The 1,153,433-nt window shown below is 44.5% G+C and overlaps 1 protein-coding gene across 5 annotated transcripts; it reads left to right on the top strand.

Annotated features, from left to right (window-relative positions):
* The first annotated feature begins 344,582 nt into the window (after window positions 1-344,582).
* Window positions 344,583-1,111,411, top strand: PLEKHA2 (pleckstrin homology domain containing A2). 5 transcript variants are annotated; one of them, XM_069213875.1, is made up of 15 exons: window positions 344,583-345,069; window positions 472,669-472,891; window positions 489,729-489,902; window positions 637,986-638,150; window positions 650,587-650,750; window positions 791,143-791,199; window positions 856,611-856,659; window positions 860,726-860,823; window positions 894,950-895,075; window positions 914,644-914,790; window positions 945,906-945,974; window positions 991,903-991,973; window positions 1,042,327-1,042,390; window positions 1,081,624-1,081,701; window positions 1,110,649-1,111,411. In XM_069213875.1, the coding sequence occupies exons 5-15, from the start codon at window positions 650,610-650,612 to the stop codon at window positions 1,111,009-1,111,011; spliced, it is 1,263 nt and encodes a 420-aa protein (XP_069069976.1). In that variant the 5' UTR covers window positions 344,583-345,069; window positions 472,669-472,891; window positions 489,729-489,902; window positions 637,986-638,150; window positions 650,587-650,609; the 3' UTR covers window positions 1,111,012-1,111,411. The 5 variants fall into 5 exon arrangements, with proteins under 5 accessions (XP_069069976.1, XP_069069975.1, XP_069069974.1 ...); XM_069213874.1 differs by lacking the exon at window positions 637,986-638,150 and adding an exon at window positions 490,280-490,361; XM_069213873.1 differs by lacking the exon at window positions 637,986-638,150.
* Window positions 1,111,412-1,153,433: the final 42,022 nt, after the last annotated feature.

Below are 1,153,433 nucleotides of genomic sequence, written 5' to 3'. Positions count from 1 at the left end.
AGTGTTCCTAAAGCATTAAGCTGCTGCATCAGATTGGTAGTAACACATTGACTCAGCACTGCTCATATGATGGCTAAAGCTACATATCCAACAAAGTTCTGTATTCGCCTGTATCTCACACAACTAGGCCTTGGAATGGTCAAATACATGTCTCCTCTCCACAGTGTTGGTTTAATTGCTACTAAAATGTCGTGTTCATTCCCTCATCCAAATGGCAACTGATCACCACATCTAATGTGCTGTTTGAGTCCAAAAGTTACTGCAAGCTTCATACATGTCATGTCAACAACTTCAATACCATGGTATCATAGCACAGTCAGCAAGCCTACCACTTAACAATATCCACGGTCTCTACATACAGTCATGCAAAACCTTTGGATGTAGATTCACCCTTCAAACAATAACAATGTACTCTATTTCTCAACAGGTCAAGCTAGCACAGCACATGGCCAGACATCGTCCACTGTCCAAACCCCCAATCCAACTCTGGATGAAGCCCTCAGTTATGAAAACACTCCTGGACATGTGGACGTGGATGACGGTCCCAGCCCATCTAGGCAGCCTGGTCAGATGGCAAGTTAGTCTCACTGTGCCCACAACACCTCCCACCCCAGTTGCTTCAACATCACAGAAAGCAACATGCCCCCCAACCTGTGTACCTAGCACAGAAGCTACAATCTTGTGCCACCAACCTGGATCCCGAGGTGCTAACCAACAATCTTGACACTGAGGGTCTAGGACCCAGATGAAGTGAGCACCCGGTGCCAAGGGTACAGGCTTGTGGGGGTACGGTGCGTAGGAGGTATGCTGTTGGCTGGCAAAGTGAGGTCACTGGGCCACTCATGACCAGGATACCATAAGTCAAGTACTGGGGGTCTATCATGAGTCCCAAGGCGTGATAGGCCAGGTGCTAACCAAACTCCAGGAAATCAAGCAGCTTCAGAGGGACATGAATCAACAAATGGAGGCCCATAACACCACCATGAGGGAAATTCATACTACCCTGAGCAGGGCTTTTCCCTCAACATCTACAACTTCCTGTGGGCCAACTACATCAAGTGCAAGCACATCTGTGACAGACGCAGGAAAGAAGGCCCTGCCAGAGGACCAACCACCCCCAGGCATCCCTGCCTCTGCAGCAACTGAACCCACCCCCCTCGCAAGTGGGGAAATCCATTTAGGAATCCAGTGGGTACGAATGGCAAGACACCCACCATCAAAAAACCTCATCCTTAATGTTCTCCTTTGTGTGTCACACATACAGTCTTTGGACTGATCCTGAAGCACATTCCATTTCTGATGGGAGAAGTACTCTGGATTTTGGACTTCCAATGGTGTGGCATCTACTCCTATGAGTTCATTCACCATGACTGACCCCTTCACTTTTCAGTTATGTTACTTTTTTTGCCACAAGTTTGTTTTCACTCCTAGCACTGTAATAAATTCACCAGTCACAAACTCATTGTCTGCTATCTTAAATTTCACATTATGTAAAAACATGTGAACCGTACAATGAAAAAAGCCTACTTTTGGAAGCAGGGATATGTTGCATGTACACTGTCCAGCTCAGGATTACAACCATTTCACACATACATACAAGTGTCATATCAAAGAAGTGATTTTATTACATTGTTTAGCTCATAGACTGTCAATATGTCAGAAACATAGAAAATCATACATAATGAAATCACACTGGCTAACTCATCAAATTTACAGGTACGGACCTCCGTACCATGGAAGGAAGGGATATATCACACATTGTCCTGTAGAATGTGCAGACATTAAATTGGTTGATGTCATCAACTGGAGCCATATAGCCTATCTCACAAAAGGAATCCAACATCATATAATGCAAGACTCAGACGGGATGACAGTACAACAGTTTCTGATCCCAGGGTCATTACAATCCAGTGCTTCTGCATCTGCTGGTATGATACAAACAAATGTCAGTGATGTGCCACGGGCACTTTGGCCTATAATGGTGAAACACATAAACAGCTACCTGTAGTTCATAAAAAAAGAGTGCTTAGCCAATGTGAAAGGAAACTAACATGAATTTGGCCTAGGACCACATCTTTTCTGACCACATGATGACACAAATGATGCATCAGGACCACCACACAACAAGGAACAAGTCCAATGGAGTCTTCTAAACTTCCATACTATCACTGTGCAAGCTGTCTTGGCACAGGTTGTGAACACCCATTTCTGTGAACAATTCATGTCCAATTCATATGTCCGAACAGCACCATATACCTGCCAATGTCACAACTCAGAAATGTTCCAAAGAAGATGTCATGGTTAAGATACCTGAACAAACTCAAAAGCAAGGAATAGAGTTATGAAACCATATATATGAGGCAATTCATACAGCAAACGTCTGGAAAGCACAATCCATGTCCTATATCTCAGACAACCAAAGCAACATCTCCAAAATGTGATTGTGTCAAAAGTGTCCTCATCAGACACACTTTGACAGTATTTGCTAGATCTACAGCTCCCAAAGTTTTCCAGCAAATAAACTCATCACCTCATCACAACAAGAGATTAATGTACAGTCAGTCATGACATCTCATGATATTCTTACACTCATGAGAAGAAGCTGTTGATGAGAATGTGTTGCAAGTCAGCTTCTTCCTCCTCACCACTATCATCCCACTGTCATCTTCATTTGGCCTTTCCAGATTCACACAGAGTGGCACCGCAGGCTCCCCCTCATCTGGGATGTAAGGTATGTTCCTTTGCAGCACGATGTTATGCAGCATGCAGCATGCAGCACGCCACGGTGATCTGACACTCCTTCTCGGGTAAGTAGAAAAGGGCTCCCCCAGTCTTGTCCAGACAGTGAAATCTGGCCTTCAGGAGACCAAAACGCTGCTTAACTGACTGCCATATTCTTCCATGGGCCTCATTGAAGCGGACTTCCCCTGGTGCAGTTGGATTCCTCAGCAGTGTTAACAACCAAGGACGGTTGGGATATGCTGAGTCTCCTGTTTTGCAATTAGACATAAGTGCCACAATGAGTCACAAACTTCCTGATTGTAGCACCTCGCATTGTACACACAAGATCATGACAGATGTAATTTGCCAGCAAGCCAGACCCTCTCCAGTTGCAGTTTTGACATCAGGTAGTATATGATGCTGTCCCGCATAACAAAGGCATTATGGGCTGAACCTGGGAACTGGGCATAGACATTTTAAATGCACAGATCTGACAATGAGACAACTTGCATGTTGATCGATTGGAAGTGCTTCCTGTTGTGATAGACTTGTTCACTGGCATGCGGTGGCACCAATGCAATATGGGTGCCATCAGTGGCCCCCACCACATTTGGGAGGCAACCAAATCCATAGAAGTCAACCTTCACATTGGTTAATTCCTCACATCTGGGTAACCTGATATAGCTGTCAATGTGTTTCATCATTGCTAATAGCACGTCTTTTAAAACACCACTTAACATAGGCTGTGACTTGCCACAGGATATAGCCACTGTATGTTGAAATGACCCCATGGCCAGGAAGTGTAATGCTGCCATGAATCTCACAATAGGTGGTATACATGTTGGATTAGTGTTTTGAGCCATACAATCTTGCTGCAACTGATGACATAGATGCTATATTGTTTGCCTATTCAAACAGAACTGCTTTATTATGTCACGTACTTTCATGGTCTGGAGGTCTGGGAATGGAAGGTAGACTGGAGGTTGTTGCATCCTCCTTCTCCCAGGGTACCTATCAGTGGAATTAAATGAGTTGGAGCATTATTTACTGTGTCCAGACGAACATATCTAATGACTAAGACCAAAATCATGTGACACAACATTACTGAAATACATTACACCTATTACACATCAAAACTGCCTACTAATCAAGGTCCAACTATGATCCCTATGGTTGTCTAGACATGTCTACAAAATATATGTGCATATAACACACCTATCTGTTCCTCTTGTGCCCTTTGATTTTGTAAAGTATGTTCTGACCACCAAACAGACCATCACCAGCGGAGAACAGTGCACTGTGGTCCTATAGCATCTATGACCAGCAATACACTGCACTGCTGAATGTGTAGGAGATTCGACATATCAAGGGAGCTTTACTTCTGTTGAGATGTTTCTACACATTACTATGTTGTGATGCATTATAACTGTCTCAAAAACTGTTGTAATAACTACCAAAATGGCAGATGCCTGACCTTGTTCATTGAACATTAGGAACCTCCCACCACTGGCGGAAGTCGACCATGCAGTGGAGAGTCCCAACAGTAGCGAACACAGCCATAGACTAACGTTGTTGACTGTGACGGTCACAATCCAATGGCTGTGGCCATTGACAGTACATGTGCGCTGCAGTTTGAAAATTAAATTCACTTGCCCCCTGACATTTTGCCTTCAATATCTCCACCACTTTAGCTGCTGTGTGCTGCCTCTGGGAGTAATCTTGCCAGTCCATGCAGGTGAAAGGGCCCCTACCTCCTGTCCAGAGGAGCTGGAGAAACTTGTTGAAGAGGTCCTTCCTCTGTATGGTCAGCTCTGTGTTTCACCAGAGGAACAGGCAACTATCTCACATACATATTTGAATATGTTCAAAACCATCCTTTCCTTCCTCACAGGCTAAAATGTGCCCTGGAGTCCCAGTGAGTTATTTGGGTGCCTGTTGTCAGAATCTGTTATCCATATACAGGATGTAGAGGTTGTGGACTGCGGAGCCCTGTAGTCTCAGAATTTTATTGTGTTGTGTGATGTCTGATAAGCCCTGAATCCTCCTTGTTACATACATATATCCATGCAAGTAAACTTCACAGGCAAGCAATGATTTTGGTGATGATCTGATAATGTTAGAAAAAATCTCATGTATTTGCATTACAGCATGAGCTGTGTATGTTTACTGCTTGAGTCAGTTGAGGATGTTGTTAGCAATCTGTATAGTCCCACAAATAACTCAGCCCAGATCAGGCCTTGGCAAACTGTGGTATGACTGCAATGTAAAAGTCACTGAGCCCTTCAAACTGCCACACAACCCAGATGTCACATATAGGGTGGCCACAGCATGTACTGTCATACATGGAAGTGATGGAAATGTGCTGTTCAAGTAGATTTTGTATGCTCATCCTGCAGAGAGAAAGGCTGGTCAAAGCCTTTGCACAGTAGGGGTCATAGCCCAGGCTGGTGCACAGTAACTGTGGCTATTCATCTAAGGCACTGGGCCAACTCTGTGTAACCCTTCTGATCCTTGGATGTGCCCAAATAGAGCCTTCAGAGGCAAGATTTGGCCTAAATGTTTTCACATTTACTACAGTTATGACTGGAGACTGAGGGAACACCCTGGCCTGTTATTCATTTCCACTGACCATCATTGTCAATGTGTGTCATTGCCTAATGACAAGCCCCTTACTCCCACCTGTCTGTTGTCATCTTTCAACAAGTAATATTTGTACAGTACAGGTCTATTACACAATTGACAAACCCAACGTGCAGATAGTTAGTTAATGCAGGGGAGAGCATGACATGCAAATCACTTGCTTTGTTGCAGGCAATCAATCAGACCAAACACACCTTGGTACGTTGAATGTCATCTCAGTGGGAGTACCACATATGGTAAGAGGTGTTTCCTGTGATACCACTCCACACCACACAAACCCACTCAGAAGTGGTATGAGATTCCATTATGTTGACCACATTTCCACACATCCACAGAGAAGAAGCTTTCAGTAACATCCATGCCAGTCCTTACATTGTCACCTACGTCTTAGGGTATAGTCTGTAGCATGGTAGTTGCCTGTATGGACCCTATGCAGCGAGTCAATGTACCTGTATGTAAAGATTTCTGTATAGTCATGCACAAATAGTTTACCCAGCAGAAGGGCAGAATGGTGTATTATATTTCCTAGTGGCTCACATTACAGTACATGTTGTTTGGCCCTGGGCTATTTGATGTCCATGGGCTTGTTTAGTCAGTATAGGACATGACCAGGGTTGTGATTAGTCAGCAGATGACTACAAAAGTGTGCATTTAAGCCCCTGTACTTATCACCATTTGTGTTTTACACATTTGTGTGTTTACAAATTATAAATGCTTGTGCTAGGTGTATCCTAAATGTGTGTTAAACAACTGGTTACCCTAAAAAAGAACAATTATGACATCTTCATTTGTCTGTTGCATCCATGCAGGTCAACGTCCATCAGAAGCAAGGGACTTGGAAAGCCATCGCTCTGAAAGTGAGTACCCTGGGGGTCTATTGCCAGTGGAGAGTCCACTTTAGAAAAAGGTGGAAGGACCTGAGATTTTTGGCCCTGAGAATCGCAAAGTTCCAGCTGAGGCTGTCCTCTCCCAATGTGAGCATGGTACATGCCAGTCCTTGACCCCCTTGGTGGCCTGCATACTAGCAGTGGCCTACCCCAAGCTTGATGGGCATTTGGGGGTAGCACAGAAGTTACAAAGGGGTGAGTCCTGGGAGGATTCATTCCTGTAACGTTGCTAGGTTGATGTGTTAGAGGCAGAGATCTCCCCATGAATATTGCAGAAGGTAAATGTGCAATACACAAGATGAGTCATTGTTTGTGTAGTTATGGTAGTTGGTGCATGGTGATGTGCCTTGCCTCTTGTCCTAGTAACCAGGGATGCAACACAGTACAGTCCACTGACAATATACTCTCTTGTGCAGACACATGGCTGAGTGCAGTGATCAATCATCTCATGTTGTTTGATGTTATGGGTGGCATTAGTACCCAAAGGTCCACTTGACTTCTGTTTGTCAGCCCAACCTCAAACGATAGGAGGTAATATATCACTTTACTCAGCTAGGTGTCTGCTCAAGAGAGTATATTGGCATCTGTCCCCAACAGGCCACTTGTTTTTAGTGTGTCAAGTGTGCTTGTGCCTGACTACTGTCTCTCATGTGGTGGTGACCATCATACATGTGACATAGCATACATTGCCTTTTCTGTACAGTCACTGAGCAATACTTTCCCCTGGTAAGTAGGGAATGTACATTTAAATGATTTGGGTTTCATCACTGTTGGCATTAGTATTTGTGCCTACATGTTACTATGTGTACCTTGCAATTTTTTAGTATTGTTTCCACTACTGTTTCATACATGATCTACCTGTCTTAATGGGATAATGTCTGATTCCATCACATGTGTGTGCATGCCAAAATCTCTTGGCAAATAGTTTATATGATGGATATATAGTTCATGAGGTACCACAGACAGGAGTGATTCAACATCGTTTGTTGGCTCACACATTCCTCATATCTGTTACTCCATGTCATTTATTATGAACAATTGCAGAAGCAATGAAGCATGTGGCTGGAAGACCTACAGCAATTACTCACAATGTGCATTCCCATGTCATTGATGTTGAATCGTTTGGCTAAGTGCTTTGCACATGTCAATTTTTGAAGGTTCATTTACCTGACTGTTGACAACCATTAGGGAGTGACATGCTGCTAAGTTGGAATCATATGTGAGTGTGTACACTCAGTAATTCAATGGAATCTGTGTTTGCATGACAGCATGGTACAGAGATGTGCATTCCTTTTGAGAAATAACGTTAAAGGCCCTCTTCATATATTGAAGATGCCCTGAGCCACAACAACATTCAATGGACTATTGCCTTTTAGGTATGCAACGTTAGAAGGGTGTTCTCAGCAGTACCAACCTAAACAGGTGATTTCCCTAGACCTAGCTGGCTCATTGTGCTGTGGATATTTGTAGACAAATCTCCCAGACATTTTGACCGGGTTGTTTCAAGTGCATATTTCTGTGCAAGATGTGTCATCTAGCAAAGCGTACAACTTCTATTACACTATAAAGACAATGTACATATTGTGAAATTACCATTTGTGAGTTTTTATAGTGTAACATGGGTGTTTCCATGTCACCTTCTTCGACATACTGTACTTTTTACTGCAATATGGCGTGATTATTTGCACATCATTTCATAATGATGTGGTATTGTGTATATTAACTTTTTCTGATTGCAGGACCTTGTGTGTAATCGGTGAGAATGTCATTAGCTTTGCCATTATAACTGATGGCAACAGTTTAGTGAGGGGTGCTACAAGAGCCAAAGCATTCACGGTGACAATGTATCCTACTTTATCCATGGGTATTGTGATTGGACAACTTCACTCATGCAGTTGAAGTTGTCTGTGATTCTGATTTTCCTTTGTACAAATGTTTACAGTTCATGTAGCATGCACGCATGTGGTGTTTCAAATGTTCGAGGCACTTTGGAGGACCTTGTGGCTGGGGGCTACTGTACATTATGGTGATGTTTTGTAATCAAAGCTGTTGTTCAAGTGTGTTCAGACACATGGACTGACCCTATTTGTATTTGTCATTTCAGCATCAACACAGGCATTCAGAGGAGACACAGCCAACATCAGCGGGGAAGCAGCTGCCCATGGTACCTCCGATCACAAGACATCAGACACAGAGAGACCCAGTGGCCCAGAGGGTGAGAGGAGTATGAGGGGGAAGACTTGCTCCACATTATCTTCTGAGCCGCCCTCCAGTGGACACTCCCTATTAGTAGCAGAAGACTCAGGAACTACACCTGCTCCATTGTTGCCCGCTACCCCTAGTTCCATCTCTACCCTTTCTGTTGCTCCTCACTCAGTTGGCCAGGCCTGTTCCCCCAAAAGTGTAGGTGTCTCCTTTGCACCAGGCACCTCACTCCCTGCCCCGGTTAGCCCTGCTGCCCTGAGTGAGGAGGCTATTACCTCCTGAGGAGCATTTCTGTGGGTCAGACTGCTAATTTGAATGCCATCTAGGTGCAGGGGCCCCAGCTCAGACTTGCATACCTGGAAGGCATTGACAGCGCTATTTATGGCCTATAGAGGCAGCCTTCCAACCCCACAATCCTCCCCCACCACCTTCCTCTTCCACATCCAATTTCCTAATTCTCATACCTGTCCCAAGCACACTCCCACATAGGCATGCACACACCTCAACAGTCATAAGCGGGCACAAATAAACACAGACACCACAAGACACACAAGAAAGCAAGCATTCACTGTCACTCACCCCACTCACAACCACATCCACTATACCCCCAGACACATCTACCATACCAACAGATACAACCCCACCACCCACAGACACAACCACCCCATCTACCATATCCCTAGACACCACCCCAATACCCACAGACACAGCTACAACATCTGCCATGCCCACAGATGCCTCCCCAGCACCCACCAACACAGCCATCACAGCCACACCTCACACAAGCACTTCTTCAACCTCCCAACCCGTTATCCCTCCAAAAGACCCATCCCATTTTCCCAAAGAAAGTTTGATGTTTGGCCTTAACCCTGTGAACACCACCCTCTCCCAAAGCAAAAATGAAATCCGCCCACACCCCAACCCATCTCTTCCATGTCCAGGTCCTCACCTGTGACACCTGCCCCCCCTGGACCCAGCCATAGCCCTCCCACACCCAGAAAGACACCTATCCCTCACAAGGTGAAGGCTACCCCTCCCAAGCCCCAACACACCTATTCAAAATCAGACCCCACCCCATCCAAAAGGGATCATTGAGGTGTCTGGAATGCCCCCTAAATTCCCCTTTCTGTGGAAGTTCATGTGGCAGTGATCTGGGAGGCAAGTTGTGGGATACAGCAGTGTGCTCAGCACACATTTTCAAAAGGGCAGGCCATTGCCATTTCTGTTGTTTACTTTGCTACACATTGGTCCTGCCATTACCTTTCCACTTTTTTAATGTTCTTAAATAATTTGCGAGGTATGACTTCAGTTGTGTCTATTTTACCCTAATTGATGATCCATTTGGTGTGGTTGGTAGGGTCTGCCTTTGTTACCAGTGCTGGAGTCACCCAGGACAAGGGGAAAGGTTCTATGGATGGATGTGTGACATGGAATCCAGTTTGGTTGGCACTGCATTGGATGTTGTTTCATATGGTGAGTATTTTTTATAGGCTTGGCCACTGTCAACATCTATTGGGTTACGTATCTCCCCCAGTGTAGATTGGACATTTGTTTAACGTGTGCAAGCTTGAGGTTTGTTTGCCCACACACGGAGGGTGTTCAATTGTCCTACCTTCCTACACATTTGGATGGGCATGTGTCTGTTTTGATATGTGTACCTTACACCTACTTTATCTAAATGGCTGACCCATGCTATTATTGGTGTATTTGCTTTCTAGACATGCACTTACACATTTGCTACATGCGCAGTACACTTGGTTATACTATTGGTTGTCCTTGATTTTCATCAGGCCACAGTTCCTCTGAAAATTGTGTTTTTGAGGCATGTGCAAAGTGAAATGTGTCCCAGGGCAGCAGCCTTCCTGGGGGCCCGTTGATGCCAACATACCTATTCTGCAAGGATTGTTTACATTGTGTGCTTTGGATGTTTGCCACACAAATTATTCTGCATCCCCTTTAATGTACATTCTCTTGCAATGTGGGTGATGTGTGTGTCCAGGACAAGTATTTTGCAGGGGAGGTGTGCTTAGGGTCAATTACACATCCATACAGATGTATGTGTTCTGTAAAAACAGGTCTGTGAACAATGTGAGGGTGTCAATTCAATTTGTAGGTGTGATATTGATGGGGATTTGCTGTTGTGTGACACAATATTGCAAACACATCACTATCCCTATAACTGGATTGTGCATACATATAAAGGCTAGTTGCCAAAAGGGGCCCCATGGGGCTGTGATTGGGACATATGTTGTGTACCACTCTGAACCGGGGCACATTACATATATTTTGACCACAGAGCACAGCCCGTATACCAGGTCAATGGCAGCCCACTGAGTTGCTTTGGAGTGTGATGGAATTGGTAGGTGTTTGGCATACCATCGATTGCGTCCACGACACCATCAATTTCTTGCCCCATCAGGCTGCACAAGTAGCGGCAGGACATGTAGAATTGGATCCATGGCAGCACTAAGGGCCAGATGTATCAAGCAGTTTTGCCCATTCTGTGTCTATGGGAAAATGTGTTCGTACATATGGCCCTAAATGTCTGAGGCTGCCCACAGGTGAGTTTCGGCCTTATATCCCCCTATTTCCACCAGATCAAATCTGGTGGGTGGCCATCCACAGTCACGTCAGTGGTAAGCAACATCGTGATTGGGACGGCAGTTGCACTGGTGGTCCATTATCTGATAGCTGCATTGGCTTATCTTTCCAACATGGAGGTCGGGATTTGCTGGTGTTGTGGGTGGGACCACGACGGTCTTTTGTCTATGTAACCACCTGTATTGTAATGCAGTGGTCGGGCCACCAAGACTGCAGTGATCAGAACACCACCACTGCCATGGCAGTCTTTGGACTGCCAAACTCATAAACAGGCCTAAGAGTTTTACAATAAAAACCTTTCAACCCTACTCCACTTCAATTTCAACAACCTGTAGAAACATGTAAAATGATATTTAAAAAATAAATTAATTATAACAAAAAATATAAATTACCAAATCTTGAAAAACAAAAACAAGGCATATTAAGCACACAAAAAATTAATCAATTGAATATTTTACATAATTAACATATTTATCCAATTAAAATAAAATAACAATTTAAAACGGCATTACTTAATGTATGAATTAAAAAATGTCTTAAACAACATTATTAACAATTGAGAGCAATTAAATAGTTTGTAATATTCTTAATTAATGTAACAATATACTAATGTACACATTATACATCTAATTAACTAATTAAATTTACCAAATAGGAAAACTTGTAATATTCCTTAAAAATATTCACACCCTACTAGGGTACACACTCAACAACCCACCAATAATTAAAAAAATAAAATAAAAAATCTTGTAAATATTACCAACATCATAAAAACACTAAATAATTACACTAACAACTTAAAACACACACAATTATAAAATATTGCAAAATAACACAAAATCAATATTATATACAACTATACTTAAATGATTGGCATTAAACACAAAATCACAATATTCCTACCTGCAATGTTCTGTATTATGATATTCTTGACACCACAATATTTGTTTATAACATTTGTGTCAGACGATATTTTTGACACAATATTAACACTGTGGACCAAAATCACATATTGGACACCTTATAAAAGGCTATTCTCAACACCCTGCCACGATCAAAAGATCTCTCTATATTTGAACTTTAACAACCATTCCCATTTATTTACAAATAAGAAACACATTAAACTTTTCTTTACAACGAGTTTACTGCAATAGTCAAGCAATACTTAACAAAAGTATTTATTTTCATAGTGGATAAGCTTACAGTAAGACAGTATGATTCTATTTCTGAACTGTATATATTTATTACACGTTATATTGTGTACCTGGACTAAGTGGTGTAAGAGTATTTTACATGAAACAAAAAACAAATGAATACATAAGGACAAGGCGAGTAGTTCAGATGTCCAGTGCAAGAACAAGAACAAGAGTCTAAAAACAGGGAAACAAAAGTACAGTGGAAGCAAGAAACAAATCACAATGTATATTTAGACTTTTAACCATCCCGCCTGCAGGCATCATCTTACAGACTTTGGCTCATACTTATACTTTTTGATGCAAATCAGCACTTGGGCAGATTTGCATCAAAAAGTTTACAGCCGGCTAACGCCATTCCAACGCACCAGCCGGGCGCCTTATTTATGGAATGACGTTAGCTGGCGCTGCGGCCTGGTTAGCGTCAAAATAAATGATGGTAACCGGGCAGCAGAGTCAAAGGGAAGACTGAGGGTTGTGCGCCAAAGAATGATGCAAGTCAGGGAAGAGTCAAAAATATTGGCTCTAACCTGACTAGCGCCATTTTTGCACACAACCCCCATTGAAATGACTCCTTTCTTAGCAAAGACAGGAGTCATGCCCCCCCTGCCCAATGGCTATGCCCAGGGGACCTCTGTCCCCTGGGCATAGCCATTGGGCACAGTGGCATGTAAGGGGGCCCAAGTCAGGCCCCCCTATGCCAATTAAAAAAATATATATATTCTTACCTGCACTCACCATAGATGGGGCACCCCCATCTTTGGGTGTCCTCCAGGGGTGGGCGAGGGAGGCAGGAGGTGTCCCTGGGTGCAGGGAAGGGCACCTGTGGACTGCTTCCATGGTCTCCCACCATGGAAATGAGCCCACAGGTTCCCGAACGCCTGCCCTGACCCAGGCGTTAAAAAACAGCCAAATCCGGGTGGGCGCCATGTTTTAAGGCCCGCCTCCTCCTGTGCGTCATTTTGACGCTGGAGGATAAATAAGACGCACGTGCTTTAGAGTCATTTTTTGCACGGGAACGCCTACCTTGCATGTCATTAGCACAAGGTAGGTTTTCGGGTACAAAAAATGACTCAAATTCCATAACTTTGGAGCTAGACCCATCTAGCACCAAAGTATAAATATGGAGTTAAGTTTGCGCTGAATTTGCGTAAAAAAAAATGACGCAAATCCGGCGCAAACAGAGTATAAATATGGGCCTTTGTCGGCAGGGATTGGTCTGCCATGGTTAGACTCTCAAATGCCTCCATCAGATGAAATTTGCAAATCATTCCCCACAAACAGATGTTACAAGATTAGGTTAAATACACCCTCTATCATAATCTATACATTAAACTAAACCAGCTCTGAAGTTATGGCAATTACGAAGCTTAGAATGTGCTGCGCGTTCTGTAGTACATATAAAATAATTGAAAAATGTCTCTCAAAGGAAAAAAAACATAATTTATAATTAATGTTCCCCATCTTCCTCAAATTTGGAAGGTTGTTAAACACTCACCCGACCAGAAGACCTCTCCAGACCAAATTTGTACAGGAACAGATTAGAAAAGCCCTTAAATATTGTGACTCACTTATTCAATAGAACAATTGTAATTTTATAGAGCTACCAAGTTTACATACATTTTTAACAAAAATGCAATTTTCAATATAGACTGAATAGCGCTGTGAGACTATCTCCCTGAATGCGCCTTTCACTTTTTCATCTATTTTGTGGGGACTTTTTCCAGACTATCTACAACTTTGGATGTTGTATCTCTCGGTGAATAGAAACCAGGTCAGAAAATGAAGCACAGTGCTCCAATGCCCCTTGCTTTAGCTTGTGTCAAACAAATATTGCAACTTTAACGGTTTTCCAGCTATTCCACATACAATAAACCTTCTGCTGAGAGGCACATCCCTTCGATCAGTTGCATTTTCTTGATTAAAAAAACTCAGAGCTGCACCAGCCTCAAAACTGAATTATATTAACTTAAACATGCATTTTTGAATTACTTGTTCTATTTCAACTTTGTAAAACACACATAAAAGTGCTGATTAGGAAGAACCATTTGAGTGCTTGCATAGGTACTACCTGTAGCTATATTCGTTTCCTTAAAAAATGCAATTATGATCCCGTTAATTACATTTCATTTAGGAGAAAAAAACAAAAAGTTAAATTCATTCGTGGACTGAGCAGGACCCAGTCCAGAACGTCGTTCTTTTATCAAAACTCCGAGAAGAGAAAAATAATAACTTCGCGCGTTAGGTAATTTGTGGTCTATTTTAGATCAAATATTCTTTGTTAGAAATATGACTTTCATCAAAATAAAATATTTTTGACCAACAATACTTTTCCCAACCTGCAAACGTCTTTTATTGGGAGCAAAATATTTCGATCACTTTTTTTGAAAAGCAATGCTTACATTACCTACGCTCAATCACAGTGCTATGTCCCATAACCCGTAGCAATGATTTTGCTGTTAAATGTGTAGCCTCTGTCTTTCCATACAAGTAATTTAATTGTGTATACATATTTCTGCAGGTTTTATGATGTAACCACCTGGGGTGGGGGTGGCATGCAGCAACCACGCATAGCTGAACAACGTGGTTAATTCAATGTAAAGTCATGCCTAGTAAAGGCTTGTGTGGAAACGGCATGCGTGGTTGTCGCATGCCACCCCCACCCTAAAAACAGAAGTACCCCGACCCCCCACCCTTAAAAAGTACCCCGACACCCCCTACCCACCCTGAGCCCTATAACTGACCCCCCACCCCCAAAAATAAAACAACCCAACCCCTAAAAACAAAATTACCCTGACCCCCCCACCTCTGCCCCTAAAAACAGAAGTACCCCGACCCCCACCTTTAAAAAACTACCTCAATACCACTCCACCCATTCTGAGCCCTAAAACCGACCCCACCCCCAAAAATAAAACTACCCAATCCCTAAAAACAAAATTAGCCCAAGCCCCCCACCCGTCCCTAAAAACCCACCAGGCCTGCCCTGAATACAAAATTACCCCAACCCCCCCTAAAAACCTGAACCCCATCCGCCCTAAATACAAATTTACCCCACCCCTAAAAACACTTGCTTGCTGAGAGTGCTGTCATAACTTTTAATAATCTTCAGTAGTATGTATATTTGCTGCAGACTCCATCTCACCCACCACTGAGTTCTCCTGATCTTTATGGTAAACACATCGGGCCAGAATTGTGGAGCCCTTGCGCAGTTCCAATGCTACATTAGCATAATTTATTTCACACTAATGTGGCGTTGGAAGGGGAAAAACCATGCGCCATATTTACGAAGTGGCATAATGCATGCATTGCTCTACTTTGTAAACCCTTGCGCCACATTATGCCTGCTGCAGGCATAATGTATGCAAGGGTGGTGTTCTGGCACTAGGGTGGCCAAATAAATGGCGCAAAAGAATCTATGAGATTGCCGGTGACAATGTTGCAGCAGCATCTGTCGCGCTTTTCAATGCCCATAATTCGGGCAGTGAAAAGTGCAAGGAGGCTGCCCCTGCAAAGGCTGGTGAAACACGGGTCGTAATCCAGAGGTGCATGCCTGCCCTGGTGGATTGAGACCACTGGCACAGCCAGGCCATCGGCTGGAGGCAACCTGGCGGTGCTGGCAGTCGGACTGTGGCAGCTCTGCCACAGTCATAATAAGGCGGTCGGACCACCCCTTTCGGCAGCAGTCCGAGCACCACTGCAAGTCTGGTGCTCCATGGTAAGGAGGCCCACAGTGTGATAATTTGCTGGTTAAACAATGTAAAAATGTTCATAGATTTGAAGATCTGCAGAATGTCACTACATCCATTGATGGTGCAGTTCAGTAACTGGGTGAGAATTAAGCCATTAAGGGTCTGCCACATATGGCATTTTTAAAATATATGTAACTAGTTTAAACTGTGATTCCAGACCTATGTATGAGCATTATCGTCAACAGTAAGCATGGGTAAGACTGGATCTAAGCACATGAACTGCCTATTGGCAAGCCATGCACTAAGCTGATTTAGCACTAATTTACTGCACCTTTTCCACAAGGTAGTCTGATCTATACTAACTTTATTACACCATTGTTTGACTTCTGTGGCATAATATCAACCATACGATTATCAAGCATACAGCAAGCTCTCCTATTCAGTGACCCAGGAGGCTTACTGAAACAATTTCTTACATTTCCCAGGGTGGCAGGCTGTTGAGCTCACTGCAGACTCCACAGCAATTTAAAAATAATGTTTTGTGGTGGTCCTACCCATTGTATGGGCACCGCAAGGATTAATAAATAAAGGTAAATAGCTCTAACAGGGCCTTATCAGGTGCTACCAGGCAGGAGCAGTGAATATAAAATGAATGGCTTCTCTTCTCATTTTATAGTTGTGCCCCAGAGTTATTTTCATATTTTTTATTTTTTTGGTGTGTCCCAGTCCCACTCCGGGTGACCCAGCCCTGTATCAAACCCCTCGTTGACAAACAATTCCACGCCACATATGGCTGCACTCAGGCAGACTTACTGACTTTGTCAAGGAGTCACAAAATCAAAATATAAAAAGTGAGCCAGTTGGCGTTATCAAGGGGTAAGCATATTGACATATATATAAAGCAGATCTATCATCTTTCTCCAAAAATCACCAGTAATTTTAATCAATGTATATTTCAGTAATTCACATAATGCAATGTTTAATAATAGTGATTATCGTATACATGTTTATAAAGTTTTAATTAGCAAAAACAACATGCCTCTCAGCCTTTCTTGTAACATAGTTTTTATTATTGCATTTTGTGGGCTCAAAATGTTAAAAGAAAGACTTAGATACATATTTTTTAAAATAAAACCAACATCTCTCTGAGTCTTTTTCTAAAGATTTTTTAAGCCCACAAAATGCAATCATAACCACATGAGGGCATTGCACTCCAGCTGAAGAGCACATAGATCCAGCTAGGAGTGCTTTAAAATATGGTAAGCTGTCCTCAGGTCATGGTTTTAATGACCCAGACAACTAATTGTTTTTTCTTTAATGTTGCTGGAGGGCTGTTGCACTCCCTGCATCCTGCCACAACATTAAAAAAGGTTTAGTGGTGGTCCTCTTTATGATCCTGGGTGCTGCGGGAACTGGCATTGCTCCAACCCTGTGGAACCAGGTATTTTTACATTGCTCAGACCAAGTGGGAGAAATCTGAGTTTCCCTGCCCACAAGAGGAGCATGAGCAGGCAAACATATGTCTGCTCCCACCCGGTGGGAGCATTTTTAAAGCTCCCATCGGTTGGAAGCAGAAAAGTTTCTCATGTCATGCTCATGCATGTAGGGAAACAGTGTCCAAGGGTGGGCTCCCCGAGAAAACCACAGTAAAGCTGGCCCCGGGGGATTGGGTCCACAGTGTCTTGTGACGCTCAAGACGGGAGCCCACATTCTCCATACCCACTACTATTGATGCCAGGCCCAGGGGGGTGATGGCCCTGAGCTGTGATCAGCAGAGGTTAGGGGTGCTCCATGCATAACACCCTCCCCAAATAATGTATTATATTGACTGCCGGACTGTGGCGCACTCCAGAGGTCATTTTAATTTTAAAAGAAAATGATGCCTGCTATTTTGTTTTTTTCTTACCCGCTTTCCCATGGTGGTACCATGGGATCATGAAAAAAAAAACAATGTTCTTTTTCATTTTGGTCCAAAAGGGTTCTCCCTCGGATCACGCCACAAGGGTGAGGCCAGAGCATACCTTCCCTGGTCTCTGCAACCTTTTTGTTCATCTTGCAGCCAGAAAATCATAATGCTTGTTTCAATGGGAGCCTCATTGGCATGGGACTGAAATAGCACAAGGGAAAAAGCCTACATTGCCAATCAGAATGTTCTAACTTATAACCTTCTGCTTGCAAAAATCTCACAAGAATCCCTTGAACTCAACCATCCAGACATTGAAATGTTTTAATACCTTAATTTCTTAAAAACGACTTAAAGAATGTAACCCATATCACAAAAAGCATGATTTCTGGAATCAGATCCAGCTTCCTGACAAATCTGGTGCAATTCCATTCAGCTGTTATTGTGGTAGAGCTGTTCAAAAGCGTCTATGGAAAATGCATGGGGGCTTTTGTGTGGGACATCACTTTTTCAGGAAAATTTTGTGAAGGTTTGTCAAAAGGCGCCAAGGTTATAAGCAAACCAAAAAAGGCATTTCTTTGGAAACACAAATCTAAATATAACTATCCGATGGGTATTGTATGTCTGTTTTTCTATGTGTGTGTGTGTGTATATATATACGTGTATATATACACACACACACTCATACATATATATGACTATATACACATATGTATATGTATGTATATATAAATATATATATCAAAAACGAAGTTGTCCTCATGTGAAAGCGCACTCCGAACAGGTTATATAAACTGGAAGAAAAAGCAAAGCCAGAAACTCACAGTGAATTCTTTAAGCAGTTTCATTATTCCAGGCCTTAAGTTATAAAATCATCTCTGGACACGTGTTTCTAGGTCAATCCTTTCTTCAGCAGAGAAAAATATAAAAGTGTTTCACCCTCATAGGTGCAGCCAGTGCTGGAAGTGTTCCAGGCATTTCTTTCTTATTGAAAAGACCTGCATGGCTTCAGCTTGTCTAATTACAGGCACCTGATTAGTCTCTTTAAATACCAGTCCACCCCAGTGGGCCTCTCAAGTGAGCAGTGCATGCTGGTTGTGGTGGTCCTGCGATTTATTCATTTTGCCCCAAGTGGGTTGCTGGAGCCAAACGAAATAATGAACCAAAGTGCAAAACCTTTGTAGGCGAATCCAAAGTAAAATTGTCAGATTTGCTGTGAATATCCCAACCTGACTGCTCTTATGTGACAATCAATTTTTAGTCACACAGACCTGCTACGATGTGCAGTGGTGCTGCTTTCCCGACTGGACAGGCCGGTTAAATATCAAAAACGAAGTTGTCCTCATGTGAAAGCGCATTCCCAACAGGTTATATAAACGGGAAGAAAAAGCAAAGCCAGCAACTCACAGTGAATTCTTTAAGCATTTTAATTATTCCAGGCCTTAAGTTATAAAATCATCTCTGGACACGTGTTTCTAGGTCAATCCTTTCTTCAGCAGAGAAAAATATAAAAGTGTTTCACCCTCATAGGTGCAGCCAGTGCTGGAAGTGTTCCAGGCATTTCTTTCTTATTGAAAAGACCGGCATGGCTTCAGCTTGTCTAATTACAGGCACCTGATTAGTCTCTTTAAATACTAGTCCGCCCCAGTGGGCCTCTCAAGTGAGCAGTGCATGCTGGTTGTGGTGGTCCTGCAATTTTTTCATTTTGCCCCAAGTGGGTTGCTGGAGCCAAACGAAATAATGAACCAAAGGGCAAAACCTTTGTAGGCGAATCCAAAGTAAAATTGTCAGATTTGCTGTGAATATCCCAACCTGACTGCTCTTATGTGACAATCCATTTTTAGTCACACAGACCTGCTACGATGTGCAGTGGTGCTGCTTTCCCGACTGGACAGGCCGGTTAAATATCAAAAACGAAGTTGTCCTCATGTGAAAGCGCACTCCCAACAGGTTATATAAACGGGAAGAAAAAGCAAAGCCAGCAACTCACAGTGACAAGCTGAAGCCATGCCGGTCTTTTCAGTAAGAAAGAGATGCCTGGTACACCTCCAGCACTGGCTGCACCTACGAGGGTGAAACACTTTTATATTTTTCTCTGCTGAAGAAAGCATTGACCTTGAAACAAGTGTCCAGAGATGATTTTATAACTTAAGGCCTGGAATAATGAAACTGCTTAAAGAATTCACTGTGAGTTGCTGGCTTTGCTTTTTCTTCCCGTTTATATAACCTGTTGGGAGTGCGCTTTCACATGAGGACAACTTCGTTTTTTATATATATATATATATATATATATATGAAACATGATGGTAACTTAGCAACTTTGAAAAAATTACATTTGTTTTATAAAAAATGCAATACATTTATGAAAATATATGATATAAAAAGTAACAATATTTAATAACTTTCAAAGAAGTGAAATACATACATGTACATACCAATATTTGTAACTATAAAATAAACTGAAAAAATATATAAGTGACATAAATACACTTTAAATTTAAATTATACTTTCAGTTTTTAAATAGAATGTTTTATATCATTAATTAATGTTACATATTAAAACATAAAAATATAAAAGTATAATCAATTCTATTAAAAGCAACTATAAAATTATTAAACAATGGAAAATATATTTCCAGAAATAACTTACTAAAAATATTACATATAAAAACAAACATTCCACAAAAGTAAAATATAACTTTAAAAATATTTTTTTCTTTAATATACTAAATGATATTGTGGTGGGGATCGGCGGTACAGAGGACTCTGGGCCGTATGTAGAGAGGAAAGATTTATTTCTTTATGAAGTTGAAACAATAGGTAATGGCAGTTAATGTGGTAACAAAAATCTGATAGCAACAATTCCAGTTGGCTTCTTCTTTTCCTAATGTCTCTGTTCTTTTCTTCTCCTTTTAGGTCTCTTTTGTGGTGCCGAGTCGTGTAACTTCCCAGTTGGAACCGAAAACAAAACACAGGAGCAAAAACAAAAGGTAAGTGGTTTGTGGGGTTCTGGCGTTGTTTTAGTGTGAAAACATGCAGGAGGGAGGGAAGCTAGTGAGATAGAGGAGGAGAGGTATAGAGGTATGCCCAGTAGTGAGGGGTAGAGGGTTCGATGCACTTGTGACAAGTCTCTTTTCCGTGGTCTGCCCAAGTTGTCACCCGTTTAGTTACGTTCTCAGTGACCCCCCCATTTTTCCCCCCAGCCCTAGTCTCTTTGCCTCCTCCCCCCTTGTTCCCAATAGTACAAATGAGTTGCCGCCGTCCTTGTAACAAGGACCGTACCTTGTTAAGCCACGACCCTCCAGGGTCGTGACAGAAAATGCTCTTGTCCGAGTCTCGGCTCCTCTCTAGGCGGTCTCCGTGGTATGCTGGAATCTCCTCCGGTCCGGTCTCTGCCTTCTCTGCTCGCGGTGTATTTTCTTCCTCCGTCGTCGGTCTCGTCCTCCGTGAGAACTCCTCCCTCTCTCTCCTGGAGTCCGTCATTCCTTTTGAAGGTGGAACCCGGAAATGCGGGTTCGAAGTGTCCGAAGGCGTTCTCATGTCTCCATGGGAACGCGCGAGTGCTCCGAGTGAGGCGCGCGAAAAGCGCCACTCCGAGGAGCTGCAAGACGCAGTCGAGGAGACCCGTCTACACTCCCCATCCCACGATCGGGACTGGTAGAGGACCGAAGAGTCGGGACACCGGGACAGAAAATCGTCAGGGCCCTGCTGAGAACCCGGAACGTTGCGGACCTGAAAAGTAAAAGGCTGGAGCTCTAGAAACCAGCGTAAGACCCTAGAATTAGTGTCCTTATGGGAGGCCAACCACATTAACGAGGCATGGTCAGTGTAGAGGATGAAAGGCCTGCCCAATAGATAATATTGTAAATTCTCTACGGCCCACTTAATAGGTAGACACTCCTTCTCAATAGTGGGGTAGTGGCACTCCCTGGGAAGCAGTTTTCTGCTAATGAATACAATAGGATGTTCGTGCCCCTTACTGTCGGGTTGCGTGAGAAAAACAGCACCTAGACCGACGTTGGAAGCGTTGGTATACAAGTGGAAGGACATGGAAAAATCTGGACATTTCAATACAGGCTCGGTCGTAAGGGACCGTTTGAGCTGGTCAAAGCTGTGGAGTTGTGAGTCGGTGAAGGAGGGTAATTTGGCGGGGTAGTGCTTTTTTAGGAGATCAGTGAGGGGGGTGGCAATCGTGGAGTATTGGGGAATGAACCTGCGATAGTACCCCACCAAACCTAAAAAGGATCGAAGTTCTTTCTTGGTTTTGGGCACAGGCACTTGTAATATGGCCTCAATCTTATCTTTTTGCGGCCGTAGGATTCCGTTACCTATAAGTTAACTAAGATAGGCGATTTGCGTATTTCCTAGAACGCATTTTTTTGGGTTGGCCGTAAGGCCGGCCTCAGTTAAGGTGCGGAACACCTCCTCGAGATGTTGCAGGTGTTCACTCCAAGAGTTGCTGAAAATTACAATGTCGTCTAAGTAAGCCGCTGTAAACGCTTGGAACGGTTTTAAGAGCCGGTCCATTAAGCGTTAAAATGTAGCAGGAGCCCCGTGAAGGCCAAAGGGAAGGACAGTAAAATGATAAAGGCCTGACTGGGTTGCAAAAGCTGTCTTCTCTTTGTCGGAAGAGGCGAGTGGAATTTGCCAGTACCCTTTCGTTAGGTCCAGGGTGGACATATAGCGGGCACTTCCTAATTTCTTCAGCACCTCATCCACTTGTGGAATGGGATATGTGTCAAAAAGAGATATGTCATTTAGCTTCCGGAAGTCGATGCAAAACCGGACAGACCCATCAGGTTTCGGAACGAGAACTACTGGGGAGCACCAGGGGCTGGTGGATGGTTTGATAACCTTTAGGGCTAACATTTTCTTTATTTCTTCTTCAATTAGATGCTTCCGTGCTTTGGGAATCCGGTAGGGCTGTAGGCGAATGGTTTGGCCCTCTGGTGTTCTAATACTGTGTTGAATTAACGGAGTTCTACCTGGTGTCTCAGAAAAAAAATTCAAATACTTTTGTAACAGCGTGGAGAGTTGGACTTTTTCGGCTTTGGTAAGGGAGCTGTTTATACAAGGACTTTCCCACTGTTCTACGCTAGTGGTGGGATAGAGGTCCATACCTAATGCAGTGGTTGGGGTTATTAAGAACCCGGTAGCAGAGGGGCTAGGAGTGTCTTCTGGTGTTTCCCATTTTTTTTGTAGATTGACATGGTATATTTGGGTCCTCTTTGGGTGTGGATTTAGTTTGATAAGGTAGGTGACGGGGGAAACCGCTTCTATCACTCTGTAGGGCCCTTGCCACCTAGCCAATAGTTTACGTTCGGAGGTTGGTCGCATTATCAGGACTTGGTCGTTAGGGTGAAAAGACCGTAGTTTGGTCCCCTGATCATAATAAGCTTTTTGGTTTGCCTGTGCCTTCTCTAAATGTTTTCGTACATCTTCCCAGACGGTCTGTAAGTGTGATTTCAGCTTATGGACATACTCTAGCAAGGGTTTTTCTTCATCTCCTTCTTCTTCCCACATTTCGGCGGCCATATCAAGTAAATTACGGAGTTGCCTCCCAAACACCAGTTCGAAAGGACTATGCCCGGTGGAGGATTGTTCATGAGTCCGGATGGCATAGAGGACCAGAGACAGTTTCTGGTCCCAGTCCTTTCCGGAGTCATCCACTGTTTTTCTCAGAAGAGTTTTGATGGTGCGGTTATAGCATTCTACTAAACCGTGAGTTTGGGGGTGGTATACTGAGGTTTTTATCTGAGTGATCCCTAGTGTTTTACAGATCTGTTTCATAAGGGCTGAGACAAAGGGTGTGCCCTGGTCGGTTAGGATCTCTTGGGGAAATCCTACTCTGGAGAAGAAGGTTATCATGGCTTGGGCTACTGATTTCGTGGTCATACTAGTAAGAGGGATTGCCTCGGGATATCTGGTAGCATAGTCTACCAAGACAAGTATATAGGTGTGACCTTTGGATGATGGCAAGAGAGGTCCGACTAGATCCATACCCACACGGCTGAATGGAATCTCGATAATGGGTAGGGGTTGTAAAGGGGCTTTCCTCAACGCTCCTGGTTCTATTAACTGACACCTAGGACACTGTGTGCAGTATTTTCTGATGTGGGCATAAACCCCTGGCCAATAGAATCGTCTTAATAAATATTCCTCAGTCTTTTCTCGACCGTAATGTCCACCCCCTGGCTGGTTATGGGCTAAGAATAGGACCTGATTCCTGTAGGGCTCAGGTACCACCAGTTGCTTCTTTTCTCCGTTTGTGGTCGTAGTGACTCTATACAGAAGGTTTTTATGAATTAAAAAATAGGGACCCACCTCCTATGTGGATTCCGTTTTGGCATTTTTTCATGCGTGACATAGAGTGGGGTCCTCCCGCTGGCTAACTCTAAAAGAGATGGTGACGTTGTCAGTACTGGCTACAAGCTTCTCTGGGGAATTTTCGGATCGTGCCATTTGATAGTTTTGTTTCTGTTATCTTTTCTCTTTTCTGGTCAGTTTTATACAAACTGGAGACCTCTCAATATGACTGTTAGCGAACGGTGCTTCCGACCACCAATCAGGAGATTGCACGGGTGCTCTTGTTTTATCCAAGAGATCAGTGAACCGAATATAATCCGTACCGATGACGCAGTCTTCTATCAATTTGTCCATAATCCCTACTGGAAGAAAATCGTGATACTCTCCCCACTCTACTCTGACCACCACTAGAGGATAGTTCTCTTTATCTCCATGAATGCGAAAGATAGTAACCCACTGGCTCGGGGTCTGGTTCATTTGGCTTAACAAGTCTCTGCGGATTACTGACTGGCTACAGCCCGAGTCGATCAGGGCTTCTATTCGGGTTCCGTTTACTTTTATGATCTGTTTGAACGTACGGTTCCCTCTACCAATACACAACACTCTACCCCGGGTGACCCCAATTTCCATAGGTTCTACGCCCTCGCCTTTCCTTGGGCACCCTCTTGCAATGTGTCCCCACTCCCCACAACTAAAACATTGGGGTTGTTGCATGGGGTTAGTCTCTCCGGCTCTATGGGATCCTGGTTCCTCTGGTGGTCGCCGGGGAGGATATTTGAGTGGTCCCACAGGAGGTTTGATTGTGTTCCTGGGGCCTAAAGTCTTAACATCAACAGACCAGTGATAGGCGCAGGCTAGATCCACAGCCAGTTCCGTATCTATCTTGGGATGCTGTCTTATCCAGTTCCTGGTACTGCCTGGGAGGGAGTCTAGGTATTGTTCTAGGATAACTGCTTTAATGATATCTTCTCGGTCTGTTCCTAACGGCCCCAGCCATTTCAACCCCAAATCCTTAACCCTGAAATAGAAAGTACGAGGATCCTCACTCTGTCCCCATTTCACCTTTCTAAACTTCATCCTATAGTACTCTGTGTCATGACCCACCCTTTCTAGGATACTACTCTTAATATCCTTGTAAGGAGTAGTACCGCCAGGATTAGCGGCCTGGTAGGCTGTTTGAAGGATGCCCGTTAGGAGTGGCGTGATATACTGGCCCCATCGTTCTTCCGGCCATTGAGCCGAGGATGCCACACGTTCAAAATTTGTGAAGAAGGAGTCAGGGTCCTCTCCTTCTTGGAACTTTTGCAGTACCGACGCCGGAACGTTAGGGTGTACTTTTCTGGCTGCGATGGTATCGGTTAATTTCTGGAGCGCAGTCTCGTGCACCAGCTGGTTATTAGCCATGATGGTGGCTTGGCTTTTTAATGCCGTTTGAAGGGCCTCTCGGTCTTCTTTGGCCTCCCTTTGATGAGGCTCCCACACCAGTTGGAGGTGTCGCTGACCCTCCGCCAACTGCTTGATCATATCCTCTAGCGTAGGTTTCTCCCCCATTCTGTCCGTCTCTTTGTACCACCTAGGGACTCCGATCCCACTTCTGACACCACTGTGGTGGGGATCGGCGGTACAGAGGACTCTGGGCCGTATGTAGAGAGGAAAGATTTATTTCTTTATGAAGTTGAAACAATAGGTAATGGCAGTTAATGTGGTAACAAAAATCTGATAGCAACAATTCCAGTTGGCTTTTTCTTTTCCTAATGTCTCTGTTCTTTTCTTCTCCTTTTAGGTCTCTTGGGTGGTGCCGGGTCGCGTAACTTCCCAGTTGGAACCGAAAACAAAACACAGGAGCAAAAACAAAAGGTAAGTGGTTTGTGGGGTTCTGGCGTTGTTTTAGTGTGAAAACATGCAGGAGGGAGGGAAGCTAGTGAGATAGAGGAGGAGAGGTATAGAGGTATGCCCGGTAGTGAGGGGTGGAGGGTTCGATGAACTTGTGACAAGTCTCTTTTCCGTGCTCTGCCCAAGTTGAAACCCGTTTAGTTTTGTTCTCCGTGACCCCTCCCTTTCTCCCCCAGCCCTCATCTCTTTGCCTCCTCCCCCCTTGTTCCCAATAGTACAAATGAGTTGCCACCGTCCTTGTAACAAGGACCGTACCTTGTTAAGCCACGACCCTCCAGGGTCGTGGCGGAAAATGCCCTTGTCCGAGTCTCGGCTCCTCTCTAGGCGGTCTCCGCGGTATGCTGGAATCTCCTCCGGTCCGGTCTCTGCCTCCTCTACTCGCGGCGCCTTTTCTTCCTCTGTCGTCGGTCTTGTCCTCCGTGAGAACTCCTCCCTCTCTCTCCTGGAGTCCGTCATTCCTTTTGAGGGTGGAACCCGGAAATCCGGGTTCGAAGTGTCCGAAGGCATTCTCATGTCTCCATGGGAACGCGCGAGTGCTCCGAGTGAGGAGCGCGAAAAGCGCCAGTCCGAGGAGCTGCAAGACGCGGTCGAGGAGACCCATCTACAGATATATACAAATATTTAAGTAATAACCACAATCCAATCTAAAAACATTAAAAAATATTTCCACTACATTACTGTAAGTACAATTCTACAAATATTGGGAAAAATACTAACATTGGGAGGAGAAGAAAACAAATTCCGCTCACTAGCCTTAATCCCATCTAAATAAACCAGAACACAAGTCTAACAACATTTGGACAAAGTGCATACATAGGCAGTCAGATTTACTATTCGCACTCAATCTAACAAACACTGGAAAAAGTGCAAACATTTGAGGGGTCCAGATTTACTATTCTAACTTCAGTCTAGCAAGTATTGGGAAAGTGCAAACATCAAGGGGGGGGGGGAGATTTACTTATCTAGCTCCAGTGTAACAATCACTAATGGAAAATGCATAGATTGGAGAGGTCAGATTTACTATTCTTACTCTAGTATAATAAACAAGGTGGAAAAATATACATTAGGGCAGTCAGATGTATATTATAACCTCAGTCTAACAAACATTAGGGGAAGTCTATATATTGGGGGTGGTCTTATTTAATATTCTAACTTCAGTCTAACAAACATTGGGAAAATACATGCATTTGGACAGACCAAATTATTATTTCAAGCCCAGTCACCTCCATGTCCTAAAAGATTCTAATTACCTGCAGAGCCCCCAGGGCTACATATTGTCTCCTGTCATCTTCTACATTTACATGGTGCTGCTTGGAGCTCTTGTCAAAGACAACAGACTCAAGATTCACCAGTGGGCTGTTGATACACAAGTCTACCTGAAAGTCTCCTCTGCTTCCAACCCCTCAAACACTACCTGAATGTCATCCGGACCTTGACGTTGAGAGCTTGATTGAAGCTCAGCCCATCCAAGATAGAATTCCTGTTATTTGTCAAGTATAGTGCACAAGAACTGAATTTCAAGTCACTTAGAATCACCCAGGGCACAAACCCCTCAATCGAGGATTAGGTTGTCAAAACAAAAACAAAGATGGCTTCGTACCAGCTCTCTCTTCTAAAGAATGTGAAATAGTTTCCTCCAGAAGGCAGCTTCAGAACCATTGTTCAAACCCTCCTACTCTTGCACCTGGGTGGTGGCAATACTCTACTCCACAGCCTCCAAGGCGCCACAGTGGCACCTCCTAAGGGCACATTCTATTGCAGTGCCTGAATTTATGCAATATTCACTTTTTCTTCATAAAATTCCCTGTTGCATTTATATATTTGTTTTATTTGATTGCATATTTTACAATTATAATCATGTTGCATTTAACTTCATTTGGTTTGTAGAAATTTACAATTATAAACATGTTGCATTTAACTTCATTTGGTTTGGAGAAATATTTATTTTTCTGTTATCTTCCATCTGATTACATGACTCAGCAATTACTGACTATGCACAGCTAAAATGTTCATTTGTTTTGAGTTGATTCATGCCACTATACATGTCTAAATTTCAGCAGTCTCCAAGTGTGACAGAGCCAGTAAGTATGTGAAAAATAATGCTGATTGTGGTTGTCTGTAACATTCAATAAAAAGTAACTTGATTGTTATCCTTAATAATGTTCAATAGACGAGCCCCGAAAGGTATATACACCAAATGCAAATGAAAGGAAGACAGAGAGGAACTTCCAGGGGCTGAGAGATTTGTGCAGGAGCTGCAAACCTCTTCCTCGAAGACAAGGACACTGTCTGTCACATTGAGAAAGCAAGACCGCCTTATTAGCTTTTACTGGAACGCCATAACTGCTCAGAGCACGGGGAGGGTTAGTGGCTCTCTTTGTGTGGAACAGCATTTTTGTTGTTCCGCTAAGATATGAGTTGCTAGACAAGGACATCTAACAATTTCTACGGGCTCCTTTTTGTGCTAAAGCACTTTAGCTAGAGACAGGAAGGGAGTGGATGTATATAAATAGATTGTCAGGCTGAATTACCGTTATGATGTTGCAAGTTTTACTTTTTACTTAGTCTGATAGCCACTGTTATTGTCACTATTTTGTTTGTTCTTATGCATTCTACAATTCATGTTTTATACACTAGGATAGAACTCTGATTCATTTAGTGTGCAGACGATTTGTGTGCTTTCTGTCTCAGGATTGATACATTGACTATGTCCTTGCTACAAATGGTCTAGGGGGCACCCCGCTCAGAATGTATCATGCATGTAACCAGAAAACAATTCAAAGAAATACGGTCACTTCAGCCCCAACTTCATGGAACTCAATTGGCTCTCCTTCCTTGCTCCCACAACCTTCAAAACTAGCTCCATCATTTAAAAATCCATCACGAAAGCAACCTCACTTATCTTGCAGACAAGCTCACTATCTCTGGTGGTTCTCTGCACCATCAGCTGGGACATCATTAGACCGCTGAGTAAGAACTGTAACAAGCAAAACACAGGCACCATATATACATACAAGATCCAGAACAACATCCCCTTTTCAATCAGGACCACCCCAAAGTTGCTGCAGTTTAGGAATGAGTTCAAAATGAGCCTCTTTGAAAGTATTAGACCTTAATGCAGTAACAGTCCACAAACCATGCATTTCTTACTTCAAATATTATACATCATAAAGTGTAAATGTGGACAGTCACTAAGATTAGGTAGCACTCATAATGCAGCACAGCGCAAGATACGGCAAACAGGTGGTTGAATTTTCACACAGTGGTCTAGGATGCCTGTTATGTGCCTGATCCCAAAGAGCATTGGTCTGGACTGGATCCAATATAAAGGAGACAGCTGATACATGTCGAGGTAAATTGACAGCCAGCCAGTAAATTATTTGAAATTTCTATTTTACTTAGAGCCCTGGAATACAGTGTGTATTCATTTAATACTTCAATTCCATTTGAAATTTCATATGATTTTTAACTGAATAATTTATATTTTGATTATACCCATATTTGCTGGCATTAAATGTGTGTTAAAATAATTATTTCTCATGATTTAAGCCCATTCCCACAATACATGTTTTCTATACCCTGGGGCATATTTACAAGAAAGTGGCACATCAGCTATGATGCACCACTTTTCTTGCGCCCCCCTCCCTAACATCACTATGGTAGTGCCGTATTTATTATACGGTTCACCATGATACACGTTAGCACAATAACGTCAAACATTTTTACGCTAATGTGGTGCAATCATCGACTGTCACCAGAAATGATGGCTCTAGTCCAGCAATGCATGGAGAGGCCCATTGGAAACAATGTGAGCATAATTTAATGCCTGCCTTGGGAAAGTGTTGAAAATGACTCGAAAAATGGTGCTGTGAAATCTTGTAAATTTTACTGTGCCATTTTTCTGGGCCTCCTAACAGAGGAACACCCCCCTTTCATAAATTATGCTTGGTGCAGGCATAATGTGGTGCAAAGGGTTACAAAGTGTACAAGCATTGTGCCACTTCATAAATCTGGTGTGGAAAAAAGGCATCCTTGGTGCCGCCTTAGTATTAAAAAAATAAAACGATGCTAGGGCAGCGCAAGGAGGCACTAGGGGCTTGTAAATATGCCCCAAAGTGTTTTTGCACTTTCACTCATTGTTTGCCTGCCTGTGCTTTTTGTTTCAGTCCATATGCCCAAGTCTCAGTCTGTAACTTTTCTGCTACTTTGTGTACTCCCCCATACTTGCCTTTGGTTGTGCAGTGCGAGGATGGGCTGAAGAGCCAGGATTTCAGCCAGGCCCTGTACCCCCCAGCCTAGCTGATGAAGGGTGATACCCTGAAACCCGTCCTAGGATGCTTGTTTCTGGTCCACGGGCGACCTGGCTTGGCAGTTCGGGCTGGAATGTTCCCATGGGGAATAGGGTCAAGATTGATTTGCATATGGTCCAAACTGGGGTGGCGTGGTGAGCAAAAAACCTAGTTGATGAAGAGTGAAAACTTGAAACTGGTCCTATGATGCTTGTTTCTGGTCCAGGGAGGACCTGGCTTGGCAGTTTGCTGTGGACTGTTACCATAGGGTACAGGGTCAAGACTGATTTGCATATGGCTGGGTCAAAACTGGGGGGCTGTGGTGAGCAAAAAAACTGATGGATTAAACCCAGATCTTTGTGACTGGGGGTGAATGTCTGCATTGTTCCGTCCATCATCTGTTCTTTTTACTTTTAGAAAGTGAGCATTTCTCTTCACTTAAAATCCATCTGTGCCTTACAGCCTGTCTCTAATTAACATCTGGGCAGGGCTGGTTGACAGCTTCCTTGTGAATTTCACCCAGACAACCACAAACACAGGATACTCAGTTACACCTCCACTCGTCTGTATACTGAATAGGTCATCTTGGACTGGGAGGGTGGAGGGCCTGATACTTACATTTCAAAGGTTAGTGGCCTGCCCTCACACAATGGACTGCCAAACCCCCTACTGGGACCCTGGCAGATAGACCTGTACTGAAAGGGGACTTTGTGCACTTCAAAACCACTCTTTGAAGTTCCCCCACTTCAAAGGCATTTTTGGGGTATATAAACTGGGTCTCTGACCCCATCAAAGCAGACACTTCTGGACCTGAATCTGTAACCTGTCATGAGGAACTGCCTGGCTGCCCAAAGGACTCTTGCTGAGAAGGACTGCTGCCCTGAGGTTGCCCTGCTGCCTTGCTGCCATCTGACTTTGCTGAAAACTGCTCTCCAAGGGCTTGGATTGAGCTTTCCTCCTGTTTCCTGAAGTCTCAGGGCCAAAAAGACGTAGGTGGTCATTACAACCCTGGAGGACGGTGTTAAAGCGGCGGTAAGACTGCCAACAGGCTGGCGGTAAAAAATTTGCAATTACGACCATGCCGGAAAACGCCAACAAAGACAGCCACTTTAACACTCCGACCGCCACAGCGGTACAAACAAACAGCGCAGCGGTCACCGCCAACAGACAGGCGGAGGACAATGTACCGCCCACACTATTATGACAGGCCAATCCGCCACCTTTTCCGGGGCGGATTCACTGGCGGAAACAGGAATTCCGAAGGGAAAACGCTCACCTCTACACACCCCACGAGGAACGAGGACACCATGGACCCGGAACTCCAAATTCTACCTGCGATAGTCTTCCTGCTCCTCTACCAGGAGCACGAACGCCGGCGACGATGACCACGGTGAGTACTGCACCTACGACACAGGGGAGGGGGGAGGGAAAAAACAGGGACATACACACGCAACACCCCCACCCCCACCCACTACAACACACACACTAATGCATATTAATACATCACAGTTACTCCCCCAACCCCCCTGGAAGAATGCAAAGACAATAGAAAATGAGTGTAACCATTGTAATATATTAAAATCAAGCAGGCAAAAATATATATATACACCATTTACAAAATATATACCAAGCATAGTAGTCCAGGTAGTGCTCCAATTAAGTCTGTGGAACACTGGGCCCACACGGAATGGGTGAGGCCCACACAAGATCCCCAACCATGACGGAGAGAACACAGCAGGGGCATCAGACAGCAACTAAACAGGCACCTCAGGGGGAGGGGAAGGGGGGGCACCTCAGCCGGTTGAGTGCACGACGCCGAATCCACGAAGGGGCCACATGCCCACTGTTACATCCTAGGGAGTGCAAAGCCACAGTCTCTCAAGTCTCTACAGTGGGTGGCTTGCCCACTGTTCCATCTTGGGGAGGGCAAAGCCACAGTCTCTTAAGTCTCTTCAGTGGGTGGGTTGCCCACTGTTCCATCCTGGGGAGTGCAAAGCCACAGTCTCTCAAGTCTATACAGTGGGTGGGTTGCCCACTGTTCCATCCTGGGGACTGCAAAGCCACAGTCTCTCAAGTCTCTACAGTGGGTGGGTTGCCCACTGTTCCATCCTGGGGAGTGCAAAGACACAGTCTCTCAAGTGGATAACAGTCTCCACTGGTTCTGGAGGGGGCCTTGTGCCCAGAGTGCTTCATCCTGCTAAGGGCAGAGGTAGTGGATGGATCTCTCCACTGGTTCTGGAGGGGGCCTTGTGCCCAGAGTGCTTCATTCTGCCTGCGACGGACTCAGTCGCGTCAGTGACCTTGGTGCTCATGGGCCAGCGGTGCTTGAGGCGGCGGTGCCCTGTTCAGCGGTGCTTGAGATGGCGGTGCCCTGCTCAGCAGTGCCTGAGGTGGCGGTGCCCTGTTCAGCGGTGCTTGAGACGGCGGTGCCCTGGTCAGCGGTGCTTGAGGCGGCGGTGCCCTGTTCAGCAGTGCTTGAGACGGCGGTGCCCTGGTCAGCGGTGCTTGAGACGGCAGTCTCCATTGCAGGGACTCATCTGCTGGCGGTCCTTCATGGCCCAGCGGGGCTTGTGCTGGCGGCCCTTCATGGCCCAGCGGGGCTTTTGCTGGCGGTCCTTCATGGCCCAGCAGGGCTTTTTCTGGCGGTCCTTCATGGCCCAGCGGGGCTTGTGCTGGCGGGCCTTCATGGCCTAGCAGGGCTTGTGCTGTTGGTGGCCTCCTGGGCAGCTGGGCTTGTGCTGGTGGTGGTCTCCTGGGCAGCTGGGCTGGTGCTGGCGGTGGCATCCTGGGCAGCTGGGCTTGTGCTGGCGGTGGCCTCCTGGGCAGCCGGGCTGGTGCTGGCGGTGGCCTCCTGGGCAGCTGGGCTTGTGGTGGCGGTGGCCTCCTGGGCAGCTGGGCTGGTGCTGGCGGTGGCCTCCCAGGCAGCGGGGATGATGGCGGTCTTCTCCGCCGTGCTGCTCTTCCTAGACTTGCCGGGTTTCTTTTGGCCCTTTCCCACCTTGGAATGTGTCACAGCTGACTCCACATTCCCACCGGGACCCCTGGGAGCGGCTTTGGTGGCTGGAGTGTTCCCCCTCTCCACCGGGCACTGGCCAACTTCTGATGCTTGACAGGTGGGGGACTGTCTGTCCTGTGGCTCCGTGCCACACTGTCTGCCCTGGTGGCCGGTGCACTCCAGATTCCAGTGACTACAGGCACCACTTGTCTCGGAGATGTTGTGGCTGAGGTGCTAGTTCGGGACCTATGAGACGGACGGGGTGGGGGAGGTGTGGGAAAGAGGTCAAGGTTGGACAGGAAAGGTTTTTTTGACACACTGGGATGGGTAGCTGAAGGGGGTTTGAGAGTGGTGGAAGAGGTTGTGGTTGTAGGAGGTGTTCGTTTGCTGACTTTGGGTGAAGGTGCATGCGCTGGAGGCTGTCGTGAGGTGGATGGCTGTTGGGTGGGTGTGTGCCTGTGTTTGTGTATCTTCGGAGGGGGCGTCACAGACACACTGGGAGAGGACACAGGGGACTAGTGAATGGTAGTGGGGGTGGTGACTGCAGGTGAGCGGGGTGTGGTGGTGGGTGTGCTGGAGAGGGACGTAGTGGCTGTAGATGTAGTGCATGCAGGTGTGAGTGTAGACAAGACAGGGAGGGAGGAGGGAGACGAGGAGGAGGGGGACACAGTGGAGGCAGTGGATGTTGCTATGTCTGCATGTGTGTGATGCTTGCGTGAGTGCCTGTGGGATGTGTGGTGCTTATGTTTGCCTGAGCTTCCCTTGCGTGTTGAGGTGTGTGCATGCTGGTCTGTAGGTGTGCTTGGGATAGGCTGAGGTACAGGGGATTGGGTCAGGGTGGAGGAAGTTGGAAGGGGGAGGCTAGACACAGGGACAATGGCTGCCATCAGTGCTGAGGCCAGAGTCTGAAAAGCTCGCTGAAGGGCCGCCTGACCAGAATGAATGCCTTCCAGGAATGCATTTGTTTGCTGCAACTGCCATTCTACACCCTGGATGGCATTCAAAATGGTAGGCTGCCCAACAGTGAGAGACCTGAGGAGGTCAATGGCCTCCTCACTGAGGGCAGCAGGGGTGACTGGGGCAGGGCCTGAGGTGCCTGGGGCAAAGGTGATGCCCCCCCTCCCAGGTGAGCGGGTACGGGGCAAAGGCTGAGGAGCTGCTGGGAGGGCGGTGCTGGAAGGGGGGGTGGCGGCTCTACCTGTAGATGGGGAGGCACAGAAGTTGCCACCACCACAAGGGAGCTCCAATCAAAGGACGAGTCTGTGTCACTGGTCTCAGCTCCTGTCCCTGCCGTGGAGCTCCCCTCGCCCTTCGTCCCACTGGTGAACTCTGAGTCCGTAGTGTGGCCCTCCATGGCCATGTGGGATGCAGCTCCCTCCTGCTCCAGTGCCACTGCTCCTCCACCTGGTGATACTAATGCACACGAGAACAGGGAGACCACAAAAAGGGGGGGACGACAGAAGAAAGACATGTTGAGTGCATGCATTACCACTACCGTAGGCGGACACGACAGACACAGAAGCACCCTGCACTACGCCGTGCTCTTGGGCTCCACTGTTCAATTCCTGGGAAATGGCCTACAAGGCTATGGATGGCATCTGCACACATAGATGACACAGGGGCATGACTAGGTGTAGTTGTCACTCTACAGAGGTGGGGTGCCACATGGCCTGCCTTACGGAGGGACCTTGCCTACGGAACTCGCCCTGGCCTAGGGAAACCCACAGCCCACCTCCCCCACCCAGACCCCTCCACTGCGCGCAAAGTCAGCAGAATGCGAGTGTATTCACCCCCTTGTGGCTGCTGTGATGCCCTCAAGCGCCCATCCAACTCCGGGGACGCCACCGCCTGGATCCTGAACATCAGGGGGGTCATGGTGCGACAGGCTCCCCTTCCACGTTGGGAGACCATCCCCAGCTGAGCCTCCGCCGTCTTCTTACTCCAGCGGCGAATGTCCTCCCATCTTTTCCGGCAGTGGGTGCTCCGTCTGTGGTAGACCACCAGGGTCCGTAGGTCCTTGGCGATGGCACGCCAAATATGTTTTTTCTGGTGGGCGCTGACCTACATGATTTGTACAGGGGAAAGAGAAAGTTATTACCAACTGCACCGTCAAAGTGATTGGCCCCCATCCCTACCCTTGGCATGTGGCACATGCACTCACCGTCGTTTCATGCACGCCGCACTCTCCCCCCTTCCTTCTTACATCCACCCCTCTCCACACAGGCATAGCCCATACATCATGCACCCAGTGTACTTACCTGTTTGTCTGGAGGACCGTAGAATAGCATGTACTTGGGGAGGACCCCATCCACAAGTTTTTCCAACTCCTCAATGTGAAGGCAGGGGCCCTTTCCCCAGACACTCGAGCCATTGTCTCTTCCAGACCGAGGTCACAGCAGCACTTGCAGTGTAGGTCTTCCCCTTTCGAAGATCAGGTATCGAGTGATTGAACAGATAGAAAATGGCGGTCACGTCCACGGCGGTGCGTACTGTCACCGCCGGCGTACATCGTCATTGGCTCCTGGGACCCATAAGGTCCAATGTTAACCAATGCAGCATTGCGCTGCGGTCTTCGACCACCTACCGCGACGGTGTACAGCGCAGTTACCTTATATCCCATTGTCCCACTTTAGAGGTCAGGCAACCGCCATTTCAGGGGCACACATGGCTTCATTTTCAACTTCGTCACACATACCGAGGCCTAGACTCAACACACATACAGGCCACTTTTTGAGTATGAATGGTGTTCTGTGTAAGCTGTGGGTACGTACCTCTGAGTTGTTTGACTCTGTGCTCGCTGTTGTTCTTCATAGGCACTGTCCACTGGGACACATGAGGAGATGGCGGCATCCTCCAGTGTACAAACTGTTGGTGGACCTGTCGACAATGGAGGAAAGACATGTGATAATCACATACAGGCTTGACCGTGCAACAATCCAGGAACTGTGTACCCAGCTGGAGCCAGACCTGATGCCAGCTACCCGCCATCCCACAGGAATCCCCCCTCAAGCGCAGGTGCTGTCAGTGCTCCATTTCCTTGCAAGTGGGTCATTTCAAACAACAGTGGCCGTAGCATCAGGGATGTCCCAGCCTATGTTTTCCAACGTGTTGTCCAGAGTGTTGTCTGCCCTGCTGAAACACATGCAGAGCTACATCGTTTTCCCTAAGGTGGAGGATTTGCCAAAGGTGATTTCTATGCCCTGGGACATATCCCCAACATCATAGGTGCCATTGATGGGACACATGTGGCTTTGGTCCCCCCCCCAGGAGTGAACAGGTGTACAGAAACCGGAAGAGTTATCATTCAATGAATGTACAGATGGTATGTTTGGCAGACTAGTACATCTCCCATGTGAATGCCATGTTCCCTGGCTCAGTGCATGACGCTTACATCCTGCGGAATAGCAGCATCCCTTATGTGATGGGTCAACTCCAGAGGCACTGTGTGTGGCTATTAGGTGAACACCTGGAAGCTAGTCAGTGGGAATGGTTGTCTGGGTCTGGGGATATCCCTCCAGGTTAGTGTGTGTCTAACAGTTGTCCTTCGCCATTTGCAGGTGACTCTGGTTACCCCAACCTGTCATGGCTACTGACCCCAATGAGGGATCCAAGGACAAGGGCAGAGGAACGCTACAATGAGGCACATGGGTGAACTAGGAGGGTGATCGAACGCACCTTCGGCCTCCTGAAGGCCAGGTTCAGGTGCCTCCATATGACAGGTGGATCCCAATTCTACTCACCAAAGAACGTGTGGCGGATCATCGTGGGCTGCTCTATGCATCACAACTTGGCTTTGCGACGACAGGTGCCCTTTCTGCAGGAGGCTGGTCCAGATGGCGGTGTTGTTGCAGCTGTGGAGCCTGTGGGCAGTGAAGACGAGGAAGCAGAGGAAGAAGACATGGACAACAGGGACTCAGTGATCCAGCAATATTTCCAGTGAAACACAGGTAAGAATACAAACCTGCCTACTACATGCACCTATACACTACTACCTCTCTACTGTCTGTCTTTTTCACCCAGTGTATGGTCACTGAGTTGTCACTTTCCCTTACGATTTCACAGATCTGGGTCCCACAGTGTGACATCTGCTTTGATTCCTCATGGACTAGAGCTGTGTGACATAGGTATGTTGACATTACAAATGAAAGAGCTTTTTGCCACAGTTATTGCTAATACAGTATTCCGACAGACTCCAGATTGTTTTGTGCTTTAAGGGTGTTTATTTTAGTGCTCAAAATTGGATGGGGTAGCAAAATGGTGAGGGGTGATGGAGGAGGAATGTCCATGGCAGAGTCCAGTCTATTAGTCTCACAGGTTCATTGGCCAAATGGGCATAGATAGTGGAGCTGAGGCAGTTTAAGGATGGACAGGGTGACAAAGTGGGACAGTAGGATGACAATCAGGGTGGTCTCATTTCTTGGAGGGGGTCTTGGCATCGTTCTCAGTCTTGTCCCTGGATCTCAGGGACCTTTTGCGAGGTGGTTCTCCCTCTGCAGGGAGTGCTGGTGTGGTGGTCCTGTGGCGGTGCCTCCTATCCGCTAGCGCCAGCGGAGGTGGTGGGCAGTTCATCGTCCAGGCTAGTGTCAGGGGCCCCTTGTAGTGCCACAGTGTCCCTCCTGGTGTCGAGTACTTCCTTCAGCACCCCTACGATGATGGTCAGGGTGGAATTGATGGTTCTGAGTTCCTCCCTGAAGCCCATATACTGTTCCTCCTGCAGGTGCTGGGTCTCCTGAAACTTGGCCAGTACTGTTGCCATCGTCTCCTGGGAGTGGTGGTAGGCTCCCATGATGGAGGAGAGGGCCTTGTGGAGAGTGGGTTCCCTGGGCCTGTCTGCCCCCTGTCGCACAGCAACCCTCCCAGTTCCCCTGTGTTCCTGGGCCTCAGTCCCCTGGACCGTGTGCCCACTACCACATCCCCCAGGTCCCTGTTGTTGTTTGGGTGGTGGGTTAGCTTGGGTTCCCTGTAGTGGTGGACACACTGCTGATTGACGTGTCCTGGGGACGGAGGTATGGGCCCGCTGGGTGGGTGCTGTGCTGCTGTTTCCAGAGGGGGAAGCTCTGTAGTAGCCTGTGACTGGTTGTGGGGAACCGACTATACCGAGGTCCCCGATGGGCCGGGCTGGTCATCTAGATCCAGTTGGACAGAGGTGCTGTCATCACTGTGGGCCTCTTCTGTTGGTGGTGTGGACATGTGTGGACCCTCCTGTCCAGTGACGTTGGGTAGAGGCCCTGCAGGGTTATAAAGGCATGATTATTGCATCAGTGTGTGTCAAGGTGTGCAATGGGTGGGTGACTGTGTACCCCAGTGCTAGCATTCCTGTGTGGGACCTTGTGTGATGATGATTTAGGGGGGTGTATGGGTATGTGCTGTGGGCATGCTTTAGTGATGGGTGTCCATGCTTTTGTGTTGCATGCAGGGCTTGGTGTTGGGATGTGTGGTTTGTGATAGTGGGACATTTGTGAGGAGTAGGAGTAATGTGGTGAGTGTGAGGGTGGGTGTTTGTGCTGGCATGCAGGTAGGGTGGGGGATGTAATAGTAAAGCTTTGACTTACCAGAGTCCATTCCTCCACCTACTCCAGCGAGGCCCTCAGGATGCAGAATCGCCAAGACCTGCTCCTCCCATGTTGTTAGTTGTGGGGGAGGAGGTGGGGATCCGCCGCCAGTCCGCTGAACCGCCAGGTGGTGTCTGGAGACCACGGAACGCACCTTCCCCTGTAGGTCGTTCCACCTCTTCCTGATGTCCTCCAGATTTCTTGGGTGTTGTCCCTCTGCGTTGACCCTGTCCACTATTCTTCACCATAGCGCCATCTTCCTTGCAATGGAGGTGTGCTGCACCTATGATCCGAATAGCTGTGGTTCTACCCTGATGATTTCCTCCACCATGACCCTGAGCTCCTCCTCCGAGAACCTGGAGTGTCTTTGCCTTGCCATGGGGTGGTATAGGTGATGTGTGGGGTGGTGTGTGGGGTGATAAGTGTGCTGATATGTAGTGGGGTGTTGTGTGAGGTGCATGGAAGTTATGTGGGTGATGGTGTTGTGTGCCTGTGGATGCTAGTGTTGTTGATGGTGGTGTCTCTCTCTGGCTTTCATTCGTGATTTGTGCTCGTAAGGGTTTGTGGGTGATGTGGGTGTGTGTTTTATAGGTTATTGGGTCTGTGGAAGTGGTGTGTGTATGTGTATCAGGTGTGTGTATTTGGAATTGTCCAATGTGGCTGTGTTTTGTAAGAGTGTGTGTATTTTGAGCGTGGCGGTGTGCACCGCCAATGGAATACCGCGGTTGAAAGACCGCTGCGTGGATTCGTGTGTTGTGATAGTGTGGGTGTATTTCTGTTGGCATGACGTTGGAGGTTTTGTTTTCGCCACTGACCTTTGGTGCGGCGGACTTGTGTGGGTGTCTGAATTTTGGCGGATTCCGAACTGTGGGTCATAATAGCTGTGGCGGAATTCCTCAGCTGCGGAGGTGTGGTGGCAGTCTTCTGCACGGCAGTAAGCAGCTTTTACCGCCAATGTCATAATGAGGGCCTTAATCTCTTCAGGAAATCCATGTGTGCCTAAAATTGACGCACAGCCTGCCGGAAATGATGCACAGCCTGCTTTGCGACAAGAAAATCGCAGCGTAGCTGAACCTGAATGACGCAGCCTGACTTCCTGAGTGAAGATTTGACCCAGCGCCTGCCTTGTGACCAGAAATTTGACATCCAGCCCTACCGGATCAACGCACAGCTGACCTGGAAAGACGCAGCCCAACTTCCCAAGTAAAGAATCAATGCAGCGTCTGCCGTGCGACAGAAAATTTGACGCATCGCCATACTAGATCGACGCAACGCCTGTGACTTTGTCCCACATGCCCAGGATTTCCCTGCATCGTCTCTGGGCATCAAAAAGATCCCCGCATTTCAGTGAGGAACCAAGATTACGTGCCGGAAATCGATGCAAAGCCCTTTGCAGCGTGGAAAGAAACAACACACCGTCTGTGCCGCGCCAGTAAATCAGACGCACACCCTATTTTTCCATTCATCTCCTCCCCTGCGGTCTCCATGCATGTTATTTTTGTTGCAAACCAGGTATTTTGTCCAAAAAATAGACAACTGTTGATTTCAAAGATTTAAGACTCTTTTTAATCTTGCAAAAGTGATATCTCAATTTGGGCTTATTGAATCATTATTGTTTTACCTTAATTTAACCAGATAAATATCCTATATTTTTCTAAACCTGTGTGGTGTATTTTTGTGATGTTTTTCACTGTGTTACTGTATGATTTATTGCACAAATACTTTACACATTGCCTTCTAAGTTAAGCCTCACTGCTCAGTACCAAGCTACCAGATAGTGGGCACAGGATAATTTGGATTGTGTGTGACATACCCTGACTAGGATTGTAGTCCCTATTTGGACAAGGGTGTATACCTATGCCAACTAGATTCCCCATTTCTAACAGTCTCCAGCCTGGTACTGCAAACATCCTACTTTGGGCAGCCAACTCTTTTTTTGTTTTTATATTTTTTTGTTCATATGGCTCTTATTTGCAGGACCTTTTTAGAGGTTTTATGTTCAACTTTATTATAAATCTGTTTAAACATTTTTTTAGTTGAATTTGTAAAACATTTTTCCTAAACATGTTTTCTGGGGCTCTTTTTTATTTTTTTAGACTTTGTTAGAAGTCATTGTGGTACTTTTTAAAATTGTACTTCACTGCTGGTGATACTACATTGATGTGTTTTTTCCACCAAACAAATGTAGGCGAGTTTTTAGGAATAAAGAAGTGACACAAATCTGGTAGTAATGTAGTATATGTTTATCAAAAAGTAATACGTCCGGGAGCACAGCTCACTTCTGTAACTGAAACCACACTCAGCTCAGCTTTTACAAACAGCGTCTTTTATAGGCTTCATTCGTATATGCTTTCTTACCATGTTTCCATTTAACACAGTAGCTCAATTTAATGTTATCTACCTTCATTCTTGGCACAAGCAATAATTCTCAAAAAATGCATCTGACTACTTGTCACTAAAAATGCAGCTGTTGCGTATATAATATACGTATGCATCCTCTAACGAGCGCAGTTTCTTTTGATCTTTCCCTTGGAATTCTATCTGTGTTTCCTCCCTACATTGCTCTCATGCTCTGAAGTTTTACAGCCTGTCCTCCTCCCTCTACCAACCTTGATGCTCACAAGAATCCTATGTCTTCCTTTCAAGTCTGCCATGATGTACCCCTCCTCCTAACCCTCATATTGGGAAGTGGCTCAGGCTCTCATGTGTGCAGCCTTCTAAATTATCTGTGGTATGCAAGGACCAGCTGCAAATGCTTTGCCCTGCATCTGGCCTGTTCCTTCGTTTTCCTTTCTGCCCCTATACTCCATTTTAACATGGTACCCTGGTTTAGGCCTGTATTTGTCTCGCACTGTGCATGCTCCCGTACATTTCCCTCTTAAGACATGTGTTGACTAGAGTGGTCCTTCTTTCTTTCTCTTGAGGCCTATTACACAAATTAACTTCTTGCACTGATTCCAATATTTTGTGAGAACATATGTAATTAGCAATATTCTTCCTCTTCTACTGCTTGGAAGGCTTCTAGCAGCAAGGCTTTTCTCCTCTAGTTTCTAGTAGCTGCCTTTGTATCTCTGCTCTGGAGCACTCATTCGGGTACATGACTCTGAGGTGTTTCATCATGCTTTTTTGGGGGAATCAAAACATTTTTCTCCATTGCAATGGTTTCTGGACAGGAGCAGGAGAGAGATTATCCAAAGGAACATTAGTTGGAGATAACAGAAGAACTTGGAGTTGTCCATATTGAGGAATCACGGTCAGCACCAGAACCTATGGCATGAACATTTTCCACAAAACAACCTGGGTATTGTGACCCTCCAAGTAGGTAACAAGCATATTGTTTGATACAAAACTGATCGGGGTAGCAGAAGCATTCATAGCTTTGGTACATCATCAAAGCACAGGTATCTCACTGCTTGGCACTAAAAAGAGAAAGAGGGTTGCTGAAGGAGCAACATTTCTTGCACTATTGCAACAACCCATCCCGCTTGGTGAACGGTTTTCATAAAATATTCTGCAGCACAAACATGATAAAATTGGTCCCTGCTTTGCTACAGTGGGTGTCTACTGGTCTTTCTGCACCACCACAGAATCTTGAGGGCAGCAAGTGCAAGAGCACAGAAATATGAAGTGCTTCTACACCAGAAGAGTTGCAAGAACTATTTTTTTTCATTTTTACCCTAGTTTTTCTTCCCAACGTTGATTTCTAGTCTTATATTGTTTCCCCCAAAAGTAAAACACAAAAATAAAACATCTTTACAAATGTAATGGTTTAGAGAAAGCTAAAAACACGTTTGTTTGTGTGAGTTGCGAGTAATGGAAAATAGGAATAATGGGTGAGTGAAACAATGAGTACTTGAAAGAAAGCATAAAAGAAAGGAAATTAGTGAGATTGTACATGGGAATTGACTGCAGGCCCTGCATTTCACACTCTTTGAGTGGTTAGCCCCACAGCACACCGCCTATACCTGTTTACAGTGGGAGTTGGCAGCAGGACCTCGGACGTGGGCAACCTGTTGCTGTGTGCAGTGAGGTCGGCACTAGGCCAGTGCTGCACTTTCAGTGGGCGGCCAATCTCTGCTTCACACAGATTTTGGTCATGTGGATGTAGGCCACTGGCCAGGCCTCGGATGAGGCCCTGCTCCTCACCTGTTGCAGTCTGGGTGTGCCCCCCACCCTCATGTTGTTCTGTATCTAGGAGAAAAGAAGTTAAAAAAAATTAAATTGGGAAATGTCACTTTTGAACGTCCACTTTTCTTCGCCCCAATTACCAAATCCCCAGGAAACTTGGCCTACAGAAACCAATTTTGTTGAAAGTTTCATGCAGATTCGTTGAGGCGACAAAGCTATTAAGCAATCAAAAACTTCTTGGGAAATGCTGACTTAACCATAACAACACTGGCTACATAGCCACCAGTGTAATATATGTACTCTAAAATACATGTGCTGTTAAAACCGTATATTGCAACACATTTTAATGCCATTGCAGTGAAAAGAGACATACATTCAATACGGGAAGTAAAGAATTATGCCTTGGATCTCACTTCTACAGCTTCACTGATTCCATACAAGTGCATTCACATGCCCTCCCATCACAATTTATTGCTTCCTTTTTTCTTGCACGTGAGCCCTCCTGAGACTGCAAGGTAATGAATTCGCCCATTGTACCAAAGCACTAGCAAACATAGAGTGTGCACTCATACAGCGACGACCCATTTTCAGCTGTCCTTTGCATGCTGCAATCCTTACATCTGGAATTTTAAAAGACTGTAATTACTGTATAAAGCTTTGACTTCCTTCAGGTCGGGGGCCTCTTGAGACCAAATCTGAAGAAATGAATGATTTGTACCCTTTATTACCAGCGTCGTCGTTTTGTATGCTGCTTCTTCAAATCTGCATGGAATTGCCATTTTTTAGCTAATGTGCTGTTTAAAAGAAAAAGAAAACACACGAATCATTGTGGACTAGGACGAGCTCTTGTGTTTCTGATGAAAATGCAAAGGAGGTGGATTATCCAGCAGGCAGTTGTAAATGTCAACGTCGCCTTGGTCTCAGGGCACAGTTTAGCCTCCAGATGTCATGAGGCCTAGACAGAGATAGCAGCGATTACATTTGGCATGTATTAAAGATGGCTCCCGCTTTCAAGTCTCGGTAAACGTGCTCCAAGGCAGCAGCTAATCATGAAGAGTGGTCGACCTTCACATACGGCAGAGGGCCCGAAATAAACACAGGTGCAGCAGGTGGTAGTCAACGTTACAGCAGCATTTCGGATCTGCGATGATATCCTAAATTCATATGGATATGTTCTACTGCAGTATTTACCAATACTTGTTCTTTGGAGTCTATGATGTCGCTTTCCCCAATGGGAGTCTTAATTTGATTAAAGGCACGTAGCCGGATCCTGATGTTATTTTGGGAAGTGATACCGCATCCAATAAATACCAATAACTCCAGCCCTCCAGCTTGGTAACTCTTGTAGGCCAAAGTGACCGTGAGGAGAAATGGGCCGCTCGTAATAAGGATCTAAGGCCCATATTTATACTTTTTGCCGCAAACCAGCGCCGGCGCTGGTTTGCGTCAAAATTTTTACCGCCGGCTAAGGCCATTCCTACACGCCATGCAGGCACCTTATTTAAGGAATGACGCTAGCCGGCCGTGCGGACTGGTCAGAGTAAAAAAAAAATACTCATACCAGACAGCGCCGGCGTAGGGGAAAATGGGGGTTGTGCGTTAAAAAATGGTGCAAGTCAGGTTTGAGGCAAAAATCATGGTTCAATCCGGACTTGCGCCATTTTTTGACGCACAGCCCCCATTGAAATGACTCCTGTCTTAGCAAAGACAGGAGTCATGCCCCCTTGCCAATGGCCATGCCCAGGGGGCTTCTGTCCCCTGGGCATGGTCATTGGGCACAGTGGCATGTAGGGGGGCCCAAATTAGGCCCCCCTATGCCACTTAAAAAAATAATAAAAAGTACTTACCTCAACTTACCTGTACTTACCTCGGATGGGTCCCCACATCCATGGGTGTCCTCCAGGGGTGGCCGATGGTGGCAGGGGCTGTCCCTGGGGGCAGGGAAGTGCACCTCTGGACTCCTTCCATGGTCAGAGACCATGGAAGTGAGCCCACGGTCCCTTAACACCTGCCCTGACCCAGGCATTAAAAAACAGTGCACATCTGTTTTAGGCTGGCCAAACTGATATGTGCACTTAGGGTTCTCCAACCGGGCTGTGTTGCACAGCCGCATTAGAGAAACTACACAGACCCCAGTGCACTGTCTGAGTGGCAGATCAAGCCGCTCAGACCAATCCTGCATCTGCTCTCACGCTACGCATGGGGAGCCTGTGCTGGTGACCCAGGGACTGCTGGGACACAAGGAGAGCAGAGGAGCAAAGGGCTGGGCAGCGACAACGACGGCGTTAGAAGAGTATTTTTTTTAATTATTATTATTTTATTTCCCCCTTCCTGCCACCACCCGCCCACGCCTCCCCTTGAGATTTGCAGCAGCTACCACTGCGCATTCCCCATTCTTTAGCAGACTATCAGGGTCTCATTTATAATACCACTATAATTCGAGCTCTCCAGTGTTACTGCTTCCTCTGCTGGAAGTGACTCCTGGAGGCGAACGTTACTAGGAGGATTAACGGGCCACTCATAATGAGGGACTAAATCCTTTCCTGCTTTAATAGAAGGCAGCAAAGTATGAAGTTTCCTGAATCACTCTGAACCAACGGGAAGACCATCTCAGGCACCAATGACCAGTAAACAGAAGGCATAAAAAAACCGCATCTAAGGTCAGTAGTTCCTCATCTTCCTGATGCAGACAAATCTCAAACAAGTCTTGGAAGAACCAAGAACAGACAGCTCAAAAACAAGAACAACACAGCCAGTAGGACGTAAACGAAGTCCCTGCAATGAATGAAACACCATGCAATAATTACAAGGTATATGGGGCCAGATGTAGGAAATTCCTGCATTGCGACTCGCAAATTGCGTGTCTGAGCGACTCGCAATTTGCAAGTCGCAATGCAGGATGCAGGATGGTGTCCCTGACACCATCTGCGAGTCGCAAGGGGGTCGCAAAGGCCCACCTCATTAATATTAATGAGGTGGGTCGCAATTTGCAACCCCCTTGCGAGTCGCAGCACTCACGGGGATGGTGGCCTGCTGGAGACAGCAGACCACCATGTCTGTAACTGCTTTTAAATAAAGCAGTTTTTTTTTTGTTGTAATGCAGCCCGTTTTCCTTAAAGGAGAACAAGATGCATTACAAAATGAAAAAATGAAACGTGTCAGTTTCATTTTGTTTTCAAGGCCATTCACAAAGGGGAAGGGGTCCTATGGGGACCCCTTCCCTTTTGCGAATGGGTTACCACCCGTGTGACACGGGTGGTAACTGCGATTGCTTTGCGACTGCGTTCGCTGTCACAAAGCAATCCTACATCGCGCTGCGACTCGCAAATAGGAAGGGGAACACCCCTTCCTATTTGCTACTCGCAGTCCCATTTTGCGAGTCGGTAACTAGGTTACCGACTCACAAAATGGGAATGGGAATGGGCATCGCGATGTGGGTTTTGCACCTCGCAAACAGCAATTTTCGCTGTTTGTGACGCGTAAAAGCCTTGCTACATCTGACCCTTAATGCTAAAGATACAATGGAAGGACAACATTCGCTGCAGTGCACTTAATAAAATGAAGATTTTCTTTCGATTTAGAAAAATCTGCATTTCATTGCAGGAACCTAGGCTCAGATTGTGTCTCTTCAAAGCTTATGCTTTACAGTATATTAAACCGCTGGTATGCAAAACGATTAATTTAATAGAGAACATCTGACAAAATGGCTGCTCAAAAAAACTGAACATGCTAAAAAAACTGAACAATGAATGCAATTTGACAAATTCCCTGGGAAAAACGCTCCGAGGAATGAAGTGCTAGCACCTCCTGCCACGAATTCTAGCGGGAGAAAATATTTAAAAAAAAATACTGAAACAAGGGAAAACAGAAGTGTAAGACTGAAACCTCGCATTGACTTTAAAGCATGTTATAGTCATAGAACCAGTATATCACTAAACTAGTAGGAAAAGTATAAGGGTGAAATATAAACAGGATGACAACCAGCAATACAACAACATTGCCTGTAAAATACTTTAACAACAGACATAGGACAAAAAGCAGGCAAACCTCATAGTCGGATACACGGGAGTTCAAAAGCCAGCAAAGAGATCATCCAGGACCATCTAAAATAGAAAACTGAGTAATCAGCCACTAAACTGGAGAAGTCATATTCAACGAGACTTTATGTTGTCCTGTATCAGACGGCGCTCTTGTGAAGGGGCGTTGGAAATACCAAATACTGTGCTTCTGCAATGACCCAAAAACAAATCCTAAAGGCTTTGATGCAGCTACAACCCTAAAGGAACCAGAACACGTGGTCGGAGAAGGAAACCTTGCAATTAGTCTAAAAACCCCTAATGCAGAGGTGTATCAAAGACAACTGAAGGTGAGATCTTACAAAAATAACTATAGACCAAGCCATCATCTTACTTAGCAGTACTGCTGGGACACCAGCCTATTCTGCATACTGGCCAAAGGAAAAAAAGTACAACGTACCTACATGAGATACAACTGTGCAATACAAATGCTGAGAGGGATACAGACGGTGGAAAAAGATAATAGTCAATAACTAAATTGCAGGCAGGCAGCCAGGCACAGACACGCTTACATCCTATATGGGACTGGAGCCATCAATGAAGAATTGTACTCACCATCCTGTCCAGAAAACTGTAAATAGTCTACTACTAGAAAGAAATTCAGTAATCCAAGTGTCCAAACTTGCTAGTACTGCATGTGGGGAACACAGCCACTAAACATACCAGAAAAAAGCTTAATCTGTTGAATAGTGCCATGTCAAGTAGTTTATTATGGCAGAACGCCTGTGGTGATCTCCACAGGACAGCAGCTGGTTACCACTGCAAGCCTGGAATCACAACACTAAGGTAAACAAGGAACACATATTGCATGAACCTCCTGCAGATAAATAAAGTTACACCACGTCTCATTTCATCTACAGTTAAACAATGTTACAGAGTAATTAATACAAACGTGAAACAATACATTATCCTTCACAGCAAATCTAAATTTGGGAGAGTAGAAGTGATATAAACACATTGAATAGAATTAACAGGAGTTTGGCATCTCAGACTTTCAGCACTAAATATAATATCTCAACCAGCTGGGAGGACGCCTCACCCTCTGATTAGCACACACCCTCTGTCAATCACTCAAACAAGGATTGTCTTCCATTCCCTGCAGAACTGTGACTGTTCCATGCCCTATCAAATTATGAACCCTAGCATAGCCTTCACTGCTCCACCCTTTCCCTGTATTACTGGTACTTTCTTTCTCGTGAAATAACCGTCCAAGCATCTCACCATCAAACATGAGCGTCTAACCACTGTAACTCTCAAGCCCTTCCTCACCTTCTAATCATCTTCTCCACACTATTCCATTTCTGTCCACTCTCCAACTCCTTCCAGGCTCTAGATACTTTCCTCAACTTAAATGGATCTATGACTTTTGAAAAAACACCCATCCTCCTTGGGAAATCCATTCCTGTTCATCCTTTCAAATAATAAATTAGATGGAGCATTATACAAAGCTGTCTTGGGAGCAGATCTCTCCAAGAAAAAACACACTTCACTGAAAGTCAACTGAGTATCATTGTCTATGACAAGAAAGCAAGGAATACCTTCACTTCTAAATATACCTTTCAGTCATTTAATAGTGGATTGGGTAGTTATGAACCATATAAATCTAACCTCTAACCACTTCCAATGCACAACCACTTTTATAACTGCACCAAAGATGTTCAGACAAAAACCAATATGGACCAACAAAGTTGAGTTTGTTTTTCCCAAGTTCCACCCGGGTCATCAATGTGCATGGGAACACTGCAACTACTTCCTACCTTCAACCTTTTTTCACCTTCCTTACATACTCAAAACTGTGGCCCAAATTTATAGGAATTTGGCGGAGAGCAGAGCTGCAAGTCACCTTGGTGAGCTGCCCTGCATCAAAGTGAAAGGGCAGGAATGTGCCCTATCTATGGTATACCAAGTATTCCAGTCCTTTGCCCATGCGCTGGTGCCTTATCAGCAGCCTGGTGCCAAGGCGGGCACCCTTGCACCATGATGTAAGGGTGTCTGTGTTGTTGGCAGGATTGTTTTTGTGGAGGAAGGGGTACCTTCTGGGCGAAAACAATCCTGGGAGGCTTTTTGATATTTCTATGTGTGCTGTAGAATGCACCACACATAGAAAGAGTGAAAGAACAAGGAGTAATAAATATATTTCGCCTTATTTTGCCTCCCCTGGGGAGGCATAAGGTTTTGGCGCATCCCCAGGTTTACAGGTTCTTGTAAATGTGGGGGGGGGGTCAAAAACCATAGGTGTTGCATGGGAAAACAGCAAAACCTATGGAACACTCCCCTGGCACAGAGTAAGGCAACACAGAGATTTGTCTGCCTTGCCTTGCTCCATATCCTTGAGGCCATTCAAAGCCACATAAAGTGGTTTTGTGTGGCTTCATAGATATGGTTGAGAGGTTTGTGGTACCGCTGAATCACTAAAAGTGAGCCTCTTATATATATGGGTCTCAACCATCCATTTCTTGGTATGCACGTCCTGGCTGGCGCACCAAATATCTTTCCTCCGAATCTTTGTTAAAGTCTGCCTCAGGTAACCCTCAAGGTCAAGCTGGTCAATTTATCCCCAAAATCCTTGGGAAAATACATTTGCCCCTCCTCAAAATCACAAACTCTCCACACACCATCAGTTCATCCACCATGTTGACATAAGGTTTGGCACATAGTACACATCTCATCCTCCTGTTCCCAGTAATTTCCTCATGACCCTTAACTCTTTGTCCACTAACATCGTTTCTTTCCACTCTATCTTTGGTATGACACCATTTAAACTCTCCACTACATCACTGACACACTCAGGGGGTCATTCCGACCCTGGCGGTCCATGACCGCCAGGGCCGGGGACCACGGAAGCACCGCCAACAGGCTGGCGGTGCTTCCAGGGCCATTCTGACCGCGGCGGTAAAGCCGCGGTCAGAAAATGGGAACCGGCGGTTTCCCGACGGTTTTCCCCTGGCCCAGGGAATCCTGCATGGCGGCGCTGCTTGCAGCGCCACCATGGGGATTCCGACCCCCTTCCCGCCAGCCTGTTTCTGGCGGTTTACACCGCCAGAACCAGGATGGCGGAAACGGGTATCGTGGGGCCCCTGGGGGCCAGGGGCCCCCTAACAGGGCCCCATGAAGATTTTCACTGTCTGCTTTGCAGACAGTGAAAATCGCGACGGGTGCTACTGCACCCGTCGCACCCCTGCAACACCGCCGGCTCCATTCGGAGCCGGCTTCTATGTTGCAGGGGCTTTCCCGCTGGGCCGGCGGGCGGCCTTTTGGCGGTCGCCCGCCGGCCCAGCGGGAAAGCCAGAATGGCATGGAGCGGCCATTTGGCGGTGACCGCATGGCGGGGGGCGACCGCCGCCCGCCGCGGTCAGAATGACCGCCTCAGTCTTTAGATTCTATACCTTTCTCACGATGATCCGGCAATGAGGATAAACATTCAATCCCCATGTATATGTATGCCAATATTCAGTTTCCCAGGCAGCAGCCAACACTTCCCTTTCAAATACAGAGTATCTTCTCTCTAAATTAGACAAATAGCAAGAGACAAGTGCCACTATCTTATTCTCACTCCTGTGCATCTGTGAAAGCACATCAACCACAACATCAGTGGCACCAACTGTAAAAAAAAAATTCTCTTGACATGAAAAGGAGACAAACTGCCAGCACTGACAGTCACTTTTTGACACGTTTAAAAGCTTTTGGTTGAGCATATTCCCTCATAAACAGCTCACCCTTCCTGAACAGCACCTTTAAATTTTCTTTTCTGTTGGACAGCATAGTTCCTTATTTGACTTTTATCATCTGTGATTGCTCACAAGATATTCCTTTGGTTTGATCCTAGCAGCAGAGATGGTGTTGTCTGAATGTTCCCATTTCCTGCTGCAACAACATGCCTTTGTGCTTGTGGAATGTGAGACCAGCATCTGTTAATTTGTCAAGAACTTTGGAGGCGGACCCAAGGTTCTTGCAATTTTTGTGTGTAATTTAAATCTAGTTGACTTGTGGGGGTGCACCACCCTGGTGAATGGGGTTATACCTTATATTCCGGTTCACCTTGGTCCCTCTCCCGGCTGGATTATTTTTTCATGCACAGCCAGTAGTGTCATAGAGTGTTGAATGTCAGGAATCTCACAAGGGGCTTGTCTTACCATTCCTCTGTGGATATGGTTTAGCCAGGGGTACGAGGGGCATGGGGTGGGTTGGAGATTCGCTAGATGGTACCTTTACCTGGATGACATTTGGGACATGTGTCAGCATCAAAGCCAGCAGTTTCTTGCTGATAATAGGGGCTCTGTGTCCTCTCCGGGAGTACTATGGGAGGCCCAGAAAGCCACACTAAGAGGACATATTTTCAGCTATCCCAAAGGCCACAGGGATAAAAGCATTCAGAAAGTCAAGGACTTGGAAAAGCAAATTTAGGATCTGGAGTGTTGTTTCGTAAGCTTCCGCCAGGAGGCAATATTAAGGGACTCGTTGCATACACAGATTGTGCTTCGGCAGGAACTCATGTAAGAGGCATGGGAGGCTTGGACGGCCACTCGCAGTAGAATCTACCAGTGGGGAGACAAGACCCTCCAAACCTGCACTGGCTTTGCACTCCCAGATTGGCGGCAGCCACTGTGACATACCTGCAGTCTTACGACAGGTCACGAGTGATGGGGAGTGAGCCAATAGCCTGGGCCTTCGCGACCTTTTACCTGGACTTGTATCAGGTGGACCGGCTGAGCCCCGAGCAGATCTGCATCAATTTGTGCATGACCTGCTGATGCCTGTCTGTCTCCGGATGATCAAGATTCCTTGGAGGCCGAGGTCACTGGTGATGAGCTGAGGGTGGCCCTCTAACAACTACTGTTGGGCAAGGCGCCCATGCCTAATGGGTTACCACCTGAATACTGGTGCTTGGTGTGGGTCAGCTATTGCTGAAAATGTTTCAGTAGGCACTCAAGAGGGGTGATCTACCACCCGATCTCAGGACCACAGACATTGTAGTGCTCCCATAGCTGGGTGCTAAAAACATGCCTTGTGAAGACTTTCAACCCTGAATACAGAAGTGAAAATATTGGCCAAACGGCTGGGGAAGGTCATTGAACACCTGGTCCATCACGATTAGTCCTGGTTTATGCCGCAGCAGGCCACATGCCACACCTGACGCAGGCGCACTAAGTGATTCAGTGGGGAAATGTAGAGTATTAATGTCTGTTGATTTTCAGAAGGCCTTCGACTCCTTCGATTGGGCCTAAATGTTTGCTCTACTTGCCCGAGTTGGATGCGGCCCCAAGTTCATCAGCTATGTCCATCTCTTGTACACAAATCTTCGAGCCAGAGCGTGTATGGGGGGGTGGCCTTGGAGTAGTTCCCAGTGATGAGAGGCCCCCATCAGGGTTGCCCTTTGTCCCCCATGATGTTCATGGCACTGACATTGGCAGTTTAGGTGAGGGTTGATGCATTGTTCAGGGGCTTCCAGTGAGATGACTCAGTGAGCGATAGGATGTCCTTTTGTATTTGGGCGACCTGGATTCATCAGGGCCTAGGGAGCTGCAGATGCTGGATACCTACTTTGGCCTTCAGCTCAGTTCCTTGAAATCTATGGTTTACCCCATAGCCCCTTGCCCAGTCGATATGCCATGGGCATCGGGAATACCTGGTTCAGCCTTCATGGTTTCGTACTGGGGAATATTTGTCACAGGGAATGCACATATGATAGAAACTTGGTGTCACAGATGGAGGGGAGTGGTGCACAACATTAAGTTCTGGACCACTCTTTCATTGTCTTTGACGGGTCGCTCTGCCATTTTTAAGATGGTCGCACTATTGAGGCTCCTATACCAATTACAAAATCACCCCTTCCTGATTGCCAGAACCTTCTTTCTGAAGGTAAATGCACCTCTATGGACACTTCCCTTGGGGGAGGACTGCTGGGTATTTTCTTAGAGAAGTGCTATAGACCGTTGTTTTGAGAGGCACAGCCACACCAGACGTTTGCTTGTACTACTGTACAGCCCATCTTCTTAAATTTAACGATTGGTAGTTTGGAGGGTTTTGGGACTCGGTTTATGTCTTTAAATGGAGGACAATGGGTCGTTAGGGCCTTCTGCATTTGCTATATGAGGGCATTGCACCCGTGTCTCTCTCCCCAGCGTAGTCTTGGAGGCTTGGGTGGTAGCTAAGAAGGCCACCAGATGGACAGACAGGCTAACGCTGGAGACTCTGTTATGGCACTGTGCATATCTCCCGCAGGTCATGGCTCTTCAGGCCTTAATGGCATGGGACACTATCAGCATCTTGACTTTGGGAGATGTTCTTCATAATGTGCTGTTGAAATTCCGCCAAGAGCTATAGGTGGAGTATGCTTTGCATCAAACACAGTTTTTTCCAGTACTTGCAACTCTGTCTCGCTCAACAAAGGGACTCCAGATAACTGAGGAGTTAATGGAGTTCTCATCATTAGAAGGTAAGGTTCTCCTTATGAACATCAAGTAGTACGAGTTGTCACAGACATATAAGATGTTGCTAAGGAATGTACCAGATTCCATTGTGGTGGTATTGAAGGCCGGGGGGAGAGAGAGCTGGGAGCACTATACAAAAATGATTGGAGGGAGGCACAGGGAGCTTCTAGGGAGGCGGTATTAGCTTCACAGTTTCAGCACAAACAGTTAAAGGTGCTTCACCATGTCTTTTACACCAGGGCCCAACTTCACTGCATGGGATTGAAACCTGATGGGGGGGTGGGTCCTTGCGATGCGGGAGCTCTCCCAGTAGCTTGTCCCACAAGTTCAGGCACTGTTCTGTTCTCTCTCATTTTTGGTAGGGGGTTCTGGGGAGATTGGAGAGGGTGCTGGGCTAGGGGATTCTGAGGCATCCTAGACTGGTGCTGCTTTATGTAACAAATGAGTTGGGTGGTACACATTATCAGAGGGGACTTCTATGGTTGGGACTAATAGTTGCCAATAGAGACATTGCAAAGGCTTGGAAGGACGTGGTTGCTCCAACGGCTGAGATTTGGGCAAAAGGCTTGGATTTTTGCATGGGCATAAGCATGGGCATGGAACGCCCCATTTAAAAGGCAAGAGGTTGCCCTAAGAAACACTAAACAATATGGAATTGATGGGTGGAAGTTAGCCCAGATACGCTGTGGACTTACAGCGGCATAAGGGGTCGTCATAGGAGGTAGGCGCTTGATGTAGGAACGAGGGAGGGAAATGCTGACATAGATTCGATATTTGCACTAGTTCCGCCCAGTTTAGGAATATTACAGACATACTGATGTGCTGTGTTGTTTTGCTTAATGTTGTATGCTTTACTTGTGATGTGAGATAACAATAAAAACGTTTTTCAAATATAAAAAAAAATTGTTGCAAACTTGTTTCAAACCTAAGTTATGTTTCTCAATTGATCTTCCTTACACTAATACATCATCTTGAAATAGGTAAAACATTTTTGCTTGCCAAAAATATCAGACGTCTTTGAAACACACTGGAGGCTGAGGTCAAACCAAACGCCAATTCTGTAAATAAGACCATTGTCTCAGTGGTAGTAAATGTTTTCAATGATTTTGATTTAGCATGCAAATGCATTTGATGATAAGTACTTCTCAGCTGCAATTTAGAGAACTTCTTTCTACAATCTTTCAACATCACTGTTAAACACGTGCGGCTCCTCTGCAATGGCTTAGGAGCATCAGCCCACAGGCTAAGAGCAAGCAGCATAAAAATAAAACAATACTTGAATATCATTAAATTTTTCTGCTGCTGGCTCAGCCAGCATGTGAAGGGAGGGGTGGGTCTGAGCCACAGGAGGTAGGAGGGGGATGAGGAATTGTGTGCACTAAGGTCCATATTTATACTTTATTAGCGCCGCATTTGCGTAATGTTTTGACGCAAAAGTGGCGCAAACTCACAAAATATAATTTTATTTTGTTAGTTTTTGCTGCTTTCGCGTCAAAATATGACGCAAATGCAGTGCTAAAATAGTATAAATATGTGCCTAAGTGCGTATTTGTGACTTTGGACAGCCTAGGGGCCAGATTTATGGTGGCCTAGCGCCATTCAAACACCACATTAGCGTCATTCTTTTTACACTAATGTGGTGTTGGAAGGGCAAAAATGCTGCACCATATTTACATATTTACTTTGTAACCCTTTGCTCCACATTATGCCTGCGCCAGGCATAATGTATGCAAGGGGTAAGTTCTGGCACTGGGTGGGGGGCATAAAAATGGCCAAAGAAATCTATGACATTCCTTTGCACCATTTTTATGAGCAATGTTTTAACACCTGCTAAGTGCAGGCATTACAAAGAGGCTCCCATTGTGTTCAGTGGGCATCTGGATGCTTTGTAGGATTAGCGTCAACATTTTTGATGTTAGTCCTGCAAAGCGCCGGACTACCGTCAATAATTATGAGCTAGTCCCCTTGGCTACAGCCATGGTGCACTGTATTTTAAATACAGCGCACACATGATGGTGTTAGAGGAAAGCTAAGCGGTGCAAGAAAAGTGGCGCTGCATTCAGAGCAGCACCACTTTTCATAAATCTGGCCCAAAGACGGCCGTCCAAACACACATCCTGGGACACCAGAACAGGCAAGAAGATGAGCAAGGCGTCAGGAAAGGACAGCAACAAACTGTAAGTCTTTTTTTATTTTATTTATTACCCCATCCCCATCGTCCCCCCCGCCCCTCGCCTTGATATTTGCGGCAGCCGCAGCAGCTATATCGTTGATATATGGTAGTGGAAGTCAGTTTGTTAAAATGTACTGAACAGTGCTAGTCCACCCAAAACCTAATATTGCCATCAGCCTTCTTACTAATGATTACTGGACGTAGCCACTCTGTAGCTTCCATCAACTCAATAACTCCTTGTTCAACCATTTGTTTTAATACCTTTCTTACTTCTTCCCCAACCAGAGCCAATATCCTTCTAAGTTTGTGCTTAACTTGTATAGTACCCTTCTTTAAAACAATTTTGTGCACATAGCCCAACACCAAACCCATTTTTCCTATGCATTCCCCCTATATTTCTCCCAATGTTTGGTATCTCTACTCACTATGACCTGATCTAGTGCTCTCCAATTCAATATATGTAAATCATATTGGTGTAACAAGCCCACATTTCCTTGTCTACTTCTCACCATGTGCCCCTTTCAATCTATTTTCATTAATCTCTCTGTAATGGAGCCTAATATTCACTTACCTGTACCTATAACATCAATGTCACTGTTGCATAGTCTGTGGCTCGTGCAGCCTGCTCTCTTAGATATTAGGTTAAGGAGCAGCACATGTGGCACAGAGTCCATAGTTGTGCTTACATTGGCTCTGGGGTCGGGGTTCCTCAAGGACAAATAGGTCTAGGCTGGAGAATGTAGTGTAGAGTTTCACATGCACACGTAGTAAAGGAAAGTGCTTCTAGCATCTGGAGGCTCTGTGGGCACCATCCTGGATTTTTGATATTTTATCACATTCCAAGATGATGCCTCAGAGAGGAGTTGTTCAATGTTCTCAAGGCAATATGGTATCAAGTTACTTACTGGGGCTGTGCCTCCTCTTCTAGGTCACATTTAGGTATTTAGAAGGAGCTGGTGCACAATAAGTTGGGTTGCAGTGGTTCTTTTGCTATTGTAGACACGCCTATGATTACATTAGCTGTTTTCTCCTGTAGCGGCTCTTGCTGCCTCCTCAGTTTTCCTTACTATTTTGGTTTTCCTTCCCAGGGTGAAGATTCTTGGCTAAGTCTCTTGGTCCTTCTCTCTAATCCATTTCCTAATGGATTCCTGGAAGTGTATTGTGCCACTGGCTTTTTTCTCTGCTGAAAATGATTTTCTTCTGCGTTCACTTACCAACTGCAGAATCTATTGCCTTCATTCAGTACAATGGCTCTGGAAACTAGTCATCCCTTCTTCGAGGTCAATGTTTCCCAGATATAGGTACGCCTGTCACAGTTGGCTATGAACAGTCACACCCATAATACACCTTTGAATTAATATTTTGATTGTTCATGTCAACAGCAGACAAATTTGCCTTAAATATGTAACATGGGATGATAGTAAACAGTGGTCCACCATCAAGGCTACATCATGTCTTCTCATATTAAAAGTGGCCTTAGAACAATTATTCAGTACTCAAAACTCTTGGTGTAAAGTCCTCATCATTCTCTTGTACAACTGCACCTGTTGCCATCGCTGCACATTCAGACAAAATGTCCTTTTTCTCTGCACTTTCCCCATTCTTTACAGATGGTGTAACAATTTTTTGAGTCCTGTCCATGATACAAGCTTCCAATCCTGTACATATTTTTGTAGGTGTTCTCACTATTGAGCTGTTATTTGCCATTCCTCCTCTGTTTTCAATGATACCACTTTTGTGGTACCTTGCCATTTTTTAATCGATCATATTGATTTCACTTATTGGCTCCTTGGTGACTGTCACAGCAGTTGCTTTCTTCAGAACTTTTTCTGCATTTCCCTCATGCAGAGTCCAGACTCCTCAAAAACCTTCACTATGCTAATAGCTTCCTTCAATGTAGTTACTGGCATCCCATAGTCACACTTGCACTTGTTTGCTACAACATTGTACAATCAATTGGTCCTTGATTAGTTCATCAGTCAGTTAACCATACTGGCACTTCATAGACGATTCCCTGAGTCTTGCTACCAAGTCATCAACAGGTTCATCAGGGAGCTGTGGTTGCATGTAAAATTTGTGCTTAATCATGGCCTCATTAACACACTTAGCAAATGTTCCCTCCAGTGACATTTTGACATCTTGTTAAACATCAACTACAACCGCTCATTGACGATACTTCGCATGTGATAAATGCTTAAAAACATTCTGACCTTCCCTTCCTAATGCACTTACCATAGTGCTTTTTAATGTTGGAGGAGAAATTTGACACGTCGAAGGCTTCTAAGTAGTTTTCAAAAAATTCTATCCACTCTTCTCATTCTATGGGAAGTGGACCAGATTGAGGAAAGATCCAGGGTGGTATTATTATTGTATGTGCATAGTCCATGGTGTGTTTTTAATAATGTTCCTAAAATAATATTGTAAGGAACACTGCAAACTTGTTTGCATGAAGGTCTTGCCTGTAATTGAAAGTCCTTGCAAAAATCTACTGTGTTGCTTCTAGAAGAAAATAAGACTCTGTGCCTGAAACAGAGAAGATGTGTATTGGTTTGTACTCTTTAAAGGCAAATTAATACAAGCTGTGCTCCTCCCAGTCCTTGAGAATAAGACTGTGGGTGTATTTCAACCAGGAGGCAGGTCATACACAATCATACGTCAGCTTTTTAATTCCCTATTGAATCAGGTAAGCTGAAGTTCAGTGGAAATCCACTAATATTTAAATAGGTTTCACATGTAAAACTGAGTGTCGCTGTGGTTGAATTAGTATTTCAGGGAGACTCCATCTTATGTGAAGAGACACTTGTGGCACAGGCAGCTTGTATGAGGCAGATCAGGTGATTCAATCAAACCAGTCAATTCTGCATGCAGGTTCTTTCACCATTGGAGTTGTCCCACAATAATTTTCAGGTAAAATGTCACCCACAAATGTCAACAAGTTGACTTCACTGAAATTAACACATTGTTTATTATGGCAGAAACCCAGTGGTCATCTCATCAACATCTTTCCCAGTCAATATATCTTCCCAAATGACCTCAAGACTGGACAAATCCTCTGTGAGCTGAAACAAACTACTTGGCACCCAGACTACCTTGCCAACTACTGACCCACAGCCACCTACTTTTCATTCGAAAATCATCAAGAACTCGTTTGCCATCTAACTACATAATCAGATCAAGAACAACCTCCTGTGTGACTACCAATCAGTTTTAGTCCATGCTACAGTACAGAGATAGCTACTGTCGAGACAGGCCACTTACCTGAAAAGCAGGATGTCTGCAGGGGCGATGGTATGCCCCCAACCGCCTGGAACACATCTTGGCACTTCCTGGTGAATGCAGAAACCCCGGCAGGTGTCCCAAAAGGAAAGGGGGAGTGGAAGAGAAAGAGACAAAACACTGCCACGTCTTGCCGGTCCAGCCACGCACATCGTATCTTCAGGGGCAGTTTGTTGATGATAGAGTTAGTGCACTCAACTTCCTTGAAACTGAATCTCTCTTTCTGATATGGGCACAGGAGCGCTAGAAGAACACCGGGATGCTCCAGCACTCTTCTTGGTAATAATAGCTATTAGCACAATTACTAACACTGCATTACCGAAAACCCAAACTGAGTACCATCATAATAAGTACTGCGACACTAGGGCTGGCTTCACAGAGATTCACTGTTGCACACTACAATTAGAACTGTGATTGCACTTATCATGCACAAGAAGGACAAACAAGGGCATTAATTATATCACGTATAACTTTCCTGCATGCATGGGGTTAAACTGAAAGGAACAAAAACAACCCAAGAAATACAAATGTCCACTCTGGGTTTAAACAGTTAGGGTGGCACAGTTTGATTTGGTTTCACTGTATGTGAGAAAAACCCTTCAAAAGCAAATTCCTCAAACCTGAAAAACAGGCATGAATGACACAATTTAAATCCAAGAGATATGCTATTAGAGAAAGAAAAGTCACGTAAATGTTCTTTTAAAATTGCACTGTCACTTTTTGTAGTACTTGAGCTCAAGCAGATTTCCTGAAGCACATTTAGGAAAGAATCTACAATAATAATGTAGAATGTTCAGAAGTGCATTTGTCTCTTCAAGATAAGCACTCTGTCAAAATACAAGGTCTGAAATACACCAGCTGTTCTAGGAAAGCGCGGCACTCAAAGACCAAACTCCCTGGAGAATACTTGTCACTTAGCTGCAGTCTTTTCCGGAGTGCTGGACGAATGCCTTGTGTCAGCTCGTACAGGAACAAAAAAAATAATTGCCTTAAATGTCCTGAATATGAGGATGACAGCAGGGGCTGGACTGCCAAATCTGATGCTGAGATCAGGAAGCAAAACAAAGCCAAGCAGGGAGGCATGCTTCACTTTGCTATTTATAGCCAATGAGGAAAGCAGTTGAGTTTCCACATGTGGATGAGTCACCACACCCAATTAGAAGCACATGTCTACACCACACCCAATTAGGAGCACATGTCTACACCTGCTCACATTAGCAAACAAGCATTGGTAAAACAAACATTGATAAAACCAATTGTGTAACACAGCACATTATGTTTACTTAGAAACATGAAGGTTTAACCAAGAACAGAGATATGATTTAACTCTAATCCCAGTGGATGCTGACAGACAATGCAGGAGGCACCTTGGGGATTCCTGACAGCTGCCTTGTTAATAAACAGCATATTCCTTTTCAGCAACAAACATTACCCCCACTTTCTGACCCTGTTCGACCTCTGAGCTGCTTTCAACAAAGTCCACCATCAAACATTGATATGAGTCCTGGAAACAAACACATGTTTTACTGACATCCTCCTGCCATGGTTCATTTCTTACTTGAGCAGCCACCACCATCTAGTCCAGATGAGGAACCAAAAATCCTATAAACAATCCCATCTCTGGTAAAGTCTGCCTTGGGTCCATTGTCTCCCCATCCCTTTCTGCCTCTCCTGTGTACTTTGTGTCATAACTCTATCAGGATCTGCCAATATGCCAATAAAACACAACTGTATCTTGACATCTCCTCATTGGACAACATGCAACACTCAGCATGAATTAGGATAACCCAAAACTGTATGTCAAGCAGAGGCCTAAAACTCAACTCTACAAAATCTGTGTTCACCAATAGTGCAACGCAACCTGTTTAAGCCTTGCTTGATGACTTGTAGCATGGTGACTTCACCCCTCAGCTGACAGCAAATATAAAATCACTTGCATTCCTCCTTGAACCAGACCTGTCAACATAAACACATAGATAGGCAAATTAAGATGGCATGGTGTTGTAATTTGTATTGACTTTCATATGACCAAGTGCCCGAGTGTTCCAAATGTTAGCATTCCACGGATGGCAGGTTAGCGTGGGATTCAACTTCTTGACAGTTGCAGAGGGACTGGCAAGAAAGGAAGTCTTGCTTGGCCTGTGCTACAATAAATACTTAAGGCACAGCTATCGTCGCAACGCTTTCATTACAGCATATTTTTGATGACGAGCTGTCAGCCGCTCCTGTTTGACGGTAGGGTCAGAGCGTGACTGCCTATATAAAAGGATCCCAGATGTCACTATTTTGAGGAAATTGCTGGTAACGACGTGAGCGCTCTATGAACTATTTCATGATTTACTAGGACATTGAAGGTGAGCGTGACCATCCTAGAGCGTAGCAGTTAATTAACAGCCTTACAGTAACTGTGAAAGCACTGGTTACAGTAGACTAAATTGAACTCTGCTGCACGCGCTACGCTGCTTTTCAGTTAATTGGGACCATCGAAAAGCACAGAAGTGTTTACGCATGAACAGACTTCATTGCATGCTACTTTCAAAAGAATAAATTGTACTCTGCAGCAGGCCGATACAGAGCGCTTTACAATTTTTGTTTCTACTGTGGCCAGACTGTTCTTACTGGCTGTCTCAATTCCTGAGTGGGTTCCTCGCCAAAGAGCTTCTGGGACAACAGAAGTTTACACCCATTGGCTAGTTGGTAAAGTTGAAGAAGGGCTATAAAGAAGCAAAGGGGTTAGAGGAAAAGGCCTTAAGCAGTGTGCTATAGGCAATGTTTTGTTAATAAAGTTGAAGAAGGACTAAAAAAAAACAAAGGGGTTTAGGGGAAAGGCCCTTAAACAATCTACTATAGGCAATGCTTTGAGAATATACTAGGCAATATTTATTTGCAAATATATCCTATGTATGTATTGTAAAATGTATCAAACCATTTTTATCTCAGTAAGGAAATCCACCTATAAAATGGGAGGAGTGGTTGGACATTTTTTACAATTAGCTTGAAGCGTTGGATGGCCAGAGATTTTGTCCTAGTAGAAAGAAGGCTATTTCATTAAATGCTTTAGGGAAATAGGGTCAGCACATTTTTAAGTTCCTACCAGATCTACAAATTCAAGGAGATGAAGTAGACCTAGATGTGAGGCACGGAAACAATTGGAATTGAGGTTCACCAAAATTCAAAACGTTGTCATGAGGCGACATACATTTTAGACTCAGCCGCAAAGAGAAGGTGAATCAATTGACAACTTTGTTTCAAGTCTGAGAGAGTTATCTGTAAAGTGTCAGTTTGGTCAAATGGAGGATGAGAGGATACGAGATCAATTAATGGTTCAATGTAGAAGTAAAGCTTTGCAAGAGAGGTTATGGGCTACAAAGAATCCTACATTGAAAGATGCCATGGAGATAGCAAAAGTGGTGGAGCAATTGGAATATTGTATGAAGGTGATGGATAAAAACATTACAAAAGAAGAATTGGCAGCTGTAGGAAAAAAACATGAGCAGTCTAGCAGGTCAAAGACAAAGAATTTAAAAACAAATCAGGACGAGAAGCAACAATCAAGCCTGCTAATAAAAAATGTGTGAGGTGTGGTAGTTAAAAGCATTCCACTGAGGAAAAATACTGTTTTGCAATTGGGACAGAGAGTAGAAAATGCAGCTTGAAGGTGCACTTTGCCAGGATGTGCCATAGTCCTATGAGAGGGGAGTTATCTGCATTGTCAGAAGACCAATGGGGATGATAACGTGCAAGAAGGAGTAGACAGAATTCTCTATGTTGACGATGAGGAGATGAATAAAATGAGAAAACAAAGGCCAAGAGATGAATTTGTAGTTTGTTGAAAACCTGTAGAATTGATAGTAGATTCAGGATCATGATATACAATCATTCCAAGGGTCTCAACAAATTTCAACCATATCACAACTAACATGGAAGTAACTGGTAGCCACTTCAGGCTGGCACTATTTTCATTGTGAGTTCTGTTTATCAACAAGGCCTCCAGAAAGAAAACTCAAGCATCCCTGCCTTTGAAACTACTGTATCTGCTTTGAGCCCATAAGAGACAAGACATAACTAGACTGGAAAAGCTGAATGAAAAACTATATGGCAAGTCTTATCGGTATATTTACCCAAGATCTGGAAAACAAAATCCTCACTGACATCCAAACTACTCCCCTCCCTTCAATTCACAAAAAATCTAAAGTCCCTCAACTTTCAAGATGAAACCCATCTCGCTCTTGTGGTACTGACTTTTTCTCTGCCTCCCTGTTAAACTTCTTATAAAGGTAAATTGACTCTCATGCATCTGTCCTGCAGTCTGCTGTCATGTTAACATTGCACAGGTACTCATACATGCACATATATGAGGGTAGTCAAGGATGGATTCACCCTATTCGTACAATAGCAAAGGAAGAAGACAAAAAGGGTGTTTCTAGACAACTGAGCAGAATAACCACCTGTACCAGAAGAACCTGACTTATAAAACTGATCGTTATTAACAAAAAAACCTGCAAGGGGGAAACAAATATTCTGTACTTGATCCAAAGTCTGCACAGAAAAAGCTACAGACAAATCCATGTTATTGCACATACAACTCAACAGCTGGGAGCCAAATCCAAAAAACAATGAGACACACACAAATCAAGACATGTTCGAAGTGCACCAATGGGCTAGCAAGTTTACAGTCAATGAAACTCCTACCTTAAAAGCACAAGAAATAAATGCTAGCTGAAATGGTTAGGACAACATATATACAAAATACACATTCACTAGCCAGCATCCAGGCCCTGCCCCCTTACATGCTCAACAACATATCCCATATTCTCGTCCCTTTTTTCTTAATTTTAACATGTCATACGTGATGTAATATGTAATGTCATAAGCAGTGCATGATTGTGGGAAGTCATCATTTTTTGCCTATGATGTCACTTTAACCTTAGGTTTCTTTAGAGAATTTCTGTTATGTAAAGTAAATTATTGTCTTAGAACCTAACCTAAATATAACTTCACTTTAATATTTGTTTTGTTCATAGAATTTTGGTTTTTTAAAATCATATAATTTGAAGCCAATTCTTTGCATTTGATTATTCCCTACACCCAAGGAGCCCCATCTGGTACACCATTACCATTATGTGGTGTGTATTGTGGGAGTACTGGGGCAACACAAATATTTGTTTAAAAAGGAGAAGACAACACTACGTTGGTGCCTGTGAGTGGTTGGCTGCCAGTGGTAGGGCTGCCAATGAGGTGGTGAGACTGGCTTATGGGAGGGTGGACACCAGCGAGGGAGTTGTCCGCAGGGCTTAGCCTGATGCCAAAATCAGTTAATTAATAGGACCAGCAACCTATTCAAGTCTGGCTTGCACCATGATGGCTTCACCCTTCAGCTGATAGCAAACGTAAAACAACATTCCCGTCAACCCCGAGCTGTGCATCATCTTTGACAATACATAGCAGTGTTGGCTACATCCAAAAGGGTTGGGTGTCGGGCCTGGCCAGGCTATACATATCAAGGAGTTTGCCACAGGCTGAAAGTCTTGTGCCGTAGGTGGTGCCTGTGGGGGAGTAAGATGTGGCCAACCCCGTCAAAGGTTTTACTGCAAATATTACATTGACATTATCAGTGATGTTATCAAAAATGTCATGAGTGCTGTAATTTGTGGGGTAATTAGAAATGCATGGCAAGGGCGCAAGTTATAGTTACCTTAGGGCATGAGTTATAGTTACTTGAGACAACTCCAACTATAAAAGGTCAATTTCTATAGTTTTGTACATTTAAAATGAGTCTCACTATAACGGCCCTGTAACCTTTGTTTGTTTCAGTAAATGTCTATGTTTATTTTATTCTATTTCCTAACATGAACGTCCATGTAAGTAGAACCCTCAACTGTCAGTGTGAAGGTTTAATCATTAGGCCTTAGGTGACTCCGTAATGTGCTTTGTCCAGACATAACTATGATATTCAGCCCACACAGTACAAGAGGAAAGAGACATGGGTGTTCTATTTCTAGGAAGGTGTAACAGTCTAAACACTAGTAAATAAACAGACCCAATGCCCTGGGATTCTAGGCTTTGAACCATCAACCTACTGAGTGACAGTCCAAGAGGTTTACCAGTAGGTCAGAAGAGACTCTGTTTTATTTTGCACCAAAATATGACTATAACATTTGAGCCACACATCTTGCTAGTCTAACTCTTTGAAGTTATTGCATGGAGAGACCATGCAAAGACAATCTCTCTCTTTTTCTCTCTCTCATCCTATTATGGGATGGCAGAGAGATAGAGAGCAACAGGACTGTGAAGGGGAGCCTCAAGGCCCCGCGGTCCTAGCCCGGCTCCTTACATCCTATAGGAGGCAGCATTGCTCCCAGAAGTCGGCAGCTGCTTTTAGTAGCAGCTCCCTGCTTGTGGGAGCAATTTTCATCTGTTTTCCCTGCATGTATATTTGCATGCAGGGAAGAAAGATGAAAACTCCACTTTCTGACAGCAGGTGCTGTTTGACAGCTCCCACTGCCAGAAAGTGGACTTTGCTTGCTTTTGCTTGGTGGGGGCTGTCAGCTCCCACTAATCAAAAGCAAACAGCTATGTCCCGGGGGTGGGCACCCCAGGACAGAGCAAGAGCCGGCCCTGAAGGGTTGTGGTCCCCAGGGCCATCATTGGCTCCTCGAGGGGGGGTGGTCCCCAGGGCTGTGGGGTTCCGAAATAGACCCCCTTCATTCTTTTTTTTATAGCCTCGGGGAGCTGGTGGTCCCTGGGGCAGCAAGGGGACATGTGGCCCCCACATAATATTTTTCTAAAGCCCTGGGGACGTAGGGATCCCCGGGACGGCAGGGGGGCACACAGCCCCTGCATAATATGTGGGTAAAGCCCTGGGAAGGTGGTGGTCTCTGATTGACAGATCACCCCGAAACTTTCAGTACACAACAAGAATCACAGCACACTTTTTTTTGGGAAAATTTCGTGAGGATTCATCAAACTGTGCCAAAGATGTAGGCAAGTCAAAAAAGGCTTCCTCTATGGAAACATGGCTTTAACTATATCTACCTAGTGCCGACCACCCCTAAGTAATGTAAATAGCGTCATGCTGGGAGATGAAATTAATGTGGCTGTGAATCCTGAGAATGCTCCTGGAGGCTCAGAAGTGGAGCCTGTTTGCTGTTTATATTTTACGTGCTTGCTGCTCGCACAAAGGAGGCACCTATCTGAAAGTGTTCAGTAACATTAGCAGCAATTGTGAAATAATATATATATATATTTTTATACATTTATAACCTAGAAGCAGTCGCCACTGGGTAGTTATAATTAGGATCATGTTTCAGTAGGGAATGCATTTTTTGAGTTGCTAATAACTTTGGCCCCATTTGACGAATCTCCATGAAACTTTCCAAAAATGTGCTACATTTTGACTACTTTGTGCATGCTTTCCCCATTCATTTTTACATTGGAACTTTAGACACCACTAAAACCCACACCAATGACAAAAAACTAGCTCTTGGACCAGAAAAATTACTTTTTGTGTGTTGATGTAAATCCATTCAGTAGTTTTGAAGAATTTAAGGTTCAAAAATTGTATATTTCTCATCACAGAAGATCTTCAGAGCCACCACCTCAACCAGGAAGTGGTGGCAGAACTCGTCCTGAGTCATAAAGGAAACAGAAAAAAAGATACACTGACCCCCTAAGCCTGGTGGTGGTGTCCCAGATTGGACACCCTGTTAGAAATTGGGCTTCTGGTTGGCAAAGGTATGTACACAGTCCCAGCAGGAACCACAATCCTAGTCAGGGTAAGTCAGATACAAACCATAAATTAACCTGTGCACACCCTCCGATAGTTTGGCACAGAACAGGTAGGCTTAACTTAAGAGGCTATGAATAAAGTGTTTGTGCAAAAAGAACAAGTTATGGATGGAATGCTGAGCAATGTTAACATTCACCACCAGTACAGATATCTGGATCTAAATCCATCGTTTTTTTGCTACCCATCCCCTTCCAATTTGGACCCAACCATATGCAAATCAGTTTTGACCCTGCTCTCCATGGGAACAGTCCAATTCCAAATTGCTAGGCCAGTTCTTCCTGGAAAGGAAACAAGCATTCTGGTATCAACCCTCATTAGCCAGGCTAGGATGCTCCAGTGGCATGGGGAGCACAGGACCCACATTTGGGAAATTAACTCCAGTGGTGTGTGGAGCATGAAACCCACATCTGGGCATACCAGTCCCACTTAGGGTGACAATTACAAAAAGAACAAGTGCTGGGAGGAATGCTGAACAATGTCAAACATTCACCCCAGTACAGGGATGGGCCTAAATCTTTTTTTTTTTTTACCTTACAGTTTGGACCCAGCCATATGCAAATCAGTCCTGACACCTGCTTCCCAGGGGAACAGTCCTGCCCAAACTGCCAGGCCAGGTCTTCTCTGGACGGGAAACAAGCAACCTGGGACTGGTTTCAGGGTATTCAAAAGAGGACTCCAGACCTGGTTATTCGAATGAGCCCCAGCAGCAGCAGCTATCAGCACCTGGACACCCTCGCGGTTGAATAGCCGCACTACACAGATCCATCTCAACTGGAAATTCATCTGGTGCACATTTGTTAGGTTTCCCTAGCTGCTCATTGATCTAGTGCCCAAATTCCACAGCTACCTACTTTGCAATAAAGAGGGCAGTTTTGAGTTGGAAAATGTGATGTATCCATGTAGCGTTTTGGGCCATTTCATGTCGCAGGCACTAAGCCTAACAACAAAACTAAGGTGTCATTTTTATTGGGAGACTTGGAGGAATGAGGGTGGATGAAAGTTTGTGGCTCCCTGCAGATTCCAGAATTTTCCATCACACAGATGTGAGGAAAAGGTGTTTTTTAGTGAAAGTTTGAGGTTTGCAATGGATTCTGGGTAAAAAAATCTGGTGAGAGCCACACAAGTTTCCCCACCCTGGATCACCTCAGGTGCTAGGGTTTAAAAATGTGCAAGTTTGCTAGGTTTCTCTAGGTCCTGTTGAGCTAGGGCCCAAAATCCACAGCTAACTGCTTTACAAAAAAGGGTCAGTTTTGAGTGGGTAAATGTGATGTATTCATGTTGCATTTTGTGCTATAATGTGTCATGAGCACTAGGCCTACCCACACAGGTGAGATGCCGTTTTTATCAGGAGTCTTAAGGAAATGCTGGGTTGTAGGCAGTTTGTGGCTCCCAGCAGACTCCAGAACTTTCCATCACAGGAACATGAGAAAAATGTATTTTTTTAGTCAAAGTGTGAGGTTTGCAAGGGATTCTGTGTACAAAACCTGGTTACAGCTATGCAAGTCATCTTACCCTGGATTCTCCCAGATGTCTTGTTTTCAAAAATGTGCAAGTTTTCTGGGTTTCTGAAGCTATCCACATAGCAAAAAAACATTCAGTTTTAAGTGGGAAAATGTGATATATCCGTTGCGTTTTGGCCGTTTCCTGTCACGAACACTAGGGCCACCCACACAAGTGAGGTTGCACTTTTAACAAGAGACTTAGAGCAATGCTGAGTGGAAGGAAGTATGTGGCTCCCTGCATATTCCAGAACTTTCCATCAGAGAAATATGAGGAAAATGTGTTTTTTAGTCAATGTTTGAGGTTTGGAAGCGATTCTGGTAAAAAAAAAACATGGTGACAGCCATGCAAGTCACTCCACCATGAATTTCCCTGGGTGTCTAGTTTTAAAAAATCTGAAAATTTGCCAGGTTTCACAAGATGCCAACTGAGCTACGGCCCAAATGCGACTGCTACCTACTTTGCATGAAAGGGTCAGTTTTCAATGGAAAAATGTACTGTATCAATGTTGCATTGGGCCGTTTCATTTTCCGAGCACTAGGCCTAACCACACAAGTGAGGTACCATTTTTATCAGGAGACTCAGGGAATGCTAGGTGGAAGGAAGTGAATGGCTCTCTGCAGATTCAAGAGCTTTGCTTCACAGAAATGTGAGGAAAAGTGAAAGTTTGGGATTTGCAATGGATTCTGGGTTAAACGCCCTGGTGAGAGCCATGCAAGCACCCCACCCTAGATTCCCCCAGCTGTCTAGCTTCTAAAAATGTGCATGTTTGGTTGGTTTCCCTAGGTATTGACTGAACTAAGGCCCAAATCCACGGCTACCCACTTTGCAAAACAATGTTCAATTTTCAGTGGGAAAATGTGATGGATTCATGTTGCTTTTTTGGCTGTTTCCTGTCACATGCACTAGGCCCACCCACAGATTTGAGGTGCATTTTTATCAGGAAACTCAAAGGAATGCTAGATGGTAGGATGTTTGTGGCTCCCTGCAGATTCGAGAACTTTCCTTCACAGAGTGAGGAAAAAGTATTTTTTAGTCAAAAACCCGGTGAGAGCCACACAAGTCATCCCAACATCCATTCCCTGAGGTACCTAAGGGCAGATCTATGAAACGTTGAGCTGTACCTAGTGCAGCACTACTTTTCTTGCGGCCCTTAGCAGCACCCTAATGCCACCATGCGTGCACCATATTTAACATACGACACACCATGGCAGTCGATAGGGAACTAGTGTCAAAATATTTGACAGTAGTTCTGTGCTTTGCAGCAATAGCGTGAAAAATGTTGACGCTAATCCTGGAAAGCGCCCAGAGGCCCATTGAGAGGCAATGCGAGCCTCCTTTTAATGCCTGCTCTGAGCAGGTTTTAAAAATGAAGATAAAAATGACGCAAAGGAATTTCTGTTTTCTTTGCGACATTTTCTCAGCCCCCCTCATGGAGAGAACACCTCCCTTGCATACATTATGCCTGGGGTGGGCATAATGTGGCGCAATGGTTTACAAAGTGGTGCAATGCATGCATTGCAACACTTTGTAAATATGGCACAGCGATTTTGGCATCGTTGGGCCACACTTGCGTAAAAAAAAATTACGCAAGTGTGGCGCAAAGAGGCACTCGGGACTCTTAAATATGCCCCCTAGTTTTAAAAAAATTGCAAGTTTGCTAGGTTTCCCTAGGTGCTAGCTGATCCAGGGTCCAAAATCCACAGGGTGTCTAGTTTTCAGAACTGTCTGGGATGGTTTTCTAGGTTGCAACCCACTCAAGCACAAAATGTGAAGCCATTCACCACTGTAAGTGGGATGATATTGGGAGTTATCTAAACTGTCCTGGCCCATATATAAAAACAACACCCAAAATAATCAAATGTCCTTTTGATTAGCATTGGGTTGGGATTCTTTAGTCCGCAGAGGAGTAGAAAGATTATTCTTTAGGAGTAATGGGGCCTGTTGGTGTAACGGGCCAGACCACCCAATATTTTATTTTAAAAAGTATTCCTGCCATACAATGGGGTTTTTGCTCCCTCAGGGGCAAGTTGAGAGCACATTTTCGGTCTACCACTGGGGGTGGGGGGCAAAAAGACTGTTTTGTCCTTTTTAGGGTGGGGATGTGGCTAATGCCATAATGCTATATCTGCACCACTTTCTTTTGCCCCAAAGGCAAAAGGCCTGGTTTCAGGTGGACTTTCTAACCCTTGGGGGCAGATTTAGGGCAACCTGCCCACCCGATCAGGACAAACCCCAAGAGGGGCAGAAAGAGACTATTTCCCCTTCTAGAGTGGAACTATGGCTCGATGCCAGAGCAGGTTGCCGTCTCATTTTGTTTGTTCTCATGCTGTTTTGAAATTCCAAATGTTCAGTGGCTTTCTTTCGCCCCTTGTGGGGGCAGATTGGGGATGAATATCCATATCTACCCCCAGGGAGACAAAAATTCTAAAGGGGGAAGCAGGGTGGGGGAGAGCATGTGCCAATGCCCTGTGGGTCATCCCCAACCCAAACAAATATTGCGTAAATACAGTCCCAAGTGTCTTGTGGGCTTTCTGCCACCATGTTGGGGCAGATTGATGCCAATCATCCGCACCCGCCCCTGGGGGCACATGTTTTTTCTGGTGGGGACATTCCCATGCCACCCCATAGTATTTTATTTTTAATCAAACCCTGGTGTCTGGTGGGACTCTGCCCTTGGGGGGCAGACTGGCATAATCACCCCATCTGCCCTCTGGGGCAGAAATACTGACAGCATAGTTTTGGGGGTCAGGGAATGGACAGAACAATGATGGGCAGGCCCACACCTATATATTTTTGTATTTATTCCCTGGTGTCTTGTGGGCTTTCTGCAGACCTCCCCCCACCCCCACAAGCAGCAGATTTGGGATAATCACCCCAATCTGCTCCTCAGGGGACAGAATGACTGCCAGCATACTTTTGGTGAGGTAAGGGCACTGTCATGCCCATGATGGGCAGCCCTCACCCCATTATTATTTTATGTTTCGGGTGTCTAGTGGGCTTTCTTCCCCTCCTCGGCCCAGGTGGGTCAGAAATACTGGCACTATATTTTGTTGGGGATGGAGGTATGGCCATGCCCATAATGGGCAGGCTCCACCCATATACGTCTTTATTAGTTAAGCTCTGGTGTCTAGTAGGCTGTATGCCCTTCCGGGGGATCGGTGTGGGTTAATCACCAACATCTAGACTGCCAGTATATTTTCTTGGGGTTTGGGGTATGGTCATAATGGACAGCTTTAACCCTATTTCTTTTTAGTCATGGAGTCCAGGGTGGGGCACAGAGACGTCCATTATATTTTTTTGAAGGGTGGGGCCATGGCCATGGCCATAATTTGCAGTGCATAAACTAATAGAGGTTTCATAATGTACAATTGTGCACTTGCCACTGATTAACTTAACTAATTAAAAATAATCTTTCATTTAAGCTGTGAGTTATTTTATATGTAACTACCTGGAGGTGAAATAACAAAAGAACCCTTACAGAATATTTGGATTTTTTAACCACACCTTTGGCCTCGCCCCCACACTCAGTGACCCCACCCCTCATTACATGTAACATCACAGTTCACATACTTTTTTTAATACACTTCGACCCCTGCTCCAAACTTTTGGGCCAAATTTGAGAAAAGTGGTGCAACATTACATGTGGCGCCACTTTTCTTGCAGCCCCTTGCACCCCTCCCACTGCCATCATGTGTGCACCATATGTAAAATACAGCACACCATGGTGCAAGGTAGGGGGGCAATAGCATCAGAATTTCTGATGGTATTGATGTACTGTTCAGGGTTATCACCAAAATTTTGACGTTAACCCTAACAGTACATAGGGACCTATTGAAAACAATGGCATACCCCCTTTTAACACCTGCTCTGAGCAAATGCCCTTTGAAATATTTTTGCCCTTTGAGATATGTTTTCACCCCCCTTCCATACATTATGCCTGGTGCAGGCATAATGTGGCGCAAGGGGTTACAGCGCTGCAATTTTGGCCTCGTACGACCAGAGTAGAGTAAAAAAAATTGCACTAATGTGGCACAAGGAGGAGCTAGAGGCTCTTAAATATGCCCCTTTTATAACAAGGTCTATCCATCAATTTAAAGTGAAGGCGTGCACCGAAAATCCGGTTTGATGGTATAATTTGAGATGTAATGTAAACAGATGTCTTTAAACGGTTCTATGAACTTCCCGCTAAGGTCATTCTGCTATAATCAACAGATGTGGGCCAGTGTGGTGACGGCTCCTTGTAGTCGTCATGCGTCTTGATGTAAGGTTTAACGCGGTTACAACAACCACTACGAAATGATTATCCGGCTGAGGTGTAGACGTGTGAAAAACATAAAAACAGACGTGTATTACAAACACTGGGGCAGATTTATACTTTTTGCCGCAAACCTGCATGAGCGCAGGTTTGCGGCAAAAAGTATAGCATATTTATGGAATGGCGCTAGCCGGCGGTAATGCACTGTTAGCGTCCTTGTAAAGGACGCAAACAGGGCTGGGGAGGCGTAGAGGGAACCGGGGCCTGTGAGCCAAATTATGGTACTACACAGTTTAGAGGCAAAAGAATTGCCTCTAGGCAGTGTAGCGCTATTTTCTGGCATGCAAGCCCCATGGACATGGCTCCTGTCTCAGTAAAGACAGGAGCTGTGCCCACCACCCTAATGCCCGCGCAGGTGGTCCCAAGTCAGGGCCCCCGAGCAGCATTGATCAAAAAAATAAATACTCACCTGGACTTACCTTCGGATGGGTCCCCCATCTGTAGGTGACCTCCTGGTGTGGTAGGGGTGGGTGGGGGTGTCCCTGGGGTCAGGGTAGGGCACCTGTGGGCAATTTCCATAGTCTACGACCATGGAAATCTGCCTCCAGGTCCCCTTACGCCTGCCCATACCCAGGCGTTAAATAATGGCGCTAAGCAGGCTCAGCACCATTATTTAAGGCCCTCCTCTTCCCCTGTGTGATTTTTGCACAGGAGGATAAATTAGGCGCTAGGGCCTTTGAGGCATTTTTTGCCCGGGAACGCCTACCTTCCATCTCATTGATGCAAGGTTGATTTCCGCAGGCAAAAAGTGTCATTAACTACAATATTTTGGCGCTAGACATGTGTAGCGCCAAAATATAAATATGGAGTTAAGTTTGCACCGGATTTGCGTTAAAAAAAATAAAATGACACAAATCTGGTGTAAACAGAGTATAAATATGGGCCATGATCTAGTATCTAGTAGATATTCGTGTCACATTCTTGTGGGTAATATAAGTCATTGAAAAGAGAAAAACGAACAGCTCTATTTTTAACTAAAAACTTGTGTAACACGACAGGATGCATTTTGAAAAAATATAAAATACTTTACGTGCCCTCCTCTATCAATATGACTGCGTATAGTCTGTTCGGAAGTTCAAATAAATTACCTGATCCCCGTCGCCAGATCTTCTACAGTTTTGCAGTAAGGTTTACCAAATGTATCTATATGATTTATAGGCATTGTTTTATTACCTGCATTACATTCACATTGACCGAAAACAACATTTTTGACGAGATATCATGGTGCAATGACATTCTTGCATAACAATTTTAAGCAGAGTTTTTTAACGGACTTTCATGAGCATATTGTCAATTGTAGTCTTACATTGCCACCTGCTGGCCAGTTTGCGGTCTCCACTTGTTTTTTTGCTCTTTACAAAATGACATAAAAAGGAAATGGCTTTTAGAAGGTGTCTGGATAGGAAAATAAAGAATGAATGAATCTTTGCAACCTTACAAAGTGACACAAAATCATGCAAAGCAACATTTGGTAATTATTTTCCAGCGCAAAAGGTATGTTGTGTTGGAAAAGTTTCCTTTTTTAGTGCAGATGCTGATTTGCTCTACTTTGTGTAGGTGTTGGCTCAGGTTTAAGAGGGCCTAGCGCCTCCTTGCGCCACACTATCGTTATTATTTTGACGCTAATGTGGCCCAACCTGCCCAAAATCGCCGCACCATGGCCCATATTTATACTTTTTTAGCGCTGCATTTGCGTCATTTATTGATGCAAAAGTGGCACAAACTTACAAAATACAATTATATTTTGTAAGTTTGCGCCGTTTATGATCACAAAATTATGCAAATGCGGCAATAAAAAAGTATAAATATGGGCCCATATTTACAAAGTGCTGCAGTGCATGCATTGTGCTACTTTGTAACCCCTTGCTCCAGATTATGCCTACACCAGGCATAATGTCTGCAAGGGGGCATTCCCCATGGCGCAAAGATATGTAAAAGATTTCTTTGTGACATTTTTTGCTGCATTTCTAATGCCTGCTCAGAGCAGGTGTTAAAAGGGGACAAAGCATTATTTATAATGGGTCCCTATGTATTGTTCAGGGTTAGCACCAAAATATTGGTGCTAACCCTGAACAGTGAGGAGCATATTTATACTCTGTTTACACCGAATTAGCAACATTTTTTTTTTTACTCCAATTCAGTGCAAAACAAACTCCATATTTAGACTTTGGCGCTAGACCTGTCTAGCGCCAAATTTATGGAGCTAAAGTCATTTTTGGGAAGTGGAAACCTACCTTGCCTTAATAAGATGCAAGGTAGGCTTTCCTGTGCAAAAAATGAGTCTATGGCCTTAATGCCATATTTACACCCCTGTTAAAAAATGGTGCACAGGAGGGAGGAGGGGTAAAAAAAATGGTGCAAAGCTTGATTTGCCCCATTTTTTAACACCTGGGTCAGGGCAGGATTTAGGGGACCTGTGGGCCTATTTTCATGGTGGAACACCATGGAATAAGCACAGGTGCCCTCCCCAGGCCCCAGGGAAAAGCCCCACCAACACCAGAGGGACAGTGGAGGATGGGGGACATGTAAATACAGGTAAGTATTTTATTTTATTTTTTAAAAGTGCCATAGGGGGGCCTGAAATGGGCCCCCTGGACATGACACAGTGTGCAATGGCCATGTCCAGGGGAGCCTGGTCGCCTGTGCTGGCTATTGGGGAGGTGGGCATGACTCCTGTCTTTCTAAGACAGGAGTCATGTGATATAGATGGTTTTGCATCAGAAAATGACTCTCGGCAGGTTAGAGTCTTTTTTTTTTACTCTAACCTGCCTAACGTCATTGTTTGGTGCAAAACTCCCTTCTTCCATACCATCAGCCCCACCCGACTAACGTAATTTTTTTTTTACAATAGCCTACTCTTTGCACCAGCTTGCACCATTCCATAAATATGGTGCTCAGCTGGTGCACAGAAATGGTGCAAGCTGGTGCTAAACTTTTTGGTGCCAAACTGCGTTAGTGCAGTTTTGCACCAAAACGTATAAATCAGAGCCTAAGTACATCAATCATGTAAAAAATGTTGCCACTATTGCAAAATCTGACCCTTTGTGGAAAGGGAGCATTCCTTGAGGGTCGGGCGGAGATTTAGATAGATTAGCACAAACACCCATAGGTTTTGATACACAGCCCAATCTACTAAGTTAGCCAGACAATGGACCTCATTTACAAAGTTTTGGGGCAGGGCAGCGTCACAAGCCTATTTGCTGTGCTGCCCTGCGCCAAAATAAATGGGTAGGAATGCACCATCCTTGTCCCCTGCGCTGGCCAAAACATGTCTGCCATGGGTCAGCGCAGGCACCCTTGCACCATTATGCAAAGATGCCTGCTTTGCAGGAATGATTGTTTTTGTGCAAGAAGGGATGCCTTTCTGCACAAAGACAATCACAAGAGGCATTTTCCTCCTTCTATGTGTGCTGCAGAATGCAACACACATAGAAAGAGGAACAAATGGGGAGAAATAATGTTATTTCACCCCGTTGCGCCACCCTGATGCCACCCTGGGGGTGGCGTAGGAAACTGACGCATTCCCAAGTTTATGAAACCTTGTAAATCGGGGAATGCATCAGATTCCATGGGTGTTGCTTGGAAACACCCAGAGCAACACCATGGAATGCCCCTTTCATGCAGAGCAGTGGGTGAAATGGGGCTATATCTACAAGGCCATGTAAAGCATGTAAGGTTGCTTTGCAGGGCCTTGTAGGTACGCCCCTGCAGCCTGCACTGCCGGTGCATCAAATAAAGTGATGCACCAGTGGTGTAGGCTGCTTGTAAATGAGGCCTTACGTTTTGTGTCATTTCTAAAGAAACAAGCATTGCAGTGCAAAGGGTCTTGCATTTGCTTGAGTTAGAGCTGTTGGCTTTGTAAATCCCTAACTGGACTTTTCTTGCCACATAAATTGAAAATGAAAAGTAAAACAGTTGATAAAAGCGACCCAATTCAAAGCGCCACAGCTGCCATGAGCATGAGCACGAGAGTTAATCACTCCCTGCATGAATGTCTGGAAAGGATCATGGCTGGGATAGAAGGCCACCAGGAGGAGGGGCCATCACATGCTGTAACATTAAGAACCGTGACGAAGTATGATGGCCAACAAAAATGTTCACTTAGTGAAATCGACTGGGATGGTACTCAGCTCACAAAGGAGGGACATTTCACAAAATGCACCGAATAAAAACAAAGCATTTAAGACAAGCACAACAAAGAATAAATAGCAAGAGTGAGCGTGGTTGAAAGCCCACAGAGAGATTACAACAGGCCAGAGCACTTGTACGCTCAACCCTGAAAAAAAGCATTGTATGTGTGCTGAAGTGCACACATTGTGCTTGAGATTATTCTATGTGGATCTAGATACAGGATATTTTACTGGTGAAGTGTATTTCCAGTGCAAATCCTAAACAAGCCAGGCACACTGACCTCTGTAAGGCTGCCCGACCCCAGTGCAGGAGATGACAAAATCTGCAGGCCAATCTTAATAGATATGGCTCTGCGTTGTGATTTCCCCCTTATGCAACACTGTTAGGAAATTTGGTTACTGCACTGCAACATGAAAAATTAATAAATGTGCAGGGGGCAGAAATAGGAACTGTCCTCCTTTTATCATTAGGGGCATATCAAAAGGAAGAAAGTATCAATATTGCAGTTAGTTGGAACCCAACATCGATTAAATATCTAGATATTCACTTCAAAAGGCAGCTCCATTAAACCCGAGAATATATTTTCAAATTAAGACACAAGAACACAGTTGCTGCATGTAGGAAAATGGGATACTGGCTGAGAGGGGTGATACCCTGCTGAAGCAGCATTCACAAAATATGGCAGAGTGAAACATAAGCAAACCCCAAACTAACCTGTGCTTAGCTGTCTGGTATCTTGGCACAAAATCAGACAGACTTAATTTAGAGGCAATATGTAAAGTATTTATGCAGCATAAAGTAATAAAAAACACAACACATGAAAATTCCCACACCAATTTAGAAAAATAGAGTAAAATTTAATAAACTATTTGAGACCAAAACAACGAAAATGAAATCAGTAGAACTGGAGATATGCAATTTTAATAAATTTTAAAGATGTAAATGAAAATAATGCCTAGAAGCACAAAATACTAACTATGGAAAGTCACAAGTTCTGGCTGACCGTAATGGAATGTGGGCCAGATCCACAGACCCAGTTAGGCCCTCTGAACAAAGGGGCAAATCTAAAAGAAAGTGGTGCATCAGCATTGATGTTTCACTTATCTTGCACCCTCATGACGGCACCATGGGTGTGCAGTATTTACAATACAGTGCACATGGCGCACAATACCGCAATAGTGACAAAATGTTTGGTGCTATTGTCGCACTTTGCTGCACTAGCACCAAAAATATTGACAATAGTCCAGCAAAGCACAGGGAGGCCCATAGGAAATTATGGGTGCATCATTTTAACACCAGCCCTGAGCATTCATTAAAAATGACACCAAAAATGGCACAGTGAAATATTGCAAAGTTCAGCACTCCGTCCATCATCCTTTTTTGTTGCTAAAGTTGCCCAAAGTGGCCTGGGTATGCCCAGACATGGGTCCCTTGCTCAATGTGCCACTGGATTCAAGCTAGCCTGGGTGATGTGGGGTGGTACCCCAAACTCGTCCCAGGATGCCTGTTTCCAGTCAAGGATGGACCTGGCCTGACGTTCAGGCTGGACTGTTCCCATGGGGAGCAGGGTCAGGACTGATTTGCATATGGCTGGCTTCAAACTGGAGTGGCATGGTGAGCAAAAGAACAATTGGCTAAACACAGACCTGAGACTGGGGCGAGTGTTTGAAAACTTTCAGCATCCTTTTGTGTTGCTAAAGTAGCCCTAAGAAGCCAGGGTATGCGCAGACGTAGGGCCCTTGCTCACTGTGTCACTGGATTCAATATAGCCGGGCTGATGAGTGATGATACCCTGAAACTGGTCTCAGGGTGCTTATTTCCAGTCCAAGAAGGACCTGGCCTCACCTGTTTAGGCTGGTCTGTTCCTATAGGGAGCAGGGTCAATATGGATTTGTATATGGCTGGCTCCAAACTGGGGTGGCATGGTGAGCAAAATAATCATAGATTAAACCAAGGTCTGTGATTGGAGGCGAGTGTTTGAAAGGCTTCATCACTCCGTCCATCATCCTTTTGTGTTGGTAAGTTTCACTACACCATTTTTTGTGCCTCCCTGCTTGGAAACGCCCCCTTGCATACATTATGCTTGGCACAGGCATAATGTGGTGCAAGGGTCTTCCAAGTGCCACAATGCATGCATTGCAGCACTTTGTAAATATGGTGCAGGGAAATTGCTTCCTTAACGCCATATTAGCGTAAAAAAAAAAACACTAGTGTGGTGCATGGCAGTGCAAGGGGCTTGTAAATATAAACCAAAGTATCCTAAATCCTGGTTGAAGAGCGTTGCGAGATCCTTCTTCAAATATACATCATGCACTCGTGGTTCTGAGGAAGCTGCTGGCATGATGCGAAGTCCTGCGTTTTCATCAAGGCTTCCGTCAATGAGGGGTGCGCGATGCAAAGGCTTGTGTCAAGGATGTATGCTGCAGCAGCCATTCTGAAGATATTGCAGGCTGTGATCTGAGGTTCTGAGTGGGGATGCGTCGCATGGCAGCAGGTCCGATGCAGCTGTGAGGAGAGGAATCCCACAGCATCTGTTCTGCTCACAAGACCACAGCAGGTCTGGCAGAGCACCTTTCACCACTTCCAAGGGTCCAGGACTGTGGTGGCACCAACTAGGGTTAGGGTGCACAGCAGACAGAACCCAGGCCCTGGGCTTGAGGTTGTTGGAGTCTTTTCTGGCCCTAAGGCTGTGACCTGGAGGCCAGCCAACCAACCCTTGTAGTCACTCTGGTGGTCCTGGGTTCAAGATGTAGACCCAGTACTTTTCACTCAGGCAGCAGGACAACAGAGTAGCAGTCCTTCTTGCAGAGCAGCATAGCAGTCCTGAGTTTTCCATAGGTCCAGAGGTGTCCTGAAGAGTTGGGTCTGATGGTCCACTATTTAGCCTTGGTGCCAACTTTGGAGTAGGAGACGTTTCTATAGGTTTCCACCCCCAGAGGTTCTTGGAATTTTCTTGCCTCTCTGCCCTGGCCCCAGCCTGTCTCTGGACACAAAAGACTTACGTCAAACCCTTTGTGAGTGTGCTCAGGCAGAGCCTTGTGATGTGTAATTGTGGTAGGTAACAACTCCTCCTGTTATCAAGTCAGAGATGGCCCAACCTGACGAAACCTAATCCCCCTTCGTCTCACTTGCCGGGAGCAATAGACAAAGGCCAACTGCCAGCGACACCTAATCATGTGACCAAGGATGCAGGATGCAGGCACCAAATTATTGGGACAAGAAAATGCCAACTTTAAAAAAGTGCCAGTATCTGGATTGTGATTTATAATCCAGCTTTACCATTAAAGAAGGCTCGATACTTACATTTACAATTCTTTAGACATCAAATTCGATATTCCTACTTGATACCAATTGATAATTATCACTTGTTAAACGTGATAAGGTAACCCAATGTTATCCTATTAAAGAGGTAGGTCTTGAAGTAGTGAAAAATGAATTCAAGAGTTTTTCACAACTAGGACATGCAAAGTTAAAACTACATGCCTAACTTTTAAATAAACTGCATCCTGGCCAATGGGCTGTTTAGGATCTACCACCCTAGGGATTACTTATGTGTATTAAAAAGGAAGGTTTCAGCCTGGCAATTTAAAACTGTTCAAACAGGCTGTAGTAGTGGGCCTGAGACATGTGTAAAAGGGCTACTTAAGTGGGTTGGTCAATCAGTGCTGCAGGCCCATTAGTAGCATCTAATTTACAGGTTCTGGGTACAAGTTGCACTACTTTACTAAGGACTTACAAGTAAATAAAATATACCAAGTCAGTGTAAGGTAATTTCACCATGTTTAAGGTAGAGGGCACATTAAATTTAGCCCTGGTTAGCAGTGCAATGGCAAAGTGTGCAGAGTCCCAAAAGCCAACAATAATGGGTTCTGAAAACAGGGGGTGGAAGGGGCCAAATGTTTGGGGATGACTCTGCAGAAAGGACCAAGTTTAACACTGCACTAGATAAACTGAACTCTTTAAAACTATCTTGAGGCATCATAGACAACATTAAGATTTCTGTAACTTCCACAATGGAATTACAATTCTTTGTGCTCCTACTGCCACCACCAAAGTTGTTTTATAATAATATTAACACAACCGTACAGAGATTTCTATGGCCAGGAAAGCAATCAAGTTAAAAAAAAAAAAAAAACATGCATACCATCACAGCAGTGGACAATAAATGAATCACAAGCTTCAAAACACCTGGAAACATTTTTGAACAACTCACCCAATCTCCATGCTGAGACAGATCATTTATAATGTAGAGAACCTGTTGATTTTCTAAATCAGCCTCTCTGACCCAGATCCCTTTCTTCATAGCACACTGTGGCTTCTGATAGTATTTCAAAAGCTATATAATGTTGACCTCTCAACTAGAGCCATAATTAGGAGGTGTGATAATGGTGTTGCCTCACTCAAACACAAGCTTAACCCAACTTTATCCTTTGCTTTTTTTAAAGCGAATCCACACTGTGATCCACAAAACCTTATTGACTAAAATATTTTGTTTCACCAAAGGAAATGTACAGTTTTCTCTTCCACCAGTCAAAATACAATTCTCCAGCCAAACAAAACTCTTGGACAATATGTTGTCCATTGCCATTCAAACAGTACCAACCATGTAGAAGGAAACCACAGCACTATCATGTGAACACTGATGAAATTTCCATGTCCTACCCATTTGTTCAAAATGATAGCAGTCAATGAGCTGCCAAATTGCTCTGTTTGCCATCACACGTGGCCACACCTTCAAATAATTCTTGGCAGACAATCTCCATGAATAATAGACCATGGCGAATTCCAGCAAAAGTACCTTAGCGTCACCATTATTGACTCATCCATGTGTTGCTCCTTTGGACATTCATTCCATAAACAAGCCCTCTCTGTCTAGAATCTCTGTGTGATGTTCCTGCACAGTTACAGACTGATACTCACAAGTCTATGAATGGCCACTTTAGAGAACACTTACACTTTTCCTCTTGAAGCGGATTACATATAAAACTACATATATTTCTAAAAGCTGTAAAATTGAGAGAGTTACTGTTTCCCCTCTTCATTGTCTCTCTTCCCTTACCTCGCCCTCCTTGAAATAAAATGATGTTCTTCCCTGCATAACACTGCATAGGGGCCTTTTGTTCATTGAGATTTTATCCTGCATCACTTTAATGCACCTATGTTAGCCACTTTTTGAAAATAACAAAAGTAAACTCTAAAAAGAATAGATTATACAAGTTGTGCCATGTTTTAGTTGTGACAGCAATGCTCGAAGGTTATTGCTCAACAAGTGTGCTATATCATGTTATGTCATGCTGATTTATATAACATACTAGTCACTTGAGAGGGTATCCAGGTGCTTTAGCAGGTGTGTAGGTGTGTGGTCCCAAAGGTGTTTATATGAAGAGCCATATCTTCAGCTTCTTGTAGAACTCAAGAAATGAGGAGACTGATGAATTAAGGGAGGTAGTTGCATGTCTTGGGTGTGATGTCAGAGAATGAGCATCCTCCAGTTTTGCTTTTGTGGACGCAGGTAAAGTGTACAAATGAGAGTCAGGTAGGACATAGGTGTCTGGTGGGTTGGTAAAAGCGTATGTGGCTGTTCAGGAATTCTGGTACTGTATTGTTTAGGGCTTTGTATGTATGTATGAGAACTTTGAATTGGCTGTGTCTGTGAATGGGGAGCCAGTGAAGTTTTCTGAGGTTTGGTGTGATGTAGATGTGGTGGGGAGCTGAGAATGAGTCATGCGGCGGTGTTCTGGATGGTCTGGAGTCTACGTAGATGTTGTTTGGAGATTCCAGCTATGGATCTTTGTGCAAAGTGTCTGCACATTGTGTCAGACTAAACGTTAAAGAAATAAAGAGTATATGACATTCTTGTCTAGTAACTGGTGCATGAACTACATAGTTTTGGCTTAGGAATTGTATTCATACCATTAATGGTTACGTGTTAGAACTACCGACAATCTGTAAATCTCATTTACATCATCGGAATTCAAAGAACTGGACAAAAGAGAGACCAGCAAAGGTTTTTCCCTTACTGTGTGACATCAAGCAAAGATGAAATTCTCTGCCTCAGGAACAGCCTTCAAAATTTCCTAACTTTTCTTGACTTCACCAGGCAAACTTCCACTCACCCAGCGTTGCACCTGAAGCTAATTTCTACTAAATTAGATTTTTTATTTTCTAAACCTTACAAGCATCTAAAAGTGAAAATCCTGTAAATATGTAAAGAAAAATGGAAAGTTGTGAGTTAGCAGATTCCACAACTTTGCCCACTCCTAGAAAGAACATAGAAAACTAATCAAATATACTGGTGAAAAAACAGGTTTTAAGATTCATAACAGAAAAAATGATGAATGAGTTGAAACTGATTTAAAGGATATTCCAATGTGTGGGAACAGTAGCAGAGAAAATGCAGTCTCCCTTCAGTATTTTCTGAAACCTGGGAATCAAACGAGCTAGAATAAGAATGCAAGAACTGTTAATTAACACAGGTATTGACTTCTTTAGGACACCCTGGACCAGAGGTTCAACTGTGTGGTCAGGATCTGCCCCTCCGCGATGGCGGAGGAGCGTTGGTCCACTGCTGAAAGCAGAAAAATAAAGTGATACAAAAAAGTATTTTATTATGACTTTATTTTTCCGTGTAGTGAGGGCGGGGCCAGTCACCCCCACGTCACCAGGGAGGAAGAGTGGTATGTGCACTTCTAAGTGCGCATGTCAGTTTGGCCTGCCTTCTGAGGCCGGTCGAATTGACATGCAGACTTAGAGCTCTCCACTCGGATATGCTACACCGAGCTCAGGCGTTCACTCTCTCCCTGAGCAGCATTTCTGCCCACTCTGGCCAATCCTGGTAACAGCATGAGATAGGCATCAGGATTGGGTGGGGAGGGGAGGAAGAAGACAAGAGGAATCGAGGCGGTTGGAGTAGCGGAACACCAGGGTGGCAGGTACGTTTTTGTTATTATTGGTTCCCCCACCCCCACCCCCTGCTCCGCTTACTCTCTCCTCCCTCCCATTCCTGGCAGCAGCGGCTACTGTGTGTGGTGTGGGACCTTAAGTAGTCTGCAGAACCTATCCACTGGGTTCACAGACTCTTAGAGCATTTTAAACTAAATTACTGCATGAAAAGGGTTCCTCAAACGAGTGTAATAGTTTCATAAAGAAAAAATAATACTTCAAGTCTCTTGTATTTCTTGCCCAGTGAATATGATACACATAAAAATACATTCAATAAAGATATGTTTACAAAAAGATTTATGAGAATTTTAAGAACATTTTGAGTTACTGTCCAATTTCAAAAACTCTCTGACCCAACAATCAATCAGCAGCTAACTAAAAGCATCTTTGATTTGCTTATGATTTCCAAGAACGTCATAGCATCTGCAAACTTAAACAGCCAGTTTTCTAAACATTCAGCTTTGTATGTGTGTATGCACAGGTAGACTACCCTTTCCGGCTGTAGGTTCTCCCATTGAATGCTTCACATCGTCAAACACTAAAAGGCTGTAAGCACTTGCACTAATCGTATTGGAAAGGGGGCGTGCCTACCCTATGTTAGGAGAGCTGGAATTCGTCCCCAGGCAGAGTACTACTTCCCACAATGCAACATATAGGTGCATATTTACGTGCCCCCAGTGCCACCAGAGTGTCACTTTTTAGGCCCTTCCGTTGCAGTTTTCTGCAGCAGAGGGGCATGCAATGGGTGGTGCTGTGGGCGTTTCACCGTAACATCCATTACTTTTGATGCTGCCCCAGATTTCCAAGAATTTGTAAATCTGTGGCAGCGCCAAAAACTAACACCACCCCAGGGCTGGCATTAGCAAGGCGCTGCAAGGAGAAATACTTTTATTTCTCTTCCTTTTTGCTTGTTCTGTAGCACACATAGAAAGAGCAAAACGCCATGAATGATTGCTATATTTAGATGGTGCTACATTTAGATCCAACGCCAGCACTGGCATCCTTGCACCACAGTGTAAGTGTGTCTGTGTTGAAGGGAATTATTGTTTACATGCAGGAAGGTGTTCCCTCCTGCACATAAACAATCATTCAATAATGACAATTTGCTACCTCTATGTGTGCTGCATGCTGCAGCACACATAGAAGTAACAAATCACCATTGTAGATTGTTTATGTTCAGGAAGGAACACTTTCCTGCACATAAACAATCATTCTCTTCAACACAGACACACTTGCACTGTGGTGCAAGGATGCCTGCGCTGGCGTTGGATCTAAATATAGCACCGGTGCTAGGGGAAACACAGGGGTGCACCGTATTTGTTTAACTATGGCGCATCTCTGCATTTCAGAAGTGACGCAGTGCAACACTGGCAATTTTGGCACAGCGCCATGCTGCACCACATCTGTGTGAATATGCCCCATACTCTGGTGTAATGATCACTGGTCCTAACTCCTTAACTGCCAGGCCTTTTTCCCCAGTGCTGAGTCTTGGTGTTGCTGTGGGCATTCCACTGCAACAGCCACTGCTTTTGATGCTGCCACAGATTTACAAGAATTCATAAATCTGTGGCAACATCAAAACTAACACCATTCCAGGGGGGATACTAGCATTGCACAGCAAGGAGAAATAGTTTTATTTCGCCTCATTTTTGCTTGTTCTATGTGTGCGCATTCTGCAGCACACATAGAAAGAGCAAAACGCCATGAATGATTTTTTATGTGCAGGAAGGTGTTCCCTCCTGCACATAAACAATCTTTCAATAATGACAATTTGCTACTTCTATGTGTGCTGCATTTTGCAGCACACATAGAAGTAACAAATCACCATGATAGATTGTTTATGTGCAGGAAGGAACACTTTCCTGCACATAAACAGTCATTCCCTTCAACACAGACACCCTTGCATTATGGTGCAAGGGAGCCTGAGTTGACGCTAGATCTAAATAAAGCACCAGTGCTAGGGGAAACACAGGGGTGCGCCGTATTTTTGTAACTATGGCGCATCCCTGCATTTCAGAAGTGACGCAGTGCAACGCTGCCAATTTTGGCACAGCACCACGCTGCATAACTTCTGTGTAAATATGTCCCATACTCTGGTGTAGTAATCTCTGGTCCTAACGCCTTAACTGCTGGGCCTTTTTCCCCAGTCCTGAGTCTTTTTTTGCCTAGTGTGGATAGTTTGTGCTTAGGGCTCTATAACTTTTTTCCACATAAGGTATCCACACAAAATTTGCATCCTTTTTATCCAACATCCTGGGGGTTCTATAGGTACTCAGGGTTTGTGAATTGTTCTGGAGGGGATCAAGGAAATAGGCAAAATATAGCCAACGTTTGTGTTTTTTGAGAAAAATAGGATATAAATGTCTATGTTTTTTTCTCCTAAAAATGGCATCAACAAATGGTTCACTGTGATAAAGTCATCAGTTTCAGGAACATGCAGAACTGAATAAAAAGTCTCATTTTGTACCACAGTTTTGGCAATTTTTCAAAGAGGTAACCCATTTTTCTTATATTTTGTGCTCTCAACCTGCTTTCAGTTTGTGGTAGAAACCAAAGTTGAACCTATGGATGATCCAGGAAAGCTATTGATTTATTGAAAGTAAACACAATTTCAAATTCAGTAAGGGGTCATATGTGTGTATCCCTCAAGGCATCCGCAAGGAAAATAACTGTTAAAATAAAGAAGTACTGAAAATGAGTAGGGAAAAAATTGTCATTTGTGACAACATTTTCATCTGTAACTTTTTGTCAACATGGCTGATTTACAAAAGCAATATACCATTACATCATCTAAACCCTTCTGGATGGGGGGATATGTAGGGTTTGTAGGTTTTCCGAGAATCAAAGGTACACAGAGTCAATAACTGAGCTGCTCTTAACAATGATTTTTCATTGTGTGCCAAGAATAGATCAATCCACATGGTGAAATATGTAGAGTGAAAAATGGATATCAACGAAATCTTTGTATTTCTGAAATGGGCACAAAATCTGGAGTTTGGAGCAGTGCTTATTTGTACATCTCTGAATTTGTGGGTACTTATACTAGCGTATGATTCAGAGGGAATTTTGCAATATGTCTCTTTTCTTGTACACTGACTTACATTTGAGAGGCACAAACGCAGCAAAATCTAATTGGTAATAACAAATGCTCTACTATTCTATGCTCCTGTAAGTCTTCTGATCAAAATGCCACCTTATGGGTGGGAGTGACTTGCATGGCTCTCACCAGGTTTCTTTTAACCAACAAGAATCCCTTACAAACCTCAAACTTTGACTAAAGAAAGCCTTTCTGTGATGGAAAGTTCTGGAATCTGGAGGGAGCCACCAACTTCCATTCACCAGCATTCCCCTGAGTATTCTGATAAAAATTGTACCTCACTTGTGTGGGTAGTCCTAGTGGCCGCAGCACGAAACTGGCCAAAACACAACATGGATGCAGAACATTTTTCCATTGCAAACTGACCCTTTTTTTTTAGTGTGGGTAGCTGCAGATTTTCATCCCCAGCTCAGCCAGCACCTGGGAAACCTACCAAACCAGTACATTTTTTAAAACTAGATACTTAGGGGAATCCAGTGTGGGATGACTTGTGTGCCTCTTACAAGGTTGTTCTACCCAGAATCCCTTACAAACCTCACACTTTGACTAATAACACATACTTTCCTCACATTTCTGTGATGGATAGTTCTGGAATCTTCAGGGATCAACAAACTTGCTTCCACCCAGCATTCCCCCAAGTCTCCTGATAATATTACCTCACGTGTGTGGGTAGGTCTAGGGCCAGTGAAAGGAAATGGGCCAAAACGCAACATGGATACATCAAATTTTTCCACTCAAAACTGACCCTTTTTTGCAACACTGATATCTGTGGACTATGGGTCCTAGCTCAGCTGGCACCCAGGGAAACCTAGTGAACTTCCACAGTTTTGAAAACTAGACACCTGGGAGACTCCAGGGTGAGTTCACTTGCATGACTTTCACCCATTTTTCTTTTACCCAGAATCCCTTGCAAACCTCAAACTTTGACTAAAAAACACTTTTTCCTCACTTTTCTGTAAAGGAAAGTTCTAGAATCTGTGGGGAGCCACAAAAGACACATCACGTTTCTCTATTCCAAATCTGGCCCTTTTTTGAAAAAGTGGTTCGCTGTGAATTTTGGGCCCTAGCTCAGCTGGCACCTGGAGAAACCCAGCAAACTTGCACATTATTAAAAACTAGACACCATAGGAAATCAGGACGGAGGGGTAACTTACATGGCTCTCACCAGGTTTTTTTAATCCAAAATCTCTTGCAAACCTCACACTTTAACAAAAAAAAAAAATGTTTTCTCACATTTCTGTGATGGACTGTTCTGGAATCTGTGAAAAGCCACAAACTTCTTTACACCCAGCATTCCCCCAAGTCTTCCAATAAAAATGGTACCTCACTTGTGTGGGTAGGCACACCCACATTAGAAGCCACACAGAACTGATGCAGTGAAATTTACAACTTTTCACTGCGTCACTCTGCGACTTGACTGATTCAAAATTCTTACGCCTGCTCAGACCAGGTGTTTGGATTGACACAGGGCTTTTATCACAGGACACTCCTCTGTGTTTTGAAGCATTCCTGAAGTTGCATAAGCTTTACAATGCAACTCCGGCAATGCATCAATTTAGCACCAACAGATCCTTCTGAACTTCTGATTCATCAGTGAAAACTTGCACCATGGAGCTCTTTATTGTAAATACAGTTGATCCATGGGGTCAGTAAGGCGTTTGCAGCAGACGCAAGAATTCTGCTGGTGCGTCGATGCTGATGCATCAGTTCTTGTAAATGTTGCTCCTCGAGTTCTGCAGCATGACTCGAATCCACATCTGTGGCAGAGTGACAGCTACATTCTCTGCATACTTTCCAGACAGCCACAACACAAGAGGGGCTGGGTGTCACAGAAGAGGCATCTGCATACTGATAGTCGTCATGGGCTGAGAAGAGGGAAGGCCGTTCGCACCTAACATGTCAATAGGCTGTGTCCTGCCCTCACACATTGAGCTGAATTACCCCCTACTGATGTCAGGAGCCAGAACTGGGTTGTGAGGAGTTGTGTTACACTTGAAAGGGTTCCTTTGAAGTAACCCCTTTCTTCAGAGACATTTTTGAGTTTATGTGCAGGGGCTGTGACCCCATGATTTTCAGAGCACTTTTGGAACTGGGACTGAACCTCTGTCAGAAGGACTGCTGGGCTGCACCAAGGACTCATCTGGACTGCTCTTCTGCTATTGCCCTTCTGCCTGCTGCTGGTTGGGTGTCATAAATGACTCATTGGACTGCTTTTCTGCTTGTTGCCCTGCTACTAGCTGCTCCCTGACCTTGGAGGACTCAGGCACTTCAAGGACTATCAGGAGGAACTGCCACCTACCTAGCTATGCTGGCGTGCCTGCCCCCATTGTGCCCCATTGATTATGATACAAGCTACTAATTGAGTTTGCATGCTTTCTAGGCAAGTGGAAGTGTTAGTGAATGAGTTCTATGGAACATCTGACATTAAATTAAATGGAATGAAACACGATTTATAGAGCACACAGCTACACATAAAAGAGTGTCCTGGTGCCGCTCACAGTTAGAGGGGGAGGCATAGTGCTGGATGACTACTAAGCGAAAAACCAGGTCTAAGTTTCTTTCTGAATAGCTCCTCGCCTTCGGTTTGACGCAGGCCTAATGAAAGTTTGTTCCAGGTCTGTGGGCCCAAAAAGGCAAAAGGTTAGTCTCCAGCTTTAGAGAGACGGACCCTCAGGACTGTGGCTAGATGACCACTAGAGGAACGCTGATTTCTTTTGGGGCTGTCGTGGGTACTTCTGGTGGACACATAGCTAGGATGAGTAGTATTGAAAACTCTGTGCTTTTAGAGGAGAATTTTGAACAGGATACACTTATTCACATGGAGCCATTGCAGGTCCTACAAATGCAGAGTGACGTGACCCCGTCTTGGGAGATTAAGCACTAGATGAGCAGCCACTTTTTGTACTATTTGTAATTTCCTCAGTAAGTACTGAAGTGAGACCTGCGTACAAAGTATTGGCATAATCCATCCTGGACATGACCAAGGCCAGAACTACAGGTTACCTTGCAGGTGACAGAGAGGAAATGCTGAATTTTTTTAGCAGTGCACAAAAGGCTGAAACACATGTCCACTACCGTATTTTTTTGATTATGAAAGGTCGTTTAATTGTTAACCTTAACTCCAAACATTTTCACAACTTCGACTTACAGGTTGGGAAGAGAAGCCCCTTTTGGCCAGTGAATTTGCAAGTTTGGATTGAAGTTGTGTCCAAAGATACGAGCCTTTGTCTTTTCTGCATTGCACCTGAGTTGTTTGGTGCGCATCCCAAGAACTATTGCAGAAAGACAGGGTTTAATGCCATCGGGGTCTATTACTTCGCTTTGCTTAAAAGAAAAGAAAAGCTGCATGTCATTGGTGTGGGAGATTATCTTGGCCCCAAATGACTTCACCAATGCTGCTAGTGGGGTCATATAGATGTTGAAAATAGTTGGGCTAAGGGCCAACCTTGGGGCACTCCTACGGAGATTTTCCTAGAAACCCAGGTATATGGGGCAACCAGACTTCCTGTCCCCTGTCTTCCAGAAAGTATTTCATCCACTTACATGCAGTACCTCTCATGCCTATATTATGTAAGCAAGAGAGCAGCCTGGAGTGGGGGACCATGTCAAAAGCTGCTGACAGGTTTAATAATACCAAGACAGCCTTTCCTCCTGCATTCACAGTGTTTAAAATCAGTTCTGAGGCTTCCAGGAGAGCGGTCTCTGTGGTGAATTTTGGACTGAAACCAGACTGGCTGGGGTGTAATAGCTAATGCCATTCAATTCAATGTAATCAGGCAGCTGTCTGTTAACAAACTTTTCTAATAGTTTGGATGGTGTTGGCAGAAGGAAAATAGGCATGTAGCAGCCTAGAATATTAGGATCCGTGTTCGTTTTTTTTAAGGAGTTAGATGTTGGCCTGCTTCCAACAGGAAGGCACAATGGTGGTTGCGAGAAACTTAGTAAGCAGTGAATTCTTCACTGGATTGATGAGGTCCATTCCCACAGCTAAAAGAAAGGGGTGGGAGGCAGGGGTCTGAGGGGAGTCTGACTTTAGACACTAAATTGACAACCCTAGTGTCCTACAAAAAGATTAAATTGAAGGACGATAGAGAGCAAGACACATAATTTAGGCTCATGACTGAAATATAAGAGCCTACTCCCCAAATTCCCTATCATAATTAAGCTGGATTGGATATCCTGGATTTTAGTATAAAAGGAGGTAGCGAGTTGTTCTGAAGATAATGAGGTGAAATCTTTGCACCGGCACTATTATCATATTTTCAAATCATAAAATAATGATTTAATACTATCAAAAATTGAACCTCATAGAGCAATATAAATAGCCTTTTCTTGCCGCATACTTTAGTCAACCCTGACCTATAAGTGGGTGCTGTCCAGCCGCATGATTCCAGCAGCCATGGTGATTGCACTGTGTGCTTTCACAAGGAGCACTCCTGCGCACAGGCGAAGCAACCTTACTTCTGTGGCAGGAAATCGGATCTGAGAAGTTTTTTATGATTTTAACATTTCTTTTGATTTATACTCTGTCCGCTCAGTCCTGTCATTGTAGAATTCCCTTTTAGTGGGGGTGATCAGGGCCTGATACTTTTTAAGCGCCTGTTTGTACTTTGCTCTGTCCTTGATGTAGTAGTTTTTGCTCCAGGCTCTTTCTGCCTTTGTCAATATTTTTTTCTCTTGTTTCAGATTATCACTGAAAAAGGGACCCAAAATCTTATTGTTTCCTGACATGCGCCCTGAGAGGACCACCATCTTTTCTACAGAGGTGCAAATCCAATTATCGACCTCTTGGGCGTCTGACTCAATTGAACCCAGAAGATTTGAAGCAGACTTTTCTAAGGTGCTCAACGAGCTGTTCTGGAAAATCTTGGAATAGGGTCTAATTTGGCCAGGAGATGGGAGGCATCAGGACTTTTAAATGCAGAAATGGGCCTACTAAATTAAATAATGTGGTGAACTGTCCATGGTAATGGAAGAGAGTCTGGCAAGCACAGTCTTGTGTTGGAGAATACTAGGTCTAACATACGTCCTCCTTTATGAGTGGGTGTGGAGACAAATTGGGAAAGGTGCAATGGAGACATAATGTAACTTATAGCAATAATTTCTTTATCAGAAGGACAGTCCCAATAAATATTGAGACAGCCTCTAATGATGCAATGAAAAAAGCACAATAATACATCAGAGGTGATTGCACCAGGATCCACAACTTTCAAGCTCACTAGGCTACCAGGGACTAGTGTTTGGGTGGTGAGCCCTTGTGGTGACAGGGCTGATCTCCCAAAGCGGGCAATATTTTTAATGTGACTTTTCAACTGGGGATCCAATTGTGCCCTCAGGGGACGTCATTTTTTTTATAGAATGAGGTGGTTGGCCCACCTGACATATGGGCCAACCCCCTGTTGTCCCTCATTTTTTGGGGATGCGTGTTTACCCTTGGTGGATCACAAGCACACCCCCCACAGGTAAAACACACAGTACCCCAGAAAAATGTAAAAAGAAATGTAGGTAGGGTCAGCCCTGGAGAGATAGGTTGACCCCCTTTGAGGGCTCTTTTTTTAACAAATGTCTGTTTCCCCGGTGGTGAGGCGACTGCAGCTCCCCCACCCAACACCCTGGGGAAAATACATATATATAAAAAAAATAGCCAGGCCATACGTGGGTAATATTTTTGAACAGGAAGGTAGGAGATTTTGGTAGAAAAATATACACCAAACGCTACTAAAAATGTGCCAATGTGTTTGGATACAGTGGAAGGCCCTGCACAAAGGTTGACTGGTCATCTTTCAGGTGCTTATTTCTGTATGTGGTTGCTACACTGATGATAATAAGGTTAAATCTTTGCCCAGGCACTATTGTCATGTTTCCTCCATCTCAGCAGATGACTCTGCTACCATATGATTATCTACTGATTTGTGAACACAAACTGGGTCATATACTGGTATGTAATTGCTCTCGTATTTAAACTTGCAGCTGTAGGGGGAAGTAGACATGCTCAGCTCTTATAGTCTGTATGTTTGTGTATTACTGTTGTGGTACAACTTGTAGAAACTGGTTTGGAGTCCCTGGATACCAGTTGTGAATCAATGGGGTCCATAGAAGTCAAAAGGTTAAGAACCACTGCACTGGAGGACTATGCCATAGTATTCATGTTCATGGCACAGTAATTTTGCCCACTGTGCCAAAGATAGGTTGTGCAGATTGGCAAGAGAGATGTTTGCTCCTACCCACTAACAAGAAGGCCCTTGTGTTCTGGATGATTTGAAAGATATGAAGAAGATCAATGGCAGATTTATCAACAGTTTTCTTAGTCGCAAAGTTATGCAAAGGCGTGCAAAGTCTTTAAAGGGTATTTTATTTCCAACTAAAAACATTTTTAATGCTTTGGAGAAGTGTCCTTTTTACTGCAAATAGAGCTTTGCACTACTTTGCCCCACTTTGCTTCAAGGAGGCGTTACATCGGTGGTTCTTGGGCATTCTAGTGCAAGCACCAATATTTTTGATGTAATGCCTATGTGTTAATGTTGTCAAACCGGGCTTTGCATCAAAATATAATGACTCATTGAGACAGGCGCTTAGGTGGGGAACTATATTTATCTCTTGACACAATTCACACATTGCATATGTGCTGCACTATACAGGGCAAATCCAATATGTGATATGGTTTACAAATTGTCTATGCATAGAATTTTGTGATGGAAGCGTATACTTCAAGTACAAAACCTATGCTAGACTTCACACTCACATCTTTGAACCATGGTGCAAAGTTGCGCACCTGGAGCTAGGCAGCTTGTCTGTGAACTAGCATAATACAAGAAAACAGCAACAACCTATATTTAGTAAATACGGCCATAACTAATCTTTCACCCCCCCCCCCCCTACAACGCAGCACTGCAACTTTGGTCGCTGAGCTGCATCGTTCTAGAATTTAGTAAATCTGCCTTCTTGTGTTACCCAAAAATAAAGGCTGTTGGCATTGTTGAGAGGTGAACCAGCACTAGCTGTAAACTGTTCTCTTGGAGACAACTTCAAAAGGTTTTTTAGACCTTTATTCTGAAACCACAGGAAGAGTTTTTACAGTCAGTTTGAAAACATGACCCAGAAATAATAAGAGATAAGTCACAAAAAGTGTTTACAAATTGATCACTTTCTATTTGCAACCTGTCTTAGAATTTCCAGTGCAACGTATTAGTGCATGTGTCTAGTTATAGGGATTCACAGAGCAAACTGTCTAAAGAATATTAATTAGGCAGGTCACTATTTCAACACCCTGTGAAGTCTTCAAACACAAGGATGGTGACCTGCAAGGAACAGCAGACTCCATCCTTGTGTTTTCTTTCCCAATGTCCAAAGGTCTTTTTTTAAAAGTAAACTGTGGAGCATATTTTCAAGCCCCTAGACCCACTGGAGCATCACTTTTTTGGATGTTCTGGTGGTGCAGTGTGCCAGTCCACATTTACAAGGCCAAACAAAGCCACCATGTGTGGCTTTTCATGGCTTTGTAAATATGGCCCCTTTCACGCATTACTCTGTATGAAACGGGCATTTCATGTGTGTTGCTGTCTGTGTTCCCATGCAGCACCCATGGAATCTGACTGATAGACTTGGCATCCTTGGCACGGTCTCCCCTAACGTTTTGCCTCTGTTTCCCAGGTTGTTGATATCTGCTGGACTCTGTTTTTGCTGTTTTTGTTACTCTGGGCACTTTACCACTGCTATCCAGTGCTAAAGTGCAAGTGCTCCTATGTAAAATATATGTGGAATTGACTTTCCATGACTGGCATATTTGATTTACTAATAAGGCCCTAGTACAGTGCACTAGAGGTGCCCAGGGCCTGTATATCAAATGCTACTAGTGGGCCTGCAGCACTGGTAGTGCCACCCACATAAGTAGCCCTGAAACATGGCTTAGACCTGCCACTGCAGTGTCTGTGTGCGCAGTTTTGAACTGCCTATTCGACTTGGCAAATGTACCCACTTGCCAGGCCTAAACCTCCCCTTTATATACATGTAAGGCACCTCTAAGGTAGGCCCATGGGCAGGGTGCAGTGTATGTTAAAGGTGGGACATGTACTTATGTGTTCTACATGTCCTAACAGTGAAATACTGTCAAATTCGGTTTTCACTGTTGCAAGGACTATCTTTCTCATAGGTCAGCATGGGGGTTGCCTTTAAATATTATTAAAGGGCAGATTCCCTTAGGGAGCAGATAGAAATATGGAGTTTAGGGTCTCTGAGCTCACAATGTAAATATACATCTTTTAGGGAACTTGGGGGCATATTTATACTCTGTTTGCACTGAATTAGTGTCATTTTTTTTTAACTCTAATTCAGTGCAAAACTAACTCCATATTTATACTTTGGTGCTAGACCCTCCTAGCACCAAATTTATGGAGTTAAAGTCATTTTTTGAAAGTGGAGACCTACCTTGCCTTAATGAGATGCAAGGTAGGCATTCCCGTGCAAAAAATGACTCTATGACCTTAACGCCATATTAAGGGGCATATTTATACTCTGCGGCATATTTATACTCTGTTTGCACCGAATTAGCGTCATTTTTTTTACTCTAATTCAGTGCAAATCTAACTCCATATTTATACTTTGGTGCTAGACCCATCTAGCACCAAGGCCCTGATTTATACTTTTTTTGCACCACATTAACGTAATTTTTTGATGCAAAAGTGGTGCAAACTTACAAAATATTGGCCCTTATTTATACTTTTTGCTGCAAAACTGCACTAACTCAGTTTTGCACCAAAAAGTTTAGCACCGGCTTGCACCATTTCTGTGCACCATCTGGGCACCATATTTATGGAATGGTGCAAGCCGGTGCAAAGGGTGGGCTAGAGTTTAAAAAAATGACTTTAGTCGGGTGGGGCTGGCAGTATAGAAGAAGAGGGTTTAGCACCAAAAAATGGCTTTAGGCAGGTTAGCGTAAAAAAAATGACTCTAACCAGATTAGCGTCATTTTATGGTGCTAAACTTACCATGCCACATGACTCCTGCCTTAGAAAAGGCAGGAGTCATGCCCACCACCCCAAAGGCCAGCACAGAGGACAGGACCCCGTGGGCATGACCATTGCACCCTGTGCCATGTATGGGGGTCCATTTCAGGGCCCCCTATGGCACTTTCAAAAATAAAATGCACTTACCTGTACTTACCTGGGATAGGGTCCCCCATCCTCACAGTCCCTCTAGTGTGGGTGGGGGTGCCCCTGGGGCCTAGGGAGGGCACCTCTGGGCTTATTCCATGGTGTTCCACCATGGAAATAGGCCCACAGGTCCCCTAATGCCTGCCCTGACCCAGGTCTTAAAAAATGGGGCAAAGCAAGCTTTGCCCCATTTTTTGACCCCTCCTCCCTCCCTTGCACCATTTTTGCATGGGAGTATAAATATGGTGTTAAGGCCATAGTGTCATTTTTTGCACGGGAACACCTACCTTGCATCTCATTAAGGCAAGGTAGGTTTCCACTTCCAAAAAATGACTTTAACTCCATAGATTTGGCGCTAGACAGGTCGAGCACCAAAGTATAAATATGGAGTTAGTTTTGCATTGAATTAGAGTAAAACAAAATGGCGCTAATTCAGTGCAAACAGAGTATAAATATCCCCCTTAGCGTCAAAAAATGATGCTAATCTGGTCAGAATCATTTATTTTCACTCAAAACTGCCTAACGTCATTTTTTTATAAGCTAGCCTACCCTTTGCACCGGCTTGCACCATTCCATAAATATGGTGCCCAGCTGGTGCTAAAAAATGGTGCAAGCCGGTGCAAAACCTTTTGGTGCAAAACTGCGTTAGTGCAGTTTTGCACCAAAAAGTATAAATATGGCCCTTGGTTTTTGGATTGTGTGTTTGAAAATGCCACTTTTAGAAAGTAGACATTTTCTTGCTTAAACCATTCTGTGACTCTGCCTGTTTGTGGATTCCCTGTCTGGGTCAGTTTGAAAGTTGGGCTGTTTGCATGTCTCTCTAGACAAGTGACACAAAGGGAGCTGGGGTGTAGCCTGCATATCCTGATGAGCCATATATGCTGGGAGGGAGGGGAGGAGTGGCAACCCACATCTGAAAGGGATGTGCCTGTCCCTACACAATTCAGTCTCCATCCACCTGGTGTGTGTCTGGGGCTTGGCCTGGCAAGACAGGATTTCACAAACAAGAGAGACTTCCCTTTGAAGTAGGCCTACTTCAAAGTCAGAAAGGGGTATGAGAAGAGCACCCAAAACACCTGAAAATGAGATCACTTCTGGAATCAATAGAAGCCTCTGCCAAGGAGAAGAGCTGAGGAGAAGTGCTGCCCTGCCTGTGACTGTGCTTTGTGGAGCTATCATGCAGTTGCTGCTTCTGCCTGGGAAAGGGGACAAAGACTGGACTCTGTGGTATATTCCTGTTTGAGAAGAATCTCAAAGGGCTTGGACTGAGTTTGCCCCCTGTTCTGAAGTCTCAGGGCCATCAAAGACTTCCCCTACCAGCACCTGGACTCTCTGCTGAGACTCCTGCCCTGACAAGTGGTGCCCCATCCAGTACCTGTGCCCTTGAAAGGAGAAGCTGGTCAAAATCCAAGAAAACCGATTACGGACGACTCTAGACCGCCCCCGCTGCCGAATCCCGTGATGCCACCTACAACCGACTACGTGGTCCTTGCTGGAGTGCGACGACCCTCGCAGTCCCGACACCACTGCACCCCCACCAAAGTCTGCAACTCATTGGAAGTCACTGCACCATGTTGTGACTGATGCCGCCCAAAGTGCGCGGATTCAACGCTTCGCACCAACGCCACCTCCCCTCCACCTCCTTTACCCTGACTAGAGTGAGGATCCTTGCTTGGACAGGGGGTAACCTGACTGCCAACCAAAGACCCCATTTCTAACACTGACACAGTCCCAGATTTACAAGGCTGAGAATGAGTCCTTTTCCCTCGCTGCCCCAGGCTCTTTCTGCATTCTGCAGCACACATAAAAGGAGGAAAACGGCATTAATGATTGTTTATTTGCAGGAAGGTGTCCCTTTCTGCACATAAACAACTATTCCTGCACTGCACTCATCCTTGCACAAATGGGAGAAAAGTACAAGGATGCATTGTATTGCTGTAAATACCATGCAACCCTGCACTGTCCTAATGACATTGCATGCTGCAGCAAGGTCACTTGCAGCGCCATACTGCATAATGTTTTTGTAAATATGGGCCTACATTCCTTGAACAAAGTAGCGCTGGTTTATTAAAAAAAAGGTTTCCCTTTCAGAAAACTTCAGAAGGGGAGCTGGAAGTGGTCCCCTGGATCACCACCTACTGCCCTTGGTCACCCGACACCATTCACAAAGGGAAAAATGTCACAAAGAAACACCTTCCCCTTTGCAAATCAGTTGCTACGTCTTTGAGATGCCAGAACCTGATTGATAACTTGAGAATGCTGCTACAATCACAATCCATCGCTAAATGCCATACCGAATTGCAATTAGGAGGTGTCACCCCTTTAACGTCCCTTCCTAATTGCGATTCTGTACGGGTCGCTAAGCTCATTTTGAGAGTTTGAAAGATGTATCTAACCCACAAATCGGTTTTAAAACATACTTAAAAGTCATTCTGAGATCACAAGGCCTGGGTTTTTGCAAATCACAGGGATTGTGATCACAAAATAGGATTGTACAGTCCCAGAGTCTTTACTATCTGCAGGGGGCTAAGGGAGAGGCCCACCTCGGAATGCAAATGGTAGTATTTATTAACTGATTAATATAATACATCACATCAATAGAAAAGACAGTCATGATACTAAAGTAAGACAGGAAAAATTGTGCAAAATGGGCATTCCATCCAATTCTAAAAACTCTATTAATGACAATATGCACAATAGTAAAAAATCAAGCTGATAAAATTATAAAATGTATTTGATATTGATTCTTCGATGCACACACTTAAAATCTTGACTATTATGTAACATGTTTAGAGGATCTAGCAGAAGAGTACATAGGGCCTCATTTGTAAAGCCCTAGCGCCACCGGAGTGTCACTTTTTCTGCCATTTTCCACATTTACAAGGCTGCGCTAAGCCACTTTGCGTAGCTTAACACCGCCTTGTAAATATGGGCCCGCCAAAGGAGTTTTCTGCGGCAGAGGGGCGTGCAATGGGTGTTGCTGTGGGCGTTACAATGCAACACCCATTGCAATTTGACACTTTGTAAACCTGAGGCAGCGCCAAAAAATGACACCACCCTAGGGGTGGGGTTAACATAGTACTACAAGGAGAAATACTTTTATTTCTCCTCATGTTTGCGTTTTCTATGTGTACTGCATTTTTCAGCACACATAGGAAGACTAAAACGCCATTAATGATAGTTTATGTGCAGGAAGATGTTCTTTCCTGCACATAAACAACCCTGCCTGTAACGCAGGCACCGTTGCTCCAATGCACAAGGGTGTCTGCATTGGTGCTAGGCTGCTAATTGTTCACCAGTGCAGGCAGAGTGCAGGAACACACCCTATCTTGCTAGATAGAGTGCATTCCTGCCCTCTCCTTACTTCGCAGTGCAGCTGAGTAAGGTGATTTGCTGCATTGCGTTGCATGTAAGTTTGATAAATCTGGCCCTCAAACTTTATCCGTTGGCAGTTTAAAAAATAGCAGGAACAAGATGTATTTAATAATAAGAACATGAAAATGCATATGAGACCACTCACTCTTCTTAAAAAATGTTTTTCCCCTTTCACAAAGGGGAAGGGTCCCTTGAGGAAACCCTGTAGTTTGCAAATAGGTTACCACCTTCTTTGAGTTGGTGGTAAACTTTTAATGTTTTCCAACTGGATTTTAGAAACCATTAATACATGCCCTATGGAATCTGTACACCCTTAACATGCCTTAACACCCACTTCCAAATAGCGATTCCTTAATTTTCCCCAAATTCTTTTAACAATTTGAAAAACCTTTTCTGAGTCGTTAATGGGCTTTGTACATAAACAAATGTGTTACTGGCCGCAAACTCTAATATTTACTGAATCTGAGGGTTTGCAACTGTTTGTACACGAGGACCCAAGTACCCTATTATAACACTTGATTTTCACAGGGCAGAGAAGCAGAGCGACCCAAAGCCTACTTTGGGGAGATGGTGTGGGCTAGTAACCTCAGCTTGCAGGTAGGCAACCACAACATTCAATATATGTAGTCTGTCTCTTTTCTTTTAAAAAGGAAACATGGTTTTATTACATAAACTGCTAACCACTGCATTAAGTCCAATATTTATACTTTTTTAGCGCCGCATTTGCGTAATTTTTTGACGCAAAAGCGGTGCTAACTTGCAAAATACAATTGTATTTTGTAGGTTTGTGCCGTTTTTGTGTCAAAAAGCAGCGCAAACGCGGCGCTAAAAAAGTATAAATATGGGCCTAAATTACAAATATATACAATTACGTAGTTGGAAATTCTTTTGATGTCACCCTCATATCACATTACATCCCTACTGGGTCCTGAATCCTGTAACCGCAATACTCCCCACCTATACAATATGCAACATCACAATATAAGGTGGTGTCATTATCAATGACTGGCTTTCACAGTGTGTCACCAAATTAGTAAAAGCAGCAACAAATTATACTTGATTAAAATTAACACCACTGATATTAATAGGGAAAGTACCAATATGCAACACATTTTATAACTCACACTTGAAGTCAATGGGTATCATAATAATAGTAACCACTATAGTATAAACCTTGCATTGTCAACCATTATCAGTGTAAATAAAGCACTGCATTCAATTCATGTGCTTTAGAGATTTGCTTTTACTTTTATTAGACTGCCATGGCAGTCATACAGCCAACCACAAGGAATCCCTGGACTCCAGAAGGCAAAGACAAAAGGACCCAGAACCAAAAATGTTCTTGAATAAAAGCAAACCTCTCTTGGGTTCATGGATTCAATACCCAATGAGAGGTAGAGTGAGTTTAAATTAGCAACGTCTGGGAAACGGCTGCACTCTCTGCGGCCCCCACAACACAGTTGAAACACATTGGTAGTGCTCTGCCCTTCCTGGGACACAAAAAACAAAATATTCAAATGTTAGCCCCATTGTGGAGAATTATAGGGTGCTAAAATACACTGGAGCTAAAATACAGAATGAGGGGCCTCTCCGCTCTTCTGAAATGCCTTTGATTTGTTGCAGCCTCACATCACTGGTCTTTTTAACTGGCGAGTCCACTCCCATGCGGGCACCTGGCCTTGACATTTGTTGGGGGCTGCAGAGGGAGCCCCAAGGCCTTGAATCTCCAGACAGCTGTCTGCATGCAAACACACAGCACTATTCAATGGCACTATGCAGAAGCTGATGTACTCTGTGCTCCTTCCCGCACTGCCTACATGTGACAGTAGAAGGGTCCAGTGTCCCTCCCACCTGTACTGGCAGTGGTGAGAGACTTACTGCAAAGTGCACCTGCCCCCTCCCCCCCCACCCAGGTATGGGTATGGGAGAGAATGAAGCATCCCTCTGGCGCTCCAACATTTGTTCTCTTCTGTCTTATGGAGATGTGGTCCCTTGAGACTTGATTATATTAGGCCCCAAAGGGAAAGTCCCTTGGGCCAAAAAATGGTTTGGAGAGGGCCCCAACACTTGCCTCCTCCCCATCAAAAAATGAATTATTGTTGTGCCTGCTCCCAGGGGCTTGGACCTCCCTGGGAGAATATCTCCTTTAAAAGGACAGTGCTATGTGCTTTGTTCTCAATCCATCCCCGCTGCCCCAGGGAAACAACATGTATATCGGACCCCACAGGGCCAATTTGCTCATTCCTGGGTTCATTGTGCTTATGGTAGATAACCATTGCCACATGGATGATTTTCGTCAGGCTCCTGACCTCTAAAAGGGTGATTTTTGCAGGGGGCTACGGTTTCTCCCTCTGCCAGATCTGTCCTCTTCATGGATCTTCTCCTGCTTGTGGGGGTTTCTTGAGAAGCCAACATGTAGCACATCCTCCCTGCTGCTCTCTCCGGGTCCCTCACCCTCCGAGCTACTTGTAGAGCACCTGAGTGTCAGCAGAGTCAAGGGCCAGGCCACAGAAGCTCAAGGAGAACCATCCCAGGTCCCTTAGTAGTTTCATTCCCTCCACTACTCCACAGAGCAGATGAGGGGGCCAGTGCCACTCGGCCCTGGAGAGACCGATCATGGTTCTGGTGGTCAATTGGGTTCACAGTCCCTAAGTCCATCCTTGCAAGGGCATCAGCTATCCTTTCCTTCGAGCTACACAATCTATAGCCTTCATCATTCGCAGGACCTTTGTCTTCTTATCTGCCTCTCCCTTTTTTCAAGTACAGATAAAGTTGATTTAGACCGTAGCCCATTGAACATATGATACTAAGATAAAATATCTGCAATTAAAAAGAATAAAACGAGGAAAAGCGTTTACATTCCATCCATTAAAAATGTCCTAACTAAAATTCCTTTTTTGTCTAACGTAACACCCAACTAATTTAACCTTTAGCATTCCCTTCATTAACACTTAAATTAGATTTTGTGCTTAGTTGGCAATAAAAACGTCCAACTGAAAACACCACACCAAGGACATGCATGTGAAGTAGGAATGTCAAGGCCTTGCTACCACTGCACACCCCATATTTAATTAAAATTGGCTTTAAAAATGCTCTGTCTTTCTATCAAAAAAAAAAACAATCCAATAAAAATGGAGAGTTACTATATTTCCTCTCCAACCCACAACTACAAACCCGACTGTTCGCTTTTAAGAGCTTAGCCATTTCTGTACAAGAATAAAAAGGGTTAAGACCAATTCTAAACCTAAAAAAAAGTCCTGTCTCTTTTCATAGTTAGCCAAAGAACATCAAAATATCGAAATGGCCGGTAATTACACCAAGTGTCCCACAAGTAGGTAGTGGACTTCTTGTTTAGCATGTAGTGTTTTTATCCTCTATTAAGCGTAGTTCATATTTCAGGAGATTTACTGGTGCTAAAATAACGGGAAAATCACAAAAAAGAAGTTCGTCAGTGTTTAGGACATCTCATCTTAGACTCGCAGCCCATTTTTAATTCACTTTTCACAATCTCATCTCATGCAACCTTGTCTTCACCTGAACGTTGAAGTCTATTCCAAAACTTCAGAATAGCTCTTTCAGAAAGGCTAAACCAAGATATTTATTAGGTTTCCAACCTTATCACTTGGACCATAGCTGATTTAGGTAAATTCAGTATCAGTTTCAGACACAGCCCTTCAATATTTTACCAGTTCATCATACCACTCAAAAATAGAATTCTGGGCTGATATAGATTCTCAGCCTGAACCCAAAACTTAAATGACGTTAGCACCATTCTAAAATCTGACCATCACATACTCATTCCTAAATTAGCCCCTTTATTGTCAGGGGGGAATTTCCTTTAACATTTCACAGTGGGTTTTCCAACTGAAGATAGAGAAAAAGAACATACCAAGGTAGCAATATGTTTTCCAATCCTATCCAATAATCTTTATTCGATCATAAAAAATATCATAAAAGCACAAAATAAACAATACACTAATGCATCTTAACAGTTACAGTTCATTAATATATATTAAACCTTTAAATTAAATGAAAATAAAATTAATCTCATAAAAACTACATTAAAAGGATATAAATCTGAACACCCGAAAATCATTAAAACATACTAAGTGCCAAACACTCCCTGACCTAAAGAGAAGCGACCTCTCCCAACACGTTAATTCTAGGGTAAGATACAAAGGCATCACACCGATTGCCAAAGTGGAATAAAAATGGCAAACAGTCGGTTTACGAATGTTGTCCTGAACCCTCTGCAAAGAGGCATGTTCACCAAACCTCAGCCTCACCGCCCTTTTATAAGTTTTACAGACCGAACCAGGATTGATGGCCAATTCAGGAAGACCCATATTGGCCAAAGATTCACCAACATAATTCAGCAAGGGGGTAGAAGGCCTATTATCTAAGTTCACACAATCCGTTATTGTTTCCCTGTTGACTTGCCTCTTTATTGCACCACACGTTCACCCAGAGCTAGAGTGGCGCCAATCTCATATTTTCTGAATATACTCAAAATGCAATTCGGAGTGCAGGATGAAGTTTGCACTCGAGGGTGGGAGATTCAATACCCTTCTACAGACTCTGTTTTCTTCTAGCTGGATATCTGTAATATTTTGATACCCCCACACTCCAGCTCCATTTACAGCTGTAGGAATGCATTGCATTTTATATATTTTAATAAAAGGGGACATTTTAGACCTGCCATTTTTTTAAACTAAATTTATGAAGAACCCCCTGACCTTCCAAGTTTCAGCAGGGCTTTATTTACTTGTGTCACCTAGGTATTACTTGAGGAAAAATCCAGTGCCAGAAAACAAAAATTCCCGACAGCACTAAGAGAATGTGCACCCATTTTCAGGAATTACACTGTTTTCCTACGAGGGCAACAAGCCATGATGTGTTTCCAGAATTTGTTCTCATATCTAAGTTGAGCATAAATAACACAAAAGCGTCAACCAGGCTACGTAATGCACAAGGGGTTCTAGCCAACAGAACGGCATTGTTGACCTACAGTAAGGCCGGAACAGCGGAGTTGGCAATTTTCAGCACGTCCAGAGTTGAATTTGATAAACAGGAACTTAAATCATTAATATATAAGACAAATAGAAGCTAATACGCATCCTTGTAGCACCCCGCTTGCTAAAGGGAAAATATCAGAGAGTTCGCCCGACTGGCAATATTGCACACTGGTGGCGAGATTTTTATGAAGACGATGCATAAAGTTAACTATGGCAACATCTACCTCCAATTTGATTAGGATCAGCCACAGCTCACTCCTATTCACGAAATCAAAAGTGGCTGACAGGTCCATGAAAGCCATGTACAGGGGGCAGCACTTGACAAGTGTATATTTAGTTATTATCAGATGTAAATTCAAGCACTGCTCCACTGTACCAAGCCTTGGACGAAAGCCATACTGACAAGGGCGATAGTATTTTATTCTCTGTAGCCCATAGTTGCAAGCGGTTAAAAATAATCCTCCCCAATATCTTAACAGAGCTGTCAACCAAGGATATGGGCCTGTAGCATTTGGGTGACCCCCTAATTCCTTTTTTGAAAATTGGTACAATTATAGAAAGTGACCAAAACTCAGGGATTCTATTACACAAAGAGTTATTTAATACAGTTGTAAGTAATGATCCCCGTAGATCAGAGTTACATCTAAATAAATCCATGGGGATCCTGCCTAGGCCCGGAGCTTTGCCGCCAGCACTAACATGAATAGCAGCCTCAAACTCTTACACAGTAACTTGTAATGAATTTGAGTGGACAAGGGACTGTTGCAATGCATTCTCTTTTTGATGTGCATCAGTAAAATGTGTTACCCATTCCTGAGATATTACTGCTCAAAAAGTTATTTGGAGGGCCGTCTCTCTAATAGAGCCTATATATTGTCCCCCAAAATACCTTGCTGCTATTATGTGTAGCGGCCATTTCGAGCATTTCCCAATCTTTTGTAAACAGGGAGCACTTCTTTTCTTTGATGGACATTTGATATATCTTTCTAGACTCCTGAACTGCTTTTTCATCCCTGGGGGTCCCAGCTAACACCTTCCTCAGGCAACGATTAGCGGCTGAGCATTTCGCATCAAACCAGCAAGGGCATTTTGACATGGGTTTAAGATATTTCAATAAAAAAAGTTCTTGACAATGGCACATTATTGCTAATAACTAGAAAATAGCTTTTCCTTGGACGCTTCCTCTAGACAGCCCAGGAAAAGGCTTTCTTTAAGAAGGCCATTTAAAGTCGCTGCAGGATCTTTAAGGTGGCACTCTACCCTTAGACCATTATTGGTGGGTTTATAATACCATCACACACTGTTGGTCTGTTATCCTTGTCAAATGAAAAAAACACCTTCAACGAAAAGAGCATTATGATCACTCCATTGGGCTTCACTCACTGTGCTGGTTACACACCGCTGCAAGCAGGAGGCGAATAAATAGTCAATGATCCATCTTTGTCCCTCTTCTCTATACTTTGGCTTGTCTAAACAAAAGCCCTAAAAATAGTTAGCTACGTCTACCAGTTCCAACCACGCCACTGAATCCCTTAGGTTCAAACCCCTTGAATTCCATGGGGCAAAGTCCAAAACCATGCTCTTAGAACAAGGCTCTATTTTTTCGTACCCTTTTTTGCGCTCAAATCCCTACAGATTAAAGTTTGCGGTTGAGAGATAATATTCTTGCCTTGTGACTTTGAATGTGCACTAAACAAAATAACTCCTCAAATAAATCACTATAGGAGTTTGAAAAATTATTGTTAGAAAAATTAACTATATATAAACTAAAAGAACGCTTACAATCCTGGACGAGCAAGCGGAACTACCTGTGCTCATGACTAAAACTTTAATTCGAAGATTAAGCTTAACCCAGATGGCAACGCCTCCACTGGTTCTCCCATGCGGAGAGGCAACAGCTAGGCAAGATCAACAGGAGAAGCCATTACAGACAATTGATGAAACATCCCAGGTATGCTTAAGAACAACAGAATCAACATTATTAACAACAGAAAGCCACTCTAGGTCGAAGATGTCGAAGATCTTACATTTAAGGCCAGCCCCATTCCAACTAATCAGTGCAAAATGCTTATCATCACTTGGGCCTACTACAGACTCTCAACTTCTCTACCAAATGGGATATTGCATTGCGAGGGTAGGTGGGGTATTAGCTGTATCCATTTCCGTAATGGTAGCACAGGGGATTGTATCAATGATAGAATGTAAAACAACCCTGCTAAAATGACTGATTTATTTCCCTGTCTTTAATAGATAGAGTTAATTTGTAAGAGCCAATATACTGGCAAGCCAGACCGTTGATGTCCATAAACGGTTCAAAAAGGTTGCTATACACAACATTAATATCATCATGAGTCCTTGATGCTGAGAGGGCCAAAGGTAAAAACTGTATGCTGTAGACTATCGAAAGGCCTATAGAAAAAGCCAAGAGGCAGGGGTTTAACATGACTTGTCCTGTCACAGGCCTAAAAGGTCTGGGACAATTTTTTTCTCCGCAATTAGAGGCTACCTAAAATTAACAATAATACAGTCTCCTCAGATGGACTTGATAGAAGGTCCAACCCAGGCGACTCGGCTTGCCAATAAAATATTTCCATAGTCTTGCACATCAAAATTGGAATGGTTAACTAACTACTGACACACCTTATTACGAAGCTGAGAGGTTGACTACTGATGGAAAGTGGGAACTGGGGGAACACCAGCAAGGACAACAATGTATTGGCAACAAGCAGGTAGCTTGGGGACCTGTACAGCAGACTGAAGCTCTTGCGAGACATTATTAGATGTTGCTGGGGTCACAGTAGAAACACGTGCACTGGGTGCAGAAACTGGGGCTATCATGCACAGACAAGGCTGCAGGCTCACACCGAGCCTCTGATGGCCATTAGCCTTTGATACTTCCTGAGTAGTAATTATAGAAGGAAAAGCCTCCTGAGAGAGAGGACGGCTCAGTGAAGCCACATCAAGGCTCCTTGCCTCATTCACCGTCTCCTTTTGAAACATCTTCTGCTGTTCTTGGTGCAGTCAACATTTTCCTAACTTCTGTCTCTAGATTGTCAAGTCTCTCTCTCTCAGAGACTTCAAACACTCTTTCAAGAAAGCTAAAAATCTTTGAAAGGCTATATCCAGTCTGTTCTGTGTGATATTCATGTCATTCAGTTCCTCAAAGCCTCACACTAAAGGAGGAGATGATGGGACATCAGTATGCCTAGCCTTTCTCTTGCGATTAGGAGCTGGTGAAGATACTGGTAATGCACAAGCTTGCTATTCCTCACTGGACTTAGGTGCAACAGTGCCAGCAAAAGGCTCTCCCTGGTTGGGGTCAAAAACAAGGTGGGTCATGTCAAAAAAATCAAGCCCTCCCTCCATAGCTTCTGTATTAGTAGTGCCAGTAGTAATAATGGGTGCTGGACCAATGCAACATAAAGACAAGCTCCTCTCCACTAGGTCAATCTGTTTAGCGACAACACTTACAGTTATAGCCAGAAATGAATCTATTGTTGTAGAATTACCCCCTGATGATGCCTTATTACAAATTGCCTTCTTTTTGCCCATGGCTCTGCTATCAGATACAACAAGGGGCTAGTGGAGTGTGGGCCATAATTATCCCTCATGACAGGTCTCGAATAGCGCACCACTTACTGTTTGCTAATGAGTCACTTCAGAACAGTTACATGAAGCAGGAGGGGGCTCTGAGCCATGAAACGGGGCCTAGCCTCTTCCGGTCACTGACAGGTGCTCACGGGCCCGCCCTTGGCCTAGGCTTTGCCCAGGTATGTCCTACTCTCTGTGATGGCAGGAGTGCTTTTAAGCTTGTTCTCGGCAGGAGGACCCGCCCCCAAAGGAGACCAGCTCTGCAACTACTCCTCCAGGTGTGCTGCACAAAAAAACAATAGGTCTGCAGTTGTCCCTGTGGCCAATAGAGGTCATGCTGCCCAGCACTTAATGTTCAAAACGTCCCACACTGCGCGATGACAGGATCGCTTTTAAGAGCATCGGTGGCAGGAGGCTCCGCCCCCCAAAAGAGACCAGCTCTGCAACTACTGCTCTAGGTCAGGCCCCCCAGCACTTAATGTTCAAAACATCTATACATTTTTCATTCTGACAATCTTTGTCTTACCTGGGGAGAGGGCTAACGCAGGTCGCGGCGGACTCCCTGTACCGGCATAGGTTTTTTTTTGGAACGCGGAGCGCTGCGCGCTTTCCGTTCTGGAGCTCCTTGCCAGTAAATTAGGCTAGATTTATACTGAATCTTACCTGCTTGTTGTGGCGATGTTGAAATGCTGCCCTGCTGTGTTGATGCGGGCCACTTCAGAGCTGCAACACAACCAGCGTGTGGCAGCTAGGATTTCCCTCCGGGGCGTGGAGGAAAGAGCCAGCACCAGTCCGGTGCTTACTTAAAGGACACTGAAGCTACAGAGAGGTAGGGGGTTGCAGGGGAACTGTGGCCCTTATCTAACTACTGCCTTTTATAAAGGGAACCTGATTTTTAATAAGAAAGTGCCAAATATCTCTGTTTCCCCACTCACGGATGGAATTAAAAATAATAATTTTACCATGCAAAATAAGCGTGGGCTAAACCAAACCAAGAGGAGAGGAGGAGGAGGGGGAATGAGGGGGACGTGATTTATTCCCTAAGGAGTGGAAAAAGGAGTCTCAGTCTAAAGAGGAATTTGGCTTCGCAGTTAGGGCCCCCTCCTCAGGAAAATTGGAAATCTTCTAAAACTTCGACAGAAGCGCTGGTGTCTAGAGATAACATTGACAGCAGCCTTCTAGGGGAAGATTTGTTGGACGTAAGATCTGTCAAGGCTGCTTTGAAGACATCTAGGATTACTCCGCTCCTCCAGACCTACTTTAAAGTCCTTCCTGCTGTTCAGGGTATGGAGAGAGAAATGGAGGAAGATGAACACAATAACTTTCCCCTAGTCTCAGATAGGACGTCAGACGATATTCAAGTACTCCTGAATGACTTCATCCCTGATAGATTTCAGTTGCAAACGGAGGAGAACTTGGCTCAGAATAATTATGGTGGGGTTCCTAGCCAAGGACTGGAGGTGAACTCTTCTAAATGTGCCACCATTAGTCAGGAGCAAGATCTAGGGGAATGTGAGAGGCTGGATAGAGATGGTGATTTGCAGCAGAAGGAGGTTGCTACTCCCACAGTACAGACTCCGTTAGAAGGGTCTCTTTCACAGTCCATAGCAGGAATTATACAGGACCTAGCAATTGATGTCCGGAGTAGCTTTGAAACCTCAAACTCGAACCAGAAAAAGATAAGAGAACTCTGTGAAGCTCTCGGGCAGAAATTTGATGACCTTGCAATATGCACAGCAGCTTTGGAAACAGAAGTCAGTGTGTTGAAGGAAGCTACGGCGAATAACGCTGAGGCGATTCAACAAATGAAAACAGGGGAGGAGAAGGTTTTACTAAAGCTTGAACTAATGGAGAACAATATGTGGAGGAATAATCTGAGGCTTTTGAAAGTTCCTGAAGGACTGGAAGGCGGAGATTTAAAGAGTTTGGTGGTTCGTTTAATCAAGCAAGGAGTACAGATTGAGGATGAAAAAGAAGACTTGGCAAGAGACATTCAAAGAGTGCAGAGAAACCTGTTCAGAAAACCCCCCAATAGAGTTAAACCCAGAAAGATTTTGGTTAACTTTCATACTTATGCCATTAAGGAGCGTATTCTAGCGGCAGCATTAAATAAAAAGTCTTTGACAGTAGAAGGGGTTAACTTTGAGATCAGATCAGATCTATCCAGCGTAACGTTAAATGAACATTGGGAGCTAGGAAAAAGAATTGATATTTTGAAGAGGTTAGGGGCCACGACCCAATTGAAATTTCCTGCCTCCTTGAGGGTGATGGCAAGTAACAAAATGCATACGTTCAGTGATGTTAGAGATGTAGATGATCTGATTAAGTCAATGGATAAGGATTATCAAAATGGTAGCTAAGGAGCAAGGAATTTTTGGGATTTCATGGTCCAGGACGGGGAGGGCTTCCAAAGGCGGCTTCGCCTAAAGAAAAGACAGGGTGGGTTCTCTCAGGGTCATGGTGGGAGAGGTGGGGGATTGCAGGGGGGTTTGGGGGGTTGGAAGGAGGGAAGGGGGCACAGGGTTGGGAGCATGGGGGAAAATATTAATAAAAAATGTTGTCCTCAGTTATAGGTATTTGATATTATGGAGGATTTCTGCTAACCTCGATGGTTGGTCGACAATCGGGAAGTGTGTCAAAAAGGAAAATCAAGGGTGACGTATTAAGGCTCCTATCTTGGAATGTTAACGGTTTAAGGGTAAGAGGTAGACGGAAGAGGTTAATACAGTATTTTAAAGATACTCAAGCTATGATGATTATCTTGCAAGAGATACATTTATCTAGGGAGGAGTGCACAGAGTTGTTTAAACCATATCTGTGGATTCAATATATGTTAAGCTCGACTCAGGCCGGTGGTAGCAAAGGTGTGTCTATATTAGTTAAAAACCATCCAGAAATTTCCTTCCAGGCAGGTCCAGTGGATAAAGCAGGCAGATGGGTGATAGGGAAACTGAGAGCTTCTAACCAAATGTTCACATTAGTTGGCTATTTTGGCTCAAATAGGGATGATGTCGAGCCATTGCAAGATTTGTTTCAACATTTATTACAATTCACAGACCCGATAATTTGGGCAGGGGACTTTATCATAGTACTAAACTATGACTTAGATAGGTCAGGAGGCAATAGGTCAAAGTTGAATGAGAAGATGCGATCTCAGATGATTAACTTGATGTCCCATTTTGGGTTATATATTTGGAGAGTGTCTATGGGTTTAAGGCGAGGATACACATATAATTGTGAAGTACAAACATCAATCTAGGGTTGAATATGTGCTGGTGGATGGGAGGCTGAGAGAGAGGGTTGAAAAAATTGTGAGTGTGGGTTTTGTGTTTAGAGGGGACGAGGTGCAGAGTAGGTGGACCTTAGATAGAATTTTCCTTTTAGATAAAACTATTGTAGCAAGTTTGAAAAAGGATACAGGAGAATTTTTCAGGCTAAATGCTGGTTCTTCTCCTCCTGAGATAGTTTGGGATGCCTTTAAAGCTTTTTTGACAGGACGGCTGATTAGAGCATCTTCTTTCAAGAGGAGAAACTATATGAGCAAGATTATTTCCCTAGAAGAGCGTATTCAAGTAATTGAAAGGTATATGATTAGCAAAGAGGTACAGAAGGAAGAGGCCGAAAAACTTGCTAAAGTTCTCAAGAACTCTGAAATAAACTTATAATTGAATTAGATAACAGAGTTAAAGAGAGATGGGATGCTAATAGGACAATATTTTTTGAATACAGAGAAAATTGTGGGAAAGTTTTAGTCTGGCAAACAAAATCAAACCAGACTAGGAATAAGGTGGGGGGAATTCAGCAGAACAATGCAGGGGAGATTTGTTTGGGGAAATAAGGATATAGGAGAGGCGTTTTAAAACTGTTTTCTGAATCTTTACTCAGAGAGGGCAGATATAACTCCAGGGCTGGTTCAGAATTGGTTAGAAGGTGTAGATCTCATGGCCCTGGGGATGAAGATAGGAAAAATCTGAATGAAGGAATTAGTCGGATAGAAGTGGAAGAAGCGATTAGTTCTGGCAAATCGGGAAAGGTGCCGGGCCGGATGGTTTACCGCTGGAAGTTTATAAGATTCTTGGCGATAGTATAGGTAAGGATTTTGTAAGGTTATGTGATAGTATTTGTATGGAAGGGGCATTGCTGCCTCCCTCATGGAGAGAGGCAACGATTACCTTACTACCAAAACCAGGGAAAGATCCTACTAGGTGTGACTCATATAGGCCTATTTCACTATTGAATAGTGATTACAAAATCTTTGCAAAAATGTTTGCAAAGAGACTAGGTAGGGTCTTAGAGAAACGTATCCATGAAGATCAAAAGGGGTTCATAAAGGGTAGACATCTTAATGAGTTAACTAAAAATTTGATAGGGGCTATAGATCTAGCAAGTTCAAGTAAAGCCCCTTTAGTGGTGGTGATGATTGATGCTGCAAAGGCATTTGACACTGTAAATTGGACCTATCTGATCACTCTTTGTGAGTTTCTCAACTTTTGGAGTAGGCTTATAAGGATCTTAAGTCTGACATACTGGAATCCGGTGGCAAAAATGTTGGTTAATGGCACCTTAACCCGCTCTTTTACGATCGAGAGAGTTAGTAGACAGGGATGCCCATTATCCCCCCTTTTGTTTGACTTTTATATAGAACCATCGGCCTGTAAGATTAGGAGTGAGTCAATGATTCCCCGTTTCAATGTGGGAATTGGGTTAGGAAAGTAGCGCTATATGCAGACGATTTGATGGTTTATACAAGTAATCTAAAGCAATTCTTGCCGGTTTTGGACGATTTAATTACGAGATTTGGGAGGATAGCAGGATACATGGTAAATAAGGAGAAAACGGAAGTTATGTCGTGGAATATGGTTTACCAAGTGCCCGAGGGGAATGCTAAGGAGAGTAGTGAGTTGAAATACTTGGGTATCATGATAACACATGAGGTGGGAAGATTGCAGGAAGAAATCTCGAGAGGATTACGACGGAGACATGTAAAGAAATGAAGAGTTGGGTCAGTCTACTGCTTATTATCTTACGAAGGGTTAATTTGGTTAAAATGATGATCTTACCAAAATTGCTATTCATTTTCAATGCACTCCCCTTGAGATTTGATAAAGAGATGTTGCATAAGTTTCAAAGCAAAATCAACAGTTTTATATGGGGCAGTAGGGGAATACGTATAGCATGGAAGAAGCTTAGGCGGAGGAGAGAGAAGGGAGGACTTGGTCTTCCGGATTTACAACTCTACGCATGGGTAACCTTTTTCAAAAATATGAAGAGTGGTTTTGGTGGGTCCATGACTTCGGGATTAGGGCAGATTTTGGAAGCAATGATGAAAGCCGAGAGGGTGGAGAAGGGGACCTTCCTGTACAAATTTGGAGATCCAAAATGTTTTAAGAAAGTAAGGCTCAGAGTATTGGTAGATGCGTCAAAAGTGTGGTACGCGATAAGGAAGGCCAAAAATCTACCTTACTACAGCAAACATGCCCCTATATGGAACTCTCCGGGTTTGCCAGAATGGTCTAAAGATGTTTTGGATGTTCCTTTGAGAGAGGCGGGGTTTTTGCAGTGGGGCCAACTATGCACGGAGGAGGGTTTGGCTCCTTATGAAGATCTTGTAAGAGGCACAGGAGGAAGGTTCTCCAAATTCAAGTATTTGCAAATAAAGGTTTGGGTCAAAGAATGTCGGGGAGGAGTGGGTAGCTCAAATGCGGTTGAAAGTCTACTCCAGGAAGGTGTAATGAATAGTAAAGATCTAGCAAAATGGTATTGGACACTTTTGGATACGATAGATGGAGAAGTTTTTATGCCGGAGCTTTTTTGGAAAAATCACCTTCCAGGAATTCAGATATTAGAACTATGGCAAGTATCCATTGCAATGTTGTATTCCATAGTTAAACCAGCAGGTCTATGGAGGAATCACTTTTTTATGATTTATAGGGTACACTGGACTCCCGGAAAGCTAACTAGAGTGAAGTCCGGAAGTACATTTAGTAGTGGTGAATGTGCTTTAAATCCTGCAGACGATTTGCATATGTTTGTGGAATGTCCCCTTCTAAATCGGTTTTGGAGAGAGATTGGTGATTTTATAAACACAATATTATCTTCGAATTATAAAATAATCCCTTCTCTGATTTTCTTTTGGTGTATACAAGGTGAAAGGATTAAAAATGATAACGCTAAGTTGGTGTTCTATATGATACTGCTGTCCAGAAGAGAGATATGTAGGAAGTGGACTAGCCAATCACCCCCAATGTTTATAGCGTGGAAAGATTCTTTATTCTATAATTTAATGTGTGATACTGGGGGGAAGGGCTGCACTGGGAAGAGTTTGGAATTTTGGGGTCTATTAATAGATTGGTTTGTACATAATACTTTTTTGTCCAATGATTATTCACGGTTAAGTCTGAAGGAGCTTGATTCGGAGTATCACAAAGGTAAATCAGCTCACGGATGCGGACTGCCCCTGATTTGATTTGATTGATCTGATAGTACCGAATGGGTAATGAAGTGGAAGGAGTTAATTCCTGGAGGTTCATTTGTCGGATATTCAGATAATTCAAATCTTTGGCTTACCTTTGCATTGTTTTTGTGTTTTGTCCATATTTACTATTAACTTCTTTTCAGAACAGTAGCATGTGCATGCATTCAATTTCCTTAGGACATCTATCAGAGTGCTGTGCATGATTATTAGGTCATCCGCATAAAGTAAACAGGTTACATGTTGGCCTCTCAACTTTGGTGAAGAAGACCTAGTCCCTGATAAGACCATAGGTAAATCTCTTAGATAAAGTGCAAATAGTATCAGGTCAGCACACAACCTGCTCACAATCCATCATTATTTCAGTCTTCTCTGAAAGGCTACAGTCGTTTTTTCAGAGTCACTCTTGCCCAATTCCCTGAATGTAGTTCCTTCAAAATTCGTAGTAACCCACTTGTGATCCCGAGATTTTCATAGATTCTCTCACTTTATTAGGACAAATGCTGCCCTAAAATCCACAAAGCAGTAATACTAGTTCCACCTTGCAAATAGATATCTTTCTGGCAATTGACCATAGACTGAAACAATGATCCATTGTGGAATGCTCTTCCTTGAACCCTCCCTGTTCAATAGGGAATAGGGCATTCTCATCAGCATATTCCTTCAAATCTCTCAGAACAAATTTTCATAGACTTTCGCCCCCACATTCATCAAGCTAATCAATCTATGATTCTTTGGGCCATATTTATACTTTTTGACGCAAAACTGCGCTAACGCAGTTTTGCGCCAAAAAAATTAGCGCCGGCTAACGCCATTCTGAAGCGCCATGCGGGCGCCGTATTTATTGAATGGCGTTAGCCGACCGGCGCTGCCTGGTGTGCGTGAAAAAAAAACACGTACACCAGGCAGCGCCGGCGTAGGGAAAAATGGCGTTTGGGCGTCCAAAAATGGGGCAAGTCAGGCTGAGGCAAAAAAATCGTCTTAACCCGATTTGCGCCATTTTCTTTTGGCGCCCAGACGCCATTAACATGACTCCTGTCTTAGCAAAGACAGGAGTCATGCTCCCTTGCCCAATGGCCATGCCCAGGGGACTTCTGTCCCCTGGGCATGGTCATTGGGCATAGTGGCATGTAGGGGGGCACAAATCAGACCCCCTATGCCACAAAAAAAAATATAAAAAAATACTTACCACAACTTACCTTTTCTTCCCTGGGATGGGTCCCTCCAGCCTTGGGTGTCCTCCTGGGGTGGGCAAGGGCGGCAGGGGGTGTCCCTGGGGGCTTGGGAGGGCACCTCTGGGCTCATTCTGAGCCCACAGGTCCCTTAACGCCTGTCCTGACCCAGGCGCTAAAATCCGGCGCAAATGCGGGTTTTTTAGTCCCGCCCACTCCCGGGCGTCATTTTTGCCCGGGAGTATAAATACGACGCATATGCATCGCAGTCATTTTTTAAGACGGGAACGCCTACCTTGCATATCATTAACGCAAGGAAGGTGTTCACGCAAAAAAATGACGCTAACTCCATGAACTTTGGCGCTAGACGCGTCTAACGCCAAAGTATAAATATGGAGTTAGTTTTGCGTCGAATTTGCGTCGAAAAAAACGACGCAAATTCGGAGCAAACGGAGTATAAATATGCCCCTTAGGATCTGAGGATGACCCTTTTTCACGAATGTGTTTGATGATCGCACCCTTGCCGCTTTCGCCCATCACTCCAGTAAAGGTTATCATTTTGAATAGCTTATAAATAAACCCTACTACACCAGCTAAAGTTTACCTTGATTGTTATTGCTGGGAGATTGTCTAGCCCTGTTGCTGTCATCAGAGAAAGTCCTTTTATAACATGCTTAATGGAATTCATCGTAACTCTTGTCAAAAGCGCCTTGTCTATTGCATAGGTATCTGGTGGAGACCCTGTATTCCCAGCTGCATAAGTGTCTTTTAGATGCTTTATCCATGCTGATTCTGATACTAAATACTTAACCACTCATTCTTATGCATACTATCCCCCGTTCCAAACTGTACCAGTTTCCAAAATATTCTTATGTCTTTGCAAGATATAGCTTGTTGCCTTTCCTCCCAAGTTATAGTATTAATGCCTTTTCTCCTTCATTGTCTTTGACACACCAGTCTCAGACTACATATTTCCCTCTCCACCTGTCCTACATGCTGTCTCTCTGGCAGCCTCTCGAGGGTCCTTAATCTACTCTTTTGTTTTTGGCATTCCACATCATACCGCCTTTTTTAACAAGATGCCCTTTCAGTTACTTTACTGGTGCCTTATTGATTTCACTCTGCTCCGTTTTTATACAATCAATAACTTTTATTTTTATATTATTTGATCAATGCACTACTTCAGAATTGTTTAATTTGGTCTTCAACTTCTCACTGTACCTGAAAACGTGCAAGCAGTTCCAGCTCTCTCTCCTCTATTCTTGTAGTTATCCTTCCTGGGCAACTTATTTGTGTTATAACTAACATAACCCTCTTGCTCACGACTTTCAGCTGTAGATAAGCTGGCAAAGGCCAGGGATCACTTCCATCTAACGTGAGTACTCGAAATGTTAAAACTAAGCAGGAGTATCAAATAAGCACAAAAATGTAATCAGTTGGACATTTTTGTATCCTCTCTGAAAGGTTTGGCTAGCTGGTGTATCCGCTGAGAAAAGCCCATTCAAACAAATAATCTCTAATTTTTTCATCACCTCTAGCCATTTCAAATCCGTTTTAGAGCAACTGGTGACTGGAAAGATCTCTTTTGTGATATTGTATATATCCTGTAATTCATCACACAATGTATTATTTGGACAGATTTTTGCACTACAAAAACATGATTGATCGATTGCAGTTATCATGCAAACAGTTATTTCATGTCTTCCAACAAATATTCCAATTCTTGTTCCTAGTCTCCCCCTCCTTGCATGTACACATTCACCACAATGAGATATTTCATCCAAGACGAGTTCTGATAAAGATCTTTTTTGCATATGTGTACCCAATGTGGGTATTTTACTCCTGTGCTATTCTTGTTGACACTAAGATCAACAGTCCTCGAGACAGCCACCCCAATGTGTTTCTCGGCCCTTCGAATCTATGTGTAGGAAACTCGCAAACTTTATTTATTCACTGAACGGCCCTGATTCCTTTATGCATATACCTTAATTTGCCTTTAACCCCACATCTGAATTTCCTGTATTTTTTAGTCTTTTCAAACCATGGGCGTTCCAGCTCATAATCCTGAGGCAGACTCCCTTTTCTATATCACTTGGGCTTAGCCTCCCCTGTTCTTCTTGATAATGCAAATCTTTTTTTGATCTTTTTTGATCTTTTCAACCCAATTGTTACTGTATATTCGTACCCTCAATCTCTCCTTATTCTCTTCTCCGTGTAAGCCTCCTTCATAATTCCACATGTTCCTAATTTGTTTGTGCCTTAGGGCAGCATACTGGTGCAAGAAGGATGAGGGTGGCTGTAAGGTGGGGTCTTTCCATCTCAGTGTTGGGAATTATTCTAATGTCTTTCTCTTTCAAAACCACTTCCCCTTTCAATATCAGGTATTTTACTGAACGAGAGCAGAGCTCCAGCTTTGTCATTTCCAGCCCTACTTCAGATGTTGCGAAACCAACCAAACTGTTGCCAGCAGATAAAATATAAACCAATCCTTTACAATTCCTTAATATTCCTAGAAGGCATTCTCTATTCAATAGTTTCAGGTTGGAGCTTCTTTTTCCCTTTCTTAGGATGTCCACATTTAACAACAGATTCCCTTCCTCCACTACTTACCCAGTGACCCCTTCCCTTATTCTTTGGAGGAATGAACAGTTCCCTTCCATGGGGGTTGGATCATTTATCCTTTCTACACCGCTAACTTGCTGCCATTTCTCTGTCTTGGCTGAGATCCTATTTTTATCCCCTAGCTTCTGTTTCATTAGTATTTTTCTTTGTTTACCCCCGTCATGCTTGACCTGACTTATTCCTGCCTTTGTGTAGCTTGTCTTTGTCATATCCCTTTTTTGGGGTGTATTCCATATTTATTATTTTCTACAACAGTTTGCAACTTACACCTCTACTTCCTACCCTGTATTTTAATGTATATGTGAACAAACTTTCGAATAATACATGTGGCCTCCCCTCTTTTGATCAACATGGGCTTCTGGGAATCAAAGGCTGTGTTTTCTTCCTGCGCATAAGGTATAACACCCTTTGTGTGCTCTGCTACCGGGCTCACAAGAGCTGGCATGCAAGAAATAATACTTTTCAACTTTGCTGATAATGATTTTAACAAAGTTGCTTGACTTTTCATTTTTTCATTGTTCAGTAATAATGACTGTAGTGATCCTGTATAAATTTCTGTGCATCAACAAGAGCACATCCAACATCGATGAAGAGGGGCAGGCTGAAGAATAAAGGAGTTCTTAAAGAGAGTCACAGTTTCTATCATGTGAACAATCGAGGGCGCAACCCCCCACCCTCACACCCCTCCCCCGGGCCTGAACCTACTAGTCCAGCTATCAATCTACTTATACAGAGGTCATCACCAAAGGTATTAGCTCTGAGTTCACTCATTCTGTCCATATGACCCTGCATTGCAAACACTAGATTGAGAGAGCAAGAAAGACTTGGGAATGGCAACTCTGGCAGATCAAGTTCAGAATGGATAGATCCATTGGTCTGAGTTATTGTCTGATGTAGCAATCCTTCTTTTTGGGGGAATGGATTAGTTTCTATATGCTCCTTTGACTTCAACTGCGTATCTTTCTGACTTACTCTAAAATGCTTCCCTACAAACTTGTTTATAGATATTGTCAGGACTGATACTGGGGACAATTGAGTAGGACCAGCAGGAGCATCTCAGGCAAATATTTAACCCTCTTCTCGGTTGTTTACAAAACCGTTGGTCAAATGGAGGTGTAGGAGGTTAGTTACTTTTAACAGTACCTAAATCTTAAATACCCAGATCCTCCTCTTTTCGTGGAGTTTAACTCTCCTCTTGTTTTGTTTACACATCTAGCTAGCCTTTTCCTAGTTACTGACATTGTCAAAGAAAAAAACTGTTGGTTTACTGTTATACTCCTTGTGCTGCTGTTACCATGCAGCAGAACTACATCCACTGCCTTTCAAACAAAATACCTGGGCCTCACAAGTGAGCCTTTCAATTTAATTCTTCCAACAGTTCGACTGTCATACTCGTTTAAAACATCAATATCACCTTATAAGGTCCTCCTGCTCACTCCACAAATGCTTATTACTTAAAGGTTTATAAAAGTGTTGCCATCTTACTGCCCCCCTCCTTTGATGCATGCACTCGGGCTGTGCATCCACCACCGCCTCCACCCACAGGGACAGCTTATGTCCAGGATTAAGTCAGGTACCTCGTTTGGTGCCTTCTCTTTTCCTTCTATCTGCAAAGCAAGCTCTCTGGTTCAAGTCACCACTGCCTGCTGCCTACTCCCACCCTGCTACATGCACACCTCCCCTTTTTCCAGCGGGGTGTGGGACGAAAACAGTGAAACGATCAGCTCGCAGTTCACAGTTCATGGCATGGAGACTGAGATGGTGTGACTCATTCATAGTAAATGTCCACAACCAGATAGGCAAATGTGAAAAATATGGGGGGGCGTGGGTAAATAGGTGGAACGCATTTGCTAAAGTACACTTTTGCAGAAAGGACTTTATAAAAAAAACATGCAGGTTAAATCCACTGATATGCAGCAAATCTGGAACCTCTTTCTGAGATCCCTTCTGCACTTGGGCCAAAGGGCACTGCAAGTCTCCCTAAGGGTTGGCCTAAACGTGAGTTGTATTGCCAACATAACTGCTCTATAATGAATCTTGCTGTGGATTAGGCTCAATATTTAAACATGTTTATATTATTAATTTGTTGTTAAGCAAATCTTTAGGCTGCAATTGTACTTGAATGGAAAATCACATACTAAACTGCTAAGAATTTTTCACACCAAACCAACAGGAAACCCTCCCCACTACCACTGTAACCAGTTTCCTAGGCAATTAAGTAAGACCAGGGCATTAGCTTGGCTCTAGATAAAAAGTTCAGGAAGCATAATTTACTCCACAGAAGAACCAAAATATTACAACTGGCAGCCTCTCATTCTTCTTTTGAGTTTAAACCAGTTGCAGTTAACACCATAGCTGGGACTCCTTCTTTTGCAACCTGAATTCACAACACTAAGGGCAGTCAAATGCTATCTAACCTACTGTGTTACCTCACTAACAGAAGCCAACCACGGACCTAGAACCCTAAGGACCTCTTCTTTCCTCTTCAAACTGCATACTCTCTCTCCAGAACACTTCTCTTTCAGCTGCAGACTTCCCTGTGCTGCACTAGCATACCAGCATCATGGTATGTGTCTGCATTGTGGGTCACTTGTTTGTCTTTTGGTGTCATGAGTATTCTAGTAACTGCAGCATTGACAATGATTTAGGATTTTCCATATTAATCATTACTTGGATTGGCGCCTCATGGATGAAATGGAGCCAAATCACTATGGTTTGAATTGCGAACACCCTGATCTGATGGTTGTCCAAAATTATCTGGGCACAATCACAAGGGTAGCACTGTCAAATCAAATAAAAGAAACCTTTGGAAAGTGGATGAATCTCTTCCTCTGCACTGCCTTTGTCTTTTCCAGCATATGGCAAAGGTAGCAGTGGTTCAACCAATTTTGTGACCTAAGGTAACTATAACTTGTGCCACCAGCACACACAATTACCTCATCAATAATTTTACTGCAAATGTTACAATAACATTATCAATTGTGTACTAAAAGATGTCAAGAGTGCTGTAATATCTGCGGTAAATAGCAGTGCATGGCAAGGGCATGATTTATAGCTACCTTAGGACACAAGTTATAGTTACTTGAAATAACCCTAACTGTAATAGCTGAATTTCTATGGTTTTGTATGTTTAAAATGTGAGCCTAACTATAACATCCCTGTAACCTTTGTGTTTTGAAGTGAATTTCTATGATTTTTAAAATTCAATTGCCTAACTATAACGTCCCGTAACCTTTGTTTTTTTAGTGAATTTCTATTTTTTTAAAGTAAAGTCATTTTAAATACTATACGTTAATCCAATTACCTTGCATACCCACCCTAAACCCTAAAAACACTTTACCACCCAAAAACCCATAGCCACCTTAAAACCTAAAAACACCTCAAAACCCATACTATCCTAAAAATTCCCTTGCCACCAAAAAAAAACATACCCACCCTAAACCCTAAAAATACAATTTCCACACAAAAACTAATACCCACCCTTAACCCTAAAAATTCCCATACCACCCTAATATACATACCAACCCTAAACCCTAATATTGCCCTTGCTTCCCAAAATCTCATACCCACCGCAAACCCTACAAATTCCCTTGCAACCCAAAAACCAATACCCACCCTAAAACCTAAATTTCTCTGTCCACCCAAAAACTCATGTCCACCCTAAACCCTAAAAAAACCTTGAAACCCATACCCACCTCAAACATTTCCTTGCCACCAAAAAACCCATACAGACGGTACAAATACCCTTGCCGCCCGAAAAATACATCCCCACCCTAAACCCTAGTACTGGCTTGCTTCACAAAAACCCATACCCACCCTAAACCCTAAAAATACCCTTGCCACCCAAAAAACAATACCCACGCTAAAACCTAAATTTCACCTTACCACCCAAAAACCCATACCCACCCTGAAACCTAAAATACCCCTTGCCACCCAAAAATCCATACCCGCCCTAAACCCTTGTATTACACTTGCCACTCAAAAACCCATACCCACCCGAAACCCTACAATTACCCTTGCCACTCAAACACCCACACCCACCCTAAACTCTAAACTTACATTTGCCATTCAAAAACCCATACCCACTCAAAACCCTAAAATTACCACTGTCTCCCAAAAACCCATACCGACCCTAAACCATAAAATTATGCATGCCACCCAAAAAAAATACCCACCCTAAACCCTAACAGAACTCTTGTCACCCAGAAAACATACCCACCACAAACCCCAAAAATCCCCTTCCATACCCACCCTAAAAGTATACTTGCACCCAAAAACCGATACCCAAGCTAACCCCTAGAAAACCCCTTGCCATCCAAAAACACATATCCACCCTAAACCAAAAAATGACCGTTCCCACTCAAAAACCCATACGTACCCTAAACCCTAAAATGACCCTTGTCACTCAAAAATCTGCATCGACCCTAAGCCCTAAAATTAAGGGGCATATTTATACTCCGTTTGCGCCGAATTTGCGTCGTTTTTTTCGACGCAAATTCAACGCAAAACTAACTCCATATTTATACTTTGGCGTTAGACGCGTCTAGCGCCAAAGTTCATGGAGTTAGCGTCATTTTTTTGCGTGAACACTTTCCTTGCGTTAATGATATGCAAGGTAGGCGTTCCCGTCTTAAAAAATGACTCCGATGCTATTGCGTCGGATTTATACTCTCGGGCAAAAATGACGCCGGGGAGTGGGCGGGACTAAAAAACCTGCATTTGCGCCGGATTTTAGCGCCTGGGTCAGGGCAGGCGTTAAGGGACCTGTGGGCTCAGAATGAGCCCGGAGGTGCCCTCCCAAGCCCCCAGGGACACCCCTGCCACCCTTGCCCACCCCAGGAGGACACCCAAGGCTGGAGGGACCCATCCCAGGGAAGAAAAGGTAAGTTGTGGTAAGTTTTAAAAAAAAAAAAAAATTGTGGCATAGGGGGGCCTGATTTGTGCCCCCCTACATACCACTATGCCCAATGACCATGCCCAGGGGACAGAAGTCCCCTGGGCATGGCCATTGGGCAAGGGGGCATGACTCCTGTCTTTGCTAAGACAGGAGTCATGTTAATGGCGTCTGGGCGCCAAAAATAAATGGCGCAAATCGGGTTAAGACGATTTTTTTGCCTCAGCCTGACTTGCCCCATTTTTGGACGCCCAAACGCCATTTTTCCCTACGCCGGCGCTGCCTGGTGTACGTGGTTTTTTTTCACGCACACCAGGCAGCGCCGGTCGACTAACGCTGGCTAACGCCATTCAATAAATACGGCGCCCGCATGGTGCTTCAGAATGGTGTTAGCCGGCGCTAATTTTTTTGGCGCAAAACTGCGTTAGCGCAGTTTTGCGTCAAAGAGTATAAATATGGCCCTAAATATGCCACCTAAAAACACATACCCTCCTTAAACTCAAAAAATTCCCTTACCACCCAAAAACCCATGCCCACCCCAACCCTAAAAATTCCCTTGCTACTCAAAAATCCATGCCTGTCCTAAACCCTAAAATCACCCTTGTCACACAAAAACCCATACCCACGTTACACCCTAAAAATCCAGCTTACCATGCAAAAACCCATACCCACCCTACACCCTAAGAAACCCACTTACCACACAAAAACCTATACCCACCCTAAACCATAAAAATACATTTTCCCATATAGTTAGGAACTAGTTTCTATAGGAAAATTGTTTTTTCACTTGTCAATATCTTTGATGCCGGTTGATGAATCTTCACCAAATTTTCCCCCAAAATTTGCCAGCCACATAAGCTGCTGTCTGGAAGGTTTCGGGGTTATCTGTCAAGAGGGGGCAGAGAAAAAAGGGGGTCCCAAAATGCTTTTTCTCCATTCCTTTTTCAATAGGGATTTTGAACAGCTGTAGCACCAAAACTATTGGACGGAATTACACCAAATTTGGCAGAAAGGTAGGTCCTATTACAGCCAATCGACCTTTGTGTGATTTAGTGTGAATCCGTTCAGTGGTTTTCTTGTAATTAACTTGGAAACAAATTTGTATATATAGGGACGCAGATCTTCCTGGGATCCTCCATGGATCCTCCACAGATTTGGAGGAAAGCAAGGCCCTGATTGGCTGACCGCAACCTGACAGAAAAGTTGAGGTTGCCATTTTGTTTTTCCGCATTGCCAGGTGAGGTTGAAAAAACTGTTTAAAAACATATAAGGGGTCAGGATACAGGTATCCTGACTCTATACGACACATGAAGGGGTACCCTAGGGACCCCTCACGGGCAAAGAGTTGCTTTTCTTTTTTGGGCAGATCCGTGGATTTGCAGATCTTTCTCAGGTCCTTGGGAAAAGCAAGGCCCTGATTGGTTTGCTACCACCTGACACAAATATTAGTTTTAAATACAAGTTTTAAAGAACCATAGAAACTCGCTGAAAAAACAAAGGTTACAGGGACGTTATAGTTAGGTTCTGAATGTACTCGTACAAAAGCACATAGATTCAGCAGTTATAGTTATTTCAAGCAACTATAACTTGCACCCTAATGTAACCATAATTTGGAACCTCACCATGCACTGCTAATTACCCCAAATCACTCCAAATTATTAAAGAAAAAGTTGTGTATGGCGGGGCGCAAGTTATAGTGACCTTAGGGCGCAAGGTTTTTTGCATTTTATTTCCTAATCATCACCACTAACCTTTGACATGACAAAGAGTGTCTGAGTGGGTCTGTGAGCGGGTGCGTGAATGTCTAAATTAGTCTGTGAGTGGGTGCATAAGTGTCTGGGTGAGTATCTGAGCGCGACTGTGAGTGGGTGTATAATTGTCTGTGTGGGTGTGTTAGTAGCTGTGTGATTCGGCCACAAAGAAACCTCACCTGCCCTTTCAGCCAACAAGAGCCCACAGTTTTGCACAACATATCTAACCAGAGGAGTTCTTTCTGCCTCCTTAGGAAAATGTCCAGTACATATTCTACACTACAGCTGCATAATGGAGCACAAGGAAGTGTCACCAGTGACCTTGTGTGCGTTTTGGCAATATGATTGTTCCTGGTGTGTCTTTATTCAGAAATATATGATAACATGAATTCTCCTATAGAGAGGCCAGCAAGACTACAAAGACGTAAATCTGCACCAAACCAGAGTCCTTCCTGATATATATATATGACAAAAATGCTTCTTTGTTATGTGGAGATGTCCTCATATTTCTCGAATTTAAGAACATGCCACCAAAATCGACAGGAAACGCACTGGGGGGTCCTTTGGTAAGCTGTCCATCATCCTGGAAAAAGGTGGGAAGACCTTTGTATTCTACTAAGGAGGTGGTGCGGAGCCAAGGACTGTGCTCTCACCAGGAGAAGACAAGAAAGAACCCACTTGTCACAGTCACACACAGATTAGATCAGCAATGCATTAACCTCCATGAAGGATTGCATATCATTTTTCAAAATGGAATCACCGAGAAAACACACCTAATGGGGGCAGGGAAAGAGATGAAACCACTGCTTCCAGTGAGCAGGAGCACTTTGACAGCTCCCACCCATTTGAACCGGAGTGTTTGCATTTGCTTTTTGGGAGTTTGGTGCGAGCTGTGAAATATCCAGCCAAGCAAAAGCAAACAGCTATGACCTCTGGGTCGGCACCCCGGGACATAGCAGGAATGGGCCTGTGGGGTTGGGGCTCCCAGAGCCCGGCATTATTTTAACATTTTGCCCCAGGGAGGTGGCGGTCCCCAGGGCTACAATAAGCCTGAGGCAGGGGGCCCTGTGCAACCCCTTCTTTTTTTTAGCCCCCATTACCTCCAGGACCTGACCCACTCAGGGGCAAATGAAAGAAAGAGCATGGGAGATTGCACTTTCATTTAAAAAAAATCTTGGAACAATCCACTGAATCCAGTTGAAGAGTTTACAAGATGTTAAAAAATGCTTTTATTCTCTGGCAGGGTTCCTTGGAGCCCCTGCACCAAGGCTAGGTGTTTAGGGTGTCCCTACCCTGGCCCCTTTTCTTTTTCTTTATTTTTTTCGGGGGACTCAGTTGAACCTGGGTCCCAAAATGGCTGCCAATACTTCCTTGTGTTAGCAGCCAATCAGATATCAGCCCGGGGACAGTTGGGGACACATTCCTGCACATAAACAATCATTCCCTTCAACACAGGCACCCTTGCACTTTAGTGCAAGGATGCCCTAGTTGGCACTAGCAGCTAAACTTAGTTTGAGCACTAGGGGAAACACAGAAGTGCAATGTATTTTTGTAAATACAGCACATCCCGGCGTTTCAGAACTGACGCAGCATGGCACTGTCAATTTGGCACAGCTCCGCGCAGCACCAGTTCCTTGTAAGTCTTACCCTAAAATTTTGCGAAACAGCACAGCACAGCATGCATAACTACATACTCTGTTAGTTGTGCCAAAAGGCTGACTCATCAGTTCCCATACTTATTGTGCCTGATTCATTCTTCTGTGTGCAGGGATACAATGTTGACTTACGGCACTGGCGTTTGAATGGCTTCTAGGATTTAAAGGGAAAACCTAAAAAAAACAGCTTTCTGGAGTAGTAGCTGTCTTAAAAGAAATGCTTTCAGTGGGCATCTGAAACACACTTTGGACCATCAGCATGTTCCTAAAAGAAATTCTGTTGCTGAACTAGCCACAAAGGCTGCAATTCAGACTGTTAAAGTAGCAAGCCTAATTAGATCGACACAGATATTTTAACAGCCATATCTACAACGAAACAAGATGGGAAGTCTCCTGCAGGCTTTCCTTCTAAATACTTGAGGGAGCAGGGTTGTCTATACCTCAATCTTCGGCTGTCATCATTAAACAACCCTGCCACTGGTCCTGTGACCTTTGTCGGTTGACAAGGAGAAGTATGAGTAATCATCTACATAGCAATAAATCAATAAAGACTTTTAGCTCAGTCAATAAATGGAATTAGTGTGAGTTAAAGGATTTTATTTTCAATTCTTTTAGTCTTTAATCCTATTTTAGTCATTAGGTCTTTAGAAATCTTTAGATTTCAGCATCACAAATTAATATAATCCTGCAATCTATATTTGATTATAAGAAAGAACAAAATGTTCATTAGAATCACAGTTAATATAGTAATAATACATAAATTAAGTTGGAATGATGAGAGAAAAAGTGTCAGTTCAGAAATCCAAAGAAGAGCTCTGATGAGAGAATCAATGCAAAAGCATGAAGCCTTTGCATCTCAGACTGGAAAATATTCAATCATCAGACAAAATAGTCAGAGGCTGAATAATCTCACATGTAGAGAAGTTAAAGAAGTTCAGAAATGAGACTCCAGCCGGAGTGTTGGGACAGGCATCCTATTCTACTCTACAAACACTCAACTTCTATGTTGTAGCTCAATTTTCTTTCATTTTCTTCATCCTCCAAAAGAATTTAAGTAAACTCCTGGAAATAAGCAAACAATTAAAACTACCTACCACAATTTTTGCATTTAGCATATTTTATCAAATTTAAGCTTTGCACGTTATTAATAAAAGCATTTTGTTGGCGAATGAAATCTGTATTAACCCCTTCGCTGCCAGGCCTTTTCCCCCTCCTGTGCCGGGCCTTTTTTTGCCTATTTGGGGCAGTTCGTGCTTAGGCCCTCATAACTTTTTGTCCACATAAGCTAACCAAACCAAATTTGCGTCCTTTTTTTCCAACATCCTAGGGATTCTAAAGGTACACAGACTTTGTGGGTTCCCCTGAAGGAGGCCAAGAAATTGGCCAAAATACAGTGAAAATTTTGTTTTTTTCAAAAAAATTGGAAAAAGTGGCTGCAGAAGAAGGCTTGTGGTTTTTCCCCTGAAAATGGCATCAACAAAGGGTTTGCAGTGCTAAACTCAGCAGCTTCCCAGCTTTCAGGAACAGGCAGACTTGAATCAGAAAACCCAATTTTTCAACACAATTTTGGCATTTTACTGGGGCATACCCCATTTGTGCAATTTTTTGTGCTTTCAGCCTCCTTCCAGTCAGTGACAGGAATGGTCATGAAACCAATGCTGGATCCCAGAAACCTAAACATTTCTGAAAAGTAGACAAAATTCTGAATTCAGCAAGGGGTCATTTGTGTAGATCCTACAAGGGTTTCCTACAGAAAATAACAGCTGAAAAAGAAAAATATTGAAATTGAGGGGAAAAAACCATCAATTTTTCTCTACGTTTTACTCTGTAACTTTTCCCTGCAATGTCAGATTATCGAAAGCAATATACCGTTACGTCTGCTGGACTCCTCTGGTTGCGGGGATATATAGGGTTTGTAGGTTCATCAAGAACCCGAGGAACCCAGAGCCAATAAATGAGCTGCACCCTGCAGTGCGTTTTCATTCTATACCGGGTATACAGCAATTCATTTGCTGAAATATAAGGAGTAAAAAATTGCTATCAAGAAAACCTTTGCATTTCCAAAAAGGGCACAAGATAAGGTGTTGAGGAGCAGTGGTTATTTGCACATCTCTGAATTCCGGGGTGACCATAGTAGCACGTGAATTACAGGGAATTTCTCAAATAGATGTCTTTTTTACACACACTCCTATATTTGGAAGGAAAAAATGTAGAGAAAGACAAGGGGCAATAGTACTTGTTTTGCTAATCTATGTTCCCCCACGTCTCCTGATAAAAATGATACCTCACTTGTGTGGGTAGGCCTAGCACCCGCGACAGGATATGCCCCAAAACACAATGTGGACACATCACAGAAAACAGAGCTGTTTTTAGCAAAGTGACTACCTGTAGATTTTGGCCTCTAGCTCAGCCGCCACCTAGGGAAACCTACCAAACCTGTGCATTTCTGAAAACTAGAGACCTAGGGGAATCCAAGGAGGGGTGACTTGTGTGGCTCGGACCAGGTTCTGTTACCCAGAATCCTTTGCAAACCTCAACATTTGGCTAAAAAAACACATGTTCCTCACATTTCTGTGGCAGAAAGTTCTGGAATCTGAGAGGAGCCACAAATTTCCTTCCATCCAGCGTTCCCCCACGTCTCCCGATAAAAATGATACCTCACTTGTGTGGGTAGGCCTAGCACCCGCGACAGGATATGCCCCAAAACACAACGTGGACATATCACAGAAAACAGAGCTGTTTTTAGCAAAGTGACTACCTGTGGATTTTGGCCTCTAGCTCAGCCGCCACCTAGGGAAACCTACCAAACCTGTGCATTTCTGAAAACTAGAGACCTAGGGGAATCCAAGGAGGGGTGACTTGTGTGGCTCGGACCAGGTTCTGTTACCCAGAATCCTTTGCAAACCTCAAAATTTGGCTAAAAAAACACATGTTCCTCACATTTCTGTGGCAGAAAGTTCTGGAATCTGAGAGGAGCCACAAATTTCCTTCCACCCAGCGTTCCCCCACGTCTCCCGATAAAAATGATACCTCACTTGTGTGGGTAGGCCTAGCGCCCGCGACAGGATATGCCCCAAAACACAACGTGGACATATCACAGAAAACAGAGCTGTTTTTAGCAAAGTGACTACTTGTAGATTTTGGCCTCTAGCTCAGCCGCCACCTAGGGAAACCTACCAAACCTGTGCATTTCTGAAAACTAGAGACCTAGGGGAATCCAAGGAGGGGTGACTTGCGGGGCTCGGACCAGGTTCTGTTACCCAGAATCCTTTGCAAACCTCAAAATTTGGCTAAAAAAACACATGTTCCTCACATTTCTGTGGCAGAAAGTTCTGGAATCTGAGAGGAGCCACAAATTTCCTTCCACCCAGCGTTCCCCCACGTCTCCCGATAAAAATGATACCTCACTTGTGTGGGTAGGCCTAGCGCCCGCGACAGGATATGCCCCAAAACACAACGTGGACATATCACAGAAAACAGAGCTGTTTTTAGCAAAGTGACTACCTGTAGATTTTGGCCTCTAGCTCAGCCGCCACCTAGGGAAACCTACCAAACCTGTGCATTTCTGAAAACTAGAGACCTAGGGGAATCAAAGGAGGGGTGACTTGCGGGGCTCGGACCAGGTTCTGTTACCCAGAATCCTTTGCAAATCTCAAAATTTGGCTAAAAAAACACATGTTCCTCACATTTCTGTGGCAGAAAGTTCTGGAATCTGAGAGGAGCCACAAATTTCCTTCCACCCAGCGTTCCCCCACGTCTCCCGATAAAAATGATACCTCACTTGTGTGGGTAGGCCTAGCGCCCGCGACAGGATATGCCCCAAAACACAACGTGGACATATCACAGAAAACAGAGCTGTTTTTAGCAAAGTGACTACCTGTAGATTTTGGCCTCTATCTCAGCCGCCACCTAGGGAAACCTACCAAACCTGTGCATTTCTGAAAACTAGAGACCTAGGGGAATCCAAGGAGGGGTGACTTGCGGGGCTCGGACCAGGTTCTGTTACCCAGAATCCTTTGCAAACCTCAAAATTTGGCTAAAAAAACACATGTTCCTCACATTTCTGTGGCAGAAAGTTCTGGAATCTGAGAGGAGCCACAAATTTCCTTCCACCCAGCGTTCCCCCACGTCTCCCGATAAAAATGATACCTCACTTGTGTGGGTAGGCCTAGCGCCCGCGACAGGATATGCCCCAAAACACAACGTGGACCTATCACAGAAAACAGAGCTGTTTTTAGCAAAGTGACTACCTGTAGATTTTGGCCTCTAGCTCAGCCGCCACCTAGGGAAACCTACCAAACCTGTGCATTTCTGAAAACTAGAGACCTAGGGGAATCCAAGGAGGGGTGACTTGCGGGGCTCGGACCAGGTTCTGTTACCCAGAATCCTTTGCAAATCTCAAAATTTGGCTAAAAAAACACATGTTCCTCACATTTCTGTGGCAGAAAGTTCTGGAATCTGAGAGGAGCCACAAATTTCCTTCCACCCAGCGTTCCCCCACGTCTCCCGATAAAAATGATACCTCACTTGTGTGGGTAGGCCTAGCGCCCGCGACAGGATATGCCCCAAAACACAACGTGGACATATCACAGAAAACAGAGCTGTTTTTAGCAAAGTGACTACCTGTAGATTTTGGCCTCTAGCTCAGCCGGCACCTAGGGAAACCTACCAAACCTGTGCATTTCTGAAAACTAGAGACCTAGGGGAATCCAAGGAGGGGTGACTTGTGTGGCTCGGACCAGGTTCTGTTACCCAGAATCCTTTGCAAACCTCAAAATTTGGCTAAAAAAACACATGTTCCTCACATTTCTGTGGCAGAAAGTTCTGGAATCTGAGAGGAGCCACAAATTTCCTTCCACCCAGCGTTCCCCCACGTCTCCCGATAAAAATGATACCTCACTTGTGTGGGTAGGCCTAGCGCCCGCGACAGGATATGCCCCAAAACACAACGTGGACACATCACAGAAAACAGAGCTGTTTTTAGCAAAGTGACTACCTGGAGATTTTGGCCTCTAGCTCAGCCGCCACCTAGGGAAACCTACCAAACCTGTACATTTCTGAAAACTAGAGACCTAGGGTAATCCAAGGAGGGGTGATTTGTGTGGCTCGGACCAGGTTCTGTTACCCAGAATCCTTTGCAAACCTCAAAATTTGGCTAAAAAAACACATGTCCCTCACATTTCTGTGGCAGAAAGTTCTGGAATCTGAGAGGAGCTACAAATTTCCTTCCACCCAGCGTTCCCCCAAGTCTCCCGATAAAAATGATACCTCACTTGCGTGGGTAGGCCTAGCGCCGGCGACAGGAAACACCCCAAAGCGCAACGTGGACACATCCTAAATTTTGGAAAAAAACAGAGGTGTTTTTTGCGAAGTGCCTACCTGTAGATTTTGGCCTCTAGCTCAGCCGGCACCTAGGGAAACCTACCAAACCTGTGCATTTCTGAAAACTAGAGACCTAGGGGAATCCAAGGAGGGGTGACTTGCGGGGCTCGGACCAGGTTCTGTTACCCAGAATCCTTTGCAAACCTCAAAATTTGGCTAAAAATACACATGTTACTCACATTTCTGTGGCAGAAAGTTCTGGAATCTGAGAGGAGCCACAAATTTCCTTCTACCCAGCGTTCCCCCAAGTCTCCCGATAAAAATGATACCTCACTTGCGTGGGTAGGACTAGCGCCCACGAAAGGAAAGGGCCCAAAACACAACGTGGACCCATCAATTTTTTTTATAAAAAGCAGTGCCTACCTGTGGATTTTGGCCTGTAGCTCAGCCGACACCTGAGGAAACCTAGCAAACCAGTGCATTTTTGAAAACTAGAAACCCAGGGGAATCCAAGATGGGGTGACTTGCGGGGCTCTGACCAGGTTATGTTACCCAGAATCCTTTGCAAACATCAAAATTTGGCCCAAAAAACACTTTTTCCTCTCATTTCGGTGACAGAAAGTTCTGGAATCTGAGAGGAGCCACAAATTTCCTTCCACCCAGCGTTCCCCTAAGTCTCTCGATAAAAATGGTACATCACTTCTGTGGGTAGGCCTAGCGCCCACAAAAAGAAATGGCCCAAAACACAACGTGGACACAACATATTTTTTCACAGAAAACAGAGGTGTTTTTTGCAAGGTGCCTACCTGTGGTGTTTGGCCTGTAGCTCAGCCGGCCCCAGGGGGGGGGGGGCAGAAATGCCCTAAAATAAATTTGCCCCCCCAACCCCCACCCTCCCCCGCCGGGAGCGACCCTTGCCTACGGGGTCGCTCCCCCTGCGTGACATTTGCACCAAAAAACAAATCCCCAGTGCCTAGTGGTTTCTGCCCCCTTCGGGGCAGGTTGACCTAAACTCAGCCAATCTGCCCCCAAGGGGGGCAGAAATGGCCTAAATACAATTTGTCCCCCAGGGGAGCGACTTTTGCCTGATGGGTCGCTCCCCATCTCTAAAAAAAAAAAAAAAAAAAAAAAAAAAGAAAAATTCCCCTGACGCCTAGAGGTTTCTGCCCCCCCCCCCCCAGGGGGCAGATCGGCCTAATAATAGGCCGATCTGCCCCCCGGGGGGGCAGAAATGGCCTAAAATAAATTTGCCCCCCAACCCCCATCCCCCCCCCGGGAGCGACCCTTGCCTACGGGGTCGCTCCCCCTGCGTGACATTGGCGCCAAAAAACAAATCCCCGGTGCCTAGTGGTTTCTGCCCCCTTGGGGGCAGATTGACCTAAAATTGGCCAATCTGCCCCCAGGGGGGCAGAAATGGTCTAAATACAATTTGCCCCCCCAGGGGAGCGACCCTTGCCTGATGGGTCGCTCCCCATCTCTAAAAAAAGAAACAACAAAAAAAACATTGCCCTGGCGCCTAGAGTGTTCTGCCCCCCCCCCCCCCGGGGGGCAGTTCGGCCTAATAATAGGCCGATCAGTCCCCCGGGGGGGCAGAAATGGCCTAAAATAAATTTGCCCCCCCACCCCCCCCCCGGGAGCGATCCTTGCCTACGGGGTCGCTCCCCCTGCGTGACATTGCCGCCAAAAAACAAATCCCCGGTGCCTAGTGGTTTCTGCCCCCTTGGGGGCAGATTGACCTAAAATTGGCCAATCTGCCCCCAGGGGGGCAGAAATGGTCTAAATACAATTTGCCCCCCCAGGGGAGCGACCCTTGCCTGATGGGTCGCTCCCCATCTCTAAAAAAAGAAACAACAAAAAAAAAACACACAAAAAAAAAATTGCCCTGGCGCCTAGAGTGTTCTGCCCCCCCCCGGGGGGCAGTTCGGCCTAATAATAGGCCGATCTGTCCCCCGGGGGGGCAGAAATGGCCTAAAATAAATTTTCCCCCCCAACCCCCACCCCCCCCCCGGGAGCGACCCTTGCCTACGGGGTCGCTCCCCCTGCGTGACATTGGTGCCAAAAAACAAATCCCCGGTGCCTAGTGGTTTCTGCCCCCTTGGGGGCAGATTGACCTAAAATTGGCCAATCTACCCCCAGGGGGGCAGAAATGGTCTAAATACAATTTGCCCCCCCAGGGGAGCGACCCTTGCCTGATGGGTCGCTCCCCATCTCTAAAAAAAGAAACAACAAAAAAAAAAAACACAAAAAAAAAATTGCCCTGGCGCCTAGAGTGTTCTGCCCCCGCCCGGGGGCAGTTCGGCCTAATAATAGGCCGATCTGTCCCCCGGGGGGGCAGAAATGGCCTAAAATAAATTTGCCCCCCCAACATTCACCCCCCCCCCCCGGGATCGACCCTTGCCTACGGGGTCGCTCCCCCTGCGTGACATTGGTGCCAAAAAACAAATCCCCGGTGCCTAGTGGTTTCTGCCCCCTTGGGGGCAGATTGACCTAAAATTGGCCAATCTGCCCCCAGGGGGGCAGAAATGGTCTAAATACAATTTGCCCCCCCAGGGGAGCGACCCTTGCCTGATGGGTCGCTCCCCATCTCTAAAAAAAGAAACAACAACAAAAAAAAAACACACAAAAAAAATTGCCCTGGCGCCTAGAGTGTTCTGCCCCCCCCCCGGGGGCAGTTCGGCCTAATAATAGGCCGATCTGTCCCCCGGGGGGGCAGAAATGGCCTAAAATAAATTTGCCCCCCCAACCCCCACCCCCCCCCGGGAGCGACCCTTGCCTACGGGGTCGCTCCCCCTGCGTGACATTGGCGCCAAAAAACAAATCCCCGGTGCCTAGTGGTTTCTGCCCCCTTGGGGGCAGATTGACCTGAAATTGGCCAATCTGCCCCCAGGGGGGCAGAAATGGTCTAAATACAATTTGCCCCCCCAGGGGAGCGACCCTTGCCTGATGGGTCGCTCCCCATCTCTAAAAAAAGAAACAACAAAAAAAAAAACACAAAAAAAAAATTGCCCTGGCGCCTAGAGTGTTCTGCCCCCCCCCCCGGGGGCAGTTCGGCCTAATAATAGGCCGATCTGTCCCCCGGGGGGGCAGAAATGGACTAAAATAAATTTGCCCCCCCAACCCCCACCCCCCCCCCGGGAGCGACCCTTGCCTACGGGGTCGCTCCCCCTGCGTGACATTGGTGCCAAAAAACAAATCCCCGGTGCCTAGTGGTTTCTGCCCCCTTGGGGGCAGATTGACCTAAAATTGGCCAATCTGCCCCCAGGGGGGCAGAAATGGTCTAAATACAATTTGCCCCCCCAGGGGAGCGACCCTTGCCTGATGGGTCGCTCCCCATCTCTAAAAAAAGAAACAACAAAAAAAAAACACACAAAAAAAAAATTGCCCTGGCACCTAGAGTGTTCTGCCCCCCCCCGGGGGGCAGTTCGGCCTAATAATAGGCCGATCTGTCCCCCGGGGGGGCAGAAATGGCCTAAAATAAATTTGCCCCCCCAACATTCACCCCCCCCCCCCCGGGAGCGACCCTTGCCTACGGGGTCGCTCCCACTGCGTGACATTGGCGCCAAAAAACAAATCCCCGGTGCCTAGTGGTTTCTGCCCCCTTGGGGGCAGATTGACCTAAAATTGGCCAATCTGCCCCCAGGGGGGCAGAAATGGTCTAAATACAATTTGCCCCCCCAGGGGAGCGACCCTTGCCTGATGGGTCGCTCCCCATCTCTAAAAAAAGAAACAACAAAAAAAAAAAACACAAAAAAAAAATTGCCCGGGCGCCTACAGTGTTCTGCCCCCCCCCCCCGGGGGCAGTTCGGCCTAATAATAGGCCGATCTGTCCCCCGGGGGGGCAGAAATGGCCTAAAATAAATTTGCCCCCCCAACCCCCACCCCCGCCCGGGAGCGACCCTTGCCTACGGGGTCGCTCCCCCTGCGTGACATTGGCGCCAAAAAACAAATCCCCGGTGCCTAGTGGTTTCTGCCCCCTTTCGGGCAGATTGACCTAAAATTGGCCAATCTGCCCCCAGGGGGGCAGAAATGGTCTAAATACAATTTGCCCCCCCAGGGGAGCGACCCTTGCCTGATGGGTCGCTCCCCATCTCTAAAAAAAGAAACAACAAAAAAAAAAACAAAAAAAAAAATTGCCCTGGCGCCTAGAGTGTTCTGCCCCCCCCCCCGGGGGCAGTTCGGCCTAATAATAGGCCGATCTGTCCCCCGGGGGGGCAGAAATGGCCTAAAATAAATTTGCCCCCCCAACCCCCACCCCCCCCCCCGGGAGCGACCCTTGCCTACGGGGTCGCTCCCCCTGCGTGACATTGGTGCCAAAAAACAAATCCCCGGTGCCTAGTGGTTTCTGCCCCCTTGGGGGCAGATTGACCTAAAATTGGCCAATCTGCCCCCAGGGGGGCAGAAATGGTCTAAATACAATTTGCCCCCCCAGGGGAGCGACCCTTGCCTGATGGGTCGCTCCCCATCTCTAAAAAAAGAAACAACAAAAAAAAAACACACAAAAAAAAAATTGCCCTGGCGCCTAGAGTGTTCTGCCCCCCCCCCCCGGGGGGCAGTTCGGCCTAATAATAGGCCGATCTGTCCCCCGGGGGGGCAGAAATGGCCTAAAATAAATTTGCCCCCCCAACCCCCACCCCCCCCCCCGGGAGCGACCCTTGCCTACGGGGTCGCTCCCCCTGCGTGACATTGGTGCCAAAAAACAAATCCCCGGTGCCTAGTGGTTTCTGCCCCCTTGGGGGCAGATTGACCTAAAATTGGCCAATCTACCCCCAGGGGGGCAGAAATGGTCTAAATACAATTTGCCCCCCCAGGGGAGCGACCCTTGCCTGATGGGTCGCTCCCCATCTCTAAAAAAAGAAACAACAAAAAAAAAAAACACAAAAAAAAAATTGCCCTGGCGCCTAGAGTGTTCTGCCCCCGCCCGGGGGCAGTTCGGCCTAATAATAGGCCGATCTGTCCCCCGGGGGGGCAGAAATGGCCTAAAATAAATTTGCCCCCCCAACCCCCACCCCCGCCCGGGAGCGACCCTTGCCTACGGGGTCGCTCCCCCTGCGTGACATTGGCGCCAAAAAACAAATCCCCGGTGCCTAGTGGTTTCTGCCCCCTTGGGGGCAGATTGACCTAAAATTGGCCAATCTGCCCCCAGGGGGGCAGAAATGGTCTAAATACAATTTGCCCCCCCCAGGGGAGCGACCCTTGCCTGATGGGTCGCTCCCCATCTCTAAAAAAAGAAACAACAAAAAAAAAAAACACAAAAAAAAAATTGCCCTGGCGCCTAGAGTGTTCTGCCCCCCCCCCGGGGGCAGTTCGGCCTAATAATAGGCCGATCTGTCCCCCGGGGGGGCAGAAATGGCCTAAAATAAATTTGCCCCCCCCAACCCCCCCCCCCCCCCCCCCGGGAGCGACCCTTGCCTCCGGGGTCGCTCCCCCTGCGTTACATTGGCGCCAAAAAACAAATCCCCGGTGCCTAGTGGTTTCTGCCCCCTTGGGGGCAGATTGACCTAAAATCGGCCAATCTGCCCCCAGGGGGGCAGAAATGGTCTAAATACAATTTGCCCCCCAGGGGAGCGACCCTTGCCTGATGGGTCGCTCCCCATCTCTAAAAAAAAAAAAAGAACAAAAAAAAAAAACACAAAAACAAAATTTGCCCTGGCGCCTAGAGGTTTCTTCCCCCCCTGGGGGCAGATCGGCCTAATAATAGGCCGATCTGCCCCCAGGGGGGGCAGAAAAGGCCTTCCCAAAAAATTGCCCCCCCTGGGAGTGACCCTTGACAAAGGGGTCGCTTTGTTGCGTGACATTCGCGCTCAAAAACAAACTCCCTGGTGTCTAATGGTTTCTGCCCCCCTTGGGGGCAGATTGGCCTTATCAAAATAGGCCAATCTGCCCCCAAGGGGGGCAGAAATGGCCTAAATATATATTGCCCCGTAGGGGAGCGACCCTTGCTTAAGGGATCGCTCCCCACCTAAAAAAAAAGAATTCATCACAAAAAAAAAAAAAAAAAAAAAAAGGTCCCTGGTGCCTAGAGGTTTCTGCCCCCCCTGGGGGCAGATCGGCCTAATAATAGGCCAATCTGCCCCCAGGGGGGGCAGAAAAGGCCTTCCTAAAAAAATGCCCCCCTGGGAGCGACCCTTGCCCAAGGGGTCGCTCCCTTTTGCCAATTTCAAGAAAAGAAAAAAAAATCCCTGGTGTCTAGTGGGGTTTCAAAAGCCGGATTGCAAGCAATCCGACTTTTGAAACCTGTGAGAGACTTCAAAGGGAAGGAAATACATTTCCTTCCCTTTGAAGCCTCTCGGGGCCTCCCCCATGGGATTGAAAAAGAAATGCAAAAGCATTTCTTTTTCAATCGCGCTGGAAGCTCTGCTTCCAGCGCGATGGGGGAGACCCTGTGACTAATCAGCGCGCGCTCGCGCGCTGACGTCACAGGGGGGGTTGGGGGGGTCGGGGGTGGGAGGGGAAGGGCTTCCCCTTCCATCCCTGACTTGGGGGGGTGGGGGGAAACCCCACAGAGGGAGCGAGAGCGCTCCCTCTGGGCTCTGTGCACAGGACGTAATGGTTACGTCCTGGGCACAGCAGCACTGTGCCTCAGGACGTAACCATTACGTCCTGGGCACAGAAGGGGTTAACATACTCCTACACTCTTAATTCAGACAACACTCTTGTAATCACACTACCAGAAGTGGGAGACAGGATAATACCTAGTAATCTGTCTAGGTTAGATTTAATCAAATACGCCCATGAAGGATTGGCATATTTTCATGAAGGGGTCAAAGAAACTGTGGCAATGCTTCAACAATGCTGCTGGTGGCCCGGTTTATATAAACAAACTAGGGATTATGTTAGGCAGTGTGATATTTGTCAGTAGATTAAAACCTTCACTGTCAAACAACTCTTGCCCACATCCCTCACAGTCTTTAACGTTCCCTTTCAGGTGATTTATTTGGGTCACATCAGTTGCCTTCATTCAACCAACCAATATAAGTATGTATTGGTGGCAATCAATTAATGTTCTCGATTCCTATGGGTGTGGCCACAGAGAAATGCAAGTTTTCAGCAGTAGTAAAGGACTTGCAATGTCTGATAGCGATTGGCGCAATTCATTCATTTCATTCAAATGATGGTCCTACTTTAGACTCCAAGGCTTAGTTTGTCTGCAATTTAGGAACCTGTTCAAACTTAATTGAACAGCATTGTTAAATGTTCTAATGGCATGATTAAACAAGCCTTAATGGCTTAATCATCTTTTTCTCAGGAGAAGCCAGATGAGCAGGATACGAATCTTCCTTCCAAATGACCCAGTTAACTAATTTTTCACCCCTCACAGACACACAAACTCTGAAAGTTTTATGCTAATGTGACAATATTATGGCAAAGATGCCACACCAGATTTACAAAGTGGCGGAATGCATGCATTGCATCACTTTGTAACTTCTTGCAGCACATTATGCCTGCGCCAGGCATAATGCATGAAAGGGGGCATTCCCCGAGTAGGGGGGCTGAAAAAATGGTGCAAAGAAATCTAAAAGATTTCTTTGAGATATTGTTTTGGCATTTTTAACGCCTGCTCAGAGCAGGCGTTAAAAGTGGGCACATCATTATTTATAATAGGCCGCTATGTACGGTTCGGGTTAGCACCAACATTTTGGTGCTAATCCTGAACAGTACATCAACAGTACATCAATAGCGTAAAAAATATTGACGCTATTGCCCCCTACCCTGCACCAGGGTGAGCCTATTTTAAATACGGCACACACATGGAGGTGGTAGTGGTAGTGGGGCGTTAAGGGACAAAAGGAAAGTGGCGCTGCACTAGGTGCAGCACCACTTTTCTTAAATCTGCCCCAGTTTATTAAGAGTATTAGATGAATATGAGTTTCCTTTAGTTCTATTTACATCACTTTGTTTATGCTGTTCAGTACTAATATGCCCAATCAATTCTGAACTGCTGACCCACCCAATGTGCAGACCATGTTCTGCACTGTCCTGATGCTGCTGTCTACTGATGATGCGCAGTGGTGAACGCTCTACTTGAGGACACTTTCCTGTTTGCTGTCCTATGATGAGAGGTATAAACTAAATGTGGTTTCTTGATTCCTTTTCAGCTTAGATAATTACATCAGTGTAGTTCTATAGTGAGTTACCCTAGTTAGATGATCTTTCCAAATTATTTTTGTCTCTCTTTTTGTTTTGCCTGTATGTGTTAGACCATTGCCACACATGCAAGTCCAAATGTTTGTTAGAGTTAAGGATGGCTCGCCTCTGAAATTAAATGTTATTACCTGAATTTTGATTATTTACTGATTTCACCATCATCTGCTTTGAAATCTGACTTTAATGTGCATGTTATAGTTTTGTTAATCTGTGTTATTCTTTTGGAATGTTTAACAGTATTGATGTTTGGTAGGCTTAATCTCTTTAGACATTTTCATCAGCCTATGGTTTTCATGTATGTTTATAACTAAGTTTTGTGCTCCATTTACGTTACATCAGCTTTGTGGTTGTAATAAAACTTTGAAACTTATTCAGTTTGGAGTTTGTTTTATGGTTAAATTGGTCATGGTGCTGAAGTGTTTATGTTGTCTGTATTATTGATTTGTGATAAATGATTGCAATTACCACACTCCTCATGGAGGCCCAAGATCCAGTCATCTTTTAGTGGTGGGATAAGGTATGGTGTCTCACTAAAGTACTTGCAGTTTCTGAACCCAAGTCTGTTAGGAAGAGACTTGCGACCCAAATTAAAATGCTTCATCAATGTCCAGTCACATTAATAAGAAGTATCCCCTAATTTTATTGTTTCCTGTCATGAAAGTTAAAGACTTGCCTAATGAATTACAAGACACAGTAACGTTGAGAGTTTGGGATCTCTCAGGAAAGGATATTGGACTCATATGAGGTGTTGAGCCAGACAAAGTAATCATAAAGTCATATTCAGTCTTTCCCAGAACGCCACAGTATAACATGACCCCAGAAGTAATTGAAGGAATTGCTCCAGTAATTGCAGATTTTGTCAAGCTGGGAGTTTTAAAAGAAGTGATGGGTAGCCCATGTAATTCTTCAATAATAGACTTGCGAAAGCTAAAGTGTGGTATTCTGTTGTCCTGTAGTACCGAACCCAGCAGTAATCTTATTCCAGATTCCATGTGAAGCATAATGGTTTTCCGTAATTGATTTCTCACAGACATTCTTCTCTGTGCCCTTGCACGAGGAAAGTCAGTTACTTTTCTCATTCAGATTTGGCAACCATGTGTATTCGTGTTGCCATAATCTACATGGACTTTCAGACTCATCTTCCATTTTTAACTAGATCTTGAAAAGAATCTAGAGTCCTTAAGCATGCCATTTCAGTCCATTCCAGTGCAATACATTGACTATTTGATGGTTGTGCCTAATACACAAGAAGCTTGCAGGCAAGATACCATAGCATTGTTGAATCATTTGGGTGAAAACAGACACATGGTTTCCCCTACTAAATTCCAGTATTACCAGAAGAAAGTAAGATATTTGGTTCAACAAATTGAGAAAGGTGCAAGAAAAGTATCCCAAGAGAGTTGCGACTAATATGCAGATGAATCCCCCATTTATACAGAGAGATGTCTTATTGTTTTTGGGCATGGTAAGCTATTGTCACCAATGGATCCCACATTTTTTCAGCAATTTCCAAACCACTGCAGAAGCTAACTCACAAAGATGTTACAGACCCAGTCCCCTTGATGAAGGATGTATTAAAGCTTTCCTTGAGTTGAGAGAGAGTTTGTGTAGAGTTACAGCCTTGGGAATGCCTGATTATACAAAAGGTTTTTCTCTGTTCTGTCATGTACTTGATAGATGTACTCTTTCTGTTTTGATGCAGTCGCATGGAGGAACAAACACCTGTAGCAAACTTTTCCACCACATTGGATCCTCTCGCTGCAGCTTTGCCCAGCTGTTTGAAAGCTTTGGCTGGCACTGGTGTAAGCATTGGTCAATCTAAAGGCATTGTGCTGGAACACTCTTTAACTGTTTATGTCCCACATTCAGTTGAGGTCCTCTTCCCCGGAAAAAGACCCAATATTAGACTAGTGTCCATCTTAACCAATATGAGTTATTAATTCTTGGCTCATCAAATGTGACAATCAAGTGGTGTTCGACCATGAACTCAGCTACATTGTTACCTGTTAATGATGATGATGCAAATGATGTTAATGAAGTGGAACATGACTACCTCAATGTTACTGAACCATGCACCAAACCTAGATCTGATTTTCAGGATACTCCGTTAGAGGAGAATGACCAAGTTGTTTTTGTTGATGGCTCCTGTTTAAGAGACAATGAGGGTACTCTGAGAGCTGGTTATGCAATCTGTACCATCTCAGGAGCAGTCGGAGCCTCATGGCTTCAAGGCGTCATTTCTGCACAAGTAGCTGAATTAGTTACCCTCACAAGAGCATGCCGCGTATCTGAGCAGCTTAAAGTGACAATATTCACAGATAGTCAATATGGATTTGGTGTTGTTCACGACTTTGGGCAGTTATGGTACCAACGAGGTATTGTGACTTCTCCAGGATCACTCATTTGAAATTGTGAGAGAATTTGTAGTCTACTAAATGCATTGCAGCTACCTGAGAAAATTGTGGTTGTAAAGTGCACAGCCCACCAGAAGTCAAATGATTATGTTTTGTTAGACAATGCCTATGCTGAGCAAACTGCTAAATATTGTGCACTCCATTGCGTCACTTTCAATGAAGAGTGGGGTTGTGGAAGTGACACCGGTAAGACAAATAAAAGTTTCTTTATGTCAGTGGTTGATACCTGGGATGAAATTAAAAGTTGCATGACGAGACAATAAAGGAAGAACATAGAAGTTGGAGTAGAGCAGGTTGTGTGCATAGTGATGGGAAAGTCATGTTGCCAGATTGTTTGTTGACCTCTAGAACTAGATATTATCATGGTCAAGTTCATCTCGGCATAGATGCAATGATTTCCACATTGAAGCAGATATGGTACAACCTCAAATTTGGGTTAATTGCAGAAGCAGTGCGTTATAAATGGGTTCTTTGGTTGGCAGTCAGGTGTCCAAGCAAGGACCCTCACTCTAGTCAGGGCAAAGTAGAAACACACCTGGTTAACCCCCACTCACCCCCTCAGTAGCTTGGCACAAGCAGAAAGGCTTAACCCAGGAGCAAGGTGTAAAGTATTTGTACCAACACACAATAATACATTGAAAACACTACAAAATGAACACCACACCAGTTTAGGAAAATAGGTAGTATTTATCTAAATCAAACAAGACCAAAACGACAAAAATCCGCCATACACAAGTCAAGATATGAGTTTCCAAAAGAATAAGAGTCTTACTCCATAGAAAACAATGGAAACGTTGATTTTAAACCAAGGTACTGGTTGCACATGGGCGAGCATGCTCTGAAAAAGTGAGTGATGCGTCAATTCTTTACACGCAAGTGAGGCCGTGCGTCGTTTCTTCTCGGGTCGAGTAGACGATGCATAGTTTTTCTCCCCCGCATGAGAGAAACATGCCGATTTCCAGACAGGGCACCTCAGATCCATGCAGGTTCACAATAACTTTGATGCCCAGTGAGGATGCGTGTGAAATCCTGCCGCACGGTGTTGGTAAACTGCACCACATGGGATTTGCTTCATATCAGCGGCTGAAACAGCGGTTTCTCCAGCTGCGATGTGTTGATCTCCCAGCCGCGATGCGGGTGGAGTGTTGATTTTAGAGACGAAGTGGGTGTGTGCCATTTTTCAGCCACGTTGCAGGTGGTGTGTCAAAACTTTCCCTGCGCGGCATTCTTTGTGTGGATTTCAGTCCTTGTTCTGCCAACTTCACCTCTCAAGGACCCAGAGTCTGGACAGGGCACCACTTGGCAGGGCAGGAGTCTCAGCAGAGAGTCCATGTGCTGGCAGAGGAAGTCTTCGATGGCCCTGAAACTTCAAAACATGAAGCTAGCTCAGTTCAAGCCCTTGGTGAGACTTCTCAAGCATGAATGCCCAACAAAGACCAGTCTTCGTCCTCTCTCAGGCAGAAGCAGCAACTGCAAGCTGCATCCCAGCTCCCTTATTCACTGTCTAGAGAAGATTCACAAACAGGCAGAGTCACAAAATGGTTAAAGCAAGAAAATGCCTACTTTTAAAAGTGGCATTTTCAAACTAACAATTACAAAAACTATTTTACCAAAAAATGTATTTTTAAATTGTGGGTTTAGAGATACCTCTACTCCTAAAGGGAAACTGCACCTAAAAGTTATATGAAGGCAGCCCCGATGTTGACCTCCCCCTGCCGCTGCAGCTCCACCAGCCCAGGCTCCTGAAACCTCCAAGCAAGTCCTGTGAAAATACAGTAAGTACTCCCCCCGCACAGCCCCTCGCCCTGCCCCGCGCTACTCACCTCTTCTCCTGTGCCTCTGTCTTCTGCCTTCCGCTCTCCCCTCCTACCTCTCTCCGCTCCTCCGCCGTCCTTCTTCCCTTTGCTCTCTGCTCCTCTTCTGCAGCCCTCTTGCTGCGTGTTCTGCTCTTCCTCTGCCCCGCTCCTCTTCCTCACCGCGTTCTCTTCCTGCTTCTTTCCCCATCTTTGGTCTTCTTCTGTGTTCTTCATCTGTATTCTTCATCTGTGTTCTTCTTTCTTCCCTGCACCCCGTCCTGCGTGTTCTTTCTTCTTTCTTCATCTGTGTTCTTCATCTGTGTTCTTCTTTCTTCCCTGCACCCCGCCCTGCGTGTTCTCTCTTCTTCTTTGTCCTTCTTCTGTGTTCTTCTTCTGTGTACTTCATCTGTGTTCTTCTTCTGTGTACTTCATCTGTGTTTCTTCCTTCTCTTCTGCGCCGCGACCTGCGTGTGCTTTCTTCTTTCTTCATCTGTATTCTTCATCTGTGTTCTTCGTATCCTCTGCTTCTCAGGTCTCTCCTCTTCTGTCTGACTCCTCTTCCTTGACTCTTCTCTCCTCCTCTTCTTTACCCTTCATCTTGGCTCTTCTCTCTTCTGCTCTTCTGCTCCTGACTCCTCGCTCCTCTTCTTCTTTACCTTCTTCTTGGCTCTTCTCTCTTCTGTTCTTCTGCTCCTGGCTCTTCTCTCTGTCCTTCCTTACTCCCCTCCACCTCTGTAACCCCCCCTCCCCTATCTTCCTATCTTTCTTCCTTACTCCCCTCCACCTTTAACGCCCCCCTCCCCTATCTTCCTATCTTTCTTCCTTACTCCCCTCCACCTTTAACCCCCCCTAACCTATCTTTTCTCCCCTCCCCTCTACCTGACCCCCCAACCTCCGCTTTCCCGCCGCCACCTCCTGCTCGCCCCCGCCTCGCTCCCATTCGTCACCCCCCGCCCCCAGCTGACCGCTCCTCCCCCCCTCCTCCCTCTTATGGCGCCCGCTGTGCGACAGAGTTAGCGACCCTTGACCCAAGGGTAGGTCGCTCCCCCTGCCGCTGCAGCTCCACCAGCCCAGGCTCCTGAAACCTCCAAGCAAGTCCTGTGAAAATACAGTAAGTACTCCCCCCGCCCAGCCCCTCGCCCTGCCCTGCGCTACTCACCTCTTCTCCTGTGCCTCTGTCTTCTGCCTTCCGCTCTCCCCTCCTACCTCTCTCCGCTCCTCCGCCGTCCTTCTTCCCTTTGCTCTCTGCTCCTCTTCTGCAGCCCTCTTGCTGCGTGTTCTGCTCTTCCTCTGCCCCGCTCCTCTTCCTCACCGTGTTCTCTTCCTGCTTCTTTCCCCATCTTTGGTCTTCTTCTGTGTTCTTCATCTGTATTCTTCATCTGTGTTCTTCTTTCTTCCCTGCACCCCGTCCTGCGTGTTCTTTCTTCTTCCTTCATCTGTGTTCTTCATCTGTGTTCTTCTTTCTTCCCTGCACCCCGTCCTGCGTATTCTCTCTTCTTCTTTGTCCTTCTTCTGTGTTCTTCTTCTGTGTACTTCATCTGTGTTCTTCTTCTGTGTACTTCATCTGTGTTTCTTCCTTCTCTTCTGCACCGCGACCTGCGTGTGCTTTCTTCTTTCTTCATCAGTATTCTTCATCTGTGTTCTTCGTATCCTCTGCTTCTCAGGTCTCTCCTCTTCTGCCTGACTCCTCTTCCTTGACTCTTCTCTCCTCCTCTTCTTTACCCTTCTTCTTGGCTCTTCTCTCCTCTGTTCTTCTGTTCCTGACTCCTCGCTCCTCTTCTTCTTTACCTTTCTTCTTGGCTCTTCTCTCTTCTGCTCTTATGCTCCTGACTCCTTGCTCCTCTTCTTCTTTACCTTCTTCTTGGCTCTTCTCTATTCTGTTCTTCTGCTCCTGGCTCTTCTCTCTGTCCTTCCTTACTCCCCTCCACCTCTGTAACCCCCCCTCCCCTATCTTCCTATCTTTCTTCCTTACTCCCCTCCACTTTTAACCCTCCCTCCCCTATCTTCCTATCTTTCTTCCTTACTCCCCTCCACCTTTAACCCCCCCTCCCCTATCTTTTCTCCCCTCCCCTCTACCTGACCCCCCCAGCCTCCGCTTTCCCGCCGCCACCTCCTGCTCGCCCCGCCCCCCCCTGCTCCCATTCGTCGCCCCCCTCCTGCCCCCCGGCCCCAGCTGACCCCTCCTCCCTCTTATGGCGGCCGCTGCGCGACAGAGTTAGCGACCCTTGACCCAAGGGTTGGTCGCTCCCCCTGCCGCTGCAGCTCCACCAGCCCAGGCTCCTGAAACCTCAAAGCAAGTCCTGCGAAAATACAGTAAGTACTCCCCCCGCCCAGCCCCTTGCCCTGCCCCGCGCTACTCACCTCTTCTCCTGTGCCTCTGTCTTCTGCCTTCCGCTCTCCCCTCCTGCCTCTCTCCGCTCCTCCGCCGTCCTTCTTCCCTTCGCTCTCTGCTCCTCTTCTGCAGCCCTCTTGCTGCGTGTTCTGCTCTTCCTCTACCCCGCTCCTCTTCCTCACCGCGTTCCCTTCCTGCTTCTTTCCCCATCTTTGGTCTTCTTCTGTGTTCTTCATCTGTATTCTTCATCTGTGTTTTTCTTTCTTCCCTGCACCCCGTCCTGCGTGTTCTTTCTTCTTTCTTCATCTGTGTTCTTCATCTGTGTTCTTCTTTCTTCCCTGCACCCCGTCCTGCGTGTTCTCTCTTCTTCTTTGTCGTTCTTCTGTGTTCCTCTTCTGTGTACCTCATCTGTGTTCTTCTTCTGTGTACTTCATCTGTGTTTCTTCCTTCTCTTCTGCACCGCGACCTGCGTGTGCTTTCTTCTTTATTCATCTGTATTCTTCATCTGTGTTCTTCGTATCCTCTGCTTCTCAGGTCTCTCCTCTTCTGCCTGACTCCTCTTCCTTGACTCTTCTCTCCTCCTCTTCTTTACCCTTCTTCTTGGCTCTTCTCTCCTCTGTTCTTCTGTTCCTGACACCTCGCTCCTCTTCTTCTTTACCTTTCTTCTAGGCTCTTCTCTTCTGCTCTTCTGCTCCTGACTTCTCGCTCCTCTTCTTCTTTACCTTCTTCTTGGCTCTTCTCTCTTCTGTTCTTCTGCTCCTGGCTCTTCTCTCTGTCCTTCCTTACTCCCCTCCACCCCTGTTACCACCCTCCCCTATCTTCCTATCTTTCTTCCTTACTCCCCTCCACCTTTAACCCCTCCTCCCCTATCTTCCTATCTTTCTTCCTTACACCCCTCCACCTTTAACCCCCCCTCCCCTATCTTTTCTCCCCTCCCATCTACCTGACCCCCCCACCCTCCGCTTTCCCGCCGCCACCTCCTGCTCGCCCCCGCCCCCCCTGCTCCCATTCGTCACCCCCCTCCCGCCCCCCACCCCCAGCTGACCCCTCCTCCCCCTCTCCTCCCTCTTATGGCGGCCACTGCGCGACAGAGTTAGCGACCCTTGACCCAAGGGTAGGTCGCTCCCCCTGCAGCTGCAGCTCCACCAGCCCAGGCTCCTGAAACCTCCAAGCAAGTCCTGCGAAAATACAGTAAGTACTCCCCCCGCCCAGCCCCTCGCCCTGCCCCGCGCTACTCACTTCTTCTCCTGTGCCTCTGTCTTCTGCCTTCCGATCTCCCCTCCTACCTCTCTCCACTCCTCCACCGTCCTTCTTCCCTTCGCTCTCTGCTCCTCTTCTGCAGCCCTCTTGCTGCATGTTCTGCTCTTCCTCTGCCCCGCTCCTCTTCCTCACTGCGTTCTCTTCCTGCTTCTTTCCCCATCTTTGGTCTTCTTCTGTGTTCTTCATCTGTATTCTTCATCTGTGTTCTTCTTTCTTCCCTGCACCCCGTCCTGCGTGTTCTTTCTTCATCTGTGTTCTTCATCTGTGTTCTTCTTTCTTCGCTGCACCCCGTCCTGCGTGTTCTCTCTTCTTCTTTGTCCTTCTTCTGTGTTCTTCTTCTGTGTACTTCATCTTTGTTCTTCTTCTGTGTACTTCATCTGTGTTTCTTCCTTCTCTTCTGCACCGCGACCTGCGTGTGCTTTCTTCTTTATTCATCTGTATTCTTCATCTGTGTTCTTCGTATCCTCTGCTTCTCAGGTCTCTCCTCTTCTGCCTGACTCCTCTTCCTTGACTCTTCTCTCCTCCTCTTCTTTACCCTTCTTCTTGGCTCTTCTCTCCTCTGTTCTTCTGTTCCTGACTCCTCGCTCCTCTTCTTCTTTACCTTCTTCTTGGCTCTTCTCTCTTCTGTTCTTCTGCTCCTGGCTCTTCTCTCGGTCCTTCCTTACTCCCCTCCACCTCTGTAACCCGCCCTCCCCTATCTTCCTATCTTTCTTCCTTACTCTCCTCCACCCTTAACCCCCCCCTCCCCTATCTTCCTATCTTTCTTCCTTACTCCCCTCCACCTTTAACCCCCCTTCCCCTATCTTTTCTCCCCTCCCCTCCCCTCTACCTGACCCCCCCACCCTCCGCTTTCCCACTGCCACCTCCAGCTCGCCCCCGCCCCCCTGCGCCCATTCGTCGCCCCCCACCCGCCACCCGCCCCCAGCTGACCCCTCCTCCCTCTTATGGCGGCCGCTGTGCGGTTGCGCCGCTGGCGTGCCAAAGGCAAGCCCATCTGCGCCCGTCTGCGCCTGGACCGTGCCCAGCGCCACGACCCCTGGCCCCCAGCACTCCCAAACCCCGCAGCACCGCCACGACCCCATCACCCTCCACGCCCTCAACCCGGGGCGCTCCAGCACCTGCTTCCAAGCCAACCCGAAACGTACCCACGGACCCTTTATATGTCACACCTGCAAACTCACCTTCCATCACGAAACCACCACGCCCGCCAGCCCACGCGCCAACAACCACCTCAAATGCATCCTGATCAACGCACGCTCCGTCCACAAGCACGGCGTTGAACTTTGGGACCTCCTGGACTCCACTGCACCGGACGTCGCCTTCATCACTGAGACCTGGATGAACGCCTCCTCGGCCCCCGACATCGCCATAGCCATCCCCAACGGCTACAAGATTTCCAGGAGAGACCGCACCAACCAAGTAGGGGGAGGAATCGCCATTGTCTTCAAGGACTCCATCAACGTCACCACCTCCACGAAGACACCCCCCTCGCCACCGAACACCTGCACTTCCAGATCCAAACCGACCCCAGGACCACCCTCAGAGGAACTTTCATCTAAAGACCCCCTGGACCACGCGCCCTCTTCAGCGACTCTATCACTGACTTCATCTCCCCGCACGCACTTGCCTCGCCGGACTACATCCTCCTTGGTGACCTCAACTTCCACCTGGAGCAGAACAACGACCCCAACACCACCGCCCTGCTCGACAACCTCGCCAACCTCGGTCTCAAGCAACTGGTGATCACCCCCACCCACATCGCCGGACACACACTCGACCCCATCTTCTCCGCCAGCAACCACGTATCCTTCAGCCACTCCTCTACTATACACTGGACCGACCACAGATGTGTCCACTTCACCTTCCGACGCGAGACTCGCCACCTCCGCACTCTACCCATCCCACGCCGACATTGGAACAAAATCCCCGCGGAACAGCTTCTCTCCACTCTCAGCGACAATCAACCCACCTTCTCCACCGACCCCAACGACGCAGCCCTCAGCCTCACGCATTGGATCACCAACTGCGCAGACAACCTCGCTCCCCTCAGACGCCTCCCAAGTCAGACCAACACCAAAAAACCTCTCTGGTTCACTGATACCCTCAAAGAATAAAAAAAAAACTGCCGCACCCTCGAGAAAGCCTGTCGCAAGGACCACACCGCAGATATCTTGACTGCCCTCAAGAACGCTACCCGCGATCACCACCAACTGATACGCGCCACCAAAAGAAATTTCTTCACAGACAGACTGGACAAAAACACTCACAACAAACGCCAACGCCAATGCCATCATGCCCTCACAAGACCTCTGCAACTCCCTCGCCACCTTCTTCCATCGTAAGATCACCGACCTACACGACAGCTTCGGACACCAGACCCAGCCAACCACCACGGAACCTACAACCCCAGCCATCACCCTCAACGCCTGGACTCACATCAACACGGAAGAGACCAAAGCCACCATGAACTCCATCCACTCCGATGCCCCATCGGACCCCTGCCCACACTTCATCTTCAACAAAGCCGATGACATCATCGCCCCGCATCCCCAGACCATCATCAACAGCTCGTTTTCTTCTGCCACCTTCCCCGAGAGCTGGAAACACGCTGAAGTCAACACCCTACTAAAGAAACCTATGGCGGACCCCAAGGACCTGAAGAACTTCCGCCCCATCTCGCTCCTCCCCTTCCCTGCCAAAGTCATAGAGAAGACCGGCAACAAGCAACTTACCAACTTCCTTGAAGACAACAACCTTCTCGACCCCTCGCAGTCCAGATTCCGAGCCAACCACAGCACAGAAACCGCCCTCATCTCAGTCACTGACGACATCAGAACTTTGATGGACAACGGAGAAACAGTCGCCCTCATCCTCCTCGACCTCTCGGCTGCCTTTGACACCGTCTGCCACCGAACCCTAATATCCCGCCTCCGCTCCACCGGGATCCAAGGACTGGCCCTGGACTGGATCACCTCCTTCCTCTCCAACCGCTCCCAAAGAGTCTACCTCCCACCCTTCCGCTCAGACCCCACCGAGATCATCTGCGGCGTCCCACAAGGCTCCTCGCTCAGCCCGACTCTCTTCAATGTCTACATGAGCCCCCTCGCCGACATCGTACGCAAACACAGCATCATCATCACCTCCTACGCCGACGACACTCAGCTGATACTTTCCCTCACCAAGGACCCCACCAGCGCCAAGACCAACCTGCAAGATGGAATGAAAGACGTCGCAGATTAGATGAAACTCAGCTGTCTGAAACTGAACTCAGACAAAACGGAAGTCCTCATCCTCGGAAACACCCTGACCGCCTGGGACGACTCCTGGTGGCCCACGGCCCTTGGCACCGCACCAACCCCCTCAGACCACGCACGCAACCTCGGTTTCATCCTGGACCCACTTCTCATCATGACCAAACAAGTCAACGCCGTATCATCCTCCTGCTTCCTCACCCTCCGCATGCTCCGAAAGATTTTCTGTTGGATCCCCGCCGACACCAGAAAGACCGTGACCCACGCCCTCATCATGAGCCGCCTGGACTACGGCAACACCCTATACGCAGGAACCACTGCTAAACTACAGAAACGTCTGCAACTAATTTAAAACGCCTCCGCCCGCCTCATCCTCGACATACCCCGCAACAGCCACATCTCCGCCCACCTGAGACACCTGCACTGGCTTCCCGTCAGCAAAAGGATCACCTTCCGACTCCTCACCCACGCACACAAAGCCCTCCACAACAAGGGACCCGAATACCTCAACCGTCGCCTCAGTTTCTACACACCCACCCGTCAACTTCGCTCCGCCAACCTCGCTCTCGCCGCCGTCCCTCGCATCCGCCGCACCACGGCAGGTGGGAAATCCTTCTCCTACCTGGCGGCCAAAACATGGAATTCCCTCCCCACCAACCTCAGGACCACCCAGGACCACTCCGCATTCCGGAGGCAACTCAAGACCTGGCTCTTCGAGCAGCAGTCACCCCTAGCGCCTTGAGACCTTCACGGGTGAGTAGCGCGCTTTATAAATGTTTATGATTTGATGAGAGGGATAGGTCATGCAACAGTGAAAAACAAATTTGGCAGTATTTCACTGTTAGTAAAACACATCAGTACATGTCCCACCTTTAACATACACTGTACCCTGCCCATGGGGCTATCTAGGGCCTACCTAAGGGGTGCCTTACATGTATAGAAAGGGAAGATTTGGGCTTGCCAGGTCGAATTGGCAGGTTAAAATTACACACACAGACACTGCAGTGGCAGGTCTGAGCCATGTTTACAGGGCTACTCACGTGGGTGGCACAATCAGTGCTGCAGGTCCACTGGTAGCATTTGGTTTACAGGCCCTGGGCACCTCTAGTGTACTTTACAAGGGACCTACTAGTAAATCAAATGTGCCAATCATGGATAAACAAATCACCAATACAATTTATACAGACAGCATATGCACTTTAGCACTGGTTAGCAGTGGTAAAGTGCCCAGAGTCCTAAAGCCAACAAAAACTGGTCAGAACACATTAGGAGGAAGGAGGCAAAAAGTTTAGGATGACCCTGCAAAAAGGACCATGTCCAACACAGTGTGTCATTGATGTGTTGCATTGATGAATGTAAGACAGTGCACTGTGGCTAATTTGAGCCACATAGGCAGATCGGTAGATCCATTCAACAGAATGCAACTTGATTTTATTGAAATGCCTGCTTGCAATGGGTTGAAGAATGTACTGGTTATTGTGTGCATGCTTTCCAACTGGATAGGGGCCAATCCAACATGTGGGAATGACAGTCTTACTGTAGGCAAGCTGCTGATCACGAAATTAATACCAAGGTTTGGTTTCCCGACTTCTTTGGAATCAGATCGAGGAACTTATTTTAATAATGAGATCATAAAGTTGTTGTGTGCAGCACTGAACAATGAGCAAAAATTGCACTGCAATTACAGACTGGATTGGTGGAACAAATGAATGGAACACTGAAATCTTGATTGGCAAAGGTCGGTACTTCCACAACATTGAAATGGCATGATGTCTTAGCACTTGTCCTGATGAGCATGCGTAGCTCCCCTGACAGGAAGACAGGACTGTCACCGCCGGGAATCATGATGGGGCGAGCAATGAAGTTACCAACAGTACCTGCAAATGCACTTGTGAGCAGAACAGATAACTTGGTGCTGGATTATTGCAGAGGTCTGGCTGATGTGTTTCGCTCTTTATCTCATCAGGTTGAAACAGCAACAGTTCAAATGGCTCAATAACAGTGCCACAGCTTTAAAGGCTGTAGAGTGGGTTCTTATAAGAAAACATGTGAGGAAGACTTTCCTAGATCCAAGGTGGAAAGGACCGTGTTAAATAATCTTGGTGATGACAGCAACTGTGAAGTGTGCTGGTCTTCTGAACTGGATTAATCAATCAAGGAATTTGTAAAGCGCACTACTCACCTGTGAGGGTCTCAAGGTGCTGAGGGGGGGGAGGTACTATGCTACTGCTCGAACAGCCAGGTCTTCAGAAGTCTCCTGAAGGTAAGGTGGTCCTTGGTCTGAAGCAGGTGGGTGGGAAGAGTGTTCCACGTATTGGCGGCGAGGTACGAGAATGATCTGCCACCGGTTGTAGTTCTGCGGATGTGTGGGCCGGTTGCAAGGGCGAAGTCGGCGGAGCGGAGCTGTCAGGTCGGGGTGTAGAAGGAGAGCTGTCTGTTGAGGTATTCTGGTCCGGTGTTGTGCAGTGCTTTGTGAGTGTGGGTGAGGAGTTTGAAGGTGATTCTCTTATTGACGGGGAGCCAGTGCAGGTCTCTCAGGTGGCCTGTGATGTGACAGTGGTGGGGGATGGTCAGGATTAATGCAAGCTACACATGTAAAGTTCCATGTCCTCTTGAAAACACAGAGTCTGATCCTTTAAGAGTGAATACTGAAGAAGAAGGGGATAAGATTTACCAGGCTGTGAGGACTGAACAAGTGGCTGAAGCAGAACTTGTACGAAATGATGAAAATGCAACTCATCTGAATGCAAAAGATGTAGGAGAGAAAAGTCAAAGCCAACTAATTACTGTCAACACAGTTAACATTGTGAGTCCAGTAGCACCTGAAAAGATAACTGCATAAGGAGAACAATGGCCTGCTTCCACACTTGAACTGGTTGCTGATAAACTCCCAACAATAACAGAAGTGGTTGAAGAGTTGAATCTGAGTGAAGGTGCAGTAAGGAGAACAAAAAGGAAGAGAGTGCCAAGCTGCAAATACTTGTCACCTCAATGGATCTATCTTGTCGCAAATAAATGGGAGAACAAGTTTATGGCCTTTTGTTTTGACTGTGAGGATTCAGTTAAACATTCTGGAATTTGAAATTGCATTTGAACTGAGATTTGAAATAACCTTGCCAATTGACCAACAGAGACAATTCCACACTGGAAGTGACAATAAGCGATCATCAGACTATGATATATTGAAAATTAGCATTTGAACTATTTTGAGAATTTTTAGTTGAAATTTGATGAACTTTCTAAAAGATTGAGAACAGTTATAAATAAGTGTAAAAGACTTTTTGAAACTTGCTTTGGATTTGATTGTTCTCCTTTTGCTTTTGAATGTTTATTTTTGTTTTTCTTTTCCCTCTCTGATTCTGCAGAGGGCTTGAACACGGGGTGAACACAGTAAATGTAAATATGTGTGCATTAGTTTATTTGTAGGATGTATGATTATGTGCATTTTACTGATCATGAGAATGAGAGTTTCAATGAAAGGAAAGATGCAAAGCACAGCAATTTCAGTGCAGAGAATAACACAATCTAGGCAGGATAAGTTACATAGGAATGAGGGATTGCTTCACTTAGATGACACAAAGGGAGATTTGTCTTCCAATGTTCATTATAGTTTGCTGTATGTTTATGTGGATACAATGAATGTGTGTGACTGTCATGTGTATACACAAATTCCTTCATCAGTACAAGAAGAAATCACCTATCATAGCTTACCACTTACTTATGGCATTAGTTGCAACGTATTATCAACACGTTTGTACAATCAAGAGTACATTCAGTATTTTTATTCAAACTTTGATCTAGTTTTCTCTTTCGTTCCCATTAATCAGCATTTGAGCAGCATTGCAAAGGTTAAGAACATAGATATGGTAGGTGGGTTATTCGAACCTGCACTAACTTTTGGAATAGCAAATGCACACAGGAACAATCTAATATGTCTTCTCATACAAGTAGAAAAAGAGTACATTAATCAGGTTGATGACAGAAGAAAAGCATTGAAAGAAAAGATAGACAGGGCATAGTTGCACATGATTACAAGAAGAAATCAGTTTATAACACACCTAATACACAAGGACGCTTAGCTTTAGATTGCCACATTTAGTGAAGGTTTGTATATATAGGCCGCAATCGAAAACTGACAATAGTTGGTTGAAACGAGTGAACGCAGACAAGTGTTTTTGTTCAAGAATGTGTGGCATTTTATGTTAAATGGACAAGACCCCGCTGTGCCTGGTGTATTTTTGTGGAAAGAATGCTTCTTACAGGTTACTGAAAGGTGGGTATGGCACGTGTTGTTTAGGAGTGTTCTTGCTTAAAATTTACCAAGTAGATGACATTGACAATTCAGCAGGGAATAAGAGACGTAGAATGAGGATTAGAAGAGGAGCAAGTAGTTCAGAGATTACTGGAGATCTTTTTGTAGCCTTTATTCCATCAGTAAGTGTGATTCAACATGCCATTATGATAATGGAGTTATCAACATTTATAGATAAGATATCAATTGATTTTGCAGGTGCAATGCTCCTAATGGACATGGAAATGGTTGCAGGTAAGATGGAGTCTGTCGAGTTTTAAAGGCTCAACACTGCTGCTCTTACATACCAGATAACAGTAAGGAGATAAGGAGATACCTATTTAATCTGACAATCCTGAAAAATGACCTGAATGATTTGAAACTGACAAATATTTGGGAGAGAGTAGGTGAAGGATTCTCTAAGGTAGGATCTTGGTTTGGAGATTTGGGAAATGGATTTGTGAGAATGATCCTGAAAACGTTATTGATTCTGACCGTGTGCATAATTTGTGCACTTGGACTTTACAAGGCTTACAATTTCTGGAAAAGACAAAGAGTACACAAAAGACCGAGGAGGAAAGAAATGGAAATGAAAAATATGAGAAACAGATATTACCAGACCATGAAGAGAATCGATAATTACGGAAAATCTAAACCTATGCATTGTCAGACTACAAGATTTTAAGTTGTCTCGTAAATGAGAATCTCCTTTTGTGATGGCACAAATTGCCGTCAGAGGAGGGACTGAAAGAGATCAAATGTCACTAATATATTAGTGGCATAGAAGTTAACATATGTGACTTACAAACTTTAATTTGAAAGCCTAACAGAGATATTAACATGAAAAGTAAAATGTGCACGTTTGAAATATGGTGGACAATGTGGCCTCCATTTATATTTGACATTGTGTTTTAACATAAAAGATATTTAGCATTTGTATTCAAGTGAATTACTGACATGAATTAATATCAAAAGTATTATTCTTAGAGAAACAGTACATTAAGAGTATTAAATGAACATGAATTAATCATACTTATATTGATTTAAATGAATTTATTAATGCAAGTTACATGTGTGCAGAAAAAGAAATACATGTTTAAACTCTTTATAATGTGTCCTAAATAATGTTTGCAATTAAATAATTTGCTTTGCATATTTGATTTAAATTGTAAGGTGCACAATAGGTTTTATAAGTATTAGTTGTATTAATATGTATGTAGGCTTTCTTAGCTGGGCTAGACCTGAGGATTCATTTTTGCAGTAGTAAAAAAAAATGACTTGCTTATTCTGTTTTCCTGTGACCTGAAAATTTCCTAGGTTGCTGACGTGATTTTGAATGTCCTATTTTATTAAGATTGAGAACATGTTTTGAGATTAACAAAGTAACATTATTTGTTCTAGCTGTCGAACAAGACAGGAAGCCTTATTAACTTTGTGCAAGAATTATACGACTCATTCTGTGTACCGTAAGAAAGGATCCCGATGTTATAACGAAAGAGAAAATATCAGATTGTGGCAGAACTGTATGAATTCATTGAGTTAATCAAGTAATTTCTCTGAGAAAATCCGGAATAATTGCAAACCTAATGGTGTCAGCGGCTACCATTGGATGCTGATCCTTGTTCATATGATGAGCCCACCTGGAGAACCAATCAAAAGCGCCTAGACATTTCTAGTTAGGGAGAGACTTTTGAAAGTTTTAGTTAGACTGTCAATCTTTGAGTCTGCTAGAGCCTGGTGAAGGCTGTTGCTATCATCTCTATCTCCTGTCCCTCTCTAAGTCTTCTGCCATATTTGATCTTCATGTTATGAGTTTCCTTCAGTTCTATTTACACCACTTGTTTATGCTGTTCAGTCCTAATATGCCCAATCAATTCTGAATTGCTGACCCACCCAATGTTCAGCCCGTGTTCTGCAATGTCCTGATAATGCTGTCTACTGATAATGTGCAAGGGTGAACGTTCTTCTTGAGGAATCTTTCCTGTCTGCTGTCCTATGAGGAGAGGTATAAACTACATGTGGTTTTGTGTTTCCTTTTCAGCTTAGATAATTACACCAGTGTAATATTATAGTGAGTTACTCTAGTTAGATGATTTTTCCAAATTATTTTTGTCTCTCTTTTTGTTTGGCCAGCATGTGTGAGCCTGTTCCCACACATGCAAGTCTAAATTTGTGTTAAAGTGAAGAATGGCCCAGCTCTTAAATGAAATGTTATTAACTGAATGTTGATGATTTACTGATGTCACCATCATCTGCCTTGAAATCTGACTTTAATGTGCATACTATAGTTTTGTAAATCTGTGTTATTCTTTTGGGGTGTTTAACAGTATTGTTATGTGGTCAGCCTATGGTTTTCATGTATGTTTATAACATAGTTGTGTGCACCATTTACATTATATTAGCTTTGTGGTAGTAATAAAACTTTTAAACCTATTCAGTTTGGAGTTTGTTTTATGGTTAAATTGGGCATGATGCTGAAGTGTTTATGTTTTCTATGTTTTTTGATTTGTGATAAATGAATCCAATTACCACAAACCTCACTGAGGCCCAGATCCAGTCAACTTCTAGTGGTGAGATAAGGTATAGCGTCTCAACAGAGTACTTGCGGTTTCTGAACCCAAGGAGGGAAGAAGACCTCCGCACACACTGCAACAGCTGTTTGTTTATGAATAGGAATTCTTAGTAAAACTATGTGAGAATGAGAGTGATTTCATTCTGAAATGTATCATACTTACCTTTCCTTGAGTTTTCCTTCTAGTCCACAAATGCTGATAAGAAATCAGGAGGTTTCATGTTGTTTCAAAAATTAGTTAAATGTATCATGTGTTTAGAATGTTCTTTGTTAAAACTTGCAAGATCGATGGAAGCTGTTCTGTTCCCATGAAGCAATCAACCTCTGATTGGCCGAAACCAAAAGTTATCTACCCAAGACTGGACCTTGTTATATTTTTAAAGATATATAAATATGTGTTACCAGCTATGATAAAGAGACCCTGTCCTTTAGAGAGTGCACTCTGACTCTGGCACTTTCTGACTTAGGGCCTGATTTAGATATTGGTGGGCGAGTTACTTCGTCACAACGTTGCCAGATATCCCATCTGCTGAAATCTAAATCCCATAGAATATAATGGGGTTTACATTTTTGCAGACAGGATAGCGGGTGCCATTGCAACAGAGTAATTGGTCCACCAATATCTACATCAGGCCTTTATTCTCTTTGCTTATGTGTCTTGGATGCATTCTGAGACCCACTTTATCCTGCTTTGAATTTATTTGTTTAAGATTCTACATAATCTGTCAGACTCTTCTTTATGAGAAGCTTTGTTATAAGAATAGATGCTATCAAATCTGTGGCAAGAGCTGTTTATGGGTTCACTGATATTCTCTGGCTATTCTGAACTTAGCTCAGTATAAGGTTTAGATTTTATGAAACACGCTTTATGCTTTGTGAACTAATGATTTAATAAAATCTTGAAATATATTCAAACTCTCATGCACCATTTTTGCAGTCTCCCTAACAGAGGAATGCCCCTTTTACATACATTATGCATGGCGCATAAATAATGTGGCGCAAAGGGTTACAAAGTGGTGCACTGCATGCATTGCACCACTTTGTAAATATGGCTTGGTGATTTTTGAAGCCCGGCACCACATTAGCATAAAAAATGGCACTAATGTGGAGCTAGTGCTTCTTAAATCTGGGCCTAAGTATATAAGGACTGCCACTCGATCACTTGTCAGGAGAAGTCCTTCATCCAGGTTATCTGAATTCTGCAAGAATGCAGACTCCTACTGCCAGCTAACTTTGAAGATAGTACTTCTTAGCCTGATGCTGATAAGGCTGAGTCCTGGAGGAAGGCCGCTAGTTCAATGCATGTTTGCCCTTCGCAGGAAACACTGCCTTCACACCTCTGTTGAAAACAAAAGCCTATGCTGTCAATGAGGTATGCAGTGGATTAATTCTCCCTAAGAATCTCTAGACTACAAGTTACTTTGCTTTTCAAGTGCTCTTAGTGTAGCGCATAGAAGTAGGTTTTGGTGTATTAGGCTTAAGATAAAATTGTAACCATTTTAGAGATGCTCAAGTTATTCTCATTGATTGCAACATGTCTTCTTGCTGTTTTTATTGTATCCTGTGCAGTTGTTTTAGATGTGCTCAGAAATAGATTTGCCCTCCTGTAATAAATGCTTTTAGGCAAAAGTGTCTCCCTTTACAGGGATTGTTAGTAGCCCAAAAGCAATAACTCTACTTCAACAATGTATTAGATGGGGTTCTGCAGGGCTACAATAACCTGTCATTCACATTTAGTGCTGATGCACTGAACCAAGGTAACTTGCATCACCTGTGGGTGAGAAAACAAACCTTGTAGAACTACACCAAATATATAGTTTGTGCAACATTTTGAGAGAACCCTCCAGGTTCCTGAAACACCCATGTGTTTCCGTGAACCATCCTCCCTTCCACATTATTAGGAGCTGTGAATGTCAGGAGGATGCTGTGATATCTAGTTTTGGTTGAACTTTAGGATTCGCTGGTTGGGACAATTCTTTATCATATGAAGTTATGCATAAAAACAAGGATTAAATACACTTGTCATCTTACAATAAAAACACCTTTCTTACTTATGAAAAACTTTTGTACACAATGCCTCTGATTACACAGCAAAAGCAGAAAAAATAAATACTAGTGTTATCATAGTACTAAGCAATGCACAATCTTGCTTACAGATGTATTTGGCACACATTGTATCTAATTTCATGGCAAAGCAAGATAAAGAACAGTATCAAAAAACCATATACAAAAACCTAGAATGGTCCGCCATGAACCATGGCAGCATTTTTTTTGTATATGCTCGTTGGTCCAAATTTGTCTAATCAATAATCCATGGGTAGTGGCTGAATATATGAAGACTCATGAGTCCTGTTCCTACAATCAGTGCTATGACAGAAATAAAGTGCTAATACATTAAAGTGCATAATGATCATCTAGAATATTCCAGATACTGCAATCACAAAGTAAAAGCAGCAAATATGTTCACTACTAGACTGCTACAGTAGGAGTGTTATATAGACAAAGTGCATTGGTGCGAATTCTAAACAACTCAAATAATGGACGTTTTAAAACCACACCAGCTCCAGGAGGCCAAAAAACTGTATATACAGGAATAAAAACAATTTGTCATCAAAACAATTGCAATAGCAATTCCAAAACAGGATACTTATCTCTAAAATAGTTTTTGCAAAACACTAAAATTACTTATTGTTTCAATTAAAATCCAATAAAAAGCAGATGCAGTTTCTATACCATACATTGCTAAGGCCACTACATTCATATATTAACAGCCACTCTTTCTCAGAAGTGCTATCAAAGTAGGGCCCTAGATTGGCATAATCATAATAGCTTAGAATTTCAAACCCAGCCTCTTCTGCTGCTAGTAGGTATCTACTCAAACTAAAGACTATGCATGAAGAAGTATCAGATTTTAGGACTCCAAGGCCCGGATTTAAGAGGGCCTTTCCCCATTCTAAAGCCACATTAGCGTCATTTCTTTACGCTAATGTGGCATTAGGTGGCCAAAAATGCCGTGCCATTTTTACAAAGGGGTGCAATGCATGCATTGCGCCACTTTGTAACCCTTTGTAACCCTTGTAACCCTTTGGGCCACAATATATCTGCGCAAGGCATAATGTATGCAAAGGGAGCGTTCCCCCATTAGGGGGGCCAAAAAATGGCAGAAGGAAATCAATGAGATTTTTTTCAGCGCTTTTAACGCCTGCTTCGGAGCACGTTAAAAGGTGGTTTCCATTGGTTTCAATGACGCTAGTACCTCTAACTACCGCCATGGTGCTCCTTATTTTAAATACGGCACACACATGGTGGCGTTAGGGGGGGCGCTAAGGGGGGGCAAAAAAAGTGGGCTGTACTAGGTGCAGCGCCACTTTTCATAAATCTGCTCCTTAGAGTTTCTAAATGTTTCCTAAAACCCATGGTGCGGCAGAGCGGGTGAATCCACTTTCGTCTGATCTTACCATATGCTGCGCAGAAGAACAAAATGTCTGCAAGGTTTTCAGTAGTAACTAAAGTGAATAAAGTTCAAATGGAGGTTTTATTGTAATTTTTGGACAGCTTCCACCTTTCAGTATAGGTTTTGATTTGAAGAGTTTCAAAGCGAACTTTCATGCATAATATTTTCGCCAAATAGGGTTGGACAACATTTAAGTATTCTTCAAAACTTGCTTTTGGCTTAACAGTAAGGTATTGCGTAGTCAGCATGCCTGACCTGGGATTTTGATGGAGTGTGTTCAAAATGTACTCCCAATATACCTGTTTCAGTTGTCTGTTTTTTAACTTGATGTTAATGTGTGAAGGTCACTCCAATCAGAAGATAGGCCAAGTTTGCCAAACCAGGCCTCAACACGTTGCAACCAGGGGAATGTCACAGATCTACCAAGATCCAGTAATTCTCTTAATCCCTCTCTATAAAAACTGCAAGGATTAGCATTAGTGGAGGTAAGTGTGTTATCCTTGTGATTTCCCGACAGAGAGAATGAAAATGAGAGGTGCGACTGTGAGACTGGTATGGAGCAATGAGACAAATGGAGAACAGGGCGGAACTAAGCCCTTCAGGTAAGGCACCCATACATAGGTTCACTACAGGTATGACAGGAAAATGAAACTAGATGTTTCAATGTGGTTACTTAAGCTCCCCAAGACATTACAAATTAAGGGCCTCATTTACGAGGCCCATGATGAAAGGGCAGCGCATAAAGTGCCTTGCTGCTCTGCCCTGCACCAGCGGGAAAGGTCAGAAATGCACCATTTATACAAGATACGGTGCATTTCTCTCCTCTCCCCCCGCGCTGGCGCACATATTGCTGCCTAGTTCCAACTCAGGCACCCTTGCACCATGGTGCAAGGATGCCTGCGTTGTGGGGATGATTGATTGTGTGCAGGAAAGGAAACCTTTCTGCACAAAAACAATCACAAGAGGTATTTTCCTCTTTCTATGTGTGCTGCAGAATGCAGCACACATTGAAAAAAGTTTAAAAACGGAGAGAAATAAATATATTTCTCCCCGTTGCATCACTCCTACGCCACCACTAAGGTGTTGTAGGAGTCTGACACATTCCCAGACTTGTAAGGCTGGGAATGCATCAGATTCCTTCAGGTTCCATGGGTGTTGCATGGGCACATCTCAAGCAACACCCATGGAATGCCCTTTCATGCAGTGCTATGCGTAAAAGGGGTCCATATTTACAAGACCATGAAAAGCCACACAAGGTGGCTTTGTGTGGCCTTGTAAATATGGACTAGCACACTGTGCCACCGGAGCATAAAAAAATGTCGCTCCAGTGGCGCTGTGTGCCAATAGAGCCTCACGAATGAGGCCTTCAGATTGAAGTCTTGTCATTAAATCTCAAACCAAGGGGCATATTTAAGGAAAGTGGCACTGCACCTAGTGCAGCCCCACATTCCTTGCACCTCGTAGCGTCCCCTTACTGCCACCATGTGTGCGCCGTAACTAAGGTACGGCGCACCATAGCGCAGGGTAGGGGGAAATGGCATAATTTTTATTGACGTTATTGATGTACTCGCAGGATAGCACTAAAATATTGGCACTACTCCTGCAGAGTACATAGGGGCCCATAAAAAAAAATGGAAGCTCCCTTTTAACGCCTGCTCTGAGCAGGCATTAAAAGTGCCGTAAAAATGACACAGGATCTTTTAGAGTTCGTTGCACAATTTTTTCGGCCCCCCTAACGTGGGAACATCCCCTTTGCAAACATTATGCCTGGCGCAGGCATAATACAGCACAAAGGGTTACCAAGTGGCGCAATGCATGCACTGCGCCACAATGCATGCACTGCGCCACTTTGTAAATATGGCACAAGGATTTTGGCCTTGTTGGGCCACATTAGCATTAACAAAAATGAGGGTAATGTGGCGCAAGGTAGCGCTAGAGGCTTATAAATACGCCCCAAAATTTCGTGGTTGCATATATGTGAATAAAGAGCCGTTTACTTGACTCATCTTCTGCCTACGATAGTGTTAACTATTCACTATCGGCCTTTATGCTTGGCTTCCCTAAAAACTCTTTCTGCCATATTGTTTACCATTCATCTCCACAAGCAATTGGTTAGCAAGTGAATAGACCTAGCAACTAGTTACCAAGTACTCTTGCCTGCCAATCGGTGACCAAACACCGTCATCCAGCAACAGTTCACCAAGCCCTTTGACCTAGTAATCACCTGCCATGCCATAAAAAGCCCTATTACTGTGCGTCAACCATATAGAAGGGAGAAGCATTATCTTTCGATGGGCCCATCTAAGGACATTTCTAACAATAACCCGGGAGCCCAGTCATGGGGTCGTAGCCAGGTTTATTGGTGTTTTTAATAGTTCGGTGCATCGGAGACAATTAGTAGAATAGGGATTTATGAACTTATGAGAAATAATGTTAGTTTTTTTTAATTCTACTATTATCCACATTTATTAGCGTCAATATTAATATGATTATTCGCATTAAAATCTGTTATGATTCAGTCACGTGTACCTCAAAACAGGTGGGAGATGCAATACTGCAGGGCACACACGCTCACATTCAGATAAGCACACGTACTCTCTGTATCACTGGAACTGGAACTTGTGACCTCTTGTTTCGAAGTTGATCTCTGCAGCAGGACGAGCAACCCACTGATCTACTTCAGTGGGATTCAAAGATGAGACCTGCGAGTTTCACATCCACCTCTGCGAGTCACTCCAAGCCACAGAGCTGCCTTGTGATGTGACCGCATGAGCTACCGGTTTCACACTTATGTCAGCAGCAATGGTATTAGCGCTTTGAAATCTTTTAAGAGCGGAGATCAGAAACGGAGAGGGGGGCTTTGTCCTAAAGGAAAACTGTGACACTTCCTGCTATCTTGCTGCCTCATCATAGAGCTGGTTAGGAGTCAGCCATATTTCAAATGTGTCCAACTCAAATTTGTATTCTTCAGAGGTCAATAAAATTGGCTCAGTTCATTGATATAATAATATGTACTTCTGCCACTTCGTCATGCGCCCCTAAACGTTAGCCATATAACAGGGACTCTGAATCAGCCTCCCACGATCTGAGGTCCATTAAACACAATTCTATATAATAAATAACGAAATGGGTAATTATAGTTTATTCAATAATTAGAACGTGTATTCAGATGTATACTTTACACACCTGTGGTCCCTGTCAAGCTCGGACCTGGGGAAACGGGTGCTATTTAAATAAAAGAGTTGCCAGGTTACAAGGTGGAGTGGAATAATCCTCTCTCAAAACTATCTGACGGTTTAGAATTAGAGAGTAATAAAATGGAATGAGTGCTGTGGTACACATTAAGAAGCGTTGATTCTACCAGGTGCCGAGTTATTTATTTAGATCAGGATTTATCTTCGGTCAACAAAATGTATATTGGGATTCTAATTTCATTTAATTCTCTGTGAGGAGTCTTTCCAGCAGGTCTTTCACTGGATTCATGGCTTTTTATTGTTAATGATTTACTCCTTTAGATTGTGATTTATTTTTCTTGACCATGCCTATCACTGTCATCGCTGCTTCGTTTCTGTGTTCTCTTAAACAATCTGTTTTTTTGCTTAAATTATTCTTCAATGGGATCATCTCTTTACTACTGTCACTGGGCTCTTTCCACAGATCATCGATTATCTTTTAATCACTAGAACTTCAAATTCTCTTTTGCTACCAGGTTTGCCACTGGGGGGGCCACAGAGTTCATCATCATGTTTTTCAAAGTTAAAATTGTTTCCAAGTTCTGCAGTATGATTATGATTTTTGATTCCTCACTACGTAATTCACCATTATCTCAAGGCTTCCCTTCTATAACCAGTTCCTCTCTTGGTATTATTGGAAAATAGCCCTCTCTCAAGGGTCACCCCAAACTATTTGCCTTCCTCCTCTTTTTCTGACCTCGTTTGTGTTGGCTTTAGGACTCTGAACATTTTACCTCTACTAACCAATGCTAAAGTGCATATTCTCGCTCCCTAAAACATGGTAATATTGGTTCATACCAAAATTGGCATACTCAGTTTACTTAGAAGTCCCTAGTAAAGAGCACATGGGATGATTCACAAAACTGTCAGGCAACGCAGGACAGCAGCCAAAAGTGTTGCACTGCATTGTGTGACGGATATAGCAGGTGTCAGCGCACCCTTGTATTATCTATTTTATCATAGTAAGTGGACGCAGCTTTAAGGTCGATGAACCTTTTGACTTGTTTAAATTAATATTGTTAGGTGTCACATAACACAGCAATATAAACAATCAAAATCACACTAAAGAGTCAGTAAAGATCACACCATGACCCATTTTGCCATAAATAACCACACTTTTATTAACAAAATCTTTATTTCACTAAGTTGGCAATGCTAAGGTCACGAAAATTAATCTCAACATCAAATGGTACAAATAAAGAAACATCACAGGATGTCCAAATCGTGTAAACAATCTTAGCTTGAACAAACCAATAAGAACGATAATTTCAATAGCGAAAACACTGATTAATAACATCAATATTTGAGCAAGAGAGATGACATACATTGGTTCGGCAATAAAAAAACATTAAATCATAGGTATAGAGGAAACACCTCACTATCCTCAGATTAGCATTAGCATGTTGGGCTTCATGCAAAAGATTTAGAAACATAGATTTAGAAAACATCTAGCTATGGCCTTATCAAAATAGCAGCAGTATTAACACAGTAGCAGCTGGTACATGAGAAACAAAAGTCAAACACCAATACACAGATTATACATTTACTCAATTTCTAAGGTAATCAGCAATACCACAACAACTTCATCAGAGGGACAACAGCATCAGCATCAGGACAGGAACAGGAAAAGGGGGACAGTTTAGAATTTGGACTATAAGATTACTAAACCATCAGATCATTAGTTCAGTATTGAACAGGCATAGCAAACTCAGAAAATAATAAAGCACCAGAATGTCAGTAGACTAACTGGCAAAGCATGAAGTGTAAAAGTGACAGATCACAATAAGAATGTGAAGTGAAGTCTCTGGAAACGAGAAAGCAAATCCACCCAAATGACTGATTCTCAAACATTAAATTAAACTTGCTAAACATTTGCTATTGGTTGAAAACATCAGGCGAAGAAAGAACATCCAATTACAAAAACATTAGATCTCGGAAATACATTTAAAATGACACAGTAAAGCTTGGCAAAACGTTGATTGGGTTCTTCCATCTTTTAGGAAACTCCGAACTATACTAAATGTTACATTTCAGTCTTGCTTCCAACGACTGTCAATAAGCTCCTTTTGTTTTGCACTTTTTAAATATGCTGTTGCTGTACAGTAGTTACAGAGATATGCAAACATTCTTGTTGCATCATTTTTCTCGAGAGAAATACATTTAATTAATACATGCACAGAACAAGTTTGTGAATTTAACAAAAGAAGTTTGTTAAACAATGTACATGAAAACATACAAATGTAACAACAACTAGAACACCGGGAGTTAGATAACTTCCCACTGTGGCCTTGTCTGCTTGAAGCCCAGCAGAAAACAAGAAATACTCATATAATTTCAGCATTTAATTTTGCAGAGAACATGCTCTTAAAGAAACATGTTTTTCATTACAGAGTTAGTGCATTATTATAAAAAACATGTGCAAGCCTTGCATTTGATGGTGGCCAACATTAAAGGCACAATTTATGACAACATTAATTTTTAACATTTAAACATCTCACACATTAGTGGATCAGTATGATTACATAAAGGATATTATTTATGTAAGAATATCTGCGCTCACAATCCCTCCTCTGTTGACTATTTATGTCATCACCCTCACAACTCAAATACATTTATTTATTTATTTAATTGCATGTGTTCCTAGAATTTTGTTTCCCTCACATTTTTATTTAATGTTTTTCTCCTTTTAGTTTTCCCATATAATCTTTCCAATTGAAACTCTAACCTCCTCTGGTTATTTTCAAATATTCTCCTTTTGCTCAGTTTGTACAATTTTCATATCCCCCATATTCCAATTAGATACATCACAATAAGTGACACCCATTGTATTATTTTCATTACCATTCCTTTTCCCAGGTTGCCAATCGAATTTCCCGCAGCAGTCATCCCTTTGCCAGCTTTTTCCCAAACAGGGAGCTCAGTTAGTTCTTTTAATTCAGTTGTATCTTTTGTTATATTGTTAATTAAGCCTCTAACTGCTTTACTGTTATATGGTATATAGGAACAACAATATCACAGATCTAGCAATTGACAAACTCCACCCTCCTTTGCTAAAAGAATGTCTAACCCAAGGCAGTTCTGACGAGTCATAGCTCTTACCACAGCCATCTCTGTATCCAAAAGGGTAATGGCTCCTGAATATCCTGTCAGCATGTTATCCACAATCGTAGACTACTGTCGAATTTTTATAGAATTCAGAACAACTCCCACTGAAGGAATTATCGCTCCAAATATGTTTCCAACAATGCTAGAAACTGACTGTGGCTTTTGTCTCTTTGATTGTAATTCAGTCATTTTAGGAAATTTAATCAAGTCATCAAGTTGGTTCAGTTTCGGGAAAACTATTTCCAAATAACATGTGCCATACCATCCTTTAGGAAGATGGTAACATGCATTTTTCCTGCAGATGTAATAGACCCCAGGCACGGGTGGTTCTTGTCCATTCAGCATAAATGTCCACTTATTGTCAAACAAAAACACATGTCTGCATTCACTCGTTCACACAAATATTTTATCAACTCTAGATTGCAGTCTATATATACAAAGCTTTTCATACATGTTGTGCATCTAAGGTTAATCTTCCTTGTTTAGTAATGTCAGAGTATGCACAGTCAATCCCAGAACTACATAAAACTAATCCCTTATCAACCTTAGCTTTGATCGCCCTTCTCCTATGCTCTATGTAATCTAAAAAACTATTTTCAAAGGGTGAAAGTAAACAGGTTAAATTGTTTCTATGGGCGAATGCTGTCCCAAACATTAATGTAGGTTCAAATAAATTCTTCACTATTACTGTGTTATTATCTGTAGCTATCTTATTAAATCCCTAATTTTAGGTACAAAAGAAAAAACAACATACTCCTGGGTATAGAATCGTGTTATTAAAAGACTACAACTTATGCCATATGTTAATGGCAGACTGTAATAGGCAATTCCCTCCTCAACAGAGGCTGGAATCTGCCTACAAACATAACAATCTTTTGCATCCATTATATCAACATATTCACGCAATAAGTGGTAGACGACATTAGAAGAAAGTTCTCCCTATGTATGCAAACATTTCACATCTATTTTAAATCTATCCGTTGCTGAAAGAGTAGGCAATGATTATGAAGATGTAGGGCCAGATGTATCAAGCGAATTTGCATTCGCAAACGGTGCGAATGGCCGTTTGCGAGTGCAAAAATGCCTTTCATTATGTATGAAAGGCATTCGCTGTGCAATTTTAAGGAATTGCTAAAATAGCGATTCCTTAAAATTGCGACCCCGTTTAGAGAATCGCAAATTGCGATTCTCCAAATAAGAAATCCCAAATAAGGAATCCTTATTTGCGATTTCTTAAGCACATGTAACAAGCTTTTCCTTAATGCGAATTGTGCATTAAGCAATCACAATTAAAACCAAATTCAATTTGGTGGTAACCATGTGCAAATTTTAAAAATGCATTATAAATGCATTTTTAAAATTGACATGTAACGCACACATGCCCTTCTGGCATGTGTGCGCCTTACATTTCCTAAAATAATTTTTGGGGTGCAGGAGAGGGGGCCTTAGGCCCCTAGCACTCGGGGGTTTGCATTTCCCAAATTGCGAATTCCAGTTAGGAATTCGCAATTTGGGAAATGCAAAATATTCGCAAATATGGGCCTACAGGCCCATAGGTGCAAAAGGGGTCGGAATCGCTATTTGCGATTCGGTAATAGCATTTGCGATTTTTAAGAAATCGCTATTACTGAATCGCAAATATGATTCATACCATTTAGAATTTCTTAAATAGCGATTTCTTAAAAATCGCTATTTGAAAATCGCAAAATGGTTTCATGATACATCTGGCCCGTAGTTTCTACAGCTATGGTATGGTTTGCCCCATTCTCATCAAAGACAATCACACCCACAGTTAATACCAGACAAACAATTGCACAAACAATCACCAAACCAATACCCATGTATTTACAGGATCTATTTTTAGTGTTCTGCTGGTTGTGGTTACCCATAGTCTGCAAAGTATCAGAAAGTAATGCAAAATACAAAAATGATGGCTATGCAGCAAAAATCAAAACAAAAACAAAAATGTTCAATTCTTTAATCTTCAGTCTTCGATCTTCAATCCCTCTTAATTTTTTTTGTTTGTCTTTTTGTTTCAATAATATTCACAGCTTCATTCTCACAGGACCCTTTTTGTCAAAAATCTGTAAAGTTGTCAAATTCATTTGAGCAGCTTGTTAAAATCAGGTTATCAAAGTCTCTCAAAATATTTTTCAACAAAGTCTTTTCATTTAGTTTTTAAAATTTCAATTTTTTCCCCCAGCAAATGTCATAAATTTTCTTCAAGTCCCAAAATACAGACCCAGAATGTCTCAATCAAAACATACATTCTAAAATTCTTCATGTCATTCTTGAGAAGCTGCATAAGCCCAATTAGGACCTGAGTATCTTCGATTGGCAACTCTCTTTCTTTTTGATCTTTGACCTTCAATGTATTCAGCATCACTCAGATCTTCTTTCCTAGAAGTATCAACTTCTTCTGGAAATGCTGGCACCACATTTGTTTCCTTTGACTTTGATCTTGTTTCTGGCCAGTTGTCACCTTTCAATGGTTTTCTTGTTAATGTTCTTTTCAGTAGTGGACACAAATTCTTCTCCTTTGACGTTCCCGCAACCAGTTCAGGAGGGGTCAAATTCTTTTGTCTCAGATCTGTCTCAACTCCTTTCCTGCCAGGGGCAGTCACTTGCTCAGTCTGGTTTCTCAGGCTATCTGTTTCTGAGGAAACCCTCCTCTGAAAGGTTTTCTCTGGACCGGTTCTCTCTCTTGTTCTTTCTGGACCGGTTCTTTTACTGTTTTATTTGAGGACGTTGAGGATGTCTCATCCTCAGCTTCCAGGATTTCTTACACTTTGTCTGTCACAGTATTTGGCAAACCGACTGGAGTATTTTCAGGCTGTGACTTCAACTCACTTCCTCTTCTGTCTTCTCCTGGAATATGTCTGGCTGGTGGTAATCTCAACAGCACTTCTTCTTGTTCTGTAGGACTATTCACTTTCCAAGTATCACTTGCGTGTATCCAGTTCGGAAGTCATGCACACTTCACAGCTGTGGTAGTAATCAATCCCCCCCTGATAAGGACCCTTCCACTGAGACTCCAAACACGATTTTCTAACATGCTTTGAGATCTCAACCCAGTCACCTGACTTCAGGTTGTGTCCTTGGCCTTGAGACAGTTGCAGTGTGGTGGCTTCCACCTGATGAGAGAAAGAGTGAACCACATCAGCTAGACCTTTGCAGTAGTTCAACACCATATCATCTGTAATGTTCACAAGAGCATTTGCAGGTACAGCTGGTAAACTCATAAATCTTCCCCTGAGGATTTCATGGGGCGACAGTCCTGTTTTCTTGTCAGGGGTGCTTCTCATTGACATTAAAACCAAAGGCAAAGCATCTGGCCATTTCAGATTTGTGGATGCACACATTTTTGCCAATCTCAACTTCAAAGTACCATTCATTTGTTCTACAAGTCCTGAGGCTTCTACAATGAAGTTTCTGTTCAATGTTTAAAGTTGAACATAGCAATTTAATCACCTCATTGTTGAAGTGGCTTCCTCTATCTGATTATAAAAAGAACGGAAAACCGTAATGTGGAATTAACTCCCTAAGCAGTAAATTTGCTACGGTGAAACTGTCATTTCTCCTTGTAGGATAAGCCTCAATCCAATGACTGAAAATTCACACAATCGCCAACACATATTTCAAACCAGCACACGGAGGCATCTCAATGAAATCCATTTGCATTCTACTGAATGGTTCTCCTGTCATGCCTATGTGTTCCATATTGACAACTGTTTCTTTGCCCACATTCATCTGCTGACAGAAGATGCATCGGTGGCAAACTGCTTCGGCAAATTGTCTAAACTTTGGATTGAACCAAAACTGTTTAAACAACCTGACCATGGCATCTCTTCCCACATAATCCTGTCCATGATAGGATCTGGCCATCTAAGCCAGTAGACTGTTTGGCAGTACTACCTTCCCTTCTCCTGTGACTCACACAGCGTCGTCCCTTTGGACACATTTTGATTTTATCCAATCCCTGTGCTATTCCTTTCCAACATTGTCTTGGAGAGTTTTCAATTCCTCTAAATTGTCAATAACATGCATTATGTAATTTCCAAAAATCTCATCATTTTCATGTAACAATTCCCATTCTTCTTTGAAGGATATGCCCTTCAAGGCACAAAACTTTGCAACTTGATCCGTATATGCATTTTCCAATGACACGTAATCTTGTGATCCCTGATGTGCACTGCATTTCAGCACAGCAATCTTTTCAGGCATTTAAATTGCTTTTAACAAATCATGAATTGTTTCACCATATCTTATTGGTGAACCAGAAGAGATCAGGAAACCTCTCTGTGACCACAATGCTTTCACTCCCTCTATCACATCTTTTGCCCTCGGGTATTGTGGAGTCTGAGGAAAAACTACATTGGGCTTAACTATGACTCTAACTGGCTCTGCTCCAACCCAATGATCTTTCCTGAAAGATCCCAAACTTCAGTCTTAACATTTTTCTGTAAGTCAGCAGGAAGATCTTTCACTGCAAAAACTGGAAAGACACTAATCAAAGGAGCTCCCTCCTTTTGTGACTCATCAAAACTGATCAAAGGACATTCTTTGGGCACTGACTCATTGCCAACAGTAAGTATCGGGTCTTCTTCATCATCCCTGTTTGTTTGACTTTCAATACCCTCATCTGAGCAAGTATTTGAGCATTTTGTTTTGCACAATAAATCCCTTCCCAGTAAAAATATGGGACTTGAATCACAAACCACAAACTTGTGCAAAACTTTAAAATTGCCAATTTTAACCAAGACTAGTTCTGTAATTGGGTTCATCATATATCTTGATTAGCAACCCCCACAATCTGAACTGTCATCCCCGACAAGGGCAAATCTGGAACTTCTGCAGATCTCACTGTTGAGTGTGTAGCTCCAGTGTCAATCAAAAATGAAACTCTGTGACCATTCACATTTCCTCTAACATAAGGACCTTTCTGATCCACTTCAAAAGAAGCTGCCTTCACACATTCCTCTTCATCCGAACTCTCAGACATACAAACATGGTTTATTCCATCCTCACTGTGTAGTGGAAATTAATGTACTGTATTATTACTCTGATTTATTCTTTGACCTGTGACCCTCTGAGAAAGCATGACTTGCTGCTGATCCATAGGTGCTTGGGGTGTCTGTCTAGACATCTGAATTTTTTGTGCAGGCACCATCCGCACCTGTGGCTGCATCTGCTGTAACTGAGGCATTTGTACTTGTAATGACTGTACAGTTTGCATGGGCTGTATAGGTTGGAAACCTTGCATCGGATTCTGAAAATTTTGATTTTGATCTTCCATTCTTGGTCCTCTCATATTCTGAAATGAATTGACATTATTATATTGCTGAACAACACCTCCCTGATTTACCACCGGACACTGCTGTTTCCAATGCTCAATTCTCTCGCAAGCCTGACAAGGGAACAATATTTTTCTATGTGGCTCTCCTTGTATCATCATTGTATTCAAATCAAGACCACGATTAACACTTCTTATACCACCACGACCTCTACCTCTGCCTCCATTTTGGAACTTACCTTGACTCTGAAACATGCTATTTCTCTGCTGCTTCTGAGGATGAAAACTTCCTTGAATCCCTTTCTGTGTAGCCTTAATCTGCATCACCATCGCTTTCTCCTTCAACTTATTCTGTTTCGTTTCAATGTCATCACTACAGTATCTCATATACTGCAGCACTTCATCAATTGGTTTGGCTCGCCAACAAATCAAATGGCTCTTAATCATATGACTAATTTCGGGTCTGAGTCCCTCAACAAATCTGAACACAAAATGAATCATGTCTTTCGGCTCAATTGTTTTTGTACCACTGTAATGCGTATATGCTTTTAGCAATCTCTCATAGCATGCATGAATTGATTTTTTTGCTTCCTGTGCAGTCCTATCTATGCGCTGCCAATCAATGTTTTTGGGTAAAATTCTCGTCTTCAGAAATTCAATGACTTTACAGTAATATTTCATTACTTCAGGAGACGGTGCACCTGTTGTTGGATCTCTTGGCAGCTCACTTGTTGACCAATCCACACATGTATTGCATTCAATCCATAAATCTGCTGGAACAACTCTCTCTAAAAAAGTGTTCAAATCCTACCACAGGCATTTTGAAAGCTTCACAAACCTATAAGTCTGTTGATACCATTCTACTGGTTTCTCCCTTAACCTGGGGTAATCATTTGTAAATGACAAAATATCACTCCTGCTCCAAGGGACACGTACAAAATTCCCTCCTGGAATTTCTGTCATTGGTAAAACTTTCACTGCTTCCCTATTCTGTGGTGCTTTTGCAGAAGAAGTATCAGGACCTTTTTTCGGCTTGTCTCTGTTCTTCACCCATCTGCCTTCCCAATTGTCTAATGCTCTCCATTTCTGGATGCCTTGAAGCAACTCTCTAAGGCCCATTTTCATTCCTGCATATCTCATGTGTTCAAAGTCCCTTGCCTCAAAATCTAACCTGTAATTTTTTTTCAAATATTTCATTTTTTAAAGGTCTATCCCATGTTGGTCTGCTACATCTGCTAACTGTTGATGTATTTCACCTGCTTCTTTTGTAATCTTCAGACACAAGGATCTCAACTCTTCTGCAGTGTAGGACTCTAACCTATTTACACCTATAGTTCCCTCAACCAGTTCACTTGCTTACATTGAAAGCCTAGTGTAGGTGATGTAATTCCCTCTACTAGAAGCATCTTGTGAAGTATTCAGCTTTTCTAACCACTGGGTTAATGTTTGAGCTGTCAAACCCTGTAATGAGATGTTATTAGGATGAATACCAGGTAACTATTATACAGTTAAACTCGGAGGTTGGGGTGTCAATAACCTCATGTTGGTGCCAATGTGTGACCCTGTTTCAGTATTCAAAGAAACTCTGATAGGACTCAGGTCTAACAATGACCCTACCTCATCAACAGCCTGTGTCACCGGAGAAACTATTCCTGCATTATCATTATGTCCTTCTCCGACTGTGTCCCACACAGGCTTTTACATTAAGATTCCCAGGCCATTTGTGCCATCGTTACCCTGGGCAAATAATGGTATGATTGGACCAATAGTGACAGGTACGGACACAGTGGGGGTCATTCTGACCTCGGCGGTAAAAGGCGCTTACCGCCGGTCAGAAGACCGCCATACCACCGCCGCGGCCGTGGTAAACCGCCACGGTCATTCTGACCCGCAACTTGCAAACTGCCAAAAACCCGACATCCACAAAAGTCCGCCACACCAAAGGTCAGCGAAAAAATGTCGATGACCAAACCTCCACCGTCACGCCAACAGAAATACGCCCATACCATTCCGACCCACAAATCCACGCGGCGCTCTTTCAAACGCGGTATTCCATTGGCGGTACACACCGCCGCGGTCAAAATACACACACACATAGAAAACTCAGCCACATTGGTCAGTTTGAAACACACACACCTGATACACATACTAACACCACTCCCACACACCCAACCCAATATAAAACACACACCCACATCACCCACAAACCCCTACGACCCGAAATTATTGACGAAGGCTAGAGAGAGAGAGCACAGAATAGGCAATCCCACAACACAGAGGCACACAACACCATCACCCACACAGAATCCATGCACCAAACACCACACACCACCACACGCACCACACTCATCACCACAAACGCCACCCCACACCTCATCCACACCACCCCATGGCACCCCAAAGACACCCCAGGTTCACTGACGCAGAACTCAGGGTCATGGTGGAGGAAATAGTCTGTGTAGAGCCCCAGCTCTTCGGGGCACAGGTGCAGCACACCACAATTGCCAGGAAGATGGAGCTATGGCAAAGGATAGTGGACAGGGTCAACGCGGTGGGACAGCATCCACGCAATCGGGATGACATAAGGAAGCGCTGGAACGACCTACGGGGGAAGGTGCGTTCCATGGTATCAAGGCACAACATTGCGGTGCAGAAGACTGACGGCGGACCCCCACCTACTCCCCCAGAATTTACAGCATGGGAGGAGGAAGTCTTGCACATCCTGCATCCTGAAGGCCTCGCAGGAGTAGGCGGAGGAATGGACTCTGGTAAGTCAAATCTTCACTACTGCTTCCCACCCCCACCCCACCTGCATGCCAAATCATACCCCCACCCTCACCCCCACCCCCATCACACCAACTCCTTGCAAATGGCTCACCATCACAACCCACCCATCCCAACACCAAGCCCTGCATGCGACCACAAAGCATGGACACCCATCACCAAAGCATGCCCACTGCACACACACATCACCCCCACAAGCCACCCTCACAAAAGCCTCCACAAGGGAATGCCTGCACTTGGGTACACGGACACCCACCCATCACACGAAATGCCACACACAGAAGCAATAACCATACCTTTATACCCCTGCAGGACCCGAACGCCACCACACTGCCACGGAGGGTCCAGAGATGTCCATCCCACCCCCAGAAGAGGCCCCCAGCGATGACAGCAGCTCTGTCTCCCTGGACCCAGATGACCAGCCCGGCCTATCGGGGACCTCTGGACAGTCGGTTCCCCACAGACAGCCACAGGCTACACCAGACCCAACCCCCTCTGGGAACACCAGCACAGCTCCCACTCAGCGGGCCCATGCCTCTGTCTCCAGGACACGTCAATCAGCGGTGTGTCCACCACTACAGGGCACCCAGGTTGACCCACCACCCCAACAACAACAGGGACCTGGGGGCAGTGGTAGTGGGCACACCGTCCAGGGGACAGAGGCCCAGGAACACAGGGGAACTGGGAGGGCTGCTGTGCGACAGGGGGGGGGGACAGGCCTAGGGAACCGACTCTCCAAGAGGCCCTCTCCTCCATCATGGAAGCTTACCACCACTCCCAGGAGACGATGGCGACGGTACTGGCCAGGTTCCAGGAGATCCAGGCACTGCAGGAGGAACGGTACATGGGGTTCAGAGAGGAACTGAGGAACATCGGTTCTGCAATGGGGACCATCGTCGTGGCCCTTAACCAGATAGTCACCACATTGCGGGACTATGTGGCCCCCCAAAGGGCCCCTGTCACTAGCCCAGGCCAGGAACAGCCTACCACCTCCGTCGGCGCTAGTGGACAGGAGGCCCCCACACAAAAACAGGCCACCAGAACCCCACCTCCTGCAGAAGAAGAACCACCCCGCAAGCGGAACCTGAGATCTCACAAGAAGACAGAGTAGGATTGCAAGACCCCCGCCAGCCTAAGATACCCCCTGATGTCATCCCACTGTCCCACATTGTCACCCTGTCCAACCTTTAACTGCCCCTGCTCCATCCTTCCACAGGCATATGGACAATGCACCTGTGCGACTGAGAACTGGACTCTGCCATGGACATTACTCCACCCCCACCCATCACCGTTTTACATTCATGTACCTATATGTAGCACTTAAAATAAATCACTTATTGCACTTAAAATAACAGGAGTCTGCTTGTATTCTTAACAAATGTATTACACATAATGGTGCAATAATGTCCAGTTACTTTGTGATGACAACATACCAATTTCAATAAGCTTTAGTCCATGGGCAAACAAAGCAGAAGTCACGCAGTGGGTCATACAGCTCTGAAAAGGGAAGGGAAAGTCACAAATCAGTTAACAGGAACTGGGGGGAAACACAGACAGTGGAGACGCATGAGGCCTTAAGTAAATGTAAAATGGCGTGGGTGATTCTTACCTGTGTGCTACTGAAAATATTGTTGTATGACTGTATCCCTGTTGTCCGTGTCGTCCCCGTCGTCTTCCTCCTCTTCACTCTCCACAGGCTCCACAGCTGCTACAACACCACCATCTGGACCATCATCCTGCAGAAAAGGCACCTGGCGTCGCAAAGCAAGATTGTGAAGCATACAGCAGGCCACGATGATATGGCACACCTTCTTTGGTGAGTACATTAGGGATCCCCCTGTCATATGCAGGCACCTAAACCTGGCCTTCAGGACCCCGAAGGTCCTTTCTATGATCCTCCTAGTTCGCCCATGGGCCTCATTGTACCGTTCCTCTGCCCTGGGCCGGGGATTCCTCACTGGGGTCAGTAGCCACGACAGGTTGGGGTAACCAGAGTCACCAATTAGCCACACACGGTGTCTCTGTAGCTGTTCCATCACATAAGGGATGCTGCTATTTCGCATGACATACGCGTCATGCACTGACCCAGGGAACTTGGCATTTACATGGGAGATGTACTGGTCAGCCAAACAGACCACCTGGACATTCATCGAATGATAACTTTTTCTGTTTCTGTACACCTGCTCACTTTCTTTGGGGGGAACCAAAGCCACATGGGTCCCATCAATGGCACCAATGATGTTGGGGATATGTCCAAGGGCATAGAAATCACCCTTCACTGTAGCCAAATTGCCCACCTCAGGGAAAATAATGTAGCTCCGCATGTATTTCATCAGGGCAGACAACACTCTGGACAAAACCTTAGAAAACATAGGCTGAGACATCCCAGATGATATGGCCACTGTTGTCTGAAAAGACCCACTTGCCAAAAAATGAAGTACTGACAGAACCTGCACCAGAGGGGGAATCCCTGTGGGTTGGCGGATGGGGGACATCAGGTCTGGCTCCAGCTGGGCACATAGTTCATGTATAGTTGCTCTGTCAAGCCTGTATGTAAGTATGATATGTCGTTCTTCCATTGTCGACAGGTCCACCAGCGGTCGGTACACGGGAGGATTCATCCTTCTCCTCGCAAGTCCCAGCGGACGGTGCCTAGGAAGGACAACATGGAGCACAGAGTCAAGCAACCCACAGGTTCGCTCACACAGCTTGCACAGTACACGAATCGCTATGCATTGAAAGGCTTGTATGAGTGGCAATGCAAGGCTTAGGCCTGTGTGACGCAGTAGAAATTATGCCATGTGGGCCCTTGAAATGGCGGCTGCCTGACCTGTGAAGTGTGACAGTGGGATGTGAGGTCAATGCGCTGGCGTGGCACACCGTGGCGGTAGGCGGTCGAAGACCGCGGTGCTAAGCCGCATTGGTTAACATTGCACCCTATGGGTTTCAGTAGCCAATGAGGATGGGCGCCTGCGGTCGCGGTACGCACTGCGGCGGTACACACCGCCGCGGGCGTGACCGCCATTTTCTATCTGATTAATCACTCGAGACCTGATCATCCACAGGAGAGGACCGATACTGCAAGTGCTGCTGTGACCTCGGTCTGGGAGATACAATGGCTGCTGCGACTGGGGAAAGGGCCCCTGCCTTCACTTCAGAAGAATTGGAGAAACTTGTTGATGGGGTCCTCCCCCAGTATGCGCTACTCTACGGTCCTCCAGACCAACAGGTTAGTACACAGGGTGCACGTTGAATGGGCTATGCCTGTGTTGAGTGGGGTGTATGTAAGATGGTGGGGAGGGGAGCGAATGAGGAGTGCAACGCACGAAAGATGAGAGCATGTGCCACATGGCAAGGTTGGGGAGGGGGGGGCCACTCACATTGACCAGGCAGAAAAGTGATGAGATTTCCTTTACCACCCTGTACATGTCACATAGGTCAGCGCCCATCAGAAGATCGACATTTGGCGTACCATCGCCAAGGACGCCCGGGCCCTGGGGGTCCACAACAGACGGGGCACCCACTGCCGAAAGAGGTGGGAGGACATCCGCCGCGGGACTAGAAAGACCGCCGAGTCTCTGCTGGGGATGGCCTCCCAACGTAGGAGGGGTGCCAGCCGCCAATTGACCCCCCTGATGTCCCGGATCCTGGCGGTGGCCTACCCCGATTTGGATGGGCGCGTGAGGACATCACAGCAGACACAAGGGGGTGAGTATCAGCACATTCTGCTATCTTTGCACGCAGTGAAGGTGTCTGGGTGGGGGAGGAGGGCTGTGGCTATCTCTAGGCCAGGGCGCATTCTGTAGGCTAGGCCCCTCCATTAGGCATGGCCCTGTGCCCCCCACCCCCCACCTCTGTAGGGTGCCAAGTACAGCTATCCATGGTCCGGCCTCACCCATGTGTGCATTTGTCGTCCATAGACCTGTAGGCCTAGTCACAATAACTGAGTAGTGTACCCCGATTGCGCGGCCTAGTGCAGGGGGCTTCTGTGTCTGTCCTCTCCGACAACGGTGTTGCCAATGCATGCACTCAACCTGTCTGCATTTCTCCACCCCCCCCCATTTTCTTTGTCTTCCTGTTCATGTGTGCATTAGCATCATCAGGCGGAGGAGAAGTGGCATCGGTGCACGAGGGAGCTGCATCTCACATGGCCCCGGAGGGCCATGCAACAGACTCCGAGTACACCAGTGAGATGGAGGGCGAGTGGAGCTCCACAACGGGGACCCGTGGAGACGTCAGCGACACCAACACGTCCTCGGAAGGGAGCTCTCTTGCGGTGGCGGCAACATCCGTGCCCACCGCCACAACAGGTACAGCCGCCACCCAGCGCACCAGCCCCGCCCTCCCAGCAGCCACTCAGCGTTCGCCCGTGCCCGCTCGGCCAGGAAGGCGGACATCTCCTTCGCCCCAGGCACCTCAGGCCCTGCCTCAGTTACCCCTGCTGCCCTCAGTGAGGAGGTCATTGACCTCCTCCGGACGCTCATTGTTGGGCAGTCTACCCTTTTGAATGCCATCCAGGGTGTAGAAAGGGAGGTGCATCGGAGCAATGCATACCTGGAGGGCATTCATTCGGGTCAGGCTGCCCATCAGCGATCGTTCAACGCTCTGGCCTCAGCACTGACGGCAGCCATTGTCCCTGTCTCCAGCCACCCTCTTCTGACTCCCTCCACCTAGTCCCAGTCTCCTGTTCCTCTGCCTATCCCATCCACACCATCAGACCAGCCTGCACACACCTCTACACCCAAGGGCAGCTCATCCAGACATAAGCACCACAGATCCCACAAGCATTCACCCAAGCAACATCCAGATGCAGTCATGCCAACAGTCACTACCACCTCTGTGTCCCCCACCTCCTCATCTCCCTCCTCCCTCCCTGTGACGTCGCCACTCACACCTGCATGCACACCACCATCAGCCAGTACTTCCATCACCAGCACACCCTCCATTACAGTCTGCACACGTGCAGTTACCACCCCCACTGCCATTTACACGTCCCCTGTGTCCTCTCCCAGTGTGTCTGTCACCCCCTCTTCCAAACCACACAAACGCAGGCAGCCACCCACCAACAGCCATCCACCTCACGACAGCCTCCGTCACAAGCACCTGCACCCAAAGACAGCACACTTGACTCTCCTACAACCACATCCTCTTCCTCCACCCCCATTCCCACTACACCTACCCGTCCCTGTCCTTCCAAAGTGCTTTTCCTTTCCAACCTTGAGCTCGTTCCAATCACTGACCCACCCCCTCCATCTGGTAAGAGTAAAAAAAGCACCTCAGCCACCACCAGCCCTGCATCTACTATGACCATAGTGCAGGGCTATTGGAGTCCACCAGCTCCTAGGGCAGGAACATCGGCCAGCAGCAAGGGGACAGCCAGCCCACCCCATGGGAAGAGGACAAAAAAAACTAAGGGCCGGCGCGACAAGCCTGAGACGGCTGCCACCAAGGACAGTAGCCTTGCCCCGTCACCTGCCACATCATCAAAGGGAGGCAAGGGCCACAGAGCTTCAGCGAAGGAGGGCAAGGGCAGCAGGGCGGAGAAGTCAGGCAGCAGGCGAGCTGCCCAGGAGGGCCCCACCAGCCCCATTCCGGTTGTGACGGACGACACCCACGGGCCCAGGACTCCATCACAGGAGGGCCCCGCGACCGCTAGGTCGGATGGCGACTGAGCGGGAAGTCTTGGCCAGGTCTGGCTCCCTAGAAACACAGGACAAGCACCACTGAACAGGGCCCCGCCGTGACAAGAACCGCTGAACAGGACACCGCCGTGACAAGAACCGCTGAACAGGGGCCCGCCGTGAGAAGCACCGCTGAACAGGGCCCCGCCGTGACAAGAACCGCTGAACAGGGCCCCGCCGTGAGAAGCACCGCTGAATAGGGCCCCGCCGTGACAAGAACCGCTGAACAGGGCCCCGCTGTGACAAGAACCGCTTAACAGGGCCCCGCCGTGACAAGAACCGCTGAACAGGGCCCCGCCGTGACAAGAACCGCTTAACAGGGCCCCGCCGTGACAAGAACCGCTGAACAGGGCCCCGCCGTGAGAAGCACCGCTGAACAGGGCCCCGCCGTGACAAGAACCGCTGAACAGGGCCCGCCGTGAGAAGCACCGCTGAACAGGGGCCCGCCGTGACAAGAACCGCTGAACAGGGCCCCGCCGTGAGAAGCACCGCTGAACAGGGGCCCGCCGTGACAAGAACAGCTCCGCTGGGCCCTTCCTGTCAAGCACCGCTCCGCTGGGCCCTTCCTGTCAAGCACCGCTCCGCTGGGCCCTTCATCTCAAGCACCGCTCCGCTGGGCCCTTCCTGTCAAGCACTGCTCCGCTGGGCCCTTCCTGTCAAGCACCGCTCTGCTGGGCCCTTCATCTCAAGCACCGCTCCGCTGGGCCCTTCATCTCAAGCACCGCTGAACTGGGCCCTTCATCTCAAGCACCGCTCCGCTGGGCCCTTCCTGTCAAGCACCGCTCCGCTGGGCCCTTCCTGTCAAGCACCGCTCCGCTGGGCCCTTCATCTCAAGCACCGCTGAACTGGGCCCTTCATCTCAAGCACCGCTCCGCTGGGCCCTTTATCTCAAGCACCGCTCCGCTGGGCCCTTCCTGTCAAGCACCGCTCCGCTGGGCCCTTCATCTCAAGCACCGCTCCGCTGGGCCCTTCCTGTCAAGCACCGCTCCGCTGGGTACCGCCGTCTCAAGCACCGCTCCGCTGGGCCCTTCCTGTCAAGCACCGCTCCGCTGGCCACCGCCGTCTCAAGCACCGCTCCGCTGGGCCCTTCCTGTCAAGCACCGCTCCGCTGGGCCCTTCCTGTCAAGCCCCGCTCCGCTGGGCCCTTCATCTCAAGCACCGCTCCGCTGGCCACCGCCGTCTCAAGCACCGCTCCGCTGGCCACCGCCATCTCAAGCACCGCTCCGCTGGGCCCTTCCTGTCAAGCACCGCTCCGCTGGGCAACGCCGTCTCAAGCACCGCTGGTCCATTGACAGTGCCGGTTCTGTGTCGAGCAGGGCTTCACGAAGCACTCTGGGCACCATGCCTCCTCCATTAACAGTGGAGTCGGTAATCCATCTGATGGACTGTGGCTTGGCACTTCCTAGGATGGAACAGTGGGCAAGCCACACACTGTAGAGACTTGAGAGACTGTCGCTTTGCACTCCCCAGGATGGCACAGTGGGCAAGCCACCCACTGTAGAGACTTGTGAGACTGTGGCTTTGCACTCCCCAGGATGGGACAGTGGGCATGGAGGCCCCTCGTGGATCTGGCGTCATGGACTCATGTGGCTGAGGTGCCCCCCCCTTCCCTTCCCCCTGAGGTGCCGGTAGTTTTATCATATGATGCCCCAGCAGTGTTCTCTCCAATGGTATCTGGTCTCCTGTGTGGGCTTTGCCCATGTGTTTGTGCACATTGGCCCACGGACTATGGAACTTTGACAGAATGGGCAGGACTTATTGCCTATGTATATATTTTTAACTATGTTCATTCCTTATTTTGTATCTTTCATATTGCATATTTCCCATAACTTCAATGGAGCTATTTATACATATATTTTAAAGATCATTTTAATTGTGTCTTTGCATTATTCCGGTGGGTTTGGGGGGTGTCACTCTGACTTGTTGCTCTGCATTGGGGTGTAGGTATTTGGGGTGGTGGGTGGGTGTATGGCATATGTGTGTGCCCGTAAGCTTTCCTCCTCCCCCCTCCCCTGTGTCATAGGTGCAGTACTCACCGTTGTCGTCTGCGCCGGCGTTCGTACTCCTGGTAGATGAGCAGGTAGACAATAGCTGGTAGGATGTTTAATTCGGGTTCCATGCTGTCCTCCTTCCTCGTGGAGTGTGTAGAGGTGAGCGTTTTCCCGTTCGTAGTCTGTTTCCGCCGTGTTTTTATCGGCGGGGCTCCCGCCCCGGAAAAGGTGGCGGATTGGTGAGTTGTGATAGGGTGGGCGGTACATTGTCTGCCGCCTGCCTGTTGGCGGTGACCGCCGCGCTGTTTGTCTGTCCCGCCGTGGCGGTCGGAGTGTTAAAGTGGCGGGCTGTGTTGGCGGTTCCCGCCAGGGTCAGAATTCCATTTTTTTGACCGCCTACCTGTTGGCGGGTTGGCCGCCGCTTTATCACCAACCGCCAGGGTTGGAATGACCCCCAATATCTGGACTTAGTCTAGTAGTTGCGTTTTGAGACTGACTCATTAATACAGACATATCTGTCTGTGTGCCTGTTATAGGAGTGTACTTCAGAATTGTTTATGGCTGCATTTTAGGCATCAATAGCGGTGTTGTCTCTATCTGGACCAATATTTTGTTTTGGTAAACTTGTCCCGTCGGCACTACTAGATTTGTTGCTGTATCTACAATAGGCACATATGGGTAAATCCTAGGAACACTAGGTTGTGACAATTGACACTGCACTGGACATACAGTCAGCAGATTGAAACTGCTCTGCAATGGTACTTGTGCAAAAGGACTAGTCTGTACTGACCTTTGGTTCACGTTAGGATTAACCTGTACAGAACTCTCAGTCATGTTAAGGTTACCGGACTCTATGTCATGTTAACTAGTGTTGGTGCAGTAGGATTCACACTAGCACTTGGACCTTCTTGTGCTACATATGGTGGTGGACAATTTCTCAACAACTGTAAAATTAACTCATCATCATCCGATTCCTCATCAGTAGTTAGAGACTTCTTTGCCTCTTTCGATTTCTGCTCTTCATCTGAAATTGAACTCCCTGTTGGTTTCTTGGAAGCTTTCTTTGCTTCTTTCTTACTATCTTCTGAAATTGCAGGAACTATCCCAATACCATGTAAGGTATCTAGTCTCCACTGTCTCTGGTCATTATCGCACCTAGCTTCTGCTAGTGACTTTTCTGCTCTTCTCATTTTTCTCCTCAAATTTTGATGCTTGTTGTTGTCTGGCTACTAGCTCCCAGAATGCTAATGCTTCGAACTGAGCTGGTCTTGGTGGAGGTTTTAAACTATACATCACTTGTCTCAAATTCTCTAACATTCTCACATTAAATGTTCCATTTTCAGGAAATGCTAAGCTCCCTTCTTTTCCTGTGATTTTACACCAATACTTTAACCGAAGGCATGCTCCAGTACCTTTCTCTTCAATTGCGATATATGCCGGAGTACCTTCTGGAGGACAAATTTCTCCTACCCTAGCTGGAATATATTCATCTCCCACAGGAGCACTTTTTAAAGCTTTGAAAAACGTAATTTTCACAAATTTTATGTCAAAAATCAATAATCAGGAAGTGACTTTTAATCCCACAATCCTCTTTGCCTACCTTCTCAACCAATTGCGCTTCACGGTTGTCCACCAATCCACACGCAATCCTTCTCACTAACCAAACTATCCCAGAGTGGCACAAAAATGATGTCACACTTACACACAGTGGCTGACAAAGCCTTGTGATTTGTCCTCCTAAACTCAAAAACACTCAAAACGAAGGCTAAATTATTTTGCGAGCACTTCAATGAAACCAAAAAAAAATGATTTGTCTTTTTACTACGGGTATGGAATTCATTCTCTTCAGGCTTTCACTCTAGCAGCTATTCTATTTTTCTCAGTTCCCCAGATTCGCAAGCAAACTTTGACTCGCAAATTTTACTCTCAACTGATCAATGGTTCTGTCCTGGTGCACGTAGGAATCGCCAAATCTCAGTCGAAAAGACCTTACACTCGACTCAACTAACAAATTCGAATTGCCAAACACCTCCGATTGGCCTACCAAACAGAACAAAAAACCAAGTGTCTCATTACGCTTTTAATATACTCCAGAGTCTTAGACCAATGCAGGGTCCTTATACCAACAACCACATAGACAATTTTTGAACACCAAGTGCCACCAAGTGTCACACACATGTGAAGTTCACCAATTTCCAAACTCTCACACTTCGGAGTATGCAAACCCCGCTCTATAACATCATTTGGAGTATGCAAACTCCTTCTTCAACATTATTTGGAGTATGCAAACTCCCCTAAACTCCCCTAAAATCTCACAAACAACTCAATCACCGGCAAGTTAGCTAAACCTGTGCAAGCACAAAATCTACTTCATTCAACCTGACAATAGAATGCTGAGAACAATCCCCACCAACAAAGGCAAACTCCAAGGACCAAGGAAAGTCACCTTGGGCTTTTAGGGACTCATTTTCTCCATATTCTGCATCAATTTAAAATCAATGAATCTCAACTCAAAAAGACATAACCATTAATCTTGCTACCAAAACTGTTAGCGCGCCCCTGGCTTATCTATTTTATCATAGCAAGTGGAAGCAGCTTTAGGGTCGATGAACCTTTAGACTCATTTAAATTAATATTGTTAGGTGTTACATAACACAGCAACATAAACAATCCAAATCACACTAAAGCGTCAGTAAAGAACGCACAGTGACTCATTTGGCCATCAATACCCACACCATAACAATTAAAATGTTTATTTCCCTATATTAACAATGCTTAGGTCAAAAAAATGAATCTCAACATCTAATGGTACACATAAAGAAACGTCACAGGATCACAAATCGCGTAAAGAATCTTAGCTTGAACAACGCAATAAGAACGATAATTTCAATAGCGAAAACACTAATTAATAACATCAATATTTAAGCAAGAGATGACATACATTGGTGCAGCAATAAAACATCATGTTGGGCTTCTTGCAAAAGTTTTAGGGCCACATGTACGAATATTAGGTTTTGCGACTCGCAAATTGCTAATAGCAAAACATGATGTACAAAAGTGTCAACGACACTGCTTGCAATTCCCAATGGGGTCGTAAATGACCTACCTCATAAATATTCGTGAGATAGGTCGCAATTTGCGACCCCATTTGGAATGCACAGCCTTACAGGGATGGTGGCCTGCTGGGTACAGCAGGCCACCATGTCTGTGGCTACTTTTAAATAAAGCAGTTTTTTTTTTAAATGCAGCCCGTTTCCCTTAAAGGAAAACAGGATGCATTTCAAAAACAAAATTGAAAAGTTTTCTTTTAATTTTTTTTTGGAGCAGGCAGTGGAAAAAATATTTTTGCATGCATTTACAAAGGGGAAGGGAATCCCTGGTGACCCCTTCCCGTTTGAGAATGGGTTAGCACCAATTTGAAACTGGTGCTAACTGCAATTGTTTTGTGACTGCATTCACAGGCACAACACAATCCTACATCGCACTGTGACTTGCAATTAGGAAGAGAACGCCCCTTCCTAATTGCGACTCACCTACACATTTTGTGATTCAGTAAATAGATTACTGAATCAAAAACTAGGGTCTGAACACATCAAAATGCTTTTTACTTGTCGCAAACGGCCCGATTCTGCAAATCGGGCCATTTGCGACAAGAAAAATGGTACATACATCCTTAGTAACATATATTTAGAAAACATCTAGCTATGGTGCTACCAAAATAGCAGCAGTATTAACACAGTAGCAGCTGGTACCTGAAAAACAGAAGACAAACACCAATACACAGATTATACATTTACTCAATCTCTAAGGTAATCAGCAACACCGCAACATCTTCATCAAGGGGACAACAGCATCAGCATCAGGACAGGCACAGAGAAAGGGGGATGGTTTAAAATTTGGACTATGAGATTACTAAACCATCAGATCATTAGTTCAGCATTGAACAGGCATAGCAAACTCCTTAAATAATAAAGCACCAGAATGTCAGTAGACTAACTGGCAAAGCATGAAGTGTCTAAGTGACAGATCACACTAAGGATGCGAAGTGAAGTCTCTGAAAACCAGAAAGCAAATCCACCCAAATGACTGATTCTCAAACATTAAATTAAACTTGCTAAACATGTGCTATTGGTTGAAAACATCAGGCGAAGAAAGAACATCCAATTACAAAAAAATTAGATATCAGAAATATTCTTGTTGCTTCATTTTCCTCGAGAGAAATACATTTCATTAATACAAGCACAGGATGAGTGTGTGACTTTAACAAAAGAAGTTTGTTAAACAACGGACATGAAAACATACAAATGTAGCAACAATTAGAAAACTGGGAGTTAGATAGCTTCCCACTGTGGCCCATCAGAAGGCAAAAGGCACAGGTGGTTGCATGGCAACACCCATGTACCACCCATGTAACGCCCCCTTGGTGGTAAGTAATGGAAAGCAGCGTTAAGCTAAATACCAATTTGCTTTGGTCGGTAAATCCCAAGAAAGGTTTTCCATCACAAAAATAACACAAACCCACCAAAAGTTTTGTGAATCACATGAGCCCAGGCCTGTAAATTAAATTAAATGCTACTAGTGGGCCTGCAGCATTGATTGTAACACCCATACAAGTAGCTCCTTAACTATGTCTCAGGCCTGTCATTGCAGGGCCTGTGTGTGCAGTTTACTGCCTCTTGGACTTGGTATTTAAACTCCCTTTAGCACCACACAAGTATGATAGATGGAGAGCTGAAACATTTGAAATTCTCAACCCCAGAAACCCCTGGATTCAAGCTAGCCTGGCTAAGGAGGGGTGATACCCGGAAACTGGTCCTAGGATGCATGGTTCCCGTCCAGGGAGGACCTGGACTGGCCGTTCGGGCCGGACTGTTCCCGAAAGGAGCAGTGTCACGACTGATTTGCATATGGCTGGGTCCAAGCTGGGGTGGCATGGTGAGCAAACAATGATGAATTTAACCCAGATTTGTGACTGGTGGTGAATGTTTGACAATATTCAGCATTCTGTCCATCATCCTTTTGTGTTGAAGTTTAAAATGCATTGCCAAGCCTCAAATTCCCTTTTGGTTATATATGAGTGACCCCTAAGGTAGGCACTAGGTAGGCCATAGGGCAAGGTGCTATGTAACTAAAAGACAGGGCATGCACTTTTGAGATTTACATGTCCTAGTAGTGAACAATTCCCAAAGTAGTTTTTCACTACTGTGAGTTCTACCCCTCTCATGTGTTAACATTGGGGATTCTTTATTACACTTTTAAGTTTTAGTTCCTGATTGAGGAGGAGTAGCTATATCGTTATTTATATCTTTGGAATGGTAAGGATAAATCCTCTTTACTGGTAAAGTGAGATTTAACATTACTATTACAATACACGACTGGGGTGGGTGACAGCTACACTTTGTGCATCCCCTCTACACAGCCACAAACACAGGACGATTAGATGTATCTGAGAACTCATCTGTTATCATGGCATTCTGATGGCTCTTCCTGGCAGGAAGGGCAGGAGGGGATGACACCTACAACTGAATAGGCAGTGCCTGTCCCAACAAAAAGTGCTGATTACCCCCTGTTGATAATCTGGACTGAGGGCTGGGACGAGAGGGCCTCTATGCACTTCAAAGACCCTTCTTTGAAGTCTCCCCTACTTCAAAGGCCAACTGGGTATAAGTACTCCCCACCAAATCAGACACTTCTAGACCTACAACTGGACTCTGTCAGAAGAACTGCTGTGCTGCAACAAGGACTGTTACTCTGCTGGACTGCTGACCTGGAAAGACTGCTTTTCTGCTGTACTGCCCTGCTGCTCTCCGACCCTGCTGAGGGAGAGTTGGACTCTGCCTTGCACCACAGGTGACCTCTAAGGGCTTGCTGGCTTGTCTCCTGTTGCTTGAGACTTAGGGATATCAAAGTCTCTACCCCTGGTCCTGTGCCTGGTTTACTGGAAGTGGATGCAGATACCTGTGTAATGGAAGTCGATGTATTTCCTGACTGCAGGGAGCAGAACCAGTGCATCAACCCAGTTGAGGGAATAGAATTGGCACATCACACTCGGAACCAACGCATTGCCTTGAGAGCCCGACACATCGAAACCATGCTTCCCCTCTGCAGCAGTCTACTGAGATTGCTGCATCCTTTGACTGCGTGGAGAAACCCAGTGCATCGCACTTCAGAACCAATGCATTTCGGCTCCCTCGTTTGTCTTCGGAACCATTGCATCGCCATCACTGTGTGGGACAGCTCGATGCATCGCCATTCCTGCAAGAGTCCAATCGAGGCATCGCACCATGCATTTCACTGTTGTGATCCGAAAAAGGCACTTTGCGGCCTGTGAAGGTCCTGTAACCGGTCTGCTCTTCATTGTGATTGGCCCATACATTGGCTATGCCCCAGTCCAGTGTGACCTAAAGAAACCTCCAAAAGCACTATTTGCTTCCATGCGCTATTTTGCATTTATTCTTAAAAAATTCATATCTCAACTTCTACACATTCGATTATTGTCATTCTGGTTTTATTTTGTTAAACCTGCCTACTCTGTGCCAAGCTACCAGAGGGTGGGCACAGGATAATTTAGGTTGTATTGTGACTTACCCTGACTAGGATTGTGGTCCCTTCTTGAACAGGCTGCATACCTCTGGCAATTAGAGACCTAGGGGCAGATCTACAAACATTTTGTGCTAGGTTTGCGTCATGAAAGTGTTACAAACCAGTATGAAATATTTTTTCTGTTATTTACTTTCCAGCGAAAAACTTTGCATCAAGGGGGCGTTACATGGGCATTCCCATGCAACCACCCACCTTTTTTGATGCAAAACTCTATCTACCAAAAATGTGAGACAGGGTTTTGCGACAAAAATGAATGCCTCTTAAAACCAGGCATTAAAAGGAGAAATGTCATTTCTCCTTTCTTTTCCTACTTTGCATGCATGCTGCACTGTGCAGCACACATACAAAGTAGGAAAAGTTTTAGAAGTTGTCTAGGTCTAGTATTTTGTACTGGAAGGATACTCTTCAAGTACAAAACCTATCCTAGACTCTCACACACACTCTTGCACTAAGGCGCAAAGATAGAAGTGTGGTGTACGGCAGCTGAAATCAGCACCAGCACTAGGGAAAGGGGAGGAGAGAGCCATATATCTGCAGATATGGTGCTCTCCTGCTCTTTCCTTCTCGTGCAACGCAGCACAGATTCTTGGGCTGCTGCTCTGGGTTGCCAGGAAGGCTGGTAGATCTGCCCCCTAATTTCTAACAGGTACAATGACTCCTTTTGTTGTTGTGTTACTTGGCTCATAGAATAATTCAGACCACTTCGTTCTTTATTGGCATCATGGCTTCTCACAAGCCACTTTGCTCATCTTTAGGGTCAGACTTCATGTTACACCACTTAGTCACCCTGGAGTTATGTCTACATTCATGCCAATGCATTCTTTGCTGGTCATGTGCTTACTCTTCAATTGCATGTTTCTTAACTGGGATCATATTTACTTTTATACCACTGTATTCTTCAAGTAGAATCACAATTTCCCTTCCCCACCTGTCTATGCAGTGCATTCATGGCTATGTTCATGCCTCTGCATTCTTCCCTGGTATTGTGACATCTCTACTGTCTACTGTTTCCTTCCTGGGTTCATAGCTACTTCGATGCCACAGCATTCTTCACTGGTATCAAGAATTCCCTTTCATTGTCTGTTTATTCACTAAGGATCGTAAATTCTCTTTGAGGAGCCAGGTCTTAACTGCATCTATGGCATCTTTGCTATCACTGGGCTCTTTCTAGGAATCCATCATGAGGACCAGATTTATGCAAAGTGGCGCTGCACTGAGTGCAACGCCACTTTCCCTGCACCCCTTACCACCCCCTACTGCCACCATATGTGCACCGTATTTAAAATACAGCTCACCATGGTGCAGGGTATGGGGTAATAGAGTCATTTTTCATGACGCTATTGATGTACTCTGCAGGAGTAGCACCAAAATATTGGTGCTACTTCTACAGAGTACATGGGGCAACTCTAAAGAATGGAAGCCCCCTTTTAACGCCTGTCCTTACGCAGGTGTTAAAAGTGCCGCAAAAAATGGAGCAAGGAAATCTCATAGATTTCCTTGCGCCATTTGTCCGGCTCCCCTAACAGGGAAACGCCCCTGTTAGCGCATCGGACCTTAATAAGTAAACTTACAAGGGGACGCAAATTGGTCGATGAACCTTTTGACTTGTTTAAGATGTTCTCGCCATAGCTCCAGTACATGAACAAATAATCAATTCGCGAAAATCAACAATCATGAGTAATCAATAAAATCAATAATCAATGGAGTCAGTAAATTTTACTCACCATGACCTTTCAGTCATGAATAACCATACTTTTGGTAAAGTTTAGTACTTTTTTTCCCCTTATATTAACGATAATAAAGTCATGCAGATTAATTTCAAAATCAAATGGAACACATATAAGAACAATATTGGTTGACCAAACGGCGGAAGAAACGCAATCTAATCAAAGCTTGAATCACAACACATTCTAAAGTTACGGTGCAGATCAATAGCAGAATCAGCTGCAATAAAGATATATGACACATAGAACTCAGCAAGATAACTCGTCAATCATTAGTCCCTGTATTCGTCAGTTAAGTTTGAGTGCCGTCAACTAACATCAGATTAGCATCAGCATGTTGGGCTTCATGCAAAACAATTTAGAACACAAATTTTGAAAAAACATTTAGCTACGGGTCTTATCAAAACAGCGCAGTTGGTACCTAGAAAGAAAAGGCATAAAATGCATAACTGTCACATTGTCATATCTACCTATCCTCGGTATGAGTCAGCAAGCAGAATCTGTCTTCGTCCTCAGGTCATCAAACGATCAGTAAAACATCAGGCTCTCAGTCAGAGAGTATGAGCCCAATGACAGAATCTCAAATCTCTTCTAAAGTCTCTTCTTCTCCCAAAATCTACACAAGTCTGAAATCTAAAAATCTGAATCATTCTCCTCGGTCGCGTTGTTATATCAAAGTCACCTAAACTATCTCCTAATTTCCTATTGTTCAGTTAATAGTACGTTTATACACTACCCAATAATATTTCTATACCAAATCTATGAATTCTAATACTTCGCTCTTCACATGAAGTTGATTGGTCCACTTTACGATGTCCTCATTATCCGGCTTTTAAGGTAACAATTTTGTTGCATCTTCATCTCCAGTCAGTGTTTTCATGTTCGCGTCCTGGGAAAGTACATCTCACACATTACTTATTAAGGTCCGACCAACAGTTATGGTAGCAGACTGATGGTTAGTCTCTTTAGGAGCTCGCCGTAGACGTCTGATACAAAGTGGCAGGTGTTAACAGTTGTGGTAGAGAGAACAATGGTTTGTCTCTTTAGGAGTTTGCCATAGGTGTCCTGAGCAGAGTGATAGGTGATTACGGTTATGATAGTAGATGGAAGTTGGTTCTTTTGAGAATTCAGTATTTTTGAGATTTGGCATTTTGTTTTAAAATGATAATTGGAGATAAAATGATGTTCCCTTAAGCCTAGAAATGACTTTCCCAGATCCTGCTAGTGGTCTTAGGTATGTTCCTAGCATTCTAGTGATAGAGTGAGTGAAATAGGTTGCGCTTGCACAGCTTATTGAAATTGCAGGTGAATTGTGACGTATGTGAGAATTTAGGGAATTTGTGTACTCTAAATGAAGTTTTAGTAGGAGTGTGCATACTCCGCAGTATGAGAGTAGGGAAGTCGTCAAACTTCACATGTGTGTGGCGCTTTGTGCTCAAAAATTTCCACATGGTTGTTGATGCACTGGCCCTGCGTGGTCTAAGACTCCGGAGTATATTGAAAAGTGTATGAGACACTTGGTTAAATGTTGTAATTTGTCTGGTTTAGTAGGTTGATTGGGTGTGGTCAACAAGTCAGTGTGTGAGTTAAAGTGGGCAAGAGGAAATTTGGATTGAGATTTGGTGAGTCCTATGTGCACCAGGACAGACTCATTGATCAGTTGAGAGTAAAATTTGCAGGTCAAATTTTGCTTGCGAATCTGGGAGACCGAGAAAGAGGAATAGCTGCATGCCCGCAAGGGCCATCAGTGAAAATCCGTAAGGTTTCTGAAGCAATTGTGTTACCTTTCCTGTAGTAAACCAGGAGATCTGTTTTTGTTTTTTGGTTTTTGATTAGTGCTCGCAATATTTTGCATTAGTTTTGTGTGAATCGAAGTTTAGGAGGACGAGATGCAAGACTGTGTCAGCCGCACCACGCATGAGTGTGACGTCATTGGAGCCGCGGTGGGATAGGTTGGTTAGTGAGAACGGTCACGCACAGATTGGCAGCTGTCCGTGAGAGGTAATTGGTTGAGGACGTGGGTGAAAGGAATCTTGGCATTAAAAATCATTTCCTGATTTGATTTTGAATAAACAAAAGTAGAAAATATGAAGTTTTTCAAAGCGTTGAAAAGTGCCCTATGGGGAGAAACATACGTTAGAGCGAGTGTAGGAGAGCCTACCCCGCCGGATGGTACACTGGCTTATATTGCAATGGAAGAGAGAGGTGTTGCGCCATGTCTTTGGCTAAAGCAATGGTGTAAGTTGAAAGAGAAAAATGGGTGTTTAGCGTTTCCTGAAAATGGGACGTTCAATTTGAGGATTTTGGAGCAATTGTGGCTGTTGCTATATGAATCGAAGCCCCTTCCAAGACCAGCACAGTTTGAGGCATTAGCAGTTTGGGAGCTGATAGCTAGACAGCAACAGCAAATGAAATTCGAGAGAAGAATACGAAGGGTAGAAAAGACTTTAGCGGAAGCTAAATGGGATTGGGAGCAGAGAAGATGGAGATCAGAGACTTTGCAGGGAGTTAAGTTGTTTCCAGCTATTACACAAGAGGATGAGACAGAAGGAAAGAAGGCGACTAGGAAGACTAATAAAAGTCTGTCTGAAAGTAAGGAAGCTAGAAGGTCTTCCGTAGTGGAGGAGGAGGCAGATGCTGAGGATCTTGTTACACAGATATTGAGAGATCGACCACTACCATATGTGGTGCATGAGAGTGGTCCGAGTACTAGTGCAGATCCGACAGCCCTAGCACGGGCAACGGGAACAGTGAGTCCGGTACAGGTTAATGCCAACCTGACACAGAGTGCGGTACAAGGTAGTCCTAATGTGTTGACTACTCCTGTAGTTCAGACACAGATGCAGCCACCACAGACACAAATAATTTATCCTTATGTGCCTATTTTAGAGATGACTTTGAACTTAGTGGTGCCTACGGAGCAGGTGGTTCCGAGACCAATGCTGGTCCAGACTGAGCGGACTCTGATTTTGTTGCCCCAAGTGCAGCCACAGGTAATGCCAAGATTTACACCATTGACAGGGACCCAGTCAGACTTGACTCCGGTAATGAATCAGAGTATGAGAGTTACTCTCCCACAGAGTGTACTTGTCAGAGCAGCCCCGGATGCAATATTGCTGCTAATTACTGTTGGTCTAGTGGTACCATTATTTGCACAAAAGAAACAAATTGTGAGTGAACAGGGAGAAATGACTCAGAGTCAGGGTATCTTCTATAGGGAAATCCCTTCTAAACCGAAACCTGTTGACATCCCTCGTAGGGATTGGTACAATCAGGATTGTGTGCGAGCAAGATCTAATTTAAATTAGGCTGTAAAAAACTCTACCCAAGAGGTTATTAAAGAGGCCCGACGTAGGTAGGTCAATGCCCTGAAACAAGCAAAAAAAGACTGGGATAATGAGATATGGCAGAAGCTGCTTGAAGCAGTCAAACATCAAGATGATAGTTCCTTTTGGCGGCTGTTGACCTCTAGCTCAAAAAGGGGTAATGATGATATTGGCATGTATATTCAGCCCGAAAGATGGGTGTCCTATTTTTCTGGAATTTATGCTCTGCCTGCACCGCAAGCTCTGGAGGTCCCTGGATATGATGAGTGTTGGGCTGTCACCAAGACCTCAACTGAGAGCATTGTTTTTACCTTAGCCGAAACAACAGCTGCAATTAATTCTCCAAGGCCAGCTAAAGCTCCTGGTCCAGATAAAATTCCAGGGGACCTGTTTAAATCAGAACCAAAGATATGAGCATGGTACATTAACTTATTGTCTAATGCCATAGCAGCTGGTAGCCCTATTCCAGATTCTTGGCGTGGTGCAGAAATAATTCCGATTCACAAAAAGGGTGATGTAGGTTCACCTGCAAATTATCGACCAATCAGCCTTATCGATATCCTTCAGAAGACGTTTGCTAAGCAAGTCTTGGATAGGCTTACTGATTGGATTCAGGATAATCAAATTCTATCCCCCTTACAGGCCGGCTTTCGGCCTAAAACTAACACCATGGACCAAGTCTTCAGGCTGTCATTATTATTTTGGAAGTATGTCACCCTATCTCAGCAAAAACTCTATGTTGCTTTTGTAGATTTAAGATCTGCGTTCGACTTTGTCCCAAGAGCGAAACTATGGGGAGTACTAAACAAAATCGGTATCCCAGGAAACTTAGTGCATTTAATTCAAAGGTTACATGAAAAAACATTTGCACAAGTTAGATGGGGCAATCGGGGGGAACTCACCGCCAAAATAGATATTAGGAGAGGAGTGCGCCAGGGCTGTGTTCTTGCCCCAACTCTATTCACATTGTTTATTAACGAGGTGGTGCAAGTCGTTACCAACTGCCAAAATGATGCTCCATCCTTAAATAACCACAAAATTCCAATTTTGCTATTTGCTGACGATTCCCTCCCGATTTCCAGAACTCCTATGGGTCTCCAGGTACTTGTGGATAAGTTTAGTTCGTTTTGTGATGACTATGGACTTGAACTTAATCAGAGCAAAACTAAACTTATGACCCTGGGCTGTGGCCCCACTAAGAGATATTCAATTTTCTATAATGGAACCCCCCTAGGCATGGTAAGCTCCATAGATTATTTGGGGGTGAGAATTAGCAACAATCTGCATTGGGGGGCCCAAATCGATAAAAGTTTAGCTCTTTTGGCCCAGAGATCTGGGGCTATTCTACGCTTCCACAAGTCTACCTCTGAGAGAGTGATTACTCCAACCATTAAAATCTACTGAGCTAAGGCACAGAGTGCTGCGGTCTATGGGGCAGAAATCTGGGGATCCTCAAACACTGACAAGTTGGCAGTGGGGGAAAACAACTTTGTAAGGTCAACTTTGTCTTGTCCTCGTAATACCCCACTGCTGCCAATGTTCTGGGACCTTGGCCTGTCATGCATCTCAGATGTAATTGCCCTACGACCATTGCTTTTCTGGGTCCGTGTATGGACTACCCCTGAGCTATCCACATATAAGGAGTCTATTCAAGACATTCTAGATAGACCAAATGTTCTTACCATTCCTTGGTTTAATCACATCTCAAAATGGTTTTATAGATTGGGTCTTAGTGAGTTTTGGAGCCATCCAGAAAGTATAAGGAAGGATCAGAAGAACCATTTAGAAACTGTTTACTGGATGTATGTCAGGGAAAACTACCTGATGTGCTCAACACACGGCAGATTGACCTCACAATTTTTTTACTTCAAATGGTATCCGTATCTGGAACCATTTCTGGACACAATTCTTGATCCATTAAGTAAGAGTTTATACATTCAGTTCAGATATGGTTGCCTGCCTCTTAAATCTTATTGTAGTACACGGAGTCTGATTACAAGATCTGATCCCTGTCCTAGTTGTAATCACACTTCTGAATCTATTGTACATTTTATGTTTATATGCCCTGCATATATGACTGCGCGACGGAAGTGGTTACGACCTGTGTGTAGAAATATGGGGATAAGACACTGTATGGCTGCCTTGAGGATCATGATGAGGGATACTTCCCTCTCTTTATCTTGTGCAGTTAGCAAGTATATTGTAGCTGCTTGGCATATTCGTATCAGTACCCTGGGGAAAAATTATGATGAGGAACAAATTATTTTAGCTGCTAAATTTTAACTATGCACCTAAGACTGAAATAAAACCCTATGTTTAATTTAAATGACAGATATTAGGGGGTCAGGCGCATTCTTGATGGAATGCAATTTTATGTGTTTTAAGGTTGAACATATGTTATTCTATTTTATTCTTATCCCTTTTTTTAACTAAACTTCGTTTTCTTTTTTTATTCAATTGTTGGTTGTTTGCTTTTATGGTTGAAAGTAACCGAATAAAGCTATGTGAAAGTAAGACTCAGAGTCTTATGAGAAGAAGACATAATGAACAAGTTCAGGTAGTCTCTTCCGTGGGCCAGACTTTTGATGGATTGAGATCATTGTTAGATCTTAGTCCACTTGTGCTACCAGATGCTGTGACTGAACCAAATATAGGTCAGAGCTTGAAATGATTGACACCACAGACACCGTGTGCAGTGGTACAGCAGGTGCCACCGGTTCAAGTGAGTAACATTTCATTTCAGGGACTGACAGCTCAGCAGTTAACAGAATGGTTAGATAAGCTGAACACCCCACAGAATGCTTCCAAAGGCGAGGAGCAACTGAATTGTGTCAGATTAAGCATGGAAGCAGGTGAACTAGTTGAGGGAACAATGGGGGTAAATAGATTAGAGTCCTATACAGAAATAGAATTGAGATACTTGTGCCCAAGGATTACGAGAGAGGTGAGCAAAGTGCATCAGAGATTAGCATACTTGGCAGAGAAACAAGGCATAGAAATTGAGAAAACGAAACATTTGAAGAGAAGTTACAGATTAGATTTTTAGGCAAAGGATTTTGAACACATGAGGTCAGCAATAATGAAGGCACACCTTACAGAACTATCGCAGAGTGCTCAGGTTTGAGGAGCTTTAGAGAAGTGGGAAGGCAGATGGGTTAAGAAAAGAGACAAGAGGAAAAGAGATTCTCTAGAAGTGACTGAGAATGTACAACAGGACAAGGATCCGATGAAGATTTTGCCAATGAGGGAAATTCCAGGGGGAAATTTTGTTCATGCCCCGTGGAGAAGAAGTGACATTTTATCATTTACGAATGATTATCCAAAATTGAAGGAGAAGCCAGTAGAGTGGAATCAGCAGACAGAAAGGTTTGTGAAACTTGCGAAATGTTTGTGGGAAGACTTGAATACATTATTGGAGATAGTGGTTCCCGCTGACTTATGGGTCGAGTGTAAGAGGACTGTAGACTGGCCAACAAGTGAACCAGAGAGAGATAAGAATACAGGCGCATCGACTCCTGAAGTAATGAAATATTACTATAAGGTGATTGAGTTTCTTAAAACAAGGATTTCGCCCAAGAATATTGATTGGCAAAGGATTGACAGGACAGTGCAGGAAGCAAAGGAGTCAATACATGCATACTATGAGAGATTGTTGAAGGTGTTTAAAGAGTATGGTGGCAAGGAAACAATTGAGCCGTAAGACATGTTGCATTTTGTGTTCAGATTTGTGGAAGGACTGAGACCTAAAATAGGTCATTTGATTTGCTGGCAAGCAAAGCCGATTGATGAGGTGTTGCAGCATGTGAAACACTGTAGTGATGAGATTGAGTTGAAGCAGAAATAGTTGAAAGAGAAGGTGATGGTGATGCAGATTAAGGCAGCTCAGACAGGAGTGCAAGGAAAGTTTGTGAAGCAGATGCCGCAGCAGCAGGGAAATGTCATGTTTCAGCCTCAGGTGAGAGGTAGGGGTCGTGGAGGCAATATGAATCGTGATCCAGATTTGAATACTGTTGTGGTTCAGAATGATGTGCAGGGAATGAAGAAGCTATTGCTGTGTCACATTTGCGGAGCCGTGGGGCATTAGAAGCTGGAGTGTTCGATGATGGTGCAGGAGGGTGTTGTTCAGCAAGGTAATGACATCAATACATTTCAAAATGTGAGAGGACCGAGAATAAGGGGTCCAAATTTTCAGAATAACATAAATCAAGTGCAGAATTTCCAGCCTATGCAACAGGTGCAAATGCCTCGTGCACAAGTGTCACAATTACAGTCAATGCAGCAGCAGGTTCTCATGGTACCTAGACAGCAAAAGCAGATACCTCAAACCCCGATGGAGCAGCAAAAGTTGATACTTTCTCAACAGGTCACAGGTCAGAGACAAGACAGAAGTAGTAATACAGTGCACCAATTCCGGTTACACAGTAAGAATGAAATAAATGGCGAATGGATGAGTGACACTTCAGATGACGAGCCATGTGTGCCTGTGACTTCTTTAGAAGTAGATCAGAGAGGAACCTATGTGAGGGGAAAGGTTATGGGTCACAGAGTTTCATTCTTGGTGGACACGGGAGCTACACGCTCTGCAGTGAGAAGTGCAGAAGTTCCGAATTCGACCCTTTCAGGAAGAACGGTTCAGTTTGTAAGGGTAGCAAATCAGTATTTGACAAACCTGATTACAGACCCAGTGCAGGTTGAGATTGGAAATTTCCAGGAACTGCATACATTTGTAGTCTGTGATTCAAGTCCAGTTTCCCAACTGGGAAGGGACTTGCTGTCCAAGACAAAGTGTTTGATTACTTGTTCAAATGATGGAATTGAGACCTAGACAAATGTTGATGATGAGGAAGACCAAGCCCCAGAAACTGAGTGTGAAACTACAAATGAGGAGCACCCCTTGACTGAGTTTTTCCTGATGTTTACCATGAAAGAGCTTCATTCTGATTTGCAGGGAACAGTACAAGAGAACATGTGGGATTTGACAGGAAAGGAAGTAGGGTTGATCAAAGGAGTGGAGCCAATCAAGTTTACCTTAAAACTGAATGCAGTGTTTCCGCAGCTTCCACAGTACAACATGACACAAGATGTCCTGATGAAAGTGGCTCAGATAATTGCAGATTTTGTGAAGCAGGGAGTCTTGAAAGAAGTATTGAGCAGCCAATGTAATTCACCGATCATGGGTTTGAAGAAGCCAAGTGGGAAGGTTCGAATTGTTCAGGATTTGAGAAAAATAAATGAGATTTCATTTGATGCAGAGTAGTTTACAGTTGTTGATTTGTCACAAGCGTTCTTTTCTGTGCCCCTTCACGAGGAAAGCCAATTTCTCTTTTGTTTCAAATTCCTGGATCGAGTCTATTGCTAGTGTAAGCTTCCTCCAGGGTACAAAGAATCATCTTCCTTGTTCAACCAGATCTTGAAAAACAATTTGGAGTCATTAGAATTGCTTTTCCAATCAACTCTGGTGCAGTACATTGATGACTTATTGATTGCGTCCAAGACAAGGGACGAGTGTAAGTATGACTCAATTGCCCTGTTGAATCATTTGGGAAAATATGGTCATAAGGTGTCACCACTGAAATTGCAGGTACTGACAGAAAGTAGTGAAGTATTTGGGTCACCAGATTGAGAAAGGTTCGAGGAAAATACCTAGAGAGAGAATTATGATGATAAGTCCCCCGACCACACAGAGAGATGTCAGGATGTTTCTGGGAATGGTGGGCTATTGCCGCCAATGGATCCCAAAGTTTTCAGAAATTTCAAGACCACTGCAGAAGTTGACCCATAAGGATGTTACAGATCCCATGGATGAAATGAGAGCATTCACTGAGTTGAGAGAGAGTTTGTACAGAGCTCCAGCAATGGGTATGCCTGACTACATGAAGCCTTTCACATTGTTTTGTCATGAGCATGATGCATGTTCATTGTCTGTCTTGACTCAGGTCCAAGGAGGTGCTTATCGCCTAGTAGCATATTTTCCAGCTACTTTGGGCCCAGTTGCAACAGCCTTACCAGGTTGTTTGCGTGCAGTTGCCTCAGTTGGTCAGAGTCTTTCACAGTGTGAAGGCGTGGTGATGGGATATCCCCAGACTGTAATGGTCCCTCACTCGATTGAGATTTTACTGACACAGACGAAAACACAATACTTGACTGGTGCTAGGTTAACTAGGTATGAGACGAGTATTTTGGGAGCACCAAACTTGACACTGAAAAGATGTACAATGCTGAACCCGGGAACTTTACTTCTGGGTGATACTGCTGAAATTGAAAAAGAGGAAGATGTTGAACATAATTGTCTCAAAGTAACTGAGCTGTGCACAAAACCGAGACCTGACATTAGAGATACCTGATTGGAAGAAATGATTACATTATTTTTGTTGATGGTTCTTGTCTGAGAGACAACACAGGGACACTGAGAGCAGGATATGCTGTGTGCACAATTACAGGTACCTTGGAAGCTTCCTGGTTTCAAGGAGCTTATTCTGCTCAGGTAGCGGAATTGGTCGCTCTTACTAGGGCGTGCCATGTTTCTGATCGATTGAGAGTCACTACCTACATGGATAGCGAATATGGATTCGGAATAGTTCATGATTTTGGTCAATTGTGGTCACAGAGAGGTTTTCAGACCTCTTCTGGATCACCAGTGATAAATGGTGAAAGATTAAAGGAGCTGTTATACACAATTCAATTACCTGAAGAAATTGCTGTGGTAAAATGCAGTGCACATTTCAAGTTGCAGGACTATGTGTCACTGGGAAATGGATATGCAGATTAAGTTGCAAGGTTTTGCACCTTGAACTGTGTATCATTCAAGGACAAGTGGGAATTGTTACCTGAAGAAGATGCCACATGTACGAGTTATACATTGAAAGTGATTGACACTTTGGAAGAACTCAAATCTTTGCAGAGTAATGTTGACAAAGAGGAGAAACGTTCATGGAGTAAAATGAAATCAAAGACAAGATGAATTGTGGGTTTCTTAGGAGGGTCAATTGATTTTGCCAAACAGCCTGTTGTCTCAAATTACAAGGTACTATCATGGTCAGGCACACATTGGGAGGGATGCCATGATTCGTCTCTTCAAAATTGATTGGTTCAACCCTAGGTTTAGATAAGCCGCTGAAGCAGTTTGCCATCATTGTGTCATTTGTCAGCAGTTAAATGCAGGGAAAGGGACAGTGGTTAATTTTAGCCACATTGGAAGAGCAGGAGGTCCATTCAGCAGAATGCAGATGGATTTTGTTGAGATGTCTGTGTGTGGATGTTTGAGATATGTGTTGGTGATTGTTTGCATCTTTAGTCACTGGATTGAAGCATGCCCTAAACGAAGAAATGATAGTCTCACAGTAGTGAAACTGCTGCTTAAGGAACTGATACCGCGCTTCGGGTTTCCGATCTCTTTGGAATCAGATAGGGGAAGTCATTTTAACAATGAAGTGATTAAACTACTGTGTGCAGCATTGAACATTGAGCAGAAGTTGCATTGAAGCATCAGGTCTAGTGGAGAAGATGAAAGGTATCTTGAAATCAAGAATTGCAAAAAGGTGTGCAGTCACTGAGTTGAAATGGCCCAATGCATTGCCTTTGATGTTGGTGTCAATGAGAAATACACCTGATAGGAGGACAGGACTGTCGCTCCATGAGATCATCATGGGGAGAGCAATGAGATTGCCAGCAGTACCAGCCAATGCACTTGTCAACATTACAGATGATATGGTGTTGGATTACTGCAAGGGTCTGGCTGATGTAGTTTGCTCTTTTTCTCAGCAGGTGGAGGCTACCACACTGCCACCGATCCATGACCCAAGGCACAACCTGAGAGCTGGAGACTGGGTTGTTGTCCGAAAGCATATGAGAAAGACGTGTTTGGCGCCTCGTGGGAAGGGACCGTACCAGGTGGTCCTGACAACTACGACAGCTGTGAAGTTTGTTGGGATACCTAGAAAGAAAAGGCATAAAATGCACAACAGTCACATTGTCATATCTACCTATCCTCGGTATGGGTCAACAAGCATAATCAGTCTTCGTCCTCAGGTCATCAATCGATCAACAAAACATCAGGCTCTCAGTCAGAGAGTCTGAGCCCAATGACAGAATCTTTACTTATTAAACGCTAAGAAATACAGGTTTTGCACGAGGCCTGGCACAACTAGGCCAAGACACTCGCTAACTTAAGGCCCATAATTAATAAACTAAAGCATACTTCATAACCCTAAATATGACATATTATTACATTAATCTAATACATTTTCAATATTTCATAAGTATTATTCATTAATTAGTATATATCGTGAACACTGGTGACCATTCTTCGAGGTCACATTTTAAAACGCATGCATTATTTTTCTATGCTATTTCATTTTGTACAAGATTCATTATTCCCACTACATAAACATTCATAAATTATTTCTTAGTTAAGACACCTGCTTCAGCACCCCCTTTGCATACACCATGCCTGGTGCAGGCATAATGTAGCGCAAAAGGTTACAGGATGGTGCAATGCATGCATTGCGCCACTCTGCAAATACAGCACAGGGATTTAAGCCTCGTTGGGCCACATTAGCGTTAAAAAATAATGACGTTAATGTGGCTCAAGGTGGCAATAGGGGACTCTAAATATGCCCCTGAATTTTATTTCACGACTGCACAGGTGAATTATAGTTCTGTTTTCTCTGATATCTTCATCATGGGCTATTTTCAACGATAGTGTGATTCATTCTATCATGGCTTCTTCTTCAGCACCATGTTGCTCATGATGATCTTTCTTGCACACGGATCCTACATGGCAGTATTGTGTTTATTTGGTGTGTGGCATTCCAGGGTCCCGCCTCTCTCTCCATATATAGATATGGCTTTTGGAAAGGGGTAATAATCTATTAAAACCAGGTTACACACAGTCTATGGCATAGTTCCCCAATGGGTTTCTGTAAGATTCCTGTGTGTCCCTTCCAAGTAGAGGGTGTGAATGAAAATCGCAAAATCTGCAATGTTATGAACGTTTATTCTTTTAACTAAAAATGTGGGAGCCCCGTAAATAACTTGGCTACAACTTTCCTGCCTCTGTTAAGGAGTGGTTGTTTCATGGTTGGCATGGTGGTGAGCGTGTTCATTTAACTGCGTTGGGGAAGCTTCAAGAAAAGAGATGGCCAAAATTCAGCAGTGTTGCATGTGATGGAGCAGATATGCTAATTCAAGAAACTTCTAATGATTGATGTGTGTTTATTAATGAGAAAAATGTATAGAGAAATTAATATTAGAAAATAACGTGTATAATCGAAAATGTGCCCACGGAGAGTGGTCACCATATGTATTAACAGATGCTAAATAATGAAACGTATTAATAGATCATAACTGTATGTATAACCTATGTTTTGTGTTAATTCATATTCTTAACTTAGCCAGACTAAAGGCCTGGTTTCACTGGGCCTTGCCTGCTTACAACAAAAAGACTTGACAAGGCTTGCGAGGACTGGTAACCGGAGTAAAGGACCTTGAACTGTGCAGAGTTCAGATGGCTCTGCTAGAACATTCTGCAATGTACCAGGGGACAGGAGATGATGAAGTCAAATTGATACAATTATGTATAGTGTAGGCTAAATGTACTTTCCCAGGACTTGAACAATAGAGACACTGACTAAAGACTATAGATGCAACATTTTCGTTACCTGAAGAGCCGGATGATGTTCTCATCACCAGAAGGACCAGTCAAATTCATGGAACCTGAAGCCTAAGCAGAAATTTAGATTTGGTAAATAAAAACCATAGGTTAGAGTCATAACTTCCGAGGAGACTGCCCAATTAACAATTAGTGGGACGGACTGGTAGACCCTAATAAAAAGTGGTGATAAGGGGAGTAAAATCAGAACGGAGAGGAGAAAGTTGATGACGTCAGTAGACGCTGTCCGAAGGGCTGATAATTGGGCTTATACTCTGTGAGCCTGATCCGTAGCTGACCATTGATGACCTGGGGACGAAGACTGACTTGTTGCTGATCCATCTTGGATAGGTAGCTATGGATATGTGACTGACTAATTTTGTGCCTTTTCATCTAGGTACCAACTACGCTGTTGTATAGAAATTCTCTCTTAGGTAGATTTTTCCAAATTAATGTTTTCTCTAAATTGTTTTTGCATGAAGACCCACATGCTGATGCTAATCTTGGTTAGGTAGGCCGATAAGGGAAACGGTGACAGTGACAAATGACTGACGAATTAAATTGCTGAATTATTCCATTAACGTTAATAATCACTGACTTATCATCTGCATTTGTTGCTTATGAATTTCTTTGAAGATTACTAGTTTCTTTGATGCATTATTAAAGATGGATTAATAAAAGCAAAATTAACTTTTGATTAGAATTGTAATCAATAGGGAATAAAAATTATTAACCTTTTCCATGGGTGATGGTTATTTCTGATTAATATGGTTATTCTTTCTTGGTTCCTTGAGCGTACATATTGATTTATTAATGTTCATTATTGGTTCAGTAATCACTGCATGATTAGGATACTCCATGCGATTCAAAAGGTTCATTGACCTATACGCGTCCCCTTGTAAGTTTACTTACTAAGGACCGGGCACGCTAGCACGTGAAAATGAAAAGAAATGAGGAGAATGAAATATTTTCTGATATCAAGTTTCACATGCTGCCAGTTACTATGTGGTAACTATCTGACACAAATCATAGATTGGGCAAAGCTATAAAGTATTTTCTGGGAAATTACTTCTCCACATTGGTAGGGGTGCACTTCATGCATGCTGGCATCAGCAGTACCAGGGATGGACTTACTGACCAAAGTGCTCGGACGTCATCGACTCGTTTATGATCTGGTCTAAAGAAAGCTTCAACTGTCTCTCCAGCATCATGTTTTCTGATACAAAGCCCAATAAAAGTATACATACATCAAACAGTGGTGGTTGTTTCCGTGCAGTTAAAGTTAAGTTGGAATTTCCACAGGAAGAGCATTTTTGTTTTACTAATAACTTTGGTGCTTTTTCCCGAGACCTGCATGAAACTGTCCTAAAAAAGTTCATCCACCTTAGCTCTTTGTAGAAAGATTTGCACTGATCTGTCTAGTAGGGGCCAAGAAAAGGGGGGCCTATAATGTTGATTTCCAATGTTAATTCCCATAAGAAACTTTGATCTACAATTCAGAAAATGTACTAAACAGAATAACACCAACTTTGGCAGAAATGTAGAACGTTAATTGTGATATGTTGTAAATCGGTTCAGCCATTTTTGAGATATTAGCCTCGAAAGAGGGGCCCAGGTTGAGCATGAAGAGGTTTATGCTAAGAAAAAGTTAGGCCTACCTGGACAGTTGATATCGGAATACTCCTGCGTGATACCGCTAGCACAGGTGTTTTAATAAAAATTATTAATGAGTGTTCATGTATTATGAGTAGTGGATTTGCATAGAAAATTTATTAACATAGAAAATTAATGCACACATTTGAAAATGTGATCACGATGAGTGGCCGCCAAGGTTCACGAAGTGTACTTGTTAATATGAAATGTTGAGTATATGTTAGATTAATGTAGTAACAATATGTCATATTAAAGGTTATGAATCATGTATTAGCTGGGGCGTGGCCAGGACTCCGACAATGGCAGCCGCTTAAGAGCTCGGCTCTGGAGGGGCCAGCTTGAGAACCCCGGCCCAGCGCGCCAGCACAAGCCGCCTGTGCGCTAAATCGCCCGGCAGAGCTGCCGGAAAGTGGGCGGAGCAGCGGGACCCCCGGGTCGGACCCGGTGAGCGTTGCGGCCCGCGCGGGGCTGCCCGGACAGCGAGGAGACCTGCGGCCTTTCATCCCCTCCGAAGCCGCGGCCTCGCGTGAGCGGCGGGCCGCGGTGTGCGCGGGGGGAGCTGCCGGCAAGAGATGGCAAAATCGCCCGAGCCCCGGATTTTGGAGGTGGGACCTGGCAACGCTGTGGGGGCACCGTTGGACCTGCTGGTGCCCCCCCTGAAGGAGCGCCTCGCCCAAAACTGGTTAAACGGGTGTGGCCCTGTTTCCAATGGGGCCGCCCCGTGAGCACAAGCATATGCCCCACATGGATACTCTGAGCGGCAGCAGTATGCGGCAGACGGCCCTCCCTGGCAGCAACCAGCATGAGGATGGCCGGAAGGGTGAGTGACACCCCCTATCTCCCCCTTTGAGGAGGCGCAGTCAACATCGTACCACCATTTGGGGGCCCGCGCGATTTCCTGGTACACCACCGGCCATTGTACGCACGTATTACGCAAGCGATTGAGGTGGGTCTCCTGAGAGCCGAACATCACAAGCTGGCTGACAGAGTCAAAGACACAGAGACTACGCTGGCCGACATCACCCCAAGGCAGAAAGACATGGCGGCGGAAGTAACCTCACTGGCTGAGAGAGTAGCAAGACTTGAACAACGCGCCGAAGACGCAGAGGGGAGAAATAGAAGGAACAACGTACGAGTGGTGGGCCTTCCTGAGGGGTCCGAAGGAGAGAACATGGTAGAATTCCTGGAGAATTGGTTGAGCACGAAGGTTGCGCCGGGATGCCTGACTCCCTACTACACGTTAGAACGCGCCCACCGCGTGCCATCAAGACCACTGGCTCCTGGCAGACCCCCTGTGCCGTAATTGCTAAACTACTGCATTACAAGGACAGGGATATTCTCCTACAGAAAGCCAGAGAGTCGGGCCCGTTCAAGGTAGCAAACGGAGAAGTAATACTATTCCCAGACTTTACACTGGAGGTCCAGAACAGGCGAGCCTCATTCTTAGCGGTCAAAAGAGCATTACGAACTGAAGGGATCCAATACTCGCTCTTATACCCTGCAAGGCTGAGAGTGATCGTGGATGGAAAGACCTCTTTCTTCCAATCCCCGGAGGAGGCATGGGACTGGCTCGAGAGGCGCGGGCCCAAACACTACGACCAGCGCTGACGGAGGTTGGAGCTGGCGGAACCCGCCGAGCAACTAGGCGGAAGAGGCCCGGGGATCGCCCGCGCCTGGCCCCGACGAAAACGCAGAGGGAAACAGGCAGAAGAGCGGCCCTGGAGGCGGCGGCCCGGGTCGGTTGCGAGGTGTCCTCCCATGAGGGCTCGGAGGTGGACTCCGATGGCACGATAGTGTCATCCACCGGGGGCTCGGGGAGCCCGTCCCGGGCACCAAAGGTGACTCCGCAAACAGCTGAAGAGCTTGGCTGACCTGGCTGCGTGACTGGGCCTGAAGTCATAACGAACTGAACGAATGATTGGCCCCTCCAGACCTGGCCGCCTCCCCCCTGACTATGCCTCTCGCCTGCCTGGCTTGGCTGGCGAGTACTGTAACTATGGGGGTCATTCTGACCCTGGCGGTCAGTGTTAAAGCGGCGGCCAACCCGCCAACAGGCTGGCGGTCCAAAAAATGGAATTCTGACCCTGGCGGGAACCGCCAACACAGCCCGCCGCTTTAACACTCCGACCGCCACGGCGGCACAAACAAACAGCGCGGCGGTCACCGCCAACAGACAGGCGGCAGACAATGTACCGCCCACCCTATCACAACTCACCAATCCGCCACCTTTTCCGGGGCGGGAGCCCCGCCGATAAAAACACGGCGGAAACAGACATTTCCAATGGAAAACGCTCACCTCGACACACTCCACGCGGAATCTGGACAGCATGGAACCGGAACTCCACATCCTCCCAGCCATTGCCTTCCTGCTCTTCTTCCAGGATCACGAACGTCGCCGCAGACGACAACGGTGAGTACTGCACCTACGACACAGGGGAGGGGGGAGGAGGAAAGGTTACGGGCACATACATACGCTACACACCCACCCCCACCGAAATACCTATACACCAATGCAGATTGAAAAGTCAGAGTGACACCCCCAAACTGGCCATCCTGGGGAGTGCAAAGCCACAGTCTCTCAAGTCTCTACAGTGGGTGGATTGCCCACTGTGCCATCCTGGGGGGTGCAAAGCCACAGTCCATCAGGTGGATTACAGAGTCCACTGGTCATGGAGGAGGCATGGTGGCCAGAGTGCCTCGTGAAGCCCTGTCCGACACAGAACCGGGCCTGCCAATGGGCCAGCGGTGCTTGACAGGAGGGCCCAGCGGAGCGGTGCTTGACAGGTGGGCCCAGCGGAGCGGTGCTTGACAGGAGGGCCCAGCGGAGCGGTGCTTGACAGGAGGGCCCAGCGGAGCGGTGCTTGAGATGAGGGCCCAGCGGAACGGTGCTTGATAGGAGGGCCCAGCGGAGCGGTGCTTGACAGGACGGCCCAGCGGAGCGGTGCTTGACAGGAGGGCCCAGCGGAGCGGTGCTTGACAGGAGGGCCCTGTTCAGAGGTGCCCTTCACGGCGGGGCCCTGTTCAGCGGTGCTTCTCAAGGCGGGGCCCTGTTCAGCGGTGCTCCTCACGGCGGGGCCCTGTTCAGCGGTGCTCCTCACGGCGGGGCCCTGTTCAGCGGTGCTCCTCCCGGCGGGGCCCTGTTCAGCGGTGCCTGTCTTGGCGGGGCCCTGTTCAGCGGTGCCTGTCTTGTGTTTCGAGTGAACCACACCTGGCCAATACTTCCTGCTCAGTCAGCATCGGACCTTTCCGTTGCGGGGCCCTCCTGTGATGGAGTCCTGGGGCCCTGGGTCTCCTCCGATACCCCCGGAATGGGGCTGGTAGGGCCCTCATGGCCAGGTCGGCTGCTCCCTGCCTTTTGCGCTTTGCTGCCCTTGCCCTCCTTGGCAGACTCTCCGTGGCCCTTGGCTCCCTTACCCGATGTGGCAGGTGACGGTGCAAGGCTACCCTCCTTGGGGGCAGGCGTATTAGGCCTGTCGCGCCTGCCCTTCAGTTTTTTGCTCCTCTTCCCAGGGGGGGGGGGCTGGCTGTGCCTTTGCTGCTGGCCGATGTCCCTGCACAAGGAAAGGGCGGACTCCAAAAACCAGCCACGACGTTCTTGGGAGTTGCTGGGCTGGTGGTGGCTGAGGTGTTTTTGGAACTCTTACGAGATGGAGGGGGTGGGTCAGGTGAGGAAAAGAGATCCAGTTTATAGAGGATTAGTTTTTTAGGAGCTATGGGAAGGGTAGCTGGAGTGGGTATGGGAGTGGAGGAAGAGGATGTGGTTGTAGGAGAGTCAAGTCTGGTGTCTTTGGGTGCAGGTGCTTAGGCTGGAGGCTGACGTGAGGTGGATGGCTGTTGGTTGGGTGCCTGCCTGCGTTTGTGTGGTTTGGAAGCGGGGGTGACAGACACACTGGGAGGGGACACAGGGGACGTGTACATGGCAGTGGGGGTGGTGACTGCACGTGTGCGGACTGGTGTGGAGGGTGCGCTGGTGATGGGTGTACTGGCTGATGGTTGTGTGCATGCAGGTGTGAGTGTAGACGTCACAGGGAGGGAGGAGGGAGACGAGGAGGTGGGGGACACAGAGGAGGTAGTGGCTGTTGGCATGTCTGCATCTGTATGTTGCTTGTGTGAATGCTTGTGTGTTCTGTGGTGCTTATGTCTGGATGAGCTTCCCTTGGGTGTTGAGGTGTGTGCAGGCTGGTCTGTAGGTGTGGATGGGATAGGCAGAGGAACAGGGGAGTGGGACTGGGTGGAGGGAGTTAGAAGAGGGAGGCTGGAGACAGGGACAATCGCTGCCGTCAGTGCTGAGGCCAGAGCGTTGAACGATTGCTGATGGGCAGCCTGACCCAAATGAAGGCCCTCCAGGTATGCATTGCTTTGATGCACCTCCCTCTCCACACCCTGGATGGCATTCAAAAGGGTAGTCTGCCCAACAATGATGGTCCTCAGGAGGTCAATGACCTCCTCACTGAGGGCAGCAGGGGTGACTGGGGCAGGGCCTGAGGTGCCTGGGCGAAGGAGATGGCCGCCTTCCTGGCCGTGCGGGCACGGGCCGAAGGCCGAGGGGCTGCTGGGAGGGCGGAGCTGTTGCGCTGGGTGGCGGCTGTACCTGTAGTATCGGTGGGCACGGATGCTGCCGCCACCGCAAGGGAGCTCCCATCCGAGGACGTGTCGGTGTCACTGACGTCTGCACAGGTCCCCATGGTGGAGCCCCCCTCGCCCTCCGTCTCACTGGTCATGTCGGAGTCCGTTGCATGGCCCTCCGGGGCCATGTGAGATGCAGCTCCCTCTTGCGCCGATGCCACTTCTCCTACGCCTGATTATGCTAATGCACACATTCACCAAAAAACAAGGAAAATTGGGGGGGGGGATGGAGAAATAAAGACAAGTTGAGTGCATGCATTGGGGACACCGTTGGCGGAGAGGACAGACACAGAAGCCCCCTGCACTACGCTGCGCACTTGGGGTACACTACTCATTCCCTGGGACATGCCCTACAAGCCTATGGGCGACAACTGCCCACACAGAATACACAGGTCCATGAATAGCGTTACTAGGCACCCTACAGAGGTGGGGGGTGGGGGCACAGGACCATACCTCACGGAGGGGCATAGCCTACAGAATTCGCCCTGGCCTAGGGATACCCACAGCCCTCCTCCCCCACCAAGGCACCTCCACTGTGCGCAAATTTAGCTGAATGTGCTGGTACTCACCCCCTTATGTCTGCTGTGATGTCCTCAAGCGCCCATCTAAATCGGGGTAGGCCACCGCCAGGATCCGGGACATCAGGGGGGTCAAGGTACGACTGGCACCCCTCCTAGGTTGGGAGGCCATCCCCAGCAGAGCCTCGGCGGTCTTCCTGCTCCCGCGGCGGATGTCCTCCCACCTCCTGCGGCAGTGGGTGCCCCGTCTGTTGTGGACCCCCAGGGCCCGGACGTCCTTGGCGATGGCACGCCAAATATCGATCTTTTGATGGGCGCTGACCTATGTGACATGTACAGGGGGGGAAAGAAACATCATCACTTTTCTGCATGCTCGATGTGAGTGGCCCCCCCTCCCCAAACTTGCCAGGTGGCACATGCTCTCATCTGTCGTGTCATGCATTCGTAATTCGCTCCCCTCCCCTCCATCGTACATCCACCCCACTCATCACAGGCATTGCCCACTATGCATTGGCCCCTGTGTATTCACCTGTTGGTCTGGAGGACCGTAGAGTAGCGCATACTGGGGACCCCGTCCACGAGCTTCTCCAACTCTTCGGAACTGAAGGCGGGGGCCCTTTCCCCAGTCGCAGCAGCCATTGTCACTTCCAGACCGAGGTCACAGCAGCACTTGCCGTATAGGTCCTCTCCTGTGGATGGTCAGGTCTCGTGTGATTAAGCAGAGAGAAAATGGCGGTCACGCCCCGGCGGTGCGTACCGCGGCTGTGCGTACCGCGACCGCCGGCGCACATCGTCATTGGCTCCTGAAACCCATAGGGTTCAATGTTAACCAATGCTGCTTTGCGCCGCGGTCTTCGACCGCCTACCGCCACGGCGTGCCATGCCAGCGCAATGACCTCACTTCACATTGTCACACTTCACAGGTCAGGCAGCCGCCATTTCAAGGGCCCACATGGCTTAATTCCTACTGCGTCACACATGGCTAGGCCTTGCATCGACACTCATAAAAGCTATTCAATCCAGAGAGATTTGTGTACTGTGCAGGCTGTGGGAACTTACCTGTGGGTTGATTGACTCTGTGCTCCATGTTGTCCTTCCTAGGCACCGTCCGCTGGGACTTGCGAGGAGACGGAGGAATGTTCCCGTGTACAGACCGCTGGTGGACCTGTCGACAATGGAAGAACGACATGTCATACTCACCTACAGACTCAACAGTGCCACTATACAGGAACTGTGTGCCCAGCTGGAGCCAGACCTGATGTCACCCATCCGCCAACCCACAGGGATTCCGCTTCTAGTGCAGGTGCTGTCAGTACTCCATTTTTTGGCTAGTGGATCATTTCAAACTACAGTGGCCATTTCATCTGGGATGTCTCAGCCTATGTTTTCAAAGGTATTGTCCAGAGTGTTGTCTGCCATGATGAAATACATGCAGAGCTACATCATATTCCCTGAGGTGGGTAACTTGCCTACAGTGAAGGGTGATTTCTATGCCCTTGGACACATTCCCAATATCATTGGTGCCATTGATGGTACCCATGTGGCTTTGGTCCCCCCCAAAGACAATGAGCAGGTGTACAGGAACCGAAAAAGTTATCATTCGATGAATGTCCAGGTGGTCTGTTTGGCTGACCAGTACATCTCCCATTTAAATGCCAAGTTCCCAGGGTCAGTGCATGACGCGTACGTCATGCGAAATAGCAGCATCCCTTATGTGATGGAACAGCTACAGAGACAGCGTGTGTGGCTAATTGGTGACTCTGGTTACCCCAACCTGCCTTGGCTATTAACCCCAGTGAGGAATCCCAGGACAAGGGCAGAGGAACGGTACAATGAGGCCCATGGGCGTACTAGGAGGGTGATCGAGCGGACCTTCGGCCTCCTGAAGGCCAGGTTTAGGTGCCTGCATATGATAGGTGGATCCCTAATGTACTCACCAAAGAAGGTGTGTCATATCATCGTGGCCTGCTGCATGCTTCACAACCTGGCTTTGCGACGCCAGGTGCCTTTCCTGCAGGAGGATGGTCCAGATGGTGGTGTTGTGGCCGCTGTGGAGCCTGCGGAGAGTGAAGAGGAGGAAGACGAAGAGGACGACACAGACAACAGGGACAGAGTGATACTGCAGTAGTTCCAGTAACACACAGGTAAGAATCTACTCCTGCATTTTATTATATCTGTAACAGTACTGGCTCTCTACTGTCTGACCTTTCACCCCAATGTATGGTAACTTAGTTGTGAATTTGCCTTCCTATTTCAGTGATGTGGTCCCCACGGAGTGCCCTCTGGTTTATTTCCCCATGGACTACCGCTGTGTGACACTGGTATGTTGTCATCACAATGTATTTGGACATTTTTGGTTGGTTATATCGAATACATTTGGTTTAGAAAAATAAATAGCAGACTGCTTATAGTTTTTGTGCAATAATTGTGTTTATTGAAGTGCAAAAATTGGTGTATAGTTCAAAAAGGGTGATGGGTGATGGTGGAGGCATGTCCATGGCAGAGTCCAGACTCACGTTTGCACAGGTGCATTGTCCATATGCCTGTGGAAGGTGGAGCAGGGGCAGTTCAAGGTTGGACAGGGTGAACAAGTGGGACAGTGGGATGACATCCGGGGGATCCGTGCATGGCGGGGGTCTTGACATCCTACTCTGTCTTCTTCCTCGATCTCAGGCCTTTCTTGCGGGGTGGTTCATGTTCTGCAGGGGGTGGGGTCCGGGTGGGCCGTTGCTGTTGTGTCGGGGCCTCCTGACCACTAGCGCCGGCGGAGGTGGTGGGCTGTTCTTCCTCCATGCTAGTGGCAGGGGCCCTTTGGGGGGCCACATGGTCCCGCAATGTGGTGACAATCTGGTTGAGTGCCACCACGATTGTACCCATTGCGGAACTGATGCTGCGCAGGTCTTCCCGGAACCCCATGTACTGGCCCTCCTGCATGGCCTGGATCTCCTGGAACCTGGCCAGGACCGTCACCATCGTCTCTTGGGAGTGGTGGTACGCTCCCATGATGGTGGTGAGGGCCTCTTGGACAGTGGGTTCCCTAGGCCTGTCCTCCCTCTGTCGCACAGCAGCCCTCCCAGTTCCCCTTTGTTCCTGGGCCTCTGTCCCCTGGCCGGTGTGCCCACTACCACTGCCCCCAGGTCCCTGTTGTTGTTGGGGTGGTGGGTTGCCCTGGGTGCCCTGTAGTGGTAGACACACCGCTGCTTGACCTGTCCTGGAGACGGAGGCATGGGCCCGCTGGGTGGGTGCTGTGCTGGGGTTTCCAGAGGGGGGTAGGTCTGAAGAACCAGAACCTTATGGGCCTGGCGGCGCAGGGTACGCCTGAAATCTCCTTGGATTCACCTGCCTCAACTAACAGAGACACGGGACACTCTGTCAGGCGTAAAAGATCAGATTTTATTAGCTGCAGCTAGTACAGTTGTCCAAGAAGTACACAAGGTATGTTCTCAGGAGACTGCCACTTTACTTTGTGGCGCACAATCTTATATACCGTATAAAAACCATTTATTAACTACATACACTCCCAGAACACATAGAAAGGAGCCAGTAAGAATAACGTAAAGATAGAACAGAGCCAATAGAAATGTCGGAAAACAAGACAGCACCAATAGAAGGAATTGGAAAACAAAGTATCAAGTGACTTAAGGTTGCCTCCCCTCCAGCTGTGTTTGTCACCCCTCCCTTGAACTAATTCATTAACTGATCCACAACGAAGTTGCATGTGGTGTGATAAGTTTGTGTGCGTTTGGAGGACAGTTGTGAAATGAGAGAATACTAGCAAAGGACAGCGAAGGCCAGACGATAAGATAAGATCGGCGGAGAATAGTGTGAGCCTACAGATAGTTGAAACAAGGATTAGAAAACCAGACAGGGATTAGTGTACTCGGTCAGACCTTAATACCAGCCTTGTAAAGATAGAGGCAGAAGGCTGTTTTGAACACCATGTTGCAGAATAAGCAGAAAAGGCAGAATGGACTTCGTTCGCTGTGCTGCCTGAGTGAAGGCAACATAAAATGGCGGCGGGCCACAAAATGGCGGGTCGATACGATCGTATTAAAAATCGAATTTCCTCAGACCCTCCTTTTGCCAGAACTCAGGCAAGATACACAAACTCATGTTAATCTGAGTCGATGTCTATGGCCATGAGGTCATCAAGCTGTTGCTGTACCATCATTTTGATATTCTCTGCTCTTTGTGACTTGGGTTTGGGAATACATGCAGTAGCACATAGGTTACAGATGGCAGGACCGCAGTGCATACAAAGACAACAAGAGAATATAAAAGCTAAAATTACTCCAAAGAATGTCAATACCTTCCAACCCCATTTGGACAGTATTCCCCAAAACCACTCTGAAAAGGACCAATCTCCTTCGTCCTGATGAATCGACTCGGAGATTATGTGTAACTTAGAGATAGCTTGGTATACTGTCGGAGCGTCATTAGGTATGAAAATACAGCAACTTGATCCGATCAATTTGCATACTCCACCACGGTCCGCAAGAACAAAGTCTAAGGCAACACAGTTCTGCAAGGTCATAAGACGATCAGCCTGTAGTTCAGCTGTAATGTTACTTAAAGCTCCTACAGTGATGTCTATGGTGGTTTCTACGACACGAACCAATTGCCTTATATTTCTGCTGTTGGCCATTGGACCCCAGAAGGGAAGAAATCCTTTGAGGAAATCTCCTCCCTCTTGTCCTGCTGTGTCTTTCGAATCCACAATCCCTCTGCCATATCTATTTTTATGATGGTTCGCAGGAGCGGTGTATGTAGGGGGAAGAAGAAAGGCTATATAACAAGTACCAGAGAAATCAGCTGGCAACCATGTATAAGCCCTATCGTGGCAAACGAAGTATGTACCTTGAGATGGTACTAACGGCAGTGAATTCAGGGCTGAATAAATATATGTATGGGAACATAAACTTTCTCTTTGTCCGGTGTTTGGAGTTCTACCATTTATTTGCAGACAGAAATTTCCTTGTTGGGGTATGACCCGTATCGGAGGAGATTTTCCTTGCTCAACCTTATCATTGAGGCTGGAAATGTAATTAGTTATGTTCCAATTGGTATATGCTTTTCTTTCATCTATGGAAGCTTCACTTTTTTCCATGATTTTAGCCATAGCTACCATTCCCTTTATCAATAAACTATGACTGAAATCTGAACCAACACTATGTGAACTGACAGGTTGTTTAATTTTACTTTGATATGCATTATTGAAAATGACAAAATAAGCCCAAGCGGAACCTTCATAGGAGAATGGAAGAACTAAATATGGCATTCCTTTTTCTACCGTATGTGGTATGAGTCCACACACCCAACAGTCAGTTGTATTGATCACTAACTGATGTTGATGTAACAACTGGACGAAGGAATTGTTAAAGTATTCAGTTCTTCTGATGAGTTCATGCTGGGGAAGAGTGTGAAATAGGTGCGGAGAGATAGTAGAAGAAGATGTAGAGGTAGGAGAAGAGACAACTTTTTGCTGCAGAGTAATAATGATCCAGTTTACAGATGCCAAAAGAATACACGACAATATAATGACGCATAGAGCAATACTACAACGACTATATATTTCTTTACAATTATTCTTTACATTTTTACTTTCTCTTTTATCTAATGTAGCCTCCATCTTTCTAAGTGGATGCTCACGGCAATCTTCCTCAATCACTGTAGTCACGATTATCTACCGTCCTATGACACTGTGAGGTCCTGCAGGCCTATTGCCACTTACTCAGTTCGTAACTAAGACTCCTACCGTGACCCTGCAACCGGGATAGAGTACTACATAGGAGAGAAATTTACAAATTCTTTGGTCTTGGTCTCAAATTATAGCGTTCCTGTCCAGAGGCAGTCTGGTTTTGAAACAATGTTCCTGGATTTGTCGTGTTTAAGCGACGATGCGATGGTATTGCTTCTTGAAGGATGTCGTCGTCCTCTTTCTCAGAAAGTGTTCCAATTAGACGCGCATCACTGAATGGTACAAATTGCGGAACTTTCTCACTTTCAGAGTCACTGATGCCTCTACGGACCCACTGATCGAAAGGCAAGGGCAAAGGCACTTTCTTGCAGTGCACGGCATGCACCCAGTTTTTCTTTCCTTCGACTTTAACTGCTGTTCTTGTGGTCAAAAGAACCAGGCGTGGCTCTCTCCATCTGGGCTCCAAATTTCTCTGTCGTTGGAAATTTTTCGTGCAGACCCAGTCACCTGGTCGGATGGAATGACCTGGGTCTGTGGAAGCCTCTGGTAGAGCACTCTGAACCTGTTGATGAAGAACACGCAATTTAGTTGTAAGGTCATGCAAGTAGTCAATCAACATCGGGTATGGCAAGTCTGAGTATTTTTTAGGGCGAGGAACTCCCCATACATTAGCTGGGCGACCAAATATCACTTCGTAAGGGCTAAGCCCCAAACGAGAGTGTACTGCTGTTCTGGTGGACAGAAGAGCCAATGGTAAAGCATCAGGCCAATTAAGTCCTGTGCTAGCTTGCACCTTAGCAATTTTAAGCTTCAAGGTTCCATTGTAGCATTCTACTAAACCAGCCGACTGTGGGTGATTCGCTGCGTGGAACTTCTGTTTTATGCCAAGACCTGCACAAACTTTTTGCATGACTTGACCCACAAATTCGCTCCCATTGTCACTCCAGACAATGCGCGGTAAACCAAACCTAGGGAAGAATTCTTTCAAAAGTATTTTGGCAGTTGATAAAGCAGTATTGTCCTTCAGAGGGTAGGCTTCTACCCATCTAGAAAAAGCACATACTACCACCAGAACATATTTGAGGTTGTTGCATCGTTCCATGTGAATATAATCGATCTGCAACACCTCAAATGGATATGTTGGAGGAGCAAAATGACCTGCTGGAGTTGGGGTTCCCTTTCCCGGATTGTACATCAAGCAAACAATACAATGTTTTACTACATTATTTGCACACTTTGGGATCCCCTCATTTTGCCACACTGGAGCCAGAAGCCTACATATTCCTTTTGCACTTAGGTGAGCTGGACCATGTGCCATAGTAACTACAGGTAGTACATAAGCATCTGGTAACAGCCAACGTTGATGTTCTGATAATTCAACCCAACATCCCATCTCATCTAACATTCCTGTACTTTCCTTCCACTTTTTCAACTCATTCTCCGTAGCCTCTCCTTGAATTGATTTCACACTCTCTACTGTATCTTCACACATTCCCTTTTCTCTTACGCAGTTTGCGGGACTTGCAACATACATTCGACTTGTGTTGTCTCTGGCTGTCTTTTTCGCTACCTCATCTGCAAATGCATTTCCTCGACCATCATCGTCCACAATCTTTTTGTGTGCACTACACTTCACGATCGCTATCTGAGTAGGCATTGTAAGTGACTCAAGAAGTTCAGTCACTAATTGACCATGTTGTATCTTAGTACCATGGGAAGTAAAGAATCCTCTTTCCTTCCATAAACGCCCAAAGTTAAACGCTACACCAAAAGCGTATTGGCTATCAGTGTACACGTTTACTCTTTTTCCTTTGGATAACACACACGCTCTAGTTAAGGCTATCAATTCAGCTGCCTGAGCTGAATTATGTCTAATGCGTGCTGTCTCCACAATCGTATGCAAAGTAGTAATAGCGTAGGCTGAAACTGTATCTCCATTCGGGAGCTTGAAACAAGAACCATCTACCCATAGTGTTCCATCTGGATTCACTAATGGCGTGTCTTTTAGGTCAATCCTACCCTTAGTCTCTTCTTCAGTACGGAGAAAACAATCATGCTGTTCAGAGACATCTCTCTCTTCTGGAAGAGGCAACAAAGTAGCTGGATTCAGGGTATTACATCGTTTGATGTGTATGTGACTAGCCAAAAGCGTCAGCTCATATCCGGACAACCGAGCACTCGTAAGATGCTGCGTTTTTGTCCTATTTAGTAAAGTATCCACTGCATGTGGCACCATAACAATGAGAGTATTATCTAGCACTACTCCAGCAGACTGTCGAATAGAAATTGCTGCTGCCGCTGTCGCCTTAAGACAACTAGGCAATGCTTTAGCTACTGGATCTAACGTAGCTGAGAAATATGCGCATGGTCGCTGTTGATCTCCAAAACGCTGCGTTAAGACTGACAATGCACAACCCTCTCTTTCGTGGACATAGAGCGTAAAGGGCTTACTGTAATCAGGAGTACCCAATACAGGAGCAGAACACAAAGCAATACGCAAATCAGTAAAACTCTTCTGACACTCGTCAGTCCACGGAAGAGGCTGAGGCGTATCTTTTAAAGTTAGCGCCAACAGCGGTTTAGCCAATAAAGAGAAACTCGGAATCCACTGTCTACAATAAGAAGTAATGCCCAAAAAGGCACGTACCTCTCTTTGTGTGGATGGCACTGACATTTGTGCAATTGCCTGAATTCGTTCGGGGGTCAATCGTCGTCCCTCCTTTGACAAGAGATGACCCAAATAAGTCACCTCGCGACAGACATATTGTAATTTAGAAGGAGAAACCTTGTGATTCAGATCAAACAAATGACGCAACAGTGCAACGGTCACGTTTTTGCAAATCTCCTCTGAATCAGCTGCAACTAATAAGTCATCCATGTACTGAATGAGAGCGGCACCGGACGGTAAGGAAAAGGCATCAAGATGACATTTTAGAGCTTGACTGTAAATAGAGGGACTTTCACAATAACCTTGAGGTGCGCGTTTAAACCGGAAGCTTCGGCCTCCGAGGGAAAAACCAAAAATATCTCTACTCTCTTCGGCGATGGGAATACTAAAGAAAGCATTCTTTAAATCAATAACTGAAAACCAAGTCGCTGTAGAAGGTATCATCGTCAACAGAGCAGTGATATCTGGGACTACAGGAAACTGCGGTACGACAATCTTGTTTACCTCCCGAAGATCAATTACAAAACGATAAACAGGAGGCTGAGAAGGATCAGTGCGTTTAAGAACCGGAAGAACAGGACTGTTACATGTATTTCCTCAAGTTTCCTCAACCACACCCTTCTGAATCAAATCATGGACAATTTCCAGAAGTGCTTTCTCACCTTCAGTAGAGATTCTGTATTGCGGAATACGTGGCATTTCAGCATTGGGCTTAAGAGTAACAACATAAGGTGGGATCTCAAGACAACCAACGTCATTCGGACCCGTAGCCCAAAGCGTTTCGGGAAGAGAAAGCAATTCAGGTGGGAATTGATCTTTTGATAAGTACATTGGACTAGTCATTTTCTGTCCTAGAGTGAGGTATACACCAGAAGGTGAACAATATATCGTAGCATGCATTCTTTTTAATAGATCTAAACCCAACAGATTTTCACCACAACCATTCGTCAGAAGAAGCGGAGCTTCTAAATCATAAGGGCCTATTGAAACAGGCAAAGGGCAAGAAACTGGATTGCGAACAGGGGCGCCAGAAAATCCTACAGATACATTCGTTAAGCCAGACAAAGGTGCGCCAGGGAGTTTAGAATGAATGATAGAGCTTCTCATGGCACCAGTATCTAAAAGAAATGGCTCTGAAACACCCATTGTAGTGACATTAACATAAGGTCCATTCTGATCCACTGGAATTGACGTAACCCCCTTACTTTGTCCATGGCTGTCCTATTCAAAATGAAGACTTTCATTCCCTCCTTCAATATACTGATCCTCACTGTAATACTGTGTAGACCTAACATTTTGCTGGTCAAAGTAATTTCCGGAATTTGGAGGAACAAAAGAACGCTGCTCTTGGGTTAACACACCTCGACCTCTACCTCTATTTGCTGACTGAGAACCACCACGACCTCGTGAAGCAGATGTTGCTCCATTACGCTGCAACAATGCCGGACAACTGTTCTTAAAATGACCTTCCTCCCTACAATAAGCACATTGATTGGGACCTAGCAAAGGTCTTGGAATGAATGGTTCAGGCTTTTGATACAACCTCTGAAACTGCGGAGGCTGTTGAAACTGAGGCTGAACATAACGAGGAGGATAAGCCTGTTGCAAGAGAACTTTAGTTTTTAATTCTTTCGTCTTTTTCTCTTGTTTTTCCCTTTCTTCTTTGTCTCTATTTTCATAATATTGTGCAGTAGCCAATATCTGGGCGGAAGAAGAAACTGCCCATGAACTCTCGGAGTCTTTTAGCTTGTGTGATAGTTCAGGAAGCAAGTTATATACGAACTTATCCACAAATAATCGCTGTCCCCCTTCTGTAGCCATATCTTGACCACTGTGATCAATGAATGTCTCCTCGAATCGGGTAAAGAAATCGGAAACACTTTCATCTTTCTTTTGTTTACATGCTGCTAGCTTATCCCAATTAACTCTCAAAGCAGGCATCATTGTTTTCATTAATGTAATAATCCTACCAGGGAGTTCTGAGATCAAAGCGTCGGGCTTTGCACCACCTACTTGACCTCTATCTGCGGCAATAATAGCGTTCCAATCGCCGCCTAATTCTTGAGCGTGATCCTCTCTACGAATTTTAGCCCATATTGTCTGTGGAACTACATTTCCCATCAACATGTCAATATCTGCTAGATTCATAATACATGCATCAACTGTTTGCGACAACTCTTTATAGTAACCAGCAGGATTTTTGCGTGAATCTGGTAGTGACTGTTTAAGTGCTAAAACTTCAGACCTTTTCCAGGGGACATGTATCCATATGCGCTGAAAATGCGCAGGAATAGCTGGATTAGCACCTGCTGCTGCAACTTCTTCCTTCCATATTGGAGAAACCTCTCTCATGGGATAGTTTTTCAGTGCTGTCCTAACTGAAGGATCAGAATCAGGAAAAGTCTGTGAGAACAATAGGGATCTGAAAGAAATAAGTGTTCTGACAGCGTTTTCAACCTTAGGACCCACAATAAGTCCTTTGTCAAAGTCAGCCTGAACATCTAACAGATCCTGTGGGACCGAACCCAAATTCATATTCTCCCATTCTTTAGCGAGAGTATCGCACATAACTTTAAAAACATATCTCTGCGTAGGTGCATTCCATTGCAGAAAGGTGGACATAATATCAGACGTACTATATTGGGGACCCTTCTTGATCCATCTACAAGCAAGTGAGTCCAATTTTTCTCGCTCTTCGGAGTCTGGGAATTGACTACGAGACTGTCTTCGAGAAAAAGCTGGAGACACGTTTAAAGCTTCAAAGAAAGGTGATAAGAGACCAGAGACAGTATCTGCAAATCGCTTACGCATAGATGGAGAATTTGACATAAGGATAGGGGACAAGGTATTAGGTGAATTAACTAAAGGAGCATTAGGAATTGCCAAAGGAGCAGAAGGCAAAGGAGTTAAAGGCAAAGCTGGCATAGGCAATACTTGAGGAGGCAAATGTGGAAAAGCTGGAGCAGGCGGAAGCACAACTGGCGGCTGAACAGGCTGTAACATCGGGGGTGCATTAGCACCTTGTACATAGGGCGGAGGCAATTTCAATAAGTGGGACATTAAGGAATCTTCCTCAAAATCTTTTCTCTTATCAAGGGAAGAGATAGGCAACGTCGGATAGCATTTATCTATTGCCATTCGATGCTGTCTGTCTGAAATTTCCATTGCATTATCTATTTCATCATCTTTGAATTGCTGAGCAGCCTGTATAATCGTCATTCCCTGTGTTTTCCTATCTCGTTTCGCTTGTTTAATTTCTCTCTGTTTGGCTTCCTTACGCCAAAGGCGAAAAGAGTCAAACATTGCCGGCCGGGCTTTTCTTTTAAATAACGTTGCTTCTAAATTATCTAGCACATCAGTTTCGAAACTACCATTTTCTGGCCATTTTAAAACACCATCTTTCTTTGTATATCGGGTCCATGTCTTATTAAAGGCAATAGGACCAACACCATGTTTAGAATAGAGCTCATATGTGGGAGTTCCAACCGAAGGAATCGGACAGGAGTCCTCAAGCTGGGAGTCCCTATTACAACCAAAGCAACAAAGTTTTCCAAACTTAGTCAGACCAGACATCTCACGATTTTTACTGGCTGTTCACAAACATCAAGGGGGAAAAACTTTCAGTTTACACAGCACAAATGCACTTACCCCTCGGCTTTGGCCACTGCAATGGCCAAATCTAAGGACCTAAGGACAAGACAAAGACCAAAATTTGTGGGCGCGACCCACCAAATATTTAACTAAGGATGTCTTCTTACACCAACAGAGGCCCGTCTATCGTCTCGCTTTACCATACATCATTAAAGAAAGGGCCAAGGCAGGGCGGCAGTCAGGGCAGCAGTCGTCAGTAGCCGTCAGGAAGGAGTAACCGCGCTGAAAAAGACCTTCGGACCACTTCGACATACAGGGGTCGCTTGACGTGGCTCGCGATTCCTCCAGAATTTTCTTGCGGGGTTCCTCACGACCTTCAGGCAGAACCGGTACCGCTGAAGCCGCCCCACGTTGGGCGCCAGTTGAAGAACCAGAACCTTATGGGCCTGGCGGCGCAGGGTACGCCTGAAATCTCCTTGGATTCACCTGCCTCAACTAACAGAGACACGGGACACTCTGTCAGGCGTAAAAGATCAGATTTTATTAGCTGCAGCTAGTACAGTTGTCCAAGAAGTACACAAGGTATGTTCTCAGGAGACTGCCACTTTACTTTGTGGCGCACAATCTTATATACCGTATAAAAACCATTTATTAACTACATACACTCCCAGAACACATAGAAAGGAGCCAGTAAGAATAACGTAAAGATAGAACAGAGCCAATAGAAATGTCGGAAAACAAGACAGCACCAATAGAAGGAATTGGAAAACAAAGTATCAAGTGACTTAAGGTTGCCTCCCCTCCAGCTGTGTTTGTCACCCCTCCCTTGAACTAATTCATTAACTGATCCACAACGAAGTTGCATGTGGTGTGATAAGTTTGTGTGCGTTTGGAGGACAGTTGTGAAATGAGAGAATACTAGCAAAGGACAGCGAAGGCCAGACGATAAGATAAGATCGGCGGAGAATAGTGTGAGCCTACAGATAGTTGAAACAAGGATTAGAAAACCAGACAGGGATTAGTGTACTCGGTCAGACCTTAATACCAGCCTTGTAAAGATAGAGGCAGAAGGCTGTTTTGAACACCATGTTGCAGAATAAGCAGAAAAGGCAGAATGGACTTCGTTCGCTGTGCTGCCTGAGTGAAGGCAACATAAAATGGCGGCGGGCCACAAAATGGCGGGTCGATACGATCGTATTAAAAATCGAATTTCCTCAGGTCTGCTGTGGCCTGTGGCTGCCTGAGGGGAACCGACTGTCTAGAGGTCCCCGATGGTCCGGGCTGGTCATCAGGTTCTTGGTCGACAGAGCTGCTGTCATCACTGGGGGCCTGTTCTGGGGGTGGGATGGACATTTCTGGACCCTCCGGGCCGGTGTGTTGGCGTTCGGGCCCTGCAGGGGTAAAAGAGTATGGTTATTGCTTCTGTGTGTGCCATGGCGTGTGAATTGTGGGTGCCTTTGTCCCCCAGTGCTGGCATTCCCTTGTGGGAGGAGTTGTGAGGGTGGTTTGGGGGGGGGATGGGTATGTGCAGTGGTCATGCTTAGGTGATGGGTGTCCATGGTTTGTGTTGGCATTCAGGGGTTGGTGTTGGTTTGGGTGGGTTGTGCTGGTGAGACATTAGCAGGGAGGATATGTGCTGGGGGGTTGGGGGTTGGCATGCTGGTGGTTGGGGGGGGAAGTAGTTGAGATTAGACTTACCAGAGTCCATTCCTCCGCCTACTCCAGCGAGGCCCTCAGGATGCAGGATGTTCAAGACCTCTTGCTCCCATGCTGTGAATTCGGGTGGAGTGGGTGGGGGTCCGCCGCCAGTCTTCTGCACAGCGATGTTGTGTCTTGACACCATCGCCCGCACCTTCCCCCGTAGGTCGTTCCAGCGCTTTCGGATGTCTTCCCGATTTCTGGGATGCTGTCCCACAGCGTTGACCCTGTCGACGATCCTTTGCCATAGCTCCGCCTTCCTGGCTATTGTGGTGTGCTGCACCTGTGTGCTGAAGAGCTGGGGCTCTACCCTAATTATTTCCTCCACCATGACCCTGAGTTCTTGGTCTGAGAACCTGGGGTGTCTTTGGGGTGCCATGGGGTGGTGTGGATGAGGTGTGGGGTGGTGTTTGTGGTGATGAGTGTAGTGGTGTGTGGTGTTTTGTGCGTAGATGTAGTGTGGGGGATGATGTTGGGTTCCTGTGTGTGTTGTGGTTTGCGTTCCCTGTGCTCTCTCTCTGTGTATTGCGCCTTGTCTCTGAATTTCGATTTGTGGGGGTTTGTGGGTGATGTGGGTGTGTGTTTTATATCGTATTGATTGTGTGGGAGTGGTGTTTGTATGTGTATCAGGTGTGTGTATTTTGAATTATCCAATGTGGCTGTGTTTTGTAAAGGTGTGTGTATTTTGACCGCGGCGGTGTGTACCGCCAATGGGATACCGCGGTTGAAAGACCGCCGCGTGGATTGGTGGGTCGTAATGGCATGGGCGTATTTCTGTTGGCGTGACGGTGGAGGTTTGGTCATCTCCAGTTTATCGCTGACCGCTGATGTGGCGGCCTTCAGTGGAGGTCGGGTTTTTGGCGGTTTGGCAGTTGTGGGTCAGAATGACCCTGGCGGGTTACCGCGGCCGCGGCGGTGTTACGGCGGTCTTCTGACCGGCGGTAACTGCCTTTTACCGCCAGGGTCAGAATGACCCCCTATGTGTTTGTAAAGTTGCACTGTTGCACGTTTTTTTGGGCTACCCATAGTTCCGAGGGTGCCCCGGGGAGGGGGAGTTGGGGTTCACAGTTCCGAGTTAATCCAACAGCATGGGCAATTAAATGTTATCACAATGTAGGAACGAGCGCAACAGTGGGTAGATTGAAATGCCGGGCGCACTGGTCCTCCAATTGTCAGATCCCAAGAACAAGATGGCAGATTACAATATCATAACCTGGAATGTCAGGGGGATGGGTACCCATGCCAAAAGACACGGAATATTGTCATTCCTAAAGAGAAGGGGGGTGCAGATAGCAATGCTACAAGAGACCCACCTAGCCCCAGGGGAGGGAGAGAAACTCAGACGAAGATGGAGAGGGCAAGTGTTCGCTGTGGAGTACTCAGCCTATGCAAGGGGCGCAATGATATGGATCAGAGCAGGTGTCCCCCTGACAATCGAAACCGCAAACATAGACAAGGAGGGCAGGTTTGTAATATTGGAAGGTAAACTACACGGGACCCCATTAGTTTTGAGTGGCATCTATGCCCCTAACCAAGACCAGGTTTCATTCATGACGAACCTATTGCGACACCTTACCCGCCAGCAAACAGGGGAGGTACTAATAGTTGGGGACTTTAACGCAGTACTAGACATAAATATGGATAGATCCACCCTATCGCTACAGGGAGCTATATCAATTAAAATAGCACAAAACTTGGTCAAATGGCTTGACTCATGGGGGTTAGTGGACATATGGCGGGTTCACCACCCAACCGACAGGGACTACTCGTTTTACTCGGGCCTCCACCACGTCCACACCAGAATTGACAGGGTGGTCTGCACCCCGGGCTCGGCCCGTGGGATGACACGTTCTGTATACCTAGCCCGAACAATCTCAGACCACAACCCACTATTATTAACATTGAGGACATTGCAGGATAGACCCCCCATACCGTCATGGCGGCTTGCCCCCGCGGTGCTCGAGGATCAAGCGTATAGAGAGGCACTACGAGACTACCTATCAGAACACATTGAGATCAATAGAGGAACCACCTCCTCCAGGGCAGTGGAGTGGGAGACACTTAAGGTGGGGACGAGGGTTTTTTGCCTGGGGCAGTCAGTAGGGGTGAGGAAAACACTAGAAAAGGAGCTCACTGCATTAGAAAGATCATACACGAGCGCGAGCTAAGCCTGGGCCTTGCAGCACACGAGGAGGAAGAATATAACCGTGCCCGCAGAGAACACTCCCAAGCCGAGGAAAAGCTCAGAAGTCACAGCATGCAGAAATACCTGCCATCCCTGCAATCAGAGGAGGGGAGGTCGGGCAGGCTTCTGGCATGGCTGGTGCGCCCGGGCGGGAGCAGCGAACCCATCACTAGTGTAACAGACAAAGAGGGAAACCGTAGACTTAGCCCAGGCCCCATCAATGACGCATTCAGAGATTATTACATGCACCTGTATGGTAGACATAGCAGCCTGGAGCCAGTGATCTTTGACAATTATCTGCGACAGACCCCGATCCTGGAACTGAGACCAGAGGACAGAGACAGCCTGGGAGGGGCAGTGACCATAGAAGAGATCAACGACGCAATAGCGCATCTGGCTCCTGGGAGGACCCCCGGAACGGACGGTCTTCCCATGGACTTCTACAAAAAATATAGATCCTTGTTAACCCCAAACTTGGCGGAAATGTATGCGGAGGCGTTGCGGTGCGGTCAGTTACCAGACACGATGCGCGAAGCACTAGTAGTGCCACTCCCTAAGTCCACCAATAGTGAGGCCTCGGTGACACATTTCCGCCCACTGTCAATGCTGAACAGCGACTTTAAGATCCTTAGCAAGATTTTGGCCGATCGCCTGCTCCCCCATATGCCCACGCTGATCCACGCTGATCAAAACGGCTTCATTCCGGGCCGCAGCACCTCCCTAAACCTTAGGTGTCTTTTCTCTATCATGCACATGCCCCGAGAATCGATTCCACCGACCGGGCTCCTGTTGGCGGTGGACTTCGAAAAGGCTTTCGATTCAATTAGGTGGGACTACCTGAGGTCGGTGATGATGAGGATGGGCCTAGGTGAGAACTGGGTGAGATGGGTTGACCTACTATATTCGTCCCCGCTAGCAAGAGTGAAGATGGGTAAAATCATATCCAGAGCATACCCAGTGTTTTGTGGAACCAGACAGGGATGCCCCCTCTCCCCGCTTCTGTTTGCCCTAGCGATTGAGCCTCTCACGAGCCGACTGCGGGAGGAGGGAGTAGGACGGGGGGTAATGTACGGACCAACTGAACACATTGTCTCCCTGTACGCTGACGACATACTAATATACCTTGGGGATGGCAACAGCAACCTCCCCTGGGCCCTCATTGTCTTAGAGAACTTTGGCGAGGTCTCCGGACTTCGCCTAAACTGCGGCAAAACGTACGTGTTCCCTCTGTCTCCTGATGGCGTGCGTCCTGCTTCATGCCCGATGGACATGAACTGGGCCCCCGTACTTTCAAATATCTGGGTATCCAGATATTCCACGAGCTAGGAGATCTCAGGGAAGGTAATCTGGGCAGGGCACTGCGATCACTGAGGTCCTCCGTGGGATTCTGGAGTTCTTTGAAACTCACAGTAATGGCTATAGTGGCACTGTCCAAAATGATTATGCTTCCCCGACTCCTCTATTACTTCGCAAACCTACCACTGCTGATCCCCCCATCATGGTTCCGCGACCTGAACATACTGCTAAGGGAACTAATATGGGATGATGGTCGTAGGCGCACAGCACTCACAACCCTCTGCAGACCAACCCAAATGGGAGGACTGGGCGCCCCCGACTTTGAGGCTTATTACTTGGCATCCCAGCTACAATGGGTATCTGGTTGGATGTCAGGCAGAGGACCACTGGACTTGTGCACACCTCAGGGGAACAATAGAAGCAACATGGATTGTGGCACGCATGATAGGTAGGAAGATAGCCCTACCTGGTAGCAACATTTTGACGAACGTTGCATTGGCAGGTTGGGAGAGGTGCATGAAAAGAGTGGGAGTGGGCCTCCCTTATTCTCCGGCCCTGCCGGTTTCGGCACTGGCCCTGGAGCTGGGGGACTGTGTCCGGGAGGCCTCGGATTTGGCCCATGGACTAGAGCAGGGATTGTGACCGTGAGCGGCCTCTTTAACGGGGGGGTACTGAGGGATTTCTCTGCCCTAACGGAAGTGGGTGTTCCCCAGGGCCAGTTCCTGCTCTTCGGGAGGCTGGTTCACACCCTGAAAGATCACTGGTGCACGATAAACGCAGAGCCCGCAGTCCACGGGGTACTGCACCTTTTGCTGACATCGGGGATGAACCCCACCTGATAGCCAAAATTTACCGGGCCCAGGCCCACGCAGCATTGGACCCTTTGCAATCCCTGAGGGAGCGATGGGGAGGCACCATTGGGAGGGAATTAACTGAATCGGAATGGAGAAAAGTACTAGCATACCCCCGGGTGGTCTCACGTAACATGAGACTACGTTACATCCAATATAATTACCTATCAGAACGTACCTCACACCGCACCGACTATTCCGAATATACGGAGGTACCCCCAGGACATGCCCAAGATGCCAGGGGGTCGAGGCAGATTTTGACCATATGGTGTGGGGGTGCCCGGTGCTCCAGATCGGCTGGAGGGAGGCACTGGCTGCCTTATCCCGGCTACTCGGAGTGGAGTTAAGGCCCACCCCGGACCTGTGCTTGCTGGGACTCAGGTCGACTGAGTTAAATGGGAAAGTAAGAGGGCGTTTTCTAGACCTAACGCTGGCCCTCTATAAAAGGCTGATCTCGAGGGGCTGGAGGGCCCCAGTCTGCCCATCGCTTACCGATTGGAAAAGGGATGTTACGAAATGGTCCAGGGCCGAACTACAGGTCCTGAAAGCCGAGGAAGCTAAGGGCGTCCGACTTGTTCCTACCGCCCGACCTGGGAAGAACTGGTGACGACATGGGACGCATTAACCAAGGGAACAACAAACACTGAGGTGGGGGAGGCCGGGGAGCGGCATGCCTCAGGGGGTGGTCCCGAACAGGATGTTGCCCGGTTGGTGCCCTGAGGTCCCTGTACTGACAATAAGACCACATGTAGGAACGATAAAGAAGCCACACGAACCGCCACCATTCACAATGCCTCAAGAGCAAGGGGGAGGAAGAGGCGGATGGAGCAGACACCTGCCCCACCCACACACTGGTGCGCCCCGGGCTTGGCCCCCCCATAAGGCTGTCATGGCGCACTAGCTCCTTAATGAACATTAGCCACAAGTATCACCCACACAATGCTGTAAAGTTGACCCTTCGTTTAGTTTGACTACCCTTCCTATCCCCTCCTAGTCTCCCTTTCCTCCCTTCTCCTCCCTTTCCCTCCCATTATCCCCTATTTTCACTTCCTATGATCCCCTCTCGAAGTTGCAAATAGGAATGGGTTTTTTTCTTTTTTATCCACAAATTTGTTACATATAAAAATGGCATAAAACCAATACATTAAGACCAACGATGAACTCGGAGCAGTGGGTCAAGGGGCTTAAAGCACTAGAGTCAGGACCCGATAACTACACAAACAATACTAGGGGCTCCGCAAGAACCAGCAGTGCAACACGAGTAATGTATGCTACAACTGTGACCAGCTTATGTGTTCATGTATAACTGATGCAAGTGATTACTCCGAACCGACACACAAATGTACAATAACAAAATGTTAATAAAATATGTTTAAAAAAAAAAAAGAATCATGTATTAGCTTTATTACTTGTAGGTGTTAACTTAGCTGAGGTCTTGGCCTAGTTGCATGGCCTCATGTCAAGCTGTGTTGTTTAACGTTTGATAAATGGCTGTCCTAGAGAGTTAAACTGTGATTTTCCATTGTATTGTGTAAATGTGCTCGTAGCTAAAAGTCTTTCTCATGAGTAACGACTGCTAGAAGATGCTGTTCTTGCTAAATGTAACATTTTGAGTGTAATGTGTGTAAGACTGACTTTCTCGGGAGGAGAACAATGGAGATATTGACTCGAGAATAAGCTGCAACAATATTGTTACCTGATGAGCCGGATAATGAGAACATTTCAGGAAAAGCCAGTCAGCGACATGTGAACGGAGTAGTGGTAGAATTCATAGATTTGGAGTTTTAGTTTTATTAGACAAAGTGTGAACATGCGATCCCTTGACCAATAGGGACTTGGGAAATAGTTTTAGGGAATTTAACTTAAGAGGACTGCACCAAGGGAAGACATATATTTGCTCAGTTTTCTTGCTGGCCGAAAGGTCGTTACTTTCTAGAGCGTCTTGACAAGAGATGTGCTTAACTTTATTGCTTAAAGACTTTGGGCCAGATGTAGGTAGGTATACAATTGCGACTTGCAATTTGCGAGTCATAGCGACTCGCAAATTGCAACTCGCAATACGAGATGCAGAAAGGTGTCTCAGACACCTTCTGCGACTCGCTATGGGGTCGCAAAGACCCACCTCATGAATATTAATGAGGTGGGTCGCAGTTTGCGACCCCATAGCGAGTCTAGGCACTCACAGGGATGGTGGCCTGCTGGAGACAGCAGACCACCATGTCCGTGACTGCTTTTTGAATAAAGCAGTTTTTTTTTTTCTTTTTACAGCCCGTTTTCCTTAAAGGAAAACGAGCTGCAAAAAGAAAAAATACGGACACCATTTGGTTTCGGTTTTGTCAGAGTAGGCAGTGGTCCATAGGACCACTGCCTGCTCTGAAAAAATATTTTTACTGACATTCACAAAGGGGAAGGGGTCCCATTGGGACCCCTTCCCTTTTGCGAATGCGTTACCATCCACTTCAAGTGGATGGTAACTGCGAGTTGGTTTGCGACCGCATTCGCGGTCCCAAAGCAACTCTGCATGGCGATGCGGTCGCAAATAGGAAAGGAACACCCTTTCCTATTTGCGAGTCGCACCCACAAATTCCGAGTCGGTACCAACTCGCAATTTGCGGTTGTGCATCGCGTTTGGCCTTTTGCTCCTCGCAAACTGCGTTTTTCGCAGTTTGCGAGGCGCAAAAGGCTTGCTACATCTGACCCTTTGCCTTTTCTGAAATTTGATGCTGAATCCTGATGCCTTGCTGACTGAACTGATGTCCTCCTGACAAAGTTCTTAGCTTGCCGATCCAATTGAGGAGAGTTATTCTTGTACCTATGTGTTTGTTATGCTTAGTTGCGTTTTCTTTCTAGGCACCAACCGCACTGTTTTGATAGAGCCATAGTTAGATGTTTTCCAAATGTGTGTTTGCTCAATTGTTTTGCATGAAGCCCAACATGTTGATGCTAATCTGGTGTTAGTTAAGGATTCTTACCCTGCTAATGGGCAATAATGGTTGATGTTTTTCTTTACTGAATCCAAATGTATGTGATATCATTCACTCAATTGTTCTTGTTATTAATTTGCATTGTAACCCTAGAATGTGTAATAGTTCAAGCTTTGATTAGATTGCGGTGTTTCTTTTATCAATTTGGACAGCCAGTGTTGTTTCTGTATGTTTATCATTTGATTTTGAGATTAATTTACGTGACCTTAGCATTGTTAATTTAGGGAAATAAACATTTCTTACTTTTACTAAAAGGTGTGGTTATTCGTGACTGAAAGGTCACAGTGAGTGACAATTACTGACTCCATTGACTATTGATGTTATTGATTGATTATTGATCGTTGATCTGTATGTTTTGGAGTTATGGTGTGAACGTCTTAATTGCAAGTCAAAAGATTCATCAACCTATTTGCGTCCCCTTGCAAGTTCACTTATTAAGGTCAGACGCGCTAACAATACTCCTGCAGTACTGAAAAAAAGTTTAAAAATAGGTCTTTCTGACAGACTGAAGGAGCTTTTTCTCTTGTTGGCTATTTCAGGACCACAGTACTAGTGCTAATACAGTGGTATATCGAGTGATCTGATTGGCTGGTTGCAACTGTGAACAAAATGTTGCAACTACAATTACAGGGCTCAGTCTGCGTGTCCTGAAAGGTTTCAGAAAAAAGGGCATAGGAGGTAGGATAGAGGCACCCTGACCCCCAGGCCTTTTATGGCCATAGTACTGCCCCAAGATTTTGTTTTTTTTAAATGGTGGTACATATACTCTGGTAATTTCTCAGGATTGCCTTTCTGTGAGGTACTGCTGTACTCCCATGAGAACAGCTTTTGAAGCTTCAAGCCATGTTACTGCAGTACCTTGTTAGCTTCCCTGCACCATGGGGTGAAGCATACATGGCGGGTAGTGCAAGACTACACTAGTACATGAAAAACTGATAAAAAAGGAGATGAGCATGAGGGTTGAGTACATGGCTGAAGGACATATGCAGTGGTGGTTGGCCACATGCAGGGATTTGAGTCAAGGTCCAGGTCAAAGATCAGGTTGGCAGGCAGACTCCTGCCTAGCCATTCTTAGTTGTATGTGGTTAGTGTGTGTGGCTGGTAGAACGGCCTTGCCAAAGAACGGGCCCTACAGCCAATGTGCCATGTGCAACAGGGTTTCGCTACTGGTCATGAATTGTCATCAGTGATGTCATTAATGATGTTTAATATGTCATGACAAAGGTAATATGTGAGATTATAAGCAGTGCATGGCAGAGGCATAATTTATAGTTATTTTAGTAAATTATGACTTGTAAAAGTGAGGGTTTTTGATTCTTAACCATTAGTTTTTATATATGTATGCAAATATATATATTATATATATGCACATAAATGTATATATATATATTTTTTTTGGGGGCTGCAGTTTAACAAATCTTCATGAACTTTAAAAAAAAAAAACGGATGTATGTCAGAACGACGCCTGCCGGAACAATGAATGCCTGAACAACGAGGTCGGAACAACGACCTTGTTGTTACCACTAATGCCTTTACCACGAATGCCTTAACAAAGATTTTTCATTGTAAAGGCATTTCTGGTAAAGGCATTAGTGATAGGCATCCATTGCTCCTGCATGCGTCCCCCTTGGCCCCCCACCCCTAAAAATTACCCACACTCCCTTGTTTGGGCCTTAACTACGCAAGTGCGTTGTTCAGCACATGCATGGTTAAGACACAAAACAACTATGTTGTGGTTAAGGAAAGCGTTATTCCGCTTTCATTAACCAGGACTTTGTTGTTCCAGAGTCGGCCTCAAGGGCGTTTCCCGTGTAGTATAGCACTTACTTCATTTTAAAGTAATTGTTTGTGCATTTACTGGTGTCCATGTAAATATGGGGGTCATTCTAACTCTGGCGGGCGGCGGAGGCCGCCCGCCAGAGTTCCCCCTCCAGAACACCGCTCCGCGGTCCGAAGACCGCCGCGGTGATTCTGTGTTTCCCGCTGGGCTGGCGGGCGACCGCCAGAAGGACGCCCGCCAGCCCAGCAGGAAACCCCTTCCCACGAGGAAGCCGGCTCCGAATGGAGCCGGCGGAGTGGGAAGGGTGCGACGGGTGCAGTTGCACCCGTCGCGAATTTCAGTGTCTGCTAAGCAGACACTGAAATTCTTTGTGGGGCCCTTACGGGGGCCCCTGCAGTGCCCATGCCATTGGCATGGGCACTGCAGGGGCCCCCAGGGGCCCCACGACACCCCATACCGCCATCCTGTTCCTGGCGGCCGAACCGCCAGGAACAGGATGGCGGTATGGGGTGTCGGAATCCCCATGGCGGCGCAGCAAGCTGCGCCGCCATGGAGGATTCCTTAGGGCAGCGGAAAACCGGTGGGAGACCGCCAGTTTTCCCTTTCTGACCGCGGCCAAACCGCCGCGGTCAGAATGCCCTTGAGAGCACCGCCAGCCTGTTGACGGTGCTCTTGCGGTCGTTGACCCTGGCGGTCAATGACCGCCAGGGTCAGAATGACCCCCTATATGTCTACCAGGATGTATGATGTACATCAGTAGAGAGTAACTCTATAAAAGTGTTAGTTTTGCCAGTGCGGATCACACTTCATGTGTGCTTCTGTAGTATTGTTATAGAGTATGAGCATACCAATGATAGGATTTGTGAGAGATTCACAGCACTAGGGTCAACACAGGCAAAACAAAATATATGTGAAAGAAAGTAAGGCCCAGATTCTCAAAGCTGTCAGGCAACGCAGCACAGAACCCAAAGATATCTTGCTGTGTTGCGTGACAAGGATGGAGCCATATCCACAGAGATATGGCTCTCTCCACCCCACTTCCTAGCCCTGGTTCAGGTTTGTACCGGCAAGAGCCACGCACACACCCTAGCTTTTGTACTGGAAGGGTACCCTACTTGTACAAAATACTATGCCTAAGCAAGTTAAAACGCAGTTTCACTTTGTATATGTACTGTACAGTGCAGCACACATGCAAAGTTGGAAAAACAGGGAGAAATAAAAACAAATCTCCCTTTAACGCCTGCTTTCAAAAGGCGTTAATTTTTGGTGCAAAACCTTGTCCACTTATGTTAGTAGATAGGGTTATGCGTGAAAAAGCATGAGTGGTTGCGTGGGAAGGCCTATGTACCACCCATGTAGTGCCCCCTTGGCGCTAAGTAATGTAAAGCAGTGCTTAGTGCTGCTTTGCATTATTTTTAGGGTACTTTCCAGCACAAAATAAGTTTTTCCTAGGAAAGTGAAGTGGGAAAAAAACATTTTGTGATCAATGGGACCCCTTTTCTCCCCCTCAGAGGGCTGCCTTTAGAAGGTGCACTGTAAGTGCACCATCTTTTTGTGGCGCACTTTCAGTATGCCTTCTAAAGGCATGTTTGTCTCTGTGCCCAAATCGGCAGGCACATAGGAGTTCCCTCATTTGGATGAGGTCACACCCCCATGCAATTGAGGGAAGTCCCAGTGATGGCTGGCACTATTGGTGTGGTAGCGCTATCAGTATGACAGAAGGGGCAGTACAAGTGTCTGCTGCCCCTTCTGTAATACCAAAGTGCCCCATGGGTGTGCAAAACGGGCACAAATGCCTGTTGTGCCCCCAGGGCATTTTATGTAAGACAGCCAATGATTGGCACCTTGTTTTATGACATGACTATCTATTATATTACTAGGTGTTGCCTGGCCAATTAAATCTTCTGAGTCATGTGGACAGCAGCATCTAATGAGTACAACACTGCATTTACAGCACATACAACGCCCCACTCATATTATTGTGATTTGCCAGTGCTTGTATTGAACACATCTACATGTATATGTAATTATATGATCTTGAGTACAATTCTCCATTTGCAATCATTCACATTACTGACAACTACACATACTGTCAACCAGCCACTACTAGCTTTGTAACCTAAATTCGTAGACACTGTTTTCCAGTTTCAACATGAATGTTGTCACTGCCCTAACGGTTGGAATGCGCAAATTTCTTGGCATTCCATCACAATGTTCACTGAGATGCAGTATGTTCACAACTCGAGGAGATTCACAAACATTTTGTGCTGGATTAGCATCAGAAAGGTGACACTAACTAGCACAAAATATTGTTTCACTAATTTATTTTCCAGTGCACTGGAAATTACCCTAAAAGTAACACAAGGCAGTGCACAGTGCTGCTTTGCATTACTTAGCACCAAGGGGGTGTTACATGGGTAGTACATGGGCGTTCCCATGCAACCACCCATGCCTTTTGACACAAAACCCTAGCTACAAACAATAGTAGATAGGGTTTGTGCCAAAAGTTAACACCACTTGAAAGGAGGCATTAAAAGGAAAAACTTTTTCATTTCTCCCTCATTTTATGACTTTGCATGCATGCAGCACTGTGCAGCACACATACAAATTCAGAAAATATTTAAAGTATGTCTATTCACAGTATTTTCTACTGGAATGGTACCCTTCAGAACAAAACCTATGCTGCACTCACGCACACCCTTGTACTGTGGCGCAAAGATGTGTGTGTGGTGCATGGCAGCAAAAATCTGTGACTGCGCTATGGAGAGGGGGGGAGAGGGAGCTATATCTCTGTAGAAATAGTGCTCTTCTGTCTCTCCCTATCACGCAACGGAGCACAGCATTTTGGGCTGCTGAGCTGCATTGCCTGACAGTTTAGTAAATGTGCCCCAATATGTCCTCATGCTATCTTAGGCTTGAAACTTAAGAACTGCAAGTAACAATGGATCTTGACAGACAAAAGCAGTACCCCACAGAGCCATCAACTAAAAAAAAGACATTTATGTGATTGGCATGGTAGTCGTTTGTTGCAACAGCCATAATAAACCTCTGCAGTACTTGATATTGATGATTGTTCAGTGCCTCAAGAGAATAGTGTTTGTACAACAAAAGTCTTGCAAACTGACGCAAAATGGGTGAAGAGCCACACAAAATGATGCTAACGTATGTCATCAGCATGCAAAACATGGCCACTCACGTGAATGCCACAGTGGCCGTTATAACTATGTAATATTTTACTAAAAGCATATTAATGTTTATTCAGAACGTATATGAGTGCTACATTTTGCAGTAGTGTGTCATATTAATGATTAAATGCCATGTACTTGCTTAATTAACTATGGGCCTTAAGTTAGCTAGATCTGGGCCTACGTATTGCACAGCCTCATATTAAAATGCAATGTCAGAATAAAAGTATGATTTCATGTTTAGAAGAAAATAAAGATGTATAGTTCTAACTGAAGGTTGACCAAATTGTAGCAGTAGCAAATGTTTTCTCGTGAGGAAGTGGTTGCAGAAACCTGTTGTTTTTAAACTGTTACAAATGTAAACTTAAAGTGTTGGAAAGCGATGTTCCCAGGAACTAACAATGGATGCACTGACTGAAGAACGGATTGATACTAAAATGTTTCCTGACGAGTCAGATGATGTGCGCAGGAGAAGAGGAGCCAATCATCAACGTGTGAAAGACTGTTTAGTTATATCTTAGATTCACATTACTAATTTATTTTATTGGTCTAATGGCTAAGGTACGATTCTTTGACCAATGACAATGTGGGACGATTTTAACTTAACCTGACCGCACCGAGAGGTGTGAACTCAATATGTCTCATTCTCGATTTCCTACACTATTGATGAGGTGTATTCGCCTTTGATTCTCTTATTTAGAGAATTTTGATCTTAAAATGTATTTGCTTAAAACCTCTGATGCTGAATGCTCATTCCTTAGACATTGTTTTCTATTGGTTTGGAGAGCTTAGAGTCCCCAATTCTGAACCATTTCCCCCTTCACTATCCTGTTGCTTGTGCTGATCGAACTGATGTTCCACTGACAAAGGTAATTGCAGCTTGCTGATCCATGAGGAGAGGTACATCCAATGCTAATTTTCTTGTTGCAAATTTGTCTTTTGTTTCTAGGTACTAACTGCTGCTTTTGACAGAGTCATAGTTAGATATTTTCCTAATTCATGTTGACTAAAACATTTTGCGTGAAACCCAAATGTGCTAATTCTAATCTGGGGATAGTAAGGTTTCTTCCATCAAATTAATCTGCCATTGATGTTACTCAATTGCTGAAATTCAAATGTATGTTATTTCCATTGTGCAGTTACTTTTATTGTTGATTTGTACTCTGGGTTTAGAGGGATAAGTTATTAATGCTTTAATCAAATTGAGGTACTTCAGCAGATGTGGTCAACAAGTGTTGTTTTGATATGTATACCATGTGGTTTAGTGACTAATTAACATGATATTAGCATTGTTAATCTAGGGAAATAAACGTTCTAACTTATACTAAATGTGTGGTTATTCATGATCAAATGGGTCATGGTGTGTAATAAGTTACTGACTCCAAAGGGTTTTACTGTTTGTTTGATGATAATTATGATGTAATGGGCTTAGGGTGTGAACTTCTTAAATGCAGTCAAGAAGTCCATGCGAAACTTTAATGTGCCCCCATATAAATTAGAGATAAGAAACTAAATAGGGTCAGACACCCTCACAAAAAGGGTGGCAGAGTAGGATGGTTTGTCTCTTTAAGAGCACATCCTTCAGTCCAATACATGGCTTGTCTCCTTAAGGGATCACCATAAAGTCTGGAAAAGATGAGAGGTCAAATCGATTCGCAGATTTGGTTAAGATTTTCAGATTTGATGATACAAAGTGGAGAGAAAATGTGTCCCTAAAAACTTAGAATGACCTTCCCAGAACCTTGGAGCTTGCCAATGCTTTTTTGAGGATGTTCTCGGCAATCTAGTGACAGTGTGAATGGACCAGGTTTGCACTTGCACAAGCTTAAGCTAAATTGCAGGTGAATTGTGATGTTTGTGAGGGTTTAGGGAGTTTGCATACTCCAAATGAAGTTGTTGAAGGAGTTTGCGTACTCCGAAGTGTGATAATAGGGAAGTCGTCGAACTTCACATGTGTGTGGCGCTTTGTGCTCAAAAATTGACCATGTGGTTGTTGGTATCGGGACCCTGCAAGATCTAAGACTCTGGAGTATTGAATAACTGTATGAGACACTTGGGTTTTGTTGTAATTTGTTTGTTTAGTAGGTCAATCTGTGTGGTTGACAAACTCGAGAGTGCGTGTCAAAGTGAGTGAAAGGTTTTTCGACTGAGATCTGGTGAGTGCTATGTGCATCAGGACAGACCCACTGATCAGTTGAGAGTAACATTTTTGGGGGTCGAATTCTGCTTGCGAATCAGGGAAACTGAGAAAAAAGAGTAGCTGCTATAGCGAAATGCCGTCAGTGAAAAATCTGTAATGTTTCTGAAACAATTGTGTTATCCTACCTGTAGTAAATGGACAAATTTGTATTTTGATTTTGTTTAGTGCCCACAATAATTTTGCATTAGTTTGGTGCAAATCTGTGTTGAGGAGGGCAAGCCGAAAGACTTTGTCAGCCGCTGTACATGTGAGTGTGACGTCATTGGAGCTGTGCTGGGAGAGGTTGGCTAGTGAGAACGGTCACACACGGATTGGTGGACAACCGTGAAGCGTCATTGGTTGAGAAGGTCGGCAAAAAGGATTTTGGGATTAAAAGTCACTTCCTAATTTGATTGAAAGTTGCATAAATTTACAGAGATTAACATTTTCAAAGCTCTGAAGAGTGCCCTAAAGGGAGATTTGTATATTCCAGCGAGAATAGGGGAAGTTACACCCGCAAAAGTTGTTCTTGAAGAGCAGGGTGCTGCACCATGCCTTTGGTTAAAAAGTGGTGCAAAGGGACAGAAAAAGATGGGAGCCTAACGTTTCCTATCCATGGAACATTTAATCTAAGGATCGTAGACAATATGAGGAGGGTATTGTATGATTTGAAACCCCCTCCAAGACCAGGCACAGTTCAAACCGTTAGCAATTTAGGAAATAGTATCTAGACAACAACAGTAGTTACAATTTGAGAGAAGGATTGAGAAACGCTGAAAAGTCACTAGCGGAGGCTATATGGGATAGTGATTAGAACTTTTGGAGAACAGGGACTTTACAGGGAATTAAGTTGTTTCCTGCAATTACACAAGAAACAAAGCTACGAAAAAGTACAAGAAAGAAGGATTCATATCCTTCTGAGGACAAACAGCAGAGATCGGCAGAGTCTATAAAGTCTTTGACTCTCACCAAAGACTCAGATGATGATGAGTTAATTTTACAGTTATTGAGAAATCATCCTCCACCATATGCAGCTCATGAATAAGGCTCAAACACTTGTTTAGACCCTGCAGCTCAAACACCAGTTGGACAGGCTGAGTCCGATACAGGGTAGTCCTATTGGACCAACTAATTCAGCAATTCAAAATCCACAGACAAACATTCCCAGAATGTATCCAGATGTAACTATTATAGATACTGCAACAAACCTAGTAGTGCCGACTGGACAAGTTTATCCAAAACCAACAGTGATTCAGATAGAGTCAACACCGAATTTAATGCCCTTGATACAGTCACAGACGATTCCAAGATACACCCCTATAACAGGATCACAGACCAAGATGTCTGCACTGATTAATCAGAGTACAGGAATAATGCACCCAGGACACTCAAATGTCAGACCAAGGCCAGAAGCTGTGTCAATGCCAGTTACCATAGGTATAGTCATACCGTTGTTTGCACAGGGAAACAGTCAGACTGGTGGACAGAGAGCCATGAACCAGAGCATATCGGGAGAAAGGCTTGAAGAGACTGCAATAATGATAACCCCCATGAGATCGACACTTGATGGAGCAGGTCCGTTAATAGATTTAAGTCCTTACAGGACCCCTCCAAATAATGATGGAAGGTCACACATAGGTCTTAATCTGAGCTTAGTGTCACCAGAGACCCCAAACCTAACCTTACAGCAGTTGCCAAGTGCGAAGCCCAAAAACATTTCATTACACGGTTTGACAGCCCAACAATTAACAGAATGGTTGGAAAAGCTGAGTAGCTCACAAGGCAACTCCAGCGGAGGGAATGACATAAATTAAACTAGACTGAGGTTGGAAGCAGAAGAATTGATTGACGGAACGATGGGGATAAACAGACTTGAATCATACACAGAAGATGAGCTGCGTTACATGTGCTCACTAATTGTAAACAGAGCAGGAATGGTACATCGAAAATTGGCAGATATATCAGATAAATATGACATAGATATTGAGAAAACTAAGGCCCATATTTATACTTTTTGACGCTAAACTGCGCTAACGCAGTTTAGCGTCAAAATATTTTGCGCCGTCTAACGCCATTCTGAAGCGCCATGCGGGCGCCGTATTTATGGAATGGCGTTAGACGGCGCAATCAGACCGGCGCTGCCTGGTGTGCGTGGAAAAAAACCACGTAGACCAGGCAGCGCCGGCGTGGGGAAAAAATTACGTTAGGGCGTCTTAAAATGGCGCAAGTCAGGTTGACGCTAAAAAATCGTCTTAACCCGATTTGCGCCATTTTTTCGACGCCCAGACGCCATTTCATGACTCCTGTCTTAGTAAAGACAGGAGTCATGCCCCCTTGCCCAATGGCCATGCCCAGGGGACTTGTGTCCCCTGGGCATGGTCATTGGGCATAGTGGCATGTAGGGGGGCACAAATAAGGCCCCCCTATGCCACAAAAAAAATACAAAAAAAAAAAAAAATTATACTTACCTGAACTTACCTGTACTTCACTGGGATGGGTCCCTCCATCCTTGGGTGTCCTCCTGGGGTGGGCAGGGGTGGCAGGGGGGTCCCTGGGGGCAGGGGAGGGCACCTGTGGGCTCATTCTGAGCCCACAGGTCCCTTAACGCCTACCCTGACCCAGGCGTTAAATTCAGGCGCAAATGCGTTTTTTTTTGACCCGCCACCTCCCGGGCGTGATTTTTGCCCGGGAGTATAAATACGACGCATTTGCGTCGCCGTCATTTTTTTAGACGGGAACGCCTTCCTTGCATCTCATTAACGCAAGGAAGGCGTTCACGCTAAAAAATGACGCTCTTTCTTCATACTTTGGCGCTAGACGCGTCTAACGCCAAAGTATAAATATGGCGTTAGTTTTGCGCCGAATTTGCGTCGAAAAAAACGACGCAAATTCGGCGCAAACGGAGTATAAATACGGGCCTAAACATTTGAAGAGGAGTTCCAGGTTAGAATTTGACGCAAACAAATTTGAATGCATGGGAGTTCCAGGAATGAAAACGCACCTTAGAGAATTGCTTCAAAGCATTCAAACATGGGAAGCATTAGATAAGTGGAAAGGCAGATGGGTGAAGAAAAGAGATAAAAGGAAAAGGGATTCTGCAAATCTAATTGCAAATATGCTGATGGCTGAGGACCCAGTAAAAATTCTACCAATGAGAGAAATTCCCAGAGGGAATTTTGTCCATGTTCCTCCGAGCAGAAGTGGCATCCTGTCATTTACAAATGACTACCCCAGATTGAGAGAGAAGCCTGTAGAATGGTACCAACAGACAGATAGGTTTGTAAAGCTTGCAAAATGCCTATGGGAAGACCTAAACACCCTATTAGAGATAGTAGTCCCAGCAGACCTATGGGTGGAATGCAAGAGGAGTGTAGATTAGGCAACAAAAGAGCCAGAGAGAGATCCACCAACTGATGCACTATCTCCTTATGTAATGAAATATTACTATAAGGTGATCGAATTTTTGAAAACAAGGATTTCGCCCAAGAACATTGACTGGCAGCGAATAGATAGGACGGCCTAGGCAGCAAAATAATTCATACATGCATACTATAAGAGATTGTTACAGGCATTCAAACATTACAGTGGTGCAGAAACAATTGAGCAGAAAGACATGTTTAATTTTGTGTTAAGATTTTTTGAAGGACTGAGACAGATGTCTCAGAAAGAAATTAGTCAGATGATCAAGAGCCATTTGATTTGTTGGCAAGCAAAGCCGATTGATGAGGTGTTGCTTATGCACACTACTGTAGTGATGAGATTGAGTTGAAGCAGAGAAAGTGGCACAAACAGGACTACAGGGACGTTTTCCACAACACCAACAACAGGGAAATGCACTGTTTCAAAATCAAGCCAGAGGTAGAGGTCGTGGAAGAATGGGAAGTGTGAATCTTGGTCCTGAATTGAACACGGTAGAAATGCAAGGTGAGGTGCAAGGAATGAAGAGAATTTTGCTGTGTCACGCCTGCGGAAGCCTAGGGCATTGGAAACGGGAGAGCCCAATGGGAGGTCAGGCAGGTGCTGTTCAGCAAATGAGTGATATCAATTTTTTCCAAAATATGAGAGGGCCAAGAATGAGAGGTCATAATCCAAATTTTCAAAATAATGTGAATCATTTGCAAGGTTTCCAGCCAATGCAGCAGGTGCAGTTTCCACAATTACAGATACCCCAGATGCAACAGATGCAACCTCAAGTTCCAATGGTACCTAGACAGCAAATTAAAATACCTCAGGCCCCAATGGAGCAGCAGCTAGTGATTCTTCCTCAGCCGGTCAGAGGTCAAAGTTTTGACCAGAATAACAACACGGTACACCAATTTCCCCAACACAGTGAAGTGGAATAAACGATGAATGAGTGAGTGATAGTTCAGATCAGGAAGAATGCGTGTTGGCTGCATCACTAGAGATAGATCAGAAAGGTCCTTATGTCAAAGGAAGGGTGATGGGTCACAAAGTCTCATTCTTGGTTGACACAGGAGCTTCACGATCTATGGTAGGAACCGCATAAGTTCCAAACCTGCCTCTTTCAGGGAAAACAGTCCAGATTGTAGGAGTTGCCAACCAATATTTGACTAACCCAATTACAGAACCAGTCCCAGTTAAAATTGGCATCTTTAAAGGGTTGCACAAATTTGTAGTTTGTGTTGAAGCAGATATGCTAATTAGAAATTATTAATGAATGTTTATTGTTTTGATTAACAGGAAAACTAAACGTAGAGAAATTATTGTGCACATTTGAAAATGTGCCCACAGAGAGTGACAGTCAACTTATACAAACTTGTACTAAAATGATAAAAATTTTTTTTGAAATAATGAAAATGTGTAACAATAATGTAGTAGTATGTCATATTAAGATATATAACCCATGTTTTGCATTATATTGTAGTGTTAACTTAGCCGAAGTTGTGGCCTATTTACCAGGCCTCATGCAGAAGCTGAATTTCTAGCGCACTGCAGAGAAGCTGGTGCGTTGAACTGACCATGAACCGCGTATGTTAATAAAATCTGCTTAGCTAGAATTTTCTACAGTGTACCAACGGACAGTAGATGGTGGAACTAGACATGTAACAATTTTGGTCTAAGACAGACTCAATGTACTTTCCCAGGACTAGAAAAATTGAAGCACTGACTGGAGAAGAAGATACAACATTTTCGATACCTGATGAGACGGATGATGAGGACATCGTACAGTGAACCAATCAACGAACTGAGAACGGCGTAATATTAGAATTTCATGATTTGCAAAATTAATATTATTGGGTAGAGTAATAACTGGTGATTGACTGACCAATTAGGAATTAGGGGGATGGACTGGAAAACCTTAATAAAATGTCATGACAAAGGGTAAAAACTTCAGTTGTGAGGGGTGGAATTCTGATGCCAGAAGACGTGATTCGAAAATCTGTCATTGGGCTCATGCTCTTGAGAGCCTGATGAATTGCTGATCGATTGATGATCTGAAGACGAAGAGTGACTTTGTTGCTGATCCATTCCGTGGATAGGTAGCTATGACAATGTTACTGTTAACTTTTTGTGCCTTTCTTTCTAGGTACCAACTGCGCTGTTTAAATAGTTTTTCTTTTAGGTAGATGTTTTCTAAATTCATGTCCCACCTGCTAATGCTAATCTGGGTTAGGTTAGGTTTCTTTGGGTGACGTTGACAGTGATAAACGATTGACAAACTGATTGCTGAACTCTGCTTTTAAAGGTGATATATTTATCTTTGTTAGCTTATGCTGAAGCATTAGAGCATATGTTTTTTCAAGTTCTGATTAGATTATGTTATTGGTGGTCACTAATGGATTACTATGAGATAACTGAGTAAAGTTTGAAATAATCCGATGGTTTAGAATTGTAACTAATAAGGAAATAAAAATTGTTAAAACATATAATTGAGTTATGGTTATTCATGAATTGTTGATATATTGTCTAATGCTTAATGATTCTTTTAGTGGTTATTGGTTAATTACATTGATTATTGATGTCACTGGTCACCACATGGCTGGGATACTCCATGCGATCCAAAAGGTTCATCGGCCTATTTGCGTCCCCTTGTAAGTTTACTTACTAAGGAACAGACGCGCTAGCATTTGTGACTCGAGTCCGGTATCGTTACTGGGAAGAGATTTGTTGTGCAAAACAAGATGCTCAATCACTTCCACAAATGATGGGATTGAAATTCAGACAAACAGCGATGATGAAGATGATTTAATCACAGAAACGGATTGTGACGCAGTGAATGAGGAATACCCTTTGATTAGCTTCTTCCCAGTTTTCACTGTGAGAGATCTTCTGATTTACACAGGACAGTCAAGGTAAAAGTGTGGGATCTTACAGGAAAATATATTGGGCTGATAAAAGGAGTTGAGCCAGTTAAGGTTACAGTCAAGCCAATTGCAGTTTTTCTCCAGATTCCTCAGTACCACATGACACAAGAGACGATTGAAGGTCTGCCACCAATAATTGCAGAATTTGTAGAACAAGGTATTTTGAAGGAAGTGTTAAGCAGCCCATGTTATTCACTACTAATGAGATTGCGCAAACCATGTGGGAAATTTCGAATTGTTTAAGATTTAAGAAAAGTAAAGGACATTGTGATTAAGTGTTGCCTGGTGGAGCCCAACCCCACAGTGATTATGTTTCAGATCCCATGCGATGCTGAATGGTTCACTGTAGTGGACCTATCACAAGCATTCTTTTCTGTATCTCTTCACAAGTATAGTCAATTTCTCTTCTATTTTAAATTCCTAAATTGAGTCTACTGTTGGTGTAGAATTCCTCAAGGGTTTACAGAATCACCTTCCTTTTTCAACCAGATCTTGAAAATGAATTTAGAGCCACTGGAAATACCTTACCCATCGACATTGGTACAGTACATGGATGATTTGTTAATTGCATCCCAAACAAAAAGAGCATGCAAGTACAATACTGTTGTCTTGCGGAATCCCCTAGGGAAGAACGTACATAAAGGCCCTCATTACAACATTGGTGCTAAAAGCAGCTTACCACTGTGCAAAAGACTGCCAACACACCGCCGCGGCAGCGGAATTCTGCCACAGTCATTATGACCCACAGCTCGGAATCCGCCAAAATTGAGACACCCACACAAGTCCGCCACACCAAAGGTCAGTGATAAACTGGCGATAACAAAACCTCCACTGTCACGCCAACAGAAATACGCCCTGTTGGACCTGGCCTTTTTACAGGGTCATCCCCAAACTTTTTGCCTCCTTCCTCCTATTTTTTCTGACCTGCTGTTGTTGGCTTTTAAACTCTGGGCACTTTACCACTGCTAACCAGTGCTAAAGTGCATATGCTTTCTGTGTAAATTGTGCTGTTGATTGGTTTATCCATGATTGGCTATTTGATTTACTTGTAAGACCCTAGTAGAGTGCACTATATGTGCCTAGGGCCTGTAGATTAAATGCTACTAGTGGGCCTGCAGCACTGGTTGTGCCACCTACTTAAGTAGCCCCTTAACCTTGTCTCAGGCCTGCCATTGCAAGGCCTGTGTGTGCAGTTTCACTGCCACTTCGACTTGGCATTTAAAAGTACTTTCCAAGCCTAAAACTCCCCTTTTTCTACATATAAGTCACCCCTAATGTGTGCCCTAGGTAACCCCTAGAGCAGGGTGCTGTGTGGGTAAAAGGCAGGACATGTACCTGTGTAGTTTATATGTCCTGGTAGTGTAAAACTCCTAAATTCGTTTTTACACTACTGTGAGGCCTGCTCCCTTCATAGGCTACCATTGGGGCTGCCCTCGTACATTGTTGAAGTGGTAGCTGCTGATCTGAAAGGAGTAGGAAGATCATATTTAGTATGGCCAGAATAGTAATACAAAATCCTGCTGACTGGTGAAGTTTGATTTAATATTACTATTTTAGAAATTCCACTTTTATAAAGTGAGCATTTCTCTGCACTTAAATCTTTCTGTGCCTTACAATCCACGTCTGGCTAGGTTTAGTTGACAGCTCCCTGTGCATTCACTCAGATACACCCCAAACACAGGGTACTCAGCCTCACTTGCATACATCTGCATTTTGAATGGGGCTTCCTGGGCTGGGAGGGTGGAGGGCCTGCCTTCACACAAAGGACTGCCGCACCCTCTACTGGGACCCTGGCAGACAGGATTGAACTGAAAGGGGACCTGGTGCACTTATTAGCCACTCTTTGAAGTCTCCCCCACATCAAAGGCACATTTTAGTATAAAACAGGGCCTCTGCCCTACCACCTCAGACACTTGCTGGAGAAGAAACCTGAACCAGAACCTGCATCCTGCCAAGAAGAACTGCCTGGCTGCTCAAAGGACTCACCTGACTGCTTTCTACAAAGGACTGCTGCCTTGCTGTTGGCCTGCTGCCTGGCTGAACTCTTGTCTTGCTAAAAAAGTGCTCTCCAAGGGCTTGGATAGAGCTTGCCTCCTGTTCCCTAAAGTCTCAGGACCAAAAAGACTTCTCTTTTTCAACTGGACTCCTTGTGCGGCGAAACATTTGCCGCAAATCTTGCTCCGCAGTGAAAAATTCACTGCACGCGATCCGGAAAAACGCCGCTCGACGTGACGCCTGTGGAGCGACCGGAACTTCGACACACCGCCCCGCCTGGACAACGCCGGCTGACTTCCAAAGAGGAAATCGACGCAACGCCTGCCGTGAGGAAGAAAATTCCACGCACAGCCCACCGGAACAACGCGCAGCCGGATACCAAGCCTAGGAATCCACGCACAGACCCTGGGACATCTGGTAATCCAGCGACCCACAAAAGGAGACGGTTCGCGTGCCGGAAAACAACGCACGTCTTCACCGAATGAAAAATAACAACGCAAGTCCGTGTGTGAAGGGGCGTAACCGACGCACACACCATTTTTCCACGCATCTCCTCCTCTGCGGCCCTCTGCGGAGATTTTCCACTCCAAACCAGGTACTTTGTGCTTGAAAGAGACTTTGTTTACTTTTTAAAGACTTAAGACACTTCATAACACTTTTTAGTGATATCTTTACAAATTCATATTGCATCTTTCATCGTTTTGACCTACAAAATACCGAGATAAATATTATATATTTTTCTAAACACTGTGTGGTGTATTTTTGTGGTGCTATATTGTGCTATTGTATGAGTTATTGCACAAATACTTTACACATTGCCTTCTAAGTTAAGCCTGACTGCTCGGTGCCAAGCTACCAGAGGGTGGGCACAGGATAATTTGGATTGTGTGTGACTTACCCTGACTAGAGTGAGGGTCCTTGCTTGGACAGGGGGTAACCTGACTGCCAACCAAAGACCCCATTTCTAACACGCCCACACTATCACGACCCACTAATCCACGCGGCGGTCTTTCAACCGCGGTATTCCAGTGGCGGTACACACAGCCGCACTCAAAATACACACATATACAAAACACTACCACATTGGACAATTCAAAATACACACACCTGATACACATACACACACCACTCCCGCACACTCACACCACTATAAAACACACACCCACATCACCCACAAACCACTAATACCACAACTGCGACAGAAGGCCAGAGAGAGACACTACAATCTACAACCAAGCATCCACAGGCACACAATACCATCACCCACATAACATCCACGCACCTCACACAACACACCACTAAATATCACCCCACATATCACAACACACACCACCCCACACATCACCCACACCACCCCATGGCATGGCAAAGACACCCCAGGTTCTCTGAGGAGGAGCTCAGGGTCATGGTGGAGGAAATCATCTGGGTAGAGCCACAGCTATTCGGATCACAGGTGCAGCACACCTCCATAGCTAGGAAGATGGAGCTATGGCGAAGAATAGTGGACAGGGTCAACGCAGTGGGACAGCACCCAAGAAATAGGGATGACATCAGGAAGAGGTGGAACGACCTATGGGGGAAGGTGCGTTCCGTGGTCTCAAGACACCACCTTGCGGTTCAGAGGACTGGCGGCGGACCCCCACCTCCTCCCCCACAACTAACAACACGGGAGGAGCAAGTCTTGGCTATTCTGCATCCTGAGGGCCTCGAAGGAGTAGCTGGAGGAATGGATTCTGGTTAGTCAAACCTTAACTACTATATCCCCCACCCTACCTGCATGCCATCACATACCCCCACCCTCGCCCTCACCCCATCACTCCTACTCCTCACAAATGTCCCAATATCACAAACCACACATCCCAACACCAAGCCCTCAATGCAACAACAAAGCATGGACACCCATCACCAATGCATGCCCACTGCACATACCCATACACCCCCTTAAACCATCATCACACAAGGTCCAACACAGGAATGCAAGCACTGGGATACACGGCCACCCACCCATTGCACACCATGGTACACCCAGATGCAATAATCATGCTTTTACACCCCTGCAGGAGCCCTACCCAATGTCACCGCACAGGAGGGTCCACACATGTCCACACCACCAACAGAAGAGTCCCACAGTGATGACAGCAGCTCTGTCCAACTGGATCTAGACGACCAGCCCGGCCCATCTGGGACCTCGGGACAGTCGGTTCCCCCCACACTGGCACAGGCCACTACAGAGCTTGCCCCCTCTGGAAACACCAGCACAGCACCCACCCAGCGGGCCCATACCTCTGTCCCCAGGACACGTCAATCAGCAGTGTATCCACCACTACATGGAACCCAGGCTAACCCACCACCCCAACAACAACAGGGACCTGGGGGCAGTGGCATTGGGCATACCGTTCAGGGGACAGAGACCCAGGGAAACAGGGGAACTGGGAGGACTGCTGTGCGACAGGGGGAGGACAGGCCCAGGGAACCCACTCTCCACGAGTCCCTCTCCAACATCATGAGAGCGTACCATCATTCCCAGGAGACGATGGCAACGGTACTGGCCAAGTTTTAGGAGACCCAGCGGCTGCAGGAGGAACAGTATTTGGGCTTCAGGGAGGAACTCAGATCCATCAATTCCACCCTGGGCAGCATCGTAGGGGTGCTGAAGGAAGTCCTCAACACCAGGAGGGACACTGTGGCACAAGGGGCCCCTGACACTAGCCTGGACGATGAACTGCCCACCACCTCCGCTGGCGCTAGTGGACAGGAGGCACCGCCACAGGACCACCATACCAGCACCCCACCCCCTGCAGAGGGAAAACCACCCCGCAAACAGTCCCTGAGATCCAGGACAAAGACAGAGAACGATGCTAAGACAGTGACAAAATGCTCTTTGAATTGTAATGTCAACATACCTATGTCACACAGCTCTAGTCCATGAGGAAACAAAGCAGATGTCACACAGTGGGACCCACATCTGTGAAATCGTAAGGGAAAGTGACAACTCAGTGACCATACACTGGGTGAAAAGGACAGACAGTAGAGAGGTACTAGTGTTAAAGTACATATAGTAGGCAGGTTTGTCTTCTTACCTGTGTCTCACTGGAAGTATTGCAGGATCACAGAGTTCCTGTTGTCGATGTCCTCTTCTTCTGTTTCCTCGTCTTCTCTGTCCACAGGCTCCACAGCTGCCACAACACCTCCATCTGGACCGTCCTCCTGCAGAAAAGGCACCTGTTGTCGCAAAGCTAAGTTGTGAAGCATATATCAGGCCACGATGATCTGGCACACCTTCTTTGGTGAGTAGAATAAGGAACCACCTGTCATATGGAGGCACCGGAACCTGGCCTTCAGAAGGCTGAAGGTCCGCTCTATAATCCTCCTAGTTTGCCCATGTGCCTCATTGTAGCGTTCCTCTGCCCTTGTCCTGGGATTCCTCACTGGGGTCAGTAGCCATGAGAGGTTGATGTAGCCAGAGTCACCTGCAAATGGCGAGGGACAACTGTTAGACACACACTAACCTGTAGGGATATCCCCAGACCCAGACAACTATTCACACTGATTTGGTTCCAGGTGCTCACCTAATAGCCACACACGTTGCTTCTGGAGGTGCCCCATCACATAAGGGATGCTGCTATTCCGCAGGGTGTAAGCGACATGCACTGAGCCAGGGAATTTGGCATTAACATGGGAGATGTACTGGTCTGCTAAACACACCATCTGCACATTCATCGAATGGTAATTCTTCCGGTTTCTGTACACCTGTTCACTCCTGCGGGGGAGGACCAAGGCCACATGTGTCCCATCAATGGCACCTATGATATTGGGGATATGTCCCAGGACATAGAAGTCACCTTTCACTGTAGGCAAATCCTCCACCTGAGGGAACACGATGTAGCTCTGCATGTGTTTCAGCAGAGCAGACAACACTCTGGACAACACGTTGGAAAACATAGGCTGGGACATCCTGATGCTATGGCCACTGTAGTTTGAAAAGACCCACTTGCAAGGAAATGGAGTACTGACAGCACCTGCACTTGAGGGGGGATTCCTGTGGGATGGCGGATAGCTGACATCAGGTCTGGCTCCAACTGGGCACACAGTTCCAGGATTGTGGCACGATCAAGCCTGTAGGTGATGATTACATGGCTTTCCTCCATTGTCGACAGGTCCACCAGCGGTCTGTACACCGGAGGATGCCGACATCTCCTCACATGTCCCAGCGGACGGTGCCTATGAAGGACAACAGCGAGCACAGAGTGAACCAACTCAGAGGTACGTAAACACAGCTTACTCAGAAAACCATTCATAACCCGAATTTTGCCAGTATGAGTGTTGAGGCAAGGCCTAGGTATGTGTGACGCAGTTAAAAATAAAGCCATGTGGGCCACTGAAATGGCAGCTGCCTGACCTGTAAAGTGGGACAATGGGATGTGAGGTAACTGCACTGGCGTTGTACACCGTCGCGGTAGGCGGTCAAAGACCGCAGCGCAATTCTGCATTGGTTAACATTGGACCCTATGGGTCCCATGAGCCAATGACGATGTACGCCGGCAAGACGGTACGCACCGCCGTGGACATGACTGCCATTTTCTATCTGTTCAATCACTCGATACCTGATCTTCGACAGGAGAGGACCTACACTGCAAGTGCTGCTGTGACCTCAGTCTGGAAGAGACAATGGCTCGTGCGTCTGGGGAATGGGGCCCCTGCCTTCCGCACGGAGGAGTTGGAGAAACTCGTGGATGGGGTCCTCCCCAGTACATACTACTCTACGGTCCTCCAGACAAACAGGTAAGTACACTGTGAGCATGCCGTATGGGCAATGCCTGTGTGAAGTGGTGTGGATGAAAGATAGGGGGGGGAGAATGATGCGTGCATGAAACGACGGTGAGTGCATGTGCCACATGGCAAGGATAGGGATGCGGGCCAATGACTGTGACGGTGCAGTTGGTAATAACTTCTCTTTTTCCCCTGTACAAATCCTGTAGGTCAGCGCCCACCAGAAGAAGGATATTTGGCGTCCATCGCCAAGGACGTCCGGACCCTGGGGGTCTATCACAGACGGAGCACCCACTGCCGGAATAGATGGGAGGACATTCACCACTGGAGCAAGAAGATGGCGGAGGCCCAGCGGGGGATGGCCTCCCAACGTGGGAGGGGTGCCCGTCTCACCATGACCCCCCTGATGTTCAGGATCCCGGCAGTGGCGTACCCGGAGTTGGATGGGCACTTGAGGGCATCACAGCAGCAACAAGGGGGTGAGTACACTCTCATTCTGCTGATTCAGCGTGCAGTGGAGGTGTCTGGGTGGGGGAGGTGGGCTGTGGGTTTCCCTAGGCCAGGGCGAGTGTGCTAGTTAAGTCCCCTTTTTCAGGCAGACCCTGTGGCACCCCACCCCACCTGGGTACAGAGCCAACTACACTTAGTCAGGCTCCTGTGACATCCATGTGTGCAGATATCGGCCATAGCCTTGTAGGCCATGTCCCAGGGATTGAATAGTGGACCCCAAGTGCGCGGCATAGTGCAGGGGGCTTCTGTGTCTGTTGTGTCCGCCAACGGTAGCGGGAATGCATGTACTCAACATGTCTTTCTTCTGTCTTCCGCCCCTTTTTGTGGTCTCCCTGTACATGTGTGCATTAGCATCATCAGGCGGAGGAGCAGTGGCACCGGAGCAGGAGGGAGCTGCATCCCACATGGCCCTTGAGGGCGACACTACGGAGTCTAATTTCACCAGTGGGACGGAGGGCGAGGGGAGCTCCATGGCGGGGACAGGAGCTGACACCAGTGATACGGACTCGTCCTCTGATGGGAGCTCCCTTGTGGTGGCAGCCCCATCTGTGCCCCCTGCATCTACAGGTACGAGAGGTACAGCCGCCACGCCCCCCCTCCAGCACCGCCCTCCCAGCAGCCCCTCAGCCTTTGCCCCGTGCCCGCTCACCCAGGAGGGTGGGCATCTCAATCGCCCCAGGCTCCTCAGCCCCTGCGCCAGTCACCCCTGCTGCCCTCGATGAGGGGGGCATTGACCTCCTCAGGTTCCTCACTGTTGGGCAGTCTACCATTTTGAATGCCATCCAGGGTGTAGAGAGGCAGTTGCAACAAACCAATGCATTCCTGGAGGGCATTCATTCTGGTCAGGCAGCCATTCAGCAAGCTTTTCAGACTCTGGCCTCAGCACTGATGGCAGCCATTGTCCCTGTCTGTAGCATCCCCCCTCCAACTTCCTCCACCCAGACCCAATCCCCTGTACCTCAGCCTACCCCAAGCACACCATCAGACCAGCATGCACACACCTCAACAAACAAAGGAAGCTCAGGCAAACTTAAGCACCACACATCCCACAGGCACTCACGCAAGCATCACACACATGCAGACATAGCAACATCCACTGCCTCCACTGTGCCCCCTCCTCCTCGTCTCCCTCCTCCCTCCCAGTCTCGTCTCCACTCACACCTGCATGCACTACATCTACAGCCACTACTTCCATCACCAGCACACCCACCACCACACCCCGCTCACGTGCAGTCACCACCCCCACTACCATTCACACATCTCATGTGTCCTCTCCCAGTGTGTCTGTGACGCCATCTCCCAAGGTACACAAACGCAGGCACACACCAACCCAACAGCCATCCACCTCACGACAGCCTGCAGTGCATGCACCTTCACCCAAAGTCACCAAACGTACACCTCCTACAACCACAACCTCTTCCTCCACTCCCAAACCTCCTCCAGCTACCCGTCCCAGTGTTCCTAAGAAACTTTTCCTGTCCACCCTTGACCTCTTTCCCTCATCTCCCCCACCCCGTCAGTCTCCTAGGGCCCAACTCTCCAGGTCCCAACCTAGCACCTCAGCCACAACATCAGCGGGACCAGTGGTGCCAGTAGTCACCGGATTCTGGAGTGCACCAGGCAGCAGGGCAGCCAGTGTGGCAAGGAGCCACAACAAGGACAGTCCCCCACCTGTCAAGCATCAAAAGTTGGCCAGTGCCCAACGGGAGAGGGGGAAGACAACAACCACCAAAGCTGCTCCCAGGGGTACAGGTGGGAGTGTGGAGTCAGCTGCGACACCTTCCAAGGTGGGGAAGGGGCACAAGAAACCCGGCAAGTCTGGGAAGATCAGCACGGCGGAGAAGACCGCCATCAGCCCCGCTGCTGAGGAGCCGGCCAGCAGCAGCCCGGCTGCCCCAGACAGGACCGCCAGCAGCAATCCTGCTGGCCAGGAGGCGACCGCCAGCAGCAGCCCCTCTGCCCCAGACAGGACCGCCAGCAGCAGCCCCGCTGCCCAGGAGGCGACCGCCAGCAGCCCCGCTGGCCCAGACAGGACCGCCAGCAGCAGCCCCTCTGCCCAGGAGGCGACCGCCAGCAGCAGCCCCGCTGGCCCAGAAAGGACTGCCAGCAGCAGCCCCGCTGGCCCAGACAGGACCGCCAGCAGCAGCCCCGCTGGCCCAGACAGGACTGCCAGCATCAGCCCCGCTTCCCCATACAGGACCGCCAGCAGCAGCCCCTCTGCCCAGGAAGCGACCTCAGCAGCCCCACTGGCCCAGACAGGACCGCCAGCAGCAGCCCCGCTGCACAGGAGGCGACTGCCAGCAGCAGCCCCGCTGGCCCAGACAGGACCGCCAGCATCAGCCCCGCTGGCCCAGACAGGACCGCCAGCAGCAGCCCCCCTGCACAGAAGGCGACCACCAGCAGCAGCCCCGCTGGCCCAGACTGAACCAGTGGAGATTTACATCCACTACCTCTGTCCTTGGCAGGATGAAGCACTCTGGGCACCAAGCCCCCTTCAGAACCAAGGGAGACTGTTATCCACTTGAGAGACTGTGGCTTTGCACTTCCCAAGATATAGCAGTGGGCAACCCACCCACTGTAGAGACTTGTGAGACTGTGGCTTTGCACTCCCCAGGATTGAACAGTGGGCAAACCACCCACTGTAGAGACTTGAGAGATTGTGGCTTTGCACTCCCCAGGATATAGCAGTGGCCAACCCACCCACTGTAGAGACTTGTGAGACTGTGGCTTTGCACTCCCCAGGATTGAACAGTGGGCATGGGGCCCCCTCATTGATCTGGCGTTGTGCACTCAACCGGCTGAGGTGCCCACCCTTTCCCTTCCCCCTGAGGTGCCTGTTTTATTTCTACCTGATGCCCCTGCAGTGTTCTCTCTGTCATGTTCGGGTATCTTGTGTGGGCTTCGCCCATGCAGCGTGGGCCCAGTGGCCCACGGACTTTAAGGGTGGAATACCTTGGACTAATATTCTTGGTGTATATATTTGTAAATAGTGTATGTATATTATTTGACTACTGAATTTTAATATAATACAATGGTTCACCTAATTTCCTTTTGTCTTTGCATTCTTACTGGGGGATCGGGGGGCGTAACTGTAATGTATCATGCTGTATTAGTGTGTGTGTTGCTGTGGGTGAGGGTGGGGGTGGGGGTGTTGCGTGTTGTGTGTGTGTGTCACTGTTTTTTCCCTCCCCCCACCCCCATGTCATAGGTGCAGTACTCACCGTGGTCTTCGCCGCCGGTGTTCGTGCTCCTGGTAGAGGAGCAAGAAGATAAAGGCTGGAAAAATGTGGAGCTCTGGTTCCATGGCGTCCTGGTTCCTCGTGGGGTGTGCAGAGGTGAGCGTTTTCCCTTTGAAGTCCTGCTTCCGCCGTGTTTTTGTTTGCGGTGAATCTGCCCTGGAAAAGGTGGCGGATTGGCAGGTTGTGATACTGTGGGCGGTACATTGTCTCCCGTCTGTCTGTTGGCGGTGACCGCTGCGCTGTTTGTTTGTACCGCCGTGGCAGCCCCGCTGGCCCAGACAGGACTGCCAGCATCAGCCCCGCTGCCCCGGACAGGACCACCAGCAGCAGCCCCGCTGCCCAGGAAGCGACCTCAGCAGCCCCGCTGGCCCAGACAGGACCGCCAGCAGCAGCCCCGCTGCCCAGGAGGCGAAGCCAGCAGCAGTCCCGCTGGCCCAGACAGGACCGCCAGCATAAGCCCCGCTGGCCCAGACAGGACCGCCAGCAGCAGCCCCGCTGCACAGGAGGCGACCACCAGCAGCAGCCCCGCTGGCCCAGACAGGACCGCCAGCAGCAGCCCCGCTAGCCCAGACAGCACCGCCAGCAGCAGCCCCGCTGCCCAGGAGGCGACCGCCAGCAACAGCCGCGTTGGCCCAGACAGGACCGAGAGCATCAGCCCGCTGCCCCAGACAGGACCGCCAGCAGCAGCCCCACTGCCCAGGAGGCGATCGCCAGCAGCCCCGCTGGCCCAGACAGGACTGTCAGCAGCAGCCCCGTTGCCCCCGACAGGACCGCCAGCAGCAGCCCCGCTGCCCAGGAGGCGACTGCCAGCAGCAGCCCTGCTGGCCCAGACAGGACCCCCAGCAGCAGCCCCGCTGGCCCAGACAGGACCGCCAGCAGCAGCCCTGCTGCCCAGGAGGTGACCGCCAGCAGCCCCGCTGCCCAAGACAGGACCGCCAGCAGCTGAAGCGCTGCCAAGGACGCCGCCGCCACAATCACCGCTGCCAAGGACACCGCCGCCACAAGCACCGCTGCCAAAGACACCGCCACCACAAGCACCGCTGCTAAGGACACCGCAGCCACAAGCACCGCAGGCCCATGAGCGCCAAAAGCACTGACGCTACTGAGGCTGCCACGAGCAGGATGAAGCACTCTGGGCACCAAGCCCCCTCCAGAACCAGTGGAGATTTACATCCACTACCTCTGTCCTTGGCAGGATGAAGCACTCTGGGCACCAAGCCCCCTTCAGAACCAGTGGAGACTGTTATCCACTTGAGAGACTGTGGCTTTGCACTCCCCAGGATATAGCAGTGGGCAACCCACCCACTATAGAGATTTGTGAGACTGTGGCTTTGCGCTCCCCAGGATTGAACAGTGAGCATACCACCCACTGTAGAGACTTGTGAGACTGTGGCTTTGCACTCCCCAGGATTGAACAGTGGGCAAACCACCCACTGTAGAGACTTGAGAGACTGTGGCTTTGCACTCCCCAGGATTGAACAGTGGGCAAACCACCCACTGTAGAGACTTGAAAGACTGTGGCTTTGCACTCCCCAGGATATAGCAGTGGCCAACCCACCCACTGTAGAGACTTTTGAGACTGTGGCTTTGCACTCCCCAGGATTGAACAGTGGGCATGGGGCCCCGTCGTGGATTTGGCATTGTGCACTCAACCGGCTGAGGTGCCCACCCTTTCCCTTCCCCTGAGGTGCCTGTTTTATTTCTACCTGATGCCCCTGCAGTGTTCTCTCTGTCATGTTCGGGTATCTTGTGTGGGCTTCGCCCATGCAGTGTGGGCCCAGTGGTCCACGGACTTTAAGGGTGGAATACCTTGGACTAATATTCTTGGTGTATATATTTGTAAATAGTATATGTATATTATTTGACTACTGAATTTTAATATATTACAATCGTTCACCTCATTTCCTTTTGTCTTTGCATTCTTCCGGGGGGATTGGGGGGTGTAACTGTAATGTATCATGCTGTATTAGTGTGTGTGTTGCTGTGGGTGAGGGTGGGGGTGGGGGTGTTGCGTGTTGTGTGTGTGTGTCACTGTTTTTTCCCTCCCCCATGTCATAGGTGCAGTACTCACCGTGGTCTTCGCCGCCGGCGTTCATGCTCCTGGTAGAGGAGCAAGAAGATAAAGGCTGGAAAAATGTGGAGCTCTGGTTCCATGGCGTCCTGGTTCCTCGTGGGGTGTGCAGAGGTGAACGTTTTCCCTTCGAAGTCCTGTTTCCGCCGTGTTTTTGTTTGCAGTGCATCTGCCCTGGAAAAGGTGGCGGATTGGCAGGTTGTGATACTGTGGGCGGTACATTGTCTCCCGTCTGTCTGTTGGCGGTGACAGCTGCGCTGTTTGTTTGTACCGCCGTGGCAGCCCCACTGGCCCAGACAGGACTGCCAGCATCAGCCCCGCTGCCCCGGACAGGACCGCCAGCAGCAGCCCCGCTGCCCAGGAAGCGACCTCAGCAGCCCCACTGGCCCAGACAGGACCGCCAGCAGCAGCCCCGCTGCCCAGGAGGCGACCACCAGCAGCAGTCCCGCTGGCCCAGACAGGACCGCCAGCATCAGCACCGCTGGCCCAGACAGGACCGCCAGCAGCAGCCCCGCTGCACAGGAGGCGACCACCAGCAGCAGCCCCGCTGGCCCAGACAGGACCGCCAGCATCAGCCCCGCTGCTCCAGACAGGACCGCCAGCAGCAGCCCCACTGCCCAGGAGGTGACCGCCAGCAGCCCAGCTGGCCCAGACAGGACCGACAGCAGCATCCCCGCTGCCCAGGAGGCGACCGCCAGCAACAGCCGCGCTGGCCCAGACAGGACCGAGAGCATCACCCCGCTGCCCCAGACAGGACCGCCAGCAGCAGCCCCACTGCCCAGGAGGCGACCGCCAGCAGCCCCTCTGGCCCAGACAGGACTGTCAGCAGCAGCCCCGCTGCCCCCGACAGGACCGCCAGCAGCAGCCCCCCTGCCCAGGAAGCGACCTCAGCAGCCCCGCTGGCCCAGACAGGACCGCCAGCAGCAGCCCCGCTGCCCAGGAGGCGACTGCCAGCAGCAGCCCTGCTGGCCCAGACAGGACCGCCCGCAGCAGCCCCGCTGGCCCAGACAGGACCGCCAGCAGCAGCCCCGCTGCCCAGGAGGCGACCGCCAGCAGCCCCGCTGCCCAAGACAGGACCGCCAGCAGCTGAAGCGCTGCCAAGGACGCCGCCGCCACAATCACCGCTGCCAAGGACACCACCGCCACAAGCACCGCAGGCCCATGAGCGCCAAAAGCACTGACGCTACTGGAAAAGGTGGCGAATTGGCAGGTTGTGATACTGTGGGCGGTACATTGTCTCCCGTCTGTCTGTTGCCGGTGACCGCTGCGCTGTTTGTTTGTACCGCCGTGGCAGCCCGCTGGCCCAGGCAGGACTGCCAGCATCAGCCCGCTGCCCCGGACAGGACCACCAGCAGCAGCCCCGCTGCCCAGGAATCGACCTCAGCAGCCCCACTGGCCCAGACAGGACCGCAAGCAGCAGCCCCGCTGCCCAGGAGGCGACCGCCAGCAGCAGTCCCGCTGGCCCAGACAGGACCGCCAGCATCAGCCCCGCTGGCCCAGACAGGACCGCCAGCAGCAGCCCCGCTGCACAGGAGGCGACCACCAGCAGCAGCCCCGCTGGCCCAGACAGGACCGCCAGCATCAGCCCCGCTGCTCCAGACAGGACCGCCAGCAGCAGCCCCACTGCCCAGGAGGTGACCGCCAGCAGCCCCGCTGGCCCAGACAGGACCGCCAGCAGCATCCCCGCTGCCCAGGAGGCGACTGCCAGCAGCAGCCATGCTGGCCCAGACAGGACCGCCAGCAGCAGCCCCGCTGGCCCAGACAGGATTGCCAGCAGCAGCCCTGCTGCCCAGGAGGCGACCGCCAGCAACAGCCACGCTGGCCCAGACAGGAACGAGAGCATCAGCCCCGCTGGCCCAGACAGGACCGCCAGCAGCAGCCCCACTGCCCAGGATGCGACCGCCAGCAGCCCCGCTGGCCCAGACAGGACTGTCAGCAGCAGCCCTGCTGGCCCAGACAGGACCGCCAGCAGCAGCCCCGCTGGCCCAGACAGGACCGCCAGCAGCAGCCCCGCTGCCCAGGATGCGACCGTCAGCAGCCCTGCTGCCCAAGACAGGACCGCCAGCAGCTGAAGCGCTGCCAAGGACCCCGCCGCCACAATCACCGCTGACAAGGACACCGCCGCCACAAGCACCACTGCCAAAGACACCGCCGCCACAAGCACCGCTGCTAAGGACACCGCCGCCACAAGCACCGCAGGCCCATGAGCGCCAAAAGCACTGACGCTACTGAGGTTGCCACAAGCAGGATGAAGCACTCTGGGCACCAAGCCCCCTCCAGAACCAGTGGAGATTTACATCCACTACCTCTGTCCTTGGCAGGATGAAGCACTCTGGGCACCAAGCACCCTTCAGAACCAGTGGAGACTGTTATCCACTTGAGAGACTGTGGCTTTGCACTCCCCAGGATATAGCAGTGGGCAACCCACCCACTGTAGAGATTTGTGAGACTGTGGCTTTGCACTCCCCAGGATTGAACAGTGGGCATACCACCCACTGTAGAGACTTGTGATACTGTGGCTTTGCACTCCCCAGGATTGAACAGTGGGCAAACCACCCACTGTAGAGACTTGAGAGACTGTGGCTTTGCACTCCCCAGGATTGAACAGTGGGCAAACCATCCACTGTAGAGACTTGAAAGACTGTGGCTTTGCACTCCCCAGGATATAGCAGTGGCCAACCCACCCACTGTAGAGACTTGTGAGACTGTGGCTTTGCACTCCCCAGGATTGAACAGTGGGCATGGGGCCCCCTCGTGGATTTGACGTTGTGCACTCAACCGGCTGAGGTACCCACCCTTTCCCTTCCCCCTGAGGTGCCTGTTTTATTTCTACCTGATGCCCCTGCAGTGTTCTCTCTGTCATGTTTGGGTATCTTGTGTGGGCTTCGCCCATGCAGTGTGGGCCCAGTGGTCCACGGACTTTAAGGGTGGAATACCTTGGACTAATATTCTTGGTGTATATATTTGTAAATAGTGTATGTATATTATTTGACTACAGAATTTTAATATATTACAATCGTTCACCTCATTTCCTTTTGTTTTTGCATTCTTCCGGGGGGTTTGGGGGGTGTAACTGTAATGTATCATGCTGTATTAGTGTGTGTGTTGCTGTGGGTGAGGGTGGGGGTGGGGGTGTTGCGTGTTGTGTGTGTGTGTCACTGTTTTTTCCCTCCCCCATGTCATAGGTGCAGTACTCACCGTGGTCTTCGCCACCGGCGTTCGTGCTCCTGGTAGAGGAGCAAGAAGATAAAGGCTGGAAAAATGTGGAGCTCTGGTTCCATGGCGTCCTGGTTCCTCGTGGGGTGTGCAGAGGTGAGCGTTTTCCTTTCGAAGTCCTGTTTCCGCCGTGTTTTTGTTTGCGGTGAATCTGCCCTGGAAAAGGTGGCGGATTGGCAGGTTGTGATACTGTGGGCGGTACATTGTCTCCGTCTGTCTGTTGGCGGTGACCGCTGCGCTGTTTGTTTGTACCGCCGTGGCGGTCGGAGTGTTAAAGTGGCTGTCTTTGTTGCCGGTTTCCGTCACTGTCGTAATTCCATTTTTTTTTTCGCCGGCCTGTTGGCAGTCTTACTGCCGCTTTAACACCGACCGCCGGGGTTGTAATGACCCCCAAAGTGTCCCCAGCTAAACTGCAGTACTGCCAAAATGAAGTCAAGTACTTAGGACACCTAATTGAGAAAGGGATTCAGAAAATATCCAGAGAAAGGGTTGCAGCTATATTGCAGCTGAATCCCCCAACCACTCAGAGAGACGTTAGGATGTTCTTAGCAATTGTGAGCTACTGCCCCCAATGGATTCCAAATTTTTCAGTCATTTCAAAACCATTGCAGAAGCTAACTCACAAAGAAGTTACTGATCCATTAGTGTTAGACCAACCCTGTCTGAGGGCCTTCACGGAATTGAGAGAGTGTCTGTGTCAAGCCCCAGCTTTGGGTACGCCTGATTACACAAAACCTTTTGTGTTGTTCTGTCATGAGCGTGATGCATGTTCTTTGTCTGTCTTCACTCAAGTCCATGGCGGTGTAAACCGCCCGTAACATATTTTTCAGCTCCTTTATACTCAGCTGCAGCATCCTTATCAGGCTGTCTGAGGTCAGTTGCAGCAATTGAACAGAGCCTCACTCAGAGTAAGAATATTGTGATGGGACAACCTTTAATGATCATGGTCCCTCACTCTACTGAAGTCTTACTCACTAAATCCAAAACCCAACACCTCACAAGTGCCAGGTTGACCAGGTATGAGACGGTCATCCTGGGGTCCCCAAATGTATCAATCAAAAGGTGTACAGTGCTTAACCCAGCAACCTTGCTTCCAAAATAAAATGTTGAAATTGACAAAATGGATGAAGTTGAACATTACTGTCTAGAAGTAATTGAATGGTGCACAAAACCAATGCCTGATATTACAGATACTCGCTTGGAAGAAAATGACTAAATTGTCTTTGTCTCCTGCGTAAGAGATAACACTGGAGTATTAAGAGCAGGATATGCTGTATGCACTATTTCCGGTATACTGCAAGTGTCTTAGCTACAAGGAATGTATTCCGCACAAGTGGCAGACTTGGTAGCTCTTACTAGAGTGTGCCATGTTTCTGCGCAGCTTAAAGTTGCCATCTATACGGACAGTCAGTATGGATTTGGAAAAGTCCATGACTTTGGCCAATTGTGGTCACAGAGACGTTTCCTGACCTCTTCTGCTTCACCAGTGAGAAAGGGTAAGAGAATCCATGAATTGTTACAAGCTATTCAGCTGCCTGAAAATATTGCTGTGGTGAAATGCAGTGCACACCTGAAATCTCAAGATTTTGTATCAATGGGAAATGGACATGCAGATCAAGTCACAAGGTTTTGCGCATTGAACTGTATATCGTTCAAAGACAAATAGGAACTGTTAGCTGATAAAGATGAAATATACCCTAACTATGCTTTACATATTGTAGATACCCTGGAAGATTTAAAAGCATTACAGGAACACGTCCCTAAAGAAGAAAAAAGGGAATGGATTAAATTGAAATGTGTCTAGAGAGATGACAATGTGTGGGTTTCGGAAGAGGGACGGGTGGTCCTGCCAAACAGTTTGTTGACACAAATGGCTATATATTATTACGGTCAAGCTCATGTGGGAAGACATGTGATGGTTTGCACTTTCAAACAATCCTGGTTCAATCCAAAGTTTAGACAGGTTGCCGAAGCTATTTGCCATAGGTGTGTTGTCTGCCAGCAAATGAATGTGGGAAAGGTAACAGTGGTCAATATGAGCCACATTGGAAAAGCAGGAGGTCCATTTGAAATGCAGATGGATTTCATTGAAATGCCTGTGTGCCGAGGATTGAGTTATGTGCTGGTGATTGTTTGCATTTTTAGTCATTGGATTGAAGCTTACCCCACACAAAGAAATGACAGCCTCACAGTAACAAAGTTACTGCTTAGGGAACTGATACCACATTTTGAGTTTCCGGTCTCTTTAGGATCAGATAGAGGAAGTCACTTCAACAATGAAGTAATCAGATTTCTATGTTCAGCTTTAAACATTGAGCAGAAACTGCACTGTAGTTACCGTCCTGAAGCCTCAGGACTTGTGGAACAAATGAATTGTGCCCAGAGTGCTTCATCCTGCTCGTGGCAGCCTCAGTAGTGTCAGTGCTTTTGGCGCTCATGGGCCTTCTTTTAAATGGCGTTAACTGTTCGCGCTAAACCCTCTCTACTATTGTTTGTAGGTAGGGTTTTGTGTCAAAGTGCATGGTGATTGCATGGGAAGGCCCATGTGCTACCCATGTAACGGCCCCTTTGACTAAGTAACACAAAGCAGTGCTTTGCATTACTCTTAGAGTGCTTTCCAGTGCAAAACAATTTGTGCTGGTTAGCATCACTTTTGTGATGCTAAACCAGTGCAAAATGTTTTTAAATCTACCCCTTTGAGTGATAAAAACTTGCATTTCTCTGTGTGTCATCAGTATGTGTATGAAATTGTGCTAACTCCAATGAATTGCCTTGAATATTTCAAATTACATCAACAGATTGCATATGTTGATTACATCACTGCGTTTGCAATAACCTGGTATCATGCCATTAAAGAAATGAAATCTGGAATTTTGTATTTTTTACATGTATGCTGATGTTTCAGGAGGACCAGAGCTCATTGGCCCTTAGGTGTTTGCTCCAGGTGATGTGATTGGTGGTAAGTTAATGTGTATATGTGTGTTGCATTAGTTTGACCAAAATTTTTTCAATAGCCATTTGTGATGAGATAGCAATATGATAAGGTGTGATAGTAGCAAGTTTACATACTTGTTTGAACCTCTGGCATTCTTGGCTCTATAACCCTTTCTTTTTTAATTACTTTTACCATACACACAAACATTTTCTGTGCAATAACGTTCAGAGGACAAAGTAAGTATCACGAAGTGTCATCAATTTAAGTATCCCTCCCTATTTATACTTAGTGTATTATCCTCAAGCTAGCTATTGTAATTTAAAATGTTTCAGACAACCTTTCCTAAAATGTTGTACATGTACTTCACAGCCCTATGCAAGTTCTGACCAGGACAGTCGACTCAAAATCTCAAAATAATCCATTCATATGATAGCATGGTTAGGTTGAAAAGAAATTATTCACTTCATCCTGCCTTATACTAAAATTTTCTTGTGATTACAAGTCTCTATTTTCATGCCTATTTATGTCATCTTCAGATGCATAACTATTTTGAAGATCTTCTTCAATATCAATGTTTACTTTCACTTCAATTTAATGTCATATATTCAAACCACAATCATCTTATACACAATATATGGCTTGTACAAACATCTTCCATCAGATAAATTCATACATTGGAACCTTGATTTGAGAATGGCAAATTTCCTCTCAGTTATGGCCCAAGTTTTACGATGTGCTGCACTATGTGCACCTGTGGAGTTTTTGGTTTGGTGAAAGGTGTTAACAACCAGGGTAGGAGAGCATATCTCATGTTACCTGAAATGTAAACGTACTTATGATCAGAATTTGACTTATTGTTCATAATTATGACTCACAACAGCTCATTTTATCAGTGGACCACTGATCTTTGCCCATCCATTGTAAGCTCATACTCTGCGTTGGGGGACAAGAAGTGAACAGGAAAGCACCGTATTGACAGTTGTAGGTAGCAATGATGCCCCAGCCTCTGCTGTTGTGCACAATCAGTCAGCAGAGTGAGACACACACCCTTTGCACCATAATGCAAGGTTGTTTGTGATAGATTGGCATAATTTAATATTGGAACTGTTTACGTTGATCAAAAAATGCAATGCTTGGACAAAATACCACATTTGTTTGACATTGCATGTGTGCTGTACAGTGCAACATACTGACAAAGTTGGTAAAGTGTTACATCTTGTCTAGGCATTGTATTTCTGTCAGTAATGGTACCCTAACAGTACAAAAGCTATGCTAATCCCATGCACCCCCATTGCACAAAGGTGCTATGGTGTGAGTGACATTCTGCAGGTTCATTGTGTGTCTGTGCTAGATAGAGGGGAGGAGAGTGCCATATATCTATACATGTGACACTTTCATACCTACTCCATGTCTCACAACAGTGCTTCAACTGTCCCAGGTGCACTGTGGTGTTCAAGAGTTTTGAAAATCTCAGCTCATTTATACTATGGTTATTTGCTGGTGTTTCATTGCAGCCCAAATACCATGTGAGACTGTGATGCAAACACCTATGTTCCACACATGGAACGTTCCATTGATATATGTTAATGGTAAGCTCCACTATGCGCTGCTTTGAATAACTTTGAGGGACATGGAGGTACTGAAAAAGTTTAGTGGTGTATGTAAATTGTTACATATGTGTTTGTAGACACAGCATAGCTTAATTTCCATAAACCTAAACAACCACAAGATGTTTGGTATTCCACACCAACATTTGCTATGCTGTTCACATAGTTATTTTTCTCTGTTTGTTTTTATTTCTTAAATAATGTTGATATATTTCCAACACATCCCAACCAAGAGTCCCCCTCCATACATTTTACTTTTGAAACATTGGTTCATAGTGCAATGCCAGAAAACGTAAGTATCATGTGCAGTACCCAGATATTTTGACATTTGTGAAGCATTACTTGTCATCACAGATGGCTGTACATTTATGGAGAGGGTATGCGTTCTATTCCTAATAGATGAGCTGTTTCTGCAGATGGAAACAAGTTCACATGCGTACAATATATTGCCCGAAAGACATTTGGAAACGTCACATTTTGAAATAACCTTTGCTTTACTTGTCTGTGATCCTGTGCAAACTTTGGGAATTTAAGGTATTGTGGCGTTATTTTAATTATAACCTTCAGGACTTGCGCACTACTCTGAGACACACCAGCCGATGTAGCACATGTAGTTTGGAATGAACCTGAGGCAAGCAGATGTAGTATTGCCATTACCTTCATATAAGCTGGCATGCCATGTGTCCTCCCAGTTCTGGGCTCAAGGGATGGTCCAATTGGTTGTAACAGGGAGATGACCATTTTCCTAATGAGCCTGAATTTCTTAACAATTGCCTCTGCAAGCAAGTCAAGCAAAGTCATTTCCTGCCTGTAGATTTTTTCTTTCAGCGGGTGTCCTTTTGACAGGGCAAAAAGACGTTGATGGTATCTTACTATGACCATCGTTATATGCACAAAATGAAGTGCATTGGTGTGCTAATGCATATTTCAGAGAGTAGCAAAAAAAATTGCCCCTGCTTTTCAAATGTACTATTTGTTCATGCATTTTACATTTTCTCAGCTTCGCGTCACTCTGCATGACATTTGTAGGTACATATAGCACCACTTTGGAAGCCTTTTTGTGTGGGTTCCACAGAATTACGCACACATTGCATACACTATTTTGTTTGGATCAGATCAATACAATGATGTGACACTTGAGCAACAGCGCTAACGTTTCGTAAATCTGCCCCATCATTTTTTTTTGTAGTTACATGAGCATCAGTTAGATTACACAAGGACACATTCCTTTTGGGCTTTTGGCATGGAGAGATTAAGGGCCAGATGTATCAACTGATTTTGCACTCGCAAACTGCGAAATCGGCCGTTTGCGAGTGCAAAATCGGGGTCTGAAATGCATCAAATGCATTCGCAGACCAAAAACTGAAAATCGCAAAAATTGCGATTTTCTGCGTTGCGACCTGGATTTTGCGAATCGCAATTTGCGATTCGCAAAATCCAGGTCGCAAAGCAATTCTAATTGCGATTTTTCGCACAATGGTATTTTGCACTTGCAAAATACCATGACCTGCAACCAGGTGGTAACCTGGTGCAAAATAAAAAAATGCAGTGGCATGTGTGTACTTTACATGTGCAAAAAAAAAAATTGGGGTGCAGGAGAGGTGTCCTTAGGCCCCCAGCACACTGGCCCTTTGCATTTCCCAAATTGCGATTTCTGTTTCAGAAATCGCAATTTAGGAAATGCAAACAGGCCCATAGATGCGAATGGGGCCAGTAACGCAATTTGCGATTCGGTAATTGCATTTGCGATTTTTAAAAAATCGCAATTACTGACTCACAAATGTGATACATGGCCCTTTGCGAGTCGGTAATTGCGATTTCTTAAAAATCGCAATTACCGAATCGCAATGGGCCAGATTCATACATCTGGCCCTAAGTGATTTGCCCAGAATCACGGGGTATCGAGCTGACGCTGAAACTCAAACCTGGTTCCCCGGTTGCAAAGTCTGCAGGTCTAGCTGTAACTCCACTTTCCCTCCACTAAGTGCAACACATAATTAAGTGATCAACTGGGTAAAAAACATCAAGATAGTAAATAATTTACAAGTGCACTAAACATAATTTCTATGGAAATCAGACCCTCTCATTTTTATAATTTCTAAATGGAATGCTCAATGTATTACAGTTTGACTACATCAAGATGGCGTCAGGCGTGCCACACGTTTGTAATAAATATAGAATGTTATTAATCTAGTTGTTCATTAGACTACGGTGGGAAGGCAGATGTTAGGGGCACGGACTCAGAAAAGTGAGGGTAGGGAAGAGGGTGAAGAGGCAACAAGCTAACCATGCTGGGAAGGCAGGAACGGCAGTGTCAGCACAACAGACCATAGAGGGCAAGAGAAAGGGGAGCAGGGGCAAGAAACCAACCACACAGGGCACTCAAGAGAAGCTATGGCAATATAACTGACCACTGAGGGCAAAAGGAAGAGGCAGTGGCAGTACAACCATATAGGCCAACAGACCTGATTCAGGCAGGATACTCCCAATGTCTTTAAGCCCAAAAGGACTTTGTTTTATGTGTCTACTGCCTAAAATCTCCTATTTGGCAATGTAGGTAAATGGGGAAAATCAGTTCCCTAGGATTTTCTTTTCCAAATATCCCCCTTAACAAGGTTAAAATATTGACAAGGATTGGTACATTGGATCACTGAGGGAAGGCGGCATGGGATAGGGACATAGTCTCGGATAACAGAGGGTAGGAGGGAGATGAGCAGGGTCACCAAATTGACCTTACAGGCCAGGGGTTGCAGCAGCACAATATGCCACACAGGGCATGCAGGATGGCAATGCAGCACAACCGACCATGTAAAGTAACAGGAAGGGGACAGGGCCATGCCAATGGACAACAGAGAACAGAGCGGAAAGAGACAAGATCAGCAAGCTGACCATACCCAACAGACAGGAGGGATAGTTGCAGCATAGTGGGCCATGAAGGGCAGATGGGAGAGAGCAGGGGCACAACAATGGACCAGACGAGACAGGAGGGAGGGGAAAAAGGGGGGCATAGGGCAAAGGGAAAGGGCTGGATTAGCAAGCTGACCATGGCGGGCATGCAGGAGGGGCACTTGAGGCACAACACACCATGGAGGGTGTTGGACCTGGCCCTTTTACAGGGTCATTCCCCAGACTTTTTGCTTTTGCCTCCTTATTTTTCTGACCTTTTTTGGCTGACGTTTTGACTCTGAGCACTTTTTCACTGCTAACCAGTGCTAAAGTGCATGTGCTCTCTCTAACAAATTTGGTATGATTGGATTATACCTAATTGGCATCTTTAATTTACCTATAAGTCCCTTGTAAAGTGGTATCCCTATACCCAGGGCCTGTAAATTAAATGCTACTAGTGGGCCTGCAGCGCTGCTTGCGCCACCCACTGAAGTAGCCTGTCAAACCTATCTAAGGCCTGCTAGCACAGAGCCTGTGTGCGCAGTTTTCTGCCACAGGGACCTGGCATCTAAATTTACTTGCCAGGCCCAGAACTCCCCTTTTACTACATGTAAGTCACCACTAAGGTACGCCCTAGCTAGCCCTTTGGGCAGGGTGCCATGTATGTAGAAGGCAGGACATGTGCCATGTTGCGTGGCCTGTCCTGGTAGTGACAAACAGCCTAACTAGGTGTCTCACTGCTGTGAGTGCTGCCCTCTCATAGGATTGCATTGGAAATGCCCTGCCTTAGGTGAAAGGGCTATTGTCTGATTTATGAGGAGTAGCGTAGGCATGTTTGGTATGGTTGTGACAGTGGTAAGAAATGCTGCTTACTAGTGTAGGTGTATTTTTTTATTACTATCACAGAAATGCCACTTCTAGAAAGTGCGCATTTATCTGTGCTTATGACTTTGCTGTTTTTCAGCTTGTCTCCAATCAATGTCTGGGCAGACTGACAGTTGGGGCTTTGTGCATACTTCTCAGACAGCCTGAACACAGGGAGGGTGGAGGTGACACAGAGGTGCATGTACATATTGTAAAGCCTTCCTGGGCTGAGAGAAGGGAGAGGGGGGGAACACCTGCATTTGTAAAGACTGTGCCCTGGCCTCACACAATAGGGTTGTTAACTCCCCACTGATGTTTGGAGCCTGTGCTGAAAGGAGAGAGGGGGCACTCCCAGTTGTAACTGGCTGGAACCTCCTCTCCCTACCATTGAAAAACACTGTAAGAACTGACTATAAGTACAGGGGAATTTTCCCCACAATTTGAACATTCTTGGAACTTGAAACTACACAGAACGCTGATGAATGGACTCACCAGGAAACCACCTTGGACCGCTGCTGTTGTGCTGACCTGTGACCTGCCTGGTCATTAGGAGGAACTGCCACCATCTGCACCCCTTGTGCTGGCCTGTAGCTGGGCCCACCAGCCCTGTGCACCTTCTTGTTTTGGTTTGCTCCCAGGGGCAGGGTGCTGTGGCCCCTCACCCCTGCAAACCCTCTCTGCAAACTTTGCCCCTAGCGCTTTCCAAAGGGCGTTCCTGTTACTGCTAAGGAGAAATCACTGCTGCTGCCCGGGCTCATGGAAGTGCCCTTGTGCTTTCAGAAGCGCTTCTCTGCTGATTAAATTCACCGCCGCAGCCGGGTTCACTGAGTAATTTGGAGCGCGGGATCGCGCTCATCTCTGAGCCCCCGGGGCACAGAAGCCAAGGAATCGGAGCAAGCGTGCTCCTCGCGGAGCCACCGAGGCACCTCCCGCTTCCGGGAGCGCCCCTGGGGCACTAGCCGCCTTCCTCCCTACAGGGAAGCCTCCCGACGGCTTGGGAGCGGCTTCCCCTGACTCGCGCACCACATCGTGTGGGGGCGAGTCTTTCCCTCGGGCCCCCGGAGGGGTCCGAGCTCCCTTCCGCCATGAGGAAGGACTCGGGGAAGGTGCAGGGAGCCCCCCCCTTCCCCAGTCACTGCGCCAGGAGCAGGACGCTCCTCACCACGGGCACTTTGTTTTCCCGGGACAATCGGGAAGGGAGACCTGCACGAAAGTTTCTTCCCGCCAGTCTTTTCGATTGTTGGGCCACGCCCAGCCCCCACCCCATGGACAGGGTGTGAGGGGGCCGAGGCAGGCCCCCACAAGGCTCACGGGTCCCCAGAGGGGCCCGTTCTACCCTCCAAGGAGCGAGAGGGCTGAACGCCCTTCCCCTCACCGACAGACACCGCGTGGCCCCCGTGGTGCGCCCAGGAGCGCCGGGGGCCCCTGTGTCCGTCTTTAGGCACTAGAAGTGCCTTTTCCACCAGCCAACAGGTACTCTCTAGAGACTCTAGGCTCTAGGAGCCTAATATAGATGTGCAGATGTTTGCTATATCCTACCTGTTTACTCGTGATACATATATGTGCTAATGTTCCTTTTCTAGGCATGTCTAGCTGATATGTATGTATATGACTTGGGGTATATTCTCTAATGTTCCTTTCAAGGGTATTTAGAAATTGTTCATGACAAGTGCATATACCTTTTACTATAATTCCTGACTACTGCTTATGTTGCAGAATCCTGAGTAATTACGTGTTCTAATGTGACAACTGCATATTCTTGCAGAGTATTAGTAACTGGTGTAACCCACTGACAACTGCTAAGGTAGCAGGGTATTACTTACGTGTAATGTGGGTCTAAATCTGTTTTGTGCAATACAGATTATTTTTACATAGCTCAGTGTTGTGTTTACTTTGTGGTGTACATTTTGCGTCACGTGTGTTGTGTGTTGTGCAAACGCTTTCTACATTGCCTCCAGGTTAAGCCTGACTGCTCGTGCCAAGCTACCAAGAGGGTGAGCAGGGGTTATCTTGGACGTGTAACTCCCAAGCCCTGACTAGAGTGGGTAGGTTCTGACTGGCTGAGGTGCATACCCTAGCCAACCAGCAACCCCATTTCTAACATTGGTGGCAGCGGTGGGATAGGACTTGCGCTTGCACAGTACCTTGTGGCTCATTTTTGCACCGCAAATTGCACTTAGACCATTACATGTTTTAATTCTCTTTTCTTAAATTATTCTCCTGTTCTCTCAAACTAGTCATTTTATTTTTACTCCTGGGTTGTATACTTGCACTTTTGACTCGTGTTTACGCGAGTGTTGTGCTCTTAACAAAATGGAGTCCACCTTTGACATGGATGATATGTTGTATTACACTCTAGAAGAGTTAAGGGGATTCTGCAGGGAGAGAGGTATACCTTTTATAGAGGCTGAAGCCCATGAAGGGACTCTCAGAAGAGCCCTGTTTAATTTTGAGGAGGCAGACTTCATAGCACAAAAAGAGACCCAAGAGAGGGAGGGTTCTGAGGGAGAAAATGACTGGCCAGGGACGCCAGTAGAGAGAGAGGACCCCCTAGATAGGGAGTCCCTTACTGGGTCCCTGCGTAGCAGCAGCACTATCTCCCATTTCCTGTCACCTGAGGAGCTCAGAGATAGGCGGGAAGAGAGGGACCTGAAGCTGCAGCTAGCTAGGCTGGCTGTAGAAGAGAGACAGGCTGAGGTTGAAAAAACCTTAGCCCAAGAGAGTATGGCAGAGGCTGAAAGGGCCTTTACCAGAGAAAGGCTCGCTCTAAAGCGCCGTCTTACAAATCTGGACTCACCAGTAATGCAGGTGGAGTCCAGTGGTGGCCGCATTTTTAGTGTTAGGCACCATCCATACCTACCCACAGATTTGGTACCTGGGTTCAAGGAGGGAGATGACATACGTCAGTGCCTTAAAGGGTATGAAGAAGCTCTAGTTGCGCGCAGGATTCCTGAGACAGATTGGGTAAATGTCCTAGAGAGCTATATTCCTGAGGTGGAAAGGGATGTCCTACTGGCCCCAGAAGGGAGTGACAGGCAGGGGTATCCCCACATCAGAAAGGCCCTGATAGAAGAGAATGGTCTCACCCCTGAAGACTACAGGTTGAGGTTCAGAGGCAGCAGGAAGCGGTCTCACCATTCTTGGGAGGATTTTATGGGGACTTGTAGCAAAGCACTAATAGGATGGGTGGAGGGTAGCAGAGCAACCACTTATGAAGGGCTGTTTAGTCTCATTCTAAGAGAACACATGTTCCGTTGCTGTTTTTCAGAGCTACGCCAACACTTGTCTTACTTTATGTTTTCTGACCCCAGGGAGCTTGCAAAGGAGGCTGACCTCTGGCTTAGTGCCAGGGGTGCTGGTCAGACACCAACGGCTGTCTTAGGTTCACCCCTGGAAGGGGTGGGGGAGGTTCTGGGTAATTCATGCCGAATTCTGAGCGGGGAAGGTGCAGGATCCAGAGGGACCTGTCTTCTTACGCATGTCTTGGAAGGCACACAGAAGGGGCCCCAAGGCTGGAATTTAACTGTTCTAGATAACGTTTTCAGCGGGGAGGAAGTAGGATTGGTAAGGACCTATCCTCTTACGTATGCCTTAGAGGGCTCCTTATCTGTACACTGAGGCAAGAATTTAACCAACCCCGACAACGTTCTGAGTGGGGAGGGTGCAGGATCCACAGGTACCTGTCTTCCTCCGCAGGTCTTGGAAGGTACCCGAGAGGAACCCCAAGGCGGGAGGGTAGTCGTTACCAAAGACCAATCATGTAAAAAGGATTTCCTAAAGTCTGAAAGAGAAGGGGGGACACCTGGGAACAGGGTTGCTCCAACTCTGGAGATCAGCAGCACCACCCCGCAGAGGGGGGTGCCGGTGCTTCCTTTTGAGGGTTTGAGGGAGGACACTCCCCTGACTCCTGTCCAGCAAAAGGGTATTGTCCCTAGGTTGGAAGACCAGATCATGGGCAACCCCCTAGATCTGAAAATAGAGACTGCTGTAACCAGCATCTCTACTGATGCATTCTCTAGGGATTCAGTTCCTTCAAGAGGGGATTCACGGGAAGACACTTCCCTGACTCCTGTCCAGCAAAAGGGTAACGTCTCTAGGTTGGAAGATGCATGCCCTAGGGATTCAGTTCCAGTAAGGGAGAGTTTGAGGGAGGGCACTTCCCTGACTCCTGTCCAGCAAAAGGGTATCGTCCCTAGGCTGGAAAACCAGATCATGGGCAACCCCCTAGATCTGAAAATAGAGACTGCTGAAACCAGCCTCTCTACTGATGCATTCTCTAGGGATTCAGTTCCTTCACGAGGGGATTCACGGGAAGACACTTCCCTGACTCCTGTCCAGCAAAAGGGTAACATCCCTAGGTTGGAAGATGCATGCCCTAGGGATTCAGTTCCTGTAAGGGAGAGTTTGAGGGAGGACACTCCCCTAACTCATGACCAGCCCAAGGGTACCGTCCCTAGGTTGGAGACCCAGCCCAAGGGTACCGTCCCTAGGTTGGAAAACCAGGTCCAGGGTAGCTCCCTTGACCTGGAGGTGGAGAAGGCTGTCCCCAGTCTCTCTACCATTACTTCTGGGGGTATCACTCCTGATGGGAGGGTGCGGAACTCTAGAAGGAGGCGCAGGAGGAGGAAAGGCTCTTTCCTGACCCCAGCTCAGCCAGAGGGGAAGGACCCTGGGTTGGGAGACCAGTTACAAGGGGGATCCTCTGAACTGGTGGGTGAGCTGACCAGGACGACTATAACAAGCGCCCTGGCAGTTCTGGATTCTGGGAGTACAACTCCTTCTCGGAGGAGGCGGAACCCTAGAAGGAGGGGTAGGAGGAGAGATTCTCCCCTGGGCCCTATTCAGGCTATGGGACCAGTCCCTAGGCTAGAAGGCCAGTGGCAGGGGGTGACTCCTGAACTGGTGGGAAGGAGAGTGGAAACAGGATGCTATGCACCTGGGGCTCCCGCCCCCCACTCTGAGAGGTTTCAGAGGCCAGTGGCCCCGGGCTTGCCTGGGACCTGGCTCTGGCCACAGACAACTAGGACACCTCCCTGGGTTAGCTTAGATTGTCTTGGGAGCATAGACAGAGGAATTCAACTGGGTTCAGATTGGCGTAGAGCTGGATCATGTCCCTGCAGTTGCGGGCCAGGGTCCTGGTTCTATCGCCCTAATCAGGGAAGTCCATCAAGGTATTGATTGTTCTCCCCTGGCTTTGGGCTGGCAGGGGGTCCTGTTGGACCTGGCCCTTTTACAGGGCCATTCCCCAGACTTTTTGCTTTTGCCTCCTTATTTTTCTGACCTTTGTTGGCTGACGTTTTGACTCTGAGCACTTTTTCACTGCTAACCAGTGCTAAAGTGCATGTGCTCTCTCTAACAAATTTGGTATGATTGGATTATACCTAATTGGCATCTTTAATTTACCTATAAATCCCTTGTAAAGTGGTATCCCTATACCCAGGGCCTGTAAATTAAATGCTACTAGTGGGCCTGCAGCGCTGCTTGCGCCACCCACTGAAGTAGCCTGTCAAACCTATCTAAGGCCTGCTAGCGCAGAGCCTGTGTGTGCAGTTTTCTGCCACAGGGACCTGGCATCTAAATTTACTTGCCAGTCCCAGAACTCCCCTTTTTACTACATGTAAGTAACCCCTAAGGTATGCCCTAGCTAGCCCTTTGGGCAGGGTGCCTTGTATGTAGAAGGCAGGACATGTGCCATGTTGCGTGGCCTGTCCTGGTAGTGACAAACAGCCTAACTTGGTGTCTCACTGCTGTGAGTGCTGCCCTCTCATAGGATTGCATTGGAAATGCCCTGCCTTAGGTGTAAGGGGTATTGTCTGATTTATGAGGGGTAGCGTAGGCATGTTTGGTATGGTTGTGACAGTGGTAAGAAATGCTGCTTACTAGTGTAGGTGTATTTTTTATTACTATCACAGAAATGCCACTTCTAGAAAGTGCGCATTTATCTGTGCTTATGACTTTGGTGTTTTTCAGCTTGTCTCCAATCAACGTCTGGGCAGACTGACAGTTGGGGCTTTGAGCATACTTCTCAGACAGCCTGAACACAGGGAGGGTGGAGGTGACACAGAGGTGCATGTACATATTGTAAAGCCTTCCTGGGCTGAGAGAAGGGAGAGGTGGGGCACACCTGCATTTGTAAAGACTGTGCCCTGGCCTCACACAATAGGGTCGTTAACCCCCCACTGATGTTTGGAGCCTGTGCTGAAAGGAGAGAGGGGGCACTCCAAGAACCAGTTGTAACTGGCTGGAACCTCCTCTCTCTACCATTGAAAAACAACTGACTATAAGTACAGGGGAATTTTCCCCACAATTTGAACATTCTTGGAACTTGAAACTACACAGAACGCTGATGAATGGACTCACCAGGAAACCACCTTGGACTGCTGCTGTTGTGCTGACCTGTGACCTGCCTGGTCACTAGGAGGAACTGCCACCATCTGCACCCCTTGTGCTGGCCTGTAGCTGGGCCTACCAGCCCTGTGCACCTTCTTGTTTTGGTTTGCTCCCAGGGGCAGGGTGCTGTGGCCCCTCACCCCTGCAAACCCTCTCTGCAAACTTTGCCCCTAGTGCTTTCGAAAGGGCGTTCCTGTTACTGCTAAGGAGAAATCACCGCCGCTGCCCGGGTTCATGGAAGTGCCCTTGTGCTTTCAGAAGCGCTTATCTGCTGATTAAATTCACCGCCGCAGCCGGGTTCACAGAGTAATTTGGAGCGCGGCGATCGTGCTCATCTCTGAGCCCCTGGGGCACAGCAGCCGAGGAATCTGAGCAAGCGTGCTCCTCACGGCGCCTCCGAGGCACCTCCCGCTTCCGGGAGCGCCCCCGGGGCACCAGCCGCCTTCCTCCCTACAGGGAAGCCTCCCGACGGCTTGGGAGCGGCTTCCCCTGACTCGCGCACCACATCGTGTGCGGGCGAGTCTTTCCCTCGTGCCCCTGGAGGGGTCCGAGCTCCCTTCCGCCATGAGGCAGGACTCGGGGAAGGAGCGGGGAGCGCCCCCCTTCCCCAGTCACTGCGCCAGGAGCGGGACGCTCCTCACCACGGGCACTTTGTTTTCCCGGGACAATCGGGAAGGGAGACCTGCACGAAGGTCCCTTCCCGCCAGTCTTTTCGGTCGCTGGGCCACGCCCGGCCCCCATCCCATGGACAGGGTATGAGGGGACCGAGGCAGGCCCCCACAAGGCTCACGGGTCCCCAGAGGGGCCCATTTTACCCTCCAAGGAGCGAGAGGGCTAAACGCCCTTCCCCTCACCCACAGACACCGCGTGGCCCCGTGGTGCGCCCAGGAGCGCCGGGTGCCCCCGTGTCCGTCTTTAGGCACTAGAAGTGCCTTTTCCACCAGCCAACAGGTACTCTCTAGAGACTCTAGGCTCTAGGGGCCTAATATAGATGTACAGAAGTTTGATATATCCTACCTGTTTACTGGTGATACATATATGTGCTAATGTTCCTTTTCTAGGCATGTCTAGCTGATATGTATGTATATGACTTGGGGTATATTCTCTAATGTTCCTTTCAAGGGTATTTAGAAATTGTTCATGACAAGTGCATATACCTTTTACTATAATTCCTGACTACTGCTTATGTTGCAGAATCCTGAGTACTTACGTGTTCTAATGTGACAACTGCATATTCTTGCAGAGTATTAGTAACTTGTGTAACCCTCTGACAACTGCTAAGGTAGCAGGGTATTACTTACGTGTAATGTTGGTCTAATTATGTTTTGTGCAATACAGATTATTTTTACATAGCTCAGTGTTGTGTTTACTTTGTGGTGTACATTTTGCATCACGTGTGTTGTGTGTTGTGCAAACGCTTTATACATTGCCTCCAGGTTAAGCCCGACTGCTCGTGCCAAGCTACCAAGGGGGTGAGCAGGGGTTATCTTGGACGTGTAACCCCCAAGCCCTGACTAGAGTGGGTAGGTTCTGCATGGCTGAGGTGCATACCCTAGCCAACCAGAAACCCCATTTCTAACAGAGGGCAACAGTGAGACTAGAAGAGCATACACACAAACAACAGAGGGAAGTTGGGAGGGGGTCATGGTCAGCAAGATGACCACACAGGGCAGGTTGGAGTGGCCGTGGCAGCACAGAAGGCCATGCATGGCATGTGGAAGGGTTAGTGGCAGAACAACAGCCATCGTGGGCAAGAGGGAAAGGGCAGGGGCATACACAAAGGACCATGGAGGAGAGAAGGGAGGGATAGGGCCTGGATAAGGACAAGAGAGTGCAGGGGAAGGGGTTTCACAACAAACAAACCCAGGGAAGGCAGGAGGAGCAGTTGCAGCACAACAGAGCATGGATGGCAGAAGGGAGTGACAGCAAAATGGACCATGGAGGATAGGCAGGAGGGGATAGGGGCTAGGAACTTGGACAGGTAGAGTGGAGGTGGCTGTGCCAGATGGCAGTCATCTGACCATGCTAGGCAGGTGGAAGGAGCAGTGGCAGCTCACAGAACACTCATAATGAATAGGAGAGGCAGCTACAGGTCCATGCAACATGGTGAGCAAAAATGAGGGTGCAGGGGCAAGCACACAGACATCACAGAGCAGGGTGAAGGAGGGTAGGAGCAGCAAGCTAAGTACAAAGTTTAAGCTGAAGGGCAATGATGGAGCATAGAACTGGGCAATGGAGTGCAGGAGGAGTGGGCAGTGACATCAGACAACAGAGGGTAGGGAAGAGGAGGATGGGGCAGCAAGCTAACTGTTCAGGGCATGTCGGAAGGACAGTGGCAGAACAACGGCCACACAGGGCTGTAATGAGGGAGAAGGGGCATGGACTTGGACAATAAATGACAAGGAGGAGGGGGGCAGCACAATGCCAGGCCAGGCCCTGCATGGGGTACGTCAGTGGTGCCTCCTTGCTTCCACCTTGTTTACCATTTATTAATGATGCGGTACAGCTACTTCTGGAGTGCTAGAATGATTCCCCTGCCTTAAATAATAACAAGGTTCCTATTCTGCTTTGTGCAGATGACTCGCTTCTAATATCCAAGACGCCAATATGATCGCAGGTCCTAATAATTGCATGGATTTTTGTAAAACAAGAGGCTTGTAATTAAATGCAGAAAAACAACATATATGGCGTTTGTATGTAGGTCGATTATATATATATATATAAAATTATAGTGTGAAAGCCAGGGAAGAATACTTGGAGAGAGTCAAATGCATTGACCACTTCAATGTCAGAAACTCGGATAAGCTCAGATGGGACTCCCAAATTATCAAGAGTACACTTCTTATTCAACACAGATCTCTGACAATTTTGTGGCTATACAAGGCAGGACAACTCTTTTTTACTCCAGCTCAATAAATATACAGTGCAAAAGCCCAGAGCGCTGCACTGTTTGGGGTGGAGGTTTGGGGATTTGCTGATACTCTTCAAATAGCTACCGCTGAAAATTGCTTGGCGAGGCAGCTCCATGCATGCCCAATCAGTACCCCTTTCACACCACTCTTTTATGACTTGGGCATTAAGGGATTCTCAAGTTTGGTAGCGTTAAACCCTTTGATGTATTCGGTCCATCTTTGGACTGCACCTGAACTACAGGAATATACGGACATCCTGAAGGAATTGACTAATATGCCAAATGCCCTCCAGGTACTTTGGCTTGAATTTGTTTTTGATTGGTGTCGGAAACTTGGGCCCTCATTACGAATCTTTGGGCAAGACCGCCATGAAAAATCCCTCCACCATCCCACCTGTGTTGGTGGCACAGTGACCGTTGTGTCACGAGTTACAAGCACCAAGCCGACGAAACACAGCCAGAAATCCAACACCGCCAGTGACACTGATAGCAAAAGAGCGACTGTCCGGCGGCCGGGCCCTACACGCCGACACCATACCAGCCACCATATTATGAGTCAGAATACAGCACAGCGGAACAATCACAGTGGTAAACCATTGGCTGCGCACACCGTGACAGGCTAGATAATCACCGCCAATAGAAGGCAACACCAGATTGGACAGTTCGAATACCCCACGCCTGAAACACATACACACATTACACACACCTGTTCACTGCACCCATAAAACACACCCCCTACCACCCCCTCAAACCCTTGTGAATACTACCACTACCCAGAGATATACAGCACACGAACCACTGCACATTGACCCCTGAATACACAGAGTGCACCCACCCCCACAACATGTCACGCCACTAGCACCCACGGTTCACCACCAATGAGTTGCAGGTCATGGTGGGTGAGATTGTCAGAGTAGAGCCACAACTGATGGGAGCACAAGTCCAGCAAACACCAATGGCCAGGAAAACCAAGCTATGACAGAGGATCGTCGACTGGGTGAACTCAGTCGGCAGCTACCCACGCACAAGAGAGGACATCAGAAAGAGGTGGAATGACCTCAGGAAGAAGATCCGTTCCATGGCATCCAGGCACAACATCGCCCTCAACAAGACTGGCGGTGGACCCCCACCTTCTCCCTCTTGACTTGACAACCTTGAAGAAGAAGGTCTTGGACATCATGCATCTTGAGGGCCTGACTGGAATCATTGGAGGGATTGATACTGGTAAGGAACCTACACCACCCCTGAGCACTAACCACTCCAGTCCTGCATGCCTCCCAAGCACCTACCACTCCCCATCATATCACAAATCACAAGAATGCACCCCACACTATCATCCCACCTTCCAACTCAGTATTCCACACCACCCCTCTCCCGCCATCCACACACTCACCCCACACAATGCATGCTAAACCTTCACTATCTCCTCAACTACCACTCCCACAATCCATCACCAGGCATGCCAGATCCGAGTCACACTCACACTTCACAATGATACACCTGCATGGAAAGTCATCCCACAGCCCACCCAGACTGCTAGCCAACACCACCTCACTACCTATGCCAATTACAGCAATATCAAACAGCAAACCCACAACTACAATTGATATGACAAGCATGGCCCAAAGGCCATTCAGCTGGCAGTATCAGCATTGCTGCAAATGTCATTGCCATCCCTGAGTAACGATTCAACCCACTGCAAGTGGCACACCATGACACTACATCAACATTTCCATGTACTAACTCTCACCCTTTCCATCCACAACTAACCCTGCTACTGCCATCCAGAAGAGGATGCCAGGGTCAGACAGCCCTCCCATGATGAAGGCCCCAGTGGATGTCTGGAGGATGTCGAATTGCCTGGGCCATCTGGGGCGACTGGCCAGTACACCAGCAGCAGCCCCAACCTAGATACCCTGGACTCACCCTCCCGTGTGACGACAACACCACAGCTAGCCCCTCCTCCCCAAACCTGTGCCTCAGGGACCACTCAATTAGAGGTGTGCCCCACAGTACAGGGACCTGAGTCAAAGGCTTCCCGCACCAGACAATGAAGGCCTTGGTGCTACTGGGAGTGGGCACACTGTGCCAGGGTCACAGGCACAGGGGGCCAGGGCTAGTGGGAGGGGAATCTATGGTCCAAGGGAGGGGGCAGCAACTACATCAGACTGGCCAGGAGGCCCTCACCAACGTCCTGGGTGCATACCACCAAACCCAGGACACCATGGCCCTGGTCCTCACTACCCTGCAGGAGACCCAGAGGCTACACAAGGAGAACCATCAGGAGGCCATGCAGCAGTGGCAGACCCACAATGCCACCATGGCCTCCATAGCAGGGGTGCTGACGGATCTTACCTCCATCCTGCGTCAGTCCACCTCCCTCAAGCATACCCTTACCATTAGCCATATCACATTAGAGCCCTTCACGTCAGCCACATCCAGTGGAAGTGAGGACCTGCCACAGGACAGCAGCACCCCTTCCCCTGTAGCTGAGGAGCCCCCATGCAAGCGAGGACGTCCAACCAGACATCCAGCCTCCTCTGATGGCAAGACCAGGACCACCTCCAGGAAGTGAGCATAGCCCCTTGTGTGTCACAGCGACACCCTGGTGACTGTCCACTGGCATAACTCCATTTTCACATGGCCATCATACTGGACTTCGACTCCCCACAGGTAGGCAAAGTACTCTGATGATCCCACTCATCATGACTCCACTCATCAGCCCTTGCACTTGTATTAATAAAATAAACACCTTTGAGCACAGTTTCTGTCACCATCTTTATCTACCATGAGTACTAAATATACAGCCATTACACATGTAATAGGAAGACTATTGACCCACCAATTTATGTGACAGTACCAGAAGTGGGAGCAATCATTTACACGTTCTGTAATTCAGTTAACAGCACCACATCTAAAGTAATGGGTTCACTATATACCCACATTGAACACACAACCCTGGTAGCAGCCCTGCACACGGCACAGATTGCTACTGGTTACATATCATGGCTTTGACACATACCTGTATGTCAGTGGAAGTATTGTTGTATCAGCTCTGCTCTGGATTCAGCTGCATCCTCGTCATCATCCTCCTCATCACTCCCCATATCCCCTTCATCAGCCACTGGCACAGCTGCTCCCTCCACAGCATCCAGTAATGGGATGTGACGTCTCAGAGCCAAATTGTGCAACATGCAGCACGATACAATGATCTGGCACACATTCCTGGTCTGTACAGTAGGGTCCCTCCAGTAGGGTGCAGGCACCTGAATCTGGCTTTCAGCACTCCAAAGGTGTGTTCTATTACACATCGGGTTCTACCATGGGCCTCATTGAAACGGTTTTCTGCTGCTGTAGTCGGATGCCTGAGAGGTGTCAGTAGCCATGGCAGGCTTGGATAACCAGAGTCACCTGTGTGCACAGAGGTAATAAGCATATTGAAACTGTAGGTAAATCTGGAAGGTGGTGTAGAGTGTGCAGTATACAGAGGCACACATATGACACAATACATATATTCTGCAGTATGTAGGCATCATGAACTGACCTTGGGAACCGGGCAGTAACTTGAGTGATGTAAAGGTCTGCGAGACATACCACCTGAACATTGGTTGAGTAGAAGTTTTTGCGGTTCCTAAACACCTGTTCACTCCTCCTGGGTGGCACCAGGGCAATGTGGGTCCCATCAATAGCCCTGATCACATGTGCTACAGCATAGAAGGCTGCTTTCATAGTGGGCAGATCGTCACTTTGGAGGGACCTGATATATCTGCCAATATGTTTGATTAGGGCACAAAGGACATTCTTCAAGCCATTACTGAACATGGGCTGGGACATTCCGGCAGCCCAGCACACTGTTATTTGGAAGGACCCTGAGGCAAGGAAGTGGAGGACTGCCAACACCTATACTCTGGGTGTGATGGCATTTGGTTGACGTATACCAGGCTGCAGATCCGGCTCCAACAACTTCACAAGCTCCATGATGGTCTGACGGTTCAGCCAATTGCACTGGATGACGTGCCTCTCTTCAAGGGCGGCAACATCGATCAGGGGCCTGTAGACAGGAGCATTCCTCACCATCATTCTTCCACTGTACCTTGGAATAGGAGGGAGTGGCAATCATTATGTGCATAAAGAACTGTGTGGACGCAGTGGAGCTGTGCACAGGTCACTATTTAACATCCTTGACGCACCTGATTAACCCCCTCTGTACACATTGTAGAAGTAAAATGTCAGGCACCTATCTTGCATGCACAGGACAGATGGAAGTGAGCGAATCCCGCCGGCATAAGACGTCATGGCGGTAGGCGGTGACTACCGCCGTGCAACTCCTCATTGGTTAATATGGTTGCCTATGGGAGACATGAGCTAATGGCTACCACCGCCGGTGGTGCCGGTGATGTCCGCGGTGCCGGTGACCGCTATTTCATGTGCTCATGTACACTTGACTCCTGGCACGCATGCTGAGAAGACCTCCACTATGTGTGCTGCTGTGTTCTGCCACTGGTAGCCAAGATGCCACGTGCTGCAGGGGATAGGGCCCCAGCCTTCTCACAGGAAGAACTTGAGAAGCTTGTGGAAGGTGTCCTACCCGTGTATGCCCAGTTGTATGGTGCACCAGGGCATCAGGTGACTTCACTGTGATTGTACTGTCTGTGAGTAGTACGAATGTGGACGGAGGCCTTGGGACGAGAATGAGTGACTTGTGGAAGGACCTGGCTGAGGGCTGTGAGGTCAACTGGAAGGTTGAAATGTGCGTCTGTTCAGGGGATGTGTTATGTCCAATGCAGTCCCTAAGATGCCACTCTACAATGCTGTCTACTTTTCTCTGTGTCATCCATGCAGGTGAGTGCCCATCAGAAGGAGATCTGGGGTGCTATCGCCAAGCAAGTGCAGACCCTGGGGGTCCATGCCTGATAGAGCACCCACTGCAGGAAGCGGTGGGAAGACCAGAGGCGCTGGGCGAGGAAGACCGGTGAGGCCCAGCTGGGGACGTCCTCCCAACGAGGGAGGGGTGCCCGCTGACCCTGACTCCCCTTGTGTCCCGCATTTTGGCGGTGACATACCGTGAGGTGGATGACCGCTTGAGGGCAGCACAGCAGCCACAAGGGGGTGAGTTCACATTTGTACATAGATTATATTGTGAATGATAGGTGCAGCCTGTGCAGTGTGTGAAGGCTGTGAAATGTGTGCTAGGTAGCTACTTTCAGACTAGGCTTGGGACACATAGAGGCCGGATGTGCTACATACAATTGTTCATATGCTGGGCAGGATGTGAGTTAAGGTTGACTTTACTGCTAATTGGCACCGTTGACAGGGCAACTGTGTAGTACATGAGCATGGTCTAAGATGTAGACAGGGTACCTGCTTCTGGAGTTCACACACATTGGACTCCGAACTATCCAATCAGTGTTGCTGGGGCCATATCCCAATCTGCTGTCTGTTGGCATGTGGTGTATGCGTAGTCTGCGAAGTCTGAGGTTTCACATCATACAGCTTTATGTGCTTAGGTTATGTGCCTGTGCAAGTATGCCTCAAATGCCCTTAGGGTATTAAATTTGGTTCTAGTGATCTTATAAAGCCATGAGCCAAAGGGGTGGGTCAGGCATGTGTTGAAGGTATTGGTTTCATTCTGTACAGGATACATTGTGTGTCAGTATGAGTGAAACTCATGTGCATGACTGAGGTGGCATGCATGGGCTGTCATTGCAGTGGCATGTGTGTGTGTGAAGGCATGGCATGTAATGACATGGAACTAGAGTATGTTGTAGTGACTTGTGTGTGGCTGTTGTGATGGCATTGAGCACATACTCCCTGTTTCTCTTTCTCCCACCCTGTCTCTCACTGTCCCACCCTCCTTCCGTCTCTCTCCTCCTCTGTCTTATTGGCAAAGGAGAAGGGGCACCGGCAAGTTGGGGAGCTGGATCCAATGGGAACCAGGAGGCTGATACCAGTGGAGCCGGTGGGATGGAGGGTGAGTGGAGCACCACAGGGGAGACAGGAACATCTACACCATCAACTGATTCTTCCTCCGATGGTGATTCCCTGGTGGTAGCAGAACCTTCAGGCCCTATGCCTGCACCATCCTTGTCCGCCCCCCCTTACCAGCACCGCCCTCCCTGTAGCTTCCCACCCAGTTGCCCATGCCCGCTCACCCAGGAGGGGGGCATCTCCTTCGCCCAAGGTACCTCTGCCCCTGCCCCAGTCAGCCCTTCTGCCCTCAGTGAGGAGGCTATTGACCTCCTGAGGTCCATCTCTGTTGGGCAGACAACCATTGTGAATGCCATCCAGGGACTGGCATCCCAGATGCAACAGTCCAATGCGTTCCTGGAAGGCATTCACGGTGAACTCTCTGCCCTTCAGAGATCATTTCAGGCTCTGGCCTCCTTATTGACAGCAGCCAGTGTTCTTTTTTCTTCCGTCCGCCCTCCAACTACCTGTTCCCACTCCCACATCCATCTCCCATTTCCCATCCAAAGCATACTTTCATGCCAGCATGCATCCCCTCCAACAGACCCAGGGCGCAAGGACATTCACATGCACCACAAACGCCACCACCACCATGCACACAACCATTCAGACACAAACACAACAACATCCACTACCTACTCTGACTCCCCCACCTCCTCCCCTCACAGTCACATCACCACTCACACCTGCAGACACCACATCATTGGTCCCAGGTCCAGGCACATGTGACATCACTGCCACTGTCATTACAACAGCCGACCCCCATCCAAGCACCCCATACACCACACCTGCCCGCACCACAACAGTCGACGCAACCACATGCAGCACATCCACCCTACCTGCACACACATCCCCCGCCATCTCCTTGTGTCTCCTCCATTCCTCCTCCCAGTACACCTTTACGCCCACACTCATCCACCCAACACACACCCAGCACACACATATCATACACCCAAGCACCAGCCCCTAAACCACTTCCACATACACACCTGTCAACCATCTCCTCTCCCTCCACTCCCAAACACCTTACCCATGACCTACCAGCTGCACCTAAGAAAAGATTCCTGGATGAGCTTTCCCTGTTCCTGTTTCCGTCCCCTGGTCCAGTCCCTGTATCCCCCAAATGCCCTGCTAGCCTTTTAAGTGCCCTGCCTTCCATCTCCCTGTCCTCCTCTGGGCTCGGCCATGCCCCACAGTCAGCAGTCTGCAGTGCTGCCACAACAGCCACACCTGCCCCTTACACCTCCAGCCCTGATAGCACTCCATCTGCCGTGCCACCTAAGAAGGAAGGAAAGAGGGGCAAGGCTGAGGCGTCCTCCCAAAAGCAGGACAGTAAGGGGGGAAGCATAAGAAGAAGACGAAGGACCCCCGCATACAAACCCTGATCTCTCCCACCCCCCATCCCTGAGGTGCCTGCATGCCCCATTGATGCCCCTGCCCTGTGGAGGTCTGCACATTGCAGTCAGGAGTCAAGTTAGGCAGTCCTCACATGCCCAGTGTGCCCAGGACATTTGGACACTGATGCACTGGCCCTTGTGGCACTTTGTATATAGTTATTGTCATGACATATTTGTTATTTCCAATAACATTTTTATACAACGGCACCATTGGTGTCAGTGCTACATTGCTTGTCCTGGCTTTCCTTGCACATGTATGTATGGTGACTGTGCGTTTGTGCACGTGTGTGTCTACTAATGTCCTTCCCTCCAGTGTGTGCTAGGCTGGGGTACTTAAGGCTGGTGTCTATGTCGGCATCGCTGGTCCTGGATGTCAATGACCAGCAAGAGCATTGGAAAAACTTGCGATTCGTGTGCCATGGCGCCTATGAACGTGTCTGTGTTCCAGAAGGTGGGTGCTTCCTTTTATGTTGTTTGTTTCCGCCATGGTTTTCACAGCGGTTGCCCTGCCTCAGAAGTCCTGGCGGTGTGCAAGCTCGGAATACGGTGGGTGGAAACTGTATGACCGCTGGCCTGCAGAGGCCTTCCGCCGGCAACAGTGGTCCGTTCTCAATGGCGGCCCGGACAGAAACTTGACTGTGTTCTGCAGGTGCCTTCCCAGTACTTGTAATATGGTGGTCTATGCCGCCAGGCCCATGGCAATGCGACCGCCATCTCCTCCGTGGCAGTCCACTGACCACCAAACTCGTAATGAGGGCCTTGGTCTACAACAACTATGGGATGACCCTTCTACTATCAAGAAAGCCGGTGTTGATATTGTGAAATCGCAGCATTGTTTTTTTTTTTTGTGCATAAGCACGTTCTTACCAGCAGAACAACTGGGCACTTAACTAGCGAATTCCTCGAATTCAAAATGTTACTGTCCTTTGGCTCCTATTTGGATAACATCATACTAGCATCGGCAAAAAGTCTACATGTTCGCTTTTGATTTGGTTGTTTACCACTAGTAGTTTTTACCTCTGCATTGAAGCATGTCTCAACTTCAGTTTCTAACCTCTGCCCAGCGTGTAAGGCTGATCCTGAGACTTAGGAGCATATCCAGTTATTTTGTCCGGCATATTTGAGCCATAGACGGATATGGATCTGTCCTATTTGCCTGAATCTTGGAGCAACCCAGTATCTTGTTGCTTACAGGATCCTGAAATGCACACTTCGGATTTAACTGTGTTCACAGTTAGTCACTATTTGATGAAAGTTTGGCACCAGCGTGAATCTCTATTGTGTGCCATAGCTTTCAAAGTTTTACATTTGTATTTCTGGTTAGCTACCATGTGTTTTATGTACCTGCCCAATTTTAAATCTGGCTGTAATTTGTGATTGTTTTTCAAATCTTAATAGGATGTATGATTGATTTTTGTTATATGATTAAAGTGCTTTGTTGGTTCTAAGAAACCGAATTAATTATCTAACTAACAAGATAGATAGATAGATAGATAGATAGATAGATAGATAGATAGATAGATAGATAGATAGATAGATAGATAGATAGATAGATAGATAGATATTCACTGTAAAATCCAGGGACATTATAGTTAGCAAATAGAAACCTTAGAAATTCCCAAAAAAACAAAGGTTACAGGGTTGTTAGGTTCAAATTTTACACGCACAAAACCATAGAAATTCAATAGTTATAGTTATACTTATCTCAAGACACTATAACTCATGCTCTAAGGAAACCTTAACTCACGCCCTGTCATGCACAGTTTTCTCATTCTTTGGAATTATATTGAAATTATTTCATAAAAGATATAATTACTGATATAATATGTGGGGTTAATTAGCAGTTCACGGCAAGGGCGCAAGTTATAATTATCTTAGAGCATGAGCCTGAGCCTGTGGCCAACCTCTCTGTAGGCATCCAACCCTAGACTATGCACGCCTTGGCCATGCACCGTGGGAGTTGGCTGCAGGTGTTTTTCAACATGGAGAAAACACCCTTGCTTTGCATTCGATAAGTTCAAAAAGTTGGGAGGATTTGTCCTTTACAGAAGTGGAGCTTCAGCTGGGGCACCTGCTATGTTTATATTTGTAAGATTTTCCCATTGAGGATTATAATGTATAATAGTTCATTGTAAAGATAATAAAATCCAATACAAAGAAGCAAAGCAAAAAACAATTAATAACAATCGAAAATAAGTACCCTCAACTGAGTTCAAGATAAAAGCACACCATAAATTGCGCATGCAACTTATTAAAAGACAAACCACCCAACCCGGAGCCCGCATAAAACACAAGGCAATATACATAGACACAGCCCTAAAGTGCATGGTGCATAAAATAATAATTGCACTAAACGTCAACATATACTGTTAGAGTACCTCATCCTAACCAATAACGGACAAAATGGCAAGAGCGTGGAAGGGTTTTTACTAAACGTGTTCATTGTTCGCAGTGCCGTTAAATTAAGATTGTGCAATTTTAATAAATTTGGTCAGTAACACATTTAACATTGGATTACCTGGGTCCAGAGACTGGATAATTGCCTGTCGACAGGAGCAGATTCCCAATTCATTCCATTTACTCCGGAGCAAAAGTCTACGCTCCTTTAATAAAGCTGGACATCGGCAAACCACATGATCATTGGTTTCATCCACATTGCTGCAGCCTCTACATGTCACACTGTCTCCAGGGGGTAGCTGCCATTGGGATAGGTGTTTAAAAAAAAAACAATCACCAATCCTTAGGGCCAAAAAGGCCTTTTTCAACCAAAACCCATATGTGCAAGAGAAAAAACTGGAGGACATACCTGGCTTAAAAGAACCAATTATTGCCCAGGGATGCTTCCCAAAGACAAGAAGAGAACGGTCTGAGTGATAAGAGTACAGTTGAATAAGCCTTTTAATCTCTGATTTAAACAAGGAATAGGGGGGATTGCTTTCCCAAAGATCCCCTGCATCCAATCGCCATTTACATTCAACCAAAAATTGGGAATAAATGCACTTTGGTTTTAGCCCACTAATTTCTTGCCACAGGACTGCCTCCAGGTGTCCGTCCGAGGCCTGACACAGTTTGTAACACAGCTTCAGGAAAGCGACAGCGTTAACTGCCACCAAATCCGGAAGCCGAACTCCTGCCGTACCTGCGTGGGTGATGCCAGATGCGGAACATGAAAGACTCTTTTATAAAAAAAATTAACCAACCTATTTAATAGGCACGAGCCTTTGCCCAACAGAATTTCTTGACCGTAAGCCAACGAAGGGGTAATCTTTGCTCTCATGACTTTCATTAGGGGAAGAAGGGTCGGCCCCTTTAAATTTTAGCTAATTTGGAAAAGGCCACCTGCAAGGCCACAGCTTTGAGTTCGATTTCCTTCTTATGTTTAACAAAACTGCCCCTGGAGTCAAAAATGCACCCCTAGGTATTTGTAGGACTGGTCGGAAACAATTTTATGGTTTTTATAGTACCAGCTGAAGCCCAAGTGTATTTTCCTCCCAAAGGGGACCACTTTTGTTTTCAACAAGTTAACTTCTAATCGGTTTGCGGCAGTATACATAGCAAGTTGGTTAAGCAACCATTGAAGACCGATCTTAGTACAACTAAACAAGGCTAGATCATCGGCATAAAGCAAGTGACTAAGCCTGAAGACATCAATCTTAGGGGGATGAGAATTAACTGCGTCAGGAGATGTTGACATATCTGCAATAAACAAATTAAAAAGAAGAGGAGCAAGTACACAGCCCTGTTTCACACCACAGGTGGTAGGAATTTTCCTAGATAGGGAGCACCCATTCCCAAGCTTAATACGGACCCAGGTGATAGTATGGAGTTCAACAATGGTTCCCAGGAGTACTGAAGGGATGCCCCAACTTTGAAATTTGGCCCATAGGGCACTCCTATGGATCCGATCGAATGCTGCCTTGAAGTCCACAAAACAGCAATTTAGCATCAGGCCTGACGAGATCGCCCTGTCAATCAAGAGAGAAAGTGCTAATAAGTTGGTTGAGGTGCCTGAGCCAGCAGAGAACCCCGTTTGGACTATGGGGATTACACCCTTCGATTCAGCACAGACACAGAGATCCTGCAGCAAAAGGCTGGCATAGAACGTAGGCTCATTGTCCAGCAGGGCTATCATCCTGAAACTGGCAGGATCTGACCTTGAGCCATTTTTGAATAAAGGATGAAGGATGGCACCAAGCCAGGACTCAGGAATTGTTGAAGTTAAGAGGCAGTGTTCGAACAAATTTGCAAAATGATTGGCCCAAATAAGGGGATCCTGTTTGAATACACCTGTGGAAGACCTCTGGGGCCGGGGTCTCCAAATTGCTTAGCCCTCAAGATGATATGGGGGAGGTGTAATTGAAAGGACTTCCTTACTCCCTGCGAGGAGATTAGGGACCCTGTAGACGAGGGACACATTTTAAGTAAGGCTGGAATAAATCTATGGACCCCCTCATCCAATGATTCCCCATCCTGCTTGCTATTGGAGAAATGGGTGGTCAGGTAAGATGCCCATGCTCCTTCTGAAATGTCAACAACGCCCGTGCCCCTTTGATTACTGTTTACGTTATTAATAAGGGACCAAAATTTCGTGGAGTTTGGATCTTTGCTTGCGTTTAAAAGTTTAACCCAAAACTGACTGAGATATGTCTGATAGTCTTCATAAACAGCCTTCCTATAATCGTTCCTCAGTTGTTTATATTCAACAAATAGACACTCAGAATCTGGGCTTTTCCTGATTGTTCTTGCTAGCCTATTCCGTACTTTCTTTAGATTCTTGGTTTCCCTGGAACAACAAAAGACCGAGATGAGGCACAATTACGCACGGGTTGGTGAAATTTTAACCATAAAAGGCAAAAAAGTTTCACCCATGACTTAATTGGGGACGCACAACCCAATCCCTAAGAATTAAAAAAGTTAATACATTCAACCAGTACTGTGCCACTAATAGAAACATTCGATTTTTATACTCTTTAGTGAGTCGAAACAAGTGCCACCACCCACTGTCCTCGTGACATCATAAACAGGGAATTTTGATTTAATAGATACAATTTGTGGACGATGGTCGCTTTCCCTCCGAGGGGAAATCAGAAACCTTTCAATGCGGGGAAACAATTCAATGTTACAGATGGTGTAATCTAAATAGGAGTGAGATCGACCATCGGACCTTGTCCACCGTGGGGGGACATCATCACATAAGCAACCATTCAAAACTTTAAAGCCCATACTGTTCAGATGCATTACTAAGTATTCTGCTGACGGGCAGTGCAGACAGCACTGGGGCCTTGATTGTCCGGGAATTAGCTGGCAGTTACCACAATCTGGACCCTCAAGAGCCTCCATTGTATCCTGGAACAGGTTTGTGTTGAAATTACCAGTTATAAGGTAACTAGAGTGCGGGTAGTCCCCTACTAGATTGGCTACAATCTGCATCAGTTGAGACAATCTGCCCCTTTTTCCCTTAGATCCGAGGGCAATTTAAACATTAATTATTATGAGGGTCTCCTGCGCAGCCCCATTCCTTATGACAATCCCCTAGATCCAGTTATCCTCCCAAACCAGAGGTAGTATAGTCCCATCTAGCTTAACGGTCACATAAATGGCTAAACCACCCTTGGCACAGCCATTCTTGCTCATTCTATGGGCAGGTTTCCATAGTACTCTGGCAGTGGACAGCTGTGCTCAGCCCAGGTTTCCTGAAGTGCAATTATATTGTTACTATTGAAAAATGTTAAGAGGTTGGCCGAGGCAAATTTATGCACAACCCCATTGATGTTCCATGAACATAGGGACAGATATCCAGGTGTTAGAGCAGGACCACCCACCCGTAATGGTCAATGGGGGCGACCGTGCAAGAGAGTGGGCGGCAACCAGTCCTTGTTGGAAAACCCCTTAGAACCAAAACCAGTGTGGGAGGTACCATTGAAAGTGGGGGAGCCACCCAGGGCACCTTTCAAGATTGAGAATGGTTTCGGAGCTGTGGGAGCCATCAAACATTGAGGTTCTGCTAGTAACACAGGATAGCCAGACTCTTTGAAGGGAGTTATTGTAATACCCTACGAGCAAAATAAATCTCTCTTAGCAAGAATAGACTCAGCTATTGTGGCAGAAATTAGTGTGACCAAAGTAGAGTCTCTTGGGTAAGGCCCCCTAGAGTCCAAGAATTCAATGGACACAATGTCCTTAGAACCAATGTAGTTGAGATCCGAGATAGCGTTAAGGAGTCTTAAAATATTCCCCCTGTTCAATATGTCGTGGGGGACCCTGGAGCAGTATTCTGGGGTAAACACACATTTTAAAACTGAGCGTTCCACTAGAGTCATCAGAGGATGCGTGGGAACTGGAAGTTGTGGCTGTCCCACTACATTTGGTAGACCTAAAGGACCCCCCAGAACCAGATTTTCGACGGGGACGGTCCGAAGGCTCAGTGGCAGGATTTCAGGAGAACTGCATCTGTTGACAGACGGCAATTTAGAGGAATTGGGGAACCAAGATCCGAAGCATCGCCATTCGTATTCCCATGGACAGTTTTGGATACAGGCAGTGTGGTGACAAGGCTAGCACAACCTCCACAACCCCAGTACGGGGCTGCCGAACCCAACACACTACCAGAGTAGTATTTCTCACCTGGAACCAGATGGTCCTTAAGAGGAGAACTGGTTTCCTGCACAGTTGTTCCCACCAAGGGGACATTGACAGGCACAAGCTGAAGGGGATTGGGAAGTGAAGTCACCCTAGGTGCATCTTGGGACTGCAAGGGCAGCTGGAACTCGGGGTGAGCCGATGGTCGGAAACTGAGAATTAATTTCTGTGAAATGAGCATCAGTGAGAAATTGTTTCATCAGTTTTCCTGCCCACTTGACAGCATCAGGAAAACAGATGAAAAGTCAGTTCCTAGTGAGCGGGAGCATTCATCCTGCTCCAGCCCTCTGGGAGCAGACTTACAGTTTGCTCTCACTTGGTGGCAGCTCTCATAGCTCCCGCCAAGTAACAACAAAATACTATGTCCCGAGGGTGGGCACCTCGGACATAGAGAGCTGGCCCAGGGGTATGGTGGTCCCCAAGGCCATTAATTGCTCCTCAAAGAGGGTGGCCGTGTGGCCATCCCTCCTTTGTTTACATAGGGCAAGCCCTGGACTGGTGGTGGTCTCCAGGGCCACACGTGGGCCATGAGGGCCTCCCACTCAAAATTTGCCCATGTCCCAGGGAGGTGTTAGTCCCCAGGGCCAAATATGTCCTGGGGGGGCACGCAGCCCACATACCCCTTTTACATTTGTCATGGCCGCGGAGGTGGCAGTTGCTGAAGCAATTTATTATTGAGGAGGTGCATCCGCGGGGCCTCCCTCTCATTTGAAGGCCGAGCCCAGGGAGGTGGGGGTTCCTACTACAAACAAGCTTTTGCAATGCAATGAGTCTCGCGTTTGCTCGAGGTAGAGCTATTGGCGTTGTAAACTCCTAACCCGACTTTTCTTGACACATAAATTGAAAATGAAAAGTAAAACAGGTTCACATAAGCGAGCCGATGGCTGGTATGAGCATGATTTTAAAGAAGACACACAAAAGGAAAAAGAAGTTCGCTCGCAGCCAAACGTATCGGCAAAAGTGCAATTAGCCATGTAACAGGGGCGATGCCCAAGGCGGTAACCAAACCATCCCAAGGAGGGACAAACGTAAAGAATTTGCTAATGATAACAAAGGATTTTTGAAGGGCAAGTCCACGAACGAGTGAATGTGATGGGTGTAAGTGGTTAAAAGCCCAAATAGATGACTACACATCGGGAAAAGCAACACTTGCGCGCTGCTATGCTCAACCTAAAAACAGAATATCACTAACGCTCCTACCAAAATCGAACGCTTTTATAGGGTTTATCACTTACCTCAGGTACTTTTTCCCTCCACAGAGGACACAAAGATGGGTAGCACTTGTAATCGTATATACCAAAAATAAAACAGACATTAATAGTTTTAAAAAAAAATCATACAAGTGAACCTTGAACATAAAAAACTCCACCTGTTTCAAGTCAAGCCCCCAGGAATGGCGTTTGTTGGCCAGCTATTTCACAAGCCAGCTGATTTCGGTCAAGAGCTCGCACCCCCACATCCGCAGCACCACCCTGCTGTGTCCGTGTCCCTGAACCTCGCCCACGCTGCTGCTAGCGTGTTCGAGGCCCTCCTCCACCCGCAGGCCTCCCCTGCGCCTCATCCCTGGTGTCTAGTGGGCTTCTGGTAAGCGTCGCTAGACTCGTGTGCATTGTGCCGTTTTCACCGTATTTCACCGTATTTGTGACTGTTGTACTGTATTCTGTGCCTTGCTATTTTGCGCTTCTTGCCTTCATTTGTGCCTTCTTAGACTGTTGTAATCCGCTTTTTGCCCCTTGTGCGCCTTCCCTGCCGCTTGTCGCTTGACTCGTGTGCATTGTGCCAGTGTTCATCGAATTTGTGTCTGTATTCAGTATCTAGTGCCTTGCTTTTTTGTGCTTTGTGCTTCCAATTGTGCCTTTTTAGTTAACTGTTATTCCGCTTTTCGCCCCTTGTGCGCTCCCCCTTGCCGTTTCTCCCGGCCGCTGCCTCCCTGCGGCCCCGCCCCCCTCGCGCCCCCATTCGCTGCTCCCTCCCACCTCCCACCTCCCAGCTGCTCCTCCCTCCCCCTCCCTTCTTAATGGCTGGCGCTGCGCGTCCGCGCCGCTGGTGCGCCAGCGGCAAGCCCGTCCGTGCCCAGACCGCGCCCAGCGCCACCCCCCCTGGTCCGCGCGACCCCCGCACCAACAGATGCCGCTACTCGGCCAATGAACTCATCGCCCTCAACCCCAGCTCCTCCACAACTTGCTTCCAGGCCACACCGAAGAACACCAAAGGTCCCTTCTCCTGCCGCGCCTGCAACTTCACCTGCAACAGAACAAGAAAACCTGCAACAACCAGCACAAACCACCTCCACTGCATACACCTCAACACACGCTCCGCACGAAAGCACGTCATCGAGCTCTGGGACCTGCTCGACACCACCGCCCCAGACGTAGCCTTCCTGACCGAAACCTGGTGGAACGACTCCTCAGCACCTGACATCGCCATAGCCATCCCGGACGGCTACAAGATCACCAGAAGAGATCGCCCCAACGGAATCGGAGGAGGAATAGCCATCGCCCACAAATCCACCCTCAAAATCCACACCCACACAGACGACACCCTCAAGACCGCCGAACACCTGCACTTCCGGATCCACACTGACCCCAACACCACACTCAGGTGGACGCTCATCTACCGACCGCCAGGACCACGAGCACCCTTCAGCCACTCTATCGCCGACCTCACGAGCACCCACGCCCTCGCCTCTACGGACTAGGTCCTCCTTGGAGACCTCAATTTCCACTTGGAGAACAACAACGACGCCAACACCACATCTCTGATCGACAACCTCTCCAAACTCGGCCTCAGACAACTGGTCAACACACCCACCCACATCGCCGGCCACACGCTCGATCCAATCTTCTCTGCAAGCAACCATGTCACCTTCAGCCACACCACCGAACTCCACTGGACCGACCACCACTGCGTCCACTTCACATTCAAGAAGCACACCGAACACCACCGCACCCAACCACCACCTCACTGCCGCTGGAGCAAAGTCACCGAAGACCAACTGACCAGCACCCTCGCCCAGAACCCGCCCACCGACGCCACCGACCCAGACACCGCCGCCATCAACCTACGACAGTGGATCAACGACTGCGCCAACACCCTCGCACCTCTCAAAAGGCCCACTGACAACCAAGGTAAGAAAAAAGCCGCCTGGTTCACGGACAAACTCATCACCTCCAAACGCACCTGCCAGAAACTAAAGAAGAAATGTCTCCTAGAACGCACACCAGACAGCCTGGCAGCCCACAAGGAAGCCACCCGCAAGCACCACCAGCTAATCCGACTCGCCAAATGCTCCCACTTCACAGAACGCCTGAACAACAACGCACACGACAGCAAAGAACTCTTCTGCATCGTGAAAGAGCTATCCAACCCCAGCGCCAACGCCAACGACATCCCACCCTCCCTAGAACTCTGCGACGCCCTGTCCACCTTCTTCTATCAGAAGATCGCCGACATCCACGACAGCCTCAACACCACGCCCCCGCCAGACCCCACCTCCGAGAGCTCCACCTACACCAACCGCCTGACCCCCTGGACCCACGTAGACGACTCGGAAACTTGCAAGATCATGAACTCCATCCACTCAGGATCCCCCTCAGACCCATGCCCCCACCACGTCTACAACAAAGCTGACTCTACCATCGCCCGCCAACTTCGAAAGATCATCAACTTATCCTTCGAAACCGCAACCTTCCCAGAAAGCTGGAAGCACGCCGAAATCCACGCCCTCCTCAAGAAACCCAAGGCATACCCCAACAACCTCAAAAACTTCCGCCTGATCTCCCTCCTCCCCTTCCCGGCGAAGGTCATCGAGAAGATCGTCAGCGCTCATCTCACCCACCACCTCGAGGACTACTCCATCCTGGACCCCTCCCAGTCCGGTTTAAGACGCAACCACAGCACCGAGACTGCTCTCCTCGCCGCTACAGACGACATCAGACAGCATATGGACAACGGCGAAACATCAGCCCTCATCCTCCTGGACCTCTCCGCAGCCTTCGACGCGGTTTGCCACCACACCCTACTAACACGCCTCCACGAAGCCGGAATACAAGAAAAAGCCCTCAACTGGATCTCCTCCTTCCTCTCCAGCAGAACCCAGAGAGTCCGACTCCCTCCCTTCCGCTCCGAAGCCACCAACATCATCTGCGGCGTACCCCAAGGCTCCTCCCTAAGCCCGACGCTGTTCAACGTCTACATGGCCCCCCTCGCACAACTGGCCCGTCAGCACAACCTCAACATTCTCTCCTACGCCGACGACACCCAGCTCATCCTCTCCCTCACCAAAGACCCACACACCGCCAAAGCCAACCTCCATGAGGGAATGAAGTCCATCGCCGAATGGATGAGAAAAAGCCGCCTGAAATTGAACTCCGACAAGACGGAGGTCCTCATCCTCGGATGCACCCCCTCGACCTGGGACGACTCCTGGTGGCCCACCGCACTGGGACCCCCTCCAACACCAACCAACCACGCACGCAACATGGGCTTCGTCCTCGACTCCGCCCTCACCATGTCCAAGCAGGTCAACGCAGTTTCCTCCTCCTGCTACAACACCCACCGCATGCTCAGTAGAATCTACAAATGGATCCCGACGGAAACCAGAAAAACAGTGACCCAGGCCTTCGTCAGCAGTAGACTAGACTACGGCAACGCACTCTACACAGGCATCCCAGCAAAAGACATCCGATGCCTCCAACGCATCCAAAACGCCTCCGCCCGTCTGGTCCTCGACGTACCCCGCCGATGTCACATCTCCCACCACCTGAAGGACCTCCACTGGCTCCCCGTGGACAAGAGGATCACCTTCAAGCTCCTCACCCACGCTCACAAGGCACTCCACAACGCAGGACCAGCCTACCTGAACAACAGACTCAACTTCTACATCCCCTCCCGCCAACTCCGCTCCGCCAACCTTGCCCTCGCCATCGTTCCCGCTTCCAACACAATACCTCCGGCGGCAGATCCTTCTGTTATCTCGCCGCCAAGACCTGGAACGCCCTCCCGAATGCCCTGCGACAAACCCAGGACCTTCTCACCTTCAGGAGACTCCTCAAGACCTGGCTCTTCGACCAGTAGCAGCAGCCCCCCTACACCCCAGCGCCTTGAAACCCTAACGGGTACGTAGTGTGCTCTATAAATATTGTGATTGATTGATTGATTGATTGACAGGAAAAGCTATGTGCAAGACGTCGCCCTTGTCACTGCAGCTTGCGTGTCCGGCTTGTGACAAATTACACTCCCGGTGAAGACTTCAAAATATAACAAGTGAGTAGCAATAGAGAGGCTGCAAGAGCAGGTAGCCATTCAAGGACCCGCGCCGGCTTGGGCCCTGGATATGTTTAAATTCTGTGGGATAGAGCAAGAGCACAAAGGTCGGTGCAGAGCGAGGAAAAGTAAAGTACGACCTGCTCGGCACAGGGGTGCCCTAGGTGATCCATAGTAATAGCCCAAATGCTCCAATGGCGTCTCATAAAGATGGAGAAAATTATTTGAAAAACTATTGAAAACCTATTTCTTCGGAGAGCCCAAAGTACTATTACCACCAGCGAGCGCCATTAAAAATGGGGCCACAAACAGCACCCTGGACCAGATAGCAGCCACCACCTTTTTTTTCTATATAGGGGTGTTAAGAATACTACCACTTTGCCGCCTTTCAACCATGACAGGAACAGTAGAGTAATTTTGATACTGGATCCCAGCATGATGTGTCCCATGTGGGCTAGTACCCAACTTTGATCGGGGTAGACTGAAGCAGAAGATAATCCTTCAATATGGACACACATTCCAGATGCCTGGACACAATGTAGGGTAAAATATACTCTTCCCCCACCAACCACTCATCAAAGCGGAACCCCCGACACCCTTCTCACTCTTTCACTGTACCAATAGGATCCATATAACCGGCCTAGATGTCTCAGTGTTCCACTCTTCCATTAACCTCTCTCCCATTATTGGAATCACCTGCACAACTGGCCGCAGAGACCTCTATGTTTAGTCAACCTCGGGACAGGATGTTTATTAGACGTATATGGTGCGGTTACCCGTAGGCCACTCACCCGGTGGTGTCGCCGATCGCCGTCTTGTAGCATCACATAGGCCGCTTCATCGGATTGTTCTCGTACTCCTCGTCCTGAAGCACAACATCCTCTTGATTGCAGTGGGTGGATAGTGATGGTAGATGCGATGGCTTCAGCCCAAGAGACAGCTGCAACCAACTGCTGAAGTGAGTGCAGCCGTACACCGACACCGCACAAAAACTCCAATGCAGCGCCCGACAATAGGACGGCCTCCATCATCCTTTTGGCTACCCTGACTTGAACTCTGATTGGTTACTGTTGAGCCTTATCACCGATGGAGCTGGATCTTTACCCACCGCCAATGTTGAATGTCTTTCTCTCACGTTACCTACCAGTTCTCATTGGAAATGATGAACTATCGTATGCCCCTGATTCTTGCCTAGTGGTTACATTAAACAAGCCACGGCGAAGTAAAACAGACGGCCACATCATGACGTCATCGCGCATGACGTGCAGCCCTAATCTTCAATTGGAGAAATATACTTTAAATATTCTATCGGTAACGATTTTCTCTCCACATCAGCATTGTGTAGGGAAATCAATAACAAGGAAGAGCTGGCCCTGGAAAAGCCCCCTCTGCTGTTTGTTTCATGTTTGCAGAGGGAGCTGGTGGGGAGGAGAGACGGAACACGCACCCACAGTGTAAGTCGAACAGGCAAATACTAAAAAAAGTCCCATACAGAAGAGATAAACAGGACATAGCGTAATTATACAGTAGTTTGTGCTGCTCCCAAAGTGAAAAAGGCGGGACAAAGAGGCAGAACTGACCACTAGCAAGCAAGGATCTTTGAAGGACACTGGAACCAACAAATGAAATAGCTATGAACCACAGTATAAGTATACTTAAAAGTATACAACACATCGAACGCTACGCTTGACCTAAAAATTACAAAAAGCATGCTTTCTAGACCAAGATCTAGCTTTCTGACACATTTGGTGTAATTCCATCTAGCGGTTCAGGCTGTAGTCATGTCTAAAAATTCCTATAGAAAATGCACGGGGAAAAAGCGTTTTGGGACCCCCCCCTTTTTCTTAGCCCCCGAAAGACAGAGCAACTTGAAACTTTCAGGACAGCTGAACTGAGATGAACTGAGTAGCAAACTAGCATTGAAAATTTTGCAAGGATTCGTCAAACTGCACCACAACAAAAACGTGTTTTTCTTATAGAAACTAGGTCTTAACTATAACTACCTACTGGAGACCGCCAGTAGATATATAATATATATAGATAGATAGATAGATAGATAGATAGATAGATAGATAGATAGATAGATAGATAGATAGATAGATAGGGATATAGATATAGATATATTATATATATATACGAATATATATATATATATATATATATATATATATATATATATATATATATATATATATATATATATATATATATATATATATATGTGTGTGTGTGTATATTACCTACGGGCCGTCACCAGTAGTAGAACATTTTCCACAAAAAGTGTCAAGTTGGGTCTTGTGGTGCATGGAAAGTTTCGAGATGATCCATCAAGAGGGGGCCCGGAAAAAGGTAGGCAAAAAAAAAGTGTAATTTCCCATGTTAATTCCCATTAACTCTTTAGACACGCCTGCAGCCCAAAGCACTGGACGGAATTACACCAAATTTGGCGAAAAGGTAGCTTTTGGTGTGCATATCACCCTTTTTGTATTTGGTGTAATCCGTTCAGAAGATTAAGAGAAATTGAAGGAAATCCAAATTTGTATATATAGGGTTGTGATGAATTCGCAAATACTCCTGATTTCGTGCAGAGATTTAATTGACTTCCAACACTTCAACCAGCAAGTGTTGGCAGCCATTCTGAGATTTAGCTTCAGCCTACTCTCAAACACAAATAAAAAAAGAAAAGAAAAGGTGGCAGCGTGCATTACAAAAAAAAAATCCCAATGAAATTCAAGGTATTCACAAATTTAGCTGTGAATTAAAAAAAAAAAAGCATCTGGTCTTCCCTGTGTACAAATGATGTGCCCCCAGGTGTGCCAGGTCCCCGGGGCACTAGGGGGGGGGGGGAGGAGGGAGCTGCACGAGGAAACCCCCCCTAATGCTTTTATAAGCACCGGGGGCCACCACCTCCCCTGGGCTAAGGATAAAATAGTAAAATAGGGGGGAGCAGAAGTCCTGAGCCCTGGGGACTGCCACCTCTCTTGGGTTGTTTATAAAATATGTGCGGTCCATGTGCCCTCCCATGCCCTAGGGGCCACCACCTCCCCAGGCTAAGATATCAATTTAATAGGGGTGGCCTTGCAGCCCCCTCCAGGCCCTGGGGACCGCCAACACCCCCAGGACAATGTCCTATAAAAATACGGGGGCAGTGTTGCCCCCTGCACCCTGGGGACCACTACTTGACCAGGGCAACATATGACAGCAAAATAGGGGCTGTCTAGAAGACCCCACCAGGCCCCGGGAACTGCCACCTCCCCGGGGCTACAAATATATTGAAGAAGGGGGTCTGTCGCAGACCCTTGGCCCCGGGGACCACCATGTCCCTGGGTTGAATTGAAAACAAGGAGTGGGCCACATGGCCCCCCTCATAAAGTCATATATGGCCCTGGGTACCGCCACCCCCGCCCAGGGCCAGCTGCTACTACCTCCTGTTGTGTCCATCCATTGGAGATAGCTGTTTGCTTTTGCTTGACGGGAGCTAACAGCTCCTGCCAAGCAAAACCAAAAATGACTCCGCTTTCAGCAAACGGGAGCTTTAACAATGCTCCCACTTGCTGAAAGCGGAGTTTTCATCTATGCATTGCACCACTTTGTAAACATGGCGCATGTAAAAAGCTACTTTTAAGCCACCTTAGCATAAAAAAAATTAGGCTATGGCGGCGTTAAGGTGGCGCTAGGGCCGATGAAATCAGGCCCTGTGTGGTTTCCCAAAGTGCATCTATTTTTAATGTGTGGAATCTTCTTGCAAGAGGCTTGCAAGATCGCAGTGATATATATTTTGGTCTGATCTGTTGTACAGGGTTCTTTTTCACCTGGTCAGTTATTGAATGCTAATGTTTAATAATAAACTCATTACAGGATGTATATTGAATTAACCCCTTCCCTGCTTGCCCTTTTCCCCCTCAGGTGCCAAGCCTTTTTTTGGCTTTTTGGGGCAGTGCGCGCTTAGGCCTTCATAACATTTTGTCCACATAAGCTACCCATGCCAAATTTGCTTCCTTTTTTCCAACATCATAGCGATTCTAGAGGTACCCATACTTTGTGGGTTCCCCTGAAGGAGACCAAGAAATTAGCCAAAAACAGCAACAATTTTGTTTTTTAACAAAGAAAATGGGTGAAAAGAGCTGCATAAGAAGGCTTGTGTTTTTTTCCCTGAAAATGGCATCAACAAAGAGTTTGCAGTGCCAAAATCACCATCTTCAGAGCTTTCAGGAACAGCAGACTTGAATCATAAAACCACATTTCTCCACACAATTTTGCCATTTGACTAGGACATTCCCCATGTTTACTATTTTTTTGTGCTTTCAGCCTCCTTCCAATTAGTGACAGAAATGGGTGTGAAACCAATGCTGGATACCGGAAAGCTAAACATTTCTGAAAAGTAGACAACATTCTGAATTCAGAAAGGGGTAATTTGTGTAGATTCTACAAGTGTTTCCTACAGAAGATAACAGCTGAAATAAAAAAATATTGAAATTGAAGTAAAAAACAGCCATTTTTCTCCACGTTTTACTTTGTAACTTTTTCCTGCAATGTCAGATTTTTTAAACCAATATACAGTTACATCTGCTGGACTCTTCTGGTTGTGGGGATAAATAGGGCTAGTAGGTTCATCAAGAACCTTAGGTACCTAGAACCAATAAATGAGCTGCACCTTGCAATGGGTTCTCATTCTATACCGGGTATACAGCAATTCATTTGCTGAAATATAAAAAGTGAAAAATAGGTATCAAGAAAACCTTTGTATTTCCAAAATGGGCACAAGATAAGGCATTGAGAAGCAGAGGTTATTTGCCCATACTAGCATGTGAATTACAGGGCATTTCTCAAATACTGTAGACGTCTTTTTTACACACTGTCTTACATTTGGAAGGAAAAAATGTAGAGAAAGACAAGGGGTAATAACACTTGTTTTACTATTCTGTGTTCCCCCCAGTCTCCCGATAAAAATGGTACCTCACTTGCATGGGTAGACCTAATGCTCGCGACAAGAAACACAACATGGACACATCACATTTTTACATTGAAATCTGACATGTTTTTTTGCAAAGTGCCTAGCTGTAGATTTAGGCCTCTAGCTCAGCCTGCACCTAGGGAGACCTACCAAACCTGAGCATTTTTGAAAACTAGACACCTAGGGGAATCCAAGATGGGGTGACTTGTGGGGCTCTCACCTGGTTCTGTTACCCAGAATCCTTTGCAAACCTCAATATTTGGCCAAAAAACACCTTTTCCTCTCATTGTGGTGTCAGAAAGTTCTGGAATCTGAGAGGAGCCACAAATTTCCTTCCACCCAGCGTTCCCCCAAGTCTCCCGATAAAAATGGTACCTCACTTGTGTGGATAGGACTGGTGCCGGTGACAGGAAATGCCCCAAAACACAACGTGGACACATTACATTTTCCCAAAGAAAACAGAGCTGTTTTTTGCAAAGTGCCTAGCTGTGGATGTTGGCCTCTAGCTCAGCCGGCATCTTGGGAAACCTACCAAACCTGCACATTTTTGAAAATTAGCACCTAGGGAAATCAATGATGGGGTGACTTGTGGGGCTCTCACCAGGTTCTGTTACCCAGAATACTTTGCAAACCTCAACATTTGGCCCAAAAAACACTTTTTCCTCTCATTTCGGTGACAGAAAGTTCTAGAATCTGAGAGGAACCACACATATCCTTCTACCCAGCGTCCCCCCAAGTCTCCTGATAAAAATGGTACCTCACTTGTGTGGGTAGGCATAGTGAACGTGAAAGGAAATGCCCCAAAACACTATCTGGACACATCAAAATTATTAAATACAAAACTACCTGTTTTTGCAGGGGGGCACCTGCGTTTTTGGTCCTGGCCTCAGCAGCCATCTAGGGAAACCTACCAAACCCAGACATTTCTGAAAACTAGACGAGGGATTCCAAGGAGGTGTGACTTGCATGGATCCCCCACTGTTTTCTTTACCACAATCCTTACCAAACCTCAAATTTAGCTAAAAAGTCATATTTTTCCCACATTTCTGAGTGGAATCAGCGCACCGGAACAAAATTCCTACCACCCCTCAGTCTCCTTGTAAAAACGATACCTCACTTGTGTAGGTGGGCCAAGTGCCTGTGAGAGGGAAGAGCCAAAAACATGTTGAAATTGAGGGGGGAACCAAAGCGGGTCCAAAAGGGCAGTTTGGAAAAAAACAATGTTAGACTGACAAGTGCAGCAGAATTTTTATCAGAATAGATGAGACAATGTTGGGTGGTAGGAATTTTGTGGATTCCTGCAGATTCCGGAAGGTTCCATCACAAACATGTGGGAGAAAATGTGTGATTTCCAGCAAGGTTGGAGGTTTGCAGGGCATTGTGGGTAAGAAAATGGTGCGGGGTGCATGTGAAGCACACCACCCTGGAATCACCCAGATGTTTAGTTTGCAGATGTGTCTAGGTCTTGTGGATTTTTTTACATGGCAGCGTCCCAAAGTCCAAAAAGTGCAGCCCTCACCATTCCAAATGGGACGATTTTGAGAGTTAGCCAAGCTCTCATGGCCCAGATGTAAAACCCAAACCCAAAATAATCAAACGTCCTCTTGCTTGCATTGGGATAAGATGTTTTAGTGTACGGGGGAGAGCTGAAAGAGTGTTACCCTCTTCAGTTGGGGTGGGGGCATAACCAGGCCCATACTGGTTGGTAGCCAACACCCCACATTTTTTTAAAAATGTTTTTATTTCATGGCATCTAGTAAACTGTCTGCCCCCCCGCCGGGATGTGGATCGGGGGTAATTGCCATTGCCCCATCTGTCCACTGGTGGGCAGAACAACTTTGGCCCCATTCATTTGGGGTGGGGGTATGGCCATACCCCCACCCTCTTATTTAAAAAAAAAAAACTTCCCTGGTATCTGTTGGGGTTTCTGCCTCCCTTGGGGGCAGATGGGCCTTCCAAAAATAGGCCAATCTGCCCCCAAAGGGGGCAGATATTGCCAACAGTAATGTGTCCCCATGGGGAGCGACCCTTGCCCAAGGGGATGTGCCCCAAACAAAACACACACACCAATCCCAGATTGGCCTAACAAAAATAGGCTGATCTGCCCCCAAGGGGGGCATAAATGGCCTAAGTACAATTTGCCCCCCAGGGAGGGAACCTTGCCTACGGAGTCTCTCTCCATACAAAAAACAAAGTAAATAAAAAAATATATATATATCCCTGGTGTCTAGGTTCCCCCCCCCCCCCGGGGGGCAGATCGGCCTAATCATATTTGGCCGATCTGCCCCCAGGGGGAGCAGAAATGGCCTAAAAATGATTTTGCCCCCTGGGGAGAGGCCCTTGCTCAAGGGGCCGCTCCCCTCCATCAACAACAGCAAAAAAAAATCCCTGGTGTCTAGTGGGCATTTCTGCTGCCCGATCGCATTGCGATCGGCCAGCAGAAATGCTTGCAGAGACATAAAAGAAAAGGAAAGGAAAGGCCTTTCCTTTCATGCCTCTGCCCGCCCCCTCCCCCGAGCAGAAGAGAAATGCTTTTGCATTTCTCTTCCGCATTGTGCTGGAAGCATGCTTCCAGCACAATGGGAGGTGACCTCTGATGAAGTCAGCATGCGATACTGTGCTGACTTCATCAGACGTCACTGGTGGGGGGTCGGGGTTGGAAGGGGAAGCGATTCCTCTTCCAGCCCTGACCCTCGTTCCTCGGGGGAGCGCTTGCGCTTCCCCTGAGGGCCGGGAAACACGAACGTAATGGTTACGTCCATTGTGCCTGAGAGGTGCCGCCACGGACGTGACCATTGCATATGTGGCGTACAAAGGGTTAATAATTTTGTTTACAAACTTACGGACCTGGAGGGATAATCGCAGGAGCTGAACACTCAATCCCCTCTATGCACTATGAGGGGGCTCTACTTCTTGTACAGCTCACGCGATCTGCTCGCAAGCTCGTCCATTTGGAATCCTAATAGTGCATTTTTGTTGTTTGAAGAAAGTAAGAAAAAATAAATGTTGTTTAAAGTACAAAAACAGTTGTTGCATTTGAGAGATTAAAAAAAGTTGATGTATTTTACAATCTGATTTGCCTCTCGCAAGACATCCACAAGAAGCCTGGGAGAGGAAGGACATCCCAAGAAAGGATTGTTGGTTCATATGGATGTCTTTATTTAGCAAAGAAAGATTCCTTCCTTGTTGCATCATTTGAATATTGGGTTTTTCTCAGATTACACCTATTTGGATACCTCTCTGACTCTGCTGGTTTTCTGTGATCAGAATGCCATCATCTGATTCAGATGAGGACCCTACTCCTGTTTGTGCAAGTAAGCTACCTCAGCCGCCCAGGGAATCCTTGGTCTGGCATATTTTTTCAGATGAGGCCTGATGGAAGGAAAGTGTCTGCTAAATATGTAATTTGTAACGTATGCCAAAAAGTGTTCCGCAGGGACAGCTGCAACAACCAATATTCCATGAGTACCACTGGGCTGTGGCAACATTTGAGAACTATGCACCCTGAATTCCTTGCTCGGGATGAGTTAGACGGTGCTGCAGAGCCTGATAACTCCTCAGGGGCGTCCACATCTTTACAACCTCGTGACAGTGTGCCTGACCAGATAACAACCCAGCATATCTGAACTAAGCCTATATTTGCTGTTTATGCAAGGAGAATATTTTTTCTTCTCAGATAAGCAGGGGAGCATAGGACAGGCTTGTCCAGGATCTTAAATGCCCACCTAGGCAGTAGCTTTTTTAAAACATTTTTTTCTACATTTTTCTCCTCTTTGTATTGAAGGAGATGTTCCTTTTTTCAATCCCATTGTCAAGTTTTTGTTTTACCCCTTTAAAAAAAGTTAAAAAGTTTACAAAAACACACAAAATACAGTTGTTGAAAATATTACTTGAAAAAACTCTTTTCATAGCTACCTAATACGTTCCTTATGTATGTTGTTTGTACTACGGACCCCTTTTTTCCTTCTTGATGACTTTCACAAGAGTAATGATGCTCTCATACATAGCATGCTTGACTCTTGAGGCTTCTCTCCAAAGTGACAAGCATATATACTAAAATGTGCAAAAGAATTGCCATCTCCACCAGGTAACAGTAGTGCATACTATACTAAGAGGATCCATTAGCCTCTGTGCCAAAACCTCTCTCTTGTATAAAAATTGTTATACTACATTGGGAAGAAGCACTAATCTCTCTATAGTACCTTGTGTGTACATATACATCAAGCAGCACAGTCACAGTTCTTTAAGATGGAATTGCTACTTAAAGTAACACTACAAGACTGTAATACTAATAAAATCTTTAAATGCTATTAAGAAAAGAAATCAGTAGTAACTTTAAACATTATACACCAAAAAATGTTTTTTTATAACATTTCAAACAACAATAACTACATTAACAAACTACGACAACAGCTGTAAAACAAACAAACAATAAAATTAACTAATCTATAACACCGCTTCTCCTTTTGCTTCATTTGCCTACTGGATTTTGATGTATGTAGATCTTCTTTTTTGTTGTTTTAGCGACTTTAGCCTCACAAACAGTATCTGCTTTAATAGACTTTTTCTGGCAGGCTATGTGGTGAAATAGTAACCTAAGCTAATATAAAACTTAAAAAAATGAGTTCAGTTTGGAAATTAGAGACAATTTTTATACATTTCTCTCCTCTGTGTTTTGAAGCAGATATTGCTTTTTCTACTCCTAGTTTCTTATTTTTGTTCTATCCCTTTTTAAAATAAAAACAAAAAAGTTAAAAATGCTAAAAAAAACACTAAAAATACAATTGTTCAAAATGTTACTTGAAAAACCTTTATTCAGAACTACCGTATGCTTTAATTATGCATGTTGTTTGTGCTATGTGCCCCTTTTTTTAAACAAACAACCAGTGTGTTACACTATTGCAGGAATCTGCCACTACTCAAGCAGATAACAACCCTAATTTTCTAAATAAAGCATGTTTTTGCTGTTTCATTGCGCATGTGTACATAGAACAAAGTTACAAATGTCACCACAGGCAGTAACAAACACATCACTTGTGCAATTTTTTTTTTTTCAGGCTTTCCGGGCAGGTACTGTTCCTTCTTACTTCCAAAATGAACTATTTTTGTTTTCCTCCTCCATATATTTTGTGATATGATACTTCTGTTGTCCATTTATCACCTAAAAAAGACAAGAAAATCAAAAAAGGTGACGTTAGATATGCATCAATAATTGATACAACATTGTATACTCTAACGTTTTTTAAACATTTTTCACCCTCAATCACATAGTTATATGTACTCTACCACTATCTTCATATTCCTTTCTCTTGAAGAACTCAAAAACCCCAACCAGTAAATTTTTTCAGAAATAAATATAACATGTCATCAAACTTGGTTCCATAACAGTTTATAAACTAACACTTCTCTAGACATGTCTTTACTAACAGTGAGCACATTGTTTTACTCCAGAAAGGCAATATATCCACTCAAACATCCCATAGGGGTAAAATATGTGCCGAGTAAGGTTCATAAAAACCCTAGGCCTTGTACTAACAGGTTGTAGTTGCTTTGTTTTATAATTTCATAAACACTGCCTATTTTACTTACAACTACATACAGACTGAACATTTCAAGTTGTAATACAACATCCAATACTTTGTGATGTCTCTACACAATCTAAAGGCTACCTCTCAAAACCTATATTAATAAACATACACCTCTACAAACAGCTTTTGACTCACTAAAACTTGTATAGAATCAGTTTACCAACAGTAATGCACTTACTGACACTTCTCAACTGAAGTCACCAGTCTATCTCAGTTCCAAGTCTAACTCAGTTCCAAATTCAGTTACTTCTGCAGAACACAACTACACCAGGCTGCCTTCTCCTCCAAATCACCAAAAACAATCTTAGCTAGCCCAGGCTCTACGCCCAGTCAAATCATAGCATTTCTTTTACCATGGCAGAAGAAAGGTAACGATTTGTTAAGCCTTGGCCTTGTTTTTACTCCCCTCCCAAACAATATTCTGAGACTCTCACTTGATTGTAGAACACCTCAGTGCAGGCCAAGTAATTTACCATGCGTGTCTTGTGAGAGGCTAGTGGGATTGGAAAACATCTCATGGCAGGCTCAGTAATTTCCCCACAGGTCTTGCGATCCTGTTGTGCAATTGCACATATCCATGCAGCAAGCTTCACTCCCTCAAGCTTGTGACTACTCTCATGAGAGTTTTGTGGAATCGCAACAAAATTGTGGAGAAATAGTAGTATGTGGGACAGAGTATCCTCTCCACCTAGACTATCTCTTACATGACAGATGTATGTTTTAGTGTGGATGAAGGGAGTGGCCGCTACAGTGAGACCCTTCCCTTGGATGATGGGATTCTGTAGTAAGATGTGAGGAAAGAATGGCTTCAAACGTCTCTCTTACATGCAAGGTGTGAGCAGTAGGGTGTCTGCATGGACTAATCTCTCTTTGCACACCTCTTTCTCAGATAACGAGAGTGCATAGTAAGGTGAGGACATGCACTGCCTTCTCCTTCCAGAAATCTCTCTTACATGACTGGTTTGTATAGTAGGGTGTATGGAGAGAGACTGTCTCTCCTCTAACGCCTCTCTCTCAGATGACGGGTGTTTATATCAGGGTGTGTGCATGCACTGGACTCTTCTGTCAGACCTCTGTGTCATATGATGGCTGTGCTTAACAGGGTGTGTACATGGGCTGGCCTCTCCTATCAGACCTCTCTCTCAGATGATGGGTTAGCATAGTAAGATGTGTGCTTAGCTAAGCCTCTCCTTTCAGACCTCTCTCTCAGATGGTGGATGTGTGTAGTAGGGTGTGTGGCGAGAGACTGGCCTCTCCGCTAAGTACTCTCTCTCAGATGACAGGTGTGTGAAGAAATGAGTGGAAAGGGACTGCCTTTCCTCTCAGATCTCTCTCTCAGATAACAGATGTACATATTAGGGTGTATACATGGACTGTCCTCTCCTGTTAGACCTCTCTCTCAGGTGACAGGTGTGCGTATTAGGGTGTGTACATGGACTGGTTTCTCCTGTCAGACCTATCAGATGACGGATTAGCGTAGTAGTGTGTGTGCATGGATTGGCCTCTCATTTCAGACCTCTCTCTCAGATGATGGGGGTGCATAGTAGGGTGTCTGGAGTGAGACTGGTCTCTCCACTGCTAACACCCCTCTCTTTAATAATTAGTGTACATAGTACTGTGTGAGGAGAGACTATACCCTACTCACAGCTCTTATCCAATCCAATGGGCACAATAAGAACATTTGGGCAAACACCTTCTCCATTAATACTGGTTCCTACAATAGCAAGTGTGCATACTACAGTCTAATCAAACATCATCTACACATTTCTACTGTTCACGATCCCCCAAGAGTCTCATGAGATCATGACTTTTTTTGGAAAATAAGAATTAATCATCTATTTATCACAGTACTTATTTATCTCTTACACACTTCCCCTCAAAAATACTGACCATAGAATGCGTTCCTACTAATGGAGTGCATTCAGAACTCATCTACCTCTTTTCACGATCTCATAAGAGACCCATGCGATCGTAAAAATTAGTTTAAAAAAAAATATACATTAATTTTTTTTACCGTAATTATCCCTTAGACACCTAGGGCCAGATGTATCAAAGGTTTTTGCATTCGCAAACGGTGCAAATGCCCGTTTGCGAATGCAAAATGCCATTTCAGAATGTATAAAATACATTCTGAACGCAATTTTAAGGAATCGCTAAAATAGCGATTCCTTAAAATTGCGACCCTGTTTAGAGAGTCGCAAATTGCGACTCTCTAAATTAGAAATCGCAAATAAGGATTCCTTATTTGCGATTCCTTAGCACATGTATGAAGCAATTCCTAAATGCGATTTTGGCATTTAGGAATCGCTAATTACCACCAAGTTGAACTTGGTGGTAACCATGTGCAAAATTAAAAAATGCATTTAAAATGCATTTTTAAATTGTACATGTAAAGCACACATGCCCTTTTGGCATGTGTGCACCTTACATGTCCCCCAAAAAAATATTGGGGTGCAGCAGAGGGGGCCTTAGGCCCCCAGCACCCTGGGGTTTTGCATTTCCAAAATTGCGATTTCTGGTTCAGAAATCGCAATTTTGGAAATGCTAAAAATTCGCAGATATGGGCCAACAGGCCCATAGGTGCGAATGGGGCTGGTATCGCAATTTGCGAATCGGTAATAGCATTTGCGATTTTTAAGAAATCGCTATTACCGATTCGCAAATGGGATACATGGCACTTTGTGAGTCGGAAATAGCGATTTCTTAAAAATCGCTATTTCCGAATCGCAAATGGCCTTGATGATACATCTGGCCCTTACTCTCTAAACTCAGGGAGACAGCATGCCTTTCTGCTGCCCCCTTATTTACTTTTTTTATTTCATTTCCAGGACATCTCAAATGTTTCACAGTAAACAGTAATGCCTGCTGTTAGATATGGGGTTTTTGGTTGGCTAGGGTATGCACCTAAGCCAGACAGAACCCACCCACTCTAGTCAGGTGAGGGAATTACACACCCAAGATAATCCCTGCTCACCCCCTTGGTGGCTTGGTACGAGCAGTCAGTCTTATCCTAGATGCAATGTGTAAGGCTTTTGCACAACACACACAACACACATGACACACTATCCCCACCACAAAGGAAACACAACACTGAGTTATATAAACTGTATTGTACACAACATCATTAGACCAAACACAACATGTCAGTAATACTCTGCAACCTAAGCAGTTGTCAGAACGTTGTGCAATACTGTTACTCTGCAGAAATCAGCAGTAGTCACGTATAACACACAGGTTACTCATTATTCTGCAACATAAGCAGTTATCAGGAAAAACATTACTGTAGAAATGCACTTGTCATAAAAGTATCATATATGCCCATACCAGGAACATTAGAAAACACATGGCAAGTCATAGAAACATATTAGCCTAGAATGCCCATAAAAGGAATGTTTAGCAAATGCAGATAATATATGGTGCCTCAGAAAAAACACATTATCCTTATTGCCCATAACACCACCAAGGTCAGGAAATGTACAGCACCAGTCCTCTAGCGCAAATGTCACCCAAAGTTAAGGCAAGGGTGCCCCCAGTGGTCCTCACGAGCCAAAACATGGGCCGTCTGATGATGAGTGACAAAGGGGGGCGGCACCCCCACCCTTTCTTCTATGGGGCCCCCCGGACCACGACCGGCCTTCACAGGGGAAGGGGAACCCAAAACAGGGCAAAGATAGAGTACCAAGATTGAAGCCTTGCGCTAATAACTTTGACGCCATTTGATGAATCTTAACAAAATTTTCCCAAAAAATACAATGCTTCAGTTGCTTTCTGGAAAGTTTCGGGGCGATCCATCAGTCAGACGGGGGCTAAGAAAAAGGGGGAATTTGAACAGGAATAGCAACCAAACTACTGTACAGATTTACACCAAATCTGGCAGAAAGCTATGTCCTGGTCCAGGAAGTGGCCTTATTGTGATTAGTGTAAATCCGTTCAGTGGTTTTCTAGTTATTAAGTGGAAAACAAATCTGTATATATAGGGACAAGGATCTGTGCCACTCCCACATGTATCTTCGCAGCTTCTTGTGACTGAAGCAGTAGTATGATTGACTGGCTGCAACCTGTGCAGAAAGTTGCAGCCACCATTTTATGAACTGAGGTAAGGTACCAGGGAATTAAAATAGATGCTGAAAAGAATAAAAGTGGCCAGGGTACAACTACTCTTACCTAAGCGGGCATTTAATGGGCGTCTGAGGGGCCCCTCATTAGGATAAAAAAGTTGAAAAAACGTATTTTGCTATGAGTGTGGAGTCGCGACTCCGCCGCAGTGCTGAGTGCAGCCCCTATGAAATGTCACAACAGAGTTACAAACCTTTTCCATAACATTTTTTAAAAATACATCAACACACTCACTCACACACTAATGCATGCCCCCTCAGACCTACTGAGACACTCACACACCGACTCCCAGACCCACACAGACACTCGTACACCCACTCACAGACCCACTGATACTCATACACACACTCAGACATTTACAAACCCACTCAAAGACCCACTCAGACACTCACACACCCACTCAAAGACCCACTCAGACACACATGTACCCACTCACAGACAGTGGCAGTATGAGGGAAAAGTTTCATTAATTTAACAAAGGTATCCTTCAATAGGATTTCCAGTCCTACCCCATTCAGTGGTCCTAGATCATTAGCACCGCAGTGCCCAATCGTGAGGTGAGGTGGTTGCCAGTCTGTAATGTTTTCAACCCATGGAAGCAGTTGCTGCCACTTTCAACCTCTGTGGCCAATCCAAGTAATATCCACACTAGGCAAACCCAGGTCCCAGTCAATGCCACTCTTTCTATCAAATTCACTAGCCCAAAAAACATAGCTATGACCTACAATACACACACTAACCATTTTTAAGAGAAGGGGCAGTAGCACACAGGAAAAGGCTGCAGCCTAATGACACAGTTTTTAAAATGTGAAGTAGTTAAAATGGAGGGAGCACCTACTTTAAAAAAAGCACATTAATTGGATGTTATAAATACATCGGTAGATAAAAATAGGTTGTGATTAAAAATAATGTTAGTAGTTCTGTGACTGGCTCTGATTATTTCACAAACAAGTGATGCTATTTTCGATGTGCTTACATTCTGTAACAGTAAACAACACTTGCTACAGGACAATTTAAAGCTAGTATGCTGCTGACAGACAGATGGTGCTGTGAACTTTTGTACTACTGGTACAGAGGAGTGTTCCGAAGGAGGTTGCTATGGCAGCTGAGGTGAAAGACTGTTCGTGGAAGGTCAGTTATGAAAGCATACTTACAATAGTCAAGTTAGAGGTTTGGTACAGTAGTATTTTGTAAAAAAATATTTTTTCCAAATTACTATTACTGTTACATTGTAAATGCACCTTAAAAATGAGCTAAACACAATGGTCAATATATTTTCAACCCTTGTCAGGAGTCGCAAATCTGTTGCAAAGTTACACAGGGACGCTCCATTGTAAAACTATAAGTAATGATTAACAGTCAATGACCATTTAAATACTGGATAAGCAAAATAAAATGTGAAATACAGTTTTTGATGTGTTGACTAACACAGAATCTCAAGTTGAATAGGTTGCCATTAATGGTTTGTTGGTGTAAAAGTGGTGTACCATTCCTATGCTGAGATTTCATGCTTATGAAAAGAAAAGATTTAAAATGATATTGTGAGAGTATTTTACCTCTCAACAAAAACAATTTAACAGGAATGTAAATTAGAGTGTATTTTTACAACAGATGTGCATTCATAGGTGTGCATGTGAATAAGCGGGTTAAAAGTGCATATGACATAGAGAAAAGTATAGTGTCTCAGATAAAGCCAGAGAGGTATTGATACTTTCATTCATGTTTGTAATAAAGTAATTTTTTTTTAGAAAATGATTAACACTAGTAGGTTGGGTGCTACAGCAGACTTTACATGCAGAGTTTCAGTTCAAAGTTGAGTTGAAATTTATAAACACTTTGCAAGGCTAAAAAAGTGTCTTTTTACTAGATACAAATTACATCTAAAGTCGGTTACATCTAGGTTATATGGAGGGTGGCATGTGGTGAAATTGAAGTTTATCACTTCTACACTTTCAGTTCCATGTGATGTGTTATAGGTCCAGTGTCTCACCTATACTGTGTGTCACAAACCTGTTATCAAATGCATAGTTGTACTCACCCACCAAGGCACACACCGACATATACACTGAGACAGCCAGACACACATTGATGTATACACCAATTCACCCATACATACACTGATGCATAAACTGGAACACCTAGGCACACATTAAAGCATACAGTGACACAACCAGACAGACACTCATGAATACACCAACACACTTAGGCACACACTCATGCATACAATCATATACCCAAGCTCACAGTAATATATACACTGATACAACCAAGCACACACTGATGCATATGCTGACAGACTCAGGCACACACTGATACATACACTGATACACCCAGACATACACTCATTCATACACTGGCAAACCTAGGGACACACTGACAGATATAGTCATACTCCCAGCCACACTCTGATGCATATCCTGACACACCCTGCAAGATACAGATACATACACTGTCATACACAGGCACACACTGACACATATCCTGACACACCCAGGCATACACTATTGTGTACACTGAGACAACCAGCAACACACTGACAAATACACTGACACACTCAGGGAGACATTCATGTATACACTGACACACCCAGTCACATACTGATCCTTGCACTACCACACCCAGGCACACACTTATATATACAACAAACGTACCCAGGGACACATTGATACATGTGATAAGATACACAGGCAGACACTGATCCATACAGTGACACAGCCAAGTACACACTGATGTATAAAGTGGAACACTGAGTCAGTGACACACCCAGGCACATACTGATGCACACACTGAGAAAGGTAGGCACACACTGATGAGCACAGTAACACTTTCAGTCATACACTGAACCATACTGTACAGCACAAAGGTACACACAGTAATATGCTAAAGTAACCACTCATGGATAAACTGACACACCAACGACAGATTTATGTATGTGCTAGTACACATAATGACACACTTATACATACACTGATGCACACAGTCACATAGTAATCCATACACTAACACAGCCAGGCACACACTTATTTGTACACTTACACACCCAGACATAGATGAACACAAACACTGACACACCCAGGCTCACACTTATGCATACACTAACGTACCTAGAGATATGCTGGTGCACCTGAAAAGATACCCAAGCATACAATGATACACACCATAACACACCCAAGTACACACTGATGCATATAATGAAACGCCAAGTAAGACACTGATGCCTATGATAACAGAGAGAGGCCTATTCTTCTTTAGACATGAAAATGAACAGCCAGACTGCTGATAACATGGTGATGCAATTATTTGTATTAGCTTTAAATACTTATGATATATAATTGAACAGTATATAATGAAAATGTAAATATATTGCTATTTTTTTATTTCAGAGATCTATTTCTGCATTACAACTGACATCTAAAATTCTGAAATAAAACACAAACACAAAAGAAACTGAGGAAAGTATACTATCAAGTTGCAACAGCAGAAAAACAAAAAGAGCACCATGTGGATAATGTGCCTCAAGAGAAAACAGCTGCTGGTAAGAAAGCCAAAACATTTTAAAAAGTTGTATGTAGGAAACTCAAAAGTTTGCAAAATCAAGAACATAAAAAAGAGACTTTGAAATCCACCAAGCAAGGGAAAAACATGTCAGATTACAAGCAAGAAATCAATGAAGAAAGCAGACAGATTTACCAGAACACTGCAGCAGTTCAAAGAAATTAGACTTAGAATGTTTCATACCAGGGTAATTCAGAATCTTATTAAAACTATGAATCAGTGCAAAAGGAGTAGAGAAGTAGTGAAACAAAAAGAATGTGATAAGGCTGTAGTTAATAAGGCATTTATTTGCCTTAAAGAGGAAGCTTTTTTTATTCTCACTGGAATGAGAACAATGGATAAACCCGCGCTGGGGTTGAAGAGATTCAGCCAACGGAAAAGACTTGTTAATAAAAGTAATTTAAAAAAAAATCTTTGTGGTGAATTCAACCATACCTCCAGTACAGAAACTTTATTTAATGAAGAAGGTTATTTGCAAGAAAACACAGTGCATGAAGTTGATTCAACTGGTCGATATTATGAGATGAAGGATGGCAGTCTCATTGAAAAAAAAGAGATTGTTCCTAGAATTCTGGAAGAGGTGATAGTTGAAGAGGTTCAGGGAAGGAGTAGACAAAGCCTTGTTTACAACTGGAACTGTAGCAGTATTTGAAGTATTCAGCAGCAATCTATTGATTTACTACAAACTTTTGTATGTGATTTTCCATGCAGAAGTCTTAAGCAAAAAAAATCAATTTTACAAGATTAGATCCATGCAAAGTAAGAAAGTATAGTTTACAGGGACATTTATTAGTGTGCCTATCAAAATGTGCCAAAGCAACTTTCATCACTTTAAAGTGTTGGCAGTTCACCACTCAAAAAAATAAAATTTAGTTAGGAGACTTTACTATGCAAAGACATATGTTTAGAGAAAGTTTGGATGGTACAGTGGTAAAAAAAAGTGTGTGATGATGTGCAGTTCTGTTTCTTTGGTTCTGAAGGGGATTCTAGGGAGAATGAGGAATTTGTAGGTACAAGTATTGAGGAACAGAGCACAGGTATTATAACATTGGAATGTTGTAAGCTCCATTGGAGACAATGGAGTGCTCTGGGCTTTTACTTGCTGTAAAAGCCCGGGGCAGCAACATTCCAATGTTCTTTGTTCAAAGCAACAGCTGTGAACAAAGGCCCCATGGAACCCAAGGGTATTTTAATCCCTTCGGGCTCTGAGAGGACTTTGTTTAATTTATTAGAACATTCTGCCCTCTAGTGGCGGAATGTTCTAATAGCCTTATAGCCCTTCCTAACTTGGCTATACCGGCAATTAAAGTCCTGCTCCCTTGTTAAAGACCGTTGTCTTTGGCTCGGGCCTTTAATGGCCGGTATAGCCCACTGTGGTGGGCTCTAAGGCTATATTAGTACTTAGAATTTGGAGCAAGAGAATGTAAAATATAACACAGCTTGTTCTGAAAAACCAAACTATGTTTGCATTTGTTGTCAACGCACTCACTACAAAAGTCAAACACAACATGTAGATGTATTTTCCAAAACTGAAGAGGAAAACTAAGAAAAGTGGCATAATTTTGCTCCTTATTTATTTGTAGTGGAACAGCTTGACTTGTCCATGCAGCACGTTATATAGGTCGTGCTATGATAAGTTAGAGGATCACAGGACACCAGCTAGAGCACTACATAACAGGTTAGAACTTGTGACTATACCAGAACAACTACAAGACTTACATTTATATGAGTCACTCATCTACAATCTGTACATCCATTTCAAGCAATTATACGATTGGAACCAAAAACAGGTAAATTGCATTCAACAGAGCTACAAAAAGACCTCAAAGAAAGGGTAGTGTATTTGCCATTGGACTTTAAAAAGAGTATTGAAACTGTAGGGGTAGACAAAGAGACTGATGAGCCACCTATTATTGTAGTAAATTGTGTGCCAACTAAGAATAAAACAATTTGGCTAGAGTTAGTTGATGTTAATAAAGTAAAACAAGCAAAATTATACCTTGTACAAAATAATGTTTATTATCTAAAATGTTGATGTTGAACATGATGTAGCAAATGTTGAAGATGACAGTTTTCCATCAATTGGACAATTAGAGAAAGTAGATCGATCCCGATCAGAACTAATTTATGAGCACTACAGCATCCATCCATTCCATTCTAAAGAAGAATTTGGTGATACTATATAGCTGTTTGAACACAAACAAGCAAAGGGAGCTCCCATGAGTGTGTGGGAAAAAAGTTTAGAGGCTCACTGTTTTCCCCAGTTGCTTCCCACTAGAGTAAGTGGTCCCTATGATGACAGGCCCATACAGCACCTGAAGACCAATCAACAGGATTATATTCAGAGGATCCAGGATTCAAACACTGCATCTATTATATATTTCACCTTCTATTTGATAGCAACTTGTCTGGACTTTCGTATGCAGTAAATCACATTCTAAAAACAGGATTTTGTTGAAAAAGTTCACGAAAAGGTCAAAAATGTAAAATACAACTTGATTAATTTCAATGGCGTGTCAACATGGCACCAACAAATATTGGTACCGACGTCATGGAGAAGTAAGATCTATGCTGAGAAACCTGGGTGCACCAACCTGACTTCTGATACTCAGTTGCGCTGAATATGCGTGGGATGACCTGCTTCAATTCATGAGAGAGGAAAACTCAAACCTAAAAGACATACATTTTAAAGACAGCTGGAGTATTTTGCTCATTAGATCCTGCTAATGTTTGTAGATATTTCAATCACAGGTTCCAAGCTATGCTTGCTTTTCTCTGTAGCAAAAGCAATCCTCCTTTTGGAGAAGTGACTGATTTATTTTGGCGTACAAAGTACCAGGCAAGAGATGCTCCTCATATTCACATACTGCTATGGATAAAAGGCCCACCCAAATTTGGAGTTGACACTGATGAGTCTGTACTGTCTTTCATAGAACAGTATGTGACATGCACCATACCAAAACACACTGGTGAAAGAGGTCCCAGAGAAAAGCTTTGCGTTTCCAAACACATAGATGTGGGAAGTACTGCCATCATAAATACAGATTCAAAGGAAATTTTTACACAAGGATGTTGATTTGGATTTCCACAACCTGTCTTTTCAAAAGAAAGAGTGAACAGCTTCTTGTCTTCAGTCCGACATACATTGACATGGAAATCAACAAAGAGCACATATAACCTAAGAAGAACAGAGGCTTCCAACTATATTAATAATTATAACCCTGTGATTTTAAAAGTGTGAAATGTAAATATGGACATACAATTTGTTGCAGACAACTCAATCACTGTGGCTCAGTATGTTATGTCATACATTACAAAATGTGAAAAGACAGAGATGTTGGAGATTTCCACAGAGAAGACACTTAGCAAGAAATTTGTATTCCTTCAGCTTGAAAATGCTTTCCCATAGGGAAATGGGATTATATGAAGCCTGTGACAGGTTGAGTTCAGCAAGTTTGTTCTCAAAATCAAAAGGAATTGTTTGGGTAAGTCTTGGTCTTTCTAGTACATGAAACAGAGTGTTAAAGTTTTTCCCAGAAATGCAGTACCTAGCAGAGTTTGAACCACAAAGTGCAGACATTGTGAAATCAAATATGTTGGATACATGCTATCCAAGAAGAAGTTCACATCTAGAAGACAAGTGCCTTTATGAAATTCTTAAACACTACAGATATAGAAGCAATGTGAGTGAAAACATAGATAAAGGGACATTTGCAGTATGTGGATGTGATGGTTGTTTAGTCAAACATGTAAAAGAAAATCTAATAAACCACTGAAAACATACTTGCCAAACACCTGACAAAAGAGAGTATTTCTATTTAGCTCTTCTTGAGCTGTTCAGGCCTAGCGTAGTGAATTGTAATTACTTGGAGACTATGGCCCTCATTACAACCCTAGCGGTCGGTGTTAAAGTGGCGGTAATGCCGCAAACAGGCCGGCGAAAAAAAAAATGGAATCATGACCATGGCGGAAACCGCCAACATAGATAGCCACCTTAACACTCCGACCGCCACAGCTGTACAAACAAACACCGCGGCGGTAACCGCCAACAGACAGGCAGAAGACAATGTGCTACCCACCCTATCACAAGATGCCTATCCGCCACCTTTTCCGGGGCGGAACGAACGCGAACAAAAACACGGTGGAAACAGTACACAGAAGGGAAAACACCCACCTCTCCACACCCCACGAGGAACCAGGACGCCATGGAGCCCGAATTGCAGATACTGCCGATGCTGGTCTTCCTTCTCTTCTATCAGGAGCACCAACGGTGGCGGCGACGACCACAGTGAGTACTGCACCTACAACACAGGGGAGTGGGGAGGGAAAAGAGAGTGACACACACATGCAACACCCCCACCCACAACACCATACACACAAATACATGCAGCAACAGTACACATACAACCCCCCACCCCCGGAAGAACGCAAGGACAAAAGGAATTGATTTGAACGAATGTAATAATGTGAAATCTCATTATCAAAGTTCAAAATCCAATAAACACAATTATGTACACCAACTACACAAGTCCGGATAGTGCACCAATCATTGTCCGTGGACCAATGGGCCCAAAATGCATGGGCGAAGCCCACACATGATACCTGACTGGAAACGGAGAGAACACTGGAGGAGCATCAGATCGAAATGAAACAGGCACCTCAGGGGGAGGGGGACGGGCCACCTCAGCCAGATGAACGCACAACACCACTGCTGCATGAGGGGGCTCCATGCCCACTGCTTTATTCTAGGGAGTGCAAAGCCACAGTCTCTCAAGTCTCTCCAGTGGGTGGTTTGCCCACTGCTGTATCCTGAGGAGTGCAAAGCCACAGTCTCTCAAGTCTCTCCAGTGGGTGGTTTGCCCACTGCTGCATCCTGGGGAGTGCAAAGCCACAGTCTCTCAAGTCTCTCCAGTGGGTGGTTTGCCCACTGCTGCATCCTGGGGAGTGCAAAGCCACAGTCTCTCAAGTCTCTCCAGTGGGTGGTTTGCCCACTGCTTTATCCTGGGGAGTGCAAAGCCACAGTCTCTCAAGTGGATGTATCTCTCCACTGGTTCTGGAGGGGGCCTGGTGCCCAGTGTGCTCCATCCTGCCAAGACTGAGGTAGTGAATGTCAATCTCCACTGGTTCTGGAGGGGGCTTTGTGCCCAGAGTGCTTCATCCTGCCAAGGACTGAGGTAGTCGATGTATCCCTCCACCGGTTCTGGAGGGGGCCTGGTGCCCAGAGTGCTTCATCCTGCCAAGGACTGAGGTAGTGGATGTCAATCTCCACTGGTTCTGGAGGGGGCTTTCTGCCCAGAGTGCTTCATCCTGCCAAGGACTGAGGTAGTGGATGTCAATCTCAACTGGTTCTGAAGGGGGCTTTGTGCCCAGAGTGCTTTATCCTGCCAATGACTAAGGTAGTGGATGTATCTCTCCACTGGTTCTGGAGGGGACTTTGTGCCCAGAGTGCTTCATCCTGCCAATGCCTGAGGTAGTGGATGTCAATCTCCCCTGGTTCTGGAGGGGGCCTGGTGCCCAGAGTGCTCCACGGGCAGTGTGGCCGGTAGAATTCCCTCACCTGGGTGTGTGTGCCACGATGTTGCCGAGGTACAGGTAGCATGATACGCCATGGAGGCAGCGACATACCCCACACTGCTGCGGCTTCGCATTCCACCTGCAGGTGACAACAGTGATGACAGTAATGCTTTATGGAAGCTGCCCAGGGTCTTGGAACTCACAACCAGCCTCGGACGACTGACCACTGGGGATGGTAGTCATGTCAGCGGTGGTGCCACTGTCCGAGGACGTCGCAGGGCTGCTGCAGGTGCTTGCAGCGGTGTCTGTCGTGGTGGTGCTGGTGGCGGTGTCTGTCGTGGCGGTGCTGGCGGCGGTGTCTGTCGTGGTGGTGCTGGTGGCGTGGTCTGTGGCGGCGGTGCTGGCTGCGGGGTCTGTGGCAGCAGTGGTGGCGGTGTGGTCTGTGGCGGCAGGGCATGTGTCAGTACCTGCTGAGGGAGAAAGCAGGATGTCTCCTGCAGCCTCGGACGACTGCCCACCGGGGAAGAGGCTGGGGGCTGTCGCAGTGGCTGTAGACGTGCCGGAGGCGGTGCAGGTTGGCATGGACGTGACAGAACGTGTGACGCTGATCCCTCAGTCTGTGCCACCATGCCCTCTCCTGACCTACCCTTCTATTTTTGGCCCTTCCCCACCTTTGATGGTGGCGCAGTTGTCTTGCCACTATCCCCTTTAGTTTTCGCTGACCCCTTGGTGGCTGGTGTTTTCAGCTTCTCCCTCCGGGATGTGGGCACCTTTTTCTCCTTGGCAGGTGGCGGAATGTCCTTGCCCTCGCTACGTGGCACACTGGCAGCCCTGATGGTTGGCGCACTCCATGACCCTGCAGTTGCTGGCACCACTGTGCTTGGGGATGTGGTGGCTGAGGTGCTGGGTTGGGACTTGGAAAGCCTGGCCCTGGGGGAAGGAGGGAGGGAGGTGAAGGGAAGAGGTCAAGGTTTGCCAGGAAAAGGTTTTTGACACACTGGGATGTGTAGGTGGAGGGGGTTTGGGAGTGGACGAAGAGGTAGTGGTTGTAGGAGGTGTACGTCTGCTGAATTTGGGTGAAGGTGCATTGGCTGGAGGCTGTTGTGAGGTGGATGGCTGTTGGGTGGGTGTGTGCCTGCATTTGTGTACTTTGGGAGGAGGGCTCACAGACACACTGGTAGAGGACACTGGGGATGTGTGAATGGTAGCGAGGGTGGTGAGTGCACGTGAGCGGTGTGTGGTGATGGGCGTGATGTGGCTGAGGACGTTGTGCATGCAGGTGTGAGTGGAGACGAGACTGCGAGGGTGGAGAGAGACATGGAGGAGGGGGACACAGTGGAGGAAGTGAACGTTGTATGTGTGCATGGGTATGGTGCTTGTGTGAATGCCTGTGGGATGTGTGGTGCTTATGTTTGCCTGAGCCACTCTTGTGTGTTGATGTGTGCATGCTGGTCTGATGGTGTGCTTGGGATAGGCTGAGGTACAGGGGATTGGGTCTGGGTGGAGGAGGTTGGAGGGGGGAGGCTGGACACAGGGACAATGGCTGCCATCAGTGCAGAGGCCAGAGCCTTAAATGCTTTCTGTTGGGCTGCCTGGCCAAAATGAATGCCCTCCAGGTATGCATTTGTTTTTTGCAAATGCCTCTCAACACCCTGGATGGCATTCAGAATGGTAGACTGCCCAACAGTGAGGGATCTCAGGAGGTCAAAAGCCTCCTCACTGAGGGCAGCAGGGCTGACTGGGGCAGGGCCTGAAGTGCCTGGGGCGAAGGAGATGCCCACCCTATTGGGTGAGCGGGCACGGGACAGACGCTGAGGGGCTGCTGGGTGGGCGGTGCTGGTAGGGGGGATGGTGGCTGTACCTGTTGATGCGGTGGGCACAGAGGGGCCCACCACTGCAAGGGAGCTCCCATCAGAGGAGGAGTCGCTGTCGCTGGTCTCTGCTCCTGTCCCCGGCATGGAGCTCCCCTCGCCCTCCGTTCCACTGGTGCCTTCAGACTCCATTGCTTCACCCTCCAGGGCCAAGTGGGATGCAGCTCCCTCCTGCTCCGGTGCCAATGCTCCTCCGCCTGATGATGCTATTGCACACAAGAACAGGGAGACCACAAAAAAAGGGGGGGGGGACAGAAGAAAGACATGTTCAGTGCATGCAACACCACTACCGTTGGCGGACACAATAGACAGTGAGCAGCCCTCTGCAATATGCAATGCACTTATAGTTCCTAGATTTATCACATGCCCATGGGTTACGAGGCCTAAGCCCAATTGCTGCACACTTGGAAGTCTCAGGAGCCTGACTAGGTGTAGATGGCTCTAACCACTAGTGGTGTTGGGGTGCCACATAGCCTGCCTCACAAGGGACCTTGCCTACCAAGATCGCCCTGGCCTAGGGGAACCCACGGCCCACCTCCCCCGCCCAGACACCTTGTAATGCGCACAAAGTCAGCTGAATGAGAGTGTACTCACCCCCTTGTGGCTGCTGTGATGCCCTCAAGCGCCCAACTAACTCCGGATAGGCCAACGCCAGGATCCGGAACATCAGGGGGGTCATGGTGCGACGGGCATCCCTCCCACATTAGGAGGACATCCGCAACTGGGCCTTTGCCGTCTTCTTGCTCCAGCGGCGAAGGTCCTTCCATCTTTTATGGCAGTGGGTGCTCCGTCTGTGGTAGACCCCCAGGGTCTGGACGTCCTTGGCGATGGCACGCCAAATAGCCTTCTTCTGGTGGGCACTGACCTAGAGGAATGGTACAGGGGGAAAGGACATTACTCACCCGTCCGGACCGTCATACTCATTGCCCACCAGTTCCCACCAATGCCAGGACGCACACAAACTCCCCATCTACACATGTAGGCCTCAGCCCCCCCCCCCATGTATTTCCAGCCACACCACTCAAAGCAGGCATTGCCCATTCAGCATGCTTACAGTGTACTCACCTGTTTGTCTGGAGGACCGTACAGTTGCGTGTACTGGGGAGGACCCTATCCACTAGTTTCTCCAACTCCTCCGAAGTGAAGGCAGGGGCCCTTTCCCCAGACACATGAGCCATCGTCGCTTCCAGACACAGGTCACAGCAGCACTTGCAGTGTAGGTACTCTCCTGTTGAAGGTCAGGTATCAAGTGAGTGAACAGACAGAAGATGGCGGTCATGTCTGCAGAGGTGCGTACCGTCACCGCCGGCGTACATCGTCATTGGCTCCTTGGACCCATAGGGCCCAATGTTAACCAATGCAGTATTGCGCTGCGGTCTTCGACCGCCCACCGCAACGGTGTACAACATCAGCGCAGTTACCTCATATCCCCTTGTCCCACCTTACAGGTCAGGCAGCCACCATTTCAGGGGGCCACATGGCATTAATAATAACTGTGTCACACCTATGTAGGACTGTAATACACAGAGTTACAGGCACATTGCGGATTAATAAATTTGTGCAAATGACATTTTGGGACACCTCAGTGTTGGCTGACTCTCTGCTCGCTGTTCTCCTCCATAGGGCACGTCTGCTGGGGCAGGTGATGAGATGGCAGCATCCTGCGGTGTACAGACCGCTAGTGGACCTGTCGACAATGGAAGAGAGACATATAATAGTCACATACAGACTTGATCGTGCAACAATCCAGGAACTGTGTGCCCAGTTGGAGCCAGACCTGATGTCAGCTATCCACCATCCCACAGGGATACCCCCTCTGGTGCAGGTCCTGTCAGTACTCCATTTCTTGGCAAGTGGTTCCTTTCAAACAACAGTGGCCATTGCATCAGGGATGTCCCAGCCAATGTTCGCTGACGTGTTGTCCAGAGTGTTGTCTGCCCTGCTGAAACACATGCGCAGCTACATCATGTTTCCTCAGGTGGAGGATTTTCCCACAGTGAAAGGTGACTTCTATGCCCTGGGACATATCCCCAACATCATTGGTGCCATTGATGGGACACATGTAGCATTAGTATGCCCCCGCAGGAGTGAACAGGTGTACAGAAACCGAAGAGCTACCATTCGATGAATGTGCAGATGGTGTGTTTGGCAGACCAGTACATCTCCCATGTGAATGCCAAGTTTCCTGGCTCAGTGCATGACGCTTACATTTTGAGGAATAGCAGCATCCCTTATGTGATGGGGCAACTCCAGAGGCACCGTGTGTGGCTAATAGGTGAGGCCAAGGACCCAATACAGTATGAATAGGTGTCTGGGTATGGGGTTGTCCCTAAGGGTTAGTGTGTGTCTAACAGTTGTCCCTCGATATTTGCAGGTTACTTTGGTTACCCCAACCAGTCATGGCTACTGACCCCAGTGAGGAATCCCAGGACAAGGGCAGAGGAACACTAAAATGAGGCACATGGGAGAACTAGGAGGGTGATGGAATGCACCTTCGGCCTCCTGAAGGCCAGATTCCGGTGCCTCCATATGACAGGTGGTTCCCTTTACTACTCACCAAAGAAGGTGTGCCAGATAATCGTGGCCTGACGTATGCTGCACAACCTGGCTGTGCGACGCCAGGTGCCTTTTCTGCAGGAGGATGGGCCAGCTGGTGGTCTTGTGGCAGCTGTGGAGCCTGTGGACAGTGAAGAAGAGGAGGCAGAAGAAGAGGATATCGACGACTGAAACAACATAATCATGCAATACTTCCAGAGAGACACAGGTAAGAAGATGTCACTGCCTCCCACATCTCATACCATTTTTGGAGCTAGCATAAGTCAGTCATTTTCACTCAGTGTATAGTCCCTGACTTGTCACTTTGGCTTTCCATTTCCCAGATGTGGGTCCCACTTTGTGCCCTCTGCTTTATTTCCTCCAGGCCTAAAGCTGTGGTACATCGGTATGTGAACGAGTAAATTGACATTGCTGTATTCCATGGTTATTGCAATTACACATTTGTGAAAGCACAGACTGACTCCAGATTGTTTTGTGATTGAAGTGTGTTTATTTCTGTGCCAAGAAGTGGAGGGGGTTGTAAAATGGGCTGGGTGGATGGTGGAGGAATGTCCATGGCAGAGTCCAATCTATTTGTTTCACAGGTGCATTGTCCAAAGGGGCATAGGAAGTGGAGCAATGGCAGTTGAAGGATGGACAGGGTGACAAAGTGGGACAGAAGGGTAACATTCAGGGGGGACTCATTTCGTGGTGGGGGTCTTGGCAATGTTCTCTGTCTTGTTCCTGGATCTCAGTGGCCGTTTGCAGGGTGGTTCTCCATCTGCAGGGGGTGGGGTGCTGGTGTCGTGTTCCTGTGGCGGTGCCTCCTGTCCACTAGCAACGGCGGAGGTGGAGGGCTGTTCATCATCCAGGCTAGTGTCAGGGGCCCCTTGTTGTGCCACTGTGTTCCACCTGGTGTTGACAAGGTCTTGCAGCACCCCTGCAATGGTGACCAGGGTGTTGTTAATGGACTTCAAGTCCTCCCTGATCCCAAGGTAGTGTTCCTCCTGCAGCCGCTGGGTCTCCTGAAACTTGGCCAGTACCGTTGCCATCGTCTCCTGGGAATGATGGTAAGCTCCCAGGATGTTGGAGAGTGCCTCCTGGAGAGTGGGTTCCCTGGGCCTGTCCTCCCCCTGTCGCACAGCAGTCCTCCCAGCTTCCCTGTTGTCCTGTGCCTCTGTCCCCTGAACCGTGTGCCCACTGCCCCCAGGTCCCTGATCGTCCTGTGTTAGTGGGGTTGCCTGTGTTCCCTGTAGTGGTGGAAACACTGTTGATTGATGTATCATTGGGACAGAGGGATGGGTCCGCTGGGTGGGTGCTGTGGTGGTGTTTCCTGAGGGGGGAGGCTCTGTGGTGGCTTGTGACAGTGTCAGGGGAACCGACTGTCCCGAGGTCCCTGATGGGCCGGGCTGGTCATCTTTATCCAGTTGTGCAAAGTTGCTGTAATCACTGTGGGTCTCTTCTGTGGGGGTACTGGATATGTCTGGCACCTCCTGTCCGGTGACGTTGGGTAGGGGTCCTGTAGGGGTGTAAAGGCATGATTATTGCATTTGTGTGTGCCATCGTGTGCAATGGGTGAGTGACCCTGTACTCCAGTGCTTGCATTCTTGGCTTGGTCCTTGTGTGATAGTTGGTTTGGGGTCTGTGTGGGTATCTGTAGTGGACATGCTTTGGTGATAGGTGTCCATGCATTGGTGTTACATGCAGGGCTTGTTTTTGGGAAGTGTGGGTTGTGGTGGTGGGGTATCTGTGGGTTGTTGGGGTGATGGGTGTGAGGGTAAGGGTGGGGTATGTGATGGCATGCAGGTAGGGTGGGGGATAAAGTAGTAAAGATTTGCCTTACCAGAGTCCAGTCCCCCCGCTACTCCTGCGAGGCCCTCAGGATGCAATATTGCCAAGACTTGCTCCTCCCATGTTGTTAGTTGTGGGGGAGGAGGTGGGGGTCCACCGCCAGTCCTCTGTACAGCAATCTGGTGTCTGGATACCACTGAACGCACCTTCCCCTGTAGGTCGTTCCACCTCTTCCTGATGTCATCCCGTGTTCTTGGATGCTGTCCCACTGTGATGACCCTGTCGACAATTCTGCGCCATAGCTCCATCTTTCTTGCAATGGATGTCTGCTGCACCTGTGATCCGAATAGCTGTGGCTCTACCCGGACGATTTCCTCCACCATGACCCTGAGCTCCTCCTGAGAGAATCTGGGGTGTCGTTGAGGTGCCATGATGTGGTGAGGGTGATGTGTGAGATGGTGTGTGTTGTGATGTGTGAGGGGATGTGTTGTGTGTTGTTTGAGGTGCGTGGATGTTCTATAAGTGATGGTGTTGTGTGTCTGTGGATGCTGGTGTTGTTTTAGGTAGTGTCTCTCTCTGGCCTGCTTTCAAATTTCTGGAAGTAAGGGTTTGTGGGTGATGTGGGTGTGTGCTTTATATTGGATTGGGTGTGTGGGTGTGGTGTGTGTATGTGTATCAGGTGTGGGTATTTCGAATTGTCCAATGTGGTTGTGTCTTATATATATGTGTGTGTATTTTGAGCGCAGCAGAGTATACCGCCAATGGATTACCGCCGTTGAAAGTCAGCCACGTTGATTCGTGGGTCGTGATAGTGTGGGCGTATTCTTGTTGGCGTGACGGTGTGGGTTTTGTTATCGCCAGTTTATCACTGACCTTTGGTGTGGCGGACTTGTGTGGGTGTCTGTATTGTGGCAGATTCCGACCTGTGGGTCACAATACCTGTAGCGGAATTCCACGGCCGCAGTGGTATGTTGGCGGTCTTCTACACGGCAGTAAGCGGGATTTACCGCCAGGGTTGTAATGAGGGCCTATGGCTGCTAGGAAGATTCTTTTAATGCTGTCAAAGATACTATTCAGTGTTCCATTTTCACAAACTATTTATGAATGTTAAATGACTAGATAAAACAAAAATACATTATTGCTGCTGAGGTAGCTAAGGATAGTTCTCAAAGCAGCCAAAGTACAGCACCACTAAGTTAGGATCCTCTTGGACAACCTATTATGGAAAATGAAACAACAATAGCTATTAATGAAGTGGAAACTGCAATGGAAGAAACAAGACAGGAATCTGTAAATCTAAAACAGTTAATTGCACAACTCAACAATGAACAGAAGGACATTTATATTGAAGTAAAAGACAAAATAGAGCGTGAATTTCTTTATGTAAAGAAAGAATACAATCACTCATCATTCAAGCCAATACTTTTATATATCAGTGGCCAAGCTGGTACTGGGAAAAGCTTTTTAATTAAAGTTCTCTCCACTTACCCACACAAGACTACAGAATCAAATTTAGTGTGTGTAGTAACAGAACCAACTATATTAGCTGCACACAATATCAAATGAATATCTTTACATAGATTGCTTATGCTACCAGTCGAACATGACAATAAACTGGAATACCAGACGTTATCTGGTGATGCTTGTCATGCGGTGGCAAGAGTTTTGAAGAAATTGAAGCTTTTAATTATTGATGAGGTAAGCATGGTTTAAAATCTTATGCTTGCTTTTGTTCACCTGAGAATGCAACAGACTTTGAAAACTGAATACAACGCCTTGTTAAGAGGAAACATTTAACTGTTTTTTTTTTACTTACTACAACTTACCCCTGTAAAAAGACAGCCTGTTTTCAAAACACTTTTTCATAAAGAAACTAAGAACTCATTGGGAAGTATTGGCAATTTAAACATGTAGCAATATTTCAAATACAAGAAACTTGTGAAACATATGCGTCAAGCCCCTGACATGGAATACAGAAACATTCTAAAGGACATTAGAGTAGGAGTTCTGACAGAGAAGGGAAAACGTATGTTGGAAAGTCGACTTCTAAAGAAACCTTTTTCCTGTAAGAACACAGCAGCAGAGCTATTGTATAATTTTTGTAAAGAAGTGAAATCAATTGATCTTCAATGCCTACACTTCAAGATTGTGCTGAATTTAATGAACAATTACTAAAACTCCAGATTGAAGAAATTTTGGAGACAACTGCTATTGACAAAATGGAACACCAAGGAGCAACTGTGCTACTCAGTGGAAAATTGCAAGAAAAATTAAACTCCTTGGAGAAATCTGTATCCAGGACAGCTGCATAGAGAAGTGTTTACGTGTCAGCAAAAACTGTAGAATGATTTTACGATGTAAATTAAGTGTTGAAGAAGGATTAGTAAATGGTGTGAAAGGCAAAGTTATTGATTTCATTAAATTCCCTAACCGGGATGAGGTTGAATTTTTAGTTATAAGTTTGATCAGGCTGATGGTGTTGAGCAAATTGGAAAATGTTTTGTATGCTTTTCACTTTTAAACGATTTATGTGTCTGGAGAGAAGTGTTCCTAATCTGTCTTGCGTATGCTGCAACTATCCACAAGTGTCAAGGTTTAAGTGTTGATGCTGCATTAATTTATATTGGAAGTACAGTATTTAAAGAAGGAATGTCGTATGTAGCATTTCACAAGTTCGACCATTATCTGGTTTGTTTCCGGTTGATTTTGATGAGAGGAAAGTTAGTGCAGATGCAAATTGTGTGGGTAGCTACAACAGAGTAAGAAGTAAATATGCGATCGATTAGGACAGAATCCTGTTTATGAAAAACAGGGATTATTTCTTACGTGGAAACTGACAAAAGAATCAATGAATATTACAGAAAAGACAGAAAGCAAGGCTAAACAATGGTGTCAAGAAAATCAAATGGGAAAATGATGGAAATATTGCAGGTTACCAATTGGATAACTCTAGCAGTGTAAACTGCTATGCAAAGGTTGTTCTCATTGTTCTCTTCCATTTACTACGTTGTAAACGCAATTCAAGTAAAACCACGGAACACACTGTGCACAGTACCGTTTCATTGCCTCAACCGCTTATCTTGTGACAGAACTGTAATACATTCTACTTCAGGCATTCGAGAACTTGTAGACAAATATAGCGGATCTGTAGCCTTTTCTCTAAAAGCTTAACAAGATGCACAGGAATGTATTATGGTGGTCCTTGGAGTTTTAGAAGAAGAGGATGTAAATATTGTTTATATATTTGGACTGAGTTATACATAGAACCATCAGTGCGGAGATTGCTCTTTCTCATCTACCAGTGAAATCCAAAATGAGCGATTTCTTGATAAACTAATGAAAAAGAGGGACCGAAACATGACCTGTCCAAGTTGTAAATCAAGTGTATTGCCTACATTGCTTATACAGAGAAGTGGTAAATACATTATAGTAATGTTTCAATGATGCAGAGAAGGTGGATCAGAATTGGATTCCAAAATTACAAACTTTAAAGACTGGTCAAATATCTATTTCTGGGAGAACATATTGTACTTTGGCTTTCATCTTTCTTAAAGGCCTTAATATTACATCTGCATATTGTACTGTAAATTTGAAGACTCAAACTGGATGGACTCAGTGAAATAGCTGCAGTATGCAATTCAAACAAAAACTACCTTTCAAATATCCTAATTCTTACCTATTATTTCTTCAGCCAAAGTTCTAAGAAGGATTTGTGGAAACAATATGAGATACAGTCTTCTGTCTACGTGGATCATTATTGTTTAAGATATAATTCAGCTTATCAGGGGTGACATTTTGAAAAAGATGTCAAAAAATGAAGTGTGGATGAAATATGTTCAAAAGATTTCTGGTAACAAAAAATATATGTTTTTCTCTCCAAATGGTTCATCAATATTTAAGACATCATTCAGCCTATCAGGGATGATGTGAACAAAAAGAAACCCAAAAATGAAGTGTAGATGAAATTTCTTCATAGGATTTTTTCGAAGAAAATGACTATATGGTTTCTTCGCTACATGGATCCTCGCTGTTTAAGTCATCATTTAGCCTATCAGGGGTGATGCCAACACAAGGATATCCAAAAATAAGGTGTGCATGAAATATCTTCATAGGATTTCTGGAAAAAATGAATATATGGTCTTCTTACTATGTGGATTATCATTGTTTAAGATGTCATTCGGCCTATCAGGGGTGATGTCTACAAAATTATATGGAAGATTCAGGTGTTTATGATATTTGTCTGTAGTTTTTTACCCGGTATAATAATAACCAAAATGTTTTTAATATACAGTCTTTTGGTTAGTGTTTTAAGTGTGGTTTAAGTAAAAGAATTATAAATTGTAGTGAGTGCAATTCACAGAATCACTTATTTGTAGTGAAAAACTGTGGAGTTTTTTCTACAATTGATATGATTGTTTTTCCCCACTGTACATTGATGATTATACAGTACTCTGTATGTACTAGTATAAAGGCTGAGAACAGGAAAGAGGGAAAATAAAATGTTTTACTATAATGTCATATACTGCTACAGCATAAGTAATGCATATTGTTTTGTTTCAGATCTCTTCTAAGCATAACACTAACTTATATTTATGTTTTTTTTTTGTTTCAACCGTGTTGGGAGACATATGTCATCAAATCTGTGAAGATAGTAGTAGTGGCAGAGAAATATTTCTTCCAGATACTTATGGAGACTGTCTTCATCCATAGGCAGTATTTCAAACATGTTGCACCTGTTTGGTATCTTGCCACTGACCCATACAGTACATGACACTCACACTCAATCCCTCTTCCATGTCAGCACTCAGACAGCTGTATATACAGTACTTATACACTCTATCACTCACTCATTCAATCATTCATTCAAGCAGATAGGCTCTCACTCATTGACGCATACTGCACTCATACAGTCATTAACTCATCCATACATCACTGATACACTCATTCGCCCATACACCACACATGCACCTCACTGACACATAGACCCACTCATGCACCCAGTCACTTACTGATGCAACAAGTCATTCACCCTCTCACTTACCCATCGAATCACTCGTACAGCCACTCACTTACCCATACAGTCACTCACGGACCCTATCACTCACCCATATAGCCACTCAGGCACCCAGTACTCACCCATGCCGCTACTAACACACCGTATCACTCACCCATATAGATAGTCATGCTCCCAGTCACTCACCCATGCAGTAACTCACTCACCCATACACCACTCATTCACTCACTCACATACCCATACACCCACTCATGAACTCATTGGCTCACCCATTTAATACTCATACACCCTTTCACTCATCTATACAACCATGTACACACCCAGTCACACACCTATGCAGCTAGTCACATACCCTATATCTCACCCATACAGCCATGCATGCCTCAGTCACCCATACAGCCACTAATGAACTTACTCACCTATACACCCACCCATGCACCCAGTCACTCACCTCATACAACCACTCTTTACACCCTCTCACTTAAACATTGAGCCACTCCTGCACCCACTCACTCACCAATACACCCGTTTATGCACCCAGTCACTCACCCGTACAACCATTCATACACCCTCACTCATCCATACAGCTACTCATGCACCCACTCCCTCACTCATACAGGCACTCACGCACTGCATCACTCCCCCATATAAGCAGCCATGAATCCAGTCACTCAGTCATTAGCCACTCATTTACTTATTGACCCATACACACACTCATGCACCGAATCACTCACCCAAACAACCACTCACATATCCTGTCACTCACCTATACACTCACTCATGCACCTAATAACTCAGTTATACCATCACTCATGTACCCCGTCACTCACTCATACAAGCACTCATGCACTCACTGACTAACCCATACAGTTTCTCATTCACCCTATCACTCACCAATCTGTCCACTCACGTACCCATTAACTCACCCACACAGCCATGCGCACACCCAATCATTCACCCATACAAGCACTCATACACCCAGTCACTCACACATGCAGCCACTCACACACCCTCTCAACTCATCCATAAAGCCACTTATGCACCCACTCACTTACTCAAGCAGCTACTCACGCACCCTATCACTCACCCATACACCCACTCATGCACCCATTCACTCAGCAGTACAGCCACTCATGCACTCAGGTACCCATACACCTATACATGCACACATACATCCAATAACTCAGTCATACAGCCGCTCATGCACCTCATCACTCACTCATACAATCACTCATTGACTAAGCCATACAGCTACTCATGCACTTTATCTCTCACCCATATGGCCACTCATGTACCCATTCACTCACCGACACAGCAACACACAAACACCCAGCCAGTCACCCATAAAGCCACTCATGCACCAAGTCATTCACCCATACAACCACTGATGCTCTCACTAACTCATACACCCCCTCATGCACCCACTCACTCACCCATAGAACCACTCATGCACACTATCATTTCATTCATACAGCCACCTACGCACCCACTCACTCACCCATGCAGCTACTCATGCACCCTATCACTCACCAACACAGCCACTCATGCACCCAAATACACTCACCCGTATAGCTAGACATGCACCAAGTCAATCACCCATACAGCTGCTCATGCACCCACTCAGCTATACATTTACTGACACACACACCCACTCCCTATTACAATGTCTCACGTATCCACTCACTCACCCATACAACTTCTCACACAGTCATTCACCCATGCAGACACTCACGCACTCACTAACCCATTCAGCCACTCATACACCCTCTCACTCACCCATACAACCACTCACACACTCTCTCACTCACCATATACCAACACACCCAACCGCGTACTCACCAATACAACTCATGCACTCGCTCACTTACCCATACAGCCACTTAAGCACCTACTCACTCACCCATTCAGCTACTCAAATGCCCCATCACTCCCCATACAAGCAGTCATGAATCCAATCACTCACCCATAGTCACTTATGCACTTACTGACCCTTACTCACACTCAGTCACTGACTCACTCACCCATACAACCACTCACACACCCAGTCTCCCATACAGCCACTCATGCACTGAGTTACTCAACCATACAGCCACTCATGCAGCCACTCTCTTACCCATTCATGCACCCAATCCCTCAACCACACACCACTAATACACCTACTCACCTCTAGACACACTCATGCATTCTCATAATTAAACATACAGAACTGAGGCATGAACGTACTAACACATACACACACTGAAACAGTCAGTGAATCACCAACATACCCATTATGCACTTTCTCAGGCACCCATTCACCAGTCATACGCACAATAAAGAACTTGTGCACAAAGCAAAGAATATGTATTTAGACGATTTCAAACAAACATATAACATATAATTTTTATTTTCTTAACCAGAATAGGTGGCTCTAAAAAGAGCCATTTTTGTATGTTTTTTTTTTTTTATTGTGTTTTATAACAATTTTGTTTTTTTGTTTATTTTTTGTTCAAAACAAAAGTTTACAACATAGTGCTGTTTATCAAACTGCACAAATCCTCCTTGAAGAATTGAAAAAAAAAACTAAAACTTATGAGTGTTGATGCTCCTGATGATGCTTGAGATTGATTGCTCCCCAACACTAAATGTAGCCTTACATTTCAGGCAGTGTTGTACAACAGCTGCAAATTCTGGAACAGTGATTGGTGATTGTGTAGACTGCATAGGTCCAGATGATGTGCCTGGTTGTAAATCCTGGTCTCTCACATTTCCAAGGGAGAGTTCCCTTTCCCTTTCTGCTCTTGCAAGGCCTCTACTATGCATACATTGAAGGTGTTTCATCATTGATGAAGTTCCACAGGAGTATTTCTGTTCAGATCTCCGAGACATTACCTTTCTGCACAATGTGCATGTCAACTTGCAAGTGCTAGCTTTATTTTCCACCTCTGGAATGTCAAAAGGGTCCAAATGATACTCTTCTTCCTTTTTCTAGGTTGTTCTTCCTCCTCAGAGTGATCGCTTGGAAGGTCTTCATTTGGTTGTGAAGCAGCTGCCATCTTTTAATGTTGCACAAAATAGTTACACACCAAAATAAAATTGCTGGATAATAGAAGCATAGGTCTGTTCTTAGTGAAACATGCCCAATGGATAAGAAAAATGGGTGGGGTCTTTCTTTACGTATAATGGAAAGGTGTTCAACCAATCAAATCCTGGTTTGTGTGAGTCACTTGGGGTCTGTGACGCCATTGCATACACACCACGAAGGTGTTGCAGCGTCATAAAATTCATTAAAAACATGATTTAAAAGTTTTGTGTGTGCATTTATAGTATTTTTAGTATTCTATTACAAATCCTCTTACTTCAAATTATATTTCAAAACTGTATTTATATTTAATTTCATAATGTTACAAAATATGCTGATGTTACGGCTCCTCCATGACCCTGAAAATACACTATGCGAGGGGTCGCATGTGCGTTGCGATTCCTGAAAATAAGTATTTAAACACCTCTACAACAACACTTCTATGGAAATTGTCTCTAGTGATACTTTATATAAATGAATATCTTTCTGTTATCTAAACCTATGGACAGTGTGGGTGTGTGTGTGGATGTGTGTGTGTGTGTGTGTATATGTAAATATTTTAGGACTATGAAAAATATGGCGGAGTCGCATCTCCGACATGACTAGTCGCGACTGATATGTGACTCCACAAAATATTTTAAAAAATATATATAGATTTTAACATCATGTTAATATACACATTTTAGAATCACCACACAAAATGATAACATCAGTCAAAAAAACAAACAGTTACAGGTTGCATTTACAGAATATTTTTTTTTTTAAAACATAGAAATTCACTGAAAAATACAAAGGTTATAGGGACGTTATAGTGAGGAAATAGAATTTTAAAAACCTTAAAGATTAACTGAAAAAAACAAAGTTTACAGGGACGTAATAGTTAGGTTCAGACTTAGCACATACAAAACCATTGAAATTCAACAGTTATTTGTTAGCTGAGCTAACTATAACTGACGCCCCCGCAATGCACTGCTTATGACCTCACATATTACATCACTCATGACATCGTCAGTGGCATCATTGATGACATCGCAAATGACATCTCAAATGACATCACTGATGACATCATGCAGAGAACCACTCTCACACTCTCTCACACACTTATACAACCTCTCATACACCTGCTCACACAACCATTCACAGACCTATACAAGTACTCATAGAACCACTCACTTATCCATAGAGTCTCTCACAGACCCACTCGTTCACTCATGCAGTCACTCACACATATACCCACTCAGGCACCCACTCACTCACTGATACAACCAAAGATGCACCCTTTTATGCACCCATGCACCCACTCACTCTTCCATACAACTTCTCATGCATCCTCTCACTATCCCACACAGTCACTCACACACCCTCTCACTCACCAATACATTTACTCACACATCCACTCACTCACCCATACAGGTAAACAAGCACTCACCCATACAGCCACCCACACACTCACTCACCTACACAGCTACTCATGCACCTACTCACTCACCAAAGCAGACAGTCAAACACTCACTCACCGATACAGCCACTCACACACTCATTCACCTATACAGCTACTCATGCACCCACTCACTCACCCATACAACCACTTATACACCCATTCTCTCACCCATACAGCCACTCATACATCCTCTTACTCACCCACACAGTCACTCACAAACCCTCTCACCCACCCATACAGTTAGTCATGCATTCACTCACTCATCCATACAGGCAGTCAAAGGCTCACTCACCCATGCAGCCACTCAACACTCACTCACCCATACAGCTTATCATGCAACCACAGAACCACTCATACATCTACTCACTCACCCATCCAGCCACTCATGCACCCTCTTACTCACCCACACAGCCACTGATACCATACAATAAATCACTTACTCATACAGTCAGTCATGCACCCACTCACTCACGTATACAGCCACCCATTTACACACATAGCTATACAGGCAGCGAGACACTCACTCACTCATGCATCCACTTAGGCCCCCACTCGCTCACCCATTCAATCTACAAAAAACACATATACACGCATTCACATAGTCACAAAAAATGATGTATTTTAAAAGTATTAATTTAAATTAGTAGTATACCTACCGTAATATGTTAACCTTTGTAGTACCTTGATATATATCTGTTGAACAATTATAAAGTCTTAAGAAACACTTACACTCACTGGATGATGTCATAAGTGATGTCATCAATGATGTTATTTGAGATGACATTAGTGATGTCATCAGTGATGTCACTGCCTGTTAGACCTCTCAGCTCTTGGCGTGATTTCCCCTGTATTTTATGGCTTCTGACCTCCTGTTTTGATTCTGTGCTATATATTGTTTTTGCTGGCTTTAGGACTTTGGGCACTTTACCACTGCTGACCAATGCTAAAGTGCAAGTGCTCCCTTTCTAAATGGTATTGGGGATTGGTTTATCCTTGACTGCCATATCTGATTTACTAATAAGTCCCTAGTATAGAGCATCCTGTGTGCCCAGAGCCTGTAAATCAAATGCTACAAGTAGGCCTGCAGCACTGATTGTGCCATCCACATGAGTAGCCCTGTAAACATGTCTCAGACCTACCTCTGATGTGTCTGTGTGGGTAGTTTTAAACTGTCAGTTAGACCTGTCAAGTGCACCCACTTCCAGGCTCAAACCTTCCTTTTTATGACATGTAAGTCACACTTAAGGCAGGCCCTAGGCAGTTCCATGGACAGGGTGCAGTCTATTTAAAAGGTGGGACATGTGCTGGTGTGTTTTACATGTCCTGATAGTGAAATAGTGAAATACTGCTAAATTTGATTTTCACTATTGCAAGGACTATCTCTCCCATAGAGTAACCTGTGGATTGTCTTGAAATATCTTTTATGTGTAATTTCCCATTGGGACCTGATAGAGACATGGACTTTGGGGTCTCTGAACTCACTATTTAAAAATATACCTTTTGGTGAAGTTGGTTTTTAAATTGTAAGTTTGAAGATGTCACTTCTAGAAAGCGGGCATTTTCTTGCTTGCACAATTGGGTTTGACCTGCACAACCAGCTAATAAAACAAATTAATTAAATATTATACCACAATATTCAAATTATTGTGTGCTACAGAGGGACATGCCCTCTCTGGAGCACCTCACAATAACATTTGAATAACAGACCGCCCATGTGGTAAGGACCCAATGTGCACAGCGTCATAAAATGTTCACAAGTTTAGTAAAATATGTCAAAGTTTAAAAGTTTCTCCAATCATTTAATGCTAATACAAATTACATTCCCTTCAGCATGTGTTCATGATTGGTTCATAAATAATTCAACATAACATATGCTTTAAAATACGGAATTCACAATTCCCGCAGTCAAACAACATCGCTGATGGTTCCTGATACCCAATGTAATTCAGGGGTATTGCTCTGTTTGCTGTTGCTTCAAATATGATGGAAACTGTCTGATCATAAAACTGTCTGATAATCAGGCTTGCCTTGATAACATGAAAAAGCGGTCTCTACAAGCTTTTTCCTACCAACTGGTCAATGAAGACACACGCCAAGTGCGGGTGCCCGTTTCCCTTCCAAATCATCAAATAGTGCACAACCATCTACCACCATAGTGCGTGTTATGGTTGTTCTCACAACGCGCACTATTGCGGTAGATGGGCATGCTCTATTTGATGATGATGTTTCATGTTTTCAACGCAAGCTGGATTATCAGACTGTTTTATGATCAACAAGTTTCAAGTTTTCATCATATTTAAAGCAACAACAAGTAGAGCAATACCCCTGAAGAAGGGACACCCAGTCCCGAACTACATTGGGTATCAGTATATATCAGCTAAGTTTTGTTAAACTTGTGGACATTGTTTGAACTGTTGGATCCGAACCACATGGGTGGTATGGTATTCAAACATTTTCTTGCTTAACAATTGTTGTATAGCCATTTTAACACTATCTTTGGGCATGTTATTTCAGCATCTAGGCCTGCTACTAGTGCCCTTTAGCTTAGTTACATTTTATTCGGCTTCATGTTTATTATTTCAGAATCATCCACATTCTTGGTGCTATTTTTGTTCTTTATCTAGTAGTGCTTTCACCTAGAAAAGCCTTGCATTTCTTAGCAAGACATTCTTTTCACTTTGTGCTTTCTTCAAGACTGCAGGAAGATGGGGTTGCCAGCAAAGTGGTACACTGCGTCTGCAACTTTCACAGAAACACACACACATCCTTACATGAGGATATTTCCCCCAGAATATCGGCTGTTCTATAATAAAAACACTTCTCTGTTTCATGCACGTTATAGGGAGATTCCAGACAGATGGCCAGGACCGCATGCTGATTGACTTTGCTACAGCTGCTTACTGAGACTACTTGTTCCCTGGCCTACATGGGGATGGTGTCTCTGTAGACAACATGCTTCCTTGCTCAACTATGGGGGATGAAATCTTCCCATGAGGGTCCTGAAGGGTGATTTAGGGCTTATCATGCTGTGCTCTAACATAGCTTAGGTAGGAACTGCATCTATTACACGCATATTGACAGTATGGTGGGACTTTTGCTGTGTTTTACTTTTCTTGTCACCATTTTGCTTCTAGCATGTTTCATCATTCTAACTATTGCAATTCATGCCACTTAATCTAAGACGCAGCTGATTCAATAAATCTTATTGAACCGTTTTCTGCCTCTGTTTGTCTTTGCATGTGTGAGACTAATGTAAGTGAGAGAAAAGGAGGAGATCTGAAACACCAAGATTTCCATGAGAAGTCATTAGGTCATGCGCCCAGTTGCCACAAATCATCCCTGCTCTTGGGCAGAGACGAGGTGCTGCTAGTTGGCCAGAAATGGATTAGGCCGACAATTGTCACGTGGTGTGGGATTGGACTCAGTTCTGCACAATTCAGGTGATACTGCCGCCCGAATCCAGCAGCCTCATTAGGATAAGGGGAGCCCATGTGACACCATTCTGTGCCTCTGCCTTGCTATGGAATAAACGTCTGGGTCAGGATGACAGCTGGGTTGTTTGTGAATTCATTCTAGACAGTCACACAAAGGGAACTGAGTTGTGCCCTACATAATCCTGATGGGTTTTCCTAGGCTAGAGTGGTAGGAGGAGCTGACCCTGGCACCTGAATAGGGCTGTGCATGTCCTTACACAAAGCAATCTCCAACACCCCAGAGTGTGTCTGGGGCCAGTGTTGGAAAGGCAGGGGCTTGTGCACAACAAGGACTTTCCTTTGAAGTTTGCCTACAACAAAGGCAGAAATGAGCATAAGTACTGGACCTATGAGACCACAACTTTAGAATTCTTCTGGACTGAGAACCTTCTGCCAGGAAGAAGAGTATAGGAGGAACTGCCACTCTGCCTGTTAGTTTGCTGTGCTGGCCTTCTGCTTACTGTTTCTGTCCTGGGAGAGAAAGGAGTAGACTCTGCTTTCTGCATCCTGCTTTCCAAGGTTCTCCAAGGTCCTGAACTGAGCTTGCCTCCTGTTAGAAGTCTCAGGGACATCAAAGACTTCACCTGCCAGTGCCTAGGCCCTTCTGTTGAGAATCTTGACTTGCCACCCAATGGTGTCAACTCCAGTCTATGAGCCCTTGGAAGTGGAAACTAGTGACCTGAAGAAGAAAATCCACACATTGGCGCACCACGGCAGAAAAATCAATGCAGCACCCATCCTGTGGCTGAAAAATCAATGCAGTGCTGGTCTTGAGGCAGAAGAATCGACACAGTGCATGTTTTAGCATGTCTAAATTTTGCACGCATCATTCCTGGGTGTCATTTTCTCAATGACACCGCACCTCAGTAAGGAACTGACGCATCACCTCACCTTCGAGGAAAGAATTGACGCATCGCCCACCTGTGAGGAGAGACTCAAGCATCGCTTGCTTTTCCGATGCATCACTTCCCTTGCAGCCTGCATTGTCTTTGTTTTTGGCGCATCCCATGTACTGGTTGTTAAAAGGATATAACCAGTTATTCCTATGGATTAAGACTCTTTTAAAACTTTTAAAAGTGATAGATTTACTTGTGTGTGTTGAAGTTTGGTAGTTTGGGCCTTCTTTTATTCAGATAAATATTTTCTATTCTTCTAAACTGGAGCGGAGTCCTTTTGTAGTGTTTACACTGTGTTACTGTAGATGTGTGTACAAATACCTTACACATTGCCTCTGAGATAAGACTGACAGCTTGAGCCAAGCTACAAGGAGGTGAGCAGGAGTTGTCTTAGCTGTGTGACTCCCTTACCCTGATTAGAGTGAGGGTCTCTACTTGGAGAAGGAGCAATCCATTGCCAACTAAAGACCCCATTTCTAACACTGACGGTGTCATGATTGGTGAAATATTTGAGGTCATAAGCAGTGTACTGCGGGGAGTAAGTTATAGTTAGCTCAGGTAACTATAACTGCTGAAGTTCAGTGGTTTTGTATGTGCTAAATCTGAGCCTAACTTAAACGTCCCTCTAATCTTTGTTTTTTTGGTGAATTTCTAAGTTTTTTTTTAATTCTATTTCCTAGCTATAACATCCTTGTAACCTTTGTTTTTTTCAGTGAAAAAAATAATAGAAAACTTCTTGATGTACCGTTTGAAATCACTGCATCCAGATGGACTGAACACCACTGACAATACCACTTGATTTCTGCATATCTGAAGAGTTCTCAGGACTGTATTGATTCCACATTCCAAATTAAATCTTCACTCATGATGCTTTTTGAAACTTCAGCGGTGTCAGCTGTGCAGCCATTGAGCAAACCATCTTGTTCTACCTGAGGTAGGTGGAAGTTGAAACGTAGTGGAAATACATTCTTGTTCTTTGGTAAGACTATCTGTTTGAGTCACTTCTTTCTTGGATATTTCATTTTCTTGCAACTCATTGTATCCTTTGGGATCCGGATTTTGCCCTGGCTAGGTGTTGTTTTCTTGTGATCCTTCATTCCTTCATCTTCTAGTATATATATATATATATATATATATATATATATATATTTTTTTTTTTTTTTTTTTTTTTTTACTTGTCATTGGAAGGTACTGGCTGAGCATTTCATCAAGGCGCCTGCTTCTAAACGTGAGAAGTTTGCACCCCACCAGTACAGTCCAAACCATGGTCAGGTCCTTAATCTCTAAGGAATTTTAGGAGGAGGTATCATGTATCCTCCGTTAAATTTTGACAAAACTTAAGTTTCTTTGTTACCATTATTTTGTACAAATTAGTGATGAATTTAGGAAGGCCCTTTGACTAACTGCAATGGCAAAATATTAATGGAGGCCAGCAACACGTGAAGATGCTGAGAAAACTTCAGTTCTTCAGCCCATCGAACCTTACCACTTGTCATTCCTCTGCACCCCCAAAGGCACCCACTTGCAGTTTGAAGAACAGTGCCTTAAATGTAGTTAACAGAGACTACTATAGCATTATAGCTAAACCAACCAGTTGGTAAAGTCCCTAAATTAGAGTTGTAGCTTCTAACCACAAACGAGGGGCTATATATATAATGGGGAAGAGGGCCATAACAACTACTACAGCCGAGGCATACGGGCTATAATGATATTACTGCCCTATTTCGACTAATTTTTTAACCGCGTAGTTTGTACTTTTCTGAGTCCCAAATGTTTCACATCCGTTTTCCAAAGGTACGATTTTTTTTTTTTGGTATCTTAATTTTAAATCTCCTCACCGGAATACACTCACACAATAAATAGATTAACTGTCACACCTCAAGAGAGAATGTGTTTTTCCAGCTGTCGCTCAGTGTGAATGAACCTGGAGTAAACTTCACACCGACCACCAGGGAGAAAGTTTTAAAAATATATATATTTATTCACATTAAAAGCGGTGCACCTTTTATTCCATTGTGCCACTGCCTAGCAGTTTATTAACTATACACTGCAAAAATTAATGGAGGCGGGCTTAAAAACATCAACGATGTACTTGGGGTCCGCAAAATGTTATAACCTGACGCTGCTAATAGCAGGTTGTAGAAGGAGGGCGTTGCTAAGGGAGGAACTGCAGAAGCAAATGCCAAAACACCACAGCACTAGGACCCAGAGGGGTGGAGAGCCATGGCAGCAGGCACTGTGCTTGTTATCTGTCTTCTGATACAGACAGTTGGCCGGTCTGTGAGCCGCTTTCAGTGAGTGTTTTGGGGTATGCAGCGTCTGGTTGGCATGCACACTTGTTTCACAGACCCCCACACCTCTTCACTGATTCCGCTGTCTGCCTGTGCTGCCCTCTCTCTTGCCATCCCCCGCAGAGTGCCAGCCTGAGACGTGCACTTCTCCTATTATTGCACTCACATCCGGGGCTGGGTTTGCTCATCTGAAAACGTAATGTACCCGGAAAAAAAGAGATACCTTTAGGAAAGCGGGCGAACTGAAGAACTTGCGCGAGATGTGTTGAAGAAGGTGTTACTTTTTGCAAAGGAGTCACCGTCACACGGTGACAGTGGGGATGACAAGCGCGTACCTGTGCAAGGGCACCAACTAAACAGGGACTCTAGAGCGCGCCCTTCAAAGCCCCCAACGGCCTCTTCTCATACACAGGTAACTTTCTTAATTTATTTTTGTGTATTCCGTCTGGCTTGAAATTTCTGTGGATTTGATATAGGTTGTTCCACTTTCACCCTTCTCAAGTTCTCCAGGCCACGGAGAAGTGTGGGAACGGGCGTGGCTTTATCGGTCCCTTCCCCCGACACAAACCCCATCGAGTTCCGACCATCTTTTCAAGTGAATGCTTTAATGTGGAGGGGTCCGAAGCGTAAGTTCCAAAAATTGGTGGCTGCGCTGTGCACGGACAGGATTTATTCTCAGAGGAGACGCCGAGGGGGGATCGGAAACAGGCGGAACCAGATAACTACAAGAAAGCGTGGGTGAGGTGACTGGGAGTGAGTTGCGGGAGGGGGCTGTGCGTGCACCTGTCTTCGGACTCTGCCCATTCATTGTTGTGTTAGAGTTTGATGGGCCCCATCCACCCACTGCCCCATTCCGGCGTGACAGGCAGCAGCATGTGTGGAGCTCACACCTGTTCAGCCCCACACCCTGCTTCGGATTCTCTGTGAAACTATGGGAACGTGCTTTACAATATGTATGTGCAATTTTAGTGCGTTGTAGTGTCACATTTTACAGCCCCATTTATTGTTTTTATGGTACGTTTGGACGCCGTCACACCTCCTTAGCCCTCGGCACATTCTTGATATAGGGGAGCGTAAATCTCGATTGTCAATATGCAGTGTCCAGCGCAGTGAGTCTTGCTTACTTATGTTCGCCCTGTGGAAGGAAGTGGGTCTGTTGACATTTGAGGAAGGTGCATTTCCATCCTATTCTCAAGATAAATATTCCACAGATGACGCAGTAAATTAATGTTAGACCATTACATTTTCTATATTCGTTAGATTGGGAATTCGAATCCCATGAAGGCCGATTCCTCCTTTCATCCTTTCGATGTCGGTAAATTGAGTGCCACTAAATGGGTGTAACAGTAATGGAATATTAATACCACGGTTGGTCGGATCGCGCTTAAACGGCAGAAGTGTATTGAGAAGCGTTATATAAAAACAATGTATCCTTACTTCTTGGACCTAACTCAGGAGAGCAACTCCATTGTTGGTACTACAGCACCATAAGGAGTTGGCAGGGGTTCAGCTGGGTACATGGCCTGGAAATATAGGGTTGCGGAACCACCATGCAGCGGTTAATAATAACCACAATAACCAGTTTTGTTACATTATGTTTTTCTGCTTCTGTCAGTGGTATCATAAGGTCGTAAACATCACATTGCTCAATCCACACCTCAGGGAACTTCACTGACTCCTGATTCACAAATGTGCACAGTTCAGACTCCTCACTCACACATTTAGGGCCCTATATAATACAGACTTTTCTTCCCTGATCAATTGCATCTCCTTCCACAAACCCACCAGACTCCTCCACTCTGTCAGACTCCTACCTGCACAAATTCATGGATACAGTGAAACAGATCCAGGGACAGGGCCTTCTGGTGCGTCTCTCCGAAAGCATGGACCGACCTCTCACCACACAAAAGAGCCTCCTCCTTCTCTCTTCTCGAGTTCTGCAAGAAGCTGAAGACCTCACTTTTCAAACAAATACCCCCTCCCTTGACAGAATAGGCATACACACCTGCCTAACCCTAGGATACTCTTGCGGGTGACAGTGGCTCCACAAGAACACATAAAATAACATTTTGTAACAGAAAATGATCTCAATGGGCTAACAATAGACACCTGCTTCTAAAAGCTTGCAGCTTCTAAGTGCTTAATTAATGGTGCTCTCATTGTGAGAATGTCACACTGGGAAGTTGCTGGTTAATAAAAGAGAGGGAGGTTCTAAGGATGTTCCTCTCATACTTGTCTCTGAATTTTAGTGACAGCCTAATCACTGCATCCTTGGAGATCTTTTTGATCACTCCCTCATTTAGATACTCTATTTACCAATTTATGTAGCGCACATGCCCCCTTTCAGATATTTCAGTGTGTTAAGGTTGCAAATAGAAAGGGCTCACATAATTTAGGGTGTACATGAACACTTACTATTTAAAATCAAAAGGCCTAGCATAATTTCCAGGTGTGAATGAATAGCATCTCGTACAGCAAATTCCTCGGCATCCAGTTGACGCATCAGGCAGCACAACAAGCTGTGCCAACAAAACTTTATTAATGGAATTTATTGAAAGGTGCCACACTGCTTCACATTGATTAAGGATGCCCGCATGTACTTAAAGTGTATATTGTACATAAAAGAGTTAAAAAATAAGGAGCAGGAATGCTTCAGAGGGATTTGTAAAACAAATTCCTGACAGCTGGAAGCTGCATGATCCCCGGGATGACAAGAAGGAAAATTGCATGGTGTTCGTGAATACCTTTATAACAAAGTTTTATTGAGGTGGAATTCAGTTAGCAGCTATACAATAGATGTGAAAGTGAGGAATAATCCCGTTTAAAAAAAAAAATTACGGCTTTTCTGCAGTGATGTAACTGGCAAATATTTTAATCACGTGGCATTTGGATACCAGCTTCTAAAGACTGTCTGTTACCAAATCCAGATAACAGCACGCAGCAATTTTCCCCATCAGATATTTAAGAGAGGTTTGTTAAGTATTCTAACTTTAAATCATAGGCAGAACCACTAAAATTATACGGTTTCGGGCCCACAGCTTTTTTTCATATTTATGGAGTTTGCCGCATTTGCTACATAATCCATCTTCTGATGCGTAATCTGCAAATTTTAACAAAAAAATGTTTCTAGCTCAACCGGGTCAAAAGTTATTAAAACCATCATGACATACGTTCATGCGCAGTAAAAGGCCCTTTTTTAAAGGAGACTAGTCATCTTCCAGTTGCTTATTTCACTAATTGGTGGTTAAACTGGTGCTAATGAGGTAAAACCTGTGCACGGACAGCATTACAATGAATAAAAAGTGCAAAACAATGAAGTAATACTATAAAAATGTGCTGCGTTATTCTGCATAGCTTGCCTTTTTTTCCTCCATAATTTGGTGCTCCCCTGTATCCATTTTGAGGAAATGGATATTAGTACACTGCTTGGACTAACGTGTTAACAGCTGTATGTAAATATGATGATGTTGGTTTTTTATATGGCTTACTCACTGGGGAGCTTTAGAGCACAGTACATCTAGGGAGAGTGTAAGTCTAGTTGAGAGAGAAGCGTTGTGACAAAGGGGGTGATTCTAACTTCGGCGGGCGGCGGAGGCCGCCCGCCGAAGTTCCCCCACCAAAATACCGCTCCGCGGTCGAAAGACCGCTGAGGGTATTTTGGGATTTGCCCTGGGCTGGCGGGCGGCCGCCAAAAGGCCGCCCGCCAGCCCAGGGCAAATCAACCTTCCTACTAAGATGCCGGCTCAGAATTGAGCCGGCGGAGTGGGAAGGTGCGACGGGTGCAGTTGCACCCGTCGCGTATTTCAGTGTCTGCTAGGCAGACACTGAAATACTTTGTGGGGCCCTCTTACGGGGGCCCCTGCCGTGCCCATGCCATTGGCATGGGCACGGCAGGGGCCCCCAGGGGCCCCGCGGCACCCCCTACCGCCATCCTGTTCCTGGCGGGCGAACCGCCAGGAACAGGATGGCGGTAGGGGGTGTCAGAATCCCCCAAGGCGGCGCAGCAAGCTGCGCCGCCATGGGGGATTCTAAGGGCAGCGGTAAACCGGCGGGAGACCGCCGGTTTACCCTTTCTGACCGCGGCCAAACCGCCGCGGTCAGAATGCCCTGCGGGGCACCGCCGGTCTGTCGGCGGTGCTCCCGCCGACCCTGTCCCCGGCGGTCTGAGACCGCCGGGGTTAGAATGAGGGCCAAAGTCTCTTCAGTGATGGACACCAGGAGCTAGTAGGAGCTAGGATCCACCTTATCAGTGAGACATGAAATGTGTCCTGAAGAGATATATTCACAATTATTTTCTAACTGTAAAGGGAATGGATCATGTCTGATGTGTGAAGGGATGTTATTCCTGAATTGGGGGGGCACAGCTTGACAAATCGCCCCCCTTGAATTATTAATGTTTTTTTAAGTCTCTGGTTTAAATCTGTGAGTCCCGCAAAGGTAATAAATATAACAGTAAATCCACAACTTTCTTATCAGAAATAAAGAACATTGTTGGTGGTTTAGCAAGGATAAACTATAAACGCATATAGTAATGATTTTTCTGTAATCTACCCACACAGGGACAGTGTTCACTCAAGTTATTGAGGCCGTTTATGTGTCTGGTCACGATTCGTATTGATACTTGATCTAACCATAGTAACATAAACCATATTATTTAAGCATTCCCTGCCAGCAAGTGACTTGATAGGGTAGAAGGTATCTATGACAAGAAGAGTGCTATCCAAGTGTTATAAAATCTTCATTTTTAGCGTCATCATTAAAGTATATTTTGTCCCTTATTATGAAAGTGATGCCAACTGCTTTATCATCTGGTGGTCCTTAAATGTTTTCAATGACGTGTCGCTCTACATCTCATTTTGGTCATTCGACCTTCAACATATTCTTACAAGGTATACTTATTATAGTATCCCTTCTCAACTTCAATATTTGTTGAGTAAAACTTTCTGCACCTAGGATAACATGTTCAACAAACATGTTTTTAGTATATAGCACCATTTCATACATTGTTTTATGCTTGACAAATTGCTTAGGCCTAGTGTTAGTTGTATGTTAGAAATACCAAAACAAAAATATCAACTGCCATAACTATCTTGGAAAAATATCACTCCATTGGATGTAGATTTTCTGTTGTTAACTCCAGTGGGGTGATATTTTTGTAAACTGTATTTACGGCATAATTTGTTTTGTCAGGCAATATTCAGGCCGCGATGTTACTCAACTGTACACACATTGCGTTACATTCCTTAAATCTTAAACAACTCACCAAAAGGCAACCTCATATTTTTGCATTTTAAATTGGAGTATTTTTTTAGTATTATCCATCAAACCTCAAATTAGTGTTTCATAAAACCAATAGGAGGCACCTTACCCAGGAAAACTTCATTTACAGAGATAAGGAACCTGCTTTTTATGAATAAAATTATACTACTAACAGGTGTCCTCAATTATAAGCTTCACAACTTTGTATTATTGGAACTAGTTATCCAAAAGCACCTGTAGAACAGCTGGAACGTGGTTTGTAATGTTCTTCCACATCCTTTAGATTTTTGTTTTGCATGTGCCAACTATGTGTAGCAGGACCATATCTCAATTTCACTATTTCCTCTTTCTCTATCTTTATAAACAACTCATTGCTACTAGAATACTTGCGCACTGCCTGAATTACCTTTGTAACAGAATTTGTGAAATTGATACAATATCATAATCATAAGTTACCACTGGATAAGGAGAGACACAGATTCAAGGGAGAAAAAGCACCAACCTTCCTTCAAAATAAAGGATGATTCAATAATGTATACTAAAAATAAAAATAGCCATGATACATACCAGTTCAGGCTGTCCTTAGTTTGCTTTTGTGTGTGCCTTTTCATTCCCTAAATGTAATCGTGTTCACATACATAAATGTAATTTGGTTGCTGACTATAAGAAGATGCCATGGATATTCCATGCCCACATTTTAGATCAGCACCTATTTCTAACCATTTGATCAAAGACCAATTAATACCATATTTGCATTTCCTTTGTGGATTTTCTAACCAGCTTCTCCAAGATGTGAAATAAGCATCATACAGTGAATCGAATGTGAACATCAAAGAGGAGATTATTTTAATTTTAGGCAAAGCAGAATCAGCCAGGGAAATAGCTTCAACGTGATCCAAGAGAGATATCATCGGGCACAGTGCTAGGTCATTAATTGTATGAACTGATATTATGAAAGTACCTTTCCAAGATGTTTGAATATTTATGTGCTTGAGGCAATCACCATCTTGAAAGAGTACCAGGCAACCATTTGATAATACCTTTTAAAATCACAGTGCCTAGGCCCTGAGACCTTAGCAAAGATCATCTCTTGCTCTGTTGTGAGAAGATATGACAAGCTGTCATCATATTTTATAGGTGGAAATACTTTCATTATGCTATTACTCAATTTAGATGACTACATTTGTTCCCTTGTATGCCTAATTCCTATATCTCTTAGAAGTTGCAAAGCAACTGATTACTGTTATAAGTTCTCCTTCTTTGTGTGTACATATTGATGCTTTGTATTGGTCCTTTTTAGAGAAAATCCCATAAGACCAGTACTTAATTATCGATTGCTTTAGTTGTTATATCCCAAAAAGACATCTTTGCCACAAGCAAAACTGCATATTGTCTCTTTTCATTTTTGAATGCCTTATGCATATTTCCAATATGCTCAAAACAAATCAAATGACGAGCAATCATAAACTGAATACAATCATATGGACTAGCTTATAAAAGATTGTTCCTGCCTTATGACAGACTTAAGACTGTCTAAAGAATTTACAGATAGGTCCTATTTATAATTTATTTACCCTGACAGCCTTTCCAGGCTTAAGACTGTGATTAGATTGTGCTAAACCAGTAAAGAATCATTGAAAATTACGCCCTTGTTTCGTTTGCCAAGAAAGTTTTATACCTGTCTCCCTCCAAGAACAATCCTTTACAACAAAGTCTTGCTATACTTAAACACTACATTCCCACGTGAAACGACCATTTTTCTAGATCTACGCTGGTTTAAAGATAACATGCAATATGAATAAACCAACTGGACCACTACCTGCTCCGCCTGAGCCACCAACCCAATTCTGAAAGGGGAATCTGTACAGCGGAGACAGCTTCCTCTCTGCAAATCAATTAACACCCCAACTAGAAGGTAAGTAAGTTGTCAAGGATTGGCAACCACAAATGCATCATAAAGGATCGAAAGGTCCCTCTTTGAATGGCAAATATGAGGGTGTTGGAAGGGGAATGTCTTATGCATGATGTATAATTCAGGCATCTGCCCTGTGTGCCCAGACTGAATATACCCGAGTTATTAATTTTCTGGTCATGCCACAAACTAATCCTTGTACGTGCGTTGACCTAGGCCAGGAGTCTGACAAGGATCGGTTCTGGACCATGTTCTAAGTTGGGAGAGGTTCACTAAGCACACCCTGTTTGTGGCAGAGGACTACCGTCGCTGTCACAGGCCTTTTTAAATGTGAGACATGAATGTGCGCCTACAGGCCCATTCTTGTAAAAAGCTCCGCAGCTCACTATGAGCCCAGATTCTGTACGCCAAAATTCCATGCTTTGTACATGTGTGAGTGTGCTAGGACTGATTGTGTGCCATGCATGAGTGATACAGGCCTGCGAGTGCCATTATGGAAATCCATGCCTGGACCAGAGTACAAGATTGAGAATAGTCTGCTTTCCCAAGACAGCATGTGTGTGTTTCTGGCAAGTTCTAGATGGGAGGGGAGTACACCATGCAGTATAGTGAGGAAAGAGGAGACATGTTTCCTTTAGAAGTGCCAGGGCCCCTTCAGATACATTCAGCTGTAAACCTCTCTTGCTGCAGCCACAGTTAGGTAGATTGCTGTGGGTGTAGGGGTAATGCCTGTAGAATCTGTTGTTTGAGAAAGGAGTTATTTGAAGGGGCATAGATTCTTGTCTTTCTCCCCAGTCTCTGTGAAAAGGATTCTTAAATAGCTGGATTCAGCCTGCTGCCACTTCTTTGTAGTTCGGTGGTGGGAACTCAATTAGCAAACTGTCCTCTCGGGAAGGCTAGCATTGCAGGGAAGGATCAGTTCTGGAAGGTGGCCTGGATAGGGCAGGTTAAAGGGGAACAGCCCAACAGGTTTTATGGAAGTAGCCTTGGAATTCTCATCTTCTGTCTGCACTATCAGTATAAAGATGGGAACTAAAGGTAAGTGGGTGTTCCTTGTTGTGGTCTCTTCTACCGAGGAGGAGGTACTCTGCAGAATACTCAGGGGCTACTATGAAGCTAAACATTGGTTTCACACTGACAGCCATGACCTCAGAAATGAGGGATAATCACCTGGAGTCTGAACTGAAAGAGAAATTACTGTCCTTTTCCTGGAGGGCCAACACATCCTCGATGCAAACAAATGAAGTGCCAACCCGGCAGATGGAGCGGGCCATGGAAAGGGCTGAGTAGGGTCTATTTGACAGAGACTCACTAAGCAGCTGTGCTGATGGGATTGCAGTACTGCTGGCATGCAATGCTATTGTCGCCACATACCTTTGTCATAGCTACCACGGCATCTGGAGCTGTGTGCCCAAGTGGTATGCCTGACTGAACCAGGATAAGTGCCTACTGGTGGCCCTTGCACTCCACAAGTGGAGTTCATTATCATGGCACTGCCATGTTTTGACATTGGGTCAGGACCAGTCCAGAAGGTCAGGTGATAAGAGAGTGCTCTGGGGTGCCTTGTGAAGAATCATGGTCGTCGCCTTGAAGCATTGCAAGCCTAACATAGAGTCTGGCAACTGTGACGATGAAGATCCAGAACCAGCAGTCTTGTGGCCGGTGCACGCAAGAAGAAGTGCCAAGTACGCACTGGAGCGTCGGACTGAGCTGTGCTGTGAGCCAGGAACTCACCGGAATGTCAGAGTGACCCAGGACCACAGCCAGCCACTCAGAAAAGGGACACTGATACAACCCTCCAATTGGTGCGCAGCACTGCCAGCAGCTCTCCAGAAGACTACTGTGTGCCGCCTGGAGCTTACTCTGACCAGTGAGGTCCGCAACCGCGGGAGGGCTAATCATGGCTCAGTGCTGCTACTTCAAACAGGGTGAGAGACCTCGGCCCGAGAGACTGAGTGGTAAAATCAGGAGTGGGTAGAGCACAAGCTGCTCTAGAGGCCTTACCTCAAACTCTGAACTTGAAGAGAGCAGGAAACCCACAGAAAGGAGACACAGATGAAAAAACAGGTGAAGAGGTAATTCCATTAGTTGGCAGAGGCCCTTGAAGCCACAGACACTCACCCGTGAATCAATTATTTGTGCATTATTATACATGTAGTGAAATTCAACGTTTTCTGCGTAATACAGTACTTGCCTTTTCTACAAATAGAAGCTCTGGGCTGGACATTGATCTTATTATGATGTTGGGCTGGGGGAGGGGGAAGTATGTTCTTCAGTACCCATTTACTGACTGCCCTGAAAGGCCTGTGATGTGACTACTTGCCTCACTGCCACTGAGTCAAGTGTGAAAGGGGTTGTACTTGGTTCAGTTTGCAGAGCCATATTATGGCAGACCTCAGAAGAGCAGTGGTAAGAGTTCTCAATCCCCACAATTGTGGCCCAGTATCCTCTGTCTGCCCTTTGGCTTCCTTAATGGGGTCTGGTGGAAGGGGAAGTCTCTCTGACATCCCCCTGCTGTTTGCAGTTTGGAAAGGGTCACAAAAGCCCTTTTTTGTGCTGAAAAGACAGTTTGCCTTTTAAAAGGGGGGGTTGAACATTTTGACGAGCCGTTCAGTGGTTGCACACTCTGTAAGTTTTTGAATCAGAGGATTAATGACTACAAAAGGGCTTTGTACATCTAGCCCCAAGTCCCTTGTAAACAAATACCAATGTGAACATTCACAAAGTTAATAAAATTACATTGTCTAAATTTTGATGAATTGTTTCCTGACTAAAGGCTTTTGACTTAATACAGTCTAATGATTGTGTTTTGGCAGATTATCGTGACATACTGGGGGTTTGTCCTGGCTGAAGTCAGGATCAACATTGTCTTCTCCAGCTTGACTGTCTTGAGCCAGCGACAAACCTTTGTAAACTTAAGGATCTTTCTTGCTTTAATGCAGTCCTAAAACTGTTTTAAGACAAGAATTTTGCTTTATAATTCAGTTTATAATCATTTAGATTGTGGCATTGTCCTGCTACATCAGTAACAGTCTCTCAAACGTCCCAACTTTTGTTGGAACTTGGGTTTGATTGGAATAAAGATAAACTACAGTATGCATTAACCAAGGTCACATTAGAGAGCTTAAGTGCTTCTTCCTTTTGCTGGTCTAAAGCTGCCTCAGAGTTAGACAGCTGGGACAATCTCCAGGATCAGTTTCCCAAGATCTGTAAAGATGGTCAGCAGACTGTTTCTAGTGTTTTTTTGAGGAAGCTGAAACAGTGCAATATTGTTATTAGGAAAAGTACGAGTGTGAATGTATTGCTATCCATCCTAAACTCCATATTTTGACAACTTTCTTTTTATATTTAATTTACATTTTTTCAAAATAGAGTAGTTAAACAATTACATTTTGGGGGGCTACTTTGAGTCTATAATGAATGTAACAATATCCAAGCCCTTAATTGTTATGCCCCGTAGGCATAGAACTGATCTAAGACTAGACAATATATTTAGGCAATTTAAATTAAAACCCATCCCCCACGCAGCTTTGTAAACTCTTATTCTTGAAAAATTATTTTTTTGAGAATTTTGTACTTACTCTGTTCCTTTTGTATAGTTACACACATTTTAAAAAAAAATATTTCTTCTTAATTAATCTTTTAAACTAATGTCATACGTTTACAACATGCACTGATATTTGAGTTTTGAGTCTGGTGCGATGACACTGTCTATCAAATTTACTCTGTTGCATTGGCTGCTAGAATTATTGTTAAGCTTCCCTTCTTGACTATCCTTGAGATTTTGTTTGAAAAGATTTTCTTTTCCATGGGATCTTTTTTTATGAAAATGATATTTTCTGTAAGATTTATGTTGTAATAGGGCATTTAGACACTTCTTCCTGTAAAGTATATTTCTTCTGTAAATTCATTTTTTTTTCAGTTGTACCCAGTTTTTGCTGGTGATCCACCAACACGTTTTTGTCATAATAGTAATTGCCACATGACCGTCCAAAAAATTATACATATATAACTTGCCATAAGCGTTAGCTCTTCCTACAAATTTTGCACCTTTACTGGTATCTTTAAAAATCCTGAAAACAAAGTCTCAGAACAGTTGTGTTACATTGAAGAAAAGAAAACAGCTTCTGGGAATTTGTCAGTTTATATTTTTTTTTCATCGAGTAGTGAGCCAGGATGTTGAACTATTGCATACAAACTCTCTGCAACTCTGTAACTGAGGAATCGTAGATCAGACATCTGAGAAGACAGCAGCTGGAGAATGTGAAATGCATTTGTGAAATCCCCACTTGATGTACACAGTCTTGTATATCGTGTCCCAACTCTGCCCCATGTGATGTACAGCGCTCTGTTGCTGCGTTTGTGGGTTTGCTCTATATAAATACCAATACTTGGAACTGTATCATTCTCTTCTTTGTGTGCCAGAACCTGGGTAAATGAGTGAATGCATTTGTAAACACTGGGACTGACTCAAGGCTTGAGAAAGAATGACAACTAAGTAGGCCATTCTCACACAGTGCATTTGACATGCTACTGGTCATGAAGCACAATAGGCAGGTCAAACACACAAAAGTTGAAGGGAGCAATGCTTGCAGATAGTCTCAAAAGTGGGCAGCATCCCTTTGTTCTTATGCCCAATATGGCACCACAGATTAGACCCAGCCACATATAAATCATCCTTGAACCTGCTCCAATAGGAACAGTCCAACCCAAACTGTCAAGGTAGGTCCTTTCTGAACTGGAACACAGGCAAACCAGGACCAGTTTCTGCAAGCGTTTCTTCTATCATCTTTTTTGTTTTATGTAATGCCCTAAGAGGACTAGAGTATGCCCAGACATGGTTCTATTGCTTGCTGTGCCATAAGATCCAAGCTACAACTCACTGGCAAGGCCTAACAAGGCAGAAACCACACTGGGGGTGCTGGTGGTCTCATCAGGAAGGGGCTTTGACTAGCAGTTTGGAATGGAATGTTTCCATGAGGAGCATGGGCAGTACTGGTTTTCATAAAGCAGGCTTTTGTGTAGAGTGTAACAGTGGGCAAAAACAATAGGCTTGAATGCTACATCAAGCACTTGCCAGTGGTTATACTATTTGCATGCATTCCTCCCATTACCTTTTGTGGGTTTTATGCATGCTAGGTAGGTGCCATTATGCACCTAATAAGTTGTCTAATGTCAAAATTGCCCTGACTTTACTAGTGGACAGATGTGTCCAAGAATGTCCATCTTGGAAAGAACCAGAGGGGTCCATGTGTTCAACCTTTTAAGAATGAGAGTGAAGCAGACACATCCCTATGTTTTTGTCACCAGAAATTGTCCAGTAGAGCTAGACCCCACCTCTGTGGGGGAAACCAACAATTTCACCTGATTCAGTGACCACCGCCTCTTTTTACACTGCTCTTTGGGCCATATCAGTTGGCACTATTCCTGATTTGACGGGAAAGAGAGGGGATTCTATCCAGTATCTTAAGTAACCCACAGACGACATTCGGGTCAGTTCCTAAAATGCGCCAGCGGTGTTGACATTGCAAAATTCTTCCACTGAAATGCAAACTATATCAGTATCCCAGAATAGTTTCAAGTGTTGTGGCTTTACACCTGAAGAAAGGAGAATGTGGTGTTGACTGCCGCCGAAAATGATGTTGCTGCAGTCTGCACTTCACACTTTCTGGGTTGTTCCTGGAAAATGAGAATCTGTAGGAGTTGCCTGAACTTGAACCATGTTTCGTACACCTGTTGAAGAATATATATTTTTGATCTATTGCCTTCTTGAGTACCATACCCTTGCCTTTGAGCCTAAATAGCTTCCTCTGGAGAAAGGCATAGGCAGTCTGACTCCTATTCCACTCTCTCACCCATTCCTTAGTTGTAGCATGAAGTTACCAAGGCACTCTGAGTAAAAGGTGTTGCTTTAACATAATTACATGAGACAGCGTACACCATCTCCACCATAAGTTGTATATTGGCCGAAATGTTTTATTTGGAAATCTCTTATGAGTTACCTAACAACGTAGGCAAACATGCTAGCCCTTAGAGAAAGATTGCATGCATAATGCACAATCTTTGAGGCTGCTTCCACATTTGGTCTGCTTCATAAAGTGGTGGCATGCCATCAACTGCTATGCCCAGAATCCATGAATACGTCTTCAATAATTCAGCATTGACGACTTCCACATGGCACATAAAGAATATTAACCAGTGGGATTGTACAGTTTACTCTAAGCCTCCAGATGATGCATACATCCTCGGATAGCCTACTACCTCCCCAAGCCTGCCCAGAGACAATTAGCTGCCACTTACACCAGGCTCCATTAGCTCCATATCATCCTTGGAGTCAGGCTGAGGGATGTCCAGTTGTTCAATTGTGGTTTCCCACATCAGTCACTTCAACCATGATTTGAGTGCTGCTTTGGATCTAAGCAGGTCTTGGGCCACTTCGTTGTCCAAGTTCTCCTGTCAATTGCACTTCGTTGCAGAAGGGAATTGACAGGAAGGGGAATAATCCCACAGACTTGCTTCTGCATTGCCACAAAGCCATAATAATATCCACTCTCTCAAACAACAGTCGATACTTGATCAGAATTCTCTGTAGGCAGCATTCACTGCAAATCGAAACCTTTTTTAGGCAGTTTTCTTTCTCCATTATGTTTTTCACTGTCTGCAGACTGGTTCTTTTCCCCTGTGCTTCAGCGGTACTGGCAAGAATCTACTGATGGCATCCTTGCCACATACTTACATCATCAGCAGGCAGCTATGGAGACCTGTACCTGTGTGCCTGTACCCGATAGAACATTCCAACCCATACTCTTAACAACTTGTGCTACTCTCCACATGCCCTCAGACACAATCTCATCCCAGGGAGGTTGGGCCGCAGGGAAGTGTGAGTAATACGTGGGTATTCATGCATTTGGTACTGAATCACAAGTACCGCAGGACTTTCAGTATCCAAACGCATATCCACTGGACCACAGTCCATACCCAAAAATCCTTACGAGAAGTGGAGACATATTCACTTTTAGCCGCTGCGGCTTTCAGCAGAGTCCTTTCATGCAATGACAAAGGTGCGGCACCATCCCATGTGAGGCACCCTGTTCCTTTTTGAGACAGCCATAACTGGTGCTCTGTATCTTCCCTATCTGGAAGTAATCATTGATGGAGGGGCCTAAATGAGGGGAGGGGACGCATAACAACAAAAGCATTGGCAAAGCCAAAAGGTCTGACACTGGCTGCCAGACTTTTGACCTTTGTCAGTAGTTTTTGTAAAACTTTTTTTTTTTTGGGAGTTGCTGAGCTCTCGCCAATATAACAAAAGCAACCGTTTGCTAAAACCAAAAATATATTTTTGACCTCACAAAGTATTCTTTGTCAAAGTAGTCCCTGGCAGTGAGTGGAATTGCGTACTTTATGTAAAAGACTAAAATGCTGGCATTGACGGAGACGTTCGCCAGTAGCCGAAGTGGGCTTACCCTTGCCCCATATATCGTATGATGTAGTGAGCAGAAGTAAATGGAAGTGGCACAACAACACACCAACGGATGAGCCACTATAAGTAAGAATATTATACACACAATTTCATTTAAATCAAGCGTTCTTGGCTAAAGCCAGATCTAAGAATAAATAATTTTAACAGATTAAGTTTGAGACTACATAGTGTTTAGCTGATGTTATTGGCGCAATTTAATATTTAATTAATGTGAGGTCAAGGGATGAAGGTGTAATGTAGACCCTCCCTGTTGCAACCCACACTGTCCAGCACTCTTCCCTGGTTCGAGTATAAAAACCCAAACACCTTTAACTAATTTGTGGAATTAAAGGCAAATTAAACTGAGTAATGTCCCTCGTATGCCCCGCATAATCTTCTTTCAAGGGTCGATTGAGAGACTCTGGATAGGCACCTGAAAATTATCTAACCCTGCTGCTTTGCACCACCATTCTTTCAAAATCAATTTGAAATGCTTGCACGTCTGCAAAACGCTGAGTAATTAGGCTCGGCGCGATCTTGTGGCTAGAAACTTCCCACATAAAATTCCACATTTAGCTCAAGTTCCCCTTTCTGCGGCAAAAAGCTGCTTCTCTGCTGCATTTTGTCTAAATGTTTCTTTAACTGTAGCAGGCAACATGAATGGCGTAGCCGGAGTAACTGCCATGTTTAACAGCTAAATAGAAATATCTAATTTTGTGGATGCAAACAACCACTTTTTGCCCAATGTGCCTCAGGCCTACCATCTGCTGTCCATCTTTATTCCACCTATGTTTAGCTCTGTTTCTTGATACCCTTAGAATGACACTGCATCCAATCTGGCATTGCGTGTTTGATCACTTCCTAGCCACCCTTTCAAGCCTGTACTATTGGCATCTGTCTTCTAACAGTTTTCTTTCCGACTTCCTTTGTCAGAAAGAACTTTCTCTCATGCACCATCCACTATCCCTTGTTTTTCCCACATGTTCAGTGTTTCCATTAGTCTTCATGAACCTGTTCTAACATCCCCAAGAAAACTCTCATGTACCTGTCTTGCCCGATGTGTCCAACCAGTTCCATCTTCTGCCCACAGTCACCTTTCACTGGTCTGATATACCCCCTCTCGACTCTCATTCTTTACCTTCTCTGCTCCAAGATGTCCTAATTTGCACCTACCTCCAGTATTTTTAAACAATTCTACTCAGTGCTTAATTTGTAAAACAGTGAGCGCTGGTGCCCAGGGCCCTATTTGGAAGCCAGAGGCCGATGCTATTAAGTGTCAGCGCACCACATACCAAGGCTGTGTAGTCTTTAACCCACTTCATACCTCTTTAATCCACTGCAAGTCACTCCCTGTCCCTTCATCTCACTCTTTCACGTTCCTGCTTTCTCCATTTGTGATGGTTTTTCCATTTTCATATTCCTTCTATGTTGTTCCCTCTCTGGCTCTAGGTAATTGAATTATGAGGAATAATAAGTGCCTGTCCCCAAAGATGAGTGGTGGTGGGCCTCAAATTAAGCACTGCTTCGGCTGTACCATTTACATGCCACAGCCTTTCTACTGCTTGTCTCGTTTTATTTCAATCCATCGTGCTACGTGTATGACCTACAGTCCACCCAAACATAAACGTGGCTATGTGAGTGTGGGGCGGGTGATAAGAAGAAAATAAAAAGGTTGCATGCTTTTGCGTGTTTTTGATTTTCCCCATGTTACCCTGCAGCCAGTCATTCCCTCATACCCTCCAGTGTGCTGATGTTTCCTCACTCGCTTCCTGTTTGTTCGATAACGCTCCATTTTACCCCATATCTTTTCTCCTTTATGTCTCTGTGCAACGGTTTTTGGAGCTGGACTAGTACCAAAAGTATTTCCAACAGAAGTACCAAAACGTCTGAAGCCCATATCTCGAAACTAGCCAGTCCTGGTAAAGCTTTTCAGTATGCAGGTGAAGCGCACCAGCCCCACTGGCTTACCAGTACAGCTAGGGAAGTGGTACCTAGTACCAGGGTTCTTCCTCAACTTCTATATGCAGTAACTCCTGGACTGTATCGATTTGCTAGAAAATACTACAGCTCGAGGATAGAAGCAATGGACCTCAACCAAAGGGATATTCCCTAAGGGGGCGAAGGGGAAAGTCCATTATGCAGGGGTGGTGCAGTGTTCAACCATTTGATGATCCACATGTTGTCGGGTGACTTTTAGTTATCATAGCTGGAAATATCTTCTGGCCCTTGGGTCGGACACATTCTGGAGATACCTTTCATGCAGGCTGCGGTTAGTGATTTAAGTCATGCTCTTTGCCAGTGCTGGCTTTGAAGCAGGGAGACTGGTGCCGTCACACTGGGTGCCAAGGTCAACGGAGTGGCCTCTGCTTCACAGGCTGAACCCTGGTAAGAGCAGCCTGCAGATATCTTTGTGTATGCAGAATTGTTCAGGGAATAATTACAATAGCATAATAAACTGGTGGTTAGTTCACTTGAGGGAGAGATTTGAGATTTGGTTCGTCACAGTTTTGACTCACGATTGATACTTAGGGTTTATAAGTAACAGTCCTGATATAGCACATCGAGCAATAAACTGGCATTAAAATGATGTTTCCAAATTGAAAGGCGTAAGTTTGGAACCTTTTGTTTTTTCCATTCATTCTTTCATTATTCAAATGTTGCTAAAAATGGTTACTTTGGGTAGCAATACAATTCTACTAGTACGACATCCCAATCATTATGTTACGTTTATGGGGTGGATTTACTAACACTTTGAGCCTGGTTCGCAACACAAAAGTAATGCAAATCTAGTGCAAAGTGTTGCTTTCGGGGCTTACTTTCTAGTGCAAATCCTGAATTGCGTTGAATAGTAGCCCTAAAGTAACAGAAAGTAACACTATGCACTAATTTATGTCAAGACTTACCATTGGCGATAAATGGCCGTTCCCCTGCTCTCACCCATGGATTGTGACTCTAATCCCTATCTATTAATTTTGGTAGAAAGGAATTGATGTCAGAAAATTATGCCTCCTCAAGGCAGGTGTAAAGTTTGAGAGTAGATTTATTTTCCCCAAATCTTTCCATCTTTCGTCTGTGCTGCACTGTACAGCACACATCCAAAGTGTTAAAATGTTAAACTTAGGCAAAGCATTGAATTCTGTCCTGGAAGTTTACCCTCCCAGTATAAAACCTAAGTTTGACATCACACAAACACCCTTGGACTATTTTGCAAGGGGGTGTGCATTGGTGCAGTGCAGGGTAGATTATGCCAGCAGTAGAGGGGAGAGCAACAGCCCCAAATCTTAGTAGATAAAGGGGGTCATTCTGACCATGGCGGTAATTACCGCCATGGCGGAGGTCGGCGGTAGCACCGCCAACAGGCTGGCGGTGCACCGCTGGGCATTCTGACCGCGGCGGTTCAGCCGCGGCCAGAAACGGAAAGTCGGCGGTGTACCGCCGACTTTCCGCTGCCCGTCTGAATGGGGATTCTGACACCCCCTACCGCCATCCTGTTCATGGCGGCTCTCCCGCCATGAACAGGATTGCGGTAGGGGGTGCCAATGGCATGGGCACGGCAGGGGCCCCCGTAAGAGGGCCCCAAAAAGTATTTCAGTGTCTGCCCAGCAGACACTGAAATACGCGACGGGTGCAACTGCACCCGTCGCACCTTCCCACTCCGCCGCTCAATTCTGAGCCGGCATCCTAGTGGGAAGGTTGATTTGCCCTGGGCTGGCGGGCGGTCTTTTGGCGGCCGCCCGCCAGCACAGGGCAAATGTCAGAATCACCGCCGCGGTCTTTCGACCGCGGTGCGGTGTTCTGACGGCGGTGCGGTGTTCTGACGGCGGTACCTTGGCGGACGGCCTCTGCCGTCCGCCAAGGTCAGAATGACCCCCATAGTGCTGTTGTTCTCTCTCCTTTTCACACAACACTGCACAGCACAGCAATCTTTGATTGCTATGCTTCATAAAAACCTAGCTAATCTACCACTTAATTTCTTCACACTAAATACTCCTAATGTATAATGCTGGCCACTATGGATAACATGACCGCTACGCCTTGTGTTGCTCACTGTCTTAAGCTGTATTTCCAACATATTGATTTACACACTTGTATGACCCATTGTCTCTGCATATGATTGTGATGTAAAGCTCTATTATAGTTTGCGTTGGGAGGAGTAGTGTTATAAAATAAATAAATGTGAGAGGGGGCTTAAGAGAGGCGAGGTGCACCATTGGTGGGTGGTAGTGAGGAAATCCGTGAAGAAGGAAGTCATGAGTGGGGACAAAGATTTTTACACCAGATGCCACTAACTCGAAAACCGTCTCTTTGCTCTTCGTGGTGATGAATCTACTCCTCCCTGCAAAGGGTAACACTGCTTCCTCTTCTTCCAGAACTCTTTGCTGTAGCAGGTCTTCTTCCAGACTCTAGGACTGGTCCTGGCATTGAAGTTGAACATCATAAAGCCTGGACACAAAATTCCTTTGGTTGGTGCGCATATTCTTCATCTGAGGTCCTGACAAATTATGACAACTGGTTCAATCCAGTATTTATCATCCTCTGTAGGAGGCCAGAACCAACCTGAAGGAAAGCTTTCTATCAAGTATGAACTCTCACCCAGGGAGTTTTAGCGCCTAATGGAGCTGCTAGCAATTCATGGAGAGGTGCAACTCACTGTGAAGCTATTGGCCAGATATATAAAATCAAACTTTATGACGCATAATAAAGGAATATAAATGTCATTAATCAAGTGTTTGACTTGGAATGCAGTTCCTTGATGCTTTCATTATTAGATTTGCTATCTGCACTCACAGGATGCTAGCGGCCAGACTGTTGCACTTTATGAACCCATGGCAGCCTGCCATATGCTGCGAGTGCCCTTGATCTGACCCTTAGCTAATGGGATGTCAGCTATGGTGTTCCCCAGTTGCCTGACCAAACAGTGACCTGTCTGGGGTTGTGGTACACATTCCGAGTACGTTAAGAAAGCAGTGGAATATGCAGGTCTCACAGCTCTTCCCATTCTTCTACAGCATGTTTGGGAGAACAGATTGGGAGTCAGGGGCATAAATCACCCACTCTCAATAACTATAGCTTGTCATTCCACCCCTCCCCCCCAATTCATGCTTTGCATTTATCTCATGGTCAAGTGTTCCTTGAGTTGTGTTTCTTGTTCCTATGCCTTGCTTGTGAGCCACAAAGAGCACATGAGGAGGAGATGTGGCCCACGGGTTAGAGCTGCCAACTGTAGAACTAGGTTCAAATTTCAGCCTTAGCCCAGCATCCCATAATTCTTGCCAGATCAAGTTATTACCTCCAGCAAAAAAAAGATAAAACAAGAAAATATGTAATTTTGGCTTGTAAAGCACCTAATGCCCTCAGGCCACGTTCATGCTTCATAAAACATTTAAAAAGGATACAAACCCACACAATGACCACAAAGGGATATTTTTAAGGGAAGGCAGAGGGAGGGCATATCTGGACAATGGAAAGTGGTAGGTTTCAGTGGAAATGTGGTTAATGACTGCTGTAGGAGGGGACTGCCAATCACCAAACCTTTCACATTGTTTTGCTTTTCACACATAAACCCAAAAGCAGGAGTTTGTTTCTGAAAAACAAAAAAGGAATGTCCCCCACAACCTGGGATTTTTCGTCTGGGGGATAATAATTTTTTTCAGTCCTTTACTGCCAGGGTGGCCCTGGTGGTGACAGACATGAAAAAGAGAATTTAAATCGTCCACCCTAAATATATAATGTCCTTCCTCTGATTGCCATACTCCATCAGAGGAAGTTTTAAGTCGACAAAGCCAACAAGGGCCCCTTCAATGGAAAACCTAAGGGTCACCCATCTCTAGATGAAGCAGCAGACCTAGAATTTCTCAGACAGGGTACTCCGCTGTGTTTGCGATGGAGTTCTCTGTCCACCAAACTCTAAATTGGGCCATTAGTGCCTTAAAGATTAGGTGTGTATAATACATTAATGGTACGGTCTTACAAAAGCAACTCCACCATACTTATGGTCTGCCCACCTAATTTAGAGGTGGGTGAACTGACAGTATGTCGGCGACAGATCCTGCTCCATCTCCCTCACCAACATACTCTTCCAATGACCAGAGTACGGCTGTCTGAGCTTAGCTGTATTACCAGTTCAGAGTTGATGGTCAGAAACCTTTTTTTTACTCTCCGTCATGACAATTTAAAACTTAGCACTGCGGGACAGTAAAAATAAAAAATTAATCTCACACTATCGTAAAAATCTCATAACTGTGGCGGTTGTTCATGCCAATGTTAAGAGATGCCCATGGTGCAGGTGGGGCATCGCCAAATTTGGGGGATGGGCTAAATTTGGGGGATGGGATGTCAATCAGGAGTCAGGACGATGGAGTAATTTACTCAGGAAACCTACAAATTATATACTGCTACTAAGACCCTCATTACACACTAGGTAAAATAGAGTGGGGTATTTACCACACCTAGTAAATACCATTACCCCAGGATGAAATAATTATCAGATAGGTCAATTTCTCCAATTCCAAATTTTCGACTTGCAAAGGAGGCATAACATGCAGAATACGTATCTAACACACCAAATTATGCATGCTTTGCTTTTTTAGGGCTTTTCCCTCTGATAAATTTTAGCAGGTTTGACATGCCGGAATCAATTGGGAGAAAGCTGAGAGAGTGTCATAATTACCACCCAACTCGTAATTCTGATCTCTGTGCAAACTCCTGTTTTTAATGAGGGTCTAAATATTTTTCCAGAAAATCAAAAAGTATTTGAGTTCTGTAATGAAGGTTGATTGGGTCAAGTCTCAATGACATAATAAGCAGCCTGATTTTGATCACTTGTAAACTTCTCAGTGATCAGTTCTCCTTTTTTCTTAACTTCAGGTGACCTAGAAGGCTTCTTGTAATAAGATACTTCAACTATTTCTTTGGGGCATGAGTTCACTAGAGCAATATGAATTTTGCATACCTTTGTTGGTAGATGTTGAACTGAGTAACAATATGGGTGATGGAATGGTACAATGGCAAACTGAAATACAACCAGATGCAGCTGGTGCTTGGAGATTAGCCTGTATTTGAACAGCAGCTGTTACAGTAGAAGTTGGAGTGAGAAGAGGCATAGCATAGTCTTTTAACTATTGTTTTAAATGTCTACGGCTGTATTTAAAGAGGAAGTTGCTAGCTGATAACTGACTACTATTTGTAGTAGAGAATAAGGCAGTAGTGGTGGTAGTGTATGAACTGACAAGAATGAAGTGAGTACTCATAGCGCTAATTTTATGATGCTTTAGATGTGAGTGCATGGGTGTGGCTTGGGGTGTCAAGTTGGCGGTCGCTCTTTAAGAGTGCTCTGGACCCCTTTGTCATCCGCCTCCATCCGTCTTTAGCCAACGCAAACTTCACAGCCTGCTTGTCTCTGCTGGTACATCCCGCCCTGCAGTGCTCCCCCAGTGCGGCCCATGACACCGTGATTGGCCTTTAGGAGAGGATAGTTTTTGTGAGTGTTCAGCCAGGAATCAAGATGGTGGCACTGTGAAGGCACTCGATCAGCCGTCCCTCTGCTTACAGAGAGTAGTGGCATTCTGCCAGAAACTTGCCCCGCCGATCCAGATTACAGACTCCAGTAAGGCAATTCTGGATCACTCTGGTGCAGGCAGTGAGCGTTGTGTGTGGGACAACAGGAGGAGGACGCACTCACCTGAACCCATGGCCTACATGCGCTGAGAGACTGGGTGTGGTTGGAGCAAGCCGCTTGGGGCAGTTTGTAACAGGCTTGAGCCCTTCAAATTTGCAGTGTAAGCTCTGCCTCCTCACACCCTTGGGGCCGTCCCTAGCTCCGCTACATATCACCCTTTATTGGTTGCTGACGAAGAGTGTTCATGTTTTGTGATCCTCCCCATGTGACTTGGCAGTGAAGGCCTGACTGCCTGAGGATTTCATTCTGCGATCTGGCTCTTAAGTGGTGGGAGTTGGGGTTTCCACTCTCACATTGGGGCCCTCTTAGTTTTGGTGACCCTGCAGTTGTCCGCTAGATGGCTCTCTTGATGCTACTGGCTCCCAAGACTCTGTCCTACCATTTATTTTGCTCCTGGGCCTGCCTGCTATCCTGTGCCCCCTGCTTGGCACCTGAGGCCACTGCTGTGAGGACCACCTACTGAAGCGTTGATTTCGCCCACCTCATGTATGGGCCTGCCCTTCCTGAATGGTGAGCTTCGTCAACCCCCTACCCCTGAGACTGGGCTTCAGCTGCCTATGAAACTTCCCCTCCTACGAGTCGCTGTCCCTGCTGGACTGGATATTCACCTTCAGGGCCTTGCTGCTCGTGCACCAGTGTTGGCTTGGGACTGGCTCACTGAGGAGAAACAATTCCTCAAGCTGAGCCACTCCTCTTCTCCTGCTGCACATACTTCGGGAGACAGTGGTGCCAAGGTAGCCCAGCATCAAAAGAGAATTCATCCCTGCACCTGTTAGGGCCAACATAATGCTCACTCGAACTCACCTTCCCCGGGACTTGGTCCACGGCTGCCACTCAACCAAGGTTCTGGCCAGACCCTGGGCAGCAGGGAACACATGGATGAAGTGGGCCCAGCTATCGAGGGGTGCATTGGGACACTCTCCTTTCCGCTTCCTGATTTGTGCAGACCTAACATCTGGCCTTGGGGTCGCAATCACCCCCTTTTGTTTCACAGGAAAACCTTTGTGTGACTTATGAAGTTGCATAGTGACGAACGATAATGATCTTGCAATATGGAGGGGTCCACCACTCGGCACCTGGGGAGATGCTGGTTTTCAGTTTTGCTGCAAGTTTATGGGCATCAGATTCTTCTTGGGTGGGAAGTATAAGATTCAGGGAGTTAAAGGGAGGAGACTTGTTTTTGGTGTTAAGTTGTTTGGAGGTTTTTGCTACTGTATGTTCTTGTGTTCTTCAGTTGTCACACCATACCAGGTGCAATATGCCCACTGTCATATCAGTACCTTTTCTCCTTTTGCTATCACGGCACCCTTTGGGGCAGCCTCCCTCACCCCGCTGCCCCAACTGTCCTACGCCTACACAACTTTAATTCATCATGGCTCCCCCACCCATCATGTCATCATGTCATGGAACATAAACTGTCTTTTGGACCATGTTAAATGCTCAGTTGTACTGAACTGTGCCCACCGATTCTTGCCATCGGTCCTGATGCTACAAGAGGGCAAAACGTCCATTCCTAATGCGCCAGGGCTATGACAGGGTGTACCATTCTGGTTACACCAGGGTATCCTATAGAGTAACGATCCTTCTGCACTGCGCTTTCCCTATGGTGGTTACTCACCCAATGCTTGACCCTCTAGAAAGGTACCTTGGCCTAACAGGTATAGTGGAGGGTTGGCCGCTGAACCTCTGTTGTCTTTTACCAGTGGCTTTGGATTCCTTCTTTAGTACACTTACCAACATCCTTGCAAAGGTGCCCAGTGACCCTACATTTATAGGGCGTGACTTTAATGCTGTCCTAGACCCAGAGGCTAACTCCACAGTCCCTCCACCAGAGCACTGCCATAGTGGAGCCAGACACCTGCATAGCTGGATGACTGCCCTGGGTCTCAGTGACATTTGGAGACTCTGGAATCCCATACACAGACAGTACACACACCTCAGCCCCCTCCCCATGCCCATGCACATATTGACATGATTCTGGGACCCACCAACGATTGTCTGGTGGTCTCTTGAGTGCAGATTCTCCCCCGTGGAATCTCTGACCCGCCCCAGTGCTTGTGCTGATAGGGGATACAAACGTAACCTCATGTTCCATGTGGAGGCTTAGGGTGAGACACCTCCAGGACGAGGCGTTCACCCCTGCCATGGAGCAAGAAATATTGGCTCATTTCCAGATTAACAAAGGCACAGTTCATACCGTAGACACCCTTTGGATGGCCTCTATGGCCACTGTTAAGGGCCATGCTTAGTGTCTTCTCCGAGAGAAGGAAAAGGGGAAAACACTAATTAAACCAACTAGAGGATTGCGCCCTCCGACTGAAGATGCAGTTTCTCACAGATCCTCAAGGGGGCATAACCAGACAGTTGACATTGATCCGAGAAGAGATTTGGCTTGTATCTCTTAAAGCAGCGAAACAGATCTAGCATGCAACTGCTGCCCACAACTACGGGGAGGGGACAAAAATGGCAAATTGCTCTATTGGTTGGCATATCGACCTTTGGGAGATAGAATCATACCTGAAACACAGGATCATAATAGCTGCCTCCATCGTGCCTCTCTCGACATTGCCCAGACATTTGCTGCTTACTATGCGCAACTATATGCCACAGTCCATGTCGAGTGAGGTAACATCCCTCCTTCTGGACGAAGTGCCTCTCCCACAGCTTCCCCCCACAGAGGTGCAAAAGCTGGACCAGCCCCTCACAGCTGAGGAGATACGAGTCAAAAGCTGGACCAGTCCCTCTCGGCTGAGGAGATAGAGGTTGCCGCCTCAGCCAAGGCATCCGGCAAGACGCCTGGCCCTGATGGCTACCCCACAGAGTTTAGTGCCAAATATAGGGAGGTTCTAGTTCCCCACCTACTGAACCTTTACAAAGAAGTGACAGAAGTAGGCTCCTTTCCATGGGACATTGATCAGGCCACCATTGTGGTCATACCGAAAGCTCACTCCCCATCCACCTCCTGTGCGGATTACCGCCACATCTCTCCGATTAATGGTGAAGTCAAAATCATTGCGCACATCTTGCCCTCCTGTCACAGGCCTGTACTCAAGATCCTCATACATCCAGACCAATGTGGTTTTATGCCAGCCAGGAGTACAAGACACTGTCTGAGGTGACTGCATGTGGCCCTCGACCTCCTCACGCCTCATTTAGACTTGCGCCTCAGTGATTTTGAAAAGGCTTTTGATACTCTAGACTGGGGCTATTTTTCTCAGGTCTTGCGGAGAGCTGGCTTTGGTCCGCAATTTTGTGGTTTTGTTTGGGTGCCATATTACAACTCTACGGCCCGTTTGCAGATCAACCTGGTGAACTCGGATGAATTCCCAATATGCCGGGGGACCCAGCAAGGATGCCCCCCCTCCTCTCTGCATTGGCAATTGAACGCCTTGCCAGACTCATTTTCGGCAATCCACAGGTCCGCGGATGGGAAGGGGACACAGGCCACAAGGATCGTATTGCTTTATATGTGAACAGTGTTCTTCTATTTCTGTCAGATCCTGCTATGAGTGACCCCCGTTGTCTCCACATCTTGCAGGTCTTTGCTAAGGCCTCTGGTCTAGGCATTAACCTTACTAAATCAATTCTGATACCATTATTGCCATCGCACAGTTGCATGGCCTGGCAGACCGCCATCCCAGTATTACACATGAGCTTTCGATACTTGGGAATTCAGATGGCTCTCCTCCCTGAACCTATGAGGTCCATTAGCATTGCACCTCTAACCCATCGAATCAAGACAGACGTACAAAAGTGGAGGACTCACCTGCTGAACGTGATGGATCGAATTGCCCTGCATAAAATGATGGTACTGCCACAATTCCTTTATCTTTTTCAAAACTTTCTGCAGATGATACCTTGGCACTACTCTCATGAGATGGACTCGCTAGCCTGCTCCATTTTATGGCATAATTCATATGTCCACTGTCAGCACACTCATATGACGGAGGTCTGGGGATGGTCAACCTCTACCTGTATTTTCTGTAGTCGCAATTCCTGGTCATTAATGACTGGTTCAACGGAGGATGTTCAGACTATGGTGATGCTGTATGGCACCGCAGCCCCCAGTGTTCTACCGGAGATGACTCGTATAGTCTTTCTTGGTGGAGGGCTGCCTTGAGATGTACCGGGTGGAGCTCTAAACTCACCCTGTTGTGGCAGGGTACATGACTGAGGGAGGTTGCGGAGCTGGAGGGCTTTCATCACTGGGATGCCATTGACATCACATAGCTGGAAGATATTTAGGCCCATATTTATACTTTTTGACGCAAAACTGCGCTAACGCAGTTTTGCGCCAAAAAAATTAGCGCCGGCTAACACCATTCTGAAGCACCATGCGGGCGCCGTATTTATTGAATGGCGTTAGCCGGCGTTAGCCGACCGGCGCTGCCTGGTGTGTGTGAAAAAAAACCACGTACACCAGGCAGCGCCGGCGTAGGGAAAAATGTCGTTTGGGCGTCTAAAAATGGGGCAAGTCAGGCTGAGGCAAAAAAAACGTCTTAACCCGATTTGCGCCATTTTTTTACGACGCCCATCCCCCATTGAAATGACTCCTGTCTTAGCAAAGACAGGAGTCATGCCCCCTTGCCCAATGGCCATGCCCAGGGGACAGAAGTCCCCTGGGCATGGTCATTGGGCATAGTGGCATGTAGGGGGGCACAAATCAGGCCCCCCTATGCCACCATTTTTTTAAAAAAAAAATACTTACCACAACTTACCTTCTCTTCCCTGGGGTGGGTCCCTCCATCCTTGGGTGTCCTCCTGGGGTGGGCAAGGGTGGCAGGGGGTGTCCCTGGGGGCTTGGGAGGGCACCTCTGGGCTCATTCTGAGCCCACAGGTCCCTTAACGCCTGCCCTGACCCAGGCGCTAAAATCCGGCGCAAATGTGGGTTTTTTTGACCCGCCCACTCCCGGGCGTCATTTTTGCCCGGGAGTATAAATCCGACGCAATAGCATCGCAGTCATTTTTTTAGACGGGAACGCCTACCTTGCATATCATTAACGCAAGGAAGGTGTTCACGCAAAAAAATGACGCTAACTCCATGAACTTTGGCGCTAGACGCGTCTAACGCCAAAGTATAAATATGGAGTTAGTTTTGCATCGAATTTGCGTTGGAAAAAATGACGCAAATTCGGCGCAAACGGAGTATAAATATGCCCCTTAGTCCAGTACCCATATGTACTCCTTTCAAGAACTTCAAAAAGAAAATGTGCTCTCCACAACACAGTTCCATAATTATGTGCGGCTATGGCATGCACTTCACTCGCATATCCCACTAGGCCTTCAGGACCCATGTTTAGCCCCATTGAAGCTAAGCTCATGATAGGTGCACTGTGGTGGGAGCATTTCCCAAATAAGTCGTACACTGCTCATCAAAGCGCCTGACACTTTTACTCATCTCAATACCTGGTGGGATGGCTGGTTGGGGCCTCTAGTGGATCAGGACTGGTGCAACACAGTGATGTCCCCTAGAGTCATCACAATATCTTTCAGATTGCGCCTCGTTCAAAAATATTACTTGTAATGTGCTTACCCCAACCCTGAGCGTCTGTTTAAAGCGGGCCTCCTAGTGATCCCAAATTGTTCACAATGTCCTCAGGCCCTTGCAAACTTCTAGCATGTGATTTGGTGATGTCTTGTCATAAAGCAATATCGGGAGACCATAGTTTCAGAACTCTCAGCAGTGTATTGATCGGAGGTGGAACTTTCCCCGCTGCTGCTATTTTTGGGAGCGACTGAAGGTGTGGGTGGTACACAAGCTGACCGATAACTATTGGGCACAGCCACTATTGTTGCCAAACGAGACATAGCGTCCCCATGGCAATCCGTTGAGCCTCCTACAGTAACCCAATGACGACAAGGGTCGGAGGGTGGATTGCCTTATTGTGTGTAAATATCAGTGATTATTATGCTATGTTACCTGTACTGTGGTGACAACAATAAAACCAATAAAATTGTTTATAAAAAACAAGATGTGAGCGCAGTCTGCTGTCTGGTCGCCCTTAAAGCCTCTGCAATCTTATCCAGTCTTTGTCATACTACATCATCTCAATTTTTAGCTGTCTAGGGTTGTGCATGGTTTCCATTACTTCTCTACAGTCTAGAGCTCTTTCTACACCATGTATGGCTAGCACTTAGTATACTTCTCGTGCCTGCTCTATAGTACTATAGTACTCACATTCCTCTATTCACTTTGCTGTCTCAAACTGTGCCCACCTGTGGTACCCTTTTTTATAACCTTTCTTGAGCCACCAACTGTCTTTAATTCACAAAAACATCTCTGATTGCCCCTGGCTGTCTGCTCTCATACCTCTCACTTGTACTCTCTCTCGTTCCCTTGCAATCTTTTCTCCACTGAATTTTTTTAATGTATCTGTCATTGCAGTTCTCAATATCTCTCTGTCTATTTCTCCTGTTTCCTTCTCTTCCCTGTATTCAGTGTGTACTCCTTGTCACAGACCTTGTTTTTCTGCTTCGTTATGACTGCCAGTTTAAGCCTTTCTCCTCTCCCCTTCTGTCTCTCTGCATGTCATCATCACAATGTGTCTGTGACTGTCTGTGACTGTACTAGATTTGTCTGACAGCCCCACATTGTAACACCTCTCTTGAGTAGCATCTCTAGACAGGATTTTTTGGGTGGGGCGCATGAAGATTCACTTAAACTTTTTAAGCAGACTAGGTGTGTGGAAGGGACAAGGGGGCATATTTATGAGCTCAAAATGAGATTTATGAAGCCATTCAAGGTCACCTAACGTGGCCCTGAGTGGCTTCATAAATCTCGAGTAAAGCAAATTGCTGTGTTGCCTTACCCTGCCCCAGGGAGATGTTCCATGGGTGTTGCGTGGGTGTTCCCATGCAACATCCATGGATTTTGACGCATACTCAGATTTAACAGGAGTGGTGGAGCTGGGAATGAGCGAAAGACCTACACCTCCCCAGGTGAGGCATAACAAGGAGAAATACAAAAAAATAGGGAAAATTCTCATGGGATTGTTTTTGTGCAGGACGGTGTTCCTTCCTGCACAAAAACAATCCTACATCAACGGAGGCACCCTTGCATCATGGTGCAGTGGTCCAGTGTTGGCACTATGCAGTCCATTGTGCGCCAGCACTGGGCAAAGGAAAGGACTGGACAACCCTGCCCTTTTCCTGTGATGCAGCGCAGCAAGGTGAGTTGCTGCACTGCGCTGCTTCACTTGACCGTAAATATAGCCTGAGTTTTTTTTCGCATATCCAGCAATCCTGCTGTCTTCACACCACTGCCTTCCGGAGTCTCATTGCTAGATATTTAATCTGTTTTTCACAGCGTTCTGAAACACTCAATTTACATTTCTCACACCTCACATCGGGCCAGATTTACAATACCCTTGAGCCACCGGAACATCCCTTTTTGTGATGCTCCGGTAGTGTTGTGTAGTGCGCCACATTTACAAGGTGGTGCTAAGCCACTTTTTGTAGCTTAACGCCACCTTGTAAATATGGGCTCCTCCGGTGCAGTTTTCTGCTTCAGAGCGGCGTGCCGTGTGTGTTGCTGTGGGCGTTTCATGGCAACTCACATTGGCCCTCATAATGAACACAACGGTGTTTATTACTGTGTTCAGGCTGGCAGTCATTTAACTGACCGCGAGCCCCCCTGGGACCCTGGCAGTCGCATAAAGAACATTCTGCTGAGCTGGCGGGTGGAAACATTGTTTCCGCCTGCTGGCCCAGCAGAATGCATGGCAGGGACATTGCCGGCGGCTCCACATGGACCCGCCGCCAATGCCTCTGTGTGACGGGTGCAGCTGCACCCATCGCGCAGATCACTGCCCGACCTGCGCGATGGGGCACTGCACAGGGGCCCTTGCCCTGCCCATGGCAAGTGCATGGGCAGTGCAGGGGCCCCCAGGGGGGCCGCCGGAGCACCCCCTCCGCCAGCCTTTCCCTGGTGGGGGAACCCGCCAGGGAAAGGGTGGGGGCAGTAGAGATCGTTATCTGAGGGGCAGCAGCACAGCCCTGTTGGATAATGATTCCTTCCACCGTCAGGCTGCCTGTCGGAGGCAGCCTGGCAGTGGAGCGGCCCTCCATGTGTTCATTATATGGCGGTTCAGCCCCCAATGCCGGTGGCGGTCTTTTCACCCGCCGCCGGCATGGCGGGCTGAACTGCCGGGTTTCATAATGACCCCCTTTGCTTTTGACGCTGCCCCAGATTTACAAAAAGTAGCAAATCTGTTGCAGTGCCAAAAACTAATGCCACCCCAGGGGTGGCCGGATGGCATTAGTATGGCCCAACGAGGAGGAATACTTTTATTCCTCCTCATTTTTGCTTTTTGTATGTGTGCTGGATTCTGCATCACATATAGAAAGTGCAAAAGACTATGAATGATTGTTTATGTGCGGAAGGGGGTCCCTGCAAAAACCTTTATTATTTTCCCCTGGATCAAACTAGTGCTCTAAAGACCATGTGTCATTATCCATCTTTGCGTCCAGCATAGCAACCTTCGGACATGTAAGTGAAATATAGCAGTGCAGCTTCATTATTCCTTTAGGTATCCTTTCATTGGTGGTTTCCTGGGAGTGAAAAGTAGATCGGATTACACCTGCTCTTTTAAAATTCTTTGGCACACTGCCGCAAACTTACAACCGCACTTGTTATTCTTTTTTAAATTTTGTGACGCTTTTGAACATTTTGCAGGTATTATATACAACTTGGGCAAATCATTTCCATTTTCTGTGCACAAATCATCTTATTTGATAACTGAAAATAGTTAAAAACAATGGTAGCATGCTTTAAAATGTGCTACAGTTAGATTGTTCATATCCTCTCAAGGCATCTCCATCCACCTGTTGTCGCTTCCGTTTATCCCCCCCCCGCATCTGTGTATCCATGTGGTCAGAGAATAACATTTTGCCATACAAAATTCAAAATGATTGACTTTTTCAATGGTTATTTCTAGAGGTTATTTTATAATACTCAGAAATACCCTTATGGAATCATATGTATAGCTCTCCTTTTCATATCAGCATTTGGGCTGTGGGTAATTATTAGCTGAGAGGTGCAAAAGCTGGACCAGCCCCTCACAGCTGAGGAGATATGAGTCAAAAGCTGGACCAGTCCCTCTCGGCTGAGGAGATAGAGGTTGCCGCATCAGCCATGGCATCCGGCGAGACGCCTGGCCCTGATGGCTACCCCACAGAGTTTAGTGCCAAATATAGGGAGGTTCTAGTTCCCCACCTACTGAACCTTTACAAAGAAGTGACAGAAGTAGGCTCCTTTCCATGGGACATTGATCAGGCCACCATTGTGATCATACCGAAAGCTCACTCCCCATCCACCTCCTGTGCGGATTACCGCCACATCTCTCCGATTAATGGTGAAGTCAAAATCATTGCGCACATCTTGCCCTCCTGTCACAGGCCTGTACTCCAGATCCTCATACATCCAGACCAATGTGGTTTTATGCCAGCCAGGAGTACAAGACACTGTCTGAGGTGACTGCATGTGGCCCTCGACCATCCTCACCTCCTCACGCCTCATTTAGACTTGCGCCTCAGTGATTTTGAAAAGGCTTTTGATACTCTAGACTGGGGCTATTTTTCTCAGGTCTTGCGGAGAGCTGGCTTTGGTCCGCAATTTTGTGGTTTTGTTTGGGTGCTATATTACAACTCTATGGCCCGTTTGCAGATCAACCTGGTGAACTCGGATGAATTCCCAATATGCCGGGGGACCCAGCAAGGATGCCCCCCCTCCTCTCTGCATTGGCAATTGAACGCCTTGCCAGACTCATTTTCGGCAATCCACAGGTCCGCGGATGGGAAGGGGACACAGGCCACAAGGATCGTATTGCTTTATATGTGAACAGTGTTCTTCTATTTCTGTCAGAACCTGCTATGAGTGACCCCCGTTGTCTCCACATCTTGCAGGTCTTTGCTGAGGCCTCTGGTCTAGGCATTAACCTTACAAAATCAATTCTGATACCATTATTGCCATCGCACAGTTGCATGGCCTGGCACACTGCCATCCCAGTATTACACATGAGCTTTCAATACTTGGGAATTCAGATGGCTCTCCTCCCTGAACCTATGAGGTCCATTAGCATTGCACCTCTAACCCATCGAATCAAGACAGACGTACAAAAGTGGAGGACTCACCTGCTGAACGTGATGGATCGAATTGCCCTGCATAAAATGATGGTACTGCCACAATTCCTTTATCTTTTTCAAAACTTTCTGCAGATGATACCTTGGCACTACTCTCATGAGATGGACTCGCTAGCCTGCTCCATTCTATGGCATAATTCATATGTCCACTGTCAGCACACTCATATGACGGAGGTCTGGGGATGGTCAACCTCTACCTGTATTTTCTGTAGTCGCAATTCCTGGTCATTAATGACTGGTTCAACGGAGGATGGTCAGACTATGGTGATGCTGTATGGCACCGCAGCCCCCAGTGTTCTACCGGAGATGACTCGTATAGTCTTTCTTGGTGGAGGGCTGCCTTGAGATGTACCGGGTGGAGCTCTAAACTCACCCTGTTGTGGCAGGGTACATGACTGAGGGAGGTTGCGGAGCTGGAGGGCTTTCATCACTGGGATGCCATTGACATCACATAGCTGGAAGATATTTAGTCCAGTACCCATATGTACTCCTTTCAAGAACTTCAAAAAGAAAATGTGCTCTCCACAACACAGTTCCATAATTATGTGCGGCTATGGCATGCACTTCACTCGCATATCCCACTAGGCCTTCAGGACCCATGTTTAGCCCCATTGAAGCTAAGCTCATGATAGGTGCACTGTGGTGGGAGCATTTCCCAAATAAGTCGTACACTGCTCATCAAAGCGCCTGACACTTTTACTCATCTCAAAACCCGTTGGGATGGCTGGTTGGGGCCTCTAGTGGATCAGGACTGGTGCAACACAGTGATGTCCCCTAGAGTCATCACAATATCTTTCAGATTGCGCCTCGTTCAAAAATATTACTTGTAATGTGCTTACCCCAACCCTGAGCGTCTGTTTAAAGCGGGCCTCCTAGTGATCCCAAATTGTTCACAATGTCCTCAGGCCCTTGCAAACTTCTAGCATGTGATTTGGTGATGTCTTGTCATAAAGCAATATCGGGAGGCCATAGTTTCAGAACTCTCAGCAGTGTATTGATCGGAGGTGGAACTTTCCCCGCTGCTGCTATTTTTGGGAGCGACTGAAGGTGTGGGTGGTACACAAGCTGACCGATAACTATTGGGCACAGCCACTATTGTTGCCAAACGAGACATAGCGTCCCCATGGCAATCCGTTGAGCCTCCTACAGTAACCCAATGACGACAAGGGTCGGAGGGTGGATTGCCTTATTGTGTGTAAATATCAGTGATTATTATGCTATGTTACCTGTACTGTGGTGACAGCAATAAAACCAATAAAATTGTTTATAAAAAACAAGATGTGAGCGCAGTCTGCTGTCTGGTCGCCCTTAAAGCCTCTGCAATCTTATCCAGTCTTTGTCATACTACATCATCTCAATTTTTAGCTGTCTAGGGTTGTGCATGGTTTCCATTACTTCTCTACAGTCTAGAGCTCTTTCTACACCATGTATGGCTAGCACTTAGTGTACTTCTCGTGCCTGCTCTATAGTATTATAGTACTCACATTCCTCTATTCACTTTGCTGTCTCAAACTGTGCCCACCTGTGGTACCCTTTTTTATAACCTTTCTTGAGCCACCAACTGTCTTTAATTCACAAAAACATCTCTGATTGCCCCTGGCTGTCTGCTCTCATACCTCTCACTTGTACTCTCTCTCGTTCCCTGGCAATCTTTTCTCCACTGAATTTTTTTAATGTATCTGTCATTGCAGTTCTCAATATCTCTCTGTCTATTTCTCCTGTTTCCTTCTCTTCCCTGTATTCAGTGTGTACTCCTTGTCACAGACCTTGTTTTTCTGCTTCGTTATGACTGCCAGTTTAAGCCTTTCTCCTCTCCCCTACTGTCTCTCTGCATGTCATCATCACAATGTGTCTGTGACTGTCTGTGACTGTACTAGATTTGTCTGACAGCCCCACATTGTAACACCTCTCTTGAGTAGCATCTCTAGACAGGATTTTTTGGGTGGGGCGCATGAAGATTCACTGAAACTTTTTAAGCAGACTAGGTGTGTGGAAGGGACAAGGGGGCATATTTATGAGCTCAAAATGAGATTTATGAAGCCATTCAAGGTCACCTTACGTGGCCCTGAGTGGCTTCATAAATCTCGAGTAAAGCAAATTGCTGTGTTGCCTTACCCTGCCCCAGGGAGATGTTCCATGGGTGTTGCATGGGTGTTCCCATGCAACATCCATGGATTTTGACGCATACTCAGATTTAACAGGAGTGGTGGAGCTGGGAATGAGCGAAAGACCTACACCTCCCCAGGTGAGGCATAACAAGGAATAGGGAAAATTCTCATGGGATTGTTTTTGTGCAGGACGGTGTTCCTTCCTGCACAAAAACAATCCTACATCAACGGAGGCACCCTTGCATCATGGTGCAGTGGTCCAGTGTTGGCACTATGCAGTCCATTGTGCGCCAGCACTGGGCAAAGGAAAGGACTGGACAACCCTGCCCTTTTCCTGTGATGCAGCGCAGCAAGGTGAGTTGCTGCACTGCGCTGCTTCACTTGACCGTAAATATAGCCTGAGTTTTTTTTCGCATATCCAGCAATCCTGCTGTCTTCACACCACTGTCTTCCGGACTCTCATTGCTAGATATTTAATCTGTTTTTCACAGCGTTCTGAAACACTCAATTTGCATTTCTCACACCTCACATCAGGCCAGATTTACAATACCCTTGAGCCACCGGAACATCCCTTTTTGTGATGCTCCGGTAGTGCTGTGTAGTGCGCCACATTTACAAGGTGGTGCTAAGCCACTTTTTGTAGCTTAACGCCACCTTGTAAATATGGGCTCCTCCGGTGCAGTTTTCTGCTTCAGAGCGGTGTGCCGTGTGTGTTCCTGTGGGCGTTTCATGGCAACTCACATTGGCCCTCATAATGAACACAACGGTGTTTATTACTGTGTTCAGGCTGGCAGTCATTTAACTGACCGCGAGCCCCCCTGGGACCCCGGCAGTCGCATAAAGAACATTCTGCTGAGCTGGCGGGTGGAAACATTGTTTCCGCCTGCTGGCCCAGCAGAATGCATGGCAGGGACATTGCCGGCGGCTCCACATGGACCCGCTGCCAATGCCTCCGTGTGACGGGTGCAGCTGCACCCATCGCGCAGATCACTGCCCGACCTGCGCGATGGGGCACTGCACAGGGGCCCTTGCCCTGCCCATGCCAAGTGCATGGGCAGTGCAGGGGCCCCCAGAGGGGCCGCCGGAGCACCCCCTCCGCCAGCCTTTCCCTGGTGGGGGAACCCGCCAGGGAAAGGCTGGGGGCAGTAGAGATCATTATCTGAGGGGCAGCAGCACAGCCCTGTTGGATAATGATTCCTTCCACTGTCAGGCTGCCTGTCGGAGGCAGCCTGGCAGTGGAGCGGCCCTCCATGTGTTCATTATATGGCGGTTCAGCCCCCAATGCCGGTGGCGGTCTTTTCACCCGCCGCCGGCATGGCGGGCTGAACTGCCGGGTTTCATAATGACCCCCTTTGCTTTTGACGCTGCCCCAGATTTACAAGAAGAAGCAAATCTGTTGCAGTGCCAAAAACTAATGTCACCCCAGGGGTGGCGGGATGGCGTTAGCAGGGCACAACGAGGAGGAATACTTTTATTCCTCTTCATTTTTGCTTTTTGTATGTGTGCTGGATTCTGCATCACATATAGAAAGTGCAAAAGACTATGAATGATTGTTTATGTGCGGAAGGGGGTCCCTGCAAAAACCTTTATTATTTTCCCCTGGATCAAACTAGTGCTCTAAAGACCATGTGTCATTATCCATCTTTGCGTCCAGCATAGCAACCTTCGGACATGTAAGTGAAATATAGCAGTGCAGCTTCATTATTCCTTTAGGTATCCTTTCATTGGTGGTTTCCTGGGAGTGAAAAGTAGATCGGATTACACCTGCTCTTTTAAAATTCTTTGGCACACTGCCGCAAACTTACAACCGCACTTGTTATTCTTTTTTACATTTTGTGACGCTTTTGAACATTTTGCAGGTATTATATACAACTTGGGCAAATCATTTCCATTTTCTGTGCACAAATCATCTTATTTGATAACTGAAAATAGTTAAAAACAATGGTAGCATGCTTTAAAATGTGCTACAGTTAGATTGTTCATATCCTCTCAAGGCATCTCCATCCACCTGTTGTCGCTTCCGTTTATCCCCCCCCCCCCGCATCTGTGTATCCATGTGGTCAGAGAATAACATTTTGCCATACAAAATTCAAAATGATTGACTTTTTCAATGGTTATTTCTAGAGGTTATTTTATAATACTCAGAAATACCCTTATGGAATCATATGTATAGCTCTCCTTTTCATATCAGCATTTGGGCTGTGGGTAATTATTAGCTGTGATCACTAAGCCAGATACTTCTTCCTTACCTTGTGGTGGTATTTCACCAGAATATCGAATACAGAATATCGTGGTGCCAAATTATTGTGGAAAATATTTTGAGGCTCAAAATATTGTGAAAGTAATTGTATATAGATAAGCACAGGTTAACGACCCGGTCAGGGACGGACTGGTACAGAAAATAGGTCAATGCACCGAAATAAAAATGGCCTCATTAGTTAATTAGAAAGTTCAAAAGTGGCCCATGTTTACAAACTGTGGCAGTTTTGAACTTGTAAAGGCATGCTGTGTAAGCATTTTGCCGGGTATGGAAGAATGCATTGATTTCGGCGTGCTGCAGATAATGTTTGTTTAAATATCAGGGAAATCAACAGTAAAACCATCTCTGCAAACCATAAAACAGATCCAAAACTAGCAAAAAAAAGTACCAAACACTCACCTCCAAGAACAAACCATTGTGCACTTCCTGATTGCCCCACACACCAGTACGACCATGCTATACTTAACGCCACATATTAGTACCTTTACATTATCTATCTCCAGGGTATGTGGCTGTAGAGTTAAGAATAGTAAATCTACGACTCCTAATGGGACCCCTGGGCAAGGGAGGTTTCTCCCGGATATAACAAAACTCTAGTCAATAACTATACAAACCCCTTCACAGATTTCAAACACTGGCTAGGACCTCTCCTCAAGTCGGACTGGAGAGAGGTGCGCATGTTCTCTAAAGTCTCAGTGATTCCCTCCAGACTCCTGCTTCATCCAACCTGGTTGTCTCCTCATGGCCTATCTTGCACCTCTAAGATTGTGGTGGGCAAACAAGCCGGCCGCACCAACATGCAGCCGTTGCCAGAGGAAAGAGATTCACTTTTAATGCATGACAGGGTAATGTCCTGTCATTACGAGGTACGGGGCTGGGTATTTAACACACTTTCTCAAGTAATTTGGGATTCCATTGAGCCCTCCTCAAGAGTAGCATCGCTGGGTATTGTAGAGGACTTGGGGGCGGATCGAGAGGAGGTCGTACTCTCCTGGACCCTTGGACAATACTCCCCAAAAAGACAATTTGCTAATTACTGGCACTCCCCGACCCCACCACTGGTGAGTTGGAGAACGACTATGGACTGGTCTGCCAAACTTGAGGAGGTGATTTATATGTTTAGAGGGTGCCATTAAAACATGAGAGGGTCTGAGAGAAAAGGTTGGCGCATTATGGTTTAAAGAGATACGATTTCTGATGTTTTGCATGGAGTATATCACTATGATGTCTTTTGTCCCTAATGGCAGTTTGTCAACTGTTTCTGTTGTTGAATAAACTGCAGAAAACATTATGCGTTTTTCTTTTTTTTTAAAAAGGATAGTCAATCTGTTACTTATATGCACTTGCATTCTCGATGGTTAGGCCTTTATGTTTTTGTCCAGTGATATTTTTGTCCTTGATATTGTTGAAGCAGGTGTCTTAATTAGAAATTATTAATGAGTGTTTATGTATTTTAAATAATTGAATTATGTAGAAATTGAAATAACATAGAAAATAATGCACACGTTTGAAAATTTGACCTCGCAGAATGGCCACCAGTGTTCACGAAATGTACTAAATAATGATAAATACTGATGAAATATCGAAAATGTATTAGTTTAATGTAGTAATATGTCTTATTTAGGGTTATGAAATATGCTTTAGCTTATTAATTGTAGGCCTTAACTTAGCGAGTGTCTTGGCTTAGTTTTGCCAGGCCTCATGCAGAAGCTGTATTTCTTAGCGTTTAATAAAATGCTGACAGAGTGAACTAAACTGTGAAAAGTCAATTTTCTTGTTAAAAGTGCTTAACCGAATCTTTCGGTGGGAACCGACAGACAGGAGATGATGTCCCCAGTAATGTAACAACTTATGTGTAATGTGTGTGAGATGTACTTTCCCAGGACGTGAACAAGGAAGACACTGACTGGAGATTAAGATGCAACAAATTTGTTACCTAATGAGCCGGATGATGAGGACATCGTAAAGTCGACTAATCAACTTTGTGTGAAGAGCTAAATATTAGAATTCATAGATTTGATATAGAAATATTATTGGGTAGTGTATAAACGTACGATTAACTGACCAATAAGGAATTAGGGGCTAGTTTAAGTGACTTCGATATAACAACCGGCACAGGAGAAAATCAGACAGACGATGAGACCAGAGATCTAGAGTGACTTGGGAGAAGAAGAGATTTGAGATTCTGTCATTGGGCTCATACTCTCTGACTGAGAGCCTGATGTGTTGCTGATCGTTTGATGACCTGAGGATGAAGTCTGATTCTGCTTGCTGACCCATACCGTGGATAGGTAGGTATGACAATGTGACTGAATTGCAATTTTATGCCTTTCCTTTCTATGTACCAAATGCACTGTTTTGATAGTTTCCATAGCTAGATGTATTTTTCTAAATTTGTGTTCTAAATTGTTTTGCATGAAGCCCAACATGCTGATGCTAATCTGGGTTAGATGAGGGTATTCACCTGACGACTGATGGATTACAGGGACTAATGTTTTGACAAGTTAACTATGTACGCCATATCTTTATTGCAGCTGACTCTGCTTTTGATTTGCACTGTTGCCTTAGAATGTGTTGTGATTCAAGATTTGATTAGAATGAGTTTCTTCCTCCGCTTCGGTCAACCAGTATTGTTCTTATATGTGTTTCATTTGAAATTGAGATTAATCTACATGACTTCAGCATTGTTAATATAAGGGAAATAAAAGTACTAAATTTATACTAAAGGTGTGGTTATTCATGGCTGAAAGGGCATGGTGCGTGATATTTACTGACTGCATTGATTATTGATTTTGACTAATGATTATTGATTATTGATTTTGATTATTGATTATTGTTTATGTATTGGAGCTATGGTGAGAATATCTTAAATGAGTCAAAAGGCTCATCAACCTATTTGTGGCCCATTGTAAGTTTACTTATCAAGGTCAGACGCGCTAGTAATATTCCACACAACTCTATGTGGTATGAGGTGTGCAGAGAGCTGAGGGAAAGTTGCATGAATGAGGTTTTTTAGACTATCTATTTAGGTCTTCTCAGGCCTCTATAGCACATTCTTCCTCTACACGCCTCCGCTTACCTCTTCCACCACAGGAGTCCCTGACTGATTTATAAATGGACTTCAACAGGGAAGCAACAGTGTTCCTAAATCACACAATAAAATTCAGATTGGTGAACTTTGGCATTTGGTTGCCATGGCGACCAACAGGATTCTTCATGTGCGACATGTGCAGAATAACTGTCAGTTTCTTCCAAAATAGACTTTCGAAGATACTGAAAATGAGCACACCATCCTGAAGCAGATGACAGATTTCTATGGCACCCAAAGCTGCAAAAGAACCCAAGGCAAAAGGCGGACAGATCTAGACATAGTGATCCCTGTAGCCATTTGTTTACTGGAGTATTACACCTGGGTGCAGTAGGCTAGAGGGCCCTCAGAGTTCTGAGGACAACAAACTCAATTCAGAGACATTTCTTTTCCTTTTCAAGATTAGTGAATACCCCTTAACTGTTCACCCTGTGAAGACTTTGGGAGTTGTAATCCAGCCAAGCAGCTAGTAGGACATTCTAATATTCTTTAATGGGTCTAACTCTAACTGCCCTTCATTTTTTACTATACTTCTAATTGGATATTGATATATAGTGTGTAATTTCTGTGTCATACAGTGTCTGAATTTCAAATGTACCACCCCCTTTTGAAGTAAGCCTTGCCTCCATGGTCAAGCTGCATTCGGAGAGCCAATAATTTGAAGGAAATATTTGGTCATTCATTTCAGTACAAGTTAAAATAGTATCCAAGGCCGCCCCCCCTCACTAGTAGTAAACAGAAATAACCCTTTAGACTGCTATGTAAGCATTGACTGCCCCATACCCTGGAGAAAAGTCTTCACAAAAGCCGTCTTCAGGGATATATGTCTGAACATCCATGAGAAGTTACTTTCTGCTCTTCAAAGTTGAGAACCAGTGGATGCTGTACCTTAGAAATGTAATACCGTAAGGAATCTTGAAAACATTTTGGGCATGGCCTAGCAACAGCCTCACCAGCCTTTTATATTGAACACTGTCATAAAATTATAATATTCACTGAACAAAGGTTACAGGGACATTATAGTTAGGAAATGCAATTAATAGAATTTAAAAAAAAACATAGAAATTCTCCAAACAAAAAAGATTACAGGGACGTTATAGTCAGGTTCAGATTTTACACGTACAGAACCATAGAAATTCATCTGTTATAGTTCAAGGTATTTCAAGTAACTATAACTCGTGCCCTAAGGTAACTATATCTCATGCCCTCACCAGGCACAGCTTCTCATCAATAATTTTACTGCAGAAATTACAGTGATATAATCTCTGATATCATAGAAGATGTCATGAGTGATGTAATATCTGGGATAATTAGCAGTGCATTACAGCCCTGTGTGGCTGTTGGTCTGCCACTACCCTTCCTGTCTGCCCTGAACAGTTATCTTCCTGCCCCATCCACCTCCTCCCTACCCTCTGTTGTCCGAGTCCATGCCCCAGCCTTCTCCCTCCTGCCCTACATGGTCCGATGTGCTGCCACTGCCTTCCATTTAGCTTGATGTATGTCCCTGCCCACTCCTCCTGCCCTCCGTTGCCCAATTCTATGCCCCATCAATGCCCTCCTGCTTTGCCTCTGTTCTTCGCTTGCTGCCCCTACCCTCCTTCCCCCTGCCCTCTGATGTTTGCGTGCTGCCCCTGACCTCCACCTTCTCTCTGTTATCTGAGTGTATGCCATTATAGACTCTCTGGTCTACTGCTCACCAGGGAGTTAACTGCCACTCTGCTGCTGGGGTTGAAAGTACGTTTCAGTCTGTATGTCAGAATGTTTTAATGAAATAGAAAAGGAGCATATTAGAGAACTCACTTAAAATGTGTCAACATTTTTCTTTGTACAGCACTAACAATAAATGCTTTGACAAAATGAATCCCTTCATTTTGTTCCTTCTAAATTAAATGTTTTAGGTTTTACCAGTTTGATTCAATAAGATGGCTTCATGTGTGCCACAGTTTTTGCCATTAGTAAAACTGTTAGTGCTCTAGTTATTCTTTAGAACTGCCTGGGAGGCATAAAAAAGTAAGTGGTATTTACATAATTAGTCTAACTATTCATACACACATGTATCTGACATTCTTACAGTGTATGCATATCTCTTACATACAGCTGACGAACAAAGTCAAAAATGTGCCTTCAAATCAAAGTCTTGTTTAGGCATGTGTAAAGTGATAACAAGCTGTGTGTCTTTGTTTCCCTTCACTACATATATATCTAGTCGTTAGGCTCCAGATGGCACTGGACTGGACTCAAACAAAAGGAGGACTGATGGCCCTTTACCTGAGGTCTTTGTTTTGGGCCCAGATTGAAGTGACATCAAGAAACCCCCTATAGGTTGCTGTGCTGAAAGTAAAGCAGACAATTTGTAGCAAATGCTGAAAGAGTCCTGGTGTCAGCAGATTACAGTAGGGCAAATTCAGTGTATTGCAGTGATGCTGCCCCTGATCCGAGATCCAATAACAGCTGCCAGATCCTCCTCACATCCTGCCCTGATTAAGGACAATATGAAGGAAAAAGTGGAAACTGGTGTTAAAGGTGAAAGATATGACATGAGGCATGCAAATGCAGGATTTCAGAAAGGTGTGGGTATACAACAGGCCCTACAACCCTGGCCTCACCTCGCATCGGTGGGCATGCGAAACTGGTCATGCCCCAGCATTATGCTGTACAAGGATAGTACTGCTTTAATTTGTAATTGGCATATATTTGACCATTAATCAATGTGATTTGTAGAGAAGCCAAGACTTGCATGTGCATTTATACTGAAATCCTTTTTGAACCCCAGTCAGGCACTGAACTAAACTCATAATTCTTTCAGCCTCAGGCTTCTCAATTTTGTCAGTCCTGAACACTCATTCACAACTCTGTTCGTAGTATGCACTATATCATAGTCATATGTTGCATGAAAATAAAACTATAGAAATCCAACATCTGGAAAATGCAAATATTCTTGTGAATGAACTAAATTAAACCATGTGAAACGGAAACATGGACTGCTTTGCTGACATGGATTACCTTGAAGTTTATACAGTTATTGTTGAGGAATCTGTAAGTGCTTTGCCCTTAAAGTTAAGTACATGAATATAGGTAGCCTTTTAAAGGTTAGTTTGAGGACCCACCCCATGTAAAGTTAATTGTGGGTGATTGTCATCAAGCAGCTGCACAGGCTCATGAGATTGCCCAGATCAGCGGTGGTGTGATAGTGGGACAGCCCGAACAATGAAGGGGAAGGGTTTGGGATAGGACAAGAAGAGTGGTGACAGTGTTAGGATGTGGAGGGAAGGGTGTGGCCAAAGGATCTGGGAAAAGGGGTCTTTGTAGACCCCAAACAAACACAACTGCTACATGCCAAGACTAGGAGCTTTAGTCTAGCTTGTGCTGCAACACAAAGGCAACAACATAGGTATTGTATTTCATATAGTACCAGACTATGTGGTCATGGTGAAGTACTTTGGAGTGGAGGGCAGAGAAGGGAAATGGTCAGAGTAAATGACTGTCTCTTTCTGATCTCTCATCTTACTGCGGTGACCCTTGCAGCTCTGCAATTTTTTTAGTTTTCACAATGTCGCTTCTTTAACACAAGGGTTGTTTCTTAATACATATATCATTCTGTGGTGCTAATTCTGCAAGATCCATTTGTTGTTCTTTTTTTGGATCCACACTGCTGAAGTAGCTTTGATGTTCTAGTTCTTAAATTTCAATAAGTCTGATTATAATCTGCTCATGTAGAGTTAATTCATGAGAACTCAAGTTTGTATTTGTATTGACAGAAGTGCAGATTAGAAGGACACAGTGGGGAGTGGTCATCAACATGTTTTAATAGAATTTAGGCTTGATTTTACTAGCTCATTGGTGTCCAGTCTACCTCCTTCAACTATATGTATACTTAATACAGTTTAGAATTAAATTTAAAATGTTTTCTGAATGCTATTTTTGCATAGTTTGAGTTTCAATTTTGGCTTGGTTTTTGGCTAATACGGCTCTGCGTTGGACTGAATTTGGGCTTGTACTTGGACATTTTTAGGCTTGGGACAGGTCTCATAATCTAGCAACACTTCAATAGAAGTACATGTTTTACTGAGAATGTCAGACTTCATTCTTATATGGCTGAGAAAGATAGTGTGAATTTACAGAAAATATGCTCTCATTTTTGCTTCTGGAGCACCTTCCATAACCACTATGTGAAAATCATGACAAAACAGTTGATTCATGGGATCCCAGAAGAAGCCTTGTTCACAGGGTAAAATCACATTAGAACACACCTCAATTCCCAAAATTAGTACCATCAACAAATGATTTATATTGTAACTAAAATCTGTTATCACCCTTTTATACGTTCTCCTGTTTTGTGACACTCAAAACCTGCCATTCACTATCATGCATTTCAATGGGGACCATGCCTCAGTGCTGCCATACATGGTGTCCATATTGTGGCCAGACAATAAAGGGGGGGTGTCCATTTGGGACCCCATATATGCCCTTTGGGGTCTGGGAGTGCTCACACCTGCCTACTTACAATTTTTTTTAATTCATTCTCAGGACATAGGCACCAGGTCCCTGAATCGTGTAATAGCTGCCAAAACATATTTTTCAGGTTGTCACGATTACTGGTCTGGTTAAAATTGGAAAATCAGAGCATATCTGAACACAAGCTGTCCAGATATACACATTTCATTTGACTTTAATATCTCAAAATCTACCAAATGGATTTACACAGAATACAAAAAGGGCTCTTTCTGGGCCAAGAGCTACCTTTCTGCCAAATTTGGTGTAATTCAGTGCGCAAGTTCTGCCTGTAGTCCAGCCAAATCATCACTCCCCAGCTCCGGACCATCATCAACAGTTCCTTCGAGACCACCATTTTCCCAGAAAGCTGGAAACATGCCGAAGTCAACGCCTTACTCAAAAAGCCCAAAGCCGACCCCGAAGACCTAAAAAACTATTGACCTATCTCCCTATTCCCCTTCCCCGCGAAGGTCATATAGAAGATAGTCCACAACCAACTTTCCCGCTTCCTGGAGTACAACAGCCTACTCAACGTCTCTCAGTCTGGATTCCGCAAAAACCACAGCACCGAGACCGCCCTCATCGTCTGCACCGACGACATCAGGACCAGGCTCGACAAAGGTGAAACCATTGCCCTCATTCTCCTCGACCTCTCTGCAGCCTTCAACACCGTATGTCACCAAACCCTTCGCACACGCCTCTTCGACGCCGGAATTCCCTACAGAGGACTGGACCACCTCACCTCCTTCCTCTCCGAGAGAACACAAAGAGTTTGCCTCCCCGTTCCGGTCAAAGTTCCACCAAAACCATCTGTGGAGTCCCCTAGGGATCCTCACTCAGCCCCAACCTCTTCAATATCTACATGGCTCCGCTCGCCAACATCGTCCGATCCCAGGGCCTAAACATAATTTCCTACGCAGACAACACTCAGCTCATCCTCTCCCTCACGAGGAACCCCGCAACCACCAAGAACAACCTCCACACCGGACTCCTCGCTGTTGCCAACTGGATGACAGCAAGCCACCTCAAGCTGAACTCAGAAAAAAACGAGATCATCATCTTCGGCCCCCAACAAGTCAGCATGGGATGATTCCTGGTGGCCAGCCACTCTGGGGTCGCCCCCAACACACACCACCCATGCACGCAACCTCAGCTTCATACTAGACTCTTCACTCTCCATGACCCAGCAAGTCAATGCCATCTCGTCCTCATGCTTCAACACCCTTCGAATGCTCCGCAAGACCTTCAGGAGGATTCCCGTAGAAACCAGAGGAACGGTCACCCACGCCCTTGTTAGCAGCAGACTGGACTACGGAAAACGCCCTCTACACTGGAACAACGGCCAAGCTCCAGAAAAAACTCCAGCACATCCAGAACACCTCAGCACGTCTCATCCTCAGTCTCCCTCGCCACAAACACATCTCTGCCCACCTCAAGGACCTCCACTGGCTACCCATCGACAAAAGGATTGTCTTCAAAATCCTAATCCACACTCACAAAGCTCTCCACGACACCGGACCCGTCTACCTCAACGATCGACTCAACTTCCACATCCCGACATGCCAGCTCCGCTCCGCCAACCTTGCCTTCACAACAGTCCCGCGCATTCACCGTACCACAACCGGCGGCAGATCCTTATCTCACCTCGCAGCCAAAATCTGGAACTCACTCCCCACCAGCCTACGTAAGACTCAAGACCTCCTGACCTTCAGGACGTGCCTCAAGACCTGGCTCTTCGAGCAGTAGCAACCTACCCAGGGCCTTGAGACCCTTCCGGTCGAGTAGCATGCTCAACAAATAAATTGACTGTAGTCGTTTTCAAAATGTCTATGAGAATTAAAATGGGAAGCACACTTTCTTTACCCCCATTTTTCCCAGCCCCCGCTTGACAAATCACCCCGAAATCTATCCTGCACAATGAGACACAGCAGGTAACTTTTTTTGGGAAAATCTTGTGAAGGTTTGTCAAAAGCGCCAAAGTTATAGACATGTCAAAAAATGCTTTTCCTACAGAAACTAGGTCCTAACAATAACTACCTGCTGCTACCTACTGGTGACCATATATATATATATCTATATATTACCTCGTGATGGTCACCACTAGGTAGTTATATTTAGGACCATTGTTTCCATGAACAGAGCATTTGTTGTTTTGCCAATAACTTTGGCATCCCTTTGACGAATCTTCACAAAAAAATTCAAAATGTATACTTTGGTCAGTTCAGCTGCTATCCCGAAGGTTTTGGGGTGATCTGGGAAGCAGGGGCCAAAACAAAGGGGGGGTCCCAAAACACTTTTTCTCCACTCTGTGTCTATGTGGATTTTTAATTCTTTAGACAGGCCTACAGCCCGAACCTCTGAACAAAATTACACCAAATTTGGCACAAACCTAGATGCAGTTCCACTGATCACGCTTTGTTTGGTGTAAATCGATTCAGCAGTTTTGGGGTAAGTTAAGGGCAAAAAATATAGATATCTAGTGCCACAGATTTTCCGCGGATCAATCCATGGATTTACGCGCCAAAGGGAGGATTTGATTGGCTGGTCAGAACCTCACAGAAATGTTGGTGGCGCCATTTTATTTTATCAGGAAACGGTCGGCGGGGCTTACATCTTGGCTAAATGTAGATGATGGGGTTAGTGTAGAGGTTCCCTGACCCCATGGGTGTTATATACTTGTGGTAAATGATAAAAAATGGTTTTTAAGTGCCATAAAATGTATTTTTGTAATGGTTTCCAAAATCTCTGGTGTAAATCTGTGGGTGGATCAGCGGATTTTGCAAAACGTAAAAAAAAAATAGATATAAATTCATACACTTATTCAAACACCCTAACAACAACTCTTACACCCAGATAGACACTGTCACATCCACTCTCACACCCACACAGACCCTGTCACACCCACTCTCTCACAATAAATAAAAAATAAATAAATACATATGTAGGGACAGGGGGGAGCCCTTGAGGGCTCCCTCACGTTCCCAGATAGCCCATAAAGGGCTAAAAAAAAATGCTGGACTCATTTCCTTCTTTTTTTATATAAAGTATAAATTATTAGATTTTTTTTAAATGACGGACACATTTTTTATTTAAGATTGTACACAAATATCTCATTCTAATTATATCAGACATCAAAGCCTAAAAACCTCTTTCTCTCTCCATCTCGCTCTCTTTCTCTCTCTCTCTCTCTCTCTCCCTCTCTCTCTCTCTCTCTATCTCTTTCAATCTTTCTCCCACTCACACACCCACTCAGACACTTTTGAACCCAATCACAGACCCACTCAGACACTCACGCACCCACCAACATTCGCACTCAGACAGTTACACACCCACTCACAGTCCCACTCACAATTGCACTCAGACAGTTAGACATCCACTCACAGACCCACTCGAACTCTCAAACACCCACTCACAGACCCACTAAAACACTGATGTATTCACTCTCACACCCAGGCAGAAACTCTCACAGCCACTCTCACCCCCAGGTACACCCTCTCACAACTATTCTCATACCCAAGAGGCCACGGCCAACTCCCACCGCGCACAGCCAAAGGGCCGTGCACAGCATAGGGTTCGGTGGATAGGGGGGTTGGCCGCAGGATCTGACTGCAGGCCAGGTCTTGCGAGCAACCTCTTCTGCGCATGGGTGAAGGCCATGCACAGTACAAAGTTGGGTGCTTATAGGAGGTGGCCAGAGGCCCTATGGCCAACCACCCCCACGCACAGCTGAAGGCCGTGCACTGCGAGGGTTGGATTAATGCATAGTAATAAAAATTACTACACGTTAAAAAAACATAGAAATTCACTTAAAAAAACAAAGGTTACAGATACATTATCGTTAGGAAATAGAAGTAAGAAAAACATAGAAATCCACTTAAAAAACAAAGGTTACAGGGATGTTATATTTAGGCTCACAAAACCATAGAAATTCACCAGTTAAAGTTATCTCAAGTAACTAGAACCCGTGCCCTAAGGTAACTATAACTTGCGCCCTCACCATGCAATGCTAATTACACCACAAATTATGGCACTCATAACGTTTGATAACATCATTGATAATATCAACGTAATATTTGTAGTAACATTTTTGACAAAACAACGGTGCATGGCGGACGCGAGTTATAGTTACCTTAGTGTACCAGTTATATTTACTTGTACACTCATCTATCGTCTCAGATTATGCCATTACCTACAAAACACCTGTTTATTTATTTGCAGCACTCGCTTTTAACTTGTGGTAAAGCTCACAACTCTGGTGGCGCTCAGCGCATCCACAGCGAGGCCACCATCAGACTTGAGACTAAGAATTGTAAAAAGAAAGAAAGGCAGCAGGCCTTTTCCATCTTTGCAACCAGGATCTGGAACAACATTCTGGTATCTATAAGGACCACCCCAACACAGTTCAGGTTAAGGAAAGAATTAAAACCACACCTCATTAAAGAGCACTACATCCCAATGCAGTAATAATCTAAAAACCAGCTATCTCTCCTACTATTTGTTGAATGTATGCTTGCTTGTGACCCTGTACAGTGATATTCTTATTTTAGGCGGGGTTCACACAATGCAGATGCTGTGAACATAGATACATGCATTAGTCTCTTGACCTAAGGCCTCACAGAAGTAAAAGAAAGATTCTTATGTACCATTATAATGTACCATATGAGCTCATTTTCTTGTGCAGGAAGGAAGGGAAAGGCATTCAGGAGAATACTCTCGATCTGTAGGCCGTGCAAACCTAAAAACTTCTATTATTGGAGCAAGGATGCCTCAATCATAACTTCTCCGTTGGACCCTAACTGCCTGAGCGGGGAACTGTCTAGCTGTAGCCCAACACGAACTCTAGTGTATTGTCAGCAACATCAGGGGACAATATTTCTGAGATGACTCTGACGACTGTTAACCACAAAGATTGCACAGGAAAACAGATGCAGGGTTAATGTTACTGCTTCAAGAACTACATATGTGCACTACTAAAGCTTAAAGATTGGAAAGGTCAATTTTATGCAGGCTACCTAACATAAAATACATAAAGAGGGTTTAATTATAATGTATAACACATGATCATGGACTGAGAGAAAAGTTCAGTTTCATTGCTGGAATAGCCCTATGTTTACTCCTATGGAAAATGTATTGGGTTGTATTGAATTGTAATGTAGCATTTGTATAGCAATTCATACTATTTGTATGTGGCCTGAAGTTCTCTCCTGGGTGGTCATGTAAGAAGAGGCCCCATTTGTTGTTAATGGGTGGGAATGTGGGTTTAAGCAAGAAGTGAGGCAGAAGCTTATTCAGCAATTCATTCATTCACATGATTATTCTTGTGGCTACATACCTTCTTCCTCATGTCTGGTATAAATACAAGTGGTGGTCAGTTGCTTGCAATCAATCCATCTTCACAACTTTTTTGTAATTTGAATGGGTATGGAGAAGTCTTGACCTTGGCAGTTTGTACCATGAACAAAGTACTTCAATGCAATACTTTCAATACTTTCTGTATGACTGTCTGATGAAAAGAAGGATGGCCAGTAGGAATCTGAGGGTACGTTTTTGGTAAGTGTAAAGTTTGAGTTAAGAAACTCAGTCATGTTCCATGAATGGATAGAATGAAATGCACCTTGCCGTAGACAACCAGTGGAGAGCTCTGACAGTTGACATACAGCTACAGAGGTGTTGACCAAATCACTTATAGTACACGTTTTGTCATGAATTTTGGTGTAAAGTGTGGTAACCATTTTAATCTAACGCGAAGCATACATAATATAATGAACTGACATGTCTCATAGGAGCAGGAAATCTTTGGCACTGGTTCTTCAATGAATAGCAAATTTTATAGCACTGGAAGGTTGTCAGGTGGAGGTCAAAGCCCTGATTAAAAACTGCATGTTACTGTTGAATTAACCCTGCAACAAGGAGTCTTTCTATTGCTATACAACTGTTTATGAAGTGTAAACACTAGGGCAGCCGTTAACCATCTCCCAAGGACCAGTGATAACGTAGAAGGGGATTTTGTTCCAAAAACACTGAGTTGACTTACTTGAGCCCTAAGCAAATGGTGGGAGGCTGCACGAATGCTGCAAGTTAGTGTCCTGATAGCGGTGGTGCTGTCCCTGCCCTCTTGATATGCATGTGAAGAGATGTTTCAAAGGCCATGAACCAAAAAATGAGATAGTTGGATCTATTATTACATAACCGTATAAAATAGTATACATGTAAGTCTGGAACACCCCCCTGAGAATACTGTATAATCAGCACATCATGGCCCTCACAATTAGACTTACCCAACTTGTAAGATTATGCTTGAAGATAGGGCTACGGGATGAAAAAGAAGATATATAATAATATAAAAACTATTATCATTTTAATCATAGAAATCTTGCCTACTGTGAGTGAACACACCGCAGTAGCCAACTCCAATCTCCTAGTCTTTGAGAGCTCACTTGAAATTGTCACTAAATCTGAATGTGAATCCTCTCATGCTTGTCAATTTATTTAGCCATGGGTGTTTATCGTCTCATGCAGGGATCACTAAACACCTCTCTGGTATATGGGAGAAAGTCCACCTCAGAACTGCTGTAGTAAATTTCAATGCTAAGATCCCCACAAAATTGTCAATATCTGGTTGAATCAAAGGATGTCTGTATTCATGTTTCTCCAGCATATTTGCATGCTAGTGGCTTGCAGCGATTTGATAACTCTGTGCATACTTAGTAATGGACAGCATCCCTTGCAATAAACCTTCTCTAGCCTGGGGGTGAGATGGTTCATTTACATCACTTACATATATATTATAAACCTGTCAGAGCTTGGGGCCTTGACACTGACCACACTAGTGGTTGCACCTCTGATGTGGCACTTATGCTTATGTCATCATTGGTGTTATTCCCAGTGTCAGGAGTCAGGTAAATGATCTTAGCTTTGCTTAATTCACTGGACCAGCTGTGCCAATGACCTGCCTGGGCACTGCGTATCCCCATACAGTTTTGTTGCCACAGCACTTCAGTCCTCTTTGCAAGTCTTTTATGTCTTGGTTCATGATCTCTCAGAATTTGAAGCAATTAGGATTAATGAATGAGCACAAGGACTATTCTTGAATATTTAAAGTAACTTCCAGAATATATATAGCACCCCAAGAGGCTGCCTCAAGCCAGAACACACAAGGTATTGGCCAAGCAATTGAGACCCTAGACATTTGATGTCCTTGAAGAGAGAGTGATCATGTTTTTTGGTATTTTCAGTCATATCCCACCAGTAATGATGCAATTTTTTTATGATGCAGGTACCATTTTGAGAGCTCCCATATCTCTCCCACTATCATAACAAGCGACTTATGATTACCCATATTCTCCATCAGAAGACCCTTTACACCAGCCGACACCTCAGTGAAGCCTCACAACTGCTATACACATCACCCACACTGAAACTGATGACTTTAAAAAGGGAAGATGAGGAATGCGAAACACAGAGAAGAACACCCTTTACAGGTTAAATAGGTCAAGATGAAGGACACTGATTTGAAGATGAACAGTCTCTACCAACACCAAATTGTACATTACGTAAGGAGAAATTACAAAAGTGAGCCCTGGTCTAATGTTGAGAGCTATACTGCAACATAGCAACTTGTTAGTTATTTCTTGCATATGGTAACAACAGGTCTGGAGGAAAACATTCTGAAGTCCTTAGCCGTGGAGACTGCCAGAAAATTATTTGCCATTTTCCCCAGGCTCGTCCCTAATGGTGTGTGGTCACTTGCCTTCTTTCAGCCACGCCAGATGATGCCATTTGGACCTTTTTTAGGCAGAGGCCGGGGCAGAGGCAGAGGCAGAAGGAGAGGAAGAGGCAGACACGTACAGTGGTCCAGGGAAGAACCCCAGATGATGACCAGGAGCCAAACATCAAAACCCCAGACAAAAACCTAGTTGTTAACTTATCAACGAGACAACTCACTGAGGATGAGGTTAACGTACTCAACAGAGGGTTGGGGTTTGTTCCTACCCCTGACGAAGATTTGTTCCGATTACATATCGAATTGGCCCAGTTCTTTCGTAAGATACGGCTTCAGTTCTTCTTTAAAGACAGACCAGTAGAACCCCCTCCACGGGATTCTGGCCTAAAAAAAAACTCCACTTTTCTCCCTTCTTCATTGACAATGCCGAATGAGGTCTTGACTTTTGAAAAAGCTGTGTTAACTGACCTAGACAGACTACGTCCCAAACAGGCGTATGTTAACATTCCGAATAAAGAGAAGAGAGCCTTACTGTCTTTGTCATCTGATCCCGATATAACCATCAAGCAGGCTGACAAGGGTGGAGCAATTGTGATCATGAATTCCACTGATTACAGACACGAGTGCCTACGCCTTCTGAGTGATTCTTCTTACAATGCTAAAATCATGCATGACCCTACTGTCAGACTACAGACCCAGATTAGATACCTCATTGAAGAAGCTAGAAACAACATGTGGATCTCACAAAAGGAGGCTGAATTCTTAGATACACGTCATCCTCGGATTCCATATTTTTACAGCTTACCCAAGATTCACAAAGGGAGGACACCGCCTCCGGGCTGCCCTATAGTTTCAGGACTGGGCTCAATTTTGGAACCTTTATCCATTTTTTGCGACCATTTTTTGCAGCCATTAGTGAAGGAATCCTCCACTTATCTTAAGGATACAAAAGATGTCCTTAATTTAATTGAAACCATCAACAAGTCCAATACTGTACAAGGCATAATCACTTTGGATGTGGAGGCACTATATACAAATATTCCACAGGAAACAACCCTACAGGTCATCGAATCGTCTCTCCGAGAGATACCAACTGACCTCTCCTCCCCGGTATCCTTCATCATGCAATGTGCGAGGTTGGCCTTGACTGAAAACTTTTTTCTTTTTGAGGAACAACTCTACCATCAGATCCAAGGAACATCTATGGGCAGTACTTTTGCTCCAAGTTTAGCCTGCCTCTATATGTATGATTTTGAGAAGACCCACATCCTGCCTTCAACTAATCCTTATCACAACCATATTACATTATGGCGTCGTTACATAGACGACATTCTAATTGTATGGCAGGGTCCCTTGGTAGTGGCAGACGACTTTATCACATGGGTCAACACCCTTGACCCCTTTCTTAAATTCACTGCCAATGTATCAGCAAGCAGTCTATCTTTTTTAGATTTGAGGATCACTATTGTTGATGGAAAATTGTTCACAAGTGTATATAAAAAACCCACTGACCACAACTCTCTTCTTCTTTATGAGAGTCATCATCCCAAATCCCTGAGGGATAATTTGCCTTTTGGCAAGTTTTTACGGTTAAGACGCAATTGCAGTTCCTTCCGTGAATTTGATCAGCAATCAGACTTTCTTCAAAACAATCTTCTTGATCGGCACTATCCCCCAAGATTAATCAACCAAGCACGCAAAAGAGCCAGAAATAATAATAGAGATCTTTTATTGGCGAACATTGATAAGGCACCTCAAACTAGATTAACATGCGTCTCTACCTACACCCCTCTATCAAACTCCATTAAGAAACTAATCAATAAAAGATGGTCAATTCTCAATAGTGGGGGTCATGAAATTTGTAGACCATTGTTTGCTTTCAAACGCACTGCCAACATCAAGGACATCGTGATTCATACACGCCCACGAGTCCAACGTGATTTGCCTACCCAGACGACTCTATGGAATCTTCCCCCTGTGGAGGGCCACCACCCTTGTGGGAACTGTAATGTTTGTTCCTTGACCAGACATGTGTTGACCCTTAATCTGGACCCTGTGGGTCCTTGGCGCCTAAAAAAACATACGAATTGTAACACAAGGAACTGTATATATATGATCACATGCCCTTGTGATTTACGCTACATTGGGATGACCTCTCGACCCGTAAAGATCCGGATTAATGAACACAGAAGCAATATCAGATGCAACAGAATAACGACAAAGTTAAGTGCCCATTTCTTGGCATTCCCACATTCCCCAAATGACCTTTGGTGGGTGATAATAGAGGCACCTTCAATTCGATCTGATGTGCCTGGTACGTTGCTTAGGATCGAACAAAGATGGGTTTTCAAATTGGGGACTCACCTAAGGGGATTAAATGATGATAACCCCTGGTCTTCTCTTTCTTCGTAAGATTAATGTAACACACATCTTTCTAGTTAGAGTTACCTTCATCCTGGGGTTAAAGGAATATGTATGTGCTGCCAGAGAATGAATATACATACTCTGATATTTTTTGTGAAGGTTATACACTTTATATTTTTATTAACGCCTTTGCCCTGATATCTTTATGGTGCATCTCATCTTTCATTTTTGATTTTTACCTTTAACAAAAAATATTTTTTGACACCTGGCACTTATGAACATTGTTTAAAATCTGATTACGTTTTTGCCTGTATATTTTATGAAATCAGGCTTCCTGGACATAGCCCAACTCAGTATCTAGTGCTTTTTCACCTTTTTCGGACCTTCCCTGTAACACTCACGGGGTCCGTTTTTTATTTTTACTACCCTCCGAGGGCACGACTGGTCCGCTTTTCATTTTCATGACGCGCGCACACCGGGAACAGAGCTCTTCCGGTATCGCGGCGTCAGTTTAAAACTCTGACAGTGCCCGAACCGAATGACTGTTCGGGACACCTTCCCAGAGGGTAGGTCCACAGTTTGGACCTTCGGCAATTACGGTGAGTTTATTTAACCATTGCGGAGATTTAAGATTCGACTCTTTGCCATCATTTAGGTGTGCCCCAACAACGAGGTTGATTTAGCCGACTTTTGTCTTTTGAACTTGCCGCGTTACGACCATTTAAGCACGGGCTATGTGTTATTTACAAATTCATAACATCAGCTTTCAACCCTAAAGTGTAAACTCTACCTAGGGATTACAGCTAACATAATTTTTTATTTTTTATATTTACTTCATTTAGTGTAGTTTTTGAGTCCCAGGAACGTGTTACCCAAGGGGTCCTCTCTCAATTTAGGGATGGTAAGCCCATTAACTAACATGTGGTTTGGACCTATCACGTGTTTAATTTTATTTTTATTTTAACTATTCACTCACCATTAACCACTTTATGGGTTTTTGTTCTGGTGTTTTGTTTGTCTATGTGCTTATATTCTAGTGTGACCTGTTGTAACCAGTATACTTAAATGTAAGTTAATGGTTTTTCTACCCCACCAGTGGTGGCTATTTTCAATTGATATATTTTTGTGAAGAGGTGATTCTTCTTTTTTGGTCCTGATGAAGCGTCAATGGATCCGGATGGACCAACAGACGCGAAACATGTTGACCTGTTCCTAAGGACTCTACAAAAAACCTGAGTCCCTAGCATTACGCAAAAGTCTTTGAGCATTACACTCTATATATGACTTTTGATTCTTTGTTTTAATCTTGGTCTTTATCTCCGCTTTACTGATTAAAATAATGATGTTTATAGGAAGATGAATAACCAATTTTAACTTTACTTTTTGACCTCTCCTTTTTGCATTGGTGCCTGAATGTTAGTACCTCTGACTGCATAACTATCTGCTAAATATGGTCTAGAGCCTCCCGTCAGGGGTGCCCACCAGGCATTGCAGCGCCAGCTTGGTGTGGAGCAATTCCCAATGATGATACCAGTCATCCATTGTGATGCTTGAGAGCTCTTGCTCCTGAGACCAGTGGTTCCCAAGGATAATTCATAAGCTTTTGGAACAGTGTACCTTATATTTTTCACATAAATTTGGGAGACTGTACACTGGACCACCTAACCTCCCGGTCCCTCCCCCAATTTGTTTTATGAGAGCTATACTGCAACATAGCAACTTGTTAGTTATTTCTTGCATATGGTAACAACAGGTCTGGAGGAAAACATTCTGAAGTCCTTAGCCGTGGAGACTGCCAGAAAATTATTTGCCATTTTCCCCAGGCTCGTCCCTAATGGTGTGTGGTCACTTGTCTAAAGAGTTTACAGCATAGTTAATGACAGTTCTAGCATCATTGAAAATGTTTTTTTTTTAAGAGGACGACTAATTAACCACAGTTGTCCAGAGGCCATTGAAGTGACATCTATGGACACAGCACCTACAGGGCCCAGATTACTCGTAATGAAGGACAGAAGGCGGGGGACATATTGTGAGGCCAAAATGGTGGTTGCCACTGACAGTAACAATTGTCGCTCCAAGTGAGTTGACGCCCATCACCAATAGAGCCCTCGCCCTTTGTAAGCTGAAAAATCTGTCACAGTGCGCTGACTGGAATCTAGGCCCTCGAGTGAACCTCAGCTGCTGGTGGAGAAGGGAAGGATTTTGAAATCTATGAAAAGGAAAAAAGATATTTCTCCTTGTTGCGCCTCCCTTACACCTCCCGTGGGGAGGCGTTGGCTTTTGTCGCATTCCCAGGTTTACAAATCCTTGTAAATCTGCGAATGCATCAAACTCCACGGGTGTTGTTTGGGAACACCCACCACAGCACCCATGGAACGCCTCACCCTGACGCAGGGTGAGTTGAAGCAGCGACTCGTGCTGCTTTGACTCAGTCCATATTTATAAGGCCATGAAAAGACTTGCAGGGTGGCTTTATGTGGCCTTGTAAATATGGCCATTGAATGTAACGTTCGGGCAGCGCAAAGGACCTTGTAAATAAGACCCTTAGGGAGGAAGGGGCAGACTTGTTTTGCATATTGTGGCCCTGCCTTTTAATAATATGATAATGAAAATATTTTACATTTTTTTTCTAATGTTAATAATTGTAATAACTATTGTTGCATTAATTTTTAATTCAAAATTTGACACTAAGGCCCTCATTATGACAATGGCGGTGTTTTGCCAAGACCGCCATGCTGGCTGTACACTGACCGCCGTATTTGGTGTCACCCACGGATTTCTGCTCATTCACAGGCGGAAATCCACCACTGTCGGCCTGACTGACAGCGGATGAGAGGCTGTTCCACATCCAGCAGTGCCACGCCGCAAGGACTCCGCCCACTGTATTACGATACATAATACGGTACGGCAGACCCCACACGGCGTGCAGGATCTGGCAGTGGAACAACCAATATCCATCCCCTCCCTGACAACCTCCTCTCCCAGACAGGTAGGCGGACAGACCAAAAGGCGGTGTTTGTGTGTATGTGTAATGGAATGGGCTTTGGTGGAGGGGTTGGAGGTGTGTATGACTGCAGAGGGGGGTGCCTATGTGCCTATGAGAGTGAGGGGGGTGCGTGTATGTCAGTGTGTGAGTGAGTGGGGGTGTTTGTATGTATGCGTGCAGTCTGGTGGGGGGTGTCTGCAAGTGTGTGGTCAGGTGAGAGGGTGTTTTCAAGTGTGTGGAGGGGAGGAGGGTGTTGTGTGCATGTGCGTGGTATGTGTGTGTATGTGTTGCAATATGGGTGTGCATGAGTGCATGTATGTGTGCGTGGAGGGTGCGAGTGCGTGGTGCATGTGTGCAAGTCTGTGAGTGAGTGGAGGTGTCTGTGGATGCATGCAAGTGAGTGGGGGTGTCTGTGTGGATGTGTGCGAGCGTCTGGGAGTATTTGTGTGGATGCATGCGGTCGGGGTGTGAACTATTGCAGAGGAGGGGTGCGTATGTGTGAGTGGGGGTGTGTGTGTCAGTGTGAGAGCTGGTGGGGGTGTTAGTATGGGTGTGTGCGGATGGGTGGGGAGGTGTTTGGATGTGTGTGGGGTGTCTGCATGTGTGTGGACGTGTGGGGTGTGTGTGCTGGCGACAGGAATGGTTATTCCTGTTGCTGGGTGCATTACCACCAGGGTTTTCGTGGCAGGGCGATTGCAGCGAAAAGCCCAGCAGTTCACTGCCTCCTAATACGGCAGGCAGCCGTAGGCCTGCCGTTGGCCCGGAGGAGCTCAACACTGGCCGCGGTGGTCCAACCGGACCGGCGGGATTGGCGGGGTTGTGGCAGTTTGGCTTCGGACAAACCGCACAACTCGTAATGCTGCGGTCTTTACTTGAGCTTGTATGCCATTTTCCTGTCCTTTTGGCGTGGAATATTACCAGGGAAGCAGCACTGGGCCGTCTGCCTAAAAGTTATTCCTACAGCTCTTTTTATTTCAGCAGCCACTTGTGTCCAGTAAGTCTGAATCTCCCCACATTGCCAGGTTAAATGTATGAAATCCGAACCCCGCAGCCACATCTGGGGCAAGCATCTGAGCGGAGAGAGAATATCCTATGTAGTTTCCTTAGTGTGAGATACGTCCTGTGGAGGAAATTAAAAAGCACCGATTTAAATTGGGTATTACAGGAGACAGTATGCTAAAGGATACTGATTTTAGCCCATTCCCCTTCAGAAAGAGGAGTGTTAAATTCTAAGTCCCGAGCCAGGTGAGCCCTTGGTTGAGGGCTTTCAATATTAGAGTGCATGACTTTGTACAATAACAAGATCAAATGGCTACCTATACCACAGGTCAGGAGCAGCCCGAGAGTATGAGTTGTTTTTGGGGTTGTCCAGTACGTTGGCCAGGTTTCCCTTGCTATTTCTGCCAGTCCAGTGTGATCCAGGAATTGGCCCGGTCTGAGGGAAAAAGCATCCTGAGCTTCCTCAAACGTGAGGAAGGTTTCATTTGGGTATAAGCCACCAAGCAGTTCACACATCCCACTTTTGCCACTGTTCAAAGGACATATTATCCATCATGATTCTGACTGGATTCAATATTCATAATGGGAGTTCATGATTAAATGGGGCTCGCCTGAGAGCAGTGCGTATGAACCTGTGCCAGAGTTGCAGTTTGCCTAACTATGTATGGGGCATCCTGTGCGAGGCATGCACCCTCCATAAGGAGTTCAGGCAGACGTTCAGTGTCTACTGTGCCGGAAAGGAGGCGTCTTTCCCAGTCATCATCTGAGTCCAGCAATCATGCTGCGTGTTACAACAAAATAATACAGGTCCAGCCATGGGACCGCCATCCCTCCCTCCTCGTACTATCTCATCAGAGTCGAAAGGGCAACTCTAGATCATTTTCCTGCTCACAAAAGAGAAATGAGGATTAGGTCTAATTGTCTAAATAACCTATGAGGGATGATAGTCAGGGAGTTCTGTAACATGTACAGGCACATTGGGAACAGTTCTATCTGTTCACTTTGTATATCCACCTGAATCTGTCTACGTACTCCATATGTAAGGCCTAGGCAGGCGCACCTCACAACCGCCTTCAGTGCTTCTCACTCTGTTGACCTATGTATGGTGGATCCCCAATTCATGTCCAGATATTCAGTGAAGGCTTTTTCCAAGGCCTCACGACTCACTGCATCTCCAAGAATCTCTGATCAATGGCAATCACCATGACCTCCTGAGTCAGGACGAATCCTCCAAGACCAACATACAAGATACTAGGGAGTGGTCAGGCTAAATGAGTGACCCAATGTCCTCTAGATGAGATAACCTACCCACCAGTACTCTGTCTAGTCTGCTATGAGTGTTGTGTGTAGAGGAGTAACGCGAACGTCTGCTGTGTGGGATGGGACAGTCTCTATGCATCACTTAATCGTAGATTTTGGATCATGTTGGAGAGGGCTTTAGTCATATTAGGTTTTGTCCCTGTCTTAGGCGGTGTTCTGTCGAGTCAGGGGCCTAGGACACAGTTGAAGTTGCCCAACTCAATCAGGGGAGAGTCTAGGGCAGGGGAGATGATGTCCTGCATGGCATAAAAGAAACCAGCGTCATTGTTATGGTGCCCATATGTATTTAGTATGCCATCAAGTGTACCCTACAAAAGGATATACCGGCCATTTATGTCAGCCTCCATGTATGTGAGGGAGAACGGGACCCCTGGGGTCTACCAAATCAAGGTGTCACGGGCATATGTCAAATAGGACGAGTGATACATTTGCCCCCTCCATTTTTAGCTAGCCGTAGCGTCCCAGCCTCATCCAGGTGTGTTTCTTGGAGACAAGCGATGTCTATTTTATGGCTTTTGAGGAATGATAGGGCTTTATATCTCTTGATATACGTACCCAAACCCCGGACATTCCAGGTGAGTACCTGGTAGTCATCCGGCATCATCTCTGGGGTATGTGCTGTTGTGTTCATCTCCCCACCAAGCCCTCCCTGTTTCCACACTTTGCTGTCGAAACAAGAAAATCATGACCAAAACATAAACCAAAAAAATGTGGACATCCTCAACCCCCCCACCCCTGGGCAAACGCAGATGAACCTTGAGTCTATTGATGTCCAACCCATGCATTTGCCAGGATGAGCACAACTTCCCTACACCCCCGCCACATATGAAGATGGATTTATCAGGCACAGCATACTTACACGTGACCACCCAGCTCTTCTTCCCACAGCACAAAGGCGGCAGACACTATTCCAATACACTGATTCTCAGCACCAGACCGGTACTTCTCCCTTCTAGTGCCCCTTTGCAATGTTTCTGTTTTACGTTAGCTAAATAGTGAGGCAATTTAGTGAAACTTAGCTATGATCATTCTCTACACTGCAGTCTGCCAAAGTGTTTGGGTACAACATCCTTCTTGGGGCTCGGAGGCGGTGAGTGTGTGTTTGCCAGTGTCTCTCAAGAAGGGGGTGCAGTCTCCTTGGTAATTAGGTTGCAGTAGTAAGATGCATGATGCTGTTCTATTCAATTTGCATCCCATGTGATCCCAGGGGTGAGGGGTTTGAATCGTCATTTCCAGGTCAGGGTCGAGGTGGTCCCCTTCTGGGAAGTGTACCCCATGCTTGCCGCCAGGCACCTCCAGGCCCACTGGTTGAGAGTTCCTCTGTCAGTTTCAGCTACTCCCAAACTTCCTCTGGCTTATCGAAGAAGTGAGCTTTGTCATTAACTCTACTTTTAGGCGAGATGGGTACAGGAGTATTTATTGCAGATTTAGGGCCAGGCCCAGTGGGAAATGGCCCTCAACTCTGTCTCCGGCAGAGAGCAAGCGGCAGTGCGGTAGTGGGCAATGTACACCAGTGCCCTCGCAATGTTCACTGTGACCGTGCTGGCCAGGGGGGCCCCTGCACTGCCAAAGCATAGTGCATGGGCATTGCAAGGGCCACCTGGGGCCCCCTGCACCCGTTCTCCACCAGCCTTATCATGGCAGTGCAACTGCTATTAAATTGCTGGCAGAGAACAAAGTCGTAACCCCAAGGCAGATTAGGACCGCCATGACTGCCAGAACGCCGGGACGACTAATCCTCGCGGTGCTTGCGGTCTGACCGCAGCACAACTGCCGCAGTTGTAATATGGCGCTCAGACTGCCACATTGGTGGCGGTCTGACGGCCACCACGAACCTGGCGGTCTTAAGACCGCCAGGTTCATAATGAGGCTTTAAGTGTTCTCAGCTTTTGTTTGACATTGAGAAAGGTTTTTCATTCATCCTGGACCTCTTTGGCATAGTCTGGGTGAATAACTATTTAACTATCCTCAAACTGAGGAATCTCTTGCTCTCGTGCCACTATTAAAGGGCAGTCTCTATCACAATAGTTTAGTATTCAAGCTGTTTGGGCCCTGGGGGAGTTCCTGGGTGAGGAGGAGGTACCAAGGCCCTGTGTGCTCTCTCCACTACAAATAGGTTTGAGAGGCCCTGTGGTTTCAGTACAGTACGCACACAGTTTTCTATAAAGAGCTCTGTAGAAGCTTCCTCTGATGTCTCTGGTATGCCTAGGATTCTGATGTTATTGCGGCGAGAGCAGCCTTTATAGCATCCCTAGTACATTTGGCCAGCTCTGCCATCGCAGCCGTCGCTGCTACCATTTAATGCTTCAAGGTGGATACTTCCCCCTGTAGTGCGGCAGTGCTTGTTTTTTCTGCTGTGACCTTATCTGCCACTTTTCGAAGGTCAGCTCATAGCAGATTTACATCTATGGATACTGACTCAATTTGGTGCTCTAGAGCCGTTGGAGATCCTGATATAGCAGCTAATAATTCTGCCGCTGATCATTCCACTGCTGCCTCCGGTGTGTCTCCCATCTCAGATATACCTGTCTGTGTTCCAAATCTTTGAGGGGGTTGTTGAGGTGTGGTTTATTGTGTGATGGTGTTTGAAGCATGCAAGTGTGATGATTTATCCTTTCCCATGTCACTCTTTTGATATGATGTTAGTAGTTGGTGCAAGGAGGCCTGGTAAGAGAGTCCCTAGGATTCTGTCTGGAAACCCCACGTATGCTACCTCAATAGGAGAATCTTCGTACAAGCATGTAATGTGGGTCTCAGGCAAGGCCACGCTTGCCCTATTAGTGTTGCTCAATGGGGCCCAGGTACCATGTCGACCCAGGATGTGCCACATGCCCTCTGTATTCAAAAGGATCTAGAGCACAGTGGCAGCCAGGCGAGGCGCAGTAATGTGACCCAGTTCTGCAGGCTCTGCACTGTCCCTGCCGCCAATAAAGGTCAGCCCGGTTACCAGTTCACTACAGATGGCGCTCATTATTTTTCATGCGTCATGGCTCTAGCTTTAGAAGTGGACCTAGGAAGCATTGCTACTCCAGGGCAGGAGGGCAGGTGCATAGGAGTTGCAAAGCCCCCACAACACCCCGTTGATTTGCGATGCTTCGAAAGTTCACTTTGTGAGTTCCCAAGGTTGTCCCTACATCACAGGGGACTCCCATGTCGCTGGGGATCAGTGTCCGCAGCCCCAGTTAATACTGCTGATTAGCACATGTTCAGGGGCCTGTCAGGGTTCAGCGGTGTTGAGCAGGGGTGTATTACATAGTGGCCCACCTTAAAAGCAGGAGCAACAGGCAGTAACTAGGACAGGTCCCCCAGTAAAGCACAAAGTGCACCCTATCACTTCTTTAAGATATGGTCACCATGTACGCACTCACCGATTTTCAATTGTGGGGATCTATCCTTTTCCCATCCCTCTGGTGGCCTGTGGGATTCTTGACTTCTTGAATGGCCCTCCAGGGCCAACAGCCATATTCCCTGTGGCCTCAATGATCCACCAGCTACATGAGCGCATCTGCCGCTACCCGGTGTCTTCTCATGGGCAGACAGTGCATTCCTCTCCCCTTCTTCACTGCTGGGCCGTCGCGCCCTGTCAGCGACAAATCGGGGGGGGAGAGCGGTTCACCCACAGGACGCCATCCAATCAAATGGGGCCCCCCACTGCATACGTACCTCCTTAAGCAATACATCATAGATCGGGAGATGAGGCTGTGTAGCCCGCCTCAGCACCTCTGCCCCTGCCACCACGGTTGCAGCGGGGCTGCCCAGGATGCAATGAGGCAAGTGTTCCCTGGCCCAGAGCAGCGCAGGTGAGTGACAAATGTGGTGCAGCTCACTCGATACTGCAGTGCGGCGGTCTTTCACTCTCTCTTGTTGAGCCCCCTAGGCCTCAGCCAAGGCAACGGTAATTTCCGATCGAGTATTCAGCCCTGCGTCAGACTTGGCTAACGGAATGTCTTGGCAGTTAATTACTGTGACGGAGGAGCAGGATCTTGCATGATGGTGCAGGATTACAGTGGTTTATTCGCCTGGCTGGCCGGGAGCTCACGTCCTGTCAGCCATGTTGTCAGGCCATGACCCCCGATGCTTTCCATTTTTACCTATCTTTTGTCCACCTTAGTTAGTAGCTTGCTGCCCAAGGATTTCCTTTTTTCAAATTATTTTTGTCCTTTCTGTTCTTTTTGTCTTTTGCCACATGTGTTCTCCCCAACACATGTATACCCCAGATTATGCTAATCGTAGGGTTTCCATGTGCCCGGCTAAATTTTAACTCTGCTAATTTAAAATTGACTTAATTATTGTCAAACCTGAGCAACATCTTGATTTCTGTATCTCAAATAATCCTGTTAATGTTTTGTATTCTTCTTATTGAATGCTTAGTTTTATTAATGTAAGTTCACCAGTACTTATTTTGTTGCCTTGGGCAATTCTTGGTGATCCTGTACCTTTATCATTTTATTTTGAGAGTTGTCTACATGACTTTGAGCTTAAGGGCCTGATTTCAAGTTTGGCGGAGGGGTTATATAAATCCTGTTATATCCTATGGGATTTATATTTCGGTGTACAGGATATCCGTTAACGCAGTAACCCCGTCACTAAACTCTAAATCAGACCCTAAGCTTTGTAATAAATCCCTTAACTTCATTTTTGATTGGAGTTTTCCTTGCATGACCACATTGGTCATATTATTAAATTTAATTGGTTTGTATTGTATTGAAATTGTGTGAATAGTTCTACCACATACTATGCAGGGTCCAAAGATCCATTGACCTCAGTGAGCATTGATTCCTGCAAAGGATGAAAATGTTCCAACAGATCTGGTAGCAGAGGAATGGTTTAGTCCCACAAGGAGGGAGAACCAATTCAAGTGTAGTGTTAGGGAGTTAGGATTGGCCCCCATGTGATTGCCCAGTACAAAATGTGCCCACATCGAATTCTGTCTCATGGTCTGTTCTGAAGACTGATGAAGTTCCACCATCGTGCCTACAAGTTACAGGTGTGTAAGTATTAATAGTGTTTTGTGCTTGCATTTATTTTGGCCTGAAGATAGTGGTAAAGTGTGATGTTGTGAAGAGTTTTGCGGAGTCGTTAAAGTGATTGTGGTGCTTGTTGCTAAACAATGCCTGCAGTTTTTGTTGTTGGCTGGTCTGTCGTGGCCTAAGATTCCAGGATAACGCACAAGTGTAGAAAACACTTGGTTAATTTATTGGCTGCAGTGAGGTACTTGTCATGAGACATCGTTGACGGTGCCAATAGTTTTTCTTGAGTGAGTGGGAGTTGTGGTTGGTAGTAAGTGAATGATAAGTGCACATGAAGGATCTGTATCAACCGAACTGAGAATTGTTGGTCAAGTTTTATTCGTTGTGTATTTGTGAAAGTTATAACTGGAAAGTGTATCTCTGTACAGCTTTGATATGTTTGAGTTCCTACCCTGTAGTGCACTGACAGATTATTGATTTTTGCTCACAATATTTCGCATTTGACGTGTGTTTGAGCGATTGTGTGAAAGCCAATTCCGAAACGACTGCAGTGCTGAAAGAAGTGAGTGTGACGGAATTTTGTGCCACCCTGGTATATATTGGGTGGTGTGAAGCCGCGCTGATATTGGTGGACAGTGCCATGTTGGTATTGTTTGAAAACATCGAGAGAAAGAATGCATTATGAGAAGATGTGTTTATCCCAGTTAGAGAGGGTATTGAGACACCACCCGAAGGAACTCTAGGCTATAATGTGTTGTCTATCAAAGGATTTATTGTGTGGCTTGAACAATGGTGCAAGATCACTGAGAAAGAAGGCGCTGTAGCATTTCCCCATTATGGAACATTTAATTTGAGTATTTTAGACAATTTTAGGTGGGTATTGTATGAGATGAAGCCGTTTCCAAGACCCACTTAATTTGAAGCCCTTTGTATTTGGGAACTTGAAGTACGAGAGAAAATTACTAATAAATATCAGAACAGAAAGCAATTAAGACACTTGCAGAGGCTAGATGGCATGCAAAGCTGAAAATATGGTGATCAGACATACTTGTGGGAGTCAGAATGTTTCCAGTCATTTCAAATGAAGAAGGTGAAAGTATTAAACCCAAGACTAGTAAAAAGAGAGGAAGGGTAGAACAGACAGCAGAAGCTGAGGATAAAAAGACAGTAGCATATGAGAGTGATTCACTGCTTATAATTAGATCCCGATGAATCATCCGCCTGAGAATCATTCAGTTGAAGTAGGAGCAAGAAGTGAAACAGCAAAAAAATTACCCCCAAATGTGCCAACTGCTCCAGTTGCACAGACCTCGAATCCTACAAGTGCCAAGTACACCTGCAAATTCAGTCACACAAATTCCTGACGTGAACCAACTGGTTCAGTGTTAATACAGTTTAGTCTGCACCAAGTGCCTTTGTGAACCAGGTTGTGCTAAATTCTAATGTGAATTAGACGGTGCAATAACCTTATGTGAATCCTCTCGTGCAAATTGTACTCCGAATCAGGCTGTGCCAATGTTTAGTCCGGTTTCGAAAATGCCAAATGTTACTCCAAGTCAAACAGGACAAAGTTCCAGTACTGTCTTGATAGGACAGAGTGTAGGAAGGACAATTCATCGGATTCAGACAAATCATATGGGTTCAGATGCATTAACAGTCCCCGTGACTATAGGTCCTGTTGTCCCCTTGTATGCTTCAGGTGCATCTGGAAGCAATGCCCACTCAAACATTCCGACAGTTCCTGATACACTGGTTACATCAACTGGGCTATCACCAATTGGTATGCAGAGATTGGTATATTCTAACAATTCAGAGTTGGAGACAACAGCTTTTCTTGTTGGACCCTTGACCCCTATTCAAATTGCAGATCCAAACCCAATGATAAGTCTGACAGGATTTACTAATGATGCAAGGTTTCCTCAGGGAAACCCACCTGATTCCATGCCCAGGCCTAATCAGATTTTAAAAATACATAGAAGCACTCCACAAGGAGGAGTACCCTTTAACACACCGGAGAGCATGTCAAACTTTAATACCCAGAGTCAGCAGAATGTAGGACCATTAAGAGTGGAAGTACTACAGAATAATACCATAAGTTTGCAAGGATTCACTGCATAACAGCTGACAGATAGATTAAATAATTTTAGTCCTCAAGGTACGACAGGTATAACAAATTGCAGTGCCAGAACAGAGGAGACACCAGAGAGAGATATATTCTTGAATGTGCCCAGATTGAAATTGGAATTGATTTATATGATTTTAGGAATGTTAGACACAGGTCAATTGGAAACATACACAGAACATGAACAGCAGTTTATATGCAAAGACATTACCCAAAGTGAAGGACAGGCTTTTTAGCATTAGAAATTAGCTGAATTAGCAGAGAAATATGATGTGGATTTGGAGAAATCAAAACCTTTAAAGAGAAGTTACAGATTGTAGTTTAGCACAAAGGCCATAGTTAACATTAGATCCCCTAGAAGGAAAATGCACGTTAAAGAATTGACTGCGTTCTTTCAGAATGGGGGGGTCTAAATAAGTGGGAAGGTGGTTGGGCAAAGAAAAGAGAATAGAAGAAAGCAAAGCCAAATGTGCCTCTGGCAGGAGAAAATCAAACCGGGGACAATGTGAAGATGATGCCCATGTGAGAAATACCAGGTGGAGATTGAAGTCATGTACCCTGGAATACGAGTGATATAATGTCATTCACAAACAATTACCTGAGATTGAGAGATAAACCAGTAGAATTGTAAAAGCAGGGAGAAAGATTTGTGAAACTTTCAAAATGCCTGTGGAAGGATTTGAATGCGTTGTTTGACTTTGTGGACTGAATGGAAGGGGAATGGAAGGGGAATGGCGATTGGCCTGATATTGAACCTCAAAGAAACCCAGTAACAATTGCACCATCTGAAGAGTTGATCAAAAAGTATTAAAAGATTATTAAATTTCTGAAAAATAAGGTTCCCCCAAAAGAAAGCGAATGGAAAAAGATTGACAGAACCTCTCAGTAGTCAAAGGACTCGATTCATGCTTACTACGAAAGAGACTATAGAAGCTAAAGATATGGGTGATTTTGTGTTCAGGGATTGAAGCCAGACATTAGTATGAATATTCAATAGCACTTGATTTGTTGGCAGAATGACCACCGGTGCAAAATGTGAATGTGTCCCCAGGACAACAGATGCAGGTACCACAAGCCCCAATGACTCACCTGCAAATGGTTGTTCCCCAACAGAATTTGTATCAGATCGCAAATGCAAATGTGAATGAGATAGCATCACAATTCCCCCCGATGAATCTGAGTGATGAGGAATTTTCAGAAATTCCTCAAGCTGATAGCCCCGATAATGAAGATTGCATGCTGGCTGCATCCTTAGAAATAGATCATTGTGGAACCTATGTAAATGCCAATGTTATGAACCACGATGTGTCATTTTTAGTTGACACTGGAGCTACACATTCCACAGCTAGAATAGCTGAAGTGCCAAACTTGCCTCTTTCAGGGAAAATAATTTAGGTTGTAAGAGTCGCAAATAGGGAGTTTACCAACCCTGTAGAAGAGTATATTCCCGTAAAGATAGGCTAATTTGAAGATGAGCACCAGTTTGTGGTTTGTGATTCAAGTCTTGTAAGCTTGCTTGGAAATGACCTATTATGTAAGCTAAACTGTTCTATTAGTTGCACACCAAGAGAAATTGTTATTCAAACAAATAAGGAAGATGTGCCCTCTAAAATTGTAGAGCAGTACCTGAGTGCCACATTGTATGCAATACTGACTTGTAATGATTTGCCCGAAGACTTAAAAGACACAGTAACACCTGAGGTTTGGGATTTTTCAGGAAAGGAAATTCCCATTAAAGGAGTTGAGCCCATTAAAATACAGTGAAGCCCGATGCAGTTTATCTAAAACACCCCTGTGTAATATGTCCCCAGAGACAATTGCTGGAATTACCCCTTTGGTAAACTGTCTGATTGAGCAAGAAATTCTGAAAGAGGTCATAGGAAGTCCATGTAACGCGCCCATTTTAGGACTGCGGAAGCCCAATGGAAAGTATTGCATAGTACAGAACCTGAGAAAAGTGAATGAGATTGTTGCTCCATGTTGTCCTATAGTACTGAATCCTGCAGTCATTTTACTCCTGATTCCCTGTCAAGCAGAATGATTTACAGTGATTGATCTTTAAAAGGCTTTCTTTTCCATTGCATGAGGAAAGTCAATTCCTCTTCGCGTCCAAATTCGGCAGTCGGGTTTTAGCATGGTGCCGAATCCTCAAGGGTATTCGGAGTCACCAACAATTTTCATCCAGATCTTGAAAAAGAATGTGGAGTCCCTTAAGATGCCCTATCCCTCAGTCTTAGTGCAGTACATAGATGACTTCCTTGTTACATCAAACACCCTAGAAGCATGCAGCTGGATTTCATTTATCTGACTGTGTGCAATGGCCTGAGATATGTTTTAGTCATTGTTTGCACTTTTTCACACTGAGTTGAAGCCTACTCAACCAGAAGAAATGATAGTCTCACAGTAGCAAAGTTGTTACCTAGGGAATTGATACCACAATTCAGTTTTCCGACTTCTCTAGATTCCGACCGAGGACCTCATTTCAACTGTGAGGTCCTAAAAATGTTTGTGCTGCATTAACATTTGAGCAAAGATTGAATTGCAGATATTGTCGTAGTTGAACTCTTGCTGTAGGCAAGACTGCTGGTTTAAGGATGACAGTACTTATGTTTGTAGGTGACAATGCCTATCCTACAACAAGTCACAACTGTAGTCCCAACCCTTCCGGCTCACTAGCAGCACCTCACCAAAAACCCAAACAGTTAAAGGTTGATTTGTGTCAACCTTTACTCATGGACTCAAGAGTATGACATTTCAGGGAGTGTCATGGGTAAACGGAGATTACCCCTTTCAACTGCTTTAGATCACGGTTCCACCTCTCCACGACCGAATTTCCCTCGGGATGGTATGGTGAGGAGTAATGGAGTTCAACACCCATCATCCCCATGGTGTCTCTGAATGTCTTAGAGGCAAATGCAGGACCCTGGTCTGAATGGAACGCTGCAACCGCATATGTACTGATAAAGATCAGCAAGTCTTTTATAACAGTTTGAGCGTCAGCCGACCGCTATGGCCATACCCACAGGAATCTAGAAAAAGAATCTACAGCTACTAGGATGTATCTGTATGCACCATCAGGCCGGAGTGGACCACAATGGCCCAGGTACACACATTGTAATGGCCTGCTGGACACTACGAGGGATGTCTGTGGTGGGCGTTTGACATTGGAACCCTTTATTTGCTGGCAAATGTCACAACAAAGGACGTATTGCTTTGCCTGTTTGTATAGATCTGACCACCAGAATCTTTTCTGCCTGAGTGTTACTGTGGCTGAAATGCCAGCATGAGCAGAAGCGACACCCTCATGCACTGCTTCATTGCTCCACTCATGGCTGTGCAAGCGGCTGAGTATTGATGTTTGGTACCTACATTGGTTGGGCTGAACCATCAGTATAAATGACAGTATGGTAGTTGTCTAAAGGCAAAAGATGTAGAGGAGTGGGGCACTCCTGTTCATACTGGAGAAATTCTTGTGTCTGGAGTTTCGGATCAAAGATGTAATCAACATCAGTAGCGGTCAGAGAAGTTGCCCACTGAATCCAATGTGGATGTAATGCTTTAGCGTTAGGAACGCTTGCTTTGGTGACGGCCTATAAGGCTGCACCGGGGTAATGACAATGATGTGTTTCACTTGGGCAAGTGGCCTTTCCTTTATGACAACCAGCTGAACTGCAGTTAGAATTTTTTCTGTTGGTGCAAACCGTTGCTCTGCATTTGAGTATAAATGTGATTTATATGCTATGGGCACTGTGTCATCTTCATTGAAGGAGACATAAGTAAACCCAATGGCACCAGCAATTGTTCTGATGACCAAATGTGTTTTATTGTCACATGTGTGCAAGTGTTTAGCTTCCAGCATGTCCTGTTGCAATTCCTTAAGGATGCATGTGTTTTCAACTGTCCAGTGTCTGCTAGAAAAATCTGGACGTATTAAGTCATAAAGTGGTTTGATACGTTGTGCATAGTCAGGAATATATGTTCTGCCAAAATTGAAGAAACCAAGTAAAGACTGTAGTTTCTTTAGAGTGTTTGGTGGGTGCTGTTGTGCACACTCCTCTAGAAAGTGCCTGGCCAGGCTCTTTCCCTCGTTCGATAGCTCGTATCCCAGGAACAATACACTCAGAAAGGCAATCCTACTTTTCTTAAAGTTGAATTTATAACCGACCTCTGCAAACTCCAATATTATTTGATCGACCCTAACAAGATGAATGTTGAGGTCGTCGTCTGTGAGGTAAATGTCATCCACATAGGATAATGCCTCAGTATCATGAAGTATTGATGTTACTCAGGCTGAGAACATCCCTGGGCTATTCCTATAGCCCTGGGGTAAACGGCAAAAGCGTTTTTGTAACCCAAATGAGAATGCACTTAGGTCCCAACTTTCTTCCGCTAAATTCTGGCAGAAAAACCCATTGGATATATTCAACGTTGTTTTATATTTTTTGCGCACTATATTGTTTATTAGTTCCATGCTATGTGAATTTTGTACGTGTAAGGCTGTTTAAATGTCTGTAATCTAAGACTATTCTATAGGAATGGTCTGGCTTCGCAACCGGAAATAACAGGTTATTCATTTCAGAGGCTCAGGGCTCAATTACTCCCTGATACTCTAGCTGAGTGAGGAGCTCCCTCACCGGGGCTTTTGCTTCATGTTTAACAGGATAGTGTGTCTGAGGTTGGCGTGTAGAACTGATGGGTATTAGATGACATCCTTGTCCCAACCCACATGGTTGCGGTATGACGCAGGTGCCTGCGCTAAAGCCCATTTGACAGCGTAGGCTTCTTTTTCCGCTTCTGGAACAAGATTAGAGAAAGAAGGAAAAATTACATCTTCCCCATGTGGGAGCTTGGGTACGTGTTCGGGTGGCCCATCTCTTTCGGCCAATAGGATGTCATAATTAAGTTCGTCCCAAAATATCACACCTATGGTGCGCTCTATGTCTCCCTCAATTTGAATCTTCAAATCACAAACTCTATCGGTTGGGAATACGCGCCCGTCCGCTGTTTCAAATACAATATAATCGCTAGTTGCTGTTGCCTCCAGATGATCTTTCAGACTCTGGCGACATATTGTGACCTCTGCTGCACTGTCTAACAGTGTCACTGCCCACGTCATGTTCTTTAGAATGTTCTCAATTGTACTGGCATTTTTAACTGACATTGCTGCCACCTTTTTATTTTTAAACTGTGGCTTTTGTTGTGAAGTCCTTTCTTCCTTTTTGACTGTAGACTGTATTGAGTCTTTCTTTTGTTTCATATAATCAGGACGTCGGTCAGGACGCCTCCTCTCGCACTATGTCTATACAGTGCGTCCTGAAGGAACGAGAGGGACGTGAATCAGTATATCTATCAGGAGTTTTTATATTCTCCCTATTTCGGAGTTCTCCGGATGTGGAGAGTCGGTTCTCTGCTTCTGTCTTTCTTTAAATTGTCTTAGCTTATCCCAGCGCTTTTTAGAACCCTCCTGCGCCTGTTTTGTACCTTCCTTAGGGGTGGTACTCTGTAATTCTAGCTTTTTTGGCTTGGCTCCCAGACTATCCCATCCTATGCTGGTATAGGTATTGGAAATAATTTTCGGTAGCTGTCTCTCCTGTTTCAAATGTTGAGTTTCTCGGAGATGCTGGCGTTAGCCAGTGCTACCGCTTCCCCTTTAATGTTACTGAGTATTATTGAGGAAACTGCGTCAAAGTTACGCATTAATTTCATCCCCAAATCTAGGGCAGGTGCTGCCCCATGCTCATTATGTATTTGTTTTAACCCTTCCGGTAAATTGGCAAGTGTCGGGGTACCATGTGTGTGGTGGTATAAATTGCAGCGAAGACTGTACCCTATGTGGTGCAGTCATCTACCGAGGGAACCATCTCGAAGGGCAAGCAAATTGTGAGAATCCTATGTTTCTCCTGTGGTCCCGTATGGGGAAACACAGCTTCCAGCTGATTTGTTTTCTGGGCTATCCAGTATGGTATTTTCTCCTGTTCTGTGGGTACTTTACCCATAATAGTATGCACTGTTTGTGGATTAATCCCAGTAGCCAATTGGTATCCTGTAGGTGCTGGTGGTCCTGGATGCACTGGTGTTGTGCTCAAAGTCCTCATTACGAACTGAACAAGCAGTCTGTAGAGTGTTACTATCTCATCGTATAAATTTCTCAGATCTGCAGCTTGCATATTTTGTATACCTGGGTGAGGTGTGTATGTGGCAAACATGGGCCACGTTGGTCATTGTAAAGTCGGGCACTCTTATGACAGGTAAATGAAAATACGTCGTGTGATTTAAAGATGGGCTTTATTTTAATTTGCCCCAGCCATCGACACTCGTAAACGTCCTCCTCGACGTCCTCTTTCAAACCGTTGTTACCCCGTCCGCGACGTTCGCTTCTCCATGGAGACTGCGCAAGGTATTCTCTCGGCATCTCCGTGGAGACCGCTTACACGCAGATATGACAATACTCTACACATCTCCCTCTTTTAATCTTAACAAATGTAAACATTGAAAACACATGCTATCTAAATATAAGACTATAAACATAGAACAAAACATTCATACAACAGTATTTAAATTTCTTCAGAAATGTTAATGCATGATCAGTAAGTGGATGCGATATTATATCTTGAAGGCACAGGATAAACACACACCCACCTACCACTGAAGAAATACGTTCAATTTAGAATATAGGGGGTTATTACAACTTTGGAGGAGGTGTTAATCTGTCCCAAAAGTGACGGTAAAGTGACAGATATACCTCCAGCCGTATTACGAGTCCATTATATCCTATGGAACTCGTAATACGGCTGGTGGTATATCCGTCACTTTACTGTCACTTTTGGGACGGATTAACACCTCCTCCAAAGTTGTAATAACCCCCATAGTTTTTAAGATGCTCAGGAGAGACTTTCTTCCGACTACTTCTCCTCATTCCGTTACACCTAGTATCACCACCTAGGCTGTCAATTTGTGTTCCTGAGCCAGATCCACTTCTGCTTTTATCTCCTATAGATGAATCTGGTTGCATCACATCCCTAATCCGAACCACTCGGTTCATGTTCCAAATTCTCCCATCAGACGTTTTTACAACATTTTTAAATAATTTGGTTATCTCAAAGGGTCTTGTGAATTTTTATCCTTTTACACACCCTGTGGGTGCCTTTATCTTCACTAAATCACCCACAGTTAAATTCACTTTCGAAACTTTTTTTCTTGCATCAAACTCTTGCTTCCTCTTCTCTAAAAGTCTTAGTTCTCTGTCCCTCCAATCTGAATTGTCCAAATTGAAACAGTGTTTCCTCCACTCCATCCAGCCAGGACACAACTTGGTATTGGGCAACCTTTTTTTGAACAGCACAAATGGAGATTTCCCAGTGGTAGCATGCGGTGAAAATCGATAAGTTGTGATCCTCTTCAACAGCTCAGATCTCCAATTCAAAGTGTTCGCCTTTGCTAGTTGGATACTTTCTTTAATAAATCTGTTAAACCTCTCTACTGCACCATTTATCTCGGGATGATATATCGCCAACTTTTTGTGCTTGATGTCACACTCACTCATAAATTTCTCAAAGCTTGTAGAACAAAATTGTGGACCATTGTCCGATAACAAAGATTTAGGAAATCCTTCTTTTCTAAAAATATCCTCTAAGAAACTTATCACACTGGAAGAGGAGGCATCACATACATTTTTGACCTCCACCCACCTGGAATATAGATCTATTAATACAATTAGATATGATGTAAAATGTTCACCTGATAATGGGCCAACTATATCTATATCGACTTCATCCCAGGGTTTGCATGGCAACGTTCTACAGCACATTGGTACATTGCGTGTTTTCAATATTTTATCACTCTGTGAACATTGTATACACTCCTTGACACACGTTCCACCTCCAAATCCATTCCTGGCCACCAGGAACTCTCCCTCAAATTTTCTTTTGTCTTAACAATCCCCATATGACCTTCATGAGCTTGGTTCATAATCTTAACCCTTAATACTTCAGGTGGAACCAATCTTGTGCCTCTCAACAGTATGCCATTATCCACTGCTAGTTCATCTTTTACCAAATTCCATACTCTATCTAGTGACCTAAATCTCCTATTCTCTAATGCTTCGCACACCTCACGCAATTCTACATCATCCTTCACCGCTTCTTTCCACTCTCGCTCAGTTATCACCCCACATGTAATTTTACATACATCACAGAATAATTCACAACCGTCATCCTCTTGTCCAGGTAATCCCTTTTGTTCACCTTCTTTAGCATCTTCCACAACTAATCTAGACAGACAATCTGCGCTATAATTCAATGCTCCCGGCAGATATTCCACTTTAAATCTGAACTCTTGTAGAGAAATAATCCACCTCCTTATTCTTGCTGAGATACAATTTAAACCTTTGCTGCAAAACACCTCAACTAAAGGTTTATGATCGGACAGCACCACAAACTCAGTACCCCAGACAAAATGCCTGAATTTCCTCAGTGCCCAGTGTATGGCCAACAACTCCCTTTCAATCACTGAGTAATTCTTTTCAGCTCCGCTCAAAGTTTTAGATGCACAAGCAATCAAACACTTCTTCTCTTCGTCATCTTGCATCAAAATCGCACCTAAACCCTTTGCACTGGCATCAGTGACAATAATAGTAGGCTTACCCGGTTTAAAAGCCTGAAGACACGGAGCTCTATCCAACTCTTCTTTAACTGTAACAAATTCTTTTTCACATTCAGTGTCCCAAATAAACTCTTTTGCCTTCTTTAAAAGGAGTCTAATGTTCGCCGTCTTCTCTGACAAATCCTTGATGTACCTCCCATAGTACTCTACCATTCCCAAAAATGAACTTACTTCTTCCTTGGTTTGGGGAGCTGATAATTTCATTATCGTCGTGACTAACTCAGGTTTGGGTTTTACACCTTCTCCCGTAATTAAACGTCCTAGGTACTCAACTTCCGTTAAGCCAAACCGACATTTCCCCTTTTAAGAGTAAAACCAGCTTGACTTAATCTTCTCAACACCAACCTCACACGCTCCCAATGCTCTGCCAATGTGTCTGCGAAAATCAAAACATCGTCCTGATAACACTTCACACCACCTACATTTCCCAAAATTTTGTGCATAATGCGTTGGAACACAGAGGCTGCCGATACAAGTCCAAAAGGCATCCTCTTAAATTTAAAGGCGCCAAAAGGTGTGATGAATGCCGTCAACTCTTGTGAACACTCTTCTAGCTCTACCTGATGGTATGCCGATGTTAAGTCTAGCGTGGAGAAATATTTTGCTCCACCAATCGTGGACACAATTTCTTCAATATTTGGAAGAGGAAATCTGTCAACTACAACTTCTCTGTTCAAAGCCCTAAGGTCCACACATAATCTTATGTCTCCATCTCCCTTCCTACCTACAACTATGGGTGCCAACCACTCTGTTGCTTCCACTTCCTCAAATATACCCAAATCCTGCAGTCTCTTCAGTTCTGATTTCACCGGCTCTTGTAGAGCCAAAGGAATTTTTCCTCGCTTTAGCTACCACTGGAATGGCACCCTTCTTCAGTCTAATTCTATGTCTGTAGACAACCTAACTTCTCCAAAAACACTTCAGGAAATTCAGAGACTAACTCACCTTCAACACTCTTAACCCACTGCACTTACACTTGTGGTCATGCGTTGGGATTCAATACAACCCCCAACAATCTTTGATGTGCCCAACTTAAGAGATTGTCCCCCTGGTTGGACACATATATCTTTCCTCTTAAATGTCTCCCTTTTAACTCAAGATGACCCTCAAAATATCCTAACATTTTTATTGGTTGTCCACCATATCCACCTGGACGTACATCCATTTTATTTAAAACTATATCTCTCTCTGTTAATAAATCAAAAAATTTCTTAGAAATTATCGTTAATTGCGAACAGGAATCAAACCTCATTACAAAATCAACCCCCCTACTTTCACCACCTCACTCGGATATTCCTCATTTTTTCCCATGTTTTAACTTGAAACACCACCTCCTGAGACACTTCTTTAGCATCTCTCATCATGCTGCTGTTACCATTGTTCTTCTTCTTGTTACGACCACATCTATAGTAGTGACCTTTTCTCCCACACCCATTGCACACTACATTTAGTGCAGGACAAATGTTGGCATTAGCTTTGTGGCCAGTTCTCCCACATCGAAAGCATTCTCCTTTAAACTTCAACTCATCATCTTTTTTCTTCATTGCACTAAGTTCTTTGCTTTTCACTTCACATACCACCTCATCCACCTTCGGCGATTCACCAGTCGTACCTTTGTTCCCACCTAATTCTTTAACGCACTTAAGCATATGCTCAACCCCCTTTGCTATCAAGATCACCTCTTCCAAAGGTGGTTCGTCCTTTAACCACAATTCTTCCCTTATTTTGTCGCTACTGCACCTTAATACAAATTGATCTCTAATTCTTTCGTCCACTAAAGGTCCAATTTTACACGAGGCTGCTAATTTCCTCAAACTAGTAATGTACTCTTCCACCGATTCATCTTTCCCTTGTTCCCTTTTTCCAAAATAGTACCTTTCCATGATCGTACTGACTCTCTGTATATAATGTTTGTCTAATTTCCTAATACAAAATTCGTATTCATTTAGATTTCTAGACTCTTCAAGACTTAAATCTGGTAAGTTTTCGAGTACTTCCTGACCTTCACCTCCCAAACAGTGCATCAAAAGTGCGTGTTTCCTCTCTGCACTAAGTGTCAGTCCACACAATCTAGCATAGTGAACAAACATTTTCTTCCACTTAGTCCAGGGATATGTAGGATCTCCTGGACTGCTTAAGAAAAAGGGAGGGGGAGTTACGTTCTGCATTCTTATACAGTAGATATTTTATAGTAGCCAAAAAAAGACTTCCCTTGAAATATTGCTGGTGCAGAACTAAATCAGAAACCTAAATTCACAAAATTCCTATACAATGCCTAGCATACATATTTTCACCTTAAATGCGTGTTTGTCCAACAGTACTCAAACGAAATGCCGCTAACATTAGGTGTGCCTGTCACCGTGCAATGCATACAACAGGCAAAACCATCCAAATGAATTCTTCTTTAACAATGTAACAGAACAGTAGAATGTTTGTCCAACAGTACTCAAACTGCCACTTCCAATAGGTGTGCCTGTCACCGTGCAACGTATACAACAGGTAAAACACATTAAAATGATGCAGGTGTGCCTGTCACCGTATACAGATACCACAGATCCTTTACCATCCAAATTAATTCCACTTTAACGATGTAGCAGAATAGGAAAACAGCAAGGAACACTTCCACAGGAGAACGGCAAGGAACACCTCCCCTATAACACTGATGGTCGACCATCCCTTTATGAGGAAACAACACCTCCAGGAAACAGGAACCAGAGAACTCTCCACAGCCTGAACTCCACTGCAGTGCACTCCTCACATCTGCAGACTCGGCTCCCAGACAGTGACCTTGTTCGACGGAGCCGCCTCTCCTGCGATGTTGGGGCAAACTGAGCCACCCTCGTCGCCAGTGTAAAGTCGGGCACTCTTATGACAGGTAAATAAAAACATGTCGTGTGATTTAAAGATGGGCTTTATTTTATTTTGCCCCAGCCATTGAGACTCGTAAACGTCCTCCTCGACGTCCTCTTTCAAACCGTTGTTTCCCCGTCCACGACGTTCACTTCTCCATGGAGACTGGCGAGGTATTCTCTCGGCATCTCCGTGAAGACCGCTTACACGCGGATATGACAATACTCTAGAGTCATCATTACCTAAAGGACCTAATCTCAAGCATTGTATTACATGTGGTAGGGCGCCTTCAAACCAGTTCTGATGCTCTTGATAAGTGAGCGGTATTTCATGATACTGGTATGTTTGGTACCGTTGAGGTACATTAACAGTTTTATATGTGTGAAATGTGACTGTTCTGCGGTCATCCTCCGGAAAGGTGAACCAGGAGTAAAATGTTTCTGTTTGGTAAGCTTCATTAGCTTCTACTATGAAAGTGACATCCCCGCCCTCTTCTGTAACCCCATGCGCTACTCAATGTAATGTTAATGCTTGTCTAGCATTCTCAGGAATTTCTATGGCATTTGAGATATTTTGAAAAGATGGGTAAAAGAGATGGTACCCCAAATGGGGAGTATAGTCCTTTTTATGAGTTTGAGCTCAAACAACCTAAAGCCTAATTAGGTGTTCCCTGTTCAGCTGAGGAGGATCTTCCCGAAAACCACGGACATCTCCGTATAATGGTACTTAGGGTACCTGTTGTCTGTGAGACAGTCATAGTTGGGGTGCCCGTAAATTAGTCGTTGGTGGCGCCATGTCGTAGTTGGACTCTTGCTCTAGGCAAGACTGCTGATTTGAGGATGACAGTACTTATGTTTGTAGGTGACTATGCCTATCCTACAACAAGTCGCAACTGTAGTCCCAACCCTTCCGGCTCACTAGCAGCACCTCACCAAAAACCTCAAAAGTATGACATCTCAGGGAGTGTTGTGGTTAAACAGAGATTACCCCTTTCTCACAGATACATCATGTCTCAACCAAACACAGGCAATAACGAAGATGCAGTAAGGTTTCAATAGTTTTTATTCAACACAATCTGCAATCTGCAGTAAATTGCACGGGCTGCAATGATTAGGATAATGAACAGTGCAAGAGACAGAATTGTAAAAACAAGAGTCATGATTATAAAGACCCCCACCACCTTGCAGTAACATAGAAAGACATAGAGTGTATAATATGTCCTAATATCCTATTCTGATAGGCCTAATCTTCTACCTAAAGGAGAGCTGGGTATGTTAAATGTAATCTGCCAATGCCATGTCCCTGAGAAGAGCCCCCAACCCTTGTTACTTTGGAATGAGGTATCTAGCTCAGACTCCGTAGGAAAATGAAGTCCGGGTCAGCGTCAAGGCGACGTGCAGCATCGATAGCAGCAATGGTATCTGGTCGGAATCCCTCTGATTATCTGTTTAAAGTGAGGTGTATTTATACAGATCTACTTGGACCCCTGATGTAGGTTGTTCCCAAACAATAGATAATACAGCATGCTTGGGATGGTAATTAATGTAAACAATTCCCTCAAAAGCGTGAAGAGGGAAAGTACCTAATGTGAACACCTACAGTTTGTTTGTCTTTGTTGCTTGATTTGACGCCTTAGAGCGGTGGCACTGATAACATAAACGTAAACAAATGGCCTAACTATAAACAAGGCAGCCATCTTAAAAGAATTAATTAAATAAATGGGCTAAGACAGGGCAAGCTACGTAGGGTAAAAGTCACAATGTGACGGGGCGCGAGTTTGCAAGCCAAAGGCTAAGCTAACTCCTGTTATCCCATTAAAACAAATTAGGATTCACTACAATATCGACCTGAAGCTTTAGGACTGATCAGACAGATTAAAGGAATTTTGAAGTCCAGGCTGGCCAAAGTATGTACATTTACTGCTCTGAAATGGCCTGATGCATTGCCTCTTGTCTTGATGAGTATGCACAGTACACTTGACAGAAAGACTGGATTGTACCCTCATGAGATTATCATAGGGAGAGCCATGGGATTGCCAGCAGTGCCTTTCAAATGCGCTTGTGATCATTACAGATGACACGCTGATGGTTCTAGAGGTGATTTATCGATAAATGTATATAACAAACTGCTTTATGACTATGTTGACACCATGAACATTAGATATTGCTATGTTTGTACACAACTGCCTTCATCAGTAAGTGAAGGAATCACATATCATAGTTTGCCCCTAATCCATGGAATTCCCTGTAGTCTGTTATTAACATTGTTGTACCAGCAGGAAGATTATCAATACTTCCATTCAAATTACGACCTAGTGTTTTCAATTGTCCCCATCATGGGCCATTTTAGCAGTGTTGCAAAGACAAAGAACATTGACACTTGGGAGGTTCCTTTGAGCCTATAGTGAATTTTGGTACAGTTTATTTCCATAAGAACAATTTGACCTGCATTCTTAGCCCAGTAGAAAAGGAATTCATTGAACAAGTTGAGGAAAGGAGAAGAGCTTTGAAGGCTGAATTAGAAAAGGAAGTGGTTTTACAGATTTAGGAAAACAATGCAACACATTCAATTGCTGGAAATCAAAGATTCCTGGCTATAGATTGCCAACATGTAGGGAAATTATGTGTATATAGATCAAGATCAAAGATTGATGCATATTTTTTGGAACTAGTGAATGTAGATGGGTTTTTGTTTAAGAGTGTTTGGACTTTTATGGTGAATGGACAACACCCCGCCATACCAGGTGTTTATTTCATAGGTGTTAAAAATGTCAATTACAACTTGCCAAAAGACTGGTATGGAACATGTTATCTGGGAGTAGTTTTTTCAAATATATATCATGTGGACCATTTTAATGATCCAGTATGGAATGAAAAATCCAACTGCAGATTCAAGAGAGGAGCCAGGGCTTCAGATGGGAGATATTTTTGGTGCTATAATTCCATCAGTAGATGTTATCTTGAATGATATCAAGATTAGAAAGTTATCAACACTAGTAGATAAACTATCTCTATAGACACTGCAGGTGCCATGTTAATAATGGGAAAATAAATGGTTGCTGTAAGATCAATGGTTTTACAAAATCGCTTTGACTTAGACATTCTTCTTGCAAAAAAAGGCTGAGTTTGCAATATGTTATATGTACAACAATGTTGAAAATTATATACCATACAATAGTAGGGAGATAAGAAAATTAATTGCAAACACGACTGACTTCAAACAAGACCTGAAAGAGTTAACAGTGACAGGTGCCTGGAAAGCAATAGGTAGTGTTTTTTCAGCTATCGGAAAGTGGTTTGCAAACCTAGGAAGAGGTATTGTGGGAACCATTTTAAGGCCCCTATTGATCATGATCTTGTGTGACCTAGTTGCAGTTGGTTTTTACAAACTATACAAGAAGATGAAGGGGTGGAGAGTGAAGAATACACCAAGAAAATAGGAGATTGAAATGGACAAAAGGAGGCCTTTATACTATAATAACATCATTCAGTTATAGGACTTCAGAAGACCTTACCTGAATAAGTCTCAGAAATATTGACCTGTCTCATTGAAAATTAGAATTTTAATATTTTGTGATGGCTTGATTCATCATCAAAGGGGAGACTGCTGTAGTTGAAAATTTAGGGCCAGATGTATGTCCATTTCATTTTGTGAGCCTCTAATTGTGACTTTTTGCGAGTCGCGATTAGAGACTTACAGAATGAAATGTATATATGTGTCTCAGACACATTTAGCAATTCCCAATGGGGTCGAAAAGACCTTCCTCATCAATATTCATGAGGTAGATCGCAATTTGCAATCCCATTGGGAATGGACGCACTCACAGGGATGGTTTCCTGCTGGGCTGTGAATGTTTTTAAATAAAGCAGCTTTTTTTTTTTTAAATGCAGCCAGTTTTCCTTAAAGGAAAATGGGATGCATACCAAATAATAAAATTTTAAGTTTTCTTTTCAGTTTTTCAGAGTAGGCAGGGGTCCACGGGGCCACTACCTAATCTGAAAAAATATTTATGCTTTCATTGATGGAGGGAAAGGGGTCCATGAGGACCACCTCCTGTTTGCAAATGGGTTACCACCACCTTGGAATTGGTAGTAACTGTGAATGTTTTGCGACCACATTCATGGTCGCAAAACATTCCTACATGCCAGTGCAATTCGATATTAGGAAGGGACTCCCTAAACACACCCCTTCCTAATACTGAATCGCAAAAGCAAAATGTGATTCGGTAAACACGTTACTGAGCCGCATTTTGCTTTGGTACATAGAAAAGAGCATTTTTGTGGTCGCAAACAGCCCGATTGGCAGTTTCCGCCCATAAAAATGCTTTGTACATTTGACCCTTAGCGCTGTCCCTCACGTCACAGAAGCCATCTATATGTGGCAGTTTATGCATTATGTTAACCAAAGTACTAATAGTTTGAATGCAGAAGCTGCACTGACCAGTCATTATAAATGTGCATTTGTTTATATGGTAGAAATCGACATAGGTGATATTTACCTTAAACTAAATGTTTGAAGAATTAAACAGATATTATGTTGTAATTTAGACTCTAGATGAATAGAATGTATTGAAGCAATATTGAATTTCTGATGATCAATGATTTAAATGTTTGTGGAAAAGTAGAGAAATGCAGCTCTTCGTTATACTGACTGAAATGCATTCAGTCCTTTTGTTTGAAGTAACTGTAACATCAATATTAATGAATAATTATTATTGAATTTATAAGTGTGCATATTAAAAATGTGTTTATTAGAACATATTAATTAAATGTTGTATTTATTCACTTGCATTAGCCTTAGTGAAGTCTGCTAGGCCTGTATCTTGTGACTGTGCAGAGAATGCTGACTCATTTCATAACGTGAACTTTTTATTCAGATTTTATTCCCATGAGACTAGCTTTCGTAATAGACCCCTATTGTTTTAGGCTTAAAGAGAAGTGAAACAATGTCCTTGAATGTAGAACATCCTGAACTGTGGACTGACATTATATACAATTGTTTTCAAACTCATGTGGAGCTGCATAGATGGATGAGGTTCCCATGACAGACCTGGAAATATGTACTGATGTTGCAACCTGGATTCATGTGATCGAATTTTATTGAATGATGCCCCTTCAATGTAATGTGGACTGTCTCTTGGAGCGAATCAAATTGCCGTATGAATTTTAATATGTCATTGAACAGTTAGACTTTGGTCAGATGTCCTTTGACTAAGAACTTTGGCATATGAAGAATACCACATGCTGTGCCCCTTGGAGAGGTATCTTCCTCTGTGCCCTTTGCCCCTTGCCCCATTGAGATGTCATGCTGAGACTTAGAGATCTCCTTCCTATTCCCTGCAGAAGACTCTTGATTGAGCTTCTGACATACAGACGCTTTCACTTTTTACCTATCTTTTGTCCACCCTACTTAGTAGCTTGCTGCCTGAGATTCTTCCAAATTCTTTTTGCCCTGTTTGGTTTTTTTGACATTTTTCCACATGTGTTCCGCCTCACACACTGAGTTCCCTGATTTGACTAATTGTAGGGTTTCCATTTGCCCAGCTAATTTTTAACTCTGCTGATTTGAAATAAACTTGATGATTGTCAAACCTGAGCAACACTTGATTTCTGTATCTCAACTAATCCTGTTAATGTTTTGTGCTCTTCTTACTGAAAGCTTAGTCTTATTAATGATAGTTTGCCTGAACTTATTTTGTTGCCTTGGGCACCCCTTGGTGATCCTGTACCTTTATAATTTTATTTTGAGAGTTGTCTATGTGACTTAAGTTTGTAATAAATTCCTTAACTTCATTTTTAACTGGAGTTTTCCTTGTATGGCCACACTGGTCATACTGTTACATTTAATTGGTTTGTATTGAAATTGTGTTAATGGTCCTACCACATCCTATGCAGGGTCAAAGATCAGTTGACCTCGATTAGCATTGATTCCTGTAAAGGATGAAAATGCTCCAGCAGGTCGAACTGGTGTTTGGTTGTGCAGTGTTGTTGGCAAAGTGCTATGTCTAGTTTTAGGTTTGGCATGATTGTGGCCTGTCTCCTGTTGTTACCGGTGCTTTAAAATATACATAGAGTGTGCCGTGGTTCCACCCAGAAGAGTATTGCCGTCTTATGTCATGGTATTAGCGGCTTGGTCTATCATTCTGCCCCTTATGGGTGCCCTGCTTGGTAATGCTGGTCAACTATTTTGCAGGTCAAACGTACACAGAATCCTCACATGTTCATTCTTCTCATCTCACTGTATACAGAACACATTTGTTGTTGAATTTTCAAACTGCATCTGGCTTTTTTGTTATTTAAGTCAGGACTTAAAAAGCCACCCAGACCATTGGCTTTAGCAGGGTTTGGTTGTAATGAACTGTGCCTGCTATTCCGATGCCTCTCCCCAGCTAGTGTGGTGCATGCTCCCGCTTGCTTCTCGTACAAAGAAAACATGCAGCTGGCGCTGCTGTTGTTCCTGGCTTGGTTCCTGGGCAGAAAGAGAGCATCGGCCTATGGATTGGGTGTGTATTTGTGTGTATTTGTTAATGAGTTGGATAATTCTACAACACATCTGTTGCTTCTTCGCTGCTGTTAGCTAAAATGAAAACATGCACGTCACCTGTACCATGGTTGTAGATTGTGTGCTCAGATATATTGCTTATTGTTGTGTGCAGGTTTTTTTTCTTTCGTCTGTCACCTACACAGAGAAGAAATGACGCTGCGTGAAGGGTATCTGCCCTAATGCTATGCAGCAGCTGTGGGGATAGGGCATTTATTGGTAGTTTACAGCATTGAGCCTGCCACAATCCTCCCTGTACTTCCCCCAAAGCCACTGTGGAAAATAAAGATGTAGCAACCACTTGTCCTGAGGCTGGTTGGAATGTGGGCACCATTGTGAGGCTTGTGTTTGTGACGCAGTTCATGGGCCTTATGTGCCCCCTGCTAGCTAAATGTAAAGTATTGCAGGGTTTGTGCAGGTCTCTCTTGTACTCATCTGTCACTTTATAGATTTCAGTGGTGTTATGAAAGAGCGTCGGTGACTCCCTTCTGCCTCTTTTTGCAAAGAAAACATGCTGCCAGCGATTGTCACATTCTCACGGTGTTGTGGTTGTGCAAAATGTTGGGGACTCGGCACAGTGCATTTTTAGATCTGGCTTGGCAGGACAGCTGTGACATATTGTTGTTTATTCTTTATCGTATACATAGAGTAGGCACAGACTTCGCCTTGTGCTGTGGCTGTTTGGGATTTTGTTCTGCCTTTCAGGGTGTGCTTCTGTTGGAATACGTGAGGGACTATATTACAGCCGTAAAATGCAGTCAAGTATCACATTGTCATATTAATTCCTTTATCTTCTATATGTTCGTTAAATGCACGATATGTTCATAAAATAAAACGTGCAAAAACATACATGCTGCCATCTACCCTTATTTCGCATTTAAACTATTTTATTTTTTACAAACTCCGGTCTATGTTAATGCTTTTCATAAACTGTATACGTCTTTCTTGACATCACATCTATACTGTTTGCGCATCTGCTCCCATGGGGATACATATGTTGTGAAGCTTTATGTGGGAATTTCAGTTGGTGCGTAGTTTGCATTAGCGCCTGGTGTGTTTGTAAGCGTGCAAGCGATGTCGGGTGAAAGACATGGGTGGTTGCTCGAAGTTTTGCATATTGCAACTTGTTTACATACTTTCAAATGTTTAAATAACTTGAGTTTATGAGCCTGGGACTTTGACATTGAAAGCTGAGCCGCAGCTTACCCAAAGCTACTGAACTAGTGCTGGGTGCTTCCTGCGTCACAACACATATTTGGGTTTCATGATTCACTACTGTATTCTCGAGTGACTTGCACTTCCTAGCCTTGTTAAAACGTATGCATAGAAATCCTGCGCTATACGGTTGTTATGCCAGACATATGAATTTATGTTGGTTAGCATGAGCTATGTGCAGGGCCGGCTTTACGTTGGTGGGACCCGGTGGCGCCCCTCGAGGCGCCACGGGTTCTCTCACTACCACCCTTTAATAGTGCCCCTGAAAGTCTCCGTAACCACTCTCTCTCAGATGCAGTTAATTCGTTTTATAGCGCCACTCATAATAGTGTAGCGTGTCAGAACCACTTTACATCACAAACACATTATGCAGATGGAAATCAATCATGTGTGTGAAAATCAGTGTATTGTAAATGTTTCATAAGACAGGAGTCAGGTCATTCATACTGGTAGGCATTATAGTTTGAGTGCTTGATCTGGAGAAGCACAAACTCAGAATTTTAAAAGTAGCACCATAGTTGTGGGTTGTCTTTACTAATAAGACTTAGTTCTACCCAAATGAACCATATTTGCAACATTACGATGAAGGAAAAAACATCATAACGCCGTAACCTATACCTTGCAGTTTTCACACAGCTCTTTGATGACAGTTTTTAGCTCACCATTCTATGTTAGGATTTTAATTTATGAACTGCAATTAACTAAAGGATTTCTACAACAAAAGCAGTAAGCCACTGATCTATTTACATTTTATGTACTTTGTGACCTGCATAGCACATGTTCTTTGCAGTTGGCTTATTAACCTTCTGTGCTACCTTATGATGAGTTAAAACTTCCACTGGGCAAAACTCTATCTTTCTCCAGAAGGGCCATTAATCACAGGAGTTATCTTGACATTTTAACTGTCGAAAATTGCTGGAGTTAGGGTCCAATCCTTCCTTATGGTGAAGGAACATCACCCCACTGGCTGACCCAGAATCAGAAAAGTAAAACGTTAGTTTACTATTGTTTTATTTTTCTGCCTCTGGCACAGCCAGCACCGGACGGAGGGGCAGGGCTGAGCCATGGGAGGGGGGAGGAAGGGAGAGTGCACCTAAGTGTGCATGTGTATTCAGATGGGCGTCTGAGGCCGGGCAAACACACATGTGCTCTTAGGTTTCTCCGGCCCGGCTCTGGCACAGGCACGCTGGAGAAACTGCACAGTCTCCAGGGCTGTATCTGAGCGGCAGTCACCGCCGCTCAGGCCAATCCTGGTGCTTCTTTAATGCTAGGTTTTGCATGAAAGCAGCAGCAGGATTGCTGGGGAGCCTATGCCGGTGTCCCGACAGAGAATGCTGGGACATCAGAAGAAGAGGAGCCTGAGGTGGCAGGAGGTGGCAGGGACGGAGGCAAGGTAAGTGCTTTTTATTTTTTTTATTTTTACCTTGTCTCCGTCCCCCCTGGCCCTCCCCTTGAGTTACGCAGCAGCAGCCGCTTTGAAAAACACAGCAGCAGGTGCTTTTAAAACCACAGCTTGGCATCCCCATCCAAAGTCAATGCCCGGTGCAGTGGCACCGGTAGCACAGCCCTAGAAATGGTCCTGGCTATGTGCTTGGGTGTAAGAGGCGCACAAGGAACAGGAGTATGTCAGTACTGAAACAACCCATATAGGCAACGGTTCAGGGCAACTCAGTCTACAGGCTTCATAAACACATATTTTATTTAGCAAAATCTATATTGCTGTTTGTCAGATTTGCATTTTGCTTAATTACGTGTTAATTTTACATAACCCATCTGAAATTTTGCATAATCGCACAAAAGCAAATTATGCGAGTTTCACCCATCCCTAAATTTTACAACATTATATATTTAATACTAGTACTTTACAATTTTGTGATCTGTTTTTGAGGGCAGCTAGGGAGTTGTGTTGCAGAATTCATTCACCAGAAGTTTCCAATCCAAACCAAGGTGTGACCTAATGAATAAAGAGATAGTGTTTCTAGACGATTATTTTTTATTCTTCTCCTATGAAGAATATGTTGAATCGTATTCCCGTTTGGGTTGGGGTCGAAGTTGCCTGGCTGAGAAACTCACTGTGGTACAGTACAATGCCTAATCTCTGTTATGCAGGCTGCTTTTATTTCTCACTGATTTAATTAATCGTTAATACTTCTGCACTAACTCACTCAACTTCTCATTCACTCACTTGCACAAAAACCTGCTAATTTCCTCAGTCACCACTTTTATCTCTTAGTTGTCTCTGGTTCATTCAATCACTAGATGCTTCATTCACTGACTTGATTTTTCACTCACTTGTACACTCACTCTCACTAACCAAGACACTATCATGCTCTTACTCATTTGCTCAGTCCTTCATTTACTTCCTCATTCACTTGTCTTATCATTCTGTCACTTACCGACATCCACACCTTCTCTCACTTGCTTTGTCACTCAAGTAACATGCTGCTCCCCATTTCACTGATTTGCTCACTGCACATTTGCTCACTGTTTTATTTATTTATTGTCTTATAAAGCTCTACAGCTACCTGCACAGGGTCTCCTGGCGCTAAGCAGAGAGAAGGTGACATTAGCCACTGTTTAAAATAACCAGGTCTTCAAACTTTTACAAAACGCTAGGAGTGATGTACAGATTCCCAGAGACTCTGGGAGAGTGTTCCACAGCCTAGGGCCCAAACATATGAAAGAGTGACCATCCATGTGGTCCAATCTAAACCTAGGCACAGTCCACAGGGCCTGATTCATTGATCTTAACATGCATGTAGGCTGATACAGTACCACAAGCTCCTTGATATATAGCGGCCCCAAACCAGATTTAGCTTTGACCATATAGCACACGCCTTTGCATTGGATGTGCTTTATGATCGTAAGCCAGTGGAGCTTGTGAGAAAGATGTGAAATTAAAGCATATTTTTGCAGCCAAAACAGAAATATAGCAGCTGAATTCTGGACAATCTGTAGTTGTTGCATCGAAGCCTTATCAGTACCTAAATACAGCACTTTGCCATAGTCTAGACTTGATAGTATGAGGTCTGAAATCAGAGGCCTATATTTACAAACAGCCTGTGCTGCCGGTGCGTCACTTTTAGTGATGCGCCAGCGGCACAGGCTACTGACCTATAACTACAGGGCCACACAAAGCCACTCTGCATGGCTTTTCATGGCCTTGTAGATATGGAGTAAGGAAAAGCAGCGCAAGACACTGTGTTGTCTTACTGTGCATTAGAGAGACTTTTCCATGGGTGTTGCTTGGATGTTCCCACGCAACATTTATTGATTTTAATGAATTCCCAGATTCACAAGGTTTTGTAAACCTGGGAATGCGTCAAAAGCCTATGCTACCCCAGGGGTGCCATAAGAGTGAGGCAACTGGGAGAAATATGTTTATTTATCCTTGTTATTTCCTCTTTGCATGTGTGCTGCATTCTGCAGCACACATGGAAGGAGGAAAATGCCTGAATTGATTGTTTTTGTGCAGGGTGGTGTACCTTCCTGACCAAAAACAATCATCCCGCAATGCATGCACCCTTGTGGCGCAGAGTGGAACAGCAAGGTACTTGCTGTGCCGCCCTGTGCCACAGGGCCTCGTAATTATGGCCCAGAGTTCTTTGAGCTGGACAGGGAAGCATCCAGATAATCATTTTCACCCACTTGAGCACCGCAAAGCAGGTGGAGGTGACCTTAGTTACCTGAGGCTTCGAAGATACATTTTCATCCAGCAAAAATCAATGCTTAATTTGTGCTTGTTGATTGCGGTGCAGAGCACCAGCACTTATTTTTGAGGGCCAGCACTTATTTTTCTGCCTCAAGCATTTACTGCAAGCAAAAGACACATATGGGGTAGACGGAGGAACAGAAAAATGAAAAAGCGTCACAATGGGAGAAAGCAGAAAGATGCAGGAGTGAGCTGAAGGGGCAGGAAGAGGCTGTAAATGGAATGAAGAGATCTGACATGGCTTCAGGATTACGCTGCCTCAATATCTTGTGCTCGCACATTTAATTGCAGCAGCCACATGTTTAAGAGGAGAGCTTTGGGCACTGGCACGTTTTTATTAGCAAATTAAGCACTGGCAAAAAGCCCACATTTTTTACTTTGAATGATGGATTGGGGAGAGCCCCTAAGGATGGCTGCCAATGCTGTGGACCTCAGAAAAGAGGATTCTTACCCAGGACTTCCGTCTTATCACCATGAGCTTGAGCAAGTTATTTTTCATCCATAAGGAGACTTGGCTCAAAACCCTGGTAAAAAACGAAGGTTCCAGGGTCCTGTGCTGATGACAAAGAAAAGATAACCTGTATGTCATCTGCGTTAGAGATCAAGGTTAGGCCACAGCTACATCTGCTAAAGGGCGGACATAGATGTTAAATAGCATGGGACTAAAGACAGAACCCTGAGGTACGTCCAAAGAGAGAGCCCTTGATGTTGACCTCTCACTAATTTACTGCTTGACATCCATTTACTCACTGCTTCAGTCACATGCTCACTCAGTGGCACATTCAACTAATCTCCCACTCACTTAGTCACTCGTTTACTTCATCATTAACCCACTCAACTCCTCTTTCACTTGCCTATTGTCTTACACACTTGGACAGTCACACGGTCCTTACATTGTCCACTCATTTGCCAATTCACTCACTCCATTTCTCATTTGTCCACTCACTGTTGGATACTCACTAACTGATTTATTAAAATGCTGTTACTGCATAAAAAGTACAATTATGTAAAGTATTTTGAGTTACAAAGTTGCTAGTAGAAAGTATAAATAAATAAAACAACAGTGTGTATTTATCTGTAGCAATTAATTTCCATTCTCGAATAGACTGAGAAGACTGCACTGGGATGTGTGTGTAATTATCTGGTGGTACAAGAAAGGGCTATTTGATTCCACTGTGACCTACCTGAAATGCCCCAGAGGATGCCACTGTCACTTATCTGAAATGGTTTGGCCGATAGCATTCTGGGGGTTGTCTTGTCTGGAATGGCCTTCATGTTTCCATTGTGGGCTCTCTACGACGGCTTGTGTGGTGGGTCTGGGCACCGTCGAAGCTCGTTTGTGTGTACGGGCCTATCACTTGGTACGTCTTCAGGTAAACCTGGCTTTCTTGCTCAAGTTACGAAAACGCTTTTTATAACCAAATAAGTAAAACTGCTTATACCCGAGTCAAGGGCATATAAATGAAAATACATCGACTGCCTGATAGAAACCACGTCTAACTGCTAGATTGCAGTGTCACACCTCTGCTGGTACTATATTTCCCACATTGGTCCACAGAGAAATCTTGAATGGTTATGTTGCTTATTCATTTCCATGGGCTGCTTAATACGTTGGGGAATGACAGAAACACCCCTAAAGTTCGATGACATTCCGAATACTAAATCATTGGGCACGTACTTTTAGTCATCACTTAAAGTGCATTATAGCCGTCACCAGAAGCAAGTGTCCGCTGCAGGTGACGACAGCCATCAAACTTGTGCGCCCCTTCAGCCCCACCTCCACTCTCAAGAGTAAAGCACCAAGCGAGGCCCAGGAAAGCACTACAAAAAAGGTGAGCATGTGAGTGAAATAATGGTTGCAGCCGGTGCAGGCCGAACTGGGCGCCTCACCCTTCTGGGCTTCAATGCCACTGCACCGGCTGCACCAATGATAGCTACGCCCTTGGGTCTGGCATTCGTAGAAACATTTTAAGTATGTGAGTGGGGAATAATCGTTGTGTGTGTGTGTGATGAATTCTTCTAGGTATGTTTGATGTAGGGAATGCAAAATAAGTGTGAGAACACAGTGAACACTTATGTTTTTTTTAATGTATTTGCATTCTTAAGCCCATCTCAACATTCTTATGTGAACTGAGAAGAAATGTCTTTAACAGTCTTCTTCACACCAGCTGCTTTATCTTATTTTCTACACAATTGCAAGCAAGAGACATTAGTGGTGTGAGCCACAGAACAAATGATGCCACTCCAAAGCGCTGGAGGGAAGTGGGTTTTAAGAGCAAGTATGAAGTAATAACCAAATGTAAAAGAAGCAGGTCCGGTCTGTTACAGGAAGTTTTTTTATGTCTGAAGCTGATAGCTATATCGGTTGGCGAGAGCTCATTTAAACACGACCTACATCATACAGTGACGTGCTTTGGGTCAGCCCCTTTCAGTCATTGGCTTCTTTGGACAAACCCCTTTCAAGCATTGACTTGATGGGATGTCTGTCATGATTTGGTGTCAGTACACGGCATTTCACTGATGTTTACATGTTTCTCAGGCACATTTTTTATCAGTGAGAAAGACAGATTCCTACCAGGGAACGAACATTGCACATGCACCAACGAGAACTTTAGTGTAGTCGAAGTGAGTGGCTTGATGATGCACTGGTGCCTTGTTATAAGTCGTTATGTATGATCAGTATGATCCATGCTGATATGGCTTGAACTGGGGCGTCCTGCATTCCACAAACATTGCTGCTGGTGCCAGAAAAGTATTATCAGGGCCTCTCTGTGGAGGCAGAGGGTGTGAGTCATAGGTTCCCGCCTCAGCAGTGTCTGCCTCTTACTTTGGCAACTTGTGCTCGCAATCCCCACGGGGCTGCCCCGTGATTTGGCAGAGCCTGACACGGGCAGCAGAACAACTGTAGCCTGCCACAAAATCAGATGGAGTGCTGTGAAAGATGGGCTGCTTGTGTGCATTCTCGTGATCAGAGACCCATACACCTCCGAGGAACCAATTGATGACGCTGGTGCAGCCCTGTCCCATTTTCTCCTCTGATCTGTACTTATTTCTACATATATGGGGAAACACGCAGAGAACACAGAAAAATAAAGAGTTGTTGCACGCAACATTGTTAAGACTATAACAGGGTTATATATCATATGAACTTAGTATATATCCTATTGAGTGTCTGGTTTTCAGCCTACACATCATTTAATGCAGAATAGCTATTTTCTGAATAGGTAAACTATGGATAGTCCATCCATCCATCCACTGCCATTCATTCCTGAATCCATACATCCACCCATTAGCTAATCAACCCATTTATCTAATCATAAACCTAACTAACCCATACATTAATCCATTAATTTAGCCATACGTACTATCCATCCATATATCTAACCTCCCATCCACCCACCCTCATGCTCTCTGTCATTCATCCATCCTCAAACTGTCAGACTTTCCCAAAATTCTCATATAGTCACACTCTTCTCTATTGATCCCTGTCTCCAGAGATCACTGATTCATCCATGTCTATCACCAACTCTTGCATTTTTGTCTTATTGTTTTCTACCTACAAGTTCAGAAAACCTTCAAATTAAGTCAGCAAGATGACCCAGTGAATTGAGTGCTTGCTCCTGCTCTGCTGCAGTCTCTAGTTTTCTTCGAATCCAGGTAGTGTCAAATCAGTTTCCATTCTTTCTGGGTTCGTTCAGTTAAACATCATCAAATTGGACTATAGAAAAGCCTTTTATTAAGAGCACGTTCAAATGGCGTTACTGTAGTATGAAATAAGTATAAAAACTCATTTGCCCTGATTCACAAAGATATTTTAAACTTTTGAGCAATTTCCACTTTTGAGTAAGATTACTACTTTTTGCTTATTCACAAAATCAGTGTGCAAGTTACTATTAAAAAAGACAATAGTAATTCCAGAACCACACATAGCCAACATGGCCAACCTCTCACAGAAAATAATAGAGTAGGAAACTAACATAAAACCCCTTAGGATATAACGTTAAATTAAATTAAACAATTCAAAATAGTTAAAATTAAAAACAAATATAAAGTAATGTTAATAACACACACATATATACGTAACGTATTTATTATTTAACTCTAAACTATTTGATAATCTAAGTTGAATATAAAAATCATGGTAACAATAAACTTACTCAAAAGAATAAATTACTCAAACGTGTAAGTTACCTTTGTGATTCAGGCCATAGTACTTTTTGCTTATTCAGAAAATCTGAGTAACAGTTGCCACCAAAAGAACTGCAGTAAGTCCAGCACCACGCATTGCCAGTAACACATATTTCCTGTGGAGTTTTATTTTAATCCCCTATCTCAATTACTTTTTGTGGGAGGGTATTACAGTACATGTAATCGCCGACTAAAGATTTACATAAATATTTTACAGGTGGTTAGCCATGTGTGGTGCTGGAATTAATACTGTGTTTTTTTGGTAGTAACTTACACTTGGATTTTTTGACTAAGCAAAACGTTGTAAACTCACTCAAAAGTGTAAGTTACCTTCGTGAATCAGGCCCAGAATTTGTATTTAGTATCAAGATGAAACAGAACTATATTAGGAAACAAAACTTCTTTCTGCTATTGTGCTTTATACAGATGAAAATTGGAAAGTGTGTCTAGATCCCTCACCTAAACGTTTAGGGGGTCATTACGTCCCTAGCGGCCGGCGGTAATTGGCGGTAACACCGCCAACAGGCTGGCGGTGTTCTGCCAGCAATTATGACCGTGGCGGAAAAGCCACAGCCATACCGCCGGCCCCTCCACTTTCCCGCAAGGTTTCCGCCTGGCGGGCAAAATCCCCAGGGCAGCGGTGCTGGGGATTATGAGTCCCCGACCGCCAGCCTGTCAGTGGCGGTAAACACCGCCATTGAAAGGCTGGTGGTAAGGGGACTTGGGGTGCCCCTGGGGGCCCCTGCACTGCCCATGCACTTGGCATGGGCAGTGCAGGGGCCCCAAGGCATAGCCCCGTCGCACATTTCACTGCCCAAATTTCGGGCAGTGAAATGCGCGACGGGTGCTACTGCACCCGCTGCACATCAGCATTGCCGCCAGCTCTATTACGAGTCGGCTGCAATGTTGATGTGACATTTCCGCTGGGCCAGCGGACGGTAACACTGTTACCGTCCGCTGGCCCAGCATAAATGTCATAATAGGGAGACAGGAATACCGCCGGCAATGGCGGTATTCTGTCTCCTGCGGCCTCGGCGGTCTTTTTCCAAGACCGCCGAGGGGTCATTACGACCCCCTTAGTCTCTTGTAGCATTTCAAAGCTGTTAGAACTCTTTGCAAAATGCAGTGTTGACGCTGCTGCAAAATAAATGTATTTCTTTGTGAGTACAATACCTGTTCCCCAAAGTCGCCATATCTGGGATATTCAAACCTTCTGTCCCAGTGTACTGTCAGAAGCGTATGGTAACGAAGGCCCCTGCAGCACCGAGTGGTCCCGCCCTTCAGGGCAGCCTCCGATTGAACACAAGGCCTATGAATATTTGTGAGATATGGAAGTGTCAAGGCTCCCTCTTAACATTCTGTAGGAGGGCCCCATGATTTCGTGTCATACCTCCATGTACTGTGTGAGTTTTGCCAGTAAGTCACTGTCACCATGAGGATATCTGTGGTCAAAATATATACATTTCTACAGGAAAGTTTTGTATGTTCTCTCAGGGCTGTTTGTAGAGCTGAGCAGTTCCTCTGCCTACCGGCTCTTTTCTGTGTGTACCATATGGCCTGTCTATCCCTGCCTGAGGAACAGGGCAAGGGTGGCATCTCAGTGCTGATAGCAGAGGTGTAGTAGCTATCAGTATTGCAGCTTGTGCAGCGTTTTCAGGGCTCGGGCTGTCGAGGGCCCAGTGAACTCTAATTATGGCTGTTATTTCCTACTCAATAAAGGAGAAGATGGGCCTATTTATTTTGCTTGTATTAGGGACCATGGTAGCCTTGCTACATCACTGGATGATCAGAGGACAGCAATGAAGGACAGATCAGATGAAGTCGCATGTACAACTAGCAATGTGTGACCAGCTTATTCCATCACAACATTCAAGTCCGAGAGCCAGAATAGGGATACGCCATGGCTTATTCTGTGCGTCTGAAGAAAACACCACATTTCAAACGGAGTTGCAATCCTGCTTCCTCAACTGATTTCTCATAGGCATACAAGGAGACCTGGAATGTACTCCATGTTCTTAAAGCTTATGAATTCAGGTTCCTAATAGCCTGTTCTTGGTAGTGTCTCTAATTTTGTATTAGAAACCTGGAATCATAGTTCAAACTGGGATATACTAAAACTACAGCATGGTGCAAGTTGGGAAATACCGTGGATTGTGTGAGCTTTGGTCAAGTTGTATGAAAAACGAATATGTTTCGCGTTCATACAAAATATACATTTATAGTTTTAGTAGTAATAATTTAATTCAGCTACTCCGATTCCTAGTGAATGCAAAATAATTATATGTGTTTAATGCATCACCAAATTTTCATTGTACACATACTATGAAACCCTGAAAGTACATACATGTTACTACCGTTGTGAAGCTGTGTTTAAGACCCGTGAACAATTCACAAACCTTCAATGATCACAGTTAAAGAGTTTGAGGGTCCTGGTGCCCAAGTGCCTTAAAGCCTCACATGTTCTAAGCCGTACAGCAACTGAGTCTGAGAGGCCCCAAGTGGCAGGTCCTCCAATCTTTACAACCCTACTGCTTCAGAGGCCCTGAACTAGAAAGGGAGGCAAAGAGCTCCAGAGCACTCCAGCTCCCAAACTCATTAGCGGCCTAGTCCATAAGCACCAGAGTGCATATTATTAAGGACCAAAGACTGTCTTTCTATGCATCAGAGTTAGAGAGTCCTTTGTACACAAAGGCCCGGAGTCCCACGTCTACGGAATCCTATCTCCATAGGGCTCCTGTCCCCTAACCTTGGAAGCACGGAGCTCAAGCACCTCTCCCAGAACGCAGGGCCCACAACCTCAGACCCTTGGGCATTGAGGCCTCCAGTGTTCCAGGCACCATCATCTTCGTCAGTGCTCCTTCTACTTGCAGAGCAAAGTGCACAGCCTGGGATCATATGACCTTTTCTACAGAACCCTGCATTCATTAATTATTATAGAGTGTAGAGTGCGCTTTTTTATAATGTGTGAAGTGCGCTGTGAAGGCTGCTGGGAATGCTGATCTTCTACAAGTTGAACAGTGAAGGATGTAAACTACTAAGGTGATATTTCCAAAACAAATACAACCGCGGTGTTAGTTCACGAGGCAGACTTCAGAAAGATTTATTTCAGAACAATTTATGGGGTCTGGCTTTACTGCCATACTATAGGGTTTAGAGCGTGGCAGCTTTTAGTTTTCCAGTAACCAGTTCAGCAAAGAAAAGGCACTCACTGTACATAGGTTGATCCTCTGAGACCAGGGTTGCAAACTTCTTAAAAAGCAGGAAGTGGAACTCCGGCGTGTTTGAAGAGATGGTATGTGGCTTGAAAGAAATAGAAATGATCTGATACTAACTATTTACACTAAAAAGTGTAAGGTTTACCTTGGGACTGGCAATTGACCTGATTTGTATTTCTTGTGCGAGTGCCTGGTCATGTGAATCCCCATTACTGAATCAAGAAGTAAATGGTTTTGTAATGGAGCAAATGGTTTCTCAAAATGCGAGAACATGGTGGGCAGTAGATAGATCTTGGTTTGGAGTTTCACATTTTGTTTTGTTTTCTGAAGTTAAAGTAATACAATAAGTAAATGTCATCTTTGGAGATGTCTGTATAGTTAGGAGGCTTTCAAAACAGAGGTTAATGCTCCCTTCCATTTGCTAGGGTGTTACTGTACAAATACCCACATTCATTCATACATAGCTAGTATCTGGGTGAATAAGGATGATCATACGTTTCAAATATCTAATTACGATGTTTGCAGTGCTGATTATAAAAAGGAATGCTACACTAATCCCCATCATCATCATTATGTATTTTATTTTCGATTATGAGAGCCATCAAAAGAGCATATTTAAATTAAAAGCATTTGATTAAAATATACATGCTAGATGAGTAATAATTACTTGATAAAACGTTAAGAGTATCTGTGCTATTTTCCGATTTCTCCTACATGCAGTACAAAACAAATTCACAACTTCAGAAGAAAGGACAAACAGTTAAAACTGTCACATTATATTCTTTTGACCAACTATTACATAATTTTTTTTAAAGCATTATAAAATCTCAGAATACATTGGAACGTGGCTTTTCTAAGCAGTCACTGTCAGACCAAATATTCACTCTGCTGATTTAGTAACCTCATATCTCTTTTTCTACGCTGTCCCTATGCCCTGAGGTGGCGTGATTGACAAAAAACGATGGACTGGTATATGACATCGAGTAATTACCAGTAGCTGAGAACATTCAATCGTTCCTCACCTTTTTGTTTACCCATAAAAGTTGAGACTGACTTAACTGCACATAGGTCAGCTGTCAATTTACAATAGATTTATCTCTCTAATCTGGTTGTTACAGAGAACCTGTTTTAAAAAATACCATTTCACTACTTATACAAGGGCAGAGGCAAAGTAAGGGTGTATTTGTTCTGTGGGGGTTATTTAGGATGGGCACTTTTCCAGTGTAATCCCTTTGTCTGGCCTATTGGTGTATGTGAATGTGGCAGTTAACAACATGCCTAATCTGAATTGACAATACCCCTTGTACCAGAGTGGCTGACTATTGTCCAGGCACTCTCTAATTCCATTTTATCTTCTCATGCTTTCAATGGCTGTTCCAGCTTGAATCATCCAAAGTCTTCAATTTATCTTGCCAATCTTAACCCAAATGAGTTTGAGTGTAGTGTTGACGTCTTTGGGAAGCAACGCTGACATTTTTCACTGGGATGGAAAACTGATCATATAAAATACATAATTCCAAAACCAAACTGACTTTTTAATGGGTCCTCGTAATACTATGCCGGGTTCCAGATTCAGGGCGTTCTGGATTTGGACCCAGAAGGCTAAGGGCCTCAGTTGTACATGTGAGGTGGTGTTAGTTTTGCCCAGCTATATTCACAGTCTGCCATCTACATTTATGTCAGAAACTGGATGACGTTTTGTTGTGAGCTTCCTAAGAAAAGCAGAAGTATAAAAGAGAACAAATACAATTAGTAGTAATGTAGGCTAAAGGCTAACATTTCAAGAAAAAAAAATCAGCTTGCACAAGGAAATTTGTGAAGGCAGAAGTTGCACATGGAGAAATCATGTGGTAAATCAGAGATGTCATTTGTAAATATTATGAGATGTTATACAGTATATTTGAAAACAGTATATGAATGTTGAGAGAGGAATACAATAACTGCTTATTGGGCAGCAGAACTGTTTAAAGAGTAAGATTCCAGAAATCAATGTGTTCAACCTAATTAAGAGAATTTCTGAAGACCAGCATTACCTGTTGGGAAACATCTGTAGAAAATCAGGGAAATCTTTTGTAAATGCTAATGAGATTTTATATGTTGCAGAGTAGTATGTTGACCCCTATTAAACAGTAAAGTAAATTGGTTATATGTCAGAAGGAATTAGTAAGATGCTATTTAAATTTTAGAAATTCAGAGAGCAGATGGCTGGATGGTCTGCTATCAAAGCCTTACAAAATATCTTCAAATAATAATAAGTATAATAATAAATGTCTGTTATTACGGCTTGTCCAAATAGTTGTGTTTAAAAATACAATATTGTAATCCATCATAAATTGTCCAGTATTACATGCCGTTGTAGTACATTTAGTTGATTAGATGTGCTTTCCATTTGTCTTAGTCCCTTCCAGTGTGCTCCCTGCCTTGAGCATCTCAGCCCCTACCCATGTATTTGTATTCTTATGCACTGTCAGTTTGTAGTGCACATTTCTTTTGAATTGGTAGGAACCTGCCTGCCTTGAGAGCTTCTGGTAAGATGCCTTAAGTGAGGGAGGCATTGACAGAAGTGAGTAAGATTGAAAGAGCTTCCCTGGAGAGGGCTTTGATGAACAACGAGGATGAGACATCATCTTCATTGAAAGTGGCTTTCAGCTAGTTGATTTCAGTGAGATTTGTGAGAGATAAGGCTTTGAAGGATGCTATTGTGGGATTCTATGAGTAGGTTTGTGCATTAGAGGAGAACCAGGCTTGTTGAAGTTGATGGGCTATAGGATAATCTTTTTTTCATAGAAGAAGATGTTGATGACATTGCACTTTTCTGTTCAGTGTGAGATAAGTGGGTCAGGAAGGAGGTTGATGCAGTGCTTGATTGTCATGAAAAGGGTTGTACTTCTGTTGATGGTTTAATTGATGGTGCTGGTATAGTACATTGTTTTGACTGGTGCAATGAGCTGTTGGTGTGTTGGGCAGAAGATGTTTAAAGATGTCATCGGTATTTTTGAATTGTTTTCATTTTCTTTCCTATCAGTGGATAGACCATTTATTTTCAGTGAGGTCTTTAGAGTAGCAGGGAGCTGAAGGTTGTGACTTACATTTGCATGTTTTTATTGGAGTGAGGATGTTCACATAGTTTTTCATAAAAGCATTGAAGTTGTTTAGAAGGATGTTAGCATTGACATGGAGTTGACATGGTGAGGCTTGAGTTCATGCATTAGATAGTCGATGGATACGTCTTTGAACTATCTGAAGGCCTTCTCTTTTTGTTTCGACTTTGTTGGTAGGATGCTAAACAGGGAGATATGGATGGTGAGATAATCAGTCCAGTCCTTGACTACCGATGGTTTGCATTGGATTGCTGGTGATGTTGAAAAGACGAGGTACATGATGTAGTTTTTGGAGTGTGTTGTCTGGTTTACGTGCTGTACCACATTGTGTATTAGTAAGCTGAGGAGACTATTGCTGGTGTTTTTTTAGCGTGTATTCTCTTGGCAGTTAAATTCATCAAAGAGTGTTGTGTGGGTATGTTGGGTGGATGAGGTGGCTGGGAGACCTGAGAATCCACAAATTAAGTCCTTGTTCTGTCATGAAGGTCTATGCATGAGATGTAATGGGGCGGTCTCAGTTGCAGTGAGTGGTATACGGCCATTTAGAATGTTTGAGGATGTGTGTGATAAAAGGGTCTGTAATAAAGAGGGTGTCAAGCTTGTGGTAGGTGATAAGATCTGTGATATCTGGAGTACTGAAGAGTGTGCATTAATGAGTATGAGTCGGAATGTGTATTCCTCAGTTGGATGGTGCATGGTAATTAACTGGATATATATGAAGTTGGGTCTATCTGATGTGTCATAGGAGCTGAATTCCTCCAAATTCCTCATATTACTCCAAAACAGACTGCACATATATTTCGTTTGAAACATTGTATTTAACTAAGAGCCTGATTTAGAGGTTGCTGTATGGAGTTTACTCCATTAGAATGGTATAGGAAAATACTTCTGCTATCCTAAAAGAGCTCCACCTGCCAAATTTAGAGCTGTCCAGTAGCAGATAGGAAAAGTTTGACGGACTGTACCGTATGCCGGTTTTTTGTTTTTCAAAAACAAAATCAAACTCCTGTGTTTTAAAAAATAAAGAAATAATATTCTTGGCACGGTGTCCCCTAACTTTATTCCTCTGCTTCCCAGGTTGTTGCTGTGTGCTGGACTCTGTCTTTGCTGTTTTTGTCACTCTGATCACTTTACCACAGCTGACCAGTGCTACAGTGCAAGTGCTCCCTATGTGAAATTGTATGTGTTATTGGCTTTTCCATGATTGGCATATTTGATTTACCAGTACGTCCCTATTAAAGTGCACTAGAGGTGCCCAGGGCCTATAAATCAAATGCCACTAGTGGGCCTGCAGCGCTGGTTGTGCCAACCACATGAGTAGCCCTGTAAACATGGCTCAGACCTGCCACTGCAGTGTCTGTGTGTGCAGTTGTAACCTGTCAATTTGATCTGGCAAGTGTACCCACTTACCAGGCTCAAACCTTCTATTTTTATACATGTAAGAAACCCCTAAGGTAGGCCCTAGGTAGCCCTGTGGGCAGGGTGCAATGTATGTTAAAGATGGGACATGTACTGATGTCTTTTACATGTCCTAACAGTGAAATACTGCCAGATTCGTTTTTCACTGTTGCAAGGCCTATCTCTCTCATAGGTTAATATGGGGGCTGACTGTAAATACCCTTAAAGTGCAATGAACCTTTAGAGAGCAGATAGAAATATGGAGTTTGAGGACTCAGAACTCACAATTTAAAAATACATCTTTTAGTGAAGTTGGTTTTTAGATTGTTAGTTTGAAAATGCCATTTTCAGAAATTAGGCATTTTCATGCTTTAACCATTCTGTGACTTTGCCCGTTTGTGGATTCCCTTTGTGGGTCAGACTGACAGTTGGACTATTTGTGAATCTCCTGAATATTGCTTACTTCAAAGGCAGAAAGGGATATAAGTAGTCGATCCAAAACTCCAGACTTTAGATAACTTCTGGATTCAAGAGGAACCTCTGCCAAGGAGAAGAGCTGAGGAGAAGTGCTGCCCCTGCCTATGACTGTGCTTTGCTGGGTTATCCTTCAGTTGCTGCTTCTGCCTGTGAAAGGGAGCAAAGACTGTACTTTGTTGTGCATTCCTGCTTGAGAAGAATCTCCAAGGACTTGAACTGAGCTTGCCTCCTGTTCTGAAGTCTCAGGGCTATCAAATACTTCCTCTGCCAGCACCTGGAATCTCTGCTGAGACTCCTGCCCTGCCAAGTGGTGCCCCATCCAGTGCTTGAGCCCTTGAAAGGTGATGTTGGTAGAATAAGGACTGAGATCCAGGCACAGAACACCACACAGGGAAACTTTTAACGCACCACCTGCAACACAGCTGAAAAATGATGCACCACCCGCTTTGTGGCAAAAATCAATGCTCCATCTGCTTTGTGGCTGGGAGATTGAGGCATTGAGGCTGGAGAAAACACTTGCGGCTGCTGATAACGACGCAAACCCCCACGCAGAGTGGTTTTCTCACACTGTGCGACTAGATTTCCCACGCATTGTCACTGGGTGTTAAAAAAACAACGCAAGCCTGCACGGGGCCGAGGTGCCCATCCAGAAATTGACACATTGCTATCTTGCAGGAGAGAAAAAGGACGCATCGACGACCCAACCAGAGAAGAAAATACGCATGGCCTCATTTGCGAGAAAAGAATTGACGCATTGCTGACCTTTCTGATGCACGCTCGCCCATGCAGCTTTATTTTTTACGCAAACCAGTACTTTGTGTAAAATCAAAGTTTCCATTGTTTGCTATGGAGCAAGGGCCACATGCACGAAGGATTTTGCACGTCACAAACAGCGAATCGGGCTGTTTGCGACATGCAAAATGCACTTCCCCATGTACACACCCAGTTTTGCGATTCAGTAAACTTTTTACTGAATCGCAAAACAGGATTGCGACTCGCAATTAGGAAGGGGTGTTCCCTTCCTAATTGCGAATCGCAGTCCCATGTATGATTGTTTTGTGACCGTGAATGCGGTCGCAAAACAATCGCAGTTAGCACCAGTGTCACACTGGTGCTAACCCATTTGCAAACGGGAAGGGGTCCCCAGGGGACCCCTTTCCCTTTGTGAATGTCACAGAATTCTTTTTTTCAGAGCAGGCAGTGGTCCTTTAAGGAAAACGGGCTGCATTTAAAACACAAAAAACTGCTTTATTTAAAAGCAGTCACAGACATGGTGGTCTGCTGTCTCCAGCAGGCCACCATCCCTGTGAGGGCTGCCATTCAGAAGGGGGTCGCAAATTGTGACCTACCTCATGAATTCGCAAGGGGGGCATTTGCGACCCCCTTCCGAATCACTAATAGTGTCAATGACACTGTACTACATTCGGATTTGCAATTCGCAAATTGCAAGATGCAAATGCGAACTTTGGTACATGGAGCCCTAAGACTCTTATTCTTTTGAAAATTAATATCTCGACTTGCGTATGTTGGAGTTTTGTCGTTCTGGCTTTGTTTGATTTAGATAAATATGAACTATTTTACTAAACTGGTGTGGTGTCCATTTTGTAGCGTTTTCACTGTCTGACTGTGTGTGTTGATATAAATATTTACACATTGTCTCTGAGATAAGCCTTACTGCTTGTGCAAATACCAAGGGGGTGAGCAGGGGTTATCTTGAGTGTGTATCTCCGTTGCCCTGGCCAGAGTGAGGGTCCCTGCTTGGACAGAGTGCAAACTGGCTGCCAACCAGAGACCCCATTTCTAACAGCCCCCTACCACCTTAGGAGTTTTCTTTTTTTTAATCTTTTCATTTTTTTTTCAATGACAGTACAATTAACCATTGGTTTAATGTAATGCCCTCCCCCCTCTTCTCACCCCATATCTTTCACCTCTGGTTGCTTGGAGCGTGTAGTTGCAAATTGTTTACACATATTTAAATCCAAATGAGATAGTAGTTCTACCAGGCGCCCATCATGGGGTAGGGGTGAAGAATCGCGTAATCAGTCCTGACCTTCCGGGGATTGATCCTCATTAGCCTGGGGTGAGGGTGCAGTTCAGTCTTGATACCCACCCCTTAATTGTCTCATCAACCTATAACTCAAAATAACCAACATGTAACCCCTAAACTCCACCATGGCAGAGTTTACAGATTTCTGTGGCACCCTCCTGGGACTAGTAGCCCTTGTCTGTCTCATAGCAATGAATCTAACTTGTTTAATGGCGCAAGGCGTGATCCACACATGTGTCTCTGGGATCCTGCGTCATGGTGTGGCATTTGATATATGGTTTACTTATGGATTTCGATTCTAAATAGAGTAGTTGAATCTAACATTTGTATCTTGCAGCTAGAACAACATAGTTCGGCATCTGAGGGTGCTCAGGATGGCTTCAGTTCATTCCCTCCATCTCCTGTCACACACATACCATCCCAGTCACTAACTAGTGGGAACTTGGCGGAGGCCTTGTGCCTCCTTCCTATGCAACCCTGTGCTTTCACAGGCCGCCAATTGACAGACAGTTGTTACCCATTGAGTCACTTAGGCTCCATTTGGGGATTTTCATTGTATAGCGATGGAGCATTTTGCTAGTATTAATAGGATGTCAATAATCTTGTGCCTGCTTTCCCCCGCTCAGGTCAATGCCCAGAGGTACCCGTCCCACCCCATGGTCTTCCACATATTTGTGTGCACCTTATGCCAAAACTGTACCACTACCGGGTAGCTCCACATCTTATGGTAAAAGTCTGCAGTAGCCACTATACAGGGAGTGCAAGCATCAGTGGTGCTGAGGTATAATTTATTAAGAATGTAAGGGGATAGGTTCACTCTGTGAAATTGAAAGTATTGAATTTGTTGCAATCTGGTGTTCCGGGACACCTTTTGAGCTTATTCCAGAATCTTACTTCATGTTTTTTCATCAAGCAGGTGCCCTTTGTCTCCTTCTCACCACAGTTTAGGCCTATTCAGAGGAGTGTCATGTAGAGCTGTCTATGCTTTGTAGAATGTATGTAATTATTCTTTGCCCCTGTCCATGCTAACCAGTGTTTGCTTATACATGTGTGTTTGTGGTTCTTTGGCGGTGACGTGCCAAACATCATATATCTATGCTAGTAGTTCCCTATATGTTAGGAACACTCCAGGAGGAAGCTCATATTAGTCAAATTGGGAGTCAAAGAGCAAGAGCACCCTGTTTTTAAAGATGTGGCGAACCAACGTTAAGCCTGATTGGCATCATCGATCCACCGTCAGCCTACTCAACGTAGGTACATGTGCAAACAGCAGAGAAAGCAGGATGTCAAGGGTTTATGGCAATATGCCAGCCATCTGCGGGGGCGGAGGACATGGCGGGCTGCAGCGGTGCTGCCGCGCTCTGAGCACCGCGTCTTCCGGGTAAGGGCGGGGTAAGAGCTCCTCGTTTGCGCCGATGTGCTGGCCCGATTTTCTGGAACTCCTGAGTCGTGGGAGCAGCGAGCCGGCTCCAACACTGCTTTTTGGCTCCTCAGGGGCTCTGTGGGACAGAGCAGCCCTGGAGCTTCAGTGTTCCTGGAGGAACATAGCACAGGCCCCCCCACTCCGGGGTGAAGCAGGCGGGGCAGAGCCAGCACAGGCAAAGGCTGGCTTAGCCCCGGAAGGCCTAAGGTTCTTCCAGGAGGCTGCAGGAATGTGAGGAGGGAGAGTGGAGCATTGGAAGGGCCTGAAAAGCTTTCAGGGGGCCAACAAGGATGGCCCTTTCTGTGGAACACGTGGAGTGGGGCTCAGTTACAAGGTAGGAGGGTCTCGGACCCTTTACATTTGGAGACTGTTGGTCATCTTTCAAACTCTGCTTGCCTAGCTGATGGTGAAGGGCCCCGGGGACCCAGGAATGAAGCCAGTACCACCTGTGTATTGGGCCAGGCCCTAAAAAAACAGTCCAGAGGTCTGTCCGGAAAACAAAATAGCAGCTTTGCCCCTAAAATCACCCCCTCTGTGAGATCCTTCTTTAAACTTAAGCCTGGGATAGAAGTCTTCCCATTAGAGACTGTGCAGGAAAGGGACTCCCAAGGCACTACGGAGATGTAGGAACAATCGGATACAAGGCTTTTTGGACTAGGGGGGCCCCTTCAAGTAGTTGAGATCCCACTAAGCTCTGGCGAGGAGTCAGCCCGGGTGGTGGGAGGGGTCCCCTCTCCTCAGGCAACTGGCTGCGAGGCTTCTCCTGCTGAGGTAGCACAGAGCTCTGTGGAGATTAGTGTCCTTTGTCAGGTTCCGGCTGACCAGTCGGTCTCCTCTCGACATGCTTCTGGCAAGGAACCTTCAGTAGAAACAATGCTACTTTCCCTTTCTAAGGATATCGGGAAAAGTTTTTCCATTTCGGAAAACAATCAGGCAGCTGTGAGGCTTTGGAAAGGAAGCTTGATCTCCTGTCATTAAGAACACAGGCCCTGGAAGCTACGGTGGGGACTATGAAAGAGGAAATTGAAGTGCACAAAGTCGATATTCAGGCCTTGAAAGACTCTGAACAGGCTCTTCAGAATAAATTGGAACAATTAGAAAATAATTCAATGAGAAGTAATTCGAGGGTTCTGCATGTTCCGGAAGGGGCAGAAGGAGATGATTTGAAGGCTTTTCTAGTATCACTTTTGAAGTCCGTGCTCTCATTAGAGGAGAGCGAAGAAGAAATAGCGCGGGACATTCAGAGGATACATAGAGACCCCTTCAGGAAAAATCCAAACATCAGCAAGCCTCGGAAAATCCAGATTAACTTTCTAACATATGGTCTGAAGGAAGTTTTTTTGTTAAAGGCACTTAAATTGAGAACCTTAAAAGTGCAGGACTTTTCATTTGAGGTCAAATCAGATCTTTCTAGGATTACCATCAACAGGCAGTGGGAGTTGGGGCAACGGCTAGAGGAGTTTAGATTATTGAGAGCTTCTGCACAACTTAAATTCCCCGCTATTCTTAAGGTTATGTTCAACAATAAGATGTATAATGTTAGGGATGGGAAAGCTGCGGATGAGTTTTTGGCAGCGCTCAAGTTGGGGGGTAGTATGACGGGGAAGTAACATCTGTGGCCCTAACCCAGGAGTCATGTGTGCGCACTAAACGTGGACATATTTCGGTCCACTATTCGAAGGGGGTTCTCCATGGGAAGGGTTGGAGGCGGGAGGGGGTGGGTCACAGGGTGGGGAGCATGTGGGGAAAAAAAACAAAAAAAGGTTCCTCATTCACCTCAATCAAAGTGGCACCCAGGGGATAATAGCTGTTGAGAATAGTGAATGCTGGGACCCCAGTTCTTTTCAGATACTCTCTTGGGACATGAATGGTTTAAGAACAAAGGGTAGGAGAGATAAAATCTTACAATATCTAAAAGACCCCCCTGCTCAAATTTTAATTTTACAGGAGACCCATCTGACCAGAGATGAGGGTGTTGATCTCTTTAAAAAGCAAGCATGGTTACACTCCTATGCCTGTACGGAGCACAATTTCAATACTAGAGGAGTGGCCATTTTAGTTAAGCATGGGATCAAGCCAGGATTATTAGAGGTACGATCGGATTCAGTGGGAAGATGGCTTATAGTTAAACTACAAATCTACAACAGAAGATTTACAGTGGCGGGATTCTATGGTTCAAATTGTGATGATATTGGCCCTCTCGAAATATGCTTCTCACAGTTAGTTGATTTTCCAGATCCAGTCTTAATCGCTGGAGACTTTAATGTTGTGCTAGATAACAAACTAGATAGATCCGAGAAGTGCAGGTCACTAGGGACTCCAAAATCTCAAAGTTTTTTTAGAGGAATGATGAAAGAGTGGGGGTTAAGGGATTTATGGTGGCAGAGGAAGAGAGATCTAAAGGAGTTCTCCTTTTACAATCAAAAATATAAGCATGCCTCTCGTATAGATTATTTTCTTATTGACTGGAGGCTTGAAGGCTTGGTAGGTAATATTACTTATTTACCCGCCCACCTTTCAGATCATGCAGCAGTGATATTAGACTTTAAGGTGGTTGGACGGTCAGGTGGTAGTAGATGGACATTTGACCGCACGCTACTACAAGATTTGGAGGCCCTCGATCAGTTGCGAACAGAGGCGGAGGTCTTCTTTAAAGCTAATTTGGGTTCGGCTTCTCTGGCAGTGGTTTAGGATACTTTTAAAGCAGTTATGAGAGGTAAAGTTATGAGTATAGCTAGCTATAAGAATATGCAGTTTAGGGCTGCTATTTCCCAGTTGGAACAGGAAATGCTCAAAGTACTATTAGCGAACACTAAGGAGGAGGAGGGTGAGGTTTTGGAGAACAAGTTGAAGGAGCTGAGATTTCAGTTGGAGGAGGTGTTACAAGCCAGAGTCGTCAAAAGAGTAGAGGCTACTAAACTGGCTCACTTTGAGTACGGGGAGAATGCAGGCAAGTTACTAGCCTGGAAATGCCAGCGAGATTTAGTGAGGAACTATATTAAGGAAGTAGAGATAAATCAAGCAGGCGAGAGATCATCAAATAGCGAGGAAATAGAGGCAGCTTTTCACTCTTTTTTTCTGATTTGTATAAAGATGAGGTTGAGGTAGGAGAGGAGGACATCGGTAAATGGTTGACGGATGATATACTCCCAAATATATCACAAGAAGAACAAGTTGCTTTGAATAGCCCAATCTCATCTGTGGAAATCAGGAAGTGCTGATGGGCAGTAAGGATGGTAAGGCACCTAGGCCTGATGGCATTCCTATGGAATTCTATAAATAGATGGCTGAGTTAATAATTCCAGTCTTGGTAGAATTATTTGCTGCAATCTTTGAAGATAGGGCCCCTATCCCTGGTTCATGGAATGAGGCTATGATTGCTTTAATTCAGAAATCGGGTAAGAGTACTAATTAAGTGTGAGTCTTATAGGCCTATCTCCTTGCTGAACTGCGATTATAAGATATTTGCTAAGATTCTTGCTGATAGACTCAGCAGAGTGGTGGGCCAATTAATTCATCCTGATCAGAAAGGATTTATTAAGGGAAGGTTTCTATATGAATTGACGTACAATTTGGCGGGGGCAATAGATATGGCCACAACTTTTGAAATGCCTTTGGCTGTGGTTACCCTGGATGCAATGAAGGCCTTTGATAGGATGAACCGGAGATACTTAGCATTCATTCTGAGATCAGTTGGTCTTGGAGAAAATTTGTGTGGAGCTATAGGTCTAATGTATAGAGACCCCATTGCTAGAGTCTTAGTAAACGGTAATCTTACTGAGTCTTTGAAGATCACGAGGGGCACTAGGCAGGGTTGTCCTCTCTCCCCGCTGCTGTTTGACTTGTATATAGAGCCACTGGCTAGGAAAATATGAGGTAATTCGGTTATTGTTCCTTTTAAGTGTAATGGTTGGGTGAAAAAGGTGGCTCTGTTTGCTGACGACCTCTTAGTCTATACGGCAGACTTGGTATCTGCCCTGTCCATGCTTTTGTCTTTAGCTGAAGACTTTGGTAAAGTTTCGGGATTTCGGGTAAATACTGAGAAAACAGAGGCTATGGCTTGGAATAATTTGTCGGTGGGACAGATACAATTGAAGAGAAAAATTTGATATTTAGGGATTTCATTCACTCTGGATATTTATTTGCTTGCGAGCACAAACCTAAAACCAGTGGTAGAGGAAGGATGCAGATCTCTTCAGAGATGGATGTACCTTCCCTTGACATTGGTAGGGAGGATTAATTTGGTGAAAATTATGATTCTGCCTAAACTAATTTTTTTGTATAGCTCTATACCTTTACTAATGCATAAGCAGTATTTGTTAAAGCTTCAACAGGCTATTACCTCTTTTATTTGGGCATCAAAAGGCTCTAGGATATCATGGAAACAATTGAGGAGAAAGAGGGAAAAAGGGGGTTGGCGCTCCCGGATTTAAACTATTACGCTTGGGCATTCCAATTGAACTCAGTAAAAATGCTGTTTTCCATTCCTGACTCCTCTGCTATTGGTGTAATGTTCAAAGCTATGTTGGGCAAGGTCAAGGGAGCCTCTAAGGGATATCTTTTTAAGTTTGGAGATCCAAAATTCTTTAAATAAATAAAATTGAAAATCCTCCGCGATCTTGCGGTAAGTTGGTACTATTTGAGGGTGGCGGCAGGAGTCAGTTATTACAGTCCATATGCTCTTATTTGGGACTCCCCCGGTACCCCTGAATGTCTAAACGATGTTTTAGCACTGCCACTGAAGAAGGCAGGGATAGTGTCTTGGGGGGATCTATTTAGCGAAGGAGTGGTAATCTTTCTGGAGGATCTTGAGGTTAAGCTGGTGGGTACATTTTCTAGACTGAAGTATTCTCAAAGAAAAGGCTGGCTACGGGAATCACGAGTGTTATGTGGGGGTGCCGGCTTTTTGGAAGAATCTTTGTTAACAGAGTCCCCCAGACTCAAGCGGGTTTCAAATTGGTATTGAGAGATATTAGAAGGTCTGGATGGGGAATTTACACTGCCCATCTCCCTATGGGGGAAAGTTAGGCCACAAGGAAAAGTTATGCAGTAGCGGGAATCTTCTACGTCAACTCTGTTTATGATAGTAAAGCCGGCATCTCTGCGGAGGAATCATTTGTTTACGATACAGAGAGCATACCTATCCCCAGGAAGGCTCGCTCTAGAATAGGCAGCAACAAAGTAATTAAGGGGGTTATTACAACTTTGGAGGAGGTGTTAATCCGTCCCAAAAGTGACGGTAAAGTGACGGATATACCACCAGCCGTATTACGAGTCCATTATATCCTATGGAACTCGTAATGCGGCTGGTGGTATATCCGTCATATTTGGGACGGATTAACACCTCCTCCAAAGTTGTAATAACCCCCTAAGTGTCCTAAATGTGACTTACAGCTTGCTTCTGATGTTCATATGTTTTATTAGTGTCCAGGGGTGGAGCTTTTCTGGACAGATCTATGTAAATATCTCTCTCATTGGTTGGGATGGGAGGTTTTGGTAACTCTCCCTTTGATTATCTTTGGCCAAACACAAGGGCAGGTGGAGAAAGTCAAAACGGCAGGAAAGCTCATAAGAACTAAGGGCCAGATGTATGAAATTTTGTTTGCACTCGCAAACGGTGCGAATCGCAAAATTCGTCCGTTTGCGAGTGCAAAAAAGTGGTCTGCGATGCATGAAAGGCATTCGCAGACCACAAATAAGAAATCACAAAAATTGCGATTTCTTGCGTTGCGACCTGGTTTTGCGAGTCGCAATTTGCGATTCGCAAAATCCAAATCGCAAGGAGATGCTGCAAAAAATCGCAAATTGCGATTTTTCACAGAATGGCAAAATACCATTAAAAGAAACCAGGTGGTAACCTGGTGCAAAGTTTTAAAATGCATTTAAAATGCATTTTTAAATTGTACATGTAAAGCACACATGCCCTTTTGGCATGTGTGCACCTTACATGCCCCCAAAAATGTTTTTGGGGTGTAGCAGAGGGGACTTAGGCCCCCAGCACCCTGGGGTTTGCATTTCCAAAATTGCGATTTCTGGTGAAGAAATCGCAATTTTGGAAATGCAAATAATTTGCAGATATGGGCCCATAGCTGCGAATGGGGGCGGTATCGCAATTTGCGATTCGGTAAAAGCATTTGCGATTTTTTAGAAATCGCTATTACTGATTCGCAAAGGGCAGTGATGATACATCTGGCCCTTAATTTTTTATTCTATTTTGGTGGCTAGGAGGGAAATTTGCCGAAATTGGACGGTGAATACGCCTCCTTCGTTCAAGGATTGGCTGCAAGTCCTTCTCTACTTTGCAAAAATAGATTTGGCTTTGGGAGGCTCAAGTAAGAGGAAAGAGGAAATGTGGGCCCCTCTGCTTAGATGGCAAGGAAGAGGAGTATGCCCATAGTCCAATGGGGAGGGTATAAAGTGAGGCTTGGTCTGTTAATGTCCAATGATTATTTTTCCTCCCACCCTCTCGTTAGACTGGGTGGTGTGGGTATACCACCTCCCGCTCAATGTCTATATGAGAGGAAATGGAGGCTCCTTGGCATGATCAGCTTCTCTCGGGAAATGGTGACAGGATTAACTTTGGGGCTGATATAGGAGTTTTCGTGAGGTGTATGAGGACCCAAAAAAAAAAGAAAATATGCCAGCCATCTGTGCAGCCACTCCGAACAGCCAAACTTGTGTATTGCATGGTTGTGAGGTTCATAAGACCCATCCAGCTACCCAGGAAATCATCATTGCTCGATCTATTTCTCCCATCTCCTGTTGGTTTAACCTAACTAGCCCCCGCAAGAGCCACTGGATCTGGGCTGAAATATAATAGTGCTCAGGCAGTCCATTCTCCCCTAGTCCACCTGCTATTTCAGTTTGGCCAGGGCTACCCTGGGATGGCCACTGTTCCAGATCATTTCCGTGAGGAGTCTGTCCATCTCTCTAAAGTGCATCATGGGGGATGCACAGCAATGTCGTATAATAATAAAGTAGTCTGGGTAGCATGGCTCTTTTGGCAACCGCTGTTCTTCCCGATGCTGATAATGGCAGATAATGCCATAAGGTGACCTGCGACTGGAGGGCTCTTGCCGTGCACTCAATGTTCCCGCCATGACACTCCCAAGTAACTGAAAGTAGTGATTTCTAGTGAGGCAGGGACCCCAAGGTAGAGTCCCATACAGGATGGACCTGTGGTCGCAGTGACAAAATACTAAACTTACTCCAATTTACCCGCAGTCCTGATATGTCACCAAACTTGCCCAGCTCTCCAATTACCTTGATGAGATAAGCTTGAACACTCCTAAGACTGAGAAGGAAGTTATCAGCATACAGTGAAATGACATATGAGTGTCTGCCTTTAGGGATACCCTAATCCCCACCCACAGTGGGGAGTCGGATCGTGAATGGTTCAGTTGCAAGTACAAATAATATAACGGTGATGGGAGAATCCTTGTCTAGTTCTTCCAAATAATGGATATTCCACCAACAACACCCATCCAGTACAACCTCCTGATGTGTCTGATAAATACAGAAGTGCGATCCATTTCCAAAATGTCCTCTCCAGACCAAGGCGTCAATGTACCTTATCATGATATCTTGAAATTAGTGAGCCAAAGGCTTTTTCCATGTCCAAAGCTACCATGGCTGACTGCCTATGGAGCGGCTTCCATTTTTTGCAGGAGTCTGCAAACATTTTGGGCTCTGCTGTGTCTGGAATAAAACCATTCTGATGTTTGTGAGAAAGCCTGTTCAGTGTGGGAGAAATCTGGTTGCTAGAATACTGCTGAATATTGTATAGTCAGTATTTAAGATGGCAAGAGGATGAGAGGAAGAGAGTTGCTCTAGGTGTTTACCAGGGTTGTTGAAAGCAGTTATCAGTGCCTCTTGAGTAGTAGGAGGGAGATGACCAAATGTATAGGTCCCATTATAGAGTTCTGAGAGCCTCTTCACTAATTTGTTTACATCTGTGACATAGAATTTGAGAGGGAAACCATTGATTCCTGGGACATTACCCCAAGCTAGTAGGGACATAGGGCCAGATGTAGCAAAGGGTTTTACCCATTCTGTGTCTATGGGAAAATGCGTTGGTACATATGGCCCATAGTGTCTTTGACCTCTTGTAATAAAATAGTTTTCCCCAGTTCAATGGGGGCAGATGTGGAACTTTAGAGAAACAAAGCATCTCCAGATAAGCATCAATGTCCAATTTAGTTCCTGAGTCAATATTGGCGTAAAAGTGTGTCTAGTATCAATAAAATACATTGTTTATAATTGACTGAGATTTTTGCAGGGCTCCTTCTGTGTCTACTATGTGGGCGAATATGGTGCCCCTCCTCCCCGGGTTTAAGAAACAGTCAAGGAGTCTCCCCGACGTATTGACTTAAACATGTTGTGGGCCACAAAGGTGTCATAATCTAGGCCCGCCATGTCTTCACCACTGCTGCATGATCTTCCCTGGCTTTGTGGAAGGAGTCTCAGGTCTCTATCTACTTCCTGAGTGTCTGTCTGAAAGCCAAAGCCCCAAGTGCAACATTTGTAATTTCAATTTAGGGATAAGTGCATTGTTCTTCCCCCAGTCAATGTGAATTAGCAGAGGGTTATGATCAGATATGCTGCTGCCTAAATAGCCAGCTATGCATTCCTCTGGAAGTAGGTAGGTTTGTGTAAGAACTATCTAAGCAAACCTACATTATGCACTGTATAGTAATGCTTGTGTTCCTAGACCTGAGGCCACTGGTGTCACCACACATCAGTCTACTTCCAATGGTGTAGCTATTTCTACAAGGCTTTTGCTGTTTGTTGTGTACTGGTGATGCAGGAGGGGGTCATGTGAGCAGTCTAGATTTATGTTGAGGATCCCATTGAAGTCGCCCCCTAGAATTACTGGTATCTCTAGCCATTTCTCCAAAATCGGGGATAGAATTGGTGTGTACATACTGCCTAATATAAGTGACTTGCCCTCAAGCTAACCCTGTATAAATACATGCTGTATATTGTCATCTACCAATGTGCTGATAATGTGAAAGAGGACCCCTGAGGTAATCCAAACCAAAGCCCCATTGCCTGTGGCTACTAGTTGGCATCTCCATTTAGTTTGGGCTTTCTGCCCTTCTTTTAAGTATCAAGTGTGTCTCCTGCAGCATAGTGACTTGTATGCCTCTATGTCTCAAATAGGAATGCACCTTGTATCTTTTAATAGCTGTGGATATCCCTCGTGTTCCAAGTCAGAAACGTATGTGGTGATCCCCAATCAGCTTGTGTAATATTCTACTTTTGTTACATGTTGTCTATGCATTCCCTATTCATACCAACCTCCGCAATCGGGACTCATGCTCTCCCCACCCAAATATCAACAAAATAACTGAACATTATTAAAAGTGCTACGAATGTGGATAAGTCTGTGCTGAAATCATGTTGGAACACGACTGGCACCGTGGCCAAACAACTGTGTAAAAGGCCCTGAGTGGGAGAAATTGTCATGATTCCTGCCAACCCTGGGCCAGTGCTGTTTTAGGGTCTGCTGCAGGGGCCTGCAGACTGTGGAGCTGTCAGAAAATGTTGCTTCAGGTCACCAGCAGGGGGTGTCACTCATTGATGCATGACAGCGGGTAGAATTCTTGCACTGTTGCTAACATCAGAGTATGAGTCCTGTGTGTGTGCCCTTGTGCTACTTTCAATGTCCTGAGTGTCAGAGGCTTGCCTGGTTTGTAGTGGGTACCAAAGGTGCTTACACCTTATACCAGGTCCAGTTATCCCTTATCAGTGAAATGTAGACAGTGTCTAGAAAGAAGCCAGGCTGTCTAGAGGTAGCTGTAGGCAGAGCAGCCAAGGCTGAACTAGGAGACATGCAAATCTCTTGCAATACCACAGTAGTCACACAGTGCTTACACACATAAGAGACAATACTCAGTATTACAAATATTAAGGTACTTTATTTTAGTCACACAATGCCAAAAATACTTTGGAGACTATACTCCCTTAGGAGATAAGTAAATTACACATGTGCACTAGTAACCAGAAACAGTTAAGTACACAGTAGGTAAACAGTGCAAATAGTGAAAATCACGTGGGCCTTGGGGGAACACAAACCATATACTAAAATAGTGGAATTCGAAATGCACTTTTCCTACTCAGGCAAGTGTAGTATGTAGAGGGGTGCTGGGAGTGTAAGAAAACACCAAAGGTAAGTATTATACCCCACCCAGAGCCCAGGAAAGCAGGAGTAAAACACAGAAAGTTTCCTAAAACACACTAGAAGTCATGATAGAAGAGACTGCAAGACACCAATGGTGGATTCCGGGACCTGAAGACTTGTGGAAGAAGGAGACCAAGTCCGAAAAGCACTGAAGAGTCCAGGGAGAACAGGAGCCTTTGCTAACCCGGATGAAGGTGCAGAAGGAGAACCACCGGTGAGAAGACAAAGTCAGTATTGTACCAAAGATGACAGGTGCGGTTTCCTGGTTAGTGCAGAAGATGGATGAATGCAGTCTGGTTTGCGTTGCCAGATTCCACTAACAAGCATTGGCACACCCAAAGCTTGTAGTTAAGGGGAAATGGTGCTGCCCGGGACCAGGAGGAACCTGGTGGCCTCTGCCCAGGAGGGGAAGACAGAGGGGACTCCCAGCAACTCAGAGAGCCCTCAGAAGGCCAGGCAGCCCGCACAGGAGTTCCACCACAGGGACAAAGGAGGTACAAATGGAGGCCCATGCAGCACGACACAAAGGTTTCCCACGCCGCCGGAGAACCACTCAGGAAGCTGTGCGTTACAGGATGGAGTGGTGGGGGCCTAAGCTGTGGTGTGCACGAAGAACTTCTCGGAAGGACGCACACAAGCCTTGGCAACTGCAAGTCACACGGTGCATGGGGGTACTGTCTTGCTTGGGCAGGCAAGCTCTTACCTCCACCAAAATTGGACAGCTGGATGTTAGGACTTTCGGAGTCACTTTAGTCCACCACCCGTGTCGCTGGATCCACTCCTGTCAGCTGGAGAGGGGACCCAAGCCACTGGTCGTCGCTGCAGAGAGGTGCCTGCTGAAGCAGGAAAGTGACTCCATCACTCCATGGGAGATTCCTTTGGTTCTTCTAGTGCAGGCTGAAGACAGGCAGTCCTCGGAGGATACATGACCTGGAAAATGTTGCAGTTGCTGGCAGGAGCAGAAGATACAGTGTTGCAGAAGTTGTCTTAGCTTCTATGTTGCAGTTTTGTAGAGTTCCTAGAGCAGTCAGCAGTTGATCCGTTGGTAGAAGATGAAGTAAAGGATGCAGAGGATTCCTGCTGGAGTCTTGCCATCCGAATCTGAAGAAACACCCAGAGGAGAGACCCTAAATAGCCCTGAGAGGGGGGTTGGTCACCTAACAAAGTAAGCACCTATCAGAAGGGTCTCTGACGTCACCTGCTGACACTGGCCAATCAGATGCTCCCAGAGTGCCCCACCAACTTGGAATCCAAGATGGCAAAACCCAGGGACACTCTGGAGGAGCTCTGGGCACCACCCCTGGTGTGGTGATGGACAGGGGAGTGGCCACTCCCCTTTCCTTTGTCCAGTTTCTCGCCAGAGCAGGGACTGGCGGTCGCCGAACCAGTGTAGACTGGATTATGCAAGGAGGGCACCATCTGTGCTCTTCAAAACATTTCCAGAGGCTCTGGGAGGATACCTCTCCCATGCCTGTAGCACACATTTCCAAAGGGAGAAGGTGTAACACCCCTCTCCTAAAGGAAATACATTGTTCTGACTTCCTGGGATTGAGCTGCTCAAGCCCTAGGAGGGCAGAAGCTTGTCTGTGAGGTGGCAGCGGCTGGGGCTGCAGTGGAAACCTCAGAAGGCTGGTATGTTAGTACGGGGGTCCTCTGTGGAGCCTCCAGAGTGCATGGGATTGTGCAACCAATACTGGAATCAGTATTAGGGTACAATTCCCAGTTTTTAGACACCCTACTTGGCCATATTCAGAGTTACCATTGTAAAGCTGTGCATAGGTAATGACCTATGTACAGTGCGCACTTAAAATGGTGTCCCCGCACTCACGAAGTCTGGGAAAAGGGGTCTGGACGACGTGAGGGCACCTCTGCTAGTGCAGGGGTGCTCTTACACACAGGTACTTTGCACCCAGTCGTCAGGGTCTGAAGGCCTGAGATATAGGTGACTTATAAGTGACCTGTTGCAGTGAAAATGGCTGTGACATAGTGCATGCACTATTTCACAAAGGCTACAATGGCAGTCCTGTAGAAGCCTTTGTATGGCTCCTTATGGTTGGCAAAAGAAATGCTACAGCCCATAAGGATCCCCTGGAACCCCAATGCACTTGGTACCTAGGTACCATATACTAGGGACCTATAATGGAGGGGCTAGTATGCCAATTTGGAGTGAAATACTGGGTTACCAGTATGTAAGAACAGATTTGGAACCAGGGAGAGCATAAGCACTGGGGTCCTGGTTAGCAGGATCTCAGTGACACAGTAAAGCATACTGACAAAAACAGTGAAACATACTGACAGGTAGGCCACAAACCATAAGCACTGGGGTCCTGACTAGCAGGATCCCAATGACACAGTCAAAACACACTGACAAACAGGCCAAAAAGTTGGGGTAACTGTGCTACACTGAGGCTACTTTCTCACACTGAGTGCACAGTTTTCTAAAGGGCTTTCATGCCTCCACTGCTTCCATTGCTGATGGGCCTGCAGCGGTGAATGGATCCCGAAAGGCGAGGCCTCCTACTGCCTTTCCTTTAACATCATCTATCAACCAATCTCATTGTCCGTTGCAAGTATTTCCTCTTCCCGCTGGATCAGTTGCCTAATGGGTTTCAAGCCAAACCCATGCTTCCTCTGTTGTGTAAAAAAATGTCATCTTGTTTGCCATGATCATGAGCCTGGCTGGGAAGAGGAGAGCGCATCTGAAGCCAGTGTCTCAAAATTTGTGCAAATATAAGATGGAACAACGCATGCTGGAACCACGCATGCCTGAACAACGCAGTCGGAACAACGACCACGTTGTTACCACTAATGCCTTTACCACGAATGCCTTAACAATGATTTTTTGTTGTTAAGGCATGCCTGGTAAAAGCATGCATGGAATGGCATGCATGGGTCCAGCATGCGACCCCCCGCCCTCCAACCCTGCACCTAAAACAATCCTACCCCAACCCCCCACCCACACCGCTACAAAACAAATCTACCTTGTCCCCCCCCATCGCCGGCCATAAAAACTAAAACTACCCTGAGTCCCCCACCCCTAAAACCTAAAATTACCCCATCACCCACCCCCACCCTTCAAAAGTAAAATTACCCCGACCACCCAACCCCTGCCCCTAAAACTACTGCAACCTCCCACCCCTAAAAACTAAAACTACCCCGATCCCCACCTTGCCCCAAAAACGTAAACTACCCGACCCCCACCCCTAAAAACAAAAATTACACTGACCCTCCACCCCACCCCTAAAACTACTACGACCCCCCACCTGCCCCTAAAACTACCCGACTCCCCACCCTGCCCCTAAAACTTAAACTACCCGACCCCCTACCCCTGCCCCTAAAACTACTGCGACCCCCCAGCCCACCCCTAAAAGTTAAACTATCCTGACCCCCCACTCCTGCCCCTAAAAAATAATATTACCCAGAATCCCCACCCGCCCCTAAAACTACTGCAACCCCCTACCCCGTCCCTAAAACCTAAAACTACCCTGCCCCTAAAAACTAAAATTACCCTACCCCCCACTCCGCCCCTAAAACTACATTGACCTCCCACCCCGCCCCTAAAAGTTAAACTACCCTTACCCCCCACTCCTGCCCCTAAAAACTAAGATTACCCCAAATCCCTACCCACTCCGCCCCTAAAACTACAGCGACCCCCACCCTGCCTTTAAAACCTAAAACTACCTTGATCCCCCACCCGCCCCTAAAACTTAAACTACCCCAACCTCCACCCCCACCCCTAAAACGAACCCACCCCCACACCCTCTAAAACTACAATGCCCCCCCACCCCGCCCCGAAAAAACTACCCCCAACCCTACCCCAGCACCACTTACCTGACCACGTCCTCTCCCGATTCTGAGTCTGTTTACCTCTGCCTTAACCACGCATGTTCGTTATTCAGGACATGCGTGGTTAAGGCAGAGAAAAACAGAGTCGTTGTTCATGAAAACGTTGTTCCGCTTTCGTGGACAACGCACCTCGTTATTTTGGAGTTGTGGTTTAGACACGCGATGGACATGCGATGTTGAATTGCTGATGTATACTCCGGGAATATCATGACTTTCCCAGAGCCGATGGCAAAGTATCTCTCTTGGTGTTACCTCTGGTTTATGCTTTCCATGTCTCTGTAATTAAGGATTTTGACCACTATGGGGCGCCTGACATAGAGGGTTTGGCTGGTACCCAGCACACTCTCTGAATTATAAACCAGAGATAGAGGAGGGATTATTTGCTTGAGCTAGATTTCGAGGTATTGCGTAGGATCATCCTTCGCCGGCTCCTCCATCGGGCCCTTCTTCCTACATCTTTTTCTCTCCCCTTGAGGAAGCGGACCCTGGAGGTTAAGTCCAGCACTTGTTTTTGTAGGTTGATGGGCTGTGCAGATCCTGGATTGCTGTTTCCACAGTGTGGAGCCCATCTGCCAATTTACTTTGGTCTTCCTGGAGAAGGCACAAATCAGTAGCCACTCCATGCACCTTAGTCTCCAGTCTAATATTTATGTCCCTTACTGCTGGCAATATATGCTTGAGAGTGACTGGAGCCGGCCAGCTGGATCTTGAGCCACTGCCACAGGCTGTCCAGTAGCAATTATCATGAGCAAGGTACTGCCAGACCAATAGAAGATACTGTCTGCCTGAGATGCTGCAGCCGTATTGAAAGCTGCTACCGAGCCCAGGAGGAGTCTATTCTGAGGCTGAACCCGTGTTTGCCTTGCACAGGAAACACAGCCTGTCTGACTCCTGATAATTAAAGCATTTTGCTATATACAAGGTATCCAGTGTGCTCATCCCTCCCCCCCACAGAAAATCTAGTTATTCTACTTTGCATGCGCCCCAGCTCACTGCATAGAAGCAGGTTACGTTTTTAGTTGACATTTTAACCATTGTAGATATGTGCATTTAATTATCATCTGCAACGTGTATATGTGTTGTTTTAATCATATTTGTTGTTATTTTAAATGTGCTGAGCAATAGTGTGCACTTCTTGAAATAAACTGTCTGTTTAGTTAAAGTGTCTTTTTCTTTGAGGATCGTGTGTGTGTGTGATTGAAGTGAGTGATAAAGGTTTTTTTCTGTTTACTATGGTGTACCTGAATCCGTGGTAATAACCCACAAGCATTGACGCTACTTCAACTGTGTATTGGGTGGAGTTGTGCGGGCTACAAAAACATGTCTGTCACATTCAGGCATGGTGCGTTGAACTAAGTTCCCTCATGTCACCCATTGGTGGGAAAGCAAACCTTGTAGAGCTGAGCCAGAGACTCTTTTTATGCAACTCTGGGGTCTGCTGAGGCCTCCAATCCCTGCAGGATAAATTGGGCCCTGAGAAGTGTCTAATTATGCTGGTCCCAGTCCACACCCAAGTGCGCCAAAAATGGCGCAGGTCCCCCAGGTCCTTGACCCACAACTGCCCAAACCACTTCCCATGGTCCTCCCAGTGTCCCACTGTGCTGGTGAAGAGGAGCTTAGACAATTTTAACTGCAGGCCACATATGACCCCTCCCCCACCTCCACAATGCGGCTACCAACAAGATTGAGCATTGCCCCAGTGACATATTGATTTATGTTCGGCACACTTTGGCCAGCCTTATGCGTAAGGCTTCTTTAACATCAGTTTCTCATTAGTGCGGGACATTGTCAGGCTTTGCTGCTGCTCCGGGTCCATGTGTTGCCATCCTTGTCTCTCTTTCTGTCTGCTTACTTTTTGGTGCACCGATTGTTGGTAGGGGCAGGTGCCCTGACATTACTTCTCCTGCTTGGCTCCAAAGCCTCTAGAGCGTCACTGTTGCTGTCCTTGAGGAGCTACCAATCCAGAACCACTCCTTCTCATGACCTCACACCCTTCTGCTCAATGTCAGCTCCCTCAATTCACCAGGCAAACCCCAGCCACTTGATGTCATGATGCATACGCCATGTTTCGTAGCAAAGCCTGACCCATCTCCAAGGTGTGCTTGTAATTTTGACTTTTGTCACTCACATAAAGTTGTAATAGAACGCAGCTTCATTAAGTTGTAATACAATGCATACAATAACTCCAAATATGTTACATTTTATGAAAAAAAAAAAAAAATTAACCTAACAACATGATTAGGAGCTGCTGACATTTACATTATTACTTTAAAAAATAATGTAGTATTCTGCTTCACTTGCAAAGCATTTTTTGGGAAAGACCTTTTTGAGAGAGGATTATTCCCCTAAATGTGAGGGTGTGCTGTCATTTTCTTCCATACTTTTTTTCCATAACTTTGTAACGTGGCAGGAAAGGGTCACAACTTCCCACATCCCACACAGTATCTTTCAAGATAGGTGATTGCTGACACTGTGGCCCTCATTCTGACCCTGGCGGTTTGAAACCGCCAGGGCAGAGGGCCGCGGAAGCACCGCCAACAGGCTGGCGGTGCTTCACGGGCAATTCTGACCGCGGCGGTAAAGCCGCAGTCAGAAAAGGGCAACCGGCGGTTTCCCGCCGGTTTACCCCTGGCCCAGGGAATCCTCCATGGCGGCGCTGCTTGCAGCGCCGCCATGGGGATTCCGACCCCCTTCCCGCCAGCCTGTTCCTGGGGGTTTACACCGCCAGGAAGAGGCTGGCGGGAACGGGTGTCGTGGGACCCCTGGGGGCCCCTGCACTGCCCATGCCTCTGGCATGGGCAGTGCAGGGGCCCCCTAACAGGGCCCCATAATGATTTTCAGTGTCTGCTTTGCAGACACTGAAAATCGCGACAGGTGGTCGCACACCTGCAAATCCGCCGGCTCCATTCGGAGCCGGCTTCCTCTTTGCAGGGGCTTTCCCGCTGGGCCGGCGGGCAATCTTCTTGAGATCGCCCGCCGGCCCAGCGGGAAAGTTAGAATCACCGCCGCGGTCATTTGACCGCGGTGCGGTGTTTGGGCGGTTTCCGCCCGGCGGGCGGTGCCCGCCGCCCGCCGGGGTCGGAATGACCCCCTGTATCTAATCGCATTTTTCTCACTTTTTCACAGTTTAATGTTAACCATCTCAACAATACAAAGTAATAAATATTATGAGAAAATGTATGCCAGGTCACATAAACATCCAACAGAACCCATCAGCAGAACAAAACACATGCATCTAACACAGCCTACACTTACCAGTAATTAGCAATATTGTACCTCCCAACAGCACTTACCAAGAGAAGCATAACACCCACAAATGCCCAAATACACATTAGACATGGCACTATTTTTACCCCCCACTCTGACTGTGTTTACTAGAAACCTGCCATCACGAATGTCACAAATGTGCCCTTTCCTGAAAACAGCCAGAAGCTTCCAACAACAAATAATAGTCTAAATTCTTCCTACATGGCAATACAGTAGAGTTTCATGTGCATCACAGCAGCACTTCTCAATATTAAACCTCCCACATAAAACATTGAACAGACCATATTTAATCGAATACCTCATACACATCCACCATTGGGTAAATATGCTATGTATTTGCATCTAACCATGATCCCAGTAGCATTCTCAGCATTATTTGACACACAACATCTTCCACAGAACACTTTGTAGGAAAGTACCATCTTGCCTGGCATGTTACCCCCATTTTCACTGTATGTATGTTTGTTTTTGCCTATGTGTCACTGGGATCCTGCAAGGCAGGACCCCAGTGCTCATAATGTATGCCCTATATGTGTTCCCTGTGTGGTGCCTAACTGTATCACTGAGGCTCTGCTGACCAGAACCTCAGTGTTTATGCTCTCTCTCTGCTTTAAAATTGTCACTGCATGCTAGTGACTAATTTGACCAATTCTCATTGGCACACTGGAACACCCTTATAATTCCCTTGTATATGGTACCTAGGTACCCAGGGTATTGGGGTTCCAGGAGATCCCTATGGGCTGCAGCATTTCTTTTGCCACCCATAGGGAGCTCAGACAATTCTTACACAGGACTGCCACTGCAGCCTGAGTGAAATAACGTCCACGTTATTTCACAGCCATTTTCACTGCACATAAGTAACTTATAAGTCACCTAGATGTCTAACCCTCACTTGGTGAAGGTTGGGTGCCAAGTTACTTAGTGTGTGGGCACCCTGGCACTAGCCAAGGTGCCCCCACATTGTTCAGGGCAAATTCCCCAGACTTTGTGAGTGCGGGGACACCATTACACGCGTGCACTACATATAGGTCAATACCTATATGTAGCGTCACCATGGTAACTTCAAACATGGCCATGTAATATGTCTAGGATCATGGGATTGTCACCCCAATACCATTCTGGTATTGGGGTGACAATTCCATGCATCCCCGGGTTTCTAGCACAGAACCCGGGTACTGCCAAACCTGCTTTCCGGGGTCTCCACTGCAGCTGCTGCCAACCCCTCAGACAGGTTTCTGCCCCCCTGGGGCCTGAGCATCCTGGTCCCAGTAAGGCAGAACAAAGAATTTCCTCTGAGAGAGGGTGTTACACCCTCTCCCTTTGGCAATAGGTGTGAAGGGCTGGGGAGGAGGAGCCTCCCCCAGCCTCTGGAAATGCTTTGATGGGCACAGATGGTGCCCATCTCTGCATAAGCCAGTCTACACCGGTTCAGAGATCCCCCAGCCCTGCTCTGGTGCGTAACTGGACAAAGGAAAGAGACCACTCCCCTGACCAGCACCTCCCAAGGGAGGTGCCCAGAGCTCCTCCAGTGTGTCCTAGACCTCTGCAATCTTGGAATCAGAGGTGTTAGGGCACAATGGACAGCTCTGAGTGGTCAGTGCCAGCAGGTGACGTCAGAGACCCCTCCTGATAGGTGCTTACCTTTCTCAGTAGCCAATCTTCCTTTCTGGGCTATTTAGGGTCTCTCCTCTGGGCTATTCCTCGGATAACGAATGCAAGAGCTCACCAGAGTTCCTCTGCACTTCCCTCTTCGACTTCTGCCAAGGATCGACTGCTGACTGCTCCAGGACGCCTGCAAAACCGCAACAAAGTAGGAAGCCGACTACCAGCAACATTGTAGCGCGTCATCCTGACGGCTTTCTCGACTGTTTCCTGGTGGTGCATGCTCTGAGGGCTGTCTGCCTTCACCCTGCACTGGAAGCCAAGAAGAAATCTCCCGTGGGTCGACAGAACCTTCCCCCTGCTAACGCAGGCACCAAACTTCTGCATCACCGGTCCTCTGGGTCCCCTCTCATCCTGACGAGCGTGGTCCCTGGAACACAGGAGCTGGGTCCAAGTGTCTCTCACAGTCTAGTGGTCCTTCTGTCCAAATTTGGTGGAGGTAAGTCCTTGCCTCCCCACGCCAGACAGTAATTCTGTCTGCTGCGTGATCTGCAGCTGCTCCGGCTTCCGTGCACTTTTCCAAGACTTCCTTTGTGCACAACCTAGCCTGGGTCCCCAGCACTCCGTCCTGCATTGCCCTCGCTGAGTTGGACTCCGACGTCATGGGACCCTCCTTTGTGACTCTGAGTCGACCGCTGTCCTCAGGTCTTCTAAGTGCCTTTTCCATTACTTCTGCGGGTGCTGCCTGCTTCTGTGCGGGCTCTCTGAGTTGCTGAGCGCCCCCTCTGTCTCCTCCTCCAAGGGGCGACATCCTGGTCCTTCCTGGGCCCCAGCAGCACCCAAAATCCTCAACCGCAACTCTTGCAGCTAGCAAGGCTTGTTTGCGGTATTTCTGTGTGGAAACCATCCTACATCCTCCAGCACGCCGTGGGACATCTTCTTTCCAAAGGAAAAGTTCCTGGCACCTTCCGTTGTTGCAGAATCTTCGGCTTCTTCCACCCGGAGGCAGCCCTTTTGCACCTTCATCCGGGGTTTAGTGGGCTCCTGCCCCCCCTGGACACTTGCGTGACTCTTGGACTTGGTCCTGTTCCTCAGGTCCAGGAATCCGTCTTCAGTGCTTTGGTAGCAGTTGTGGTTCTTGCAGAATCCCCTATCTCGACTATACTGTCTTTCTGGGGTAGTAGGATAACTTTACTCCTACTTTTCAGGGTCTTGGGGTGGGGTATTTTGGACACCCTTACTGTTTTCTCACAGTCCCAGCGACCCTCTACAACCTACCATAGGCCTGGGGTCCATTCGTGATTCGCATTCTACTTTAGGAGTATATAGTTTGTGTTGCCCCTAGGCCTATTTCTACCTATTGCATCCTATAGTGATTCTACATTGTTTGCACTTCTTTTCTTACTGTTACTTACCTGATTTTGGTTTGTGTACATATAATTTGTGTATATTACTTACCTCCTAAGTGAGGGTATCCTCTGAGATACTTTTTGGCATATTGTCACTAAAATAAAGTACCTTTATTTTTAGTAACTCTGAGTATTGTGTTTTCTTATGAGATAGTGCTAAATGATACAAGTGGTATAGTAGGAGCTTTGCATGTCTCCTAGTTCAGCCTAAGCTGCTTTGTAAATCTAGGGATGTGCCAAAATTGAATGGATGCATGGGAATACCCGTGCTTCACGCATTGAGTGCCTCCAAGATGCAGTGTAAAGCAGCTTAGCTCAAAGGGCTGTGTTGTGCTACATTTTCTTTACGATGCCATATAAGGACAACATAAGTCAGCCCTTGCATGGCTTAATAAATACCAACCAACAAAAAATAGGTGCATCTACAATGCGAAATGTTAGTAAATCTGGTTCCGGATATGTCTGCCTTTGAACAGTAATACTCATCCACCTTAGTTGAGGTACTCACTATATAAGTGTACTACAAGAAAGTATTGTATCATCCACACAATCCCAAATTACACAACAGTGCCCCATGTATACTTACAGTAAACACTGCACTCAATAAATAATGGGGACAATAAAAAGCAGTACATTGTGCCATCGCAGCTCATGTAATTATCGTCATAAGCCCTTTAAAGGTCTGTCCAAATAATTTAAAAAAGAACACATACATTAAGCATACACTGAATGCATATTCATTCTAGAATATGTATGTGAACATACGTTTCTTTCAGGTATGTAAATATATACAGGTAATTTACAATGTGAAAGCAGAAATGAAAATCCTGAACCACAGCTGGGGCAAGGTACAGAAACTTGCCCAAAACAGACAGAAGTAAACGTGCTTTGTTGCTGTCCTTCATGTCAGTTGACATAACAGGCAGTAAGTAATATTAAGTATTTGCACAGAAGTGCTAATTCCAAGGACAAAAATACCCCAATGCAAATACCATTTCTGCTGCAGGTGAGCTTGGTGTAAAATAATAGACAAAATAGCCACAAACAAAAATTGCCCACATTTTGCATATTTTATTATTAGCAGCACTGGTTTTCATAGGCAATTACCACCAAGTGAAACCTTGTTGTGATGTATAAGCTTATGCTAAAATAATAAAAAATATATTATGTGATGGTTCCGGCACCACACTAAACAGGGCTGAAAGAAGGGTATGTATTTACAGATAGAATATGCAATAAACAAGGACCAGGCTCAACAAACGATGTTCACCTCACAGATCAACATAAATCCTAACCCATCGCAGAGCTTGACGTGTTCACCATGTAGCTAATCCAGCTGCATCTGAATGGTATTGAACCGTAGAGTATGGAATTTGTTCTGCTGATCTGGCTGGGATCATCACATCTTTCACTGCACACATAATGAGAAAGTCATTGTTGCCCAACTACTGGGCACTATTTAAGTCCTGTGGAATCTGCAAACATTATAATTGGAGAATGTGAGTTCAAGTAAATAGTGCCTTTTGAATTGTTTCTCATTAGAACATGTTAAATATATTCTGCATCCCAAATCCTATGAAATTACATGTGTTTATGGAGAGAAAGCTGCAGAGCTAGGAAAATATTTTTCATTTCTTGTACTGTAAATATTGATTAGAATACTCTATTTTTCCACTCCAAAACATCCAAACCTATGGATCTAGGTCTGTGGCTTGGGTGATACAAAGGAAACTAATTTAAATTACACTTTGCTTGCTTGAAATATATTTCACATTGTTTGTCTCTAGTCTCACTGAGAGCATGTAAGATGTGTTAGATACTTTGGAATCTGGTAAGATTCAATACATTCCGTGAGAAAATACATTTTATAATCCTCTTTTACATTTTGAAGTGCAAGCACATAAATGCTCAAGTGTTAAAATAGCTATATTGCATGTGTTCAATTTGTTGGTGCATTGTTTAATCAGTTTACATAAATTATCTGATTGACAGGTCAAGCCAGCTTGTAAAGGATGTACATCCAGTAACCAGATCAATTGGCTATGAACCTATATGTGCAAAATGATTTGGGGCTAGTGTTTGCTCTCCAGCTCAAAACATTCATGAAGATTGTTATTGGGAGTTCCTGATTCTTGAATTCACCAGCTGATGTTCCTGGATCGATTGCATTTCATCTTGTTTCAGATCTTCACTGGGAATTGTTTACTCTACATTGGTAAGTGTATTTTTACACACACCTTTAAGTACATATTATAACTGTGAATATAGCAATATTATTTATTATAAATAAAAGTGTAAGACTGACTTTGACGGTTAATTTCACCATAATTGTTAATAAGCTTGTATTTGTGTTATACAATATAATAAAAACAAAATATTATGAATAGTACTAATGCATTAATATAGATAATTCATTACATATCTCATAATTAGAAATCAAGATCATTTTTGTTTGTATAACTAGTAGGTGGTATTGAAAGAGGCACCAGAAAGACGTGGCTATCAAGGCATTTTGGAACTTTAGTCACACCTTTCTTAGAAATAGATATCGTTTTCTAACATTGATGTCTGCTGTATTCTAGTATTTCCTGATGAAAATCTATTGCATGGATTGTGTGAAGTTTAGAACCACAATACAATATAACAAGACACAACCACAAAATTAGATACTGTACAGAATCTTTTATCTTTCTATTGTATGGTTGTTTTTTAGTATGTAGATATTTGGATTCAATATTTTACAAAAGATTTCAACCAACATGACATCTCATAACAACACAGTCAGCCTTAGCATTACTTCTGCAATTTACTGAGTCATGTTAGATTGAGAAGAAACAAAGGATCTTTTATTTCCAGTTGCTTGAATTTCAAGTTGCTTAATCTTTTTGTTTGATTCCTTATTAATGTGAGTCTTCAAAGACAATGAGACAACATAGTTATTTGCTAGGGTAAAATCTGAATTAATATTAATTGATATACTGTACAGAACATTATTGTGCACAATATATATTCACTTTTAATAGTTTATTTTGTCCTCAGTCAGCAGAATATGTTCATGTCTAATCTAATTGTGGGTATTATGAGAGTGGATGGATATGAAGATAAAGAATCAAGGGACAGGGTACATATAGCAATTTCTATTTTTTTTCTAAAAACAAAAATGTCCTCAATACAAGAAAACTGTTTGTGTGAAGGGAATTGTAATTTCCTCTGACCTGTTAACATTTTTGATTTAGTGAGAACTTCAATCAGAACAAGGGCTTTAAGATATTGAAAATTAGCACTAGAGTTGCAATATAAATGTAAAATGCTATTTCAGTTAAAATCTGCACCCACAGTTATTATTGACTGATGAATTAATTATTTGGTAGTCTTTTTAAAATTACTGGATTGTCCTCAGTTGAGACATTATATGTAATAGATGTGTTATCATTAACATCTATATTTCAGACATGTCTTACTTCATTGTAATTATGATGTAAATAATGTAAGTATTACAATAGTTTTTTAAACAGTTTGTGTTTATTGTAAAACAGCAAAAGAAAAATTATTTTAGTACATAGGATAAAATGCAAAAATTGATATGGCAGAAAATAGTAAACAATGAAAATAATAAGAGAAAAATGAAAATATCATCAAATATATGCAAAGAAATGTAATGCCTCTATGCTGAAGAATAACCAAATTTAAGAAAAAGATTAAAGGGCGGAACAGGTAAGGAAAAGGGAGAAATATCTAATCATGTAGAAAGGATATAACAAAATATACATAAAAAACTGTAAACATTAAAACAAGCTAAGTATGATCAACTACAAACGTGCAATTTTAACATAAGTAGATATCAGTATAAAGCGTAAAAACACACAGTTGTTTAGGGTGGTTTTCTTACTTCAGCTGTTACAGTAATAATTTTGCTAAAATGTGTGGAGATTTGAGAGAGATAATTAGTTAGTGGAAGCCATAATAAATCTCTCTTTATAGCCAATAAAACAGGGGAAACATAGTTAGTGTCCGATCTGTGATGATTACATACAGCATTCCACCAGGCTCGAATAGTTACACAACTGGCTTGTTTTCTGTTTGAAGTTATTAAATGCAATGCAACTGCTAACAGTAGAACTTCAAAGTTACATCAAGGCTGTGTGGGGCCAAACTCACAAGAAAAATATTTGTGAGGAAAAAAAGGGACATTGATTTTAAAAATGGTGTTAATTTGACGCTAGACTAATCCCCAGAAACAGGAAATGGGAGGGCATTCAAATAACATATGCTTTAGGTCTGCATTTAGATGTGAACAAGACCAACACGATGGGCTGCTACCTATAAAGAAGGAATTAGGTAATGTAGGAGTGAATAACAGTCTGTGGTAGAAAAAATAAAGTGCTTGTGTAGTGTTAGCTGCTCGTATAGATTTATGGATTTTAAGCCATAATTTGTCCCATAAAGTGGTTGGCCAATATTCCGATAAATCTTTTTCCCATGCCAATTCAGTCTTAGATTTGATTTGAACGAGGCCCAAACGCAGAGACTTATAAATAGCAGATGCCAAGGGACTAGAGTGTAATAAGGAAAAAAGGCTAGTCGACCAAGAAGGAGGAGAAGGTACAGATGATAAAGTGGAAATGTACTGAGCAATGGAGGTGTGTAAAATCTTATATTGTGGTTCCATGTTCAGGGTAGGGAGTATGTCTTTTGAGGATCTGTAAATGATATAGCCTGATTATGATTAAAAAGTTGTGATAACCAGTGTAGCCCTCTGGAGTGCCTTGATTTCCAATATATAGATCGATTGTTGACTCGTATTAGTTTATTATGTCAAATAGTTTGTTGTAAAATGTTGGCATTTGAGGGACTGGCCGAGGGCAGTAGAGATGATAGGAGTTTGCGACCAGGAGAAATAACTCGTGAACGGAAGTGAGCTAAATTGGCTGTAAAAGCAAGGGACTCTTTAAAGTAGAAAGAAGAGATTTCTCTAGTTGCAACCATACCGGAGGGTGCAAGTGTAAATCAGAGGAGAGCCACCTAGCAGTTTGGTTTAAAGAAGAAGCGTGATGATATTTTTTGAAGTCAGGAAATCTAAGACCTTAATTTGACTTGCCTGTTTTTAAAAGAGACAATACAATACAGGGAGTTTTGACTTTCCATAGAAATTTGGAAAGTAAAGAGTCTATTATTTTAAAATAATAGAGAGGAATATGGACAGGAAATATCGCAATCATATATAATACCATGGGGGAAACCTTCATTTAAATAGAGTCAAGTCTACCCCACCAGGAGAGAAAAAGCAGGTGCCAACGAGTGATATTATCATTTAATGTTATCAAGATGCTTTCAAAATTTAATTTTATAGTGTCACTAATAGTTTGTGAAAACCATACTCCTAAATATTTTATTTTAAAGGGCTGCCAAGTAAATCTAGAGGAAATAAAAAGCTGCTTATGACACAGAGCATTTAAAGGTAATATCTCACATTTATCAGAATTCAGCTTATAACCAGAAAGATGAGAGAAAGTATTCACCTGATGGAAAAAGGAAGGCAGAGAGGTAGTGGGATTAGAACAGTATAAAATAATATTGTCAGAATAGACCGACATTTTAATTTGTTGAGATCTTAATGAAAACCTGAGATATGAGTATCTTGTTGAATTTTAGTGAGAAAAGGTTCAATTGCTATGATAAACAATAAAGGAGATAATGGGCAGCCTAGACGCACACCTCTACAAAATGGAAAATAATCTTAGAGCAAACCATTAACAAAAATGATAGCTTTAGGGCCTGAATATAATAAGGATATCAGATCAATTAGTTTGGGTGGAAGCCCAATCCACTTTAACGCTTGAAACATGAAGCTCCATTCCATCCTATCAAATGCTTTCTAAGCATTTAAGGCAATAGCTGAAATAGGGTGATTTAACGTAGAAGCCTTTGCAAGGATATTAAAAAGAACCCGGGCATTATCAGAGGCTAATCGGCCTTTAACAAAACCCGACTGTTGAGGTCCTATAAGATCAGGTAAGATTGGATCAATTCTTAGAGCCAAGATTTTTGCAAATATTTTATAATCTGTATTGACTAGAGAAATGGGACGATAATGTTTACAAAGTGTGGGATCCTTACTATCTTTTGGGATTAAACAAACCATGGCCTCCAAGTGAGTCCAAATCAATATGTTGTGAAAAGGGAGAGGCAATGTATTGAAAGTATATTGATAAATCTGAATGAAGGGGGGTCTGGAGAGGAAGAGGGGGTGGGAGGGAATCTGGGGTGGGGGAAGGGATTCCCTGTCACTGATAGTTCCTACCGCCATGGTTTTCGTGACGGTAAGGAAGCCACAAAAACCATGGCGGTAGGTGGGGTCATGATCCCACAGGGGGTACAGTGACGTCCGCCGAGCTGGAGATTGCCGTGGCGGTCGATGTGGTACAATTGCGGTTTCGCTTCAGCCAAACCGCCAATGTCATAATATGGTGGAAAGTACCGCCAGCCTGTTGGCAGTACTTTCTACCATATTACCGCCGACCGCCGGGGTCATAATGAGGGCCTGTATCTTTATCCTTATAAATAACATTTACAGTTGTATTTTATAGAGATTCTATTTTAGTCCTTTCTCTCCTGATTTTTAGATAATTAGCAAGTAACTTTCCCATTTTGTTTTGGCCCCCATAATATGTTGCACTACTTTTTAAGAGATATGAGGAAGCTGCGTTAGTAGTAAATCTATTAAATATAAATTTGGCTTCAATAAGAGAACCTACTAATGCTTCACTATTAGAATGATAACAATCATATTCAAGTTTTTAAAAATGTTTTAAGTAATTGTGTAGTTTGGAATTCTATATGTTTTTTCTTGAAGGAAACAAATTTGATTATAAAACCTCTGGCTGCTGTTTTAAAAGAGTCCCAAATGGAAACAAAAGAGGTGTCACGTATAGTATTTAAAGTAAAGAATTCATTGGTAAAGGTTTCAAATTCAGAAGTGAATTTAGTGTCTGAAAGGAGTGTGTTGTTGAAACGCCATCTTCCTGCATGAGGTGTAAAAGGAATAGGGTCAATATCTGTATAAAGTGGAGCATGATCTGAAATCAAAATGGAGCCTATGTCTGGTTGGAGAACATTTTGGCTAAGAGTTTTACTGAAGAATAGTTAATCTATCTGAGATTGTGAGTGATGTGGGTGTGAATAAAAGTTATATTCAGAGATGTCTGGATGACATAATCTTCAAATGTCAACTAATGAGTTATAGTGTATGCAAGATTTAAATTGAGAGTGCGCTTGGAATGAACAAACTTAACTGTTGAGTACAGGATCCAGAATTTGATTACAATCTCCACCAAATATAACATATTCCTCATCACATAAATGTATTTTATCTGATATATTGGACCAAAATATATTGTCTACCGAAACCGGACCATAAACATTAAAAACAGTCAGAGGTATATTATATATCAGGAGTTTAACAATAATCCAGTGACCCTCAGAATCAGTTTACTGAGATGCAACTTTTTATGGCAAAGAATTACTACTCCATTTTTCTTCCCCAGAGCATAAGAAGCAAATACATTACCTACCTATCACTTTTTTAATTTATAAAATTCTGTCTCAGAAAGATGCGACTCCTGAAGAAGTGCAACATTTGTTTAAATTTTGGCTAAATGAGATAACACCCTTTGTCGCTTGATAGGACTACCTAGACCTTTGATATTCCATGTAGCAATCCGGAATGTAACAGAAAAACATTAGTAAGTGCATATTCTATGTTTACAGTATCATAAACATTTGCGACAAAAAATAGAAAATGCAAAAAAATAAAAACGTTGATCAATAAAAGGGAAAAAAGAGGAAAGGACAGAGGGAAAGAAAATAAGAAAAGGTAAGAGATAGGTTAGAAACAAAGTAAAAAGATAAAAAAACTGCATAGATCAAAGAGATAGAACAAGTCAAACAAATGATGACTGAAAGACATACCTACAAAAATACAGAACAGAAGGCGAGGGAGGCAACACCAGAAGATGATGACAACAGCCATCAAGGTCCACAGAAACGAATGAAGGGCCTCAACTTTGGATTAAGATGTCACATGAAAGGTGAAAAACAGGAAACGAGACGTGGACATTTACCTATGATAAGAGTATATTGAATGATGATTATAGCAATGGGAGAAAAACAATAGAAACAATTAATAATCTTAAGAATAATCTTAAGAATAAGTCAAGTTAAGCGACTTTTGAAGTTTCCATCTCCTCAGCTCTATGTTGTTGTAAGAATTGTTTAAGTGCATCCGGATCTTTGAAAGTGGTTGTTTTCTCTTTGTATGTCACCTTGAATAAACATAGATGAATAAGTCCAAATCTGGCATTCATGGCTCTCATTTGAGGACGCATGTCCAAACATTTCTTGTGGCAATCAGCTGTAGCTTTGCCAACATCTCGAGAGAAATACAGTCTGTGACCATGCCAAATTATTTGTGTTTTAGCCTTTACAACAGACAATACCTGAAGTAAATCCATGTATTGCAAAAAGAAAATAATGACTCATGGTTTATTAGAGATTTTTGGACCCAACGTGTGAGCCCTCTGAATATTAAAGGAATTGTTTGATGACAAATCCTGTAGCTTTGGAAGAAAGTTTTGAAAATAGGTAGTTGGATTTGAGCCCTCTGCTTCTGCAGGAAAACCATATAAGCATAGATTGTTCCTTCTATTTCTATTTTCAAGATCCTCAGTATCCTTCTTAAGTAGTGAAATTTCAGCTTCCAGGTTTGAAATACGCATAGCAGCATGTTGAATATTTTCTGTTTTCTGCTCCACCAGCAAAACTTGCGAATCCAAGGAAGACCATTTATCATCTATGTTCTGCAGTGTTTTGGTGGTCTCCGCCATAAAACGTTTCAACGCACAAATTTCTTCTAAAATCATATCCATGGACGTTGATGAAGACTTCCTTGATGAAGGAGGATCTTTTTTAGGTAGTTTGTTGAACCTGTTGGTAATTTGTTTGAAGAGGTAGTTTTCAGAATCGTTCCTAAGTGGAGCTCAGATTTCAACAAGGCTGTGTCGTCCATGTTGTCGCCGTTTGAGTCCGAGTCTCACTGAGGAGTAACTTGAGTGTTAGAAAACTTAATACTCCTTATTTGCCCATAAGCTTCAACTTGGAGTGAAAGGATATGTAAAAACGAGAGCAAATGCACTTGGAATCAACGTTGTGTCTTAAAAAAATGTTTTCTGACCAAGTCCAGTAAAAATAGTGAATGGAAAATCAGCCTCCGTCACTGAATAAATAAGAAAGGACACATCCAAGATGAAGGGGAAAACAAAGAAAATAATAATTTTCTTATTCCGCAAGCAAAATATAGACAAAAACAGATGACTAAGTGCATTTGCCGCAGTTGAAAAGCAAAAAGTAAATCAAATTGGAGCAGTTCTGAGGAGAAAACACGTTCATCAGCATTTAAAATGGTAGACGTGTCTCCATTAGTGAGGAAAATCCCCCAGGGCTGGCCACACAAACAAATGTAAATGAATAAAAGTCGCTCCTGCGACTCACCGATACATCTGAAGGAGTTGCACGTTTGTCTCCTCCATGAAAGAAATGTCTAGTGGCATCTGTGGAATGCAAGGCCTCCTCTGTCTCCAGAGCCTCTACGTTACACCGCCAGTTGAAACACATCAATAACGATTACACCCAATGCATCTTTCCTTGGCCAGTAGATGAAATAATAGTATTAATTCACATTCCTTCTATTTTGGTAATATTTATTTTATTGTAAGCAGTCTAACAATGAAAGAGGCAGCTTTTTTTCTGGTAGAATTTGCCATTATTCATGAACATGAGCCCTGAATTGCAGTTCTTTCATCCCTGAGGAGGTGTCACTTTATCCTGGAAATTCAAGAATGAGACATACGCATATCAGAATTAAGTCATACACATTCATAGTAAAATCTCTGTGAATTGAGCCTCTTACATTTATAATGGAGTACATTACCTGCGGTTACAAAAACCGAATAGCAGAATTCTTCTTTGTACAGATTAGCAATTCAGTTGTATTCTGTATAGTAAGAAGAGAGATAACAAATAACGAAACAAGAAGTCATTTCATAAACTGTGTTAGAAATGGAGTCCTTGTAAGGCAGTCAGGTTGTCCCCTGAATAAGCAAGGACCCTCACTCTAGTCAGAGTAAAGGAGAATCACACTCAGTTAACCCCCACTCGCCCCCTTGGTAGCTTGGCATGAGCAGGCAGGCTTAACTCAGAGACAATGTGTTAAGTATTTGTACCAATACACACAGTAAAACAGTAAACCACTATAGAATGACACAACACAGGTTTAGAAAAATAGTAAATATTTTATCCAATTAAACGAGACCAAATACAAAAAAATCCACAATACACCATTAAAAATAAGATCTTATCATTCAAAAACACCAAAATAATGCCTAGTGGCACAAATGCTGCAATTTGATGTTAAGCAGCGTCTTTTCCTACAATGTAACACCACTGGCGCTGTCTACGGAGTCATACGGACCCTCAGGTACAGTACAGCGAGGCATTGTTGGATCAGATGCGGTGTCGGCTCTGGTGCTACGAGGCAAAGGAGCAGAGGTGTCCCGCAGTGGCATTGAGTTCTTACTGCAGAGCAGTGGAGGTGAGGTGGCATTGGTTGCGGGGTGTCAGTTCTTTTGTTCTGGCAGACACAAAGTCTGGCGAAGTCACAATGCTGCGGGGCGACCTCACAGGTTTGCAATGACGTCACAGGGCCACAGGCGTTGCAATGGCGTCGGATGTCATGGACATCGAACTTATGACACTCCAGTCTCAGCGAGGTCGTGCGAGATCAGTGGCTGCGGCAACCCTAGGCCTGCGGAGTCGTTGGGGTTGTCGCGCTTCTGCGAAGTCCACAGCTTTGAGGCAGGTGGCGTTGCGGTTTCCATGCAGCGGCATCCTTAGCGAAGTCGAACAGCATTGTCCGGTGTTGTTAGACAAGTTCTCCTCCAGAAATTCACTTCCAGGGGCCCAGGAACTGGAATGGCACCCCCTGGCAAGCTAGAATCCACAGCATGCAGACTCAGAACTGGATGGTGAAGCCTTTGCTGCCCCTCAGGCTTCAAAACAGGAGGCAAGATCTACTGCAAGGCATTTGAGATTCTTCTTCAAGCAGGAATGCACAACAAAGTGCAGTCTTTGTTCCCTTTTATAGGCAGAAGCAGCAACTGCAGGATAGCCCAACAAAGCACAGTCACAGGCCAGCACTTCTCCTCAGCTCTCCAGCTCTTCTCCTTGACAGAGGTCCCTCTTGGTCCCAGAAGTGATTTAAAGTCTGGGGTTTTGGGCCCACTACTTATACCCTTTCTACCTTTGAAGTAGGCAGACTTCAAAGGAAAGTCTCTGTTGTTCACAAGATCCTGCCTTGCCCAGACCAGGCCCCAGACACACACCAGGGGGTTGGAGACTGTATTGTGTGAGGGCAGGCACAACCCTTTCAAGTGTGAGTGTGAGTGACCACTCCTCCCTCCACTCCAGCACATAGGCTGTTCAGGATATGCAGGCTACACACCAGCACCCTTTGTGTCACCGTCTAGAGGAGATGCACAAACAGCCCAACTGTCAAACTGACCCAGACAGGGAATCCACAAAACGGCAGAGTCACAGAATTGTTTAAGCAAGAAAATGCCTACTTTCTAAAAGTGGCATTTTCAAACTAACAATCTAAAAAACAACTTAACTAAAAGATCTATTTTTAAATTGTGAGTCCAGAGACACAAACTCCAGTTTCCCATCTTCTCACAAAGGGAATCTGAACTTTAAAAAATAGGTAAAGGCAGCTCCCATGTTAACCTATGAGAGAAATAGGCCTTGTAACAGTAAAAAAACATGTTTTGCAGTATTTTACTGTTAGGACATGTAAAGCACATCAGTATATGTCCCACCTTTAACATACACTGCACCCTGCCCATGGGGATACCTAGATCCTACCTTAGGGGTGCCTTGCATGTATAAAAAGGGAAGGTTTAGACCTGGCAAGTGAGTACACTTGACAAGTCTAATTGGCAGGTTAAAACTGCGCACACAGACACTGCAGTGGCAGGTCTGGGCCATGTTTACAGGCCTACTGATGTGGATGGCACAACCAGTGCTTCAGGCCCACTAGTAGCATTTGATTTACAGTCCATGGGCACCTCTAGTGCACTTTACTGGGGACTTACTAGTAAATCAAATATGCCAATCATGGAAAGCCAATATATACAATTTCACATAAGGAGCACTTGCACTGGTCAGCAGTGGTAAAGTGCCCAGTGTAACAAAAACAGCAAAAAAGGAGTCCAACACTCAGAAACAACCTGGGAAGTAGAGGCAAAAGTTAGGAGAGACCATGCCAAGGATGCCAGACCTAACAAACTAGGATGACACAAACATATCAACGGTAAACACTGTTAGTATATTTATTTAGTTTTACATAGTGTAAAAAATATCTGTATGTTTCAGAGATCTTTACCATGTGGGAAAGCTGTCAAAGAGCATGTAATGACACCAGGAAGAAAACACAAATTAAATAGTTTACATTAGCATGTTAGTAATTTCTCATTGCTAGGATATGTAAAATATCAATATTTGTCTATAGAGTTAGAAATTAGAAAATATAAAACAGCTAATGGTACATTATTAAGTTCTATTCAATATACACAATAGTAGTTTGGAAGAGAGGTAATAAGTAACCCAAATTGTCTAAGAATCAGTAGGAGTACAATTCAAGTAGACATGTTATTAACCATGACTTCATTAAAGCATAATGTATTTGTGTAGAAGTTGTACAGTGCCTGTGCAAATTTAGTTTGTAAATATTTTTTGAGTCAACAAAAGAACAGTAAAATAAAATTGTGTTCAGAGAAGGAGAAAGAGAGTTATATATGTTTCAAGTGAAACAAGAGAGATTGGGTCAAGGTGTGGTGTTTATCAAAGTTAGTCATTCTAAAAGGAGAGGTTCAGCAACAGTGACCGCCTGAGAATTTTTGCAAGACAAATGAGTAGGATTATGTATGCAGTGCTGGCCCTTTATGGATAGATGTTTCGTCCTTAAATAGATCTTGTGCTGTTTGAATAATGTTTCCATTTTTAGAAATAAAAGTGCTGCTGTATGGGAAGCAGTCCTTAATGGTGTTAACTCACATTTAGAATGCCAGTAAGATGTAAGAGTTGCCATAGTTTAACGTTGGTTCAACCTAGGATTGTACTCTAGTCTTGAGAACCCATTTTGGGTTGCTCAGTAGTAGTAAGTAAATCTTTATTTCAGCTAAAAGCCATAAAAGCATCCAAATAAAAAAAGTATAAATACATGCCGACATTAACCGTAAAAAGGCTCGGATGGAAATAAAGTGCCATACAGTTAATGTCTTAGCCAAATCCTAAAACAATAAAAGTAATATAAACATATATACATTAAAACTAAAACCCATTAAGAACACTCAATAATGTTACACAATTAAAAGCCTATCTACCAAGATCCTGTTAATTAATCAACAATCGACCAGGTGTCTTTGCAAATTAACAAGTCAATCAAGTGCGAATTCTTTAGATCTTACAGCCCATGCACATTGGAGATACCTCACAACTGCAAAGACTACCTTATCACTTGTCAATATGCGAAGAGATGCCCTGTAATTTCTTATCCCGAGCAATCTACATAGGGGTTTGATCCACTTCCTTCTAGGAATCAAGTATCTGGGGCAAAAGAAAACCAAATGTGACAGGGTCTCAGGTTGCGTTGGGCAGAAGCAGCAAAAACCCGAGGTGCAATCAGCCTTGTTCCAACTTGAGGTAAATGATTTTAACGGCAAGGTCCCTAGTCTGAATTTGATAAAAAGACTTTTAATGTAAGGTGGTTTTATGTTATCCATATAAATTTCAAACTTTGGGGAGCATTTATGATCTAAAAACTGTGCTGTCCTACTACCTTGCCCCTGACAGGACCATATCTGCATCAAAACCATCTCCCCATAACATCGCTTTATGCGTGGTGTCACTTCCTTGTTTAAATCGCTAGGAACTTTCCACACCTCCTCCATTTTAATATGGTAACACATATCTCTAACATATTTAAACCAACGAATTGATAATGCGCCATCAAGAGCTAGTAGCTCTGCTACAGCTGCTTGGTAGGGAGCCAAATGATAAGAAGACCAAAGGCGCACCCAATACATAAGTGATCTCAAAGCAATTTCATTATGAATCTTGTTAAGCACTAAATCAAATCCAAGGGGGAGAAGAGGTGTACTCATCGGCAAGTGCAACAAGAAACATATAAATCGATTTTCGACCAATGTCTGGTTCCTGGAGTTACAATGGCCCCAGAGCTCAGCACCATAAGTTGAAGCCGCCACTGCCGCAGCCTTATATACAGTGATAGCCGGCGAAATTTGCCCTTCCATAGAGTTTTTGATTTTCCTTCCTATTACTACTGACCTCTGCCGGAGGACAGAGGCACTCTTTTCAATTTGTGCTGACCATTGTTGATTGTCTGAAATTCTGATCCCCAGGTAGTCAAATTGGCTGACTCGTTCTATAAATTGGCCACCAATAATCATTTTCCCCCTAAAGGACTTATGCAGGTTAAAAGCCATGAACTTAGTCTTGTCTGCATTAATTTCAAGGCCCCTCTTCTCGCAGAACCTAGCAAAAGCATCTAATTCATTTTGGAGGCCCAATGGAGTTCTTAACATCAGTAGGGTGTCGTCTGCAAACATAAGGATAGGAACTGGGGTTCCTGCTAGCTTGGGGGCATCATGGTTACATCGCATCAGCTGGTCTACTGCGCCATTGATGTAGAGGCTAAACAGAGAAGGGGCCAATACACACCCCTCTATGACCCCTTTTGCAATGGGAATAGCGGCTGTCAAGTAGACAGTAGTAGATTTTGTTAAAATTGCATCCCAGGGTCATGTTTATGTGTAGTTGGAGATTCAATCTTTTGTAAAGAATGAAGCCCAATGACTTAATACAGACAATGATTTCAAGTTTAGATTCTAGAATGTTACAAGAGTAGAGTCAAGCTTGAACTGGGAAGGTGACTACTGGTAGAGAGATTAAAAAACTTCAGTTCTTAGCAGGTTACATATCAAATGGTGCAGTGTCATTCAACCCATTAATATTTTTGTGTGTTTTTGATTGGTGAGAAATGCTGCCAGGTTAAAATTTTTTAGATGTTACTGAGTTTGATCAGTATATTTGTGAAATACCTGAGCATTGGACTATGTCTCCAAGATGTTAGAGGAAACATTAAACTCCTTTCATCACCTCTTTTATGGTTAAAAGCTAAGTTGGTGTACCCAGGTCTAAAACTTAAAGCCAGTAGGTAGCACACACGTTTATGCAGCAGGCTGGTATATGGATCCAAGGAACTATCTCCGTAGCTGTATGGATGACAAGTTCTAAAACTAACACAAAGCAGATATAATTTTAACACATGCATTGAAGTCTCTCTCATTTGTGGCTCCTTAACTATCAGATCTCTGTTTTTCCTTTTTATTGGTAATAGGCACATTAGAAGAGTCTCTCATTTTTAACCTCAGACAAACAAAGGCCCAAGCCCAAGCATATGGTTAACACAGAAGGGAGGTGTCAAAGGAGTTGTTGAGAGATGATTGATAAATGGAAACGTATTTATCTCAATCAGTGTTCAGGAGTGATTGAGTGACACTTCACACCCCACACATGGTGGCATGGTGCACCAACGAGATAGCTCAGTCGGTCTCACAACTGTTTCACAGTTTGGCATGCTTGCTTTGAGACTGAAATATTCATGTACCAGCAGGTTCTTCTCAGTCAGAGTGACATCAGTGGTAATTTAGATGACCTTGATTCCATCAACAGAGCAATATTTACGGTTTTCACTATGTCTGTGTAAATGTTTATACTAAAAGGTGTCAACAGATTGTCACTTTTATCAACAATCCAGACTGCCTTGAACATTTAGGGGGTGATTCTAAGCTTGGCGGGCGGCGGTAGCCGCTCGCCAAGCGGGAACCGCCAGAAGACCGTACCGCGGTCAAAAGACCGCGGCGGTCATTCTGGGTTTCGCACTGGGCTGGCGGGCGACCGCCGAAAGTCTGCCCGCCAGCCCAGCGGGAAACACCCTTCCCACGAGGACGCCGGCTCAGAATGGAGCCGGCGGAGTGGGAAGGTGCGACGGGTGCAGTTGCACCCGTCGCGAATTTCAGTGTCTGCAAAGCAGACACTGAAATTCTTCGTGGGGCCCTCTTACAGGGGCCCCTGCAGTGCCCATGCCATTGGCATGGGCACTGCAGGGGCCGACATGGGCCCCGCGGCACCCCCTACCGCCATCCTGTTCCTGGCGGGAGACCCACCAGGAACAGGATGGCGGTAGGGGGTGTCAGAATCCCCATGGCGGCGGAGCGCGCTCCGCCGCCATGGAGGATTCTCAAGGGCAGCGGGAAGTCGGCGGTACACCGCCGACTTTCCGTTTCTGGCCGCGGCTGAACCGCCGCGGTCAGAATGCCCAGCGGTGCACCGCCAGCCTGTTGGCGGTGCTACCGCCGACCTCCGCCATGGCGGTAATTACCGCCAGGGTCAGAATGACCCCTTAGTCCCACCCAAGTAAAGACTTCTTCTTTATTAATCTTCAGTGGCTGACAGCCCACCATGTTTGACAACCATGGTTGTACTGTACAAACAAAATGACAGGGCTCGCCAATTAATAATCGTCCCCAGAAGTTTATGGTGGTTGAAGGCCCTGTAACCTCTTTGATTATTTAAAAAGATCCTCACACACAGGTACCACCAGTGCCATGCTTCATTATCAGATCCTCATGTTCTACACCTAATGTGAGTGGATGGGCTCGACGCGGTTTGTAAGCAAAGCACTTACTTGTGCAGGACCTTCAGTAAAAATTGCATGCAGGTTTCTCTGGTTAAAGTAGGTAGTTTTTTATGAAGGATACCTTTGGCAAGGTTAAAATCAGATATAGAAAAATGTCATTAGGGTGTGTTATGACCCAAACATCACAGGTCAACATGTTTCAGTCCTATTAAATGCCATATAAGGTCCAGTCTTTCTTCAGGAACAGATTTTCTCTAGATTCCTGAACTGTGAGTGATAGTTTACCACTCTATAAACTACTATGAAAACATGACATTCTTGCACGCTAAAAAACATGCATCTGAATTCAAACCAAACACAGTGAATTTCCCAATATATAAACTGACAGTAATTATTTCTTGGTTCTATAAGACTTCAGGGGGCATTTGTCAAGAGTTCTTGCCTTTCTGAATAATTATCCATTCCACCAGAGCCAGGCAGGGCTTGGAGGGAATGCCTAGGTAATCAGAAGGGTGAGAACGCTTGATGAATGTTTGACTACAGGGTCCGCCTTCCCCTAAAGCATTATGGAGCCCTACTATTTACATGGGTTCATTCCTCCTTGGTCCAATCTCTGTACAGTGTTTTGGCCTGTTTCCTTTTGCCTGTCAGTTTAATGCTTTAGCTTCCTAGGCATTTTCCCTGTATGATGTAATTGTCCCAACAGTAAGCAACCAAGGCCAGTGCAGTGTATTTGGACACAACAGTCAAAATTAATTTTCCCAACCCCACCATTATTTGTATGTAATCTTCCAATACATACTACCCCTTCATATGCATGCCACTTCCCGCTGCTGCTGTGAATGTACTGCTCTCTTGTTACGCAATAATAACATTAATGGTAAAAAAATAAGATTATTAATAATAACCCCTGACAGATCCTACACTCCATCAGCACCCTAAACAGTCACAACTTCAACAACCCCTTAACCACACATACACAAGCACACATACACATCTAATTAGGCAGGCCACTAAGGCACTTTGACACACAGAATAGAATATCTGCAGAAAACTACCTCCACACGTTAGCTAGAAATATCTGCTTATTGGTCACCGAACTTATTAGTCACCCACTTGATCTTTCAACTAGGGCTATGGAATGTACTATGAAGTGTACTTTATTCCTCCTTAAATTTCGCACTTAGGCCCAAATTTACCAAGAGTTCACTCAAGGCTGGAGGCAGAGTTGCTGCACTGCTGCACTGCTGCACTTTGTGCTGCCTAGCGCCAGGGCAGACACCTCTGCACCTTAGTGCAAAGGTGACTACGTTGAGTTCAGGATAGTTTTTGTACTGGAACTTGTACATACCAGGGTACCCCTTCCTGCAGAAAAACGATGCTTTGATGTGCTATTTCCTCTTTGTGTGAGTGCTGCAGAGTACAGTACATATGCAAAGAGGAAGTAACAAGGAGATATAAAGATATTTTTCCTTGTTACATCAGCCATAGGCAGGCGCACACTTTTGATTCAAATCCATGTGTACAAGATTTGCAGATATGGATTTGTTTTAAAATCCATGAGTGTGTGGACTGGAACACCCATGCACCACCCATGGAATGACTTCCTAATTTAAAGGAAAGCAGCTCATTATGCTGTGTTGCGGTTCTGTGTTTTTTTCTCACAAAGCAATGCAATTAGTTATTTGCATTGCTTTGTAAATACCAACATTATTTTGCTCCAGGTAAACATAATTCAAACCGACTCATAACCTTTGCAAATCTGGGCCATAGTATTTAGGAAACTACCGAAAACTGAACTATTCAGATTTCAAATGAACTTTTCACACATCGGTGAGCGCGATTGAGAAATATTGGACAAGGCTTTCATCCACCGGACTGGATTCTAATCTCACCATTCTCTCTATCGATTTGTACATCGTTAGGTATTCTGGTGCTCTTAAATTATCAGAAGGTAACATAAATAAGCAAAAGCAAATTGATTGTTATAAATGTCTAAGGAAATATTTAGTACTGACAAAGGTACACTTATATTTAGGACTTAATGTAATCATTGTTTTCAAAATATGTATTTGATGTTTACATGACTGAATCGTTGTGTTGTCTGTGTTGTGTGAGTCATAAAGTTCTGAGTATTCAGAGGAAATGCAGTGCAAATGATAGGCTATACATGTGTTAAAAAAATAGATGTTACTTTACATTGAATGTTTTGCATTTTCAGGTAATGGAATGTTGGCATTCATGCCACCTACCCCTGTTTATGGAGCAGGACTAAAAAAAGCGTTGGCTGTCTGGTCAGTCGCAAAATAGGGGCGTTCAATCTACTCTCTTTTGCCATTGGTCTGTTCAAAGCTCACACAAACAATGCTCCCTCTTCCTACCGTCCAAAGTGCAGGTAACTAGATCAACCTTCTTCAGCCACTGAATATCTTCAGTTGTAAAAACTCAATTTTCTCTTACACATGTGGCCCCACTTTAAAAAAACATAGTCGACACCTGAGTAAAAATGGCAAAACACTTGTATTTACCAGTGTCTGTCAGTACTTGCGCAGAGCAGAGAGGTATCAATTATTACCATAACAATCAATGCATATATTGAAAGCTGCAATGTTGATTCATCATCTTAAGCCTCCTTTGGAATATTTATCTATTGTATAGAAAACAAGCACTAATGATTAGGGAATTAATAGTGTATATTCTGATTTCTACGTTGACACCACATCCCCTGAGTTTTAAGAGTTACATTTAAATCAGTTGCATCTTGCTCTACAGGGACATCTGGTAATGACCTGAGGTAATACAGCTTTGTGAAGCCTTGAAGGAGTTACATCTGACACTGGAAAGGGACACCTAGGTAAAGTACAGCAGAACATCCCGATTTTGGATGTGACTCAGGAGGAACATTTAGTAATTACAATTCACATGTATGTACACAGATATGTAACTATTATATGAATATATATATATATTCATGTTTAAAAAATAATGATCATATGCTTACTGTAAATGCATGTAAAATATCTTATAAAAAAAGAAAGATGAGATTATTGTTATGGAACAAATTTTGTGAGTTGGTCAAATGAGAACATTTGTCATCTGAGGGGATCAGAAGATGGACTTAGCAGTAACTGTGGTCTAGGGCCCACTGAGTAGGATGGAGGAGCCTCAGACACTTCAGCCCAATGTTGGAGGTGTTCTTCAAAATTCCCTTACTTTTGCATGTATTTTATGTGTACTGCTATTTGTAAGGCAAACATCTCATCAGAAGGCAGTGGACTGCTGCACACAGAACAACAAGAAACAATATTACAACAGGATTGGCGGACCTCAAAGATCACAATTTGATTTCACGGATCAGGTTAGGCCTGAAAAGTATGTTTTAAAGACGTTCCCAATTATAATGGGCTGTGTTGCTTTACTCAAGATTTATTAAGCCACTTAGGGCCACACAAGCTGTCCTTGCATGGCTTAATAAATCTCATTTTTGAGTTGCTTCTCTCTTGCACCAAGTAACTACGCCCCTTCATATTTTGTGAAGATATATAGAGCAGAGCTGTCATATTATTGGTGCTAACCTGTCATTGGATACAAGGAGAGTTTAAAAGAGAACAGAGCCAGAGTGAAGAAATGCAGAGGATAGATTTGTGGAAAATTGAATGTGGGAAGGTTTAGAGGAATGACACATTTGATTGTTGGGAAAAAAGAAGCCGATATGACCTCCATTTCAGGGGACATTAAGGGCCTCATTATGACTTTGGCCATCTTTTGGCAAGAGTCACACTGTGAAGACTGCCAAAATGCAGCCAAAATTTCAAAACCACCAGGAAACAGAAGGACGGAAAAGAGGCGGTTCCACCACCAGCCCCGCCAGCCCAACACACTTCCACCTACCACATTACAAGTCACAAATCACCACAGCGGTCTTCCATGGTGGAACACTATTGGCAGACCAAACCGCCACGTTCAATATCCACTCCTGTCAGAACATAAAAGCACAGTGGTCAGTTTGAATGCCCCACACCTGGCACACATACACACACCAGACACACCTACTCACTACAGTATATAACACACACCCTCACACCCCTCAATCCTTTGCAACTAATACCACATATAGAGATACCTAGAGCAGGCAAATACAGTAATAAAGCACCTATACACTGTAGGCACACATACACATCTCACTCAGCACACACACAACTGCACAACCAACACAATACACACATAACAAGCACACACAAACACCACAAGCATCCAACACTCACAACGCACCACCCATAACCCCTTCAATCACCCCGCACTGCACCCCTACACACACAACACCCCCCCAACACAACCACTACCATGTCCCCACAAAAGCACCCACGATTCACAGATGACGAGTTGAGGGTCATGGTGAATGAAATTGTCAGGGTAGAGCCACAACTGTTTGGAGAACAGGTCCAGCAAACCTCAACTGCCAGGAAAAAAATGGAGTTGTGTCAGAGAATAGTCAACAGGGTCAACTCAGTTGGCAGCCATCCACACACAAGAGAGGACATCAGGAAGAGGTGCAATGAGCTACGGGGTAAGGTATGTTCTATGGCATCACAACAGCAAATCGCCATTCACAAGACTGGCGGTGGGCCCCCACCCACCTCCTCCCCCACAGTTTACATCTTGGTAGGAGAAGGTCTTGGAGGTTCTGCATCCCAAGGGTCTGACTATAATACCTGGTGGTCTGGACTCTGGTAGGTACCCACAACTTCCTTGTCACAATGGTCATATCCTGCATGCCTCCACACCACCCAAATACTCCCCAATTCACTGTATGTCTCACTACACCTCCCACCTATACACCTAACTAACTAGCCCTTCTGTGTGAAAACCTGCAATGTGCACATAACCTCACATCCATTGCACGTATGGCTATGGTACTAGCTATACCAACTAGATGGTATGACTGAGGGCCAATACATGGCAATGACAGCAATGTAATGGCACACCACAATGGCAAACAAGGCGAAAAACAACTACAGCTCTGTGACTAATCCAAATGCACACTTATCCAGATCTCCAACCCTGAAATGGACTCACCATGGTATGGAATTTAATATGGCAGACTCCATACACATGCACAAAATGCACATACAGGACATTTAACCTGGCATACTCACATACACTCCTCCCACTGGGACACCATGCTACAATGTCCATCCGTTTCATATCACATCCAGCAAGCTTCATTAGTCACTAGGTAACAGTGCTGGACAGTCATGTGAACTATCAGTAGATACCTGAACACATCCACAGAGTTATAGTTAGCCAAACCTGATTGACACCAACCAACATGGAGTATGGTACACATGTCGCAGACCACTATCTACCACCAATGGTACGCTGTGCAGCATCTGTCATTGTCATTGCTGAAAATCATGTTAAGCCACTCTATGCATCTGATAAACGGATACCCAAACACACTTTCTATATGTAACTCTATCTCACTCAATCCACAGGTACCCCTGCCAGGGACACCACAGATAGGATACCAGAGACTGGCAGCCCTCTTCAGGATGAAGGCCACAGTGAAAACAACACGCCTGGATGTCTGGACACTGACGTCCTACCTGGGACACCTGCTCGGTCTACGACTCCCTGCCTCACCCTGCCCACATCAGTCCCCCCCAACCCTGTGGCATCAACATCACAGCCAACCCTTCGTCCACAAACCTGAGCTCCACGGACTGTTCAACATGCAGTGTACCCCACTATACAGGGACTTGAGGCGACCCATGACACCGCAGACAACGAAGGTCCTGCAGACACTGGGAATGGCCACACCATGCCATGGGCACAGGCACCTGGGGGCAGGGGGCATAGGAGGGAAGCTGTGGGCCACAGGAGGGGGCCACCAAGGGACTCCACTGACTGGGAAACAATCTCCCAAGTCCTGGGAGCATACCAACAATCCCAGGACAGGATGGGCCAAATTATCACCATGTTGGGGGAAAACCAAAGGCTGCAGAGGAAATACCGCCAGGAGGTCATGCAGCAATGGCAGTCCCACAGTGCCACCATGGCAGGGGTGCTGAGGGACATCAACACCACCCTGCGTGCTTCCTCCATCCACCAGCAGGCCCCTTCCACTAGCAACTTAAAATCTGTGTCTTCTACATCAGCAGAAGCTAGTGGAATGGTGGCCCTGCCAGGGGAACCACAGGCCTCAGGTACTTCTCCCTCTGTAGCTGAAGTAACCCCCAGCAAATGTGGACATCCATCCAGACATCCGGCTGGAGCAGATGCCAAGACCAAACCAACTGCCAGGAAGTGAACCTGTCCTGATTTCTCTCCCTTGTGTGCCACTGAGACACCCTGTTGACTTTACAGTGACATTACTCTATTTGCCAAAGGCACATGGACACTGGACCTCTGCAGCCAACTGCTGTAGCACCTACTCTGATTATTCCATCTACCATGCCCTCAGTCATGCCCTCAGTCATCACCTGTTGGACAATGTATGCACCATTGTTTTGCCTTACAATATCATGATTTGCACAATAAACACCATGGAACACAACTACTGTATATTTGTCTGTAATTAAAGATCAACTAATGTCACGTATGACAAAAGTGATCTGGTAATGGCTCCCTACATCCAATAGACAATGTAATGGACAGCAGAGGGAGGCTTCCTCAGCAGCAGACACTGTACAACAGATATGTCCCAGAAAAGGTGTCTGAGGGGTATAAATCCTGGCCCAGACAAGGGTGTAGTCAGTATTGTAACCTGCAAAAAATACCATAACAGGGAACCCCATCAGGAAGGAAGGCATGATGCTACACATAACACATATGCAGGTCATTGATGTCGTGCCCACTCTAGCATACCTCCTAAGATGATACCTATACATCGCCAGTCACAGAGTATTCACACTATTCACTTTACTTGCCAAATGGAATGTTCAACCAGCTTTTCCACTATCACTTACCAATGGCTCATGAAAATGAATGCTTCAAATCATTGGTATCAGAGGCACTGAATAAGATTACGTCAGTGGGTGGAATGACATGAGAACACGAGAAAGCAGCCAACATAACTCTATACTGGTCTGTCCATTTGAGATGTGAATGTAGGAAATTGCAGTGAAAATACTTGTTAGAGATGGAACACTTTTACTGTGCACCTCACATTCTGTCAGTCTGCTCCCACATGTCATAGATTGGGATAGGACCACATCAAACCCCCACTGATGAACCAAGTCAGGAGGACAGTTGCCAGAAATGATTGTGGACATATAAGACTTGAAAACCCCACCTAACATACCTGTATGTGACTGGAAGTACTGATTGATGAGCTCAGTCCTAGAGTTAGCTGCACCTTCCTCTTCTGCCTCCTCATCACTTGCCACATAGCATTTTTAGCCACTGGTCCAGCTGTCTCACCCTCATCAGCTAGCAGTGGTATCTGGGAAGGACCAGGGCCATATGAGTGTCATCAATGGCCCCTACCACCTGAGGAATGTGTCCCATATTATAAAAGTCTGCCTTCACATAAGCCAAGTCCACATGTTGGAGGAACCTGATGTAGCTATCCAGGTGCTTTAACAAAGCACACAGTACATCAATCCACACCATATGGAACATGGGCTGAGACATCCCTGCAGTTAAGGCAACTGTATTCTGAAAGGAGCCTGTGGAAAGAAAGTGTAGCACTGATATGACTTGTATTGTGGAAGGGATGCAATAGGGATTGCGTATGGCTGGCAACAGATCTGGCTCCAACTGTATACATAAATCCATGATGGTATGACAAGTCAGACGATAGGTCTGGATGAGATAACTGTCCTCCATGGTTCAAAGGTCAACTAGTGGACGGTACACTGGTGGTTGTCTCATTCTCCTCATGGCAGGATATCTAGGTTGAGAAGAGAGAATGTACATTGAGTAAAGCAGTTGACACATATAAGCAGAACATGTTAAAATAACACACACATGCATAGCACTGCTAACATATACTATAACAGCCATGCTGAAGCGCTCCGGACACCATTTTGCAGCACATTTCCGTACATGTAAGTTGTATAGGACAAATGCCACGTGTAATGTACCATACGTGGCAGACTGAGTTGTCCTGCACTGATCAAATGATACATAATGGTATATACCAATATAGTGTAATCTCAAATGTGCCTCAGAGTATCTGACCATGGCCATCATCATATATAATGCAACATCATGTCATTGATTCATGACTGTCATTATTGTTTGCATTACCATGATGGCATAACATAGGCTCACGCTGCCATTTGTGCAAATATGTTTATGGCGCACTTATTTTGGAACATCCATAGTTAATATATGCCCAAAATGGCACCTGCCTGTCCTACTGAAGTGAACAGTGGGAGGTGACCTAAGTCCACCAGGGGATGTCGTCATGGCGGTAGGCAGTCGCAACACTGTGCAAATTGTCATTGGTTAACATAGCTGCCTGTGACGGACTGGGGCCAGTGGTGATGACCGCTGGCGGTGACGGTCCTGTACGTGGCAGCCGTGACCCCCATTTTCTGTAGCCTTGCTCACTTGTCTCCCGACACTGTTGCTTGCAAGACCTCCACGGCCTGAGCTGCTGTGTTCTATCTCTGGGAGCCATCATGCCCCATTCTGCAGGATACAGGGCCTAGGCTTCACCCCAGAAGAGATGGTGAAGCTTGTGGAGGAGGTCCTACTCCGTGTATGGACAGCTGTATAGGGCACCAGAGGAGCAGGTGAGTTAAATGCCATAGTCATGTGTGATCTGGGTAGCGTGTGACGGTGAATCACACAGGTGAACCTGTGAGGGAGAATATGCATGCAGAGGGCATAAAGTGTAGGTGTGTGTTCTGAGAGTATGTGTGGGCCCTTGCTGAGAAAGATGTGTATTGTCCACTGTTGTTGGTATGGTGCCAGTGTACATGTCTTTCTCCTTCTGTCTGTGTCATCCATGCAGGTGAATGCCCATCAGAAGATAGGGATCTGTCGTGCCATCGCTAAGCAAGTGCGGACCCTCGGGTCCACAGCCAGTGGAGCACCCATTGTCGCAAGAGGTGGGAGGACCTGAGACGCTGGGACCAGAAGACGGTGGAGGCCCAGCTGGGGATGTCCTCCCAACGAGGGAGGGGTGCCTGTCGGACCTTGACCCCCCCCAATGGCCCGCATTTTGGCTGTGGCCTACCCTGAGGTGGATCGGCGTTTGAGGGCAGCACAACAACCACAAGCAGTTAGTACTGACTGTATCCTGGGACTTGCCACTGGTTGTATGGTGTTAGGTGACTCACTGTAGCTTGTATGTCAATGTAGTTTGTGTAACATGTATGTAGACTAGTGGACATGGTTAGTATCCACCCGGCCTGAGTATTACTTATAGATGTGTCATCTTGGTTTGGTGTCAGTGGATGTATATCTCTTGTAACAAGACATCTCCATGTCTGCATGTCGAGATGATCAAATGAAATTGGCACATGTGGGACTCCATCCTGCCTTTTCTATGGATGTGAGTTTGTGTGTCACCCTACCCATTGCGTATGACCTCGTCCATCCATCAGCATTTGAGCATTAGTGGCTCTAATGTGTAGGTCCACTCCCATCTGTATTGCACAGCTGGACTTGCAACTGGTTGACTCTCGTTTTTGCAGAGGGACTATAGACATCAAGTAATGGTGCTGGTATTGATTCCATGTGAGGCTGCCATTCTAGTTCCTTCACTGATATGGCATGTATAGTACTTAACTCATGGCAGTTGTATCCCCATACTATGTTCATCCTTCATTTATGGGGTATGTGAAGGTTGCAACAGTAGGATAAATTGATTTGTGTGTATGAATTGTTTTGATTGCAATCATCATGCATTTCAATGTGCTAGACTAGTAGGGATTTGACCTTGTACCCAATAAGATACCTTTGACAATATGTAATGTGAATGCCATGTATGCCAAAGCCGTAGCAATTACAGTGCAACATTGTGCAGCCTACATCATGTCTCAATGGGGCCACATCTGATGGAGTGGGACAGTGACTGATACCCGTGGCCTGGCAAAAGTGGGTGATTTGGACAGGATTCAGTATTGTATGACTCATGAGATGTTGATGTAAAATATCAGTGGTTCCTTATTTCCTGAAGCAGCCCTATGTAGTTGTAGGATCTGTTGTCAGTACTATAGCAGTTGTATTGGTCCTTGTGTGCATAATGCTTACACGTCTTTTCCGACTGACATGTGAGTTGTTTGGAATAGGTACATGTCAGGAATGGCGTGAGTGATGGTAGTGTTATCATGTTGTGAAGTCCAACTATAAAAACTGCATGCCTGTGGAATTGTATGTGGGCCATGATGTCATGTGTGTTCCTGAAGTTCATCATTTGTGACACAGCACTCGGTGATTGAGTATGGATGTGTAATGTGTGCCATCTGGTCCATTGTAGATGCACTTAGTTGTAAGAATAGTAGTGGTATAAATGTGTTTGGTGTCTGCAGATCTTCATCTGTGATTGGGTAAAAGTTATCACACGCCTTTGCCCCTGACTTGTATTCTACACATCAGATGTTACCAAAATTTAGTGGTTACACAAGTTATCAGTTCTGTACAGAATGTTAGGTCAGCCATGTTATGTGACAGGCAGGTGCTGTGTGGTGTGTGAGTGGAGTTGTCTTCACTGTCATGGAACTTTGAAAAGTACATGGGCTGATCAGCTGTGGTAACTGTACAGGCCTGATGTGGTTTGTTCAGTGACCTGCACTTCCAATAGGTGATAGGTGTATGAAAGGTATGAAGAGTATTCTGGTTGACATTTCTACTTCATCCAGGGCATGATGTGCATGCAAACATGGATTTGGTGGTGATCACATGGATGTCTCCAGTCATGCTGACTTACTTGGATTTAGATGTGGGTGAGGATTGCCATACAGGGGTGGGTATTAGTGACTTTTTGTGACATGATGTAGGATGTGTATTGGCACCTGAGATAGCCTAGCCAGGAGATGTATTCCTACAGATGTGAATGTCTAAATGTGTGTGTATGTGAGGTATTTGTTAACCCTCTCTCTCTCCCTCTCACTCCATCTCCCTCCCTCTCTCTCTCTATTTGTGTGCATCAGCATCTGCAGGTGAAGGAGACGGGGCACAGGCGAGTGGGCGAGTGGGTATGCTGCAGGCCATGAGACCCGGAGTGCTGATACCAGTGACAGCGAGGGGCCCAGTGGCACGGAGGGTGAGTGGAGTGCCAGGGGGAAGATCGGATCTTCACCATCATCTTCATATTTATCCTCCAGTGGACACTTCCTGGCGTCTGGGACCACTCCAGCACCATCTTTGTCCACCACCCCCATACTACCACCGCCCTCCCTATAGCTCCCCACCCAGTTGTCTGTGCCCGCTCACCCAAGAGGGTGGGCGTCTTCTTTGCTGCAGGTACCTCTGTCCCTGTAAGCCCTGCTACCCCCAGTAAGGAGGCTATTGACCTCCTGCCGTCCATCTCTGTGGGTCAGTTGACCATCGTGAATGCTATCCAGGGACTGACAGCTCAAGTCCAGCAGAGCAATGCATTCCTGGAGGGAATTCACGGTGCACTGGCTAGCCTACAGAGATCCTTCCAGACTCTGGCCTCCACACTGATGGTAGCCAGTCACCCTTTGTCTTCCGTCCCCCCTCCACCTACCTCACCTCAATCTCAAACCCCTCTTCCCAAACCCAGCCAAAGCACACAGACAGACAAGCATGCACACACCTCAACATCCAAGGCTACATTCGAGAAACACAAGCACCACAAGACCCACCACCGGCATGCACACAAACAAAACCCACCTGCAGACACACCAACATCGACTACCTGCACAGACTCCCCCACCACCCCCACCTTCACAGACACTACACCAGACACAACTGCAGACACCACACCAACATTCACCAATCCAGCCACAACTCCTATCCTACCCACAGTCAGCACAATAGCAGACCTGCAGACATCCACCCCAGTCACCACATTTGCAGCCACCACAACCACCGACACATCCACATGCAGCACACTGTCCTTTTCTGCAGACACAACCCCAACAGACAGTCTCCCTTCCAGCATGGCATCCCCCAGCACCTCCTCCCCCTCCTCCCAAGACATATAAACACACACACTCACGCACCCAAAAGACACCCAGCACACACAAGCATTTTTCGCACGCACTTGCACCCAAGGCATCTACCAAGACACATCCAACAACCACTCCCTCTCCCCCTACTTCCAAACCCTTTTGCCATGACCGCCCCATGTGTCCCTCTGAGTTGTCCCTCTTCCCTACTCCTCTCCCACCTGTGATACCCCCAAATGGTCTCTGCCCTTCCCCATGTCCAGCCCTTCCACCTCCAAGTCCTCCCCTGCCCCCCTTTCTAGTACCCATGCCCCTCCACCTGCCAAGAAGTCAACCCCTCTCACGTGCTCCCAGTCCTCCCCTAAAGCTTGACCTAGCCCTCCCCTCTAAAGCCCAAGCCCACTGACCTCCCTCCCAAACCCAAGCCCAAGCCCAAACCCCCCCTTCAGCCCCAAGTAATCCCTGAGGTGCCTGTCTGCCCCCTTTACACCCCTACCCTGTGGAGTCATATAGCAGTCAGGAGTCTTGTAGGGGCACACAGGAGTGCCATTTGTGCATTATGCACTTTGCAGTTTGGACTGACCTATGACCTTTTAAATTGCACATAGTTATTTATTTCTTGCCATATTTACATTTTTAATATATTTGTGCCAACCAGTTGTTGGTTCCATGGTCCCATATTTCTCCTGCTTTTCTTTCCACATGGCTGTTTTAGTCTTGCCTGCTTTGGTTTGTGTGTGAGTGGCGTGTGTGTGTTGGTTGTACTGGCTGTTGAGTCTGGGCAGCATGTGTGGGTGTGGACCTTGCATTTGTCCTGCTGTGATGGCAGTGTATTGTGTGTAGGAAATGTTTGTGTTTGGTACTTGCATGTATGTTGCTATTTCGTGTATTGTTTGTGTTGACATGTGTAATGGTGGTGTTATGTGCCCTTGTGTGGTTGTTGTGTGTGCGTGTGTGTGTGTGGGGATGGCAATATCAGATGCTTTGTGTGGGGTGTTAGTGTGGTATGACGAATGCTTAGTGGTATGGCTGCGTGATTGTGTGTATTGCTTGTCTGGTGTTGTTACGTGATGTTGTATGTTTGTAGTGTCAGGTGGAGGTGTGTATTATATTTGCTTGCCGTGGCATTTATGTTGTCGCAGTTGTGGTGTAGTTGCGTGAATCAGTGGTATTGTGTATTGTTGTGTTCGACTGTGGCGGCGCTGGGTGCAATCTTTTGCTAATATAAAAGGCTTAACCAGTCCCACAACGCACACTCTGATAAAGGTCATAACCCTGTAAATGTAATGTGCATTGAAATCTTTCCTGTGAGCCCTTTCATAACTATGGCTTACAAGACATTCTTAAAAGACATGTTAATTTGTCCTCACTCTGGTAATGCTCATTGTTATCATAAATGCAGACACAAACTTAACACACTACCTCAACCTTCACTTCCTTGTTAAACCGCGATTCCCATTTGCTTTGACAGACAATTTCAATATTCTCATACCAGATGGACATACTCCTGAAAGATAGACGGAACTAAACTGGAGGAGGGCTTGCATGGAGACCCAAAAGATCTTTCTTCATTGACACATCCACTCAATTAATACCCACAGGGTGTACCATCTATGAGGAAAACCCCTACCTTATTCACTTTTTCACTGAAGAAGTCACCCTTAACCAATGGAGAAGGAATGAGAATTATTTGGGCCATCATTACGGGTCCTGCCTGCCAAACTAGTACCGCAATCAAGCAGCCTGCGTGGCTAGAACACCGTTGGCCCTATTAGTAGTTCACCGCAGGGCCGTTGGGCGGAAACAACATTTTCGCCCACCGGCCCTGGGGTGAACAGGGCCTTAACTTTGACGCCAGCTCGTAATTGAGCCGACACCAATGTGGCAGTATGGCAGGTGCAGCAGCACCCATTGCGCTTTCCACTGCCCGTAATTCGGGCAGTGTAGAGCACAACAGGGCTGTCCATGGGGTCCCAAATGCATGGGCTGTGCAGAGGCCCCCATTGGGCCCCCAGCACCCCCTTTCCACCAGCCTTTGCATGGCGGGCTCATAATCCCCTGCAGCAGCACTGCCCTGGCAGATTACAACCATCAAGAATGCCAGGCTGTTGACTGGTGGCAACCTGACGGTGCCGTCGGCCCGTCCATGGCGCCTTTGCTGCCACTTTGACGGTGGTCTGACCGTGACCCTGGAGGTCTGGTGACCTCCAGGTTCATAATGAGGTCCTAAGTGTCCTATGCCTGAGCACATCGAGCACATGACCTACCTAATGTAACACTGTGACTCCATTTGTGACCCTGAAAGAACCCATGTTGTAGACCCACTTATTGTACTTAACTGCAATGATCAGAGAAGCACTCATTTCTTCCCTTTATTCTGACCAATTCAAAGTCGTCAAACCTTAAGGTAAATTAAAACCATGGCGGTCTTCCCAACACAATACAGCCAATCCACTGCTGGCACCGCCGGTGCGGTCAGCCTGCCATGGCCGGGGGTAGCCACCTTCAGGCTGGCGGACACCATGTTCCCAGTGGACAGATTACAAGGCTGCACACTGCCAAGGTTTCAGCCGCATCACCACTGAAACCCTGGCGGAAACCAACAGTATAAAAGGAGACACTCACCTTCAGGAACACATACCTGTCCGGAGCTGCCATGGAACCTGAACTGCACGTCCTCCCACTGCTTCTGCTCGCACAACCAATACGGAACCAGAAACGACAACAACAGTGAGTACACACACCAACCTGACACTGTAGGGAAAAGCCAAAGTACCCACGCACACACAACATACACATCCGGGACGGGTGTCAAGGACGACAAACACACCTTACCACACACTGATAACCACATTCACACACGCCCACATACACACATGCACACACATACTACACACCACGGTCAACACACCTACAATACACAATACAGTCAGTTTGTTTGCGAGGTACATGATGAGTAAAAGAGGGAACAGGGCTATGCTAAGCAGGAAGAAAGATTTGTGACAGACAAGTTCTCTGTAAAAACGGAAATAGGATTGTACAGAGTGGTTGAGTAACAGTAGGACCAGTATGTATTACAAGTACACTATGAAGATTATGTATGTACATGCAAGAGTCTGCAACCAGGTGTTACAGAGAACTGAAATAACCACACCTTTGTTGTAAACAATGAGGAGGTATGTTACTTTGGATTACTCATCCTTTGTTATCTTGAGATTCTTTGGCCTGATAGACATCTTGGAGAACAGAAAATTACTATGCACAGTTTTCAAAGGTCATTGAAGATGTGGTTTTAATAAGTATGTATCTATGTGGTATATCTATTGCCCATTAGACAAAAGGCAGAGGAGTGATGTACAGGGTCAAAGACAAGCATAAAGTCAACAAGTGTTTGGAAAGACAATTGAATTGTGGACTGTTATTGCATTGTGATGTATTGCTCTTTAAAGAAGTAGGTCTTCAAGCTTCAACTCTTTCCCAAATTGGAGCAGCATTGAGGTGGTCTTGATGGATACAGGGGTGTTGTTCTAGTTCCTGTGTGCTGTCACTCTGTATTCTCATGATGTCCTGGCTGTGTCTGTGCCAAGAATCACAAGAGATGGTGTCCTTGCCTGCAAGATAATTGAAGTGCTGGTCGTGATTGCTTTGTAAATGATCCTGCTGGTTTTGAAGATAGCGGAGGCTGGCAAAGGGGAGCCACACAACTTTCATCAGGTTGGGGTTGATGTGATCATATCTCTTCTGGTTATGGATGAGACGTGCAGCAGCATGCTAGGGTACCTTTAAGGTGTGCCAGGTTGAAGTCTGGGAGACCATAGAGCAGAGCATTACCGTAATCCAGCTAGATGAGATGTCATCAGTGATGTCATCAATGATGTTATTTAACTTGTTATGATTGACGTAATATGTGAGGTCATAAGCAGTACATGACAGGACCGCAAGTTATGGCTAGTTCACTGAACTATAATTGAAAATTTCAGGTGGTTTTAGATTTATAACACTACTTCTTATCTCAGTCACGTCAGAATTACACTTTCATGAAACACTAATGTAAGCTGAACTATCCCATGTCTACCAAGTAGCTGTGCACTATATGTTTGCAAGGTGACACACTCATGCAAGACCTGGAATGTTCCCGATAGTTGTCCTGTCAATGCAGCTTCACGTTGGTGTTGTGAGGGTTTTTAGTGTGACAACTATCAGTGATAAAGAGGATGTACCCATCCTGGTGAATCTCTTCTCATGGAGCGAAAATAAAAAGGGTTTGTCCCCCCTGTATTTTCTAGTTCATCTGAGTGAGGCTTGGGTACTCTAATGATTTGTTCACTTGTAAGTCCGGATGCTACCTCTTCTTTTCGCTGTAAGTTTGGCTTGGAGTCTCAGTTCCGGTTATCAAAGTCTCTGTTTTTAGTTGTTACCAATTAATAACGAGTCCTATCTGTTACTATTTAATCTTGTGCTCTGGCCCTGTCACAGTGTATTGTGCTTGAGTGCAAATTTACCTATAGATGGCCTCCCATTTGCACTTCTGTGGGAGTTTTCAGGAGTTTGTCAGAACAGCAGAGTTGCTTCCCATATGACCACACCTCTTTTGCAAGACTGAGCTTTCAAATTTAATAAAATCAGGTATCTTGCAGACAGGCACATGGCTATTTCTGCCAGTGCTCCTAGTTGTGGCTTGCAGCCACTGGAGCTAGTGTCACTGCTGGTGCGTCTGTAGTACTGTCGTGATGTGTTGCATCTTCGTGTAGTGTACCTCCACCTCAGGCCCTGCTGGCTGACTCGATGATCTCTACTGGTCTCCTGGTCGTTTAGACAAGGAATGTTTGCAGTTGCTGTGGAATTATGATATTGTTCCTTGGGTAGCTCCTTGGACTGAATGTAATATCTTCTCTTTTCATATGTTTCCCCTAATTCACTCCACAGGTATGTTTTGAATCATTCATGCATTTGGTACATCTTTTTCTGTTGGAGTACATGTTTTCAATTTTAGGCAAAGTTTCTCAGAAAGGGCAACAATTGATGTATTTTCCAAGAGACAGTCTGGTGATTGTGTTGTATCCCACTGACAAGACACATTTAATCACAATTTGTTATTGAGATTGTAGGATGTGTGTGTGCTGCTAGACCGAAGTCTGGTCCAGGGGAAAGCTCACTGTCTTCCATCATACAACGGAACAATGTAATTCTTTAAAGTCCAATTATACATGTGCCTATGAATAAAAGCAGATTTACGCATAGCATGAGTGAGCATTGGCCAAAGCAGTAAGATTTTTTTTAACTGCTAAAATCTTAGTAGCCTTGCTGATCACAACCTTTCACTAGGCAATTTGAAGTTGAGGCACAAAAAAGTTGTATCCAAAATGCTCATTTTCAACAACTCAGCCCTGCAAGACTTCACATAATCAAATAAAGATGGATGTAGCTTGCTTTGCTTAACATCATTTATTAATGAAGGCGGCATGCTGGATGGACGTTGTGTAAGGTTTAAGTGCTTGTCTAGCATATCTTAATTTCTAAGACCTCTCAAGGCGAGAGGACATGTTTGAGGCAAAGCATTTCATCAGATGTGGTGTAGCTTAGGCCTAATGCCATCCTCATGATAAATGCCTATTTCTTGTCCAAATTATAGCTAGTTTTGATAAACCAATCAAGTGCATCTATAAGGACTGCCATTACATTCACATTGTGTGAAATCTTCAGAGGCTACCCCACCAGCCTTGGTACCTTTAATGAAACATCCCTATACTATTTGTACTGGTAGTGGTGGAAAAGGTCTTCACCTTTGAGCTGAAACATCCAATTTAATGTTTTTTCATGATGATCCTAAGAATGTATATAACCACAGCCACAGATTCCAACTTGCCTGCAGCCATTAATAAGAAAGAGCCAGCTTTGACGAGGTCAAAAAATGTAATTTTGATGCAGCAAAGTGGATCAGAATACTGTGTCTCCCACATGTTATAGAAGTGCCTTACTGGGACCTACATTTGTATGGTAGGACACAATCATCTGCATAGGAATGAAAAGGCACGTGCCCCTCCCCTAACTTTCACAGATTATATCTAACCTTTGCAAAACTCTCTGAAATATCCTAAATGCACATGCCAAACTTGTTTATATCTAGGCTTCTGCATGGACTCTTAGAGCCAAGCCAGACCTGTCTCATGGCTGTAGCAGGACTTACCTTTTTAATTTGCTGACACGCCCACCTTTGTATGCAACTTGAGTTTAGTACATGAGGCTGTCAGCAACTTGATAAAATGACTTGTAAAAGGTGAGGACTGGTAACATGAAGTGCTGTCTGCATGCACCGATCTGAACCAAACATAATTAAAGCAGAGGAATTTGTTATGTTTTCCGTTTTTCCCACTGGAGTCTCATGTTCTGTACCAAATGCTAAGAAGAACGTTTGCAAATTTCTTTTTTGCAGGATCTAGTATATCTTCCATCCTCTTGTAATGCTTAGGGCTGATAACCTTTTAATTTTACTACTACAGCTTTACCAACTCAACTCCATAAACAAAATATGTCCTGTATAATAACTGCACCCAGCATTAAACCCCAGGAATTATTTTAACCACATAATGTTTTTAACACTGTCTGATTGAAAAGATCGCTTTTATTTCCATTCGGTTGTTAAAAAATACATAAGATTAAGCAATATGATTTTGCCTCATGACTGAGTGGAGTGGAATTACAACTCATAACCAGAGCCTAAGTGGACCTTTTTCTTTACTCCCCTTGCCTTAAGGGTAAGACCAGCTTGGGGCTTTGTCAGACTCTGACGTTTCCCCTTTTAAAAATGTAAGAAAGGTTAATGTAACATTTTACAAGACTTTTGGTAAGTCACTGGTAGTAGTCAACACAATGTTTTGTTTAATAAGTAGGACCCCTGAAAGGGTTCTGTTGCCATGTATGTATCCTTTTAGCAACTCTGCTTCCTATTTGATACTCCATGCCTCCCAAGTCAATACACACAGGAGAAATCCATCTGATGTGTTGGTGTGGTAATCATTATCAACAACCGCTAACAAACATCCAAAATAACACTGAAAGAGTTGATTTCATCAAAAGATCAACACCTCTTTGGATCTCTCAATTTTTTTTTTGCGTTGATGATGCACTAAAAGACACTTTAAAAAAAATAATGTACAAATGTTATGTATTGTTACCTCAGACACAGTTTCTCATAGCAGTATATTCCCTGCCATCCAACACAGTTTCTCAAAGGATTATATTCCCTGCCAATGCATGTTGGCACCTCCTTGGGGACTAATGAGACTACAACGAATACAAAAAACAATCAAATGTATGTATATTTGTAATGTAAGTCTGCTTTTCTTCCAAGGCTGTAATATGTGCAGTAAGTCTTACCGATACACATAAAGCTGGTAAGCTTTCTTTGAACAATATGTGCAGGTGTCACCCTAGTGTTCTAAGCACCAGAACTGGTAGCCAGCTCACATAACACAAAAACATTTGCATTTTCTTCTGTATAATCAAAAACATAATCCTCAGGCAAATTGTGTGATGTGCAAGGCAATCACAATGACAATTTTTAGACTCTGATAATAAAATAATGTGTAGAATTTACAGAAGTCCTGAATAACTGATGTTTATCTTGATGGGGGTTTAACTGTTTTGCAAATTGCACTTGTTAACGGTGTTATTCCTAGACCAATATAGATACATTACATCTCTCATTTAATCTATATAACATCCTTGACTAAGTGCAATTAATTTCACATTCATTCACAGTAGGTTTGATAATTTGGTACTTAATGTGATTAGTTAAAAAATAAATAAAAAAAACTTCCTAATAGAATTTGTACAGATCATTTGCAGTTGTATAATTTTGAAGCGCGTTGTTTCCTGCCCATTCTTTAGTGATTTCCTTAGGACCTCCTGCGGTATTTGCAGGGACTGTTTTGCACCAGAAGTGCTGTTGCATCATTTCAGAAATAATTCATTTAATGTTGAATAATCGTTTTACATTGCTGGTTGTGTAACTCTCTTGCGACACAAGTTCATCTGAATGATTTATTGTTTAACGCGCTCCTTCAAAAAACATCAGTGTGATGAAATGCTGTTGCCACATTTCTAAAATCACACATAACTTAATCCGTAGACATGGGTTTCGAACAAACAGCTGAAAAAGTGCTTATTTTATCTTATGAGGTATGTCTATTGCAAAATATGCAAACATTGCAGTACTTTACTGGCTTACTAAGAATGCCTTTTCATGTTCGTACATTCTTTAGATTTTACTTATTTATAAACTATTTCTGCATAAATGTACCGTGCAGCGTATCATAGATTTCAGGAATGATAACACAAATCAGCGCCACTGGAAGTACACAGCAATGGATAATCAAATTACCTCAGGGTTGAGATAACTGTGTGATAAAAAAAGGCAAATTTATGGGCATACTGCAGTGTAATTTGTGATAGTATTATTTTGTTATTTTTTTCATTTAAACACTCAATATTATCAGCAAATGAAAAAGTCGTTAGTTAACCTTTAGGAAGGGTCGGAGGGTCTGCATCCATGGAGAGAGTCAGATTTAATATTCTAACTTAATCCTAACATACATTGGGGAGAGAGAAAACATCGGGTAGGTCAGATTCCATGTTCCAAATCAAGTTTGACAATTACCAGGGAAAATGCACACATTGTGAGGGTTAGATTTATTATTCTAAATCCGCTCAAAGAAACATTAGAGAAATTGCATACATTGCAAAGCGGTGGCAGATTTACTTTTCAAAGTCCAGTATAACAAACATTGGGAAAAGCTCACATAGGGATGGGAGAGGGCATATTTACTATTCTAATAAACGTCGTTTAAAGTGCATAAATCGATGGGGCAAATTTGCTATTCTAACGCTAATCTATCAGATATTGGGAATAATGCATACTTTAGTAGGTGTCGAATTTGCTATTCTAACTTCATTGTAACACAAACTGTGAAACCTGAAATCATGGAATGGTAGACAAACATTGGGGAACGTACATACATTGGGATGGTCATATTTATGATTCTGACTCCAAAATAAACATTGTGGTAAACACTTATGTTAGTTTGTGAACAGGGCACATTTTCTATTGTAACTCCAGTCTGAGAAACATTAAGGGCAGATCTAATATTCCACACTCCAATATAACAAACATTGGGGAAAGCAAATACATTTGGGGAAGGGGAGATTTATTTTTCTAACTCCAAACTTTCAAACACTGGGAAAGAGCATATATTGATGGAGAGTGTGGTTGTGTTTGCTATACTTCCTCCAGCCTGGCAAACACTGGGGAAAATGCATTTATTGGAGTGAGGGATCAAATTTTATATTCTAACTCCAATTTACAGTTGGGAAAATGCATACATTTGAGGTGTTGTGGTTCAATACAACATATTAGGAAAGGGAATAAACTTTTCATTTATTTCATAAAAGTAAATAAATAGTTTAAAAAACTAAAATTTTAAAATATAAAACATAAACTAAAGCTTAAAAATAATAAGTATATCACATTTGTTTTTCATAAAAAAGTAATCATTTAAATATCTCACATAGAAAACAGTAAAATTGTAAAACAAAAACCATATAAATGTTAAAAATGCAAAATATTAAACATGTAACAACTAATATGTACTTTGAAATAACAATACATCAAACCTCAAAGCACAATACTATCAATAAACACATGCATAATAGGATAGTCTACAGAATGAATCAATTATTATCACTTTAATATATTTTTCTGTTATATTTCTCACCCAAACTGTACAACCTCAAAATAAAATCTATTACATAATTTGCAACTTTATTTACATGTAAAAAAATTAATACTTTAAAAAACAATCAGAACTAGTAAACATTTTTAAAATAGTCTACCCAGCCAAACCCACAGTATGTCCCACAACCTGAAATTAAATTTATTGAGAAATGTAAACATTTATTAATTTAAACAAACAAAATAAAACAATCAAAACAATCAATTAAAAAGTAATTACTATATAATGTGAAAAAATACAACCCATCTATTAATCCAAAAACGAAACAACCCAAACAAATTACGCATTACAATAATATTATTGTAAAACAATTCAAAAGGCTCCACAAGAACATTAAACATTAACTATACTCATAATATGTTTCACTAAAACAATATGATAAAAACAGTAATAAACTAAACTATATTTTAAACGTCTGACTGTAAAAAGCTAAAGACCTATATACATTCAAGAAGTTTACTGCTAATTTCTTTTAGTTACAATAGTTTGACTAACAAATATGATCAAACAATATTTTTGAGTCGATATCTAGGAAGAAGACTACCTGAGATGTAAGACTTTAGTCTGAGTGTCTGCTTACAATGTAGAATCCTAAAAGTTTTGAATTAGACAGTCTCTCATTATCAATAGGTTTGTTCTGGACACGGACCACGGACCTGAACCTATCCACTTAGTTAATAAACTACTCAGCTTGAGTGGCAGCCCATTACTGTGTTTCTATACCACCATCACACCTTTGGACAAGCAGTATAAATAATAGAGTTGCAATGGCACTTTACAATTTTTGCTGTGAATTAATACTACAGTACTGTCTGGCATTTTCCTTGTAGTCAGCAAACTCATACTTTTTAAAATTAGTTATAACAATTTCTACATCCTGGGTCCCCACCTTTTGGCTGTTTTACTCTCTCCCGGACTCATTTCATTGCAGAGCAATCTAATTTTTGTTTGTTCTCCTCAACACAGTCCAGACTTTTGATACTGGTCCATATCTCTTGATTGCCTGATTATTTACAAAAAGATATAGAGGTCTAAATACGTTGTAATATTTGCTTGAGCAGACAAAGGGGGTCATTTTGACCCTGGCGGCCGGTGGCCGCCAGGGCCACCGACCACGGGAGCACCGCCAACAGGCTGGCGGTGCTCCCACGAGCATTCTGACCGCGGCGGTTCAGCCGCGGTCAGAAGCGGAAAGTCGGCGGTCTCCCGCCGACTTCCCGCTGCTCGGGGGAATCCTCCATGGCTGCGGAGCGCGCTCCGCAGCCATGGGGATTCTGACACCCCCTACCGCCATCCTGTTCCTGGCGGGTCTCCCGCCAGGAACAGGATGGCGGTAGGGGGTGCCGCGGGGCCCCTGCAGTGTCCATGCCAATGGCATGGGCACTGCAGGGGCCCCCGTAAGAGGGCCCCACTGTGTATTTCAGTGTCTGCAATGCAGACACTGAAATACGTGACGGGTGCAAACTGCACCCGTCGCACCCCTGCAACTACGCCGGCTCAATTCTGAGCCGGCGTCCTCGTTGCAGGGGCATTTCCTCTGGGCCGGCCGGCGCTCTTTTGGAGAGCGCCCGCCGGCCCAGAGGAAATGTCTGAATGGCCGCTGCGGTCTTATGACCGCGGTGCGGTCATTTGGCGGCTCCCTCCAGGCGGGCTCAGAATGAGCCCCAAAGTCACTTGCAGTTATACTTGCAAACTATACAATTCCAACCATGTACAAATTGCAAAAGCTGTAGTATGTGTACCTTCTTTTCTACTTTTGGGTATTATTTTATGACCCTGCTATCATACTTAATGCTAGTTGCTTACAATGAACATCGTACATTTCCATCTTCTTCACCAGATTAAAGGTTGCACAGAACTGGGGCAACAGTAAAACTGCAAGCAATTTTACAATTACCATCCAGCAAATTATCACTACTAATGTGAATTTACAAGTAAAACCCTATGGAATGAGAGCTTATCACGTGGGACTGATATTTCCAGTCAGAAAAACCCAGGAAATTAGCCATTGTATGGGTGTTTACTGCATACATTTACAACTTTCTCTGAGCATGTGGTATATGTATTGGCGGGCCTGTGGGTGGAGCGGGCATAAGGGAGAGAAGAGGAAGCTGTTTCTAGCGGGTGGAGATTTGTATGGGAGGATGATGGCCGACGCTGCAGCCAGAACTTCATGCGATTTTTCAAGTCAGAACTACTTACCGTAGAAATTGGGGATGGTTCTCCCACAAACTGTAAAACCAGGTGTAGGAAAACCTAAAGTCAAAGTAAAATTGCATGTGGTAATTTCACTCCACCTGACTCAGAATCAGGCCCTAAATCTTTTAAGTACTATTGTCACCCAAATACATAGCCAGATAATGCTTAAAATGACCAGATGTACTTGTTCAACAAACTGATGAAAACTGCTAAGTTTGACTCACTCTCTTTGTCCTTTAGTTCAGTGTTCAGTTTAGCCCCAAGATTAGTTTAGATATTGTTTACCTTTGCCAATGCTATTGCCTTTGCCAATGCTTGTTGCGTTATGTTTATTCTAAACTTAAGCCACCATATGTTTCTAGTAAAAGGGTTATTCCTCAAATGTTAATTATGACTTCCCTCTCAATGAACTCAGTATGGAAATTTCTAGTTTTTTTGAGTTGAGTACCGAGCCCAAGTAGGTGCAGTCCTTAGCTAATAACCTCCATTTTTATCACACCCCTTCACACCCTCTTTCTCTTTTTCTCTCGCTCTCACGCACCCTCTCTCTCTCACTATTTCTCTCTTTAGGGTGCATAGTGGTTCTGTATTCAATACAGTCGGACATGACATCACACATCACTACTAGCATAACATGTGACTTCATCAAGCTGATAATTATTTACACCAGTGGTTCCCAACCTTTTGACTTCTGTGGACCCCCACTTTATCATTACCGGAACCCAGGTACCCCCACTGAATCATAATTGCAATCCAGGTACCCCTACTGAGTCATTACTGAAAGCTGGTGATCTAATCTGTTAATATTATTTAATTTTCTAAGCCAGTGGTTCCCAATCTGTGTGCCACGGCTCCCTGGTGCGCCATCTAAACTAGCGAGGGGAACTACTGCAATAGTCCAAATATAGTGAGGAGCCAGCTGCAAAGTTCAAATAATAATTCCTTAGGCAGGGTTTTTATCCTGTTTGTTCGTAATTACTTAACAATTTCTGCCATCAAGCCACATATTTCACAGTGAAAGATCTTCGCAAGGTATTTACCTCGATGAATGAAATGCCTTTTTTTCCAGGCCCACAGTCACCTTTTGATGTTTGTTTTTTTCTGCACAGCAGTAGTTCACATTAACGTTATACTAGCTCAGTAAACATGATATGTCTCAAACTGATAAGAAAATAAAGTATTGTTTTTATATATTCTGCTACGAAGGCCTCACTTTCTAGCTGTACCAAAGAATGTCACTAACACGCGTCTCTCTAGATTTCCTGGCCCTGCATTGAAGGTGTGAGAGGGATGGCTATGGGGCACGGGGTCAGACAGACAAGTGATCTCCTCTCTGGGAGGAATGCAAAATTGAAATCTTCATGGTGTATCGTAGCAGGGAGGCTTCTCCTTCACCTACTCACTCATCCAAAGGGTCACGGGGTGGATTACTGTAGTGTTTCACACTGACTCTTTATTTACTAAGTGAAATATAAAACAGTTGTAACAAAGTACATGCATTGCAGTGAAATTTCTCAATGCAAAGTAATGTCTTTTAGAGGCAGTAGCAGTTATACTCTGCAATTACATTTGTGAATTTCTTAAAAGAATTCTTTGTACTCTGTAAGACAGCTGCAGGGGTAATCAGTCTTTACTGAAGACATCTCCATTTACTGCTGGATGGAAAATATGTTGGGTGCCAGTCAACGGAAATTCTTTAAAGTTCAGCATTCTGTCAGTCTACTTAATACTGATCTTTGAAGCCATCAATAGTGATGGCATGCTATAATAACATTAAAACAAAATCTGACATACCCTCGTTCTTGAATGCAAAAGGATGGCACAATGTAATTGTAAGTATAATCCGTATAAAGGACAGGTGAATATCTTTTCAACCTTTAATGCAATAATAAAATAGCCAGAGAAAGCCTTTTTAACTGGTGATGATTTCCTTCAGCATCATAGACACATCACACAAATACTACTGGTCATAATCTTCATGGACAGTGTTATGCAACAGTGGTGGCAAAACAGAAAAGAAAATAGTGGCAGAAAGCGGCTTAAAAAATCTTCAAAGTGCAAGAAAAGACTGGCTGTTCCAATCAATTATTTTTTCATTATTCACTACAGAAACACAACACAACAGAATATGTTTTGATATAACAGTAGTAACACTGGGTGGGGGTGGCAGTTATTTAAAATGGGGGAGGCCTCCTGCAAATTGCGGTGCACCAAAAGCATTTTTTCAAAACAAAAAAATAGTTTACAAAAATTCCATATGGCATGCAGACCCCAGTGCTGAAGAGTATTGTTTTTGACTCAGCCGACAAAAGTTTTCTATTAAACAACTGTTACATTTTTATATGGTTATATCTATAATTAAAATATCTTCATCTGCTTCATCCCAATTATTTTCAGGGAGAAAAATGGAAGTACTACCTAGGCTAGGCTTACATCCCCCACCAGCCAAAAAAAAGTAAGATAATGGGGAGCCGTAGCCAACGGCCAATAGGTCAAGGGAGCCGCGGCATGAAAATGTTTGGGAACCACTGTTCTAAGCAATCACGGAGCCCCAGAGGTGGCGTCGCAGACCCACAGGGGTCCCTCGACCACAGGTTGGGAACCACTGAATTGCATCATTAAAGTGACATCACATATTACATTACATCCAGATTACATTTTGTAGTTTCATTAATGCAAAAGAGATGTTACCACAAAAAACAAATATGAAACAGTGATTGCAGTAGCACCAACATTCAACAGTGATTTGAATAAAAGAGGTATAACCAATACAAAAAACACAGTTACTGTGTCGCCTGTTGATTAACAGCTATGTGGAAGACACATTTCTTTGGTTATCTATAAAATAATTATGCCATGATTTAATTGTTTTCATACTGTGTATTCTGACCACATAAGTACCGAACTTCACTGGGTGGATACGAGGAGATTTTTTCCTCAGTGCTTCCCATCTTACCTACCAATGTTTAGTGGTATGAAGATGAGATATATTGTTTTACAAAATAATTCTGTAAACATTTGTAATTATATGACCATGTGCCTGAAAGGTATTAGTTTATGTGCAATGCAGTAGGCCTGATTTAGTTATGATGATGAGCAAATGATAAAGGGTATAGGCCTGATTTTGTTTCATTAGCAAAAGTTATGCCAGATGCCATGGATCCAATCTGTTTATTATCAAAAATGATTACAAAGGAAGTAGGCCTGAATTATTTATTGTAAGATTCATGTCATAAAGCCAAAAGATATTTGGGGATCAATTGATGTTGCACTGTGGGAATGCGTGTAGAGAGAAATTGTGTTACATGCAATTCCGCAGATTACTAATATGCAGCCTTCATCTATGCCATATAGAAACAAACCGCAAACTTATCAAAAAAATGACAAACATGTTGAACAAAAATGCACTTACGATTCTGCAAATGTGAAATTTGATCTTGATTCAAGTTTACTGTGGACATAACATTGAATTCTTTGATGTATCAGAATATAAGTGTTTTAATAATTTTGAGTTCTTAAATTTCAAAACAAAGTTCTGAGTTTGCATAATTGTTTGTATTTACAAACAATAATAAAGAGCATACACTATTCCAAGGAGAGTGATGGTGGATGCCTGGGCCACGTAGGGCTCACAACTAGACACACATCAACTTACCCAAACACTATACACAGTGGACTTTGGTTGTAGGCTAATCACATGTTCACAAAGGCTCCAATTACATGTACCTAGATGTCTTTACAACCCCTGCAATACTTCTGGGAGTCCTGAGTTTGGAAACCACTTCATGACAGGGAATGGGAGACGGCCTTGGCATATCCGCAAAGAGTTTCCCAAAACGCCTGCCTAAAACTCACTTAATTTTACATACTCCATAGAGCGTTCCTTTCCCTGAAGTAGTTGACTCGCATCTTTCCAGGTGCCTCGGATACATGCACCTGCTGCAATATCCCTGGAGTTGACCTGAAGCACGTTCTATGGGACCGTCCACAGTTAGGGCCATATTGGACTGGTTTTCCGTTCCCTGTTGGAGCAGTTCACAGGACTAGCTAACATCTCTAGCTGATAGGCAGGAGCTTTCGGCATATGTACCAGACTGTGCAGAAGCTCAATTGCAACACGCTTTGTAGACATGGCCCTTACACTAGCCAATAAAACAGTTACAGCCCGCTGGAAATTACTCACTCCTCCGAATCCCAAACAATTGTAGTCCTTATTCACCCTCTGGGCAAAAGCTGAGGCTGTGTTGTTGTGTGGCGAGGATGCCAAGGGACTCTGCCGTTGCCTGATGGCTCTAGCCTGGGAGACATTACTCTCTAAGTTAATTAATCCACCCCTGGAATCATCCCCAGAATCTACTGTCACAAGCTCTTAAATCCTACCATGCATCATGGGGGTCCCCTTTCCTTTTACTTAGCTCCACTCCCATCCCTACTGCACTCACCTCCCCCTGGCAATAAAGACCAAGTTTTTATCTATACCTTGGCCCTATCCCCACCATCTAACCCCCCTGTCTTTCCCACCCTTCCGCACAGGATAATCACTAATTTACACATTGCAAGTCCTCCCGGGGCAACTTTTAAATACTATGCAAATTAATTATAAATGCATGCATGAACCTATTATATGTTCTATATTTGTTCAAGAACTGAAGAAACAAACAAGTAAAAAAAAAAGGGAATAGACTGTTCCATCTCATAAAGATAATTAAAATGAACATTAGAACAAATTGTAATTGTATTTATATAGCTCTTTTTGGTGAGTAGCACGCTACTTCGAACCCCAAAAAGGATTAGTGGTGGATTGGTATAGGGAAATATGAGTTAATTTGAGCTGTGTCTGTTAGTTGGACTGAATAGGATAATGGAGGGTTAGAAGAGGGAAGAGTCTTGAGAGAGTTTTATTTTGGAGATCATAGTTGTAAGATGAGGTTTAGGATGAATAAAAGGATGGGTGGAGGAGGGAAGAGTCTCTAGGAATGGACTAGAGAAATCATACTAGTAAAATGAGCTTTAGGATCATAGTAGTAGAATGAGGTTTTGGATGAGCCAGAGAGTGGAAGCAGAGGATATTCTGAGAGAGGTATAGGATGAGACATAGAATAGTGCATTGGATAGAGTCCATGGCCCATATTTATACTTTTTGACGCTAAACTGCGCTAACGCAGTTTAGCGTCAAAAAATTTCGCGCCGTCTAACGCCATTCTGAAGCGCCATGCGGGTGCCGTATTTATGGAATGGCGTTAGCCGGCGCTAGCAGACCGGCGCTACCTGGTGTGCGTGGAAAAAAACCACGTAGACCAGGCAGCGCTGGCGTAGGGGGAAAATGGCGTTAGGGCGTCTTAAAATGGGGCAAGTCAGGTTGAGGCAAAAAAATCGCCTCAACCCGATTTGCGCCATTTTTTTCGACGCCCAGACGCCATTTAAATGACTCCTGTATTAGTAAAGACAGGAGTCATGCCCCCTTGCCCAATGGCCATGCCCAGGGGACTTATGTCCCCTGGGCATGGTCATTGGGCATAGTGGCATGTAGGGGGGCACAAATAAGGCCCCCCTATGCCACCAAAAAAAATAAAAAAAAATAAAAAATGATACTTACCTGAACTTACCTGAATGTCCCTGGGGTGGGTCCCTCCATCCTTGGGGGTCCTCCTGGGGTGGGCAAGGGTGGCAGGGGGGGTCCCTGGGGGCATGGGAGGGCAGCTGTGGGCTCATTTTGAGCCCACAGGCCCCTTAACGCCTACCCTGACCCAGGCGTTAAAAAGTGGCGCAAATGCGGGGTTTTTTGACCCGACCACTCCCGGGCGTGATTTTTGCCCGGGAGTATAAATATGACGCATTTGCGTCGCCGTCATTTTTTTAGACGGGAACGCCTTCCTTGCATCTCATTAACGCAAGGAAGGCGTTCACGCAAAAAAATGACGCTATTTGCCCATACTTTGGCCCTAGACGCGTCTAACGCCAAAGTATAAATATGGCGTTAGTTTTGTGCCGAATTTGCGTCGAAAAAAAACGACGCTAATTCGGCGCAAACGGAGTATAAATACGGGCCCAAGTTTTTTTTTTTCTTCTACAGTAGGAGTGGAGTAATACATCTATAGATACATAGGTACATAGAGAGAGGATACATGTGTAAGGAAGAGAATATATTGAAGTAGCATTTTATAAACTCAGACTTTCAAGTGTTGCTGTACTTTAAGCTAATTTATTTATACATTTTTATAATGAATATATATACATAAATATATATATATTTAATTTTATATTTTCTCAGTATTTAACTAGTGATTCACTTGTAGAAAAACAGTTATGATACCATTTGCATATTGTGATAGATGAATAAAACAGAGACCCATGAGCATCTATTCAAATAAGTGATGAAAACTATGCAGTGACATATACATGTTAAACATAAAATAATTTTATATATATATTTACCTATAGGTTATATATACATTTGTTAAGCCGTTCTAAAGAGTGTCGATCTATTTAAAAACCCCAATTATTATAGATATTTGTACAAATAAATACACATATCAAGATACATACATATAATCAAAATATAAATGTTTATATGCACAGGAATATGCTGTATATTAGTGTTTGAGTATAGTGTTATGTAGAAAAGAACCAACTCTTTAATAGGCTTCTGAATATAAGATAGTTATATGTGGATCTTATGTTTTGGAGTAATGAGTTCAATAGTGCGGCTGCCTAGATGGAGAAGGATGTGCCACATATGTTTTCTTTCTTGTATGGTGGGATTTTGAGGTGAGATGCCAATCTGGAGTGGAGGTTTCTTTGTTGAATGTAATTGGTGATTTTATTCCTGATGAAAAGTGGTCCTGGTCCATGTATTGCGCTGTGGATGATACAATGCAGTTTGAAGGTGGATTTGTTTGGTAACCAGTAACCAGTGTAGGGCCCTTAGGCAGGGTAGATGTGGGCTTGTGGCTTTAAATGTTGGTGTAGTCTGGCAGCACAGTTCTGAATTTGTTGCAATCTTTTCTTAGCTGATAAAGATGATCCATGGTAGTAGCCTGGACCTTGTGTGGAAATCCTAGGTGGAGGAAGATGTGTTGCACAGTTTTCATAGTACTGAAGCTTGGACTTGCTAATTTGTCTACTTGGGCGTTCATTGATAACTTGGAGTCCATTGTAATTCCAAGATTTCTTACTTTCTTAGATACCTTAGGAGATGGTCTCAGATCATCAGGCCAGGCATAGAATAGGTCATAATTTTACCATTCGCCACATGTTTTTTTTTTTTTTTTTTAAATATTTTTATTGATTTTATGTTTCAGATATGCAATACAAATCGTTCAATTTTCAACGACAGGATCACCCAGAGCATTATCTAATATCAAAACCATTTAACAATCGCAAACCCCCCCAATAAACACAACCCGGAACACTTCCAGTTCTGCCGTATCATTTCTAGCTGCACTCGCCATGAGTTTATCATTTGTTATCTATCTTTTAGGGTGTTCGCTCGTGACCAGTGTGGGCCCTATTTTGCTGAGTATAAGTTTCCTGGCCGCCTAATGGGGGCTCCAGTCAGATTGTTGAGCACGGATGACTACCCGGGTGATGCTGCGCCCCATGCGTCGTTGGTAATCTTATGTTAGGGAGCTGGTGGATTTTTACTACAGGAGGGGGTAGGGGGTGAAGTGTATGCGCAGTAGTGCCTGGGCGCCCTGTGGGTTATGTCTCTGTGGTTGGGGAAGCAGAGAGATTTATATTGCAGTTATTACAGGTATGTGTTCCCTGGTTCATGGGGGCATCTCGTCATTTTTGGCCTCCAGTTTGGTTACCAGATTTTCCCAGGTGGTGCACCCTGTGTGTTGTCGCCCCTCACGCACCATTCTTTTTAGTACCTGATATTCAGTGCGAGCCCAGCGTAGTATTAGAGAATGCCAAGATTTACAATCAGGAGCTTTGGGGGCTTTCCAGTGTATCGGTATTAATCTTTTGTACATTAAATAGGCTAGGTCTACAAACTTGTGCAGGTATCTTTGTTTTTTTGGTCTTTTTCTCAGACCCAATAGACAGGATCCGGGGTCTGCTGTCAACACGAGCCCCGTTAATTCGGATATCTCACCTACCACCTCCGCCCAGGCAGTTTGTATATTGGGGCAGTCCCATACCATGTGATAGAAGGGTGCTGACGGTGTTTTGCATCTAGGGCATACTGGCTCAGAATTGGGGAACATTCGCTTTATCCTGGCTGGGGATAGATATGTTTGATGCGTGAAATTGAATTGGGTGTACCTAAATCTGGGATTCCTTGACACGCCGCGGGCGTGGGACAAAGATTTTGGCCAGTCCACTTGTGGGATCGGGGCGGGGAGTACAGCGTTCCATCTCACCCAGGCCTTCCCCGCCTGTGGCCCGGGAGCTTTATTGAGGGTTTTGTAAAGGCTGGATATTATTTTTATTTGGTCATTATGTTGAAAAAGATACTGAACCACAGGGGAGATCGCCGGTTCCGAGACACCTGCCCCCCATATTTTTCTAATTTCATGGCATATAGCGTGGTATGTCAGGAACTGGCCGGGGCTTATCTCTGTGAGGGCCTGGAGGGCCTCGAATGACATTAACTTGCCATCTTCAAAACAATCTCCCACTGTCTGTATTCCTGCTTCACTCCACGCCCGCACAGCTCTTATTCCGGCTGTGGTCCCCGCCAATAGATAATTCAGTGGTATGTGTGGGGAGTAAGGAAGCTTATCCGCTCCTTTTTGCACAAATTTAGCCCAGCATGCGTGCGCAACTGCAAGTAGTGGGATGACCTGTTCTGTCTTGGGCAACCTAGATGTCAGCCATCTTATCAGGGGGGTCCCCTTCAGCCGGGGCTCCAGGCACGTGGATTCTTCATGCTCAGGTCTGTGGATCCAGTTCTGGACCCACTTAAGTTGTGCAGCTGCATAGTATTGTTCAAAGTTAGGGGCACCCAGGCCGCCATTGTCCACCGGGTGTTGCAGCGTGGTTAGAGCCACCCGTGCTCTGCCACCGCCCCAGATGAGCTGCAGCAAAGCTGTGTTTAAATTGCTAAAGAAGCTTTTGGGAATAGTTATCGGCAAGGCCGCAAAATAGTATAGCAGCCTAGGTAGGATCAACATGTTGGCGATCGCCACCTTACCTTGCGGCGAAAGCGGGAGCTTGTTCCAGAACTGTAATGAGCCTTTTATGGAGGTTAGTGCCCTCCCCAGATTCCCATCTCTTAGATCTTCTGTGTCATGGTATATGTTTATCCCAAGATATTTAAATGTTGCCGGACACCACTTAAGGCGCCCTATCTGAGGAGCATCCTGATTGTTGGGTGCCCTCTTTACCAGGGGAAACGCACAGGACTTTTCCCAATTCACCACAAGGCCTTACAGGTCTCCAAACTCAGCCAGTAAGGATATTACTGAGGGAATAACTGCGCGGCCGTTCCTGATGTATATTAAGGCATCATCTGCGTATAGTGAAATCGTGTGATGTAGCCCATTCCTGATTATTCCCCATTCATGTTCCATGAGACGTATTCTTGCCGCTAGCGGTTCCATTGCTATGGCGAACAATAGCGGGGATAGGGGGCAGCCCTGCCGTGTGCCTCGGGAGATCGAGAAGCTGTCAGAGATCACCCCGCCCGTCTTCACCCTCGCGCATGGATTGGAATACAATGTCCGGACCCAGCGAATATAGTTGGGGCCTATTCCCATGCGAGCCATTGTGGCCAGTAGGTAATCCCACTCAAGCGTATCAAAGGCCTTTTCAATGTCTATTGAGAGCACCATTTCCTCTTGTGCGTCACGGGGACTATCCCCCATTATGCTCAGTAGTCTGCGAATATTTAGGAAGGTGTTGCGCCTAGGGATGAAGCCATTTTGGTCTGCATGTACCAGTAAGTGCATGAGGGGAGCTAATCTGTTAGCTAGTATTTTGCCTAATATTTTGCAGTTTGTGTTTAGAAGCGATAGTGGTCTATAGGATTTGACATCCGTGGGGTCCCGGCCCTGTTTAGGGAGTACCACAATCATAGCTTCCCTTTGGGATAAGGGCAAGCTTTCGTTAGTCCACGCTTCTGTGAATACTCCAAGCAGGTGGGGTTTCAGGCAGGATGAGTGGGCTTTATAATATTCCGATGGGAGGCCGTCTGCCCCAGGCGCTTTTTTCCGGGGCAGCTGTGCAAGGGCTAGTTCTATTTCATCTATTGTCATGGGGGTTTCGATTATATCTCTATCTGTTTGTGATAGTTGGGGCAGGAGAGAATCGGCGAGAAAAGCCTTGAGTTGTGTAGCAGTGCATGAGGTGCGTTTGGTGTATAAGTTTGAGTAGTATTTCCTGAATGTCTCGTTTATTTCTACTTGTGTGGTAGCCATATCCTGTGCGCCCACTCGGATGGCACCTATTGGAGCTTGCTGTCTATCTTCGCGGAGCAGCCATGCTAGCATTCTGCTTGATCTATCCCCTTCCGTTTGCAACCTGGTTAAGCAATAGTTGTAGTCATGGCAGCGGAGTCTGCTATCTGCGTCATTATATTTTGAGCGTTTTTCTTTTAGGACGGTAATGGGGATTTCCCCTAGTGCTACCGCTATTTCCACTGCCCTGAGTTCCTTCTCTAGTTTACCAATCTCTGCCTGTAAAGAGCGTCTCACTCCCCACGTGGTGGATATACATACTCCGCGTGCTACTACTTTGTGGGCGTCCCACTCTGTTGCCCGTGTTGCTGCGGACATAGCATTTATATCCCAGTACTGGCTTATAGATTCTTTCAGTGATTCGGCAAATGCTTGGTCCTGTAATGCCTCCGCCTGAAACCTCCAAGTGGGGACTGCCTGACGTGTCCTTTCCCAATTCAGTGTTACTCTCAATGGCGCATGATCCGACAGTGTCTTTGCTAGGTATTCCGATTCGCTAACCAATGCCCCTATTTCGCGAGTGCCCCATATTATGTCTATTCTAGTGTGGGTGTTGTGTGGTGCTGAGTAAAATGAATATTCTCTTTGTTCTGGGTGACCTAGTCGCCATATGTCGTAAAGCCTCATAACGCTTGCCCAGTCTTGCAGGGGACTTGTGGGTTTCCTGTTAGTTAGTGAACTGATATAGGCACTAGTTCTATCCAATACTGCAGATGGGGTGCTATTGAAGTCACCACCCCAGAGGGCTAGGGCCATGGGGTGGGACAGTAATGTTGGAGTGAGGGTAGTGAGAAAACCCGTAATGCTGCTGTTTGGGGCGTATATGCCGACCACTGCTATTTGTCTGCCGTCTAGTCTGCCCTCCACCACCACATATCTCCCTCCTTGATCTATCTTGTGTGTCGACAAGAGAAATGGGACTCTTGCCGCTATCCAGACCAACACTCCCCTCGCGAAGGCCGAGTACGTTGTGCCTATCAGCAGGCCTCCCCATTTTGTGCGCAAGTCACGTAAGTCCCCCTCTAACATGTGTGTCTCTTGTAGAATAGGAATGTGCACTCCTAGTCGTTTGAGTCGAGCGTGCAGTCTAGCCCGCTTACTCAGCGCCCAGAGGCCCCTAATATTCCATGTTACTATGATGTACTGGTTTTTGGTATTGTTGCTTGAAGGCATCATTTGGGGCTTTGGGGGTATGTTTTAAGCAGCGCCGCCATGGAGGATTCCCCCAGCCGGGGGAAATCCGGCGGGAAACGGCCGGACCCGGCTGGGCAACTGCGGCTTCACAGCCGCGGTCGGAATACAAAATGAAGCACCGCCAGCCTGTTGCCGGTGCTTCAGCCGGCCTCCACCCTGGCGGTCATAGACCGCCAGGCTCAGAATGAGGCCCTTAATCTGTTAATACCATTGGGCGCACCTCGAGACGTAAGATTATTCCCTCCGTCACCGCTCCGCCAACCGCGATCCGCCCCCAAGTGTCCCCATTAACTTAGCTTAGTATTTATGTCAAAGATACACATTGTTGGAGGCGCATTGTCCCCACGCCTCTCCGGCACCACAGTGTCTCTTGAAGTTTTCAGGTTTTGAGCCTCGTCCCTAGCGGTCTCTCAGGGTGGATGTGTGTAGCTTAAAGTTCGTCAGCGGATCTGGGGGTGACCTTTGGCCCACCTAGTTCTCCTATTATTGTAGATGTGGAACTGGCCGTGTCTGAGTCCGATCCCAGCTCTGGAGGTTTCCTAGCAATTGCACAGTTGCTTTGCATGTGTAAAGGCATCTCTTTCAGCACTTTTGCTCTTTCTTCTGCAGCCTGCCAGTCGTTAGGCTGCCCCCTGGTTCGTCTTTTGGATCGCTTTCTTGCAGCAGCAGGAGTTTGCCATTTCTCATCCCCTTCTGTGTCTTCCCGAGGGTGAGCTAGACCCTTGGCATGTAGCCATGTCCAGGCATCCTCGGGGTTTGTGAATATGTGGGTGCGGTCCTCCGCTACTACCCTTAGTTTCGCAGGGAAGAGCACGGCATATTTTATGTTGTGTTCTCGAAGGCGTTGTTTAATTTTAACGAAAGAGTTGCGTTGGTTCTGCACCTCCTGTGTGAAGTCTGGGTATGCGTTAATAGTCGAGTCTTCATACTTAAATGGGCCTTTGCTGCGGAATTGTTGCAATATTGCATCCCGATCTCTATAGTTCAGGAGTCTAGCGATCAGTGGTCTAGGGGGCTGGCCAGGGGCCGGGGGTCTACCCGGGATTGTGTATTCCCTTACAACTGAGAAAAGTTTGGATGTAGCCCCGTTCAACACCTCCTTGATTAGCCATTGTTCCAGGGGGATTTCCGATTCCGGTTGTCGCATACTTTCTGGAAAGCCCAGAAACCTCACGTTGTTGCAACGCGCCCTGCTCTCCATTTCCTCCGATCTCCTCCAGAGTACCTTCAACTCCGAGTCCATGCGCTGGATCTGTTTTTGGTTTCCTTGCGCCATTGGGATTAAGTCGGATATTTCAGCTTCAGCTGTTTTCACTCTTTCAGCTAGACTTCGATGGTCCACTCGTAGGAGGTTCAAGTCTTGTGCAACTGCGTCAATTCTGTTTTCTAGAGATGACTTAGGGGGTCATTCCGACCCTGGCGGTCCATGACCGCCAGGGCCGGGGACCGCGGAAGCACCGCCAACAGGCTGGCGGTGCTTCCTGGGCCATTCTGACCGCGTCGGTAAAGCCGCGGTCAGAAAAGGGCCCAGGTGGGTTGCGATGATGATGGGGCAGCGAGGGGGGGGGGGTTGGCTGGGAGTTCAGGAGTGTCCCCTCTGCATGGGTCGAGTTAATCCCCCCAGATTTCCCCCCTCATCGCAATATGCTGGCTACTGTCCGAAGTCCACTGCTCCCTCCTGAGTTGTTGGCTGCAATGTGCTTTGTTTCAGGGCAGAAGTGCCCTTCTTTTGTTTTTTAAAATATGTCCTCGCGGCTCTGCTGCCGCGATGTACAAGATGGCGTCTCTGCCCCCCCCCCCGGGCCAGCTCCAGCCACGCGCGCCTCGGGGGTGCAGTGTGGTGGTCGCTGTTTGGCTCGCGCGGTCGTTGTGCTTCAACTCACGCGGCCGCAAATGAAGAGGGCGGGGGCCGGCCGCGCGAAGCAAAAGCGCGTCCGGAGCCGCCGAAGCAGCTCCACTCCCCGGTCGCCGCGTCCGGCACAAATCCCCGCAGCCTGGCCTCGGCTCCCCCGCACCTCGCGGGCCGCGCCTGGTCCGCAGCAAGTACCCCGCTCCCCCACGATCGGGCCACCGCCCCAGCTGCTGCAGCAACGTTGCGAGGGGCGCCCTTCAGGATGAATTGGTCGAGCCGTTGACGGAGCGCTCAAATCAAACGACCGTCCCGGCCGCCATTTTGGCTCCTCCCCCATTCGCCACATGTTAGTATTTCAGTTTCGGAAGCGTTCAATTTGAGATGGCTTTCTCTCATCCACTGCTCAACGGTTTTGAGGCAACTGAAGGCTTCTGAGTTTCCAATGTCTTTGGGGCTTTCTATTTTAAGGATTATTTGTGTGTCACCTGCATATTTATAGCATGTGAACTGAAATTCATTGATCATTGTCAGTAATGTAGATGTTGGAAAGCATGGGTAAGATGAAAGAGACTTGAGGGACCCCTGCTTTAGTGAAGTACAGTTTGAATGAGAAAGGGGGAGTATAGCTTGCATTTGTTCTGTTTTGAAGGTAGGATATGAGCCAGTCAGGAGCAGTCGCCTCTGTGTGTATTAGAGTACCATGGTCAACTAGGTCAAAAGCAGCAGAGAAATCCAAGAGAAGTAGTGCAGCGATCCTGTTGCAGTGCAGTCTACTGTGTTTTTAAGGTCATCAGAGATGGCAATGAGGGCAGATTCTGTGCCTCTTCCTGGGCAGAATCCTGTCTGGTAGTCTGAAAGTATGGATTATCTTCAATGAATTATGACATCTGGGTGAATACTTCTTTTTCTGTCAGTTTACCCAGGAAAAGCCAATTTGTAATCGGTCCGTAATTGTTGGTGTCATGCAGGTCCAGGTTTGTTCTCCTTCATAATGGGTGTATGTATGCCTTTTTAGGTCTTCCAGAAAGATTCCTGTAGTTAAAGAATTATTGATGATTCTTCCTACTGGTGTGGCAGCAGAGGTAGTTAGAAGAATGTTCTTGAAGATTTTTAGTGGATAAGGGTCACAAGGACAGTGGCTGGCCTGCTTGCCTTGACCAGATCCATGAATTCACTTTGTGATATTTGTTTGAAGGAATGCAGAGACTGGGTTATCCCACTCTTGGAGGGAATTTTTGGAAATGGATTGGAACTGGCAGTTTTCCTTTGTTTTAAATAGGAGTCCAACGTGTCTGCTTTGGTTGTGTAATGATTTGCCATTTTGTGTCTGAATCCTTGAGTAATCTGATGAGTTCCTCCTGTGCAATTAGAGGTTCGAAATTTGGATGAGAAGTGAATAAAATTATTTATTTGCACATTTAGCATTTTAAATGTACATTTTTTTGCTTTTTTTGTTTGTTGACTTGTATATTCTGTAGGTGACGTTTGTCTTGATTGCTGTTTGTTTTGAGCCAGGTGCATTGCAGCTTTCTAATTTGTTGTTTTATCTCATAGTTCTGTATTTCTGCAAAGTGCTTGTTTTCTTTGAGCTGTTTTGTTGTTCTTAGTGGTATTAGGATATCAAAAGCTTCCTGTACCCACTAATACATCTTTTGATCTGAATTTATTGTGCCTAGATCAATGCTGGATGTTAGTTGTGTTTCTGAGTATTCAAATTGAGCTTGTTTCACGGTCGACAGGTGGATGCAAGTAAGGTAGTCTTAGGTTTGTTGATTTGTGGTATTTTATGTTGAAAAACTAGTAAGTGGTGGTCTGACAATGTGACTGGAGCAATCCTTTGAAAGGTAACTGGTTTTGAATTAGCAAAAATTACCTTTAGGATTTGTCCAGCGATGGTTGTGGGTTTGTGTACGATCTGATGTAGGTTTGTTGTGACTGAGGCAATGATGATGGTTTTTGGATTTGGCATATTGGGTTTGTCAAACCAAATGTTTAGGTTGCCAAGAATGCATATGTTGAAAATGTGTCTAGAAATGTGTCTCGGAATGCTGCATTGCTAGATAATGGTCTGTAAAGGAGAAGTAAGTTACAGGAGGAAGTTGGTGTTGGGTTACATCTGGTGATGAGGGCCTTAAAACCTTGGATGGTTCAGGAATAAAGATATGCAATATCCAATGCCTGTACATTCAATATGTTGCACAAATCTTCTGGCTATTGTGAAATACATTTTGTGTATTTTTGTTGTGAATAGAACTATAGGAGGAGGTACTTATGAATTAGATCACAGAAAAATGAAGCAAAGCGAATATCCAAGATGAATGCTGTAGAATGTGAGCATAGCAAGTGTCAGCTCTTTCCAGAATACTCTTATTTCCTGCTATACAGAAGTTTTGTTTTTTTAAATTCTGTTTTTACTTTATGCAGCATAAGTTACATTTTTCATCAATATAAGAAAGTGGGTTATTAGTTACAAGGGATAGGAGTCCTTCACAAGTAACTTGTTCTCAATCTTCCCTTTACTGGGAACCAGGTAGCTCATTATAGCGCTAGACTCTCTCAAGGAAGTAAAGCAGAGCAGCAGTCCAAAGCCTACTCAAGAGAGGTGGTGTGGGCTAGTACTAAAGCTCCCTGATACATTAGAACAACAATCCATAAATCATTATTCAGTCAGCGCTTTTTCTTATCAAAAAGGAAAAATGCTTTATTGTGCATACTACTGAACACTACACAGTATTTACACATTTCTACAGATAAGCAGATGGAAATAACTTTGGTGACACCATCAGAACAGTTCACAGGCTCAGCAAGCCTTGAACTGTACAATTATGCCTGCCACATTTTTAGACACAAAATGAGAGGGTGTTGTTATCAAAAATGCAGGCCCACTGGCTTTGTCAGGGTATCATCATACATTAAAATCGCCATGGATGTTACCATAACCATACCAGTAAAGCATTATATAATCAATTGAATATGTGCTGAATTCTTTCTTCCTCCTTTAGCATACTACCACAGTACTTTTAGGACCAACCAATTGGGTTTCCCACACTCCAGAGCCTATGTGAAAAAGCACAAGTACAGGAGACCTTGAATCAATACAAAACGTCTCCTGAGGACATGACTACAACCTCCTGGGAGACTTAAGGCACCTCTAAGGGGGAGACATTTCTGGGGGATACTGCACCTCTGGCAGACCTTAAAACACTCCCTAAAATATGAATAATGCCCCTTATTTTCCTGAAGCACCACAAAATACAATGTACAAATTTAGGAGCCCCTCATGGGAAATTATGGGGAAGTACAGCACCCAAGGTTGGAGCTTTTTATGAGCAGCTTTCCCGATTTTGAGGAGCTTTTCTTATTCTTTAGTTAATGAGGTCTCATGCTGCACTTTTCACTTTTTTAAGGTGCCAGATGCCCCTGCTCCTTCGATGGGGCACACTGCGTGTATTTTTGGCTGGGGCAGGGCAAGAAGCTTACTCTGCATTTGTGCCAGGACAGCAGCTGGCATTCTATTTCTTCTGCCTGTGTTCTTGCTGGCCGGTCGTTTTGCAGTGTGCACCCTGCTCCCCCTAAACATGGACACAGAGAGCAGGGGATTCTTGGATGTCTCATAAGAGAAGACAATTAGCTCAGTAGACGAGGCAAAGGCCTAGAATATGATATTGAGTTGAGTTAGGGAAATGTGACAGTTTTCCAAGTGCCATTGGAAGTACAGATATCACAAAAGTGTCTTGGATATGCATTTGAGGAATATTTGTACCCATGAATTGGTACCCGTCCTGTATCACTAGCCCTGTGTAAGGCAAAACTGTACTTTGACACAGATTTACACTATGAATGCCACTCACATTATAAGGCTTAAACCAGGTCAGCACCAATCCTTGAAGGGTCCCTTCTGCGACAAGCTACCTATGCACAGATGCCGGCCTAAGCTAGGTGGTACTCTCACATGCTCTGCCCGCACATGTGCACACGTGTGTGTGCTCATGTGTTCACGTGTTCATGTGTATGCAGCCGAGAGCCTTTTACCCTAGCTGTGCATCAGTGCTTATCATAAAAGGCATACTCTGCCTGCTACCTCTCAGTCCAATTCCTCAGAATTTAATGTGAGTCTTAGCTGGTGAAACTCACTCACAGTAAAAGTCCAAAACTGTATAGTATAAATCAAAAAATTCTGGCAGAATAAATAGGCAGAACACATGTCCCACAAACATCATTTCTCGTTTGGAATTACGAAGATGATTTGAAAAAAACACGTAGAGCTCTAATTGAATTTATTTGAATCAGGAATTGCTTATATATATAGTTAAAGTACTTAACAGTTCTCTCTATAACGAGATCCAACATTGCATCGAGGGGTTCTGTTGATAAACCTCAGTGCTGAAGGCTGAGTGGTTTGTAATTGTCACCATATTCCTGAGATGCCAGTATACCGCCATGTTACACATATTGTCAATTTTGTATTTTAATATTACATATGTATTTTGGGGCAGTTAATTTATCAAATGTATTTTTTTCAAAGAGGTAAATGTTTATTGAAAACAATAAGTAAATAATGGAATACTTCTTTGGTTGTCTGTAGCCAAAAAGAAGAGCATTGTGTAATGGTTCAGAATATAGAATTTTAGAAAAATGCACCCTTTACTTTGTTAAAAAGTTCATTCTTTCTATAGAAGAGAGAGAGTTTAAACTGTTGTCTGGAATGTGCAGCTTGCAATAGGCACCAGCTTTAATTACCTTTCATGAACTGAGTGTTGCTTAAATGTTGGCAGTGTAAAAGTTATAAAGACTGTATTTGCAATTATGATGATACAACCATATTTCACAGTGATCTGGGAAATATTTTCCATATTTCACAAGGACCAGTGAAATAAATATCTAAATTAATTAGCTCCTGTGACTATATTGTACTAGAATAGTGTGGCCTAAATATCAACTAACAAAAATATTGTGTGCTAAATATCATTTTAAAAAACATTGACCCATTAGAATTAATAGAGCAAAATCAAAACTTCATGAAGCTATATTTTTGTAAACAATATTTACACCTCAGAATAACTCTATGAGTTCCCATAGGGAAATTGCCAAACCCCATTGAATTGGGGGTATGTGATGCCTAAGTACCACGTCAGAATATTTGTCAACTTCAGAAGGAGGACCTAAGTGATGAATATCCACAATAGTCCTTTTTAAATGATGACATGTGACACCTGGCTCAAGGTGTAACAATGCTTTAAACTGTGGTGAGTGCCTCAAAGTACTTCTTGGTGTTAACTATCCAATGCAAAATGTGTTTCACTTGAAATGTGCCCATTCTAAGCAAAACAAATGTTTTGGTTGCTTTGCTCTACTTTTCCTTGCTTTGCATAAATTTGCATTGCTTTGTGTTATATGATGGATCAGTGCAAATACCCATATATTCTGACACAAAGCCTGAACTGCTAATATGGCCAGACAGGACTTACCATTTAAAAAATAATGCTTACTGTGGGCATTGATGAACAAGTAACAATGGGTACATTTCTCCAAATGAACACCTTCCCAGCGTGTGTATGCATAGACATTCGCACTAGAACAGTGTACTTCACTTCTCCAAATCCTATACTAAACAGCACACACTCACCACTGTGCCTTGTTGTGAGCTGTGTATCATGCAAGCCAGCTTATTTGTGCGCCAGTACAGAGAATGGCAGGCCAGTCTTATTGGGGATTCTGTGCTGTGTTTCCCTTTTGCACAATGCAGTGAAGCAAACTTGGTTGCTGTGCTGCATTGTGTGAAAAATCAGTACATCTAAGCCCTGGTTTTATAACACAGAAAAAGCTATTCTAAGAAGTATTGCTAGAGCCTGGCTTACAAAACAGTGTCTGGTCCGTCCAGCTCCAATTGTGGTTGAAAGAACAACCCCACACTGAGTGTACGCTCCTTCACATTCAAACTGCAATACCACAGAGGTTATTGTTTTGCCACCAAGGTGGCTCCTGCTTTCTTGGTAGAAAATGTCCAAGGGAAAACATTGCATCTGAAATTGTACTATGTCCAAATGGTATACTAAAATTGACATCATCAAATGTGCGGACTTGAAATTAATTTTCAGACTGAGGATATATTTGGAATACCTACATTAAGTATTAAGGGCCTCATTACGAGATTGGCGGGTGGCCTCGCGCATTCGGAAGACCGCCAGTTCGATATTCCACCCACTGCCCTATTATGAGTTTCCCGCTGGTCCAGCAGGCGGAAACAGCATTTCTGCCTGCCGGCCCAATAGGAAACCACCCACAACATTGACGCCGGCTTGTATTAGAGCCCAGGGTAAGGTTGCGGTATGTTGGGTGCGACAGTACCCTCGTGCTTTTCACTGCCTGTAAATCAGGCAGTGAAAAGCCCGACAAGGCTGCCCTTGGGGGCCCCTGTACCGCCCATACCAAGTGCATGGGCAGCAAAAGGGCCCACATGGGGCCCCCAGGTCCACCAACCTTTGCATGATTCAGATGCTGTCACCGTCAGTACTTCGGCCAGCATAAATGTGGCGGTGGCGGCTGTCTGACCATGGCACTTTCACCACAGTCGTAATGTGGAGGCCGGTTCGCCATATTATTCCAGTAAGCTACAACTGTTTTAATAATTGGGGTCAAAAGTCTTAGCCATACTTCGTCTGATCTTGTTGTGCTTTACTGACTTTCAGTTTTGCCACACTCTTTATTTTTTTAAAGGTATAGTGACTGGCAAGTCGCATTTTGAACTTTTATGGGGAGGGAAACGATGGCTATTTAGACACCCTCAATTCTTTTCAAGTGAAAAATCTGAATTATTTGGAAGATGTAGAGATGAAGAAATGAAGAAGAGAGTTAACAATGCCAGAATATGATGAGACAGCATCTGGATAGGAGGAGAGGTAATTTGAGAAGAGTTTGATGAGATGTTAATGTATGTCAAATAGTGAGAATTAGGAAACCTGGGCCTGCTAAGAATGAAGGTGCATGTTGGTCTGAGCTTCAAATGGCGTGTGACAGGGTATCACTGCAAGGTCAGGATCCACCTGGCCGAAAAAGCCCTGAGCTGGTGTTTGAGTTCCTTACGCATCGAGGAGCATGCAGACATCAGAAAGGGAAGTAGGACGTCAGCGGAGCAACGAGGACTGTGTGTGATCCTGGAGGAGGAAGACGAAGAGGCGAGGAGGAAGATGGAGGAGACTAATGAGGATGGAGAGGCAAGGAAGAAGATGGAGAGGACGAAAGAGGACAGAGAGGCAAGGAAGAAGACGGAGAGGATGAATGAGGACGGAGAGGAGGAGGCAAGGAGGATGGAGCGTGGAGCAGAGAGAGGGCTGTCGGGAAAGGAGGAGAGGTTCGGGAGATGTGAAGGGGCCTGCCGCGTCCCAGGAGAGGTGTGACTGGTTCAGGTATGGGACCACTTGCATGGTCATATTACACCGGTATTAAGGAGGGTGGGGAAGGCAGGAAGAGGCTGGGAAGAAAGAAGCCGGGGAGGAAGGTGGATGGAAGGTCCCGGGCACACCTGAGGGATCAAATAACGTGTGATCTGTTTTTCTCCTTTACTACACGCTAGCACAGTGAAATAAATAAATAAAACACCCCGTTTCCCAACACCAAGGTCCCCTGGGTAGCACATAATAAGGGGAAAGAAAGAGTGAAGCACATTTTGGACTCCCTCACAACCCTTTCCCCTATCCCATGCAAAACATAACAAAGAAACACTTACCTGATCCTGGCCTGTTGTTGTTTTTATCCTTCCGCCAGATTCTTGAGAGATCGTGAAGACCTGTGAAGGAAAGAACAGAGAACCGTTAACAGTGGGAAGGAACGCCAAGACCTGGAGAAGGACTATATGTGACAAAAATAAACAAAACATATAGGTTCTGTGCAGTTAACAGAATAAAGACCAATTTGATAACTGTGGATAACCGCTCCCTGACTTGGCTGACTTTATAGGGATAACCCTAAGCACACTGACCTATGTGGGAAGAACCCTATGGCATGGTGGCCTGCTGTCAGCATCGAATAGAAGAATTTCAGCATGTCATAATAAGGAGGATGGCAAAGAAGTGGAAGAGGGGATGTCTGTGGATGATAATGTGTTTTTGAACATTGTTATAATGTGGCACTTAATGGTGAGTCATCAGAGCAATCTGAAGATTCTTGATTCTGCATTCAGTGCAACCTGTGACTGTTCCTTGTCATTGTAATCGTATTTCTGATTTTCCTCAGGGAATTGGGCATTTGACCCGGGAGTGTCAAATACTGGAGAGATAATACGATTATGTTTTAGATTAAATGTTGTGTGTGTGTATACAATTTGAGAGCATAAGTAGGAGAGTGTATTGTCTGTAAGTGTGTGTAAGGGCAAGTCTCAGAGGTAGTTGAGCATGGAGATGTATGGCATTTGCCTGAATAAATGTAGAAGGTGGATCATGTGATTGGAATGTTGCCATTCTACCACCCACAGGTTTTGATTCACATCCCTATCTACAAAGAATTGTAAACAGGGCTTTGTGCCAAAATCTTGCTCCTTCTCGAGGCAGGCATAACGAAGAGAAACATTTTCAATTGTCCTCATTTTCCCCAATTTGCAGGTATGCTGCATTGTACAGCACACATACAAAGTAGGAAATGCCTTAAAGTTGAGTTTTTGTACTAGAAGGGAATCCTTGCAACACAAAACTTATGCTTCTCAGAAGACAGACATCCACGCACCATGGAATAAGGGTGTCATTGTTGGCCCATGGCAGATACAAAATTGCAGCAGTGCAGCGAGATAACAAAACAGCTCTCAGAAGATATGGTGCTGCCCTGTTCCCTCCATTTCATGCAACGCAGCACAGTGCAGCAAATAAAGTTACTGACCTGCTCTGTCTTAGTTCTGTGTAAATCCAGGCATTGATCTTAGCAGTGAATGGCAACATGCTGGAGAGAGCTTCAAGTAATGCATCTCTCTGGGCAGTGTTTTAATTACATACAAACTGCCACTGTAAACTACTCCCACCCCCAGAAATGCTGCCCCGGCCACATAACTGTGTCAAGCAATCAGTAATTCTGGGCTGGTGAATGTCTCAGAATTTTTCTGCTTTAAAACTACAAAATGTCAGACTATGCTCAAATAAGCCTGACTGGCATGTATGGGATGGGGGGTGGGATAGCTTTGCAGAGAGCTACAGCATATCTCTACTGCATGCTGCTTACTTCATAGATAGGTCGAAGGAGGATGATACAGAAATGGTTTGTATAGTCTGATCTACTTGAGTAAACCATAATAACCCACCTTAGCCCCCCCCAATTCTGCCTCACCGCCTCATCTACTACTGTGGACTGAAGGAGAGAATCATTAACAAATACACTTAAGAGGCCTTACCTCTATCCACATGTTGTTTTCTGTTCTTCTTTATTAATACCTTGCTAAGTACTGTGCTCTGGCATCCTTTTCTAAGTCTTCTCGGTGCTATGAAAAAGCTTCATGATTAAAGAAATTCATAAATAAATAAATGTGAAGTATTGATGCAATAATAGACGGCAACTTTACAAGGATTCTGATATCTAACTCTTAATTTATTTTACATTTACATGGTTACTATTTTCTTTGTAAAGAACATTTATTAGGTCAGCAGAAGTTAAGTCCAAAGGAATTTCACGAAATTCGCTGCCTAGCATGAAAGAAAAATAAAAGACCCATGAAGTAAGAACTAACTGGTGTTGTAGCCCAAGTCCTCTCTGTGGGCAAATACATTTTTTTTTAATTTAATGAGATATCGATGCTAACCCATGTTTAACTTATTTGGTTGTTGTGTTAAATCCACTAAGCAATGAATGGCGCACATGCATTCTAAAGTAAACCAAAAAGTGATGGCTAGAATTCTTGAATTTACCTCATCCACTGGTAATTATTTGGGGCCACATCCCAGCCCTTTGTGTTTTTGCCCACAATGCCACCTCAAGTTAGTCCCAGTTATATACACCTTTGGTCCTGTTCCAGTAGGAAGAGTCCTCCCCAGGGCATCACACTGAAGTAAACATAAATGTGATTGATGGAATGGAAAAATTAATCTCAGCCACTGATAATTACTCAGGGCTGTGTTCCTAGCCATCTTTTTTTGCTCACGGTGTCACCTCAAATTAGACCAACCCCTATGCTAATAAGTCTTGGTCCCGCTCCAGTAGGAACAGTCCAGCCTGAACTGCCAAATCAGATCCAATTTCACCCTATCTATGAGCTCTTCGATCAGATGTCCCTTAGCGCCAGTGACATAGGGAACAGGGCACCCATGCCTGATCAAACCAATCACACTTAGGGCTTCACACTGAAGAAACAAAAAAAATGATGAATGAAATTCATGAATTAATCTCATTCACTGGCAATTACTCAGAGACGCAATTCAGTCTAACATTGTTTTCCCACAATGCCTACTCAGATCAGACCCAGCCATATGCAAATCTCCTGTGGTCCTGCTTTCTTGCCACCAATATTATATTATCTTCCCCACTGAGACTAAACTTTATTCTAAAGTTCGTAAGTATATTTATTAGAGAGCATTGACAACATAGCTAATTCCAATTTCGAAGTTCCAGATCTCCTCAAAATACATTTAAAAGGTATGGCTTAGAATGTGGATAGTACTGCCCAGTAGAATGTTTTTTTCCCAAGTATATTGTCTTGAGTGCTCAGGAGATCCATAGACCGTGATGAAAAACAGGTTGAATGGGGAAGAAAAGGCATGCAAGAGTAGCAGTTAGAGCAAAAGAAACATTGTATTCAGTCACAGTGACAAAGAGATTTAAAAAAGAAATGACTGTATTTCGAGTAAAGTGAGAATAAAAGGGATGATAAAATACACATTATCAAAAAGTAGCCCTTCGAGCAAAAAGTGATATATACCTTCCTGGCAAAATCAATTAAGAAACAACAAAGCTGAAAAACTCCAATGAGCAATATGAAATAAGCTAAAAGCTAGGCAAAATGTACTCACACAGTTAACCTGACCACACTCATGTTAAAATTAATTCAATTTTGGCTACTTTGATTTAAGTGCATTTACTCGTGCACGCTCTGGTTAGTTTGATCTGTGTATGATTAAGTGAGCTCTGCATTAGAGCTGAGTTAATACAATAATAGCGTCAAGTCAGCATGACTGTAGAGTTACGTTATGCCAACTATATAATCAAGGATAATCACTTCAGCTAGTAAATTCGTTAGACTATATAGTTTAGTTAATCCAGCTGTAGAACCATAATACCTTAAGACAAGGAAGTGTGATCTTAAACCCATACAGCCCTAAATCATTATTGCTGACACATCTCTAAAGTGTCACACTCTTCTTTCACACTAAGGCTGTTTCAGTTTGCCTTGATTGTTGTCATTCGTAATACATGATAATGATAACGTCTTAAAATCAATACATTTCAGTTCCTTTCCTTTTACAGGAAGTTCTGTTTCTGTCATGAACCTTGCATGATTTAGTGCTTAGTTTGAGCTAGTGATTGCAGGTGGACTCCACCAGTAAACATTTTTGGGGACCAGCACTTAACTTTCCTCAACAGACTTTGGCCCAGAGTAAGAGAGAGAAAAATACCAAAGATGGACGGAAGGGGGAGAGGAAGACTGAAAATCGGTGATAAAGGGAGAAAGCAGAGATGAAACAGAACCCACAGGAGTGATTTAAAGGGGTAGGGAGTGATTGGTGGTAGGTTAAGGAGGCATGAGGTGGAATCAAAACTAGGCAGCCTTGGTATTCATCACTGACATTCAATAGTGCCAGCTGCGGGTTTCTGAGCACAATTTCAGGCCCTATGACCTATTCTTTTACAAAATAAGCACTCTCAGACCCTGATTACAAGTTGGCCGAATGGGGGTATTGTTTTTTCTGCATCTAACAAATATCGATACCCCGTTTTGCAGTATACCCCAGGTGTTGTAAGTATCTCTCATCCCAAGGTTGCCTTAGAAAATGATGAAATTGAATGCAAAATTAGTTCTTTCTGCACCAAATTATCTGTTTTTCGTTTTTATCAGGTATCCCCTTTCTAAATTTCATCAGGTTTCAACATGGATAGAAATTTAAAGGTCAGCTTTTATTCAGAACCTTATTCTACTTCCTGAAGTTACTTCAGCATTGGAAGTGATTGTTGAAGGTTTCATGCACATGCCTGGTTTCTTTCATGTTGTTTCATTGAATTGGCACAATCTTTGGCAGTTTGTTACCTAATCTGATTTTTTTTGTTCTACAATGCACTTGGATACTGTTTAATTTGTGAAGGTGTTTACACATAGTGGGAACTAAGACTTAGGCCCTCATTACAACCCTGGCGGTAAATGCTGCCTATCGCCGTGCTGACGGCCGCCAAGATACCGTGACCGCGGCAGTATTCCGCTACGGGTATTATGACCCTCACTGAGAAATCCGCCACTATACAGACACCCACACAAGTCCACCAGACCAAAGGTCAGTGATAAATTGGCGGTACCAAAACCCACACCGTTATGCCAACAGGAATACGCCCACAGTATCAGGACCCACGAATCACCGCAGCGGTCTCTCAACCGCGGTAAACCATTGGCGGTACACACCGCCGCGCTCAAAATACAAACACAATTACAAAACTACACCACATTGGACAATTCAAACTACACGTACCTGATACACATACACACACCACACCCACACACCCAATCCAATATAAAATACACACCCACATTACCCACAACCCTTTCCACGAATAAAAAAGATTGCGAACAGAGAGAGAGACACAAGCCAGGAGCACCCACTCAATCTCAGCCACAAAACACCATCACCCATACACCATCCACGCACCTCACACCACACACTACAACACATCACCCCACACATCCTCTCACATATCACTCACACCACATACATTGCACCCCAAAGACACCCCAGGTTTTCAGAGGAGGAGCTAAGGGTTATGGTGGGGGAAATCATCCAGGTAGAGCCACAGCTATTCGGATCACAGGTGCAGCAGACGTCCATTGCTACGAAGATGGAGCTATGGCGGAGGATCGTGGACAGGGTCAACGCTGTGGGACAGCACCCAAGAACAAAGGATGACATCAGGAAGAGGTGGAACGACCTACGGGGGAAGGTGCATTCCGTGGTTGCAAGACACCAGGTAGCTAACAACATGGGAGGAGCAGGTCTTGGCAATAATGCATCGTGAGGGCCTCGCAAGAGTAGCAGGAGGACTGGACTCTGGTAAATCGAACCATTGCTACTATATCCCCAACCTTACCTGCATGCCATCACAAACTCCTACACCTACCCTCACCCCCATCACTCCACCACCTCACATATACCCCACCATCACAACCCACCCATCCCAAAGCCCAGCCCTGCATGTAACACCAATCCATGGACCCCCTATCACAGACCTGCATGGACACCCATCACCACAGCATGCACAATACTGACAATCACTTAGCCAAACCAAGAACAACGCACACAAGCCAAAGCTGCCTTGCTAATAACAACCAAAGAGGGAAACATACCAATGCACAAGATGGCACACGCAGATACATTAACACTGCATTTTCATCCCCCAGAGTACCCCTACTCAACGTCACCGAAGAGGCGTTGCCACCAACATCCAGTCCCCCCCCCCCAGAGGAGGCCCACAGTGATGACAGCAACTCTGCACGCCTGGATCACGATGACCAACCTGGCCCATCAGGGACCTCTGGACAGTTGGGTACCCAGGCCCAGTCCCAACCCACCACAGAGCCTCCCCCCTCAGGAAACACCAGCACAGCACCCACCCAGCGGGCCCACGCCACTGTCCACAGGACACGTCAATCAGCAGTGTGTCCACCACTACAGGGAACCCAAGAAACCCCACAAACACAGGACGATCAGGGACCTGGGGTCAGTGGCAGTGGGCACACGGTTGAGGGGACAGAGGCACAGGACAACAGGGAAACTGGGAGGACTGCTGTGCGACAGGGGGAGGACAGGCCCAGGAAGCCAACTCTCCAGGAGGCACTCACTAACATCCTAGGAGCATACCACCATTCCCAGGAGACCATGGGCTAGATACTGTACAAGTTGCAGGGGGCCCCCAGTGGCTGCAGGAGGGACAGTACCTGGGGATCAGGGATGACCTAAAAAGCATCTACACCATCCTGGTCACCATTGCAGGGGTGCTAGCTGACATTGGCAAGACCATGAGGGAGGCACTGGCACAACAACGGGCCCCTGACACTAGCCACAACGAAGAACAGGCCTCCACCTCCACTGACACTAGTGGACAGGAGGCCCCACCACAGGACCAATAGGCCACCAGAACCCCACCCCCTGCAGAAGAAGAACCACCCTGCAAACGGTCCCTGCGATCCAGGCAGAAGCCAGGCCTCCCAACGAGGAAGGGGTGCCCATCGTACCCTGACCCCCCTGATGTTCTGCATCCTGGCGGTGGCCTATCCGGAGTTGGATGGGCCCTGGAAGGCATCACAGCAGCCACAAGGGGGTGAGTACAGATTCAAAATCATAACTTTGCACGTGTTAAGGTTTACCTGGGTGGGGGATGTGGGCTGTAGGTGCCCCTAGGCCAGGGCGAACATGGCAGGATAGTTCCCTTGTTGGGCAGGCTCTGAAGCACTCAACCCCCAATAGTGTTAGTGTTCATCTACTACTGGGCAGGGTCCTGTGGGTTTCAGGTGTGCAGCTAATGGTGTTAGGCATTGTACCCCATGGGCTGGTGACTGTCTTAGTCACTGGTAGTGCATGGCCTAGTGCATAGGGCTGCTCCCTGTGAGTTGTGTACGCCAACGGTAGTGTTGTTGCTTGCATTGACCAGGTGTATCCTCTGTCTCTCCCCCCTTTTTGTTTTGTCACCCTGTCCTTGTGTGCATTAGCATCAACTGGCGGAGGAGCAGAGGCACCGGCACGTGGGCCTGGAGGCCGGATCCACCGACGGTGAGGGCACCAGTGGGACGGAGGGTGAGGGGAGAACCACGACGGGGACAGGAGGGGACACCACAGACAGCGACTCCTCCTCCGATGGAAGCTCCCTGACAGTGGCGGACACCTCTGTGCCCACCCCAACAACAGGTACAGCCGCCACCCCCCTACCAGCACCGCCCTCCCAGCAACCCCTCAGCGTGTTTCCCGTGTCCGCTCACCCAGGAGGGTGGGCATCTCCTTCGCCCCAGGCACCTCAGGCCCTGCTCCAGTCAGCCCTGCTGCCCTCAGTGAGGAGGCTATTGACCTCCTCAGATCCCTCACTGTTGGGCTGCCAACCATACCGAATGCCATCCATGGTGACGAGAGGCATTTGCAGCAAACAAATGCATACCTGGAGGGCATTCACTCTGGCGTGGTGGCCCAACAGAGAGCATTTCAGGCTCTGGCCTCAGCACTGATGGCAGCCATTGTCCCTTTCTCTAGCCTCCCTCCTCCAACTTCCTCTAGCCAGTCCCAATCCCCTCAACCTCAACCTATCACAGGCGCACCTTCAGACCAGCATTCACCCAAATCACCACACAAAAGTGGCTCAGGCAAACACAAGCACCACACTTCATCTCACAGGCACTCACACAAGCACCATCTCCATGCAGACACACCAACATCCACTGCCTCTACTGTGTCCCCCTCCTCCTCGTCATCCACCTCCCTCCCAGTAGCGTCTCCACTTACACCTGCATGCACTACATCCACATCCACTACCTCCATCACCAGCACGCCCATCACTACACACCCCTCACTGGCAGTCACCACCCCCACATCCATGCACACATCCCATGTGTCCTCTCCCAGTGAGTGTGCCTGTGACCCCTCCTCCCAAAGTACACAGATGCAAGCACCCACCCACCAAACAGCCGTCCACCTCACAACAGCATCCAGCCCATGCACCTGCATCCAAATTCAGCAGACAGACACCGCCTACAACCACTCCCTCTTCCTCCACTCCCAAACCCTCTCCCTCTTCCCGCCCCAGTGTCCCTAAGAAGCTTTTCCTGGCAAACATTGACCTCTTCCCTACCCCTCCCCCCGTCCTTCCCCTCGGGCCAGGGTGGCCAGGACCCAGCCCAGTACCTCAGCCACCAATTCGTCATCTGCTGTGGTTCCTGCAGCTATCAAAGGCTGAAAGGGGGCACCCGTCAGCCCAGCCAGTGTGCCACCAACCCCCGCCAAGGCCAAAGCCATTTCGACACCTGGCAAGGTGAAGAGGGGGACAGGATCCAGCAAGGGGAAGGAGCCACAACCACGCAGCAAGGCCATCTCAAAGACTCCAGCTGCCAGACCCAAGGTCACACCACCATCTGCCAAGGTGAGGAAGGGTCAGAAAAAAACAGCCAAGGCACTTCAGCCATCCGAGGCTGCAGGTGAAGGCCTGGTATGTACCAGCACAAACGCCAGCACCGCCACCTGCACCGCGGCCAGCTCTGCCAGCAGACACCGCTAGCACCGCCGCAAGCCCCGCCACCTGCACCACCGCTAGCACTGCCGCAGGCCCCGCTGCAAGCACCGCCACCTGCACTGTTGACAGTAGCACCACTGGCAGCAGCAGCAGCCCCAGCGGGCAGGCATCCGAGGCTAAAGGAGAAGGGCTGGAGCCTCCCTCCACCACTGGCAGCACCCCCACCAGCCCCGTCACTACCACCAGTTTGCAGCCATAGCCGTCACCGGGTGGAGTCTAGCCCTGCCTCCATGGACTATCATGCAACGTGGTCCCTGAAAATCTTGTGCCCCAGACACCCAGGTGAGGGACTGTGAACTGCCACACCCCAAGTGTTCCATCACTGGGCACAGAGCCTCCTCCAGAACCAGTGGAGAAATGCATCCACTCACCCTATCCTTGGCAGAATGAAGCACACTGGGCACAAAGCCCCCTCCAGAACCAGTGGAAGAAGGCATCCACTTGAGAGACTGTGGCTTTGCACTCCCCAGGAGCAAGCAGTGGGCAAAGCACCCACTTGAGAGACTGTGACTTTGTGCTCCCCAGGACCACGCAGTGGGCAAAGCACCCATTTGAGAGACTGTGGCTTTGCACTCCCCAGGACCAAACAGTGGGCAAAGCACCCACTTGAGAGACTGTCGCTTTGCACTCCCCAGGACCAAGCAGTGGGCAAACCACCCACTTGAGAGACTGTGGCCTTGCACTCCCCAGGGGAACGTTGTGGGTATGGAGCTCCCTCTAGGAGCAGTGGCGTTGTCCCATCTTCCGGCTGAGGTGCACCCTCCTTCACCCTCCCCCTGAGGTGCCTGTGTGTTTTCGACCTGATGCCCCTGCAGTTTTCTCTCTGTATTGAGGCAGGAGTCAAGTGTCGGCTTGGCCTATGAGTTTTGGCCCAGTGGCCCACAGACATTTTGAGTGGACAATGTATTGTGTTATGTACATATTGTATATTTTCTGCAAATACTCTTTTAGCAATTCTTACGTATATCTGACTATTTCTAATATATCACTGATTTGACTCTATTCCTTTTGTCCTTGCATTCTTCCAGGGGGTTACGGGGTGTAAATGTAATGTTGCTGCATGTGTTTGTGTGTATGGTGTTGTGGGTGAGGGTGAGGATGGGGGTGTGGCGTGTTGTGTGTGTGTGTCACTCTCTTTTTCCTCTCCCCCCGTCTCCTAGGTGCAGTACTCACCTTCGTCGTTGTCGCCGCCGCCGTTGATACTCCTGGTGGATGAGGAGGTAGACCAGCATGGGGAGGACCTGCAGCTCAGGCTCCATGGCATCCTGGTTATTCATTGAGTGTCAAGAGGTTAGTGGTTTCCCTTCCACGTACTGTTTCCGCCGTGCTTTTGATGGCGTTGGTACTGTCCCAGAAAAGCTGGCGGATGGGTGGGTTGTGATAGGGTGGGCGGAACATTGTCTTCCGCCTGGCTGTTGACAGTTACCTCCGCAGTGTTTGTTGCTACAGCTGTGGCGGTCAGTGTGTTAAATTGGGTATATGTATTGGCGGTTTCCGCTGTGATCGTGATCCCATTTTTTTTACCGCCATCCTGTTGGCGGTATTACCGCCGCTCTAACACCGACCACCAGGGTTTTAATGAGGGCCTTAATTTTTATCAGCAGACCTTGACACAAAGCAAGCGAGAGACAGGGGAGAAAAGGGGGAAAGAAGGAGGAAGAGCAAGAAAGGAACATAGAGACAGATTTGCAAGGCCCTAGCGCCACGGTATCATCGCTTTTTGGGACTCTCTGGTGGTGCTAACCACTTCTCCATATTTATAAGGAGATGTAACACCACTTTTTGTAGCTTTATGCTTCCTTGTAAATATGGACCCCTTTGACGCAGTTTTCTGCATCGGAGGGATGTGCAATGGGTGTTGCAGTGGGCGTTCCACAGCAACACCCATTGCTTTTGACTGTGCCCCATATTTACAACAATTCATAAATCTGAGTCAGCGCCAAAATCTAATGTCACCACAGGGGTGGCATTAGCATGACACAACAAGGAGGAACTCTTTTATTCCTCCTTGAAGCAAAGTGCTACGGACACATTCCTGTTCATAAACAATCACACCCCTCAATGCAGTGCTGGCACAGGCTGCTTAATTTAGCACTGGTGCAGGTTGAAAGGCAGGGGTGCACCATATTCTTGTAAATATGGCGCAGCCCTGCTTTCAAAACTGGGGCAGCGCTGCACTGCTAATTTTGGTGCAGCACCGTTCTGCACCAGTTTCTTGTAAATCTGGCCCATAGAGACAAAGAGAGACACCAGGAATGAAAAAAGAACCTAAAGTGTACACTGGGGTAGAAGGAGGCTTAGGGCCTATTTACGAATGTGAATGCTTTTCGTAACATAGGGCAGCAAAGCAGAGCAAGCAAAGTGACGGTGCTGTGTTACGTGAAACAAAGAGAGTATAAATGTGCTGTATCTAAAAAGAGATGGCACACTTCTGCTCTCTTCTAGCACTGGCACACTGTGTGCTGCCTAGTGCCAACATAAGCACTCTTACTCGTTGGTGCAAGGGTATCTGCATTACGAGTACGATTGTTTTTGTGCAGGAACGGATACATGCACAAAAACAATTCAAAAAGGAATTAACAAGGAGAATTAAGATGTTGCTCCTCGTTATGCCATCCTCTGGAAGGAGTACAAATCTGACCTAATCCCGGGTTTACTAACCTTTGTAAATCTAGAATTGTGTCAATTCCATGGATCGATGCACAGGAATGCCCATGTTCCACTGATAGAACGCCTACAAACTCAAAATGTAATGTAATGCAGCGCAAGTCTCTGCGATACATTGCATTTTTTTTTTACAAAGTCAATCAAGGTGGTGCAAATCCGCCCCTACGTGGCTTTGTAAATCTTACTGAAGACTTTGCGTAGTCCTTGCGTGAGGTAAAGACAACACAAAGGCTTAGTAAATCTGGGCATTGATGTAGAGTCAAGACTAGTGAAACTTGGCATTCGGCAACCCCAACATTTCGGAGTGCCACAGCGCGCTCCTTTGACAAACTTTGAGCCCCTGAATTTATGGTTTCTTTTTAACAAATTAAGCACTTCACTTAGAATGCCTCTGAGGACGAAAACATTAATAAAGGCCACCCATCGTTAATTTCATGTGAAATCACGAATGAGAGGCTTTAAGACCTGCTTCTCCAGATTGAAATACGCAGCACATCTGACTTTAACACTACTGTTTAAAATATGCCGATGTATTAGGTTTTTCAGGTCTTCTGGAAATATATTTCATTTTTACCCTCCAGCAGATTTCAGGCATTTAATCATACACTTACTCACACATGACTCTCTTGAACGGATGAATGACCACACAGGTTTCGGGACGTAACGCTCTAGCCTTCTATGAGGATCATCAAGCTGAGTCAGATAGGCTGGACCTGAGCCCCTTAATCACTTTGATCTTCAGTCGAGAACCAACTTAATTCTGTTGCGCTTACAGACCTGTTCTTTTGGGTCAAAGAAAAAGCAGTTGATCCGATTTATACTGTTTGCAATTTTTTAGCAATATTTCTCATCTGCCTGTATACACTGCAATAGAGTACTGAAATCGCGACACCAGTGGATCGAAATAACTTCGTGTCTATTTTTGAGTCTGTTTTATATTGTGAGTCACTGAATTGGCTTGAAGCTTGAAAGACAGTGTGTCTTCATTGCTGCAAAGGCTACTGTTTTGCATCACGGATTGCTGTCGGCTATTTATGACAAGCCCCAGAAACCATATTTACCTGCTAGATAGAATACAATCCTGAGCATTATTCTTAAGAATAATTCATGAGCAAAATGAATGATTCTGCTGTAAAGCGGTGATTATGTATCTCAAGCTGTCAACTAGCTGCCATTGTGCAGAGCCATATATACACACACGAACACAGCAAGATCTTAAGACCCAAAACACTATGTATACAATCTTGCATATGTCGAGTACAGTGGTTTATGGGTACAGAGAGGCGATTCTCCAGTCCATCTGCTGATTAAAAGTGTCCACTGGGTAAAATGAGAAATATCTCTGTACTGTGTGTCTCAGACTGATGAGGTATTCTTAATAGTGAGGCCTATTGTGTGAGTTAACTTGGTCTATGCAATCTGTTCGACAGTGAGAATAGATATGCATATAATTGCATTATTAAGGAGACCATTGGTTTCTCATTTGAATGTAATTTCTGCTTTTGAAATACCACTAAAGAAACAAAGTTAAAAGCACTGGGGAAAGGACAATGCTGAAATTGTGCTAGTGCCTAACTGTACTACCTCAATATAAACTATCACTTGTTTTGAATATGTAAGGTGGATTTGTAGAGCACTGTTTGAGACCCATGGGGGTATCCAGGTGCTTAGTAGGTGAGGAATATGCGAGTGGCGAGTCTGGGCCTCAATACAGGTAGTTTTGATGGTCCTGCATGGCAACTAATTGACTATCCAGGTCTTCAGCTTCTTGTGGAATTCAAGAAGTGAGGAGGAAGCCCTGATGCGTTGAGGGAGGACGTCCCAAGATTTGGTGGTTTGGTAGGAGAATGATTGATCTCCTGTTCTGCTTCTGTGGATGTCCAGTGTGTGTTTGAGCAAGAGTGATGCTGAGCAAAGTTTTATGATGGGTTGGTGAAAGTGCGGCCAGTGAATGAGGTATGCTGGTTGTTTGTGATGTTCCATCTCCAATTTTGGGCCAAACCATTATCTGCCCATGTTCCCATACACAACCTTTTATTCATCTTTCTGAGGTCAGAATGAGAAACATTCAAGGGGAGCTGATGCATGCTGGAACAATAGTCTCCTTGTGTTGGGAAACACTTCTGTGATCATCATCCTTTAGACAAGTAATTATCCCCCTCCCTGGAGTTCTAAAAAATGGTGTACTGGAAAGCAACTTTAGAGTTGCGTATTCTGTATGCCTGATGATTTGCTAATATAAAATGTTTTATTCCATAAGCATTGCGTTATACTCCACGTGGCCTAGGTGGATAATGTGCAAAATGTGAAATATGCACCATATGTAATTAGCAGGACAGTTGCAAGTTTCAAGTGCTACCTCACTGAAAAGACTTTAGTTTCCCTTTGCCTTTGTAAAAGGCCAGTTCTGGATTAAAACACATTTTTCTTTTAATTGAGATTAAGAAAAATTTGGAGTTTATACTATGCACTATTGTAATACTTATCAAAACCCTGATTCGTTGGTGGGCCACCATTTTTGTTCCTGAGTTTGTTTTAATAAAAGGTTTTCAGCTCTTGCAGCCACTTGGTAAGATATTAACACATTTAAACCTGGCTCACACCCCTCCAGTGGCAGTAATTAAGTCTTACAGACCTCTAATTAGCTGTGAAATTCCTCCCTGGGAAGTACAATGATGGCTTTAGGATCGCGCTGCTTCAGTATTCTGTGTTCCCACATTTACTTAGCGCAACCGCGTGTTTAAGAGGAGGGCACCGGCACGTTTTTATTTACAAATTAAGCACTGCCGTAGATGTGAGTGGCTGGAGAAAAGCTACCACAGAGACAGAAAGCACAAATCGTAGTCGAAGCGGGGAGTTCGGTGCTGCTGCCCTGGATGCTCACTCTCGGGGGTCAGTTTTAAAACATTCAGTAACAATTTTGTAGAACTACATTCTTAGATGTGCATACACGTTTCCAAACTAGATCAGTTTGGGTGTAGACATTACTCAGTAAGTAGCATTTTTTTAAAAAATTTTAATCACCATTCGATTCCTCTGCCCTACGTCCACAGTGGTGAATGATAGGAGCGCCCGTTTATAGTGTAAAGAGTTTAAACCTTTTAAGGAGTCAGAATTCACAGAAGAGTGTGGTCGGGCGCACATGTGTATATGGAGTGGGCACTTCACTGAGTATTACCTCACTAAACAATAGTGGTGGTATGAAATATGACCTAATGAATTTATGTTTTGAATTTTGAATTCCTTTTTTCACCAGGTTCACTAGGGCTGGTGGGTGCCGTTCTCACCACTAACCGTTATTGGCCACTACTTTTTTGACTCGTCAAATATTACACAATGATCACTTAAACATAGAGAGTGATCTGCGCACAGATCACATGCGCTGTTCAATGTCCTGTGGCTTTGTGGGGTCAGTATCGTTTGGGCAGAAAAGTGTCGGACAATTTACAGTGGCAGAGATTTCCCTAGCATTTTCATCAACAGCCTAGGGATACAAAACAGTCTATATTCCAACAGTAGCTGGTATTAGCTGTTTCTTCTCTTTCCCATACTTTTATCCATCTATCACACGTTACGAGGCATTCATCAATAAAGAGCATCCCTGTTTTCAGGATAATAGCCCAAATTGTCACTTATGCCTAGCCAATGTGAGGAGCAGCCCTATGATGAAACATTCCAGCTTAGGGTAAGTGAGGCCTTTTACTCCTAAAATTAATGTATTTTTCTTTCATTAGGTTACAGAAGTTATCACTTCCTTTCCAAGTACCTTGAGTACTCGTGGTTGTAGTGGCATATTATTATGCAAAGGTGTAGTCTAGGTTTCTTCTTCCCATCTTCCTTGAAGTTTAAAGGTATGATTTAGAAAACCCATCTGGTTCTCAGGGAAGTGACCAGATTGCAGTCATACAGGTATCCATTACAATTCCTATCCACAAGAAAACAAAAGCCAATTGAGGTAGCATTCTTGGTAAGGAGTATAGCTGTTACTCAAAATCACAAAAGCTCGACAAAGATGGAAGGATTATAAAACAGAGAGATAGACTGGGATCACATACACTGATAATATTGTCAATATATGGTCCAACTAAAAATAAAGAGGTGTTCTGTTTCATACTTTTCCTCATCTTAGTAGGCTTCACAAAAGGTGATGTATTAATATGGGTATCGGTGAAATTGCAACTCCATATTACGTAATGCAAATGATATATCCATTGTTCACTATAACACTCATCCTACCGTCATTAGTTCAAGGGATGACGGATTTAAACATGGTAGATACATAGAGAGAACAACATGTATGAGGGGAAGGTTATAGATTTTAGTGAAATGTACATTGAACTTAAACTAGAAGGGATTACTTTTTGGTTTTTAAGCCATTAATGATTTCTATATTAGATGCCACAGTAGACTCCCAGGTCGTGTTAAGTCCCGCCTAGGTCCTAATATGAATGCATTTAAATAAGTTAATTATGTATCACTTAACTTCAGGATTAAGGTAAACTGTCTGCCCATTTCTTCACTTGGGAAACAAAACATGGATGTCCTCTGCCCCCCTCAACCCTTAGTCTTCGCTCTATTAATGGAGCCTCTAATTTATAAAATTAATAATAATCTATAAACCAGAGGCATAACAGAGGACAACGAAGTATATAAATTAGCCTTATACGTGGATGATACTGTCTGCTTCTTGGCAGACCCTGACCGATCAATACTGTCCCTAAAAAACTTCACAATTTCAAAGCGGTCTCCAGTTTTTAAATAAACTGCACAAAATCACAATAAATAAGAGTTGCTGATCCTACACACTGTTGTCCCCTTTAAGAGTCATGGCCTGAGCTGGGTACACAGATCTATAAAATATTTAGAAATTATCCTTTCAAATAATCAAATGCAGTGTTCGCTCAGCTAAATGTCCTATATTAAGATTCATAAAGATGGAGCAGCTTAAAATGTCATGTCGTGGAAATGTATATATATAATGTCGGCCCTGGCCATATGTGTTCCAAGCAAACTGATATTACAAATACAACACAAACTCTCAAAATGTATTTTGAATGACAAAATGCTGGGAAGGACCACTGTGTATAAGTAACCAATAGAGGGAGGCTGTACTTCCCAAATATAAAACACAATATACACGTTGTGCAGTTGTGCTCAGTCCTAGTTTGCAATGTTCACCATACACCAAGCCTTGGGTAATCATGGCACAGGAGTGCTCATTAATACCACTAAAATATATACCGTAGCCCCTACCTAAAAGTAGGTTCCTGCAACTAAAACCATTATACTCTTTATCGTCTCTACCACTGTCCTAGAACTGATTCCCTAAAAGACAGAACATAACTACATTATGTAGTTATGGCACCTATGGCGCCAATCATGATAAATTAAGAATTTACAAATAGAATAGAGGACCAGTGGTTTGGACAATGGAGATCGGGAGACCCACCCCCGTTATGGGACCAATATTGAGATAGGGAAACATGATATAGGCCAACATGCAACCATCCTTCAAGTTAGCCTGATTAGATGAGTTTAGATTAAACCAGCTATTACATAGGGCACATTTGGCAAAACAAAAGCAGGAAGCAGTGTGAAAACAGTACTAGAGGAAATATTTACTGTCACATTTAAAGCAATGTTTAACAGCTCATACATGTTTCGGAAGGGATGTGGAGAGAGAGTTTCATATCTGCACATGTGGTGGTCTTATATACATGTACAGTTCTTCGGGAAGCAAGCATATTAATAAATGTACTATTTCCCCCAACAATATGATTAGTAGGGAGCAGATGAGAAAATGGCAAATATTCACGTACAATGCCAAAATGAAGACTGCCGACTCATCTTCTCCTAGCAGCGAGAATTAGCATTGCACAGGCCTAGAAAACTCCCATTCCTCCCCAAATGTCATTATGATGGACTAAGGTCGTAATGTTTATTTAATTGAGAGATAAACAGCATTGACCAATTACTAATTAGATAGATTAGCTACCATTCGAAACCTTTGGTAAAAGAGCCAGAGTGGGAATCACTTCATCGATGCCTACTGTCCTGATAATATCAGAGATAGGAGATCTGTCACCTCCAAGCAACAAAGTGGATAATTAGCAACCAATACCTTGCCATGAATATTCGGTTCTTGTAATGAGCGCGAAATAGTTCTATTTAACACAAAAAAGGTCCTAAGCTACCACAGATGTGCCGCAATACGTGAATGTCGTGCCCTTCATGTGCATAATCTAGTATGCATGTAAGAAATATGCAAGAACAATATGTTCTGTGTCTTGCAAAAGCGAAAATAAATTGTTGGAAAAAAGGAACTGTATTTGCCTAACAAAGCACTGGTTTATGTACTTTGAGGGTGTTTTTGCCTTACTTTGCATGCAGTTGATAAGCTAGAATGTCAAAGTTGGCATCTGTAGCCATGTTGTGCCTTATTCTGTGTATTTTTAGACAGGCCTTTCATCGGATTTTCTATATCTGTCCAATGAAAGCTTCACTGTCACATCACAACACATAAGTTCAAGCAACATTAGTATAATAATTATCAAGCGAAATGTCCAAATGTGCATGATTTATTGGATGGCCTGACATTCAGGATTCCCATCGCACACGTTCACCTTATATTGGAAATTAAATGAAATCCAGATAAACCTTTTTATGTTGATTGACTTGTCTAGCAGTGTTCAAAGATCCTTGAAGTATAAGGTCACTACAGTTGTAATGTTCTAGTTCAAAAATACACCCCAGTTTACTGGACACACGAGTCTTCTCACATGTGTGCTTATTAAAGGGCATATTTATGGGACTGTATCGCAGCACAGAAAGGCACCTTGCTGCACTGCAGTGTGACAAGGGGGAATGCGCCGTATTTAAGGCTTATAGCACATTCCTGACTTCCCCCCACCTGTTCTGGTGCCCTTTGGGCAGCCTAGTACTAAGGCAGGCACCCTTGCACCATGGTGTAAGGGTGCCTGCGTTGTATACAGGATTGTTTTAGTGCAGGAAGGGACACTTTCCTGCACAAAAACAATCCTGGGGGGCATATTCCTGTTTCTATATGTGTTGCACAATGCAGCACACAGGGGAAGGAACTAGGCAAAATAGAAATATTTATCCTCAATAAGCTTCCCCTGGGTAGACGTAATGCTTTGGCGCTTTCATAGGTTTACAACTTCTTGTAAATCTGGGAATTCGTCAACATCCATGGGACTTACATGGGAACACCCATGCAAAGCCCCTAAAAAGCCTTCCTAGGACAGAGTAAGGCAACGCTCAGATTTGCTCTGCGTTGACTTACTATGTATTTTTGGAGCCGGCTTTGCATGGCTTCAAAAATATGACTTAAGGTTTGTGTCACACATGTATCACGTTGCATGGTGCCAGCATGACACAAATCTGTCATAAATATGGGATATTATTATTATAAATAAATGGAGTATACCTGCACTACGCAGAGCGTGACTCACAAGTTAAAAGCACCAGCATGTGAGTCGTCTGTGTTCCCAATGCCTGCAAGTTCCCTCAGGCACCACCACAACAACGTGGTGACGAGGTTGTGATCCGTAAGGCCAGCCGTGGCCTCACACTGCCACTTACTGGCATACTGCTTGGTTTTTTCTTTGCTGAAAGGCTTGCTGCAGGCTAGCTAGGGTGCTCTATCCAAAACAGCACAACTCTGACTCCCCTTAGTGGTTGCCTCTTTAGATGCTGCTGCCTCAGAAAAGTTTCACTGTAATCTTGCAGGAAGAGTTTTAAGTCATTCTGACCTCGCAACTGGACATGCTGCTGGGTCACCAGAGAGCCCACCTCACCACTAGACACCAAACATGAGTGAGAGTGTCTGGCATCAGTGGACAGCTACATCGTCCTAAGGAGGTAGGCCTATTGGATGAGTCTGCAAATGCTTGCTCCTGCCACTTCACAAAGTGCTCCTTCAGCACTATATCGACAGGCAGCCATTTCACCATCATACAAATTCCTGGGCTAACACAATTCTGTCACCAGCATCCTCAGTGGGAGGGAGGTGAAAGACCTTGTTAACAAGATTTAAGAATAACATAAGAGTCACGAGAAAATTGGACACATCCCAAAAGTGGTCAATACTCCTTCAGTTGGTAGGAGAAGAAGTACACAAAATGTTCCTAACATTCCTAAACATTAGTCCTGACTATGATTATGATCCAGTGTTGATGGTACTGATCTTCCAATTGAGCACACAAGCAAATCCAGATTACGAAATGTTCATCCTACATTTACAAAACGACACTTATGCATGATTAGGAGGTCCAGTGAGCATGTGCAAATTTCCAAATGTGAAAGGAGTTCCATACACCTAATTCATTCTAGTCCATCACTCTTCGGTCCTGACAAAATAAATTCTAGAGCCTGCCAAGATTGTGTTAGCTACGATGCTCAACCTAGGATGTGCCCATAATTGGAGGACACAATAACTTCTCACATCGAATATGTCTAGCATCCAAACTGATCAAAACAGAACTGAGTGGAACCAGCAAAGTAGCCCACACCATCTAAAAAAACACCAAAAAAAGGACAAGTAAAACGTGAATACTATTGCAACACCCTGCATAGAGGTCTCCAGTGCCTTGCAAAAGGCAAAACGTGCTCCGTTAGTGGCAAATCGAAGTCTTTTCTCATTCTGGTGTCACACTGCACCACCAGCACCACAGTATGTGTGATGTCAAGAACAGATTACAAAAATCTATACACCTCCCCAGTGGTAAAGGCAACTGCCACCAAAATCTATGCTTATGGAAAATCCACCCATATTGACCAGGCAAATGTTTACACTACCAAAGTCACACATCAAGGGGAGAACGTAGCAGCACATATCTTTATAAGTAAGGCACAACATTGATTGACTGCAGTGCAGTAGAGGCTCTGAAACTCTTCACCTTTGCATTGGTGTGCAGTAGAAGTATAACGGCGTTCATGCTAGAAGAGTTTGGTTATGATTTCCCATATAATGGCTTCCATAAAGAAAAGCTTGTCAAGCTCCACATTGACTCCAATCCAACCAGTTGCTCTCCACTATCACTGGACAAGTTCCTATTTCATGTTTGAACACAAATGGAACAACAGCTAAAGAAACTAGAAGCTGCACGAATAATAGAGCAGGTCAGCGGTCCCACCTCATGATCATCATCTATTGTCATAGTCTGGAAACTGAAGCAACACAGAGCAAACCACATTTGTGTTGACATCAGATGCCAAAATAAAGCCAAAAAATAGAGTGCAACCTACTGCATGCAGTCCACGACTTCAAAATAGAAGTAAATGGAGTCAAGCGGTTCTCAAAAATTGACCTGAAGTCTGTGTACCACCAAGGGATGCTCAGCAAAGAGGCGCATTACAATGTTTCCGACACATGCAGGCCGATGGCATTAGTGCCAGTTACACTTCGGTATCTTCAGTGCTGCAGAAGTCTTTTAGAACTGCATGTAGGAAATGCTGATTGGCCTACGAGGAGTGTTGAATGTCAGTGACAGCATTCTAATTTGTGTCCATTCAACAACACCTCGATTGTTTGCAAGCTCTATTTGAAAGAATAAGACAAAACAGCCTGACATCATCAAGAAAAGTTTCAATTCCTAACAAACAACATTGAATTCTTCTGCTACCAATTATAAGAAGAAGGCATATTGCCAGACCCCAAGAAGGTGAAAAATATCCAAAACAAATGCCCACCGACCAATGTGTCGGAAGTAAGAAGCTTCCTAGGTATGGTTACCTACTTCTGTAACAACACCTCACAACACTGACAAAGCTGTTGCACAATCTCCTCCAGACAGAACCCTTGGGTATAAGAATCAGACCAACAATGATCAATCACGGAAATAAAGCAGCCCTGTTGGGAGAGACCACCATGAAATATTACGACACCAAGAAAACAAAAGTAAAGGTAATTATTGCTTAGCCCACCCAGTTTTGGGACGTCCTAATGAAAAGCAACACAATGATGCATGGGCTCTTGTTGCTTATGTCAGTTGTGCACTCACATACAGTGAGCAGAGGTACTTCTAGATAGAGCAGGATGATATTGCCATGATGTGAGGCTGCAGGCATTTCCATCTATATGGAAACTCCTTTTGAGTATGCATAGAGCACAAACCCTTGATACCCCTGTTTCAACAGTCCAAGTCTAAACTGCCACTGCAGATTGAAAAGTGGATCCCGAAACTCTAAGAATACTTGTCTGCGGTCTGGATAGGACATTGTCGCTGAGTATCTGCCTCACCACCTTAGCGCTAAGACTGGTGAGGAAATGGCCAAGGAGATAGAGGAATATGCCTCTATGGTGATTGACTGCTCATGACCCAAGCCCCTTAAAGTGACTGAAATTGGCCAAGCCTCACAAGAATAGGAATGGTTCCAATACATACAAAATCTATTAAACAAATCAATTGGTGGCTTGCAGTGCCTAATTTGTAAATAAAAACGTGCCGGTGCTCAAAGCTCTCCTCAGAAACACGCGGCTGCTGCAATTAAATGTGCGGGCACAGACTACTGAGGCAGTGTAATCCTGAAGCCATCTCGGGCCTCATTAATCTGTTTACAGACACTCTCTGCCCCTTCAGCTCACTCTCGCAGCTTTCTGCTTTCTAACTTTGTGAAGTTTTTTCACTTTTCTCTTCCTCCGTCTTTCCCATATGTGTCTTTTGCTCGCAGCAAATGCTTGAGGCAGAAGAATATGCCCCGGCCCGCAAAAATAACTGCCGGTGCTCAGCACTGGAAACAACAAGCACAAATTAAGCACTGGTGGCTTGTCATGAAGGAGCAAGCAAGTTGGAGGCCTGAAGTCCAAAAGCCAAGTCCAAGCAATATGTAACATCTGTGGTAAGCAGGTGCTAGTAGATGATGACTTGCTTTTCAGGTAAAACCGCCTGGTCATCCCTGTTCGAATAGTACCCTAGCTCATGCAGGCCACCCTTCCTATCCACCAGATGGTTGCGGAGATCAAAATGAGACTCAGGCAAAAGGTCTGGTTTCCAGATCTAGACTCTCATGTTGAAGAGACTTGAGCTAGTTGTCTGTCAAGCAAATTAGTGGTGCCAATAATATCCGAAGATGCCCTACGTCACTGTAGAGCCAGCTGAATGTTAACTTCTCCACTATGCCCAGTTCTCAACACCTCCTTGTTATTGTAGACAACTGTGTTAGAAATGGGGTATTTGCTTGGCAGTCAGGTGACCCCCTGTCCAAGCAAGGACCCTCACTCTAGTCAGGGTAAGTCACACACAATCCAAATTATCCTTTGCCCACCCTCTGGTAGCTTGGCACTTAGCAGTCAGGCTTAACTTAGAAGGCAATGTGTAAATTATTTGTGCAATAAATCATACAATACCACAATATAACACCACAAAAATACACCACACAGTGTTTAGAAAAATATATAATATTTATCTGGATAAATACAGGTCAAACACGATTAAAGATGAAATAAGCAAATGTAGGGACATCACTGAAAGTGATATCAAGTGTCTTCAGAGTAAAAAGATTACTGTAAAAGCAATAGAAAAGTGTCTTAAGTTCTCCTAGAAACAACAAGTGACTCTTGCAGGGCAAAGTACCTGGTTTGCATTGAAAAATCCTCGAAAGGGACCGCTGAGGAGGAGATGCACGGAAAACGGTGAGTGTGCGTCGGTTTCGCCCCTTCACACATGGACTTGCGTCATTATTTGCCATGCGGGGAAGATGTTATGCCGATTTCCGGCACATGGCTTTGAATCCTCTTCGGGTTGAGGGATTTTTAGACGCCCCAGGGACGATGCGTGGAATCCTGGGCTTGTGGAGTGAAGTCACAGCAGCTGCTCGATTCCGGTAGGCAATGCGTGGAATTTTCTTCCGCACGGCAGGCGCTGCGTCGATTCCTCACCGGAAGTCAGGTGGCGTAGTTCTGAGTCGGCTCGTGTCGATCCAGTAGGGCTGTGCATTGAAGTTCTGGTCCCGTTGCTGGTGCCGCGTCAATCTTCGGTCGCGAAGTCAGGCTGTGTCATTCCGAACTTGGCTTGCGGTGAAATTTTCACCGCGAGCAGGCTGTGCGTCGTTCTTAGCAGGCGGTGCATCGAATTTTCACCGCGTGGGGATTTCAGCTGCAGGAGAGAAGTCTTTTTGGTCCTGAGACTTGGAGGCCCTTGGAGAGCACTTCTGCAGCAAAGCAAGAGAGCAGCAAGACAGCAGGGCAACAGGAAGGCAGCAGTCTTCTTCAGAAAACAGTCAAGTAAGTCCTTTAGGCAGCCAGGCAGTTCTTCTTGTCAGGGTGCAGGTTCTGGTTCAGGTTTGTTCTACAGGAAGTGTCTGAGGTGGTAGGGCAGAGGCCCTGTTTTATACCCAAATGTGCCTTTGAAGTGGGGGAGGCTTCAAAGAGTGGCTTAGAAGTGCACCGGGTCCCCTTTCGGTTCAATCCTGTCTGCCGGGGTCCCAGTAGGGGGTGTGGCAGTCCTTTGTGTGAGAGCAGGCCCTCCACCCTCCCAGCCCAGGAAAACCCATTCAAAATGCAGATGAGGCTTAGAATCCTGTGTTTGTGGTGTTTCTGAGTGAATGCACAAGGAGCTGTCAACTAAACCTAGCCAGATGTGGATTATAAGGCACAGAAAGATTTAAGTGCAGAGAAATGCTCACTTTCTAAAAGTGGCATTTCTAAAATAGTAATATTAAATCCAACATCACCAGTCAGCAGGATTTTGTATTACCATTCTGGCTATACTAAATATGACCTTCCTACTCCTTTCAGGTCAGCAGCTATCACTCAAACAATGTATGAGGGCAGCCCCAATGTTAGCCTATAAAGGGAGCAGGCCTCACAGTAGTGTAAAAACAAATTTAGGAGTTTTACACTACCAGGACATGTAAACTACACAGGTACATGTCCTGCCTTTTGCCTACACAGCACTCTGCTCTAGGGGCTACCTAGGGCACACCTTAGGGTTGACATATGTAGAAAAAGGGGGGTTTTAGGCTTGGCAAGTACTTTTAAATGCCAAGTCGAATTGGCAGTGAAACTGCACACACAGGCCTTGCAATGGCAGGCCTGAGACAAGGTTAAGGGGCTACTGAAGTGGGTGGCAAAATCAGTGCTGCAGGCCCACTAGTAGCTTTTAATCTACAGGCCCTGGGCACATATAGTGCACTCTACTAGGGACTTATAAGTAAATTAAATAACCCAATTGGGTGTGATCCAATGCTAACATGTTTAAAGGGAGAGAGCATATGCACTTTAGCATTGGTTAGCAGTGGTAAATTGTTCAAAGGTCTAAAACGAGCAAAAGCAGTATCTCAAAAGTGGGGGGAGGCAGGCAAAAAGTTAGGGGTGACCACCCTAAGGCTTTCAGGTCTAACATGTATCCCCCCCAGCTGAAAGTGGGGAGAGCTACCCTACCTCTTAGGAGCATCTCATTGCTAAGGCGGAAGTATCTGAAGAGACCATCAACGTTGGCGTGGTCAATCCACGGGCGATGCTCTGCCGTAACGTCCATCCCCTGTAGGGAAATGGACCATCTCAAGAGTTTAGGATTCTCACCTTTCATCTGCATGAGCCATCTGAGGGGCCCGTGGTTTGTCTGAACCCAGAAGTGAGTCTCAAACAGGTATGGTCTCAGCATCTTCTGCACCCAGACCACAGCAAATGCTTCTCTTTCAATAGCACTCCACCTCTGTTCCCGTGGTAATAGTCTTCTGCTAATAAAGACCACTGGTTGGTCTAGGCCCTCCCCATTTAGCTGTGCTAGGACCGCCCCTATGCCATGCTCTGAAGCGTCTGTCTGCACAATAAATTCCTTGAAGTAGTCAGGAGCCTTGAGCACTGGGGCTGTGCTCATGGCTTCCTTCAGGAAGTCAAAGGCTTTCTGACAAGCCTCTGTCCAATTCACCAACCTAGGTTGCTTTTTGGATGTGGGTTCTGTCAGGGGTGTCACCATGGTTCCATAGCCCTTGACAAATCTGCGGTAATAACCAGTGAGGCCTAAGAAGGCTCTCACCTCTGTTTGGGTTCTAGGTGGTTGCCAGGCCTTGATAGTTTTAGTCTTGGCCTGGAGTGGCTGCACCTTGCCACCACGTACTAGGTGTCCCAAGTACACCACGGAAACCTGCCCAATCTGGCACTTACTGGCCTTGATGGTCAGGCCTGCCTGTTGAAGGGCCGGAAGCACCTCCTTGAGGTGGAGCAAGTATTCCTCCCAGCTGTCACTGTAGATGGCAATGTCGTCCAGATAGGCTGCGCAGAAGGCATCCTTGCCAGCTAGGACCCCGTTAACCAACCGTTGGAAGGTAGGGGGGCATTTTTCAACCCAAAGGGCATCACCTGGAATTGGTAATGGCGCTCAGGTGTGGAAAATGCTGATTCTCTTTAGCCCCCTCAGTCAAGACAATCTGCTAGTATCCTGATGTGAGATCAAAAGTACTGAGGAATTTGGCAGCGCCTAGTCTGTCTATGTGCTCATCAGCTCGGGGGATGGGGTGAGCGTCAGTCCGGGTGACTGAATTGAGACCCGGAAGTCCACGCAGAACCGAAGTTCTGGCTTGGCACCGGGTGTAGCAGCCTTGGGTAGCAGCACCACAAGGCTGGCCCAAGGACTACTAAAATTCTCAATAACCCCTAGAGCCAACATATTGGAGACTTCCTCTTTAATGCTGGCCTTCACCTTGTCTGACAACCTGTAAATTGTGTTCTTTACAGGGGGACTGTCTGCTGTGTCAATGTCATGGACACACAAGTGTGTAAGTCCTGGGGTGAGAGAAAACAGGGAGGAGTACTGTTTCAGTAACTGGTAGCAGCCCCCTCTCCGGACTATGGTCAGGGAGTCAGAGAGAATGACACCCTCCACTGACCCATCACCTTCCTTGGCAACGAAGAGGTCAGGGAGAGGTTCACTCTACTTCTCCATACACTCATCTGTCACCACAAGCATGTTGACTTCGGACTTCTCAAAGTGAGACTTCAGTCGGTTGACATGGACCACCCTTAGGGGGTTCCTAGGGGATTGGAGGTCTACTAGGTAGGTGGCCTTACCTTTCTGCTCCTTCGCTTCAAATGGGCTAGACCAGTGGTCCTGAAGCGCTCTAGGCTCTACTGGCTCCATTACCCACACCTTGTCTCCAGGTTGAAACACTACCAGGGTGGCCTTCTGGTCATACCAGCGTTTCATTACCTCTTGACTGGCCTCAAGGTTACTTTTGGATGTTTTCCAGAAGCAGTGCATCTGGTTGCGGAGGGCCAGCATGTAGCTGATCACATCCTGGGGGGGTGCCTTTGGAGCTTTCTCCAACCCCTCTTTGACAATGCTTAAGGGTCTCCTGACAGGGTACCCATAGAGAAGCTCAAAGGAACTAAACCCTAGCCCCTTCCGGGGTACCTCTCTGTAAGCAAAGAGAAGGCATGGTAAGAGGACGTCCCACTTACGCCTCAGGGAGGCCTGTGATGATGCCGTTCAAGGTCTTGTTGAATCTCTCCACAAGACCATTAGAATGGGGTTGATAGGGTGTGGTGAACTTGTAGGTTACACCACACGCATCCCACATAGACTTCATGTATGCAGATATGAAGTTAGTGCCCCTGTCAGACACTATCTCCTTTGGGAATCCCACATGGGTAAATATCCCCATTAGAGTTCTGATCACCACCAGTGCAGTTACGGTCTTCAGAGGGATTGCCTCTGGGTAACGGGTGGCATGGTCCACCAAAACCAGGATGAACCTGTTGGCTAGGGCAGTTTTGGGGTCCAATGGACCAACAATGTCGATGCCCACCCTTTCAAAGGGGGTGCCAACTACCGGAAGTGGAATCAGGGGGGCCTTGACCCTTTTTCCTGTTTTACCACTGGCCTGGCAGGTAGGACAGGACCTACAGTTTGTCCTCATTCAGGGCCAATGGAAGTGGGTGACGAGCCTGGCAAAGGTCTTATCTTGCCCCAAATGTCCTGCCAGGGGAATGTCGTGAGCCAATCCAAGTAGGAAGGTCTGGTAACACTGGGGGACCACCAGTGCAGGCGCTGCCCCAGTGGCCGGAACCTTAGGCTCACTGTAGAGGAGATCATTTTCCAAATATATGTGGTGATCGCCGGAAGGTTCACCTGCGGCCTGGGATGAGGCTTGCTTCCTCGTCCTCTAGAGTGGGACATTCTTTCTGTGCCTTGCAGAATTCCACCCTCAACTTGCCAGCCAGCAAGCTCAGGTAGGTGACCTAGGGTGGCAATGTTTTCCCCAGTTGTCTCGGGGGCCTCCTCCTCAGGAACCCCGTCAACCACTGCGGGAACTTCTGGAACAGGTTTCCCGCACCCCTTGCCCCTCCTCTTGGCAGTTGTCTGGGCCATTGTTCCAGGCTCCAGACGCCCTTGACTTCCCTCCCGGGTAGCCATGGACCGTGTGGTCATGCAGACCCACTCAGGCGATCTTAACATCTCCAAGTGAGACCTTAGCTCTACCTCCTTCCAGGTAGTGTGCTCAAGGTCATTGCCTAACAGACAATCTACAGGCATGGCAGGACTCACAACTACTTTTAGAGTACCAGAGAACCCCCCCCCATTCGAAGGGAACCAGAGCTACCGGTAGATGGCTCTCACGATTGTCGGCGACTATGACGTGGTGGAATGTATTTGGGAGGACCTGCTCTGCTGACACCAGCTGACCCTTGACAATAGTCATGCTGGCTCCTGTGTCACACAGAGCCTCCACCCTTTACCCATTGATGGTGACCCACTGCCTATACTTGGAAGTATTGGCAGGCCTGTGGGTTTTTGGCACCATCTCTGCATCCCCCAGGGACACTAGGGTTACCTCTGTCCACTCCCCACAACTGTCTGGGACCATCTCCTCCCCGTGCACTACGCTAGCCAACCCAGGTGTCTGCCCTCCTTGCGGGGGCTGTGCCCTCTTGGGACACTTGGAGTCGCCCACAGAGTGCCCATACTTGTTGCACTGTGCACATTGGAGTACAATCCTCCTGTCTTATTGTCAGTAAAACCTCTACTTTTGGAATCAGACCGGGACTGGTTACCACTACTCCCTTGGGAGCTATTTTGGGGGCCTTTTGAGAACTCCGTGTTTTTAAGTTTTTCTCCCCCCTCTTTCCTCTGATGGTAACCCTGGCCACCTTTGTGGGTGTCCCCCCAGATACCTTTCTGGACACTGTAGTGCTAGTCCAGAGGTCCGCCTCCTCAGCAAGCTTCCTGGGATCAGTCAGCTTACTGTCTAATAGGTGCTGGCGCAACTCTATAAAACAAACACTGAGTATATTCTCTACCAGAATCAAACTATACAATCCTGTGTAATCATCTACTTTGCAGCCCCGCACCCATCAATTCAGTGCCTTACTGGAGAAGTCAAAGAAATCTACCCATGTTTGTGTGGACTGTTTGGTGCTGTCTCTGAACCTCTGAGGGAATTTCTCAAGGGTCAGCCCAAACTTGGCAAGCAAAATGGCTTTCTGAAGTGGGTATGTGTTTTGATCCTTTGGGTCTAATGTGAAAAGTGTGTCCCTCCCCAGTGCTGGCACATAACTCCACATAGCTGTACCCCATTGCCCTTCAGGACCCTCATGAGCCCTTAGTGCAACTTCATAAGCAGCTAGCCATTTATCTATGTCCTCTCCCACCACAAAACTGGGCACCACATTTTTGGGTATACGAACCTTTTTTTCTCCAGCAGGTCCTGCCTGTTTGCTGCCACCATTACTGATGGATTCAGACTGCTTTTCCTTAAGATCCAGCTCCTTGAGACGCAGTTCACAGACTGCAAAAAGTTTTCAGAGGTAGAACAAGTACAATCCACATCAGCTAAAGAAATAATATCAAATCTCGAAAAGTTATGTGCCACACATGTCTCCCATTACAAGTCAAAGCAGACAATGACTTTCCCTCCCAAGGTCGAGAAATGGTGGCCTTTCTTAACTCATCAGCATTAAGCACAGGAAGATTACATCCCATTGGCCCCAAACGGGGAAGCAGAGAGATTCATGCAAAATCTCAACACCGTGATATGAATTGCAGAAATAGACAAAGGCAATGTAGAATGGGCCATATATACATTTCTATGAGACTGTTGTAATGTCCTGCATATTAGCGCAAACATGTCCCCTGTTGCAAAATTTGGAGGGCCTGTAAGAGAATTTATTTCAATCAATTCATATCGGTTTCTTCTGACCCCCAAAGCCATTCAGAACTGCCAGTGCAAAAACAATGACTCTGAGAGCCGATGCAGGTTTGCAAGCCCTCAGTCATTCTTAGTTGGTGACCCAGTGTTGTTCCCATAGCGAAAGAGAGCATCCTAGAGACTAAGATAAGTTAGTGCTGCTCTTGTCCCAACTACTTGTGCACAGTCTGTCAAGAGCCAGGCAGACAACTTTGCACCATAGTGAAAACGTGTGTGCATGATGTCTAGCATACGTTTTCTACCGGAATGGTACACGTCCAGTACAAAATACTAATCTTAAACGAACTTTAACCCTTTCCTCACACTGGGTGTGTGATGTATAGTGCAGCAATGTGAGAAACTTTAGGACAATACAAATATTTCTCCTTCTTAGCACCTGCTTCAAGGAGGTGTTATTTTTTTGTGCAAAACCCCGTCTACCAATTTCAATAGAAAGTTATTTGCTGTAAAAACCGTGAGTGATAGCATGGGGATACCTATTTACCAGTTGTGGGAAAGCAGAGCAAAGCGCCATTTGCATTACTTTTAGCACTGCGTTCCAGCACCAAAAAAAACGTTTTGTACTGGAAAGTAAATGTTTTAGCAGCACAAAGTGCTGGTTTCCTTCAATATTTCGACTTTGAATCAGTGCGAAGTGTTGATAAATCTGATCCAAAATGTTTTTGTGTCAAATATAGTCCCATATTTCACATTTGAATCATCCGGAATAAGTTTGTTCCATGTCGTGCTGCTTTTGAATACTGTATGCTCCAGTCTAAATTGGAAAGCAGCAAAAATGGTACAAATGAATGTGCCCTGTCTTTTTGCACCTATGCAAGACATCTGTATATAGAATCATGAATGCGAATGTTTTTTGTAACTGCTTTGTGTTGCAGAACATCTGTGTTTTTATAGAAAGTTTCTTAAGATACGTAATGCACTTTGACAGTATTTTATCTGCTGAGGCAGATCTGCTGACTCCGTAGAGATTTCTGCAACACATACTTTGCAAATGATTGCCCAACACCAGCTGAGGAAACGCTGCTGTAATCCCAGGAAATGCGGCTAAATAAAAGACGCTCAGCAACGGAGCTCGGCAATCTTGTGTGATTTTTAAATGTTTCACAATCCATACTGGCAACCCCATCAAAGTGAAAATTAACATTCTTTATGTGCTGCAATTTATCAGTTTCGAAAACTTTTGTACTTATAAAAAAACATTGAGAGTCAAGAAATTAAAAAGTTCAAAATTATGTTCGTTCATGGTGTTGGATGTAGCTTGACAAAACGTTTCATGATGTTGTGGTAGCACTGACTTCTGAAGTTGGAAATAAGTAACCCTGAAGAAGAGGGCCCAGGCGTGGCAAGCTGCCAATTTGCAGGGTCATATCAGCACAGCGTTTCGAAGGTATAATAACTAGAAACAAAATCGCATGAAAAATATCTACAAGAATATTTAGGTGAGGTATAGGTTTACTAATGTTAACTCAAAATACATCTTACACCTTAATGATATATATATCTTCGAGATAGGTAGATGTCGATTTAAGGATAGTAAGGCCCAACGTACCTGTTAACACTTAGCTTGTTCATATTTGTGTTGTTGATATTTTTGCTATGAAATTTATATAGCACAATATTCTTGTAGCCCTTAATCTGACATACAACCATTATTCAATGCAAATAGTTTAAGGTAACACGAGGAGCAGACAGGACAGGACTGCAGATGGTATGTTTTCAACATCTGTCTAAAGGAGCAAATACTAGTAGGAGCACTCGCTGGCTGTGCTATTAGTATACATTACACAGCGGCAGGCTAACACTGTTAGTGAAAAATCATGACAGCAATCCCTGATGACACCAAAGGCAGTAAAGACCATCTCAGTTACACAGTGGGCTCTAGAAAGCGCCCAAAGGCAACTCCTTGTCTCCTCACGATTAAGGGCAATTTACACTATCCCGAAGTGCCATCTATCAACCAACCAAAAACATGTGTAAATGCTGTTAAACTGGCAGACCATCCAGGACAACACAGGGCACTAGAGCTACCACGACACGGGTACAGGTGGCTTCAACGTAGGCATGCTGCTATGTCATGCATCCCGTTAGTGCAGATTGTGTATCCAACCAAAGAAACAAAGACTGGTTGTGTGTTTCACCACTTCGGTGATCTTGACAACTGATCCCTCAAATTTTATAATTTGGATACCTAGAGGTAGACTTTCTGAGACACTCATTAGTGGTGAGCACAGCTACAAATTAAACACATCAGACACTGGCACATTTAGATTAATTTAAACCTATATGTAAAGCATAAGCAGATATATATTGGTGACTACCCAGATAAATGCCCTGACTGATAAGTTCTTGATGTCTTCCCAGTACTTTTACTTTAAAATTTCTGTTTAGGTCTGGTGTCAGGGACAGCTTTTGCTATCTAGCCAGACTACTAATTCGTCACAAAATGTAATAAATAATATACAAAAATGTAATAAATAATATACATGTAATAAATAATATACAAAAATATAGTGGCTTTTGGTCAGTTGTCTTCATTCCTTTGTCTCTTAAGTTGTTATACACGTTTTGCTTCTGCCCACCACAGCATACAGCACAGCACAATGTGTCAGCTTATGTCACCCAATGGCTCTTCTCTGTGAGTGACAGCATTTTCCTGGCACGCAATCTGGTCATCATTCCCACATAAACAGTGCACTGAAGTACTGGGGCTTTTGGAACAATGTTTTATTTACTTATTTTTTGTTTAATTATTTTTTGTTTATTTTACAAGAGCCCGGTGATCCAGCACAGAGCCCTGTCTCTCTATCAGAGGTCCAATACATTTTTCTTCTCTGTTCTGAGGGGTGGAGAGAGAATTTTACCAGATTATTCAAATCAATTACAGCACAACTCATTAGTCACACATTAAATATTAACCCATTAACACACATTAACCTCAGAGTCCAAATTAAAGTTTCAAAGTGCTTTATTACAGGCTTAAAGCCAAAGTTACATACATGAGTCTCAAAACCTGCAGTGGCAAGTCTGAGCCATGTTCAAAAGGCTACTCATGTAGGTGGCACAACAAGTGCTGCAGGCCCACTAGTAGCATTTGATTTAAAGGCCCTGAGCACCTCTAGTGCACTTTACTAGGGACTTACTAGTAAATCAAATATGCCAATCATGGTAAAGCCAATTACACAAACAAATTCACATAGGGAGCACTTGCACTTTAGCATCAGTCAGCTGTGGCAAAGTGCCCAGAGTAACAAAAACAGCAAAAACACAGTCCAGCGCATAGAATCAACCTGGCAAGTAGAGGCAAAAAGTTAGAGGAGACCACGCCAAGGATGCCAGGTCTAACATGTGTCCCCCACAGCTGAAAGTGGGGAGAATTACCCAACCTCATGGGAGTTCTCTTCACTAAGGCGGAAGAATCTGGACAGATGATCAGCATTGGCGTGTTCTGTTCCAGGGCAGTGTTCCACCGTAAAATCCATCCCCTGCAGGGAAATGGACCACCTCAACAGTTTTGAATTCTCTCCCCTCATCTGCATTAACCATCGTGGGGCCAGTGGTCAGTCTGAACCCGGAAGTGAGTCCCAAACAAGTAGTGTCTTAGCTTCTTCAGCATCCAGACCACAATAAAAGCTTCACGTTCAGTTGCACTCCACCTACGTTCCCTGGGAGGTAACCTCCTACTAATGAAGGTAACGGGTTGATCTATGCCCTCTTTATTTAGCTCCTACACCATGCTCTGAAGCATCAGTCTGCACAACAAACTCCTTGGAAAAGTCAGGTGCCTTCAGCACGGGTGTTGTGCACGTGGCTGCCTTCAAGGCATCAAAAGCCGTCTGGCAGGCCAGAGTCCAGATCACCTTCTTTGGCTGCTTTCTAGAGGTTAACTCTGTTAAGGGAGCAACAATGGTGCCATACCCCTTTACAAACCTCCTATAGTAACCTGGGAGGCCTAAAAATGCTCTCAGCTTAGTCTGGGTCTTGGGGGGCTCCCAAGCCAGAAAAGTGTCAATCTTGGGTTGTAGGAGTGCCATCTGGCCACTCCCTACCTGGTGCCCCAAGTATACTAAGAACTCTGCCCTATTTGGCACTTGCTAGCCTTAATAGTGAGGCCTGCCTTTTGCAGGGACTCTAACAGTCTACAGAGGTGCTGCAAATGTTCCTCCCAAGTGGATCTGAAAACAACAATATCATCCAGGTAGGCGGCACCGAAATCGTCCAGTCCAGCAAAAAACTGGTTAAATAACCTCTGAAAGGGGACAGGGGTATTTTTCATCCCAAAAGGCATCACCGTAAACTGGTAGTGCCCATCTAGGGTAGAAAATGCGGACCTCTCCTTGGCTCCCTCATTCAGAGCAATCTGCCAATATCCAGACGTTAAGTCAAACGTGCTCAGATATTTGGCAGCCCCTAACCGATCAATGAGCTCATCAACTCGGGGGATGTGGTGCGCATCAGTCCTAGTAACCACATTGAGTCCCCGGTAATCCACACAGAACCTGAGTTCTGGAGTGGCACCAGGAGCAGCAGCTTTTGGGACCAAGACCAATGGACCAATTGGAGAGCTCAATAACCTCTTTTGGATACCTCATCCTTTATGCTGGCCCTGACCTTGTCAGTCACTGTGTAAACTTTTTGTTTACAGGAAGACTGTCGCCAGTGTCCACATCATGTGTACACAAATGAGTGACACCAGGGATCAAGGAAAATAGTGAGGCAAACTGTCCTAGCACCTGGCGACAGTCCCTCTGTTGCTCTAGAGTCAGTGAGGGGGCGAGATTCACACCCTCCAATGAACCATCTTTCTCTTTGGCAGGCAGGAGGTCAGCAAGAGCCTCGCTCTCCTCCTCCACCCCATCATCTGTTGCCACGAGTATAGTCACTTCTGTCCTTTCAAAGTGCGGCTTGAGGTGGTTCACATGGAGGACCCTCAAAGGGTTCCTAGGAGTCCCCAAGTTCACCAAATAAGTGACATCACTCTTGCGCTCCACTACCTCAAAAGGCCCAGTCCATTTGTCCTGGAGAGCCATAGCCTCCAATGGGGCCATTACCCACACTTTCTGGCCAGGCTGAAACTTAACCAGAATAACTTCTGGTCATACCAGCATTTCATGTCTTCCTGGCTTGCTTCCAGGCTCTCTTGAACAAGCTTCCTGAAGCGTGCAGTCTGGTTCCTAAAAGTCAGCATGTAACGGAGTACATCGTGGGGGGCTTACTGGAGGCTTTCTCCAAGCCTTCCCTAACCAGACTCAAGGGTCCCCTTTACAGGGTGGCCATGGAACAATTCAAAAGGACTAAATCCAAGACCCTTTTGTGGCGCTTCCCTGTAGGCGAACAGAAGGCATGGCAAGAGGATGTCCCACTTATGCCTCAAGGGCTCTGACAGGCCCATGATCGTGCCTTTCAAGGTATGGTTGAACCTCTCAACCAGGCAGTTTCCCTGGGGGTGGTAAGGAGTGGCAAACTTGTAGGTTACCCCACACTCCTTCCAGAGAGACTTCATATAGGTTGACCCCATGCAGGTAAAATCCCCCTCCGTGCACGTTCCATCACCGGGGAGGTGATTGATCTTACAGGAATGGCTTCTGGGTATCGGGTGGCATGGTTCACCAAGACCAGGATAAACCTGTGCCCATGGGTGTCTTTGGATCCAGAGGCCCCACAATGTTAATACCGACCTTTTTAAAGGGGGTGATGACTACAGGAAAAGGTTGGAGGGGAGCCTTACATTTCCCCCAATTCTTGCCACTTGCCTGACAAGTTTGGCAAGATCTGCAGTGTGCATCTGAGTGCCAGCGCATTAGGGGCCAGTAAAAGTGGGTGACAAGCCTCTCAAAGGTCTTGTCCTGCCCCAAATGTCCAGCTAAAGGCACATCATGAGCCAGACCCAGTAGGAAGGTTCTGAAGCATTGGGGTACCACCAGCACACAGGCTGACCCAGGCACAGCAACCTTAGGCTCACTATATAGGAGGCCGTCCTCCCAGTAGATCAGGTGTGATCCAGACTCACTGCCAGATGCCTGGTCTGCAGTCTGCTGCCACAAACCTTCCACAGTAGGGTATGTTCTCTGTGCCTCACAGAAGGCTTCCCTGGTGGGTCCCCCTTCCTGCTGCCACTGCATCAGCTCAGGGACCTTCCCCAGCTCAGCCACCTGTTCCCTTGTAAGCTCCGGGGCATCATCTTCAAGCTCTGCCTCCTCCCCGACCATGGTAAATTCCGGGCTGGTTTCCCACGCCCCTTGCCCTTTCTCCTTCTGGCAGACACCTGGACCACTTTTTCAGGCTCCAGGGTCTCCTGATCACCCTGATGGGCTGCCATGGACTCTATTGGCACACACACCCAAAATCTCCAATTGAGACCCGTGTTCCACATCCTTCCAAGTGGCATCCTCCAGGTCATTGCCAAGCAGACAATCTACAGGCATGGTTGGACTCACAGAGACTCTCAAGGCACCTGAGACTGCCGCCATTCAAAGGGAGCCTGTGCCACTCTGCACAGGCACTCTGAGTTGACTACCACTACTACTTGGTGAAGTACATGGGGATCTATCTGCTCCTGAGACACCAGGTGACCTCTCACAGTAGTCACACTGACTCCTGTGTCTCTCATAGCCTCCACCCTCTGTTCATTTATGGTCACCCACTGCCTGTACTTCTTTGTGTTCTCAGGCACTAGGGTTCTCTAGACCATCTCACTGTCCCCTAGTGAGACAAGGGTCATCTCAGCTAGCTCCCACCACCTGGAATCAACTCCTCCCCAAGCGCTACACTAGCCAAACCCTGTGACTGAGCACCAGTGGATGCCGGTGTCCACTTGGGACATTTGGGATCCCCTCTCACATGACCCACCTGGTCAAATGCATAACACTTGGGGGGACCCTCCTCCTCAAGTTTCCCTTTGGAGAACCATGGCTTTTTCTAAATGGGGGGCTGGGAATCCCTAACCTGGGAACTAGGTTGTGGCCATTTGGAAAACTACCCCTGTTTACCCTTACCCCTTCTTTCTTCTGAGAGGGACCCTGCCCACCCGTGACGTGGTCTCCCCCATACCTCTTTTGGACCCTGGTGCTCTCTTAATGGTCCGCTTCCTGCGCAAGCTTCCTGGGGTCCGTCAGCTTCAGGTACTGGTGCAGCTCTGGAATGCAAACAAAAGGTACAAGTGCACACACGCAATCAGGTTATAAAGCCTCTCATAAGTTGTTACCTTACTGCCCTTCACCCAACCATCCAATGACTTGCAAAAAAAGTCAACACATTCTAACCATGTTTGGGATTCCTTCTTCTTGTAGGACCTAAACTTGTCCTGATACTGCTCAGGCATGAGACCATACTTTGTGAGTAGGGCGTCCTTCATGATAGAGTAAGTGAGCCCCTGTGGATCCTCTAAGGATGTCAGAGTGTCCCTACCTTCTACCTCGAAGTGCTTCCACAGACCTTCCCCCCAATGTGCTTCAGGGACCAAGTTCATGTGGAGAGCAGACTCACACCCCTTGAACCACAAGTATATGTCATCCTCCCTCTTGTAATCCTTCACAAGGTCTTTAGGAATGTGCACCCTCCTCCCAGGCCGCACTGCGGTACTGCTGCCTCCATCTCTACTAGACTGGCTCCTCTTATCTAGTTCCCTCAAACTAAGCTCATGGACCAAAAGCATCTTTTTCTCCTCAATGGCCATCCTCCTCTCTTCCATCTCCCTCTTCATCCTAAGCTTCTCTAACTCAAACAGGGGCACTTTCTCTGCCTGTCTGTCCTGCAACTCTTCAGGAGTCAGACCTTTAGAAGACACACTGCTACCTGCCCTGGAGACCCTGCCCTCAGGCAGTACAGGTACCCCTAGTACGCCCTCATTGCTGTCTTGCAACTCCTCACCCTCATTCTCCCCCTCTGTGTGGCTCCCAACCACCTTGGCTGTCACCCAAGCCCTCAGTGCCTTTTGCAGTTCCTCCATCCTGGGAGCACCTGATGGGACAGGCAAGATTCTTACTGAACTGCTTCAGTTGAGCAACTGTATAACTCTCCTGCTTCTCCAACTTAAAAACAGCTTCAGATTGAAACATGATGAAAAGTGCAAAGTTGTGAGGCAGAATAAAGAGTTCCCAAAGAGAAGTTCAAAAATCAGAAATGGAAGCAGATGAAGTCCGCAGAAGAAAAAAACAAGATCACCAAAGTTGTATGTGGTTACACAGTGGTCTGAACTGAAAATAGTAGTGTGCACTTAATCACTGTATATCAAGTACAAATACAAGTTCAAGCCTCACTGCTGATCACCAATGTTAGAAATGGGGTCTTTGGTTGGCAGTCAGGTTGCCCCCGTCTACTCTGGTCAGGGTAAAGGAGAATCACACTCATGAGTAGACAAGCTTAACTCAGAGGCAATGTGTTAAGTATTTGTACCAACACACACAGTAATACAGTGAACCACTACAAAATGACACAACACAGGTTTAGAAAAATAGTAAATATTTTAGCTAAATAAACAAGACCAAATACGATAAAAATCCACAATACACCATTTAAAATATGATCGTACCACTTAAAAACGCAAAGATATTGCCTAGAGGCACAAATGCTACAATTTGATGTTAAGTGGCATTGTGACGGAGTCGTTTCCCACAATGCGACGCCACTGGCTCCGTTTACGGAGTTGTACGGGCCCCAGGTACAGTACCTCTGTAAAACAAGTAGAAAACAGGCCGGTGCTCGAAGTCGGGGAGTAAGGCATTGCTGGATCCGATGCGACATCGGTTGCAGTGCTATGGGGCCAGGAGCAGAGGCATCGCGCAGCGGAGTCGGGTCCTTACTGCAGAGAGGTGGAGGTGAGGTGGTGTCAGTTGTGAGGTGTTGGTCCCTTGGTACCTCCGGCAGAGACTAAGAATGGCAAAGTCACAATGCTGTGGGATGACCTCACGGGTTGCGCTCATGTCACAGGGTCACAGGCGCCGCGACGGAGTCGGGTGTCATGAACACCGGTGCTACGACACTTTGATATCAGCAAAGTTGTGCGGGAGGAGCTGCTGCGGTAATGCGAGACCTGCGGAGTAGTTGGGATTGTCATGCTTCTGCAAGGTCCACTGGCATCCGGTGCCGGCAGCACCGCGGGTTCCATGCAGCGCCATCCTTAGCGAAGTCGCACAGCACCGTCTGGTGTCATTTCACGGGATTTAACCAGAAATTCACTTGCAGGGGTCCAGGAACTGGAATGGCACCCTCTGACAAGCTAGAGTCCACAGCATGCAGACTCAAAAGTGGATGGTGAAGCCTTTGCTGTCCCTGAGGCTTCAAACCAGGAGGCCAGTTCTACTCTAAGGCCTTGGAGATATCTCTCAAACAGGAATGCACAACAGAGTCCAGTCTCTGTCCCCTTTCACAGGCAGAAGCAGCAACTGCCGGATGGCCCAACTAAGCACAGTCACAGGCAGGGACAGTATTTCTCCTCAGCTCTTCAGCTCTACTCCTTGGCAGAGGTTCCTGTTGAGTCCAGAAGTGATCTAAAGTCTGAGGTTTTGGGTCCCCTACTTACACCCCTTTCTGCCTTTGAAGTAGGCAAATTTCAAAGGAAAGTCTCTGTTGTTCACAACATCCTGCCTTACCAAGGTCAGGCCCGCCACACACACCAGGAGGTTAAAGACTGCATTGTATGAGGCAGGCACAGCCTCTTCAGGTGTGAGTGACCACTCCTTCCTCCACTCTTACACAGATGGCTCATCAGGATATGCAGGCTACACCCCAGCACCCTTTGTGTCACTGTCTAGAGGAGATGCACAAACAGCCAAACTGTCAAACTGACCCAGACAGGTAATCCACACTCAGACAGAGTCACAGAATGGTTTAAGCAAGAAAATGTCCACTTTCCAAAAGTGGGCATTTTCAAACTCACAATCTAAAATCAACTTCACTAAAATATGTATTTTTAAATTGTGAGTTCAGAGATCCAAAACTCCATATTTCTATCTGTTCTGAAAGGGATTCTGAACTTTAATAATATTTAAAGGCAGCCCCAGGGTAACCTATGAGAGAGATAGGTCTAACACAGTGAAAACCGAATTTGGCAGTACTTCATTGTTAGGACATGCAAAACACATGTCCCACCTTTAACATGTACTGCACCCTGCCCATGGGGCTACCTAGGGCCTACCTTAGGGGTGGCTTACATATTTAAAGGGAAAGTTTGGGCCTGACAAGCGGGTACACTTGCCAAGTCGAATTGACAGCATAAAACTGCACAAACAGACACTGCAGGGGCAAGTCTGAGCCATGTTGACAATGTTACTCATGTTGGTGGAACAACAGGTGCTGCAGGCCCACTTATAGTATTTGATTTACAGGCCTTGGGCATCTCTAGTGCACCTTACTAGTAAATCAAATATGCCAATCATGGAAAAGCCAATTACACATACAGTTTCACATAGGGAGCACTTGCACTTTAGCACTGGTCAGCAGTGGTAAAGTGCCCAGAGTAACAAAAACAGAGTCGAGCACATAGTAACAACTTGGGAAGTAGAGGCAAAAAGTTAGGGAAGATGCCAGATCTAACAGTATAGATTTACAAAATCACCAATGGAGAATTAAAGTGTTGCACAATATTGAATCGAAGCAACATATAAAATATCAAGACTTCAATAGGAACAATGCAGAACATCAGGAAAAGTATGTGACGTCTGGATTCTGAAATTAAGTTCTCTAAACTATTCTAATACAAAAAGAATATCTGAGAAAAGTTAACAAACAGAACTTCAGTAGGAGATTCTGTTTAAGAAAGATACAGTGGCATAAAGCAACATAGAAAGTATAATGTCTGTACCTCAAAAAGGTCCGCTCTCAGTAAGGGGCAAAGGAAATCTAAATCTCTAGTAAACTAACCCACACTTAAATATTGATTGTTCCCGGATTGAGGACATCATAGCCAGAACTCTCATTTAAAAAACAAAACCTAAAATGAATTATAATTGACACTTTAGTCATCTGAAGCCTTCAGTACTTGACCTTGGTGCACCCTTGCATTCAGGAATCCTAAAAGCTATAGCTGACAATTCCAGGATACTTCTTCCGTCCTGTAGCGCTTCTCTCAGACTCTCTTATCTCTCGTGCACAACTAGCTCCTTGTTAACTTCAACACCTGCAGCTTTAGAAAAACAGGCTTTCACATTGAAGATTAGAACACACAAAAAGAATGTTGCCTTCACTCAACCCAAACTAAAATGAACACAAATCTATTCTCAGTTGAATATGTTTTAAATGTTATACTTGTTGAATATAAAATGATTATAAAGAATGACATTTCTGAAATACCATATTGTGAGCATTCTTACAAACAAGGAGTAAACATGCACGAAACATTAAATGCATTGTGCACCTTTACTGATATATTTAGGTGCACTAGGTTTAACAATTAATGATACACATTACAAAAAGAAAAATAACCACCTCTTCTTCTCATGTTTTGAGAGGCATAATGGCACAGTCAGGTTCTGCTCTTTCACTGGTAAATCTATGCACCCTGCTGTTGGCCGACTTGCATCTCTTGATGTGTTTGCAACCCATGTTTCTTTTTATTGTACAATTTGAAAATGGCAGCGAGCCATCTTTGGATTGTAAAATATAAAGTATTTCCATGAATCATTTCAAGCTAATTACCCGTGCATGTGCACACATGCATATGAACGGCAGCCATCTTGAAAAGTTTTTGCTAAAAGTATGAAGAAATATTCCAAAAGGGCCACCTATCAGTGACTGAATGTGATGTAAGTCCATTGAGGGCCCTTTGAGAGTGCCTAGGGAAAAGCTTTGAGACTGACTGAGGAAAGACCAACTCCTAGTAGCCAAGGTGATAACATGCATAGATATACATATGTGAAAATGTGAATTGTGTCTCCCTTAAAGAGTCACTACCAAGTAACAAGAGAAAACTCCTTGGCAACCTGTGTAGATCTTGATTGATGATGTAGATTGCATTGTTGGCAATCAGCAAGGCAGTAAACTCCCCTGGCAACATGAGGGATAAAAGAGCAAAGCTGGATAATAAGCCCGGAGAGAGATGATCCACAATAAAGGTGATCCAAAAATGATTAGAGGAAATATGACAGCAAAAATAGCAAATGCTACACAAGGCAATGAAAACTTCACATTAAAGATCCAATTGCTGGGAAAAATCAGAAACAAAACTGTATCGAAAGCAGTGTTGAGTGGTACACAGAATCAGGGAACATAATGGGCTGAACTGTAGCCACCCTTTCCAAGCAATTCCTTCCAATATACTTAAAACAGGGACTGAGCTCATTGGAAGAGACTGTGCCCCATCTTCAACTGGGAAGTTAATCTAATTCCCATTGGATAGACCCATGTCATGGACTGGAGTCTGTATGTGGTCATGCTCAACCTTCGACTTGGAACTTATTGTGTCCATGAGCCTGCGAAGAATGCCAAGTTCAACATTCAATGTACTGTGCAGTAATTTACAAACATACCTTTGCTTTCCACACTCTGCACCATCTGTAATGGGTGAGGAAGACCTCCAGTCTCCTGTAGGATGCCCAGCATTTAATACATGATGTGGGGAACAGTCAGCCATTCCCCTCTGAAAGCTGCACAAACTTGAATAAGTTCTAGTTCTTTTTTTAACTCTGGAGGGCAAATGTGACCCCACTCATTCATGTGCATGATGTGCATGGAACTGCATGCCCAGACTGTCACCTTGGAATGTTTTTGCCATACAAATAGCAAAAGTAATGTCAAGTTGCCTACCCATAGATATGCATGTGTATTGATGCACAGACAGCCATATTAAAATGTTTTTACTTTAACATTCTTTTCACTATTTCAATATGTTGCCCATCTTGGAACAATAACAATAATAAAATATTTCAAAAAAATTCAGCATTGCCCGCCAGTGCATGTTTGTGACAGGGCAGAAATCTTTGAATGCTTTTAAAATACTTTTTTTCCCCAATGGCAACCCATTTTAGCAATAGCATAGGCAAAGCCAAGACTAGGGGCCTGATTACAACTTTGGAGGAGGGTGTTAATCCATCCCAAATGTGACGGATATCCTGCCAACCGTATTACGAGTTCCATAGGATATAATGGACTCGTAATACGACGGGTGGTATATCCGTCACATTTGGGACGGATTAACACCCTCCTCCAAAGTTGTAATAAGGCCCTAGATCTATTTGCTTTGCCATGCTTGTTGACTTTGTTGACCTAGATTTGATTAAACGGTTCGTCTCTAAACTGGCCATCGACTCACTTATCCACAATAGTAGAATTGGAATCTGTTTTTACTCATTGTTTATTAAATAATGTAGGCCTGCAGACCAGCCATCTGATGCACCCAGCTGTGATTCAAGTTGGGAAGAATTTGAATAGGATGTGTAATGGAATCATGTTTCCTCATGTTCTGAAGAGTCTAGAAGTATCTTGTTGATTGGAAAGGTTAGGGGCCAGAGGAATGTTCTTTGGTTCCAGTTTCAGTGGTGCATGCACCTCAGCTGGTGGGCCACATACACTTTGACAACCCCATGAAGTAGGTCTCGTTCGCCTGGGTGGAAGTTGTCTATAGACTGTTATATTCCAGCTCCCTTTGAGAAACATACAAACTCCATTTATTTGATTTCCCATATTGCTTACATTCTGTGGCCACAATCAGTCTACCTGAACTTCTGGGGATGTCCTTGGAGGGGACCTCACTCTGAGATGGGTGACCATAGCTGCTTGACTGTACTGGAGACCCCTGCTGGTACTGCATGCCTGTTTGAGCCTCTGGGTTATTGCTTGCACATTGCTATGGTTGTGGCTTTGTTGCCCCATGGGCACAAGCACATGCCTAAGCCTGCTGTTCCCAATGTTGTGATTTCTTGAGACTTTTCTATTCCATAATGGTTCTGCGTTCTGGTTTCAGTGGCATTCCTGTTACTTTCCTTGGTGCATTAGTCACGACCTGCCACTGTGGTGCTTGTTGATATTAGAATTCAGTGCAGATGCTTTGAGTATTACCCTTGTCTCTTGGTTTGTAATTGTGAACCACTGTGAACATATCCTTGTTAGAAATCGAGTTTCTGGTTGGCTAGGGTATGCACCTAAGCCAGGCAGAACCCGCCCACTCTAGTCAGGGAGAGGGCGTTACACACCCAAGATAACTCCTGCTCACCCCCTTGGTAACTTGGCATGAGCTGTCAGGCCTATCCCAGAGGCAATGTGTAAAGCGTTTGCACAACACGTACAACACATGTGACGCACTATCCCCACAACAAAGGAAACACAACACCAAGTTACTTAATAATAAACTGTAGTATACACAACATTTTTAGACCAAACCCAACATGTCAGTGATACCCAGCTGCCCAAGCAGTTGTCAGAACATTACACAGTACTATTATTCTGCGAAAGCCAGCAGTAGTCACATAGAACAGACAGGTTACTGATTATTTTGCAACATAAGCAGTAGTCAGAGAAACATTACTAAAAAGAATGCAGAGGCCATAAGAAACATAAATGCCCATAAAAGAAACATCAGAGAACACATGCAAGTCAGTAAAACATATCACCATCGATGTCAGGGCCACGGTAAACACATTACCAAAAAATGCACATGTCCTGATAAACATACCCTCATCAGTGCCCATACAAGGAACATCAGAGAATACAGGGCCAGACATGAAAACATATCATTATATATGACTCAGGGACATGGATCATGGTTCCCAGGGGGCTTAAGTCAGCCTAATAGCTAGGGCTGCCATGCCCTAGATGTCACCAGTGACGTCCGTGTCCCGATCCGGGAGCTCCTCGTGCTCCGAACATTGTGGGGTATAGAATGGCCCCCCGTGGGACGGGGCCTCAGTTGAGGACTCCGCTGGTCCCTTAAAACAATGCCCTCTCTAATCAGGGCTTCCCCTGCAATCCCCAGATGATGGCACAGGGAGAGGCAAGGAGAGCCCAGAAAGGAAGGTGGCCTCACTCCTCACATGGGGGGCCGCCTTTCAACAAGAGCCTCTTGGCTCAAGGGGGCCCACAAACTTCACTGACCCTGCAGGCTCTGAGGCGGTGATCCTTTTCTCCCACCCGGCCGCACATCCCTCTATTGTAGTCGGGTGCGGGAGACAGGCAGACGGCTTGCCTCGAGGGAGGGGAGGCTTCTTGAGGCCTAGTCTCCTCCTCTAGAGAGAAAGGGAAGAGGGCACACCGCAAGCCCTCCTGTGCTCGGCGCCTCACTTCCTCCTCACACGCCGCACCCCATCCTGGTGAGCGAGCTCTTCCAGGCTGCGGCAGTGATCGCACCAAGACAGGTGGCTGCTTGTGCCCTTGGGCACTCCCCGTAGTGCACTTCACCCTGGGGGCACCATCAGGAGGGCAATTGCTCCAACCTTCACCTTCCCATGCCCCGGGGGCACCAAAAGAAGCACGTTTCGAATGCGCTCTCAGCCCAGGAAGATCATTCAATATGCAGTTGCACCTCTATGACACTTCCAACTTCCCTGTGTACAGGCTGTATGAAAAGTATGCACTCTGCCCCAGACGTGGATTCGAGTCAGGCTGCAGAACACCAGAGTCATAAGCACTTTCTAGAAGTGACATTTCTATAATGGTAATAAAACATCCGCCTATACAGAGTCGTAAGCACAGAGAAATGCTCACTTTGTCGAAGTGGCATTTCTATAATGGTAATAAAACATCCACCTATACCAGTAAGCAGCATTTCTCACTACCATTACAACCATACCAAACATGCCTACACTACCCCTCAGAAATCAGACAATACCCCCTAGTCATAAGGCTGGGCATTTCCAATGTAATCTTATGAGCAGGGCAGCACTCACAGCAGTGAGAAACCAAATAGGCTGTTGTCACTACCAGGATAGGCCACACAATAAGGCACATGTCCTGCCTTCCACATACATAGCACCCTGCCCATAGGGCTAGCTAGAGCCTACCTTAGGGGTGACTTACATGTAGTAAATTGGAAGTTCTGGCCCTGGCAAATAAAGTTAGATGCCAGGTCCCAATGGCAGGAAACTGTGCATACAGGCCCTGCACTGGCAGGCCTGAGGCAGGTTTGAAAGGCTACTTCTGTGGGTGACGCAAGCAGCGCTGCAGGCACACTAGAAGCATTTAATTTAAAGGTCCTGGATATAGGAATACCACTGTACAAGAGACTTACAGGTAAATTAAATGTGGCAATTAGGTGTAAGCCAATCATTCCAACTTTAGAAGGGAGAGCACCTGCACTCTAGCCCTGACCAGCAGTGATAAAGTGCTCAGAGTCCTAGAGCCAACAGCAAGAGGTCAGAAAAAATAGGAGTAAAGAGGCAAAACGTTTGGGGATGACCCTGCAAAAAGGGCCAGGTCCAACATAACCCACCTGTTAGACCTGACAGCCTTAGGGTAGTCACCCCTAACTTTTTGCCTGCCTCCCTCCTCTTTTTGGATACTGTTTTTGCTGGTTTTTAGACTCTGCGCACTTTACCACTGCTAACCAGTGATAAAGTGTATATGCTCTCTCTCTGTAAACATGGTAACTTTGGATCATACCTGATTGAACTATTTAATCTACTTATAAGTCCCCAGTCATGTGCACTCCAGGTGCCTAGGGCATATAGATTAAATGCTACTAGTGGACCTGCAGCACGGATTGTGCCACCCACTTAAGTAGCCCCTTTTCCTTGTCTCAGGCCTACCATTGCTAGGCCTGTGTGTGCAGTTTCACTGCCACCTCGACTTGGCATTTAAAAGTACTTGCCAAGCCTAGAACTCCCCTTTTTCTGCATATAAGTCACCCTTAATGTGTGCCCTGGGTATCCCCTAGAGCAGGGTGCTGTGTAGGTAAAAGACAGGACATGTACCTGTGTAGTTATATGTCCTGGTAGTGTAAAACTCCTAAATTCGTTTTTGCACTACTGGGAGACCTGCTCCCTTCATAGGCTAACATTGGGGCTGCCCTCATACACTGTTGAAGTGGCAGCTGCTGATCTGAAAGGAGCAGGGAGGTCATATTTAGTATGGCCAGAATGGTAATACAAAATCCTACTGACTGGTGAAGTCGGATTTAATATTACTATTCTAGAAATGCCACTTTTAGAAAGTGAGCATTTCTTTGCACTTAAATCCTTCTGTGCCTTACAATCCACGTCTGGCTAGGTTTAGTTGACAGCTCCTTGTGCATTCACTCAGACACACCCCAAACACAGGGTACTCAGCCTCACTTGCATACATCTGCATTTTGAATGGGTCTTCCTGGGCTGGGAGGGTGGAGGGCCTGCCCTCACACAAAGGACTGCCACACCCCCTACTGGGACCCTGGCAGATAGGATTGAACTGAAAGGGGACCTGGTGCACTTCTTAGCCACTCTTTGAAGTCTCCCCCACTTCAAAGGCACATTTGGGTATAAAACAGGGCCTCTGCCCTACCTCATCAGACACTTGCTGGGGAAGAAACCGGAACCAGAAACTACATCCTGCCAAGAAGAACTGCCTGGCTGCTCAAAGGACTCACCTGTCTGCTTTCTACCAAGGACTGCTGTCTTGCTGTTGCCCTGCTGCCTTGCTGAACTCTTGTCTGGCTGTGACAGTGCTCTCCAAGGGCTTGGATAGAGCTTGCCTCCTGTTCCTTGAAGTCTCAGGACCAAAAAGACTTCTTCCTTTCACTTGGACGCTCCGTGCGCCGAAAATTTCGACGCACAGCTTGTTTCGCGGCGAGAAAAACGCCGCACACCGACGCTGATCGACGCGACGCCCTCGGGACGATCGAGACTTCGACGCACAACCTCGCAAGGACAAAGCCGCTCGACTTTCCAGGAGAAATCGACGCGACGCCTACCGTGAGCGTGAAACTTTGACGCACGGCCTCGCAAGGACAACGCCGCCCGACTTCCAAGGAGAAATCGACGCGACGCCTGCCGTGAGACCAAATTTCCGACGCACGGCCTCGCAAGGACAACGCCGCCCGACTTCCAAGGAGAAATCGACGCGACGCCTACCGTGAGATCGAAACTTCGACGTGCAGCCCCGCAGAACGACGCGCAGCCGGAAAACAAGCAGGAGAATCCACGCACAGGCCCGGGACATCTGGTAATCCCCGCGATCCACGAAAAGAGACTGTCTGCGCGCCGGAAAACGACGCCCGACTTCCCCGCGTGGAAAAAGAACGACGCAAGTCTTTGTGTGCTGAGGAGAAATCGACGCACCCACCCTTTTTCCACGCATCTCTCCACCCGTGGCCCTCTGAGGAGATTTTCCACCAGAAACCAGGTACTTTGTGCTTGAAAGACACTGTATTGCATTCTAAAGACTTAAGACACTTTATATCACTTCCCTGTGATATTTCTACAATTTTCCATTGCAACTTTATTCTTTTTTGACCTACAATTATCCTGATAAATATTATATATTTTTCTAAACACTGTGTGGTGTATATTTGTGGTGCTATATGGTGGTATTGTATGATTTATTGCACAAATACTTTACACATTGCCTTCTAAGTTAAGCCTGACTGCTCGTGCCAAGCTACCAGAGGGTGGGCACAGGATAATCTTGGATAGTGTGTGACTTACCCTGACTAGAGTGAGGGCTTTTGCTTGGACAGGGGGTAACCTGACTGCCAACCAAAAACCCCATTTCTAACATTGGTGATCAGCGGTGAGGATAGGACTTGTATTTGTGCAGTGACATACAGTAGCTAAGTATTTCACTACCTACCCACAGTTGAAGGTCAACTTGGTTTTTATCTCTTTTTGAAAATCCGTTTTTTCCTGACAATTTTCAAAAACTAAATCCTCACTCAACATGTCTCTGACTGGGTCTCAGACAGGGGACTTTGACCTAGTCCAGTTGGATACATACACGGTCAAACAACTAAGAGGATTCTGCAGGGCATTAAGGGTACCCACCCAAGGGGCCTCCAGAAAGGAGGACTTTCAAGTGGCGCTGAGGGCCTGGGCAGAAGCCCATTTAGAGGATGATGAGGAAGAGGAGCCAGAAAATGGCCCCTCAGAAGGATTTTCACTATCTATGGATGGTGTTACCACTGCAATTGTGCACCCTTCCAGACCAGGGAGCAGTGTCTCCATGCAAAGCCTGACCGCAGAGGAAAGGAGAGAGGAAAGGGAGTTCCAATTGCAAATGGCAAAACTGAAAATTGAGGCACAACAGGAGGAGAGGAAGGCAGAAAGAGAAGCCAAACAAGCTGAGGCTATAAGAGCAGCCAAACAGATTGAAGCTGAAAGAACAGCCAAACAGATTCAAGCAGAAGCTGAAAGGGCAGCCAAACAAGCAGAAGCTGAAAGAGCAGCCAAACAAGTGGAAGCTGAAAGAGCGTTGGCTGAAAAGAAACTATTGTTGGCTCATGAACTGAGTCTCAAGGAGCTGGAGATCAAGGCAAGACAGTCTGAATCCAGCAATAATGGTGGCAGCATACAGACAGGACCTGCTGGAGAAAAGAAGGTTCGTATACCCAAAAATGTGGTGCCCAGTTTTGTGGTGGGAGATGACATAGATAAATGGTTAGCTGCTTATGAAGTTGCACTAAGGGCTCATGAGGTTCCTGAAGGGCAATGGGGGGTAGCTATGTGGGGTTATGTGCCGCCATTGGGGAGGGACACACTTCTCACATTGGATCCACCGGATCAAAACACATACCCACTCCAGAAAGCCACTTTACTTGCCAAGTTTGGGCTGACCCCTGAGGGATACCGTCAGAGGTTCAGGGACAGCACCAAACAAACCACACAAACATGGGTAGATTTCTTTGATTTCTCTAGTAAGGCACTGAATGGATGGGTGCGGGGCAACAAAGTAGCAGATTATAAAGGTTTATATGACTTGATCCTGAGAGAGCATATGCTTAATGTTACTTATACCGATTTGCGCCAGCACCTAGTGGATAGTAAGCTGACTGATCCCAGGAAGCTTGCTGAGGAGGCGGACCTCTGGGTTAGCACCAGAGTGTCCAAAAAGGTACCTGGGGGGGACTCCCACAAAGGTGGTCAGGGTTCCCAACAGAAGAAAGAGGGGGGAGATAAACTTACAGATAAGGAACTCTCTAAAGGCCCCCAAAAGAATTCCCAGGGAGGGGGTGGCAACCCTTCCTTTTCCAAATTTGGGAAGAAGCCAGGGACATTTGACAGGTCAGGGAAATCTAGCCCCAAATGCATGGAGTGTTACCAATATGGTCACTACAAAGGCGATCCACAGTGCCCCAAGAGGGCACCGTCCACTACCGGACAGGCACCTGGGTTGACTAGTGTAGCACTCGGGGGGGAGATGGACCCAACTAGCTTTGGGGAGCAGGTAGAGATTTCCCTAGTGTCCCTGGGAGAAGGAGAAATGATGTCCAAGGTCCACATGCCTAAAAATACTTCCAAGTACCGGCAGTGGGTCCTCATTGATGGGCAGAAGGTGGAGGCTCTGCGTGACACAGGAGCCAGTATGACTACTATCAAGAGTCAGCTGGTGTCCACAGAGCAGATAATCCCTAATACATTCCACCAGGTCATAGTCGCTGACAATCGCGAGAGTCACCTACCGGTGGCTCGGGTTCCCTTTGAGTGGGGGGGGGTCTCTGGTACTCTGAAAGTAGCTGTGAGTCCTGCCATGCCTGTAGATTGTCTGTTAGGCAATGATCTAGAGCATACTGCTTGGAAAGAAGTAGAGCTCAGATCTCACCTGGAGATGTTAGGGTTACCTGAGTGGGTCTGCATGACCACCCGGTCCATGGCTGACCGAGAGGGAAGTCAAGGGCATCTGGAGCCTGGAACGATGGCCCAGGGAGCTGCCAAGAGGAGGGACAAGGGGCGCGGGAAACCGGCCCCAGAAGTTCCCACAGTGGCTGACGGGGCTCCTGAGGAGGAGACTCCCGAGCCAACTGGGGAAGACATTGCCACCCTAGGTGACTTACCGGAGCTTGCTGGCTGGCAAGTTGAGGGTGGACCCACCAGGGAGGAATTCTGCAAGGCGCAGAAAGAGTGTCCCACTCTAGAAGGGTTGAGGAAACAAGCCTTAAACCAGGCAGCAGGTGACGCCTCTGGCAATCACCACCTATATTGGGAGAATGATCTCCTCTACAGTGAGCCTAGGGTTCCGGTCTTTGGGGCAGCACGTGTGCTGGTGGTCCCCCAATGTTACCGAGCCTTCCTACTGGGTCTGGCTCACGACATTCCCCTGGCAGGACATTTGGGACAAGACAAGACCTTCAACAGGCTTGTCACCCACTTTCACTGGCCCAAAATGAGGACACACTCAGACAAATTCTGCAGGGCTTGTCCTACCTGCCAGGCCAGTGGTAAAGCAGGAAAGAGGGTTAAAACCCCCCTGATTCCACTTCCTGTCGTTGGCACCCCCTTTGAAAGGGTGGGCGTCGACATTGTTGGCCCCTTGGACCCCAAAACTGCCTTAGGCAACAGGTTTATCCTGGTTTTGGTGGACCATGCCACCCGGTACCCAGAGGCAATCCCTCTGAGGACCGTAACTGCATCGGTGGTAGCCAGAACCCTGATGGGGATATTTACCCGTGTGGGATTCCCCAAGGAGATAGTGTCTGACAGAGGCACTAACTTCATGTCCGCGTACATGAAGCATCTGTGGGATGCGTGTGGTGTAACCTACAAGTTCACCACACCCTATCACCCCCAGTCTAATGGGCTTGTGGAGAGATTCAACAAGACCCTGAAAGGCATGATTGGTGGCCTCCCTGAGGCCATGAGGCGTAAATGGGACGTCCTCTTACCATGCCTTCTCTTTGCTTACAGAGAGGTCCCCCAGAGGGGGGTAGGGTTCAGTCCCTTTGAGCTTCTCTATGGGTACCCCGTCAGGGGACCCTTAAGCATTGTCAAGGAGGGATTGGAGAACGCTCCAAAGACACCCCCTCAGGACGTGGTCAGCTACATGTTGGCCCTCCGCAATCAGATGACCCGCTTCTGGAAAGAGGCCCAAAGTAACCTGGAGGCCAGTCAAGAGGTGATGAAACAATGGTATGACCAGAAGGCCACTCTGGTAGAGTTTCAACCTGGAGACAAAGTGTGGGTAATGGAGCCAGTAGAGCCCAGAGCTCTCCAGGACCGCTGGTCTGGCCCATTTGAAATAAAGGAGCGGAAAGGGGAGGCCACTTACCTAGTGGACCTCCAAACCCCTAGGAACCCCCTAAGGGTGCTCCACGTGAACCGACTAAAAGCTCATTTTGAGAGGTCGGAGATCAACATGCTTCTGGTCACAGATGAAGGAATGGAAGAGGAGAGTGAACCTCTCCCTGACCTCCTCTCTGCCCAAGAAGGTGATGGGTCCGTAAGCGGGGTCATTCTGTCTGACTCCCTGACTCTAAACCAGAAAGGAGACTGCTATGAGCTGTTGGAGCAGTTCTCCCCCCTCTTCTCCCTTACTCCTGGACTGACCCACCTCTGTGTTCATGATATTGACACCGGTGACAGTCTCCCTGTGAAGAACAAAATTTACAGGTTGTCAGATAAGGTGAAGGCCAGCATCAAGGAGGAGGTCTCCAAGATGTTGACGCTAGGGGTTATTGAGAAGTCCAGTAGTCCCTGGGCCAGCCCAGTGGTGTTGGTCCCCAAGGCTACTGCCCCAGGCGCGAAGCCAGAACTCCGGTTCTGCGTGGACTACCGGGGTCTCAACTCAGTCACACGGACTGATGCTCACCCCATCCCCCGAGCTGATGAGCTCGTGGACAGGCTAGGCGCTGCCAAGTTCCTGAGTACGTTTGATCTTACTTCAGGGTACTGGCAGATCGCCCTGACTGAGGGGGCTAAGGAAAGGTCCGCCTTTTCCACCCCTGACGGCCATTACCAGTTCCGGGTGATGCCGTTTGGATTGAAAAATGCCCCCGCTACCTTCCAACGGTTGGTTAACGGGGTCCTGGCTGGCAAGGATGCCTTCTGTGCAGCCTACCTGGATGACATAGCTGTCTACAGTTCCAGCTGGGAGGAACACCTGCTCCACCTCAAGGAGGTGCTTCAGGCCCTGCAACAGGCAGGCCTGACCATCAAGGCTAGTAAGTGCCAGATTGGGCAGGGTTCCGTGGTGTACTTGGGACACCTAGTAGGTGGTGGCAAGGTGCAGCCACTCCAGGCCAAGATCGAAACTATCAAGGCCTGGCAACCACCTCGAACCCAGACTGAGGTGAGAGCCTTTTTAGGCCTCACCGGATACTACCGCAGGTTTGTCAAGGGCTATGGTACCATTGTGTCCCCCTTGACAGAACTCACGTCCAAGAAGCAACTGTCAGAAAGCCTTTGACGCCCTGAAGGAAGCCATGTGCACGGCCCCCGTGCTCAAGGCCCCTGACTACTCCCAGGAATTTATCGTGCAGACAGACGCTTCAGAGCATGGCATAGGGGCAGTCCTAGCACAGCTAAATGAGGAGGGCCAAGATCAACCGGTAGTCTTTATTAGCAGAAGGCTATTACCACGGGAACAGAGGTGGAGTGCTATTGAAAGAGAAGCTTTTGCTGTGGTCTGGGCACTGAAGAAGCTGAGGCCCTACCTGTTTGGGACTCACTTCCTAGTTCAGACAGACCACAGGCCCCTCAGATGGCTCATGCAGATGAGGGGTGAGAATCCAAAACTTCTGAGGTGGTCCATTTCCCTACAGGGGATGGACTTTACGGTGGAACATCGCCCAGGGGTTGACCACGCCAATGCTGATGGTCTCTCCAGGTACTTCCGCCTTAGCGATGAGAGCTCCCAGGAGGTCGGGTAGCTCTCCCCACTTTCAGCTGGGGGGGACACATGTTAGACCTGACAGCCTTAGGGTAGTCACCCCTAACTTTTTGCCTGCCTCCCTCCTCTTTTTGGATACTGTTTTTGCTGGTTTTTAGACTCTGCGCACTTTACCACTGCTAACCAGTGATAAAGTGTATATGCTCTCTCTCTGTAAACATGGTAACTTTGGATCATACCTGATTGAACTATTTAATCTACTTATAAGTCCCCAGTCATGTGCACTCCAGGTGCCTAGGGCATATAGATTAAATGCTACTAGTGGACCTGCAGCACGGATTGTGCCACCCACTTAAGTAGCCCCTTTTCCTTGTCTCAGGCCTACCATTGCTAGGCCTGTGTGTGCAGTTTCACTGCCACCTCGACTTGGCATTTAAAAGTACTTGCCAAGCCTAGAACTCCCCTTTTTCTGCATATAAGTCACCCTTAATGTGTGCCCTGGGTATCCCCTAGAGCAGGGTGCTGTGTAGGTAAAAGACAGGACATGTACCTGTGTAGTTATATGTCCTGGTAGTGTAAAACTCCTAAATTCGTTTTTGCACTACTGGGAGACCTGCTCCCTTCATAGGCTAACATTGGGGCTGCCCTCATACACTGTTGAAGTGGCAGCTGCTGATCTGAAAGGAGCAGGGAGGTCATATTTAGTATGGCCAGAATGGTAATACAAAATCCTACTGACTGGTGAAGTCGGATTTAATATTACTATTCTAGAAATGCCACTTTTAGAAAGTGAGCATTTCTTTGCACTTAAATCCTTCTGTGCCTTACAATCCACGTCTGGCTAGGTTTAGTTGACAGCTCCTTGTGCATTCACTCAGACACACCCCAAACACAGGGTACTCAGCCTCACTTGCATACATCTGCATTTTGAATGGGTCTTCCTGGGCTGGGAGGGTGGAGGGCCTGCCCTCACACAAAGGACTGCCACACCCCCTACTGGGACCCTGGCAGACAGGATTGAACTGAAAGGGGACCTGGTGCACTTCTTAGCCACTCTTTGAAGTCTCCCCCACTTCAAAGGCACATTTGGGTATAAAACAGGGCCTCTGCCCTACCTCATCAGACACTTGCTGGAGAAGAAACCGGAACCAGAAACTACATCCTGCCAAGAAGAACTGCCTGGCTGCTCAAAGGACTCACCTGTCTGCTTTCTACCAAGGACTGCTGTCTTGCTGTTGCCCTGCTGCCTTGCTGAACTCTTGTCTGGCTGTGAAAGTGCTCTCCAAGGGCTTGGATAGAGCTTGCCTCCTGTTCCTTGAAGTCTCAGGACCAAAAAGACTTCTTCCTTTCACTTGGACGCTCCGTGCGCCGAAAATTTCGACGCACAGCTTGTTTCGCGGCGAGAAAAACGCCGCACACCGACGCTGATCGACGCGACGCCCTCGGGACGATCGAGACTTCGACGCACAACCTCGCAAGGACAAAGCCGCTCGACTTTCCAGGAGAAATCGACGCAACGCCTACCGTGAGCGCGAAACTTTGACGCACGGCCTCGCAAGGACAACGCCGCCCGACTTCCAAGGAGAAATCGACGCGACGCCTGCCGTGAGACCAAATTTCCGACGCACGGCCTCGCAAGGACAACGTCGCCCGACTTCAAAGGAGAAATCGACGCGACGCCTACCGTGAGATCGAAACTTCGACGCGCAGCCCCGCAGAACGACGCGCAGCCGGAAAACAAGCAGGAGAATCCACGCACAGGCCCGGGACATCTGGTAATCCCCGTGATCCACGAAAAGAGACTGTCTGCGCGCCGGAAAACGACGCCCGACTTCCCCGCGTGGAAAAAGAACGACGCAAGTCTTTGTGTGCTGAGGAGAAATCGACGCACCCACCCTTTTTCCACGCATCTCTCCACCCGTGGCCCTCTGAGGAGATTTTCCACCAGAAACCAGGTACTTTGTGCTTGAAAGACACTGTATTGCATTCTAAAGACTTAAGACACTTTATATCACTTCCCTGTGATATTTCTACAATTTTCCATTGCAACTTTATTCTTTTTTGACCTACAATTATCCTGATAAATATTATATATTTTTCTAAACACTGTGTTGTGTATTTTTGTGGTGCTATATGGTGGTATTGTATGATTTATTGCACAAATACTTTACACATTGCCTTCTAAGTTAAGCCTGACTGCTCGTGCCAAGCTACCAGAGGGTGGGCACAGGATAATCTTGGATAGTGTGTGACTTACCCTGACTAGAGTGAGGGCTTTTGCTTGGACAGGGGGTAACCTGACTGCCAACCAAAAACCCCATTTCTAACACCACCCACTAGCCTAAAGCCAGAGGAGGCCAATCAATACCTTGATGGGCTTCCCTGATTGGGGCGATAGAACATGGGCCCAGGCCAGCAACTGCAGGGGCACGCTCCAGTCAAAGCCACTCTGATCCCAGTTGGGTCCCTCTGTCAATGCTTCCCAGGCAACTTAAGCTAACCCACAGGGGTTCCCTAGCTGCCAGTGGCCAGAACCAGGCCCACCGGTATCCATGGGGAAACATCCTTTTTTATGACTTTTTTTTCCCGAAAGTCGTGGTTAACGAAAGCGCAACAACGCTTTTTTTAACCACGACTCCGTTTTTTTGTGCCTTAACTACATATGTTCTGAACAACGAACATGCGTGGTTAAGGTACAAAGAAGGGAGTTGGCGAAGGTAAGTGGTGGGTTTAGGTTTTGGGGAGGGGGTGGGGGTGGGGGGTCAGGGGGTTTTGGGGTGGGGTTGGGGGGGTGGGGCGTTTTTGGTTTTGGGGAGTGGGTGGGGGTTAGGGGGTTTTAGGTTTTGGGGTGGGGTTGGGGGGGTGGGGCGTTTTTGGTTTTGGGGAGGGGGTGGGAGGTCAGGGGGTTTTAGGTTTTGGGGTGGGGTTGGGGGTGGGGCGTTTTTGGTTTTGGGGAGGGGGTGAGAGGTTTTAGGGGGTTTTAGGTTTTGGGGTGGGGTTGGGGGAGTGGGGCGTTTTTGGTTTTGGGGAGGGGGTGGGGGGTCAGGGGGTTTTAAGTTTTGGGGTGGGTTGGGGTGGTGGGGTATTTTTGGTTTTGGCGAGGGGTGGGGGGTTAGGGGGTTTTAGGTTTTGGGGTGGGGTTGGGGGGGTGGGCCGTTTTTGGTTTTGGGGAGGGGGTGGGGGGTCAGGGGGTTTTAGGTTTTGGGGTGGGGTTGGGAGGGTGGAACGTTTTTGGTTTTGGGGAGGGGGTGGGGGTTAGGGGGTTTTAGGTTTTGGGGTGGGGTTGGGGGGGTGGGGCGTTTTTGGTTTTGGGGAGGGGTGGGGGGTCAGGGGATTTATAGGTTTTGGTGTGGGGTTGGGGGGGTGGGGTGAGGGATGTAGGGTGAATGGGGCCTATTACTAATGCTTTTATCAGGAATGCCTTTACAACGAAATATTGTTGTTAAGGCATTCGTGGTAAAATCATTAGTAGTAGCAACGAGGTTGGTGTTCCGACCTCGTTGTTAAGGCAGTAGTTGTTTTTGAAGTCGTTGTTTTGTCGTACAATCGTATCCAGGGGTATCTGGTCTCTGAAACATCACTGCGTTGTGGGCAGTAGCTCCAGGTGCATAGCAACCTCTCACCTACCCTGCCACTGATCCACCAACCTGGGGTCCGCACCCAACAATCCTCGTTTAACAAACTATACTTAGCCCACTGTTTTATGCCTGTATCTTCTAGTAGCACCATCTGAACAAAAGCAAAACTTCACTTTTATTGAGACAGCTTGGCACTCTGAAGGGGCATATGGCACCCTTACAGTTGTGTTATACAAACAAAATGACCCTGATGTGTCTCTTGAATGCTTAGCTATCCATGTTGTGCATCCATCACTGGTTATAGTGGAAACAGCTCATTCTGTGTCCTGGGCACATGGAAGCGCACCACGGACATAACATGTCATTAAGACCCCAGTGTGATGATAAACCTAAAGGGGGCACACACTAAAGATAGACAGTCTGTATGTCTGGAAAAGATGGCTTGATGGCAGCCAGAAGCAAGTAAGTCCTCCTTGCCCAGACTGTTACCAAAATAAAGTTAGAAAAAACATAAAGCAGGATAAAAAAGCAAGCCACAGATAGTTTGACTCTAACATTGTCACCTTAGGAGGCAAATGTTGTTTTGAGTGTAAATCCACAACTTCAGACTTGGAGACTAAAACCCCTTATGAGAGGCTGTTGGCAAGCAGCAAAACAAGAAAAAAACAATAGATATGACACTAATCCTATCGTGATCATTCTCAAATTGTGATAGTCCATCTTAAACAAGCAGACCCACTGATAATAAAACTAGGATTCTGGTGTCTGCCTAGGGCAAATCGCACAATCACTTAATCAAAAAAATGTCAAAATCCAGGACACCATGCAATCAATAGCCACTAGCATTCGTTTCTAAACTATTATTATGTACAAGTGTTTTTATACTTCACACTGATGAGCTAAGCCGAGGTGATCAAGAGAGCCTGCAGGAACCAATGGATCGATGTGCTGCATCATCGAATAAAAATTCCTTGGTACATCGAGCCTGACATCATCAACAGTCTCAGTGCCTCCCCTTGTAGTTCATGGCATGTTGATGGATGAAACACAACAAAAATAGCCTCTTTTAAAGAAACAGCTTATCCGTAATGACCTATTCAGTGGTAAGCTGATTTCAACCATCCCATATCTGAACAAGGTTACCCGCCATCAGCAATCGGGGACAGACCTGCCAGTAGAATTGTTCTGAAGATATCCTGGATGGGCTCCTGCTGCCCTTGTACAAACAATATCATCTGAGCTCACTGGCCTGGATCTCTCTGTTCCATACAACACACTCGGTTAAAAGATACTATTTATCATCTCATATGAATGGGTCGTGAATTTGGTCATAGCACATGAAAATGTTTATGCTTCCATCTCAGTCAAAAACTATAAATTGCGTTGTGAGAGTATGGCATCGAAATTACAACATGGAGAGTTCCAGTTTCTAATATATATTCTCGCTAGCTTTGATTCTTTTATGCAACTACTTACTCAGATTATCGAACGAATGACAGTCACTGCATGTGCATGATTGGTTGTATGTGTACTGGGCATCGCCCAATTATGATACAGGTGAAAGTGTTCTGAAAGTTTCCAGGTAGTGGTTCGCTGTAAAGCTCAGACTTGTAGTCCAGCTGAAAGCAGTGCCGATTTGCAGGACGCTCCCCAGTGTGCCTAGCATAGGGGGCGTGGGATGAGCCAAAGCAAGAGTATGGACTCAAAATTTGGACAGCTTGGCCTGAGTAACTACCCGGAACATTCACCAAGACCACCATAGTCCTCAGACCAAAGTCAAGTGGAAAAGAGATGGAGAGAGCAAGGTTGGATTGTATGGCAGCCAGGATCTGAAAACCTTAACTCAATGATACACTGCAGGCCATCTCTTGTTTGGGGTGTCAATCTTGGTGGGAGAGGTATGCATGCAAGGAACAAGTGAGAATGGGGTAGAATATGCACCTAGCTCCGACCTGAGTACCATACCATACAGAGCTTTTCTGGTCATCAGTTACCCACGACAGGACTATGGAGAGGCTTGTATCAGTAAGTGAGCCTAAGCAGCGGGGCTTCTGCGTCAGAGAATGTCATGAGCACCAAAAGTTAGATGGCAGGAGTCTCAGCCAGGTCGTTAGTGCCAACTTGGACGCATGCATTATCTTCTACTCGTTGAGCATAATGATAGCCTGGCTAAAGTCTACATGTTTTGCTACAATCAATGTTAACAAAATCTCTACGAGGAGAAGATGGTAGAAACACATGAAGAGGGTTATAATGTTTTCTTAAACATATGAAAAGGCTGACTGGCCACATTCAGTCACAGTGTTCCGCCAAAACGCCACCTACTGGATGAATAGGACTTAAATAGAACTAGAGTTAATTTGGTTTATTTCTTGAACTTTAACAACAAATATGTCATTATTTTTTAAACAAGCTTTTTTCCAAATTCGGATCAATATGTTCAGAGTTATGAGGTTCTTCACCATAAATTTACTCTCTGGTTAAACAGAATAAAAATATCTTCACTAATCTATATTTTTTGTTTGCCAATTCTTTAAGAGTATGTATGCGATGTGCACTTTAAAACTAGTTATCAGTCACACCATTCCTGTACGCTCATCCCTCTGCAGCTGATGGAGCATCATTTTCCCTGGGGTGGTTATTTAAGGGGGATTTTTCAAAAACAGCTTCTGATTCATCTCTTGCAGGGTTCATTGGAAGTTTCTTTCGTATGGCTAAAATATGTAGCATAGCTGAGTCATATTTGTTTGCAGATATCACACTCTGCCTTTCCATTAGGTAAATGTTTAATCTATAATGTTCCTTGTTTATGAGCAGCATTGATTCTCCTTTGTCAAGGTTTTTGTGGGATAAAGTATGATGTCACGAGCGCTCCCTGGGCCAGGAGCAACTAGGTCTTTGATCAGGAATGCAAAATTGCACACGCCCCCTATATGTAAGGAATGGTGACTATTTTGAGAGATATACTCTGTTTTAGAGGGTGGACATATTAGAACATAAGTTTCCTCCAAATATCCTGTCACTTGTGGAAGGTGAGCTATTGCACAGAAGCAGGGCTACTTACATTAAAAATGAGAATGAATTCTTCCCAACATTGCATCTAGACAATTCCTAAAAAAGCGTGTACAAGACAGTATGGGCTATCCCTCCTCAATTGTAGTTGTGTGATGATACCTTTCAGATGCCAAAAGGTGTAAGCTACGCAAAAACTGAATGTGGATAGGAATTGCTCTACTACACAGAATAAGGTCCACTTCATGAATCAATCCAAGAGTTGCCTCTTTGCTCCACCTATATGTGGCATAAACCACCTTATCTGGTCAAATGGAGTCCCCCTCTGTCTGTATACCCTCTCCTCACCTGTCCTCTCTCTCCCACAGCCATTGTCTTTGGCAAGCCTCTGTAGAAAAAGGATATGGATGGCTATTGACGGCTTGTGTGTTCAGAAGTATGCAGTGTGTGAGCCATTTTTAGCCATCAGTTTTGAAATATTTATAAGTTGATGTATAGTCGGGTCTAATACAAAGGAGGGAAATTTAAGTAGGGGGATTTCAAATTGTTATATATTTTGATTGGTGTGTGGGCTCAGCAGAATAAGGCTTGCACGTGACTGGGACTTATAGACTTGTGGTGTTGTGGGATGACTGATGATTGAGGTGTGTATGTTTTAGGTCTCTTAACTGTTTGGTGCGTGGTCTTTTTTTGACGGTGTTGCCTTGGATGCACCTTTGTTGTGCCTACTGTACACAGACCCATGTGCAATTTAACAAACAGTAATTGAAGGTACAGAAAATGAAATCCAAAGTGGGCCAAAGGGACAAAGGTTTGCTTCTGAAAAAAGCAAGGTAAAAAAAATAATGTTTAACACCTAATAAGCTTCAACTTAGAAAACCTGGATGCTCCCACGGAACAGTTGTGCCAGTTTACACCCTAAACTTAGACTGAGTGAGGTGACAGCTATGATCATTTGTTTTTTTTAATTTGGGGGACATGATGTCTGGTCACATGATCAAGATAAGCACTTTGCAGACTCAGAAAGGTAGACACCCAGCAGGAAGGGTGAAACCACAAAGATCAAATAAACAATGTGTGTGGGTGTGCAGTACATGGTGAGTGGAAATATTTAGATCATTTGACAGCAAATAAGCTCAGTTTTGTGAGCATAGGCTGAGCTTTAGGAGCAGTTATATAGAGAACCAGCCGTCTTAATGTACCATTATCAATATAAATATATTTTCTCCTCTTTGGTGCCCTTTAGGGTATTATTTGGTATTATATCATAAGATTGACTCTCCTGGGAGTAGCTTGTCCATACAGACCATGATTGACTAAAGGTGGCTTGGATTCTTTGCTGCTCACACAAACTGAAAGGAATCCAGAAGCAGGGCAATTATGGGACAGTGTGACTATCACATAAGATTGTTAACTTTGTGTGTGAGTGGGCTACCTGGGGAAGGCCCTGCTAAGGTCGAAAGTAGTAGATAGCCTGTCCAGCTTCTAGACATCTCAGTCCAAGGAACATAACAGAAGAACCTAGAGATCTACATTTTGATAGATGTGAATGAAGAGAGAAACCCATGAACTATCTGTCTGCAAGTACGGTGACCAAGTTTCTGGTATAGATGCAGGTTGCACTCCGTGTATTAGTAGTTGTCGACCCTTTGGAATGGTTCTCTAGCTCCAATATTGGGCTTTTTGGGCCCCTTTTCCCCTTTTCTCTGTTTCCTTGTGTGATACGACTTGAACAGAAATAGGTGATTGTGTGAATGAATCATCTTCATTTCCTGTAAATCTCAAGTGTATTAGTCTAAACTACATGGCCAATTGCACATCATAGTTAACAATTATGTACAATATATGGAATTATAATTGGCTAACAGTGAATAATGTGGATGTTTTTCACCAAGGGGTAGTGAGTGACATCAAATAGAAAATGAGACTGAAGCTCAAGTTGTCTGTGATGTCAATTAACCCAACCATGACCGAATTCCTGTTATATGCCAAAAGCAACAGCAGGAAACAGCACAAACCTGACTCAGTGGCATTACCCTGAACAGCTCCAAACCCACCTTTCCCTGAATGCCAAGTTACTTGGATTCACCTTGGATACCAACCTTACCTTTAGCAAGCACATGCCCAAAAAAACAAAGGCAGATTGGTGCCAGTTCTTTCTTCTAAAGAAAGTAAAACAGTTTCTTCCACAACATGACTTTAAAACTGCTGTGCAAGCTCTTGTACTTTCTGGGTGGTGGTAACACCCTACTCCATGGCCTCCTCACCCCCACACTGGCACACCTTAACCTCATCCTACATGCTGCAGCTCATCTCACCCATGGCCTGAGGAACATGATTACTTCACTCCCATCCTGATGGACCTCCCTTGGCTCCCCTTGCCAGCCAGCACTACCTTCAAAACCAACTGTATCAATAACAAAGCCATCATGACCAGGACCCCTCTTACCTTGCAAGTAAGCTTGCCATCTCTGGTGGTTCGCAACACACCCACAGGACACCATCAGACTGTATACTAAGAAGTATAAAAAGAAAAGGCAGCAAGCCTTTTCCACCTGCGCACCCAGAATTTGAACAAAATCCTCTTATCCAAACAGGAACATCCCAACGCTGCTCCAATTTAGGAAAGAGTTGAAGACTCATATCTTTAAATAACTATAGCATTATTTGTCCACAACTCAGCTACCTTTCCAATTGCTTTTGGCTTTATACTTGTCTTTGACCCTGTACAGCGTTCTGTTGCCTTTTTTCTAGAGTTCTTCTACCATACACATAAATAGATACATGGGTTGGGGCACTAGCCTACAGTTTGTGGATCACAAGGGTTTTTTTCTAGTAATGAAGCCTTTGTTTGTTATTGATAGTTCAACTCAATTATAAACGATTTTTTTCAGTTGACAGGACCAAATTTGATGTAAGCTCCATTTTCATAATTTTATGGCTGAGGCAAGTTCTAGACAGTGGATACAAATTATAAGGATCCTTTCTTCTTGGAGGAAAACGACATGTTTCAACTCTTAATGGTTTTGGGGTTTCCTCAGGCAAAAGCACTGGTTTATCTACACAAAAGGGAAACTAGAATTATTTCATAAATGCTACATTGTTTCAAGGCAGATTGACTGGAGTATTACTGGGGTTAGAACAATTTTTCCTTGTGCCCAGTGATTCATTTGTAAAATAGTAAGTGTCAGTGCCCATATCTTTGCTCAAAAACCTGCTTGGGTACTATTGAAGGTCGGGTGCCAAATACCAAGGCTGTGCAGTCTTAATTCCACTTTATGCCTCTTTAATCCAAATGCTCCTTGCCTCTTTATTTCATTCTTTCAGATTATTTTTCATCCATACTTTCTCCCTTTGTCAGTTTCTCCATCTTTCTCTTCTTTCCCACTTTTGTGTTTATCTCCTTCTTTCTCTGGATCAAAGTCTTTTGAGGAAAAATAAGTGCTGGTCCCCTAAATTGTGTGCCAGTGGGCCCCATCTACAAAATCACAAATTAAGCACTGTCTTCTTTCCCTCTTTTGTATTTATCTCCCTCTTTCTGTGGTTCACAGTCTGTTAAGGAAAAATAAATGCCAGTCCTCTAAATTGTGTGCCGGCGGACCTCATCTGCAATGTCTCAAATTAAGCACTGCCCTCTTTTTAGTGAGCCAAGTGTGGATTTGGGGGTCATCTTTTCCCCTTAAGGGCCTAGTTTGTGTGTGGTGATATGGGGAGTTCAGTAAATCAGGAATTACTCAATACGGGTGTGGTAATATTCACCCAATGTGCAACCAACATACTTTTTACTATATAGGATTTTGTATACTATATACAGTTGTGAATAGCAAAATCTACAGTATTATTAGAAACAGACTGTTTTAAAGAGAGGGAGGGGAAAGGAAAGCACACAGCTGTTCTGTAATTATTTTCATATCTTTTACTCTTGTGAAATGGGGCTGATACGGTGCTTCTTAGCACTGCCTTCAAATGTATTATGAGTAATGGAGTTAAAATGCTCTGCTGGTTTAAAGTGCAGACCATGGAACAGACCCACCTGAAGCTTAGTAGGAGGGATGAGAAGGTAGTTGAGAACCTCTCAGTTTGGAGAGACCTTAGTGACACACTTCTAGACCCTGAAGCCAAAGTGGCCTCTACAGATAGTGCTGAATATGGGAAAGAAGCTAAAAATGCTAGGGAAGGAATAGCCCTCTCATACTGAGGAGGAGGCTTGAGTGTGTATGCATTGGGAGATATGCGTCTCCCGGTTGGATTCTGAGGAATAGAGGAAGCGTTGGTTGGTTGTTGACATGCTTTATTGAATTGAACTCGCTATGTTTTACACCATGCACTTCATTAACTGCTGTATTATTGTGTTTTACAAAACTGAAAATAAAGTTTTTTTGTTTTTATTTCAAAGTGCAGACTATTGAGTCTTTTGATTAATTCGGGACATAAATACATTTTAGTGCCTTGAGGGGTAATATATCTGGTTTTCACTAACATAGGATAATACTTAAGGATGATGCTGTACCTGTTATTCATAAGGCGAGAAATATTCCTCTTAGTATCAGGAATTAGGTTTCTTGTGAGTTGGATAAGTTACTACAGACTGGTATCATTGAACAGGTTGAGTCATCCGATTGGATTTCTCCACTGGTGGTAGCTAGACGTTCTAATGGCAAATTGAGGTTATGTGTGGATCTTGGGGACCTCAATAAGAGCATTTTGGTGGACCAATTTCCATTGCCCAAGATCAATGAGGTCGTAGTGCTAACCAAAGGTAAGGAATGGTTCACCACAATAGACCTTACTTCTGCATACCACTAAGTTCCATTGCATCCTGACAACCGTAGACTAACCGCGTTTATTACGCCGTTTGGGTGTTATCAATTTGTCAGGGTTCCATTTGGGTTGGCTTCTGCAGCGGCTATGTTCCAAAGGCTGATGTATAAACTTTTTAGTAAAATGCGGGAAGTATTGTTTTTCCAAGACGATATTTTAATTATGGGAGATTCTAAAGATGACCATGACACTAAGGTCAAGAATGTTCTTCAAGTGCTAGAAGATAATGGACTTACGACCGAATATAGTAAGTGTAAAATAGCTAGGAAAAGTGTCACTTATTCAGGATACGAAATTAGCGGCAAGGGTATTGAACCAAAAGCTAGTCTTGTAGAAGCCATAAGGAATTCACCTGCACCTACTAATAAAGACGAAGTTAGGGCCTTTTAGGCCTAGCGGAGTACTATGCAAAGTTTGTGCATAACTTTTCCCATAAAACATTCCCCATTAGGCATTACTGAAAGGGAAATGTGTATTTAGGTGGTGTGAAGAGTGCGAAACAGCATTTGAATTGATTAAAAGTAACATTATTCGAGCACCTGCCTTACAAGGTTTTGACCCTAATTTATTTACAAAGTATAGTTATAACAGATGCCAGTAATAAGGGTTTGGGAGCTGTTCTTACGCAAGTGGATGCAAATAATAAGGAATGCGTGATTGTATTTGCTTCTCACTCTATAGCCAATACTGAAGCAAAATATTCTGTTATTGAAAGGGAGGCCCTTGCATGCGTGTGGGGTTTGGAACATTTCAGATCATTTGTATGGGGTATGAATGTCATCTTGCGAAGTGACCACAAACCGCTTACTAAAGTGCTAACGACAAAATGTTTATTCAAAGCCTCGCCACGTATTGCCCGGTTGTCCATAAGACTTTTGGACTACAAGTATGAAATACATTATGTACCAGAGATCAATAATAAGATTGCTGATTTCTTAAGTAGAATTCCTTTAGCCAATACTGAAGAGGAGGTGAAGGAGTTGGAGGATTGTTGCGTAGCTGATGTTATACAAGACTTTCGGGGCATCTCTGAGAGCGAGTGGGATAAGGCCATGGTTGAAGACGTCACGTTAATTTAAGTTCAAATCTTGTTAAGTGAGGGGAGGCCCCATAAAAAAGATCTTGAAGAAAGTGTGAAGGGATTTTGGGAAGTCAAGAGTTGTCTGTTGAACACAACAGATTATTGCGCAATGGAAGGGTCGTTCCCCCAGAAGCACTCAGGTGTAAAATTTTGAATTTATGCCATGATGGACATTTGAGCATATCAAAAACAAAAAGTAAGGTTAAACAATTGCATTGGTGGACAGGTATTGATTTAGCTGTGGAAAGGACAGTAAGAGATTGTGTTTTATGCAATGAGTCAGAAAAAAGGTTATCCACATTCAAACCACCGTTAGTTCCTGTTGGGTGTCCAGACATACCTCGGGAGAAGATTGGCCTGGACATTACTGGACCGATACAGGTGGAGGGTGGGTGCAGATATATTGTGGTGATTTTTGATCATTTCTCTAAATGGCCAAAAATTGGAATTGTGACCAAGGTGGATTCGTGGCCTATTGAGGAATTTTTGGATACCGTTTTTTTGAGAGAGGGCCTTCCCAAAACCATTATCACGGACAATGGGGTGCAATTCACATCTGACAAATTCAAGGCTTTCTTAATGAGGTGTGGTATTAAACACATTACTACTTCCAACTGTCATCCAGCTGGTAATGGCGCTGTGGAACGTTTCAACAGAGTATTGAAGAATAGTATACAATAGGCTGAATGTGCAAAATTAGATTGGGAAAAGGAAATTTGGAAAACGGTTTGGTCGTACAGAACTACACAATGTGGTTCCACTGGTCACAGCCCCTTTGAGATAATGAGAGGAAGGGTTCCATTGAGGAAAGACAATGTAGGCTGGATGATCGAGGGTAGGAAAAGCAGTTGGACTAGCGAAGGTGTTAGGAAAAATATTTAAAAAGCACAGATACGTTCAAAGGAGTACTATGATGCAAAACATAAATGCAAAAATTTAAGAATCCAGGTGGGTGATTTGGTTAGGGTGAAGTTTCCAGGTTTCAAAAAGTATGAAAATGGAAAATTCTATCCTCCCTTAAAAGTTATAAAAGTTTTGTGTAATGCAGTACAACTTGAGTATGGAAAAGTATGGCATCTAAGCAGAGTCTCCCCGTACAAAGGCAATGAAAGGAGAGGTTTGATTGGACTGACTGGCTAATCTATGACGATACTGGGAATAACAGGTGTTTGCAAGTTGTGGTTGGTGTTCCGATACAGCGTACTAATGTTGCACAGGCTGCGCAGGCTGGTAGAAGCAGCGTAATTCCTACACAAGAGGAGTGCAGAACTGAGGGTGTGAAGAATAAATTTAGCAGGTGTGGCAGGAAGATCACAAGACCAGAAAAACTTGATGACTATGTATGTAACTAAGTCTCAGTAAGGCTACTGGATCAAATATTACAGGTTATATTATTAGTAGCATTAGTTATGACATGTGTATAAGATTTATTAAGAAGAAAATTCTAACATTGTATGTTTTAAGTCTCTTATAGCTTTAGGCACGTAGTAGTACTTTTATTATTACGTTGTTATATGTAAAAAAAAAAAAAACATCAACAAGTGGAAAGGGGAAGATGTGTTGTATTGTAAATAAAATCCTTGTTATATGTATTAGGCCCGCGCGTGATAAGCGCGAGCCGACGAACGGGAGAATGTTGTGGAATGAATGTAGGGGAAGATTCGTGGCCGGTTGGAGACGGAGACGAAAGGAGAAGAGGTAGCAGGTCCATGTGCAGCCGGGGCTATTACTTTGTAAAGAAACTACTTGTTCAATATTGCAATCTTGCAAGAATTAACAAGCTCATCCTACCGATTCCTGTACTCATTATTGTCAGCGGCTGGAAACCATCTTAACATCTCGGCCTAGCCAAAGCCCACTCCACGTATGTCTGTTTTAAGAGACTTGTAACTACAGGTGTTGCATATACTTGTGCTGTCAAGCAAGACTTAAATATGTGGGTTATGCTGTCTCGTTATCATATAGCCTACATATTTCGGCGATTTGCATTGGCCCACACTACCTTACTTCATGTTGATAATTCATCATGTGTGCTCTACATAATGTAAAAAAAAGTAACAGGTGCCTCTTTTTCACTTGAACTAGTAAGAAGGGAGAAAGATGACGGCTTCCAAGGGTTAAACTTTAATTGTTAAAGGTGGTAAAAAACGACAGAAGTTACATTGGAAAAAATGCAATAACAGCATGTTCTGAGATGTATTGTATGCAATTCAAAACCCCAAACATGTTGGCTACTACTTCCCGTTAAATCCTGCAAAGCAACATAGAACGTAAGAAGAGAACCCTGGAGCTGAGGGTTTAAAAGTGCGAGGTTACAGATATGTTCTGTGTTCCCTATGAGCACAAGGCAGGGCTGTGACTGAAACATGTTTTCATGTCCCTCAGACTTGTGCTGCAGCCTTTCAGCTTCAGAGCCCTGCCAGGCCTGTCTATAAATATGGGTGTGCATTTTCACTCCGTTACCAAGTGTTGTGCACTCTTTAGCTGTACAATGGCCTCTTTCACCGATATGATTAAGGCGTGAGTGTAATTGAAGAAATTACCTTTCCTGCTGCAGTTGCCTCGCCCCCCTTCCCCCCACCCTTTGTTGTCCAAGGCCTTAGGTGTAACCGGAATAGCTTCACCTTAAAAACACTTGCCAGACTGCCTTCAGGATTATCCACCAATTTCACCCCCTGAATAGCAATTTTACTGTTCAAGGCACTCCCTGGGAACTGAAACTAACTATCCCACTCCTTTTCATCTAGCAAAACATGCTCACTGTTTGTATTGTTATGTTACCTGTACTGCACTACACGAGAAATCTGCGCTCCCAAGGGGCTCACGTCACCACATCTCTGTTGACAAATGAACAGTTGTTTGAATCGACAGCGAACAGTACTCTTGATGGGGTTTGAGGGCAGTGGAGCAGACGTGCTGCAAACAAAATACCATGTTGCTGCTTGAGAACTCCCTGTAAAAAGAACACGTTGCTTTGCGGGTCTTGTTCTTTGGTGGCAGCATAAGGCTGTGCTTCCTTGACTCGTTTTATGGATGCACAGGTCCTAAATAGGAGAGCTACTCATGCCTAAAGCTGTTCCTTTATCGGATTCAGAAAAGCATATGTTAGGTTGCACTTAGTGCTATGCAGTATAGATTCGGAAGGGTAAATCCATGCCAGATTTGTGGGGTAACCACTGATGAAGCGTATATCTTGCACAAGCATTTATGTATGCAATTACATTGCATGAAGAACTACTATAGATCTAGTGAACCTTGGATCTTCATTAGATACCTCGCCACTGCAGCAGTGTAGTAAAAATAGCAGCCGTTTGTTTACATTTTGCTTTTGTGGAATGGACAAGAGCTGCCAGGTTGAACACAATTCCTGTAAAGTTGTCAGGACTGTTTTGTAACATGGTAATTAGCCCACTGTTTGCTCTAATACTCTTTCAGAGACGATTTACACATCTCTCAAATACTTTTAAGTGATTTCTTCATGTGTTGGCTGTTTCAGGTTGTGTTTCAAGAATAGAAAAAAATGTTCTTCTGATATTTTCACTGGCCTGTATTAAAAATATAAGCCTTGCCAGTACAAAAACAGCTACATAGTAACCTAGATACTAGGGAGGGTATTTTGGGGTATGTACTTTGGAATAATTGACTGAGGTTTCTTGCACCATCATGCACCGCTTGGGGTTTTTATTAAGAGGTCGACTGGCTTATATTTTTATTTGAATGTTTCTCCCATGTTTTTGAAATGGTAAAGTGCGGGGTACAAGGGCCCTCATTATAAGCTGGGACACCAGGGGCTAGGAATCTCTGATTCTGGCTGTTGTCCCTGCACCTGCATCCTGACATTATGGGCTATAATCCCCTGAATAGGAAATAACTATGCAGACACAGGAATACCGCGTGAAAATCTGCACGTTCTTCCCAATTTTGTGGTCTATTCTGCTTACATTTATTAAACACTCTACCGGAGGCCCGGTGCGGGTCAGGGGTGGGGGAAGAAGGCCATTTAGGACGAGGGAAGTCTGAGGTCTAGCTTTAATAAGTAGTATCATGTCAGCGAAATAATCACAAAACCCATGGCTTATCAAAATAGTACTAATTTAAATCTTTGTGTGGGGCACTTTGAACATTGAGTATTCTGAACAGTTTAGGTACCATTCACTGAACTGTCAGATTTATGTGCACAAATACCCATATTTATCAATGCAAAACCTATGTTCTAATTCAGAAAACTTAGATTTAAATCTGGGATAGACGTGTGTATCCGCAATTAATCCGCCACCCCTTCCCACTCGTACACATTCCTTTCCAGGGTGAAGTGGAAACTCCCCAAACATAGTGTGTGTAGTGGACGGCGCTTGTGCACAGGGAACAGTATTTGTTTCTGTGGGGGAAACAAATAACAGTGTTTGAATTGATTGTACATTTGGACTGGCAAGGCTGATTTTGTCATATGATATTCACCCCTGAGTATATTAATAGGATACAATGGAACTGGTAAAAGTTTTCAAGAAGCAATCCAGGAAACCTGTAACTGCGCAGGCATGCTTCTGGGTTTTTCTTTTATTCCTTAAAGTTGTACATCCAGAACAGAACAAACTCAAACACCTGCAGGAGCAGCACTTTCTTTCAGAATCAGCCACTTCATGTTTTGTAATATACATTTTTGGACCTTCAACTTGGGATGCACAGAAGGTTGGGAGCTGGGTCACAACACATTTGTACTGGTGCTATTTCATGTCCTTGGTTGTAAGTTAGGACAGTGATAGCTCCAAACACCTTTTATCACTGTATTATTATAAAAACAGGATTCTGGAGGTGGTACTGTATGACACGAGCATTTGTGTATGTTTGTTGTGTGCATTTTGTTACTGTGGCAATGTGATCTGTTGCTTTTTGTGCTGCTCTGTTTTTGTGCTGCATTAGTGCAATCTGATGTGCTTTATTGTGCTTGCTGTGTTTCTTTCTGTTTTGCTGTTTTGTTGTGTGTTGCCCAGGTATTTGTTAACTGCTTCGCTACCTTGCTTTGATTGTGCTATAGTGTAATATTTTGTTGTTTGCTTTACATGCCAATAAATGCTGCTATATTTTGCGCCTTGGAAGTTTCTATAGCAGGTAACCATTTACCACAGTGTAAGGTAGTAAAATAGCACTGCGAGATCTACAACTGTTTAAGATACCACTGAGACCAAAACTGTGGCAAAGGCTGTGTCTTAACACAGTGCTTCCAAGGGCGTATCCCACAAAGAGAACACGTTCCCCTTTTTATTTAATTTATTTTCCTTATGCTTGTGGGTGTTTGTATGTCTGTTGTATTGTGGCTGGGAAGTGGGAGACTGAAGAATGAGTCAGTGGGTGGACGAATGGATGAATGAGTGAAAGGATGAGTGACAGTGCATGTATGGCATGATGACTTATGAGCCCCTAAACACATTAGAGATGCAAGAGACTTTTTCAGTTGTAAGCTATCGCTTTTGGCATTGCCAAAGACTTTCATTATGGTTCATTATAACATGTATAACTGACTTAAGGATAAGAAAAGCCACTACAAGCTAGAAGTAGTTTGTAAAATTCAGTTTTGTTACAATAGTGTGCAAAGCACTCAAAATGTTTTAAATGTGACTAGATGAGCAGCACACAATCTTCACATTTACTTTAACAAAAAGACTGACTACCCTAGAAGAACAACACAATTTAAAACAGGGATGGCAACAACAGATTACCTTCGGTTGAAAAGTCTTTATAGAAACCTGTGTGTGTAAGACCAGTTGATAGCTAATGTGGTAAGAGAATGGCCTACTCTCATAACTAGGTTGTAAACTTTACCCCTTAGAAGATGGTGTAAGTTCAGTAAATTTGATTTGACTCGAAAACCCTGTTTTTTTCCTACCAAGTATTATTTTGCTGTGCTCTCATTATACTACACTGTTCTTGATTACGAGTGGTGCTCTCAATTCCATTATGTGAGGTAAATCTTGCAACACCACATATCTGATTATCTGAGTATTTCAGCAAACACCCGTGTCTGTCATTTTCTCCAGCTACATTTTGGTAGGTGAAATCTGCTGATATTTAAATTGCCTAATAAATAGCTGGACGTGGAGTTTTTGGTGCCGTGAGCACTAAACTCTGCATGTTATGCCTCATTTTTGCAAGCAAATGTCAGAATAAGCGCTAATTATTGCACTCAATAAATTGTGAACAATTTGTTTTTGTTTTTTATTGGGTGCGATAATCAACACATCTGACACTTGGTCACTCTTAATTGAGGCCACTATTGTGTTTCGTACTCCACTATCATTTTACTGTGCTGCATTTTTAGAGCAGAGTTATTTTTACTGCGAGAGTCGTATTGTTGATGTCTATATATTAAGGGACTCGGATAATGGGAAAAAAAGGAGATAGAGGGTCAAAGATAAGAAGCTCCCTTTGTGACTAAAGAGGGAGAGAAACATCCTCAAAATAAAGAACACTCCTCCCAAGTATAATTTGTGTCAACATACTTAGACGAGGTAATTATGGAGGTAAGTGGTTTCAGAGCAAAATAGCAAGGTTTGTTTGGGAAGGGAATGTCTAAGGTGTGATGCACTAAAGACAGCAGAGCGCTTAATGCCTCCCATAGCAGATATAATGTACCATACACATAACATCCACATTTGCATAATAAACTGGCCACTGGTGCATTGCCTGAATTGTATTGAAATCTCATACTGTTACTTGGATGCATAAAGTAGATGAAGTAGAATTTGTTTTTGTATAATACATAAATATTACCCACAAAACTCATACTTAAGTGTAATCAGTGGTGGTATATTGGAGATGGGAAGGTTCCACAAACAAACTTTCTCACAAGCAAAGCTGCCAGGCATGAAGGCCCCCCGAAGGCCAAAGTGTTCTGTACTTTCACTGATATATTCCTAATGACAAAGGGATATTAATTCCTTTCCAGAATTACATTACAAGTAAAATGCAACAGATCATTATTCTACTCAAGAGAAGAATTGTTGTCAATTGACCAAAAATGTTCATTGATTATCTTCGGTCTATGTAACCAGCTTACACTGGTTACAACACAACAATCCCACATCTGCTACAGCTGCTTTCAGGATCCAGACCACTGGGTTACCTTGGAGATGTCTTAACTAGGACTAGTTGATTTGTAAAAGATGTTGTTTTCAATTTGGTTATTTTACACGGTGCTATCCCTCACTACTGAGTTTCCAAAACGCAATATCAAAAAAATTATTCAGTTTTATATGTTGGTAAAATGGGACTAAGAATCTTGCAGAATTATTTTTGGAGACATAACAGGAGGCAGTTGATTTACATGATCGCTGAGCTGAGATAAATCCAGATAGTCAATGTTAGACTTTTCATCCTTGGCGTGGTCTCCCTTAACTTTTTGCCTCTGTTTCCCAGGTTGTTGATGTGTGCTGGACTCTGATTTTGCTGTTTTTGTTACTCTTGGCACTTTACCACTGCTAACCAGTGCTAAAGTGCAAGTGTTCCTTTACAAAATGTGTATGTAACTGGCTTATATATGGTTGGCATATTTGATTTATTACTAAGTCCCTAGTACAGTGAACTAAAGGTGCCCAGGGCCTATAAACCAAATGCTACTAGAGGGCCTGCAGCACTGGTTGTACCACCCACATAAGTAGCTCTGCAATCATGTCTCAGACCTGCCACTGCAGTGTCTGTGTTTGCAGTTTTAACTGTAATTTCGACTTGGCAAGTGTACCCACTTGCCAGGCCTAAACCTTCCATTTTCTTGCATGTAAGACACCCCTAAGGTAGGCCCTCGGTTGCCCCTAGGGCACGGTGCAGTGTATGGTTAAGGTAGGACATATAGTAATGTGTTTTATATGTCCTGACAGTGAAATATTGCTAAATTCATTTTTCACTGTTGCAAGGCCTGTCCTTCTCATAGGTTAACATGGGGGCTACCTTTAAATCTGATTAAAGTGTAGATTCCCTTTGGGAGCGGATGGACATGTAGAGTTTGGGGTCTCTGAGCTCACAATTTAAAAATACATCTTTTAGTAAAGTTGATTTTAAGATTGTGTGTTTGAAAATGCCACTTTTAGAAAGTGAGCATTTTCTTGCTTATGCCATTTCTGTTTGTGGATTCCCTGTCTGGGTCAGTTTGATAGTTGGGCGGTTGCACCTCACACTAGACAGTGACACAAAGGGAGCTGGGGTGTAGCCTGCATATCCTGATGAGCCATATGTGCTAGGAGGGAGGGGAGGAGTGGTCACTCACACCTGAAAGGGATGTGCCTGCCCTCACAACATGCAGTCTCCAACCCCCTGGTGAGTATCTGGGGCGTGGCCTGGGCAAGGCAGGATTTCACATTCAAAGGAGACTTTACTTTGAAGTAGGCCTACTTCAAAGGAGAAATTGGGTATAAGAAGGGCACCCAAACCACAGACTTCAGAACACTTCTGGAAACAAGAGGAACCTCTGCCTGGAGAAGAGCTGAGGAGAAGTGCTGCCCTGCCTGTGACTGTGCTTTGTGGAGCTATCCTACAGTGGCTGCTTCTGCCAGAGTAAGAGGGCAAAGACGGGACTTTGTGTGCCTTCCATCTTGTGAAGAAATCTCCAAGGGCTTGATTTAGAGCTTGCCTCCTGTTGTTTGAAGTCTCAGGGACAGCGTAGACTTCTCTCTGCCAGCACCTGGAGTCTCTGGAGAGACTCCTGCTTTGACAAGTGGTGCTCCATCCAGTCCATGGGCCCTTGAAAGGAAAGCTGGTGGAAATCCAAGGAAATCAACTTCGAACGACTTCTGACCGACGCCACTGCTGAATCCGGTGACGCCGCTTGCACCCGACGCTGTGACCTTTGCTGGAACGCGACAATCTTTGCAGGCCCGACGTCGCTGCAGCCCCATTGAAGTCTGCGACTCCGTGGAAGTCGCCGCACCACGTCGTGCCCGACACCGCTCAAAGTGCGCGGATTTAACGTTTCGCACTGACGCCGCGATCCCCGACTTCGCGTATCGACTTGTTTTCACTTTTCACCAAAGGTACTGTACTTGGGGGTCTACGCGACTCCGTGTCCGGCGCCGCTGGTGTCGACTTGTTGGGAACGACTCTGTCACGACGCCGTGTTAACACCTCATCGAAGCATTTTTGTTTCTAAGCGCTATTTTTGAGTTTAATCTTTAAAAAATCATAACTTGACTTGTGTATGTTGGATTTTTGTCGTTTTGGTCTTGTTTAGTTTAGATAAATATTTCCTATTTTTCTAATCCGGTGTTGTGTCATTTTGTAGTGTTTTTATTAGGTTACTGTGTGTGTTGGTACAAATACTTTACACCTAGCACTCTGAAGTTAAGCCTACTGCTCTGCCAAGCTACCAAGGGGGTAAGCAGAGGTTAGCTGAGGGTGATTCTCTTTTACCCTGACTAGAGTGAAGGTCCTTGCTTGAACAGGGGGTAACCTGACTCTCAACCAAAGACCCCATTTCTAACAGGTTTGGAATCCATGTGCAACATGAAGAATTAAATGCGACAAAGAATACGATTTATTTTATTTTTTAAATGTAAATTTGTTCCTCGTGCATTGAAATGGATCCATGCAATAAAGGGTCAAGTGACACACCAATAAGGCAATAGCATGTGGTGAGATAGTGATCCTCCTTTGTAGCCCATGGAAAATATATTTACAGTAGATTAGCGACAATAGCTCCACCAGGCAGTTGTGAAATCTCAGAAGAAAAACATGTACCAATAACCCAAAATACTAATTAACCTATTTTAGTCACTAGTGAGACAGAGGCTTTGCATGCTTGTACACCTTCTCTAATCTCTAGAATTGCTTACCACTGAATTGAAGTCTCACTAGTATAGACGTCAGCATGAATCACTGCTGCATTTTGAAATAGGTATTGGAAGCTACCCAACCTAGGCCATAAAAGCAAATGAAAACAGGCCAATATTTTCACCTGTCTAAAGGTTTTGGTTCCCCTCTCCATAATGGCAAAAGTTACAGAGCTGCCCCCTAATGTTGATCCTTTATTTCAAGGTAGCATTATGTAGGGATAGGAAGGTCTGGTCCAGAAGTCACCATAAAAATATGTTTACAAATAAGCAATCTCAGTGAAAATTGTTTATATAGTAACTGGTTATCCTGAAAATATGGTGTGGATCCAGCTGATGTGAGGCCCCTTATACAAATTGATCTAAACAGATGCATGATCAAAGCTAAACCCAGACGACGCAGAGCTTACTGCAATTAATTATTGCAAATATGGAGGTAATTTTTATCAGGCAATCTGCAGTGGAAAATTATTTTGAGTGCCTTCTTACTTCTTTCTGCCAAATATAGTGAAAACTAGCCTCTTTAGCCATAATGAAGATCTAAGATTTCATGCTCGATCCAACACTCTGTAAAATTCTCCAATTTACTCAAGTAGAATAAATGTTGTCTTTCTAAATATGCAGTAAGAATTGAACAATACTAGAGTTCATTAAATTTATTCAAAGGTAGATGATTGTTGCCAGCAATATTAGTGTACATCTATAGTAATTTCATAATATATATTAGGAAATACCAGAGTAATAGACACTGATAAGTCTTCTCCTGATCACGTACTCGCTACCTGATTTAAAACTTACTGTACTACTGTATGGTCTTTAGGATAACCACCGTGCCATTCAAATACAGGTAAAATGTACAATATGTAAACATCTTACTCAATTATTTGATTAATGTAATTTCTTCACTATTATTCACTATATTTAAATGTTTTACCTAGTAGGTAGTTATAGTTAGGACCTAGGTTCTATGTTTCTATAGAAAAAGTGTTTTTTGTTTTGCTAATAACTTTGGCGCCGTTTGATGAATCATGAAATTTTCCCAAAAATACAACGGACGTCACTTCAGTTGCTGTCTGGAATGTTTTGGGGGGATCCGTCAAGTGGGTGCCGAGAAAAAAGAGGGCATCCAAAAAGACATTTTCCCTATTCATTTTTCCATAGGGATTTTGAACAGCGATAGCACCGAAACCACTGGACGGAATTACACTAAATTTGGCTGAAAGGTAGCTCTTGGTCCAGAAAGAAGCTTTTTTGTTATTTGGTGTAAATTTGTTCAGTAGTTTTCTAGTTATTGAATGAAAAACAAATTTGTATATATAGGAACGGGGATCCTCCTCAAGTCCTGGGGAAAAGCAAGGCCCTGATTGTCTGGCCGCAACCTGACAGAAATATTAACATAAGTGTAAAAACAGCCATATAAATTCACTGAAAAAAACTAAGGTCACAGGGACATTATAGTTAGGTTCATGTTTTACCCATACAAAAACATAGAAATTCAGCAGTTATAGTAATACTTATCTGCCAAAACTATAACTTGTGCTGGAAAGTAACTTTAGGCAACGAGTTATAGTTTCTTAACATAAGTATAACTATAAGTGTAATCAGAACTACTTAATATCTGAATTATTACTTTTCACTAAAAGCAACATTTTAATGATATTGGCAATTGTGCATTTGTATTTAAAACGCACACCTCAAAAAAATGAACCTCTATATTGAACATTTATATTACCTAAGCAAAGTTGGTTAATAAGGATGTTAAATGATGATCAGTGTATTTCTCCAGGGCGAAGTATTTGTAAAAGATGAAACTTTTGAAAAAGAGCGGCTTGTGTGTGTGATGTGTAGATGGTTAAGGCGGATCTATGAGTCTCGGTTATAGTGGGTGATGAACTTCATGAGCACCTGATAATGCACCTCACAGGTGCAGAGAAATTTGTGTCTCAGGAGAAGACAACATTGCTATGCAGTAGGAGGTCACTGGATGATGTGTCTTTTAAGTGCACAAGACTATATGTAGCTGCTCTCTCAGAAATCTCAGTGTTATCTTTAAACCCCCATGTGATTGTAATCACTACTACTGCTACAGCGTTTGGTACCAAGTATTAAGCCGATGTACCCCATTTGTATAAAGCCAAAGCATTGACTCATTCTCTTTTTCTCTGTAATATTGACTAAATGAAAAGTCTGCTTCTAGGTGTCCCCTATTACTCCGTTGCCCCATTGAACAAAGTTGTGAACTTTGGGGCTGAAAAACACTTTAGAGTTTCCCCAGGCAAACTACTGCCTCTTAACATCGCCTGTAAGTTGTCTGGCTCTGAGCAAGGAATAGAGCTCTCTGTGAAAGTTAAGAACTCTTGCATTTAAATCTGCTCAAGGCTTAGCATCTGACAAGCCTACTGCTACCCTAACCCCGTATACCCTACCTGCAAACTATGTCAGAATATTGTGGCCTGACCCAAACTGACATCTTCTTCTTCAAGTTTCCTGCCCTTCTGGTGCTGATTTCCGCTAGTCTTGCCTTTCTATATAGAAATGTAAAACAGTACCGGAAGGAGTCCCAAATTACCCTTGCCAGATACCTAATTGAATGGCTAATTGGAAAATATACGTAACATATAAAACTATAAAAACTATTCTTTATACAGTTGAAAAAATAACTTCTTTTTTATTTGTTTCTTTAAATTTCTAGCTTCTTTTTAAGTGTTCTGTATTATGAACTATGCAAGTGCCTTAATTAACATTTGCTCAATCTCATTTACAATGTTCTTGGTAAACATTTTCAGAGCTTACCATTACGTATCTATCCAGGCAGTAAGCGTGCCGTGTAATAAATCATGGTTATTGGAATTGGAAAAAACAAGCGACCCACTGAACCTTGGTCACTTCAGGTATTGTCTGACTTGAATGATTTCGATGCAGACTCGTTTGCTTAGAACAGCAGTGAAAACATCAGATTACATATGAATGGTCCAGTTCAGAAGGGAAACTTAATTTCTGAAACATGATGCTAGCAGTTAAAGCAGCTACAAGGCCTGCAGCTGTGCTTATATTAGAGGTTGTCTTTTTCTCATATCTCCAAAAGGATTAAGCAAACTATTGCTTCAAGCAGCGCCAGTAAAAAACACAGACCTGGTGGGGCCAAAGCATTTTTGCGGTTGGGAACAAATATATGTTTTTTAAAAACAGACAGTGGTTACACATATCACTGCTTACTCATAAAAAATGAAACTTGAAGGTTTCATTCTCAATTTTTAAACGCACCCTATTTTCCTTTGAGGAAAATGGGCTGCGTTTATATAAAAAATGCTTGTAAATAAAGCCATAACAGACATGATAGTCTGCAGATCTCAGCAGGCCACCAGCCCTGTGATTGCTGTGTTTCCTAATGGTTGACAAATTACAACCTATCTCATTAATTTTCATGAGGTAGGTCAATTTGCGACCCACTAGGAATCAAAATGAAACTCAAAAGAGTTTCATACATTTAGAACAGTGATTTTCTAATTGCGATTCGCAGGAAATCACAATTCGTACATGTAGCCGCCAAGATATTTAAAAAAACAAATCTAGTACCAGCAAAACTGTAAAAAGAAAGGCAACGGAATTCAAGAGAAGGAGGGTAAAAGTGCCTCGTACTCCATGCCAGATCCCTGGCTACTAAATCTGGTAAACCACGCAGGGGCGTAGCTCAATTGGCGCAGCAGGTGCAGTTCACCGAGGCTAAGAGACCTGTGGGGCCCATTAAACCCTGATGATTGCTGTATTTTCCTACCCCAGCAGCAGTTGAAAAGGGGTCATTTTCCTTGCTTGCACCAGGACACGATATCCTTGCTATGCTACTGAAAGCATGTACAATTGCACAACTGAGAAGCCTTGTTTACATTGGCCAACCTATCTCTACCTTTAATGGTCCCCAAACACCCTTAAAAAAGCTGCATAATCCCACATTTTTAAAAGACCGTAAATGGTGTGGAAAACAGTAAGTTATTGGCATGTATTAAATCTTCCCATTGGTGACTAGGAAACTGGAACAAGAAGTTAATTTTTTTCTATAATACCGTTTGTAAGTAACCTAAACAGGTGGCGTCTACCCTTAATAACATGCAGAGCAAGATACTAATGTTGAGAGATGTGGAGTGCTTATATTTAGCTTGTGCGTGTAGGTGGGACCCCCCTCACTCATTTTTGTGGATCAATCAATCAATTATTTGTAGAGCGTGTCGTTGTGGATCAGCACATAGGTTACAGGTATATTATAGTTAGTAAATGGAATAAAGAAACATAGAAATTCACTGAAAAAACAAAGGTTACAGAGACGTTATAGTTAGGTTCTGAATTTACACGTACAAAACCATAGAAATTCAATTGTTATATTTGGAGTTATTTCAAGTAACTATAACTCCCACCCTAATTTAACTAGAACTCGCACCCTCGTAGCCAACCTCCTATAACCAGCCAACCCCGCAATGTGTACAGCCCTGGCTCTGCGCAGTGGGGTTTGGCCACAGGTCCTGTCTCTATGGGTGTTGAGGGGGTATCTCTGGGTGGGAGAGTGGGTGTGACAGTGTCTGGGTGTGAGAGGGCCTATGTGGGTATTGAGAGTGGTGTGAGAGGGTCTATGTGGGTGTCAGAGTGCATGTGAGAGTCTGAGTGTGAAAGTAGGCGTGAGAGGAAATCTCTGGGTGTGAGAGTGTCTCTGTGAGTGGGTGTGTGAGTGTCTGTGTGGGTCTGTGAGTGGGTGTGTGAGTGTGTAAGTGGGTCTGTCAGTGGGTGCGTGAGTGTCTGTGTGGGTCTGTGAGTGGGTCTGTGAGAGTCTGAGTGGTTCTGGGAGTTGGTGTGTGAATGTCTGAGTGGGTCTGTGAGTGGATGCATGAGTGTCTAAGTGAGTCTGTCAGTGGGTGCATGAAAGTGTGAGTGGGTCTGTGAGTGGGTGTGTCAGTGTCTGAGTGGGTCTGTGAGTTGATGCATGAGTGTCTAAGTGAGTCTGTCAGTGGGTGCATGAAGTGTGTGTGGGCCTGTGAATCAGTGTGTCAGTGTCTGAGTGGGTCTGTGAGTGGGGGCATGAGTGTCTGAGTGGGTCTGTGAGTGGGAGCATGAGTGTCTAAGTGAGTGTCTGAGTATGTTTGTAAATGGGTGTGAGACTGAGGTGAGAGTTTCTCTGTGAGTGGGTGTGTGAGTGTCTGTGTGGGTCTCTGATTGGGTGTGTGAGTGTGTAAGTGGGTCTGTCAGTGGGTGCATAAGTGTCTGTGTGGACTTGTATGTGGGTCTGCAAGAGTCTGAGTGGGCCTGTGAGTGGGTGTGTGAATGTCTGAGTGGGTCTGTGAGTGGATGCATGAGTGTCTAAGTGAGTCTGTCATTGGGTGCATGAAAGTGTGAGTGGGTCTGTGAGTATGTCAGTGTCTGAGTGGGTCTGTGAGTGGGTGCATGAGTCGGTCTGTGAGTGGGAGTATGAGTGTCTGAGTGAGTGCCTGAGTATGTCTGTAAATGGGTGTGTGAGTGTCTTTGTGGGTGTGTCAAGAGCTGTGTGAGTGACTCAGCCACAAAGGAACCTCACCTGCCCTTTTATCCAACAAGATTCCACAGTGTTGCAGACAATATCTTCCCAAGTGGAGTTCTTTCTGACTCGTTGGGTACATGTCCAGTGTGTATTCTACACTACAGCTGTGTAGTGGACTATGTGGAAGTGTCACAAGTGACTGTGTGTGTGTTTGGCAATGTGATTTTTCCTTCTTTGTCTTTCTATAGAATTCTGTGATAACATGTATCCTCTTATAGAGAGACCAACAAGACTACAAAGACCTAAATCTCCAAAAAAAAACAGGGTCCTTCATGTTATCTGTATGACGTAAGTGCTTCTTTGTTTTTGCAGAGGGGTCCTCATATTCCTTGGCCTCAAGAACGCGCCACCAAAATAGGCGAGAAATGCACTGGGGGGCCTTTGGTAAGCTGTCCATCATCCTGGCAAAATGAGTAAAGACCTTTGCATACTACAAAGGTGGACAGTGCCAGGCCAAACGGGCAGAGCTTTCGGGTGATTTGCATATTTACGTACTCGTAGCATTCTAATGAGAGAACCATGGACTCTGCTATCACCAGGAGAGGCAGCATTGCTGTCACAGACTGGGGCCTGGTAAACATGCAGCTCCCTGTCTGTGAGAGCAATTGTTTCCTCTGTTTTCCTGCCCACATCTCTGCGGGCAGGGAAACAATGGAAACCACCGCTCCCAGCAGGCGAGAGCTGTTTGATAGCTCTCGCTTGCTGGGAGGGGAGTTGTGTTTGCTCTGACTTGGCAGGAGCTGTCAAAGCTCCTGCCGAGTCACAGTAAACAGCTACGTCCTGGGGGTCCCTACCCCGGGACATAGCAGGAGCAGGCCCTGTGGGTTGGCGGTCCCCAGGGCCATTATTGCCTCCACGAAGGGGGGCTGCCTGGTCCTCCTCCAACATTTAAGTTAGCACTGGGCAGGTGGTGGTCCCCAGGGTCGGGGTTCGGCAATGGACCCCCTATCTTATTTTATTTCAGCCCCTGGGAGGTGGCAGTCTCCGGGGCTGTGGAGGGGGCCTCTCGGTCTCCCCTTATTTAAAAACAATTGCCCCAGGAAGGTGACTGTTCCCGGGGCCCATATATAATACAATGTTAGCCCCTGGGAGGTGGCTGTCCCCGGGCCGGTGAGTATCTGCAGGACCCCCCATACTACATTTAAAAGATTTTGCCCTGGGAAGGTGGTGTTTCTGGGGCATAAATAAACAAAGGAGGGGGGCCCTGCATTGCTGTCACAGACTGGGGCCTGGTAAACATGCAGCTCCCTGTCTGTGAGAGCAATTGTTTCCTCTGTTTTCCTGCACACATCTCTGCGGGCAGGGAATCAATGGAAACCACCGCTCCCAGCAGGCGAGAGCTGTTTGACAGCTCTAGCTTGCTGGGAGGGGAGTTGTGTTTGCTCTGACTTGGCAGGAGCTGTCCAAGCTCCTGCCGAGTCACAGTAAACAGCTACGTCCTGGGGGTCACTACCCCGGGACATAGCAGGAGCAGGCCCTGGGGGTTGGCGGACCCCAGGGCCATTATTGCCTCCAGGAAGGGGGGCTTCCTGGTCCTCCTCCAACATTTAAGCTAGCCCTGGGCAGGTGGTGGTCCCCAGGGTCGGGGTTCGGCAATGGACCCCTATCATATTTTATTTCAGCCCCGGGGAGGTGGCAATCTCCGGGGCTGTGGAGGGGGCCTATCGGTCTCCCCTTATTTAAAAACAATTACCCCAGGAAGGTGACTGTTCCTGGGGCCCAGATATAATACAATGTTAGACCCTGGGAGGTGGCTGTCCCCGAGCCGGGGAGCGTCTGCAGGACCCCCCATACTACATTTAAAAGATTTTGCCCTGGGGAGGTGATGGTCCCGGGGCATAAATAAACAAAGGAGGGGGGCCCGTGTACGCCCCTCTTTTATTTTTTATATGCTCCGGGGACATGGCCCACAGGGGGCTTTAGTAAAACAAGCGCAGGAGACCTAGCTTGTTTTTTTGCTGCGAGTTTGCGATGTTCTGAATTTGTGGCAAAAAAATAAATAGAAGAGTGCTTTTTAGCCCTAGCGGTGTCCTCTGGGACCCCAAAACCAGAGTTAAGGGGTCTGGGTTTTCCACTTTTTTCAACCGAGTCCCAGGCTGGCTGCCAACGCTTCCTTGTTGAAGTATTGGCAGCCAATCAGAGCTCTGCAGATCTCTGCACTAGGTTGTTATTAGTCATGAAGTCATTGGGGAGGAACCATAGCCGCAAATATACAAATTTGGATTTCCTTAAATTTCTCAACAACTACTGAGCAGATTTACACCAGCTAACAAAAAGCTAAATCTTCTAAACAAAATCTACCTTTCTGGCAAATTTGGTGTAATTTCATCCAGGGTTCAGGCTGTAGTCATGTTCAAAATTCCTATGGGAATTAACATGGGAAATGCACCTTTTTTGACCCCCCCTTTCCTCATTCCCCGCTTGAGGGATCACCCTAAAACTTACCAGCATAATTTTTAAAAAACAAAATCATGAAGATTCGTCAAATGGCACCACAGATATAGGCAAGTCAAAAAATGCTTTTTCAATGGAAACATGGTTCTAACTATAACTACCTACTGGTGACATATATATATATATATATATATATATATATATATATATATATATATATATATATGTATATAGTATATAATGCACACAGCTTGTCCCACATGAAAGGAATTGCTCAGACACTCCTCCACTCCTCAAAGTTGCAAATGGTGGTTTATTAAGATCTCACCTGACGCGTTTTGGTCCCACCTGATCTTTCTCATGAGTAATGGGAGTGCAGTGCCATAATTAATAAATATGTACAGACTTTGTGAAAGGACTAACTCAATGCCGAAAATGAGGGTGAAGTATTGAAACAGTATACTAAATACATATATATCAATACATGTGGCGAGATGTAGTGTCCCCACATCCCAGTAAATGCTCCAAGCAATGTATACTGTCACATTGAGAGCAAGCAAGTATACCTCATATAAAACGATAGATGGATCAAACATGCACATGCAAATGTACTTTACAGAGGAAAGAGTAATACACAGCTTATATACATACATATACCGACATATCTCATCTTTTCTTCACTCATTACATGTAACCTTCTTAGAAAACTCTTCACTGCAAAATGACAAATAAAACTGAAGGAAAACTTAGAATTCATGCAACTGGCAAATCTAATATGCACTGAGTACTCATGGTATACATTTCCGTAACCCACCCTGTAATAATTCAAATGAATCACATAAATGTGAACACTCTTGAGAAAATCTTCTACAGGCCCCAAAACAGACAAAGACTCATGAGCTCAAGAAACTGGCAATTAATGCCACATCGCAAATCAGGTGACATTCCTCACACCATCACCTAACTTACAACTCAATATATAATGAATGTCCTTGATATGGATATCCTGACCAAGAGTGCTTCGCAACCACTCACCAATGGGCAGTTCAGTGACTCTCTCAAATAACAACATACCTGAAGTGAAAGCTCACTAGGACAACTTTACATGCACCACCTACAGTCCTTCAAGAAATAACAAATATACCTCCTTCACAAAGCTTCACAACACACTACAGCAGCCTAAAAAAGGATCCCGTCCCTTCCGTTGTGCTTGGCCAATGAGCATCACTCACCTAGCCAAACATCTCACCTATGACAAACATTATTTATTTAGCGAAGAAACATTTAATCTAGAAAGTTTCACTGAAACTGATTTGTGCAGAACGCAGTAGCTTCCGTTAAACACTAAGAGATTTCAAAATAATCTACACAAATAGAGAACACAAGAGGGGACTAGTGTAAAGGTAGTTTTCCTGCAAGACCTATGATGCACTGAATTAAAACGAATGCAGTGCTGCACTTTTTAATGCATAAACTACAAGTGAGGTATACACTTCCACATACCTCTTTCATTATAGCTATAATTTGCTGATTACAAAGATAAGGTAATCAGTCCTCAATGATCTACATAACCTGGCATTTTACCTCCAGTTCCTATTGAAGAAACAGTATTTGATAAGATTTTGGTATGTGGGTTGACAATCCCAATATCAAAGTAATATCAGAAATTCTAGAAAATACGGAGCACATGGATTTTAACCAGACACTGACTGTCCGAACTCACATACCTGGCCACACCCCGAGCCTGGATTTTGCTCACAAAATTGATACCTTCAGTACCTTAATTGAACATCGTGTGATCACATCAAGCCCTAATCAGTATCCGCCTGTCTGACCTACTATATTATCCTCAGCCCCAAATCTGTTTAGCTCTAAGCTCATATTGTCAAGTAAATTTCATAAATCTAGGAAGGTAAAACTCCAATGATTTATAATATCTGAAAGGGATAAGTAAAATGCTATCAGTATAATATATATTACAAAAGGTGCTTCTCCTTGCCAAAGAATATTTCACAGATGCCAAACTAAACCGAAGAAACTTCAGAAACCATTGTAACATATCACAACTCTAGACCTAGTGGAATGCGCCCAGTGTATAATCAGTTCTTCAGGTTGTTAGTAAGATGTCCAAATTAAATAAGGGCACCACCTTAATATTGTCCAATCAGGGATTTCACATGGGGCCTGGCAGTATGTACGAATGAATCAAAATAATCCTTTGCTGTAACATATACTCTGGAAAATATATTTATAGACAGGCTGCAGGGAGTTTAAAACTTGGTCACAAGACTTTGGGCCTCTTTTAAGGTTTTGCACCACCAGTCCCCAAGCCCACCAAACCCACAGTCCCCCCATTCTATTTAGAGGTGGGGGAACTCCTGGGTTACAATTGGTGGAGCCTTCCTTGGCTCCTGTGAGAGAAACCTCTCATCCGGGGGTTCAACCACCACATGAATATAAACCCATAATTAGGGTTGCCCAACCTCAATAAGGGCAGCACTATGGTTGTTTATTTTCCCTGCCTGTATCCATCATGTCAAACATGGTGAAAAATGGCAAAGAAAATATTAAGTGGTTCTCACGTGCAGGGAAAAATCTCTCTGTGCATTGAGACATTTATTTTTTGGTTCAGAAAAAGAAAACCTCCTGTTTTGGGAATTTGTTTTCACTGAACAAATACGTTTGCCAAGTGGGAGCATTAAACAAGATGCCCGCATGGAAAACTTCACTGATGTGAATAAAGCCTCACCAGAACCCTTCACAACAGAGAGATGCCCACCAGCCCGACAGGGAATCTCCACATATTGCATGCAGTCCATAGCCAGGCACGAATAGGATAGCCCTCCTCTGACCTGCCAGGATGGCAGGACACACAAGGTTCATAAGGCCATAGTCAAAATCTCAGAAATTGAGTCTTATTTAAACCTACAATGAAATCACTCTACTGAATGTAGGTTGAAGCAAGAATTAAATTCAAAGCTTTTTTGGACAAATCACAAAGGACTAGTGGGAATTATTTTCAGAAACAGGCACCTCATTATGGCGGTCATTCCAACCCTGGCGGTCGGTGTTAAAGCGGCGGCAAAACCGCCAACAGGCTGGCGGTAAAAAAAAATGGAATTCCGACCGAGGCGGTAGCCGCCAACAGAGACCGCCACTTTAACACACCGACCGCCACGGCGGTACAAACAAACAGCGCGGCGGTCACCGCCAACAGACAGGCGGGAGTCAATGTACCGCCCACAGTATCACAACCTACCAATCCGCCACCTTTTCCGGGGCGGTAGCCCCGCCGATAAAAACACGGCGGAAACAGCCATTTCGAAGGGAAAATGCTCACCTCCATACACCCCACGAGGAATCAGGACAGCATGGAACCCGAACTCCACATACTCCCAGCGATAGTCTTCCTGCTCCTCTACCAGGAGCACGAACGCCGGCGCAGAAGACAACGGTAAGTACTGCACCTACGACACAGGGGAGGGGGGAGGCAAAAAATTACGAGGACACACATACGCGACACACCCACCCCCACCCTCACCCACTACAACACACACATCAATGCATAGCAATACATCACAGTTACACCCCCCAAACCCCCCGGAAGAATGCAAAGACAAAAGGAAATGATTTTAAACATTGAAATATATTGCAATACTGCCAAAAAATATATATACACATCAAAAACTCTTATATACAGAAATGTACAAGTCCGAGCATTGTAGCAGTCATTGTCTGTGGACCACTGGGCCCAAATCACATGGGCAAAGCCCACACAGGATACCTGACTCTAACGGAGAGAACACTGCAGGGGCATCAGATAGCAAAACTACAGGCACCTCAGGGGGAAGGGAAGGGGGGGCACCTCAGCCAGATGAGTGCACAACGCCAGATCTACGAGGGGCCTCCATGCCCACTGTTCAATCCTGGGTAGTGCAAAGCCACAGTCTCACAAGTCCAGACAGTGGGTGGGCTGCCCACTGTTCAATCCTGGGGAGTGCAAAGCCACAGCCTCACAAGTCTAGACAGTGGGTGGGCTGCCCACTGTTCAATCCTGGGGAGTGCAAAGCCACAGTCTCACAAGTCTATACAGTGGGTGGGCTGCCCACTGCTCAATCCTGGGGAGTGCAAAGCCACAGTCTCACAAGTGGATAACAGTCTCCACTGGTTCTGGAGGGAGCCTGGTGCCCAGAGTGCTTCTACCTGTGCAGGACAGAGGTAGTGGATGCATGTCCCCACTGGTTCTGGAGGGGGCCTGGTGCCCAGAGTGCCTCGTGCAGCCCTGCCCGACACAGATGCGACCCAGCCCCTGCCGCTCATGGGCCAGCGGTGCCTGCGATGGAGTGGCCAGTTCAGCTGTGCTTGAGACGGCGGTGCCCAGTTCAGCTGTGCTTGAGATGAAGGGCCCAGTTCAGCGGTGCTTGAGATGGAGTGCCCAGTTCAGCGGTGCTTGAGATAAAGGGCCCAGTGCAGCGGGTGCTTGAGACGGCGGTGCCCAGTTCAGCAGTGCTTGAGACGGCGGTGCCCAGTTCAGCGGTGCTTGAGATGAAGGGCCCAGTGAAGCGGTGCTTGAGATGGAGTGCCCAGTTCAGCGGTGCTTGAGATGAAGGGCCCAGTTCAGCGGTGCTTGAGATGGAGTGCCCAGTTCAGCGGTGCTTGAGATGAAGGGCCCAGTGCAGCGGTGCTTGAGACGGCGGTGCCCAGTTCAGTGGTGCTTGAGATGAAGGGCCCAGTGCAGCGGTGCTTGAGATGGAGTGCCCAGTTCAGCGCTGCTTGAGATGAAGGGCCCGGTTCAGCGGTGCTTGAGATGGAGTGCCCAGTTCAGCGGTGCTTGAGATGAAGGGCCCAGTGCAGCGGTGCTTGAGACGGCGGTGCCCAGTTCAGCGGTGCTTGAGATGAAGGGCCCAGTGCAGCGGTGCTTGAGATGGAGTGCCCAGTTCAGCAGTGCTTGAGATGAAGGGCCCAGTGCAGCGGTGCTTGAGATGGAGTGCCCAGTTCAGCTGTGCTTGAGATGAAGGGCCCAGTGCAGCGGTGCTTGAGATGGAGTGCCCAGTTCAGCGGTGCTTGAGATGAAGGGCCCAGTGCAGCGGTGCTTGAGATGGAGTGCCCAGTTCAGCGGTGCTTGAGATAAAGGGGCTAGTGCAGCGGTGCTTGAGACAGCGGTGTCCAGTTCAGCGGTGCTTGAGATGAAGGGCCCAGTGCAGCGGTGCTTGAGACGGCGGTGCCCAGTTCAGCGGTGCTTGAGATGAAGGGCCCAGTGCAGCGGTGCTTGAGATGGAGTGCCCAGTTCAGCGGTGCTTGAGATGAAGGGCCCAGTGCAGCGGTGCTTGAGATGGAGTGCCCATTCAGCGGTGCTTGAGATAAAGGGGCCAGTGCAGCGGTGCTTGAGACGGCGGTGTCCAGTTCAGCGGTGCTTGAGATGAAGGGCCCAGTGCAGCGGTGCTTGAGACGGCGGTGCCCAGTTCAGCGCTGCTTGAGATGAAGGGCCCAGTGCAGCGGTGCTTGAGACGGCGGTGCCCAGTTCAGCGGTCCCGGCCATGGCGGGGTGCTCATTTGCCACCTGTCCTGTGGCTGGCGGGGCCCTCCTGCCCATCTGTCCTGTGGCTGGCGGGGCCCTCCTGGGCAGCTGTGCCCGGGCTGTTGGTGGCCTCCTGCCCACCTGGGATGGGGTTGGCGGGGCCCTCCTGGCCAGCTGGGCTGATGGCGGTGTTGTCGGCGTGCTGCCCTTCCCAGCCTTCCCTGATCGCCTGTGGCCCTTCCCCACCTTGGGCGGTGTGCCAGCTGTCTCCACACTCCCTGCCGGAGCCCTGGTAGGGGTTTTAGTCCCTGGTGTTTTCACCCTCTCCCGCCGGCCACTGCCTATCTTGGGATGTTTCTCCGGGGGTGGGCTGCCCGTGCCTTGGCTGCGCACCAAACTGGCTGCCCTGGTGGGTGGGGCACTCCACTGTCCATGGCAGACTGTGATGACAGGGGCCGATTTTGTCGCGGCTGAGGTGCTGACTGTAGTCCTATGACATGGACGGGGTGGGGGAGTTGGTGGAAAGAGGTTGAGTTTTGACAGGAAAAACTTTTTGGGAGCAGTGGGACGGGTAGGTGTAGTGGGTATGGGAGTGGAGGAAGAGGTTGTGGTTGTAGGAGTTGTAAGTCTGGTGGCTTTGGGTGCAGGTGCTTGGGCTGGAGGCTGTCGTGAGGTGGATGGCTGTTGGGTGGGTGGCTGCCTGCGTTTGTGTATCTTGGAAGGGGGGCCACAGACACACTGGGAGAGGACACAGGGGATGTGTAAATGGCAGTGTGGGTGGTGACTGCACGTGTGCGGGGTGTTCTGGTGTGTGTGCTGCTGAGGGACGTAGTGGCTGAAGATGTTGTGCATGCAGGTGTGAACGGAGAGGTGACAGGGAGGGAGGAGGGAGACGTGGAGGAGGGGGACACAGTGGAGGCAGTGGGTGTTGGTATGTCTGTATGTGGATGTTGCTTGTGTGACTGCCTGTGGGATGTGTGGTGCTTATGTCTGGCTGAGCTTCCCTTGGGTGTTGAGGTGTGTGCAGGCTGGTCTGATGGTGTGTCTGGGATAGGCAGAGGTACAGGTGATAGGGTATGGGTGGAGGAAGTTGGAGGGGGGAGGCTAGAGACAGGGACAATGGCTGCCATCAGTGCCGAGGCCAGAGTCTGGAACGATCGCTGAAGGGCCGCCTGACCAGAATGAATGCCCTCCAGGTATGCATTACTCTGCTGCACCTCCCTTTCTACACCCTGGATGGCATTCAAAATGGTAGACTGCCCAACAGTGAGCGTCCTCAGGAGGTCAATGACATCCTCACTGAGGGCAGCAGGGGTGACTGGGGCAGGGCCTGAGGTGCCTGGGGCGAAGGAGATGCCCACCTTCCTGGGTGAGCGGGCACGGGCCAAACGCTGAGGGGCTGCTGGGAGGGCGGTGCTGGTGCGGTGGGTGGCGGCTGTACCTGTTGTTGCGGGGGGCACAGATGTTGCCGCCACCACAAGGGAGCTCCCTTCAGAGGACGAGTCGCTGTCACTGATGTCTGCCTGAGTCCCCGCTGTGGAGCTCCCCTCGCCCTCCGTCCCAGTGGTGAATTCGGAGACCGTTGTGTGGCCCTCCATGGCCATGTGGGATGCAGCTCCCTCATGCTCCGATGCCACTTCTCCTCCGCCTGATGATGCTAATACACACATGAACAGGAAGACCACAAAAAAGGGAGGGGGGACAGAATATAGACATGTTGAGTGCATGCATTGGCGACACCATTGGCGGACAGGACAGACACAGAAGCCCCCTGCACTACGCCGTGCACTTGGGGTCGACTACTCAATCCCTGGGACATGGCCTACAAGCCTATGGACGACATCTGCACACATAGATGACACAGGGCCATGAATAGCTGTACTTGGCACCCTACAGAGGTGGGGGGCGGGGGCACAGGGCCATGCCTTATGGAGGGGCCTAGCCTACAGAAATCGCCCTGGCCTAGAAATACCCACAGCCCTCCTCCCCCACCCAGACACCTCCACTGCGCGCAAAGTCAGCAGAATGAGAGTGTACTCACCCCCTTGTGTCTGCTGTGATGCCCTCACGTGCCCATCCAAATCGGGGTAGCCACCGCCAGGATCCGGGACATCAGGGGGTCAAAGTCCGACTGGCACCCCTCCCACGTTGGGAGGCCATCCCCAGCTGAGCCTCCGCCGTCTTCCTGCTCCAGCGGCGGATGTCCTCCCATCTCTTCCGGCAGTGGGTGCCCCATCTGTGGTGGACCCCCAGGGTCCGGACGTCCTTGGCAATGGCACGCCAAATATCGATCTTCTGGTGGGCACTGACCTATATGAAATGTACAGGGGGAGAAGAATAGTCATTACCTTCTGCACCCTCAATGTGAGTGGCCCCCCATCCCTACCCTTGCCATGTGGCACATGCTCTCACCGTCGTTTGATGCATGCCTCAATCGCTCCCCTCCCCCCCATCTTTCATCCACCCCACTCAACACAGGCATAGCCCATTCAGCATGCTCCCAGTGTATTTACCTGTTTGTCTGGAGGACCGTAGAGTAGCGCGTACTGGGGGAGGACCCCATCCACAAGTTTATCCAACTCCTCCGCAGTGAAGGCAGGGGCCCTTTCCCCAGTCGCATGAGCCATTGTCTCTTCCAGACCGAGGTCACAGCAGCACTTGCAGTGTAGGTCCTCTCCTGTCGAAGATCAGGTATCGAGTGCTTAAGCAGATAGAAAATGGCGGTCACGTCCGCGGCGGTTCGTACCGCGACCGCCGGCTCACATCGTCATTGGCTCCTGAGACCCATAGGGTTCAATGTTAACCAATGATGCATTGCGCCGCCGTCTTCGACCGCCTACCGCCACGGTGTACAACGCCAGCGCAGTTACCTCACATCCCATTGTCGCACTTTACAGGTCAGGCAGCCGCCATTTCATGGGCCCACATGGCTTACTTTTTACTGCATCACACATACCTAGGCCTTGCATCAACACTCATACAAGCCATTCTATGGATTAAGAATCGTGTTCTGTGCAAGCTGTGGTTACGTACCTGTGGGTTGATTGACTCTGTGCTCGCTGTTGTCCTTCATAAGCACCGTCCGCTGGGACATGGGAGGAGATGGAGACATCCTCCGGTGTACAGACCACTGGTGGACCTGTCGACAATGGAGGAGAGACATGTCATACTGACATGCAGGCTTGACCGTGCCACTATTCAGGAACTGTGTGCCCAGCTGGAGCCAGACCTGATGTCAGCTATCCGCCAACCCACAGGAATCCCCCCTCAAGTGCAGGTGCTGTCAGTGCTCCATTTCCTAGCAAGTGGGTCATTTCAAACAACAGTGGCCATATCATCAGGGATGTGCCAGCCTATGTTTTCCAAGGTGTTGTCCAGAGTGTTGTCTGCCCTGCTGAAACACATGCGGAGCTACATCGTTTTCCCTGAGGTGGGGGATTTGCCTACAGTGAAGGGTGATTTCTATGCCCTTGGACATATCCCCAACATCATAGGTGCCATTGATGGGACCCATGTGGCTTTGGTCCCCCCCCACAGGAGTGAACAGGTGTACAGAAACCGGAAGAGTTATCATTTCATGAATGTCCAGATGGTATGTTTGGCAGACCAGTACATCTCCCATGTTAATGCCAAGTTCCCTGGCTCAGTGCATGATGCGTACATCATGCGGAATAGCAGCATCCCTTACGTGATGGGGCAACTCCAGAGGCACCGTGTGTGGCTAACTGGTGACTCTGGTTACCCCAACCTGTCATGGCTACTGACCCCAGTGAGGAATCCCAGGACAAGGGCAGAGGAACGCTACAATGAGGCCCAAGGGCGAACTAGGAGGGTGATCGAGCGGACCTTCGGCCTCCTGAAGGCCAGGTTCCACTGCCTCTATATGACAGGTGGATCCCTATTCTACTCACCAAAGCAGGTGTGCCAGATCATCGTGGCCTGCTGTATGCTTCACAACCTGGCTTTGCGACGACAGGTGCCTTTTCTGCAGGAGGATAGTCCAGATGGTGGTGTTGTAGCAGCTGTGGAGCCTGTGGAGAGTGAAGACGAGGAAGCCGAAGAAGACGACATAGACAACAGGAACACAGTAATACAGCAATATTTCCAATGACACACAGGTAAGAATACACACCGGCATACTACATGTACTTAAACACTACTACCTCTCTACTGTCTGTCGTTTTAACCCAGTGTATGGTAACTGAGTTGTGACTTTCCCTTCCGATTTCAGAGATGTGGGCCCCACTGTGTGACATCTGCTTTGTTTCCCCATGGACTACAGCTGTGTGACATTGGTATGTTGGCATCACAATGTAAATAAGCATTTTGGCACGGTAATGTCTAATACATTTGTTCAAAATCACAGCCAGACTCCTGATTGTTTTGTGCAATAACTGTGTTTATTAAAGTGCTCTAAATTGGAGGGAGGTTGCAAATTGGTGAGGGGTGATGGTGGAGGAATGTCCATGGCAGAGTCCAGACTATTAGTATCACAGGTGCATTGTCCAAATGCCTGTGGAAAGTGGAGCTGGGGCAGTTTAAGGATGGACAGGGTGACAATGTGGGACAGTGGGATGACAATAAGGGTGGTATCCTTTCCTGGCGGGGGTCTTGGCATCTTACTCTGTCTTCTTCCTGGATCTCAGGGGCCGCTTGCGTGGCGGTTCTCCTTCTGCAGGGGGTGGGGTGCTGGTGGCCTGTTGGTCCTGTGGCGGGGCCTCCTGTCCACTAGCGCCGGCGGAGGTGGTAGGCAGTTCGTGGTCCATGCTAGTGTCAAGGGCCCTTTGTGGTGCCACAGTGTCCCGCAATGTGGTGACTACCAGATTCAGAACCCCTACGATGGTGCCCAGGGCGGAACTGATGGTTCGTAGTTCCTCCCTGAACCCCAAATACTGGTCCTCCTGCAGGCGCTGGGTCTCCTGAAACCTGGCCAGTACCGACGCCATCGTCTCCTGGGAATGATGGTACGCTCCCATGATGTTGGAGAGGGCCTCATGGAGAGTGGGTTCCCTGGGCCTGTCCCCCCCCGTCGCACAGCAGCCCTCCCAGTTCCCCTGTTTCCCTGGGCCTCTGTCCCCTGGACCGTGTGCCCACTGCCACTGCCCCCAGGTCCCTGTTGTTGTTGGGGTGGTGGGTTAACCTGGGTGCCCTGTAGTGGTGGACACACCGCTGATTGACGTGTCCTGGGGACAGAGGTATGGGCCCGCTGGGTGGGTGCTGTGCTGGTGTTCCCAGAGGGGGGAAGGTCTGCTGTGACCTGTGGCTGTCTGAGGGGAACCGACTGTCCCGAGGTCCCCGATGGGCCGGGCTGGTCATCTAGATCCAGGTCGACAGAGCTGCTGTCATCACTGCGGGCCTCTTCTGGGGGTGGAGTGGACATTTGTGGACCCTCCTGCGCGGTGACGTTGCGTTGGGGTCCTGCAGGGGTATAAAACCATGATTATTGCATGTGTGTGTGCCATGGTGTGCAATGGGTGGGTGCCCGTGTACCCCAGTGCTTGCATTCCTGTGTGGGGGCTTTTATGACAGTGGCTTGGGGGGGGATGGGTATATGCAGTGGGCTTGCTTTGGTGATGGGTGTCCATGCTTTGTGGTCGCATGCAGGGCTTGGTGTTGGGATGGGTGGGTTGTGATGGTGAGACATTTGCAAGGAGTAGGAGTGATGGGGGTGAGGGTGAGGGTGGGGGTATGAGTTGGCATGCTGGTGGGGTGGGGGGGATGAAGTAGTGAAGATGAGACTTACCAGAGTCCATTCCTCCAGATACTCCGCCGAGGCCCTCAGGATGCAGGATTGCCAAGACCTGCTCCTCCCATGTTGTAAATTCTGGGGGAGGAGGTGGCGGTCTGCCGCCAGTCCTCTGCACTGCAATGCGGTGTCTGGATACCACGGAACGCACCTTCCCCCGTAGGTCGTTCCACCGCTTCCTGATGTCATCCCGATTTCTTGGGTGCTGTCCCACAGCGTTGACCCTGTCTACTATTCTGCTCCATAGCTCCATCTTCCTGGAAATGGACGTCTGCTGCACCTGTGTTCCGAATAGCTGTGGCTCTACCCGGATGATTTCCTCCACCATGACCCTGAGTTCCTCCTCAGAAAACCTGGGGTGTCTTTGCAGTGCCATGGGGTGGTGTAGGTGATGTGTGGGGTGGATTGTGTGGTGCTAAGTGTGGTGATGTGTATTGGTGTGTTGTGTGAAGTGCGTGGTAATAGTGCTGGGTGATGGTAATATGCGCGTCTGGGTGCTCGGTTCTCTATTTCTCTGTGCGTGGTCCCGAATTTTTAGGAGTGGGGGTTTGTGGGTGATGTGGGTGTGTGTTTTATATTTAATTGGGTGTTTGGGAGTGGTGTGCGTATGTGTATCAGGTGTGTGTATTTGGAATTGTCCAATGTGGTTGTGTTTTGTAAGTGTGTGTGTATTTTGAGTGCGGCGGTGTGTACCGCCAATGGAATACCGCGTTTGAAAGACCGCCGCGTGGAATCGTGGGTCGTGAAAGTGTGGGCGTATTTCTGTTGGCGTGACGGTGTCGGTTTGGTTATCGCCAGTTTCTCGCTGGCCTTTGGTGTGGCGGACTTTTGTGGGTGTCTGTATTTTGGCGGTTTCCTTGTTGTGGGTCAGAATGACCGTGGCGGTTTACCGCTGCCGCGGCGGTATGTTGGCGGTCTTCTGACAGCGGTATGCACCTTTTACCGCCAATGTTGGAATGACCACCTATGTCTCTACAAAAGTCCTCTTATAAGCCATTGCCCAACGTCACTCTACAGAAAGATTGCAAACAATCAAAACATGGCAGAAGACGTCACTGTGTACTAAGCGCCAGACTCTAAACTCCTCACCTTAATGCCGAACCTAGCCACTTACTTTTCAGGAATCAGTGAAGATTGGACTGTTTAAAGTGGCCTTCAATTAAGCATAATCACTTCGGTACTCGAGAAAAAACTGTGGGTGGGGTGGGCTGATCTCGTGTATGAAAAATATGCTGAAACCCATGCCTCAAGGTTTACCATTCAACAGAAAGTGTCCCTATCCGAGATCCCCCACCCTGGTGCAAGGACTTACGTCAGTGCACCAACCCAAATCAGAAATCCAGGTAGGCTGTGACCCATACACAACCCACTAAGCAGATCTGTGAGGGTTTCTGGTAACGATTAGTCCTCCTAGATGAGTTCAGTGACACAACAGAACTGCAGACCCGCTTTCGTAAATGAATAACACACTCAAAATCGCACTAAGAAACACACAGTAAAACTTTAACATGTTTTAGTGCAAAAGGCTATCTGCCTGCAGCGGAGGGCAGCTGATGAGAATGTTCCAACCTACGTATAAGAGCTTGGTGACCCAATACAAGCCGCTATGTACATTCATGTGCGGGAATGATTGCTAATTTAGTCCATAAGTAGAGAAAGGTGGAAAGAAAACTATTGTGGTATGTCACTGGAATAACTGGATAATGGAAATTTGGCTTTGAGTAAATGGATGAATGCCCCAAGCAGGGAGGGTGAATGACGTGTCAAGTTCCAAGAATGTAGGTTGATTATCGGACAGTCTGCGGGAGAAGTTGTGAGAAATGGAAGGCAGCTCATCAAACAGCCTCCAACAGTGGTGAATGGCTACAGTAACCATCAGCAGAGGACGTGTTTTCACTGAACTGCCTTAAACATATACTGTGGATGGCATCAACTCCAGCAGAGGTGGTGAATGAATAGTGCAAGATGCAGCTTTTTAGATAAATTAATCGTTGCCAGCAGAAATGTTGGTGAATTAATCGAGCAAGCTCCAGGAGAGGAAATGAATGTATCAAGCAGAGTTTCAAAGGTGGTGAATGAACTGAGTAAACTCCAGCAGAGGAGAAGGGTTTTTCTGAGACGGGGAAGCCGAGGTGGTGAATGAATGGAGCAAGTGTTAGTTCCAGCAGACAGGGCCATCTTTGGATTTTGGTTGCCCTAGACCACACCTATTTTGGGAGCCCTTGTTCGGAAGAGCTTTGAATGTATGATGCAATTTGAGCTCTTTCATGCCCTTTTTATGGGCGAGCACAAAGTGCTCCGTCCATTCTGTTATCTCTCTTTGGGCTTGAAACTACGCCCATGCCACGTCAGTCACTTACATTGGTTCGTGGGCTTGCCTTTTAAAATCTGCTTGATTTCATTTGTGAAAGGCATGCGTACGTCATGCCTTTTCCAGTGTTTAGCCCACCTAAACAGCACCTTTAAAGTACCAAAAACATACAAGGCTCGATGTTTTCAGCCTGGAGTCCAGACTACTTTATCTGTTTATTTTCCACGCAGCGCTATCGAGCTGCATTTTACATAGCGCGTTCGCACTGCGTTTTCTTTTTGCTTTACAACGCTAATAGCTCTAACTCGAACAAATCCGAGACCCGTTGCATTGAAAATGCTTGTTAGTTACGTCACTGACAGTTCACAGGCACATTCATCCAAATTCTAAATGTGGTTACATCTAATATTCAGGGATAGTGATGTGTGTGTGTTTTTTATATTGTGACACAGCAGCAGTACTATTATTTCTGCAGTACTAACATTACTGCAAATAAACTCCGTGACACCCTCCCATTTCTCATAGTTGAGGTCCTGTTTTGATCTAAAAGAACCTTTTCCATGGATGTTGCATGAAACACAAACACAACATTTCTCTGCAAAATTTCTGTCATAGACTCACGGATCACTCACATTGAACATAAATTGAAGGAAAACGGTATTTAAAACAATCTGTTTAAGAATTATTCAGTCATCAGGGCGAGACTCTACAGAACTGAGCTGGTTCTATCAGGGGGGCTCCTTGAAAGGCTGGGGCCCTGGACCAGAGCCCACTTTGTACATGCTTTGATAAGTCTCTGCCAGCAGAGAATTGGATTTATTGTGTACCCGCCAGCAGAGGGTTGGGCGTATGAAGCAGGTTCCTTTGTAGAACTGTAGTCGGTACTTGCAGCAAACTCCTGCAGAAGTGGTAAGTGCTTGAAGCAGTGGTCATCCAGGTAGTGGATTCCTGGGTCCGCACCTAACACATATGGTGCATGCGTGGAGTGATAGTTGCATTAACCAGCCTATAGCACACAAAGGGGTGCATGGTGCAATTTCCAGAAGGACTAGATAGAGGGGAAAAGCCTTTACCAGAGCTAGTGGGAACATCACCCTGTTTTAGATCTCTCATGAACAAAATCAGTAAAAAGAAGCAGGTGGAGCACGTGTAATGTTGACCAGAGAAGGCACTAAGGGACAGATATACTGTTTACTGTTTTCTAAATTCTAGTCAAAATTAGTGACCATTATTTTTGCGACCATAAATTTGTTTATGAACCGGCCTATGTATAATTACAATGGATTATAAAAAAAACAGAATCGGATTGAGTCACAATCCGATGTACCTAATCAATGTTTATTAGGCAGATAGCAAATTGCAACTGAATCAGATTGGTCATAATAACAGCGCTGGTGGCCTAAAAGAGTCCTCAGGCCACTATCTATGTCTGTTATTGATATTCACTAAAATAAACTTTTTTTACAGACCAACATACTTTAACGAAATGGGACTGCATTTAGGCTACCAACCCATCTTGAGGTTCTGTAACTTTTCAGTGCTATTTCAGTCTTAAACTATTTATAAATATACATAGTAATTGCTATTTGGAAGAGACGCTTACAACTTGCCCCTTCCTATTAGTAATCCATTTCTAAAACCGTTTTGGAAGTGGTAAAAAGTTACAGACTCATAAAATAGTTTTAGTACATTGCAGTAAGGAATTTTCCTGTCACAGAGTTCAGCTGGAGTGTGTGTGACCATAAACATGCTGTGTACATCTTACCCTAATATCTTTGGTGACTTGAATGTAAAGACAAACTAGAGAGCATATGAGATCTGTGGTTTATTAGTAGAGATAAATTGATAAATTCAGAGACGTGCTAGGAACCATATGAAGTCGGTGGCCTTCCAGTGGATAAGTGCAAGCTTTTGTGAACTGGTGAGCTTCATTGGGTGGAAGCTGCTTAGATCAAAGAGCAATGAGGGAAATTGGCGTTGCAAATTGTGTGCATTCTATAGATCTCTACACAAGCAGTACACGCTATTTCCCACTCAGGGCAAGCTCGCCTACATATACATGCACAGACGTTAGCATACATGCATGCAGGCATTCCCAAGCAAGCGTGTGCTCATAGCTGATTAAATAAGTTGAGAAAGCATTCGAAGACCGGCACACGATGTACCTAGTCAGGAAATCCTGCTCTTGCTGGTTTTGTGACCACAAGTTCATTTCTTCAAGGTGTTCACTTCAGCGTTCACTCTGCGTCACAGCTAGAACCATAGTCTTAGATTACTCTTCCATTCTGCCTGCAGCTTCTTCAAAAGCATGGTCACGTTCTTAGGTAGTTGTTTTTTTCATGGTCAGTTTTCTTTGCTCGCGCTAGAAAATCCTCTGAAGGTGCAGATGTGCTTTATAGACTATCAAACGTACCCTCAAAACTGCATTCCTTTTCTTTGATTAGATTCACATTGACACAAACATTTGATATTCTAGAGCAAAATAGCCACAGAAGCCTACTAACTGAGGCACACTTATATAGAAAAAGCTACCCAGGACACATCTTTAAGGCTTTGATTGTAACCTTCCTTTAGCCAAGGGGACATCTCAGAGCTGTACTTAAATTTAGAGGTGAGCAATCTCAATTTCCAAGAGGATTGTGGTTCTTAGATGATGTTAAGGCTGTGACAATCAGTCACATATTCCGCATAGATCCTGACAAGACACTAACTCTGTCCCGGTCCTTCCAGACTATCAGAAGCACCCTACAAGATGGAACTTTTAAGATCCGCTTAAAGGCCAGCCTCTGGTGTTTTTTATGAGTAGATTATCCTATTTCCAACAGGTGGATGCTTGTAAGAAGCTCATAGATTTCAGGCAGATTATGTAAAAGGTCAGGGGAACCTGACATTTATGACTTACAGCTGTTACCCTAGCAGCCTTTGGATATTTGGTTGTTGAATCAGGGTTAGCCCTGATTTATTGTTTGGTGTTTGGGTGTTACTTACCTGGGCCTTGTGCCCATTCTAATATGGCGACCTACTCTATGATGGTACTCTTTCAATTCTTACTTTGACTGGAGGTCCGGGAGCCTTGTTTTAATTGGATATCCCGCCTTCCGGAAATGGGGTCGTGAAAATGGCCTTGGAGTTATGTGCGGCTAAGTTTCGCGTAGGATGACAGATTATATGGGCAATATATTCTTTATAAGCAATCAATTAATTTTGGGAATAATGAATCTTTGTCGAAAATAATTATTGAATGATTCAGCTCCATAGGAATTTTGCTGAATCATTCAGTAAGAACACAAGGTTGGTTTGCTTGTGGTTGTACACTTTGTGGTGATAGATATAGTTTAGGATGTGTGGTTTCTGATGAATTTACCCTTCCACCTCTAGTGGCTTTTGGGCTGAGATGGACTCCTTGAACAGAAATGAGGTATAATTAGTAATACAATCTCTACCTCTTGGGCATAAAAAAACAAACTTCTTACCTCTGTTACTTTTTTGCATATGGGATCACAAGAGGTTTCTTCTTTTTTCAATTTTATTTCCATGTTTTAAGTGGACATTAGGGTGTTGGAGCACTTTTTAGCTTGCACATTTTTTAATAGGAACATAACAAATTTTAGGATACGGTTAAGGTGTGGTGATTTTAGGGCACGTGGTGCTTTTTGGTTACGCTTTTAATAAAAACATTTTCTTTTTAGCTTATTAGTGGTCTCAGTATTGAAGTTCTTGATAATAACTTTTGAAGGGGTTGACACATGGGACAAGTTGTTTAATATTATGTTTATGTGTTGATATTTAATCAGCCTTGAGGAAGTCCTGTAATGGGACGAAACACGTGTCGGCTGAATTTTACCATCATTTGTGGAAGTACCTGGAGACGGAATCTTACCATTAATTGTGAATGCCGCACAGCGGCAAATCTTCAGCTATGGAATAATATAACCTTGCAGAACCTGTTAGCCTGTTTTCATTTGTTAGAAAGTATGTAAACCTATGAGACCATATATAAATGCAAATCTTTGTAAATTAGTACTTTTTGGAAATTAGGAATGTGAATTTTGTAATGAGCATTTTTTGCTAATTTAATCAATTTAAAAAAAGGAACAGATTGGTACACACCCTGATGTCTATGTATTGATATGTGATATTGGTTATTTGTTTTTTGGGTACATTTTCGTACTTAATCAGACTACTTGTATGATTACACTAAATATTAGATTGACAAATAGATGCTTAACAAACTGAGTCTGTGTGTGCTCCACTATATGTGTTTGTTCTGATACTAACTGGTTTAGCTTTCCGATTCCAGTTTACACACCTTGGCAACAGATGTGTTTTAGTGTTTGAGCACCATTAATGATTTAAGCAAACTTTGGGGATGTGCAGTTAAATGAAGTCATTGTTGCCTTGAGTCTTTTGAATTTCTAAGTGACAGTTTGCACTCCCTGAGAGATTAAAATATTGTTGACTAATTGTGATTGGGCAGCTTGCCAACTCAAATGGATTCATTTGGGGATGAAGAAATAAGATATTTCTAGAAATGTTTGAACAAAAATTAGAGGAGGGCTGTATAGCTCAGTGAGGATGGAAACAACCAGCAGTTATAAAGAAAAAATACATTTGATTGGAAAAACTTTGAAAACAAGAATTGTCCCGTTGGTGGGACTCAACAGTATTGAAGAAATACATTACAGACAAAAAAGTGCCTCAGGGTCTCAGAGTAGTGATATTTCCCTCATTTGAGGATCTATCGCCCAAGCATATGTCAGATTGGGAGTAATTACTTTTTGAGACATCCAAGGGCATGATGCAAATTTTAATACAACATGCAGAAGAAAAGACAGAGAGTTTATTGAAAGAGATACGAGAATTGGAACTAGAGATTCAAGCCCTTCACTTACCGGAGGTGAAAGATAAAAATGATAAGATAATAAAATATGTATTGGATAAACATCAACTATACTTAAAGAATAACAAATTGAGTAAGATACAAAGGGATGATAGTGATTACAAGAATGGATGAATTTACACTTTTGCAAAAAAACAAGTTATGATATCTCAATTAAATCTCCTAATAATAATACACTTGATATAAGAGATGTATCGGACAGTGAGTCAGAATTCTCCGTTACTTCAGGGGAACAGGAGAGAGAGGATTAATCAAGTGATAATGCATGTGTAGTTTCAAATACAGATCAAATTGCTTCCTCAGGTTTTCTACAGGAGGCCAAAAGATATCGGTTGTGGAACAAAAGGAACTTTTCGCAATAGATTTTGCCAAAACAAGAAAGAGAACACATAGGTGGAAAAGGAGAAGGGAGTGTCGGGGAAACGGCAGCTACAGGATTACAAATCAGGACTGCCAAGTCCAGGAATCAAAACAACTGACAACAATATGTTCTCAGGATGGGAATGCAATTGTGACAATATTACTCGAAATGATGACATGTCTATTGTTAATTTATCTGATTGTGTATTAACAGAAGAACAAATAAATGTGTTAGACAAAGTGATAGGATTTTGTCTTTCAAAACATTGCAATATGACACAAGTTAATGTAGATCTGTTTAAATTTTTGTGACAGCTAAAACTTGAAAAATACTTTTTGGAAAAGAATAACAAATCATACACAGACTCAGTTGAGTTACCACCCAGTGAGTATATGATAAAAGATACTGAGGATATTCAGATCTTACTTTCCTTGGATTATATGGATAACGATGATTTTGACAGGCAACAACTATTAGAGGATTTAAGAATTAAACAAGATCTAACTCTTAATAGTGGATTTAAATCCAAATCTAATTTTTCACCTGTACTGCCCTCTGATAACGTTATAGATATCTTTGGCAAGTTAGTTAAAGATGGTTTAAATGGACTAGAAAAAAAGATCAATGGCGGAAAATCGTACATATCACATAATGTAAATCGAAAGGAAAAATTGGTTTTAAAAAATCTATGTGACAATCGGATGTTGGTCATTAAAGAGGCAGACAAGGTGTGTAATATAGTCATTCTGAACAGATCTGACTATGTCAATGGAATTTATCGACAATTGGCAGACATAACATCTTATACCAAATTGAAAGAAAATCTGATGAATCAGATGGTTCAGAAATTGGGTACACTATTACACATGTGGCAGGAACAGTGCTTAATTTCTGATTTGGAATGTAGGTATATACTTAATGTGCATCCGAGAGCACCCAAGATGCATACGAACAATATATCACCTCCGGGAAGATCTATTATATTAGGGATTGGTTCACCCACTGAGGGGCTTTCTGACTATATAGATAGTTATTTGCAACCAATTGTTAAAAGTCTACCATCATATTTGCAGGACACAAAGGATGTCCTTTTGAAATTAGAAGATATTACATGGGCACCAGAGATGATCTGGGTAACAATGGATGTTAGCTTGCTATATACATGTATACCCAAAACCAAGGGTTTGGAAGCAGTGCGCCATTTCCTCTCAAATCGATCAGCTTCACATTTGGAGCATACTGACATGCTGTTACAAATGATTGACTTTACATTGGGGAATAATGTATTTATTAATGAGGGTGAATGGTTTAGACAGGCCCAGGGAGTAGCCATGGGCTCACAATTCTCACCATCATATGCAAATCTATATATGGGCCTGTTTGAGAGAATACACTTTTGGCAAAGAGGTCCCCCACATTTAACTGAACACATCTTTTTTAGGGGGTGGTACATTGATGATATATTGTTGATCTGGACAGGATTAGAATCGTTATTGTTAGAAGTTTATAATTACATCAATACAAATGACTTCAATATACAAATGACATATGAAGATAGCAAGGACCACGTACAATTTTTCGATTTGGAACTATCTGTTAAGGATAATACAGTTCAAACAAAAATGTACCGTAAACCCCCAACATGTAATGCATTGCTACATGCTAATAGCTCTCATCCTATTACCCAAATAATTGATACCTTTTGGTGAAATGACTAGAATAAAAAGGAATTGTAGCAAAACTGACTCATGGTAGGTGGAGTTGGATCACTTAGAAAAGAGATTCTTACAAAGAGGCTGTTCAAAACAAACAATAACAGCAGCTAGAAAAGAGATTAATAAGTTACCTAGAACATCTCTATTGAGAAAACAAAAAAAGACCAGAAATCCATCATCACAGAAATCCATATGGTTTTGCACACCTTTCAGTCATGATATTTACAAAATTCTACTTAAATATTGGAATGTTTTGCGCACAGATTGTACCTTACTGCACATATTACCTTCTAAACCCAAAATAATCCACAAGATGGGCAGAACCATTAGACATGTGGTGTGCAAGAGTTACTTGCCTCCGACTAAGGATAATACAGCAACATGGCTATCTGGTAAAATATGTGGATTTTATAAATGTAGCCAATGTAATATGTGCAGCATAGCTCTGCACAAAACTTTCAACATTAGTTTTAATGGTAGTAAAACATATAAAATTGAGACTTTGATTAATTGCAATACAAGATATGTTGTTTATGTATTACTATGTGACTGTGGCAAAATATATGTGGGAAGTACAATTAGGGCCTTAAGGGAGAGAATTCAGGAACATATGCGTTCACTGAGAAGCAATGATCTCTCCTCTCCTATAATTCGTCATATCAATAAGGAACATCCAACATCGGATGTCCCAATGATCAAATATATTGGTATTAGCCAAACCCCTGTACATCCCATAGGTGGTAATCGGATGACTGAACTGAAAAAACAATGAGGCTAGATGGATAATTAGACTTAAGACTATAGAACTGGGCATGAATTTAGATAATGAGATGCACCATTTCTTATAATCACACATCAATTGAGGAAGATATGAATTAAATACATCAGATAATCGAACAAGTTTCTTTGGTGATATGTTATTGACAGGACTAATGAATGGATGTATTTAAAATCTATCAGTGTTTATGAAGTTAATGATTGTTAGTAATATGGAACTGTGTTATAAGTATGAATAATGGGGATGCATATAAAGACAACAAGGTTTTTGAAAAATGTATCAAAGTGTGCCCTAGCTCATAAATTATGTATATTTGTTTGTGCATGACACCTCCTCTTACTATTTATTTAAGGAGTTATTTATTTTTAATCTTCTGACATAATTTTTCTCTTGCTTCTTTTCTTTTTCATTCTCCTTATTTCAGAGATTGTGATACTATAAATCATGCTCTGGATGAATTACAAGGTACAATCACATTGGGACAAATTTTTGTTGATTAAGGAGTATAGAGGCGGTCATTGGAACTTATGATGCGTTATTTGAAACAGCGATGTTCGGCTTGTTGTGAAGATGCAATTTGATTGTGAAGGTAATGTGAAACTAGTGTTTGGGGATGCGCTGTGGTCTTTACAGGATCTCATTGCTCGTGCATTGTTTGTGTTTGGAGAGTGGCTAATACTATCTTTGGTTGTTGAATCGGGGTTAGCCCTGATTTATTGCTTGGTGTTTGGGTGTTACACACCTGGGCCTTGTGCCCATTCTAATATGGCGACCAACTCTATGATGGTACTCTTTCGATTCTTACTTTGACTGGAGGTCTGGGAGCCTTGTTTTAATTGGGTATCCCGCCTTCCGGAAATGGGGACGTGAAAATGGCCTTGGAGTTATGTCTGGCTAAGTTTCGTGTAGAATGACAAATAATATGGTCAATATATTCTTTATAAGCTATCAATGAATTTTGGGAATAACTAGTCTTTGTCAATTCGCAAGTGCGAAGATTACGGCATTTTATGTATTCATATCACCTTTTTCAATGGAATTCACAGATTATTTTAAATGCACTTACAGCTAAAGATATAGAGGTGATCTGTGTAAGATCTGTGCCTTTTCAATATGGGAACCTACGTTTTGGGATAGTTAGGGCGTCTGCTTCTGATTGGTGACGTATGAACAGTGCTTTGTTTGTATTCTCCGCCCTTTAAAATGGGGTTGCTTCGATTAGTCGGGGTTGGTCGACGGGTGCTGTGGATGTTACGTTTGATTCAACATCAAATACCGAAAATAAAGGTAAAGTTATTTGCAAAGAGTCAAGTATGGGCTGTGAGAGTAATTGGTTCAAATGACGAATGATTTATCGTTTAATAGCGTATACATGACAGGGAGTGCTGTACAAGACTGATTCGAGCACTATTGATATTGACTAAAACACAAGTGCATTAACATGTATAATGAAATACACCACTAGTTTAGGTGATTGAAGTGACTAAATGATAGAAACATGGGTGGATTCATTTTTAAAGAAATTACCTAATAAATATCCATCATCAAACTCCACTCTTTCCAGCTGTCTGTATATTCCACTGTGCCTAAACATGAAGGAGTCATGGGTGCTTCCTGGATATTGCGACTTACTATCAGTTATTATATGGTGGGCATTGCATACCACTTGAATATTGAAGGTTTGAACTGGTGGTAAGTTGCATGTGCAAATGGGCCATATAGTGACTATTCGCTATTTGTGACTGCCTGTAGCATACCGTTTGCAAAATGCTGTTAGGTATTTCTAAAATGCGATTTGCTATTTTTGGTTGCAAAAAATACAGACTCTCAAACAAGTCACATCACAATTTTTGGTTTTCAAATGGCTTTTGTACATCACAAAAAAACTTTTTTACATTTGCAAACCACTTTGCGACCAATTTGCGTGTTGCTATTTTTTCGTACATCTGGCCCTAAGAATTTGAAATAAAGCAAAATAAGAGAAACTGAGATGAACAGGATTGTAAATTGCAGCCTGTTGTGCAAGCGTTTAGCCCTGATCCTGGTGTGTGCCTTGAATAAGGCTTTAAAATTAGCCAATGTAGGGAAAGGAAGCTAGCATCTCTATCAGTTGGGCCATTTCACATGTCCTGAATGATGTAAAATATGAAATCATAAGCAAGTCATTATGGGGACACAACTAAACTATAACTGTTTGGGATTTTTAACGTTAGCACATGGCTCATCCCAACACCTATATATACCGTCACTTTAACGATTTATGTTAGTGAATATGTGTGTGTTATCATTTTGTCATTGTTTTGCACTACAATAGTAAGCATATGACCATTTAGAAATCCCATAGAGTGCATATCCCTGAAATGGGCACCATTTGCAGGCCTTATCCTCACGTCCATCTAACAAATACTTGGACACTTTTTGCGTAGTGTAATACAGTGTCAAACACGCATCTTTTAGCTTGTAGATAGCGAGGAGAATCACAGTGCTGGAGGACATTCTGAAGGACAATGGCTAAATAAGATTCCTCTGCCCTTGGACTTGACAAAAATGCACGAGTTGCACTTACAGAAGACAGAATAAAAAAAGGATGCAGAAGTAAGTATATTTGGGAACTTTTTCGGGAATCCCAGAGTAATGATTCAAAACTCAGTAAAGCATGAAACAACATTTTGAAAATCATTGTACAGCCAAGGTTTTTATTTGAGGAAGAAAAAACACTTTCAACGATTACACAGTTAAATACTACACAGAAAACTGAAGGGGGGAAATTACACACAATTCACAAGCTGATTTGAGGATGGTTAGCAACTAGTAAATTCTGATTGTAGGTTACTCCAGAGTTGTTACAAGCGGTAAGACAATCCAATACATAACATATTTAAGCCATCACAGAAGTATACATCCTCTTATTTGCCTCTAAGGCTAGTTATAGGTCAGTGCTAAGAGCGATGAGGAACTGTTGTCCTTACACTCCTCTTGTAGCCTCAAGATAAAATATCAAATAAAGGCCTGCATAGAACATACCTGCCTTGTAAATGCATATGTGGTAATGTCCTGAGGGCTAAAGACTGCAAGGTAAAGGCTGTATATTCTTTGAGCAGGCAGTCCTCTCCTGCCTAACTGCGTAAGCATGTCCTGGGTGGGAGCCATGCTAAGGGCAGGAACTTGGCAGGTTCACTGGAGACACAATGTTTCCTTTTGGTAGATTCACACACTGTGTGCAATATCCAACTACCAATCATCAACCAACCGTTTAACGAAACAAAAAAAGTCATAAATAGTTCTTTGAGCAGCCTATTAAAGCTACTTAGTTATTAGGTGTGCAAGAGATCTAAAGCTCTAGCAAATCCCAAAAATGGTCCATCTGCTTTCATATTTGTACTGTGTAAATTGTGAAAAATGTTTGGTTTCATTAACACTGAAGACTATTCCATCTCTGAAATATTGATGACGTATTGTCTGCCAGATGTATAAATGTATTTGTTTGCTTAAACACTTTTCTTGTTGGTTCAATATTATTACCGATTTTGTTCTCACTTTAAACATTTAACTCATCATAACAATGCATTGATAAACACTGTTCAATAAGCTTATATAATAGTTTCAGAGCATGTGTATTAATTCTTAAATTAACTAAGCTGCTCAGAATCCAGCCTTAATGTAAAACATTTCTGTGAGTAGAGATCTGAGAGGGAAAAAAAGGAAATCACTCGTTATATCACAATTTCAGGAAATGATTTGCATACCTCCAGCTCAATGATCTTTTTCCAGGAGTTCACTACAGCTGAATTTATACATCTGTATTTCTATTGATGATTTTCCACCGACCACCTACTTGTTGCATCACAGTGCATTAGAAAAAGAGTTAGCAAAAGATATAAAGGAGGGAGTAAATTGCAGTAATAAAGATAAAAATATTAGTGGGCACTCACTGGTAAAGTCAGTGTGGTTTACTTTTATGTCTGCAATGACACTTTATGTATACATACGAGGGGGGTCTGCCTTAGAGTGCAATTGTGCTACCCTTTAGCCCACAAGGCCCAGCAAGATATCAAACTGGGGTGAAACACGTGTGCCAAGATTGAATATGCAAGTCCCAGGAACATATATGTCCAGAATTTCATTTTCATATTTCTCTAGCTCAGGATCAGAGCCCTGACCTTTAGACACCCTGCGGGGCAAAGTTAATCAGACTGCTCCCCATCTGAGGGAACAACTGTCCATTCACACAAAAGAAGTAGATAATGGTTTTTAACTCAGCTTTTGAGGAGGAAGGAGTAGGAAAGGACATATGCGTTTGTTAATTAGCCATCACACTGCACAAGTCTTGGGACAGCCCAGGCCCACTGAAAAAAGGAGGAAGCCCAGACTGCTGGAGCCAACACAGTAGGGGAAGACTACTGTTTGCACTTTTGGTGGGAATGGCTCTGGCAGTGACGCCAGCGAGGGGCAAAGCTAAGGCCCCCGGAAGAGATGTGGCTAGTGACTTCTAGAAGATGCCCTCTTGAAATGTCCTAGCATACTCTGCAGAAGGGTTGGGACAGGGGTGAAGTGGTGATGTGGTAACCTAGGATTGGCCATGGGTGCCTGTCTTCTAGACCTTCCACCCCCATTTAAAAACTCTTGCACAAGGGAGAGAAGTTGTTGTTGGAATTGACATTGGGACTGGATGGTGGCAGCATCATGGACAACTGGAGGGACAAGAAAAATGATGCCCTAATGAACTAAGGAGTCTGCCTACAGTTGAACACAGGACCGGTGTGTCTCCACAGGAGCAGTGAAGCTAGTCTCCTTAAACCTCCAAAGAGCCATTTGGGGGAAGAACTAGACTACTATGCCAAAGCAAGAGGAGAGAACCACCAGAGGGAAAGAAAAAAGAGAAACACTGGGACAGGGAGTCAGTGGAACCAGTTTCCTACAAAAGATACCATCTTAGAAGCCTGTGGATAAGGTTCCAGATGGCTACGGCTCACCACCAGGAGTGAAATGAGCCCTAGTTTGTGCAAAATGGTTCAGTGTAGCCTCAGATATCACAAGAAAACAGATTTGACCTTTGAACCTCAGCTGAGAAAAAGAACACCTGGAGCTCTGTCGTCAGATCTCAAGAAACCTCCAGTGCTGGCCAGGGCTTGGAGGTCAATGAAGATTAAAAAATGTATGAGCTCGGAGGGGCATGCAAGGGTTCCCCGTTCCAGAGTCCTTCAGACCATGGGGTCTCATCTCTCCGCCCAGTTCATTCATTAAGGGGGGGGGGGGGGCTGGGACCAGATCTCTGGGCCCCCACCATGCAAGGAAACTGGGGGAGCACCGTCGCACTCACCCAAGTCAAAAGCAAGAGCCCATTTCCGGGCCTCCGACACAAGTCAAGGATGAGGAGCACCCTCACATACCCTTGAGCAGAAGGAAGGGCTCAGTATCGAATCTCTGGTCCCTGACAATGGAAGAAGCATGGGAAGGGTTGCCGCATTCCCTCCAACTGTGGTGGGCTTGCCCCAACTCCCTGTAACCATGACTTGAGAAGTGGGACCGCCACCACAAAAATACATCCTCCCTACATGGATAAGGCAGGGGAGAAGCACGCTGCTGGCTCCCATGATGGCAGTACAGGGTACCAGCCAGGCAGGAAGCAGGTACGGGAAAACAGGGTTGGGTTCCCCAAGGTGGTCCTAATGTAAGCAACAGGCAGGGTATGTGGGTGGGACCAGACAACCCCAAGGAATAAATAAAAAAGGAAATGTGCAAGAAGATGTGGGACACGAAGCCCTACAGACAGGAAGTGCAGTTGGAGCTGCTTATCACATATGCACACTCCCTCGAGGGCTGCCCCATAATGCCTTATAGGACTTAGTTTTGCTCAAAGCTTTTACTTGATGTGGTGGCCCCAGTTTACCCAGTTTAGCTGGGCCCTACCAATGACCATAAGAGAGTGCGAAGAGCTGCAGGAGTGCAGCAGCTCTCCACCAAGAAATTTTGCAAAGTGACCCTAAGTTTACTGTAAAAAAAATGATGACCTTCCTAGCTTTGCAGCCTAAGGGCCTGATTAAGAGTTTGGCAGACTGGTCACTCTGTCACAAACGTGAAGGATATCCCGGCCGCTATATTATGACCTCAAAAGGCTATAATGGGATCGTAATACAACAAACGGTATATCCGTAACATTTGTGATGGAGTAACCCCATCTGCCAAACTCTAAATCAGGCCCTAAGTTTGAAAATCCCCACCGTTGGATTATGTGTTCTATAGCCCCGGAGAGTATCAGTCCCTGTTGGTTGGCTTTATGGCTACATGTCTGTGCCCTAAATTTGGTTAAAAAGACACAGACACTCGTAATAGAGCTTTACAATGTTTTATTAAAGTGTGCGTTGTTACTGACAGTAATGACATTTCATAGATGATTGCAATGCTTATAAATTCTAATGATTGTAGATGATTGCAATGTGTTATGAAATCGAATTAAATGGTTATGGAAGTCAATGATAGAGTGATGCATTATAGCATGTGATTCTGGTCTTTTTGTATGGTAACACTGATGAAGTTAATAGGCCTGTTCGATTTAAGATGGCACCCTCCTGTATGGTTATATGTGCCATATTCCATGGGCGGGGGAAAATTGAATCTTTGGGGTCATGACCCGTTTAGGATCAAATGTAACATCATCAATAGTATTTTCACCAGCCCAATATATATTTGTAAATGACTACATATTATTAAGTAGTGTGTGTAATAAACATAGACTGGGCAATCATTTATTGAGTGTTATTATTGCTTGTCAGCGAATTGTGATTACTAGCCCACACCACCTCCCTGAGTAGATCTTAGTCTCCTCTGCTTTGCTACCCTGAGAGAGTCAAGGCTACAATGAGTCTTTGGTTTTCAGTAAATGGGTTATTGTGGACTTATTACTTGCATAGGCCTCACATCCTGCACAACTAATAGCCCAGTTTCCTTACAGCAAGTGATTCCAGTGTTTGACAATAGGTTGAAAGTCATAAAACACTTGTCTCTATATATTCCCCATAAACTAGACACTCACATTTGCTGTGCCATAGTGATGCTTGCCGAACAGGTAATTCTTGACTGCAAAATACTCTTCTCTGTTTCTGGGCTGAGATCCAGAACATTTAGAATTCTTCATTGGATCTCCTACTGTGAAGTGCAGCTCATAAAATAATGTTTATTTCCTTAAGATCACCTTATATCACTGGAAGATCCTGCTCTCACTTTGATCGTCTCCATCCATCTCAGTATTAGTGTAGTTTTCTGATAATTACCACAATTTTCCATACTCATCTGGTTTCATGTCTTAAAGAGAAAATCTTGCACAAAACCTCTCTGATGTTCAGTCCCAGGTATGCCTGGAGTCAGTTGAGGCTAGTGATTTTTAAAAGTCGGCGGGCATAAATACTAGCCCAAATTACGTGGAGTAATTGAATGAGGCATTCAAGTCAAACTTCTTCCAAAGTGGTACACCTTGTGCATTTCACAGCATATTTTATGTACATTTTCTAAACAATTATAGGTTCTGAAGAGGCGCTCATGAAACGTTCCAATAATTTCATAATGCGGCAAGCAAGTCTGATATTTTGCAGAGATGTTGACGGTTCACCCGCCCAAAAAAACATATTTAAATATGGTGGCAAAAGAATCCTTTTTACTATTTCCCTAAAAATGTCTAAAAAATGATAGGTGAAGCATACATTTTAGAAAATGCTATTTGACATGGCATGAAATTCATCAGAACGTTTTTCTTCTCTTCTATATTTGACTTCCTTTCATTTTTCCACCCTGCCCTTTTGTTATGGTGAGAATATACTAGGAAGAGGAAGGGTAGGAACATACATTTCACAATTTCGGGGAGCAAATAGATTGTTCCGGTTCATTGAGCATTTCTAGTGCTCAGGTTACACCTTTGGTAAAGAGTCTTCCAGACAGCTGTAGTGATTATCGTTAAATATATATTTGGAAATGTAATCATTTTTCCTCAAGCATCAGCCTATCAATTTAGACAGAGCTTATCCTGTTTATGAAGAGTATGATTGCTGTTCTGAAATATCAATTTTTAATGCTCATTAATTACATGTTTGAGTGATGCTACGCATCAGTTTGGTATATCTATCAAGTTTCACAGATGGACAGATACTTTCAGATATTTTACAGCCATGCTTCACCATGCCATGCCAGAAATGTGCATCACATACCAAAAATGACACTAATATTCCAGGTACCTCATTATGCGAGGATTGAGTGTCCATCAAGTCATTGATGACCATAATTCTCCAAGAAACACCAACATTATACCAGAGCAGTAATTATATCAGGGAGGGACACCAGCCATTTAGCATCCACAATATGCCAAGCATTACCACCGTTACACTAGGGTCAACTTTATAGCAAAGGTTAGTATCATCATGCAGTCTTCACCTGACAATTTCTACTTCAATACAGTCATCCTTGAACAAACACACAGACGCATACACACACAACACACACACACACAAATACAGGTGTTTGCACACGCACACACACTCTTGCTAACTTACAGACACCACCAACAAAGACATTTTGTTCTTACACTGCAACATTCCTTGCTGTGGCTGCCTTCCGTACCTTGTCTAGATGGTGCTTCTCTGATTCCTGCTTGCATTCCAATTCTCGCTTTTCACTGTAATTAAGGCAATCACCAGGCAGCTTGTGCCTCATGATGATTGGTTCTGCTACGAAGACTGTGCTGATATACCATTGGCTGGATACACAGTACATTGCTGGAGAACACTATTGCGTCTGTGCTCCAATTTAAACAAACTGTGCACGCGTGAAAGGCCCATTACGTATTTGTATTTGTTTGGCTTTTTCTCTATAGCTCCTCGTATCTCGGTCTGTGTGATAGTAATTCTAATAGGTGATACCCCACTTCCCCAACACCCCCATTTATGATCCACTTCTGCCAGAGGTGCAGGGACTTGTAAGTCAACTGCATTCCAGGAATCTTCCCTTTTTAGTTCATGTCTACAGCTGTCTGTTGGATGGACCTTTTGTTTCCAATAAACTTAGGGGCATATTTATCAAGGTTTTGTGTCACCCTTGCATCATGCAAGTGGATGCAAGGGGGATGCAAAACCTAAATAAGATTTATCAAGCCAGCAATGCCACCTTGTCTTGTCCTGAATGGTTTGATAAATCCGGAGAAACGCAAAGCAGTGCAAATCACTGACTTGCATTACTCTGTAGCAGGGAAGCGCGCCATGGGTGGTGTGTAGGTGTTCCCACACATCCACCCATGGATTCTGACACATTCCCAGATTTGGGAATGTGTCAGAATCTCACACCACCCCACTAGAAACGCAACAAAGAGAAATATCTTTATTTCTCCTTGTTATTTCCCGTTCTAAGTGTGCTGCATTCTGCAGCACACTTAGAAAGAGGAAAATGCCTCTGATGATTGTTTTTGTGCAGGAAGGTGTTCCCTCCTGCACAAAAACAATTCTCCCTACAACGCAGGCACTCTTGCAACATGGCCCTAGGGTGCCTGTTTTGCCGCTAGGCAGTCAAAAGTCCACCAGCGCTAGGAAAAGACAGAAATGTGCTGTATAATGGTAAATGTGGTGGATTCCTGCCCTTTCCCAATCGCACAGCATAGCAAGATGGCTTGCAGCACTACGTTGCATGATTTTTTGATAAATATGGTTGCTAGAGTGGGTTTTGGGTCAGTCCCTTGCTCATGACTGGATGTCTTTTATCTAGCGTACCTTCCTGCTCCTGATTCAGTGGCTTGCCTCCCTGTTCTTGTTTGACCCATCCAGGAGCACTTCAGTATTGCATTATTCTGACTGAATGTGTTTGATACTTTCACTGTTTAGTTAAGGTAACTTTTTATTTATTTTTTACTTTATTCACTCCTTGGGGGTAAATATGTTTTCTTTTTCTTTTCACATGTGCTGTTTTCTATCTCACACCACCCACCCCCCATGTCTTGCATTGGTCCTCCCACCGCTCCCAAACCTGCACTTCTTTTTGTTTATGTTTTAAATACTACCCAGCTGCAGTGTTTTTCAATTCAGCTGTAGTCGCTCAAAGTCATTTACTCCCCCCACAGTCACTACCTTTGGTTCCCTCCCCCTCCTAATCCTATATATTTTACAGTTATTTATTAATTAATTTTGTTGGACACTGTAGCTGTGATTTGCATCTAGACCATGTTGTAGTTTGACTCTTGCTCTAGGTCAGACTGCTGGTTTAAGGATGACAGTACTTATGTTTGTAGGCGACAATGCCAGTCCAACAACAAGTCGCAACTGTCGTCTCAACCCTCCCGGCTCTCAAGCAGCACCTCACCAGAAACCCAAACAGTAAAAGGTGATTTGTGGCAGCCTTTACGCATGGACTCAAGAATGTGACATCTCAGGGAGTGTCGTGGTTAAACCAAGATTACCCCTTTCTCACATAAACACCATGTCCCAATCAAACACAGGCAATGAAGAAGATGCAGTAAAGTTTCAATAGGTTTTATTTAGCAAAACTGCAATCTGCGATAAGTTGCATGGGCTGCAATGATTAGGATAATGAACAGTGCAAGAAACAGATTGGTAAAGACAAGAGTCATTTATACAAAGACCCCCACCATCTTGCAATAACATTACACAAAATGATTGACAACAGAAAACCCTACCAAGAGGCCTCACTTTCCTTTAATATAGGGTGTGATGACAGTGATCAATACATTCTAAACAGGCCTGTTGTCAAACATGTATTGTGGGGCAAGATAACTTGCACCAACAAACTATAACGGGAATAAGAATGGAGCACACTAAGAATAGTTAGTTTCATTTGATAGCTATGTCCAAGGATCCTTCAATTCTACTAAAGCTTCTATGAATGGATGTAGTATAATCCAAGTAAATATCAATTGTGTGTAATGGCTTCAAGACTACACTACTCAAATCACGAATTTAATGCAAACAGAAAATACCAATATAACACAAATATGTACATAGAAATGACTACAAAAAGAAAAACATGGATATCACAACACTATTACATTACAAATATAAATAACACAAATCTAACACAAATCATCTAATTACATGAGAAACAATTAATCTCCAAAGACTCTGAATCCACGCACACATGCCCAGTTAGTCCATAGAACGAGTGTGCACTGTCCAATGTGTTGACTTAATACAATGAAGACTCTTGTTATCCAATGCGAGAAATTGATTGCAAATTCCGAACCAGATTCAGCCAACATGTAATGACCAAAAAAAGTATGAGATATGTCCTAATACCCCAGCATAGTGAGCCTAACCTGTAACCTAAAAGAGAGCTAGGTATGATAAACCTATCTGCCAATGCCATGTCCTTGAGAAGAGCGTCAAGGTGACGTGCAGTATCGATAGTAGTGATGGAATCTGGTCGGAACCCCTCTGACTATCTGTTAAAGTGAGGAGTATTTATATAGATCTGCTTGGACCCCTGACATAGGTCTGTTCCCAAACAATAGATAACAAGACATACTTGGGACGGTAATTTGTATAAACAATTCCCTCGAAAGCGTGAAGAGGGAAAGTACCTAATGTGAACACCCACAGTTTGTTTATCTTTGTCGCTTGATATTGACGCCTTAGCACGGTGGCACTGATAACGCAAAAATTAAACATAGGCCTAACTAAAAACAAGGCAGCCATCTTAAAAGATTTAATTAAATAAATGGGCTAAAACAGAACAAACTAAGTAGGGTAAAAGTCAATAGTTGACGGGGGCACAAGTCTGCAAGCCAAATGCTAAGCTAACTCCTGTATCCCATTAAACATTAAAACAAACTAGGATTCACTATAACCATTCCTACTGGAACATGTGCCTTTGCATACATTTTATTTGTTCTTTTTTTTAAATTCCATTGTGGAATTTGTTCTCCATTTTGGAGAAATAAATTTAAAAAATCAAAATGGCAGCCATGTGATAACTCACACCAACTCATGCGTCATCACGCACGGATGTGCATACAACATGATGCATTTGTCAAAATGCATGCATGTACATGAATCATGATGCATGGTAGCCATCCTGAAATGGGTTTCATTTAACGGGAATCCCATTCCAAGTTTGGCAGATAAGTGTGAGCTTGCATGCTGGTGCTAATACACACTAGAACAGCCAGTGACAAAGTCATTAAAAGCCAAGATCTATAGGTCTACAACCTACATAGTGCAATGTTCGCTGCTATGTTCCTTTCCTGATGTCCTCCTGCTGGCTCACCACCAAGCAAAAGTGGTAAGGACCTTGTCTCTGCAAGTAGCTTAATATCACAGGCATCACATTAATGCCTAAGGCTTCAATAGATGACGAGGGAAGTGCCACAAATAAATTAGTGCCAATGTGAAGTCACTGACCATCAGGGAGGCTCCCTGGTGGTACCTCAATTTCACATCAGCAGAACCATTCTGCCTCCTAAAACTCCAATGCAAATAGGTAAGTGGCAGAAAGTCTAAAGGGTCCTGAATGCTGCTTGACTCACCCACCACATTCTTGGAGTCTGCTCAGTTTCATCCTCTTCTGCTTGGGCATTTAGAACTGAAATGGTATATGCACAACTTTTTGCATCATTTTTTGAAGTGGCACGATAAAATAAAAGGGAAAGTAGTTAAACTGAGGAGCAATAGGAAGCACAGTGTTAGGTACTCCTCAGTGCAAGACAGCCAGCCTGGTGTTTGCGTGTGATAGCTACTTTGGATCGTGAAGGTTAAAGATGGTGCTGGGGTGAGGTTAGGGATTTGAAATTAGCAGTGTGGATTGCAGTAATAGTCAAGTTTGCTGATGCCCAGTGCTGATCAAGATATGTCCCTGGTGCTATTGTCAGAAAACTTTACTGCTGTATTTTTGATTTTCATGTGAAACACTACATGGCAATTTTCAGATCCAGGAGTAATTTGCATTCTGGGCATGTAGTCAGTTAAACCCAAGCTACTTTGTACAAAGCCTGCATGTTGGAATTGGCAATGCTAATTCGGTGACATGTTTTTTTTCTTCAGTGTAATGCTAGAAAGAAACAGGAATGCCTTACGTGGATCGGCAAAACCGAATCTGTGGATTCCTGGACATCGAGGAAAATGAAGCATGTGGCAGATTCCTCCGTAGATACTTCATCCTGGACACAAAGGCCAACTTTCTACTGTGGTACATGGACAACCCCCAGGTGAGATCTGAGGATAAGCAAACCAAATGTGTTGAAAAATCGAGCAATATGTTTTAGTCCTTCTCAATATTTTACTTTGAATCAGTATGCTGCCTGTTTAAGAAAAGTGTTTGGTTAATCATACTATTGGTGTTGTGGATTAGGGTAGTTTTATTTTTTAGGGAGTGTATACAAAGCCTTTATAGCCATTCTTTTAAACTGATATCAGAGTTCGTTGGAGAGTCTTGTCTAGTAGAGACTGAAGTGAAGTGGTGATTTTCATCACTCTGTGTAATGTATGAGATAGAGTACCCTCTGCTGTACTTTAAAAGGATGTTTGCAAGTCACTGATGAGATCCAGGACAATAAAGAGGAAGAGGTTTCTCAGAAGGTTATGGAACACTATTGTATGTCAGGGGTCCTTTATGCCTTCTGATATATGGCTACACCATAACCCTTCCCACAAACCACATAAATAGGATATGATATTTCTAAAAATGAATAATACAATTAGAATCTCCAGTGCAAAATGTAACACACCACTTAGATATTTGTTGCGAAAAGATATCAGAACATGTTAAAAATAAGTTGGATTTTCAAAAACCCGGTAGCTCAGAATTTGTAGAAACATACAAAGTAGGCTTGCCATTTTTCCAGAGAAAAATATGGGCCATTTGTTCGCATTTTAGGTTTCAGCGAACTACCGGAACAAATACTTGAATTGAACTTTTCTAAAAAAATCATCTGTTCTCATTTGTAACTGGCCCTTCTCTCTTTGTTTACTTTAACTATCAGGCAGGGGTCATTAAGATATCTTTGGAATACATTTTAAAGTGCTTTCTCCTTATAACAACAGTTTAAGGTATGTACAGATAAGGGGAAAAAATACCAACTTTAGGCGGTTTTCTTCATTTTTGTACCCGTTGGTACATGAAAATTGGTCATGCTGATAAGAAAAAGCCAGCTAGCAACCTTAATGAGGAGATATTTTATTATTTCTATCATTGCTTAAAGCCTGGAATAACATTTAAGCATGTTGCCTTAAATACCTTCTTTCTGCTTATCACTGTTCATCGCGAAAAACAGCGCAGAAGAAGGAAAAGCACCTTTTGTTTTCGTTTTCTAATGTGCAGCTGCAATTATTCTCCAGGACTAGCTTTTTCTCTGGATTGCTAGTTTTAGCACTAGGGATTTTTATGGTGACTCAACTGATATGTTATTACATTAGAGCAGTTATATCGTTTCTTTATTACAAGCAACTAAGGATGACACAATTCACTTTTAATCAGAAAATTAAAGGCAGACATTTAAGCTTGCATTGTAGGCTCCCATGTTTACACCTGCAGACTATGCTCTCCCGATCCCTAGCATCAGGTATCACATTGTTTTTCATTGTTTATTGTGTAACAACTAGAAATAATTAAATCTTAAACTGTAGACTGCCCAGAATGAGATCTGCAGGTTTATAATGAATATTAGTGTTACCCAAGTCAATGGTAGTAAGGAGGAAGGCGTACCTGTTGGGATTTGAATGTGTGACATTCAGAATGCAGATTGATTTTAGCAATTTCTTAATGAATCAAAACAATATTGCTCTGGTATGTAAAGGTGATAAAACTGTTTACCTATCAATCCCACCGTTTTGCAAAAAAACAGGAAAGGAACTTTTTTGACTGAAAAAGGTGTGATAGGTTGGTAAATATCGTACACATAGTTTTTTGTATAATTTGTTGCAAAATTATTAGTCCTTTCTGTAAAATAAAAAGGTGATATAGTTGCTTATAAATGCAAATGTGCATTATTGTGCAGCTTTGCAGCATATGCTCAGTTTGCTAGTCAATAGCTTACAAGATTCCTGTATCTGAACATAAATGGTGTGATGCGGTAGATTAAGGTGTAATCAGACCATCTGAAATTAATTGCATCTTTTTTCTGTCCCATGTGAACTTAACATAAGTAAAGTGCTTGCCCATGGAAAGTAAGCTCTTCATGAACAATCTTGTCAGTGGAAGACAAAGTCCCTGGTTTTTAGCTGTTTGGTTGGAAACGTTGATCTGTTTCATCGTTGGACTAGAAGGACTGATATAAATATGTGCTAACCATCATGTGCTAACCATCACCTAGTCTCTCACTGATTGCAAGACAAAGAATGCCCCACAGTTGCATCTTGTGAACAAGGCTCAATTCTTTTAGTGCTCATTATTGGATGATAAATCCTTAAATATAGACTTTGTTTTCAAGGGACTGTGTGCATATTTAAGAGATAACAGGCTACTTCCAACGTTTAAAACATGACTCATTTGAAGTTTTTTTGGCGTTCTCTCGTCGTTTGACTTTATTGTTTGTTGATGTTGCCCCATTCATTGTCAATGATTTCTTGAACAGAAGTAGTTTTAATGCACCCCAAGCTGCGTATAGTGAGCAAGCGAAGCCAGTGAGCGTGGCTCTCTGCTTTCTCCCCACAGAAGACATGTAGGGTACTCTAAAGCCCTGAGATTATTTTGAAACAAGCATTTGCAATGCAGTGGGTCTCTCATTTGCTCGAGGTAGAGCTATTAGCGTTGTAAACTCCTAACCAGACTCTTCTTGCCACATAAATTGAAAATTAAAGTAAAACAGTTTCGTATAAGCAAGCCGATTCAAAGTGCCAAGTCATCAGCGTGAAGTAGCACACAAAAGGAAAAAAGTTTGCTCGCAGTCAAACATATCGGCAAATGTGTAATTAGCCGTGTAACAGGGGCGATGTCCAAGGCAGTAACTGACCCGCCCCAAGGAGGGACAAACGTATAGCAATGTAAATTAAGGATTTTTGATGGGCAAGCCCATGAACGAGTGATAGTGATGTGCGTGCGGTGGGTGTGGTTAAAAGCCCAGATACATACCAACACGCCAGAAAAGCAGTGCTTGCGCGCTGCTATGGTCGACCTAAAAAGGATCCTAATGGTACATTTTACAGTACATGTGTGTCCAAGACATTACTTAAATGCCAATGGTTTTATAAACAGTTCCGGTGTGGCACTCACAGAATATTTCTGTAACACATGGTCTGCTTACTGATCCAGATTGTCCCTGGGACTTTTGGGTGGACCCACTGATTCACTTCACAGCAAATATTTGTAGATACAATTTCTGTTAAAGCCATTGGTTAAATTGGCGAGCAAAATAATCTACGTATAACACTTAAAGAAATGTATTTTAGTACTTAGAAAGTACAAAACATATACCTTCATCTCTGCTTTAGTTTCCTTTGATTTTCCTCATGCACATTCCACGTAGAGTCGCTTACTTGGACAGGCAAAGATGGGAGAATGAGACGTTACACCAGTGATTTAGGTGGCTGAGGTGTGTCTCAGTTTAGGCTGATCCTACAGGCTCATATGAGCAAGGTTATTTTAATTTTCTAGATTCTTGCACCAGACACATATATTGTGTGTTGTTTTCTCTTATTCTTTCTCTTGTCTTTAAAACTTGTTGAGGCTGGTTTTGAACTGCCATTATCTTTATCTATGTCACTCTGACTGATTGTCGTTCTTTGTATGGGGTTAACTTCACACCACTTATTGCTCTGCAATGCAGCCATTGTTTGTCAGTCTTTTGTAAGTAGTCACCCTCATGCAGTGCTTAATTTGAGCCGGTGATGCAGGTGGGGCCCACCAGCTCTCATTTTTGGGACTAGTACTTATTTTCCTCATCAGACTGTGACTCAGAGCATGAGAGAACAACACAAAAGGGGGAAATAAGGAAAAAGAGACTGGCAGAGAAATGGTGACATAGAAGCAGTGATGAAAAATAACCGAATGAGTGAGATAAAGGGGTAGGGAGTGGCTGGTGGTGAATGATAAAGTCATCAGGTGAAATCAAGACTACTCAGCCTTGGTATTTGGTGCCTTAACATTTGATAGAGGCAGGAACGGGCTTCTGAGCAAAACTGTTCTCATTGATGATCTTTAAGTTGACTTTCATCCACATTATTGGATGCAGTCTGCTCTTCTTGGTATTTTAGATGACTTACGAATGGCACAGCTCTGGTCCATTGGAATTGACGGTGGGTTTATGGAGTGGTTTACATCCTACTGACAAATATTCTCAGATAGTCCTTCTCCCTCTTTTTAAATCCCAACCACAACTGCATATATGTGGAAAGCCTCACAGGTGCACATTGCCACCCAGTCTCTTCAATTTACACTTAGGGGGTCATTCCGACCCTGGCGGTCATGGACCGCCAGGGCCGGGGACCGCGGATGCACCGCCAGCAGGCTGGCGGTGCATCCAGGCCAATTCTGACCGCGGCGGTAAAGCCGCGGTCAGAAAAGGGAAACCGGCGGTTTCCCGCCGGTTTTCCCCTGGCCTGAGGAATCCTCCATGGCGGCGCTGCAGGCAGCGCCGCCAGGGGGATTCCGACCCCCTTACCGCCAGCCTGGTTCTGGCGGTTTTGACCGCCAGAACCTGGCTGGCAGTAACGGGTGTCGTGGGGCCCCCTAACAGGGCCCCACCAAGATTTTCAGTGTCTGCATAGCAGACACTGAAAATCGCGACGGGTGCAACTGCACCCGTCGCACCCTTCCCACTCCGCCGGCTCCATTCGGAGCCGGCATCCTCGTGGAAGGGGGTTTCCCGCTGGGCGGGCGGGGGGCCTTCTGGCGGTCGCCCGCCCGCCCAGCGGGAAACTCAGAATTACCGCAGCGGTCTTTTTACCACGCAGCGGTATTCTGATGGCGGGACTTTGGCGGGCGGCCTCCACCGCCCGCCAAAATCAGAATGACCCCCTTAGTCTCTGTTTTGCCTGTTATGATAATCCCCTTTATTTCTATGCTGATGTAACCCTGATCTTCCTAGACCTGCGTATGAACCACTAAGGTCCCACTGTTGCTGCAGTAGGTGGGACAGTGGATGTCAGACTGACTTTTGTTTCCCAGATTGGATCCATTATGTTGACTTACTTTTGTCACCTGAATCATCTCCTTTACATTGTCCTCCACTCAACTTCGTCCTTTACAAAGTCTGCTGCTCCAGCATTGTCCAGATGTGGTCTTTGTGACATACAGTACCTGGTACATCAGCAGTACATTGAGCTGTATTAGATTGAAAAGAATGCAACAGCCCAGAGACTCACTGGTGCTTAGAAATCTGATCCTGCTAATCCTCTGTCACCCTTATTTCATCAATTTCTGTGACATTCGATTAAAGGCCATAAGCTTTGTATATCATGGCCATTATGTATTGGGTGTACTACTTTGGTTGAGCCTTGGCACCCTTTTAACTGGGGACATGAGGCACAGACCACGTCATTGCACACTATTACAGCCATGAGCATGGGCCCGCTCTGGGGGCAGCCAATCAGTGTAAGGCAGATCAACGATTTGAAAAGCTGGCCTGTTTTTTATTTGCAGGCAACAACAGTCTGCCTTTTGAAGGAGGACAGGGATCCCCTTTCTGCGATGGGTGCAGTGAGTGACTGCAACCACCTGTAGTGGAACGTCTGAGGTTCAAGGAGTCCCTTTTCCCCATTTTAAGCGGAAGCCCTCAGGGGACACACTGGATGTGCACCACCTTCTATGTGGTGCACAATTAATACACCCCCTTGAAGAAGCAGGTGCAGTGAGTAACTGCACCTGCCTACAGGAAGATATCTGATGGTTGGGAAGAACCCTTTCCCCACTTTCAGGGAAAACCCTCAGGGGGCTTAAACTGTGTTTTGCCTCTGATGGGTGTGCTAATGCGCCTGCACACATGTAACACCTGCATGATCTCTATTACTGAAGAGACCACTTAAGAGTTTGCAGCCTCTGCAGTAATACTAATGTGCAGACACTCCTTACAGCCCTAGGATACTTTCCATATTGCCTCCTGTGGCTTTCGGCTAGGCACAGTATGTGAGATTATGTTACTACTTTGTTTTGCTCCTCATTTTCTTTTGAAGATTTCCAACTTTAGCAACAACATAAAGGAGCCTTTAAAATTATGTGTTCACCAGATCGATAGGACCTGCCCACCGTCCTCTCACCTGATACAGTGTTGTAAAAACATTCCTAACTTAAGAGTTGTATTGTGTTGATGTGACACAGTCATTGGCACCAGTGGCATTGGGCACACCTGTGTGCAATAATTCGTGTATATGCTTTCAAGCTCTTCACTATGGGCCTGATTTATGGTCTGGTAGAAGGAATAAAGGCAGATACAGGGAGTGCAGAATTATTAGGCAAGTTGTATTTTTGAGGATTAATTTTATTATTGAACAACAACCATGTTCTCAATGAACTCAAAAAACTCATTAATATCAAAGCTGAAATTTTTGGAAGTAGTTTTTAGTTTGTTTTTAGTTTTAGCTATGTTAGGGGGATATCTGTGTGTGCAGGTGACTATTACTGTGCATAATTATTAGGCAACTTAACAAAAAAAAATATATACCCATTTCAATTATTTATTATTACCAGTGAAACCAATATAACATCTCAACATTCACAAATATACATTTCTGACATTCAAAAACAAAACAAAAACAAATCAGTGACCAATATAGCCACCTTTCTTTGCAAGGACACTCAAAAGCCTGCCATCCATGGATTCTGTCAGTGTTTTGATCTGTTCACCATCAACATTGCGTGCAGCAGCAACCACAGCCTCCCAGACACTGTTCAGAGAGGTGTACTGTTTTCCCTCCTTGTAAATCTCACATTTGATGATGGACCACAGGTTCTCAATGGGGTTCAGATCAGGTGAACAAGGAGGCCATGTCATTAGATTTCCTTCTTTTATACCCTTTCTTGCCAGCCACGCTATGGAGTACTTGGACGCGTGTGATGGAGCATTGTCCCGCATGAAAATCATGTTTTTCTTGAAGGATGCAGACTTCTTCCTGTACCACTGCTTGAAGAAGGTGTCTTCCAGGAACTGGCAGTAGGACTGGGAGTTGAGCTTGACTCCATCCTCAACCCGAAAAGGCCCCATAAGCTCATCTTTGATGATACCAGCCCAAACCAGTACTCCACCTCCACCTTGCTGGCGTCTGAGTCGGACTGGAGCTCTCTGCCCTTTACCAATCCAGCCACGGGCCCATCCATCTGGCCCATCAAGACTCACTCTCATTTCATCAGTCCATAAAACCTTAGGAAAATCAGTCTTGAGATATTTCTTGGCCCAGTCTTGACGTTTCAGCTTGTGTGTCTTGTTCAGTGGTGGTCGTCTTTCAGCCTTTCTTACCTTGGCCATGTCTCTGAGTATTGCACACCTTGTGCTTTTGGGCACTCCAGTGATGTTGCAGCTCTGAAATATGGCCAAACTGGTGGCAAGTGGCATCGGGGCAGCTGCACGCTTGACTTTTCTCAGTTCATGGGCAGTTAATTTGCGCCTTGGTTTTTCCACACGCTTCTTGCGACCCTGTTGACTATTTTGAATGAAACGCTTGATTGTTCGATGATCACGCTTCAGAAGCTTTGCAATTTTAAGAGTGCTGCATCCCTCTGCAAGATATCTCACTATTTTTGACTTTTCTGAGCCTGTCAAGTCCTTCTTTTGACCCATTTTGCCAAAGGAAAGGAAGTTGCCTAATAATTATGCACACCTGATATAGGGTGTTGATGTCATTAGACCACACCCCTTCTCATTACAGAGATGCACATCACCTAATATGCTTAATTGGTAGTAGGCTTTCGAGCCTATACAGCTTGGAGTAAGACAACATGCATAAAGAGGATGATGTGGTCAAAATACTCATTTGCCTAATAATTCTGCACTCCCTGTAGAGTGCTGGTGGACTTTAAGTCTGCCAACCTACCTTTACTCCACCTGCCAAATTTAGGGATGTCTGCCGGCCCAACGGACATCTCTAGATATTGACAGTAACCACTGTGATGGTGGTTCCTGTCAATGTAGGAAAGGTTTGACAGACGACTCCATCAAACAAACCAGGAGTTTGTTTTTGAAAAGTGAAATAAACTAATGACCCGCTACAGCATGAGGTTTCTTCCATGGTGTGTGGGTGATTGTTCTTTTTTTACTGTCCCGACTTGGCTGGACTGACAGTAAAAAAAGCCAACTGACAGCCCACTTTAAATAATGGCGGGCCATTAGATGGCTTGCCTCTGACGGCCTGAGGCTGTAAGGTTTATGCCGTCAGAGTACACCTGACAGTCTGCCACCTCTAAATCAGGTGGGCGGACTCAGAGTTTAGAGAAGAAGGTACTCCGTTGCAATGGAGTACGCTCTCTCCCAAACTCTAAGTCAGTGTCATGTTCTGTTTCAATCAGTGTCCTAATACTCGACTGTTCTACAGCTATTACATTCAAATGCTTTCGGTGTTAGTTTTGCAAATCTTACAACATGATTTTACAGTGTTGTGGAAATCTACACCTAGGCAGTATATATATTTTCCAAAGGTACATACTCTGTGCTCCATACATGCTGGGAATTTTTTTTTTTTTTTTCAGTTGTCTTTACAATATATGAATGATCGGATTGTTTAAAAGTATTGATGTTCTGAGATATGCCAGGCGTGCTCTGCGAGTCAAAACACCCGAGAGAAGGTCTAAAATAGGATGTGTGCAAGGTAAAAAAACACATGACCAAACGTTTAAGTTTCAGAGTATCAGGGTCAGCAGCTCAGCCCTGCCTGAAAAGTTCTCATGCATCGTGACAAAGTACCGTTTCATGAAAAAGTGAAGGAACATTAGTAAATTAACAGAAATCGAACATAGAAAAACTTTGATGGAAGGATGTATGCAAATCAAGCCACTAGGGAAAAATCACCCTACCACTTTTCAGTCAATAAAACTGTGTGTGTTTCCTCTGTTTTACCTGTTGGATTATGTGTCATTGTCTGACTTGAGATGCTCAATGCGTTCCAACTGCACTGGTACAAAGCGGCAGAGCTTATCTGAATTGTTTCTTAATAAAAGAAAAGAGAGGGAATACATCCGCCACTCCCCGCCCTCATGGATTGTATTACAATATTTTTAAATTTGAAGGTTTGGGTGTTTTAACCAGCTTTGACATAGTGACTGGCTTGTGATCCTAAAATATTCTTCTTGCTTCCCCACACCTGGCCAATTTCAAAGCATCCAGTATGGGCGGCATGGGGTTGGTATTGTATGGCAACCAGTGGTAATAGCAGACATATCAAGACATATTTTCAAAAGGCACAAATGTATCTTTATAGAAAGCAATAGTGAGACCTGCTATATGCTGCGATTAGAAACATCAGAATGAAGTGCTAGGTGAAGTTGATATGTAAGGCTTCCATTGCAGATGGAAAATCAGTTTTTCTCTAATGTGATGCAATATCAGTGGGGGAAAAACTTGTTTCCCTCTGCTGAAAGTCGAGGATAAGGACACATTTTTGTTCCCGAGATCGGCACCACAGGCTCTTTCCTTTCATATTGTCATCAGGTAAGTCAAGGAAGAAAAAGAAACATAAGAAGTCAAGGCACGGCTCTCCCCTGTCCCTACACCTCCATCACGAGGAGTTGCACTGCCCTGATGACAGCCTGGGCCCATATTCTTATTTTTCTTCGTCTGACTGACATTTTTAGGATGCTTGAGAAGTAAAGGAGAGTTCAAATAAACCTTTCAATTTAATTGATGGTTTAACCTATTTGGTCACACATTAAATCCTGGAGGATAAATACAATTAAGAGCTAAACTGATGTAAATGAATCCCAAAAACTTGCAATATAGGTACAAAATTGACAAAGGTGAAATAAAGCATCAAATGAAATTAAATCAGATAAGGCATTCAAACATTTCAGTTGAAGCGATACAAAAAGATGACAAACAGAATTTGATGATCAGTATATAAGTTGCAATGCTCTGTCCTAATCATTGAAGAATCTAAATTAATCTAAGTACCCTAAACTGAACTAAAGGGAAATCCTAGTTAAATCTCAGGAAATATAGGAAAGTGTAAGCATAACAGAAACCTCAGTATATAGAGAGGTGATGCATAGCATTGAGAAACACAAAGCAATAAAGAGTAGAGACGTCTGTACCCTTCCATGACTCAAGAGAATCTTCTCTTGTCTAACTAGGTGCATACCAATTAAACCTACAGAACCTTCAAGAAAACTACATCATCCAGTTTTCCACCTTCCTTGCACAGTTGAGAATGGTGACTCCTCTCAAGTTCTCATCCCACTAATCATACATCAGGACGACCTTGGACATCTCCCGGTGCCTGTTTCACAAAAAGGAGTCTTTTCTTCTCAGTTTGGTAGTGCACCTTGTCCCTGCCAAATTATCCTTCCATACCCCACTATCTTCAGCACACAATATGCCTTTCATTAACTCACATTGACGCACCTGCAAAGAAAGAGTATTGCAACGTGAGCAAAACTCCATGTTGAAGGTTAAACATGAGAAACCAAATGTTTCAAGCCTTTGATTATGCTAACATAATAGAAAATTCAATACACATTCAAAATATATGATTATAAGTGCATCTTGCAATTCTAAATGGAAACAGGGGTAGTAAGTGAAGTGTGGCTACATGCACTTTCATCATAGTATCATAATCAGAATACATGAATACAAATGTGTATGAGTCCTACAATTCAGCATGTTAAAGTCAAACTTTAGCACACACACACACACATATATATACATATGTATATGTGTGTATATATATATATATATATATATATATATATATATATATATATATATATATATAAATAAACTTCTAGTCTTCTACTTTGAATGCACCTTCAATAATACGATTTGGATGCTCCACTTTACATTAGTTAAGGCACATGATATATGTAGTGTTGATTACATTGTTATGTCACTCCTGTAACACATGATGGTGCAACCAAAATTATATGTCACCAGCCCACAGGGTACCTCCAAGTCGCAGTCTCGACCTTCAGCTTTGGAACTCATCCTCTCATCAGCGACACCGCAGCAGGTTCAGACCTTCCCAGAGACTATGATGAGAATGTTGGATCCTTCGGGAGTGCCTCAAGGCCCTATGGATCCGATAAGGCCTCCAGTCAGATTAAAGACAGTGGATCCATACCAAACTGTGACTCTAGACCCTATGCTGTGGCCTCAACTCCAGGGCCAATGCCAACTACACATACGGCACCATGACTGATGCCCGGGCCCAAACGTTTACTCTGATAGCAACGCCGTTCATGCCGAAGGAGGAAACTGCAGCAAATTTGATTGAGATTGCCTCCCCTCCACCCTTAACTTATTCAGATTCCTCCAAATTTTAGGTTCCCTCATGAAGATAACGATGCCAATGAAACATCCCAACAACTAAAACATTTTTGGGCCTACAGAAGACCACTGGTCCTGACACTTCACTGAACAATGTCCTCCACTGTGTTACTCCTGTGCCCTCTACTGAAGAGTCTGAATTCTTTGCAGTGGTCATAAGAAGAGCAGCAGACCTTTTAAACTTTCAACTACATTCTATGGAGGTCAAGACCTAACTGAGATCCTGCAGCCAGGGTCGGCCTCATACCTTTCAGTAAGGCCCTACGGACACAATGCTGGGCACCTAGGCAGTGCTGGGATCCTGCCCACCACTTAACAGGCAAATAGCCAGCAGTCAGAGACCTTCCCCAGGATTCCCAGCTTTTCCCTTGCAGCACCCAATACCATAGAGCTTGGTAGTCCAAGGGTCCACCAGCAGGCTCAACTGTAATGCGTTACTTATCATCCTGCCAGAAAAAGAGTTGAAATGCAAGGAGGGGTTTGTTGAACACATGTTCTCCTCAGCCAGCCTCACCCTCAGGTCTGTTAAACTTCAATTGCTTGCTGGAGTGCTGTTTGCATTTGTTATGGGACATGGTGGTCGAAATCATGCAAGTGGTCCCATATGATCTTCAGACCAACCTACAGCAGAATGTCAGGACACAGCTAAATTCATCACCATTATTATCAGGTCAATGCTTCAGATGCATGTTTGGATTTTCCTTTACTGGGTTTCCCAACAATCCCTAATGGACATGCCATTTCATGGCATTTCATGGCACCCATCTTTTCGGAGAAAAGGCAGATTCAGTCGTGGAATGCTTTAAGAAGAGCAAAGCAACAGCATGCTCCCTTGGACTGGCACCACCTACACAGCAGTTCCTTCAACTTTTTCCCCCCTTTTGAAGCTTCGGAAGAGGGTTCAGCAGAGGCCATGAAAACTTCACCATAGCACCAGCAGACCTTCCAGGCAATCGAGGCAGAGGTCTGGGTTCCAGGTGCCAGCATCCAGGCCCCTAGGGGTAATTAATTCTTTAATCCCCCACCCGCTCGGCAGCTTCCGCAAAACCACTTTAAGTTGCCCTCAGTGGTCCACAGTTGCACAGTAGGAGGTTGGATGAATTATTATCTCCAGATTAGCATAGTATCACATTAGGTAGATCAGTACTCCAAAATTGTCCAAAATCGATACTCCCTCCCTTTCTTCTCCGGCCCTCAAAACATGCCTCCTAAACCACAACGACTTCCTGAACCACTTGCTGATTCTGCAAGGAGAATTTCTCTTAGATAAGGGACTAATATTGAGGGTTCTGACATAAGAAGTCCTGACTGGTTGTTACTCCTTTACTTTCTGTTTCTGGAGAAGAAAGGAGGCCTTTACCCTGTCCCTGATCTTTTTCCCCTGTACTTCTTTCTCAGGAACAAGAAGTTAAAAATTCTCACTGCTCATCTTTAGAGGTTGGGAATACCAGTTTTCCCATACCTCTAAGACTGGTTTCTGAAGAGGGGGCTCGCTTCAGATGGTTGTGGATCACCTCCAAATGACTACCAATGTGTTGACATCTCTGGGATTTTCTTTCAGTGTGCTAAAGCCACACCCGACTCCTTCACAGAGGCACCCCTTCATTTGAGCCAACCTGGACATGCAATTCTTTTGAGCCTTCCATCCGCCTCAATAAGTCCAGGACATTAAGGCTGTGATCCTGATGATTCAGCCCTTGACCTGGATCTCAGTGAGAGTGACTCTTTGGCTTCTTGGTCTCTTGGCTTCCTGAATCTTGCTTGTGGACCACAGCAGGTGGCACATGCATGCTCTGCAATGGGATCTGAAGTCTCATTTGGCTCAGCATTTCAGCCTCCAACCAAGTGTCAGAGAAGACTGTAAAAGATCTGTAGTGTTGGGTGTTGGACCACAGTTGGATTGATGACAGGCCCTTCTCCCTACCCCACCCAGGGCTAACAGTTGTGATGGATACATTGTTGCTAGGTTGGGGTGATTATCTGGGAGAGATGGAGATCCGAGGACTTCTGTCTCCCATGGAAACCCACCCCCAGTATCAATCTGTTGGAGTTTCGGACAATTGAGTTGGCAGTCAAGCCTTCCTCATGTCCATCAGGGGGAAACAGGTGGATATTCTTACAGACAACAGCACCGCCATGAGGTACTGCAAAACATACAGCAGAACGGATCATGCGACTGGTGCCATGAAACCCTGTGCCTCCTGAACTGATTAAATCAGCAGAGCTTCTCACTGGTCGCACAGCATCTGGCAGGACCTTTAAACACCGGGTAGGGTGAACTCATCGGCATTGCCTAGAGAATCACAAATGGTGGCTGCACTCAGTGGTGGCAAAGGCCATCTTCCAACAATAGGGTAAACCCTGGCTTGATCCTTTAGCCACTGAAGAGAATGTGTACTGTCCAAACTTCTGTGTGTTGGAGTCACTAAAGCACTTCTCACTCGGAGATGCCTTTTGTCTGGATTGGAGCTCGGGACTGCTGTACGCTTTCCATCTGTACCTCTCTTGCATAAGATTCTGAAGAATATCAGGTATGACCAAGTCCAAGTTATCTTAAAGGCTCTGGATAGGGCACAGGGAGTGTTGTATTCAGAACTACTGGCCATGAGCATTTGTCCTCCAATCGGCAACCCCTTCAGAAGAACATGAAACTGATCCTTTGGATCCTGCACCTGAGTCTGCACAACTTACAGTTCAATGCTTGTAAATTGAGCAGCGACAGTTGCTTGACTTTGATCTCCTTTTCAAAGTAGTGAGTGTCATTCTGGCAGACAGGCACATCTCTACTAAGATCATCTGTATAGGATGCTGGGAGAAGAGTGTTCTTTGGTGTTCATCCTAACATATCCAACCTTTGCAAGCCCAGTTGTCTGATACGCTACTCTTTTCTTTATCCTTAGCTGAGCAAGGCCTTGCTATGGTGAGAGTTAAAGGCTGTTGGCCCTATCGGCCCTTCTATGGTACCTGATAAGCCATCCTTATTCAAATCACCTGTTGTGATGTATTTAAAAAAGGGCTGACTCATATGTATTCTCCAACACAATTTCTGAAGCCCCAGAGTGACCTCACTCTGGTTTTGACATTCATGTTGTGCCCTCCATTTGAACAAATGCAAAGCTGCCCTCTTTGATTGCCTACTTTAAAGACAGTGTTCATCTCTATCTCTCCCAATTCTTCAGCCACAGAATCGCTGCCATTTACAGCAACTTCAACACCATCGGACCCCTACTCATACAACGCCAATTCCAGAGGACTGCAACCATTCAGCTCCATGCTCACACCCAATGTGTATGTCGCCATCTCTTCTGTGACCTTCCCAGATGCTTGCAAGCACACAACTGTTTCTCCAATTGCTGAAGAAACCCTCTGTAAACCTTTCAACACTCGCCAACTACAGCACAAAGTCGATGCTACCATCCTCAGCCAAGGCCTTAGAGAAAATCATCATCAAACACCTCAGGGAATACCTCAATGACCACCCATACTTCAACACAACTTAATCTATTGTCTGACCCAACCAAGGCATGGGAACTGCCTCCATTGCCATCACTGATGACAGCCACATGACTCTGAACAGGGGAGACACTGCGGTCCTCATACTCCAGAAATTCTCTGCAACATTTTACACAGTCTACCACAACATCCTCATCCAAGGCCTACACAACATTGGAATCCAAGGATATGCAATTCAATGGATTTGCTCCAGACAGTGCACCTCGGACATCTCAATCTCCTCTTCAGAGTTTTGCAACGATCCTGCCTGAGTCCGACCCTCTTCAACTCATATGTGATTTCTCTAGTCATCGTGATGCGCTTTTACAGCATCAATGTCCTCTCTTTCTCTGATGACACACAACTCCTTCTCTCCCCCACAAATAGGAGGCCTGGTACCTGGATCAAGGTTAATGTCTGCATGACTGAAATCGCCCACTGGCTGAAGACAAACTGTTTAAAGATGAACAATGACAAGACTGGATTTGTAATCTTTGGAAGGGTACATCACTGTGGGACTCCAGAAGGAGACTAACAGAGGCAGGACACCCTGTCCACCACCTGTGCCAAGAACCTCAGGATCATCATCTACAGCAAACTCGACATGACCGGCCCTGTTAATGCTGTCCCCACTTCATGCTTCCAAGCCCTAAAGATGTTGAGAAAGTTTTTCAAATGATGCCCAATCAGCACCCAGAAAATGGTCAAGCACATCCTGATCACAAGCAAGCTGCACTACTGGAAGCCCCTCTATGCCAGGAAAATAAAATAAACTCACCACTCCGATCTAGGTGGCCAGAATCACTCTCAACTGCCCACGTCGCACTCACCTCACACCTCAACTGAAGGACCTCCACTGTCTGCCCATTCACAAGCAAGCACTATTCAAACTCCTCACCCACACTTCCAAGGCACAACATAACAGTGGCCCAGCATACTTCATCAATGGCATCTACTTTCACAAACTTTCCAAAAACCTCTGCAGGTCCAGGCTCCTACTTGCACACCTCTCACACATCACATATGGAAAACCAGATCTGGCGCTGGAGCCTTCTATATCACTCCTAATCTGTGGAGTGACCTACCTCTACACATAAGAACCTCCTTACTTTTTGAATTCTGCAAGAAGCTGAAGACCTTGCATTTTGAGTAGTCCCACTAAGCCCTAGTTGTGGCTAGACTCACACCTGTTCAATCCTTGGTGATCGTGCATTGCACAAATCTGCATAACATAACAAAACATAACATAACATAACATAGTGATAACATCCGTTTGTGTGTGAGTGAGTTACAAGCACTCCCTGTCCAGCAACTGTACAGAACCTTCTTCCAGGACAAGCTAGTGCTAAGATGTAAAGCAACATTCGTCCAGAAAGCTGTCAAGTCTTCTCACATACGGCAATCTATTACCTTGCCAGCTTTCTTCGTCCCTTCTGATCCACCCAGAGAGGGAGAGAGACTTCATTGCCTAGACACAAAAAGAACTCTGAACTTTCATATTGATCGTAGCAGGAACTGCTGGGTAAATCGTAAGCTCTTTGTAGGGTTCTCTGGGGTGAACAAAGGAAAAGCGGTGCCAAGAAACAGTCTCTGGAAGCCTATGTGCCCCTTCTACCAGAGCTAAAGCAGGACCACCGCGCTGGTGCGCGGTGAGCCAGTCCTGGATACCTGGCAAGTTGACATTTGGACGTCAGTCCATACTAACTACAGGAGGGGCACTTTGCCCATTCTGTCTTGCAAGATTTTGTGGTGTGAGTCATTTCATGGACCCACTAGTTGGGGGTGGGGGGTTACTGCTATTCACAAGATGAGGAATCTGCAGTTAGAAGTATTCATCAGTAGAACAAGCTACCTTCCATGGGTGGATACTTTTACCTTACCACAGACCCATCACTAACCAGTCCTTCTCCCCATTGTGTGGAAGTAACTCTGCTGGTCCATGTTAATAAGATTCCATGTTAGAGATCTGCACATTGTCACAATGTTGGAAAGTGGGTTATTGGTACTATTAAGTATGCAATAAGGCCACTGACACAATATATGGTCAGTAAAGGTCTCAGTAAATTAGCCCCTTGCTCAACCGTTGGTAGCTGTAACTGAGCAAGCAGGTCCAATGTAGGAGACAAGAGTTTAAAGCATTCAGAAACACCAGTACAGTAAATAAGTAAGACACAACACACAGGAAAAATCCCATACAAATTTATAAAAATAGTTTATATTTTTATGAGTAAATCAACACCAAAACACCAAAGATCCAATGTAGGGAACCAGAGATATACATTTTCAGCGAAATAACACTTTCTAGTGCTTAGAAACACAAAGAGCCAAATCAGGACATCTGAATGCAGTAGATCGGGACAAAGTCAAAGTTAGAGGCCTACAGCAATAGAGTCCTGGTCGAATACACTAAGCGGGAGGCCTAGGTCAAAACTTTACTTCACACTTAGAAACCTTTCTGGAGCTTTTTCTTCTGAGGGCCCCTGCTGCTCTTCACCAGGCTGGATTTGGCAAGGGTTCTCCAGCTTGACCTTCAGGGAGCCCTCGTCAAATCCTGGAAGTCGGACCTTTGGAGCTTTTCAGAGGGATGAACTCGAAATCTAGGCCTGGTCGCTGTGAGAGTTCACCAGCTTGACTTTGCCGGTCGAGTCGGTCACCTCCTGGAGCTTTTTCACTAAAGCTCTCCAAACTTCAGGACATGTTTCCTGAAGTCCTCCTTGCAGATTCAAAGGGTCCAAAGCACAGCTTCAAGGGTCTGGAATCTCCTGGATGGTCCTTGGAAGGTTGGGACCACAATCCCCACAATGCACCTGGCAAGATCCTTAAAGTTCCCCTGGATACACTCCAGGCTGGGAACTCTTGCTGGGCATAATGCAGGTGAAGCTCTGCTAACCTGTAGCTGCAGAGAGGCCACTCCTTAGTCCTTCTTAAAGCTAGGCACAAGCCTCAGATTGTGCAGCAGACTCAGTTCACTCAGAAGTGCAGGCCAGGGGCACAGATCCAGATTGCAGGACAGTCCTTCTTTTTCTTGTAGTTTCAGGCAGCAGAACTGAGAGGCTATGCACCAATCACATATTTATTCACAACTCCAGGACATCAGGTAAGGGGGCACCACTGGCCAATAGAATGCAGTGTCACACCCAGGTGCATGACCACTTCCTCCAAAGTGCAGCATATTCCTGTCCCAGAAAGCACCATTCTTCCAAAATCCATGATTGCTGAAATTTCAGCAGAGCAGACAGAGCTAAGTAAACCAACTCCAAGCGTGGCTCATTTCCCTAGCTCTCCTCCTCCTGACATCTGCAAATTCCTTCCTATCCTGCCTCTATTGCTCTCTTTTGAGGCTGGTTGGTTTATTACCCCTCTCCCTTCTCTACCATTCTTGTGTAGCTGCTACCTCCCTTCAGCAGCTAGCCTCTCCTCTGGACAGCCACTTATCACCCAATCAAAGCAGCCTTTCTAATCCTGTTAGCACAGACCAATCAGGGGCGACCTCCAGAAGACTGGATCTTGGTTTACAGAAAGAAAACACTCATAGCTTTTTTTTCTGTACATAATGATCAATTCACCAATGGCAAATTGCTGGATTTATAAAAATAAATCTTTTAAGTCCTGGAATGACATTTATATGCCTTTCCTAACAATATTTACAGTCAAATATAATATTGCAATGTTAGCCTTTGGAGCGCAGTATCTACATGGAGAAAATTAAATGAGCAGGGTTAATAAATCATTTTTTTATAAGGAACCTGCTTATAGTTACATGACCCCCACCCCTGTGACACCTATTGAAGACCCTTGGGATACCTAATTTGTAAACACAATGTAGATTATCCCTTTTAAAGTGCCCGTAGCACCAACGTCGAATTGGAACACCATCTCCATTTAAATGCAGTCTGCATAGTCAGGCTGCATTTAAAATGACAGAAACCCTCCAGCAGTGCCCACATGCAAAGGGCAGCAAATCTGCTGGGCATCTAACTTCCATGACCTATTATCTTCTAGGGTTTTATAGGCAGTTTGGCACCCCTTGCCTTATTATCTATTAGGGACTTATAGGGGTTGTCATGCAACTGATAAGAATTATACTTTTTAAGACATGCTGCAAGACAAGTCTGCTTTTAAATGTACAGAAAGCACACAGTAGTGCACACATGTAAGTGCAGAAATTCTTCTGGGCGCCTACTCTCCATGCCCTATTATATACCAGGAACTTATAGGCAAATTGTACCCCCTTACCTTTTTAGATACTAGGGACTTACAGGGTCTGTCAGGCCAATTGTAAGGGTACCCTAATACCTAGTGTACTCTACTACATGTGTCTGTTTTAACATGACACTGACCTGGGCCTGGCTAGAAGGGCACTGTCAGAGTCAGTTACCATCAGTACCAGTCAGCAAAAAACAAAATGGGAGTGAAGAGGGCAAAAGGATGACTTTGCAATACACAGTCTGATTATTAAGGATCTGTGTCCGACCGCGTGGACAGATATCAGAAAAACATTGAGGATGTAGGGGCCCCAGCATCACTTCCAGGGCGGGATGGATCTGGTACAGAGCCACACAATGCAACCAACTGGTGCACAAGAGAATCACTGAGAAAAGTCTCTGAATCCAGGTTTGTGCCTGGGAGTGCTGAGTAGGGATCTCAGTTAAATATAGGTTTACAATGTAAGACTTACCAACTCATCTAGAAGAAATCACCACATCTCAGGTCTATGGGCCTTTGCCGTAAGATAAGATTAACCAGGAGATGTGCATCAATTAAATAGTAATCACAATTTCAATTACTATTTTCAGTCAATGATGAGAGTTGGTGTGAGTTCAAAAGCTTTTTTTATCTGTCTTTTAGTTAGTTCAATCTTTATTGAAATCAGCATATAATGTAATCAATATTAATCAATAGTAATAAATCAAAATAATCCATCAATATCAAAGTAAATGCATTAAGCACGTTCCATGAAGGAAAGAGTTCCTAATCTAAGATTAAGAATGCATTTGAGGAGGACAAGAAAAAGGTGTCAGTCAGAACCCATAAAGAGCTCCAAAGGAGAGGTTTAGGCATAAAGCTTCAGAGTTAAGTATCAGTTGTCAATCAAAGCAGAACCTCCCATAAAGAGAGGTTCAAGGCACTCAGTAGAGAGTCACAGCAGCATAGATTCAGGAAAGTTAATGCGGGCAATGAGCCAAATGTCTCTAGAAACACGCATTAATATAAACATAGCAATCCAAACTTTTGCAACATGTTTTTTTCTTTTTCCTTCAGTCAACCAATTGCCATTCGGTGTCTTCATGAGAACAGGAATTTCATTGTCTTCTCACCAGAGAAAAATAGTCCAAAGACAGCAATGTTTAAGTGAATCATTTTTATAAAATACTTTGTATAAATCCACAAGGGTTGTCATTTACTTTCTTTAAGAAAACTGCAGTTTCATGGTTAAGTTTCTGTATCATTTTACTAAAAAACAAGCTACCTGTTGATTCCCTATACTAAGTCTTTGTATTATTAGAAACATTTTGCAGACTTAAAATAAAAAATTTTAACACATCATTGTATTCCATGAAAAATAGATCTATAGGAAGGTCAAAACAAACTTCTTTTACATTAAGTCATCGCTTTCACAACATGTCAGTATATCAGAAATTAACCAATTCATATTCTTAACCTTGGTCAGCCCTGCAGGGTTACAGCTATTCAAGCCTAATATGTGTAAATGTGACAGCCGACTACTTCTACTTGAATTAGAAGGCATTTATTTCGGTCTAAGGCCTACATAGTAATTCTTCACTTTATTGCATTAATTATCAATATTTAAAAGGAAAAAACGCTTCAGAAATACTATTTACTAAAAAATCCACTGAAAGAGTCTTTTACATAAGTAACCTCTCTCTTTGAGTTGTTCAGTTTTACTCAAACAGACCCTCAAAATGTAGTGAAGAACATGACCATGCACAACAGTCCCTAATGTGGCTGCCTGTAGCTATATTTCAACATCACCACTGTGTTAAATTTTTTAAATAAAACAAGCACACACCCAAGGGCGTGTCGAAAAGCGTCACAAAACTATAGGATAAAATGGAAAACAAAAGAGATTGTAAAGAATAAAAAAATATTGAGGAAGTGGTCCCAAACAGGAGAAATGTGCCTATCTCCACAACTTGAACAGTGCTTGACTCACTGTACTATGGTGGCTTATGAAACTTCAAATGGGTTGGGCGTAAATACCTTGATCAAACTGCAGAGAGCCTTGGAGAGAAGAGTGCCAGCTGTCCCCTCATACCAAAATTCAGGGCACAAAGGGGGTCATTACAAGCTTGGCGGGCGGCTGCCGCCGCCCACCAAGCAGTAACCGCCGTGCGGCCGCACTCCCGTGGACCCCATTACAACATCCCTGCTGGGCCGGCGGGCGCAAAGCTAGTTTACGCCCGCCGGCCCAGCGGAGATGCGGCCGCAACATAGGAGCCGGCTCCTAATGGAGCCGGCGGTGTTGCGGCCGTGCGAAGGGTGCAGTAGCACCCCTCGCGCTTTTCACTGTCTGCTATGCAGGCAGTGCAAACCGACAGAAACAGGCTGACGGTTGGGGAGTCATAATCCCCAGGCAGCGCTGCTTGCAGCGCTGCCCTGGTGGATTATCACCGCCGGGGCTAAAACGGCGGGAGACCGCCGTCCCCGGCGTTGCGACCGCGGCGCTACCGCCGCAGTCGTAATACGGGTCTCCGTACCGCCAGCCTGTTGGCGGTATGGACGCCACATTACCCCTGGCGGTGTCGTAATGACCCCCAAAATGTTTTCCCCAAGTGAACAATTTAACCACCATCTAGCCGAATGGCATTTTAGGGATCACAATTTTATGAATAAATAATACAACATAGCTCTAGGTTTTAGAGGCTGATCTGAAAGGATACTCATGAAATAATGTGAGAGTTAACGATTTGAAGAGTAAAACTTGACCCAACTCAGACGGTTGTGGAGGGATTCTGCACCTTAGAAAATTCTGAAATAAAATGGGGCTATATGGTGCTTTTTTGGAACAAAACGTTCAAATAAAGTTTCTAAAAAATCTGTTACCTTAACAGCCAATTCAGATCACATGGGTTACATGATGAAGATCTGCTATAATTTTTCAAAAAGTATGAAGCGTTTCCTTTCGCTTCAGCCTTACCCATTTCTTTTAATTTTCCGATTCCCTCCACACATTGTCTTCCTTATTATCTAGTACCCCGAATCTCTTAAAAAGCATGAGACTTTATGCCATCAACATATTTTGTAAGATTAAATCAAATATCATGTAATAATGAAATACCTAACAATGCCAAAGGGAATGTGCAAGCAATTACATAATGTAGTACACGGTACCACTTATGATATACTTACTTTGTGCTTAAATGTAGCTATTAAGAATCTGCCGACGGCATAACATACAAAGTTAGACAGAAAAGCATTTACAGAGACAGATACACTGAGCCACACATAATGAACTCCAGAGGTTTCAGTATTGCCAGGTGAAACTTTCTCCTCATGATACATGATTTCGAGGAGAAGAATAAATGCATCATGTTTGTTGAGAGATATTATCACGACAGCACAAGGACTGTTCTTACGTATTGCTACAATATTATTACTAGCAGAAAAGGGACGGTTAATGATTTCAATCCCGAATCTCCTTAAGTGGGTTGATTTTTTAAAGATTCTGGGCCATGTTGAAGAGAGCCCTGGAGAAGTCCTCCTTAAGATGTGTGATCAAGCATCATTTTCTTTTCAAACTCATAAACTTCCCTAAAGGTTACTATCCCCTCTATCTTTTATACAATACGAATTTGAAAATTGAATTGGCAGAAAACGTGGGGTAGGGAAGTGAAAACCTACAACAATCTCAAGCTTTATACAGCAGAAAGACAGAAGGGTTTTTCAGATTAGGAAGGTTTTAGAGACTCAAACAGCAGAACTATTTTACACTGAACCTCCATTCTCAGGCCTCTACGCAGTTGATAAATGGTCATAAACATCTACTGATATAAATCATAAGAAACTTGTACCTGAGCCTTGAAATAACTGCTGACTTGCCAAGAAAGTGCCCTTTGTGACCAAAGAAAATATGCCATTACACCTGCAATACATTTCGAGAAAACTGCATGAATAATCAATGGAATATCAGCTGGTAATAATTTGAAACAGCACTAATTATGTTAACATTATTTAATTTCTTAAGCCAAAACATCGTTTCAGAAAATACACTCATTATACCCCAAATACCACTTGAATTTTTAGCAACGAACTAATTTTCTCCCTAAAAATTAGCCTGCTATTTTCTTGGTATAAAAGTACTTTATATCAAATACCACAGCTCGTTTATAGGGATTAACCCTGTTTGTTCCCAAATATCAGAGTTTTTATTGTGCATGTTATTACAAACCAGTAACATTTTCAACAGGTTGCAAAACTGGAAACATAATTTCGGGCCAGATTTTGATATTGAGGGATGGGCTACTCTGTCCAACGATGAAAGATATCCCATCTGCCAAAATCTAAATCCCAATAAATCCTACTGGATTTAGATTTCAGCGGATGGGATAATCGTCACCAGTGTGATGGAATAACCTGTCGCCAATATCTAAATCAGGCCCTAATTTTTTTGTGAAACAAGAATGATGCATTACATCCTTTGTATCTAATATTTAAAAAATACATCACTGCATGTCACTATTTTCTGCAATTATTATAAGTACATTAGCTGAATTGTCATTGTTGACAGAGAGATATAATGACTCTGTCAATACAGCTGGATAATAATATTTAGTTGTGGTGCGCTCTCTATTCATTCCTGCATTACATTATCTACTATATAAATATACACATGTTATAAAAATATATAGAAACACATATGTGCAAAATATATAAATTTGTTTACAATAAAACATTGCCCTATTGTTCCAAGCTACAGAGTAATGTTACAAATCTAACATCTATTACATAATTCTACTGTTAATCTCAGAGTACAAGTAAATAGAGTGTTTCAAGGTATTACTTCCTCATATCTGTTTGTCATTTTCTGAAAATAATGTTATTTTGTTTACAAGTACAGCTTCAATAAAGAGACTAAAATTGTCAACACATATCACTCTTAATTTAAATAAACTAATATATACCAAGCATTGCCTTTGTGTGTCCATGCATGTCATTGAGGCATGGCTGGGACATCATGCAACGAGGAGTGTTTCTACAGAGCTTCTCTCGTCCAGCAGCAGCAGCCACCTTTAATCCTGAGGTGGAGAAGTGTATCTGCCTTTCAGAAATGGGGGTAGCAGCAGAGAACAAGCGGCAGACCCCAGAAAGGGCTGATGAAAGTCAGTGAGAGGTAAGGGGCACACGTTTCACTGTTGCAAGAGACGCAGCCATGTAAGAAAAGAGACCAAGGGATTGCCCTTCAGAAATGTTTGGGAGATCAAATTTATTTTACGTAATACTCTGCATTCACTAGAGGAGAATAGATCTGGTTATGGCTGGAAACCTATTTTTAATTGACTAAGACAAAGATGGGAGGTGCAAATTAGAAAGAAACATTGCGTTTTTCAATATCTACGTCCAAAATGTGGATTAACTAGAGCTTCTTGATGAAATATCTAAACAAATTGCCTCTTCAATACATTACCTCTTGATAGGCGGAGGAAGCCTTACTTGTGAAACAGATGTAATCTTTGATAGATTACCTCCACCATGCCCACCTCAGTTGTCCATAAGACTGTAAAAGCATTTGAAAAACATGGGGAGGCCAGGGTACACCTCACTTTAGAGATAAGCTAAAGGATATGACAGTGTCCGAAGAGAAGGCAGAATTATATCTAGGCTGACAGACTTATGGAGACCACAGTGAACCTGGATAAAAGAGGGGCTCCCACACCGAGAATCTGTACAAGATAGATAAGCACTCTACACACCCAAGAAGAGATTAACAGAGCTTTATTGACAACTATAAAACATTAGGTACTGCCCAAAATATGAACAACTACCACCAGCAATTGCAGTATGTTTAGGAGGCAGGGATAACATTATTAGCAGCTGAGCAGTCAGAGGAACTGGGCAGCAGTATTACAGTACAGGAAGAAGGGGGAGCAATCAAGCCCAGGACCATGGGAAAATCTCCAGGTTCTGTTGGACTACCCGTAGAAATCTAGGCTATGTATGTTACCATCTAGCACAGTCTCATTCCAAATGTCTAACGTGACAAGACAGTACAAAAACGCCCTAGTGGGGTCAGAGAACCCATAATATTTAATTCCCTAAACTGGGGAAGGATCAACTTGATCATGTCGTCTACAGCCCTCTTTCCAAACTTAATGTAGATTTCAAGATTTTAAGCGAAATAGTAGCTAATCAGCTTCTACCAAAACTGTGGGGCATGATACACACAGCCTTGAAAGGGCTGATAACCAACAGGAATACAGAACAAAATACATACTTCAATACCGGTCTTACCCACAAATAATCAACCAAATGCCTTGATCCTTTTAATAGATGTTGAAAAATCGTTCTAAACTTGTAAACGAATTGAACTGTTTATATAAAATTATAGATGAGATGGACCTATGTAAGGGACTTAAGAAATGGACGCCATTATTGCATATTGACCTCACTGCTCGATTGAGAACAGGCAAATTAATCTCAGATGCACATACAATGAGCAGGGAAATTAGACATGGGTGTACCCTGCTACCAGTAGTGTTTGCTATAGTAGTTGAGCCATTAGCATGCAGAGTAAGACAGGGGAAGCAAGGCAAAGGCATAAAAATCACAAATGTCAATAATTGTATTTCAATATATGCTGACAACAGGCTGTCAGATCTAAAAGATGGGAAATCAGATATAGAAGGGGCTATGAGAGCGAATTTCTGAAAAGTTTCCGGGCTAAAAGTAAATTGGGGGAAATTTCAATGCCAGTGAAACTATCAGGATCCTACAACTTCACAGGGAACCTTCAGTGCTTAAGCATTTAGGGGCGGGAGACTAGAGAGCAGAATCAGAATTAATAAAGTGAAACATTAAAATATAAATAACCTCCTCAGGAATAGTGTGAAACCCTTTAACACATTATCACTCTCAGTAGTGGGGAAGCTGGCTATAATAAAAATGCTAGTCTTACCTAGATTACTATTTTATTTATCAACCCTTCCAATAATGCAAACCCAACTTTTTAAAGAAATCAGTGCCATCCTTCTGGAACTCATCCAGGGTGGCATTGGACAAATTATGCCTTCAAGTCAGAGAGGGGGCCTATTTGAGGGGGTGAGTCATGAGGGAATACATGGCCATAGGTGAGAGGTTTAATGTCCCTGATGGGCATTTTCTATTATATGGATCATTGAGCTATTTAATACATAATATTTTATTTGCCAATTGATTTATGTGGTGGGAAAAATTAACCACCACAACAATCCAGCCTTAAAATATTATGAATCACAAATGATAAAAATAAAGCTGTTACAATATTGTATAGGTCCATCTGGAAAGTATATGTGCTCGATAGACACAATTTGGGAAAAGTGGGAGGTAGACGAGGAGAGAACTCTTAGCGAAGAGGACTGGACTGTGTAGTGCATCGAAATCTCTAGAAATTCCCAGTTTAATCTGATCCACTTCTATAATATCCAAAGGGTATATAGTTCACTCCTAAAAGCATAGCAATTTTTTTGGTACAGGCAAAATGTCCCAGATGTAACTGGACAGAAGCAGATTTCTGTGACATGACCTGGAGCTGACCATAATTACGGGAACTTTGGGATAACATTGTTACATATACCAACACAATAACCAATAGGGGCACTAAAAGTTCTTGAAACCTGTACGCTAGGCTTATACCCCAGGCCAGTAAAAGTACAATTACAAGTAATTTCATATTTTTGGCACTAATTATTGCAAAAGACAAATTACCAAAAAATGGAAATCGGACGAAGGTCCCAGAATACAAACATGGTATAAAGAAGTGATGAAATGGTCGCAGTGTGGACACAATGAGGAAGCCAGATAAGCCATGAGCCTGGGAAACAATAATGACATTCATACTAAGACTACTGTAGAGACAGATTTGGGAGAAGCAATGGCTTGGCATTGTTCGTAAGAGGAATAATTGCCTGTGCTTACCTGGATGACCCAGTGCTTGAGGTCTCCTGATCCTATTCTGATATCAGAGTGTTCACACCAGCGGCTCATTAGGACGATTCTGATGTAACTATGCCAGAGAGAAGCCCCAAGTGGAGAGCAGTACCAGTGAATCCTCTGTCCAGTCCTCAAGCTTTTTGCACTATTTATTGTAGTATTGGCACTAGCATGTAACTGTTATAGCTATACAGTGTACGTGTTTTGCAAAGCGTGGCTGACTGATTAGTTAATTTTTCTTTTTTTGTTATTCAAAAATGTATAAAATATGTTTTAAAAAGTACATCATCATAGAAAAGGCATTGCCATTTTTTTCGAGATATCTCTAGCTCCTGTTCTAGGCTTATCAGTGCCATCACATGCTCAGGTTACCCTCCCTATATGCAAATCAATGCCACTGTTTGCTATGTCCCTTGTAATAAGTTACGCTATTCCACAATGGGTTGAAGTTTCTCCTTTTGTTAGGCCTGAGCAGAATATTCCAGATAGTCCGCCCAGGAGAAGTGGATGTGTCTAATTTTGGTTGGTGAGTGGAAGGCTTGACTAAAGCATTCATGGAAGGCAACTTGAGTTGGCTCTCCTAGAATGACCCCAAGCTGCTCATGGGAGCTTTAACTTTAGGACCACTTTTCTTTAGCCAACCAGAAATCTCCACTTTGTGGATTAGGAATCACATTTCACTTGGATGATTTTGGTTGGTTGATGAGCAAAATTATATATACACATGCAGGGGGGTAACAAACTCACCCGCAGCCCTGGGGTGCAGGGCAGCTTCTGGTCTTCTGTACAGGAAGGAGGGGCCCTCAGCTAGTATGTGCAGTGAGTGTCTCTCTAAAGCAGCTGCAGTGTGCTGCTTGATTTGAGCTGACACAGGGATGGCTCCAGAAGGAAAAGAAACAAAATAACTTATTTGTTTCTTTTCAGTCCGAGCTGCTAGGCACCTTACAGGAGTGGGTGGTGAGGCTGAGAGAGAGCGTCCTTCACTGAGCACTGCACGTTTTAGAAGGAAGAGGCAGAACAGAACTTACTAGAGTAGAGGTAGGGTTGCCACCTTTCCCAGAGAAAAATATAGGGCTGGGCGGAGGTCACGGAGTTTCACTCCACAGAATTCTGCAGAGTCACCGAAATCATATGTGGAATTCTGCAGAGTTTCGCATGCAGGTGGAGTTCAGCCACCCCTTCCAATTAGATAATACTTCGGTTGGGATATAACCCACTAGGCTTTTGTAACATAATTCATTGCTCCTTTGTGGTAAAACATAATCCTAACCACCACAAATTCTGAGATCTTCCACCTCAACTATCCATTTACATGAATATACATAGAAACCTACTCCTATACTGGAGCCTGGAGTCTTCACTCACTCAATTCATGGACTGATGCATGTGCACAACAATACCCTTCTGGACCCACAAAAATGGCACCCCCCATGAACATATCTCTGGCAGTACACTTTTTGGACAGCACCCCTTAATAGTTGCTGCTTGGTCCTCCCGGGTAGTTCATCATGAGCAGCCAAAGATTTGAGGAAAGAGTCAGGGGGGAATCACCATCCCCTAACACTACCCTCTGCCTGCCACTGAGCTCAGGGCTGCGGCGGGTGCTGGCAGGCCCCGGGGTAGAGGAAAACGGGTGGAGGAAGCGATGACACTGGTGAGTCGCACCAGGTCCTTCATCGTGGTTCCCTGACACAAGTGGGTCCCCGCAACACCGCTGTCCCCACCATAGCAGGTCTGCTTTAGCCCTCCAGTGGCCGCAGGGGCTCTGTCATCTTCAGCTCTGCTTCCTGCCTGTGCTGATTGCTTAACTGCTTACAGGTTGCAGCCATGCCCCGCCCTGAGCGCTGCACCCACCTCCAGTCTACGAGTGTACACTGAACATAGTCTGTCTTCAAAGTTTATGAACACAGTAGTAATGTAAAAAAAAAAATCACACTAAGAATCTACAAGTCACATGATCAAGACCAGGTGTTGATTAAATCTTTGTAGAAGTGATTCTGCCCGTGTGGCTCATTTATCCATCCATTTACTGTGCAGCACGGATGGAGCAGATTGTGCGTAGAAATGGTGGCCGTGCCTGTAAACTCCGTTCCACCGATGGGAGGCAGAGATTTTTTGCCAAACTCTGCGCTCTAAGCTCGGAGTGCGGAGAAGCACAAACTCAGAGAGCTCTGCCGGCAAAGCAGAGCTTGCCGCCCACCCCTAGAAAAATGCCAGCCCACTCTTCACTTTTTAAGAATGTGCAAAGACCTACACACATTGCTAAGTAAAAGTTTATATGAAATAATTTGTACTCATTTCAATATTGCCTTTATGTCTTTGTTTACTTATGTACATATCAGTCAGGGGTCATTAGGACTGCTAAAGAACACATCTAAAGTGTTTTCTTCTTACATTAGCTGTTTAACTATGTACTGATAAGGAGAAAAACATATGGCCAGGACAGGAAATGCTAGTCACTGCAGGTGATTCTACATTGTTGATACAAATAAAGGTACACTGTTCCACGTGTTCTGTGATGGCCTAGGGGACCTGAAATCTCAGGAGTAAGAGCCCTCAAGCATCACAATGGATGGCTAGTATCATCATCGGGAAATGCTCCTCGCCAGGCCGGCGCTGCAACGCCTGACGGGTTCCCCGAAGGGAGGCTCTAAGCCGTACTGTTCTGATAGTGACTGGTGGGTTCAAACTATCCAGACAGAAATGCCTGTACTCAGGCACCAGCACACATAGGAGAGAACAGAGAGGATTGCTAAAATTGGTTATTCATCACAAAATATCTCATACTTTTAATCAATGCAATTGGATGAAGACCAAGATTAAAAACAAAAGGAAAGTAACAAATTGAGTTATGATGCTCAATTACTCTCAAAGAGCAACAAATACCAGAGGACTCTAACTATTATAGTACCTCTAAAATAGGGTCGACATGTTTCGCGTTGTGCGGTCCATATGGATCCAATGACGCTTCATCAGGACCAATAACTAAAGAATAGTAAGCTCTTCTCCAATAAAAGAAAAAAAATCTCAATATAAAGGTAGAAACACCGGTCACTTACATTTAAGTAAACTGGCTAAGTCAAAGTCATCCCCAAGTTGAAAACAGGCTCCTTGGGAGGCACGTTCCAAGGACTCAGAACAACAATTAGCGTTCCTGGTCCATTGCTTGGGACCTACCCTCCGGAACGGCGTCCTACATCTGAGATAGTGTGCACAGAGTCCAAGGGTTCCCCTTAAAGGTTGATAATGGCAAAATTAAATAATACTAATGCTCTATTTTGTGTGTTGTGTGGTCGAGCAGTAGGCTTATCATAGGGTAGTGTTAAGCATGTGTTGTACACACACAGGCAATAAATGAGAACACACACTCAAAGACTTAACTCCAGGCCAATAGGTTTTTATATAGAAAAATATTATTTTTTTTATTTATTTTGGAATCACAAGAGTCAGGTTTTAGTTAAGTACATAAATTGCAAGGTACTTCACACAGGTAAGTATAGAACTTTGATTTAAAACAGCAGTACACACAGTTTTGGTTAAGATGGCAAATTAGTTATTTAAAAGTGGACACTGCAAAAATCAAGAGTTCCTGGGGGAGGTAAGTATTGGTTTGTTTTTCAGGTAAGTAAAGCACTTACACAGTCAGTCTCCAGGGCATAGGCAGACCACCGTTGGGGGTTCAAGGCAACACCAAAGCCACAGCACCAGCAGCACAGGGCCGGTCAGGTGCAGAGGTCAAAGGAGGTCCCAAAACACATAGGATCCTGTGGAGAACAGGGGTGCTCCGCTTCCAGTCTGCTAGCAGGTAAGTACCTGCATCCTCGGGGAGCAGACCAGGGGGATTTTGTAGAGCACTGTGGGACACACACACAAGCACACAAAACACGCCCTCAGTGGCACAGGGGCGGCCGGGTGCAGTGTGCAAAGTAGGTGTCGGGTTTGCTGTAGAAATCAATGGAGGGACCCGGGGGTCACTCTGGTGATGCAGGCAGGGCACAGAGGGGCTTCTCGGGTCAGCTACTGACTGGGGCTAGGATGAGGGCCGTCTGCTGGTCACTCCTGCACTGGTAGGTGGTTCCTCTCGGTCCTGGGGGCTGCAGGTGCAGTGCTTGGTCCAGGCATCAGGTTCCTTTGTTACCAGGCAGTCGCAATCAGGGGGAGCCTCTAGATCCTCTATGCAGGCGTCGCTGTGGAGGTGCAGGTAGGTCGACTCAGGGTGTCCACGTCGTTGGAGTCGCCTGGGAGTCCTCTTTGGTTTCTCCAAACTCGAGCCGGGGGTGTTGGGTGCAGAGTGTGAAGACACGCTTCTGGCGGGAAGTGAGAGTCTCTTTAAAGTTGCTTCTTTGTTGCTGTTTTGTTGCTGTTCTGGACAGAGCCGCTGTCCTCTGGATGTTCTTGGTCCTTTAGGTGGAGGTCAGTCCTCGAAGTCCTCAGAGGTTGCTGGTCCCGCTGGATGCGTCGCTGTGCAGGTTCTTTGAGTCTGGAGACAGGCCAGTAGGGGTGGGGCCAAGTCAGTTGATGTCTCCGTCGTCTCTGTGGAGCTTTCAGGTCAGCAGTCCTTCTTCTTGTTGTAGGTTGCAGGTATCTGATTTCCTGGGTTCAGGGTCGCCCCTAAATACTGAATTTAGGGGTGTGTTTAGGTCTGGGGGGCAGTAGCCAATGGCTACTGTCCTTGAGGGTGTGCCACACTCTCCTTGTGCCTCCTCCCTTAGGGGAGGAGGGCACATCCCTATTCCTACTGGGGGAATCCTCCAGAACCAAGATGAAGGATTTCTTAAGGCAGGGGTCACCTCAGCTCAGGACACCTTAGGGGCTGTCCTGACTGGTAGGTGACTCCTCCTTGGAGGCTCACTGCTAGGTGTTACAGTTCCTGCAGGGGGGAGGTGTGAAGCCCCTCCACCCAGTGCAGGCTTTGTTTCTGGCCTCAGAGAGCACAAAGACTCTCACCCCGTGGGGTCAGAAACTCATCTCAGTGGCAGGCTGGCACAGACCAGTCAGTCCTGCACTTAAGGATTGGGTAAAATACAGGGGGCATCTCTAAGATGCCCTACGTGTGCATTTTTTATAAATCCAACACTGGCATCAGTGTGGGTTTATTATTCTGAGAAGTTTGATTCCAAACTTCCCAGCATTTAGTGTAGCCATTATGGAGCTGTGGAGTTTGTTTTGACAAACTCCCAGACCATATACTTAATATGGCCACACTGTACTTACAATGTCTAAGAATGGACTTAGACACTGTAGGGGTATATTGCTCATGCAGCTATGCCCTCACCTGTGGTATAGTGCACCCTGCCTTAGGGCTTTAAGGCCTGCTAGAGGGGTGACTTACCTGTGCCACAGGCAGTATTTTGGGTGCATGGCATCCTGAGGGGGATGCATTGTCGACTTTGCCTTTTTCGCCCCACCAATATACACAATCTGCAATTGCAGTGTGCATTACATGCTGCAGCCCTTAGGGACCTTCCCTGGTCACAGGGCCCTTGGTACCACTGGTACATTTTACAAGGGACTTATCTAAGTGCCAGGGGTGTGCCAATTGTGCAAACAATGGTACATTTTTAGTGAAATAACACTGGTGCTGGGGCCTGGTTAGCAGGGTCCCAGCACACTTCTCTGTCAAGTCAGCATCAATGTCAGGCAAAAGTGGGGGGTAACTGCAACAGGAAGCCATTTTCCTACACATGAACATCATGTAAATCTGGGCATAGGTAACATTCAGAAAGATCAGTAGTGGTAAAAGGCCCAGCAGTGTTAATACAACATCATCAGTATGTGCATGTGAGAAAAACAATACTTTCCCTCCCAGCACCCACATGCTGTACCACCGCATTGGAAGCATGTGACCCACCACAGCGGTCACCCCAATTCAATATAGAATAGTTGTAGAATGCATCCCAGTTCCCAATGATAGCAACAATGTATACATACACAGAACTATAGCACTTATGAAATAGCATCGCAGCCTAGGCCACACCAGGAAACGTCAATGCCAACCCATGTTGTAAACAACGTGCATGGCATTGCTACGGTGCAGTGAAATCAAGCCCAGACACTTGCTCCAACACACTCACTCCGCACCACTCCGGTGCCACAGATATCAGTCATGCTAGCATACACGCACTCGCACACACTCACTTCCAGCACCCTAATGCGTTGCTCTGACAGCCGGCATGTGAGATGTAAATGAGTGCACAGACTCCTCTTTGACTGAAACCTTTGTCAACCATCCAACCAATATCTGCCCCCTCAGAGTTAGAAATTAAGCAACCTTCCTCTAGATACTAGGCAGCTCACGGCTGCTGGTTACTCTTAGGATCCAGGGGCAAAGGTGCATGGGACGAAAAAGAGAATGGGTGATCAGGAAACAGTCAGCAAATGGAAGCTTGGTCCCCTCTCGGGAAGTTAACTAAGGGGTCTCCACACAGGCCTTCTGGGGCGAGCGTTTGTCTGCAAACCACAGGGGGAGGAACGTCTTGGGACAAGCTGTTCACAGTGGTGCCCTGCCAAACCAGACACTCCACTTCACAGATAGGTACCAATCCGGCATCTCCCTGGACATAAGGCACCATGTCTGGGGCGCGATGAATAGGACTGCCCCAGGCGGCCCGCTTGCACACAAAGAGTTTACCAAATTACGTACCATCCTTGAAAGGGCACAGGGTTTGGTGCACGGTAACCTGAGTCTCACCAAACACTTTTGAATGCACACACAAAGTGCTCAATGTCACCAATTTTTTATGTTTCCCTAGAGTGAGGCACAGCGCCTGGTGCACAATGACTTCAGCTGCACCAGACCAATCTGGTCACACACACAGAGACGTCAGTTCAGCTATACTGCACAAGGTAGAATGCAGCACTGCATCAGGTATGACCCCATCTCTGAGGGTCGCAACCAGTGACACGGACACTGCACGCAAGGAGCATGCAGTCGGGTGTCGCATAAAAGAAATGCAGCACACTCTACAACAGCAGGCCATGCAGGATCCCGCAACCAGTATCCGTTCACTACCAACCAAATGCTTATGCGTGAAATTACCCCACGATGAAGGGCCACACTGCTTGAGTGCGGGCAAATCCGGTCTCCAGGAACAACTCTGAGTTCTGTGCTCACACCTCTACTACCTGGTGGAATCCAGCAGATGACGCAGACACGTAGGAGTGCACTGCTCTCCACATAACATAATAGAAAGTGTAGGTCCCTCGAAGGAGGTCTTTGATGTCCCTGAGACCTCAACCCAAAGTAGGGGGCAAGCCAACAAGTCCTTGGAGAGCACACTTCAGAGTCTCACACTGCAGCAAGCAGTGTGTCGAGGCCAGTCACAATAATGGAAGGGTGTGCAATACCTTCCCAGGACAGTAAACACTCCGGTGCACAACAGATTCCTCTGGCAGTGTGCACCACAGAGTTTGGGGACTCTGTCTTGCTTTCCTACAAGTATATCAAGTGTGCCTTGGAAGTTGGGGGTGGAACACATGTCTCTTCTAAATTTCAGTCCTGTCTGTCATGGGGCCATGGAATGTAAATCTTTATCTTTAGTGGTGCCATGATCTGACTCCGAAAGGTCAAGTGTCAAAAGCTCTCCCTCCAATTTATCCAACCAGGCCCCAATTGACAGGGGTCTGTAGTTTCAGTTGCCCAAGTTTTATAGTTGTCGCTGGGGAATGCACAGATGTGATTTCCACCAGTCCCAGTGGAATGAAGCTTCAATTAAAAAGACACACAAAAGGGATTTTAGAACACGGAAATGCTCACTTTCTAGTAGTGGCATTTCCAAGGTATTGCTGACAAAACTACCTTTACCATGAAAACGGTTTTCTCTTTAAGAATTTAATAATAGTAAATATTCTGAGGGTGGTCCACTGCAATGCGTTAGTGCAGCTAGGATTAATTATAAACTTTCCCCCATATTAACCTATGGGTTGAGCAGCTCTCGATGGTAGTGAAAACAGACATGGGCATTCTTCACTCCGTGTGCACACATGCCCTGGCAGAAGCACAAGCCTGCAGTGGCAGTCTGTACGCAAGCTTTGAGAACACGGCAAGGGTGTAAGGGCGCCCATACAGGCCTGCTGTGACAGGCTCAGTATGTATATAAAAACACTAATGTGCAAGTGTGCACATACTGGCAAGTTTTTCCAGGCTCAGTATGCATATGAAAATGCCAATGTGCAATTGTGCACTTACTGGCAAGCCATGTCAGGCTCAGTATATACATAGAAAACACCAATATGCAAGTGTGCACATATCAGTAAGCCACACCAGGCTCAGTATACACATGAAAACACCAATATGCAAGTGTGCACATATAGGTAAGCCTGGCCAGGCTTAGTACATACATGAAAAAACCAATGAAGATAGTGTGCACATATAGGTAAGCCAGGCCATGCTCAGCATGCACATGAAGTCACTAATGTGCAAGTGTGCACATACTGGTAGGCGCCACTTCCTAACGTATGTAGGGAGGGCATATAGGCACTTTCACACTGAACATACAGTGGGAAAGTGCTCAGGGCCCTAAGGCCACTCAGAGAGAATCAGCAAAACCTCAAGGAAGAGCCAATTTCCTTGGTGGGGAAACCCATGTTGGGGTTCTGCCCTGCCAGGGCATGGGATACCCTTGTGTACCTGCCCTGCGTTCTGCCTACTACCTGCTCTGCACTCCAGGGGGTGCTCTAGGGGTTGCGGAAGGCCTACACAGGGCTGGCCCTAGTGGGGAAGATGCCATCCTGCGCATAGGCGCACCTGCACCTCCACAGGTGTGCACTACCAGTCCTACTACATGTTGGTCAGGCTACTCTTATTGGTGACACACTCAGTGCAACACCTCACTAGTGCCAATGGCAGTACCCACCCCGGGTATGTGATGTATCTTTTTACAGGGCACTCCTGGGTACTACACCTCAATCAATCATATAAGCCCCTCTTCCTGGCATGAGTAGGAAGGTTGCATGCACTTTCTTCCTGTGGTACAGTGGGGAAAGTGCTCAGAGTCATAAGGCCACACACAGAAAGTCAGCAAAAACTGGGAGAAAAAAACAAAACATTTCAGGGTAATCGCCTAAGAAGAGTCATGTCCAACAATATGCAATGTTTAGCATACTGCTAGTCAAAGTATCATTGATATCCCTAGAAGTGAGCTTCGGACGGGGGGGCACACGTTAATACACAGATAAACTGGTGCTGCACCTGGGCACTCAGTATAAAGCATTAAATTAAAAAGGGAACTGTCAGTATCATAGAATAGGAGCCTTGCGAATTTATGGTAGAATAACTTGCTATGCCAAAATAGAAATAACTTGCCTAATCTTCACCTTTTGGTGGCTAGATTTAATTTGCATCTGCCCTATTTAGGAGTCAGTGAGGGGTACGTTCACTCCGTCCTTAAAGTTAAATTTTGTCAGTAAAAATAAGAATAATATTATAATAAAAAATATGAACAGAACTTTGATGTTTAATGTGCATGTATCTAAAGCATGTTTAACCCACAAGGATAAGATTTTACTCCTTGACTCGAAACACATCATAGAAACTCCTGCTGATGTCATGTGGATGCAGGAGGTGTTATGTGGTTCCTACTATAGTAAAAGGACTGCATGTTTAGGACAGCAGAACAGCAGAGTGTGGTAGACTGAGTTCATCCACACCATAAGTAACTGTCGGCCTAACTCCTGGCTAGCTCATAGGGCCTCACCTGTACCCCAAACCTACCAGGGTGGAAGGTGATTATGGCAACCTGAATGTGGCACCCTGATTCCCCAGAGAAGTCATTGAAACAGATCTTACCCCTTTCATATTATAACTCATGGATGCCAAGGTGAGACAAAAACGATGTGAGGTAGGTTTTCAATACATTTATTGAAACAGTTGTAATCATGCATATAACAAGTGAGCTGTGATAATTAGGCAGATAAAACAAAGCAAGGTAATCAGCATTACGAACATGGTAAAGAAGATAAACAATCCAAACATGATGTATGTAGTTCTAGATGTTCTAGAGGTCCCTACTGAACCATATGTCTACACTGAAAGCATAATGGGTGTACCCTTCTGCCTGGCCCAATCTATGGGATTAGCCCCAAGCCCATACAAAGAAACAGTGTCAGGAGTGAGTAAGTGATGTAGCTGGCAATCCTCAGGAGGTTGTTAGATGAGTGCCACCCAAGATGTATGTTGCACAGCATAAATCCCAGGTTAGTAGTGGACAGAATACCCTCTGCTCCCTCTGGATCTGTGCACCATTTATTAAATAAACGATATTGTATTGGAAGTACAGTTCTAATGCAATGCTGTGTCTAGGTGTTAGAAGCTGTCTCCTAAACGGGCAACTCAGCCAGTATATTGTGTTCAGAGTTCTTTAGCCTTGGACAGAAATTACTGATTATGGGGGTTATTACAACTTTGGAGGAGGTGTTAATCCGTCCCAAAAGTGACGGTAAAGTGACGGATATACCACCAGCCGTATTACAAGTCCATTATATCCTATGGAACTCGTAATACGGCTGGTGGTATATCCGTCACTTTTGCAATGGATTAACACCTCCTCCAAAGTTGTAATAACCCCCTATATGTCTTGCAAAGACTATCTAAACAAGCAGCTTGTTCTTCATTTTCTAAGAATAAAAACAAGCTGATAAATATATGTAAAATAACAGCTAAAAGCCGCCTTACTAAAATGAATATACTATGAACCATAAAACATAGCTAAAACAGGAGTGACAAGCTCAGGTCTAGAGGTTCTCACCACAGAGGCAAAGGTAAAGTACTTCTACAAGGTGGTTGGTGACCGGGAGGAAATGAGCATGGTGGAGGGTCCCCCCCACCATTCCTTGTGGGGGGTATTAAGGTTTTGTTATGCCCCTCTACAAATGCAGAGACTAGCGTTGAAAAATTCTTATGGGATTGCTGTAATGGATATGATGAATGACTGGTGTATTTATAATTAAAAGGGTCATCTATTAACTGAGATCACACAGTGTTCTAATGTACTGTCTTCTTAGCAGCCTACATGTTTTTAATTCCACAAGGAAAAGGCTATCCTTGTAAAATAATAGTGAAAAAACAAAAGTAAAAATGATATACTTCTTTCAATAATATACACTGTCAAATTTCACATGCAATCTAGATCTAGGTTCTCCACCTGCCCCTATGTGAATGTTTTTTGTTGCTTTTGCCTTCACACCAATTGCTACTTTTAGTGGACATCGACATTAGTCCATGTATGTGCCATACTTGTACAAAGTGGCGTAAAAAAGCCCCCCACAGCCCCTGCAGTGCTGGGGTAGGGGTTGAGCTCCAGGAGGGGCCCTCAGCACAGCACTATGGTCTGAGTATCCACTAGTGAGTGTGGAGAGGCGGGCCTCCATGTTCTTTTCAGAGTTGAAAATACAGAAAACAAATTACTCAGAAAATACCTGAATCTAATGCTAAATTCAAAAGTGCATTTAGGAAATTATAGGACAAACTAGGACTTGGAAATAAGATAATGAAAATGAATTTTCCAGCCATATGTCTTAATCTAAGCACAGCCAAAATATATTTATAGAACACTATTTTGTATTTTAATTTTGCTGATTTACTTTTATAACCTAAAGAGATGAATAAAGTAAATTGGATAATGATAATGGCTGACTTGTGTAAAACATTTTGTATGATTCTATCCATGAAAATGATGACTCTATACTAGGGCAAATTGACCAGCAGCACTGCAAAATTACCTGCCACCCGAATTTATCTGCTCAGCACTGGTGCAATTTACATGAAGTGGCCTATAGAGTTTGTTTCTTAAGCTTTATCTCACAGAAAAGAAATCAATTGAGGCAAATATGCTCCAGTAGAGTGGCTATAATGTATTACAGAGAGAGCGAGAGACTAAAAGTCAGACTACAGATGGGATTTGTCTAGGCCATGTGAGTGAATTATCTTCAAACTGAAAGCTTCACATGCTTTCCTGTGAGATTGTGAAGGGTGGTGGCAGGTGCCTTTGGGATAGCAGCATGTTTAAGATGCTCAGGGAACCTCCTGAGACAGATTGTTAGGGAGTCTGTTAGTTTCTGTCAATTAAGGATTGTCAAACTTCACTGGTGCATGGGATGAGTGTTATTTTAGGGCCTAATTACGAGTACGGCAAATTTTGGTCAAAGGAGGTGGAGGGGTGACGCGCCAGGTATTTACAATTACCACAGGGTGATATATTTAAAGTGTTGCCGTAATTACCTCCTACGTATTTCCACCCTGTCCAGTGCTTAATTTGTGCTTGTTGTTTCCGGTGCTCAGCACCGGCACTTATTTTTGCGGGCCGGGGCTTATCTTTCTGCCTCAAGCACTCACTGTGAGCAAAAGACATACATGTGAAAAACAAAGGAAGAGAAAAACGAAACAGTCACAAAGGGAGAAAGCAGAAAGCTACTAGAGTGAGCTGAGGGGGCAGGAAATATGTTAAAATGGATTGAAGAGGCCCGAGATGGCTTTAGGATTGGCTGCCTCAGTATTCTGTGTTCGCACATTTAATTGCGGCAGCCGTGTGTTTAAGAGGAGGGCTTTGAGCACCGCCACCTGTTTATTTACAAATTAAGCACTGACCCTGTCAATTAGTTATAACATAGGGATGCAATATGTATTGTAACAAAATCTGCACGTTTGGCTTCTTTTCTAGGCATTTTCCTTCAATGTAATGTGTCAGGCTTTCCTGCCAAAATATTCCATGCAAAACTGTGACAATGTGATAAGTATTACACAAGTTTTAATTCCAGTCCTGTTGCACACTCCTGTTTATGCAGGAATCAGTTTTGAGGCTGACTCATAACCTTGTTCTTAGAGTGAGAGCTTGCTTGGTAAATATTGTGGTGTGCTTAGGCAAATAGTCTTGTAAATGAGGCAGGCTGCCTTAAAAAACATTGGAATTTGATTGGTAGCTATGAAAGCGAGATTAGTACCAAGGTGATGTTGTAATAGTGGCTTCTTGAGATCTTAAAATTAGTCGGACAGTGGTTGTATGACAAAATATTGTGAACAACAATATTGTGGCAGAAAATGTTGTCCACAAAAATTGCGAGCCTATTATAATGCCTGGTATGTTACATACTTTGTACGAATATTGAAGTGCCAATATATATAGCAATACAAGCTATCTATTTAAATTTGTACATTAGAAAATATTAATATAAATATAATTAAAAAAATTTAACAAGTAATGTAAATAATATGTATATATTATGGATATGCTTTCAAATATATCAAAACAAAAAATAAACAATGTTTACATTCGATTAAAATAAATATATATACAGTATGCAACCTGGTTTAAAAATGAATGTAAAAATTGTTTTAATTAATACTGTGAATTAAAAGTTTAAAAAACATTACGTTAGTTATATCAGCAATAACTTAAAAATAAAGTTAGCAAACATATATTAAAATAACATCTACAACAATGGTTTACAAAAAATAAACATAATCATTAAATAACAAAATATATATTAATTTTCTAACATAATATCCACATTAAAAATAGAATTAGCAAACTTATATTAAAATAACATTCAACAATGGTTTACAAAAAATAAAATGGATATGAAAATGTAAAAATTAAATACCAAAATACATATTTATTTTAGAAAATAATATAAACATTATAAACTACACAATATTACAAAAATAACAACAATCAAAAATAATTAACTCTAGCAAAAATGTTGGACTTCAAGGGAGGCAGGTTAAATAATCTGACTCCAATTTAAGCATATGCCAGAAAACTGATTGGAGGTGTTAAATTTACTAATCCCACTCCAATATATTCAAGTCAAGTCAAAGATATCTTTATTTGATCTTAAGAAAAAATCATTAAAAAAATGTTACATACATCATAAAAGTAAAACAAATTTAATTGTGACAACAAAATGATTACAAGTACATTAAGAAAATCAATTTCTTTTTCATAAAAATTCAAAAAAATAGCCAAAAATCGGTCTAAAATATCATAACGAAAAACAAACTTAGGTGCGTAGTTAACCAAATTTCCATGGAGGGTTAATTACTGTGCATAATACTTCAAATACATAGTGAGCAGCTTTCCTGGACCGTTACCAGGGCTGTTTAACAGTTATAAATATGGTACGGCCTCTCTACATTTCCTGAATGCCAGTGGCTTTAGAATATGCTCTATACATGGTTGACAATAGCAGCGATAGAATTTACAAAAAAAAACAAAAAATGTGTCATCGACTGCTCAGCATGTGCATCACAGGGGCAGGCAGGGAGATCATTGGTCCACACTGAAACTTCTTCAGTATAGCACAAAAGATGCCACACATTACCTGGATATAAATAAGATGGCCTTTTCCCACCATGAAAGTTCAAGAGTTAGATAAAGAACAATATATCCGGTAACTAAAGTAATAAAGTAATCATGAATGTAGTGCTTATTAGGAGCATCATCAATTCTTTGAGAATTGTATAGTCTGCAAAACAGGACTTGACTAATCTTCTGTCCTGTTTACCGGTTATCAGGGGTGGAAACGTGCAGGGAGACCAATGTCGCTAAAGGCTTTGCTGACAAACTTCATCCAAGGGATGGAAATCCCCTTTTTGAGACTGAGACAGTCATGAATAACCTCTCTATTAAAAGTTGCTTCAGGATTACACTATACACTCACGTAGAGAAGAAGGGGGGAAAATTTAATTTTGGCCGAAACATAATCAAGGTTGAGTTCAGAGTGTAAGATGTATTCAGAGCTAGTGGGAGGAAGATTTGAAATGCGCAGATAGAACAAATTTTCCTCCACCTGTATATAGGAAGCATTGTGATACCCCCAGAACCCTGCTCCATACGTGGTAGTTGGGACACAATGCAAATTAAAAATCTTAACATATGGAAAAATGGTCCCTCTGACTTCCCTCTGAACAAGATTAAAAAGAGAACCCGATGTCCTTCCTAATTTCTTTCAAGCAGAATTTACGAGAAGTTGCCAAGAGTTGTAGGGATTAAAATTGGCACCTAGATGTTAGAAATGGGGGCTTTGGTTGGCACTCAGGTTACTCTCTGTCCAAGAGAGGACCCTTACACTATTCAGGGCAAAGGAAAATCACACCTGGTTAACCCCCGCTCACCCCCTTGGTAGCTTGGCAGAGCAGGCAGGCTTAACTCAGAAGCAATGTGGAAAGTATTTGTACCAACACACACAGTAATACAGTGGGAAAACTATAAAATGGACACCACACCAGTTTAGAAAAATAGGCAATATTTATCTAAATCAAACTAGACCAAAACGACAAAAATCCAACATACACAAGTTAAAATATGAATTTCCAAAAGAATAAGAGTCTTACTCTATAGAAAACAATGGAAACTATGATTTTGCACAAAGTACCTAGTTTGCTTCAAAAATAAAGCTGCACGGGCGACCGTGCATTGAAAAAGTCAGTGATGTGTTGATTCCTTCCTCACAAGGGAGGCTGCGTGTCGTTTCTTCTTCGGTTGGGTCGGCGATGTGTCATTTTTCTCCCTCGCAAGAGAGCAATGCGTCAATTTCTGGACGGGGCACCTCGGATCCACGCAGTCAGGATGAATTTGATGCCCAGGGATGATGCTTAGAAAATCCAGTCGCACAGTGTAGGAGGCTGGCCTGGCTTGTGGTGGGTACCAAGGGGTACTTACACCTTGCACCAGGTCCAGTTATCCCTTATTAGTGTAGAGGGGTGTCTAGCAGCTTAGGCTGATAGAAAAGGTAGCTTAGCAGAGCAGCTTAGGCTGAACTAGGAGACAAGTGAAGCTCCTACAGTACCACTAGTGTCATATGCACAATATCATAAGAAAACACAATACACAGATACACTAAAAATAAAGGTACTTTATTTTTATGACAATATGCCAAAAGTATCTCAGTGAGTACCCTCAGTATGAGGATAGCAAATATACACAAGATATATGTACACAATACCAAAATATGCAGTAATAGCAATAGAAAACAGTGCAAGCAATGTATAGTCACAATAGAATGCAATGGGAGCACATAGGGATAGGGGCAACACAAACCATATACTCTAGAAGTGGAATGCGAACCACGAATGGACCCCAAACCTATGTGCCCTCGTAGAGGGTCGCTGGGACTGTAAGAAAACAGTGAGGGTTAGAAAAATAGCCCACCCCAAGACCCTGAAAAGTGGGTGCAAAGTGCACCTAAGTTCCCCAAAGAGCACAGAAGTCGTGATAGGGGATTTCTGCCAGAAACAACAACACCAGCAATGCAACAACGATGGATTTCCTGACGAGAGTACCTGTGGAACAAGGGGACCAAGTCCAAGAGTCACGATCAAGTCGAGAGTGGGCAGATGCCCAGGAAATGCCAGCTGTGGCTGCAAAGAAGCTGCCACCGGATGGTAGAAGCTGAGGATTCTGCAGGAACGACAAGGGCTAGAAACTTCCCCTTTGGAGGATGAATGTCCCACGTCGTGAAGAGTCGTGCAGAAGTGTTTTCGTGCAGAAAGACCGCAAACAAGCCTTGCTAGCTGCAAGGGTCGCAGTTAGGGTTTTTGGATGCTGCTGTGGCCCAGGAGGGACCAGGATGTCACCAATTGCGTGAGGAGACAGAGGGGGCGCCCAGCAAGACAAGGAGCCCACTCAGAAGCAAGCAGCACCTGCAGAAGTGCCGGAACAGGCACTACGAAGTGGCGTGAACCGGAGCTCACCCGAAGTTGCACAAGAGGGTCCCACATCGCCGGAGGACAACTCAGTAGGTCGTGCAATGCAGGTTAGAGTGCCGGGGACCCAGGCTTGGCTGTGCACAAAGGAAATTCTCGGTGAGTGCACAGGAGCCGGAGTAGCTGCAAAACACGAGGTTCCCAGCAATGCAGTCTGGCGTGGGGAGGCAAGGACTTACCTCCACCAAACTTGGACTGAAGAGTCACTGGACTGTGGGAGTCACTTGGACAGAGTTGCTGAGTTCAAGGGACCTCGCTCGTCGTGCTGAGAGGAGACCCAGAGGACCAGTGAAGCAGTTCTTTGGTGCCTGCGGTTGCAGGGGGAAGATTCCGTCGACCCACAGGCGATTTCTTCGACGCTTCTAGTGCAGAGAGGAGGCAGACTACCCCCACAGCATGCACCACCAGGAAAACAGTCGAGAAGGCGGCAGGATCAGCATTACAAGGTCGCAGTAGTCGTCGTTGCTACTTTGTTGCAGTTTTGCAGGCTTCCAGCGCAGTCAGCAGTCGATTCCTTGGCAGAAGGTGAAGAGAGAGATGCAGAGGAACTCAGATGAGCTCCTGCATTCGTTATCTAAAGAATTCCCCAAAGCAGAGACCCTAAATAGCCAGAAAAGGAGGTTTGGCTACCTAGGTGAGAGGATAGGCTAGCAACACAGGTAAGAGCCTATCAGAAGGAGTCTCTGACGTCACCTGCTGGCCCTGGCCACTCAGAGCAGTCCAGTGTGCCAGCAGCACCTCTGTTTCCAAGATGGCAGAGGTCTGGAGCACACTGGAGGAGCTCTGGGCACCTCCCAGGGGAGGTGCAGGTCAGGGGAGTGGTCACTCCCCTTTCCTTTGTCCAGTTTCGCGCCAGAGCAGGGCTGAGGGATCCCTGAACCGGTGTAGACTGGCTTATGCAGAAATGGGCACCATCTGTGCCCATGAAAGCATTTCCAGAGGCTGGGGGAGGCTACTCCTCCCCTGCCTTAACACCTTTTTCCAAAGGGAGAGGGTGTAACACCCTCTCTCTGAGGAAGTCCTTTGTTCTGCCTTCCTGGGCCAAGCTTGGCTGGACCCCAGGAGGGCAGAAACCTGTCTGAGGGGTTGGCAGCAGCTGCAGTGAAACCCCTGAAAAGGCAGTTTGGCACTACCCGGGTCTGTGCTAGAGACCCGGGGAATCATGGGATTGTCTCCCCAATACCAGGATGGCATTGGGGGGGCAATTCCATGATCTTAGACATGTTACATGGCCATGTTCGGAGTTACCATTGTGAAGCTACACATAGGTAGTGACCTATGTGTAGTGCACGCGTGTAATGGTGTCCCCGCACTCACAAAGTCCGGGGAATTGGCCCTGAACAATGTGGGGGCACCTTGGCTAGTAACTTAGCACCCAACCTTTACCAGGTAAAGGTTAGACATATAGGTGACTTATAAGTTACTTAAGTGTAGTGGTAAATGGCTGTGAAATAACGTGGACGTTATTTCACTCAGGCTGCAGTGGCAGGCCTGTGTAAGAATTGTCAGAGCTCCCTATGGGTGGCACAAGAAATGCTGCAGCCCATAGGGATCTCCTGGAACCCCAATACCCTGGGTACCTCAGTACCATATACTAGGGAATTATAAGGGTGTTCCAGTATGCCAATGTAAATTGGTGAAATTGGTCACTAGCCTGTTAGTGACAATTTGTGCAGAGAGAGCATAACCACTGAGGTTCTGGTTAGCAGAGCCTCAGTGAGACAGTTAGGCATCACACAGGGAACACATACATATAGGTCACAAACTTATGAGCACTGGGGTCCTGACTAGCAGGGTCCCAGTGACACATAACAAACATACTGAAAACATAGGGTTTTCACTATGAGCACTGTGCCCTGGCTAGCAGGATCCCAGTGAGACAGTGAAAACACCCTGATATACACTCACAAACAGGCCAAAAGTGGGGGTAACAAGGCTAGAAAGAGGCTACTTTCTCACACACAGTGTTAGAAAACTGCACTGCGTGGGGTTTGGGTCGTTATCAGCAGCTGCAAGCGGGTGTTGCGCGTCGTTTTTCCATCCGTGATGCATCGATCTCCCAGCCGCGATGGAGGTGGAGCGTCGATTTCAGCCTCAAAGCTGGTGGCACGTCGTTTACCAAACGTGTGGCAGATGGTGCGTTGAAAATTTCACTGCACGCCGTTCTGTGCGTGGATTTTCAGCTATTGTTCTGCCAACTTCACCTTTCAAGGGCCCAGGGACTGGATAGGGCACCACCTGGCAGGGTAGGAGTATCAGCTGAGAGTCCAGGTGCTGGCAGAGGAAGTCTTTGATGGCCCTGAGACTTAAAAATGGAGGCAAGTTCAGTTCAATCCCTTGGAGATTCTTCTCAAGCAGGAATGCACAACAAAGTCCAGTCTTTGTCCCCCTTCACAAGCAGAGTCAGCAACTACAGTATAGCCCAATAAAGCACAGTCACAGGCAGGGGCAGCACTTCAACTCAGCTCTTCTCCTTGGCAGAGGTTCTTCTTGAATCCAGAAGTGATCTAATTTTCAGGGGTTTTGGGTTCAATACATATACCCCTTTCTGCCTTTGAAGCTGGTAGACTTCACAGGGAAGTCTCTCTTTTTTGAAGATCCTGCCTTGCCCAGGCTAGGCCCCAGACACACACCAGGGGGTTGGAGACTGCATTGTGAGTGGGCAGACACAGCCCATTCAGGTGTACGTGACCACTCCTCCCTCCAATCTAGCACAGATGGCTCCTCAGGATATGCAGGCTACAGCCCAGCTCCGTTTGTCACACTGTCTAGAGGGGATTCACAAGGAGCCCACCTGTCAAACTGACTCAGACAGGGAATCCACAAACAGGTAGAGTCACAGAATGGTTTAAGCAAGAAATTGCCTACTTTCTAAGAGAGGCATTTTCAAAGTAACAATGTGAAAACCAACTTAAGGGGAGCCCCCATGTTAACCTATGAGAGAGATAGGCCTTGCAACAGTGAAGACTGAATTTAGTAGTATTTCACTGTTAGAACATGTAACACACATCAGTACATGTCCCACCTTTAACATACAATGCACCCTGCCCATTGGGCTACCTAGGGCCTACCTTAGGGGTGTCTTACATGCATGGAAAGGAAAGGTTTAGGCCTGGCAAGTGAGTACACTTGCCAGGTTGAGTTGGCAGTTTCAGACTGCACACACAGACACTGCAGTGGCAGGTCTGAGACATGTTTAAAGGGCTACTAATGTGGGTGGCACAACCAGTGCTGCAGGCCCACTTGTAGCATTCGATTTACAGGCCCTGGCACCTCTAGTGCACTGTACTAGGGACTTACTAGTAAATCAAATATGCCAATCATGGAAGCCAATTAAACATACATTTTGACATAGGAGGACTTACACTTTAGCACTGGTTAGCAGTGGTAAAGTCCCAAGAGTATCAAAAACAGCAAAAACAGAGACCAGCACACATCAACAACCTGGGAAGCTGAGGCAAAACGTTAGGGGAGACTACGCCAAGGATGCCAAGTCTAACACTAGATAACAGAAGTTCTGCACGGAGCTCATAGAATGGTCTTGGAGCTTTAAGGATGTCAAATGTCTCCTCTCTGGCACACAAACTCTTATGTGTGACTTCCAGTAATTCGTAGTCATATCCAGTTTACCAATGAAGGAGACAAAGGAGTCTGCCAAGGTGTCCTAGCCATTAAAACGGCATCATCAGCATATAATAATATCGGGACAAATGAATTGCCGCTTTTAGAATGTTCTTGGTGGATATGGACAGGGATGTGCATAATTCATTAATATAAATAATAAAGACCAAAAGTCCTAACATGCAACTCTGTCACACCCCACTTGCCAAGGTAAATTCATCTGAGAGTTCTCTATTATGGCCGCAATGCACTCTGGCCCCTAAACTCTCGCGAAGAGAATATAAGAAGTTAACCAACGAGAATTTGATCCCAAGTTGATAAGAATCAGCCAGAGGTTGGCCCTGTTCACACACTTTAAGGCAGAGGATAGGTCTATAATGGCCAGATATGGGGGGCAACTCCGGGCAATGGTATATTTGCTCACAATCAGGTGCAAATTCAGGCACTGCTCCACTGTACCAAGCCCATGACGAAATCTGTATTGCCATAGGGACAACATGTTATTGTCCATAACTCAAAACTGTAGACCAATAAAAATAACCCTCCTGATAACTCACCATGCTGTCAATAAGGGATATTAGCCTATAACATTTTGGGGACCCTCTGTATCCCTTCTTAAAAATGGGAACTAATATAGATAGGGTCCAGGACTTTGGGACCTTACAACACAAGGAGGTATTAAAGAAGTTCGTAAGCAGAGGCCCCCAGAGGGTCAGGTTTCTTTTAATAAGGTCTAGTGAAATCCCATCAGGGCCCGGTGCTTTACCACACAAGCTCTGGGCACTGGCTTTCTCCATTTCCTCAAGTGATATCTGAAAGAGGGAAGAATTTTTAAAATACTCAAGAAACCCATCATTTAACACCTTATCAGTAGACAACTTGTAGACTGAAATAAAATGCCTGACCCATTCCTGGTCAGAGATGTTGCAAACCAACAGTGGGTTAAGAAGAGTATCTCGCTGACGGAACCTATTCACCACCTCACATAGACTTTTGCTACTGTTGTGAATGGCAGCAAACTCCAGCACTTCCCAGACTTTCTTATTGAGAAGATCTCTAAGAGACCGCTTATAAACTCGCCAGGCCTCTTGTATCTCCTGGACATCTCTTGGACAGACTGCCAAGATCACCCTCAAACAGCAGTTAGCCGCGAAGCAGCTAAAATCAAAACATCGAGGGTGTTCAGGGAGTGGATAACCTGGTTTTAGCAGATGGTTCTTAATCGAGGAACAGAGATCTTGATGACAACCAAATAAGATTTCATTACGGTTCTCAGCAAGACACCCCAGAAACCATGCCATGTGATTCCTAAGAAGACAACCAAGAACTGGTCAGAGATTTTTAAGCTGCCAGACTAATCTATGCCTATCATTAGAATGATTTTCCAGTGCCCAATATCGGCGGCTTATCCTTGCCCAGGGAAAATACTCCTTGTATTGAAAAAGCATTGTGGTCTTCCCATACGGGTTCAATTAAAGAACTGTTAGTGCACCATTGCAAAAGGCGCTTAGACACAACAATATAATCGATAATCAACGCCTGTCCTCCACCCATCAGCAGGTATAGTAGGGCCCTAACCGTGCAAATGGCTGTTCACATCCACAAGATCATGGAAAACAACATAGTTCATTAGCTCCTTTTCTTTGGGGTCCATTGGAACAAATTCAGCTGCAGAGCCCACTACCCCTAAATCTACAGATGTACCCCCAAGTTTGGCGTTAAAATTGCCACACAGCAAAAATCAAGGTTGAGACACAGCATATGAACCCGTGGTTTCAGGCTTGAAATAAAGCAAAATAACTCCTTAGAAAGCAGACAAGAATAATTGTCAAAATCATTATAAAAATTAATCAAATAAAAACTAAAAGAGTCCTGATTGTCTGTAATACAAAGAGCCTGAAAGACAGAGTTAGCTGTATCAATAACTGAGACATCTACCCTATGGTTAGGGGTAACCCATATGGCACGCCCCACTCCCCGGGCTCTCCTGTGAGGTGAGGTTACAGCTGGAAAACAGTATCAAGCAAAACCCTTATAAGAAAGTGGTGTAATAGCCCATGCTTCCTGCAAAATAACAAATTCAAATTGGTCTATAAAAGCTAAGCAGTCCAAATAACAAGTTTGTCTTTTAAACCTACTATGTTCCAGCTCACCAATGAAAAAGAATGGCCAACCCTGGCCTGCATGGAACCCCCCTCCCAAGTATACGGAAACGCTGGAGGATTCAGTTGATAGACTACCCTATATGGAGTGAGGGAGTCAATCCACTTTCGACAGAACTTTCAATCGATTCCCAGCAGGAAAATTAAAACATACATTAGGCCGGGCACATGGGTTTCCAACGAGATGGTGCGGTGGGTGGCCCTGATCCCTGGGGAGCTTTGTTCCAACCGTTGCTTCTATCCATAGACTGTGAGAACTGAGAATGACCTGCAGCAGCTTGTGGTTTATAGAAAAACCCAAGAGAAACCAGAACTATAGAACTCGCATGACCAATGCTACTTGAATTCCAGCCCAATATAGTCTGAGCCACAGATGGGGACTGAAGCTTATACTAACACAATCCCCTTTGATTGTGATGAGGCCAGAACCTATCCACCTAATCCTCCTGGCAAACAAGATTTCACTAGATAAGGGAGGGGAAAACCCCTACGCTGGACTAGCCAATTCAAAACCTTAATACAAAAATCCCCATATGTCTCCTTGCGGTAAATGCGTAAAGGGGAAACACCAGTCAGAAGTACCACATATGATACAAGGCCGGTAGAGATCTAAAATGGTCTGGTTAGGGGCTAGATCGGAATTAATGCTGTTGCAATTAGGGATCCCCGCTGGGGTTGTTTACAGGAGTACTCCCTGTGTTGGGGTAAACCCAGACAAGGCTAAGGGTGGGAGGTTAACAGGAAGGGCAGCACTCCTTACAGATAGTGGGGCCACACCTGACACAGTTGGCTGCTTATTAGAGGGGTTAGGCTGCTGAGCTAGAACAATTCTGCCAGGCTGGGTTTTCTTTGTGGGAGGGGGGTTTAGAAAGGATACTTGTTGAGCCAGAAGGGACAGGAGCTGAGTTTCATGGACACCTAAACGTGCAATAATCAGGGAAAACTCAGTCTGCAATGACGCTTTAATGTTAGTATAGTAGATATCGGATGATATCTCTCCCCGCCCACCTCAGATGAGGGAATGGCTATACGGTCCCTGACAACTTCTCTAAACGTGCAAGCTGTGCTGCAGAGTCCTCTTGAATCATCCCTATTGTGTTCCCCAAAAAAGGATCCGTTTGGGTGGACCTATCAACAATGCCACATCGTTGGGCCTTCCTGGGTTGTTTCCCTTTCGCAGGTGATATATTCCCTCCAAAGTGAGGATTAGTCACCTTTCCTAGCTGCACGGGAGCATCATTAGAACTCAGGCCTGGGGAGCTAAGCACAGAAACCAGTGAAGCTTCATTGCTAGGCGTGAAGTTGGTATAAGAATTTAAAGACAATCTCCTCCCTGGGAGGGCAATTTCAGTGCTTATAACCCTCACTGCCCTTTCCAACATCTGGTCGATCTAGGTACCCTTTAGAGTTGTGGGTGGCATACCAGATGCTTTCCGTTTCACCATAATACAGTAGGGGGATAGCGATAAAGGCAAATAACCAGCACACCTTAATCCCCACTGGATGATAACAGTAGCAATAAAAGAAAATAAGCAAATTTAACTAACCAAACAGATCTATAATGCTTAAGTGACAATGTCGGTCAAATAAACAAATGTCACCCTTAAGTGATTTGTTTGAAAATTATTCTGCTCATAGTTTGATGCAATCACAGTCTGCCTGAAGCTTGTATCCCAAGTAGAGGTAAGGACCTGCTCAAAAGTCCGGGGCTAACACCGCCCACACTATGGATATGAAAAGCTGAGAATGCAAAACTTAAGTACCTGAACATTATGAGAGGCAGCCCACAAGGGCCTGGGAACACCACGCCACAGGGCCATGGGGGGTGGCCCTGCCTCTTCCTGTCGCTGATGGGTGCAGGATTTGCCCCGTTCCATGGAAGCTGCAATCGGCAACCACGCCTCCTGATGTGTTGGTCGATAGGGGATAGAGTCCCAAGATGCGGTTGGAGTCCAAGGGGGTAGAGTGCCCTAAAAGTTGTTCTCTATGTGGTCCGTGCAATGGGATAACCAAGGTGCTTTTGAGCACGGTATCTGAAGGCCCCGCTCCTTGGAACCTGCGATCAGCAACCACACTTCCTGGCACATTGGTGGATAAGGGATTGAGTTCCCAGATGTGCTGAAGTCCAAATGGGAAGAGTGTCCCAAAAGTTGCCCTCTATCTGGCCCAACATAATCAAAAGTAGAAAAAGTGTTGAAATTTGGAGAGGAAACATTTACTATTCCTTCTCCAGTTTAAGCCAAATCAGGGAAAGTGTTGGACCTTGGAGGAATTAAATTAATTATTCCCTCTCAAATCCAAACAATAGTAGGGAAAGTGATGGAGTTTGCAGGGGTTGGACTTACGACTTCTACTCCAATTTAAGCATTAGTACGGAAAATGTTGGAATTTGAATAGGTTAGATTTACTATTCTCACTCCAATCTAAGCAACACTAAGGAAGGTTTTGGACATTGAAGGTGATGGATTTACGATTCTCTCTCAACGTTACACAAAAGCAGGGAAAGCATAGACCTTTGGATTTCTTAGCGGTACCATTCCAATTTCTAATAATTTAAAAACATTTAAATACCTAACCAGATATAACATATTAAAGTGAGGTTTTGGGTGTGTTATACCGTATGGCTGTGCGGCCTTACTGTGTAAAAACTGTTTTGGGTCCAGTCAGGCTTGTTTGTAAAATCTTAAGCTCACCCCTGGATAGCTATGGCTTCGAGCAGCAAGGCTTGAACAAAGGAACTGGTGTTAGAAATGGAGTCTTTGGTTGGCAGTCAGGTTACCCCCATCCAAGCAAGGATCCTCACTCTAGTCAGGGTAAGTCACACACAATCCAAATTATCCTGTGCCCACCCTCTGGTAGCTTGGCACTGAGCAGTCAGGCTTAACTTAGAAAGCAATGTGTAAAGTATTTGTGCAATAAATCATACAATAACACAATATAGCACCACCAAAAATACACCACACAGTGTTTAGAAAAATATATAATATTTATCTGGATGAATTCAGATCAAAACTATCAAAAATGCAATAAGTAAATGTTGAGATATCACTGGAAAAGTGATATAAAGTGTCTTAAGTCTTTTAAAAGCAAACAAAGTCTCTTTCAAGCACAAAGTACCTGGTTTGTGTGAAAACTCTCCGCAAAGAACCGCAGAGGAAGAGAAGCGTGGAAACTAAGGGGTGTGCGTCGATTTCTCAGGTTGCACACAGCAATGCGTCATTTAGTTTCCACGCAGGGGCGGCTGTGCGTCGGTTTCCGGCGCTCACGTGTGGATCATCTTTGGGTTGCAGGGTTTCCAGACGCCCCGGGGACGATGCGTGGATTTCCTGCACTGGCAGGACAAAGTCACAGGAGCTGCGTCAATTCGGTGGGCGTTGTGTCTAATTTTCTACCGCACTGCAGGCGATGCATTGATTCCTTTCTGGAAGTAGGGCTGCATTGTTCCGGTTTGGCTATGCGTCGTTCCGGTGGGCCGTGCGTCAAATTTCCGGTCTCTTCGCTGGCGCCGCGTCGATCTTCTTGTTGCGAAGTCGGGCTGTGTCATTCCGTATCGGTGTGCAGTGAAATTTTCATCGCAGTGCAGGCTGTGCATCGTTTCTGGCAGGCTGTGCGTTGAATTTTGCCACACAAGGAGTCCTTTTTGTAGAGATGTAGCCCTTTTTGGTCCTGAGACTTCAGGGAACAGGAGGCAAGCTCTATCCAACCCCTTGGAGAGCACTTCTTCACCACAGCCAGAGTGAAGCAAGGCAGCATGGCAACAGCAAGGCAGCAGTCCTTCACAGAAAGCAGTCATGTGAGTCCTTTGGGCAGCCAGGCAGTTCTTCTTGGCAGGATGCAGGTCCTGGTTCCAGTTTTCTTCTCCAGGAAGTGTCTGAGTTGGTAGGGGCAGAGGCCCTGTTTATATACCCAAATGTGCCTTTGAACTGGGGGAGTCTTCAAAGAGTGGCTTAGAAGTGCACCAGGTCCCCTTTCAGTTCAATCCTGCCTGCCAGGGTCCCAGTAGCGGGTGTGGCAGTCCTTTGTGTGAAAGCAGGACCTCCACCCTCCCAGCTCAGGAAGACCCATTCAAAACGCAGATGTATGCAAGCGAGGCTGAGTATCCTGTGTTTGGGGTGTGTCTGAGTGAATGCACAAGGAGCTGTCAACCAAACCCAGCCACATGGATTGTAAGGCACAGAAAGATTTAAGTGAAGAGAAATGCTCACTTTCTAAAAGTAGCATTTCTAAAATAGTAATATTAAATCCAACTTCACCAATCAGCAGGATTTTGCATCACCATTCTGGCCATACTAAATATAACCTTCCTACTCCTTTCAGATCAGCAGCTACCACTCAAGCAATGTATGAGGGTAGCCCCAATGTTAGTCTATGAAGGGAGCAGGCCTCACAGCAGTGTAAAAACGAATTTAGGAGTTTTACACTACCAGGACATGACATGTACACTACATAGGTACATGTCTTGCCTTTTGCCTACACAGAACCCTGCCCTATGGGTTACCTAAGGCATACCTTAGGGGTGTCTTATATGTAGAAAAAGGGGAGTTTGAGACTTGGCAAGTACTTTTAAATGCCAAGTCGAATTGGCAGTGAAACTGCACACACAGGCCTTGCAATGGCAGGCCTGAGACAAGATTAAGGGGCTACAAGTGGGTGGCACAATCAGTGCTGCAGGCCCACTAGTAGCATTTAATCTAGAGGCCCTGGGCACACATAGTGCACTCTACTAGGGAATTAGAAGTACATTAAATGGTCCAATTGGGTAAGATCCAATGTTATCATATTTAAAGGGAGAGAGCATATGCACTTTAGCACTGGTTAGCAGTGGTAAAGTGTGCAGAGTATAAAAACCAGCAAAAACAGTATCTAAAAAGTGGAAGGAGACAGGCAAAAATTTAGGGGTGACCATCCTAAGGATGTCAGATCTAACAACTAGTATAAAGCATTTAACTGTACCATACAACGAAACAAGAAAGCCACACAACACATAAAGAAACACAAATTCATAAAAATAGATTATATTTTAATGATTTTTTAGAGCCTAATGTGAGCAAAATCCATCAGAGGGTTCCGGAGATACAGATTTTTAATCTTTAATTCAGCCGCAAATAAACATTGCCAACCGTAACGTTTGTAAACTTTTAAAAAGTTTGCAGGAGTTAGGTCTGGCTACTCCTTCCTGACTTGGATGACAGTATCTGACATGGAGAAGGACTGAGGGCCAATGAGGAATATTTGGGCATTAACCTGGTCACCAGAGTGTTCTCCAGTCCAGTTCCAAGCTTTACAGCATGACCTCCATAGACTTCAATGGAGTGGTCCTGATACTACGGATGCAGAAGATGAAGATGCTCAAGGATGCTCCAGGTGCTGTGCGGTCAACCGGGGTGCCTTTCCGTTTATTCCTTGGACCATAGGTCAGGGTGGCAATTTTGGCCACAGAGGTCAGGGTCCCTCAAAGTGCTTTTCAAGCCAGTAGAAGGCAGGCTGTGGCTGGTCTACCAGTCTCTGTACACAGAGGTCCCAGCGGTATCCCTTGGTGGAGGCTTGTGATCCTCTTGGGGTGACCAATCAGGACTCAGACAACACTCCCGGGGGGGACTTGGGTGCAACTTTTGGCTACTGAGGATCAGTCTCTTGGGAAGCCCAGCGGCAGCCAGTGGAGATTCCGACTGGCCGAGGTGGGCTGCTTCAGCTATGATTACTCTGGTGCTGGTTGTAGGGGGTCACCCAACTGACCTTTGAAGTCTGTGGCCGGGGCACAACTTTTTTCCCAACCAGGAGCCACAGTCTTCTAGCCCAAGGTGCAGCGGGTGCAATCCAGGGTTCAGCAGGGCGGTCCTTCTTCAGTTCTTGCTCCAGTTCTGACGTCCTCTGAGGTTCTGGGTGCCAGAAATGGCTTACTTTTTCCCAGAAAGTGTCCTCGGGGGATGATGCTGTCACTAATCAATGGGATACCAGGTCCCCTCCCTCTTGCTGACAATTTTCGGGCTATGTGTGACTTTTGGCAATCCCAGAGTGCACTATTTTGTGCACTCTCAAAATGTCTGAACCCTTGCTCGGATGTTAGGAGCCTTTTAGCCCATGCTTGAGGTGTGGCTACCTGTGGGGTACACACACACTGGAAAACTAGTTTGGCCACTGGTCTCTCCTCTCTGTTCACGTCACCAGCCTGTCTACCTATACAAAGGGCACCCTCCCTCAAAAGTATGATAGCCATTTGCTCACCAAAGACTGCTTTGCCTTTGAAGCTTGCCTTTTGAGCTAACACCCTGAGTGGCTTCCTGCGAAGGGGAGGTAGCACCTTGTCCTGTTGGAGTCATTCACACTAATCCTCAGAAGGGCAGAAAGCTGTCTGGTGGCAAGTCCCCACGTGACGCCACTGAAAAAACTGGGTCACAGAGTGGCAACTTCCTAAAGTTGAAATTAAATTCAACTTGGGCATCAAGTCGGGTTTAACGCCAAAAATAATTTGATACCTTATGTTAGAAATGGGGTCTTTGGTTGACAGTCAGGTTACTCCCCTGTTCAAGCAAGGACCCTCACTCTAGTCAGGGTAAAAGAGAATCACCCTCAGCGAACCCCTGCTTACCCCCTTGGTAGCTTCGCAGAGCAGTAGGCTTAACTTCAGAGTGCTAGGTGTAAAGTATTTGTACCAACACACACAGTAACGTAATGAAAACACTACAAAATGACACAACACCAGTTTAGAAAAATAGGAAATATTTATCTAAACAAAACAAGACCAAAACGACAATAATCTGACATACACAAGTCAAGTTATGAATTTTTAAAGATTAAACTCAAAAATAGCGCTTAGAAACACAAAATGCTTCAATGAGGTGTTAACACGGCGTCGTGACAGAGTCGTTCCCAACAAGCCGACACCAGCGGCGCCGGACACGGAGTCGCGTAGACCCCAAAGTACAGTACCTTTGGTGAAGAGTGAAAACAAGTCGATGCGCGAAGTCGGGGATCGCAGCGTCTGTGCGAAACGTTGAATCCGCGCACTTCGAGCGGCGCCGGCCACGACGTGGTGCGGCGACTTCCACGGAGTTGCGGACATCAACCGGGCTACAGCGGCGTCGGGCCTGTGAAGGTCATCACGTTCCAGCGAAGATCACTGAGTCGGTTGCAGGCGGCATCACCGAATTCAGCAGCGGCGCCGGTCCAAAGTCATCCAAAGTCGATTTCCTTGGAATTACACCAGCTTTCCCTTTAAGGGCCCAGGTTCTGGATAGGGCACCACTTGTCAGAGCAGGAGTCTCTCCAGAGACTCCAGGTGCTGGCAGAGAGAAGTTTTTGCTGTCCCTGAGACTTCAAACAACAGGAGGCAAGCTCTAAATCAAGCCCTTAGAGATTTCTTCATAAGTTGGAAGGCACACAAAGTCCAGTCTTTGCCCTCTTACTCTGGCATAAGCAGCAACTGCAAGATAGCTCCACAAAGCACAGTCACAGGCAGGGCAGCACTTCTCCTAAGCTCTTCAGCTCTTCTCCAGGCAGAGGTTCCTCTTGATGCCCAGAAGTGATCTAAAGTCTGTGGTTTTGGGTGCCCTTCTTATACCCAATTTCTCCTTTGAAGTAGGCCTACTTCAAAGTAAAGTCTCTTTTGAATGTGAAATCCTGCCTTTCCCAGGCCAGGCCCCAGACACTCACCAGGGGGACGGAGACGGCATTGTGTGAGGACAGGCACAATCCTTTCAGGTGTAAGTGACTGACATGTAAGAAAAGGGAAGGTTTAGGCCTGGCAAGTGGGTACACTTGCCATGTCGAATTTTTACAGTTAAAACTGCACACACAGATACTGCAGTGGCAGGTCTGAGACATGATTACAGAGCTACTTATGTGGGTGGCACAACCAGTGCTGCAGGCCCACTAGTAGCATTTGATTTACAGGCCCTGGCACCTCTAGTGCACTTTACGAGGGACTTACTAGGAAACCAAATATGCGAATCATGGATAAACCAATTACAGACACATTTTGTAAAGGAGCACTTGCACTTTAGCACTGGTTAGCAGTGGTAAAGTGCCCAGAGTAACAAAAACAGTAAAATCATAGTCCAGCACACATCAACAACCTGGGGAACAGAGGAGAAAAAGTTAAGGGAGACCACGCCAAGGATGAAAAGTCTAACACCTTACAATACCTAGTTAGGTTGGCCCTTTCAAAAATTAATCAGGCTGAGGGGTCAGCTAGCAACCCTGTGTTAGCTATCAGGGCTACTAACACGCACACAGCAAAACGACAATTTAGAAGTGTTGCTGTTAAGATATATAAAAAAACGTTCTTATTAATACACAGTTCCCTCCTGTAGGGCTTGATAGGCCTTCCTTAGGGGAGACTTACACATACTGTTAAGAGAAGTGGGGACTTTGCCATCAGTTTGATCGGCAAAGTCGAACTAGCAATGTGTCCACTGCACTTTCAGTCTGCAGCGGCATCAGGGAGCCATTTTGTTCCTTGTCACACATAGGGTGGCATAATTAGTGCTGCAGCCATTGGTGGACCCTCTGCCTTACATGCCCTGGGCGCCTCTGGTACCATATACTATGGACTTATAAGTAAATCAGTCCTTGCCAATTGGGGGTAGCCAATTTGACAAAGACTTTGTAATGTGTTAGAACACTGGCACAGAGGTTTGGTGGCAGGTCCCAGTGCACTCTCACAGTCGAAAAACCAGCTATCAACAGTCCAAGAGGAGGCAAAAGGTTGGGGGGACCTGCAAAAGCTGGCTCTCTTACAATACTTAAAATAAAAAATATATGTTTTATAAATAAATAAAATTAAAAGTAATAGAAAACAACAAGTTAATTATAAAAACAGAATTTAACAAATAAAAAACCAAGAAAATTAAAATAAATGCACATCCCTCCCTTATACTCACTAAAAACAATGAAAACATACACAAAACATTAAAACCATTGCAATAGTAATGATAATAAATAATACAAGTGATAAATATCAAATTAATTTAAAACACTGTTAATTAATTAAATAGTTTACATAATGAATTGCCAATTAAATACTTTGATTGCCATTAAAATCCCATTCCACTACAAAAATTATAAATCAGTAATAAAACTATAGAAAAGTAAATTATACATTGCAAATCATAAACTACAATTAAAAAAATAAAATTACAATTGCTCAAATAATTGACATAATTAGGAATTAAATATGTATCTGACATAAACATAATTAAAAGTAAAAACAATGGTGTATAATATAAATTGCTTTCTACCCTATATCCCTACAAACCAAGATCCCACTATTACATTATAAATTGCTCTTTGAGGACACAAGAACAGTGCCTTCATCTTAGCCTGTTGTTGGGGAAACTACACCATCGCTAAGAAAGGGTCTCTTTACATTGCCTTCATGAACCTGAGCAGTGCATTTGATGGGGTGAACCTTCCTAATTATGGTTCATCCTTCTACTGATGGACATGCCAAAAGGACTGGTGGACTTTCTTACAGCAGTGCATCATGAACGGGGAATTAACTTCACTTTATCCATTTCCCGAGGTGTTCACCAAGGGTGTGTTCTAGCCCCAATCCATTTTTTGTTGTATATAAATGATCTAATCCAATTTCTCATTGCTAATTGTAAAGAACCACCCAATGGTTACCTCTGAGCCCATGCCAGCATTAGTTTACGCAGACGATGCTGTCCTTCTCTCCCTCACACCTAATGACCTATGGGCTTTGACTGTGAATTTTGTATCATTGATGGATAGCCTAACTTTAGACACTAACATTTTCAAGACCCGTTACATGGTTTGTGGATCGCAGAGCAGTAAAGTTAGACCCATTGCTATTAAGGGCAACCGCATTAACTGAGTAAAACATTTCTGTGATTTAGGAGTAATATTTGAATCCCATAATAGCTTCCTGCCCTGACACTCCAACGGCTGTCTTCATTTTAACCATGCAATCGGGGCCTTGTTCGACGTGTCTGCAAAAGTCAGCACCAAACCAATACTTTGCCTGCTGGAAATATGTACACTGAAGTGCCACCCAATACTCATATACGAGGCTGGAATACAGGGTTTCTGAGACTGTATCAGTCTACAGAGAGAAGAGAACTGTTTCTGCAGACACTTGCTATCTTTAGGCCAGGTAGCTCTCCCAGCATGTTTTGCAAGAAGAACTGGGTCTTACATATATGACCGACATGGTGGGAGTCATCCCACTTATTCTCTGGGCCTTTATATGGAACAACCATGCAGCAGCCTTTAACCAACAGGTGATTGAAGATTGCCTGGTGTGTGACTTTGGACTCAGGATCCCAAGACTTAATGGCATTAAGAAAACACCGGAAGCCTTTTGGCGGGCCAGAATTGTTCACTACGCCCGAACCATCAAAAAGAGGGACCTGGTGGAAGATCAAAGAACTCTATCTAAACAGAGCCATGGTTAACAGAGAGGGCAGCGGGCTTGTGCACCAAAACACGAGAGAGCTGGTTTGTCTCCAAACTGTCATAGATGCCAAACCATAGATCTCTTAAGTAAATAACGTGTGGGAAAGGGCACTTTTGCCAAAATACCGATTGGGAACTATTAGATGTTACCTCTGCTTCCCTACTGGTCAATTTTACTCCAAGCCTATATTACTGTGTCCCTGTGATGAACTTTTACCCCAAACTTTGGAGCATTTCTTATTTTCCTGCAAATTTTACTTTAGAGAAACAAAGTAAATTTGTTGTTGTATTCTTAAAAACGAGGACTTCCGTCAGCATAAGCCAGGCCTATATTTTCTTTGCATGTTACCAGCCTATGATGTATGTCACTCAGTCGGTGTCTTCTTAAAAAGTGCTCTGCTCTGGCGAAAGTCTATTGATTTTTATTTAGATTTTTACCAAGCTTGATTGTACATTACTCCACTAGGTATCAGTGGCGGCTGGTAATTTAAGGAGGCAGGGGGGTGGGAGGGAAGCACACTCACACTCATTCATTCACACACGCATGTACATCCAATCACAATACTCATCAACATTCAAACATACACGCATTCACCAAACATTCATTTAAAAAACATGCACACACTTACCTTCAGCTCGGAGGTCCCAGGAGGGCTGGGATTACTGCCTTCCCTCGGGTCAGCCAATGAGGGAAGGCAGCAGTCCCAACTCCATCACAGAGTGGGATGGGGTCAGAGAGACTTCTGACCCCACTCCACTCTGTGTCGAGGTGTCACTGATTGACACTCGCCCTGGGTGCTTCAGGGTCTAAACCTGAAGCGCCCAGGTCGGAGTCAATGGGTGACGCTTCACTCGTCACCGAGGGGGAGGTCCTCGAGGCACCTTTGCTGAGCTGAGGAGGTCACGCCCATAGGAGCTGTGACCTCTTCAGCCCAGCAAAGTTCAGCTCAGGCAGCCAGGAGTCTGCACAAATCGCGCGTCTCACTCCAGGCTGCCTGAGCTGAACATGAGGAGTGTCTGTCAGGGTGACCTTTGCTAAGCCTGACAGCCACTCTTCATGAGGGCAAAAGGTGGGGCTGCAGGTGATGGGTATAAATGCTGTTTTGAAGCTCTTTTTCTATTACTATATGCCTTTTATAATAGTGTACTCACAGCACTGAGTGGGTTTGTTTTCTATGAGGGAAGTAATATGAAATAGCTAAATGTTTAAACATTTTAACTTATTTTTTCCCATTTTTAATGTTTTTAACAAATCATTGTAAATTTGCACTGTTATAATGTATTTCACGTCTATTCTCCTATGATTATAAAATTATAAGTTAATAAAGAAATCAATCAATGATATAAATTATTACTTACATCTAAAAAGGAAATGATTGCACAGTTAAACTTAAAAACTATACTAAAAATATAAATGTATAATGTTTACTCAAAATAAGATATTACCTAATAAATATAAATTTAATTACAAATGATATTTAATACAAATATTTTAAAGTTAAGATGTTATTTACAACGATTATTTTAAAAAAAAAAACTATATTATATATCCGAGAAAACAACATTCTAATCTTCTATATTCTCTCCTTCAATATTTTTGCCTTGACAATATTTGTGACACAATATTGTTCCACCATAATATTTATAAAACAATATTGTGTTCCGTCGTAGGTCATTTTTGGTCTGGAAACACTGGGTCACAGAGAGTATAGTTTAATGGCATCTTGCCTGGAATGCCGCTAGGTGTCAAAAGAGACATGGTTTTTTATCAATGAACGATTTTTCTTGAAGTGAAACGTTTCAGGTTTTTATTTGCACATGAGAGAGTGATAAAGAGTTTATTTGCCCTCATGTCTTTAATGGAGTCTAAGCATTCACTTAACACTAGTAAGGAAGAGTTTATGGTGGTTCGCAGACACCTCACAGTAAATCGTGGAATTAACTTAATTCTATTAAGTGAAGCATTAGCACCTAAAACTATGTGTTTTGAGCTTCATACACTGAGTAGATTAAGACTTCTCAGATGAGCTCAGACTTTACAGCACCCACCTACTGGGTGCCGATTACATTACAGTTTACACAGTTTAACAACACAGACGATAAAGACATGACAAATACAGCCATAACGCCTCCAGAGCCAGCTTGCTTGATCCTTCCCTGTTCCTGGCACCACTCCAACACAAATAACTTCAGTCTCAAACCAGCCTTACACAGCTCGCTGCTCTGCTCCTGACCTTTCTGCCACACTGCTGCGGTGTCCCCGGGGACTCTGTGTTAAATGGAAAGTGAATAGATCAGTAAACGGTAGTAGTTATTCTCCTTTTAAGCACAAACCTAAACAAGCATTGGCAAAGCTAGTAGGTCTTGCTTATACAAGAGCTATTGGCTTTGGCAATGTGTTTTGCCATGCTGTACACTAGTGTGTCTCCTGTACAGCGTGGTTAAAACGTAGTGGCATGAAGTGTCAGTGAGGAGTTGGGGAGTAGAGTGGATGTGTTTGAATGTCATAGGAGGATTAGAGTGTTGTAGAGTTGAATAGATGGGATTAGGGTTCCATGGCAGAGAGTGTCATAGAGTGGAATGGAGTGGGGTGGAATAGGGTGGAATGGGTTGAAGTAATGGGGTGGATTGGATTGGAGTAGAATGGGGTGGATTGGAGTAGAATGGGGTGGATTGAGTTAGTGTGGGTGTGGATTGATGTGGGGTGGATTGGAGTTGAGTGGATTGAAATGAGTGAGGTGGACGGGATTGGGTGGATTTGAGTGGGGTGGATTAGATTGAAGTTGGTGGTTTGGATTGAGTGATTGGGTCGATTGGATTAGGACAGGGCGAATTGGAGTGGGGTACTGTGGATTAGATTGGACTGGAGTGGGGAGGATTAGATAGGACCGGAGTTGGGTGGATTAGATTGGATGGGACTGGAGTGGAGTGGATTAGATTGGAATGGGGCGGGTGGATGGGATTGGAGTGGGTGGATTGGATTGTGGTGGGCTGGATGAATTGAATTGGAGTGGGTAAACTGAACTGGGATGGGGTGGGGTGGATTGGATTGGGATAGAGAGAGTGGACTGGAGTAGAGTGGTGGATTGGAGTGAATGGGTTGGTTTAAAGTGGGGTGGATTGGACTGTGTGGCATGTGTTGGATTGGATTGGGATGGATTGGATTGGGGTGGATTGCACAGATGTGGGGTGGATTGGAGTGTGGTTGGGTGGATAGATTGGATTGGATTGGGATGGCGTAGACAGAACTGGTGTGGGGTGGATTGGTTTGGGCTGGCGTGGATTGTAGTAGTATGGTGTGGAGTCAATTGTGTTGGAGTGGGGTGGATTGGAGCAGGGTATGCTGGATGGATTGGACTTGAGTGTGGTGGACTGAGTGGGAGGGGCGGATTGAGTGGGGTGGATTGGGGTGTGATGGGTGAATTGAGGTGTGGTGGATTTGGGTGGGGTAGATTGATTTGGGGTGGATTGGAGTGGATTGGGGTGGAGTGGATTGGATTGGGGTGGAGTGGATTGGTGTTGGTTGGGTTGGGTTGGGTTGGGTTGGGTTGGGTTGGATTGGAGAGGGTGGATTGGATTGGAGAGGGATGCACGGAATTGAAATGGGGTAGATTAAGGTGGTTTGGAATGGGGTAGATTCGACTGGAGTAAATTGGATCAGGAAGAGGTGGACTTGATTTAAGTGGGATGGGTTGGATTGAGTGGGGTGGATTGGATTGAGTATGTTTGATTAGGGTGTGATTGGGTGGATTAGGGTGTGATGGGTGGAATGGATTGAATGAGGTGGATTGGATTGGGGTGGAGTGGATTGGTGTAGGGAGGATTGGATTGATGTAGGGTGGATTGGACTGGAGAGGGGTGTACTGGATTAAAGTGGGGTGGATTAAGGTGGTTTGAAATGGGATGAATTTGACTGACGTAGGGTGGATTAATGTGGACTGGACTTAGTGGGGCAGATTAAAGTGGATTGTATTGGATTGGGGTGGATTGTAGTGGAGAGAGGTGGATTGGGTAGTGGTGGGCTTGATGGGTTGGGATGGATTGAGATGGGTTGGATGGGAGTAGGGTGAGATGAGTAGAGTGTGGTGGGATGATTGGAGTGGGTGGGTTGGAGTGGAGTCGGGTAGGTTGCAATGGAGTGGGTTAGGTTGGACTGGAGTGGGGTGGGTTGGACTGGAGTGGGGTGGGGTGGTCTGGACTGGACTGGATTGGGGTGAAGTGCATTGGATTGGAGTGGGATAGATTGGACTTGGCTGGATTGGAGTGGATTGGATTGGTGTGGTTGATTGGAGTGGGGTGATTTGAGATGGAGTGGGTTGGATTGTAGTTGGGCAGATTGTTTTGGACTAGAGTGGATTGTTTGGGATTGTAGTGGGGCAGGTTGTTTCTGATCAGAGTGGGTAGATTGAAATGGATTGGAGTGGGCAGATTGTTTTGAATTGCAGTGGGGCAGATTGGAGTGGGGGAGATTGAAATGGATTGGAGTAGGCAGGTTGATTTGGGTTGATGTGGGGGAGATTGGAGGGGTGCAAACTGTTTTGGATTGGAGTGGGGCAGACTGTTGTGGGGCAGACTGGAGTGGGGCAGTATGTTTTGGATTGGAGTGGGGCAGATTGTATTGGATTGGAATGGGCAGGAGTGGAGGCGGGCAGACTGTTTTGGATTGGAGTGGGCGGGATTGGAGTGGGGCAGATTGTTTTGGAATGGAATAGGCCGGATTCGAGTGGGGCAGATTGTTTTGGATTGGAGGGGGACAGATTGGAGTGGAACAGCTTGTATTGGATTGGAATGGGGCAGATTCTTTTGGATTGGAATGGGGCTGATTGGAGGGAGGAAGATTGTTTTGGATAGGAATGAGGCAGATTGTTTTAGATTGGAGTGGAGCAGGTTATTTTGAATTGGAGTGGGACAAATTGTTTTAGATTGGAGTCGTACAGAATGTTTTTGATTAGAGTGGGGCGAATTGGAGTGGGGAAGATTGCTTTTGAGTGGTGCGGATTGTTTGTGACTAGAGTGGGGTGAATTGGAGTGGTGCAGATTGCTTTGGAGTGGTGCAGATTGCTTTTGATTAGAGTGGGGCGAATTGGAGTGGGGCAGATTGTTTTGGATTGTAGTGGGGCAGATAGGAGTGGGACAGATTGTTTTGGATTGGAATGGGGCAGATTGTTTTGGATTGGAGTGGGGCAGATTGGAGGGGCGGATGGGAGTGGGGCAGATTATTTTGGATTGGAGTGGGGAAGATTGTTTTTGGTTTGAAGTGATGCGAATTGGGGTGGTGCTGATTGCTTTCGAGTGGTGCAGATTGTTTTGGATTGGAGTTGTGCGAATTGGAGTTGGGTAGATTGCTTTGGAGTGGTGCAGATTGTTTTATGTGAGTGGAGAAGATTGTTTTGGAGTGGTGCAGATTGTTTTGATTAGACTGGGGCAAATTCGAGTGGGGCAGATTGGTTTGTAGTGGTGCAGATTGTTTTTGATTAGAGTGGGGCAAATTAGAGTGGGACGAATTAGAGTGGGCAATTAGATTGGGGTGAGTTGGAAGTACTGAAGTGGGGTGTGTTGGAGTGGACTGAATGAGTTGGGGTATACTGGTGTGGGGTAAAGTGGGTTGGATTGGGGTGGATTGTAGAGGGGAATTGAGTTGGGTGGATTGGGGTGTACTGCATGATTATGTGTTAAAGCATAATTTCAGAGATTACACAAAAATATAACTTTGCAATTTTGTTTGCCCTGCTTGGCAAGATTTGCCAGTCACAAGCCTTCTGTTTCTGGTCTCCAGTTTTGGAGGAGGTAGCTGCATATTACATAACAGAAAAGAGAGAGTCTGGGAGTGTAATATAAATGTGTGCTGACCCGCATTCCCTAAATTGTTGACCGTTCAAAATTGGAATTTCATACGAGTACCGGGCGGTGGAATAAAAAGGATAATAGAATTAACAGTTCACAGTTGTTTCCCATCATTGAGTGTCACATATGCAACCGCAGTCCTCAGGCATAGAATTCTGAAATGGCGTAACATATTACACAAATTAATTGGAGTTTTTAGGTGTCAGGTAATGTTGAGGTTCTACAATGGGACAAGCTGTCCATGTGTCCAGGTTGACTTTTCTACCATTTCACCCAGATTTCCTCCGCAAGTCTACAACCATTAAAACCGTGGCTTCTAGTAGATGCCTGATCTGCCCATCACAATAAGCACACTTCATAGATACTTAAGCCATTGTACATACATGTTAGAAGAGTAATCATTTATTAGATGATAAGTGTTATGACAGGAATCTCCCCTACATGGCTCTGAGAGTGTGCATCTCTCCCTAAGCTTACCAAGGAGTGCATCTCTGTAAACTTCACACTTGTATAGCACACTACTCACCCGTTAGGGTCTCAAGGCACTTTACAAATACTGCTGTGGAACCCCTCCTGGCTTTTCCCTGTGAGGCCCCCACTCCTGGACAGCCCCAGGGTGAAGCCAGGCATCCAAGCGCTGTTGTGGAGATTATGCAAGCTATTGCCCAGAGTTACAGAGTGGGACCCATTAATTGGATTAGGCACTGAGGTGAGAATGATCTGGTCCAAGGGAAAGGAGCTCAAGACCTGCCGAGGTGGGAATTGAACCCTGGTCCTGGGCCAGAACTCTACATCAGAGGTCTGCCGCGCTAACCATTGTGCCACACTTCTCCACTAAAAGCTGAAGCTTTTAACTTTTTTTCTTTTGTCTCCCGCTCATGACAGTCATGCTGATGATCCAGGGCATGATGAATGAGACAGAGAGCAGGGCTCTCTGGTATGGAGGGGCACACCATGTGCACGCTCCTTAATTAAGTAGTACTGCCATCAGCTCATTGGGCTGAAGCGGGCTGACAGTGGTAGCAGGTATGTGTTAATGTTAATATGGCACGATATGCCTTTTTACCCATACCTTGTGCAGGGAGAGATGCCTACTGGCCAGTCCATCTAAATTGGTCTGCCAGCTCGCTGCAACACTTGTGCGTGGATGTCACATGAGCACATACACAACATATGTAGCAGAATGAGTTAGGAGTATGTGCATCATGTCTGAGTGTGGACATAGCAGAATCCATTTTGGATTTCCTGCGTGGGTATGGTGTACAAAATCGAAGATGAAGGTAGCTTGGCAGACAAGCAATGTATACTGCTGTTCTCCTTCTGTGCATTCCATAAACTTGTATAAGACAGTATTTAGGGTGTGGAAGGACACAAAACAACGGTTCCCCCTGAGGTGCCAAAAGTCTTTCCCCACTTCTTGCTCTTTTGTCCCTCCTGAGATGCTACTCCCATCACGTTCATAGGTGAAGAATACAAACATTTCTTCTAGTTTGTGGCTATGTTTTGGATTTCACTGAGCCAGAGACTCCAAGCCTTACCCACCCTCCTTTTGGTTGCCACTTAAATACTGTGCCTTGCATCTCTGAAATTAATAAGCAAAAGAAGCAGAACGGCCTGAAACCGACCAAGCATTGTGCCTGTAGAATGTACAGACCTTGTCTAGAAACAGTCTAAGATTGGAGCTGAAACCCCAAGTCACTGTAGAAGAACTTCCCACTGATTTATGCCCAGACAACAACCCCCGGGGTTTGATAGAAACATTTGTGATCCACGCATGATGTGTCTGATAACCAGCTTTTCAGAAAGTTCAGGAGACAACAACTAGGGTTGACAAATTCCTGCTGCAAGTGCCCTAAGTTTGGCCTGGGTGAGTTTAGCAGGGTTGCCCAAGTAGATTTACACTGCCTATAACCTGGAGTGGGATGTTTTGCTGCAGTGGGACCTGCCAGTAACTGTATGAACAGGTAAAGGCTTCCTGAAGTACAGTACACTGAAAGGACTGAAGATGCAACCCATGACTCCAAATCTACTAACGACTAAGCACAGCATTATGAAAGTTTACCCCTGTGACTATTGCACCCTTTAACAATTCTGTGGTCCTGGAATCCTCAAGCATGGGTTTCAAGGATACCAGAGTCGCCATCATGTCCCTCCATGACATGCTTGCGGATTGAATCCGCTTTTCGAGTGACACCTGGACTGTGCTCTCATCTCGTTTTGTGTAGGCCTATGACCACTGTTACTGGCACTCCAACTGCTTTCGGTCTGTAAGGACTCTGAAAGTGCAAAGATATCTGGAAGAAGGCAAGTACAGGTGGGAGAAGAAGCTGCATTCAGGTGGCGTCAATGCCACTGTGTCCACCTCCAATGGAGTCTTTCGGCAGGCAAGTTAGGTAGAAGGTCCTACTGAGGCATGTAGGACCTTGGGACTTTGAATTAGCACATACTGATCAACCACAGCCATATACATATACTGAAAAACTCCAAACACATTCAAAAATTAACTGTCTATTTCCTACAGTTGTTCCAGATATCATAGCAGATTTATTTGTGTAGTACAGTGTTGTGAGTAGAACAACGAGGTTATTCTTCCAAGATAGGGTAGTGGCTGAGCAATCTATTCTTTGAGAGTAACTGAGTCCTGAATCTTCCCCCCACTCCACCTTCCTGTGTAAGCCTCAGGCTGCTTGGTTCCCTACTTCAACAGTCAAGTACTAAATATCTGTACTTGGTCCAGAGTTTTTGCTTTGCCCGGTAACTTCATCTACAAAACGTCTGAGCTAAATAGACCCAGTTCCCACTGTTTAGACACAGCAAGCCCTGCATGCATGAGCGGATTCCAAAATTCAATCTCGTAAAAGCAGCACACTCATTAAGACAAACCGATGTCCTCAAAATCAAAGGTGCCATCAGTGAAATCTTTTAGACCATTCTCAATGAGAAACAAATGTGACGGTGCCATTTGAGGGAGCCCTGATAGTGTATGTAAAAAGTATTTCCCCCCTCAGAAGGTAAACTTTACACAAAGTACTACTGGAAGTCCTGGAAGAAACTCTAATTGCATATATTTTGTTCCGCAAGCGGAAGTTGAAGTGCTGTTGCTGAAGAGAGCGAGGAGAGAGAGATCGTGCCTCAGCGCTGCGGTATTGTCGACTCCAGCGACCAGGTCCAGGAGCGGCTATGACGTGACGCTCCTCCTCTCTCTACCGTTGGCTGGCAAGTTGATCTGCACGCTGCCATCTGCCGTTAGCCATGGGTAAGGAGTGGCGTACTTGACACAGCACAGCGGGTACAGAGCACGGTACAGAGCGGGGAGCTCACTCTGAGCCGGAGGCCAACTGAGGTTGGCTCAATGTGGAGCAGTATGGAGGAGTGAGGTAAGCAAGGAGCGAGAGGTGCCGCAGCATTGTGGGGGCCTCCGCTGCATACTGCATAGCCAACTACTCAAAGGTACACAAGGTGCCTAGGAATTGTGCCCTTGACTGCGGGCGAGGTCCCTGAAAAAGACAGATCTGGGGCTCTGCATTACTGTGTTACACCAATGACCGATGGCTAATCAGTGACTAATCAGTGACCAATCAGTGACCAGTCATTGTTTATCAATGACTATTAGTGACCAACAATAACAACAGTAATAACAGTAAGTGGTAACAAACAGTCACGCAGCAACGCAGCGACATAGCAACATTACCGCAGCACTACAGCTACCTGGAGCTATGTGCAGGCTTAATCAGGCAAAGTTAGACATAATATTTCCTTCCGTTCTGCTGCAGGGTGCTTCTGGTGTTCCTGGTGTTTCTAGGATAAGGTGGTGAGCTTAGCTGTTGTAGCAAACAGATGCAGAGTGTGAGCCCTGGGTCCTCACGGAAGTGGCCCAGCTAGGACTGGTTGCAGCTTGTGAGTGCCCTTGGAGTGCCCCGCTCTTCTTTATGTTTCTGTGCTTGTTCTAATCTGTTCTACTTCTCTCTTCACACTATCATCAAAGAAGGAAAGCACTTAAAGTCAAACCCTTCCACCCTCCTCTCAATCCGTACAAAGGCCCCTGTTTTAGCATTTGACAACCATCATGAGGTCGAGAAGGGTTAGACTCCACATGGAGGGGAAATCCAGGAATCAAATGAAGGCGCAAAAGAGAGGGAGTAAGCACAGGGGGTAGCCCAGAACAAACTAGGCCACTACTCTCTCCTTTACATCCTTTTTTTACTGAATTTGGCAGTGCTGGCAAGTTTGAATTTTTAAAGGATTCAATTGCTGTCATATATTCAAAAACTTAAGATATTGAGGGCCTTCTGACCCCACTCGCTCCTCTGAAGCAAACCTCCGTGCAGGCTCATTTGGGCACATCATCTGACCAGCCATCCAATTGTCCTTCACTAAAGCAAGTACCTTCAATGACCAATTCGGTGCCGTGCCTAGAGCAGAAGTTAGATTGCTCTTCTCAAAAGCCAGCACTTATGCAGATAGAGCTGGTGCCCAAGTTTTGATCAGCCTTTAGACTCCTGTGGAATAAGGCGTGAGTCCAGCAAAACTTTGGCTCAAAGTAAGCAGCAGGCAAATAATAGCCTGACCAAAGCTATGGTCCATGTATCCAATAGTCCGGATCACCGCATCACATACCATTATTCCCACCGGGCACTACTAAAGTTGAAAATGTACAGGAATCACAGCAATTAACCATTGATTCACCAACCCAGCAATCTGGTAATCACAGGCCCACAATCTGCGGATGCCCCGATCGCGGATTGCCTGTGGGTAGCATCCACTTTAAATTCACCAAGGAAAATCTGACTCCAAAATCATAACGCAGTAAACGTAGAACAGCAAAAGGTTGTAAACATTCTGTCCTGGAACTTTGCTGGAGCAAAAAATATTATTGCGGATAGTTTTTCATTAGCAACTAGTGGCAGCTATGAACTGTATATTTTGCAAGAAACATGGTTAATTGACCCAGTTCATCTCAGGGGTTACATGTTACATCACATCAGTGCCACAAAACCAAATAGGTCTGGCAGACCAAGTGGAGATCTTGCAACTTATGTTTCGACTGCGCTAGATGTAACTACAGAGCAGCTAATGATCTCATCTAATGATTTACAGGCTATTAAGCTCAATTATGGTGACAACCCCCAAGTCTCCTCTCTCATCCTATTTAATGTCTATGCCCATCTACGTAAGGTGCGAAAAGCTCTCCGCTTTAAGAAATGACTGCATGAGATCTCGGAAATCAGATACACCCACCCAACATGGGAAATTTCAGTGACGTGCGACGTAAATACAAATGTAATCTATACTCCACACAATGACGAGCAGCTGGCAGTGACTGACTTTATGGTCAGTCCTGCCACAGGTGCACCACCCCTAGAAGCAACAGGATTGCACTGGCAGGAAACTGGTTGGTGCACTAGAGCACCTGGGTATGAGGATTCTCAATGGGAGGACTATAGACAATACGCCACCAAGGTTCACCCATTACAGTGCAAAGTTGGGTACAATAATTGACTATACCTTGGTGACTTTTCCCTTGTGGTCGAAGTTGCGGAAGTTTAAAATCAAAAGCACCCTCCAAAGTAATTATTCATACCAACACATAGAATTGGAAGTGAGTGCAGCTAGACATACTCCAGCTCGGGTTGACTTCGGCAGCCTTGGTTCAATCAACTTAAAGTGTCTAATTTGGTGACCCCGCTCACTGGCGAAGATAACCACCAAGGCAAAAGTAGTGTTTCAATCCATAACATCCTTGCCCATGTCAGCAGTATAAGTGTGGTCTGTCTTTTTAACTAGACGGTCCTCGTTCAGTTCTACACCTCGATCTGCACCAGCACAGGCGCTACAAGGAACAATGAGTGTCAGAAAAAACTTTAAAGCTGAGACAAAGGCCTCGGAGTGAGCTCAGAAAGATAAAAAGAAAACAAATGTTATGACAACCATGTGTGAGACAATAAAATGTTTAAGAAAGAGTTACAAATCTCAGCTATGGCTAGAGCAAAAGGAGAAGCAGGAACATTTTTCGTCTAGACTCTGCTTTAACTCAATATTAGCCAATTCCAGGGCCTTTTGGGCAATGGTCAACCAGGTGTCAAGATCAATTAATTACTCGTCCATCTCTGAGGAAAATTGGGTAATTTATTTGACCAATATATTCACCAACCAAGGATGGACAACTTACGAAGCACCCAGCCACAGCTGCAAATAAGCTATGGCCTGACTCATCCAACCTCCCAGAGTTACACAGATGAGGTGGTAGCCCAAGTGATAAAGAAAGGGCGTAGTGATGGTGCACCTGGCCCCAAAGTCCTCCCTCATGCTATATTTAGGGCACACCTGGGATACTGGGGTAAGCCACTTGCCATCCTGTTGTTGAAACAGATATGCTAAATAGAAATTATTAATGAATGTTTATGTGTTTTAATTAACAAAAAGTTCATTGAGAAATAAATTGTAGAGAGAATAATGTGCACGTTTGAAAATGTGCCCACGGGGAGTGGTAGCCACTTATACAAATTTATACTAAAATATGTGTGAAATAATAAAAATGTGTAATAATAATGTAATAATGTGCCATATTGAGATGTATAACCTATGTTTTGCATTATATCGTAAAAGCTAACTTAGCTGAAGTCATGGCCTACTTGCCAGGCCTCATGCAGAATCAGAATTAATAAATGCACGATGTAGAAGTTACTGGTGCCTGTGAACTGACCATGAACCGTGTGCTTAGCTAGAATTTTCTGCAAATGTACCGAAGGACAGGAGATGATGAAGTCAATTTGATACAATTATGTGTAGAATAGGCTGAATGTACTTTCCCAGGACTTGAACAATGAGAGCACTGACTGAAGAGGAACATGCAACATTTTCGACACCTGAAGAGCCGGATGATGAAGACATTGTACAGTGGACCAATCCATAAACTGAGAAAGACGAAATTGAGAACTCATAGACATGTAGAATAACATGTATTGGGTAATGTCACATATGGAGGACTAATTGGCCAATTAGGAATTAGGAGGATGGACTGAAAAACTCTAATAAAAAGTCATGACAAGGGGCTAAAACTTCAGATACAGGAGATTTTAGGCAGATGCAAGATGTGAGGGGAGAATTGATGACGTCTAGAGACGCGGTTTGAGATTCTGTCATTGGGCTCATGCTCTTGAAAGCCTGATGCGTTGCTGATCTATTAATGACCTGAAGACAAAGACTGACTTTGTTGCTGATCCATTCCGTGTATAGGTAGCTATGACAATGTGACTGACTAACTTTGTGCCTTTTGTTCTAGGTACCAACTACGCTGTTTTATAGTTTTTCTTCTAGCTAGATGTTTTCCAAATTCATGTTTTCTAAATTGTTTTCGCATGAAGTCCCACATGCTGATGCTAATCTGGGTTAGGTAGGTTTTTCTTGGGTGAAGTTGACAGTGACAATGATTGGCGAACTGATTGCTGAACTCTGCTATTAATGTTGACATATTCTTCTTTGTCAGCTTATGCTGAAGCATTATAGAGCATATGTTTTCTCAAATTCTGATTAGATTATGTTATTGGTGGTCGCTAATGAACTAAGTCCTGAGCTGATTGAATAAAGTTTGAATTAACCGATGCATTAGATTTGTAACTAATAGAGAAATAAAAATTGTTAAACTTATATTGAGTTGTGGTTATTCATTAAATGTTTATATAATTGTCTAATGATTTGTGATTCTTTTAGTGATTATTGATTGGTTATATTGATCATTTGATGTAATTGGTGACTACATGGCTAGAATATTCCATGCTATCCAAAAGGTTCATCGACCTATACGCGTCCCCTTGTAAGTTTACTTACTAAGGACCAGGCGCGCTAGCAGTTTTTGGTAGCAGCTTGATGGTTAGTTTCCTTGGAGAACTAGTTATGTGGTGATTAATGGTTATGGTGGTAGTTTAAATTAGGGTTAGTTGTTCATTTTTATGAGGTTTGAATTTTGTTTTTTTGAAATGGCAAATGTAGCAAACTTGATGTCCCCTTAAGCCCAGAAATGACTTTCCCAGATCCTGGACCCCACTACTAAAGATTTGTATTTTCTCTGCGTCTTTGTGATAGTGTGAAAGTGGTAGGATTGCGCTTACAAAGGCTTATGCAGACCGCAGGTGAATTGTGACGCATGAGAGGTAAAGTAGGGAGTTTGCGTACTCCAGTTGATGTTTAGTAGGAGTGTGCGTACTCCGCAGTATGAGAGTAGGGAAGTCGTCGAACTTCATATGTGTGTGGCGCTTGGAGCTCAAAAATTGTCCACATGGTTGTTGGTGATGTACAGATCCTGCGTGGTCTAAGACTCCGGAATATATTGACAAGTGAAATCTGTCTGGTTTAGTAGGTTGATCAGGTGTGGTCAACAAGTCAGTGTGTGAGTTATGCGAGTAAGAGAAATTTTTCGACTGAGATTTGGCGAGTCCTACAAGCACCAGGACAGACCCATTGATCAGTTGAGAGTGAAATTTGCGGGTTGCTTGCGAATGTGGGAGATTGAGAAAGAGGAATAGCTGAATAAGCGAACGTACCATCAGTGAAAATCCGTAAGGTCTCTGAAGCGATTGTGTACCTTCCTGTAGTAAACCAGCTGGTTTGTTTTTGGTTAGTGCTCGCAATAATTTTGCATTAGCTTTGTGTGAGTCGAAGATTAGGAAGACTTTGTCAGCCACAGTGTGTAAGTGTGACGTCAGAGTGAGCCGGACTGGGATAGGTTGGTTAGTAAGAAGAGCCATGAGCGGATTGGCAGCCGTCCGTGAGAGGAAATTGGTTGAGTAAGTGGGTGAAAGGAATCTTGGGAGTAAAAGTCATTTCCTTAGTGAATCGAATACACAAACGATAGAGAAAATGAAGTTTTTCAAAGCGTTCAGAAGTGCCATGAATGGTGATTCTTGCATTAGGACAACAGTTGGGGAGACTACTCCACCAGAAAATTCTCCAACATTTATTGTGATGGAGGAGTGAGGTGTTGCCTCATGTCTTTGGTTGAAGCAGTGGTGCAAATTGACAGAGAAACAGGGAGCTTTAGCATTTCCAGAGCATGGACTGTTTGAGAATTTTGGATCAATTACAAATGACATTATATGAGACAAAACCACTTCCGAGACCAGCACAGTTTGAGACTTTAGCGGTTTGGGAGCTTGTAGCCAGACAGCAGCAAGAGATGAAATTCCAGAGGAGAGTAAGGAAGGTAGAGAAGTCCTTAGCAGAGGCAAGGTGGGGTTGGGAACAGAAAAAGTGGAGAATGACAATGTTACAAGGTGTTAGATTGTTTCCTGCTATTGCAGAAAAAGATGAGTCAGAAGAGAGCAAGGATACTGACAAAGGTGACAAGAGTTTAAGAGATAAAAAGAAGAAAAAGACTTATGTAGATGAGGAAGATTCAGATTTTGAGGATCTCATTACACAGATATTGAGAGATCGACCTCCGCCATATGTAGCGTATGAAGGGGGCCCAAGTACTAGTTCTGCCCCAACTGCTCCAAAACAAGTGACGAGAACAGTGGGACCAATACAGACAGATAATGGACAAGTGCAAGGAGTAGTGCAGAGTACTCCTAATGCAGTGACTGCTTCTGTGGTCCAAGCGCAGATGTACCCATCATTGATACAGAGAACTTATCCAGATGTACCAATTCTTGAGACAACTTCGAACTCAGTGGTGTCATCGGAGAAAGTGCTCCCGAGGCCAATGCTAGTTCAGACTGAGCTGACTCCAATTATGTTGCCTCAGACACAGCCACAGGGTTAGCTGAAGTTTATGCCAATGACAGGGACACAGTCAGATGTGACACCAGTGACGAATCAGACTATGGGAGTAGCTCTTCCACGGAATGCGAGTGTCAGAACAGCACAAGATGCAATATCATTGCCGATTACTGTTGGTCCAGCGGTACCATTGTTTGTGCAAAAGAAAACAATTGCAGGAGAACAGGGTGAAATGTCACAGAGCCTCGTGAGGAGGGGAGTAAGTGATCATGTGCAGGTGATATCGTCTATGGATCAGACCTATGATGATTCTAGACCTTTAATGGATCTTAGCCCACTTGTTGCGCTTCCAGATGCGGTAAACGGCCAGAGTACAAGTCAGAGCTTGAAGCTCTTGACACAGCAAACTCCAGGTTGCTGTGGTGCAGCAGGCGCCATTGCCAAATGCAAGTAACATTTTGTTACAGGGATTGACAGAACAGCAATTGAGTGAATGGTTGGATAGTTTGAATACTCCTCAAAATACATCTACGGGTGAAGAGCAGATAAATTGTGTAAGATTAGCTACAGAAATAACGGAGCTAGTTGAGGGATCGATGGGAGTGAACTGTTTAGAGTCCTACACAGAAGAGCCGAGGTACTTGTGTTACAAGGGAAGTGAGCAAGATACATCAGAAATTGGCAGATCTGGCAGACAAACATGATATAGAGATTGAGAGAACCAAACATTTGAAAAGAAGTTACAGGTTCGATTTTGAGGTGAAGGATTTTGAGCAGATGAGGTTAGCAGGGATGAAGGCACATCTAAAAGAGTTATTGCAGAGTGCTCAGATTTGGGGAGCATTAGAGAAGTGGGAAGGCAGATGGGCAAAGAAGAAGGATAAACAGAAAAGAGATTCACAAGAAGGGTCTGAAAGTGTGCAGAAAGAAAAGGATCCAGTAAAGATTTTACAGATGAGGGAAATTCCAGGAGGGCAGTCTGTTCATGTCCCAAGGCACAGGAGTGATATACTGTCCTTCACAAATGAGTACCCAAAATTGACAGAGAAACCGTGGAGTGGTACCAGCAGACAGATAGATTTGTGAAGCTTTCTAAATGTCTGTGGAAAGACTTGAATACCTTATTGGAAATAGTGGTTCCAGCTGATTTGTGGGTTGAGTGCAAGAGAGCAGTGGATTGGCCGATGAGTAAACCAGAAGGGGATAGAGTTACAGGCACACCATCACCGGAAAAGATGAAACATTATTATAAGGTGATTGAGTTCTTGAAGACGAGAATTTCTCCTAAAAATATTTACTGGCAGATAATTGACAGGACAGTGCAAGAGGTGAAAGAGTTGATGCATACCTATTATGAGAGATTGCTGAAAGCATTCAAGGAGTACAGTGGCAAGGAAGCATTTGAGCCAAAAGACATGTTGCACTTTGTGTTCAGGTTCGTCGAAGGATTGAGACCTGAAATAGGGCAGATGATTAAGAGTCATTTGATTTGTTGGCAAGCGAAGCCGATTGATGAGGTGTTGCAGTATGCGAAATACTGTAGTGATGAGATTCAATTGAAGCAGAAGAAGGAGAAAGTGATGGTAATGCAGATTAAGGTAACTCAGACAGGAGTGCAAGGAGATTTAGTGCAACAGATGCTGCAGAAGCAGGGAAACGTTATGTTCCAACCTCAGATGAGAGGTAGGGGTCGTGGAGTCAATATGACTCGTGGTCCGGATTTGTGGTTGTTCCGAATGATATGCAGGTAATGAAAAGGATGTTACTGTGTCATCTGTGCGGAAACGTGGGACACTGGAAGCGGGAGTGTCCGTTGATGGTGCAGGATGGTGTTGTTCAGCAAGGTGGTGATGTCAATACATTTTAAACTATAACAGTCCCTAGAATGAGAGGACTTAATCCAAATGTTCAGAATCAAGTGCAGAATTTTCAACCCATGCAGCAGGTGCAAGTGTCGCGTGCACAAGTGACACAGTTGCAACCAATGCAGCAGCAGGCTCCCATGGTACCTAGACAGCAAATGCAGATACCTCAAGCCCCGATGGAACAGCAACAGATGATGCTTACTCAGCAGGTCACAGGTCAAAGGCAAGACAGAAGTAATGACACAGTGCACCAATTCCCATTACATAGTGAGAATGAATTAAACGATGAAAGGATGAGTATTAGTTCGGATGAAGAGCCATGTATGCTTGCAGCGTCCTTAGAGGTAGATCAGAGAGGACCAATTGTGAAGGGAAAGGTGATGGGTCACAGAGTTTCATTCTTAGTGGACACGGGAGCTACACATTCTACAGTGAGAAGTGCAGAAGTTCCGAATTTACCTCTTTCAGGCAGAACAGTTCAAGTTGTGGGAGTAGCAAACAGACAGCTGACAAATCCGATCACAGATCCAGTACAAGTTGAGATTGGCAACTTTCAGAGACTACATAAGTTTGTAGTTTGCGACTCAAGTCCAGTATCTCTACTGGGAAGTGACTTGTTGTGTAAGACCAAATGTTCCATTAATTGTTCGACTGCAGGAATAGAGGTTCAGACTAATAGTGATGATGAGGAAGAACAGACCCCTGAAACTGCAAATGAAAATGTTAACGAAGAGTGCCCATTGATTGAGTTTTTCCCGATGTTTACTGTGAAAGAATTCCATGCAGATTTGAGGGGAACAGTACAGGAGAACGTGTGGGACCTGACAGGTAAAGAAGTGGGCTTGATCAAGAGAGTGGAACCGATTAAGATTACTCTGAAGCAAAATGTAGTGTTTTCGCAGCTTCCACAGTATAACATGACACAAGATGTTCTGATGGAAGTGGCGCAAATAACTGGAGATTTTCTGAAACAAGGAATTTTGAAAGAAGTGTTGAGCAGTTCATGTAGTTCACCGATAATGGGCTTAAAGAAGCCATGTGGGGAAGGTACGCATTGTGCAGGACTTGCGAAAAGTGAATGACATGGTGGTCAAGTGTTGTCCTGTAGTGCCAAATCCAGCAGTGATACTGTTTCAGATTCCATGTGATGCAGAGTGGTTCATAGTGGTTGATTTGCCTTAAGCTTTCTTTTCTGTGCCTCTTCATGAGGATCGTCAGTTTCTTTTTAGTTTCAAATTCCTAGACAGAGTCTACAGCTGGTGCAGACTTCCACAAGGGTATACGGAGTCACCGTCTCTGTTCAATCAGATCCTGAAAAGGAATTTGGAGTCATTGGAACTGCCATACCAATCGACTCTAGTGCAGTACATTCATAATTTGCTGATTGCATCCAGGACAAGGAACGAGTGTAAATATGACTCGATTGCCCTGTTGAATCATTTGGGAAAGTTTGGACATAAAGGGCCTTATTACAACATTGGCGGGCGGCAACGGCCGCGCGCCAGGTTGTAACCGCCGTGCGCCCGCCAATGCAGCCGCACTCCCGCAGTGCCCATTCTGACATCCCCGCTGGGCCGGCGGGCGGAAACAGAGTTTCCACCTGCCGGCCCAGCAGGGATGTGGGCAGCAACATGGGAGCCGGCTCCAAATGGAGACGGCGGTGTTGCGGCTCTGCGACGGGTGCAGCTGCACCCGTCGCGCTTTTCACTGTCTGCTGGGCAGACAGTGAAAAGCAGTGTGGGGCTGTGCCAGGGGGCCCCTGCACTGCCCATGCCAAGTGCATGGGCAGTGCACGGGCCCCGCGACTCCCCTTCCCGCCAGCCTTTCCATGGCGGTCCCTACCGCCATGGAAAGGCTGGCGGGAAGGGGACTCTTAATCCCCTGGGCGGCGCTGCAAGCTGGCAGATTAAAACTGCTGGGACAACCATGGCGGTAAAACGCCGGTCTCAGCGCTGCGTAATTCGCAAGTTTGTACCGCCAGCCTGTTGGCGGGACAACATCCAAAACTGCCCAGGGTTGTAATGAGGGCCAAAGTGTTACCTTTGAAATTGCAGTACAGTCAGAAGTCAGTGAAATACATGGGACATCAGATTGAGAAAGGGTCAAGGAGAATCTCCAGAGAGAGGATTACAATGATTTTGCAGAGAAGTCCACCAACTTCACAAAGAGATGTCAGAATGTTTCTGGGAATGGTAGGATATTGTCATCAGTGGATTCAAAATTTGGCTGAGATTGACAAACTGTTGCAGCAACTGACACGTAAGGAAGTTACTGACCCCATTACTTTAGATGAGGATCAGATGAAAGCGTTCACTTAGTTGAGAGAGAGTTTGTGCAGAGCTCCAGCGTTGGTAATGCCTGATTACACAAAGCCATTCACATTGTTTTCTCATGAACGTGATGCTTGTTCTTCATCTATTTTGACACAGGTCCATGGAGGTGCTTATCGCCCAGTAGCCTATTTTTCAGCTACCTTGGACCCAGTTGCAGCAGCTTTACCAGGTTGTCTGCGTGCAGTTGCCGCAGTTGGTCAAAGTCTTTCCCAATGTGAGGGAGTAGTGATGGGATACCCTTTGATGGTAATGGTTCTTCACTCTGTTGAGATTTTACTGAGAAGAACGAAAACACAGTATTGGACTGGTGCAAGGCTGACATGGTATGAGACGAGCATATTAGCTGCTCCAAATGTAACATTGAAAAGATGTACAGTGTTGAATCCAGCAACATTACTTCTAAGTGATACTGTTGAAATTGAAAAAGAGGAAGACATTGAGCATGATTGTCTTGAGGTAACTGAACTGTGTACAAAACCAAAGCCTGATATCAGAGATACCTGATTGGAAGAAAATGATCAAATTGTCTTTGTTGATGGCTTGTGTCTCAGAGATGGTACAGAGACATTGAGAGCAGGATATGCTGTATGCACAGTCACAGACACATTGGAAGCTTCCTGACTTTGAGGTGTATATTCTGCACAATTGGCAGAATTGGTAGCTCTTACTAGAGCATGCCATGTTTCTGCGAGACTGAGAGTCACAATCTATACTGATAGCCAATATGGATTTGGAAGTGTTCATGATTTTGGTCAATTGTGGTTGCAGTAGGGTTTCCTGACCTCTACTGGTACACCAGTGAGAAATGGGGGCAAGATAAAGGAGTTGTATGCAATACAGTTACCTGAAGAAATTGCTGTGGTAAAATGTAGTGCACATCAAAAGGCCCAAGATTACATTTCACTGGGAAATGGATATGCGGATCAAGTCGCAAGAGTTTTCGCATTGAACTGTATATCGTTCAAGGACAAGTGGGAATTGATGACAGAAGAAGACAACACATGTACAGGTTTTGCATTGAAAGTGATCGATACTCTGGAAGAGTTGAAAACATTGCAAAGTAATGTTGACAAGGAAGAGAAACATCTCTGGGCTAAACTAAAATGTGTTCAATGTCCGATGAGATCTGGGTTTCTGAAGAGGGTCAGATGGTTCTGCCCAATAGTTTATTGTAGCAAATGGCTCAATATTAACATGGACAGGCATATATTGGAAGGGATGCCATTGTTAGATTGTTCAAGATTGACTGGTTTAACCCTAAGTTCAGGCAGGCAGCAGAGGCAGTATAGTTTGTCTGCAACTAAACGTGGGAAAAGGGACAGTGGTGAATTTGAGCCACATAGGAAGAGCAGGAGGTCCATTCAGCAGAATGCAATTGGATTTCATTGAAAAGCCTGCGTGTGGAGGTTTGAAGTAAGTGTTGGTGATTGTGTGTGTTTTTAATCACTGGATTGAAGCATACCCTACAAGAAGAAATGACAGTCTCACAGTAACAAAGCTGTTGCTTAGGGAGTTGATACTATGTTTCAGGTTTCCTATCTCTTTAGAATCAGATAGGGGAACTCACTTTAATAACGAGGTGATTAAATTCCTATGTGCAGCACTAAACATCGAACAAAAGTTGCATTGCAGCTATCGCCCTGAAGCATCAGGACTGGTGGAACAGATGAATGGTACCTTGAAATCAGTAATTGCAAAGATGTGTTCAGCAACAAATCTGAAATGGCCAGATTCATTGCCTTTGGTGTTGATGGCAATGAGAAACACACCTGACATAAAGACAGAGCTGTCGCCCCATGAGATCCTCATGGGCAGAGCAATGAGGTTACCAGCAGTTCCAGCCAATGCTTTTGTAAACATTACAGATGATATGGTGTTGGACTACTGCAAGGGTCTGGCTGATGTGGTTCGCTCTTTCTCTCAGCAGGTGCAGGCCACCATCCTGCCACCCATCCACGATCCAGGGCACAACCTGAGAGCCGGTGACTGGGTCGTTGTCATAAAGCGTGTTCGCAAGACTTGTTTGCAGCCACGTTGGAGGGGTCCTTACCAGGTGGTGTTAACAACTACGACAGCTGTGAAGCATGCAGGACTCCCAAACTGGATTCATGCGAGCCTTACAAAGAGAGTGGTATGTCCACCAGATCATGAAGAGGTATTGTTAAAAGTACCGACAACAGGGAAACAGGTTACCGCACCTTAGTCACAAAAAGAACCAGCAGAGCCTGAAATTGAACCAGAGCTTGCGGAAGATGGTTCCATTACCCCTGTAAGAGACAAGAGTGAAGAATTACGGGAGGTTGTGCAAGAACCAATCTCAACGGATACAGCAGGAGAGCCTAGCTCAGCAGAGGTTCTCCCAGAAGCAGACAGTGCTGAAAAGCAGACAGAGCAAGTGTCAGACCAAGAGGGTGAAAGAGTTGAGACGGATCAAAGCCAAAGTGATCCGACTCCTCATGAGCCTGTTGCTGGTCCATCAAGACAAAACTTCATAGAGAAAGAGAAGGAGAAGGGTCCAATCCTAAGAAGAATATTGACAGAAGGAACAACAAAAGGATATAATTGGCCTGAATCGCAGATTGGGAAGAAAAAGGAATTGGTCATAATAGAGAAGAAGTGGACACTACGAGAACGAAGATTTAAGTGAAGGAGAACTAAGTGGTGATCGAAGGTTGAAAAGAAAGAGAATAGCAAGTCGACACTACACAGGTCCTGAATGGGCGTATGCAACTACCAATGAATGGCAACACAAGTTTATGTCTTTTTGTTTTGATAGAGAAGTTCCAAGTCAGTATTTTGATGTAACCTGAAGGTAATCAGGAAGCTGAATTGTTGAGCTAATCTGGAAAACCTAAGAAAGAGACTGTTTTGAAAAAAAAAAATGAATGAGACATTGATAATCTGATTTGACAATTGAAACCCAGATGTGACAAGCTGCTAATCGATTTTGACAAAGGAAAAAGGGTTCCTGGATGAGAAATTGAACTGTGAGAAAAATATGTTTTCCTCATTTTTGATATTACTGCACTTTATCTATGAGTTAATTCTGCTTTCTGATTCTTTACAGATCATGGGTGAGCTAAATAATCAAGATAGAAATATTAGGCGTTGTAGCTATATGAGTGATGATTGTGGGAATGTCTGTTCATGATATGAAAGGAGCTACTATTACTTATGCTCCTGAAACTACTACACTAACAGCATTAGATAGGTTTAAGGTAGATGAGAAATACTTGCATGACTATACTAATGCTCAAGGAGAGCTTTCTTCTAATGTTTTCTATCGATTGTTGAGTGAGTATGTTGAAACAATGGATGTGAGAAATTGTCTTGTATGTGTGCAAATTCCTTCACCAGTAGAAGGGGTTATTTACCATAGTCTTCCGTTAACATATGGAATACGCAGTAGTTTGCTACTGACAAGATTCTATAACCAAGAGTCCATACAGTATTTTTATTCCAACTGTGATGTTTTGTTTTCATTTCTACCTATTATTAGATATCTGTGTAAAATAGCTAGAGAGCATGATATAGTGCTAGTTAGATGATTCTTTAAGCCAACACTAACATTTGGGACCGTATACACGCATATAAACAACTTTACATGCTTGCTTACACTTTTGGAAAAGAGCTTTATAGGGCATACTGATGATAGGAGAAAAGCATTAAAAGAAAGATTAGAAAAAGGTTTAGAGAAGAGGACTTACAAGAATGATTATGCTTACACTGCTATTAAAACGCAAGGGAAATTAGCGTGAGATGCATTGCATGTAGGAAAGCTTTGTATATATAGGCCAAAATCACACACTGACACTTTATTTGTGGGAACGAGTGAATGAAGGCATGTGTTTTTGTTTCAGAGTAAATGGACTATTATGCTGAATGGTCAGGACCCTGCGATTCCTGGAATCTATTATATCTGTGGACTTAATGCTTATTACCGTCTTCCAAGAGGATGGTATGGGACATGTTATTTGGGGATAGTTTTCCCTAAAATGTACCAGATAGATGACTTAAAGGAGTTTCCGAAATTGACTGAATTACATTAAAAGCGACAGAGGAGCGAAACCTCTTCTGTAATTGTGGGAGATATCTTTGGTGCAGTGATTCCTTCAGTGGGAGTCATTCTGAATTAGATCAAGATACAAAAGTTGTCTAATATTATGGATAACATGCTGACAAATTTTACAGGGTCAATACTCCTGTAAGATACTGAATTAGCCGCGGATAGAGCTATGACGCTTCAAAATAGGCTTGCTTTAGACATTCTTTTAGTGAAAGATGGCAGAGTCTGTAGGATGATTATTGCTAGGCATTGTTGTTCGTACACCCAAACAATGATAAGGATATAAGAAACTTACTCACTAATCTCACTAACTCAAGTAAGGATTTTAAAGAATTGATGGAACCAGGTTATGTTATTTGTGGCCGCTAATGAACTAAATCCTGAGCTGATTGAATACAGTTTGAATTAAACGATGCATTAGATTTGTAGCTAATTGGGAGATGAGAATTGTTAAACTTATATTGAGTTGTGGTTATTCATGAAATGTTGATATAATTGTCTAATGATTTGTGATTCTTTTAGTGGTTATTGATTGGTGATATTGATCATTTGATGTAATTGGTCACTACATGGCTAGGATACTCCATGCAATCCAAAATGTTCATCGGCCTGTACGTGTCCCCTTGTAAATTTACTTACTAAGGACCAGGTGCGCTAGCACTGTTCATGGAAGTAGAATTGAGAAGAACTATTCTGGACAGCTGGAAAGGATCTATTATTAATCTGATATTCAAGGGGGTGGAGGGGTTGAGCAAACATGGCACATTACAGACCGATCGCTCTAATTTACTCCAAAGCCATGGCTCTTTGATCTTCGATGACTTGGTTGACTGGCCAAACTCTGTCAACCTTGCCTCCTTGAATCACTGACTTTCTGAAGGGCTACAGCACTATGAATAATATACTAGCATTAAGCACTATAGCGGATAAATCAAAGCGCCTTAAGAAAAAATTGCATCTATGCTTCATAGATTTCAAAAGTGCCTTTGATCGTGTGGACAGATCCCTCCTTTGGGGACAGTTGCAAAGCTGGGGCCTGCATGGCAGAATCTTACAAGGTACTGAAATGCTTTATGATAAAACTTGGTTACAGATTAAGCTTGCAGACGGTACAAGGTTATCAAGAAAGATCCCAACAAATACTGGTGTCAAACAACGGTGTGTCCTGGCCCCGCATTTGTTCAATCTTTTTATGGCGGACCCACCCCCAGAGCTGGATGAGATGAATTAACACTCACCGAAGTTGGGAACTCTGCTTATATCACACCCTTGAATGCAGATGATATTGATCTTTTGAGCCACACAAGTGTGTGCTTATAGTGCTTATTCAATGCGTTGGCCAACTTTTCTACCACCATCAAACTGGAAATTAACATCAGCAACTCAAAAACCATGTCCATGTGGAACCCCTTTAGCCCTGCCCTCAACCTCAAATTAGTTAACACAGTGTTAGAGGAAGTCGGCTATTATAAACACTTGCCCTCAACTTAGACAATAAACTGAATTGCGATTAGGGTCTTTGCCATCATTGGCAGACCAGCCAGCATGATGGAAGAATGGTGGTGAGACGTCATGCAAATTGTGTGGTGCTGGGACAGAGGATATTGTTAATTTGATTTGTATCTGCCCTGCCCTAAGTGAAGCTTGGCATCAGTTGTTGAAAACGGCTTTTGTCATGTGTGGGGTTCGCTCTTGACGGCCAGCAGTAATGAAAGTTCTGGATCCGGCTGACCCGCAGATAAACTGTAAACAAGGTGAAATTTTTGATTTTGCATGCTAACACTCTCACAGGTTGTTCATGATTTTAATAACACTCCTTTGGTTTTGACTAGGTATGATTTTTAAGGCATACTGTGATGAAGGAGGTTCAGCAAAGGCTGAGCACATTATAAATTCCATTGATATCTAACTTCGCAGCACTAAACAAATTAGCAATATATGATGATTTTATTACTTCTCTCACCGAAAAGACTCTCACAGGTTGTCTATGATTTTTTATAATCCTTCTTTGGTTCTGTTTGTGTATGATTTTGAAGTCATACTGTGATGAAGAATGTTTAGCAAAGGCTGGGCATACTATTCTTCTATTGATATCCATCCTTATAGCACTAAATAAATGAGCACTTTACGATGATTTTATTACTTCTTACACAGAAATGTGCTGTTTATGATCTTTCACCAAGCCTCCTTTGGTTTTGCTCAGACATGATTTTGAAGGAACAGTGTGATGATGAAGGTTTAGCAAAGGCTGTGCAGATTATAACTTAATTGATATCCAATTTTAAAGCACTCAACAAATTAGCACTTTACAGCTTTACAGTGATTTTACTGCTTTTTACAGAAGACTGTAAAAAAAATCAGTGCAATAAATTTGTATTTTATCTCTTAATGAATTTAAGTTATATAACATTTTACAATTATTTTATATCTGTAATAGTATTGGACTGTTTATGTAATGTGTTACATAAATGTTCTACAGAGTTATTGGAGTCCCTGTCAAACTCTGGATTCAAGTCTGTAGTAGACTGAAGAATTTTATGTATAGTGTTCTTTGCTAAGATTTTAATTAATCATGCAAATAAAGTATTTGGATTCCTATAATTTTATTACCCTTAAAATGTGTAATACCACTTTACTCCTACAGGGAGTGCAGAATTATTAGGCAAGTTGTATTTTTGAGGATTAATTTTATTATTGAACAACAACCATGTTCTCAATGAACCCAAAAAACTCATTAATATCAAAACTGAATATTTTTGGAAGTAGTTTTTAGTTTGTTTTTAGTTTTAGCTATGTTAGGGGGATATCTGTGTGTGCAGGTGACTATCACTGTGCATAATTATTAGGCAACTTAACAAAAAAATATATATACCCATTTCAATTATTTATCATTACCAGTGAAACCAATATAACATCTCAACATTCACAAATATACATTTCTGACATTCAAAAACAAAACAAAAACAAATCAGTGACCAATATAGCCACCTTTCTTTGCAAGGACACTCAAAAGCCTGCCATCCATGGATTCTGTCAGTGTTTTGATCTGTTCACCATCAACATTGCGTGCAGCAGCAACCACAGCCTCCCAGACACTGTTCAGAGAGGTGTACTGTTTTCCCTCCTTGTAAATCTCACATTTGATGATGGACCACAGGTTCTCAATGGGGTTCAGATCAGGTGAACAAGGAGGCCATGTCATTAGATTTCCTTCTTTTATACCCTTTCTTGCCAGCCACGCTGTGGAGTACTTGGACGCGTGTGATGGAGCATTGTCCTGCATGAAAATCATGTTTTTGAAGGATGCAGACTTCTTCCTGTACCACTGCTTGAAGAAGGTGTCTTCCAGGAACTGGCAGTAGGACTGGGAGTTGAGCTTGACTCCATCCTCAACCCGAAAAGGCCCCACAAGCTCATCTTTGATGATACCAACCCAAACCAGTACTCCACCTCCACCTTGCTGGCGTCTGAGTCGGACTGGAGCTCTCTGCCCTTTACCAATCCAGCCACGGGCCCATCCATCTGGCCCATCAAGACTCACTCTCATTTCATCAGTCCATAAAACCTTAGAAAAATCAGTCTTGAGATATTTCTTGGCCCAGTCTTGACGTTTCAGCTTGTGTGTCTTGTTCAGTGGTGGTCGTCTTTCAGCCTTTCTTACCTTGGCCATGTCTCTGAGTATTGCACACCTTGTGCTTTTGGGCACTCCAGTGATGTCGCAGCTCTGAAATATGGCCAAACTGGTGGCAAGTGGCATCGTGGCAGCTGCACGCTTGACTTTTCTCAGTTCATGGGCAGTTATTTTGCGCCTTGGTTTTTCCACACGCTTCTTGCGACCCTGTTGACTATTTTGAATGAAACGCTTGATTGTTCGATGATCACGCTTCAGAAGCTTTGCAATTTTAAGAGTGCTGCATCCCTCTGCAAGATATCTCACTATTTTTGACTTTTCTGAGCCTGTCAAGTCCTTCTTTTGACCCATTTTGCCAAAGGAAAGGAAGTTGCCTAATAATTATGCACACCTGATATAGGGTGTTGATGTCATTAGACCACACCCCTTCTCATTACAGAGATGCACATCACCTAATATGCTTAATTGGTAGTAGGCTTTCGAGCCTATACAGCTTGGAGTAAGACAACATGCATAAAGAGGATGATGTGGTCAAAATACTCATTTGCCTAATAATTCTGCACTCCCTGTATTCGACCTAGGAAGTGTAAATAGTGCCATTTTTATTTGAACTGTCAGTGTATGAGTACGTATACAATTTAAAAGGTGGACAGAGTGCTAACGTTTGGGATCATCCAATTGTTCGCAGACAGAACATATCATTCACTGTTCAATAGATCCTTCAGTATAAAAGTATACTCTAGACTTCTCCAACCAAATCTAACCAAAAGCAAATAGAACTAGCAGACACATGGAAAATATAAAGCTGAATTATCTCCAGTTATATTCAAGTACCTGTGCCTGCTCCTTCAGGGACCACAAAGGCGTGAACAAATGTCTGGCGTTTTGCTCTTAGGAAGCTGTCAAACCGAAACTCAGGTCCAGCCTTCAAACAAAGAGATACAGACAGTAAGACCGCTGTTCACTCCAAAACCGCAGGCATTCTACCACGTGCAGTAACAACATTTATGTGACTTGACAACATTCATGTGACGACATAGAATTCCTAATATTTTCATACATTGGTAAAGCCCACTTAAGAGACAACCTAGTTTGCCACATTTAGCCCGAATGAATATAAAATAGTCCCTAATCCCCAAGAAATATTCACCAGCTTCAAATGCAGCAACATAAGCAAAAGAAGATCAAGGCCACAAATGGTGAAATTCAGGTAATAGCCAGAGAAATAAATTAAGTTTCTTTTAGTTTCTTTACGCAGACATAATTGCAAATATGCAGTGTTCCCCAAAGAACTGTGGAGGATGAGGTTAGCCGATGGCTATATTGAAAAACATCAGCATTACCAAGGGAAGGAAACAGTAAAAAAAAAGGGTAGACATTTACAAATAAAACAATCATTGGCAAAGCCGATAGATCTCCCCCTTGCAAGAGCTTGTGGCTTTGCTAATGTGTTTAGCCATGTTGTACACCAGTGTGGCTGCTGTTCAGCACGGCTAAAAGCTAGTAGCGTAGAGGAGAGTGTTGTGGAGTCTTGTTGAGTGGAATAGCAAAGAGTGGAGAACAGTGTTGTAGAGTGGAGTAATAGAGTGTTTTCTACTATAGTGGCATAGTGTGGTATCACATAGAATGGCATAGAGTAGAGGGGACTGGTTAGAGTGCATTGACATAGAGTGTTGTAGAGTATAGTGTCATTGATTCAGCAGCATGCAATGCAGTGTCGTAGGATGCAGTGGCATAGATTAGGGTGGCGCACAGTAGAGTGCAGTGGTGCAGAGTGGAATGGAGCACAGTAGAAAGACACAATGTTGAGTGGCGCAGAGTAGAGTGGCATAGAGTAGAGTGGCGCAGATTAGAGTAGAATGGTGCAGAATGTAGTGATGTAGAGTGCAGTGGTATAGGGTAGAGTGGCATAGAGTGGTGCAGAGCGGAGAGTTGTAGTGCTGAGTGATGCAGAGGTTAGTGGTGCAGAGTAGAGTGCAGTGGTTAAAAGTAGAGCAGCATAGAGTGGAGTGGTGCAGAGTGTAATAGAGTGGCATAGCGTGCAGTAGTCTAGAGTAGATTGCGTCACAGTAGAGTGAAGTGGCATAGAATGGAGTGGTGCAGAATGCAGTTGCGTAGAGTGGCATACAGTGGAATGGCATAAAGTGGCATAGAGTGCAGTGGTGTAGAGTAGATTAGAGTGGCGTACAGTGGATTGGGGTTGAGTGCAGATGCATAGCATTGAGTGTTACAGAGTAAAGTGCATTGGTGTAGAGTGTATTGGCATAGTGTGCAGTGTTGCAGAGTGTCGAAGGGTACAGCGGCGTAGAGTGGAGTTGTACAAAGTAGTTTGGTGTGGCCTAGACTGGAGTAGTGTAGAGTGCAGTGGTGAAAAGTGGAGTGGTCGCACTTAGCAGAGTAGCAAAGTGTGCATTGGTACAGAGTGGAGTGATACAGGGTCTTGTAGAGAGGCATAGCATGAAGTGGCATAGAGTACAGTGGCTTAGAGTAGAGGGGTGCAGAGTGCAGTGGCATGGTGTGTTGTAATTTGGAGGGGTGCAGGGCAGAGTGTAGTGGTGTGGAATGGTGCAGTGTTGAGTGGAATGGCGTAGAGCGGAGTACTCTTGGTGTGGTAGCACACTGCCATTACAGACAACACATTTTCAATTAAAAAACGACCATTACATTTGCACAGACACAGTTTTGCTAATCTATACAGTGCACAGACAAAAATGTTTAGAAATTGCATCGCATAGGGTAATGATTTGTTTTGATCATATTAAAGTATTTGTTTCCAACACACTTCAGAAATAAAAAATATGCATCATTTGTGTTCTCAATTTCCATATATTATGAAATAAATAAACAGTTCAGTTAAATGTTGTATGCTAGAAGGAAACTCTTCCTTACCCACATCATCCACATTAATCTTCTCACTTTGAAGTCAGAGAAAGAAAAGTAAACAAGTACCTTCGGAAGACAGTGGCTGACATTTGACCTCGATCTTTGAGTGCAAAGCAAATGTGACGAGATAGGAACGAGATTTACAGGCCTGTTTTCAGAAAGGGAGAACTCAGAAGGATACTGTACATAAGGTTTTGGCAAGGGAAGGACCGAGCTCAAGCTGGGCAGCCTAACGCGAATAAAGGCAGCAAATGGAAAGTAAGAAAATGTGGGTTACAAACCACAAAGCCAGTGACAAGCAACGGACAGAATACATTCCTAGGTCAACTTTCTGAATACCTCCAAGATGTCTTTAGCAAATCAAACAGCTGCGCTCTCTGGTAGGCTGTGACCTAAAAAGACCCAATGTTGGCATCTTGGGAAAGCGCTGCAGGAAAATAAAACAGGAAAGAAAATAAAGCAGAAAAGATAGTAAGCTATGGCAAGGAGAATACACAATGCCTAAACCATACACAATACCAACTAAGCCCTTATTTGCTGTCATGTTCATCGTGGGGCATGATCCATTCACCCATAGCCCCAAAGCCTTCCAACAAATCTTGTGAATTTTGCCCACCTGGATATCAAAGGGTGTCTGGACCTAGGTGACAAACACATTGATTAGAACTAGCCAACAAACATAAATAAGCACACATTGACAAAGCAAAAGGGACGGGGTTGGCGTTGTCTTGCAGCATTGTAGCTTTGACAATGCTTATTTTGTTTTGTCATTGTTATTATAAACTTTATAGTTAGGAGCTGCCTTGCTCTCACCATTTTAAAAGAACATTGACTGAAAGTAAAAATATGTTTTTGGTCTCAAAATGCATACAAAGCCGTAGTAGTCCCAGTCACTGAAGGGAGCTATTTTGTGTTTCAGTGTGCTGCTTGTTAAAAAGCAGAATGCTATTACTCACAGGAAAGTTAGCCAGATGCTATAGTGGGCTGACCTATTGCCCGATGCTGTGGGCTGTAGTGAGTGGAAGAGAAATGTGACTGACACAACAGTCCAGTGGATGAAGAGGTCTGGCTGAAAGTTCCTACAGCTAAGTATATTATACATATAATTTTAGTAAAATGGAAATATCTTGGCTAAGTCCAGACCTAAAAATGACCATTGATGTAAGCAGGGCAATAGCAGCACCAGACCATATGAGGAACACTTTCACATGTAGACAAACACACACTTACTGTCATTCTCCATATAATTAACACTATCACTTTTATGTTAGTTTGTGATTTTTTTAAACTCTGTGATCCTCAGCCTCATTTACTGATTTTAAAGTGGTCTCGGTCATGATTATGAAGTGTTTGCAGAGGGGGTAAAAAACTGGGCACTCGTAAATTAGTCCCTTTGTGTTTAATATTTACACTATCACACTGGTGTGAAAGTATTGAACAGGCATACAGATTTACATTAAGTCCAGCCATAAACAGTGGTTTGGCTAAAAAAAAGCTGATTTAAAGACAAAGAAATTACAAAAAAATCGCAATTTGTTCGAGAGTCTCCGAGTGTGGAGCCACCAGTATCTTTTGTGGTGTCATATTCTTCCTCACACAGGATGCTATTCACCTCTTCTGCTCCTGTCGCCTTAATTATGAATTTAAGATTTAGCCCGTCTTACTATTGTATGTCACAGCACAATCTTTTTGGATCGAGCCCGTAAAGTCCAGTCCATGCAACTCCTGCTCTCTTAGGAAAGACTTGATCTGAAACATATTTGTTTTTCTCTAACAAAGCACAGCAAGCTACTAATACACCCAGCGCTCTTTCTCTCTCCCGGTGCTTATCTTGTGCTGCTGCTGGAAGTATTTATAGCTGTCATTAGCCAGCCACAGTACAAAGTTCATCAATGCTTGGAACAGAGCAGCGCTGAGACCAGATATCCTAAGGCCTACCAGAAACCAGCAAAGTGAGATTAGTTTCAGAATTGAACGAAGAGAGGTAAAGAAGACAGGCAAGAAATACTATGTAAGCGAACCAGTTTTTATCCTCAGCTTCCTATCTAGAACATTTTGGTTCTGCCATCTACATAATTGCAAATCGTAAATCAGCGTAGTCAGATTTTAAAACTTCTTAAATCAAGCGCTACAAGTGTGTTTTTTTCGCTGCACGTGGCTTCAGGTTACTGGCTAGCTCATTTAGCCAAATTATATACATTTATAAATACATACACAAAGGGGTTTTGGATCAACCCTTGTCTCCATCGGTGTGTTCAGCAGTCATTCGAATTTCAGGTGCACATACGGCAGCATACAGCATAAGTCACCGGGTCAACCCACTTCAGTCATTGGCTTTCTTGAACTGTGAGTGGCAACATTTTGACTGAACACACATGCACAGCTGTCAAAGAATTGCGCTTCAGTGCCAGGGCTTGTGGGCCAATACATTTTTGACAATGCTTTTTTATTTCCATTCTTTATCCTTTTTTATTTTTTCTGTTTCTGTATGTTTAAAATGGGTTTTCATGTGCCAGTAATTCAACTTTATAGCTGCAGTAATTGAAAATGTAGGTACCTCCATGAACCAATATGGAGACAATCTCAAAGTGACAGGCAAGCAAGACACCATCGGTATCTCTTGAAGCCTGGAAATTACATAGTTGCTGGGGGTAACACCCCTGTAGCACATGCCGTCAGTGATTATTGTTCCTATTGGTTTGTATCTCTTTCTGTGATTACTTACTTACTGGCCCTTATGCCAGCTTGACAGAACAGTAACAAAGGCACTCTACTTCGTTTCTGTAAGATGCCCCAGCTGTGGTTCAGGGTCTGTTTCCACAGTTTGCCTCCAGGTGTTCTTAGGCCTGTTTTTCTTCTGTTTGCCTTCTGAGGTCCAGCAGAGATCTGTTATTGTGATGGAGTAATGTTCTCTTATGATTGTGTGTCCTATCCAGCTCCATTTTTTTTCTCATAATCATGGTGTCCATGCTTTCTTGCTTCCATCAGGAGAGCAGTTCCTGCTTGGGGTTTTGCAGGCAGAAAATGCAAAAGATTCTTCTCAGTCTATTGGTGTGGAAGGCTGATTTGGTGATGTTGCGTTTGATCGTCTGCCAGCATTCTGGTCCGTACAAGAGTGTGGACAGGATGCAGCTCTGGTAGTGCCTCAGCTTGATGCTGATGCTGTATTAAGAGTACCTCCATACATTGTTCAGCAGCCTGAAGGCATACCTGGACTTGTTCAGTCTGCTCTTGTTGTCACTGCCTCCCACTCCATCACATCTAATAGTACTGCCTGGATAGAGGAACTCTTCAGTCATGGCTAGCTCCTCTCGATCCATCAGATATCTTCGTGTTGGTCTTCAGGCCCACTTGATGTGCATAGATGTTGAAGCAAGATATCTTCTCCTGTTTATGCTGGTGTGTGTCAGAGAGCACGGATAGGTCATCCGCATAGTCAAAATCATCTAATGTAGAAACTAAAGACCATCTGATGCCTCGGCTTGGTTTTCTGTTATGCGTTGCATCACCGAACCGATGACTTGACTGAAGAGCAATGCTGAAATCATGCATACCTGTCTCACACCAGTCTTGACTTTGAAGCTACACTCAGTGTCTCCCACTTTGGAGGTAAAATTACCATTGGAGCTCTTCTTGAGGAGAACTATCTGCTGTGGTATGCCATAGGCTTGAAGTATATGTCCGAGGCTGTCACGGTTGATATGTCAAAGGCTTTCTCATAATTAATGAAGTTAATGTATAGGTGTCTCTGCCACTCCCTGCACTGCCCTATGATGTTGCGTAGAGTAAGGATTGATTCAACACATCCTCTGTCCTTGCAGAACCCAGCCTGTTCTTTTCTTAACTGTCCGTAGCATCAGAAATGCACTGTATAAAGATTTTCACCAGGATTTTACTCTGGATGAGCAGAAGGGTAATGATAATGCTTTGGTTCGAGTTGTCTGGCACTTTCTTTACCTCCCAAATCAACGTACACAGTTCTTGGAGGATCTTGACTGTTGTTTCAGGGTCTGCCTTGAACATTTCTGCATTCAGGTTGTCTTGGCCAGGAACTTTTCCGTTCTTGGGGAGGGGAAATGGTGTGTTCTCTTCCCTGTCTGTCTCTGCTTTGTGAATGTCTGCTTTGATTGTTGATACTAGTGTTGCTGCTAGTTAGATCAAGACATCTTTGAAGTGCTCAGCCCAGTGTTTTTCTCCTGCTCTTTCTCTGTTGTGAGTAGTCTGCCTTGCTTTTCCATGATAGTGGTGTTGTACGACTAGCCTTGTGATCTTAAAGGCTACCTCCTGTTCTCCTCTACTGTTTTCCACCTCAACTTGCCTAGCAAGGTTTTCCTTGTACTCTTGCTTGTTTGCTCTTGTCTTTTTTTAAATGCTCTGTTTGCCTCTGGGCACTGTTACTTGTGCTTCTTCTCTCGCAGCCTCCCAGATTTACCTTCCATGTGTTTCTTTTTTACTGTCCTCCTGCATTGAGTTTCTTGCCATGTGTCTTGTCTTATCCATTCTTTACTCTTCCTTGGCTTGGTCAAAAGCATGTTTCACTGCTTCTCATGTATACTGAAGTGACCTCTTTCCATTTCTTGATGACTGCATCTGCAGAAGGCTCAAACTGATCTTACGTCTGCCAGGAGTTGGATCCTGTTTTTGCCTTCTCGGTCTTGGGATCCTGTAATTTTGCCTTGCCACAGAAGTGCTGTATTCTTGATGTTTTGCCTTCTGTTTTTCTAAGCTTCAGTTTTACAAGAGTGGTCACTAGACGGTGATCACTACCGACATCTTCCCTCTTACTCAATCTGACATCTAGCAGTGAGCATCTCTAGGTGCTGTTTATCATCTGGAGGTCAATCTGGCTTCTGCCACTAGGAGAACATCAAGTTAGTTCATGAATATCATAGTGAGGGAAGAGAGTCCCTCCAATGACCAGAGCATTTATTGTGCAAAATCGCAACAGCCTTTTACCATTGTTGTTCATTTGTCTACACCCTTCCTTTGCCTAGACTCTTTCATGGTTCATGTTTCATTTCCCACTTTAACATTCAAATCTCCTATCACAGCCTTCAAGTTGTGGTTCAGCACTACTTAAAGCTCAGCTTGTGTGTAGTGGTAGAATATGTCCATGACTGTTTCCTCTGCATCATTTGTTGAACCATAGCACAGGACAAAGGCAGTGTTGATGTGTCTGCCTTTTAACCTGGATTTCATAAGTGTGCTGTTGACTGGCTTCCATTCAAATAGGTATTTCTCTGCCCCCTTGCTCAGGATGATGGTTGCTCCTTTGTGATGTTGGTCATCGTCACTTTCTGAGTACAGTACCTTCTCTCCTGTGGTGATTTTCATTATGCCAGATCTGGTCCACCTACCTTCACTGACCAATAGGATGTGTAGGTTGTAGCGCCTCATCGCACATGTGACTTGAACCAACTTTCTTGTATCATACTTAGTATGTATGCTCCAGAATCTGATTCTGGTTTTGCACTTGGCACTCAGAACATTGGTGGTCCTGTCAGTAGTTTCCTTGCTGGTTTGACTACTGTCAATCATGCATGTCTAATGCAGAGACTTTGGAAGTCCCTCATGCCCAGAAGATTTAGTAGTTCTTGCTGCTGTTTCCATAGCAAATGCATTTTATAGGACAAGTTTGTTAGCCTTTGGACCAATCCCCAACCGGGAGGACCAGTGGATTGAGCATCGTCTGGTCTCTACCCATTGACCTGTCCAGCTTGGGCACTGCCAGGAGACTATGCTTTCACTTACATTACCCTCAAGATCACTGAGACACACAAGTCCATTGACCACTTGAGATATGAGTATTTTTCTAAAACATTACGTTGTAAGATCTCACAAATATGATGTTTTATTTTTACTGCAGGTATTTTCTGTCTTGTATGATGTGCTTTTCTAATCACCTCAAGATTGAAAATATTGGCCTGTTGGAATTTTGTTTGTTTTGATTGTGGTATTAGTAAAGAGACTTATTGCATACAGACGATGTGAAAAATTGGGTTGTTGGTTGACTGGTGTGTGAGCCCTGGTCAAGTAACAGCCACAGACCTTTGCAGAATGAACCAAAAAAGTCACTAATTTAACCTGTGCTTAACCATTGTTAGCTTGTCACAAAAAGCAGTCAGGCTAAACTTAGAGGCAATGTGTTAAGGATTGTATGCAGTACAGAAACAGCACTTCAGTGACAATACAAATCCCAGACATAGAGCAAATGTTAATGAATTATTTGACACAAAAAAGCATCTAATTACAGTTAGTAGAACCAGAGTTATGAATGTTTAAAGTTTAAGGTTCAAAATAGCAAGTCCTCGTTTTATAAACATGGTCATCTATGCACCTTTAGCACCACATCTAGGGGCCAGGAGTGGAGGAGGACCTCTTTGGTGTTTAGGACTCACCCACGCTGGGTCCAGGTGCGGGTTCAAGATGGTAGGAGCCTGTTATGTCGATGTGGCTCTGAAAAGGGGGCCTGCAAACTAGGCCCTTGGTGTCACTTCTGGAAGTCCTGGGTACAGGTGAAGATGCAGGGCTCGACAGCAGGCTTGGCCTCTGAGGGTTCAAGGCAGGCTCCAGGCAGCAAAGCAGTCCTTCCAGGTACAACACAGACGGGTAAGTGCACAGCAGGTAACAGAGGCAGGCAGTCCTTTGTGAGTCCTTCCGCAGGCCCAGTAGTGAACTGAAGAGTGAGTCTGAGAGACTCATTTTTATACCTTGGTACCCTGCTCCTAGAAGTTGGGAGAAGTTTCCAGAGGGGTTCTTTGACGTTCCATGAGTTTCCTGCCTCCCCTGCCCTGGCTCCTTGCTGGCTGCACTGACAATACAGGGTTGTTAAGCCTATTGTGTGGTGGCACAGCCCAGCATATTCAGGCACAAGTGGGGCTGTGCTTAGCTCCATGCAACCATCAAGTCAGTTAATGGCCCATTTAGGCTCTGCTACTCCCACTATTGTGTGACTGTCTGGGGTGAATTCACAAAGTCTCAACTGTCAGTTACACCCAGTCATGGGACCCAAGGCAGGCTGCAGGCACAGTGGCCTAAGGGCAAGAAAAAGCCAGATTTCTAGAAATGACATTTTCAAACTAGAAATGATAAATCCAACTTTACCATTATAGAGAGTTTATCATTACAAGTTCATAAATACCAAACATGATATATCTACCACCTCTGGTTTAGGAATTACAACTTATTAAAACTTATATGGAACCCCAGTGTTATCCTATTGAAGGTATAGGCCTCGGAGTAGACAAAAAGACAAAGTTGAGAGTTTTTCACTACTAGGACATTTAAAACTAAAAAGTACATGTCCTACCTTTTAAATACACAGCACCCTGCCTTACGGGCTACCTAGGGGCAACCTTAGGGGTGACATATGTAAATAAAAGGTGAGTTTAAGGTATGACAAGGGGTTTTAAATTCCACTTCAAAATAGCAGTAGGACACTGCCTTCTGGCTGCAATGGCAGGCCTGGGACATGTGCTACTTAAGTGGGTGGCACAATAAGTGCTGCAGGCCCAATGGTAGCATTTAGTTTACTGGCTCTGGGTATAAGGTATTCAACTCTACAAGGGACTTACATGTAAATTAAATATGCCAAACTGGTATATGCCATTCAAACCAGGTTAAGGGGAGTGAGCACAAGCACTTTAACACTGGCTAGCAGTGGTGATGTGCATAGAGTCCTAAGGCCAACAGAGCAAAATCCCAAACACGATGGGGGCAAGCAGGCAAAAGGTTTGGGGGAAGAACGTCCTAAGGCTGACAAGTTTAACAGATGAGAACGTATAGGGCACACGTTTTGCTACAGATGAAATGACAACTGGTATTAATCTGAATTGTCTATGAGGTTGAGCAAAGAAATAATGAGTTTTTCTGGCATTTCTATTTTTTGATTGACTGCTGGCAGCTATTTAAGTGGTAGGAAGAGAAATTAAATAAATGTGTGCGGTCTGACTACTAAACACATTTGTTAGAAATCGGGTCTCTAGTTGGCAGAGGTATGTACCCTGTCCAAATAGGGACCACAATTCTAGTCAGGGTAAGTCAGATACACAACCTAAGTTAACCTGTGCTCATCCTCTGGTAGTTTGACACAGAGCAGTCAGGATTAACTTAACAGGCAATGTATAAAGTATTTGTACAACACTTAAATTACAGTAACACATTGAAAACACCCCAAAAAGACTCCACACTAATTTAGAAAAATAGAGAACGTTTATCTTAGCAGAACAAGTCCAGAACAACAAAAATCCAAGAAGTAGATCCTGAAATATGCAATGTTAAAGATGTAGGTGAATATAGCGTATAAAAGCGCACAGTGCCATCTGTGATTATCTGGTCGCGCTGGACTGGGACAAAGTCAAGAGTTCAGGTCGACCGTGATAGAGCACAGGCCAGATACAGGGACCCTACCTTAAATCCTGCTGCGCAGTCTGTGTGGTGTTGGTTTGCAAGGCTTTTCGGCAGTAACGGTTAGGACCACTGAGGTCAGAGCACCTTAGGCCCACTTCCAAGGATCCAGGACTGAGGTGGTTCCACTTGGCCGGATAGACTCACAGATGGCAGAGTCCAGGTGCAGGAGCAGGTTTGTTGGAAGTCTTTTGTGTCCCTGAGACTTCAGAAAACACAAGGCCAGTCAACTGCCCTTGGAGTCAGTCTGAGTTCTGTGTTGTAGGCATGCAGGTCCAGTACTTCTCACTTCCAGCTAGGAGGACAACAGACGCAAGTCAGTACAGCACAGCAAGAATCCAGCAAAGTAGCAGTCTGGCAGAGAGGCAGTCCTTTCAGCAGCACAGTAGTCCTTCTTTCTGGCAGATTGTCCACAGGCCCAGAAGTGTACTGAAGTAGTGCTGTCTGAGGTCCAGTATTTATCCTTTGGTGCCCTGGTTCTGGAAGGAGGAAGAAGCTTCTAGAGGCATACATTTGAAGTGCACAAATGCCTTCTCTTGCCTGTCCAGGAGCAAATTTCTAAAAGTTCCATTTTTAAAATTGTAATGATAAATTCGACTTCACTTTTAAAGAGGATTTATTATTACAATTCATTACAATTCCATAGGTACTAAACATGACAGCTCTACCTCTTTCCAATCAGGAATTACACTTATGTGTAAATGTATTAAGGAATCCCCAATACTATCCTATGAGAGGGGTAGGCCTCATATTAGTGAAAAACAAATGTGGGAGTTTTTCACTACCAGGACATGTAAAGCTAAAATGTATATGTCCTGCCATTTACTTACACCGGGTCATGCCCCATGGGCAACCTAGGACCTACCTTAGGGGTGTCCTATATGTAATAAAAGGGGAGTTTAAGGTTTGGCAAGGAGGGTTAAATGCCAAGTCGACATGGCAGTGAAACTACACTTACAGGCTCTGCAGTGACAAGATCGAGACGTGTTTTTTTCTAATAACAGATTTAATTCAGTTTCACAAAATTCAATCCATATGCCAAAAGGATCTAGGAACAGTCTCATAATGAAAAACAGTACAGTTCACAACCTTCAGGTACACACATCACCCACCCCCCTCCCTCAATCTGCCCCATACCTCAACCCTAGGAAGAATCCCTGTGACACATATTCCAGACCAGGCAGGCATGTCACCTGCCTAATAGTCTTATTTCTTCATCCAGGAATGTAGCCATAGTGCGAGGAGGCAGCAGCGCGATTGCCTTGTAGTCTGCCCAAGCTTGAGACATGGTTAAAGGGCTACATAAGTGGGTGGCACAATCAGTGCTGCAGGCCCACTAGTAGCATTTAATTTACACGCCCTTGGCACATGTAGTGCACTTTACTAAGGACTTCTAAGTAAATTAAATATGCCTATTGTGGATAAGCCAATATTGCCATGTTTTAGGGAAAGAGCACACGCACTTTAACACTGGTTAGCAGTGGTAAAATGCTCTTAGAGTACTAAAGTCAACAAAAACAAATTCAGCAAAAAGGGGAGGAGGAAGGCAAAAGATTTCGGGGTGACCCTGCAGGAAGGGTAATTTCTAATACCATTCTTCTCAGATAGAACTTTGTTTTAAGCAGGTAAACACTTCAGCACCGATTTAAAAATGTGTTTTCTAGCACAGACTGCAAACTGTTCAGGCAAGAGTTACTATCCAAAGCAAATCATGATTTGCATTGGCTAGTAGCTCAATGTAGCGCAAAGTTGTGCAGTGCATTGCCTTGGAATACTTTATGTCATTGGGGCATTCCATGGGTGGCGCATTCCCATGCAACTACCCATGGGTTTAAAGATTAATTGCTATTTATAAAGAATTGTCAACAAGACTTTGTGCCAGAATCCTACACCTTGATGCAGATGCAAGTAGGTGAAATGTTTTCAATTCTCCTCATGTTTCTCAATTTGCTGAATTGAACAGCACACATGCAAAGCAGACAAAACCTTAAAGCATAAGTTCTGTTCTGAGAGGGACTCTTTCTAGAACAAAACCTATGCTTTACGATACGGCGCAAGGGTGTCTTTACTGGCACAAGGCTGCATAAAGTGCACCAGCATAGGGAGAAAGCAGACTGTGCCACTTCTTAGTAGAAACGGCGCTGTTCTGCTAACTCCCATTCATGCAGTGAAGCGCAGCAACTTAACTTGCTGGCCTGCATTGCGTGACTTATTGATAAACATGGGCCTTCATCTGTAAGATAGACCTACACACCCATTAAAAAAAAGATTAAAAAAGCTATTGATGGAAATTATTGCATCAACAGCTCCTTATCAGTTTAAATTTCTCTATGCAGTTTCACATTTTAACCAACGCAAGTCGATGCTTGTTGCATAACCTTTTAATGGCTTCTAAAAGCACTGTCCTCTACATTGTGAATCGTCTGGATCTGTGAGCTTTATTCAGCACAGCAACCCAGATAAAGCTGGCAATGAAGCGCTCACTGAAGGGCTTCTGTGACAACAAGACTCACCATAAATGCAAGCAGGAGGAAGTTCATGGTGGTGAATCAAAAGTCAACTGGAAGTGAACTTTTGAGGTGAATGAAATAAAGCTGGGTCAAGCCTCAGGCTTCACTGCTGAGGTATAACCTTCTATCAGACCCAGCATGGACCAGGCACAAACAAAAAGGAACGTGTATTCTGAGCCAGAATGTGGGGCCTGTCCTAGGCTGTAAGAACAAAATTAGTGGAGGCGTGCTGAAATCCTGGGTGACTGCGAATTGAAAATAGAAGCGTCAGTAGTTTATGGCACATATCTATGGGGTTTCAACAAAGTAAGGGTGGTCCAAAAAATAGAAAGTCCGTTTTTAAGAACTGTGTTGCACCTGGGCCCAGGTACTCCTTTGAAAGCCCTACGTTTAGGACTATGGCTGAACAATATTGAGGAGGGCATTAAAATAAACCCTTTCCTGTCCAAACAAGACTCCATGTGAACTTGCTGCTAAACTTAAATTCTCTGCTCAATATCACGGGCCTGAAGGGATGTGTGTAGAACCGCTGATTAAAGTATGTACAAAAAAACCTTAAAAACATAAAAGAAATCTATTGGCATTTAAAGCAAAACAATATAGCAACAGTGCTGGGGAAAGCATCTTGTTACTTGACAACATGGAGACAAAGTGGAATTAGTGCTGGTAAAAATCGGGTCTGGGATTTCAACACTCGGGCCTCATGATCAGATAGAGGGAGCTCCATATGGTAATTCCACTCCATCAGGCTCATTATCAAGGTCTAAATCGTGATTCCTGACAAATCAGTTTAATTCATTGGGACCAAATTGTCTTAGCAGAAAATCTAAAGGTGCTTAGAAAAGGACTTAATAAGGTTATCAAACTAAATAAAGATTCCAGCTCATGTGTTTTTAAGTGCACTTTGACATTTTATTTTGCTTTACCTTTTCATCATTTATATTTTGTTATGCAGTACAGACCGCTTCTGTCAAAGCATCTTTCACACAAAAGGCAGGTGTGTCATGGGCGGCAACAGCAGTGTGATCTTCCTTCACCCACACATCACATACTATATGGACCGAATCGAATCCATGCATACTTCCTTCACACACAATGCAGCTACTAATGACTAGCGGCATTACAGTCTTCCTTCATAGGCATAAAACATGGGCATTGTAGGAGAAATAGGGCCAGTTTTACCAAGCCATTTTGTGATCACAAACCCAGTAATTCACAAATTCATAGGGTCTAGGACTGCAAAATTGCTTTTTCTATTTAATAAACACGTTTGTGTGTTGGAAAAGAGTTTCCAACTTGCAAAATGTGTTTTGGGACCGATTCTGGATCCGAATTACGAGGAAGTGTGTATGGTGTGTCCCCTTCTAATGGCATGTCACAGTGGTATGTATCAATAGTTTGCAAACACAATTATGGTCACTGACTATTGATCAGTTACCAGCATCTCCAAGGAAAGAGTAACTGTTTCACACTGGGGAAGGTATCCTTCCTTTTTGTGAGTCCTGTCAGGTGACATCAGGGGGAGCAGACAGTAGTACGTAACCACTGTCTGCTCCTCCCTTGTATTCCCAATGTTATTTTTTTCTTTTTGAACAAGCACTGGTTCCATTAAGAAACATGGACTGCTTTTAAAAAATGTGTGCTATTTGGCAATACAAACTTAGGGATGGTGATCTACACTGTTCTCTGCAGACCACCATTGCTGTGTTTGTAGCCAATAACAGGTGATAGTAAATGTCTATACTGTTCCTTGCAGACCACCATTGCTGTGTTTGTAGCCAATCACAGGGGATCGTAAATGGTAACACTCCCTAAGTAATATTCATTAAGCTGGTCACTCTGCAAACCCCCATAACTGGAGAATTCGCAGTGCAATCTATTAGTGCATAGGTTGCATCGCAAAATCAGAGATGTGCCGCATATAGTTCTTGAGAAATTTGAAACCTTTTTTTGCAAACTGTCTCTCAGTACTTCGGATCCTATGTTCCAACCCAAAAGGTAATTTAGTGGTAGAAACTGTAGCTATATAATTGCGTTTGTGATAAATGGTATAGCTTATTGCTTGTGTGGGGGATTTGTCCTAAGCAAAAAAGACATCAGAGAGACATGCCTCTGCACTAGCAGCAGCCATTGCAAGATTTAGGAAGAACTCAGAACCTGGTGCAAATTGGAAGCTATGTGTCTTTGGACAAGAGTCCTCATTTGGAGAGAATATAACCGTTAGCTAGAAACTAGTGATTAATGTGCAAAAAAAAGAGGCAGAGATACAGAGATAGTTGCAGAGAATTAGAAGGAGAGGTGAAGTTGTGAGAGAAAAGGAGATGGGGAAGAGAGGTGTATTGAGAGAGGTGAGGTAGACATTGATGAGAGAAAGAGTTAGGCAAGTGAGAGAAAAATTTTAGAGGCAGGAAGAGAGAAAAATATAGGTAAAGAGAGGGGTCAGCGTTGAGCAGGTGTAAGGAGAGATAGAAAGATTATTGTTAAATTTAACTATCACCAGTTGGCTGGGGGAGGGGGCAACCAGGGTTAAGGTTGGGTAGGCCGGGCATGTCCAGCTGCCAAATTAATAAATAATCTATTTTTTCATGCACACAGTTATCACTTTAAAAAGTGCTGGGGCCCAGACGTTTGTCAGGTCTCCTAAGAAAAACGTTGGGCCCCATGCAGTCATTTTAATTTATGGATTGAGCGCTTGCTGCGTGGTGTTTTATAAAGAGGCGTTATTGCTGCTCTGTACCTCAGACAGAGAGGAGGCCGCAGTATTTACATGGTGTGTGCTGGTACTGTTTTTTTGTCTTGTCCTGTCAGTCTTGTCAGTATTTAAAACCTCCATTGTGTCAATCGCCAAGAGGCACACCAGGAGTTATCATTACATCAGCGTGTTGTTTTAAATGGGAGATGCTTCAGAGTACAATGGCTGTTTTGTTAGTAACCTGAGCAACAACTTGAACATGCGATTTAATGTTTAGTTTGTGACAAATTGCTGTCCATGTTAATTTGTAACACATCCTGTGCAGCTAGAAATGCTTTGTGCTCGAAATGTGTTTTTTGTGGACACCACTGTGGCCTGATTAATAATTTAGAGAATAGGATTAGGAAAGAAATATAAGAGTCGAGTGCAGAGAAGACGTTTAGCAGGAAATTCAGAATAATGAGTTTGTAGTAGCCAGGAGTGATCTGCTTCTGCTCAGGGTATGAGCTGAACACAGCCCTCACATGGAGTATGCGAGTGCACAAAAACCCACAATGCATTTTAAAATCACCTGTCACGCCTAGTTTGCTGGCCCCACACTGACAGATCTCTTTCCCGGTAGATATGTTGTTCACCAGTAGGAATAGGGTGGCAGGCCTCCACTCGCACGTGCTTCACTCAGCCAGGGCAGGACGGGCCTCTGCCGAGCATTTCCGAGGGTGGCTGGTGAACTTTTAAAATTACAGGGCTGGTCCTGGTGTCTCTGTCCCTTTCCCCAGTTGTGTAAATGCACCAGGCATGAAAGGCGTCAAGAGAGAGAAAGAGAGGAAGGGTGGGTGAAGGTAGAGAGAAAACAATTAGGGAATCTGTACGGACTCCCTATGTAAATCCTTATTACCCCGGGAGGTCTACCCGGTGATTTTAGCAACATTCGACAACTGAAATCTCAGGGAGAAACAAAAAAGGCTCATGGTGTACCCATATGTAGCGTCCTGCTGGACATAATCTAGTGTTTCCACCAGCCACTCTGCTGAGGGCTGGCTTCTACACTCACCCGACGCACTATGAAGTAGGCCTGGTGATTTTGGGCAGTGGTGAAGCCGGACATAGTGCTGTAAGAGACATGGCGCGTCGACATACAGAACAACTCCCATCCCTCTTCTGAAGTGTCCACAAGGGATAGGACAATGCATCTGAGGCGGACCCTACCTGCTATGCAGCTGGTTCACTGCCCTGCCAGAAGCTGCGTAATCCGGGTAGCGAAGGGAAGGAAAGAAACCCTCCCACAGGGCAGACAGTGCCGTTGTCAAGGTGGCCAAAGAAGCGACCGCGTTCAGTGAGCGGACCCCATTCCCACTCTTGTTAGAGCGTCGGACCTTGCTAAGTAAACTTACAAGGAGACACGCCTAGGCCGATGAACCTTTTGACCACGTTCGGAGACTTCCCAGAACGAGATAACTTTTCAACATCACAATCAATATGACAATAAGTCAATCAATATTCGCAATACCTAATCAACAAATTAATCAATAACATTCAATAAGTATTGATAAAGTGAACACACCATGACCTTTCGGCCAATGAATAACCACACAAATCTAATAAAGTGTTAGGATATTTATTCCCTATTAGTTACAATCTAACAGTCATTTCCGATAATCTCATTAGCAATCAACCTTATTAGTAACTATTCAACTTGTAATTAGAACACACTTAATCAATTCGTAGAGAACACTTATTCAGCATTATCACATCATTAACAAGAAGCAGTCTAGCAAAGTCTCAGTTGTGCAAGATTCAACAAAGCAAGAACCCAGTCATTTGTCTATTTACGTCAGATAGTAGTGAACACCTTAACTAACCTCGAAGTAGCATCAGCATGTTGGGCTTCATGCAAAACAATTTAGCAAACACAAATTTGAAAAGCATCTAACTATGGCCTCTATCAAAAGAGCAGTTGGTACCTAGAAAGAAAAGGCAAACAGACAATTACAATTAGCATCAGATAGTTACCCCTCCAACGAATCAGCAATCAGCATCAGTCTTCGTCCTCAGGACATCAGTCGATTCAGCGTCAGCAAGGATAGAACGGGGCAAAGTCTCAGTATGGCATAGCTAAGGATAAGGCTCTTCCCCCCTCATATGGAGGAGAAGTAAGTATTAGTTAGGAATTCAATAGAGTATGGGTAAGATATCAGAAGAATAAACGACAAAGTCTCAAAGAATAATGGCAAAAGTATAGCTCGGTGGAATGTCCAGTAAAAGCCAATAATAATGGCTGATTTCTCTTCGGGTCACGCTGTTATATCAAAACTGTTGAACCAGCCCTTAATTCCTCATTGGATGAATTTTGGTGCATCATTATCTCTGTCCAATAATTCGCCACGCACCTCACTAGAATTTTTCACGAAACACAGTTCTCATGCAGTTGATTGGTTCCGTTAATTGACGTCTTCATCAGTAGGAATGTCAGGTAAGAAAAGTTACACTTTATGCTCCAGTCAGTAGTCCCATTGTCTTCTCCTTGTCTAGACAGCCTTGTATCTGTTACGAATTACACTGTTGCATTCGGCAAGAATATCTCCTTGAGCAAGTCGAGTCCAAGGAGAAAGAATTTACTACGGCTACACACATATCTCTAGCTTCTGGAAAAGTACAGCTTTGTGTCCTTCAGGAAAGCAGCACATTGCACGTTAGAAAAACACAGTTTAATATGAGACCAGGCAGCTAGGCCCAGACCCTTGCTAAACTAAGGCCTAGTGAATTAAGTTAACAAACCCCTTGATACATGATTCTAATTTAAGATATGCTAATACAAATTCAAACGTTAGTACATGATTTATGCATCATTAATAACTTTTATTAGTCTTCGTATACATTGGTGGCCACTCCCTGTGGGCACATTTCAAACGCGTGCATTAATTTTCTACGTTAACACATTTTCTATGCAGCTTCATTACAGAATATATTGCAAGCTTTTCATGTTAATATTAATTTTAAAAGTCACACTCCAACAATCCCTCCTCTGATGACTCTTGTCATCACACAAACCTTTCCCCTTACATTTTACATACTAGAATTCCTTCTATAGTATTTAGCTACACTACTCAAATCACTGTAACTCTCACTACTAGCAAAAGCTCGCTGCTGCAATCCTTTCTCTAATTTACCCTTCCCTCTATGATAGGCACATAAGAAAACACAAGGTTGTGATTGGAATAGAAATATTGAATCTCTTCCTGGTTATAGAATCTTGTTAGTAACAGACTACAGCTTATCCCATATGTTAATGGCTAACTGTGATAGGTAACCCCTTCTTGCACTGAAAAAGCAGGAATCTGTCTACACACATAACAATCTTCTGCATCCATTGTATCAACATACTCACTCAGCAAGCGATAGAAAACATTAGTTGATAATTCCCCTTTTGCGTTAGTCCCCTCATGCAAATATTTCATATCCTGCTCAAACCTCTCCCAAGCTGTTAGTGCAGTGGCGGTCTCAGGAATTGTAGCATTGTTAGTTCCACTCTTACTGACTAATGGAATACCCACAATAACAACTATAATGAATATCACGCACACAACACCCAAACCAACACCCAAATATTTACAACGCCTATTTCCCTTATTGTCGTCTCTAGTGTTAGCCATGATCTGTAAAGAATCAGAAAGTGAGGTATTATTAGTTCAAACAACAACCAACAGAGGATGGTTGAAACTTATTATTATTTTTTCAGCAAAGTTAAAGCAAGCGAAAGTCTTTCTTCAGCAATTATTTACAGCTTTCACTCCCAGGATCCCTGTCAATTCGGGTTAACAGCTTGTCAAAATCGGTTCTCAAAAGTCAATTCATGTTAACAGTGTCACATCCGGTAAGTTATCAGTTTCTTTTCTCAATTTTTTTTCTTTAACTCAATTTTCATGCCAACGCAGTCTCTTTGGCCAGACTCAGGTGCCAAAGTACTGACCTGGGACTTCTCGATCAAAGCAAAACGCCAAGAACTCTTGTTGCCATTCAGCTGATGTTGCATACGCCCATTCAGGACCTGCGTACCTTCTGTTTGCTACTCTCTTTCTTTTCAATTTGCGATCACTTTGCAACTCTCCTTCACTCAGATCTTCTCTCCTGGTCGTATCAACCTCTTCCTCTACTGCATCTTCGACAACCACTTTCCCTTTCTTCACTTGCAATTCCTGCCACTTATCTCCCTTCAGTGTCTCTCTGGCCTTTGTTCTTTCCTGTGGCAACCCTTCGCCCTCCTCTGACTCTATGGTGTTTTCTCTTGATGGACCTGCAATTTGCTCAGGAGGAGTCTGGACACTCTGACTCTCTTCCGCCTCAACTCCTTCGCATTCTGGGTCTGTCAGGAGCTCTAGATCATTTCCATATTTGTCTGCTTCTGGGAGAACCTCCTTCTGACTTGGCTCTCCTGGTGCCTTAGTTGTCACCCCTCTGGGTCTCCTCTCCTCCATCTCTTACTGGAGTGACTAAGCCGTCCTCAACGGGATCTCCTTCTGTCTCAGTTCCCCTTCGATCACTCTCCGGCCCTGAGACTTCCTTCACAGTTGTTGGTACTTTCAATAACTCAGCTTCCTCATCAGTTGGACACGTCACCTTTTTCGTGTCACTGGCATGGATCCAATTCGTAATTCCCACACACTTCACAGCAGTTGTAGTCATCAGTATTACTTGATATGGCCCCTTCCAACGTGGCTCCAAACACAACTTCCTTACGTGTTTCTTGATAACAACCCAGTCACCAGCTTTCAGGTTGTGCCCTGGATCATTTATCGGTGGCAGGGTGGTAGCTTCCACCTGGTGAGAGAAAGAGCCGACCACGTCAGCCAGACCCTTTCAGTAGTCCAACACTATATCATCCGTGATATTCACAAGAGCATTTGCAGGCACTGCAGGTAGTCTCATAGCTCGGCCTATGAGAATTTCATGAGGAGATAGTCCTGTTTTGATGTTAGGTGTATTTCTCATTGACATTAGCACCAAAGGAAATGCATCGGGCCATTTCAAATTCGTGGCTGCACACATTTTTGCCATTCTCGACTTCAGGGTACCATTCATCTGTTCCACTAGTCCTGATGCTTCAGGGCGGTAACTCCAATGCAACTTCTGTTCGATGTTCAATGCTGCACACAATAGCTTAACCACCTCATTGTTGAAATGACTTCCCCTATCTGATTCTAAAGAGATCGGAACGCCCGGAAGCGTGGTATAAATTCCCTACGCAGCAGCTTCGCTACAGTGAGACTGTCATTTCTACGCGTAGAGTATGCTTCAATCCAGTGACTAAAGATACACACAATCACCAACACGTATCTCAAACCTTCACACACAGGCATCTCAATAAAATCCAATTGCATTCTGCTAAATGGACCTCCTGCTCTCCCAATGTGGCTCAAGTTCACCACTGTCCCTTTCCCCGCATTCAGCTGTTGACAGATGATGCACCTGTGACAAATCACTTCTGCAGCTTGTCTGAACTTCGGGTTAAACCAGTCAATTTTAAACAACCTGATCATGGCATCTCTCCCAATATGTGCTTGACCATGGTAACACCTTGCAAACTGTGACAGGAGTCTGTGCGTCAAAACCATTTTCCCTTCACCTGAAACCCACAAGTCATCTGGTCTTTGTATACATTGCATCCTAACCCAAGAACGCTTCTGATCTTTGCTGGCACGTCCCTGCAACAATCTCAATTCTTCTAACGTGTCAATCACCCTTAATGTGTAACCTGTGCATGTCTCTTTTTCTGTTTCAGGTAACAATTCCCACCGATCCTTAAACGATATACAGTTCAATGCGCAAAACCTTGCGACTTGATACGCATATCCATTTCCCATTGAAACAAAGTCTTGTGATTTCAAATGAGCACTGCATTTCACCACGGCAATTTCATGAGGTAACTGAATCGCGTGCAACAACTCCTTAATTCTTTCACCATTTTTCACTGGAGAACTGGAGAACCAGCCGAGGTCAAGAAGCCCCTCTGTTGGCCAAAATCATGAACAATTCCAAATCCGTATCTGCTGTCAGTATAGATAGTCACCCTCAGCTGGGCAGAAGCATGGCATGCTCTAGTAAGAGCAACCAATTCAGCCACTTGAGCAGAATATACTCTCTCAAGCCAAGACGCTTCAAGGATACCAGAGATCATACCTACAGCGTATCCGGCTCACAGCACTCCTACTGAGTCTCTTAAGCATGAGCCATAGATAAATATAATTTTGTCATTTTCATCCAATTGGGTATCTTTAATATCAGGCCTCGGTTTGGTGCACATTTCTGTTACCTCAAGACAATCATGTTCTACATCTTCAGCATCTTCAACTTCTGTGTTTTCATTTGGAAGCAAAGTTGCCGGGTTCAGCACTGTACATCTTTTCAACATTACATTTGGTGACCCCAATATAATCGTTTCATATTTTGTCAGTCTTGCATTTGTCATGTGTTGCATTTTGGTACAGGTTAACAAGATCTCAACTGAGTGAGGGACCATGACTGTTAAAGGATGTCCCATCATTATGCCTTCACACTGTGTGAGGCTTTGACCAACTGCTGCTACTGCACGCAGACAACCCGGTAAGGCTGCTGCAACTGGGTCCAAAGTAGCTGAAAAATATGCTACTGGTCGGTTTACACCTCCATGGATCTGTGTCAGGACAGACAAAGAACATGCATCACGTTCATGACAAAACAGAACAAAAGGCTTTGTGTAATCAGGCATACCTAAAGCTGGAGCCCTGCACATGCTCTCCCTTAACTCAGTGAATGCCTTCATTTCTTTCTCTGACAGTACTATGACATCTGGCCCATCCTTCAACGTCAGTCTCACCAATGGCTTGGAGATGACTGAGAAATTCGGGATCCACTGACGACAGTAGCCCACCATTCCCAGAAACATCCTAACATCTCTCCGTGTCGTTGGGGGATTCATCTGTAACAGGGCAGTCACCCTCTCCCAGGATAACTTCCTCAACCCTTTCTCAATTTGATGACCCAAGTATTTCACCTCTTTCTGACAATATTGCAACTTCTTTGGGGACACCTTGTGCCCGTTCTTTCCCAAATGGTTCAGTAAGGCAATCAAATCATACTTGCACTCATCCCTCGTTTTGGATGCGATCAACAGATCATCAATGTACTGCACTAGAGTCGATTGAAAAGGCAATTTTAATGACTCCAAATCCTTCTTCAGTATCCGGTTGAATATGGAAGGTGATTCCGAAAACCCTTGAGAAATTCGGCACCAATTGTAAACCTTATCCAGGAATTTGAAACTGAAAAGAAATTGGCTGTCCTCATGAAAAGGCACAGAAAAGAACGCTTGTGACAAATCAACCACTGTGAACTACTCTGCATCACATGGAACCTGGAACATAATCACAGCTGGATTTGGCACCACTGGGCAATATTTCACTACTATGTCGTTAATCTTTCTCAAGTCTTGGACAATTTGAACTTTCCCACAAGGCTTTCTCAACCCCATTATTGGTGAGCTACACAGACTGCTCATCACTTCCTTCAAGACTTCCTGTTTCTCAAAGTCTGCGATTAACTGCACCACCTCTATAAGGACATCTTGCGCCATATGGTACTGCGGTACCTGGGGGAACACTGCATTCGGCTTCACACTGACTTTAACTGGTTCTACTCCTTTTATCAGTCCTACTTCCTTTCCTGTCAAGTCCCACACCTTCTCTTGGACTGTTCCCTGCAAGTCTGCTGGCAGATCAGTAACCGTGAACATTGGAAAGAAGTTAATCAGAGGATATTCCTCATCTGTGGCCTCTGTTTCAGGCTCTGAAACCTGTTCCTCATCTCCTTCATCGTCACTGTTTGTCTGAACCTCAATCCCGTCATTTGAACATGTGATAGAACACCTTGTTTTCCACAGCAAGTCTCTTCCCAGTAGGGACACGGGACTCGAATCGCAGACCACAAATCTGTGCAATCCCTGAAAGGTGCCAAGCTCAACCTGAACCGAATCTGTAATCAGGTTAGTCAGGAGCTGATTTGCCACTCCTACTACTTTAGCTGTACGTCCCGAAAGAGGCAGTTTCGGAACCTCTGCACTTCTGACTGTAGAGCGTGTAGCTCCTGTGTCAACAAAGAATGAGACCTTGTGACCCATTACCTTCCCCTGAACATAGGGCCCTTTCTGATCTACTTCTAGGGATGCTGCAAGCCTGCAGTCCTCACTATCTGAACTCTCATCCGACCATTCATCGTTTATTCCATTATCACCACATAATGGGAACTGTTGTACTGCGTTACTTTGACTCATTCTTTGACCTTTGACCTGTTGAGGAAGCATCACCTGTTGCTGTTCCATTGGCGCTAAGGGCAATTGCATTTGCTGTCTAGGTACCATAGGAACCTGCTGTTGCATTTGCTGCATCTGCATCGGCTGTACACATGGCATCTGCACCTGTTGCATGGGTCGAAGACCCTGCATCTGAATCATGTTATTCTGAAAGTTCGGATCAGGACCTCTCATCCTCAGTCCCTTCACGTTTTGAAATGCACTGCCGTCATTGCTTTGTTGAATGACACCCTCCTGCACCATCATCGGGCACTACCTCTTCCAGTGTCCAACGCCACCGCAAGCATGACAAGGTAAAATCTTCTTCATCCCGTGTACATCGTTTTGAACCACTATAGTATTCAATTCTGTCCTTTTATTCACAAAACCTCTGCAACCTCTGCCTCTCACTTGCGCCTGAAACATCCCGTTTCCTTGCAGCTGTTGCACCACCTGTTGTAGACAACCTCCCTGCATCTCTGACTGTGCTGCCTTAATTTGCATCACCATCGCTTTCTCCTTCAACTTTCTCTGCTTCAACTCAATCTCATCACTACAGTACTTAGAATACTGCAACACCTCATCAATTGGCTTTGCTTGCCAACAGATCAAATGATTCTTGATCATCTGACTAATTTCAGGTCTCAACCCTTCAACAAATCTGAACACAAGGTGATTCATGTCCTTCGCTTCAACAACCTCTGTACCGCTGTAGTTCTTGAACGCTTTCAACAACCTCTCATAATAGGCATGTATCGACTCTTTGGGTTCCTGTGCTGTCCGGTCAGTTTTTTGCCAATCAACATTCTGCAGCGAAACTCTCTGCTTCCAGAACTCAATCACCTTATAATAGTATCTCATCACCTCAGGAGACGGTGCTCCTGTGACTCTATCCCTTGCTGGTTCCGCTGTCAGCCAATCCACACTCTTCTTTGTCTCAAGCCACAAATCGGCCAGAACTATGATCTCAAAGAGAGTATTCAGGTCTTTCCAGAGACATTTTGCAAGCTTCACAAACCTATCCGTCTGCTGATACTACTCTATTGGTTTTTCCCTCAACCTGGGAAAGTCATTTGTAAATGACAAGATATCACCTCTGGTCCACAGAACATGGACAAGAACCCCTCCAGCCATCTCTCTCATCTGCAACATTTTCACCGCTCCTACATCCTGTGAGGCTTTGGCTGGCTGCTCTATGCAGTCACTTTTCCTCTTGTCTATTTTCTTCGCCCATCTGCGTTCCCATTTCTCTAAGGCTCCCCAAACTTGTGCACTATGCAGTATTTCTTTAAGATGTGGCTTCATCCCAGTAGACCTCATGTGTTCAAAATCTTTAGGCTCAAAGTCCAATCTGTAACTTCTCTTCAGATGTTTAGTACTTTCTAAGTCTATCCCATATTTATCTGACAAATTTTCCAACCTCTGGTGCACCCTGCTCACTTCTTTGGTTATTTTTGGACACAAATACCTCAACTCTGCCTCTGTGCATGATTCTAGCCTGTTCACTCCCATGCTTCCTTCAACTAGTTCATTTTTCTCCATGCCCAACCTCACAAAATGCAGGTACTCTTCTCCTTCTGACCTTCCTGCCGCTGCAGGAGTAGTCTGTGGTGAATTCAACTTGTCTAACCAATCTTTCACTTGTCTAACCAATCGTTCAATTGCTGCGCGGTTAAACCCTGCAAGGAGATATTCCCAGCCTGCACTATTGGTGTTTGCGGTATGTTTGTACTTGAGATCTGCGGGGTCAGAAGTCCCAAACCTGATTGTCTCATGGCATCTGGAGGAGCCCCAATCGGACTGAAGTCTAATAAAGACCTAGACCTTTCGAATGTCCATTCAGCTGGAGTCACCCCTTGAGATCTCCCAACAAATCCTCCTTTTGTCATCTCTTGGGTCATTATTCCTTGATCACATACACTAGGCTTTGCCTGTGCATACAGTGGTACTGGGGGACCAACTGTAATGGGCAAGGATATGGCGACTGGCGTCTGCCTGCTTCCCAAAACCTGTGGAGCATTAACTCCCATATCCAGGTTTATTACTGGTGCCATGGCTGACTGCGGTCCTGCAACCGAAGTGTAATTCGGAATTATCTGTTGCTGTGCCTGAGGCAGCAAAGGTGGAGTTGGCTCGGTCTGTATCAGCTTTGGTCTCGTATATGTCGGATCTGATGGCACCATCAAATTTGTGGTAGTCTCTAAGATCGGGACATCAGGGTAAAGCCTCTGAACCTGCGGTGGCTGCAGCTGACGTTGCATCTCTGGAGCAGTGGACATACTAATACTATTCTGAACCGGAACTGGTGTGGAGACAGGACTAACCTGTACCGGATTTGCTGTCACCTTATTCTGAGTTGAACTTACAGGGCCTGCACTAGTACTCAGTCTGTTGTCATCCATTGCATATGGCGGTGGTTGGTCATTCAGTAACTGATTAAGGAACTCGTCATGGTCTGAGTCATCCATCTCTGACCAGGGCTTCTTAGCCTCTTTGTCTTTAGAGGAACTCTTGTCAGTCTTACAAGTGGCTTTTCCCCCTTTGTTTTCATTCTCTTGAGCTATTGCTGGAAACATCCTAATTCCGTCTATTGTTTCTCTCCTCCAGGCCCTCTGTGCACTATCCCACCTAGCCTCCGCTAGTGTCTTTTCTGCCTTCCTCATTCTCCTCTCAAATTTCTGTTGCTGCTGTCATATTGCCATCAGTTCCCAGATTGCTAGCGCCTCAAACTGTGCTGGCCTCGGAGGTGGCTTTAGCTCATTTAACACCCTCCGCAAATTTTCCAAAATCCTTATGTTGAACGTTCCGTGCTCCGGAAATGCCAAGCACCCTCCTTTCTCTGTCTCTTTGCACCATTGCTTTAGCCAAAGACATGGCGGGACTCACCTTTCCTCCACTACAGCATAAGCCGGTGTATCCTCTGGCGGTGTAACCCCCCCTACACTTGCAGTAATATATGTATCTCCCCTCAAAGCGCTCTTTAAAGCCTTGAGAAACTTCATTTTTGTGTCTTTTATTTTGTTTATAATTGAATCAGGAAGTGACTTTAATTCCCAGAACTCTCTTTGCTTACCTTCTGAACCAATTGCCTCTCACGGACGGCTGCCAATCCATGCGCGACCCTTCTCACTAACCGACCTATCCCAGTGCAGCTCCAATGACGTCACACTCACACACACTGCGGCTGACAAAGTCTTGCGGCTTCTCTTCCTCACTCTCTATTCACACAAAACTAATGCAAAATATTGCGAGCACCAACAAAAACTCAAATTTGCCGGTTTACTACAGGCAAGGGTAACACAGTTGCTTCAGAACTTTACAGAGATTTTGCTTGGCCTCGGCCGCTACTCTCTCCTTCTCAGATCCTGCACTCGCAAGCAAAATTTGACCCGCAAATTTTACTCTCGACTTGTCAATGGGTCGTTCTAGTACACTTTAGCACTCACCAAATCTCCATCGAAGTTTTCATTCACTCACTTTGACTCAAACTCGACTCGTCAACCACGCCCGATTGACCTATTAAACCGCACAAATTACAACATGAACCAAGTGTCTCATACACTTATCAATATACTCCAGAGTCTTAAACCATGCAGGGTTCGTACATCACCAACAACCATGTGGACAATTATTTTTGGCAGAAAGCACCACACTCACATGAAGTTCGCCGACTTCCCTACTCTCACACTGCAGAGTACGCACACTCCTACTAAAACATTACCTGGCCTAAAATTCTCACAAACCTCACAATTCACCTGCGGTATGCATAAGCTGTGCAAGCGCAAAACCCTACTTCATTCACACTATCACTAGAACGCCGAGAACATACCCAACTTACTTCGGCAGGCTCCGAGATTCCGGGAAAGTCATTCGGGACTTAGGGGCACATCATCTCCCCACTTTGCATCGTCGAAAAAGAATAATTTTCCCAAACCCAATTTTCCCAATACACCTTGCTTACTTCCGAACTACGCTCATCAATTGCTACCAGACCCTTTGAACCAACAATCTCATCAAACAGTGGTCCCTCTTCCTGGGGCCCCAAAGGGCCAAGCCATCCTCTGCTACCTAAAACTGTTAGTGCGTCGGGACCTTGATAAGTAAACTTACAAGGAGACACGCCTAGGCCGATGAACCTTTTGACCACGTTCGGAAACTTCCCAGAACGAGATATCTTTTCGGCATCACAATCAATATGACAATAAGTCAATCAATATTCGCAATACCTAATCAACAAGTTAATCAATAACATTCAATAAGAATTGATAAAGTGAACACACCATGACCTTTTAGCCAATGAATAACCACACAAATCGAATTAATTGTTAGGATATTTATTCCCTATGAGTTACAATCTAACAGACATTTCCGATAATCTCATTAGCAATCAATCTTATTAGTAACTCTTCAACTTGTAATTATAACACACTTAATCAATTCATAGAGAACACTTATTCAGCATTATCACATCATTAATAAGAGGCAGTCTAGCAAAGTCTCAGTTGTGCAAGATTTAACAAAGCAAGAACCCAGTCATTTGTCTATTTGCGTCAGATTTTAATGAACACCTTAACTAACCTCGAAATAGCATCAGCATGTTGGGCTTCATGCAAAACAATTTAGCAAACATAAATTTGGAAAGCACCTAACTATGGCCTCTATCTAAAGAGCAGTTGGTACCTAGAAAGAAAAGGCAAACAGACAATTACAATTAGCATCAGAAAGTTACCCCTCCAACGAATCAGCAATCAGCATCAGTCTTCGTCCTCAGGACGTCAGTCGATTCAGCGTCAGCAAGGATAGGACAGGGCAAAGTCTCAGTATGGCATAGCTAAGGATAAGGCTCTTCCCTCATATGGAGGAGAAGTAAGTATCAGTTAGGAATTCAATAGAGGATGGGTAAGATATCAGAAGAATAAACGTCAAAGTCTCAAAGAATAATGGCAAAAGTATAGCTCGGTGGAATGTCCAGTAAAAGCTAATAATAATGGCTGATTTCGCTTCGGGTCACGCTGTTATATCAAAACTGCTGAACTAGCCTTAATTCCTCATTGGATCAATTTTGGTGCATCATTATCTCTGTCCAATAATTTGCCACACACTTCACTAGAATTTTCCACGAAACACAGTTCTCATGCAGTTGATTGGTTCCGTTAATTGACGTCTTCATCGGTAGGAATGTCAGGTAAGAAAAGTTACACTTTATGCTCCAGTCAGTAGTCCCATTGTCTTCTCCTAGTCTAGACAGCCTTGTACCTGGTACGAATTACACTGTTGCATTCGGCAAGAATGTCTCCTTGAGCAAGTCGAGTCCCATGAGAAAGAATTTACTACGGCTACACACATATCTCTAGCTTCTGGAAAAGTACAGCTTTGTGTCCTTCAGGAAAGCAGCACATTGCACGTTAGAAAAACACAGTTCAATATGAGACCAGGCAGCTAGGCCCAGACCCTCGCTAAACTAAGGCCTAGTGAATTAAGTTAACAAACCCCCTAATACATGATTCTAATTTAAGATATGCTAATACAAATTCAAACGTTAGTACATGATTTATGCATCATTAATAACTTTTATTAGTCTTCGTATACATTGGTGGCCACTCCCCGTGGGCACATTTCAGACGTGTGCATTAATTTTCTACGTTAACACATTTTCTATGCAGCTTCATTACAGAATATATTGCAAGCTTTTCATGTTAATATTCATTTTGAAAGTCACACTCCAACACTCTTCCGAAAGCCGAAAAGGAGACTGCACCTAAGTGCCCACAGCGAGGTGCCAAGAGTAAGCAGAGGTGAAGCACTGCAGCCGATGTGACCCCCATTTACCGCGCTGCCCAGTGAAAGCACTGAGAGGGTGAAAAGATGGAAGAAATAGTCCAGTAGCCGTGTCCTGCCCAGGCACTGCTCCACTGAGTACTGGGAGGAGGGGAGAGTCTGCCCAACCTGGGAGAAATATCAGAGTATCAGAGGGCTGCCCCTGCGACCGCTGACTGTCTGTTGAGGACCTTGTGCACTGTTTTTAAGGAGGTGCTAGCGGTCGGCCTCGGAGCCTGTGTCATACCAGCAGCGGTGGGGAAGAGAAACCCTCAGCATCGGAGGGGCTACTCCAAAAGGAACCTGTGCTGTAGTGCCATCTCGCAATGGTGTCACACCACACAGTAACATCAGGAGATAGCCGTGGGAGCGCAAGGCTCAATGAAAAAAAACAGAAGAGAAAAGTGAAAATTGAACTCACCAGGAGAGGTGAGTTGCAGCCCGGCCACCAGTGACTGGAATCCCTGGCATCTGCACCAACGAGGCCCGAAGTATGTGGAAAGACTGCCATGGTCTGCAAACAGTGCCACAGTGCCATCTAGTGGCAAAGCAGAGGTACGGCACCTGTTCAGCAGAGAGGCTGTGTGCTGGGCAGATGAAGTGGCCTGCAGCACCAAGGAGATTTGCAGGTAGCTGCAAGACCCCCAGACATTGACTGCCATTGGGAGAGATGCGTGCAACCCCTGTACAACAAACTGAGACTGCTGCTGCCCAAAGCTGCCCCAGCCAAGCAGCAAATCCTATGGAGGCTGCATGCCGCACAAGGAGGACGTGCGTGGCATGCACAACCTCTAGCGGCCGTCTGCCGCCACCACCACCACCAAAGGGAAGACAGCACCACATGACTCCAGCGGTGAAGGACACCACTGCGAGTCAGAAGAGTGGACACACCCGGCGCCAGTCAACAGCACCACTGGTAGAAGCAACTGCAAGTGTGTAAGGCACCAGCAAAAGGGTGCCCCTATAAGAAGGGACAATGCCAGAGGTGCTCAGAGGGCCGCACCGGCAAACCTGACAACACGGGCAGGAGCCCGAGAGACAGACAGAGCCGCCTGAGAGTGTGACGCAACGCCAGGGAGAAGAAGCTGCGCCAGCGTGCCACACCACAGCACAAGATGGGCACCGTTGGCCCATCGTTCAGCAGGTCAGCAGAACTGACCAACTCTGCCAATCCAACAGAAGCAGCAGTGAGCACTGCGACAAGACAGTCTTGAGGTGCAAGAGAAGCTCCCTCAAGTGAACACGCTGATAAGAGAACGGTGACCCGCCATTCACGGAGCGGACCACCAAGAAGATCCTGGAATGGACCTGGCCTGCGAGAGGTCTGAGGAGTGGAAGGATCAAGTCCTTCTGACAGGACTCAGCCTGCGAGAGGCTGCAACGGAACACGATGCACCGGCTGAGGTACAGCACAAGCCAACGAACAGTCCATGTGGTGCAACATGCGACCGGTCGCAAACTCCACATCCAGAGGGAAAGAGGAGATGAGAGAAGTACGTGGCACGATCCCAAGACTTGAATGGGTGAAGAGAGAAAGGTTGTGACAGACCTGTCACACAGAAGATCAACATGACCACAGGTGTGCAAGCGAAAGGGAGAAGAGCGACAAGACTGAGGATTCCTGCTAGCAGACAAGAGGGCATCCATCACAGAAAGCCAGCCACCGGGAAGAACAGACGTCACTAGAGACAGCTCTGAGGGTGGACCAAATGTAAGCTGCCAGCATGCGAAAACCGCGATCTTCCCCCATGCTGCCCCATGCTTACCAGCTCGACCGTCCTGTCACTGGCTGCTTGGCTACAATGGCATCCCTGATGCCAACTGCACACGCTATGCAAGAACCACAAGTGGCAACAAAGTCACTTAAGTCATTCTTTCACCATGAAAGATACTGCCAGCTGTTGATCTGCTACAAGATGTAGCAAGATAATCATCTTTACAAGGTGCATCACCCAAAACACCTGAGGAGCACAGCATTACCTGAATGGAGCCAATATCAGCAACAAGACTCAAAGTTGACAAGGCATCCCTGGCACCATGGAAGGCTGACCACCCAAACACCTGCCATGGGCCCCCTTGAACCAGACACCGGCCAACGAGAGCAGACCACAGCATTTGGATTGTCTACCCTTGGGGATGCACAAGGCATGGACTTGTCCCTACTGATAGTTCTGCAGTGACCGCTTGGTGTGGTCTACCAATGGCCTTCACAGCCCACGCGGTCTCGTGGCAATCCAGGGGCAAGGATCTCCAAGGAATTCTGGTGAGAGAGGAATCCCGCCATGAGAGATATGTCTGAGGCAGCTCCACAACAGGCACCGGGAAGCACAGAGGTCACAGACAGAGACTGGCCACCCAAAGACCATTGCACTAAGGCCAGAGCACCTGAGTCCTGATGGCCTGAGCATGCCAACACTGCTACAACCACCCTTGTGGTTTCATGTACGCCTGGGATGTGGTCCTGTGGGCAGTTCCTCAGCAGTACCTTGGCTTGGCCTGCTATAGGCCTGGCACAGTCCACACGGTCCCGTTGCAGCCTGCCAAAGAGCCTTGAGGAGACGCCTGTCAGACAGAGTTGTGGCACGAGATGGAGGCCTAACGCTGCTCTACCAATGGACGTCAGGGGGCACTGAGGCCTTCAAGGACGATGCTTCTTCATCCAGATCATCTACAGTCTTTGGAGGTGTGCCATCCATGGAGCCGGAATGCCTTCCAGAGATCCTTAAAGTTGGCTCCCCACTGCTCCTGATGCACCAGCATCAAACTGTGTAAATAGACTCTAACACTGCGAGCCCAGGCGGAACAGGACCGACAGTCCCCAAACGAACTGTGATATCATGGACAGGCGACTGAAGTATCTGGACATCATTAACACTGCCATTCGTGTCCAGAGCAGTCTGGTTAAACAATGGAGGTGTGCCGTGATGCTGAGTACCCAGCTGTACGTGTTCCATGCAGCATGTCCGGCAGACCGCCTGAAGAGACTCTCTTTCTTTTGTGTTTATGTTTTTCCTCCCACAGGTTGGACTTAGTTGTTGGCTTTTTTAATAAAGGTTGGGAGGGATGTAGTGTCCTGCTGGACACAGTCTAGCGTTTCCACCAGCCACTCTGAGAGCTGGCTTCTACACTCACCCCACACCCATCCATCACAGGCGTCACTAGTCAGGTGACCCTGCTAGTAAAAAGGGCCGGATGCACGTAACCAAGGCCAGTTATGTGAACTCTACTACTGTGTCCGTGTCACCTCATTAATAGCATGAGGGCCTAGGGCCCCCGACACTACACCCATAGGTCTCATAACTCCACTCAGGCAGAGACTACCATTACGGGCCCTATCGTAATTCAAAGGAACCTCGTAAAAAGACTCCACCTGAGCTAACATGCATACTTAGCACCAGTGATAAGACTGTTGCAACATGAAAGTAACACATCACCAGCCATCATGTATCACACATGACTCCTCCCACCTAGGACATCAGTCGCAGGCACAGCAATCCAGCCACTCTTGACCTCTTGCAAGCAAGTGCCCCCAGATAAGGCAACATAGATCGAGCGTCACTCCTGTGTTAGCACACTATAAAAATACAAGGAAACATAATAAGTTGTGTGATTTCCATCCACAAGGACATCTTTATTTAAAGTGTTAAAATTTATTGTCCGATTCTAACATAAACAGCTTTGTAGAGAACAACACTATGGCCCTCATTCCAACCCTGGCGGTCTCTGACGGCCAGGGCGGAGGGCAGCGGAAGCACCGCCAACAGGCTGGCGGTGCTTCCAGGTCTATTCTGACCGCGGCGGTAAAGCCGCAGTCAGAAAAGGGGAACCGGCGGTTTCCCGCCGGTTTTCCCCTGGCCCAGGGAATCCTCAGTGCCGCCATGGGGATTCCGATCCCCTTCCCGCCAGCCTGTTTCTGGCGGTTTTCACCGCCAGAACCAGGATGGCGGGAACGGGTGTCGTGGGGCCCCTGGGGGCCCCTGCACTGCCCATGCCACTGGCATGGGCAGTGCAGGGGCCCCCTAACAGGGCCACATACAGATTTTCACTGTCTGCTTTGCAGACAGTGAAAATCGCGACGGGTGCCACTGCACCCGTCGCACCCCTGCAACTTCGCCGGCTCCATTCGGAGCCGGCTTCCTCGTTGCAGGGGCTTTCCCGCTGGACCGGCGGGCGGCCTTTTGGCGGTCGCCCGCCGGCCCAGCGGGAAAGCCAGAATGGCCGCCGCCGTCTCCTGACCGCGGAGCGGCCATTCGGCGGTAACCGCATGGCGGGCGGCGACCGCTGCCCGCCGCGGTCAGAATGACCGCCTATATGTTTATCACCCATTGATGCTTACCTGAAAAGTACCACACTACGTACATTCAAATTGGATGTTCCAAAATATATATTATATAAATGCATGCATTAATTTTTAATTGTACATAATCTGCCCCAACGAAAGTAGAACTAAAAATCATCAGTGTAATACAGATAAGAAATAAATCTTTACCAGTTTATAGTTGCAGACAAACATGTTGGCTAATAATATATCCGGGGGTTGAGTTGTGGCCGGCCTCATCCGCTGGGGAGCTCCTCAGTAGAGATATTCACGTGTTTCTCAAAGGCCTGTTTCCTAAGGTGAAACAGGTATAACTCTCTTCTTCATGAGGGTGAACATCTGCCCCCAATGAATGTATTTCACAAATGTTATCAGAAAAACTACCTTCTGTAGTTTGGGTGTTATCAACTGGATTCATATTTAGTTGGGTGAGAGAGGCATCATGAGAATAGCAAAGAAAGTCATTTCAGCAGTTTTCACCTTAGCAATAAGTCATCACATGACAGTGCCATCAGGGGCAGTAATGTATACAATTGTTTTTCTTAACATTTGTCACATAAAACATAACTTTACAACTAAAGTTACTCCCCGGGGAGTCATCGATTTTAAAGCAGATTATGCTCTCAGTTTAGAGAAGTAGGTCCGGCCTTGAGCTGGCATGCAGTTTAAGACACTCAACATCACCTTTGACTTTCGATTGCATAGACTGCATCCATTTTGACTTCTGCTTCTTCACACGTCAAATAAGGTTTAGGGAAAGGTTGCACAGCAGTGTTCAATGGCGGTTCATGAAGGAAAGAGTGATGACAGATTTTGAGGATATCCACAAACCTTGTAAGTGACTCTAAGTCTACATAGACGAGGAGGGGTATTTACATTGTATGAATGTTTGGAACCTACAGAATGACACCCAACCGTCAGCATGTCATAAAGAAAACCATGTAGGGGTCTGCCATTTATTCTTCTGAAAGCCGCAACATGATATGGATCAGATTGTTGTCAAAATCAGTTAGGTTAATATCCTTATAAGGTGTTTCATTGTAAACAAGGCGCGTGGGGGGGAGCACTTTTGTTAGTGGGAGCTGGTTTTCTAGCAGTGCAGCAGTTTTAAAAGCACTTCAGAGTTCCTTGTATATCCAACAGTTTCCAGGCAACAGAGGAAGTGCCATGACAATTTTGTTAATTAATGACCTGCTGGAGAGAGATGGAGTTTTGTCTAGTGGCAGTTTTGACTCAGCTAAGGTAGCGCAGATGGTTAACATGCAGCTGCACAGAATCTGTACTGTGCAGATCACAGAACAGTATTTTATGTGCAGTCCTCACTGGGGTACTGCTTTTGTCACAGAGATCTTTTGTTACTGTGCACTAACTAAACCACAATCAATGCGCTGCATGCAAATTGCATGGCACAGGTTATAAAGTTATGTTTTCCCTAGTATTTTATTCTAATTTAGTAAAAAAGGGTTTGTTTGGGTAGAAATAAATTGTTATTCATAAAATCAGCCCTAACCACTGTTTTACGTTCTGAATCCTGAGTTTATGCTTGCCCAGACCAAGCACTTTGAAAAACTCCCTACTAGTATGGATGAGATGTGAATCCTACAGCTTGTAGTCCGTTTTGTCTTATGTAACATTTACTATAACACTGATTTACACATGCATGATTAATTGTCTTTGTGTGTGTGAGATGTAAAGTGCTCCTATACCCTACGCTGGTAAGAGAGGCGCTATGATCCACATGAAATGCATGTGACGGTGGAACTATGGAGAGATGAGAGGTACTATTAGAGGTTGATGGTGAGGGAATCATTGAGGAGCCCCAATAAAGATTACAATATCCTGGTGCACTGTAAGGTCATCATTTACTATGCTTTAAAAATGAATACAATTGAATATATAATGAATATATAATGAATGATTTTTCCCACATTGTCTTGAGTAGAGGGGTACCCCCAAACTCCATTGTAATGGTCAGACTCACTCGCTATTCACCCTGTAGGGGCTGGACTTACAAAATGTGCCAGTGCTGCTTTGGGTTCCCAGCCATGTGGGCTCCTTATCAATGGGGACTTTAAAATGCGTGTGTCAGAGATCTGAAAAGATGATCTTTTTGGCAAAGTTAGTGAAGGTTTCCTTTGTTACCCTGTGTATCTGTCACAAACAGCTCCAAAGTACTCGCTTTGACTTATTTCATATGTAGATTTGCTGTTCTGGAGGTCCTTAACTTCTTTTCGATTAGATATCATATGTATGAATCCAATTTTGTGTAAATTGCTCTAATGCCACAGGGTGCAGAACGCAATCGAAAAACTGTTGATAATAAGGTTGGGGGAGGGAGCGTTTCTCCATCATCTTTCTACTCTTTGCCAAATTCTGACTGTCGACTGAGCTCAATGGAAAGTGTATTTTCATTCCAATTTAGTTCGCCTTTCAGTCTCCTGATGGAAATTGTTGGATCGCAAAATTCTGCACTGAAGTGTGGTATCCATTCTTGCACGATGACTTTTTGCATCTCTGCTATTTTATTTTTAAATTCCTTTACTTGTATCTAGCAGAAAATACTTATTTTTCTTTGACTGGTTCTGCAGTATACATTTCTGCCATCTTGATATTTTTTCTGCAAGACATTTTCTTATTTGCCATTACCTTAAATTAACAGAAACATTCTGAATAATCCTTCCTTTTCTAATCACATTTGCCTTTCAGTTGTGCAGTGTAGCATTGGGAAGCCCCTGTCTAACACAGGCCCACCTACCACCTATTAATTTCATGTATCTGAAAAGCCTTCTTCACAAGCCTTGTACACTTAACTGTCCTTCAGAAGTCCAAAAAGTGGAATCAGTGCCCAGAGGTCACAGGTCCTGACTCATAAAATCCCGATCTGAGATTATTCATGTGTGAAGATTGCATTATATGGGCAATAATTCTGCGCGATTTGCTGTTTTATACACAGTTTTAAGTACTACCAAGGGCTGGATAAATGGGTTTTACATTGGGAATGTTATTGTAAATGGGCAATGCAAATTTGGTGAACAGTGTTAAAGTTATAAGGTGGGTACTATAATTGCCTATTTGTAGGTCCCAGTGGTTGGACATTCAACCTTTGGGACAGCATAGTTGTTAGACTTTTAATCCTTGGCGTGGTCTCCCTTAACTTTTTGCCTCTGTTTTCCAGGTTGTTGATGTGTGCTGGAGTCTGTTTTTGCTGTTTTTGTTACTCTGGGCACTTTACCACTGCTATCCAGTGCTAAAGTGCAAGTGCTCCTATGTAACATGTATGTGTAATAGGATTTCCATGATTGGCATATTTGATTTACTGGTAAGTCCCTAGGACAGTGCACTAGAGGTGCCCAGGGCCTGTAAATCAAATGCTACTAGTGGATCTGCAGCACTGGTTGTACCACCCACATTAGTAGCCCTGTAAACATGGCTCAGGTCTGCCACTGCAGTGTCGGTGCCTGTGTGTGCAGTTTTAAACTGCCAATTCGACTTGGAAAGTGTACCCACTTGCCAGGCCTAAACCTTCCATTTTCTTACATGTAAGACACCCCTAAGGTAAGCCCTAGGTAGCCCCATGGGCAGGGTGTGGTGTATGTTTAAGGTAAGACATGTACTAATGTTTTTATATGTGCTGACAGTGAAATACTGCTAAATTTGTTTTTCATTGTTGCAAGGCCTATCTCTCTCATAGGTTAACATGCGGGCTACCTTTAAAAATGATTAAAGTGTAGATTCCCTTTGGGAGTAGATAGACATGTGAAGTTTGGTGTCTCTGAACTCACAATTTAAAAATACATCTTTTAGTAAAGTTGGTTTTGAGATTGTGTGTTTGAAAATGCCACTTTTAGAAAGTGGGCATTTTAAGTGCTTAAACCATTCTGAGTTTCTTCCTGTTTGTGGATTCCCTGTCTTGGTCAGTTTGACAGTTGAGCTGTTTGCACCTCTCTCTAGACACTGACACAAAGGGAGATGGGGTGTAGCCTGCATATCCTGATGAGCCATCTATGCTAGGAGGGAGGGAAGGAGTGGTCACTTACACCTGATAGGGCTGTGCCTGCCCTCACACAATGCAGTCTCCAACCCCCCCTCGTGTGTGTCTGGGGCCTGGCCTGGGCAAGGCAGGATTTCACCAACAAGAGAGACTTCCCTTTGAAGTGGGCCTACATCAAAGGCAGAACTGGGTATAAGAAGGGTACCCAAAGCCCTGAAAATTAGATCACTTCTTGACATCAAGAGGAACCTCTGCCTGGATAAGAGCTGAGGAGAAGTGCTGCCCTGCCTGTGACTTTTCTTTGTGGAGCTATCCTGCAGTTGCTGCTTCTGCCTGTGCAAGGGGACAAAAACTGGACTTTGTTGTGCATTCCTGCTTGTGAAGAAATCTCCAAGGGCTTGTCTTGAGCTTGCCTCCTGTTGTTGAAGTCTCAGGGCCATCAAAGACTTCTCCTGCCAGCACCTGGGCTCTGCTGAGACTCCTGCCCTGCTAAGTGGTGCCCTATCCAGTTCCTGGGGCCTTGAAAGGAGAAGCTGGCAGACCAAGACTGAAAATCCATGCGCAGACCGCTGTGCGGGGGAAATTTCAACGCCCCTTCCGAGGCGCGGCTGAGAAACGACGCACCACTGGCTTTGCGGTTAAAAATCGACGCTCAACTTGCATTGTGGCTGGAAAATTCGACGCACGCAGTTGAAGAAATGACGCACAACACCCGCTGCCGGAGGCTGATAATGTCGCAACCCACACAGTGTGGTTTCCTGATACCGTGCAGCCGGATTTTCGACGCAACATAGCTGGGTGCGGAAAAACAACACATCACTGTCCTGCGGAGAGGAAAAACTATGCATGCCGACGTGATCGCAGGAGGAGAAACGATGCACAGTCTTGCTTGCGGGTGAGAAATCGATGCATCGCTAAGCTTTTTTGACGCACACTCGCCCATGCGTGTTATTTTGACGCTACCCAGGTGCTTTTCAACGCTAACAGTGCTTTTACTGTTTTCTCAAGGATTTAAGACTTTTTCTTGCTTTTTTATTATTAACTTGACTTGTGTATTTTGGATTTTTGTCGTTTTGGTCTTGTTTCGTTTAGATAAATATTTCCTATTTTTCTAAACCTGTGTTGTTATTTTGTAGTGTTTCAACTGAGTTACTGTGTGTGTTGGTACAAATATTTTACACCTAGACTCTGGAGTTAAGCCTGCCTGCTTGTGCCAAGCTACCAAGGGGGTATGCGGGGGTTAACTAAGGGTAATTCTCCTTTACCTTGACTAGAGTGAGGGTCCTTGCTTGGACAGGGGGTACCCTGACTGCCAACCAAAGACCCCATTTCTAACAATAGTCTATAAAAAGGAATGTCTCACAACTTCCCAGAATATTCTGCTGTCCTTAGCACTCCCTGCAGCTTCAGGGTCTTATCTGATTGTCGTAATCTCATCTTTCTGAGTCTACAAGGTAGCCTTATAGGCCTGGTGGGCATGTTTAATGACCTTATTATTTTTGGAAGTGATTTGAGGGCTGTCTTGAGTTGTGTAGGAAACTGGACTTCTTTGTAGATGTCACCCCACTTGTTGCCCCTTAGAACTACTAGATGCTGGGTTTTGACTCTGACAGTGCACTGATGCCTGCCAATCAGACCTCAGTGCCAGTGCTCCTTCCTTAAGAACAGGGTATGTGTGATTGTTGTACAGTTGGCACAGGACTTTAGCACCCCTGTACGTCCCTAGTGAATGGTACCCCTGATACCTAGGCCATAGGTACTATAGAGGTTTCCTATAGACTGCAGCATATCTTATGCTACCCTAAGGGACCCACACACAAATTGTACACAACCTGCCATCACAGACTGCAAGTCAGGGTGCACGCCCTGAATGAAAACACAACATGGCACACTTATTGTGTGCCATGCCAAAGTCGCTGCGTGTACTATATATAACAAAGTAATATAGCAAAGTACTTCCACATTAACACAGGAATGTTTGACAGAAATAAAGACTGCCAGTGCCCACATTAGATTTGCCTTCTGAGGAAGTAGTAGCCAGGTAAATATGAAATTCATTGATACAAAAATCATCCATCATTGAAGTCTCTTGACAGCTATTAGGTGGTAGTCACCCAAAAAACACCAACCAATCTGCATTTAACAATTCAGAGTAAACTCCTTCTAAATTCCATGACAGGAGTCTAAGGCTCCTGGATAAGAAGACTCAGTCGTTCAAATGGACGGGACTAATGGTTCAATCAGGTCCCTGAAATCCCCTCTTGCATCACATCTGCATAAAGTTGGTGGGATATGGTAAGCCTTGGGGTGATCTTGAGATGGAAGTCACTCAATGTCTTGCACAACTTAGAGGTGCGCAAAGCATTTTTTTGTTTGTTTCAATATTGTATACAACCTGATTGCTTCTCCTCAAACAGGGACCTTGAGCAGAATCAGAACCAGATTGAAAATTCTTATGGTGTGGCCGGTAAAAACATCCCAGTGAGTGGGCCTGAACTCTTCCTGGTAAATGAGCCGGGTGGTTCAAGCGCTGTAATAGGTTTCTTGCCATCAATGGCCTTTTAAAGTTAATAACACACCCAATCATCATCTGAGTATTTAGGTTCATAACCAACCCAGCCAACCTTTCTTACTGTGAGAATTTCAGCAGACAGGTCATTAGGCCACCAGATTGTTTTCCTAACCAATGAACCACCTTATGTTTAAAGTCCAACCAGTCTTCTCTCTTATCGGTGTCCAGCGGTCGAACTGCCTCTAAAACAATGAGATAAGGTGTTTCAGTCAGGTGGCAAGTGAAGTTGGATCTTACTCCTTTCATGGGTTATTCTATCCCTGCTGTGACTTGGTTTAGCTGGCAGAGTTATTTTATTTTGAATCCTCCTATTAGGCGTGGAGTAATTGCTGTTGTAAGTTAGCTCCAACATTGGTTCACTAATTTCAGGCACTCTCCCTGTAGTGTTAATCGCTCCATTTGGGTTATCTCCTCTCAAGGAATAGTTTGTAGGCCAGGAGGCACAGAAAGGCCAATCCTGCTTTTGAACGCCCTGGAATTGAAGAGGGATTTTATCATCAAGGTCTTTAAATTGATCTTAAATTCCTTTACGAAAATTGTCTCTAGTTTCTTGAAGAACGTAGAACAATTGTCAGTGAGTTTGGTTTGCAAATCGTTTGCATCATATTTATTGATGTTCCCCACTTGAGCAGCTGAAAAGATTGGAGCTCTGGCGTTATGATTAGCTATAGGAATATCAGGTCGCCTCCCTGTGGTTTTCCAAAGTGTTTGAAGCTGCCACCATTTTGTTTCCTTTTAAATTGAGGTGGGCTAGTGAAGTCAGGGTTCCTTCAATGGCGTCAATTTGGGAGTCTTGGATGACACAAGGATTTATCATGTGTACTGAGGTGCCTTTGGAGATCACATATGTTGGGTTATCAGTAAGGTCACCTAACCCTTCCTCGAAGCCTATTGTCATGCTCAAAATGGTGACCTCGGGCAAGTCAGGGTTTCCCTAGTTAGCAGTTGCACTGCATCAATCTTTTCCTCAACTACCCCAATTTCATTGTTGATAGCCCTAATGACTGTTCGAGTCAGTCATCTGCAATCCAGCCCTTAGGTTAACACTAAACCTAGACTCATAATGATAGACAAACCACTGTACCGTACCTGGTCAGCACTTCAATAACGGTTGGTGCCCTGAGGTTGATAGAATTGTCTTGTTTTGTTTGGACTGTCTTATTTTAACTGCTGCACTCTTTCCTCGGGAAATAAAGGCCAAGTCTTTCTAAGCGTAATGTAAAATATTGTATTTTGGGTGATTTAGGGTGATTACCGTGGCATACTGTGCCCGAGTTCAGTAACTGCATTCAGTTCCTTGAATAGGCCTTACATATTCAACCATTCTAATACCACGCAGTCAAAGGAGAGCAGTAATACACTTCATTTGTATTTAGGTTCTAAAACGTGTTACGTTCTTGCACATAACATTACAAATTAATGTTATCCCTATACATTTGAAACCTTATTACAGATCATTTACCAAAAAAAACAAAAACATTGAAAGGTAAACATTGTGCCGCATAATTTTTTTTATAATTGTACAACAATATTTATGTTCAGCGTCACCTTATTCATTAGTATAAATGTGTGCATTTGACAAAAGAATATGTTCAGAAAGATATTCTGATCGGGCTCAGTTCCTCTTAAAGCACGATGTGCCCTTGTGTCCATTGAAGGTATAACTATGCTAATCTACCACGTTCATCAGCTGAACATATTTCTTTCAAGGAATCCAGTGCACTCACGCATCCATAATAACTAAACTTTTATCAATTAAGTACTATTTCCAATATGCAGACGACTGTTTAAGCGTTAAGTTACACAATCATACAACTTATTGGTTTAAAATATCACTTCTCTAATCGCTGCTAAATATTGTTGGGGCCGACCTCACAAACCATGAAATATAGACCTGCCTTGTTGTACAGAAATACCAAGTTACAATTTAGCTATCCCTCACCTACTGTATTCATTGTAAAACAGAGTATGTATTAATACCGTACCCATCCATGCAGATAGCAGCTAAATTATCCATTTGTCTTAGTTAATTTCTTATCTGCTAAATTTTAAAACGACCATAAATAAACAATCTTTCTTTACTGTATGAATACCTTTTTCTATAAACAGAGGACATATTACAGATACTGCCTTGGAGGCAACAGGCTTGTGTGTCTGCTTTATTTGTTCCTGGGGCACTATGGTGTTACTGAAGGGACCTCAGATGCCTGTGCAGTCCTTTCTGAAAAACTTATAGCGCTGGTGCACATGCAGCACCCGTGCTATCTTCAGCGGGCGTTTCCTCATTTGTATGGAGGTGTGGCCCAATGCAAATACAAATGAGGGAATCTCATTGAATCTGCCCCCAAGCTTTATTATGGACATGGGCAGAGTAGGTAAGCATGCCTTTAAGAGACACACTAACGGTGCAACACAAAAAGGTGGCGCACTCACAGTGCACCCCCTGAAGGCAGGCCTATGGACGGGGGAAATCAGGTCCATGGACCCAATAGAAAACCACCTTCAGGCGTTAGCAGTCACTAACTGCATCTGCCTGAAGGGGGCTCTCTAATCTCTCTTCAAAGTGCAGGTGGTTTGACCCCTGCACTGTGAGACATGGAAGGGCTTTGAAGCAGCCACTCTAGATTTCACTGAATGCACTGATCCCAGGGCAGTACAAGTTCATGGCTGCCCTGGGGCTAGTACATTCTTAGTAATAGGGCACACTGCCCCTGTTTGCCCCTGGTGCACATGTTTAAAGGTTCACTGTGGCAAAAACAATGACAGTGTGCTGTATCAGTAGAACAGGCTCAGGTGTTTAAGAAATGTCTTCTTTTTTTTAGGACAAATACCTTCCAACACTAAATATAAGACCAATGATTGATGTAGCCAAAATTACAGTAGTAAACAACAACTTTTTAATTTAGTGGTCACACTTGTACTGACATTTGAATTACAACGAGGTATCTGTCAGGGTTGTGTCCTGCCTCCCAAATTGTATTTGTATTATACGCCAATGGGTTAAATGCCTCTTTAGTAGCTTCTGGGAAGGACATGCCCATGATAAGGACAACCTCCTTTCCGGCACTTCTTTATGCAGATGATGCTGTGTTAATGTCTTGCACCCCAAATGGCCGGAGGGCCTTGAGTAGCAGTTTTGTCACTTTTATGGATAGATTAGACCGGACACCAATACTGCTAAGACTAAGAGCCTGATTTTGACCTCGGTCGACTGGTTACGCCGTCACCATGGTGACGAATATCCCATCCGCTGACATCTAAATCCCATTATATGCTATGGGACTTAAATTTCGGCAGACGAGATATCTGTTACCGTTGTGACAGAATAACCCATCCACAAGTTCTAAATCAGGCCCTAAATATATGGTATGTAGCTCGAAAGCAGGGAAGGAAGACTCATTCTGATTCAAAGGTAGGCACATCAAACGGGTCTCAGATTTCCCACACCTGGGTTCGTATTTGATCCGAAATCTTCATAGTTACCCTATATCGCTAACCGGTACCTTTTCTTCAGCCACTTTGTGGGTGCACTGTTTGATTTCTCCAAAAGAGTGGGCAGCAAACCTGTACAGCCCCTTTCGGACATCTTGTGGTGAAAATGCTTGTCGGTCTTAACATACAGTGCAAGGGTATGGGGTTCCCAGGATGTCACACCGATTCAGGCATAGGAGAATTGTTTTTGTTGTTGACTCTTGGGTGTGCCTCTCATGATCCCACATTTTCTTCTTCATGAGGAGTTTGGCCTTCCATATGTGTCTGATCTGATCAGGGTGGCCCCCTTGGTTCTTTGGGTTCCTCTCTCGGCAAACCAGGCTACCTCCCTAAATAGAGAGATTATTGCTGATTGTTTGAGCCGTGAGACAGGTCTTGCCCTTGGTGAGGTGTGTGAGTTCCATGGCTAAACTAATTGGCTGGGCGGACATGTTTGCATCTTCATCCTCCCTAACCCAGGCTGATATTCCTAAGGTCAGCTATCTTTTCATAACCCATTGCCGGGCTTCCAGGGAACAAAAGCAGTTGAGAAAATCCCTCCTGCGAGACTATGTAATTATACAAACATTACACAATCTTGAGCAATACTTGAGCTAGGAAAGATTATTTTCAACACTTTTATGATTGTTTTAAATAATCGAATAAAGTTATTCTTAATGATGATGATTAAGTGGGAACACAGATATGTCCCTGATGGCCTTATTAAGCAAATCACCTTTAACAGTAACCAAAACATTTGTCAATTGAATTCTCTGCATCACTAGTGCAGTGTTTCAAAGAGAATGTTCAATCAAATAGGTCATTGAGAGACTCTTAATTCCAGTAGCCTCGTAAAGATTTTGAAGGGTATGTGCCCACATACATTTAAAATTAGATAATGCAAAGCCCTCTTGAATATGTATTCAAGGAAATACAGCAATGAAGTATAATCCGCTAGTCGTCACGCATGATCCGCTAGTCTTCATGGTCCATTTTGGCCAATATCTACAGGAATCTTAACCAGTGGAGTGGATTTGGTGTGCTTGCAATGACGTTCTTCAACAATTATGATAAAGAACATCCAGGCACGTTGTCCCCTGTTTGCCAAAAACAACTGCAGCGTAAATTACACTTAGGATAACGTTGTCTTGGTATACCAGCCAGACAATGGTAACATCTTTGGAAGGCAGTTTTACACTTTTTAAAACCCAGGGTGTGCAGTTTGCTTTCTTCTCTGAAGCTCATGAACGTAACTACCAATTCCTTAGAGGGGTCCCTTTCAGACCCAAATAATATTACGTAATTAGAGCAGGGTTTTACCCCAAGTACATAACTCTTTAAACCTACCACTGCAAAAGCATGTGGTTTTAGTATTTTTGGATATTTAACTCCAGAAAGTTTAAGAAGCGGCTTCTGATTCTCCAGAAAATCTGAGGTATTGTTGTCACATATTCCTAAATCACAACTGGATCTAACTGTTTGGGCAAAGTTCTATTTTTAGCCACACCCTGGCCCTTGACAGTGTTCGCCTTGGCCCTTTCATCAGGGTCATTCCCAAAGTTTTTGCCTCCACCTTCCAGTTTTCTGAACCTGTTTATTTTGGCTCTGCATACTTTGCCACTGCTAACCAGTGCTCTCCGCTTTAAACATAGTAAAATTGGCTTACACCCAATTGGTACATTGATTTTACTTGCAAGTCCTGAGTAAAGTGGTACTACATGTACCCAGGGCATGTAAATTAGATTCTGGTAGTGGGCCCCAGCACTAATTGTGCCACCAACATAAGTAGCCATATAAACATGTCTAAAGCATGCCATTGCAGCCTGTGCGTGCAGTTTTTAACTGCCATTCAACCTGGCACAAAACCTTGAGCCAGGCCTAAACCTTCCTTTTTAATACGTATATGTCACCCCTAGGGTAGGCCCTAAGCAGCCTATAGGGCAGAGTGCAGTGTATTTAACACATTGCACATGTTCGTTTGGGTTTTACATGTCCAGGTAGTGAGAAATTCTTAAATTTGTTTTTCACTATTGCAAGGCCTACCTTTTCCATAGGATAGCTTGGGGCTACCATAGTACATTTAATAAGTGCTAACTTTCAATTGGGAGCAGGTACTAATGTTGAGTTTGATGTGTAAAGAATTGTAATTTAAATCCCTCTTTAATGGTGAATGAGCTGTTTTGGTCTTACAATACGGGTGACTTATTTGTATTAAAAAAAAAGGTTTAGGCCTGGCAAAAGGTTTATGTTGCCAGGTAAAAATGGCAGCTTACAACTACAGACACAAGTTACAAAGGCATGTCTGAGACTTGTTTAATGGACTAATGAAGTGAGTGGCACAACTGAGTGCTGCAGGCCCACTATACGCATTTCATTTACAGGCTCTGGGTACCTGAAGTACTACTTTACTAGTGACTTCTAAGTAATTGTTGTAATTGGGTGTATGCCAATTTCACCATGTTTAAAGACGAGCACAAGCACTTTAGCACTGGTTAGCAATCACTGTTGCGAATGTTAGCAATGCACATGAGAAAGAGAGAAATAGAAACTTGCGTTATATGATTAGAAAAAATATTTTGCATGAGGGACGGAACAGATTACTGCAATGTTTCAATGATATTATCAGTGTTTGAATCGGGAGAAGTATAAATCATGTGAGAAAATACCCTTTTAGCATGATCACTCCCATTTTTGCTGAATTCTATTACTCGCTTTTAGACTCTGCACACTAAGTCACTGGTGTTCAGTTGCCACCTAAAACATGTAAAAATTTTCTACATTTTGATTGGCATATGTAACTCTTACTCTTAATAGTATACTGGGTAGAAACTACACCCATGGCATGGCACAGGAAGGTAAATGTCAGCTGTGGACTGCAGCACTTACTGTACTATCCACTAGTGTGACGAAGGAAAACATGCCTCTGCACTATCATTGTTTCCTGAAGTCTACAGTTTAAATGTGCACTCCAACCTGTCAAAATAACCCCTTTAACAGGGGGGAAATCTTCCTTTTAAATATAAATAAGTCACCACTATGTAGACCTTGCAGCCAACAGGGTATTGGGAATAGATTTTAAGGGTGCATGCCCCACCAGTGACAAGCCCCAAAAGCTGTTTTCACCATTGAAGGCCTCAGCTGCCTTGTGAGAAAAACTAGAGTGCAGATTAAAATATTGATTCTGCTGTCGCAGGTTTGTGTCAAGCTAGAGATACAGTTCAACCACTAATTTTACTATTTATTAACAAAACAATTCAGTGCTGAAGTTAGATTTTTAACACATATTTAGGAAAAGTAACTTTTAGAAAGTTCACTTTTCCTTGCATAAAGCTTATGGACGCTAATATGCATTAGCCTGACAGCATCTGCCCTGCTAGTCCTTGACCTTAGTGAGGTGTGAAAGCTGCTCCCAGAGCAGAGACAATGGTTTAGGCCTGGTGACAGGATGAGCCGTTCAGGAAGGGCAGCTTTGGAGGTTCCAGGATCTTCATGAATTTGAACGAGACAGAGGTAAAGCCTGCCCATTCATAGTTTAGTCTAATGCGAGGCTTGGGAAGGACAAAACCTTTGTTGCCCAGGCTCTCTTTAGTCAGGCTGGCTTTGGGCCCATTGGGAGGAAAGACACCCCTGAACCTGTGTGGAGTGGGAGGGGACTGTGTATATACCTGGCCACACCACTGGGTGGACAGAAGTATTCTGCACAGAGGAGGAAGGTCCCCTAACTTGAAATGTTAGGAGAAAGGAACACTATGGGATTCTTTGGAGTAGAGCAAACTGGAAGTGCTGAAAAAGAAAGTAGGATTTCCACTGGGAATGTTTTTCCCATTAATGATGGAGTGTCCAGGAGTCGTCCCCAACCACTGACTACTGAACTGTACAAAAAGGACCTCATCTCCAGCTCCTCAGAACACTTTCTGGACCTGTAGAAGAAAAGAAGAATGACTGCATCTTCCACTTGAGACCTGTGAGGTGATGTGAAGGGCTGGAACTGCTCCTACCTGTACCCAGGAAAAATAAGTGGGCTCCAGGGGTCAGTGGCTGACCTGCTGTATAGGGACTTAATCTGCTTCAAAAGGCCTTTTTCCTGAAGTGTGCCCATCTGACCAGTTGCAAATGGACCTGGTCTGACATGCTGGAGTAAAGTCTGTTCCCTAAATGCTGTCCTTGAGGTCTTGGGATCCCTAGCTATGACCAGCTGATGTTCTCCAACAATATCTGAAAAAGTATGAATTTTGTTCTTCTAGAGCTTTGGGATTATGTGCTTTTTGCCAGCTGAAAAAACTGCAGCATCCTTGCAGCAACCCTATTAGATGTTGGTGCGGCCTTTCAAGGCATACCCTGCAGACTGGCCCCCCTGGAGGATTCTGAGCTACAAAAAAAGAGACTGAGTACAAACAAATAAATCTTACCTTGGGGCGGGTGCAAAAAGTATCTGCCCAACAAGAGGACTTCTCTGGGTGTGAAATGTTAACTTTTTTGCTTGGAGCTTTTGCTGCCAAACCCAATGGCTTCAGAGAGACCTTGTCCAACAACTTTCTGAGTTTGAGAAACTCTCCTCAGATACAGTCTGCAACCATGCCCACAGGAGGATTTTAATTTCCATTTTAGAGCTAAGGGCCTAATTTACATGTTGGCAGTAAAGGTACTGCCATTGGTTTTCTGACTGAGAACCCATCTGCTGCCATGATGGTCCGCCCGCCGTATTTAGATGTTGACAGTTCCATAGGCTTTAACCCTCTCAAGTCCAGCCTACTCTACCAAGGAATCCCATCCGCCGCCACGGCGCCATATGAAAGAGTGGCTGGCTCCAGCCACACTTAACCACTGAGCAGATTTGGATGTGCCATACCACCAAGCAAAAAGTGGCAGTCCAACCTCGACTTCTGATTTGGCGGATTGAGGTAGAAAGAGGGTGAAAATTCACCATTTCTCCCAATTCAACTTCCGTTTCTGGCTGGACACGACTGGACAGGACCCTCCGTCACTATTGCTGCGTGACCGTGGAAACAGCACGACCCCCTGTCCCTTGACACGAAGGTAGGCAACCTGCATAGGCTGTGTATTTTGTGGAGGATTCACTGCACATGGACATGGGACCTTTGCAGACATATACATGTTACATTAATGCTTTTTGAATTACTGTAACATGCATATGTTGGGACATGGGTGGGTCAGACACGGGTGGGGACACACTGGTACAAAACACATATTGAACACATACACTACTGTCATTGTGGTGCCAGTATTCATTGCCAAATGAATGCTGGTACCAGAATGACGGTACATTCACACTTGTCAAGTGTGCTGATGTGAGCACATTGCAAGGGGACCTGTACCTGTCATGTTGTGCTTGAGTTGTTGATGTTAATCAGTATATGTATATGTGTGTGCAATGCGATTTGCTGGGTGAGGTGGATGAAGGTGTAGTGGGTGATGTGGTTGTTTTAGTATGTTTGCCACTTGCAAATGGCGTCAATGTTGTGTAGGATGTGTGTTGTGTTGCTGCATGCAGAACTCAGGCGCATGTTGCAGTGTGGTGGTCTCTGTCGTGATGTCTGTAGTTGTGCTTGTATGTGTGAGTATTTGTGTAGCTGAGTGTGTTGTTGTGGTTGTGCCATGTGTGGGACAAGTGTCACTAGTGTGTGTATGTCGTGTGATGGATGTATGTGTATGTGAGTTTGAGGCATGTAGGTGTTGTAGTGTAATGGCAATAGATAATGGCTTGTATGTGGTGTGTTGTGTGTTATGCAGGGGGACGCATATGTGAAGGGTGAGTATGTGTGTTTGAGACTTATCTGTAATCCATGGCCACTGGGATTGTCCATGTCCATTGGGTCCAGTGATGTCCTCCCTCCATCAGAAAACCACCAGCAGTACACCACCTATCCATCTAAACATCTGTAACATCTAAATACTACCAGCAGGAACCCACCTGCCTGACTTCTCAGAAGAACCCTCCATCGTGGTGGTCTTTGGCTCAGCAGCAATATATCTAAATGCAGCGGGGGAGACTGTTGCCTTGGCGGTCTTCTCGGGTCCGCTGCAGACGAAGCTAGGTGGTGTGACCGCCAAGATCTAAATCAGGCCATAAGTCAAAACATACAAATGTTGACTGGGGCTCACCTGCCTGGCATATCAGACTGCACTCTATTGTGGTTGGGCTGAAATTGTCTCCACACCTTTGGTCACAGTCTCAGAACAGTAAGTTCTACTGGTGCTTAGCTTTTGCTAGGTGTTTTTTCTCTTAAAACTTTAAAAAATCATATTTCTTGTCCCCCATATTGGATTTTGGTAAGGTTTGTGTTATTTTGTTTGTTAACATTTTAATTATTTTTATAAATTGAAGTGACATTTTTATTGCATGTATTTTTGACTTTTTAACTTTTTTGGAACTTCTAAATGTTTTACACATTTTGTTTAAGTTAAGCTTTGCTCCCCTGTGCCATAGCTACCAAGGGTTGAGCGCAGGTTTAAATTATTGAAACCTCTATCTGGACCTAACAGGTTAGTGACTTTATTACTTGGGGTGGATTACAAATGGAAGATGATTATGGTTAATTGGATAGCCTGATAGTTGATTAAATGTCTGCTCTTGAAGTAGGGATAACTTTGACTGAAGTAGAAACAACAATTACTGGCCTCGAGAGCAGAAAACACTATCAGTGTAGATAGTATTCCTATTAGAAATTTGGTCTCTAGTTGGCCGAGGTATACAACCTTGTCCAAATAGGGACCACAATCCTAGTCAGGGTAAGTCAAAACACAATCCAAATTATCATGTGCTCATGGCACAGACCAAGCAGGCATTACTTAGAAGCAATGTTTTAGCGAGGTCCAACATCTCCTGTCCTCTGATTTATGGGTCCAGAATTTATAGAACCAAAAATTCCAGGTACAGGGAAACTACAAATGCTGTAGTTGCCCTGAAGTTGTATTCCCCAATGGATACTACTCCAGGCAACTTCTAACGAGGGCAACACGGCCTTCTCGGTATTTGGTGTTACTTAAACGTATGTAAAAACTGTGAAAATGAAACATCAACGCAGTTTGGAATTGGTAGTTTGAGTTAATCAAGTCTTAATAAGGTCACCCTTTTCTTCATAAAGTGTCCTCTACAGTAACGTTTAGGATGGTACATAATTCTCACTGGTATCCTTGCTTTCATTTGAAGGCTTAGGTCTTTAAAAATTATCATTGTTGTTTTCAGGGGTGACCTGAATATTCATATTTTGTAATTGACGAACAGTTTCATATTTTGAGAGAAATTCTCCACTGTAATGATGCTGTACTTGTCATCTCCCTTCAACGGCATTTACAACTTGGTTTTACTAAGCATTCTTAACTCTCTAGGGATCACTTGTCTACCCTATAACGGATTTCGTTCTCATTTTTCCAGCAACTTAATCAAAGTCTCATGGTGCTCATCCTTTTTTCCTCCCACCCCTACAAGTGTGAATCCCGCATGTTTCATTCCTGAGGCCACTATGGACTAGGGCCCAATTAAAGCTTTTCTTTACAGTGTTGTAGGCTATGCACATATTACTTCCTTTATGTATGGTCACAATCCAGTCTAGATATACTTCGCCCTATCCTTCAATATCCACACCTGCACTTTTACAAATAAAACATGTAAGCCTAAGGTCAATCTTAAGATGTGCATGAACATTTCACTTTTCCACATAGCTATCCAGGATTTTTGTTACCATTTTATTTTTTATTCTGATGTGATTTAACTTGCATTTATTTAACTCTTTGTGTCTACTTCCAAGGGCACAAGAAGTGACATTGGATTTCATCAGAGTATTATCAAGTGCTGCTGTTTGTCAGCATAGATGCTTTGATAAGAATTAGACTCATCCCTCAATCAGCGCTCTGCAGTCAACAACATTTTCAGCCCTCTTGGCATTAAAACAAATCTTTTCAGTAAGGAGAGACATGCCTGTTTTGATGAGACCATAAAAATAGTTTAATGTGATCTAAAACTATAGCACAGATGGTATAGTTTTGAACTTTAAGCACCACAGCAACCACTGTTCAACATTGCAATGTCTACAGTAGTTTGTGAACAACTTCAGCATAGTGATGCAGTTGTCAACTAGATGATCTGTCTGGTGCACCATTACTACATATTATGCATATCAAAATTACTGATAAAGTTGGGTCCTGGAATTATTGAGCAATAGTTCTTGAGTTTCTCACCTGCATGCCACTTTCTTGCAGAATCTGCCTGATGGAACTGGAGCTGTTGGATCTTTGCAGCTGACCTACATATCTAAGGTAAGGATTATGATTATGAACTATTCAAATCGTTATCATGGATTCCTTACAGCAGTCATGCACTATTTATGGAAATGGTTACAAAGCTTTCCTTGGTACAATCATACAGTATCTACAGAAATAGTTATCACAGTCTCTTGATTAAACTCATACTCTATTTGTAGAAACATTTATCATTGTTTCCTTATTACAATCATACACTATCTGTAAAAATGTTGATACAGTTTCCTTATTGCAGACCTACATTTTCTATGCAAATGGTTATCAATGTTTCGATACTACAGTCATACTCTATTTATAGAAAAGGTTATCAAGGTTACCTTAGCAACTCTCGAGAAAGTTTCTTAGAGATTGGAAAAATAATATTTGATCATAGAGAATGTTTGTAATTGAACTGTGCGTTGAATGCACCAATATTACCTGTGGGGGCATGCCTCAATCATCTAGGAGATGTACAAACATGTTGGAGGAAACAGAATATCTGAGCTGCATGTTCATTCCTGGATGAAGGTGAGACTTGAGGGTGGTCATGGGAGAGGGAGGGAATTTCTATTCATCCCTAGGTTTAGGAGTTTACTCAGAATGCATATATTGAGTAGGTTGTAACGAGTGATAGTGCTAATGAGGAATGGATAAAACGAAATTTGAAGAAGTAATGCCCTGACAGTTGGGCAGTTGGTTAGTTTGAGAGAGTGGTGGGACTGGAATGGGAAGTGTGAAGGAGATGTTTTTGGTGTCAATGATATATGGGTGGTACAAGGAGCCAAAGAGGCAAGTGACCCAATCAAAAGATGTGGAGTAGAGAGGGAGAAAACTTGGAAGACTGATGTAGGGCATTTTAGGGATATAGTTTATGAGCACATTTGGATTAAGAGATACATGTTTCAGAGGTGGCTTTAGGAAGTATTGTATGAACTCTTTTGTGACAGAGCGGTTGTTGATTTCTTTGCCAAGAATGGAGTCTGGGTCCAGAGTGAAATACATGTGAGGGAAAGATTCAGTGTGGCAGAAAGACATGCATCCCTTTGCTAAACCGCAGGTATGGCATCAACTGGTATTTTCATTGGTCAAAAGCCGCTGATTACTGTTGGTTTTGATGATTATAGTATAACAAACATCTGTTCAGGTTGCTCAGGGGACGTATTGAGTTTAAACAGTAATTAAGGATTTTCTCGGAAGGACATTAGAATATGCCTAGAACATATTGCAGTTACCTCATTTACTAAGATCAACACTGGGGCAAATCTCAAGCCACTCATCAGTAAACAAAAAAGAAGTCACTTAGGAGCATAAGCATATATAGAACCGCTTGAAGAACCTCGCCTACCATTTTCAGAATTTACTCCAGGGCAAATAATGATAAGTAACTGAGGTTTCACTGTGAAAAGAACATTGTCTTCCTTAACCCCTTAGCTGCTGGGCCTTTCCCCCCCCCCAGTGCTGAGCCCTTTTTTGGCTATTTGGGGTAGTTCACGCTTAGGGCTTCATAACTTTTTGTCCACATAAGCTAACCACGCCAAATTTGCGTCCTTTTTTTCCAACATCCTAGGGATTCTAATGGTACCCAGAGTTGGTGGTTTCCCCTGGAGGAGACCAAGAAAATAGCCAAAATACAGTGAAAATTTAGTTTTTTCCAAAAAAATGGGAAAAAAGGGCTGCCGAAGAAGGCTTGTGGTTTTTTCCCTGAATATGCCATCAACAAAGGGTTTCTGGTGCTGAAATCACTATCTTCCCACCTTTCAGGAACGGGCAGACTTGAATCAGAAAACCAAATTTTTCAACACAAATTTGGCATTTTACTGGGACATACCCCATTTCTACTATATTTGGTGCTTTCAGCCTCCTTCCAGTTAGTGACAGGAATGGGTGTGAAACCAATGCTGGATCCCGGAATGCTAAACATTTATGAAAACTAGACAACATTCTGAATTCAGCAAGGGGTCATTTGTGTAGATCCTACAAGGTTTTCCTACAGAAAATAACAGCTGAAATAAAAAAATATTGAAATTGAGCTGAAAACAACAGCCATTTTTCTTTATGTTTTACTCTGTAACTTTTTCCTGCGATGTCAGATTTCTGAAAGCAATATACCGTTTTGTCTGCTGGACTCTTCTGGTTGCGGGGATATAAAGGGCTTGTAGGTTCATCAAGAACCCTAGGTACCCAGAGCCAATAAATGAGCTGCACCCTGCAGTTGGTTTTCATTCTATACTGGGTATACAGCAATTCATTTGCTGAAATATGAAGAGTGAAAAAGAGGTATCAAGAAAACCTTTGCATTTCCAAAATGGGATCAAGATAAGGTTTTGAGGAGCAGTGGTTATTTGCACATCGCTGAATTCCGAGGTGCCCATACTAGCATGTGAATTGCAGGGCATTTCTCAAATAGACGTCTTTTTTACACACTCTCTTATATTTGGAAGGAAAAAATGTAGAGAAAGATAAGGGGCAATAACACTTGTTTTGCTATTCTGTGTTCCCCCAAGTCTCCCGATAAAAATGATACCTCACTTGTGTGGGTAGGCCTATTGCCCGCGACAGGAAATGCCCCAAAACACAACATGGACACATCCTATTTTTTTTATAGAAAACACAGCTGTTTTTTCCAAAGTGCCTACCTGTAGATTTTGGCCTCTAGCTCAGCCGGCACATAGGGAAACCTACCAAACCTGTGCATTTCTGAAAACTAGAGACCTAGGGGAATCCAAGGAGGGGTGACTTGCGGGGCTCGGACCAGGTTCTGTTACCCAGAATCCTTTGCAAACCTCAAAAAGTGGCTAAAAAAACAAGTTTTCCTCACATTTCGGTGACAGAAAGTTCTGGAATCTGAGAGGAGCCACAAATTTCCTTCCACCCGGCGTTCCCCCAAGTCTCCCGATAAAAATGATACCTCACTTGTGTGGGTAGGCCTAGCGCCCGCGACAGGAAACGCCCCAAAGCGCAACGTGGACACATCAACATTTTTGGAAGAAAACAGAGGTGTTTTTTGAGAAGTGCCTACCTGTAGATTTTGGCCTCTAGCTCAGCCGGCACCTAGGGAAACCTACCAAACCTGTGCATTTCTGAAAACTAGAAACCTAGGGCAATCCAAGGAGGGGTGACTCGCGGGGCTCGGACCAGGTTCTGTTACCCAGAATCCTTTGCAAACCTCAAAAAGTGGCTAAAAAAACAAGTTTTCCTCACATTTCGGTGACAGAAAGTTCTGGAATCTGAGAGGAGCCACAAATTTCCTTCCACCCGGCGTTCCCCCAAGTCTCCCGATAAAAATGATACCTCACTTGTGTGGGTAGGCCTAGCGCCCGCGACAGGAAACGCCCCAAAGCGCAACGTGGACACATCAAAATTTTTGGAAGAAAACAGAGGTGTTTTTTGAGAAGTGCCTACCTGTAGATTTTGGCCTCTAGCTCAGCCGGCACCTAGGGAAACCTACCAAACCTGTGCATTTCTGAAAACTAGAGACCTAGGGCAATCCAAGGAGGGGTGACTCGCGGGGCTCGGACCAGGTTCTGTTACCCAGAATCCTTTGCAAACCTCAAAAAGTGGCTAAAAAAACAAGTTTTCCTCACATTTCGGTGACAGAAAGTTCTGGAATCTGAGAGGAGCCACAAATTTTCTTCCACCCAGCGTTCCCCCAAGTCTCCCGATAAAAATGATACCTCACTTGTGTGGGTAGGCCTAGCGCCCGCGACAGGAAACGCCCCAAAGCGCAACGTGGACACATCCAAATTTTTTGAAGAAAACAGAGGTGTTTTTTGAGAAGTGCCTACCTGTAGATTTTGGCCTCTAGCTCAGCCGGCACCTAGGGAAACCTACCAAACCTGTGCATTTCTGAAAACTAGAAACCTAGGGCAATCCAAGGAGGGGTGACTCGTGGGGCTCGGACCAGGTTCTGTTACCCAGAATCCTTTGCAAACCTCAAAAAGTGGCTAAAAAAACAAGTTTTCCTCACATTTCGGTGACAGAAAGTTCTGGAATCTGAGAGGAGCCACAAATTTCCTTCCACCCGGCGTTCCCCCAAGTCTCCCGATAAAAATGATACCTCACTTGTGTGGGTAGGACTAGCACCCGCGACAGGAAACGCCCCAAAGCGCAACGTGGACACATCAAAATTTTTGGAAGAAAACAGAGGTGTTTTTTGAGAAGTGCCTACCTGTAGATTTTGGCCTCTAGCTCAGCCGGCACATAGGGAAACCTACCAAACCTATGCATTTCTGAAAACTAGAGACCTAGGGGAATCCAAGGAGGGGTGACTTGCGGGGCTCGGACCAGGTTCTGTTACCCAGAATCCTTTGCAAACCTCAAAAAGTGGCCAAAAAAACAAGTTTTCCTCACATTTCGGTGACAGAATGTTCTGGAATCTGAGAGGAGCCACAAATTTCCTTCCACCCGGCGTTCCCCTAAGTCTCCCGATAAAAATGATACCTCACTTGTGTGGGTAGGCCTAGCGCCCGCGACAGGAAATGCCCCAAAACAGAACGTGGACACATCAAAATTTTTGGAAGAAAACAGAGGTGTTTTTTGAGAAGTGCCTACCTGTAGATTTTGGCCTCTAGCTCAGCCGGCACATAGGGAAACCTACCAAACCTGTGCATTTCTGAAAACTAGAGACCTAGGGGAATCCAAGGAGGGGTGACTTGCGGGGCTCGGACCAGGTTCTGTTACCCAGAATCCTTTGCAAACCTCAAAAAGTGGCCAAAAAAACAAGTTTTCCTCACATTTCGGTGACAGAAAGTTCTGGAATCTGAGAGGAGCCACAAATTTCCTTGCACCCGGCGTTCCCCTAAGTCTCCCGATAAAAATGATACCTCACTTGTGTGGGTAGGCCTAGCGCCCGCGACAGGAAATGCCCCAAAACAGAACGTGGACACATCAAAATTTTTCAGAGAAAACAGTGCCTACCTGTGGATTTTGGCCTCTAGCTCAGCCGGCACCTGGGGAAACCTAGCAAACCAGCACATTTTTGAAAACTAGAAACCCAGGGGAATCCAAGATGAGGTGACTTGTGGGGCTCGGACCAGGTTCTGTTACCCAGAATCCTTTGCAAACCTCAAAATGTGGCTAAAATACCACGTTTTCCACACATTTCGGTGACAGAAAGTTCTGGAATCTGAGGGGAGCCACAAATTTCCTTCCACCCAGCGTTCCCCCAAGTCTCCCGATAAATATGATACCTCACTTGTGTGGTTAGGCCTGGTGCCTGCGACAGGAATAGATCACACAACGGTCAATGTTGGTCCTTACGTGAGGCAGCTGTTGACCCTGGGGTGATCCATTCCTGACACAGGCACTAGGTGTAGGCACTCAAGTGGGGTAGTGTTTTTATCAGGACAGGTGAGGAGTCCCTGGATGGTAGGAATGTTGTGGATCCCAGCATATTCCTGTAGTTTGTGTGACAGAAATGCGAGAAAAATAGAGTTTTTTTTTCAACATTTCAGCTTTGCAGGGTATTCTGGGTAAGAAAACTTTGGGGAATCCACACAAGTCACACCTCTGTGGACTCCCCCGAATGTCTAGTTTCCAGAAATGTTTGGGTTTAGTGTGTTTCTCTATATGGCCGCCGAATCCAGGACCAAAAACACAGGTGCCTGCCTTACAAAACCAGTTTGTTTTGCCATAGACAATTTTGATGTCTCCACAATATGATTTGGGTGGTGGAATTTGGGGCTGAACTAAATTGGTGAGCTCCCAAGAGAGCACTCTCTCTCTGCTTGCCGCCGCATTCACCTGCTCTCTGGGTTGGCCTAACCCACTATTACCCAGTTGCACGAAGAGCTTGCGAAGGGACAGCAGGACTGTCCTCATCACCTCCCTCATAATGTACTGGAAGAGGAGTTTTCGAATGGGACTCCTCTGACTGAAAAATCACTCCCAGAGTCTGCGCCATTGTCCTATCCCTCAGATGCTGTCTCAGTATCTGATGTCTCAGTCTCTGATCCTATGTCAGAGCGGTCCTCTATAACCCAAGTGCAGGCAGCAGTCATCCATCAAGATGCCATCTCTGCTATTGGCTAAACTGTTGCTCTAAAACACTAGCCTACGTAGACAGTCACAAAATCGATGGTGTGTGTGAGATACGTGCAACAGTAGAGGCCACCTTACCTGCGCTTCTTCCCTCAATCAGCACGTACTTTCAAGACACTCAAAAAACACCTTGTCACATACCATTCGTCACAGTCTTTAGCACCTCCTGCGCCCAGTCCAACAATCATTATTGTTGCTCCCACTCCCTCCTCCTCGGATTCCCTCATTACCACCCAGCAAAAGTGCCCTTCATCTCTCCATAGACTTTACTAATGTACTCAGCTATTTACATAAAATACAGATGTGCTCTTTGCAGTAGGCATATAAACCTTCTGCGCTTCTTTATGGCACTAAAACTGCCACTAGACAAGTCGGACCCTTTTCCCCCCAGGGAAACCACACACATATTGACAAAAGTGATGTATATATGACAGCCAACCACCTGAAACTCAACTCAAGCAAAACTGAAATAATCCTCTTTGGCCCTCACCAAAAAAACCTGGGACCCCCCATGGTGGCCCACCACGCTAGGCCCTGCACCCACCCCCGCCAACTACGCACGCAACCTCAGCATCATCCTAGACTCCTCCCTCTCTATGACCCAACAAATCAACGCTCTTACCTCCTCATGCTTCAACAAACTCCGTATACTGAAAAACATTCAAATGGATCCCCACAGAGACCAGAAAAACTGTCACTCACGCACTCATCAGCAGCAGGCTTGATTACAGAAACGCCCTCTACGCCGGCACCACTCTAAAACTCAAGTGCAAACTACACGCATCCAGAACTCAGCAGCACGACTCATCCTCGACCTCCACCGACACGAACACATCTCTCCCCACCTCAAATCCCTCCACTGGCTCCCCATTGACAAAAGGATCACCTTCAAGATCCTCATCCTCACACACAAATCACTCCACAACACAGGCCCTGCCTACCTCAACGAGAGTCACCTTCCACACCCCCACACGAAACGTCCGTTCAGCTGACCTCTCTCTTGCCTCTGACCCCCGCATCAAACACACCACCACCGGGGGCAGATCCTTCTCCTACATTGCACCCAAAACATGGAACGCACTCACAACCCACATTCGCAAGACCCAAAACCTACTTCTTTTCAGGAAGGGCCTCAAAACCTGGCTTTTTGAACAGTGAATCTCCTAGCCCCTTTCCCTCCCCCCCGTCCCCCCCCCAGCGCCTTGAGACCCTCACAGGTGAGTAGCGCGCTTTATAAATCTCTTTGATACAGATCTACCTATATATATATATATATATAAATATATATCTACATAGATATATCTATAGATATATCCATGTACCTAGATATATCTATCTACATAGATATATATATATAGATATATACATATTTTTTTTTAGTTGTTGTATGGTTTCCTTGGGGGCCAAAATGGCCCCCAGGGAAACCCTACAACATCTAAAAAAAAAATTGCCCCCACAGTGGGTCACCCTGCCCACGGGCGACCCCCTGTCATTTCATTTTTTTTTTTTGTATTTTTGTATTTTTTTTTTTTTTAAACCCCTGGGGGGGGGGGGGCGCGATCGCCCCCCCCCCCCAGGGGGCACCTACCTTTTTTTTAAAAGAAAATTATGGCGGGGGGTGGCCCGTTTTCTGGGGGGGGCCGCCCCCCAAAAGTGAAATCCCTGGTGTCTAGTGGGGTTTCCTGGCCCCCGATCGCAGCTGTGCTGCGATCGGGGGCCAGGAAACCGTTTCAGAAGGCCTCATAAGAAAGGGGAGACTCTCCCCTTTCTTACGAGGCCTTCTGAAACTGTTTCTGGCCCCCGATCGCAGCACAGCTGCGATCGGGGGCCAGAAACTGTTTCAGAAGGCCTCGTAAAAAAGGGGAGAGTCTCCCCTTTCTTACGAGGCCTTTTCAAAATGTTTCCTGATCCCCCCGATCGCAGCTGTGCTGCGATCGGGGGAGCCAGGAAACCTGAAAGTGTTTCCTGGCCCCCAATCGCAGCACAGCTGCGACCGGGGGCCAGGAAACACTTTCAGGAAGGCCTCGTAAGAAAGGGGAGTGTCTCCCCTTTCTTACGAGGCCTTCCTGAAAGTGTTTCCTGGCCCCCGATCGCAGCTGTGCTGCGATCGGGGGCCAGGAAACACTTTCAGGAAGGCCTCGTAAGAAAGGGGAGACTCTCCCCTTTCTTACGAGGCCTTCCTGAACGTGAAAAAGGCCGTTTTCCCCATGAAAGCAGGAAGCGGCCGCAAGGCTGCTTCCTGCTTTCATGGGGAAAACACCTTTGCAACGTCAGCGCGCCTCGCGGCGCGCTGACGTCACAAAGGGGCGGGTGGGGGGCGGGGGGAGACACGGTAGCATCCGTGTCTCCCGGGGGGGGGAAAAAAATAAAAAAAAAATCCTCGGGTGCAACGCACCCGAGGATTTATTAATGCCCTTCCTGGTGTCGGCCACTGGTCGTGACCCGCACCAGGGAGGGTGTGTGGGCGTCGGCCAGTGGCCGACGCCCGCACTTAAGAGGTTAACTTTCTCCTTTTTTGGAATGCATAAGTGGTTACAATTATTTTCAAATAATGTGTATTTTGCTTGCAGGACAATGTGGAAACTGTCACGCCTGGTAATGTAAAATCAATAACCTCATGGTAATCAATAACCCCAGAGCTGTCTGTGCTAGAACAGCTCTGTTGTCAGATGCCTGTAAGATCAATAACCTCAGGATAATCAGTGACCTGCACCACATCTGGCACTCTGAGAAGCAGTATGGTACCCTGTGCATGCCATTGGTATGGTGAGCAATATTGATCTTTATGAATAGGATCACTGGTATATTTTACAGTGGTGACACACCTGTGTAAATCAGCCACTGATTATAGTACCACTGCTACCACCAGTTCATGTACTACAAGCAGTTCTACATGCTTTTTCACACCTTTAACTAAAACAGCTACTACTTCTCCTCCACAACCAGTACACCAGTTATGAATACTTCTACTATTGACAAAATGGGCTTAGAAATGCAATGTATTCTGACTAGCAATTTGGAACGATTATGTTTAAGGTCCTCCCTTCCAAATTTTGAAACGTTTTTTATACATATTCTGCAACCACCAATGCAATTTCGACCATTGATAGGTGATGAACTCCTCGAAGTAGGTGGTAACCCTTTTGCTAAAGGTAAAGGAGACCCTGGGGACTCCTTCCCCTTTGTTAATGTAACTAATGTTTGTTTTAAAGTGAGCAGTGGTCCAAGGAACCATTGCCAACTCATAAGCATTTTATGAATAAAATGTAATTTGCTTTAAAACATAGCACTGTATCTTTTAGAGAAAAAACTCAGCTTTAAAAAAAAATTTAAAAAAATAAAACTATGACAAACATGGTGATCTGCTGGACCCAGCATGGCCATCATCCTTGTGATGGCCACCAAGAGGAGTACACCTCAATTTGTAACTTACCTCATGAATAGTAATGGGGAAGGTCTGACTGCAACCCACTCTGAATCCTTGTTTTGAGGCTTGACCTGTTAATATATAGGTTGGTTCGCAAAATTATTTTATGATTGCCAAATTACTCGGCACACATTAGAGCCAGTATTTTGCAACTGTATCTATCTATATCTTGCTCCTGAACCCTTTAAGAAGGGGTTTCAGTTTTGAGATGTTGCAGGACAGCTTGGTTGCTATGTTGCCTACTGTTGGTTCTTTGATTTGAGGTGGTCGAGTCAATAACGTCTTAGCCATTATTTTACTAGTCTTGACACACTAAATTGGTCCAGCACAACCTTCAAAGTATTGCCAATATTATATAGGCCCTCATTCCGACCTTGGCGGGCGACTCCCGCCGCCCGCCAGGTGGGAACCGCCAAGTGCCCGCCATGCGGCCACTTTACTGCGGCCCACATTCCGACATTCCCGCTGGGCCGGCGGGCGCTAACCATGTTAGCGCCCGCCGGCCCAGCGGGAATGAGGCCGCAACACAGGAGTCGGCTCCTAATGGAGCCGGCGGTGTTGCGGCTGTGCGACGGGTGCAGTTGCACCCGTCGCGCTTTTCACTGTCTGCTATGCAGACAGTGAAAAGCAGGCCGGGCCCTGTTAGGGGGCCCCTGGACACCCGTTACCGCGAGCCTCTTTCTGGCGGTGTACACCGCCAGAAACAGGCTGGCCGTAAGGGGGTCATAATCCCCAGGGCAGCGCTGCTTGCAGCGCTGCCCTGGCGGATTATCACCGCCGTGGGAAAATCAGCGGGACACCGCCGTCCCCGGTGGTGCGACCGCGGCTTTACCGCCACGGTCGGAATGGGGTTTGAAGCACCGCCAGCCTGTTGGCGGTGCTTCCGTCATTCTTGCCCTGGCGGTCGAAGACCGCCAGGATCAGAATGACCCCCATAGTGTTTTGGAACGTGTTGCAAGTGCTGAATAAATTCAGATTATGTTTTTTCCAGGCTAGCTGATTCATTCCTCTTTGTTTTCACTGGGGCCTTCTCACGCAATTAGGTCTCATCTGCTTATTTTCCACAAGTTGTCATTTTTGCACAGTGTTATTGTGTTACTATTGAGCTGCTCAATCCCCAGGAGGGCAGAAACCTGTTTGTGAAGTGGCAGCAGCGTGGGCTGCGGTGGAAACCTCAGAGAGCTGGTTTGGCAGTACTGGGGGTCCATGTAGGAGCCGCCAGGGTGCATGGAATTGCCCCCCCATACTAGATTTGGATTGGGGGTTCAATTTCACAATCTTAGACACCTCACATTGCCATATTCGGAGTTACCATTGTCAAGCTACATTTATGTATTGACATATATGTAGTGCCCCTTATAATGGTATTTGGGGCTGGACAACGTGGGGACACCTTTGCTAGTACAAGGATGCCCTCACACACAGTAACTTTACACCTAGCCTTCAGTAACTGAAGGTTAGACATATAAGTGACTTATAAGTTACCTGGTGCAGTGAAAATGGCTGTGAAATATTGTGTGCACTATTTCACTCAGGCTGCAGTGCCCTCCTTATGGGTGGCAAAAGACATGCTGCAGCCCATAAGGATCTCCTGAAACCCCAGTGCCCTGGGTACCTAGGTACCATATAATAGGGACTTATAAGGGGGATCCAGTGTGGCAATCTGAATTGTAATATGGAGTCACTAAATTATAGTGACAAATTTGGTAAATAGAGAGAGCATAAGCACTGGAGTTCTGGTTAGCAGAACTCCAGTGACACAATCAAGCATACTGACAACACATACATATGACGACTGTTAGAAATGGGGTTTTTGGTTGGCAGTCAGGTTACCCTCTGTCCAAGCAAGAACCCTCACTCTAGTCAGGGTAAGTCACACACAATCCAAATTATCCTGTGCCCACCCTCTGGTAGCTTGGCACAAGCAGTCAGGCTTAACTTAGAAGGCAATGTGTAAAGCATTTGTGCAATAAATCATACAATAACATAATATAGCACCACAAAAATACACCACACAGTGTTTAGAAAAATATATAATATTTATCTGGGTATTTGCAGGTCAAAACGATCAAAGATGCAATATGAATTTGTAAAGATATCACTAAAAAGTGATATGAAGTGTCTTAAGTCTTTAAAAAGCAAACAAAGTCTCTTTCAAGCACAAAGTACCTGGTTTGGAGTGGAAAATCTCCACAGAGGGCCGCAGAAGAGGAGATGCGTGGAAAAATGGTGTGTGTGTCGGTTACTCCCCTTCACACACTGACTTGCGTTGTTATTTTTCACGCGGGGAGACGTGCGTCGTTCTACGGGAGGAAAAATGGTGTGTGCGTCGGTTGCGCCCCTTCACACACAGACTTGCGTCTTTATTTTTCACTCGGGGAAGACGTGCGTCTTTTTCCGGCACGCGGACCGTCTCCTTTTATGGATCGCGGGATTACCAGATGTCCCAGGGTCTGTGCGTGGATTCTTCGGCTTGTTTTCCGGCTGCGCGTCGTTCCGCGAGGCTGTGCGTGGAATTTTCTTTCTCACAGCAGGCGTCGCGTCGATTTCCCCTCTGGAAGTCGGGCAGCATTGTCCATGCGAGGCCGTGCGTCAAAGTTCCGGCCGCCCCGTAGGCGTCGCGTCGAGCAGCGTCGGTGTGCAGCGATTTTCTCATTGCGGAGCAAGCTGTGCGTCAAAATGTTTGGCGCACGAAGAGTCCAAATGAAAAAGAGAAGTCTTTTTGGTCCTGAGACTTCAGGCAACAGGAGGCAAGCTCTATCCAAACCCTTGAAGAGCACTTTTACAGCAGACAAGAGTTCAGCAAGGCAGCAGGCCAACAGCAAAGCAGCAGTCCTTTGTAGAAAGCAGACAGGTGAGTCCTTTGAGCAGCCAGGCAGTTCTTCTAGGCAGGATGTAATTTCTGGTTCAGGTTTCTTCTCCAGCAAGTGTCTGATGAGGTAGGGCAGAGGCCCTGTTTTATACTAAATTGTGCCTTTGAAGTAGTGGTGACTTCAAAGAGTGGCTAAGAAATGCACCAGGTCCCCTTTCAGTTCAATCCTGTCTGCCAGGGTCCCAGTAGGGGTGTGGCAGTCCTTTGTGTGAGGGCAGGCCCTCCACCCTCCCAGCCCAGGAAGACCCATTCAAAATGCAGATGTATGCAAGTGAGGCTGAGTACCCTGTGTTTGGGGTGTGTCTGAGTGAATGCACAAGGAGCTGTCAACTAAACCTAGCCAGACGTGGATTGTAAGGCACAGAAAGATTTAAGTGCAAAGAAATGCTCACTTTCTAAAAGTGGCATTTCTAGAATAGTAATATTAAATCTGACTTCACCAGTCAGCAGGATTTTGTATTACCATTCTGGCCATACTAAATATGACCTTCCTGCTCCTTTCAGATCAGCTGCTGCCACTTCAACAATGTATGAAGGCAGCCCCAATGTTAGCCTATGAAGGGAGCAGGCCTCACAGTTGTGTAAAAACAAATTTAGGAGTTTTACTCTGCCAGGACATATAAACTACACAGGTACATGTCCTGCCTTTTACCCACCCAGCACCCTGCTCTAGGGGTTACCTAGGGCACACCTTAGGGCTGACGTATATGTAGAAAAAGGGGAGTTTTAGGCTTGGCAAGTACTTTTAAATGCCAAGTCGAAGTGGCAGTGAAACTGCACACACAGGCCTTGCAATGGCAGGCCTGAGACAGGGTTAAGGGGCTACTGAAGTGGGTGGCACAACCAGTGCTGCAGACCCACTAGTAGCATTTAATCTACAGGCCCTGGGCACATATAGTGTACTCTACTAGGGTCTTACAAGTAAATTAAATAGCCAATCATGGATAAACCAATCAACAGTACAATTTACACAGAGAGCATATGCACTTTAGCACTGGTTAGCAGTGGTAAAGTGCCCAGAGTTCACAAGCCAACAACAACAGGTAAGAAAAAATAGGAGGAAGGAGGCAAAATGTTTGCGGATGACCCTCTTAAAAAGCCAGGTCCAACATGACCCCCCACCAGTCTAAAGCCAGGGGAGAACAATCACTATCCAGATGTACTTCCCTGTTTGAGGCGACAGAACAAGGACCCAGGCCCACAACAGCAGGGGCATGCTCCAGTTCTTCGCCTTCCTGACTCCAATTGGATCCCTCTGTCCACACTCTCAGGGCCCACTAAGCCAACCCATGGGGAACCTTTCTCCTTACCTGCGGATACCATCTGTGCAGCACCTAACCTTACTTTGCTCACAGACTTATCCCAGGAGCAGGATAGTACCACCAGGACCAACACAGTGGTGTTGCCCACTCTACCCCCGGGGTGTGACCCTTGTCCCCTCCCCAGGGATAACTCTGTCCACCCGGACAGCAAGCCACAGTGGTTACTGACAGCTGTCAGGGATGAGAGCCAGGCCCCAGGCCTCTCAAAGCTCTCCACCACTGTGGCTGTGGAGTGTGGGGGGCGGTAGCCCCAGGTGCTGGGCACCCTTTAACCACTCTCCCTTCCACCAGGTCAGGGATGACAGCCTGAACCTGGTCCTCCCCTCTGGGGCTCTGTACCCTCCCACCTGGAGCGGTACCCCCAGAGTCCAACATGGTCAGGGTGCTTATAGAAGTCGCCCTGTACCATTTCTCCACCAGCGCAGGGCTGTTAACCTGCAACTGGCCCTCCAACCTGGGGTCTGTACCTTCAGGTTGGACTAGGCACCGGGATGAGGCTTCCCTCCCCCTGCCCTCCCTTCTGGGGTCCAGCACCCTCCAACTAGGAGTGGCCTCCTCAGAAGACAACATGGTAGGGGCACTGTTATCAGTAGCCCCTCCCTCCAGGTCTGGGGGACACCCTGAACCTGGTCTTCCAGCCCAGGGTCTGTACCCTCAGACTGGATCACTGCCTGGCAAACCAGGACTTTCTGGGGGGCACACCTACCCCCCACCAGGTCAGAGTTTAACCTCTGAACCTGGCCATCCAACCCAGAGTCACCACCCTGAGGTTGAACAATTGCCTGGCACACCAGGACTTTCTGGGGGGCACACCTACCCCCCACAAGGGACACACCGTTCCCAAGGGCCACACAATAGTCTGGTTGGCGCAGGTCTCCTGACCTCTGCCCATCCAGAAGAGTCTGGAGATCCCCCAAACCAGAAACGGTTTCACCTGGGTCATTCCTGGGGGGCTCTGCTCTCAGAGCTGACCCCTGACTCTCCAGGACCTCCACTGGGGTCCGCAACCCCCTCTCAACCCTCTGTCTGGACTTCTGCACCCCCTCACTAGGAGTGGTACTGCCAGACACCAGAACTGGTGGGATGCTGACTACAGTCACCCCCCCAAGTTCTTCTGACACTGCGGGCCTCCCTCAACAGGTGGCCCTACGGTACAGGCTAGGCTTCCCTTCTGGTGTTCCCTCATGGAACCATCTAGGACCTGGGATCTACCTGGGACACTACAATCCTCTCCCACCTCACTTGGTTGGGAAACACCTAGACCACTCCCTTCAGGAGCACCCCCAAATGCCTCTTCAGACTCTCTGGTATTCACCCGGGAGTCTGCCTCCATTGTAAGCTTCCTGGGGTCAGAGAACTCACACTCCACCTGGTGTTGGAGTAGCTCTGGAAAATAAGGACCACACATATGCTCTCAGCAATTACATCACTCTGCCCTTCACATGTATTAACCACAGTACCCTTCACCCAACCATCCAGTGACTCAGCCTTGAAAAAGCACTCTACATCACCCTCCTGAGACTGGCGAGACAGTATCTGACTGTCCCTGACACTCAGCCCATACTCTTCTGGGATGTCTCCACACTCTATATCCAGGACGTCCACCAGGGGGGAACCCTTTTCCCTGTCACTCTCTTCTAGAGCCAGTAAAGTGTCCCTCCCCCCAGTAGGTATATGACTCCCTGTGCCAGTTCCCCAATCCTTCTCAGGGACCCTGTGCATAACGGGAACTACCTCATACTCTTGAACCGCCTGGGGTGTGTCAACTCCCTTCTTCAAGTTGGGCACCACATCTCTGGGCTTGTGCCCTTCTTCAGCAGTACTGGATGCAAGATATTTGCTGCCACCATCTGAACTGGACTCAGCCCTTCCGGCTTCCAGTTTCAGCTCTTCACAGCTCAGCTCCTGAGCTGCAATCCTTTCTTTTTCCATGGCTAAGGCTCTTGCTGCCTCAGCCCTTTCAATAAAGTCATCTAGCTCCTCCAGCGAGCGCTCTGCCTCTAGGAGCCATTCATTTTTCACTGGTTCTCTTTCCTCATCTGAGTAGTCTTCCTCCTCATCTGAGCAGTCCTCCTCCTCATCTGAGGAGTACTTAGTCATTTGGTTTTTTGCTGCCTCTTTCTCTGCCCATCTTTGTTCCCCCCAGGTTATGTAGGTATATAGCAGTTTCATCTTAGTAGATCTCCTTGACATAGGAAGTCCCCATTTTCTGCAAAGCCTCCTTAGGTCAGCCTTAGTGAGGGATTCAGTAGGCACAAAGAATGACACACGGTAGATACCCATTCTCAATCTGATAAGGTATCACAGGCAAAAAACAAAATCCAAAGTCCAAAATATCAATAATATATCCAGGAGGACATCAGAGAACCAAAAGCAAAAAGATGAAAAATCAAGTTGACCTTCAACTGTGGGTAGGTAGTGAAATACTTAGCTAATGTATGTCACTGCACAAACACAAGTCCTATCCTCACCGCTGATCACCAATGTTAGAAATTGGGTTTTTGGTTGGCAGTCAGGTTACCCTCTGTCCAAGCAAGAACCCTCACTCTAGTCAGGGTAAGTCACACACAATCCAAATTATCCTGTGCCCACCCTCTGGTAGCTTGGCACGAGCAGTCAGGCTTAACTTAGAAGACAATGTGTAAAGCATTTGTGCAATAAATCATACAGTAACATAATATAGCACCACAAAAATACACCACACAGTTTTTAGAAAAATATATAATATTTATCTGGGTATTTGCAGGTCAAAACGATCAAAGATGCAATATGAATTTGTAAAGATATCACTAAAAAGTTATATGAAGTGTCTTAAATCGTTAAAAAGCAAACAAAGTCTCTTTCAAGCACAAAGTACCTGGTTTGGAGTGAAAAATCTCCACAGAGGGCCGCAGAAGAGGAGATGAGTGGAAAAATGGTGTGTGTGCGTCGGTTACGCCCCTTCACACACTGACTTGCGTCGTTATTTTTCACACGGTGAGACGTGCGTCATTCTACAGGAGGAAAAATGGTGTGTGCGTCGGTTGTGCCCCTTCACACACGGACTTGCGTTGTTATTTTTCACTCAGGGAAGACGTGCGTCGTTTTCCGGTACGCAGACCGTCTCCTTCCATGGATCGCTGGATTACCAGATGTCCCAGGATCTGTGCGTGGATTCTTCGGCTTGTTTTCCGGCTGCGCGTCGTTCCGCGAGGCTGTGCGTGGAATTTTCTTTCTCACGGCAGGCGTCGCGTTGATATCCCCTCTGGAAGTCGGGCGGCGTTGTCCATGCGAGGCCGTGCGTCAAAGTTCCGGCCGCCCCGTAGGCGTCGTGTCGAGCAGCGTCGGTGTGCGGCGATTTTCTCACCACGGAGCAAGCTGTGCGTCGAAATGTTTGGTGCACGAAGAGTCCAAATGAAAAAGAGAAGTCTTTTTGGTCCTGAGACTTCAGGGAACAGGAGGCAAGCTCTATCCAAACCCTTGGAGAGAACTTTTAGAGCCAGACAAGAGTTCAGCAAGGCAGCAGGCCAACAGCATGGCAGCAGTCCTTTGTAGAAAGTAGACAGGTGAGTTTGAGCAGCCAGGCAGTTCTCTTGGCAGGATGTAGTTTGTGGTTCAGGTTTCTTCTCCAGCAAGTGTCTGATGAGGCAGGGCAGAGGCCCTGTTTTATACTAAATTGTGCCTTTGAAGTGGGGGTGACTTCAAAGAGTGGCTAAGAAATGCACCAGGTCCCCTTTCAGTTCAATCCTGTCTGCCAGGGAACCAGTAGGGGGTGTGGCAGTCCTTTGTGTGAGGGCAGGCCCTCCACCCTCCCAGCCCAGGAAGACCCATTCAAAATGCAGATGTATGCAAGTGAGGCTGAGTACCCTGTGTTTGGGGTGTATCTGAGTGAATGCACAAGCAGCTGTCAACTAAACCTAGCCAGACGTGGATTGTAAGGCACAGAAAGATTTAAGTGCATTGAAATGCTCACTTTCTAAAAGTGGCATTTCTAGAATAGTAATATTAAATCCGACTTCACCAGTCAGCAGGATTTTGTATTACCATTCTGGCCATACTAAGTATGACCTTCCTGCTCCTTTCAGATCAGCAGCTGCCACTTCAACAATGTATGAGGGCAGCCCCAATGTTAGCCTATGAAGGGAGCAGGCCTCACAGTAGTGTAAAAACGCATTTAGGAGTTTTACACTGCCAGGACATATAAACTACACAGGTACATGTCCTGCCTTTTACCCACCCAGCACCCTGCTCTCGGGGTTACCTAGGGCACACCTTAGGGGTGACTTATATGTAGAAAAAGGGGAGTTTTAGGCTTGGCAAGTACTTTTAAATGCCAAGTCGAAGTGGCAGTGAAACTGCACACACAGGCCTTGCAATGGCAGGCCTGAGACAAGGTTAAGGGGCTACTGAAGTGGGTGGCACAACCAGTGCTGCAGGCCAACTAGTAGCATTTAATCTACAGGCCCTAGGCACATATAGTGTACTCTACTAGGGTCTTACAAGTAAATTGAATAGCCAATCGTGGATAAACCAATCAACAGTACAATTTACACAGAGAGCATATGCACTTTAGCACTGGTTAGCAGTGGTAAAGTGCCCAGAGTTTAAAAGCCAACAACAACAGGTCAGAAAAATAGGAGGAAGGAGGCAGAAAATTTGGGGATGACCCTGTTAAAAAGCCAGGTCCAACAACGACACATATAGGCCACAAACTATGAGCACTGGGGTCCTGACTAGCAAGATCCCAGTGAGACAGAAAAAACACACTGACAAACACTGACAAACAGGTCAAAAATGGGGGTAACCATGCTAGAAGAAAGCCACCTTCCTACAGTTCTGTATGTTTATTTAAAGTTTTTCTTTTCATAACATTTGTGGGTTAATGCATTTGATGACAGTTACCAATTTCCATTTTGATGTTTTGTTGCTCTTTGATCATGGGGATTTCGGTGATATCACAGAACATTAATTAATTATTTGGGCCACTGGGCTTAATATTTTCCCGCCTGCCAGCTATTTAATTGTGTTGTGCCTACAAACACCACTTTTTGTTGTTTGACAAAGATTTTGTTGGTTGATATGTGTGAGCATTAAATAAGCTCTTCTAAGCAGCATCCCGGAATGCGGGCATTTTTCTGGAGTTAAACATGAAGGAACTGTTTATTGATATATATATATATTTTTTTTTTCACTGAAAAAAACAAGGTAACAGGGACAATATAGTTCGGTTGTGTTTTACCCATACAAAACCCTAGAAGTTCAGCAGTTATTGTTATACTTATAGTTATACTTATGTTAAGAAACTGTGACTCCTTGCCCAAAGTTACTTTCCAGCATTAGTTATAGTTTCTTTAGATAAGTATAACTATAACTGCTGAATTTCTATGGTTTTGTATGGGTAAAACATTAAGCTAACTATAATGTCCCACTAACTATAATGTCCCTGTAACCTTTGTTATTTTTACTGAATTGCTATGTTTTTGATAACTCACATGTTAATATTTCTGACAGGTTGCTGAGCCAGCCAATCAGGGCCTTGTCTTTCCCCTGGATTCAAGGAGGATTCGAGGATCTCTGGAGCGGCCGAAAAAAAAAATTAGCCTGACCTCTCATATGTTTTTATATTGTTTTTTCCCACTCCCCAGGCAATGTGAGAAACAAACTGGGGGCCCCAACTTTTGTGCCAAGTTCTATCCAGCCAATAAGGTCCATGCTTTTCCTCTGAATCAGCAGAGGATCTGAGAAGGATCCGAGGAGGATCTGCATCCCTATAGATACAAATTTGGTTTTCATTTAATAAATAGAAAACTACTGATTGGATTTACACTAAATGACAAAAGGGAACTTTGTAGACCAAGAGCTAGCTTTCTGCCAAATTTGATGTTAATCCGTCCTGCGGTTTGGACTGTATTCATGTTCAAAATCCCTATGAAAATTAACATGAGAAAAACACGTTTGGGACCTTCCCTTTTTCTCAGCCCATGCTTGACAGATCACCTCAAAACTTTCCAGACAGCAGCTGATGTAGTTCAGAATTTGTTTAGAAAATTTTGTGAAGATTCATCAACTGGTGCCAAAGATATAGGGATATAAGAAAGTCCAAAAAAGTAAAACGTTTTTTCGATGGAAATTAGGCCCTAACTATACCTACTGGCAACTGCTCATAGTTTTTGGCCTATATGTGTCGTCATATATATGTGTTGTCAGTATGCTTGACTGTGTGACTGGAGTTCTGCTAACCAGAACGCCAGTGCTTATGCTCTCTCTAGTTACCAAATTTGTCACTATAATTTAGTGACTCCATATTGCAATTCAGATTGGCACACTGGATACCCCTTCTAAGTCCATATTATATGGTACCTAGGTACCCAGGGCATTGGGGTTCCAAGAGATCCTTATGGGCTGCAGCATGTATTTTGCCGCCCATGAGGAGGTCATACAAACACTCCTTCAGGACTGCCACTGCAGCCTGAGTGAAATAGTGCACACACTATTTCACAGCCATTTTCACTGCACCAGGTAAATTATAAGTCACTTATATGCCTAACCTTCAGTTACTGAAGGCTAGGTGCAAAGTTACTGTGTGTGAGGGCACCCTTGCACTAGCAAGGGTGCCCCCACGTTGTCCAGTTCCAAATACCTGGTCTTCGTGAGTGCGGGGACACCATTATAAGCGTGCACATTAGATATGTCAATACATAAATGTAGCTTGACAATGGTAACTCCGAATATGGCAATGTGAGGTGTCTAAGATTGTGAACTGAACCCCCAATCCAAATCTGGTATTGGGGGGCCAATTTTATGCACCCTGGCTACACCCTGGGCCCCCAGTACTGCCAAACCAGCTCTCTGAGGTTTCCACTGCAGCACAGGCTGCTACCACTTCACAGACAGGTTTCTGTCCTCCTGGGGATTGAGCAGCTCAATCCCAGGAAGGCAGAACAATGCATTACCTTTAGGAGAGGGGTATTACACCCTCCCCAATTGAAAATAGGTGTTACAGGCTTGTAAGGGATATTTTCCCACAGCCTCTGGAAATGCTTTGAAGGGCACAAACTGTGCCCTCCTTGCATAATCCAGTCTACACCAGTTCAGGGATCCCCAGTTCCTGCTCTGGCGTGAAACTGAACAAAGGAAAGGGGAGTGACCACTCCCCTGTCCATCACCACCCCAGGGGTGGTGCCCAGAGCTCATCCAGAGTGTCCCTGGCTTTAGCCATCTTGGATTCCAAGGTGTAGAGCCCTGGGAGCATCTGAGTGGCCAGTGCCATCAGGTGACATCAGAGTCACCTCCTGATAGGTGCATACCTGGGTAGGAAGCCAATCCCCCTCTCAGGGCTAGTTAGGGTCTCTTCTCTGGGTGTTTCCTCAGATTTGGTTTGCAAGATTCCACCAGGACTCCTCTGCGTCCTCTCCTTCAGCTTCTGACCGTCAGAGCAACCGCAGACTGCTCAAGGAACCACTGTAACTGCAACAAAGTATCCAGGAAGGCTACTGTGACCTGCAACTTCAGCTCCAGCCAGCAACTACAACAGTTTCCAGGTTGTGCACGCTCTGAGGACTGCCTGTCTTCACCCTGCACCATAAGAACTGAAGGAATCTCCCGTGGAGTGACAGAGTCACTTACCTGCTTCAGCAGGCACCTCTCTGCAACAACAACATGTACTCTGGGACTCCTCTCCTGTTGATGAGTGTGATCCCTGGAACACAGGTGGTGGACTGAAGTGATCCTGACTATCCAAAGGTCCAGCTGTCCAAATTTGGTAAAGGTAAGGGCTTGCCTCCCAGTTCCAGATAGTCCTCTGCAGCTCCTTAGGCTTCTGTGCACTTCTTCCAAGGATCCTTCATGCACAGCATAGCCCAGGTCCCCAGCACTCTATCCTGCGACGCTCAGCTCCCTGAGTTGTTCTCCGGCGACGTGGGATCCCTCTGTGTAGTGCTGCGACGACAGCACTTTCCACCCCTTTGTCCCCTTGTCCTGGGACTCCAGTGGGTGCTGCCTGGTCTTCTGAGAGCTCTCTAAAGTGCTGAGAGCCCCCTCTGTCTCCTAAGTCCAAGTTGAGACCCCCAGGTCCCTCCTGGGTTCCGGCAGCTTCTCTTTGACGCAAAACTCGTTTTTGCGTGAACCAAGGTTTGTTGGCGGAATCCAACAATGCAAACAGCCTGCAACCAACGACTCGACGTGGGACATCTCTTGCACCAAGCAGTAACCCGCAGCTATCTTCTTTGGTGCATTTCTGTACTTTTCTTTCAACTAGAGAATCCACTTTTGCACCTTCATTCAGGTTGGCAGGGGCTCCTGTTCTTCCTGGATTGTTCATCGACTTCTGTACTTAGTCTCCTCTCTCCACAGGTCTTCAGGTCCAGGAATCCATTGTTGGTTGCTTGCAGTCTTGCTTGGTTCTTGCATAATCCTTCACTATAACTTTTAGTGTGTTCTGAGGAATCTTGCTGTAGTTTACTCCTGTTTTCCTGGGCTTTGGGGTGGGGTATTTTACTTACCTTTGGTGTTTTTTTACACTACTAGCATGCCTCTACATATTACACTTGCTAGGGGGGAATCCGACGTTTGCATTCCACTGTTTTAGTGTGTGGTTTGTGTTGCCCCTAGGCCCATTGCAATCTATTGTGTTTTTCAATGTTTGAACTATTCTATGACTGTTTACTTACCTGACTTTGTATATATATTGTGTATAATACTTACCTCCAGTAGGAAGATAGTTTTGGCCTTGTGTCACTAAAATAAAGCACCTCTTATTTTTTTTAACACTGAGCATTGTCTTTTATTGTGTATAAGTACTGTGTGTCTATAGTGGTATTGCAAGAGCTTTGCTTGCCTCCTAGTTCAGCCTTGGCTGCTCTGCTACAGCTACCCCTAGACAGCCTAAACTGCTAGACACTGCCCACATTTCACTAATAAGGGATAGCTGGACCTTGTATATGGTGTAAGTACTTTAGGTACCAACTACAAACCAGGCCAGCCTCCTACAAGAACAAAACAAAAAACTCCGTCATGGGGTTGAGGCATGTCACAGCCATCATCATCACAAATGGAGGAAAAATTCCAAAAGTTCACATCAGTGGTTAGCACATCCTGGAAACTAAAACAGCTTTACCCCAAAGTACATGAAGCTCTTCATGCAGATTGAGTCCTCTGGGGTATACGATCCCAACCTTAATTATATATTTAGATCCCAGTCTCCTCAAAGTCTTTATCCTGTCTCCTCCTCTGACACTTAAAGGTACCCTATCAATCCTGAAAAAGGACTTTTTTCTAGTGCTTAGTTCATGCTTCCTGTGCCAGTGCCCCACTACCGAATTGGAAGGATGATTTTGTGCAATGGCTGAATATATTCCTAAAGATTTTTTAACAGGTACGATCATGCTTTCTACATAGTTCAAACCACAAGGGCAAACCAAGACATAAACCACATTGTCACTGTTACAATGAATAAACTTGTTTATCTTTACACTTCTACCAGTGAGTAATAGATATGCTTCTCTGTTCGTACTATACCTACATGCTTTACATTTACCACACTTGAAAAAAGCCCTTTTTTCCTGTAACCAATTGCTGTTGCTCCTTCTGCTGAAATGGCTATGTACCAAAATATCCTTAAAGGAGCTACTCTTCGTGTACGTGACTATAAGGGCGTGGTGTTACCAACCTTCCAATCACTTGATCTGATCTCACTAGATGCCAATGTTTGTTTAAAATACCTCTAACTTTCTCAGATTAATTGTCTAAAGTAGTAATCAATTGAATCACATTAGTGTTTTCATCCTTCGTGATCTTTTTATCACCTGTCTTCAAAAGGCACTCTCTAGGAAAGACATTTGCTTTCTGGATTGACCCCTTAATGACATTCCTTAGGTTACCCCCTAGCACTGGATCTTTTAAACATAGCAGCTTGTTCCAGTTCATAGACTGCTACAGTACTGCAATTCCTTTTTGTGCTGAGCAGTTTCTCATAGGGGATACTCCACTTGAGCCTGGCTGGGTGATGGCTCTGAGCATGTAAAATGCTATTACCCACAGTTTCCTTCCTGAAAAGGCTGGTCTGAACCACCTCATTCTTTATTTTAATCAAAACATCCAAAAAAGTCAATCTCAGATTTATTTCAAATTCAAATTATTGTTAGAGATAAAAGCCAAAAAGGCATACAACTTTTCACGTGGACCCTCCCAAATGGAAAATATGTCACCTATATAGCATTTCCATAACACCAAATGCCTTATCCAGTCCTCATTCTCTTCTGTCCATATAACCTGTGACTCCCACCATCCCATAAGATGCAGGCATATCTCAGCACAAAGTAACTTCCTAAAGCTCTCCTGGTAAGTTGCCTGTGCCACTGATCACCAAACACAAAAGTATTATTCTCAAGACAGAACCTAAGCATATCCAATAACATCATTGAATGATCATAAAAGTACAAAGGTCTGTCTCGAAAAAAATGTCTGCATGCTTCTACCCCTAGATCATGACCAATGCAAGTGTAGCTGGATACCACATCTATAGTAACCAAGATATATTCAGGCTTCCATGGGATATGTTGTATCTTGGTAATAAAGTCAGTACTGTCCCTACAATACGAGGGCAGATTCAGTACATAAGGGCATAAAAAGAAACCGAGATAGATCAAAGAATTTTCCAAAAGGCTATTATTTGCTGCTTTCATAGGCCTGCCCGGATGGGTCTTATTGTCCTTATGAATTTTAGGTAACATTTAAAAATTAGGGGCAGTCAAATTATCTACTCATAGGAACTGATATTCCTCAGTCCCCAAAATATCCTTATCATGCCAGTCAGATAAAACAGCATGAAACTGAGTCACAATGCCTCTGTAGTCCTCCCTGGATTATTTCTCATAACATCCAGGCATGTCCAGGTGTTACCTTGCTTCTTCCTGATATTTCACCACATCCCACAATACCTCATTGCCCCACTTATCACTGTTTTTTATAACAAACAGTGTATTTCTGGTAAGGGAATCAAGTGCTTTCCTCTGTCTTAAACCTAAATTACAGGCATATTTAATCTCACTAATATTCCAAAGTTTCATCAGTTCCAAAATGACAGCCTCCTGGAAACATTCACTAGAATCATGAGGATTACATTTTAACTTTGCTATAAATTGATGTGAAGTAGATCTATCAATTTCCATTCCTAAATTAGAAAGTGACTCCCTTTCTGATATCCAATCCTTCTCTCCAACTTCCAATTCCCTTAACAAGGCCAGACCCTCAGTATCTCCCATAGATGAATTACATATTTATATATATTACCGAATGGCTAGTTATAGTTAGGACCACTTGTCCAAGGGAAAAAGCATTTTTTTGTTTTCCAAGTAACTTTGGCACTGTTTGACAAATCTTCACAAAACTTCCCTTAAAAAGATCTTTGACTTCAGCTCCTTCGTGGAAAATGTTGGAGTGATCCATCAAGTGAGGGCTGAGAAAAAAAAAGAGGGAGGGGCAAGACTAGGGGCCAGATGTAGCAAAAATAAAAATTGCGACTCGCATTTTGCGAGTTGATGCGACTCGCAAAATGCGAGTCGCAAAGTGGAATGCCAGAAAAAAAAGCGATCCGATTTTGCGACTCGCAGCGCTGTGTGCGAGTCCGCAGTTTGCGAGGTCGCTGTTTGCGAGTGTGCAAAAACGAACTCGCAATTAGCGAGTGGGTGTCGCAAATTGCGAATACCTTCAAAATTGCTTGCAGATGCAGCAGAACACTCCAGAAAGCATACCAGAACACCCTGGAAACACTTCCTGGCACATGATGATGACATCACAGCCAGGAAGTTAACAAATACACCTGGGAGGAGGGCTCAACAGTGAGCAGTGTCTCTGCCACTCACAGTAGCGTGCTGAGGAGTGGTAGGCACAGCACCATGGACGCAGCAGGGACCAGCCAGGCTGGCAGGAGGGGCAGGAGATCATAGATAACAGCCAGGACAGATTCATGTGGCACATGGCGTTAATGTGCCACATGACTGGTTGGCATTTTCCTGCCCATGGACAATTTCAACTTGTATATAGTTTCTTCATGACATTAATAAAACAGTTATTTTTGTTCCACTTAACAAATGGTTAATAGGTGAGTATGGTGGGAGTTGACACGTACCGTCCAGAATATTGCGTTGCAATGTGGTCCCGTCTCAGTCTGCCTTGATTAGCTAGACTCCTATCCCCATGATGGCGATGTGGTTGTTCTTGCTCTTCATCATCAGGATCTGGGTCTTCAGGGGTGATAGGTAGCCCACGTCGGGTGGCTATGTTGTGGAGGATGGCGCATGCGACCACAATTTTGAAAGCGGTAATGGGGGTGTATTGGAGGGCACCTCCGCTGCGGTGGAGGCATCGGAATCTTGCCTTCAGGAGTCCGAAGGTGTGCTCTATGAGGTTCCTGGTCCTCTTATGCGCACTGTTGTATTGCCTCTCTGAATCATTGCTGGGTGTTAAAAATGGAGTCATGATCCATGGCCTTAGAGCATATGCACTGTCACCTGTTGGGCACAAAAGTACACTGTTAGGAAGTCCAGATAGTCGTGCACAGTGACCTGTGTGTATGTCTGCAAGGTGTATGCAGCTCTACCTAGGAGGTATCCGTCTCCAAACTCCCCACGTTCCAGGCGTTGATGTATCCCACTATGTCTAAAAATGTATGAGTCATGGGTACTGCCTGGAAACTTAGCTACGATGTCCGTGATGACGTAATGGGCATCACAAACAACCTGTATGTTGAGTGAGTGGGTACACTTTCTGTTGCGGAAAATATGTTCCAGATTAGCGGGTGGGCATATTTGAATGTGTGTCCCATCTACACATCCAATTACATGGGGGAAGTGGGCAATGCGGTAAAAGTCCAGCTTCGTGCTGTTAATTTCTGCCTCATTCCTTGGTAAGTATATGAACTGAGACCTGTGCGCTACTAAGGCATCTAGGAATGCCCTGAGGAACTTTGACACTGCACTTTGGGATATCCCACCTGCCACGGCAATGACCCCCTGATAGCTCCCTGAAGCCAAGAGGTGCAGTGCGCATAGTACTTGCACATGCGTAGGGATGGCGCAGCCACGCAGAGTCTTGTGTTCTAGCTGTGGTTTTAGTAAATCTATTAATTCTAGAATGGCAGCGCTGCTAAGGCGGTATTTATCATAGATCTCCTCTTCAGTTTGCTGGAAAAGGGTCTGCCTTGCTCTATATATCATCTCCTGTCTGTGGCCCCTCCTCCTCCTCTGCTGGGCTGCGTAGACTCTCCTCCTCACTGCTATCAGGTATATGTCCGCCATCTTGAGTGACCCAGATGCCTTCTGGGTCTCCTTTTATACTTTGGTAATGGTTACCACCTGCTCTGAGTTAGTGGTAAATGCGACTTGCAAACTGGGCTTTTTGCGACTAGTCGCAATTTGCGAGTTGCAATTGCATAAGGTTTGCGACTCGCAAATTGCGACTTGCAATTTGCAGGTCGCAAAATGGGGTCGCAACGGATGCGACTCGCAAACGGGTCCCATCGCTTTTTGCGAGTCGGAAATGGGCTTTTTGCATCCCATTTCCGATTTTGCACTGTCGCAAATTGCGAATCGGCCCGTTTGCGAGTCGCAAACGTTTGCTACATCTGGCCCTAGATTTCCCCATTCATTTTTTCATAGAAACTTTGGACACAGCTGTAGTCAAAACCGCTGAATGGATTTACACAGTAAATTTGACAGAAAGCTAGATCTTGGTCCAGAAAGAGTGATTTTTATTATTTGGTGTGAAATGGTTCAGTAATGTTTGGGCAATTAATGCTCTAAAGCTTTATATATTTGATGCCGGGAGGATCGATGGGACGACAGATGTCTAGAGATCTGATTGGCTGCCTCTCCACCAGCAAGGATGTGGCAGCAGGCATCTTAGGACTTTGGACTCATTTCTGAGTCTTAAAAAGAAAGTAAAAAAAGACATGAGGGGGCAGGGTAGGGATACCATGACCACATAGGCCTGGTGGTGGGGTCCCAAAGGAACCTTGCCTTGAGCCAAAAATGTTTTCTTTTTTAATTTTGCTGCACGTTCCTGGGGGATCCGCAAATTTGAGTCAAAATGTTTTTTTTAAAAACCCAGCCCTGTTATAACCTCCTCCTGACACCCCCAAGGTGGGCCAGGGTCCAAGTGGGCTGCACAAAGCCCTTTTTTGGGGAAGGGCACATAGTCTCCCTCCCCAAGCCTTAAGGAGGCCCCATTGACCCCATTCCCTGGGGCCATTCTGTAAATTAAGGGGAGGAGAGCACCTGCCCCCCTCTCGGGGCCTTAATAGGCCCTGGGGACTGCATTCCCTGGGGCCAAATAGAACTTGAAAGAGAGAGTGGTCATGCACCCCTATCTGAGCCTGTTAAGGCCCCATGGTACCCCATACCCCGGGTCCATCTCATACTTCACGTCCTGGGGAACTCCCTCCAGGACACAGTGGTTTCCAGACCTGCAGAGAAACAGAAGCCTGCTTCTACATGGCAGGAGCTTTGAAAATGCTCCCATTGGGTGGGAGCAGACTTCTGTTTCCCTGCCTGGGTTCCTCAAGGCAGGGAAACACACATTGCTCTTCCCAGAGGAGATGAGCATAAACAGCTGCTTCCTCTGAGTAGAGGTGTGTGCCCTGTCCCCTTCACTCCAAACATAGGCCCCAAGGGATGGGGTCCTTATGGCCCTAATAGGGCTTGGGTACAGGGCCAGCACACCTCCACCCCCTATATAGTAAAATTTCAATGAAATTATTGATGATAAACTCTGCCTTGTGGGGTTCGAGTTATAGTTACTTTAGGACACAAGTTCTAGGTACTTGAGATATCTATAGCAGGACAATTTCAATGGTTTTGTACGTTTAAAATGGTATGCTTTAACTATCATTTTCACCTAACTAAAATGTCACTTTAACCTTTGTTTTTTTCACTGAATATATATATATTTACATTCGCCATAACACCCAGAGCTATAAAGACGATGGTAGGTCAGCGGGGACTTTTCTATGCATGTAAGAATAAATAAAATTTTTATATATTTCCCTGTCATTTCATTGCCTTTGAGCATGTGTAAATGAATGAAATGAAGTAGTGTGAAAGATAGAGAGTATGTGGATGGAATGAGGATATGAAAGTATGTAATTTGCCTTTAGATATATAATAATTTGGCAGCATTGATGGCCAATGTAATGGTATTTACTGTTGATTTCTAGTAATCCTTTATTGTTTATGGGTCCACCTTTTCCATATACTATGGGAATGTGAACAGACACTGACATTGAAAGAATGGGGTTGCGAGAATCTTCCATTGCTGAAGGTGGGTGGTTTAGTATGAAGTTATTAATGATCTAAAAAGTGGCAGTCAAATACTGATTGCATTGTGTCACTGAAACCATTAAAAGACGTAGAAGTTAGTAGTTTCTCAGGATGTATGGATTTCCGAAGCGGGTTCTTCTAAAGGGCGGAGGAGTGGTGCTCCCCCGCCCAGTGCGAGCCACACGGGCAAAAATAAAATAGCAATGAAAATATTTAATTGCCATTTTATTTTTACCAATGTGTGCAGTGCGCACTGCAGCAGCCCCGAGCCCAGAAACATACTGGGAGTGTCCTCTGCTGCCAATTGGCAGGAGAGGACAGAAGCAGGGCTGACTGGACGCTCTAAAGTGTGCATGTCACTTTGGTCATCTGTTTTGTGCCAGTCAAAGTGAAATGTGCACTTTGAACCTCTCTGTGGAGACCAAGCACAGGCCTCCAGGGACTGAAGGAGCATCCGGCCAGCCCACTCCATATAATCCAGGCACTTCTATCATGCTGGTTAACAGGATGAGAGCAGCATCTGGATTAGTTAGGAGAGCTCTTCCTCTATCGGACAGCAGAAGAACACCGAGGAGGACATGCAGCCTGTGTGTAGATGTTGTTTTATTTTATTTCAAATGTGTAGTGCATGTAAGTGTGTAACGCATGTATGTGTAGACGTTGTGTTTATTTTGTAGTTATTGTTAGTGTTTATTTGAGCTTTTGGAGGGAGCGAGTATTTTATTTTTGGCTTTTTTAGGGAGGGGTGGTTTATTTTTAGGGTTTTTGAGGGAGGGATGGGGTGTTTTGGGGGTGTTTCTGGGAAGTGGTGAGGCACTTCTCTCGCCCCACCACTTTCAAAGGGTACCAGCCACCACTTATAGATTTGATACCCAAAAAGAAGAAGAATGACACATAGGTGCCTGCAATGTGAGATGAGGGTTTGGTAATGGGGCAGCTGGAGCAGTAACACATGTGTATTATGTCATTGTTCAAGGTGGAGTGCTAGATTGTATTGCCAGGATGAGGTGGAGAGGATGGCACAGAGTATGTAGGTGACTGATGGGAGATGGTCAGAGAATGGTCACAGAGGAGTTGTAAGAAGAGTGTAAGCAGTTGATGATTGTTAATTTGGAGATTAAACTAATTAAATTATGATTTAGGGTGAAGAGAAAGTATATAGTAATAATTTAAAAAACATCACGGTATTTATAGACAAATCCTTATGCCCCAGGAGATTTATATAGTACGACTATGTGTACATGGAGTGTAGCAATGGCAAAGACCATCAGGGTGTTTTCAAACGTGGGGAGAGGCAAGTTTGTTTGGGAAGCATGTAGGATGCTATAGGGAGTATGAGAGAATGCTTACACTTTATGTAGATTGTAGCAAGTGTGTTAGCCGCCCTCCCTATTTGAGCAAAGTCATAGGAGTGGTTTGGCCTGTACGGATGAATGGGGTATAAGAGCGCAGTGGTTTATTTGTGTATATGTATATGTATGTGAGGGGAGTGGAGTGGTGGGTGTAACATGAGTATCCTATCATGTCAGTCACAGAGGAAGGGTTAATGTAAGGTGTTGGGGGAAGTCTTATTGCAAAGATTCATACTCGCCTGTATTTTATATTGTGAGTGATCACTCAACGACACAATGAGCCACAGATCTCATGGTGTAATGGCACCAAACACCCAGTGGCACAAAGTGGAACAGTGCTTGGAGTAAGATGCCACCAATCACTCATCAGACCACTGTTTGTCGACCTCAAGAGTGCTGATGTCTAATTGGTACAGTTGAATACATCTTTTGCTCTACAGTGACCCAGATCACTCAATAATGCACAGTTCTTGTGGTGTGGAGGCACCAATCACTCAAAGGTGCAATGTGACACAGTCCTTGTACCGCAAAGACAAAAGTCACTCAAAGGCACAATGAATCACAATGCACGGGAAAGAGGAGCACTAGTTTTCTCAAGTGTACAAAAGGGCAGATATTAACACTAATCGCTAAATGTTACATTGGGTCACAATCTTTAGGGATGAAGGTGTAGCCTTGTTGCATTTGGATAATGGGCCAAACCATTACCAAGTCCACACCTGGTCTTCACAATATGATAAAAGAGTCTGATGCACTTTCCATTTCCTAATTATGTAGCCTCTGAGTGCTGATCAACTGCAGTTTCAACACTTAAAATATTCGGGTTCTATTGAGAAGAGGGTGATTATGATCTTTGAGTGTTTTAGTGTCGGTTACTAGTTTCTCTTACACCGGCCTTCTGCCATTGATTCGTGTCTTTGTCTTGAAAGGAAGAATATTTTTTGGCTTGGTTTTCCCTTAAACATTACCTGTTAGCATTCATTTGTATTTATTTGAGGATACTATTTTGTGATGAGCTTATATTCTTTTCTAACATATTTAATTTATTTTGCCTACATTCATCTTTTTTAAGTTTATGTTATTGTAACATTGTACCTGCCTGTGATTTGACTGTTTGGTAAGTGGTGATTTATTCTTGACTCTTTCAAAAATAATAATAATGAAATGCATGGCACAAATGAAAAGCTTGTTTAAACACATCATTAGCAAGCACCCTCATTGCTGAATTCTGTTTATTTTTTTTATTGTAAGCATACAGAGGCCATATTTAAGTGGCAGCTTGTATTATTCTTTGCATTTTAGTTGCATATACTTGCAACAAAAACGAAAAAACGAAATAACCAGAGCACCAGCCTCCCAAGGCCAGACATTGGCTTTGCCGCCTAATGTTATTCTTTTGGACTCCGTGGACCTAACAATCACGTGTGCTTGCCGAGAACCAATGAGTTATGGACTGAGTGCCATAACGAGGCTCTGTTGTGAGGATGGGCTCACCATCTGTCCCTCACCTAGTGAATGGGGCTACTGATTGCCCTAAATGGAACAGGGGTGACAGCGTAGTAATCTACGTTATTAACCTGTGACAAACCTCCCCGAGTGATAGCACACATTTGCACCGAAAGTTAATGAATTTACCCTCGGAGCCAAGGAAAAAGCAGAAGCGATCACTTATTAGATTGTGAGGCATGATCTGTCTAGTTCCAGTTGCATAATTATTCCCTCCAAGTATTATCCTCTACTGACTTATGCAGTATATTTTGCCTGTTGTGTGTAGAATAACGTAATTATTTACTTAAGTTAAATCACTGGCTGGTCACTCTTGAGAGTTATTTCATGAGTTGCTGATTTCCGAGTCTCTAAACCAGAATTCCCCAACACGCCGATCCCATGCTCTCAGTAGCTTGCATGGGGATTTCTAGTATCTCACCTCTTGGCAGATGCTGTCCTTAAACTCATCATGAACTTGGTTCTGTGTGGCTGGGCTGGTAGTGGAGGAAGAGCTGGATAACCCTCTCGGGTGGATTGGTGCACTATACAAATCCACATAACACAACATAAAACACAACCTACCCTCTTATTAACTAAAGAAGGGTGCTTCTTGCTTAGAAGCCTAAAAAAAGTGCCTCAGACCACATATTTTTTGTAAACCTCTCTTAAAATCACTCTGAAAAAATATTTCCTCAATGAACTTAATAATCTTCTGGCAATAAATCTCAGTCAGATGTTTATTTCATCACAGCCAATGGTAGTAAACTATCTTGAGTCTTATTAGACTGCATACAGATATACATTATTTAAAGTACCACTACATTTAAATAGCTTTCTTTCTTTCTCTCCTTGCTGCATATTTGTTCTCTCTCTCCCCTTCCGTATTTAATTTTTGTCTTCACTGCTTTCCTTGTATATTTTGATATCTTCTTTGTTCCTTTATTTTTCTCTCTTTGCGTCTTCTCTTATCTCCTCAATTTGTTAGTTCTTATTCTTCTCTCTTTTATTCCTACTTGCCCTGCTTCTGCCCTTGTCTCCATCTTGCATTATTTCTTCTGCACTTTTTTCCTTCTTTCCCTTTTTATCCTCTTCTGTCCTTCATTTTTTCCCTTTCTTCAGATAAGCTCTTTCTATCCTTCGTTGATTTACTTCTCTCTTATATTTTCTTCATTCCTTCATTTCTTTCCTTTCTTTCTCTTCTCTTTGTTCGTGCTTTGCTTTTCCTCTTTCGCTCCTTTGTTCAACCTCGTCTTCTTTCCATTTTGTTTCCCATTTATCCCTTTTTTCTTCTCTCCTTTGTTCCTTCTTTTGGTTCCTCCTTTTTTGCTTCCTTCATTCCTTTTTTGTCATTCATTCCATTGTTTCTTACTTTCCTTTCTTCCTTTCCTCCTTTCCTGCTGCCTGGTTCGTCTCTGCTTCATTCCTCTCCTTTCATGCTTCCTCCCTCTTTTTCCTCACTTCCTCTCGTTTATGTACCTTTATTTACTCCGCATGCTATGTAGTAGCTCATGATGGTTCTATCTAATCAAAAATAATACTCAGTACTGAAAAGATTGGAGACTCCAGTACCACTCCCTTGCACCAACTTCGGACTGCTCAGTCTGCTAGCATGGCCATCGATTCACCAAAATGCAAGAAGTAGCGGAAGTGACATGACATACCATTGGACCTTAATGACATAGTAGGAAGTGACATCATGTGACCCTTGACCCTGATTTTTTCCAGAAAGGCTTGTTACATGAGCCCCAACATCACAACAGTTTACATCGCTGAAGTTCTACAATAACTGCATAAGTAACATAACAACAAACAAGACGATGTCTGTTTTATATACCACATATATTGTGGTGCTGACTTAATTTTTGAAACGTCTCGACATAATACTTACCCTAAATTGTAATTAGCAAGCAAAGAGAGCAAGCCAGACCTATTCTAGAGGATTTCTTCCCCTGCCTCCAGAGTGAAAATTTGAAACAAATTGATGTGAAATAGTACATTTTAAAGCACGGTTTTTACATAAATTTGCTTGAATCCTTTAGGTGCTGAAAGAGCATTCATTAAATATTCAATTCATTTCATGCTGTGCCAAGCCAGTGAAACCTGATGTTCCCCAGGAGTTGACCCTAATATTTTCAATATGTGTTACGTGTGGCCCATTTGTCAAAACTTAACTCCATTGTCGCACTGTCTTCATTTCAAGTTGCCTCATATACCAGGGGTACCCCCTTACATAAAAAATGACATAAAATATACCAGTGTCATAATATTACAATTGATGCCATCTATATACCCTAGGTGACCCTATGTTAAATATTACCTCTGTATGTTAAGTCCAGTATTATTCATGATTTCCACCATCCCATATGCCAGGTAGTAATCCTTATACCAGGAATTATACCAAGAATTACTTCCATTGTGCTAGAACCAACAATTTGCTCCTAGTGTCCATATGTCAAGAATTTTCTCGAGTATGCCATTTTTTTTTCTACCGGTAACTCCAGTGTGCTATTGCTGATAATTTTTCATAAGTGTCTGGAATGTCAAGATTTGCTGCAAGTATGCCAGCACCAATATTTTGCCCTTTGTGTCTCTATATGACAAAATCTACCTTTTGTATGGCAGGCCCAATGGCAAACTCACAAGCATCACATCACATTCACTCACACTCATTCTTTCTCATTCCCCCTTACACTCATTCGCATTCACTCTTCATGTCACTCATTCTCACTCAATCACAGTTATTGACACTCAAGCTCAGGTTTACTAAACCTTGGTGCCAGATTTGCATCGTTTTTGTAATGCAAACCAGGGCAATGTTAAGGTGGGATTTACAATCCAACGCAAATCGTGATAGTATCTGTTAGACTTTTCATCCTTGGCGTGGTCTCCCTTAACTTTTTGCCTCTGTTTCCCAGGTTGTTGATGTGTGCTGGACTCTGATTTTGCTGTTTTTATTACTCTGGGCACTTTACCACCGCTAACCAGTGCTAAAGTGCAAGTGATCCTTTACAAAATGTGTATGTAATTGGCCTATCCATGATTGGCATATTTGATTTATTAGTAAGTCCCTAGTCCAGTGCACTAGAGGTGCCCAGGGCCTGTAAATCAAATGCTACTAGTGGGCCTGCAGCACTGGTTGTGCCACCCACATAAGTAGCTCTGTAATCATGTCTCAGACCTGCCATTGCAGTGTCTGTGTGTGCAGTTTTAACTGTAAATTCGACTTGGCAAGTGTACCCACTTGCCAGGCCTAAACCTTCCCTTTTCTTACATGTCAGACACCCCTACGGTAGGCCCTAGGTAGCCCCAAGGGCAGGGTGCAGTGTATGGTTAAGGTAGGACATATAGTAATGTGCTTTATATGTCCTAACAGTGAAATATTGCTAAATTTGTTTTTCACTGTTGCAAGACCTGCCCCTCTCATAGGTTAACATGGGGCCTACCTTTAAATCTGATTAAAGTGTAGATTCCCTTTGGGAGCGGATGGACATGTGGAGTTTGGGGTCTCTGAGCTCACAATTTAAAAATACATCTTTTAGTAAAGTTGATTTTAAGATTGTGTGTTTGAAAACGCCACTTTTAGAAAGTGAGCATTTTCTTGCTTATACCATTTCTGTGACTCTGCCTGTTTGAGGATTCCCTGTCTGGGAAGAGATGCCCTGCCTGTGACTGTGCTTTGTGGAGCTATCCTGAAGTTGCTGATTCTGCCAGAGTAAGAGGGCAAAGACTGGACTTTGTGTGCCTTCCATCTTGTGAAGCTATCCAAGGGCTTTATTTAGAGCTTGCCTCCTGTTGTTTGAAGTCTCAGGGACAGCAAAGACTTCTCTCTGCCAGCACCTGGAGTCTCTGGAGAGACTCCTACTCTGCCCTGTGGTGCCCATCCAGTTCCTGGGACCCTGAAAGGAGAAGCTGGCAGCCTAAGAGGAAGAAATCCACGCACAGAACGCCGTATGGGGAAAAAATCAACGCAACTCTGAATCAGTGGCTGAGAAATCGATGCGCCGCCGGCTTCGCGACTAAAAATCAACACTCGCCTGCAATGCGACCGTAGAATCGACACACGGAGCTGGAGAAACGACTTTCAGCATCGCTGACGGAGGTTGTTGAGATCGCAACCCGCGCTGCTTAGTTTTCGGATCATCGTGCAGATGATATTTCCAACGCGAACACCGCTGGGTGTTTAAAAACAACGCAAGGCCTGCCCGGACCCAAGAGTGCTGACCGGATCAACGCATCTCTCTCCTGCGGAGAGAAGAAATGGCGCGCCCCGACCCGATGAAAGGAGAACCGACACAAAGTCTTGCTCATGAGTGAAATCGCTGCATCGCAAGCCCTTTTTGACGCACACTTGCCCAAGTGTTTTTTTTTTTGATGCACCCAAGGTACATTTTCATGCTAGAGGCTAGTATGTGTGTTTAAAACTACATCAAGACTCTTTTTGCTTTTTAATTTAAAACTTGACTTGTGTATTCTGGATTTTTGACGTTTTGGTCTTGGTTTGTTTAGATGAATATATTTTCTATTTTTCTAAACTGGTGTTGTGTCATTTTGTAGTGTTTTCATTAAGTTACTGTGTGTGTTGGTACAAATACTTTACACCTAGCACTCTGAAGTTAAGCCTACTGCATGTGCAAGGCTATCAAGGGGGTAAGCAGGGGTTAGCTGAGGGTGATTCTCTTTTACCCTGACTAGAGTGAGGGTCCTTGCTTGGACAGGGGGTAACCTGATTGCCAAACAAAGACCCCATTTCTAACAGTATCCCATAGTAATGCAAAGTTGTACTATGCTCTGCCTTGAATTAGCTAGCATCAAGGAGACATTCCTTAGGTGGTACTTGTGAGTTCCCATACAGCCACCCATGCGTTTCAACTTAATTCCCTATTTATAAACATTTGAACTTGCACCATAATCTTATACCTCCTTGAAGCAGACGTAACAAGGTAGAAATGTTTTCATTTATCCTTGTTTTTTCTAACTTTGCATGCATGTTGCACTGTGCCACACACACATAAAGTGGGAAAAGCCTTATATGATAGTTTTTGTACTGAAGGGAACACCCCATTACAAAACCTATGTTTCAGAGAACACACTGACCCTTGCACTGTGTGCTTTGGCGTTTGACTGGCAAAGTTTGCCAGTGCAGAGCAAGGAAAGAGAAAAAATGCAGTATATTTCAGTATTTATTTTGTATTTTTTCTTTTTACCGTAGATTGAAGGCAGTACAGCAATTTTGGGCAGTGGTGCTTTGCGTTACACAATAGTAACTATGGGCCTCAGTCTCACACAGTATCAGTCACTACCTGCCACTGACTCTCACTTCCTTTCAGTCACACACATATGCAAACACACTCTCACTCACAAGCACACACAACATTAATTTCTTAACACACTTTTAATAATTCACTAATAGTGCAATGAAAAAAGGCAGAAAAGGCTATGAGGAGCCGCCCACGTGTTCTTGCCACTGCATTTGCCACCTCTGAGGCCAGGGGTTGGAAAGGCAGGGACTGGGGTGCGACCCCCAAATGACGTCCATGCCCTCTACGCTGTGAATCAAGTGTTAAAAGAATGTACTTCCTGATCAGTTGTCAGTGCTATATTGAGTCATCCGTGGGACACCCGCGACACATGGCCTCAGTCTCTTTATTTGAAGCCTGGTGGCCCTTGACGACCCTAACATGTACTGATGACAATTATTGGGAGTTTTCCATATATTAATAAAATAATAGTTATATGAAAAAGGTGAACTCTGTTTCTCGCTGTTAATGCTGCCGTGTGGATAGTTAAAAAAAATGAATTCTGTGATGGGACTTCTAGTCAGTGGAACTTCTATTTCGATTTAAGAGCCTTTAAAGAATGTGTCCAGTTTGTCCGAAGCGATACCACTGTGTATGTTTAATTTCTACTGAAAATTTAAAGAAATGCGAAATATCTCCATCAACCCTGAAGCCATTGTTCTTTTTCAAATATAAAAAGTGCTAAGTACGTGTTTTCATCCAGAATTGCAAAGGAATGTGTGGTTTATTTGGCACTGATGCTAGGCTGCCTCAGTGTGCAATTGCATTTATTGCTCTGAAATATATTAAGGGGTGGTTCGTGTTTTTTTAGTTAATCTGCATTAGCCACAGTTCCCTGGTAAATCACAGCAATGTGCTGGACAGCTTCTGAACCCGGATGTACTAACGATGTTCAGGTGCAGCGGTGCAAAAGGACTAGTGCAGAAGGACTATGTTGCAATGTGTACTTCATATGAAGCATTTATTTTGCTCAGCTTGCCATTTATTTTCTGTAAACGGTGTCACATGCTCACCAACCCACTTAAAGCTATTGCATTGTGCACTCGTCGTAGGTTATGCTGAGTAGCTTCTTGTGGTATAAACCCAGACTGGTCAGGCTGGACCAGGCGCTCAATGACTATCCCTAGGCGACTTGCCAATACCTTGGCCTACACCTTCACTTAAGTGTTTAGAAGTGAGATGCTAAAAGTCATCACCCTGCGTGCCGTCTGTATCTAGTTTGGGCAGTACTACAGTTTAGGCTACTTTGAGGCCTAGGGGCAATTCACCCTTCTCCAGTGCCTCCTGGAACATCTCCAGCATTGGCTGACCCATGTGTGGCCACACCGGATGCCAATATTCGGGTGAGAACCCGTTCGATCCAGGCGCTCTATCAAAAGCAACTGAGCCAGAGCCTCCCTCAATTCATCACCAGTAATATTGGCATCTAGGGATCCCTATCCTCCGAAGACAAACTAGGAACCAGTAAGTCCTGCACAAATTGGCGCAGGTCTGTTCACGGGCTCAGTGGGTCCGCTTTGTACAAGTCTCGATTATAGGTGGCAAACGCCTGAGTTATTTGCTCACCACCCACCACTCGCGATCCGTTATTTACCTGCTGTGGTCAGATGAAGACCACCTGTAGGCTTAACAAGGCCGCATGCCCCCGGGGAGCGGCGGTCCTAGAGGGATAGCCTGCACGGTTCCGGAGCTCCTAACTAACACAGAGCGTTCACCATGTTTCGCAATGTAGCCACCCCCCCTCCTAGGATGTTACTTCTTAATGTATTCTGATTTGCACTTGAGTGTTCCCATGCCATTCGGTTCCAGGAGCTGCAGGAGTCAAGGCTGCCTTGTGGTGGTGGTCATTCTAAACATAATAGGGTAATGTTAGAAATGGGGTCTTTGGTTGACAGTCAGTTTACCCTCTGTTCAAGCAAGGACCCTCACTCTAGTCAGGGTAAAAGAGAATCACCCTCAACTAACCCCTGCTTACCCCCTTGGTAGCTTGGCAGAGCAGTACGCTTAACTTCAGAGTGCTAGGTGTAAAGTATTTGTACCAACACACACAGTAACTTAATGAAAACACTACAAAATGACACAACACCAGTTTAGAAAAATAGGAAATATTTATCTAAACGAAACAAGACCAAAAGGACAAAAATCCAACATACACAAGTCAAGTTATGAATTTTTTAAGATTAAACTCAAAAATAGCGCTTAGAAACAAAAATGCTTCGATGAGGTGTTAACACGGCGTCGTGACAGAGTCGTTCCCAAGAAGCCGACACCAGCGGCGCCGGACACGGAGTCGCGTAGACCCCCAAGTACAGTACCTTTGGTGAAGAGTGAAAACAAGTTGATGCGCGAAGTCGGGGATCGCGGCGTCTGTGCGAAGCATTGAATCTGCGCACTCCGAGCGGCGTCGGTCACGACGTAGTGCGGTGACTTCCACAGAGTCGCGGACTTCAGCGGGGCTGCAGCGGCGTCGGGCCTGTGAAGAGCATCGCGTTCCAGTGAAGGTCACGGCATCGGGTGCAGGCGGCGTCCCTGGATTCAGCAGCGGCGTCGGTCCGGAGTCGTCCGAAGTCGATTTCCTTGGATTTCCACCAGCTTTCCTTTCAAGGGCCCAGGGACTGGATAGGGCGCCACTTGTCAGAGCAGGAGTCTCTCCAGAGACTCCAGGTGCTGGAAGAGAGAAGTCTTTGCTGTCCCTGGGACTTCAAACAACAGGAGGCAAGTTCTAAATCAAGCCCTTGGAGATTTCTTCACAAGATGGAAGGCACACAAAGTCCAGTCTTTGCCCTCTTACTCTGGCAGAAGCAGCACTGCAGGAAAGCTCCACAAAGCACAGTCACAGGCAGGGCAGTACTTCTTCCTCAGCTATTCAGCTCTTCTCCAGGCAGAGGTTCCTCTTGGTTCCAGAAGTGTTTCTAAAGTCTGTGGTTTTGGGTACCCTTCTTATACCCAATTTCTCCTTTGAAGTAGGCCTACTTCAAAGTAAAGTCTCTTTTGAATGTGAAATCCTGCCTTGCCCGGGCCAGGCCCTAGACACTCACCAGGGGGTCGGAGACTGCATTGTGTGAGGACAGGCACAGCCCTTTCAGGTGTAAGTGACCACTCCTCCCCTCCCTCCTAGCACAGATGGCTTCTCAGGAAATGCAGACTACACCCCAGCTCCTTTTGTGTCACTGTCTAGTGTGAGGTGCAACCAGCCCAACTGTCAAACTGACCCAGACAGGGAATCCACAAACAGACAGAGTCACAGAAATGGTATAAGCAAGAAAATGCTCACTTTCTAAAAGTGGCATTTTCAAACGCACAATATTAAAATCAACTTTACTAAAAGATTTATTTTTAAATTGTGAGCTCAGAGACCCCAAACTCCACATGTCCATCCGCTCCCAAAGGGAATCTACACTTTAATCAGATTTAAAGGTAGCCCCCATGTTACCCTATGAGAGGGACAGGCTTTGCAACAGTGAAAAACGAATTTAGCAATATTTCACTGTCAGGACATATAAAACACATTACTATATGTCCTACCTTAACCATACACTGCACCCTGCCCTTGGGGCTACCTAGGGCCTACCTTATGGGTGCCTTACATGTAAGAAAAGGGAAGGTTTAGGCCTGGCAAGTGGGTACACTTGCCAAGTAGAATTTAGAGTGCACATTTACACACACAGACACTGCAGTGGCAGGTCTGAGACTTGATTACAGGGTTACTTGTGTGGGTGGCACAACCAGTGCTGCAGGCCCACTAGTAACATTTGATTTACAGGCCCTGGGCACCTCTAGTGCACTTTACTAGGGACTTAACAGTAAAACAAATATGCCAATCATGGAGAACCAATTACATACACATTTTAAACAGGAGCACTTGCACTTTAGCACTGGTTAGCAGTGGTAAAGAGCCCAGAGTAATAAAAACAGCAAAATCAGAGTCCAGCACACATCAATAACCTGGGGAACAGAGGCAAAAAGTTAAGGGAGACCACGCCAAGGATGAAAAGTCTAACACGTGTCCCCCCCAGCTAAAAGTGGGGAGCAACTACCCAACCTCATTGGAGTTCTCATCACTAAGGCGGAAGAATCTGGACAGACCATCAGCATTGGGGTGTTCTGTACCAGGACGATGTTCCACCGTAAAGTCCATCCCCTGTAGGGAAATGGACCACCTCAACAGTTTTGGATTCTCACCCCTCATCTGCATTACCCATCTGAGGGGCCTGTGGTCGGTCTGAACTCGGAAGTGAGTACCAAACAAGTAGGGTCTTAGCTTCTTCAGTGCCCAGACCACAGCAAACGCTTCGCGTTCTATCGCACTCCACCTACATTCCTTGGGTAGTAACCTCCTGCTAATGAAGGCTACGGGTTGATCAAGGCCCTCTTCATTAAGCTGTGAGAGTACTGCTCCAATACCATGCTCTGAGGCGTCTGTTTGCACAACAAACTCCTTGGAGTAGTCAGGTGCCTTCAGCAGAGGTGCACATGGCAGCCTTCATGGCATCAAAAGCATTCTGGCAAGCCTCTGTCCAGATCACTTTCTTGGGTTGCTTCTTAGAAGTCAACTCAGTTAAGGGGGTAACAATGGTACCATATCCCTTAACAAACCTCCTGTGATATCCTGTGAGACCTAAATAGGCTCTCACTTCAGTCTGGGTCTTTGGAGGCACCCAAGCCAGAATCGTGTCAATCTTAGGCTGTAGGGGTGCCACCTGGCCACTCTCCACCTGGTGTCCTAAGTACACCACAGAACCCTGCCCTATTTGGCACTTGCTCGCCTTAATAGTGAGGCCAGCCTTCTGCAGGGCCTCTAACACTCTCCAGAGGTGTTGCAGGTGTTCCTCCCATGTGGAACTAAACACAGCAATGTTATCCAGGTAGGCGGCACTGAACTCATCCAGTCCTGCCAACACCTGGTTGACCAACCTCTGAAAGGTGGCAGGGGCATTCTTCATCCCAAAGGGCATCACGTTGAAGTGGAAGTGCCCATCTGGGGTAGAGAATGCTGACCTCTCCTTTGCCCCCTCAGTTAAGGCAATCTGCCAGTACCCAGATATTAAATCAGACGTACTGAGGTACCTGGCAGCTCCTAACCGATCAATGAGCTCATCAGCTCGGGGGATGGGGTGTGCGTCAGTCTTGCTGGCCGCATTGAGACCCCGGTAGTCCACACAGAACCTAAGTTCCGGAGTGGCACCAGGAGCAGCAGCCTTTGGGACCAATACCACTGGGCTGGCCCAAGGACTGCTGGAGTGCTCAATAACCCCTAGGGTTAACATTTTGGAGACTTCCTCCTTAATGCAAGCCCTGACCCTGTCAGTCACCCTGTAAACCTTATGTTTAACAGGTGTACTGTCCCCAGTGTCCACATCATGTGTGCACAGGTGTGTGACTCCTGGGATCAGGGAAAACAGCGAGGCAAACTGTCCCAACACGTGGCGGCAGTCCCTCTGCTGTTCCTCAGTCAGGGAGGGGGAGAGGATCACTCCCTCCACAGACCCATCTTTCTCTCCTGCAGACAGGAGGTCAGGAAGATGCTCACTCTCTTCCTCCACCCCGTCATCTGTCGCTAGGAGCATGGATAGCTCAGTTTGCTCAAAGTGTGGTTTGAGGCGGTTGACATGTAGGACCCTCAAAGGGTTCCTGGGGGATTGCAAGTCTACCAGATAGGTGACCTCACTCTTTCTTTCCACCACCTCAAAAGGCCCAGTCCACTTATCTTGGAGAGCCCTAGGCTCCACTGGTGCCATGACCCACACTTTTTGTCCAGGCTGAAACTCAACCAGAGTGGCATTTTGGTCGTACCACCGTTTCATATCCTCCTGGCTTGCTTCCAGGTTCTCCTGAGCGAGACTCCTGAAGCGGGCAGTCTGGTTTCTTTATGCCTGCATGTAGCTAAATACATCCTGGGGTGGTTTACTAGGAGCTTTCTCCAAAGCTCCTTCACCAGACTGAGCGGTCCCCTCACTGGGTGGCCATAGATGAGCTCAAAGGGGCTAAAGCCAAGTCCCTTTTGAGGCACCTCCCTGTAAGCGAACAGAAGGTATGGTAAGAGGACGTCCCACTTACGCCTCAAGGGCTCTGACAGGCCCTGAATCATGCCTTTCAAGGTGCGGTTGAATCTCTCAACCAGACCATTACTTTGGGGGTGGTAAGGTGTGGTGAACTTGTAGGTTACCCCACACACCTTCCACAGAGACTTCATATAAGTGGATATGAAGTTTGTACCTCTATCAGATACCACTTCCTTGGGGAACCGCATGCGGGTAAAAACTCCCATCAAGGCACGTCCCACCACGGGGGCAGTGACCGTCCTTAGAGGAATGGCTTCTGGGTACCGTGTGGCATGGTCCACCAAGACCAGGATGAACCTGTTGCCCATGGCTGTCTTGGAGTCCAGAGGCCCCACAATGTCAATTCCTACCTGTTCAAAGGGGTACTGACTATAGGTAAAGGTTGGAGGGGAGCTTTGCATTTCCCCCACTCTTGCCACTTGCCTGACAAGTCTGACAAGACCTACAATAAGCAGCTGACTGCTTGTGCATCAAGGGCCAGTAAAAGTGGGAGACAAGCCTCTTATACGTCTTGTCCTGCCCTAGATGTCCTGCCAAAGGCACATCATGAGCCAAACCCAGTAGGAAGGCCCTGAAGCACTGGGGTACCACCAGCATACGAGCTGACCCAGGCTCAGGAACCTTAGGCTCACTATACAGGAGGCCATCCTCCCAATATATCAGGTGAGTACCTGGCGCCTCGCCAGCCGCCTGGGCTGCAGCCTGCTGCCGCAGCCCCTCAAGAGTAGGGCACTCCTGCTGCGCTGTGCAGAATGCTTCCCTGGTGGGTCCCCCTTCCTGCTGCCACTGTGACAGCTCAGGGACCTCCCCCAGTTCAGCCACCTGCTCCCCTGTAGGTTCTGGGGCGTCACCCTCAGGCTCCGCCTCCTCCCGGACCGTGGGAACCTCTGGGGCGGTTTCCCGCGCCCCCTGCACTTCCTCTTCTTGGCGGTCCCCTGGGCCACTGTTTCAGGCTCCAGGGGCTCTTGACTACCCTGATTGGCTGCCATGGACCGGGTGGATACGCATACCCACCCAGGCAGACCCAACATCTCCAAGTGAGACCTGTGTTCCACCTCCTTCCAAGGGGAATCCTCCAGGTCGTTGCCTAGCAAACAATCAACAGGCATGGTTGGATTCAGAGCTACTTTCCAGGAACCTGAGACCCCCTCCCATTCAAAGGGAACCTGCGCCACTCTGCAGAGGCGCTCAGAGTTGTCTACCGCAACTACTTGGTGAAGTACCCGGGGATCAATCTGCTCTTCAGACACCAGGTGACTCCTCACTTTAGTCACACTGGCTCCAGTGTCTCTCAGAGCCTCCACCCTCTGTCCATTGATGGTCACCCATTGCCTGTACTTCTTAGCGTTATCAGGCACTAGGTTTCTCTGGACCATCTCACTGTACCCTAGTGAGACAAGGGACATTTCTGCTGGCTCCCACCCACCTAGAACCAACTCCTCCCCAAGCGCTACACTGGACAAACCCTAGGATTGCGCACCAGTGGGTGCCGGTGTATATTTGGGGCATTTGGGGTCCCCCCTCACATGACCAATCTGGTCACATGAATAGCACTTATGTGGGGGACCACCTACCGGTGGCTTCCCTTTGGAGAACCACGGCTTCTTTTCACTGGGAGGTTGGGAATCCTTTCCCTGGGGATCAGTTTGGGGCCCTTTAGAGAACTCCCCCTATTTACCCTTACCCCCCCCCCTTTCTTCTGAGAGGGACCCTGCCCACCCTTGGCGTGGTCTCCCCCGTACCTCCTTTGGACCCTGGTGCCCTGTGCAAGCTTCCTGGGGTCAGTCAGCTTGCTGTCAATGAGGTGCTGGCACAGCTCTGGAAAACATAAACTGTACAAGTGCTCCCAAGCAATTAAATTGTAAAGCCCCTCGTACGTGTTTACCTTACTGCCCTTCACCCAACCATCCAGTGACCTGCAAAAAGAATCAACACATTCCAACGATGTTTGGAATTCCTTTCTCTTGTAGGATCTAAACTTCTCCTTGTACTGCTCAGGGGTGAGACCATACCTGGTGAGTACGGCCTCCTTCATGACAGGGTAGGTGAGACTCTGAGCATCCCCTAAGGCTGTCAGTTTGTCCCTCCCCTCTGCCTGAAAATGCTTCCACAGGGCTGCCCCCCAATGAGCTTCAGGGACCAGGTTCATGTGGAGAGCTGACTCATAACCCTTGAACCACAAGTAGATATCATCCTCCCTCTTATAATACCGCACAAGGTCTTTTGGGACGTGTACCTTTCTCTCAGGCTGCACTGTAGGATTGCTGCCACCATCCCTACTGGACTGGCTCCTCTGATCTAACTCGTTTAAGTTAAGCTCATCACCCAGCTGCATCTTCCTTTCCTCAAGGACTGCTCTTCTCTCATCTCTTTCTTTCTCCAGATTGAGCTTCTGCAGCTCCAATTGGTATGCCCTCTCTGCCTGTCTGTCCTGCAATTCTTCAGACGGCAGACCTTTGGAGGATATACTGCTACCTGCCCTAGAGACTCTTTCCCTGGGAATAACAGGTTCCCCCACTATACCATTATGTACTGATTGCCCTCCCTCCTCATTCTCATCCTCCTCCTCATCCTCAGTGTGCCCTCCAGTGCTTCTGGTTGTCACTGTGGCCCTCAGCGCCTTTTTCAGCTCATCCTTCTTGGAAGAGCTCTTAATGGGACAACCAAAATTTTTACAAAACTGCTTTGGCTGAGCCTTGTTATAACTATTCAATTGCTTCAGGTCAAAAACAGCTTCAACTGATGCATCTCCAAGTTGAGACATGATGAAAGGTTAAAAGAGTGCAAAGTTCCAAATGCAAAAACAAGTTCCCAAATGAAGTTCAAAGTCAATCAAAGATCAGCGAAGAAAAACAAAGTGGACGTAGGGAAAAATCCACAAAAAGAGAAAAAGCTAAAATCTCAAGACAAGCAGTATGTGGTCACATAGTGGCCTGCACTCAAAATAATAGTGTACACTTAATCACTGTATGTCAAGTACAAATACAAGTCCAAATCCCAACCGCTGATCACCAATGTTAGAAATGGGGTCTTTGGTTGACAGTCAGGTTACCCCCTGTTCAAGCAAGGACCCTCACTCTAGTCAGGGTAAAAGAGAATCACCCTCAGCTAACCCCTGCTTACCCCCTTGGTAGCTTGGCAGAGCAGTAGGCTTAACTTCAGAGTGCTAGGTGTAAAGTATTTGTACCAACACACACAGTAACTTAATGAAAACACTAAAAAATGACACAACACCAGTTTAGAAAAATAGGAAATATTTATCTAAACAAAACAAGACCATAACGAAAAAAATCCAACCTACACAAGTCAAGTTATGAATTTTTTAAGATTAAACTCAAAAATAGCGCTTAGAAACAAAAATGCTTCGATGAGGTGTTAACACGGTGTCGTGACAGAGTCGTTCCCAAGAAGCCGACACCAGCGGCGCCGGACACGGAGTCGCGTAGACCCCCAAGTACAGTACCTTTGTTGAAGAGTGAAAACAAGTTGATGCGTGAAGTCGGGGATCGCGGTGTCTGTGCGAAGCGTTGAATCCGCGCACTCCGAGCGGCGTCGGTCACGACGTGGTGCGGTGACTTCCACAGAGTCGCGGACTTCAGCGGGGCTGCAGCGGCGTCGGGCCTGCGAAGAGCATCGCGTTCCAGTGAAGGTCACGGCTTCGGGTGCAGGCGGCGTCCCTGGATTCAGCAGCGGCGTCGGTCCGGAGTCGTCCGAAGTCGATTTCCTTGGATTTCCACCAGCTTTCCTTTCAAGGGCCCAGGGACTGGATAGGGCACCACTTGTCAGAGCAGGAGTCTCTCCAGGGACTCCAGGTGCTGGCAGAGAGAAGTCTTTTCTGTCCCTGAGACTTCAAACAACAGGAGGCAAGTTCTAAATCAAGCCCTTGGAGATTTCTTCACAAGATGGAAGGCACACAAAGTCCAGTCTTTGCCCTCTTACTCTGGCAGAAGCAGCACTGCAGGAAAGCTCCACAAAGCACAGTCACAGGCAGGGCAGTACTTCTTCCTCAGCTATTCAGCTCTTCTCCAGGCAGAGGTTCCTCTTGGTTCCAGAAGTGTTTCTAAAGTCTGTGGTTTTGGGTACCCTTCTTATACCCAATTTCTCCTTTGAAGTAGGCCTACTTCAAAGTAAAGTCTCTTTTGAATGTGAAATCCTGCCTTGCCCGGGCCAGGCCCCAGACACTCACCAGTGGGTCGGAGACTGCATTGTGTGAGGACAGACACAGCCCTTTCAGGTGTAAGTGACCACTCCTCCCCTCCCTCCTAGCACAGATGTCTCGTCAGGAAATGCAGACTACACCCCAGCTCCTTTTGTGTCACTGTCTAGTGTGAGGTGTAACCAGCCCAACTGTCAAACTGACCTAGACAGGGAATCCACAAACAGACAGAGTCACAGAAATGGTATAAGCAAGTAAATGATCACTTTCTAAAAGTTGCATTTTCAAACGCACAATCTTAAAATCAACTTTACTAAAAGATGTATTTTTAAATTGTGAGCTCAGAGACCCCAAACTCCACATGTCCATCCGCTCCCAAAGGGAATCTACACTTTAATCAGATTTAAAGGTAGCCCCCATGTTAACCTATGACAGGGACAGGCCTTGCAACAGTGAAAAACGAATTTAGCAATATTTCACTGTCAGGACATATAAAACACATTACTATATGTCCTTATTTAACCATACAGTGCACCCTGCCCTTGGGGCTACCTAGGGCCTACCTTAGGGGTGCCTTACATGTAAGAAAAGGGAAGGTTTAGGCCTGGCAAGTGGGTACACTTGCCAAGTCGAATTTACAGTGCGCATTTACACACACAGACACTGCAGTGGCAGGTCTGAGACATGATTACAGGGTTACTTGTGTGGGTGGCACAACCAGTGCTGCAGGCCCACTAGTAACATTTGATTTACAGGCCCTGGGCACCTCTAGTGCACTTTACTAGGGACTTAACAGTAAAACAAATATGCCAATCATGGAGAACCAATTACATACACATTTTAAACAGGAGCACTTGCACTTTAGCACTGGTTAGCAGTGGTAAAGTGCTCAGAGTAATAAAAACAGCAAAATCAGAGTCCAGCACACATCAATAACCTGGGGAACAGAGGCAAAAAGTTAAGGGAGACCACGCCAAGGATGAAAAGTCTAACAGGTAACATACTTAGGCCTTATTCCGAGTGCCATGTTGAGGAGTGCGATGATTGGCATCTTTGACATGACAATATATACCTGGGGGAAATTGTGTGAGTGCACTCCTTATTGCTCCCAATAGTTACTGAGTGTAGTCAATTCCACACCACTCATAATTCAGACTCTCCTCAAACAGGGATTTGTGCACAGCTCAAAATTAACCGACCCACTTATAATCAGGGCCTTCGTGTGGTTCCAACCCTTTGTTGACTTATTTATGAGTTGTGCACTGGAGAGAGGCTAAAATGACCAGAGCTGAAATCACCGAATACAGTTTATTAATCCTCCCCTGCACCATGCTACTGAGATTCCTGGGCAGATTTACTGGACACACTCGCACGTGATTTCCTGATTGGAGCTCTGTGACTCTGTGCACACTGGGAGACAACAGGTGCGGATTCACACCCAGTGCAACTTTTACATGGTCAGGGCGATACTTCCTCCTAACACTCCACCCACCTTGTGATCGGGACCTCTGAGGTATGTGAGGTAACGTGGGTTGAAAGTGTTTTTTTCACTGCCCGTAGTTCCTGTTTATTTTTAAGTGTTCCATCCCCAAAATTGTCGGTTGCAACAATGTGTCAAGTGCAACACTGATGATCATATAGCATTTTTGTAATCCCCTTGTATTTGGCAGGATGCCTGAGCACAGAAGGGCAGCTACAGTTTTGACGGTTATTGACTGTGGTCTGCTGTCTTTGTGAGCAGGATGTGCACTAGACCGTGTTTCTGCCATAAATGTACATGCCAGAGATGCATGTGGACTTGTGGGGTTCCTGAGAACAGCTATTGCAGCATTTTCGCACATATTTTGAAAGTAGAACACAGCATGCATCTCATCACCATGCCTTCAAATGTCCCTTTTTCTCTTTTATTTTATAAAGTCTCTGTAACTTTTAAAGCTAGGCAAAAAAAAGTCGAAAATAAAGCATTCATACGTAAGACCTTTCTGATAACTTTCACAATTGCGCGTACACTATGTGCATTATTTAAGCCTTTGTCAAGTGCTCTTGCTGCATACCAATTCATTGTGTTTCACCCACTATGCCACTTCAGCCAGAGACCAGTCATACGCAGATGAATTAGTACCAACCAATCACAGTAGCCTGCTCGGAGCTTTGATTCGACCACATGTTGCTGTGGTCTTTCAGACTAGTGATCGTATTTCTTGGGTATAGAAATCCTGCCCACCCGCCACCATGCACAGACACTGTAACTACATTAACACCATAACACGTAACTGCCTTCCTGGAAAGGAGGGCACACTCCAGAGAAAAGAAATAGGAAATAACATCAAAAAGAGAACTCAGCCTATCAGTTATCATTAAAATTAACGTTGCGTGAATCCCAAGTGCTTGTGCCGGGCAGTGAAACTGCAACTGGCATCCGAGTGTGTCCGCATCATTTCCTTAGACATACCCCAGGTGGCGCAGAAGTGAAATTCTGAAATTAGTCATCTCTCACATGCCCTTCTTCAACGACCTATTTTAAGATGTGCTCTGTTTTCTTTTTTGTGATGTGGCTTCGCAGAAGCAAACCACAAGAAAAGCAATTTATTATGAAATAAAACAGGCATTCCAACAGCCAGGCGCTATGAACTTTTGTTTCCAGTTAAAGTTGTTGTGCGCTGAGGCCGAAAGGGACGGCTCAGTTTGAAGTGAGGCGATGGGAGTTCATCATATGTATTGGTAAACAAAGTTAGAATAAAATAGCTGTTGTAAGTTAGAAGTAACGGGATTCAGTGTGAAAATGTAGGATATATTTAATTATGCTCCAAACGTCACATTATGTAATAGGTATTTCAGAGGGAGTAATTAAACTACTTCTGGCACGCGCGTGCTTACTCAAATATATTTACATTTTACTTGGTTAAACTTACTCATCTGAAGCGGAATACAGAACAATAAAAAAGAATTGCAGAGGCAGCTCACCCGTTTAATAATGCCCCATAACTCAAAGGGTCGCTAAAGTTTTGCAGTGTTGCACTTGATGCGCGGCCCGGAGATCCTTGAAGTGACAGGCGCGCGCCTGATGGGATAGCACCCCAGCCCTCAACCCACCAGGCATGCATGACTATGTAGGTTTAGAGGTTTGATCTCAGTGCTTTGTTAGAGAGGTGGCATTTGGAAACACAGCTCAGAGATCTGTCAGGGTAGCAAAGCCAAAGGCTGCCTTGTGACACACTAACGGCTGAAATGACAGCACAGGGTCCAATTAGGCCCTTTACCTGCCTTCATACTTAAGTTGTTATGTGAGGTAGGCCATGTCTGAGGGCCTAATTGCAAGGTCGAGTGAGGCAACTAGGGTGGACACCAGTGGGAGTCACTCGAAGTTAAGAAAACTCTCAAATGCTGTGTGGGCATGCATGGGCGTCGTGTGTATTCTTTTGTGTGTGTGTGTGCACGTGCGTGTGTATGTACATGCATGTATGTATGTCTAATGCTGGGCCTGGCGTAATGATGCTTCATGTTTAGTACCACTGGTCCTTGGCCTAATAGTGGTAATATTTTGCATCTTTTGGGCATCCGGACATGCCCTTGCTGCACCTGAGTGCTGGTAGGGTGAGTGAGCCGACGAGGGAGCAGTGGCTATATTACCATAACTTCCCTGTGGAAGTTGTCGGCGTTACGTGACAGAACCACCGTGTGCGCCTTTGTTTCTAAAGCGCGCACGAACCACAAGTGGCTTCTTGGAGCCGTGAATTAGTCTAGTTAACACAGTACAGCTCAACTAACCAGTAAAGGAAGAGATTTTCGTTGGTGTTCTGAAACCAGCTGGGACAGCCCATTATAGTTGCGCAGTGAAAGAGGACTATTCGGCAGAGGAAGGAATTAAGATGGTTTAAACAAACAAAAACAGAAAGCCAATGGTTTGCCGTCTAGCTGAGCCTTTCACATTGACGTTCTAAGCCACGTGACTGGCCTTACTCTTTCTAAATGACTATCAGTCATTAGTTAGAAATCAAACACACCAAACCCATTTTCAGCGCATTTTTACAGCGCAGACATGCACAAAGTATCTTAATTGTATCTATTTTAAAATAAATGTACAATGCACGCATAACAATGCGTATGCGATGCACATCCATTTCAAAGTAGATTTTTATTGCAGTATGTATTGGGGTTATTTATAAACGGTACGGTCGCATCAGAAATTGTGTTTGTGTGTTTTTGTGCAGGGTTGTGGTGTTTTGGCTTCTGATAATGCTCGGTTGAATATGTCAATCTCACATCATTGAGGTTTCCCGTTATATATATTGTTAGCGATTATGTGATTCTCTGCTGTGTTTCTTAGTTCGCTTTAAACTGATTACAAAATATCAGTGAAGAGAAGAGATATTTCCTTCGATGTAGATTCATATTTTTTAATTGGTAAAATATAAAATATTTGTTTGTGCAGGCCAAGCTTCGGTTCCGCGTAAAATGCGATTTTCTCCTCAGTGTAGTGTTGTGTAGCACATATTGGAAGAGAGATAGTTTACAGCCATCTCAGTAAGTTCTTCATTCAGTTTTGGAACAATCCCTCAGAAACAGCAAGAAGAGCATTTTACTGTATTCCTTACACACCCGCACTGCCATATACTTTTTAAAACAATTATATTACATAAAACTCAATTTTTTGGTTAAACTACTTGAGTTCTTTATTTATTTTCTTAAAGCGACGACAGTTTGTTCTGATAGAATGTTAGACAACAAAACACGAGCATAAGGTGATGTTTATTTTAAACTTAGCGAAGGACTTACGTATACTATGCATTTTTCTAAAGTAAATGCACACATTATTTTGTAAAAGTAAGTCGTAGCATCGTTGTAAATGTAGTATACCTTTCTAAATTATTCGCATTGTTAGCTTTTGACAAGTATATTTTATCAATATAAAATGCATATTTGTGTACTATTGCTGTTGTATGTGGCATCTGCTAGTTTTCATTATCTTTATTGGTATTGTATAGCATTGGGTTGTAAGTAGAATTGTTTCTATTACCTTTTTCATTTCAAAACTAAGTTGGGTTCAGGGAATGATCATCACCAGAATAAATCAATAAATTAATGTGGGAATTAAAAAGCATACGAGACCTTTTATTTCTGGAGTGAAAGAGATGATCACTGGGTGGTCAGATGCAAAATTATATCGGGATTAACTCTCTATTAATTTGGCGAACAATCTGGTGATATTTTGGTATAACTCACCAAAAATGGCCTGTCGATGAAGTTTAAAAAAAAAAAAAAAACGGGAGATATAACTCCATAGAAGTGCTTCAGTTGCCTAAAATGTGTTTTAATTACGTCTCTCACAGGGTATTTTTAGTCTAAAAATGGGCCCAAATATTATTTGCAACTGTTTTCACACTACCACATATTTTGAGGTGAGCGCCAGTCACTCAACTAACGTTTTGCGTTCTCTGATACTTCATACATCTTGCATGTGCTAACAGCGAGCACAGTAGTTTAAATATTGTCATACCTGGGGGTGTGTGAACTTCGCATAATTTGCTTTCACGTAATTATCTGGAATTTCCGGAATATTATGCATAATTACATGAAATGCAAATCCATCATTTATCTCTATATTTTAGCTCACTATGCGTCCTTATGTTAATTTTTGAGGCAAGGGCGCAATTCACAAAAAAAACAAAACATGAAAACAAAAACTGCAGCCGTTCGCGTTCTGGAGGTTTACGTTAATCTTGCACTCCCACGCTATAATTTTTCTGCAGTTGGTGGCATAAGTGTTCAACATGGAATGAATGTGCTTTTATTTAAGGAATTTCACCTAAGAAGTGTAATCCAAAATTCACGAATTTAGGGCAGCATAATTTAAATTTCACCCAGGCCTAGTAAGCTGTGCTCATTATTCACAGTTTTTGTATTGATAGAACAATCAGATACAAAAACACTGCAGTTTGCACAACAGTGTCGCACCCCTAGGCAGGTTTCCATTTCCATATAATTGTAGTAGAAGGATATCACACCTCATGAATATGAAATGATTTTGCTTCTAGATCAGCTCCATCTACTTCTGGTTTACAGGAGACTATCTTAGCTGAAGAGCAACTATTTGCATAAAATCAAATCTGCGTAGGAATAACATAAGGCTTGTAAATGTCTCCTCCCCCCGAAATATAAAAAACCCAGGGAGATTATTGTGCCTTTGTCATTTAACTTTCTCAAATCTGCTTTAATCCCAAGAAAACTAGAACTTTGTGGGAAGAAAAAATTATCGCATTAATGCTATGCACCATCAAAACACACAAAAAACACAGCTGAATTCTTATATATTACAGCAATCAAATGCATAATTACAGTAAATTAACTGAAGTACCACATGTGGTTTACTGTAGGCAAATAAAGGTCTGATCTTTCCGACACCCCTTATGGTACAATTGACCTGGACAAGTGCCAAAGTTTACCACCTTTTACTGGATAAAATCAGACAACAGCTGAACTGAAAACAGCAACCCATGAACAAATTATTTCCTGCTTGGATTCTGCATACTGCATATGTCCCTCAACCCCCCCAGTGCCCTGCCAACGACTGTATTCCATTCCATTGCCTGACACATCTACTCCAAAAAGATTTTAACCATTACTCCCCAATTTTAAGAGGCTTTTGTAGGCTGAACTATGAAGCAAGTGCCTGATTTAAATCTGAGGCCTCACCTTCAGAGCTGTACACCACCTATTCTGGGTCACCTGATTCCCTGCTGTGGTGCCAAAACATGGTTTATGAGTATGAATGGTCTTCATTTGGAAACACAAAAAATGCAGGACTTCCCTATCACTCAATCAGTTGTTAACAAACTTTTCAACTAGCTGCTGAAACTCTCTATTAAACAAAGTACTGAACACAATCGCCTGTTTCAGAAAAGTATTTCAAGCTCTTCTTTCTCGTCTTCAGCTTCAACTTCTTATTTTCTACTTTTTACTGCTGGTCCTGTTGTGTTTCAACTTGTTTCAGTATTCTGTGGTTCCATGTAAACTGCCTGATACAATTTTGGTGGTGTTGTACCAGAGAAAATATTATATAATTAAAAATAAAACATTTACTTAGATGTATCAGAGTCTTTTTTATTCACTACGACAGGAGTTCGCAAGGAAAAAAGGGTTTAATTCCAGTCAATAGAAATATATGTAGGAAGTTTGAATCAACACACAGTATATATGTTTAAGTGTGCCTTTGGCAACATATGATGCTACAAGGGCTGATGTTCTGTTTAACAGATGTCTTGGAACTGGTTCAGGAGCCAGAGTACACACAAAGGTAACTGGACCACACTTGAGGGAATTGGGTCATTGACCTCTGATGTCCTGGGGATGATCTTTTTTGTGAACCAAAAACTAAGCACTATGTACACCCCCTTTAGCACTTACCTTTTAAGCTGGTGAAGCAAGCTGTCCAAGCAATTACTAAGGGACGTGTTGTGGGATTAATTACTCAGAACTTAACACCCAAAGTGACTCTTAATAAATCGATTGTCCAGCCAGTGTGATATCTTGAAAAAAAGACAAAGTACATTTCTTTCACAACATAACACTACAGAAATACATTTACTCTTTTTTTTAGATTAGTATTTTTTATTGAAAGATTTAAATTAATACATCAGATCCAACCAACAATCCGTTAGCGAAGCATAATATTAATAAATGGAATTAAAATTAATATTAACCATCAGTAGAAAATAATTCTATATGGTAAATAAAAACTATAACTACTTAAGAATACCAAAGAAGGAATGCAAGAAGAAGGGAGAAGAGAAAGGAAAAGAAGGATAAGAGAGTATGCAATATTAAGGTATCTGAAAAAACAAAACTTGCTAATTTGTTGAGAAAATAGGAAGGTTGAAAAAAGAAAAGACGGATAAATTAACACATAAGAAAAAAACCAAATCTTACGTTAGAAAAGGATAACATAGCAATTTGGCTTTTCAGCTAAGCAATAAAGTAGCATATCAAATTGTAAGCTGAGAAGTCAAATCAGGTGTTCTTTGCAGCCAAAGACAAGTATGGTGTTAACAGTTTCAACAGTTTTTTTCTCTTGCCTGCTAACACTGTTGTGTGTAGGTTATATTGATCCAAACAATGTCTGTGATAAACTAAATTCCACCAGTGTTGGTAAGAAACCTTTTCAGCAGATTTTCAACTGGAGGTAATCACCTGGTAAGCAATCGCTATAAGTAAATCTATTAGTTTACAACATAATGTACTGTAAGGCCACATATTGTTCAAGCCACCTAAAAAAAGTGCAGTAAGGGAGAATGGAGTATATATCTCTATAATATTTCCAATTGTAGACCAAACATTTTCTCAAAACTGTACAACCATGGGACATGAAAGAAACATAGGAATTTAGGTACCCAGATTAGTGTTACACCACCAACAAGTGTCTGCTTTACCTAACTTTAGCTTAAAAATATGTTCTGGGGAGCAGAACAGTCTATTATAAAAGAAATATAATTTTTGAATGAAGTTGGCAAGGCGAGCAGTAGAGTGAATTTTATCCCATATTTTCTGCCACAGGGAGATTGGTCAACTGGAGAGTAAATCTTGTTCCCATAGAAGTTGTATTCTGGATTTAGGCCTATCTACAGGGGTTGTAGCTAAAGTTTTATACATTAATGCTGCTTTGAAGGTGTGTATGATAGAATTATGGGGTAGCTGTGTGGTGGAATAATTAGGAGAGAGAGATGAAAGAGTTGCTAATGATTGTATAAGCATGAGATGTACAATTTGATATTCTTTGATATAGTTAGGGAATAAATTGTAAGAGGGTGAACGAGTTTGAAATGGAATAGGTGCATAATTGGGAAGAATTAACTGAGAAACTGTAAAAATACCTTCTGTGTCCAGCTACGCGAGAATAGTGGTTTCCAATTGTGTAAGGGCTGTTTATTATACCAGATTGGACTGCGTTGGAATTGTTCCAGTGAAGCCGAAACAGTAATACAATAGGGTTTAAATAGAGAACAGGAATGTGAGATCACTTAAGGTAACCAATATTTCAGGGATTGAGACATATATAGAATATTTTCATGAGAAAAAAGAAAGATTAAGGCCTATTCCAGTTTATACCATAGTTTAGATTGGGGTTCTAAAGGGTTTAGAAAGGAACATTGACATTGCCTAATAGTAAATGCTTTGTGATAAAGTGAAAAGTTAGGGAATTAAACCCCTCAATTGTTTTTGGTTTTTGTAGTTTCAGATGGTTGAGAGAGGTATGAGATATTTTACCATTCCATCAGAATTGTGATTCAGTTTTGTAAATAACAATGAAGTATTTCCCAGGGATCTTAAAAGGCAACATCATAAGAAAAAAGTAGATTACCGGAAGAATCATCATTTTAATTATGTCACATTAATCCTACCATGATAAAAATAGTGGTGACCATTTTTGAGACAACCTAATGATTTTAGAAAACAAAGCATCCATATTAGCTTTAAGTGTATGCTTGCGATTATTACGATATATTATCCCTAACCATTTAATCTTGTCAAGTTGCCATGCCAAATCCATATCTATGAATTTGGCTTTGAGACAAAGTTTATTTAAAGGCATCACATCAGATTTTTCTATATTAAGTTTATATCCAAAGACTTCTGAATATTGTTGTAACTGATCATAAAAGAGGAGAAGTATCTGGCTTAGAGATATAAAGTAATATATCATCTGTGTATGCAGTGAATTTAATATGAACATCTTTCTGTTGGGGACTGAAAAAATGATCAGAATGTTTCAGTCTGTACGAAAAAGGTTCCAAAGCTAAGATAAAAAGTAATGGTGATAAGGGACATCCCTGTCTTGTACCTCTAGTTAGAGAGAAATATGAGGAAAGTGACAAAGAGTATAATCGGGAAATTAATTGGAAATAACGTGCCAAAATCATGCCAACTTAGAGCTTGCATTAGAAACTGCCAATTGACTCTATTGCATGCTTTTTATGTGTCTAGTTTTATTGCCACCAAAGAATGTTTGAGTTTGGGTGCTGTGCTAGGGATGTTGAGTAAAACGTGTGAATTATCTACTATATTCCTATTTTTAACAAAACCAGATTGTTCAACAACAACTAACTCAGGCATAATGTTGTTTACTCTGCTAGCCAATGCTATTGCAAACATTTTACATTCTATGTTTATCAGCGTTACAGGGCAGTCATTTTTACATTGAAATTAATCTCTGTCTCTCGTAGGGATCACACATATCATAGCTTCAGTAAAAGTGTCTTACGATTTATTGACTGAGATAAAATGAATGATTAATTTAGATAGTTTAGGGAAGATTAGATTTGGAAAATTAAGGCAGAATTCAGCAGTGAATCCGCCTGGTCCAAGTGCCTTACCAGATGGTAGGCATTTGAATGGAGTAAATAACTCTTCTAATCATAGTGGTGTGTCCAGAGAGGTCAAATCAATCTGAGATGTTTTGCGCATTAAAGGATGAGAAAAATAGGTGTTAAGAGAGTCTTCAGAAGGTGTAGATTGAGGAGTATATAGATTTTGATAGTAATCTGCTAAGATTTGAGTAATGTCTGAGTCTTGAAAAAGAGTAGTACCTGATTGATTATTGATTTGATGGAGCTTTTTTCTTTCTGTCTTTAAGGTAATTGGCTAAAACATTGCCAGATTTATTCTTACCTCTGTAATATCGTGCATTCATTTTTAAGAGGGTTCCAATTGCTTTCTCTGTTGTAACCTTATTAAATTGAATTTTAGCTGCAACTAGCACTTATAAATCTGATTTATTATATTTTTAAATATAATATTTATGTGCCAATGTTTTAATGTTATTTAAGAAAGAAGCAGATTCTTTTTCCATGCTTTTCTGTTTATTGGAAACGTAATTATTGATAAAGCCTCTAGATGCAGTCTTGAAAGCATACCAGACAAATTGAAAGGAGATCTCACCTGTATCATTGATATCAAAATACTGTAGAATACATTCTTTGAATGAGGAGAGAAAATACTTGTCAGAAATCAGATGATTATTAAATCTCCATTAGAGATGCGTGATGCTTTCCAAGGAGTATTCAGATCTGTAGAATCTGTGCCATGGTCAGAAATCAAGATGGATCCAAATTCTGAATGCAAAATTGATTGGGTTTGGTTTTTACTAAGGAAGATGTAACATTTTACAGTTTGAGTTCTATGAGGAGTGGAATAAAAAGTATTTACCTGAAGAAAAGGGTGTGCTAATCTCCATGAGTCTGAAAGAGTGTTATGTTTGATGGTGCGTTGAAATGCTTTGTGGACTTTGTGAGGTATAAATTTAGTTGTAGAATGTCGGTCTAGGAAAGGATCTAGAATATTATTGAAGTCTCGGTATAATATTCAGTGATCTTGAGGGAGAAACGTTTCCCAGAAACTGGGATCAGGATTTGTGGGGTCACATATTTCATAATTGTATATGAAATGTAATTAAGTTTAAGTTGGACAATAACCCATCGATCTTCGTCATCATTAACTTGTTTAAATGTTATATTTATCTTTTTATGGCAGAGTATTGTCAACCTGCTTTTACCTTGGATTGACAGGGAAAAGTAAAGATCACCTACCCATTGCTTTTTAGCTTATTTACATCTAAATTAGTGAGTTGTGTTTCTTGGAGTAATGCAATGTGACAATGTAAATGAGATAAGTGTGAAAGCACTTGTTGGCATTTGATTGGGTTTCTCAAGCATTTAACATTCCAAGTTGTAATTCTCCACTGTGTGCCATAGGATGTCATTATTACAAATCATAGAGATTTAGTAAAATCATTAAATTAAAAATAGGTAGTTTCAGTAATGACCAAATGGTTTGCAGAAAGAATTGGAACAAAAGACAGAGATATTGAAAAGGAGAAAATAGGAATACAAAGTCCTAAAACAAAATAGTGGGAAAAAAGGCAACACTGGATGAAAGACCCTTATTTGCAGTATTACCATTAAGTTGAAAGAGAGACATCCCAAAGGATATAGAGAGAGTGTAGCGCCATAGAGAATGGGGCCAAACTTGACCCGTGCAATATTAATAGTAAACAATAAGAACAGACGCATACTATGTAAATCGAACACAGATGCTTATAATCCAGCAACAAAAACGACACCAAAAAAGGATTAAATTGAAAAGGATGGTGTGAAAAAGATAATAACTTAATATAAGAACTGAGGATCGTAACATATTTGGTGCACTTACCCAGAACAATAAGGGTATGAGTGTGCATAAATCAGTATACGACAACAATGGATGGTTGAACGTGGAAGACACTCAGATACAGACTCTGAAGGTTGATTGACGCTGGGAAGAAGACAAAAAACACGAGATCAGAGTATAGTGCTTATGTTACTTAAGTAATATATGAGACAAGGTAAATTAAAATATTATGTGATGTACATGACAAGAGAAATACAATAGATGCAGAAGTGCCATTTATTTATATTTTAGATATAGCTCCAGTTCCCATATCCTGAAGGCAATGCTATGGATGGAAGTCTTGTAGTTTATCTGGATCCTCAGAAGTGTAAGGTGTTTATAGTAATTTTGAAAACACAAGAATGGGCTAAACCATGTCATATGTTCAAAGATCTAAGCTGTGGATGAAATTCAAGAAAACGTTTCTGCCTGGCAGCTGTTGCGTTAGAGACATCCAGACCATTGCAAGGATTCAGCATGCTTACGACAGAGAGAATGTGCATTAAATCTGTATGCTGTAAGAAAATGATTATGATACCTCTTGGCCTGGTACTAGTCTCACTTACAGATGGTTTTGGACCCAGACAGTGTGTTCCCTGGATATTAAGTGGGCTTTTTTCTTGCAGTTGAACCTGTGAAAGGTAGTATCCGCTGCAAAAATGAGATCATGTTTGATCCTTCTGAGTTCTCAGGTATCCCATAGAAGAGCAAGTTATTCCTCCTATTTTTATTTTCCAAATCATCAGCTGTCCTTTTGAGTAGATTAATCTCTTTTGCAAGTGAGGCTAGATCTGGAGGTTAATGTACAATTTTGCTAATCCTCTGCTCCATTGCAGTTATTCGTTGGAAGTGAGAGTACCAATATTCTTCTCTTCTTAAATGAGAGGCATTAGTTTCCACCACCACTATAATTTCCTGCATGTTATCTTCCAAAGTGAAAAGTGAGGGTGATTTGGGAAGTGGTTCTGAGCCTTTCTTATGTTGTTTGACTGAAGTGGATGTATTTTTTGAAGTAGCACCAGATGGTGGAACTGTACATCCCATTCCTCGCTCGTTTGTGCCTTTCTTTAGGACTGATCAAGTTTTAGGAATTAGGTCCAATTGGTCTGGTTTTGTCTGATCGATTATCTTTGGGAAGGGAAGAGTAGGTGTTCGTTTATCTTTCGGTTTTGAAGATTTACTCATATAGGAATATGGGGCATAGAAGCTGTAGTATGAAAGATGCCGAGTATGTAATGTCAAGAAACCATGAATATGAGAAATAACTGAGAAAAAGACATATAATTGCATTAATAGTTCATATTACTGTGTTAGGATGCTTTTGGATAGGTAACCAAAGAAAACCTATTTAAACACAGCGACTGCTGTAAAAAGCAGCTGAATTGAAGGAAATAATAATAATTCATGTTAATTGTCTCAAGCGATTGGTAAACGTTGTCTCACTCAGTTTTCACAAAGTAAAAGGCAAGAGTAATCCATTTTGATGCGCTGTTCTTCTCATGAGTTCCTGTCAGGCAGTCAATATGGCGTCAGAAAACTAACGGCCACCGTGGGATCGCCATCCTTGCAGGGAGGGTGCCGCCGCATGGCGAAGGAGTCCCCCTGAGCATATTACAATGTTTATGCAGGGCTGACCGGCGGGAACATTGTAGTACGCCATTCCCACCGGGCTGCCTGGCGTGAACAGTGCTACAATATTTGTCTTGGCTCCCTTAAAGAAGCCAAGGCCAATACCATAGCACACAGCACCCTCGGAATGCGCACTGTCTGCCCTGGGCATGGCCGGTTCAGGGGCCCCCTTGTGGCCCCCAGCACTAGCTTTCTGCCCGCCTTCTCCCATGAGAAGGCTGGCAGAAAGCTGAGTTGTAATCAGCCAGGCGACGCTGAACTCAGCACTGCCCGAGTACAACTCAGACCACCATCGGACCATCGGGAACCATGTTCCCAGCGGAGGCAATAGTCCCCAGGCGGGTCTGCCCATCAGGGTATTAATGTGGCAGTCAGACTGCCACAGTTTCTGCGGTCCAACCATCACTGCAAAGCTTCATAATGTGGCCCTAAGGGCTTTTATTTTCCCTGCTTTCCCTGCTGTAAACTAAAGAATTGTCACTTCCAGGGACAAAACAAATGCATCAAAGGAATGCCTCCACCTTCGGATGTCGAAATCAGTGTTCTAGAAAAGGCAGTCTGAAACAAATGCGCAGAATTAAACAAATATTGCCAAGGCCAGCTGAGAGGCTCAAAGTCGAGCAGCCATTTTATAGGGCACGCACAATGCACCAATACATTTACTCTAATATCAGGAATATGCTAAAAACTAATGGAAATAGAAAGCTGATCCTTCACAGTGTTTTGAGTCATTCTGTTTTTGTCTCTGACTTTCGGTTGGAAACCTGATTTCTCTTTTGCCAGCTGTGCCTTTATCGCTACTGGGGAGTCTAAACAACAATTTGAGGGGTGAAAATCAAAAGTCTAAAGCTGCCATAGTCCTAAGTGGTACTAATTACATTGATCTGTGTACAACGTACTGAGTTTGAGGAGGGAACACCACTGCTGCAACCACCCACTTACAGATTCTTCTTCACGTAGCCCCACCTTCTTCTAGACAGCTATCTAGGGTTACAGGGCAGTCACAATCAGCCCGTAAATGGTTGCAGTCCCAATAGCAGCTGTCACAGAACCAAACAAAATCCCCTTCTCAAAGGAGATAGAAGCCCACTCCTAGTTTGACTTGTAAAGAGGAGCAGCTCCATAAGCATCTGAGTCTGCTCTGGCACTACAGGATCCTTGCTTGGACTGTGACATTGCCTGGGCTTCATAGTTGACTGTCTCCTTGAACTTATTGGTCCTTCCTCTGATCATCTCTTCCTTCTCCATGCGGCTGGGCTAGGCGGCCATTTAGATAGCATCCTTTTACAGAAACAGCTCAAGTGCTTCGCTGTCAGCATCAAGGACAGGCTCCTTTTCTCAGGGCAGATCTCTGCAGTTTCAGCAGGAATCCTTTGGCCTCATGTGATGTCCCCTCGCCTACCTGTGAAGGCGGCTGTCAGAGACACATGTCCTGGCTGATATATATATATATATATATATATATATATATATATATATATATATATATATGTTCAGCACCCTGCAAGGGTTGCTGCCTGGGCATTAGTGAGTGAGAAGGCTTTGAACGCTGGCTTTCAGCCACATTTTTGTACTATTTTACATAAATAATTAGCGAGTTCTATAAGCACAGTTCCGTAGATGACTTCAACTGGTTCTATTTCTTTTTGCTCATTCTCTCTAGAAAGACTAGGCCCAGTCTTTTCCTTTGAGTGTCTTCAGTAAGACGTGGTGGGGTTGGGTGTCTCTGACTCAAAGGACCCCAAAACAAGGGCACAAAAGAAACAGAGGCCTTCCCACTATCAACTTGAAGGGTATAAAACCTGAAGAGGAATAAAAAAGCAGAACAAGTGCAAAGGTAACCTGTGCACTTCAGAGGAAACAACTGTTGCCTGTCCCCTCACACCCTAAAAACTGGTGTATCACATAAATCAGGAATACACTGAAACAGCCGTGCAAAATATATTGTTTGTTTTCCAAAACCGTGTCCACTGTCCGCCCTCACACATGCACTCCATACGTTTTGAGCTGAAACATGTCCACCATTAACGAGAGTTGAATTATTCCCCTCAGTCTCTTTTAGATATACTGAGCAAGGACGGCAATAAAGCCTATGGTCAGTCAATCAGTATTTTTAGCTTACCCTACACCTCTGTACTAGAGGAAGTAGGATTCTATTACCCACCACCATCATCAACCAGCTGGGTTAACCCCACTGCATCTCAGCATCATAAGATAGATACCTCATTAAACATTCATAAGAGCTCCCTTAAGTTTCAGGATTGTAGCCCACACTGTTAACTGATGTCACCTGTGTGAGGAGGTACCCTATGATAAAGCATGCCACCTCCGGGTGGGTGATGGTTACCTTCTTGAAAACGGAAGATCTCATGTACACTTACGTTTACCATTATTTCTCGACTTTTGCAAAAGGTTACTCCTCTGTACATTAGGCCTTTCTTTACAATTAATAGGGTTGTCCTATCTGGTTTATTGTTACCCCTATCCCTTCTGTGCAGTTTATACATACACTCTGTACTCATTCTGCTACATGCCCATGGTTAATACACTCTTGCAATATCCTCACAGAACTGGATGTAGCCAAGAATCTGGTTGTAATGGATTGGCAGACCGAATTACAGGGAGAGACCAGGTAGCAACTCTCCCTGCACAAGTTACAGGTAAAAAGGCCCATCCTAACATTGCTCCCCCCATACCAAAAAGCCGAATATGGGTCGCACTCCATGATACATTTGGACCCTCAGAGCACAAATATTATTGTTGTGTGCACCTAGGCAAAAGAAAAAGATTTTTTTTAAAACAGAGTTGTACTCCTTGGGTGTGGGGTGCATGATCTTAGAGTCATGCATGAGACATTTCCATCCCAGCAGCCAAATATTTCAGAATATTTTGTGATACTCGGCAGATATGTCTTCCACTCACACTATTGACAACCTAAGACTTTAGCACAGCCTGCCATATTATCAGGTTGATCAGTTCAAAGACTAATCAGTATGTGCCAATGACCTGATCTATTCCTCTAATCTTGCAGAATCCTGTGGGAATTGAAACGTTACCATTCAGAACTGTGGTAATCGTGGCAAGAGTAAACTAAACACAGAAAACAAGATCAAATTTCGGGATCCTCACTGTTATCTAACCTTTTAGCTCTGTGTTCTCGGAGTTTAAGTATTACTCAGGCTGGCTCATTTTGAAAGGGCAGGAAAATTCATGTGAAAGTCATTTCAGGTATTTTTCAAATTGCAAATTTACAAGGACATGACAAATGCAATTTCCTTCAGCCACCTTTTTCATGATTTACCAGAATACAAATTGCATTTAAAAAAACAGCAAATTAGGTAAAATACTAAAGCCTTTTTGTCTTATATGGGGCACACCTGATTAGTGCTGGGTATTCAGTACCTCTACATTTCTCCACTTATTTAATATCCAGCTGGCACAGAAAATATATTTAATGGCGCACTGTGTTTTGACCTCTCACTGCCACTGCCTAATTTTCCAGCACATTCTATTGTTGATAGTGAATTGTAATATATTTGTATTTGTAAAATAGTGTATAATGACTTTGTTTGGCCTTGGATCTCCATAAATAGAGGATTTTCATGAGGCAAATAGAAACTTTGGGATTCTTTAACTATTCTCTTAGGACAGCACATAATTCATTCAGTGGATTTGAAGGGCCTCTTAGGAAAGCTGATGAGGGTTTTCCTGCCCAGTTAGCAACTCTTTTTACAGTGTGGACATTATATCAATGATGGCTGTAGGAAATATTTCCATATGCTCCATGTTCGAATCTTTGAAGTGTACAGGTAGAAGTTTTTTGTATTTGCCATTGCCTCTCTGTTCCCCTTTTTTGCTCACACTGAAATATTTTCATTTAGATTTGACAATTGGACTGGAAGTAGGGTTCACAAACCCAGGGAACCTTGAATTTGAGAGATATGTAGTACTCTGGGGCTATTGTGGTGTTGTTTACGTTTGTAGATGGGATTGTGTGATAAAACCCCTGCATAGCATGTTAAGTATGTGTATAAGCCGCAAGTCTGCATTAGTCATTCACATAAGTACCTTTCCACTTCTTTAGGACCCTGTGAGTAGACTCAAAATATTAACAAGTGTCAAAATACCGTATTTTATGAAGATTACAGAACCACATTTCCTCAAAGAAAGACACTTTTTGGGATTGGAGGAGGATATTAGGATCTACGGAAATGTATATTTAATGACAATTTCCAATTTTTGTTAACTAGTGTTCAGCATTATTTCTCATACTGTAATTTTATTTTTATCTTAGGTTGGTGTTGCCACGGCAAAACAGAAACCAAAAGCACAGTTTTGCTTTGGTAAGTAAACCACACTGAGAGGCTATTACTCATGTCATGTGGCACATGTCTGCTTATACATTTTCAAACTATGCACCAATCAAATCCCTTTGCGCAGATAATAGGCCTACCCGTGCTCGGCATTATCTGTTTAATAAGATAAACATGCTATTGTATCTACTCTATGTACTAGTATTGTTGTTTGTAACTTTAAAGTGTGAGGGGGATATTGACAAACAGAAAGTTCTATGTGAATATCGCTGCACACAGAGATTCACACTATATCGACATTGAGATCTGCACTTAGACAGTATTCACCAATTCAGTGGGAACAATTCCACCTCGGTTTATGTTTTTGAGTCTCCATCTCATTAAAAGAGGGGATGGAGCCTCCTACTCCTGAAATTATGACTGTAAAGTTACTACAAAAATCGTTACACCCGTTTGTGTAGTTCTTCACCATGGGGACAGAGAACTCCGAATGGGGGGTATAGGGAAGCACCACACACCTGCCCCTAAACTTACACAACTGGAAATAACAACCTTACTTAACTCATTTTTCCCTGTGACTACCTTACTAATAGAAAGCAAAACAGAAGCTCCAAAATCAAAGATTCATCCTACCCCACATACAAGGAAGAGAAGCTTCTCTGAGGAGGAGACGGACATTGTTACCATTATTTATTAAGAGGGCAGGGAACTGGCCTGCCTCCATTCAATCTCAGTGGAGTGCACATGCTTCAATGACGTTCAGGTGATGATGGGTGTCAATAAGGCATGACTTTTAAGCCCTATCCTTCCTTGAGTATCAGGTGTGTGAAGCCTGGGTGCTGCATATGTATTACATTACTTCAACATTATGATTTATTATTTTTGTTTTGACAATATTAAATCTCAAATAACATATTTGTATTACATCTTATTAAAAAAAAATTACCCTCACACACTCTCTGAGTAATGAGTGTATTGAATGTGTTTGGAGGTTAGTTATTTAATTGTAAAAAATATAATGAATGAAAAAGTTCCTGATTAAAATAAAGGAAATGACAATTTTATAATTTATTGTGGCAAATTGTTCACATTTAAATAATGACATATACATAATGAAAATCATTTACAATAAGAAAAAAATTACCAAAAGTAATTTTATCCTTAACATCAATAAAACATGATTAGATGCAATGTAACTTTTAAATACATTATTTCAGATTTTTTTTCTATGTGGTGTTAGTATTATTTCCTGCTTCCACTGATTTTAATTAGAGTGTGTTGCTATACCAATGATGGTCATGATACTGCACCATACTCAAGTCCAAGACTCTGCTGGAGTAGATTAGAGCCTGTTTTGTCAGAAGTACTACTGTAATAGATGTTGGTGTAACTTAGTGTATGAGAAGTGTGAGGTTCATATACAGGTGATGTTTGAAGAAGACAAGAAAACGTTAATATCTCTAGTTGCTCTCCAATTTTTAATGCAAGCATATTTCCTATTAATGCAAATGCTCTACAGATTAGAAGTATTTATTCACCCGGCTGTTAGCCTAAAAGTCAATAATCTTTGCAGTTTGCTGTTTAATTGGTAGCTGCTCAAATAACAGAGATTATTTATTATTCAGCTGATCACTGGATAAATGACACGCAGAATTGTAATTCCTCTGATGTGAACTAAAGCAGACTCCAATTTCGATTAGAGGAATGAAAATGTAATGTCCTTGAAAGCGAGTTACAATCAGGTGACCGGCAGGTGAAGTCACCTGGCCTGCTTCTCACAGGTTGCATTAACAGCAGAGCAGAGACCAAGGGTTCAGGAGAGGAGCAGAGATGCTTGGGTGGGGGGGAGGCCGGTGAGAGAGAGGACAAATGTAGATAGCAGTAATGAGAGTTAGAGGCTGGTACCGCAGTGCTTAATTTTTTAACATAAAATAAGTGTCAGGGCTTTTCTTCCGATGTCCACTGCAGGTTCCACCACCCATTCTCCGCCCCAGCTCTGTCAATGACTGTACCAGCACAACTACTACTCATCACACTCCTACAAGTGTGACCGTTCAGACTATTCCAGGCCCCCAAATCCATAATAATGACTTCGGCAGCAGGCATTAATTATTTTTAATGTGTAGTGAATAAATAAATTAATGTTGTTGTGCTCATCTCTAAATTAGACAAACAGCGCCACCATGTAGCAGATTGTCAGAGGTGCTGATGTTGACAATTAAGTGCCAGAGCAGAACACCGGAAACCACTGGCTCAAATTAAGCACTTTGGTTAGAAGAGTTAAGAGACAATGAGGGAAAGCAGAGAGGTGGAGGGAAGAGAGCATGGACCGATGGGGTCAATAGCTATAGTGGACCCGTTGGGAGGGAGAGATTTGAGGTAGAGGACAGAGAGACAGATGGGGAACCCGAGAGATTGGGGAACGAGCAGATAAACAAGGGAGAGTAAAGAGGCTGATGGGAAGGATTGAGAGACTTGAAGGAAGATATTAGCAACTGTGGGGAGAGGCTGTCATGAGAGAGCACAGGCCAGGAACAGCAAGGGAGAGAGGGGGCAGATTTTAAGAGGGATAGTAAGATATTGGCAGGAAGAGCTGGGACAATGGTGAAGAGACTTTGAACAGAGCTAAGAGACTGGGGAGAGAACATACAAAAACCGTGAGAGTTGACAGCCCAGATGGATGAGCAGGCAGACTGATGGAAGAGCTGAGGCTGGTGTGAAGAAGGAACAGATGGGAAGTAAAAGGGGACGTAAGGGGGAGAGTGAAGAGACTGGGATGGAGAACAGACAGACTAGGGAAGAATGATGAAACTGATAGCGAGAGAGGAGAAGATAGGTATTTTTGATGTGCGGAGACGTTACTCATAAAAATCCTACTTGCAAATCCCTTTGCGGATAGCAGGCAGTTTACCTTTGTGAATCAGGCCCTGAGAGACTGGCGATAGAGCGAATAGGATAGAAGGGAGAGCAAACATATTGGGAGGCAAAGAGGAGAGATGCTGAGCGTTTTTTGGTCCCAATGTTGTTCTGTACTTTTCTTTTTCACGATTCCTGTTGTGAGTTTCCTTCACAATATATTTTCTAAGTTTCTAGTGAGATTCCCTAGCTCATCAAAAACGGTTTGGGCCCAATTCACGATGGCACTTATGTATGATAAAGTTACACGTGGAGTCGCCGAATGCATAAGTTTACAACACATTAGTACCTTTGTTAAACGGGCCCTTAGTCTCCAAATGGAACTGATAGACTGAAATAAAGTGCCTTAACTGTTAAAGCATATTAAAATAGCATTACTAATAAAATGGATTTAAAAGTGTCTGGAAAGGGTGGTAGGTTGCAAAAAAAGCCAAGTAAATATTTCTGGGTGGGTGTCTTCTTTGGGTATAAAGGTTGAACTTTAAATAGTTATTAAACGTTAACAAATATAAACATTTTTAAGGACTAAACGTAGATGAATTCTTTATGTTAAGTGATGACATAGAAAAATGGTATAAAAATGATTAAAGATTTCATCTTTGTCAACCCATTTACAAATGGGGTGGAAACAGAAGGAGCTCTTTTAATTTCTGAAATGCTCCCTTCCTGTGTCAGTTGTATTTGATAGTCAACTTGGCAGCACAAAGTAATTGGTCACGTGTCTCTGTTTGCAGTTATTGAACCTCGGTGGCTACCGTACCCCAGTGTGATGCCCACCCACCTTCTTGCAACACCAGCACAGTGTTATAATTGCAGTGGTGCTGCTACCTCAACATGTGGCACTATCATCTTCTCAGGACATGATTTTCTACATTGGTTAGATTGCAGAGGTGCAGTACTTTGTGTTCCCTCTTTTGGCAGTGACACGCAACTCGCTGATAGACAGCTGTGTAAATCACTCTTAATTTTCTAGTTATTATAAATAAAAATACATGTGGGTCACTTTTACCCCTCAAAGCTTTCATGATGAAAGGAGAAAGAAATGACTATTGGAAGAACAATAAGTAACGAAGCAAGGAAAGGGTGCTAGGAACAAATAATGAATATTTACCACACAATGTAGTTGCACATTTAACATGATGCTGAAAATTGTGTTTTATTCCATTGCTTTCTCTTCCAGTTATCAATGCTTTGTCCCAGCGGTACTTCCTACAAGCAAGTGATCAGAAGGATCTCCAGGACTGGGTGGAAGCACTGAACAGAGCCAGCAGGATTACGGTACATACTAGGTTCAATCCAATCTTATGAGCCTAATGAATCTTGATTCATCGTTTGTACTACCCATTGAGCCTATTTATCTACCTACAAATCATTGTGTTTTGTCTTTGGAACTTGAAATTCTGCACATCAAATGTTATTCATTTTCTGTTTAACCCGTTATTCATGATTTAATGGGGAGTGTGTGTATGTGTGTGTGTGAGTGCAGGGCCTGCCTGCTTTAGCACCGGTGGCACCCAGTGTGACATTGATTGTAGGTGCCTCCCAATGACCACCTCCGCCATGGATTCCCTCACTACCACCCTTTAGCAGAGCCACTCAAGCCTTCATAACCACTGTCTCTCAGAAGCATTTAATTAGTTTTATAGCATCCCTCATTCCAGTTTAGGGTGGGTTGTCACAGTACAGAGACAATCAATCCTACATGTGTAAATCAATGTATAAGAAATGTTACATAGGACAGAGGACTTCAAGTTGTAGGAGTCACAGGTCATCCATACTGTTAGGCAGTATAGTTTAAGAGTGCTTGTTCTGGAGAAGCACAAACTCAGAATTTAAAATGTAACACCATGGTTGGAGGTTCTCTTTAATACATGTGCGGCCGGTAAGTTTAAGAGGAAGGGGGGGGGGGGGAGGACATATGTTGCACATGCACACATACACCTCACTCACACCCATTCATTCACACATGCACTCACACACCCATTCACAACACTGTAGGAAAGTACCATCTTGCCTGGCATGTTACCCCCATTTTTACTTGTATGTATGTTTGTTTTTGCCTGTGTCACTGGGATCCTGCTAGCCAGGACCCCAGTGCTCATAAAGTGTGCTCTGTATGTGTTCCCTGTGTGGTGCCTAACTGTATCATTGAGGCTCTGCTAACCAGAAACTCAGTGTTTATGCTCTCTCTGCTTTTAAAATTGCCACTGCAGGCTAGTGACTAATTTTACCAATTCTGATTGGCACACTGGAACATCCTTATAATTCCCTAGTATATTGTACCTAGGTAGCCAGGGTATTGGGGTTCCAAGAGATCCCTATGGGCTGCAACATTTCTTTTGCCACCCATAGGGAGCTCAGACAATTCTTACACAGGACTGCTACTTCAGCCTGAGTGAAATAACGTCCACGTTATTTCACAGCCATTTTACACTGCACTTAAGAAACTTATAAGTCACCTAAATGTCTAACCCTCACTTAGTGAAGGTTAGGTGCAAAGTTATTTAGTGTGAGGGCACCCTGGCACTAGCCAAGGTGCCCCTACATTGTTCAGGGCAATTTCCCCGGACTTTGTGAGTGCGGGACACCACCTATATGTAGCGTCAACATGGTAACTTCGAACATGGCCATGTAACATGTCTAGGATCATGGAATTGTCACCCCAATACCATTCTGGTATTGGGGTGACAATTCCATGCATCCCCGGGGCTCCTGCATAGAGCCCAGGTACTGCCAAACTAACTCACCGGGGTTTTCTCTGCAGCTACCGCTGCTGCCAACCCTCAGACAGGTTTCTGCCCCTCTGGGGCCTGGGCAGCCCAGTCCCAGGAAGACAGAACAAAGGACTTCCTCTCAGAGAGGGTGTTACACCCTCTCCCTTTGGAAATAGGTGTTAAAGGCCTGAGAGGAGTAGCCTCTCCTGGCCTCTGGAAATGCTTTGAAGGGCACAGATGGCGCCCTCCTTGCATATGCCAGTCTACACCAGTTCAGGGATCCCCCCAGCCCTGCTCTGGCGCGAAACTAGACAAAGGAAAGGGGAGTGACCACTCCCCTGACCAGCACCTCCCAAGGGGAGGTGTCCAGAGCTCCTCCAGTGTGTCCCAGACCTCTGCCATCTTGGATGCAGAGGTGTGAGGGCCCAATGGACACCTCTGAGTGGCCAGTGCCAGCAGGTGACGTCAGAGACCCCTCCTGATAGGTGCTTGCCTTTCTCTGTAGCCAATCTTCCTCTGAGGGCTATTTAGGGTCTCTCCTGTGGGTTTCTCATCAGATAACGAATGCAAGAGCTCACCAGAGTTCCTCTGCACTTCCCTCTTCGACTTCTGCTAAGGATCGACCACTGACTGCTCCAGGACGCCTGCAAAACCACAACAAAGTAGCAAGAAGACTACCAGCAACATTGTAGCACCTCATCGTGCCGGCTTTCTCGACTGTTTCCTGGTGGTGCATGCTCTGAGGGCTGTCTGCCTTCACCCTGCATTGGAAGCCAAGAAGAAATCTCCCGTGGGTCGACGGAATCTTCCCCCTGCTAACGCAGGCACCAAACTTCTGCATCACCGGTCCTTTGGGTCCCCTTTCATCTTGACAAGCGTGGTCCCTGGAACACAGGAGCTGGATCCAAGTGTCCCCGACAGTCCAGTGGCCCTTCTGTCCAAATTTGGTGGAGGTAAGTCCTTGCCTCCCCACGCCAGACAGTAATCCTGTGTACTGCGTGAACTGCAGCTGCTCGGGCTTCTGTGCACTTTTGCAAGACTTCCTTTGTGCACAGCCTAGCCCAGGTCCCCAGCACCCCGTCCTGCATTTCCCAACTCGCTGAGTTGGACTCCGACTTCGTGGGACCCTCTTTTGTTGTGCTGAGTCCACTGTCATGCTCAGATCTTCTGAACGCCTGTTCAGGTGCTTGTGCGGGAGCTGCCTGCTTCTGCGTGGGCTCTCTGTGTTGCTGAGTGCCCCCTCTGTCTCCTCCTCCAAGGGGCGACCTCCTGGTCCTTCCTGGGCCCTGGTAGCACCCAAAATCCTCAACTGCGACTCTTGCAGCTAGCAAGGCTTGTTTGTGGTCTTTCTGCGTGGAAACAACTCTGCATCCTCCAGCATGCCGTGGGACATCTTCTGACCTCCCGTTGTTGCAGAATCTTCAGCTTCTTCCACCCGGAGGCAGCCCTTTTGCACCTTCATCCGGGGTTTAGTGGGCTCATGCCCCCCCTGGACACTTGCTTGACACTTGGACTTGGTCCCCTTCCTTTGCAGGTCCTCAGGTCCAGGAATCCATCTTCAGTGCTTTGCAGTCAGTTGTTGTCTTTGTAGAATCCCCTATCTCGACTTTACTGTATTTCAGGGGTAGTAGGGTAACTTTACTCCTACTTTTCAGGGTCTTGGGGTGGGGTATCTTGGACACCCTTGGTGGTTTCTTACACTCCCAGTGACCTTCTACACACTACACTAGGCCTGGGTTCCATTCGTGGTTCGCATTCCACTTTTGGAGTATATGGTTTGTGTTGCCCCTAGGCCTATTGTCTCCTATTGCATTCTATTGTGTTCTACAGTGTTTGCACTACTTTTCTAACTGTTTACTTACCTGATATTGGTTTGTGTGTATATTATGTGTATATTATTTACCTCCTAAGGGAGTATATCCTCTGAGATACTTTTGGCATATTGTCACTAAAATAAAGTACCTTTATTTTTAGTAACTCTGAGTATTGTGTTTTCTTGTGATATAGTGCTAAGTGATATAGTAGGAGCTTCGCATGTCTCCTAGTTCCGCCTAAGCTGCTCTGCTATAGCTGCCTCTATCAGCATAAGCTGCTAGAACACTTCTAATCTACCAATAAGGCGTAACTGGACCTGGCACAAGGTGTAAGTACCACAAGGTACCCACTATAAGCCAGGCCAGCCGCCTACATTGGTGGTGCAGCGGTGGGATAAGTACTTGTAACTGCTTTACCACTTTGTAATTGGTGCTTTTCATAAGAAAAACATATACCAAATACTTCAGAATATACACAGTAACCTAAACAGTTTAACTTTCCTTCTCTAAAACGTTCTAAAAAGTTTCTGAAAAGTTTTTTAAAACTTTCAAAAGTTTTCAAAAGTTTGAAAATGTTTTTCTCTGTTCTCTTAAAAGTTCTAAAAAGCTTTTTTTCCTCTCTGTCCTAAACCTTTTCTGTCATGTCTGCAGTAGAACTTACTACCACAGTTGTCCAAGCAACATATGGGAATCTAAACTTTAAAAGTTTGAGGGGTCTCTGCATTGAAAGAGGTTTAGCAATTGTTAAGAATCCTACTAAAGATGTTCTCCTCAGCCTTCTCCTAGAAAGTGCCCAGAACCAGTCTGGTCCATCCCTGAATCAGGAGGTAGAGGAGGGGGGTACCCAGTCAGACTCAGAGGAGTCCCCTGAGGTTGCTGGTTAGGGTTCTTCCAAGGACCTGTCAGCTAACAGGCCATCTAGTGACACTGGTAGTGGGAGGGGGTCACACATTAGTAGGGCACCTTTCACTCCTAAATGCCAGGTTACTAGAGTCCAGTCAGTTAGGGACAGGTCCAACTCTGACAATTCCCACATAACCTCTGTGTCTCACAATTCCCAAGCCTCCCACCCTGAGGATAACTTAATGGAAAGGGAACTCAGAAAGCTGAGGTTGGAAGAGGCCAGGCTGAAGCTTAAACAGCAGCAGCTTGCCTTAGACAGGGAATCTCTGGATGTGGAAAGGGAAAGGCAGAGGTTAGGGTTAGATCCCCATGGTGGCAGCAGCAGTGTTTTTGATAATAATCCTGTTAGAGAGCAAGATTCAAGAAACCTGCATAAGATAGTCCCCCCTTACAAGGAGCGGGATGACATTAACAAGTGGTTTGCTGCACTTGAGAGGGCCTGTATGGTACAGTTGGTCCCTCAAAGGCAGTGGGCTGCTAACTTGTGGCTATATTTCGCTGGTAAGGGTTAGAGATAGGCTCCTTACTGTCAGAGAATGTGATGCTAATAACTTCAAAGTTTTGAAGGATGCACTCTTGGATGGATTTGGCTTAACCACTGAACAATACAGGATTACGTTCAGAGAGCCCAGAAAAGAGTCCTCTCAAGACTGGACAGACTTTGTAGACTGTTCAGTGAAGGCCTTGGAGGGTTGGTTACATGGCAGTAAGGTGACTGACTATGAAAGTCTGTATAATCTAATCCTGAGAGAACATAGTTTGAACAATTGTGTGTCTGATTTTTTGTACCAGTACTTGGTAGACTCAGATCTGACCTCTCCCCAAGAATTGGGAAAGAAGGCAGACAAATGGGTCAGAACAAGAGTGAACAGAAAAGTTCATACAGGGGTGACAAGGATGGCAAGAAGAAGGATGGTAAGTCTTCTGACAAGGGTGGGGACAAAGATAAAAAACATTCTGAGTCTTCATCAGGCCCACAAAAATCTTCTGGGGGTGGTGGGTCCAAATCCTCAGGGTTGTGTAGGAAAGTACCATCTTGCCTGGCATCTTACCCCCATTTTTACTTGTATGTATGTTTGTTTTGTCCTGTGTCACTGGGATCCTGCTAGCCAGGACCCCAGTGCTCATAAAGTGTGCCCTGTATGTGTTCCCTGTGTGGTGCCTAACTGTATCACTGAGGCTCTGCTAACCAGAACCTCAGTGTTTATGCTCTCTCTGCTTGAAAAATTGTCACTGCAGGCTAGTGACTAATGTTACCAATTCTGATTGGCACACTGGAACACCCTTATAATTCCCTAGTATATGGTACCTAGGTACCCAGGGTATTTGGGTTCCAAGAGATCCCTATGGGCTGCAGTATTTATTTTGCCACCCATAGGGAGCTCAGACAATTCTTACACAGGACTGCCACTGCAGCCTGAGTGAAATATCGCCCAAGTTATTTCACAGCCATTTTACACTGCACTTAAGTAACTTATAAGTCACCCATATGTCTAACCCTCACTTAGTGAATGTTAGGTGCAAAGTTACTTAGTGTGAGGGCACCCTGGCACTAGCCAAGGTGCCCCCACATTGTTCAGGGCAATTTCCCCGGACTTTGTGAGTGCGGGGACACCATTACACGTGTGCACTACATATAGGTCAATACCTATAAGTAGCGTCACCATGGTAACTCCGAACATGGCCATGAAACATGTCTAGGATCATGGAATTGTCCCCCCAATACCATTCTGGTATTGGGGGGACAATTCCATGCATCCCCGGGGCTCCAGCATAGAGCCGGGGTACTGCCAAACTAACTCGCCGGGGTTTTCTCTGCAGCTACCGCTGCTGCCAACCCTCAGACGGGTTTCCACCCCCCCTGGGGCCTGGGCAGCCCAGTCCCAGGAAGGCAGAACAAAGGATTTCCTCTGAGAGAGGATGCTACACCCTCTCCCTTTGGAAATAGGTGTTAAGGGCCTGAGAGGAGTAGCCTCTCCTGACCTCTGGAAATGCTTTGAAGGGCTCAGATGGTGCCCTCCTTGCATAAGCCAGTCTACACCGGTTCAGGGATCCCCCCAGCCCTGCTCTGGTGCGAAACTGGGCAAAGGAAAGGGGAGTGACCACTCCCCTGACCAGCATCTCCCATTGGGAGGTGCCCAGAGCTCCTCCAGTGTGTCCCAGACCTCTGCCATCTTGGATGCAGAGGTGTGAGGGCACAATGGACATCTCTTAGTGGCAAGTGCCAGCAGGTGGTGTCAGAGACCCCTCCTGATAGGTGCTTACCTTTCTCTGTAACCAATCCTCCTCTGAGGGCTATTTAGGGTCTCTCCTGTGGGTTTCTCGTCAGATAACACATGCAAGAGCTCACCAGAGTTCCTCTGCACTTTCCTCTTTGACTTCTGCTAAGAATCGACCGCTGACTGCTCCAGGACGCCTGCAAAACCGCAACAAAGTAGCAAGAAGACTACCAGCAACATTGTAGCGCCTCATCCTGCCTGCTTTCTTGACTGTTTCCTGGTGGTGCATGCTCTGAGGGCTGTTTGCCTTCACCCTGCACTGGAAGCCAAGAAGAAATCTCCCGTGGGTCGATGGAATCTTCCCCCTGCTAACGCAGGCACCAAACTTCTGCAACACCGGTCCTCTGGGTTCCCTCTCATCTTGACGAGCGTGGTCCCTGGAACACAGGAGCTGGATCCAAGTGTCCCCGACAGTCCAGTGGCCCTTCTATCCAAATTTGGTGGAGGTAAGTCCTTGCCTTCCCATGCCAGACAGTAATCCTGTTTACTGCGTGAACTGCAGCTGCTCGGGCTTCTGTGCACTTTTGCAAGACTTCCTTTGTGCACAGCCTAGCCCAGGTCCCCAGCACTCCATCCTGCATTGCCCAACTCGCTGAGTTGGACTCCGACTTCGTGGGACCCTCTTTTGTTGTGCTGAGTCCACTGTCATGCTCAGATCTTCTGAATGCCTGTTCAGGTGCTTCTGCGGGTGCTGCCTGCTTCTGCGTGGGCTCTCTGTGTTGCTGAGCACCCCCTCTGTCTCCTTCTCCAAGGGGCGACCTCCTGGTCCTTCCTGGGCCTTGGCAGCACCCAAAATCCTCATCCGCAACTCTTGCAGCTAGCAAGGCTTGTTTGCGGTCTTTCTGCGTGGAAACAACTCTGCATCCTCCAGAACGTCGTGGGACATCTTCTGACTAAAGGAGAAGTTCCTGCCACCTCCCGTTGTTGCAGAATCTTTGGCTTCTTCCACCCGGAGGCAGCCCTTTTGCACCTTCATCCGGGGTTTAGTGGGCTCCTGCCCCCCGGACACTTGCGTGACTCTTGGACTTGGTTCCCTTCCTTTGCAGGTCCTCAGGTCCAGGAATCCGTCCTCAGTGCTTTGCAGTCAGTTGTTGTCTTTGCAGAATCCCCTATCTCGACTTTACTGTCTTTCTGGGGTAGTAGAGTACTTTACTCCTACTTTTCAGGGTCTTGGGGTGGGGTATCTTGGACACCCTTAGTGGTTCCTTACACTCCCAGCGACCCTCTACACACTACACTAGGCCTGGGGTCCATTTGTGGTTCGCATTCCACTTTTGGAGTATATGGTTTGTGTTACCCCTAGGCCTATTGTCTCCTATTGCATTCTATTGTGTTCTGCAGTGTTTGCACTACTTTTCCATTTACTTATCTGATTTTGGTTTGTGTGTATATTTTGTGTATATTACTTACCTCCTAAGGGAGTATATCCTCTGAGATACTTTTGGCATATTGTCACTAAAATAAAGTACCTTTATTTTTAGTAACTCTGAGTATTGTGTTTTCTTGTGATATAGTGCTAAATGATATAAGTGCTATAGTAGGAGCTTTGCATGTCTCCTAGTTCATCCTAAGCTGCTCTGCTATAGCTACCTCTATCAGCCTAAACTGCTAGAACACTTCTAATCTACTAATAAGGGATAACTGGACCTGGCACAAGGTGTAAGTACCACAAGGTACCCACTATAAGCCAGGCCAGCCACCTACAAACATTCACTTACAAATACATATACAATCATACACGCTTGCACGCACCAAACATTAAAAAAAAAAAAACTTACCTCAGCAGCTCTTACAGGGAAGCCTCAGAGGTCCCATGAGAGTTGGAACTGCTGTTTTCCCTCATTAGCCGTCTCTAAGGTCAGCCATTGAGGGAAAGCAGCAGTCCCAACTCGTCACAGAGTGGGATGGGTCAGTGAGACTGCTGACCCGACCCCACTCTGTATTGAGGGGTGACTGATTGGCACTCGGCCCAGGGCACTTCAGAGCTTAAAACGAAAGCACCTAGGTCCGAAGCAATCAGTGACATTCCCCCTCGTCATGAGGGGAAGGGCCTCGAGGCACCTTTGCTATACTGAAGAGGTCACGCCCACATGGCTGTGACTTCTTCAGTCCAGCAAAGTTCAGCTCAGGCAGCCAGGAGTCTGCGCATTTAGCACATGTCCAACTCTTGGCTGCCTGACCTGAACCAGAAGAGTATTTGTCAGGCTGACTTTTGTTCACTTCAGGAAAAAGGTAGAGGGGCCCCCCAGCCCGTACAGATGGGCCGCTGCTGCTTTAATAATAAGAATTGATTTCTACCCAAATTAACCCTTTTTGCAACATTAGGATAATGAAAGTCTGGGGAAAAATTAATAACTTTATAATCTCTTCCTTGATGTTTGCATGCAGCTCTTTGATGGAAGTTAATAGTTTACTGTTCTATATTAGGATTTTATCTTATAAACTGCAGGTAACAAAGGGATCTTTCTGACAAAAGCAGTAACTCTGCCCTTTTTACATTATATGCACTTTGTGATCTGCATGGTATACGTTCTTTGCGGCAGACGTAGAAATCCTTACAATAGAGTCAAAACTTCCACTAGACAGAACTCTAATCCCTTTCCAGATAGAACATTACTAACGGAGTTATCTTTAAATTTTTATTGTTGCCTGAAAACAGCTGGCAAGAACGCAGGCAGTAGATGCTTTTAAACTCATATTACACTTGGAAACAGGGCAAAGTCAGCACCCGGTGCAGTGGCAGCGATCGCATCGCCCTAGAGCCATCCCTGTGTGTGTGTGTGTTAATGAGTTAATGGATAAATGTGATAATGTGTCAATGGTTGGATGGGTCAGTGAGCATGTAGCTGAATGAATCAGCAACAAAGTGAATGCATGAATACAGGTGAATGAATTAAAAATTATTCAGTGGTGGCGATTGCCTTGCTGGATGTCCAGGAATACTGATGTGATCATGAATGAATTAATGAATGAGTGCATGGATATATGTGGACAGGTTGCACCAGTCTTACAGGAATCCGTCCTCAGGCAGCAGTAGCAGTGTTGTAAACATGATCATTAAGCTAGTGCAGACTTTACAATGGGGCTGTGTGCCATTGTGCAAGAATGACCACAACATATATATGTAAAGGATTGTCAGCATTATGTCTGTGTAAAAATGAGTTTAATTCAGTAATGTCCGGCATATGGCAAGCATTGCCATTTTGCATGCTCTGATATACCCATCACTCAGTAAACATTAGGGCAATTATAGAATCACTTGTTAGTTGTAACTGCATATTAAGATTTGCCGAATTACTCAATAATCATTAGTTAATGTTTAAAGGTGCCTCATCATCGTGTATTCTTAGTTCATATTCACATTTGCACCATCACTTATCTTGAATTTGTGTTCGGACTTGCACTCAGAACTTTTGCGAGTCAGGCCAGATTTGCACCATTACTTGAAGATTTGGCTGCATGGACACGTGCACCAGCATTCAATAAATCCCAGTGCACATTCAAACGTACACCATCATTCGGAAATCAGTCCACATTTGAATTTTCACTACCACTTATAAGCTCTAGAGCCAAACACCAAAGCCCTTCGTCAGGAAATACTAGTATTGCATGACTATTACAGCATAGTTATCTCTCAGGTTACTCAGTTCTCTCAGAGCTTATCGTCAGTACATGCAGTATGTTCAGTTTCTCTCAGTAAATTGCCACATTTCATCGAAACGAAAATTCCACATTTGCTAAAATGACCATAGGTCATTTTCATATGTGATGATAAAATGTTTATACAGATGCCACTACACCCCTCTTCATCCATCCCCAAAGGTGACTTAGTTATCTGCTCATTCATCGTTTTTACTCCTTATGCTGCAGGAGCACAATGATGTGGTTCCAGGGGCTGTTACTAGAATCCTACTGGATATCATCCTGAAGTGAGAAGGAAGGAAAATGTATGGCGGGTCACTGCTAGAAGTCCTTCCTAAATCTTCTAAAAAGATGCAGTACCTCAGGTACCTGAGATCCCTCTGAAATCAGCAACAATTATACAGTACCTCAGGACATTATTAGATATTCCTCTAAGTGAGGGGTCTTCAGACTGGGGGGCGGACACCCGAGGGAACTCAAGTGATGGGGGAGGGGGGAAGGAAAGAAGCATTATGCAGATTACAGTGCTTTGTTTTAAGCAGAAAAGAACGTCTTGAATTTAAAACAAAAAGGTAACAGAACTTAACTGCAATGTTTAAATGACATATTTAACATAGCCAGTTTATTAGAATACTTGTGAAAAATTCTGAGGGTGTGCCGATAATTTCTTTTTTCCACCTGGAGGGCGCGGCATTGAAAACCTCTGTTCTAAGGTGAGTAGAAGAGTGCAGTACATAAGAGATTACCGGATTCCCTGTGCACTCTGAAGCCGCCCATCCCACAGTTTGAAAACCAATAGCATACTTTCTTTTGTCTCTCAACTTTTAAATGCAGCCCTGTGCCAGGAAACCAATCTTGCAAGGGAAATTGGCTGTTGGTTTTGTATTCTGTGCAAAATGCTTTCATAAAAAACATTTAATAAAAAATCAGGCAATAGTCTTTTGGGAGAACTAGGCTAAAACATCCCAGAGCGACTAGTATTAGAAACATCGAGGTGTATCTGGCCCGGTTTTGCGGTGGAACCTGGAATCAGTGGTCCACAGATGATGCATTCAGGACTTCGGATTGTGATTCATGTCAGTTTCTCAAGGTTTACGATTCAAATTAAAAAATAAATATCAGGGAACCCTGATAGTGAACAGAGAGGGGTTGGGAGAAGTGAACAGTGGCAAGCGTAAGCATGATCGAACATGTGCTAACCCTCACACATTTTTATAAAAGCTGCATATCCGCAATCATTATGTTCGATCACGAATTCTTATGTTTTTTATTAAGATGGAGCAACATTACATGGCATTTGCTGAGCTAAATAATGAGGTTAAATATATACTTCCTGTACCATGTGTGTGTGGTGTTTTATAGATTAATCAGTGGCGGCCCGTCCTTTAGGGCGGAGGGGCCACACCCGCCCACCTTTTGCCCCCCATGAAGAGTGTCAGTCAGGGTGAACAAAGGTCAGCCTGACAGACATTCTTCATGTTCAGGTCAGGCAGCCAGGAGCAGACATGCGCGATTTGCGCAGACTCCTGGCTGCTTGAGCTGAACTTTGCTGGGCTGAGGAGATCACAGCTCCTATGGGCGTGACCTCCTCGGCCCAGCAAAGGTGCCTCGAGGCCCTCCCCTGGGTGATGAGGAAAGCGACACCAATTGACACTCTCCCTGGGCGTTTCAGTTTTAAGCCCCGAAGTGCCCAGGGCGAGTGTCAATCAGTGACACTTCTTCACAGAGTGGGGTGGGGTCAGCAGTCTCACTGACCCCATCCCACTCTGTGACGAGGCTGGGACTGCTGCCTTCCCTCAGCCAATGAGGGAAGGCAGCAGTCCCAACCCTCCTGGGACCTGGAGGCCGAAGGTAAGTGTGTGTGTGTGTGTGTGTATGTGTGCGATGTTTCAAATTGAATGTTTGGTGCGCGCGTGCATGTTTGAGTGTTATGAGTGTTAATGGATGTGCATGCGTGTGTGTGTGAAAGTTTGAGTGTGTGCAATCTTTTAAAATGAATGTTTGGTGCATCCGTGCATGTTTGAATGGTATGAATGTTGTTAATGGATGTGCGTGCGTGCATGTGTGAAAGAATGAGTTTGTGTGATGTTTTAAAATGAATGTTTGGTGCATGCGTGCATGTTTGAATGGTATGAGTGTTGTTAATAGATGTGCATGCGTGCGTGTCTGTGTGTGAAAGAATGAGTGTGTGTGTGTGCCCCGGCCGCCCCCCTCCATCCTAAAGCTGCCGGCCGCCACTGAGATTAATGCACTGTTAGGACAGCTGTTTGGTGTGTTAACCATCATTAGAAAGAGTAAGATGTGTACTGTCTTTGTTTCCTTAAATCACTTGTGTAGAAGTCATGAATGGGTTACATATCACCAGACGGTTTCACAGTTTCTGAATTTACATAATGAATGTACAAAGAATGGCGTAATGTTTTCTGAATGTTTCAGATGTCCATTGCATTTGTTGGTGAAGTATTAAAGAAGCGCATGTGTGCTGTAAAGAATGTGAAGCACTATGCATGATACCAGGATAAGAACCAAAACAACGCCAAAACACTTTGTTTTTTTAACAATGACTATCAGTGGACCGATGTAGGAGGCTGGCCTGGTTTGTAGTGGGTGCCTAAAGTCTTGCATCTTGTACCAGGTCCAGTTATCCCTTATTAGTGAAATGTAGGCAGTGTTCTAGCAGCTTAGGCTGTCTAGAGGTAGCTGTAACAGAGCAGCTTAGGCTGAACTAGGAGACATGCAAAGCTCCTGCAATACCACTATAGTTACACAGTACTTACACACAATATAAGAAAATACTCAGTGTTACCAAAAATAAAGGAACTTTATTTCAGTGACACAAGGCCAAAAATATCTTAGAGGCAATACTCCTTCTGGAGGTAAGTATTATACACAATATACACTAGTAACCAAAATCAGGTAATGTTGGAAAATGGGTTATTGGTAAGGGCAGGTAGGTACCTACACTTAGCAATAGGCCACTAACCTCCACTTAGGTCCAGTTAGGTCTCAGTAAATTAAACCCAGCTCAACCCTTGGTAGCTTGGCAACGAGCGTCAAGGCTTAACTTAGGAGACAGAGTGTAAAGCATTCAAGTATCACAAAACAGTAATTAAATAAAACACAGGAAACAGTTGAAAAATCTAAAACCAATTTATAAAAATAGATTATATTTTTATCGTTAAAATGACACAACAATGAATAAAATCGGATAAGGGGAACCGAAGATATGAATTTTTAAAGATATATTTTTTTTTTTTAGCGCCTAGAAACAAAAAGCGCCAATCGGGTCATCTGGTTGCACCTCGACCGGGGCAAAGTCAAAGTTTAAGGCTGACCGCGATGGAGCCCTGCTCGGCTACAGCTTGCGAGAGGCCTCGGTAAAAAGTTTACCTTTGGACTTAGGGCCATATGTACGAACACTTTTTCCCATAGACACAGAATGGGTAAAAACCTTTGCTACATCTGGCCATTAGTCTCTTTTCTGAAGATTTTCTTCAGCGGGACAAACCTGCCAGTCCAATCTGACCTTCTGGAACTCTTCTCTGGATACGCGTCGTGGGAGCCCTCGGTGGAGATTTTTACCTTCGGACTTAGTCGTTTTTTCGAGGTGAAAATCCTTCGACCGGTGCAAACCTGGATCTTGATCCGACCTCCCTGGAGCCCTCATCGGATACGCTGGCTGGGAGGTCCCGGTCAACTTTGTACGTTCGGACTTAGTCTCTTTTTTGGAGATTTTCTTCACCGGGATGAACCCGCAAATCAGGCCGGGTCGCAGTTGAGGCAAGCCGGCTAGAGTTGCTGCGGCGGGTCGGTCCCTCTATGGAGTTTTTTTTCAAAAGTTCTCCAAACTTCTCCAGACTTCTGGGCCTTCTCTCAGATGTTCTTTTAAGGTTCTTTTGGGGTCCACAGCTCACCCAAGGGCCCAGAAGCTCTGAGATGATCCTTGGGGGTGTGGGCTACAACTCCCAGAATGCACCTGATGGAAACTCCTTTTTGGCCACTGGGCAGTGGCCAGCTGGTTGATTTCTTCAGGAGTTGGTGCAGGGGACTCTGGTTAGCAATTTTTCACCTGTAGCAAACAGGGAGTCCCTCCTTGAACCAGTTGAAGCCAGGCAAAGTGCTTCTTGTGGCGAAGCCCAAGTGTGTAGCTGGTGCAGTCCTTCTGAGTGCAGGTTCCAGGTGCAGGCCAGGGGTCCAGCAGGGCAGTCCTTCTTCTTCTGTGGTTCTTCCTTGTTGGATCTGATAGGGAACTGAGGTGTGGGTGCAGGTCTGCCAGTTTTATCCTTGCTCTTGGGTGAAAAGCAGGGGGGTCCTGATTCTCCAATCAGGTGCAGGGTCCTTCCCCCTGTGATGACCACTTCCTGGGAAGTGTGGCAAAAATCAATCCCAGGAGGCAACATTCTTCAAAAATCAATCATGGCTGAAAATTAGTTTTGGAGGTTACATGTAGCTGAGCCCACCCACTGGTGTGGCTAAAAATCATAAACACACCCCTCTCCTGCCCTCTCCTAATCTAATCAAGGGGGCACCTAGTTGTCTGGGGTTGCAGGATGTGGGGGTGTTGCTGGGTTGCTCTAAATGTCCTTCTCTGCCTTTGAACACCAGTTTGACAGCCCTCCCCTTCCTGCCTCACCATCTGCTGAGGGGAGATTCCCTCCCACAGGCACATCACTTTGTGTGAAGCCAGGCCACTTCACACCTCATCAAGGCAGCCTGGCCAGGCTGCCAGAGGCTGGCCAATCAGAGCACAGCAGCAAAAACAATGCAGGGCTGAAATTGTCAACTTTTCAGGTAAAGTTGAAAACTTTTTACCTGAACAAGTTATATTAAATCCCACAACTGGAAGTTGTGGGATTTATTATAACAATGAATTTGATACCAAACTCTTGGTATCTGTCACTTAAGAGGACTTTTAAAATTAAAATAAAGTCTCCCCATTCTAGCCTATGAAGGCCATTCACTACAATGAGGGAAAATGGATTTGGCTGTTTTTACCTCACCAGGGCTGATAAAACTATTTTTATAAGGTCCCTGCTTATAGTTACATGGCACCCAGCCCTAGGGGCACATAGGGCACACCTTAGGGGTGACGTATATGTAAAAATAAGGTAGTTTAAGACTTTGGAACTACTTTTAATTCCAAAGTCGAATTTGCATATAACTTTAATTTAAAAGCAGCCAGCAAGGCAGGCCTGCCTTTAAAATGACACTGGGCACTTCAGCAGTGCACCTATGGGTGCACTACCTATGCTGTGGTCCCTAAACCTACACGCCCTACCATATACTAGGGACTTATAGGTAGGTTGACTTAGCCAATTATAATTAGCCTAATTTTAATATTGATTTTACACAGAGCACAGGCACTGGGACTGGGTAGCAGTACCCAGGGCACCATCAAAATCAGGAAAACACCAGCCAAAAGTGGAAAATGGGGGCAAAAAGTTAGGGGGCCTCTGCAATCAGCCCTGTTTTCTCACAGGTAAGTAAACAGTCACAGAATAGTGCAAACAGTAGAAAATACAATAGAATGCAATGGACCTAGGGACAACACAAACCATATATTACAATAGTGGAATGTGAATCACAAATTCCCCCCTAGGCAAGTGTAGTGTGTAGCGGGGCACGGGGAGTGTAAGAGAACACCAAAGGTAAGTAAAGTACCCCGCTCCAGAGCCCAGGAATGCAAGAGTAAAGTACAACAAGTTTCCTCAAGACACACTACAGGCCGTAATAAGAGATTTTGCAAGAACCAAGCAAGACTGCAATTAACAAACAATGGATTCCTGGACCTGAAGACCTGTGGAGAGAAGAGACCAAGTCCAGAAGTTCAAGAAGAGGCCAGGAAGGACAGGAGCCCCTGCCAACATAGAAGATGGTGCAAAAGTGGATTCTCCGGTAAGAAGAAGAGTTCAGAAGAGCACCAAAGAAGATGGCTGCAGGCTCCTGCTTGGTGTAGGTGATGTCCCACGTCGAGTTGTTGGATGCAGGCTGTTTGCGTCACTGGATTCCACCAACAAGCCTTGGTTCATGCGAGTATGCGGCTTGCGTCAAAATGGAGCTGCCTGGACCCAGGAGGGACCTGGGGGTCTCAACTCAGACTGAGGAGGCAGAGGGGGCTCTCAGAACTTCAGAAAGCCCCCAGAAGACCAGGCAGTACCCATGGGAGTCCCAGAACACAGGGACAAAGAAGATGCAAAGTGTGGTCATTGCAGCACTACAAAGGAAGGTCCCATGCTGCCAGAGAGGAACTCAGCGAGTAGTGCATCGCAGGATGGAGTGCTGGGGACCTGGGCTACACTATGCACAAATGATTCTTGGAAGAAGTGCACAGAAGCCTACAGAGCTGGAGAAGATGCATTGGACAGGGGTACTTTTGCAGCTCAGAGAGGCAAGCTCTCACCTCCACCAAATTTGGACAGCTGTGCCTTAGGACAGTCTGGGTCACGTCGGTCCACCACCTGCGTTCCAGGGAGCATGGTCGTCATCAGGAGAGGAGTCCTAGATTACCGGTCATCATCACAAAAGGGTGCCTGCAGAAGCAGGGTAGTAACTCCGTCACTCCACGGGAGATTCCTTTGTTTCTTCTGGTGCAGGATGAAGACAGGCAGTCCTCAGGGCTTGCACACATTGGAAACTGTTGCAAATGCTGGCTGGAGCTGAAGTTGTAGGTCACAGGAGTCGTCCTGGATACTTTGTTGCCATTACAGCGGTTCCTGGAGCAGTCTGTCGTTGATCCGATGGTCAGAAGCTGAAGCAGAGGATTCCTGGAGGAGTCCTGCAAGCTAAATCTGAGGAAACACCCAGAGGAGAGACCCTAAATAGCCCTGAGAGGGGGATTGGCTACTTACCCAGGTATGCACCTATCAGGAGGGGTCTCTGACGTCACCTGCTGCACTCGCCACTCAGAGGTCTCCAGAGTGTCCCCAGACCTTGGAATCCAAGATGGCTTACGCCAGGGACACACTGGAGGAGCTCTGGGCACCACCCCGGGGTGGTGATAGACAGGGGAGTGGTCACTCCCTTTTACTTTGCCCAGTTTCGCGCCAGAGCAGGGACTGGGGGTCCCCAAACCGGTGTAGACTGGCTTATTCAAGGAGGGCACCATCTGTGTCCTTCAAAGCATTTCCAGAGGCTCTTGGAGGCTACCCCTCCCAAGCCTGTAACACCTATTTCCAAATGGGGAAGGTGTAACACCCTTCTCCCAAAGGAAATGCATTGTCCTACCTTCCTGGGATTGAGCTGCTCAGTCCCCAGGAGGGCAGAAACCTGTCTGTGAGGTCGCAGCAGCTGGGGCTGCAGTGGAAACCTCAGAGAGCTGGTTTGGCAGTACTGGGGATCCATGTTGGAGCACTCAGGTGCATGTGATTGACCCCCCCAATACCAGATTCGGAATGGGGGGACAATTCCATGATCTTAGACACCTCACATGGCCATATTCGGAGTTACCATTTTCAAGCTACATATACGTATTGACATATATGTAGTGCACACGTGTAATGGTATCCTCACACTCAAAAGTCCGGGGAATTGGCCCTGGACAACATGGAGGCACCTTTACACACCCTGTGGGGGCCCTCACACACAGTAACTTTGCACCTAGCCTTCAGTGAATAAAGGTTAGACATATAGGTGACTTATAAGTTACGTATGTACAGTGAAAATGGCTGTGAAATAGTGTGGGCACTATTTCACTCAGGCTGCAGTGGCAGTCCTGAAGAAAGGTTTGTCTGAGCTCCTTATGGGTGGCAAAAGAAATGCTGCAGCCCATAAGGATCTCCTGGAACCCCAATGCCCTGGGTATCCAGGTACCATATACTAGGGACATATAAGGGGGTCCAGTGTGCCAATTAGAATTGGAATATGGAGTCACTAAACTATAGTATCAAATTTGGTAAGTAGAGAGATCATAAGCACTGGGGTTCCGATTAGCAGAACTTCAGTGACACAGTTAAGCATACTGACAACACACACATAGGCCACAAACTATGAGCACTGGGGTCCTGGCTAGCACAATCCCAGTGAGACAGGCAAAACATACTGACAAACAGGCAGAAATTGGTGGTAACATGCCAAGAAAGATGGTACTTTCCTACAACCAATTTTTAAAATGCAACCAACCTCTTATGAGGCCATTTTGTGGATATTCCATATGATTAAAAGCTTGTTAACAGCTGAATCTTCGTTTCATTACTATTAATAATCCTTAACGGATAACGGGCCAGATTTAAGAAGCCCCTAGCACTTTGTAACTGCTTTTGCCACATTATGCCTGCACCAGGCATAATGTATGCATGGGGGGCATTCTGGCATTAGGAGGCCCAGAAAAATTGCGCAGTGGATTCTATAAGAATCCACTGCACAATTTGTAATGTCATTTTTAGTGCTTGCCTAAGACAGGCATTAAAATGACGCTCCCATTTTTTTCAATGGGCCTCCTTTCACTCTGCAGGATTAGCATCAAATTGTTTTGGTGCTAATCCTGCAAAGCAACAAACTAACATCAACATTTTTGACTCTAAGTTCCTTAATGTGCACCATGGTGCGCCAAATCATAAATACGGTGCACACATGGTGGTGTTAAGGGGGCGCAGTGGAGCGAAAGAAAAGTGGCACATCATTGCAAGATGCGCCACTTTTCATAAGTATACCTCAATGTCTTGAAATCAGTGATGCTCGTACTCATTAGCATACCCATGGTCCCTTGGGGTCAGGAAAAAAGTGCTGTATTTACCTGCTTTCAGTTGTAAATTATTTGAAAGATGTGGGTGACCAGGGCAAAAGGCATGTACAGGGCAGATCCTATTGTCAATGCTTCATATTCTTTGAAATATTGTTAGAATACAGCTGTAAGGTCAAAAGTGTTCAAATGTGGGCCAACTTCACTTTTGCATTGTTTATGAGATGCTGGAGTGTGATTTATTTTCAAATCATCAATGAAAAATTAATAACTGGTTAGTACTTCTGTCAGCCGATGCAAACACTTGAAATAATAGCTGAATTAGGATAACCTAAACAGGTCAACGGCCGCTGGACACTTATTGTGTCTGTTGACAACGAGAAAGCTTACTGACAACTGAAGCTGTAGCCTGCCCTCAAATGGTATCTCTCCCTCCTGGTAAGTAAGATAGCCATAATTGTGGTGGAGTTGACCCTTCACACCCCTGGCCACTGCATTGCTCAATTAATGACAGCTATGCCTCAGTGGTCTTTCTACTCATCACATTTCTTGTTGAAATTACTCTTTTTCATACTCTTTAAATTGAGTCTTTTTCTCCCATGATTGCCTTCTTTTCCAGGGTGGGACTGGGAACCCACAGCAGCCCTGGCATATTTTTCATACCAGACCCATAGGGTTCATATCAAGCGAGCCTGACCATTGCAATGGAGCTTGGGGGAGTTCTTCCCCAAGAGCATTTGAGAAAAATGGCTAAAACAGTGCAGTCTACAAAACATTTTTCATTATATATTCAATTGTGTTAGCTTTTAAAGCATAGTAAATGATGACTGTACAGTGCACCAGTATACAGCAATCTTTATTGGACCTCTTCAATGATTCCCTCACAATCACCTTCCAACAGTGCCTCTCTCCTCTCCATAGCCCTTCTTCCAAATGTATTTTGTTTGTTTTATAGTGCCTTTTTTACCAGCTTAGGGTGGTGGAGCACTTTATATCACACACGCATCCAGAGACAATGAAGCTTATATGTGCAAATCACTGTATAGAAAATGTTGACCAGGGGGTCTACAAGGTGTAGGATTCACATGTCATCCATACTGGTAGGCATTTTTCAACAGTGCTGGGGAGGCATAAACTCGGGATTCAAAAAGTAACACAGTGGTTACGGTTGACTTAACTAAGAATGATTTATTTCAACCCAAATAAACTCTCTTTTAGCAAAATTAGGATAATCAAAGACTGGGAAAAAACATATCTTCCTAATCTGTACCATGCAGTTTGCATGCAGTAATTTAATGGCAGTTCATAGCTCACTGTGCTATATTATGGTTGTAACTTATGAACTGCACAGTAGCAAAAGGATCTTTGTGACAACAGCATTATCGCACTGAGCTATGCACATAAAATACTGTTCTGTGAACTGCATAGAACACGTTATTTTCAGCAGATATATTAACCCTCCGCACTACTTTAGATGAGACAAAATTGCAGTTAGAAAAAACTCAGATTTCGCTTCAGCAGGTACATTAATCATCAGAATTACCTTGGCACTCTGTTGCCTGAAAACTCTTGGATATACAAGGAACTCCGCAGTGCTTTTAGAACTGCTGCGCTGCTACCAAACTGCTCCCCAGTAACAAAAGTGGCCCCCCAACCTTCCATCCCTCTGGAAAAGGCCCGAGCGTTGGGTTGAAGTTTGTTTCCGTATTCTGGCTATGACCATTTTAACAATCTGGTACTTTTTAACACCTCTGCCTTTCCCTTCTGATTGCAGGCACCACCCTGCACAAAACCCGACTTTTCCATTTCACATTGTAATTGCAAAGGTGACCCTTTCTCTGTGCCTCCTCACCTCCAGCCTGCTTTTTTCCGCTTTTTCTCCCTTAGTCCTACCCCTCCAAGATTGTTCTGCCACTGCCCTATGCATAACTTGCAAGGTGATGTTTTTTTTAAACAGGAGGCGCTTTTGTACAGCAGCCAAGAACCTATTTTTAAAGCCATTTCCTTGCATGCGCGTGCACTTATTTTCTAAGTTAGTATCAATATTTTCCGGGGTATTTGCTGCTCATGGGTTGTTTACCACTATTAGAGCTCTAGTTGTGACAGAAGGTAATGTTTATAATGTGTGCAACATATGGGACATATCACATGTTTGTGGTCAATGTGCTGCTTACTCAGTGAGCTGTACTCACTGTGTAAGCACAGCCAGTAAGTTCACCTTGATAATTTTAAAACTCTATGGATATTCAAACTTTGAATTATGAAATTGAGGAAAATCATTTATGATGTGCAGTGCAACCCCAACGCGTATCTAGGGCTAGACATAAACTCCAGATAAGCAACCCCTACAACTCAATATTAAAAATGCCATATTTTAAGAAGCCATCAAATTAGATTGACAACAAAGAGATAAAGAGATCTTATTACAAGATTTTTGAGTTACTTTTGAAAAAGCTGGCCCTCTATGTCTACCTTGGCAGATGGAAGGGAAGGTTTGCAAGAAATCAGTTGCTAGCTGAAAGCGCATTCAAAGAAACACAGGCCTCTGCCATGAATTGCCTTGAGGCAGTAACATAGAGCTTTAAAGAGCCCTCTTTTGGTCACAGTAGACTGTTCAAGCAAATCAGGTATCAAGAAACAGGCTCAAATCGAGCGGATCAAAAACACCAAGAGGCCTGCAGAATTATGAAGCACTGAAGGTTAAACATCAAGCAAAGGGCCTGTATGAATCTGGCTGTTTATACAGTGGACCTAAAAGAGGTACACTGTGCAAAGAGTCCAGACAAACCCCAGAGGTATCACGGCGGCACAAATGACATCCCAAATGCTCTCTTTTGTGGTAGTGAGAGCGAACAGTTAGGTATATCAGAGGGTAGTGCTAAACAGGTACAGCACACACATACAGTAGGTGAGACACACACTCAATAAATAAAATCTGGCACCAATTTAGAAAAATAACATACTTTTATATAAATTTAGATACCAAGATCACCTGAGAACTTTTTGAGTTAGGAATTTCAAGAGTTTGCAAAAGTTGACAGCACCTTTTTCAGGTGCTGCAATGTTATCCTATAAAGGAAGAACAAGCACTGCATACAGGTATAGTTCAATGATTTCCGGGACCAATCTCCTATACATGGATGGGGTAAGTCAGGGGCAAGGTCCAAGGCCGCACCAACAGGCCACCTTGGGTGACACTGGGGTGGCTTGGTGCAGTTCAGGGTCGGGTGCCCTGTGCAAAGCTGCTGCAGGGGTGGACTGATAGTCCAGTCCAGGCGAACCACAGAGTGGGTTCAGTTCTTGAGATGCCTAGGGATGTAGAGACCCCAGTGGTCCCACTCTCCTCAGTCCAGTGCGTCGAGCTCCAAAGGTGGCGGTGGAGGGGGCCCACAGAAAAAGGCTGCAGGCAGGGACTGGGTCTCATGAGCCTGGGAAACATAGGGACAACAGTGATCCTTTTCTCCTCAGTCCAGGATGTCCTGGTGCAGAGGTGCAGTGGACCGTTGGGTTTCCATCACCAGAGGTGGACGCAGTAAAGCAGGGTCTGCAGAATCAGGCTGCAGTTGCTGTCGGGAAGTCCTCAGAGGGCAAGCTCGAGTGGGCTTCATCTCTGGAGAGCCTGGGAACCATGCTGGCAACATTGGCCCACATCAGCGTGGGCTAGGCAGTTCCGGTGCAGTGGTGCTTTATGGCACCAGGTTTTTGGTGGTTTCTCATTTCTTTCTTTGGGTGCCTGCTGATGCAGGGAAGGAGCTCCGCTACTTCAAGGGAGTTCTTCTTGGCAATTTGGAAAGCACTGCTTGCTCTCATGGTTTCTTGGAGGCTGCAGTGGCAGGACAGGTCAGTTGCTCCTAGAGTCTTGAGTGCAGCAGGAAAGCTAGTAGGGTTGGTGCCAAGTCCATTATGCTCCTCGGTTCTCGAGTTCAGCAGGCTTTTTGTCTTCTATGTCTTTTGTGTCCAGGTAAGATCTGAGGTCCTGGTGTCAGGGGGTCCCCTAAATGCTCAATTTAGAGGGAATTAGGGGGAATGAAGGGTAGTGGCTAATGGGCTACTTATCCTTAGGGTTACTACACCCCCTAAATACCACTCCCTTGGGGAGTGAGCATCACCCTGTCCCAGAATTCCTAATTCCACTACACACAAGATGGTGGAATTTCTAAGGCGGTGTGCACTTCAGGCTGGTCACCCAAGGGGTATGTCCAGCCTGGATAGGCAACACTCCTCATGGATAGCTAATTTCCCTTCCTGTTCAGGTGCCAGATGGGCCCTGGGGTAGGGGGATCGGTGTCTTCTCTGAGGAAGGCCAGTTCTGCATACCAAAGGCGGTGGGCTTCTTTGAAGTTTCCTCCCTAACAATGCAGATTTGCATGTCGCTCTGCTGGGAGGGGTGTGTAAATACCTCTCCTAGAGTAGGCTTTTTTCTGACCTTCAGACAGCAAAGGTTCTCACCCTTGGGAGTCAGATTCTCTTCTGTTGGTGGCAGACTAGCTAAAACTAGTCAGTGAGCTCACCAGCAGTTTATAGGTTGTCAAGGGACACCTCTGGGTGCAGTTATTAATAAATCCAGCACTAGAATCAGGAAGGGTTTAGTAATTTGAGATGTTTGATACCAAACATCTATATTTTCAGTGAAGCCTTTATGTAGCTGCGGAACTCATATTGACCAGTGCCCAGCACATGTACTTAAAATGGCTTCCCTGTTCACTTACTATGTCTAAGAATCGACAAAGACATAGGAGGGGAATATCTTTTCTTGCAGACATATCCACACAGGTAATAGAATGCACTCCGCCTTAGGTCTGTAAGACCTGCTGTACAGGTGACTTACAAATACTACATGCAGTGTTTAGGGGACACAGCACTCAATCTCTGTGCAATGTCATATTTTCACTTTTAGGGATCACCTTATCATTCAGTCTGCAATGGCCATCTGCATGAGGTTGGTGCTAGGTCCCTTAGAGTGGCACAAGTTGTGCTGCAGCTCTTAAGGGCCCTCTTCGGTACCTACGGACCAGGGCTACTATTTACTAGGGACTTACTGAGGTGCTAAAGGGCCTAGTCAGTCAGGGATCAAGTGACCAGGTGTCTTGTGTTGGGGAAGGAACACTGAAACTGGGGACACCTGCTTAGCAGGACCCTGTGCGCTCCAGTCAGAATTGCATCAAAAACCAGGCAGAAAGTGGGGACGGTGGGGGAGTACTGCAACCAGAACCCGGCTTCCTACAAGGCCTAAGACAGTAGATCACAGAATAAGAGGAGGAGGAGTAAACTGTATGCACCATCGTGATTTCTGCAGCTCCAAAAATTCTAACCTGTAGTGGTGATATGAAAATGCATTTTAGCAATATACCTGAAAAACAAGCAGTCACCATGAGTAAAACTGAAATTATCTAGCATAGCCATAGCAAGGTCTGGACCAGAGTGATTAGTTAGCCACATTTCTCTTGCCTACTTTTTTTAAACCACTCATCCATAAAAGGTTCCCAAATATTAACATTGTTCTTGCAGATAGAATGCACTTTAAAGAAGGCACCTTTAATGGTCAGGGTGAAGGGGGGTCAATCATGGAAAAGAGATTCACAGGAGAACTGTTTCAAATTATAATTAGCACTCACTACTAGTGCTAACAATTAATTTAGTGTTGGGTGCTGGGCTGGTGGTTGATAACATAAGTTTCTTTTCACCTTTGCAAAAATTCCAGACTGTATAGGTGACGTCCAACCGGAGAATCAGATTTTCCTACCATACACCCGATCAGACTGGTTCAGATGGGCTTGCCTTAGGCATGCATTCTGTAAGCCAGTGGCACCCAAGCTGTGCATGTCTACTGCATGGTCATGCTAACATTGCCGTATGAAACCCCTGACGCCATGTCATAGGCGTGAGGCCAGAGCTTAGTAGTGGATTGAAATGACTCACATTGGCCCACACTGAGCTAGGTCAAACCAGCTTAACTGTTTGCCTGGGGAGGCTACCTGTCCATGTTGAAGACCAGACGTCCATCTGGCTACAGAGACAGCTTAAACAAAGCCTACCATTTTTGCAGTCAGATGGTTATTATTCATTACCTAGCTTTAAGTAATGGAAAACAAAGAGTGTAGATCTCGGTGGTTGATGATGAAGAATCTTAAAGGTAATAATATTAGTTAACCTATATCAGCCCTATATAGTTACCTTTTTAAATACATCAGCAGTTAATATTTTTGTAGGTCAATATTTATGACCTCCGCATTCTGACACACAGCCCCTTTAGCTGAATTTGATGTCGTTTTCCTTGTGAATAAATTCTTTGAGGGTTCAATATCTAGCTATATTTGTGTGGTGCCATTTATAACAATTATCCTTAATTATAGTAACTGCTCCTCAGAACTTCACCAATCTCCTCAAAGATAGGTTGCTATCTTGGAGTGATCATTTGTACATTGGAGGACCAATAATGTGGGACAATTATGTCATGCTTTTTTGCTCTGAGAAGTTTATTAGGGTTTTTCAGAACTCTTGAAAACCTATTTGTTCTGGTCATGGACATGGCTATCCATGTTATCCTTCCAAAATGTATAACTTTATTGTCAGCAAAGCAATTGCACTATTAACCCTTTCGCTGCCAGGCCTCCCCCCACCCCTATGCTGTGCTGATTTATTTTTGTCTATATTGGTTAGTTTGTGCTTAGGCCCTCATAACTTTTTGTTCACACAAGGTATTCACGCCAAATTTGTGTCATTTTTTTCTAACATCCTAGGGATTCTAAGGTTACCGAGAGTTTGTGGGTTCCTCTAGAGGAGACCAAGATATCAGCCAAAATACAGCTAAATTTGTTTTGGGGGTAGGGGGAATGGGAAAAGGGCTGTTTTATCCCCTGCAAATGACATCAACAAAGGATTTGTGGTGCTACAATCACCATCTGCCCAGATTCAGGAACAGGCAGACCTGAATCAGAAAACCACATTTTTCAACACAATTTTGGCATTTTACTGGGACAATCCCCATTTTTACAATTTTTTGTGCTTTCAGCCTCCTTCCAGTTAGTGAAAGAAATGGGTGTGAAACCAATTGTGGATCCCGGACAGTTAAACATTTCTGAACAGTAGACACAATTTCGAATTCAGCAAGGGGTCATTTGTGTAGATCCTGCAAGGTTTCCCTACAGAAAATAACAGCTGAAATAAAAAATATTGAAATCAAGGTAAAAAAAAACAGCCATTTCTGTCCACATTTTACTCTGTAACTTTTTCCTGCTATGTCAGATTTTCAAAAGCAATATGCTGTTATGTCTGCTGGACTCTTCTGGTTGCAGGGATTTATAGGGCTTGTAGGTTCATGAAGAACCCTAGGTACGCAGAGCCAATAAATGACTGCACTTTGCAATGGGTTTTCATTGTATACAGGTATACAGCAATTCATTTGGTAAAATATAAAGATTCAAAAATGGGTATCAAGGAAACCTTTGTATTTCTGCACAAGATAGGTTGTTGAGAAGCAGTGGTTATTTTCACATCTCTAAATTCGGGGGTCCCCATACTAGCATGTGAATTACAGGGCATTTCTCAAATGCACGTCTTTCTTACACACTGGAAATTTTTTAGAGAATGACAAGGGGCAATAACACTTGTTCTTCTATTCTGTGTTCCCCCAAGTCTCCCGATAAAAATGGTACCTCACTTGCGTGGGTGGGCCTAGTCTCCGCAACAGCGAATGACCCAAAACAAAACATCATGGACACATCACATTTTTACATTGAAATCTGATGGCCTCTAGCTCCGCCGACACCTGGGGAAACCTAGCAAACATGGACATTTTTCAAAGCTAGACACCTAGAGGAATCCAGAATGGGGTGACTTGTGGGGCTCTCACCGGGTTCTGGCACCCAGAATCCTTTGCAAACTTTAACATTTGGCAAAAAAACACTTTTTCCTCACATTGCGGTGCTGCAAAGTACTGGAATCTGAGGGGAGCCACAAACTTCCTTCCACCCAGCATTGCCCTAAGTCTCCTGATAAAAATAGTACCTCCCTTGTGTGGGTAGGCCTAATGCCCGCAACAGGAAATGCCCCAAAACACAACGTGGACACATCACATTTTCCCAAAGAAAACTGACCTGTTTTTTGCAAAGTGCTTAGCTGTGGATTTTGGCCTCTAGCTCAGCCGGCACCTAGGGAAACCTAGCAAACCTATGCATTTTTTAAAACTAGACACCTGGGGAATCCAGAATGGGTGACTTGTGGTGCTCCCACAAGGTTCTAGTACCCAGAATCCTTTGCAAACCTCAACATTTGTCAAAAAACACTTTTTTTCTCACATTTCAGTGCTAAGTTCTGGAATCTGAGAGGAACCACAAACTTCCTTCCACCAAGCATTCCCCAAGTCTTCTGATAAAAATGGTACCTCATTTGTGTGGGTAGGCCTCGTGCCCGTGACAGGAAATGCCCCACAACACAACGTGGACACATCACATTTTCCCAAAGGAAACGCACCTGTTTTTTGCAAAGTGCCTAGCTGTGGATTTTGGCCTTTAGCTCGGCCGGCACGTTGGGAAACCTAGCAAACCTATACATTTTTTTAAACTAGACCGCTAGGAGAATCCAGAATGAGGTGACTTGTGGGGCTCTCGCCAGATTCTGGCACCCAGAATTATTTGCAAACCTCAAAATTTGGCAAGAAAAACACCTTTTCCTCCTATTTTGGTGTTACAAAGTTCTGGAATATGAGGGTAGCCACAAACGTCTTTCCACCCTGCATTCCCTTAAGTCTCCTCATAAAAATGGTACCTCACTTGTGTGGGTGGGCTTAGTGCCCCCGACAGGAAATGCCTCAAAACACAACGTGGACATATCACATTTTCCCAAAGGAAACGCACCTGTTTTTTGCAAAGTGCCTAGCTGTGGATTTTGGCCTTTAGCTTGACCGGCACCTTGGGAAACCTAGCAAAGCTATACATTTTTGAAAACTAGACACCTAGGGGAATCCAGAATGGAGTGGCGTGTGGGGCTCTCACCAGGTTCTGGCACCCAGAATTATTTGCAAACCTCAAAATTTGACCAAAAAACCCACATTTCGGTGCTGCAAAGTTCTGAAATCTGAGCGTAGCCAAAACTTCCTTCCACCCAGCATTCCCCCAAGTCTACTGATAAAATTGGTACCTCAGTTGAGTGGGTAGGCCTAGTGCCCAGGATAGGAAACGCCCCAAAACACAACGTGGACACATCACAATTATCTATTACAAAACTACTTGTTTTTGCAAGAGGGGGCACCTCCGTTTTTGGTTGTGAGCTCAGCAGCCATCTAGGGAAACCTACCAAACCAAGACATTTGTAAAATCTAGACACCTGAGGTAGTCCAGGGAGGTGTGACTTGCATTGATCCCCCAGTTTTTTCTTTCCCAGAATCCTCAGCAAACCTCAAATTTAGCTGAAAAAAACGTATTTTCCTCACTTTTCTTTGTAGGATCACCTCCCCGGCACAAATTTCCTACCACCCAGCATTCTCCTCAGTCTCCCAAGTAAAATGATACCTCACTTGTGTGGGTCTCCTAAGCAGAGTCAGCCTAAAAATCAATAAAAAACATTTTTGCTTATCAACTCGCTGTGCTATCCCCTCAATCTCTACACGTTTATGGCCATTCCCTGTTTCAAACACCTGGGCCACCCACACAAGTGATGTACCGTTTTTATAAGCAGACTGGGGGGAACATTATGTGGTAGGAAATTTGTGCCGGTGTGGTGTTCCCACACAGAAATGTGAGGAAAATTTGATTTATTTTTAGCTAACTTTGAAGTTTGCAGGGGATTCTGGAGAAGAACATATTGGAGGAACCACACAAGCCACAGCTATCTGGACTCCACCAGGTGTCTAGTTTTCTAACTAATCTAGAGTTTGTACTTTTTCCCTAGAGAAGAAGCAAGCACACTAGCAAGACTCTTACTTCTGTGATGTTCCAAACACTCAAATTGTGAAAAGAAACACACTTAGGTTATGCTAAAAAGACCCCTCACCCACCAACATAGTTGGTGGCATGCTTCATCATTGGGGTCCGAGCAGAGACACCTCTCAGATGTGCTTCGATGGCTGATTACAGTGGGCGTTTGTTTTTCTTTTTTTTTCATTTTACCACACATACTGGTTGGATTTGGGACGAGGGTGAGTGATGGTTCAATAGATCAAATTTTACTAACAGGAGATTTCACAACAATGAAATGCACTGTTAATAACTGAAAAACTGAACCAGTGACTCACAGCTCGTCAGCTGTAAAGCCATATCAAGGCACCAACCGCTTTACAGTCCATTCACACACCGTTCATACGTGACATGCATTCATGCCGCCAGCCGCAGGCCCAGCGCATTACAACACTCACATCAACAGACAGCGCCATTCAAGGGCCCTTCACTGTCATGCACCCACATGCCTGACACAGCAATCACACCAGCTGATGGAGTCTGTGGACTGGCATTTGGCTAGCAGTGTGTTGTTGTGGCCAACAAAAAGTCACTATTTACACCGCCAACTACGCACCACTCCACGCACACCACCAGCCACGTGCCACTCCACGCACACCTCCAGTCAAGTGCCAGTCCACGCACACTGCCAGCCACACACCACTCCACGCACACCCCCAGCCACTCGCCACTCCACACACACCACCAGCGAAGCGCCACTCCACACACACTAACATCACGTTTATCTTAACAAAAATAGAAAACACTAACTGATGATAAGTAAGTACAAAAAGCTCTAACTAAATACAGAACAGTAATGCCAACCATGAAACTAAACAAAAAATATTTAAAAAAACAGAACAGGCAGTTTACACTCGTGGTAGTTCCCAATAATTCTTTTGGATGTGGTGAAACAGCCAACCACACACAGCCCAGGCTTAGAAGGACAATCGGGGCAGTACATAAGAGTCTCCTCTGGATATCTCTTTGGGCACAGACTCTACATTTCTTAGTGGGAAAGTCTTTTTTGGATTGGGAGGAATGTAATCATGAAAGTGGCAATTTTTCAATCTAGCCACATCCTTCACCACTGCTACTCTAGGAACTCTTGCCTGTTCCACCACAAAAAGACTCTCTATCCCTGACTCCTGAAATTTAACAAATGTGATCTTTGACTCAGGGGAACAATCCTTGAACACAATAAAAGCATTAAAAGTTGCTAAATGGAAGAGTTGTACATCCAACTTTTTATACCAAATGTAAGCCTTATGAACAGCAGTGTAAGGTTCCAACCTCTGATCAACTCTATCTATACCACCCATGTGCTTATTATAATCTAAAATGCACACAGGTTTGCGCACTTTGGTAACTTGATCCCAAACAGTCACAGGGGAAGTACGCTCATCATGGATGGTAGTCAGCATGTACACATCCCTCCTGTCTGGAAATTTCAGAGCTAGCAGCTCATCATTTCGCAAAGCACTGCACTGTCCTCTCAAGGTTTTTACAGACAAGCTCCCTTAGATAGCCTTTCCGGTTAGAGCGGATTGTGCCACAAGCAACAGTGTCCGCTCTGAACAATTCCCTGAATAATTGCACTCCAGTGTAGAAGTTATCTAGGTACAAATGGTGGCCTTTGTTAAACAGTCGTCTATCAAGTTCCCACACAATTACACTAACTCCAAAAGTGGGCGGACAACCCGGAGGGCTCAATACTGGAATCCCTACCAGTGTAGACCTGGAAATTATAAACATATCCTGTACTACTTTCAGACACCATATACATCTTAATTCCATACTGTGCCCTCTTGCTACGAATGTATACCCTAGACACCAAACAGCCCTTGAGCAGGACCAAAGACTCGTCCACAGCAATTCCTTTCACTGGAACATAGACCTCTGAAACCGGTCTACAAAACGATCAAGGACAGACCTAATCTTAAAAAGACAGTCATAATAAGGGTGATCTCGTGGCAAGGCTAAAGCATTATCCACAAAATGCAGCATCCAAAGAAGAAGCATACACCGATTAGGACTCATGGTTGTAGGAAATATAGCTGTTGCCATCAAGGGACTAGTAGACTAGTACGAAGACAGGGACGGCTTCCTTAACAACCCCATCAAAAAACTTAAACCCAAGAACTTTTTCAACTCTTCCAGATTTGTGGGAATCCACTAGGTAGCGCTAGAGTGTGGCCTAAGTCTAGCACTGTTGTCCCTCAAGTACTGCTCAGCATACAAATTAGTCTGCTCAAGAATCTCTTCCAAAAATACATCATCCATAAACAACTGATAGAAATTGATAGGCAAAAAGTTTTCCATATTCACTCTACACCCCAGGAGACCAGTAAAGACAGGCAACTCCGACTGCTCCATGTTTGGGGCAACTCAGAGTTCAGGTCTTCCAATGGGAAACCTTTCAGCCCCAGGCTACTGCACGATTGGCACATTAGTGTCCTCCTCTACAACAGGCACTTTATCCACACTCAGAGTGGCTTCATCATGAGATGATTCCACTCTGACAGAAAATTCACTGCAGAATCTAGCACTTCCTCCTCTGCCTCAGATGCAGAGTCAGTCTCATAATCATCATCATAAGATGACTCAAAAAGCATACCAACAACTTTCTGAGCAGTCACCCTGCAGCTAGCCATGATCCTTCCTACGAAAAGTAACTTAACAAATGCCTCCTCAACAACCAGCACTGTGTAAAATAAGTAATAAATAAAGTGTGGCTTTATCACAAAGAGTTATGTACTCAAACACTATACTCCTCAGTTGCCTGAAAAAGCTAGACTTACCAGCAACTACTCTGCACAGACACAGCAATCACCAATGATATCCCAATAAAAAGGAAAAAGAAAATTACACACAAGACAACACAAATATCATTGTGCACAAATCTAAGAACAATTTCACACACAATCCAGCATTTAGTACACCATTTACAAAAATGTAATTCATGCATGGCAACAATACTCATTTTTTTGTACCCAAAACATGCAACTACGCAAACTGCAGGTCAACCACTGCCAAAACTGCAAGAAGTCACAGGAATGAAAGTAAAAAGCTTTCAACTACAACAAAAATGAGAAATAAACTGTTCTAGTCACAAACAAATACTTCACCAGTTGACAAACACCCCACCACCAAACATTGAGAAAGTTTCCCTGGTGTCTAGTGGTTTCTGCCCCCCTTGGGGCAGATGAGCCTAACAAAACTAGGATGATCAGCCCCAAAGCGGGTGGAAATGGCCAACAGTTATGTGCCCCCTTTAAGGGCGACCCCTGCCCAGGGGGCCATCCTCCCACACCAAAAAAAAACAAAAGGAAAAAACCCTGGTGTCTTTGTGGCTTCTGTCCCCCTTTGGGGCAGATGGGCCTAAAAATAAAAGGTCGATCTGCCCCCAAGGGAGGGAGAAATGGTCAACAGTCATGTGTCCCCAAGGGACTGCCCCCCCTCCACAAAAAAAACAGAAACAATCCCTGGCGCATTAGTGGATTCTGCCCCCCTTGGGGGCAGATGAGCCTAAAAGAAATAGGTTGATCTGCCACCAAGGGGCGGAGAAATGGCCAACAGTTTTGTGCCCCCTTTAGGAAGCAACCCTTGCCGAAGGGGTCACCAGCCAACACACAAAAAAAAAAAAACTGCCATCTTTGTGGCTTCTGCCCCCTTTGGAGGCAGATGGGCCTAAAAATATTAGGTTGATCTGCCCCCAAGGGGGCAGAAATGGCCAACAGTCATGTGCCCCTTTTGGGGGTGTGACCCTTGGCCAAGGGGCTGACCCCCACACAAAAAAAGGAGAAGCAAAAACAATCCTTGGCGACTTAGTGAATTCTGCACCTGTTGGGGGCAGATGGGCCTAAATAGTATAGGCCAATCTGCCCCCAAGGGGGGCAGAAATGGCCAACAGTTGTGTGCCCTCTTTGGGGATGACCCTTGCCCAAGGGGCTAACCTCCCCACACAAAAAAAAGTAGAAAAATACACACACACTCAACAATCCCTGATGCCTAGTGGGTTTCAACCCCCCCCCCCCCCCCCGGGCCAGATCGGCTGAAAATATTGCTGATCTAGCTCCAGGGGGGACTGAAACATTGAAAAATATATTGCCCCCAGAGCAGCGACCCTTGCCCAAGGGGTTGCTGCCCTAAACATACATTTTTACATATTCCTGGTGCCAAGTAGGTTTCGACACCCCTCCGGGTGACAGATCGGCTGAAAAAACTGCTTATCTAGCCCCTGGGGGAGGGGTGGGGGGGCAAAACACCGATTGATTATTGATCCCCGGGGAGCGACTCTTGCCTAAGGGGTCACTCCCCAAAATAAACTAAAAAACATCCCTGGTCTAGTGGATGGATTCCTGCTTCCACGATCACGGGCCTCGACCGCGATCGTGGAGCAGGAATCCATTTAAAACAGGTACAGGGGGAAAGGAAAATCTCTTTCCTTTCCCCCTTTGTCTGTTTCCTCCCCTAAAAATAACCCAGGACAAGGTTTTAACTGTTTGCTTCCTCTCCGCTCGCTGCGCTGGAAGCCATTTGAGCTCATGGAGCGTGCCAATGTCATCAGATTGCTGAGGGGTTTCAGGGGTGGCAGGGGATGGGCTTCCCCTGCCATCCCTGACTGGAAGTGTGAGTGGGTGGCCCACGGGGGGCACTAGCGCTCCCCCCATGGGCCGGGTGCAGGATGAGAGGGTCTTGTCCACAGCGACCATGGCCGAGGGCAAGACCAACTCATCCATGGCACCCCAGGGGTTAAAGAAACAAATCAGCAAAATAAAAAAAATAACAGCAGTGTGTAAAACACAATAACAATGCCATCCATACCATGAACGAAGGGGAGGTGAAGGCATTACTTTAACATGTGAACTTGTGAAACATGTGAACTACTTTAAACATAGTTTACAATGCAACCCAGTCTTCTTCCAGTGACCCCCAAGTCTGTCACAACCATTGTCTACCGTCGCTCTTGTCACATTGCGTATATCATGTGTAAGCTGCAGTGTCAGGCACTTGCATGAGTTTAAGCCAAGGTATGGCAAAATAGAAGTACTAGCCAGATATTACAGATCTGTCTGTGTGTGGTGGGGAGGGGGTGCTGTTTTTATTGTTATCCTGTCTCTGCTATTATTGCTAATACAAATACCAAGAGGAAACTACTGAGTTTAACCAGTATTTCTGGCTTGCCCCATAGTGTTATAGTACTCAGTCCACTCATGATGTAAACACTTTTTGATTATGCCAGAAAATTTTTTAGAGGTAAGACTCAACTTTTGCTATCTTTCTTCGGTTGTTATTTTGAGCAGTTTGAGCATTTTTATTTTGTAGAGGGCACAATGGAAATCCAGTTCATAACCTCTAATTTATATCCTAACAAAATAGGTGTCAAAGCAGAAAGCGCTTAACATTTTCAGTTCTTATGCTCTGTTTCTTTGCTTTTCAGGTACCAAAAGGGGGAAGTTTGCCATTGCCCGAAGTGACTTGCGATGTACCTCAAGAAAAAAAACAACAGATTGCATACAAAACTGAGATCATTGGAGGTGTTGTTGTCCAAACTCCCATCAATCAGGTGTGGCACACGTTTATAGCTGTTAAAAATAGGCAGTGTGGATACATGCTGGATGCTGTGTTAAAACATTGTGTAATGTGTTTTTTTTTTTTTTAGTATAAAGTATTATCATACTTGCGTGTATTTTCTATAAGGAGGGATACTTAAAAACATGCAGTCTAATTTTGAGTTTTATCAGTGGAATTTCCATACTCTTCAAGTCAAAATTTAAAAGTATACCTTGTTCACGGTCTTCTGCCAGACGGCTGACTTTTCGCCCTTAAAGTTGACGCATTGGCCAAGAGAGGATCCACTGTGTGGCATATCATTTTAATTGAAAAACCTCAATGACTGGCAGTGCTATCAGAAAATAGATACAATTACTGGAAATATCTGCAAAAGTGGGATTACATAGACAGTTTGTACACACTCAGCTGCCTATCGTGGGGGGGGGTTATATTTCTTCAAGTTGAAGGCACTATACTTACATGAGTCTGAAAGTCCGCAATTTTTCCTTGGATTTCTTTGATGGTGTTAACTCACCAATCACTTGAAAAATGGGATGCTGCTTGGGCAACAGGTCAGCACTAGTCTTTGGCGGGCCAGACAGCTGTAGGTGTCTGTGTCAGTGGGATTCCCAATACTGGCTGTGCACTGAAGAAGGATAAGTTACTTTCCTGTAATCCTAGTATACTTCTAGGGAATCCCTATCAAGTCATAAGCACTTAATAATACCACCTATGTCTGGGGATCCCGGAACACATTATAAATATATATATATATATATATATATATATATATATATATATATATATATATATATATATATATATATATATATATATGTATATATATATATATATATATATATATATATATATATATATATAAAACACAAATGTTTATCTAGAAATTTTCAAAACATATATATACGAGTTGCAAATCAAGGATGGGTCTGAAGTCTGCATTTGGGCCTTTTTCTTTACAAGGAAATACCTTGTGTATATTCATTCACCCCTTTGAGATAGTAGAACCTCCTCTATTGCCTCCTTGCATAGTAGAGTAGAGACTTCGCAACGCAGAAGCTTTAGTTTGGGATCAGGTAATTTTGAAGGTGGAATGCTCAGAGGAGGCGATTTGAATCAAAGTGAATACCCATTCGCTACAATTTTTAAGACCAAATTGTCTTTGGTTATTGTGTGCCACTCACGGATATTGTTGACAATACTTCCCCAACCAGAGTGGGGAATGGTAATGGCAGAAGTGGGATCTTATTGTTTATTGGGTGTCGTTGAAGAGGCTTGGGGCTGTTGAGTGGTTCCTTGTCCAAGGGCCAATCTGCGGGCCTTGGCGGACTGCTGGTGTTGGTGACGAAGGACCCAGTGAGGGGTTTGAACCCAGTGATGTTAGGGACGCCTGTCAAATTGCCTGTACCTGTGACAGAATTCCTTTTTCTTCTCCAATTCCCCTGCTTTAAGGGTATCCAATTTATCTCATTTGTGATATTTTGTCGTCTGTGTGGGATCCAAATAACAAGTTTCCAGTAAATGGAAGATTTAATATCAGTTGTTGTGCCTCCGGTTTAAGGCCAGTGAGCCTGAGCCATGATATACTTCTGGGGCACATATTGTGTGTGTATCCATGTGCTGCTAGGTCAGAACCATCTGCCGCCGCACTAATTATTTGGTTCGCGACCAGGCCTCCTTCTTGTAGAATTTCCTCAAAGTCGTGCCTATCTACCCATGGGAGTTTGTCCTCAAATTGTGCAAGGGAGTCCCAGAGAGATCTATTATAGCGTCCGAGTAACACTTCCGCACTAGAAACTTTCATAAACAATGCTAAAGTGCCTCACATCTTCCACCTCAAGGAATCCATATGTTTGCTTTCCTTGTCTGGTGGGACTCACGCTGATGCAGCAACGATATACGTTTTCATTGCTGCTGCGATAATTGCAGAATCTGGTGGAGGATTGACTCATAGAAATAAAGGGTCTTGCTCGGGAGCCTTATATTTCTTTAAGATTCTAGCTGAAGCTGTTTGAATGGCAGCTGGCATTAAAAAGGTGTAAGTCGCTGGTGGGAGAAGACCTGGGGCCAGAGGTAGTAATAGTCTCAAAGTGGTCCTATGATGCAGTATCTCAAAGATGACTGATGAGGCATCTGTGGGAGTTGGAATGTCAATGTTTAACTTATTAGCTCCCCTGACTATTACCTCATTAAAAGTGTTCAGATCATATTTTGGGGATACTTTCTTAGGTGGAGTATCTGTAAGGGTTGTGGAGTAATCCCTCTTTGATGATCACATAGATGTTGACCATGTAGAAGATCTGTGATCACGCTGGTGAGCTCGAGGTGTCGGAGCTCTCTGGAAAAGTTTAATAGATCAACTTCTTCACTGCATTCTGTGTCTGTGTCTTGGAGTGGTCTCTTAAGGCCTCCTAGCTGGCTTTGCCCGAGAGCTGGCTTCAAGCAAACAGGCCAGAGGCATTTTGGGACAGCATCCTTAGAGTAGACGTTGTAGGCAACACTGTGAGTCAGGACTCCCTGAAACAGACCAGGTGTGTATACTGTCCAATGTCTGTCTTCATGTAGAGGAGTTAGAAGATGCTGACAAATTAGCTGAAACAGTCATGTGGAACCATGATGAGTCTCTGATTCCAGATGTCTTGTTGCGGAACGATGAGATGCTGCCCGCAACAGTGGTCTCATGGTTGTTTCCCCATGTCTGTGTATGGACAGAACATCCCCGTCGGTTGGTGCCTTGCTGATGTCGACGGGGAAGATCTTAAAGATGACGGTCTTAACGATGATGGAAGATTAGTGGTTAAAGATGGAGAGGCTTGCCTCCAAGTTGAGTAGCCCCCGGTTGACTAAGAAAGCATCCTCGATGTCGAAAGGTGTCTGGTTGACGTCAATGGAGACCGCCATCTTAACTTGGAATGGCACCTGTTTGCCGTTGATGGAGAGCATTGCCTCAACGTCAAACGACGACTGGTTGCTGTCGACGGAGACTCTTGTCCTCGACATCAGTGGTTGTTGTTGCTTCAGCACCAATGGCAATACTCTTGACGGCGATGGCCCCTTCGACGGGAAGCAAACAGGTATTTTTCTACCTCCAGAAGTTGATTGTGTCCTCCTTTTCTGTCTTCTTTCAGGAGATTTGCCTCTGGAAAGTTTGTGAAGAGAGGCAGACCCCTTAGAGGTGGTTGAGAGAGGCCATTTTTCTCCCTTTCCAGCCTTCTGTCTTACTTGAAGGCCATGTAGATTTATCTTCTCTATGGGTTCTAAGGTCCTTTTTGAGAGTTTTTGGCAGTTATAGCATGATTCAGGTTGGTAGGTGACAGGAAGACATAAAATCCAGACTGAATGGGGGTCAGTCCGTGCCTCCTTCTGACTGGAAGGTTGATACTTTATGAAAAAGGAAGGCATTTTTGGCAGGAAAAAATGAAAGTTCCTGTCAGAAAACACTTTTCTTTCACCCTGTAAGTGAAAAGAAGTCAAGTGAAGCAGAAAAAATGTAGTTTTGTGAAGTAATTTTCTGACTAAAGCCCAAAAAGAGAGAGCTCAATGCTCCAGGGTCCTTACTGAAGGAGATGGCAAAAAGAACTGACCTAACTGTCACCTCGCTGTTACCTTTGGGGCATGATAGGATGCATGAGGTCCTGGAGGTCCCAAAGGCACAATGGCAGTTTTTCACTTGTTATGCTTTTAATGCAGCCTATTGTCTAACAGTTTTATAACATTTCTAGATTAAAAAAACATATTCTATACATATATATATATATATATATATATATTATTTTTTTTAATGTGTTCTGGGTTCCCCACATGTAGGTGGGAATATTCTGTTCTTATGACTATTGGTGAGGATCCCCTAAAAGAGAACACGTGTGTCATTGGAGATGTTGTCTGGGAGTCTTGTGTCTTTTTGGTGAATTCTCTTTTACTGCGTTCCTCAAACTAGGCTGGTAATCCGCATGATAATAGACTTTTCTGCATTGCAAGATTAGATTAAGAGTGGCCAGTTATCAATAGGAACAATTTCTATCATACATCACTTCATGCCTTGGTGATAACAGAGATTAAATCACCAACCAAACTTAATATGGAAATTAGCACATTATTTTTTATTAACAGCTTAAATCAAGGATATCTATGTGGATTAGAGTTCACTCTGTTGGCCCCTCCCAGCTTACTATCCTTGGTCTACCTCGTTCCATATGTGCAATCATCCTGCAATGTAAGGTTTATGGGTATTGTCATCTGTGGATGTCCCCAGTGGAAAAGTAAAATGCATTTATCACTAGAATCCCATAGCACATGGGCTGTAGTTGGATGTAGAACCTTGCCACTCAATGTACAAAACATTGTGAGCGAAATCTTTCCCCTCACCAAAGGTCAATCAGATATGAGATTTGTATATAATTTCTACAGCTTTCATGACAGAGAGTAGCACTGTTTGTATGAGCCATTTTTATCCTGGCTTGTGTTCAAAAGACCATTGCAACACATATGTGGTGTATGTATTTTAGATTTTTGCATTTGTATATTAAGCAGTCATAGTCAGTAGTAGGAAATTGATGGCTAGTAAGGTATTTCACTGAAGACCAGCAGTAAAACATGCATCTTTGAGCCCTTCTATCCACTAGTGAGAGTGGAAACTGTGCATTATCATTCAGCAGGATGAGCTTTTTGATTAAATGTGTTTATGAAGAAAAATTGTTGGTTGATCCTTTAGTTCATATATACCTTTTACAGCCTGTCTGAGACCTTTAATGGAGTTATAAAAAATAAAATGGATCAGATTGACCCTCGTTCAAGACTTCTGGAAGAAGGCGGCTTGCTAACACGGCCTCCGCTATTTACCCACCCCCTAGCATATGTCCTAAAATCCATCTACAGCAGCCTCAGCATGGCTGATTTAATTGCTCAGAGAGGCAGAGGTGTGTTTTTCCTGAGTCTGGCAATGAAGGGAGTCTGCAAAAGCAGACCGGGGCCTACGTGTGAAGCCGCAGCCCTGCTTACTGAAACTACCCTGCTGAAGTGGAGAGGTAACGTCGGGAGTAACGGACGACAAAGTTCACATTGAACTGGACTGAAGGCCACCAATCGAGTGAGAGGCCCCGCTCATGTTGTGGCGGTATGTGCCCTGGGCGAGGCTCGGAGCAGGTGTTGCAGCAGTGGCCCAGATGACTTCTTGCCTTGGGGAGGCAGGGCAGCAGGACAGGCAGGGTGAGCGAGGAACTGCCCTTGGTTGCCAAGTAGGAGCGACAGCCCCAGCAGGGTGTGTAGGCTAGTGAGCGCAGACACAGAGGCAGTGTCAGGGGTAGTAAAGAACGACAAGGCCTGCGCTGAAGTGGCACCTGATAGGCCCATTGTGCCCTGCGACCCACACTAGGAAAGACCTGATACACCCCTGGGCACTCATACTGACAGTGCCATGTGGCCGGGCCCCAATGGGGCGATAGGGGACCAAAGTGAGCATGTGGGATCTTCGGCACTCACTAAGTGATTTAGCTGGGGCTGATCGCCATCAAGCAACTAACCCCGACAGTTACATCCTGAGCCAAACCTCTGCATCAAAATGTGGGATCTGCTCATGATGACCTGGCCTATAAACAGACCCCAGTATAGGTGTTGAAAAGCGCTCACCCCTCCCCACAAGCCCACCCAACTACTGAAGCGCTGCCACACCACAACAACCACTGTGCAACTGGCATTGCAGAAGTGTGATCCTCTTCAAAGTTCGGGAACGTGGCCTCTTTGCATTTCTACAGAGACCAAGGAGCGAATATTAGCCTAACCCCAGGGTACTGCGGGCACAGGGTGCCCAGCTGCAGTGAACATTTGTGGGCCAATGACACAAGAGACTGGCTCTGGGGCCCCCACAATGCTTCAACCTGTGAGTTGCCTCCTGGCTGACCAGAATAATTGGGTAAGCAGTGTTGCGAAAACCGTCAGGCTGTGGGGACCCTTGTTGAGACCCAATTCCTGGCAGCCTCCGATGAGTACCACTGCATCCCCCATACTGTTGACTAACTGGATGTACAGAAGAGATGATGAGGAGGGTCATGGCACCTGTGGAGCGCAACAGACCAAGTTTGGGCTTTCCTGTGAAAACACTACTGAGTGAGCTACAGTCCGTGGAAGAGCAAGCCCAGCAGGAAGAGGGCACACCTATGTTAAAAGACATTATGGCAGCTATTCAGGGGGTGCAGGGATCCCTCGAAAAAAAAGATTGATATAGACAACCGAGGTTACACTAGTGATAGCTGACCTGCAAAATATGAGCACAAGACACTGAGGACTCGATTACATCCTTAAGGGCAGAAACCAAAACCCTGAAGCAACAGGTCAAAGAGCTGCGGGCAATAACAGAGGTTCTGGAAACAAATCTTGAGGACTTTGAGGGTCGCTCGAGATGAAATAACCTTCGCTTAGTAGGCATCCCGGAAAGGGCTGAGGGTCCAGGAGCTGACCTCTTTGATGAAAACATTTTTCTCAAATTGTTACAACCCAAGGTCTTTACAACTACCCCTCCGTTGAACGGGCCCATAATGTCCCAGGCACCTCTCCCAAACTGGGAGCCCCCCTTGCATGATATTAGCTCGCATTTTCAAATTCAAAGACTGGGACAGGATTCTCCAAACAGCCCATGCGGGATACACCACAGACTCCAGGTGGATTTGGATCCTGATGAGAAAGTCTCTCACATTTACTGTGCATGGGATCTGGCTGGATACCCATGGGCAGTATGTGGACCTCACTGGAAGCTAGAAGGGGCAGACAATATATGTTCGGTCTATGTCTCTCCTCTTCTCCACGATGCAACGCTCTCTGACCTGGGCCCCTCCTGCTCCAGCTACCAGATGGCAAACTGACTCTGGGGGGGGGTGACTTCAACCTTAAGATGTGTGAGGAGGGTGATTGATGGCCACTCAGACAGGCAACTTCCTCCCCCTGCCCGCTGTTTGACTTCCTTAAAGCTCTGGGTTGATATTTGGCGCACATATAATTCTAGGGAACAATTCACAGCACTCTCTACCGTACAGACACCTTTTTCACCATGACACAACACCTCCAGTGCTTCTCAGAGGTCCTCACATGGGGAGAGGAATCATAGATCACTCCCCCGTAAGAAGTATTTGGCCTGGGTGGAAACACCTCATGATAAACCATATCCATTAACTCCTTGTATCTTACACTACCCAGATCAGAGAGAGGCTGATAGACTCCACTAAACATTACTTTGCGGAAAACGAGTCTTCAGTGGTCTCCTCTCAAACCCTTTGGGAGGTGTGTAAGGCGGACAGGCACTCTTCCTCATAACAGGACATACAAAGGAACAGAGTGTAGGAAAGTACCATCTTGCCTGGCATGTTACACCCATTTTTACTTGTGTGTCAGTTTGTTTTTGCCTGTCTCACTGGGATCCTGTTAGCCAGGACCCCAGTGCTCATAGTTGTGGCCTGAATGTATTCCCTGTGTGGTGCCTAACTGTGTCACTGAGGCTCTGCTAACCAGAACCTCAGTGCTTATGCTCTCTCTGTCTTTAAAATTGTCACTGCAGGCTAGTGACCATTTATACCAATTCTGATTGGCACACTGAAACACCCTTATAATTCCCTAGTATATGGTACCTAGGTACCCAGGGTATTGGGGTTCCAGGAGATCCTTTTCTTTTGCCACCCATAGGGAGCTCAGACAATTCTTACACAGGACTGCCACTGCAGCCTGAGTGACATAACGTCCACGTTATTTCAAAGCCATTTTACACTGCACTTAAGTAACTTATAAGTCACCTATATGTCTAACCCTCACTTGGTGAAAGTTAGGTGCAAAGTTACTAAGTGTGAGGGCATCCTGCCACTAGCCAAGGTGCCCCCACATAGTTCAGGGAGGATGGAGGGGGTGGGAGCACACTGCGTCACATCCCAGCACAATTCGCCCCTTTGCATCCTGGTAAATGCAGTTCACAGTTAGCGCTTACTTGGAAATTATCTGTAGTTTTTCACCAAAGTTGGTGCAGGCATTGCTGTATATCTCTAGACACATGTTTCTGGGTTTAGCCCTTCATCAGTAGAGAGTGGAGAACAAAGAACATTCATCTGGGGTTGCTGGAAATGCTGCCAAAATTCTCCCAGGTCAAGTACCACTCACAGGCACACAGGTGCATCTCCAAAGCTCATCAGCTCACTTGCTCAAGGAAGCCTTTTAAACAGGAAGGAGGGGGTGGGAGCACACTGCCTCACATCCCAGCACAGTTCGCCCCTTTGCATCCTGGTAACTGTATATGCTTGCATAAAGTAATTGGGGTTTCCAGGAATATGTACTTTAAATATACACAATGCAACTAGTTGCACACTACCTAACTTACAAGACACCACCTAAATGTTATGTACCACACTAAATATATGTGCTGTCCCAGATGCATCCTGCCAGATGCAGATTTTGCCCACAGATGTCATGTATCTGGGCACTGGTGACAGCCCCCTTGGAGTACACATTGAATATCTAGGGCTTACACACTGCAGAAATTTGCCTCCTCTGCCTATATAAAATGCATTGGAAGTCGCCAGACGGCCCACCACATAACTGATAGAAGATAGATGTGTTGTGCTGGGTGGGAGCGAAGGAGACAGTGCTGAGATTAGTGGAATATTAAGGCTGTGCAGGAAACCCCTGGCAGATCTGTGGCAGGAAGTGGGTCCAGCTTTGTGGACACAGGAGAGAATAGGCATTGACCGATATGAATCTAGTGTTAGGGCACAAGAACCTTTAATGGTCACGCAAAAAATAACCTCAAGAAATGCAGCCGTGGCTTGCAGGGCTTAGAGCCAAATGTCTTTTCCCCTCATAAACACAGGTACATTACACCCCGCCCAACACTCACTAAGAACAGACAAACCTGATTGGGCACTCTATGATTCAGTCACGCTTGGGAAAGTTGTTAGCTTACTTACTTTTAAATGTGTTATACCCTGTGGGTGAAGATTGGCATTAATACTAATTGTCAGAAAAAATAAAAAGATAAACTGCATAGCTGTTGTATACATTACTGAGAAATACTAAACAACAGACTTATGTTAAAAGAAAATACACAATGAAAATATTTTGTTTTAAAAACCTTTACTGTATATTGCATCTAGGAAACATATTCAGCGTCTCCCTGTAGGTCCTTAATATACATTAACCAAGGGATTTTAGCAAAGTGTGATCAGACAGGACATCTTTCTGGAAGACTTTAAAGACCCACCCCAGACAGTTCAGTTTAGATTCTTAACCACATTGAAAGTGCATGTGTACGTGGAGGAGCACGGTTTTGGAAACTGTAATAACCAAGCAGGAACAAAAGGAAGGTGAATTAATTTATTCAGACAGACCCCTCAACCGCCATCTCATATCTGACCAACATTCTAAGTTGAACTCCAGAACATTCCATTTTCCAGTATTCCGAGGTTTCGTCACTGGAACATGCCATTCAGGGTATACATGTATATCTACACTACAACATTAGAATACATTAATTAATTTTAATGAATACGACTATTGTTGAGTTTAATACTTATCAATAGGTTACTAATTATAATGTGATTGAATATCAGTTAGATTTATAGATTAAAACACATCTCCCTTCCTTACTAATGAAACATGTTGTCCTTGTGCCATGGTGGAGTCATTCTACTTCTTGAAGGTCTGGTCTCTCTCTCCTGTTAGTGTGGGTTACCCACACTCCCATCTAACCCATTCCTTACATTGTTACCATCACTGTCCCATTGGGATAATCTGTCCAAACTTCACACTCTACCATCCTCCAATGTCACAACATTTCTTTTTTATTTTCATGGGGTTTAGAAAATGTACTGCCCTCCCTTTGGTTTGATTCAGGGAGTTTGGCCTTTACCCACTGACCAACTCTCCATTGCCTACCTTTCGTACCATATTTGTTATCATACCAATTCCTGTATTTTTCTTGATGTTGCTGGACTCTTTCTGAAACTATTTCTCGGTGCACTCACTGGGGTTCCCCACCCATCAACCAATTTGGATTTAATTTAGTTCCAGGAAGCCTTCCTTTTAATGAAAGGAAGGGTGAAACCCCTGTGACCAGATTGGGCGTGGTATGGTATGACCACAACATGTGTTTGAGGGCTAGTTCCCCCTGACTCTCATGACACCGACACCATCTGCAAACATTCCTTAATGATCCTATTAACCCTTTCACCTAATACATTTGCTCTGAGGTTGTATAACGCTGTTGTAAAATGTTGGATGTCCATTTTCTTCAAGAACTCTTTAATTGTGTCTGGTGTGAACTGTACCCCATTATCAGTAATTAATATACTAGGGATACCCTCCCTCATAAAAGCATCTGTTAGAAATTCAATCACATCCTGGGTGGTAACTTGGTTCACTAAGTTAGCCATTATCCAATGTGAATGATAATCTACTAACACCAGCATGTACTGTCCTCTCACAGTAGATTGACTGAGAGGACCCAAAATGTACAGCCCCAACTTGTCCCACAGCTTTAGTGGCACTTCAACCGGAGACAATAGAGACTTGTGGATATTTTTTTATCACTCATTGCACATTTAACACAATCCCTCACTGTGTTTTCCACCATGCTCTCCATTGTGGGGAATCAGTATGTGGCCCTAATTCTATTCTTTGTAAGATTCCTTCCCAAATGGCCTTCATGATCTAACTCCACCAATTTATCCCATGATTCTCTTGAGGGTACTGTCCTCTCACCTCTCATCACCATGCAGTTGGGAATGTGGAGTTCTGCTCTTACCTCCCAATATCCTTTAAGCTCCTCTACCAAGTCTTTAGATTTCACAGGCCAACCATTGACTATCTTATCCTTAATCAAATTTAGGACCTGATCATTCCTTATTTCTGTATCCCAGTCTTGTTTTGTTAGAACTGCTAAATCAATATATAACACAAGTTCAGGAAGATCATGGCTCTCCACTTCCTCTTTCTTCCTTGGCAATCTCCACAGGCAATCTGCTATGACATTTTTCTTGCCTGGCACATATTCAGCACCAAAGTTAAAGCCTTCTAATCCCAACATCCACTTAGCAATGTGGTGTCAGTATGGTTCCTCCCCTTGGTGGAAGACAGAACATGAAAGTGAGAGGTTTTTGTTTGTCCTGGCACTGAATGGTAGACCCCAAAGGAAAAATTTGAAGTACAATATGGCCCAGTAGCAGGCCAAGGCCTCCTCTCTCTCTGTTGTAGAATAGTTCATTTCAGTGTCTCTGACTGATCTAGATGTGAAGGCTACTATTTTTTTCCTGACCATCCATTATTTGGGATAGAGTGGCCACTAAACCTATTCCAATAGCATCAGTGGTAAGTAATGTTTTCCTATTAGGATCGAAATGTCCTAAACTAGGGCATTGGCAATAGCATTCTTCACTTCATCAAATGCATTTTGGCATTCTGAACTCCTTTCAAGGATGTTGATTTTTTTTAATGAGGCTTTCATCTGTGCTGTCACATCAGCAAAAGTGTGTACAAATTTTGGCCACGAACTTGGCCAAGCCCAGAAATGATTTTAGTTCTTCTTTCTTAGTGGGCACCGGTGCATCCTTTACAACAATAACCAAATCCCATTTGGGTGTAACCCTATCTGTTGTTATATTGTGGCCTAGGTATTCCACTGATTCTACTCCTATTTGACATTTGTCCATCCTAATAGTCATGCCCGCTTCATCTAAGGCTTTAAATACCTTCCTTAAATTCAGATTATGATCCCTCTCAGTTTCTCCATATACTAAGATATCATCCTCGAAGTACATTACTTGGTTAATCCCTTGTAGGATGCTTTTGCATGATATGCTGGAAAACAGCTGCTGCCGAAGCAAGGCCGAAAGGCATCCTAAGGAATCTGAGTGGTGTTATAAAAGACTTGAGGGGACGGGACAAAGTGTAGAGTTCAATTTGATGTTATGCTGATGATAAGTCTATCACACTGAAATATTTAGCTGATTGAATCATACTTAGCGTTTCACTGATCCTGGGCAGGGGAAACACATCAATCCATATGTTGGCATTTAAATCTCTCAAGTCAACATACAGTCCTATTTCTCTGCCACAGGGTTTCTTGGAGACCACAATGGTAGCTAACCAAAGTGAGTTTTCTATAGGTTCTCTGATCCCTTGTTCAACTAGCCTGTAGAGTCCTTGTTTTAATGGTTCCTGCGTAAAATGGGGAATAGGCCTGGCCTTATGAACCACTGAATAGCATTTTCTTTTACTTTAATCGTGTGTTGGTAGTTTTTTCAGAAGCCCTAATCTGTCCTCAAATAGTTTTGGGAATTCCTTGCATGTGCACACCCCAGTCACTGAACATTCCACTGTCAACACCTGTTCCTCATTATTGGGATCTAACTTGATTCCCAGTTCTTTTTGGTGCTTCCATCCCAATAAGTTAGACCCTTTATTTACAAAATATACATTACCAACAGTGTGGTGGTCCTTGATGGTAATACGCATGGTTAACATCCCCCTTAGTGGTATGGGATCTCTATTATACCCTCCTGGCTTTTTATGTCTGTAGGTAGTAACTTATACCCTCTGTTTTGAAATCTGTTTTCATATACACTGTAATCCATGAAAGTGAATAGTGAACAAGAATCCGCAAACACATTTACCCTGACACCATCCAATTCAATGTCACAAGCTGGATACATGTTATTTAGGTTGTTAACCCCTTCTGTTTCTTTAACTTGCAAAACAAATTTGCTTTTCAATTCCAGCACGCCTTCAACTCTGTGTATGGGTTTCTTGTCAATTCTCTCATATTTACAAACACGCGTAATACCCCTTCCTGACGCACTTCCTACATTTGCAATTGCGAGCTGGACACAGAGGGCTGTTAGCTAAGTGTCTAATGTTACCACACCTAAAACATTTGTTTTTGCCAATTTCATTGTTAACATCTGTACTTTTTTTTAGTAAACACCTCAGGTACCCTCAATTCCTCATCCTGTTTCGTTCCTGTCTCATCCAGTTTTGAGTATACTTTAACTTCTTTTACCATGTCTGTTTCGTGGAGTGTTTCATTTCTTTCATACATTCTGCTGTGTGTTCAATGCTTTTTGCGATTTTCACTGCTTCCTTCAAATCTGAATTGTGAGCCAGCAACTTTTCTTGAATGCGAGAGTTGTTTGTGTACCTAATTAATTGATCGTGTATTAAGGAGTCCCTGAGGTTCCCAAACTCACAAGTGTTGGCCAAACCCCCTAAGACATGCTACATAACTAGACACCTTTTCATTTTTCCCTTGCGTTCTACTGAAGAATGGATGCCTCTCTAAAACCACATTTACTCTGTGACCAAAGTGACTTTCCAGTTTGCTAAGAGCTTTTTCATATTCATCTAGATTGTCCCATTCCTCTTCATCGTCTGTGTCAGGTTCTGATAAGTTTTCGTATACCTTTCTCTCTTGAATACCCAAATTGTGCAGCAGAATATGTTGTTTTATTACTGCTGTAAATTTTCTCCTGCTATCACTATTAAATATGACTCAAATAATTCTAAAGTAAAATGGCTTTCTCTATTGCACTGAGAAAAGGAGGTGGCTGTGAGATACTTGCTGCTGCCTTACTGGTCAGTATATAATTACACTGAAAGGTAAGGTGAGAAAACTTCCTGAAATGTCCAAATTCTGCCAGGTAACTGACAGCTGCTAATATAGTGCTCAAATTCTGACAGAAGAGATGCTAACACACTAATTGGCACCTAAAATGATTATGCAATAAATTCTCCACAATAAACAATAAATTCTCCACAATAAATTATTTTTTTCCTCCCGCCCTATGCACCCAGATACTTACAGAACTGTCTACAACACCTTCAACACCTTCATGTTTACTTTTTTTGAAACACAGCTTAATGTTCTTTTCGCTTTAAAGGAAAGGGTTAAGGCGAGGTTAACGATCTGCCTGTTAACATGTCTATTATTCAAGGCCACACCCGTTTTCTTGTCTGTCAGCTAGGGCACTCCTTCGAGTTTGTGAGAATGGGCTGATGCTCCTCCTGTTCACCTGTCCATCAGCCCAAACTCCTCCTGTAATCCAAGATACTCGTCCTACTTCCTTCAACACAAAGAAATGACAGGACGGTTCGTTCCGACTCCTCCTCCAACCTGGAACTGTCCCGCTGGAATTCCTCACCGCTCCGGTCTTTCTCATAAGGGGATTGTGATCACTACCAGGCAAACACTGCTTTGAAGAGGGAATTGCTTATATTCCTCTCCAATTCCTGTTCCAGGCATCACCGCCTTCTGCTTCGCAGCAGCAACGAGCAGTGATTGCAACAACTCAGTTCCGTTACCTCAGACGGAGCTGACTGTGCCCGGCTCTTTCGATGTTCCCTTCTTCGTCAAATACGGAACACACTGGGTCATTGCAACTCCCAGGTAAGGATTTATTTTAATATTTCTTATGTATATATATCAATAAATCTTATGTATGACCCTACATCAGTCACTCAGTTTAGCAGCCCAACAAAACTCGGATTTCTGTGGGTATACTCTCCGCTTCCCAGTTGCGCAGTGACCCCGCCACAGCCCTGAGACCAACCGTATCCTGCTTTTACTTCAGGAGTTATGGTAGCTTGTGCCGCTTTCTTGAATAGATAAAAGTAACAATAGTTACCCTTAACTGATCAAGTTCATATGGTATGTCAAACAATCATACCTTGCTCTTTGCCAAACATAGCTCTTCCTCAGAGGACGTTGCTTCAATAATTAACAACGGTGAGATGGCAACACCTGGACAGCAGTAAGGAGTCTTCGCTGCCCCCTGCGCAGTCTAGTCCCACCTTCGTCGCCAAATAAGTTGGTGTAATAATCAAGCATGAACAGGAATCTGAATTCATTTATTCAGACAGACTCCTCAACCACCATTTCATATCTGACCAACATTCTAAGTTGAACTTCAGTACATTCCAGTATCCAGTAGTCCGAGGTTACATCATTGGAACATACCATCCAGGGTCTACATGTATATCTACACTATAACATCAGAATAAATGAATTAATGTTAATGAATACGACTATTGTTCAGTTTAATACTTATCAATACATTACTATTTATAATGTGATTGAATATCAGTTAGATTTATAGATTACAACAGAAACGTAATTCCAACTAAAACAAAATGAATCAACTGGATTTATGGAGGGTGAATTAGATTTTTATATGAAATTCTGTCTGGATACACAAGTATCCAATTTTAGAAAGCTTAAGTTCCTGCTCCATGTAGTGCAAGTAGTGCAAAGGCAAGATGTTTGCCTGCATTTCCAGTTAACTACTAAGCAATAAAGCTCACACCCATTCATAGTACAATGTCCCTTAACTTCAACAAGTTTTTGTTCAGATCCTCATCTAAACAGAAATCTACAATTTATTGGTCGACCATATATCAAACAGATTGTATTCCCTGAAAATTATCCTTTCTCCTCGTGTTAAATCCCATAAATCCACTTCCTGTTCCTGCCACGATTTTCAAACCTTACTATCAGTATTCAGTGCATTCCTGTGTGTCAGTTGCTCTTGCCTACTCACAATGGTCTCTGTTGTGGTAACAGTTGCATCCAAATGCAAGAATTTACATATGATGAATGTAGTGTCTTGCAAGTTTTTATGACCGAACCCTTTTGGATCTGAACGAACTCTGTAGAAGTGTAAGGTAGGTCTTAGAGCAGACCACAATAAACGCTTGGTTTAGAATGTTGAGTTTTCAGTTACATGCAGACATGCATAAAGATGTGTAATATTCAGCTCTGTGTGAGGAGTAGTCATTGGCCAGTACCCAGGCTGCGGTGGACATTACAATGAACGTGATAGTTTGCTCTTATAGGTTCTATGAGATACTAAGATCAATGGTGAATTGACAGATAATCCAAAATATAAATTGAAAATTGAACTTTGAGAATTAGGAGACCAATGGATCGTGATTTTCCTGTTCATACTGTAGCTGAGCTCTCTTGGCTCTTTCAACATATTGCTTCTCTTTGCCTGATAATGCTTCTTGAGTACAACATTTAATGCCTTGTGATGAAGTTATTGGTTAACTAGTACTGAGGCTTTTTACTTGAAGGTCATGTAACTCACAAGCTCCCCAGATCAGTAAGCAATCACTCAGCAACAATTTTGTATTTTTTTTATTTACTTTTCAATTTGCTGATCTTTATTAGCGATAACTTTGTAGGAAGTTATAAAGTTCTAGTTTATAGCGCCACCATAACCAGTTGCAGCAACTTTTTACATTTAAATCTCACACATTTTCATTGGGTTAATGAGTCCATAGGAGTCAGTGCTTAATTTTTAAACCAATGAGTGTCAGTGGCCAAAGCTCTGCTCAGAAGCCTGCAGCCAGTCCTAGTACATGTCACTGGGCCATGTACCAAAGCTGTGTGGGTGTATTTTTCACCCTTCTCCGGAATCAAATGCAGAACGAGGTCGACGGACCTTTGGATTCAGAAAGATGTGTGGCGAACCATCAACAATTACTTCAACACCACCCCAAAAATGTTGACACCATGACCAATGTGGCCACAGAAGGAAAACACTAATCAGGAATATAGTTCAAAGCTTTATCACAGACACAAGCTCAAAGTCATGCAGACCATGTGCAAAACCAAGTTATAGCGATACATAATCACCAAGGGTGGCCCAAGGCATCAAAATAAATTCAGGCATACTGACATCAGCAAAACTAAGCATTCAAGAATAATAATACAGAAAATCAATAGAAATATCTGTGTTATGGAAATCATGTGGTGCTCCAATGCAGATTGCACAATCAATTAGTCAATTCAAATTCAATAAATTCAATAATCATTGCCTGGGCACAGACCAACTCTACAGCTAACCAAACTAGGGAAATCCATGTGTGGTGGAAACATAATTGGGCAAAATCTAAAAATACAAAAAATAAATTTGGAAAAATAGAATAACTTGGGCTACAGGACACTAACTAAAAGGAAAATAAAATAAGAAGTGTTAGCATTATAGATTTTCTAATATAAAAGGGCATTTCAAAGTCAAAGGGTGAATGGCAGAGGGGAAGATACCTCTCCGAGGGGTACAGCATTCATAGAATCTTCATCCCCAAAGCATCTATACAGCAAGGCATCTGCAGTAACAAGAAAGTGTCTGGTTCTGATCAAGACAGAACAAGGGTTGCTTCTGCTCTCAGGCTGCTCTCTGAGCAAAGTTTGATCATCCAACTGTATGTTAATCCACATGAAATGTTCCAATTGGTTTCTAGTGTTTGTTCATGTTACGCTAAAAGGGCATCAACCAATCATAAATTATAACCAGACTTCAGATTGCAGCAGTTCAACATTTTCCCAAGTCTGTCATGAGAACATCTCCTTTTCCGCATGACTCCGATGGGTTGTACCAAATGTATATGACTCCAGTCTATGTTTCTGCATTATAAAACTTTTCAAGTCCAAATGAGTCCAGTTCTACTACAGTAAACAATAGACTTTTTACAAATGGGACTTAGCTCTCATGAGAATGAAATCTGAAAGAAGACTTCACATTGCGGAAAAAATATTCAACACTTTTGCATGACTGCAAAATGCAAACTCAGTAGGCCTCAATTAGGGTAACACAGGAAAATATAAAATGCATTTAAAAAATACTTATTAGTAAAACACATATAATATGCAAACTTATAAATTAATCACTAATAATATTTCATTATAAATGGAGAAGCTTTGTTATTACATTAAGTATAACAGAGAAGTGCATTCTTCTCACTTGCACATATTTTCAAAGTCATTAATCTTTCATAAAACACAAGAAATCTAAAATTGTTTCTATATTGGTTATTAGTTTGGAGTCTAAATTACACTTTAATATCAACTTTAACCTAGCATGAGATTTAATTTTAAAGACACCTATGTCTGTGCAATACAATCAAATTGCACATTTAAAATATGTGTCAGTGGAGCTTTCTAAGTTAGTTTTCTCTCATTTAGGCTTAGAAACTTGAACTTGTCACATTCTAATGACTTCAGTGACTCAAGGGGCAGATCTGAATGTTATGCTCTATCAACTGCATAGTCTTAAATCCACCTCATGTCCATTTAATCTACCACCAGACACTCCCTTACCCTTTATCTCTCTCTTGGGGTTCCTGCTTTCTCCCTTTGACGGTTGTACATCTTTCTCTTCCTCATCTGTGTGTTTTCTCTCTCTTGCTCACGGACAGTGTGATGAGGAGAAACAGGTGCTAGTCCACAAAAATGAGTGCCAATAGACCTCAGCGCAAACTACCGTCTCAAACTAAGCATTGATAGAAGTGCCACAGGTGGTGTCTTACAGGACATGGTTGGCAGGCTCATTTTTTGAGGAAGGTAGCTTGCCCCATTGTGATATCTTTGTTGCTTCTGAATTCATTGTATTGTAGCGCTTACTTATACCATGTAAGGGCGCTAATGCGCTTATCCACATGGGTAGTACTCTTCACTGTGTGGGTGTGTGGTTGGGCGTGTGCTGCTTTGTTTTGTAGAGATGTCACTTATCTGGTGAGTCTGGGCCTCTAAAGTATACTACCGCTTAGAGCAATAGGCCAGGAGAATGCGCAGTAGCAGCAGTTTATATTTTATTTTGGCTCTAGCTACAGCTGCCTTGTTTTAACGCACTATTTTGACTTTTTTGTTGGAAATGTTTTTTTGAAGGACAGGTAGAATATCTCCTCTATGTGCCTTTAATTCTCTATACATCATCTTGGGTTGAGGCGCCCAGGACATTTGTCTCTTGGGGTGGGGCTGCTAATGGTGCACGAAAATGTTTTATTTGCTTTTGTGGATAAGTTAATGCCTGTTCTAGGCTGTTTGCTACTGATCAGTGGAGAACTCATTTCAGCTTAAAGTAACAGTTGGTAACTGAGAGGAATCCGCGCTTATCAATGCGTGTATCATAGCCAAACAATTTGATCCACGTTTCAGTAACAGTGCAAGGATTTTCAGCGTTCTGGGAAATGTATTGCCTCAGATTTTGCTTCAAATGCGTCCTGGAAATAGAAAACAAGGTAATTTGTGTTGCTACCAGTAGATGGCGCCCTAAGCCTACTATATTGTCTCACCTGTGGGAATAGGAGCCGTGCCACCTGTGAGAAGCTGCAGATGTCTGGCACACAGTAAATACATTAAATGGTGATCCATTGTCGATGGTACGCACTTGTACAGCTATCTTCGTTGTCGAACTCTTCTCCGTGATGTAAGGTCGTTTAATATATTTTTCACATTGTAACCGACTGAACAACAGGAGCCTTGTTATGAACAGGGCACACGGCCCCTCTTTATGCTGCAGTGCACCACGCTGTCTCTGTTTGCGCCACAGTGCACCTTCCTACTGGTGCACCGGGTGCGAACTAGGACAGTGGGCCTTATTACTGATAAAGCGCTGCCCCAGGGCAGTCGTGAACTTGAAGCGCATTGGTGAAAGAAAGAGCGTCTGCTTTCAGAAATATGTTATCAGAAATATAAAGAAATATTACAGCAATTGGCTTCGAAAAGTTATAAATTCTGATTTGTGGCTCTTTTTTATTTAGAACGATGGGGAAGGCCAAGAAGGAAGCGAGCCGGTCCCTCATACTAGCTTGAGACGCTCTGTGAGTTATGTTCCAATGCCAGTCAATAGGTCGGTAGCAGGACTCCCAATCCTCAAAAGTGGATACTGCGTCAAGCAAGGCAATGTGGTAAGTTCCAGGGATCTAAAACGCCGACATTATAACTATTTTAGGCATAACATTTTTCTTACCGTTATGTTATCAAATTAATTCACATTTTTAAATCATGTTGATCCATAAAACGGTTATTCAATTTTATTGACTGGCTGTTATCAAGTACCACTTATATTGTGTATTTACATAGCTTTAGGTTTCTTTTGTTTTACTTTTTATTTAAAACTTTTTTCTTGTGCTGTGTCACAAACATTTTTACGGAGGTCCACCCCACACGTATTTATAATTTGTTGACTTATGAGTGTTGCTAAGGGCCTGGGCTCTTGTTATAAATATGGAGCTAAAGAGTAAATTCTGAACTCTCCGTAGGGGTGCATCGAATTCTGAATTTTGCAGGAAACACTGCACCCCTGCAATTTTCACCCTACTTTTTACCAGGTCAAGGTTTTTAAACACCAGTTTATAAACATAATTTCTGCATGTAGTTCGCCATTTTCAGGGTGAAAACATGGGGGCATATGTACAAAGAATTGGTGTAGGGAAGCGCCGCAAGTCTGTTTGCTGCACTGTCCTACGCCAATTCAAATCTACGATGTACCATGCATTCCTGTACTTTCAGCTGGCTCCCAGTTTTGTTCCTAGCGCCAACGCAGGTACCCTTGCACCATGGTGCAAAGGTGTCTGGGTTGTTGGCATGATTGTTTTTGTTCAGAAAGGAACTCCTTCCTGCACAAAAACAGTCCATGGAGAGTTTTTCCCTTTTCTATGTGTGAGGCAGACAGTGGCGGCTGCCGTAGATATCAAGTGGAGGAGCTAAACATAGCATGTAAGCAGTGTCAGGATTTGTCAGAGTGTCAGTGACTTCCCCTCAGACAAAACCCTGGGGCCTGTTCACTTTCTCCAGTCCGGCTGTAAACACAGCCGGGATGCTGAAACCTAAGTGCGCATGTGTGTTTGGACGGTTATTTTAGGCCGTCCAAACACACATGCGCACTTGGTGCACACAAGTCCTCATCCCTCTTCCCACCTCCCGAGGCCCAGCCCCAACCCTCCCTGCACCTGCTGGCTGAGCTAGCAGTAGAAAAATAAAATGATATTCAAATATCGTTTTATTTTTTTGTTTCTGGCTCTTAGGCAGTGGGGTGATGCTCCTCTGCAATTGTTGGAGAGCCACCCCTGGAGGCAGAAAGTGGAAAAAAATGAGGAGAAATAAAGATATTTCTCCTCTTAATGCCTCCCCTCTGGAGGGGTACAATTTTGACACATTCCAGGGTTTACACATCCTTGTAAATCTAGGACGCCTCGAAACCGCTGGGTGGATGCCCCCCTGGTTTAGTGTAAGGCAATGCAGCGACTTGCGCTGTGTTGCCTTATACCATAGCCACAATGACATGAAAAGCCACGCAGAGTGGCTTTGCGGGGCCTCGTAAATATCGCTCTGCACATTGCGCCTCCCATGCGTCATACAAAGTGATGCACCAGCAGCGCAAATGGCTCGTAAATATGGCCCTTAGTTCTAAGAAATATACTCCACCCACTGAACGCCCTAATCCAGGGTGTTGGCATTTACCACATGGAGTAAATTCATCTTCCTTTACCATCACACTCGTCATTATGAGTCTTTGTTTTCCGATGGCATTTTTTTATACAACTCAATGAAACCAGAATCATTTTGAAGTAATCTGATTGCAAATATATTTTGATCATATTCTATGATCACCTGATCTTATCGTCTGAAACCATTCTGAAGTATATGAATTGGCCGAAGGTGTTGATTTTATATTATTACCTAGATGTTTTCTATAGTGCCGCCCCTCCCAAGTGTTGGCGGGACGTAGCCTCCACTAGGGCAAGAGGTACAATGGCTCCAGGGCCCAGAGTCCTGAGGGGCCCCCCTCAAGTTTTGTTATGCCACTGAGTCAGGGGGACATTTTCTTCCTTGCACTAAGGCCCGTAACATACTCGTGTTGTCACACAGCTTTAAATAGAACAAAGTAACCAAGAGTGGAGACTACTGTAACAAGTAAAGTAAATGAAGATAAAAAGAGAAAGGGGAAGAGTGGACAATGAGGGATGGACGCATGTGGGCAGAGGAAGCATGTAGAGAGGAGCAGAGGCAGCAATTGATTAAAACAAAAGCATAACAGAGAGACATTGCAGAATTATTTAGAGGGCAAGAGAGTGGTTACTAGATCTTGTGCTTAGTTTGTAACAAGACGTGCCAGTGCACAACTTTTTTCTTAGGAGGCATCTGCCCACTTCATCAGCGGATCAGGCTGATAATTCACAACCTTCATATATTTTGAGCCCAAAGGGTACATAGGTTATGAATTACTTCAGGTTACTTAATACAATCAACGTCACTATGGTTTTGCTCACCTTATAGAAATTTCCCATGAATGTTCAATAGTTAGAATCTGTTGTTACATTTGTAATTAATAGGCTGTAGTTTATTATTCTACTCACTTGTTAATCCTCCTCCCCATAGGCTTTCATGGGGCAGAAACTGCGTCTTTCTGCTAAACAATAATGGCTGTATTGTACAAATGAAGCCCAATAGAGAAGGCCTAAGTTGGTTACAGTGACAAGCCAATGATCAATGCTGTGGGCCTGATTGGTCCTTAATAGAAATGTATGTCATATCCCATAGGTTTGATCTTAGGTGCCCTTGTGATTTTTTTGAGGTACGTGATTTGCACTTTAGTTACTCTATGAGGCTCTTAAAAGAAGGGGTCCAATTTATAATTCAATCTTAACTCTTGTAAATATTTTTCATTTTGTGTGTTGTATTTTAGTTGTGTGAGCATTAAAGTCGTTTTTAAAGAAAAAGCATTGGATAAACATTAATTTATTGTGTGACATTTTTGTGTGTTGAGCTTCTAGCACATATCACCTCCCCGAGTCAGCCTTGGGCCTGTACCTCAATGTGCTGAGAATCATAGTTTTACATTGTGAACACTGGGAAATGGAAGAGGAAAAAGTTTTACATCGAGAATAATGTGCAACTATAATAGGAGCAACTTCTCATTGTAAACTCATTGGCAAACACAATGTGGATGGGTATATATCATTTAACACTAAGGACCTTCTGACACAGATCTCTTGTTCAGGTGTTGCTAGCTAGTTTTCATTGTGTACACATTTTTATGTTTAGTATTTACAAGTGTATGCATTAAGAACATTTTTTTTATATAAAAATAAAAGAAAAACTAGGTCCGTCAAAAACTGAGCGCTCTGCTGCATGGCGGAGTTTGCCAGTGCTTGCTGCACCTACTTTAGAAGCTGGGTTACCTACTACCCTCAGAGTCGTGCAGCGGACCAGTCACAGCTGCATCTGGCTGCATGTTTGGCCAATCAAAAGTGACCTTCTTCCAGGGTTCTAAGATGGCGGCAATGGGGTGCTAGACTGTTCCCATCCCTATGTTTTTTTTGCCCTCCGGGATGTGTGGACCTTGGCACTGAGGATGTTGAGTCAGAGGAAGAAATGAGTAGAGGCAGCAGAGTTGTTCCCAAGTACGAACTCCCCAGAGGAGAGAGGGCAGCAATGAAGTCAACCGAAAGCCACAGAATGTTGTTTGGGTGTCACCAGCACAAGTAGCCAGTGGCCTGCAGCAAAACCGTGGCAAGAATAGGCCTATATACACCTGGGCTCCCATTAGGGATAAGCCTGAGTGATAGTGGCAAGGGCTTGCCTCCGTTAGTCACCCTGACTAAACTTTAAAATTAATTTCTCGCGCATAAAGGGTCAGAGGAATCACCCTGGGCTCAGCGCTGCCATTTCCATGCAGATTAGTTGGGTGTCTCTAAGCCGTTTGTAGCCGTTTCTGCAGCAGTAGAGTGCACACAAACAAATGCAGCCAACATTCATGAAGCGGTTATTCTAAATAAAGGAACCTTGTTCTGGTATTGTGGTGATATTTTGATGGCTGCTTTGGAAATACAACAAAACCCATGCTGATAGTTCATGATGGACTTCAGTGTTAAACACTGGGCTCTCAAATTACAGTGGCGTAGAGAAAGAGTGTTGTTCCTTGTCAGCCACCGCACTGCTTTTGCTCATACACATTTCCAGCCTCTCAAGCTGGAAAGCAGCTGCTTTTAAAACTGCAATGTAGCAGCAACATTCATACCCCTAACTCAGGAGTGGCTCACGGGGCATGGGGTGCAGGGTGGGTATGGGGACGAGGCACATGAGAAAATTCCTGTGCCGCTTCTCTGCAGCTACTGCTGCAGGCCCAGGCTCCCAGCCTGCTCTGCGGCCAATCCTGATGCTGCTCAGAGCAACATCAGGATTGGCTGGGAACGCCCGGCCAGGGCGCTACCAGGAAGACTGGAAGCCTGTGCAGGCTCTCTCCAGGCCAGCAACTGTAGGCTGGAGAGAGCCTGTAGGAAGTTGGCTCTGTATGTGCTATTTCAAAGTAAGGAATAGCATGCACAGAGTCCAAGGGTTCCCCTTAGAGGTAAAATAGTGGTAAAAAATAGATAATACTAATGCTCTATTTTGTGGTAGTGTGGTCGAGCAGTAGGCTTATCCAAGGAGTAGTGTTAAGCATTTGTTGTACATACACATAGACAATAAATGAGGTACACACACTCAGAGACAAATCCAGCCAATAGGTTTTTGTATAGAAAAATATCTTTTCTTAGTTTATTTTAAGAACCACAGGTTCAAATTCTACATGTAATAGCTCATTCGAAAGGTATTGCAGGTAAGTACTTTAGGAACTTCAAATCATCAAAATTGCATGTATACTTTTCAAGTTATTGACAAATAGCTGTTTTAAAAGTGGACACTTAGTGCAATTTTCACAGTTCCTGGGGGAGGTAAGTTTTTGTTAGTTTTACCAGGTAAGTAAGACACTTACAGGGTTCAGTTCTTGGTCCAAGGTAGCCCACCGTTGGGGGTTCAGAGCAACCCCAAAGTCACCACACCAGCAGCTCAGGGCCGGTCAGGTGCAGAGTTCAAAGTGGTGCCCAAAACACATAGGCTAGAATGGAGAGAAGGGGGGTGCCCCGGTTCCGGTCTGCTTGCAGGTGAGTACCCGCGTCTTCGGAGGGCAGACCAGGGGGGTTTGGTAGGGCACCGGGGGGGACACAAGTCCACACAGAAATTTCACCCTCAGCAGCGCGGGGGCGGCCGGGTGCAGTGTAGAAACAAGCGTCGGGTTTTCAATGTTAGTCTATGAGAGATCTCGGGATCTCTTCAGCGCTGCAGGCGGGCAAGGGGGGGATTCCTCGGGGAAACCTCCACTTGGGCAAGGGAGAGGGACTCCTGGGGGTCACTTCTCCAGTGAAAGTCCGGTCCTTCAGGTCCTGGGGGCTGCGGGTGCAGGGTCTCTCCCAGGCGTCGGGACTTTAGGTTCAAAGAGTCGCGGTCAGGGGAAGCCTCGGGATTCCCTCTGCAGGCGGCGCTGTGGGGGCTCAGGGGGGACAGGTTTTGGTACTCACAGTATCAGAGTAGTCCTGGGGTCCCTCCTGAGGTGTTGGATCGCCACCAGCCGAGTCGGGGTCGCCGGGTGCAGTATTGCAAGTCTCACGCTTCTTGCGGGGAGCTTGCAGGGTTCTTTAAAGCTGCTGGAAACAAAGTTGCAGCTTTTCTTGGAGCAGGTCCGCTGTCCTCGGGAGTTTCTTGTCTTTTCGAAGCAGGGGCAGTCCTCAGAGGATGTCGAGGTCGCTGGTCCCTTTGGAAGGCGTCGCTGGAGCAGGATCTTTGGAAGGCAGGAGACAGGCCGGTGAGTTTCTGGAGCCAAGGCAGTTGTCGTCTTCTGGTCTTCCGCTGCAGGGGTTTTTCAGCTGGGCAGTCCTTCTTCTTGTAGTTGCAGGAATCTAATTTTCTAGGGTTCAGGGTAGCCCTTAAATACTAAATTTAAGGGCGTGTTTAGGTCTGGGGGGTTAGTAGCCAATGGCTACTAGCCCTGAGGGTGGGTACACCCTCCTTGTGCCTCCTCCCAAGGGGAGGGGGTCACAATCCTAACCCTATTGGGGGAATCCTCCATCTGCAAGATGGAGGATTTCTAAAAGTTAGAGTCACCTCAGCTCAGGACACCTTAGGGCTGTCCTGACTGGCCAGTGACTCCTCCTTGTTATTCTCATTATTTTCTCCGGCCTTGCCGCCAAAAGTGGGGCCTGGCCGGAGGGGGCGGGCAACTCCACTAGCTGGAGTGTCCTGCTGGGTTGGCACAAAGGAGGTGAGCCTTTGAGGCTCACCGCCAGGTGTGACAATTCCTGCCTGGGAGAGGTGTTAGCATCTCCACCCAGTGCAGGCTTTGTTACTGGCCTCAGAGTGACAAAGGCACTCTCCCCATGGGGCCAGCAACATGTCTCGGTTTGTGGCAGGCTGCTAGAACTAGTCAGCCTACACAGATAGTCGGTTAAGTTTCAGGGGGCACCTCTAAGGTGCCCTCTGTGGTGTATTTTACAATAAAATGTACACTGGCATCAGTGTGCATTTATTGTGCTGAGAAGTTTGATACCAAACTTCCCAGTTTTCAGTGTAGCCATTATGGTGCTGTGGAGTTCGTGTTTGACAGACTCCCAGACCATATACTCTTATGGCTACCCTGCACTTACAATATCTAAGGTTTTGTTTAGACACTGTAGGGGTACCATGCTCATGCACTGGTACCCTCACCTATGGTATAGTGCACCCTGCCTTAGGGCTGTAAGGCCTGCTAGAGGGGTGTCTTACCTATACTGCATAGGCAGTGAGAGGCTGGCATGGCACCCTGAGGGGAGTGCCATGTCGACTTACTCGTTTTGTCCTCACTAGCACACACAAGCTGGCAAGCGGTGTGTCTGTGCTGAGTGAGAGGTCTCCAGGGTGGCATAAGACATGCTGCATCCCTTAGAGACCTTCCTTGGCATCAGGGCCCTTGGTACTAGAAGTACCAGTTACAAGGGACTTATCTGGATGCCAGGGTCTGCCAATTGTGGATACAAAAGTACAGGTTAGGGAAAGAACACTGGTGCTGGGGCCTGGTTAGCAGGCCTCAGCACACTTTCAATTGTAAACATAGCATCAGCAAAGGCAAAAAGTCAGGGGGCAACCATGCCAAGGAGGCATTTCCTTACACAACCCCCCCCCAAACGAAAGAGGATGAGACTAACCTTTCCCAAGAGAGTCTTCATTTTCTAAGTGGAAGAACCTGGAAAGGCCATCTGCATTGGCATGGGCAGTCCCAGGTCTGTGTTCCACTATAAAGTCCATTCCCTGTAGGGAGATGGACCACCTCAACAGTTTAGGATTTTCACCTTTCATTTGCATCAGCCATTTGAGAGGTCTGTGGTCGGTTTGAACTAGGAAGTGAGTCCCAAAGAGGTATGGTCTCAGCTTCTTCAGGGACCAAACCACAGCAAAGGCCTCCCTCTCAATGGCACTCCAACGCTGCTCCCTGGGGAGTAACCTCCTGCTAATGAAAGCAACAGGCTGGTCAAGGCCATCATCATTTGTTTGGGACAAAACTGCCCCTATCCCATGTTCAGAGGCATCAGTCTGCACAATGAACTGCTTAGAATAATCTGGAGCTTTGAGAACTGGTGCTGAGCACATTGCCTGTTTCAGGGTGTCAAAGGCCTGTTGGCAGTCCACAGTCCAGTTTACTTTCTTGGGCATTTTCTTGGAGGTGAGTTCAGTGAGGGCTGTCACAATGGATCCATATCCCTTCACAAACCTCCTGTAATACCCAGTCAAGCCAAGGAATGCCCTGACTTGAGTCTGGGTTTTTGGAGCTACCCAGTCCAGAATAGTCTGGATCTTGGGTTGGAGTGGCTGAACTTGGCCTCCACCTACAAGGTGTCCCAAGTAAACCACAGTTCCCTGCCCTATCTGGCATTTGGATGCCTTGATAGAGAGGCCTGCAGATTGCAGAGCCTTCAAAACCTTCCTCAGGTGGACCAGGTGATCCTGCCAGGTGGAGCTAAAGACAGCAATATCATCAAGATAAGCTGTGCTAAAGGACTCCAAGCCAGCAAGGACTTGATTCACCAACCTTTGGAAGGTGGCAGGGGCATTCTTTAAACCAAAGGGCATAACAGTAAACTGATAATGCCCATCAGGTGTGGAGAATGCTGTCTTTTCTTTTGCTCCAGGTGCCATTTTTATTTGCCAGTACCCTGCTGTCAAGTCAAAGGTACTTAGAAATTTGGCAGCACCTAATTTATCAATGAGCTCATCAGCTCTTGGAATTGGATGGGCATCTGTCTTGGTGACAGAATTGAGCCCTCTGTAGTCCACACAAAACCTCATCTCTTTCTTTCCATCTTTGGTGTGAGGTTTGGGGACTAAGACCACTGGGCTAGCCCAGGGGCTGTCAGAGCGCTCAATGACTCCCAATTCCAGCATCTTGTGGACTTCCACCTTGATGCTTTCTTTAACATGGTCAGATTGTCTAAAGATTTTGTTCTTGACAGGCATGCTGTCTCCTGTGTCCACATCATGGGTACACAGGTGTGTCTGACCAGGGGTTAAGGAGAAGAGTTCAGGAAACTGTTGTAGGACTCTCCTACAATCAGCTTGCTGTTGGCCAGAGAGGGTGTCTGAGTAGATCACTCCATCTACTGTACCATCTTTTGGGTCTGATGACAGAAGATCAGGGAGAGGTTCACTCTCTGCCTCCTGATCCTCATCTGTTACCATCAACAGATTGACATCAGCCCTGTCGTGGAAGAGCTTAAGGCGGTTTACATGGATCACCCTTTTGGGGCTCCTGCTTGTGCCCAGGTCCACCAAGTAGGTGACCTGACTCTTCCTCTCTAGTACTGGGTAAGGGCCACTCCATTTGTCCTGGAGTGCCCTGGGAGCCACAGGCTCTAGAACCCAGACCTTCTGCCCTGGTTGGAACTCAACCAGTGCAGCCTTTTGGTCATACCAAAACTTCTGGAGCTGTTGGCTGGCCTCAAGGTTTTTGGTTGCCTTTTCCATGTACTCTGCCATTCTAGAGCGAAGGCCAAGTACATAGTCCACTATGTCCTGTTTAGGCTCATGGAGAGGTCTCTCCCAGCCTTCTTTAACAAGGGCAAGTGGTCCCCTTACAGGATGACCAAACAGAAGTTCAAAGGGTGAGAACCCTACTCCCTTCTGTGGTACCTCCCTGTAAGCGAAAAGCAGACATGGCAGGAGGACATCCCATCTCCTTTTGAGTTTTTCTGGGAGCCCCATGATCATGCCCTTTAATGTCTTGTTGAATCTCTCAACTAAGCCATTAGTTTGTGGATGGTAAGGTGTAGTGAATTTATAAGTCACTCCACACTCATTCCACATGTGCTTTAGGTATGCTGACATGAAGTTGGTACCTCTGTCAGACACCACCTCCTTAGGGAAACCCACTCTGGTAAAGATACCAATGAGGGCCTTGGCTACTGCAGGGACAGTAGTCGACCTAAGGGGAATAGCTTCAGGATACCTGGTAGCATGATCCACTACTACCAGGATATACATATTTCCTGAGGCTGTGGGAGGTTCCAGTGGACCAACTATGTCCACACCCACTCTTTCAAAGGGCACCCCCACCACTGGAAGTGGAATGAGGGGGGCCTTTGGATGCCCACCTGTCTTACCACTGGCTTGACAGGTGGGGCAGGAGAGGCAAAACTCCTTAACCATGTTGGACATATTGGGCCAGTAGAAGTGGTTGACTAACCTCTCCCACGTCTTGGTTTGTCCCAAATGTCCAGCAAGGGGAATGTCATGGGCCAATGTTAGGATGAACTCTCTGAACAGCTGAGGCACTACCACTCTCCTAGTGGCACCAGGTTTGGGGTCTCTGGCCTCAGTGTACAGGAGCCCATCTTCCCAATAGACCCTATGTGTTCCATTTTTCTTGCCTTTGGACTCTTCAGCAGCTTGCTGCCTAAGGCCTTCAAGAGAGGGACAGGTTTCTTGTCCCTTACACAGCTCTTCCCTTGAGGGTCCCCCTGGGCCTAAGAGCTCAACCTGATAAGGTTCAAGCTCCAAAGGCTCAGTTCCCTCAGAGGGCAGAACTTCTTCCTGAGAAGAGAGGTTCCCTTTCTTTTGCTGTGTTGCAGTTGGTTTCCCAACTGACTTTCCTGTTCTCTTGGTAGGCTGGGCCATTTTTCCAGACTCCAGCTCTACTTTTTCGCCCTGTGCCTTGCATTGTGCTCTTGTTTTCACACACACCAGTTCAGGGATACCCAGCATTGCTGCATGGGTTTTTAGCTCTACCTCAGCCCATGCTGAGGACTCCAGGTCATTTCCAAGCAGACAGTCCACTGGGATATTTGAGGAGACCACCACCTGTTTCAGGCCATTGACCCCTCCCCATTCTAAAGTAACCATTGCCATGGGATGTACTTTTCTCTGATTGTCAGCGTTGGTGACTGTGTAAGTTTTTCCAGTCAGGTATTGGCCAGGGGAAACCAGTTTCTCTGTCACCATGGTGACACTGGCACCTGTATCCCTCAGGCCCTCTATTCTAGTCCCATTAATTAAGAGTTGCTGTCTGTATTTTTGCATGTTAGGCGGCCAGACAGCTAGTGTGGCTAAATCCACCCCACCCTCAGAAACTAGAGTAGCTTCAGTGTGGACCCTGATTTGCTCTGGGCACACTGTTGATCCCACTTGGAGACTAGCCATACCAGTGTTACCTGGATGGGAGTTTGGAGTGGAACCTTTCTTGGGACAGGCCTTGTCTCCAGTTTGGTGTCCATGCTGTTTACAGCTATGACACCAGGCCTTTTTGGGATCAAAGTTTTTACCCTTGTACCCATTGTTTTGTGAAGAGGCTCTGGGCCCACCCTCCTGTGCAGGTTTTTGGGGGCCTGTAGAAGACTCTTTACTATTTTTAGTTTTGGTTGTCTCATCACCCTTCTGCTGGGGAGTCTTTGTGACCCCTTTCTTTTGGTCACCCCCTGTTGAAGTCTTGGACACCCTTGTCTTGACCCAATGGTCCGCCTTCTTTCCCAATTCTTGGGGAGAAATTGGTCCTAGGTCTACCAGATGCTGATGCAGTTTATCATTGAAACAATTACTTAACAGGTGTTCTTTCACAAATAAATTGTACAGCCCATCATAATTACTTACACCACTGCCTTGAATCCAACCATCTAGTGTTTTCACTGAGTAGTCAACAAAGTCAACCCAGGTCTGGCTCGAGGATTTTTGAGCCCCCCTGAACCTAATCCTGTACTCCTCAGTGGAGAATCCAAAGCCCTCAATCAGGGTACCCTTCATGAGGTCATAAGATTCTGCATCTGGTCCAGAGAGTGTGAGGAGTCTATCCCTACACTTTCCTGTGAACATTTCCCAAAGGAGAGCACCCCAGTGAGATCTGTTCACTTTTCTGGTTACACAAGCCCTCTCAAAAGCTGTGAACCATTTGGTGATGTCATCACCATCTTCATATTTAGTTACAATCCCTTTAGGGATTTTCAACATGTCAGGAGAATCTCTGACCCTATTTAAGTTGCTGCCACCATTGATGGGTCCTAGGCCCATCTCTTGTCTTTCCCTCTCTATGGCTAGGATCTGTCTTTCCAAAGCCAATCTTTTGGCCATCCTGGCTAACTGGATGTCCTCTTCACTGGGGTTATCCTCAGTGATTTCAGAGGTGTTGGTCTCTCCTGTGAGGGAACCAGCATCTCTGACTATTATTTTTGGAGTCAGGGTTTGAGGGACCCTGTTCTCCCTAGATAGGACTGGTAGGGGGGAATTGTCCTCCAAGTCACTATCCTCTTCCTCTGAGTTGCCACCCTCAGAGGGGTTGGCCTTTTCAAACTCTGCCAAAAGCTCCTGGAGCTGTATTTTGGTAGGTTTGGGGCCCATTGTTATTTTCTTTAGTTTACAGAGTGACCTTAGCTCTCTCATCTGTAGATGGAGGTAAGGTGTGGTGTCGAGTTCCACCACATTCACATCTGTGCTAGACATTATGCTTCTAAAAGTGGGAATACTTTTTAAGAAACTAAAACTGATTATAGAATCTAATTCAAACTTTTAACAAACTTTTAAACTCTAAAAGAAATGCTAAACAGGATCTAACACAAGGCCCTAGCAGGTCTTTTAAGAATTTAGAAAACTTTTCAAATTGCAAAAATCAATTTCTAATGACAATTTTGGAATTTGTCGTGTGATCAGGTATTGGCTGAGTAGTCCAGCAAATGCAAAGTCTTGTACCCCACCGCTGATCCACCAATGTAGGAAGTTGGCTCTGTATGTGCTATTTCAAAGTAAGGAATAGCATGCACAGAGTCCAAGGGTTCCCCTTAGAGGTAAAATAGTGGTAAAAAATAGATAATACTAATGCTCTATTTTGTGGTAGTGTGGTCGAGCAGTAGGCTTATCCAAGGAGTAGTGTTAAGCATTTGTTGTACATACACATAGACAATAAATGAGGTACACACACTCAGAGACAAATCCAGCCAATAGGTTTTTGTATAGAAAAATATCTTTTCTTAGTTTATTTTAAGAACCACAGGTTCAAATTCTACATGTAATAGCTCATTCGAAAGGTATTGCAGGTAAGTACTTTAGGAACTTCAAATCATCAAAATTGCATGTATACTTTTCAAGTTATTGACAAATAGCTGTTTTAAAAGTGGACACTTAGTGCAATTTTCACAGTTCCTGGGGGAGGTAAGTTTTTGTTAGTTTTACCAGGTAAGTAAGACACTTACAGGGTTCAGTTCTTGGTCCAAGGTAGCCCACCGTTGGGGGTTCAGAGCAACCCCAAAGTCACCACACCAGCAGCTCAGGGCCGGTCAGGTGCAGAGTTCAAAGTGGTGCCCAAAACACATAGGCTAGAATGGAGAGAAGGGGGGTGCCCCGGTTCCGGTCTGCTTGCAGGTGAGTACCCGCGTCTTCGGAGGGCAGACCAGGGGGGTTTGGTAGGGCACCGGGGGGGACACAAGTCCACACAGAAATTTCACCCTCAGCAGCGCGGGGGCGGCCGGGTGCAGTGTAGAAACAAGCGTCGGGTTTTCAATGTTAGTCTATGAGAGATCTCGGGATCTCTTCAGCGCTGCAGGCGGGCAAGGGGGGGATTCCTCGGGGAAACCTCCACTTGGGCAAGGGAGAGGGACTCCTGGGGGTCACTTCTCCAGTGAAAGTCCGGTCCTTCAGGTCCTGGGGGCTGCGGGTGCAGGGTCTCTCCCAGGCGTCGGGACTTTAGGTTCAAAGAGTCGCGGTCAGGGGAAGCCTCGGGATTCCCTCTGCAGGCGGCGCTGTGGGGGCTCAGGGGGGACAGGTTTTGGTACTCACAGTATCAGAGTAGTCCTGGGGTCCCTCCTGAGGTGTTGGATCGCCACCAGCCGAGTCGGGGTCGCCGGGTGCAGTATTGCAAGTCTCACGCTTCTTGCGGGGAGCTTGCAGGGTTCTTTAAAGCTGCTGGAAACAAAGTTGCAGCTTTTCTTGGAGCAGGTCCGCTGTCCTCGGGAGTTTCTTGTCTTTTCGAAGCAGGGGCAGTCCTCAGAGGATGTCGAGGTCGCTGGTCCCTTTGGAAGGCGTCGCTGGAGCAGGATCTTTGGAAGGCAGGAGACAGGCCGGTGAGTTTCTGGAGCCAAGGCAGTTGTCGTCTTCTGGTCTTCCGCTGCAGGGGTTTTTCAGCTGGGCAGTCCTTCTTCTTGTAGTTGCAGGAATCTAATTTTCTAGGGTTCAGGGTAGCCCTTAAATACTAAATTTAAGGGCGTGTTTAGGTCTGGGGGGTTAGTAGCCAATGGCTACTAGCCCTGAGGGTGGGTACACCCTCCTTGTGCCTCCTCCCAAGGGGAGGGGGTCACAATCCTAACCCTATTGGGGGAATCCTCCATCTGCAAGATGGAGGATTTCTAAAAGTTAGAGTCACCTCAGCTCAGGACACCTTAGGGCTGTCCTGACTGGCCAGTGACTCCTCCTTGTTATTCTCATTATTTTCTCCGGCCTTGCCGCCAAAAGTGGGGCCTGGCCGGAGGGGGCGGGCAACTCCACTAGCTGGAGTGTCCTGCTGGGTTGGCACAAAGGAGGTGAGCCTTTGAGGCTCACCGCCAGGTGTGACAATTCCTGCCTGGGAGAGGTGTTAGCATCTCCACCCAGTGCAGGCTTTGTTACTGGCCTCAGAGTGACAAAGGCACTCTCCCCATGGGGCCAGCAACATGTCTCGGTTTGTGGCAGGCTGCTAGAACTAGTCAGCCTACACAGATAGTCGGTTAAGTTTCAGGGGGCACCTCTAAGGTGCCCTCTGTGGTGTATTTTACAATAAAATGTACACTGGCATCAGTGTGCATTTATTGTGCTGAGAAGTTTGATACCAAACTTCCCAGTTTTCAGTGTAGCCATTATGGTGCTGTGGAGTTCGTGTTTGACAGACTCCCAGACCATATACTCTTATGGCTACCCTGCACTTACAATATCTAAGGTTTTGTTTAGACACTGTAGGGGTACCATGCTCATGCACTGGTACCCTCACCTATGGTATAGTGCACCCTGCCTTAGGGCTGTAAGGCCTGCTAGAGGGGTGTCTTACCTATACTGCATAGGCAGTGAGAGGCTGGCATGGCACCCTGAGGGGAGTGCCATGTCGACTTACTCGTTTTGTCCTCACTAGCACACACAAGCTGGCAAGCGGTGTGTCTGTGCTGAGTGAGAGGTCTCCAGGGTGGCATAAGACATGCTGCATCCCTTAGAGACCTTCCTTGGCATCAGGGCCCTTGGTACTAGAAGTACCAGTTACAAGGGACTTATCTGGATGCCAGGGTCTGCCAATTGTGGATACAAAAGTACAGGTTAGGGAAAGAACACTGGTGCTGGGGCCTGGTTAGCAGGCCTCAGCACACTTTCAATTGTAAACATAGCATCAGCAAAGGCAAAAAGTCAGGGGGCAACCATGCCAAGGAGGCATTTCCTTACAGAGCCCTTTGCGCATGCATGTTTGGCCAGCCAGAGACTGCCGGCCAAACACACATGCGCTCTGAGGGGAGTGCACAGTGCACTCCCCTCTGCTCGTCACCCCCAACGCCCCTGCCCGTTCATAAGGAAAGGATAATGAACAACGTTTGTTTATTATCCTTTCCTTGTGGAAGGATTTACAGCGGTTGCTGCTGGCGGGGGGCAACGCTCTTCCACCCAAATGGAGGAACCACACCTGCCCAAACTCTGTGATCTAAGAGTTAAAATACATCTGCCTGCCCACACTTACATGATTGTGTTCCCTTTTGTAATAGAGATGTGAGAGGCTTGGATAGGGACCCATGCTGTACATTTATAAATTCAGGTCTACAAGACACATTTCCAATTTTTAGCCGTGTGTACTGCAATGACAGCCAGGCTTGGCTTTCACACACAGTTACAGCATGTGCAATGAACTGTAAGGATATTAATTGTTTACCGCTATATCACTGTACCTTGATATACATCTGTGCCTTGATATCTGCAACAACAACAAGCAAGTTACTTTTTATCACACCAGTTTTCACCCATATCCTCTGTTAAAACTGTCATTTTGGGAAACTATGGCAAACATAACTTTGTCAGTGTCACCACAAATGTGTAAGAGTGACTAGAAACTACCATTCTGAGGGCTGAGAATTCAACTCCATCTCTGATATACTTCATAGTTCTTCTGGCTAGAACTCTGCCCGCTCGCAGAACTCCGTGGAATTTGGCAGAATTTTTCGGTAACTCTGAGGAATTCAATGGAGTGAAGCTCCACAAGCTCCATCCAGGCCTAAAAAAAACATTGAGCACAGACATACTAACCTCTTTACTGCGGGCGTCGGCCACTGGCCGATGCCCACACTACCTCCCTGGTGCGGGTCACGACCGGTGGGTTACACCAGGGAGGGGGTTAATAAATCCTCGGGTGCGTTGCACCTGAGGATTTATTTATATTTTTTAATACCCCGGGAGACACGGAAGCTCTTCCGTGTCTCCCCCTGCCCCCTACCTGCCCCTTTGTGACGTCAGCGCGCCACGAGGCGCGCTGACGTTACAATGTTGATTTCCCCATCGGAGCAGGAAGCAGCCTTGCAGCCGCTTCCTGCTCCAATGGGGAAAACGGCCACAAACGGCCTTCCCCACGTTCGGGAAGGCCTCGTAAGAAAGGGGAGAGTCTCCCCTTTCTTACGAGGCCTTCCTGAAAGTGTTTCCTGGCCACCGATTGCAGCACAGCGATGTAGATAGATATATATATATAGAGATAGGTATATATATAGAGATAGATCTATATATATATTTATATATATATATATATATATATATATATATATACATACATATATATATATATATATATATATATATATATATATATATATATATATATATATATATATCACTTTTGTCAATATGTGTGTGGTTTCCCTGGGGGCTGCGATCGGCACCCAGGAAAACCAGACCCACATATAAAAGTGATATATATATATATATATATATATATATATATATATATATATAGATAGATAGATAGATAGATAGATAGATAGATAGATAGATAGATTTGCCACCAGTTGTCTTGCAGTTGCAGCTTGCGTCTTCAAAGCAATGCACATACTTCAACTGACACTTTTCAACTGTAGCTTTTAGGCAGCAATAAAAAAGTCAAGTAAGTATTGTGATTATGTTTCTGCTACAAAAGGGTCAGACTTGTCTAGTGGCAGTTTTAGTGCCATAAAGAAGCGCAGAAGGTTTATATGCCTACTGCAAAGAGCAAATCTGTATTTTATGTAAATAGCTGAGTACATTAGTAAAGTCAGCCATTACCTGCGCTATAATACAAATGAAATGTATGTGCGGGGTGGAGGGCGGCTATGGAGAGATGAAGGGCACTTTTGCTGGGTGGTAATGAGGGAATCCGAGGAGGACGGGGTGGGAGCACCAATAATGATTGTTGGACTGGGCGCAGGAGGTGCTAAAGACTGTGACGAATGGTATGTGACAAGGTGTTTTTTGAGTGTCTTGAAAGAACGTGCTGATTGAGGGAAGAAGCGCAGGTAAGGTGGCCTCTACTGTTGCACGTATCTCACACACACCATCGATTTTGTGACTGTCTACGTAGGCTAGTGTTTTAGAGCAACAGTTTAGCCAATAGCAGAGATGGCATCTTGATGGATGACTGCTGCCGTCACTCGGGTTATAGAGGACAGCTCTGACATAGGATCAGAGACTGAGACATCAGATACTGAGACAGCATCTGAGGGATAGGACAATGGCGCAGACTCTGGGAGTGATTTTTCAGTCGGAGGAGTCCCATTCGATAACTCCTCTTCCAGTACATTATGAGGGAAGTGATGAGGACAGTCCTGCTGTCTCTTCGCAAGCAGTCTGTGCAACTGGGTAATAGTGGGTTAGCCCAACCCAGAGAGCAGGTGAATGCGGCGGCAAGCAGAGAGAGAGAGAGAGTGCTCTCTTGGGAGCTCCCCAATTCAGTTCAGCCCCAAATTCCACCACCCAAATCGTATTGTGGAGACATCAAAATTATCTATCTTAATTAATTAACTGGTTTTGTAAGCAGGCACCTGTGTTTTTGGTCCTGGGTTCGGCGGCCATATAGAGAAACACACTAAACCCAAACATTTCTGGAAACTAGACATTCAGGGGAGTCCACAGAGGTGTGACTTGTGTGGATTCCCCAAAGTTTTCTTACCCAGAATACCCTGCAAAGCTGAAATGTTGAATAAAAACTCTATTTTTCTCGCATTTCTGTCACACAAACTACAGGAATATGCTGGGATCCACAAAATTCCTACCACCCAGTGATTCCTCACCTGTCCTGATAAAAACACTACCCCACTTGAGTGCCTACACCTAGTGCCTGCGTCAGGAATGGATCACCCCAGGGTCAACAGCTGCCTCATGTAAGGACCAACATTGACCGTTGTGTGATCTATTCCTGTCGCGGGCACCAGGCCTACCCACACAAGTGAGGTACCATTTTTATCGGGAGACTTGGGGGAATGCTGGGTGGAAGGAAATTTGTGGCTCCTCTCAGATTCCAGAACTTTCTGTCACCGAAATGAGAGAAAAAAGTGTTTTTTTGGCAAAATTTTGATGTTTGCAAAGGATTCTGGGTAACAGAACCTGGTCAGAGACCCACATGTCACCCCATCTTGGATTCCCCTGGGTTTCTAGTTTTCAAAAATGCACTGGTTTGCTAGGTTTCCCCAGGTGCCGGCTGAGCTAGAGGCCAAAATCCACAGGTAGGCACTGTTTTCTATGAAAAAATGTGATGAGTCCACGTTGTGTTTTGGGGCATTTCCTGTCGCGGGCGCTAGGCCTACCCACACAAGTGAGGTATCATTTTTATCAGGAGACTTGTGGGAACGCTGGGTGGAAGGAAATGTGTGGCTCCTCTCAGATTCCAGAACTTTCTGTCACCGAAATGTGAGGAAAACGTGTTTTTTTAGCCACATTTTGAGGTTTGCAAAGGATTCTGGGTAACAGAACCTGGTCAGAGCCCCACAAGTCACCCCATCTTGGATTCCCCTAGGTCTCTAGTTTTCAAAAATGCACAGGTTTGGTAGGTTTCCCTATGTGCCAGCTGAGCTAGAGGCCAAAATCTACAGGTAGGCACTTTGCAAAAAACAGCTCTGTTTTCTGTCAAAAAATGGGATGTGTCCACGTTGTGTTTTGGGGCATTTCCTGTCGCGGGCGCTAGGCCTACCCACACAAGTGAGGTATCATTTTTATCGGGAAACTTGGGGGAACTCTGGGTGGAAGGAAATTTGTGGCTCCTCTCAGATTCCAGATCTTTCTGTCACCGAAATGTGAGGAAACCGTGTTTTTTTAGCCACATTTTGAGGTTTGCAAAGGATTCTGGGTAACAGAACCTGGTCAGAGCCCCACAAGTCACCCCATCTTGGATTCCCCTACATCTCTAGTTTTCAAAAATGCACAGGTTTGGTAGGTTTCCCTATGTGCCAACTGAGCTAGAGGCCAAAATCTACAGGTAGGCACTTTGCAAAAAACTGCTCTGTTTTCTGTCAAAAAATGGGATGTGTCCACGTTGTGTTTTGGGGCATTTCCTGTCGCGGGCGCTAGGCCTAGCCACACAAGTGAGGTATCATTTTTATCGGGAGACTTCGGGGAACGCTGGGTGGAAGGAAATTTGTGGCTCCTCTCAGACTCCAGAACTTTCTGTTACCGAAATGTGAGGAAAATGTGTTTTTTAGCCACATTTTGAGGTTTGCAAAGGATTCTGGGTAACAGAACCTGGTCAGAGCCCCACAAGTCACCCCATCTTAGATTCCCCTCGGTCTCTAGTTTTAAAAAATGCACAGGTTTGGTAGGTTTCCCTGTGTGCCGGCTGAGCTAGAGGCCAAAATCTACAGGTAGGCACTTTGCAAAAAACAGCTCTGTTTTCTGTCAAAAAATGGGATGTGTCCACGTTGTGTTTTAGGGCATTTCCTGTCGCGGGCGCTAGGCCTACCCACACAAGTGAGGTATCATTTTTATCGGGAGACTTGGGGGAACGCTGGGTGGAAGCAAATTTGTGGCTCCTCTCAGATTCCAGAACTTTCTGTTACCGAAATGTGAGGAAAACGTGTTTTTTTAGCCACATTTTGAGGTTTGCAAAGGATTCTAGGTAACAGAGCCTGGTCAGAGCCCCACAAGTCACCCTATCTTGGATTCCCCTAGGTCTCTAGTTTTCAAAAAAGCACAGGTTTGGTAGGTTTCCCTATGTGCCGGCTGAGCTAGAGGCCAAAATCTACAGGTAGGCACTTTGCAAAAAACAGCTCTGTTTTCTGTCAAAAAATGGGATGTGTCCACGTTGTGTTTTGGGGCACTTCCTGTCGCGGGCCCTAGGCCTACCCACACAAGTGAGGTATCATTTTTATCGGGAGACTTGGGGGAACATAGAATAGCAAAACAAGTGTTATTGCCCCTAATCTTTCTCTACATTTTTTCCTTCCAAATATAAGAGAGTGTGTAAAAAAGACGTCTATTTGAGAAATGCCTGTAATTAACATGCTAGTATGGGCACCCCGGAATTCAGAGATGTGCAAATAACCACTGCTCCTCAAAACCTTATCTTGAGCCCATTTTGGAAATGCTAAGGTTTTCTTGATACCTAGTTTTCACTCTTCATATTTCAGCAAATGAATTGCTGTATACCCAGTATAGAATGAAAAACAACTGCAGGGTGCAGCTCATTTATTGGCTCTGGGTACGTAGGGTTCTTGATGAACCTACAAGCCCTTTATATCCCCGCAACCAGAAGAGTCCAGCAGACATAACGGTATATTGCTTTAAAAAATCTGACATCGCAGGAAAAAGTTACAGAGTAAAACATAAAGAAAAATGGCTGTTGTTTTCAGCTCAATTTCAATATTTTTTTTATTTCAGCTGTTATTTTCTGTAGGAAAACCTTGTAGGATCTACACAAATGACCCCTTGCTGAATTCAGACTTTTGTCTAGTTTTCAGAAATGTTTAGCTTTCCGGGTATTGGTTTCACACCCATTCCTGTCACTAACTGGAAGGAGGCTGAAAGCACCAAAAATAGTAAAAATGGGGTATGTCCCAGTAAAATGCCAAATTTGTGTTGAAAAATGTGGTTTTCTGATTCAAGTCTGCCCGTTCCTGAAAGGTGGGAAGATGGTGATTGTAGCACCAGAAACCCTTTGTTAATGCCATTTTCAGGGAAAAAACCACAAGCCTTCTTCGGCAGCCCTTTTTTCCCATTTTTGGGGAAAAAACGAAATTTTCACTGTATTTTGGCTAATTTCTTGGTCTCCTCCAGGGGAAACCACAAACTCTGGGTACCATTAGAATCCCTAGGATGTTGGAAAAAAAGGACGCAAATTTGGCGTGGATAGCTTATGTGGACAAAAGCTACTGAAGGCCTAAGCGCGAACTACCCCAAATAGCCAAAAAAGGGCTCAGCACTGGGGGGGGGGGAAACGGCCCAGCAGCTAAGGGGTTAAGAATTCGTGTGTACTTTGTGAAAATCTTTACCATTTATTTAACCCCTTCAGTTGCTTTAGTTTGATCGTTTAACTTTATTTTTTAAATACGCTGTTGATAATTAATGGCGCTTAAAATTGTAAAATGTCTTCTTTCAGTTGCATGTGGGATGGCCAATAACCTTTTGAAGTTGAATGCAGATAAAACTGAAGTAATTCTACAAAATCATCCTTAGACTAGGACCTCAGTTTGGAATCACTGTCTTTTGGCTCAGCATATGCATACCAAAAATGTTGGTATTTATATCAGTGCTGTCTTACCTCCTATCCCCATGCCAACTGAATTGCTGGTACTTGTTGCTCCCATTTGAAAAGCTTTAAGGAAATTTATTTTTTGCCTCGTAGTTGAAGGGAGAAGGATAACGATCTAGGTAGCTATGTCACCCTTTTTTGGATTATGAGAACGCAGTCTTGCTTGCCATAGCCAAATATCACATTGTTGCCGTCATGTTGTGCAATGTGCAGTTGCCTCATCTGTCATTTAATTTACTTTAGCGAGCTGCTGACTAAACTTATTTGGTCTTCCTCCCCTGGATACCAATGAATACACAGATGTTGTTTTAGATCCTTTGCATTGTACTCAATGAACTTGCTGGCAGTGGCTCTGAGTATCCCAGCTCTCAATTTTAACCCTCTCATATGCTTCTCATGCACACTTGATGCGCACTTCATTGTGCTCATGCTGCCCCACGTCTGTGGAGGACAATGCTCTTTCTTAGTTCTGGCTCCTATTCTCAGTATACTCATGGTAAAACACTCTGCCCCTGTGACCACCCGGTTGGCTGTATGTCTGTGAAAATACAAGGAGGAACACATCAAGCTAAAACTATAAATCTGTTGAAATTGGCAATATATGTTACTGGGCTGTTTACTTTTAATTCTTAACAATCAAAACTGCCATCTGTGAGAAAAATATAAAATGTCCTTGTCCCCTAAAATAAGTGCCAGTGTAGTCCAGCACCAACTGCCATGTTCTAATTAAGGGGTAGATTTATGGAAATTGGCGCTACACTGAATGGAGCGCCACTTTCCCTGCGCCCCTTGGCAACGCCCTACCGCCACCATGAGTGTGCTGTATTTAAAATACGGTGCACCATGGCGCAGGGTAGGGGGCAATAGTGAAACATTTTATGACGCTATTGATGTACTCTGCAGGATTGGTACCAAAATATTAGCGCTACTCCTGCAGAGTACATAGGGACCAATTCTAAAGAATGGAAGCCCCCTTGAGCAGGCGTTAAAAGTGCTGTAATAAATGGCGCAAGGAAATTTCATAGATTTCCTTGCACCATTTCACCGGCACCCCTAACGGGAGAACGCCCCCTTTGCATACATTATGCCTGGCACAGGCATAATGTAGCGCAAAGGGTTACAGAGTGGCGCAATGCATGCATTGCCCCACTCTAGATACGCCGCGGGGATTTTGGCCTCGTTGTCCACATTAATGTCAAAATAAATGATGTTAATGTGGCGCAAGGTGCGCTAGGGGCCTATAAATAGGCCCCTAAGTACTTCTTAGATAGCTGTCGAAAAGGAAGTTTTTAATTTCCTAAAGAGATACACCAAAGACTGTGGCTCTGTAGATTAAGAGGGAGAGCATTCCAGGTAAACAATGCCACTCCTGGGTTCTGAGCCAGTTCCAGGTGTTAAGTTAAGAGGCACATGGAGCTTCTGATTTTTAGTTCTCTAGAATATATGGACATGGTTAGGTTTGAGAGAGGCTAGTTTGTTTAGTTGAACGTCATTCAAAGTGAACCAGGCATTCATTTCATTTGAACCTCCAGGGGTAGTGTAACTTTTGAAGAATTGGGTTTATGCAGTGGTAAATAAGCTTTTAAAAGGGGAAGGATAAGGATGACCTTAGTGAAGGTTATTTCCTAAGTCAAACCATGAGTTGCAGCAGTTGTGAAGCTAAAAGGCTGTTGCGTGTTTTTAGTGAAGGGTTGCAGTGAGCAGATATGACTGCCTGACTGATTTGGGCATTCAGAAAATGTGGATGTAAGGTAAGAAACAATGATTTAGCTTGCACAGGTGTGGTAATAGGGTGAAACCACAGAATAGTAATTTTCTTGGTCCACTGGGGTCTAGCCTAATTATACAAGTGGGAAACAAGAATTAAGTTGAGCATTGGGACATGTGTAGTTGTCCGTCCAGATTTGCATTTTGTTCAGACCTTAGCTAGGAAATTAAGATTTAAAAAAAATGATGTTATAAACTACATTTGAGTGTTGTCCTACAAGCTAGTGAATTGCCCTGGCCAAGTTTCTGTTATTTTTCTTAATGGCTGCACATAGAGAATGAAGAGCATGAGCATAGGAATGGAACCCTTTTGGCTCCGGCTATTACTTTGACTTGTTCTGAGGAGGATTACCATTCATGACACATTGGTTGGTGTTGTGTGCTCTGGAAGGATTCAAACCATTTAAGTATTATTCCTGTAGAAGCTGGTGTGATTCCAGGATTGTTATCAGTGTTTCATGGCCACTGGAGCCAAAATCACAGAGAGGTTAAGTGTGATAAAAAGGCAAGCAACCCCTTTGTTCAATAAGCAGTACACATAGGCACTCATTACGACCCCGGTGGTCTCAAGACTGCCAGGGTCGGTGTGGTGGTCGGAGAGCCACCAATGTGGCGGTCCAACTGCCACATTACGACCGCGGCGGTAGCGCTGCAGTCGGACCACCAGCACTGCCACTTTACCACCACAGGACGGACTGGCGGTGCGGGCGGTCCTAATCCGCCAGGGCAGTGCTGCAAGCAGCGCTGCCCTGGGGATTACAACTCACCTCTCCGCCAGTGGTTTCATGGTGGTACCACCGCCATGAAACGGCTGGCGGAGACGGGGGCAGGGGGTCCCAGGGGGACCCCTGCACTGCCCATGCACCTTGCAGACAGTGAACTTTGCGATGGGTGCTGGTGCGAGGCGACAATGCTGTAGGCCGTCTTTCGCTGGGCCAGTGCACAGAAACTCTATTTCCTCTCACTGACCCAGTGAGAAACTCATAATGGGGCTGATAGGGAGGCGGCCACACTGGCGGCAATCTACCCGTCGGGACATCGGCAGATGGGATTTTCTGTCCGCCAAAGTCATAATCGTCCGCATAACTTAATACCTTGATTATAGCAATTTCTGTTGCAGAACCTAAATGAAATCCTGACTGATAATTGTCGAGAAGGCTTTATCTTTAATTAATAGTAACAGATGTATCTCAACCTTTTTTCAGTTGTTTTACTGTGCCTTCATTGGTTACTAACTGCTCATATGTTTGCTGGGACTGCAGCATCTCCCTGAGGTTTCCTACGAACTGCCATTATTTGGCACCTCAGGAACATACCATATGCAAACAAATAGTTTAACATATTGCTCCAAATATTGTAAAGGAGAGCGTCTTGTAAACAGGGCTGGATATAATTTGTGTATTGTTTTGGTGAGTTCTGATGCGTTAATAGTGGTGAATTCTGGTGATAATCTTTTAGTAAAGGCAGGGAAGTTTCCATCACTATAAAGGTAGAGACAACTTTATTTTGGCCCTGGTGGTACTGATCATATCTGAAAATAAGGGACTTATTTACAAGGCCCTTGCGCCACTGCCGCATCACCTTTTTTTACAGTACGGTGGTGCTAAGCAGTCCCCTACACTGCGCCACATTTACAAACTGGTGCCATGGAACCATTGCACCAGTTTGTAAAGCCTTGCGCCACATTATGCCTACGCCAGGATTTAATGTATGCAAGGTAGGTCTCCCAGGGCAAAAAACCACACAGAACTGGCGCAGTGAAATTTACTACATTTCACTGCATCGTTCTGTGACGTCACTGTGTCAAAAATGTAACACCTGCTCATAGCAGGCGTTAAACTGATGCAGACCTTTTTAACATGAGAGCCTTCCTTGCATTGCCGCAGTAGCATAATTTGTTTTATGCTATGCCAGCGATGAGTCAGTTTAGCACCACAGATGCATCAGAATTTCTGACACATCTGTGGAAATGTGCCCCAGGGAGCTTTGTATTGTAAATACAGCACATCCATGGCATTGTTAGGGGGGTCGCGGGGCAGGGCCCTAAGTTTAGTCACACTATTCAATTTTGGGTGGTCAGTTTTGGGAGATGTTCATTTTGAGGTTTGATGTACTCCCAAATGACCTGACCTGGAAGAGTGACTTTGATCGATTCTAGAGTTCATGGGTCTGCTGATTAAATTAGGCTTTGGCATTCTCGATTCTGTGTTGTATTTTTTCTTGTTGATTTTAGTAATTTTAAGTGTCTTCAAAATTTGATCTAATTAATGAAATGAGATGACCACAATTACCAGAACTTCTTCAGATGGAGATTCTGGTTTTCTCTCTTTCTGTGAACCATGGATTCTGATACTACTCCATGTTCATTTTTGTGGTGATTTTTTATATTCTCAGGAGCACACAGACGCTGACTGGCACACACAACTGTAGTCTACCATTCACAGACAAAGCCACACATGATCAAAGATCTGGGTGAGCAGTGATGCAGATCCTGGCACACAAAGACAATGCATGTTTTTGTTTGATGACAAAGTGAAACTGGTATGTGATATTTGTTGCACGATCTTAGATATATCTATTTCTAGGGCTTGGTGGAAGCTTTCGTAGTTGTACTTTCTTTTTCTCACCACCATATTTGTATAAAAATGCCAATAGGGCTCAATACACAGGTGTTTTTGGTGACAAAGCAAACCTGAGTTTGTAGATACATGAGTCATTTTCTCACAGTATGCACACATGAGGTTTGTATTTTGCTTACATAGAATACATATAAGTAATGTAAGGGGGTCCACCAGTTTCTGCAGTATACCTTGACAGTATGCATTATTTGCCTTATTTGAACCTTAGCTAGGGTTTGGACCCTTTGCAATTACAACAACGGACTTTGTAAATGTGGCACAAGGATATTGGCCTTGTTGCGCCACGTTAGCATTAAAACAAATGACGCTAATGTGGCACAAGGTGGGGCTAGGGGTCTATAAATATGCCCCTATGTCTTTTAACTGCCCAGCTGCTGAAAAGTGGTATGGGAATGCTCTCTTTTTTGGCGCTCCCACACATTTGATGTTTTATTTATAATTTACTGGTCTAAAATGTTTGTTCACCATGTTAGAATACATAGGGGGTCATTCTGACCCTGGCGGTAGACTACCGCCAGGCCAACGACCGCAGATGCACCTCCAACAGGCTGGCGGTGCATCCATGGGCATTCTGACCGAGGCGGTACCGCCGCGGCCAGAAACGGAAAACCGGCGGTGTCCCGCCGGTTCCCCGCTGCCCTGGGGAATCCTCCATGGCGGCGCTGCCCCGTACCGCCAGCCTGGCTCTGGCGGTTCTGACCGCCAGAACCTGGATGGCGGTAACGGGTGTCGCGGGGCCCCTGGGGGCCCCACCAAGATTTTCAGTGTCTGCCAAGCAGACACTGAAAATCGCGACGGGTGCAACTGCACCCGTCGCACCCCTTCCACTCCGCTGGCTCCATTCGGAGCCGGCATCCTCATGGAAGGGGGTTTCCCGCTGGGCTGGCGGGCGGCCTTCTGGCGGTCGCCCGCCAGCCCAGCAGGAAAATCAGAATTACCGCGGCGGTCTTTTGACCGCGCAGCGGTATTCTGACAGCGGTACTTTGGCGGGCGGCCTCCGCCGCCCGCCAAAGTCCGAATGACCCCCATAATATCATGCACATGCGCCATGATACCCCCAGTGAACATTTTGAAATGTTTTGTTTACTGCAGTTAACAGCACTTCAGATTTGTAAGTTACAAACTAAAATTAAAGACCATGGGAGTGCTAATGCCAAGGCAAACAAGCATTAGGACAACACTTGCCTTGAAAGACAAGGCCTAGTCACTGTGCTAATGCTCGTTTAAGAATGGGACACTCAGCAATCACCTGTGATACTGAAAGCCTGTGCTGCGCATTCATGTGACATATAGATTCATCAAAGACAGTAGGTCTTTCTTTAATATGCTAACACATGCAAATAACATTTGTACATGCCTGTGTCTACATAAGGTTGCACATTAAAACCAGGCATATGTAGTTTGCAAATGTCTGTTGATGTAAGTACCTGATTAAACATCAATAATTGCATATGTTAAATAATAGCGTACTGCATTCTTCATTGGATGTCTTTTGCACATTAATATACAATAGAACACGCACAATTCACTATACCCAGTGAGATGCACTTGTTCATGAGATTAGGTTATGGTCAGCCAGTCACCTCCAGTTTATCCTTAGTGGGTTTTTGTTGGCAATGCTCTCCAGATATGAGTCATGTTATAACTTATAAGTTTCAATGGCAGGAGGCAGTGAGTTTTGAATGCTACCACCTTGATCCAGAAAAGATTAACAAGCATACCTGCTGAATAGGTGCGCTAATGGCTTAATTTGTTTTATCAGCCGTGAAGGGAATGATTCAGTAATGAGGCCAGCTCATCTAACACATTGAGGAGAGCACTGTCCATTATGACCATTTCTGATCAATCCACAGTAGGACAATTTTAGCCTCTCATCATAAGTATATTTAATACAGGTTTTTCACATTGTTTTTCATGCTTTTTTCTATGGTAAATGGTCAAGCACACTAGTGATTACTGTCTTAAAATGGAACGGAGTACATAACATATACTCAACCACCCTCTTTCTTTCTTTTCTTTTTTAGGCCTATTTGTCTTGAGGAAGACGCTTATATAGTGTCATTGACGAAACCCATAGACTTGTTATAATGATGACTAGTAATCCCCAGGGATTGTATAAGGAAATAACTGTTCTGCAAACGAGTGCTAATTTCATGACCAGAGAATTGGGCATGGATGAAAACATGACCCTGTTATAATCATGATTTATTTTCTCTCTAAGTATCCCCCTTCTTGAATTAAATATACTGTTTACTTAGAAGTTTCACATATAAATGCACATTTATTGATGCTGTCATTCAATGCAATTGCGATTCTCCTTGAATATAATTATGTTTTTCTGTGTGGATTAAATTTAATCTTAAGTACTTTATTTCAACAATGAACAAGGTTTCATAGAAGCTCTTAACTTCACGTCTCGTTTATTGATTTTTAAACACTAGGGAAGGTCTCACTGAAATAAATGAATGGTTGCCAGGGCTAAACTGCTAATCGTTTATTTGGAAAATGTTCAACAATATTCAGACACAATATATAAACTAAGAACAGAGGGCCAGATGTAGCAAACCGTTTGCGAGTCGCAAACGGCGAAAATCGCCGTTTGCGAGTCGCAAACGTGGGTTTGCCATGCAGAAATGCATATTGCGAGTCGTTACCGACTCGCAATATGCATTTCCGACTCGCAAATAGGAAGGGGTGTTCCCTTCCTATTTGCGAGTCGCTGTGGGATGCAATACCATTTGCGACCGCATACGCGGTCGCAAATGGCTTTGCAGTTACCATCCACTTCAAGTGGATGGTAACCCACTCGCAAATTGGAAGGGGTCCCCATGGGACCCCATCCAGTTTGTGACTGGACCCAAAAATATTTTTTCAGGGCAGGGAGTGGTCCAAGGGACCACTCCCTGCCCTGAAAAAATACCGAAACTAAAGGTTTCGGTTTTTTTTTAAGTGCAGCTCGTTTTCCTTGAAGGAAAACGGGCTACACTTAAAAAAAATAAACTGCTTTATTTAAAAGCAGGTCACGAACATGGAGGTCTGCTGACGTCAGCAGGCCTCCATGTTAGCGAGTGCCTATACTCGCAATGGGGCCGCAATTTGCGACCCACCTCATGAATATTGATGAGGTGGGTCATTGCGACCCCATTGCGAGTCGCAGTCGGTGTCTGTACTGCATAGCAAATTGCGACTTGCAATTTGGGAGTCAGATGGACTCGCAAATTGCAAGTCGCAATTTTGCATTTTGCTACATCTGGCCCAGAGTGCGATAAGATAGAGTGGAATTTCGTACCAGAAACTCAAGGCTGAGGGTCATACAGAGCTGTAGTCACCTTCCTTTGCTTAAGGCTACAGGGAAGTCACATCCAGCCCTCACCCATAGGGCTTATCTGATTGCCTGGAGACGCAGAGGAGAATAGCAGAGGCAGATTATTTACAGAACATTGGTTTTATTGTTCAGAAAAGGTATGTATGGGTGAGCCATCTTTGAAAGTAGGCCACTTTAGGTTCTAAGTTTAATGTAGTTATCCGAAACCAAGATGGGGTTAGAGATATTCATATAAAGAAGCTTTATGACATCATCACAATGTTACAATTTTTGTTACGTCCTAAAAAGTAACATTGAGCCTATTTTGATTGTTGTTATAAAAGTTACTATTCATATACTAATGCACTAGGATAGCATTTTTATTTTAAATACATCTTGAAAATATATTCCTGGTATATTAGTGTTCTTGAGCGCCTTTCCACGCTGAAATAGGGCATGGTTTCCCTTAAATAGCCCTGTAATAGCTCATATAATTGACTATTAACTAGAACTCATCTTACTGAAGTAATGCTCAATGGATTGTGGGGTCATTGCAGTCCATCTGATTCTCTGTCTCAGCCTGGCAAATTGATGTAGAACCATTTTTAGCTGTCACAAACGGAGATTCGGCCTGTTGCAACCGCTAAATCGGCCTCTGGCATGTACAAACCCTATTTTGCGAGTCGGTAAACTATTACGGATTTGCGCAATAGGGTTTGTGAGTCAGTACTAGGAAGGGGCAGGGTGAGTCGAAGGGGGATGTACAATTGTTTTGCGACTAGAATGCAGACGCAAAACAATCGCAGTAAACTGCCTACTTCAAGTGGTGGTAAACCAGTTGCATACGGGAAGAAGTTCCCAGTGGACCCCTTCCCCTTTGTGTATGGTAGTGAAAATATTTTTTAAGAACAGGCAGTGGTCCCACGGACCACTGCTTACCCTTAAAAAATTAAACCGAACTGTTTCATTTTAATATTGAAATGCATCCTGTTTCCTTCTCAACTCAACTTCTTTTCACCTTAGTGACCTTTCCGAAGGCAAAACAGGTAGATTTCCTGCTTGATAATAAGTCCCTTCCATCACAGATCAGTGACACTGACAGATAGTCTTTCTTCTACCTTTATGAGCTCCCACTCAATACCCATCTATTTCATTTTGAATAGCAAGTAAAGACTGCAAGTCACATATAATGCAGCAAGCCATATCTTCCTTGCAGACTGAAGAAGCTCCTTCTTTGGTTCGATATGGAATGGAATTTTGTTAACATGCATTCACAGGAGTCAGAATCAGTAAACTTTTCACCTTCATATTTAATTGACTTCATGATGCTAAGCCTGGTTCTCACATTGTTATGAGTACCAATCAGTTTCTGCTAATGGTGTCCCTTACAGTATGTGGCATAAAATTCCCTTCTCTAAACATAACCATAGCTTTCGTCTCTACTACTCTAATCAACAGGAGTTAAATAATTCACTTTCATAGATCATTTAGTAGTAAAGTGCTCCATTAGAAATGTTGCTTGTCATGGTTAGTAGTAGGTATATAACACTAACTGGCGTGGCCAAGAACATGTATAGATAGATAGATAAATGTTTAGATGTTTCTGAAGAGTTAGTGATACACCATCACCAACTATGTATATCTATGGATGGGGCTTAAATATAAGATTATAATCTTGTAGTTGGTTGGAAAGTAGGAAAACTGCAACCTCTTAGTTGTCACTTTTGATGCTGAGAATGGGACGCTGGCCACACTTCCTGTCAGTTTCTGGTGTTACTACTTGTTTCAGTTCACAAAATGCAGGACAATCTAAATAGGCAAAACTGAATAATGGGAGAAGAATTGGGTTGGGAAAATCCGACCAAGTAAAAACAGAAGTAGCAGTAGCAGCACGTTTTAGTATAAAATAAATATACCCTTTAAGACCACAGTCCATTAATGCTGCCAACACACTGTGCTCACCTAATGCCAAAGATACATATGCAGTAAATTAGAACTTGGTTTCACAATTTTTTAAACTTCAGTCAGTAACCTCTCAATTCTGAGTTAGTAATTAAACATTGTCCAGTGCCCAATAGAACTGATCTTCTCCTTCAACCTTTGTAGCCATGTCCTTTTGCATTCTTGTAAAGAATTGCGCTAAACATTATTACTTGAATAAATATGTGTTGTAAAAGCAGCTTTGCCTATAATGACAACCCAGAGTAAAACTATGAGTACAGTGTGTGAATCAATGAGTAGGTAGCTAGTTCATAAGATATTGATTTATTTTTATGTTTGCAGAGGAAGAATTGGAAACGTCGATACTTTGTCCTTGATGACTATTCAATAAGTTACTTCAAATGTGAAAAGGTAAGTTGTAACTTAAACGTATAACAATGTTGCTGGTTATTCCAAAGACATTATTCTCAAGTCAATGCAAGGAGGTTTAAATAAATTGATTTCAATTGGGGGGGCTTTAATATGAAAGACTTGTTCTTAATAAAATAATTACAAACTGATGTCACTGCCTGTGAATCAGCATTTTGATTTTTATTTTGCTTGCTTATCTAGTGTCTGCTTCATGTCAGAATTCTATTCATATACCTTGTGTTGATATTGTCAACATGGCCAATACATCTGCAGAACAGTTTCTGCAAGCACATCTGTATCTTTATTGGTATCACTAACTGCAAGAACCACTGCCAACTTTGTTGCGACTGATACATTCACAGTGTTAAAGTATTACTTATTATGTTCTTGAACCCTGATAGCCTCTCTGAAATATAAACAAAATGTGTCTGAATTATCTGCGGAATTGACATGCCAGTGGTAAAGTTCTTGGTCTAAGGTCATTCACGTAAGAAGACATCATTTAGTAACCATTTGAGCATCAATACTTGAATTCATTTTTTGAAAAGAGAGTGTATAAATATGATCGTTTTCCAGTCCTTCTTCATTATCATGTGCCAGACATATTATCATTTGTATAACCACCATGTCTATTGCATATTGTAAACAATATTGACTCTTGAGGGATAGATCGGGTGTGATTCCCTAAACAATAATACATCAATTATTATTGTACTAGTAATACTTTGTTTCATGTATTTCATTTTTTTTATCATTACTTCCATTATCAGATTTTGTAGGATATGCAAACACGTTTACAACACTCTTAGGTATCCATAAGCAAATTTGCATAACTTATGCTACAAAATGAAAACTGTTTGATATGCTGTGTGTCCTCCTTTTTACACTGTCCTTACATGTGCTTATTTAATGAGTGATGGCCATAGTAACACACATCGGTCCATCCTGGTCTGTCATTTAAGGTAGTCCATCGTCAAAAATACCAATCACCTATGTCCAATTATTCTGCCTTGTGTTGTTGGCTCCAGGCTGATGGTCTTCTTTTTAGTTTTTGATTTCTAGTTTCATGAGGACTCCTTGTGAAAAAAGTGTGTCAATGTGTTTCGGCCTCCTAACTTCTGGACTGTATAAAGATTACTTATCACTATCTTTAAATGCAAACATACACAAACAAGAGAAACCCATCTTATTTGGGATTCCTTTGGTCTTGATATTTATAAATCACCCCATGTGGATATTTGCATACTATGAAACAATCGTGGTGAATGGAGGACAAGAGGAAAAGAGGCTACGGTACCATTTCCTTGCTCAAAGTATGCTATTTTCAAATGATTCATTATTTTACACCCATGCAGTGACTTTCGGTTTGCTCTGTGAGGTATCCAGCTCCTTCTGCCAGTATCCGGGAGGGCCTTGTTAGGGAGTGAAGCGTACTCAAACAGACACCCATAAAAGACCTTTGTGTACAGGCCCTAATGCAGGGCACCCCACAAGTAAAAGTGGTTGCATCCTTAGCCCCCTGTTTGGAAGTCATAGTAGACTGTTGATTATCCTCAAGGCCACAACACGGTCATTGTTTTCAAACCTTGTCCCCTTTATTCTACCTACTTGTATAGAAAAACAGACCAACCATCCACATCGGGTAAAAAGATTAGAAGACTCCATCAGTGGCGGCCAGAATCCTGTCTGAAGCATGTCAATCCGCACAGGAAAATGCTCAAAGCGATTCTTTGTCGGTAAAACTAACACGTGTATATTCATGGGGACGCAATAGCACCATCGGAAGTGGCGTGACGGGCTGCCTCTTGTGACATCCGGGACACTAGACCCAGGGATACCTCTCAATGTTTTCGGCACCTGTGTAGTATTGTTGTGTAGAAGACTCAAATCCTTGTCTCCTGTATCAAGTTCTTCCTATGGCCGAATTGGCCTTGAGGAAAATTTGATCAGGGCCGCCAACACAGAGAACAAAGGAGCTGGTCACCTCTTAGCAAAGCAAAAATAAAAATAATTAAAATAAAACAAAATAAAACAAAATAAAATGCAGCCAGCCAACAGCTAGATAAATCAATTGTTCTCCAGTTAAAGGTGAAAAAACGAGACATCGGCATAAAAAACAATGAAAGGTGTGCCTCACATAACATTGTTACAGATGTTGCTCTGAACCCATTTTATTGTTACTAATGTTACTTAGCATCATTTACATATTCAGCAAGGCCCATACCTCTTCATATTCATTTAAATCATGTATTACTGTGTCAAATCTGGTAATTATCCTGTCTTCTGTTCTCCAGAAGTAACTGTTGACTTGTGCTTTGTTTACTGTCTTACATATAAAACTGTCCATTCTAGGTTGTTTTCCATGTCACTTGCTTCACTGTAGTGTTGTTCTAAAGGCTCCCCCTGCACGTGACATTGAATATGTGATCTGTGTTGTAGGATCCTCTTTTTAATATGCTGAGCGGTTTGGCCCGTGTAAACCTGGACCATGGGCATTTTATATAATATGCAGCATTTTTCGCATTACAATTGGAAAAGGCCTTCTGGTGCCATGTGTGTACATTGATAACCACCTCCTTGCTTTTTTCTAGTGAAATTACAAGTTATGCATTTCATACATTAATAGTGTCTGCTTATAGAGGGTAGACCCAGCATTTGTGTAAAGGACAGATTTTCCTTTTTGCAGGCTTCCCTAACTAAAAATTGACAAAGATGTTTGTCTTTCTTGAATGAAAATAGAGCCCTTGCCACTTTGAAAGTACTGATTCATTTTATGTATTAATAATTCTCTTGATTTTGTTAGCAGTTGGTGAAAATGTAAGTACACATGTAAGCTGTGTTTCTCATGTTTTTTTCTTTAGAAGTGAGCAGGTGTTCCCGAGGGGTAAACCAAGCTCTTTTTACGGCGTTCCTGACTAATTTATTTGGGTAGACTCTGGCAAAGTTTATTACATAACTTTTCTCCATTCCGAAAGTAATCTTCATTGTGTGAACAATTTCTCTGTATTCTTAAGAATTGTCCATAAGGTAAATTCTCTTTAAATGCCTTGGGGTGGCTGCTCTGAAAATGTAGCATAGTGTTTCTAGTGAAGGGAAGGTCATGAGACCTGTTATTTAACCAAAGGAAAAATTCCAACAATGCATCAGGAGACACTCCCCAGATGAAATAGATATCTTCTATGTATTGGTGCCATTATCTTATTCTCTACATCTATTGTTGTCACCATAGATCCGTAGTTCTTTGAAGTAGGACATGTCGATATTAGCTATTTCTGGTGAAAAAGTACACCTCTTTGCTACTCCTTTTATTTGTAAAAAGAGCTCTTGTTGATCTTCGTATTTCACAATAAAGTCCATAGAGTCCTGGACAAAAGCTTTAGTTTCTATCACAAATGGTTTGAGAAGAGAATCAATGTGTCTGGCTAGAGGTTCTAAAATAAAGCCCACAGCCAGAAACAATTGGACGTCCTGGGGGATCTACTCTGTATTTATGAATCTTCAGTAAAATATAGAAGACTGCTACCCTCAGATTGTGTTTGTTTAAGTAGTCAAATTTCTTGTCTACTAACCAGACGTTGTCCACTGCGTCTTTGTTTTTTTTTCAGAATTCTGGTGGTTTCTGAGTTCTGAGTGGGGTCGAGTTGAAGTCTTTGGTAATAATACTGTTATTCAATTGTCTAACAACTTCCTTAATATCTTTCTCACTGTCCATCAATACTATCGCTCCTCGTTTGTCTGCTGGTTTGATCGCCAACCTAGGGCCAGAGGAAAGAGACTTTAATTCTATTTCTTTCTCTTTTGATATGTTCTTTTTTATGAATTGCTTTTTCTTGTATAGTAGATCTATACTCTTAGTATGGTTTCTTTGAACATAAGTAGTTGTGAAGGCATTGTGGAGGACGGGGGGCAAAAAACGACTTATTACTAAAGGGTGTGTTTCCTTTAGTGTAGCCCTCTTTGTCTCTGAAAAAAACTTGTGATCTAACTTTTCTCAAAAATTGTAAAATCTCAATTTTATTATCTATTAGATTTTGATATTTCAGCTTGTGTCAGAACCTTTTTAGAAAGGTTCTAGGTTGTATTTTGGAATTTCTTCTGTCCTTACCACCAGTAGGTTTTCCTCCATATGTGAATCTCCCCTAAAAGGTCACTCTGCCCCTCCTTCTTCCTCTGTTGCCCCCGCCTCCACGGATAGCCCTCTATAAAAAGAATCGGTTGCCCTTCTGGGTCTGTATTGCTAGTTTGAGCACCCTCATTTGAATCTGAGTTGGAATCCGATGAGGTGTTCGAAATTGTTATGAACCTTCATTGAGATATAGCCAATGGAAGAGGGTTATTTTGAGGACTCAATATATAGAAGTCGTCTTTTAGATAGTAATAGGTATTCTCTAAACTAAAGTTTTTGATGTCTCCAGTCACCTTTGTAGTTTTCTGATTAATATTAATGGTCTTAAATTCTGATATTTGTTTGTCCACGGCTTCAATTACTTTTTTGCCTCTAGTATGAAATTATCTGCCAAATTAGTTTTTCTAGATTCCGTATCTCTCTTAGTTACTTCTCACTCCTTTTTAATGCTGTTTCTATAGAAAAAGTCAGCCAATCTTGGGAACATTTGGTTCCTACTGAATTGTGTAAGATAGCCTTTATCGTCAGTGAAGATAATGGGAATATTTCTTACATGTAGTCCCTAAGGTATGGTGTTATTTTTCAAGTGCTCTAATAGCACTTGAGTATGTGACGTGTCCTTATTTGTTTTTTCTTTAAGCGTTTACATTTTTCTATGTTTTTGAGTCTATTGCTAGTAGGGGTGTCACTGCGTCCACTTAGTAAAAATGGATTATCCAATAGTCTCAAAATGTGTTCCTGCTTGTAGCTTACTGTCAGCGGCTCTGTCATATTCCTCAGCCTGTAAAACTAAACACCTTCTTATGGGGATATCTTACAGGGTCTGAAACCTAACTAAGTTGACTGCAATGAACTATGCTGCAGACTCAAGAATCTATTTCATGCATGTGAATCCTCACACTTTACTAGTAGGGGTGGGCGGTGAGCGCCACTCCCCTGACAGAGTTAACTGAGTTTTTGGCACTCCGCGCTCCAGTTCGGCCAAAAACTCAGCTAGCCCGGCAGCAAAACGGAGTTAAATGGTGTGCACATGGCGCCTGCACTGTGTGGCCCATAACTGGGCTCCACTGTAAACTGGGCTCAAAATGAAGACAATATTTGCCCTACGACAGACAAGGAGACCCCAAGATAAGGCTTTGCTTTCTGCTGGTCAGTGTGGAGCTACTGCAAGCTTCTGCTCAGGGGCTGCACCAGCTTTGGATCCAGACCTCCCTCCTTTCACTGTCCTCAGCAGCCCGGGAGCAGGGGGAAGAGGGAGGCAGAGAGTTAGGCCTCTAGCAACAGGGGCCCTGGACCCAGACAGCATTCAGGTCAGACTCTTGTTTCGCTTTCTCTTCTATGTGCACACAGGGGTCGGCACTGGGCATGGACAGTTAGAGTTCCTCTTGAAAAGAACCTGTCTCCCCAGCAGCAAAGGCTTCCACAGCCCCTGTATGCGGGGGTCCCTGAGCGCCAGGGGGCCCCCTCAGCACAGTAAACTGTGCACATGTGGCAGGCTCTTGACTGGGTCCAGAGGAAGGGGGCCCCCTCAAGGTACTTTGCAGGGCCCCCCCTCAAGTTGTGTTGTACAACTGTTCCCCAGAGTTCCTGGAAAAGGAAGTGATGTTATGGGGTATGGTGCTAAGGCCAGCAGGAAGAGCTGGAGACCGCAGTAGCATCAGCTGCTGAGGGGTAGTCTGGCAGCCCCCCCCAGATAGAGATGTGTGTGGCCTGAAAGAGTGCCTTAGAGTCCAGTAGCAAGCAAGGCTAGGCACTTTGTGAAAATACCAGGCTGCTGGCAGTGAGCTGGTTTGCTGCTGCTAGTGCTGTGTGTAAGTACAGAGGAAGCGATTACAAGTCTGGTGCAAGACAGTGGGTGTGCTTGGCCCTCCGTACCAACACGTTTTTGAAGGAGGGCTGTTGATGAAGGGAAGTGTGCAGGTGTGGTTGAGAGCAGCAGGCTCCAGGCCAGTGAGCGATGTCTATGGCCATAGATACCACCCTGCATGCCCCCAATCTCGGAAGAGCTAAGCAGGGTTGGGACTTTGTACTAGGGCAGGTGGCATTCTGCTGCATGCTGAACTCCATGGAGTTTTTAGCTAACTCCGCGTAATTCTGCTGAGAACTCTGTGAGCACCGCCCACCCTAACTTACTAGGTCTGTTGCAGTCTTTTTTCATTCTTTATGCATGTAGGCTGGTATTTTTGCTGCCTCCACGTAATGTTGTATCAGTAATTGAACAGAGATTACTTTACAAAGGCTGTGAAATTTACAAATTGTAATGACGACTGCTGTACTGTACAGTCAGGGAAATTCAAATGCAGGTGTCATTTCCATTTCAATGTACTATCAGGGATTCATTTCATTAATATAGTACAGAACATGACACAGTATACTAGAGGATTTACAATCTTAGCATAAATTGTTCTGTATAAGAGTTATTTGAACTCTCTCTCAGTGTATTTTAGTTCCTCTGCAGTGTATTTTCCAATAGCTGTCATACTCCTGCACCGCCCGCTTTTCAAGTGAATGATCTCCTTCTCCGCCCACCCATATACCAGCAGCCCAGCGCAAAACGTATTTTCCAGGGTGAAGGGAACCAAGTAGCAGATCACTTATCATGCACTTAGTCATCCCTTGCCTTCTCTTTCTTATGGGGTCCTCCTCTGATATCAGGACCTTTTACGTCTGATCATCCTATTCCTCTAATATTTACTGTAACTTATTTTTCATTAGCCCCCCTCCCCTTTGTCTGTAGCAAGGCCTCAAGCTCGTGACCCCATCCATAGAGACTTCTATCCTGTGTTTCCTTTCATTTCCGATGCATTTGGTCTTGGGGTGTAAAGGAGCTATATGATATAAACATCTTTTTTCCCCAAATGTCTTTATTAGCATTTCGCTATGTGTAAACAGTACGAAACTCAGCAAGTATAGACTCGTAACAGTAACTTACAAACATTCCTGCAGCATAGTATCATCTCAGCTCTTAAGACATCCCAAAACAGTCCAGTGTGCTCAATCTCGGGTCTGTTGCAGGGAGGGGCGGGTTTGCGTGGAGACATGATGACCTAAAATCCATCCTGTTGAACAAATCTTCAGGGGAAGGGATGAGAGGCCAGCAGTCATATTTCATTCGCTCCCCCTACTGTACCTTTTGCGGTCCTGCCGCAAAGCACCCACAGCATCTAATCATATCCAAAAGAATATTTTAAAACTGTAAAAAATTAAAGCAGCATTATTAAAATTGTAAGCATTAGCAATGGGTACATCACACAAAGCAGCATGCATATCAACATGTAACAAATAAAGCAGCATACACACTAGAAACCGCATACAACCAGGACAACTTCATATAATACACATTGGTGACATTTACCACAGACAGTTATAGGGAAATAAAATTAGTTATCAAAGGGCATTATACCCATCAATGATTTTACTTTGGCCAAACTATTTTTCATTCCACATCTTTTCCACACCCAACCAATGGGGCCAAGATAAGGGGGAGGATTATAAATTGCGCAGAGTGGTATCTCTACAGTATATAGCACCCCCCCCCATTATTATGAGTTTATGAGGTGAAGACTTGCACCCGATAAACATTCCTTTGTGTCTTGTCACAAATTTCTTCTGCTGAAAGCAAGTGGTATTTATGTGCATAAATGGAACTGGAATTCGGACAAAACACGAAGGAAACAGGTAGTTAATGCCACAATATTAACATGTAACTCTCTAAAAAGTAAAAAATGCCTAATACAGGAATGAAAATACCGGCCATAGACAGTACTTCTAGAGGTGGTATTCCTGTGCCACGGCCAAAGTGTTTAACGTTAGGGACTGGGAGTCATTGCTTGGACAGGATGACATCCTCACCACCGTACAGCTGTGCTACTGCAGTGCCTCAGAGATGACATTTAAAAGTGTTAGAAGATTTAACAGCCCAGCTTTGCAGACATCTGCAACTGCCTGTACTACTGGGACACCAAGGAGAGATTTGTATTAAATCACTCATCATCCACCCACACTCACATGAGGGCATTGGCCGGCGGTAATGACAAAATGTCAACATGGAAAAATAACATTTTGCAGAGGACCCATGTTGTTCTTAGACATTCGGTTAAATGTTGATTTTTTGTTTCCAGAACAGTTTTCATTTTACTTCCTTCTGAAAGACTTTATAATAACCAGTGGATAACCCGACATGAAAAAGAGATGCACTGACACTGAGGAAATGGATACTTCCATGCGCACCAGGTGGTACGTCCATAGGGACACACTGAGCCAGGGAGGCGCTAAGACAGGAAGACATGTAGAGAGATGATGGGACAGGGAGACACTCAGACAGGAAGCTGTGGGCAGAGAAAGATGAAGGGAAAGATCAGCACTGGGACATGAAGGTCTAGGGTGAGGAAAATGCAGGGACAGGGAGATAATGGCACAGGAAGACGTGTGGAGAAGATGCTTGAACAGGGATACACATACACTTGTTATATAACATATTTAAATAGTTGTGTTAACGCGTCCCTTTATGATAATTTATTTCACATCAGGACTCGTTTTAGGCCAATGAATCTTTTGACCCAGTTGAGAGACACCGTAGGACGAGATAGCTAATCAATATATCAATCAATACATCAATAATGTCATCAATATTTATCACAACAATGCATTTCACTTTAGTCAAAGTCATTAATCAATTAAATGACGATACCATGACCTTTCAGCCATGAATAACCACACCTTGTTTAGTAGAATTTTATGAGTTTTATTCCCTATTAATTACAATCTAATAGCAACTGCGTTAACCTCAACACCAAGAAACATAATAGCATAGTCACGATATGGCAACTTTGGTAAGCTTTCATTAAAGCGAGAATCACAAACATCAAAACCTAACACTGCGTGAACATAGATCAAGTTTAGCAGAGTGTCAATATTGCGTCAGTTTCAACAAAGCATAGTCTCGGTCGTTTGTCTATTTGAGTCAGTTTGATGAACACCTGTCCTAACCACTGATTAGCATTCGCATGTTGGGCTTCATGCAAAACAATTTAGAACACCAATTTGGAAAACATCTAGCTAAGGTCTCTTTCAAAAGCAAGCAGTTGGTACCTAGAAAGGAAAAGCAAACAGACAAATTACAAATGCATTGTCATAATTACCCTCCAAAGATTAGGTCAGTGCACAGGTTCTGTCTTCGTCTTCAGGACATCAGTCAAATCGCCATCAGTCAGAACTCAGCTCTGGGACAAAAAGGGCACTTCCCTCATAAGGAGGTAAAGTGTAAATGGGCAGTCTAAGGGTGAGGATGGTTTTAATAAAATCTCAAGTCACCAAACAGAGTGACAGAGTTTCTGGATAAAATCAATAGCATTCCCTACCTAATTCTCCTGACTCCCCGTGACATGGGTTTTTATCCCTTTTTCGTAGTACATTCCCCCAAAATTCTATTGGACATTTGCTATACCCCACTATCTTTAACCTATCGTATAACACATTAGGTCATCCTAATCTTCACCCCATATTGTTTTACAAGTTTTTGATTGGTCTTCGTAATTGACGTCTTCAGAGGTGGCACGTCCGGTGTGACTTCATCTTTTTGTAATTCTTTTGCACATCTTTTGGTCAGCAGTTCTATTGTCTTCACCAGTTTGAATGACCTTGTACTTTACATTAATCTACATTATTTCATTTCACTTTTAACATTTATTTTGCAAGACGATGAGAAGCGGTGTGAAACGGATTTACATGGTTACATTCATCTTCCAAGTCGAAGAAAAGAATAAACAGGGTCATGGCCCCTTGTGAGTCAGCACACTGGAAAATAGAAAAATGCATTTAATATGAGAGCCAAGCAGCTAAGCTTCGGCTCATGCTAACCTAAGGCCTATGAGGTTTTCAATACAGATTTAATAACGCAAATGTTAGTATAAGCTTAATTGAACGTAACATAACATTTTGGTCATCATTATTAGCTTGCGTATACATTGGTGGCCACTCATCGTGGTCACAATTCAAGCGCACGTCTAAGCAAAATTGCTATTACTATAGTTTCTATGCGGCATCATCACATCTTAGTTCATAAACATTTCATGTTAATATAGATTATATAAACTACGCTCTCTCAGTCCCTCCTCTGATGACGTTCGTCATCACACAAACCTTTCCCTTTGACCTTTCACCTTAATTTTTCACTTTTCGCATAATGCGCATTTCAACACCTTGTCCCTTGTGTGAACTTTCCCAAATTTTGTTGAACATTTTCTCCCTTTCACTTTCTTCATTTTTCCTGGTTCTCTTTGTCCAATTTCTTTTAATTTTATCATTAATTTTGCAAGCTCCCCATAATCCTAATAGACAGGCCAGAACTATTAATAGACCCCCTAATATTTTTGCAAGTATCCCATTCCAAATATTGCTAAACCAGCTCCCTACTCTGGCAATTCCTTTTCCAAATTTTTCCCACACTCCAGGTTCCTTCAAATCTTTCAAATCTGCACTTAGTTAGGTTAGTAAGCATACCTCTAATCTTTTTACTATTATCTGGTATAAATGAGCAGCAATGACGCTCATTGAGCATCTTGCAGACTCTGCCGCGCTTTGTTAAAAGAATGTCTAAAGCAAGCCGATTTTGAAGAGTCATAGCTCTTTCCGCAGCAAGTTCAGTATCCATCAGGAGTATAGCCCCTGTAAAATTTGTTAGCATGTTATCCACAATAGTAGACAGCTTTTGAATCTTTATGGAGTTTAAGATAACCGCTTCTACTGAAGGGATTATGGCTCCAAATATGTCTCCAACGACAGCAGCCGCCGTCTCTCGTTTTTGTCTAGCATGTTGTAATTCAGACGTTTTAGGTATTTGCTTTAAGTCATCAATCTGGTAAATCTTTTGGAAAACTATTCCCAAATAACATGTCCCATACCATCCCTTAGGAAGACGGTAATAAGCATTAAGCATTAAGTCCACAGATATAATAGATCCCAGGGATCGCTGGATCCTGTCCATTTAACATGAATGTCCACTTACTCTGAAACAAAAACACATGTCTGCATTCACTTTTTCCCACAAATAAAGTGTCTTGCTCAGATTTTGGCCTATATATACAAAGCCTTCCTACATGTAATGCATCTATAGCTAGTTTGCCCTGCGTCTTGATTGCGGTGTAAGCATAATCATTTGCATATGTGCGTTTTTCTAGCCCCTTTTCTAATCTTTCCTTCAATGCTTTGCGTCTATCATCGGTATGATCTAAGAAGCTTTTCTCTACAGGTGTCAATAGGCAAGTCAGATTGTTGCGGTGTGCATAAGCTGTCCCAAATGTAAGCGTTGGTTCAAAGAAACCCCTAACTAACTTTATACTATGCTCTTTAGCTAGTTTATTCAGAAACTCAATCCAAGTCACAAAAGAAAACACAACATCCAGATTTGAATAAAAGCATTGCACATGCTCTTGATTATAGAATCTTGTTAATAGCAAGCTACAACTTATCCCGTAGGTTAGTGGAAGGCTATGGTAAGTGACCCCTTCTTGCACTGACGAAGGAATCTTTGTACACACATAACAGTTTTTCGCATCCATGTTCTCAACATACTCATTCAGCAAGCGATAGAAGACATTAGTAGAAAGTGCCCCCTTTGAATTAGTTCCCTCATGCAAGTGCTTTGCATCCTGCTCAAACTTTTCCCACGGTGTTAGTGTTGTAGTTTCAGGTTTTGAAGCATTGTTAGTTACCTTCTTATCCAACCACGGCATTCCCACAATCACTCCCACAATTATTATTGCACACACAATACCTAATATAAGACTCAACCAACCACACACCTTACCCTTTTTGTTACTACTTCTATTATAAGCCATGTCTGTAAAGAATCAGACAACAAACAACAATCAACTTGAGGACGATATAAAGCTCTTTTCTTTTCTTTTCTCTTTTCTTTTCTTTTCTCTTTTCTTTTTCTTTCTTCTTTTATGCAAAAGTCTCTTTCTTTCTGCGTATATTTACAGCGTTTCACTCACTCCAGGACCCCTTTGTCAAATCAAGTTAGCAGCTTGTCATAATCAGGTTCTCAAAGTCAAATCAGGTTATCAGTGCGGATCCGGTAATTTATAAGTCTCTTTTCTTTAGATTTTCAGTTTTCGATTCTTTAACAAAGTATTTTCTTTGAGTTACTTCAGGTACCGTAGTATTGGCCTGGTACTTCTCGATCAAAACAGAACGCTAAGAATTCTTGTTGCCATTCAGATGTTGTTGCATACGCCCACTCAGGACCTGCGTACCTTTTATTTGCGGTTCTTTTCCTTTTCAGTCTGCGTTTGCCTTGCAATTCTCCTTCACTTAGATCTTCTATTCGGGATGTATCGGTTTCTTCTGTTATTGTTTCACCTGGTACGCTTGCTTTTGCAGCCTGTTTCTCTGGCCAGTTATCTCCCTTAAGCGTCTTCTTCCGGTTTGTCTTTTCAGGACGCTGAACAGCACCCTCCTCTTGTAATATGGTGTTTTCTCTTGATGGACCTGCAACTGGCTCAGGTGATGCCGGAGTACTTTGGTCTCTTTCTATTATTTCCCCTTCTTCTTCTTCTTCTTCTGGATCTGTAACGGGTTCAAGTTCTAACCCGTATCCGTCTGTTTCTGGGAGAACCTCTCCTTGATTTAGTTCTCCTGCTGCCTCTACTGAGATAGGCACACTGTCACCTCTCTCGAACTCATTCACTGTTTGAGGGACTATGCTGTTCTCAGTGGGCTCTCCTGCAGTCTCAGTTCCCTCTTGGCTGTTTTCTGGCCCTGAGACTTCCCTCTCTGGAACTGTTGTGCCGGAAACTTCAAGTTCCTCATCAGTTGGACACGTTACCTTTTTTGTGTGACTGGCATGTATCCAGATTGGAACGCCTGCACATTTCATAGCAGTGGTTGTTGTCAAAATTACTTGATATGGCCCCTTCCAGCGCGGCTCCAAACACGACTTTCTCACGTGCTTCTTGACAACCACCCGGTCACCGGCTTGTAGGGTGTGACCTGGATCACCGATCGGTGGCAATGTGTTAGCTTCTACCTGGTGAGAGAAAGAGCGAATCACATCAGCCAAGCCTTTGCAGTACTCCAACACCATATCATCCGTGATATTCACTAGAGCATTTGCAGGTACTGCGGGTAACCTCATAGCTCTGCCCATGAGGATCTCATGGGGTGATAGTCCTGTCTTCTTATCAGGGGTGTTCCTCATTGACATCAGCACTAAGGGTAATGCATCTGGCCATTTCATATTGGTAGCTGCGCACATCTTCGCCATTCTCGATTTTAAAGTACCATTCATTTGCTGTACTAATCCTGATGCTTCAGGGCGGTAGCTACAGTGCAGCTTCTGTTCAATGTCTAATGCGGCACACAAGAGTTTAATCACCTCATTGTCAAAGTGTCTGCCCCTATCTGATTCTATAGAGACCGGAAACCCGAACCTGGGTATTAGTTCCCTAAGCAGCAGCTTTGCAACTGTGAGACTGTCATTTCTACGTGTGGGGTAAGCTTCAATTCAGTGACTGAAAACACACACAAGCACCAACATGTACTTCAATCCACCGCAAACAGGCATTTCAATGAAATCCATTTGCATCTTGCTAAATGGACCACCAGCTCTCCCTATGTGGCTCAAAGTTACCACAGTCCCTTTCCCGGCATTCATCTGTTCACAGATGATGCACCTGTGACAGGTAACCTCTGCGGCATGTCTGAACTTTGGGTTAAACCAATCGATTTTGAATGACCTGATCATTGCATCTCTCCCGAGGTGAGCCTGTCCATGGTAGAGCCTAGCGAATTGTGACAGAAGATTGTTTGGCAAAACTAATTTCCCCTCCTCTGAGACCCACAAGTCATCAGCCCTCTGTACACATTGCATTCTTTGCCAGGAGCGTTTTTCCTCTTTGCTAGCACGACCCTGTAGTGTCTTTAGCTCATCTAGGGTATCGACCACCCTTAATGCAAGGTTTAAGCATGTGTCATTTTCAGTTTGCGGCATCAATTCCCACTGATCCTTAAACGATATACAGTTCAATGCCCAAAACCTTTGCGATTTGATCTGCATAACCGTTTCCCATGGACACAAAGTCTTGTGACTTAACGTGAGCATTGCATTTCACCACGGCAATTTCAAGAGGCAACTGAATCGCATGTAACAAATCCTTAATTTGTTCACCATTTTTCACAGGAGAACCAGAAGAGGTCATGAAACCTCTCTGCGACCACAATTGGCCAAAATCATGTACAATTCCAAATCTGTACCTGCTGTCAGTATAAATAGTGACTCTCAAATTTTCAGCTGCGTGGCATGGCTTAGTAAGGGCAATTAGCTCCGCCACTTGTGCGGAATACACTTTCTCGAGCCAGGAAGCTTCGATGATACCAGCTATGGTACATACAGCGTAACCAGCTCTTAGCATTCCGACTGAGTCTCTCAAACAGGATCCATCAACAAACATAATACAGTCATTTTCTTTTAACTGTGTATCTTGAATATCAGGTCGTGGCTTGGTACATAGTTCTGTTACCTCAAGACAATCATGCTCAGCTTCCTCTTCATTATTAACTTCAGTATTCTCAGCAGGAAGTCGAGTTGCCGGGTTCAACACAGTACATCGTTTCAGCGAAACATTAGCTGATCCCAGTATAATTGTCTCATATTTGGTAAGACGAGCATTTGTCATGTGCTGAGTTTTGGTTCGAGTCAACAAAATTTCAACTGAATGCGGAACCATTACTGTTAGGGGATATCCCATTACTATGCCTTCACACTGTATGAGGCTCTGACCAACTGCTGCAACTGCACGCAAACAACCCGGTAAGGCTGCTGCGACGGGGTCCAAGGTAACTGAAAAATATGCTACAGGGCGATTTGCACCTCCATGGACCTGTGTCAAGACAGACAAAGAACAAGCATCACGTTCATGACACAACAGTAGAAAAGGCTTCATGTAATCAGGCATACCCAAAGCTGGTGCCCTGCACATGCACTCTCTCAATTGCATGAATGACTCAAGCTCTTCCTTGGATAAGGCTATGGTATACGGTTCATCTTTAATCTCTTTACCTGTCAGTTTTATCAAAGGCTTTGAGATAATTGAAAAGTTGGGTATCCACAGGCGGCAGTAGCCCACCATTCCCAAAAACATCCTGACATCTCTCTTTGTTGTTGGGGGGTTCATTTGCAAAATGGCGGTTATTCTTTCTTTCGATATTCTCCTGGACCCTCTTTCAATTAAGTGTCCTAAGTATTTCACTTCTTTCTGGCAGTACTGCAACTTCTTTGGTGACACTTTGGGGGTCATTCTGATCCCGGCGGTCTAAGACTACTGGGGCCAGGGTCGGCGGGAGCACCGCCGACAGGCCGGCGGGAGCACCGCCGACAGGCCGGCGGTGCCCCGCAGGGCATTCTGACCGCGGCGCTTCGGCCGCGGTCAGAAGAGGCAAACCGGCGGTCTCCCGCCGGTTTACCGCTGCCCTTTGAATCCCCCATGGCGGCGCTGCTTGCTGCGCCGCCATGGGGGATTCTGACACCCCCTACCGCCATCCTGTTCCTGGCGGTTCGCCCGCCAGGAACAGGATGGCGGTAGGGGGTGCCGCGGGGCCCCCGTAAGAGGGCCCGCAAAGTATTTCAGTGTCTGCTAAGCAGACACTGAAATGCGCGACGGGTGCAAACTGCACCCGTCGCACCCCTGCAACTCCGCCGGCTCAATTCTGAGCCGGCGTCCTCGTTGCAGGGGCATTTCCTCTGGGCCGGCGGCGCTTCGGCCGTGGTCAGAAGAGGCAAACCGGCGGTCTCCCGCCGGTTTACCGCTGCCCTTTGAATCCCCCATGGCGGCGCAGCTTGCTGCGCCGCCATGGGGGATTCTGACACCCCCTACCGCCATCCTGTTCCTGGCGGTTCGCCCGCCAGGAACAGGATGGCGGTAGGGGGTGCCGCGGGGCCCCTGGGGGCCCCTGCCGTGCCCATGCCACGGGCATGGGCACGGCAGGGGCCCCCGTAAGAGGGCCACGCAAAGTATTTCAGTGTCTGCTAAGCAGACACTGAAATACGCGACGGGTGCAAACTGCACCCGTCGCACCCCTGCAACTCCGCCGGCTCAATTCTGAGCCGGCGTCCTCGTTGCAGGGGCATTTCCTCTGGGCCGGCGGGCGCTCTTTTGGAGAGCGCCCGCCGGCCCACAGGAAATGTCTAAATGGCCGCCGCGGTATTTTGACCGCGGTGCGGTCATTCAGCGGCGGTAGCTTGGCGGGCGGCTCCCGCCGCCCGCCAACATTAGAATCAGGCCCTTTATGTCCATTCTTTCCCAAATGATTCAGTAAAGCAATTGTGTCATACCTACAGTCATCCCTTGTCCTGGATGCAATCAGCAGGTCATCAATGTACTGCACTAGAGTCGAGTTAAAAGGCAATACTTAGGATTCTAAGTCCTTTTTCAATATCTGATTGAAGATGGACGGTGACTCAGAAAACCCTTGAGGAATTCTGCACCAACTGTACACCTTATCCAGGAATTTGAAACTGAATAAAAACTGGCTGTCCTCGTGAAGAGGTATCGAAAAGAAGGCTTGTGACAAGTCTACGGTGCATGACTTAGCATCACATGGAACCTGAAACATGATCACTGCTGGATTGGGTACTATGGGGCAACATTTTACCACAATCTTGTTTATTTTTCTTAAATCCTGCACAATTGGAACTTTCCCACAAGGCTTTTTCAGACCCATTATCGGTGAATTACATGGACTGCTCAACACTTCCTTCAGGACTCCCTGTTTCACAAAGTCTGCAATTATTTGTGACACTTGAATAAGAACATCTTGTGCCATGTGATATTGCGGCACCTGGGGAAACACTGCATTTGGTTTCACTTGTACTTTATCTGGTCCTACTCCTCTTATCAATCCCACTTCTTTTCCTGTCAAATCCCACACTTTCCCTGTCACCGTTCCCTGTAACTCGGCAGGTAGGTCAATCACTGGAAGCATCGGGAACAATGTAATCAAGGAGTAATCTTCATTTGCAGTTCCTGTCTCTAACTCTGAGAACTGACCATCATCCCCTTCATCATCACTGTTTGTCTGCACTTCAATTCCATCATTGGAACATGTGATTGAACATTTTGTCTTGCACAGTAAGTCTCTTCCCAGTAGGGATTCTGGACTCGAATCGCAGACTACAAACTTATGCAGTCCCTGGAAGTTGCCGATCTCAACCTGCACTGGACCTGTAATCGGATTTGTTAAGTACTGGTTTGCTACTCCGACCACCCTTACGGTACGCCCTGAAAGTGGTAATTTCGGAACCTCTGCACTTCTGACTGTAGAGCGTGTAGCTCCGGTATCAACCAAGAATGAAACTTTGTGACCCATTACCTTTCCCTCTACATAGGGTCCCCTCTGATCTACCTCTAGGGATGCTGCAAGCCTGCACTCTTCGCTATCTGAGCTGTCATCCGACCACTCCTCATTCATTCCATCTTCACCACGCAATGGGAATTGCTGTACTGTATTATTGTGACTCATCACCTGACCTGTGACCTGCTGAGGAAGCATCACCTGTTGCTGTCCCATTGGAGCCATTGGAAATTGCATTTGCTGTCTAGGTGCCATGGGAACCTGCTGTTGTACTTGCTGCATTTGCGCTGGTTGAACGCGCTGCATTTGCATTTGCTGCATGGGCTGTAACCCTTGCATCTGAATCATGTTATTTTGGAAGTTCGAGTTTTGATTTCTCAGTTTTGGACCTTTCATATTTTGCAATGTACCAACATTAGTGCTTCGTTGAACGACACCATCATGCACCACATTCGGGCATTCCCGCTTCCAATGCCCCACGCCCCCGCACGCGTGACATGGTGACATCCTTTTCATCCCTTGTGCATCATTTTGGACCACAACAGTATTCAAGTCTGGACCGCGATTCACAAGACCTCGACCTCTCGGTTGTGCCTGAAACACACCATTCACTTGCGGTTGCTGCTGTATCATCTGTTGAACTCCATTTCCCTAGATACCAGCCTGCGCTGCCCTTATCTGCATCACCATCACTTTCTCTTTTAACTTTTTCTGCTTCAGCTCAATTTCGTCACTACAGTATTTTGCATATTGCAACACCTCATCAATCGGCTTTGCTTGCCAACAAATCAAATGATTTTTAATCATCTGGCTAACCTCTGGTCTCAGCCCTTCAACAAATCTGAACACAAGATGGTTCATGTCTTTCGGCTCAATGGTCTCAGTACCACTATAATGTTTGAATGCCTTTAACAACCTCTCATAGTAAGCATGTATTGATTCCTTAAACTCCTGTGCGGTCCGGTCGATTTTCTGCCAGTCAGTCATCTTCGGTGACACTTTGTGCTTCAAAAATTCAATCACTTTATGATAGTACTTCATCACCTCCTCAGAGGGAGCTCCGGTCACCTTATCCCTTGCCGGCTCCTTCGTCGGCCAGTCTACCCCCCTCTTGCACTCGAGCCACAAATCAGGTGGAACAATGATCTCAAACAGGGTATTCAAGTCTTCCCAGAGACACTTTGCAAGTTTCACGAACCTATCTTGTTGGTACCACTCAATCGGTTTCTCCCTCAACCTGGGATAATCATTAGTAAAAGATAGGATGTCTCCTCTGGACAATGGCACATGAATTAAAACTCATGGGTAGTATTTTTACCGATTCTGTATCGGGTGAAGCTTTAGCCTGACTTTACCCTGGACTGTCACCTTTCTCCTTATCTCTTTTCTTTGCCCATCTGCCTTCCCACTTTTCTAACGCTCCCCAGATCTGCGCACTTTGCAGTATTTCTTTTAAATGTTCTTTCATTCCAGCAGACCTCATATGCTCAAAGTCTTTTGAATCAAAGTCTAACCTGTAACTTCTTTTCAAATGTTTAGTGTTCTCAATATCAATGTTGTACTTGTCTGCTAGGTTCGCTAATCTCTGATGTACCTTGCCTACCTCTTTAGTAATCTTAGGACACAAATATCTCAGTTCTGCTTCTGTGTATGATTCTAATCTGTTTACCCCCATTGTTCCGTCCACTAGTTCAGCAGCTTCCACCCCCAGTCTCACAAAATTCAGGTACTCATCTCTCCCTATCCTTTCCGGGTCTACTGCAGTCACTGTAGTCTTCTGTGAAGCATAGGTCTTCTCTAACCACTCATTCAACTGTTGTACTGTAAAACCTTGCAGTGAAATGTTCCCTGCATGCATCATTGGCGATTGTGAAGCGTTCGTACTTATTGTCTGTGGGGTTAACACCCCTAGCCCTGCCTGTCTCATTGCTTCCAATGGTGCTTCAACTGGGCTAAGGTCTATCAAAGACCTCGGTTTTTCAACCGCTTGTTCTCCTGGGGCCATTAACTGAGGGGTTCCTATGGACCCTCCTCTTAGCACATCTTGGGCCATTACTCCCTGACCACATACACCAGGCTTACCTTGTGCATACAATGGCACCGGTGGACCAACAGTAATTGGCAATGATATGGCAGCTGGTGTCTGACCTGGTCCCAAACCTCGTGGAGCAGCGACTCCAAAGGTCTGATCCAGCGAAGCCGGGGCAGGTATTAACGGAGGTCCAGCTGCTGGGTTATATCCCGGTATCAGTTGTGGCTGCGGCTGGGGCAGCAGTTGCAGAGTTGACTCAATTTGCACTAACCTCGATTTTGTATATATCGGGTCTGGCGGCACTATCAGGTTTGTAGTAGTCTCTAACACTGGGACGTCTGGATAGATTCTCTGTATCTGCGGTGGAGGTTGCAACTGTATCTGCATGTCTGGCACAGTGGGTACACTGACACCATTCTGTATCAAAGCCGTATCACTAGTCTGTGCGGTATCAGTAACTCCCTTCTCCTGCGTCTGGTTCTCAGGACCCGTACTAGTGCTCGGGACATTATCGCTTGCCGCATAAGGTGGCGGGCGATCATGTAATATTCGATCCATAAACTCTTCATCGTCTAAATCATCTTCTTCTTCCCAAGGTCTCTTAGTTTCCTTAGGCTTACTAGGGTCTTTGTCTGTTTTACACGTGGCTTTCTTTCTCTGCGTCTCTTCTCCCTGTGTTATTGCTGGGAACAATTTCAATCCATCAACTATTCCCCATCTCCACATTTTGCTCCCATTATCCCACCTAGCTTCTGCATAAGTCTTTTCTGCCCTTTTTATTCTTCTTTGGAACTTTTCTTGTCTCTGTTTAAGAGCCATTAGATCCCAACTCGCTAGAGCCTCATTCTGAGCTGGCCTCGGAGGTGGTTTCTGTGCACTTAACATCCACCTCAAATTCTCTACCACCTTCGTATTGAACGTCCCATGTTCTGGGAACGCTAAACATTCCTCTTTCTCTGTTAATTTGCACCACTGTTTCATCCATAAACAAGGCGCAACACCTTTTTCCTTCATAACTATGTAAGCTGGAGTAACCTCAGGCAGTGTAGGCTCCCCTTCACTCGCCATAATGGATGCGTCTCCTTTCAGAGCACTCTTAAAAGCCTTAACAAAATTCATTTTTACGTTTTCTCTTATTTGTATTTAATCAGAAAGTGACTTTAATTCCCAGGACACTCTTCAGCCACCTTTCTCAACCTATTGCCCCTCACGGACGGCAGCCAATCCGTGCGCGACCCCTCTCGACAACTGACCTATCTCAGTGCGGCACCACTGACGTCACACTCACACACTGCAGCTGACAAAGTCTTGCGGCTCGTCCGCCCCTCACTGGATTCACACCAAACTAATGCACATTTTTTACTGCTAGCACCTTTAACACCAATCACAAATCTGCCGGTTTACTACAGGAAGGGTAACACATTCGCTTCAGAATTTTACAAAGATTTCACTTGAAGCCTCGGCCGCTACTCTCTCCTTCTCACTTCCTGCATACGCAAGCAGAATTCGACCCGCAAATCCTACTCTCGACTTGTCAATGGTTCGTCCTAGTGCACTTTAGAACTTGCCAAATCTCCATCGAAGGTTTCACACATACATTTCGACTCAAACTCGACTTGTTAACCACGCCCGATTGACCTATTAAACCGCACAGATTACAACATAAACCCAAGTGTCTCCTACTCTTGTCAATATACTCCGGAGTCTTAGACCACGACGGGTCCGTACATGAACAACCAACCACGTGGATAATTTTTTAGCACAAAGCGCCACACTCATATAAGTACGCCTACTTCCCTACTCTCATACTGTGGAGTACGCCCACTCCTACTAAAACAACATTTACCTGGCCTAAATACACACAGATTTCACAATCACCTGCAAAAAGGCAAAAGCTGAGCAAGCGCAAAACCCTATACCCTATACCTGTGGTTCCCAACCTTTTGACTTCTGTGGACCCCCACTTTATCCTTACTGGAGCCTGGGGACCCCCGCTGAATCTTTATTGGAATCCGGGGGGGGGTCATTACTGGAAACGGGGGATCTAATCTGTTAATATTATTTAATTTTTTAAGCAGTCGCGGACCCCCTAAGGAGGCTTTGCGGACCCCCACGGGTCCCCGGACCACAGGTTGGGAACCACTACCCTATACTATACACGCTATGACGCCGAGAACATTCCCAATTCACTTAGGCAGGCTCCGAGATCCCGGGAAAGTCATGGTGATTTTAGAAACACATCATACCTCCAATTTGCATTATCTCAGAAAAACAATTTAAACTATGATTCTCCGTCCTAGGGCCCCAAAGGGCCAAACCGTCGCTGTGCTACCAGAACTGTTAACGCGTCCCTTTATGATAATTTATTTCACATCAGGACTCGTTTTAGGCCAATGAATCTTTTGACCCAGTTGAGGGACACCGTAGGACGAGATAGCTAATCAATATATCAATCAATACATCAATAATGTCATCAATATTTATCACAACAATGCATTTCACTTTAGTCAAAGTCATTAATCAATTCAATGATGCTACCATGACTTTTCAGCCATGAATAACCACACCTTGTTTAGTAGAATTGTATGAGTTTTATTCCCTATTAATTACAATATAATAGCAACTGCGTTAACCTCAACACCAAGAAACATAATAGCATAGTCACGATATGGCAACTTTGGTAAGATTTCATTAAAGCGAGAATCACAAACATCAAAACCTAACACGGCGTGAACATAGATCAAGTTTAGCAGAGTGTCAATATTGCGTCAGTTTCAACAAGGCATAGTCTCGGTCGTTTGTCTATTTGCGTCAGTTTGATGAACACCTGTCCTAACCACTGATTAGCATTCGCATGTTGGGCTTCATGCAAAACAATTTAGAACACCAATTTGGAAAACATCTAGCTAAGGTCTCTGTCAAAAGCAAGCAGTTGGTACCTAGAAAGGAAAAGCAAACAGACAAATTACAAATGCATTGTCATAATTACCCTCCAAAGATTAGGTCAGCGCACAGGTTCAGTCTTCGCCTTCAGGACATCAGTCAAATCGCCATCAGTCAGAACTCAGCTCTGGGACAAAAAGGGCACTTCCCTCATAAGGAGGTAAAGTGTAAATGGGCAGTCTAAGGGTGAGGATGGTTTTAATAAAGTCACCAAACAGAGTGACAGAGTTTCTGGATAAAATCAATAGCATTCCCTACCTAATTCTCCTGACTCCCCGTGACATGGGTTTTTATCCCTTTTTCATAGTACATTCCCCCAAAATTCTATTGGACATTTGCTATACCCCACTATCTTTAACCTATCGTATAACACATTAGGTAATCCTAATCTTCACCCCATATTGTTTTACAAGTTTTTGATTGGTCTTTGTAATTGACGTCTTCAGAGCTGGCACGTCCGGTGTGACTTCATCTTTTTGTAATTCTTTTGCACATCTTTTGGTCAGCAGTTCCATTGTCTTCACCAGTTTGAATGACCTTGTACTTTACATTAATCTACATTGTTTCATTTCACTTTTAACATTTATTTTGCAAGACGATGAGAAGCGGTGTGAAACGGATTTACATGGTTACATTCATCTTCCGAGTCGAAGAAAAGAATAAACAGGGTCATGGCCCCTTGTGAGTCAGCACACTGGAAAATAGAAAAATGCATTTAATATGAGAGCCAAGCAGCTAAGCTTCGGCTCATGCTAACTTAAGGCCTATGAGGTTTTCAATACAGATTTAATAACGCAAATGTTAGTATAAGCTTAATTGAACGTAACATAACATTTTGGTCATCATTATTAGCTTGCGTATACATTGGTGGCCACTCATCGTGGTCACAATTCAAGCGCACGTCTAAGCAAAATTGCTATTACTATAGTTTCTATGCGGCATCATCACATCTTAAGTCATAAACATTTCATGTTAATATAGATTATATAAGCTACGCTCTCTCAGTTGCACAGAGACACAGAGATAGGGAGACCTAGAAAAGGGCACTGGGCACAGTAAGCTTTGGAGACAAATGGACTGGGATTCAGTACGCAGAGACACAGGAAGAAACAGACCCTAGGGCAGTGATACAAGGTTCAAGCAACAAGAATTCATTGACAGTGGAAACACTAGCACTTGAAGAACAAGACAATTATACTGTTATTAGAACATTGGAATGTTGAGCGCACCATTGGAGACAATGTAGTAGCTCCAGACTTCTAATGGCTGGTAGAAGCCCAGAGCTCCAACATTCCAACGTTTGTTTTTCACAGCAACAGCTGTGAAAAAATTCCTCTTGGCCCCCAGGGGATTCCAGCCCCCTCGGGTTCCATGGAGCCTTTGTTTTACTAATCAGAACATTCTGACCTGATGGGAGAGAAAGTTCCAATAGACTACCATAGCTGGAGCGGGCTTTTAATGGCCGGTATAGCACTATGGCAGCCTATAAATCTATTTTAGAACATTGGAATTTTGGGAGCTCCATTGAAGACAATGGAGTGCTCAATGCTACTAATGGCTGGTAAAAGCTCCTAGCTCCAACGTTCCAGTGTTTGTCTCACAGCAACAGCTGCAAACAAATGCCTCATGGAGCCCAAGGGGATTGTAATCCCCTCGGGCTCCATGAGGCCTTTGTTTTATTAATTAGAACATTCTGCCCTCTAAGGGTGGAATGTTCTAATAGCCTTATAGCCCGCTGTAGCTGGGCAATACCAGCTATTAAGGGCCCACTCCCTTGTTAAAGGCCCTCACCTTCGGCTTGGGCCTTTAACATTGGATCGGACCTTTAATGGCTTTATAGCCCACTACGGCAGGCTGTAAGCCAATATGAGGACATGAACAGTGGCATATGGAGATGTGGGCAAGGATTCACTTAGTCAGAGAATTACTGATCCAGAAGGGCTGATTAACTAAATAGATTTACTAACTTTTCATGCAACACAGCACAACAACCAAATGTGCTGCAGTGTGTTTTGCAAGGGGAAAAACAGAGCCCTGTCTGCTAAGATTGATCTGCTGCTGCTGTCATCCCTTACGCTGTTGCCCTAAAAGCCTACCATGTATGAAGTACAGCCTCACAGAGGTGAATGTGAAGCATCTTGCGTAAGATTATAACTGAACGCATTTGCTTACAGTACAAATTCCTATGTCTATTCAACCTCATTGGATATGTGCTGTGCCCTCCTGCACATATGCAATGATTGGGGTTTTTAGAGAAATGAAAACAGTTCTAATTGTTAACATCTGCTTCGAAGAGGAGTTCATTTTTCACTCAAAGCCTAGTTTGGCTATTTTAGTACACTGGGCTTTGCCTGAAAATATGTGGGTGCTTGCCAGCAACATCCCAGTAATGCTTCCTTGATGCAAAGCAACAGAAAGCAGTGAAATATGCTTTTTGCCTTAAGAAAGGGCACCTCTCTAGTTCAAAATACCAATGTATCCCTTAATGTCACTTTTTACAGAACTTTTCAATGGCACAAAGGCTTAGTACATCTGGGCCAACTTTGGGAAGAGACTTGGCTAAGAGGACACTGGAAAAGGAAGATGGTGGGATAGAGAGGCACTGTTTCAGGAACACCCAGATGGTGGAACATGAAAATAATAGTAACAGTAAATACTGGGACAGTTGGATGGGGAGAAAATGGTGAAAGGGAATCTTGGGTCAGAAAGGCCTTGGAGTAGAGAGATCTCACAGCAGGGAGACACAGGCAGAAGGACATATCTATATAGGGGCATGGGTAAACCAATAATGACTCTGAAACATTGAAACAGTGTGGCAAAGATGCATTGGATCAAGAAGACACAACCACAGAAGTAGGAAATAGTGGACCCTGTTGTAGGAAAACACAAAAAGAACAGTAGATGCACGGAATGTTGAACAATGCAAACAGTCACCCCCAGACACAGAGACACAGACCATATGACAGAGAGAAATAGGCATTGGGGAAGGAGAAACTGACAAAGTGATACGTGGGCAGAGGTACATAGACACTAGGGCATGAAAATGCGAAAAGTGGGACTGAGAGACTGACTCTGTAGGGCGGAGATGTGAACACCAGGACAGGGATACCAGGTCCATGTTTACAGAGATATACACACTCAGTCCATTACACCTCTAATAATGAACAAACAAGCGTGAGGGAAATATGGATGGAGGCACTGAGGAAATAGATATGTAAATGGAATGATACTATCATGACGGGCATAATACTACTATAAGAATCAACTGTTAGCTTCTTCCACTGGCAGTTTTTATTTATCAGCCACAAATCACCAAAGCCTTCAGTGAATTGCATGAGAGGAGGACATGCTAACTTGTGTGAATATGATAATGTGATCGGCGTGGGAACACAGTTCTATTCAATTTATTTATTTCATGAATCGGAACTCCGAGAAGATCCACATGCCTAAAAAACATTGGGCCTGATTACAACTTTGGAAGAGGTGTTAATCTGTCCCAAAAGTGACGGTAAAGTGACGGATATACATTCACAATCCTTCCCACTAAACATATATTGCATAGTCAGTCCCGAACAATGGCCCTCATTACAACATTGGCGGTAAAAGCCGCTTACCGCCGTGCAGAAGACCGCCAACAAACCGCCGCGGCCGTAGAAATTCGCCACAGCTATTATGACCCACATCTCGGAATCCGCTGAAATTCAGACACCCACACAAGTCCGCCACACCAAAGGTCAGTGATAAACTGGCGAAAAGAAAAGCTCCACCGTCACGCCAACACAAACACGCCCAAGCTATCACGACCCATGAATCCACGCAGTGGTCTTTCAACAGCGGTATTCCATTGGTGGTACACACCGCCGCGCTCAAAATACACACACATCTCCAAAACACCGCCACATTGGACAAATCGAAATACACACACCTGATACACATACAAACACCACTCCCACACACCCAACACAATATAAAACGCACACCCACATCACCCACAAACCCCTACTACCAAAAATTATTGACGAAGGCCAGAGAGACTGCACAGCATAGACAACCCCACCACACAGAGGCACATAACACCATCACCCACACTACTTCCACGCACAAAACACCACACACCACTACACATCACCACACTCATCATCACATACACCACCCCACACATAACCTACACCACCCCATGGCACGGCAAAGACACCCCAGGTTCTCCGAGGAGGAGCTCAGGGTCATGGTGGAGGAAATCGTACGGGTAGAGCCACAGCTATTTGGATCACAGGTGCAGCACACCTCCATAGCTAGGAAGATGGAGCTATGCCGAAGAATAGTCGACAGGGTCAACGCAGTGGGACAGCACCCAAGAAATCGGGACGACATCAGGAAGAGGTGGAACGACCTACGGGGGAAGGTGTGTTCCGTGGTCTCCAGACACCACCTGGCGGTACAGCGGACTGGCGGCGGACCCCCACCTCCTCCCCCACAACTAACAACATGGGAGGAGCAGGTCTTGACCATTATGCAATCTGAGGGCCTTGGAGGAGTCGGTGGAGTAATGGACTCTGGTAAGTCAAATCCTAACTATCATATCCCCCACCCTACCTGCATGCTGTCCCAGACCCCCACCCTCACCCCCTCCCCTATCACTCCAACTCCTCACTAATGTGCTAATAACACAAACCACACATCCCAACACCAAGCCCTGCATACAGCAACAAAGCATGGACACCCCTCACTAAAGCATGCCCACTGCACATACCTATAACACCCCCCCAACCATCATCACACAAGCCCCCACACAGGAATGCTAGTACTGGGGTACACGCTCACCCACCCATTGCACACCATGACACTCACACATGCAATAATCATGCTTTTACACCCCTGCTGGACCACTACCCAACGTCACCAGACAGGAGGGTCCAGACATCTCTACCCCACCCACAGAAGAGGCCCACACTGATGACAGCAGCTCTGGCCAACTGGATCCAGATGACCAGCCCGGACCATCGTGGGCCTCGGGACAGTCGGTTCCCCTCGCACAGGCACAGCCCACCACAGACCTTCCACCCTCTGGAAACACCAGCACAGCACCCACCCAGCGGGCCCATACCTCCGTACCCAGGACACGTCAATCAGCTGTGTGTCCACCACTACAGGGAACCCAGGATAACCCACCACCCCAACAACAACAGGGACCTGAGGCCAGTGGTAGTGGGCACACGGTCCAGGGGACGGAGGTACAGGAACACAGGGGAACTAGGAGGGCTGCTGTGTGACAGGGGGCGGACAGGCCAAGGGAACCCACTCTCCACGAGTCCCTCTCCTCCATCATGGGAGCATACCACCACTCCCAGGAGACAATGGCTACGGTCCTGGCCAAGTTTCAGGAGACCCAGCGCATGCAGGAGGAACAGTATTTGGGGTTCAGGGAGGAACTCAGAACCATCAGCTCCGCCCTGGGCACCATCGTAGGGTGCCCAGGGCGGACATACTGAACACCATGAGGGACACCGTGGCACTCCAAGGGGCCCCTGACACTAGCATGGACGATGAACTGCCCACCACCTCCGCCGGCGCTAGTGGACAGGACGCCCGCCACAGGACCACCACACCAGCACCCCACCCCCTGCAGACGGAGAACCACCCTGCAAGCGGTCCCTGAGATCCAGGAACAGGACAGAGCACGATGGCAAGACCCCCGCCAAGAAATGAGACCACCCTGATTGTCATCCCACTGTCCCACTTTGTAACCCTGTCCATATTGGAACTGCCCCAGCTCCACTTCCTATGCCCATATGGGCAGTGCACCTGTGTGACTAATAGACTGGACTCTGCCATGGACATTCCTCCACCATCACCCCTCACCATTTTACCACCCCCTCCAATATTTAGCACTTCAATAAACATCCTTGAATCACAAAACAAGCTGGAGTCAGTCTGTGATTTTGAAAATGTGTATTAGCTATGACAGTGACAAAATCCGTTCTCAAATGTAATGTCAACATACCTATGTCACACATCACAAGTCCATGAAGAATGCAAGCAGATGACACACGTTAGTAACCACACCTGTGAAACCGTAATGGAAATGTACAACTCAGTTACCAAATACTGCTTGAAATTGACAGACAGGATAGAGGTAGAAGTGTGAAAGTACTTGTAGTAGGCAAGAAAGTGTTCTCACCTGTGTGTCACTGGAAATATTGCTGGATGACTGAGTCCCTGTTGTCAATGTCTTCTTCCTCTGCTTCCTCCTCATCAATGTCCACAGGCTCCACAGCTGCCACAACACCGTCATCTGGACCATCCTCCTGCAGAAAAGGCACCTGGCGTCGCAAAGCAAGATTGTGAAGCATACAGCAGGTGATGATGATCTGGCACACCTTCCTTGGTGAGTAGAATAGGGAACCACCTGTCATATGGAGGCACTTGAACCTGGCCTTCAGGAGGCCGAAGGTGCGTTCGATTACCCTCCTAGTCCAAAATACAGAGAAAACACAAAGGGGTAGTAAGGGTGAAAGGTGCTGCACATCTGAACAGTAAAACAATGGTATTAAGAAGGGTATCAACGTGAAAGCAGGGTCTGGTGCAAATTGGCCCAGTGCCTTACTACCCGGTAGGCACAAAGAAGGGTATCAAAGTACCCAAAGACAAATTTAAACAAGATGGCCACAGCACACAGAGTATATAGTCCAATAGTGTGACAGGGATAGGTATCCCAGATAGTATGTTGTTGAAGTGAAAAGTAGACTGGAGTCCCAGGTCTTGTTTTGCAGATGGTGTCTTTATTTGTAGATGCTAGAGACCATTGTGTCATCAACGAGATACAGCCAACACGTGTTTCGTCACACAAGTGACTTTATCAAGGCTGGGCCAAACCGGCCAGAATGGTACGTGACAAAGGTAAGTAGCGAGGGAGCCCCCTGATCAGTTAGCTGGGCTCCAGAAGGTAAATTGGAACTTTTAGGAGTGGACCTATCGGTAGTGTGCCTTGGTAAGGAGATGGACACGTAAGAGAGAGCAGTAGTGGTAGGCCTTGATAAGCCTGTGGTCAAAAAACCTGAAAGCTGGAGGATTGTGGCATCAAGAAGTCGGAACTGCGTTGTACACACCTATGGGTCCCAGGAGCCAATGACGAAGTGCGCCGGCGGTGATGATACACACCGCCGCGGACGTCACCGCCGCGGACGTCACCGCCATTTTCTATCTGTTGAATCACTCGATACCTGATCTTCGACAGGAGAGGACCTATACTGCAAGTGCTGCTGTGAGCTCGGTCTGGAAGAGACAATGGCTTGTGCGTCTGGGGAAAGGGCCACTGCCTTCACTGCACAGGAGTTGGAGAAGCTCGTGGACGGGGTCCTCCCCCAGTACACGCTACTCTACGGTCCTCCAGACCAACAGGTGAGTACACAGGGAGCAAGTTGTATGGGCTATGCCTGGGTGGAGAGGGCTGGTTTTAAGAAGGAAGGGGGCACAGTTCTGCGAGCATGAAGGACTGTGAATGCATGTGCCACATGGCAAGGGTAGGGATGTGGGCCACTCACTTCGACGGTGCAGTTGGTAATGACTTCTCTTCTTCCCCTGTACATGTCATGTAGGTCACGCCCACCAGAAGAAGGATATTTGGCGTGCCATCGCCAAGGACGTCCGGTCCCTGGGGGTCCACCAGAGATGGAGCACCCACTGCCGTAAAAGATGGGAGGACATTCGCTGCTGGAGCAAGAAGACGGCGGAGGCTCATCTGGGGATGGCCTCCCAACATGGGAGGGGTGCCCGTCGCGCCATGACCCCCCTGATGTTCCAGATCCTGGCGGTGGCCTACCCTGAGTTGGATGGGCGCTTGAGTGCATCACAGCAGACACAAGGGGGTGAGTACAACATCATTCTGTGGACTTTGCACGCAGTGAAGGTGTCTGGGTGGGGGAGGAGGGCTGTGGGTTTCCCTAGGCCAGGGCGAGTTCCGTAGGCAAGACCCCTCTGTAATGCAGGCCATGTGGCACTCCACCCCACTTCTGTAGAGTGACAAGTACAGGTATACATGCCCCTGTGTCATCTATGTGTGCTGATGTCCACCATAGCCATGTAGGCCATATACCAGGAACTGCATCAGTAGAGCCCAACAGCAGGGTGTAGTGCAGGGGGCTGCTGTGTCTGTATTGTCCGCCAATGGTTGTGGTAAGCCATGCACTCAACCTGTCTTTCTTCTGTCGTCCCCCCCCCCCTTTTTATGCTCTCCCTGTTCTTTTGTGCATCAGCATCATCAGGCGGAGGTACAGTGGCACCGGAGCAGGAGGGAGCTGCATCCCACATGGCCATGGAGGGCCACACCACGGACTCTGAATACACCAGTGGGACGGAGGGCGAGGGGAGCTTCACGGCGGGGACAGGATCAGCAACCAGCGTCACGGACTCGTCCTCTGATGGGAGCTCCCTTGTGGTGGCGGCAAAATCTGTGCCCCCCAGTTCTACAGGTATAGCCGCCACCCCCCTACCAGCACCGCCCTCCCAGCAGCCCCTCAGCCTTTGCCCCGTGCCCGCTCACCCAGGAGGGTGGGCATCACCTTCGCCCCAGGCACCTCAGCTCCTGCCCCTGTCACCTCTGCTGCCTTCAGTGAGGAGGCCATTGACCTCCTCAGGTCACTCACTGTTGGGCAGTCTACCATTGTGAATGCCATCCAGGGTGTAGAAAGGGAGTTGCAACACAGTAATGCATTCCTGGAGGGCTTTCATTCTGGTCAGGCTGCCCTTCATCGAACCCTTCAATCTCTGGCCTCAGCACTGATGGCAGCCATTGTCTCTGTGTCTAGCCTCCCCCCTCCAACTTCCTCCACCCAGACCCAATCCCCTGTACCCCAGCCTATCCCAAGCACACCATCAGACAAGCCTGCACACACGTCAACACACAAGGGAAGCTCAGGCAAACATAAGCACCACACATCCCACAGGCACTCACGCAAGCATCACACACATACAGACACAGCAACATCCACTGCCTCCACTGTGTCCCCCTCCTCGTCGTCTCCCTCCTCCCTCCCAGTGTCGTCTACACTCTCACCTGCATGCACTACCACTACAGCCACTAGGTCCCGCACCAGCACACCCACCACCACACCCCGCTCACCTGCACTCACCACCCCCACTACCATTTACACGTCCCCTGTGTCCTCTCCCAGTGTGTCTGTGACACCCCCTCCCAAAGGACACAAACGCGGGCACACACCCACCCAACATCCATCCACCTCACGACAGCCTCCGGCGCATGCACCTGCACCCAAATCACCAAAAGTTACACCTCCTACAACCACCTCCTCTTCCTCCACTCCCAGACCCCCTCCAGCTACCCGTCCCAGTGTTCGCAAGCAACTTTTCCTGAGCAACCTTGACCTCTTTCCCACCGCCACCCCCCTCCAATTTATAGGTCCCGTACTAGCACCTCAGCCAAAAAATCTCCGGTACCAGTGGTGCCTGTTAGAGGTATGTGGAGTGCACCGGGCACCGGGCACCAGGGCAGCCAGTGTGACACGGAGCCACAGCACAGCCAGTCCCCCCCCTGTGAAGCACCAGAAGTTGGACAGTGCCCGACAGGATAGAGGGAAGACTCCAGCCGGCAAAGCCGCTCACAAAGGTCCCGGGAGGACTGGCCACTCAGGTGTGACTCCTCCCAAGGTGGGGAAGGGGTGGGTGTGTTGCGTGTGTGTGTCCGTGACTTTTGCCTCCCCTATGTCGTAGGTGCAGTACTCACCGTTGTCTTCGGCGCCGGCGTTGATGATGATCGTACAGGAGCAGGAAGACTATCGCAGGGAGTATTTGGAGTTCCGGCTCCATGGTGTCGTTGTTCCTCGTGGACTGTGTAGAGGTGAGCGTTTTCCCATTGAAATGGCTGTTTCCGCCGTGTTTTCATCCACGGTGAATCCGCCCCGGAAAAGGTGGCGGATTGGTAGGTTGTGATACTGTGGGCGGTACTTTGTCTCCCGCCTGTCTGTTGGCGGTGACCGCCACGCTGTTTGTCTGTACCACCGTGGCAGTCGGAGTGTTAAGGTGGCTGTCTTTGTTGGCGGTTTCCGCCACGGTCATAATTCCCTTTTTTTTTCCGCTGGCCTGTTTGCGGTCTTACCGATGCTTTAACACCGTCCGCCAGGGTTGTAATGACCACCAATATTTTCAGTTTATAAAATGGAACTAACTAGAAGAATTAGCTTCTATATAAAATAGTAAAAAAACATAACCCCATTAACTCATTTCACTATATACTTCCTATTAAGCGCATCACATAGTACAAGGGAAATGAATCCTAAGAGGATCCGATCTTATTATTTTCCCCAACGCTTGATACTATTTCCCTCGATACAGAGTGGAGACAACGCACATATTTAAGATCCATAGTAATAGATGATCTGTAGAGAGCAAAACAACCAGCCCTGTGCCCATCAACCAAAAGTTCAAATACATTATCTTAGTGTGCTGCACTGAAAGGACCCCTCTAAAATGCCTCCAAAGTGCAAAGGAAGTTTGCTTAAAATAATTCATCCTACAACCATCAATGCATGGAAAACTCAATATAGGTTTAAAAAAGTCTTAAAAATCCTAAAACAGAATATTTCATTAGGTGGATTATACAATGATTCCAAGGCCTCTCCGGCCGAGTGAATAATAAAATTCAAATAGAGGGGTTTCAGCCATTTTTTCCTCAGTGTAGCTAAAGCAGGAGAGACAAATAATACATGCTTAAGATTCTGCACCCCCAGTTGACAAAGGTCACAGGTACTAGAGGATCCATCCCATTTGGAGGATATGTCTCTAAGTGGTGTTCTATCTAATCTCAACAGAATGTAAAAGTGCCTCAACCCATGAGGGAGATTCCATGCTTAGTATGGTTGGGAGTGTTTAAAGATCACTGATTTGGTTAATACGCAGAGTCTCCTCTTTAAATGACAGAATATAAAATCCAGGAAAAAAGCTTTACACCATGTCGCCTCTTTCAAAGTCTTTTTAAAAATAGGGAGTGGTGGCGATAGAATAGATTCAGAATCAAGCTCAAGCATTTGAACCACAAGGTTATAGTTTCTAAAGAATTTTGGCCTTTATTATGTCAAAGGCAATAATGACTGCCTACCGCCGCTACGACGGCTGCCAAAACACTGCGGCGGCGGCTACCCACCGCCTGCCATATTATGACCGTAGCTGGAATTCCGCCAGAAGGCTGACGGAATTCCAGCTACGGTCATGGCGGCGGACGGCGGAAAGGTGGTGCTGCGCCAGTAGACTGCCAGTAGACTGTATCATGACACATGATACGGCTTGGTGGTGTTCTGCTGGCGGTCACTTCTGCTGGCAGCAGCGCCATGTCCCGTCTCCTGCCGGGGTTCCCCTACAAGCAGTTAAGTTGGGTGCTCTGACAGGGGAGGGGGGTGGAGGGTGTTGTGTGTGTGGGGGTATAGGTGTATGTTTGTGCGTGCATGTGGGTGTGTGGCATGTGGAATGCGTGTGTGCATGAATGGGTGTGAGTGTATGTTGTGTTGTGTGAATGCGTGTGTGCTTGTATGTATGTCAGTGTGTGAATGTATGTGTGCATGGGTGGGTGAATGTGGGTATGAGTCTGTGTATGCATGTGTATGTTGGTGCGTGATTGTGCATGTATGTTGTGGGGGTCTGGAGTGGAAGGGGGAGGGTGGGGTGGGCTGTGGGGAGGGTGTGGGTAGCAGGGGAGGCACCTATCAGTGTCATGGAAGGAATTCCCTGTCACTGATAGTGCCTACCACCATGGTTTTCGTGGCGGTAAGAAAGCCACGAAAACCATGGTGGTAGGCGGGGCATAATCCAGCGGGTGGGACAGTGACGGCCGCCTGGCTGGAGACTGAAGTCTCTAGCCGGGCGTCTGTTACCGCCCTGGCAGACGGAGTGGTACATTGGCGGTTTGGCTTAAGCCAAACCACCAATGTAATATTTTGGAGAGAGGTACCACCAGCCTGTTGGCAGTACCTTTCTCCAAATTACCGCCATCCGCCAGGGTTGTAATGAGGGCCTTAGACTTTTCTCCTAGTATGCAAAAAATTTCTATGGATGCTAGGTGTCTTAGGGTGAATTCCCTACTGTGTACCAGACAGTGGGCCCCCTGGACCACTGCTGCAAGGCCCGGTACAAAGGCATTCTTGATACCAAATTCGAGCCTTAAGGCTGCCACTGATATCGCATTGTTACAAGAAACCACACATCTTAGAATCTGCCCTTCTGTCTTATCAAGGAAATCCCATTTAGAGATCCCTGTACATTCTATAGCATACAGGAGGATAGCCGAAATCTTTGTTTGATAAGCAGTGAGTAAGTGAAGGAAGTGACACCTACCAACTACATTATAGAAGGCCACTAACCCTTGAGCCTGGGAGAGAGCCTTATTGACATTATTGTGGTTATGATCTTGGTCACTGAGTGAGCAAGATAAGATTTTCCCCAAAAAACAATATTTTTTTACTCGCTCCAACTTATGTTGACCCAGGGACCAAGAAAAACTACTTTTTTCCAAACTTTTTTCCATAGGAAACAGAGTACTTGGAAATTGTAAATATTAATTTTCAAATGGTGCTGTGTAGTATACTGATTTAGAGTGGCTAAACACTGATTCAGGCCTTTCGAAGTGAGGTCAGTCACCACTATATCATCTGCATACAGAAGACAGGAGATTGAACGCCCTCCAATTTTGGGTGCAAAGCCATCAGCATTCCTTAGCGAACCGTGCAAGTCATGGATATATAAGGAAAAAAGCAATGGTGCCAGCAGACAACCCTGCTTCAATCCATGTTTTGTAGGTAAATCTGAAGACAAGCCCAGCTCCTTACCTAAGAGAACTTTACACCAAGTCGAAGAGTGCAGCGCTATGATCAAATGTAGCAGATTTGGCGGGGCACCCAACTCATATAATTTCTTCCATAAGATCTTCCGATCAATCCGGTCAAAACCCGTTAAAAAATCTATAAATGCAACATATACTACTCCGCCCCGTATCTGAACATATTTTTCATTTATAATTTGCATTAATAATATGTTATCTAACATATTATGTTCCTTTCTGAAACCTGCTTGTTCCAAAGAAAGTATCAAATTTTCCTTGACCCAGGAGGTTAAATGTGTGAGAATACTTTTTGCATAAATCTTACCAGTTGCCTCCTACCGTGCAACTTGATGGTAATTTATGGGTAGAGATTTATCTCCCTTATTACATAGGGGGACTATAATACTCCCAGTCCAGGAGGGCGGAACTCTACCTTGTATATGGCAAAAATGGAAGACCGGGTAGAGAATTCTAGCCCAGAGCTGTGGCTCATGCTTAACTATTGTCATAGGGACCTCATATGGACCCATAGCTCCAGAGGCCCACATTGACCTTATAAGCCCTCGACCTCAATAACTGATGGAGAGCCGAAGTTGTCCAGTTCTGTTCTATTACTTGTACTCAGGTCCAATTCCCATGGCTCCGTGTCCTGATTTTCCGCATATAGGGCAAGGATATACTCCCTCTAGTCTGCCTCGGCTATCGGAGGGGCAGTAGAAGATTTCCGATTCCCGCACCCTTCAGAGATAATAGACCAAAATTTGCAGGTGTTTTTAGGCATAGCAGCTTCCCTTAATGTAATCCAATTTTATTCAGCCTCTTCCTTCCTTATACCTAACTTCATTCTCGCTCTTCTTCTCTTTAATAGGGTTATTCTTCTACTCCCATCCTTCGACTCCCATTCATCCTTACTAGTTTATTGATTTCTCTATTCAACATTAAAACCGATAACCTTACTTTCTTTTGAGGATGCTTAGTGCGCTTAGGCTTGTCACTTTGAATTATGTATCCCATAAATTCTGTGAAATAGTTTAACACATCGCTGACCTTTCAAGAACTTTTTCACACAGATAATATTTTCGCGAATGTCCAATAAGTTCTACCAGATTTCCCATTAAAGTTGATGTCCTGACCCTTAAAATTCCAAGTCTCTATCGAAGAAAGTTTAATTTTAGCGACAGGCTAAGAATCATATTATCACTAAACAGGGTATCAATAGTTGTCATATCTTCCTCTAATTGGGCAACAGCATAGCAGGCCAATAAATAGTCAATAATAGAGCTACTCTGTTGAGATTTATGCGTAAAGGCTGCAGGGGAATCCGAAATGAAACACCCATTTAGGATGGTACAACAGAGGTTCCTCAAACCTTTCAATAGGATGTACCCCCTTTTATCTGTCCTGATTCAAGGGGGAAATAAAATGGAAGGGATTTTAAAGGCTGATTCCCTCTATGTCTCACAAAAAATAAAAAGAGGTAGATTAGAGATTTTACTATTTAGATCCCCCATTATCAATACCTCAAGGGCACTTTCCTGTGGTTTTGCACAGAAGGCAGAGATATGGTTAAGCATATTAAGTAAAACTGCATCATAGTTTTTATCTGACGGAATGTAAGCATTTACTATTAACACGGGAATTTTTCTACCATTTTCCAGTTTTGGGTACACTCTCACTATCTGAAAAAGGTTTGAGGACTGACATAATCCCATTTATGATTGTTGCTTAACAACATCGCAATACCCCCTTTTGCGTGCCCTTTCTTAGAGGGCTGTGCCTTTTGGCAAATTACCGAGTACCTAGTACGGGTGATGTCAGATACACTCCAAGTCTCTTGGATGCAAATTAAGTCAGCCTGTAGAGAACAAATATGATCTAATTTTTCGAGATGGTTCCCTATTCCTGCAGCATTCCAAGAGACCACAGAAAAAATAAGGTTAGTGACCAGGTTGAAAGATCTTTCCCTTCGCCCGAGTGCTATTTAAAGCCCCCGCCACCCAACTCCAGTTTTCTTGTTTGGTACCTAAAGAATGTTGAGGGACATCTTCCAAAATTTTCACCATTTTCTCTCCTCGGAAAAGGGATACTTTCACCTTTTCCAGGGAGGAAGAAATAGGGTCCCGTACACGATGAAGACTACTATAATTCGAGCATTGTACGAGGGGAGGTCGCTGCCTGTCTAAAGGAATCTACTTTTCTCATACTGGGACCACATCTATGCCTCTCGACTGCAGCTGCTCACATTTAACTAAGATCAGATTTAAAACAGTTTTAGAAAAAAAACAGACATTTGTCTTTATCACTCCTATGCCTTGATCAAGAAACACCCGAGAAATGTCACTACTATCAATTAGTTTTAACTCCTCTATGTCTGAAAAGAATGAGATTAAAAATTAATGATTTAAAAATAGATTCAGATCAAATAGAGCACAAAACTCTAAACAAACAGGGGGCTCCGTACACCATTTGGTAACTTCCTCCCCACTGTTTACCTCCCCATTTATACAAGGATCAGATGTGGAGTTAAATACCATTCCATTTGATTTCACAATACAAAATGGGTTGGCATATGGATTTAAATTAGTCTCGCCCCTCATTATATCAGATGAATTATTCTGTTTTGAACCCCCCCAACGAAACCTGGTCTTGTTCTTCTTTTGGATGAGGAGATCCAACAGTTACCAAGTCTTTGTGCCTATCCTTCATCCTTATCGGTTCATAATTTTTCCTGCAGGAAACAGTTCCTGCCGAACCCATGTCCTCAAACGTAACCTTTCTTGTGTTTTTTTTTAGAGATTTTTCGATTCCCCTTTTTTCCCACCTTTTTCCCTTTTTCTTAGCCTTTTTTCCTCTCTTTATCAGCTTTTGCTGCCGAGATCCCATTGGACTCCACCTTCGAAGATTCGGGTTATATTTTAGGGAGCAACGGAAAGATAGGAAAAGGAGCCACCGGTGAATTTGGCTCATCTTTCAGGATAGCAGGATCCAGGTCAGCAGAGGCTAAATTACTCGAAGGGAGTGGGATGGAAAAAAGGTTTTCCAAGGAAAAAACAGCACTCTGGTGGTTGCAGGGATCCACCTGTGTTCCTTGTTCAAGAAGAGTGGGCTGATTAATTAGATTCACAGACGGGCAAGAGTCCAAGGGAAACGAAGATTGACTGGGACCCTGGCACCCCAGTTTTTGATGTGCATCCTTATGTTTTTGACTGTCTCACTGGGATTCTGCTGGTCAGTACCCCAGGGCTCATAATATATGGCCTAATGTGTATGCCTGTGTAGTGCCTAACTGTGTCACTGAGGCTCTGCTAACCAGAACCTCAGTGCTTATGCTCTCTCTGCTTTTAAATTTGTCACTGTAGGCCAGTGACTACATTTACCAATTTCAATTGGCATACTGGACCCCCCTTATGAGTCCCTAGTACATGGTACCTAGGTACCCAGGGCATTGGGGTTCCAGGAGATCCTTATGGGCTGCAGCATTTCTTTTGCCACCCATAGGGAGCTCAGACAAACCCTTACACAGGACTGACATTGCAGCCTGTGTGAAATAATGCACAGGTTATTTGACAGCCATTTTCACTGCACTTAAGTAACTAATTCACCTATATGTCTAACCTTCACTTGCCGAAGGTTAGGTGCAAAGTTACTAATTGTGAGGGCACCCTTGCACTAACAAAGGTGCCCCCACATAGTACAGGGCCATTTCCCTGGCTTTTGTAGGTGTGGGGACACCATTACACATGTGCACTACATATAGGTTAATACCTATATGTAGCTTCACAATGGTAACTCCGAATATGGCCATGTAACATGTCTAAGATCATGGAATTGTCCCCCCATTCCAAATATGGTATTGGGAAGCCAATTCCATGCATCCTGGGGGCTCCACCATGGACCCCCAGTACTGCCAAACCAGCTCTCTGAGGCTTGCACTGCTCCTGCCACCTCACAGACAGGGTTCTGGCCTCCTGGGGTCTGGGCAGCCCAGGCCCAGGAAGGCAGAACAAAGCATTTCCTCTGAGAGCAGGGTGTTACTCTCTCCCTTTGGAAATAGGTGTTACAGGCTTGGGAGGGGTAGCCTCCTTCCAGCCTCTGGAAATGCTTTAAAGGGCACAGATGGTGCCCTCCTTGCATAAACCAGTTTACATTGGTTTAGGGACCTCTTCTCCCCTGCTCTGGCACGAAACTGGACAAACGAAAGGGGAGTGACCACTCCCATGTCCATCACCACCCCAGGGGTGGTGCCCAGAGCTCCTCCAGTGTGTCCCAGACTTCTGCCATCTTGCGTTGCAAGGTTTGGGGGCACTCAGGAGGGATCTGAGTGGCCAGTGCCAGCAGGTGACATCAGAGATCCCTCCTGATAGGTCCTTAGCTGATAAGGATCAACCGCAGCCTTCTCCAAGAAACGCTGTAACTGCAACAAAGTGTCTACAAGAGAAACGTTTCTTCAGCAACCTCAGCTCCAAGTAAGCAACTGCAACAGTTTCCACGGTATGCACGCTCTGGGGACTCCCTGTCTTCATCCTGCACCAGAAGGACCAAAGAAATCTCCTGTGGAGTGAGGGAGTCACTCCCCTGCTCCAAGCAGGCACCTTCCAAGACGGCGACCTGTACCCTGAGACTCCTCTCACAGAGACAAGCGTGCTCCTAAGGACACAGAGGGTGTACATCATCAACATAGTCTGTCCTGAGGTCCTGCTGATGCAATTTGGAGGAGGTAAGACCTTGCCTTCACCTAGAGCAACGGTACCCCTGTGTACTGCGTCTTCTTCACCTCCTGAGTCCTCTGTGCACTCTTTGCAAAATTCCTTTGTGCACAGCCTGGCACTACTCCCCAGCACTCCATCCTGCGATGCTCAACTCGCTGAGTTGTTCTCTGGCGGCGTGGGACCTTCTTTTGTTGTGCTGCATCAACTGCATTTTGCACCTCCTTTGAACCCGGATCCTGCGACTCCTGGGGGTGCTGGCTGGCATCCTAAGGGCTCTCTAAGGTGCTGAGAGACCCCTCTTCCTCCTCACACAAAGTTGAGGCCCCCAGGTCCCTCCTGGGTCCATCCAGCGCCATTTTGATGCAAAACGCACTTTTGTTGTAGCCAAGACTTGTTGGCGACTTCCAACATGAAATCTCGTCTGCAACGATCTTCACACCGTGGGACATCTTTTGCATCATGCAGGAACCCGCTGGCATCTTCCTAGAGTGCATTTCTACAGTCTTCGACTAACCGTGGACTCTTCTTTTGAACCCTCTGCTGGGTTGGCAGGGGTTCCTGTCCTTCCTGGAACTTCTTTCAACTTGGTCCCCTTCCTTTGCAGGTCTTCAGGTCCAATAATCTAGCAGTTGTTCTTTGCAGACTTGGTTGGCTGCTGCTAAATCCCAAAAACGAGGTGTAGTGTGTCCTATGGAAAATTGCAGTACTTTACTTCTGCTGTTCTGGGCTCTGGGGTGGGGTAATTTGCTTACCTTTACTGTATTCTTACTCTCCCAGCGATTCTGCACACACTACACTTGTCTAGGGGGGAATTCGTGATTCCCATTCCACTTTCTTAGTATATGGTTTGTGTTGCCCCTATACCTTTTTTATCCCATTGCAATCTATAGTATTGCCTATTGTTTGTATTGTTCTATGACTATTTACTTGTCTAATTTTGGTGTCTAGTGTATATGTTGTGTATAATACTTACCTCCAGAAGGAGTATTGTCTCTAAGATATTTTTTGTACTGTGTCACCCAAATAAATACCTTTATTTTTGGTAACACTGAGTATTGTCTTTACATATGTATAAGTACTGTATAACTATAAGTGGTATTGCATGAGCTTTGCATGTCTCCTAGTTCAGCCTAGGCTGCTCTGCTATAGCTACTTCTATCAGCCTAAGCTGCTAGAACACTACTACATTTCACTAATCAGGGATAACTGGACCTGGTATAAGATTTGAGTACCCAAGGTACCCACTACAAACCAGGCCAGCCTCCTACAGTTTTCATCCGGAAGTAGTTTGATATTCTTTTGATCTAGGAGGACTTTCAATATGGATAACAACATGTCTTGGGTAAGATCTGAGTTGTTTACTGATTTTTCTAAAAGTGCCAAAATAGACGTTAAAACTCTCTCAAGACATTTAATCGACTCGGAAATTACTATATCTTGATCTGGAGGGCCCCAGGAAGATTCTCAGGAGACAGAAGGTCTGGCGTCAAGGAAGACAATAGCGGCGAAAGTGAATGATCAGTCGGCGTACTACTAAGCAACCTTAAACCGGGGGAGCTAATTTTGGTTTTGCCTTCCAAAGGCATAGTCGGACAACTAGCCGGAGGAATCCTTGAACACGGAGGCCATAAATGCCTTTCAAGTCAATGTTGGGGAAAGTAAAATTCCCTACTCCAGAAATGGAGACCTCGTTGGCTGAGGGCGAGATGTTGTTCACATGGGCCCCCTTTGGAGAGGAGGGCTTTCTCACCACAGAGTTGAAGTCCACCTCCTTCCCCTTGGTGTCCACATGGCTAGCGGCAAAGCCGCTTATTTCCTCACACACCAGTTCATCAAGTGGCTCCTTTTGGAGAAAAAGGAGGATGGAATATGTGCTTTTTATGATCAGGTGTGGAATTCCCTTATTTCTTAGGGGATTAGACTTCGTCTTTTTACAAGCCCGACTAAGAAAAGTCCTGCTCGCTCGCAGGCGTTTGGTTCTCATCTAAGCAGATCGTGAGGGCTTCCTCGCCCTTAACCAGTTCCTTAATAAGTAAGGCACTTGAGGGTAAGCCCACAATCGTTGGAGGAATATAACAAGCAATAAGCAATAAACAGTTTCAAAACACCTTTCAGTCACCTTTCAATCGCCTTTTTTCGAGGAAGCACCCCTCAGATTCCCCAATCTCGAAAAACAACTGAAAGGCTTTAGGGCAGCAATTAACAGCGACTGACACCAACTGACAGGGCAACTGACAGGGCAACTTACGGGGCAACCCTCCTGGGAAGAGCAAGCCACACTAACCTAATGTCAGCCGCTTCCACTCCACCTCAGAGGGCCACAACCCCAACATTTCCTTCTCCAGCAAAAGGATTCTTTACAGCTCCTTCACCGCTCTAGTTCATCCCATATTCAGCCCTTTATTTCCTCTTTTGAGCGCTTTGCCAACTTTTGCGTCTCCAATTTAAAGTCACTGGGCTAAGAGGGACACTACCACAGACTCAGGTTCAAGCTCTGGACTCTACTCTGGACTCTGCACTCCACACTCCGCACTCCACAGCTACTCTTGCCGCTCCTTCTACTTCGCTCCTTATCCAATGACAGCCACCGGCATCCAACGATCTGTGACCAGCAGTCCGTTTTCAGCTGTCAGTACAGCCAGCGGTACAGAGCCGGTAGAGGACAGGAACACTCAAGAGCCTGGGCCAGAGGTTGGCCAGAGTGCAGTAGTGCCAGGAAGTGCCAGAAGTGCTGAATGTGCATAGGGGGTGCTCCTACTCCATGCACCACACCTATTCCACTCCGTTCCATTCCTTCCAAGCTGTAGCCGGTCTGTAGCTGGGCTGGGAGGAGAGTGACCGCTCCTTGCTTACTCGCGGCTGCTTGCCCTCCTCAGCAAACTCGGCCGTGATCTTGGCCTGCTGGAAGACCTGAGGCAAAATGCTTTTCTTTTTGGGGGGCAAACTAGGGGCAAGGGGCCGGTGGCAAACTATATTGCCATGTGCCGGGTTGATCCGAGATGATCCGTGGTCTGTGATCCGAAGCACCGAGGCCACACTTCCTGCATCCACACGTCTAAACGTCTGCAAGGCTCGTCGTCCGAAGAACTGTACCCTCAATATGCTGCTGGCTCCCAACTCCTCTACATTTGGGACTTTCATAAAAAATCAGAAGACAAGCAGACTCTATGACTGCAGCTTTGTCCGTGACGTGGGAACACCTAGAATGTGTATTATGGTCTTTTGCAATACATAGTGATGTCCTTCAGGCTCTCTAAAATTCTGAATTGATTTCAACATCTGATCTGTTAGGTTTCTCACAATTTATTATAGCTCTATGACTGTGTAATAACTTTATTTATTCATATACTCTGAAACACCTTTCCCAGTAAGTGTGGATGTATCATGCTCACCCCTATTATCACCAGCCCAAAACAAAACACTTCTTTTGAAACTTCTTTGTACGAACAATTAAAATAGAGACCAGCAATGTACCTTTTTTCTACTCTTTGGCTTACTCCAGCATAATGAAAGGAGATTAAAAAAATATTTTATTAATTGTAATACCTCTGCTAATATGTTTCTCCGCACCTTCCCTAGAAAGAGCAAAAATCCAGTGTTATTGATCAGTTTTCCTGTCTCCCAAAACCTGAGTCAGCCTGTACCTGCCCCACAAAATACCCAGTGAACACTTAATGGGTCTGTTGCACCTGAGATGTACGTACACAACATCTTTCAAAACGGTAAGTAATAGCAGTCAACAACAACAACACATGATATGAAATTCAAAAGGTGTCTGAAACTTAAGCTTAGTCAGGGTTGCAGAAAGACCCTCACTGTCTTGGCTTGCTTCATTCATAAACTTTATTAAAGAGCACCATCATAGGGTCTAGCCTTAAATCCACAACAAAACTGTGAAAGTTTGTGGGGGCCATATCCGGTCAGAGGGCCTTGCCTCTTTTATGGCTAATTTCTCTATTAACCACGTACCCCCCAGTGGTGGCCCTCAGCACCTGGTCCAGTCTCCCTACCGGATTATTATAAAGGGATGAGAATTAATTTTACCAGGCATCTTGACTTATATGGATTCCCAGGGGAGCTCACATAACCTTTACCCCCCTAGAAAAGAACTTCCAGTGCACTCAGTGCCATACAGCCACAGAGCCGATAATGACAGGGGTTGTGTTCCTCGGAAGCCAGTTCTGAAACTGCAACAGAATATGCCAAAACAACACCTCCTAATCAACTATATCTATACCACGTGTCTGAAGGCTCACATTTTATTAATTTTCTAGCTTTCCCAACAGCTATGCCACCCAAGATAATAAATTGTTTTAGGCTGTCAGAGTGTAGATTTGGACACTTATCTGTGCTGTCAGCTACAATTCTTGGGGCTAAAATACCACACATTAGATCATACTCACTCTAAACAGATGTATAACTTGTGTATATATAACTGTGCCATACTTATCAATGCCCACAAGCCCAAAATCCTGGGGTTTTTGTGCTTGTCCTTTTTAGAATGTGTACGTGGCTGGTATGTCACTACGTAGTTTCCCGTTTGCTGTCCTAAATTCATTTTTAGTTATCAGATCTAACAATTGATCAGATGTTTTGCCACCACTAGCTACATTACCAGCAACATTCTCTGAAATGCCCATATCAAAATTGGAATGACATGTTCCAGAGGACTTTTAAAATCACCCACTAAAGTGTCTTTGTGTTTAGACCTGTGGTCCACTACATTCAGGTGGCTTTTGTCAGAGGGATTCTTTAGCTTCACTGTCTGTCTGATGGTTGATTTGAGAATGAGGTGCTCTGTTTCTTTAGAAATGCCAGAATATTCAGGGAAGACATCGTTGTGCTTTCATCTGTAGTGTAATTTCTAATCAGTCCATCAAGCAATAACGTTGATTGTTTCATACTCTTAACCAGAACCCATGCTATTCATATTGCCAGTCTCAAATTTTGTGTATAACAGTGTTTGACAACATTTGAATATATTTGATTTTACCCAAAGGTTGTTGCACATTTTTGTTCCATACCCGTGCCAAATGCATCCACTTGCACTCTTTGTAAACCAACACTGATGTAATCTCTCACTTTGACTGGACAGAAGAGTATTGTGGATACGATTGCCTTTTTAATTTTTGGTTCTGCTAGGAATGGTCGGAAACCTTTAACTGTCACTTGGATTAGATGGCTTTCAGTTATTATTCTGCTTGCCTATGACTTCGCTTCAGGTAGAACATCTGGGTGGCACTCAGAGGAACTTTCCTCAATAAAATCCTCCTTGCAGAGATCTAAAAGGCAGCAACTTGTGCACCTTCCTCAACGGTTGTGGAACATTATGAGCTGGCGGTGGAAAATTCAAGTTTGCTTGAGTTCAGATCCAAGGTTTTATCATCTACTTTACTTGGGTGATGATGGAGGGAACATTATGTTCACAAGAGTGATGTCCCATCTGCATTGTGTGTTTTCTTTGTTTATCAACCCATAAGTTGGTGGTTTGGTGTGCCTTCAAGTGAAGGCAAGAACTGAGATGAGGATAAGGTTTGAGTAGATTATGACTCAATTACTAACAAGTATTCTTTCCAGTCTGGTTCCTTCGCACTTACCGTAGTTCTTCCAAAGAAGTGAGCTCATAGATTCTGGACGATGTGTGTATACTTTCAAAGGATGGCTGGCACTAGGCAGGCTTGTTATGTTCCTTTCAGAGGGAAAACAAGTGATGTAGAAGGTTGGCAACAGGTGGAGGGTGTTTTATTGTTAAAACAACTAGACAATGAAGGCTGTAGAATCATTCCCGTGGCAAAGAAAGAATGAGGCAGAGGGGATCGGAGGACTGAAACTACTGGTGAGTAATCAGGTCATTCTAGTGATCTTGTTGTGTGAACCATGGTATAAGCTCCATGATTTTTTGCAGAAACACAATCAAGCAGGCTTCTTTTTTGTCTCCATAGGACCGGGAACCATTGCGTTCCATATTGCTGAGAGATGTGCAGAAGACCCATGAATGTCTGGTGAAATCCGGGTAAATATCTGTTTTACTTCAAATAAAATGTAATCTTAAATGATTCCAAACATGTTGCCCACTACAGATACACTCTTGATACATACAAGGATAATAAATATTTTTGTTGCATCTTTATGAAACACTTCTGTGCATGGACATTAACTGCCAGTCGCTGTTCTTCTGCAACAATGACCTATCTTTGACACAGAGTGTCCCATCCACAAAGCAATTTGTGCCCTCAAGTACTACATAAACATGTACGTGCCTCAATTTGAGAAATTTAAGAGTGCAAAGTGTTCACAGAAGGTGACTGTGTACTCATAAATACTTTTATTCGTATGCTTTATTGTACTGAAGCCAATCGGTGGAAAGAGGATTGAGTTCCCCCGAAAAACTGCTGCAGGGGAAGAGGTTTCCCAATAGCGAAAGTTAGGTCCATAGTTAATGTCGTAAATCCAGTGACACTGACTTGCCCAAAAAGATTTACAAACATTTCTTGTGAAGCTGGTCCAGGTTTTTTAGCTTTTACCAAACCTGCATCTTACCAGTTGTCTGAAATGGAAAATGTGGTTTGTTTCATGCACAGTGGACCATGTGTGAGGACTTCACCCATTCTCTCCTAATTGCAATTTATTTTTAATTTCTTATATCACATCATCAGAGAATGAACATCTGATCACTGAAATTCAAGGGAACTAGTATGCATTGTATTTATATCCAGTTATGTAATATACAGTGTTCAATAATTCAATTTAATTCAGTTGACTGTGTTCAATATGCTTGATGTTTTTTCCACTGATGATGGAATCTTCATCCCAAAAGGCGTAGGTAAAGATGTGAATGTTCAGTACTGAAACTTACACAGCAATATGAGATTTCATCATATACCAGAGTTTATGTAAGATGAAGAAAGACTGATACCCAATCCCAACATTCCCAACATTAACATAGTGTAGATAATTAAAGTTTTAGTACTGACACGATTTTTGGAGCATGACGTTTTTCAAAAGACGAAATTCGTCTTACATATTCAGTGGTTTGACAAGTTCCTATATGGTTCAGGAACCTTTGGGTTCAGGAAAGGAGCACTACTAAGCTAATGATAAGTGTGAATAATTGAATCATATCTGTGGGAATATGTAAGACTTATTGTTTAGAGTTTTGCCTCATTATTGATATTGTCCATCTGGTTTAACATTCTGAGTATTGTCTGAAAAATAGTCTATGAGAGTAGGTGAGAAGAACGATAATAAAGTCTCAAAACTGGTTCTCGGTTATCGCTTAGTCCTAGATAGTATTATCTAATACGTACAATAGTATAATCTAAGCGTCTTTGCGCACATTATATTTTGGAGGTATTTGGCTTTTTAAACTTAGTTTAAATTTCCTATTTTTCGGGCTCTCCCCGTCACGCTGTGCTTGATGTGGATTGGTGGGGGAGAACCAGTCAGGCAATCCATGGGCAGAGTCAGTAAGAGCTCCTAAGCCTGATAAGGAAGCAACAAGGATGCTCTTGTAATAGAGGATACTGGAATGTTATATCCATCTTCGTGCCACCCTGCACTTTACATACCGTATTTGCACACATTGTATTTGGGATTTATTGGGCTTTTTAAACTTGGTTTCAATTTGCCATTATTTATGCTCTCCCCGTCACGCTGTGCTCTATGTGGATTGGTGGGGGGAGGGGGCAATCAGGCAGTAGATGGATGGAGTCAGTAAGAGCTCCTAAACCCGATAAAGCTGGCAGCAGTGCGGACGTGCCACTGCCACACCAAAGGTGCATCAAAGGAAATCCCGTCTGCACCCATCTGCATCTGTCTGGGACCAGTGGTCAGCCCTTATGCCTATATCTTTGCATATCCTTCAGGACAACCTAGATCCCTATTTCACAGAAATCATCTTCTTGACGCATCCCTTTTAAATAATCTTGACAAACTAGGCATTCTAAGATCTGAACAGCTGGTTCCCTCACAGGCAGAAAAACAGTTGACAATTACAACTACTTTGGATAATAACCCTCAGACATCGCCTCATCCTGTAGTAAGGGACGTAGCCATAGCATATCTTAACACCAGCTCTTTGGCTAGACACCAACTTGAGATATTTTCCCTTCATGATTTGGACTCCCCTGATATACTATTTCTAATGATGTCATGGTTAACAGAGGACTCTATGCCTGATATTTTAGAAGCACTCCCAGAGAAATACTATCTTCTTAATTTTACCAGAACCTTAGGGAAAAAAGGCGATGGAGTGGTGACCATCATATAAAAGTACCTTGCATTCACCAAGCTCACACTGTTATCGGTTCCCATGGCAGAGAATATTTTAATCAAATTTGATTTTCCAACGTGCCCCCTAATTTGTATACTCATATAGACCTCCAGGGCATACGCCACAATTTCCCGTACTAGAGGGGCTCCCTTTCTGGGTGAATTATTGATTATTCCAAAATTTTATTATTGGGAGATTTTAACCTTTAGGCTAATGAGGAAAATTGTGGCTATATCTCATCCGACCTCACTGACTCTCTGAATGGCCTGAACTGTGATCAGCATGCGGTTGCCCCTACACACAATAAAGGCCAAACTCTAGATCAGGTCTGGTCATCACATTTAACCATTTCAACCTCACGGTGTCCCCTTGTACTTGGTCTGATCACCACTTAATCAAAGTTGATATAAAGGACATAACACTTATGATACCCTCTCCAGAAACTGTAACTATATTAATTTGAATACCTTTTGTGGCTTATTGGCACTGTCTTTGCCAACGCATGGTGAGAGTTTACTGGCAATTACAAATTGGCTCTTAGATGCAAGCAACACGCATGCCCCATTACGCAAAACTAAACTTATTTGTTGCCATGAGAAATCAAAATGGTACTCTGATGACTTAAAGAAAGTTAAACTTGAGTTACGCCAGTCTGAACACACCTGACAGAAAGGACGTGTTTGTACAGTGGATAAAAGCCTATAAGAAATTCACTTGATAGGCCAAATCCACTTATTGTTCTAGGAAAGTTTTGAATTCAGAAAACAAAACTAAAGATATATCCAATATTGTCACCGAACTCTTTAATCCCAATAGAATAATTGTCCCTCAGGCCCCCACTCAAAAATTGTGTGACGATTTGAATTATTTCTTCATTTGCAAAATACAGCTGATAAAAGATAGTATCCCATCTCACCATTCACCTACCTTTACCTCCTTGGATGATATGAATCCTATCAAACTCATAGCATTTCCAGGCATCACTATAGATTGCCTTAATAAGTTGATGACTAAATTCAAATATGGATCTCCCAGAGATGTCCCCCACCCCAGATACTGAAAAACATATTTTCTCATTTTCCTGATCCAGTGATCTCTCTGCTTAACTGATACCTGAGGCAGGGGAGGGTACCCCTTGCCTTCAAGGAGGGGGTAGTTCTCCCTCTTTTGAAAAAGGCTGGAGAAGATCCATCGGTTTTTAAGAGCTGCCATCCAATTTCTCTACTGCCTTTCGCAGCTAAAATATTAGCAGCATACATTGCTCAAAATTTTTGTCTCTTCTTAGAAGATTCTTCCTTCTTGGACTCTCATCAGGCTGGCTTTCGGCCTGCCCATTCCACGGAAACTGTTATACTTTCCATGCTCTATGAAATGAAAGACGTTGCTGACAGAGAGATGGCCCAGGCACTAGTCCTTTTTCACTTATTGGTGGCCTTCGACACAGTGGATCATGTTATCCTACTTAAATGTGTTGAGGCCGTGGGCCTGCAAGGACCAGCATTTGACTGGATGCAATCCTTCCTCCAAAAACATTTGTAGTCATTCTGTCTCTTTCCATACTGTTTATCCAAGATAAGCCTCAACTGTGGGGTACCACAGGGTTCGTCATTATCCCACCAGTTATTTAACTTTTATATTCGCCCACTGATATGCACGTCAGAAGTCAGGGGTGAAAATATACAACTATGCCGATGACATGCAGTTGCTTTCCGATATTGATGACACAACAGAATCTCTAGAGTTGTTTTTGAACACTGTGTTATACATCTGTGACTGGATGAATTGTCATCAATTAAAGTTAAATTCTGACAAGACTGAAATTGTGATGGTTAAAAACATACTAGATAGATGGAATACCTCGTACTGGCCATTGAAGATGGGTCTTCCTCCAATCCCTAAAAAAGCGGCCAAAAGCCTCGGGGACCTATATTGACAAGGACCTTTTAATGAAGACTCAGATAGATGGATTGACATCTTCCTGTTTAATTTCAACTCGGAAAAATAAAAAAATTAAGTTAAGCTTGTCTGGCGCAAGCCTAAACACTGTCACCCACACCTCTGATGGCAAAACTGCGCTTACTTCCAGACGCCCAGAGATCACTGTTTAAAATTGGCTGCATAATTTTTGTTGGAAATGGCCTTTCTCCAGACTCCTCCTTTTCTTTTTCTGACCTCATTTTTGCTGGCTTTAGGACTCTGTGCACTTTACCATTGCTAATCAGTGCTAAAGTGCATATGCTCTCTCCTTAAAGCATGGTGACATTGGCTCATACCCAATTAGCTTATTTAATTTACTTGTAAGTCCCTAGTCAAGTGCGCTACATGTCCCCAGGGCCTGTAAATTAAATGCTACTAGTGAGCTGCAGCACTGGTTGTGCCACCCACATAAGTAGCCCCCTAACCATGTCTCAGGCCTGCCTCTGCAGTGCCTGTGTGTGCAGTTGTACTGCCACTTCGACTTGGCATTTAAACATACTTGCCAAGCCTTAAACTCCCCTTTTTTACATATAGGTAAGGTAGGCCCTTGGTAACCCATAGGGCAGGGTGCTATGTAGGTAAAAGGCAGGACATGAACATGTGTGTTCTATATGGCCTGGTAGTGTAAAACTCCTAAATTCGTTTTTGCAGTACTGTGATGCCTGCTCCTTTCATAGGATAGCATTGGGGCTACCCTCATATACTGTTTGAGTGGTAGATCCTGACCTGAAAGAAGTAGCCAGATCATATTTAGTATGGCCAGAATGGTGATACAAAACCCTGCTTAATGGTGAAGTTGGATTTTATATTACTATTTTAGAAATGCTACTTTTAGAAAGTGAGCGTTTCTCTACACTTAAATCCTTCTGTGCCTTCCAATCCACGTCTGGCTAGGTTTAGTTGACAGCTCCCTTGTGCATTCACTCAGACACACCCCAAACTCATCCTGGGCTGGGAGGGTGGAGGGCTTGACACTTATATGTCATATGACAGCAGCCTGCCCTCACACAAAGGACTATCACACCCCCTATTGGGACCCTGGTAGACAGGATGGACCTGAAAGGGGACCTTGTGCACTTCTAAGCCACTCTTTGAAGTCTCCCCCACTTCAAAGGCACCTTTGGGTATTTAAGCAGGGTCTCTGACCCTACCAATTTAGACACTTCTGAGGTTAACACTCTACCTGAAAGGCACTTCCTGGAGAAGAGAACCTGAACCAGAACCTGCATGCTACCAAGATGAACTGCCTGGCTGCCCAAAGGACTCACCTGGCTTCTTTCTGTGAAGGGCTGCTGCCTTGCTGTTGCCTTGCTGCTCTCTGGCTGTGCTGAGAAGTGCTCTCCAAGGGCTTGGATAGAGCTTGCCTCCTGTTCCCTGAAGTCTCAGGACCAACAAGACTTCATCTGTACAAGAAGGACTCCTTGTGCGGTGAAAATCAACGCACAGCCTGCCAGAAACGACGCACAGACTGCATCGGGGTAAAAAAATCCCCGCACGCTGAACCGGAACGACGCAACCTGACTTCGCAATTAGAAGATCGACGCAGTGCCAGCGCTGCGACCGGAAATTCGATGCACGGCCCACTGGATCGATGCACAGCCGAGCCAGAACGACGCAGCTTGACTCCCAGAGAGGAATCGACGCAGCGCCTGCCGTGCAGTAGAAATTTCCATGCAGCGCCCACCGGATCAACGCAGCCCCTGTGACTTCATCCTGTCAGCGCCGGAAATCCACGCATCGTCCCCGTGGCAAACCCAAAATCCCTGCAACCCGAAGAGGATCCACGACCGAGCACCGGATATCTACGCAAAGCTGTCCCTGCGTGATAACTAAACGATGCATTGCCGTGTGCGGCCCGAGAAATCGACGCACACCTCCTTGTTTTTCACACATCTCCTCCTCTGTGGTTCTTTGCGAGTTTTTGAACATGAACCAGGTACTTTGTGCTTGAAAGAGAAATGTATTGCTTTTTAAAGACTAAAGACACTTTATATCACTTTTACAGTGATACCTCAACATATACTTATTGCATTTTAATTGTTTTGACCTGCATCTTATCAGATAAATATTATATATTTTTCTAAACATTGTGTGGTGTATTTTTGAGGTGCTATACTGTGTTATTGCATGATTTGTTGCACAAATACTTTACACATTGCCTTCTAAGTTAAGCCTGACTGCTCAGTGCCAAGCTACCAGAGGGTGGGCACAGGATCATTTGGATTGTGTGTGATTTACCCTGACTAGAGTGAGGATCCTTGCTTGGACAGGGGGTAACCTGACTGGCAAGCAAAGACCCCATGTCTAACAATTTTAAAACCCTGTCACAGCAGATGCCTAATGTTTGTTTCTTCTAGAATTCGGAATTACACTCCAAAGATCAACCTTAGATCAACTCATCTCAGTTTACTAGAGGTTCTCAAATTCAGCAGAAAAAGATTGGGTGGCACCAGGTTCTCAGTGATGGCTCCATACGTCTAGAACTCCTTTCTCCCAAATGTTAGAGCTTCATCGTCCTATGCAAGCTTTAGGAGTCTGCTAAAAATGTGGCTTTTTAGGCAAGCATGCAGATAAGCTTTGGATCCTTCCCCTTATTGCTTCAGCACCATGAAACCTTTTTTGGTGCGCAAGAGTTCTATAAATAAGTTGTAACATAACATAACATAGCAGAACAATCCAGCGTTTTGTGGTTCTGCCTTCCTTATGATGATTGTGTGTACCAAAAGTATGAGGTGGTTTACAGCACAAATCCACAACATTGCAATGATAGGCTTCCCCCCTGCCCCAGTCAACTGGAAATTGTGCAGCGAACCATAAACCATGGGCTTCTTATACAGGTCCCTGACCCAATATTACCTGCCAAGGAGAACTCCATGATTCAGCCGTAATCATGTTCTTTCTCTACTTCACGAGCAGAGCTCATAACATCATTTTTTAGCCGAATTTACGTTGCAAATGAATTTGCAAAATTCGAAATTTGGCAAAAATGTTCACCAAGGCCTAGTCTTATATGTATTCTAACTAATAAGAGCTATATTTTACCCACTACTGCAACATATTCCAGTCTTGTGGTCTTTGATCTTTTGGCTGTCATATTAATCTTAACATTTACAGCTGAACAATGCACCTGAAACATTGGATTGTCACAATTAAAAAAATGTTCAGCTAAAGTATAGCCTAGAACTTGAAAGGCGCTCTACTACATTGGTGCCCCTGATCCTGAACCCAGATCTCCACCCCGAAGTGTCCCAACCTTTACTTGCCTGTTTCTCTGTGTTTTAGGGCCACATGTAGCAAACTCTGAGATTGAGACTTGGAAATTGCGAGTCTGTCTGACTCGCAATTTCCGAGTCGCAATCTCGGATGCAGAATGGTGTCTCAGACACCGTCTGCGACTCGCTATGGGGTCGCAAAGACCCACCTCATCAATATTAATGAGGTGGGTCGCATTTTGCGACCCCATAGAGAGTCTCTGCACTCACAGGGATGGTGGCCTGCTGAAGTCAGCAGACCTCCATGTCTGTGATTGCTTTTTCAATAAAGCAGTTTTTTTTTTTTCATTTTGCAGCCTGTTTTCCTTAAAGGAAAACGAGTTGCAAAATGAAAAAAATACCGAAACTATTTGGTTTCGTTTTTTCAGTGTTTCAGTCCATTGGACCACTGCCTGCTCTGAAAAAACATTCTGGGCAACATTCACATTTTGCGAATGAGTTACCACCAGTGTGACACTGGTGGTAACTGCGAGTTGCTTCTGAATTGCGATGCGAGTCGCAAATAGGAAAGGAACACCCCTACCTATTTGCGGGTCGCATTCACAAATTGCGAGTCAGTACCGACTCGCAATTTGTGAATGTGCATCGCGTTAGGCCGTTTGCATGGCGCAAACTGCGATTTTCGCAGTTTGCACCATGCAAACGGCTTCCTACATCTGGCCCTTAGTTCCGTAATACTTGGTGGATGATAAGAAATGCAAAGATATATTAGTGTGACAACTCTTGTACTATCTCTGTGTTTCCTGTTCTTTCTGGGGGCGTGAACTGTAAAAGACAATACTCCTGCTCTTCCACAATTATGTGGCATGTTTGCAGTTTTGCTGGTTTGTTTGTAATGTCACTTTCGTTTACTTTGCGTTCCTTTGTAGCTGATTTCTTTCCTGTGTGATGATGCTGTTCAGACTGTGGATCGAGGAAAGAAATGAGTGGAAATGTCTTAATGTTGCCACCTACTTGTGAGGTCATGTCTGGTGGATCTGCACTTTGGATAAAATTCATGTTTGTGTTTGTTTTCTTGGGAGGATGTCACCGTTTCATTTGAACGAAAGAGCAGCGTGGAAACTCGATCATTTTCCTGGGAAATCATAGTGCTGAAAGCTTTAACGTAAGCAAGGAGATAGGGGAATTTGTCCTCAGTGGTAGCTGACAGTTTAGAAAAGAAGAAATATTAACCAGGCTGATCTTCTTAAACTGTGATCCAAATTTGGAAAATTAATTGACAAGATTTTTTGAAGCTGTTTTTTAATTTCTTCAGCAATGCTTCTTCGCTTCTGTTTTACATCATACAACATACATTGTTTGTTTTGTGTCCCTTATGTAGAGTGTGCTAGACGTATTTAGATAACTGGAACCTTTACAGCAAAAAATCACATCAAACCAAAGAGCACAGTTTAAAAAAATATATATATATATTTGTTACAGGATTCCATGTTACAGGAAATATTGGATGTGCATACAAGTGAAAGGGCAAAAAGAACATAAAAATATGACAAAGAAAAAGAGATGTGGGGTGGGGCTGGCATTTTGCGTTAGAGCAAAATACAGAGAGGAAGTTGATAATATAAACGTGCACAAATAAAGATATTTGCCACCACGGCTGTAAGTAGGGCCAGTGGGCAGGAGTCCGATGCCCTGTCGCTTTTTTGAGAAATACAATGAAGACTGTCAAATGGCAAAGTGTTGGTGGGACAGTATCCATTGAATCTTTCTTTGAATGGTAACAGGAGGGATAGACTTTTTTAGCCTGTGCCTGAATTGTAAAATAAGTGCCAGAGCTCAAACATTTGCTCAGAAGCAGGCAGCAGCACTGCAGAAGATTGTGGTGCCGAATAGTAAGGCAGTGAAGTCTTGATTCCTCCTAATGCATCTTAAACCCACCACCACACACTCCCTGCCCAGGGGCGGCTCCAAGGAGCATCACCCCACTGGATGAGCCAGAAGCAGAAACATAAAATGATAGTCTACTATTGTTTTATTTTTCTGCTTCAGGCACAGCCAGCAGGGAGGGGCGGGACTAGACCACAGGAGGTGGGGAGGGAGGAGGAGAGAGAGCACCTAAGTACTCATGTGTGTTTGACTGGCCTTCTGAGGCCAGCCAAACGCACATGCGCTTAGGCTTCTCCAGCCTGGCTGTGTTAAACAGCCGGACTGGAGAAACTGCGCAGACCCCAGGGTTGTGTCTGAGCGGCAGCCCGAGCTGCTCAAACCAATCCTGGCGCTACTTTCATGCTAGAGTTAGCATGAAAGCAGTGCCAGGACTGCTGGGTAGCCTGTGCTGGTGTCTTGGGCAACCACAAGGGGAGCGACAAGCAAGGCTGCAGGGACGGAGGCAGGTAAGTGCATTTTATTTTATTTTTTTATCTTCACCTCCTCTCTATTCCCCTCCCTTTGAGTTGTGCGTTGGCTGCCGCTGTCCCTGCCCCTTTATTTCACTCCTTCGTATTCTTTTTTGTCCCTGATTTCTCCTTTTGTTGATGTTTCTTGGTCGTTCTCTTCCTCCTTCTTTTCCATTTTAGTGTTTCTCTCCTTGTTCTGGGCCAAAGGTGAAAGAGGAAAAAGTCCCCGGGCCAAAAATTAGTCCCTGTGGTTCCACCTAAAACCAAATAAAGCACTGCTAGTAGCCCGTGTGCACTTCCAGAGAAAGATTGCTTAAGAGTTCTTTTCTTTCTTCAAGTTAGGAATTGAAGCATGGGGCACCTGAGCTTCTCAGTTCCTATTGTCCGCATTAGATTATCAGTTTCTGTGCTAGATGATTTGATGTTCCTGATTGGAGAGTGATGCACGTTTAGTTGTTATTGTTAACTGGCTATTGCATCTTGTACAATGTATGCTCTTGAATACTTGTGGCCCTATCGGACAATACTTAAGTGAGGTTAAAATTGGGGTAATGCAGTCATTTCGTCCCTAGCCACTGAATAATCCCGCTGCTGCATGCAGAGCTGCTTTGAGGGGAGCAAGATGTCATTTAGGAATTCCCGCAAGAAAAGCACTGCTAAAAACTACTGTAGATAAGACTAGAGTTTAGACAACTTGTTTGAACGCATCAGGAAAGAAGGGATTGATAGACTGAAACACACTGATTGGTTACTCTGTACCTTAAATTGATATATTGATGTGAGCTTAGACTCTGAGATTCTTGTCCAACATGAAGGCAAATAATTTGACATATTCATTAAAGGGTAAGAGTTACCCAGTGTTAAGTGTGCTAAGCCAGCTCTATATATGTGCTGCACACTTGGGAAGAGAGATCAGCATAAATTCTCTTTTCTGTGGGTGAGGTGGTGGGGTGTCATTCAGTGCTGATTTTTTTGCAATAATCTGGGTCAGGAATGCAAAGTCGTCATGGAAGGAAACTTTCTAACAGTGTGTCATTAGTATACAAAGGCAGAAGAAGTTGGAGATTTTGAAAAAAGAGACGAGTGGCTCCATGTTTACATTGAAGAGTATCATGGATTGAATGGAGCCTTATGACAATCTTTGTTGGAAGGAAAGGGATTGGAGATGGAATGTGAATTTTTTTTGCAGTGTCCATGCATAATCTGAAGGTGTTTAGGACAGAAGCTTCCATTCACCTTCTTTTGCTGAATGCTAGTAATAGAGTGGGATGCTTAGCCATGTCAACCACCATAGATGTAGAATGATTTGAAAATGACTAGACCCTCTTGACATTATCACTGTTATGAAAGTATATTACATGGGATTCTGTAATACCTATATAAACAGCAGTCTCAAATTTCTTTATAATTAGTGATTTGTGACACACCCAGTCACTGATTATAAAAAAGACGTTAGAATTAAACTATTATAAGTTATTATAGTTGAGTTCTGACATCACAAGGACTGCTGCCAGAGCCAGCAGCTAAGGTGAAAGGTAGGTCAGGTCATGGAGCATAACTTTAGCAGCTGTTTAAAGCAATGAAAACGAAACATTGGTGTTATTTCTTCTGCTCTATTTTAATAGCTTACAATGACAAGTAGAGAGAATATGTTTATTTTTTTGCACACCTTACATATAAAAGAGCTAGAATCTTTCTGCACATTCCTACACATTCCGACCTACATCAGCTTTTTTTTTTTAAACTGATTTGTATTGAACTGTTTCTAATATCTGTTTGCAACAAATAACTAACAGGTTTTTGATGTGTTTAATTTTTTACTAGAGGTTTTAATTTTATTCTTCATGTTTGCAGACATGCTCGCTGTTTCATATGAAACAGCAACACACCAAGGTTTTAAATGGTTTGTGGGGAAGTTGATGGTGTGGTCATATATTATATGGGAGAAGGTACCCATTGGCATACATGATAAGGTTATTGCAAGTCACCTCTGAGTTTCATGACCTACAAAGGAACTCAGCCTTCGGCAATGTTGCTCTATATCGTGATGGAACACCTTGGTGGCTTGCAATATCATTAGAATGTATAACAGAGGGTACTTTATGCCTGTATAAAATGAAAATATGAGAACAGATTTCCCTTGTTAACAATAGCACTTATTGTCACAGTATTATGCACACATCAATAGACAGATGTGGTGATTAGCATTAACTTGGGTATATAAAACATAGCCCCCATCTCTAAGAAAAAATGGCTTATTTAAAAGGTAGGGCATTTCATGTTTATCAATGTTTACACACACTTCATGGAGTGGTGAATTGGGGTATTTGAGGTATGCAGAATGCAGCATACATGCAAAGAGGAAGTAGCAAGGGCAAATAAACATATTTCTCTTAGTTGCGCATCTCTCGAGTAGGCATACCGTTTTTGGTGCAACACAGGTTTACTGACTTTAATAAATCTGCGTTTGTGTCAAAATACTTGGGTGGAAGCATGAGAACGCCCATGCTCCACCCATATAATACGTACCTAATACATGGTAACGCAATTCATGATACAGAGCGGAGACCTGTGCCACGGAGATGAAGCACCTGGTGGAAACCTCCCTATAGGAAAGTATAGGGAAAATTATTAAGGGCTATTATCTTCAAAAATATGTTAAGAGCAATAGTTTAATCTATAATCTGGATGTATATTAAAACATTTATTACTCAAATGTAAATAATAAAATTAATTGTTAAAGCATATTAACTCATCAAATTGAATGTGTATAAAAATAAGTTAATTGGAATATATCAATTTGTATTTCAATATTTTAAGTGTTGCACTAATTTCATTAATATTAACATTAGTTCCTACAGGGTGTTATTTTAATTCCCTCCATCCTTAATTCTTATGGGATAGTACCAGTGATTGGCTATGTGCAGTGCTTGAATAAATCCAAGGCTGGGCTGGACTTCAGCTGTTTTGACACTATTAGGTTCCTAGTAACTTTCGAAGTGTATTTTGTGAATTGCAATTGTTTTACTCTTTTGTGGGTGTGTGCTTCCCTAAATTTACCTAAACCCTCCAAACCACTCCCTGTTGTCGCTCCTACATTTGCTAGAAAAATGTACACCTGGGAGTACAGAGAACTCAGGGGTGTCGGTAGCCCCTGCTTCAGCAGCTACACAGGGTTGGGGTTCTTAATGGTCCTCTTCTGTCTGCAACCCGGCAAACGAAGACTCATAGTTAACGTGAAACAAAGAGAAGAGTGGGTGATTGGGTAAGTGAAGGTATGGATGTATGCATGTGTGAGTGAAAGGGTGGACGGATCTGTGCGTGAAAGGGAGGATGGGGTGATTGATGGATGAATGAGTGAAACGATGGATGTATGGACAGGTGAGTGAAAAAATGGATGGATAAGTGAAAGGTAGAATAGACAGATGGATATATGGTCCGCTTTAAAGGGTGGATGGATGAGTAAAAGGATGAACCAATGAGTGCAAGGGAGGATAGATGGATAAGTGGATGGATTGATAGATAGATTGACCTGGTAGATAAATGAACTAAGCAAAAGGATGGATGGGTGAGTGAAAGGATGCATGTAAAGATGAATGAGTCAAAGAGTGAGTGAAAGAATGGATAAATGAAAGAAACGGAGGGAGGGTGAATGATTGGACAGATCACTGAAAGTGTGGATGGATGAATAAGTGAAAAGATGGGTAAAATATTGAACGCAAATGGATGGATGAATGAAAGGATGGATGGAGTGAAAGGATGGGTGGATGAGGGATGGACGAGTGAAAGGATGGACGCTGAGTGAAAGCGTGGATAATGGATGTGTTAAAGAGTGGATGAAGAATGAAACAGCAAAAGTATGGATGGATGGATGGATAGATAGGTTTGGAGACAGATGGATCGGTTTGATGGATGGTCGGACAGACGGAATGGTGAAAAGCTGATGGATGAAAGAATGAATGGATGACAGAATGTAAAGGGGAAATAGTGGATATTAGAGTGTGGATAGAAGGATTCAATGATGAACAAACAGATGGTTGGGTTGAAAAGACGAGACTCTCCTGTGGAGGGTCACAATGACTTTCTTCACTTGCTTGGTGCCTTAGGAGCTTTGGGTTGAAGTGGGGGGGGTGGTATTTTAATTTTCTGGCTACTCCCTTGATAGTACTCCACCATCAAGGCGAATATCTCTACACAGAAAAGGTAAGAGAGGCGAAGGTCTCTAGATACCGGTTTGTGAATTGCATTTTGTAGTATGTGAGTAGCACTACTATTGTACTGCTTTACGTTCAACAAAATGCAGTTGAGCTCAATGTATTCTGCAAATGACTCGCAATGGAAGGCAGATCGTCTCCAGTGTAATAAGCTGGTCCCTTTGGAAATGAAAACTTTGCATGAATTTGCTAAACCAGTCACTTTCCGTCTTTAAATATACCTGGTTATAATAAAATATTATATCGTTGAAATTACTAACTGCTTGACCACTTTCAGGTACTTTTTTAAGAAAAGGGGCGTGTTACATAGTTTATTCTCAAAAATAAAATGAATCATGCAGGAGGTTTTTTCACGGCCTCAGGACATAAGATACGTAGAACCGTCGCAACGTAAATAAGGCAAGCATATCGAGAGACAAGTTGCAAACGAAGACATCAAAGAGATAGACGCTAGAGGGCGCTGCATGGCGAGTTGACGGAAGAGCGCAGTGAAAGTGCTTTGAAGCATGTTATTCTCATCCTGAAACATGCTTCTCAGTGTTGTGATTTTTATATTGATTGCAACATTGTGGACACAGCTTACTAAGGCGTGACATGTTAAAACGACACAATCTAGTTTTCTGTGCTGTGGTGAATTCGTAATGCATCTTTCCAATAATACACCATAAGTCCCTTATGTATGAGTCATCCCAGACCTCGCTCCGAGAAGCATATTAGCCCATATCCCTCTTGAATGAATACAAATAGAGTAGAAAACAAGCGCTCAGTTTTGTAGGTGCTGGTGGTTGTCTTGACTTGAATTGAATAAGACTTTGCCTTAGAGTAAGGAAGAGCAAGGTAGAACATGGAGAAAGAGGGAGTAATAGAAAGCTAGGAAAATAGTGAAAAAGGAAGAAACAAGCACGAAAAGAACATGAAGGAGTGAGATAAAGACACAGGAAAAGTAGGGTGAGGGAGGAAAGAGGCATTAGGCAGAATCAAGACTAGATTGCCTTGGTGACTAGCAACTCTGGCTGCACTTTCCAAGTTGCCTCATAAAACACTCACATCCTGCCCCATGCTCAGTTCACCTAAAGCTGCTTCACTTAAGATCCTTCAAAAAGCTGCGCAATGACAGGTTCAACCCACAATACAAAATGCTAGGAGTAATCCATGAAGCACAAATACCAGCCCTCCAAAGTTTTCTTCAGCCCTAATCCTGGCCAGGCTACACCTCCACAGATCCTTGTCCATGACACACATGACTCTTTTACCATTTGTGGCTTCTCCCAGTGTCCACCACTGTAGACCTAACCCATGCTGCCTCACCCCAGATACTTCCCATCCTGCACCATACACTTGATTCTTCTGTCAACCATCTCGGGTCACTTTTAAGCACTTTGGGGCCATATTTGTCACTTTTTTTGATGCTCCCGCAACGCAAGCCTCTCAACCATATCTATGAGGCCACGCAAAGCCACTTTGTGTAGCTATTCATTGCTCAGAGATATGGAGTAAGACAAAGCGGCCCAAGTCACTGCGTTGCTTTACTTTGTGCCAGGGAAGCGTTCCATGGGCTTTTGCAGTGGGTTTTCCTACTCAACATCCATGTTTTTTTCTCCTCTTTTTTCCTCTTTTACAATTGATTTGTCAACCAACAGGATACAATACCACTCCAAGAGGATCAAGAGTGGTGTTTGTTAAAGATTTGAAAGTTATACTTAGGCACTGAAGAACATGTGTGAGACAATATTGAAGACTAGGAACTTGAGGAAGGGAGTCTGAGAGACAAAACCACAACCGAGCATGGCACTGGGCAAAGCTTACATTTGGGTGTTGTAGTCACCAGTGCTGATTAGGTCAAATTATGTTTTTGTTGGGGTGAGTTTGAGAAAAACCATGGACATCCAAGTTTGGATCGTCAATTATGTATTGTCAAGACCAGGTTTCTGAGAGCATTTAGGGATGCAGAGGTCAATCCCCCTTCATCCCCTTGTGGGTCTGCTTAACCCCCGTAGCTAGATCAAGTTTTGTGAAAAGGTCCCAACTGGAAGAGAAAAGGGGTATAGAGAGGGAGAAATGCTTCTTCATGGTGTTGATGAAAACTCATAATGGATTATTATTATAGCATAGCATTGTGACCAGTTTTCAAGGGTCATTAGTTCTTCACCTAGGGGAGAGAGCACATTCAATGGATTTATGAATGCAAGTGTTACTAGTTTAAATGCTTTCAATAACATGATATTGGGCCACACTTGTGTTCATAGGCATGGCACATATGGAGATAGTCTGTCAATTGTAATGTCTGTCTTATTCCACCACGAACGGTTCTGCTGATCCCCCGGGAAAGTGGCAGAGTGTGCTAAGTACAATGTCTTCATGGTTTGACTATCCGAGGGCCTAATATATGATATTGGTGGAAAGGATAATTCAAATATGTAAGACCCAACTTCATGTATACAATCTCCAGTTGACTAACACACCCGTCATCTCATACCTCTCAACCTCCCCAGTTGTTACCAGTATAAATACGCAAGGCAAATTAAAAGATTGGTTGTATGTGGTGAGGTTTCACTGTCTAGTAATTATCAGAGAATCTGATATATCTTTGTGGTTGAAAGCACTTACATAGTACATTCTCAAATATCTTCGTGCTTCACAGTCAATAAGTTAACATTACTTCGGACAATAGGAGGTTTTTCTTCAGTTCTGAAAAAAATAGTATAGAAAGGAAGCTCATTTGGAGGGATGGGCGCCCTTTCTAATAGTTGCACTTTGGTGCCAAACTTGACATGTTTGATTCAAGCATATTCCATCAGGATTTACAACTTTATTTACTTGTGGCACATTTCATTGAGTAAAATCTATATTTCTAGAAATGTTCTACCTTCATTATTACTCTGCTTCTCTAAAATGAAGGGGTGAAGCTTTAAAATGGCCAAATTAAATAATTATCATTTGCCTCTGACATGATCAAAGCGTTTACATTTTGAGACAAGTACGCATATTTTACTTTCCCTTAACCCTGGAAAACTGTAGCAGTTGCTTTCCGTCCCAATTAATTCGAGATTGCATGTTTACAAGACTGTACAGGAAGGTGCCGTAATTTTCAGCGGTTTTTCAAAGCTCAACTGTTGGTTTTCCAAGAACAACATTCCCACCTTTCACACAGGAGGCAAGCACAGTCCAAGCTATCACTCAATGCCTCTCTCTGAACTAAAGTATAGAGAAGACCGCAGCTGTTGGGCCACCCGGCAGATATGTCTGTGGTTAAGCCTGGTATGCTATTCCTGCCCTGAGCCCCGTAAGTGAACTTTAGGATCTTCAGTGTGGTGTGCCCATGCCACCTTCCCCAGTCACTGACAGAGTCATGGAGCAGCAGGGGCTGTCTGGATAATTTGTTTGCCTGGGCTGGTCTTGCGCTCCCCAGCCTCAGGTTCCTACCACAGCGGCACAGCAGAAGAGAGTAAAGATGCCATACTGAATGGCTCATGAAACTCAGGCGCTGCCCCATAATTCTGCTGAACTATATTAGTGAAGCACACAATGGAAACTAGATGGCGGTGTAGACAGTTTCAGAAAAGAAACATGCATTGGCAAAGCCAGTAGGTATTTCCGTTTTTGCCAGTGTCGACCTATTCCCCTTGGCAATGCATTTTGTCTGTTCAGCATCAGCAAAAACAAAACAAGTGTTTTTGACCTATTCATGCATGTGTGATGCGCTAAAGCACATACGCATAACTGCACATTATTATTAATATATTTTTGCCATTCTGCTCAGCATCTGCAATAGGTCAAGTGCTTGACCTATTGCAGATGCTGAGCAGCACGGCAAAAAATATATTAATAATAATGCGCAGTGATGCATATGTGCTTAAGCGCATCACGCATGCATGAATCTGCGCAGGAAGTAATTGAGGCTGTGAAGCCCTCCAAAAAGTTGTTTTTTCCTAAACAATGCAACAGTGTGTGTGGGTGGGTGGTTGTGTGTGTGTGTGTGTATGTGTGTGTGTGTGTGTGTGCGCGTCTGGAGAGACCAGGCAACCTTGCATCAAGAGTAGAGGAGCAGGGGCACAACAGAGGCATTTGTAGGGGACTGAGATGATACCATTTTAAAATCTTCCAGAGAGGGAGGGATGATGAAAGCAAAAGATGAGCTGGTTTGAGGGGGTAACCATAAGGAAAGGGCTGGTGTGGGGATTTTAGGGGAGATGCAGCACAAGAGTGAGAGAGAGGGAACAAAATACATGCACTCCCATGGAGTGCTGAACTAAAAAGGATGGTAAAAAAGCTATGCTCCAAGAGAGGGACATTCAGAAAAAGGGAAAGGAAAACCATCAAATTAGAACCAAACAGACTAAGCAAATTGATGGGAAAGCCAACCAGTGATAAGCAATGGGCTGACCCATAGTCCACTGTATGTTTTGAACATATGTATTCAATCAATCAATCAAGTATTTGTAAAGCGCAGCTTATCACCCATGGGGTCTCAAGGCGCTGTAGTGGCAATTTTGCTCAGTCAAAGAGCCATGTCTTGAGGTCCTTCCGGAACTGCTTCAGGGAGGGGGGTTCTGTCTGAGGTGGAGTGGAAGTGTGTTCCAAGTCTGTGCTGTGAGGTATGAGAAGGATCTGCCTCCAGCTCTGCTCTTACTGATTCTTGGGATGGCGGCAAGGGTGAGTTGGGAGGATTGCAGTTGTTTGGCAGGGGTGTAGAATGTCAGGCGGTGGTTAAGGTAGGCTAGTCCGATGGTGAGCCGTGCCTTGTGGTTGTGTGTCGGTAGCTTGTTGTTGATGCATTTTTTTATATGGAGCCAGTGCAGGTCTCTAAGGTGGGTGGAGATGTGGCTGTGGCAGTGGATGTCCGGGATGAGTCTGGCTGCTGCGTTCTGGATTCTCTGGAGTCTTGCTTGTAACTTCTTTGTGATTCCAGCATAGAGAGCGTTGCTGTAGACCAATTTGCTGCTGACAAGTGCATGGGTGACCATCCTTTTTGTCTAGTGGGGGAGACACTTGAAAAGCATGACGAAAAGATGGCGTTGACTTGGAGGGTCATGGACAGTGTGGAGTCCAGGATGATGCCCAGGTTGCGTGTGTGGTCAGTGGGGGGGGGGGCATCTCCTAAGACTGCTGGCCACCAGGTGTCATCCGAGGCAGAGGGGGTAGAGCCCAGCAGGAGGATCTCAGTCTTGTCTGAGTTGAGCTTGAGGCAGCTGGCTTTCATCCAGGTGGCGACTGCTCTCATTCCGTGGAATGGAAATTGCTCTTGGTTGTTGATTGGTCTTCAGTGAGGGAGAGTATCAGTTAAGTGTTGTTGGCGTAGGAGACAATGTTGAATCAGTGCTGTATGATGATTTTGGAAAGCGGAGTCATGTAGGTATTGAAGAGAGTCGGGCTCAGGGAGGAGCCCTGTGTTAATCCACAGCAGGTTTCTTTGGGTTCCAAGGTGAACAATGGCAGTCTGACTCTCTGGGTTCTACCAGGGAGGAAGGAGTGGATCTATTCCAGGGCCTTGCTGCAGATGCCGGCATCATGGAGTCTGGTGCATAAGGTGGTGTGGGAGACTGTGTCGAATGCGGCGGAGAGGTCGAGGAGGATGAGGGCAGGTGTGTCTCTGTCATACAGTATGGTGTGAATGTCATCCGTGGCTGCGAGGAGGGCTGTTGTGGTGCCGTGGTTGCTTCTGAATCCGGACTGGGAAGGATTGAATTTATATTGTTCAAAACAGACCTCACACACAACTAAAAGTTGTCTGTAGACAAGACCTATAGAGCATAGAAAATGTACGATTAAACGACCAATGCAGGAATTGTCAAATTTAATGTATGACACTTGGAAGCAATGTTTCCTCTAATTATTTTTGTCTGTGTGCGGTACAAGGTTTGTGGGCACACTTTTCTCACATGTGTGCGCAATCCAGGGAAGTGGTGATGCTCTATGTGAGTGAGCTATCACATCTGAAGGGTGTTGTTGACAGTGGGAGGTAAGAGGTATCAGAGGTAAAAGGCTGAATAGGACCAACCAATACCCTGAATAAAGCAGGTTTGCAAAAGACAGGCACTTATGTCCTCTGTTGCTTCCAGCAGGGATCAACTGTACAACTTGGACCCTAATTTAAGCAAAATTACCTTACTGTGACAGAGTGTGCTTGTAATGCTTGTAATGTTTCCTCGCATTGTGTCCAGTTCAATTACTTGCAAATATTCTGAATAGTTCTACACACATAATGAGCTCTGGTAGGAAGTGGGGGGTTTCACTTCATCCTACTAATGGAGCACACTTTACACATATTTAATACATCATTATTAAAAGCAATGAATATGTTCACTTGATAATTGTTTCTGGATTGTACTCTTGCCACCGTATTGCATACAGAGCAGCAGATGATGACACCGGAAGGGACAGCATTATTCTCCATTGAGAAAAAGCCCAAACCCCGCTCATCACTTTTTAAGGTTCAACATACCTCCTAGTGACACACATACATGTAAATAGGCTATACTGTTCTGCAGATCTTTTTGTTTACGGAACAGGTGTCCTTCCAGGGGTCCTGTAGTGTGTGCACAAGTAAAATACAAACTGCAGATACGTAAAACAGATCTGGATAATTGAGACACACCTTTTATTGGAAGAAGTGTGTACACGTATGCCTCTTTCCTCACACAGCATCAGACTGGCTTTTTCCCTTAGAGAAAAATCCTAAACATGTTAATCTCTTTTGAAGGTCCAAATGTCTTCAATTCTAAACTACCTCTTGGATAGGCACAGATATACAAATGTGAAGGTTACTACAAATCTTTTTTCATGGTTCTGAGGCACCTTCTCTTAATGTTAAGATGAGTCTTCAGTCCCCTATAGTACGAGTATAGATTAACCTGAAACTGAAGGCGTGTAACAATAGCTGCAAAACACAAAATACACGACGCACACCGTTCACTGTATGAAGTGTATACTTATGTGCATGTTTTCTGCACAATTTTACACAATTTATTGTACACTGCCTGGATAGGAAGATTAGGTTCCAAAGGACTATGATCATACAAATTCCCTGGAATGATTATGAGCGCAGCCATTAATCCTCTGTAAAATTTCTGTTACACTCATGTGGAAATTAAAGAGGTGCTTTTCCTGCGAATGAAAACTGGGGTAACTTTTTGTAAAAGATTTCGCCTTCAGTTGTGTGCCCGAGATACAACAAACTCTCATCAGTAAAGGCGAACAGGTGGGGTCATAGCTAACAGTGATGCAACGGTTACAGTGACATCAGGGCCAATGCAGCCCAATAATGCCTTACTCCTCCAAACCGGAGGGTACTGGATGGTGGGCCTATTTTTCTTGCTTGCACTACGCCCAGTGGCATCTTTGGTGCACCGCTGTTGAACAGAGCTGTCTGCAGTTCTTCAAGCATGATGCCTCTTGTGCATCTCTGCAAATTGGTATCAAATGGCTGCACTGTGCCAGCTCTGACAGTGCACAAACTCCGCATTTTTCTCCCAAGGACTATAGGGCTATATTAAAAGTAAACTCAAGAAACAACTCACTTGCAATACATTATGGTAGAACACTTCGTCTTCATCTCCATTTGCCACCCATGCCCCTCTTTTTTTGATTGCAAAGGTGAAGAATAATATAAAACGATGCAAGGTCTGTTAGTAGTATTCAGGAAAACCTGGAATGACTAATGAGCTACATTTGTTCGAGCATGGACACCTCAGATTGTCCTCTCATGCTCCGAAGTCATGTGCTGAAGCAGGCCCAAATAGTAACAGGTGTAAGGGATAAGGGCAATGCTGTCATAAATGCACCAAGCAACATACACATGATTAAAGCTTCCAGCTTGTGAGAGCCAGAATGACTGTAGATACAACACAGCACAGCAGCAATCCTTTTATCGTTTTGTTTATACAATCTATAGACTGGCTGGCACCACGTTTCGATCTATGTTAATGATAAATGTGATAACATGCCCGGGGACAGCCAAAACCATCAAAGGACTGGGTCCAAAGCTTCTTATAAAAGGGCATGTGGACATTGGTCAAATAGGCAAAGAAGTGGTATGGCCAGATCAAACCATGAAGGTTAATCACTGTCTTTATTTTCTTGCTTTGTGTGTACATACTCTCAGCCTCTATGTGCATGGCACACAGACAGTAGCTGTGCGGACACCCGTGTGTGCATCTCAACAGGAACACAGTTTGGCAGGCATGAAAAAGCTTGAGAATGTTGGCAATATATAGCTTGGTGAATTGATCACATACCACTGAAACTTAGAGAGACATCTGCAGATTACAACTCGGATGAGATAGATCTGGGAGCTGACTGCTGCAGGGGTATAACCTCACAGGTTCCAGAACCACACCGCTAGCTTGGTGGTTTGTTGGTGGGAGAGAGAGCAAGAGAAAGAGATGGGGGAGGCGGGAGAGAGAAAGGCTGACCAGGGATATTTTTCGGTTTCACATTTATAGTGCTTGTGCTAGGCATGGATACAAGCTTCTCCCGACAGTGTAGTGGCAATTCGACTGCCTGCAGCGAGATGATCACAGGCACACTGGTGGCAGCTTTCCCCCTGACAAATGTGTGACTACAGATGAGCTGTTCCTGCACTGTCGAAAGGGGCTTGAATCCACCATAATTAGGGTGTTAACAAAGGGGTAAACGTTTCAGTCATGAAAGCATTAGGCCTCATAGATGTGTACAGAAAATATGATTAAGTAGGCAGGGTTTCATAGGAGCCCTAAAGAAGGCCATAGACCTGTATGGGTTATATGTCCAGCTGAACCCTGTGGGCTACGTTTTATGGGTAAATAAACAATGATAGTTCTAGCTTTACCCCTGATGTTTGGTTTTAAGTGATATTGAAGGTTCCCAAATTAATGAAGGAAAAAGCATTTGGGTATAACCATGAGATATTGTTATCTGGACCTCTGCTCTATTCCAGTAAAACACTTCTCTAAACACTCCCTCTACAGGTTGAGTCCACCTGAGTGATTACTCAGGTGTGGTTGGTTCAGCAATGATAAAACATGGCATGATAAATTGAGGGTGAGGCGATTTTCCAAATTCTTTTAGATCCTGCTGTATTGTCTCGTGTCTATGTCCCTCTTGTATAAGCGTAAACAAGGTATGGTGCTTCCGCCAGCATGCTAGATATGTACATTTGTGTTAATCAGGGTGGTGTGTAGTTTCCTCTTCCTCTCCATTTGTATATTGTTGTTATTGGTTGACCCTTTGCTGGCTTAATAATTGTTGAGGTAACGGTAAGGAGGTCAATCCTTAGTCTCTCTGTGGAAGTATTAGTTCTTTAGGGTATTTGATTACTTCACTGGTCATGTACATTCAGGCCCCGATTTATTGCAAGTCATCACAAAGCAACGTAGTATTTTACATTGGATTTACAAAGCCCCACAAGTGGCAGCTATTGTGAATTTGTGCTGCATTGCTTTACATTTTGTTGTGATAGGTGTTCCATGGGTGGGCTACCAAAAGAAGTAAACCTGATATTGCACCAAAAGGTGGGCCTGCCACAGATAAGCCTAACAAGGAGGAATATGTTTATTTCTCCTTGTTACTTCCTCTTTCTATGCTTGATGCACTCCTCATCACACACATAGATAGAGGAACTTGCCTATTAGGATAAGACAGTCCTGCCTGTAGCTCAGGCACCCTTATGCCATGCTGCAGGGGCCCCTCATTGATGCTAAGCAGCCTAAAGTATGTCAGCACAGGTAGAGAGCCATATCTTAGTATAAGTGATGCTGTTCTGTTCTCTCCCGTTCGCACAACTTTGCTTGCTTCCCTGTGTTGTGTAAACCTTTAGTAATTAAGTCTCTCAATCTTTACCCTCTTTGGAATGATTACATAGTAACAGTGCTATGCTCTCTGAATGCCCTTTTACCCCTTACCACTTAAGTCTGATTATACATGTGTAGCACATAGCAATTCAACTCCTTCATCTCTAACTAGTCATGCCACACTTAGTTTTCCAAACTCTCTGTCCCTACGCTGAAGACTGAATCCAGTTCTGGATTTTCCCTTTGCAAAACAGGAGCACCACACACTCTTTGGTCCATCCAGTTATCAAGGTAGTCCTGACTGCTGGATTACAGGGTTGACCCACAGTCATACACAGGTGTTCCCCGGTGCTAGAAGAGAGAACTCCCAGATGAAGCAGTTAAGTTGCCCACGTGAGGATTCCAGCACCTCTATGAGGGATAGGACACCGGACAAGGTGTGGAGGTGGAATATATCCTACATGTGAAGAGTATGCACTCCGAAGCACCCTACACTGCCACACATCAGCATATTTTAGATTAGGAGAGTACATATGTGTAGGAAAGTACTGTCTTGCCTGGCATGTTACCCCCATATTTCACTGTATGTATGTTGTTTTAGTCCTTGTGTCACTGGGACCCTGCCAGGCAGGGCCCCAGTGCTCATAGTATGTGCCCTGTATGTGTTCCCTGTGTGGTGCCTAACTGTATCACTGAGGCTCTGCTAACCAGAACCTCAGTGTTTATGCTCTCTCTGCTTTCCAAATTTGTCACTACAGGCTAGTGACTAAATTTACCAATTCTCATTGGCACACTGGTACACCCATATAATTCCCTTGTATATGGTACTGAGGTACCCAGGGTATTGGGGTTCCAGGAGATCCCTATGGGCTGCAGCATTTCTTTTGCCACCCATAGGGAGCACGGACAATTCTTACACAGGCCTGCCACTGCAGCCTGCGTGAAATAACGTCCACGTTATTTCACAGCCATTTACCACTGCACATAAGTAACTTATAAGTCACCTATATGTCTAACCTTCACCTGGTGAAGGTTGGGTGGCAAGTTACTTAGTGTGTGGGCACCCTGGCACTAGCCAAGTTACCCCCTTCATCGTTCAGGGCAAATTCCCTGGACTTTGTGAGTGCGGGGACACCATTACACGCGTGCACTATACATAGGTCACTACTTATGTATAGCGTCACAATGGTAACTCCGAACATGGCCATGTAACATGTCTAAGATCTTGGAATTGTCACCCCAATGCCATTCTTGTATTAGGAGGACAATTCCATGATCCCCCAGGTCTCTAGCACAGAACCCAGGTACTGCCAAACTGCTTTTCTGGGGTTTCCACTGCAGCTGCTGCTGCTGCCAACCCCTCAGACAGGTTTCTGCCCTCCTGGGGTCCAGGCAGCCCTGGCCCAGAAAGGCAGAACAAAGGATTTCCTCTGAGAGAGGGTGTTACACCCTCTCCCTTTGGAAATAGGTGTGAAGGGCTGGGGAGGAGTAGCCTCCCGCAGCCTTTGGAAATGCTTTGATGGGCACAGATGGTGCCCATCTCTGCATAAGCCAATCTACACCGGTTCAGGGATCCCCCAGCCCTGCTCTGGCGCGAAACTGGACAAAGGAAAGGGAAGTGACCACTCCCCTGACCAGTACCTCCCAGGGGAGGTGCCCAGAGCTCCTCCAGTGTGTCCCAGACCTCTGCCACCTTGGAAACAGAGGTGTTGGGGGCACACTGGACTGCTCTGAGTGGCCAGTGCCAGCAGGTGATGTCAGAGATTCCCTCTGATAGGCACTTACCTCTCTTGGTAGCCAGACCTCCTTCCTTGGTAGCCAAACCTCCGTTTCTGGCTAATTCGGGTCTCTGCTTTGGGGAATTCTTCAGATAACGAATGCAAGAGCTCACCAGAGTTCCTCTGCATCTCCCTCTTCGACTTCTACCAAGGATCGACCGCTGACTGCTCCAGGACGCCTGCAAAACCGCAACAAAGTAGCAAGACGACTACCAGCAACATTGTAGCGCCTAATCCTGCCGGCTTTCTCGACTGTTTCCAAGTGGTGCATGCTCTGGGGGTAGCCTGCCTTCACCCTTCACCAGAAGCTCTGAAGAAATCGCCCGTGGCTCGACGGAATCTTCCCCCTGCTAACGCTGGCACCAAAAGACTGCATCACCGGTCCTCTGGGTCCCCTCTCATCCTGATGAGCGTGCTCCCGGGAACACAGCAACTCTGTCCAAGTGACTCCCACAGTCCAGTGACTCTTCAGTCCAAGTTTGGTGGAGGTAAGTCCTTGCCTCCTCACGTTAGACTGCAAACCTGTGTACCAGGTGAATTGCAGCTGCTCCGGCTTCTGTGCACTCTTCCAGGATTTCCTTTGTGCACAGCCTAGCCTGGGTCCCCAGCACTCCGTCCTGCAGTGCACAACCCGCTGAGTTGGCCTCCGACGTCGTGGGACCCTCTTTTGTAACTCTGCGTGGACTCCGGTTCACAAATCTTCCAAGTGCCTGTTCAGGTACTTCTGCGGGTGCTGCCTGCTTCTGTGAGGGCTCTCTGAGTTGCTGAGCGCCCCCTCTGTCTCCTCCTCCAAGTGGTGACATCCTGGTCCTTCCTGCTCCTCAGCAGCACCCAAAAACCTCTACCGTGACCCTTGCAGCTAGCAAGGCGTGTTTGCGGTATTTCTGCGTGGGAACACCTCTGCAAGCTTTATCGCGACGTGGGACATCTTCCATCCAAAAGAGAAGTTCCTAGTACTCTTGTTTCTTGCAGAACTCCAAGCTTCTTCCATCCGGAGGCAGCTTCCTTGCACCTTCATCTGGGGTTTTCTGGGCTCCTGCCTTCCCCAGGACACTGTCATGACTATTGGACTTGGTCCCCTTGCTTTGCAGGTCCTCGGGTCCAGGAATCTGTTTTCAGTGCACCGCTGGTGTTTGTGGTTCTTGCAGAATCCCCCTATCACGACTATTGTGCTCTTTTGGGGTAGTAGGTGTACTTTACTCCTACTTTTCAGGGTTTTGGGGTGGGGTATCTTGGACACCCTGACTGTTTTCTTACAGTCCCAGCGACCCTCTACAAGCTCCCATAGGTCTGGGGTCCATTCGTGATTCGCATTCCACTTTTGGAGTATATGGTTTGTGTTGCCCTAGACCTATGTCTGCCTATTGTAACCTATTGTAATTCTACACTGTTTGCATTACTTTTCTGACTCTTACTTACCTATTTTTGGTTTGTGTACATATAACTTGTGTATATTACTTACCTTCTTCCTGAGGGTACTCACTGAGATACTCGTGGCATATTGTCATAAAAATAAAGTACCTTTATTTTTAGTAACCCTGTGTATTGTGTTTTCTTATGATATTGTGCATATGATATAAGTGGTATAGTAGGAGCTTTGCATGTCTCCTAGTTCAGCCTAAGCTGCTTTGCCATAGCTACCTTCTATCAGCCTAAGCTGCTAGAAACACCTCTATTCTACTAATAAGGGATAACTGGACCTGGCACAAGGTGTAAGTACCTTTGGTACCCACTACAAGCCAGGCCAGCCTCCTACAGTATGACAGTTTGGTTAGGTTTCCTCTTTCTCCCTCTATGCTAACTGGGCATTTTGTAAAAGTCGGCGTAAATGTAAGGTCAAGGATCGTTCAGTAGACCTACCACCAGTTCAGAATTGCATGACAGTGGGATCAGTAGATTGCCCAGGCATAAGTTAGATACAGATCTGGGGACTGTGAAGACGGGGGTAGTTGAGAGGAGGATAATCTTAACTGTATTTTACTTTCTTGGTCGCCATTTTAATGAAACACCACATATTCTTAATTATCACACATTCTTTAAAGATAACGTGAGGAAGCCAAAAACAATCAGAGCAGCATCTCATCACCCATCAATCTTACTCATCTACATCGACAAGAAAGAGAAAATTCCACACGTTCTAAAGTAAACTCATTTCAATAAATGAAAAAATCCCCTTGCAGCAATTTCATGGTGGCCTCTAGTCCGTTTGTATTGAAAACCTGAACTCCTTCCAAAAGTGAATATTCTTTTTTAAACTGCAGCCAGCAAGCAATCGTTTTGAATGAAGGTGTGCCGTATTTGAATTTAAAAAAACACCTGAAATATTTTCTACTGCTGTTCCCTGTATGTTCAGTGTTACCATCATTGAAGCATGTCATCCACACAAAGATGACATGCATAGCTGTAAGGCAGGTTGAGACTTGGTGCTTTCTTTCATATTTTATCAAATGGGAAACCATTGACATTCCTGCAGGCGCAGTAGCAAGTTCGCATGTCCATAACTTTGTGTGTGTGTGTTTCTAGTGCTAAAAGGTATATTACATGAACATTACTTAAATATTTTTTTTAAAACAACTTTTACACTTTTAATAAAAAGTTAAATTAATTAAAATTAAATAGATACATTTCATTCAATATTACAAAATAATAATTAAATATAGCAATTATAGCGAGGGCGATTTTTTAAAATTCTTTAAATAATAACAATTATAAATGTAATAAATATGTTTTGTTTATTTAATTATTTTTTAAACATTTAATTTGATGTGTTGTGCTGTTTCATTTTTTTTTTTTTAGTTCTCAGTTAATAGTAATTATTCTAAGTTAATTAACATTTTTATTTTCTATTGCAATGTTTTAATATTTTTCCAAATTTAAAGTTTATTATTCTCCATGTACTTTACTATGGAGAGCTCTCCGCCTAATTGGCAGAGACCTCCTCCTGTGTGTAAAAGGTTACGAATTCCAGTAACGTTCATGCAGTAATATTGACTGAATATTTATTTTGAAATCTTTGAGTTTTGGGAAATTAATATATTAGCACTATTAAGAGGGTAGTGTTCAATGATCAGATGATCAGCCTCTTCAGATGTTCCATGGTTTGTTTCCATTATTCTAAGGCCAACAGGTTCACTAACAGTTCTCGGTCATAAGACCTGCCACTCATCTCAATTCACAACTAAGTTCCTTACCAACAACCAGTCAGGTGTGCCAGCTCACATATTTGTATTGAATCATAGGTGCAGAGCAACCATTTGTCATTGGTGATAATTCTAAAGGAATTAATTATTTCTTCTCACATGAGTCCACAACTTTCTCTCTATGTGCACCCAATATTCCAATTCTCTATGCCATTGCTTGTACCCCAGTTTCATAGAAGACCTCCAAGTGTGAGCTATTTAGCTCTTGGCCACAGATAGGACCAGGTTAAGGAAATTCTTCTCAGCTTCGTTTTTAGTAGTGAAGCGAGAAACCAAGAAGGCATTTGATTGGCTTTAGGAGTAATATTTGGCCCAGGATCTATTCCAGTGCCTTTACTACCTTTTACCAAAAAACATAAATTCTTAAGGACATCCATACCATGTAGAGATGAGCCTCTGGTTTGACGTATAACTCACGAGTGCAAAGCAAAGGCATTTTAGGGTACATTTTGGACAACTTCAGGGGACTCAGGTATGTCCTATGTAAACATTGATTTGTTGATATTTGAAGAGGGCATTTCTTGAAATCCCTTGAATGTCCTGTAGAACTGAATTCCAGTCACTCTCAGTCAGTTCTCTCCCAGTGTCTTGTGACTGTCTTCCTTCAATCTTTCAGATTAGTTTAGAATTCTGATAGCACTGCTCTGTAAATAGAGTTATCACTTTATCCCCTCTTTGTTAACCTGTGTATCTTGGGTTTCCTTAATATCCAAGTAAAACTCTGCTGACTGAGGTTAGATGCTTTATGATTAAATAGGTTCAGAGAGGAGGTGATCAGGACCCAGTGAGCATCCACAAGGATTTTTGGCTACCCACTCTTGGGCTGTGGGTGTTTCAGTGGTAGGGAACAAAGCTGTAACTGGCAACAGTACAGAAAAGGATGCAGTAATAACCACTGTGAAGCGTAAAAAGTTGGTTGCAGGCAGCCCTTACCAGATGTGAGCATTGAGACACAGGAGAAGGGGCGAGACTTGCAACACCTGAGGAAGGAGTACATGAAGTTAGGATCAGCAGTGATGTTGTGGCATCCTTCAAGACTTTGAGTAGTGTACAAAAAAAGGGAACATGTTTTCCTGAATGGATGCAGCCTGTCCTTATTGAATCACATTGAAAATGAGGATGTTCATAGTGTAAACACAGTAATTTAGGTCCTGGGCTTGGTTTGTATTTGGTACTTTATTCTGCAGCCTGAGTTGTTAGGGTCCCATAGATGACTGGTGTGGTGGTGTAATAGGGGAAGGACATTTATTACAGAGATATTAATTGTTGCATTTATTTTCCATTGCCTATTACAAGGGAGATCTTGTAGTTCTCTATTTCTTTTTTAAAAATCAGCTGGAAAATACACTTTATTAATGCTGTGCAGAGTTGGTTGAGTATGCATACATGTTATTTTTGTTTTTAAACAGTTTCTTCTCTGTGGCTTTGCTCAGGCATATGAGGCTTGTTAATTGAAATATAGTTTCAATAAATGGATTAAAAAGTCTACAGAAATGCCATTGTTAAAAATATGATTTCCATGAACTTGGCCTCCCAAGTCATGCACTGGCTGATGAAGAGATCACAAGATTCATTTCTTTAATTGTTTTATGAAGCTCTGGCTTGCCACTTCTTGGCGTTGATAGTGTCTACTGCAGATGTTGGTTATTAATTTTCCCCAAATGGTCTGAAAACACGGACTACTATTACAAAAAGAGAAATTTCAATTTATATCTTTTGTGGAAGTCATACTATGCTCAGAAGGTCCCTGTCCCTCCTTTTGGGGAAGGAGGGGTTGTCCAGATAGCTTCATACATGGGTGGGAAAGCTTCTTTGAAGATGCTTGTTTTCAGGTGTTTTTGAAAGTTGTTAGGTTAATCAGGTATGGGTCAGATTTGGTTCCCTACGACTTACCACTGTCGGCCTTCAATTCAACCTAATCCAAATTAGCAGATTAGCATTACTGGATCTCAGATTGTGATTGGGGTGTAATTCAGGAACAGCAACTGAAGATGTTTTGCACCAATACCCCTCTGATTTTTTAAGACAAGACAGAGAAATTTGAACCCAATTCTGTGAGCCACTGTCAGACAGTGAGGTGATTATTTAAATTGAAATTGTCTGGCAGCTGGATATTGCAGTCTATGGATTTTCAATATTTCTTTTTTTGGTACTCTAACATAGACAAAACTGCAGTAGTCCAGTTCCAGTAACTCCAAGGCTCTGGTTAGCTCATGAGGCAGCTTAGCCAAGGGAGGGTCCTTTTCAATGGCATGAGATGGAAATTGATATTTTATTAAGAAAGGAAATCAGACAGATAAAAATACTATTGTGAGCTAAATGTCTTTTTACAGTTATATAGAGATTTAAACATATCTGACATTGGTCACCAGTGCATGTCAGAGATATATTCAGCTGGGTATATTTCACCATTTAGCCTCATTCCGGTAAAGGGGTGTTGGGTATTGGATGTTTGTACTTGCCTTTGTGATAATAAATCAATACAGTCTACACTGCAATTGGCTCTTTTTTGCAAATTTTATACTGTTTATAGGAAGCGTTTTTATAAGCTGTTATTCATGATCGAGAAACTGTATAATTAACTGGAAGCTTTTGAAGATTAAATGATGCATTAATATGTAATACCGTTACTACTTACAATATACATGTAATACGTGAAAGGAAATCTATTTCACTTGTAGAACCCTGATAATATTAACTTCTTTAATATATGGTTCAATGCAGCTGTGAAATGAGTTTTATATTCAGTATCAAATTCATTTTAAGCATGTGTTTTGTGATGTGTTCTTTTTTTGGATTATCCTGTTTTAAGCTGAATAAAGATTGAATTGATTGATTGATTGATCTTTTATTTCCCCTTTGATACTATGACCAAAGGACAGATCTGTGTTGAACCATATTCTGAGGTTTCCTCCTTCTTTGCTATGGGTTGGTGAGGCTCTTAATTCCTCTGGCGAGGTGATAATTTTTATTCCGAATAGGTCTGAATCTCAGTAGTGGCAACTCATTTATTCATCCTGATAGAGACGACACATTGAGAAGCATTCAATTGGGTATCAGTAACCACTGATATAATGTACTTCTGTGACCCTAGTCCTCTTTATTTAGCCACAGTAACAGCCTAGCCTTCCCTAATCATACAAAGAGGAATTCAATCAGTTGTTTACATTTCCCACCCCCAAAGCCATGAACCTACAAGCACAAGCTTGTGTGAATTAGGCAGGATTTCCCTTTATGCCTTCACTCATGTATAATTTACTTGTTCCGTTTGTTTGAAGTGATCTGGCATCAGAGGGTTTAGAAAAGAATCTGACAATAGGCTTAATGGTATATTCATTTACAGGGAAGAGTTGTTGCCAAGAAAATTAGAGCACTCGTTCTGTATTGCTGGTTGTCAATCAAGTCAAGTGAATGTGTTTCCTTACGCCAATCTGAAGAGGTCTCCTAAAAACAACCCCTGAGACTGCACCTCTGCATTCACTATGCCTTCACTGCACAGTGCAAGGCGATGCCTTGACATCCTCCCACCTACCAACACGGAAATAGTTTGTTACATTTATACAGTGGCACAACACAAAATGACCCCCTCCTCCCTGCAAAATGTGCTGGGTGGCCACTGAGTCTCCTATATCTTATCAGTATTCATTTATCATTTATCTTTGGCTGAATGATGGCCCTCTGGAGGATTGGGGCCCCCTGCACCAAAGGGGCTGTGGGGGCGTGCGTTACGCCCCGGCAATGATGTCAGTCATAACGTTTTGTTTGCCATTTAGAGTTAAATATTGGTAAAATACATTTCTTGAACCTGAAAGGACCTCTCCTACTCCAGTATGGTGTCATTCACTTCTGTAAAGAAACCTGAGCAACAATCTTCAGCCTCCTTGATGGTTACTGTGATGAGAATTGTGTTTTTTATTGTTAGGTAGATTACATGTAATTCAGTGGAAGGCACCTGTGTCAAAAAGTCACTATAGCTGCTTTCTTTTTCATTTTAGTTTTTATTTGGGGTGCCTTTGAATTTCTCCCCTCATTATTCCATCCATTCTTCTCCCCCATATTGGCTTCCGTGTCCCATTCCCATTTACATGAAAGACTCTTCCAAGCCCTCCTTATTCTTGCTCTTCCTCTGTTTCCTGCTCAGTTGGTTTCTCTCTTCTCTTCTCGCACCTCTCGTATGCTTACCCTCTTTTCCTTCTCCTCTTTCTGTCCTTTGTTCAGTCTTTTCATGATCTTTCTTCCTTTGTGGATCAAAGTATACCATGGAGACAGATCCTCCTTGGCCTATTCTGAGGGTCGCACGTTCATAGTTGTTGGAACCTAAAATTTTAGTAATGTTTTTAGTGCACCAGGAAGTCAGCAACAGGTAACATTTATATTCATGTTTAAAAGCCTAACCTAGAGAGAGCTGCACTGATGTATTTTTAAAATGTTGACATTTATATTTATGGCAGACGTGGTGCCTACCTTGGCAGACATTGTGCATACCAGAACTGACAAAGTGCTAACATGATTTAGAACAATGTTGAAAGATATGTTAATCCTTAGAATTAATTATTAGTAGAGATGAATATGGTTTATAATGAATTATAAATCATTATTTCACATGATTAGTAAAGAGTCCTTTTGTATTATGTGTACGTTTTACACTGCAGTGGCTTTGATTGTTTCAACATTGGAACATGACGACTGAAAGGAGAGTAGTACTATTGCTTAAACGGACTTGTTTCCATGAGAAAGGAGAAAACTGTCTTGTGCCTTGGGAAGGGATATGGATTTCAACAAGTGATGTACAAATTGTTAAACTATTTGAGTTACACGAAAAGGAGGGATGTTTTTACACCAATCCTGGGAGAGTTTCCTGTTGTTTCAAGTTCAACTTGTGTCTTATTTCCAATTGTGCCCCTGGTAATGTGGACTCATAGAATGGGCCTATTAAACTAAACTGAGTATTCCTGATCAGGGAAGGACTTGTAAGTTTCAGTGGCAGTTCCCTCTTGAATCTTGTTCTGTTAACTTGTCCCATTGGACGTTTCTTGGTTTCCATGTGCAGCCTGTGTTCTGCACTTTTCCCCCTGACGGTGCTTCTAACATACTTTGCGGATGATCTACATGCATTGCTGATGAAATTGAATTGAATGCTGAACCTAGAAAAAGTATATTCTAACACAAATTTTATTTCCTCCTTACTTGCTTTCTGAGTAGAGTTAGCATGCTGGCACCTGTGTTTTATGTTTCTAAGTTAGTTTACCTTAGCCGAAGATAGATGTTTTCCAAATAATTTTTGTCTTTTCTTTTTTATTTTTTTACTATGCCCGCATGTGTAGCCCGCTCCAACACATGCTTGTCCTGATCTGGTTAGCAGTAGGGAGAACCTATGTCCCAATCCCTGAATTCTAAATCTTTTCAAATTGTCTTGACTAACGAATTCATTGTCTGAGCTGCAACATGTTTCTGTCTCACAAGTGATTGCTTTATTAATATGCATTGTTCGTCTTGAATGTCTAATGGTGTTGATGTTGAGTAGATTACATTTGTTTCATGGATTTGGTCAGCCTATGGTATTCATTTAGCTTTGCAATTTGATTCTGCGCACAATTTATATGACTTTGTCCTTGTGGTTATAAAATAAAGCTTTGAAACTTTAATTGATTGGAGTTTTCTTCTGTTGCCACATGGGTTCTGGTGTTTAAATTTGCTGTTTGGTTTAGAATTGTTTGTAAATGGTTTTCACACTCTTCACTGAGCGAAAAGATCAATCAACCCGAGGGAAAGAAGCATTTTTTGAACCCTATAAAGGGCAAAGGAAATTACACACAACTCAATATTTGGAATACCAGCCAGTTAGTGCTGGGTCTGAAGTCTTTTATTTAACTGTATGATCTGTGTTGAACAAGCACTCCTAGAATTCCAAAATCTACTTCTCGATCCTGGGCAGATGTTTTGATGAAGAATAGATACATGGCTTATGACCAGTATAGGCTTGGAAACTGTTGTAGAGAGATAAATATGAAATGACAACACTCACACAGGAATGCAATTGCCTTCTGTTTGATATAAGGGTATCTATGTTCTTTGGCAGTGCCAGGAACATCATGGGCCTAGGCAACTAGTGCTCATTCCTTGTCGGTCTGTTGTTGGATGAGGTCATCTACTAGCACAGTGAAAGTGGCATCAATGGTTGGTCTATTGGTTTCTGAGGGTTGAAATATTTATTTTTTGTTTTTGCCAATAATAAGTTGCTGGTGTTGCAGAATGGAAGGAGGTGCTCCCCATTCAATACCACTTTGTCATCCTTCTTTGAAGGACTCTGAAAAATGAAGTCAGAGACACCATGTTATTAATGAAGATCCTACAGGATCTACCCATGCCTGGAAAACTGCAGTCTTAGAGTCTATTTCCTTGGGAGCTGTAGGTTTGACACATTGGACATTGTTGGGGCCTGAGGCCATGTTTTCTGCCAAGCTTATGGCAGTTGAAGGAATCAGTGTCCAATTTCAGAAACTTACATATGCTCTGCAGCAGCCTCAGCCCACAGTTGCATAATCATTTAAGCAGAGCTTATACCCAAGCATGACATTGCTCTTAAGAGATGACAAATTAGAGTTGTAACTTCGGAGTCCTGCATGAATTGAAATCGAGGTATGTATTATGAAGATACAACTAATAGAACTGTGGGCATCTGGCTTTAAGGCCAAGCCTGTAAACCACCTTGATCACAGACCAAACATGCATTTGCCACAACACATACACATGGCCTATGTTAAAAACATATGTACTTTACAACCACTGCATGCAGCATATAGCACACAAGCGCATGTACTCTATGTAGTCTATAGTGTCAGTGGAGGTGCCATTACAGAATGCTACAACAGAGAGAGGAGTCTTTCCTTATTGCACATACTGTAAGCCTAATTGATGGGTGCCACTTGCAGGCATCTCATCAACTCTTATGGTAGATGTTACATCATCTGTCAGGCCTACTGATGTAACCCCCATGGGTTAGCAAGTAGGTTCTTGAGCTCTACTGTTACCATTCGCAAATCAGGATAGTAAGCAAAAGAATACGAACATGGCATTTAGAGTTGTTTAAACTGATTCTGCATGTGCTGACTTGATCACTCTCCACATGCAAAGTGTAGTCTTGCTTCACCTCTGGCAATGACATATTGCATGTGATCCCTCAAACAGAAATTCCATAATACGTCATGGCTGCTTTGGGGAAACCCCTGACACTGGTGATTTTACAGGACTTCACTGTAAAGTGACTACAACGGCAAACGTGGTGTAAGTACTTGAAGTGATGAAAACTGAGTGTTGCCTTCAAGCATTTTGTGTTCTAACTCTTGAACGATATGCATATCTGTAGGAGGCTGGCCTGGTTTGGTGTGGATATCAAAGGTACTTACACCTTATACCAGGTCCAGTTATCCATTATTGGTAAAATGTAGTCAGTATCTAGAAGCCACACTGTCTAGAGGTAGCTGTAGGCAGAGCAGCCAAGGTTGAACTAGGAGACATGCAAAGCTCTTGCAATACCACTGTAGTCACACAGTACTCATACACATGAAAGACAATACTCAGTGTTACAAAAATAAAGGTACTTTATTTTAGTCACACAATGCCAGAAATACTTTGGAGACTACACTCCCTTGGAAGGTAAGTAAATTACACAAAATATACACTAGTAACCAAACACAGGTAAGTAAATAGTCAGAATATAGTGCAAACAGTGAAAATCACAGTAGGTTGTAATGGGCCTAGGGGGAACACAAACCATATACTAAAATAGTGGAATGCGAAAGTCAGTTTCCCAACTAGGCACGTGTAGTGTGTAGACGGGTGCTGGAAAGTGTAAGAAAACACCAAAGGTAAGTAAAATACCCCACCCCAGAGCCCAGGTAAACAGGAGTAAAACACAGCAAGATCTTCCTAAAACACACTAGAAGTCATGATAGAAGATAATGCAAGAACCAGAAGAGACTGCAAGACACCAACGATGGATTCCTGGACCTGAAAATCTGTGGAAGAAGAGGACCAAGTCCAAGAAGCACTGAAGAGTCCAGGGAGAACAGGAGCCCCTGCTAACCCGGATGAAGGTGCAAAACAAGAACCACTGGTGTGAAGACAAAGTCAGTATTGAACCAAAGAAGACAGATGCAGGTTCCTGGTTGGTGCAGAAGATGTCCCACGCCGGATGGGTGAATGCAGTCTGGTTTGCGTCCCTGGATTCCGGCAACAAGCCTTGGCACACGCAAAGCTCGGGGTTGATGGAAAATGGCGCTGCCCGGGACCAGGAGGGGGAGGAGGTGACAGAGAGGGCTCTCAGAAACTCAGAGAGCCATCAGAAGACCAGGCATCATGCACGGGAGTCCCACAGCACGGGGGCAAAGGAGGTGCAAATGGAGGCCCACGAAGCACGACAAAAAGGATTCCCATGCCGCCGGAGAACCACTCAGGAAGCTGTGCGTCACAGCATGGAGTGCAGGGGGCCTAAGCTGTGCTGTGCATGAAGAACTTCTTGGAAGGTTGCACACAAGCCTTGGCAACTGCTAGTCACACAGTGCACGGGGTACTGTCTTGCGTGGGGAGGCAAGCTCTTACCTCCACCAAAGTTGGACAGCTGGACTTTGGGACTGTCGGAATCACTTTAGTCCACCACCCATGTTGCTGGATCCAAGCCTGTCATCTGGAGAGGGGACCCAAGCCACTGGTCGTCGCTGCAGGGAAATGACTCAGTCATTCCACAGGAGAGTCCTTCAGTACTTCTGGTGCAGGCCGAAGATAGGCAGTCCTCGGAGGATGCACGACCTGGAAACTGTTGCAGTTGCTGACAGGAGATGAAGTTACATTGTTGCAGAAGTTGTCTTAGCTTCTTTGTTCCAGTTTTGTAGAGTTCCTGGAGCAGACAGCGGTTGATCCGTCGGTAGTAGATGAAGTAAAGGATACAGAGGACTCCTGCTGTAGTCTTGCAATCTGAATCTGAAGAAACCCTCAGAGGAGAGACCCTAAATAGACCTCAGAGGGGGATTGGTCACCTAGCCAGGTAAGCACCTATCAGGAGGGGTCTTTGACGTCACTTGCTGGCACTGGCCACTCAGATGCTCCCAGAGTGCCCCACCACCTTGGAATCCAAGATGGCAAAACCCAGGGACACTGTGGAGGAGCTTTGGGCACCACCCCTGGTGTGGTGATGGACAAGGGAGGGGTCACTCCCCTTTCCTTTGTCCAGTTTCGCACCAGAGCAGGGACTGGGGTCCCTGAGCCGCTGTAGACTGGATTATGCAAGGAGGGCACCATCTGTGCCTTTCAAAGCATTTCCAGAGGCTCTGGGTGGATACCCCTCCCATGCCTGTTATACCTATTTTCAAAGGGGGAGGGTGTAACACCCCTCTCCTAAAGGAAATGCATTGTTCTGCTTTCCTGAGATTGAGCTGCTCAGCCCCCCAGGAGGGCAGAAGCCTGTCTGTGAGGTGGCAGCAGTTTCGGCTGCAGTGAAAACCCTTAGAAGGGTGCAATGAAAACCTCAGAAGGCTGGTATGGCAGTGCTGGTGATCCACTGTGGAGCCCCCAGAGTTCATGGAATTGTGCAACCAATACTGGAATCAGTATTGGAGTACAATTCCCAGTTGACACCTTACTTGGCCGTGTTTGAAGTTACCATTGTGAAGCTGTACATAGGCATTGACCTATGGGCATGTCTTCCCCGCACTCAGGAAGTTTGGGAAAATGGGCCTGGACAATGTGGGGGGCCCTCTGCTAGTGCAGGGGTGAGCTCACACACATGTACTTTGCACCCAGCCTTAAGGGTTGGAAGACTTGATATAAAGGTGACTTACAAAGTGACCTGGTGCAGTGAGAATGGATTTGAAATAGTGCATGCACTATTTCACACAGACTGCAATTACAGTCCTGTAGAAGCCTTTGTATGAGCTCCTTATGAGTGGCAAAAGAAATGCTGCAGCCCATAAGCATCCCCTGGAACCCCAATGCCCTGGGTACCTAGGTACTATATACTAGGGACTTATAATGGGGGTCCAGTATGCCAATTTGGAGTGACATACTGGATTACCAGTATATAAGGACAAATTTGGAACCAGAGAGAGCAAAACCACTGGGGTCCTGGTTAGCAAGATCCCAGTGACACCATAAAGCATACTGACGAAAATAGTGATACATACTGACAAGTAGGCCATAAACCATAAGCACTGGGGTCCTGACTAGCAGGATCCCAGTGACACAGTCAAAACACACGGACAAACAAACCAAAAATGGGGGTGACCATGCTAGAAAGAGGCTACTTTCTCACAATATCTACGTACAAAGTTTAACGTAATAATCAGGCTGGTTTATGCCTAGATAAGTGAGTTGGGGTTCAAGGAGATAGCAAGCATTGGCCAATATTAGGCATTTGGTGTGAGGGGAAACTGGATTTTAATTTGTCATGTGGTTACCTAGTGCAGGGCTTCTGCATTAGCGATCTGTGCACACAGCATTCGATGAAGCGTTTAACAATGATTATATATTTATTAATTTACTTCTTTGTTTAGTAGAGTTCTGCGCTGTTGCCTTTTGACACCTTGTGGTCACGTCAGAGCATTTGCTTGCTGCTCAGAGGGGGAGCAGAAGAGATGAGTTTCCACTGGCGGGAGAGGGTAACTCATCACGGAGGGATTTGGTCTAATCGGCAAGGGGGCAAAGGATGTGACTCAGTTTCTCTAAAAACACAAGTTAGCAGAGGTTAGAAGCATACATTACTGCCAGTATTAGACTCAATAGAGAAAGTGGCCATATTGATATAGAACTTGACACACAGAGAAAAAAGAAATGTCAGACTTTTCCACCATATGCCCTTATGCCTTCTCTAAAGACTTCTGGCCAGTCCTGCCATTCAAGTAGTTTGGGTAACCTCACTCTTTACCTATGAGCAGTATACTTTTCTAATGAAAAAAGGTAGCTTGGCTGCTCGTGCTCAGTTGTGTACAATCCCACAAAGTCCCATCAGTCCCCAGGTTCTTTGGAGGGAGTAACTGGAACAGCTTGGGCATACTCACAAATTTCAAACTTCTTGTAAATGGGTTTGCCTAATGCCAAGCACTGATTTTCTTTTGGTCTGTCAGGTAAAGAAACATAGTGGCAGAGTTGTCAAAGCTGGGGACCCAAACAGATAGTGTGATCTGCAGTAAGGATTACTTACATAAGCCGGTCATATCTACCGTCTCTCTAGTGTGTTCCATCTTTTTTTCTTCTGGCAACAGAGTGTTACTGATGGGTACTTCTAACTCTAGATCCCTCAATTTTTCAAAGTGATTGGTCCTATGAGATTCCTCAGCAAACTTGCACCGCCTGTGAAATGATGGCATAGAGCCATTTGTAGTTTCCACCGCCACGCTATGACATCAGTTTTCTTTCTTTCTTGCCTTTTAATATGAATCCAAAGCTCCTCTCCAAACTTTTGTCATTTTTCACTTACCAGATATTGGGGGTCATTCTGACCCCCGCCGGCGGCGGATGCCGCCGGCCTGGCGGGAACCGCCAGAAGACCGTACCGCGGTCGAAAGACCGCAGCGGTCATTCTGAATTTCCCGCTGGGCTGGCGGGCGACCGCCAGAAGTCCGCCCGCCCAGCGGGAAACCCCCTTCCACGAGGATGCCGGCTCCGAATGGAGCCGGCAGAGTGGAAAGGGTGCGACGGGTGCAGTTGCACCCGTCGCGATTTTCCGTGTCTGCTATGCAGACACTGAAAATCTTTGTGGGGCCCTGTTAGGGGGCCCCTGCAGTGCCCATGCCATTGGCATGGGCACTGCAGGGGCCCCACGACACCCCACGACACCCGTCCCCCAGGGGCCCCACGACACCCGACACCCCACGACACCCGTTCCCACCAGCAAGGTTCTGGCGGTCAAAACCGCCAGAACCAGGCTGGCGGGAAGGGGGTCGGAATCCCCATGGCGCCGCCATGGAGGATTCCTCAGGCCAGGGGAAAACCGGCGGGAAACCGCCGGTTTCCCTTTTCTGACCGCGGCGGTAGAATTGGCCTGGATGCACCGCCAGCCTGTTGGCGGTGCATCCGCGGTCCCCGGCCCTGCCGGTCTATGACCGCCAGGGTCGGAATGACCCCCATTGTGTTTTTCGGCAAGACAGTGTGCTAGGATAATATCTTCCCCAAAGACCACTTATTTCAAATCCTGGCTGCAGGAAGTAAATGGCAGTCATAGATCCACTCAATGTCCGAGTGTGGTGTCTGGGGCTTGACCCCGATTCTATGTCATTCAATAAATGATTCCTGATGCACAAAAAAGGGATCCACCTGTCTCCCTGTCAGCTTCAGCCCATGCCTCCACTACTGCGCTGAAGGCCTTGTTGGTTTTAATTGCTCTGGTGCTGGTTCACCCAGCTCCAGAAATGCCCACATTGGATCTAATTCAGAAGTCCATTTCAGTTCCTTGCTACACAATTACCAAGGCACAGCCCACAACTTTGGATGAAAACCAGCCTAAACACCAATATTATCATAGGCTGGAAGCCCTGTTCGGATCCAATTTTGACACTGTTCAAGAGCTTTAAAATTCTTCACATGACAATGATGACAATGAGAAAGCAGACAATTTACTCATCGTTACACTGATGCTGGTCTGTATTTAGATCTACAGAAAGCCAGTTGTCTAAATACTTCCCTGGAAATGTGTTTGGCTTCCCACTGGGCCCCACCACTGAGAAAAGTGCCTATTTTGTGGTAGAAGTCCACAGAGTAGCAGAGGTGTTAGATCTTCAGTTACAAACTATAGACACTAAAGCAAACCTTCTAATAAAAATATTGCATCCTAGAGATGTAACCTCAGAGCCCATACTGCTTTTTAATGAAAGCCAATGGTAACTGGATGGTGACCTGGTCGAAGTCATGTTACCTCTCCCCATAGCTTGCCCAGTAGCTCGGTAGCCATGTGCCATAACCACATTTGGAGACCAGCCCTTTTTTTGAGGTCTTGTCTAGTAGAGTATGCATGCTTTGTCACTTGCAAGAGACTATGGTGGTCATTATGACCCTGGCGGTCTTTGACCGCCAGGGCCAAAACGATGGGAGCACCGCCAACAGGCTGGCGGTGCCTCCCGGCGTATTTGGACCGCGGCGGTAGCGCCGCGGTCACACCGCCGGGGCCGGCGGTATACCGCCATTTTAGCCCCGGCGGTGATAATCCCCCAGGGCAGCGCTGCCCTGGGGATTATGACTCCCCTACCGCCAGCCTGTTTCTGGTGGTTTGCACCGCCAGGAAGAGGCTGGCGGTAAGGGGACTCAGGGGGCCCCTGGGGGCCCCTGCACTGCCCATTCACTTGCCATGGGCAGTGCAGGAGCCCCCAGGCAGAGCCCTGTCGCGCATTTCACTGCCCGAATTTCGGGCAGTGAAATGCACGACGGGTGCTACTGCACCCGCTGCACATCAGCATTGCCGCCGGCTCAATTACGAGCCGGCGGCAATGTTGATGTGACTTTTCCGCTGGGCCAGCAGATAAGTCAAAATAGGGAGCCAGCCATACCACCAGCAATGGCGGTATTCTGGCTCCCGCAACACCGCCAAGGTTGTAATGACCCCCTATATTTACTAACAGTGGTTTGAATCCTACCCATTGCTTACCACTCATTTACCTCACCATCAGTCTCATTTGCTGCCTCCTAATTGGCCAGCGGATACCAGTTTTCACTTCCTGTGTGTCATGGACGAAGCACTGATTGTTTTATTTGACTGGTGTCCTGTTGCTAGTGCTGTGACTGTGGTGCCAGTTTTTCTTCTTACCCTGTCATTCATTGTTGTTGTTCTTCCCACCTTCCTGCTTTCCATGTTGCTACCTCCTCACACCTCACACACTCCCTTTGTCTGTGCTGCTTCTTCCATGCCACCTCCCACCATCCGTTGCCCATTTTACTTCTTCTAACCCACCTAACAGCCTTCTAGTATCTCTATTGAACCACCATCCACCAATCTATGACGCGGCCAGCCCTGCTTCATCATAGCGCCTGTTTTCCATAGTGCTTTTTCCCTACCATCCTCCACTGCTTGTGTTTCTTCTTTCCTTCTGAACTCCCATTGTCAGAGTTGCTTCTTCCTCCCACCTCCTATCCTCCCATTGTCTGTGTTGCTTCTTCCCCCAACTTCCCACCATCCATCTGTCTGTGTCCTTTCCTGCCCATTGCATGTGTTGCCCACTCCTACCCGCCATAAGAAAAAAAAAAAGCTATATCGTAGTCAGTCAGTGGTACATATATCCCCATACCTCAATCACTGTCTCCTGAAGCAAGGCTCACAACAGAAGGCTATACGAAGGATTCCCCTTCAGAGGGGGCATCCTGTACACAGCAGTGCAGCAATTCCAGGACTATTAGATTATAATCCTGATGTGTTGGCCTCACTCCTAGGTTCCTGCACAGAAGGTTTTTAGACTCTTGACCTCTTGGCCTTGTGCATCCTTTTGGGCCCCTGTATCCATGGGAATATGTTCATTGGCACATGTGGGCCTTGCAGTGGAACCTCTGTCTGTAGGAGGCACAGCACAAGGGCTGCCTTTGGACAAGAACTGCATTTTGAATGAGGCAGCCAGGACGCTCAGTGTTGCATGTTGGCCAACCTGACATGCAGCATGGTATTCTCCTACCCCATTCAAAGCTCACAGTAGTGATTGATGAATAGTTTCTGGATTGATGTGGTTATTTGGGAAAGGTCAACATCAGGGGATTTTCGGTGGCTCAGCAGGCCTTCCTCCTTTCCATCAAGGGATATTCCATTCATGTCTTAAATGACTCTACAATTGCCAAGTGGAACTGCCACAAGCAGAGCGGATTGGGAACATGGATCCTGTGTAAGGAGGCACTGCATCTCTGCTAGATCTCCCCAATGGCCAACCATTTGGTAGGTTTTCTAAATGCAAGGGCGGTCAAGCTCAGCACGTCAGCAGGCAGAGCACGATTGACGTCCGCATCTGTAGATGGCTCAACACATCTTTACCCACTAAACCATGTCTTCTTTAGATCTTTTCACCATCATCAAGAACATGTAATATTACAACGTTTGGCCAGGATGTTTCCTAGTAGATGCGTTCCATGTAGGTCTACTGTATGCCTTCTCACTTCTGCCTCTTATGCCTTGAGTTCTGAAGATCAGGAAAGACTGGGCTTAGATCATACTGACTGCTTCAGATGGGGCTGGGAGAGTACGATACCCCAGTCTATTGAGCGTGAGCATTTGCCCTTCGCCCTGTCTGCCTCTTCAGGAGGACCTCTTGACTCAGCAACAGGACAAGTTCCTACACTTGAATCATTGAAACCTGCACCTCCATACCTGGAGGTTGCGCAGCGCCAACTAGGTGAATTTAATTTCCCTTTTGTGGTTAGAGGGTGTTATGCTTGCAGCTAGACACTCTTCCCCTAAGTCTGTGTATTCTGATTGTTGAGCGAAGTTTGAGGTCTGGTGTGGAGACCATCAAGTTGACAATCTGCAGGCAAAGCTGTTGCATGTTTTGTAGTTTCTGCTATCACTGACCCAGCAAGGCTTTGTGAAAGGGCAATGTTAAAGGTTATTTGTCAGCCCTTTCAGCCTTTCTGTGTTAGTCCAGCAACCTTCATTATTGAAGTATTTTTAAGTGGACTTACATACATTTTCACCATGCATCCTTCCTTATGCCTCAATTGGACCTCAGTTTGATCTTTATGTTCTTAATGCGCACTTCCTTCAAGCCCATGGACAGTTTCCATCAGAGACTGCTGAGCATTAAGATGGTATTCCTTATTGTAATTACTTCTGTGTGCTGTGTGAATGAGCTGAAGGCCTGTTTTCTGGATAATTGGTGCTGCAAAGTCATGCTGCTTTTCTGTCGAAGGTGGTGACTCACTTCCATCTGAGACAGACCATCATTCTCCATGATGGTTTGTTCTCATCAACCCTCTAAGTAGAAGAAGCTTTTCTGGTTTTGCCCGAAAAGGGCTTTTAGTTTTTACATCAAGTGGATGAAAGAGTACTGGGTGGATGACCAACTTTTTATTGGCTTTGCCAGTGCTAAGAAGGGGAAGGCAGTGCAGAAATGAACCGTTTCCATGTGAATTATCTTATGCAAAAACATATGCTATTCCTGGGCCAAATGAGAAACTTGTGAGAGCTCATTCTGCCAAACAAAGGCTGCCACTGCAACACTGGTAAAAGTGTATTCCTGTATTGGTCATCTGCCAGGTACCACATAGATGTCCGTCCACACTTTCAACAGGCATTATTCTCTTGATTCTCAGGTCAGATGAAAGGGCAATTTCACTTGCTCAGTTTTCACTGGTTTTCCCGGAGTAAAGTCCACTTCTGCAATATTCCAAGCCTACCACAACCAGGAACCTGGTCAGTTCTTCTGAGTGGTTAGATTAGAAGAGTAAGCTCCCTGCAACCTGTTGCCATTAAGCTAAAAGGCAAAAGGTAGCTCAGGTGTGATTGGAACTCTCAAGATTATTTTGATGGTCGATAGTGGTGGCCTTCACGCAACCCCCCCTCCACTACCAGGAGAACCCACCTACTAACAAGCTAGAGCCCTGTCACCACAGGTGATACTACCAGAATCATGCAGACCATCCACTCAGGGTCTCCCACAGATCTCTGCCTTCACCACATCTACAGCCTGCGAAGCACACTGATCAATGCCATCCTCACAATCATCATCAACTCCTCCATCCTCAGCAGGAATTTTCTGGACAGCTGGAATCACGCAGACGTCACAGCTCTCCTGAAGAAACCCACAGCCAACCCGAAAAATCTCATCAAGTACAGGCCCATCTTGCTCCTGCCTTTCCCAAGCTAAAGACCTGGGGAAAGATCAGCAAGCAGCTCTATCTTGAAAAGCACCATCTCCTGGACTCCACCCAGTCGAGGTTCTGCAACAACCATAGCATAGAAACCACCCTCCTGACAGCAACAGGTGACATCTGGTCCATCATGGACAGAGGAAAAATGCCACTGTCATCCTGCTCGACCCACATAACCAGCAGACTCGACTCCAGCAACAGACTCTATGTCTGCATCTCCAACGAGCTCACACAAAGATTCCAGACCGTTCAAAACACTGCCACCAAAGGCATCCTAGACATCCCTGGAAGCATTCACTTAACTCCACTGAACTACACTGGCTACCTATCCAGAAATATTCCCAATTCAAGCTGCTCATCCACACCTACAAAGCCCTCTCCAACACAGGACCAGCATATCTCAATGACCAACTCTACCAACCTTTCAGACAGCCATGCTCCACCTCTCTCTCCCTCGCACAAGTCCCCCGCATCTGCTGAAACAAGTCAGGAGGGCATGCCTTCTTCATTGCCTCAAAAAAACGGAATGAACTTTCTCAAGATATCAGGACTGCCACTCCATTTCTCAGTTTCTGTAAGAAACTGAAGATCTTGCTGTTCAGCTAAGAGCACCGCCAGACCTACATTCCTCCTCCAGCACCTGGATACCCTCCCAGGTGGTAAAATGTGCCATACAAATTTACATACCATAGCATAAAATAATTGCCTCTAATGTTTTCTTCGATTAATTCGAACTGTTAGAAGAAGGGGAGAAAGGCACATTTCTCAAATGAGAAAGAGTCTAATGTCCCATGCATACACATGCACTAAGGCTATACAGTTGAAGTTCTGAGTTTGATAAAACTGTTGTCATTGATTTATAAATCATCAACACTATTTTTATATAATTTTAAGAATAATGTGCTCCTTAGTCCTTAAGCATTAAATCATTAAGAACTTATTTTTCATATAGCACTACGCCCCACAGCTTCTATTTAGGAGTGTAAACAGTAATGTAAGGGTACTCAACATATTGACTTCAAAATGATGAAAGGCTGAGATGTGCTTGCTGGTATTGAAACTCATGACCTGCAGATCATACCAGATGGCTGTAGTAAGCACTTAGCTCGCTGAGCTTACCTGTTAGCCTGCCTGTTCATCACATTTTCTAAAGTCAAAACAGCATGGAATCTAAACTATTTTAAAACTCTGCAATACATTTTACAGCTTTTTAAAAAAAGTTATAAATGTATAAATTTTATAAATACCTTTTATTACTTCTACCAGTCAACCTTGATTTTTCGTGCATATTTGTAAATATAATATGTCAACCATTTCTATTCTAGCTTTCTTTAACTATTAATGATTCACTGACAAAGCTTCAATTGTTTACTAAAAAGCTTCACATAACGTTTGCAACAATCGTAGAGGGAAGCGCAACGTTTTTTTTAATTCATAAAAGTAATTGACAGCTGCGGGGTCACCACACTTCAAATGTCAGCTTATCGTCACTCAGTTGAGTAGCATCATGCGGGTAGCATTAACATGCTGTAGATTAAAAGCCACCGTTCTCAGTCGTGTTGTAACCTGCCCACCTGCGGGCTAATAGTGGATGCCGTTCTAACTAATCACAACGGTACTCATTTTATACATTTCAGAAGAATGAAAGGTTGACTTGTCCAGGTTTACAAATGTAACATTTAAGTTGCACCCGGAGCACTGCAGCTAATGAATTAAGCCCAAAAAAAGATGTGATTGGTTTGTTAAAGCAATACATGACTTTGATACCCTTTTGCTAGCCAATCTGAAGGTTCCAATCTAAGTATAAATTAAACGTTTAAATACATTTCACACAAGGATCTCGAAAGCAGTATTCCAGCCACTGAACTACATATTGAAGGCTTCGTTTTTCTGAAACATAAGGAATTTATTTTTATAATCAAACACTAGATACAGTCTGTAACCAGTCTAGCAGCTATCAATTAAAACTATTTTCAAAATAGTCCAGCGAGAAGAAAATGGAATGCCAAAGAGGAAGACAAAATATTTTGTTGTTCTTTAACAGGCAGTTCTACCCATTTCTTGTTAAGTGACATAGAGCTCTTATGTTCACCCTTATTCAGTTTACTATTACTGAAGCATATGTCTTAATTAAAAATTATAAGTGAATAGTTACGCATTTTGAATGATGACTTAAGTAGAAAAATGAACAACGTAGAAAAAATAATGTGCACGTTTGAAATTGTGACCTCGAAGAATGGCCACCGGTGTTCAAGAAATGTTCTAAACAACTATTAATCCATATGAAATATTGAAAATGTATTAGATCAATGTACTAATATGTTATATTAAAGGGTTATGGAATATGTTCTTGCTTATTAACTGGAGGCCTTAACTTAACGAGTGTCTTGGCCTAGTTTTGCCAGGCCTCATGTAGAAGCCATATTTCTTAGCGTTTAATACAAAATGCTGACAGAGTGAACTAACTGTGAAATGCGCATTGTTTTAATAAAATGCTTAGCAGAAGCTTTCTATGGGAACCGACAGACAGGAGCTGAGGTCTCTCGTAAAGTAACTAAATGTGTGTAAAATGTGCAAAGGGTTCTTCCCAGGACGCGAACAAAGAAGACACTGACTGGAGATGAAGATGCAACAAAATTGATACCTGACGAGCCGGATGATGAGAATATCGTAAAGTAGACCAATCAATGACGTGTGAACTGTGAAATATTAGAATTCATAGATTTGGTAAAAGGACATTATTGGGTAGAGAAATAACGTATGATTAATTGACCAATTGGAAATTGAGGGATGGTTTGGGGAACTTTGATTCAACAACGTGACAGAGGGAAAAGACTTCAGACCTTATTCAGATTTTACTGCGGTATTGAGAAGAAGAGATTCTAGATTCTGTCATTGGGTTTATAATCTCTGACTGAGAACCTGATGTTTGCCGATCGACTGATGACCTGAGGACGAAGACTGACTCTGCTTGCTGACCCATACCATGGATAGGTAGATATGACAATGACTGAATTGCATTTTTATGCCTTTTCTTTCTAGGTACCAACTGCGCTGACTTAATTCTTTCCTTTAAGTAGATGTTTTCGAAATTTGTGTTCCAAATTATTTTGCATGAAGCCCCACATGCTGATGCTAATCAGTGTTAGCTGAGGTTACTCTCATGACGACTGACAAATTACAGAGACAAATGGTTGACAGACTATTTTGCTGAACTTGATGGATGTCATAGTTTTGCTGAATTGGGTTTCACTAAAGTTAAGTGTTGATGCCTTAGAATGTCTTTTGATTCAAGCTTTGATTAGATCACGTCTTCTGCGACTTGCTGATTAACAAGCGTTACTAAAATTGTTTTGATTAGGGTTGATGATTAAGATTCATGAGTTACTATTGTTAACGAAAGGGAAATAAACTTACTAAACTTATAATCAAGGTGTGGTTATACATGGCTGAAGATTCATGGTGTGTGAAAATTTCTGACTCCATTGATTGTGGATTTGACTAATCGTATTTGATTATTTTATGTTGATTATTGATTCTGTACGAAAACTATGGTAAGAACACCCTATACGAATCAAAAGGTTCATCGACCTATACACGTCCCCTTGTAATTTTACTTATTAAGGACCGACGCGCTGGCACTAATGAGTTCTCTTGACCAGGTAACTGCTTGAACTCACCCTTTAATTTGTAAAAGAATAAGTGCCAGCACCCAAACATTTGCTCGGAAGCCTACGGCAGGCGCTATTGAGGGTCAGTGTGCTGAATACTGAGGATGCATAATTTTGATTCCACCTCTTTCCTCTTTAATCTACCACTACCAGAGCCCCACTGCCTCTTGAGCTCTGTCTTTGCTGGTTCTTTTTTATACTTCCTTTCTTTATTTGGCACTGTTTTCCATGTTACTCTTCCTGATTCTTTCCCCCTTTTGCGTTTTTCTCTCTCTTGCTCTGGATCAAAGTCTGTTGAGGACAAATAAGTTCTGGTCACCAAAAATGAATGCCTGAGCCTTGCCAGCAACCACTGGCTCAAATTAAGCTCTACTTGAACTGGCACAGAGTTTCATGACAAGTCGTATATATCAAGATGGTTTAGGACATGCCCTGGGTGTCTTCAGTCAGTCAGTGGTGGTCTGTACAATGTTGTATAGGAGAAATTCTATCCATAAAGAAGTGTAGGCCATGCTATGTTGTATAGGCGAAATCATGTCATTTTTTTCACATGTAGTTAGTCAGTGCCTATACATTTTAAGCTATTAAAAAAACGTAGAACTGTTCGTAGTTATTGACAAGACTATGTTACTGGGCATTTGAGAATCAAATCAGGTCTTACGTCATGTTTCTCCTTTTTCCCCACAGTGGGAACATAAAAGATAGAGGCCCATATTTATACTTTTTTAGTGCTGCATTTGCGTCATTTTTTTACGCAAAAGCAGCGCAAACTTCCAAAATACAATTGTATTTTGTAAGTTTGCGCTGATTTTGGATCAAAAAAACACGCAAATGTGGCGCTAAAAAAGTATAAATATGGTCCAGAATTTTCTCTGCATGCCTTTCCATTTGCTGAATGTTTCTCTTTATCCCTCGTCGAACACGCAGCATCAATTGCACAATAGTTATAAAATATGGTGTTCTTCACCACAATATGTGTCATAGATTGAAATTTCTTGATTTTGTGTGGATCTTTAACTCTCTCATTGATCATTTTTTTCTCCTTTTCATAGGGATCTTTTAACGAGAGACAACCTATTCGAAATAATAACAAGTTCAAGGATCTTCTACATACAGGTAAAGACTTTTGTGTGTGTTCATTGTGATGGTAAGAGAGGTTAGTGCTATTCTTTTTATTGTGACTTTGGTACGTCCTCGCAATCCATTAACTACAACCATGGCACTTAGAAAGATTCTAAGATGAGTTATTCACTTTGGAGAGATGAGTTGTGTTGAGCGTGTGTCCTCTTGGTTCTGTCACCTCACTAAGGGTATTCCTCAAAAAAGTCATTAACTTTCACCCGCTTACAGTGGCATGCTTCATCATTCGGTATGATCCTAATACAACCATAATGGTGGCACATAGCTTGCTCCCTTTGGTGCTATTTGCAGGGTGGAAGGTGAGGTACCTGGGTATATACACCAGAACAGTCACATACTAGAACAAACCCAATGAGGTAGCATGCCACAGGAAGTAACTTACTTTTCTTTCTCAGGGAATAGATTTAGCGAGGGGATATAACCCAGAGGACTCATTTTATAAATTTGTTAACACATAGCAGACCAACAACATGACTATGATTTGCACAGTGTGCGGGGTACAGTATGATAATAACTCATACCACAAGCACCGAATTGTGATTAAGGTGTTTTCTCTTGCTTGAGTGTTTTAATAATTCTTTTTAAACACTTGATGTGCAGGGTACAGTATGATAATAACTCATACCACAAATACCGAATTGTGATTAAGGTGTTTTCTCTTGCTTGAGTGTTTTTATAATTCTTTTTAAACACTGGATATTTTAGATGTGTGTTCTTCTAATTTTCTAGCCAGCACAGAAAAGTGGGTATCAGTAGGACTGATACACCAGAGCACCAGCAGTATATAATCTTCCACCAATGTACCTCTTCACGCTCTAGTGGAGCGCACTTTTCAAGGATTCCCATTGCTTCCTACTCCTCTACACTGACATGGTCATAAAAAACTATACGATCTCTCTTTCTTTTTCCCTTTCCAGTATGATTTTACAGAGGCCCCACCCAGGCCACCATTCTTCTTGTTTTTATCTGTCTGTCCATGCAGATCTGATCACCCTGCAATTTGATGGGACCTGATGGAAATAAAAGAACACTAACCTTGAAAGAACATTGGTAGGGTCTCTAGGGGCAAGGAAAGATTTATAGCTAATTGTGTTGGCAATGCCAACAGAGTTTTGCAGCACTGCATGACGAGAAGAGGCAGGAAGCAGAATGAGAGTGACAGTAGCAACAGCGTGGAAGGTCGCAGACATCAGGATAGCAGGCTACACAAGTGGGTGAGGCAACAAATACCTGGACACAAAAGTATGACATTATGGACTCTGGCGAGTCTGCTAAGCTGCAGGTAGATAAAGCTCATGAGTGAATTGCATGAACAAGGTGTAAGTGTACAGAGAATGTTTTGTAGTAAGCTACCCCAGGGCTATTTTGAGGAAAGTGAAGCCAGCAAGAAACCATGCATGTATTTCAAGCCAAGATAGACATTCCAGGAGAGAAGTGTTCAATGCCCCATCAATTCTTCCCTTGCAATCCAGCGACAGGACGAAGAGGACAGCTTGAAGCGAACAGAAGAACAGAGGATGCTCTCCTCTTCTGTCGCAAATTGTTTCTGAATTTAATGATTTGCTGCTGAGGGCTGTCACTGTGGCAGCGGTAACTGAATCAAAGAAACATAGGGTGCAGCAGCAAGATTAGTAAAAAGGTGAGGAATCAAGCAGAAAAATTGATACAAGTTTATAAAGTGCTATAAAAGACACAATGGTACATGTCAGTTATGATCTCCACTTCCCTGAAGCAGGAGAAGATGTTGAGGAGGAAGATAATTTTTGTAATTATGCTCTGCCCCTGTCATTTCATCAGCAACAAAAACAATAGTGTGACAAGAAGGGAACCGTTGAAATAAGCCAAATCTCATGTTTTTGGAGTTGTTCCAAGTAGATTTTTCGTTGCCCACTCTGGCAGGGTAACATCTATTCCAATAGAGGATGATGTTGACAGTGTACATGACACAGTATTTATTGAAAGACTGAAAGCTGAATTCGAATGGGCAGGTGGAAGAAGACTGCACTGAAAGGTTGAGCAAGATGTGATAACAGGAATGGTTGATGCCTGTTGTTAGCGCGTCAGACCTTATTAAGTAAACTTACAAGGGGATGCATATAGGCCGATGGACCTTTTGACTGCGCTTCGAGTAGTTCCCACCATGTAAACCCGTACCAATAGAAATCAAAAGCAATAACAATCAATGACATCAATAATCAATGGGAGTCAGTAATTTCCACACACCATGACCTCGCAGCCATGAATAACCACACCTTTATGTAAAAGTTCAAATGTTTATTTCCCTGTATTAACAATGCTAAGGTCACGTAACTTAGACTCAATATCAAATGATAAACATACAGAAACAATACTGGCTGACCAAAGCGCCTAAAGAACCCCAATCTAATCAAAGCCTGAGCCACTACACAATCTAAGGTTACAGTACAAATTCATAGCAAGAATAACTACACAAAAGAAATGGCATGCATTTAGATTCAGCAAAGAAAAGACATCAGCTGTTATTACATGTAGCAAACTTCATCAGTGAGAACCCTAACCAACATCAGATTAGAATAGCATGTTTGGACTTCATGCAAAACAATTTAGTCACACAAATTTGGAAAACAACTAGCTTTGGCTCTATCAAAATAAGTGGTTGGTACCAAAGCAAATAGACATAACAATCAGTAACATTGTCTCGTACCTTGCCTCAGTATGGTTCAGCAAGCTGTGACAGTCTTCGTCATTAGGACATCAGTTCGGTCAGCAAGGCATCAGGATTCAGCATTAGAGTTCAGAAAAGCAAAGTCTCTTCATGCAGTTCAGAAAGATTAATCGAAAAAAAATGAGCTTTCTGGACAGTTCGAAAGAATATAGCTAATGCTGAAGTGGAAACGTGGAAAAAATTGTGTCTTCCTCTTGGTGCAGTCTGGCTAAATTATATTTCCTAAAACTACTTCCCACGTCCTTATTGGTCAAAGAATCGCATGTTTGCACTTAGTCCAATGAAAATAAAACCCCAAACCTAAAGGATTATTAGTACACGGTTCACATGTTGATGATTGGCTCCTCATCTCCCATTCCCATCGTTCAGCTTGTCAGGTATCAATATTGTTGCAGCTTATTTTCCAGTCAGTGCATCCATTGTCTTCTCCTGGGAAGGTCAGTCTTATACATACTACATTACACATTGTATCCCTAGCTATTACAACATCTTCTAGCAAGCAGTTCTCATGAGCAAGAATTTCATCTACGAGCACTTGGTCAGTACAGTTGAAGATCACAATTTAATTCTCTAAGCAGCCATTTTATTAGTCACCTACGACATGCAACTTGACATGAGGGCGTGCAAATAGGCCCAAGACTTTGCTAAGTTAAGGCCTACGATTAATAAAGATAATACATAATACATAACCTTTAATATTACATATTACTACATTAATCAAACATTTGTTCAACATTTTATATTAATAAGCTATTAGGTATGCTGACGGCCACTCAGATGGGCGCAACTTCAAATGTGTGCGTTATTTCTCTACGTTAACTCACTCTCTATGCAAATTCAACACTCAGAATACATGAATATTCATTAGGAAAATTCAGCGTTAACACTATTGTGCAGAAAGAATCAGTAACAGCTGTAACTATAATGAGTGGGGAAACAGTAACTGGAAACAACTGCATACATGACTGAAGCACTGACACTGGCCAGGAAAAGGCAACTGTTAGATCGACTATTTGAAGAGAAAAATATTTTTGGATCCAACCTGATGAGCTCATAAATAAAGCAGGTCATTTCAATACAGGGGTCATTCCATGTCTTGCATACTGAGTGTGGCAAAATACCAATTGTACACCTCATGTAGACGATTGTCATAGAGGCAAAGGACTTCAGCACAAAGTAGCTGATCTATGCTGGCCAAGAGTTGCCCTCCAGCACCAATAGCAAAGAATACTCAGATGTCCACATTATTTTGACTCAGTGCCTCTGGTGCAGTGATCAATGAGATAAAACTTTTGGCCCAGTTTTGTGGACTTTTGAAGCAGGGCAGCATAGCAAGTCACCTTGCTGCGCTGACCTGCATGAAAGGGAAAAAGCAGGAATGTTCTTTCCCACTGCCATGGGACCGTTTCGACTGCCTAGCACCAAATCAGGCATGCCTGCACAATGGTGCAAGGGTGTCTGCATTGCATGCAAGATTGTTTTTGTGCAGTAAGGGATACCTTCCTGCACAGAAACAATCCTGGGCGACCTTTTTCTCTTTCTATGTGTACTGCAGAATACAGCACACATGGAAAGAGGGGAGGAGTAAGATTTTGACGTATCCCCAGGTTTACATGGCCTTGTAAATGTGGGGATGTGTCAAAATCCATGGGTGTTGCGTGGGAACACCCACTGCAACACCCATGGAATGCCTCCCTGGTGCACAGTAAGGCAACACAGTGATTTGTGCTGCCTTGCCTTACTCCAAATCTATTAGGCCATACAACAACACACCAGGTGGCTTTGTGTGGCCTCATAAATATGGTTGAAAGGTTTGTGCAGCAGTTGCAGCGCAAGCCTTTCATAAATATGCCCCTTTGTTTCTTTCAAAAGGTTGGATAGGAGGCAGTGGCAGAGAAATGGATGACAGAGATTGTAAAATATAGAGAAATCGATGAATTGCCCTAAAGATCGGATCACAGTTAAGCATTTAATTTGGGATCCACGGCTTTTAAAGCCTATTATGTTTCTCCGAGCTGACATTCATCGACTTGGACATCCATCAGAATATTCTCACATAATTTTAGGCTTTTTGTTTGGCAATATATCTTCATCCTATCAGATGACCTCTCCTGCAGATTTTAGACTTTCTATTGTATGGCTTTAAGGGAGGTTTTTTTAGATTCAATCAGTGACACTCAAGGTATTTCTACATGAGGAGATGTTGGGAGGTTGAAGTCCCTAATCACAATATTGTTGGAGGTTTATGTGCTTTTGAATCTATTTAAGAAGGTGATGATAGCATCTGAATTTCAGCAATTTTGGGTCTGTAAAAGTATTCATCCAAGTGACAGTATCTTGGTTTGTCACCTGGGTGAATTTGATGCCATAGTGTACAAACCCACTTGTTCTTCTTGGTGCCTTATTTGTCAGATGAGTCACGTTGAATGGCATATTCAGATGTGAGCATTTTACACATGTGCTAAAATCATTATGTCTCACTGGTGGCAGCATACAAGATGCTGGACCCAGCAACAGAACCCCTCAGTGGAAGAATATGAATGGCAGTGAGGAAGGCTTCTTCAGTGGGGAGGGGTTCAAGAAAGCCATGCTTTGGGAGTGAATTAAAGAGGTTTCTGCTCTCTGAGCTGAAGTGATGGATGCCATTGGATTGCATGTGCAAGGTAGCTGCTTGGGCCCCCTATGTAGCGTGATCTTTGAGCATTTTAGGGAAATAGTGTGCCTCGGGCAAGGATTTGCTTTCTTGAGTGCTGTAAATATCTGAAAGGTCATGTGAACCTCAGGAAATAAATATGTAATGAATTACTAGTATATATCGCTAATTTGGAAGCGTTAGTATATCCTCATTATATAAGGACAAGTAAAATAGATTAGAAGTAATGCTTTAATTATGTGTGCTTCTTCAAATTAGTTAGATTCTTCTCCATTTCTAACGAACACAGCCTTGAGCATCACAGGTTCAGTTGTTACATGATTGAAGGCGGGATAGCCCTGCTTTAGGGCCCATATTCTATGAGGCAACACATTGCAAAAAGGGTAATTAAGTCCTAGAAACTGAAAAGTGGGTAAGGATTTGCCTGACTGCAGGTCACGAATTACCTGGCTATGTGTTTACTGGGACAGGGAGGTGAAGAGTCGAAGTGACAAATATTAATATCCATAATCAAAGCAATAGGATTGGTGTTTTTGTGACAAGAAAACTCACAAAACACTGACGGTAGTCTGAGGCCAGCCAAAAATCTGGCGTGATTAATCATTGTACTACGAGGTGGGAATTCCTTTTGTCCACCAACGTCCTAAACCACAAAAAAGGAGCCTCGAGAAGTTATTTACCTCTTTGTCAAACTTTAAACCATCAACCATCACCCTACATCACCATCATTTCAAAGATCCGCCTACAAAAAATGGCAGTGCGCATCACATTCACTTAATCTTTAAGAACGTAACTTCCTTCATAAGTAGCAGACAGACCGCCATTAATTAAGATAGCTGTTCCCGAGAGCGATGGGCAGGACCACTCATCTGCTAGGTGGGGCTGAAACAGGTAAAAACATGCAGCAGTGTTTCTGTACATGCACCCTCGGGCTCCATGTTTTGAGTCTAGAGAGACCATCATGTGACTGTGACAGCAATGTGGGCATGCACTCATTACTTCCACAGCACATCGTAAATGATAGCTTGGAAACGATCCAGCACGCCTGCTGGCGAAGCCTGCGGAACCGTGAGAGAACATGTTATCCATGCTTTTGAATTGCTTTACCCACTTTCCCTTAAGCTTCACAGCCTTCTGCTTCAACGTAAACATTCAACTAACCTAATTTTTCGTCATCTACAGTCTGCCATCCTTCTATATTGTTTTATTTTACCATATTTTCCTCATTGTTCATAAATATGACATCTTCCGCACCTTGCAACTGCAAGTAACAAACACTGCTCGATAGCAGTGGGAGTACTTGATTGAGTGGCAAACTTGTTTAGAAAAAACCGGTTTGATGATATATATAAGAAAGTGACAGTTGGTGACTCGATGAATCCTCTGATAATGTGGTGCTTTCGGGGTCACTTGAGTAACCCTCGTGTACCACCCTAAAAGGCAGCTAATTATGTAAATGAAGTAACCTCGGGGAGTCAGCTGCTAAATTAGCATGTGAACATGTCAATAGAACAAAAAAATGACAAACCTGGAGCCGGAGACTCGGTTCATTTAAGGCCGAACTGTTTTTAACTCAAATATCAACTAAGTGAAATTATTTTCTAAAACATAATGAACCCTAATCCACAGCACATAAATTGAAGGCATCCCTTCAAATATCTAAGGGGAAACAGCATTTACAACACAGCCATTATCACGCAATACCTTTACCAAGCATCCAATACCACGCACATGCCTTTACTACGCATGTGTTTACCACAAAGTTTTTTACCACGCATATATCTTTACCACGCATGCCTAAACAACGAAAATGTATTTTTCCGTTAAGTATATATATATATATATATATATATATATGTGTGTGTGTGTGTGTGTGTGTGTTCACATATGTAAAGAGATTATATATATATAGATATATATATATATATATATATATTTTTTTTTTTTACCTACTAGCAGTTGCCAGTAGGTAGTTAGGAACTAATTTCCATGGGAAAAGTGCTTTTTATTTTGCTAATAGCTTCAAATCTTTGTGAAAGATAAATGTTAGCTCTTGGTCTTGGTCCAGAATGAATACTTTGGTGTAAATGCGTTCAATAGTTTTGGAGTTTAAAAAAAAAAAGAAATATAGATATCTAGGGACACGACTCCTCCGCAGATCCGACAGATCTACTTGGAAGTGCTGGCAGCCATCTTGGGAAAAGTAAGCAAGGATTCAGGGTAGAAAAACCCTGACCCCGAGACCTGGTGGTGGGGTCCCAGAGGTATCCCACCTGGGGACAAAAAACATTTTGTTAATTTGCTGAATTTCTGTGGTTTCGTCCATGTAAAATATGAACCTAACTATAACATCCCTGTTTTTTTGTGAAGATAGATAGATAGATATTAGGGTAAGAGCATTTTTAAGGTTTTTGGGGGGCAAGAGTTATTTTAGGGTTGAGGGTGGCAAGGGTGTTTAAGGTTTAGGTTGGGTTGGGGTATTGGGTGGTAAGAGTATTTTTAGGGGTTGGGGTGGATTAAGGTATTTGAGTGGCAAGTGTGTTTTTAGGGTTTAGGGTGAGTAGGGGTATTTGGGTGGCAAGGGTATTTATAGGAATTAGGGTGGGTAAGGTTATTTGGGTGTCAAGGATTTTTATGGTTTCGGGTGGGTAAGGGAATTTGGGCGGCAAGGGTAATGTTAAGGTTTAGGGTGGGAAGGGGTATTTGGATGGCAAAGGTCATTTTAGGGTTTAGGGTGGGTAAGGGTATTTGGGAGGCCAGGGTGTTTTTAGAGTTTAGGGTGGGTAGGGGTATTTGGTTGGGAAGGGTGTTTTTAGAGTTTAGGGGTAATTGAGTTTAGTGGTTGAAAAGGTTATATATATATATATATTATATATATATATATATATATATATATATATATATATATATATATATATATATATATATATATATGTATATTACCTACTGGCGGTCGCCAGTAGGTAGTTATGGTTAGGGCCTGGGGAAATATAGAGAAAGAATTGGCGTAGGGCACCGCAGCAAGCTTTTGTGCTGTGCTGACAGACCCCAACTTGAAAGGGCAGAAATGCACCATTTTAACAACATCAGTGCATGTCTGTCCTTTTCCCCTTCACTGGCTCACAAATTGCTGCCTAGCACCAACACAGGCATCCTTGCACCATTGGTGCAAGGGTGTCTGTGTTTTTGGCAGGATTGTTTTTGTGCAGGAAGAGACACCTTCCTGCACAAAATCAAACCTCTGATGCATTTTCCTCTTTCTTGTGCTTGGTAATGGCATGTCTGGTTCCATCATACGTACATCCTGGTTCTTAGCTGCAATCATTGGTTTTGGCTTTAGATGTCAACAGTGAAGACTAAGGGCCAGATGTATTATCACGGCCCTTTGCGATTCGGTAATAGCGATTTTTAAGAAATCGCTATTACCAACTCGCAAAGTGCCATGTATCACATTTGCGATTTTGTAATAGCGATTTCTTAAAAATCGCAAATGCTATTACCGAATCGCAAATTGTGATACCGGCCCCATTCGCAGCTATGGGCCTGTTGGCCCATAGCTGCGAATTTTTTGCATTTCCAAAATTGCGATTTCTGAACCAGAAATCGCAATTTTGGAAATGCAAAAGTCCAGGGTGATGGGGGCCTAAGGCCCCCTCTCTTCTGCACCCCAAAATAATTTAGTTCAACATGTAAGGTACACACATGCCAAAAGGGCATGTGTGCTTTACATGTTAAATTTAAAAATGCAGTTTTACTGCATTTTTTAATTTTGCACCAGGTTACCACCTGGTTGCAGATCATGGTATTTTGCATGTGCAAAATGCCATTCTGCGAAAAATCGCAATTTGTGATTTTTTGCAGCATTGCCTTGCGACCTGGATTTTGCGAATCGTGAAATCCAGGTCGCAACGCTAGAAATCGCAATTTTAGCGATTTCTACTTTGTGGTCTGCGAATGCCTTTCATGCATTGCAGACCACTATTTTGCACTCGCAAACGGACGATTTTACCGTTTGCGAGTGCAAAATATTTTCATACATCTGGCCCTATATGTAATTGGTTCTTAGCAATGTATACAGATTCTATAAATCTTATACCTACATCAAATAAAGTGTGAACTGTAATCTGTCATGGTCACTTACACTCAACCAATATGAATTTTCTGATGAAGTGCGTTGAAATCAAATTTAAGGTGCCTTCAAACCTGTGTAGCATAGACAATGCCCGCCCTCCTATATTTACCAATTTGATAAAGAGTAAGAACCAAGTGTTAATTTAAAGTGGGCTCTCAGAAAGTCTCCTCAAAGAAATCCGCTTAAAGATGAAATAAGGCGCTATTCGCTTGAAATGAGTCAAAGGAATGATTGTTGCTGCTGTTGACCGAGATGCAAGGAATAGCGGGATGAAGGTAGAGCAGGAACAACTTGCATGCACTCCAAACTTGCAATCTTAATTGGGTTCTTTATTTTTAGGTAGAGAGGCAGTGTCCCCACTGAAGAGTAGAGCAGTCTTCTAATGCCGAAGGCCCCTCAGTTTCTTTTTGATTTTAAGATATTTTTGAGTTGATGATGATGTACAAATGATGTATACATAAATGTGAGTCTACAAACAATACAAATTATACAGCGGCATAAAACTAGATATAGTAAAAACTCTCAGAGTAACATATTTATCTAACATTGATAAACATATTCTTTCACAAAACACTTTACAATCTTAATCCAAAAAAGTAATTAAATATACATTAATAATAAACATATCTGTTTCTAAAAGAACATTACACTTCAAAAAAATAACTATTTTTCTTCGCATAAAAATAAGTTCTAGCTGCCTATTACTGCTAAGTAGCGGTTCTTCAGCACTATTTTCTGCAAAATCATATTTTGCTGTAAATTGCTTTTATGGTTTGTGTTGCGCTGCAGGCCACGAGCATGTTTTTCCACAAATAGCCAGCAGCAGGTTGCAGGCACATAGGCAGAGCCACTTTAATTATGCAATTCTGCGCATCAGCTTTTTCTGCCCATGGATGGATTAGTCGCATTTGCCACATAATACATCTATTACACAGTCTGCATATTTTAACAAAAAATGTTATTTCTAGTTTAAACCGATCAAAGGTTATTAAAATTGCAGCAATGAGTGTTGCCCCGCGAAGGAAAGCACTGTCCAAATATTGACTGGTGACTTTTAACTAGCATAGATTTGTTTGGGTGTTAATCTGGAACTAATTAGTTGAAACAATTACCCCGATAGTATCACTAGTGTACAGATGCTAAAATATTGAAGTAATACTGCAGAAAGAAGCGCTACATTGTTTGTGTGTTGTTGCTGCATAATTTACTCATCCCTACTGCATAATTTGTTCCTCACCTGCATAATTCCAGTGCCCCTGCCATATGATTTGTTTGAATCCTCTAAGTTTTCTTCTACAGCGCCAACGCATGCTGTCTTGTCTAATAGGTGTTTTTAACATTCTCTCATGTATTCAGTAAATTCAAACCCAAACGCACCTGTAATAACTTTTAATTGTGTGTATCATTAAATCATGGCTATGTTAAAACAGCTTCTATTTTATGCATCAAATTACGCTTTGCTCGTACATGTTTTACAACTGTTTGCTGCGCCGTAGGCCGAGCTCACGCGTTCTTTAACACGATAAATAATAAATGATACGGAGAAATAAATTATGAAAAATATTTTAAAACTGAGCATAATAGCAGCAGCACCAATGAGGAATCTGTTGTCACTAGTTTGGCAACCCCCCATCACGCAGCCCAGTCCAGTGCCTTTTATTACGCAAAATACTGATGTTTGAACAGAGTACGAGTTGTTCTCATGCCTTATTACATTCCATTAGGGCAGGTGTGTGTAGCTATTAACTCGACAGAAACGAAAATGCCCGGAGGGGCACTGCTAGCGTCGCTCTTGTTTGATAAATTCCGCGTTGACGCTTCTAACTGTCCCTCAAATATTAGACACATTCTAGCACAACACCTAAACATGGTTAAGAGAGGCTTGGGATGAACAGGACAAATATTTAGGGAAGTATATTAGCACTCCTTATAATAATACTGAATACATTTTTTAAGTTGGGGTTCATATCATATGGTTTGATATGTCTAAGTGCAAAAACAACAAGTGATGGACGGAATGCTGAACATTGTCAAACATTCACCCCCAGTACAGTGATCTGCGCCTAAATCCATCGTTTTTTTGCTGCCCATGCCATTCCAGTTTGGACCCAGCCATATGCAAATCAGTCTTGACCCTGTTCCCCATGGGAACAGTCCAGCCCGAACTGCTAGGCCAGGTCTTCCCTGGACTGGAAACAAGCATCCTGGGACCGGTTTCGGGGTTTCACCCCTCATCATCCTTTTTTGTTGCTACAGTTGCCCTAAATGGGAAGGGTATGCCCAGACGTGGGTCCCTTGCTCACTGTGCCACTGGATTCAAGCTAGCCTGGCTGATGAAGGGTGATACCCTGAAACCGGTCCCAGGATGCTTGTTTCCGGTCCAGTGAGGACCTGGCTTGGCAGTTCGGGCTGGACTGTTCCCATGAGGAACAGGGTCAAGACTGATTTGCATATGGCTGGGTCCAAACTGGGGTGGCATGGTGAGCAAAAGCACGATGGATTAAACCCAGATCTGTGACTGGGGGTGAGTGTTTGCATTGTCCAGCACTCCGTCCATCACCCTTTTTTGTTGATATGTCTAAGACCAGTAATTAGTGGTGTTATTGTTACTTAATTGAAAGGGCCTCAATTTCGGACCTTGGAAGAAGGCAGTGATACATTATACTGCAGTGTTTTCTTATATCTGGCTTGGGTCCATGGACACCCACATTTCTTCAGTAGGAGGGCGTCCCGCACTGTTTTTAGCGAGGGCCGCGGCCGTACTAGTGCAGACAGTATAACACTACGGCTGCTGTAGTGTTACGCTGCACTGTGAGCCTGAACACCATACAAGCACCCACCACCCCTCCTGCAGACTCCCATGCTTAGGTCAGCAAGCTTATGTGATCAACAGAAGAAGATCTTTAAGAAGAACTAATGAGAGAGGGGCTGTGGATCCGACCGCATGCTAATTTCTTTAACTACATATAAAGGAAGGGGTCTTCCCTAATAACCCTACTATACCTGGGTAAGCTAAGACATAAGAAAAAGTGGTACAATAGTAGTAAAAAATACAATCACCAATACAAAAGTGAAACTATAAATCAATCACTACAAAAATAGTTCATTTCTACATTTCTTTTCATGTTATTTTAATCAAACAATAAAAATAGCCTACATTAAACATATCACAATACTTCAAACAAGAAGTTACATACCATACAAAGACATAATATATACATAAAACAATAACGTTACAAATCAACAAAAATGTATTCCAGTCATCCTTTTGCTTTCAAAAAATGTGGTTATTAGCAATGCTTTAAATGTTAATCCACATGGGAGATGATTGCATCATATTCACTTCTCAAAAATAAAGTACACTGTTCCAAGTGAAAACAGCAGGGAAACCTAAATAATAGGAGCAAGAGCCCTCACACATCTCATCGGATGTCATGCTTCATCATCGGGGATGCTCCTCGTCAGACTGGCGCTGCAATGTCTGACGGGCTCCATAAAAAGGGGGCTTTTTGCCAGAGATCTTTCACAGTGACTGCCATATAACACCGTTTTAGCAGGAGAGAAAAATAAATAAAATTGGCTCAAAAACCTAGAACTGTGTTATAAATTTATTATCTGCACAAGGTCTTGGCCAAGATTAAAAACAGTGGAGAGTGCTTAGTGAGTAATCATGCTCATTCACTCTCACAACAGAAGATAGGTAGAGGACAGGAAAATATCATGTACCCTCTATTCATGAGTCAACATGTTTCGCGTCTCCATGGTCCCAAAGGATCCAACGACGCTTCATCAGGACCAAAACTCAAAACTTCTCATTTGTTAAACACACAGACAATACTAGGTCTAATTTGTCAGTCAACTCAAAATCAGTCACTTAAATAATCCGTGCATCAGGTCAGTTCAGAAAAAGGTCGCCCTGTGAAAATGGTAAAATACAAAAAGCAATATATAGCCAAATACTTTTCTTGTATACACAATGTGGTATTCAGTGACACAAGGTGAACAAGGTGCTCAGTGGGGAGAAAACAATTTCAAGCCTTACCATCCCAAATTTTGGAAACGGCTCCTTAGGTAAACACAAGCCAGGAGACTGGAGCAAGAACTGAAGAAATATAAACACATAGTCGTCTAGACAACAAAAAACAAAAGAAGCAACGAGCCAAGAGACCCATTGATAGCTTGGAGGGGAAACAATGAGTCCCACTATATCATGCTTGTCTCAATGCACTTCCCAAGAGAAGAAAGCCAACCTATCACAGTCTAATAGCAGTTGTAGTCTAAATCCGACCTCCTAAATTGCCAAACAAACGTTTCGTAGTACTCGACCATCATGTGAGGGACTCTTCCCCATAAACGAGGAGAAGAGACACTCGTCTACTGCAGGGAAGAAAGCTAGACAATACAGAGCCCCCCGCAGTAGATGTGCTTTAAGGACCGATAAGTGTCCGTACCAAATCAAACCCCATGAAGGCAATCGCTTCAGCAATCGTAAAATGCAGAAAAACTGAAAGTCTTGATTTTAAAGTATAGTACTTACAAGCAAGCTGCCAGGTCCTTGATTCAAGACCAACCCCGCGGCCGTGTTCCTGTAGATTGAACACGGAATGCGGTCGGTGGAAGAAAAAAGCCGCCGGACCCTGAAGGCAGTCCTGAGTACTGCCTGCTAATTGGCTCTTCTGCATTGTGTGTGGAAGAGCTATAAAAATAGAAAAAGGGTACATAAGGAAAACTCTCCCCTGTCGGCCTTTCATTGTGACTAAAATAGGACTAAACGTGAAGAAAAAAAAGAAAACCATATCGCAAATCGGATTATCAACAACGTATACTGAAGGTTATTCAAGAGTGGCTAGAGACAATAAAGGTCATCAAAAACAAATAAAGTTCAGGCGATTGGTGTATAAAGGTTGTGCTGACCCTAAGATAGATAGCCTGAACCCAAAAATAATAATTAAGGGAAAAATATAAAGGAAAAGGGAGAGAGACATTCAAAGAGGATTAAAAAAATGTCAGGTACTAGGTTGTCAAATTCCAAAGATATTCACTAAGAATTAGTGAGAGAGACTCGCCCATGATACCTCATCATTAAGCCCATGGGTGTGGGTCCCCAATTCAAAGACCCACCGCTGTTCAATTTCAAAGAGGGAGCGGGAATTGTCAGAAATGGCACGTGGGGACTCCAAAACCACCCACCACAAGTCATTAGGGATATGGTGGGACTCCAAAAACTGTACGCACAGTTTAGTGGTAGCACGACCGCACCTAATATTACTACGATGTTCGTTGATCCTTACTTTAACTGGTCTAGTTGTCATACCAATGTAGCGTAGGCCACACGGGCAAGTGATCATATAAATACAGTTACGTGTGTTGCAGTTGGTGTGCCAACTTCCTATGGGTTCCAAGTCTAATGTCTTCAAATGTCTGGTAAGCGGGCAGTCATTGCACCGACCACAAGGTTAATGACCTGTGATGGGAGGGAGATTCCACAGTGTTGACTGATTAGTGGTCTCGCGATCTTCCAAGGCACGGGTGTGAACTATCATGTTTTTGGTGTTAGAAGTCCTCTTAAAAGCGAACAAGGGTTTAGGAATACATGTGCCTCCACTGGTTATAATTGACCATCTTTTGTTGATCAACTTTTTAATGTTGTTTGATAGTGGAGTGTATGTTGATACACAGGTCATCCGAGTGTCAGGATCCCTCACAGAGTTCATCAGTAGTGCATCTCTATTATTGTTCCTAACTCGTTTGCGGGCCGTAATCACTACATGGAGAGGGTAATGGTGTTCGTGGAGTTTAGTCTGAAGGTCACTTGCTTGGGTCTCAAAAAGTTGAGAGGTGCTACAATTATGTCATAGACGCAGAAATTGACCAAACTGTAAATTGTCACGTAGATATTTGGGGTGGTGGCTTTCATAAAGTAGCAAACTGTTCCGATCTGCGGTCTTGTGATAGGTACAAGTAGTCAGTTTGCCATTATCAATACTTATCAAGAGATCTAAAAATGGGATATGAGTGGAAGAAACAGAGGAGGTGAATTTCAAAAAGGGGTCAAGGGTGTTGATCCAATATATAAATGGATTAACATCTCCTAATGGTCCTTGCCACAAGATCAAAATATCATCAATGTATTGTTGCCATAATTTGATATGATCGTGGAAAGGATTGGAGGCTGGCAGTATGTATTGTTTTTCAAAGTCATACATGTAGAGGCAGGCCAGACTAGGAGCAAAGGTACTGCCCATAGAAGTACCATATTCACATCTCGACATAACGGCTGCTATTGTTTATTTTTAAAGAAAGATGTGTGTCACAAGCATTCCTTATAGGTATTGATTAATATTTCTCACAACCTCTCCCTAAGTGACCTTGTTGTCAGAAATATTAATCAATACCCATAAGGAATGCTTATGACACATCTTTTTAAAGCAAAAGGATGACTGAAGTACATGTTTGCTGATTTGTAACATTATTGTTGTATTGATCATTGTATTTTTTCTTATTATTGTACCACTAATTTATTTAACTACAGCATTTTGATTGGGCAGAAGTTGTGTGACTCCTCTGAAAACAAATGCGTGTGTTACACTTTTTGCCTTCGGGTAAAGCTTATGCTCAGTACAGCAGAGCTAAGATAGTTAAGGGGACAAAACGATTGTCAGGGCTACATACCATATTACGTTGGTCAGATGGCATCGGTCTGTTCTGTCCATAATGACAAGTCACAACAAAGGTAGGTCTCCCAAATTTATTGTGAAAAACACGTTAAAGCCAAAAGCCATTTTTAAAAAAACATTTAGATTATTCAAACAAAATGCAAAAATACATCACATAAGCCGTCCCACCCATATCAATACCTAATAGGCAGTACTTAACTATGAGAAGAAAGAAGAAGAAGTATCTCACTACATTTAGCAATGGTCTGCAACAAATGGCATGCCATGTATATAGACAGGTATATAAACAAATGTAGTCATTTCTGGGATATCCAGTCTAATGTATATGTAAAGAGCTGTGTAGGGAAGATGCATAGAGAGGAGGGAGGATGAAGGGTGTATCAGTGTGGAGATGTGTCTCTGAATCAGTAGTGTTAGACCAATGACGATATTGTATAGGTCCTACTACTTCATTGCAGGCCCCCACACTTTGTCCCATACAGACTTGTTTGTGTAATCTGTAAATTATGCATACATTTGAGGTCAGTCTGAGAAGTTCTGCATACCACTCAGCATATGTGTGCAGCAAAAGTATTTTTTTCTGTGGAGTGCTCTACAGCTATCCATATGCACCATTGGAATGACTGGCTTTACAAATTTGAAGTGTTGTGGAGCAGGGCAAGCTTGGCAGCTGGATGAAAAACAAAAGTACTGGTGGAGATTTCACCAAGGGCATGTCAGGTTGGGGTAGGACCAAAGTATTCATACCAGATCAGAGTTCAGGGCCTTGCATTTACACCAGAGTCATTAATCCTGTGCCCTGCTTTTTACAGTTTTGCTGGCATCCAATTCCAGTTATCAAATAGCAAACTTTAAGTCTAGCCTATCTCAGTCTTCTATCATGTCCATTCAGCAGAGAGGCCCATTCTGCTTTGTCTTAGTCAACTGAGTTTCACATGCCAATAGAACGTTCTTCCCTTTTCAACAATCTCAGAGAAGGGTTCAGAAATTAGGGCATAGTGGATTTTCAACACCACCCTTTGTCCATACCCAGCTTCAGTTTGCAAGTATCTTCAAGAAAAACCAGAGGCTTAAAAAGACCTGCGCCAACCCTACCTCTAATGTAATGTGACAACTGTCTGTATTTCTAGGCCTTACTTGAAGGTAAATGGAATTCAGGGCAAAGTTTCAGGAGAGCATCTTTGAATAAATCATTGAAAGTACTGATCCTGCACAAGAACCACTGTTGCCAAGGGAAGGTCTTGCCCCTATAGTGAAGCATGCATTGTATTACAGGTGCACCCTGTGTGCGTATACATATCTTCAATCTCTTATGTGCTGATAGCAAAGAGACCATCACAGCCCTAATTGTCAGGGCCAGAGATGGATCATTACACGGATTCAGACAGCGTGAATCCCAGAAAGCTTGGTCAGGTGAAAATGTACATGTGGGTAATCCAATAGGCATTTAAGTTTGGTTTGTTATTACACTGTTGAGAGGTATTTTCCTACATGTAATCTCATAGATGACCGTAGTAGGCCACCCTCTACCTGCTCTCACAAACTCTGACGGCAGAAAATGTACACTGTACTAATCCTTGTTATACCTTTTTAGAAGGAGGTGCATTTTGTTTCGCCAACAGTAACCTGTACACATTTTTCATTTAATGACTGTTCGTCTGTTAGTCACCTTGTGGGAAAGCCTATGCTCAATACTGTAGGTCTGAGTTGATGATGGTGACATGATAATGATAAGTTTAAAGATGTTATTGGTTCATTAAAAAAAGGTATTAAATATATCCAAAGTCCAATCTGTTTTTAATGAAAGGTTTCAACAAAGACTGATGTATTTATTTTGAAAACCATTTTAAAATTAAAAGCCTTTTAAGAGTGGGTTGTGTTCTAAAACCTGTAGATAGATACTTTATTACATGGAATTTCACATATTACCATAGGAGCAGCTGCTGGTTACAGTCTCTGACAAAGATAATCATTGCTAGACCCTCTTAGAAGGGCAGACAGTTTTAGTTGTCTGCATGGCTCATGTAATAAAAAACATACTTAAATAAATATAAACAAATGGGCTTCAGGTCAGCTCTTCGCTATAATTAGTGTAAGTGTCATTCACATTCTACTTCCACTCGTTACAGAATACAGTATGTGTCAATAATAATTTAGCTCACTTCAACCATATACTCTACTGTATATAATCCAATGAGTGACAGCATTCTGCCTGATGATATATATTTATCTACCTAAATATGAGATTGCTTCAGTGCCAGTTCTGTTGGGCCAGTGCTTCAGTTTTCCATTTTCTCCCTTTAAAGGCCTTCTTACAATTTCTTTCCTTCTCGTATTTTTTTTTATTTTGTTTGCTTTTTTTTATAAAGCATCCTGAAATTCCCTGGACAGAGCTTCTGGGCTGCTCATTTCACTGAAGAGCGCTGCAACTTGCACAACTAATGTTTCTAAACTGGGTGGCTTTTTGGAAAGGTATTGTCTGTAGTGTTTCATTAAACCATTCCAAGATGGCTGCTTTGTTTTTTTTCGGTTTTAAAAAATATATATTTTATAGGATGCATGAGAAACAATTCATTACAAACACTGGGAAGAAGAAAAAAAACTCCCATAGGGTACAACAACAATACAATATATTCAGAATAAAGTGCTTTGTGCCTTAATGCATGTATAAAAAGAATCAAATGCATACTATTTCACCAGTAAGAGTAGCTAATCCCTACATATGTTAAGTGAGGCAGGGCAGCAAAGTATTACCGAGACCTGACCCAATCCCCAAAGAGCTCCTATAATGCCTGCCCCTTACGTCTAGCCTTTCTCCCCTTACGTTGATAAAAAAATCTCCAGATGATATATAGATAGGAGTTGCCCCAGCCTTTGCTGAAATGATGGCGTTTGTGGGTATAGCCATGCAGATGCAACACACATTCGATAGACAGCCATTGACATTAAGATAAAAAGCTTTTTTGGTCCTACCATTCCTACTTCCTCTGATACTCCTAAAACCACAATATGCGGTGTAAGATCCACATCATATTTTACCACCTCTTTTAAAAATTGTTTGATCTCCCCTTTTAGTGGGTCCAATCTTATACAGGTAGCAAACATATGAATGAGATCTGCCCCAGATACCTGGCATCTCGGACAGTGAGTCCCCACCGTCCTCCCCAACTTGGCTATTTTAGATGGAGTAAAATATAGATCATATATTGTCTTATAATGCTGTGCATTCAGAGCTGATGAAATTGAAATAGTACAGCCAAGTTCAAGGGATTCATGAAATTTAGTGCCTCCGCTATTTAAGCTAACTTTCCACTTCTTACTATATTTCTCGAGATCATCAGATTGCTCTGACATGAGTATTGAATACAAAGAGCTTATTGACAGCCAGGCTCCACCTGTTATCATCTCCATGAGTGGGTTTTTTTGCGAAACCCGCCGGCCCGCCAGTTTTCTTACATAAAAAATCTCTTATTTGCAAGTATTTTAAAAATTCCCTTGGCTCCAGCCCATACCTTTCTCAGAAGTCCTCAAATGTTCTCATCACAGTTCCCACCTAAAAATCTCCTAGCCTCTGAACCCCCTGCGAACTCCATTTAGCGAAGAAGCGATCCTTAAATGTATCTGGAGGGGTTATTGTATGTTGACGTATACTGGTTACTGGTTAAACCTACCAAGTCCTCCAGCAAGGGTTTCAGCATTTAAAAGCGGCCTCTAGTACCTTAATCACACTTTCTTATAGTCGCTGGGCTCTACCAGTGCCAACAATCCACCATTAGATATCGGCCCAATTAGTAGCTTGTAAATAGTTGGCCGGTATCCTGCCCCTCCCCCTGCCCGCCTCCTTTGCTAACCATTAACGGGCACATATATTGAAAGGCAGCTGTCAATTGATATAGTTTTAAATTTGGTAAGGACCATCCCCCCTTCTCTCTAGGTAGGGACAAATATTTACTAACTCTTCTACTCTTACTATACGCCCAAATAAATCTTGTTACTAGCTCATCTATTGCTATAAACCATGACTTTTCAAACTACAGGGGATTGTCCAAAACAGATACAGCACCTTGGGGATGAATATCATTTTGATCATATTGCATCAACCCATTATAGACATGTGCAAGTTGTTCCATCTGCTAAAATCTTGTTTAGCTTTCCCTAAAATCGGCGTCAGATTTAGACTGACTATCTGTTCCACGGTGGGGCTAATGTCTATACCTAAATAAACTGCATGGTCCACTCTACGGGTGTAGTGAACAGTCAGATATTTATTAACCAACAGCAAGGTTTTCCTCTATTCAATAAATTCCCAAAAAACACTCCAAAATTACTTGCCACCTTCTCAATTTCCCTTAGAGCTTCATCTGGGTTGGCTGTTACAACAGCTATATCATCTGCGTATGCTAGTATTTTGGTGTCCCCTCGATTCCTATTGACTGGTAAGATGGCTGGGTTCTTTTCTAGCTGCCTAAGCAAGGGATTGATGTATAGAGCAAACAACAATGGGGAGCATAGACACCCCTGTCTGGTGCCCTGCCGAATTTCTGTAATGTCGGATTGCCCTCCCATCAGTTGTATCCGAGCATTTGGATCCCCATAAATAGCTTTTATTGCCATCATGAAATTATCTCCCAATCCATACATCCCCAAGGTTCTCCACAAATAGTCCCTATTAACCCTGTCAAAGGCCTTTTCCACATCTAATAATGCCACTGCCATAGGTGTTTCTGCCACACTGGTTGCATCAAACAGCACGATGACTCTTCTAATATGGTCAGTGGTATACCTCCCGGGAACAAACCTGTGTTGATTTTGTGTGACTAATTTCTAAATAACAGTAGATAAGCGTGATGATTTTTTTTTAGAATACATCTTAGTATCACTATTTATTAATGTGATGGGCCTATGGGAGCTAGGACTTTACGGTGTTTTCCCATTTTTCAGAAATACTACTATATTAGCAGATGCCGGGGGGGGGAGCTTTGCTATCTTCTTGCACCTGAATAAACAGTTCTAGCATTACAGGCAACAATAGAGTCTTGAAATATGTATTAAATTCTAGGGGGATTGCATCAGTTCCTATGGCTTTTCCTGTGGGAACTCCCCGAATAGCCTCCTCAAGTTCCTCCATCCTGATCCTATCCCCCAGTACCTCCTGTTCCCCCTTCTTGATGCTGCCTATCTGTATAGTACTTAAAAACCTATTCATTGCTTGCACATCTACTGTAAGGGTAGCCTTATATAGTTCTGCATAATAAATACGGAAAGCTTCCCTAATATCGTCAGGATCGGAAACAAGCCTTCCCTGTGGGTCTTCAATTTCTCTGATAATACCATCGGCTGCCTCTTGGCAAGCTCATACCGCCAGTAGGCGACCCACCTTCTCACTATATTCATAACAATCAGTGTGCCTTGGGAGGTACTTTTCTGCCACCTTTGTTGCTGAGATTTCATTAATTGCTGCTTTGGCAATAGCAATCTTCTGCAAAGCAACATTCACCTCCATGCCTCCCTCAATAGCTAGGGTGAGTTGATTTTCTGCCTCTTTGAGCTTTGAATATGCTTCCTTAATCAGACTTTGGGTGTGCTTCTGCCTTCCAAGACTGAAACCCAAAGTTTCTCCAACTATCCCTGCCTTTAAAGTGTCCCATACAATCTCCACTGGGGCAGTCCCCCTAATACTTTAAAAAAATTCCTTCAACTATATGTTTATATGGTGGTGGTATTCTGGATCATTCAAAAGCCCTCTCTTGAAGGTCCACCCCCCCACTACATTTAGAGCCCTCCGTATTTATTTCTAATATTAGCGGGTTATGGTCTGACATAAACCGTGGGTATAATTACATGCGTGCCCCTGTTAGCAATTCAGGGGAGGTAAAAAGTAATCTAATCAGGCCAGTTTCATATGTGAAGCTGAGTAATATGTGTATCCAGGGTCTGGTGCACACAATTTTGGCCAAACATCCACCAATCCTATTTCTTTTTGCTGACTACAGAGAGCTTTATATACTCTAGGTTTACGTCCATGATATCTGTTGGGGTTGGTACCCAGATCTTTTAACCATCCCAAGAGCTGTTAAATTTCAAATGTCCACATACTACGTACGGGGCGGCAACTCTGCTAATTGCACCGATATAAAACGTAGCACCGATGGATCATCCATCACTGAGCCATAAAAGGAGCATAAAGTAAACCATTGTTTGCTATGTTGACACTCTACCATGACCCATCTTCCATATTTATCTGCTATTCGTTGTGTAAACTCACATTTCCCACTGCCAGCTAGAATAGCAACCCCTTTGGTCTTAACATTCTGTTCGGTACATATCACTACCTTCATACCACGGTAATCTAAGATAGATATATTGCAATACTCTACATGTGTTTCATGTAGGCAGTATATGTCCTCCCTTAATGTTTTCATATCCTCAACGATTTTTTGCCTTTTCTGGGGATTATTAAGCCCACATATATTTATGGATGCAATTCGCATTTTAGCGATTCGCCCTTCGCCTCTCACATATTACCCCTGGGCTCATACAGTTGTAGATAGTCGTATACATTTCACCATTTCTAACTACCAACTTCTAACACCATACATCGCACTTTAGTATTCTTTGTACCTTATTATTCCCCTTTTTTCTTTTACAATATCTTCCTCCCTCTTCATCCTCTGCAATAGCCAGTTCCCAATCATCCTTTTTTTAGATGCCTGCCCTCTGCCCTCCCCAGTTCACCCTCCTTCCCCCTTCTCTTTCCTCCTCCCAGCCCTCCCCTCTCCCCTCCCCCCCACCCCTCCGCCACCTCCCTTTCTACCCCCACCCCCCAACCATTGGAGCAATCAGACTCCCACCAGTCTGAATGATGGTTCCTTGAATACCGCCTGCAGGCCCCCCGATCGGGCCGTGCTCCCACCAGTAAAAAGTATATATTAACACCCATTCTCATTGCAAGTTAGTGTCCTTTCTGTCTCTGCTCAGGTTTTGGCGGATTCTGCAGATTCAATTACTCTTTTGCTTGGATCTCCGAGGTAAATACTCTAGTTTTTCCCCTGATTATCGTTTTCAGCCTTGCTGGGACCAACAAAAAGGCCTCCCCCTCTGCAACCTGATAGGGCTTAATGGGTTGTCGCAGCCTCCATCTGCGCTCTACAATAACATGACAGTAGTCTGGTCTGGGGAAAAAGGTGAGATTGTCCATACGTCTTGGAGCATCCGGGCGGGCCTTTTCAAAGATAGCTTGTCTTAACAAATAATTACCGAAGAAGACCAATATGACTCTTGGATGTTTGTATTCCAGGTTGTGTTCTCTCAATCGCCTAATTTGTTGGAATCTATGGGCCCTTATATTTCCGCCTCCCAGTCCCAGTCCCATTTCGTAAGTTCTGGGAAGGCTTTACGTAGAAGATTGATCATAAAAGTCCTAATATCATTGCCCTCCACCCCTTCTTCTATGCCTAAGAAACGCAGGTTATTTCTCCTCAATTTCCACATAATATCAGTTAATTGCCCTCCTTGTGTTTCTGCCTGCTCTTTTATAAAGCATCCTGAAGTTCCCTGGACAGTGCTTCTGGGCTGCTCATTTCACTGCAGAGCACTGCAACTTGCACAATGAATGCTTCTAAACTGGGTGGCTTTTCAAAAACGTATTGTCTGTAATGTTTCATTAAACCATTCCAAGATGGCTGCTTTGTTTGGAAGCATTTTGGCAGTTATCTTGGATTAGTATAACAACAACACACTGCATAATACCATTCCAAGATGATCACCTGTGTGATGTTTAATGAGTGGCCATTTTGGAATGGTAATATGAATTGTGTCTACAGCTCTGAAGTGGAGGAACTGCTGCTTTTAAATGTAGAAATCAATTAGCATGAATTAACAGATTGCAAGCCAGTTATTCAGTGCTATGACATAACAGCAGTGAGAACGAAAAGTTGTTTCCCACTGTTGTGATGTAAACCCAGGGAAATCACTTTCTTCTGTTGTCTTCTGCCACCTCCCAGTCCTCTAGAGACCTGAGAACAGAGGCTTAAAGGAAAGTGGTAGTCTCACCTGCCTTCACCACCCCCCCTCGGGTCTCCACAGTCCTACAGCAGACGGAAGAATGTGGGGTTGAAGGTGTAGTGCCTGGATCAACCGTCACATTCTTCTGTCAGTGTAGGTCTCTGCAGACCTGCTCTGTCAAGATAAAACATACCAAGCTATCCAGCCGCTCCCACAGAGCCGCTGCCAGCTCAGCATCAGCTCTCTTCTCTCAGTGTTAGAGTAAGGGTGCTGCTTTGCATATGGAGGGTGAGGGAAGGCAAAGAGGGTGGTTGGGTGGTGGAAGAAATTAATTAAAATGTTTTATATTTGGGCAGGGAAGAGGAAGGGTTCACGAGAGGCTAGTATGAGTGAGTGGTAGGACACAAGGTTGCTTTTCAATTTTGGTGGGTGATGTAGTGCATAGGGTGGTAAGGGTGAGTGGCAGGAGACCGGATATTATTTTTTTATATTTGTGAGGAAAAGGGAGGACATGTTATGTATGTCTTACCCAATACTCCCTTGCCCCTTCATAGCTGTTGAAAGCATGGGCAGATAGTTTGGAAAGGGCATGCATAACATAAAATTATAGATGGCTAAAAGGTGAATAACTGGGATATTTTTCACCTTGGGACTCTGACTGACATCATAGAGACATTGTGCTTTGATCTTTTGACAATTTTATGTAGTCTAGGACCCCTCTGCGAAAAAAAAACATTATTTTAAATTATTACCCATCTACGATTCTATATAGCTTTAAGCCCCCACTAGCTAGGCTAACTTCACAGGCATCAATATGGTGATGCTGATGGTGATAAAATGGAGCCCAAGGATCTCTTGATCAACAGATGATGGGTGAGCACCGAAGCACTAGCAGAACCAAACATCAGTCCCAAGTAGAGAGATGTAGGAGGCTAGCCTGGTGTGTAGTGGGTACCTATGCGACTTAAACCTTATACCAGGTCCAGTTATCCCTTATTAGAGTAGTGTAGGCAGTGTCTAGAAGCCAGGCTGTCTAGAGGTAGCTGTGGATGAGCAGCCAAGGCGTATCTAGGAGACATGCAAAACTCATGCAATACCACTGTAGTCACACAGTACTCACACACATGAAAGAAAATACTCAGTGTTACAAAACTAAAGGTCCTTTGTTTTGGTGACACAAATACCAAAAAGACCATAGAGACTATACTCCCTTACGAGGTAAGTAATACACAAATTATATACACTAGTATGCAGAAATAGGCATAAAACAATTAGAAAACAGTGCAATTAGTGAAAATCACAATAGTTAGAAATGGGCTTAGGGGGAGCACAAACCATATACTAAGAAAGTGGAATGCGTAAGTCACCCACCTAGGCAAGTGTAGTTTGTAGAGGGGAGATGGGAGTACTAGAAAAGCCCAAAGGTAAGTACCACAACCCACCCCATTGACCATGAAAGCAGGAGTAAATCACTGTAACTTTCCCAGAACACACACAGAAACAAGAAGAAGAAGAATGATAAACCCAGAAGAGACTGCAAGACACCAACAGTGGATTCCTGGACAAGAAGACCTGTAGAAGAAGGGGATCAAGTCCAAGAAGTACAGAAGAGTCCAGGAAGAGCAGGAGCCCCTGCTAACCCGGTTGAAGGTGCCAACGGAGAACCACCGGTGAAGAAGAAAAGTCAGCACTGTACCCAAGAAGACAAAGTCGGGTTCATGGAGGGTGCAAGTGATGTCCCACACCGGATGGAGGATTGCAGTCGGGTTTGCATCGTCAGAGTCCGGCAACAAGCCTTGGCACACGCAAAGCTCATTGTTAGTGGAAAATGGTGCTGCCTTTGACCAGGAAGGGCCAGGTGGACTCTATCTAGGAGGGGGAGTCACAGGGGGTCCTCAGTGACACAGAGGGCCCACAGAACACCAGACAGCACACACAGGAGTCCCACAGGAAGGGGACAAGAAAGTTGCGGAAGAGGCCTACGCAGCACTACAACAAAGGCTCCCACCCCGCTTGAGAACCACTCAAGAAGCTGTGCGTTGCAGGATAGAGTGATGGGGGTTGGAGCTACAAGATACACGAAGTACTTGGAGTAAGAATGCCAGCAAGCCTTGGCAGCTGCAAAAGACGCAGTGCACAGGTTGTATGGGGAGGCAAGGTCTTACCTCCACCAAAGTGGAACAGCTGGAAGAGAGTACCATTGGGACCACTTCAGTCCACCACCCGTGATGCAGGATCCACGCAGCTCAGCAGGAGAGGGGATCCACGCAGGCAGTCGTCATTGCAGTTGGTGCCTACAGAAGCAGGGGAGTGACTCCCTCACCCCAAGGGAGATTCCTTCTGATGGAGGCTGTAGACGGGCTGTCTTCAGAGGGAGCATGACCAGGAAACAGTTGCAGTTGCTGGCAGGAGCCAGAGATACAATGTTGCAGAAGGTGTCTTGCTTCTTTGTTGCAGCTTGTAGGTTCCTGGAGGGTCCAGATGCAGTTTCTTCAGTGAGAAGTCGAAGTAGAGGATGCAGGGGATTCCTGCTGGAATCTTGCAATCCGAATCTGAGAAACCACCCAAAAGAGAGACCCTAAATAGCCCTGAAAGGGGGATTGGTCACCTAACCAGGTAAGCATTCAACTCAGATGCTCCCAGAGTTCCCTGCCAACCTTGAATCCAAGATGGCAAAACACAGGGACCCTCTGGAGGAGCTCTGAGTACCACCCCTAGGGTGGTGATGGACAGGGGAGTGGTCACTCCCCTTTCCTTTGTCCGGAGCAGGGACTGGGGTTCCCTGAACCGGTGTAGACTGGTTTATGCAAGGAGGGCACCAAATGTGCCCTTCAAAGCATTTCCAGTGGCTTAGGGAGGCTACCCCTCTCCAGCCTGTAACACCTATTTCCAAAAGGAGAGGTTGTAACACTCCTCTCCCAAAGGAAATCCTTTGTGCTGCCCTCCTGGGCTCGAGCTGTTATGGTGACAACAAGTAGTGCAGCAATGCCAAACTACTAGAGCAAAGATGTATTTTAACACAAGGCCTTCAAACACATGGTCCACTGAAGCAATTACAGAAGGGATTGGAGCTGACAAGCGGAGGAAAGAGCTTTGGTTAACTGATGAATGTGATGAATGCAGGCCAGGCATTAATACCAGGATGAAGGGCATTGAGCAAATCTTCAAATCTGTAGAGACTCTGCTGGATGGCAGGTGCATAGATTAATGTGTTGGGGATTGCTTCAACATTGAGATCCTAAAAATTGTAGAAAGCAATAAAGAAAATTGTTCACAATAATAAGGGAGACTTGTGTAGATTAGGGAAATGGAGATGCTGAGAGCATTTAGAATATACACCAGAGGAGCCACACTGAAGGACATATTAGGGGCACATGGTCTCATTTAGAAGAACTGGCGCATCACTGTATTGTGGCAGCGATGCATTAAAAAAACGTGTGCTTCAGCAAAAAAATTTACAACTCAATGGATGCATCAAATTTACAAAATGGCCCTCTATTGCATAGTGTTCCAAGATGCGTCAGAAATACTGAGGGAAGGATGCCACAACACATTCAGTCAAAAAGTGACGTATTGCTGAAGCTGGTGTAAGAACTGACACAACTTCAGCAGTGCGTTAAAAATTGAGGTGATGTGTCAGTTCAGATTGACACCTGGACCATAACATGTGAGGACCATTGTAAAAGACTGTAAAATGGTGGAATATCACTTTTACATTGATCCTGGATGTAAGAGCTACTGTATGCAGTATGGCTATGTGAACAGGTCTGAGTATGTGTGATATACTGAGTAACATTGTAAGGTAAGTGAATACAAGTATATGCTGAAATGTGAAGTGCAATGCATGTATTACCTAGATTATGTGTGTTCTTATCTGTTGTCCTTTGGCCTGGACGTGGGGATTGAAGTCAATAGTTAGGTAACTGTTCAGTAAAATATAATTTACGCTTAAGTGGCTGTTTGATGGTGTGTACATAAATGGTGTTGCCGGGGTATCATGTGATGGTGATTTTGAAGCATAACCTGTGATAGGTAAAGGTTTGCAGTAGAGTGTCTGTTTATGGATAACTGCTAAGCCATCCCCTAATTTTTGTTCATGTCAGCACAAATTACGCTGTGGGTGTGAGGGACAAGCAGAGACTTGCCTACACGAAGTAGTTAGTATTGCCATTAGTACATAATGCATTTCTAGGCCAGAAAAAAACTCTTCACATCAATAATCTTTGTCATAGTCCATGTTCAGCAAAGTACTAATTATCCCCCCTCAAAGAAGGCACCCAGCATGAGGCAAAAAAGCAGCAAACATGCTACTAACCCTCTTAAAGGAACACTCACATTGCCAAGCATTGAGCACTAGGGATTCACACTAGGGATTCACACATTGATTTGCCAAAACACATGTTTTTCATTGATATCATGCCAACAAACATTTCCACTGAAATGTTTTCTATTTCATACTCTAGGCAATTTTGGACATATTTTGGAAAAAAATGAAATTGATTTTGATCTGTACTCATAAACATTAAGAGTAAAAATGTGGATTACAAACCTTTTCTGTTTTACCAACATTTGGACCTGAAGTTAGGAGCTACACAATTAAATAAGTACATCCATTTTAGTTACCAAGAAAATCAATGCTAGATTGTTTTGTTAAAGACAATACATGTATTGGGAAGATGTATGTTGTCAAATAGTTGCCAAAGTGTCATTCATGCAGGTGGGGGACGAAGTATAAACATAGTAAAATGGTGCTATGATATACCCACCAGAATAAATTATCCATCTTCTTTTCTGCACACCACTCAATGGGTATAGGCGTCAGCAGTAAACATGACCCTTCAAAATACATTACCCATCTCCACGCCAACCCACCACTCACTAACTATAGGCATCAGCACTAAACATGGTCCATCAGAATACATAACCCATTCCTATGTCCACACACCGCTCACTGTGTATATGCATTAGGACACAAATATGACCACATCCGTCAGCTAATGTACAACTTAGAAGAACTACAATTGAGAAAACTAACTAAGACTCTCACAAACAGAAGGAACACATTACAATCCCAATGCATTATTGAAAATGCCCCCCACCCATATTTATGGGCATCAATTCACCAAAATGCCAGCGTAGCGGAAATGACATCACATGCCCTTTGATATCCACTTTCGCTCACGGACACATGCTTACACATACACAAAAATTCACACTTACTCACACACATAATTCTCATGAACACACTCTCACCCACAAGCATGCACACAACATACATTTAAAAGCATTTTTACTTACCTGAACTGACTTGGGAGGGCATATTCACATTTGTATTACACTAATAGTGAATAACATTTTATATTCACTACTTGTGTGATAAAAAATTGACAGAGAACAAAGATAGCGGAGATCCAACTGACATCCATAAGGACAAACTGCCACTGTGTTCCTGGCATTGAATTTGCTATCTCTGAAGCCAGGGATCGCAAAGGCAGTGCCAGGATTTGCAATGGCAAAGCCACGGGTTGCAACCCCTGGTGACCCTTAAATGATGTCAATGTCCATATTCAAGCCAACAATTCTATACAAAATTAAAATGTGCATGCCCTTTTCCCCATCATTCGTCTGCACAGGAAATTATAACAGTCTTTTCCCGCCCAGCCATCCCTGCTCTCCCCTTTCCCGGAACCTACTTAATGGCAGGTGCAGAGTGGATGTTCAGTGGATGCGTGCAGCAGACAAACCACTGGAGCGTCAAAGGCAAGCCGGTCTGCGCCTGTCCATTCCTGGAACATACCCAACTCCAGGAACACCGATCGTCCAACCACCAGTTGCTAGCCTGCCACATTCCTCTGCACTCTCAACCCTGGCTGCCCCTCACCAAACTAGTGCCACTTCACCCCACACAATATGGAAAGGACTTTCACATGCACCTCCTGCAAGTTCTCCTGCACCCTCCCACAACCTACGTTCACCTCTCCTGCACCAACATCACCCAGCACTCCACTCACTCACACAAACATAGACCAACTACCAGCCACATAGAACCCCACACTATGCCACATTCTCCTCAGCACCCACTTGCTAACCAAACAAATCACAGAGATATGGGATCTACTGCATTACCATGATCCGGACCTGCTCTCCCTCATGGAAACATGGCTAAACCCAATCTCTGTACTAGAGATCACTACAATCATCCCTGCCGGCAACAATATCACCAGGCAAGACTGTCAGCATAAGCCCAAAGAGGGAGTATCAAAAATATGCAAAGATATCATCAGCTGCACCACCTACACTGACAACCCCACCAGCTGCTTGTGATACGTTATGTCCAAGATGCTCAACACAGACAACTTCTTCCTAGGCAGAACCCTCCTATACAGATCACTAATTTTGCGAATGACATCACGGACTTGGTCATACCCCTCATCATCAATGCCAGCACCTTCATCCTCCTCAGAGGCCTCAACTTGCACCAAGATGACCGCACTGACCCAAACTCTATGGCTCTTTTAGAAAACCTTAGAAACCCAGCACATTGACCGAACCCACCCACACCATCAGATACCTATTACCTGCTAGACCAAATTTGCTCCTTAATCAGCAACCTTACAGTCCACAAGTCAGCAACTATTACCTGGACAGAGCACGCTGTCTTCAGTTCCAGCATACCCATCCCACACCTCCACAGACCTACCATCACTGGTCCTTACTGCCTCTGCTGAAAAAACATCACAGAAAAGGAGTGGGCTTCTGCCTTCTCTACGCACTTGCCCAAGCACACCAGCGAATTGCCGAAAGCGATCAGGAATCTCAACAACTGAAATACTTCATGCGCATATATCCTGGCCCCCCTTGAACACAACCCAGCCACAGGCCAACTGATGCACAAAGGAACTCCTGTGGCTGTAGAGCCACTGCAAGCAAATGGAATTTAACTCATCAACTTAGGCCCCACTTACCTGAACAGTCACATCTTGTTCCACCAACCACCCAGACACTTCCGTTTCGCAGGACTCCTACTCACCCACACCCCACGCATACACAGACCCAGATTAAGAGGATGTGTGTTCTCTTACATCGCTTCTAAAGCATGGAACAACTTCCCACTCCACATCAGATCCTCCTTCGCTCTCGAATTCCGGAAGAAACTGAAGACTTGGCTCTTAATTTAACCAGCCTAACATAGGCAGGTATGGCACACACACATGCTCAGTGCGAGGAAACCCTTGAGGGTGATAGTGGGGTTTGAAAAACACCTGACATTCCCTTCATGCACCTGTACTTATGCAGGCATCTGCAAGTCCTCACAAGCCAAGAATTCTCACCACAGTTGCAAAAAGCAAAGCTTGTATATGATAGAAGCAAAAGCCATGGAAATATACGAGTTCAACCAGGGCAGACTACAATTGTAAAAACAAACATTTGCACTGCAGCAGGTCTCACATTTGCTGGAGTTAGGGCTATTAGCGTTGTAAACTCCTAACCTGACTTTTCCTGCCACATAAATTGGAAGAAGAAAAAAACTAGCACGATTGCGCTATGTAAAACCGAGCGCGATTGAGCTGAAATTGAAAACCAGAAAACCAAGCGCGATTGCGCTATGTAAAACCCGGCGCGATTGCGCTGCCTGGAAAATAAAAAGTCAAAGTAGTGCATAAACCAGGCTGAAAACATGGAGCCTCGTATGCTTTCAATAGTTGGCTGGTGCGCTCGAGGAGAGCTTAACGCCTGAAAGGGCATGGCGTATGCATGCCTTTCCCTAATGAAATCAAGCGGATTTTAAAAGGCAACCCACAAACCAATGAAAGTGACATGGGCATTGTTAAAAGCCCAAAGAGAGATTACAACAGGGACGGAGCGCTTGTGCGCTCGACCCTAGGAATGTAAGAAATCATATGAAAGTATCAGAAAAGCACATCCCACCCAGCACTGAATGCACACAGGGGCATGGAGGGTTCAGTACTTCTGTGAGATGCACTCAAATTCATGGTCTTGTTAAAAAACCAAGGGCCTGATTTATGGAAAGTTACCGCCGCCTTTGCCCACTTCTAGTTTATAGTGACACTGATCATAAGAATACTAAAATAACCTGAGATTGTATATGGTACCTCTGAGCCTAAATATCTGGGAAAGGATTTGCGGGAAAAGTTACATACCTAAGACTAATGCTAGTAATTTTGCTTTGATGTGCAAAGTCCTTTCTGAAATTACTTGATGGTTACTGTCTGTTGTGTAGACTATCATTATTACAAAAACAACATGAACCCCCGGGAACAAAATGTGACCGCAGTCACCTCACCCCTCATACATACACATGCAACATTACTATTCAATCATTCCAAGGAACATTATTTATTACAAATACCACATATATATTTACTTCATATAAATACAATTTGTATACCCCCCATCATATTGCAACAAAAGAAGAAACAGGACAGAACCAAGTGCAATTAAGATCAAGTGCTTGTGTTTCAGAAAGAATAGGAAATGATATACTTCCCATTGAACGATCCAAAACAATACATTAAAAAAATATCATAAATTAGCCTGATGGTTACTCCTTCAACCACATTGAATCACAATATTATTTCATAAACAGAATTATATCCCGAGTTCGGTCCTCTTCAACAGTAAACCAAATCCAGGCTAGAGCATCACGGTTGACACTTCGACCCTCTCACGCTCTTAGGCCATTTACCGGCTCCACACGGGTCTTCCCAGGACTGATCGACAGGGGACACCTACAATCATCCAAATGAATAAACAACCTACATATCACCAACTTCATCTTCTTGGTAATGTGCTGCATCAACATCATATCCATACTCATCCTCATAACTCCACACTACATTAAATATCCGTCTTCATCAGTAACACTTAATGAGTCCATCAATCTAAAACACAAAAGAACAAATAAACTACTATAATTGAACCCTCACATCTACACTATCAAACATACATGAGACAACCCTGCATAGACACTCATACCTTAACTATTATAGGAATAATCCACACAATTTCCACTTGAATTCAGATCACTTCAAAACCTTCCATATATCGTCTCTTCTAATTCAATTTAATGGCCTTAAATAAAAACAAATTAATCCCATTCATGTATTATTCAAAATCAAAATAAACCTAATCAAAACCCCAAAGTTTTTTTTATCAAAATGATAATCCCCAATAAATACTACATCTCTCAAATGTCGGTATTTTACCTGACCAACACCAGAGTCTCCCTCTGCTTCACAACAAAACAGATAAGGAACCCCCCACTTATCAATATTATCTCCAAATAACACCCATTTACGCCCTCAACAAGAATGGTACTCCTAGAAATTTGCTAATTCTGAATGGAGCCCAATCCCTCCAGTCATGATTAATCCACTCAACAATGCTTCTCTTTTACAGCGTGCCTGATTTCAACAAATGCCGCCATACCCTTTTGTTGCCAGCATTCCTTCAATCTTACATCCTTCTTCTAAAGAAAACAAACTGTAAACCTCTGTGTTTAAATTCTCTTCGAGGACGCATACGTATGCGTTGTCACGTTAGAATTGTTAAGAGTACGGAAGTACTTGTATTCAAAAGTGCTCCGTCCCTCCAACACGTAGTCTTCCCGGTGGACGCATGCGCACACGCCGAGATCTTAGAATGCCCAGAATGCGGAAATACTCGCATTCAATATACCACGTCCGCCAGGGGTCCAATAACTAAGTCATAATATCCATTCTAAGTAATCCTCAGAAGATTGCTGAATTGAAAAAGGAGATTTTGGATAATAAAACATTAATTAATGCGAGGGAGGCCTTAGATCGCCTGGAAAGAACTATGAAGGATTTTGATACTAAGACACAAGCCTATAAACTTGATAAATTGGCTAGAGATATTCATTTATATGATAAGAGAGTGACTTTTACCTATTTGGCAGATGATTAGTATGCGCAAGACTCTCCACTAGAAGTCGGGAGGTTTTAGGCATTATACTACTTTTTCAGAATCCTCAGGTGAAGGTGGAGGGGAAAGTGATAATGAACAGCCAAGCACCAGTACAGCATCCCATGAATCTGATTTGCATTCATTTGATCTGGTATCTGGGCCTTTCTTTAGGACCAACACAGTGGACCCAACATAGAGGTGGGGGCCCCACATGGAGCCGGGGTCTCCCCAGGGAACGAGGACGGGGGAGAGACAGATACAGAGGCAGGAGGCAGGTGCGTTTCCAACAAGAGGAACATCGGGATATTCAAACCCGAAGACAGCATTACATGTGGTGATACAATCTAGTCCGGTTATTAACTTATCAACCTATCAACTATCACCATTTGAAGAACAGGCTTTATCAAAAGGTTTATCCTTTGTCCCCACTAATTTACCTAATTCCTTTAATTTGAAAATGGAATTACACTATTTTTTTTGTAAAGTTAGATTGAGATACTATTTGAAACATTCAATGTTTAAGACACCTCCTTCAGTTACGGGCCTCAGAGTACCTTCGGTCTTTAGCTGATGTCATATAAAATCTTGGCTTTTGAACAGGTGGTGATGAGGGATACAATGAATTTGATCTCAAAAGGAAGGTATGTGAAATATAATATCACAAAGGCAGAAAGGGAGGCCTTACCCTCTTTAAGATCTAATAAGAAAATAGTGATTAAAATGGGGGACAAGGGAGGAGCCATAGTAGTACAGAATAGGAGTGATTATAAAAATGAGATTTTAATGTAATTGGCAGATCAAGAAAGCTATAGAAGACTGGAGCGAGACCCAACGAGTGAAGTGGGTGATCTGATTAAAACAGTAACAAACGAGGGTGTGCTAATGGGTTTCATTACGGATTTGGAATAAGAGTTTTTGAATAAGAAAAATCCCTGTATTCCAACTATTTACACACTCCCTAAAATACATAAGAACTCTGTGAGACCCCCAGGCCGCCCTATTATATAGGGTGTGGTTAAATGCTTGAAACAATTTGTAAATATGTTGATTTTCTTCTGAAACCTTTAGTGCCAGTAACAGCAGCGTACGTGAGAGATTCAATGGACACCATTAAATTAATGGATGTGTACATTTTGATTGTGAGAAACAAATCCTTGTAACAACGGACATTGTTTCCTTGTGTACTAATATCCCTCAGGGGCATGCCTTACGGGTGATTAGAGAGACATTGGAGAGAAAAATACAGCCGGTGCAAGTGCCTACTGACTTTATTGTCAATTTACTGGAGATAGCAATGACTAAGGATTTTTTCCTTTTTCAGGGGCTGTACTATGTACAGACAAACGTAGTAGCGATGGGTGCAACTTTTGCATCTGTTGTAGCAATTTTGTATATAAACAATTTTGAGATGCAATTTATTTTTGATGAAACATTACCATATTTTGCACATATAACCTTATGGAAATGTTATAGAGATGATGTGCTGATGATTTGGACAGGCACACATTGTGAACTGTTGGATTTTCACAAATGGTTAAATATGAGAACAGAGGACATACAATTCACTATACAAATAGTTCATCTGAGATTAATTTTTTGGATTTAACGATTAGAGCACAAGATGACCAACTATATACCATTTTGTATAGGAAGGAAAGCGAGAGAAATTCTCTCTTACAATATACGAGTCATCACCCTCGGAATTTGAGGGATAATTTGCCATACGGGCAATTTCTTCGACGTCGAAGGAATTGCTCTCAAAAAGATGATTATTTTGTGGAATCTGAAGAGCTGATAAACCGTTTGCTGATGCGAGGTTACCCTAAGGGGCTGGTGAGGAAGGCACGTAAAAGGGCTTGGTTCTGTCATTGTGAGTTTCTACTTGAAGGTTCATGCAGATAGTGACAGCAACAGGATGATCTGTGTTACGACAATGCACTAGAAGCATGGAAATCAAAAAGATTATTAATCAACATTGGAATCTAATCTCAGATGAACTTGAAGTCAATGATCTTCCAATGCATGCTTTTAAGAGGGGTAAAAACATTAAAGATTGGGTGGTTAGTTCTTTTTTGGCGGAACCGCCAAGACCCTCCTTGGCAACAGTGCTGAACTCACTAAAGATTGTTGGACATTTCAAATGTGGGTCATGTAAGGTTTGTGCACAATGTCTGGAAACTAGAATCTTTAAACATAAACATTTGCCGGTGACATTGAAGGAACATACTAATTGTAACAGCAATAATGTAATTTATGTGATTAAGTGTCCTTGTGATCTAATATATGTTGGACAAACAAAACAAAAAGTTAAGATGCGGATTATGCAACATTGTAGTCGGATTAGATGTAAAACCCAAGGTGCACCTTTGGTTGATCACTTTACCTCATTGAATCATTCAGTGGACTGACTGGGATGGTCTGTGTTAGAAAAAATCAATGTTAATCGACGAGGGGGCAATATATTGGATAGCCTCAACTTACGGGAATGCAAATGGATCCATGTTTTGGATTCTGTCCTTCATGGTCTGAATGAATATAAGGAGATAGCAAGACAAACAGCTAGTTTATCAAATGGTTTATGCAGATATTTTTTCAAATATTATCCTGATAAATAAATCTATTCAGGATGGGGGGGGTGGCACAAATTGTATATGTGGGCCAGATTCTCAATGAATAAGTTGTGTGACTATATACATATTAGCTCTCCTTTCCCTTTGGTTACTGATTATTAGATGCAGATAATGTAAAAGTGATATGTTCAATTTATAGTGAATTGAAGTTTTGTACTTGAAGAATGACTGGAGACTGAGTTGTATAGTCTAGGTTTGTACGGCTCTCTTCTTTCTTTGGCAACTGATTAATAGATGCAGATGATGTAAATATGACATGCTTAATCTGTAAAGAGTTGATGTTTTGGATTTGGAGAGTGTTTGGAGACTGAATAGATTCCATGTCTGGATGAAAATCATAGATATGTATGTTGCATATGGATATTGGCTTGTTTATGGTGTCCTCAGCATACTTTTGATATTGGGAGATGGAGTTGTGGTAGAGTTTTGGATGTGACCAAATATGATTATGCTGAGTCATTTTGAAAAATGCATTTTTTATATTGCAAGAGGATGAGATTGGTGGTGTTTATTATAAACTGTACTAGGTTGTTGATTGAAAGTGATATGAGTACAGTTTAAGACAAATATTTCCGTATGTCAAACGTTTTTTTCTAGGATGACATAGGCGTGCGTAAGAATTACTCAGAATGGATATTATGAATTCGTTATTGGACCCTCGGCGGGACGTGGTATATTGAATGCGAGTATTTCCGCATTCTGGGCATTCTAAGATCCCGGCGTGAGCGCATGGGTCCACCGGGAAGGCTACATGTTGGAGGGACGCAGCACTTTTGAATACAAGTACTCCGTACTCTTAACAATTCTAACGTGACGATGCATACGTATGCGTCCACAAAGAGACCGTGTGTTTTCTTTAGAAGAAGGATGTGAGATTGAAGGAATGCTGGCAACAAAAGGGTAAGGCGGCATTTGTTGAAATCAGGTACGCTGTAAAAGAGAGGCATTGTTGAGTTGATTAATCACGACTGGAGGGATTGGGCTCCATTCAGATTTAGCAAATTTCTAGGTGTAACATTCTTGTTAAGAACATAAATGGGTGTTGTTTGGAGATAATATTGATAAGTGGGGGGTTCCTTATCTGTTTTGTTGTGAAGCAGAGGGAGACTCTGGTGTTGGTCGGATAAAATACCAACGTTTGAGAGATGTAGTATTTATTGGGGATTGTGATGTGATAAAAAAAGTTTGGGGTTGTGATTAGGTTTATTTTGATTTTGAATAATACATGAATGGGATTAATTTGTTTTAATTTAAGGCCATTAAATTGAATTAGAAGAGACGATATATGGAAGGTTTTGAAGTGATCTGAATTCAAGTAGAAACTGTGTGGATTATTCCTATGATAGTTGAGTTAAGAGTGTCTATGCAGGGTTGTCTCATGTATGTTTGATAGTGTAGATGTGAGGGTTCAATTATAGTAGTTTATTTGTTCTTTTGTGTTTTAGATTGATGGACTCATTAAGTGTTACTGATGAAGATGGATATTTAATGTAGTGTGGAGTTATGTGGGTGAGTATGGATAGGATGTTGACGCAGTACATTACAAAGGAGATGAAGTTGGTGATATGTAGGTTGATTTATTCATTTGGATGATTGTAGGTGTCCCTTGTCGATCAGTGCTGAGGAAGACCCGTGTGGAGCCGGTAATTGGCCTAAGAGCATGAGGGGGTAAAAACGTCGACAGTAATGCTCTAGCCTGGATTTGGTTTACTGTTGAAGAGGACCAAATTGGGGATATAATTCTGTTTATGAACTAATATTGTGATTCAACATGGTTGAAGGAGTAACCAATAGGCTATTTCATGATATTCATTTTAATGTATTGTTTTGAATTGATCAATCAATCCGTCATTTCCTATTCTTTCTGAAACACGAGCACTTGATCTTAATTGCACTTGGTTCTGTCCTGTTTCTCCTTTTGTTGTGATATGATGGGGGACTATACAAATTGTATTTACATGAAGTAAATATATATGTGGTATTTGTAATAAATAATGTTCCTTGGAATGATTGAATGGCAATGTTGCATGTGTATGTATGAGGGGTGAGGTGACTGTGGTCACATTTTGTTCCCAGGGGTTCATGTTGTTTTTGTAATAAAGTTTTACCCAGAACCCTTTGGGTTTCTTGGGTTACCCTCTGTGGTTGGTAAAATACGTGTAGACAATCATGTAAAATGTTTTTTTTCAATGAATATGGTGATCACATTCCTCATTCACTGTACTTTGAACAAGGGTGACTACTAGTCAGATACATAATGATGTGTGCCCAGCACCTGGGAAATCTTAGTAGAATGCACAGGTGGAGTGAGGAAGCAAAGCATGTGTACCTTATACCTAGTGAGATCATAGCTCCAATAGCAGGTGTGGATTAAAGTGTGCCGAGTGTGAGAATTTGTGCAATGTTGTACACATGGATCTCACAGAAATTTAATAACTACATTCTTGTGCGTATTTTGCAGGCAGACAGCCCTGGAGACATGCACAGCTGGATAAAGGCAATCTCTGCTGCGGTACACTCCCTGAAGATGTGTTACAGAGTATGTTTATTAGTGCTCAATTTATGAAATTTTGGTCATGTTGCAAGTATTGTTTTTTAGCGTGATGTCAGCAAAGAGGGGTTTTACCAGCCTGTTGATTCAGCTTAAAAATCTCAGGATTCCAATTTTTGATATTCTCAAAGCGGACCAAATATAATTTAGCATACGCATAAACTTTCAGAGTAATACAAACTTATTCTACAAAAGGAATTCAATAAATAGTTGAAAAAGAAGACTGTTTTTGCCAAAAGGGAGAAGAGACAAATGCACCACCCTATGCCATGTGAGTGTTGATCCTTAATTACCTATTGCTAATCATCAATAAAACGAGCCCTACACTTCTCATCACTGGCCATACTGTATAAGGGTGTCCCATATCTGAAGACAGGCATTGTGTTGCAAGCTAAACATAAATATCTAGAACTGAAAAACCCATAAATAAATCTCTTTATAAATATATCTTAAAGCCTTCCCATCTGAAGGACAACTTAAAAAGGGGCGTCCTCTAATAGTTTCTCTTTTGTTGATTACCAAACTTCCCCGGGAAATGATCAAACCATCCCAGGACCAACAAAAAGGTAGCATGACTGTGGTGAAGAAGAGTAGTACTCAGAGTAATGAGGATTATCTGTAAGTAATGGGCGCAGTACAACGGTAACCCTTAATATCATTGCATGCGGACACAGCAAGCAGGTAACACTACTTTGACTGCTTTAATGAAATTGCCCCTACTGAGACCAGGATTTAAAGAGCTTTCAGGGAGAGCTTGGATTTTGCAGGGACACCGTAATTTTCTGGAGGTGTGTAGCATATACAAAGGAGTATTTGAGACTTGGAAGGCGAAGAACAGGACAGGGATGAAGACTGGAGAAGGTTGGCATAGACTGGGATCTGAAGAGTGTACAGGAACTGGGTAACACCTGTACAAGAAAAGAAAACAATTAGGGAGAGAAAACATATTGGCCCATATTATGAAAAATGACGCACAACTGAGCTAGTGTAGTTGTGCGTCAAAAATATGTGCGCAAGCTAACGCCATTCCTTGGAGTCATCTGTGCATCATATTATTCAAATGATGCACAATGGTGCTAAGGAGTGGCTAGCATCATCAAAAATGACGCAAGCAGGGGTTGGATGACAGTAGAAAAAATGGCGCTAGGCAGATTAGCCACAAAATATCTGCCACTAATCAGCCTAGCGTCATTTTTTCACATGCAAGCATCCAAAAATGACTCCTGTCTAAGTATAGACAGGAGTCATTACCACAACCCCAATGCCCATCACTGGGGACCAGTGTCCCCAGGACAACCCCAACATACCCATTGCCAGCCAGGGGCCACATATAGGTGATCCCAAGTGGCACATAATAGTAAAAAATATATACTTATCTAAACTTTCCTGGGATGGGCTCCCTCCACCTGTACTGTCCCTGTGGTGTGGGTGAGTGTGATGCCGGGGGTTGGGGTTGGCATCTATGTGCCCAAAATAAGGACACCATGGTGGAATGCATGGTGTTTCCCTAATGAAATGTGACTAACTCCACCTTATCGCCTGGTCTGACCAGGCGTTAAATGTTGACGCAAATCGGCCTTAGCATCATTTTTTGGGTCTGCTTTCTAGGTGTGCGTGGTTTTAGCGTAGGGAGTTAAATATGGTGCTAGAGGGCTAGCATCATTTTTAGGAAGGGAACGCCTACCTTGCATCTCATTGTCGCTATGAGATGCAAGGTGGGTTTGCACTCCCTAAAAATGGCGCTAACCCTGATATTTTGAAGCTAAGCAGGTCTACGGTCAAAATATAAATATGGAGTTAAGTTAGCGCTGCTTCAGCGTAAAAAAAATTATGGTAAGGTGGCACAAACATTTAATAAATATGGGCTATACATTGGAATAACCTTAGAAATGGTAAATAGCAGAAAAAGAAGCAGAGTAGAAAGCAAAATAACAGTAGACTATCCATCATAAATTACAGTTTGCATGCTCCTTGAAATGATCTGCCTGAAACTACAAAGAGATCACAATAAGGCAGGGAATATTTGTTCTCACTGAGGCTTGGGAAACACACAGAGAAGTACTCTAAGTGAGTTTTCGTGCATGAGACAATAATTCTTAGAATTTAATGACACCCTCTGGTAATAATAACTAAGGGGCCTATTTATGAGAATGTGACGCAGCGAAGCAAGTCACCTTGCTCAGATTAGTAAATACAGAGCTACGACAGCAAGACATGTATGGGGAAATCAAGTAACAATGAATGGGCAAAGCAAACATAAAATAGGCAAAGGTCTGCCAGTAGAGGAAATCAGACTAGGTTGATGCAGTCTCAGGATGACGACAGTTGCAACACCTTTGAGCACTGAGCTCGCAGGCTGTACATAGCTGGCAACCCATGTAAAAAGCACAAGGGCAGAGAGGAGACAAGTGTGAGGATATAGCCAGGTGCATCAGTATGGGAGCAGTTTGGGAGCTTTCAGAACAAGGCACTGCAAAGTGCAAACTTTAGATCATAAAAAAATTATCTGACATTCCTAAGTCCAGGTGATTTTTTTTTTTACTGTTTCTTGTAGTACAGGCCTGTCGAAGTGGTGAGTACGGTAACTACAAAAGTCCAACTATGTGAATCCCAAGAAGTCTCTCACATGGGTCTCTGCTTAGTGCCATACTGCTTGGAATGTCACCAGCAGGGCTAGCCACTACCTACTGGATGCCCAAAGTAGACAACTGAGGGGTAACAGACTTGTCTCTTATTCTCCTTCATGGTCACTTTGCTCCCTTGCTTGTGAAACAAAACGTTTTCCAGGTGATCCATATAATGTTACCGTGAACTGCTGAATATGTACACCATTCAAAACTAATCCACAACACCTATTTGGCGAGGGAAGAGAAGATTACATATGCATTCCATAATAGACTGGGCATAACTTTAAAACTGACAGGGGTGGGGAATACTATCTTCAGTTTGTCAGTGGGTGTCAAGGTCCTCTGCCAGTAGTCACTCATCAGAAAAAAATACTAAGTTACATTTTGGCACTCAGCTAGTCCACCAGCTCATCAGCTTGTGGGTAACAGTGTCAAACAGTTTTTATTAATTTTCAGTATTACAGCACAAGCAGTCATAGTATACACATCATAAGGCCCTTACCCGGAATCAGCCTAATTGCAGACACAGTTTCACAATTATAAACAGGCAATTAATGTATGCACAGTACAGTACCTGGAATGTAAAGTGAGGAAACCTCCATGTCTTTGCTAGATTATATATTTCTGATGAGAAATACAAACTCATATACTAGGGTTAAACATATAGGGAAGAACAAATATAACTTGCATGGGTAGAACTTAATAGGCTAGGCAATAGATAGATGGGGTTTCCTGGTATTATGGGGAGCTACATTTCAGCAGTGTCATCAGGGGTGCAGTACGACAGTGGACATCAGTTTTGGACAATGTGTGTCAGTATTATTGCACAGGCCCATGAACTGCAAGTGCGCCTATCAACACCCAACTCCAGCATCTCTGCCACCTCTGCCTTGAGGAACTCCAAGACCTCTCCTGACATTCTGTATGTCTTGATCTTCACAGGCAGATTATCATTGTGTCTGTGTTGTGGACAGTGAGTGGTTTTCCATCATGAAGTGAGTAAGAAAAGCTTTGTAAAGTGAATAAACACTTAGACTCTTTCAGTTCTGCAGTTGTCAGGTCAAAAGCAAATTTGACTGTCTCTACTGAGGCATCATTCTCTTCGCCCTTGCAGCAAATCACTGCCTTTCTCATTTACACACACCAACATATGAAAGTGTGTTCTGTGCTAACACCTTGAAAAAGCTCAAGGGCAGGAATTGCCCAAGAGAAACTGCTAATGTGTTTTGGACCCAGTGAGGAGTGTGGTTAACCGTATACAATCATTCCAATCTCAATCAACCCAACAACAAAATTTAAACACCATGACCAATGTAGCCACAGAAAACAACTCCAGTCTGTAAACATTTTCAAAATTTATTATAACCACAAAGCCAAAGTGACGTAAATTGTGTGCAACATTATATTATACAAATAAAGAAAAACTATAGGCTGACAAAATCTATGAAGCAAATTTAATCTACTCAGTATCAGCACCATTAAGCATTCCAAAAGAATTACACATACTAGCAAACAAACAATTTGTGAAACAGAAACATATTTCAAATCATTTGTTGATGACATTAGTAAAGCCAATTTCACACATCAATATGTCAAATTAGATGGTAAAGGTGTAGGGACAACCTATTACTGTCATAAATTAGGACAAGCATGTGTGGGAACGGACTAACACATGCGGGCAAAAAGAAAAAAAATGACAACAAAAATAATTTAAAAAAGTTATCTATCTCGGGCTAAGTTCATTCTAACTAGAAAAAGAGGCAGGTGTCAACACGCTAACTCAATTAGCAAGTCAGGACAAGGTGGACAATTATCATCCCGACAAAGCAGAGAATCTTCATCAAAGTCTATTAGAAGCATCATTAGGGGGAAAGGGCAGAACACAGGCTGCACATAGAAAACAGGAAAAGTCCAAGAGGACAAGTTAACAGTTCAAGAACAAAGTGGGGAATGTCACTGGACACACACCAAGAGAGGACTGACTGAAACTTAGAATGTCCGCCACTGTTCTAAAATACACAAAACAATTTGATTGGTCAATTTGATGAGTCCACGTTACGCAAAATGGGCAATATCCAATTAAAATTAAAACAGAAGATGAATTTGCAACAACGATGAAGATTTTTAGGAACCATAAATCAGCAATAATTAACAAGAAACTTGACCAGCCTGTAGCCAACCATTTTAACCTTGTGGACTGTTTACTATCAGATTTGAAGGTTTTCCCTGTGGAATATGTTTTAAAGGAAGAACTACTGGACATCAGAGAACATTTCTGGATGCACAGTTTAAAATCACTTTATCCAGATGGACTGAACATCACGGACAATACCACTTGATTTCTGCATATCTGAAGAGTTCTCAGGACTGCATTGATTCCACATTCCAATTGGAATCTTCACTCATGATGCTTTTTGAAAATCCAGCAGTGTCAGCTGTGCAGCCACTGAGCAAGCCATCTTGTACTACCTGAGGAAGGCGGAAGCTGAAACATTGTATTAGACATATATTTTTGTTCTTTGGTGAGATCATCTGTTTGAGTCACTTATTTCTTGGGGTCTCTGGTTGTCAGTCAGTTTGCATTCTGTCCAAGCAGGGATCCTCACACTAGCCAGGTCAATGGAGAAGCAGACTTAGATAACCCCTACTTACCCCTTGGTAGCTTGGCACAAGCAGTCAGGCTTATCTCAGAAGCAATGTGTAAGTATTTGTACCAACACACATAGTAATACATTGAAAACACTACAAAATGGACACCATACCAGTTTAGAAAAATAGGTAATATTTATCTAAATCAAACAAGACCAAAATGACAAAAATCCAACATACATGTTAAAATATGAATTTTCAAAAGAATAAGAGTCTTACTCCATTGAAAACAATGGAAACGTTGATTTTACACAAAGTACTTGGTTTGTGTAAAAAATAAAGCCGCACGGGTGAGCGTGCGTCAGAAAAGTCAGCGATGCGTCAAGTCCTTACTTGCAAGTGGGGCCTTGCATCGTTTTCTTCTCCAGTTGGCTCAGCAATGTATTGATTCCCGATGGGCACCTCAGATCCACGCAGGTTCACGATGACTTTGATGTCCAGATACGATGCGTGAGAAATCCAGTTGCACGATGTTAGAAAACCACACTTTGTGCGGTTTGCATCATTATCAGCAGCTGCAAGCGGGTGTTGTGTTGTTTCTCCACCTGCGACGCATCGTTCTCCCTGCCGCAATGCAGGTGGAGCGTCGATTTCAGCCATGGAGAGGGTGGCGCGTCGTTCAACAGGCGCATTGCAGATTGTGCAGTGAAAATCTTCCCGCACAGCATTTTGTGCGTGGATTTCAGCTTTTGTTCTGCCAACTTCACTTTTCAAGGACCGAGGGACTGGATAGGGCACCACTTGCCAGGGCAGGAGTCTCAGCAGAGAGTCCAGGTGCTAGCAGAGGAAGTCTTTGATGGCCCTGAGACTTCAGAACAGGAGGCAAGCTCAGTCAAGCCCTTGGAGATTCTTCTCATGCAGGAATGCACAACAAAGTCCAGTCCTTGTCCCCTTTCACAGGCAGAAGCAGCGACTGCAGGATAGTCCAACAAAGCACAGTCACAGGGGCAGCACTTCTCCTCAGCTCTTCACCTTAGCAGAGTTTTCTCTTGGTTCCATAAGTGATCTAAAGTCTTTTTTGGGTCCAATACTTATACCCCTTTCTACCTTTGAAGTAGACAAACTTCAAATTAAAGTCTCTGTAGTTTATAGGATCCTGCCTTGCTCAGGCCAGGCCCCAGACACACAGCACAGGATTGGGCACTGCATTTTGCGAGGGCAGACAGAGCCCATTCAGGTGTAAGTGACCAATCCCCCCTCCTCTCCAGCTCAGATGGCTCATCAGGATATGCAGCCTACACCCCAGCTCCCTTTGTCTCACTGTCTAGAGGGGATTACAAACAGTCCAACTGTCAGTCTGACCCGGACAGGGAATCCACAAACAGGCAGAGTCACAGAATGGTTTAAGCAAGAAAATGCCTACTTTCTAAAAGTGACATTTTCAAACAAACAATCTGAAAACCAACTTCAATAACAGGTGTATTTTTAAATTGTGAGTTCAGATACACCAAACTCCCTATTTCTATCTGCTCTCAAAGGGAATCTGTAATTTAAGAATATATAAAGGCAACCCCTATGCTAACCTATGAGAGAGATAGGCCTTGCACAGTGAAAACCGAATTTAGCAGTATTTCACAGTTAGGACATGTAAACCACATCAGTACTTGTCCTATCTTTCATATACACTGCACCCTGCCCATGGGGCTACCTAGGGCCTACCTTAGGGGTGCCTTACTTGTATCAAAAGGAAAGGTTTAGGCCTGGCAAGTAGGTACACTTGCCAAGTTGAAATGACGGGTTAAAACAGTACACACAGGCACTGCATTGACAGGTCTGGGCCCTATTTACAGGACCACTAATGTGGGTGGCACAACCAGTGCTGCAGGCCCACTAGTAGCATTTGATTTACATGTCCTGAGCACCTCTAGTGCACTTTATTAGGGACCTACTAGCAAATCGGATATGCCATTCTTGGATAGACCAATCAACAATACAATTTACACAGAGAGCATTGCACTTTAGCACTGTTTAGCAGTGATAAAGTGCCCAGAGCCATAAAGCCAAGAAAAACTGGTCAGAAAAACTTGTAGGAAGGAGGCAAACAGTTTGGGGATGACCCTGCAAAAAGGACCAGATCCAACACAATCCCCCACCAGCCTAAAACCAGGGGAGACCAATGAATACCTTGATGGACTTCCCTGATTGGGGTGATAGAACAGGGACCCTGGCCTACAACAGCAGGGGTATGTTCCAGTTCTACGCCTTCCTGACTCCAGTTGGATCTCTCTGTCCGTACTCTCAGGGCCCGCTAAGCTAACCCATGCGGGACCCCTCTCCTCACCTGAAGATACCATCTGTGCAGCACCTAACCTTACTTCACTCACAGAGGTACCACCAGGGCCAACACAGTGGTGTGGCCCATTCCAACCCCAGAGTGTGACTCCTGTACCCCTCCCCAGGGGCAACTCTGTCCACCAGGACAGCAAGCCACGGTGGCCACTGACAGCTGTCAGGGATGGGAGACAGGCCCCAGGCCTCTCAAGGCTCTCCAACCACCATGACTGTAGAGAGTGGGGGGCAGTAGCCCCAGGTGCCTTTCACCCTTTGACCACTCACCCTTCCACCAGGTCAGGGATAACAGCCTGACACTGGTCTTCCCCTTTGGGGCTCTGTACCCTCCCTCTAGGAGCAGCACCCCCAAAATCCAGAATTGTCAGGCTGCTTGTAGAAGCAGTCCTGCACATTTCTCCCACCAATGCAGGGATATTAACTTGCAACTGGTTTTCCAACCTGGGGTCTGTACCCTCAGGTTGGACCAGGGTCAGGGGTGAGGCTCTGCCCCCACCACTCCTTCTGGGGTCCTGCACCCCCCACTAGGAGTGGCCCCCTCAGAATCCAACATGGTAGGGGCACTATTAGCAGTTGCCCCTCCCTGCAGGTCAGGGGGGAGTCCTGACCCTGGCAGACAGGATTGAACTGAAAGGGGACCTGGTGCACTTCTAAGCCACTCTTTGAAGTCTCCCCCACTTCAAAGGCACATTTGGGTCAATAAACAGAGCCTCTGCCCCTACCAACTCAGACACTTCCTGGACCACTAATGTGGGTGGCACAACCAGTGCTGCAGGCCCACTAGTAGCATTTGATTTACATGTCCTGCGCACCTCTAGGGCACTTTGGAGAGTATCCCTAGAGGCCACACAGGGGGTGATTGGGCAAACCGCCCCCCCCCCATCAGGTTAGGGTTTACCCCCTGCACGTGACTCTCCATCCAATGGTCTGTGCCCTAAGACTGGACCACTGCCTGGCACGCTAGGACTTCCTTGGGAGCACACCTACCCCCCACAAGGGAAACACCTTCCCTAAGGGCTTCATGAGAGTCTCGCTGGTGTCGGTCCCCTGACCTCTGCTCATCTGGCAGAGCCTGGTTACCCCCACCCAGAAATGGTATCACCAAGGTCAATCCTGAGGAACTCTGACCTCAGAGATAACCCCTGACCCTCCAAGTTCTCCACTGGTGCCTGCAACCCCCTCTCAACCATCTGTCTGGACTTCTGCACCCCCTCACTAGTAGTTGTACTGCCAGACACCAGAACTGGTAGTATGCTGACTACAGCATCCCCCCAAGTTCTCCTGACACTATTGGGTGTCCCTCAGCAGATGGCCCTACGGTACAGTCTAGGCTTCCCTCCTGATGTTCACTCATGGAACCCTCCAGGCCCTGAGACTGGATCTCGGGCACCCTGGGACTCAGCCCACCCCATTTCCGTCTCCTCTGGTGAACTTTACTAGGGACTTACTAGTAAATTCAATATGCCAATCATGTATGGACCAATCAACAATACAATTTACACAGAGAACATATGCACTAAGGCCAACAAAAACTTGTCAAAAAAAATAGGAGGAAGGAGGCAAACAGTTTGGGGATGACCCTGCAAAAAGGGTTAGGTCCAACATATATATAGAGGTTTAAATCTTTATTTCACCAATCGCAGCCATAAAAGATCATTTTAAAAACAATTCAGTACCGTGTGAATTTTAAAAAACATATGTGTAAAAATCGCAATTAGTCCATTAGTTGGAAATAAAAATTATTACCTCATAAAGAAAATAAAAACAAAATACGTAAGACATGTTGAAAGTCCAACCAATCTCCAAAGAATACAGGCCCTCATTTGTACTTTAGTGGTCAATTTCACTGACCGCCAAAGCCCAACCCGCCAGTTGACCTCCAGTGCTGGCGGTCAGCAGACCCCCATATCACAAGTGCTGGCTGATTTCTGCCATTATTAAGGGGGAAAGCAGCTAGGAGTTGTGCTGGCGGTCGGCGCTGTGGAGGGGAGTCCCTCGCCAGCACCGTCACGTCAGCAGGACTCCGCCTGCCATATTACAAGCCGTAATACAGCTTGGCGGAGTCCTGCTGGCAGCGAGGGAAGTCCGCCAGGACCCATCCCCTCCCAGACGACCCCCTCGACTGAGGATCTAATTGGGTGTCCGATGGGGGAGGGTGGTCTGTATGTTTGGGTGCGTGTGCGCATGTCTGCGGAGGTGGGAGGGGGTACTGAATGCGTGCGTGAATGTGTGCGTGTATGTGCGCGTGAATGTGGGTGTCTGTGTTGATGAATGCGAGTGGGTGGATGTGTCTGAGTGCATGTATGCGTATGCTGAATGGGTGTGTAGGTGTATGCATGCATGAGTGAAGGTGTGTGAGTGTGCGAACAGGTGGGGGGGATGTGTGCATGTGTGTGGATATGTGTGTATGTGTGTGCCAGTGACAGGAATGAAGGGTGCGTGACCGCCAGGGTTTTTGTAGCGGGGTGACCGCCACGGAAAGCCTGGTGATTTGCAGCTTTGTAATCCGGACGGCAGGCTGAGGCCTGCCGCCGGGTTGGAGGTGCTCCCCAGCGGCCGCTGCAGAGCGACTGCACCTGCAGGCCTGGCTGGGTTGTGGAGGCTTGGCATCTGCCAAGCCTCAGAACTCTTAATGTGGGGGGTCTCATGACCACCAGCCTTGTAATGAGGGCCACAGTCATTACACCAAAACGTCGGCCTGACTGAATACAATTCTGGATGCTCAAGAACAGCCAATTCCTAACCACGCAGGACATATTCATTTAGAGTTCAGACCTATTAAGTGAAACATCACTACATAGTGCCCTTCTCCTAAAGACATCTAAGACACACATTTCATTAATAGTAGAACTGACATGAGCACAGTTAGGCTACACTAATTTTGTGCCTCAGCCTCAAAGCTTTATACAAGTATCTGGATACCGAAAACACAAGTAAATTAGGGCCATATGTACGAACACATTTTCCCATAGACACAGAATGGGCAAAACTGCTTGCTACATCTGGCCCTTAGTGCTGTCTGTAGTTGAAATGTGTAGCTCAGTAGCAAAGTTCCTCACTCCCAGCATTCTGCAGGCAGGAACCAGCCAAGATTTCATAACGTCTGCATACACCTGATAGAAGAACATACAATGTGCTACTAATTCAAGAGGAATTGTGCAGCATTGACATTTTGGATAGTTTCTCAGCTACGCACTCCATGTGCTTCTGTTCTTATTCACAGGCAAAATTCCACAGCGGAATTTCAAATATAGGGTTCTCGCCTCAGGTGGGCTCAATTTTGTCAATAAAATCTTCAAATTTGAAAATACATTTTACATTTGAAAAGCTTTCCGTTAAGATACCCAATGATGACTTCAAATAACGATTATTATTGACAAATGCCCAATATCTACTCTTCAGATCGACCACTACCCGCTTCTTGCTTATTGAAGGATTATTCCAGAGCCCACTCAGATCCAGGTTGGTGAGCCATGTCTTAACAAATTTAAGCTACAGAGTTCTAACTCCAACTTCTAGCTCTATTAACTCCTTGAGTGCTATCTGATACTCTCTCAGATCTTTGGTCGACCACAGCCTTACCCATTATAACAGGGTCTTAAGATCAGCGATGTCTGAAATATTCTGTTGTGCCAAGTCTAGTCTTAGAGGGATCAAAGGAGTATTTTGCTCGAGTCCCGCGAGGGAACGCATAAACTATTCTCTGTTGGCACCAACTGGGATGCATTGTCAGTGCCCCATGCCTCAGAACCATATAGGGCTGCACTAGATGCTTTTGCACAATATACCTGCAGAGCTGGTGATAGGGGGTGAAAAGTAGAAGTCTTTAGTGCCCTCAAAACAGCCCCGGCCTTGTGTTGATATGACACCTTACTTTTCTGAAATTGCACTAACCATGAAAGGGAGCTCATCAATCTCAACCCAGGATAATCAAACTCCTTCACATCCTCCAGGGGAACACCATGAATGTGCATTTTCCCCTCAAAGGACAGTGGCGGATTAAAAACCATAAACTTTGTCTTATTGACGTTTATTTCTAACCCAAACAAGTCAAGAAGCTGGAGAATGTATTGAGCAGGATTTGTAAACCCTGAGGGCTTTTTGATAATAAAAGGGTGTCATCAGCAAAAGGGAGAGTTGGAATCTTCTCAGCTCCCAATTTTGGAAAATCATTATTGCAGTTATACAAGTGCCCAATTACCCCACTGTTGTGAAGAGTAAATAATGTTGTGGCTAGGACATAGCCTTTATGTACACCTCTTTCAATCAGGATTGTGTCCGTCAGATCTCCCCTGGCCCCCCATCTGACTTGTGTGTGATTATCAGTATATAGGCATTTCACCAAGGATAACAATGGATCAGCAGGCCCATTCTATGAAGAGCAAACCAAAGCTGACCACTGGGAACAAGGTCAAACGCTTCCTTTAAATCAATAAAGGTAACATAAAGGTTCTCATGTCTCAGCTTGACAGTATTCCAAACCAAAAGGGAATAACGGAAGACTTGATCGATTGTGCTGGTATTTTCCCTGAACCCGGCTTGTAGATGGGAGAGAACCTTCATCTCCTGTATCCAGTCTAGACTCATTCTAGCCTGCGAAAAACTTTTGGAGCAGTGTCAATAAGACTAATGGGTTGGTAATTGGCTGGAGTATCTCTGGGGCCTTTATAAATATTGGAATAATTTCTGCCCCTCTCCATGTGGCAGAAATGGCCGAGCCCTGCGCTATTAAATTATTAAGTAGATTTAGGTCTGGGGCCCAAACACCTATATCTGACCCCTGTACTGTGTAAGCATCATGCTTCCCCCCACTTTATGGAGTTGATTGCCATTATAGTCTCATCTTATGTGACGCTGATATGGCTCAAACTCCCATCCTCTGTATTCCTCAGTAACTGTTGATAATATCATCTGAGTCAGCATCCTTCTCGGAATTTGCATATAATTCCCCGAAGTACTTGACCCATGCCTGAGGTTGGATATGGAACTCCTCTACCTTTTTAGAGTCAGCACTGCCCTGTGAAAAGAGGTTCCAAAATAATTCCTTACTATTTTTGTTATTCAAACTATCAGTTAAATTGTGCCATTTCTTTTCCTCCCACTCTTTTGCTAGGGATTTCAGTGAGCTTATACTTTTATCTAGCAGCTACAACTGCGTCTATCACTCCCCCCCTTTGTAGCTTTGATCAACTCTGACTTTGCCTTTTGGCATGCACTGTTAAACCATCCTGTTCCTGCAGCCTTAGTTTTGTATGATGAAACCAGCATAACAAAGTGATCTTTAAGACACTTTACCATCTGCTCATGAAAGGCTATAATGGGGAGTCTCTCCTACAGAAAATTATAATAAAGCTCTAACAAGCCAGCAATAGATACCAGCGTATTTTACTGGGAAATTTCTAATACAGGACCATCTAACAGTCCTTCTAATATTAGAATGGAAAACAGAGGCAGCCTTAATTATGGTACCTGTTAGCAGCAACATAAGTGCATTATGATATTTTTCTACCCTGTCAGCCACCATTATATCTTCCAAATTAAGCCACAATCGCAGGTCCAGCAAGATATAATGAATTCTACTTTTGCGTCTGGCTCTTTTGAAAGTGTGCCTGGAAGTGCTATCAAATCGTTATCGACCTTTACGTGCCCATAACGCATAAGTGACAGCAAAAGTTCCTCTGTGGGAGGCTACAGGACCTGTTTTGCCTATATTGGGAATTTCTAATTTAGGAATATTCCAAACCCTGTCATCTTCTTCCAGCAAGTTATTTAAAATTCTTTGGGGTTCAAATATCACATTAAAATCACCTGCAACTATTAAGGAATGACAATAAAATAGTGACTGAATTCAGATAATCATCGAGGACCTGTACAGTTGAGGAAGCCCTCTTGCCCTTAGGACAGCAAACATACACATAAAGAATTCTTACCGGTGAAGATTTATTTGATGAAATTTGTAACCCCAAAATATCAGCAGATCTTATATCTAGTAACTTGGTTTTCAAAGGAAGAGAGGCCTTATAGTTAACCCCCCTGAGGGACGACCCGAAGTTGAAAGTTCTGTGGCAACACTAAAATTCAGAAAGCCCGGTCTGTACTGTGGTTAATCTGCCCAGGTTTTGTGAAAAAGGCACACATGAAAAGAGTCAACAAAACACCCCAAACCTTGGTCCCCAAACTTGGAATTTAGGTCAGCTACATTACAAGAAAGAAATCTTAGAACATCTTCATTGTGCCTTGAGTAGATAGCAGTTGTGGACTCAGTTTTAGCAACAGGCTCCACAATAATGGCAAGATGTCTCAGCTCCCTTCAGGTCATTGGCAAAGTCACAGAGTACCCCCCATTTGATTCAATATATTACCTCAGTCATTATCACCCAATCCCGACAAAGCAGAAAATTGATTGGCTGTGCTAATTCGATGAGGCACACTTTGCTCATTGATAGTTACAGGTGCATGTCTACCTCTCAAATGCCCAGCTCTCCCTCTTAAGTCTCTATAAAAATACCCCAGAGGCAAATTTTTAATCTCACTAGCCTTGATTAGATTTAGATAAGAGGTACGAATGAGGCGCCCTGCAACAAACGGGTTTGCAAAGTTAACCTCACAACTCCCTCAAGCTCCTTTTCCAGATGGCCCACCCAAGCCACTCTGCGAGCAAACAAAATACTTGAAGATAGATTGGCTTTATGCTGGACATAGGAATGGAGCCAATGAGTGGCCTTGTTCATTAACTGCATGGTGCTCTCCGTTGTAAGGGGATCAAGTTTGGACATTAGTCAAAATCACTACATATCGGTAAACACCCGGCTGTTGATGCTGTATTGTAGAATGGTCTCTGTGTTTCACTTGTTCTGGTAAAATTGACAAGGCATTCAATGCCCGAGGTGTGGACAATATGCAGGTCTGATGAGGTAACGTGTGACCAGACACTTGCTGGTGGGAAAGCACACGTGGCTGACAAGAGCCCAAAGGGGCCTAAATAGCATCTGCAGCAGATGAAGTACAAAAGGCAGAGCATTCTTCAGCTCTGTTTGAATGTTCCCTTTCATGTGCCCCATGACCAAGTTTCCCAGTTTCAGCTAATGTCCTTTCAATGGCCATCAGATGATCGAGCAGAGGTGAAAGGGAAAGGGCATAAAGAAATGGGTTTTTCCGTAGTGGCTAATGATCGTGTTTGCTTACAGTGCTTTTTGCACTTTGCTGGTGGAGTTCCATCCACAGGGGGCAAGATTAAAGATGCATTGGACGTACACTCTTGCGCCACATTACAGCACGCCCCAGACCCATTTCCTGGCAATTCCTCAACAGGGGCAGATGGCTTAGAAGGATCAGCCAAAGAAATTGTATTGAGGTTTTCAGCAGCCACAGACCTCTATGTGATGCTAGCTGAATCTCCTTTTCAATTACCCATACTTCTTGCTCATAAAACCCTTCTAGTGTAGTGTTCTTGGACTTCGCAGGATTAGGTAATTTGTGCTTGCGCATCTTGCTTTCAGCACCCCTCGTTATGATTCTTGTATTTTTGAAAAAAATGGGCAGCACATTAAATCAAAGGAACCCTTTTAGAATTCCAGGCAATATCTTATTTGGTCCCATAAGCTCAAATGGTTAAAAGAGAACGCACAAGGTTCAGGGTAGTAGCAGAAGATACAAAGTCTTATTGCATGTATGTATATATAGGCTACCAACACAGCAATCACCTGGTGCTGCTGACCTCTAAAGAGGAATGGTGTTGGCATGAGGAATGTAAAGAGAGAGATATTTATCTTTTAAAATATATATTTACCATATAAAAAGTGATGCACCAGCAGTGCAAGAGACTTGTAAATAATCTCCCATAGTGTTTAAACATATGTATATATTCATATGTATGCATATCTGTACATATATGTGTGTGTGTGTATATAATATATGTATGTATATATATATATATATATATTTACTATAAAAAAAAATGTTACATAAATGTTATAGTTAGTGTTTAATGTTATTCCTATCAAACCAAAAAAAAATCAGCAGTTATGGTTACCTCAGCTAACTATAACTTGTGCTATGGCCTTACATATTACTTCAGTCATGACATCTCAAATGACATCACTAATAACATCACTAATGACATCATCTAGTGAGTATAAGTGGTGGTATAGATGTGTGACTGGGAGAGTGAGTAGCTGTAGAGGTGACTTGGTGTGTTCTTGCTTCCATAGTTGAGTGACATACTGTGTTTTTGACTCTATTCGTGACTAACTGGGTGAGTGGCTACCTGCACAGGTGATAGAATAGATGTATTTATAGCTTTTTCCTTAACTGTGTGGATATGTCTGTACCTTCATATGAGAGTGAATGAATGTCTATGTAGCTGTATTGGTTTGTGACTAGGTGTGTCAGTGTCTGCATTGGTGAGTGACTATGTGTATGCCTTAGTGCATGGATTAATTAGTGGGTGTGTGACTGATTATATGAGTGAGTTTGTGGATGTGTTAGTGGATATATTGGTGATTAATTGGATGAGTAACATTGTATTAGTCACTAAGGGGGTCATTCTGACCCTGGCGGTCATCGACCGCCAGGGCCAACGACCGCGGAAGCACCGCCAACAGGCTGGCGGTGCTTCCTGGCCAATTCTGACCACGGCGGTAAAGCCGCGGTCAGAAAAGGGAAACCGGCGGTTTCCCGCCGGTTTTCCCCTGGCCAAAGGAATCCTCCATGGCGGCGCTGCAAGCAGCGCTGCCATGGGGTTTTCCGACCCCCTTCCCGCCATCCTGTTCCTGGCGGTTCTTACCGCCAGGAACAGGATGGCGGTAACGGGTGTCGTGGGGCCCCTGCACTGCCCATGCCAGTGGCATGGGCAGTGCAGGGGCCCCCTAACAGCCCCCCATAAAGATTTTCAGTGTCTGCTTTGCAGTCACTGAAAATCGCGACGGGTGCCACTGCACCCATCGCACCCCTTCAACTCCGCCGGCTCCATTCGGAGCCGGCTTCATTGTTGAAGGGGCTTTCCCGCTAAGCCGGCGGGCGGCCTTCTGGCGGTCGCCCGCCGGCCCAGCGGGAAAGTCAGAATGACCGCCGCGGTCATTTGACCGCGGTACGGTCTTCTGCCGGTTCCCGCCAGGCGGGCGGCTTCCGCCGCCTGCCGGGGTCGGAATGACCCCCTAAGTGCTGAATGAGTGAATTTATAGATAAGTGACAGGCTGCATCAGTCACTGTATATGCAAATAAATGGAAATGTGAGCAGTTTTCAGTAAGTGATTTGGTGTGGTACTGTCTGAACTGGTGAGTGTCTGGTTGTGTCATTGATTGTGCAGGTTAGCGAGTATGTGTGGTAGTTATTGTAGACCTGACGTACTTTGTGTATAAGTGTCTGCAGTGCATACTGAGTGGATGTGTTTGTGAGTAGATCGGGAAGTGTGTGAGTGGTTATATGAGTGAATCAGAGGCAATATTAGTAGCTATGTGGTTTTCATTTTTCTTTTTGGGATTGGTTCTACACATTTATTTGTTGGTATCTGAGTGCCTACATGAGTGTGTCAGTTTGAGAATGAATAGCTCTCGTTTCGTATGAATAGGTGTTTTAGTAATGTTTGGAATCTCATTGATTGTGTTAACGCTGTGTGAGTTGGTGTGAGTCTCCCAATACTGTTATTGATATATAAATGGCTGTTTATGTAGATCTGTGTTGGTATACTTCTTTTTTTTAAAGAGATATAAGTTCCTTTTTCAATGTTTTTTTGTTGTGGATGATGTCATCAATGATGTCATTTGAGATGTCATGAGTGATTTCACTGACTAATCGATGCTACACTGACGTCCTTACAGACACTGCGGACGAAATGGGAGGAGACAGGGAGCAGAGAATTGACGGATGTAGAATGGCAGAGAGTGCTAGCACACCCTTGAAAAGTATTCAGGAATACGCGTTTCTGATATATCCAATACAACTATGTCCACAGAACGTACCTCACCCCACATAGACTTAGAGTATTATATGTGGGCAGTCCCAGGGGCTGCCCTAGGTGTAAAGCGGTAGACCCGGAATTCCATCATATGGTCTGGGACTGCCCCAACATAGAGAGAGGCTAGATGGGAGTGCTGGAAAACTTGGGAGGAGCCCTGGGTACATGGCTGGACCTTGATCCCCTCTTTTGTTTGTTGGGATTGCATACGAGGCCAGCTTCCAGGAGAGTGGGTAGTAGGTTTTTGGACCGTGCCCTGGTCTCGTTCAGGCGCCGAATTGCAATGGCCGCAATTGGAGAAGGGATGTGTCGGTGTGGGCTTAGGCCGAATTACAGGTGCTGCAAAGAGAGGAAGCACGGGGATTCGAATGCGACCTATAGCTCTACTGTGGACAGAAATATTGGAGGCTTGGGAGACCCGGAGATGAGAGGTGGGGGCACGGGAGCTCGGGGAGGACGCGGCGTCACTGGAGGAGGACCGAGGTGGTGGTTGATGGGGCGGGGGCGAGCGGGAGGGCACAGACACATGTGGTACATATACTAGAGTGGCTTCATTATTCTCATGTAAAGGGTGGATCCTGGGGGCAGCTGACTGACACTAACAATGATGGATAGGATGTGTGATTATCTTTGGGATGTAGAGGGACCCTGTCGGAACAGGATAGACCATACACTCAAATAGGGGACGGGAGGACACCTAGGAGGAACCTACCCGAAGAGCGAGCTAGATATACTGGTAAGGCCTGATCTCAATGTGCCACAGGTTATCCTCCCTGCGCATAGTTTGTTTAAGTCGTTTTTTATTGTCACTTTGTAGCTGAATTAGTTTATAGTGTATATGGGGATATCCAATGTGCTGATGGAAGCTGGAAACAAGATTAAGCAAGTTGTGATAATGTCATGCACAAGTGGATGGACTGTATAGAGACCAGCAGAGTACCACAATGAATAAGTTTTTAATTATGGCCTGATTGTATTAAACAAGTTTGAAAAGATGGCATGTAAAGGAGGGCATACACATGTATCAAGGACTCCTCAATCACTGAAAAAAACAATAAACAAAGTTAAAAAAAAAAACGAAAAAAGAGTGATGTCACTGACCATGTCATAAGTGAAGTAATATGTAAGATCATTAGCAATGCATTACGGGGATGCAAGTTATAGTTAGCTGAGGTAACTATAACTGCTGAATTTCTTTGGTTTGATAGGAAGAACATTAAACACTATAACGTTTATGTAAACTTTTTTTTTTTTAGCAAACTTCAAAGTTATTTTATTTGTATTTTCTAACTATAACATACCTTTAATCTTTGTTTTTTGAGTGAATTTCTAGGGTTTTTAATTACATTTCTCAACTATAATGTCCCTTTAACCTTTGTTTTTTTAGTGAATTTCTGGGGTTGTTTACAATATATAGCCTAACTATAACATCACTTTAACCTTTGTTTTTTTACAGTGAATTTCAATTGTTTTTTAAATTACATTTCCTAAATATAATATCCTTGTATCCATTTCTTTAAATCATTTTATAGGGTTTTTGTACTAATATATTATCTACAGAAATAATTACTGGGACATTTCTTATTTTACATTTAATATTTAATGATTTTTTATATTTCTTATATAATTATTGTAATACTTAGTAAATATGCCTTTATTGCTACTAATACCTATTTTTTAAATAAATAATAATATAAAGTTACATTTTAGATTAGAAATTTTTTTATATACTTATTATAATAATAAAACCACACAGACTATTTAGAATAATTTGTACCTCAAATATATATTTATTTATGTATATATATTTTTTAAATAAAATAATTGGAGTTGCGTACCCATCACGCACATTCGCAACTGGTACGCAGTTTCGGTACACAACTTCGGCATAGTTTCAGTATCAATAAAAAACGTGTATAAAGTGTATATACACCTTTTATTTCTCAAGAGGTTCTCTAAGAAGTTTCTTAATTCTTAATGCATTACAAATACGAAATAAACAAAGGTTTATACTTATTTAGTATGAAATTTAAAAGTTGTGACTCCACCGCTTTTCTGTGCCCTATGTATTTCTGGATTTGCGCTGGGTACGCAACTCCAGTGTATTTTAAAAAATTTAAAGTACTATATAATAGACTTCTAATTAAAAATTTAGATAAAGAGGTTTAAACTGGACTTAAACAGTTGCAATTCCTGATGAAAATATTGACTCTTAAATTAGTTTTCTTATATTTTATGGCATTGCGACCCCACTGCAATGGATCCGCGCAGAGGTTGCGCATCCCATGGGACACAAAAAAGGCTTCTGATTGGTGGAACATCTTTCCATCCAAAATATGGAAAGGTTCCACCTTTTTTCAACAGCAGTTTGGGTGTGGCAGCACATGTCTTCAGTTGCTTTGGAAGAGCTAAAGAGAAGAGACACAGACACATGGCAGCTGCTCCAAGCAATGCTCCTGAGGCAGAATATCCTTTTCTCGATGAAGAAGAAGGAGAAGTGGAAGAATGACCATCTAAAAGGAAGCCCAGCATCGTTTGGGAATGTTTTTCTTTCCCACAAGGAGAAAAAAAAGTGAATGCCAGAAAAGTGATTTGTAATATCTGTAACAAAGTCCTTTCAAGAGGCAGTGAAAAAAGTTCAGCTGTGGAACTAGCAGCATGTACAAGCATCTCAGTACGATGCATAGTACTCTGCTGGCAAGAGCAGAGATGCGCAGACTAGAAACTGAAACAGGAGAAACATCTTCCACCACTCCTCAGGTGTCCACTGATACACCAATCATTCCAGAACTTGGAAAATGAGTCCAAAATGTAAAACTACTTTAGTAATAGGGAAGCAAGATGTCCCTATAATTGTGCAAATTGCGAATGCACATAAATGTTAATTTATTTTTTCAGAACTTTGCCTTTTGCATTGTTCCAAAGTTTTTTTACTTGTCATTGCAAATAATGTTATTTTTTATGTTAATTAAAAAAACACAAATACCACAAAAATTACAGCACTGTAAAAAAAGCTTAAAAAAACAACAAAACTGTTCCAAAAACAAAAAAAAGATTCTTCTTAGAACCATCTTTTTCTCTATTACAAAAAAAGATGACTGAGTGCCTGTAATAGTTCCTATTTAAAAGAATGAGGGCCTCATTCTGACCCTGGCGGACGGCGGAGGCCGTCCGCCAGGGTACCGCCGCTGAATGACCGCACCGCGGTCAAAAGACCGCGGCGGCCATTCAGACATTTCCTCTGGGCCGGCGGGCGCTCTCCAAAAGAGCGCCCGCCGGCCCAGAGGAAATGCCCCTGCAACGAGGACGCCGGCTCAGAATTGAGGCGGCGTAGTTGCAGGGGTGCGACGGGTGCAGTTGCACCCGTTGCGTATTTCAGTGTCTGCTTAGCAGACACTGAAATACTTTTCGGGGCCCTCTTACGGGGGCCCCTGCCGTGCCCATGCCATTGGCATGGGCACGGCAGGGGCCCCCAGGGGCCCCGCAGCACCCCCTACCGCCATCCTGTTCCTGGCGGGCGAACCGCCAGGAACAGGATGGCGGTAGGGGGTGTCAGAATCCCCCATGGCGGCGCAGCAAGCTGCGCCGCCATGGGGGATTCTAAGGGCAGCGGTAAACCGGCGGGAGACCGCCGGTTTGCCTCTTCTGACCGCGGCCGAACCGCCGCGGTCAGAATGCCCTGCGGGCCACCGCCGGCCTGTCGGCGGTGCTCCCGCCGACCCTGGCCCCGGCGGTCTTAGACCGCCGGGGTCAGAATGACCCCCTGAATGTCTAGATAAGTGCCTGTATGACTGAGTAACTGGGTGTGTGACTCACTCTAGAAGTGAGTAAATGGGTGTGTAAGTGTCTATATTGGTGAGTGAGTTGATGCGTCAGTGTATGTATTCATGATTGCCTGGGTGCATGATTGTGTGCATGGATGACCCACTGTTGCATGACTGTGTGTATGTTTGACTGAATACATCTGAGAGTGGCTCTATAGCTGAGTGACTGACTGCATAATTGTGTGAATGGGTGAGTAGTGTTCTGTAAGAGTGATTGTACATGACTGTCTGCAACAGTGTATGTATGGATGACAAACTGTGTATTTGAATGTTTGTTTACATAAGTGCCTCGCTGACTAAGTGGCTGTGAGAGTGAGTAAATGACTGTTTAGATATCTGTATGAATGAATAAACGAATGAATGAGGGTATTTCTGGCTTTATGACTGCGTGTGTACAGGGCTGAATGGGCCACACTGGCTGCACGAGTAGCTGTATTCATAAGTCACTGACTGCATTGATGCTGAATGAGTAAGTCACTGAGGCCCATATTTATACTTTTTTAGCGCCGCATTTGCGCCACTTTTTGACTCAAAAGCGGCACAAACTTACAAAATACAATTGTATTTTGTAAGTTTGCGCCATTTTTGCGTCAAAAAGCAGCGCAAAATCGGTGCTAAAAAAGTATAAATATGGGCCTGAGTGTGTGAGTACAACCATGAGTCACTGAATGGGTGTATGAGTAGCTCTATAGATGAATGATTGGATGTGTTAGTAGGTGTATGGCTTACTGAGTGGATGTATAAATGTGTACATGAATGAGTAACTGGGTGAATTATTCTGTGCATATCAAACTGACTGTGGAATGACTATCTGTATGCTAAACTGGGTATACAGGGAGTGCAGAATTATTAGGCAAGTTGTATTTTTGAGGATTAATTTTATTATTGAACAACAACCATGTTCTCAATGAACCCAAAAAACTCATTAATATCAAAGCTGAATATTTTTGGAAGTAGTTTTTAGTTTGTTTTTAGTTTTAGCTATGTTAGGGGGATATCTGTGTGTGCAGGTGACTATTACTGTGCATAATTATTAGGCAACTTAACAAAAAAAATATATATACCCATTTCAATTATTTATTATTACCAGTGAAACCAATATAACATCTCAACATTCACAAATATACATTTCTGACATTCAAAAACAAAACAAAAACAAATCAGTGACCAATATAGCCACCTTTCTTTGCAAGGACACTCAAAAGCCTGCCATCCATGGATGCTGTCAGTGTTTTGATCTGTTCACCATCAACATTGCGTGCAGCAGCAACCACAGCCTCCCAGACACTGTTCAGAGAGGTGTACTGTTTTCCCTCCTTGTAAATCTCACATTTGATGATGGACCACAGGTTCTCAATGGGGTTCAGATCAGGTGAACAAGGAGGCCATGTCATTAGATTTCCTTCTTTTATACCCTTTCTTGCCAGCCATGCTGTGGAGTACTTGGACGCGTGTGATGGAGCATTGTCCTGCATGAAAATCATGTTTTTCTTGAAGGATGCAGACTTCTTCCTGTACCACTGCTTGAAGAAGGTGTCTTCCAGGAACTGGCAGTAGGACTGGGAGTTGAGCTTGACTCCATCCTCAACCCGAAAAGGCCCCACAAGGTCATCTTTGATGATACCAGCCCAAACCAGTACTCCACCTCCACCTTGCTGGCGTCTGAGTCGGACTGGAGCTCTCTGCCCTTTACCAATCCAGCCACGGGCCCATCCATCTGGCCCATCAAGACTCACTCTCATTTCATCAGTCCATAAAACCTTAGAAAAATCAGTCTTGAGATATTTCTTGGCCCAGTCTTGACGTTTCAGCTTGTGTGTCTTGTTCAGTGGTGGTCATCTTTCAGCCTTTCTTACCTTGGCCATGTCTCTGAGTATTGCACACCTTGTGCTTTTGGGCACTCCAGTGATGTTGCAGCTCTGAAATATGGCCAAACTGGTGGCAAGTGGCATCGTGGCAGCTGCACGCTTGACTTTTCTCAGTTCATGGGCAGTTATTTTGCGCCTTGGTTTTTCCACACGCTTCTTGCGACCCTGTTGACTATTTTGAATGAAACGCTTGATTGTTCGATGATCACGCTTCAGAAGCTTTGCAATTTTAAGAGTGCTGCATCCCTCTGCAAGATATCTCACTATTTTTGACTTTTCTGAGCCTGTCAAGTCCTTCTTTTGACCCATTTTGCCAAAGGAAAGGAAGTTGCCTAATAATTATGCACACCTGATATAGGGTGTTGATGTCATTAGACCACACCCCTTCTCATTACAGAGATGCACATCACCTAATATGCTTAATTGGTAGTAGGCTTTCGAGCCTATACAGCTTGGAGTAAGACAACATGCCTAAAGAGGATGATGTGGTCAAAATACTCATTTGCCTAATAATTCTGCACTCCCTGTATGTATGAGTGGGACTGTAGTTCATTGAGTGTTTCCATCAGTTATTGAACGGATGAGTATGTGGGGGTGAGAGTGGGTATAGAAATGACTGAATAGGTGTATGAGAGCCTGAATTTGTGATTGAGTGGCTCCATGTTTGACTGTATGGGTGAGTGAGAGGTTATGTAAGTGAGAGTATGATTAAGTGACTGGGGGCCAGATGTAGCAAGAAAAAAATTTGCGACTTGCAAATTGCGAGTCATACCGACTCGCAAATTGCAACTCGCAAAAGTGCATGCAGAAAGGTGTCTCAGACACCTTCTGCAACTCGCTATGGGGTCGCAAAGACCCACCTCATGAATATTTATGAGGTGGGTCGCAAATTGCGACCCCCATAGCGAGTCCCTGCACTCACAGGGATGGTGGCCTGCTGGAGACAGCAGACCTCCATGTCTGTGACTTCTTTTTTTAATAAAGCAGTTTTTTTTTTTGAATTGCCGCCCATTTTCCTTAAAGGAAAACGAGTTGCAATTCAAAAAAATAATGAAACCATTTGGTTTCATTTTTTCAGAGTAGGCAGTGGTCCATTGGACCACTGTCTGCTCTGAAAAAATATTTTCAGCGACATTCACAAAGGGGAAGGGGTCCCATTGGGACCCCTTCCCGTTTGCGAATGCGTTACTGCGAGTTGGTTTGTGACCGCTTTCGCGGTCACAAAGCAACTCAGCATGGCGATGCGGTCGCAAATAGGAAGGGAACACCCCTTCCTATTTGCGAGTCGGAATCACATTTTGCGAGTCGGTACCGACTCGCAAAATGTGACTCTGCATCGCGATGGCCATTTTGCATGTCGCAAACTGCGTTTTTCGCAGTTTGCGACATGCAAACCGGTTGCCACATCTGGCCCTGGGTACATAAATAATTCTTTGGATGAGTGAATCAAAGTATGAGTGTCTGTATGGGTGAGTGAGTGCATGTATGTGTCAGTGGCTGAATTAGTGAGTACATTTCTCCATAAGTTGCTGTATTACTGAGACACTGCATCTTTCAGTGCATGTATGGGTGACAGTACATCAATGGCTGTATAGCTGAATTACTGGGTCCATGCCTGGCTGTGTATGGTAATCACTGAGTGCATGAGTGACTGTATGGGTGAGTGACTGGCTGCGTAAGTGTTTATATAGGTGAGTTAGTGTATTTATTAGTGAGTCTGTGGTTGACTCCGGACCTTTGTAAGTGTATGTAAAGGCTCAGTTCATACATGAGTGTCTGTGTGGGTGATGCAATGGATGAATGAGTAACATTCTGGCTAACTAACTTTCTACCTTAGAAATTGTAGAGTTGAGTGAATGACTGCTTTTATTCCCGTGTCTGTGAGTCAATGTATACTTATATGGTTCTATCAGTAAATGAGTGGGTGCATGACTTACTGTATGTATGGGTAGGTCAATGAGCGTGTCAGTGAATATGTAGTTGACATAATAGGTATATGATTGTGTGTGTGTAGATGAGTAAATATGACCCTGAGTAGGTGTAATGTTGAATGATATATAAATATGTGTGTAAATGAGTGACTGAGTGCATGAGTTCCTCAATGCATAAATAGTAATATTCATAGCTACCTGTATGGGTGAATGAATTGATGCATAAAGAATTGTATCACTGAAAGATTGAATGATTGCCATCATTTGTGGAGTAATTGGCAGTGCATGGTGAGGGTCAGAGTTATAGTTACCTTAGGGCATGAGTTATAGTTACTTGAGGTAACTCTAAAAATAACTGGTGAACTTCTATGGTTTGGTACAGTTAAAATGTGAGCTTGCCTATAACGTCCCTCTATTCTTTGTTTTTTAGTGAATTTCTAGGGTTCTTTTTAACATATACTCATTTTAAGTACTATACATTAATCTAACCACTGCCGCACTGTACAATAAGTAAGTTTCGAGACTGACTTCTTATGTAAATACCTGTGTGAGTGACTTGCTACATGACTATCTGTAGGGCTCAGTGACTTTGTATGTAACTGCATCTAACAGTGAGAGTATGTCTGTACGAGTGAAAGTTGAAATAATTGATTGGGTACATCAGTACCTTTATAAATGACTGACTGCATATTTCAGTACGTCTCTGGGTGACGGAGTATCTGTCTCAAATTATTTATAGATCATTATCTGGGTATATTAGTGTCTGAATGGGTTACTATGTGAATATTTCACTACCTGTAACTGGTTGTATAGATTATTATCTGTGTGAATTAGTGAATCTATGAGTATGCAAATAAATGCGTGAGTGTCTGTATTAGTGACTTACTATCTGTACAACTACTTCTATGGATAAATGACTGCATATGTCACTGGATGTATATATGACTGCCTGGATGCATAACAATATTAATGAAATGTGTGTTATTATAGCAACATGTATTTACTTACCTTTATAAGTGCTAAAACATTATCCTCCAAGCTCTATTAAAATAAAAAGAAGAAAAAAATAGTTAAAGTTTTGTATGGTAAATAAACATACTAAAAGTTGCTAACCTGCTATATAAAAATATATTATTATTAACAACAGAAACATCTTTTTTACTTTAAAACATCAATAACACACTATATATACACGCACCTACAAAAACTCAGGTTGTCATCGACACATGGAGCTGGTCCCTCTGGCAGATGGGCTGGTGGGGGAAGCTGACACAGTGGACCTCCAATGGCAGGACACCACCCTACACCAGCTGGCCCTCTTAGAGCGCTTTCAGAGATGGGGTTACATAGGAATATCCACACTGGGCAACATCATGCAGGGTACGGTTCTGAAATCGTTCCAAGAGCTCCAAAGTGAATTTCAGGTGCAATATAGCCAATGTTGTCAATACCTACGGTTTTGTCATGCCCTGTCCTCATATATCCGGGCTCTGCAGGCACTACCAGACTTCAACCCATTGGAAGGGATTCTCCTGTTGGGCGACCTGGGTGCCCATAAGATCACTAAAATATACCAATCCCCGATCGCACTCAGCCCCCCAACCTTCAGGCACTACAAATAGCTTGGGAGGTGGATATAATAATCTGGATAATGATTATTGGACAGAGGTCACACCGTGCAGCATTGATTCCTGCCTGCCTTTGATTGATACAATTTAAATATTTACATAGAGCATGTTTTACACGACGTCGCCTCTAGAGAATGGGTATGACTGATTCTTCGATGTGCCTGCCCTATGGGGCAGAGAAGGGTACCTTCTTCCACACGGTGTGGTACACTACAGTGCTGATACATTTCTGGAGGGATGTGACGTCATGCGTTGGAGATGTCCTTTCTTGGGACATCCCACTAGACCCTAGGGTGATCCTTTTTCATAGCACAGAGGGTATTGGCAAGAACCAGTATAAATGTCAGTTACTGTTTTTGGGACTCAGAATAGCCGAAAAGAGATATTGCCAAAATGTGGAAAGCATATTCTCCTCCATCTGCTGAGGTCTGGAAGAATGGGGTGGATCATTGCATGGGCCTAAAAGTTGCAGTGTTTCAAGCCAGAGGCTGCCCCCCAAAAACACTCCAAAATCTGGCAACACTGGGGCGACTATAGGGACATAGTTCTGGCTCCGGTCCGCACCCCTACTTTCCTGCTGGATGCTGAGGTACAGAGTTATGGACACACAACGCTTGCAATTTTTGTAGGACATTTCAGTGTTGGAGTGATTGTGGGCAGGTCGCATGAAACAAACTGTGAAAGTTACTTTGTAATAATTGTTAATAACTTTATTGTTTGGCGACCACACAGTGGATATCTCACTGCAAAATTTCAATAACATTTGTTATGAAAAATACCCTTCATGGATATCCTCCCTGCCCATTACCTCCATTTTCACTTCCCTGGTGACAATGCACAAATATATTTAAGGATGTCACAGGAGACTGACTAATTTCAAGCCCTATCAAATGTTCTTTTGACCATCAAAATCTATAAAATCTGAAATATTTTTATGGCTTCACTGTGCCCAGTCAACAGCCACCCTTTCCAGCCAAACTGTACCTAGTACATTCAAAATAAGAAACATGTGAGATATCTGTAACAATGAACATACCCTAGACAGAGGCAGTAGTGAATGCCACATTATTTCAGTGATGCTTTTCAAATAGTCCTTAAGTATATTGCCACAGAAAACCAGACAGTGGTGCTAAGAACACTGGTCAACTCTCACCTCACCTATGACAACTCCATATATGCTGGTCTCCTGGTACGCCATATCAAAGAACTACAAAAAGCTTAAAATGAGGTTGGTGTCTTCATCTTGGGGTGAACAAAATTCCAATTTATAGCACACCAACAAAAACAGTGAGCCTGGCCCCAGGTCCAGAAAATAATAATATAAAGGTCTTGTGTTTCACCTACAAATGTGTGAAGTGTTTTTCCACCCAGTGTTCCCAGGGTACGACAAGAAAAAACAACATAGCCTACCACCCCACTCCACCGGAGAGTACATACTAACCACACCAAAGACAGAAACAAGAATAGGGGCGAAAGGAGATCTGCAGGGGTGGCACCCCACTGCACCATTGCCCTTCCCTAGACATTTGCAGTGCTCCATCCCTCATGCTTTTTAGGCACAAACTAATAACATGTGTATTCCAACACAACACACTTTTCCTTCTGTATAACGAAATGTGTCCTCTTGCAATAATTGAAAGTGGCGAATTTCTACTGTGGACTTGTCCTTAACTGCTGTATTAATGTAATCATGTTACTCTTACCTTGTCATTTGCAGTTGCTGTATCTTTGTAGTCTCTTAGTCCAGTGTACAAGGCACAATCCCATCGTATCAATGTAGCTAACTACTATCCTGTTCACCATACCAAGGCCTGAGCCAGTCATTGTAATGACAAACCCCCTAGCCCTGGATGGTGGTGTCATTAAGGCCCATATTTATACTTTTTTTTCACCGCATTTGACGCAAAAGCGGTGCAAACTTACAAAATATAATTGTATTTTCTAAGTTTGCGTTGCTTTTGCGTCAAAAAATGATGCAAATGCGGTGCAAAAAAAGTATAAATATGGGCCTAAATGCCTTAAAGTCATAAGGTTATGCAGCGTGCTTTATGCAAATAAATGAACATTAATGATTCTACCTGTTTTCTAGGGGGTCAAAGGTAAATATTGCTGTTCAAGACAGTTCATTCCAAATATATTTAGTTTCATCTGCTTTTTTTGCAGGAGTTTGTGCCCTTCAGCAGATCACTCTCTTTGAACAGAAGGGGAAGCTCAAATCGCCCAAGTTCTTCAAACCCATCAATGTCCACAGCCAAAAAGCCAGAGGAAAAAAAGAGCTTCAGCAAAGGCCCATCAGAGGCCATGTCTTGGCAGCCTTGGACACCCGTGCCTCAAGCAGAAAAAAAGGACCCAGCTGTGGAAGCAGGTTCGGAGCACTCGAAAGGCTCTGTGACTCTTACCAAACTCCCAGATGATGTGAAAGCCAAGGGGACACGCCTGAGACATGTGTCTGAGCCTCAGCGTGGAAGAGAGACACCTTACATGCTCAGCATGGATGACACAAACATTCGGACCTCTGATGTGTGACCCATGCTAGGAGACAAAGTGCATGCATTGACTTTTCTAAACCCAATAGCAGCAGGCTGAGGAGGAGAGAACCATCAGGACGAGGGCGTTACTGCCAATGGAGCAGTCCAGGTTCATGCCACTCAGTGGCTGTGAAATAACGCTTTGGCAGTGTTACCTTACCCCACCAGAATGGAATGTCTTGTGCCACTGTCTTGACATCACACTGAGCTGAATTTAAGCTCTCTTTTCTTCTTTTTGCTTGGATTGTAAACACATTTTAAAAAGTCTGCAGTTTAAGTTTATTTGATAGAACATGGCATCAGATACTTCAGTACAGCCCCCTTTGCACTTCCCTGTCTTCTTTTGCTGAAGTCTTATGTATTTAATCTGTTTACAAATAAATGGAATGAAACCTTCAGTTCTTGTGGTCTTACCAGCAGCAGCAAGTGCATGGATGATCTTGTGTTTACAGATTACATTGGTCACCTGAGATCTGTGTATTTCAAATGCGATGCTATTTTTCTAGCCTGAGTTACAACTCACAAAGAACAAAAGAAACTTGAATGGGAAACTCCCTACAATGTCTACACACACACAATCCTCTTTCATTTTAACTGAATATGCTTTCTCAAAGGACCTCTGGAGAAATCATTGTTTCTTGGTCACTCTCCACGTTAGGATGTGTAGAAGCCTATGCACTTCGAGGAGAGTGGATGAGTTATCAGCTGCTTTTTGGTGGATGTCCCTCATGTGTCAAACTTTAAAGCAGGCCCAGAGTCTGGGGGATGGTAAGAAGCTTTTAGGACTCAACTCTTACATATCTGGTATAGTATAAGATGTACTACTACTTTAGAAAGCAATCATACTAACGAAGGAGATTACATTTTTGGTGTGCCTGCTACCAGTTAATCTGCACTCAACAGAGAAAATGCTAAGGGCCTGATTACGAGTATAGTTGCTAGTTATCATACCTGACAAATAACAAAACTACTAGATACACATTTGTGTGGAATAACATCCGACTTTTGGTGTTTAACACACCAAAATCTGCATGATGTGATAAAAACTGTATGCTTTTTCCCCATTAAATTTTGGCTGATTTGACCTGGCAATATATTCAACAAAGGTTGAGTTATTTAATGCATCAGTTCATTGTTGGATGCATTAAATAAAACCAAAATAGGGGTTTATGAACAGGTTGGAATTAATCGAGACACTTGTAATCAGGCCCAAAGTGTATAGCCACTGAAATTACCATTATTGTGGTTAAGCAGTGACAGCAACTAATTTGAAAGCGATCATGTTGGTGGCATTGTTGGAGTTGATGATGGAGATAGTGATTGCATGAGCATGGGTGGGGGAGTTCATGATATCAGTAGTTATATAAAGGATTGCCTTTATAGGGATAGTCGATAATAACATGGCAAATGATGATGGTGGTGAGGATAGTAGCTGGGGTGAATATGGGGGAACTGCTGGCGTTTCTAGTGACTACATTTGAAGAATGATGGAAATGATGGTGACAGTGGCTGGTTTAGTTTGAATGGTGGAGATGATGTGATAGGGGATGCATTACAAATAATCTGAAGCTGTTTTTGAGAGTTATATTAGTTTGGATGATGGGGCTTGTGTAGTTGATTAAGTCAATTATTTATTATTGACAGTGATTGTGAAGGATGTGGGTCTAGTGCTTTGATGATTGGGACTGTTGACAGTGCAAATAATGATGGTAATGACAGTGTGAAAGATGTGTGCATATGTTAACGGTGAAAAATGTTGCAAACTATGATGAAGGCTGCTTTTGTGTTACTGGTAGTATACATTTGGTGGTAATAGTGGTTGTTGAGCAGACAGTGATACAAGATGTAACAGTGGTAAGCCACTGGTGGCAGCGATTGTGATAACTCTGATGGTGATGATGTGCACCCTTAATATGGAAACCAAAATGTCAAAGTAGGTAAATATTGAGGACAAAGTATTGACTCCAAAATATCAAAAGGCATGTAAGTTTAGAATTCCCATACCTAACTCAACATGGAGCCAAAGGATGGTTCATCTTGATCATCCCGCATGCACTATTGTGAAATAGCAGCTGTGCATATATAAACATGTATATACTCCAATGACACAATATCCCTTCAGAAGTAGGGACTTAACATAGAACTCACTCTATGCTATCCAAGCACTGCCAGCATTCAAGTGTCTCTTGCCTGACATGTGACCGTCTGATCCGCCCATATAAGGAGTTTTTAAGGAGCCCTGTCCTGGGAGATTACTGAGCTTTCTCCAGATCATTCACCTTCTGAGCTAATTTATTAATGTTTTGGAGCCATTCAACTGGATATATGATTCTGACTCATGTTATCCAAGGTAAAAATGCTGTGTGACTAGATCTATCATCACCCTGCATGGCGTCTGAGCTTGGAAGCTAATGGACTCTTGGCTCATGCCCAGTATCCTACCAACTGGTGTAGAAAATGGAATAAACGAAAAGAGTGAACTTTGAATCATAAACTTAAAACAGCAAGGCAAAATCAATTCACAAGTAACTGGAGCTGTCAACTGAGGGCCAGATTCACAAAGGGACTTCTGTGTAGTAAAGTTACCACTGCGGAGTCTCAGCACTTGTGGTGGAATCCCCACACTTGGGGGCATATTTATATTTTTTGGGGCAAAACTGCACCAACTCAGTTTTGCATCAAAAAGTTTTGCACCGGCTTGCACCATTCTTTTGCGCCAGCTGGGCACCATATTTATGGAATTAAAAATAATGCAGACTAGGCGCAAAACAACTTTAAATATGCCCCTTGGGTGGAATGTCCATAGGGCACACTGCAGACACTGAACCATATGGAGATTCCACCATAAGTGCGAAGATTCTGCCACCAGTGTGGAGATTCTGCACTGATAACTTTACTACACGTAAGTCCCTTTGTGAATCAGGCCCTAAGTTTCTTTGGTTCAAATTCCATCCAGATTTATTAAGGGATGGTAAAGGTATTGAAGGCGATCCAAAAGTAGAATTTCCCATGTAAATGCCATAGGGATATTTGCCCTGAACTACAGCTAAAACATATAAATAACATTTCTGCATGAAGACAGAACTTAACTCACATCAGATGCTCTGGGCGACTTCTAAGTAGGTCAGATGCAGCAGCTTGTTGCGCTACGAGGACTGGGCGACAAGACATGGCATGGCTGAAGGCAACCCCTTATGCACATAGCCCACTTCTGCACTGCCAAACATGCTTTAAATAGAGAACTCACTGTCCCTGGACTTTGGATATGCACATTGGGTTGTGGGGGCACAGGAAATGGACACAGGGCAAGGTCTCACAATGAGACAAAAGCCCAGTGTACTCAACCAAACATTATGAGCAGTACATTCTGTAGCGTGGGACACTGACCTGGACAAAGATCACATTATACAGCAAAGCCTACTGTGTAAATCTAAAGTTTGTATGCAGCAGGATGTGAGGGCATTTAGAGGCAGATTTGTGGAAAGTGGCGCTGCACCGAGTGCAGTGCAACTTTCCCTGAACCCCTTAGCACCCCCCCTACTGCTACCATGTGTGCGCCATATTAATATATAATACGTGCACCTTAATGCAGGATAGGGGGCAATAGCATCATTTCTCATGACGCTATTGTTGTACTCTGCAGGAGTAGCACCAAAATATTGGTGCTATTCCTGCAGAGTACATAGGGCCCTAAAGAATGGAAGCCCCCTTCTAAAACCTGCTTCTGAGCAGGCGTTAAAAGTGCTGTAAAAAATGCCGCAAGGAAATCTCATAGATTTCCTTGCCGCATTTTTCCAGCTCCCCAACAGGGGAGCACCCTCTTCGCATATATTTTGCCTGGTGCAAGCATAATGTAGTGCAAAGGGTTACAGAGTGGCGCAATGCATACATTGCACCACTCTGTAAATATGGCGCTGGGATTTGAGCCTCGTTGGGCCACATTAACGTACAAAATAATGATGTTAATGTGGCGCAAGGTGGCACTAGGGGACTATAAATATGCCCCTTAGTGATGGAAGCAGAGAACGGCCTGAAACCACAGGCTGCACCCAGCACCTGCTATGCAGCCCAAAGGTTGTATGCCTTCTCCGGGCAAGCCTCCCTGTGCCCAGCGGGCACTTCACATACTTAAAGGCGGATTCTGTGGGTGTGGGGACCCAGTCAGACTGCACTTGACCAAAGGCCATGCTTAAAGGATTGGTGGCAATGAGGGCAAGACATAGTAATGCACTCTGGGAACTAGAGGATTAGCAACCGGGCGTGGCTGATGGTTGCATTCTGCGCCCAATACCTTCAGTTGGTACCTACTTTATCCACATTCCAAAGTACATCATAAAAAAAAGTCTCCACGACAGTTTATCCGTTAATCATATCAGAACATAATGTAATTTAGAAAATCCAAAGACATTAGTGTAAACAAATCAGTTAAAGGGACACTAGGGGTGTGATTCACACTGCAAAAAACACTGAAATCCTCGAGATTTGGTAAACAATACCACAGTTAGGGGCCGTCCACCACCCGCAGGCTCCCGCCTGCACCTCATCCCTGGTGTCTAGTGGTGCCATAAGTATTGTGTGTCTGTCTTGCGACTGTCTGTTTATCTTGTATTTTTTCACCGCTTTTTGTCTGCTTTTCCTGCCTTTCTGTCTGTTTTACTTAAAGCCTTTTTAGCCTTTTAAGCTGTTTTTCTCCTCTTTTAGCCGTTTTTTACATTCCCCAGCCTTCCCTCTCTGTTGCCCTCTCCCCCCTTCCCTAATCCCGCCGCTGTGTCCCCTGTGTCCTGCCCCCATCGTGCCCCCATTCGCCCACCACTCCGCCTCCCATCTGCTCCTCCCTCCCACCTCCTCTTGTTAATGGCGGCTGCTGCGCGGTGCAGAGAGTGACCGTTGACCTGTTTTAAGGTCGGGATTCGCTCACCAAGCCGCGCAGCTCCACCTGACTGCGTCCGTGCCCTCTACGCCGCCCTCACTGATGCTGCGAAGTCGAGGCCCTCCACCACCCGCAGGCTCCCACCTGCACCTCATCCCTGGTGCCTAGTGGTGCCGTCAGTATTGTGTTTTCACCACTTTTAGTCTCCTTTTCCTGCCTTTCTCTCCGTTTAATTAAAGCCTTTTAAGCCGTTTTTCTTCTCTTTTAGCAGTTTTTTACATTCCCCAGCCTTCTGTTGCCCTCTCCCCCTTCCCTAATCCTGCCACTGTGTACCCTGTGGCCCTGCCCCCCCATTCGCCCACCGCTTCTGCCTCCCAGCTGCTCTTCCCTCCCACCTCCCCTTCTTAATGGCGGTGTGCCACTGGTGCGGCAGAAGTAAGCCCGTCTGCGCCCGTCCGCACCTGGACCGCGCCTAACACCAGACCCTCTTGCCCCTGCGATCCCCACGCCACCTGGCGCTGCTACAGTGCCAACACACTCCACACCCTCAACACCGGTCGTTCAACCACATGCTTCCAAGCTACCCCGAATCTCACCCATGGACCATTCTCCTGCCGGAACTTCAGCTTCACCAGCACCCAAGCTGCTGAGCATCCCACCAGAACCAAACACAACCGCCTCATTTGCATCCTCCTCAACACCCACTCCGTCCACAAGCACGCCATCGAACTTTGGGACCTACTCATCTCAACATCCCTGGACGTCGCCTTCCTAACCGAAACCTGGATGAACCCCTCCTCGGAGCCCGACATCACCATAGCCATCCCAGGTGGCTACAAGATCACCCGCAGAGACCGCACCAACAAACCGGGAGGAGGGATCGTCATAGTCCACAAGAACACCGTCAGAATCTCAAACAACACCGAAGACGCCCTTGATGCCGCCGAACACTTACATTTCCAGATTCACATCAACACCAACACCACCCTCAGAGGAACTCTGGTCTACAGACCCTCCAGCCCCTGGCCGCAGTTCAGCGACTCCATCGCCGACGTAATCAGCGCTCATGCCCTTGCTTCTACAGACTACATCCTCCTCAGTGACCTGAACTTTCACCTTGAGAACGCCAATGACAGCAACTCCACCTCCCTGCTCAACAACCTCTCCAACCTTGATCTCAAACAACTTGTGAAGACACCCATCCACTCCGCCGGCCACACTCTCAACCCCGTCTTCTACGCCAGCATCCACGTCACCTTCAACCACACCACCGAACTCCACTGGACCGACCACCGTTGGGTCCACTTCACCTTCAAGAAACCCACCACGCACCACCACCCACAACAGATCCCGCACCGCAGCTGGAACAAGATCACTGAAGACCAACTGATCTTCACCCTCACCTAAGCCCCACCACCCATCATCACCGACCCCAACACAGCCGCCCTCAACCTCGGGCAATGGATAGACGGCTGCGCCAACACCCTCGCCCCGATCAAAAAACCCTCCAACAACCGCGCCAGCACTAAGGCCACCTGGTTCACCGTCAACCTTCAGACCTCTAAGCGGGAGTGCCAAAAACTCGAGAAGAAGTGGTGCCACGAACAAACAGAGATCAATCGCACCGCCCTCAAGAATGCCATCCACAAGCACCACCAGCTCATCCGGACCACCAAGAGATCCTTCTACAAGGAACGCACCAACAACAACACTCATGACAGCAAAGAGCTCTTCAACATCGTTAAGGAACTCGCCAACCCCAGGTACTGCTCCAACAACATCCCACCTTCGCAAGAACTCTGCGACTCCCTCTCCACCTTCTTTCACCGCAAGATCACAGACATCCACGACAGCTTCAACACCTCATCCCCCACGACGTCACCTCAAACCCCGACTCACTGGAACCCAGCCACACCAACCTCCTGCTCTCCTGGACCCACATCAATGATGAGGATACCATCAAAACCATGAGCACCATCCACTCCGCTCACCCTCCGACCCCTGCCCCCACCATGTCTTCAACAAAGCAAGCTCCATCATCGCCCTCCAACTCTGAATGATCGTCAACAGCTCCTTCTATACCGCCACCTTCCCGGAAAGCTGGAAGCATGCCGAAGCAAACCCTCTGCTAAAGAAACCCAAAGCAGACCCAAGAGATCTCAAGAGCTACTGGCCAATCTCCCTCCTCCCCTTCCCAGCGAAGGTCGAGAAGATTGTCAACGGCCAACTGACTTCTGGTTTCCGTAGCAACCACAGCTCTGAGACTGCCCCCATTGCCGTGACCAACGACATCAGGACCATGCTCGACAAAGGCAAAACTGCAGGCCTTATCCTCCTAGACCTTTCAGCTGCCTTCGACACCGTCTGCCACCACACACTTCGCACACGCCTCCACGACGCAGGGATCCGCCACAAAGTCCTGGACTGGATCACATCTTTCCTCTCCGGCAGAACCCAAAGAGTCCGCCTCCCTCCCTTCCTTTCTGAAGCCACCGAGACCGTCTGTGGCGTTCCCCAAGGATCCTCACTCAGCCCGACCCTTTATAACATCTACATGGCACCGCTCGCCAACATCGTCCGATCACACAACCTCAACATCATCTCCTATGCCGATGACACCCAGCTGATCCTCTCACTCACCAAGGACCCCGCCACCGCCAAAGTCAACCTCCAAGATGGAATAAAGGCCATCGGTAAGTGTATGAAGAGCAGCCACCTGAAACCGAACCCAGACAAGACGGAGATCCTCATCCTCGGCTCCAACCCCTCTGCCTGGGACGACTCCTGGTGGCCAACCACCCTAGGATCCGCACGTACACCCACCAACCACGCACGCAACCTAGGGATCATCCTGGACTCATCGCTCACCATGACCCAGCAAGTCATCGCCGTCTCATCTTCCTGCTTCAACACCCTCTGCATGCTCTGCAAGATCTTCAGGTGGATCCCCACCGAAACCAGAAGGATGGTCAACCAGGCCCTCGTTAGCAGCAGATTGGACTACGACAACGCTCTCTATGTGGGAACCACAGCCAAGCTCCAGAAAAAACTGCAACGTATACAGAACGCCTATGCATGCCTCATCCTCGTCATCCCACGCCGCAACCACATCTCAGTCCACCTGAGAAATCTACACTGGCTCCCCATCAACAAGAGGATCACCTTCAAGCTCCTCACCCACGCTCACAAAGCACTCCAAAACGCCGGCCCTGCTTACCTCAACGAGCGACTCACCTTCTACACTCCCAACCGTCAACTCCGCCCCGCCAGCATCGCCCTCGCCACCGTTCCTTGCATCCACCGAACTACAGCCGGCGGCAGATCGTTCTCCCACCTCGCCGCCAAGACCTGGAACTCCCTCCCCGTCCACCTACAACAGACCCAGGACCTGCTGACCTTTGGGAAATGCCTCAAGACCTGGCTGTTCGAGCAGTAGAACCTCCTCCACCCCCCCAGAACCTTGAGACCCTAGCGGGTGAGTAGCGCGCTCTACAAATGACTGATTGATTGACTGATTGATTGAGTGTGCACGGGATCCAAGACTGGGCATACCCGTCCCATTTAAGGCGATACACTAAAGTATACAAAAAAGTGATGGAGGGAATGCTGGATGGAATGCTTGAAATAATCTCAACCACTGTTAATTACCCTAGCCGCATCCCAATCGAGCGAGTGCCAGTGGGTGAGATCATTTCAAGCATTCCATGCATCACTTGTATACTTTAGTGTGTCACCCTAAGTGGGACGGGTACGCCCGGAAGTAGGTCCCTTGCACAAAGCTATACCTGGCTTAAGGTCCCTAATAAGGGCGAAACCATCTGGAATGCTTATGTCCCGGTTCAGGGAGGACCTGGCCTGGCAGTTCAGGCTGGACTGTTCAAATGATAGCAGGGTCAAGACTGATTTGCATATCCCTGGGTCCAAACTGAGGTAACAGATGTATGACCATTTCTTTTTGCAAGTCTCTAATTGGGACTTTTTGTGAGTCACAATGAGAGACTCGCAAAATGAAATGTATAAATGTGCCTCAGGCACATTTAGCGATTCCCAGTGGGGTCACAAAGACCTACCTCATCAATATTCATGAGGTAGGTCGCAATTTGAAACCCCACTGGGAATGGCTGCGCTAACAGGGATGGTTACCTGCTGGGGACAACAGACCACCATGTCTGTAACTGCTTTTTAAATAAAGAAGTTTTTTTTTTCATTGACATGCAGCCCGTTTTCCTTAAAGGAAAACAGGATGCATTTTCAAATAAATAATGAAAAGTTTTCTTTTAATTATTTCAGAGTAGGCAGTGGTCCATGGGACCACTACTTGCTCTATAAAATATATTTATGCTTGCCTTCACAAAGTGGAAGGGGTCCCATGGGAACAACTTCCGGTTTGCGATTGGGTTACCACCAAATTTAAGTTGGTGGTAACTGCAATTATTTTGCGACAGCAAGCCTGGTCGCAAAACAATCTTACATGGCCCTGCGACTCATTATTAGGAAGTGACGCCCTATGCACGCCCCTAACTAATAGTGACTCGCAAAAACATTTTGCGATTCGGTAATGGATTACCGAATTGCAAAATGGTTCTGCACATCCAGAAATGGCAGGCAGGTGTTTACACAATGAAGGAGGACTAAGGGGCATATTTATGAGTGTTTTGTGTCACATTTGCACCATGCGACGTGGTACATGCGTGACTCAAGGCTCTAAACCAGATTTATGATGTGCGTGGCTTTGAGTGGCCTCATAAATCTGGAGTAGCTCAAGGATGCTCTAGGTTGGCATTCCATGGGAGTTGCGGTGGGCATTCCAACGCAACACTCATGGATTCTGATGTATCCCCAGATTTACATGTAACCATGTAAGCCTGGGGATGCGCCAAAACCTTACACCTCCCCAGGGGAGGCGCAACAAGGAGAAATATCTATATTTCACCTCGTTTTCCCTCTTTCTATGTGTGCTGCATCCTAAAGTACATATAGAAAGAGAAAACCGCCTCCCAGGATTGTTTTTGTGTAGGATGGTGCCCTTCCTGCGCAAAACCAATCCTGCATGCAATGCAGACACCTTTTCACCATGGTGCAAGGGTGCCTGCGTTGGTGCTAGGCAGACAAAATGGCACCTGTACAAGGGGAAGGACATGAATGCACCTTATTGTTTGAATACAGCAAATTCCTGCCCTTTCCCTTTGACACAGGGCAGCGCAGCAAGGTGACTTGCTCCACTGCCCTGCACCAAACATTCATAAATACGCCAGGTAGTTAAAACGCTGTTGTATGTTTACATTAACTATGGGTGCTGTATTACTTTGTCTTTATTTATGAAGTTTGAAAATGAGTAAAACGAGTTCCAGAATAAACAGTATTGGATAGGAGGCTGTTTAGTAGAAGTGCACTTGTCTTGATGTTCAGTTTTGCATATAAACCTTATAAACAGCTGTACATTTTATATCAGGATGCAAACTTTTAGATATCTGTAATCTGTTGTGGTTCATTTTGTGACAACAAATGGATGACCTTTTAGCAAACCAAAAAAGGATTTTTAGTTGGGCGAGGACTACCTTCCGTCCAGATATTCTGTACATTCTCCAGCAGTTTTTGCTGTGTTCATGGTCATTGCAGAGAAGAATGTAATTGTTAGGACCCTCCACATCAACAAATCCCAATTTCTCCCTTTCATGAATAATCTGCCCACATCTTATCAGAACCATATTTACCTGCATGCACAATTTAGAACATTTGCTGAAGACTTGGCTAAGGGCCGGAGGGGCCACATTATCCCTAGTCAAAACTAGGCAAACTGATTCAAACATATCTACAGAGTCAGGCAGAACTACATATAATACAACAAGCTTTGGATATTTTTCACCAAAGGCCATCAGATATCGAAGAGGCCCCCGGAATTCACGTGTGCTTGCACAAGTGGAGTTTAGTGAATAAGGGTCAACAATTTCAATATTTAAAAGACATTGGGGGTCATTCTGACCCCGGCGGTCTAAGACCGCCGGGGCCAGGGTCGGCGGGAGCACCGCCGACAGGCCGGCGGTGCCCTGCAGGGCATTCTGACCGCGGCGGTTCAGCCGCGGTCAGAAGAGGCAAACTGGCGGTCTCCCGCCGGTTTACCGCTGCCCTTAGAATCCCCCATGGCGGCGCAGCTTGCTGCGCCGCCATGGGGGATTCTGACACCCCCTACCGCCATCCTGTTCCTGGCGGTTCGCCCGCCAGGAACAGGATGGCGGTAGGGGGTGCCGCGGGGCCCCTGGGGGCCCCTGCCGTGCCCATGCCAGTGGCATGGGCACGGCAGGGGCCCCCGTAAGAGGGCCCCGCAAAGTATTTCAGTGTCTGCTAAGCAGACACTGAAATACGCGACGGGTGCAAACTGCACCCGTCGCACCCCTGAAACTACGCCGGCTCAATTCTGAGCCGGCGTCCTCGTTGCAGGGGCATTTCCTCTGGGCCGGCGGGCGCTCTTTTGGAGAGCGCCCGCCGGCCCAGAGGAAATGTCTAAATGGCCGCCGCGGTCTTTTGACCGCGGTGCGGTCATTCAGCGGCAGTACCTTGGCGGACGGCTTCCGCCGTCCGCCAGGGTCAAAATCAGGCCCATTGTGTAGCCAGTTTCATTTTGCAGGACATACACAAAGAGGAATAAGCCTCTAAGGATTGCTTTTGTGCAGGAAGGTAACACTTTCTGCACAAAAACAATCTTGGCCAAAAGCAGGCACCCCTGTCCCATGGAGGAAGGGTGCCTACGTTGGCTGTTGGCATCCACAAGTGAGCCAGTGCCGGACAAGAGCCGAACAGTGGAATAGCTTTATAAATATGGCACAGTTCAGCTCTCTCCCCTTCACGCAATGTAGAGAAGCAGCTTGCCTTGCTTCATTGCGTTGCATGAAAGATTAGTAAATCTGCCTCTGAGTAGACATAAAAGTGAACTCCATGAACACCTACGATTCATAACTCTACGAGTATATTTACTAACATTTTGCATCAAGTTTGCATCACAAAAGTGGCAAAAATCAGCACAAAATTTTAATTTCAGATTTACTTTCCCATGCTTTTTATTGGAAAGGTTTTTTTGTACTAGAAAGTCACCTGACAGTAATCCAAAGCAGCGACTAGCACTGCTTTTCATTACTCTGCGTCATGAATCATTCCTTGGATGGTACATGGGTGTTTCCTTGCAACTACCCATGTTTTTTTTTATAATAAATCTTATCTACTAAGAAAAGTAGACAGGGTTTGTGTTAAACAATAACTCCCTTTTGACACAGGCCCTATTGAAGAAAAATGCTTTTATTTCTCCTTTCTTTTCCGACTTTCATGTGTGAACACTTACTGAGTAGGGAAAGTTCCAAAGTTAGTCTAAGAGCCAGATTTACAAACATTTAGTGCTGGGTTTGTGTCATAAAAGTGAAACAAACCCTCACAAATGGTTTTATTAATTTTTTTTGCATTGAAAAGTTCCCTGAAAGTAAAGCAAAGGATCCCAAAGCACTGTTTTACATTACTCCCGGTCAAGGAGTTGTCCCATGCTTTTTATTGCAAAACCCTATTTGCTAACAATAGTAGACAGAGTTTTGCATCAAAAATTAACACCACTTTGAAGCAGACATTAAAAAGGAGAAACAAGCTTACCTCTCCTAATATTTTGACTTTGCATGTGTGCTGCACTGTACAGAACACATCTGAAGAGGGAAAAGTTTCAAAGCTCATCTAGGCATAGTATTTTCTATAGAAAGGGAATCCTTCCAGTACAAAATCTAAACTAGACTCACCCAGACATCTTTCCACCATGGTGCAAAGATCTGTGTGTGGCACTCGGCAGCTGATTGTGCGCCATCACTAGGGAAAAAGCAGGATAGTGCAATAGCTCTATAGATATTGATCTTCTTTCCTGCTCCCACCATGTCACGCAACTCCATGCAGCACCTTTGGTAAATCTGGGTCTAAGGATAGTATTTTGTAAAGTCCTTGCAATACTAAGGCCCATATTTATACTTTTTGACGCTAAACTGCGCTAACGCAGTTTAGCGTCAAAAAGTTTTGCGCCGTCTAACGCCATTCTGAAGCGCCATGCGGGCGCCGTATTTATGGAATGGCGTTAGACGGCGCAATCAGACCGGCGCTGCCTGGTTTGCGTGGGAAAAAACCACGTAGACCAGACAGCGCCGGCGTAGGGGGAAAATGGCGCATGGGCGTCTTAAAATGGGGCAAGTCAGGTTACGTCGAAAAAATCGTCTTAACCCGACTTGCGCCATTTTTTAACGACGCCCATCCCCCATCAACATGACTCCTATCATTGTAAAGATAGGAGTCATGCCCCCTTGCCCAATGGCCATGCCCAGGGGACTTCTGTCCCCTGGGCATGGTCATTGGGCATAGTGGCATGTAGGGGGGCACAAATCAGGCCCCCCTATGCCACAAAATATTATTAAAAAAAAAAAAAAAAAAACTTACCTGAACTTACCTGAATGTCCCTGGGGTGGGTCCCTCCAGCCTTGGGTGTCCTCCTGGGGTGGGCAAGGGTGGCAGGGGGGGTCCCTGGGGGCAGGGGAGGGCACTCTGGGCTCATTTTGATCCCACTTGTCCCTTAACGCCATGCCTGACCCAGGCGTTAAAAAGCGGCGCAAATGCGCCGTTTTTAGCCACGCCCACTCCCGGGCGTCGCTTTTGCCCGGGAGTATAAATACCACGTAAAGGCCTGGGAGTCATTTTTTAGACGGGAACGCCTCCCTTGCATATCATTAACGCAAGGAAGGGGTTCACGCTAAAAAATGACGCACATTCCGGGAACTTTGGCGCTATTCGCCTCTAACGCCATAGTATAAATATGGCGTTAGTTGGCGCTAGTTTTGCGTCGAAATTGCGTCAAAAAAAACGACGCAATTTCGGCGCAAACGGAGTATAAATATGGCCCTAAATCTTTGCTAGACTCATCCAGACAGCCTTGCACTGTGGTGCAGAGATGTTTGTTTGGTGCTAAGCAGCATGATTCTGCAACAGCGTCAGGACAGTGTCATATTTCTGTAGATTTGCCTATTTTTGGTTGCTGCTCTGCATTCTGTGAGATTTTGGAACATATACTCCTAGATCAGTAAAGCGCTCATTGTCCCAGTCCCATGCCCTGCCGCTGTTCCTCCATATATTGCATTTCTGTGCCATAATGTGCTTATAAGTGGTTGCAAAGTTGTGTATCACTCAAAGAAACCTTTACATTAATACATAAATAGTGTAGCATTGATCGTTTTTATGTCCCCATATATTTCGCCACAGACTCGCCCAAGCTTGCCCTGTACTCTTCCCCCGACACCTCTTCTGTTCAGAATCTGTCCACTTATCTCCTGAAAGTTATTAATTTCAACATAGTTCCTTTGCGTTTCTTAGAATTGTTACAACACAGTCAAATAAGCCCAAGGCATACAAAGGAGAAATGTGTACATCCTGCAGACCCACTTTTAATTATCCTTCAAAATATTTCCCTGTGGTGCCCCAAACCGTTCCCTCCTCAAAGAACATAAATTCCAAGGCAAGGCCCCTTTGGGCCTCATTTGACATCGTAGTCTCAGCCTTCTGCACAATAATTGCAGTCGGTATTTTTTACATTGCACCGTTGAATTTGGATTTAATCTTGATTTTAACTATTGCATTTTGCCATTTACTATTACTCAGGTAATTATTTCACCCCTTTGAAGATGAAAATTCAATACGCCCTTTCTGTAAGGTTTACAAATAGCATTGTGAGAAATGCAAGTCGGAGAGATCCACTTCATTCAGAAAATAACGGTCTCCAATTTTAACTGTTGTGGCCTTTCACTTCTGGTGACCAGGAGCCCCCATGCTGTGGACCCCTAATTCGAGAACCAAGTCCACCTATTGGCACTTGACTTTCAGGGCAGCGAGAGAGAGCAATCCAAGGATTTCTTGTGTGTGTGTGGGGGGGGGGGGGGGAGGGGAGGTGAGGGGGGATTATGAGCTAGAGACTCAGGACGCAGCAACCAACATTTAATAAAGTAATGTCCAGTCAGTGGTTTACCTTGAAAAGGAAAAGTACATATTTACACACAAAACTAAACACCACACATAGAAGTGCTAATGTACAAATTGCTGGTGAAAATCCCAGTGGGGGTTCCCTCAAAAGGGCCTCACAAACTGCAGGGAAAGTTCACAGTTGCCTAATAACCTCCTAAGTACAGGCTAGGGCCCATATGCCAGAGGCACATCTAGCGGTCCGTGCACCAGAAGGCTCTAACTCCTAGAAATACAATACTCCCTACACGCCACACACAAGCAAGAGGGATGGATTAATGACAAACACAGGCCTATAGGATTTGTGAGCATGTCACCATTCAATAAAATAGCAAAAGCATGGGTCTTTCAATAAATAAATCTACCAGTTGAAACATTTTAAGGTGGTACCAGGAGCATGTCCCTATTTTACCTTTCGTAATTCGCATTTTCATTCTTATACATTTTACCATTTTTGTAACAATAAACAGCTCTAGACAGTCAATATCCCTTGAGTGTCTTTCTTGTATCTTGAACAAAATTACCTATCTACCACAGAGACACCACAAACAAAGATTCATATACTCCAGAGTCCTGGGGACTGAACAAGCAGGCAACGGACATTGGACTAAAGGGGCTTCAACACCCCTGTTGTGTGGCATACTCCAGGATGCAGCTTGTGGGTGCTTGTCTCTGAGAGTGCCCAGGCACAGCACTGTTCAGGAAACATTTTATTTTCTTTAGAAAGACGCATTCAGCTTCTGTGGTGCTGGAACATGTCTTCAAAGAAGAGACGGAGGTCACCAGAGATTCTAAATACTCAAAGTCACAGACCTCATGGTGGGGGGACTTTCGCTGTGCAAGACCATTTGCTGTACCATTATTGTTTTGAAAGTGGGACAATTATTGGCCAGTAATACTGCGATGACCGAGGCAGAATCTACAATTGAAGGCAATCCATGCCCTGTTCCCAAACAACCGCTAGCCCGAGTCTATCCAAACAAAAAAGTTACAAATCACAAATTCTCTTCTATGTAATTGCATTTATATAGCGCTTACTGGGCATGACAAGGGGCAGCAAGTGCTATATGAATTCAAAAAAAGGAGAGAACTTTTTTTCTTTTTTTAAATGTTGTTGCATTGAAATGATTCTATGTTCATTAGGTTGTCCAGAATTTTTTTACCAACATCATTTTGCATTTGCTAGGATGGGGGGATTAAGGTGCTTCTGGTTGCGTTTCAAAAATTTCCAATTCTGGCTAAAAACTAAGGGGCAGATTTGCTACTCTTTCATGCAACGCAGCAAGATAATGGGTTGCTTTGTGTTGCATGTGTGAATGTATTTTCCATCCTTCACAGGAATTAAATTCACAACGAGGTCGACAGACCTTTTGACCCAGTAATTTGTGTGGTGAATCATAGAAAAATTCTTCAACACCTCCTCAATAACAAACACAAGCTCAAAGTCATGTAGACTATGCGCAAAACCAAGTTATATGGATACATTATCACCAACATCAATAAAACTAAGCGTTCAAGAAGAATGTTACAGAAAGTCAATAGAAATATCCTGGACACAGAAATCAAGCGGTGCTCAGATTTCACAATCATTTAGTATATTCAAATTCAATCAAATCAACAATCAGTGGCTGGGTACAGGTCAACCCTATGGCTAACCAAATTAGGGATATACATGTGGGGTGAGTAGCACATGTGGGCAAAATACAAAAAGGACAAAATTATTTTGGAAAACAGAATAACTCGGGCTACAGGACACTAACTAAAAAAAAAATGAAGCATCGGCACTGTGGAGTTTATAACCTAAAAGGGTCATGTCAAAGGGGCAAGGGCAATAGACAAAGAGGAAGATACCTCTCCAAAGGATACAGCATTCAGGGAATTTTTGCCAGCAAAGCATCTGGTCGGCAAGCATCAGGAAAGTGTCTGTCAGGTCAAGACAAAGCTGCTACACATCTCCTCTACTGCATCTCTCCTCTTCCTACTTCTGTCTTGAGTCTAAATTACATTTTAACATCAACTTTAACCTTTTAGCATGTGATTTAACAAAAAAAGGAACATATGTCGATTTGTGAAATACAAGCAAATGGCACATTTAAAATGTGTGTCGGTGCAGCTTTCTACGTTAGTTTTTCTCTCTTCTCCGTTTGTGACTGACACTTGTCACCGTCTGGTGACTTCAGTAACACGAGGAACAAAGCTAAAATTCACGCTTTATCATGTGAAAGGGAGAGAGCAAAAAAGTGCCATATTTACAGAGCTATGGCACATTTCTGCTGCCTACTAGCACTGGAGCACTTGTGGCTGCCTGGGACCAACTCTGGCACACTTGCACCATGGTGCAGGGTACCTGTGTTATGGGTAGGATTGTGTTTGTGCAGGAAGGGCTAAAAACAATCCTTAAAGGCACTTTCGTCTTTGTATGTGTGCTGCAGACCTTAAAACACATACATAATAAGAGGAAAAGAAAAAATAAAGATATTGCTCCTCGTTAAGACTAGGTCAGGGAAGTGCACCATTTTGGTGCAATCCCAGTTTACAGATCTTTGTAAATCTGGGACTGTGTCAAAATCTATGGACGGATGTGTTTGAATGCCGATATTCAACAAATGGAAAGCATTACATTAGATTTACTAGACCACACAGAGCCACACGAGGTGGCTTTGTGTGGCTTAGTAAATACCACTAAAGGACTTGTGTCGCCTTCTCACTACTTGTGTCATGCAGGGGCAACAAAAGTCCTTAGTAAATCTGGTCCTAAGAGTGTGCAAATTGAAATTGGCAAATATGCGTCCGGGGAGCGCTTAGTTTGTTTTGGTGATTGATGGTAGGTAGCACCAGCACTTATCAGTGGTGGCAGGGACTTTTAAAGGATGGTTCCTCAAGCAGTCTATTAGTAAAATGCTCCTGGCTGCCTTTTGTATCCCAGAAGGAAGGCCAACTATGGTCTATCTGGCAGTATTTGTGTCAGAGTGATGGCTAGACAATGACGTCATGTCACACAGTTACTCTAACACTCTGTACAAAGGCAGCAGATGAGAGCTGTCTGTCATTGTGCTCCTCTACCTCATGATTACTATGTAGCTCAGGTTGGTGGGGTGGCACATGTGCACCACTTTAGGGACACAATATTCCACTGCACCTAGTCGCAGGCTGCTGGGTCCTGACCTCTCATAGTCCACCTCACAAACGTCTGTGTGTGCCTCTTGCCCTATGTGTTTGGTAGCTGAACATGTAATAGGCTGACAGAGATGATCAGCATGTCACTGTGCATGGGCAGCACCTGGTACTGCACCCGCCAAAGCGTTCTGTTGAGCAGCATAGTGTGCCCCAAACCACACTGCCCTTGTGTGGCTTACCTATTGGGCCTCATTAGCATCTCTGCAAATGGTAGTTGATGGTTGGAAAACCTGGTGAAAAGGGTGCCCAGATCCAAATCCAACACACAGACACATATCAAAGGCGTAATTGAAACACTCCCTGGATGCACAACCGCTGGGCCTTGCTTTCTCTCAAGCTGACCCACTTTTGCAGTCAGATGGACTGCCCCTGCCTTCCACTCTCCTATGTCAACTTCAAACTGCCAACTGTATTCATGTGTGCTAATGTACCATCTTCTGAGACACAATCCAAATTTCTCAGCTCATTTGAATGTCTGCCTAAAGAGGGGATTTTAAAGCTCAAGCTTAGTGCCAGTATAGGAAGGTCCTCTTTTTTTTCCCTGGTCACCCCCAAACCTTTTGACTGATACTGGTGGTTACTGACTCTGACTGTGCCCTGGGTACTGCTAACCAGTCCCAAGGCCAGTGTTCTGTGTAAAGTGGATTATGCAAATTAGGCTAGCAATAATTGGCTGTATCACCCTACCTATAAGTACCTTGTGTATGGTAGGGCATGTAGTTTTAGGGACACCAGCATAGGTAATGCACCAATAGGTGCACTGCCGTGGTGCCCACTGTCATTTTAAAGGCAGGCCTGCATTGCTGGCTGCTTTTAGGCTAAAATTAAACCCAAATTGGACTTTGGAATTAAAAGTAATTCCAAAGTCATTAGCTGCCTTATTTTTACATATAAGTCACCCCAAAGGTGTGCCCTAGGTTCCCCCAGGGTTGGGTGCAGTGTAACTATAAGCGGGGACTTTAAAAAGGATGTTTTATAAGTCCTGATGGGGGAAAAATAGCTAAATTAGTTTTCTCCATTGTAGTGAATGGGCTGCATAGGCTAACATGGAGAGCCTTTATTTAAAAATAAGTCTTATTTTCTATAGGAAGAAGCTAAATATGGCATGTTTAGTATCAATTTAAAATGTATAATAAATCGAACAACTTGACACTGTTGGATTTAATATAACTTGCGCCTAGAAGGAGTTTTTGAAATCTTGCTAAAAGTTGCCAACTTCAGCCCTGCAGTGCCCTTCTCTGATTGGTCAGCCTCTGGCAGCCTGAGCCAGGCTGCCTGGATGATGTCTGAAATTGCCTCGGCTGAAGCAAAGGAAGCATCTGGTGGGAGGAGATCTGCCTCAGCAGATGGTAGAACAGGATGGGGGAGAGCAGCCAAACTGGTCTTCAAAGGAGGGAAGGACATTTGGGACAGCAATTAACCCTCCCTCATTTCCTGAAAACCCGGACAGGTGGGTACCCTCCTGGTCAGAATAGGAGAAGGCCGGAAATGGGTGTGTTGAGGAAAACGTAGGCACACCAGTGGGGGACTCGGCTTGATCTAAACTCGAAGATTGAATTTTTGCCATCTTGGATTTTGGAGGAATGTTGCTCGCTGGGATTGATTTTTGCCACACTTTCCAGGAAGTGGTCGCTCAAGAGGATGGTGGCATGCACTTGATTGGACAGAGCCTCCCCCTGCTTGCCACCCCAGGAGCAAGGATAAATATGGCAGAGCTGCACCTCCACTTCAGATCCCTACTGGAACAAGACTAGAAGAAGAAGGACCGCCCTGCTGGACTTCTGGCCTGCACATGGACCCTACACTCAGAAGGACTACACAAGCTGCACACTAGGACTTCATCAAGAAAATTACTTTGCCTGACTTATAAGACCTCAAGAGGGGACTCCCTGTAAACTACAGGTAGAAAGGAGCTGACCTTAGTCCCCTACAACAATTCCTGCAAAAATAGCCCAGCTGACCAGTGGCCATTTTGGATTTGAGCCATGTGCATTCTGGGAGTTGAAGTCCAAACCCTCAAGTGAGCTGTGGACATCTAAAGAACCTTAAAAGGCTTCTGGAAGAAGATCCAGAAGTTTGGAAAAGTTTGAAGCAACTTTGGAAAAAAGCTCCTTAAGTGGACTGACCCAACATCGTGAGTCAAGCCAGCCAACGTCGACCACGTCCCAGTATGACTTGCAGGTTCATTCTGCTGAAAAGCTCCGGAGCCCCAGACCTCCAGGATTTCACCGGGGGCCCCTGGAAAGGCAAACCGACAAGGTCACATTGAAATCAGCTTGCTGTGGGGGGTCGTCTGACATCGGAGAGAAAAAGCTCCCAAAAAGTTTTTACGTCTGAACTTTAAAGTTTGACTGAGGCTTCCCGCGCAGTGCATCTGAAGAGGGCTCTAGGGAGGTCAGCTTCAATTTCAACTTGGTCCTGAACAAAGATTTCCATTCAGAAATATCATCTAAGTCAGAATGTAGAATTCTTGACTGAGGTTTCCTACGATGCGTATCCGAAGAGGGCTCCAGGGAGGTCGGCTCCAACAGGTGACTGTCCTGGTCCAGAAAATCTTCAAGAAAAAGACTAAGGGCATATTTAAGAGCCCCTAGTGCCACCTTAGCACCACCATAGCGTCATTTATTTAACGCTAAGTTGGTGCTTAAGTGGCATTTTCCCTGCTCCATATTTACAAAGTGGTGCAATACATGAATTGTGCCACTTTGTAACCCCTTACGCCACATTATGCCTGCGTCAGGCATAATATATGCAAGGGAGGTGTTCCCCAGTTAGGGGGGCCAGAAAATGGTGTAAGGAAATCCAAGATTTCCTTGCACCATTTATTTCATCACTTTTAATGCCTGCTCAGAGCAGGCGTTAAAAGGGGGCCATACCATTATTTTTAATGGGTCCCTATGCACTCTGGATGTGTAGCGCCAACAGTTTGATGCTACTCCTGCAGAGTACATCAATAGCATAAATAAAATTATGCTATTGCCCCGTACCCTGCGCCATGGTGTGCCGTATTTTAAATATGGCGCACACATGGTGGCGGTAGGGGGCGCAAGGAAAGTGGAGCTGCACTAGGTGCAGCACAACTTTTCTTAAATCTGCCCCTAAGTTCAAAGGTAAAACTTTAACTGAGGCCTCCCACTCACTGCAGCAGAGCATGCCTCCATCGCGGTCGGCCTCAGATTTTGATTTTGCCCCTGTCAAGTGCAACCAGATGTCCAGATTGGTGCTTTGGAACTCTATGCGCTGGAAAACATTTAGGCCCTCATTCCAACCTTGGCGGGCCGCCGAGACCACCCACCAAGGTTGAACCGCTGGGCGGCCGCCAATGCGGCCACACTTCCGTGGGGTCTATTATGAGATCCCCGCTGGGCCAGCGGGCGGAAACTTGGTTTCCGCCCGCCGGCCCAGCGGGGATCTCGGCCGCAACACGGGAGCCGCCTCCAAATGGAGCCGGCGGTGTTGCGGCTGTGCGACGGGTGCAGTTGCACCCGTTGTGCTTTTCACTGTCTGCATAGCAGACAGTGAAAAGCTCCATGGGGCTGTGGCAAGGGGCCCCATGACTCCCCTTTCCGCCAGCCTTTTCATGGCGGTTCTTACTGCCATGAAAAGGCTGGCGGGAGGGGGACTCGTAATTCCCGGGGCAGCGCTGGGGGATTCAAATCGCGGGAACCAATGCAGCGGGAAACTGCCGGTCCCGGCGATGCGACCGCGGGGGGTCGTAATTCCCCTGGAAGCACAGCCAGCCTGTTGGCCGTGCTTCCTCCAAAACCGCCAGGGTTGTAATGACCCCCTTAATCTTCAGAAATTCATATCCCCAGTTCCCTTTATTGGGTTTTTGTCATTTTAGTGTCCTTTTAAAGATAAGCATATAATCTATGTTTATAAATTAGTGTTATTGTGTTTTGTGTTTTACTTATTTACTGTTTCGTGATTATTGAATGCTTTACAAACCTGTGCCTAACTGCTTGTTACCAAGCTACAAAGGGTTGAGTTGGGATTAATTTGTTGAGACCCTGACTGGACCTAATCCGGGTTTGTGGCCTATTGCTAAGTGTAGGTTTTTACCTTCCCTTACCAATAATCTACTTTCCAACAGCCAGAGATAAGAGTTCACATTTTACATAGACAAAGGATTCGGAGAGGTTGAATAGAGACAGCATCTGGGTGACTATACTACACCACACTCCACACCCCATCATCAAAGCAATGAAGTAGCCTGAAACCACCAAACTTGGGCCCAGATTCTCAAAGCTGTTAGGCAACGCAGCACAGCACCCAAAGATGCTGTGCTATGTTGTATGACAGCGAGAGAGCAGGAGAGTGCCATATTCACAAAGCTATAGCTCAATCCTCCCCTCTCCCTTGCTCCAGAGCTGATTTTAGCTGCCGGGCGCCACAGACATACTTTAGCACCATAGTGCTAGGGTGTGTGTGAGAGTCCTGCATAGGTTGGGTACCCTTCCTGTACAAAATAGTATGCCTAGAAAAGTTTAAAAGCTGTTCCTACTTTGTATGTGTGTGTCCAAGTGCTGCATACATGCAAAGTCTGAAAAGCATGTGAAAATAAAAGCATTTCTCAGTTTAACACCTGCGCTTAAAAGACATTAATTTTTGGCCCTTAACCCTGTCTACTAAGGTTAGTGAATACGGTTTAGCATCAAAAAGCATGGGTGGTACCACCCATGTAATGCCCCATTGACGCAAAGTAATGCAAAATAGCATTTCGCGCTGCTTTGCATTACTTTTCCATACACACCAATGAAAATACCAATTTTTGCTGGTTTGTTAATTCCCAAAAAGATTTGGCGTTGGTTTTACATTCAAAAAGTATCACTAACCCAGCGCTAAATCTTTGTGAATCTGCCTGTTAGTTTTGAGAATTAAACATTCTTGAGCAGTATTTATTTTCCAAAAGAGACATGAATAAAATGTTCTGTCAGAAATTTTTCAAAATCATGATTACCCACTGGCCTGGCTCAGCCCTTCAAGGCCTGTCCCCATGAAAATGTGATTTGGTTCCACCAACTTAAAAGGCTAGGGCCCCTACTTAGAACTTGACAAGGTGAACTCAGCCAGAGCATGATGTATCTAAAATGTTGCTACACAATGTAACAAAGGGTCAGGACTCCCTGGGATCGAGATTCACAATTCAGTGCTTGTATGATTAAGCAGAGGAACCCAAAACTGAAGTCAGTTGCACTTCTAGATATGCGGCTGAATACTTAGAGAACATAAGTGAGTTCCTGCATTGTGTAGATTAGTTCCTGCGCATGCAGAGAGAGTGGGACTCTGTCATAAACAGACCCTATCCTCTTGTAAAGCAGAGATCATTCACAGATTGAGTTGATCTTTTTTCTGTTTTATATAGCACATTCTTGACCTGAAGGTAATGCAGCACTTTACATGAGCACTAGTTAAATTACACAAGGCACAAGGAGATTAAGGGCCAGATTTGTACTGGCCTTGTGCCGTTCCAATGCCACATTAGTGTCATTTTTTTACGCTGATGTGGCACTGGAAGGGAAAAAATGTAGTGCCATATTTACAAAGTTAACCCCTTGTGCCACATTATGCCTGTGCCAGGCATAACGTATGCAAGGGGGGTGTTATGGCACTGGGGGGGCTGTAAAAATGGCACAAAGGAATCTATGAGATTCCTTTGCGCCATTTTTTCTCAGCATTTTTTAACGCTTGCTAAGTGCAGGCGCTAAACAGAGCCTTCCATTGATTGTAATGGGCCTCTGGGTGCTTTGCAGGATTAGCGTCATAATTGTTTACACTAATCCTGCAAAGCGCCAGACTAGCGCCAAAACGACACTAGTCACCCTAACTACCGCCATGGTGCACCGTATATTAAATACGGCACTACCATAGTGGTGTAAGGGGGGTCTCTAAGGGTGAAAAGAAAAGTGGTGCTGCGTTACGTGCAGTCCCACTCAGAAAACTGCCCCTAAGTGATTTGCCCGGGTTCACAGGAGGTTGAACTGACTTTCAGACTCGAACTTGGTTCCCCAGTCCCAAAATCAGCATCGCTATACTTGCTGACACAAATACAATGCCAGAAGCGATGTGACGCAAATAGGGGTCAACATGACACCCACTATTACGTAACAGTTTGATAGGCTTAAACCCTTCTTCTGTTTCATTGCTCTATTTAAAGCCAGCGGTGGCACTTTTCCGCGTCTATACGCGAATGAAGATACGCACTGATATTCTTTGGCTGTTTGGTGAGTGACAGAGACCGTGCTTGGGTATAATGATAATATCAATCTTTTTAGTATAAATTAATTCCCTTATCCATCTCCTCTGTAGGATGCGTTATTGGGATTGTTAACGTGTCCGTCTATGTTAATTTTATACACATCAGGACTCATTTTAGGTCGATGAACCTTTTGACCCAGTGGTGAGTCTCCGTAAGACGAAATTACCAACCATCAACATATATTTCACAAAAACCATTAAAGAATCTTCGACGCATTCATTTGTTTTCTGACTCAAATAACCACACCTTGGAAGAAGAATTTGTGAATTTATTCCCTATTGATTACAATCTAATAATAAACGAATTATTCTTAAAACCAAGAAGCATAAAAGCATAATCACAAAGTGGCAATCATGATGAACTTTCAACAATGCGATGATCAGAATCATAGAATAGATATGTTAGAAGAGAATAGACCATAGTGCATGATAAACAACAGAATATCAGTTCAGCATAGCTACATGTCAGTCACGTCAGTTCTGTCCGTCAAATGAACACCTCATCTAACCTCAGATTAGCATTAGCATGTTGGGCTTCATGCAAAACAATTTAGAACATCAATTTGGAAAACATCTAACTAAGATACCTAATTAAACATACAGCAGTTGGTATCTAGAAAGAAAGGCATATAGATTCTGTTAGCATTTATAATTACCCTCCTCGAGTTAAGTCAGCATTCAAGATCAGTCTTCGTCTTCAGGACATCCGATGGTTCACCGTCAATCTATCTAAATGGAATCAAGGGACACTTTCCTCATATGGAGGAAAGCATAATAGGGCGGGTTATAGGCTATGATAATTTTGTCTAAGTCTCAAATCACCAAATAGAGTGACAGAGTTTCTGGATGCAATTGATGTCATCCCTTCCTAACTGCCCTCCGTCTCTTGTGTCATGAGTTTTTATCCCTTTTTCCATAATACATTCCCCTAAAATTCTATTGGTTATTAACTACACCCCATCATTGGTAACCAATCAAATTATTCATTAAGTAATGCATTTGTTATTTCTTGATATTGAATTGTCTTCTAATTGGTCTTCATAATCAGCATTTTTCGTAGGTGGTACGTCCGGGGTTACTTTACCATCTTGGCACACGTCTCGGGTCAGGAGTTCTTTTCCCCTCGTCTCATCGTCCTTGAGAGTGTCCATTACTGTTTCAAAGCACATATCTTTTATACTAAAACTGCTAGCATGCGGATGGGAAGATTTCTCCATGTTTCGAGTTAATACAGAAAGAACAATAACTGGGTCATAGTCATTTGCGAGTCCGAACACAGAAAAAGCAGGAAAAATAAGCTTTAAATGAGAGTTACATGGCTAGTTCGCAACTCATGCTAACTTAAGACATACACGTTTTAATGAATACAGTTTTGATTGTAATAATGCATATATCTTATTATTATTATTTATTATTCAACATTAGTGTTCATAAATGAGTAAATCTTCACGTTTATTAATGCATTTTAATTATTATTTATTAGTATTGTTTTGCCAAGTGTAAGTGTTTCACGTCTTTAATATATGATATTTATACTGTGCTCTCTCAGTCCCTCCTCTGATGACGCACGTCATCACACAATTCTTGACTTTCAATTTTTCACCTTGCGCATAATGCGCATTTCAACATCTTGCCCTTTATGTGAATTTTCCCATATTTCATTGAACATTTTCTCTCTTTCACTTTCTTCATTCTGTTTGACTCTTTTTGACAAGTTTCTTCTAATTTTGTCGTTAATTTTGCATGCTCCCCATAATCCTAATAGACAAATTAAAACAATTAGTAGGCCCAACATAATTTTTGCAAGAACACCATTCCAAATATTGGTAAACCAGTTTCCTATCCGGGCAATTCCTTTTCCAAACTTTTCCCAAACTCCAGGTTCTTTTAGTTCCTTCAAATCTGTACTATCTCTAGTCAGGTTAGTAAGCATGTTTCTAATTTTCTTACTATTATCAGGTATGTAAGAGCAGCAGTGACGTTCATTAAGCATTTTGCACACACCTCCATTCTTTGCTAAAAGAATGTCTAAAGCAAGTCGATTTTGAAGAGTCATAGCTCTTTCTGCAGCAAGTTTAGTATCCATTAATAATATTGCTCCTGTAAAGTTTGTCAGCATGTTATCCACAATAGTAGACAACTTTTGAATTTTCATAGAATTTAAGATAACCCCAACTGATGGGATTATTGCTCCAAATATGTCACCAATGACAGCAGCCACAGATTCTCGTTTTTGTCTAGAATGTTGTATTTCAGAAGATTTAGGTATCTGTTTTAAGTCATCAATCTGGTATATCTTTGGGAAAACTATTCCCAAATAACATGTCCCATACCATCCCTTTGGGAGACGATAATATGCATTTAACCCACAGATGTAATAGATTCCAGGAATCGCTGGGTCTTGTCCATTTAACATGAAGGTCCATTTACTCTGAAACAAAAACACATGCCTACATTCACTCGTACCCACAAACAAATTGTCTTGATCAGATTTTGGTCTGTATATACATAGCCTACCTACGTGTAATGCATCTATAGCTAACTTGCCTTGTGTTTTAATGGCAGTGAAAGCATAATCATTTGCATAAGTACGTTTTTCTAAACCTTTTTCTAATTTCTCTTTTAGTGCTTTGCGTCTATCATCGGTGTGATCTAAAAAGCTTTTCTCTACAGGAGACAGTAAGCATGTTAAATTGTTGCGGTGTGCATAAGCAGTTCCAAATGTTAGTGTTGGCTCAAAGATTCCTCTGACTATTTTTATATCATGCTCTTTAGCTAGCTTATTTAGGAATTCAATTACAGGCACAAAAGAAAACACAACATCCAGATTCGAATAGAAGTATTGTATATGCTCTTGATTATAGAATCTCGTTAGTAACAGGCTGCAGCTAATTCCATAAGTAAGAGGGAGACTATGATAAGTAACCCCCTCCTGCACAGATGAAGGAATTTTAGTACACACATAACAATCTTTCGTATCCATAGTTTCCACATACTCATTTAATAAGCGATAGAAGACATTAGTAGAAAGTTCCCTCTTCGTATTAGTTCCCTCATGAAGATGTTGAGTATCTTGCTCGAATTTCTCCCACGGTGATAATTTATTAGTTGTAGTGGTAGTCTCAGGTTTTGAAGTTGCATTAATAGTTTCACTCTCTCTCCACAGCATTCCTACAATCACTCCCACAATCATTATTGCGCATACAACACCTATCATAAGTCCTAACCAACCACACACTTTACTTCCTTTGTTACTATAAGCCATGTTTGTATAGAATCAGAATAGCAGATCAACAATCAACTTAAGATGACAAACTCTTTCTGCGTATTTACAGCGTCTTCTCTCACTCCAGGACCCCTTTTTGTCAATTCAGGTTAGCAGCTTGTCGTAATCAGGTTTCTTATAAGTCAAATCCAGGTTTAATTGTCTCTTTCCGGTAGGTCTATAAAGTCTCTTTCCTTTTGATATATTTACTGCAGAGTTTTCCTGTTATTTTCCTTCAGGTACCGTAGTATTGGCCAGGTACTTCTCGATCAAAACAGAATGCCAAGAATTCTTGTTGCTATTCAGAGGTTGTAGCATATGCCCATTCAGGACCTGTGTACCTTCGGTTTGCTATTCTCTTTCTTTTTAATCTTCGTTCACCTTGCTGTTCCCCTTCACTCAGATCATCCACCTGTGAGGTATCGCTTTCTTCTATTATTGTCTCGTTTGTTAATTTTCTTATTCTAAAAGGTGACTTTTCTGGCCATGTATCACCTCTATGTGTCTTGTTTTGGTGATTTCCTTCAGGACGTTGGACAGCACCCTCCTCTTGTGATATGGTGTTTTCTGTCGATAGGCTTGGAATTCGATCAGAAGAGTCTGATTCGTTTTGATTTGGATTTGTCACTATTTCGTCTCTCTCTCCTTCTTGTTCAATACTGTATTCTGGTTCTGAATTGTATTCGTCTGCTTCTGGGAGAACCTCTCCTTGTCTTTGTTCTCCTGCTGCCTCCACTGAGATTGGCACTCCGTCACCTCTCTCGAACTCTCTGATGGTGTGAGGGACGCGGCTGTTCTCAGCGGGCTCTCCTGTAGTCTCAGATCTTTCTTGACTGATCTCTGATTCTGAGACTTCTTCTCTCGAAGTTGCTGTACCGGAATTTTCAAGTTCCTCTTCAACAGGACACGTTACCTTCTTTGTATGGCTGGCATGTATCCAGTTGGGAACCCCGGCACACTTCACAGCAGTAGTGGTTGTCAATATCACTTGATATGGCCCTTTCCAACGCGGCTCAAGACACGATTTTCTTACGTGTTTCTTGACAACCACCCAATCTCCAGCTTGTAGAGAGTGTCCTGGTTCGCCGATTGGTGGTAACGTGTTAGCTTCTACCTGGTGAGAGAAAGAGCGTATCACGTCAGCTAAATTTTTGCAGTAATCCAACACCATATCATCTGTAATATTCACTAGTGCATTTGCAGGTACCGCTGGTAGCCTCATTGCTCTACCCATGAGGATTTCATGGGGGGACAATCCTGTTTTCTTATCTGGTGTGTTTCTCATGGACATCAGTACTAGCGGTAATGCATCTGGCCACTTCATGTTTGTTGCTGCACACATTTTCGCTATTCTTGATTTTAAGGTACCATTCATCTGTTCAACTAGTCCTGATGCTTCAGGGCGATAGCTACAGTGTAACTTCTGCTCGATGTTGAGTGCTGCACACAGAAGCTTGATCACCTCATTGTCGAAGTGTCTTCCCCTATCTGATTCTATAGAAACCGGGAACCCGAATCGTGGTATTAATTCCCTCAGCAATAGTTTTGCAACTGTGAGACTGTCATTCCTACGTGTAGGGTATGCCTCAATCCAATGACTGAAAACACACACAATCACCAACAAGTACTTCAATCCTCCACAAACAGGCCTTTCAATGAAATCTATTTGTATCCTATTAAATGGACCTCCAGCTCTTCCAATGTGGCTCAAATTTACCACTGTTCCTTTTCCAGCATTCATCTGTTGACAGATAATGCACCTGTGACAAGTAATTTCTGCGGCATGTCTGAATTTTGGATTAAACCAATCAACTTTAAAAGATCTGATCATGGCGTCTCTTCCTAAATGTGCTTGCCCATGATATATTCGGGCAAATTGTGACAGCAGACTATTAGGTAAGACCAATTTTCCATCATCTGAGACCCATATATCATCTGCTCTTTGTGTACATTGCATTTTCTGCCAGGAGCGTTTTTCTTCTTTGTTAGCACGGTTTTGTAGTGTCTTTAACTCATCTAAAGTATCAACCACTTGTAATGCTAGATTCAAAGTTGTGTCATTTTCAGGCTGAGGTAGCAATTCCCACTGTTCTTTGAATGATATACAATTTAATGCACAAAATCTTGCTACCTGATCTGCATAATCATTCCCCATTGACACAAAGTCTTGTGATCTGGTGTGAGCACTGCACTTTACCACGACAACTTCAAGAGGTAACTGAATTGCATGTAACAAATCTCTTATCTGTTCTCCATTTTTCACAGGTGATCCGGAAGAGGTCATGAAACCCCTTTGTGACCAGATCTGACCAAAATCATGTACAATTCCAAATCCATACCTACTGTCAGTATAAATTGTAACTTTCAAATTTACAGCAGCATGGCAGGCCTTTGTAAGAGCTATTAATTCTGCCACTTGTGCTGAAAATACTTTTTCAAGCCAGGAGGCTTCGACTATGCCAGACATTGTACACACTGCATAGCCAGCTCTTAATGTTCCAGTTGATGCAATCATTTTCTTTTAATTGGGTGTCCTGTATGTCTGGGCGAGGTTTGGTACAGAGGTCAGTCACCTCGAGACAATCATGCTCAACTTCTTCCCCCTCCTTGATTTCTGTATTTTCATTGGGAAGCAGAGTTGCCGGGTTCAGTACTGTGCATCTTTTCAGTGTAACATTTGGTGATCCCAAAATAATCGTCTCATATTTGGTAAGTCGTGCATTTGTCATGTGCTGTGTTTTCGTTCTTGTCAACAAGATTTCAACAGAATGTGGAACCAAAACTGTCAAAGGGTATCCCATTACTATGCCCTCACATTGGGAAATGCTTTGACCAACTGCTGCAACTGCTCGCAAACAACCCGGTAGGGCTGCTGCGACAGGGTCCAAAGTAGCTGAAAAATATGCTACAGGGCGGTTTGCATCTCCGTGGACCTGTGTTAAAACAGACAAAGAACAAGCATCACATTCATGACAAAACAACAGAAAAGGTTTTTCATAATCAGGCATCCCTAATACTGGGGCCCTGCACATGCATTCTTTCAGCTCAAGGAATGACTCAAGTTCTTCTTTTGTCAAAGTGATTGTATATGGCTCATCTTTGACATCTTTTCCTGTCAGTTTTATTAAGGGTTTCGCAATGATTGAGAAATTGGGTATCCATTGGTGGCAATAACCCACCATTCCCAAAAACATCCTGACATCTCTTTTTGTTGTTGGGGGATTCATTTGTATGACAGCTGTTATTCTCTCCTTTGATATTCTTCGGGATCCTTTCTCAATTAGATGCCCCAAATATTTTACTACTTTCTGGCAGTACTGCAGCTTCTTAGGTGACACCTTATGCCCGTTTTTTCCCAAATGGTTCAATAATGCAATGGTATCATATTTGCAACTGTCTCCGGTTTTGGATGCAATCAACAAGTCATCAATGTACTGCACAAGAGTTGAATTAAAAGGTAGTACAAGAGGTTCCAAATCCTTCTTTAAGATCTGATTAAAGATAGATGGCGATTCAGAAAACCCTTGAGGGATTCTGCACCAACTGTACACCTTATCTAGGAATGTGAAACTGAACAAAAATTGGCTTTCCTCATGCAGTGGTATTGAGAAAAATGCTTGTGATAGGTCTACTACGGTAAACCATTCAGCATCGCAAGGAACTTGGAACATTATTACCGCTGGGTTAGGAACCACAGGGCAGCATTTTATCACAATTTCATTTATTTTCCTCAAATCCTGCACAATCCGAATTTTCCCGCAGGGCTTTTTCAAACCCATAATAGGTGAGTTACATGGACTGCTCAAAACTTCTTTCAAAACTCCTTGCCTAAGAAAATCTGCAATAATCTGTGTCACTTCGATGAGTACGTCTTGAGTCATGTGATATTGTGGTACTTGTGGGAATTCTGCATTTGGTTTTATCTGCACCTTAACTGGTTTAACTCCTTTAATTAATCCAACCTCCTTTCCTGTCAAATCCCACACTCTCTCTGTTACGGACCCTTGTAGGTCAGCAGGTAAGTCGATTAATGTGAACACTGGGAATAAGGTAATTAGAGGGTAATCTTCGCTCGTCTCCCCTCCTCCTATGAGCTGGTCCTCATCACCTTCATCATCACGGTTTGTCTGAACTTCTATTCCATCGTTGGAACAGGTAATTGAACATTTAGGCCCATATTTATACTTTTTGACGCTAAACTGCGCTAACGCAGTTTAGCGTCAAAAAGTTTTGCGCCGTCTAACGCCATTCTGAAGCGCCATGCGGGCGCCGTATTTATGGAATGGCGTTAGACGGCGCAATCAGACCGGCGCTGCCTGGTTTGCGTGGGAAAAAACCACATAGACCAGACAGCGCCGGCGTAGGGGGAAAATGGCGCATGGGCGTCTTAAAATGGGGCAAGTCAGGTTACGTCGAAAAAATCGTCTTAACCCGACTTGCGCCATTTTTTAACGACGCCCATCCCCCATCAACATGACTCCTATCATTGTAAAGATAGGAGTCATGCCCCCTTGCCCAATGGCCATGCCCAGGGGACTTCTGTCCCCTGGGCATGGTCATTGGGCATAGTGGCATGTAGGGGGGCACAAATAAGGCCCCCCTATGCCACCAAAAAAAAATATAAAAAATAAAAAATTATACTTACCTGAACTTACCTGAATGTCCCTGGGGTGGGTCCCTCCATCCTTGGGGGTCCTCCTGGGGTGGGCAAGGGTGGCAGGGGGGGTCCCTGGGGGCATGCGAGGGCACCTGTGGGCTCATTTTGAGCCCACAGGCCCCTTAACGCCTGCCCTGAGCAGGCGTTAAAAAGTGGCGCAAATGCGCCGTTTTTAGCCACGCCAACTCCCGGGCGTCTCTTTTGCCCGGGAGTATAAATACCACGTAAAGGCCTGGGAGTCATTTTTTAGACGGGAACGCCTCCCTTGCATATCATTAACGCAAGGAAGGGGTTCACGCTAAAAAATGACGCACATTCCGGGAACTTTGGCGCTATTCGCCTCTAACGCCATAGTATAAATATGGCGTTAGTTGGCGTTAGTTTTGCGTCGAAATTGCGTCAAAAAAAACGACGCAATTTCGGCGCAAACGGAGTATAAATATGGCCCTTAGGCCCATATTTATACTTTTTGACGCTAAACTGCGCTAACGCAGTTTAGCGTCAAAAAGTTTTGCGCCGTCTAACGCCATTCTGAAGCGCCATGCGGGCGCCGTATTTATGGAATGGCGTTAGACGGCGCAATCAGACCGGCGCTGCCTGGTTTGCGTGGGAAAAAAACACGTAGACCAGACAGCGCCGGCGTAGGGGGAAAATGGCGCATGGGCGTCTTAAAATGGGGCAAGTCAGGTTACGTCGAAAAAATCGTCTTAACCCGACTTGCGCCATTTTTTAACGACGCCCATCCCCCATCAACATGACTCCTATCATTGTAAAGATAGGAGTCATGCCCCCTTGCCCAATGGCCATGCCCAGGGGACTTCTGTCCCCTGGGCATGGTCATTGGGCATAGTGGCATGTAGGGGGGCACAAATAAGGCCCCCCTATGCCACCAAAAAAAAATATAAAAAATAAAAAATTATACTTACCTGAACTTACCTGAATGTCCCTGGGGTGGGTCCCTCCATCCTTGGGGGTCCTCCTGGGGTGGGCAAGGGTGGCAGGGGGGGTCCCTGGGGGCATGGGAGGGCACCTGTGGGCTCATTTTGAGCCCACAGGCCCCTTAACGCCTGCCCTGAGCAGGCGTTAAAAAGTGGCGCAAATGCGCCGTTTTTAGCCACGCCAACTCCCGGGCGTCTCTTTTGCCCGGGAGTATAAATACCACGTAAAGGCCTGGGAGTCATTTTTTAGACGGGAACGCCTCCCTTGCATATCATTAACGCAAGGAAGGGGTTCACGCTAAAAAATGACGCACATTCCGGGAACTTTGGCGCTATTCGCCTCTAACGCCATAGTATAAATATGGCGTTAGTTGGCGTTAGTTTTGCGTCGAAATTGCGTCAAAAAAAACGACGCAATTTCGGCGCAAACGGAGTATAAATATGGCCCTTAGTTTTGCATAGTAAGTCCCTTCCCAGCAGGGATACTGGACTTGAGTCGCATACGACAAACCTATGCAGGCCTTGGAAATTTCCAATTTCAACCTGTACTGGATCGGTAATTGGATTTGTCAAATACTGATTAGCCACACCAACCACTCGTATTGTGCGTCCTGATAAAGGTAACCTTGGTACTTCCACACTGCGGACTGTAGAGCGTGTAGCTCCAGTGTCAACCAAAAATGAAACCTTATAGCCCATTACTTTTCCTTCTACATATGGGCCTCTCTGGTCTACTTCTAATGAGGCTGCAAGCCTACACTCTTCACTGTCTGAACTGTCATCTGACCATTCGTCATTCGTCTCATTTTCACCTCGCAATGGGAATCGTTGTACAGTGTTGTTTTGACTCGACACCTGACCTGTGACCTGCTGAGGAAGCATCACCTGTTGCTGACCCATCGGGGCTAGAGGTAGCTGCATTTGCTGTCTAGGCACCATAGGAATCTGCTGTTGCATTGGTTGTACTGACACAGTTTGGAACCGTGGCGTCTGCATTTGCTGCATGGGTTGTACCCCTGACATCTGCGTCAAATTATTTTGATAATTCTGATTTTGTTGTCTCATTCTTGGACCTCGTGGATTCTGTTGTGCCCCAACATTCATGCTCTGCTGAACTGTACCATCATGCACCATATTTGGACAATCCCGCTTCCAATGTCCCATGCCCCCGCACGCGTGACATGGTGACATCCTCTTCCCTACTTGCCCATCATTTTGAATGACAACATTATTCATGTCTAAATTACGATTCACAAAGCCTCGACCTCTACCTCTCGGCTGTACCTGGAACCCACCGTTCATTTGCGGTTGCTTATGCATCATTTGCTGAACACCATTTCCCTGAATTCCAGCCTGTACAGCTCTTATCTGCATCACCATCACCTTTTCTTTCAGCTTTTTCTGTTTTAACTCAATTTCATCACTACAGTATTTCGCATACTGCAACACCTCGTCAATCGGTTTAGCTTGCCAACAAATCAAATGGTTCTTAATCATCTGACCAACCTCCGGTCTCAGCCCTTCAACAAATCTGAACACAAGATGATTCATGTCCTTCGGCTCGATCGTTTCAGTACCACTGTAATGTTTAAATGCTTTTAACAATCTCTCATAATAGGCATGTATTGACTCCTTAACCTCTTGCGAAGTCCGGTCGATTTTCTGCCAATCGGTCACCTTCGGTGACACCTTTTGTTTCAAAAACTCAATCACTTTATGATAATATTTCATCACCTCTTCAGAAGGTGCTCCTGTCGCCTTATCCCTTGCCGGTTCCTTTGTGGGCCAATCCACCCCTCTTTTGCACTCAAGCCACAAATCTGGTGGGACAATAATCTCAAATAAAGTATTCAAGTCCTCCCAAAGACATTTTGCGAGCTTCACAAATCTATCTGTCTGCTGATACCACTCGATCGTTTTTTCTCTCAACCTCGGGTAATCGTTTGTAAAGGACAAAATATCTCCCCTGGACCATGGCAAATGCACTAAAACACCACCAGCTGTTTCTCTCATGGGCAAGATTTTTACTGAATCTAGATTGGGTGTGGTCACTGTTTCAATAGACCCTGGGCTATCCCTCTTCCCTTTGTCCTTTTTCTTTGCCCATCGGTTTTCCCATTTCTCTAATGCTCCCCAGATTTGCGCACTCTGCAACAATTCTTTCAGGTGTGTCTTCATGCCTGCGGATCTCATGTGTTCAAAATCTTTTGTGTCGAAGTCTAATCTGTAGCTTTGTTTCAAATGTTTCGTGTTCCCAATATCGATGTTGTATTTGTCTGCCAGATTCGTTAATCTCTGGTGTATTTTTCCCACTTCTTTGGTAATCTTAGGGCATAAGTATCTCAGTTCTGCCTCAGTGTAAGATTACAACCTATTCACCCCCATTGTTCCTTCCACCAACTCAGCAGCTTCTGCACTTAGCCGTACCAGATTCAGGTATTCATCTTGTTTTTCTTTTTCAGGATTGACTTCGGTTACTGTAGTTGCCATAGCCTTTTGTGATGTACAAGTTTTCTCTAACCACTCATTTAACTGTTGTACTGTAAAACCCTGCAGTGAAATGTTCCCTGTATGTATCATTGGAGTATATGAGGTGTTTGTACTCATGGTTTGGGGAGTCAAGACTCCCAAACCTGCTTGCCGCATTGCCTCAAGAGGTGCCCCTATTGGACTGAGGTCCATTAAGGGTCTTGATCGCTCAGAAACCTGACCTCCCTGGGCCATTATTTGTGGAGTTCTAATAGACCCTCCTCTTATGGCTTCATGGGTCATGACTCCCTGTTCACATGTCCTTGTTCTCTCTTGGGCATATAACGGTACTGGGGGACCAACAGTGATAGGTAGTGATATTGTGGCAGGTGTCTGACCTGATCCCAGGCTTCTAGGAGCTTCAACACCATAGGTCTGCTCTAATAATCCCGGTGCAGGTTCTTTCAGAGGACCTGCTACTGGGTTATACCCCGGTATCAGTTGTGGTGGTTGTGACACTAACTGTGGGGTTGACTCGATCTGAACCAATCTTGGTTTCATATATATCGGGTCTGGCGGCACCACCAAGTTTGTAGTAGTCTCGAGTACTGGAACATCGGGATAAATTCTCTTTATCTGTGGTGGAGGTTGTAACTGTATCGGTACGTCTGGTGCAGTAGGTACACTGTCACCATTCTGTATCAAAGCTGTATCACTAGTCTGTACCGTATCAGTAACTCCCTTCTCCTGTGTTTGGTTCCCAGGATCCAAGCTAGTGCTCGGAACATTGTCACTCACCGCATAAGGTGGTGGTCGGTCATGCAGTAACCTATCCATAAACTCCTCATCCTCTGAATCATCCTCTTCTTCCTAGGTCCTTTTTTGTTCTTTAACTTTGTCTGAGGCTTTGTTAGTTTTGCAAGAAGCTTTCTTTCCCTGTGTCTCTTCTCCCTGTGTTATCGCTGGAAACAGCTTTAACCCATCTACGATTCCCCGTCTCCACATCTTATTCTCGTTATCCCATCTTGCTTCTGCATACGATTTCTCTGCTCTTGTCAATCTCCTGTGAAACCTTTCCTGCCTATGTTTAAGGGCCATCAGATCCCAGATTGCTAGAGCATCGTATTGTGCCGGTCTCGGAGGTGGTTTCTGTGTACTTAACATCCACCTCAAATTTTCTAATACCTTTTGATTGAACGTCCCATGTTCCGGAAACGCTAGACACCCTTCTTTTTCTGTCAACTTGCGCCATTGTTTTAACCACAAACAAGGTGCAACACCCTTTTCCTCCATAACTGTATAAGCTGGAGTACCCTCAGGCGGTGTAGATTCCCCATCTGTTGCAACGATGTACACATCTCCCCTCAAAGCGCTTTTGAATGCCTTAACAAAATTCATTTTATTTTAGATTTAATCAGGAAACGGCTTAGTTCCCAGGACACTCTTCACCTGCCCTTTTCTCACCCTATTGCCTCTCACGAACGGCAGCCAATCCGTGCGCGACCCCTCTCAACATCTGAACTATCCCAGCGCGGCACCACTGACGTCACACTCATACACACTGCAGCTGACAAAGTCTTGCGGCTTGTCCACACCTCACTAACTTCTTATAACTCATACAAACTATTGCGATTTATTGCAGACACCTTAAATGACAATACAAATCTGCCAATTTACTACAGGAAGGGTAACACATTCGCTTCAGAACTTTACAGAGATTTCACTTGAAGCCTCGGCCGCTACTCTCTCCTTCTCAGTTCCCTCATACGCAAGCAGAATTCGACCCGCAAATCCTACTCTCGACTTGTCAATGACTCCTTCTAGTGCACTTTAGAACTTGTCAAATCTCCATCGAAGGTTTCACACATACGTTGTGACTCAAACTTGACTTGTCAACCACACCCGATTGACCTATTAAATTGCACAGATTACAACATAAACCATATTTTTCATCCTACTCCGGAGTCTTAGACCTCAACAGGCCTGTACCTTTTACCAACCACGTGGATAATTTTGAACAATAAGCGCTGCATTCACATGAAGTACGCCGACTTCCCTACTCTCATACTGTGGAGTACGCCCACTCCTGCTAAACGACACTTATTTTGGCCTAAATACACACAATCTTCACAATCTTCTGCAAGATGCATAAGCTTTGAGCAAGCGCAAAGACCCTAACCACACATACTATGGTGCCGAGAACATTCCCAACTCATCTTAGGCAGGCTCCGAGATCCCAGGAAAGCCCATGGTGAACCTAGCCACTCATCGTTTTGCCAAATTTCATTATCACAGAAAACAAAATTAACAATGAAAACTCCGTCCTAGGGCCCCCAAGGGCCAAACCGTCGCTCTGCTACCAGAACTGTTAACGCGTCCGTCTATGTTAATTTTATACACATCAGGACTCGTTTTAGGTCGATGAACCTTTTGACCCAGTGGTGAGTCTCCGTAAGACGAAATTACCAACCATCAACATATATTTCACAAAAACCATTAAAGAATCTTCGACGCATTCATTTGTTTTCTGACTCAAATAACCACACCTTGGAAGAAGAATTTGTGAATTTATTCCCTATTGATTACAATCTAATAATAAACGAATTATTCTTAAAACCAAGAAGCATAAAAGCATAATCACAAAGTGGCAATCATGATGAACTTTCAACAATGCGATGATCAGAATCATAGAATAGATATGTTAGAAGAGAATAGACCATAGTGCATGATAAACAACAGAATATCAGTTCAGCATAGCTACATGTCAGTCACGTCAGTTCTGTCCGTCAAATGAACACCTCATCTAACCTCAGATTAGCATTAGCATGTTGGGCTTCATGCAAAACAATTTAGAACATCAATTTGGAAAACATCTAACTAAGATACCTAATTAAACATACAGCAGTTGGTACCTAGAAAGAAAGGCATATAGATTCTGTTAGCATTTATAATTACCCTCCTCGAGTTAAGTCAGCATTCAAGATCAGTCTTCGTCTTCAGGACATCAGATGGTTCACCGTCAATCTATCTAAATGGAATCAAGGGACACTTTCCTCATATGGAGGAAAGCATAATAGGGCGGGTTATAGGCTATGATAATTTTGTCTAAGTCTCAAATCACCAAATAGAGTGACAGAGTTTCTGGATGCAATTGATGTCATCCCTTCCTAACTGCCCTCCGTCTCTTGTGTCATGAGTTTTTATCCCTTTTTCCATAATACATTCCCCTAAAATTCTATTGGTTACTAACTACACGCCATCATTGGTAACCAATCAAATTATTCATTAAGTAATGCATTTGTTATTTCTTGATATTGAATTGTCTTCTAATTGGTCTTCATAATCAGCATTTTTCGTAGGTGGTACGTCCGGGGTTACTTCACCATCTTGGCACACGTCTCGGGTCAGGAGTTCTTTTCCCCTCGTCTCATCGTCCTTGAGAGTGTCCATTACTGTTTCACAGCACATATCTTTTATACTAAAACTGCTAGCATGCGGATGGGAAGATTTCTCCATGTTTCGAGTTAATACAGAAAGAACAATAGCTGGGTCATAGTCATTTGCGAGTCCGCACACAGAAAAAGCAGGAAAAATAAACTTTAAATGAGAGTTACATGGCTAGTTCGCAACTCATGCTAACTTAAGACATACACGTTTTAATGAATACAGTTTTGATTGTAATAATGCATATATCTTATTATTATTATTTATTATTCAACATTAGTGTTCATAAATGAGTAAATCTTCACGTTTATTAATGCATTTTAATTATTATTTATTAGTATTGCTTTGCCAAGTATAAATTAATTCCCTTATCCATCTCCTCTGTAGGATGCGTTATTGGGATTATCCAAAAAGAGATGCAATGATGAGATAGCGTCTGATACTATGGTTTCACAAGCTATCCAGGCTGCTCAGGTGAAGCAGGAATCTCCTTCCACCCAAACGCTTTACTATCACTGCCCAGGCTCCACAAACAAATTGCTGGCGCATGTGCCAAAGCCAGCTTCTGCACACAGGATTCTCCTGAGTGGTGAGTTTGAGGCCTCTTCTCCATACCATATCAGATTTCTTTGCTTTTCCACGCTTCCCTATTTACACATCGGTTTATTGATTTTCTGCGTAGATTTTTCAAATTGGCCCTTGTATATGATGCTACATTATGGCGGCATCGAGTGTGTACTGAATGCTTTTCTACGGCCTGTATAAGGCCCTTACGGCAGAGTCCGAGTACGTTCACTAATTTTTATTTCACTATTCACCGGTTGCATGTAGTGAGATTGTCACTTTCACTTTGAATGTTATTGGTTGATGATATTGGATTCTCTACGGTGTTTTGTTTAATTGAAACACTCTAGTGTGCTTACTTACTTATGGTATCATTTCAATGCCACTCCCCCGCTTGGCTTTTCACTGTTACTCCAGTGATGTGTCACTCCTGGAATAATTTTGGCAACTTGTTTGCTTATGAAGCATGTACACAGGCCGTGTGACGTGGAACTGGCACTTGCACGTAGGGTGTCATTGGTTGTTGATATTGGATTTATAATGGTGTCTAAGCAATTTTACTTAATTGAAACACTAGTGTGTTTACTTACTTATGGTATCATCTTATTGCCATTTCCCCACATGACATTTCACTGTTACTCGAGAGATTTGTCTCTCCAGGAATAACTTTGGGAATTTGATTAATTATGACTCATTTGCATATGCTTACATTTTTATTTTAACCATAACCTTTTTTCCTCCTGCCTCCCCAATTCTTGATTTTCTTTTAGCGAACACAGCCTCATTCTCAGGCACCCTTATTCAGGCCTGAGTGCTCTAAGGGACCGAAATGTCGACAAATAACTGTACTTTAACTCACTTGGTATCTGATGATTGGTTCTTTGTTTGAGTATTGATACACTACTAATTAGACACAATATATTATATTTCATTGTGTCGGTTATTCATGCCTGAGACAGATAATTGTACCCTAATTCACGTGCTATTTGATGATCGGTTCTGTGTATGAATATTGGTACATGACTGATCAGACACAATACATTATATTTTATTGTATTGTTGTTGTTTTCTGCCTGTGGTTAATAGATATCTATATGATGCCTTGTTTATTTTTTGTATTATAATTAATCATATATTAGTCAGAAAATTGTAATTTTTTTGGTTTTGTCAATTCACAAAAATTGCTGAAAGCTGCCTCCCTTCTATTTAAGCTTTTTACTTGTTATGATTTTGCCTCGTTATTTTATTTTGAATGAAAGTCTATAGACAAATAATTTCAGTCAAGAGCGCCATGCAATAAGGGGCCTATTTACAAGTCATGTATGCCACCACTGCACCATTTTTTTGACGCAGCGGTGAGGCAATGCAGTCCCCCACAGTGCACCACATTTACAAACCGGATTAATAGGACCATTGCGTCAGTTTGTAAGGTCTTGCAGCACATTATACCTGCACCATGTATAATGCATGTAACATAGGCGTTCCCTCGTTAGAGGCCACGCAGAGCTGGCGTAGTGAAATTTACAAGATTTCACTGCATTGTTCTGTGCCCTCACAGTGTGACTTTTTTAACGCCTGCTCGGGGCAGGCCTGAAACCGGCACAGGACTTTTTTGAATGGGGGCGTCCTGGCATTGCTGGAGTAGCATCCTTTTTCATGCTTGTCCAGCAATGCATCATTTTAGCACCACAGATGTGTCGGAACTTCTGACGCATCTGTGGACACTGTGCGCCTTGGAGCTCTCCATAATAAATATAGCGATACTATGGCGTCGTTAGTGGGGCGCAGGGCAGTGCAAGAAATCTGAAGCATCAATGGTAATGCTTCGGATTCTTGTATAAAAGCCCCTACGTTTTTTCCCCAGGCCTCACAAATACTTCTGGCAAGCCTGAATCCTGTGGGAGTCTAAATCACATCCAATCCACAAAAAGAGGCACCAAGAGTGACACATCAAACTATCGACTAATAGCTGCCCTCGATGATGGGGAAAATTCTATTTGATTGTTATTTTAGAACAACTTCTTTAAAGCATGAACAAGAGAGAAAATGCCTGCATGTTCCAAACGGTTTGCAAAATAAATATAATGGGAAAAAAGTATACTGAAAAAAGTTGTGTTAAAAATATCGTCTGCTAAAAGAAAATGAAAAGGTTATGGCTACAAAAATAATAGAGAAATGTCATTGATATGTGACCTTGGAGTAGGGCCAACTGAACATCCTACTAAAGTAGAGAGGAGCATTTACAGAGAGGTGGGAAGAAGATGGGGGACTAGTAAGACGTTTTTAGGATTTAGGACAGGGAAGCATTATGGGCTAGTAAGGGGCTGGTAGGGTTCAGAGGTGGATGGGGTAAACAGAGTAATTAGGGGCACTTAGGGTTTAGGAAAGGGTTTCATCAAAGGCATAGTAAATGTTTTTAGGGTGCAGGGAAGGGTCATGTTAAGAGTTGGTCTGCAGTTTTTAGGGTTCGGGATGAGTCGTGTAAAAGGGTAGTAAGTGGTTTAGGGATAGTTAGTCTTAAGTGGTAGTTAGGGTTTTTTAGTGTTGTGGGAAGGGTGTTGTTAAGGGATAGTATATGTTTTGAAGTTTCAGGGCAAAGTAGCATTTAGGAATAGTTTGGTTTTATTTTATGGGTTAGGCAGGTAGTGTAAGAGGGCGCTAAGTTGTTTTTTGTGTTCAGTGAAGGATACCATTAATGGATAATAAGGACAGTTTAGGGCTCAGGGAAGCGTAACAATGTTATGTAAGGGCATGC

The sequence above is a fragment of the Pleurodeles waltl genome, chromosome 11, assembly GCF_031143425.1.
Source record: "Pleurodeles waltl isolate 20211129_DDA chromosome 11, aPleWal1.hap1.20221129, whole genome shotgun sequence".
In the NCBI taxonomy this organism is placed as follows: Eukaryota; Metazoa; Chordata; class Amphibia; order Caudata; family Salamandridae; genus Pleurodeles; species Pleurodeles waltl.
This window is presented reverse-complemented; position numbering and strand designations above follow the sequence as displayed.

Coding starts and splice junctions, on each gene's coding strand:
- PLEKHA2 (XM_069213872.1), top strand. CDS start 650,610: ATGCCTTACGTGGATCGGCAAAACCGAATCTGTGGATTCCTGGACATC. Junction 650,751..791,142: donor GGTACATGGACAACCCCCAG/GTGAGATCTGAG, acceptor ACTTTCTTGCAG/AATCTGCCTGATGGAACTGG. Junction 1,081,702..1,110,648: donor CCCTGAAGATGTGTTACAGA/GTATGTTTATTA, acceptor CTTTTTTTGCAG/GAGTTTGTGCCCTTCAGCAG.